Source organism: Heptranchias perlo, chromosome 11 (assembly GCF_035084215.1).
Source record: "Heptranchias perlo isolate sHepPer1 chromosome 11, sHepPer1.hap1, whole genome shotgun sequence".
NCBI lineage: Eukaryota > Metazoa > Chordata > Chondrichthyes > Hexanchiformes > Hexanchidae > Heptranchias > Heptranchias perlo.
This window is the reverse complement of record NC_090335.1, coordinates 51,826,097-52,913,837: the sequence shown is the minus strand read 5'-3', so window position 1 is coordinate 52,913,837 and position 1,087,741 is coordinate 51,826,097. Positions and strand designations below refer to the sequence as shown.

The following is a 1,087,741-nucleotide window of genomic DNA, read 5'->3' as shown; positions in this document are numbered from 1 at the left end:
TAAAAATATTACCCACCTTAGTGATACCGAAAGATACAGACCTCACATTTAGAATATTTGTAATTCCATTTACCTATTACTTTATAAAACTTGCTTAAGTGTTTTTTGTTCTTCCCTCCCTAAAACCTCATATTCTCAGTTATTTAGGTTTATATATTTCTATCTTAGCAAAGGATTTCACAAAGTGCCACAAAGAAGAATATTTCCAAGGTCAGAAGTTACAGAACAGGAGGGAAGATTCTGGAGTGGATCCAAAATTGGCTCAGTCAGAGGGAGTAAAGGATAGTTGTTAGAATGGAAGAACATGATTAGCAGGGTTATTTGGGGGATCAGCATTAAGGCCATTATTGTTTATGTTGTATATTTGGAAGTGAGGAAAGAAACAAAGCTGTGTACATTTACTGATGATACAAAACTGGGAGCAGGGGGGTTGCAAATAATGGGGAATGAGTGGACCAAATACAGAAGGATGTGGTTACATTGGAGGATTGGTCTACTTTGTATCCAAGAGCGTGAAAATGGCAGGTATGGCTTAATGTGGACAAATGCAAGGTGATGACACTGGGAAAGGGAAATAAACAGTAGGAATATAAAATAAACAGTACTGCACTGCAGGAGACTAAACTGAAGAGGGAATTCTATATACTGTGGATAATTCTTTGAAACCAACAGCACAAAGAGTGTCAGAAATAAAGAAAGAAACAAGGGGTATGATTTTATCAGGGGTGCGGTGGGGGGTGGGGGGGATCCCAGAACGGGTTTCACAGACATCATGACGATTTTGTTGTAAGGACATCTTTTATTTTTTTTTGACGGTTTCCCACCCGACAGGCCGGCCTGATTGACAGGCAAGTCTCAGTCAGACGGGAGAAGAAGGAGGAAGTGTTAGATGGGAGAGGGGGCCGAGGGGGTGCTCAGGCATCGGAGGTCATGGGGGAATCAGTCATCATGGTGGTGGGGGCAGGGAGGGTCAGTCATCGGGGAGTCATCAGAGGTGGGGGGGTCAGTCAGTGGAAGGGGGATCAGATACCGGGGGGGAGGCTCAGTCACCAGGGGAGGGGGGCGGCCAGTCATTGGGGATCACCGGGGTGGGGGGGGGGGTGGGTGCTGTCATCAGAGATCGTGGCGGTCGGGGTTGGAGATTGTGGTGGGGTGGGGGGGGGGGGCGGTGAGGTCGAGATCGTGGCCGGGGGGGGCGGAGTTCGGAGATTGTGGGGGGGGGGGTGGGTAGGGAGGTCGGAGATCGTGGCTGGGGTGGGGGGTGGGGTTGATCGCCTTTGTAGGGTCGCTGTAGGTAGGCTTGTTGGGCCTGCTGTTTCGGGCCAACTCACCTGTTCTCACGTGGTGTGAATCAGAAGGCCCAGGAATCCTGGCCCCCAGGTGCTAAAAACAAAAAAGTTGTCAAAATAGAGGCCCGCAGCCTCCTTGAAAGCTTTCACTGACCAACCCGCCTCCTGAGGACGTGTTAGTCACCCACCCATCATCCCGCCTCTGTGAAAACCGGAAGTGGGTGGGAAGGAGGTGGGTTTTAGATGTTTAAAATTTTTACTGCCCCCCCCCCGCCCCCAACCCCCTCATTTTAAAATCATGCCCAAGATCTTATGGCTTTATCCAGAGGGATAGAATAAAAGTCCTAATAGAGTAATACTGAGCTTGTATCGGGACTGTCGAAGGCCCACCTTGAGTGCTATGTACAATTCTGGTTACCATAGTACAGTGGGGCATCCTGACTTGAGAGGCTATAGAGGAAAGTAACTAAACTAAAGAAAGTACTTGATGACCTTAAGGCATTCACAGCCAATTAACTACTTTTTTTTTGAGGTGTAGTCAAATGTAGGCAAGCGCAAACAAATTTGGTTATTAGGCAGCTGAGCCACGAGGAAAGTCTAAGGATGCTGGGAATGTTTACCATAGAGAAAAAAAGGCTCAGAAGAGACTGTGATAAAACTGGAGTATTCTGACCATAGTGTATTATTTTTCTTTCTTTATAGTATCTCCAAGGCCAAGACAGATTTTCTTAAAATTTCAATAAGCCAGTGTATTTACCCCTACAGCAAAACAGACTGTGATAACATGGTAATAAAAACAGAAAATACTGGAAATACACAGCAGGTTAATCACATCTGTAAAGGGAAAAAACAGATTATGATGTTTTGGGTGTGTAGCCTTCAATAGCATAATTAAATAATATTCTTAGTATGCTAATAGGTTCATTGCAACCTTATTTACCTGCTTGCTTTGTTCTGAATTTAGTCAGTAAAGGTAAAGGAGCTTGGGATCACGCACGTGGACTCAACATCTGAAGAAGAAAGGTGAATAAAGTGTTTACATTTAATTACTTCACAAAGGAAGCAGCGAATATGTGGAACAGACTGCCAAAGAGACACTGGAGGCAGTTTGTGTCAGCAATTTCAGGAGGAAGCAGGGCAGAATTTAGGGAAAAGAAACTATTGAGGGGTTTTAAAAGATAGGCAGAAAGAAGAAGTTGCATGTATATAGCACCTTTCACTTTCAGGATGTCCCAAAGTGCTTCACAGTCAATGAATTGCTTTTGAAGTGTAGATAAGGTTGCTATATAGGCAAATGAGGCAACAAGGTTCCACAAACAGTGAGATACAAATCCAATTCATCTGTTTTGGGTTTTTTGAACTTTGGGACCAACTAGATGGACCAAAAAGATCTTTCTTGACTTGCAGAATCTCATATGCCTGACGCAAAACAGTTATAGACTAGTCAATCTCCCGTGGAATTGTGCATGGAGAGTCAAGACCAGATGCAGTATTTAGGTCAAACAGGGTTAGAAGCTACGGGGATTACTCTGCCCAGAAAGTGGAGACTGGAAGAGAGGAGCATGGGTAATTAGGAGAGAAAGGAAAACAAAAAAGATGGGGAGGGGAGGTGAAGCAGGTAAAGGAGACGAGGGGGGAGAGGGGCAGAAGGATGAGGAGACAGAAAAAAAGTGGTGAGGGGGAAGGTAAGGGGAGAGGTGGAGGATTGAGGATAGAGGATAGGAGGAGGAATGGGGAAGGGGGAGCTGGCTGATATGCTGCTCAGTTGGGGAAGGCTAACAGTACTCATTGTGGAGATGGAAGCATCTTAAATGATGTTCAGTGGAGGGGGAGTCTGGGGCCCACAATGGTTCTCAGTGGTAGAGAGGTCTAGGCCTAAAGGCTGCTTAGTGGGGTGGGGAGGGAATGGTCGAAATTCTGCCTAGTGGGGGGGATTGGATGTTGTAAAGTGGTGGACGGAGAGAGGTCCATAGTTCTGCACAGTGGGGTGGGGTGATAATGCTAGCATGCTGCTCAGTGATGCGGGCCTGTGGCCAGTGGAATACAAGGCAACAAACGTCAGTTGATGATAGCCTGGAAGCGTGGGCATCCTTGAAAGACAGTTGGCGAAGGGCAAGTGGCGTAGTGGTGCTCAATGGGGAAAGGGGAGGCCATGAGGTGGGTGACTGCAATGCAGCCCACAGAACCGCCAGTGTGTGCAAAGGCAGCAAAATTAGTTTGTCGTCTTGAGCTGAAGAGCTGACAGGTGACTGAAAGGCCAGGTGGGTAGGCAGCAGGCAGGCAGTTTGTCATGTGTTGGCTGCAAGTGCAATGGCTTGGAGTGGATGGTTGGGCTACTGATGGGAGAGGCGTGTTGATCAGTGACCATTTGGGGAGGTTGGAGGTGGCACACCTCTGAGAAAATGCACACAGCGGGTGAGGTGGGGTGAAGTCTAGGAGAGCTGTAAGGGGTCAAAAAATGTTGACAGTTTTAAATATACCTTTAAACTTCAATACTTTCCTTCTTTTCTTACCTATGCCAACATGATGTGGAGATGCCGGTGATGGACTGGGGTTGACAATTGTAAACAATTTTACAACACCAAGTTATAGTCCAGCAATTTTATTTTAACTTCACAAGCTTTCGGAGGCTTCCTCCTTCCTCAGGTAAATGTTGGCTATGCCAACATGGCTGCTGACTGAAACAATGGTGGCTACAAACAAGCTGCTCCAGAGCGACACTCAGTGGCCAGATCATGAAATTTCATGGAAACTGAACCCATTTGTTTGGTGTTAACACGCAATATGCAGTGTAGGAGCTAGTCTTTTAGCAGCTAATGTTATGTGACAGGATTTCTCAATGTTAACTGTCACAGTGCCACACACAGGAGTAACAGGTGTAGGTAAATGTTGAAACTTGTATGATGGGTTCTCCTATTGAGATAGTATAACATGTGCCTTTTCAATGCATTTTGAAGCAGAATGTTGGAATCTACTCAACACTTTTAATAGATATATTGCTGCAAGCACAGTCTTGAAATCAATTTGGAGATTATGCTGGTACAAAGTAAAATATTAAATAAGGCCCATAGTGTTGCCTTTGACCAACTGGTAGGTTATTCCATAAAGACTGCACAGGCAGAAATGATCTCCTCCACAATGCAGTACTGAAATACAAGAAAGTCCTTTATATTCCTAGTTGCTGGTTCAACCAATTCAAGCAAAAAGACTACTTATTTTGCTTTTCTACTGACTATTACTTTGTTCCCGAAATGACTGATATTTTAAAAGAAAAATATGATTATGGCAAAACTTTAGCTGCCACCATCATATAGTAGGTACAATCATAACAAGAGGTATTCAGAGAGAAATACTTATGTACCATGTTGGTAATACAAATAGTCTTATTTTCTTATATCAGTGTACCACATTAATCAAAGAAGAAAATGGGTGGAGGTTCAGTATGCTTTTCAACCCAACCTCTTCTAGACCAGTAATAACACACTTTTACTAGCATACAGAAAGTGGTGAAAATTAAATACAACAGACTGCAAAATATTAAATACCTCATAATTGTACCTGACAGAATTATAAATTTACTACTATTGCCAGATGGAAAAAGAAAGTCACCAGACATGGCAACACTATTCTCAGATAACAACCACAAGAAATCACAACAATTTTTTTTACATTGCTGATAACAGAAGGTGGAATTAATATTGGACTGGCACTCTAATAGACCCGTCATTGAACATGTTGGTGTATATGTGGCCTCTCCCAGGAGATTACATGACTTTCAGGTGGGATGGGGAGTGTATATATTGTGATGCACTATGCATTGCAGTTGTGTGGGACAGCTTGGATGGACCAGTGTGTCTTTTCCTGGCCGTCATTGTTCAAATGTAGTACATTTCTTACTGAGAAAAGGATTGGCAAGTATGAACACGTAGAAGATACATATGATAGATCGTATTGCTGATTTGATTTTCTCCTTTTTTTTGCTTCTCTAAGATTGTCATTGGATTAAGCCCTGTTTTGTAGTGGAGTGTGATTACCATACCTCCAACTGTCCCATTTTAATTAAGATACCCAACATTAATTACCAGCACAGAAAAAAGCTTCCAAACCAACTCCATCAGTTAATTTGTTTGTTATATAAAATGCAGGCCCAGGTTCTGCCCTTTGAAGACATTGCAGGTTAGTCTTTAACCCAATTTACCAACAAGATATAAGGTAGAAATTAGACTGACTTGATGAAAAAGATAAATCAACAGTGTTATAAATTGGGCATCTTAGACTTCGTGAAACTGAGAGATTGCAAAAATCTTGTTGATAATAAAATCTGAGAGCAGCTGACAAAGATGATTGACAGAAAATACCATTGAGGTGTGAAATGTACTTGTGTATAGGTTGGAACAATAGGCTACTTTTGTTGGTGTTTTAGTCAAATTAAAACAAGTCTTTAGGTGGTTTTCAATGCATTGCACCAGTGGTGGGAAGCATATTTAACTGAATACTCCAGTGAGTTCCCAATCTCAGCTATGCGGCATAGTGCTAAGTGAAGGCCAAGTACCTCCCTGAAGGAGTGCAAAAATCAGATGGGAGTCTTTTTGGGCAACGCTTAAATCCCTCTTGGCAAACAAACCACCAATCCGGCCCTCTTGACTGCAGGACAAGAAAGGCCTTGTAGGGACTTGTATTAGGGGAGGAGGCAAGGCTGGGCAAACTAATGACATATCAATGATGAATCCAAATCAAATTAGTAAATATTCAATTGAAAGTATTTGATATCATATATGTCCTTTATAAAGCAAAGGAACAGATAGATTGCAGGGTGTTGATAGGGTGGAGCAGTGATATTCATTTTAAAAGTTGGTGAATTTAGGTTTTGGAAAGATTTTACTCAGTGGGTTAAAATAATATGTTCTTACCCTCGGGCATTCATCCTTATAGGCTGCTCCTTGACTGCTTCTTCCTTGAACAGTAAAGAAGAGTGGCCAATACAGATGTGTGAAATAAAGGTTAATGAGACAGAACATCCTAGCTGGCTGTATCTGGATGATATTCAACTGATCTTACTGAACCAGCTATATAGAGAACTCATTACACTGAAAATTCTAAATTAATTCTCAATAATGTTGGGTTACCACATACAGTGGGTCCAATTCAAAATGATTGTAGTCTCAACGAACATAACCTTAAACCAATAGAAATGGGAATATACACCCAATATTATGGAGATGATGGAAATAAATTATGAGGACACATTCCTCAAAATCCAAAGTGATTTAAGATTTGGAACCACCTATGTAGGGGTAATGAATTCCATGAATATTATCCAAAATCAGTTATTATAGTGGTTTTATAATTCCATGCGAGTTTTTGAAAGATTTAAGATTGTCTGGGATAGGAGGGAAGCTTGTTGTGGAGTTAGAAGACAGCAGTTTTGGTAGTGGAGTAGATGTGGGGGAAACTGAGTTTGGAGTCAAGCAAGATGCCAAATTGACTCAGCCTGAGGTAGCAGCCAAAGAGGCTGATGGAGTCTAGGCCAGAAACATAGAGGTACTGACTGGAGCTGAAGAGGATGGCCTAAATTTTGAAGACATACAACTTAAGTAAGTTTTAGTTCATCCAGGTCTTGATATCATACGGGCATTTTGAATTTGACAACAACTATTAGGTCAGTGGAGGAGGCAGCAAGTTAGAGCTGGATGTCAGCAGCATACATGGGGCAGCTAACCCCATACTTCTGGATAATGTCACCAAAGTTAGAATATAAATGGTGAAGAGGAGGGGGCCAAGGATGGACCCCTGGCGTATACCAGAGATGACAGAGTAGAGGAGGAGAAGGTGTTGGCAGCAATATATTGCCTGTGTTAAGACAAAAAGAACCGGAAGAGTATAGTACTCTGTAGGGGGACTTCAGAGGAGAGACATTGAAAGTAGTCTGTGGTATCAGAGGTGGCAAAGAGGTTAAGAAGGATCAGGAAAGATAGTGAGTCATAGTTACAGACACACAAAATGTCATTTGAGATCTTGATCAGTGGGGTCTTCGTACTTTGGTCAGATAGTAGCCAGGGTTGGAGGGACTTGAAAAAGGAACGGTGAAAGCATAGTTGCTAGACGATAATTCATTAGCAGTAGTAACTATGACTCTTTAAAGGAGGTTCTCAGTCACAGTGAGTCAGTCGTCTTTGGGATCCTGTTGGAAACATTGCAGATTTTTTCACTGGCTAAATGACTTGTGCAATAGTAATCTTCTAATTTATGGTATGGGTTCTGGATTACAATCTGTGTAGATCATTCTCCCTGCTAATTGAGAAGCTCAGTGCCTTCCACTAAAAAGAATGGAAATACAAGATGTTTGTACCCACACCAAATGGGATATGGCTTACATAAAAAAGATAAAATGCCCCAGCATGGTGCTTAGGGCAGCAGTGCTCATTGCTGAGTTAGTGAGCTGCCCACTTGTTAAAATACCCATTCTGAGAAATTAGATGGAGAAGGAGCCCATTTGAACCCAAAGTGGGGTGGTGGATATTGAACTAAATTTAAGACAATGCCATCTTTGGATGAGAGAAAAAGAGCTGCATCAAAAGTTGATGTTTTGGAGTCGGCCTCTCACATGGATTAAAGAGTATTCCTACTTTGGTATTTTGCAATAACTCCTTTAAATCAGAAAGCTATGACAGCAATGTTGCTGGGACAAACAACAACTGTCAGTTCTTTAAAGGAAAACAGAACAGGTGTACATAGAAAGCATAGTTACTGCCCTAAAAAGGATAAAAATTCCCTGGCCACAATAGCAATAAAATATCCATCAGATGGCTTTGGCTGCTAAAATTGTAACAAAATGCATTCTAGATTTGCCGTGTGTAGGTAGCATCTTAAAGTGAAATGTGGTTTGCACAGTTTCTTCTCCACCCAATTCCTCAAAATAGGCATTTTAACAAGTGGACAACTAACTAACTTAACAACAATCAATGATGTGATAGATAAAGGAGGCTATTAAGTGATAGCATGTTATTATGTAAGTTCTAAACTGACACCCACAGCAAGACCAATAGAAGCATTTCTCTGCCAAGCTTGTTTCTGACAGCACTGGATTGGGTCAACAGTCACCTTGCTTTATGTAATAAAATAAGAGCTGGTAAAATAGAACCCAAAAAAGAATTACGGCAAGAGCTAATTTGGTCTGGTCCAAGGAACAGGTGGAAAGCACAAAGAAACATGAATGTGTTAAAAGCTAAAAAAAAATTAGGCTCTTGGAGCAATAAGTAGGTATCCGATAAACAAAGAACCTGGCAGCTTGTTAAGAACAAGGCAGTCCCAGTTGCAGCCACTAAAAAGAATAAAGATACAGAACTCTAAGCCAGAAAGGTTCTTGTGGAATTAATAAGAAAACAAACTGGAAGATCGCTATCGGAAGTTACAAAGATACACTAAAGGTTGTAACCGAGCTCTGGGAAGTATATAATCTCATAACAGACACAGGATTAATCCAAGAGAAGTGAGGCAAATGGGTCTGACTGAACCAATTACTGGCTATCATGGATTTATTGTTTAAACCTACAGAGAAAATAACAATCAAACAGCTGTAGTCAGAGCTAAGTACATGGGCACTAATACAGGTGTAGATAGCTAATATACAACTAAGAAAGTAACCTAGTAACCTGTATCTGGCACAGACGTTGAGGACCCATGGCAGCTCCAATGCCATTAACACATTTAGGAAGTGAGAGTCTGCAATGAAAATCAATGCACATTTCTCAGATAATTGTCCAAATTTTTTAAGAACATAATAAAGTTCTTGGGAAATGAACTGATTAAACTTCCAGCTATGGATGGAAAGCATTTATCAAGCTGAGAATTCAGACCCTTGAGGGATCACTTTAGAAACCAGATGTTGTGCAACTTACAAATGGCAAAGCAGTAATAGATGTCACGTTACACTACAAAGATAATAGTCATTCCTATATAGAGACTTTTATAGAAAAACAGTAAAAATACAGCTATTTAATGGAAATATTAAAAGCCTAAGAGGCAACACGTAGGATTAGCTTCTTTGGTTTTGTCATGGCTCTCAAGTTAAATGGTTTTGAAAAGTAATTGACTCATGTTCTTTATTATTGAACAATATAATTAATTTGCGAGCCATGGCCCAAGACATACATTGCTTTTAATATTGGACATTGTTCAATTAGGTTTCCCGTGACTGAATTTAACAAACTTCCAATCTTGACTTTGTGGATAAGCACTCTTTAAGCATTCTCTTGGGAGTGGAACAGCAAGTTTAAGATTGGATATTAGTTGAAGAGAGTGGAGGGATATAGGATCGGTTTCTTGACGAAGCAGTGAAGTTTTGAAGGAAGTGAAGGGTAGTGCTGGATGAGAGAGACAGGTTGATGATATCAGCAAGTATAGGAGTGAGAAGCAAAATTGGATAGTCAAGAGTTCGGATGGGAGGGGATCAAAAGAGCAGGCCACGGATTTCATGGATGAGATGGGTGGGATTGGGGGAGGATGGAAGAAAAACTGCAAACAAGAAAGTGAGGACAAAGGTGGAGAGCAGATGGGGAAGCTGGGAGTTTGGCGGAGTGTGAGATTTATGGGGCAGTGGCTGGTAGATGAATGGTCTCTATTTTGGAGACAAATAAAGTCTGAATTCCTCACATTTTGAGTTTGTAGTGAGGATGAAGGGTGAAGTTTGAAGATGCAGTTTGTGGTGGAGAAGAGGAGTTTGAAGTTGTTTCAGCTCTCCCAAGAAGATCAAGGAAAGTAATATCGGCAAGGGAGTGGGAGCGATGACGCAACTGGAGGTAGTCCAGCCAGAACTGATGGAGAGTGAGGCAGGATGAACATCAAATGCATTACGGTCTCCTGATTTGAGGCTGCAGAAGAGGTAGGTATATTGGAGCAGCTGTGGGCATATGAGACCGTATGGGATGTGGGGGGGATGAGGGCATCAAAGCTGGAGGTGAGACAGTCATTGAGAAGGTTGACTGAGGTATTAATGTTAATGCAGGTGGCAGGCTAGGGGTAGGAGAGTTCAGAATTAGGAAATGGAATCCATAATGGCTTTTAAAATGGAACAACAATAACTTGCATTTATTTATATAGCACCTTTAACGTAGTAAAACGTCCCGAGGTGCTTCACAGAAGCATTATCAAACAAAATTTAACACTGAGCCACATAAGGAGGTATTAGGACAGGTGACCAAAAGCTTGGGCAAATAGGTAGGTTTTACAAAGTGTCTTAAAGGAGGAGAGAGAGGCAGGGAGGGAATTCCAGAGTTTAGGGCCTAGGCAGCTGAAGGCATGGCCACCAATGGTGGAGCGATTAAATTCGGGGATGCGGAAGAGGCAAGTAGATAAAGGGAAGTAGATAAATATTTGAGAAAGGAAAGAAATTAAAAGAGCATGGGAAAAGGAATAAGTGGTTAGTTCCTTCAGAGAAAAAGGCGTTATTTGGCTGCATGGCCTCTTTCTGTGCTGTAAAATTCTGTGATTCTATGGTATGTGTTTGATATTTTATAATGATGAACAGTACCTGGCATAAATTGGCATGGTAATGTCCGCACTCCACATATTGAATCAGTCACCAGATACAAAAGGATTGTTCCTAAATTCTGGAATAATAGCATCAACCATGGCATAAATTGTGGCAGGTTCTAAAGCCACCATATTAATACTGTACATGTAAACCAATCTGACAAAAATGCCAGAGACTCATAATACTTGGAAATATGGAACTGTGGCAGCCTGCTCCCAGTGTTTTGTAATCCATTTTATCGAGTGTTGTAGAGCCACCATGTTGAAAACAACCATGTCTCCAGCATTCTGAAGTCCTTGACATCTCACATTTGTCAAACAGTACAAACTTGGAGGCAGAATCTTCCCTTAATCCTTTTAGTTTTACACCACAAGAGCATCTCTGGTTGGAAAATGATTCTGTAAGACAAAAACATATTAATCAAGCAACTTAAGGCATTCAACAATATGTTCCTTCAATGTGTTTGCCACATGATAGGGTAAATTAGATATTGAATATCTTTAATATAATTTCTTTGACATTTCTAACTATAGTTATTCAAAATACAAACATAAGCAAAATTTCCAGTCAATGTATTATACACTCATCATTCATGTTGAAGACTGACAGCGCAGCAAAGTGGAAACTTTTTGTAGAATCAAATGTAGTGGCGAGCCAAAAAAAGCCAAATCTGTTTGAATGTGGCTTGATGATTGTGGCAGGCTGAACCCACTTCGCTGCCCTATTTATACTGTAGAACATTCAGTAATATGCAAGAGCTTCTGGTGCTGTTGAATTCATAGCATTACTGTAGTAAACATATTGCGCAGCATTGACGGCCACAGAGAAACAACTACGGATGAATATTTCTGGGGTGTGCTCAGTCTGCCTATGGCTAGAGGCCAGGGCAACCAATACTGGTCATTTATATTTGCCGCAGCCAGCACAGTTGATTCCAGAGGAGTCTTGGAAAACTGTCTGTAAAGGTGGACTCTGCTCCTCTAGTGTTTTCTTTGTAATGTAGCACTGCTGCAGTCAGGGCTAGCTTTCATCAGACACAGCACTGAAATATAGTAAGGGCTGGATTCATTTTCTTTTGTTCTTCAATTAATCTGAATTCATAACCGCTTTTATAAATTAACTGTACTCAGAGACCATTTTTACTGTTTGCTAAATACTTTAAATAAATACTGTCTGGTAAATGTTTCATGAGTAACTTTGTTACTACACAGTTAATGAGCCAGATTTTACTGTGAAAATAACGGTGAGGCTAACAGCGCTCACCGTTATTTCTGTGCAAATTGGACGGTAACTACCGTCAAACGCACATGCTCAGTCAAATGCAGAAATCTGGAAGTTGCTGTAACAGATGCGACCCTCCTCCATAAGTTCTGCAAAAACGGTATCGTGCTGGCTGGCTCCCCATTCAAATGAATGGAACAGCATGAAGCTTCTGCGGATGGATATGAACTCGCCAAAAAAAGATACGTCCAGTCGTTTCAAGTTTAAGCACCATTTTAATGGCATGTTAAGTCTTAATGACGGCCAAACAATCTCTCTAGCACTGAAAATTAACTTTTACAAGTGTGGAGTCTTATTCCTTCAGATTTTAATTGTTGTTGGACATTTTAAAAAAATGTTTTAAAATTTTTATTTTTAAAATTTTTCTTTGTCTCTTTTATCTCTGTCTCTTAATTCAGTGTTACTCTCTCTTTATTTTGCTTTCTGTACCTGATTTGATATTGAATTCACTAACTTACACTTCCTGGTTCAGTCTCGGCACAGCTCATTAACAATGCTTCAATCTGATTGGTTAAGGGGGCACACAGCTGCTTGCCCTGTTCACGCAGGTCCCAGATGCCCTGTAGAGGGCAGCGCGTTGGACTGAGTGCCCAACGAGAGCAACTTGCCATGCAAAAGCCCATGAAAAGTCTATTGGCAAGTGCAAGTTTAACGAACGGCGGGCGCCATTCGTTCGCCGCTCACAGCAAAATCCAGCCCAATGTATTTAAAAACAGTTACAAACAAATGACCTATAAAATATATTCTTTAATCACTGCCTAATTCCCCCTATTTCTAAAACTGACAGAGGCCGATTTTCACTTTCGGTGGAGGTGGAAAACTGTCAGTAGTGAATTGACCACCTGTTATACACCCTTTCCAATTCTCCTTTCCATTGACTTCATCTCCAACTCACAGTTTACCACCGCTGGTGAAAGTGAAAATCGACCCCACCATGTTTTAATATGATGTTCCTCTTGGAGTAAAAGTGAAGAAAAGCATAAGGGAAATATAATTTCTCCAAAGTACTCTCCCTCTTATATTAGAAAATTATATTCTTACCAGCTATTTCTTCTAGATTTTTCTCTTAAAATATAAGAGGTTCCTTCCCTGCTCTGGTGATGTCAGTTATGAGAAGTATCTCACTGTACCCTGGAATGGTTCCATCGCAAAGAAGATTTCAAATCAGCTTGAGAGCTGTTCCACAGCCAACCAATCGTAGAATCCACACTACCAGCTAGGAGATTTGAATCCCCATAGGGGACATCATTGGGACCTGGATAAAGGGTACACTACACTGCATCAGCCATTGTGAGATACCAGACTTTAGGGTGCTTGGCAGTGGGTGCCAAAAGTGAGAAAATGTTCTGTTCCCAGGAACTGACACACTGAACCTTGATGAGCACAGAATTCATTAGCACAAGACAACATTATCCTAGAGTAAACTAAGTTTAAATCAAATTAATACATTTATTTTCAAAGGAAGTATACAGGTTCCAAAAAAGAACAGAATTTCTTCATTTTTTTTAAATTAAAAAGGTAATCAAACTTACAGTTTTCTTCTGTCTTGTTTGTTCTTTCCTCTCGTGAACACTCCCCATTTTCTGGTAGTAGACCCTTGCTGCCAGTTCTTCTGGCCTAAGTCTCTGCAAGTGCATTTCAGTGTATGGAGGCAGTGTCTCTTCCTCTTCTGTCCTGTAGCTTGGAGATTTCCCATAGTGATGGTCATTACCTCGCTTAAGGCTGGTTTTGGAAGGGGTTTCACTGCTGTAGCTTTCATTGTAAGATCTGCATTTGGCATTTCTCTCCAGAATACTGTTGATGAAAGCATCATCATAGGCTCTGCCACCATCATTTGTGCACCTTACTGGATATTCTTCCCGCCGATCTCTCTTCCTTTGACTATTATAAACTTGTCCCTGGTCAGTATCGTACAGTTCATTCCTGCTTTGACTTCTTTTGTTGTAATAATCATCCAAAGAGTTGTCTTGATAATGGTACCGGTCTCTGAGTGCTCTGTAATACTCCCCTCTGTCAGCATCTTTTCTCTCCCATCGTTCTGGCTCTAGGGAATTACCCCTCCTTCCCCTATAATGGTATGATTCTGCAAACTCTTCAAGTTCATCCAGTGACCTTGTTTGTTCTTTGTCATGGAATTCAATCCTTTGTCTTTCACAAGATCGAGACCGTGACCTAGTGAACAATTAAAATGAAATATTCTTAATGGCTTTCTACTGCAGTTCAACACAAGCTAAATCTTGCTATATGATTGCTACTGAAGTTCATTCACTTTCATGAAATATATACATAACAAAAACTTATTTTGACATATAAAGCTTTACTAAACAAATAGTATGTATTCATGTTAGTTCACACTTCAGTTCAGCCTTGATTTTGGAGTGTGTGAAAGTCATGTACTCTGAAGTTAAATTTGAAAATCACATAATACAAATTAAAATAACTGTAGTTCTAGGGACTGAAACCACTTGAAATGTTATGGAGAAGTTATACTTGTGCTCAGGACTATGTGCAAGAACCATCACCATTTTGACTAGATAATTGCATCAACATCAGCACTACAAGATCACTCCTTCAGACTAACCAGGGTTGGTTAGATCTGCATATCCCCTTCTCCATTAGAGATAAAAACCATTAAAAAGTAATGCTTTTGAAAAAGCTATTACACATATTCTGCCTTAGTCAGCAGAAATGCAGCTTCTTTCATATATATATTTTAACTCGGCCCGTCCGGCAGAAACGAGATGGTAGTGGCCCTAAAATAGCTGTTCTGCACTTACCGCCCCACCTTACTCAGCTCCTAGCCGCTGCCATTTTCCCCGGGAGTTCCACTGGGCAGCCCAGACGCCCAACTGAATCAGGCAGGAGCCTCATTACTGCTTGTAAATCGGGTCCTATGCTCCTGTTCTGCCTCCATTATAAGGACATATACGGGGAAACCCTATGGTTAGTGCTCTGTGTCAGAAGGATGGAAAGCAAAAGATTTCCCTGCTTGAAACTGCTAAAAGGCAGTTTGCAGAATCCTTTCTTGGCAGCAGAGCTCAGAAAAGATTTTATTCTAATTATTTCATTCAAAGCTGATGGGAGTAAATTTTCGCAGAGCTTCTCCTTCTCGTCCGCTGTAACTTCGGCAGAAGAGCTGTGGAAATCCCAGAAAGACAATAAAAATGCTATATATGCTGGGTTTTTTTACAAGATTTGTTCGGCTCTTCCACTGAAGTTACAGCAGATGAACAGGAGAATCCCCAATGTTTCAGACAAAGTTTGGGGTATTATATGCCTGTGAACTCAACCACTGTCTGGTTTCACAAGTCGCATTGGTAACTTATCTCCCTTTTCTACAAGCTTAACTTAAGTTGGGCACAATTTTGCTGTAAATGGTGGAATTTCTGAAACAGCAGCTTTGATCCTCATTACCCTGTCATTTATATATCTCCGAAAGCTTGTGAATTTAAAATAAAATTGCTGGACTATAACTTGGTGTTGTAAAATTGTTTACAATTTATATATCTGCACCACTTTGGAGCTGGGTGTATCTTCGTCTGGAATTTACTGTGTATTTTACAACCTACAAGAGCAAGGGTTGAAGTACATGGAAACACCATCCAGACTTCGACATTCCTTCATCATTGCTGGGTCAAAATCCTGGAAGTCTCTATCTGACAATGTAACCTCAGTCTTGTAGGTCTGAAGCCTTAGTATTGGCACCCCTTCCCAGCTAGGGGGATCCCAGTCCTAAGATCTTCCCAACAGAAAACAGCTTTCGAGACAAATATTGGTAAGAAAAGTGGGACATTGCACCCCGCACTTCAAACTAACTCTGAACAATGCCACAGGAGATCAACTATTAAAAATTAAATATTTTGGTTCTGTGATTGGAAACTTAAATCTGGAAACTAATTTTATTGCCACTATATTTAGGCAAATCTGTGCTGCTTTTTCTTTGAATCATAGAATGGTTACAGTACAGAAGGAAGGCTGTGCCGGCTCTTTGTAAGAGCAATCCAGTTAGTCCCATTCCCCCGCTCTTTCCCTGTAGCCTTAAAAAAAATTTCCCTTCAAGTATTTATCCAATTCCTTTTTGAAAGCCACAATTGAATCTGCTTCCACCACCCTTTCAGGCAGCACATACCAGATCATAGCTACTCGCTGCGTAAAAAAGTTTTTCCTCATGTAACCCTTGATTCTTTTGCCAATCACCCTAAATCTGTGTCCTCTGATTCTCAACTCTTCCACCAATGAGAACAGTTTTTATTTATTTACTTTATCTAAACCCTTATGATTTTGTACACTTCTATCAAATCTCCAATTAACTTTCTCTGCTCTAAGAAGAGCAACCCCAGCTTCTCCAGTCTATCCACATAACTGAAGTCCCTCATCTCTGGAACCATTCTAGTAAAACTTTTCTGCACCCTCTCTTAGGCCTGGACATCCTTCCTAAAGTGCGGTGCCCAGAATTGGACATAATACTCCAGCTGTTTTATAAAGGTTCAACATAACTTCCTTGCTTTTGTACTCTATGCCTCTTTTTGTAAAGCCCAGGATCCTGTATGCTTTTTAAACCGCTTTTTCAACCTGTCCTACCACTTCCAAAGATTTGTGCACATATACCCCAGGTCTCTCTGTTCCTGCACCCCCTTTAGAATTGTACCATTTAGTTTATATTGCCTCTCCTCATTCTTCCTGCCAAAACATATCACTTCGCACTTCTCTGCGTTAAATTTCATCTGCCATGCGTACGCCCATTCCACCAGCCTGTGTACGTCCTCTTGAAGTCTATTACTATCCTCCTTACTGTTTACTACACTTCCACGTTTTGTGTCATCTGCAAATATACGCAACATCAACCCTCTCTGCTACCTCATCAAAAAACTCAATCAAGTTAGTTAAACATGATTTGCCTTTAACAAATCCATGCTGGCTTTCCTTTATTAATCCACACTTGTCCAAGCGACCATTAATTTTGTCCCGATTATCGTTTCTAAAAGCTTCCCCACCATCAAGGTTAAACTGGCTGGCCTGTAGTTGCCGGGTTTATTCTTCCACCCTTTTTTGAACAAGGGTGTAACATTTGCAATTCTCCAGTCCTCAGGCACCACCACCATATCTAAGGAGGATTGGAAGATTATGGCCAGCACCTCTGCAATTTCCACCCTTACTTCCCTCACCCATCCAGACCGGATGACTTATCTACTTTAAGTACAGCCAGCCTTTCTTGTACCTCCTCTTCATCAACCTTTAGCCCATCTGATATCTCAACTACCTCTTCTTTTACTGTGACTTTGGCAGCATCTTTTTCCTTGGTAAAGACAGATGCAAAGTACTCATTTAGTACCTCAGCCATGCCCTCTGCCTCCATGAGTAGATCTCCTTTTTGGTCCCTAACCGGCCTCCCCCCACCCCCCGCCTTACTACCCGCTTACTATTTATATGCCTAAAGAAGACTTTTGGATTCCCTTTTATGTTGTTCTACTTTTCTAAATTAGTTTATATATAGATCATCAAACAAACACTAAAAATATAACACTTATCATTATCCTGCAACTGCTTAGGGATTCAAATGAACTTTCTGTATTAAAGCCTTAATAGCAAACAACAGTAAAAAGGTGTAGTTTTAAATGTACGTGTAGCTGATTTTTTAAACTGTTCATTTTGTTTAATTCACTTGTAAGAATGTTTCTCCACCACCAACTACATCCTAAAGAGCAATGATAATTTATTAGGAGAATGGAATAAAAAGGTCAGGAAGGAATTATGACTTCTGAGAATATGGATGGGCAATAATGTATCTGCAAGGCTGCACAGTATTATTGTGAAATACAACTATAAATAAAAGAGGAGTGTTTATATAAATGGTATCTGTGAAGGTTTTTTTTAAACTGAACATTTCTTTTACCGTACCTGCTACTGCAGCGTTCATTGTCTCTCTTTTCTCTGCACTTGAAATGTGCAGGTCCTCTTACCAGCTGAGCCCTGAGTGATGAATCGTCGTCCTGGTCAGTAATTGTGGGGAGCGCTTGCTTTCGAGCCTGAGAGAAGGTCTGGCGGAAATCAGTGTCCTGATCATGCAGCGAACTCAGCTCTGACATGTTGCTCGCTGTATAATACAAGAAGTTTTTAAAAATGTATTTATATTCTTTTTCTAATGTTTTCCTTATGATTTATATTATTAACTGGTACCAGACAAAAGCAACCCAGAATTCTTCCAATTTGCATCTGGTTTACAATGCAAATCACAGCTGCTGATTTGCATATGAAAAGGGAAAGAGATGCTGAACTCAATTAAAAACAGAAAATGCTGGAAACACTCATTCCCCACAGAGATGCTCTCTGGCTAAACCCTGTGATGGCATCAGCTTAGCACCTGCTCTTGCACAATGTCAGCCTGCTGCTAGATTATTGTTCACAGTCTGAATCTTGGAGTAAAAAGGCTTTGGAATACTTAAAAGGCTATTGTCACCTGTGTGAATTAATAATCACATCAGACTTTTCTAAAAGTACGTGTTTGCATTGCAAAGTCTAAAAAAAATTAAAATAGGCTTACAAAAATCACATTACAATAGTTTGAGCTGTAGCAGATAGTGAATTTTACAGTGCACATTTTATCAACAGTGAGATTTTGGCAGCCATGGAATCAGATTTTTTAGAGCAAGCCAGCTCTACATTTTCCAGGAACTGAGCCTGCCCAAAAATTCTCTGAAGGCAATAATGGCTCTGTAAAGTACTAGATATTTCTCATTGGATGTAGTCCCCCTACATTAATTGTCATATGGCCATTGTGATATTAAGCTTACCTTTTGAGATTTGAGATGGCAGAACAAATTAAGTGCTTTTGCCTTATAGGTAGCAAGCAGAGCCACTGGTTTATAGCGATCAAATGAGTCAAATTGTCACACAGATTCCCAGATTTCTGCAGATGTTTTGCCAGATCACATTACATGATTTTATGCAATTTTCCACAAAAACTGCAAACTAGCGACTTCGGATAGTTGATAAATTTGGCCTTGACATTCTGCAAAGGGGTGCTCCCGGCTGTTTTCAGCCATTTATACCATTTCTGGGGGGAGGGTTCTGCTGGTCTCCCACTAGAGTTACAGCAGGAGACCTCATGGAATTTCAGAGGCCTTGTGTAATATTGACTTTATTTACTTTGTGGAAGTGTTAACTATACCAATATAATTATCACTTATTAAAATTGGTAGATGGGTCATTCCATTTCAAAATGCATACTTCAAAATCATGTAGATTTGGATAGGAATGCAAGTAATCCTTTGACTCAGGATGAACGTGAGGCAATCTAATTAGCAGCCTTGCTGAGAACTAATAGAACTCAATTATAGTGCAAACTGAAACAAGACATAGGTGGCTGAAAGTCTCTGTATTTTTGCTGAGCCAACCTATTTATAGAAGAAATCCACCACAACCATCCCTCAAATCTCTCTCAATACCTACAACCCGTACATTGTTCATACTTTCTCCGAGAGGGGTCAAACTGCGCCAGCTCCTTTTCCACATAGTAAATGACCTTCATGGAGTCTTGCTCTTTGTTGGCTTGAATCCTGTAGCCACTACGTACTATGAAGGAAAAAGAAAAAAATAGCTGTATTACAGGAACCTGGCCTTAAATTAATTTATAGCTAATAACTTATAGAAACACACCTGTGTTTTGCAAATATAAGTTTTGATTCACTATTTGTATGGGGGTTTCACTGTCAACAGAAACAAATCAAAATGTTAAGAAAGGTACAAACTAAAGGTGCTGACTCTTGCTGCGGCAGCTCATCCAAGTGGTCTTTCTTCATATGTGAGATTGTTCAACCATGGAGGGCAATACAATCCAGTGACTTCGCCCAATAGCCACACATTTTTTCAGTAGAAGTCATTGGATTGGAATAAGAAGCAGGAACTAATGCCACCTTGCCCAAGGGTGCTGAGACCGACTGTAGTGCTCCAATAATTGTACCAGCTGAGATCAGCTAACTCAGCATACACAGAAATTTAACATGGAATCTAGCACATTGGGCAGTGTACTTATCTATTAAGCCATCAAATGCTGGTAGCAATTAAATAGGAATAGGAGTAGGCCATTCAGCCCCTCGAGCTCATTCCACTATTCAGTTAGATCATGGCTGATCTGTACCTCAACTCCATTTACCTGCTTTTGCTTCATGTTCCTTGATACCCTTACCTCACAAAAATATATTGATCTCAGTCTTACAAATAATGCCTGTTTGAGGCCCCCTGTGTAAAATTGGGCTGAACGCAACTGGCACGGGCCGGCTGCATTCAGGACAACCAGGTCTCTGTGTGACCTAACCAGTGGACCTTAAAGGCAATGCTCCAGGCAGTCACCGAAGAGGTAAGTTTTTAAACATACTTACCTGAATGTGGAGCCAGGAAGAGCAGGAGCTCCATATTAAAACCACAGGCTGCCGCTGGCCTCCGCTCTCCACACCCCCCCCCCCCCCCACCACAACCCTTCAACCCCAGCCCTTTCCGGTCGCGCTTCCCTCCATTTCCTGATAGCTGCCTCCCTCCCTCTCCCGATCGCTGGACAGAATCACTGAGGGAATGGACTATGGGAAGGAGGAGTTATGGCTTCACTGACTCCTGAGGAAGTGGAGAGGGAATTGGATACAGAAGGCAAAACCCAGGATGAGGGAGAAGGAGGAGTGGGGGAGGGAGAGAAAAAAGGCAAATTGTTGTTGCAAGTTGCTGACTTGTATCATTACTACCCGCTATTATTATATAGTTGTGTTTGGAGCTTTGTCTGGAAGAAGTTTACGATCCGGTTATCCATTCACACACAGAAATTGATGTCTATGACATGGTACCTTATGTCTGAGTTGATCTTTGTTTTGAAAGAAAGTATTCTTACCAGATCCCCCCACATCATTGTCCACACGTGCAGGTGGAGGCAGAGGCTTTGTATCAATTATACTTGGCGAGATGGGTACCCTAGAAACACTAGGGATGTAGTATGGTGGATAGGCTGCAACACTGGGAGGATGTCCAGCTTTTACTGCTTTCCCAGCTGCATACACTGATAAAGAGAAAAGAATAGTGTTAAACATTTCTTGTTTAATTTATAAATGCCATGTTGCCTACAGGTATATTGACTTCTTTCTTGATTGACAAAGGACAAATAACTACTGAGCATCACATGCATTTGAACAATTATGCTATAAAGGCACTTACGTGCTGTTTCGGGCCTTCTCGCCTCCTCTCACGCGGCCTGAAGTGGAAGGCCCGGGGTTAAAAATAAAAAAGCTGTTAAAATAGAGGCCCGCAGCCTCCTTGAAAGCTTTTAGTGACTGACCCGCCTCCTAAGAGCGGGTTGGTCGCCCTCCCCTTGTCCCACCTCCGTTAAAACCGGAAATGGGCGGGTGGGGGCGGGTTTTAGATTTTCAAAATTTTTACTGCCACCCCCCCCACCCCGCCCCTAACCCACCTATTTTTCAGAGTTAAAATCATGCCCCTAATGTTATTTTAGCCTGTAACATTGTGTAAAGTGGATATTTGAAAGGTAAAATCCGAATAGGCATTTAGCCTGTTTCATTCGGTCAACACTATTGCTACTTAGACCTTTTTGCTTGTAACGCATCAAACAAATCTTTTCCTAAGGGCAGTCATGTAATTGCATAGAGGAAAAATTGGTATTGTTGTACTCCATGGGAAGCGTATTTCCTTAAGAATATGAACAATTACATGACCCCATTTATCTAGCATCTTTAACTAAATAAGCATCCCTGAAATAACTTAAAGGTAATGTAAAGAAGAAATAAAATGACAGAAAATAAATCCCTTTAACAACTGTACTGTGGAAAGCTATACTTACGGGCTCGAGGGCAACAGCAGGATTCTGGACAACATGGGCAGCGGACGTAGCAACAGCACGTGTGAGGGCAGCACTGGCACCAACATACACCAAGCAGGATAAGGAGTAGAAGAGATCCAGAGAGCACTAAACCAACAAATGCCCATTCTGTAATATAAAAAAATTAATAAAGGGCATTATATAACACACAAAGAATTCTATGGTCTTGCTGAGAAGTTGTTTACCCCAGCTGGAGAGTCTAGAACTAGGAGGCATAGCCTCAGGATAAGGGGTTGGCCATTTAAAACTGAGAGGAGGAGAAATTTCTTCACTCAGAGGGTTGTGAATCTTTGGAATTCTCCACTCCACAGGGCAGTGGATGGTCTGTCATCGAGTTTATTCAAGGCTGAGATAGATAGATTTTTGGACTCTAGGGGAATCAAGGGATATGGGGACCGGGTGGGAAAGTGAAGCTGAGGTCGAGGATCAGCCATGATCTTATTGAATGGCGAAGCAGGTTCGAGGGCCCGTATGGCCTCCTCCTGCTCCTATTTCTTATGTTCTTATGTTAATGGCTAAATAACATAATAGTCCTCACATCTTATTGACTTGTTACTGCATGCTTTAATTAGCTTTCTACCCCTTATTGCAGCATGGAACATGTTGGATTATTCACGATTGCTTTACATTGCTGTTTTTGCTGCTAAATACAATTTTTTTTCTTTCACTACTTTGAACTCCCTAAAGGCGTTTTCTAAAATATTTAAAATAAATAACATTTCTATAAAGTTTAGGCCATTTGCAATGGGTGACGTGTTTGCAATAAATGTTGATGCTTTATTAGAGAATGACTCACCATTGTACCTTGATAGATTTCATTATAGCTGATAAAAAGCCCAAAAAGATACCACAATGGTTAACCCCTCCCCCTTCTACTGAAGTCAGTCACTTATACCGAGATATGGTTCCACAGGGAACGTTCCAAAGTCACTTTTATATTGGTACTGTTTTTCTTTGGATTCTAGGAGCATTAAATGAGCTCACTCCAGAGGTTACACTGCAAAATCAGGTACCCTTATTCCAGCAGCAACCTGCTAGACCCACAAAAGAAAGCTGCTTAAGTGGTCTGTGAAACTGCACAGCAAGTGTCAGCAGGGAGGAAATCATAAGCAAGCTCTACTTTGTCCTCCCCCAACATCCACTTTATATAGATATGCACTTTACAAAAGGGTCACTAGAGAGTGATCGGAGTGGGACCTCTAGCTGGTTTCCTTCTCTTTAAGCAGGAGCCACTGAGGCCAATTATAGTGTCTGTCCTGGATGAGCTCAGCTAACTCCGCTCACACCAGGGATATAACCTGGAACAGTCTGATCCTGTATGGCTCAGCATCGCACGCGTGTGTTTGCCTGGAGGGAGCCCAGGTTACTTCAGCTTTAATACATTTTCTTAAATAAAGTCAGAGTAAAGTATTAAAAAGAGCCAAAATGTCGGTGGTTTAATACAAATGTAGTATGGTCAGTAATTTTTGGCTAATAGCAAATTAAAAACCAGAAGTGCTTCAAAAATGGTGAAGTCCATAGTCCAGATCTCCCTCTCTCCTAGCTGGAGAAAACGTAGCAGCAGTTAACAGTAGTGAGAGACCTACAGGGGGGAAAATTGAGAAAAAAGACACCAATAATAATTTTTAAAAGCTTTGAGATTCTGTTTTATTTCTATATTACACTGCAAATGTAAGGTGATGTAAATCTATCAGTACCCACGTAGAACTCAAAAGGAGTTGTCAGAATTTTTATAATTTTTTTTTCTTGCATGACTGTTGGGGGTAATTTTAACCCCCAAGGACAGGTGGGTTGAGGGCAGGTGGGAAGGTAAAAACTGTAAAAATGTAAAACCTGACTCCAACCCACCCACTTCCAGTTTTAACAATGCCGGGTCGAGGGTGGGGTGACCAACCCACTCTTGGGAGGCGGGTCGGTCACTGAAATCTTTTAAGGAGGCTGTGGGCCTCCATTTTAATAGCTTTTATTTTTAACTCCTGCGGGCCAGGATTCCCGAGGCTCGTGATTCTCGCCAGGTAAGAGGAGGCGAGACGTGTTAAAACTGGATAGCTACATGGTGAAGGAAAGAATACTAGAGCCTGGTCTTTAGTTGCTTCCAAGCATTTATTCACAGAGATTTCCCTTACTTACACACACACACACACACACACACACACACACACACACCCTAGCTAAGCTCGCCTAGAAAAAGGATACAAGAGAGTCCCCAATCGATACCCACCACCTGAATACAATTAATCCCAATTGATACAAATCATATAATTTAAAAAAAGGGTCGGATCATCAGGTAAGTGTCTTTCTTGCACTGCTTATGGGCCATGAGGAGCAGGCCCAACAAGCTTAACTGCTGCAATCGGATACGCGATCGTCTGACCCCCACCCATGTCCGCCCCCCCCCACCGATCTATCCACGGCTGCCCCCGATGTCTGACCACCAACCCACCCCCCCCCCACCCAATGTCTGCCCCTCCCCAATGTCCGACTCTCCGCCCCCCCCCCCCCCCCCGCCCCCCGATGTCCAACTTACCTGGCATTCGCTCCCTGGCTGCTTTCCCATCTGACAGGCGACCAGCCTGTCCATCGGGAAACCTGCTGAAAAAATTAAAAAGACGTCCTGACGTCAAAATCGGCAGGACGTCCAGGAAACCCATACCTCTGGGTTTCCCGTACGGAAATCCTTCCCCCGCTCTCCCCACGGCTCGCAGTAAAAATCCAGGCCTTGTTCTCTGCATCACTAATGTCAGCATCAATGCCCTTCAAGCCTTATTCTATTATTACATGAACATCCCAACACACAAAATGCTGAAGATGATTGAAGTGTTAATAGGTAATGATGGGGGATTATGCCAGGACACAGGAGAACAATGTGAAACACCAAAGTGATGAAGAACCATTAAAGACAACTGATGTTCATTTATTTACTTTCTGCAGTGATTTTGAAGCGGGGCTTGGTTACATCTTCAAGAGTTTCTGATTGAGAGAGATTTATGCTTTTCAATATTCAGACATTGTGATCATTTTATGCTACCAATCTTTTCGAACACATTTTGACCCCATTTTTTTTCCACACACAAAAGCATAATACTAGCATTATTTTGCCAACTGAAATTACTAGTCTTGCAATATGGTGGGGGGCGGGGGGGGAGGACTACAATGGTGAGTAATGGGATGTTTATCCTTTTTTAGTTAGTGCACTAGTTATCTAAAGCCAGATAAAGGCTGGCACATTCCTGGTTTTTGCCTTAACTTTTTCTTAGCAATTTATGCTCCTCCAGGTAAGGAATACCAGTGCAGGGAAACCAAGTATCAGCATCCAAGGCTCTTAGCTGAGCTACAGTTCAAGTTTAAAAAAACAGGGTGAAGATCTTGCCACACTCTTTGAATCTTAACTTAAATCTCAGAACAGGACCCTTTACTATACCAGTGCAACACTTCCATTTCCCAAACTAGCCACCCTTATGGCCTCTGTGAGTGAAACTGCTTATTATTCAGATTTAATTCATATTAAATTGACAGTTTGGGTTTAATTATTTATCTCAAACGTGGAAAAAAAAGGAAAAAACTCATTAAATTTCAAAATTTAAATATTTTCAGGATGGGTGGGTGTGAGGAATGTGGTTGGATGGATTGTTTAAAGTGGACCTTCCTCCCCACTGTAAATGCAGTGTAAACATTATGATATAATAACAATGCATCTTTTGCACTATAATGGATAAAGATTATATTAAAAATTGATGTCGTGGGCACAATCCTCACTCTTGCCAGAAAGGATGATCCAGAAACAATACTAACAAAGTGGGGGTCACTAGATCTGCAAGCACATTGATGATGGAACTGTCCATAATTTTAGAAACAGGAGGTTTTGATTTACAATTCAAACTGCTGATGATACATCCCCTTTAAATATTCAGTTTTAGTGCCTTCACTTTTTTCTGATAAACCATATTTAAGGCTTTATCTATTTCAGAGTGAATCAAAGTACTTAAAATAATAACAGCCAAAATCCAAATTAGTAAATATTTAGTGACATGAATAATTTCCTGCTAATATTGTACATCCTTCTCTATATCCTGGTTGTTAAATAGCTGAATATTCAAAGTATTTAGGACATTCAAGCCAATTCTATATCCTCTCCACCACAAAGACCACCTACTTCCACCTGTAACATCACCTGCTTCTGCTCCTGCCTGAGCCAATTGATACTGAAACCCTCATCCATGCCTTGGTCACATTCAGGCTCGATTACTCCAATGTCTCCTGGCCAGCCTCCCATCTTCCACCCGTCATAAACTTCAGCTCATTCAAAGCTCTGCTGCCCGCACCGTCCCGCTCAGCCGTCACCTCTGTGCTTGCTGACCTACATTGTTTCCTGGTCCCCCAGTGCCTCATGATCTTACCTGATCCTATTTCTGTAACCTTCTCCAGCCTCAAACCCTGAACTATCCATCCCCCTAACTCTGGCCTTTTGTGCATCCCCCTTCCCACCACCCCACCATTGGTGGCTACGTCTTCAGCCACCTAGGCTCCATAAATTGGAGTTCTATCCATTAATCTTGCTTCCTCTCCTTTTTAAGGCCTTCCTTAAAATACATCTTTTTGACCAAGCTTTTGGTCACCCCTGTAATATCTGCTTTGGCTCAGCATCTTTTTTTTAAAATTTATGTTTTGGGACTTTTTCTATGTTATAGCAGTATATAAATGTAAGTTGTATGCTAATAAGATGTAATCTGCTAGTTAATGGAAAATGCCACAGCAGCACCACCACCTGCATCAAAATGTATGATGGACAACGCAACATCATACATAACACACTCCAAACGAGCTCTTGAAATTTCATTTCTCCGGCATTGGAGAGGTTGTGGCGAGAAGAGCATCATCTCACACATATTATGATCATACCTCCACATTTAACCATTCTGGACGATAACTGGTAAACCACCATAACCAGCTACATAATTCCAAAGGACTTAGTTCAATACTTGTTGAGTCTATTCATTGGAAAGCAAAGGCCCCTGCAGTACACAGGCTTCTTATTAAAATCTGCATAAGTCACTGTGACGAACTGCAGCCCTCTCCACAACAAACTTGAGTGAAATGGTGATGCCCCATTGACAAGAAACGACAATGATCCCAACTAAGTGGACTACAAGTTGGCAGGACCCCCTTATTTCTCAACGTAACTGAACCCCAGAGTGTGAGAACAAACAAATTGCTTCAACACTGCAATCCACATAGCTCCCGTTGCAATGTGGAAGAATGCCCAGAAATCTTAATGTATTGATACACCTCCCACATTCATCATGTACAATGGCATTATAAAATATACTAGTCAATTTTCTGTGGCATTGCACAAGAGAACAGGAACATAGGAACAGGAGTAGGCCGTTCAGCCCCTCAAGCCTGTTCCCCCATTTATTGATATCATGGCTGATTTGTTCCTCATTTCCATTTACCCACCTTTGTTCCATATCCCTTGATACTCTTACCTAACAAAAATCTAGTGATTTCAGTCTTGAAAATTTCAATTGACCAACATCCACAGCCTTTTGGGGGAACGTGTTCCAGATTTTCCCAGCATTTGTGTAAATGAAACTCTAATTTGATTATGCCCCCTCGTTCAGGATTCCCCCACCGGAGGAAATAGTTTCTCTGTATATGCCCTATCGAATCCCTTAATCATTTTAAATACCTTAATTAAATCACCCTTTAACCTTCTAAAGTGAAGGAAATACTAGCCAAGTTTATGAAACCTGACATCATATTTTAAACCTTAAACCCTGGTATCATTCTGGTGAATCTGCGCTGTACCTCCTCCAAGGCCAATATATCTTTCCTGAAGTTTGGTGCCCAAAACTGAATGCAGTATTTCATATGGCTTCTTACATAACTATGCATCACTTCCTAATTTTTGAATTCCAATCCCCTTGAGATAAAGGCTAACATTCTATTAGCCTTTTTGATTATTTTTTGTACCTTTGGACTAGCTTTTAGTGATTTATGAACATGGACACCCAAATCTCTTTGCTCCTCCACAGCTCCTAGTCTCTCACCATTAAGAAAATATTCCGATTTGTCTTTCTCAAATCCAAAGTCAGCTGTAGCTCAGTGATAGCACTCTTGCCTCTGAATCAGAAGGTTGTGGGTTCGAGTTCGAGTCCAACTCCAGAGACTTGAGTAGAAAATCTAGGCTGATACTTCAGTGCAGTACTGAGGGAGTGCTACATTGTCGAAGGTGCTGTCTTTCAGATGAGACATTAAACCGAGGACCGTCTCCCCTCTCAGGCATTATTTTGGAGCAGGGGAGTTCTCCCCTGTGTTCTGGCTACTATTTATCCCTCAACCAGTATCACTAAAAACAGATTATCTGGTCATTATCTCATTGCTGTTTGTGGGACCTTGCTGTGCGCAAATTGGCTGCCACGTTTCCTACATTACAACAATGACTACACTTTAAAAGTACTTCAACAGCTGTTTTGGGACATCCTGAGATTGTGAAAGGCGCTATATAAATGAAAGTTCTTTCTTTCGTTCTTACTTACTTGTATAAAAGTTTTGAGTGCGTAGAAAACACCAACTGAATAATCTTTAAAAAAAAATATTCAATAAGAGAAAAAGTTTCAGTCATTCCATGCTATTTTTTTTCCAGACTTTCAGATATTTTGGCCTAGTTAGATAAATGTGGCTTCTCACAAAGGGGATAAACCAAGCAAAACAAGCAGTTTCCAATCTAGAGAAACTTCCAAATAGCTTCAGGACCTATTTGCAACAATTTCCCACAAGGAGAACCTGAGCAAAGACTTTAAAGGGACTGGCCAGCTTAGTAGCAAAGTACTATAACTGTGCTCCAGGTCTCAGACTGGTCATGAGCAACATCACAGAGATCAGCTTGCATATATAAATAAATAGTTTGGTATAAACAGAATACATGTCAAGGTGCAGTGAATCATAGCAAATAATTGATTCATGACACAGTCAACATAATTATCTTGTCCCAATACCATTTGTGAATTACGCTGCCCTGCATCATTCAGTGGTTTATTTTCCATTATCCATGGCATTCTGACATGTATTCTTTATGACCCCCACTGTAAGTATATTTTTTCAAATCAACAGCAAAATATTTAAGACAAGAAAACTCCCCTGGGAATAGTGTAAAATGTAGCTCATAATTCTCCTGTTTTAATCAGACCATCCTGACAGTAAACAGCACCACTTAGGCTCAGCAGCAATAAGTAAGACAGCCAACTGGAAAGGTTAATTTGGTAGTTGTACCCATAACTACAGTCCCACCACTTTGAGTATATAGTAGCTCGAGAGGTATCGTGTAAATTCACACCATTACTTCTTTCCCTGTTATAAAGCACCACACTGATGAGTGAAATATTCCAATTTGACATTTCATAACATTTACTATGTAATATTTTAGCTGCTGATTCCTACTATTTTCCAATGCACTGCTCTGTATTTCCATTGAAATAATATTCATTTTCTCCTTAGTGTAATCTTGGTTCAGTTGGATTCAAAAGGATTTAAGTGCATAATCAGTGAAGATCTGAAGGAGTGTTGTTCATTATTGAAATTGCTGTTTTTGGATGAGACGTTTAACTGAGATTCCATCTGTCTGTTCCAATGGATGTTAAAGATTCTAGGCACTATTTGACCAACATTCTTCCCTCAACCAACACCACCAAAAACTGATTAAGCTGTTAGTCATCTCATTGCTGTTTGGAACCTTGTGCACAAAACATCTGCCGTGTTTGCCTACCTAACAATAGTGACTGCACTTCTAAGTAATTCATTGTACGTGAAGTATTTTGGGATGTTTCTGAGAGATGTGGTAAAATGCCATATAAATGCAAATTCTTACTTTATTTTGATTTGCTACTGCTGTTATTTATGATACATGGAAGTAATTACTTTCAGTGAAAGGTGCTTCAGAGTAAGGTGATCAGGCAGAGCAAAATTGATCTTACCATGGAGGCTTGTTGGATTTTTAAATGATTATTTTAGTTGCATTATCTTTCTCTTATCTTTCAACAAGTTGCTCTCACATGGGCTTTCTAATAATGGATAATTCTTTCCCTCCCATGATTTGTCAGTTTGATGCATTCACGATTTCCTCTGTGCGCTTTTTTAACAAAATCACACTTACATTTACAACAAATCTCTTTTACAATTTTGCTCTACAAACAATAAACAAAGGAAATCTTCCCCCTCTGAGGTAATCAACCACATGAGGCTAAAAGAAAATCTGTGGAATTAATGGTAAATTGGTAACCTGGACTGGAAACTTGTTTTGACAATAGGAATCAGATGGTGGTGATAAATGGAGAAAGCTCTGGCTGAGGATCAGCATTTCTCCAGGGGTCTGTCCAGGATCGTCTGTTGTTCACAATATTTCCCAAGCTATGTGGACAGGTAACAAGTATAAGAGAAATAAATAGCATTCAGAAATACTTGGAAGAATTATGCAGAAGGATTCAATGAAGATAAATGTAAAGTAATTCATGTTGGAACAGGAAATATGAAACGTGCATGATGAGTTATTTCACAATAGGCCAATGGAATGTGGAACTAGGTGAAACCTAACTCCGTGGGATGATAAAGGCTCATATTTTAAGATAGACCAGTAGCTCAGAAAAGTGAAAAGCCTCAAGACAGGCTGGTCAGCACCAGCTGGAAATTGAACTGGGATCTTCTGGGCAGTATGGCTGAGTTACACTACCTTTACCAACTAAACCATTGGGGAGGCTCCATTAGCAAAGATGGAGAAGAAAAAAGATTTTGGTGTGATTATTAGTCAGTCAGTCATTGTAAGTTTCTAATTAACTAGATGATACTGTACTAACAAAGCTAATTAAAAACAAAGACAGATTTGAGAGGTCAGTTCAAACTAGTCTCTGTACGTTCAGGTTAACCTAAAAGTGGTGCTTTTATCTTTGTATCACTTCCGTTGACTGCAGGACCAACTTTGGCTACAACACTGAGGTAAACAAGGTCGTATTGCTGGAGGCGCCAACACCCAACTAATGAGGCCGTTTTCGCTGGATCCTGCAAAGGCAGGCAGCCATGAACCGGTTGAGTGCTCAGTCTACCAATTTGGGTCAAAATGCAGTTTCCCAATTGATGATCTATAAAGATTTTCTCCAATTGATGGAGGAGGTTTGTGCATGACTTGAAAAAAAAATCATTGCATGAGAAAGCACCAAAGAAATTAGCACTTTCTATTTTCATTTTCTGTACAGTTAGCAAGCAAATCCTTATGAGAGCAGAGATAGCTGTGACTTATATGTGGGAATGTGACCTTATTTGTGTGAGAAAATGGGTGTTTACAAGGCGGGGTGGGGGGGGGGTTGTATTTTAGATTGGCAGCTAGTATGGATTGGTTTCATGCACCTGGAGTAAGTTTAAGCTAAGGGTTAGTTTTGCAAAGTTACTTATTATATAGTATTTGTTGTTTTAAATTGGTAACAATTCCAGGCAGAAGACCTTCAGTCCATCTAGCCCACCTATCCACAGCATTCCTTTGGTGCTTTTCTATTAAATGTGAAGATTTTAGACTTTAAATGTTGACAAGAATTTGACTAATTCCTTCTCGAAACCCATTAAGGGTTCTTGTTCCACCATTCATGTCAGTAATCTGTTCAACATACTTACCACCCTTTTAGTAAAAAAAGGTTCCTTCTACATTTCCTAATTTATTTTGTTGTCCTTAATTTGTAAATAATACAACTTGTGTTTAAATTTTCTACATGGCAGGAAAGCTTACTTAGATCCAATTTGTCCAAAACTTTCATAATTTTAGATTTCTATCATATCCTCTCAGTCTTCCCTTTTCAAGCGAGAAAAGACCCAGGGTAGTCAATCTTACTTCTTACATCATTCCCTTCCGTTCAGGGATCAACCGTGTAGCCCTTCTCTGTACTCCCTCCAAAAACTGAATATCCTTTTTGAAATAGGGAGACCAAAACTGCACGCAGTACTCCAGATGTGATCTCACCAAGCCTATAGATTTTAAAACGACCTCTCTGGATTTATGTGTTATACCTGAATCGCAATATTCTATTTGATTTTCTAACAGCCTGGGAACATTTAGCTGATGGTCTTAATGACCTGTCCCCTAAAACCCAAAGATCTCTCTCCTGGTCAATACCTTAAGTACATTCCCATTTACCACATAATCCCATCAACCTTCCCCCTGCCAAATCTCACATTTCCCTGTGTTAAATTGCAACTGCCATTTCTCTGCAAACTGGACAAGCTTGTCAAGACCCTTTTGATACATAAATCTCACTGCAGCCCTCAAAAAATTAAGATAGCAACTTGCTCGAAATGACAGACCTTGAGATGGCAGATAAACAGCATCATAGTGGGTATAAGTTTGGGAGGGGTGTGGGGGGGGGGGTGGGTGTTGGTGAGGGATGGAATGGACTTCATGAGAAATACCAGTACCTGGCATAATCTCTACATCAAAACTGGGCAACAGATCTGCAACCACTTCACTCCTACCTAGGAAATCAGAGAGAGAGAGAGAAAAGAGAAAGAAATATGATTACTAAGCATGAATAGAGTACAGTTCAATCTGTACTTGTGACTGATACATGCTCAGTCCTTGTAACTACTGCATGCTGGATGTTAAAGCTACATTTGCTAACAATTGTGTTTGTTGAAATCAATGCCATTCACCGAAAAAACTACCTCCTGCAGAAACAGCAGTTTAGAGTGATATTAGTGCACATAGATTTGATTGAACACAACATATTGAAAGAACAGAAGAAATTACCCAAGAGAGATTTGAAAAATCCGGATAACCAGGATTTCAGATAAACAATAATAAACTTCACATTAGCTGTGGTGCACAAGAGACCAATACTCATTTTAATTTATTCGAAAGTTTAGATAAAATGGCTTCTACTGTTATTACTTTGTGTGTACACACGATTTATTTTTGCTTATCAAGATGATGATAGATAGTACAAGAAAATGAAATATTTTCTTTTTTTTAAACCAAAGATCACGATCATGTACTCATGCATCCTTGTTAGCATGGCTTGGGTTAAAGAGAGTGTAAATCTCCCTTTACACTGTCCTACTCTTCCAGCATTGGCCTAGATCCCACTCTATGTTATCATCATGAGGGGGATTATCACCAGTTTATTTTAGGTTTTACTTTTTACAATCCTGTATCAGCGACTACCACCAGATAAAATGATTGTCTCAATGTCTCCAACACTAATGATAGGGAGTTGCTGGTGAAAGGATAGAAGAGATAATAAGGGTGGGTTGGTAGAACTGCTGATCCATCATCTAGTTTTTCATTTTTTCTAATTTTGGCAGATATAAATCCAACCAGTGATGAGTCTTATTTCTGCACCACCATTTACTTATTTATTCCTTTTGAAAGTGTCCTCTCCTCTTCGGTACATGGCCGAAGACCAGTCCTAAGCCAAGCAGCATTCTAGCGATGTTCAAGTTGGAGCCATTTTGGATTCCCTAGTATTATACAACTGGTAGGTCTCGGGTTAGATTGAACTGAGCTAGTCAATTTCCAGTGACTTGACTTGAATTTGGATTGAGCATTTAAAAAAAAAATCTAAATTGCAAAGTCCTGTGCACAGCTTTGGCTCATGGCTCTGTTTGAGTTTATTAAAATAGGGGGACTGGGGTAAAGATCAAACCATGCTTAACCAAAACTGGGCCAGATCACAAATCCTTTAACACACATAGAATGGCAATGCTGGAAATCGCTGTGGGATTACCTATCATGTTCAAAAAGTATTGTTATTTATTGTCATCTAGAAACACTAGGTGGCACTGTTACATAAAAAAATCAGTTTACACCAAAACTTGTATTAAGGTCTGGATTAATGATTAATAAGTTGAGGTTTTGTTTGGTCTGTTTCCAATTGCTTTGATACATTTTGTGTGTTTTTTTTTTCAACAATGTGTCATTTTTGCTAACGTCATGTTTTTTGCCACATTCTTAATTTCTTCTTAAAATGGCAAATTCATTTAAATGGTTCACTTTTAAGATTCCCTTCATAGTGAGTTCCCAATCTATACTAGAGTCATCTGAAGAGGCAAAAGATGATGAATGCATGAATAATAGATGAAAAAGAAAAATGCTTGCAAGTGCTTGCTTGCCTTCCTTCTTGCACAGATACAATACACAAAAAAAACAAAAAATAGGAGGCGGAAAGAGATATCTTTAATACAAAAGAAAATACATCAAAAACGGAGAACAAAAAAAATTTAAAACTAATGTACTGCTATTTTAGTGTGACTAAAGCTGCATTGTTATCTTTTAATACCAACTTACCTACTGCAGCAAAAATGCAGTAAGACAGCAGACTATGAGTCACAATCATTCCTATAGCACAATTTTTAAAGAGTTTATTTAGAATTACATAGAATTTACAGCACAGAAACAGGCCATTCGGCCCAACTGGTCTATGCCAGTGTTTATGCTTCACAGAACCCTCCTCCCACCCTACTTTAAATTAAATAGTGAGGCACTCAAAGAAGCTTCCAGCTGAAGATTGAGCTGGTTAGAAACACTTCACAAATAACACTACAAAAAGGATGTGGGCGTCTTGTAGTCTGCCACCACATACAATTGTGTGATGCTCATAACAAGAACGTCTGGAACATCACTAAAGTGCCCCTTTAAGAATAGCTGTCTGAAGATGATCAAAGACCAGTACATTCAGACCTTTTGGACTAAAGTTGCTTATTATTAGTGGCTCAAATTGCTATTTCCATGATTATCAGCATTATTACAAAATGTCATGTTAGAAAATGAACATTCAGTATGATTTTTTTCATTAAGTTCTAAGAAAAAGCCATTCACTCTTAAAAAAAATTGAATCATTTTATTCTTTAGTATATCTACAATAAGTTAAGATATTACATATATGTCATTGCTAGCTTTTTTCATGGATCAGTATTGTCTGATTTTCCTGGTGTGCTTGGCTCATTTGGTAGCCCTTTTGCCCCGAGCCAGATGGTTGTCAGTTCAAGCTCCACTCCAGGACTCGAACATATAAACTGGGCTGATACTTGTGTGCAGTCTGAGGGAGTGCTGCCCTTTGGATGAGATGTTAAACTGTTCTGCTGGTTCAGGTGGATGTTAGCGATCATGTGGCATTATTTGACAAAGAGCAAGAAGTGGCCAACATTGTTCGTTCAACCACTACCACCAAAAAAAATGATTAACTACCCATTAATTTCATTGCTGTTTGAGTGCTCAAAATGATTGCCATATTTGCATAACAACGATTGCTGCATTTTGAAGTAATTCATTGTAAGTGAGGTGCTTTGGAATGTTTCAGAGAAAAATATTCCAAAAGTGTTTCTGAAGTAACAAGATATAAAAAATGTGCAATTCACTAATAAAAACTAGCAGCAAATGATTAATATGCAAGTATGAACTGACAGGATATCCACAGTGATTAAATCATCACCTTGATCTTGGTTGGGTTATAAACCTTATTTATTCTGTAACACTGCAAATGGTAAAAGTGGAACTGATCCTTTCCCCCCAACAAAATCAACTTCTTAATTTCTTATCTTGTTAATAATTGTACTTTAATAAATGACACATTTTACTGAGTTCAGTCATTGTAAAAGGTAAACACAAACATTATTCCTTGTCCTCCAGCAGCACTCCAACTAATTCAATACTAAGAAAATTAGAAAAATATGATTATTGAGCCTCATAAGCAGAGGATCCTGCACTCTGGCATCTCCATTAAGTAAATCTGGTACCTTATCCATGAGGCAGGAGCTTCTGACCATTTCCAAAACCTGAACTCAACAAACATGTTTATTAATCATGTCCGCTTTTGCAAGTTTCCAAAATGACTTCCTTGGTTCAAGGAACACACAGTAAAACTCAGTGTAGTCTCAATGTTTCTGCCAGTACAGAATGACTTGAGCACATAATCTAGGCTGACACTTCAGTAGATTATTGAGGGAATGCAGCACTGTCGGAGGTTCTGTCTTTTGGATTAAACATTAAATAAGGCCTCGTCTATTCTCTCAGGTGGACATAAAAGATCCCAATGCACTATTCTAAGAAGAGCATAGGAGTTCTCCTTGGTATTTTGGCCAATATTTATCCCTCAACCAAATATCACTAAAACATTACCTGGTCATTATCTCATTGCTGCTTGTGGGACCTTTCTGTAGGCAAATTGGCTGTTACATTTCCCTACATTACAACAGTGACAACACAAGTACTTAATTTGCTGTTGGGACATCCTGAGATTGTGAAAGGCACTATATAAATGCAAGTTCATTCTTTCTTCTTTCATAATTGCTAATTTTAATAACTAGTAACAAAGTTGTTCTTTCAGGAAGATCAATGTTGTACATTGTAGAATACTACAAGATATTCTATTCCATTAAAACATTTTTAGTAATTGCTCTAAATTTGACTTTATTTGGAGGTATTTTGTTATGGATATAAAATTTTGGAAGATGAGGACAGAAGGATCAAAAGTACTAAATGTGTAAAAAATATTTTAAATGTCAAAGATGAAAGTAAAATTGATCAAAAGCTGGTTGCACAAACTAGTTAACAAGATATACTATTTTCTTAAAATTATATTTTACTTATTATTTTATGATATTACTATTTTCTTAATAATTGTGGATGAAGGGGATATGGGGGCACAGTGGACTAATGGAGGGGTGTCCAAACTACAGCCCATGGGCCATTTCTGCCCCTCTATTCCTAGCACTTCAGCCCACGAAGCCCAGGCAACTCCATTTTATTTGGGTTTATATTTCTTATACATAAGTTAGCCCTGTTTGCTTAAATTCTTGGACCTGGAAATTTGGCAAGAGTGCTGTTGACTCACTGATGGTTAAATCCGAAATCAGAACACCTTGATCTGCTTGTGACCACAGCTTGAAACATATTTAAATTAATAGGACCATTGATTCAAATTTTATATGTGGCCTGCAGAGCTCCATGGTGTGCACCTCAGCGGCCCACGGATACAAGAAGCTTCGGCAGTCTTGCACCAATACATTGTGCTGTGAAAATACCAACGGAGTCTGTGTATCAGAACAGCTGGACTCTATCAGCCCAGAAAATAAACAAAGTGTCTCAGGGATGCCGAGGAATGTGAAAACAATCTGAATGAATTAATGGGTAGCATAATTAAAAGCTGGCCATAGAAAAATGTATGAAAAGGAAGGCTAAAGCTGGAGGTGCGCCACCCACAAGAAAAATAATTGCTGTCGAAGGGAGAGTGGTGCTAATTTACTTTTTATAACAACGACTAATCTGCAGAGCACATTCACTGACTTGTTGGATTTTCATTTTGGATGCCAAATGTCATATAAATAGCATATTGTATCATTTTCCATGGCCTCTTATATCTGCAGTCCGAAAGGCTTTTAAAATCTTATCCAATAGTACTTAAAGAGCTAGCCAGGGTAATTTTGTGTAAAACGGGCAATGTCAATTCAGCCGCCCATTATACATCTCTCCTGAGTTTTAATTCCATTGTGGAAATGTATAACGGGCGCTGAATCGATATCGCCCGTTTTACACTATCACCCAGTCAAAATGATCGCCATCGTCTATGACAAAAATCAGCATTTTATTTTTCTTTATGGTATCTGCAAGGCTATGAAAGATTTTTTTAAAAATAACTTGGGGAATGTATGTTTCATTAATCGGTGTACCCCAAGAGCCTGCGGACTGCAATAAAAGTGTACTTGGTACACTAATAATAACAACCTTATTTATCTGCTTGCTTTGTGAGAACAGACATGGAGTGGCAGAATTTCTCACAGCAGGGGATAGTCCACAAGGTGTCTGAGGGAGAGATTGATGGACAGTTGAATGGACAGGCCAAGGGATATATTTCAGAGCCCATTAAGTTAGACCTGGAGACTCCATGCTGGTAAACAAAACCTCATATACAAGTTAAAATACAGTCACTGGTCCAGTTTTAGTATTACAGAGAGTTAGTGAAGTCTTGCACATTTATTATTTTTGTACCTAAAAAGGTAAGTTTTCTGAAAACAGATATTAGCTTCACTGCCAAATTGATTTCAACAGCATGAGAAATGTAGGACAGGGGCAGTTTTGTTTACTGAAAAGTGACCAAACCACTAATAGTTGGCACAGTTGGTATTTTAACCAGCTATTATTATTGTTAAAAATGTGTTCAACAATATGTAAATAATGCATATTCCTGGAAATTGGCATAAATGTAGAATTACTGCAGTGGTAACATGCTGCAATCAGTAATAAATGTACTGAACATCACCCAGTGGCCATCAAAGATCAGTCATTTATCCCAATGACCAGATACTTACCTATCAGCATCACCCACTCCAGACTATGATGGTTAACAAAATCACCATGCTCTTCAGCACTCTTGGTAAACTGGGGTGGGTAATGGTGGTAGGTTGGTGTACTTAGCACTTGGCCAGCAGAGACTACAGTGCATGCTATGCAACTAGAATTTCAGGAAGCAGATACCCACCACTACAAAACTAATAATAATTTTAAACCTTTTTACATTTGGAAAAAAAATACACACATTTGTTGCTGTGGCTCTAGCTATAAAATGCAGCTGGGCACATGCCACTAACCATAACATATATCAGTAGTGTATCGAGAAATGGCATCACAATGCTAGGGATGTAAGATGGCAAAGGTCGCAATAAATTTTAAGGAAACAGGCACATTTTACAAAAATGAGAATTTGTAAGTAATGTGAAAGCTTACAAATTCACACTTGTTAGGTTTTTCATTTTGATTATACTCCTGTCCTTATTCAGATATCATAGTCAGGAATTACAACTGTTATCAATGTTATTTATATTATCTTAAAAAAGGGGGTCACCATTGACCAGAAATTTAACTGGACCAGCCATATAAATACTGTGGCTACAAGAGCAGGTCAGAGGCTGGGTATTCTGCGGCGAGTGACTCACCTCCTGACTCCCCAAAGCCTTTCCACCATCTACAAGGCACAAGTCAGGAGTGTGATGGAATACTCTCCACTTGCTTGGATGAGTGCAGCTCCAACAACACTCAAGAAGCTCGACACCATCCAGGACAAAGCAGCCCGCTTGATTGGCACCCCATCCACCACCCTAAACATTCACTCCCTTTACCACCAGCGCACAGTGGCTGCAGTGTGTACCATCCACAGGATGCACTGCAGCAACTCGCCAAGGCTTCTTCGACAGCACCTCCAAAACCCGCGACCTCTACCACCTAGAAGGACAAGAGCGGCAGGCACATGGGAACAACACCACCTGCACGTTCCCCTCCAAGTCACACACCATCCGGACTTGGAAATATATCGCTGTTCCTTCATCGTCGTCGGGTCAAAATCCTGGAACTCCCTTCCTAACAGCACTGTGGGAGAACCGTCACCACACGGACTGCAGCGGTTCAAGAAGGCGGCTCACCACCACCTTCTCAAGGGCAATTAGGGATGGGCAATAAATGCCGGCCCCGCCGGCAACGCCCACATCCCGTGAACGAATAAAACAAAATGTATAACTTCTCAGATATAATTTCCTTTAACTTCCCTTAGTATACAAAAATATTTGGGTAGAATACTGAAAATTTGCTTTTTGAAAGATTTAAGAAACAGATTACGTAAAAACATTTTTCTGGCAGTTTAAAACTGCATATTATCGTAAAACATTTTCTTGACATAATTACTTTTCTTTCTACACTGAATCAGACTGAACAGAGTAGAGGAGTCCAATTCATATTTGACCCTTGACTCTCCCCTTCACTTAACCCAACTGTTGTCATGCCAACAGCAGATGAAGTTGAGAGACCCAACCAAACAACACACCCTAATTGGAAGCCGGTTTTCCTTTGCACTCTTGAGGACAGCAGGTCATCACAGACGCTGGTGTGTTTGTTTATTTAAAACTAACCACTGTGTGATAAAAGATGGTTACAGATTTATTGCCAGAAGATGTGAGTTCAATTAATTTGTTTATTTCTATTTTCCTGATTTCATTCTCCGACAGCTTTTGAAGCCTTCAATAAAAGCAGCAGAGGGAGGCAGGCGCACAAAAGAAGTACTTTTGAAAAGATCAAAGGCCTAACAGGCGACAAGAACCTTGCAAATGTGGTTGCTATGGAAACTCTGGTAGCAGAGGCCTTAATCTTCAAAACCACTACTGCTTACAGCTTATTATTTGTATCCTTACTAAGAATAAATCTGTGGTTGCTGTATCTGGAAATCAGAAAATGCATTCCAATGTTATATAGAGAATTGTTGAAGAGTGGCTGATAAGATGAACAATAAAACATGTGTTTTAATTATTGCTTTAGGATGGTCTAACAGATATACATTTTCTCCATTTACAAAAAATATTTTACTGTCTTAAAAGGGTTCTATATATTGTAGCTGCATTTTAATTAACCACGTTGTACCCGGGACACATGCCTTTTTCTTTTAGATTTGCTTATCTTAGTTGGACAAGTCTTTTCAGGTCTTTTAAGTATAGATGAAGCATTACACAGAAGTGAGGTTTTCAATTTTAGGAATGAGTGGGTATGGGGGGCAGGGGCGACGGGGGTGAGTGGGGGGAGGAAGGAAAAAGATAATGGAGCCTGGCTTTTCTCAGTCCAATCACATCCCCTGACAGCCAATCACTCAGCGGCACTGACTGCTGTATTGCAGAACTCTGCATCACAGATCATTATGGCCTCCCAGCTGGAGGAGAATATGTGCTTGTGAGCGGTCTACAGGGAAAGGCAAATGAGAGAAATGGTGACGAACAATAAACGGATAAGCTAACAAGCATAATGAGAAACTCACTGACCCATAAAGTCAGGTCAGTGAGTGGCAGATTGTAGTTAATTAATCTCTCTACTGAATCTGATGGACTAATGCTGCATTTCAAGTCCTGGTAACTCTCATTACTGCCAGTCCTAATTCATTTTGCATGTATTTTGATAGATAAATTGCTGCATTCTATATCAATTACACATATAAGTTATAACCTTCTCAATACTAGTAGCAGACTATTACAGTTGATGACAACTAAATAGATTTATTTCATTGTTAACCAAAGATTGTGAATTAGGGACAATTTTCAAAATTTCATAAGCCTCCTGTGATCTATGGTAGTAATGTCATAAACATATTATATCACTAGCATTTTCAGTGCAGATAGAACATAAGAAAAGTCAGAGACAAGAAAAGGCCATTTGGTCCATCAAAGCTCAACTCCTTAGTTCTCTGACTCTCCCATCACAATATCTATAGAACAATGGAGGTTTACAGCATTGAAGGCGACCATTCATGCCTCTTTGCTGAAGCAATCGACAATTAATCCAAGTGCCCTACTCTCTCCCATACTCCTGTATCTCTCCAAAATGGACAGTTTGGTTTTGAGGTAGGCCAGCTAGTAATTTTTGGAACTAAAAGTCAAATAGTATAAGTATGGTTTTTTGATCCCTGTATTAAAAAACAAACGTGCCACACATGCATAAGCAGGTCTGCTCCCTATCCAGATTTGTACTGGACAAAGCTGGTAGTCTTAATCCAACAAAATTTACAGGGTAGCAGAATCTAAATTATTAAACAAGTGATATTTTCAAAATGACCACCACAAAAAAAGTGTTAGGTCTTTCAGGCCTCTGTTTTATTTCCCCCCTCCTTTATTAGGTTCTGTAATTTATAGTGCAGTTTCACTTATGTTGAGGAGAATTGGAAAGCTCCATTTCCCATAAATGTTTCCTCAGCTATAAGAGTGGTCTTACTGTATATGAAACCTTGGCTGTGCATGTATTTTTTCTTACAAGATGTTAGTTCTCAAACTCTGAACCTGGTGATATAGGCTCAGAAACCATTTCTAAGTATTTTAAAGGGGTTGCTAATGCCATTTATTCAGACCAGATTTTTTTCTTATATTGTTCCAGAGCACTTTAAAAGCCAAATTGAGAACAAGCAAAGACCATTAGGCCCAATAAGCTTGCCCCATTTTGACAGATTTCAACCCCGCCTAGCTGCCTTCCCATCAAAGCTCTTTCCAGTGAACCAAATCATTTCCCATATATCAAACTTTGAGGGGCCCCATTAAAATAGGCGATAAAGCACATTGCTGCCAACCACATGACCATAGATTAATGTCCCATTTGGCTTGAATCTTGGGTGATTTATAACATATATATATTATCCCCCCGGATTGCACTGGTATAACTGATGGAAACAAGTGGAAACTCAACCTCTTTATTCTGATAGATTTATTTATAATTATTTTATTGTGATTTTCAAATGTATTTTGCTTACATTTTTATAAGCTTTTTAAATATATATATATATATATATATATATATATATATATATATATATATACATACATATACACACACAAATAAAATATAGAGCACCACATTATCCTGGCAGGTAGGCAACGCAGAGAAAGCTGAGCTGTTAAGAACCAATTAAGAACTGTGAGAATACCCAAAAATACATTTTAAAATTACATTTTTTTAAAAATTCGTTCATGGGATGTGGGCGTTGCTGGCAAGGCCAGCATTTATTGAAAATAAACAATCAATCAATCAAAGGTAATGAACTGGCCTCAGTTCATAGGTTCAGTTTAAACCCTTGATATTGCATTAAACTCAGTAGGTTGCACTGGTAAAATCTAAGCTGAGAAAGTGCAATTGAGAAGGATGTGTTTGTTGTTCACTATGACTGTCCAGACACATTCAATCAAATTTTACAGGACTTATTCAAAATTTCCTCTCATCTCATCAAAGGTTGGAGTCCATTCCTTACATAACCAGGCATTTGAATGCTGGAAATGGCAGAAACGTAAATTCTGACAGCAAATTCATCAGTTGGATTTTATAGAAAGATGCTGAACTAATTTTAAAACAACATTTTTACAATAGCTAATATTGGGTCGCAGAGGATAGTCCACAACCAACAATAAAAACACATCAGTACAGTCCCCTCGAATATTCAGTACCACTTAATTTCTGGCCACCAAGCTATAACTATTAATATATGCCTCCATTCCAAGAACTCACTACCCCAATCTACCCAGATACTCACTGCCCCAATACTCTCTACTCTCAATCAACTACTTACTCACATGCCCCATGGATCCACTACCCACAAATCCTCACTATTTTCCTCCATAAACTATTCACAATTCCCCAAATCCGTTCACTCCTCCAGCCCCATTACCTGCTCCCTATACGCCCTCCTAAATTTGTACAGACCAAGCACCTGCTCCCAAAGGAAATAACCACTCACTTTCTTTGAGCAACCTCACAGAAGGTTCACTTCCTTATAAAATGCAGCATCCTCTGACTTCCTGCGATCAATGCTAAGGGAGATAAACTAGTAATATATTTTAAAATTGTACGTCCAGCATGCACAGTTTTAGTCACCCTCCTAATGTATTCTTCTTTGGGTTGGCGTCCGTTTTTGTCTGACTATGTCTCTGTGAAGCGTCTTGGGACATTTTGCTATGTTAAGGACATTATATAAATGTAAGTTGCTGTGGTTGTTGATCCAATGCACCTGGGAGCAGATCGAGAAAATCTTCCCTACTGACTCCAGATCTGGAATAAAATATTCAGTTTTTGCTAATTTCCACAGGTGCATAATTCTGTACAGTTCCTTGTTAATGACTTTAACAAGGAAAAATTGTTTATTTTCCCCCTCACTTTTTGTTAGTATTTTTAATTCATTTTTGGAGGGGTAAGAACAATCAGAGCAGTACTAAACTTGAGTCGGTCATTCATTAGCACTTTCTACTTCCTTCAAATATATGGTTATTCATTAAAATTAGTAAAGTCAAGAACTTTTCTCCTTGGTTTTTACTTGCGCCAAAACAGTCATCTCTAATAAGTAGATCTTCTCATTCATTAACTTCAACTGTAACTAACTTAACTGCTTTAACCTCGAAACATTTATTACAATAAATGGGCTTGCTTATGACATAAAATAGGACGTATTACTTGCAAATAAATTTGAAGTGTTTTGATGTTTTGGAGTCAAACAATAACAAATGAATTGTAATTTTAACCAGAATAAATGAGTGCTTTTGCTATTCAGATAAGCACTTTCTGAATTCACTCTGAATCAGATGTTTGTAAACTGCAGATTCTACTTGCTGGCTAGTGAGACAAAAATAAAGTGTGTCTCATCCTTTGTAGATATGTGTAAAGAAATGCTGTCAAAATGCTGTCAGCATGCAACAAAAAAGATTCACAAAAGCCCCTTTAGTCACATGTAAATGAGTCATATAGAATCTGTTTCCTATGACTTCTGACGTGTGGAAATTTTGATTTTCATTGTGAAATCAAATCCCTATAGAACAGCGTGGGATGTTTTAAAAAAAACAAAACCCACACCCTAAGTAAATCTTTATTCATTGTCATCCCTGTCCAGAATTGTTTGGACACACATGGGTGCAGTTTCCTTCGATTTTTAATAAAATCTGAGAATTCAGTTCTCATCTTGTGGTGAATGATGGCTGTATATTCTGGGGGTTTTCAGACTATTGGTGACACCTGCATTTATTATATTTCTACACCACTGCCTAAGAAATTCAGATAGTAACCACCTCCACCAGAGTTAGTTTCATGTAACACTGATCCCCTTAGCTTATCCATCTCTCAAATCAACTCCTGTACTAAAATCATATAAGCTGGACAATATTGCAAATTTAAAACAACACAATTTGAAGCTTATTCCATTAATTATACCTGTTATGTCTTTCCTATTTTTACGGTACTATTTTCTCTTTCAATTTCTACAAAGTCATTCATAATAAGAGTAATTAATCACACATAAGCCGTAGATTTTCAACTCCCATTTATTAAAATAAAAATACTAAACTGATTTATCAAAATGTCCATTTTATCAGGTCAGTATGACACACTTTACTCATCAATTATTTTACTGCAGTCAGACAAATTTAAATGCCATGGCCTCGATATTAACCTCCCCCACGACAGGCGGGAGAGGGTCGGGGTTGGGGGGGGGTTGGTGGAGGGGTGGAGAGGAGTGTTAAAAATTAAAAATCGGGGAACATGTCCCCAATCTGTCGTGTATGCGCCTGACACCATTTTTATGGTGGTTGGTTTCGCAGTGGCGAGTGTCCCCTGTGGAGAGGCAGGACACTTCATTAACATATTTAAATCAGGCTTCCACAGTGCAATTGGGAGCCTGATTTAAATTTTACAGTTGCCACGCAGGAAACCCAGCAGTGAAAGGGAGGCAGGAGCTGCTGGATCAAGAAGATAAGTGCCTTTTACAGCACTCCTTGTGTGCCACTGGCCCCTTAAGGAAGCCTCGGCCTCCCATTTGCCGATCGCGGCTTCCCCCCCCCCCAACCCCGGCAATGGCTTCTCCTCCCCCCCCCACACTCCAAGCCCTGATCTCCAGTCTTCCCCCTCCAGCGATTGCGTCTGCCCTCCCAGCCCCCCCACCACCCAAGCTCTGATCTCTGGCCTTCCACCCCCCCCCCCCCTTCCCGATTCTGGGGACCGTCCCCAAGGGTCCCTGGCTGTGGCCTGCTGCCGCCAGTTTTCCCGCCCAGCAGCCGGCTTGTCAATTTGGCCGGCTGCCAGGCGGGAAATGGAAGAAAAAAAAATGATAATGAGGCCCTGCTCTAAAATTCGGCAGGACCTCCGTGTCCCTAGCCTCAACACGTGTCCCAGCCGTTTTCACACTCCCCTGCATCCTCCCTGCAAATATTGATGCCCATGTCAGTGAGTCCAATATCCTCTTTCTGGGGCTCGGTCAGTGTCAAGACACCATTGCGTCTGAGCACCAAAACGTTATGTTACGATCAAGTACAGACATGGCGCACAGTGGCACGTCAATGACATTTTAAATGAAGCATTTAAACTTCAGCTGTCATCCTTTTTACTGTGCCAAGGCTCAAAACTGTTCATTAGGGGGAGTACTTTTGGTTCAAGTAATCCCCATTTTATAGAAGAAACTGGTCTGAGCAGAATTTTCTGGTTATGCCTCCTAAATTTTTGTAAATTATTTTATATTTAATTAATTTTTTAAAACATTTGCCACAATCATTCTCTGTACAGTAATATTACACTTATGATAATGTACTTGGATAAATTTATGAGAATTAATCCAGATCTGCACTTCCAAAAAAACCCCAGAAAATGCTGGAAATACACAGATCAGTCCGCATCTGAAAAAAGTCAAGTTTATGTTTCAGGTGTAACCCTTTGTCAGAACTGAAAACTAAATGATACACATTTTAGTAGGGTTGGGGAAAAAGAGAGAGGAACAACAGATATTCTGATCAGAGAGCAGACATTATTGGGTTGAATGGCTTATAGAAAGCTGTTTTTTTAACTATTTGTTCTCTGAATGCTTACGACCCTGATGAGGCCACATTTATTACCTGTCCTTAACTGCCTTGATAAATGGTGACTGGCCTTCTCCTTCAACTACTGCAGTTCTTGTACTACTGGCATTCCCATAGAATTACATAGAATTTACAGCACAGAAACAGGTCTGTGCCAGTGTTCATGCTCCACACGAACCTCCTCCCACCCTACTTCATCTAACCTTATCTGCACCTCTGACAGTGCAGCACTCCCTCAGTACTGCACTGGAGTGTTTGCCTAGATTTTGTGCTCAATCTATGGAGTGGGACTTGAACACATCGAGGATGAAGGAACGGTGGTACATGCCCAAGTCAGAATGGTGTGTGACTTAGGAGGGAAACCTGGAAGTAATGGCATTCCCATTATCTTGATGCTCCTATCCTTCTCAGTGTGGAGGTCCTGGGACTTTGAGGTGCTGTCAAAGTAAGCTTGGCCAGTTGCTGCAGTGCATCCTGTAAAAAGTACCTACTGCAACCACAGTGCGCTATTGGTGGAGAAGGTTAGTTGATATAAAATCATTTCACTCAGGCAATGGAAAGGCATTGAAAGAACAAAAGAGCATGGAAATGCCCAAGAGAATGAAAAAGAGATGGGAGAGGCCCACTCAAGGGAAGGCAAGAAAATGGGGGAAATAAAAGAAAGTGGAAAACAAAAACCTGCAGATGCAAAAGGTCTGAAATGAAAATAGAAAAATGTTCGAAACATATAATGGGCCAGAATTTGCTGTCAAAATAACGATGAGGCTATTAGCGCTCGGCGTTATTTATGCATAAATGGTGTAGCAACTTCAGGCAAGGTGCGGTTAAATGCAAACATCCAAAAATTGCTATCCGAGATGCGCCGCTCCACTGTTAGCTTCATGAAATCGGCATTTCGCTGTCTGTCTCACCATTGAAATGCATTGAATGTCATGCATTTGCTGTCTTTGCACGGTAGATACGAACTAAACCTGCCGCAGATATTTAGGGCTAGTAATTAGTAGTGTGAATACCCTTTTAATAATGCGATAATTGTTAATTACTGCCAACCAACCTCTGGCACTGAAAATTAACTATTACAAGTGTGGAGTCTCATTCCTTTAGGTTTTGAATTTTTCAGGGAGATTTTAAAAATGTCAAATTTTAAATGAAATTATTTTTTTCTTACTTTTCCTTTGTCTCCTTTCCCCCCTCTCTTAATTCAATCTTTCTTTCCCTCTCTTTATTTTTCTTTCTGTACCTGATTTGACATTGAATTAACCCCCTTTAATTCACCCTCCTTCTCAGTCCTTCCTGTGTTTATTTCCCAATCCTTAAATCTCATTGTTACTTGCCCTGTTCACTCACGTCCCAGATGCCCTGTTTCCTTCGCTGTGCTGTTATCAGCTCGCACTTTCAGCAACTTTATGGGGCAAACATATTTTTTGAGTTGAATGGTGCAGGGGCAAATCTAAATAACACCAGATGCTGTTAGATGCCCTGCTAGAGCAGATTCTGGCTCATTCAGGCCAACACAACTGCATTCTGATGAAGAGTCTACGTGCAGAACATCAACTTGCCCCCCTCCCAACATGCCAACAGACCAACCTCACATCACCAGACCCTCCACCCTCATGAAGAAAATGGAGGATATAGCTAAGGTCTGAAGTTACTAAAGCCAGTGTTCAAACTGGAAGGCTGCAGAGGGCGCAGGAGGAGGTTGATACTGTTCCTGAAGCTTGGGCTGAGATTGGTTTGAACAGTGTATTTAATAGCATGTGGAAGTGTAAATACTCAGCACAAATTACCCCTCTGCCTTACTTTAGTCAGTTAATTCCGACTAAAGTAAGGCAAATGGGTAATTTGTGCACATATTTAGGGAAGAGAATGGTGCTAAAGATGTACACTGTAACTCACTTTGAAATTAGCTTTAATATCAAATTCTAAAAATTGCAGCTGGTGCAAAAATTGAACACTGACAACATGACAAAGTTAACATAAAATACAATTTATTATCAGTATAAATGTTAAAAATAAGATCACTTAATATATAAAGGTGGTGGGCTTACACTGACCCGTAATAATTTAGTATTTGGACCATTTTTCCAAATAAATCCTTTTTCAAAGAGCTGTTTTAACTGTCCATATCACTCCACTTCTCTGGGCTGCTTAACTCTTACTCTACTTAACAAGTCTATACAATCGGTAAATGTGTGTGCATACATAGGCATAAATCCTATTGCAAAGGTTTTGAGGATCAATCCAGTTAACAGTTGCTATCTACTACCTTTGGCTGTGACCATGTTTGTAGGTAGCTGCTCAAACATACTTATTATTTATACTCACCCAACACAAGAAGTTCCATCCTTTGTTCGCTGTTACCCACTATGTCATCTGGAGTGATAACAGAACAGTAATAAACCCCACTGTCTCCCCAGTATAAGCTCCCAATCTGGAGATCTGCACCTGTAAGAGACCAAACAGTGGTAGGTAATTGACCTGGACAACATCTAAGTCCAACCTTCAGACTACAAACCTGCAATACGTTCTCATTAATGTTCCTTTTACCATCTGTATTTCCTGCTTGTTGGTGAGGAATTCCTGTTTAGCATTCAATGTATGAGGATATTACTGCAGACAGAGCAGCCAATTTAGTAATGTCATTAATGATGACAGACAGCTGTAGTCTATTGTAATTCTCACCAGGCTCAAAAGCAGAATCATCTGTTTAAAAGCTCAGGTATGATATTCGCTGTGAAAATTATTAACTCAATGGGCGCAAATCGGGCAGAGTGTGAAACGAGCAGAGTGTGAAACAGGCGACTGATTCACCATCGGCTGTTTTGCGCTGCCACCCAGGACGAATTTCATCGCCAAAATTTCTGCTTCCAATTTTTGTAATAGATTATTTTTAATATAATGGAGATTGCTTTAAAAGATGAATTTCTGGCTTTAAAGCCACACATTGTAAAGTTTTGTCACATCACAACTGGACGCAGATTCTAGCTTTGCAATTTGGACAAATTTGAAAGTGAATCCAAACTAGTAGGAGCAGATTCATAGGAGGCAGCTCAGAAATTACAAAATAGTTGACAAAAAAATGGCAGATGAGATTTAATGTAGATAAATGTAAAGTCCTACACATTGAAAGGAAAAATAAGTGTAGCACATACTCCATGAATGGGGAAAAGTTAAGGATAAAGTTGAAAGAGATCTAGAACTCTTAGTAATCATGACACTCAACATATCCACCCAATGCATAGCAGCAATCAACAAACCCAATAGAATGCTGAACTATATGGCAAAAAGGTAGACTGCAAGTTAGAAGAATCATACAAACACAATGGAGCTCTTGTTAGACCACACCTTAAGTACTATGTCCAGTTCTGGTCACTGAGATGTAGGAAAGACATAAGCACTGGAAGCAGTGCTGAGAAGAGCCACAAGGTTGATCCCTCGTATCAGAGGTTTGAATTGAGGAAAGACTGGAGAAACGTGAGCTTTCCAGCCTTGAAAGGAGGTGACTATGTGGTTATAATTAGCAAAAAGGAGAAGGTAAATCCAGAACATTACTTTAAATTGTGATTGTAGGAGAAAGGGATACAGGTTTCAACTAGTCAAAAGGAAAATTTAGGTCTGATAGCAAGAAAGGGTGATCAATACATGGAATGGACTTCCAGATAGAATAGTGGAGGCACTCTGGAATCATTTAAAAATAATTGGATGTCGTGAGGATGTGCATAAGGGTCATTCTCGATAGATGGTCTAATTGGATTACCTAATTCTGTTGGACACCTCTGCACTGACCCTTTTAATTCTAGAAAAAATGGTGGGAATTGATGCCAACTCCTTTGTTTGAAATAAAACAATATTTGGACCCAGATGTTCTAATGTATAATAAGTTAACTTGTTATTTAAATATCTTATGCAAGTAATAATTGTGCAACAAAAAAAGATTGAGGGACACCAAAATCTTGTTAATGTACTATCTTATTCATAGAACTCATTAGCAACTAAACTTGTTAGAAATAAAAATCCTTACTGTTGATGATGGTGATTTCCCGTCCTTTGTAGTACTCTCCTAAGGTGACTGCAGAACCCTGACGGGAAGCCACAACTCGTACGGTGCGACTGTTGTCCGCACAGTCTAGGTATGGATCCCATGTGGGAGTCTGTTCTTTCTGACTGATGATGTGTGCAGCTGTGCTGTGGATGCTGAAGGCATCTCTGGTACGGTCCTTGCAGTATGACTTAAAGCGCCATTGCACCACAGGTTGTTGGATAGATGTGGTGGAGTACTGACAATGTAGAACAACAGGCTGGAACAACATGGCTATCTTTTTATATTCTGAAATGGTCACTTGAACACCAAGGGACACACCTGTAAGTATAACGAAAATGAGGTTAGCATGAAAAAGACAGTTCAGTTTACTTCACATGAATGTATTTTCTTAAGTTCAAAGTGAACTTTTGCCACATTTATGCTTCAAAATTTCATCAAATTCAGATCTCTGTGATCCAATTTCAATGTCCTCTCATACTCCCATTATGTTGTCACACTGCTTCCTGATGTAACAAATACTACCAAAGACCCATTCTGCACAAAATTCCTTCCAGACACTTCTACGAAAGGAAATTGGATTTACGCTTCATTGCCTTATAAACACCCAAATATTCAGAGGAAAATGCTTACTTCTTGTTAGAAATTAGGGTCTGCTGTAGATACCTTTTTAAGTTCAGTGGTGTCAGTTGTTCCCGTAAGCGATCTGAGTATTTTTAAGGGAGTTCACTCACACTGTCCTATACTTCTACGATAGTGTAACCTGGGTATAACAATAGTACCCCACTTGTGACCTGTACTGGATATTTATGTCTTTCATACATGCCTTCCATCTGATACAATGCCTGATACAAATTAATAAGATGCTTTAATTCACAGTAAGGTAAACATACAGAGCAACAGCTATGATCAGATTCACTTTGTTCAATTAGTATAACTTATCTTCTCATAATGATACAAAATAAAGAATTTGACACAGTTGCTCACAACAGTGAATTGTCTTGACTTAATCAAGTTGTCTTCTAACTATCCTCCAGAATTTCTAGGCTCTTTGTCCCAGCAATAGCCCTCACAGCTTTCGCATTAACAAAACCTGACTGCCCTCATTGCCTGCCTGTCTCATAAAGCCTCATTTCTGCTCCTTTGCATCCACAAAAATATAACTTTGAAAATGTTTTGTGGTCATTTTTTCTAGCCATGTTATTGTTCAATTAGTTCCAGTCATCAGTCAATCAGAATGTTAATGAATAGCTGTTATCTATTGAAACTTTTCCATCATTTGGCTTTACTTGACATCTGCACCTCCTCAACTACCTTGAAAAGTCAAAGGGCTCAATTTTAAAATGAAAGTCTAGGTGTGTTGGGGAGGGGGGGGCCGGGGGGAGAAAGAAAATCGTGATTTCTTTTGGAGCAGGCAAGAATCCCGGCTCCAACACGCTGAAGAACACGCACGACCCAGAGTCATCTGGGTGCGTGCGCCGTTCCCGAACCCGGAAGTCCCACCAGCTTTACGATATTTAAAGCAGCAAATGTACCTCATTGAGGTTTATTTTTTGTGTAGTGGGTAGTTAAAAAGATTTTAACCTTACCTGGGTGGCTTTCCTGCGGCTTCCGATTCACGTCTGGTGAAACCAGGCGGGAAGGGCCGGATCAGGTGAAAAATAAACTAAATAAATTAAATAAAATTACATTTCCCATTGTAAAAAAATAAACATACTTTACAAACGATGTCACCTACCCACCCCCCCCGCCTCCGATGTCTCCCCCCACCCGATCTTTATCTCTCCCCCGCCCAATCTCTCTCCCAACGGCCAACGAGGTCTCTCCTTCTCTCTCCCCTCCCCTCCCACTTCGAATGTGTAGCTCCTGTCGGCAGCCAGCCTGTCAATAGGCTGGCTGCCGGGCGCGAAACCCAGAAGAGGCTTTAATTGGCCTCATTAGAGTTGCGATCCCACCGACTTCCCTTCTGGGTTTGGCACCCGCAAATCACCCCCGCTCTTGGACTCCTCCCCCCAGCTTATTAAAATTGTGCCCAATGTGTCAAAAGCATAGGCTGCAGTGAGATTAATATTCTTAAATTTGTTGGGGTAGGGTTGCACTGAGTGGTACCACCACTTTAAATAGCATGGAGTTTCTTCAGTGGATGGGGACAATATTGGTTGTCAAAATAAAACACTGGATAATTTTTCTTTCCCTATAAATTGTGCCCGAAGGTCCACCACCCAAGACACTGCCTGACCCAGTTTTTTTTTTATTATGGATCCTGGAACTCTCCATTTGTGTTTGGAAGTTAAAACACTGAAACAGGCTTATTATTATTTTTCTTTGGAATTCACTTGGAGTTCTTAAGAACAGAAACAATATTCCAGCAATAAGTTGTGCTGCCAACAGTAACTCAACTTCACTGTTTCTAAGTAATCCCCAAATCAATATTAGGGTAGACTCCTCTATAATCTATTGAATTCAGTAGAGTAACTTATAAATATAGTATAGCAAATTATTAAAACTGAACCATTAAGTATAGTCATTCCAATTCAGATAACCAAGACTGAGAATGTGAATCCAAACTTGTAATATTTTCAATTGATATTGACAAATGCATTTTTGCAAATATTATACATCATAATTTTTAAATGTTTTTGAACAAAAGCTCAAAGTGCTGATATGATTAGTGGCTAATTTGTACAAAACTGCTCTGAATTTGAAGGCTGTGTGTCCCACTGAAATTTATCTTAAATTACCTGAATATAAATTGATTTTCAGTTCTAAGTCAGTTCATAGATTGATTATTATAAAAACTACTTTATTACGTAGCTGAAAATTAGTTACTACATTGGGAGCATCTTACACCCTGTTTAGATCTACTAACACACCACCTGAACTGAGAGTATATTTGCAAAACTGCTTTGAAATAGTAATTCAGCTTACTGTAGATATTCTTTCAGCACACAAGCAATTCAACAAAATTATTTTCTGATATAGGAACTTGCATTGTGATACAGTATGTCATGATACAACTATATATGTTATGATACAACTATATTAATGTTCAACAGCTCAACTTCAACAGAAATTGAGTAGCATGGAAACAAATGGGAAATAAAATCAATATTCTGAATCGACTTGCTCCAATCCAAATTCATTGTATATGGAATAATCTTTCATTTGTTTTACTATTTCTTCAGGCTGATTTTTTTGAGAAAAAGTTATTTTAAAATTATCATTGGTAGAATGACAAAGTATAAAATCTCATTTATGCTATAGTTCTAACTTTGGACATATTCAAAACAAAAGTTTTAGTAGTTTGTGATGCTATCTGAAAACTGCACCTTGTACAACCGTCCATCTGTCTTTATAAAATTATTTCCCCCTATGTTATTTACACATGCAGAACAAATACTTTGTGAATTTTTGTGCTCATTAACATAAGACAAGTCAGTGTTGGGGAATTCAACACTTTTCTACTTTTTGTTCCAGCATCAATGATTCTTGACAGAGGATTTCATCTGTGTAACAAAATTGTACTCTGGTTCTTTTAATTGGGTTTATGATTTTGTTAGATAACAGAGGAAATCCTTCCCCTCAACTAGAAATGTAGCTTTGACCTAACAATATGCCTTAGCCCAAACCTTAGAAAGGCACGGTGACAAATTTGGATTTTGCCTGTGTTGCCGGAGCTGAATTTTTAAAACTTAGAATATTTCTGTAATGTTAAAGTATTTTTTCTCAACGATAAGCCAGCAGCTTGAAGTCAGGCTCGTTACCATCATGATTTTGAGTGTTTATTAGTAAACAAAGAATATGTTGTTAGCATTTCACACCATTGTGAACAGATGGATTTCTTGTGACGTCTATGGGCATCGATATTGTTCTGTTCCATTCACGTAGCAGAGCGCTTAGCGAAGGCATATGGTGAGGACTCTCATGCTCGCACATCAAAGGCTAATAACTTTGATTGACAGATTCTTGGGCCGACCCTACCAACTCTCAGATTTAAGGCAGGTGACAGAAGTATATCTCTCTCAGTCACAAAGGAGATAGCAGTGTGGTAACAAAAGTGCGAATTAGAGTTTCATTGGAGGTGTGGATGAGGTACATAGGAGGTGGGAAATGTTGCGGAGATGGAAGTATGTGGTCTTAGTAATAAATATGATATGGGGTTTGAAGTTCAGTTCCAGGTTGAAAAGGTCACCGAGATTGTATATCATCTGGATTGACCGGAGTAGTTGAGCATGGGGAGGCAGTCCAAGCCAAGAGTGCAGAGATTTTAGCGGGAGCTAAATAAGGTTTCGATTTTCCCCAATATACAACCGGAGAAGATTATGGGTCATCCATAACTTTAATTTCAGATCGGCTAAACAGATGTAGACATGGAACGGAGCGTAGTGGTCAGGGTGGAGTGGTAGAGCTATGCGTTATCAGCATAAATATGAATCACTCAAGGTCCCGTGTTTGCAAATTGAACCAGAGATTAATTGTCTAGATCATTTAATTATAATCTAGAACATTTCAATTAAAACAATCTCACAGCATTATTGCAGAAGAGAGAGATCTAACAACTTATATTAAAATTATAGCATAAGGAATGATCCTTGAACTCATTTGTTTTGACCCATAATTTTACTTAACATACATAAAACCAACAATTTTTATGGTTAAACCTTTTTTTTAAAAAAAACACTACTTGATTATTTAAAAGTAGTTTTTCTCATAATGGCATTGTAATGTAAGATGTAAGCAAATGGAAAAGAAGAGGGTTACTGAGATTTTTTTTTGAGATATTGAGTGATGTAGATAATCAATTGTTTTAACCGGAGTGTTCAATTCTTTTGTTTAATTTGCACTTACAAGACCTTGGGTGACATGGCAGGATTGCAGAACACTACTCCCCCATCACATACTTCTTAAAAGGCCACAATGGTATCCTTGGAAACAAAGCTTGTGACCTTTTTTATTGTGATACATAGTGGGGGTCATTTTAATCTCTAGTAGTAGACCTCATTTGTGAAATTTTAACCCTTTGAAGACTACTGTGGGAGTCTGCATTAATAAAAAAAGACAAAATTATAATTACCTCGTAAATAAAAAAAGACAAATTCTGATTTTGCACATTGGCATAATTCTGCTGAACAAATATATTGGAAATCATTTTGCTAATCTTTAATGCATGAGAGGATACGTGGATATTTAAAAAGTTGCAAAAGGCAATCAGTACGAAAATGATTGTTGCAATTGCCACAGAATAACAATAGCCAATTGTAAAAACATGATGTTAAAAAATATTAGTAAGTAGCATATTGGAAATTCCTGGTAGAAACAGATAGAGGTCGATATCTTGTACTGTTTGGCCACAGATCATTATTTTTAGAACATAAAAGTACTTCCAAATCATTCAATTTAGAAGGCCTTTGACATGAATCTACATATTATTAAAACAAAACCGAATACCTCCAATTGCCACTTTTCTGGGAACGATTGGTCCATTAACTTAAACTAATAAATGAAGCTGAAGCCCCATTTTCATTGGAAATTTAATTGAAGCCAATGTTTATTTTGCTGAGATATAATACCTCACCTCTTGATGTGTTCTAATGACAGAACTGTGAGTATTAAGACTAATTGCGTAAACAGAGTAGTGTGAAGTCCTTGAACGTGTTGTCGCCTCCCAAATCCGTGCCCATCTTTCCTACAACTCCATGTTTGAATCCCCCCAATGAGGTTTCTGCCCCGCCACAGTACTGAAATGGCCCTTATCAAAGACACAAATGACATCCTATGTGACTGTGACTGTGGTAAACTATCCCTCCTCATCCTTCTTGACCTGTCTGCAGCTTTTGACACGGTTGACTACATCATCCTCCACCAATGTCTCTCCTCTGTCATCCAGCTGGATGGGACTGCGCTCGCCTGGTTCCATTCTTATCTATCCAGTCGTAGCCAGAGAATCACCTGCTATGGCTTCTCTTCCCGCTCCCACACCTTGCAGTCCCCCAAGGATCTATCCTTGGCTCCCTCCTATTTCTCATCTACGTGCTGCCCCCTGGCGACATCATCCGAAAACATAACGTCATGTTCCACATGTACACTAACGACACCCAGCTCTACCTCACCACCACCTCCCTTGACTCCTCCACTGTCTCTCATATATCACACTGCATGTCTGACATCCAGTACTGGATGAGCAAAAATTTCCTCCAACTAAACATTGGGATGACTGAAGCCAAACTCCATCCCTCTCCCTGGCCATTGCCTCAGCTCATCTGCTGCTCAAACCCTCATCGATGCTTTTGTTACCTCTAGACTTGACTATATCAATGCTCTGGTAATACTGCTAGTGATTAGCATTGACTTTGTGACTTAAAGCTGTCACAGGGAAGTTTCCATCATTCTGGTGTGTGTGTGTGTTAGGGACAGATGTCAGTGAGGGGAATGGGAATTTTTTTCCCATGCAGTATCGGCATCAACCATCACAAGCCAAGTACAGAACAGCAAGAAGTAAAGCTCCCTCTACAATTCCAAATAATGTGATTTAATCCCAAGGGTACACCTACTACATAGTATGAATTTGTCCACTTCCCATAACAGCCACCTTTATAGTAAATGCGGTGCCAATTTGTGGGTGCTTTATGCTGTCTCCTCATTCATTATGAGTTGGATTCTGACTGCCCAAACACATTTCATCTAGAACCCTTGGCCCGGATATTAACTTGGAGCTGGGAAGAGAGTGAGGAGGAGGATTTTCAGACGGGAAACCTGGAAGGGTTTCCTGCACATCGTGACGATTTTGACGGTAGGACATCATTTAAATTTTTTCAAAAGGTTCCACTCCTGACAGCCAGCCAGATTGACAGGCTGGCTGCCAGTCGGACGGGAAAGTAGCCGGGGAGCGATTGGGGTTTGGATGGGATGGGGTGGGGGGGGGGGGGCGGATGAGCAGCCTTAGATTGGGGGGGGGTGGTGGGGGGAGTCGAAGATCACAAAGAGGGATGGGATGGGCGCCAGAGATCGTACGGGAGGGGCGTGAGAAGTTAGAGATCGTGGGGTAGTGAGTAGTGAGAGATCGGGTTGGGGGGGTGCGGTGAGCGGTCCGAGATCACGGGCGGGTGGGGGTTGTTGGAAATCTGGGGGTGGGGGAGAGAGAGATCATGAGGGGGTTAGGGTGTGCAGCCAGAGATCACCGGGGTGGGGGGGGGGTTCGAGCACCCGGAGATTGGGGTGAGCAATCAGCAATCACTGTGGGGGTGGGGGGGGGGGGGTCAGTGAACAATCGGAGATTGCGGGGAGGTGGGGAGAGTTGGAGATCGCAGGGTCCGATTGCTGGGTCTATAAAGAGGATAGCTGGAGGTGCCAGCGGAAGTGGAGGAGCAGGATGTAAATGAACTTACCTCATGGATCCGACCCTTCTCATCTCCTCTTACCTGCTGGGATTTCCTCGGTCCGGGAAACCCAGCCTCCATGGGTAAAAAATAAAAACTTAGGTAAAATGGAGCGACTCAGCCGCCTTAAATGATTTTACTGACCGACCTGCCTCCTGAGAGCGGATTGGTCGCCCGCCCCCGACCTGCCACCGTTAAAACCGGAAGCAGGCGTATTGGAGCCGGATTACGGTCGTGCCGCAAGTTTCTATTAATTAACTTCCCACCCACCCCCAATCCAACCATTCTTGGGGGTTAACATTCCCTTATATCAAGAGAGATGAGATTCTCATCCAATTAGGCTGTGCTGGATTCAAGCCTAAGTAAGAGATGAAAGGACAGTGTTCCAAACACTGCACCTACATAATTCTGTGAGGGTTTCTTAATGCTACAAGTCATTGGATCATTGAAGCCAGATAGAAAATTAAAACTGGTAATAATTCTGCCATCATTGGTATTTACCATTGGCAAAATTACCACTGTCCAGCTATTAATCACAATAGGAAAATCATGGCTATCATTTTATATGTGCCCCAAAACAAGAACATTACCATAATAACTCATTACTAAATACTTTTGTTTGTAGGCATTGAAGATGCTTACAAACAATTTTTCTGCATCTTCATAGAAATCACTTCACCAAACACTAACATAATGGGGGGAGATTTCCTCTGGAAAATGTCTGTTAGTGACATTGTAAACATAATAAGAAAATTTCATACTTGCTATTTGTAGCAAAAATATCAATGCTTTTGACAATGAACAAATGTACAACATAATTCTTGCTGAGAAACTTTGTACAATAGCATAAATTCAGAAAGGATACTCCCCGTAGGATGAGTTGCAGTTCACACTGATTCTCCAACCCACTTTGGGTGTGTGCTCTTGTATAATTTAACCTAATGAGAAAGAATAATAATAGCAATGGTGCATGTTGTTTTTGCTGATGATTCAAGGAGAGGCATGTTAGTTCTGAAATGATTCACTCCCAGTTCAGCTATGCAATGTCAGCATCAAACACTCCGAGATCATGTATAGCTCAGATTACTGCAGAATAAAACTCCCTGTATTTTGTCCCAACAATGACCTCAGAAAAGCATCCCCCACCACACCATTTGGAAGAACTATAGATGTTTACAGCACAGAAAGAAGCCATTTGTGCTGCTCTTTACTAGAGCAATTCCAAACCAACCTACTGCCCCACCCTCATCCCAAAGCCTTGCATCTTTTTTCTGTTTCAAATATTTATCCAAATTCCCCTTTAAAGATGCAATGATCTCTGCCTCAAGCATTGCCTTTGGCAAAGCATTCCATGCACCAACAACCCTCTCTGTGAAGAAATTTCTTCTAACCTCTCTCCTCACTCTCCTAGTAAATTTTAAATTGATAACCCTCCATCAGATGCCCCATACAGAGGATATAGAGGGAAAAATTCGATAACGGCCATTTGCGAGTGCGGGTAGCATGATGCGCTAGTACCCCGCGCCCGATGGCCCCTTCACAGGCAGCACGTGAATTTTGAGCTGCTGCTACTTACCATGATATTTCCGTGCAACCAGCGCTACCCACATTGCTGAGAGGCTGCACGGAGAATGAGGAAGTCGGAAATGGGGCGTGCTCAGCGCACGCTGTTGGCAACCTGCACCTCTTAAAAAGGTGCAGGTGCACATTTTAAATGGGACATGCACAGTTCACTAGGAGGAGGGAAAGATGGCGCAGTGATGGCAGGACCGGCGTGAGAGCGAGCCCCACGCTGCTCCGATAATCCACTGGTGGCCCTGGTGGAAGGGGTGGATGAAAGGAGGGCCAATATGTACCTGCAGGATGGCAGGAGACCCTCCAGGCTGCAGTTCCGCAGGCATTGGCAGGCTGTGGCGCAGGAAGTGAACGCCAGATGCGTGACACCATGCACATGGGTGCAGTGCTGAAAGAAGTTCAATGATTTGACACGAGTGATCAAGGTGAGTGAATGCAAGCGTCAAGTGGCACATCCTACCAACTACGCTTACATGTCCTCACCCCCCCCAGAGGAGACAGTGCTTCAGATCATTGGATGGGCCGTCACTGCAGCTGTGACCACATGCCATGCTGGAGGTCCAGTGCAGGGGGTCTCTGCATATCTAATGCTCCTTCTCGTTTCCCACATCTCCCTCCTCCCACAATCTTTTCTGACTCACGTGCTGCAGATGCTGTCGGCACGCATATCTTACTTGCTCCTCTCCCCGCTCCACAACTCAACCTGTTTCCCTTTGTCATTGCAGATACCCAAGAACATGTGGCGGCATCGTCCGGGGAGGAGGGGGGGGGCGGGGGAGGGGACACTGAAGCCACACAGTCACTCGATCTGACACTTGCTTCCACCAGCTCAGAGACTGAAACGGCGCGTCCTTTAGAGGCTAGGTTAGAAGAGGCTAGGTTAGAAGAGGGATCGGCACATGGTGAGACACTGGGCACAAGTGCGCAGGAGCCAGGGCCGGGGGGAATGGATTCCACAGGTGCCAGCTCATCGGAGGGTGAGGTCGCTCACTAGTTCTGCTGCAGAGGAGTCAGATGAGGACTTCGATGGGCCAGATTACAGAAGATGGCTGATGGGCGTACACCACCAAATGCTTGGGGCACTGGAAAGCCTGCCAGAAAACCTGCGCACAATGAGAAGGGGCATGGAGGAGTCCAGCTCCAACTTGGCATGGAGCTTTGCGCAGAACTTGGAGGTGACCACCCATTCCATGTTGGAAAGGATGGACTCCATCAGCACACTGTGGAACCCACCACGATGTAGCGTCTGATGGTCGATGTCGCAGCTTCCATTGCAGCACAAACCGATGTCATCAAAAGGTCTGCAAGCTACGGTTGCTGCTCAGACTGCTGCAACGCAAGCTCAGACTGCTGCAATGGAAGATCACACTGCTGCTATCGTGGCTCTGGGGATCACTGCGGACTGGGGCTTCCGGGGTGTCACAGCACTCCAGCAATCTGTTCTCCAGCTGATCACCAGAATTGCTGAGACGCCACCCAGGAGGGTGGCAGTGGCACCATGGCAGTCGAACCTGCTGTCCTCTCTCAGGACGACAGCATTCCTGCCCCCGCCACTCCACCAGTGCCCCTGTTGTTGCCGTCTATTGGCCAGCCAGGCCAGACTGCTGCAGCCCATGCTGAGATGGTGCAGTCTGAAGCTGGGCCCTCCCAGCCCAGAGCTGCTCAAGGTTGTCTTCCAAGGCCATCTGAACACTCCTCCATTAAAAGCCAGCAGCCTCCCACCACCCACGCTCCAGCCACCTCATAGGATAGGTAAAGGCACACGAACAACAGGTACTAAGGCAATGCACGAGGGTGAATAGTTCTATTCTGTTTCCATTATTTCATTTATTCATTGATAAATGTGACTTTGAATTTGCATTTGGTGGTGGTTATTATTTGTGCGATGAGCTGAGGGGGAAACCAATGTCCAATCAGATGGAGGGCGATTTGATACATACAAACATACGAATTAAGAGCAGTAGACGACCATTCGGCCCCTCAAGCCTGCTCTGCCATTTGATCAGATCATGGCTGATCTGATTGTGACCTCAACCCTACTTTCCAGTCTACCCACTATAAACTTTGACTCCCTTGTTAATCAAGAATCTAACTCAGCCTTAAAAATATTCAATGACCCTGCCTCCACTGCTCTCTGGGGACGGGAATTCCACGGTCTCACGACCCTCAGAGAAAAAATTTCTCCTCATCTCTGTCTTAAATGGGAGACCCCTTATTTTTAATCTGTGGCCCCTGGTTCTAGTGGGGAGTGTAGGATTGTTGGTGAGTTGGCGGATGTAGTTGATGTTATTGATAGTTGGCACGTAGAGCCTTGCAGACATGGCGTGTGGTTCCTGTTCCTCGTCCTCATACTCCTCCTCCTCTTCCTCTTCCTCTTCCTCCTCCAATCATTGGTGGCAAAGGCTGGTCCCTGAAGATGGCGAGGTTGTGCAGCATACCACCATGAATCTGCCTACCCGCTCAGCGGAGTACTGCAGGGCTCCTCCAGACCGGTCCAGGCAGCGGAAGAGTTGTTTGAGGAGGCCTATGGTGTGCTCCACGATGTTGCATGTGGCAGCATGGCTCTCATTATAGGCCTGCTGTGCGTGGGTTCCTGACCAGAGCCATGGCCTGAGGGGATAGCACTTGTCACCCAGTAACCAGCCTTTGACTTGCCGAGGCGGGTGAAAGATAGCTGGCACGTTGGACTGCCACAAGACAAAAGGTGTCGTGACTGCTCCCTGGGTAACGGGCATCAACCTCCATGATTCGACGCATGTGGCTGCACATTCAGGAGAGTGGAAGCCCTTTTGGTTGACGAAGACGGCCGAGTTGATATGCGGGGCACGCAGGGCCCTGCTTATCAACTCCCATGGTGCAGTCAATGGCACCCTGCAACATAGGGAAGCCAGCAATGCGAGCGAACCCCCGTGCTCGCTCGTTCTGCTTGTCTCTGTCAAGAGGGAAGGTGATGAACATGTTCCACATCTGATACAGTGCATCTGTGACCTCCCTTATGCAGCAGTGCACTGCAAACTGCAAGATGTTGCACATGTCACCAGCAGAGACCTGAAATGATCGTGAGCTGCAGACAGTCACCGCTAAGGATGACCTTCACAGCCACAGGCAATGCTGTCCTTGCCCTGCTCGGAGGCTGCAGTTGTGGCCGCACCAGTTGACAGATCTCCGTCACGACTTCCTTGGTGAACCTCAGCCATCGGATGCAATCCTCCTCGGTCATGTTGAGGTAAGAGAATTGGTCCCTGAAGGCCCTCATTGGATAGGGTTTCCTGCTTAGTGCCCCTCCTCGTCCTCCCTCCCCTCACAGCTTGACCTGCTGTGTGTGGCCTCTCTGCATGCTCCCAGTCATGCTCAATGCCCAGCGGGAGCCCTAGCAGATCACCCATGGTTGCCAGGAACGTTGTTCAACCATGGTTGTAACTTTCCGACCCGTAAGGCAGTACCTGCCAAACCACTCTCAAATGTACTCTAGGAACTCTCAGTAACTATAGAGAGCTTCAAAAAACACTTCCCATTCCACCAGCATCCAGAAGCAATGATCCAGCAACTAATCTGCAACATCTGCATGGTCCCTTTAAATAGCACTAGTGGGGGGTCATCCAGGCACTCTACGACATGGTCAGGGTTAAGACTGTGCATTGAGTTGAGTGTTAAGTGCCAAAATGGTGTCAATCACTTTAAATCAACATTGCACACTGATTGCATGCATTTTCTCCCTACTGTACATGCTTCCAGCGTTCGGTATTTCCTCATGCACTAACTCCTATACCAGGATGGCATCTGGCGCACGTCACGCTGGAAACGTGCGTGCGCAAAGACTCCATCTTGGATGTTGGAGAGACCGCGTAGCACCAAAACAACGGGCACTACACGGCCCAATTTAGCGCCCATAGTCTTTCCCTTTCACTCTATCAAGACACTTTATATTTTAAATCTTCTCTTAGCCTTCTTTGCTCCTGTGGAAATAGTGCCAATATCTCAAGTCTCTCCTCATAACTATAATTTCCCATTTTTGGCATCATCCTGGTGAATCTATGTTGTATGCTGTCCATGGCTTTAATGTCCTTTCTATAATGGGGCATCCAAAACTGCACACAGTACATTAACTGTGGCTTAACCACCTTTTTGGATTCATCAATACTTCTTCACTCTTGTATTCTATGCCCCTATTTATAAAGCCCAAAATTCGACTAGCCTTTTTATGGCTTTATCTACCTGCAGTCACACTTTCAGGGAAATATGTACTTGCATCCCTAGATCTCTCTTCATCCACACCCTTCGGTGTCATTCCACTGAGTAGATACTCCCATTTTTTGTTTTTTATTTCTCTCAAAATGTATTACTTCACACTTATCCACACAAAATTGGGCCTTTTGCTTGTCTGTCCATTTTTAAATTTTCTGTCTTCCTGAAGTCTTTTACAATCCTTTTCAGTGTTTTCCAAACCTCCTATTTTTGTGTAGTTAGCAAATTTTGAGATTATGTTCCTTATACCCATGTTCAAATCATCTGTATTTACCAAGCACAAAAGTGGACCCAGTACTAACTCCTGGGGTACATCACTTCAATCCAACTTTCTCTCATCTAAGCAATATCCATTTATCCTAACTTTGTTTCTTGACAATCAACCAATCTCTATCCATGCTGCTACATTTCCTTTTATACCATACACTTGAATCTTTCTAACGACCCCGTGAGACACCTTATCTTCTGAAAATCCATATGAGCTACATCTGCAGCATTCCCTTTACCTATCCAATCTGTTACTTCTTCTAAAAGTATTACATTTGACAAACGTGATTTGCCTTTAACAAATTCATGTTGTTACCTTTGATTAACCCGTGCATTTCTAAATGCTTATAATTTGTTCTTGAATTATGGATTCTAAAGGTTTGCCCACAACTGATGTTAGACTAACTGGTCTACAGTTACCCTATTTAGACTTTTCTCCCATCTTGAACAAGGGTATTGCATTGGCTTCTCTCAAATCTCATGGCACAATTTGCATATTTAGGGAGGATTGAAAAATTGTGGTCCAAGCCCAAGAAATCATTTTTGATTTCTTTCAACAGCTTTAGGTCCAGTGCATTAACTACCTTGAGTTTCCAGAACCAATTCTTTTTCTAGTTAGTTTTATCAATAATTCCATATCCTCCTCGAGTACATTTATGTTCTCACTTCCACTATCAATTGATATCTCTGCCATACCTTCTTCCTCCACAATTACACTCACTCCTTCATTCCTGAGTGATCCTACCCTCTCTTCAACTAGTCTTTTACTTTTTATTTGCTTATAAAATCCCATACTAATCTCTTTTTTCATCTCCCTACTACACTTTTAATATTCGTAATGATTTTTTAAAATTATTCATTCATGGGATGTGGGCGTCGCTGGCATGGCCATCATTTATTGCCCATCCCTAATTGTCCTTGAGAAGATGGTGGTGAGCCGCCTTCTTCAACTGCTGCAGGTGTGGTGAAGGTTCTCCCACAGTGCTGTTAGGGAGGGAGTTCCAGGATTTTGACCCAGCGACGATGAAGGAACGGTGATATACTTCCAAGTCGGGATGGCGTGTGACTTGGAGGGGAACGTGCAGGTGGTGTTAGGAACATAGGAACAGGAGTAGGCCATTCAGCCCCTCATGCCTGCTCCGCCATTTGATAAGATCATGGCTGATCTGTGATCTAACTCCATATACCTGCCTTTGGCCCATATCCCTTAATACCTTTGACTGCCAAAAAGCTATCTATCTCAGATTTAAATTTAGCAATTGAGCTAGTATCAATTGCCGTTTGCGGAAGAGAGTTCCAAACTTCTACCACCCTTTGTGTGTAGAAATGTTTTCTAATCTCACTCCTGAAAGGTCTGGCTCTAATTTTTAGACTGTGCCCCCTACTCCTAGAATCCCCAACCAGCGGAAATAGCTTCTCTCTATCCACCCTATCTGTTCTCCATAATATCTTATAAACTTCAATCAGATCACCCCTTAACCTTCTAAACTCTAGAGAATACAACCCCAATTTGTGTAATCTCTCCTCTTAACTTAACCCTTGAAGTCCAGGTATCATTCTAGTAAACCTACGCTGCACTCCCTCCAAGGCCAATATGTCCTTCCGAAGGTGCGGTGCCCAGAACTGCTCACAGTACTCCAGGTGCGGTCTAACCAGGGTTTTGTATAGCTGCACCATAACTTCTGCCCCCTTGTACTCCAGTCCTCTAGATATAAAGGCCAGCATTCCATTAGCCTTGTTGATTATTTTCTGCACCTGTTCATGACACTTCAATGATTTATGTACCTGAACCCCTAAGTCCCTTTGGACAGCCAATGTTTTTAACTTTTTACCATTTAGAAAGTACCCTGTTCTATCCTTTTTTGATCCAAAGTGGATAACTTCACATTTGTCTACATTGAATTCCATTTGCCGAGGTTTTGCCCATTCACCTAATCTATCAATATCGCTTTGTAATTTTATGTTTTCATCTACACTGCTTACAATGCCACCAATCTGTGTGTCATCCTTTCCACCATCTACAAGGCACAAGTCAGGAGTGTGATGGAATATTCTCCACTTGGAGAACTTAGATATGAGACTTTCTATGCCTTCATCTAAGTCATTAATAAATATTGTGAATAATGTGTCGTTCCCATGTGCCTGTTGCCCTTGTCTTCTAGGTGGTAGGGGTCATGGGTTTGGGAGGTGCTGTCGAAGAAGCCTTGGCGAGTTGCTGCAGTGCATCCTGTGGATGGTACACACTGCAGACACACTGCGCCGTTGGTGAAGGGAGTGACTGTTTAGGATGGTGGATGGTGTGCCAATCAAGTGGGCTGCTTTGTCCTGGATGGTGTCGAGCTTCTTGAGTGATGTTGGAGCTGCACTCATCCCAGTGGAGAATATTCCATCACACTCCTGGCTTGTGCCTTGTAGATGATGGAAAGGCTTTGGGAAGTCAGGAGGTGAGTCACTCACCACGGAATACCCAGCCTCTGACCTGCTCTTGTAGCCACAGTATTTATATGGCTGGTCCAGTTAAGTTTCTGGTCAATGGTGATCCCCAGGATGTTGATCGTGGGGGATTCAGCGATGGTAATGCCGTTGAATGTCAAGGGGAGGTGGTTAGACTCTCTCTTGTTGGAGATGGTCATTGCCTGGCACTTCTCTGGCGCGAATGTTAATTGCCACTTATCAGCCCAAGCCTGGATGATGTCCAGTCTTGCTGCATGCGGACATTGACTGCTTCATTATCTTTAGTATCATTAACCTTAACATTATCATATACCTTTCTTTTAAGTTTTAATTTAGTTTTAGTTTCTCTAGTCCTGGAAAACTATATTTTGATGCAGTCCCTTTTCACCTTATAGGAATATTGTTATTTTGTACTATGCATCTCATAGTAAAGATTTCCTACTGGTGATTGGTTGGATCTGTTCTGCTAGTTAATTTGGGTCAGAGTTTTGCACAAGTTGCAGTGTGTGGAGGGTGAAGAAAGTGAGGTCAACAAGAAGAGCAATGCAGTAGTCAAGTCTGGAGGTGACAAAGACATATATGAAAGTTTCAGCAGCGAAGCAATTAAAGTAGGAGCAAAGGCTGGCAATATGGCAGATGTGGGAGTAAGCCATCTTTGAGAATGGAAAGGACATGGGGCGGATCTTAGCTCAGGTTAAATAGAACACCTAGGAGGCAAACAATCTAGTTGAGCCTGTGAAAAACGATCTCTAACCCATGAGTACCATAGCTATTTATAGAGGTCTTCTACAAGAGTGAAATATAGGGTTGTGTCACCAGTGAAATGTATTTTATTCCATTTAATGCAAGATCCTCTGAATTTTTAATTATGTTCAATGTCCATGTTGTTTCATTGACTAACTTCATTTAAAGACATCATTCAACAAAAAGGGCAGCTACTCTTATCCAGAGCATTAGAGCTGGAACTCCTGCCTGCTGATCTCAGAGATATACACCAATCATGGAAATGTCTGTGACCCAGACTTTCAATCACCCAGCCAGTGGGACCTGACAGTAAGCAGTCTGCAGAGAACAGATATGAGAGAAATGAAGAAAGAAAATTTGTGGTTTCACTTAGATTTAGTCAAAGAATTAATAGCTAAATGCATTGAAGTGCTTTTTTATTCATAATCAGCCTATAGGAAACATGATCAAAGCATAATTCTGAATCAAATGAAACTTCTCTTAGCACACCAGAGGGGTTTATCAGCAGTATTTCTCTTCCATCAACTTCATAGCATTTTACCCTTTAGCTAAGAACCTGTCTTATCTCTGGCAGGGTAGAGTTTTTACTTTGAAATGTAGGCAATTTTACAGAAGACTGCACGCCAAACAGTTCTTTGTGATGTGGTAGGAAATACGAATAGGAGCGGATTCATCTAGTGATTCTGGGAGGCTTGCTTGACAAGTTTTATCCTTTCCAAAGCCTCATTGAAAATTTCATTTAAAACTTCTGAGTTTAAAGGGTCACTGTCATCAAGCAATTCTGGCCTGCAGGATATCAAAATATCTTTAATGCTGTGAGTTAATTTTCTATCTTTTCAGAAGCCATAGGATTTTATAGTGTATACAAAGAATATCGAGCATGATATTCCAACTGGTGATATGTGTAATGTCTAATTTTTCTAAGTGCTGGTATTAGCTACCTCTAGATAAAACAATTTCCCCAATGCCATTAATCATGGGGAAAATGGTATAATGACAAAGGACTCAGTGAAAATTTGGATTAAAACTCTTGAGTTTGAAGGGTGATTGTCATCAAACTGTTCAGGCCTGCAAGGAGCAGGATATGGAAAATCGGGGAGAAGAGTCAAAATTACTGACCAGTGGTTGGTATTAACACCACATCGGTTCTTCTGAATATACTACATTCTTAAGAATACACTCCTGATCAGTGTATGAAGATTGTGGAAAGTGTATAGTTAGGAGCTGTGGATGCTTTTGGAAAAGTTATTGTCTCATTAAGTGTTATGAATATTCATTAATTAGGTTAATCTTACTGTCACTTGGCTGTTTGCTTTCTACTGACCTCATATTTGCAACATTCCTAATTCCATACCCTTCCATCTATGAGTCCATTTTATCTATATATACATACATACATACATAGCGGAAGCTTATTGTCATTAAAATTAGAGATGTATAATTTTTAAGAAAACTCTTAAGCCCAACAATTGATGCCCAGGCAGGCATTAACCTTTTTTGTTTGACCAAAATTATATTCAGTTCTATTTGTACAAACAATGATTACTGAAATAAATATGTTGCATTGTTAATGAATTTGACATAAACTACAATTGAATGTTATTAGTTAAGTCTGATATATCTGATTTCTAATATCAGATATTATACATTGTGCCATCTATTTTTTTTATTAAGCAATTCAATTAAAGGAATACTTGAGTATAATGCTCTTATTCTCAAGTACTCATCCCTGTAGCTAATTTGTAAGGAAATAACTATTTCCAAGTGAGTTTTAACAAGAAGGCTTACAGCACACACACCAAACAGTGATGGGCTAGATTACATATGTGTCACATTGGCTTGCCATCTGTTGACATTGCACATGCATGATGCCTCTGGAGTACTGTGTGTGTGCAATGATACCATAACCTCTCAATATCAGTATTGCAGCAGGTTCCAATCAGCTTCAATGTGTCAGCTTTTCCAGGCCATCACTGTGTGAATGAAATCAACTGTGACTAGGTAATTCAGGTGGTTAATCATCATTTTCTCATTCTAGGGTCTGGTGATTAATTTGCAGTTTGTGTGCAATACTAAATTATATATTTTTTTTAAAAACATAATTGAGGGCTTGCATATATGTCTATGGATAAGTTTTCAACCTCCTGTGGTGCTGAGCTAGACAAACCAGAAAATAAATGGGTTAACAGTTGTGTAGAAGTAGGGCACACAGGAATGTAGAATAAGTGCATAAGCCTTCGTACATAAACTAGGCCGACTGGAATTTCTATCTTTCACCGTCCAGGTTCACACACAAGAACTACTTAGGAGAATTAAGGGCGGTACTCACAATTGTGGAACCACACCAAATGCATAAGGGAATGGGGATGAATTTCCATGGGGTTCTCCCAATCGTCTACTGTAACTCCGGAAGAAGATCCGCAAAATCTTAGAGAAACAGTTTACATGTCGTTTATGCTGTTGCTCCAGGGTTGCAACAGATCTTCACCAATGTTACAGCGAATGATTGGGAAAACTGGCATGGAAATCCAACTCTAATGTCTTTAGAAAAGGGAGACTGGAAAACAATATTGGAACATTTCAAATATAATAACATTTTCATATTAAAAACAAGTATTATAAATATATTATCAAATAGGTAACGGTACAATTATCCATCTACATTTATGCTGTCAACACACAGATCTTTAATAGATGCTGCTCTTCCTCGAACTAATATTGTGGAAACAACTTTCATTTATATTAGAATTTTCCTTAGTTATCCCTTATTTGGAATTATATTAAGTTTACCCTCCAGAGTACATAGGAACAGGAGTGGGCCATTTAGCCCCTTGAGCCTGTTTCGCCATTCAATGAGATCATGGCTGATCTGTGACCTATCTCTGTAATCCGCCTTAGCCCCATATTCCTTAATACCTTTGGTTAACAAAAATCTATCAATCTAAGATTTAAAATTAACAATTGAGCTAGCATCAACTGCTGTTTGCAGAAGAGAGTTCCAAACTGCTACCACTCTTTGCCTGTAGAAGTGTTTCCTAACTTCACTCCTGAAAGTCCTGGCTCTAATTTTTACACTATGTGCCCTAGTCCTAGACTCTCCTACCAGTGGAAATAGTTTCTCTCCATCTACCCTATCAGTTCCCCTTAATATCTTGAAAACTTCGATCAAATCACCCCTTAAATCTTCTAAATTTCAGGGAAAACAACCCTAGTTTGTGTAATCTCTCCTCGTAATTTAACCCTTGGAGTCCAGATATCCAAGACCAATATGTCCTTCCTAAGGTGCGGTGCCCAGAACTGAAACAGTACTCCAGGTGTGGTCTAACCAGGGCGTTGTATAACTGTAGCATACAAAGTACAATTGCAATGAACATCTGTACAACACAAAAGCAGCTACCATAAAGGAACAAGGTCAAATTGAAATGCGCTTCTACTGGAAATGAGTTTTTAAAAAAATCACATCAGAACAATGCCAAATTTTAGCACATTTTAAACTCTTTTGCTTTCTCATCATTTACAATAAAACTGTGTACAATATTTAGTCCTAAAATGCGATCTCAACTGCCACTGTCCCGGATGAATATTTTACAAGCATTTCCAATGCAAAACCCATTTCAACTGTGGCTGCTTCCTTGTGCTTTGTGCTGTACAAATGTTTTTCAGTTCAATCACTTTCTGGTTTCTAAATTAATGTAATTTAAATTAAGAGATAAATAAGGCAGCAGAGGAAACATTGTGATAGAAATCAATCCTATTTCCATTAAATTGGTTTGAGGAAGAGCAACATGTGCAAATTGGTATTGAACATCACTGTTTGAATTCATTCTGTTTCTGGATTTAATTAAGCAAGATATCGGCAATGTCAATTTACATTTCTATGCAGCTTTCTACTGAGCATGCACTAACTGAGGTGGTAAACAAGGAGCTCAGGAATCAACCGTGGTGACTATATTACAGCAAGGAGCTCATCTGCTGAAGTGGGAGTAAGAGCCACATGCGTAACTTAATACTGAGCATGCACTAACTGAGGTGGCAGACAAGGTATTCAGGACTCAACTGTGACGACTGCATTACAGTATCTGCTGAAGTCAGGACAGGATGCACATCCAAAACAAAAATGAACATGCAGTTTTGGACTCACAATTAGGCTGGCATTTTTGCCGCATTTATGGGGCTAATGACATTGAAATGCGATGTTTCTTTGTTTAATCTCAGCTTCCAAATCCTCCCACTGTTCATTGCTTTCAATGGGGCGCCCCAGAGTTCGGCTGCAAATATGGTGCTATTAAAAGCCATTTTACTCAGATTTTTTTTAAATTAGAGAGGGGGATATTTTTCGCACAAAGAGGTAAGGCGAGGCTTTATCCTGTAGAATTCCTTTGAGCCTTGTACTGCATTACATTCATGATAAAAGATACGAAGATGCATCAGCTCAGTAGGCTACCCTAAGTAAAGAAATTTAGATGACTAAGAACATAAGTACTATAAGAAATAAAAAGCAGCAGTTTTATGTCAAACTGATTTATTCAGCCATGTCAAAATAATCATTTAAAACTGCAAAATTCTATAAACACCCTTATTACATATTCAGCATTATTACAAAAAGATACGTCAGCTGGAAGGACAAAAAACACAAAACAAATAACAACCACAAAATGAGTCACAGATAAAGTCACAAGATAAGATGACTCATTGTGAGCAACACCACGGGAAATGTACTTGTGACAGTTATTTTTTTCTATTTTCTTTTCATGGCAGTGTTGAACTTGTATTCCGACATGTGGTGAAAGAGCATCTATTACCTCTTTAATGAAGTGGTGAACTGGCTGATTCTACTGTTGGTGGCTGGAATGACTCAGTAGTGTGGAGATTGAGTGGGATAGTCATACTGTTGGCTTTTATTGTTCTTGCTCCTCCTCCTCCTCCTCGAAGATGTCTAGCAAAGACCTGACACTATACCTATGCTGTGTTCACTGATATATTCCTTTCAGTCAATGTCCACCAGTTATTCATTCCTGTGCTAATGCATTGAACTCTGTTGGTTCCCTCAAATGCTTTGATTGGCATTAATTTTGCACATTCACAAATCAAATAAATTCTGTGTATGTTTGTACGTTCCCCATTAATTGCTATTTAACCAGCAAATAATGTCAACAACAATTTGTACAGTGCCTTTAACATAGACAATGTTCCAAAGTGCTTTCATCCTATGTCTACAAAGATGCACTTCTAGAAGTGGTCAGTGGATAGTGACCAGGAGCAGGCACCCTAGCTAATTTTCCCTTCCTGACCCAGAGAAAGTCAAGGCTAGTTTTAGCACCCCTACTACCATTGAAATCAGCCAAGTATGGACCAGGTACTCACTGGATAAAATTGCTGAGTCACTGAGGGAGTCTTCACAGAACATTTCTCAAATTATGAGCATCCCAATCAGACAATGAAGAAGTCCACAGCTCCTATCTGCTTCAATCCAAAGAAACCAGGAGCTGCAGATTTCATCACCACCGATGATGCCTAGCAGCCCAGTTCATGAGAGTTAATGGAATGATCTGAGGCAGAGTGAACAGCAGTGCTGGGACTCTAACTCAAGACGTTTCCATTTGATTGCATTTGGGGAGCTATATTGTGGAGAGATTTTTTAAAAATAAATTAAGCAATAAATTCATGACTAACAGAGAAAAAAAACTTTCGAAGTTAAATGTAGTCTCCATACCCTAAGCTATCTGTAGAGTGTGGTTATTTAGTCAGCAGGATAATTGTTAATAACCAAAATGTTCAGCTTCAGGACCTATTCAAAGACTTCAAAGTTTCATACCATAGAAACATAGAAAATAGGAGCAAGAGTCGGCCATTCGGCCCTTCAGGCCTGCTCCGCCATTCAAAATTATCATGGCTGATCGTCTAACTCAGTACCCTGTTCCTGCTTTTTCCCCATATCCCTTGATCCCTTTAGCATTAAGAAATATATCTATCTCCTTCTTGAATACATCTAATGACTTGGCCTCCACTGCCTTCTGTGGTAGAGAATTCCACAGGTTCACCACCCTCTGAGTGAAGAAATTTCTCCTCATCTCGGTTCTAAATGGCATACCCTGTATCCTGAGACTGTGACCCCTGGTTCTGGACTCCCCAGCCATCGGGAACATCCTCCCTGCATCTAGTCTGTCTAGTCCTGTTAGAACTTTATATGTTTCGATGAGATCACCTCTCATTCTTCTAAACTCTAGTGAATATAGGCCTAGTCGACCCAATACCTTTGATACCCTGCAGAAAGGAGCTATCCCATCACACTCCCCATACAGACAAGTGATTTTAGAAAAATAATGCAGTTTGTTCTCTAAACTGTTGTTAACAGTTTTGTCATATAGCAACCACAAACATTCACAGAACTGTAACTTCAACCTGGTGTCACTTACTATTCTAGAATGAATGTCTTGAAATAGTACCCTGAATGCCCAAAAAGGAGCTGTGCTATTTGTAGTAAAATTAAAGTTTGGTATGTACCGTATCTTAAAGTTTGGCATGTATTGTATTTATAATACAAAGACCAAAGGATTATTCACACTAAGTTATTTGTTCTGCATTACTGCACTCTGCTTTGGAGGAATTCAGTACTTGCAGTACTTTGATTCTTGTTACAGTGACTAAAAACATCCCAGACTTTTGGAATGAAATAATATTTGAACCATTGACTTACTAGAGAAAGTGTACAAGATCAAAGAGGTAATGATAAATTTGTATAATGCAATGGTTAAGCCACAGGTAGTGTACTGTATGCAGTTTTGGGCACCCCATTATAGAGAGGACGCTAAAGCCGTGGAGAGCATACAGTGTAGATTCATCACAATACCACCAGGAATGGGAAATTATAGTAAATAGTATCATAGTAGTTACAGCACAGGAGGAGGCCATTCCGCCCATCAAGCCTGTGCCGACTCTTTGAAAGAGCTATCCAATTAATCACATCCTGTGCTCTTTCCCCATAGCCCTGTAAATTTTTTCCCTTCAAGTATTTATACAATTCCCTTTTCAAAGTTACTATTGAATCTGCTTCCACCCACCCTTTCAGGCAGTGGATTCCAGATCATTACAGCTTGCGGCGTAAAAAAATGTTTCCTCGTGTCGCCTCTGGCTCTTTGGCGAATCACCTTAAATCTGTGTCCTCTGGTTACCGACCCTTCTGCCACTGGAAACAGTTTCCCTTATTTACTCTGTCAAAACTGTTCATGATTTTGAACACCACAATCAAATCTCCCTTTAACCTTCTCTGTTCTAAGGAGAACAACCCCAGCTTCTCCAGTCCCTCCACATAACTGAAGTCCATTCCAGTAAATCTCTCCTGCTTCTTTTCAAAGGTGTTGACATCCTTCCTAAAGTGTGGTGCCCAGAATTGAACACAATACTCCAGCTGAGGCCTAACTAGTGTTTTATAAAGGTTTAGCAAAACTTCCTTGCTTTTCTATTCTATATCTCTATTAATAAAACCCAGGATCCCATATGCTTTTTTAACAGCCTTCTCAACTTGTCCTGCCACCTTCAAAATTTTGTGAATGTGCACCCCCAGGTCTCGCTGTTTCTGCATCCCCTTTAGAATTGTACCATGTAGTTTATATTGCCTCTTCTCATTCTTCCGACCAAAATGGATCACTTCCCACTTTTCTGCATTAAATTTCATCTGCCATGTGCCTGCCCATTTCACCAGTCTGTCTATGTCCTCCTGAAGTCTATTACTTTCCTTCACATTGTTTACTACATTTGAGTTTCGTGTCATCTGCAAACTTTGAAATTATACCCTCTATACCCAAGTCCAGGTCATTAGTATGTATCAAAAAGAGCATTGGTCCTAATACTGACCCCTGGGGAACACCTCTGTATACTTCCCTCCAGTCTGAAAAACAACCATTCACCACTACTCTCTGCTTTCTGTCCCCTAGCTAATTTTGTATCCACACTGCCACTGTCTCTTTAATCCCATGGGCTTTGATTTCTGCTAACAAGTCTATTATGTAGTACTTTATCAAATGCCTTTTGAAAATCCATATGCACAACATCAACTGCAATACCCTCATCAACCCTCTCCGTTACTTCATCAATAAATTGAATTAAGTTAGTCAAACACGATTTTCCTTTAATGAATCAGTGCTGACTTTCATTTATTAGCCCATACTTTTCTAAGTGCCAATTTATTTTGTCCCCGATTATTGACTCTAAAAGTGTCCCCATCACCAACGTTGGGCTGACTGGCCTGTAATTGCTGGGTTTATCCCTCTCCCCTTTTTTGAACAAGGGTGTATCATTTACAATCCTCCAGTCTTCTATCACTATCTGCATATCTAAGGAGGATTGGAGGATTGTGGCCAAAGCCTCTGCAATTCCCACCCTTACTTCCCTCAGAAACCTAGGATGCATTCCATCTACTCCAGGTGACTTTTCTACTTTGAGTACTGCCAATCTTTTAAGTACCTCCTCTTTATCTATATTTATGCTATCCAATATCGCTTCTACCTCCTCCTTTACTGCTACAACAGCAGCATCCTTTTCCCTAGTGAAGACGGATGCGAAGTATTCATTCATGCTTCCTCTGACTACCCTTTTACTATTTCTATGTTTATAAAAGACATTTGTGTTCCCTTTTATGTTAGCCGCTAATCTATTCTCATACTCTCTCTTTGCCCCTCTTATTTCCTTTTTTAGATCTCCTCTGTACTTTCTGTATTCAGCCTGATTCTCTACTGTATTATGAACTTTACATTTGTCATAAGCCTCCTTTCTCTGTTTCATTTTAATCTCTGTATCTTTAGTCATCCAGGGAGCTCTAACTTTGGATGCCCTTCCTTTCCACCTCGTAGAGATGTGTCCACTCTGTATTTACGCACGTGCACTCCAATCTCATCTAAGATTGCCTCGCATTTTCCCCCTGTCTAAACCCTCCTATTTCTGAACTATTCTTTACTGTGGCGCTACTTGTCCCCCCCCCCCCCCCCCCCAGTCCTCTGTGCACCTTGTTTCTCCTCTCTACTGTTTCATTCTGGTGCTCATCCCCCTGCCAAAATTATTTTAAACCCTCCCCCACAGCACTAGTTAACCTCCCCACGAGAACACTGGCTCTGTTGAGGTGCAACCCGCCCATCTTGAACAGATCCCTCCTGCCCCAGAACTGGTCCCAATGCCTCAGGAATCTGAAGCTCTCCCTCCTGCACCATTGCTCCAGCCATGCATTTACGTGTCTTATCCTACTATTCCTATACTCCACGGGTGGCACTGGGAGTAATCCAGAGATTACTACCTTTGAGGTCCTGCTTGTTAACTTCCTCCCTAGCTCCTGAAACTCTGACTGCAAGACCTCGACTCTTTTCCTTCCTATGTCATTGGTTCCCACATGGACCATGACTTCTGGCTGTTCCCCATCTCCCCTCAAAATGTTATGAGAAGAGAATTGAAATACTGGGACTATTTCCACCACAGCAGAGCAAGCTGAAGTGATTAATAAAGGTTTCAAAATTATGAAGGGTTTTTATAGAGTTAATAGTCAGTAATGAGGAGTCAACAATTTAAGATTGTTAAGTAAGTGCACAGTAAGAGAGTGGAGATAGAGGTTGGGAGAAATTTTTTTGCCCAGAATTGTTAGAGCAGGGAATGTTCTGCCACAGGGTATAGTTGAGGTGGTGACCATTGCATCTTTTAAAGGGGTGCGTAGATAAACATTTGAAGCAGAGACAGACATAGGGTTGTGGGATGAGAGCAAGCCAGTGGGATTAGCTTTGGATTGATCGAGCAAAGATGAGGCACAGACACAATGGTCAAATGTCCTCCTTGTACTGTAAGCTTCTATGGGTCTGAGTGGAGCAATGTATTAGCACATGGTCCTTTCACCTCTAGTGCCTGGGTTTCAGTGCACACTGATTGATGCAATGAAACCATGCCATCGTACCACTGCTTTTGGATCAACATAAAGTGGTAGTGTAACTAGGAAGTCTGGTCAGCAATCTGATTCTAAGTGAACCAAGCTTTGACAGTTCCTAGGCAGTAGGAACATTTTAACCTTAATTTTCAATCCATTAAATGTTGAGAGTTCCTGATTCTGCCTACTTTCTCAACATAATTTTACTATCTGATGACCAGAGCTCTATAGCTCGATGCATAGCATGCATGGGTGTGCAGATGCTAGTCTCAAACTAGTACATTTAGTACTACAGCACCCAAAGTTTCTTCTTTTGTTAGCTTCAAGGCTTGATGTTAAATAAGTTTGGGCCATCCCAACACAGTCCCTAGTGTGCACAAGGCCACAGTACAAAACTGTTCATAATCTAGCACTCAAGGGTCAAAATAATAGGAGGTAGAGAACTTTGTATTGGTGCAGTGGAGGAGTGGATATTACATAGAATTTACAGCACAGAAACAGGCCATTCAGTCCAACTGGTCTGTGCTGGTGTTTATGCTCCACACGAACCTCCTCCCACCCTACTTCATCTAACCCTATCTACATATCCTTCTCCCTCATGTACTTATCGAGCTTCCCTTTAAAGGCATCTACACTATTCACCTCAACTATTCCATATGCTAGCAAGTTCCACATTCTAACCACTCTCTAGGTAAAGAAGTTTCTCCTGAATTCTTTGTTGAACTTATTAGTGACTTTCTTACATTTATGGCCCTTAGTTTTGGACTCCCCTGCAAGTGGAAACATCTTCTCTACATCTATCCTATCAAACCCCTTTATAATGCAGATGTAGAATCAGTTTGTGCAGAGATAAGAAATAGCAAAGGTAAGAAGTCACTTATGGGAGTAGTTTATAGGCCCCCTAACAGTAACCACACTGTAGGACAGGGTTTACAGGAAGAAATAATGGGGGCTTGTGAGAAAGGAACAGCGACAATCATGGGTGATTTTAATCTACATATAGATTGGAAGAATCTGATTGGCAAAGGTAGCCTGGTAGATGAGTTCATAGAGTGCTTTCGGGACAGTTTCTTAGAGCAGCACGTTCTAGAGCCAACCAGAGAGCAGGTTATTCTAGATCTGGTAATGTGTAATGAGACAGGATTAATTAATTACCTCATTGTAAAGGAGCCTCTAGATAGCAGTGATCACAATATGATTGAATTTCGCATTCAGTTTGAGGGAGAGTCTAAGACTAAGACTAGTGTTTTAAACTTAAATAAGGGCAAATATTAGGGCATGAAGACAGAGCTGGCTAAAGTGAACTGGGAAATTAGGTTAAGGGATAGGTCAGTAGAGATGCAGTGGCAGACATTTAATGAGAAACTTCATAACACACATCAAAGATACATTCCAGTGAGAAAGAAAAACTCTAGGAGAAGGGCGTACCATCCGTGGCTAACTAGAGAAGTTAAAGATAGTATCAAATTGAAAGAAAAAGCATACAATTCCGCAAAGATTAGTGGCACATCAGAAGATTGCACAGAATATAAAAAACAGCATAGAATGACTAAAAGAATAATAAGGAGGGAGAAATTAGAGTACGACAGAAAGCTAGCTAGAAATATAAAACAGACAGTAAGAGTTTCTACAGGAATTTAAAAAGGAAAAAAGTAAAGTGAGCATTGGTCCTCTAGAGAGTGAGTCTGGGGAATTAATAATGGAGAATAAGGAAATGGCGGATGAATTGAACAGATATTTTGCGTCCGTCTTCACTGTAGAGGATATAAATAACATGCCAGAAATAATTGTGAATCAAGAGGTGAAAGGGAGGGAGGAACTTTAAACATTTACAATCACCACAGAAAGGGTTCTGAAAAAATTATTAGAACTAAAAGCTGACAAGTCCCCAGGTCCTGACAGATTTCATCCTCGGGTCTTAAAAGAAGTGACTGCAGAGATTGTAGATGCATTGGTATTAATTTTCCAAAATTCCCTAAATTCTGGAAGGGTCCCATCAGATTGGAAAATAGCGAATGTAACTCCTCTATTCAAGAAAGGAGGGAGACAGAAAGCAGGAAACTACAGGCCAGTTAGCTTAACATCTGTCATAGGGAAAATGCTAGAATCTATTATTGAGATTATAGCAGGGTACTTAGAAAATCTCAGTGCAATCAGGCAGAGTTAACATGGCTTTGTGAAAGGGAAATCGTGTTTGACTAATTTATTAGAGTTCTTTGAGGAAGTAACAAGCAACTTGGATAAAGGGAATCCTACGAATGTGGTGTACCTGGATTTCCAGATGGCTTTTGACAAGGTGCCACATCAAAAGCTAATACACAAAATAAGAGCTCATGGTGTAGGGGGTAACATATTAGCAGGAATAAAGGATTCGTTAGCTAACAGGAAACAGAGGGTAGGCATAAATGGGTCATTTTCAGGTTGGCAAGATGTAACCAGTGGAGTGCCACAGGGATCAGTGCTTGGGCATCAACTATTTACAATCTATATCAATGACTTGGATGAAGGGACTGAATGTATGGTTGCTAATTTCGCTGATGACACAAAGGTAGGTAGGAAAGTAAGTTGTGAAGAGGACATAAGGAGTCTGCAAAGGGATATAGATAGGTTAAGTGAGTGGGCAAATATTTGGCAGATGGAGTATAATGTGGGAAAATGTGAACTTGTCCACTTTGGCAGGAGGAATAGGAAAGCAGTATTTTATTTAAATGGAGAGAGATTGCAGAACTCTAAGGTACAGAGGGATCTGGGTGTTCTAGTAGTACATGAATCACAAAAAGTTAGTATGCAGGTACAGCAAGTGATTAGGAAAGCAAATGGAATGTTGTCATTTATTGCAAAGGGAATGGAATATAAAAGTAGAGATGTTTTGCTACAGTTGTACAGGGTATTGGTGAGATGACATCTAGAATACTGTGTGCAGTTTTGGTCTCCTTATTTAAGAAAGGACATAATGGCTTTAGAGGCGGTTCAGAGAAGGTTCACTCGATTGATTCCTCGGATGAAGGAGTTATCTTATGAGGAAAGGTTGGACCTATATACATTGGAGTTTAGAAGAATGAGAGGTGATCTTATTGAAACATATAAGATCTTGAGGGGACTTGAAGGGGTAGATGCTGAGAGGCTGTTTCCCCTTGTGGGAGAGACTAGATCTCGTGGCCACAGTTTAAAAATAAGGGGTCTCCCATTTAAGACAGAGATGAGGAGAATTTTTTTCTCTCAGAGGGTCGTGATTCTGTGGAACTCCCTTCCCCAGAGACCGGTGGAGGCAGGTCATTGAATATTATTAAGGTTGAGTTAGATAGATTCCTGATTAACTAGGGAGTCAAAGGTTATAGTAGGTAGATGGGAAAGTGGGCTTCGTATGTTCGTATTTTTAAATTTTATCAGGTCATCCCTCAGCCTTCTCTTTTCTAGAGAAAAGAGCTCCAACCTATTAAGTCTTTCCTGATAGTTATAAATTCTCAGTCCTGGCATCATCCTTGTAAATCTTTTTTGCACCTTCTCCAGTGCCTCTATTTCCTTTTTGTAATATGGTGATCAGAACTGCACACAGTAGTCTAAGTGTGGTCTAACTAGGGTTCTATAGAAGTTTAACATAACTTCCCTGCCTTTAAATTCTATTCCTCTAGAATGAACCCCATTTTTTATGGCCTTGTTAACTTGCGTTGCTACTTTTAATGAGTTGTGAATGTGTAGCCCTAGATCCCTTTTCTCCTCCACCCCATCTAGACTCTTATTTTCCAAGGATGTTCTTCTGAGTTTGGGATTAAGGCACAGTGTTGGGGGTGTAGAAAGAACTTTGCTCTGGCTGTACTATAGTTGACCTGGGATGTATGATGCTTTTGGATCCCACAAGGGAAGATCTGGTCCAGTCAGGTTCACAACTTGATACTTGTTATGTTTCAGACAAGGGCTGCTGTTCAATTGGCATTTTCTTTGTCCTTAATTATTCTGTGCATTTGTTAACTTGTAACTCTTCACAATTGCTGTTCAATCAAAATTTAAAATGGACGAATGAGCTCAATGACCAAAGCGATATAATTTGATCGGAAAACATCTTATTGATTTCAAATTTAGTGATGGGAAAAATGTAATACATTCGCTGTTACCTGGGAAGCCAAATATGAAAATTGATTTCAAGTGTTCACATTAACCTTTAAATAAAGCATCAATTACGGGAACGATGCACACGGCACCGTTGTCACCAAAGGAGATGCCACTGGAGATATTTAGCAATGTGATGCCTGTTGGAGCACCCAAACCACAGTGTAGAACTTTCAAAGTGCTTATGATTCTTTTTAAGAAGTCTGGAATTACATTTTTATTTTTCTTGCACAACTTCAATTTCCAGAAAACTTAACAAAATAGGTTTCTTTTGTGGCAATCATCCTTTTTCAAAAGTCTCTCAAAAAGTTGGATCACATGTGTAAATTCTATAAAATATAGCATGCAAAATTGCAGTAAAGTAACCCCAAACAATACAATTGAGCAATTAAGGTCAGCCACAGCCTCATCAACTCTTCAATTCCCAACCATCAAATTTATGAATTCTTAACCTATGTTGCCTACATTATGCTACAGCATGGTGACTGAGCATACACGAGGTAAACTCCATCTTCCCTGTCAATTTCCAGGCCTATATTTTTTCTCCAAGTGACTTGGACGTTCTGAATTTTCCAGAAGCATACCGAGAAAGGCCAGTAGATTCTAGATTGTATTTTGTTGTTCTTGTCTGCATTGTGAGTAAACATTTCAGTTGGTTTCAAGAATGAATGAGAGATCATTATGAAATTAGAATGCATGAAGTGTTGTACTTGCACATAACTGAAGTAATTTAACCTAATTAGTTACAATTCATCAAGTGCAGCAAATCGTTTCAGTTTACCTTATTTTAAAATTGTCAAACTTTACTGGTTGGCATATTGTAGATGTGAAGCTAAGCTATTTAAATATTTTTTGACATATACTCAACAAGAAGTAAGGAACTGTTAAAAAATAGGATTTTTAAAAAGTTTTCACAAATATACTTTTCATTATAACTCAATAGCAGCTTAAATATCGTCAGTATCATTAAAAAGGAATTACTATTTGCTTAAATAGTCATTTTATAGAGATATATTACAAGAATATGGATTATTACTAATAAAGCTTTAAAGTTGCATTGAAGAAATAAATTTGACATTACACCACATCAGAGATAGAAGCTTCAGGATATTTTAAGGGTTTTCAAACATCTCTCTGACCTTTTACGGTATGTGCAACAGGGGGACATAACACTCAAGTGGAGTATTGTTTTGAAGAACTGTAGGGTGGTGAGCCGAGCAGTGAAACAATAATATTTATAGAGTGACAAAGTCAAGCCATTCATGCTTTAAGGCGTTGTAGGAATTTAAACTGAATTTTTGATTATTTTGATTATTTTTTCACTTCAGAAAATGTTTAGTCAAGGCTTTCTTCTGTATATAGCATGAGCACTAATGGGAATTTGAATAGACAGCAATGTGGCATTGTGAATGAATACGTTGGCCTTTTTAAAAATTCATTTTGGGATGTGGGCATTATTGGCAAGGTCGACATTTATTGCCCATCACTACTTGCCTTAAGAAAGTGGTCGTAGGCCTTCTTCATGAACCGCTGCAGTCCATCTGTAGCAGTTTGATATAACTGAAAGGCTTGCTAAGCCACTTCAGAGGAAAATTAAGAGTCAACTATATTGGTGTGGGAGTGGAGTCACGTATAAGCCAGAACGGGTAAGGATATCGGGTTTCCTTCCCCAAAAGGACATTAGTGAACCAGTTGGACTTTTACGACAATCCAACAGCTTTCTAGTCACTTTTACAGATACTAGCTTTTCATTTCCAGACGTTTTTAAAAACTGAATTCAAATTCTCAAACTGTCATGGTGGGATTTGCATTCATAGTCTCTAGATTATTAGCCCAGTCCATGCTTCTTCCAGTTCTGATGAAAGGACACTGACCTGAAACATTGGGCATGATTTTAGCACCCGCGATCGGGTGCGTTCCTAGCAGGGGGGCTCCGAAAATCGGGAATTCCCGGGGCGGGTCGGGAGCCCGGCTCCAACCCGCCCACTTCTGGGATTCCCACAGACGCGCTGAAATGCGCACGCAGCCCCCGCATGTGGGACTCCCGCAGGCAATTAAAGCCGGCGGGGTGCCACTTAAGCTATTTATTTTGGTATTTCAGGTCGTTTACAGACCTGATTAACGAGATATTTTAGGAGGGTTGGGATTTTACATACAACTGGGACTGTTTCCCGTACTGGGGGAAACACCCCCAGTTCAAATGGACGTGTTGCAGCCATCAGCCTGTGGCAGCTGCAAAGGTCCATTTGACAGGTGTGGGGGGGCGGGGGGGGGGGGGGGGGGGAAGACCCTCATTCATTGCAGGAGGCCACTCTGTCACTTTGGACAAAGTTTGGCCTCCACCACCCTCCTCCTGACAATAAAATACACCAACTTGCACACTTACCCCGGTGTCCAGACACATGTACCTACCTTGCGGACCCCCTCAGATGTACATCTTCCGGATGGGGGCCGCCGTAGCTGCAGTCATGACCTCCTCGGAGGGCAAACAGCATCACCAGCCTCGCCGGCCGCGCCGTCCACCTCTGACACGTGGAGCTCCACAACAGAGTGCTGTGACACATCCACCTGCACAGCAGGAGGGAGGGCTACCGCAGAGAGAGATGCATCGCAGAGGGCACTACCCTCGCCACAGGGTCCACAGACCGAGGCTCAGCTTCATGGACCTCTCTGAGCAGTAGTGCACACGGAGGCTCAGAGTCACTCGACATGTAGTCGTGGACATCTGCAGCCTCCTTCGTGCCGAGCTGCTCCCGGCTGGCCCGAGCACCATCTTCTTACCTGTCGCTGTCAAAGTCACCACTGCCTTCAACAACGTCTCCTCCACATCCTTCCAAGGTGCCACCGGGGACATCGCTGCGTCTCTCAGTCGTCTGCACAAAAGAGCCCTGCAAATACACCTACACCCACTCTGCAGTGACACAATGGGTGGCATCAGTTGTGGGTCTTCATTGTGATCCTCAGGAAAGGGCATTATTGCACAAACCAGCCAAGATTCGCAAAGACGTGGCAGTAGTGGTGCCAATATAATATGTGATGTGAGTTGATCAGAAATTAAATAAAAGTCAAAACCACGACAAACCCTCAAACACCCTTGTGCATCCCCTTCATGCTCACGACAAGTTTGCCTTACGTTGCCTACTGCACATATGTAATGCATGCCCTGTGGCTGCAGCACAGGTAGTGGCAGGTTGCGTGAGGCTGACTATGAAAGAGATGCATGAGAGGGTGAGTATGAGACAGAGCCATGAGATTGTATGAGGATTGGGTTGAGTGGTAGTGGCGGGATGAGTACTGGCGAGGTGAGTAAGTGCAGGTAAGATGAGGATGAGATTTGAGTGGGTATGAGGGGTGATGAGACAGAGTAGTGTTGGCAGTGCAGAAGGAGATGTGGGGTGGGGACGGTGATGTGGCAGACGGAGTGTAGGGGAATGAGTAAATGTACTCACTTTGGCTGACCTCCTTAGGTCATTGCAGCGCCTCCTGCACTGTATGCAGGTGCGCGATATGTTGGTGGTGCAGGTGACCACCTCTGCCACCTCGAGCCAGGCCTTTGGCAGAGGCAGGCCGCTTCCTCCCACCCTCTGGGGGGGGGGGGGGGGGGGGAAGATCTCTGTCCTCCCCCTCCTCCTCACCCCATCCAATGATACCTGGAGTGAGGCATCATTAAACCTGGGAGCAGCCTTCCCCCTGGGCTGCTCCATGCTGTAATTTTTCCTATTTGTTGCAGCGTCAGTCAGTGGAGGACTGCCCCTTTAAATAGAGCTCCTCCAGCTGACAGACCTTACTGCGCATGCGCAGTCCGCCCGCCGCGCAGCTCAGCAGTGGGGAACCCGGAACAAGAGGTAAGTGGATCCAATCAGCCTGCGATTGCGTTCAGGGCAGACTGATTTCATCGCACCCCCCCCCCTCCCCTCGCCGTTATCCCGCCGCCCTGGTAATATCGGGCCCATTAACTCTGTTTCTCTCTCCATAGATGCTGCCTGACTTGCTGAGTGTTTCCAGCATTTTCTGTTTTTACCTCTGGAATACTAGTCCAGTAACATAACCATTACACTACCATCACTGTCTCAGTAGCCTGTCTCGGGTGTATATTTATTTTGAGAATGTTTTATTTTTTTCCCCATCAGAATGATTAAGAATGAGAACCAGAAAGATGCCTGTATATTTTATGTCGCTTACCCTGTATTGCGTAAATAAATTAGGAATACTATTGATCTGCGCATAGAAGCTTAAGCTGGTCAATTTAAATAGATAGCTATCTTGGAGAGCATGATAAACAACTTGTCAAAGACAACACCTCTACCTTTGAGTGATAAGTAACCCAAGATCTATCCATATCCTTATTATTTTGAACACATTGTGAAAATGACAAACATATTTCATAAGGCAAGTCTAGTGTTTTCTGCATGGTTCACCATTCCCAGTTTTTATCCCACTGACATTTGAGCCCATGTGGATTGTTTCAGTCAGTGGATCAATTGGGTCAATTCAAAGTCAGAAAACTGGACATGCTTACTTGTTCCCCGATGAGGTAAAACCAAAGACCATCTAATCCATTTGTGATAAAGCCTTGCAATTGAAGTAAAGAGTGGAGATGCACCTAATGAAGGCATCTCTCAGATTAAACTACCACAAAATGCCTAGCACAAATCTGCATTTCCATACAATCAATAATGCTTTCTTCATTCAATGTGAATACCAGGGCTAGAACCCTCAAGGATGCTGTATGATGAACAACATTATAGGTTGATTACAGGTATTTCAAAAAAACAGAATGATCTCTGCGGAATAAGCTATTCCATATTCATTGCAGCATATAGCCAGTATCAGTCATTTATTTTGTGATTTTTTTTTTTTTACTAACCATGAGAAATGATCTCAGTGCCAAAGGACTAAACAGGTTTCTTGGCCAGTATCAACCGCTCCCTGGTTAAGGTGGGCTAAATTTAGGAGTAAATACTCCCTACAATATTCCCCAAAACCCTGATCCCAGAAGAACATTCCCTTCACCAATGCAACATTTTCACTTCCATATAAGCCATCCATGTGCCCTCTCTGTGAAACTGATAATTCTGAATTATGATTAGTTTTATGTCATGACCCATGCCCCAAAAAACTGGCTTAATCTACTCAAGCCCTTTTAATTTAGACCCCTTGTAACAGCAGAGAAGTGAGACTTTCATCCTCTAATTATGGGTTTGATTTTAATCCAGGTTCCAGAGATGAAAGAACAAAGTTCTAGACCAACGGCACCACTCAGTTTTCCCTTAGCCAGCATTTTACTTCAAAGTTCAGCAGTCAACATTATGATGTGCAACTGAGTATTTGCCATCTTTGTGAAAAACAGAATGATGCAATCTCACCAGGTATCTGGGAGCATACCCAACTCCAGAACATCATCCGACATTTGTAACAATTGTGAAGATGTCACCGCTACAAAGATTTTGTGAAAGTTGTTGTGAAGAGATGAGACCTGTATGAATGTGCCATTCAATTGTAGCAAGGAATTTAATTTTACTACAGTTTGCTATCTTGAATGTAAAGTATTGTTTATTGAGGTTTTAACTAAAGCTAGGCTGGCCAAAAATATAATTATAAAAATGGCAGCGGAACTACATTTCCACTGTCATAAGCTCAGGCTGTTCAAAGCTGTTACTATACTGACTATTTCTTCCCAATCTCTCCATGGGAGGACATTGTGCCTTTACAGCTAACATAATGGACCTTGTGTCTTTTATTAGGCTGAACATGTTGAAGCAGAATGGAATTTAGGACTGGAATGAATGTTTTTGTGTTCCTTTATATCTGAATTAGTGAAAACATCATACAACTTGGAGCAGGGCCACTGCTTTTGTTACATAACTGGAAAATGTAAATTAGAAATTAATGATTTTGTTTTCCATAATTAGATAAGGCATCATTTGTTAGAGTGAAATGCATTTTTCCCCTAAAATTACTGCATGTTTCCATGTTCAGATATTCTTTTTAAGTCTCCCTATTAAATGCACCATTCCTTGACAGAGAGGTGAAGGATGCCATTTTCCCAGGTCTTAGCCTATGCCATACTTAAGTCAGCCATTAGGAAGAGAGAGAGAGTAGTCTGGGTTGACTTGCCCCATGCTTTTCTTTCCCTTCACTTGAAGCAAAGGATGATAAAGGAAATGACAATGTGCAGAATTATAGGTGGGAACCCATACTGCACCACTGAGTCACCGAATGCCCTGTATTACTAGGTCACCGTTTTAAACAACAAAAAATTGCAGTTGGGGTTTATTCTTATAAAACCATATATTTAATGTTGTTAATAGTGATGCTGAAGGGATCAAGTGATATGGGGAAAAAGCGGGAACAGGGTACTGAGTTAGACGATCAGCCATGATCATTTTGAATGGCGGAGCAGGCCCAAAGGGCCGAATGGCCTACTCCTGCTCCTATTTTCTATGTTTCTATGTTTAATAGTTTGTTTCTTTCTCATGGTTGTCAATCAATATGAAAGGAACATTGTATAACTGCTCTCCACAGAACATACATGCTCATGTATTAAATTTCATTCTTAAATTATCTCCTACATTTTAATCACTATCTTACAAAAGGAAAATAAAAGTAGTATACAGGAGTAAATATATCATGCTCTACAAATACAGGAGAGAAGAATATTGATTAAAATAATAACAGGCAGATACTGACATTGGCATGATACACAAATGAGAAAAATATAGGTGAAATGAGAAGTAACAGGACATGCTTACATTGAACAGTTATTGATAAAAGTACAGTACTTGAGGCTCAATGCTGGAAAGGAGATTTGACTGCAAGATTCTGAAGAAATATCTATGCCTAAGACTTTGCACACAAATGTTGCATAAGCTATTTCACATTAAAAAAATGGTATTTTGCCGTGTGTAGTTAATTCAGAAATGCAAATTATTGCTGACCTACCATGTGTACTCAGTGGATCTCCTGCACATTACCAATTAAAAATTTAAATGAATACAACACCCCCAAAGGCTCACCAAGTTTATCTGCTGAGTAGATGGATGAGAAGGTCCGAAGTTTGATCTCCAGTCTGTGCTGGATTAGCTGATCTTAACCCGGACAGTGGTAGATTAGCACTGCAGCAATTGGTTTTAGTGCCCCATGATTAGTAAGGGGAAAATTTGATGAGAATTCCTTGCGTGCTGTGTGTTAGGAACTGGGCTCAAATGAAGTTGAAGAGAAATCATTCCATATACAAAAAGATCAACATGTCTGTATTCAGCCATATCCTTACATTGTTTTTTGATCCTTTGTATTCCAGTGAGGAGCTGTATTCAGAAATGAGTCAATGGTTTCAGAAGGCAAGGGATAGAAAATTGACAAGAAAAAAAATGAATTTGTCATGGAGTTTAGAATAGCACATTGCCCTGCCAAGGGGTGGGCCTGTGCTGAGGGTGCGAGAAGGCCATACAAATGACCTGGCCCAACAAATGCAACCTCCCTGAGGCCTGGATTGACAGAATGCACTTTGGGTGCGCCCCATCTATCTAGCACACAGGCAATGGGGGGGGGGGGGCCAGAAAATTAATCCCAATAACTCCTTCTGATCAAATCCCCAGTGAGGTCACCAGTACTCAATGTTTCAATGCCAACAAAATGTGCAGAAAAAGAATTTGAGTTAATCATATTTATTTTTAAATGTTTGAAGTACTAATACTAAAACTCCCACTCAAGGAGTGGGAGTGTTACTTCTGGAAATTGTCTATAAGATAGATTACTTCAGCAATAAAATAGCTTGAATCCCCTGAATGTTTTTGGCAGTTTATAAATATAGATATAAATTTATTGGAACGATCACTTGAAACAACCTAGAGGTATTTGGGATTTCAAATTATATTTTCATTGTTAAGACCAGCTCCTTGAATGTGGCAATTTTGCATCTAGTGCTGGGAAGCACTATGCACTGTGTGAAAATGATGAGAGCACAACAGCTGTTAATGATGTTTCAACTAAAGAGAAATCACATCACATGACACTAAAGAAACAATTAAACAGATTGCTGGCCATTGATACATGGATTAATATTAAAATGGTATAACAATTTAACTCAGACTATTTCTGAATTTTCTTCCCCCTCTCCTCCCCTGCATACAGTTGCTTAGCATCAGCATTTCTGACCGTAATATATTAAACGATGATGCTAAGAAACTGTATGTGGAAGAGGGGCGCACACTTCCTGTAAGTCACATTTGCTTTATATAGCAGTTCCCTGTCATACTCTTCTGATTCATTAGCAGCACTGGGAGTTCTGCTAGTTTAAGTAAAAAATTATTGGTACCACCAGGAATTAAAGATTTTGAGAGAGAGGATGCTCGATTAGCATTTACTGGCTAGCTAAGGGTGTGTAACGGCAGCCTAGTGTGAATGCTGGGTCTGATTTTTCCTGCTCCGCAAAAAGCCCTATGCCTCCTACAGCAGTACAGGACTGGATATTGGTATTTTGATGCATTGCATCTACACACTTCCTCAAAAGAATATTTATGAATCCAGACTTAATAATAGTGATGGCTCGGTGGGTAAATGCATTGCTTGGTATTTATTGAACTATACAGATCAAGAAGGTTTCAGATTCAATCCCTGGTCTGTGCACAGCCAGGCAGCATAAACAATGTTATTATTGGCTTCAGTATCCCTACTGTAGATGCGGGGATCTCAGTAAGGGTGACTGCTCCTGATAACATTGTGATGCCCCCACCAATTGAATAGCCTGCACAAACTCCATTCCCTAGCCACCGACTCCATCCCTCTCCCTGACCACTGTCTGAGGCTGAACCAGACCATTCGCAACCTTGACATCCTATTTGACCTGGAGATGAGCTTCCGACCCCATATTCGCACAATCACCAAGACCGCCTATTTCCATAACATCTCCCATCTCCGGCCCTGCCTCAGCTCATCTGCTGCTGAAACCCTCATCCATGCCTTTGTTACTTCTAGACTTAAATATTCCAATGTTCTCCTGGTCAACCTCCCATCTTCCACCTGCCATAAATTGAACTCAACTAAAACTCTGTTGCCCATATTCTTACTCACACCAAGTCCCATTCACCCATCACCCCTGTGCTCACTGACCTACATTGGCTCCCGGTCTGGGAACACCTCAATTTTAAAATCCTTACCCTTTTTTTCAAATCCCTCCATAGCCTCACCCCTCCCTATCTCTGCGCTCCTTCAATTCTTGCCTCTTGTGCATCCCTGATTTTAATCACTCCATCATTGGCGGCTGTGCGTTCAGCAGTCTAGGCCCTAAGCTCTGGAAATCCCTCCATAAACCTCTCTGCTTCTTTACCTCGCACTCCTCCTTTAAGACGCTCCTTAAAACCTATCCCTTTGACCAAACCTTTGGTCACCCATCCTAATATCTCCTTATGTGGCTCGGTGTCAAGTCTTGTTTGATAATGCTCCCGTGAAATGCCTTGAACTGTTTTACTACATTAAAGGCACTATATGAATGCAAGTTGTTGTTGATGACTCTCACTGTCAAGGTTCACACATGAAGAATGAGAACTTGGTTGAGATACCAGAGAGCTTCTGGTGTTTGTGGAGCTGTATCCCTTCAGAAGAGAAGTGGCAGGGGGAATTGAAAAATAAAAACATATGCAATAACTTCTCACCAAAACATGTGAACATTTTCAAGCCTTGAATCGATTGTCTTAAAGTGTCTGCATATTTTCTTTCACATTCCTAGAGGAGTTATCCTGTCATTTTTGTCACTCCTCCAATCTTCCTCTTCTACTATTCTGATAATGGTAATGACTCATGCAGTACTTGGAGAGCAACTGCCACCTGTGGAACCAATACCTTATGAAAGGACCAACTTTTCATGTGAGAGCCTAGATAGTGAGTGCCAATAAGCTATTTGACCATGGGGGAGAGGGTCATTACAGCAGAGTCCCTTTCTGATCTCACCCAAAATCAATACATAAAAGTGATCACTAAACAGTGACAAGAGGAGACATGTCATAATTTGAACCTACCACATTATGCTCCATTTTGCCTTTGGTTCTACAACTAATAACAAGCACTGGGTACAGGCCCTCACTTTTCAAAAAATAAAACTGATACTTAAACAAAATGGGAAAGGGGGCATAAAAAATCCTGATGAAAATATTACTGATGGCAAAATAGGCTAACTATAGAGGACAACTTGGACATAATATTCCATTTGCGGTAACATAGTGTAGCTAAAAACGATATTACACTTTGGTGTGCAAGGTGTAACAGAATGACAAACTCATATGGGGAGACATAAATTTAGAGACATGAAAAAGGGATAGAAACTTAGCATATGCAACATAACCATAAACAAAAACCAAAAATGGCCAGATGCAAAAGACACAAACATTCACAAAGGCAATAAGGTTAAGCCCCGAAGAACAGTCTACAAAACCCACATGAGCAAAAGACCCAGCAACACACAATGTTTTTTCTACCTCAGCATAAAATGGCCACAATCCTAACCATGGACCAAACTTGTACAATACACAAACCAATGGGCTAATTAAAATCAGTTATCCTGGGGGTCACCAGTGAACTGGACCAGCCATATCAATACTTTGACCACAAGAGCAGTGCAGAGGCTGGGTACTCTGCAACAGGTGGTTCACTTGCCGATCACTCAAAGCTTCTCCACCATCCACAAAGCACAATTCTGGAGTGTATTTTTTTTTAATGTGTGACCTGATATTGTGCTATGTGCAGTCACATGTAATTATATCCATAATATTGATGGCTCCAAGAAGATATGTATTGACTGGGTAACTCCAGTAATTATTAGTAGTCTTTTACATTGTGGACAATGTTCAGCAACAGGATAAAACAAATAGGCCTAACTGTCTTTTTGTTTGATCACAACTCAGTCCACCTACCTTTGCCTGGTCACTGTACCCCTCAAATGCTTCTGCCCAGAAATACATCTAGTTGCTTCTTCCCAGTTTTGTACTATCAGCTTCTATGGCCTTTTCTGGGAACTTATTGCACACATCTATTGCTTTTGTGTAAGCTGCTACCTGTTACCTCTTATTTTCCTTCTTGCTTTTAACTTCCAATTTTCTCACTTGCTTTCCATAGTATTTGAACCCATCAGAATAATGAACAGTGCTGGAAATGGAATTTTAGCTTTTAACCTTAAAAAAAAATCAACCAATTTGCAAACAATAAAACTGCACTTTCTTAACATTTTCTTATTCAAAAAGTAGTATTTCCAGCAGAAATTGAACCGACAGCTCATGCACAGCAAGCTACAAAGCTTAGGAGATCTCAGTGCACATCTAATGCGTTATTTTCTTCATACCATGTTCCAAATTCTTAAATTGAAGAAACAATAAATTGGTACTTAGAAATGAGTGCTGACATTGAATTTTCTTTTAAATTTCACCTTCCATCCAAATGGAAGCAAGATGTTAATCTAGTTTCACTTTAATATTCCTATTTTCCATCTCCAATATCTCAGGATAACTAATTTCACTACACTGTGTACACATTTTCCTATTGGTTGTGTTTCACTATATAAAAGGTAGGCATATTCCTGCGTTGATTGAACTGCTAAAAATGGTTAGCACCATAATATACACCACTAATGCTCTTTAGCATTGTGCAAACAACACATTTTAATTCTCCATTAGTTGTGCAGCATTATTTGTATGCTGCAGGAGAGAGTTAGAAGCAATAAAATCTCCATTAATATTGTTCTGCATAATCTACGTGTTTGGGGGTACGGCCATTTTAACAACCAGTTTCACTCGTGTCCATTCTTCCAGGAACTCCAGTAAAATACCAGCAGTCCTACAAAAGTTTTGTTCCGACTAGTTGCAAAGCTCAACAATATAATTGATTTGAGACAATTAGAAGCATTCGTGTAGCATTTGTTGCAAATTCTTTAGACACATTTTAAAAAAAAGATTCTCTGTTCTACCACTACTACCAGAATTGCCACAAAGGTTTAAAAGAATGTACCAACTTGTTAAAATCTGGCCTTCAGCTCAGAAGCAAGCACATAATTCCGAGTTCAATTCCCATTACTCATGCTCAGTTACATTATTCAGAATCCCTGATCCAAGCATATAATTTATTTGGGGAAAAAGGGTTCATCTAATACAACAGACACAGTCCAAGTCTTTGCATGTATGATTCAGAGCAATGCGAATCTTGCAAATGGCATGAGTCACGAATTGCGCTTTAGAAATAACATATTGTCTAGTATTCCAATAATTGGGGTTTCAAGTCTTTTGTAGTTACTAATTTAAAAATTCCACTGAAAATATTCAAGATCTTAAATTTAATGGTCTCATTTTTGTAAAAATTTTACTGAACTATCAATTAGCGTATAATGCTGCTAAAATATAATTAACACATATATATATACTTTCACTCAGTTTTGGTGTGTATAACGTTTTCGTTAATTTTTGTAAATGAATATACACCTTGAAACATAGTAGACGAGTGCACATATCGATTTCCAAATGAAATATTAATGACATGGTAGACCATAGTAACAAGTAGAATTATTGTTATTTAACGTGGGCAGGTAGAGAGAGGATTAAAGGGAAAATTGGGGAACATCCCTAAAATAGCAAGTGATTTAATACATAAAGAACGATAAACTCGTCCCTGGACAGCCATGTTCATTCATCGAATTTTTGTTGCCAGAGCTGGAGGTACCATCGCATTTACTACAAAGTTAAATGTAGTTTAACTCTTACCTGTCAGGCAGAGAATGGACATCCACCATGAGAATCCAGTGACCCACATTTTCAGTGCCTTTTACATCCCATATATTTTGTTACAACTGGATATGATTTAATCCCCGATTATGAATTAAATTCCGATTTCCCATTGTAATCTCTCTCTCTCTGTCTCTCTCAAACTGACAGACACAAAAGTATCAAGCCAGGCTTTAACTGGCACCTGTTACTCATCGGCACTGGGGGAGGGGGGATTTGCATGAACCGTAGCATAATCAGATCTGCAGAACGCAACGTGGCCTCAAGCATTGAAATAAAAGTCTTTAAAATGTTTAACTTTTCATCGGTTCACATATCGGCTTGAAACAAAGTCGAACACAGAAAGTGATCCCACGTATAAGTGTCGGAGATTCCCCTCTACATCGATGGACTTTTCCAATCACATGGCTTCATTGATGCCGCTTTGGGCTCCGCTGTAGTTGAAATTGACAACGTTAGTAGACGTTACAATGTATGCAACTAATAAACTACCACCTTATTTTATTCATTTGGTAATTTTCTTATTTAGTTTATTACTGAATTTCCTACCGCCTTCGTTTTTGTGTGTTTTATGTGGATCAATATGTATGTAAATAATACATTTGAATTCTAATTAAAATGTACCAAACACAGGAACTTTCGACGTACTCGCTATTTAATTGCTATAAAACTGTGTATATTAATATAAAGCCACTTTGCCCAACGTTAATGAATTTAGTTAAGAAAGTCCGCTACATTATTCTTAGCATGAAACCATAATAGTATAGACATTGTATTAAATTGAAAATTGTAACGCTTATTTCATTTTGTGATATATCTGTATATAGGGGGTTACACAATTTTACTGCAACAACAGTGCAATGAAATTGCGGTACTCAGACATTTATCAAGCAGTAGATGCATGACCAGAATTGGTAACCTTGCCAGGAAAATGGGCCAATAATCCTGATTCTAAATGTTATATTCCAACCTACTGGGCTCCAGAACAGCAGAAGCTAAATACAAACTATGGAGGTCATTCCGCCTATTTTAGCTCATTCATTCAACAAAAAACCTTACAATTCACCCCTCCCCCTTCTGACATCCAACTGGATCGAATCAATCTAAGATTGTTGCCTCCACCACCCTTATGCATGTTGATTGCTTTTGGTGTGATGTTCTTCCCATTATCAGTCGTGATTTGACCTTTTACCACTTTTAGCCGATACCATTTCTTCTGACTCAGCAGTGCCATCAAGCAACATCTACTGACCAATAACCTGCTGACCGACATTCGGTTCCGATTTTGTAAAAGTTACTCGGCTCCAGGCCGCATCACAACCTTGATCCAGACATGAAGGCAAGAGTTGAATGCCAGAGGAGAGGTGCGAGTAGCTGCTCTTGACCAAGCATGGCATAAAAGAACCGTTGCAAAATTGAGGTCATGGGGTGGTCAAAGGGAAAACCCTCGAATGGCTGGAATCGTACCTGACACAAGGGAAGGTGGTCATGGCTGTTGGAGGTCAATCATTGCGGCCATAGGACATTACTGCAGGAGTTCCTCAGGGAAACCTGGTAGGCTCAACTATCTTCAATTGCTTCATACATGATCTTTCCTCCATCATAAGGCCAGAAGTGGAGCTGTTTGCTGAAGATTCTACAGCATTCAGCTCCATTCACAATTCCTCCAATATTGAACCAGTCCATGCTGGGTTACAACAGGACTTGGACAACATCCAGGACTGGGCTGACAAGAGGCAGATAACATTCATGCCAAATAAGTGCTAGACAATAGCCATCTTCAACAAGAAAATCCCTAATATCTCCTCATGGGTCTGGGCAAGATGGCCATCCACAGGTCCAGGTTTGACGCGGCCAGTGGGGGCGATCGCTCTGGCTGCTTGCCTCTCTTCTGCGGCTTTTTTCGTGCCCGGGTGACCCTGGAGAAGGAGCTCACAGTGTACGTTGGTGTGCTTGAGGCCTTCCGCGACTGGTGGGCACCACAGGGACTGGATTGCGTTGTCAACATTGCCAATTCTTATTTAATTTGATAAGTTCCCTTTAGTTTTTTTTATGATTTGGGTGTTTATTGTTTGTGCCCCTCTAAAAAGGGGGCACTTTTGTTAGTTTATTTGGGTTGTTGACAAGTTGAAAGTATGATGGAATACTCATCATGGGCTTCGATAGATTCAGCTGCAACAACCCTCAAGCGGCTTGACACCACCCAGGACAGACTGTCTTGCTTGATTGGCACCCCTGCTACGTATTTAATATTCATCCCTCCGTCACCAGCACACTGTGGCTGCAGTACATACTATCTACAGGATGTGCTGCAGCAACTCAACATAGTTACTTTGACATCACCTCCCTCACCTGCGACTGCCACCACCAAGAAAGACAGAGTAGCAATATCATCAGAATACCTTCATCTCTTAGTTCCCCTCCAAATCATAAAACAATAACAAGAACGAGCATTTATATAGCACCTTTAACATAGTAAAACATCCCAAGGCGCTTCACTGAAGCGATTATCAAACAAAATTTGACACTGACCCACACAAGGAGATATTAGGATAGGCGACCAAAAGCTAGGTCAAAGAGGTGGGTTTTAAGGAGCATCTTAAAGGAGGAGAGGTGAAGAGGCGGAGAGACTTAGGGAGGGAATTCCAGAGCTCAGGGCCTAGGCAGCTGAACACATGACCGCCAGTGGTGGTGAGATTAAAATCGGGGATGCGCAAGAGGCAAGAAGTGGAGGAGTGCAGAGATCTCGGAGGGTTGTTGGGCTGGAGGAGGTTACTGAGATAGGGAGAGGTGAGGCCATGGAGGGATTTGAAAACAAGAATGAGAATTTTAAAATCGAGGCGATGCCGGACCAGGAGCCAATGTAGGTCAGCAAGCACAGGGGTGATGGATGAACGTGACTTGGTGTGAGTTAGGATATGGGCAGCAGAATTTTGAATGAGCTCAAGTTTATGGAGGGTGGAAGATGGGAGGCCAATCAAGTCTAGAGGTAACAAAGGCATAGGTGAGGGTTTCAGCAGCAGATGAGCTAAGGCAGGGGTGGATATCGGCGATGTTAAGGTGGTAGAAGTAGGCGGTCTTGGTGATGGAGCGGATATGGGGTCGAAAGCACATCTCAGGGTCAAATAGGATGCCATGGTTGCGAATGGTCTGGTTCAGTCTCAAACGGTGACCAGGGAGAGGGATAGAGTTACATAAGAACATAAGAAATAGGAGCAGGAGTAGGCCAATCGGCCCCTCGAGCCTGCTCCGCCATTCAATAAGATCATGGCTGATCTGATCCTAACCTCAAATCTAAATTCATGTCCAATTTCCTGCCCGATCCCCGTAACCCCTAATTCCCTTTACTTCTAGGAAACTGTCGATTTCTGTTTTAAATTTATTTAATGACGTAGCTTCCACAGCTTCCTGTGGCAGCAAATTCCACAGACCTACTACCCTCTGAGTGAAGAAGTTTCTCCTCATCTCAGTTTTGAAAAAGCAGCCCCTTATTCTAAGATTATGCCCCCTAGTTCTAGTTTCACCCATCCTTGGGAACATCCTTACCGCATCCACCCGATCAAGCCCCTTCACAATCTTATATGTTTCAATAAGATCGCCTCTCATTCTTCTGAACTCCAATGAGTAGAGTCCCAATCTACTCAACCTCTCCTCATATGTCTGCCCCCTCATCCCCGGGATTAACCGAGTGAACCTTCTTTGTACTGCCTCGAGAGCAAGTATGTCTTTTCTTAAGTATGGACACCAAAACTGTATGCAGTATTCCAGGTGCGGTCTCACCAATACCTTATATAACTGCAGCAATACCTCCCTGTTTTTATATTCTATCCCCCTAGCAATAAACGCCAACATTCCGTTGGCCTTCTTGATCACCTGCTGCACCTGCATACTAACTTTTTGATCTTCTTGCACTAGGACCCCAGATCCCTTTGTACTGCAGTACTTTCCTGTTTCTCGCCTTTAAGATAATAACTTGATCTCTGATTTTTCCTGCCAAAGTGCATAACCTCACATTTTCCAATTTCATCTGCCAAATCTCCGCCCACTCACCCAGCCTGTCTATATCCCCCTGTAGGTTTTTTATGTCCTCCTCACTCTCCACTTTCCCTCCCATCTTTGTATCATCTGCAAACTTTGATATGTTACACTTGGTCCCCTCCTCCAAATCGTTAATATAGATTGTAAAGAGTTGGGGACCCAGCACCGACCCCTGCGGAACACCACTGGCTACTGGTTGCCAGTCCGAGAATGAACCGTTTATCCCAACTCTCTGCTTCCTGTTAGATAACCAATCCTCCACCCATGCCAGAATATTACCCCCAATCCAGTGATTCTTTATCTTGAGCAATAATCTTTTATGTGGCACCTTGTCGAATGCCTTCTGGAAGTCTAAATACACTACATCCACTGGTTCCCCTTTATCCACCCTGCACGTTATGTCCTCAAAGAACTCAAGCAAATTTGTCAGACATGACTTCCCCTTCGTAAAGCCATGCTGACTTTGTCCTATTAAATTATGTTTATCCAAATGTTCCGCTACTGTCTCCTTGATAATAGATTCCAAAATTTTACCCACCACAGATGTTAGGCTAACTGGTCTATAATTTCCAGCCTTCTGGCTACTACCCTTTTGAAATAAGGGTGTTACATTAGCAGTTTTCCAATCTGCCGGGACTTTTGCCGAGTCCAGAGAATTTTGGAAAATTATTACCAAACCATCCACAATCCCTACTGCCACTTCCCTCAAGACCCTTGGATGTAAGCCATCAGGTCCAGGGGATTTATCCGCCTTGAGTCCCATTATTTTACTGAGTACCAATTCCTTAGTGATTTTAATCGTATTTAACTCCTCCCCCCCTCGAGCCCCCTGTTTGTCCAGTGTTGGGATATTCTTAGTGTCCTCTACCGTAAAGACTGAAACAAAATATTTGTTCAGCGTTTTTGCCATTTCCATGTTTCCCACCATTAATTTCCCGGTCTCATCCTCTAAGGGACCTACGTTTGCCTTAGCCACCCTTTTTCTTTTTATATAACTATAGAAACTCTTGCTATCTGTTTTTATATTTTTTGTTAATTTATTTTCATAATCTATCTTCCCTTTCTTAATCAATCCTTTAGTTACTTTTTGCTGTCTTTTGAAGACTTCCCAATCTTCTATCCTCCCACTAAGTTTGGCTACCTTTTTTGTCCTTGTTTTTAGTCGGATACTATCCTTGATTTCTTTACTTAGCCACGGATGGCTGTCATTTCTTTTACACCCTTTTTTCCTCAGTGGAATATATATTTTTTGAAAGTTGTAAAATAACTCCTTGAATGAACACCACTGCTCATGTACCGTCTTACCCTTTAATCTATTTTCCCAGTCCACTTTAATCAATTCCGCTCTCATACCATCATAGACTCCTCTATTCAAGCTCAGTACGCTTGTTTGAGAACCAACCTTCTCACCCTCTAATTGGATATGGAATGTAACCATGTTATGGTCACTCATTCCAAGGGGATCCTTAACTAGGACATTATTAATTAATCCTGGCTCATTACACAGGACCAGGTCCAAGCTTGCTTTCCCCCTTGTAGGATCAGTTACATACTGCTCAAGAAATCCATCCCTAATACACTCAATAAACTCTTCCTCAAGGCTGCCCTGCCCAATTTGATTTGTCCAGTTAATATGATAGTTAAAATCCCCCATAATTATAGCTGTTCCCTTATTACATGCCCTGACTATTTCCTGATTAATACTTCTTCCAGCAGAGTTGCAACTATTAGGAGGCCTATATACTACGCCCACTAGTGTTTTTTTCCCCTTATTATTCCTTATCTCTACCCAAACTGTTTCATTATCCTGATCCTTTGTCCCAATATCATTTCTCTGTATTACAGTGATTCCTTCCTTTACTAACATAGCCACCCCACCTCCCCTTCCTTCCTGCCTGTCCTTCCTAATTGTTAAATAACCTGGCATATTTAATTCCCAGTCGTTGTCACCCTGCAGCCATGTTTCTGTAATGGCCACAAGATCATACCCATACGTAGTTATTTGTGCCGTTAACTCGTCCATTTTGTTACGAATGCTACGTGCATTCAGATAAAGAACTTTCAAATCTGTTTTGTGACACTTCGTACCTGCTTTTTCCTTTTTTAACACTTTACCTTTTACTCCATACCTTCTGTCCCTTCCTGACACGCTTTCCTCTGTCTCCCTGCTCAGGTTCCCAACCCCCTGCCACAGCTTTGATGCTGGGTTAATCGCCTTACGCCTTCTAGTTTTTATTTTTTCTGTCATGCCTAAAGTACACTTTAGAGTTGGTGGCTAGGGAATGGAATTTATGGGAGGGATCGATGACAATGGCTTCGGTCTTCCCAATATTTCGTTGGACGTTTTTGCTTGTCGGACAAGCAATGTGACAAAACAGAGACAGTGGAGGGGTCAAGAGAGATGGTGATGAGGTAGAGCTTGGTGTCGTCAGCGTACATGTGGAACCTGACATATTTTTGGATGATGTCACTGAGGGGCAGCATGTAATGAGAAATAGGAGGGGGCCAAGGATAGATCCTTGGGGGACTCCAGAGGTAACAGTGCTAGAGCAGAAAGAGAAACCATTGCAGGAGATTCTCTGGCTATGACTGGATAGATAAGAATGGAACCAGGCAAACCCAGTCCCACCCAGCTGGATGATGGAGGAGAGGCGTTGGATATATATTGCAATATATGCAATGGATATATATTGCAATTCCTTCATCATCGCTGGATCAATATTCTGGAATTCCCAACTTAAGACCATTGTGGGAACACTATCACCACAAGGACTGCAATGGTTCAAGAAGTAAGCCCACCACTACCTTTTCAGGGTGACCAGAGATGGGCAATAAATATGGTCTTGGCAGTGTCACCCACAAACCAAGAAGAAATTAAAAAAATAAAATTTAACCTGTTAAGTGCTGAGTCTACCATCACCCCCGGGTCTTTTTTAGTTTCATCTTTAACTAGCTTTGTACCGTTATAGTTTACATATGGCACCCATTTTACTTCCAATCTGCAGTACTTTACAGTTGTCCATATTAAGTTTCATCTGCCACTGATCTGTCAATTTACAAATTTTGCCCAGCTCATTTTAGAGCTCAAAGGCAGCTTCCTCCTATTGACTACACTCTTAATTTTACATCACCTGTAAGTTTAAAAAATTGCATTCAGTTTCTGAATTGGTCATTGATATAGATTGGAAACAGTAGTAGTCCCAGCAACTATTGCTGGGCGCTTCACTCAGCACGTCCCACCATCCTGACCCCATTTCCCTGGCACATATTCACTGCTTTCTTTCCTTCAGACAATTTCTCATCCACATTTACTTTGAACTCCTACTACTTTCAACTTTTGTAGCAGCCTTTCCTGAGGAAGTTTATTAAAGGCTTTCTGGGCTGTCATTTAGTTTTTGTTATTTCCTCAAAAAAGTAAAGGAAGTTGGTCAGGCACGACCTCTTCTAAAAACATTTTTTGGCATTGATTAGTTTATTATTGTATGATAGTCCTCAAGTTTTCTCATGAATTGATTTCATTATGTTAATAGTTACTGATGTAAGACTAATAGGTTTGTAGATGCCTGGATTAGATTTATCACATTTTTTTTATTGATTATGGATACAATTTTAGCTAGTTTGCAATCCACCAGACCTCCCCAACATTGTGGCTTCCTCATGATGACTGTCAATACATCACAAATCTCATCTCTTGTTTCTCATTGTACCCTATGATAAATACCACCTATCATTAAGAATTTATTTGTTTTAATGTCTTTAAGTGGCCCTGGAAATAATGGATGCATTGGTGGTCATCTTCCAAAATTCTATTGACTCTGGAACAGTTCCTACAGAATAGAGGGTGGCAAATGTAACCCCACTATTTAAAAAAGGAGGGAGAGAAAAAACAGGGAATTACAGACCATTTAGCTTAACATCAGTAGTGGGGAAAATGCTAGAGTCTATTATAAAGGATGTGATAACAGAACACTTGGAAGGCATTAACGGGATTGGACAAAGTCAGCATGGGTTTATGAAAGGGAAATCATGCTTAACAAATCTACTGGCGTTTTTTGAGGAGGTAACTAGTAGAATAGATAGGGGAGAACCAGTGGATGTGGTGTACTTGGATTTTCAAAAGGCTTTTGATAAGGTCCCACACAAGAGGTTAGTGTGCAAAATTAAAGCACATGGGATTGGGGGTAATATACTGGCATGGATTGAGAATTGGTTGACAGATAGGAAACAGAGAGTGGCAATAAACGGGTCATTTTCCGGGTGGCAGGCAGTGACTAGTGGGGTAATGCAGGGATCAGTGCTTGGGCCCCAGCTATTCACAATATACATCAATGATTTGGATGAAGGAACGGAATGTAACATTTCCAAGTTTGCAGATGACACAAAGCTGGGGTGGAATGTGAGCTGTGAGGCTCCAATGTGATTTAGACAAGTTGCGTGAGTGGGCAAGAACATGGCCGATGCAGTATAACGTAGAGAAATGTGAGGTTATTCACTTTGGTTGTAAAAACAGAAAGGCAGATTAATATCTGAATGGTGATAGATTGGGAAAAGGGGAGGTGCAACAAGACCTGGGTGTCCTTGTACACCTGTCACTGAAAACGAGCATTCAGGTGCAGCAAGCAGTTAGGAAGGCGAATGGTATGTTGGCGTTCATTGCAAGAGGATTTGAGTACAGGAGCAGGGATGTCTTACTGCAGTTGTACAGGGCCTTGGTGAGACCACATCTGGAGTATTGTGTGCAGTTTTGGTCTCCTTATCTGAGGATGTCCTTGCCATGGAGGGAGTGCAACAAAGGTTTACCAGACTGATTCCTGGGATGGCAGGACTGACGTATGAGGAGAGATTGGGTTGACTAGGCCTATATTCACTAGAGTTTAGAAGAATGAGAGGTGATCTCATCGAAACATATAAAATTCTAACAGGACTAGACAGACTAGATGCAGGGAGGATGTTCCCGATGGATGGGGAATCCATAACCAGGGGTCACAGTCTCAGGATATGGGGTATGCTATTTAGAACCGGGATGAAGAGAAATTTCTTCACTCAGAGGGTGGTGAACCTGTGGAATTCTGTACCACAGAAGGCAGTGGAGGCCAAGTCATTAAATATATTCAAGAAGGAGATAGATATATTTCTTAATGCTAAAGGGATCAAGGGATATGGGGAAAAAGCCGGAACAGGGTACTGAGTTAGACGATCAGCCATGATCATTTTGAATGGCGAAGCAGGCCCGAAGTGCCAAATGGCCTACTCTTGCTCCTATTTTCTATGATTCTGTGATTCTATGATTTAAGCCTATCAGGAATCTTCATCTTGTTGATACCGAAGTCCTTAAGCCCTAAGGAAATTCATCCCCATTTCTCTCCTTCTATTTGACACCTCCTTCTCTTTCTTTTCTTTTCTACTATTCTCGCGGTCATCTTCAGCTTCTCTCTCTCTTCTGTTCTTTCAAGTGGGAGATGTTGGGTAGTGTGGCAGGGAAGGCATCATTTTTTGGTAGGGTGCTGGCCAGGGGAAGGATATGGCCATGCTGTCGGCCGGCAGGTCACATGTGTCTTTTAGATTGCAGGTGAGGGGAGGGAGTCATGGGCTGCATTTTCTGCCAGAAAATATGAGGTGCTGGTTTGGGAGGATCCAGCCATGGGTAAGAGGCTGTAGGAAGGAGATGCAAAGAGTGAGGTTTCAGAAGGAATGGGTGATCAGAGACAGACAAGGTTGGAGAGTGAGGGAAAGCCTTAACTGACAATTGTCCTTTGAATTATGTGGGTGCAATTACCTCAAGGGCTTCCCTAGACTTTAGGGAAACCACTGCTTTTAAACTGGAAATGTATTAAGATACAGGAGCTTCCCTTTAGGGAATCTTGCACCCACACTTCAAAAGCTGGTTCCCAGTTAAGGGCAGTAGCCAACTTTTGAAGTGAGGTGTAGAGTCCTGAAGGTTAAGAGCTGGGCTAGAACTGAAGCGTTGGGCCCATAGTTTGCAGGTACAACTGGACATGGGACAAGAAGGTTCAAGCCAAAGAACCAGGATAGGGGAAAAGGAACAGAGCCAGTGACTGAAGAGCAGGCCCAGACCAAAGCATTGATTGAGGACAGAATGGGGCCAGAGGCCTAAGAGCAAGGCTGCTGGGCAATGGCTTCTCTTTGTGCCTCCACACCATTACCGCTGGAGTCCCACAAGGATCTATCAAGGATCTGTAACTAGTGGGGTGCCGCAAGGATCAGTGCTTGGGCCTCATCTATTTATAATCTATATTAATGACTTAGATAAAGGGACCAAGTGTAATGTATCCAAGTTTGCTGACGATTCAAAGCTAGGTGGGAAAGTAAGGTGAGTCTGCAAAGGTCTGTTCAGATTAAGTGAGTGGGCAAGAAGGTGGCAGATGGTGTATAAATTGGGGAAATGGAATTGGGACAGGTTATTCACTTTGGTAGGAAGAATAGGAAAACAAAATATTTTTAAAATGGTGACAAACTATTAAATGTTTGTTGTTTCCCCTGGCTGGAGAGTCTTGAACTAGGACATATTCTCAGGATAAGGGGTTGGCCATTTAATACTGAGATGAGGAGGAATTTCTTCACTCACAGGGTTGTGAATCTTTGGCATCTTCTACCCCAGAGGGCTGTGGATGCTGAGTCATTGAGTAAATTCAAGGCTGAGATAGATAGATATTTGGACTCTAGGGGAATCAAGGGATATGGGGATCAGGCAAGAAAGTGGAGTTGAGGTTGAATATCAGCCATGATCTTATTGAATGGCAGAGCAGGTTTGAGGGATTGTATGGCCTACTCCTACTCCTATTTCTTATGTTCTTATACTTGGCCCCTCCTATTTCTCATCTACATGATGCCCCTCAGTGATATCATCCAAAAACATGTCAGTTTCCACATGTACACTGACTACATCCAGCTCTACCCCATCACTAACACCTCTCTCGACCCCTCCACTGCCTCTGTGTTGTCAGATTGCTTGTCTGACATCCAGCGCTGGATAAGCAGAAATTTCCTCCAATTAAACATTGGGAAGACCGAAGCCATTGTCTTTGGTCCTCACCACGAACTTGGTTTTCTAGCCACTGATTCCATCTCCCTCTCTGGCCACTGTCTCAGGCTGAATGGATAGTTTGCAACCTTGGCGTCCTATTTGACCCTGAGCTGAGGTTCCAATCCCATAAACTCTCCATCACAGAGACCTCCTACTTCCATCTCCGTAATATCACCCATCTCTGTCCCTGCATTAGCCCATCTGCTGCTGAAATTCTCATCCATGCTTTTGTTACCTCTAGACTCGACTATTCCAATTGTCTCCTGGCCGACCTCACACCTTCCATCCTCCATAAACTTAAACTCATCAAAAATTCTGCTGCCCGTATCCTAATTACACCAAGTCCCATTCACACATCACCCATGTGCTCACTGCCCTACATTGGCTCCCGGTCCACCAACGCCTCGATTTAAAAATTCTTATGCTCCTGTTCAAATCCCTACATGGCCTTGCCCCTCCCTATCTCTATAACCTCCTCCAGTCCTACAAATCTCTGAGAACTTTGAGTTCCTCCAACTCTTGCCTCTTCTGCACCTACACTTCCTTCACCCCACCATTGGCAGCCATGCCTTTTTATGTCTTGGCCCTGAGCTCTGGAATATCCTCCCTAAACCTCTCTGCCTCTCTCTCCTCCTTTAAGACGCTCCTTAAAACCCAACTCTTTGACCAAGCTAATGTCTCCTTTTTTGGCTCAGAGTCAATTTTTGTCTGATTAAGCTCCTGTGAAGTGCCTTGGGACATTTTACTATCCTAAAGACGCTATCTAAGTGCAAGTTGTTGTTTAATTGAATGGGGAGAAAGCACCATGTCGCCTACAGGTGGAAGGCCTGCAACTACAACATGACAGGTAAATAGGATTTTGTCATTAGAAAATGTTGACATACCCTTTTTCTATTATAAAATGTTGGCATGGACAACAATTTTAAAATTATAAATGTTGACAAAAAATCATGACAATAGGTAGTAAGAGTAATGAGGACAAGTGCGAACCATACACTTTTAATATATTATATAAATTGTTACATCACAGGGACAGGAAAGCACTGTGAATGCATTTGTTGCATCTTAGATATTGTTTTATTAAATTATGGTACACAAGGAATTTGAGTACCGTAAGCCATTAACGATGTAACTGCCTGGCCTTCAAACTCTAAACTCAGGCTGGTCATTCCAATCAGAACTCTAAACTAGTCAATCAAAGACACGGGTCAACACAGTCACCTGCATATAAAGAGATTGGTTCAGAGTGTGGCTCCAGCTATACTGATGCTTTGTGTAATATTCTTCATATTTTCCCCACCTTTCAAAATTAATAGCTTCAGTGCTCCAGATGGTAGTGGCAGATTTCTTTTGACCTATATTGTGGAAGTGACCTAGTTTTATTAGGAAACCCAATTGTCTTGCAATACTGTTACAATCCTGGACACACATCTTTTAAAATTCATAAGGACAGAAGAAAATTGATTGCAAATTTTCTTGTAGTGGTCTGAATCACTATGTCCAGAAGCCCAGAAATCCTGCCAATCTCTAAATGCCATTCATATTTCTGGAGGAAAGATTAACATTTTTCAGGCAAGAAGTCATATCCACCAATTAGACTAGAGGGCGTGCAACTCAAAGCCCTTCAGGAATTGATTCTTATGGTCCCCTTCTTGGCAGGGAATGAAATGTTGTTAAAAGTATAGGCAATGTGTGCCTAATCAAGATTTTAAGCGATCCCATGTTCAAAAGTTGCACATTAACCCACAGTTCCCACAGAAAATAACATGGCAAACAAGTAGTGCTTTTCAAAAATGGACCATCATGTCCAGGTAATATTAAAAAACAGTATTATTTGTTATCAGCTAATATGCAAGAAAATACAATATTCAACTGCTACTTATGAATGGAAATTGATTGAATATAGTGGGCCCAGTCACTCTCCTGTTGGTTCTTGTCTTGTGAGGAACTGTGCAAAGATCTATGGCAGCTGGCATGGTAGTGAAATTCTAGTGCTAAACAATCTTGGTTCTTGATGTGTGGCAGCAGGTTCTGGTATTGCTTGTGACGGGCAGCTTCAAGTAATTGCCCACCATTGACCAACCCGCATTGCACCAGAACTTCAGGACGTCTCTTACGGTTAAAGTCTGTGAAATACCTTAAGCCACGGCAGACTTTGGGGAGAATGTGAGAAGATCAAACTGCTTTGTCAAGTCCAGAACGAGAATGCAGTACCCTTGTTTGCTTCTTGGCAAGTTCTGATGGCTCGCCACTCTCTGTGCATGGTCTTGTATCGGCTGCTGAAAATAGAGAGAAAGGGAAGACTCATTAAGAACAGTGAATATAAAGAACAAGTCATTGAGTATTAAAATATTATATAAATCAAAAGATGAACAAATGGAAAGTGAAATTTCATATTTAAAACTGCAAGAAATTGTAAGTTTATTCATTCGCCTGAGTTTGTTTGACTATTGTACAATTTTCATAATAAAAATATCAGAAAAATTTAAACATTCTGCCTACCTGCAATGGATGCAGTTTCATGCTTCTTCTTGGCGACTAAACCCCGTTTCTGTTTTGAGGAATCGTGAAATACTGGTAGCATTTTCGATGGCAACCAGCATTTTCAGGCATAGGAATGTTCCGTAGATTATGATTTTGCACAAAGCACCGCTATTTCAGCCTGATTTCCAACCAAATCGGCCCAAATCTCAACACCATGTAAAAATGTTGTCCACGTTGATTCAGTGAACAGTTTGATATCTCCAACATTAGAAAGGTGGGCATAACACCTTTTGATCGAAGAATTTATCACTACCAAATCAGCCATAATATTAAGGAATGCTTTTTTGAATCTGTAGGCCCTCTTATGGATTTTGAAAGCTTATTCATAAACACCAGATCTATTTATAGATTCTGCTGTTGTTTGTACCTCGTAACACGTTTTCTTTTCTTTGTCATGTGCCATAACTCTCTAAAACAACACTTCCATTGATTGATACAGTTCTGATTTACTGAATACATGATTCGATTGGACCGATAAGCTAGCTCGATCATTCATTTTAGTAACCTAAAACGATACCTTCCTCTGAAAATTACATGAAAATGTGCAAACCAGATACGTGGAATCGGTCGGAAGGATAAATCTTGCAATATTGAGGACATTTCTCCCCTGGAAAGTTCCCTCCTCCCCCAAGGAGCACACAGTGTTCAAGTAGAACAGCAACAATAGTAACTTTTCCTGCAGAATGGAACTGTAGGGAAGCAAAGAATAATTTTGCTGTATTTTTCCTAAGTTTTATAATGTCTTTCTAATACTATTGACTATAAAAACTCTCCTGAATCACACAAAGGGTGTAAATGCCATATAAGAAACTCTAACAAAAAAATAAACAGATCCCAGCCATTGAAAGAAAACACTCCTAGCTGCAATCATTCATAAAGCTGAACAAGTTATCAAAAGAACCCCATTTCTTGGGTGAGTGAATGTGGGACTCCTTGAACGTTTCGCATTTATTGTCAGAGAACAATACCTGGTGATTACAGATAATCTTTCCAACTGCCCGTTGGAAAGATTATCTGTAATCACCAGGTATTGTTCTCAGACTATAAATGCGAAATGTTCAAGGAGTCCCACACTCACTTACCTGACGAAGGAGGTAATCTCCGAAAGCTTGTGATTTTCAAATAAAATTGTTGGACTATAACCTGGTGTTGTAAGATTCTTTACATTTGTCAACCCCAGTCCATCACCGGCATCTCCACATCATTTCTTGGGGGTGGTAAACTTTGCATTATAAAGATTGCCTTCAAAAACAGCCACCGCAATAATGTAGTAGGGATTATTTTTCAGCTTGAACAACAATGATTGCACCCAAAGCAGTTCGTCTGCCCCGAATACAGTTGTACTTGGGACGGCTGGTCCCAAGTTTCCCGCCATTTTGCCCCTCGTGATCTGAGTGCAGATCACTAACTAACTGGGTTTGGGGAGTGTGTGTGTGTGTGTGGGTTGGGGGCTCGGGTCTCGCCTGGTTACGATGCCGCAAAAAAAGCCTCTGAGAAACCCGTATTATTTCTTCATGCTGGAAAAGATCCCGGAGCTGAGACGGCAGGGAATCGACGTGAAGGGACTGAAGGATGCTGTCCCGCTTTGCAGCTCCGACTGGACGGTAAGAAAGTTTGCCGCGTGATGAGCCTGGCCTGGGCGCCCGTCCAATGCAGGCGCTGGTCTCAAGAGTGTGAGAGGGCAACCAACAAAACTGGGGAAAGCTGAGCAACAGCTTCAAAAAAAGTTGACCACTCAAAAAAAAAAGTCCTGATTGAAGAACAATGATCAAGTTCTTGCTTCAAGATGACTGAATGTTAAATTTTTTTTAAATTTCATTGGATATCAGGATTTTTATTGCTGTTTTGGGATCACATTCCACAATTCAGGTTTGTTTGTTTGTTTGTTCAGTGAAAACTGAATCCCAGTGATATGAAAAGTGGTTACAACGGGAGTGCAGTGGAACATGGACTTGACTTAGGCTACACTATACCTTATATTCCAGTATGGGGTGGTGGGGGAAGTCTGAAGGCCATAAGTGCAATTTGGCAGTGGGAATTTAGGATTTTTTTTAATGAACTCTACTGGTGCAAAATCTATTTTCTAGGGACATCTGAGGACATTTCTCCCACGGAAATTATTTTTTTAATATTTTGGTGCAATTTCCAGCATTTTGAGTGTACTCCAATTCTGCCATTGGGTTTTTAGTTTTAATCTTTTAGTTAGCAAAAGTGGCAGCAACTTAACTGGTGAACACTTCTCTTCCCCACCCCCCACCAATCATCAAAAACTTGGTGATGTTTAAAATTAATTTTAAAAATGGAATTCATTTTCATTAGTATGTCTCCTTTTGTGCTTGTAAGATATTGTACTTAGTATCTGTTATCTCCAGCCAACCCAGTACGCTTCTGTCTTCATGTGATATACTAAGCGGTTGGCGACCGTTTGTTACTATTTGCTGCTATGGTTATCTGATGTTGTTGAGGAGCCATTTCCAATTGTTTGGTGTCCTGGAAACTCATTACAGTAAATTAATTTTAGTAACATCATGATTTGTTGATGGGAGCACAAAGCCACCTCCAAGTGGTATTTGGTAATAAAAAGAGTACAGGAGTGGATGGGACACACCTAATTTTATTGAAGCAAAATCTTTGCACTCTGGAGGAAAAAAAATTACAAATATATATATCTTGTGTTCCTTTCTTGCTAATCCTACATGTATGTTTTGGTACTGTGGCTGAAAGTCCCTCTATCTATATCTGCCATATTCTCTCCCCTTGTTCTTCTGCTCTCTTGCTCTTCCCCTGCTCTCTCATCTGAGCTGGTTCTGCTTCTCCTTCCTATCTTGAAGTAGCCTTTATTGAGAAGATATGTTATAAGTGCCATGAGCATTTTAAAAAGTTACCAGCATTGCTAAAAACCTTGTTTGAAGAGCCACTATGCGAACCAAGCTGACGGGCCATTCTGAATGCAGAGGGTTGGCAACTGTTACATTGCTGTCTGTGCCAAGCGCTGAGCTTATCAACAAACACTGAGCTCTCTGACTAGTTATAATTTAATGTCAGGAGGCGAGGATGCCATTGTCACTTCTGACCTGCCATTAAAATACCAAACGTAAGTTTTTAAATGCTACCAAACTTGGAGGGGCAATGGATGAACCATAGAAGTTTATAGTACAGAAGGAGGCCCTTGTGTCTGTGATGGCTCTATGCTAGAGCAATCCAGATCTCATCCCACTGCCCTGCTGTTTTCCCCACAGCCCTGTATCATCATCTACTTCAAACATTTATTCAATTTTCCCATAAAAGATTCAGTAGTCTGCTTCAACCTTTTCCTGTGGCAAAGCATTCCATACTCCAACGATTGTGGGGCAATGTTTCTTCCCTCCATTTCTGCACATTGGTTCCATTACCTCCCACCTTTTATTCCTGCCTGACCTGAAAAATTCAAATTGGTCTCGACCACCTATTTGTAACACCAAAGGAGTTCGACTAGTTAGAAAATAAAATTCAACAATATTTTCTGATTCTAACTGAAGGCAATCTGTACCTCTCACGCACTAATTGTAACATCTTAGGCCCCTGTAGCAGACTCTTTTGTTCAACCCTCATGACTTTGAAATAGGTTTTGTTTTTCATTTTTTCATGTATTGGTCATGTGACTCAGGTTTGAGCCGACAATCTTTTGGTCCTAAAGGTCAATTGGGACTTTGCTTTCAATCTTGTGATGTAACATTTTTGGAAAAATCCAGCACTCGCCACATGGCAACTGTTAAATGGATAAATTCCCAGCCGTATTTTACATTGGTGTTTTCAAAAACTAAGATAAGAACATGGATAGCTGCAATCTCTAAACAGTGCTAATTGTATATACTCTTTATTGAAGTCACTGACTGCACTGGAAAAAGAGAAGTTTGCACAGATGGCACAACAATGGAAAGCTGAGAAAAGCATTAAGGCATTGAACAAACCTACAGGAAAACAGGTCAGCATGTTTTTATTGTTGCCTTATGGAGGGCTATTATAGTAAATATATTTTACAGGATGAGATTTACATTTCTTTTTTGCTGCCTCCTTGTTTTTCCCCTATTTTTACATATAAATTTGGGTAACTTCTAATTGGAGAGTTGCAAAATGTAAAATTAAAAAGTTCAGTGGTCTACCATTCATGGATTCATAAAGGCCTGAAGAGGAATCCTGAAATGTGAAACTTTTTTTCTTAAAGTGTGTATTTCCCCTCACTCTCCTTCAAGCTTGTCCAAAGTCCTGATGAGTAAAGGCACTGTCTAGTGTAGTACTAAATCATACACAACAGAAGGTTCCAGGTTCACTTTCTGGTGTATGATGACTGAGCTGGTCTAGTGCGGCTAGTAATTGCGGCAATGCAATTAGCTCAGTGGTCCTGGGCTAGGGAGGGGAAAGTTAGCCAGGCTTTCCTGTTCATGATTATTCTTCAGTGACTCCTGCTGAAATACATGTTTGTCTGGACATAGAGTGGGGTCAGGATTAAGGTTGGTTTGTGACCCCTTCCATTGCTGAATATCCTGCAGACACTATCTGGGCTCACAAATGAAGAAGAATGGTCACTTTGGCAAGGTATCCTCAATCCCCCTACCACTGCTAATCTGAATTCACCTTCCTCAGCACTTCCTCTCCCCGCTTCTGCCCTCTCTCCCCTTTCCTTTTCTCTCTGCTCCACAGATTAGTTCCATTATCTCCTACCCTTTATCTCTACTTGGCCTGAAAAAATGAAATTTGTCTTGACTACCTATTTGCAACCACACAGGAGATCAATTAGTTTTAAAATAAAATCCAACAGTATTTTCTGTTTCTAACTGAAGGCAGCCTGTACCTCTCACACACTAATTGTAAAATGTCAGGCCCCTATAGTCAGACTTTTTCACTCAACTCTCATGACTTTAAAGTAGATTTTGTTCTTAATTTTTTTAATTTATTGGTCAAATGTACCCCTGCAGAAGTCAGTGCCTTGGGATTAAATTTTAAAAATCTTTCCTTTTCTCCTTTTCCCTTCTGATATCATTGAATGTGATGTTGGAAGTGAGACCACCACAAGAGATGGTTTTTGAACACTAATGCTATATTTTGACTGCAGTATAACCACAGCTCGTAGAAATTGACTTTTAAAGTCCAGACATGAAGTTTAACGTCTGCGTAAGAGACCTACTTTACTGTATGTGAATTTCTAATGTTTGAAAAAGAGATGATTATTCAGTCAACTCTTTCCTAATATGAAAATTTTTAATAGCGGTTGAAGGCCGGTGAGCACAGCTATGTACCTTCATCGAAGTATACAAGTACAGAGCTCTACTTTCTCTGAATTGAGTGCCATTTGCCCCATTTCCAGAAATGCTATAGACAGTTGCATTGCCTGGTACAACTAGCCATTTGTCTTGACTGACATTCGTATCTCCCTGGAATAGAAATGTACAATGTCAACCCTGCAGACTGAGAGTAGCTTGCCATCTGTGTTTTCAAATGGGGATGGCATTAGTACTATACAGACTAGCAGGTTTTCCAGTTAGAATGCAAGTGATCAAAAATGATTTGGGGGGGGGGAAAGAGAGATTGGGTTGTTTGTGCAATAAACCGTGACAAGCTAGAAGTTTCCTCCTGTGCAAGCCATACACAGAGATAAAGAAAGAAAGAAAGACTTGCATTAATAGGAGTAAATGCCTGGAAAACTCCATTTCATGAAGGAGTGAGTATTTTCCCAACTTGTCTTCTCCATCTTCAGTGGCAAGATGTTCTGCTGTTGTGGCTCCACTCTCTCTGGTATGCTATTGTAAACCCTGACACTTGACCTCTCTTCCCCACTTTGAAAAGCTTCCATAAAACCTAGCTCCTCACTTCCATTAATTTTTTGCCTAATGTTTGCAGCATCTATTTGTGCTTCTGTAGAACCCTGGGATGCTTTATTAGATTAAGTGCATTTTGTTATGTATTGCTGCATCTAATTAACATCGTGAATGGGTACCATGTGGTCTTTGAGCAGACAATGTTTTTTGTGCCAACTTTCACCATAATTTGGTCTTAATTTCTCTTACAGTTGAAGAACCCCATAGTCCCTATAACAGCAAGGGGAATTAGCAATCTGCCTGCATCCTGGTCTAGTGATGAAGGTACTTCACTTCATTAAACACAACAGTTGTGTAATCTGATCTTTATGTTTTAAAAATAAAAGTGATGTTATTTTTTACTATTATAGTGTTATATTATCTGAAGTTTAGAAGAGTGAGAGGTGACCTCATTGAAACGCATAAAATTCTTAAAGGACTTGACAGGGTAGATGCTGAAAGTCTGTTTCCCTTGGCTGGAGAGTCAAGAACGAGGGGGCATTAGTCTCAGGATAAGGGGTCGGCCATTTAAGACTGAGATGAGGAGGAATTTCTTCACTCAGAGGGTGGTGCATCTTTGAAATTCTCTACCCCAGAGGGCTGTGGATGCTCAGTCGTTGAGTATATTCAAGGCTGAGATCGATAGATTTTTGGACTCCAGTGGAATCAAGGGATATGGGGATCGGGCAGGAAAGTGGAGTTAAGGTTGAAGATCAGCTATGATCTGATTGAATGGCGGAGCAGGCTGGAGGGGCCGTATGGCCTACTCCTGCTCCTATTTCTTATGTTCTTATGCTCAATAAGCGTATCTCCTTCATGATAGTAATATGTTAATTATAATGCTGGGTTTTCATCCGAAAATGGAAAGGACAATGTTAACACCACAATTTTCTCTAGTGCTAATCATACTTGGTCCCCAATGAATAGTTGAAAGCATTGCTTCATCTTGCAGACCAAAGGGTCTCTGGTTCAATTTCCAATATGTGCTGAGTTAGCTGATCTCAGCTGGAGCAGCTGTTGGGGTACTGCAATTGTCCTCGGAGAGACAGAGGAAGAGATTTGCGAAGCACTGGTGATTTTGATAAGTGATTTCCATAGACTGTAAATAGGCAAATACAGTTCCTATATTCAAGAAGGCCATACCTGGCAACTATAGAGCTAATAGCTTGACTTCAATAATTGGAAAACTAATGCAATCAGTAATCAGAAATAAAATGAGTGAATAGTCTAATAAATGGCAGCCAACATGGCTTTAGAAGAGGTAGATCTTGAAAGAACAACTGCCTGGATACATATTTTTTGATGAGGTGACATCCAAAATTGAATGGTGAGGGGAAAGAACCAACTAAATGACCTCCAAAGAGCTTTTAATAAAAGTGTTGCATGAGAAACCCCTCGTTACAAACTAAGTCAATGGATGTTAAGGTTAAGAGCTGGATGTGTGTTAGTAACTGGCTAAAGGGAAGAAAGCAGACTAATTGTAAGGTGAGTTATGTGGAAGGTATTGAATGGGGAACTAGGTTTTACTATGGGGGGAAGTTGAGAGAGAACATGGACTTGGCTGACTCATGGCTTACTGTGACCAAACAGTATGAGGCAGCAATAAACAAAGGGAATAGGATGTTAATTTATACTGCCAAATCAGTTTTGTTTAGTTATCTAAACATCCTACTAAAGCTGCAGAATGCCCTCATCAGGTTGTATCGAGAGTACTGTGTCTGGTTACTGCAACATAGGATTCACGATGTAAGAGGGAAGAGCTATGAAGAACGACTCATAAGCATGAGCTCTGAATCTGAAGATGGTCGGGTTGGTGTTCTGGGAGGTCAAAATAAAATGGGTTTTTTCAAATATGCTTTTGTTAAAGTTAGCATATTTAAACAAAAAGGATGTATAGATAGACTTTGACGGCTTATTCAAAATGATCAAACTTGTTACAATTTATATTAGAGACACCACTTGCAATAAATGAAAAGTACTGAACAATAATTGTAATATGATAAAAATGGTAGCGGGACTAATTTATTGTTGGGTGATCATCCATATGATGATCTTAACTGTTTTCATGATGGTTCAGTGGCAGTTGTAACTTGAATATTACATTCCTCGGGTAACATTTTTGTAAGATTTAAAACTTGATTGCCTTCATTATAATTCTCAATTTGTTCATATTCACAAAATTACATGCCTACAACCTCTTCCCCCAAAGTGAACAATAATTAAGGAACTATAAATCATCTTTTTGCATTACCTAGAACTTGACACGTTGGTATTGAACTAGCCTTCTTCATGTCTGTATTTAAAACAGTTACTGTTGAAGCGTGCTTTTTAATTGTGGCTGGTTATCGAAACAGTTTTTATATATTTTTTTTCCCTATCTTGATTTTACAAATGGCATGTCATTGTAAAATAATTCAATTTAGCTTAAAAGTAGCTACTTTGTTCAAAACTTCTATACAGATAAAGGTGAAAATCACAACTATTTTTCCTTCTCCCAAAGGGGTTTGTGATGAGATTTTCCATTTTGTCAGTTTTCTGAGCCTGGCCGATCTTCCCCCAAGCTGTGAACAACGTTTCCTTCCATGTGAGATGGCTTGTGTTAAATATTCAATGAAGAATGGCATCATCGCTGAGTTTCATTGCTTCATTGATCCAGGTGAGTAACAATGCATTTTTTCCCGTACTAATGGAATAAGGGAAATCCAGTCTTGTTCCCTGCAGTAGTTTGGGATGGAAAAAGTTTGCTTATAATAGATTTCTCACTAACAGGGATGGTTTTACCATTATTGGATAATGGAACAAATTGAGACTCAGGAACTAAAACCAGTCATTTTATACATTTACATCCAAACCCACTCCTGTCAAGTACTGTTGTACACAAGTCTCGTGTGGTGGAAGGAAGGAAAGAAACGTTGCTTGCATTCAGCTGTACAGTACAACATTCCATAAGCTTTTGCTTTATAAATCAGAAGTAACTCGTGAATCGCCCAATAGTATTGCTTATGAAACTATGAGGGTATATTACTTCTAAGCAACTCAGACTGTGATATTCTGTAACCACAACTTTAGAAAATGTCTAACTAGGCTTGGGAGGAAAGGGCAGGGCACTTTGATGGGACTGGACTTGGGCAGGGAACAGAGTACTTGGGCGGGCCTCTGCTTTGCCAGCAGTTGTCACGCATCTCCGAAAGCATGGGGTGGGATCTTGCTCTCTCCAGGAGACACTGAGTAGGAAGAGTGAGAACAAAAAAGCAAGAGGCCCAGTGAATGAGCCTTGTGGGGTTGGGATCAGGCTTCAGGGGAGGTGGCTGTGGGTGGGGACTGTAGATCGATGCTATCTAGGGAGGCTGAGGAGTGGGGACAAAAGCCCAGTGTTGGTCTGGGAGTGAGATTAGGAATTGGTCCGTGGTAATTCTGTGACTAATAATACTAATATTCATGTAGTTTCTGCTCACCTGTCAGATCACTAGATAGTGATATGTACTGACTGTGCAATTAAGTGGCCAGAAAAGTGCCCAAAATCTACTTTACAATAACTTGCCTGGGCTTTGCAGAAATTTTTTTAAAAGTACCTCAATTTTATGGAAATTGTATTGCATTATTACTGAGCTGAATTTGACCATACTAATGCAGTACTTCTTGGAGTACAGTGCAGGATGGAAAATGCAATGGACAACTTCAAGCTATGAGCTTTATACTGGTGGGCAATTGATAAAGAAGCTATTTCTTCCTAACTCGGCTCCTGGTAAAATAGCTGATATGCAGGGAAGCATTTCTCTGTATGCTCTGTATAGCTTTTATCAGAAATATGTTTGATTTCATTACACACAGTGCATGGAGGATATCTTCCCTGATGGTGATTCGAAAGAAAATCTCAATGTAACTGAGTTTATTGCTTAACCATGGCAACTAGTGAATATGCATTTAAAACTAAATCATGGGGTTGATTATTATTCTTCAGCAGATTGCTCTTCATTTGAGTATAATCGTGGTGAAGAGGGGTCTTCTTGGTGGTTATCATGACCTCCATTATATGTGATTTGTTGCTGCTGCAATTGATTTAACTGCCACATTACTTTTTTTTGCTGGGGTAAAGAGCTTTTCAGGATAGTGGATTTACATATGCATTAATTAAGCATGGGTAATATTACACATGATTTTAAATTTATTTTGAAATATAGTGGTTTGTTTGTGGTCAATAGTTTCAGGCAATTGTAAGAATGTTGTTACACATTTCGCTTTTGTATATTTTTAGAGCTTCAAAGAACAACTGATCCTTTTATGTGGTGTGTGATTTTTTTTAAGTGACATTTGGAAATGAGAATTGAAGCCATTTATATAGGCCGTAGAACTATGTAAAATTGGTTTTCTTACCAAGCGTGTAAAAGGACTTCCAGCATTATTGAAATCGAAGGAGAATTTTAGCTTTATACCACCCATGATATCCCAATGCCCCTGATGGTCTTAGTATTTTTAACATTTTCTAGAAATTGTTTGCAAAAACAAAAGTGCAAACGTATACAGTCTACTAAATGAACTCTTAAAATTACTTGTTGTATTTGTTTTCTTCTTCTCACCCTCAGGCATGATCCCGTGTGGTTTTCGGTACCATTGCCAGGTATCAAGTAAGTAATTGAAAATTCCTGTGTATGAAATAATTGCCATTTATGTAATCATCTGTTGAAATTCCTGCAGGAAAGAGATTTCAAGGTTTACCGTTATGACAGAAGAAACCAGGATGATTAAATGATTAATTACACCGATTGACTCAGAATCTGTGCATGCTGATCAAATAGATAAAACCCGAGTTGCTTAGGTGTTTCTATGCGAGTGAAGTACTGTCACCAGAATTCACTTTAGCTCTATTCCTATTATAGTAGAACATTTCTATTACATCATCGTGTAAAGAGTGAATTTATTTACTTTGATCCTAGTTTAGTGTCCAGAGGTTTGCATTTTTACTCTAGATTTAAAAATCATTAACATAAAGGCCCTTTTTCCAGACCGGTAGAACAGCACTGGTTTTCAGGGAGTGAGGCATTGAAGCACATTAGTGGAAGACCATGGTAATTTCATATGGTCTGGTACTTAACATTCCTTCAGCCTGACCAAATTTAATATACTTTCTAACAACTGTAGTACGAAATATATTGAGGGTGAAATAAGTCTTGGACAATAGCGCAAAATGGGCGATAGCGAATTGGCCACCCACTTTACACTCTGCCGGATTTTCTTTTTCATCGACTGCATGAATAATAGTTGAACAACATTACATTCTCAAAAATAATGCCATTTCCATTGCTTGGATAGGTTGCGGAAGCCCTTCAGCACAGTCCAGCAATGGTTCTGTGAATTATAGTGGTTTGCTGCATCTTCCATAATTTGGCTATTACAAAGTGATTGGGTCTGCCATCTGCAAACAGTAAAGAGGAAGAAAGGGGAGATGACTAATCCCCGATCATGATGAGGTTGTCCAGGAGAGAGAGGGGGTAGCATGCCAGCAACATGGGCCATCAGGCAGGAAATCATCAACTTTTTCCATGAGAAAGAATGCATCGTACATTCAAAACACAAAAAAGCCTTTTTGTCTGTCTGTCTCTTGTCTGTCTATCAACATTTGCAAAGGACAGAAAAATGGGGATTGTGGTTAACTGTGAAAAGGACTGTGACTTTAAGAGGACATAGATTAGCAGATTGGGAATTTAGATGTCAAATGAAATTTAAGACAGAAGCGAGTTGATACATTTTGGGGAGGAAGCATAAGGAGAGAACATATACATGAAATGGTAAAACTTTAAAGGAATGGAGCAACAGAATTACGTAGGGGTCCAGATACAACATCTTCAAAAGTGGAGGATGAGTTGATAATGCTGTTTTTTTTAAAAAGAAGCATATGAGATCCTAGCTTTTATAAATAGGAACATAGAGTACAGAAACAAAGAGGTAATGCAAAACAACTCATTGATTTGGTTGGAGTTAGAATTGTGTCCAGTTTTGGGCCCTCACTAGAGGAAGAATGTTGAGGCCATGGAGAGGATACAGAAGAGATTTGCTGAAATAATACCAGGGATGAGAGGCTCTAGTTATGAGGACAGAATAAATAGATTGGGGCTCTTGTTATTAAAACAGAAAAGGTTAAGAGGATATCTGATGGAGCTGTTCAAAATTATTTTGATAAGGTAAATAGGAAAAACTATTTCCACTGATTGGTGAGTCAGTAATTAGAGGGCATAAATTTAAAATCATTCAAAATAACGAAGCAGAAGATTAGGAGAAATTTTGCAGAGGGTTATTAGGATGTGGAATTTTTTTTATTCGTTTATGGGATGTGGGCATCGCTGGCGAGGCCGGCATTTATTGCCCAACCCTAATTGCCCTTGAGAAGGTGGTGGTGAGCTGCCTTCTTGAACCGCTGCAGTCCGTGTGGCGAAGGTTCTCCCACAGTGCTGTTAGGAAGGGAGTTCCAGGATTTTGACCCAGTGACGATGGAGGAACGGCAATATATTTCCAAGTTGGGATGGTGTGTGACTTGGAGGGGAACGTGCAGGTGGTGTTGTTCCCATGTGCCTGCTGCTCTTGTCCTTCTAGGTGGTAGAGGTCGCGGGTTTTGGAGGTGCTGTCGAAGAAGCCTTGGCGAGTTGCTGCAGTGCATCCTGTGGATGATGCACACTGCAGCCACTGTGCGCCGGTGGTGAAGAGAGTGAATGTTAAGGGTGGTGGAAGGGGTGCCAATCAAGCGGGCTGCTTAGTCCTGGATGGTGTCGAGCTTGAGTGTTGCTGGAGCTGCACTCATCCAAGCAAGTGGAGAGTATTCCATCACACTCCTGGCTTGTGCCTTGTAGATGGTGGAAAGACTTTGGGGAGTCAGGAGGTGAATCACTCGCTGCAGAATACACCACCTCTGACCTGCTCTTGTAGCCACAGTATTTATATGGCTGGTCCAGTTAAGTTTCTGGTCAATGGTGACCCCCAGGATGTTAATGGTGGGGGATTCGGCGATGGTAATGCCGTTGAATGTCAAGGGGAGGTGGTTAGACTCTCTCTTGTTGGAGATGATCATTGCCTGGCACTTGTCTGGCGCAAATGTTACTTTCCACTTATGAGCCCAAGCCTGGATGTTGTCCAGATCTTGCTGCATGCGGGCTCGGACTGCTCCATTATTTGAGGGGTTGCGAATGGAATTGTACACTGTGCAATCATCAGCGAACATCCCCATTTCTGATCTTATGATGGAGGGAAGGTCATTGATGCAGCAACTGAAGATGGTTGGGCCTAGGACACTGCTCTGAGGAACTCCTGCAGCAGTGCCTTGGGGCTGAGATGATTGGCCTTCAACAACCGCTACCATCTTCCTTTGTGCTAGGTATGACTCAAGCCACTGGAGAGTTTTCCCCCTGATTCCCATTGACTTCAATTTTACTAGGGCCCCTTGGTGCCACACTCGGTCAAATGCTGGCTTGATGTCAAGGGCAGTCACTCTCACCTCACTTCTGGAATTCAGCTCTTTTGTCCATATTTGGACCAAGGCTGTAATAAGGTCTGGAGCCGAGTGGTCCTGGCGGAACCCAAACTGAGTATCGGTGAGCAGGTTAATGGTGAGTAACTGCCGCTTGATAGCACTGTCGACGACACCTTCCATCACTTTGCTGATGATTGAGAGTAGACTGATGGGACGGTAATTGGCCGGATTGGATTTGTCCTACTTTTTGTGAACAGGACATATCTGGGCAATTTTCCACATTGTCGGGTAGATGCCAGTATTGTAGCTGTACTGGAACAGCTTGGCTGGAGGCGCAGCTAGTTCTGGAGTACAAGTCTTCAGCACTACAGCTGGGATGTTGTTGGGGCCCATAGCCTTTGCTGTATCCAGTGCACTCGGCTGTTTCTTGATATCACGTGGAGTGAATCAAATTGGCTGAAGACTGGCTTGTGTGATGGTGGGGATATCTGGAGGAGGTCGAGATGGATCATCCACTCGGCACTTCTGGCTGAAGATGGTTGCAAACGCCATTCACGACTGGATGTGGCAGGACTGCAGAGCTTTGATCTGATCCATTGGTTGTGGAATCACTTAGCTCTGTCTATAGCACGTTGCTTCCGTTGTTTAGCATGCATGTAGTCCTGAGTTGTAGCTTCACCAGGTTGGCACCTCATTTTTAGGTACGCCTGGTGCTGCTCCTGGCATGCTCTTCTACACACCTCATTGAACCAGGGTTGATCCCCCTGGCTTGTTGGTAATGAAAGAGTGAGGAATATGCTGGGCCATGAGGTTACAGATTGTGCTGGAATACAATTCTGCTGCTGCTGATGGCCCACAGCGCCTCATGGATGCCCAGTTTTGTTCTGCTAGATCTGTTCTGAATCTCTCCCATTTAGCACTGTGGTAGTGCCACACAACACGTTGGATGGTGTCCTCAGTGCGAAGACAGGACTTCGTCTCCACGAAGACTGTGCGGTGGTCACTCCTACCAATACTGTCATGGACAGATGCATTTGCGACAGGTAGATTGGTGAGGACAAGATCAAGTCGGTTTTTCCCCTCGTGTCGGTTCGCTCACCACCTGCCGCAGGCCCAGTCTAGCAGCTATGTCCTTCAGGACTCGGCCAGCTCGGTCAGTAGTGGTGCTACCGAGCCACTCTTGGTGATGGACATTGAAGTCCCCCACCCAGAGTACATTCTGTGCCCTTGCTACCCGCAGTGTTTCCTCCAAGTGGTGTTCAGCATGGAGGAGGACTGATTCATCAGCTGAGGAAGGACAGTAGGTGGTAATCAGCAGGAGGTTTCCTTGCCTATGTTTGACCTGATGCCGTGAGATTTCATGGGGTCCAGAGTCAATGTTGAGGACTCCCAGGGCCACTCCTTCCTGACTGTATATCACTGTACCGCCACCTCTGGTGGGTCTGTCCTGCCGGTAGGACAGGACATACCCAGGGATGGTGATGGAAGAGTCTGGGACGTTGGCTGAAAGGTATGATTCTGTGAGTATGGCTATGTCAGGCTGTTGCTTGATTAGTCTGTGGGACAGCTCTCCCAATTTTGGCACAAGTCCCCAGATGTTAGTGAGGAGGACTTTGCAGGGTTGACTGGGCTTGGTTTGCCTTTGTTGTGTCCGGTGCCTAGTGGCCCGATGCCAGGTGGTCCGTCCGGTTTTATTCTTATTATGACACTTTTTTAGTGAGATTTTACAACTGAGTGGCTTGCTAGGCCATTTCAGTGGGCAATTAAGAATCAACCACATTGCTGTGGGTCTGGAGTCACATGTCGGCCAGACTGGGTAAAGACAGCAGGTTTCCTTCCCTAAAGGACATTAGTGAACCAGATGGGTTTTTACAACAATCCGGTAGTTTCATGGCCACCATTACTGATACTAGTATTTTAATTCCAGATTTTATTTAATTAATTGAATTTAATTAATTGAATTTAAATTCCCCAGCTGACGTGGCGGGATTTGAGCTCATGACTCTGGATTATTAGTCCAGGAACATAACCACTATGCTAACTGTACCCTAATAATAACTTTTAAAAGGGAAGTGGAGAAATATTTGAAACTGAAAAATGTAAAAGGGTATGTGGAAAAGGCAAGGAATGAGATTAAGTGTATAATTCTTTCATAGCACTGCCACAGGCATGATGGCCAAATGGTTTCCTGCTGTGCTGTAATTTTCTATGATTCTGAGACCAGGAAAATCCAATCTCCTTTGGTTGCCTTTTATTTTCAAGTCTTCATCTTACACTGTGATATCAAATCAAGCCATAAAAAGAAATAGCAGTACTCCAATATCTGTAGCTTTATTATTGTAATAACGTCACAATTTAAAATCTAAAATTTTTTTTAAGTAAAACATTTTAAGTATTCCCCCTCCCCCCCCCCCCCCAACCCTTTTCCTCTGTTCTCTCCCCTTTCTGATCTCTCTTACTTTACCTATACTTTTACTGATTTCTGACTACTATACCTTATCTTAACTATTCTATATCTTTTTAAACTTGAAAGCACTTGGCTATTTTTCTCTGTCTCCCAAGTCCCAGTGCCCATTTTAGGGTTGGACCAACATTGGAACAATTGGCCTTTGGCTGTAAACTGTCTTCAAAGGTCAGTTTTTCTGCCAGTTATGTGCCGGAGCTTGATTGGAAATGTTCAAAATAATTATTTTTTAAAATTATAATAGTATTCAGTTCATTGTGACATAGAATGGAAAAACAACAAAAAATTCACAGGAAGAATCTTTGACATGTCACTTGACTAAATCTAGGTAAGCTTGTTTATGTAAAATTAAATTGATACAATTAAAAATAAATTTTCTTTGTTAGGTGACACCACTCACAAAATTCCGCTTTCAAACTTTGAACTTGCCAGCTCCAATTACAGTGAGATCTTTCAACGGTTCTTCGCTTTTCTGAGGCCAGTAAGAAGCAATGGTTGCCTTCCAGTTTACTGTAAGGTAATATTTCTTTAATTTTGAATGGGAAAATTCCACTGTTTACTTTAGGAAAGATCTGTTGTCATGTGGGAAGGGGAAGATAGAGGTGCAATCACCAAACTTTGTTCCTGTTAGCCTCGTGAGAGTCAAGTGACTTATTTTCTATATTGCATTAATCCTCGAAGAATGTTAACTGTTGCTTTCTTCAGGGCCCTTAAATTGTTAATTTAAGTTGATGAATTGACTTCCCAAAAAGATTGCAATATGAATGTTTGGGGTGTCTCTGTCCCTGTGGACCCTATTGGAAATTTTTTGTGGTCTGCAAGAAATTTGGTTGAGAGACCTAAATCAAATTTCCTCAGTACCAGGCAGAGTGGATAAACAACAGTTTCACTGGACATGGCGATTCTCCTTGCTTCTTCAATGATAAAAGTATTAATTGCAATAATGAACATTTCTATGTTGAAGTATGGAAAGTCCATTTTACAGTTGGAGGGTGGTGGGGAAGAGAAGTGTCCCTGTACTTTCTGAAAGACGCCAACGGCGAGTGAACATTTATCTAATAGTGATCGTAATATCATCGAGTTCAACATTGTGTTTGAAAGGGAGAAACCCGTATCAGCCACTAAGATTCTAAATTTAGGTAAGGCCAACTTCAGCGGGATGAGACAGAGACAGAGACTGTCCACAGTAAACTGGGCAAATCTGTTAATGGGTAAAACGACAGAAGATCAGTGGGAGGTGTTCAAAAAATTTTTAACGTGATACAGAACCAGTTTATACTCCTAAGGGGCAAGAGCTCCACTTGCCAAAAAAATCACCCATGGACGACAAAAGAGGTAAGGGACAATATAATACTAAAAGAAAAAGCTTACAAAAATGCAAAAAATAGCACAGATCCTGGTGACTGGGAGAGATACAAAGAACAGCAAAGTGTGACAAAACCGATAGTAGAAGCTATAAAAAGGGAGTATCAAAAGAAACTTGCAAGGGATATCAAAATCAACACACACAATTATAGTAGGAAAAAGAGGGTGGTCAAGAGCAATGTGGGCCCCTTAAAAACTGATAATGGTGATATTGTAAATCGAAATAAGGAAATCGCGGACACATTAAATAATTAGTTTGCGTTATTATTTACGATGTGGAGATGCCGGTGATGGACTGGGGTTGACAATTGTAAACAATTTTACAACATTATTTACAGTAGAGGAAGAGGATGGCATGCTGAAACTAATTTTGAATCGGGGACAGGGTCTCACCATGATTAATGTAAGCAAATTAACAATAATGAAGAAAGTAATTGCACTAAAGAGTGACAAATCCCCAGGACCAGATGGTTTCCATCCCAGGGTTTTAAAGCAATGGGTGAAAACATTGCAGAAGTCCTAACTATAATCTTCCAACGTTCTCTCGATTCAGGAACTGTTCCTTTTCGATTGGAAAATTGCATCACTCACTCCGCTATTTAAGAAAGGTGAGTGAGGGAAACCAGGGAATTATAGACCAGTTAACCTAACATCTGTTGTTGGGAAATTACTAGAGTCTATAATTAAGGATAGAGTGACTGAACACCTCAAATTTGTCAGCTGATCAGAGAGCCAGCAAGGATCCACTTTGGGCCTAAAAAAGATAGATCAGAGGATTTCTAAATGGTAGAAATGGAAAAGCTCGAAGCAGTGGAGGTCCAAAGATACATAGGGGTCCATGTACATAGATCATCAAAATATCATGGACAGGTACAGAAAATAATCAAAAAGGCTAATGGAATGCTGGCCTTTATATCTAGAGGACTAGAATACAAGGGGGTAGAAGTTCTTCTACAGCCATACAAAGCCCTGGTTAGACCACATCTGGAGTACTGTGTTCAGTTCTGGGTACCGCACCATAGGAAGGATATAATGGCCTTGGAGAGTGTGCAGCGTAGATTTACTAGAATGATACCTAGACTCCAAGGGTTAAATTACGAGGAGAGCTTACACAAAACTAGGGTTATATTCCCTGGAATTAAGAAGATTAAGGGATGATTTGATTGAAGTTTTCAAGATATTGAGGGAAACTGATAGGGTAGGTAGAGAGAAACTATTTCAGCTGGTTGGGGAGTCTAGGACTCTGAGGCCTAGCCTAAAAATTAGAGCCAGGACTTTCAGGAGTGAAGTTAGGAAACACTGCTACACGCAAAGGTTGGTAGAAGTTTGGAACTCTCCCCCGCAGTTGATGCTAGCTCAATTGTTAATTTTAAATCTGAGATTGATCGATTTTTGTTAACCAAAGGTATTAAGGGATATGGGGCTAAGGCAGGTATATGGAGTTAGGTCACAGATCCGCCGTGATCTCATTGAATGGCGGAACAGGCTGGAGGGGCTAAATGGCCCACTCCTGTTCCTATGTTCCTAACTAAGTGTGGAAACTCTATTACCAGGACACTCTTCAAATAAGGCTGCCAAATTAGTACCCGAATTGATAATGGGACAAAATTTGCTGTGGCAGGGCATCTAACGGTGTCTGCCGTTAATTAGACTTACCCTTGCACGTTTAGATTTTTAAATTTTGTGCATGGCAAGTCACTGAAAGTGCGAGTGACAGCATCGCAGCGATGTAAACAGGGCATCTGGGACCTGAGTGAACAGGGCAAGTAATTGTATCTCCTTAACCAATCAGATTGAAGGATTATGAAATTAACAATGCATGGTCTGAGAAGGAAGAGTAAATTACAGTGGGTGAATTCAATGGCAAATCAGGTACAGAAAGAGAAATAAAGAAAGGTTGGATTAAGAGAGGATGCAAAAAGAGACAGAAAGGAAAAGTAAAAATTTTTTACATTTCTAAAATCTCCAACAGCAATTAAATCCTGAAGGAATGAGACGCCACACTTATAATTGTTAATTTTCAGTGCCAGAGAGGTTGTTTGGCAGCAATTAACATGTACAATGTCGTTAAAAGGGTACTTAGACTGGAATGGACAAGCTTTAACTTTCTGTGACGAGTTTAGTTTGTATCTACTGTGCAAATACAGCAACTTTACGCCATTCAATGCATTTCACTGGTGAGCCAGACGACAAGATGCCATTTTCGCGAAGCTAACAGCGGAGCAGCACAACTTGGACAGCAACTTTTGGATTTTTGAGTTTAACAGTGCACCTGCCCCTTCCCTGAAGTTGCTGTACCATTTGCGCATAAATAATGGCGTGCACCATTAGCCTCATCGTTATTTTGACAGGAAAATCTGGGCCATTATTATACACACTGCAAACCTATTACAGTAGTCTGCTGTTGATGCAATACACTGGCAAGTTCATCTTGTTTGGTCATGTATTTGGCTCGGTTTTCCGTATTTGCAGGTGGGAATGTAGCTGAAATATTCCTGCAAAGGGAAACGTCTGTTTGAGAACAAGGTGAGGAGAAACTGGAGATTTTTAAAGAAAATTGTGCCAAAAGGAGAACAGAGCTGGAACTGTTTTTTACTTTGTGGAAAATTAATAAAATAAATTCAGCCTTTTATGTTCTTACACACTATGCAGCTTTTATCTTAGTGTACACATTCATGGGAGGTACTTGATATCATAAATTTCAAAGCGAAGATTTAGCATTTTGAGCATTCAGTCCCACCCAAATGCTTGCCTAGGCTGACAATGCTGTAATGTAAGTGATGCAGTCTGTAGCAGATCTATCCCGAGATTCGGTTGCCAGGACACGTGGATTTCCTTAATCCATAGAGGCTCACAACAGTCAGCAACATTGCACACTCCTGCCACTGAGGTAGCACCTAGAAGAAGCACAAGGCTAGGAGTATCTGTGTCACACACTTACAAAGGGGAAGGCACCCTGTTAGAAAATGCAAAGAACTCAAAAACGTTAATGCTACCAGCTGTTTAATATTAAAGTGAGCGTTCATGCAAACCAAGTTTCATTAGGTGGCATGAATAAGAGATTTGTGAGTTGTGTGGAAAACATATGGCATGCAGGTGAAGGCATATTTGTGGAGGGCCTGGGGAAGATTGAGTAATTCAAGTTAAAAGAAAGCCCCTTACATGAAAGCTTCACAAATGGCTCTTGCAGCTAGCGACATATTCAATTCTGCAGCCTCTATCTGCTGCTCCTCGCTCCTCTTGCTCAGTCTTGGACCCTTCCTCTTCTAGGATCTCAACTTTTCATGGCTTTGTTGTGTAGCAGATTATCAAAAATTTTGAAACTGTAAGCCAAGATTGATCCAAGTACCTGAAGCGTTCCTTTGGCATGCCAGTGATTACTCAATGATTACTCTGGTTCCAAGCACCTTACTATACCTGTGTTCAATTCATGTCCTGGGATATCACAAAAGAGTCATGGCTGCAGAAGCTAGCCTTGATTGCTAAGGGACTATCCTGAGATTTGTCTTTGGATTAAATATTGATGACTTGGTAGAATGGTTTCAAGTGAAGGCATTGTGACACTTGCTTGTGAAATAAGCATCGACTTTTCGCCAAAGACTCTTGAAATAATCTAAAAAGGATTTAAAGATTTAGAATGCTATTAGTAAAACAGTTCAAAATAAGATGGTCAATATTGTATCATTGATTATCTGCTGTATCATTTTGCTTCTATACAATTAAAAATCATGTAAATAAATTTGATCACTACTTTTAGCCTGAACAACATAATTTGCTAATACAGTGTTTACCACTTTGAGAGGATTGGGCAGCCCATACAACCTCTACTGTGAAATAACTCAGTCATAGTGTGACTGTTAATCCTGAGGAATGCTACTCTCATTTATTGTAACATAAGAGTATACGTTTCAGATCACAGGAGATGGAGGTCTGCCTATGGAACCTGCATTTTGCTGTGAATGTGAGGAGAGAGAGTTGGGGGAGAGATTGAATTGAAACAAACTTATTAGATAGAGTAGACCTCTAATATAATACAACAGATATTCAGACTTACCACTGGGTAAAATATTACTATAAAGAAATGTCAACTGCTAGACAAATATTAAATCAGATCATTTATAATTCTGCAACTGCTTCAACACCTCCATGTTCTGTAAGAAATCTTTACTACATATAGCAGTTGTTGCATTTCAATCATATGCAAAATGCTTTGAACTATTATTGAGAGGCATGGTACGCAATATAAATGCAGGTTTTTTTTTCAACTAATGAAATTTGTTTAAATCAACTTATACCAAAGAAGCAAAGTTAGTAAAGATTTCATTTGAAGAGTTTGTTATTGAAATAACTACATGATTAAACTTGTCTTCTGTTTTCTTTCCATCTGACTCTATAATCCCAGGGCCCGGTTTTACTGCTGGATCAACCAAAAACTATAATATCGTAATCCAACAGACATATCAATTGTCACACTGTCTTAATTTTTAATTGAAAATTAAATTGTTGATCAATTGGCACTAATTTGTGTCTGTACTTTCCGCTGATACTGGTCAAGACAATTGAATGTGCACTGGCCTAGCAGTTTTGACAGAGAAAGGGTTATTTATGTATAAATCTATGCATATCTCAGATGTTCAATGTTCATCTCTTTAAAATTGAGATCAGTTTATTTTCAATTCTAGTTGGCTGAGTGCTTCAGAGTGAATTGGTGTCTGAACTGGTTAGCCAGCAAAGCAGGTACATTATTTATGATATTTTTCTTACTAGTTTATTTTTTAAACAAGTATGATAATATATTGAACAGAAATACCTTCTTAGGATTTTCCTGATCTGTAAGGTTCATAATTTATTGCTTTTATCTTGTGTGATTATTCAATGTACAATATTAACATGAAAAATTCAACTGGACAATTAAGGGTTTTCTTGGGGAAAGCTAGTACTAGATTAATTGTATTTGTGGGGGTATTTCCTGTGAGGAATTAAACTGCATATATTTGACCAATATGCATTGTAAGTTAGAGAATGTAAACTGCCAGATGATACAGGTACGTATAGTGTAGCTGGGGTAAATATTGCTGAATTCCAGATATTTTGCATAAGGAACCTTACAGTATAATCCTTAAATAAAAAGATGTGAGAATTGTATGCTAATTGTGCTGCAATTTCTGTGTCAATGCACAGAAACACAGAATAATGTAGTTTTGAGGTCGCTGATCTGCGCTTGATCTGAAATTTGTCAAGTGTGAGGCCACATTGGTGAGGTAGTCTACAACAACATCAACTTGCATTTATATAGCACCCTTACCGTAGCAAAACGTCCCAAGGCGCTTCGCAAGAGCATTATTAAACAAAATTTGACACTGAGCCACATAAGGGGGTATTAGGACCAAAAGCTTGGTCAAATGGTAGGTTTTAAGGAGCGTCTTAAAGGAGGAGCGAGAGGCAGAGAGGTTTAGGGAGGGAATTCCGAGCTTAAGGCCTAGGTAGCTGAAGGCACGGCCGCCAACGGTGGAGCAATTAAAAGCTGGGATGCGCAAGAGGCAAGAATTGGAGGAGCGCAGAGATTCCGGAGGGTTGTAGGGCTGGAGGAGGTTGCAGAGATAGGGAGGGCGAGGCCATGGAGGGATTTGAAAACAAGGATGAGAATTTTAAAATCGAGGTGTTCCCGGACCGGGAGCCAGTGTAGGTCAGCGAGCACAGGGGTGATGGGAGAACAGGACTTGGTGCGAGTTAGGATATGGGCAGCGGAGTTTTGGATGAGTTCAAGTTTATGGAGGGTGGAAGATGGGAGGCCAGCCAGGAGAGCATTGAAATAGTGGAGTCTAGAGGTAGCAACGGCATGGATGAGGGTTTCAGCAGCAGATGAGCTGAGGCAGGGTTGGAGACGGGCGATGTTACGGAGGTGGAAGTAGGCGGCCTTGGTGATAGAGCCAACATGTGGTTGGAAGCTCATCTCGGTCAAATAGGACACCTAGGTCGTGAATGGTCTGGTTCAACCGTAGATGTTGGCCAGGGAGAGGGATAGAGTCGATGTCTAGGGAACGGAGTTTGCGGCAGGGACCAAAGACAATGGCTTCGGTCTTCCCAATATTTATTTGGAAGAAATTTTTGCTCATCATCAGTATGACAAATGAGAGACAGTGGAGGGGCCGAGAGAGGCGGTGGTGAGGTAGAGCTGGGTGTCGTCAGCGTACATATGGAATCTGACGTTATGTTTTCAGATAATGTCGCCGAGGGGCAGCACGTAGATGAGATATAGGCGGAGGCCAAGGATAGATCCTTGGGGGACTCCAGAGGTAACGGAGCAGGAGCGGGAAGAGAAGCCATTGCAGGTGATTCTCTGGCTGCGACTGGATAGATAAGAATGGAACCAGGCAAGCGCAGTCCCACCAGCTGGATGACAGAGGAGAGGCGTTGGAGGAGGATGGTGTGATCAACTGTGCCAAAGGCTACAGACAGGAGAAGGGATAGTTTACCATGGTCACAGTCACATAGGATGTCGTTTGTGACTTTGATAAGGGCCGTTTCAGTACTGTGACATGCAGAAACCTGAATGGAGGGACGGGAAAGATGGGCATGGATTTGGGAGATGACAACACCTTCTAGACATTGCTTGGGCTTAACACTGGCTTCAACCTGTGCAAAACCATCTGTCTGAACTTCATTTTAATCTTTACAAGACTACAGGACTGCTTTTACATTTGTAGTTCTAGTAAAACGTTGTCAGGGCAGTGGCTCATTACTGACAGTAAAGATTTCACCAGCACTCAGACAGTGGCAGCAGAGTACTGAAATGTGTAAGCAAAGTTTTGTTTTTTTCCCAGTTTGAGAGTGTTGTGTTGTATAACTTAGTGCACCATTCAAAAATTCTTCCTGATGTCAAATGGGTAAGTGCAACAGTACCAACCTTGTGGGCATAGAGCTGGAAATATCTTGATACTTGTGTACCAAAGTGCAACACTGTCTTTCAACAATCTTTCCTGTTTTACTTTTAATACATTTAAAGTGGAAAGTACTCCTCCATTATTAATGGGGAAAAAAAGATACATTAGCAGAATCTGATTTGATTTTTTTTTAGAAGTCCCAAATTTTATATTTACCTGGCGGTACTAACAGATGTTACAGCAAAAGCAACTTGCATTTACATAGCACCTTTAATGTAGAAAAACTTCCCACGGTGCTTCAGTTGTAAGGAATTAATGGAGGCCGAGCTAAAGAAGGAAAGATTGAGACGTAACCTGGAATGTGGTCAAAGGGCTGGGTTTTATAGAGGGTCTTAAAAGAGGGGGGGGGGGCGGAGAGATTATGGAGTGAATTCCAGACTGTGGGATCTAAGTGACTGAATTTCTTTAACTCATTCTTGACTTTATTTCTTGTTAGTTCCAGTGGTGTCTCTGATGAGTGGGATGTACTTTGCGGTTGACAACTTCTTACAGAATATCCTACGTTTGTGTTTTTTTCCATAGAAATAATTGGGTTGGCTGAGACGGTGTTTCAATGTTGACTTCAGAGTCAGTCAATTCCCTAATTTTATAAATTTTTATAATAGGTAGTAGCACTCCAGTGAATGTTTTTGAGATCGAAGAACTGATAGCGAAACTTTACGAGCACAAACTAAAAGAAAAACCTTCAAAAGCCAGCGTGGAGAGAATGCTGGATGTAATGGTTTGGGATTATGCCCCTAATACCAGGTATGTGCATTGAAAATTACACCTCTTTAAATTCGTAAGAATATAAAAAATGATGGAATGAGGAAAGGCCGTTCAGCCTTCCATAGACCAGATATAATGAAGCTTCCTCTTAATCTGCCATCTTGAATAGTGCTGCTCCTATATGGCTATTGGACACTCTCTTATATGCAGTCCCACTTTATTCTAAGTTTGTGAAAATGCTTATATAAAGGGAATGAAGCATTATTCCCCAAAGTTAAGGCCTGACCGTTCTCACACAGGGTACTGGACAGGAAGAAATTTAAAGATGCAGAAAACCTGTTGGACAGCAGTAGGGTGAAAATACAGGATTTTATGAAGATCAAAGAAATGAAAAATCAATTTGAGGAAAGAATGCTTGACTTTCTCGAACTCTCACCACTTTTAAGGATCAGATTAATCCCACCTCCTGGTCCATGTTACAAACAGACTTCCACGAAAGCTCCTTCTCTTTGCTTCACATGTCCACAAAGACCTTCTTTGTTTTTTCTGCACTAACTGGTGCTCTACATAAACTAAGTGTTCTTTTTCAATTAGGTTTTAGAATGTGAAGTCAGGACCTATTAACCTGGACATGACTGGGGAGAATCATAAACTACACACACTGTGATCTTCCCAGTGATTTGTACAAAGCTATAAATCCCTTTGCCCTTCCTTATACTAACCACTCAATTGATTAAGATTCTTTTTAATGCTACATCTGTTCCTAACCCTTCAATGTCTCATTAGCTGCTTGAGAAACACTGAATTGTCGTAAATATTGAAATGTTTGTTGATCAAGCCATGGAGTGCAGAGTTTCTGTTGAGTTTGTCTTCACAGCAGTCTCATTTTTAACAACTAAACCTTGCAAGTCCTCATTGACTCTGTAATGGAGCACAGTGAGGTTGGTTTTGGTGGAGTACAGCCCTGGAATGCAGAGGAAGAGACAAGAATGGGAGTATGCACATATCCACACACTGATTATGCTCAAGTGCACAAAATTGTGTCATGACAACGCTGTACTAATGCAGATAACTGTGCTGTACTGTTGCAATAGTGTGCTTGTTTATTCATAATGTACTACCTGCTTTCTTCAAAGAGCAGGAAAAGCAGCCCTGCAGTTAAAACCACTCAATACAGCTCTGTCACTAGCACAAATAACACCCACTCTAGTTTAAGATAGTAGGGAAGTTGAGGAAGAAGCAAAAGGTGGGGCACAGAACAATGATGAAGGGGTAGTAGTAGTTATACTGGTAGTAGACAGGCCAACTGATGCATAGTGGAGTTCCAGCAGGCTACGTGTACCTACTTGGTTTTGTGGGGTGCAGATTTCAATGGGCCTGTTTTTAAAATGAAGGCTGGTACAACAGCAGGACTGTATTGAAGAGTGACCTGCCACCTTCCGTTCAGGATTGGAAGGTGGTCAGGGTAGTGTAGGTGAGTTTAACCCCTAGATATGTACTGCCATTTCTCATATTAGCAATATTGGAGTAATGTTTGCTTGCATAGTGGTCTGCCATTGACAACAAGACAACATCAGTGGCATCTGCAGTGGGGAATTCAGTTATGCAGGCCATAGGGCACAAACCAACCATGAAGATGTGATTTCAAGACTTCATAGCTGCTCAGGCAGTTCATTGAGAATGGTGAGGAAATGCCCTGCAGCAGTGATGAGCCTGGAGTAGGAACATAGGAACAGGAGTAGGCCATTCAGCCCCTCGTGCCTGCTCCGCCATTTGATTAGATCATGGCTGATCTGTGATCTAACTCCATATACCTGCCTTCGGCCCATATCCCTTAATACCTTTGGTTGCCAAAAAGCTATCTATCTCACATTTAAATTTAGCAATTGAGCTAGTATCAATTGCTGTTTGTGGAAGAGAGTTCCAATACTTTTACCACCCTTTGTGTGTAGAAATGTTTTCTAATCTCACTCCTGAAAGGTCTGGCTCTAATTTTTAGACTGTGCCCCCTACTCCTAGAACCCCCAACCAGCAGAAATAGTTTCTCTCTATTTACACTATCTGTTCCCCGTAATATCTTATAAACTTCGATCAGATCACCCCTTAAACTCTAAGGAATACAAGCCCAATTTGTGTAATCTCTCCTCGTAAAGTAGAGAGTGAGGAGGACATAAAAAACCTGCAAGGGGATATAGACAGGCTGGGTGAGTGGGCGGAGATTTGGCAGATGCAATATAATATTGGAAAATGTGAGGTTATGCACTTTGGCAGGAAAAATCAGAGAGCAAGTTATTTTCTTAATGGCGAGAGACTGGAAAGTACTGCAGTACAAAGGGATCTGGGGGTCCTAGTGCAAGAAAATCAAAAAGTTGGTATGCAGGTGCAGCAGGTGATCAAGAAAGCCAACGGAATGTTGGCTTTTATTGCTAGGGGGATAGAATATAAAAACAAGGAGGTATTGCTGCAGTTATATAAGGTATTGGTGAGACCGCACCTGGAATACTGCATACAGTTTTGGTCTCCATACTTAAGAAAAGACATACTTGCTCTCGAGGCAGTACAAAGAAGGTTCACTCGGTTAATCCCGGGGATGAGGGGGCAGACATATGAGGAGAGGTTGAGTAGATTGGGACTCTACTCATTGGAGTTCAGAAGAATGAGAGGCGATCTTATTGAAACATATAAGATTGTGAAGGGTCTTGATCGGGTGGATGCAGTAAGGATGTTCCCAAAGATGGGTGAAACTAGAACTAGGGGGCATAATCTTAGAATAAGGGGCTGCTCTTTCAAAACTGAGATGAGGAGAAACTTCTTCACTCAGAGGGTGGTGGGTCTGTGGAATTTGCTGCCCCAGGAAGCTGTGGAAGCTACATCATTAGATAAATTTAAAACAGAAATAGACAGTTTCCTAGAAGTAAAGGGAATTAGGGGTTATGGGGAGCGGGCAGGAAATTGGACATGAAGCTGAGTTCGGATCGGTCAATGCCCTGTGGGTGGCGGAGAGGGCCCAGGGGCTATGTGGCCGGGTCCTGCTCCGACTTCTTGTGTTCTTTAGATTTGTGGTTGGGATCAGATCAGCCATGATCTTATTGAATGGCGGAGCAGGCTCGAGGGGCCGATTGGCCTACTCCTGCTCCAATTTCTTATGTTCTTATGTTCTAAGTCCGGGTATCATTCTAGTAAACCTACGCTGCTCTCCCTCCAAGGCCAATATGTCCTTCCGAAGGTGCGGTGCCCAGAACTGCTCACAGTACTCCAGGTACAGTCTAACTAGGGTTTTGTACAGCTGCAACTTAACTTCTGCCCCCTTGTACTCTAGTCCTCTAGATATAAAGGCCAGCATTCCATTAGCCTTATTGATTATTTTCTGCACCTGTTCATGCCACTTCAATGATCTATGTACCTGAACCCCGAAGTCCCTTTGGACATCCACTGTTTTTAACTTTTTAACATTTAGAAAGTACCCTGTTCTATCCTTTTTTGATCCAAAGTGGATGACCTCACATTTGCCTACATTGAATTCCATTTGCCACAGTTTTGCCTATTCACCTAATCTATCAGTATCCCTTTGTAATTTTATGTTTTCATCTACACTGCTTACATTGCCACCAATCTTTGTGTCATCGGCAAACTTAGATATGAGACTTTCTATGCCTTCATCTAAGTCGTTAATAAATATTGTGAATAATTGAGGCCCCAAGACAGATCCCTGCGGGACTCCACGAGTCACATCCTGCCAATGTGAGTACCTACCCATTAGCCCTACTCTCTGTCGCCTTTCGCTCAGCCAATTTCCTAACCAAGTCCATACTTTTCCCTCGATTCCACGGGCTTCTATCTTAGTTAACAGTCTCTTATGTGGGACTTTATCAAATGCCTTCTGGAAGTCCATATAAATAACATCCATTGACATTCCCCTGTCCACTACTTTAGTCACCTTCAAAAAATTCAATCAGGTTTGTCAGGCGCGACCTACCTTTCACAAATCCATGCTGGCTCTCTGATTAACTGAAAATTCTCGAGGTATTCAGTCACCCTATCCTTAATTATAGACTCCCGCATTTTCCCCACAACAGATGTTAGGCCAACTGGTCTATAATTCCCTGGTTTCCCTCTCTCTCTCCTTTCTTAAAAAGCGGAGTGATGTGCAATTTTCCAATCCAGAGGGACGGTTCCTGAATCTAGAGAACTTTGAAAGATTATAGTTAGGGCATCTGCAATGTGCTCACCTACTTCCTTTAAAACCCTGGGATGGAAACCATCTGGTCCTGGGGATTTGTCACTCTTTAGTGCTATTATTTTCTTCATTACTGTTGTTTTACTTATGTTAATTTTATTGAGTCCCTGTCCCCGATTCAATATTAGTTTTCTTGGGATTTCTGGCATGCTGTCCTTTTTTTCTACTGTAAATACTGATGCAAAGTAATTATTCAACATATCTGCCATTTCCCCATTGTCAATGACAATATCCCCACTTTCAATTTTTAAGGGGCCAACACTGCTCCTGACAAAGACAGGCTGGTGGAATGGGTGGACGCAAGGCAGATGAAATTTAATGCAGAGAAGTGCAAAGTGATACATTTTGGCAGGAAGAATGAGGAGAAGCTATATAAACTAAATTGTATAATTCTAAAAGGGGTGCAGAAACAGAGACCTGGGATATATGTGCACAAATCTTTGAAGGTGGCAGGACAGTTTGTGAAAGCATTTAAAAAAATATATGGGATCCTGGGCTTTATAAATAGAGGCATAGAGTACAAAATCAAGGAAGTTATGTTGAACCTTTAGGAAAAAAAAACGGAGTATTGTGTCCAGTTCTGGGCACCGCACATTAGGAAGGATGTGAAGGCCTTAGAGAGGGTGCAGAAAAGATTTACTAGAATGGTTCCAGGGATGAGAGACTTCAGTTACGTGGATAGACTGGAGAAGCTGGGGCTGTTCTCCTTAGAGCAGAGAAGGTTGAGAGGAGATTTGGTAGAAGTGTTCAAAATCATGAAGGGTTTAGATAAAGTAAATAAAGAGAAACTGTTCCCACTGGCGGAAGAGTCGAGAACCAGAGGACACACATTTAAGGTGATTGGCAAAAGAACCAAAGGCAACATGAGGAAAAACTATTTTACGCTGCAAGTAGTTATGATCTGGAATGTGCTGCCTGAAAGGGTGCTGGAAGCAGATTCAATCGTAGCTTTCAATAAGTAATTGGATAAATACTTGAAGGGAAAAAATTTGCAGGGCTATGGGGAAAGAGCAGGGGAATGGGACCACATGGATTGCTGTTACTAAGCCGGCACAGACTTGATGGGCCATATGGCCTCCTTCTGTGCTGTAACCATTCTATGATTCTGCATTGGTCCATTGGTGGTTTCTACCTTCATATCGCCACTTTTTACTCCAATTTATGTTTTGCCAAAATTAATGGAGCTGGGAATTTCAGCACTTTATCCCTGCAACTAATTTAATAGATATTTGTTTCAAAGGCAAAAAAAATCTGCTTTGAAATCTAGCTTATTGACAGCCTAAAATGTATTTTCTGACACTTCAGTATGACGTAATGTTATGTCAAGCAAAATGTTGAATTTCAGCAAGTCCTAGTGTCAGTGTGATTCTTGAGACCTGTGTGTTTGAACTTATCCTGCCTGTAAATATTTACCTTTTTTTCCCCCTAAGGTGTAAATGGCACGATGAGCATGATGTAGTGTACTGTGCATTAGCAACAACCAAGAAATATGTGTAAGTGAGATCCTGACATTTTCTCCAGGAAAATTGATGGTTATAATTATTCTTTGTGGAATATGGATAAGGTGGTCAATAAAACTATGATATTGTAGGAGCTTGTATTACTAACAACATTTCATTCAATCCCCCTGTGCATTCCTTTTCCTATGCCCTGTATCAATTTATCGCCTATAGCTTGCAGCAACCAATTGTATTCCTATTTGCAAGAGGACATATTGTTTTATGGTACTGCATCCATTTTTTGCCAATGACTTCTTGTAATAGTTGTATCCAATATCTCTGGATCATGGCTCACAGGAGGTAGAAGAAAGCACCAGGTGCTATATTTTCCTCTGTGAAATAGTGAATTACCATTTCAAATCAAAATTTACAACTGGCTAACAAAATAATGGAATTGTGCACTTAAGTAATTCAGTATTCTGTGCCTACTGTATAAAGCACTACAGTAAAGTTGTTGGAATAGCTTGGAAAGGCTTTTTGCTTCCATTCATATACCTTAGCAATTCTAGTGGGTAAGAGCAGCTGCTCTAATCATTGCATTAGGCTACATCAAGTAATTACCACTTTCCGTGTTGTACCTGCAATGCATTGCTTCATTCTCAGTTAATGCACAGCTAGCTTCCAGTCAAGGGTCTATAGTGCACTGGTATTTCAGTAAAATGGAGTGGTTAAAGTAGCCATGAAAAATAGATATGCACCATATATTTGTAGCAGATTATTGATCATCTTTACTGCACGTTTTAGGTACTGCATCAGTGATTCTTTGGCTTCCATCTATGAATTTGAGATTACACCAGCGCACATCCCCAAAAAGGAGTCGACTTATGGCACAAAGTTGAACCCTAAAGTATTAGTACTGGATCGTTATTACCAGGTATTGCTTTAATAGTTTCAACTACTCTGTGATTATATTTTTGTGATTTAAAGTTTTTTTTTGTGGTCAAGTATTTGAACAAATTAATTTTAAGCATAAAATGCGCTAGATTTTTTTGGAAGAAAAAATTTGACAGCGATTGTAATCATTTGAAAAACTTTTAACAAGATAGTTCTATATCACTGCCACCTTGCTGCCTCCCCTAAGGATCTTAAGTGCTAGCATTTTACAATAAAAATAGTGATTATAGCACAGGTAAATCATCATTTCTGTGTTCTGGGGATTCCCTTCAGAATCCAAGATAGTCTTGACCCAGTATTACTGCATGGTAGTTCACGGTGCGGAACTGGTCATAATTCTCATCCAGAGAGACCATAGGGATGACTCTTGAGAGCAACGAAGCTCTTACTTAACACTTGTTAAGTGGCTCTTCTAAGATGGGTGCGCGAGGATGAGGGATGTGTTGCTATGGAATACCTAATGCAGGATTTTTTGATAACAAATTTCACTTATTGTACCTAAAGTTGTGATAGAAATGAATACCAGTAATGTCAAAGTCTCTACTACCCACTCCAATAAAAAATAATTTTATAAAGAGAATTTCTATGTGTCTGGGAGTCAGCATTTTTCAAGTACATTGTAGTACACTTTCTGTGTTGCAAATATATGGACTTTACATCGTGCATTAAATGTTGAAGGAACGTCCAAGATTTGCCTAAAATAAAAATAAACGTGTCAGGAAGACCGCTGGCACTATAAATCAAAAAATGGTTCTTCACATATTCGGATGTATTAAATAACTAAACCTGATGGCTCAGATGTAGTAATGCAGACTAGAAAGTTTCCAGATTCAATCCCTGACCTGTGTTGAGTTAGCAGATGGGTGTTGGAGTGACATTATGAATTCTGCAGAGGGGAAAAATCAACCAGGATTTCCTGCATTTTCCCAATGGAAACTACAAGCAAACTTTTGCTAAAGATGGGATTGGGCTCAATTGTGATGTCTCCCATGGCCATGGCATTCCTTCACGCTCCCTCATGCCAAGAATGGGTAATTGGGTGAGATACCAAGTACGAGCTCCTGTGGAACTGTAGCCCAGAATATTGGTGAGAAAAAGGATGACAATTTGGGAGGGGGAAATTACCCTGTGTAAGCTGTCAGAAAGGAATTTTAAATGAGAATCAGTTGGCAAAAAAAAATGGCAAAATTGAGCAAATAATTTTCTGATCTTTTTAAAAGCAATCAAAACCTGCTGAGAATAATATGATCAGCCGATATTTCCATTCACCCATTGAAGCTACAGCTTCTAGCGTCTTCAGTGGTAAGTTTTCCCGAATACCTATTAACTGGTTTAATTATCCTAAACTTCAATTTAGTGCAAAGAATGTATGTGATTCACTGTATGCTTAAATGTTGACTTTAATAGAATTGTTCTCATTAGACTTTTTCTCTCTCCTAAAATTGAATTTTTACTCTTCAGTTAAAAAATCTCTGTCCAGTAGCAATTTATTACTAAAACAAAATATCTTAAGATTCTGTTGCTTCCAACATGCTGCAAACTGTTGGTTGAATGTTATGGCCACCAGATAATTTTGGATTGGCTATTTGGTTGCCAATGGCTTTTTTAGCTATGACCTAGTTCTGGACTTCAGAAAATACAGCCATTTATTCAAGAGGCAGTTAAATGCATGATGGTTTCTGTGGAAGGGTGAGTTAGATGGCTGAATTGTCTCCTCCACCTTCATGAACTTTTGAATGTTTAACAAATTAATTTTAGGAGAGAAACACGACGCTGAAACTTTGAATCATGAAATAGATATATCTATAATTCCGTTTTTTGAAATGACCTCACGTACAGGTATTACTTTGAAAGAATCAACTTGGCAGGGTTTTAAAAATGGTCAAAAAAAACTAAGCTCACAATTGATTCCAGTAACTAGACCAAAACCAATGCGTTGCAGACCAGTGAAAGTGTGATTCATCCAGTACATAAGTAAATGCACTCCAGTGTCTGCTCTCTGCATTGTGCTCCGGTGCCCAGAAACTTGCATATGATTTTTAATAAATAATGTATGTGTATGGTAGTGGAATTGCCTGTTTAATTTATATAAAGGTGAATCAGTTTTTTTGGAAAACAAAAATCTAGGTATGGGCCAGAGATTTGTCAGCAATTAGTTTTGCTTTCACAATTGTTTGAGCATTAAAATGTATTACATATTGAACAGAATGTACAGCCGATTGTCTCACCCTGAAATAATACCTTTTTGTATACCATAGATAGAAGTTGTGTTTCAGCGTCCAATTTGAGGGATTACCCTATTGCAGCACAGTTTGGGAGAGGAAGAGGTGCTCTGGCTGCATGGCTGAATTTTCCATCCCGCCCACCACCAGGATTTCAGCAATAGATGCATTTAACAATATTCAAGGCTGTTACAAAGAAAAGCACTTAATATAACTGTTGGTTTTAATTTGATGTTTCTAGCTAATATTTTTGTGCATGTAACATAGCAGCATAAGTAATACATCAGATGTAGGATTGCCCCAAAGTCACAACGTGAAACCTGGTAATGAGCTGTTTATCATGGATAGTATTTGCAATGATTACAATTGCATGATTGTGACAAGTTAAGATCTTAATTTTTTTTTGTAAAATGTAGAGTAAGATGAATCTTCATAGAAAAATGCATGAGCCTTTGCAGTTTTCAAATGACGTGCGATTTGATAAAACGAGAAATTGAGAAGTGCACAGAAAAAAAAATTCCTGTTCTTTAACCAAAAATCTGGAGATTTTGTTTTGCTGGAGAAATGACACTATATTCCTGAGTCTTTGTTCGTTTTGTTTTCTGAATGATTATGTTCCTGAAGTTTATCCAGTTAAACTTGTTAAATAAAAAATAATTTGAGTTTAACATAAGCATGCTATTGAGATTGTGATACAATAATAATTTGTAGAAATGAGAATTTTTTGCAAGTTTGGAAATTTTTTAAATTTAAAAACAGCATACCTCAGCGCTAAATAGTGCTATAACAATGAGCTAAAGCTAAATTTTATGTTTGCCTGTTTAACAAATCAGTAAAAGTGCAGTAAGTCGGACTGCTAGCCAGCCAGAGACATGAAGAAAGGGCCTTTATCATCGCATGTGCTTTATTTTAGAATTCATAAACAATTTTTTTTTAATAAACAGATACTTAATATTTGAAAACCATGATTGTTCATAGTATCAGTATTGTACAGCACAGAAGGAGGCCAATCTGCCTGTCATGCCTGTACAGGTTCTTTGAAAGAGCTATCCAATTAGTCCTACTCCCCATAGCCCTGTATTTTTTTTCTCTAAGTATCTATCCAATTTCCTTTTTAAAGTTACTGTTGAATCTGTTTCCACCACCCTTTCAGGCAGTGCAGTCCACATAAGAAATAGGAGCAGGAGTAGGTCATACGGCCCCTCGAGCCTGCTCTGCCATTCATTCAGATCATGGCTGATCTTCGACCTCAACTCCATTTTCCTGCCCGATCCCCATATCCCTTGATTCCCCTAGAGTCCAAAAATCTATCCATCTCAGCCTTGAATATATTCAACAACTCAGCATCCACGGCCTTCTGGGGTAGAGAATTCCAAAGATTCACAACTCTCCACGTGAAGAAATTCCTCTTTATCTCAGTCTTGAATTGCCGCCTGCTTATCCTGCGATTATGCCCCCTAGTTCTAGACACTCTAGCCAAGGGAAACAATCTGTCAGCATCTACCCTGTCAAGCCCCCTTCACAATCTTGTATGTTTCAGTGAGATCACCTCTCATTCTTCTAAACTCCAGAGAGTATAGGCCCATTCTATACTCATAGGACAACTCTCTCATCCGAGGTATTAATCTAGTGAACCTTTGTTGCACCGCCTCTAAGGCAAGTATATCCTTCCTTAGATAAGGAGACCAAAACTGTACGCAGAACTCCAGGTGAGGTTTCACTAGTGCCCTGTACAACTGTAGTAAGACTTCCTTACTCTGGTACTCGAACCCCCTTGCATTACAGGCCAACATGCCATTTGCTTTCCTAATTTCCTGCTGTACCTGCATACTAACTTTTTGTGTTTCTTGTACGAGGACACCCAAGTCTTTCTGAACACCAAGATTTCATAGTTTCTCACCATTTTAAAAAAAGTCTATTTTTCTATTCTTCCTACCAAAGCGAATAACCTCGCATTTCCCCACATTATACTCCATCTGCCACCTTCTTGCCCACTCACTTAACCTGTCTATATCCTTTTGCAGACTCTTTGTGTACTCCTCGCAGCTTACTTTCCCACCTAGCTTTGTATCATCAGCAAACTTGGATACATTACACTCTGTCCCTTCATCTAAGTCATTAATATAGATTGTAAATAGCTGAGGCCCAAGCACCGATCCTTGCGGCACCCCACTAGTTACAGCCCGCCAACCTGAGAATGACCAGTTTATCTCTATTCTCTGTTTTCTGTCCTTTAACCAATCCTCTATCCATGCTAATATATTACCCCCAACCCCATGAGCCCTTATCTCGTGTAGCAACCTTTTATGTGGCACCTTATAGAATGCCTTTTGAAAATCCAAATGTACTACATCCACTGGTTCCCCTTTATCTACCCTGCTAGTTACATCTTCAAAATCTCTCATAAATTTGTCAAATATGATTTCCCTTTCATAAAATCATGTTGACTCTGCCTAATCATATTACGATTTTCTAAGTGCCCTGTTACCACTTCCTTAATAATGGATTCCAGCATTTTCCCGACGACTGATGTGAGGCTAACTGGTCTGTAGTTCCCTGTTTTCTCTCTCCTTCCCTTCTTGAATAGCGGGGTGATATTTGCTACCTTGCCGTCCACTGGGACTGTTCCAGAATCTAGAGAATTTTGGAAGATCACAACCAATGCATCCTCTATCTCTGCAGCCACCTCTTTTAGAACCCTCGGATGTAGGCCATCAGGTCCAAGGGATTTGTCGGCTTTTAGTCCCTAACAAGATCATAACAACTTGCTGCATTAAAAAAAAATGTTTCCTCATGTTGCCTCTGGTTATTTTGCCAATCACCTTAAATCTGTGCCTTCATAGTTATCGACCCTTTTGCCACTGGAAACAGTTTTTCCTTATTTACTCTATCAAAACAGTTCATGATTTTGAACACCTCTATCAAATCTCCTCTTAACCTTCTCTGCTCTAAGGAGAACCACCCCAGCTTCTCCAGTCTCTCCACGTAACTGAAGTCCCTCTTTCCTGGTACCATTCTAGTAAATCTCTTCTGCACCCTCTCTAAGGCCTTGACATCCTTCCTAAAATGTGGTGCCCAGAATTGAACACATTACTCCAGCTAAGGCCTAGCCAGTGTTTTATATAGGTTTAGCAGAACTTCCTTGCTTCAGTACTCTTGTAAGAATATTGGGGATGGACAAATTGACATCTTTTTCTTAATACTATCAACCATCATGCTTTGCAAACTGTGCTGCTTTAATTTACAAGCTGTGTTATTTTGTTTTGCTGAATTGTAAATACTGACCGTCGACTAATGACAACATTGTCAACAATCTTGTGTGGCAAGACAGCTATGGACAATGACTCAAGAAAAGCAGCAAGGATGGTGATGAGAACAGGATAAAGGCAGGCAGCTAGATGAATAAAGGTCAATCAGGTGGTCACTTGAAGTCTGGGAAACCACTTTGCAGAGGGTTTTGTAACAGGATGAGTCAAGCTGACCACTTGAATTCTGTTTAAAAACAACCTTACAAAGGATCTTGTGACTGGATGGGTCAAGCTGGCAACATTGTATTTTGTAAAAAAACAACCTTGTAAATGAGTTTTATAAATATCAACGTGTATATGGTATGAGGTTCCTGCCATGGAGCTTTAAAAACCCAACGTCTTTTGAGCTCGGCGCAGAGGAATCAGCCAAGACCACCCAGCTGTCAAAAGACTACAACCTCTGCCCAGGGATCAACCAAGATATCAAGACTCGAAAGGTCTACGCCGCCAACTTAATTACGAACTCTGCGCTGAGATCAAACGGTGCAATATTGTTTTAAACTCTGTTTATAATTGTCTTCACTCAATTATTACTGTCTTATAGTAGTGGATACTTTTACATACTTGATTTGACTATTAATAAATAAGACATTGATTGCCATTTGGCATCACATCCGAATCTGTTACAGATTGGTGACCGTGGCAAGACGTGGCTAATCAATGTTTTGTGTTGACATAAAATCAAGCATCTAAAAGAAAATATGTTTCGAAGTCGACAGACTTCATTTGATGACAAAAGACCGAGTTGTTCAAATTCCAGAAGTGAGGTTTTGTTTTAGTATAAGTGATCATGGCAAGTGTCCATGAAATGTTAGTAGAGAAATTGAAAAAGAAACTGAAGGAGTCCGACGAACCTTTAGAATTGATCTCCAAAATTGTGGCAAAAGATGAGGCTTTTGAGACGGCCATAGAATGGGTCAAGGATCAAGTTCGAAATAAAAAGATGAACGAGAGTTGGCAAAAGGACCCTTCTGTGGGTGGCCAACTTGTGTGCACTTAAGAGTGACGAATGTATTAATTAAAAGAGGAAAATAGGAATCAGAGGAAATTAAGAAACAGTCAGATGAAAAAGACGGAAATTAAGGGACAGTCAGATGAAACCGAGGTTGAAAGATAGTCATAGAGTTATACAGCACGGATAGAGGCCCTTCGGCCCATCGTGTCCGCGCCGGCCATCAAGCCCTGTCTACTCTAACTATGCTGGAGAGTTCACAATTGGTGGCTAAATTGCGACAGCACAGGGACTAGAGTCAGAAAATATTGCGAGAGAGATAGACTTAGAAAAATGGGAGACTAGAGTCAGAACTCGTCGACTGTAGAGGGGCTTTAAGGGAGGCTATGTGCCAACCCATAAATTCGGTAGACCTCACACGGTGTAAGTTAATGATTCAGGACTTACGGGACAAATTGGGCCGACAAGGGGCTTTGGTGGCTGCTCTAAGGTGATGAGTCATGGGAGGAACAGAAGGTTGTATTGACAGGTGTTTCCGATGTGAAAGAATGGATCATTACGCTGTAGACTGATGAAATAATGTAGCGCCCTCCTGGCTGAGAAACAATGAGGGAAATCTGACCATGACTTTCCAAAAACCAGGAAGGGTGGACTACCCAACAACAGAACAATTGAGAGTTGAGAGATAGTATATGTACAATGATCCAAGCGTTGGTGATGGAGACGAGGTAGACGGAGGAGGATTGGCAGAGGAGACTGAGAACTATTGCTGTCCAGACAAGACTGACACAAGCCACTGATGAGAATAAAGTAGTATGTGAAGGCTTAGATGAGGAAGTAGAAATGAAAGTTGTAGAAGTCAAAGATGCAGTTAAACAAACAAGTGTTACAGGATACAAAACCAGAAGGGAGTGTGTCAGTTGTAGAGGTTCTAGTAAGTGAACGGAGAAAGGTACTGGAATTCTCAACTGGATCCCCAGTACGCCCTTCTCATCCATACTCTGTCACTATAACCCTTCTTTCCACTAATGGAGAAAAACTTTCAAACAGGAGAGCCAATACAAGCCTGATAAATGGTCTTTCCCACATGAGATTTTAAATCGTAACAAAATTAAGTAGGAAATGTCAGAGATTGAAAGTTCAGATGAGAGATAAAGGATAGATGATTTAAAACGGGGAAAAGGTGAAAAGGGAAGAGTCCGTCTCTCTCATTGATGCAAGCTACTGGATTTTTCTTTTGTTTGAGTGTACTAGTTCTTTAAATGCGTGTGTCCAAGGCTGTAACTAGCTCCATTTTCCTTTTTCCCTACAAAGCTGAAGCAGCGTGAACCCTTTGTAGTCCCATTTAATATAAGCGTTTCAATCATTGTGCTTTCTAGAAGCACATGTGTTACGTTTGTTGGCTGTTTTCTGTGTGTGTGTTATTTTTGAATAGTGAGTTCTTCTGTTTTTGGGTTTGTGTTGGAGTGATTGACGCTAATAGCAAATTATCAAATTATGAAATTGGTTTTCTGTGGATGGCCACTACAGACAGCCAGTAATGTGAATTATGTGAACCAGTCCCTAGATGCATAATTTGGGATTATCATGCAAAATTTGGCATTTTCAGAGTTCATAACCCATCACCGCAATCAATATTTTTAAGGTGCATGAAAACTTGAATACGGTTGGATTCTGTTCATTTCAATGTAAGATTGCATCCCCAGAATATGGGAGCTTTGAGGAAAACTTTTGTGCTTTACATTTTAAACTGAAGATGCATGGTGTGGATTTAAAAGCACTTTTAAAAATTTGGTCACTGCAAGTTGGAGAATTATGCTATTGTGTTGAATGACCACCCGCTAAGATTTTCGCACCTAAGTAATCAACCCCTTACTTTTGTCTGCTAAATTGCATTGACATGCTGCGTTGTTTCTTTTCACTTAAAAACCTTTTTTCGCAAACCAACATGGCAAGGATCGTGTTTGATTGTACAGAAAGTGAATTCCTTAGTTTATCTAGTGCGATTAGACAATGGCAAGTCAGGCACTGATAAATGGCTCCACAATGTACAATTGACAGCATTTAAAGGTACTCTTGACTAAATTCATCAGGGGTTCCTCGAACCCACAGATGGTACTCTTATTCTGTTCTCATAGGTGTCCGGTGTGAACATAGGAACAGGAGTAGGCCATTCAGCCCCTCGTGCCTGCTCTGCCATTTGATAAGATCATGGCTGATCTGTGATCTAACTCCATATACCTGCCTTTGGCCCATATCCCTTAATACCTTTGGTTGCCAAAAAGCTATCTATCTCAGATTTAAATTTAGCAATTGAGCTAGTATCAATTGCCGTTTGCGGAAGAGAGTTCCAAACTTCTACAACCCTTTGTGTGTAGAAATTTTTTTATTTTTATTTTTTATATGTGATACTTCTAAGCCTAGCAGTAGGTGCAGGCTGGGGCCAGAAGTGGCAGGCATCTGTTCATATTAAAAATGAGGAGGTCCGGAGTATCATACACAATGTAACTAGTGGAGACCTGCTGGTTCTTGTCTGTGTTATCTCTGGTCAAGATCTGCAGGCAGATCTGGATGTGGCATTCTTTAAGAGGCTGTGAAAAGGAAATAGTACTACTGATATCTTGAATGGCAAAACATCGACGAAGTGGGGATTCCATATGAGGATACGCTTAAGGAACAATGGGGTGTAAGAACTTTGAATTTTCCATTTTTCTGCATAGTTATAAGGGCTGATGTGGAGGTTCCCTGCATGCATGCCTGAGTGCAGACAGTATAAATGTGATCTAAAATTGAGACTAATGTAATTAAAACTTCAAAATGGGAGGTGCAGGAAAAGATGCAAATTCTGTGTCCATGTTTATGAAGGACCCGTGAATGAACTTGTGGTGACATAAACACAAGAAGCTTGTTATAATTTGCAGTTAGAGATTATTCCTGCTTTATTTAAAAAAAAAATTCCTTCTGTATCTTTTGTCTTCTGACTTATGTAATTGAATGTATAGATTTTTATCACATTAAGAGCAATGGTACACAGCTTTACTATGTGAAATCGGGAAGAGATTTAGGTGAACTCACATAGAGACAATGGGAATATGATAAAACAATGCATAAGCAAATAGAGGGATTACTTAAAGAAATGAATAGACAGATGGGGGATGTCATATCAGAACAGGGAGGGTCTCTGGTTTTAATAAAAGGACTGGCAGAGAGGCAGGGATTATTGGTAATTATTCAGAATATCAAATACTATTAAGGAACAACTGATCTCAAAGGCGATTCTGTATGGAGGGTTTTTACGATTCAAAAAGGGATTAAATGGTATTAGGAAACAATTGGATCCCAAATTTTATATTAGACAAACAAATGAAAATCTGAAAATCAGATGAGACTATGGATTGGTGTGAGATGCGAAGACTTGGATTGGTGTATTATGCCAAGAAGCTTTGCAAGCTGAGTGACATTATTTCATGATTAATTCCTGTGGTAGTGGCAATACCATTGCTATCTGCTGATGTAAAACTGATGAAAGTATTTAAAGTGGAATTGATGAGCTTGTTGGAGGATGATATACGTAAGGAATTTGTAAATTATCCAAAGATCAAAGATATCAGTAATGGGGAAAAGAAGGGTTCTGGATTGCACCAAACACTTCATGTTCCAGGAAAAGTGGATCCTGGTTGTGCAGGTGTGATGTTTTAAAAAGTGCACTGCGAGTTTGTGGTTTCACCCTAGATACAGAATCCCCTAATTGTGCATTGAATGCAAAAAGAACCAATGTTGTTTATTGGAAGAGAGGAAGGTAATGCATTACAACTAATACGCACTACACACAAGGTGATATGATATGTCCGGTTTAGCGGTTAGGATTTTGCTTTACATCAAACAGAATTACTAAATTGGTGCTAAGATATTGGTGCCTGTTATGGCCACAATATTACAAAAATGTAAGTGAACATTACCGTCCAGACAGAAAGCTTACAAGCGGTTGCAAATTTTGGCCACAAGCATTATGTGTACTTAAACGTGCCATCAGGAACGTTAGATGGAGGCAGGGCCACTTATTGAAAGATAGATGAGAAGTCGAAACCCTGAGGGTTTTCTCATTCTCAAGGTGGGGTGACGGTATATGCATCTTCTTACGGTGTGCTGTACATTGTGCTCCCTGAACCCAGTGGCTGAACTACTGTGGCAGCTTTATTTTCCCCATGTTCAAGAGGGACGATATAGTTGCACTGTAGCACTAGAATTAGAGAATCTGTCACTAGTTAGAAAGAATTCTATAAAGATTCAAGTACAACAAAAATATCACACAGTAGAATCTAGTTGTGACGGGGTCTTGTTTTCAGATGGACTGTGTAACGGATTGGTGGTTCAGGCTACTCATCAAGTTGTGTACATGTGAAATCTGAGGCGGTCCCAGTTATTGTCGATTTAAGCAATGTAATGCTTCTGCAAGGTTTATGTGACATACATTATGTTAATTGGGCTTGTGCCGTATTGATTCAGATATTACACGGGTTCCACAAGCAGACAGCAGGGAGACAGTGGAAGGAAGGATGGGATGGGGACCGAATCGCGCGCACCCGGCAAGCCAGATCTATCACCGATTAGGTGGCTGGGGAAGCTGCAACAGGAGCAGTATTTAACATTGGATTTGGAAAATCATTATTATCAGGGAAGTCTGATCGGACAACTGAAGAAGTTACTAACTAAAATGAATGAGGGTAACCTGGACCTGATCGATGAGGGGTCAGAGGGTCTCTTGTCCTTTAATGAAATAGTCCAGGGCATCTACGCAAGTCAGGATAAGATTAATGAAATCATATACAATCGAGACCATTGCATCTCAGGCCTCTATGGCGGTGGTTGCAGCATGTATCTGAGCCATTGGCAAGAGAGAATAGCAGAAGGGCTGAGAGACAGTCGAGGGAAAATTACCCACTTGGATAACTGATAAACAATTGATCAAATGGTTACCCAGTGAAACTAACCTGTGTAGTTAGATGCTTTAGGAAGGTGCATATTGCTGAAGTGCCTTGTTAACAGCATGGGGCCCAGGAAATCTTTAGTCTATTGATTGAGCTCCCTGGACTGGGCAAATAATCTGGTTTGCCTCTACTTGCCGTGCAGTTGATGGGGTGGTTAGAAGGAACCACGTTGACTGAATTCTATCAACTCCTGCCCTATTTGATCTTGAGTGACCTTTCAATTTTATATTCAGGATGTTGCCTGGGCTTGTGAAACCAATTACACTCAGGACCACCAGTCATGTGGATATACATTCACTGATGAATTACCCCTTTGTAATGTGCGGGTAACATCCCACTGGCAGGGTACTCATATTACTTGCTAAGGAACTGGGAAATACTGTTACACGACCACTGAGAAGACTTTAGACATGGAGGTACGGAGTATCCACTAATACGGCCCATGGGATGTGTAATCCCCTCCCATGAGTTTGAACAAGAGTCTCATTAGGTCTCCACGGTAACTGTAGTTGATCACGACATCAACAGACTGCAAATCCGTGGGAACTTGATGGAGGAAGCATTAAAGGCCGTAATTCGATTTGGGCACCCTATTCCCCCTTTATTATTTAGTCTTAAAAGTGTCAGGGATAAAAGTGTTACATCTCAAACATCCGATAAAAATGCATCAGGATAACAAGGAAGTAGAGAAAGGTATACAAACACTTGGGGCTAAGCCATGGTGGGAGAATGTCTATATTGCTGGTGAATCCCCATGGGCACATTTAGTGTCTCATGCTTTTTTTGATCATACAAATTCTGGTTACCATATCACTAATAGTGTCTACCTGTTGGGTCCACAGGTGGGTCTTCTAAGTTAAAACAGATTGTGTGATATTCCAAACCATTCCCCTATCGGACTAGATTGATTAAATAAGTGAGGGGTCGAAGACTTGGTCTTCTCCACCCCAAGGTGGGGAATCTGTAAGAATATTGGGGATGAACAAATTTATATCTTTTTCTTAACGCTATCAACCATCATGCTTTGCGAACTGCTGCTTTAATTTGCAAGCTGTTTTTTTTGTTGAATTGTAAATACTGATCTTCGACTAATGACTGAACTTTGTGAACACCCTTATGTGGCAAGACGGCTATGGGCAATGACTCAGGAAAAGCAGCAAGGATGGTGATGATGACAGAACAAGGGCTGGCAGCTAGATGAATAAAGGTCAACCAGATGGTCACTTGACGTCTCAGAAACCACTTTGCAGAGGGTTTTGTGATAGGATGAGTCAAGCTGACCACTTGAATTCTGGAAAAAAAACACCTTGCAAAGGATGTTGTGACCAGATGGGTCAAGTTGGCAATATTGTAATTTGTGAAAAAACAACTTCGGAAAGCTGAGTTTTATGAGTAACAACACCATATATGGTGTGAGGATCCTGCCATGGAGCTTTAAAAACCCAACATCTTTTTTGAGCTCGGGGCAGAGGACGGCACAGAGGAATCAGCAATGACCACCCAGCTGTCAGAAGACTACAACCTCTGCCTAGGGATCAACCAAGATGTCAGAAGACTCAAAACGACTGCAGCCAACTTAATTACAAACTGCGCAGAGATCAAACGGGGTAATATTGTCTGAAAAACAACTGTTCACCATTACTCTCTGCTTTCTGTCCCTTAACCAATTTTGTACCCATGCTGTCACTGTTCCTTTAATCCCATGGGCTTTAATTTTGCTAACAAGTCCATTATGTGGTACTTTTATCAAATGCCTTTGAAAGTCCATATACACTACATCAACTGTACTACCCTCATTAACCCTCTCCATTACTTCATCAAAGAATTCAATCAAGTTAGTCAAATATGACTTTAACAAATGTGTGCTGACTTTCATTTATTAGCCCATACTTTTCCAAGTGCCAATTAATTTTGTCTTGGATTCTTGTCTCTAAAAGTTTACCCACCACCAATGTTAGGCTCACTGGCCTGTAATTGTTGGATTATCCCTCTCCCTTTTTTGAATAGGGCTGTAACATTTGGAAGCCTCCAGTCCTCTGGCACCACTCCCATATCTAGGGAGGATTGGAAGATTGTGACCAGAGCCTGTGCAATTTCTACCCTTACTTCCTTCAGTAACCTAGGTGACTTTTCTACTTTTGAGTACTGCCAACCTTTTAAGTACCTCCTTGTTATTTTTATCTTCTCCAATATCGCTACTACCTTCTCCTTTACTGCTCATGAACAGGTGCAGAAAATAATCAAGGCGGCTAATGGAATGCTGGCCTTTATATCTAGAGGACTATCATACAAGGGGGCAGAAGTTATGCTGCAGCTATACAAAACCCTGGTTAGATCGCACCTGGAGTACTGTGAGCGGTTCTGGGCATCGCACCCTCGGAAGGACATATTGGCCTTGGAGGGAGTGCAGCGTAGGTTTACTAGAATGATACCCGGACTTCAAGGGTTAAGTTACGAGGAGAGATTACACAAATTAGGGTTGTATTCTCTAGAGTTTAGAAGGTTAAGGGGTGAACTGATCGAAGTTTATAAGATATTAAGGGGAACAGATAGGGTGGATAGAGAGAAACTATTTCTGCTGGTTGGGGATTCTAGGGGTAGGGGGCACAGTCTAAAAATTAGAGCCAGACCTTTCAGGAGTCAGATTAGAAAACATTTCTACATACAAAGGGTGGTAGAAGTTTGGAACTCTCTTCCGCAAACAGCAAATGAAGCTAGCTCAATTGCTAAATTTAAATATGAGATAGATAGTTTTTTGGCAACCAAAGGTATTAAGGGATATGGGCCAAAGGCGGGTATATGGAGTTAGATCATAGATCAGCCATGATCTTATCAAATGGCAGAGCAGGCTCAAGGGGCTGAATGGCCTACTCCTGTTCTTACATTCCTATGTTCCTACATAGGCAGCATTCTCTTTAGTGAAGACTGATGCAAAGTATTTATTACCTCAGCCATACCCTCTACTTCCACAAGATGTGTCTCTAATTAGCTCCACCTTTCCTTCAACTACCCTTGTTAATGGAATATTTTACTTTGTGTTGCCTTCCTGCTGCAAAATGATTGAGACTGATCATTCCCCACACAAAAAACAGAATTGAATTCTGATGCTTTTCAAAGACAAAGGCTAATTCTGGGCAGTTGTGGTTGGTTTATACTTTCAGATCGAAAAGTCTGATTAATCTCCTATAGGGAAAGGGGGAATAAGGGAAGGGAATTTTAGAACGTTTGTGAGCAAAAATATTTCAGGTGAAAACTATTATTGACCTCAACCACAATCCTGCAGAACTCTACCTCCATTCTAAAAACTCTAGGATCACCGCCGTCTCGCTACCAAAATTCCGAGATCTTACCACTGGTGTTAAATCCAATGACATCCTCTGCTCCCCAATGCTCCGAAAAACTAGGGAGAGAGGGTAGGGGGGGTGGGGGGAATATTTGAGGGCTCTCCGCCTCATCTGTTATGATTTCAGCAGAAACCCTCGGTAAATAGCGTTGTCATTGTTTTTCTGGGGTTTTTCGCGACTCTTCAACCAAAGTTACAGCCGATGGGTGGGGGAACCTCATGGAAATGTATCCCTTCTTGCTAGCTACCTCCAACATGTTGCATGCCATATTGCTGTGTACCCTGTTTTTTTAAAGCGAGATAAAATTGAGTACATACGTATAGCTACATATGATAATCGAGGTCATCGATTTACAGTTTTCATGGAAAAAGGAGAGACTGGAATTGAATCCTGAAAATAGTGATAAAAGTTCCAGAATACCATATTGTTAAAAACACAGCTTGACTTATTAAGTCACCCTAATATTACATCATTAGCCAGAGGATTTGCTGTTCTATAAGAATAGTGGCATGACACCGATATTGTTATAGAACAGCAATCCTGTGGCTCACTGAGCAAGTCTTAAATGCAGCACACACTTTTCTTGCTGCTCATGACTTACTGTGAGTAGTGTCACAGGAGATCCATTAGCGTGAATAAGATATTAGAACAAACGGAAAGTGCTATGAATGAGGGTCGTACTTCTGATACAAAGGACTTCTCTTTTTCTTCCCTTACCTCACCACTTCCCCAAAGGGAATTATAGATTTATCAGCTCATTGCCGCAGTCAGATGAAAGAAGCTGGTCTCTCAAAGCAGTTGATTGTGGAGGGCATCACCCCTTTCCTCTCCAAATATTGTTTAAAACAGCTGGTTTTTAAAATTCCTTTGGAGAGCTCCAAGATAGGGACACAGGATTTGTAGAAGTTGTGATTTTTCCTAAGAAGTATAGAAATAAATACTTCCCTTTCCCAAATGAAATGGAGGCAGTATTTTTACATTGAAACTGTTGATCCATGTTAGTGCATGAAACACATAACTTCATTAACATGAAAGATCTGCAAGTTAAGGTAGGTGTGTGTTTTCAATGTGTAATAAAATCCTTCATAATGTAACAGCACCAACATGATATATTTGCTTTCTCTTAAATGTGGAAAATATTGCAATGCGAGTCCCTAAGTGAAAATTGTAATTGGTAATTTTTTTTCTTGGTTACCCTGCCAATTTAATTAAAAGTTTGAGATGATGCTGTAAACCATGAGCTCTAATAGTTATCAGACTTCAAGTCAGGTTACAGCCTTCCACTCAAGTATCTTTAGATTTTATTAAATAAAAATTAAACCTCTTGGTTTACATAAGAGGCAGAGGCTTTGATTTTGCTGGGGTCGGTTAGTCTTCTGCAATCAGTGCCAGCTGCAGTTAGTGGAATCAAGCTCTCAGCAGGGTATTGCAACCTGTTGTGAGCTAATTTTAAAAATTGCCATTACCTTATTGGCAGAAGACCTATAAACCCTTTGTAATTGAGTGCAGGCTCATTAACTATGTAGTGTATCTATTTGTCTATCTAATTTAAAGGCTTGCATTTACCCCAAATCCTGATCAACTCAAGCACAAATACCCTATATTGTGAACTATGCTAATTGGCTTAAATAGCCCATTGATGAAAAAAAATCAGAAACCACAACTTTTAAAAAATAAAATCATATCTTTATAGACATTTGGCTTCACTCTTCTGCAGGCCCTTGTGGTGCACCTCTGTCTTTTGGAGCTGCAACTCCCGGAACTGCACACTGCCTGCTGTGGCTGGTCATGTGCCTCCTCCTCAGATGTACTGTTGAATAGATCCATTGCTCCCCCCCCCCCCCCCCCCCCAACAATGTCAGTTTGAGGGGGTCCAAAATGTAGGTAAGTATGTGTGAACACAAGAATTCTGAATGTGAACCAAGAAATCTCAGTCTCAACACAAAGAACTCCCAGCCAAAGATTTGTCTGAGAGAACTGAGTGCCCTGCTGCCAAAACTCACCTTTTATTCAGATGTATCAATCACTGATTTAAAGGTCTGAAAGAGGGCCGGCTGCAACTCGCCTCAGTTTCCATGGTGTGTTTCAGAGAAGTTAAAATGGTTTGTATGTGGTAATACACAAAAAATTAACAGCATCAAGTAGTTTAAATACCTCAATTGGCCCTTTAAATATCATCCCCCCAGCTTTAAGTATCGGTGGGTCTTCCAGGTGTCAGAAGCGCACACTCAGATGCGTCTGGGTCAAACCTGGAATTAGGCGGGTTGGAGCCGGGATAGGTCCTGTTCTGAAAACGGAACCCACCCGCCCACAGCTCACCGTCCTTGGGGGTTAAAATTTATCCCTATGCTTCTATTAATAAAGCCCAGGATTCCATATGCTTTTTAAAAAAAAAACAGCCTTCTCAACTTGTCCTGCCACCTTCAGAGATTTGTGTACATACCCACCCACCACCCCCACCCCTCGCAGATTTCTCTGTTGCTGTACCCCCTTTAAAATGGTACCATTTAGTTTATATTGCCTTGCCTCATTCTTCCTACCAAAATATATCACTTCTTTGTTAAATTTCAACTGCCATGTGACTGCCTATTTTCTCCCAAAGTCTGTTACTATCCTCCACATTGGGAATGTAGTAAACAAATTTTGTATCATCTGCAATCTTTGAAATTATGCCCTGTATACCCAAGTCCAGGTCATTAATATAGATCAAAAAGAGCAGTAGTCCTAATACTGACCCCTGGAGGACACCACTGTATACTTCCCTCCAGTCTGAAAAACAACCATTCACCACTACTCTGTTTTCTGTCCCCTAGCCAATTTTGTATCTATGCTGCCAATGTCCCTTTAATCCCATGGACTTTAATTTTGCTTACCATGTCTATTATGTGGTATTTTATCAAATGCCTTTTGAAAGTCCTATACACAATAAGAAATTTTGAACCCACATCTTTCTTTAGTTTCTTCCCTATCATCTTGTCGATGTGACCCACCTCCTGCTCACTTGACCCTTTTTCCAGTAAACTGCTAGCCACCCAATTTCCTTTCCTAGTTTACTGGAAATAGGATCAAGAGAGCAGGAGTGGGACAAGATGGTAGGGGAAGAAACTAAAGAAAGATGTTGGTTCAGGGTTAGGACTGGGGCAGGGGGAGATTCTTGGCAAGGGGAAAGAGATGAGGCAGACACAACTGAACAGATGGTCTCAATCTTGGTGACAAAAGTTTACGAGGTGAGGGGGAGGGCAGAAGAGTTTAAGGAGAGGGTTGGTAGTGGAGAAAAGAAGCTGGGGGTTATCTTTGCACGTCAGGATGCTCCTGGCATAGTGAGCAGTTTTGGGAGAGGAGAGCAGGGCTTGATAGTATTTGATGCACTCCAGCCAGATCTGGCGACAAATGGCTAAACCAGTTGGGTGGCATATATATTCAAGTCTGTGCCCTTGATCTTAAGGGAGTGAAGATGGGGACTGTACCTGGGGGAATGACCAGAATGGGAGAAAGTATGGGATTTACTAGGGACAAGGGCATCAAAGGCAGAGGTGAGGGAGAGCTTTAGCAGATCAATAGCTGCAGAAGTTTCATAGCGGACAGTCATAGGCTACACAGTTGGGAGTTTTCTTTCATGGGGCGGATGCAGAAGGAAGTGGGTTTGGAAGAAAGGGGATGTGTGGTGAGGGATACAAGGAAGTGATCAGAGATGACCTTGTCTGTGATTGAGACGATGGGAATAGAGAAGCCATGTGAGATTACAGGGTGAAGGAGGGATGGCCTTGACTATGGATAGGAGAGTTTATATGGAAAGGCTAAAGGAGGGTAGTGAACTCAGAAGAGGGGGCAAGTTGAGTTCTCAAGGTGACGTACTCAAAAGAGGTGCCAGAGGAGTAGGGGAGATTTGGTGATAGGGCCATACCACGACTGTTTGTGGCGGGCAAGTGGTATAACGTATAGCCAGGCGGGGAGGATTTTGTAAGGAGCAAGGTATCGTCATGTGTGAACCAAGTTTCCATCAAAGCTATGATGTCAATGCAATCATTCACAATAAGGTCATGGAGGGCAAGGGCCTTGTTCACAAGTGACATTCTGGAGGGAGATGAGGAGAGGTGCAGTGATTGTTGATCTGCTGGCAGAGTCCAAGGAGTCAGCAGTGGGAGGGGAGTGAGTGAGACAGACTAGGAGGTAGTTGGCAAGTTTATCCCTCTGCGACTGCGTTGGTTGGTAAGGTAGGCGGGAGGAGGATGGGGCTGTTGTGATCATAAGGTGGCAGCGATGAGTGCCACGATGGGCCTTTCAAGGAATGCCAAGAGACAGAGGATTTAAAACCGAAAATGCTGGAGAAGCTCAGCAAGTCAGGCTGAGTTAACGTTTCAGATCGAAGACCTTTTGTCAGAACTTCCGACGAAAGGCCTTCGACCTGAAACGTTAACTCCGTTTCTTTCTCCACAGATGCCGCCCGACTTGCTGAGCTTCTTCAGCATTTTCTGTTTTTATTTCAGATTTCCAGCATCCGCAGTATTTTGCTTTTGAGAGACAGAGGAAGCTGTCTCCACCATCTACAAGGCACAAGTGCGATGGAATACTCACCACTTGCCTGGATGGGTGTGACTGCAACAAAATCTGAGCCAATGAGAATTTCTGGGGCATGATTGAATGAGACTTCAGTTCAGTTCGGATTAGGTTTATATTAGGAGATAAACAGTTGTACAACTGCTGGCCTTGATGGCAAAATGCTGAAATTTTCAGGTCCCATCAAAAATTAAAACGTTAAACCTAATGCCTTAAAAATGATAAGTAGAGTCTATAAAACATTTATTAAAATACCTTTATACAATGCATTCAAAAAAAAGGCAAAAAGTGAAGCAATATGTATCTATAAATGCATTACATTTCACATCGCAAAACACTGAAAATGTGAAATTACTTTGGAACATTAACTGTTTTATTGGCACAAATGATCAATTTATGAATTGCCATTTTTGGCTTACTTTCTGAATTCACTATTGATGTTAATGAGAGATTTCATACTTGATTTATTCTACCAGATTGGTATACAGCATATCCTTTGTAAAACCACATTTTGGTGTTGAGAATTATTCAAGTATTATTACTGTACCCAAAATGATGCTGGATGCAAATATTGCAGTTAAGAATGGCAATTCTCAATTGTCCACATTTAGCTCAAACTACACCTTGGATAACATTTACAGGCCTCTTCAAATCACTCTATTCGTGTTCTTATTCAATGATTAAGATGTCACATTTGTACAGCATTTAGCAGTTAAACCCAAAAAATGTACAACTCAAGTTCAAATTTCAGCAGCAATTAACAGAAGAAAGCAATTTTCAAAATTGCTACTGGTATTTCAAATTGACTCTTTTTACTAGGTCACAGCTGGTTTGTGAAAGCAGTAAACCGGATGTGAAGACATTTTGCCCAAGTACCTTTTAACAGTCAAATTCTTTACAATTAATTTAAAAAATGGTAATTGTACAAATTGTTATTTATAGGAAAATGTGTTAGAATGGTAGAAAACTTAAAAACCACAGTAAATGCATGATGTCTCAATATCAAAAGATTCCTTATTCTGCCAACCATGATAGAATACCAGCAAATTATATTTCATTGATGAAACTAGTTTCTTGTGCTGGTAAGCAGATCAAACCAATTTCAGTTTAAAAAAAAAAGCTGCCTAAAGTATATTAAAGAATACAAATTCGTTGCTAGTGAGAAACAGGACCTGAGTTAGAACTTGTGGTTCTCACAACTTTGACAAAATGGTCAAGCTTCACTCTCATGGTTTAGGAAATGAGAGCCTCTCCATTCAATTACTCCCCAATTTCTCACTGCTAACCATCTTTTAATATAACCTTATGACTCATGAATGATGTGTTTCAGCATGGCAAACAGGTAATCCTTACCAATGAAATTAAAAATTGATATTTCCCATTAAATATAATACTTGATGTTTGTATAAAAAGCCAATAGTTTCTTTTTCTAAACATGCCCATAAACAGTTAACCATATGATAGCTTTCTGTGATATCAGTCGTGATATAAATACTGCATTTGTGATACCACAAGTGTCAAAATACATCAGTTTGACTATCACTTGTGGCTTCAAAGATATCTAAAACTAAACCTTTACATCAGTTTTTGGGGAAATTATATTTTATTCTGTTAAACATACTGTCATGTCAATCTTGTAACATGAGAATGTAGGAATGGGAAGAGGTCATTTAGTTTATCCATCTGATTTATTCAGATCCTTTTTCAAGAACACACACTGACCACCCCAAACATATATCCCCTTTAAGCTACAGGCCATATGTTTTATTAGTTGAGCACAGTGTAGCCATTCAAACAGGATAGCACAGAAGGGGCCCTAATCACATCACCATTCCTCCCCTCCTCCATCCCATGAATTACAGAAATTATTGGCTTGGACATAGGAAATAGAAAAAATAAGACGACAAATATTTTGAGAGATCAGGCCTGGAATTTCTGATAAGCTGCTTTAGTATTACCCTCTAGTGTAGCCTGTATGGTAGTTAAGAGGATTGTTATAATAGCAATGAAGAAATAACCCAAGTCAATAATATCATAATTAGTTAAGGAGAAAAAAATGACAGGTTACCAAGCATTTTCTCTAGTTATTTCTCTTTAATTTAACAAAATAAACTCTGAAGTGTTTCTCTGATGAGCCCTGCAAGTTCCCCATATGGTGTGTAAAAAGAGAAGCAGACACATTCCAATTACAACCAAGGTAATCAAACCACTTAAAAAAAGCCACGTTCCAGATTAAAGGGTATTGACAATCTTGATTTAGTCATTCCTTGTTCCAGGATATTCTAAGTTATTTGACTAAAACTATTTAATAGCCCACATTTGAACATATTTTTATTTTAAAGAAACAATTACTTTCCTATAAAAAATAGTATCAGAATAAAAAGCAGCAAAATACTGCTGCTAGATTGAAATAGTGAAAGTTATACTTAGAACTTCCACTTTCAAAAGGTAAGTGAAATCCAAACAGATACTTGGAAGCCTATAGAAAAGGTACATTTGTTTTTTTTTAAAAATCTTTCTTCTTCTAGTATGTATTATTAAATGAAACCATCCGAGTAGCACACCATTTAATTTTGTAATTTCAAGACCAAAATTATTTCACCGATTGAACTAAAGCTACTATTAGTGAACAGCTCTTTTTACACAGCATAATTCTCTGGCACATATTTAGGTTTATTTGGAGGTGCCAATGGAACTTTTACAGTGGGACGGGGAGAGTTATTGCTATCATTCTCATAAGGAACGTCATCACGGTAGACAGCTTTGGCTCCCTGATAGTCAAGTCTTGCAGAATCTCGCTCTGGCAACTCCTCTTCATCCTCCTCTTCCTCATCCCTTCTGTTCTGTGGATCCCTATAAAACACAGTAACAGTATTAACCCCTTTAACATAAGGAAAATGTGGAACATGTAACATTTATGTGTTCACTAAGTTCGCTTCTCTTTTGTATTGGCAAACTCCACATCTCCTAAGGTGGAAGATATTAAGAGTCAGTTTGGGACTTCAGGTGACATCACCACCTGTACACTAGCATTTTTTTTTAAAAAGAGGGCTCACAATTTGTTTTTTATTTTTCTAATGAATCAGCAGCCATTCGTGGCATTTCCCAAAGAGCAGCACACTGCTTTTCCCAACCTAGTAAGTCTTGTGCCAGTTGCTAGACAGAGAGGTCTTCTCAAATAATTTTTATTAAATTAACATTGGTCTGCCTTTCTTCAGCCTCCGGTAGCCAGGTCTGCTGCAATAATCTGCAGCCCCGATCTCCCACTACTTAAAACCTAAACCAAACCGAAATGAGGCAGAGGGAAAAGCTGCAACAAAGCAGGGAGAAGGAAGACATAGCAAAGTCAAGCTGAATTTGCATTAAAAAAAATGCCTCAGCAGAGGAAAACAAAAGAAAAGATACCCCACCGACCTCCCAAAACAGTGCAACAACAGGTGCTCCCACCAGCATTTAAAAAAGAGCTCTCACTCACCCAAAGAGGAAGAGCCCACATACTTATCCCCAACAATTGTACCAGCAGTCTTGGTCTCACAGACCGCAATGGAGCTACTGCAGCTGGTGAGAACAGGCTATCTGCCTAACGCGGTGATCCTCCCCAAACAGCTGCCAAGCTGGGTCACTCGTCCTCTCACAGCTGACCCCAGTCCCCAGTACAGAACTCCCTGGTAGGAATGAGCTTTGCAATGGATAACCCTAGCCTCAACAGTATGCTGATTCTTCAGTTCTGCAGGAGTGGATGCACCTAAAAAATCTCAGCTTCTCATGTCCCTAGAGTTGCCAATGCTGTTTAGACATATTCTTGGAGGTTTCATCACACGACCTCCCACCTCCATCCATCCCGCCCATCAAATAGCCTTTATTACCATCTCCAATATTTTTTTATAACTAATAAACGTGTTTGAAGAAAATGGGGGGAAAAAAAACAATGTTTTTTAATGCCTCTTTGATTTTTCTCCCGGGTTGCTTGCAGCAGTACCCAGGAGATTAATGCTTAATTCCTGGAGACTCCAGGACAAACCTGGAGGATTGGCAAGCCTACATGTCCCTCTAACTGGAAAATCTGAAAGAAATTGCTCCCGCTGTCTCCTTTCACATGTTTAAATTTCATTTTACTTCTTCACTTCGTTTTGTATCTCTGTCTCCTTTCATCGGAAGTGAAGAGGCAGGCTGCTAACACTGAGGACAGGGATAAAAACAGAAAATGCTGGAAACCACTCAGCAGGTCAGGTAGCATCTGCAGAGAGAGAAAGAGTTAATGCTTCAGGTCAATGACCTTTTTTATTTTAGATTTCCAGCATCTGCAGTATTTTGCTTTTGATCAAGGAGAGAGTTGTGGGAGGTATATGGCTGGGGACACTTGCAGCACTGAGAGTATGGCTCCAGCTAAAATTTTCTAGGTTCAAAATTATATGGGGACTTGAAAATAAATCAAACACATATGACAATGCTGAGGGGAGGGGCTTGCCATGATTTAACTAAACTGCAACCAATCAGAAACAATCTAGTCATCCAGCACCTCACACCAGTATCGTTCGAGTTCAGTTCGTTTATTTTTAAAGTGCTGTCACCATTTCCCTAACGTGTATAAAAGGATTGGTAACAGGATGCCCACCGTTGTGGTTGTGTCATTCTCTGCATGAGATGTTAAACTGAGGTTCTATCTGCTTGTCCAAGCAGACGTTAAAGCTTCCATGGCACTATTTCAAGAAACTTTATCAGGGTTCAACTGTAATTTCTACTTACTCCATTTCATAATTTTCAGGTGCTTTTCCATCACGACAGCAGCAGCAGTAAACAATGATGCCAATGATTATTAGGCCACCTACTACAGCCCCAATAATTCCACCATAAGTGCCAATTTTCATTGATGCTAAAAAATTGAAAAACCACAAATTCATGCATAGAATAATCTTTTCCATTAAACACGGTTCACATAACTTATATTGAATTTTTTATACAAGTACTTACGCAAAGACTCCTTCTAAGTTACTATAATTAAAAACACAAGTAACCATGCATTGACAAAAGGACATATGGTCCACCAGGAGAATTTCTTCCAAAGACCACACATCAACTCCATTTCAACTCCTTAGGAAAAGTTCTGCAATATTTCTCCTGGTTCCTCCCAAAGATAAATCTCCAGAATACTATCCAACCTCACATCCTACATTATTCCTTGTTAACTGGTTTCCTCAGCATTGAATTTTCAAAGCTGCAGCAATTCTGGAACACTATTGGTCCACACGGTATTCTTTCATCTCTATCTGTACCTACCCTTACCTCAGATCCATTCCTAAAAAGATAGAGTGTACGTGTTAATTCTTGACAAATCTTACTTTCCCCCATATTGGTGATCAACAAAGGAATACAAGTGATTTGGAAGCAGACGAAGCTGATCCCACTCCAGCTCCCAACATGCTCAACTCCATCACCCAACATAGCATTCCTCACCCAAATGCTCCACTCTCCAGACTACGCTATGAACTAACAGTGAGCAGTACCATGGGAAATCTACTAGTATACAAGTAAAATTAAACTCTACCAAAGCTTTTACAAATCCAGACACTAAAGCTATTGCATCCATTGCCGTTCCACACTGACTGGAAAAAGGAATCAGAGCACAAGCTGATGTGAGCACTTAGCAACAATCCCATTCATCTTATATTTCGTCTTTTATCCACAATAAAAATGGTGGCTCTAATAGCATGCTACTCTACTTGAAACTATTCTCTACTCCAGCATAATGCTGGTATGGGAATGCAATAAAACTAACTTGAATGCTAACAATTAAGACATACTTATTTCTACTAAAGTGATGTAATCTCAGCACATTTTCTGAGGCAAAAATCTACTTAAATATATTAATTTACCATGCCACAATAATTATCTAGTCCATTAATAGTTTTGTTTAATATATATAAGAAATAAAAGTCTCAATAAAAAGTGCTACACTTGATTTTACATTACAAAAAGTTCACGGCAATTGTATAACAATTAAAATTAAGTTAAATTGGCTTATCTTAGCCATGGTACTTACGAGGCATTACTGCTAAAGTAATGTTACAGGAGGCTGATTTTATTTTATTTTTTGACGTGCATATGAAGAAGCCAGAAGTATCAACTGAAATATTTTTTAGTATTAGCCCATCTTGTTCTGAGGAAAAAAGAATTATTTTTTAAAGATGTAATATGTTAGGACAGCTTAAGCTGTTCTCATTGAACTCAAACTAAAAGGTATGAGAGTACTTGGTGTTCCCCACCACTTAAAATCACCATTCTTGAAGAGTTTTGTCAATTCTCAGATGGACTAACAAATGGAACACTAAACATTAACAAGGTATTCCATCTCATGCAAGGGAGAGAAGAAACATTTGAAAATGCAACTCATCTTAAATTGGCAGTTGATTGAAGAACTATGTAATGTTGGCTAGGGAGATGGCTTCTGCTCAAAACCACCTCCCTGCCACAGGGCTCTGCATTGACACAAATGGAGCTATGAGGAGCCACAGGAGAGTGGTGTTTAGCCTCAGAGGGAATTCAGCTTTGAGGTATAGTTAGACAGGAGTTTTTTTTTCATAATTAATACTTGTCTGAAGTGAGGAAGCAGAGTTTGCTTCTTGAGGGTTTGGTGCTAATGGTAGTTCAAGCTAACACTATTTACATTAGACACGTTAGATGGCAGTGCAGGGAACCCTCGTATACGGCGCAATATTTGAACCATCATGGATCATCAGCGTATCCAGGGGCAGGGCATTTTCAGTGTTGGAAAACTGAGTCGGTTTCAGAGGATCCCTAAGCTTGAGCAATAATTGACCACACTCTGCAGGGTCAGAGAGAATGAAGGGTTTCTGGGTTGTACTCTCCACAATGTGGTCAGGCAAGAAGCAGTGCTGGACAGTTTAGAACACAGGGATAATGTAGAAAGAAAATGGGTGACCATCTGCAGGGGCAGTAGCGGAAGACAGATTTCACCAGTGCAAGAAATTCCTGAGTTACTGGAACTGCCCAATAGATACTTAGTGTGGCACAAGTCCGAGGTGGACAGTGACAATATGAGGATGATTTTGAGCAATAATGTGGCATCGTGGATCACTACCTGACGGGGTGAAAGGGAGTTAGACTATAAAAATAGGAGGGTGCTAGTAGTGGGGGATTCTATAGTCAGGGGCAGTTTTTGCAGTCACGATTGGAAATTCCCAGTGATATGTTGCCTAACTGGTGCCAGGGTGAAGGACATCACTGGCTGGTGCAGGAGGGAAGGGGCACTGGAGTTCTAGAATGTTACCAAAGCGATTTGCGTTAACTCTATCTATAGGGATTCTGTGTTAAGTATTAGGAAGGGAAATGGTAAGATTCTTGGTGTGCATTACAAGCCACCAAACAGTGGAGATGAGATAGAAGTAGAGATCTGCAGACAGTTCAAAGAGATATGGCAGAACAACAGAGCAACGGTACTGGGTGATTTTAACTATTTCAAGGCAGACTGAAATAAAGGTATTGCATATGGTCAAAGTGAGGAATGCTTTTTCGAATGCATCCAGGACTGCTTCCGAGATCAGTTTGTTTCAAGTCCAATAAGAAGCAGAGTTTTATTTAATTCTGGGAAATGAAAAGTAGGAGAACAATTAGTGAATAGTAACCTCAACATAGTTAGGTTTAATGTAAGAATTGAAAGGACAATGAGAAGGGTTCTGGACCAGAAAAGCACGAAGCTCAGCAAGATACAAGGGAATCTGCCCCAAATTAACTGGGCAGAAAAGCTTGACAGATCAGCAGTGGGAAATCTTCAGACGTCCCAGACTCTTCCATCACCATCCCCGGGTATGTCCTGTCCCACCGGCAGGACAGACCCACCAGAGGTGGCGGTACAGTGATATACAGTCAGGAGGGAGTGGCCCTGGGAGTCCTCAACATTGACTCTGGACCCCATGAAATCTCATGGCATCAGGTCAAACATGGGCAAGGAAACCTCCTGCTGATTACCACCTACCGTCCTCCCTCAGCTGATGAATCAGTCCTCCTCCATGTTGAGCACCACTTGGAGGAAGCACTGAGGGTAGCAAGGGCACAAAATGTACTCTGGGTGGGGGACTTCAATGTCCATCACCAAGAGTGGCTCGGCAGCACCACTACTGACCGAGCTGGCCGAGTCCTGAAGGACATAGCTGCCAGACTGGGCCTGCGGCAGGTGGTGAGCGAACCAACACGAGGGAAAAACTTACTTGACCTCGTCCTCACCAATCTACCTGTCGCAAATGCATCTGTCCATGACAGTATTGGTAGGAGTGACCACCGCACAGTCCTCGTGGAGATGAAGTCCCGTCTTCACACTGAGGACACCATCCAACGTGTTGTGTGGCACTACCACCGTGCTAAATGGGATAGATTCAGAACGGATCTAGCAGCTCAAAACTGGGCATCCATGAGGCGCTGTGGGCCATCAGCAGCAGCAGAATTGTATTCCAGCACAATCTGTAACCTCATGGCCCGGCATATTCCTCACTCTACCATTACCAACAAGCCAGGGGATCAACCCTGGTTCAATGAGGAGTGTAGAAGAGCATGCCAGGAGCGGCACCAGGCGCACCTAAAAATGAGGTGCCAACCTGGTGAAGCTACAACTCAGGACTACATGCATGCTAAACAGCGGAAGCAACATGCTATAGACAGAGCTAAGCGATTCCACAACCAACGGATCAGATCAAAGCTCTGCAGTCCTGCCACATCCAGTCGTGAATGGTGGTGGACAATTAAACAACTAACGGGAGGAGGAGGCTCTGCAAACATCCCCATCCTCAATGATGGCGGAGTCCAGCACGTGAGTGCAAAGACAAGGCTGAAGCGTTTGCAACCATCTTCAGCCAGAAGTGCCGAGTGGATGATCCATCTCAGCCTCCTCCCGATATCCCCACCATCACAGAAGCCAGTCTTCAGCCAATTCGATTCACTCCACGTGATATCAAGAAACGGCTGAGTGCACTGGACACAGCAAAGGCTATGGGCCCCGACAACATCCCAGCTGTAGTGCTGAAGACTTGTGCTCCAGAACTAGCTGCGCCTCGAGCCAAGCTGTTCCAGCACAGCTACAACACTGGCATCTACCCGACAATGTGGAAAATTGCCCAGGTATGTCCTGTCCACAAAAAGCAGGACAAATCCAATCCGGCCAACTACCGCCCCATCAGTCTACTCTCAATCATCAGCAAAGTGACGGAAGGTGTCGTCGACAGTGCTATCAAGCGACACTTACTCACCAATGCTCAGTTTGGGTTCCGCCAGGACCACTCGGCTCCAGACCTCATTACAGCGTTGGTCCAAACATGGACAAAAGAGCTGAATTCCAGAGGTGAGGTGAGAGTGACTGCCCTTGACATCAAGGCAGCATTTGACCGAGTGTGGCACCAAGGAGCCCCAGTAAAATTGAAGTCAATGGGAATCAGGGGGAAAACTCTCCAGTGGCTGGAGTCATACCTAGCACAAAGGAAGATGGTAGTGGTTGTTGGAGGCCAATCATCTCAGCCCCAGGATATTGCTGCAGGAGTTCCTCAGGGCAGTGTCCTAGGCCCAACCATCTTCAGCTGCTTCATCAATGACCTTCCCTCCATCATAAGGTCAGAAATGGGGATGTTCGCTGATGACTGCACAGTGTTCAGTTCCATTCGCAACCCCTCAAATAATGAAGCAGTCCGAGCCCGCATGCAGCAAGACCTGGACAACATCCAGGCTTGGGCTCACAAGTGGCAAGTAACATTCGCGCCAGATAAGTGCCAGGCAATGACCATCTCCAACAAGAGAGAGTCTAACCACCTCCCCTTGACATTCAACGGCATTACCATCGCCGAATCCCCCACCATCAACATCCTGGGGGTCACCATTGACCAGAAACTTAACTGGACCAGCCATATAAATACTGTGGATACTAGAGCAGGTCAGAGGCTGGGTATTCTGCGGCGAGTGACTCACCTCCTGACTCCCCAAAGCCTTTCCACCATCTACAAGGCACAAGTCAGGAGTGTGATGGAATACTCCCCACTTGCCTGGATGAGTGCAGCTCCAACAACACTCAAGAAGCTCGACACTATCCAAGATAAAGCAGCCCGCTTGATTGGCACCCCATCCACCACCCTGAACATTCACTCCCTTCACCACCGGCGCACCGTGGCTGCAGTGTGCACTATCCACAGGATGCACTGCAGCAACTCGCCAAGGCTTCTCCGACAGCACCTCCCAAACCCGCGACCTCTACCACCTAGAAGGACAAGGGCAGCAGGCACATGGGAACAACACCACCTGCACGTTCCCCTCCAAGTCACACACCATCCCGACTTGGAAATATATCGCCGTTCCTTCATTGTCGCTGGGTCAAAATCCTGGAACTCCCTTCCTAACAGCACTGTGGGAGAACCGTCACCACACGGACTGCAGCGGTTCAAGAAGGCGGCTCACCACCACCTTCTCAAGGGCAATTAGGGATGGGCAATAAATGTTGGCCTCGCCAGCGACGCCCACATCCCGTGAACGAATTTTTAAAAAATGCATACAGTAAAAATAAATATATTCCATCAAAGTATAGAGTTCCATGGATAAATAGAGAGATTAAAACTAAACAAATTTAAAAGAGAGACACATGATAAAGTTAGGGTTAACAATGCTCAAGATAATCATGAATATAGAAAGTACAGTGAGGTAGTGAAAAGGGAAATTAGATAAGACTAACAGGGAATACAAAAAGCCTAGCAAATAATACAAAAGGAAATAATAAGGAATTTTAGAAACAGATAGTTAAAAATATAGGACTACTGAGGAATGAAGGAGATAGTCTAATTACGGAGGTGGAGGCATAATGCCATGGAACTGGAGAGTAGCTAACGTCGCACCTTTGTTCAAAAGGGAGAGAAGGGTAAATTGAATAACTACAGGCCAGTTAGTATATCATCAGTTGTGGGCAAATGTTGAAGAGTCCCTAATTCAAGATCAAATTAGTAAGCATTTAAAAATGCATGGGTTAATCAAAGACAGCCAGAATGGATTTGTTATGGGCAAATTGTATTTGACAATGTAGATTAACCAGAATGATACAACACATTGGGTCTATTTCCACTGAAGGAGGAAGCCAAGAAGAAATTTAATAGTGTTTTTTTTAATATTATGAAGAATTTTGATAAGAGTGAATAGGGAAAGGAGCTGGTGATGAGAGGTCATCAATTTAAAATTATCACTGAAAAAGTGAGGAGAGGCTCTAGGAGAAATTTCTGTATAGGGAGGATTGATGGAGCATGAAATACTTTGCATCAGGGAGTGGTTGAATCAGAGACCACTGTTCCTTTTAAGATAAATATTTGAAGCAGAGGAAGGTATAAGGCTATTTGGAGACTACGGAGCAGTGGGATCAGTTTTGGATTGCTCTACCAAAGAGACGTGATGGAATGCATTGCTTACCAAGCTTTGTGAAGGTCCTGAAATTACTTTATTAAAAAATAGTTGCACAATTCAAACAAACTTCACTAATTAATTACTCATTTTGAAAGCTTTTCCCTCCTTTGTTGTACACTGGAAAAGGTGCTATAGCTCATACACTGACCCTGCGGTTTGTCAAAGGCACATCAGGTAATGTACCGTGTTTAACATAATAGACCTGGAGCTGTAAAGAAAAGACACAGATCTTGGATGGCTCTTCATTTGACTAAAAATATCTATCACTATAAAGAACAGTTTTGATAAAGAAAACAAACAGCCTCGAAAAGCCAGTTTTTCAGCCTTTGAACAAAAGCCTAAAGATCGAAATATTCATAGCAGAGACATGATCACCTATCAGATCAGAAACGGCAGCTGCAGCATACTTTATCTCATTAATGATGCCAGCAGGCAGATAATAACTGGATAAAATAACTCTTACAATAAAAACGTTGGCAATGAAATAAGATTGTAAGTTAACATCTGGTTAACAGAGGAAGTTACTTTGGAATATTGATAAGAAAGACAGAACATATCAAAGGTTAGATATAATTTACTACAGGTGCTACTAACCCTTAACAGAATTTTGGGGCAACTGTCTTGGCTGATTCTGTCCATTGAAACTCTGCCAACTGTAGACTGGTTTTGGAGATCCTTCTTCAGAGTGACAGGTCAGCTTAACAGTTTGTCCGATTTCAGCTTCTCCCTCAATTGCACAAACAGGTGGTGATGGAGGTACTGAAAATCAAAGTCAGCACAGGTTATTCAGGAGTTGTTCCATTTACCTCTCAAAACAGTTGCCGTGACAAAGTTAATAACATTTATACAATATCAAAGATATGATTTTTTTTTCAATTTCTGAGGTGCATTATACAACAATAACTTGCATTTATATAGCGCCTTTAACATAGTAAAATGTTCCAAGGTGCTTCACAGTGGCGTTATCAGACAAAATTTGACATAGCCACATAAGGAGATATTAGGACAGGTGACCAAAAGCTTGGTCAAAGAGGTAGGTTTTAAGGATGGTCTTAATGCAGACGAGGCGAAGAGGTTTAGGGAGGGAATTCTAATGCTTGGGGCCAGAGGCCAGAATTAGAGGAACATAAAGTTCTCGGAGGATTGTAGGGCTGGAGGAAGTTACAGAGACAGGGAGGGATGAGGCCATAGAGGGATTTGAACATTATTTGAAAGTCTTGTGCAGATTTTACTGTACTGTAACTTTCAACAGGTACAAACTGTAAGGGATTTAATTGGGTGTTTTTTTGATACTCTAGCACTATTTATGACTTATTTGTAACCTAGGAATGACCGACAACAAAAACAGATGATCCAAGTTATTAAACTCTAATTTTAAAATGCCCAAAATAAGGAAAATGCTTTGGTTTGTGGGAGGAAGGGGGCAGACGAAAGAGAAAGAAACATGGGAAGATAAGAAAACATTGTTTTGCTTTTCTTTCCTTTTTTAAAATGGCCAAAAGTAATATTGCTCACTAGTATCATACTGATATAAACAGAATACACTTATCCTTTGAATGCAGAAAGTATCCAATTATCCAGCAAGACCTAGATTATGTCATTGGGACATTTAATGTTTTTAGTATTCTATGATTGAAAATCTTTTGTACATCCATGAATGACTTGTAAGAACTGGAAATATTTTAGTCAGGTATATTTTGCAGAATCAGGAATTTGGCACTTTGTTGCACAAAAATGTAAGTATCAGGTCTTTTGGCTAGAAACGTAGGCCTAGAAATCAGACCGTCACCAGGCACATCGCGCCTGAATGGAGAGCCAGTATCTGGAGAGCCTTGGGCCTCATTTCAATGTTGCCGGCGAAGCATGAAGATTGTGCTGATAAAAAGGAGCCCAAGTTTGGGCTGCTGCCAGTGTTATAGCAGACCTCACGTGAGTGTTGTCGTGGATCGGGGCTTGTGTCGGGGTGGGAGCAGAGGGGAGATCTAGATCAGGGGTTGGGGGAGAAAGTAAATCAGGAAGCAGCGATCGGTTCTTTGAACGTGGGGTTGGGAGGAGCACACCTGCTCCTCCTGCTTCCATATTCAGTTAAGTTACTTACCTTCTTTGTTGCAGACAATCCCTAGGGCCAGTTTCCCCGAGTGCAGCCGGCGCCAGCAAATCAACTTAGAGGGGGAGCCTCAAGCAGGCGTTAGGCCCCTTATTTGCATCTGCAAAGAGCCTAACGCTAGTTTCAGATATGCATAAAGGGCGTTTCTTGTTCGCCCTTACCGAATATTGTGGACGGCGCACCTCCTGCTGGAAATGTGCACACATTTCCTGCCCGCAATATTGGGGCCTTAGTAGGCTGAGCAGTGCACGAAAAATGGGCGCTGTGCAGACCAATTTCTATGCCATAGGATCAATGGTTGCAATCTAGAACAACATTTCTCCCTGATACTGGCAATTCAATTTTAATCAGGATAACGTTTAAAGTGTCAATGCTCTGCGTCTCTATGCTCACTTGAATGTGCAAGAAGATACCAGTTCTGGGGCAAGAGAGGTCGGTTCAAGACGGACAGGTTGCACCTCAACAGAGCTGGGACCAATGCCCTCACGGGGAAGTTAACTAATGCTGTGGGGGAGGGTATAAAGTAATTTGGCAGGGGGGTGGGCACCAGGATGAAACAGTAGAGAGGAGAAACAAGGTGCACAGAGGATTGGGAGGGACAAGTAGCACTACAGTAAAGAACAATTCAGAAATAGAAGGAATCAGACAGGGGGCAAATGCGAGGCCATCTAAGATGAGATTAGAGTGCGTGTGTATAAATGCACGTAGCGTGGTAAATAAGATTGGTGAGTTGCAGGCTCAAGTCGCCAAATGGGACTGTGATATAGTGGCAATAACAGAGGCCTGGTTCAAAGAAGGGGATGATTGGGTACTTAATATTCCTGCCTACCAGGTATTCATGAAAGATGGGGAGAGAAAAAAAAAGAGGGGGGTGGTAGTATTGATCAAAGAAACTATTATAACACTGGAAAGGGATGATGTAGTTGAGGGGTAAAAGACAGAATCTATTTGGTTAGAATTAAGGAGCAATAGAGGAGTTATTACTCTACTGGGTGTATACTATAGGCCACCAAATAGTGGGAAGGAGATAGAGGAGGCAAATTACAGAAAGACGCAAAACTATAGAGTAGTGATAAAGGGGGACTTCAATTATCCCAATATAGACTGGGACAGTAACAGTGTAAAGGGAAAGGAGGGGGAGGAATTCCTGAATGTGTATAAAAGAACTTTATGGAACAGTGTGTTTCCACCCAACCAGGAAGGAAACAGTACTGGATCTAGTTCTGGGGGAATGAAGTGGGGCAGGTGGAGCATGTTTCAGTGGGAGAGCATTTGGGGAACTGTGATCATAATATCTTTAGGTTTAGAATAGTTATGGAAAAGGACAAGGAACAATCAAATGTGAAAATGCTTAACTGTAGAGGGCTAATTTCAGTGGGTTAAAAAGAGATCTTGCCCAGGTGGATTGGAATCAAAAATTGGTAGGCAAAATAGTAATTGAACAATGGGAGGTTTTCAAGGAGGAGTTGGTTCAGGTACAGAGTAGACACATTCCTAAGGGGGGAGGTGGGGGGAAGGAAGGGCATCCAAAGTTAGAGCTCCCTGGATGACTAAAGATATAAGAGATTAAAATGAAACAGAAAAAGGAGGCTTATGACAAATGTAAGGTTCATAATAGAGTAGAGAATCAGACTGAATACAGAAAGTACAGAGGAGATCTAAAAAAGGGAATAAGAGGGGCAAAGAGAGAGTATGAGAATAGATTAGTAGCTAACATAAAAGGGGACCCAAAAGTCTTCTATAAACATATTTATAGTAAAAGGATAGTCAAAGGAAGGGTGGGACCGATTAGGGACAAAAAAAAGAGAGATCTTCTTGTGGAGGCAGAGGGCATGACTGAGGTACCAAATGAATACTTCGCATCCATCTTCACTAGAGAAGAGGATGCTGCCATTGTAGCAGTAAAGAAGGAGGTAGTAGCAATATTGGATAGGATAAAAATAGATAAAGAGGAGGTACTTAAAAGATTGGCAGTACTCAAAGTAGAAAAGTCACCCGGTCCAGAAAGGGATGCATCCCAAGTTACTGAAAGAAAAGAAAGACTTGCATTTATATAGCACCTTTCATGACCTCAGGACGTCCCAATCGCTTTACAACCAATGAAGTACTTTTGAAGTGTAGTCACTATTGTAATGTAGGAAACGCGGCAGCCAATTTGCATACAATGTGATAATGACCAGATAATCTGTTTTAGTGATGTTGGTTGAGGGATAAATATTGACATCGGGGGAACTCCCCTGCTCTTCGAATAGTGTCATGGGATCTTTTATGTCCACCTGAGGGGGCAGACGGGGCCTCAGTTTAACATCTCATCCGAAAGACGGCACCTCTGACAGTGCAGCATTCCCTCAGTACTGCACTGGAGTGTCAGCCTGCATTATGTGCTCAAGTCTCTGGAGTGGGACTTGAACCCACAACCTTCTGATTCAGAGGCGAGAGTGCTACCAACTGAGCCACAGCTGACACACATGGAGGGAAGTAAGGGTTAAAATTGAAAATCTGGCCACAATCTTCCAATCCTCCTTAGATATGAGGATGGTGCCGGATGACTGGAGGATTGCAAATGTTACACCCTTGTTCAAAAAAGGGAAAAGGGATAAACCCGGTAAGTACAGCCCAGTCAGCCTAACGTCAGTGATGGGGTAACTTTTAGAGACAATAATCTGGGACAAAATTAATTGGCACTTGGAAAAGTATGGGCTAATAAATGAAAGTCAGCACGGATTTGTTAAAGGAAAATCGTGTTTGACTAACTTGATTGAGTTCTTTGATGAAGTAACGGAGAGGGTTGATGAGGGTAGTGTGATTGATGTGTATATGGACTTTCAAAAAGGGATATGATAAAGTACATTTGATAAGGAACTCCGTCCTCCCCGGCACCCGGACATTTCCAGCCAGATTCAATGCAAAGCAATTAGGACTGCAAACCTTGTCCGATTTTCCTCTCTTTGACATAAGAGCAATGAAGCCAATTGTAAAGCACTTGCTGCTGCTTCAGCTGCGATCAACTAACATGGGGTCCAGGTTTTTGTGGGGTCTCTTTCTATGGAGAGATTGGTTTGAACTTGATTACAGACTGACGAGTCAAATCTTTTTGCTTGGACGTCATTGGTCATGGTGATGGTTACAGATACTTCCTGTGGAAATTCTAACAGAGGAAGTAAAAGTAAAGACTTTTTTTCCCCCTCGATTATTCTCAAATCTGAGACATTTCCAATTTGTATAGTTTAGCTACACACTGGTAAAAACCCATTAAGATTCCATATTTTCATTCACAACACAAAAACTAAGTCTTTTCTTTATGGATCTTGCAGGATTTGTTTATTATGCTAATAGTTTGTGAATTTTGTCAATTAGATTTAATAAGAATGAAGCAGAATAACATTTTTCCTCTTGCAATTTATACCTTTTATGCAATGAGAGAAGATAAATAAAAGGGAGCTTAAATAATATGGAGGGGGTGGTGGGGTGAGATTGCCATTGTTTATATTGTAAGTAGTATATAATGAATGTAATTATAATTTTGCTATAAATAACAGAAATCGTCCCTCAAATTAAAAAAGGAAAAAAAATGCAGAAACTGTTCAAAACAAAAAGCTTACCCTAGTAATACATCCCCTTCTGCTGGCTGGGAACACAAAGTGGCTAGTATGTGAAACAAGTTCTAAAATTTTATATGAACACCTCACTATTTTCGAAACACTTGTCTGCAATCTAAAATTTGACGAAGTCACTTAAAGCAGCATTTCTAACTCTCAGAAACTGCGCAACACAAGTTTAACCTCAGAATTTGAGAATCATTAACATTTTTATTACAAAGCATACACAGTACGTGATGGTACCTTTAAGAAATATGTGTATTACATGGAATTACATTGAATGTACAGAACAGAAACAGGCCATTCGGCCCAACTGATCTATGCCGGTGTTTACGCTCCACACAACCCTCCTAATCAACTCTCTTCATCTAATCTTATCAGCAAAACCTTCTAATCCTCCCTCAGTCATGTTTATCTAGTTCCCCCTTAAATACATCAATGCTACTCGCCTCAACTACCCCTTGTGATAGCAAGTTCCATATCTAAGTGCGGTCTAACCAAGGTTCTTTACAGGTTGAACATAACATCTGTTTTTCAATTCGATCCCTCTAGAAAGGAATCCCAGTGCTTGGTTTGCTTTTTTAAAAAATGGTCTTATTAACCTATCGCTACTTTTAGTGAATTGTATACCTGTACTTCTAGATCCCTTTGCTCCTCTACCCCATTTAGACTCAGGTTACATAGTTACACAGAGTCTAGAGTACAGAAACAGGCCATTTCAGCCCAACTGGTCTAGGTCAGCATTTATGCTCTACACGAGCTTCCTCCCACCCCTCTTCATCTAACCCTATCAGCAAATCCTTCGATTCCTTTCTTCCTCATGTGCTTATCTAGCTTCCCCTTAAATGCTATTCACCTCAAATACTCCTTGTGGTAGCGAGTTCCACATTCTTACCACTTTTTGGGTAAAGGAGTTTCTTTAATTCCCTAAAGGATTTATTAGTGATTATCTTATATTTATGTGTCTCCCCCACAAGTGGAAACATCTTCTCTACGTCTACCCTATCAAACCCTTTCATAATCTTAAAGAGCTCTATCAGGTTACCCCTCAGCCTTCTCTTTTCTATAGAAAAGAGCTCCGGCCTGTTCACCTTTCCTGATAAGTATATCGTCTCAGTTCTGATATCATCCTTGTGAATCTTTTTTGTACTTTCTCCAGTGCCTCTATATCCTTTTTGTTTTCCAAGGATTATGTGGCCTCCTTATTCTTCCTACCAAAATGCACCACCTCACACTTATCTATATTGAAATTCATTTGCCAGTTACATACCCATTCTGTAAGTTTATTAATGTTTTCCTGTGTATGGCATCTTACAGTTCTCCAATGTCAGTTGACAGGTTGTATTGAGGAGCTACATTTTGGAACATAACCATTCGGATACATAGTAAAATAATATTTTCCCTTTCCAAGACTGGAATAGTGTTTACATTAAAGCTAATAACATTACTACTTACATAAGTGTAAGCCATTTTTAAAAGTCCTTACCCAATACAGTCACTTCTATTCTGTCTTTCCGCTTGCCTTCCAAGTCCCAAGGCATTTTAACTTCGACCTCATAGGATCCAGAGTCAGTCATAAGTGTTTTGTTGATCCTGATCGAACAATCATTCTTATCAACATCTCCTGTAAAATTCGTTCTGCCCTGGTACAGCTTTCCAGCTTTATAGGTTCCACCAAAAAAGTACTGGACTACATCAGTCTTTTTTTAAAAAAAAGAACAGTGACACTTAGAATCAGCAAAGTCCTCTTTACAATTCCTGTATTGTTAGATGCATAGTACTTAATTTCAGGTTTTTAAACAGGGCTGCTCTTTCGGTACCTTTTCAATAATCTTCCTTGTAGAAATGTATGATCCTGAAGATTAAGAATTACTTTATTACAGTAATCTTCTTGCTGGATTAAACTAGGCCTCATGCTACACTATCACACTCTCTTCTGATTGATGTGTATTAAACACAGATCATAATTTCAGGCTAAAACTAATATTTAGTTACAATTAATATTGAGATATAAAGCATAAAACCTTTGGCACATAGTAGACAGTTCATATATAAAATATTAACTAGGAAAATTGATAGCAGGCTACTAATCTCTCGTAACAGTTGTTTCTAAAGGTGGCAGCAATTCAACAGTTTATGATTAGACAGACAACTTTAACATATGACTTGCCTTACGGATACAATGGGTTGAAATTAATCTTTGGTGAAAGTGTGAAACGGGCGATAGCAACTCGGCAGCCCGTTGCACACAGTGCCCAATTGAGGTCAATGGAAAAGAAAATCATGCAGAGTGTAAAATGGGTGGCCGATTCGCTATCACCCATTTTGTGCTACTGCTCAAGACCAATTTCACCCTCAAAGTCTTGACTACTAGCAAAGTGAATACAATATGTTTCATCTTCTTGTATCATTAGTATTGGCATGTCATCTGGAATTGAAATGTGTCAAATGTAATGCAAGTCACATGTTTCGGCATTCTCTGTCTGACCAGATATCAGATGGAAACTGTTGAATTGCCACTTTCAGCTTTTAAACTAACTTCCTTAACTCTTCTGAGGTTGAGATTCTCAGATTACCACAATTACATCCAAAAAGACAATTAATAATGCTCATATGATATCCAAATAAATACTTATGTGGTAGCTTGTTGGATTTCTCATGATCAAATTAGTAGGAAAAAAAATTGTGTCTGCTGAATGCAAACACCATTCCATTGAAACAATCATGTACACACTCAATGTACAAAATTCCAGCCAAACTCAATTGTTCACTAGGGACGATAAAAATTTCACAATAGAAAAAAAATCATTTTTTTTTCAGAATACAGGAAATCTCAGTTATTCATATTAGCTAGTAATTAACAGTTTAAAGCAGCAGGCTGAACTATTCTGGAATCAAATGACTGTCCAATTTTGAAATAAACTGGAAACAATAAGATCTGCTACAGTACTACATTGTGGTTTTTATGACCAATTATATGTTAGCTTCAATTTTATAGCAGTTCAGTAAAGCTCAGCTTTGTAAAATTAAGGATCCTGGAAATGTGATGATGGGCAAGTAAAGACTTGGTAAGTAAACACTGAGCTTATGCTGAATTTCAATAGACAAATAATTGGTAGAAAATTGCAAAAATAAAACTCATTTACCTGCCAGCTGTAATATCACACACATTAAGTTCTCAGAACAGCACAAAGTTAATCATGACTTTAGCTTTGAATATTTTCTTTTTAATTACATATAATTTGCCTCTTCCTCACACCCCCCCTCCCCCAAACAAATGCCAACAGAAATTTGTTACTGACTTCTAGGATGATGTTTGTTTGAACTAGTACACAAGTTAACGCCTAATTTTAGGATAATGCTCCAATTTGAGTAATTGTAAGAACCAGTCAGAAGTATCTAAATGCACTCATTCGCATCAATTCATGGACAACATAGTTCCCATTGGTTTCAAATGTGGAGACCTTGGGAGATAAATATGACTTGTGCCCAAAATGGACAGCAAGTCAGCAGAGGTGAAACGGAGGGAAGTAAGCTCAGGCTGGCAGCGGCCTGCAGCATTTTTCTGGAGCCAGGAGAGGCACTCCTGCTCCTACTGGCTCCACAAAATTATAACTTTTTGAAAAACTTTTGTGGCCTTTTTTTTTTTTTGAGTGGCCTCCAACGGCCTCTTTGAGGACCACTGTTAGGCCCCTTAAGACCTGGTACAACTGGGCACAAGCTCTGCCCATTTGTATCCAAATTTTGCATTGGGATCCTACAACGGGCATAGGACCCTGATTTTCTAAGTAAAGTAGTCTTATACCCATTTCAGGTGGGCAGGCTTCTCGCCCATTTATAGACCTGCCTGAATATTGCATCGTTGGGCGTCAATATGGCGGCAGAGATATCCTCTCTTTCCCCTCCAACCCCCCACCATTTTTCAACTCGTGGCCATGCATTTTTCAGGTGCAAAATGGATGGCTGAGAGCTGAATTTCTCCCCTTTTGTGCCTACATATGGAGCACAGATGATCACTTAGCAAGAATTGCTTTGGACCCAATATGCTAGCTTCATTTAGCAGTCACTAGAGCATGCTTTGGTTTAACCATAACTTAACTGCAATTTTTTCTCATCAAAACATCAATCTTCTCTTTGTATTTTTTGTTTTAACAGCAACTGTTGATGACATCATTGAGGAAACTGACAGGGAAAGGTTACCAAGATCAACAATATGAAAGAGCTGAATTAGCATCTTGTGGAGGGTAATTCATGACTATCTCGAACGTTAATTCAGCTCACTTGCAGTCAGGTGCAGTAATTCTTTCAATTCAGTACATTAAATGAGTAAACAAAATCAATTGATTATAATTTTGCAACCATTTCATTTCAAAAGCACGAGTTCCCCTTTAAGACTTATACTTACCAGTTGTCCGTCTGCATCATCAGGGAGTAGATACCATTCAATATTAAGTGCGGTCCTTTGTGTCGTTGTCGTTGTGTAGTGACATTTTAAATGCAAATCATCACCTCTACCAACCTCTATTTGAGACTGAGGGACTTCGACAGTCATTGCATTCACAGCTGTTAACACTGTAGATTTTAAAAAAGGGGGAAAATCACAGTCAATTTTATTATTAGGTTTAACTTCATCTGTATCACATTATTTGCTGTTCCCTTCAAGCAGATCAAAAACCTAGTCCAGGTACGACACTTATTATACAATCATTATTAAAAATGCTTTCCTCCAATTATTGCTGCCAATACTCGACATAAGTGAATATCATTAATCCAATTTATCTCATGGATGTGCGTGCTGGTAGCCACTCAGATTTGCTATCAGTTAGGATACACTTGAACTGTTTTAAAACCAGGTTGCTATACTAAACAAATGCTAAAACTTTTCTTTGTTGCATATTGCTTTACTCCACTACAAGCTTAGTTCAGATTGATTGATCACAGGCAAGCAGTAGTGGTTATGTCTTCCAATTCCGACAGCTATCAGCTCAAGTATGCATCATAGGGAAGAGGTTATTTTTAAATTGGGCCACTATTTTCATGAAAAAGTTTGTTAACAAAACAAGGTTTGGCAAACATTTGATGCAACAATTAAAAATGTTACATTGAAATACATCATTTGTATTTGATTAAAAACACATTTCTTCCTTCACAAATAAAACAAAAACTGCCAAACACTGTTTTTGCTTTCTTTTTAAACTTAGAATCTCAAAGTAAATAATAAAATCCCCGCAATTCCCCTTCTCGAAGACATTGCCACCTTGCTGGGGTACGGTTCCATGGACACTGGTACCTCATCCAAGTGGCAATTATTCATATATGTGAGTCCTGATAGTGAGTATTGGCAGGTAATTCGACCACAGGAGACATTGCAGCTGAATTTGAACCTGTCCTCATCCAACATCAATACAGGGGTCATGAAAGGCAATCAGGATCAGAAACTTAGGCTGATTTTGCCTTCCCTATCTCACGACATTGAATCTCATGGACATTAATTCCAATTGGAAAGACATTTGACAATTAATTAAGCTCAAAGCTTAGAAAGTGTAGAAAAAAACAAGTGCTTGTTGGAGAAGCTTACTGGGTCGATTGATGTTGGGATCTGTATTGTTTCTAATTTACATCAACAACTTGGATTAAGATATTCAATGCAAACTGGCCCAATTTGCCAATTATATCAAACTAGGAGCAGCAATGGAACCAGAGGAGGCAACCCAGAAATAACACAGCGAGTTGGACAAAATGTATGGGATGGACAGAACAATGGCAAATTAAATTGAATGTGGACAAGTGTGAAGTGGTGTATATAGAAAGGAAAAATGATCCACATGTGCTCCATGAATAGTGTTCAAATAGCAAAGGATGATGTTGAAAGAGACCTAGGGTTCTTAGTGGATTCAATGCTCATCATATCCAACCAATGTGCAACAATGAACAAAGCCAGTAAAACGTTGAACCACATAGCAAAATCAGTAGAATGCAAGTCACAGGAAGTTATGATCAAACTCAGACCATACTGGGTGCTGTGTCCAGTTCTGGTCGCTAAGACACAAGGGAGACATTAAATTGCCGGAGGCAGTGCAGAGAAGAACACGAGACCAATATCGATGTGTTCCAAGAAAAGACTGAAGAAACTCTTTCAGCCCTGAAAGGAGGCATCTGAGCGATGATATGAAGGAGTAAATGGTATAGAAAAGGTAAATTCAGAAAATTACTTCAAACTAAACTAAAAGTAAGATAAGGGATACACAGATTGAAACTAGTAAAATACAAATTTAGAACTGATAATAAAATTGTTCTTTACACAAAGTGTGACCACTTCACTGAACTGACTCCTGAAAGAACAATGGAAGCAAAAACACTGGAATCAGTTAAGGAATAACTAGAGCATTTATGACAGTTGATTTTATGTGAAGGTTAATTTTCCAAGATCAGATGTAGATGCTTTTTTGAAATAAGGAGGTTGTTCCTGCATGAATACATTAACTGGCTTTATCTGAGCATCTTTTCACTGTACTGTGGAATTAGCAGGGTTTGGAAATAAAATAGGGAATGAGAATGGAATGGTGATAAGTTTTACTTAAGTTAAAATATTGCACACACTCATATTTAAGATTTTACTACAATGTATGATGCAGCAGCTGGCTATTTTGTGGGAAGTTTTAGTGTCTGGTTGTATTCAGTAGCTTTGAAAGTTGTACTCAGTTTGTTCACCTGCTCGTGGTGGAGGTGCCTTTGCTACCATGCAGTAAACAAGCAGAGAGCTCATAATATCTTTTTTTGTACAGTCAACATTCACAAAGAAAGGTGAGGAGTGAGAGAATTATCGATTGCAAACCCCAGATTGAGATTGTCAGGTCCACCACCTTCGAGTATAAAATTCAGACCCCCGCGTTCCTGCAAACCAAAAATGTTTTCACACATTTTAGCTTTCTTTCAAATTATTTCAATGTGTAATGGTTTTTATTTCTAGTATAAGAAAATAAATCTTTTTTGAAATTACTGTTGGTGGTGACAGCACATAAATACTTAATCAACGACCTTCCTGTTAATTGTATGATTTATATCAATTAGTGTTAAATTACATTCAGGTGATGCGTATCAATTGGGGACTCTGGTATCCATTTATATCAGAGCTTATTTAGGGTGTGGAGTTTGTAATATGGATCTCTGTGAATAAAGGCTTGGAAGCAACTGAAGACCAGGCTCTAGAATTCTATCCTTCACCACCTGGCTATCCAGTTTATAACATGGTAGCAGAGAATGGTTGCCTAAAGTTGGAGGTTGGAAACTACAATATTTTTTGGACTTCAGAAGGAAAAAAAAAATCTTGAAAGCCTAGTGACCATTGTGGAAAATGGCAGCAAGTAAGTTTAAATCATCAAGGTACGATTTCCTTCCGACGTTCTCGGAGTTTGAACGGTATGAACAGTGGAAGAACGAAGTTGATATGTGGACAAGGGTTACTATGCTACCAAAGGGAAAACAAAGCATAGCCTTGGCGTTGTTACTTCCTGAATGAAGTAAAATCAGAAATAAGGTATTTTCTGAGATTGATGCAGACCTTTTGGATGATGAAGTTTTTACCTTTCTAATAGAATTTCTACAAGATGACATGTTAAGTGCCTATGAGGCCTGGTCAACATTTGATAGATTTCGGAAAAAGGATGGCCATTCAATGGAAGACTATATCATGGACTTTAACAAATTGTACAAAAGGTTGACACAGTTCAAATTAGGAATCCCTGGATTGGTACTAGCGTTTAAATTACTAGATTGTGCTAAGGTGTCTCATATGGACAGGCAACTGGTCCTAACTGGCGTCCAGTTCTCGGAAAAGGAGACTCTGTTGGATCAAATGTCTGCTGCCTTAAAAAAAATTCCTGGGGAAACAGTCATTCCCTTCAGCCTTCATGGAACAAACAAGGTCTCCCGCTGTGACACAAAGAATAGAAGATTCGATGGTTACCAGATTTTGAAATGTTCCAGATATTAAACGCAGGCACCAGACCAGGTTTCAAAAACTTCAAGAGACCGGACGCAGGCGTCAGTATGACGGAAGGATTAAAGACAGCCAGATTTGTGATGAAAGCAGGTACAGCAAATCCAGTTACATCAACAGGATACAAAATTGGGACAGTAATAACGGGCGAATGAATTCCAGGAATGTCCAAGGAAAAATCAGGAGATGCTTTAGATGTGACTTAAGTATCATTATGAGGCGAACTACCCAGAGCGAAGACGCAGGGTCTTTGAAATGACGCATGAAGAAAGTAATTCTAAGGAAGGGGATAAAGATAAAGACGAAGAGGATGAAGATAATGATGAATATGAATAGATTATACTGGTCACAAGCAGTTTTAATCCTGTAATTAATGCATTAGTCGCGTACTTTTTTTAAAAATTCGTTCATGGGATATGGGCGTCACTGGCAAGGCCAGCATTTATTGCCCATCCCTAATTGCCCTCGAGAAGGTGGTGGTGAGCTGCCTTCTTGAACCACTGCAGTCCGTGTGGTGAAGGTTCTCCCACAGTGCTGTTAGGAAGGGAGTTCCAGGATTTTGACCCAGCGACGATGAAGGAACGGTGATATATTTCCAAGTCGGGATGGTGTGTGACTTGGAGGGGAACGTGCAGGTGGACTTGTTCCCATGTGCTTGCTACGCTTGTCCTTCTAGGTAGTAGAGGTTGTGGGTTTGGGAGGTGTTGTCGAAGAAGCCTTGGCAAGTTGGTGCAGTGCATCCTGTGGATGGTACGCACTGCAGCCATAGTGCGCCGGTGGTGAAGGGAGTGAATGTTTAGGGTGGTGGATGGGATGCCAATCAAGCGGGCTGCTTTGTCCTGGATGGTGTTGAGCATTCCATCACACTCCTGACCTGTGCCTTGTAGATGGTGGAAAGGCTTTGGGGAGTCAGGAGGTGAGTCACTCACCACAGGATACCCAGCCTCTGACCTGCTCTTGTAGCCACAGTATTTATGTGGCTGGTCCAGTTAAGTTTCTGGTCAATGGTGACCCCCAGGATGTTGATTGTGGGGGATTCGGTGATGGTAATGCCGTTGAACGTCAAGGGGACGTGGTTAGATTCTCTCTTGTTGGAGATGGTCATTGCCTGGCGCGAATGTTACTTGCCACTTATGAGCCCAAGCCTGGATGTTGTCCAGGTCTTGCTGCATGCGGGCATGGACTGCTTCATTATCTGAGGGGTAGCGAATGGAACTGAACACTGTGCAATCCCCATTTCTGACCTTATGATGGAGGGAAGGTCATTGATGAAGCAGCTGAAGATGGACACTGCCCTGAGGAACTCTTTTAATTGTGCAGTGTTAGATAGTGCATGTACTTCAGCTGTATGCAGGGTAGATTGGTTAAAATGTTATCATGATTCACTGAGCAGTGAGGATGGACGCAAGGTTAAGGAATATATAAGTTCTACATGTTTTAGGTTTGGAGACGACAACGCCTTGAGGTAATTCCATGCAAGATAGCTGGAGTAAGCCATTTTATAAGTAAGGATGTAGTCTCTAGTGAGATACCTATATTTTTGGGTAAACCTTCTGTGAAAAGGCAAAATGAAACTTGACATGGAACACTATGAGGCAATCATTTTTGGGAAATCGCTTGATTTGCAGTTTACCCAGTCAGGGCATTATTGTATCCCCTTAATAAAGCCTGATGTTTCTCATGTTAGGCAAGTATTAATGGCATCAGGCAAAAAGGATAAGAGAGGGAAAAAAAATTGTCTTAAAGTTACATGGACAATTTGCCCACCCTACTTGTCAACGTTTAAAACTCCTGCTAAAAGATGCAGGTGTAATTGTGAAGTATACGAGGCTAACAGAAGAGATTAGTGAGAACTGTGAAATCTGTAAGAAGTATAGACGGACGCCCCCATGTCTTAGTGAGAGTGTTCCATTAGCACTTGACTTTAATGAGGTAGTTGCCATGGATCTAAAAGGTATGGAACAAAGACAGAAATGTTTTCATCTTACATTTTATTGACCTGGCTACGAGATTTAGTATTTCTACACTAATATATAGTAAGGAGAAGGTAGTTATTCTAGATAAATTATGGAAAAATGGCTAGGGACGGGACTTGGGACATCAGCAAAGTTTTTAACCGATAATGGAGATGAATTTGCTAATGTAGAGTTCAGAGATATGTGTGATAATATGAATATAATTGTCATTAATACTGCAGCTGAGAGCCCCTTTAGCAATGGTCTTTGTGAAAGGAATCATGCTGTGATTGATAGCATGGTGCATTAAATTTTGGCTGTTCGAACAGTGTGTAAATTGTCAACTGCCCTACTGCCATTTTTTTCTGAACATTTAAATGCTAGGCGTGCAGGGAGAAATGCTTTTATCAAGGCTGAGGTATCAGAGAAAATTCGTAGAGCAATGAGGCATCGTATTAGACCATCTGAGACAGAGTTCAATTCAGGAGATTTGGTATACTATAAAAGAGAGGGTCATAGGGAATGGAAATGCCCTGGTAGGGTAATAGGCCGTGATGGTAAGTCAGTAATTGTCCAACATGGCAATCAAACTGTTACAGTTCATTCCTCATGATTAATTGGAATTAATTATAAAATCTCAGACTCTCAGCAGTTGATAGAAGTAAATGAGGCACCCTATGCCTCAGATGTTCGTGATTTTTTGATGAGGTTCCTGAGGAACAGACAGATAGCTCAAAGGCTGGGCAGTGGTAATGCCAGCGATCGTACTAGGTCATCACAGAAAGGTGATGCTATATCTGAAGAAGAGACAGAGCAATTACGAAGTCTGATTGGTCAGTTGAACTGGTCGTGCACTCAGACTAGACCAGATACTAACTTTGACGTGTTGGAGTTAAGTACTTCAATAGAACACCCCATAGTAGAGAATGTTTTACGGGCAAATAAAACATTACAAAAATTAAACATAGACATATGCGTACTTAAGTTCCCATCCTTAGGTGACACAAAGAAAATTAAGCTAATTGTCTTTTAGCGATGCTTCACATGCTAATCTTCCTGATGGGTATTCTAGTGCTGCTGGTTTCATATTGTTTCTTATAGGTGAGAATGGGAAATGCTGTCCTTTAGCTCAGGAAGCTAAGAAAGTAAAAAGGGTTGTTAGAAGTACTCTGGCTGCTGAAACACTGGCTCTTGTTGATGCAATGGATATCGGATTCTATTTGGCAAATATTTTGAGTGACATCCTGTACAATGGGAGTACTGAATGTTATGTAGACAATCGTTCATTGTGGGATAATGTACGCTATGAAAAATGTGAGTGAGAAAGGATTACAGATTGAACTTGCTGGCTTGAAACAAATGCCGGAGAGAAAGGAAATCTCTAAAATTAAGGTGAGTGGATTAAAGCCATCGACTGTCGGATTGTTTTACTAATAGAAGTACATGTACGAAGAAATTATTAGTGGTCCTGGAGAAGGGCTGCCTCATAATGTAATGCTTTGAATAGTTTAAGTTGTACAGAGCATGGAAGCTTTAGTTTTTGAAATTTTTGTATGTAATGTGTATATATAAAGTTTAATTTTTAAAATTTTATTTAAAGAGAGAAGGGATTCTATTAATTGTATGATTTATATCAATTATTGTTAATTGTATTCAGGTGATGCGTATCAATTGGGGATTCTCTGGTATCTATTTAGGGTGTGGAGTTTGTAATATGGATCTCTGTGAATAAAGGCTTGGAAGCAACTGAAGACCAGGCTCTAGTATTCTATTCTTCACCACCTGCCTATCCAGTTTATAACACTCTGTCTACTATTTTAACCGACAGCACAAACTCACTTATTTTAAATAAGTTAACTGCTCTGTTAAAATAGTGGACAGAGGAATATTATTTGAGTATGTTAAACATTTTTTTGCTGTCATCACCAACAGTCACTTCTAGCTTGATGGTTCGATGTGTTAGAAAATGTTTAAAATACACAGCAGGTTGATTAGCATCTAAAAGAGGAGGGGAAAAAAGGGTTAACTTTTGGATGTAACTCATCATCAGAACTCGGCTTTAATGTTTTGTTTCAGTGTGTTTAACGCAGAGAAGTGTGAAGTGATACATTTTGGCAGGAAGAATGAGGAGAGGCAATATAAACTAAATGGTACAATTCTAAAGGGGGTGCAGGAACAGAGAGACCTGGGAATATATGTGCACAAGTCTTTGAAGGTGGCAGGACAGGTTCAGAAAGTGTTTAAAAAAGCATGCGGGATCCTGAGCGTTATAAATAGAGGCATAAAGTACGAAGCAAGGAAGTTATGTTGAACCTTTATGAAACACTGGTTCGGCCACAGCTGGAGTATTGTGTCCAATTCTGGGCACTGCACTTTCAGAAAGATGTGAAGGCCTTAGAGAGGGTGCAGAAAAGATTTACTAGAATGGTTCCAGGGATGAGGAACTTCAGTTACCTGGATAGACTGGAGAAGCTGGGGTTGTTCTACTTAGAGCAGAGAAGGTTGAGAGGAGATTTGATAGAAGTGTTCAAAATCACGATGGGTTTGGATAAAGTAAATAAAGAGAAACTGTTCCCATTGGCAGAAGGGTCAAACTCCAAAGGACATAGAATTAAGGTGATTGGCAAAAGAACCAAAGGCGACGTGAGAAAAATCTTTTTTACTCAGCGAGTAGTTATGAACTGGAATGCGCTGCCTGAAAGTGTGGTGGAAGCAGATTCAATGTGGCTTTCAAAAAGGAATTGTATAAATACTTGAAGGGAAAAAATTTGCAGGGCTACGGGGAAAGAGCGGGGGAATAGAACTAAGTGAATTGCTCTTACAAAGAGCTGGCATGAGCTCGATGGGCTGAATGGCCTCTTTCTGCCCTGTAACCATTCTATGATAGCAGATCATCCTTAAGCCTCCTAAAGCTACGTAAAAATAAACATTTCTTTAAAAATGATGAAATTAGCACACCTTTAACCCATGTAATCCCACGCCTAACTCTAGCTGCAATGGTGTGGGAAACAACACAGATATGATAATAAGGCAATTTTGTTTTGTGCATGTAGTATGCACTATGTGGGATTATTGGGTTATAAAAGATTTCAGTTCACATTCACAGATTGTATCTGAGGTTAGATACCCAGTGAATGGAACTGAACCCTGTGAAGGTGTAATGAAGTCCCTGAAACTATTTTTATTTTTAAAATATCTAACTCTTCCAGGAGAAGATATTTTTTGGTTTGCATATTAAATGGTCAACTAATGTTGATGAAATTGTGATAAAATAAGCTGCATTTTAGTCACAAGGTCATTCAATTTCCTGGTGCAAAATTATGGGAAATAAAATACCTTATATATATTTTACAAAGTGCTATTGCATAATCATACCACAAGTTGCAGTCACAACCAGTTTATGGCATCATACCTACGTTTCACTCTCCACAACTTGTTACACTGTAGTACACCAGTCAGTGGCAACAAAAGGAAATGGGAAAGAACATTCTAGTTGTTCAGTAGACTACGGAAGGAATGCTGCACTGTCGTAGGTGCCATCTTTCAGATGAGACATTAGACCAAGGCCCCATCTACCTGCTCAGGTGGAAGGGAATCACCCCATGGCACTATTCGAAGGAGAGAAGGGAAGTTCTTCCAATGTCCTGACAAACATTCATCCCCCTATCAACACCCCAAGAAACAAATTATCTGGTCATTTATTTCATTGCTCTTTGTGGGACCTTGCTGTGAGGAAATTGATTGCTGTGTTTCCCTACGTTACAACAGTGACTACACTTCAAAAGTACCTTGTTGGCTGTAAAGCATTTTAGGACACCCTGAGGTGTATATAAATACAAGTTCTTTGTTTTGTTGCAAGTTACAGGATCCTCTCCCCATCCCACCCAGTTACCTAAAATCTTAGATATCAGATATATATTTAAAATTACATTTACCGGGTTTACAAACAATGTTACAAATACATTGTTGAGTCATTGATCAATCAGGTCTACCAATTAAACTTTTGAATTGTTAAATAATTGCAACAGGTTGGTACAATTGTTGGCTAAACGATGGGGAAGTTGTAATTTCTGACAATGGGCAGTAGTTAAGCTCTTGCCCCAAACCTAAGAGCGATGTAGTACTATGAAGTGTCAAGGCAAAAATTTTAATATATAGAAAGAATTGAGCCCAGAAATTCCTATAAAACAAAATATATTGTGGGTACAGCAAATCTAGGACACCAAATAACAAACACAGTTTAGGGAGAAAAGAATTTAAGTCTCAAAGTTAATACAAGAACAGCTAACGAAATGTAAAGAATTCTGAAGACAGTATGTGGCATGTGGCATTAGACAAGGAAACCTGTGACAGGAGTGAAGTCAGAGGTTTTGGGAATATCTATACTATGGGAGACTCAGACGATTACCAAACAGAATAAGTTAGAATGGCCTAGCAAAGATAGATCCAACAAGTGAGGGGTGACCAGGAATGGTTAGAAATACACTGATTTAACAATAGTGTGGGACTTGTCGCACGTGTTTACGCTTGGCACCGTCCTTTGGGTCCACCACCCCCCCTTTTCAAAACCAGGCAGAAACAGGATACAGATTGCACAGTAGGTGAGATCATGACATGGATTCTGACAAAAGTTCATTGAAGTGAACTGAATTAATGTTAAGGTTTTCAGTTACATAGAGAGACCAGAGAAGCAAGGGTTGATCAACTTAGAGCAGGGAAGGTTAAGAGGAGATTTGATAGGGGTGTTCAAAATCATGAACAGTTTTGATAAGAGTAAATAAGGAAAAACTGTTTCCAGTGGCAGAAGGGTTGGTAACCAGAAAGAGAAAAAGAATGAGCTGACAACTACTTTAGAAGCTTCATTTTGCTTTTCTCAACTCTTCAAAATCAACTAGATATTTTTGAAGTAAATACTTCCCGTTTAAACTTTTACCTTGAGTATGTTATTGGTGTTAAAGGCACACTGTCACTATAATTTAGGATACACCTTATATAGGTTAAAATATTTACATGAAAACTGTACTGCAACAGTTATTTTTGTTAGGCAGGGGTATTAAGGGATATGGAGCTAAGGCAGGTAACTGGAGTTGAGGGACAGATCAAGCCATGATCTAATGTAATGGCGGAGCAGGCTGAATCTCCTGCTCCTGTGTTCAAATACTTTTTATAGCATTTATTATAGTGCAAACTTTCCTGGCAGTCAATATGGCAAATCGGATCACAACTCTCCAATGATTCTTAATAAATATAAACACGTCTTCGGACTAGCCTCGCTCTCTTTGCCCCAGGGAGGTTACACACAATACCTGGTTTGGCAGCTTCCTTCAGGAAGCAGATTTCGTCTTAACTGTTAAACCAAAGAAAAAGAAGTGCATGAAAGTAACAAAACCACCAAACAAACGGCGTGTGGGCATCGGTGACAAATTGGAGCGTCAAACAAAAAAAAGGGAACCGAGGAGAACTAATATTTTGCAGTCACAGCTAACTAATAAAATAATTACAGTTCAAACTATCTCCGTTCTCAGGTGAATTCGAAACCGAGTTTCTTTCAGCAAGGTGTGGCCATCAGCCATTATTCCAAGTATATACTGATTAACAAAAACACCTACCAGAAAACAACGTCAGGCCGACTTCAACAAACATTCTTCTGTTAACTTGATATGATCAAGAGATATTCAAAATAAACAACCCTTCTCAAGTGTAAACTGAGGATGTTGATTTTGTGATAACCTTTCAATCTTGCTCTGAACGCCAGGTAGTTAGTTCTTCCCGGAAGACGTGGAACATGTCAATCAACCCAGGCCCAGCTGTCTCATTGGAGCATCTCAGCCCGCCTTCACTTTGACCTTCACCTGAGCAAGTGGCTCGCACATTCCCCTCGACAGGAGCTAAGGTAAAAGAGTCATGATTTGAAAAACCTCTCATTTTAACATATACAGAATGTTATGGTTGTACCCGAGTAAGTCATTGTTTCCTGTAAAAGTTTCACCCCTAACTGTAGCCGTATTGTTCGATATATAAGTTTATGAAGCTAATTGAAATCTTTTTCACTGGTGGGCGTCCTTGGAGTTTCCACGACCTTATAATTAAATGAATAAAGCACAGAAGAACGTCATCTTGCTACCTGATTTTATTTTTGGTGAGGTGAATGAGAGAAGGCGCATTTGTATAGCGCTGTAAAAACCACGGTGTTTAATGAAAGTAGATGCTTTGCTTGGCATTGTGATCGGAATTTGGTTTATTATTCAATTCTGTTAATTTAACAGGCAGAAAAACAGTAGCTTAATTAAATGGTGTATTTTTATAGATGCCAATGTAAGAACTTTTTGTCAGACTACACCCTCTTCTATCCCTCTCACTATAAAGTCTACTGCCTGACCATGTCCCATGGCAACTTCCTCACTAGAATGTCCTATTTCTTCTCGCTCAGCCTTCGCACCAAGCCACTAATCATTCTTTGTGACTTCAATCTCCATTTTAATTACCCTTATTTTTGATATATATATTAATGACCTGGACTTGGGGATACAGGGCATAATTTCTAAGTTTGCAGATGACATGAAACTCGGAAATATAGTAAACAGTGAGAAGGATAGTAACAGACTTCAGGGGGACATAGACGCACTGGTGAAATGGGCAGACACATGGCGGATGAAATTTAACGCAGAGAAGTGTGAAGTGATTCATTTTAGTAGGAAGAATGAGGAGAGGCAATATAAACTAAATGGTACAATTATAAAGGGGTGTAGGAACAGAGAGACCTGGGGTGTATGTACACAAATCTTTGAAGGTTGTAGGACAAGTTGAGAAGGCTGTTAAGGCATACGGATTCCTTGACTTTATAAATAGAGGCATAGAGTACAAAAGCAAGGAAGTTATGCTAAACCTTTTTAAAACACTAGTTAGAACGCAGCTGGAGTATTGTGGCCTTAGAGAGAGTGCAGAGGAGACTTACTAGAATGGTACCAGGAATGAAAAGACTTCAGTTACGTGAGAGACTAGAGAAACTGCAGAGAAGGTTTAGGGGAGATCTGATAGAGGTGTTCAAAATCATGAAGAGTTTTGATAAAGTAAATAAGGAGAAATTATTTCTAGTGGCAGAAGGGTCGGTAACCAGAGGACACAGATTTAACGTAATTGACAAAAGAACCAGAGATGACATGAGGAAAAAAATGTTTACGCAGTGAGTTGTTATGATCTGGAATGCATGCCTGAAAGGATGGTTGAAGCAGATTCAATAATAACTTTCAAAAGGGAATTGGATAAATACTTGAAGGGGAAAATTTTGCAGGGCTATGGGGATAGGACAGGGGAGTTGGACTAATTGTATAGCTCTTTCAAAGAGCTGGTAAAGGCATGATGGGCCGAATAGCCTCCTGTGCTATATCATTCCATGATTCTATGATCCTTCTCCTCTGACTTCTCAGTCCTCCTGTTCTCACTTAACCTCATGCTTCACATCAACTTCCCCACCTACACCCATGGTCACTATGTTGACCTCATCCATCTCATATGGCCTTTCCACCTCCAAGATCTCAATCATGGTGATGTCTCGAACCACTTCCTCCTCTTCTTTACTATCCACATGTTCTTACCTACTTCCAATACCACTACTTTACCTTCACCTTCTACCCATGGGAACCTCCACCCCTCCACTCCCTCACCAATTCACTCTCTAACTCCATCTTCTCTGGCCCTCCAAACATTATGACATTGCTGCCACTGTTGATCTTTTAACAGCTCCCTATGCCTTTGATTCCTTTGTTCCCACCAAGTCACTCGTCATCTCCCACCCCTTTCCTTTCCCATTGGAGCTTTCACTTTTGCACTCCAAAACCTAAAGGCCACAGACTTGAGTGAACCAGGTACATTTGTCAAATCTGGCTCAAACATGCAAAAAGTATCACCATTCCTCCCTCTCCACAGCTAATCCATCTTACTACTTCAGGGTATGGATAAATCATGACTCATTTCCTCCTGATAAACCATTTCTACAAACCCCCTTCTCCCACACGTTCCGCACTCCCTGTACCAGCAAGTGTGAGGAGCTCATGGATTTCTTCATCAGTCCTATTTCCCTGTATATGGCACTGAGCCTGAACGTACCTGATTTGGATTGACCATCTTGATCAATCCAAATATCCATTGGCTCTTTTTGTACTTGAACTGTTCAGTCATGGTATGGTTGTGGAGGGATGTCATTAGCCATCTGTATCCCTTGTCATCTAGCAACCATCCTCTGACCTTCCTGGATGGGTGGAAAATTGGGGGGGAATGGATGAGTGTTGCAGAATGAAGACAACATGGCAGCTGCAAGCGAAACTGGCACACACTTGAATTATCCTTCTGCAGTGATCACACATCAGTTGTGCACTGATGGAGTGGAAGTCCTTCCTGTTGACAAAAGCTCCTGGCTTATCTCCTGGTTCCTTGATAGCTACATGAGTGTAGTCTATTATGCCCTGGATACTATGGAAGCCAGCTACTGCTGCAAATCCCAGAACTCTCATATTCTGGCTGTTGGCATCCATTGGGAAGGTAATGTACTGGTTTGCTTTGGCAAGAAGGTTATTGGTGATCTGCTTGATTCAGCTGTGCACTGCAGACTTGGAGCTGATCCCTGTAGCAGCCTGGAAGGAGCCTGGGGCAAAAAGTTAAGGGTGGTGGTGACTCTGACAGCCACTGGCAAACCATGGCCACCCAGTCCAGGAGGCAGTAGGTCATACTGCAACAGGCTGCATTGGTCAGCAACAGCCTCCCTGGTGAAGTGCAACCTCCTCAGACACTGCTCCTCACAGATATCCACGAAACTAACTCTTGACCTATAGACTCTGTGGGCTGGGTAAAGCCTCCTACAAGCAGCGCCCCCCACCCACATTGCCTTCTTGTCCTGATTATTGAGGCTGCTACTTTTGTTGCTCCTCTTCCTTCACTATTCCTCCACCCAGAGGAAATAAGAAATGTTTTTGTATTATGAAATAGTCTCCAACCAGAGGGTGGACAGATGACCTACTCCCAGGCCTGTGCCAGTGGTGCTTTGAAATTGGATGTTCTTTTCCAATGTTTGAAATAATTTTTTATCTTGGTTTGGCATATCAGTACTTTTAGTGCTTGTTACAATAGATTTCTGCATCTGCAGCCAAACTTCCTGAATGGATTTTCAAGTGATTGCACCTGAAGAGGTTGCAGCAATGTAAATTGCATGCAAATGAGTGTCAAGAGACCTGTGCACTCAGATATTCTGCTCTCTTGACTGGTGTAGTTCAGAGGAAAACAGCTCCTCCAGAGATGCCATTTAGGTCCAATCTGTCTTAAAGGGACAGGATGCTTTTGTCAAAAAAGATATTTATTTTTGACCTTTTGAATTCAGCTTCACATTGTTGCACAATGCTGTACCTTATTTTAAAATCACTGATGTACGATGTTTGGCACAGTGGTTCCTCCATTTTTATGAGCTAGCTTATTTGGAGGCAGAAGAGCACAAGCTCCTCTTGGCAGCTGCTGAAGATATTTGCCAGGCCCTTTCCAGAGCCACCATCAACTGCTTCACTAGTAAAGGATGGGAATCCTCTTTCCACCATTCCATACAATAGCTTCCACAGTAAATACAAAGATAACCCTCACAGTCAAATCTGTACTCTCCTCCCATTCCCAAACAGTCATAAAAGTGCACACTTGTTTGCCCTGTTCATCTAAAGTAAAAAAGCACTGATAGGACAGTGATCAAGTTCTCTGTGTTTTATTGCAATGCGGTGTTTAGATCACCACCTACACTTTATCATCACGATGCTTCCATCTTAACCCACATTTTCCATTGTGGTGTTCTGGGTGCGTGGTTACATATCCTGGTGCTCATTCTACATGAACTTCCACTGACAAGAGACTGGGAGAGGAGGCAAAGCTATGTCTTTGTTACGTGGTGCTGGGAATGAGGTGGGCTGCAATTTCTTTGAGCAAAGCCCCCAGATGGTCCCACTACAAGCTGTAAACTCTCTGCAGCTGCGGGGACAGCTTAGTCTAGCCTGCCACCTGGTTCTTGGACAGTCATGAGTGGTGGGTGGAGGAGTAGCTTGGAAGTGTTATTATCCCAAGAATGAGCCTCACATTCCGTGGTCACATCCATGCCGATCCTACTTCAAGCTTACATATTACCATGCCATCTGATCTGCGGGTGTACAGATCTGATGGCTTCGTTGACGACAGAAAAGCCCATCCTCATCTCGTGCCTCTTTTGGGCAAACACATAAGTAACCATACCCAGTGACTTGGTGATAGTGCAGCCCAAAGCCAGATGGCAGCTGTTTGAATTGTCATCGTGGCAGGAGTCTGCACTGCAGATTGCTCTGAAATTGCCACCCTAGTCCAAGGAAGTCTGCAGGTTCTGCAAGCTGATCCTCAGCATCCGACTCGTGAATGCTGGTCTCCTCCATGCTAACTGTCAATTGTTGGAAACTTCTGGGAGATCCACCAGTAACCCAATAATGTATTGTGCTAAGAAAGCATCCTTCTTTTAAAAGCTGGAGCACTGAGATCTGGTTCTCTGACCTCAACAGCTGAGGAAGGAGGCTCCATGCTCCTCTTCCTCCACCTGCTCCTGTCCATCATTGGTCTCTGACCCACCTTCTGTCTATCTAAATATTCCAGGGTGGATTATCTGAGCTGATGAGTGGGTGGGGTAAGTGATGTGGTGTTACTTTTCCTGGGGCTGTTGCCAGGTGAATTGTGGAAGGGGCCAACTGTAGAAGCCTGAGAAGATTCTACAAAGACACAAAAAGGAACTTAGCATTTCACATGGTTCTAGTGCTCCTGGAAAGATTGTTATATTGCAGTGTTCTAGAAGGAGCCTTGGGATACTAAACCCTTGCTGGACTTGCTGTCCTGCAGCATCCAGGATTCGGTGTTCTTGGATGATTATAGCCCACTCATCAAAGGGGATGAGGTCCTTTATGAAGGCTTTCTCTCCTCCCTTTGCTAAGCGCTGCCTTCTGTTAGTGCCTGCCTTCTGTACGAAGTGAAACAGGGATGAAGATTGCAAAATATTGAGAAGTGACATTGAAGAAGCCTGTGTCAAAGGGGAGCTAATAGGAGGGACAGTTATTTCATGCAAATGAGGAGACATTCAAGCTCTGGAACTTTTAGCAGTGGGCATGTTTATGCTGTAAGAATTGATGGTGGTGAAAGAAGATTTAGAAGAGTGAAGATGGGAGTTTTGTTTTAGGATCCATGCAAAACAATAGAGATTATGAGAGACAGAATGTATTGAGGTGCACACAAAAATCACCTTGTCTTAGGTGAGAAGCATAGCTAGCCAGTGCTCTACCATGTCCCTTCCCACAAGATCAATGAACTTTTCGGTACTGCATCCATGTGTGTTGGACAGTACAACCCATATTCAGCTCCTTCACTATTTGCTGCCATGCATTTCATCCAGATGTTTTTGATACTTTTCTGCCCACTGTGGGGTACAGCATTGCCTTCTGCCTCTCCATAGCCTGAAGCAGCACTTCTGTGCTTGCCTCATCAAACTGTGGAGCCCTTTGCCTTTCTTCTCATAATGCTGCCATCTTATGCTACTAGAGAAACAGTGCCAGCGGATAGAACTTCAAAAGCAGCAAGAGCACATATATTGCGAGGAAAACTTCAGTCACAAATATGGTAAAAACAATTTACATAAAACCTTCAGCAAACTTTAATTTTTTACACTTTCAAAAACATTAAGAGCAGCCTAAACAGTCACCTTTTTGCAAGAACCACAAGACCAGTCCAGAACAAATATTCTGCAAATCCTCAGATTAGTTTCTTAGTGCTCCATGCCCCTTTATTCAGCCTGGTTGGCCTGTACTAATTGTGCGACTCCACGTGCACCTCATGTTCACCCTCATTGTGCTGTTGAGGGCCAGTCAAAAATCTCAGCACTCCTTAATTCCCCAGGCACAGCGCATTTCTCATGACTGTGCACACTCTGCATCTGAACAGCACCTACCAGGAGAAAATGGCTCTGTAAAGCTTTGTCATGTATTATGGATAATTTATTGTAAATGTTTTATACATAAATATTTCATTTTAAAAATGCTTGTAAACCAATCTCTCTGTGAGTGACAAGACTCACGTGTGTGGCACTGCTGAGTTATTTAGCAATGCTACCTAGTGGTTTGCAAACCATCTATTTCCAAACAGCATTCCCTATGATTAATAGAATATTTTAGTACTGACCAAATTTTATATTATTTCTGATGCGTTAACTGCCAGTTATATCCAAGAATAATTATAACAAGGTGTAGGAACATTAATTTTTTATAATGTAAATCTCATCAATGTTATATATCAAAACAGTCATTTCCCTGTCACAGGCATGTTTCTGTAACTTAGTAACACAACCTACTTAGTCAAAAAGTATGAGATCACATCAGGGCTGTTGGGCAATTGAAGATAGTACAAACAAACTGACACAATAACCAAGGTCAGCTGAAACAGGAGTAAATGTACAAATATGCCCGTACAACATTGAGATTATGGCACAACACTGAAAAATGCATATCTTTAATACTTGGAGCATTTAGAAGCATTTTTCCGATTGTGTTTCATAAAAAATGACTCAAATAAATTTTACATATCCTAGACATTTTTACATTGTAGAGGACTATGTACCTGAAATATTTCAAACCTGAGTTTCACCAGAAAACTATGACGTATTTGCCCTTCAAAGCAATCATTACATGTTGATATAATATTTTTTATATCTACTAAAACAAAGCTTTTGAAATCTTTTAATATTTTCAAATTCATGTAGGATCCATTGATTTAAAAATATATACAGCCTTTGCCCCTATATTTCCTTTGTTGTCTTTTTCAATGTTTTTGGATCATGAGCTATTCCTCAATGAGAGGGTAGACAGATAACCTACTCCCAGGCCTGTGCCAGCGGTGCTTTTAAAATTGGATGTTTTTTTTAACCAATGTTTGAAATTTTTTTTATTTTGGTGTGGCGTATCAGTACTTTTAGAGCTTGTTACAATTTGGGCTTTCTCCAACACCATGTTATCATTTAAACAGCTTGAAAGTTGCCATAAGTGGGCCATGTCTTCTACCATTTGAAACATGTGTATTTAACTTTCTGCCGTACTGAGTTAGCATATACCTGGTCTAACAGTTAACCTTGATCGCTTTAAATTTCTTCCTGGAGAACATATAAGATGTCCACTAAGTCTTTTGCCAATCCAGACGGTAGAAAATATCACAACACTAGCCCACTTTTATATGCTGAACAAGTGTCCAGATTTATTTACAAGTAAAAATGATCCACAGAAACAAAACACTACACAGCACAATGGTATCCTCATACAAGTGTGATGAATCATAGAATGTCACGCAACAACAACAACAACAACAACAACAACAGGTCATTACAGCTATCAGGCCTGTGCTATTCCCTTTAACATTTCTCTTTTTCAAAAATCTTTTGCTTTTCCAGCTTCTCTCAGCAAACTCTTGAAAAGATATGGGCTCTGGTGATAAATATGTTAACACTGCTTATGGAGCTCTACACACATCCATATTTATAACAGCAAAGAGGAAGTCAATGGACACTGGGGAAGTAAATTGGAAACAGGCTGACATTATACCTGTATTCAAGAAGGGTAACGAAACAGGCACAGTCAACTACAGTCCCATTAGTTTTACTTCAGTTCCATGTAAAATAATGGAATCGATTATCCGGAGTAAACTTGAGGATTATCTGTACCACAACAATCCAGTAAACAGCAATCAACATGGCTTTAGAGAGGGAAGATCCTCCCTGACTAACCATCTTGATTTCTTTGAGACAAGTTGATTGTGGTAAACGCTATGACATTGTGTACTTAGACTTCCAAAATGCATTTGATAAAGTTCCACATGGAAGGTTACTAATTAAGCTCAAAACTGTGGGGATACAAGGCAAAACTTGGGTGTGAATAAAGCATTGGCTGAAAGGTAGGAAACAATGAGTACTGATTAATGTCAAAGTGGGGGGGGGGGGAGAGGGAAAGAGTACTGAGTGGGATGCCCCAGGGCTCAGTATTGGCACCACTGCTATTTCTAATTTAAACATGTTTTTCGCCTTTTCTCCTTTACATTCTCCAGATTCTTTAGATTGTTCAGGAAGCCTGAAGGCTTTTCCTTCCCTCCCACTGGAAAATTACCTAACCAATAAATGGCACTTGCCTATTCAGAACTGGGAATTCATTAGCTGGTGAATCATGGGCACAAAACTATGTTGCATCATTCTCTGGCACACCACGTCAGAGTGCCAATGCTCCATACCATCCCTAATCAAAATATTTTCCCCTTCTTTGTTCTCCCCCAGAAAACCTAGAACTTCCACCCACCATTTTGCTCCACTGCTGGAAACTACAGGGTCAACTAATTTACACAATCTAGGCCTGCAGTTATGACGGGTGAGAAGCATGGAAAAAATATGCAAAGGACGGAGAAGTGTCTAAGATGTGATCTGATTTGGAAGCAGACTGGGAAACAGCGGAAATTTAGTGGAGACTTCATGCAGCAGCAGGTTATAAAACTTTCTGCTGCTTAAAGATGGAATGACAACACTGGAGGAGGCAGGCAAACTGGGAGTGAAGGATGGCAGCAAGAGCAAAGAGAAAAACAGAAAAGATTTCAGAATCTGACCTGGAATGCAGGGCAGGACCAACAAACTCTTTGGGCTTGGTGGCAGGAGACCCCTGAAATCAGTGGTGAGTACTTTGTGGATGGAGTTGCAGTGGCAGTGAATGGCTTTATCTTTAAACTGGTAACTGCGAGTCACCCATGACATCAACGCTGGTCTGTCTGTCTGTCCACTTTTTCCACTTACTTTCAGCATCCCCTTGTGCATTCCTGAATCTCGCACACTGGGAGGAGTAAGCTTACCTTGGCTGCTCTGGTTAGGTCATTAAACTCCTTCCAGCTGTGCAACGGAGTCCAAGGGGTCAATGAGGTAGCACTCAGTGCCCTTGTCATTACCTTATGGGTCTAGCTCTTATAACAGGATAATTTGCCCAGCCATCGGTGCTATAAATGTCTTCTATTTTCTTTTACAGGAAACGGTGGCTCCTAACACTTGCAAATTTCAGACCACAGGTGATAGACCCCTGCTTTCAGACCTCCGTCCCCACATGGGGGAGAAACACTGGAACTGCTGGGGCCCACACTGCCAATGCTATTGGGAGCTGAGAAATAAGAGGGCCATGGGCAGCTGTAGGTTTATCTAGACCATCTACAGTTTTCCTGTGTAATGTTTTGGGATGCAGACGTGCTTACGGACATACAAAATTGATGGACAAGAAAAGACCAGCTGGTCTATCAAACCTGCCTCACACCACGATGGTCGGAGAATCACGGCCAAACACCTCCCCCCTCCACCCCCCCACCCCCCCCCCCCCATCACATACACCCCCGCAGTCATGTAATCTTGTAGGAGAGGCAAAAAGCAGGAAAAAAACAGGGCGAATAAGGGAAAAAATACTCTGTAAAATTCCTCTCTGACCCCCTCAGACAATTGAAACCAGCCCAGGAGATCACATGGACCAAGTATTATCTATAAAGACACTTATCTTCTATATGATGCAATCTCTGCCCCAGTCAGGAACTGGCCCAGCTCCCTCTTGAAGGCAACAAAAGCCTTCAACAGCACCCACCACACCAGCCGGCAACGTATTCCAGAGGCTTACAATTCTCTGGGAAAAGAAGAACTGTCCAACATCCAGTCTATTCCTACTCTTCCATAGTTTAAACTCATATCCCCTGGTCCTCCCCAATCTGTTAAACTGGAATAATCTATCAACAGGGACGCTATCCAGCCCTTTAATTATTTTATAGACCGCTATCAGGTCACTTCTAAGTCTACACTGCTCTAAAGTAAATAGACCCAAGGTCATTGAGCCTATCTGAGTAGCTAAGGTTCTTTAAACTAGGAATCATTCTTGAAGCTCTCCTCTAGACCTTTTCCAAGGCCGCCACATCACCCACCATTTGGGAGAACCAAAACTGGGCACAATACTCTGGATGCGGTCAGACCAGCGACCTGTAAAGTGTCCAAATGGTGTCCTTTGATTTATACTGATTTAGACTATTAACACAAATGCTTGCAAGAACCTTGATCATAGAGTTTCCATTGCTATATAAGAACATAAGAAATAGGAGCAGGAGGAGGCCATACGGCCCCTCCAGCCTGCTCCGCCATTCAATAAGATCATGGCTGATCTTCAACCTCAACTCCACTTTCCTGTCTGATCCCCATATCCCTTGATTCCCCTAGAGTCCAAAAATCTATCTACCTCAGCCTTGAACGTATTCAATGATTCAGCATCCACAGCCCTAGGGGGTAGAGAATTCCAAAGATTCACAATCCTGAGTGAAGAAATTCCTCCTCATCTCAGTCTTAAATGGCCAACCCCTTATTCTGAGAATATGTCCCCTAGTTCTAGACTCTCTAGCCAGGGGAAACAACCTCTCAGCATCTGCCCTGTCAAGCCCCCTCAGAATCTTGTATGTTTCAATGAGATCACCTCTCATTCTTCTAAACTCCAGACAGTATAGGCCCATTCTACTCAATCTCTCCTCATAAGACATCCCTCTCATCCCAGGAATCAATCTAGTGAAGCTTTGTTGCACCACCTCTAAGGCAAGTATATCGTTCCTTAGATACGGAGACCACAACTGTACACAGTACTCCAGGTGAGATCTCACCAAAGCCCTGTACAATTGTAGTAAGACTTCCTTACTCTTGTACTCCAACCCCCTTGCAATAAAGGCCAACATGCCATTTGCCTTCCTTATTGCTTGCTGTACCTGCATACTAACTCCTTTTGTTTCTTGTACAAGGACACCCAAATCTCACTGAACACCAACATTTAATTGTTTCTCACCATTTGAAAAATATTCTGTTTTTCTATTCTTCCTACCATAGTGAATAACCTCACATTTATGCTCCATCTTCCACCTTCTTGCCCACTCACCTAACCTGTCTGTATCCCTTTGCAGACACTGTGTCCTCCTCACAGCTTACATAGAACCCCTACATTAGCTGCCTAATATTCTAACCTCTCTTCACAGTTTCTCTAGTTAAAACATAGCAAGATATCTCTGAGGGAGAGGAGGAAAGTCCTTCAACCTCTGCAAACCCTATCACATCCTTACCCATGCTGTCATTTACCATTCTCTTGCATTATTCCTAAAAAGATCTACCTGGAGGGGAAGTAGGAAGTGCCGACAAAGTTTTGGCACTGAGTGATAGATAGAGCACGAGGTTGCTGGAGAAGTCAGGAGAAAAAGTCTGAAAATGTTGAGTAGAGGCTCAGCAGATGTCAACTCCTGTCTAAAGAGGAGGTCTAGAGTTGGTCCCAAGAGGCTCATGTTCTCACAGTGTGTTCAGTACCTCTGGTAGCACCTAGCAGAGCACTAGATTGGCTTAAGCACTGTGCACGGGGTACCAAAGAGAAGCACAGCGTTGAGATGAAAGACAAATGTAAAATGTTGGTGCATTTTAAAAATCTGTTGTAATAAATAGTCTTAAAATACTAATGGCAACTGACCATTGTTGGGGTATTGCAAGAAGTGTCCTTAGAGAGTTGTGATGGGATTCTTAGCCAGGATTGTATGGAGTTTATAATTGTGGGAGAGAGCAAGATGTTAGGTGTTCCACTTTATTTAGTGACTTGTAAAGGTGTTTCTGATTAGCTGCTGGTGAATCCGTCTGCCCCTTGCTCTTGTCTCTTCTTCCTGCAGCTGCTGCTGTTCTTGTGGATTATGTGGTCCCCCTCCTGCCTCACCTTTTTCCTCAGGGATATTCATCAAAAGACCTGGCTTGGAAGCCTGGCTGAAGTAGGGCACAAAGCTCATCCAAAGCTTCTTTAGTGAAGCGTAGTCTCCTTAAGCAGACTTCTTAAATTACATCCTGTTCTGTACACTCTTAGTATAGGCTAGCGCTGAGTAGGTCTCATTTTTCCTCCAGTCCAGTCTGATGAGGTGTGATCCTTTTTCTCCTACTCTTGTTCTACTCCCATTAATAATGACTAAATAGGAATTCCAATTAGGAAACCCATGGTTATGGTGTTATGGCCTTGATCCACTGATACTGGCACTCATGTCTGCTTTATATAGGCATGAGTTAAACTGAGTGCAGTACTGGTGGAAATGTTGGGAATTTTGACGGATGTCATCATCCAATCATTTTCCTGCCATTTACATCGGTTTGGGTGATGGGCACTGCTTAAGCCCACCCGGACTTCTGCCAGAATGTTGAGTGCAATATAAAAGGTCAGGACTGTGGTGTTTCTGCATCCCACCCCATTTTCTGTCCCCCCAACTTAACTCAGATAACATAATTTTTGTGTGATTACTAGAGTGTGATTTCTAAGCTATAATAGAGTTAAGATTAGATTGATAGGCCCTTATCTAAATGGTACACAATCTTTTAGATTTTGCTATCTGATAGATTATGAAGTGAGGGTAATTCTTTAATCGAGTAGTCAATGTGCAGGAAAGTACCAAAAATGAAAAGAGTCAGTGAGAAACAAGGTAAAGCAGGAAGTAGTGATTCAGTGACTCCAAGTTTGGGTTTTAAAAGCCTGAAGATTGTAGAAGGAAGGAAACACTGAGGGAGGCAAGGATTTCTACAGTTTTGAGGTCCTGGGAAAGAATGAGTTAGAGAAACTGTCAACGAGTCTTGATTTGAACTGGGAATGTAGAGTCAAGGAAGAAAGTGTGAGATGGCATAAAGGACAAATGGGAACTTTCAGAGGAGCAATGAACATAGTGATATCAGTACGATAAAGACAAAAAGAGGTGCAAAACAGAGAAAGGCTGAGCCCAACGATGACCGGATTGTCAGACACCGAGCTTTTTCTTGTACCCTGTCTAGGAGTGCGAAAGAGGTGTTTGTAAATCCACCTTGTTCACAATTGCTCTGAAAAGTGCTATTTTCCCCTCCTGTTGGGGCTGACTAATGAATACTGTAGTTATGGATACGAGCTTACACATTGCCTGATTGTACTGAAACAAAAAATAGGCATAATGGCAGCACAAAGAGAAAAATATCAAATGTGAAGAGTAGGAGATTGCATATCTCAATATTAATGGAAAGTAAGATAGAGCTGGTTGTGGAGTAAGTGTTCAAATTTACATTAGTGCAGTTACCTGATCAAAACTCAGCTGCCTTGATCACATAGGCTGTGCTGCTTAGCAAAGCAGCGTCCAACCTCTGTAGGGAATTAGGCCATCCTCGTGTGAAAGCAAAGCTGTCATCTATTCTTACTGGCTCTGTGGACCCCAAACATGATATGTCAACCTCAAGGGCATGGGGTTCTGTTTGTAAAATACTAATCTTATTTAAAATCCTGGAAAATACAGATTAAGTACTGTATGTAGTTAAAGTGAATAATAAAGCAGGATGGAGGTGGAGATGATTTAGACAAAAAAAATGCCCTGATGGCCACCAGGTGGCAGTCTCATCTTATCAGAAAATGACTTAAATTTAGTGTTGCAATTATACCTGGCACAGATTTATGTAATGGTGCCGCATGATTTGTCACCAATTTCCTTTAATCATGTTGGCATCCTGGTCTATCAGCCAATTACTTTCATCATGGTAATAGGTGGAAAGTTCATGAATAATTAATAAACAACAAAATTTCTACCATAAACAAAACCACACCTGGAGTACAGAGTACAGTTTTGGTCTCCTTATCTAAGGAAGGATATACTTGCCTTAGAGGCGGTGCAACAAAGCTTCACTAGATTGATTCCTGGGATGAGAGGGTTGTCCTATGAGGAAAGATTGAGTAGAATGGGTCTATACTATCTGGAGTTTAGAAGAATGAGAGATGATCGCATTGAAACATATAAGATTCTAAGCGGGCTTGACAGGGTAGATGTTGAGAGGATGTTTCCCCTGGCTGGAGAATCTAAAACTAGGGGACATAGTCTCAGGATAAGGGGTCGGCTATTTAGGACTGAGACAAGGAGGAATTTCTTCACTCAGGATTGTTAATCATTGCAATTCTCTACCCCAGAGTGCTGTGGATGCTCAGTCATTGAGTATATTCAAGACTGAGATTGATAGAGGTTTTGACATGGTTGACCAAAACAACCTACTCCAATGCCTCTCCTCCATGGTCCAGCTAAGTGGGACTGCACTTGCATGGATTCCACACTTATCTATCCAATCTTAGCCAGAAAATTTCCAGCAATGGTTTCTCTTCCCACCCTGCACTATTACATCTGGAGTCCTCCAAGGATCTATCATTGGTCCCCTCCTATTCCTCATCTAAATGCAGTCCCTTGGCGACATTATCTGAAGACATGGCATCAGGTTTCATATGTTCACTGATGACACCAAGCTCTATCTTTCCACAGCCCTTTTTGACCCTTCCATTGCCTCTCTGTTGTCAGACTGCTTGTCCAAGCTGCAATGTCCTCCAGTTAAACATTGTGAAGGCCGAAGCCATTTTCTTCGGCCACCCCCACAAACTCTGTTCTCTCACCACCGATTCCACCCCCATCCCCAGCCACTGTCTCAGGCTGAACCATACTGTTTGTAATCTCGGCATCCTAATTGATTCTGAGCTGAGCTCTGAGCCCATATCTTCTCCATCACAAGGACCACCTATTTCCACCTCCATAGCATAGCTAGTCTCCCTCCCAGCCTCAGCCCATATGCTGTGAAAACCGCATCCATGCTTTTGTCACCTCAGATTCGACTATTACAATGCTCTCCTGGCCAGCCTCCCATCCTTCACCCTCTATAAAAAAGCTCATACAAAACTCTGTCACCTGTATCCTAACCTGCACCAAGTTACACTTATCTCTGTGCTTAATGACCTATGATTACCTCTGGTCCCTAAATGCCTCCAATTTAAAATTCTTATCTCTGTGTTCAATTCTTTTCACGACCTTGCCCGTTCCTATCTCTAACCTCCTCCGACCCTCTGAGAACTCTGCAGTTCTCCAACTCTGGCCTCATGTGCATCCCCCACTATTTTCGGCCATGTCTTCAACTGTTCTAGGCCTTAAGCTCTGGAATTCCCTCCCTAAACCTCTCTGCTCTCCACCTCTCTCCACCTTTAAGACCCTCCTTAAACCCTCTCTTTGACCAATCTTTTAGTCACCCCTCCTAATATCTCCTCCTTTGGTTTAGTGTCAATTTTTGTACAAACTTTCACCTATTGTAATAAGCGAGTTTGCTATGATGAACTTTGGTTTTGTGCACTGTAGGTAGACTTGGAATAGCATCTGCTTAATACTGTTGAACAAGAGATTACCTCTAACTGAAAAAAATTGGAGAGAAAAATGACTAATTGTTCTGTAGTATCGAATAGAAATATCCCCATCAGCACCAGTCTGAACTGTGGCAATTTTCATAGTACAATTCTTTCTCTCACTATAACTATAGATACTGGATGTCAGGGTCACTAATATTCTCAGCATAACTCTCTGTTCTTTTCTCTTATATGACAGGTTCCCTCTTTCTATGTGCCATTGTTGGCAATCTCTTTCTTTATTTTAATGGACTGCTTTCTGTTTTTACCTTTAGCCATTTTTTTTCTCCATAATCCTGCACCACCTTCTATTCCTTACTTTCAATGAACAGTGGGAGATGCTGGAAGCTCACACTAGATAAAGACAGGCATCTGCTTTTAGCCTAAGAAATGTGATAACGATGTGATACTGAGGCTAGTCACCTCATTAGAGAGACTTCATAAAAAATACATTTGAGAACAATCTTATTATGAATTACATAGTGGTGTATTTTACAAAGAAATTACAGAGGATAAGGTTTTGTAGTGCCTAATATGGCAGTATTTCTCTTTCACAGGATGGATCACAATACAGCATGAAGAAGATCCGTGTGTTGCATCCTGCACAGCATAGCAGCTCCAAGTGATATTGCTATTAGCTTATCAAGGTACAACAGTAACACATGTTTGATTGAGCAAATGATCCAGGTGGGCCAGAACAAGAAGCCACAGTCATAAGAGGTGGTGCATGTTACCTAATAAGTAATGTTATCTTAAGAGTTAAAGGTGGAAAGTGTCATTTGCTGACCCAAGGTGTAGAGTAATGGATACAGGTGATGAGTGCTTGAGTGCACTGTCTCAATATAGTTCCTGAGAAAACAAGGATTATCACATGTCACCTTGAAAAGCATACACTGGCCATGGAGAAGGGGTTTGTTTATTAAAGCAGTTGTTCATGAAAACTATCACAAAGGAAGATGACATGATGACAAGTTTGAAAGGAAGTTTCAAATGAAAATAAAGTAGTATTTGGGGAAGGAAAATAAGATTCTTGGTCTTAAAGGAGCCTAGCATTATTTTTGTTATTGGATATCATTCGATGTTATGTGGAAACAACACAATGACCGAAACAACACACTGACCTATGGATAATATTTCTGTGATGTGAATTATGTTCTAAAGCTCTGAAGTTTTCCTAACATTTATTACAGAGTGACGGTGATATTTTTGGGCTCTTTTACACATTTTAACTCTAGATATTTTTGGGGTATTCGTGTTTCAGACTACTCTCGTAGATAAGTCCTAGAGAGTGTTTTCACTTGCCCTGATAACCAGGTACAATTCATAGCACATCCAGGATAATGAACCGAGTTCCCTTTTATCAATTCCTTCAATGACTGGTTTTATCATGTAACAGAATTAAAGAAGCTGATTCCAAGCTAAATATTGGACAAAAATACTTTGTGTTTGTCAAAGCGATCGTGATTCTTCAGGTACAAATGCTAAGGCATAGTCTTGTCCCAATCTTATTAAAAACATTTGTTACAAACTTTCAAAATAATGAAACTGTTCACATCACAATAAAATACATTTTGCAAAAGTGTAAAAATATTTCACACACTATCAATTTGCAAAAATACTTTTTGCCAAGAGTTACAAAAAGTTTAATATTTAACCCGTTTAGTTTAATGGAGTTCATTTTCTGCTATGTGAACCCTTGCAAGGATCTCCTTTTTTTCCCCTTGCCCTACCATGCTTGGCCACCTTCCTCCATTCCCCGTCACCGTGGTAGTCTGACAGTCCCCTCCCACTTTTCTCCCCACCCACCCTTAGTCTTGGCCAAGAGGTCCATATACTGTGCAGCCAAAGGTCTGGAGATGCAATTACACTGCACAGTTAAAAGATAATTCCATGGTACTTCTTCCTATTTCCTTGATAATTGGTATTATCAATTCTCCCATATACTTGCATTCATTCATTACATAGAAGTACCATAAAATTACATAGAATGTATAGCACAGAAACAGGCCATTCGGCCCAACTGGTCTAACTGGTCTTTGCCGGCGTTTATGCTCCACATGAGCCTCCTCCCACCCCTCTTCATCTAACCCTATCAGCATAACCTTCTATTCCTTTCTCCCTCATGTGTTTATCCAGCTTCTCCTTAGATGCATCTATGCTATTCACCTCAACTACAGTGGTAGCAAGTTCCACATTCTCACCACTCTTTGGGTAAAGAAGTTTCTCTTGAATTCCCTATAGGATTTATTGGTGACTATCTTATATTTATGGCCCCTAGTTTTGGTCTCCCCCATAAGTGGAAACATCTTTTCTACATCTACCCTATCAAACCCCATGCATTCCTCACATTCCCTGCTTCTTAACAGTTTCCCTCAAATGTTCTGGTTGTGAATTTTCCTCATCTATACAGTGGAGTAGAATTGCTATAGGTGTTCTCTTGTAACTTCAGCGGAGGATCGGCAGAAGCAGCCGTTTCTCTGGGGTTTCCGCGGACCATCCACCAAAAGTTAAGGCAGGAGATTGGGAGGACCTGCAAACGTTCTACCCCACAGTCTTACAGATTGTGAGCTGGTCGTGGTAAAGTCACAGCTCTGGTACTCCCTTTAGTTGATGACAGATCCTGTACTGCAGTTAGTGCTAATTCAGAACCTATGGAATAATAAATGGGGTCTAGATTACAAAGTAAGATTCCATAAAGTGGAATTTGAAAATTAAGGTATGTATTAAACCCTCCTCAGAGGTAGGATTTACAATAGATTCCATGATGACAACAGCTTCAAGCCGGGCTGCCTTCCTCTCTACTTCATCCTCATTTACTCCACAGGATAGTGCTGGTTTTGGTGGAATGTGATTAGGAGTGGGTGAGGGGGTGGATACAGTTCCAGGTTAGCCCATTGAAGGTGGCACTGCTGATATATTAGCCCAACAAACTCCTTCAGTTTATTCAGGAGCAAACACTGATACTTCTGCTCTTCCTCCTATGTTAAATGAATGGAGTAATGGACACCTCTGCCAGTTTGTGCCAGTTTGAAATTGATGCAGGCAGAATTAGTCTTTGTCCATCTGCTGCTCGTCATTCTACCTTTTCCTTATGTCATCCAACCTCCTTTTCTTAGAAGGAGCACACATTAAATTTAATGACAAATGTACAAACCATGTTCTTTACCTCAGAATCAGAATGCACTGTGACATAAATGCATGTCAACTGTTCACTGCATGTGCACAGTCGGCAAAGAATTTAATTCTACACACAAAAAGCAATCAAATTCTGCAGGCTTAAACATATTTAAGAAGAACACTAAAGACCAGCTTTGAAAGGACCGGTTTTTCAAGTTGAAAAGGTAAGCTTGTAATGATATAAATAAGATGGATCCAAGCAATGCTGAACTATCAGAACTATATATAGCTGAAGTTAACTTGAAGTGAATATTTTCTTATTTGGAAGATTTCACAGGCTAATTTTTATGTCAATGAAGTAAAATATTACTACTACTGAATGTAAAACCTCCAAATTTCAAATGTGGAATTTGAGAAAGATATTAAAAAAAATCTTAATATTTATACAGAGCTCTGCTGTTAAGTGTGTAATTCATGGTTTAATCACTTTGGAAGAATACACACAAAAGGTGATTCAGAACAGATTTAACAAAATGAACAAAAAGCAAAATATTGCAGATGCTGGAAATCTGAAACAAATATAGAGAACACTGGAAACACGCAGCAGATCAGACAGCATCTGTCGAGCGAACACAAGTCAATGTTACGGGTATTGAACCCTTCCTCAGAACTAGTAGATATTACAGATGAACAGCATTTAAAAAAGAACAGAACAAGGGAAAGGAGAAGGGGCGATAAAACATCGAAACAAAAAAATGCACGATGACCATGCACACAGGAAAAGAAATAGAATGACCTGCAAAATACATGGGTGGAGAACAGAAGATGGTTAAATGGTAAAAGTGATAAGCACATGAGAAAAAAGGAGGCATAATGAGAGAAATCAAAGAAGTAAAAGATATATGTAAGACACAGATATAGCTAAAATAGGTAAGTAGAATGGGAAACACGAGAACGGATAAAGTGGAGCAGGGTCCAAGTGGCCCAGGAGTCAGGTGGAAGAACAAAACAGATCAACACCAGCACAGTCCCCAGCCCAGGTACCAACCCGCTCCCCTCCCCCAACCCCGGAAACACCAGTACACACAGCCCACGTCACCAGTGCCTACTGCCAGAGAGAAAATGGGAGCAATAGTTAAGGTCTGAAGTTGTTAATGTCAATATCAAAGCCAGAAGGCTGCAAGATGCCTAGTAGAAAGATCAGGTGCTACAGCTCAAACTTGTGTTGAGCTTCTTTGGAACAGTATAGCAGACCAACTGTGTGAGAGCAACCACTCACAGTCCCCCTCTCAAACTGTTGCTCTGTATCCAGTCTCTTTTTCCAAAGATCCTTCGACATTTTACTACATTAAAGTCACCAGCAGTGACGGCCCAAGCAAGTGTCTTCACAGTTGACTGATCAGTCGAGATGCGATCGGAGTCATCTTCTCATTTGATTGCACTTTGTGCGGTGCCATGCTCTGTCTCTGTCTAAATCTGCATTGCTAATAATTATTACTAAACGCAAATATAAGCAAGTGCAAAATTAAATATTAAATACTGTATAGGCATTTTCTGTTTTGGAACAGAGAGTAGATTAGAGGCACTAGGATTGAACAAACTCAAATCATGATCTAATTTTGGTCACAGAATTAGGAAGCAAAGTGAAAATCTAAGTATATATTTTATTTGTAATTTTTAAGAGTGTTTTAAATAGAAGGTGGAGCAGAGAGATTGGTGAATGCAAAGAAGACCAAAGTCAGAAAAGTAGAAGGGGTTTGACTGCACGTAGGATTGAAAGAGGTTCCAGAGGTAGGGAGGGGTGAGGCTGTAGAGAGGTTTTGAATTTGATTGAAAATTTTGTTGAACAACTCCTGCTGGCAAGAAAGTCACATAAAACTTTACCAATATTTTTAGGTGTTTTGTTAGATTTATTTGCATTCACCAATCTCTCTGCTCCACGTTCAGTCACAGACCCATCCTCTATCTGCATCCTGGAATGCTCTCCGTGAATCCCCCATCTTGTTACCTTTCTTCCCTCAAAAACATTACCCAAGAACTATCTCTCTGATCATGCGTTGAGTCGAATCCCCTAAACTTTCACCCATCACTGCTCATTGTCCGGTTTTTCACTTCTGTGAAGTGCTTTGGGATATTTATTACGTTAAGGATTCTATAAAAAAGCAAGTTGTTGTTAAAATGCACAGTTTTGAAGTTAATTAATGCAAATATTCTTTTATATTTCCACAGGTGATTCTAGCGCATATAGTTCCTTTTAATTGCTCCAAAAGATCATAGCTGTCTTGGAAGAGTAGAATGAAGATGATGAGGACAATCGTGAAACATCTGGTGAGGAGAAGAACACTACAGTGCCAAACACAAGGGATCTGTGATCTAGGCTTCACACTGTACTGTCGAGCTTTGGGAGGACTTCATATCTGTGGTAGGATCATTCATGGACCATCTCTGGAAAGTCTATACAAGCCAGAAAATCTTTCAAAAAAGACATGGGGCACATTAGCCACAATGAACCTGGTCATTTATCACTTCCACCATATATCTAAAGCATGGTGAAGGGGGGTATTGGCTGGATATGTCAAGACATTCAATGTATCTGTGATACCATGTAGTGTGATTTCACTCAGATTCACTGAGCCATGAGAATGTCGGATAAAATTCTACGATCCAGAAATTGAATTCCCCAGTGCCCGTTTTTCAGGCAAAAAACAGGCGCCGAAGAGTCCAATTTTGCGTGCTGGGATCTTGTGCCCAGTATGCGTTGGTGGTTGGACCACGCTGCTGTCAACTGCTGACAGTTGCCTGAAAGCAGTGCTGGCCCAATTTAAAAATGCAAAGAAGGGTCCTGGGTCAGGACCTGTCTGCCATTTTGGTCAAAAACCCCTTTGAACTTGCAAGCTCGAACAGGTTTTTTTATTTCTACAGCAGCCTAACCAGCGGTTGTTAAAGGGACTGCTGGAGGCTGTGGAAGGATCACAAAGGTAAGTTTTTTAAATCTGTCTGAATGCGGAGCCAGAAGGAGAGTGGTCCTCTTATTCATCAGTTTAGGCGCGGCAGCCATTGCTGCTGCATGGTTCGTTCCCTAAATCAGCAAATAAGTTTGTTGCGTATATTGAACTAAGCAGAAAATTAGAACAGGTACTGTTTCACGAGGCAAATATAGAACATAAGAACATAAGAAATTGGAGCAGGAGTAGGCCAATCGGCCCCTCGAGCCTGCTCCGCCATTCAATAAGATCATGGCTGATCTGATCCCAACCACAAATCTAAAGAACACAAGAAGTCGGAGCAGGACCCGGCCACATAGCCCCTGGGCCCTCTCCGCCACCCACAGGGCATTGACCGATCCGAACTCAGCTTCATGTCCAATTTCCTGCCCGCTCCCCATAACCCCTAATTCCCTTTACTTCTAGGAAACTGTCTATTTCTGTTTTAAATTTATCTAATGATGTAGCTTCCACAGCTTCCTGGGGCAGCAAATTCCACAGACCTACCACCCTCTGAGTGAAGAAGTTTCTCCTCATCTCAGTTTTGAAAGAGCAGCCCCTTATTCTAAGATTATGCCCCCTAGTTCTAGTTTCACCCATCTTTGGGAACATCCTTACTGCATCCACCCGATCAAGACCCTTCACAATCTTATATGTTTCAATAAGATCGCCTCTCATTCTTCTGAACTCCAATGAGTAGAGTCCCAATCTACTCAACCTCTCCTCATATGTCCGCCCCCTCATCCCCGGGATTAACCGAGTGAACCTTCTTTGTACTGCCTCGAGAGCAAGTATGTCTTTTCTTAAGTATGGAGACCAAAACTGTATGCAGTATTCCAGGTGCGGTCTCACCAATACCTTATATAACTGCAGCAATACCTCCTTGTTTTTATATTCTATCCCCCTAGCAATAAAAGCCAACATTCCAACATAATGCTTCAATAAGATTTAAACCATTATTCTCTTGTAAATTCTGTCATGAATTAAAAAAGAAAATAAACATGCTGACACCGGTCTCTTGTGCTTCAATCCCTCCTTTGCCTCATCATTGTCGCTGTGCCTTCAACTCCCTAGGTCTCATACACTGGAATTCCACCTCTAAGCCTCTTTGCCTCTCCCTCTACCTCTCTTCCTTTAAGACCCTCCTTAGAACCCACCTCTTTGATCAAGCTCTAAAGCAAAACCAAAATATTGCTGATGCTGGAAATCTGAAATAAAAACAGAAAATACTGGAAACACTCTGCAGGTCAGACAGCATCTGTGGAGAACATGATGAAAGATCATCGACCTGAAACGTTGGGCTCAATTTTGAAATGGTGGCGGGTTGGCAGCGGGGTGGGTGAAGGTGCACGTGGCAAACCCGAATTTATAAAACTTACCTTTTCCGACGCGATCGTGATGTAATTGATGGTGATTAAAGTTGTTTCCGGGTTTCGCGCCCGGCAGCCTGCATGATTGACAGGCTGGCTGCCGACAGGAGCTGCAACACCAAGGTGGGAGGAGAGAAAGAGAGAGAACGAGACGTCATCCAGCGCTGGAACAGAGAGTGGAGGATGCTGAAGATTGGGGGGGGGGGGGGGGGGGGGGAGAGTGGAAGATCGGAGGGGGAGATCGGTGGGGAGAGGGGGAGATGGGAGAGGGACATGGGGAGGGGGGGTGAGAGGGACATCGGAGAGGGAGACATCGGGGGCTAAGAGGGACCTCGGAGAGGAAGACATCGGGGGGAGAGGGGGACAGTGGAGAGGAAGACATCGGATATCGGAGCAGGGTGGAAAGGTAGTTTTTTTTTTAATGTTTTTTAAAATTTGTGCAATGGTTTTTTATTTAGTTTATTTTTGCCTGATCCGGCCCTTCATGCCTGGTTTCACCAGGCATAAATCGGAAGCCGTGGGAAAGCTGCCCAAGGGGTAAGTTTAAAATTGTTTCAACTATCTGCTATGTCAGAAATAAAGTACCTTAAGTACCTCAGTGAGGTACATTTGGTTCTTTAACTATCATCCTGCCGGCTTTAATTGCAGACGGGACTTCCGGATTTGTGAAGGGCGCGCGCACACAGGCGCGTCTGTGGGGAACTCAGAAGTCGGCGGGTTGCAGCCGGCTTCCGAACCCGCTTGGGATTTTTGCCATTTTCGCCGCCTCCAACGCACCGGCAATTAAAATTGAGCCCGTTAACTTTGTTTCTCTCTTCACAGATGCTGCCTGACCTGCTGAATGTTTTCAGTATTTTCTGTTTTTATCTTTAATCAAGCTTTCAGTCACCCTTCTGAATCTCTAGTTTTGTGGCTAAGTGTATTTTTTTCAGGTTTCTTTGAAAAGCCTTAGGACTTGCTTCTACATTAAAGGCACTATATAAATGCAAGTTGTTGTTATTGATGAATATATTGCACTGCAGAAACATACTGGGCACTGAAGTCACTCAGGAGACCAGCAGGCACCATTGGCTAGAAAGGTCTATTAATGCTGTTAATCAACCTCCTTTACAAGGGGACCCATGTGCCTGAGCTTGCTGGGACTTTTCCACGGTTCCCAGTCCTGGACACCCAGGTGAGCCCTGTTCGAACTCTACAATAATCTGAATGCCAAATTCTTCATGGTGTCCAAATTTCTGAGTGGGAAGGAGTGGGGAGCTGCAAGAATTCTGGAGGGGAAAGCTGCTTTGCTGGCCCTGCCTCCTTGCCACATCATTGGCCGTCAGTGGGGTGGACCGAAGTTCCACCTGACTCAGGCCCCAAAGGAAAATCTTGCTGGCTGTTCTTCTGGGTGGAGACCAGATTCCAGTTGGATTTTTCCTATGCTCAAAACAAGATTCCCATCCAATTCTTTTTCTTTACCTCCCATTTCTCTTCCCCCCCCCCCCCCCCCCCCGCACCCTACCATTATTCCCCAAACCCTGAGGAAATTCAGAGCCCTGATTTCTAATTTCCCATTGGCATCACCTTGTTCATGTCCGTGAACCAAAATTAAAGCTGTGCTTGTGAGTGGGCAAATTCAAATAAATGAACAATGCCAGAAAATGTTAAGGACGTAAAGTACTACCTTCAGAGCTTTTGAATTCTGTTTCTCTATTCAGAAAGCTGGATGACAGGCCATGACCCAGCAAAGAAGAAAAGAGTAGGCAAGAGGGCAAGATAAATTAAGTATATTTATTCCATGGAGTACGTGGCTGCACTCTATTGTTTCTGTTCTCTGTCAGTTGGATGAACATGCTGCTAATGGTTTAAAAAGCATTGACAGAATTTTCTATTGAAAATTCAAATGCAGTTACATAATCCCTGTTGTCTGGTTTGAAATGCAGAGGCCACATTCATTATCCTAAGATATAAAGGATTATTCATCAAAGTCTAGAATCTATTAATTAATTTATTTTTTTAAAATGTGAAGGATAGTAACTTCATCAGTAGATAAGCATTTACAATTATTTTGCTACTGAAATTCTCCTTCTTTGTATTTAGTTTTCTTCCTTTTCATTTTTCATTCCCTGCACCAATGGTATAGAGGCACTCTGCAACAGCAAGATCTTTATCCTTTTCACACAGTAGGCGCTGCTGAGGCATAGTGCCTTAGTGAACAGCTCTAAATGTTATCTTACTGTACCATTTGCACACCACCAGTTAACCTTTAAGCACTGAGCGACTTTAGTTGCTTTAAAATACATATATTTCTGTCATTTTTTTGAATATTCATTCTCGGGATATGGGCATTGCTAGCAAGGCCAGCATTTATTGCCTGTCCCTAGTTGCTCGGTTTGATACAACTGAGTGGCTTGCTAGATCACTTCAGCAGGCAATTAAGAATAAACTACCGGGCAAGGATGGCAGGTTTCCTTCCTTAAGGACTCCTGCTCCTCCCGGCTCCACATTCAGGTAAGTCACTTACCTCCTTGGTTTGATCTAGCAGGCAATCCTTAGGCTTGGTGAGGGAAAAGGGGGTTTTATGAAGGGATTTACAGAGAAGGATGAGAATTTTAAATTGGAAACATTAGGGGACTGGGAACCAATGTAGGTCAACAAGGATGGGGTACTATCCAAACGCTCCAAATGTTCTTTTCTAATGTATAGTGAATGGGATACATGCAGACAAGCAGGCGAACTATACAGTAAGTCCTTATTAAAAAGAAATCAGAGACATTTGGGGATTCCTGCCACCCTGATTTAGCTTTTGCAGCAACTGCTTCTATTTTATAGAGAAGCTGCAAAAGAACTGCCTGCAACAGAATGCTGACTATCATAATAATGGCTTTGATGGCATTTGGAGCTAAAAGTCAGAGGAGCAGTGAAACAAAACATGGTAAGATTCTTCATGGGGCATTAACTCTATTATTTCTAGTACAGTCATATGATATACAGCTTTAAACTATCCCTCTTTCTATTTTCTGAGCTGGTGTCCGCATTTCACTGGAACACCAACACACAGCCCCATGGAACACTGGAATGACACTTTAACTCTCCACTGAATACTAATTTAAGCCATGCGTACTGAGGTACTTCCGCAACTTGCCAGATAGAAAATGATAGGGAGCATTATCACCTAATCACCCAACTCACAGCTCAAGGCTGGAAGTACTTCGCTCGTGCTCTCTACTGGTAAGGAGGGAAAAGAAAGCGAGATGTTAACAGATACTCAAAGGAAATCAGAAAGCTTCTATCAAAATTAATTTATTTTAAAAATGACTGGAAACAAATCTGTGAAAGCTGACTTCATAATTAACAACTCTCTCCTTGGTCCTAGTTTTGAACAGTATTGGAGCTATATTGATATACGTCTGTATAAGTTATTCGTAGTCCGGCAGCTGTTAAATGCTCACTTTTCACTATTTAACAGATAAATTATAATGAACAGAAAAATGAAACAAAAGAAAGTTAGAACAAAGAACTCAAAATGAAAATTTGCATAAACATACATATCATAATAAACTAAATATGCATGACAGAAATATGATTCTATGGGTATTTGCAATGAAAAATACTCATATCTCTTTAAAGCCACTTTTTTAGATGGAAGAAGCATTTTAAGTTGATCAAAATGTTAATACAGTATTAAATCAGCCAATGAACACTTATTCTAATACCCTGTGAGTTTAAATTAGGTCATTTACAATTTGTAACTTAAAATATTACTTAGGATACCACATGACTAATTAGTTAACCTAATGACTGTAACCTGAGTGATGTGCTGAGAAACAGAGTGTGGCCATGGAAAGGATCCTGGTCTTGAGGTGAAGCTGCTGCAAAGGCGGCAAGTTGCCGGGAGGGGACTGACACATGAGGGAAGTTGCTCAGAGTGACTTGGTCCACAAGGGGTTTTGCTGAGAGGGACCTGGCAGACAAAGGAAGACTCTGAGGAAAGAGTGAAACTATTCAGAAAAGAAAGCAATATGAAGCCTCCATTTAACATCATCCAGTAGATGTCATCATAAGACTCAGAGATGGATTTTCAACTGCTAGGTGCTTGTTTTGTCAGCTGAAAAATGGGTGACTGGCAGAGGAGAATCTGGTGAGGACTGTGTACACCCATTTGTCCACCTGATTCAATTTTTGGGCAGGCCTTTAAATGGGTGCCAAACATTGCAGCCCAAAACAGGCAGGAAGCTGATTAAGTATGTAAATTAGGGTCCTACACCTGTTATGGGACCCTGATTGCAATGTTCATGAAGATACAGGAGGAGCGTGTGAAGTGCGTGTTAGTCCCAGAGCGGGACCACTGCATACCGCTCTGAAAAGGTAAGTTTTTGTTTTTTGTTAAGAGTTTTGTGGCCCCACATGGAGCTGTGGGTGCACCACTAATATCAGGCCTGTTTTGGGCCTAAACCAAAAATCTCCCCCAGAGATTCCACATCAGCCATTCAGTGCGTTAAATGTTGTGGAAAGACCGATACAAGACAGATTGTGACATGTCAGCTACATTGGTGTTCTAGATATGTAAGTCCATTGCTATGTACCAGGCTATTTCATCACCAACTGTTTAATCCGGGTCCTCATTCAAGGATCTTTGGCAAAAAAAATGCCCTTTTTCATGCTGACTCCCCTCCAGTGTCCCAAGAGACAAGCTAGAGCCCTCTATCCATCTAATCGTTACCACTTTTTGGTAAAGATTTACCTCACAGCTTGGTCCTGTATTTTGTTGGGCTGAAGGAAGCCCTTCTCTATTGCATGCCATGGAGCTCTGAACCAGTAAGGACAACTGTTTTGATACACATCTTATGCACAAGAAGCTTAACCTAAATTGGTGCTTTGTTATCATTGAAGGCAAAGTAAGGCCAGAGCATGCTTTTCCCCCTTCTCATTGCAGACACAATGAACTGTATCCAAGTCAAAGATGGCATTCGCTAGAACCCCCTAGTCCTGATATGAGTCAAAACTAGGATAGTTGCCCCTTGTAACTCCTGATCAGTACCTTTGAGATCCCCTCTTGAGCTATGCAGAGCCATAATACTGCACTTGAGGGCACCTAGCTTCATATCGCTCTAGTTAGCCCACAGTTCAAGATGACGGGTGGAATATACTAGATCCCCAGGAGAGATGATCAGCAACACATCATCCACAAAATGAGACAGTGCATTCCTATGCTTTTCTCCTGCCCAAAATATTACTGTGTTTCTCTGTTATTTAATTGATGCCAAAGCCATGTAGTTGGGGAATCTTAAAAAGGAAGCAGAAAACACCACTACAGGAAACTTGTACAACCTTTGAAGCATCAGATCTAACTTGTTCCAGTCACCCATAATGGAGCAATGGACAGTCAGGAGACAATTCTGGAAAGCTATCTAGTGGTGTACTTACACTTTTGAGAATTCTTTGGTGCTCAGCATCATGTAGCTTCTGGGGAGCATACACAAATACTGCAAGAAAAGAATTAGACCCATTCCTTGTCCAGGAAATGTCAGACTACCAACCCCAACTGCCACTGAATGTAAGTCCTAGTCAATGATTAGAGCTACGCCATGGCACCATTTCTATTTGGTTCTATAAGCCCTTCAACAATTTAATAATCATAGAACTTTAGGCATTGGTCACTGGCTATTCCACATTTCCTGAACAGCAAAAGCAGAAATCCATTCCTGGGAAACGAAAAAGCCAAACTCCAGGGTTCTTGACACCCAAGGAATTGATATTACAGTGGCAAAAAAAAGACCAGACTTTTGAATGTGATCCTTATGCTTCCATGAAGGAGTGATCTCTGAGGCAGCTTAAGAATGTTGTCTGATAGAGTGCACATAACTTTTGTGCTTGTAACTAGCTCATACATAGCACAAAGGAAGATGGTAGTGGTTGTTGGAGGCCAATCATCTCAGTCCCAGGATATTGCTGCAGGAGTTCCTCAGGGCAGTGTCCTAGGCCCAACCATCTTCAGCTGCTTCATCAATGACCTTCCCTCCATCATAACGTCAGAAATGGGGATGTTCGCTGATGATTGCACAATGTTCAGTTCCATTCGCAACCCCTCAGATAATGAAGCAGTCCGTGCCCGCATGCAGCAAGACTTGGACAACATCCAGGCTTGGGCTGATAAGTGGCAAGTAAAATTCGCACCAGACAGTGCCAGGCAATGACCATCTCCAACAAGAGAGAGTCTAACCACCTCCCCTTGACATTCAACGGCATTACCATCGCCGAATCCCCCACCATCAACATCCTGGGGGTCACCATTGACCCAGACTGCTGCTCCTCTTGGCCCTATGAACAGTTTTTTTTTTACTCCTCTTTTGGGGCCTCCGCTGGTCATTTTGAATAAGCCTACTGATTTCCTGTAGGTTCCAGTGGTTGAATCAACCACGGCAGTCGCTCCAGCCAGATGGCCCTTTAAAATTGCCTCGGAGTAAAATCTGAGCAATAGAACCTCAAATAGCATCACCTTGAGGTATCTGCCTGACTCAGATAGACACTTCAAGCGCATGGCATTAAAATCATCGCGGGGCTGTATCCGAGCAGAAAAAGAACCATTTAATTTTAACTCCTATTCCATCCGGTTTCTGCCAGGCAGAGGGAGTTAAAATACCTTTAAAGTGTTTGCTTTCAGTCAAAAGCAACTACAAGTATATTAGAGGTTTTGAAAATCGTTTGTACAGATTTTAGCAATCTCCACTTGATGAACACCATGGACCTTCACGATTTAGGCACTTGCCATTAACAACTGATATTTTGTGCAATACAAGTAAAACCCCAAATGCTCAGCTGGATTAAAATTTTTGCTTACTGAAGCTATGATCTGTGAATCTCCAAGGTCCTTATGGCATGACCAAGAATGTTACCTTACAGCAGTATAATCGATTGGGTTTCTAAAGATCGCAGATATCAAAATTTTTAAAATGCTGTACTGATTAAACCATAATAACCTTTGCTGTTGCTAAATTGAGAATTTTTAGTGTTATAAAACCTAAGCCCAATTAGAGGGCAAGAGGTGCAAATATGTGTCCTCAGGGCAGCAGTGAAATATGTATTTGATATTCTGCAGTGTGTGTCTCAGCATCTGAGGGCACTGCTGTTGTGGTAGTACTGTAGTTTATATTCCATTCTCCTACTTTTATTAACACTGCTCAATCCCCACAAGATAGCACAGCTGTTTTAAAGCAGGCAGCAGGTAAATCCCGATGGCAAACATGAACTGAATCATGGCTAAATCAACTACAATGGTAATCTTAAACAGTAATGTTGGCCTCCCAGGTGCAGATTCAATTAATTAATCTCTCAATTAGAAGTCATTAGGAGATCACAGTCACGTCCAGGTGCAACTTCTATTGAATTAGAATTACAAATCAGCTCAGTCTGAATAAAAAATGTTCTTTAGGACACATGGCTAGAGTGCGAGAACAGGCAAGAATATTGAAAATACAAGTTTTTTTTTGTTTGCATAGAAAAGGTGTAGAGCCCACTTCAAATCAATTCTGAGATAAAATTACGCTTAAGATTTTAAAAAGATCCACGTGCCAACCATTTCCATTTCCCTCAGTGTAAAAAATATCATAGTTAAGATCAATTCAAAATAATAGTCACAACATTCAAAAAGAAGGCACGTTCGGTTCAGCAACATGGCGTCACAGTTAGCAAGCAGCAACCAGGTGATACTGCTGTAAGGTAACATTCTTGGTCATGTCATTAGGACCTTGGAGATTCACAGATCATAGCTTTAGCAAGCAACAATTTTAATCCAGCTGAGCGTTTGGGGTTTTACTTGTATTGCACAAAATATCAGTTGTTAATGGCAAGTGCCTAAATAGTAAAGGTCGATGGTGTTCATCAAGTGGAGATTGCTAAAATCTATACAGGTGTAAATATCAGCATCCATTGCAGTACTTTATTGGGTATCTTTATTGAGGGCTCAGTCCCTGGATGATTTATACTAGTAGAGATCAAATCAAGCTGATGCAAATTTGAGATACAGGGGCAAGAGCTTTTTCTCTGCACCCACTGCTATGACTGCATGTACTCTTGCTTTAATTGTGAAGCATTTGTAAACTCGCCATGTAAATGGGATTGACAGTACAGTATGTAACTAATTTTTATAAAATCATTTGGAGATGTACATTTAGAAAGTACACACAAAATATTCCACAAGTTAGAAAAACATTTTATATTTACAGTACAGTGGGACCCATTTCATATGAAATTGGATATAAATATGCAATTCTATTTACAGTGTAATAATTCCAGTGTCTCATGTTAATTAGCCTGCACCTGAATCGAACACCACTAAAAATGAATATACCATACAGTGAAAACCCGAGTGTTAATCGTACAAGGCCCAAAATTCCTGGGCTTCAGAGGGCGTTTCAGTAGTGGAAACCGAGGAGGGAGGGCAGAATTTGGGGTGTGACCATTCTGATATCGGAAGAAGCGGGACTGGCAGGATGACATCAGGTACTAGAAATTGTTTGTTTTGTTGAGTCGATGCATCAATTTAAAAATGCTTTTCATTGAAGTAAAAACAGAAATGCTTGCAACAGAGGGAGATGAAAGGCATGGACAATTACTGTTAGAAAAGTCAATACGGTTTCTAAATTTGCCAGAGCACATGAAAATGGGGGATAAAGAAAGCAGAAATTGTAAAACAGAAAACTTGTTATTGCCAGAAATGAATTGCTACTAAAGATGTCAGACCAATTCCTGTATACATGTCTTAATTTTAAACTGATTAATCTAAAACACATGGCCTTGGAATTACTCAGACGCTGTACATGTCTCCCACTGTAACTCCAGCAGAACACTGACGGAACTCCCAGGGAAATGCAGTAAAATTATTCCGGATGTCCTGTAAATAGTACTTTTCAAAATACCAAAATTTATGTCCAAGTGTGAAATTCTCAACCCCATTATTCCTATTATTAAAAACATTGAAACACAGGAATCAGCAGTGAACTGGAATTATAATTCATTAAATAACTCTGATCCTTTGAGAACTGAATAATTTTTTCATTTCTGTAAAATGCTTAAAAGATATTGCAGTGGTGACAGTGAGTTATGGCACTCCATTTACAATCCATAACTCACAGCTCCTTCAGTGTGTGAAATATCGATCCTGTGTACAGTGAAATTATCCATCATGTCCATAGAATAAGGATATTTTTCTTTGTGCTTTTCTCTGGCATAGCCTAACTGACTTTCTTTGCCTTAGCATATAATGGGGACTCTGGCATTCCCAATCAAACTGGTATGTAGAAACATAATACCATGTAACAGATAGTTGCATGCCATTCTGAATGATTTTCTATAGCTTCACAGTTTATGCTAATAAAATATTGTTCTCTTTATAGCCCCAACATTCTGATGCTTTGCCAGTGATGTGAAGTCTCGCAGGAATTAGGCCGGAGTCAAAAAATCAAGCCACACCACAGTCACATGCAGGCAATTTGTGGCTGGCTAATAATTTCAGCACCAAATGATGCCATGCTATTGGCGCATGAGGGCCCTATTTAACTGGCGTATTTATGTAAATACAATCCCCTGTTGAAATTCCTGACTGCAGACATGGGACCACCCACAGAGTGCTGCTGGCCATTTTACATGGCCACATCAGGCCTGTGGGGCCTGCAAGCTCAAGCAGGTCTCTTAAAGGTAGGCGGATGTTCTCATGGTAGGAAAAGAGTCTTATTTTGCACTTTTGGGACAATGTTACTGCATTTCTCCCCATGCATTATTTGTTTTTGCTTGGAACGCTGCCATTTTTGAATATTTGAGTTTTTTCTTGCCACTGCTTTCCTTCAGCGTCTTTGGTTGCTGGTAGCATTTGAATGGCACCATACAAAGTACTGGGCATGGCATTCCTTGCTGGATAGATTTTCCTCATCACTGCATCTGGAAATTGCCAATCCCCAGGTGCAGAGAAGAGGAAAAAGGGGTGGAGACCCATTACAACAGTGAGGGTCTGCAGAGGAGATTTACTGGAATGGTACCAGGGATGAAAGACTTCAATTACGTGGAGCGACTAGAGAAACTGGGGCTGTTCTCCTTAAGGGGAAGTTTGATAGAGGTATTCAAAATAATGAAGTGTTTTGATAGAGTAAATAAGGAGAAACTGTTTCCAGTGGCACAAGGGTCAGTAACCAGAGGACACAGATTTAAGGTAATTGGCAAAAAAAGAGGGGAGATGAGGAATTTTTTTTAACGCAGCGAGTTATTATGATCTGGAATGCACTGCCTGAAAAGGTGGTGGAAACAGATTCAATAATAACTTTCCAAAGAGAATTGGATACTTACTTGAAGGGGGGAAATTTGCAGGGCTAAGGGGAAAGAGCGGGGGAGTGGGACTAATTGGACAGCTCTTTCAAAGAGCCGACACAGACACGATGGGCCGAATGGCCTCCTTCTGTGCTGTATTGTTCTATGATTACATCAGATGAGATCTGTGGGTAGTGGATGTTTAAGCTGTGGCAATCAAGTGGACTGCTTTGTCCTGGATGATGTAAAGCTTCTTGAGCGTTGTTGCAGCTGCACCCGTCCAGGCAAGTGGAGAGTGTTCCATCATATTTCTGACTTGTGCCTTGTAGGTGGTGGAAAGGCTTTGGGGAGTCAGGAGATGAGCCACTTGCCACAGAATACCCAGCCTCTGACCTGATCCATTCCTGGGTGTCCCCCAACTATTGTGGACAGATTTATTTTAAGAATTGTCTGATCTTGGAGTGACTTCTTTATGCTACTAACTGGAAGCTTTATTTCTTTTTTTAATCACCGGTTTTAAAGATTTTTGCCAGCATTGTCCTGTCTGCAGGTGTAAATGGTATTTTTCCATAGTTATTGTCAAGCTGTCATTTGCTTCAGTCTTATACGATAATTTGAAATCAGCAGCATGTTAAGCCATCAGGTCAAAACATGCTTTCAGCAATTGATTTAACCATACTAATTAGTCAGAAACTAGGCCTTTGACTGTTATAAACTCCCCTGCTGTAATATGGACAGCTTACTATTGTGGAAAATTGTATCTTTAAAGGAAAGATTCAGAAAGCCAAGATTAACAGAACAGGAGATCAAATTGATCCCTGAAGAGATTGGCCTCCATCTTCCCAAATCAATTCCCAAACCCGGACATTGAAGTGGCCAATGAGTGGCTGAATGTAATCTCTCACAGTAAAAGAACCTGGCAAGATATCAGATAAAGATTCAATTATGTCAAGAAGATTGCAAAGGAGAAAATCGTATTGAACTGTAAGGTTTGCTGAGGCACTAGGGGAGAATGTCACTCCTGACACCTTCAGAGGACGGAGTGACAGGCTTTTTCCCACATTCTCTGTAGGGAGTTGATGGTTTCTGAGATTGGATATAGCAGCACTGGTAAGGTTTTAAATTGTATATTTAAATGTATTTTATTCATTAAAATATGAAACACATTAATTCTGGTTAAATGATATGGATGACAATTGTCATTATTTAATATGTATGATTATATTCTGATATAATACGTTCATATTAAATAATGTTTGTTACCCACTTTGCCTCCATTTCATCAAGTTTTGTAAGTGAATATAGGTCAGTTTTTATCCAGTTGTCTGTAATAAAACCTCTTTATGTGATTCAGAGCTCAAAATCATATGTTCATAAATCATAGTTTTGCATCATCACAAATGATTTAGGTATGTCCCAAATCAAGAATGATTCCTCTGAAGATGGTACTAACATTTTTTCTGAGGAAGAAGATGAAAAGCAGAGTAATAAGTGGGAATAACGTCTAGTGCTCAAGGAGCGTAAATTCAACAAGAAGTAACTGTTTAAAAGCTTAGGCTCCGCGAGTAGGTCATGAGTTGCTCGCATTGGTAGCTGAACAAACACAGCACACAGGATAGCCATTGTCTTACCTGTTGGCTGTAAGAAACTTGCACATTTTCAAAATGAGGATTAACATATTCTCACTTTTCTGTGCAATATTCATAAGCAATGATCGTAGTAATCACCATAAGATGAGCCGTGTATCTGAAGATTATACCAGCACACACTAATGAGGTAAATAGGAACCTGATCACAGTAAAGAATGTAGGAATGTAGTAGTCTCAATACTGTAAAGAAGCTTGCAGCAACTAAAGTGGAACCTTTAATATTTGCCATAATTAGGGGGTTTCCCCACCCTATCTGAATAATAGAAATTGGCAGACAACTGAGTGTCCCTAAATTTTGGTCTCACAGGTTTGGTATGAGACTATTTTAGGCAAAGTATGATGACAAATACAATAGAAATAATAAAAGACCAAGAAAGGGAGATAAAATACAAATTAAGGAAATTTTAAGCAGTTTTGACATGCCACACAAAGCTTTGTCCTGGGAAAATTCTGGTAGGTAATCAGGAAGATGATAATTGGGGCATATAATGGAGGTTCTATTGCATCTAATAGCAGGAAAAAAAACATTTAAAAGTATATGCACATCAGTATGGAGAAAAATCAATTTGACTTAATCTTTCTGATATTTTATCACTATCTGACAACCTTGGACCTCATTGAATAGGAAGCTAATATGATTCTGACTCATTTTAGTCAAAATTCTTGACAACAGGTTGTTTCTGGACCACAGAGCATAAATCATCATTGACAGAGCCAGTTCATTACCTGATTATTCTGTATCTTTTTTGAAAATAAAAAGAATAAAGGAGCAGGTTGTTCTCAAAGGAGTGTGATGAAGGATCCCTGGGGATTTTAGCTAGTGTTTGATTTATTCTTGTACTGAGAAATTAGGCCACAGATTCTGTCTAGTTTCCAATTTAGTAAGTGGGTTGGTCAAGATGATTTTCTATTTTGTTAAAGTTACCCAACTGAACAATGATTAGTTGAATGTGTAGATTGAGCTTAACTGGAACAAATCTTCCCTAATTCGTGATCTGGGATTGAAAATTAGAGTAAATGGAAATCTCCAGATTTCAAAAATATTATTGTAGCCAGTAGATTTAAACAACTTGCATTTGTATAGCACCTTTATTAAGAACATAAGAACATAAGAAATAGGAGCAGGAGTAGGCCAATCGGCCCTTCGAGCCTGCTCCGCCATTCAATAAGATCATGGCTGATCTGATCCTAACCTCAAATCTAAATTCATGTCCAATTTCCTGCCCGCTCCCCGTAACCCCTAATTCCCTTTACTTCTAGGAAACTGTCTATTATTTTATTATAATAAAATGCCCTAAAGCATATATGAAGGCATGGACACCAAGCAGGAAAAGAGTTAGGAGACATGACTGACTGAACAGTTTTTTGAAGATGCTGTTAAAGGCAGCGAGAGAAGCAGCAAGGCAAAGAAGTTTAGGGAGAGCAATCGAGACAGCTGAAGACCCTTCCCCCAAGAAAGGAACAGTGTGGAAGGTTGCACAAGAGGCCAGATTCAGAGGTCTTTGGTGTATGGGCTGGGATATAAGGGCTGGAGGAGCTGGCAGAAGCAGGTGGAAGTGAGCCCATAGAGGGATTTATAAACAAGAACAATGACTTTGAATTTAGTGCCTTGAGGGAACAGCAAGCCAGGTGATGGGTGAGTGGTTCTTCATGTAGGACTGGATACAGGCAGCAGAGTTTTCAATGAGCTGGGTTTGTACAGGTGAACCAAGGAGACCAGCAAGGACTGATTGGAGAAATTGAGTCTTCAGGTAACAAACAGTAGGTAACAAACATAAGGGTTTTGGCTGCAGAAGGGTGAAGTAAAGGTGGAGTCGAGCAATGTTGCAGAGGTCTTAGTTTAGAGATATGGTTTTGAAGTTCAGTGTAGGGTTCAACAGGAAACCGAGGTTGTATGCCTCCTGCCTCTAGGTGAGGGAGATTGCGTTGAGAGGGGCTTCAATTTTCCCAGTGTTCAATTGGAGAAGGTTCTTACTCTCAATGGCTGACAACACAGAGGCATTTGTGAAATTGAGGATGAAGGTAGAGAGGTAGAGCTGGTTGCCATCAGTGTACAGATGGAAGCTGACCCCACGCCTGCAGATAATGGGGCCGAAATTCCTTGGAATTCTGCTGGTCTCCCATCAAAACTCTTGATAACATTGTCTGGTCTCGCATCACCATCTCCTACTGGAGAAAAAATGGACACAGACCCTCTCAGCTCACTGAGAACACTCACCATGAATGTGGAGTGTAGATAATTTTACCACTTAATAACCACTAAGTGGAAAGAAGGGTACAGTTTAACCAAACTCTGCTTATTGCAGGACCTCCACCAGTCAAGCCACAGATTGAACGGTGTAGATCACCCAATAAGGAAACCTTTACCTGCTGGTGGCTACCGAAGAGTGATGGGAAATTAATATTGAACAACTACACAGTAATGTACTCAATTGGGTGAGTACAATTTGGCTTCTATGAAATATGACCTTCATGTCAAATTTATGCTGGTCCAGATATAAATCCAGTGTGACAATCCCATTATGACACCGGCAAGAGATTCAGGCATTGAAACAAGCAAGTAACAATGGGGCGTCAGTGGTTGATTCTCAGGGATCCAGATAGGCAAACTAAACTATTATATTCAGCCAAGGAGAAAATCAAGAGGTGGATATTAACTCTCTCCGCCTGGAGGAAACTGGGCGAGTAAGCAGTTAAAATCCACCAGGTGACCTACCTGCCTGGATCCCACCGTTTCCAATTTTTACCAGACCTTCCGAACAGGCAGCTAAACTGCCTGCCAAAAGCTGGTGGGATCCTTCTTTAAAGATCAGAGTCCAAAGATGTAATCGCATCCCTGCTGCAATTTTAGCTCCGGCCTGAGCAGGGATATTGGTGCTGCTTTCTTGCTAGGCTGAGCCAGATCAGAAGAGGTTTGGAACGTAAAGAGGCCCTGAAAGGTAAGTTTTCCACTTGTCTTTGTGGGGTCAAGTGGACAGGGTTGCTCTTCCAGGTCCCACAGGGAAAGTTTAGACCTCCACTACCCCGGACTCCACCCCTTCCCTCCTGCGAGACCCTCACAGAATCCCTTTCTGCACACTTAACTGCATGCTGGCGACCAGCCATAGGCTGCCTGATTTATCAGGTGGAAAGTGGACTGGCGGCATGGTAATGAGGCCCAGTGGTTAAAATTATCGTGTCCCTATGCTACCGCCAGGCAGGTCAGAACCTAACTTGACTCCCATGGTCTCCAGCCATAAAGGTAAATTTGATCGGTGGCTTGGCAGGACGATCCGTGGCACAGAGAAGGTGATGGAGGACTCAGATGTCAGCCTTTATCTGTTCACCCCTTTCTACATAATTCAGTCAACATTTTGAGAGAGACAGAGAGGTCTCACTTTCCTTCCAGCAAGCGAGAGGCTAAGAGGCTCTATGCTGAGGTATGAACACTTGCAGCTTGTAAGGGTATGGTAAGTGCTAATCAATTCGGTGTCTGCTGACTTGTAAAGCATGTTTAGCCCATTCGAAAGGGCAAAAGCAAAATACTGCGGATGCTGGAAATCTGAAATAATAACAGAAAATGCTGGAGAAGCTCAGCAAGTCAGGCATCATTTGTGGAGAAAGAAACAGAGATAACGTTTTAGGAAGAAGACCTTTCGTCAGAACTGGAAAATGTTAAAAGAGTTAGTTTTTAAGCAAGTACAGAGCCAGGGGAAGGGGTGGAAGGGGAGGAAAGAACAAAAGAGAAGATCTGTGATAGGGTAGAGGGCAAGAGTGATTAAATGACAAAAGGGATGATGGTGCAAGGCAAGGAGGGTGGTAATGGGACAGATTAAGAAACAAAAGATGGGTCTAGAGTAGCTGTAAATGGCAGCAGCAGAACCATTACCAGCACTTGCTGTCCGAAAAAAATGGGAGCAGAGGTTATTATTTGAAGTTATTGAAATCAGCGTCGAGTCCGAAAGGTTGTAAAATGCCGAAACGAAAGATGAGGTGCTGTTCCTCTTACTTACGTTGAGCTTCATTGGAACAGTGTTAGAAGCGGAGGACAGTATCATCCTCCACCATTTCCGCCGCCTCCAGCGGGATCCCACGATGGGCCGAAGGGCCTCTATCCATGCTGTATAACTCTATGACCAAACACACCTTCCCCTTCCCTCCCCTTTCAGCATTCCAAAGAGACTTCTCCCACCACGATACCCTGGTCCACTCTTCCATCACCCCCCAACGCCTGCTCTCCTCCCCACGGCACCTTACCATGCGAGCGCAGGAGATGCAATACCTGCCCCTTCACCTCCTCCTTTCCCACCGTCCAGGGGCCCAAACACTCCTTCCAGGTGAAACAGCAGTTTACTTGTACTTCTTTCAATTTAGTACACTGTATTCACTGCTCACGATCCTCTACATTGGGGAGACCAAACGCAGACTGGGTGATCGCTGTGCTGAACACCTCCGCTCTGTCCGCAAACATGACCCTGACCTGTCAGTCGCTTGTCATTTTAATTCCCTGTCCCACTCCCACTCCCACCTCTCTGTCCTAGGCCTCTTACACTGTTCCAATGAAGCTCAACGTAAGCTCGAGGAACAGTACCTCATCTTTCTATGAGGCACTTTACAACCTTCTGGACTCAACACTGATTTCATTAACTTCAGATCATAACCTCTGCTCCCATTTTTTTCGGACAGCAAGTGCTGGTAATGGTTCTGCTGCTGCCATTTACAGCTACTCTAGACCCATCTTTTGTTTCTTAACTTGTCCCATTACCACCTTCCTTTGCCTTGCACCATCATCCCATTTGTCATTTAATCACTCTTGCCCTCTATCACAGACCTTCCCTTTTGTTCTTTCCTCCCCTCCCCTCCCCTCCCTTGCTCCCTTCCCTCCATCCCCTTTCCCTGGCTCTGTACTTGCTTAAAAACTTTAACTCTGTTTCTTTCTCCACAGATGCTGCCTGACTTGCTGAGCTTCTCCAGCATTTTCTGTTTTTATTCCAAAAGGCAAAAGTGTGTATTTTATTATTTTGACAAATGTAAGGAATCTTACAACACCAGGTTATAGTCCAACTGTTTTATTTGTCCCATTAAGGAGGGAGGGAGGGGTGGGGAGGATAGAACAAAAGGGAAGGTCTGTGATAGAGGGCAAGAGTGATTAAATGACAAAAGGGATGATGGTGCAAGGCAAGGAGGGTGGTAATGGGACATGTCAAATAAAACAGTTGGACTATAACCTGGTGTTGTAAGATTCCTTACATTTGTCAACCCCAGTCCATCACCGGCATCTCCACATCATTGCTATTTTGATGTTACAAGCAGTGATAGAAATAGTTGTATTTTACAAAAAAAATTTACATTCTGTTTATTCATATATTTCATGTAAAATATGCCAGTTTGTTAGTTTACAATTAGCCTTATCGCACTAGAATGCTTATCAGTCTGCTTTCCAAAACATTGGAGAATGCACATTGTGGTGTATGTGAGATTAGAGTATTCAGTACACACAATGTCTTATAGTTATAGTCTCTAGGCCATGCCACACTGTCATTTAACTAACTATTAGGTGGTAATGGTACTCTCCAGTTCATAGGGAACTGTCACTGCTTACAGAAGTGACCAGTGATGCTGAACCCAAGAGAATACTTAGTGCAGATCACAAAATGTGTAACAGGCAGTAAGGCATTACCAGCTACATGCACACTCTGAACAATGGAACATTGGATGGAGGCACTAGACAGCCCAAAGGATGATTCCCTCAGAATATTGTAGAGGTATAGGTTTTATGTCAGGGTATACCATTTAGAACCGAGATGAGGAGAAATTTCTTTACTCAGAGGGTAGTGAACCTGTGGAATTCTCTACCACAGAAGGCAGTGGAGGCCAAGTCATTAGATGTATTCAAGAAGGAGATAAATATATTTCTTAATGCTAAAGGGATCAAGGGATATGGGGAGAAAGTGGGAACAGGGCTCTGAGTTAGACTATCAGCCATGATCATTTTGAATGGCGGAGCAGGCCCGAAGGGCCGAATGGCCTACTCTTGCTCCTATTTTCTATGTTTCTATGTCACCACAAAAAGTTGCAAAATACTTATGAATGGGTTGTGTTTGTAAAGGTAGATTCTAATCATCTCCTAGCCATTTCAGGACCTCTTTAAAGACCCTTGAACATTAGACCTGATTTTTGCAGGAATGATATAATGTTCTATGTCTCCAGAAATATAAAAAGCCCTGCCTGTCAGTCTTGCATAATATGAAAGATTCATGTCGGCTGTTGTTGTTTAATTCAGCGATGGAGAAAAACAGGAATGCCCTGATTACGTCACCGGTGGAGAAAACAGCTGTTTCTTTGACAGTGAGCACACTGAAATCTGGGAGATTTACTGCATTACTGTCACAGCCTGGAATCAATATAGATCAGAGACATCTGATGATGATTGTCTGGACATTATAGATATAGGTGAGGACTGCTATATTTAATATAAGTTGATAACTACATATTTAAGTTGGTTGGTTGGTTGAATGGCTTATACAACACAAATGAAAAGTTGATAGCTGATTAGTTGAATGGCATTCTAGACTGAATGCAGGTGAACGCCTTCATGACATAACAAGGATTACCTTAAAGATGTCACAAGAATATCACCTTTAGTTCAAATTTAGTGCAAATCAAACAACAGAAGAGAGTTTAATGAGCTTTCAATGTTAAAACACTTTGGCCCCAAAAATCTGCAAGTCATGATCCTGGCTGTGATATCAGGATCACACCCACCAGTGCCCTCCAACGCTGGCCCTGCTGGAGTTTGTAGGAGGGAACCCCATATACATGGGGCCAGTGGGCAGGTGTGTCATTACAGGAATATCTTCAGTGCCCATGTGCTACATGCAGCCAGAAAATCTAGCACCTGCCTGCCCTTGGGGTGGGGGATAATTGCCCAGGCCCTCCCACAGACCCCAAAGTGCCCCCCTCGATCTATTGTGTAAAGGGGCCAATGCAATAACCAGGATGACAGCAGGCCTGCTTCCCCCCCCCCCCCCCCCCCCACACCCAGCTTTTAAACCAGTGCTAGTTTGGTGCCAGACAGCCACCTGGGCCAGGCTGCCGTGGCCACTACCGAGATGCTGCAGTCTGCACTTCATTGGAGCACAAGAATAAGCAAATAAACACAGAAGACAGACTTTAGGGGTTTGCACTAGGGTGATTTTTAGTTCTCTAGCATCACTGTAAACAAACTTGAAATGAACTGTGATCAGCTACTGTGTTTAATTTTCTTTGCATTGACATTTATGTTCAAGATTAAGGCATTAATCAGCTGGGTAAAAGGAGTGGTTGTGAAGGTAGGAGGGACTGTTGGCGCTTTGGGGGAAGGGATGATTCAATAGAACCTTTCATTGATTAGTTGCTGGTGCAGAGCTGTGGCAGCTGGTAACATCGCTGGCCCTGCTCATACTTCGTCCTGGACTTCCTGGTCTTCCTCCTCATCTTGCTCCTCCACATCTTCTTTGTGAGGTGGCTTCAAATGCTGCCCCCTTTGCAGGGCGAAGTTGTGGACAATGCAGCAGGCGAGGACAAGCCCCTCTAGAGGCTGTACTGAAGGACTCCTCCAGGTAACGGAACCTCTCTGTGAGATCTCTAGTTGCGGTCTGGCTTTGATTGTAATGTTGCTCAGTATCTGTGCCTGAGTTCCTGACAGCAGATGTGAATCAGGTGTTCACGGGATAGCCCCATTCTCTAAGCAGCCAGCCTGACACCCGATGCTTTTGGTGGAAGAGAAAGGGGACCGAAGATTATGCACGATGAAGCCATCATGACAGCTGCTAGGCAACGTGCACAGACTGCTTGATCCGTTGCCTCTGGTCACACACAGTCAGAGAGTGGAAGCCCTTCCTGTTCATGGAGGACACCAGGCAATGTGTGTACAGTCAATTATTCCCTGGACTTCTGGAAAGTCAGTTCTTGGGCAAATCCCAGAACTTCTTCCAGTTGCTTGGCAGCCTCCATAGGGAAGGTGATGAAATTGTTCCTCTTGTTGAAGAATGCACCTGTGACCTGAACTATGGAGCAGTGCACTGCCAATTGACTGATGTTGCTGATGTCACCTGTTGCAGCCTGGAATGACCTTGAGACATAAAAATTGATGGCCACAGTTACCATAACAGCCACAGGCGATGCTGTGTGCCCTGCTACTGGGTTGCAGTTATTGCTGCAACGGGTGATATAGCTCCGCATCTGTCTCCCTGGTGAAGCAAAGGCGCCTTTTACACTGCTCCTCACTCAGGTAGAGGTAGGAGATTCTGTTGTGGAAGACCCACGTGTCATAAGGCTTCCTGCGCCCTGCCCTCCCTCGCCCGCTTCAGCCAGCAGCTGCAGATCTCTGCAGTTTTTCTTGCTGCTGCCTCCCCTCCTCTTCCAGCCCCATAGGCAGGCCCAGCAACCGACCCATTGTACCACAATAAGCAGCTGGAACTCTTGTACAAAAAAATAATTTTCCAGAACTTTTTGAAACAGATATCTCAGCCATGGAAGCCAAAAACTCCTCCAAACCCACTAGCAGCCTAAAAGGGCAAACCAGAGACTTACCGGAGTGCAGCAAAGGATGCCCTTAAATATTGCTATTGCAGCATTGCCTGCCAACTGTTGGAGTGAGGAATCACTAGGAACCGGCAAATCTGGCGTTCCCACAATTACATTTCGCTTGTTGAAGGACCGTTATTTACATATTTTAATGATTTCAGCACTCCGTACAGTTGGCTGCCCAGGACAACTAAAAGTCACCCAAAACGATATGGCAGCCGTGAGCTTCGGCACCTGAAATCCATCCCCAGAACACTCATTTAGTGCCCAGAAATCGGGCGTGATGCGGGTCATTTTCTACCCCAGCGATACTGCAGAATAAATGAGAAATAAGGAGTCACTAAAGATAAATAAAAAATAAGGCGATACCACTGAAGGCATGAAAAGTAGATATGTTGCAGAATAAATGAGAAATGGAAACATACTGTGGGAATAAGTGAGGAATAGAGATACTGTAAAATAAATGAGAAGTAAAGGGTTACTGCAGAATATATGAACAATTGTGATACTGCAGAATAAATGTGAAATATGCAAACACTGCACAGTGAACAAGAAATAAGCAGACACTATAGAATAAATTAGAAAAAGAGATGCTTTCAATGTGTTTTTTTCTACTTTGTGACAGTGGAGCCAGATCCACCAGTCAATATCAGCTGGCAATTTCTAAATACGAGTCAGAATGAGTCACGCAAACTGGTGTTAGTAACTTGGCAGTCACCCACGAGTATTGACGTTGGATTTGGTTGGATCACACTACAGTACAAGTTGCAATATAAATCTGTCAGATACATTCGGCAGAGAGGTAAGAAATACAGAAATGGAACAAGTGCACATCATGTTCTTAGATTTTGTTTTGAGCATTTGCTATTAATATGGGACTTTTTTGTTCAGTTTGTAATTGATTTATATATTTCTTCATACACTTATCAGAGTTATGGGGTTAAGACACTACATATAAGCCTTGACTTCGTGAGCCCTGCAAAACCGGGAGTGCATTCACCCAAGGTGCAGCCGCATCTGCACTGGCAGCAGGAAGGGCTGGCACTGTTAATTTTGTTAGGCCCTTTCCATCATTTTCATACGCTCCTTGCATGTGGAAAATGTGCACAGGGAGGCAGGCCTGCAGACTGGTTGGCTGGGACGTGCAAAGTTGGGTGTGTCTGCAGCTCTTAAAGGGCTACTGCTTACCATTAAAGCAGGATTTCAGCACTGTAAGTGGACAGATGGAAGTTGTGATGTGGAGATGCCGGTGATGGACTGGGGTTGACAATTGTAAACAATTTTACAACACCAAGTTATAGTCCAACAATTTTATTTTAAAATTCACAAGCTTTCGGAGGCTTCCTCCTTCCTGATGGAAGTTGAGTATTGATTCCTTGTGAAAATGCTTTCCATGATGTCAGTGTGGAAGACTCAAGCATTTTGCCCCACTTCCATAGAGGCCTTGCTGCAGGAGGTGTAGCAAGGAGGGTCAACCTCTTTGGAGCCAAACACTCTTTTAAAGGATAAGCCCAAGTTGTATGGGTAGAGGTAGCAGAGAGGGTAAATGTGCTCTTCCATGTGCATCATATTTGGGAGCAAATAAGGACAAAAGATATACTTGCATTTATATAGCGTCTTTCGTGACCACAGGATGTCCCAAAGCGATTTACAACCAATTAAATACTTTTATAGTGTACTCACTGTTGTAATGCAGGAAACATGGCAGCCAATTTGCGCACAGCAAGGTCCCACAAACAGCAATATGATAATGACCAGATAGTCTGTTTTAGCGATGTTGGTTGAGGGATAAATATTGGCCAGGACACCAGGGAGAACACCCCTGCTTTTCTTCAAAATACTGTATTGGGATCTTTTACGTCCACCTGAGAGGGCAGAAATCCTGGCCTTGGTATAATGTCTCATGCGAAAGTCGGCACCTCCGACAGTACAGCATTCCCTGAGTACTGCAGTACAATGTCAGCCTAGATTTTGTGATCAAGTCTCTGGAGTGGGGCTTGAACAAGGAAGAAGTTTACTGGTATCAAGAGAAATGCAAAGGTATGTATATCCATCTTCATATATACACTTATTCTTTCCATGGACAGTGTGACATCAATGTCAGTGTTTCTGTCCTGTACCCTCAGGGAAATAGCATACAGATACTGTGACAAAAAATCATTTTGTTGTTTAGCTTTTGGCTTGTTGTCTGTCCTCAAAATACATAAATAAGTAGATTTTTCTGTTATTGTGTTTGGCATACAGGATCACGTGGGCATAACGCAAAGAGCTAAAATCAGGCAGGAAAGATTTCACGTCTGTAACAGAGACCACCAATATTACATCCATTAACTTAACCGAATGAAAATCAGAGTTTGAAAGCTAGTTGCAGCCAGATGTAGTTACAAATGTTTCAAGTTTCGTTGGTATTCTTCAAAGCCCGGGGAAGGAACCAAGCTGCATTTGAATAAACACAGATTGTACATAATCGCATTGTTTGCAAAGAGCAGCACACCATAGGAGCAATTTTAACTTGATGTTAACATCACTGTTGCCAATGCGAGGCCTGAGCCAATTTGAGACCCAGACCTCATTTATACGCTGCCGGCAAGCTGCGGGATCCAAGTGGACCCTGCTGTAGATCAGTATTTATGGCAGGATGGCAAAACAGGTGGCTCCTACTCTGAGCCAGCCGACAATTGGAGCCTGGGGGAGTGGTGAAGGGGCAGTGGGGATGGTGATTACGAGAGAGGAGGGGCCTTGGACGGGCTGACAGTGAGAAAGAGTTTTTTTGTGGGCCCAGAATATATGATTGTTAAACCCTTGTTAACATCATTATTAACAAACTTGCCTGCATTATACAGCCGCAAAGTCAATTCTAAAAGTGAGTATTTTACTCAAGATTGGATACAATGAAGATAATTTTACCTTTCGCCTATTTGCAAAATGGGTCCATTGAAGTCAATAAAAAGGAAAATCGGCGGGGTTTATTTAATGGGCGTCCGATCCAACATCACCCTTTGCGCACCATTGTCAAAAATTAAAATTACTCCCAGTGTTGTTGAGTTATTAACAAATGCAAAAACTTTGAAGTATAAACACAGCAGTGACAGAAGTGACTAGTGCCCATCGCATCAGACAGCATGGGGTAGCAGCAACAGGTGATTATACTAAATTGGAATAGGGAGACATGTGGGTGGGCAAGAGTGCAGAGAACATAGGAGTTCAAAGTTCAGTGAATACTAATCCAGGTAGTTACCTGGCAATAGCAAATGAATTTCAATATCGATAAGGGGGCCACATACTGCTTGGATAATAAGAGTCTAAATGAGTTAGAGGAGCAGAGGGATCTGGGGGTACAGATACATAAATCATTAAAAGTAGCGACGCAGGTTAATAAGACCATAAAAAAAAGCAGACCAAGCACTGGGGTTCATTTCTAGAGGGATAGTATTGAAAAGCAGAGAAGTTATGTTAAACTTGGTTAGACCTCACATGGAGTACTGTGAACAGTTCTGGTCTCCATATTATAAAAAGGATATAGAGACACTGGAGAAGGTGCAAAAAAGATTTACTGGGATGGTACCAGAAATGAGAGGTTATACCTATCAGGAAAGATTGAGCAGGCTGGGGCTCTTTTTTCTAGAAAAGAGAAGACAGAGACCCCTGACAGAGGTCTTTAAGATTATGAAAGGGTTTGATAGGGTAGAGATAGAGAAGATGTTTCCACTTGCAGGGGAGACCAGAACTAGGAGCCATAAATATAAGATAGTCACTAATAAATCCAATGGGGAATTCAGGAGAAACTTCTTTACCCAGAGAGTGATTGGAATGTGGAACTCGCAAGCACAAGGAATGGTTGAGGCGACTAGCATAGATGCATTTAAGAGGGAGCTAGATGAACACATGAGGGAGAAAGGAATAGAAGAATATGCTGATAGGGTTGAATGAAGTAGGGAGGAAGGAGGCTCGTGTGGAGCATAAACACTGGCATGGACCTGTTGGGCTGAATGGCCTGTTTCTGCGCTGTACATTCTATGTAATTCAACAGAGTCAGCAGCCTGAGTGTGACTAAAGAACTTTGCTAGTTGAAGGAGTAGAACTGGCGAATGGCTGCATATTCAACTGGCGAACTTCATGAGATAAAACTCGTCCTGATGTAAATATATCAGTGTTTCCTTTACTGAAGTGACTGTGGGCTAATTATTATTAGAAGTAACACCTAATGCTACAGTGAGTACAAGGCCAAGTGATGGTGCATAACTACCATTGACTTGAGTGTCAGCTGACTATTGCCATGTTACTCCACATATGCCAATTCCTGGAAGGCTTCTCTCCATGAGGTTAACCATTCAGTCTGAGCAAAGAACAATAGGCATCTACGAGGTCTTAGAAGCTTAGAGCATAGAAGGAGGCCATTTGGCCCTTCACGTCTGTGCCAGTTCTTTGCTAGAGCAATCTAAAACTAATCCCATTGCCCTGTGGTCTCACCATAGTGCTGTGTCTTCCTCTGTTTGAAATATTTATCCAAGTTTCACGTAAAAGATGCAGTGGTCTCTGCCTCAAACACTTCCAGTGGCAAATCATTCCATAGTGCAACAACCCTCTGTATAAAAAAAAAATCTCCCAACCTCTCTCCTCAGTCTCTTAAAATTGATGGAAATCTGGAAAAAAAGCAGGAAATGCTGGAAAGGAACAGCAGGTCAATCAGTGTCTGAAAGAGAAAAGATAGGCTAACCTCTCTTGGTGTGCCCCTTTATCAGAATCCTGATCTTCTGATGATAGACTTTAGGACTAAGCATATTTACATAAAGTCCCAAATATTGCATAGAAAGCTTTTAGAATATATTCTTTTTTGTACATCAAGAACAATAGTTATGTATAATATTGTGACTCAATATAAGAAAATTTAAGCAGTTACTGATCATGAAAATGCACGGGCCATGATCCCGGTGATTACTCCAGGATCCTGCCTGCTGCTGTCCTCCAGAACTAACCTCACTGGAGTTTGTAGGGTCATTGGGAGGGCACCTAATTAGCGTGGGGCCAATGGACACCCACACCACTACCGGCACATCTCCGGTGCCCGCCTTCCCATGCTACCAGGCGATCCAGCACGTGGACACCATCAGGGAGACTCCATCGACTCCCCTCTCAATCCCCATGTGTAAGGAGGTCAATCCAGAGTTCTAAAAAAAATTGTACCTTCTCTGCGGGTGTCCAATCTGTTTCCTTGGCCTGGATTCCACTGGTACGGCCTTCTTGTGCCCTTCTGTAAGCCAACACCTCTCATATCTGTTGACATACTAGCCTCCAGTCTTACGTCAGGTTCCTTCTGGTTCAGGGAAGCAGGAACTTCCAGTGTAGGGAGTCCTTGCCCTGGCTCCGCCATTTCGCAACATTGGCTCTATAAGGAGTGGGCAGAGGTTCCACGCCTTACAAAGCCAACCGGAAACTCCCATAGTCGGCAGGAACCCAGTGTATTTCAGTCCAAACCTGATTCTGGGATGTTCTGCTGGACACTTGCTGGAGTTATGCTGGGAGTCCGGCAGAATTCACAACAAAATTCGGGGCCGATGTGTTTATTGGGTTAATCATTCACAGAGATGTTCATGTGAGTACAGTTGGAGTGCTGGTCCACCTGTGGAAACTCATGCTGAACCGGGAAGTATTACGTTTTGCTGCCCTCTTGTACTCCTACTGTTCCTAATGGGACAGTGATTCTAGAAGCATTGTGAGAACTTGTTTTGATTAATACAGTGCAATGTCAGCATTCCTTCATTGTAATATAGTTCTTTACATTATATAATCTGCAAGCCAGAGTGAGCAAGAAGTTTTACAGGCACCACCTAACTATCCTGCTCATCTTTAATTTATCAGTTCTGAGGAACAGACCAGCCTGAAACGTTGGCCCGTTTATTCTCTCCATTTATGCTGACTGCCTGCTGTGTGTTTCCAGCATTTTCTGTTTTATGTTTTTACAGTATTGTTCTCCCATGTGGAAAAAAATAGGTGTAATCATTGGAAAATTTATGAGGTGGGAGCAAGATTCCTTTTAAAAGGAAGTACAACTTCACTTGCCAGATAACATGCATATGATCTGAAGCAGTCTGGTGCAATATCACCTTCTGCTTAAATATAGAGGAAACTATGTGTATCTATTTTTATTTATGAGCAAGGCAATCTATATAACTCACAAGTACTAAAGTTATGATTTGTTTACACGATAAGCATGTTTGTTTTTCTCTAAGATTTTCTTGTCTAGATCTTCTTGAAGTTCATAGCCCTTTGAAATTGTGTATAAGGGCCACCACCTGGTTTACTACTGAGCCATACAGATCAGAACATCACAGGTTTACATAAGAAATAGGAGCAGGAATAGGCCATACGGCCCCTCGAGCCTGCTCTGCCATTCAGTAAGATCATGGCTGATCTTCAACCACAATTCACTTTCCCGCCCAATCTTAGCCTTGTACATATTCAACGACTGAGCATCCACAGCCCTCTGGGATAGAGAATTCCAAAGATTCACAACCCCCTAAGTGAAGAAGTTCCTCCTTATCTCAGTCCTAAATGGCTGACCCCTTATCCTGAGACTATGTCCCCTAGTTTTAGACTCTCCAGCCAGAGGAAGCAACCTCTCAGCATCAATCAGTTTGATTCTCTGTCCTTTCTAAGTGTTTAATTTTACCCATGATCCATTGCTCCTCTGACAAATACTTCAGAATTACATGCCCGAGTTTCCATTACTTTTCCAGTATTCAACCCGTATCTGTATTTTAGCTGATTATTGTGTTCCCAAGTCTGCCAGAAAGTCGATACAATTAATGATTACTAACCCATTTGTGGAAGGCTTATTCTGGAGTTGAAAACAGCAAAGTTTTTACTCAAATTACTACATTTTAGTCAAAATTCTCTTTCAATTTCACCTATTATTTCATTTACTTTCGCATCCCTTTTGGACTCTCAGGTTCCAACTCCTGAGGTGACACTTGGTATTATGTTGTCAACAGTTTGGAAGAATGTAGATTTCCTAAGCTAGCTGCCCATCCAATAATTTCCAAATTGCAACTGTTTAAGCTAGGGAAGACACTGATCTGAGGTGAGCTACTCATCTGATCATAAATCCCTTCACCTCATCACTTCCCTCATTGCTTTCATAGCCGCCTGTAATCCCTTCTCTTCGACCAGGCTTTTACCACCCCCCCACCCATCCTAAATTTCTTCTATTTTCCCTCATTCCCCTCATACTTGGCATCCGTTGTTTTCCATGGCCATGTAAAGTTCTTTATGATATCTTCCTGGATGTGAGGAGTGCTATAGAAATGTTAGTTATTGTTGAGACATTGTTGGAGTGAGACAGAGGGTAAGTCATAAATGAATCGTGTTCATTTAAACTTTCAAAAACCAGTTTCAAATAAAATATGAGCTTATATATCCACCTGCCAGTATGCTGTTTAACGCTGATTTTAATAGAAATCACCCACCTGAGTCTGGAGTATAGCACGGCAAGACGGAAGGAAGGAAACTTAAAGAAGGCTGTGCAAATAATTTACAAACTTGCAGGGCAGAGAGAAGGAGAGAAAAGAGACAATATGAGTACCTTTAAATCTTGTGACAACGAGGAATGATAGACCTGAAATAAATGAAAATTTCTACTTGACAATTGATTGTAAGTACATTTGGAAATTATTGAGGTTTGTGATAAGATTGGATACATGAGCAGCCCATGTGATCATCATTTGATGATGAAAATACCATGTGACATGATGTGATTGGTGGTCATTTTGATTTTCTAGAACCAGGTTCTCATAAAATGACACATTTTGTATCATGTTATTCAGCGTGATCTCTTTTAAAATCAGAAACATATTATCTGCATAATAACTTACCACCTCGATTTTATTTAGATTTGTGTGAGAAAAGCCTGGCTTCCTGGTTTATCTTCAATCTTTTCATTATACATCAGGATATTGCAAATTTCACATGAATGATTGTAGAGGAGATAGAGTTGAATGGAATGATATATAACTTGTCATTCTTGGATAGTTTAAGTTAAATTGAATAAAACATTCAGGGGCCGAAATTCTGATTTTTTTTTTGTTGGTGAAAAGGTGATAGTTCTGGCATAGGGGACTGGAATTTGGGGCATAAGTCAGATACATCAGTTACACCCATTCTAAAATACACGCTAAATTCCGGTATTAGCGTGTATTTTAGAATGGGTGCTGGCAGAAGATGCGCCCAACCCGAAGTATGTACATAGCTGAAAGGTCAAAGCTGCTGTCCCAGAAATCGACACCATTTACACCAGAATTGCACCAACTTAAGTTAAGCTAGTAGAAAAGAGAAGTAAATTACCTACATGAATTGTCAAACCAGGAAGTAGTTGAGTTCACAGACTTTGAATGCCCACAAACTTTATCTGAAACATCAGTTTTGAATGAAGCGATTAGAAAAATCTTTTCTCAGCTGTACAACTAAGAAAGCACACTCTAAGCTGCCTTTCAGCAGCGTCAGGCAGGGAAATCTTTTCTTCCAACCCTTCTGATGGAGGCAGAACAGGAGCTGGAGGTAGAGGAAGAGGAAATGACAGAGACTCACAGTATAAAGGAGAAGAGAACCAACTAGGAGGTACCCTTCTACAGATGAGAGACCATCCCACTCCCTCGATGATGCCTCATAAAAGGTATACTTAAGGAGGCAACAGTTAGATCAGGCAGCCAGGGGTGGACTGGGTCCCCTGAAAGGGTACAGGATTTTTCGGGGTTCTCACAGAAAAAAGGGGGGGGGTGCTGATATTACATTCATAGGGACACTCAGGATATCTTCTGATTTCCCCCATAATCAGTCCGCCCCTGTAGATAGCATAGAAGGGACTCCGTCTCCCATAGCAAACTGACCACCAAACATTGTCTCAAACAAAAAAAAAAACAGGCTTATTTCAGAACACTTCTAAGCCTTGTAAGGATTCTTCTTCAGGCTGCTTCACCACTGCAGGTGCATGGACAACTTGGTTCTGTACCCCGACACCTACACGAGCAACCATCTGAGGGGCCTTGTTAGAAAGGTCAGATGAGCTGTCAACAGGGGAGAGAATGGCATTGCAATGGCAGATTCTGACCACATCATGTACTGGGTCCTGGATCAGGGTGCCCACTGATTAGCGGAAAGACAAACCTGATGGTATCAGTTACATCCTGTAGACCCTGAGAGACGCTACTCTGAATCTCTTGAAAGCCAACTGCTAGGGTCTCTCCACATGTTCCCCCAATGTCTGAAGACAATGTTCAAAGCATCTTTGTAGGATACACTGACTAGTTTGGAGACCTGTCTGTCAGAGGATAGATGCATATGTTTGTGACTTGTCTAATCTAATGCTCTCCTAGCCACCCTCCCATCCTCCATGCTCCATAAACTTCAGCTCATCCAAAACTCTGCTGTTCTTATCCTATCCCACACCATGTCCCGCTTACTCATCATCTTAATATCTCTTTCTTTGACCCAGTGTCCATTTCTTCCTATGCCTCCGTGAAGCACCTAAAGACATTTTTGTATGTTAAAGCATTATATAATTGCAAGTTGCCATTGGTATAAACTGAATGATTAAAATAAGCACTATTTTAAAAAAAAATCAAGGCACTTTACTTTTGATTACCCTGTCTTCCTCACCCTTTCTCTCTCATCTATTTTTATTATTTTAACTTTTTTCTAATTAATACAACAATTTCTAACATTTATTAATTATTTCTTTAAAAAATGTTTGAAATCCTTTTTCTGACTTGGCCCCCTCATCTGCAGTGTTGTTCAGGGTAACTCTTGATTTTATTATTTTTATGTTGTGTGATTTATACTGTATCTTGTTTACAATGTCTTTTATATTTTCCTTTAAAAAGAAACCGATGTGGAAGCACGTTATTTTTTCATTGCCACACTCTGATCTACCATCTCTGATGTTAAAAAAAAGTGTTAATTGTATGATTTATATCAATTAGTGTTAATTGTATTCAAGTGTGGGTATCAATTGAGGACTCTCTTGTATCCTTTTTGTTGGAGAGCTTAGCTAGGGTGTGGTGTGTGTGTAAGGGGAATCTCTGTGAATAAAGAACAGTTGGAAACAACTGAAGACCAGGCTCTAGTATTCTATCCTTCACCACATGGCTATCCAATTTTAACATGGTAGCAGAGAATGGTTGCCTAAAGGTGAAGGTTGGAAACTACGATTTTTTTTTGGACTTTAAACAAAACTTGCAGGCCTAGTGACCATTGTAGAAAATGGCACAAAGCAAGTTTAAATCGTCGAGGTACGATTTCCCTCCGAAGTTCTCGGAGTTTGAACCGTATGACTAGTGGAAGATAGGTTGATATGTGGACACGGGTTATTACTCTGCCAAAGGGAAAACAAGGCATGGCCTTGGCGTTGTCGCTTCCTGATCAAAGTAAAATCAGAAGTATCTTCTGAGATGGATGCAGATCTTTTGGATAATGGTGAAGGTTTTACTTTACTAATCGAATTTCTGGATCAAATCTATAAGAGAGATGACCTGTTAAGTGCCTATGAGGCCTGGTCAGCATTTGATAGATTTCTGAAAAAGGACGGTCATCCAATGGAAGGGTATATCATGGACTTTAACAAATTGTACAAAAGGTTGACAAAGTTCAAATTGGGAATCCCTGGATCGGTACTAGCATTTAAATTACTAGGTTTTTAAAAAATTATTTTATGGGATGTGGGCGTCGCTGGCAAGGCTAGCATTTATTGCCCATCCCTGATTGCCCTTGAGAAGGTGGTGGTGAGCCGCCTTCTTGAACCGCTGCAGTCAGTGTGGTGAAGGTTCTCCCACAGTGCTGTTAGGATGGGAGTTCCAGGATTTTGACCCAGCGACAATGAAGGAACGGCGATATATTTCCAAGTCGAGATGGTGTGTGACTTGGAGGGGAACGTGCAGGTGGTGTTGTTCCCATGTGCCTGCTGCCCTTGTCCTTCTGGGTGGTAGAGGTCGTGGGTTTGGGAGGTGCTGTCGAAGAAGCCTTGGCGAGTTGCTGCAGTGCATCCTGTGGATGGTACACACTGCAGCCACAGTGCGCCAGTGGTGAAGGGAGTGAATGTTTAGGTTGGTGGATGGGGTGCCAATCAAGCAGGCTGCTTTGTCCTGGATGGTGTCGAGCTTCTTGAGTGTTGTTGGAGCTGCACTTATCCAGGCAAGTGGAGAGTATTCCATCACACTCCTGACTTGTGCATTATAGATGGAGGAAAGGCTTTGGGGAGTCAGGAGGTGAGTCACTCGCCACAGAATACCCAGCCTCTGACCTGCTCTTGTAGCCACAGTATTTATGTGGCAGGTCCAGTTAAGTTTCTGGTCAATGGTGACCTCCAGGATGTTGATGGTGGGGGATTCGGCGATGGTAATGCCATTGAATGTCAAGGGGAGGTGGTTAGACTCTCTTATTGGAGATGGTTATTGCCTGGCACTTGTCTGGCGCAAATGTTACTTGCCACTTATCGGCCCAAGCATGGATGTTGTCCAGGTCTTGCTGCATGCGGACTTGGACTGCTTCATTATCTGAGGGGTTGCGAATGGAACTGAACACTGTGCAATCATCAGCGAACATCCCCATTTCTGACCTAATGATGGAGGGAAGGTCATTGATGAAGCAGTTGAAGATGGTTGGGCCTAGGACACTATCCTGAGGAACTCCTGCAGCAATGTCCTGGGGCTGAAATGATTGGCCTCCAACAACCACTACTGTCTTCCTTTGTGCTATGTGTGACTCCAGCCGCTGGAGAGTTTTCCCCCTGATTCCCATGACTTCAATTTTACTATGGCTCCTTGGTGCCACACTCGGTCAAATGCTGCCTTGATGTCAAGGGCAGTCACTCTCACCTCACCTCTGGAATTCAGCTCTTTTGTCCATATTTGGACCAAGGCTGTAATGAGGTCTGGCGCCGAGTGGTCCTGGCGGAACCCAAACTGAGCACCGGTGAGCAGATTATTGGTGAGTAAGTGCCACTTGATAGCACTGTCGACGACACCTTCCATCACTTTGCTGATGATCGATAGTAGGCTGATGGGGTGGTAATTGGTCGGATTGGATTTGTCCTGCTTTTTGTGGACAGGACATACCTGGACAATTTTCCACATTGTCGGGTAAATGCCAGTGTTGCAGCTGTACTGGAACAGTTTGGCTCGAGGCGCGGCAAGATTGTGCTAAAATGTCTCATATGGACAGGCAACTGGTCCTAACTGGCGTCCAGTTCTCAGAAAAGGAGACTGTTGGATCTAATGTCTGCTGCCCTAAAACATTTCCTGGGGAATCAGTCATTCCCTTCAGCCTTCATGGAATAAATGAAGCTTTCCACTGTGACACAAAGAATAGAAGATTTGATGGTTACCAGATTTTGAAATATTTCAGATGGGAAACACAGGTGCCAGATCAGGTTTCAAAATTTTCAAGAGACCAGACGCAGGTGTCAATATGATAGAAGGATTAAAGACAGCCAGATTGGTGATGAAAGCAGGTACAGCAAATCCAGTTATATCAACAGAAGACAAAATTGGGACAGTAATAACAGGCAAATGAATTCCAGGAATGCCCAAGAAAAACAGGAGATGCTTTAGATGTGACTCTAAGTATCATTATGAGGCGAATTACCCAGAGTGAAGATGCAGGGTCTTTGAAATGACGCATGAAGAAAGTAGTTCTGAGGAAGATGATGAAGATAATGATGAACATGAACAGATTAGACTGGTCACAAAGAGTTTTAATCCTGTAATGAATGTATTAGTCGCGAATCCCTTGTGCGATGTTAGTGCATGTACTTCAAAGCATGTTTTAGGTTTGGAAATAATAACACCTTGAGGTTACTCAAGAGAGTGATAATTCCATATATGATAGCTGGAGTAAGCCATTTTATAAGTATGGATGTAGTCTCTAGTGAGATACCTATGCTTTTATGAAAAAGGCAAAATTGAAACTTGACATGGAACACGATGAGGCAATCATTTTTGGGAAATCACTTGATTTGCAGTTTACCCGGTCAGGGCATTATTGTATCCCCTTAATAAAACCTAATGTTTCTTATCAGCGTGTTAGGCAAGTATTGATGGTGTCAGGCGATAAGGATGAGAGAGAAAAAAAAAATTGTCTTAAAGTTATATAGACAATTTGCCCACCCTACATGTCAACGTTTAAAGGTCCTGCTAAAAGATGCAGGTGTAGTTGATGAGGAATGTACGAGGCTCATAGAAGAGATTAGTGAGAACTGTGAAATCTGTAAGAAGTATAGGCGATGCCCCCATATCCTATTGTAAGTGTTCCATTAGCACATAACTTTAACAAGGTGGTTGCCATGGATCTAAAGGTATGGGACAAAGACAGAAATGTTTTCATCTTACATTTTATTGACCTGGCTTCGAGATTCAGTATTTCTACACTAATATATAGTAAGGAGAAGAAGGTTATTCTCGATAAAATTATGGAAAAATGGCTAGGGGCTGGACTTGGGACACCAGCAAAGCTTTTGACCGATAATGGAGGTGAATTTGCTAACGTAGAGTTCAGAGATATGTGTGAGAATATGAATATAGTTGTCATGTATACAGTAGCTGAGAACTCTTTTAGCAATGGTCTTTGTGAAAGGAATCGTGCTGTGATTGATAGCATGGTGCATAAAATTTTGGCTGATCGAACAGAGTGTAAATTGTCAACTGCCCTAGCATAGGCAGTTCACACAAAGAATTCTCTTCAGGTGGTTGGAGGATACAGTCCTTACCAACTAGTCTATGGGCGCAATCCAAAATTAACTTCTGTTCTTTGTGATAATCCTCCTGCTCTAGAAGTTACTACAAATCGTGCCATTTTTCTGAACATTTAAATGCTATGCATGCAGGGAGACAGACTTTTATCAAGCTGAGGTGTCAGAGAAAATTCATAGAGCACTGAGGCATCGTATTAGACCATCTGAGACAGAGTTCAATTCAGAAGATTTGGTATACTATAAAAGAGAGGGTCATAGGGAATGGAAAGGCCCTGGTAAGGTAATAGGTCGTGATGGTAAGACAGTACATGTCCAACATGGCAATCAAACTGTTAGGGTTCATTCCTCGTGATTAATTGGAATTAATTATAAAATCTCAGACTCTGAGCAGTTGTAGAACTAAACGAGGCACCTTGTGCCTCCAAACTTCATGATTTTTTTGATGAGGTTCCTGAGATACAGAATGAGGTAGATCAAGGGCCGGACAGTGGTAATATCAATGATCAAGAAACACATGACAGAGCTATCGCATCCATAGAACAATTACCCAAAGTGGGTACACGGGTGACATATGTTCCAGAAGGGACTAATGAATGGAGGAGATGTAACAGTTTTGGGACGTGCAGGCAAAGCTACTGGTAGGTTTAAATTTTGGTTGAATGTTCAGGATGATGGCCATGATGCGAGGTCCATGGGCTGGCAGAATGGGGGAAAAGAGTGAAGAGTACGAAAGCGGAGTACACGTAGTGATAGGAAGTACGGAAGTGAATCTCACATCAGAAAACAATCACAAATTAGAGTTGAAAGAGGGAGATCTCGCTGTAGTAGTCCCTACAGACATAGAAGTGGAAGTAGAGGACGTAGCTTGACCAGAGCAGACAATGAAACAAAGACCACAGAACAGTTACGTAACAGAACTAGAAGCAGAAGTCCTCATGATTGTGAAGTTTTGGTGACTGCCAATAAACTTGAGGATAAAAGGGTAAGAGAGGCAAATCAAAGGGAGTTAGATAGCTGGAAAGAATTTGGAGTTTATTCTGAGGTAACAGATAAGGGTCAACCAGCTTTGTCACATAAATGGATTCGTACTGAAAAAGTCCTTGCAGGTGGGACTTGTAAGGCTAAAGCGAGGTTGGTAGCTAGAGGTTTTGATGAGAAACTGGGCGATTAAGATGTTCGAGTGGATTATCCCACTGCTGGAAAGGTAATCTTAAAAATCTTTTTGGCTCTTTTGGCAACGTTTTCATGGGAGTGTAGGTCAATTGACATAAAAGCCGCGTTTCTGCAGGGCGATAGTTTTCAGAGAGAAGTGTTTCTGAAACCGCTTGAAGAGGCAGCAGATGCGGAAGGAAAATATGGAAACTAAACAAATGCATCTATGGCCTGAATGATGCTTCCAGGGTATGGTATTTTCCGGTTAGATCTGTTTTGCTGAAAATAGGTTGTGTCCAACTAAAAGCAGATCCCGCAATGTTTTATTGGTACGATAATGGAAAACTTTCAGGCACCTTCATGATGATTTCTAATGGGGTGGAACTGCGGAATTTGAGAAATTTGTCATTAATAAGATTAGAGTAGAATTTAAAATTGGGAGTCAGGCCTGTGGGGCTTTTAAATATATTGGTTTAGGTATTAAGCAGAGTGGGTCTGGTATAAATTTAAATCAGTAGTCCTATTTAGAGAGTGTTACTCCCATCCCGGTGAATCATACTAGGTCATCACTGAAAGTTGATGTTATTATCTAAAGAAGAGACAGAGCAATTACGAAGCTTGATTGGTCAGTTGAACTGGTTGTGCACCCAAACTAAACCAGATGCTGGGTTTGATGTGTTGGAGTTAAGTACTTCAATGAAACAACCCATAGTAGAGAATTTTTTAAGGGCAAATAAAACATTACAACAATTAAATATAGATAAATGTGTACTTAAGTTCCCATCCTTAGGTAACCCAAAGAAAATGAAGCTAGTTATCTTTAGCAATGCTTCACATGCCAATCTTCCTGATGGGTATTCTAGTGCAGCTGGTTTCATAGTGTTTCTTATGGGCGAAAATGGGAAATGTTGTCCTTTAGATTGGGAGGCTAAGAAAATAAAAAGGTTTGTTATAAGTACTCTGGCTGTTGAAACACTGGCTCTTGTCGATGCAGTGGATATGGGATTCTGTTTGGCAAATATTTTGAGTAACATCCTGTACAATGGGAGTACTGAAGATTGTATACCCATTGAATGTTATGTAGACAATTATTCATTGTGGGATAATGTACACTCTACAAAAAATGTGAGTGAGAAAAGATTACGGATTGAACTTGCTGGCTTGAAACAAATGCCGGAGAGAAAGGAAATCTCTAAAATTAAATGGATGGATTCAAGCCATCAACTGTCAGATTGTTTTACAAAAAGAGGTACATGTACGAAGAAATTATTAGGAGTCCTGGAGAAGGGTTGCCTCACAGTGTAATGCTGAGAACAGTATAAGTTGTAAAGATTATTGAAGTTTTTGATTTATTAAATTTTTGTTTGTATTGTGTGTATATATAAATAAAAAAAATAAACTTTATGTAAAGAGAGAGAAGGGAATCTGTTAATTGTATGATTTATATTAATTAGTGTTAATTGTATTCAGGTGGTGAGTGTCAATTGAGGACTCTCTTGTATCCTTTTTATCAGAGAGCTTAGCTAGAGTGTGGTGTGTGTGTAAGTGGAATCTCTGTGAATAAAGGTTTGAAAACAATTAAAGACCAGGCTCTAGTACTCTATCCTTCACCACATGGCGATCCAATTTTAACAATGAAGTCTCTCTATCTAATATAGAAACCATCTAAAATACTTCCTGTAGCACTCTTTTTCTACAGATCCCAAAAGAACTAGTGCATATATGATTTTAATGACCAAAACTGTTCATGCACACATGGCATTGGGGGAGGCAGACAATGTTTTGTGAGCTGAATTAGCAGGAAGTCCTGTTCGTCAACAGCTTGACAGCAGATCTTGAAATATAATTGGCTCAGCTTCACAGATGATTGGCGTCAATAATGTGTGTCACAGAGCCTGACCTTCAGTAACCTCGCAAGGCAAAGACAAAGTGGGAATAGATGGAATGAATTATTTGAGGTGCCTGAGTCCGGGCTAAACTATAATTTTCATGAAGGATAAGTATTGTTAGACCAACTTTTAAAACAGAGGGCATAACCTGTTTAATATTTTTATTAAAATGTTTAGAATTGTAAAAACAAATTGAATTAAATGTTCTCTTAATTTTTTTTAGATAAATGGACCTCTACAAGAAACAAAATTTGTGCTATTTGATCTCAAACCTGGTGAATCATACCAGACTCGAGTTCGATGCAAACCCCAATACTTAGGCCGCTGGAGTTCATGGAGTGAGATAATCGCTATACCACCTGGACAAACTAAAGGTACTAGTGACAGATTTATTTCAATCCTTCTATTTATTTTAAGTTGTAAATAGTCAGCTGTAAAGATGCTAGGAATAAAATTATGAAAATAGAAGGGGGAAAATAGTGAATGTAACCAATCAAATGTTAAATGTTCACTTTGTACATAACAGAACTCAACCTCTCCCTCAACAAAAGTAGGGAGTTTGGCAAACATTAAGGAGGATGTACAAAGTATCAGGAGGACATAAACAGGTTAAAGGAAAGGGCAGACATGTAGCAGATGTAATTTAATGAGAGTTGGAAGGAAAAACAAGGAATAGCCTCAATGGAAAGATTTTGCCAGATGTGGATGAAACAAATGGAATAATCAACAAAGTAGCAGTCGGTAGAGACAGAAATACCCTTAGTGACTTTGGTCGTGTTGGCTCAAGGGACTCAAACAAGGAATTCTGGGTGAGGTGAGCAAAAATGTATGGAAGAAAGGGGCAGATTAAAGATAAGACTGTAGTTTGTGAGAATAGAAGGGTCAAGGACAGACATTTTAAATGGGGGAGGTAATCACGACAGTTTTAGAAAGGGTGGGAGAAGTGCTAGAAGGAAGAGAGAAGTTGTCAATGTCAGCTAGCACTAGAATCAGAGCAAGAAGAAACATACATGAATTCCAGATAAAGTTTGAAAAATATGAGCCAAATGGCTAAATGTTACAAGATAGTGCTCCTAGTATGATGCCTCACTCAGTGGGAGGACTGATTGGGCAATTGAGCATGGAGGCCAATTTGCCCAATTTATGGAACTTTCAATCTCCTGATTATTCATTCAAATGACCAAACATTTGGGAAGACTATAAATTCACTGCATTAATTTTGATGCCTAATTGTCCAATCTGTCTTCCTGTCAAGTGAAGTTCCATACTAACTCATAATATTTACCTCATTGACACAAAAATAATAACTGTCTAAATTTTTCAATTGTTGCTACGCAGAAATGAAAGTGCCATTGGGCCTGATAGCAAACTACATTATACTGATCGTAGGACTCAGTGCTGCTGTATGCCTGAGGAAAAGGTAAAACTGAAGATTATCTCTAATACAGATTGCTTAGGCAAAAACCCAGGAAACAAATATCTGAATTATCCAGAATAGAACAATATTCTTGTAAACACTGTGAGGATATCTAAGAGGCCTAATCTACAGTTATGATTTACTTCATTCACAGAAACCGAATAATGTATAGTGCCCATCAAATTGGACCGTTATGTAATATGGCCATAGTGGGGCAGAAAATCCATGGGTTGTGATTCCCAGCAGTTACGCCAGGATTGTGCCTACTGGTGCACTCCAGTGTTGACCATGCCAGAGTTTGTGGGGCCATTGGGAGGGCACCTCATTACCATGGTAAAAGCAGACACAGAGAAGTGTCACTTCAAACACATTGGAAATACAGTGGGAGACAGGAGGAACTTCCGAAGAATTTCTGGGCCATTTTGTTTAAGGATGAGCACTGGATTGAAATGAAAATTAAAGTGTCAATAGGACCTTTTTATACTTGCTGATATCAGAATTTGATGAATTCAGCCCACTTAAGGTTTTAAAGAGCAAACTTTAATTCTGTCAGTCTAAGGTGGATTCAGATTCAGATGCCAAAGTTGAAAGGACCGTGAGATAACTCATTATATCACCTATTTCTTCCAGCCCCAAAAAAGAACCATTTACTCAACAGTTATTTCTTTCTGGCTACTGACACCATAAGCCCACAAAACATAAAGCTGGGCAAACATATGACAAAATTCTTAATTAAAATGTTATCATTTATATGGATGGGCAAAAAAAAAAATTCATCCACTATACATAAGGATGTGAAAATATAGGAATAAGGGTGGGGTGGCATCAAAACTTAGAGCACCGGTGAGTGACACCATGGAGTGAAGGGATGCAAGTTCCTGATTTTTGTGGTGCTTTGAGGAGGTATTGAGCTAAAGCAAATGCTTCGCCACAGAGAGGTCAGAACAATCAAAAGAAGTTGGGGGTTATCGCTCAACTACTTTCACAACACTCAGCAGCTGGCTAAGAGTTGCATTCATCGTGGTCTGGCAGCAGGTTCTCCAACCAGAATGTGCAAGTGGTGCATGGCACAGAAGGGGAGTAAAAATTGGGGGTGAAATTAGAGGGCAACATACTCTCCTCCAAATACAGAAGTGAGGAAAAATCCATTGGGTTCACCCTGTGTTTGTGGACCTATTTCAGAATCTGCACTAACCATTTTCATCTTCCCTTCCTGTTATGCTGAATGCTCTGTCAGGATTTTTAAGACACAAGTCGGGGTGAAATTGGTCTTGGGTGATAGTGAATCCGCAGCCTGTTTTACACCATGTCTGATTTTCTTTTCCATTGACTTAAATGGAAATGAAAATTGGGAGAGATGTATAACAGGTGGCTGAATCGATATTACCTGTTTCACATTATCTGTCAAAATTACCCCCAGTGTTTTTGGAAAAGTGGTTGAAGGTGTTTGTGCTGGGAAATGGAGAAGTTCTGTACATTTTTTTTAAACAGTCTCTTGCATCAGTGACATGTTGGTGCATTTCAAATTGATTATGCCACCTCGTCGAGATTATAAAAAAAAATTAAAAGCCAAACTTTATTTTATGAAGACAGTGCTCCTTTAATAGCAAGCACAACTCACTTTTTAAATTTTTTTATAGAATCAGAAGTTTCTTGCTTCCTCCCATTCCGAAACCCAAGATCAATGGAATTGACCCATGTCTCCTGAAGGTAAAATTGCCTATAAGATGTGTTAATGGTGCCTCAGACAATAAAAGGGTACAAAAAAGTAGACAAATTATTCAGGTTGAGAGGCTGGGAGACAGCTATTCCAATAAAAATATATATGGAATTTATATATTACATAGCACAGAAACAGGCCATTCGGCCCATCTGGTCTATGCCGGTGTTTATGCTCCACAAAAACCTCCTCCCACCCTACTTCATCTAACCCTATCTGCATATACATCTATCCTTTCTCCACATACTTATCTATCTTCCTCTTAAGGGCACCTATGCTATTCGCCTCAACTACTCCATGTGGTAGTAAGTTCCATATTCCAAACACACTCTGAGTAAAAAGATTTTTCCTGAATTCTTTATTGAGTATATATTATGGGTTCAATTGAGGAACTGGGTCGGAGCAGCACACAGTCTTTGTTATTTAATTCTTCTTCATGGGGAATCACCAGAGTTCTGCTTTCTGTCTCCCCCAAATGAAATTAAGAATTCACAAAGGGGGCAGGTGAAATTCCTGTTATCAATAATTTGAGCAAAACTATTTTGTATTCAGTTGACATTTTTGATAAAATTATCACAAGAGCAATTCCCTCCTTTGAGTGCCAACTTGCATCCTACCATTCTAAATCCAGTGCATTAGACCACTAACATTTCTCTCCATAAGATATCTTTCAGTTTTAGCTTCTTTCTCTCTTAGTCTCTCTATGCCAGTTCTGAGAAGGAGCAGTTTCAGCAGCACCAGTCTTGTGTGTAAACGTTTCTGCTCGACATATTCCAGAAGACATATTCCAGAAGATATATTCCAGAAATTATTGGCCTGTGATTTTTCTTGAATCAATTTCTTGTATAACAAAAACCCAGTGATGCTGAAGCAAAGAGGCCAGCAAAGTGGGTGAATGGAGGTGCCTGTGGAACCAGTCTCAGCAGTATTATATTAAAAAAAAATGAAAGTGTTTGAGGGTGCATTTACTTTGCCATGCAGAATTGTGTTTACATGGTTGATTCTTAATGCCCTGAAGGCACCTAGGGATGGGTAATAAATTGTTGGATAATAAATGTTTTGCTAGATCACCCAAGAACAATATTTTTTTAATTGCTTGGCTCATGCCCTGCTGGAACCTTAACTGTCCTGTCCAGCAGAGAGTTTGGCACATACCTGGACAGCATGCACAGTGTTTCCTCCCAACAGTTAGAGATGTAGGGCTCAAAATTCAACTTTAGCAAGGGTGCAAAATGGCGATAGCGGGTCGCCTGCCCATTGTATATCCCGCCCTATTTTTCTTTCCATTCATCCCCCTCCGAAGTTGAATTGTTTAAAAAGCAGAAAGGAGACAATTTTTGCTTTCAAAGCATCTAAATTGAGGAAAGGGAGGTTTAAAAAGTGCCCAGCAAATCCAACAGACCCCACGAAAACAATTTGTAAACCAGGTTTGACACCATACTGGATTCACCCTCCATGCGACGTCAATCCAAAGCAGTGTGAGATTACCCCTCCAAGGAGTCTTGCTCTGCTTCGCTCCAGAATCAGATCGGGCTTGACTCCAAATTATACCACAAGTTTAGTGTTGGTGCGAAAGGGAAATGGATATGTACCACAAGTCTAAAATTACAGTGTAGATGCACCCAAAGAGACGAGCCCTGAATTTCCCCGGTGTTGTCAATGTTTTTTCTTCAATATCAGGGCATTTTGTTGGGCAGCAAAATGGGGAGCAAGCCGTTTCCACTGGGTTTATGCCCCAAAATCAGATCGTTGTCCCCCTGCCCCCCCCACTTCTGCCCGCTATTCCCAACCAGTGTATTGGCACATATTATAAGGAAGGCAGCCTAGAATTTCCTGGATTTATGCTCACGATGCACTAGCGGTGTTAGAATGAGATATACAAGGTGCAGTTGTTGCCAGGGTCAGCTGAGACAGATTATCAGAGCCTAAAGTGCACAGAGAATTTTGGTAATTAATACTACAGATTGGAACGACTTTCTGGAGCTTAATTTTAGGCATTCTGCTTGCAGAGCTGTGGATTTCTTTCTCACTGCTTCTGGCAATGTGAGAGCACCGGGAGGTTTTGACAATTGTCCCATTGCCCCACTCCCCCCCACCCACAGTGAACACTTCCCAGGGACAGGTATGGCATTCCCTATTGACATACCCCTGTATACAATTATCATGAAGGAGGATGAGCAGTAAAGAATGGAGGAAAGGGGAGTGTGGCAGTATTTAAGAAAGATGCAGATTTCACCCCTCCAAAAATATATAGGCAACATAGGACGAAAGAAAGAACTTGCATTTATATAGGACCTTTCAAGGATCTCAAAGCACTTTACAGCCAATTAAGTACTTTTGAAGTGTAGTCACTATTGTAATGTAGGAAACGCGGCAGCCAATTTGTGCACGTCAAGGTCCCACAAACAGCAATGAGATAATGATAGGATTGAATGAATTAGGCAAAAGCTAGCAACTGAGGTGTGTCTTTCGGGTGGCATGGGACAGCTAAATTAAAAGAGATGGGGGGGGGTTAACTTGGATAAGGCCCGATATCGGGCGTGGGGGTTGCGGTGTGTGATTAACCCGCGCCCGGTGTTACCAATGCAGGCAGCACGTGACATTTGTGCCGCATCCTCATTTCCATGATTCCCACGTGCACCAGCAGGAGGCCCGATATGGGGCACGGCCAGCACTAGGTAAAGGCAGCCTGCACCTCTTAAAGGGGAGGTGCACTGTCAATGGAAGCAGTGCAGGATGACAGGCACAATGGCTGAAGCAGCAAGAGAGTGGCCCCAAGGTTTCCCGACAGTGCACTGGAGGCCTTAGTGGAGGGAGTGCAGGAACGGAGAGCCATCTTGTACCCACAGGGTAGCAAGAGACCCTCCAGACTCCAGCTGCGGAGGCAGTGGGAGGATGTGGCCGTGGAGCTGAACGGCAGGAGTATAGCACCACGCATGTGGATACAGTGCCAGAAAAAGTTCAATGATTTGACACAAGTGGTCAAGGTGAGTGAACGCAAGTGTCGAGAGGCACATCCTAACAACTGCAGCACTGCTCCATGCATCACACACCACCGTCTCCCACCCACCAACAAACACTGCCCATCCATACGCAACGCTGCACTTTGGATGCTGCATCTCACCCTCACATAGCACACTTGCAATCCACACACCAACCACTTGCAAGTCACACACACCGGCAGCTATTCGACCATGAGAGTCAAATCACTCAAACACAATGCAGGGCACTCACTGACACACTTCCTCTGTCTTGCATGAGAAGGTGCCGCATAACTGCCGGCGGACTGAAAGACCTGTGGGAGGACAGGCACGCCGACACATCCTCACCCTCCTGGAGGAGACTGTGCTGCATATCGTTGGGTGGCCGTGGCCACTGGTGATGCTGGAGGTCCCGACGAAGGGGGTCTCTGTTTACCTAATCCTCCTCGTTTCCCACTTCTCCCTCATCCCACAATCTTTTCTGATGCACAGGGTACGGTAGCATAGTGGTTATGTTACTGGGCTAGTAATCCAGAGGCCTGGACTAAAATCCAGAGTCATGAGTTCAAATCCCGCCACGGCAGCTGGCGAATTTAAACTCAATTAATTAAATAAAAATCTGGAATTAAAATACCAGTATCAGTAACTACCGGATTGTCGGAAAAACCCATCTGGTTCACTAATGTCCTTTAGGGAAGGAAGCCTGCCGCCCTTACCCGGTCTGGCCTATATGTGACTCCAGACCCACAGCAATGTGGTTGATTCTTAATTGCCCTCTGAAATGGCCGAGCAAGCCACTCAGTTGTAAAATCTCGCTACGAAAAGTCATAATAAGAATAAAACCGGACGGACCACCCGGCATCGGACCACTAGGCACCGGACACGACAACGGCAAAACACCAAGCCCAGTCGACCCTGCAAGGTCCTCCTTACTAACATCTGGGGACTTGTGCCAAAATTGGGAGAGCTGTCCCACAGACGAGTCAAGCAACAGCCTGACATAGCCATACTCACAGAATCATATCTTTCAGCCAACGTCCCAGACTCTTCCATCACCATCCCTGGGTATGTCCTGTCCCACCGGCAGGACAGACCCACCAGAGGTGGCGGTACAGTGATATACAGTCAGGAGGGAGTGGCCCTGGGAGTCCTCAACATTGACTCTGGACCCCATGAAATCTCATGGCATCAGGTCAAACATGGGCAAGGAAACCTCCTGCTGATTACCACCTACCGTCCTCCCTCAGCTGATGAATCAGTCCTCCTCCATGTTGAACACCACTTGGAGGAAGCACTGAGGGTAGCAAGGGCACAGAATGTACTCTGGGTGGGGGACTTCAATGTCCATCACCAAGAGTGGCTCGGTAGCACCACTACTGACCGAGCTGGCCGAGTCCTGAAGGACATAGCTGCTAGACTGGGCCTGCGGCAGGTGGTGAGCGAACCAACACGAGGGAAAAACTTACTTGACCTCGTCCTCACCAATCTACCTGTCGCAAATGCATCTGTCCATGACAGTATTGGTAGGAGTGACCACCGCACAGTCCTCGTGGAGATGAAATCCCGTCTTCGCACTGAGGACACCATCCAACGTGTTGTGTGGCACTACCACCGTGCTAAATGGGATAGATTCAGAACAGATCTGGCAGCTCAAAACTGGGCATCCATGAGGCGCTGTGGGCCATCAGCAGCAGCAGAATTGTATTCCAGCACAATCTGTAACCTCATGGCCCGGCATATTCCTCACTCTACCATTACCAACAAGCCAGGGGATCAACCCTGGTTCGAAGAGCATGCCAGGAGCAGCACCAGGCGTACCTAAAAATGAGGTGCCAACCTGGTGAAGCTACAACTCAGGACTACATGCATGCTAAACAGCGGAAGCAACATGCTATAGACAGAGCTAAGCGATTCCACAACCAACGGATCAGATCAAAGCTCTGCAGTCCTGCCACATCCAGTCGTGAATGGTGGTGGACAATTAAACAACTAACGGGAGGAGGAGGCTCTGCAAACATCCCCATTCTCAATGATGGCGGAGTCCAGCACGTGAGTGCAAAAGACAAGGCTGAAGCGTTTGCTACCATCTTCAGCCAGAAGTGCCGAGTGGATGATCCATCTCAGCCTCCTCCCGATATCCCCACCATCACGGAAGCCAGTCTTCGGCCAATTCGATTCACTCCACGTGATATCAAGAAACGGCTGAGTGCACTGGATACAGCAAAGGCTATGGGCCCTGACAACATCCCAGCTGTAGTGCTGAAGACTTGTGCTCCAGAACTAGCTGCACCTCTCGCCAAGCTGTTCCAGTACAGCTACAACACTGGCATCCACCCGACAATGTGGAAAATTGCCCAGGTATGTCCTGTCCACAAAAAGCAGGACAAATCCAATCCGGCCAATTACCGGCCCATCAGTCTACTCTCAATCATCAGCAAAGTGATGGAAGGTGTCGTCGACAGTGCTATCAAGCGGCACTTGCTCACCAATAACCTGCTCACCGATGCTCAGTTTGGGTTCCGCCAGGACCACTCGGCTCCAGACCTTATTACAGCCTTGGTCCAAACATGGACAAAAGAGCTGAATTCCAGAGGTGAGGTGAGAGTGACTGCCCTTGACATCAAGGCAGCATTTGACCGAGTATGGCACCAAGGAGCCCTAGTAAAATTGAAGTCAATGGGAATCAGGGGGAAAACTCTCCAGTGGCTGGAGTCATACCTAGCACAAAGGAAGATGGTAGTGGTTGTTGGAGGCCAATCATCTCAGCCCCAGGGCATTGCTGCAGGAGTTCCTCAGGGCAGTGTCCTAGGCCCAACCATCTTCAGCTGCTTCATCAATGACCTTCCCTCCATCATAAGATCAGAAATGGGGATGTTCGCTGATGACTGCACAGTGTTCAGTTCCATTCGCAACCCCTCAGATAATGAAGCAGTCCGAGCCCGCATGCAGCAAGACCTGGACAACATCCAGGCTTGGGCTGATCAGTGGCAAGCAACATTCGCGCCAGATAAGTGCCAGGCAATGACCATCTCCAACAAGAGAGAGTCTAACCACCTCCCCTTGACATTCAACGGCATTACCATCGCCGAATCCCCCACCATCAACATCCTGGGGGTCACCATTGACCAGAAACTTAACTGGACCAGCCATATAAATATTGTGGCTATGAGAGCAGGTCAGAGGCTGGGTATTCTGCGGCGAGTGACTCACCTCCTGACTCCCCAAAGCCTTTCCACCATCTACAAGGCACAAGTCAGGAGTGTGATGGAATACTCTCCACTTGCCTGGATGAGTGCAGCTCCAACAACACTCAAGAAGCTCGACACCATCCAAGATAAAGCAGCCCGCTTGATTGGCACCCCATCCACCACCCTAAACATTCACTCCCTTCACCATCGGCGCACTGTGGCTGCAGTGTGTACCATCCACAGGATGCACTGCAGCAACTCGCCAAGGCTTCTTCGACAGCACCTCCCAAACCCGCGACCTCTACCACCTAGAAGGACAAGGGCAGCAGGCTCATGGGAACAACACCACCTGCACGTTCCCCTCCAAGTCACACACCATCCCGACTTGGAAATATATCGCCGTTCCTTCATTGTCGCTGGGTCAAAATCGTGGAACTCCCTTCCTAACAGCACTGTGGGAGAACCGTCACCACACGGACTGCAGCGGTTCAAGAAGGCGGCTCACCACCACCTTCTCGAGGGCAATTAGGGATGGGCAATAAATGCTGGCCTTGCCAGCGACGCCCACATCCCGTGAACGAATAAAAAAAAAACATGCTGCAGATGGTGGCAGCTCGCATCCCTTATTTGCCCCTATCTCCGTTCCACAACTCAACCCGTCTCCCTTTGTCATTGCAGGTGCCCAAGAACTGGAGCTGGCACCGTCCGAGGAGGAGGAGGAGGAGGAGGAGGAGGAGGAGGACACCGATAACGAAACTGCACCGTCACTCGATCCGACCCTCACATCCACCAGCTCAGAGATTGACACTGCGTGTCCTTTAGAGGCTAGGTTAGGGGAGGGATCTGCACTTGGTGAAATGCCAGGCACAAGTGCACAGGAGCCGGGGCAGGGGGAACGGATACTGTAGGTGCCAGCTTGCCAGAGGGTGAGGTCGCTCACTAGTTCTGCTGCAGAGGAGTCAGATGAGGACTGTGATGGGCCAGGCTACGGAAGACGGCTGATGGGTGTACACCACCAAATGCTTGGAGCACTGGAAAGCCTGCCAGAAAGCATGCGCATAATGTCAAGGGGCATGGAGGAGACCTCCTCAAACTTGGCACAGGGCTTTGTGTAGAGCTTGGAGCCCATCCTTACCCACGTGGAATGGGTGGTCACCTCCATCAGCACACCTGTGGAACCCACCATGATGCAATGTCTGATGACCGATGTCGCAGCTTCCATTGTAGCACAAACTGATGTCATCAAAGGTCTGCATGCTTCAGTTGAAGCTCAGACTGCTGCTATCATGGCTTTGGATACCGCTGTGCAACGGGGCTTCAAGGGCATCACAGCATTCCAGCAATCCGTTTTCCAGATGATCACCAGGATTGCTGAGTTGCCGCCCTTTGCGAATGGCAGTGGCGCCATGGCAGTCAAACCCGCTGTCCTCTCTCCGGACGATAGCATTCCTGCTCCCACCCCTGCCAGTCCATCAGTGCCCTTGCTGAAGGCTGTCAGCCAGCCAGACCAGACTGCTGCAGCCAGGCTGAGATGGTGCAGTCTGAAACCAGGCCCTCCCAGCCCAGAGTTGCTCGAGGTCGTTCTCCAAGACCACCTGCACACTCCTCAACTGAAGGTCAACAGCCATCCACCACCCATGCTCCAGCCGCTGGGGATGCACCTAGTAGGAGCACTAAGAAAGGCAAGGGTACACGAACGACAGGCACTGAGGGAATGCACAAGGGTGAATAGTCTAATGTTTGATACTTGAGTAAATGTATTACATTATAAATTTGAATTTGAAGTCGCAGTGGTGGTGGTTTTTATTTCTGCAATGAGCTGCGGGAGGAAGCAATGTGTAATTAAATGGAGGGTGATTTGATGGTCATGTGGGAGAGGACAGGTGGGGAGTGTAGGACTGTTGTTGACTTGGGAGATGTCGCTGAGGTTAGTGATATCGCTCACGAATAAGGTGAGCACGCAGAGCCCTGGCAAACAGGGCCTGTGCACCTTGTTGCCCCCTCGCATCTTCCTCCACTTCCTCCTCTTCAGCCTCCCCCTCCTCCTCAGCCTCTTCCTCTGGCTCAGAGTCTTGCCAGATAGACGGTGGCAAAGGATGTTCCCTCATAATGGCGAGGTTGCGCAGCAACAGCATACCACGATGAATCTTGATACCCGCTCAGCAGAGTACTGCAGGGCTCTACCAAAATGATCCAGGCAGCGGAAACATTGCATTAGGAGGCCTACTGTGTGCTCGACGACGTTCCGTGTGGCCATGTGGCTCTTGTTGTATGTCTGCTCTGCACGTATGCGAGTGCCTGAACTAAGTTATGAGCCAGCTGTCACCCAGAAGCCGGCCTTTGACTTGCCGAGTCGGTGCAAAGATAGTTGGGATGTTGGACTGCCGCATAATGAAGGCGTCATGACTGCTGCCAGGGTAGTGGACATTGACCTGCATGATGCGCTGCCTGTGGTCACACACCAGCTGTACATTGAGGGAGTGGAACCCCTTTCTGTTCATAAAGATGGCCGAGTTGAGATGTGGAGCACGCCTGGCTATATGTGTGCAGTCAATGCCATCCTACACCATGGGGAAGCCTGCAATTCGAGCAAACCCTTGTGCTCACTCGTTCTGCTGCTCCCTGTCAAGAGGGAACATGATGAAACTGTTGCGCAGCTCGTACATTGCCTCCATGACCTCCCTTACGTAGCAGTGCACTGCAAACTGCGAGATGTTGCACATACCGCCAAAAGAGGCCTGAAAGGATCCAGAGTCGTAAAAGTTCAACGCTGCAGTTACCTTGACAGCCACAGGCATTGCTGTCCTTGCCTTTCTCTGAGGCTGCAGTTTTGGCTGCAGCAGTTGACATATCTCTGTCACAACCTGCTTGGTGAACCGCAGCCATCGGATGCACTGATCTTTGCTCATGTTGAGGTAAGAGTATTGTTCCCTGAAGGCCCTCATGGGATATGGCCTCCTGCTCAGTGCCCTGTGCCTCCTCCCTCTCCTCGCAGCATGGCCCACTCTGCATTGCCTCTCTGCATGTTCCCAGTCGTGTTCTATGCCCAGCGGGAGCCCTAGCTGGCCGCCCATGATTGCCAGGAATCTTGTTCAGCACACTGTTGTAAATGACACCAACAGTAATGCAGGACCTGCCAAACCACTCTTTTATATACTATAGCAACTCTATCCAAGTATAGGAAGCTTCAACAAACAATTGTACCAGCAGCCAGAAGCAATAATCCAGCCACTAACCTGCCCCACCTGCATCGGCTCCTCCAGGCCATCTAAGATATGTTCAGCTGTTCGTGGTTAAGAAAGTTCATTGGCTGGAGCGTTAATTGCCAAAATGGGGTCTATCCCTTTAAATCAGTGTTGCACACAGATCTAACGCATATTCTCCCTACTTTACATGATGCCTGCGTTCATTATCTGTGCATGGGCAAACTCCTTTACCAAAATGGTGGCTGGTGCATGTCACACTAGAAGCGGCGCGTGCATTCGGGCTGCCATCTTGGGACCTTAGGAGGCCATGTAGCACCTGAAAAATGGGCGCTACATGGCCCAATTTGTATTAGGATGGAGGAAGAGGTTTAATGTTGTATCTGGAAATAATTGTTGTCTGATAAGATGGTGACACATACCGCAAGACCCTGAGTTAGTGCCCCTTAGCCAGAGAGCAGTGTGAAGGATTATTTGCACAGCTGATGAGCTTAGAGGATGAAGAGTTTTATCGGTGCCCAAGTAACAAAAGGGTGAGTGGTTGGTTTGCTGCTTTCCTTGCCCTGGTCAGGCCATTGAACTTCTTGCAGCACTGATCTGCACTCCTGAGGGTGAGAGAGTTGGCACTTAGTGCCAGTGCCACCTCCCACCAAATGGCATGAGACATTTTTGAAGGTTTCCTCCCAAGGAGACTCAACAGTCTATTTCTCCTCCACTCTATTTCATCAAGAAAATATTTGCAGGTGCAACTAATAGAAATTAGTGCACTTCATTATTGCCTCTGTACCATGCCCTTGTCCCTTCTTTGACTGACTCTAGTGGTAGCCATTCTTGGAAAGTAGCACAAAAACACTCACAAGACATCCAGTCGCACTACCTGGCAGTGAACCAATCCCCTTTGCTACTTACCTGTTGCTCCCCCACCTGCTGCTGCAGTCTTCAGTCAGAATTGGCTTTTTAATGTCTGCACTCTAATTTGCAAACATCCCAGCCATTACTCCTGTTTTACATGGGACTTACACAAGTGACTCCTCCAATAGATGTACAAATGATCTGACCCACGGAACTCTAGTGCAAGCAGCTCTGCAGAGCACTGGTGGGCACAGCTTATCCCACATTGATGCAAATGTGGTGCAACTCATTGCATGTAAAATGGGGGCCGTTTTATTCAACGACAGGAACATTTGCTCCACTGGGCTCCAGTCAGGGTTACCATGATATACACTGCTTTTTGGAGATTGTTGAGGTTTTTGAAGTATAAATTATGTAGCAGGAAAATGAAAGAATGATGTCCATTATTCTATGTATATATTGTAAATATATATCATGCATGTCCAAAGTATGAAACTGAAATGAAGTTGTGAATTTATGTTATTGAGAAAATGCAAGCTTTCAACGAGTAAAAATCGACAACTGGTGTTAGATGTGACTTCCATTACAGAATAAATCACTGGACTATTTTGACCTTTTCTCAATCTATTGTATCTAGGTTGAGCAATAGTAATAATAGTAACTGCAGAGCATATTGCAGTAGCACTACTACAGAAAAGATCTGTTATCAAAGACTGCAGAAAATGCACAGACTGAATATTAAGTGCCAGGGTATCACAATTTCATTCGTTGGAAATGTACCAGATAAAATTTGTATTACATTTTCAATTAACCATTGGATTCAAATAACATTTAATTCATCAAACCATTACTGTTCTCAAACTGGAAGAAAATATTTAGTATACAGAATTACCCACCAAGTGCTGCTGCAATTCTTTCATTTTGTATCCTGGTTGATTGTATGCTTGGTTGAATATTTTTTATTGCTTCCATCTGGATGATTCAATTTTCCTACCCAGTTGTTGTATTTCTTCCTCCATGGTGGTGGTGTTAAGCCTAACTTGTGGATGTTGTAATAGTTTGAATGTGGATGAGGTATCTTAAAAAACCTCCCTTTTTAAAAAAATTGCCTGCCTAGATTATATATTCCCAACTGCAGTTACAATTCATTGCTTCTCTCATCGTAGATACAGTTCACTATTTCTGCTCATTGTACAGATTCAGTTCACTGTTTCTCCCAATGTACAGATACAATTCATTGTTTCTGCTCATTGCACAGATAGAGTTCACTGTTTCTCATTGTACAGATACTGTTCTCTGCTCCTCTCATTGTACAGATACAGTTCACTGTTTCCTCTCATTGTACAGATGCTGTTCTCTGCTCCTCTCATTGTACAGATACAGTTCACTGTTTCCTCTCATTGTACAGATACAGTTCACTGTTTCCTCTCATTGTACAGATACAGTTCACTGTTTCTCATTGTACAGGTACAGTTCACTGTTTTCTCACATTGTACAGATACAGTTCACTGTTTCTCACATTGTACAGATACAGTTCACTGTTTCTCACATTGTACAGATACAGTTCACTGTTTCTCACATTGTACAGATACAGTTCACTGTTTTCTCTCATTGTACAGATACAGTTCACTGTTTCCTCTCATTGTACATATACAGTTCACTGTTTCCGCTCATTGTACAGATACAGTTCACTGTTTCCTCTCATTGTACAGATACAGTTCACTGTTTCCTCTCATTGTACATATACAGTTCACTGTTTCCTCTCATTGTACATATACAGTTCACTGTTTCTCACATTGTACAGATACAGTTCACTGTTTCCTCTCATTGTACAGATACAGTTCACTGTTTCTCCCAATGTACAGATACAATTCATTGTTTCTGCTCATTGCACAGATAGAGTTCACTGTTTCTCATTGTACAGATACTGTTCTCTGCTCCTCTCATTGTACAGATACAGTTCACTGTTTCCTCTCATTGTACAGATGCTGTTCTCTGCTCCTCTCATTGTACAGATACAGTTCACTGTTTCCTCTCATTGTACAGATACAGTTCACTGTTTCCTCTCATTGTACAGATACAGTTCACTGTTTCTCATTGTAAAGGTACAGTTCACTGTTTTCTCACATTGTACAGATACAGTTCACTGTTTCTCACATTGTACAGATACAGTTCACTGTTTCTCACATTGTACAGATACAGTTCACTGTTTCTCACATTGTACAGATACAGTTCACTGTTTCCTCTCATTGTACATATACAGTTCACTGTTTCCTCTCATTGTACAGATACAGTTCACTGTTTCCTCTCATTGCACAGATACAGTTCACTGTTTCCTCTCATTGTACAGATACAGTTCACTGTTTCCTCTCATTGCACAGATACAGTTCACTGTTTCCTCTCATTGTACAGATACAGTTCACTGTTTCCTCTCATTGCACAGATACGGTTCACTGTTTCCTCTCATTGTACAGATACAGTTCACTGTTTTCTCTCATTGTACAGATACAGTTCACTGTTTCCTCTCATTGTACAGATACAGTTCACTGTTTCCTCTCATTGCACAGATACAGTTCACTGTTTCCTCTCATTGTACAGATACAGTTCACTGTTTCCTCTCATTGTACAGATACAGTTCACTGTTTCCTCTCATTGAACAGATACAGTTCACTGTTTCTCACATTGTACAGATACAGTTCACTGTTTTCTCTCATTGTACAGATACAGTTCACTGTTTCCTCTCATTGTACAGATACAGTTCACTGTTTCCTCTCATTGCACAGATACAGTTCACTGTTTCCTCTCATTGTACATATACAGTTCACTGTTTCCTCTCATTGTACATATACAGTTCACTGTTTCTCACATTGTACAGATACAGTTCACTGTTTCCTCTCATTGTACAGATACAGTTCACTGTTTCTCATTGTACAGGTACAGTTCACTGTTTTCTCTCATTGCACAGATACAGCTCACTGTTTCTCATTGTACAGATACAGTTCACTGTTTCTCATTGTACAGGTACAGTTCACTGTTTTCTCACATTGTACAGATACAGTTCACTGTTTCTCACATTGTACATATACAGTTCACTGTTTCCTCTCATTGTACAGATACAGTTCACTGTTTCCTCTCATTGTACATATACAGTTCACTGTTTTCTCTCATTGTACAGATACAGTTCACTGTTTCCTCTCATTGTACATATACAGTTCACTGTTTCCTCTCATTGTACATATACAGTTCACTGTTTCCTCTCATTGTACATATACAGTTCACTGTTTCTCACATTGTACAGATACAGTTCACTATTTCCTCTCATTGTACAGATACAGTTCACTGTTTTCTCACATTGTACAGATACAGTTCACTGTTTCTCTCATTGTACAGATACAGTTCACTGTTTCTCATTGTACAGATACAGTTCACTGTTTTCTCTCATTGTACAGATACAGTTCACTGTTTCTCATTGTACAGATACAGTTCACTGTTTTCTCACATTGTACAGATACAGTTCACTGTTTCCTCTCATTGTACAGATACAGTTCACTGTTTCCTCTCATTGTACAGATACAGTTCACTGTTTCTCATTGCACAGATACAGTTCACTGTTTCCTCTCATTGTACAGATACAGTTCACTGTTTTCTCTCATTGTACAGATACGGTTCACTGTTTCTCATTGTACAGATACAGTTCACTGTTTCCTCTCATTGTACAGATACAGTTCACTGTTTCTCATTGTACAGATACAGTTCACTGTTTCCTCTCATTGTACAGATACAGTTCACTGTTTTCTCTCATTGTACAGATACAGTTCACTGTTTCTCATTGTACAGATACAGTTCACTGTTTCCTCTCATTGCACAGATACAGTTCACTGTTTTCTCTCATTGTACAGATACAGTTCACTGTTTCTCATTGTACAGATACAGTTCACTGTTTCCTCTCATTGTACAGATACAGTTCACTGTTTCCTCTCATTGTACAGATACAGTTCACTGTTTCTCATTGTACAGATACAGTTCACTGTTTTCTCTCATTGTACAGATACAGTTCACTGTTTCTCATTGTACAGATACAGTTCACTGTTTCCTCTCATTGTACAGATACAGTTCACTGTTTTCTCTCATTGTACAGATACAGTTCACTGTTTCCTCTCATTGTACAGATACAGTTCACTGTTTCCTCTCATTGCACAGATACAGTTCACTGTTTTCTCTCATTGTACAGATACAGTTCACTGTTTCTTCTCATTGTACAGATACAGTTCACTGTTTTCTCTCATTGCACAGATACAGTTCACTGTTTTCTCTCATTTTACAGATACAGTTCACTGTTTCCTCTCATTGTACAGATACAGTTCACTGTTTCCTCTCATTGTACAGATACAGTTCACTGTTTTCTCTCATTTTACAGATACAGTTCACTGTTTCCTCTCATTGTACAGATACAGTTCACTGTTTTCTCTCATTGTACAGATACAGTTCACTGTTTCCTCTCATTGTACAGATACAGTTCACTGTTTTCTCTCATTTTACAGATACAGTTCACTGTTTCCTCTCATTGTACAGATACAGTTCACTGTTTCCTCTCATTGTACAGATACAGTTCACTGTTTCCTCTCATTGCACAGATACAGTTCACTGTTTTCTCTCATTGCACAGATACAGTTCACTGTTTCCTCTCATTGTACAGATACAGTTCACTGTTTTCTCTCATTGTACAGATACAGTTCACTGTTTCCTCTCATTGTACAGATACAGTTCACTGTTTCCTCTCATTTTACAGATACAGTTCACTGTTTCCTCTCATTGTACAGATACAGTTCACTGTTTCCTCTCATTGCACAGATACAGTTCACTGTTTCTCACATTGTACAGATACAGTTCACTGTTTTCTCTCATTGTACAGATACAGTTCACTGTTTCCTCTCATTGTACAGATACAGTTCACTGTTTCCTCTCATTGCACAGATACAGTTCACTGTTTCCTCTCATTGTACATATACAGTTCACTGTTTCCTCTCATTGTACATATACAGTTCACTGTTTCTCACATTGTACAGATACAGTTCACTGTTTCCTCTCATTGTACAGATACAGTTCACTGTTTCTCATTGTACAGGTACAGTTCACTGTTTTCTCTCATTGCACAGATACAGCTCACTGTTTCTCATTGCAAAGATACAGTTCACTGTTTCTCATTGTACAGGTACAGTTCACTGTTTTCTCACATTGTACAGATACAGTTCACTGTTTCTCACATTGTACATATACAGTTCACTGTTTCCTCTCATTGTACAGATACAGTTCACTGTTTCCTCTCATTGTACATATACAGTTCACTGTTTTCTCTCATTGTACAGATACAGTTCACTGTTTCCTCTCATTGTACATATACAGTTCACTGTTTCCTCTCATTGTACATATACAGTTCACTGTTTCCTCTCATTGTACATATACAGTTCACTGTTTCTCACATTGTACAGATACAGTTCACTATTTCCTCTCATTGTACAGATACAGTTCACTGTTTTCTCACATTGTACAGATACAGTTCACTGTTTCTCTCATTGTACAGATACAGTTCACTGTTTCTCATTGTACAGATACAGTTCACTGTTTTCTCTCATTGTACAGATACAGTTCACTGTTTCTCATTGTACAGATACAGTTCACTGTTTTCTCACATTGTACAGATACAGTTCACTGTTTCCTCTCATTGTACAGATACAGTTCACTGTTTCCTCTCATTGTACAGATACAGTTCACTGTTTCTCATTGCACAGATACAGTTCACTGTTTCCTCTCATTGTACAGATACAGTTCACTGTTTTCTCTCATTGTACAGATACGGTTCACTGTTTCTCATTGTACAGATACAGTTCACTGTTTCCTCTCATTGTACAGATACAGTTCACTGTTTCTCATTGTACAGATACAGTTCACTGTTTCCTCTCATTGTACAGATACAGTTCACTGTTTTCTCTCATTGTACAGATACAGTTCACTGTTTCTCATTGTACAGATACAGTTCACTGTTTCCTCTCATTGCACAGATACAGTTCACTGTTTTCTCTCATTGTACAGATACAGTTCACTGTTTCTCATTGTACAGATACAGTTCACTGTTTCCTCTCATTGTACAGATACAGTTCACTGTTTCCTCTCATTGTACAGATACAGTTCACTGTTTCTCATTGTACAGATACAGTTCACTGTTTTCTCTCATTGTACAGATACAGTTCACTGTTTCTCATTGTACAGATACAGTTCACTGTTTCCTCTCATTGTACAGATACAGTTCACTGTTTTCTCTCATTGTACAGATACAGTTCACTGTTTCCTCTCATTGTACAGATACAGTTCACTGTTTCCTCTCATTGCACAGATACAGTTCACTGTTTTCTCTCATTGTACAGATACAGTTCACTGTTTCTTCTCATTGTACAGATACAGTTCACTGTTTTCTCTCATTGCACAGATACAGTTCACTGTTTTCTCTCATTTTACAGATACAGTTCACTGTTTCCTCTCATTGTACAGATACAGTTCACTGTTTCCTCTCATTGTACAGATACAGTTCACTGTTTTCTCTCATTTTACAGATACAGTTCACTGTTTCCTCTCATTGTACAGATACAGTTCACTGTTTTCTCTCATTGTACAGATACAGTTCACTGTTTCCTCTCATTGTACAGATACAGTTCACTGTTTTCTCTCATTTTACAGATACAGTTCACTGTTTCCTCTCATTGTACAGATACAGTTCACTGTTTCCTCTCATTGTACAGATACAGTTCACTGTTTCCTCTCATTGCACAGATACAGTTCACTGTTTTCTCTCATTGCACAGATACAGTTCACTGTTTCCTCTCATTGTACAGATACAGTTCACTGTTTTCTCTCATTGTACAGATACAGTTCACTGTTTCTCACATTGTACAGATACGGTTCACTGTTTCTCACATTGTACAGATACGGTTCACTGTTTCCTCTCATTGCACAGATACGGTTCACTGTTTTCTCTCATTGCACAGATACAGTTCACTGTTTCTCATTGTACAGATACAGTTCACTGTTTTCTCTCATTGTACAGATACAGTTCACTGTTTCTCATTGTACAGATACAGTTCACTGTTTCTCTCATTGTACAGATACAGTTCACTGTTTCTCATTGTACAGATACAGTTCACTGTTTCTTCTCATTGTACAGATACAGTTCACTGTTTCCTCTCATTGTACAGATACAGTTCACTGTTTCCTCTCATTGTACAGATACAGTTCACTGTTTCCTCTCAATGTACAGATACAGTTCACTGTTTCTCATTGTACAGATACAGTTCACTGTTTTCTCTCATTGTACAGATACAGTTCACTGTTTCCTCTCATTGTACAGATACAGTTCACTGTTTCCTCTCATTGTACAGATACAGTTCACTGTTTCCTCTCATTGTACAGATACAGTTCACTGTTTCTCATTGTACAGATACAGTTCACTGTTTTCTCACATTGTACAGATACAGTTCACTGTTTTCTCTCATTGTACAGATACAGTTCACTGTTTCCTCTCATTGTACAGATACAGTTCACTGTTTCCTCTCATTGTACAGATACAGTTCACTGTTTCTCATTGTACAGATACGGTTCACTGTTTCCTCTCATTGTACAGATACAGTTCACTGTTATCTCTCATTGTACAGATACAGTTCACTGTTTCCTCTCATTGTACAGATACAGTTCACTGTTTTCTCTCATTGTACAGATACAGTTCACTGTTTCCTCTCATTGTACAGATACAGTTCACTGTTTCTCATTGTACAGATACAGTTCACTGTTTCCTCTCATTGTACAGATACAGTTCACTGTTTCTCTCATTGTACAGATACAGTTCACTGTTTCTCATTGTACAGATACGGTTCACTGTTTTCTCTCATTGTACAGATACGGTTCACTGTTTCCTCTCATTGCACAGATACAGTTCACTGTTTCCTCTCATTGTACAGATACAGTTCACTGTTTCTCTCATTGTACAGATACGGTTCACTGTTTCCTCTCATTGTACAGATACGGTTCACTGTTTCCTCTCATTGCACAGATACAGTTCACTGTTTCTCACATTGTACAGATACAGTTCACTGTTTTCTCTCATTGTACAGATACAGTTCACTGTTTCCTATCATTGTACAGATACAGTTCACTGTTTCCTCTCATTGTACAGATACAGTTCACTGTTTCTCATTGTACAGATACAGTTCACTGTTTCCTCTCATTGCACAGATACAGTTCACTGTTTCCTCTCATTGTACAGATACGGTTCACTGTTTCCTCTCATTGCACAGATACAGTTCACTGTTTCTCTCATTGTACAGATACAGTTCACTGTTTCCTCTCATTGTACAGATACAGTTCACTGTTTTCTCTCATTGTACAGATACAGTTCACTGTTTCCTCTCATTGTACAGATACAGTTCACTGTTTTCTCTCATTGTACAGATACAGTTCACTGTTTTCTCTCATTGTACAGATACAGTTCACTGTTTTCTCTCATTGTACAGATACAGTTCACTGTTTTCTCTCATTGTACAGATACAGTTCACTGTTTCCTCTCATTGCACAGATACAGTTCACTGTTTTCTCTCATTGTACAGATACAGTTCACTGTTTTCTCTCATTGTACAGATACAGTTCACTGTTTTCTCCCATTGCACAGATACAGTTCACTGTTTTCTCTCATTGTACAGATACAGTTCACTGTTTCTCATTGTACAGATACAGTTCACTGTTTTCTCTCATTGTACAGATACAGTTCACTGTTTCTCATTGTACAGATACAGTTCACTGTTATCTCTCATTGTACAGATACAGTTCACTGTTTCCTCTCATTGTACAGATACAGTTCACTGTTTTCTCTCATTGTACAGATACAGTTCACTGTTTCCTCTCATTGTACAGATACAGTTCACTGTTTTCTCTCATTGTACAGATACAGTTCACTGTTTCTCACATTGTACAGATACAGTTCACTGTTTCTCACATTGTACAGAAACAGTTCACTGTTTCCTCTCATTGTACAGATACAGTTCACTGTTTCTCATTGTACAGATACAGTTCACTGTTATCTCTCATTGTACAGATACAGTTCACTGTTTCCTCTCATTGTACAGATACAGTTCACTGTTTTCTCTCATTGTACAGATACAGTTCACTGTTTCTCACATTGTACAGATACAGTTCACTGTTTCTCACATTGCACAGATACAGTTCACTGTTTCCTCTCATTGTACAGATACGGTTCACTGTTTCCTCTCATTGTACAGATACAGTTCACTGTTTCCTCTCATTGCACAGATACAGTTCACTGTTTTCTCTCATTGCACAGATACAGTTCACTGTTTCCTCTCATTGTACAGATACAGTTCACTGTTTTCTCTCATTGTACAGATACAGTTCACTGTTTCTCACATTGTACAGATACGGTTCACTGTTTCTCACATTGTACAGATACGGTTCACTGTTTCCTCTCATTGCACAGATACAGTTCACTGTTTTCTCTCATTGCACAGATACAGTTCACTGTTTTCTCTCATTGTACAGATACAGTTCACTGTTTTCTCTCATTGTACAGATACAGTTCACTGTTTTCTCTCATTGTACAGATACAGTTCACTGTTTTCTCTCATTGTACAGATACAGTTCACTGTTTTCTCTCATTGTACAGATACAGTTCACTGTTTCCTCTCATTGCACAGATACAGTTCACTGTTTTCTCTCATTGTACAGATACAGTTCACTGTTTTCTCTCATTGTACAGATACAGTTCACTGTTTTCTCCCATTGCACAGATACAGTTCACTGTTTTCTCTCATTGTACAGATACAGTTCACTGTTTCTCATTGTACAGATACAGTTCACTGTTTTCTCTCATTGTACAGATACAGTTCACTGTTTCTCATTGTACAGATACAGTTCACTGTTATCTCTCATTGTACAGATACAGTTCACTGTTTCCTCTCATTGTACAGATACAGTTCACTGTTTTCTCTCATTGTACAGATACAGTTCACTGTTTCCTCTCATTGTACAGATACAGTTCACTGTTTTCTCTCATTGTACAGATACAGTTCACTGTTTCTCACATTGTACAGATACAGTTCACTGTTTCTCACATTGTACAGAAACAGTTCACTGTTTCCTCTCATTGTACAGATACAGTTCACTGTTTCTCATTGTACAGATACAGTTCACTGTTATCTCTCATTGTACAGATACAGTTCACTGTTTCCTCTCATTGTACAGATACAGTTCACTGTTTTCTCTCATTGTACAGATACAGTTCACTGTTTCTCACATTGTACAGATACAGTTCACTGTTTCTCACATTGCACAGATACAGTTCACTGTTTCCTCTCATTGTACAGATACGGTTCACTGTTTCCTCTCATTGTACAGATACAGTTCACTGTTTCCTCTCATTGCACAGATACAGTTCACTGTTTTCTCTCATTGCACAGATACAGTTCACTGTTTCCTCTCATTGTACAGATACAGTTCACTGTTTTCTCTCATTGTACAGATACAGTTCACTGTTTCTCACATTGTACAGATACGGTTCACTGTTTCTCACATTGTACAGATACGGTTCACTGTTTCCTCTCATTGCACAGATACTGTTCACTGTTTTCTCTCATTGCACAGATACAGTTCACTGTTTCTCATTGTACAGATACAGTTCACTGTTTCTCTCATTGTACAGATACAGTTCACTGTTTTCTCTCATTGTACAGATACGGTTCACTGTTTTCTCTCATTGCACAGATACAGTTCACTGTTTCCTCTCATTGCACAGATACAGTTCACTGTTTCTCATTGTACAGATACAGTTCACTGTTTCTCTCATTGTACAGATACAGTTCACTGTTTTCTCTCATTGTACAGATACGGTTCACTGTTTTCTCTCATTGCACAGATACAGGTCACTGTTTTCTCTCATTGTACAGATGCGGTTCATTGTTTTCTCTCATTGCACAGATACAGTTCACTGTTTTCTCTCATTGTACAGATACAGTTCACTGTTTCTCATTGTACAGATACAGTTCACTGTTTTCTCTCATTGTACAGATACGGTTCACTGTTTCCTCTCATTGTACAGATACAGTTCACTGTTTCTCATTGTACAGATACAGTTCACTGTTTCTCATTGTACAGATACAGTTCACTGTTTCCTCTCATTGCACAGATACAGTTCACTGTTTTCTCTCATTGTACAGATACGGTTCACTGTTTTCTCTCATTGCACAGATACGGTTCACTGTTTTCTCTCATTGCACAGATACAGTTCACTGTTTTCTCTCATTGCACAGATACAGTTCACTGTTTCCCATTGTACAGATACAGTTCACTGTTTCTCATTGTACAGATACAGTTCACTGTTTCTCATTGTACAGATAGAGTTCACTGTTTTCTCTCATTGCACAGATACGGTTCACTGTTTTCTCTCATTGCACAGATACGGTTCACTGTTTTCTCTCATTGTACAGATACGGTTCACTGTTTCCTCTCATTGTACAGATACAGTTCACTGTTTCTCATTGTACAGATACAGTTCACTGTTTCTCATTGTACAGATACAGTTCACTGTTTCTCATTGTACAGATAGAGTTCACTGTTTTCTCTCATTGCACAGATACAGTTCGCTGTTTTCTCTCATTGCACAGATACAGTTCACTGTTTTCTCTCATTGTACAGATACAGTTCGCTGTTTCTCACATTGTACAGATACAGTTCACTGTTTCCCATTGTACAGATACAGTTCACTGTTTCCTCTCATTGTACAGATACAGTTCACTGTTTTCTCTCATTGCACAGATACAGTTCACTGTTTTCTCTCATTGCACAGATACAGTTCACTGTTTTCTCTCATTGCACAGATACAGTTCACTGTTTTCTCTCATTGCACAGATACAGTTCGCTGTTTTCTCTCATTGCACAGATACAGTTCACTGTTTTCTCTCATTGCACAGATACAGTTCACTGTTTTCTCTCATTGCATAGATACAGTTCGCTGTTTTCTCTCATTGCACAGATACAGTTCACTGTTTTCTCTCATTGCACAGATACAGTTCACTGTTTCTCATTGTACAGATACAGTTCACTGTTTTCTCTCATTGTACAGATACGGTTCACTGTTTCTCACATTGTACAGATACAGTTCACTGTTTCCTCTCATTGTACAGATACAGTTCACTGTTTCCTCTCATTGTACAGATACAGTTCACTGTTTCCTCTCATTGTACAGATACAGTTCACTGTTTCCTCTCATTGCACAGATACAGTTCACTGTTTTCTCTCATTGCACAGATACAGTTCGCTGTTTTCTCTCATTGCACAGATACAGTTCACTGTTTTCTCTCATTGCACAGGTACAGTTCACTGTTTTCTCTCATTGCACAGATACAGTTCGCTGTTTTCTCTCATTGCACAGATACAGTTCACTGTTTTCTCTCATTGCACAGATACAGTTCACTGTTTCTCATTGTACAGATACAGTTCACTGTTTTCTCTCATTGTACAGATACGGTTCACTGTTTCTCACATTGTACAGATACAGTTCACTGTTTTCTCTCATTGTACAGATACAGTTCACTGTTTCCTCTCATTGTACAGATACAGTTCACTGTTTCCTCTCATGGTACAGATACAGTTCACTGTTTTCTCTCATTGTACAGATACGGTTCACTGTCTCTCATTGTACAGATACGGTTCACTGTTTCTCTCATTGTACAGATACAGTTCACTGTTTCCTCTCATTGTACAGATACAGTTCACTGTTTCCTCTCATTGTACAGATACAGTTCACTGTTTCCTCTCATTGTACCGATACAGTTCACTGTTTTCTCTCATTGCACAGATGCGGTTCACTGTTTCTCACATTGTACAGATACAGTTCACTGTTTTCTCTCATTGCACAGATACAGTTCGCTGTTTTCTCTCATTGCACAGATACAGTTCACTGTTTTCTCTCATTGTACAGATACAGTTCACTGTTTCTCACATTGTACAGATACGGTTCACTGTTTTCTCTCATTGCACAGATACAGTTCACTGTTTTCTCTCATTGCACAGATACGGTTCACTGTTTTCTCTCATTGCACAGATACAGTTCGCTGTTTTCTCCCATTGCACAGATACAGTTCACTGTTTTCTCTCATTGCACAGATACAGTTCACTGTTTTCTCTCATTGTACAGATACAGTTCGCTGTTTCTCACATTGCACAGATACAGTTCACTGTTTTCTCTCATTGCACAGATACAGTTCGCTGTTTCTCACATTGTACAGATACAGTTTGCTGTTTTCTCTCATTGCACAGATACAGTTCACTGTTTTCTCTCATTGCACAGATACAGTTCGCTGTTTTCTCTCATTGCACAGATACAGTTCACTGTTTTCTCTCATTGCACAGATACAGTTCACTGTTTTCTCTCATTGTACAGATACAGTTCGCTGTTTCTCACATTGTACAGATACAGTTCGCTGTTTTCTCTCATTGCACAGATACAGTTCACTGTTTTCTCACATTGTACAGATACGGTTCACTGTTTTCTCTCATTGCACAGATACAGTTCACTGTTTTCTCTCATTGCACAGATACGGTTCACTGTTTTCTCTCATTGCACAGATACAGTTCGCTGTTTTCTCCCATTGCACAGATACAGTTCACTGTTTTCTCTCATTGCACAGATACAGTTCACTGTTTTCTCTCATTGTACAGATACAGTTCGCTGTTTCTCACATTGCACAGATACAGTTCACTGTTTTCTCTCATTGCACAGATACAGTTCGCTGTTTCTCACATTGTACAGATACAGTTCGCTGTTTCCTCTCATTGCACAGATACAGTTCACTGTTTCCTCTCATTGTACAGATACAGTTAACTGTTTCCTCTCATTGCACAGATACGGTTCACTGTTTCCTCTCATTGTACAGATACAGTTCACTGTTTTCTCTCATTGTACAGATACAGTTCACTGTTTCCTCTCATTGTACAGATACAGTTCACTGTTTCCTCTCATTGCACAGATACAGTTCACTGTTTCCTCTCATTGTACAGATACAGTTCACTGTTTCCTCTCATTGTACAGATACAGTTCACTGTTTCCTCTCATTGCACAGATACAGTTCACTGTTTCTCACATTGTACAGATACAGTTCACTGTTTTCTCTCATTGTACAGATACAGTTCACTGTTTCCTCTCATTGTACAGATACAGTTCACTGTTTCCTCTCATTGCACAGATACAGTTCACTGTTTCCTCTCATTGTACATATACAGTTCACTGTTTCCTCTCATTGTACAGATACAGTTCACTGTTTCACATTGTACAGGTACAGTTCACTGTTTTCTCTCATTGCACAGATACAGCTCACTGTTTCTCATTGTACAGATACAGTTCACTGTTTCTCATTGTACAGGTACAGTTCACTGTTTTCTCACATTGTACAGATACAGTTCACTGTTTCTCACATTGTACATATACAGTTCACTGTTTCCTCTCATTGTACAGATACAGTTCACTGTTTCCTCTCATTGTACATATACAGTTCACTGTTTTCTCTCATTGTACAGATACAGTTCACTGTTTTCTCTCATTGTACAGATACAGTTCACTGTTTCCTCTCATTGTACATATACAGTTCACTGTTTCCTCTCATTGTACATATACAGTTCACTGTTTCCTCTCATTGTACATATACAGTTCACTGTTTCTCACATTGTACAGATACAGTTCACTGTTTCCTCTCATTGTACAGATACAGTTCACTGTTTTCTCACATTGTACAGATACAGTTCACTGTTTCTCTCATTGTACAGATACAGTTCACTGTTTCTCATTGTACAGATACAGTTCACTGTTTTCTCTCATTGTACAGATACAGTTCACTGTTTCTCATTGTACAGATACAGTTCACTGTTTTCTCACATTGTACAGATACAGTTCACTGTTTCCTCTCATTGTACAGATACAGTTCACTGTTTCCTCTCATTGTACAGATACAGTTCACTGTTTCTCATTGTACAGATACAGTTCACTGTTTCCTCTCATTGTACAGATACAGTTCACTGTTTTCTCTCATTGTACAGATACGGTTCACTGTTTCTCATTGTACAGATACAGTTCACTGTTTCCTCTCATTGTACAGATACAGTTCACTGTTTCTCATTGTACAGATACAGTTCACTGTTTCCTCTCATTGTACAGATACAGTTCACTGTTTTCTCTCATTGTACAGATACAGTTCACTGTTTCTCATTGTACAGATACAGTTCACTGTTTCCTCTCATTGCACAGATACAGTTCACTGTTTTCTCTCATTGTACAGATACAGTTCACTGTTTCTCATTGTACAGATACAGTTCACTGTTTCCTCTCATTGTACAGATACAGTTCACTGTTTCCTCTCATTGTACAGATACAGTTCACTGTTTCTCATTGTACAGATACAGTTCACTGTTTTCTCTCATTGTACAGATACAGTTCACTGTTTCCTCTCATTGTACAGATACAGTTCACTGTTTCTTCTCATTGTACAGATACAGTTCACTGTTTTCTCTCATTGTACAGATACAGTTCACTGTTTCCTCTCATTGTACAGATACAGTTCACTGTTTCCTCTCATTGCACAGATACAGTTCACTGTTTTCTCTCATTGTACAGATACAGTTCACTGTTTCTTCTCATTGTACAGATACAGTTCACTGTTTTCTCTCATTGCACAGATACAGTTCACTGTTTTCTCTCATTTTACAGATACAGTTCACTGTTTCCTCTCATTGTACAGATACAGTTCACTGTTTCCTCTCATTGTACAGATACAGTTCACTGTTTTCTCTCATTTTACAGATACAGTTCACTGTTTCCTCTCATTGTACAGATACAGTTCACTGTTTCCTCTCATTGTACAGATACAGTTCACTGTTTTCTCTCATTGTACAGATACAGTTCACTGTTTCCTCTCATTGTACAGATACAGTTCACTGTTTTCTCTCATTTTACAGATACAGTTCACTGTTTCCTCTCATTGTACAGATACAGTTCACTGTTTCCTCTCATTGTACAGATACAGTTCACTGTTTCCTCTCATTGCACAGATACAGTTCACTGTTTTCTCTCATTGCACAGATACAGTTCACTGTTTCCTCTCATTGTACAGATACAGTTCACTGTTTTCTCTCATTGTACAGATACAGTTCACTGTTTCTCACATTGTACAGATACGGTTCACTGTTTCTCACATTGTACAGATACGGTTCACTGTTTCCTCTCATTGCACAGATACAGTTCACTGTTTTCTCTCATTGCACAGATACAGTTCACTGTTTCTCATTGTACAGATACAGTTCACTGTTTTCTCTCATTGTACAGATACAGTTCACTGTTTCTCATTGTACAGATACAGTTCACTGTTTCTCTCATTGTACAGATACAGTTCACTGTTTCTCATTGTACAGATACAGTTCACTGTTTCTTCTCATTGTACAGATACAGTTCACTGTTTCCTCTCATTGTACAGATACAGTTCACTGTTTCCTCTCATTGTACAGATACAGTTCACTGTTTCCTCTCAATGTACAGATACAGTTCACTGTTTCTCATTGTACAGATACAGTTCACTGTTTTCTCTCATTGTACAGATACAGTTCACTGTTTCCTCTCATTGTACAGATACAGTTCACTGTTTCCTCTCATTGTACAGATACAGTTCACTGTTTCCTCTCATTGTACAGATACAGTTCACTGTTTCTCATTGTACAGATACAGTTCACTGTTTTCTCACATTGTACAGATACAGTTCACTGTTTTCTCTCATTGTACAGATACAGTTCACTGTTTCCTCTCATTGTACAGATACAGTTCACTGTTTCCTCTCATTGTACAGATACAGTTCACTGTTTCTCATTGTACAGATACGGTTCACTGTTTCCTCTCATTGTACAGATACAGTTCACTGTTATCTCTCATTGTACAGATACAGTTCACTGTTTCCTCTCATTGTACAGATACAGTTCACTGTTTTCTCTCATTGTACAGATACAGTTCACTGTTTCCTCTCATTGTACAGATACAGTTCACTGTTTCTCATTGTACAGATACAGTTCACTGTTTCCTCTCATTGTACAGATACAGTTCACTGTTTCTCTCATTGTACAGATACAGTTCACTGTTTCTCATTGTACAGATACGGTTCACTGTTTTCTCTCATTGTACAGATACGGTTCACTGTTTCCTCTCATTGCACAGATACAGTTCACTGTTTCCTCTCATTGTACAGATACAGTTCACTGTTTCTCTCATTGTACAGATACGGTTCACTGTTTCCTCTCATTGTACAGATACGGTTCACTGTTTCCTCTCATTGCACAGATACAGTTCACTGTTTCTCTCATTGTACAGATACAGTTCACTGTTTTCTCTCATTGTACAGATACAGTTCACTGTTTCCTATCATTGTACAGATACAGTTCACTGTTTCCTCTCATTGTACAGATACAGTTCACTGTTTCTCATTGTACAGATACAGTTCACTGTTTCCTCTCATTGCACAGATACAGTTCACTGTTTCCTCTCATTGTACAGATACGGTTCACTGTTTCCTCTCATTGCACAGATACAGTTCACTGTTTCTCTCATTGTACAGATACAGTTCACTGTTTCCTCTCATTGTACAGATACAGTTCACTGTTTTCTCTCATTGTACAGATACAGTTCACTGTTTCCTCTCATTGTACAGATACAGTTCACTGTTTTCTCTCATTGTACAGATACAGTTCACTGTTTCCTCTCATTGCACAGATACAGTTCACTGTTTTCTCTCATTGTACAGATACAGTTCACTGTTTTCTCTCATTGTACAGATACAGTTCACTGTTTCCTCTCATTGCACAGATACAGTTCACTGTTTTCTCTCATTGTACAGATACAGTTCACTGTTTTCTCTCATTGTACAGATACAGTTCACTGTTTTCTCCCATTGCACAGATACAGTTCACTGTTTTCTCTCATTGTACAGATACAGTTCACTGTTTCTCATTGTACAGATACAGTTCACTGTTTTCTCTCATTGTACAGATACAGTTCACTGTTTCTCATTGTACAGATACAGTTCACTGTTATCTCTCATTGTACAGATACAGTTCACTGTTTCCTCTCATTGTACAGATACAGTTCACTGTTTTCTCTCATTGTACAGACACAGTTCACTGTTTCCTCTCATTGTACAGATACAGTTCACTGTTTTCTCTCATTGTACAGATACAGTTCACTGTTTCTCACATTGTACAGATACAGTTCACTGTTTCTCACATTGTACAGATACAGTTCACTGTTTCCTCTCATTGTACAGATACAGTTCACTGTTTCTCATTGTACAGATACAGTTCACTGTTATCTCTCATTGTACAGATACAGTTCACTGTTTCCTCTCATTGTACAGATACAGTTCACTGTTTTCTCTCATTGTACAGATACAGTTCACTGTTTCTCACATTGTACAGATACAGTTCACTGTTTCTCACATTGCACAGATACAGTTCACTGTTTCCTCTCATTGTACAGATACGGTTCACTGTTTCCTCTCATTGTACAGATACAGTTCACTGTTTCCTCTCATTGCACAGATACAGTTCACTGTTTTCTCTCATTGCACAGATACAGTTCACTGTTTCCTCTCATTGTACAGATACAGTTCACTGTTTTCTCTCATTGTACAGATACAGTTCACTGTTTCTCACATTGTACAGATACGGTTCACTGTTTCTCACATTGTACAGATACGGTTCACTGTTTCCTCTCATTGCACAGATACAGTTCACTGTTTTCTCTCATTGCACAGATCCAGTTCACTGTTTCTGATTGTACAGATACAGTTCACTGTTTCTCTCATTGTACAGATACAGTTCACTCTTTTCTCTCATTGTACAGATACGGTTCACTGTTTTCTCTCATTGCACAGATACAGTTCACTGTTTCCTCTCATTGCACAGATACAGTTCACTGTTTCTCATTGTACAGATACAGTTCACTGTTTCTCTCATTGTACAGATACAGTTCACTGTTTTCTCTCATTGTACAGATACGGTTCACTGTTTTCTCTCATTGCACAGATACAGGTCACTGTTTTCTCTCATTGTACAGATGCGGTTCATTGTTTTCTCTCATTGCACAGATACAGTTCACTGTTTTCTCTCATTGTACAGATACAGTTCACTGTTTCTCATTGTACAGATACAGTTCACTGTTTTCTCTCATTGTACAGATACGGTTCACTGTTTCCTCTCATTGTACAGATACAGTTCACTGTTTCTCATTGTACAGATACAGTTCACTGTTTCTCATTGTACAGATACAGTTCACTGTTTCCTCTCATTGTACAGATACAGTTCACTGTTTTCTCTCATTGTACAGATACGGTTCACTGTTTTCTCTCATTGCACAGATACGGTTCACTGTTTTCTCTCATTGCACAGATACAGTTCACTGTTTTCTCTCATTGTACAGATACAGTTCGCTGTTTCTCACATTGTACAGATACAGTTCACTGTTTCTCATTGTACAGATAGAGTTCACTGTTTTCTCTCATTGCACAGATACAGTTCGCTGTTTTCTCTCATTGCACAGATACAGTTCACTGTTTTCTCTCATTGTACAGATACAGTTCGCTGTTTCTCACATTGTACAGATACAGTTCACTGTTTCCCATTGTACAGATACAGTTCACTGTTTCCTCTCATTGTACAGATACAGTTCACTGTTTCCTCTCATTGCACAGATACAGTTCACTGTTTTCTCTCATTGCACAGATACAGTTCACTGTTTTCTCTCATTGCACAGATACAGTTCACTGTTTTCTCTCATTGCACAGATACAGTTCACTGTTTTCTCTCATTGCACAGATACAGTTCGCTGTTTTCTCTCATTGCACAGATACAGTTCACTGTTTTCTCTCATTGCACAGATACAGTTCACTGTTTTCTCTCATTGCACAGATACATTCGCTGTTTTCTCTCATTGCACAGATACAGTTCACTGTTTTCTCTCATTGCACAGATACAGTTCACTGTTTCTCATTGTACAGATACAGTTCACTGTTTTCTCTCATTGTACAGATACGGTTCACTGTTTCTCACATTGTACAGATACAGTTCACTGTTTCCTCTCATTGTACAGATACAGTTCACTGTTTCCTCTCATTGTACAGATACAGTTCACTGTTTCCTCTCATTGTACAGATACAGTTCACTGTTTCCTCTCATTGCACAGATACAGTTCACTGTTTTCTCTCATTGCACAGATTCAGTTCGCTGTTTTCTCTCATTGCACAGATACAGTTCACTGTTTTCTCTCATTGCACAGATACAGTTCACTGTTTTCTCTCATTGCACAGATACAGTTCGCTGTTTTCTCTCATTGCACAGATACAGTTCACTGTTTTCTCTCATTGCACAGATACAGTTCACTGTTTCTCATTGTACAGATACAGTTCACTGTTTTCTCTCATTGTACAGATACGGTTCACTGTTTCTCACATTGTACAGATACAGTTCACTGTTTTCTCTCATTGTACAGATACAGTTCACTGTTTCCTCTCATTGTACAGATACAGTTCACTGTTTCCTCTCATGGTACAGATACAGTTCACTGTTTTCTCTCATTGTACAGATACGGTTCACTGTCTCTCATTGTACAGATACGGTTCACTGTTTCTCTCATTGTACAGATACAGTTCACTGTTTCCTCTCATTGTACAGATACAGTTCACTGTTTCCTCTCATTGTACAGATACAGTTCACTGTTTCCTCTCATTGTACCGATACAGTTCACTGTTTTCTCTCATTGTACAGATACGGTTCACTGTCTCTCATTGTACAGATACGGTTCACTGTTTCTCACATTGTACAGATACAGTTCACTGTTTCCTCTCATTGTACAGATACAGTTCACTGTTTTCTCTCATTGTACAGATACAGTTCACTGTCTCTCATTGTACAGATACAGTTCACTGTTTTCTCTCATTGCACAGATGCAGTTCACTGTTTCTCACATTGTACAGATACAGTTCACTGTTTTCTCTCATTGCACAGATACAGTTCGCTGTTTTCTCTCATTGCACAGATACAGTTCACTGTTTTCTCTCATTGTACAGATACAGTTCACTGTTTCTCACATTGTACAGATACGGTTCACTGTTTTCTCTCATTGCACAGATACAGTTCACTGTTTTCTCTCATTGCACAGATACGGTTCACTGTTTTCTCTCATTGCACAGATACAGTTCGCTGTTTTCTCCCATTGCACAGATACAGTTCACTGTTTTCTCTCATTGCACAGATACAGTTCACTGTTTTCTCTCATTGTACAGATACAGTTCGCTGTTTCTCACATTGCACAGATACAGTTCACTGTTTTCTCTCATTGCACAGATACAGTTCGCTGTTTCTCACATTGTACAGATACAGTTCGCTGTTTTCTCTCATTGCACAGATACAGTTCACTGTTTTCTCTCATTGCACAGATACAGTTCGCTGTTTTCTCTCATTGCACAGTTTCTGCTCGTTGCATAGATTCAGTTGATTGTTTCCACCCGGCATGCAGGGGCAGCCCACCGCCTCCGCCCGGCGTGCAGGGGCAGCCCACCGCCTCCGCCCGGTGTGCAGGGGCAGCCCACCGCCTCCGCCCGGCGTGCAGGGGCAGCCCACCGCCTCCGCCCGGCGTGCAGGGGCAGCCACCTGTTCAGTGTTTCTGTCCATCCAGCTGCTGCTGGCTGTTTTTATCCTGCCTGCTGCTGCTTATTCCTTCTTCTGCTGCTGGTGATTGTTATATACCGGCTTCAGCTGCTGCCCAGGACAATCCCTTTACCTGGTTTGGTACTTCTTGTATTTTTAACGGGGTGGGGTGGAAGTGGGGTGGCTGAGAGCAGTGGTTGTAATTTATATGGAGATATTGTTAGTCAGATAAACAGATGATAAATTCCTGTTGTGTCACAACTGCTGGAACTATTCTTTTGCCTCAATAATAACATGGAATATAAAACTGCCTGAGACATTTTTGAGACTACTGAGCATACACTGTGTACCAACACTACATCCACTGCACATTGTCCTCAGCTTCACACTACAGCCTGAAGTGAAGCTCACAGTAATCCTGTCGCTGAGCGTACATTGTTTAAGGACAAAGCAATTTCATATCACACTTCCTAAACCCTGTCCACCCTTTGAAGCATTGATTATTTGTCTTAATACAATCCACACATTACTCTGAATTTCCACACAAACAGTCCCCACTGCTAACTAAACTCAAAAAGTTTAAATTAAATGTGTTGTCAACTTTGCTCAGTTGGTAACAATCTCTTCTCTGAATCAGAAGGTTGTGGCTTAAATGCCATTCCAGGACTAGAGCACATAATCTACATTACCTGACGGCCCGGTGTAGCCCTGAAGGAATGCTGCACTGTCAGAGATGACCCCCTTCAAATCAGATGTTAAACTATGGCCTGTTTACCTGCTCAGGTGGATGTTAAAGATCCTATGACAGCATTCGAAGAGCAGGCAGTTCTCCTGTTACTCTGGTCAAATTTCTTCCCTCAACCAACACCAGCATAAACAGATCAACTGGTCATTTATCTCATTGCTTTTTGTGAGATCTTGTGCACAAAATAATTGCCATATTCCCCTACACAACAACAGCCACTGCATTTCAAATTAAATATTTGTATGTGAACTGCTTGAGATGTTTCTGAGGTGATATGATTGTAATTCATTCTATCTTGTTAAACGTATGGGGCTGACCTGCTTGACTCACTTTGAACTTTGTAAAAACATCTTTTGCTAAGGTCCACAATTGGAACTCTCACATACCAATTTAACCTTCCTCCACCTTGAGTACTATTTGCATATAGCTTTTCCCCCCATTCTATCAAGGACCTGCCAATTTCTGACACCCAATTTGATTGATCATAAGTTAGTAGACATCCCAATTCTCATCAACTATTGACTGTTTAGTTATTACTTAATTGATTGTCTGGAAACAGGCCATGGCACCAAGTATGAAGTATGAGTCCCCATCAACATCAAAATGTTTTTCTAGTTGACGTCAGCTAGTCATACTTTTGCAGTTAGTTCTAAACATTGGGCTGGATATAACTCTGAGCTGGGAAGAGAGTGGGTGGCGGGGGGGGGGCGGGGGGAGGATTTTATGACGGGAAACCTGGACGTAAGGGTTTCCCACACGTCGTGATGATTTTGACAGTCGGACATCTTTAAAAATTTTCAACAGATTTCGCGCCCAACAGCCAGCCAGATTGGCAGGGCCTCAGAGATCGGGGTCTTCAGGGTTTGGATGGCGGCGGTCCGGGAAAGATCGTGGGTCTTCGGGGTTTGGAGGGGGGGGTCGGGGAAAGATCAGGGACTTTGGGGTTTGGATGGAGGGGGGGGCTACCGCGGGAGAGAGTGGAGAAGTCGGACATCATTGGAGAGGGGTGTATCAAACATCACGGGGCGGGGGGGGATCGGCCGATCGTGGGATATTTAAAAGGTAAGCTCGGTGAGCCGCAGGGAGGCACTCCTGCTCCTCCTGGCCCACGAGCAATGCAATAAAGGAACTTACCTCATGGATCCAGCCCTTCTCACCTCCTTTTACCTGCCGTGATTCCCGCGGCCCAGGAAACCCATGCTGGACGCATTAAATTCTAATGCCAGTTAAATTCAATTTAAAATCGCCTCGATAACGTGATAATCAGCTAAATTGCTCTGATAAGTATCCACCCGCCTGTACTATTTATCGATCCACCTCCACCGAGTAGGTTACTCGCACACAGTCAAACGCGCCTCTGTTAAACCCGGAAGTGGGCGCTTTGGAGCCGGGTTGCAGTTACGCAGCAAAATTCTATTATTTTAACTTTCCACCGGCCCACAACCCACCTGTCCTTGGGGGTTAAAATTCCCACCATTGTATCTGAAATTCCCAGCATTCCACGTGCACCAATGAAAGTGTAAATGACTACATTATTTATGCAAGAGTACTGGGAGTTAGAGTATGTGTATTTATTCAAGAAAAACAAACTCAGGATAAAGTTCCCAGTCTCTCAACATTCATAACAGAAAGTTCCTTAAAAGTATTAATAGCTGTGATTACTTTCAAATGTAATCAGTTTATTTTCAATTTCAATTAAATGTTGATTGCTTCAGTCCAACTAGTCACCCACTGTTAGGAAAGCTCGGAATTTGTATAAAGACGAAATGCATATTGACAGTCTCAGTAAACCTTCCAGCAGTCAGCTCAAACACGGCTTGGTGGCAAACCACATCTTGTTAAAATCCAAGCAGAAGCTCTCTCAGCTGAACATTAAAATTCCTCAGGGAATTTGTGAAACCAGCAAATGTTGGTCTGTTATTTTAATCTTCAGTGGTACACTAAGGGGATAAATATAGACAACAAACATGTAGCCCACAGGAAGATTAGGCAGAGCGCCCAGATCCTGTTCAGACCTTTTCAAAGTGTTCCTGTGTAGCTTCAAACCTCTATTTGTGTACTTTTCCTATGTCCAAAATAAAACTCAGGAAATAACTTATGAAAATATACATTAATAGTGCTATTTTGCTAAAATAATAAGTAGTAATCCGTAAGTAGTTATTTATTATCCAAAATTATTTACTTTTTAAAACACAACTTACAAAAGACCTATTAACCAAGTACAAGTAAACTTGCTATAAATAGTTATTTGTAAAATACAAGCTGGTAGGTACGTCAGCATTTGAAAAAAAAACTGTTAAGAACAGTTAAACATTAAACTGACAAAATTACTGCAAAACATAGAATTAGCAGGTGTTGACAAAGTAAATTGCAATTTGCATAAAACAAAAACATAAACAGCAGAAAGGGTTTACTTATAGCAACAGGAAATGCTCAGATAGCAGGCAACAACATACAGTGTCACTGAAAATTAGCAGTTAATCACCACACAAAGACTAGTATGAGAAGAACAAAAGTCAGCCCTTCAACTGTAGATACAATTATTATCAGAACTAAGCTACATATTAATCCCTTGTTTATGGTAGGGAGCTGAATCAAAATGAAAAAAGACCAGACAACACAGCCCCAATTTTCAACCATATGCATTGAGAACATTAAGAACGTTCCATATGCAGATTCATTCGGTGCAGACGCTGGTGGGCTCCACAGTTGAATTCATGATGACAAATAAACTAACTTGCTGCCAGTCCAACTGACCCCTGTCTGCTCACTACTGTTTCACTCTCCCTTTAAACATGGGCCCAGAAATTGCTTTGAGCGGCAAACCAACAGTGTTCACCGGTCCATCGATTTATACTAACCCACTAACTTACCGCTGTCTTTACTGCGGGCACTTCCTCCAATAGGAAGTGGAGAAGAGATCAACGTTAACTCCAGCGAAGCTGGGACCCATGGGAGAAGTGAAAGGATCACTCTCCCCTCGATCAATCAGATTGCAGCATTTTTGACAAGCTGAGAACATTTTCTTCAAGCTGGAACGTAAAATCCAGGAAGTGAAAGGTACAACACTAAAATCATTTGAAAAACAGTTATAGACAGCGAAAAAAGAGAGAGTAAGAAATAATCAAATTAAATAACAGAGACAGAAGGGAAAAGTAAAAAATATATAACTTTTTAATTTTTTTAAGAAAAAATTTATGATGAAAAACTATTAAAATAAGGAGTAATGAAACTCCACATTTTTAAAAGTTAATTTTTAGTTTTTCTTTAGTCATTAAGACTTATCGTCCTGTTAAAACTTAGTTTAGACCTGGTATTTTTAAGCATACCTGTTTTGTGGCGATATTAGTTACTTTCCAGCTGGGCAGATGAGCAAGTTGGCGCTGGTCCATTGTTTCTACTGATACCAGCCGGCGATATCCCTTTAATTGGAAGCTGACAGATCGCCAGCAAACCAACAGGGGCAAGTTCCAGATTTCCACATTTCACTGTGCATGTGCAAACACCGGAACTTGCTCCTCCATTTCACCACTAACAACAGTGAGCAATGTTGACCTCACCGTTCTTTTTAAGCAATTTCTTGACCATTGTTTCTTCTCTTGATAATAGTAAGATGCTGCGGGGTAGTTCCACAGGCACCAGGTACCTTCCAGTTCCTCGCTCCAATGGCCAGGCTTCAAATGCAAATGTAGACAATGTCAGTGAACTGTTAGATCACAGAGGACATCACAACTGGGCCTGACTCTGTCCTCACCTAATGTAAACACACACACTTCCAGCAGTTATTGGATTATTCACTTTGCTAGCCTGAAAATGCTGAGACCATTTGTAGCATTTCTACTGACAACCCTTCCCCCCCACCCCCTCCAATGAAATCAGCAAACAACACAGAATAACAAACAAATCTGAAACCTCTCTGGTCTGATTGGACTGGTATCATTGACACAGCACAGAATCCATCATTAGGGAATTCCTTTAAGTGATTTTAACAGGACTTCACTTCATTTATGCTTTTTAGCTTAATAAAACAGCTCAAAAAAGAGCACACTTGTTGGAAATATACCTATTTTTATTTCAACTCCATTTAGAGGAGTCCAGTTGAAGGTGTTCCTTGTTAGAACCATGAGAAGGGAATGTAGGGCAGTAGCTGTAAGGTGGGAGACAATTGGGCTGCTGGTGGCCATGTTTACTTGCTGCTGCTGCCATGTACGTTTCCCTCACGTCGATGAAAAGTCTGCAGTATAAATGAGGTAGATTCCAGCTGAGACTCTGAACATAAGCAACATGCAACATTTTCATGCATTATTACTCAGAGCTAATTGAGGGCCTCCACAGTAATGTCAGAGATTTGATTTTCATTCATCATTCCATCTTCAGTGACGCAGCCTCCAGTCGTGCAGTGCGTGTTAAAGTACAGCTCAAATGTTGCAAAACAAGGTGAACAACTTTTGTCCTTTTTTTCAGGAGTGGAAAAACATGGGGCAGGGCATTCACAAGAGATGTACAAAATGAGTCTGCGCATTCACCTGCCCAGTTCTTTTTAAAAGGCAGGAATTTAATACTGGACTATTGCTGCCTTCAGGTGTGAATTGCTGTCAATCCATGAGACCTGATTAATTCTACATAGGCCAACTGTGTTGTTTCTACTTTAGCAGCTGAAGAACACATGGGCTGATGGTCAACATATGCACAATATGGGTATTTTACCAGAGTTTGCACAAGCTACCAAGAACAGGGATGTCCAACCTTTTGGAGCTAGGAGCTGGATACACGTGTCAAACCAATGAGTGGGATACTTTTTAAGATTGTGCAATAATCCCCTATACACAAAAATGCAGCCCAATATATAAAAAACCATAGCCCCCTCCCCCCCCCCCCCCCGCCATGTATGTAAAAACAAGGCTGCCCGTCCTTATCCTTCCCCCTCCTTTTTCCCTAATTGCGATGCTTCTCCTGTATTGGATCTTTTTGTGTAATTTTTTGCTCTTTAAACCCTGGGGGTGTACATTCTCTTTAGGAGCACAATGGTTGAAAAACTAAGAAAAAAATGAAGCCTGAAATTCCCAGTTGCTTTGAGTTCGACTTGTGTCACAAGGTCTCATTTGTTGCCGTTAACAGATTCCTTCCTCCCCCACTGCAGGTCTGCAGCTTCCCATACAGTGTGTTCCAGTACTGGTTTAACCTGCCTTCAATGGCATTGGTTAAAATCAGAGCTCTTCAAGCAGAATTTATCACTGTTAAAACTGCTTTTGCTGCAGAGATATAGGACCTTCAGAATATTGCACATATGATTGATGATCATTTGGACACCATGGAATCCTAAGTTCTGAGTGATGCGCACTTTGACAAATACTAAAGCAGCAAGGGGAATGAGAGAATTTTTCAGTTTGTCAAAATTGCCAGGATTGGAGGACCGATCAAATCCACAATTAGCCCATAGGTTAACCCTCAATTTCCTGAAAATTTGCAACTAAACAACAGCGTAAGTGCGGCACAATGCCGATTTTAAGTGCAAAAGATTGACGAAATTTGGGCGAGTGACTTACGTCCATCTTTACACTGTGCCTGAATTTCCTCGATCTTTTGTGCCGATTCAGTGAAACTTCCACCAAAGCCCTTCGCTGCTTATTAACATAGCTCCCCCTGAGCAAAAGACCAGAGAACACTGGTTTCCTACATTTCCACTGTTTCTGAATGGGTGTAAATTTACACTTAAAATTTTAGGCACGGAAGGACCCAAAGTCATATTTCTGGTGTTTTATGGAAGCAATTTTTTTTTCCTCACTGAGACCTACACTGTATTTTCTATATCTTTGAATGAGTTTTATGGCATCAGAATGAGGTACATTAAAAATTGAAAAGCTTCCATGATTACATTTTCTTAAACATGCTGTGCCTAATATGCATAAAGGATGGTTTGATGACTTCAAACCTTTAACTTTCATACTTTTAAAGAAGGAATATGATGTAAGCTCCACACTTGTGCCGTTTTTACTGTATGCTAATGAGATTCTCAGGAAATTTTGGTGTAAGTTGCCGATGGCAAGATTGGGGTAAATTTCAACATAACTTGCCAATTACGCCGTTTGAGGCCATAGTTTCTTGGACTTCACTGATCTAAGAGTACCATTTCTTAGTGGCTCCTTGAAACAGTGCTCTTAAAGGTTTCTTCCCAAACAATAGAATTGTCTGATTTTTGTCTTCAACTCAATTTTTTTTGTAAATCAATTTCTGCTAAAATTAACTTCGTACAGCACAATACAAGATTTATTGAGGAACAATGTGGACTGGTTAGTAGCTCCCTCTACTGGTTAAGAGATAATCTCTGGCCGAATCTTTATTATGACCATGTCTAGCATACAGATTTTGATACTTCTCTAAAAACAAACTACCTGTGAGTGAAGGAATATAATAATTGAAGGAAACATCTTCTTTTATTTGTAGAATAACAGAAATGTTTATAGAGATGAATTGAATCGTCAAGACCCTCCCTGTGGCAGCTGTAACAAAATCTTTTTTTAAGGTTGATCTCACAGTTCTTGCCTCCTGTCCAAGAACAGTCATGGAGATGAAAACCCTGGACTCGTTTAAGGAACAGCTGATGCTGTGATGGCAGGTCTATGGGGTCTTTCTGGGTGGATAAGCTGTGGTGGGCCAGATGGCCTGTTTCACCTGGATCTATTGTGATCAGTTTTTGGTTTCCCTGTGCACTATATAGGACACACAGAGCAAACCTATCAAATGCACAGCTTTCTCCTTGTACTTTTGCTGCAGAATCACTCCCTAGTTGCTTTTCACAGCGTTAAAAAAAAAATTACATTTGTGTGCATTATATAACTTAACTGTTTCTGACTGAAAAAGCATGTTGAGATCCAAGCACAACATTCTCTGGAAAGTTCAGCAGTTTAGTCTCTTGATTGACAGTTACGATTTGTGTGTTTTTCTCCATCATTCCCTCAGAATTTTCTCCTTTTATCCCTTCTCTCCTGTAGATAATGACTTACGCCTGCACTTCCAGTGGAAGCCTATCTCGGTGTGAATGCTGGCTGGAAATAGGGCTACAACACTGAACAGGCGAGGCTTTCCACTGGGAGAGTGCGACTGGTGAATCACCCCTATAGTTTTACAGGAGGCGAAGGCTGGCGTTGTTTTAATTTGAATAAAATGAATTTACCTACATACACACCAACTGGAGTGGGACTTTCCAATGCTCGGCTACATGTACAAACACTTGGGCAGGGAATTTCCAGGGGTTAGTCAGGTGTACAAACATGGGTATAGCACAAACAATATATTTATATTAAAAACACACATTTTTCAAAAATGAAGCATTCATATATCCAACTGCCATGAGTCAGTTTTCCAAATGTTTTGCTTTTTTTAAATAACCATTTTTCTAATCGTGGACAAAAAATGCCGTCAGTATTTGGACTGTGCTGTTTAAGACTATTTCCTCCGTGGTATCTCTTTGGACATCTGCCATGTCACTGTAAAAGCACATCAGAAATCAATGTCTATGCATTAGTTAATACTCAGCAGTACAAAGCAACACTCAGGGCACTAAACAACACAAGTAAAACAGTAAAGCAAGGCTCTGTGTTATCCACACCAACGCACTGTTAAAAATAGAATTCAAGTTATTTATTTATGCTTTAATTTACAACAAGGGCCAAATATATAGAAATAGTATTCACATACATCTATTATTGTTCATTGAATTCATGAGGAAGAAAAGTGATAGAAAGGAGACTGGTACATGCCTATGGTGTGACTGACACCCAATTGAAAATGAACTTTGCTCCAAAGATCAGACAACCATTCCTTCTTGGGCTCCACAATCTCAGTTGAGCCAAAATTGATTCCCAGTCCAGTACAACCCATTTAAAAAGTGTTTGGCAGAACTTTCTTTTGTTTGGGGAGGGAGAAGAACCAAAACAGCCATTTTTATTACAACGATGACATAGAATCATAGAATCATAGAAGTTACAACATGGAAACAGGCCCTTTGGCCCAACATGTCCATGTCGCCCAGTTTATACCACTAAGCTAGTCCCAATTGCCTGCACTTGGCCCATATCCCTCTATACCCATCTTACCCATAGAATCATATCATGTGCAAGTGATATGATTTACATCATGAGGTTGTTTGTAAACAAAGGAAAAAAGGTTTGCCAAACACTTTTTCAAGAAGATTGTACCAATTTAACAATGTATGCAGGATATGAGAAGGCAAGGGCCCTTGTATTAGTATATTAAAACATTCTTAAATGTGTTTGAAAACACACTTTAACACTGTTCTTTCATTTGTAGTTATTGTAATTAGTCCTTTAAATATTACAGAAAGGAAGAGTCGATGAAATCAACTCGATGCTAAATTCATTTCATAGCTACACACCTCCTCATTACAGTGAGGATCCTTGTGAAGAGTTTATTGAAGGTAACACAGATGAAGTGCCTACATCCAACTACAAAATGGCAAAGGAGATTCTGGAAGATAGAGCGGGTACTAGATTTGATATGCAAACCAATACATCAGATGCAGAGAACACCATCATTAGCCACCTTCCTAACATGTGTGATGATTGTTTAGCTAATCACAATGGTGGACTACTTAGTAAAACTGATTCTGACCTAAGCCAGCACATAAAGATTCCCCCCAAAAAACACAGCAATAGTGTATTTCTGAAAAACAATGCACAGAATATATCTGTAGAAGATGGGATTCGTGAGACTGTGGCTCAAAACGTGACAGCTAGTCAGACTGCTAACATGGATTTCTACACAATTGTAACTGGGATCAACAGTGGAAGTGATATGCAGCTGTCTGTGCAAATGATTTCAGGGAAGCATTTTGACTTCACAAAAAGAGGAGTCTGAAGCCCATTCACAACCTGTCACCTTTTGCACAACTCTGGATGTTGATGAAGCCACCAACTACAATGAAGCAGTACTGTGCCCTACTAAAGATGCAATTGGCCCTCAAGTTTCTGTCCAGCACTGTTTGGATGAAGAGATCACTAACAATGGTTCACTGCCCATGGATGCTAATTCCTTGAAGTCACTTGAAACAAGAGACATTGAAGACAAGTCTTTTAACTGTTTCTGATTACACTGTTGTGGATTTCACAAATACTCATCAAAATATGATCCTGAAGTCAAAATCCCAGCAGATTCCTCCTGCTGTTAAATTGGATGGCTATCTGTGTTCTTCACAACTTGTGACATCATACATGGGAGATTGCAGTACTTGTGACAAGTAGTTCAGGACCCTAATACTACCTCGACTTTCATTTTATCTTACCTACATGTGGCTTTAAGAAATGTTCACAATAGAATGAGGTCCCAAAGAATGCTATGTTAAATGTGTCTGTCTGCACAGACTCATTAGTACTTCAGTTAAAGCTTTTCAGTTGGGAAAAAATATAATTTCCACACAGTAAACCTATGTTAAGGAAAACAAGTTTTCTAAACCTCACCACTGAATGGTTGCCAGCCAAATTGGGCAGATGGGCTGCTTCCAAAACTGAAACATGTCCTGGTGTTTGGCCTCAGTTCCCGAGATTCAATGCTGATCCAGCAAAATGTCCCAGAATTACAAGTGGTAAGGAGATGCTCACTCCGATCATGAGGTCATTTTGAATGTTAAAGTAAATAATACTGCAGTATACATAATACATAAAAACATAAGGACAAGACCATTGGACAGGCTTATCCTGATATATTTCTTTAATCCATCTAGTTTCCCCTGCTACCCTGACCTGCATGTCACTGTTCAGATAAACCACATTGAAAATGTATTGGTGGCTCGTGTTCCATAGGACTACTGTATCATTCAATTTACTGAGGATAAAGTGAATGTTGAATTAAGCAGCAGGTGCTGACTTCAAAACAGATTTTTAAAGCTTTAGTCTAGGGAGATAGTATACCTTTCAAATAACACCATATAGATAATAGTTAACCCAGTTTAATCAGCAGTTATGAGTCTAAAAATAGAGTGACTAGGACAGTAATCTTACATTGGTGATGCTCCAATGCCACAGCTGGATGATCTTGATAGAAAAAACTGGATGTCTCTGGACTATTGGGAAGATATTTTCCCTGCTAAAATATATTGGTCTGATCATTTTGAATTTTTTCCTCTTATTTTACCCCTCCTCTCCTAAAAGTCATGACTCATGCTGGGATAAGATTGTGCAGATGCTGGCGGCTGTTCATATTGCCCAGTGGTCATTTTTTGGTGTATTAAAATTTTAAATATTCAAAGGATATCTAAACAGCAATATGTATGTTTATCACTTTATACTTTATCCTTGTATGACAGTCCTTCATACTGATGATCTTGCAATATTATTGTATTTTTTAATATGGCTAAAGAAATACAATGCAATCTCAGGATACTGAATTCAGCTATCAAAATAAATACGTTTTATGTTGCTCAGCATCTAAAATGCTCCCTCCTCCCTCCCTCCCACCCCCTGCAACAAACAATGTTGATGCCGATGCAAATAAAGATAAATTAGAGAAACCTTTGAACTGTTGTAATTCACTCTCCTTTCAAAAAAGCAATTACTAAGTATGAAGGTGTTTCAGGATTAAACACCTTATTTAGTGGGTTCCAGTATTTCTAATCAAGGCAGCCTACAGAACCTAAGCACTATTGAACAATGTGCACAAATGATTTGTTTAAGCAGAAGTTGGCACCGTTTTGAATGACTTTGTGTAGGGTTACTTTTATCCTAATAAAATACTGTGCAGTAATGTTTTCATTACTCACCTGATAGACACCCCTGTGAATCTGAAAGCTACTGTCTAACCTCTGTAAGTGTTAATAAAGAAATCACTATAGTAAAATAATCATTGTGTGCAAACATTTCATACGAGTCTATATTCTCTTGGAAAATATGTCATCTTGTACTTAATAACTTGTATTCTCTACATATTAATAAAGAACAAGAAGATATATTTTCTAAATGTTGGTAATGTTTACACTTCGCGCTAACTAGAAAATAATAGACTCAATGTTAATGTATGTTTAGATTGTGTTAATGCCAAGTTTATGATATTGGTTTCAGTCAGCAGCAACGCTAAGAACTGATGGATTGAAATAGTCAATTAAGCCAATTTTTGAGGCCAAATTTCACACTTAAATAAGGCACCGTTATCCAATATTACTAAGCCTTCACGGAATGTCTTAAGTAATCTCACTCTAGGGGGATATGCACCGAGATATTTCTGGGGCCCCTCAAAGTCAGATGAATGACCTGAGAGCCTGTGTCCTGTTTATTACATCCCACTCTTTACATTTTTATTGGTCTTGCTAATATGAAGGCTGCCATTGATTTGGCTGAGACCAAAATGCGTGACATCCCTAACTATTGACACATCTGTTTGGAAGATGTTATTCAAGACTGTTCGTATCACTAAATATTTACTTTATCGACCTGAAGCCATTGGGTTTATTTAGAAATTGATTTCAGCTTTTAAAGGACCATTATTCAGATCTCTGCCAAATTTAAAAAATAACTTTTTTGGTTTCTGCCACACAGATAATCCAGTATGTTTAAGAGTTTTCAATCAAAGCTCTAATAAATCCAGAAAGATATAGTTTCTGTTTCCCCAGTGTGAAGTGCCCACTTTCTCCCTGTAAGGAGACTCTTCATTTAGCTAAGTTCAGAGAACTTAGGTGTAGGTTGGAAAGAGCCATGGCTTAGGGACCCCCAAGTGTGCATAGGAATACTGCTGCAATTTAACCAGTTAAATCCATGCAGCCTATCAGCACAGAGCACTGGGATGCTTCTGCTGCTTGCCCAATCAAGGAGGGTAATTTTAACCCCCAAGAGCGGGTGGGCTGGGGACGGGAGGGTAGTAAAAATTAACTTCTTCAGCGGCACCACAACCTGGCTCCAACGCGCTGATTTCCGGGTTTAACCCCGTCGCGTTTGGATGCACGTGCGTGTCCAAAACCCAGAAGTCGCGTCCCCTATTAATGCCGGCAGGCAGATTGTTAAAAGGTGCAATTTACCTACTTCAATTACCTGTGGCAGGTAATTTTTTGTGGATTCTGAAACTGAAACAAGTTTAAACTTTACCTGCACGGGTTTCGCATGGCTTCTCAAATTCGCCCGTGAAACGGAGGCAAGATTCATGCAGAAGTTGATTTGGCCCTTTAAATCTGTGATTGACACACCGCAATAAAAGCTCAAGGATAGCAGTTGGTCTCTCAGGCAAATATTTGTTGGAGAGTTCTTGTATTGAGACTGAGAGTTGTTTGTTGAGACAGCTTTAGGAAGACTTTGCAACCTCTTAAACTGACAAGATCAGGATGGGGGATGCAATGGATGTGTTCCAGAGTACATCTGAGGAGGAAGAAAATGAACCATCCACGTCAGCCACATCGTGCTGTGTTGGGATTTGCAGGTGCACAAGATAGAGGTGCACAACAAGGACCTGGAGAACAGCGGAGAGGGGACCGACAGAGGGGCCGATGTTGCAGGAGGCACTACCCATGTCAGAGGATATATAGGCAGAGGCTAAGGTTCCTGGACCTCTCTGAGTAACGGTACCTACGAAGGCTCAGATTGAGTCAGCAGGTGGTCGCAGACATCTGCAGCCTCCTTCAGGAAGGCCTGCTCCCTGCTGGGCCTGGTGGCCACGCATTGCCTGTTGCAGTTAAAGTAACTACTGTCCTCAATTTCTTTGCCTCCGAATCCTTCCAGGGTGCCACCGGTGACATCTCCAGGGTGTGTCAATTGTCTGCACATGAGTGTATAAGGCAGGTGACGGATGGCTTGTTTGCCAAGGCATTCGACTATGTCAACTTCCCTCACGACGACATCAGCCAGAATGAGCGGGCAGTGGATAGGCTTCCCACAGGTGCAGGGCGCAATCAACTGCACACACATGGCAATCTGAGGATCACCACATGAGCTAGGAGTCTTCATAAACCGAAAGGCTATCACTCAATCAATGTGCAGCTGGTGTGCAAACACCAAAAAAGATTTCTAAAGAGGTGTACCAGATTCACTGGCGGCTGTCATGATTCCTTCATGTTGCGCCAGTCCAACATTCTAGCCCTCTTTCAAACAGGAGATAGACTTAAGGGCTGTCTTGTTGGAGACAAGGGATACCCCCTACAACATGGCTCACGACACCTGTGAAAAACCCCACCAACAAGGCACAAGAGCGATACAACCAGAGCCACATAACCACTAGGTGTGTCATTGAACAAGCCATAGGTATGTTGAAGATGCGCTTCAGGTGCCTGCATAGATCTGGGGGAGCCCTTCAGTACTCGCCAGCGAGGGTGTCCAGAATAATCGTGGTGTGCTGTGTCCTGCACAACATAGCGCAGAGAGGGTTACAGGTACAGGAGGACGATGGCACTCATCAAGCATCCTCTACTGGTGGCAACATTGAAGAAGAAGAAGAGGAAGAGGATGGAGAGGACAAGGAGGAGGAGGAGAAGGAAAATGAAACTAGGGCACCCATTGCCAGACCTGTCAAGCACATTGCTGCCCGTGATGTCAGATGCCCTCATCTCTAACAAGTTCTCATAGTGAGAGTTGCAAATTAAAGATTTTGAGATACTCAAACCACCTGGAACATCCACAACCACCAACCCCCACCTCCTCCCCCAACTTTGCACAAAACAGATCTTCAACCACACATACACCCATTGCACACCCTGCCAAAGGGGCACGTCATATCTTGGCATTTATGATAAAGCAAATGAAAGGGCAACTTCACACTCAGGATGCAATAATGGGCAAGACGTGGAAGTGGTCATAGAATCATAGAATCGTTACAGTATAGGAGGAGGCCATGCGGCCGATCGAGTCTGTGCCAGCTGCATACTCAAAACATTTAATGCACCACTATAAGAAAAATGATAAATTAACAACATGACATTTCTTCAAACACCCTTTGAACTTTAATAGCTTAACCTTATGCTTTCTACAGCTTCTACGTAGAGCATCCCCTGTGGCTTTAGCAGAGGTAGTGGAAATTTGCTCATATACCTGCCCTGACTAAGATTCTCTTGGCCTACGTCCTCTGGGTTTTGGAGCCTATGAGGGCCCCGCCAAAGACTGCGGCACCTGCACCTGTGCAGGGGCAAACTCAGCAATCGGGAGAGGACGCAGCATTTCGGGTAATGGTTGGGGGTGGGGGGCAAAGGGTGAGACATGGGGGCACTTTGAGTGGAGTGCCCACTTCCACGTCCCCTTTCGCCATCATCCTTCTCCCTGACCAGCGCCACATCATTCCCATCACTCTGCTGGACAGCAGCTTGGTGAACACGTGTGCTGCCTTGTAAGGCCACTGTCAGCCTATTTAAGTCGGCAGACGAGTTGGCATCCAAGTCTGCATGGCCGTTGTCATGGCCTGCGTAGACTCATTTGAAAGCTGTGCTTGAAACTCAATGGAGGTTGCCACTCTCTCCATTGCAGACATTCTCGCACTTACCTGCGACAAGAATCCATTAGTGATGGAGTTGGACTCCTCCATCCACTCTGCTATTGTGGAAAGTGTGCGTGGCACATTTTCCAGTACCTCGCAAAGGTATAGCTGTACATCAATCATCCTCCTTCTCCGTGTTAGCCCCGGGGTTCAGCATCTGTGTCCAGCTGAGCAGAGCTTGGACAGGAGTGCACCCTCTGAAGCGAACTCTCCACAGCTGCTCCTGCCACCAATGTCTGCTCGTGCTCACTTGTGAGTGGTGAATCACCAGGTGACAACCCAACTATCTGGCTAACATGACCACTGAAGTGCGAGTATCTGTCCTGGTGCATGGCTATATGTCACGTGATGGTGCACCCTCAGAAGGAATGAGGTCCTCTGAGGAATCGATGTCATCCATCTGCCTAATTCTTCGTCAACTCGTGAAGGCCCTGGAAAACAACAGAAAGCTATCCAAATTATTCTTGAGAAAAATGACAATCTTTCCAATGACCATACTGAGGTCTGTCACAGTTCACTCACTGATGAAATCAATTCATCATGTGTGTGAAAGATGTTAAAGTTCTGTCACCAGCCATCTGCGGATTCCCAGTCTCTCCATCTCCGATGGATAGGGATGCAACTATGCCACTTATTTCCATTATTTTCACCCAATGAATGATTGCTTTGAGTGAGGCTGACTGTGAAACAGATTCATCAGAGGGTGACTATCAGACAGATTCTTCACATTGCATCAGGAGTGAGGTGAGTGGCAGTGGTGGGCACATAAATGGGATGTTGAGGAAGTACAGAGAAAGTGAAGGATAGTTGATGCTGAAACTTAATGGGTGTGAGGAGTGATATGATGGAGTAGGCGTGCTAATACAGAGTGAGAAAGGGTTGAGGGGGGGAGGCACAAGACAGGATGTGGGTGAAACATCAAATGTACTCACTTTTCCTGACCTGGTCAGATCATTATAATGTCTCCTGCACTGCAGCCAAGACCTGGGCACAATGCTCCTGCTGCTGACCTCTTCTGCCACCTCCAGCCAAGCCTTCTTGGCAGAACCAGGTTTTTTCCTCCGATCGATTGGGTACAATACCTCCCTCCTGCTTCTCACAGCACCCAACAGTACTTCAAGGGATACATCTGAGAACCTGGATGCTGCCTTTCCTCTATGTGCTTCCATAACGTTATTTCCTTTTTTCTCCTCTAAAATACATTCTTGTACAGGCCCTTTAAATAGTGGAGATCAGATTGCGTCCTGCAGTATACCCGCTGCACAGCTTGGAGATGCGATACCCAGAAGTAAAATTAAGTGACTTAAATTTAGTTGCATTTGCAGATTTCAACCTGCTCAGATGACCTCTAGGTTTCCCAGGCGAGTATCTATCCATCCATTGAGTTCCTGCCTGCAGGTAAAAATTATGCCTAAGTTCTCCCTACCTATTAAGGCATTTGCTTGCAGGGTTACCTCACCAGTTCCCAATTCTACTCCACCGGATTCAATTTATGAGCCAAGCTGGCTGGGTAATCATCAAAAGTGCCCTTAAGTGCTATGAATCTGCCTAATTCATGTTAAGCACCAAGTCTGCCACGGGGGCCATTTCAGTTCTAATCTTACATTGCCAGCTGTGCCACCTTGGAGTCACCTCAACCCTGAAGAGACCTCATTTGCCTCCCCTCCAACCCCCATCCGCCCCACCGCCCCACCAAGGAGGTGGTAATTTTAAAACAAAGTTGAGACCAATTCTTTGAATTTTGAATTTTTTTTTGAATGGTTACAGCACAGAAGGAGGCCATTCAGCCCATCGGGCCATGTCAGCTCTTTGTAAGAGCAATCCAGTTAGTCCCATTCCCCCGTTCTTTCCCTGTAGCCCTGCAATTTTTTTCCCTTCAACTATTTATCCAATTCCTTTTTGAAAGCCACAATTGAATCTGCTTCCACCACCCTTTCAGGCAGCGCATTCCAGACTATAACAACTCGCTGCGTAAAAAAGTTTTTCCTCATGTCACCTTTGGTTCTTTTGCCAATCACCTCACAACTGTGTCTTCTGGTTCTCGACCCTTCCGCCAATGGGAACGGTTTCTCTTTAATTTACTTTATCTAAACCCTTCATGATTTTGAACACTTCTATCAAATCTCCTCTCAGCATTCTCTGCTCTAGAGAGAAAACCCCAGCTTTTCCAGTCTATCCACGTAACTGAAGTCCCTCATCCCTTCGACCATTCCAGTAAATCTTTTCTGCACCCTCTCTAAGGCTTTCACATCCTTCCTAAAGTCCGGTGCCCAGAATTGGACACAATACTCCAGTTGTGGCCGAACCAGTGTTTTATGAAGGTTCAACATAACTTTCTTGCTTTTATACTCTATGCCTCTATTTATAAAGCCCCCCAGGATCCTGTATGCTTTTTTAACCACTTTCTCAATCTGTCCTGCCACCTTCAAAGATTTGTGCATATATACCCCCAGGTCTCTCTGTTCCTGCACCCCCTTTAGAATTGTACCATTTAGTTTATATTGCCTCTCCTCATTCTTCCTGCCAAAATGTATCACTTCACACTTCTCAGCTTTAAATTTTATCTACTATGTGTCCATCCATTCCACCAGCCTGTCTATGCACTCTTGAAGTCTATCACTATCCTCCTCACTGTTTACTACACTTCCAAGCTTTGTGTCATCTGCAAATTCACTTTCAGACTCCCAAAAACTGACACTTCCACCATTCCATCCCAGCCAACAAAAGTCTCCTTGTACATCAGCAAGTAAAATATTTCAATCCATTTGCCATTATTCACTTCCGATACTGTACTTTACGATACACGTGATCAGTGGTCTTTAAAGAGTAAATCCCTATTTATCTTGGGAGCAGGGCCAAGGTTTGAAAATTTTAAAATGAGCAAACTGTTAGTGAATGTACTATAGAGGGAGACAAGCTTGGAGCTATTATCTCTGTGCCAGGAATGAGCGTTCTAGATGCAGAGTCTTATGCTTTTGGATTTATTATAGGAAATGTTATTCACAGGCAACACATACGGTGATGTGAAGGCTACAGGAGACCTCACGTTACACTGGTTAGGTGGCCAACTCTCAATCTTCCTAACTTCACATTACAATAGTCTTGCTTTTATCCCTCAGCTAGAAAGCCATCACATCATACCTCTTTCATGACCTTTACCCCTGGTTTACATTAAGTATCATTAGCTCAGCATTCCAAAGACTTGCAGTCTTGTGGTACCAGGGGTTGAAAAGCTCCACAGTGGCCCTCAGGATATAACATAAGCTGCTTTGTCTCCTTACATGTACAGTAAAGGTAAACACATAGTTGTCAAACAGATAGATGTATCTATTAGAAGCTCAGAACTACACAAGGAATCAGAATCTATCTTATATGACAACAGTCAGTTACAGTCTTACAAGGGGCCTTGGAGATTTGGGTGGTCTTGTTGACTTTCTCCAGATACTGCCTGTTTTAGCAAATTTCTTAAGAAACTAAATGTAACCACAAAATAGAGTCCTCAATGCAAAATGGAATCTGAACACAACTTCAAATAGCATAGCTCCTCTAACACAAACCTCTTGGATTAGATTATTATCTAATAGATTTAGGCATATGTTTTTAACAAAATGACTGTTATTTTACACTGTGCGCTAAAATCTCAGTTAAGTGAACATCTGCCTGACATTCACAAACAAAATAGCATTCACTTTCAAATAGCTTCCCTGACCTCAAATGGTTCATCACCAATATTTTGTCACAGTGAACACACCAGTGTCAAGCAAACTCAATGAAGTTTGATGAGCATTCATGTATCTGGCTTGTAACTAGGATGAACTATTTGTAATACAAATTGGGCTTAACCCACTCACCAGAAGCTGACACATCACAGAAGCCTTTTGAACCTTCCACATAGTCTCAATAAACCATTTTTCTGTAACAAGGTTGCTGGTGTTAATAAAGCCTGCTATAGGCTTGGCCTGGTATTCTGCGCCGCTAGAATATCAGACTCTCAGCGAAGAGACCCAAGTGTTATACTCAGGATTTTCCTAGTCAGCTACTTTGCCAGTCTTGGTTTAGTTGTCTGACCAAGGAGGGAAAAAGTACTGGGGAGGATTTCCTTCCCATGCTGAGTAAACAAACCGCCCGGTGGCTCAACCAAGGGATGGCACTGATTATTTCCACAGAAATATCTTCTGGCTACACTATGCTCTGGATCAAGGTGTAAAAGACAATTTGGGAAGTAAATATAATGTAAAACAAAATGGATGGACAACGGTCAAAGATACACTCAATCCCTGCAGTTTCCATTTATTGCCCGCTTTCTCCCTTCCTTTCCGTAATTCCATACAACTGTAGTTTTCTTTTAGGGATTGCGACTTCAGTTACACTTTTTTCATACTGTCCTGTAACTTGCCAAGAAAAAAATCTACCTTAAATACATTCCTATGCTAGCATTACAAAAAGTAAACTCAATGTACAAGTTTGTAGAAAAACATATTTAAAGATTTACACTAATTCACCAGATTCTTACCAGCGAAACTCCTGATTGCACGCTTCCTAATTCTCCCCAGTTTCTATTTTGTAAAGTATTCCTACACTGGATTCTACTTGTCATAATTCTACTTTAGTTAAATGTTGCTGTTGAATATCAGAGTTAGGAAAGAGTAATTCTGAGAGTGGAAGAATCATTTCCTCGAACAAGCTCCTCATCCTTGATTGAGATCTTTGAGTGAGATCCCCGTTACAGGCCTCGACTACCATGTGAACTCCAATTCCCTTATCCAAATCCAACACTTGAGTCCAGCACATGACTGGTCTTGCCAATTTAGAGAAGTAACGTCAATGTCTGTGAACTCAGTAAACACGTCTGTGAAATTCCTGAGCCATTTTATTGTAGTCAACAGTAATGAGAAATGTTTGCTTGAGCACAAACAATGTCGAACAGAATTTGAACCAGGCAGGAGAGCAGTTAAAATGGAACGGGCACTTACCCAGTCCTTTCCAGCCCCTTTCCTGGGTGTCGTTGCCGCCTGCTCCCCCAGGCCCACAAGAAAAGCTTGGGCCTCCACTGCCTGAGTTTCGTTCCCCCTCCCCGACCGGGACTTCCCTCCCAGAGCACTCACATTATGCCAGGGATTTTAACGGTCGGCAGGCACTTCCCACCGACAACCCGTCTGTTTTGGTTGGAAAGTCGTCAAGTGGCATGCTAATGAGGCCTGATCATTAAAATCAGCCGAGCCTGCCTGCTACTGCACCCGGATGAGCATGCCGCTCGCTTTGCCACGTTTCCGTCCAGGAGTTAAAATCAATAAATCCTCTTCTTTTTAAAACCTCCCCCAGGATATTTACGTGCAGTTAATGCCCTCTGGAAGAATCCTCTCTTGGACATGGCTGCAGGCCTTCACAACTGCCCCGTCACAACCCAGGGATGTCACATACCTCCCTGTTATTACACATATTATGAAAATAGACTAAGAATCAGGAGCAGCTGAAAATGTTAAGGAAACACAGAAGAATGTCATTTTCAAGACGTTGAGTTTACCAAGTAATGAGAATCAAAGACCATCTATCCATCTTCCCCATGGACCACATGTAACATAGGGATAATTTGCAAATAATTTGCATCATTTTGCAAATATTTAAAACCAGAACTTATTTCTTCTGTTTTCTTAAACTAATTTGAAAAGACCTGGAGTAATGATGTTACTAAAAATGTGCTCACCAAGTGACCCATTAAATAAATGTGACCAAAGCAGGTTCCATTTATAACTTTGCTAAATCTGGATAATTACATCTTCAACTTCATTTGGAAGGATGAAAGACCCTTTATAAGACCAAAAAGACTGCAACTACCCAATGGATCAAATGGAGATTAACGTATTAAGTTTTATAATTATTGTGCAGCCTTTGGCCTATTATGTATTGTTGGTTGAAGGTGAGGTGCTGATTTTCTTCTCGGCCTCTACATGAGCACAACTTTGGTGGGGAGGGGCAGGACTTCTACCCGCTCCATGCCTGCAACCCTGACTCTGGCTAATTTCACATCACTTTCTTCTTCCTCTGCCTCCTCTGACTGGAAAGGTTCCAGTTCATGGGTATCTGGAATGGCAAAGGGACAAGGGTTGGTTGTGGTGAGGGGAGAGGAGAGAGTAAGGAGTGCGTGCTTACACCATCTGCAGCACATGAGTCAGAAAAGATTGTGGGAAGAGGGAGAAGTGGGAAGAGAGAAAGATTAGGTATGCAGAGACCCTCATCATCAATCCCTCCAGTACCACCAGTGGTCATGACCTCAGTGATACTCCTTCCCATGATAGCCATCACTGTTTCCTCCATGGGGGTTAAAACGTGTAGGTGGGCTTGTCGTCCTCCAGTTGTTTGTTGCTGTCTCCTGTTATGCACCACCTTCTCCTGTAAGAAAGAGGGAAGTGTGTCAATGAGTGTCCTGTAAGATGTTTGGGTGATGTGGCTGTCATGGTTGAATAGCTGCCAGTGTGTGTGACCTGTGAGTTGTGGTTGTGAGGCTTGAAACAGTGCTAAATATGTGAGGGTGAGATAAAGTGTATGATTTGAACGTCTGAGTACTGATTGAAAGAGATTGTTGGTAGGTTGTGTAGTGCTTCGAGCAATGGATGAAGCTAGTGGTGCAGTTGGTAGAATATGCCACTTGAAACTTGAACTCACTCACCTTGACAACTTGTGTCATATCATTGAACTTCTTCCTGCATTGCATCCATGTTCTTGCCCCTGGCTTTTACCTCCTCCGGTACTTCCTCCCACTGCCTCTTGAGCATATGTCTGGAGAGCCTCTTGTCCCCTGCAGACATAAGATGCCCCTCCATCTCGCCACCTTTTGTACCAAGGCCTCTGGTGCATCATCAGAGAACCATTGGTGCATGCTCTCTCACAGGCGCAGCCATTCTTCAAAGTATTACAACACAGATTCAGTTTTGAAATGACTCCCACCACTTCTTGCAGCCACCATGCACCTCCCCTTTAAGGCTGCCACAAATGTGATGTGCTGCCTGCATCGCAACGACCGAGACCGGGTTAATTTTTTTTTATTCGTTCATGGGATGTGGGCGTCGCTGGCGAGGCCGACATTTATTGCCCATCCCTAATTGCCCTTGAGAAGGTGGTGGTGAGCCGCCTTCTTGAACCGCTGCAGTCCGTGTGGTGAAGGTTCTCCCACAGTGCTGTTAGGAAGGGAGTTCCAGGATTTTGACCCAGCGACGATGAAGGAACGGCGATATATTTCCAAGTCGGGATGTTGTGTGACTTGGAGGGGAACGTGCAGGTGGTGTTGTTCCCATGTGCCTGCTGCTCTTGTCCTTCTAGGTGGTAGAGGTCGCGGGTTTGGGAGGTGCTGTCGAAGAAGCCTTGGCGAGTTGCTGCAGTGCATCCTGTGGATGGTACACACTGCAGCCACAGTGCGCTGGTGGTGAAGGGAGTGAATGTTTAGGGTGGTGGATGGGGTGCCAATCAAGCGGGCTGCTTTGTCCTGGATGGTGTCGAGCTTCTTGAGTGTTGTTGGAGCTGCACTCATCCAGGCAAGTGGAGAGTATTCCATCACACTCCTGACTTGTGCCTTGTAGATGGTGGAAAGGCTTTGAGGAGTCAGGAGGTGAGTCACTCGCCACAGAATACCCAGCCTCTGACCTGCTCTTGTAGCCAAAGTATTTATATGGCTGGTCCAGTTAAGTTTCTGGTCAATGGTGACCCCCAGGATGTTGATGGTGGGGGATTCGGCGATGGTAATGCCATTGAATGTCAAGGGGAGGTGGTTAGACTCTCTCTTGTTGGAGATGGTCATTGCCTGGCACTTGTCTGGCGCAAATGTTACTTGCCACATATGAGCCCAAGCCTGGATGTTGTCCAGGTCTTGCTGCATGCGGGCTCGGACTACTTCATTATCTGAGGGGTTGCGAATGGAACTGAACACTGCAATCTTCAGCGAACATTCCCATTTCTGACCTTATGATTGTTGGCCAGGGGCTGCAGAAGGTAACCTGAGACGTCAGCTGCTGATACAGAGGAAGGAACGACTTTTGAACTAAAGTAACCTGAGTTCAGTCCTGACCTGGCTGGCTGAAACCGGTTTGAATTAACCAAGTTCTGTGAAAGACAAAGGAAACGTGATAAGACACAAGTCCTTATTTAGAAAAGGAGTAATGAGGTAATGCTACCTAAGTCCTTGGGACAGAGCCAATGAGGAGAAGACACAGGCAAAAAGCGAGCAGGCCTAAACCAACGAAATATAGAGACAGCACAGCTTGAAGAGATAAGATTCGGAATAAGAATGAAGAATCTGGGGCGTGGAGCCAGAGCGAAGACTCCGGAGACCAACCATCGCAGAAGTGGAAGACCCTACGTCAGGAACGTAGAGATGACGTCGAGAGAGAGAGAGAACGGAACGCCTGGCCAGCGTCAGCTCTCCTTTTCGGGTATTATCCTTTATATTCTGTGACCACTCAGGGAGTGTCAGAGAAACCTAGTGGGTGTGCGTTTAGATCTTAGATTGGGTATAAGACTGTATAACCTAGTGTAAACTGCTTGCTTATATCTAACCAGACGTATAAGCTATATGTATATGATCTAACGGCGTGAATAAAATGAATTAAGAGTTAAGAGAGAATTGACTCTTCTCCTCTGTGTACTAAGCCAGTAACCATAACCGGTGACCTCCGGTCAACATGATGGAGGGAAGATCATTGATGAAGCAGCTGAAGATGGTTGGGCCAAGGACACTGCCCTGAGGAATTCCTGCAGCAATGCCCTGGGGCTGAGATGATTGGCCTCCAACAACCACTACCATCTTCCTTTGTGCTATGTGTGACTCCAGCCACTGGAGAGTTTTCCCCCTGATTCCCATTGACTTCAATTTTACTAGGGCTCCTTGGTGCCACACTCGGTCAAATGCTGCCTTGATGCCAAGGGCAGTCACTCTCACCTCACCTCTGGAATTTAGCTCTTTTGTCCATGTTTGGACCAAGGCTGTAATGAAGTCTGGAGCCGAGTGGTCCTGGCGGAACCCAAACTGAGCATCGGTGAGCAGGTTATTGGTGAGTAAGTGCCACTTGATAGCACTGTCGACGACACCTTCTATCACTTTGCTGATGATTGCGTAACGCACTCCCCGTGCCCATTTTCAGGGGTTATCCAATGTAACCCCCATAGGATCCACAGTGTCTGGAATGTGGTACACTTATAAATAATTCACACAACTCCAACCTGCTCAAGTTTAAAAATGTGAGGGTCATTTTAACGCTTCCGCCTGTTGGAAACCGGGTGGGCAAGTAGTTCTAATCGGCCGGGCGGCTTACCTGCAAATATCCCATACCATTCTAACTTTGTTCTGTCTTAACGTATTCTTCTGAGCAGGCGGCAAGGATGCCTGCTTGAAGCTGGTAAGTCTTTGTACTTTTTCTTACTTTCCTTGTGGGGCCAGGAGGAGCAGGAGTGGACAACTGACTGGGGGCATGCAGATGAAGCCCAGGTGTTAAAATCACCTCATACTGCTGAGGTTGGGGGCAGCAGGGGAATGGCATGCCTCGCCTTCACCCACCCAATTCGGGTTAAAATCTGGACTATGATTCCTTTTAAAATATATGATGTGGAGATGCCGGTGATGGACTGGGGTTGACAATTGTAAACAATTTTACAACACCAAGTTATAGTCCAGCAATTTTATTTTAAATTCACAAGCTTTCGGAGGCTTCCTCCTTCCTCAGGTGAATATATGGGTTTCTTACAGTCTATTTCTCTTAATTCAAAGTTGCTTAATTCAAATTATCTGATAATTCAATTTGTTTAGCACCAAGCTCCCACTTTGCTATTATTTACATCACTTAATTCAAATTATTAGCTAATTCGAAAATTTTAGAGCCAAACACAACTGACTTATCAAATGGACTGTAATTACACGCACAATGACAAACAATAACCATGTGGGCGCAGATCTCCCCCCATCCCCAATAATTTAGGTGTTACTTTGCTGGTCCCCCAATGTCTCAGATTTAAAATTCTTACCCTCATGTTTAAATCCCTTCATGGCCTTACTATCTCTGTAACCCCCACCCTCACCCCCACCCCAAATCCCACCCCCACCCAAACTCTATGTTCCTCTGGCACTGGCCTCTTGTGCATTCCCACTTCCTTCGCTCATCATTGGCAGTCATACCTTCAGCTGCCTGGACCCCATGCTCTGGGATTCCCTCCCTAAATCTCTCCACCTCCCTCTCCCTAGATAAGACTCTCCTTAAAACCCACCTCTTTGACCATGCTTTTGGTCGCTCCTCCTAATATCTCCTTCCTTGGCTCAGTGTCCACTTTTTGATGGCGCCTCTGTGAAACACCTTGGGTTTTTCTTCTACATTAAAGGCACTATATTACTGCAAGTTGTTGTTCTTGTTGTTTAACTGAGGTGTTTAAGATGATTAATTGAGCTGATAGGGTAGATAGAGTGAAATTATTTCCTCTGTTGGGGGAGTCCAGAACAGGGGGGGAATAACATTAAAATTAGAGCTAGGCCATTCAGAGGTGATGTCAGGAAGCACTTCTTCATTCAAAGGATAGAGACTGACTTCAGTTCCTTCTTCATCATCACCCTTCTCATCTTTCTCCTCCTCATCATTCTAGTTCATAAGGAGGTAATTTTCTCTCTGCTGTTCTTTACCATTGTGTAAGATGGATGATACTGAGTTGGCAGTCCATTTTACATCTCCTCCGATTTTTATTTCCATTGACTTCATCCCTCCATGCCTTTGCTCTACCCTTTTTGATCTATTTTATCCATTAAATGTCCCAGCCTGCACCCTCTGTCCTTTTGATTTCAGATTAGTGCTTGTTGATAGCCACGTCTGCTCCACAATCAGAGGCTGATCCTTCAATCACTATCCCCCGCCTACCCCCGCCCACCCCCACCCCACTCTCTGGAGCCCCCCCGCCCCCCATCCGAAACCACGTTGTTTTGCTGTTTGACTCTGGCTTCAAAAGTTTCCTAAAAAACTCATCTTTTTGACCATTTAATTGATCTCCCCCCATCCTCCCAATTTCCCCCTTTGCTGCTCAGTGTCCATCTCTCCCCTCATAAAGCTGTTTGAGATGTTTCTTTTACATGTTGAGCCATATATAAGTGCAAGTTGTTGTTGTTCCCATTGTGACTCCTTTGTGAATGCTGAGAGGCTGAGAGGCTGCTTCCCCTGGCTGGAGAGTCCAGAACTAAGAGTCATAGCCTCAAGATAAAGTGTCAGCCATTTAAGACTGAGATGAGGAAAAATTTCTTCAATCAGAGGGTTGTGAATCTTTGGAATTCTCTACCCCAGAGGGTTGTGGATGCTCTGTCATTGAGTCTATTCAAAACTGAGATCAATAGATTTTTGGACACTAAGAGAATCAAGGGATATGGGGATAGGGTGGGAAAGTGTAGTTGAGGTAGAGGATCAGCCATGATCTTATTGATGTGGAGATGCCGGTGATGGACTGGGGTGTACAAATGTAAGGAATCTTATAACACCAGGTTATAGTCCAACAGTTTTATTTGAAAATCACAAGCTTTCGGAGGCTTTCTCCTTCGTCAGGTGAGTGTCGGATTCCTTGAAAATTACCGCATATATAGTCATAGAACAATGCCTGGTGATTACAGATAATCTTTCCAACTGCCCGTTATCAAGGCCATCAAATGAATTGAATAGTGTTCAGACAGAGAAACATTAGATACCAGACTACTGAATATACAAACGGCCAGAACCAAAGACAGAGAGGGAGAGAGAGAGAGAAACATCTGAAAGGAAGAGAGAGAGAGAGAATGACCAGTTGTATTAAAAACAGCTAACTTTTTTTTCCGCTGGTGGGGTTATGTGTAGCGCGACATGAACCCAAGATCCCGGTTGAGGCCGTCCTCATGGGTGCGGAACTTGGCTATCAATTTCTGCTCGACGATTTTGCGTTGTCTTGTGTCTCGAAGGCCGCCTTGGAGAACGCTTACCCGAAGATTGGTGGCTGAATGTCCTTGACTGCTGAAATGTTCCCCGACTGGGAGGGAACCCTCCTGTCTGGTGATTGTTGCGCGGTGTCCGTTCATCCATTGTCGCAGTGTCTGCATGGTCTCGCCAATGTACCATGCTCCGGGGCATCCTTTCCTGCAACGTATGAGGTAGACAACGTTGGCCGAGTCACAGGACTATGAACCATGTACCTGGTGGGTGGTGTCCTCTCGTGTGATTGAATGGCGGAGCAGGCTTTAGGGGCCATATGGCCTACTTCTGCTCCTATTTCTTATGTCCTTATGAAGAAAAAAGCTCTGCCGTTTTCTCTGGTGTGCTGAGGTGTGCTGCATTCTGCTTTCACATCTATTACCTACACTTAATATCAATCATAATTTGCATTTGAAATTGAACTGGAAAATCACAAAGTGATTCTTCAGCACCCCCCCACCCCCGACCCCACTCCCCAGTAAAGCATTAATTAGACAATGGTGTACAATATGTCAGCCCAACGACAAATGAATATGTGAAAAATTGAGTGCAAACGTAAGGACAAACCCTTTTTAGCTCTTTCCCATTTGGCAAAAACAATTACAAATTGCACCAAATAAAATGCAGATTTTTCTCAAAACCAAACATATTGCTGCATTACTTCAATCCTTCAAACTCAGAATTATTCCTTTCCTTATATCACTTTGATTACCACAAATGATTATTACAAAGCCATCAACCTGAACGGCTTTGAGCCTGGAAATTTCTGTTGGCACACAAATAAGGGATTAACCGTGCATTACAAGTTATTTTTGAGATTAGGCTTGGTTGTCCCTTGACCCACAATTTGCAATCCAGGTATATTTTGTAGGAACTCCCACTCAAACAGCAGGGTGCCAATGGAACAGTCAGACCATTTAATAATTGAGCACACATTTAAATTGATTAAGCAACCATTTAAACTATAAATAGAAATATAATAATTAATATGTAAAATTGGTAGCAAATGGAGGCCTCTCACCCACACAGCATCCAATTTGATGCGGCAGTGTTGGAGCTAATAATCAGGGAGCAAAGGAGGGGCACCGTCCATAAAAATCATTGGTACAGAGAGCCAGGTAGGAGATAGCAATCAGGGTAAATACAGTCTGCATGACTCAGAAATCCTGATGCAATTAGAGAATAACATAGCAGATCTGAAGAAAGCTAGCAAGATTAGGCTGTAGAACAGCATTCTATGTCAAGTAGTTTCCCAAGTATGCATGTCAAAGTATTTCTTTATAACCTATCACTAATATACTGTTGGTCCACCCAAAGCATTCATACAACCTTATCTTGTGCAGTCCTGCCAGGAGATAATTAGCCAATCGAATGCTCAGCATGCATGGCCATAACTCAGCATAGCAAAAATACAAGCTGCTACTTAGAACTGAAACTAGTATCACACTGAAATCATCTAACTTAGCAGCATGATGCATGAGCAATTACTGACACACAGAATGGATAGATGTTTGTTAATGCAAGCAATATCTAAACTTGTAACATTTCATGACTACTTCTCTGTGTGGAGGGTGGAGCATTGTAAAAGGGAACAGGCCCAAGCTAGAGGGGGGCCAAGAAACTATAAACTCCTGACTCCCTTTAAGGAGGTCATCCTCACCCTCATTGGGCATGAGAACAGTGAGGGAAGCATTCCTCAAGCTTAGGGCTGGTACCATCCTGCTCCTGTCGAGTCTTGTCTCTCTACTCATCCACTACCACACAGGCATGTACTCAACCACAAAAACATCACACAGAATGTCTTGCAGTGCAAATATTGTTTACAGGCCTTTGATGGCAGAGGAGCAGCAGTTTGGTTCCTTTCCTCAGCTGCAGTGCCTAAGAATTCTAATCTCACAGGGCCAGCACATAAAATGAGATTGCTGTCCAAGCAGGAAATTTCAGAAGTGGCAATGGGTGGCAGAGAGCTGGCGGAATGACAGCATTCTTGATGTTCCTCTCCCACCCATCCAAATTAGCCAAAATCAGATGGAATTGGAGAGGAAGATCTAATCCTATGAATGTACCAAGAATGATGAGCTTGATGGGCTGAATGGCTTGCCTTATCTGCATTTATTTTTATGATCTTTACAGAAGTTACAGAAGCTGACTGTTGACTGATGTAAATACAAAGCTTTCTGCATCTTTAATGGCTATGCACCCATTTGTTTGCCACCTTTCTTGTCATCTCTAGTCCATTGGAACATAAAAAGAAACAAATGAGAAAATACCAGTCAGCTCATCCTACTGTCCAGGTCCTCATTTTCATCTTTCATTTTTCTTGACTGCAAGAAGTCAGAATGTGAAATATTAGCCTTTTGTACATAAGATTCAGTGCTGGAGAATACTTTTCTCCAGTTAGTGCCCAGTGTATCTCATAAGTTATCAATCCTAAATATGAAAAGATCTTCTTTACATCATTGGTCATTTTCATAAAAGATCCTTCCATTTATATAGCACCTTATCACATTGTCAAACATCTCAAGTGCTTCACACAATCAATTATGTTTGGAGTGCCACAACTGTTGTTATATAGGTAAACAGAGCATCCATCCTGCACCAGTGACATCTTACAATCAGCAATAAGATGAATGACCAGTTAATCTATCAATTCCCTTCACTATTTGAAAAACATGCATCAGTCTTTTTTGCCAATGAAAACAGATGGCACTTGCTTGGCTTCCCTTCACACTTCAATGATGTAGGATCATCCCTTATGCCCCATCTGAATCCTTTGCACTGCCTCCCTGTAAGTGCGATGGAGAAAATTTAATAACAATACTTCAGACATTGTCTTACCAGTGGTTTTAGGTGCATCTCTTTGCATTCATATTCTATGGATCTACTTATATATTTTTTATATTTATAGGTAATCTTTGCAATAGGTTGGAAAGAGATGAAAGTGAGCAGCTGCTGCTATCACTGGTATGCTGACACTGCTGACAGAAGCCCAGATAGTGTAACCCAACCGTATCTCAATCTCCATCAACAAGACTGAACATTGATACTGACATTAGACAGAGAGTAAAACAAGCTAGGCTGTGGTACTTTGATGACACACCTGTAGGTATAGAATGCAAAGCTTATTGGCAGATGATTGACAAATATTGTCCAGTACGTGCCTGAATGATAGAGCTCTGAAATTTGCAGCAATGGCCTGCTTCACTCTTATCCCACTCCAGTGACTTGAGCACAAAATCTAGGCTGACACTCCAGTGCACTATGGAGGTGCCGTCTTTTGGATGAGACGTTAAACCGAGGCCTCGTCTGCCCTCTCAGATGGACGTAAAAGATGCCATGGCACTATTTGGATGAAGAGCAGGGGAATTCTCCCCAGTGTCCTGGCCAATATTTATCCCTCAACCAACATCACTAAAAACAGATTATCTGGTCATTTTTACATTACTGTTTGTGGGACCTTGCTGTGCGCAAATTGGCTGCCGCGTTTCCTACATTACAACGGTGACTACACTTCAAAAGTAATTAATTGGCTGTAAAGCGCTTTGGGACATCCTGAGGTCGTGAAAGGCGCTATAGAAATGCAAGTCTTTCTTTTCCTTCTTTTATCCAGGGCATAATAGATTGTATTCATGTAGATTTCAGAACACCAGAAGACAAGCCAGCAGCTTACATCAACAAGGAGAGCTTCCACTCCATCAATGTTCAACTGGTGTATGATCACCACAGAAGAATAATGCGAGTCTGCATCAGTTTCGCTGACAGCTGCCATGATGCCTACATCCTGCAACACCCAAGAGATCGACCCATAGTGCTTTTAGAATCATAGAAAATTTACAACACAGAAGGAGGCCATTCAGCCCATCGTGTCCGTGCCAGCCAAAAATGAGCCACCCAGCCTAATCCCACTTTCCAGCGCTTGATCCGTAGCCTTGTAGGTCATGGCACTTCAGGTGCATGTCCAGGTACTTTTTAAATGAGTTAAGGATTTCTGCCTCTACCACTCTTTCAGGCAGTGAGTTCCAGACCCCAACCATTCTCTGGGTGATAAAACTTTTCCTCAGCTCCCCTCTAATCCTTCTACCAATCACTTTAAATCTATGCCCCCTGGTTATTGACCTCTCTGCTAAGGGAAATAGGTCCTTCCTATCCACTCTATCTAGGCACCTCATAATACACCTCAATTAAATCACCCCTCAGCCTCCTCTGTTCCAAAGAAAGAACCCCAGCCTATCCATTCTTTCCTCATAGCTAAAATTCTCCAGTCCTGGCAACATCCTCGTAAATCTCCTCTGTACCCTCTCTAGTGCAATTACATCCTTCCTGTAATGTGGTGACCAGAACTGTACACAGTACTCAAGCTGTGGCCTAACCAGTGTTTTATACAGTTCCAGTATAACCTTCCTGCTCTTATATTCTATGCCTCGGCTAATAAAGGAAAGTATTCCATGTGCCTTCTTAACCAGCTTATCTATCTGTCCTGCGACCTTCAAGGATCTGTGGACATGCACTTCAAGGTCCCTCACTTCCTCTACACCTTTCAGTATCCTCCCATTTATTGTGTACTCCCTTGCCTTGTTTGCCCTCCCCAAATGCATTACTTCTCCAGATTGAATTCTATTTGCCACTTTTCTGCCCACCTGACCAGTCCATTGATATCTTCCTGCAGTCTACAGCTTTCCTCCTCACTATCAACAGCCAATTTTTGTATCATCTGCAAACTTCTTAATTATGCACCCTACATTTAAGTCCAAATCATTAATATATATCACAAAACACAAGGGACTTAGTACTGAGCCCTGTGGAACCCCAATGGAAATCCTAAAAGAGTGTTTACTTATTCTATTATTCCTACGAGGTGCTCTCCCAGTGGCTTCAGCAGAGCTGGTAGAAGAGAGCTATTGCTTTTACGGGGACCCTTGAGATACTTGTGGCCAGTGACATCTGGGAGCTTGAGCCTGAAAGGGCCTACTGCAGACTGCAGCACTTCAGCTGGCACCAGGGTTGGTACTGATTGAAGGGGTATCAAGCAAGCAGACATACTGATGTCCTGAGAGAGGGCACAAGTGCCACACTGCTGCATCACTGCCACTTCCATGGAGCTTAGCACTTCGACTGATCTGCAGGAGGGTAGACTGCAGAAGATGAGTGACGCCTTGAAGGCTGCTATCCATTTGCTCCATCTTCTGTCCAAGGTGAACGTCTGCCTTCCAAGGCAGAGCGCGGGTTTGAGCCCAGAGTCTGCATGGCAGCTGCTTGAGCTTCCACCAAAACAACAGTGACTCCTATTGTGAGGGCTCGGTTGTAGCATCCCTGGAGGTGGCCACACTCTCCAAGATAGACTGCAGAGTGCTGGTGCTGTGAGAGGTGACACTGCAAAGACTGGAAGCGGACTTCTCCACACTTTGAGTCATAGTAATGAAACTTCTTGGCAAGGCTTCAAATACCTGATATAACTGCTTATATCAACAACAACTTGCATTTATATAGTGCCTTTAATGTAGTAAAATGTCCTCAGGTGCTTCAAAGGAGCCTTATAAAACAAAATTTGACACCGAGCCACATAAGGAAATATTAGGACAGGTGACCAAAAGCTTGGTCAAATGCAAGCAGTTTACTTCTCGTTAATGGTTCACATCTCTGACTTCCTCAGCAGAGCTGGTAGGGGACCTTGTCCTCTGGTGAGCTGTCTTCTGGGCTGTTCCTGCAACAAGAACCTGCTGCTGCTGACTAGTGCTGGGTGTTTCATCACAGCAGATCCTTCTAACTCACTCTCTAACCCAGTTCAATCTCTTTGCCGGTGCTTGGGAGTGATGGAGTGCATGACTGTGCTTCCTCAGAAGGATTTTCCTCCTCTGCCATTTCTTCTGTGCAGGGTGGGGTGGGGCGGTGGGGGGGGGGGGGGGCTCGAGCTGCTGTGAAAGACCTAGAGAAAAGAGAAAAGGGACAAAAGTTAGATGGCATTGAGAGGTTGGACAGTAGCAAATGAGAGACATCACAATGCAACTTGATATAGTAAAGCTGCGTGCTTGTACATTTCTCAGAGGTTCATGAAGGGATGAAAGTAATAGTCAGAGGCCCTGTTTAAAGAAGCCCTCAGCCTCAAAATGTCATAATCTGACAGCTCTGGAGGAGCCACTGGATCTCCAGCACTTGCTGCTCCAGCTTCGATAGCACCATGAGGTCCTCTAGTAGGTCTTACTCCTCTCCATTGTGTTGACCTGTAGACTGAGAGAACGAGAGTTAGTAAGTGTCTCCTACAAAGGAGAGTGCAGGTGTGAGGGGCTGCTGCTTATTGTGCCGATGCTGAGATTGAGAAGAAGCAAATGGATTCAGGATGGGGAGGTGTTGATTGGAAAGCACGTGTGTGGAGTATGAAGTGAAGAACAAGCCATGAGAGAAGTTGGTGATTGTGCAAAGGCTAGCAAGTGAGAAGACAATGCTTCTAGTGGATGCTGTGAATGGAGTAAGGAAGAGGTGAATGTGTGTTTGTAGTGAGAATGAGAAGTGGTATACTGTGGCTTAGTGCTGGGTGATGAAAGATATGATGGCGGTGAAGGCATTGTTGAGAGTGGCGAGGGAGGGAGAAATTAAAATGAAGCCCAGGAATTAAAATACCCCAGGCCTGTTTTTGGCTGCAATGGGTGATTTTAAACTGACACTAAAACTCAACCGCTAAAAACTGATCAGGAGTTAAAATCGGGGCTTTAGGTTCAGTTTGGCAAACTAAAACTGTGCAGATTACCAACTTAGAGTGCTAGTAAGCTTTCCACAACTTGTTTGATAGGACCTAGTTACCCAGTGGCCAATTGACTTATAGGGTTATCTGGAGCTAACTGGGAAGAATTCTGCCCATAGCTTACTGAACCTACCTATATCACAAGAAAAAACAGAACTTACAAGGGATTCCATTACAGAAATACTTCAATGGTTTTTAAATATTATCTGGAAAACTAAAATTTAATTTTATCATAGAAAGCAAGCTAAGACTGTCTTTAATTTAATTCCATTCAAGTTATAGATTTGTGGGTCACATGACATGATTTAGCTATTATTATTGAAGATTAAATTCTGTGACTAAGACACTAAATGGCCACTAATTTGTTGTGTTTGATGCTGAGTGTCATAACACAATTCTTATCCAAATATCCTTTCTGTGCATCTTTTCCATCCCAGGAGAAATTATGAAAATGTTTACTTTCCAATAAGGGGGAGTGAAAACTCCTAAATTAAATTACCATCCAAATGTAGGAGCTTTGGAGCCCAAACCAATGAACAGCTGAATGCTCATCCCGAGCTAGAATTCATAAGAGAGGTTATACACTTCTGTTCTCACACAGTTAAGAAAAAAACCCTTCAAGGTAAGTGGTGGCAGTGCATTGTTTCAGGTATTCTTTTACTTATGAGAAATACTGTCGTAAATTTCATTCACATTGTTAAATTAATTATACTGTTTGCTACTGCAGATTCTTTTTTTTAAATGTTAATTTTAATAATATATATACATGCATATCAAACAGACAGCAAGTCTTTTTAAAACAACATTGAAATGCTTTTGTTACATGATAATCCCAAATCTGAGCCTGTCGCAACATTTAGTTTGTGATTTATTTATTAGTCAGAAACACTGACTAAAATAACACTGATGCCATCAACTGTACATTGATGAGCTCCTGTATAAGCACTATTAAAATAAAAAGAAACAATATCCATCAGTGTTCATTATTTATTAATAAAGTACACTACAATCAAAATAAAAGATAAAACAATATAAGGCTGATATAAAGGTTTATTGTTTGCTTGCTGAAAGTCTTGCTGTGACTTGTCTGTCAGGCACTAGTTTATCTCTACATTCCAGACGAGGACCCTGTGTGAGGATCCCTCCGTGTCAGTTTGGAGCTGGGGACATTTTTGGTGACATCTTACATGAGGAGACAAGGTTCAGTATCCAGGTACTGTCCACGTTCAAACGTTTTCTGGGATCTTTCTATCACCGATGGATGATGAAAGGACCTGAAATTTGACTTTTTTTTACAGTTGTTATTAAGTTAATATTAAGTTTTTTAAAAAGTTTGAAACTGGCCGTGTGATGTCGCCTGTCACTCCTATCAAAGGGCACATTCCATTGGCCTGAGGGAGCCGCTTTCTGTAATCTGCAGCTGTCACAAGCTCAAAATAATCGCAGGCTGAAGCCGGCCTCTCATTGCAGGCCCGCGCCTCCCCAGCTAACAAAATCAAACGTTATACAAAACGGCAATTGGGTTTCGAGTTAAAGGGCAATATGTTATTTTTTTCTGCTTTCCGTTCAGTTTTAATCATACGCCGATAATATGTGAACGTTTTCACCAATGGAAAGTTAAACCAGAAATATCTCAGTGTAGAGTTACAAAACAGTGTTTTTATTAATATTATTTTCTCTTTTCGTTTATTTTATTGAACTTGGCTTAATAAGTAACTGAGTGTATAAATAAAATAATCAGAGGAAACATTACAGATTGTTCCAGTAATTCAACAATGGGCATAAATTTAAAATATGGGGAAAACTTTAGAGTAACATTATTCATGTTTAAAAAGGATAGAAAATAAATCGTATTTTCGAAATATGTGGCGACCTGATTGATTTTGCCGTTGTTCTGTTTCTGCTAATTGAAATGTTTTTAAACCAGTGTTATTCAATACTTTAGCCACTATCCACATGTACCTAAATGGGAACTCAGATGTGACTAATTGCATTTCTGATTAGTAAATAAAAAATGAGTAATAGACACCGTCGTTGGGCATGTGATCTCAATACTCATATTCCCACACGTATACATGTGTAAATTAACCTGTTGGTGGTTAGTAAAAACATAAGATGAAAAGCAGAATGTGCGAGTTTTTTAAATTGGTGTTAGTGCTTTACAATGGTGGTAGATGTTTGTTAATTAAATATGCACATGTGAAGTACATTTATCTGTGAATCTATGTAAGATGTTTCTACTAAAATTAGTGCATGGGGCTCACCATACCTGTGGCTAGTCAGTGATTTCTACTTGACAACACTGTTATAAACTTTTAAGCTTTCTTCAAGGAGCCATATCTAAAGTTTTTGAAGTTTACAGAAAGCAGAAGAACTGCAAAAAATAAAACTAAAATGAAAGTTGATACCTTATAAAAATACATTTTTGTTGGCAGGAGCCATACACATTAGATGGGTTTACAGTGGCGAGTGATTAAATCACATATACGGTACAGCAAAGCTGGAAGGATCTGATTTACATAAGTTGTTTGCTCAAGTTTGTGTCCACTTTAATCTAACACTTGCGAGTTTTGAGTATTGAATTTGGGGAGAGGTAGAAAACCTCAGGAAACATCATGATAAGATATAAATGGAGTTAATCATATACCATCATCAGATGATACCAAGTAACTGGCAGCCACTTTGAAAATTTTAAATATATTTTTCAAGACAAAATTCAAAGAAAATATGCCAATTTATATTCTTTTTTTATACAACACAATCAGAGTCCCTAAGGGTATGGTAGCCTAGTGATTATGGTACTGGACTAGCAACGTGGAAGATTACTAGTTCAAATCCCACCATGACAAATTATGAAAAGAATTCAATAAATCTGATCATTTGTGGGCTAGCATGAGAAAAGGACTATGAAGAGTTGCAGGATTGTTGTAAAAACCTAATTGATTCATGTACTTTTGGGAAAGGAGCCTGGTGTGGCCGACATGTGACTCCAGCCCCACACTATGTGGTTGACTCTTTAATTTAATGCCCTGAGGGGAACAAGGGATTGGCAATAAATACTGGTTTGTCAGTGTCATCCAGGTATCAAGAACAAATTTTTAAAAATCAAATGAATCCCAGGTGCCTGTCCTAAACTGTGGAACCTTGTCATTTGCAAATATATTACTAAAGCATTGTTTACTAAAATTTGTTGATTTGTGAGTTGTCATTCAATCACCTGCAAACAGAATATGTTCCATTTGTTAATTGCTTTTGGAGCCCACATAAGAAGCAATATTTGGACTGGGCAATAATTTGCATAAATTATGTAATTGCTAGGAATTTGCTTGTTAAAATTATTATGTGTAGATTCAAATAAATAATAATGGCAATTAAGGAAATATTTATTGCTACAATAAATTATAAAATTCAGAAAATTGTTGATAATTTTGTCCAATGGTAGAGGCCCCAAATTTCCTAGGATGTCCAGTGAAACATACCAGAATTTCCCAGTTGACCTCGTAAAAGGCAGAACCTCCACTCACTCCTTACAAGGCCGCTCATATCAGGAAGTGGCCCCTGGGGTTGATCTTGTGGTAGAGACTCTTTATGCTGGGAGTTCCCACTTATCTGACTAAGTAGGGACCCAGCAGGTCAGTACTGTTGAGTGAAGTGAGGAATATTGGCCTCCAAATGGGCACAAGTGGGCCCCACCAAGGGTGGGTCAAGGCAAGAGGAATAAAGGGTAATTTTGTTTAAAAGTTGGATTGGCCCCTTATATAGGGGACTGAAGTGGGGTATATGGAGTAGGTGGGGGGTTGGATGCTGGGCTGGACAACCCTTCCACAATAGCAGACAAGCACTGGATTTTTGACCTGCATGAAGCAGGTGGGTGTCGGAGATGCACCCACAGTGGCGCAGGTGCCTGCCAGCCCTATGTAAATTAGGTGCCCTCCCATAGAATCTGGCTGGGTCAGCTCTGGAGGGGACCAGCAGGTGCAGGCATAGCCACCGGGATGGCAGCCCATCAATTTTGCAGGCCAGAATGTTCATATCAAAGACCTTCAATCACAGGAAAAATCATGGGTGTTTTATCCATCCACATTTTCTGCTGACAGGAGATATACTTTACTGTCATGAAATTCTGTAGAGATTTTCCAGTGGTTCGGACCTCAGTAAAATTTATTATCCTTTCTTTGACATTCTCAGTAAGAACTACATCCAAATAGGAAATTGCTTTTCTCACATCCATGGATCCAGGATGTTAGTAAAATTTATGAAATGTCAGTAAACCTTAATGCAAGAGACCTGCTACAGATCCATTCCTTCTTTCTTTTTGGAAAGATAAGCAATCCCATGCCTAGGGCATACAGCAGTACCTGATCAGAGAAGAATCCTTCTGCATAAAGGATCTTACATGAGGACCAGTGGAGGTGACCTGCATACTCAATGTAACAATGTGTTAACTAGTATTTTAACCTGAAAGACCCTGCCATTTTTGTGTTGTTAGAATAAATAGTATTTATCAAAATGAGCTTCAGAAAAAAAAATTGCAATTTAAAGCCATTTTGTTTCTGAGCTGCTAAAATAGAAGATTTTGCTGAATTGAATTGAAAACAATTATTTTTTTTATTTATCTGCTGCTCACACTCCAGGCTGGCAATCATATCATCATTGAGATCCACATCAGGAGATCTAAAATATTTTCTTTTTTAAAACTGAGTGCTTGTAACATATTTTGGATTTCTATTGTGATCTCAGTGGGTGAGACGAAGCGGGTTTTGAGGAACTTCCATTTCTGAGAAAATAAGGATATATCAAAAATGAAATAAGAACAGAAAATGCTGGAATTGCACAGCTGGTCAATTACCATCTGAAAGAGAAGAAAAGGTTAATGCTTCAGGGAAGACCTTTTATCAGAGCAGAATATTTTTTAAATGTATAGGGGCCATTTTGGGGAATATTTAAATTACAGTTTTACTTAACATCTTGTTTACAACATTTATTTATTATTTTAACACAAAGATATCTTATAGTCTCATACAGCTTTATTAATACTGTAACTACATTTTTTGATATTATTACTAAATAAATAAATACATACAGACATATAATATGTCTTTTGCAGCTTGCCACTCCTAAGTAGCACCCTCCAATGTTCTACTATTCTTACACTGAGAAGCCTGGTAAATGGACCAGGTCAGTTTTGAATCTTATGTGGTTGAGTGCAAGCTGCATAAGTTAAAATTATTGGCTAGTCCAGGAACAACTGGAGGCCATGCCCAAGTGCTCTAAATTTGGAATCAAATTATATGGGCCAATGACTGTGAGTGCAGTGAATGAAAACTCCATGAAGGAGCAATAAGGGGTACATATCTGTGGTTGACGTTGGAAGATCAATATAGAAAAGCAGATTTACAACTGGCAGTGACACACATAGTATCACAGTAGTTACTGCACAGGAGGAGGCCATTCGGCCCATCATGCCTGTGCCGGCTCTTTGAAAGAGCGCTATCCAATTAGTCCCACTCCTCTGCTCTTTCCCCATAAACCTGTAATTTTTTTCCCTTCAAGTATTTATCCAATTCCCTTTTGAAAGTTACTATCAAACTAAAATATGTTAAGTGCTCACTTCAGTAGTTGCTCAGTATGATTCAGTTGGGCCGGGGAAATGTAGTCAGAAACATATAATTTAATGTATTCACAAGACATTCCTCAGTATGTTATTTTGATGGAGGGGTTAAGCTGTTTAAAATAATGCATAAACATTTGTACACGAATATCACAAGCAGTAGTTTCTAGCCTCTTAAGAAAATAGGACCATTGCGGTCCATCCGGCCAGTCCCAAAGTTTGAAAAATACCATACACTACTTTATCATAACCTTCAATTGTTTACTTTTCCAATATCTATCCAGTTCCCTCTTCAGTTTATTTACACTATCCACAACCTCCCCAGGCAGTCTGTTTCATATATTTGCCTCCCTCTGTGTGAAGTAGTTAAATTTAAATTCTCTGTTCACCGACCTTCCTCTGAGCCTGAGTTAATACCTCCTTGTTGTAGAGTTTGCGATAGTTAAACATACTGGGGAGATTTTCAATTGCCAGAAGAACGGGTGATTTTCAGAGGATAATCCGGTGGGCACCTTGGACACCGCTTTGACACCCAAGGCCTTTCTGTTTCAATTTTCAGACAGAACTTTAAATGGGCGCCCACACAACAGAGGCATTTGGCAGTCTAGAATCATAGAATCATAGAAGTTTACAACATGGAAACAGGCCCTTCGGCCCAACATGTCCATGTCGCCCAGTTTATACCACTAAGCTAGTCCCAATTGCCTGCACTTGGCCCATATCCCTCTATACCCATCTTACCCATGTAACTGTCCAAATGCTTTTTAAAAGACAAAATTGTACCCGCCTCTACTACTGCCTCTGGCAGCTCGTTCCAGACACTCACTACTCTTTGAGTGAAAAAATTGCCCCTCTGGACCCTTTTGTATCTCTCCCCTCTCACCTTAAATCTATGCCCCCTCGTTAAAGACTCCCCTACCTTTGGGAAAAGATTTTGACTATCGACCTTATCTATGCCCCTCATTATTTTATAGACTTCTTTAAGATCACCCCTAAACCTCCTACTCTCCAGGGAAAAAAGTCTCAGTCTATCCAACCTCTCCCTATAAGTCAAACCATCAAGTCCCGGTAGCATCCTAGTAAATCTTTTCTGCACTCTTTCTAGTTTAATAATATCCTTTCTATAATAGGGTGACCAGAACTGTACACAGTATTCCAAGTGTGGCCTTACTAATGTCTTGTACAACTTCAACAAGACATCCCAACTCCTGCATTCAATGTTCTGACCAATGAAACCAAGCATGCTGAATGCCTTCTTCACCACCCTATCCACCTGTGACTCCACTTTCAAGGAACTATGAACCTGCACTCCTAGATCTCATTGTTCTATAACTCTCCCCAACGCCCTACCATTAATGGAGTAGGTCCTGGCCCGATTCGATCTACCAAAATGCATCACCTCACATTTATCTAAATTAAACTCCATCTGCCATTCATCGGCCCACTGGCCCAATTTATCAAGATCCCGTTGCAATCCTAGATAACCTTCTTCACTGTCCACAATGCCACCAATCTTGGTGTCATCTGCAAACTTACTAACTATGCCTCCTAAATTCTCATCCAAATCATTAACATAAATAACAAATAACAGCGGACCCAACACCGATGGTCACAGGCCTCCAGTTTGAAACACAACCCTCTACAACCACCCTCTGTCTTCTGTCGTCAATCCAATTTTGTATCCAATTGGCTACCTCACCTTGGATCCCGTGAGATTTAACCTTATGTAATAACCTACCATGCGGTACCTTGTCAAAGGCTTTGCTAAAGTCCATGTAGACCACGTCTACTGCACAGCCCTCATCTATCTTCTTGATTACCCCTTCAAAAAACTCAATCAAATTCATGAGACATGATTTTCCTCTCACAAAACCATGCTGACTGTTCCTAATCAGTCCCTGCCTCTCCAAATGCCTGTAGATCCTGTCTCTCAGAATACCCTCTAACAACTTACCCACTACAGATGTCAGGCTCAGCGGTCTGTAGTTCCCAGGCTTTTCCCTGCCGCCCTTCTTAAACAAAGGCACAACATTTGCTACCCTCCAATCTTCAGGCACCTCACCTGTAGCTGTCGATGATTCAAATATCTCTGCTAGGGGACCCGCAATTTCCTCCCTAACCTCCCATAACGTCCTGGGATACATTTCATCAGGTCCCGGAGATTTATCTACCTTGATGCACGTTAAGACTTCCAGCACCTCCCTCTCTGTAATATGTACACTCCTCAAGATGCAGATTACAGTCATATGCCGGTTGTAGGATGCCTAATGCAATTTTCATCTACAAATGGCCAGAGTTTGTGCCGTGCATGCTAGACCCAGTTGTACCAGACGTTTAGCAGCCCAACCATTGGTCCTAAAAGGAGACCACTCCAAAAACAATCTGGGAAATTTTTGGAGGGGAGTTTTACAGGGTCCGAACTACAGTGGCCTGCAGCCAGTTTATTCTCATCATCCCCCACCAATCAGCTCCTCCTCCCAAGAGTGCCGAAGCTCGCGAGCTTTTGTGACTTAGTGCTTGGAGCATAAAGCTTCAGACAACTGGAACAGATATTGGGATATAGGAACATAGGAACAGGAGTAGGTCATTCAGCCACTCAAGCCTGTTCCGCCATTCAGTTAGATCATGGCTGATCAGCATCTTAACTCCATTTACCCTCCTTGGTTCTGTAACCCTTAATCCCCTTGCCTATCAAAAATCTATCAACTTCAGTTTTGAAATTTTCAATTGACCTAGCCTCAACTGCTACACGAGTTCTATCTGTAGGTTTAGGCTTGAGGAAAGTTCTTTTTTGTCTCCTGCATTATTTCCCTTGTTGCCAACATAGATTCCCCTCTTCCACTCCTGCATTGCTTTCTCAGTGTGATTTGATTACTTTGTATTTTTAGTAATGTGCTTCTGAAGTTTTTCTCCACATTCCTCCTTTTCAACAATATGTTATCGCTTGTGAGGGTAATTTTAAACTAACCTGCCCGGTGGGAAATTGATGGGATTGGATTGGCTGTCTGCTTTACACCCCATTCCATTCTACATTCCATTGGAAAGTAAAATCGAGTGGGGCATAAAACAGGCGACCGAACCGACTGACTGCCAATTTTGGTCATCTTTTTTTGATGTGGAGCTCATGTCTGCTGAAGGCCAGATTACATTTTCTCAAGATCATTTCATTCAGAGCCTTTAACAATCAAAGAAAGTAAATCTCTGGTTCCTCTGCCTGCGCAGCATTTGAACACAGGCCACAGAGGCGAAAGGATAAAACTCTCAACTTTTATTGGCAATCTCAGTCAGACAGCATAAGAATAGAGGAGTGGAAAGTATAAAGGTCAGACTATTGCAATGTGGTTGTGATTTTCTGCGGCTGGGATTGAGGAATATTGTCAGAAAAATGAAACAGGGTACAAATTGTTTTTGTTACATTTAAAGTGTGTACACTGAGTAGCTAAATTTAGATGAGATATCTAGCTTATGATGTTTAGCTTCTTTTCATTTTTGGAGCGAGCATAAAATGAAAATATTTGTATATATTTACTTGTTCCCTATTTCCGTACTTCAAGGCATTGATTCTCTTTGCTTTTATGTAGAGCTGGAAAACAGTCATGGCAACATCTCAGAATACCAACAGTGAACAGGTTGTTCCAGGAGAAAATGATCAAGATGATGTCTTATCAGTGCAGGCCCGATATCTCCGCAGTCCATCTCCTAGCAGGTGTGATGTGTGCAATGATTAATTCCCTGACATAAGCAGATTTAACCATAGATTCATATAAAACTGAGCCTGGTTTAATGTCTCTTCCACAAAACAATACCTCCGACAGTGCAGCACTCCCTCAGCACTGCACTGAAGTATCCACCTAGGTAATGTACTTAAATCTCTGGAGTGAGACTTGAACTCACAACCTTCTGACTCAGAAGCAAGCGTGTCATCACTGAGCAGTAAAGTTTGGTAAAAATGGAAGAGTAAAAACTCCTCTAAGGTAAAAATGGAGCTGCTGATGGTAAAGCAAAATCAGTAATAAATGCTATGGATGATCTGCTAAATATTTTAATAAACAATGAGTTGTTGGGGATAGGAGACAATAATGAAACAAGAGGCATAGGAACAACATTGAAATGCATATTAGAACATTTTAACAACTTGTACTTTATTTTCATTGACAGATTTTCCAGTATATCAGATGCAGACACAGAGAGCATCTTCATGGAGCCCATCCATCTCTCATCTGCAGTTGCTGCAAATAAGATTATTAATGAAGGTAAGATTCTTATGTTCCCAGATCATCCCCAGAAATATATCAAATGTAACAGCTTCCCTAGCCCCGATTTTAATTACGGACGGGTTTTGTATGGGTGGGTAGTGGAGTGAGTTTGAAACTCATCCATTGCCCCAGAAAACAAGCCCAGGGTATTTTAACTTCAGGCATCATTGTTACAAAACAAATGTAGAAATAATTTTTTGCAGCAGATTTGATCCTTACAAGTTATGAACTGATGAGAGGGTACGATGCTGCATTTCAGTTGCTTTGTGGTATTTAAGAGTATGTGTCCAGGTTTCTGAGCAATCCAGTGAAGCAAATGCATCTGTTTCAAAAGATCTTGGTGAAATTCACAGATATGAATTGACTCTGTTACTAAGGATTTGCACCAAAATCTTATTAGGTCTAAAATTCAAATATTCAAAAAGTTCAGAATTTTAAACCAGTTCAGACCAATTGATATTCCCAGTTTTATGGGGAGAAACACACGTCACAATATATACAGAAGGATGGATATTCTGTTGATTTGTCACTTTATGTTTGAGCACTATGATTTTGAAAGAAAGTCAAAGAAGTTGTTTTAAGAATTGGTGGTAACTGTAACTGGATGGAGTGACTGGATTTATATTTTGATTTTTCTATTTTGTCTGTGTAAGATGGTACTGGAAGCAGTGGGTCGCTTCAAATTAGCTGGAGCGTCTAATAAGGCATTTATATCCAGTTCTTGGGAAATCTTCAAGCAGTAAATGCATCTTTACTACTGGTCTTGTGGCAGAAGATGTGTCTACATTCTATACCATCCAGGAGATTCACTTCATATTTTTTACTTTGGATTTCATTCCATCCATATTCGGATGCTCCCACGTTGAATATGAACTTTAAATGTTTCAAAATATTCTTCCTCACCCATTGTTTTTTTTTGTCTTTTGTATCTGAAGAGCTGAAACACAAAGAAATAAAGATTGAGCTAATGTCACCAAAAATGATGGAGTCAGCTGAGCAGCTACTGGTGGAAGACCTTTATAACCGGGTGAAAGTGAAGATTGATGACACCAGCAGATTCAACACACCCTGTATCATGGACATCCAGCGTGCACTCATGCAAAAGATGGAGGCGCCCAGGGAACTAATGGATGAGGTGTGGCCAAATGTCTTCATTGCTGAAAAGTAAGTTGAAAAAAGTAATATTACAGTGAAGTCATGATACTTATATTATCATGGTCTCTAGGTGGGCCCATCACCGCAGCCTATTTAGTTAGTTTATTGTTCTTCCAAATCATTTGCATTTAATCACAATATTGTATATTTTAAACATGTTTTATCTTGTGTTTTTGAACACCTGTGGAGAGGCCTGAGAGTAGAAGAGGAGGAAATGTGGCAATCTAGTCTGAGGGCTTGAAATTGGTCCCTTATGTTGAAGGCAAGTGTGACACATGGAGAGCCAAAAATCTGGATTTTGATCCCAGTGCTGGTTTTTGCGCTGAGCCTGTGCTGGGGAAAAAGAGGCTTGTGCTTCTCCATGGTATTTGGGCATTCTGAGGGCACGTCTGGGATATCCTGGAAATTGCGTTACTTTGCACTGTTGGTGTAATGTCATTCAGGCGTGCCAGAAAAAGCTGGAGCAGAGGGCAGACCTGCTGGTGCAGCAGTCACCAAAACCTCTGAAAATGTACTCCATTGCCTTTGTGTCCAACTTTGCTAAGCTTGTTGCTTGTTTTTTGTTGTGCCCCATCAATATACCTTGTAACCAAACCGTGTCCATCTTGTGTGATGTGCTGTATTTTATTTTCACTTTTTTTTAACTTGTGAAAGTCTTTGGAATTTTTGTTTAATGTAAAGTGGAGCCAACATTTGGAGACGTTTATTTTGGAACTTGCCTTCTCCACCCCAAAACATCCAGTGACCTTGTCTGGCTTAGACAACTTGACTCACACCATGGGCATTTGTTTTGGGATTCTGCTAGCTTTTTTTGAGTTGGTGGATGAGGGGGGATTGGACCAACAGCAGTAGATAAAGGGACCACAGATGAGTCTGAATAAAAGACACATGCTTCTGATTTAAGATAAAGACTGAGCCAAACTTCCATCACTTTACAGGTCATTGCCCCCTGCAGAGATATTCCTGCATCAGGCTCCCCCTGCTAGGCACACCAACCCCTTCTCCCCCAATGTGAACCCGCACTATCTCTCAACCATCTCTCTGAGGCCCCGATATTAGAGTGGAGGCAGGAAGTCAGCGGGGGTGGGGGTGGGGGGGTGATTGGGCGCATGGTTAACCCACCCAATAAAAAATGTCCATTTCCTACGCGATCGCGAGTCAATTGGAGCCACTTAACGTGGCTTCCGGGTTTGCAGTTCAAAAGCTGCGCAGCGGGCAGACTGCGGACCCGCATCACAGGCTGTCAGCTGGAGGAGCTCTGTTTAAAGGGGCAGTCCTCCAATGGCTCCTCCCGGAGGAAAAACCCACACACCACAATGGAGCAGCACAGGGGCAAGGCTGCTGCAAGATTCAACGATGCCTCACTCCAGATGCTACTGGATGGGATGAGGAGGAGGAGGGATCTCTTTTACCCGGCGGACGGGAGGAAATGGCCTGCCTCTGCCAAGAAGGCCTGGCTCGAGGTGGCAGAGGAGGTCACCAGCAGCAGCAACATCTCCCTCACGTGGATCCAGTGCAGAAGCGCTTCAATGACGTAACCAGGTCAGCCAAAGTGAGTACACTTACTGATTCCCCTACAGTCCGTCTTCCACATCACCACCCCCACCCCCCAACTCATTCTGCACTGCCAACACTACTCTAGCACATCACTCCCCACACCCACTTAAGGCTCATCCTCAACTTACCTGCACTTCCTTAGCACTTCCTCACCTCCCCATTAGTCACCCCACCACTACCACTCAACCCAATCCTCATACCACGTCATGGCTCTGTCTCATACTCACCCTCTGATGCATCTCTTTCATGGTCAGCCGCACCCAAACCAATGCATTCATCGGTTGGCCACGTCACCATCACTCACTCACGCATCTGTACTTTCTACCCTTATGGGAGAAGAGAGCTCAGAATGCACGGGAGAGGGCGAGGACTGGAGGAGGGGGGCCGCAACATATCGTCGTCCTCACAGATGTGGAGCAGGAGGCGCTGGAGCTCAGCCGAACCCTCAAGTGCCTGTCCATCGGGGACGCCAAGACTGGCACCTGACAAACGTCTGGTGACATAACTAACATTCAGCACACACAATATGAATTGATGTTAACATGCCTTGCCATCTTCAGCACCTCAGTATGCTCATGGCAACATGACACATCTGTGAAGATGCTTAATATTGCCTTCTGTTCTTTTACAGGGCCTTCAGCGACCGCTGTGATGGCAGAGGGCGATTCCTCAGAGGACCTGCCGGCCTCTGAGGATGCACTTTCACATCTTAGTGAGCCATCCACGAGCGCAGATACTCACATCTCGGTGGGTCCTAGTCCTCAGTTAGTTGGGTTGGCACCTGGTGAGTTACCACACACATGTGAGCAGGAGCAGACACTTGGGGTAGCTGCAGAGAGTGCACGTTGGTGGGAGCACTCTTCTCCAGGCTCTGCTCAGCTGGATGCAGATGCTGAACACTGGGGGCCATCCTTTAAAAGGAGAATGATCGAGGGACAGCAGAACATTTGCGAGGTGCTGGAACAGGTGCCACGTGCACTCTCCACAATAGCGCAGAGGATGGAGGAATCATACTCCTGCATGAGTGGAATGGTGGCATAGGTACGGGAGGGAATCTCTGAGATAGTGTAACAGGGACGTGAGCAACTCTCTGAGATAGTGTCACAGGGACGTGAGCAACTCTGAGATACTGTCACAGGTAATTGTGGGAATGTCTGCGATGGAGAGAAGGCTAGCCTCCATTGAGCTTCAAGCACGGCTCATAAATGAGTCCATTCAGGCCCTGACAACAGCCGTTCAGACTTACAGTGAACGACATTCTGCCACCTTAAACAGGCAGACAGATACAGTAGCACTGGCCTTACAAGGCTTCACACATGTCCTCCAAACTGTCGTCCAGCAGAGTGGAAGGAGTGATGTGGGCCTGGTCCAGGGGAGGGATGATGGCAAAAGGGGCTAGGGAAGTGGGGACGCCACTCAAAGTGCTCCCACGTCTCACCCGTTGCCCCCCTCTCAACCAGTACCTGCAATGCTGCCTCCTCTCCAGGTGGCTGAGTCTGCCCCTGCACAGGTGCAGGTGGAGCAGTCTGTGGAGGGGCTCTCACGGGCATCAAACCAGAGGCGTAGGCTCAAAGCATCTAAAATGTCAGGGTATGAACAAGAGCAACCTGCCACTACGTCTGCTGCATCCACAGGGGATGCACCACGTAGAAGTAGTCGGAAGAGAAAGGCTAAGATTTTGTAAGCATGAAGGGTATGCACAAGAGTGTTTGACGGTTGGTCATTTTTAAAATTTATATTAGCTTTTTGTTAAACTCACATTAACTAGTATTATTGTCACCACTACTGCCACGTCTTGGCCATTCTTGACCGGCTTCTGTAATAAGGCCCTTTCATGTGGTTCACCATGAACGGCGACACTTGATGCCACCCATTGGGTCACTTTAAAGTGGGTGTATGTGTAGTTGCAGGCCTGTTTTGTGCAGGGAGTAGTCGGGGTGGGGGGGTGGTGCTGGTGTGGGCGCTGCTCTATCCAGGTGGTTCGAGGACTGGACTCTTCCCAGTGCCTGATGTTAGGAGAACCATTCACATATCATTGACTCCCTGGCCTCACGAGCAGTCAGGTGAGCTGCTGCTGTGCCCATCAGTTGTTCCTGCTCCTCCTCCGCCTCCTCCTCCTCCACCTCCTTCTCCTCAATGTGGGCGGCAGATGTGGATGGGGCCTCCTCAAGCGGCACCCCTCTCTGTTGTGTCATGTTATGTAGGGCACAACACACTACTATAATGCGTCCCACTCTGCCTGGTGCGTATTGAAGCGCTCCCCCAGAACAATCTAGGCACCTAAATCGGATCTTGAGCAGCCCTATAGCCTGCTCAATTGTAGACCTGGTGGCGATGTGGCTGTCGTTATATCAATGCTGTTGCTCGGTGATGGGGTTCCTCAGAGGTGTCATGTGCAGGGGGGATCCCTCGTCCCCGAGGAGCCAGCCCTTAAGGGTGTTCGGTGCATAGAAGAGGGGCGGGATGTTGGATTCCCGGAGGATGAAGGAATCATGGCAGCTGCCAGGGAATCTGGCGCACACGTGAAGGAATCTTTTGCGGTGGTCACAGACGAGCTGAGTGTTGATGGAGTGATACCCCTTCCTGTTGATAAACAGTCCTGGCTCGTGTTGAGTTGCTCGTATTGCTCTTTGGGTAGAATCGATTATACCCTGAACACATGGGAAGCCAGCCACAGAATGGAATCCCTCTCTGTCTGGCTGAGGTCGTCCTGGGGAAGTTGACGTACTGGGAGGCCCTGCAAAACAAGCCATCAATGACCTGCCTTATGCACTTGTGTGCAGACGACTGAGAGACCCCGGCAATGTCCCTGGTGGCACCCTGGAATGATCCGGAGGTGAAGAAGTTGAGGGCAGTGGTGACTTTGACAGCGACAGGTAAGGAGATGCTGCTCGGCCCAGCCGGGTGCAGCTCGGCCTGAAGGAGGCTGCAGATGTCTGTGACTACCTGGTGACTGACTCTGAGCCTCCGTATGCACTGCTCCTCAGAGAGGTCCAGGAAGCTGAGCATCGGTCTGTAGACCCTGTGGCGAGGGTCGTGCCTCCTGCGACGCCGCTCTCTCTGTTGTTGCCCTCTGTGCTCTTGCGCAGGTGCCTGTGGTGCAGCACTATGTTATGGAGCTCCAAGTGGCGGAGGTGCCTGGCGAGGCTGGTGATGTTGCTCATCCTCGGATGTTGTGGTGAATGCAGCCATGGCGCCCTCCATCCTGACGGTGTGAGTTTGAGGGGCTCCGCAAAGTAGTTAAATATGTTAGAACAGCAGAATTTTGAGTGGCAAGTAAGAATTTTCAGGGAAAACACAAAGATCTTGCAGCCAAAACTTTGTCTGAAAGAACAGAGTGCCCTGCTGCAATAAGTGACCTTTCCTCCCTATCTGTCAAATAAGCATTTGAATGTCTCACTGGCTGCTAGCTGAAACACGTCTGTTACAACATGGAGTGTTTCCCACAGCACGAGAAACATGTTGAGGATGCTTCAAAATCACACCCCTGCAAAAATGTGGAGAAAATTAAGTACTTAAACTACCTCAACAATTGTGTAAATTATCAACCCGCCGACTTTAATTGCCGGTGGGACTTCCATATTCAGGAGGCATGCACGCACCCCGACGCGTCAATGGGGAACCCGGAAGTCTGCGGGGTTGGAGCTGGGCTCCGAACCCAAACTGGATTTCCCCAATTTTCGGAACCCCCCGCCCCCCCCCGTTCCCAATGTACCCGCAATTTCCCGGGAAAATCGAGCCCGAGTGTCTCCTGCTACCTAATCTAGTGATGCTTCTACGTGGCACCCTGGTGGGACAAGGGAATGAAATGGCTGGCTGATGGATGTCCTCAAGGAGTTCCTGGGATAGGGGTGGCTACTTACGTGCTTCAGCAGGATCGTTAGCAATGTCCAGGGTTAGCTCCCGAGTGCATGTCAAGAGTCTGGAAAGTTGGGGGACCCCATTCAGTTTTCAGCCTCTCTCTTATTCTGTAGGTTCCCTTGGCCTGCAATGAGAAAATAGCAATGAATGACTGAGGTCCATCAGAGCTATGCAGTTGTGCTTCCCTAGACAAGAGTGTAAAAATAGACAGCATGCAAAAGTGGATCTATCTACCATTAGTGAAAGGGTTCCGAATGGGTAAAGACAAAAAATAAATAAATAAAGTATACAGCTGATTGAGGTGAAAGTGGTCTATGTGTGTTATAGACATACCACTACAAATATCATGAGCGTATTTCTTCTGCATCTGGAAGGTTGTCCTTTGAACTTCATAGACTGCCTTCACCTGCTCTTCCACCTCTTCGCATGCTGTCCTCACTGAATGCAGTCCTGCCTGCTCCCTAAGAAATGTCTGATTTTGTATTTTCCAATAGTTGCTGCAATGTTGTTCTCCAAAACACCCTTTTCAGTTGAATATAAAGTGCAGGTACATTTCTAGGTGCTGCACTTGCCCTTTTAAGCCTCTGCACAGGAAAACATGTCCCACCCTGACCTCTGCATCACAACAAAGTATGCTGTGAGTGATCAGCAATGTGCTAATGAGGGGACCTTGCAAAATCTGGAGTGTTCTTTCAGAGCACGATGCAAAAGTTGCCGTGCAAAGTGCCCCTGGACTGGGAATGTGCCAGGAGCACACTTTTATGCCCTAAATTGCTATGTTTTGTGATGCTCATGCACTAGGAAAAAGAGAACAGGTTTTAATTTTGTTTTTCCAGGAATGCAACTGTGAATAAGGGTCGGTTGAAACGACTGGGGATCACTCACATCCTTAATGCTGCCCATGGTACGGGTGTGTACATCCCAACAGACTTTTACACAGGAATGGAAATTCAGTACCTTGGAATCGAAGCTGATGACTTCCCTGACTTTGACCTGTCCATATACTTTCGTAAGGCTGCAGAGTTTATGGATGAAGCACTTCTGACATACAGAGGTGAGTAGTGATTCAAATTCTCAATACTAATCAAACCAGGGCATTGTAAAACACAATACAGCTCCTAACAAGAACGTATGCGCCTAGGTCTACCACAGATATGTCTTGGGTTTAATAGCCTCCGTAAGACGATCTCACGTCCTTGATATTCTGGAATTCACCTACATCGCTCAATATCTATATGATAACATAATCCTGGGGCTGTAACAATGCATCCCCCTTGACATATGAACTAAATATTGTGTATTTCGCATGTGCCCTTATGTGTGCTTCTCTTATCTTTCAGTAGGCAGACTGTTTACATGTTAGTCAGATGAGGCCAGAATGAAACATTGAGCCATTTTATTTCTAAGACGGCAAGTGAATATACAAAGCAAGACTTATGATTGGACCCAGTTAATGCAATCAGTGCAATTTGTCTTTACATAATAATACCAAATAATATACATGCTGTGCTTGCCCACATTAGTTAGTCAACTTATTTGACTTAAACAAAATAACTTCTAACAACGCTCCCTCATCATAATATTCTGAGTTTGGGCGAAAGCCCACCCTGGCAACTTTCTGTTTAAAAACCTGACTGTCAGTGTATGTTTCTAGCATTATTATATCTCCCTATGTTCACAATCAGAGGGAGGGAGTCGATGCCAGATATCCCCTGTCAACCTCCTGGACCAAAGACCTCCCAATACAATGGATGTGAGGTATTTGTTGGTTACTGAGAGAAGTTAATGAATTGCTTGTTGTTTCCGGTCTTTGGAGAAACACTTCAATGCTTAGTTCACAAGCATTTTAACCACCTTTCACCCCAGTGTCTTTTTAAAAAACTTATGTGAATACACTTTATTTTAAGACCAAAATTCTTGCTCTTCTCGTCTCACTTGTACCAAAATGACCTCCACAGATGCATCCAAGAATCTGGGAGCTCTTACAGCTGCTGGCACTGGTCGCAGCCTTTTAAAGGCTGTAACACCATTGTATTTCCCTGCCTCCAACTGGTGATAAACCTGTCAGGAGTGTGTAATACAGCTCCAATCCCATTCTGACTAGCAAATTTGGCCTTGTCTCACTAAAGTGATAATCAGTCTTCCCTTCGGGAGATTGGAGACCTGCATGTGGTGGCACATGTGGGATTACAGTATCCAGTTCATGCAAAAAGGGTTTCATTTTTACAGCCTCTTGGGTAAAGTTATCATATGACTAGATATTGGGCATTAAAGATAAACTAATGATCATAGGTACGCAGGGCCCACTTATGGGCGAGACTGTGAACAGTGTGATTATACATTTTTCATGTGTGACACTTTCAGATATACAGTTTGACAGGCTAGAGGAAATCTTATATTTGGGGATAGATTTGTCACCTATACCAAAATAAATGTATTTTATCCATGCACATGTAGAAATCCTAACAACAGAAGTATAATTCAATTGAAAAAGTCTCCATTTTTCATTCCTTTCCATAGGTAAAGTTTTGGTTTCCAGTGTCATGGGAACCAGTCGACCGGCAGCACTTGTGGCAGCCTATCTTATGATCTTCCACCATATGACAATTATGGAGGCATTAATGACTCTACGCAAAAAACGTCCAATCTACCCAAATGAGGGTTTCTTGAAGCAGCTTAGGGAACTAAATGAAAATCTTTTGGATGAACGTAGCCAATATGATCTTGATGATGATGATGATGACACTCTAAGCCAATGTTCTGTCATAGAAGCAAAAGCCTATTCTATCTCTGTGGCTGAAGAGGAGACACAGAGCATCATGGGAGCTAAGGCGCATTCTATCATGGTGGAAGAGGAAGACACAACAAGTTTGATTGCTGGCAGTTTAATGAGCTCTGTGGCAAAAATTAGTGTTGCTTCCAAAAAACCAACATTAATTGATGAAGATGAAGAGGAAAGGATCTATGATGAGTGGAGAGCAAAACAGGGTTTGTCACCAATAGAACGAACCAACAAACCAAGAGAGGAGAGACCCAAACTTCCTGAAAATCTTGAGGAAATGAATAATGTTGATTGGCTAATTAGGGAATGGCAAAGTAAAAATGAAAAGTTTCAATTGGATCCATGTTGGCAGACTGAACTCCTGAGCAACAGTGAAGAAGATGGAGGATCCATTACTGCAAGAAGCAGACAATATGTTACCAGTGAACAAGATGACACAGAGAGTGTTGACAGTCTTGACAGTGAACTTCTTCAACAACGTTTAGAAGAGTATTTAAACAAGCCACGCAGAGCTCGAAATGACTCTTTGTCCACTGAGGCCAGCACTTGGGATATGTGGGATGAACGATTACTTGAGATCAGCAAGAATGTTGCAAGAGGTGATGACAGCAGTAGCATGGCTTCTTTCAGCCAAGGTGAAAAAAGGAGAGACCCAGACGAAGAAAGTTCTATATTCTCCGAAACTAGTTCTTTGTTCAACTTCTGCAAGAAGAACAAAGACAACTTGACCCCTCTGGAAAGGTGGCGTATCAAACGGATACAATTTGGATGGAATAAAAAAGATTCCAAAGCAGATGATGAGAATAAAACTGAAGAAAGTGAGGAGGGGGAGGAAGGAGAAAAAAAATCACTTGCTGATGTCAACCTGACAGCCTACCAGAGCTGGAAGTTAAAACATCAGAAAAGGCTGGGCAATGAAAACAAAAGTGAGATAATTAATTTGACCAAAGATGATGATATTACATCCAAGAGAACTAAACAAAGGCGGGCTGAGGTCCTGGAACGATCCAAACGAACATTGGAAGAGAGTAAGTCCTTCTCTGAATGCGAGACGGAGAGTTCCATGAGTGGAAGCATTCCACTGTCTCTTTTCTGGTCCAAAATGTCTGACAGAAATGTAAGTGATGATGGTGCTTCTATGTTGAGCATGCAGAGTAGTGGACCTTCAGTGTCCAGAGCCAGAACTGCCTCAACTACTACAGTGTCTATGCCACCTTTGCAAGTAAATCCTGATGCTTCTGTTTCACTTTCCAGCATTCAGGATTGGATTGCTTCCGTGGTTAGTGAACAAATTGCTATGAAGCAAAATGAAATAATAGGTACTGCCTCACTAATGGACAAAAACATCCAACAAGGGGCCACTGGAAGAAACATAGAAGATGACAAAATTTCACTTCTCAGCATGCAAAGCGGAGGTGCCTGTGCAGGTTCCCTGCTGGGATCTAAAGTAGCACGCAGCACAGACATGCAGTCTGTCTTGTCATGCAGCAGTCTGTCTAGCTTCAAGTCTGAAGGCTTGCATTCAAAAGAGAAGATTACAAAAACAAGCAAACCACTATATAGCTTGTTTGCAGATGAAATTAATCTTAAAAAGTTAGACTACAAGAACCAGGAGATTAAAAGTGAGATGAAAGATAAAATAGAAGCATGCAAGAAAGAAAAGGTCGCTTCAGACAATAAACGCAGCACATTGTTTAAAAAGAAGAAGAAAGATGAAAGTGAAGATGAGGATTTGGTTGAAACAAATTCAGGATGCTTTTCCTATTCAAGAACAGATAAGTTTGACACAAATTCTAATATTTCAGGTAATCATTTATGCACAGGCACCAGTACACTAGATTCAACTACCAATATACATAAATGGCTTACTGATGTCAAGGAAGTATCTGTTGACAACAAAACCTTAAAATATGACCAGGTTGTGAAAAAAGAAACAAAGCTCAATAGGGCTTCTTACCTCCTTGAGCCTGATAGTGGGTCATTGTCAAAAGTCCATTTGGATGCAACAAAAGATTCAGCTTCGTTATATCTTACAAGAGATGTTGATTTGAAATCACCATTGACAGGCTCAGGAAAATATACATCTGGAAGATTTGCTTCTTCCTATGGATCAAAAGATGATGACAATAAAACTAAGCTGAACTATTCTACCCCATCACCTGATTTGGAGTACTATAGTTTCCGAAGACCAATGGCTGATGAAGCTGGTAGTTCCAGAGATTCATATTCTGAGAGATCCTCCATTGAAATGCAGCCTTCTTGTCCAGATGTTGATTTGCAGCCATCTGACCAACCAACAACTCGCTCTTTCCCCAGGAGATCTCGGTTGAACAGTTCAAAGACAGAACTAAATGCCTACGATCATGATGATATGCTGGAGACACATGTAAAGAGAACATTTAAGCAGAGTTTTGCAACTGTAGAGGAACAGGGCAGTGGAAACGGTAATGACAATGACTTTGAGAAACCTACAGCAAAGAAAGGTTTGAAGTCTGTGTCAAAAAACAGCAGTGGTGAAGATGATGATGAAATTATAGCTGCTTGGAGGAGTCGTCAAGAAGAAATCAGAATCAAGGATAAAAAAAGGCGTCAAAAAGAATAAACACAATAATCACTGGTGCAATAGAAATAATGAATGAGAAGCTGTGTATGTGAAATTGAATTGTTGTGTACATCAGAAATATACGGGCCATTTTAACGCCCACCCGCGCCCCCCCTATCACAGCCTGGCAGGAACGGTGCAGACTAGAGTATAAGATGGTGGGGGGGTTTGCGCGATGTGTTCCCAGCCCCATCATTTTTACTAATTTGACTTCAGGCATGGGAAGGCCGCCTGCTCCAGAGGAACGAGGGCCTAATTTAAATGGCAGTGTTGCGTCCCGATGACGTCATCAGGACTCACATGCTATTTTAACCGCAGGCTTAACTATGGCCTGCCAGCAAAAGCAAAGATCCAGATATGTGCTTTTTACATTTTTTTAAACATTCCTTGTGGGCTTCACCTGGCCTCACAAGGATACTTTGGGCCTCCCATGGCCTAGGTTTCTGCCCCTCCCCAGTTCAGCCCCAGCAACCCCGATTCTCGCCCAATTTAAAATCAGTCCTATAGAGTAGAAGATTTTTAAAATAATATATAAGTTTTAAAAAATCTTTAAAACACATTGTTGATATGAAATAACTATATATTGAAATTAAGTATGTCGCAACATGAATTTGCCCACTTTTGGGTCACATGCTATGCATTAGACAAATTCCAGTTTTAGTCCGCTTTTAACATTTGCTAGAAATATATTTTGCAACCCTTTGCTGGTAATAAAATCCATATTAAAACATACTGTTTGTTTAAATGGGTACCTCTTTTTAGTTTATTTTTGCCTTAGAATGTCTTTAACATCCAGCTTCCATTTTTAGAGGAGTCATAGGGACAATTTTAATTCTTCCCGATCGGCGGGAATGGAAAGGTTCCACTTCCTGCTCCGTTCCGCCAATTTGCGATTTGGGGGCAGATGAGGCTTCCGTCATACTCTAATGGTAGTCTCCTTAATAAATGCAAATCAGGGTCCTGTCGGGAAGCCAGTGAGGCCTGCTAAGGTTAATTAAAAAAAAACTTTAGTGGGGCCCGGAAAAGCAGGAGTGAAATAAAAATCTGCTGGGCCTCTGACTCACATTCCCGACTCACTCTCCTGCGCGGGATTGCCATCCGCTGTTGCTGATTTGCTATCTGGAGTTAAAATCAACCCTTATGTTTCTCCTTCAAGATGTTAGAAGTGATTTGTTATTTCACACTCTTTAGCCAATCAGAATTTGCATTTTAATTATATCTATATATGCAGTTAAAAGTTATTGAGGCAAAATCTGAATGCAGCGGAAATCAGTTGAGGGTAGCTTGGCAGGCTGTTATTATGTCATAATATTTTTGATTTCATCCTGCAATGATTTAGCTTATTTTCGGTCGGGTAAAGGGACACTGTCTTTATGAAAAAGGTGGTTGGCAATGTGTTTTTGTTTCGGGAGGGACAAGAGTTAGTCATCATTTTTGTTATAACAAGACCACGTGCAGTGATGCAATGATGTGTTTCAGTGAATGAACAAAAGAAACACTGGGTTTACCATGTCTTTCAGAAATGTCTCAAAGTACTTCATATAAAATTAATTATTTTGAAGTGTAATTAGTGTTGCTCTGTAAGTGAGTGTGGCAGCCAATTTGTGCACAGCAAGATCCCACAAACCGCAATGGGATGAATGAACAAATAATCTGTTTTGATTGGTGTTAGTTGAGGAAGGAATGTTGACCGAGATACTGATAGAATTCTCTAGTCCTTTTCCTCATTTAAATTCATTGTGTGTTTATAAACAAATGGAAAACTATTTGTCAAACACATTTTCATGAAGATAATGCCCCTTTAAGACAGTATGCCTGTACACCCATAATGTTTAAATCAGTAAAAAGTTTAGTTATAATCATAGAAACATAGAAAGGTTACAGCACGGAAGGAGGCCATTCGGCCCATTGAGTCCATGCCAGCTCTATGCAAGAGCAATCCAGCTAGTCCCACTTCCCCGCCCTATCCCTGTAACCCTGCAAATTTTTTCCTTTCAAGTACTCATCCAGTTCCTTTTGAAGGCTGTGATTGAATCTGCCTTCACTACCCCCTCGGGCAGTGCATTCCAGATCCTAACCACTCACTGTGTAAAAAAGTTTTTCCTCATGTCACCTTTGGTTCTTTTGCCAATCACTTTAAATCTATGTCCTATGGCCTTGACCCTTCCACCAATGGGAACAGTTTCTATCCTGTCTAGATCCTTCATGATTTTGAATACCTCTATCAAATCTCCTCGCAACCTTCTCTGTTCCAAGGAGAACAACCCCAGCTTCTCCAGTCTATCCACGCAGCTAAAGTCCCTCAGCCCTAGAATCACTCTAGCAAATCTCTTCTGCACCCTCTCTAAGGTCTTCACATCTTTCCTAAAGCGCGGTGCCCAGAACTGGACACAATACTCCAGCTGTGGCCGAACCAATGCTTTATAAAGGTTCATCATGACTTCCATACTTTTGTACTCTATATCTCTATTTATAAAGCCCAGGATCCTGTATGCTTTTTTAACCACTTTTTCAACCTGCCCTGCCACCTTCAACGATTTGTGCACATATACCCCCAGATCTCTCTGTTCCAATACCCCTTTTAGAGTTGTGGCCTCTTGTTTATATTGCCTCTCCTCGTTCTTCCTATCGAAATGTATCACTTCACATGTTTCTGCGTTAAATTTCATCTGCCACGTGTCCACCCATGCCACCAGCCTGTCTATATCCTCTTGAAGTCTATCACTATCCCCCTCACTGTTTACTACCCTTCCAAGTTTTGTGTCATCTGCAAATTTTGAAATTTTGCCCTGTACACCCAAGTCCAAGTCATCACTATATATCAGAAATGCAGTGGTCCCAGCACCAACCCATGGGGAACACCACTGTACACCTCCCTCCAGTCCGAAAAAGAACCGTTCACCACTACTCTCTGTTTCCTGTCATTTAGCCAATTCTGTATCCATGTTGCTACTGCCCCCTTTATTCCATGGGCCGCAATCTTAATGATAAGCCTTTCGTGCGGCACTTTATCAAAAGCCTTTTGAAAGTCTATATACACCACATCAACTGCATTGCCCTCATCGACCCTCTCTGTTACCTCATCAAAAAACTCTATCAGGTTAGTTAAACACGATTTGCCTTCAACAAATCCGTGCTGGCTTTTCCTAATCAATCCACACTCGTCCAAGTGACTGTTAATTCTGTCCCGGATTATCGTTTCTAAAAGTTTCCCCACCACTGAGGTTAAACTGACTGGTCTATAGTTACTGGGTTTATCCTTACACCCTTTATCTTGCAAACTAGTCAAACTATGTAGAGGAAGTACAATACTTTGTATTTTATACATTGTGACATTCTGACTTTAATAACAACATTGCATTTATATAGCACCTTTAACATTAAAAAAATCCCAAGATGTTTCATAGAAGCATAATCAGACAAAAATAAATATTACTAGCTATGGTAATAGAATTGTAGATGTAAACTACCTCCCCATTAATTGCCTGAAAGTCTAAACTTGTATTCCCTGCTTATTTGAAAATAGCTTGCATGCATGATTTTGTTTTTCCTCCTTTATTTGGCTATTTTATCAGGAATTCTCTCTTGATCAACCAGTATTAATCAAAATCAATCAAGAAGATTCTGTTGTAAAATAAAGGCAAGTAAAAATGCGTACATTGAGTAAATATGTTGTACTGTTTTCTTGTATCTTCATTACAAAGATTGAACCAAATGCATATATTTTTCTTTTAAGCATACAAAAATAGGTATTTTAATCGCTAGACTACAGGTAAGATGAGGGAACTGACAATCTTCCTGGGCCATGTTTTCAGCTGACACTCCGTGATGCTAAAACAAACCCTAATGTTATAAGAAGTCAGGAATAGCTTTATTTATATAATATTACCTTTTGCAAATAAATACACGCAAGATATAATTTTAAATAAAAGATATTAAAAAATTACATAAAATTCAAAATGATAAAAATAGGAACTTCTGCTACCTGATCTTCATCCCCATTCTCCCCGTTCTCTTTTTTTCTCCAGTTCTCTTGATCCTATTTTTATTATTTTGAATTTAATGTAATTTTTTTTATTGCCTAGCCCCATTCCAACCCACTTCTCTAATAGGCCAGTTATACTACACATTTTGAATTGAGATGAAGCCAAAATAAACTATATAATGTAGTGTGACTTAGTTGTGAAGTTACCCCCATTGAATTTAGGCAAACACTATGAGACAATCTCAAGAGGTAGTATCCCGCTCCATCACCTTAACCCAGGCTGCAATATAATTGCAAAGATATAAAAGTTCCAAGATGCTTCAATAGATTTAAACTGAATTTTTTAATCCTTTTAATATTAGCAGAAAGCTAATTGTCCTCTGCTATCATGAAAACTTAATTGCCATTCAAATTCCAGTGAGCAGATTTGCTTTGGTGAGTTGTTGGAATTGGCTGTATAACTTTGGTCTGCTGATCCTACATCACTTTAACGGATATGGGTCTCAAACTGATATTTATGTGCTCATTCGGCCCCCTTAATATCCTCAAAAAATAGAAAATAAATCTGGAAAATTAATAAGATCACTTTTAAAACCTACATCTTGCATTGTAACACGTGCAAATTGGTTCAAAAAACAGAAAATGTAGCTTGATTAGTTCAAATGAGATACGCCCTTAGTAATTTGCTTAATTTATATTTTTAGCTTACAAAACAGCATTTGTTAAATTGAAGTGTTGGGATAATATTGGCAATGGGCACTCACCGCTGATTTATTGCTTGGTAAGCAACCTACAACTTAACCACATAACTGTTTCCCCACGGAGAGAGAGACAGAATCACCCCAGGTTGCTCTTAAGAACCTCTTGCAGTCTAATGATAAAGCAGCACTTGCAGAGGTCTAGGACCAGATCAGCTATTGAACAGGAAGAATGAGTAGGGCTGGAGAACCAAAAGAGGAGAGAAAATAAGTAATAATGGAGTTAAAATTAAGACCACTTTAAAAATAAAATTTTGGAAAATCAAGCTTTGATTGAAATGAAATCTTAGGGTTCAGATAAAACATACAATTTGCTTGAGTTTGATTACACAATCTGATCTTTTCTACTAAGTCAAGAAATACAATTCTTTCAAGAAATTGCTCCTATATCAAAAAATGATTCTTTGTCCTTAATTTCTTGACATTTTAACTATACTATATATTAATTGATTTTTTTTTGAACAGAAGGTAACAAAAAATGACATTTACACTTACAATTTAGTCAGAAATACATCATTTTGAACATGATGAACATGTTGCAATATAAAAGGGGATTTCTCTTACAGCCTGAATGGTACCATGAAGAAAAAGTGATAGAAAAAAAATATTTAGACAAGGAAAACAGATCTTTTTGCATGAGGCTCAAACTCGGTGACATACCGAGCCTAACTTATGCAGCACAACGGGCGATGGGTGAGAGGAGCAAGCCCACTGCCCACCCATTGTGACCGGCATAAGACCTGAGCCGTTCTGAGGTCCGGTGCTCATCTAAATGCAGCCAGCAAGCTGAGTGCCAAACTGATGCCGGGGGGGCGTGGGGGGTTGGGCGGTGGGCAGGGAGGCAGTCCTGGGGCGTGCTGGCAGTGGGTCAGAGCTTTTGTCCCTTTAAGGATCACTGGTTAGGCCACTCAATGCCAGCACAGTGGGTGGAGCATACATCATAGGACCTTAATTTGCATATGAAACAGGCATTTGCTCCAATCGCCCAGCTCAGGACTTTAGCAAGATAGCGGTGGCCACAACACCAGCATAAATGGGGCAATAAGTGAAGTAACACCATTTTCAGGCCGCTAGCGCCCTGTTTCCGCCAGGTGAAGGCACTTAAAATCAGGCCACATGTTAGCAAACTAAACTGTTTTGATCCAGAACATGAATTTAATGCTTTTCTGTGATGAACTCTTGGAAGTATATAAAACATTGATTTTAAAGACAAGAAACATATAGCTAAGAGTTTAATATCTCATTAGGGAAATCCTAGGAATGTGAAGAAAAATGACTTTACCTTATTCTTACTTTTGACTGAAAAAAAGAATTCAGTCTGAAACTTTTTGAAATTAATATTTTCAATACTTTGCAAGAGACACTTTGTGAACTGATTGCAGCTTTTTAATGCACAATGTTTACAGGACAGAACATTGGTACATTGGGTTTCTTGTCATGGCTGTGCATACACTGAGTGCAGCATCTGATTAATGATCAAAGCAATTTGTTTGGTCTTGGTCCCTGAGGTCCATTTGGGCTAAGAGGCACAGGGGGTCTTGCCCACATTAACTGATGGTATTGCTTGTTGGGAGGGGGAGAGTCACTACCCTTTCCTTGACTTCAGGTAGGGCACTACTGTTGACTTATTTTGCCTTGGGACTGTGAGTTATTAATGGCTGACTTGTAGTACTGCCTGCATCCATTCTATGATTACGTCATATCTACAAGAAAAATATTGTTATAGAAACAAAATCATTTTTAAAATTTTATTACTTGATTTTTTTTCTAGTATTGCAATTTTTCAGGGAAAACAAATGCAGTCCCTTTCTCAGGATCTCATATGACAGCAAAAATATCAATATATTTTTACAAAATGAAGGTGGAAAGTATCTGTGTGTGTCTTTCAGAATCAGTGGCACATATAAGTAGTATAACAGGAATTTTACCCAATAGAGATGAATGGGGGAAAATCAGCACATTTGTAACTTGCCGTTGACATGTTCTTGAGTAAGATAGCCTGTATATGGAACCAAAAATAGTAATCCTTATTCACATGTGATAAAAACATCATATAAGCTTAATGATAGACCTCCAATAAAGGTTACACTAAATAGTTTTGACTTGCTAAGAACAAATTTTCAAGGAAAATAGCAAAATTAATGGTATTTTGCCATGTTATGATTATCAATATTGTGAAACAGAGCTTTTGTGAGACTTTAAAGGATAAACGCTCAGGGCATCCCAAATTCCTAAAACAGGTGTTGAGTTCCTCATGCAAGGAACCTGTTTTAGATGGGAAGAATGCATGACCATTTTTGATGACTGAGCATTGAAAGTGCTCATTCTTGAAGTGAGGGAAAGGAGGCTGTCCTGCATGGTACAGATGGGCACGCATCTCGAAAGTGCTCATTCGATAGTTAGAATCTACTCCAAAGTAACATCACATCTAGCCCATCCAACATCCCTGTGCACGTGATCACAGCAATTTTAGGAAGAGCTGAATAGTTTCAGTACTGAACCCAAAAAAATACAGCAAATAAATGGTCAAGTTACTGGGTCATGCGGACTGAGCAACATAGTTTTTCCCTTTAAGAAAGAACAGCTAACATGGCTAAACGGTCCTATCATGCTGCCCCCATTTTATATGCGTATGAGCATCAATAGTGGTATTCAGGAACTGCAAATGCATTATGGGGCCATCAGATAATTTATATAAATTACAGGCTTTAAAGAGTGGCACAGTTTTGGCTTTTTTGCACTAGATATCCTCTTGGGTTCAGCATCACCAGTTACTCCTCTGAGATGATATCACATCCCCCATGATCCAGAGGGTGACTTTTACTGCCCAATCTAGTTAAATAATAGCATGACTCAGGGATTGTTACAGAGAACCCTTGTGCCGCATACTGGCTACTGAACGTGCTGCTACATGTGTACAGATCTTTACAGATCATGGGCTGAAAAGCACTCAACCGAGACAGGTACAGCTTCAAACCAACAACTTTTATTTTTCAGAAAATACATAGTATCATACTATCATGGTAGGTACAGCACAGGAGGAGGCCATTCAACCCAACGTGCCTGTGCTGGCTCTTTGAAAGAGCTTTCCAATTAGTCCCATTCCCCTGCTCTTTCCCCATAGCCATGTAAATGTTTTCCCTTCAAGTACTTAACTAATTCCCTTTTGAAAGTTACCTTTGAATCTGCTTCCACCACCCTTTCAGGCAGTGTATTCCAGACCATTACAAATCGCTGTGTAAAAAAATGTTTCCTTGTGTCGTCTCTGGCGAGAGAGGGGGCAGTTCTGGACTTAATTTTAGGGAATGAAGCTGGGAAGGTGGAAGGGGTCTGAGTGAGAGAGCATTTTGGTGGTAGTGATCATAATTAAGTTAGATTTAGCATAGTTATGGAAAAGGACAAAGATGGACCAGGAGTAAAAGTTCTCAAATGGGGAAAGGCCAATTTTACTAAGCTGAGATGTTATTTAGCAAAAGTGGACTGGAAACAGCTACTTGAAGGTAAATCAGTGTCAGAGCAGTGGGAGGCATTCAAGGAGAAGATAGTGAGGGTTCAGAGCAAATATGTTCCCACAAAGAAAAAAGGTGGGACTCCCAAATCTAGAGCCCCTGGATGTCAAGGAGCATACAGGGTAGGATAAGGCAAAAAAGGAAAGCTTATGTCAGATACCAAGAGCTCAATACTGCAAAAAGCCTAGAGGAGTATAGGAAGTGCAGGGGTAAAATTAAAAAGGAAATTAGAAAAGCAAAGAAAGGGCATGAAAAAATATTGACAAGTAAAATCAAGGAAAACGCAAAGATGTTTTATAAATTCATAAAAAGCAAGAGGATAACTAAGGAAAGAATAAGGCCTATTGGAGACCAAAAAGGTAACCTGTGCGTGGAGGTGGAAAACATGGGGATGATTCTTAATGAATACTTTGCGTCTGTCTTCACAAAGAGGGGGATGATGCAGACATTGTAGTTAAGGAGGAGGAGTGTGAAATATTGGATGGGATAAACATAGTGAGAGAGGAAATATTAAGAGGATTAGCATCTTTGAAAATAGATAAATCCCCAGTCCTGGATGAAATGTATCCCAGGCTGTTAAGAGAAGCAAGAGAGGAAATAGCGGAGGCTATGATCATCATTTTCCAATCCTGCTAACGTTGTACCGTTGTTTAAAAAAGGAGAAAGGGATAGACCGAGTAATTACAGGCCAGTCAGCCTAACCTTGGCGGTGGGCAAATTATTGGAAAAAATTCTGAGGGACAGTGTTAATCGTCATTTAGAAAGGCACAGATTAATCAAGGACAGTCAGCATGGATTTGTTAAGGGAAGGTCATGTCTGACTAACTTGACTGAATTTTTTGGGTAGGTAACAAGGAGGGTCAATGAGGGTAGCACTTTTGATGTAGTCTACATGGATTTTAGCAAGGCTTTTGACAAGGTCCCACATGGCAGACTGGTCAAAAATGTAAAAGCCCATGGGATCCAAGGGAAAGTGGCAAGTTGGATCCAAAATTGGCTAAGTGGCAGGAAGCAAAGGGTAATGATCGACAGATATCTTTGTGACTGGAAGGCTGTTTCCAGTGGGGTTCCACAGGGCTCAGTACTAGGTCCCTTGCTTTTTGTGGTATATATCAATGATTTCTATTTAAATGTAGAGGGCATGATTAAGAAGTTTGCAGATGATACAAAAATTGGCCGTATGGTTGATAGTGAGGAAGAAATCTGTAGACTGCAGAAAGATATCAATGGACTGGTCAGGTGGGCAGAAAAATGGCAAATGGAATTCAGTCCAGAGAAATGTAAGGTAATGCATTTGGAGAGGGAAAACAAGGCAAGGGAATACACAATAAATAGTAGGATACTGAGAAGTGTAGAGGAACAGAGGGACCTTGGAGTGCATGTCCACAGATCCCTGAAGGTAACAGGACAGGTAGATAAGGTGGTTAAGAAGGCATATAGAATACTTTCCTTTATTAGCTGAGGCATAGAATATAAGAGCAGGGAGATTATGCTAGAAGTGAATAAAACACTCGTTAGGCCACAGCTAGAGTACTGCGTACAGTTATGGTCACCACATTACAGGAAACATGCAATTGCACGAGAGGGGGTACAGAGGAGATTTACGAGGATGTTGCCAGGACTGGAGAATTTTAGCTAAGAGGAAAGATTGGATAGGCTGGGGTTGTTTAGTTGTTTACTTTGGAACAGAGGAGGCTGAGGGGAAATTTAATTGAGTGTATAAAATTATGAGGGGCCTAGATAGAGTGGATAGGAAGGACCTATTTCCTTTAGCAGAGAGGTCAATAACCAGAGGGCATAGATTTAAAGTAATTGGTAGAAGGATTAGAGGGGAGTTGAGGAGAAATTTTTTCACCCAGCGGGTGCTGGGGGGTCTGGAACTCACTGCCTGAAAGGTTGGTAGAGGCAGAAACCCTCATCACATTTAAAAAGTACTTGGATATGCACTTGGAGTGCCGTAACCTACAGGGCTACTGACCAATAACTGGAAAGTGGGATTAGGCTGGATAGTTCTTTATCGGCTGGCACAGACAAGATGGGCCGAATGACCTCCTTCTGTGCCATAAATTTCTGTGATTCTATGGCTCTTTTGCTGACCACCTTAAATCCGTGTCTCTGGTTACTGACCCTTCTGCCACTGGAAACACTTTCTCCTCATTTACTCTATCAAAACTGTTCATGATTTTGAACATCTCTATTCAAATCTCCACTTAACCTTCTCTGTTCTAAGGAACATCACATCTAGCACATCACCTCCAGTCTTTCCACATAACTGAAGTCCCTCATCCCTGGTACAGTCTAGTAAATCTCTTCTGCATCCTCTCTAAGGCCTTGACATCCTTCCTAAAGTGTGGTGCCCAGAATTGAACACAATACTCCAACTGAGGCCTAACCAGTGTTTTATAAAGGTTTAACATAACTTCCTTGCTTTTGTATTCTATGTCTCTATTAAAAACCAGGATCCCATATGCTTTTTTAACAGCCTTCTCAACTGTCCTGCCACCCTTAACGATTTGTGTATGTGCACCCCCAGGTCTCTTTGTTCCTGCACCCCCTTTAAAATTGTACCATTTAGTTTATATTGCCTCTCCTCATTCTTCCTACCAAAATACATCACTTCACACTTCTCTGCATTAAATTTCATCTGTCATGTGTCTATCCATTTCACCAGTCTGTCTATGTCCTCCTGAAGTCTGTTACTGTCCTCCACATTGTTTACTACATTTCCGAGTTTTGTGTCTTCTGCAGACTTTGAAATTATACCCTCTATACCCAAGTTCAGGTCGTTAATATATTTCAAAAAGAGCAATGGTCCTAATTCTAACCCCTGGGGGACACCACTGTATGCCTTCCTCCAGTCTGAAAAAGACCCAATTACCACTACTCTCTGCTTTCTGACCCTTAGCCAATTTTGTATCCACACTGCCACTGTCCCTTTAATCCCATGGGCTCTAACTTTGCTAACAAGTCTATTATGTTGTACTTTATCCAATGCCTTTTCAAAGTCCATATACAGAACACCAACCATACTACCCTCCCCAACCCTCTCCGTTACTTCATCAAAGAACTCAAATCAAGTTAGTCAAACACGATTTTCCTTTAACAAATCGGTGCTGACTTTTATTTATTGTTCCATGCTTTTCCAAGGGTCAATTAATTTTGTCCCGGATTATTTTCTCTAAAAGTTTCCCCACCACCAACATTAGGCTGACTGGCCTATAATTGCCAGGTTTATCCCAATCCCCATTTTTGAACAAGGGTGTAACATTTGCAATCCTCCAGTCATCCGACACTGTCCCCATATCTAAGGAGGATTGGAAGATTGTGGCCAGACCCTCCGCAATTTCCATCCTGACTTCCCTCAGAAACGTAGGATGCGTCCCATCTGGACCGGATGATTTTTCTACTTTGAGTACTGCCAATCTTTTAAGTACCTCCTCATTATCTGTTTTTATCCTATGCAATATCGCTACTACCTCCTCCTTTACTGCTCCATTGGCAGCATCCTCTTCTCTAGTGAAGACGGAATGCGAAATATTCATTCATTTAGTACCTCAGCCATGCCCTCTGCCTCCAAATGTATGAAGAGTTTCCACAGTGAGGACAGTGATTTCCTTGCTTATGGACAATAATAAAGATGGAACTTACAGGGGTGGGGGGGGGGGGTTAATTTTAATTTTGGGTGTGGGCAAAAAACTGGCGGTTGCAGATCAGGGGCTCATTATGCAGCCTGCACAATTTTCTTTTCAATTGATTCCAAAGTGAAAATTACCCCTACTAACTCCATAAACATAGGTTACTTTTCTAACTAAGCTATTCAAAGATAAGTGGTCTAGACTTCCTTTTAGTGACTGCTAGGACACAACTCACCTGCTGGGTCTGAGAGAGAGATTATTTGCATGTACAAATGGCTTAATGCCTGCTTCAGGCGTGGGATCTGTATGGCAATTTTTGGGCCATCTAGATCATAATGAGCGTGAGTTTTCTGCTCGCCATATTCGAGCCTTAGGAGGCCGTTTAGCACCCGAAAAAGGGGCGCTGTGTGGCCGAATTTCTAGGCCATCATATCCTACTCTGGCCCCAGAATTGGAGCACATTCTCCTAATAGCGAATGTCCCTTCCAGACCAGATTTGTTCTTGCTCTTGTTTCAGATCATCCATGATCTCATTAAATGACGGAGCAGGCTCAAGGGGCCGAATGGCTTACTCTTGCTGCTATCTCTTATGGTCTCTTATGGTCTTGCTTGTCATCTGTGGCCTTTTCCTGTAGATAAAAACAAACAAATATTAAAGTTTGGAAGAGCAGAGACATTGTTATGCAAATGATCAGACTACATAACATAGCCTGCAAGTAAGTTGTGTTGGCAGTGTATTTGATGGGCCGAACTTAAAAGACTTACTTAAAACATTGGAAGCATATTTATCTGGCAGAAACAAAGTGTGCCGTACAGGAATTTGGGCATGCTAGTGCATGTTAAAGAGCACAAAGGTGAGAGTAAACTCTTGTTGGCAATCTTCATAACTGCACATACTAAAAATGGGCAAAGTGTGGGTACTCTTAACCTTGGCAATCCTATGAGCACAGAACATTTCTTATGTGTTGCCATGAACTATTGGCGTGGATGACTGTAATTAGTTACTTAGCTACCTCCACCCAAAACTTTGCAACGCTGCATACACACCAACCATCAGCATTTCATGCTGATATCAGTGTTTTGGGGTCTAGTCCTCATATCAGCATTTGCTAACAAAAATCTCCATGTAATGGGTCCCTCTTCCCAAACACTGCTCCAACCAAGTCCTGCTTTGAAGTGATTTCTGCCGCTGCAACCTATAGTAGGAAATTCTTGCCCACAATAAGTGCCAGCCTGAATCACCTTGCAGCAGGACTCAGTTAGGGACAGTGTTCAGAGTGGAGGGAGGGAGGAGGAGAGGGGGGAATGAATGGGTGAATAAAGAGTGCAAATAGATGGCAAGGAAGGGGGAATGGATGGCAAACGAGGCAGGCAATGCACGAAAGGAAAGGGGCAACAAAAGAAAGAAATGGATGGTAAGGAAGAGGGAACAGATGCCAGTGAAGGGGAGTGGGAAAGAGGAAATAAATGGCAATGATAAAACTAATCTGTGGAAACATTGGGGGGAATTTTAAACCAGCCCCCACCCAGGACGGGCAGGGTTGGGGGGGGAGTTTAAAATTCTTAAAAATGTGAAACCCAACCCCAACCCTCCACGAACGTGCCTACTTCAGGTTTAACCGGGACGGGTTGGGGGCAGCACAGGCGAGTAACCTGCTCTCGAGAGGCAGGTCAGTAATTTAAACATGTTAATGAGGCTCCATGCCTCAGATTTTAGCAGCCATTTAGATTTAATGGCTGTGGGCCCGGTTTCCCAGGGCTTGGGAAATCCAGTAGCTAAAGGGAGGCGAGAACTGCCGACTCCAGCAGGTAAGTGCTTCTCCAGCACTGCTTGTGGACCAGGTGGTGCAATCTACCTCCCCCTCACAATCCACCGACCCTCCCCCCAACACCGTGATCTCCAGATTCCTCTACCTGCGATCCGATCCCCCCACGATCTCCAGACCCTCTCACCCGCAATCCTATCCCCCCCACCATCTCCAGATCCCCTACCTGTGATCCGATCCCCCCCCACCCCCGGCAATCTGACCCCCCCCCCCACCCCCGGCAATCTGACCCCCCCCCCTACCCGCAATCCGATCCGATCCCCTCGCACGATCTCCAGGCCAACCCCACCCCCGCGACCTGATGTTGACCCACGATCTCCACCACCCCCCTACGATCTCCCCCGCCCCACGATCTCTCCCTCCCTCCTGTCCAGTCCCCGGCTGCAACCTTCAACCGCAAGCCTTCCCAACCGACAGTCAGATAGCCTCTCAATCTGACCAGCTGCTGGGCGGGAAACGAAGAACAAAAATTCAAATGAAGTCCTGCTGTGTTTCTGGGTTTCCCAGCCGCTAAAAGGCGGCCCCGCTCCCTCCCTGCCATCCCATAAATATCAGGGCCATTACTTCAGTGAGCATGGGGTGAATCTATGGATCAGGCACCTTAGAGATGTGATGGAAGCAGGAATTATTGATTCATTCAAACACAAATCAGATAGCTTTCTTTCAGAAAATAATATTTTGGGAAGTTGTGTATGAGTGAGTAATCCATTTAATTGGTTAGGCCACACGTAGACCTGGCTTTCCTGAATGCAGCCGGTCCGGCCCTAGGTGCATCTTTTGATGCCTATACCAATAGGGTGGGTGGCGCACTACTGGCTCAGAATGCCCATGCTGGCCACCATATTGGATGCTTTTGCACCCATTTTATGTCTGTAAAATGGCTGCAACATCATTGAACCTCTAAGCTCTAATGGCCTTTTCCTGTTTTTAAAAGATTTGTTCTCATGATTCAGAAGCTTCGTATAGGTTTTAGTTTGAGTAAGAATTGAAAGTGACTATTGCTTTTTTAAATAGGTTACTGGTTCCTTTTAAGCGTACATTCTGTCTCCTCCCTTGAATGTACTGTATCTAAAAAAAATTACAACATGATACAAACATTGGAGCTATTATTGTTAAGCTGTATTGAGTCCTTGTGCAGTTGCCAAAGTGATTTCATCTACAGAAAGTAACTTTTCTTCATAGGTGATTTGAAGAAATGCATTTTTCTTCACAAAATAACTCTTTATAAAAAATAATTTAGTGATGAAGGACATCATCAGATTGACCTTTAGCCACCCTCGTTTATCAACATTAAATAGTTTCCACTTGGTTCAGAACCTATTATAAAAAACGTAATTATTTGATGAAAACATATGGTATTATAGTACAGTTTTCAGATTGACAATGCCTCTGATTTCTTTGCTTTGAATGTTCGAATACAAATCTGATGTTATAGAAATAAGCAACATAACACCCATTGTTGACAACCAAGGCCGTGGTTTTTGAGTGTAACAAAAGAAGCTAGCTTCCTTGAAACTATTTTAATTATTTATTTCTGCAGATTTCTCTTCTGATTCATCATCATAGTGTGGTATATATAACATAGGAAGCACATCAGTCAAATGAAATAACTAGTAGAAATAGCACCAGAGATTATTAATTCCATATCAAATAAAATTTATAATTATAATTACCGTTTCCAAAAAACATGTCAGTGTTTTAAAAAAGATATAAGACTAAAAGTAAGAGATGACCATCGGACCTTTTTCCTTTTACGAGCCTGCACTTTGGAATTTGTTCCAATTTGTACTATTGCTGATATGAGGTTGTACGATGACACATTCCCAAACCTCCTGGATAGCTGTCAGTAGACTCCTGTCATTATCCATCTCACCTCATCTCGAAACCTGTGACATTCCAATCCTTCCTGAATCATGCCTCCTTTCCAATTACCCTTTTGAATGATTCAATAGATTCTGCATTTACTCTGTTTGATGATGCAAACAGACAGTAGCGGCAATTAAGCCATGTTTATCTTGTAGTTACCTCATTGCAAATTTTAACTCACGAGGGAAAGCTGCCCAGCGAGCGCCTGGCCCGTCCAGGAGCGGCAGCGGAAAGCACGGCCAATTTTAACGGCCTGGCCTCATTAACATGCCGCTAGTTGACCTCCCAACCAAAATGGCCAGGAAGTCAGCGGCAAGCAGCGGAATGTCGGGCTGCCAGGAGACTGCCAGCCCGGCACAAGGTAAGTTCAGGGACAGGAAGAAACAGGAGTTCTGGGGCGGTCCGCAGTTGAAGCGGGTGGGGGTTGAGTCCGAGCAGGGGAGTTTTACACATAAGACAAAGTCTTAAGCTTACCTTACAGGGGCTCTCTGGTGTCTGACCAGGATCTTGCTGTCGGGGCAGGTGCTGGCAGAGCCCCACTGACTTCCTGGTTAAAATAGCGTCGGGGTCCTATTGATGTAATAGGACTCTGATTTGCGTAAATGTATGAGGCTCCCACCTCATCCGTCAGAAAAATCAGGCATTTTAAAATCACAACGGATTGGGGACGGAGCAGGTAATTCACCTGCTCCATTTTAACCACCCCTCTCCTACCAGGAAGGTAAAATTCCCCTATTCCTCTCTCCCACTGTCTTAAATTGTATCTTCTGTTTAGGGTTGCATGCAAAGAAATTAGTAATTTCCTCCTTATCTTTTCCTTTTCTAATTTTCCGTATCTCTTTACCCTGTATTTTTGGTAATGCGAGTAAACCGAGCTATCTGCATGTGGCTCGGGGTTTTCATTCCACATAGCGAAATCTGCTCCACTTTAAATTTGGTGCATTGGTGTCATTTGTCAGCTTCTATCAACTTCATGAATGAGTGTATAATTGCTTAGGATTAGCTTCCCTTCAGGTAAATATCAAAAGAATAACATTGAGATGAATTTATTACATTTAATTATGTTATTTTATAAGACACAATGTGAAGAACTTACTGTACAGATAAAAAAATGTGAAGACATTCTAATATGCTCGGGTAAATATTTTTCACTGATTGTGTAGCCAAGTATAATGCTGTGGAGAGAAAAAAAACATAATTTTGGAACAGTAAAGTACATTGATAATACATTAAAATGTCTTAAGGGAAACAAATAACAGAAAGTATTGCGCTGCGTTGTTAACCTCCTGCCCTCAAATGGGCAGAGATGCTGTAGTGATCGATTTTGTTCATTTTGTCCTGGCACACATTTCAGGTTTCTTACTCTGCCGAGGAGAAGTCTGACAGGACATATCGATTTCTCTGCGAGTAAAGAGGAACTGATTACATTTCCACTTCAAAGAGCATTGCTTTTTTTAGATGTTTCAGTTGTAGTTGAAAATCCTGGGTTGGTTTTGTTATAACATGCATGCACAAAGACAACCACCGAACACTGGGAATTGTAGTTCATGGTTTTGTTTGTTTCATGTTCACAAAGTAATTATTCAAGCATGAAAATGATATATTTTTAGTGAAATAACGTATTTCACCTCCTTGCTTAAAATTATCGTGTACGGGTGGTTAATAAGTGTAGATCATGATGAGTGCAATGGCAGGAGTCTAATAGCTATCCAGCAGGTTTGTCATGCAACATTAAAACAGCAATAGTACAGATTATATAATATTTGGTAACATCACAGATACTTGCTCATTATGTGATATCAAAGGGCTGTTGGGTAGTTATTTTTATTCATTCCAATTTTGCAGCAGGTAAACCTATATGTTTATAGTAGTAAATATAATAAAAGTATGCTTAACTGTGCAGAGTGAAGCCTGGAACACTAAGGTAAGTGGCAGACGGTTCTTGGTTTTTTGTTATTATAAAACCAATTGCCTTTGGAGAATTTTTCAACTGTTTTATAAAAAAATGTCTTTAGCAAACTACCTCATCGTGAGTCAGGACGTGAAGTAAAGGGCCAGAAATTTCTCAGAGGTGGAACTACAGTTGCTCACAGAGGAAATAGAGGAAAGGCAGGAATGTCTGCTGCGAACAACTAGAGCTAAGCTGGCCTGGGCTATAATCAGGGAGGTGTGGAAACAGGTGGATATGGCACTGAATGCCAACTCAATAACAGTGAGAGCAGCAGAACAGTGCCAAGAAAAAGTTGAAAAACCTGACCAGAAGTGGAAAGGTAAGCACCCCTCGGATGACAGACACTGTGAATGATAACCTTGAAACTGACCCCAAAAGCCACAAGTTTGCTTCCCGCATACTGGGGGAATGCTCGGTGTATGGAAGGAGTAGGATGACTGTTTGTTTAATGAGTCTACCTCTCCACCACCTGCCTTATAACTGTGGGCTGCTCTTCCGCCGCAGTCCGTACCACCCGCAGAGGTGTCATAAACCAGGTACGTCTTGTGGCCCATTATCCACTGCACTCCCCTTCCCAAACAAGTGTGGAATGGCCGACTGGTGGAGGACAAAAGAATCATGGCGACTACCGGCATGCTGGCCATTCACGTGGCGGGTGTGCATTTTGCCATCACACACTATTTGGACGTTTATGGAACGAAAGCCGTTCCTGTTGATGAAGGTTATGGGGTTTTCACTCGGATCCTTGAAAGCCACGTGTGTGTCATTGATGGACCCTCAGGAAGCCGTCCAGGGTCAGTAGAAAATTTTCACTCTCTGCCTCTGTTCCTCCGGGGACATGCCATAAACTCAGGAGCCTTGCAGCAAAGGGCATCTATTACCAGGCAGATGCAGTGCCTCACCGCTCCTTGTCTGATGTTGATCAGATCCCCTGTCGACATCCGTTACAAACCTAAGCCATAGAAATTCAGGGCCATGCTGACCTTCATTTCCACGGTCAATGCTCTGCAGTTTGTAAACTGTGGCTGCAGTTCAACTCATTTTTTTTCTACTATGTAGGGAAATTCAAAAAGAGATAGCTGTCAGGTGTTGTTGAGGATAAGTAGGACTCTAAAGGGTCAATTTATTTTTCCTTGTTTAGTGAATATGATGAGAACCTCCTGAAATAACAGTATTAGGCAGCAAGACAGACAAAGTTGCTACTGCAGGTGATAGCTGTTGAAACATGAACAAAATATGTGAACTGCTATAACTAGAATGCACATGCATGCAACAAGCACTTGTAAAACAGAGAATCAGGCATTTACCTGAACACTGTCCTCATCACTCATCATTCACAAGAAATTCTGAGAGGCAATAAATCTCCCAATTCAGTGGAATTGTAAGACATAGAATCTGAATATTTCAATAAAGGAACATTTATGTGAGCCACAGAACATTGGGAGACATATATGAGAGAGAGGAGAGGCTAACAAAAAGGAGAGCTATATATATATATATATATATATATATATACAGAGAGAGAGAGAGAGAGAGAGGCACAAACAGAAATATAGAGAAAGGGATACAGAAACAATTAGAGTGGGAAAGAAGCAATTACAATAATTTTCTACTCTTTTTATGATTTCTCTTGATGGCATCATTATTAATCTGGCTGGCAGCTAATTAAGACCAATTTTGTGCTATGAACTTTCATCTCCAGAGAGCTAGATTGTGACTGATCAAATGTATTTGTTGCCCTGATTATTGTTAAAGAAAGACCATTATTCCCTTTGAGTTTGATTGGACCCAATCATCAGAATTAATAATCCGTGCCCGCATGCAGCAAGACCTGGACAACATTCAGGCTTGGGCTGATAAGTGACAAGTAACATTCGTGCCAGACAGTAACCATCTCCAACAAGAGAGAATCTAATCTCCTCCCCTTGACATTCAACAGCAATACCATCGCCGAATCAACACCATCAACATCCTGGAGGTCACCTTTGACCAGAAACTTAACTGGACCAGCCATATAAATATTGTGGCTATAAGAGCAGGTCAGAGGCTGGGTATTCTGCGGCGAGTGACTCACCTGACTTCCCAAAGCCTTTCCACCATCTACAAGGCACAAGTCAGGAGTGTGATGGAAGACTCTCCACTTGACTGGATGAGTGCAGCTTCAGCAACACTCAAGAAGCTCAACACAATCCAGGAGAAAGCAGCCCGCTTGATTGGTACCCCACCCACCATCTTAAACATTCACTCCCTCCACCACTGGTGCACTGTGGCTGCAGTGTGTACCATCTACAAGATGCACTGCAGCAACTTGCCAAGGTTTCTTCAACAGCACCTCCCAAATCTGCGACCTCTACCACCTAGAAGGACAAGGGCAGCAGACGCATGGGAACACCACCACCTGCACGTTCCCCTCCAAGTCACAGACCATCCTAACTTGGAAATATATCGCCATTCCTTCATTGTCGCTAGATCAAAATCTTAGAACTCCCTACCTAACAGCACTGTGGGAGAACCTTCACCACACGGACTGCAGTGGTTCAAGAAGGAGGCTCAACACCACCACCTCAAGGGCAATTAGGGATGGGCAATAAATGCTGGCCTTGCCAGCGATGGCCACATCTCATGAATGAATTTAAAGTGAAGACGTATGGGGGTTAATTTGGTTGTCCGCCAAAAATGGGTGCAGGAAGCGGGGGGGTGTCCAGTCATTGACATGCAGGCAGCGCCTAACATTCATGCCCTGCCTGCTAATCTACATGATTGATGCGTGCAGCCAGCGCTACCTGCACTGTGAGCAGCTGCACACACCAGCAGGGGGCTACGATAATGGGAGTGGCTAGCACTACTTAAAGGCAGCCTGCACCTCTTAAAGGGGAGGTACTCTGTGGCTGCAGGAAGTTGTGTAAAGTGATTCCTGGGCTGGAAGATATTGAGGAATGGCTGCGCTCTCCCCTCACCACAACTCAACCTGTGTCCCTTCGTCATTTCAGATACGCGAGAACTGGAACCTTCCCAGTTGGAGGAGGCAGAGGAAGACAATAGGGATGATGCAGGCACATCACTCGATCTTACACTCGCAGCAACCAGCTCAGATACTGACACTGCACGTACTTTAGATGCTAGGATAGAGGAGGGATCTGCACATGGTGAGACACCGGGCACAAGTGCGCAGGAGCCAAGGCGGGGGAATGGATACCGCAGGTGCCAGCTCGCCAAAGGGCGAGGTTGCACGTTATTTCTGCTGCAGAGGAGTCAGATGATGACCTCGATGGGTCAGGCAACCGAAGAAGGTTGATGGCCGTACATAACCAAATGTTTGGTGCACTGGAAAGCCTGCCAGAAAGCCTGCGCACAATGTCAAGGGACATGGAGGAGTCCAGCTCCAACGTGGCACAGGGCTTTGCACAGAGCTTGGAGCCCATCCTTTCCCACATGGTACGAGTAGTCATTTCCAACAGTGCACCTGTGAACCCACCATGATGCAGCATCTGATGGCCGATCTCACAGCTTCCATTGCAGCACAAACAGCTGCCATCCAAGGTTGGCATGCTTCATTTGGAGCTCAGACTGCTGCTTGGGAAGCTCAGACTCCTGATATTGTGGCTCTGGGTACCAGGGCTTCCAGGTCATCACAGCAGTCCAGAAATCTGTTCTCCAGCAGATCACCAGGATTGCTGAGGTGCCGCCCTGTGCGAGTAACAGTGGCACCATGGGAGACGAACCTGCTGTCTTCTCTCAGGATAACAGCATTCTTGCTTCCACCCCTGCTACTTACGCCAGTGCCCTTGCCATTGCCTTTCAGCCAGCCAGGCCAGACTGTTGTAGCCCAGGCCGAGATGGTGCAGTCTGCAGCCCAGACCTCCTGGCCCGGACCTGTTCGAGGTTGTCCTCCAAGGCCATCTTCCCTCTCCTCAATTGAAGGTCAGCAGCCTTCCACCACCCATGCTCCAGCCACTGGGGATGCACCTTGTAGGAACACTAGGATAGTTAAAGGGACACGATCAACAGGCTCTAAGGGAATGCACAAGGATGAATAGTCTCATTTTGTTTGTTTTATTGCATATGTTAATTGGTAAATTTGGACTTGGATTTGCATTTGGTGTTGGCTTTCATTTCTGCGATGAACTGAGAGAGGAAGCAATGTGTAATCTTAAGGAGGACGATTTGATGGTCATGTGAGAGCAGAAAGGTAAGGAGTGTGGGACTGTTGGTGAATGGGGAGGTATCCTTGACTTTACAGGTATCTCTCATTCATAATCTGATCATGCAGAGCCCTGGCAGCCCTTGTTGCTTTCCTGCCTCTTCCTCCAGTTCCTGTTGTATTTTATCCTCCTCCACTTCCTCCTCCGTTTCTTCCTCCTCCTTCACCGCCTCTGCCTCCGCCTCTTCCTCTTCTTCCTCTGCCTCTGGCACAGGTTCTCGCCGGATAGGCGAGGGCAATAGCTGTCCTCTCATAATGGCGAGGTTGTGCAGCATGCAGCATACGATGACAAATCTTTAACCTGCTCACCTGAGTACTGCAGGGCTCCTCCAGAGTGGTCCAGGCAGCGGAAGCGTTGCTTGAGGACACCTATGGTATGCTCGATGATGTTCCATGTGGCAGCATGACTCTCATTGTAGGCCTGCTGTGCATGCATTGCGGACCGGAATCATGAGCCACTTTATGAGGGGATAACCCTTGTCACCCGGTAGCCAGCCTTTGACTTGCCATGCTGGTTGAACTATAGGTGGCACATTAGACTGTCGCAGAATGAAGGAGTCATGACTGCTGCCAGGATAGTGGGCACTGACCTGCATGATGCACTGCGTGCAGTCGCACACCAGCTGCACATTGAGGGAGTGGAATCCCTTTCGGCACGTTACTATGGCCGAGTTCTGATGTGGAGCATATATAGCAATATGCGTGCAGTCAATGGCATCCTGCACCACGGGGAAGCCTGCAATGCGAGCCAACCCTCATGCTCACTTCTGCTGCTTGTCTCTGTCAAGATAGAACGTGATAAATCTGTTTCAGAGTGCATACAGAGCCTCAATGACCTGTGCACTGCAAACTGCGAGATTTTGCATATAACGTCAGCAGCAGCCTGAAAGGAGCCAAAGCCATAAAAATTGAGCGCCATGGTTATCTTGATAGCTACAGGCACTGCTGTCCTTGCCCTGCTCTGAGGCTGCAGTTGTGGCTGTAGCAGTTGACAAATCTTAGTCACGACCTCTTTTGTCAACCGCAGCCGTCGGATGCACTTGTCGTCGCTGAAGTTGAGGTAAGAGAATTGGTCCCTGAAGACCCTCCTTGGATATGGCCTCCTGCTGAGTGCCCTGCACCTCCTCCTTCTCTCCCCTCTTCTAGCAGCTTGTCCTGCTCTGTGTGGCCTCTCTGCATGGTCCCAGTCATGTTCCATTCCCAGAGGAAGCCCTTGCAGGCCACCCATGTCTGGAAGCAACATTGTTCAGCACACTATTTTAAATGCCACTAACAGTACTGCAAGACCAGCCAGACCCTCTTTATATATTGCAACTTTCTTCAAGTATAGGAAACTTCCATAAACACCCACAATTGTACCAGCAGCCAGAATAACGAATCCAGCAACTAACCTGTAACTCCTGCATGATCCCTTTAAATAGCGCTGGTGGTGGGGAGCCCTTCATGTCCTTTAACGCCTGTTCAGTTATGGGAGGCTAGGACATTGCGTTGGCTGGAGTGGGGAGTTCAAAAATGGCACCGGCTGCTTCAAATCAGCGTTGCACACTGATCTACGTCATAATCTCCCTACTTTACATGCTGCCAGTATTCGTTAGGTGTGCGTGCACAGCCACCTTTACCAAGGTGGTGTTCCTGCGCATGTCACACTGGAAGTGTGCATGCGTATCATTGACGCCATTTTCAGGGCTTAGGAGTCCACGTAGCGCCTACACAATGGGCGCTACATTGCTCAACTTAACCCCCACTATACCCACACAACGTCCTATCTTAAATTGTAATGACAAATCCAGACAAAGCATTCTAACTTAAGTAATGTGACTTATTTTCAAATTAAATACTGTCATTCCATTTACCTTACTCTTTTTTTTAATGCTTTCACTGCTGTAAACCTATTTATTCCTGGGTTAATTTGATAGTTTCACTGCACAGTAGAGTGATAGCTTACAAGTTTAAAATATACAAATATACAAATTATAATATGCACAAGGAACTTGTTATTTAATAGTTGGCAAACATATGCAACATTTTTAAAGTCTTCACTAAGATTCAAGGGATTGTTCATTTATGGAACACACATAGCCTTAAATAATAAGATGAATATGATTTCCATTCCACAAATACGAGGTGATGTAGTAATAGGATAACATACATATAAGATGGAAGTAAATCAAAATAAATTGTGAAAAGGTGTCTAATCTCCAATTTACCGCGAGATCCCTCTGTACTGGCTCTGTAACACCATAAAGTAGGCAACACCTTCTTTTGTCATGATATACACTTTTGTACACATTAAGGACAAATACTGTATGATAATCAAACTCTTCTGCAGGAGGCAGCCTGAAATTCAATCTTTACCAATACCATCTTCTAGGCTCCATTTAAAATACATAACTTTATTCAAGTTTCCTACCTAAGGACAGTGCCCTTAATTAAAAATGTAACTGATGGATCCAACAGAGAATTGATTCTAAATACCTCCATACTGGGCAAAATATTGTAAAAACTAAGGAAACAGAACAGCAGGCTTGTTATTAGAGTGTAAGACAATGGTCAAGTAAGAGCCAAGTGCTCAGTTAGACTATACACATTATAAAAGCACATCTTAAAAGTAAAAGAATACAGAGTCAGGAATGTTTAAAAAAAACTAAGAAAAAGTGCCAAATTACTACAAAATCTTTATAATTGATTTCTATATGAAATACTTATTCTAGTGCAGTCTTTTCTGCCAATTAAAGTTCTAAATTCACATCTGAGAAGCTTTTTCTATTTGTGCTAACATAGTGTTGGGAGTAATGTTTTTAATAAGTTATTGTAACGTTTATGTAATTGTATACCTAAAGCTAGTTAGTAATTTATAGTTTGAATACAAGCAAATGCATTTTGCTGCATACATAAACAATAAACACTCATTTTTATGTTGCATTTCTACAATATTTGTTCCCATTTTTACCCCTCCTCTCCTGAAGCTGCTGATTCATACTGGTGTGGAGATGCCGGTGATGGACTGGGGTTGACAATTGTAAACAATTTTACAACACCAAGTTATAGTCCAGCAATTTTATTTTAAATTCACAAGCTTTAAAATCTCCGAAAGCTTGTGAATTTAAAATAAAATTGCTGGACTATAAATTGGTGTTGTAAAATTGTTTACGATTCATACTGGAACAAGGTTTCATGGTTGCTGGCAGCCTTCCCGTGTCTCTCCCATATAGTAGCTCTTCACGTTCTGAACCCAGACAGTGATAGGGTATTCAATTATGGGAGGAATAACAGCAATGCCTGATTTTATCTTCACTTGGGGGAAAAAAATGCTCTGGTTGCCATATGTAGTGGAATTGCAAACACGTCCTTTTTGAATGCCTCCATAATGTTTCCACAGATAGTAGTCTAGCCGCTTTCACCAACCCCTGCACTTTCCAGCAATTGAATAGTGGATAACAATGATGAGCAAGAACCCCGGCTGATTTTTATCCTTCTAGCCCAGGGGTCTGAGGCCAATTATGACACCTCTACCGCCTCCTGGCCAAATGTAGCTACCTCAACCAGATTAAAGATTGAACCTGAGATTTTTTTAACTTCTATAGCTCAGTTCCAAACTGGGTTCTGCATTTAATTGTATGGAGATAATGTAGGTCACTGGACAAATAAATTCATTAGGAATAACTGCCCACTTTAGCCTAAATTGTAGATCCAAATATTGACTTGTAAATGCAAGTCTTTTACATACATACAAGGTAGACAGTAGTATGCCTCTACATTGAAAATAGCACAGCTTATTTTCTTTTTAGTGAATAAAGACAAGAGAGAGAGGACGACGAAGATGAGGAAGTATCTTATGCGGTTGTATCAGCTCTGGTTATTGTGCTTGAGGCTAAACAAGCAAAATCTACAGAAATGTTTGTTTGTCAAAAAAATAGAATTTGGCTTCTGACAAGACTTGACAGTTGAAATGCATATTCTGCAGAGAGCTAAACCTTGGCAGTAGTACTGAAGGTAACAACTGTTCTCATCTTCTGTGCTATTAGTATCGTTCAGGTCTCTGCAGGTCACTTCTCAGGCTTTTCATTGTGCGCCATATTTGACTGTGCAACTGCTTTTCTTATTGGTAGCAGAAAACACAGGAATTCCATGCCATCGCTAGGATTGACTGAGTGCATTCATGTTGAAATACAAGTAACTCTTCATAAAACAATTCCATGCTAGACTCAGAAATGGTCCTATTATGTGAATGTGCAAGCAGTATGTGAGACATACAAGTTCATCACTAGCAGGTTTGTTAATTTCCAGGATCTTATCATAAACGTGGTTACTCTATCCCAATTGTCTCTATTCCAACTCGTCATACTCTAAGAGAAACATAGGAATTCAAGAACCACTCGTTTGTTTTCTCCCCTTTTCCTGCTCTTCTTAGACCAGACAATAACTGTGGCAAACAGAGCTGGAAAATAACCTGCACCCAAGCCTCCATCAATGCTATTGTGATCTGGCCACTGGAAGGTTTGTGCAAATGTCAATCATCCGTAAATCCACTCAATTGTGTGTAAAGCATTCTTTTCTCTGTCCCTTTTTTCCCTGCCTTTTTCTGCTATTTTTATCTTTAAAAAATAATTTTCTGTCATGTACATTTATGTTTCAAATTTAGTTTAATTGATCTGTCATTATTAACACTTAGAATTTATATTAGTGCCTGAATCCTTAACATGTTAGTATGACATTCCTTTTCTATTTTAATGGAAGCATTTTTTGAAAACAAGTTAAAACCTTCATTAGAATAGCAAATGGAGGAATCTCATATGAGTGCATTAAACATTTAGTACAGTAATATTGCACAGTAATTTCTAGGCTTAAGTCTTTTGTGGTTAGTGTTCATTAAATTGTGCACATCTAAATGTCAATTTTTTTCTAACTTACAAATGTGTACAATTATACATGACTAACTATAATTAATATTTGCACACTGGAGGGGTAAAATGGAACCCATAACTTCATGTCATTCTTGGACAGAAACTAAAAGAAGGGAGAATAATAATTTGAAGTATTTAAATACTAGTGCTATTAAATATCAAATTTAAACATTCACCAGAGATTTTTATTGGCTTCAAATATGAATTAAAATATATAAAAAGTAGACATACACCTTCATTAACTGCAATTATCTATCCAAAAAATATACAATTTGCATCTAACTAACATTAAAAATAATCATTTTAATGTTTTTGCCAAAATGCAACAACTACCATTGTCCCTGATTTATAAGCTATTTTTCAACAAACCCATCACAAAATGGCTACCCTATTTATCTATATATAAAAATTCACACTTGGGCATCTTGCACAATTTCAGCGAGTATAAATGGGGGTACTCTATCAGCTTCAAACTACTATCATTTTTTTGCAATCAGTAAACCTTGATGTTTGTGTGACATTCTATCAATTATAAGATATATGAAGTGATTACAATTTAATACTTTATAGTCATTTTAAAAAGTTTAGTTACTGCACACCATTCTTCACCAAGTTTTATATATTTGTACTTAGTCATATTTGCAAATCATATTTTAATGCAATGCAAACTATATATTGATTGGTGCAAATATCATAATTTACTACAAATAGTGGAGCTTATTTTCACAATTTAACTATCGCTTACAATAATGGCAAAAATATGCTACAATTAAAACAAAGGTAAATGTTAAATCACTCAGAAATGAGCCAAAATATGGACCATTCCACAGGTTTGCCAGTAAACACAATGCATGGATAAAGCATACGTTTAATCAGCCTCCCTTTCTTGGGTTCAGCTTTTCCTCAAGGAGTTTCATGTGTATTAGATACAATCAGATCTCTCTCTCTCCATACCACATTACGTTCATTTTCCCTGAGAATCGGTGGCAGCAGCTGCTCATTAAACAGAAGTTAATCATAACCAACTGGTCAAGAAAGAAACAAATAGAGTACTATGAAGGGAAAGAAAGTGTGCAACTAGAGAGATAACATGAAGAAAAAGCACAGAAGATAGGAAGAAACATAAAATAAGGTGATGGAAATTCAAAAGCTGTAACAAAAAGACTAAGGTAGAAAAAAACCATAAAAAGAAGAAAAATACAAAAGTATAGAGATAAGCAAAGAAAGAACAGAAGAGAAAATCTGGATGAAATAAAAGGTAGGAAACCAATAATAAAAATAAGAAAAGAGAAAAAATGATAAAAATTAAAACAATGGGCCAGAAATTGCTTTCAAAATAACGGTGAGCCCAACAGTGCTCACTGTTATTAATGGCGAAATCGAAGAGCAACTTCTGGCGACCGCACATGCGCAGTCAAACGCAGAAATCCGGAACTTGCTCTCCCTAGTCCGCCAGCAATTTGACAACTTCGCCTTAAAGGGACATCGCTGGCTGCAATCAATAGAATCAATGGAGCAGGCCCAATTTGCTCCACTGCCCAGCTGGAAACTAATATCGCCACATAACAGGTACACTCAGTTTTTTAAGTCTTAACTAAGTTTTAAGAGCGTGATGAGCCTTAATGGCTGCCAAACAACCTCTCTGGCACTAAAAATTATCTTTTAAAAATGTAGAGTCTCATTACTCCTGATTTTAAATTAAAATGTTTTTTTTTACTTTTTCCTTCTGCCTCCTTTATCTCAATCTTTTACTATTATCCTTTCTTTATTTCACTTTCTCTATGTCATTTTATAATACCTTATCGGGCACACCCAGGCTTTTAGTTTGTGCTGCACTTCCTGGTTCTCACAACGTGGCTTGCTTCAAGCTGATTGGTTGAGGGGCCTCAGAGATCCTTTCACCACTCACACGGCCCGGGAAAGAGCGATGATTTTAGTTGAAGTCACAGTTCAAAGAAGTTGCCGCCAAAAAGTATGAGGCAACTTAGTGAGTGAATTTAAATCTAATGAGTGATGACCAATGCTGATTCGCTGCTCGGAGCAATTTACGGGCCAATATGAGGTACATTTTTCTCTGCTTAAAGTGTAACAAAAAAGTAGGTATCAGTTCATCTTCTCCATATTAAATATGGCTGACTTGTTAGCTATAAGTTCATTCATTTGAGAACGTGATTGCCAGCAGGAATTGGGCCAGATTAGGGCTGCCATTAGGAATCACATCCGATCAGGACAGCGAGCAAGGGTTGGGTTCAGACATCACAGCCTAGAAACTGGGGCACGTAACGCACATTTTTCAAGCACTACGCAGCCACCTAAGGACCTGAAATGGCGGGATCGATGTGCGTGTCCGCTTCCAACCAGAAGTGGTAGGAAGAATAGAAAAGCAGAATATTTTTTAAAAGGTGAGAGACTAAGAAATGTTGGTAGTCAGAGGGATTTGGATGTCCTTGTACACAAATCACAGCAAGTTAACATACAGGTAAGGCAAGCAATTAGGAAGGCAAATGGTATGTTAGCCTTTATTGTAAGGTGGTTGGAGTATAAGAGTAAGGAGGTCTTGCTGCAATTATGTAGGGCTCTGGTGAGACCACACCTACAGTACTATGTACAGTTTTGGTCTCCTCACCTAAGGAAGGATATACTTGCCTTAGAAGGGGTGCAATGAAGGTTCACTAGATTGATTCCTGGGATGAGAGGGTTGTCCTATGAGGAGAGATTGAATAGAATGGGCCTATATTCTCTGGAGTTTAGAAGAATCATAGAATCATAGAATGGTTACAGCACAGAAGAAGGCCATTCAGCCCGTCGAGTCTGTGCCAGCTCTTTGCAAGAGCAATCCAGCTAATCCCACTCCCCTGCCCTTTCCCCGTAGCCCTGCACATGTTTTTCTTTCAAGTACTTATCCAATTTCCCTTTGAAAGCCACGATTGAATCTGCCCCTACCACCCTTTCAGGCAGTGCATTCCAGATCATAACCACTTGCTGCATAAAATAATTTTTCCTCAAGTCGCCTTTGGTTCTTTTGCCAATCACCTTAAGTCTGTGACCTCTGGTTCTCGACCCTTCCACCAATGGGAACAGTTTCTCCCTATCCACTCTGTCTAGGCCCCTCATGAATAAGATGTGATCTCATTGAAACGTATAAATTTCTTAGAGGGCTTGACAGGGTAGATTCTGAGAGGCTGTTTCCCCTGGCTGGAGAGTCTAGAACTAGGAGTCAAGATAAGGAGTCAGCCATTTAGGACTGAGATAAGGAAAAATGTCTTCACTCAGAGGGTTATGAATCTTTGGAAACATAAATGCCAACACCAAATTCAAATGCAAAACCAAATTTATCAAATAATATCAACTTTTACAGAAAATACCACTATTCACCCTTGTGCAGTGAGTTAGTGCCTGTTCCTTTGCCTACCCTGGTGCTCCTACGAGGTGTTTCCCCAGTGGCTGCAGCTTGCGAGGTGGAAGGCTGCCGAGATTTCATTGAGGACACTCCAGATGGTCTTGGAGGACGACCTTGAGCAGCTCTAGGCCTAGGGGACCGGGTTACAGCCTGCACTATCTCAGCCTGGGCTTCAGCAGTCTGGGCCGGCTGGCTGAAGAGCACTGGCGGAGTGGCTGGCTGGGGAGCAGGCATGCTGTCATCTTGTGAGAGGACAGCAGGTTCCTCCAACTCCTAGTGCTCTGTTGGATAATAGAGTGCTGGAGCGATGTGATGCTCTGGAAAACCCTTTCAACAATGGCCCCCAGAGCCGAGATGGCATTCGTCTGAGCTTCCATGGCAGCAGTTTGTGCTGCGATGGAAGCTGTCAGATTCGTCATGAGATCCATCCTGGTGGGTTCCACTGCATTGCTAATGGAGCTGACCAATCGTTCCGCATTGGAAACAATAGGCTCTATGTTCTCCGCAAAACCTTGCGCCAAGTCGGAGATGAACTCCACCGTGCTCCATGACATTGTGCGCAAGCTCTCTGTCAGGTTGCCCCGTGTACCAAGCATTTCCTGCTATCTGCTCATTAGCCTCCTTCGGTAGCCTGGCCCATCGAAGACTGCATCTGAGTGCTCTGCAGCAGAACTAGCATGTGATCTCACCCTCCGATGAGCTGTCACCTGTGGTGTCCTTTCCTCCCATCCTAGCTCCTGTGCACATGTGCCCAGTGAGTCACCAGGTGCAGATCCCTCCTCTTACCTAGCCTCTAAAGTACGCGCGGTGTCAGTACCTGAGCTGGTGGCTGCAAGAGTTACATCAAGTGATGGTGCCTCTTCATGATCACCCTGCTCCTTTCCCTCCACTGTCTGAGGGGCTTCCACATTCTGAGGAGCTGAAATGAAAAAGGGACAAGGATTGGGCTGTGGTGTGAGGGAGAGCAGAGAGGAAGAAGTATGTGCTGGAAGCATCCGCAGCTTGTCATGCAGAGTGTTGCGGTGAGGGAGAAGTCAGAAGAGACAAGGAGGGTTATGTATAAAGAAAACCTGCTCAGTGCGTCCTCCAGCATTGCCAGTAGCCATGGCCTCCATTCTGCCCCTTCCCACGATTGCCAGTACGGTCTCTTCATTGAGGGAAAGGGTGTATCGATGCGCTGATCCTCCACTGGTGGCTGCCCACTGCTTGGTGTATTGCGCCACCTTCTCCTGCCAGAAAGAGGGAAGTGTGTTAGTGAGAGTCTTAGGAGGTGATTGGGGAATGTTGCTGTCCTGGTTGAATAGCTTCCAGTGTGCATGTGAGATGTGAGTTGCGGGCATGAAGTTTGTAATGGCGCTGAGTATGTGAGGATGAGGTAAAGAATATTAAGTGAAGTGTACAGTACTGATTGCCGCAGAGTGCAGGATGGTGGGGGAGGGGAGTGTTGTGAGTGCTGCAATTATTAAGGCTGTGAGTTGTGCCCCTGTTAGGGGTGTTACCAGTCAGTGTCATGAGCCTAGGGCTACAAAGGGTACACATCGTTTCCTAAAAGCTAACCATTCAATCCACGGAGACCTTCGAAGAGTTAGGGAATAGTGAACTGCCGCAGAATAAATGAGTCCTGGCTGCTTCCTGGGAAATGGGCACAGATGTGCAAAGTTACATTGGTGTGATCAGTAACAATGTGTACATTTTTATAGTGGAAGACATTCCTGTTCATGAAAACATTAGGGTACTTGTGTAGAGCCTGGATGGTCACATGGAATCCACCTAAGACCATGCAGTTGTAGAAATCCTGTTACTGTGAACACATTTTGAGCCCACTCCAGCAGCTGAGTTCTTTCCCTTTGGAAACAGATGAAGTGCTACTCCTGGCAAGCATGCCATCTGTGACTTGGTTGGTGCATCTGTGAACAGATGACTAGCTGATTTGACTGATGTCCCTTGATGTGGTTGGAACGATCATGTGGAATGAAAAAATAAAGGCTGTCGTCATCTTCACAGTCAAGGGTAGAGCTATCACATTCCCGGAGGTGATTTGCAGATCCACTGCGGCAGGTGGCATAGCTCTGTCACTGCCCCTCTGGTGAAGCAGAGACAATGAAAACAAATCTCCTCAGGCCCAAGGTACAACTGTTGGTGTGTATGCACTCAGTTTCTCCTTCAGCCAAAATGGAGCCTTCACAAGTGGGCAAAATGCCCAATGCAGGTATTGCAAAATGGTCTGCAAGATAAATTGCAATAAAATCATTGCATTGCAAACTGCAACAAGCCAGCTTTAAATGAATCTTCAAAACATGTCACAACAGTGAAATGAATTTGCCTACTTTATATGGCTGAGCAGTTCGTGGTTAGGTTGGAGCCTTGCCCAAAGTTGGAGAATCTGGCGTGGGTCGCAATTTGCATATTTTTTATTTGTAAAGAGTTTGCACGCACAAGCAAGTCCCACTGTTACCCCAGTAAAAATGTTCATTGCAAAATCGATGCAGAAAGAACACATTGTGCGATGTCGAAGACCTGATTTTCTGCCCAGCGCATGCTGTGATTAAGGATCTGCAAAACATTCACACTGTTATAAAATGCGCCATGGTATTTATATAGCGAAGTGAATATTGACACTACTGTGTCAGCCAATAAGTTGGAGGTGGGATGGGGCGGGACATGCATGATTGACGGAGGAATTACACAATCATCTCCATCCTGGCCGGGACTATATGCACTCTTTATATAGTGCCTTATCGTATCTTCAGGATGCCTCAAAACATTTCAGAGCCAATGAATTACAATTGTAGTGTAATTGCTATTATTATGTAGGCAAGGGTTAACAAACTAAGGCTGCTGAAAGAAACAGGGACATTTGTTGGGGTCAGTTACATGGGAAATGTATTTAGAAAAAAAGATCAAAATTCCACAAAAGCAGGAAGATTTTACATTCCATTGAATGCTTTCTTCCAGTTATGATTTTTGATTGATTATACTTGTATGGAATAGTACTAGGAAGGGAGTGGTCTCAGCAAAGATACAAGCAGCAATGGAAAGAAAGTATGATGGAATGTCAGAAGATACTATAATCTTATTATCTTGGACTGTACCACACCATGAAATTACAAGACTTTGTGATAATGAGGGAAGATTTCTTCTGTACGTTTTATGTAACAAAATCGTGAATTCCTTCTTTAGAAATAGGTTTCTGATATTGTTACAAATAATGCACAGAAAATCATATCTCCCCATATACCAGCATAAATATTATTTAACGTACAGTTGAAGCCACTTACGTGGAATGCCTGAATTAGCAGGTTCTGCATTTTGTAGGATAACATGCTGGGACCTGAGTTTCTTCAGTGATTTGCTACAGCATGACCTGTGGTTTAGCAGATCAGCCAAATCCCATCCCAGGAAAGATTGCTGGTCAGTCAGCTGTGAGAGTTAGGGGTCCATTTTAACCCCAGCAGATTTCAAGCAGGCAAAGGCTGGGTGAGTACCTAAGTTTGAGGCCTGGAGTATTTTAACTCTCGGGCCTCACCTGGTCAGTTGCCCACCTGAAATGAGCGGAAAGGGGCAGCTGTCCAGCAGGTAGAAGAGGACATTTGGACTGCCGGAGGCTGCCAGCCGGCACCAAAAGAAGACTCACTGGCAAGCCGTGAGTTGCGGGGAGGCGTTTCAAGAGGGTCTTGTGGAAGGGAAGGGCAGGTGGGTGAGCCAAGAGCAGGAGAAATCCCTGACTCCTTTGTGGAGCCCCTTCAGGCCCTCCAAAGGAAAGTTGTTCATTTTCCTTGGGGGCCCTCTTCTGTCTGCAGGCGAGCAATAGACCTACTTCAGCCTGACAGAAAAGCCATAACAGATTCCCTGCTCAGGCCCCAGTTAAAATGCAATTAGGGTCCTTTTGACATAATAGGACACTAATTGCATAAAATCATCAGGCCCCCACCTGCTTTAGGTGGACGCCTCATTCGCTTGCAGGTTAAAATCGACAACATCAGGAAAGGGTCAAGTTATAAGTAACCTTGTTTTTAACTGCCCATCCACCAGGTTTCGACCCCTTGGTTTTGTTTGTGCACTGGGATATCTGATTCTAACAGCTGACTGAATTACTGTTTTCCCAAATTGTTAGCGTATTCAGTTAGCTGGGAAGCTCAGTTGTTTTACTGAAGCATACAGAGCTGAGTCTCACAGTTGGCTGTAATACTGGCGGATTGGGAGATTGCAAACAGAACAGTCAGCTGTGACTTCTGTTAAGCGGTTTGATCAGTTAATCAGGACAATTCAGTTTCCACCAAGATGTCCCATTGAAACGGTTTCTACTGCAATACATTTTTGACAGTTTCAATCAGCAAATCCACAAGGTGTGGAAAGTAGAAAATTCACACTAGAGGGTGCTCTCCTGCGGTTGGTATCAAGGCACGTTGTTAGCACAAAGTAGTGGGAGCTTTTCACTGCAGCTGGCCATGCTTTACATTACTTAGTACTGACACTGGTTGCCCAAAGTGGATATATGTTCTATTGCTCAATACCGACATCACTCATCTTGATGAACATGAGAAAGAATTTAACACATTTTTTACCACTGATTACAAGACGTGGGTACTGTGTGTCTTGCCAAACTATGCCTGATAGTGATAGCTAAAATTGGAAAAATGTTCTATTCCCAACAATGATAAGCGCAAAGTGTCACAAGTTTAAAAAAATAGTTGAATTAGGCAACACTTAGAGAAAGGAATTCTTCCACTTTGATGCCAAACATTGGTTTGGCTGTAACACCACCTCATTCAGTCAATTTCCTAAAGTTGCACTTAGTTCCTAAAGTTCCCTAGTGAGGAAGGCAAGGTTTGATATAATTTTTGTTTTTTGGAGAAGCCCAACCTTTTCTATCCTTTGTTGTTTAATTTCTGTGAGGCAAAACATATTTCGTCAACATCCATTGACGGTTTTTCAAAGATTGTAAAATTGTGGCCTACATTCATTTGTTGTGAAGCACTATACAAATTCAAGTTTAGTTATTACTATATTTTGCACCCTTTAAAGTGAAGGATTTCAATTTTTTAACTTTTGGCAGCCAGTACTCGGAGGTCATATATAGCTGTTGCCAACACCAATATTTGAAGTCTTTATTAGGGATGATTACTTTGGCAATAAGAGAAATCATTTTTCTTGGTCAGTTAGAAGGAGGCCATTCATCAAGGTAGGAGGCTGGATGGACTTCATCTGAACAGGCTGGGACCAATACTGTGAGAGTAATTGATACTTTGAGGGAGGGATTAAAATAATACAGCAAGAAGAGGGAAAAAGCAAAATTAGGAAGCAGAAAGTAAATCAAAAAAGCAAGGGTTACAGGAAGGAGGAAGAAACACATAGGAAAGTAATAAAGAACAGATCAAAAGGAGGAGGAAGTAAAAAAAAGTAAGACTGTCAAAAAATGGAGTCAGGATAGAGTGATGTGTATGTGAATACACAAAACATTCAAAACGTAATTAAAAAGTTAGAAGCATTACTAACTATGGAGGGGTATGATATAGCAGCTAAAGTGGAGAGATGACTTGGTTTTGGACGACTGGGAGCTTACTATTCCTGGTTATAAAAGGGCTGATTTTAACCTTGCCTGCCCGGTGCCGTTAAGGGCCAAGCTTTAAGGGTCCTCTGCATAATCTTAAGAAGCTTCATGCGGAAAACACAAGTTTGAGAGCTGTCCCATTACTGGCAAGAAATTGTGTGCTGTTTCAGGATTTAAAGGCCTATAGAGCTTAAAGAGGCAGGTATTCTGCTTTGCAAGGCAGCACCCTTCTTTCTGTAAACATGTGCAAGAAGTTCAGCAGGGCATCGATTACTAAGTTTCTCTGATGGCAATCCTAGAAATTCTGATGGAGGAAGTAGAGCAGAGGAGGGGAACATCCAGACAAGCTGCCCAACAAGAATGTGAATACCATGAACATCATACTTGGAGACAATGTAGGAATTAGTTTACAAAAACAACAATTTGCATTTATATAGCACCTTTAAAATAGAAAAACATCCCAAGGTGCTTCACAAAATCGTATTTTAGACAAAAGTCGACGCCAAACCAAAGATAGAAATAGTAGGAGGGGTGACCGATAGCTTGGTTAAGAGGTAGGTTTTAAGGAGGGTCTTAAAGGAGGTGAGGAAGGTTGACAGGCAGAAAGGTTTAGAGAGGGAATTCCAGAGCAGAGGACCTACATGGTTGAAGGCATGACCACCAATGATGGGATGAAGGGAGTGGCGGATACACAAAAGATCTGAGATAGAGGAACGTAAGGCTGGAGAATGTTACAGAGATAGGGAGGAGGCAAGGCCATGAAAGGATTTAAACATGAGGATGATAATTTTAAATATGAGGCATTGGGGGAACCAGGAGTCAATGTAGGTCAGCGAGCACAGGGGTCATGGGTGAGTTGGATTTGACGTGAGATAGGATATGGGCAACAGAGTTTTGGATGAGCTGTAGTTCGTGGAATGTGGAGGATGGGAGGCCGGCCAGGAGAGCACTGAAATAGTTGAGTCTGGAGATGACAAAGCCATGGATGAGGGTTTCAGCTGCATAAGGGCTGAGGCAAAGGCGGAAGCGGGCAATGTTACAGAGGTGGAAGTAAGTGGTCTTAGTGATGGAGAAGACATGGGGTCTGAAGCTCAGCTCAAGGTCAAATAGTCTGGTCAGACAGTGGCAAGGGAAGGGGATGGAATCGCTGGCGAGGGTATGGAGTTTGTGACGGGGGCCAAAGACAATGGCTTCGTTCCTCCCAATGTTTAACTGGAGGAAATTGCGGCTCATCCAGAACTGGATGTCCGATAAGGAGTCTGACAACAAAGAGGCAGTGGAAGGGTGGTCAAGAGCAGTGCAGGAGAGGTAGAACTGGGTGTCATCAGCATATATGTGAAAGCTGACCCCATGTCTTCAGATGATGTCACCAAGGGGCAACATGTAGATTATGAAGAGGAGGGGGCTAAGGATAGATAATTGGGGGACTCCAGAGATAGCGATGCATGTGGGAAGGGAAACCATTGCTGGGGATGCTCTGACCATAATTGGATAGATAAAAGAGGAACCAAACGAGGGCAGTCCCACACAGCTGGACAATGGAGGAGAGGCATTAGAGGAAGATGGTGGTGGTTGGCCCTGTCAAAAGCCGCAGAGAAAGAAAACAAGATGTCCCAAAGTGCTTTACAGCCAATTTTTGAAGTGTAGTCACCGTTGTAATGTAGGGAAATGAAGCAACCAATTTGTGCACAGCAAGGTCCCACAAACACCAATGAGATAATGACCAGATAATTTACTTTAATAATGTTGGTTGAGGGATAAATATTGACCAGGACACCAAGAGAACTCACCTGCTCTTCCACTAATAGTGCTATGGATCTTTTACCTCCACCCTAGTGGGTAAACAAAGCCTCGGTTTAACATCTCATTTGAAACACTGCACCTCTGACAGTGCAGCAATCCCTCAGTGCTACATTTAAGTGTCAGCCTAGATTATGTGCTCAAGTTTCAGGAGTGGGACTTAAACCCATGACCTTCTGTCTCAGAAGCGACAGTGCTGCCAGTGAGCCAAGGTTGACACCCAAGAGGTTGATAAGGACAAGGGGGGAATAGTGCACCACAGTCACAGTCCCAAAGATTGTAATTTGTGACTTTGTTCAGGGCCGTCTCACTTTGATCGAGGCTGAAGTTGTGTGTGCAGAAAATGATCTTGCAAAGGTTTGCAATTATGCTTCATCAGGCAGCAAGAACCAAATATTAAGAACATAAGAAATAGAAGTAGGTTCAGGCCATACGGACCCTTGAGCCTGCTTTGCCATTCAATAAGTTAATGGCTGATCTTCTACTTCAACTCCACTTTCCCATCCTATCCCCATATCCCTTGATTCCCTTAGTGACCAAAAAACTAGCGATCTCAGTCTTAAATATACTCAACCACTGAGCATCCACAGCCCTCTGGGGTAGGGAATTCCAAACATTTACAACCCTCTGAGTGAAGAAATTTTTCCTCATCTCAGTCCTAAAAGGCCTACCCTTTATCTTGAGACTATGACCCCTAGTTCTAGACTCACCAGACAGGGAAAACAGCCTCTTGCCATCTATCCTGTCAACCCCTCTAAGAATTTTGTACATTTCAATGAGATCACCTCTCATTCTTCTAAACTCGTGGGTTATATATAGGCTCATTCTACTCAATCTCTCCTCATAGGACAACCTTCTCATCCCAGGAATCAATCTAGTGAACCTTCAATGGACTCCCTCTAAGGCGAGTATATCCTTCCTTAGATAAGGAGACCAAAACTGTACACAGTACTCCAGGTGTGGTCTCACCAGAGCCCTATATAATTGCAGCAAGACCTCCTTACTCTTATACTCCAACCCCCTTGCAATAAAGGCTAACATACCATTTGCCTTCCTAATTGCTTGCTGTAACTGCATGTTAATTTTCTGTGATTCGTGTACAAGGACACCCAAATCCCTCTGAATACCAACATTTTTTAATCTCTCACGTTTTAAAAAATTTTCTACTTTTCTATTCTTCCTACCAAAGTGGATAATTTCACATTTCCCCACATTATACTCCATCTGCCACCTTCTCGTTCACTAACTTAACCTGTCTATATCCCTTTGCAGCCTCTTTACAACCTCCTCATAGCTTACTTTCCCACCTAGCTTTATATCGTTAGCAAACTTGGATACTTTGCATTCGGTCCCCTCATCTAAGTCATTGATATATATTGTAAGCAGCTGAAGCCCAAGCACTGATCCTTGCGACACCCCACTGGTTACAACCTGCCAACCCGAAAATGACCTGTTTATTCCTACACTCTGTTTTCTATCCGTTAACCAATCCTCAATACATGTATTACCCCCAATCCCATGAGCCCTAATCTTGTGTAACAACCTATTGTATGGCACCTTATCGAATGCCTTTTGAAAATCCAAATATACTACACCCACTAGTTCCCCCTTATCTACCCTGCTAATTACATGCTTAAAAAATTCTAATAGATTTGTCAAACACGATTTCCCTTTCATAAGACCTTGTTGACCGTGCCTAAAAATATTATGATTTTCTAAGTGCCCTGTTACTACATCCTTAATAATAGGTTCTAGCATTTTCTCTACTACTGATGTCAGGCTAAATGGCCTATAGTTCCCTGTTTTCCCTCTCCCTCCTTTCTTGAATAGTGGAGTTACATTTACTACCTTCCAATCTACAGGGATCTTTCTGGAATCTAGGGAATTCTGGAAGATCAAAACCAATGTAGCCTCTATTTCTGCAGCCACCTCTTTTAAAACCCTAGGATGTAGGCCATCAGGTCCAGGGGATTTGTCAGCTTTTAGTCCCATTAATTTCTCCAGTACTTTTTCTTTACTAATCTTAATTACTTTAAGTTCCTCACTCTCATTATAATCTTGGTACCCCACTATTTCAGTTATGTTTTTTGTGTCTTCCACTCTGAAGTTGCCATAAAGATTTAAGGTACTGTGGATGAAGGTATATTTGAAAAAGGCACGAGGATGATGTCAACAGGACTGTTGATGCAATGAGAACATTCCCAAGGAAAATGGATGGGTTAGTCAGTGGTATCCTACTGACAACTGAGTGAAGGGCTTTAATAGCTCATTAGAGCCTCATTTACATATACAAACTGTCAAGCACCACCAGCACCATAAGAAAATGCTAGCGTAAACTTGTAGTAGGCCTTAAATGGGCGAAATGGCATAACAATTCTTGACCCTGGTTTTGATTGGAATATCTGGGCTCCTAAGTCCCAAATGCCCGGTTTGCCCTCTTCTATTATCCAAAATACGAAGCAGATAGAAGCCACTGCTTTTTCAACATTTAGCTTCATTAGAGGTGTGATTTTTTTCTTTGACGGTTATTAAGCGCCACAAAAGATAGAATCCGTGCTCTCATATGAACAGTGAACCTTTTTTTAAAAAAAAGATAACTGCAAATTCCAAAAGTCTACTGGAGCAATAGTTCCCAAAGACACTCCGTCCTTATAATATAGAAACAGCCGACAAAAAGTTGCCCTTTCCATTCGTGAATTTCCGTCCATTTCCGCGCCAGAAGGAAAGTGGTTACGAACAATTTTAATAAACAGCGGAATACAATACAAGCAAATGAATGTAGTTAATAAGCAGTCAGCGGTTGCATCTTAGACATCTGCGGCCGAATACCATTCGGCAATTTCCGGAAACTACGAAAAGACGCGCTTTCAAAAAATCGATCATTTTAATACGAGAGTCTCAGAATTGACAAAAAAAATCAAGATTTATGAATTACAATGTTGTATGTAACAAAATGTACCATTTAAATCCGATCGTTAATTTCCGTTCATTTCCGTCGAAGGGGCCGAAGCGGCGACAAAGACGCGCCTTAAAAAATAAAAATAAATCGTTTTTTAATGCGATTTGACGTCATATTTTTTAAAACCATGATAACTAATTCAGTTGCTTAGTAGTGGGTTATAAAAAGTTTTAGAAGCATTTGCGATATTTTTACTTAAGCGCGGGGCCCCCCAAACGCGAGGGATTCCGGGTAAAGTGAATTGATATTCAAAATGGCGGATGGAGCGTCCAAAGATGAAAAGCCAGGTAATGGCTCTAATTTTACATATTCATATTTCAATTTAGCATAATTTATTTTGCCTTATTACTGTATTTGATTGCGGGGCGAGCAAAAAGAAAACTTTAATGCATTTATTTCTGGTATAGACACAGCCGGATCGGCCGTTTCGACGAGGCGCATTCCGCCAGGAATTTTTTTTAGAAGGAAAAAAATAAAACAAATAAGAGAAAGCGAAAGACAGAGAGGGGAGGACAATTTTGACTAAAAAAAATTATGCAAAGTAAGCCGCGGTGTTTTACATTTTTTACTGTTTTTATCGATGCAAAAGCGTTCTATGCTAATTTGGGATCAAATATTAACCTCGGTTATATTCAAAGGGATAAAATAATAGAAAATGTTTCGGAGGATTTTGTTGAGACGGGCAAATGCGGACCGACGAAACGGCTGAAGAAAGAGCATATTAAAAATACGATTCTTGTTTGAGCGGGATCAAAATCTGAATGTGTAATATACGCTGAAGAGGGTTTGTTTTTAAATCGTAGGAACGCCCCTCATGTTTAGTTGAATAGATTTAATAACAGACGTGTGCGTTTGGTGTGTAATTTTTTTATTATTGAGTTGGATGATCATCATTACTTTCCCCAGTGCTGCTGGTGAGCTCAGATGACGGAGAATACAAGCAGGGATACTTATTAAAATCTGCCCCGAGGTTTTAATGAGCAATCTAGGCCTCGACTGATTTGTTTTACTTTTTTTTAATCGTTCTTGGCATTCAGATTAGCGTAACATCCGTATTTACTGAAACAGATTGCTAAACGATTTGCAAATCTGTATTTACAATTTCCTATTTTGATTTAATCCTGGACATTTAAATTTGTAAACAAATAAATGTTTGAAACTGAATACTGTAACACGCTAGTTGGTTGCAGCATTTTGTTTACTTAGTAAAAAGTATTTGCTTAAAATTAATTCACTGATGTTAATGCAGTTTAGTTGTGATTGCAAGGAAGAAAATGATCAACTACACACGATACAAATGTACAATAACCACATTTAAACATAACCACAAAAATACACTGACTTTAATGTTTTAAGCACTGTTTTTAGGGATTTAAAAATGTGAAACACAAATATTTACAGTTACAATAAAGTTAATATTAATCAGATGGTGTTTGTGTAAATTTGTATAAACCACTTTTTACTCCACAGGTGATGTTACAAATTAACTGATTTTTTTCATCTGTGCTGCTGACTGGCCTGTGACATATATGAAATATATAAAAATGTAAAGTATTATATGCTGATGAATGTGTTTTATAAATTGTGTCCTGGAATCTGGTGCATCTTTCAATAAACTTATTTATAGGTATGATTACAAATTAGTTTAACACAGTGCTCAATTTCTGAAAAGATTCACAAGGCTTAAAGCACATAACTTTTATTTTGTAACAGCATAATTAAAGTTGTTTTTGTTCTGAAAGCTGAAAAAAAATAGTTTGCAGTAACTTTTTTTCTAAGTCCCTATTTTCTCCTTCCAAAGGCATTGCTGGGCCACTGTTTTTCTCTGCTGTTTCAAGATCTGTTTATAGGGCACACGATTCAAAAAGGGTGAATAGTTTTCTAGTTATTTTACTGTCTTAAAAAAATCCACTGTATTAACACGTGGTTATTGCCTTTTTAACGGAGGGCCTTAGATGAAAGGCCAAAGATCATAGTATAACTATCAGTATCATGAATTAAGTCAGGAATTTTAAAAAAAATGTACTTGGGATGTATACAATGCTGGCAGATCGTATTTATTGCCCATTCTTATTTACAACAACATTCTTATTTGTCCTGAGAAGGTGGTGGGTCATCATCTTGTTACACATTTGCTGAGTAACTTGCTGGACCACTTCAAAGGTTTAAGAGTCAACCATGTAGTGTGGACTATAATGACATGTTGGCCAAACCAGGTAGAAGTGGTAGGATTCCTTCCCCAAAGGACTTGCATTTGGATTTTTATGATTCAATATATTTCATGGTCACTTTTTTTCTGGTTGCCAGCCCACACATTACCATATTTATTGAAATCAATTTCGCAGCTTGCCACGGTAAGATTTGAAACTTTGGATGGCTAGTCCAGTACCATAACCACTACACTAAATAGGTGATGCCGAATTTGGGCCTTAACACCTGTAGAATGAAGGGGAAGGGAAATCCAGTTTTGCCATTTTGTGAATGAAACAGTAGGAGGTGGTGTAGTGAGCCTTGATTTTGATGAGGGAGGAGGAATGTGTAGAATCTTGTATTTGGCGTTTAGGAGGAATAGGAAGAAAGTTGAGAAGAGCATAGAGTATTGATAAAATTGAGAAAAACCAGAAAGTTGTGGAGGTAGAGTGGACACCGTGGGTTTTCTTGTATTCTGTCTAGGAGTGAGATGGAAGTGATGAAAGGGTAGTTCTATTGTAGTGGTCAGATTAGAGTTGGTTATTTTGATTATCATAGTAGATGGAAAATTATATGGAGGAAAGAGAAGAAAGTCTGTACAACACAATTCATCGGGTTTAAATTTCACTTCTGGCAGACAACTGCATGACTTGATTCAGTGACTTGATTTCATTTTTTGCTGTTTCTACTCCTTGGGCATCTCTTGCTTGAGTTAACACTTAAATTTGCTCCTTTTTGAAATTTTAATGATGCTTTTGAAGGTAAGAAACAGGATTTGAAGTAAAAACACCTGATATGAATGTGATAAATCCTATGGAAAGAATTATTCTTAGCAACATGTTAGTCTTGCAAAATTATAGCTATGGGTGCATGCTGCTTAATGTTTTGGTTGTGTTTTGAATTTTTTGTTTGCTCATAGTTTCATTATTATTTGATCCAAAGCAGTCAGTCCAGTGAGGTACTTCATTTTTGTTCTTGTCCTTTTTCCTATCCCCATAAGTTTGACTCAACAGTATGATCCTTCTTGTCAGTGAACTATTTATTGTATAAATAGTATCAGTTTTAAGAATAAGGTAAACGTAGCCTATGGATTTGAGATGTATTTTAAAATATACTAATCTAAAATAAATAGTAATACTTGGCTTCCACAATCAATATTGTAGAAGCTTGTACTATTAAAAAGCAGCTTATTTGTAAAGAATTAACTTCTAAGTAGCTCTTGCTGTAGTTTTGACTCTGATGTTTGGAGTCTACAATCCAATCAGAAATGAAACTAAGATTGTTTTTGTCTGGTAATAACTTTGTCTGACAGCTGCAACAGAAACTTATCTTTTCAATGGCAGGAAAAATATTATACATACATTTTTTTTACATTAATTGGGTTGAGTGAAACTTTGTTCTGTTTGGCTTTGATGTGTAAAAGCTCGGTTTTAAGCTTTTATACCACTACAGTTCTTATTTGTACTGGCTTCAATCTTATTTTTCCATCCCAATTTGTGGAGGCTGCCAGTCCTTCAAAGCTTAGAAGCAGGAAGAAAACCTGAGTTTGTTACAGTTCTTTTAATTGATTTTCCTAGCAGTTGGAGGAAGCAATGCAGATGTATTGTTTGTGAGGGTTTTCACTTGACTAGTGAAAGAGAATGAAATTAAGTAGGAATTTTCAGGTTTAATTTTTTCCCTAAACAATCTTTTACTGATTTTTCTCGCCTAAAAATGCAGTTACAAACTCTCTTTCCATTTCTGAGTGGCCCTTGGTGTTTTCTCTGACCTCTTCATTACATATAATATAAAATATTTCTAGACCCTATATTTTAAGCACTTAAACTGTGTAATCAGTGACTGAGAATTATTGAAGTAATTATTTTATTGCTAATTTAAAATCCTGGGTGTTTTGGATATTTTTGAGGTTCTATTTTCAGTGTCAAAAACTGGAAGAAAATCAAGGATGGGGAAGTTCGATCCTACAAAAAATCTTCACTGTACTGAAAGCATTTTTTTTTTGGTTAGCTCTCCATAAGTAGTGCCTCTTTAGGGCAATAGGCATATTTTCCCAAGCTCCAAGGCGATGGCAAATGAAACTCCACTACTGTGAAGAATTTCTATGATAGATGAGAGACAACTCTGACATACCAACCAGAAACCACTTACTTTGAAAACCTCGGCTTCATCAGTCCCCACCAGATGTCACGCTTGCTTCCATTCAATTTGGTGTATTTGTTCTAAATTTTCAAAAAGTTTAGCTAAATTTTTACTAAAATATATTTTAAAACATTTTATTATTTTACATATCTCGCATCATGCTATGTTTGGCAATATGCTCAAAATTCTGTGTGCTTAAGTGCATTAGATACATAAGTCTGTTTCCAATGTACACAAAAGTCTGAATAAAAATACACATGGTAAAAACAGCTAGTTGATTTATCCCAGTGTGATCTCAGATCTACTCTTGCTGCTGAACTCACCTCATGTCCCTTGAAATAATTTTTTGCTGAAAATTAAGTCCTGAGATGCAGATGTACTACATTGGTGATGCCATTGTGTGATATTCTTACTATTATAAAACGTGCACATCTCTGAACCCAATTTTCATTGTAAAGACCAGAGAGAACTCAGTTTTTAAACTCGGGATTGTCCTGATCTTTAATGGCGCAAATTTAGTTATCAGTTTTACCCTCTCTTCATTGGAATTATTTATTTTTTAAATTGAGAGGCTCTTTTGTAGCATGGATTTATAGTGTTTCAAATTCTCAACTTTCGTTAAAATCCTTACATTCTCATTTAAAAGAAACTGACCCTTGGATGCTTAATTTATGATTTTGAAAATCTTGCATATAATTTACTAAAATAGCATGATTGAAACAGATTTAATTTTATCTGTAGTAAGTTTTTCACTGTATGTAGTTAGTAATTTTTATCAAAAATTCCTTTCCTAAATATAAGTGGCTAAAGGATAGTTTTAAAATACAACTTCAGATAAGGCATTCCCTCCCTTTTATATGTAACTCAGTGTTTATTTAGTTACTATTAATGTTCTTAACCCCCTCGTTTTTTTGATATTGCGAACATCATGGTTTTGTATAGACTACCAGGGATATTTGGGTGCTGAAAATTGGGAAATCGCATCATAAGATCTGTGCACTACCTGTCTGCGCAACTTTACTTCCAGTGTCATGTTTTGTCACACATTTTGTGCCACTGTTTCCCATTAGAAATTACTATCTCCACATTGTGTCCACATTTATACTTAGCTTTACCAATCTGCTCACCGGGTTCCCACAAATACTTAAAATTCTTTCTGAAATTCTTTTCATTTTTTTTGTAGTAACTGAAATTTCTACTGTCCAAAATAAGGGTACAAAAATGCATCTATTGGATTGGTTATGACTCCAGCATCTAATACACTCACCCCACCAGTGGCGTTTGTGTCTTCAGCTGCCTAGATCTCACTCTGGAAATTCCTCCCTTAAACCCTTCTGCCTCTCCACTTCCCTCTACTCCTTTTAAGATTTTCTTTAAAACCTGTTCATTAAACCAAGCTTTTGGTCATTCCACCTAATCTCTCCTCCTTTGGCGCAGTATTACTTTTCCTTATGAATCTCCTTGGGACATTTTTCTATGATAAAGCCTCTATATAAATAAAAGTTCTTATAATTAAAACTGCCCATGTACACTTGTCATGCTGTAATTCTTTGGCTCAGCTTCAATTTTTGTCCGATTACGTCGCTGAAGTGCTTTGGGCTTGCTGCAACACTACCACTAGCAGGTGGTACAGTGCAGCACTGTGATTACAACGTGACAAGTTGACATAGGCAGTTGAAAACTTAGGAATAGGGGTAGGCCATTCAATTAGATAATGGTTGATCTGCACTTCAACTCCATTTACCAGCCTTTGCTCCATATCCCTTGACACCCTTACCCAACAAAAATCTATCTATCTCAGTCTTAAAAGCTCCAATTGTTGTAGTATCCATAGCCTTTTGGGGGCAGAGAATTCCAGATTTCTACTAGTGTTGGTGTGAAAAAGTGCTTCCTGATTTCACCCCTAACTCTAATTTTAATTGCCCCCTTGTTCTTGATTTCCCCCACCAGAGGAAATAGTTTCTCTGTATCTACCCTATCAAATCCTTTTAACATTTTAAACACCTGGATCAGATCACCCCTCAATCTTCTGTACTCAAGGGAATATAAACCAAGTTTATGCAACCTGTCCTCATAATTTAACCCTCTAAGCCCTGGTATCATTCTGGTGAATGATACATTCACATTACATTAAATATGTGGGATTTTGTAATGGAAATATAAAAGCAGAGACAGAATTTATGACACTAAAGTAGGAATTGAAATATGTCTGTGCCACCTAGTCCAATTATCCCTTGCCCTTTAAGCCTGTTTCTCCTGATGACTGCACTTGGTCTTGACTCCCGTGTGCGATGCTGCGGATTATTAACTAATGAGTCACAAACAGTTACAGAAGCTATGAGAGTGAGATGTGCAGCGAAAGAAAGGCTTGGATTTTAGTGTCCTAATATTTCGGAAATCTCTGGAAGTACTTCATACTGTGAAATTATTTGTTACATAAATAAATCTGGCAGCCATTTTGTTCACCAAACAATCCCACAAATGGCAAAGAGATAGTGCCAAAGTAATTTATTTTGGGTGCTGTTAGTTGAGGAATGAATTTTGGCCAGGACACTGAAGTCTCGATATTTTGATTAGGGTTAAAATAGTGCAGATTGGAAAACTGGCATGAGAACCCCCTGCTGCTTGCATATATACTGCGGTGTCTATAATGTCCATCTAAACTTCAAACAGGAAGACAGCGCCTTGATTTAATTCTTCATCAGAAGAATGGCACCTTCAACAATGCATCATTCCCTCAGTACTGCACTGGAATGTTAGCCTAAATTATGTTGTGGAGTGGGGCAGGATTTCACAATCTTCTAACTCAGTGCTACCAACCAAGCTGTAAGTGTACTTTTTTTCTGCACATGAGCAGTGCTACAGGAGATTAATTGGTACCAATAAATTTACTTCCGAATCACTGCAGTATTTTTTAAAAAAATGATGTGCTAAATAAGGCTGTATTAAACTTATCGAGGTAACTTGTGCTAAAATCTGTTTGAGTAAGTACTTAACAAAATCCTTACCAGTATATCTATTTAAGAAATAAATAATTGTTATAAAATTTTGCTATAAAACAGCATATCCACTGACTGTGAGCAATGCCACAGGAGATATTTTCAGGACCGGCATTTCTCTTAGTTTTATGATTAGATGAGCAGAAAATTTAAAAGTTCAGTAGATTCGGGACAAACAATTAGAAAGGTGTATCTGCTCACAACATGATCCTTATTTGTCAACCCCCTGCCTCCTCAACTTGTGGGAAAAAGTAATCACTATGGATGGAAAGCAGCAAAAACAAAAAGTGGGGAGGAAGCTGTACGCCATTCTAGATTGTAAATTACCATTCTCCTTGGCTTATAATTTCTGAAAATCAAATATTTAGAAAAAAAACGGAATCGTATACAATAATATACAAATAATGTATTTACAATTAAAATGAAGTGACACTTGCTACCTTAAATTAGCTTTTTAGTCTCGGGCCAGGAGAAATGGACATGGTGCATTATGGTGTGAACTTGTGACCTGATTCAATATATCTGCTCTTTTGATCATTGCTGATACTGAAGTAGCAAAATTCCTGAACTTTTAGTTCATTAGTTGGGCAATCAGTGTATGTATTGGTTGAAAAATGTAGTCCAGGCTAGTTGTTGCTTGTTGACTGTTAACACATTTGTGTACCAGATACTAAACCTACATGTAACTGTGATGCAGCATGTGATAACTTCATGCATTTTAATATTCAATTACTTGTTTAAGTAACTGGTAATGTAAAAGTAAATTTGATGGGATAACTGGTTAGATTGTTTTAAGGTGTATTATGTAATTTTGTCATGAGTTATACTGCAGGTGATACGCACTGGCAACACTTGAGTTATACCACTCTCAAAAAGTGTGTGTGTGTATTGTGCTCTGCTAACTGATGATTGAATGTTGGTTAAATTTTTGCTTTTAGTAAAAGGTTTAAAATAAAGGGACAAACCCAGGTAACTATGGACTAATCAGTCTGGCATTGAAAGTTAAACTTTTAGAAGTCATAATATGAGATTAAATTAATAGTCACTTAGAAAGATGTAGGTTAATTGAAGATGGGGTTGGTAAAAAGCAAGTTGTGTCTAAGAAATTAAGAGTTCTTTGAGGAAATAATGAGTATATTAATAAAGGAAGTACAGTGTATATTGTGTAGAAGAGCTTTATAAGGTGTCGTATAGGGGCCTTGTTGATAAAATTAAAGCATGTAGTAAAGTGCATGTGGCAGCATGTTTGGGAATTTGGTTAAAGGATCGAAAACAAGTGGTTAATTGTGTTTTAGACTAAACAAATGTATCTATTTATCATCAGATTTCGAATGGAGTTGCTTTTTGGAGAGTCAATGGTTTTATAAGAACAGCAATGTTCTGCCAAGTAGTGTTACCAGGAACGCTGACTTATCAGCATTGAGGTCACTTTGGGATCTGGGAACATCGGAAAATGGGCCTGGGGATCGGCAGTACTGGGATGGAGTCTTGAGCACTAGCAGTATTTTGAGGAGGGTTCGTGGGGCACTGAGAGGGCCTCGCCAAAGGTTTGGGGCCACTCGAGAGGGAAGTTACATGGGTAAGATGGGTATAGAGGGATATGGGCCAAGTGCAGGCAATTGGGACTAGCTTAGTGGTATAAACTGGGCGACATGGACATGTTGGGCCGAAGGGCCTGTTTCCATGTTGTAAACTTCTATGATTCTATGATTCTAAGTTCTGGGAGCACTGGTGCAGATTGTGGGATCTGAGATCAGTGGGAGAAGAGTACTGGGTTCTAGGATTAGGAAGCATTCAGAATGTGGGCTAAGGGTTTGTGGACTTTGAGATGGGATCCTGGGATGTGGGAATAAAGTGGAGGAAGTCTGGGGAGGGGTTGGACAGATGGATGTTGCATGACAGTGCAGAAAAATGAGGCTACGTACTTTGGGAAGAAGAATGGGAAAATAAATTAAACCTAAAATTTATTACTCCAGAAGGAGTAGAAGAGCAGAAGAGACTTGTTGTTCAGGTACACAGATCTTTTTAAGGTGGAAAGATAAGTTGATAAAACTTTTTTTTTAAAAAAAGCATTTGGCGTCCTTGGTTTTATAAATAGGTGTACAAACAGGGGCATAGGGTACAAAAGCAAAATGTTAATGCTGAATCTATACAAGATGTGGAGATGCCGGTGATGGACTGGGGTTGACAATTGTAAACAATTTTACAATTTGCCTCCGAAAGCTTTAAGAATCTATACAAATCATTGGGTTAGGCTGCAGGTCGAATATTGTGTCCTGTTCTGGATGCTGTGCTTTAGGAAAGGTGTCAAGAAGAGGTGCAGAATACATTTATTAGGATGTTACCAGGGATGCAAGATTTTAGTTATGATGAGAGATTAGAGAAACTGGCATTCTCTTCACTAGAATAGAGATTGAGGGAATTTTAAAAAGGTGCTCAAAATTTTGTGGGTAAATATAGAAAAACTATTTCTACTTGGCATTGAGTCAGCAGCTGGAGGGCTTAAATTCAGGTCAATTGCCAAAAGAACAAAGGGAGCGGTTAGGAGAATTTACTTTTGTAAATTAATAACTTAGTTATCAAGGCATGAAATGTTCTACCAGAAATAATTATGGAAGCAGGATTAATCCATATTAGCTTGTAACAGAGAAGTAGATAGAGTGCTAGTGCTGGTGGAATGTGCCAAACGGTCTCCTTCTGTGCTATAAAATTCTTTGGTAAGAACTATCCTGTTGTCTCTTTACTAATATTAAAAGCTGCATGAATATTATGGGCCCAGTAATTGCTGATGCATCTAATACATTCCCCAAAACAAACAGACTTTAGCAAGGGTACACACTTGGTCCAAATCTCTTGTTTTTTTTGCAGCAGTGCTCAACAGTACCACAACAGGTTCACATACATAAAATACTGCGGATGCTGGAAATCTGAAATTAAAACAGAAAATGATGGAAATATTCAGCAAGTTAAGCAGCATCTGTGGAGAAAGAAACAGAGTTAACGTTTCAGGTTGATGACCTTTCGTCAGAACTGGAAGAAGTTGAAGAGTTAACAGTTTTTAAGCAAGTACAGAGCCAGACAAAGGTGTGGGGGGAGGAAAGGACAAAAGGGAAGGTCCCTGATAGGGTGGTGGGCAGGAGTGATTAAATGACAAAAGGGATGATGGTGCAAGGCAAGGAGGGTGGTAAAGGGACAACTAAGAAACAAAAGATGGGTCTATATGGCAACAGCACAATAATTACCAGCACCTCCTGTTTGAAAAAATGGGAGCAGTGGTTATGATCTGAAGTTATTGAAATTATTGTTGAGTCCAGAAGGTTGTAAAGTGCCTAATCGAAAGATGAGGTGCTGTTCCCCGAGCTTCTGTTGGGCTTCATTGGGACAGTGTAGAAGGCCGAGGTCAGAGTGGGAGTTGAACGGAGAATTAAAATGGCAAGCGACTGGTAGGTCAGGGTTACACTTGCAGACTAAACACAGGTGTTCAGCAAAGCGATCACCCAAGCTGCGTTTTGTCTCCCATTGTAGAGGAGACCACATCGTGAGCAGCGAATACAGTATACTAAATTGAAAGAAGTACAAGTAAATTGCTGTTTCACCTGGAAGGAGCGTTTGGGGCCCTGGGTGTTGGCAAAGGATCACATACAATTTTGGTGGCATTTTCAAGTTCAGATTAAGGCCAAGAATGAAGATAAAGCAATGTGTTGTGAACTTTTATTTTCTGAATGCCCATTCCGAATGCAATCCACTGCATATTATTGGATTGGCCTTGTGTTGTGGATTGGCCGTCAACTTAAAGACCAAACTGGTACATCAGGTCAACCGTACTCCACACCGAAGGTCATGATGAGGGACACAAAACTAAATGCTTTGGATAGTTTTATAGTTGATTTTTATATATCTAGGTATCACACACTTCGAAGCTAACAGCGACCAAGCAGAAGGAAACACCAATAATTGCACTTTTATAGCGCCTTTATCATAGCAAAACATCCCTAGGCACGTCACAGGAGCGCTACCAGATAAAATTTGACACTGAGCCACATAAGGAGATATTGGGACAGGTGACAGCTTGGTCAAAGAGATAGGTTTTAAGGAGCATCTTTAAGGAGGGGAGCAAGGTAGATAAGGATAGAATTTAATAGCGTAGGGCCGCGAAAGCTGATGGTACGGCTGCCAATGGTGGAGCAAAGGAAATCCGGGATGCACAAGAGGCCAAAATTGAAGGAACGCAGAGTTCTCTGAGCGTTGTAGGGCTTGAACTAATGTGCATCGTGCATTGCTTTGTGGAGCCAGTTCTGCATACACCACTGATTATGACGTTTGAATATCATGGCCATTTTTATTTCAACAGAATTTGCATACGTGAACAGTAAAAGTTTAAATGTGGCCCAGGAGACTGCATGGGAATTTATTTTTCTTTTTTTCACCTATTTTCTCCCTTCTCATCCTGAAGACATTGACTCCTTGCTAGGATACGGTTCCTTGTGTGCCTAACCCCCTCTGGTAACTTCCCCAAGTATTACTTCTCATGTGTGAGCCTTGATGGTGAGTGTTATACATAGACGTTACAATGCGGAAACAGGCCATTTGGACCAACTGAATCTGTGTTGGCATTTACCGCCGTACTAGCAAATCATTCTAATCACATCAAGTTCCCATATCCCTTCAATCCCCTTTCCTTCATCCACCTAGCCAATCTAATTTTGAATGCTGGTGTAGTTTCTGCCTCAACCACTAACCCTAGAAGTGCATTCCACAGCCATAAAAACTCTGAAGAAATTTCTCCTGCCCTCGGTTCTAAATCTTTTACATTTAATCTTGTATCTATAGCCATTTGTTCTTGACCCCTCAACTGCTGGAAACAGTTTGCTTCTAGCTACACTGTTCCATCCTCTCATAATTTTAAACGCGTATTGTATCGCCCTGTAATTTGTGCTGTTCTAATGGAAAAAAGACCCAATTTTTCATTCTTTGTATTTCCTCGTTCCAGGCAGCATCCTAGTGAATCTGCATTTTACCCTCTCTGAAGCCTCAACATCCTTCCTATAGTGTGGAGCCCAATACTGCACACAATACTTCTACTGAAGTCTTATTAAGGGTTTATATAGGCTTATCATTACCTCTTAGCTTTTATATTCTATACCTCGTGATGAAACCTAGAATTGCACTAGCTTTTTTTCTACAGCTATATCAACCTGAGGCTCTGCCTTTAATGTTCTGTGAACCAGTACCCCTAAGTCCTTCTGCTCTTGCACAGGACTGAGCCTACTTCCATTAAGATTATTATTATTATTATTATTTTACTGTTTTTTTACAAAAATGCATCACTTCACACTTACTGATGTTGAATTCCATTTGCCACTTTTTAGCCCAGTCCCATCTTATCAACATCCCTTTTCAGTTTCCCTTGGTCTTATAAAGAATTAGCTATATCTCCAGTTTTGGTATCATCTGCAAATTTTAACACCACTCCCTCTTGGCTTATATCCAAATCAGTGATACAAGTGAACAGAAGTGGCCCTAGACCAGAATGCTGAGGGAAACCACTACCCACATCCAACCACTCTGGAATAACTGCTCTTAACGCCAACTCTGTTTTCTCCCTTGTAACCAATTTTTAATCCAGTTTTCTACCTTCCCCCTAATTCTATACCACATAATCTTCTCTAGTAATCTCCCATGTGGTACCTTGTCGAAGGCTTTCCTAAAATCGATGTACATTACAGTTACTGCAGTTCCCCCATCTACCATGTGTTAGGATTTTCAAACCATAGGCAAATCACAGCCATGCCCAAACTTGTCCCCATCTGACATTCTACTAGGAGTTTTTGAATAGCAATCAGGAGCTCTTTCCCAAACCAGGGACACTGAAGTTAATTGCAGTTTCCCTGTCACTGTTCTGAGTGAGAGCATAGACCAGCGATTCAACATGGAAGCTTTCTGGTTGTTCGTGTAGCTCCAGTGCTGTGGAATCCACTTTACAATATAAAAAGGGTGGATTCCACCATATCAAGAGCCTAGGAGATGCCAGAAATACTACTTTTTAGAAGGTGGTTCTGTGGTATAAAGGGGGCCTTAGACCACTCCTATTTTGGAAATACCTGGCTAGATGGCAGAAATGCTACTCTGACATTTTAAGGAAACTTGGCTTTAAACAAGTCCTGTTATTGGTACTAACACTAAGAGCAGATATGTTTAAAGAGAGCTTTATCGACCTTGATCATTGCACAGATTCTAAACATACTATTAAATCAGGTAGGGGGCATATAAGAATAAATAATTCTAAGAAGGCAAATGAGAGACCTTTTAGATTGTTTCTATGTAAATGCAAGGAATGTTAGAAACAAATTGTTAGAACTGCAATCATATGCTGTCTTGGAAAAATTTGATGTTTTGCGCATTTCCGAGACATTGCTTCATGAAAGGTACTGATTCTACAACTCGTACCAGATTTCAGAAGGGCAGACTTTGCTAAAATGGCGGTCGATTTGGAATGGGTTAATTGACTAACCTTACTGGGTGGTGACAAGACCGATGTAGAATACAAATGGAAAGTTTTCAAGAACAAGATAAAAAATGTGGAAGACAAAGATGTACCCAAAGTTAGAAGAAAGGAGCGTGCTAAGAAAAAGCCAAGGTGGCTGACTGGTCATGTACAAAGACAAATAAGATGTAAACGAAAATGTTTCTACAATCTTATGGCATCTAATACTGAACTAACCAGCTGTTAAATACAACGAACAGCTAAAGAAAACAAAGGCTGCTATTAGAGCAGTTAAAAGGATAATGGAAAAGAGGATTGTAGACAATTGTGGAAGTATTGGGAAAAGCTTTTTCAGTTATGTGAAGAGTCAGAGGGCTGTCTAAGACTGTATTGGGCCATTGAAGGATGCACAAGGACAGGTTACGAAGGACTCACTGGGTATGGCAGAAATATCAAATGAGTACTTTGCATCGGTCTTCACTCTTGAAGATGATGCTCGACTGTTACAATTTAATGATGTTAATAATACTACTAATATTAATATAGATGAAAATGTTGTTTTAGATAGAACTAAGGACCTGAAAATAGAACAGCCGGGCGGGATAATATCCACCCGAAGGTCCTCGGAGATGGGACCTGCTGTGCCAGCCCCTTGCTCATATTTTTAATAGCTCACTGCATTCTTGGACAGTTCCCGTAGACTGGAAGGAGGCTAATGCAGTCCCCATCTTTAAAAAAGGAGACAAGACGGACCTGGGTAATTGTAGGCCTATTAGTTTGACATCAGCAATAGGAAAGATGCTTGAAGGTATCATTAGGGATGTAATAATATGATTACTTGGATAGAGAGGGATATACTGGGGACACCTACATGGCTTCAAAAAAAGGTCACGTCTAACAAATTTGATTATTTTTTGAAGAAGTCACCAAGATGGTGGATGAGGGAATCCCAGTAGACATTGTCTACTTGGACTTCCAAAAAGCTTTTGACAGGATACCGCACAAGATCGAAGCCTCTGTTATTAGTGGTATTTTATTGAGCTGCATTGAAAACTGGTTGGAAGGATGTAGGCAGAAACTAGTTACAGATGGATTTGGATCTGTTTCGAGACCGGTCACCAGTGGTGTCCCGCAGGGATCATTGTTTGGACCGTTGCTTTTTACTATTATTAATTATCTAGATGTAGGTGTTGGGGGTACAATCTGCAAATTTGCAGATGATACCAAGACCTGTGAGTGTCAGTACTGTAGATGATACTCAACTGCTTCAGGTGGATCTTGATGTGTTGGGGGACTGGGCTTGTGACTGGCAAATGATCGTTAATTTGGAGAAATGCAGTATTATGCTTGTGGGCAGGACAAATGCTCAATATACATTCAAGCAGGTGGAGACAGAAAGTGTTCAGGACGTTCTAGTGCATAGGCCTCTAAAGGTTCATGAGCAAATGGTGTTTTGGGGTGCATTTATAGGACAATTGACTAAGATAAAGCATACTAATTTTGTCCTTGTACAAGACCTTGGTCAGGCCTCATTTGGAGTACTGTATCCAGTTTTGGTCTCCTCACATGTTGGGTGATATTGAGGCTTTGGAAAGGGTGCAGAGAAGGGCCACTAGACTAATTCCCAGCTTAAAGCATCTTGGTTCTCAAGATAGGCTAAAAGAGCTGGAACTCTACACTTAAGAGAAGCGTTGACTTAGGAGTGATCTGATTGAGGTTTATAAGATGATGAAAGGAATAGATTGTGTTCCAGTTGAGTTTGTTCCAATTAAATATGTTAGGGAGGACCAGAGGTCACAATTTTAAGTTGTACAAGGCATAATCTAGGCCAGATGCTAGGAAATGGTTCTTTTCCCAGAGAATAGTGGACCTCTGGAACAGGCTGCCGGCTGGTGCGGTGGATGCTGATTCGCTGAATTCCTTCAAGCGAGAGCTGGGGCAGAGATCACCTCTTGCAAAAGGTAGGTAATGTAATGCATAGAATTATCAGGGCCAGTGTGATGATCTGGACTAGTTTCGATTGCTAAAACGGTCGGAGAGGAATTTCCCAGATTTCTTTCTGCCAGATTGGCCTGGATTATCTGGGTTTTCGCCTCTCCCAGGAGATCACATTGTGTGGGGAGGGTATATATTGTGAAACAAAGGGTGTCGCGATTGTGTGGGACAGGTTGGATGGACAGGATGGTCTTTTCCTGTCTGTATGTTCGTAAGATATTACTGCCAATAGTGCCAAATTAAAATATAGCACTCATTGAGTTGGGTTCTAATTTCTGTAATGCATTAAAATTGAATAAATGTTTTGCAATACAGATTGTCGTAGTTATTTTCATTTTGATTGCATGTACCTCAGAAGCTGCTTTTACATTGCAGCCTGGGCCTTGGGAGAGTGAGCTAATAACTGAGCCACTCTCCTCCAGTTTCCGAATGCACAGCCAATCTTCCCATAAATCTGCCCCCCATCCCAACATTCTGTGCAAGGTCGGTTGTGACATTTTGGCCACTGTGCGTGCCATAGTGGCTTCATGCTGTTACTATGAAGATAATGGAAAGGTTCATGTGGTATGACATCACTATCACAATACGCTGCTAGCAATGAGCTTACTAACCCCAGTAAGACCAGTGATGGCCAGGAAGATCCAAGAGAATAATATTTACACTGGTCTAAAAAAAATCCAGTAGGTGACTGATGAACTAGTAGAAAACCATTATTTTAAACTGTTTGTACAATGAGATTTCATTTGGTTTGAACAGCATGATCCAAACTCAGTGTATTCATGGATGTATATTCACTTCTGGTGCAATTATGGTGCTTGGCTACCAACCCAGAGGTTGTGAGATCAAGTCCCAACATGGCCAGTTGTGAAATTGAATTTAATAAATCGGGTAACTTGTGGGTCATAGCAGAAAAAAAAAACATGAAATCTGCTGGATTGTTGTAAAAACCCAGCTGGTTCACTAACTTCTTTCAGGGTAGAAAACCTTCCATCCCTACCTGATCTACACATGACTCGTTACACACTCTGATTCTTAATGCTCTCTGAAGTGGCCTAGCAAGCCACTCAGTTGCAAGAACAGCCACTCAAGAAGGACCACCTTCTCCAGAGTAACTAGGGATAGTCAATAAATGTGGCCGTGCCAAAGTTGCTCACATCCTGAAAAAAATATAAAAACAAATTACTACCTAACAACATGTTGTGTTTTTATATGCTTGGAAAATGACAATCCGTATTTGGAAGTTTACAGTCAGCTATGACCTAGCAGATTGCCAATTTGCTGTCAAGGACTATGAGAATGTTCTCTGAACTAAATTTTAAAAAAAGACTAAAAGCAAGGTATTGCTGGAAATCTGAAATAAACACATTGTCAGATGAAGGGCTATAGACCTAAAACATTAACCCGACCTTCCTCTCTCCATACATGCTGCCTGACCTGCTGAGTGTTTTGAGCCTTTTCTGTTTTTATTTTAAAAAGAAGACTCTAATTTATATTTTGATTCCTGCAGATAAGCAACACTTTCTAATTTGCATTTTTAATTATTTTCTTCCAAGAAACAGGCTGATTTTAACTGCTTCTACCAGGTGGGAACTGAATGGTAGTGCTCTGAAATTCACAGAGCTGAACTTGCTGATCTGCCCATCGCCACTTTGTTGGGGCCTTCTGTAATGGTGTGGAAATCAATATAGATGAGATATTAGTGGGGGGAAGTTTGTTGGATGGCATTCTTGGAACTTAGAGAGGAAAGTTCAAAGGAATACTGACCATAGTCGTATTGATAGAATATAGTAAAACTTAGATTGCACTGGAGAGTGAGGGAGATAGGAGATAGGTGGTGTGAGAGGGAACATCTATTAGATATCTTTATTTTTCTTGGTTCCTGTCCATGTATGCAAGAAAGATGTTGCAAGAGCCTCTGCAGATATGGGAGCCATATTGAAGTCTTGCATGCACTTAGACTTTCTATAAAAGTTCAGTGACATAGGGGAGAGGGAGAAATAATGTTTGCCAATGTTCTGAATTTGGTAAATTAATCTGCAGTGTTAGCTACTTGTATCATATGGTTTTAGAGTTATTGACCATGGCTTTTCATTCTGAAAATGTAACTTTGAAAAAAGAAAAACCCATTTAAGCTTCTCACTGTTCCACCGATGACTGTTAGATCTTTAAAATAATAGTTGCAAAGTAAGTTGCAGCATATGCAGATTCTTAAAAAGTACATCAGTGTGAATTTCAGGTTATTTTGAATAAATTATAAGGCATAATAGGTTTCCACTTTGGATACAAATAAAGCTTTACATTAGCTACAGTATGCCATATTGATATTGGGAATAAATCCCTGACCATAATTTATATGTTGTGCTATACACAAAGCATATTGTAATAGCATTTACACTCTTGCAGAATTGCTCTTTTTTATGGTTCTAATTCTATTTTAAATTCTGGTGCAATTAAGTTTATTTTTTATAAAAAAAACAGTTACAGAAGAGAATCTAACCAGAATTACAGAATTTGCACACTTTCACAAGCTGAAATAAGATGCATATAGAAATTCCCAATCCCCTGTGTATAAATTTGCATTGCATTGTCACTAGCATTCAGGAAAGCATCATGGTTGTGAAGTATTCATACTGTTCCATTTGAACTGTGGAAAAACACCAAGCATTATAATTGTGTGCTTTGTTCTTTCAAGTGTGCTTGTCTCAAGGCAAAATTTTGAGTTACAGGGAGAAAAGTGAGGTGATGAATGAAGAATATGATGCAAGAAGTGTATTGTACAAAGTGCATTTTTTCAGATGATGCATTGGTACCAATAAGTAAAGCGAGCACAGTGACAACACTAATATAAATGTGCAGAAGCACATTGTCTATGTTCTTGTATCGTCTGTAGGTTATTTACGTATGAAGTTTAGTGAATGAGGCACGGTATCGTTTCATCAAGATATATCAACAGTGCTCTGAGATCTGTTTAAGTTTACATTTTTATGATCAAATCTATAATTAAACTTGTGATCATTAAAGCTTCGATCAGTGGTAATATTTCAAAACAGATTGCAATATACAAATGAAAAAGAATGATTGGAGTATGCAGAATGGAAGGGACTTCGTGGTATGAACACAATCATTGGCAGTACAAATATCATGAAGATAGGTTAGGAACAGGAATAGGCCAATTAGCCCCTGAGCCTGAAAACCTGAGGCCCCAATCAGTAGGATACCTTTATCCCTATTCTCTGCCTCCTACTTCTCAAACAGTTACCAACCCATGTCACAAGGCCAGCTCCACTTTTGCATGCTTTTATTTTTGCTAATAATCACTTGTGTGGACCGTATCATATGCCTTCTGGACGCCCATAAAGACAACATCCATAAATGTAAGGACTTGCACAACACCAGGTTATAGTCCAACAGTTTTATTTTAAATCACAAGCTTTCGGAGCTTACATCCTTCGTCAGGTGAGTGAAGGGTTCTAAAAACGCATAGCATATATAGTCAGAGAACTATATATGCTATGCGTTTTTAGAACCCTTCACTCACCTGACGAAGGAGGTAAGCTCCGAAAGCTTGTGATTTAAAATAAAACTGTTGGACTATAACCTGGTGTTGTGCAAGTCCTTACATTTGTCCACCCCAGTCCATCACCGGCATCTCCACATCATGCAACATCCATAGACACTCTCCGATCCACCATGTTCGAGACCTCCTCAAAACATTCAACTAGATTCACCAGACTTGACCGACTCTTCACAAATCCACGCTGATTCCCTTTGATCAGCTTATACTTGTCCAAGTGCTCAGTTACTCTCCCTAGTAATAGATTCTATTAACTCTCCACAACTAACAATAAACTGTAGTTTTCTCCCTCCCTTAAATAATGGAGTGAAATTTGCATGGTTGACATTAGTGAAGTTGGATATGATTACCTGTCTCTTCACAAACTTGGGACACAATCTGTCACTGGTAACCTTTTGGGAAAATATCAACTGTAGAGTTGACTCAAAAGAAAATTTTAAAAATACAGTTTTTAATATGTATTTACCTAACACAGTCAAAAATGTGCAGGAATGTAATGGTTTCAAGCTAACTAGATTAGTCATAGCTGTAGTGGTCGTGTGGAAAAAGTTAGCCATAAACTTGCAACTCTTTGTTTACCACCACCATGCATAAGAAAATATATAGATCTAACCTTTTGAATTTTTAGTACCCCTACATTAAAATTAAAAGTAACCTTAACTTGTCTGGCAAAAATCGTGCTCAGTGGGTTTTCTATCTGCCTTGTTTTGTCCAGCATACTTTGCTCAAATTTTATATATTCATAGAACAAAAAGAAATCACATTTGAGGAGAATGGAAACCCACCAATAAGTAATAGGTGGGAACAAAAACTGCCTATGTAAAGTTTGAAGTTCAAAAACTGCCAGTCGGAATGCCTCTTCCCCCTCTTTGCAACACTGTAAACTCAGGTGTGCTTAGAGCAATTTCTTCACTCAGAGGGTGGTGAATCTGTGGAATTCTCTATCACAGAAGGCAGTGGAGGCCTAGTCATTAGATATATTCAAGGAGATAGATATATTTCTTAATGCTAAAGGGATCAAGGGATATGGGGAAAAAGCAGGAACAGGGTACTGAGCCAGACAATCGGCCATGATCATTTTGAATGGCGGAGCAGGCCCGAAGGGCCGAATGGCCTACTCTTGCTCCTATTTTCTATGTTTCTATGTTGAAGGTGGTAGGGCAGGTTGAGAAAGCGGTTAAAAAGGCATACAGGATCTTAGGCTTTATAATAGAGGCATAGGGTACAAAAGCAAGGAAGTTACGTTGAACCTTTATAAAACACTGGCTCGGCCACAACTGGAGTATTGTGTCCAATTCTGGGCACCGCACTTTAGGAAGGATGTGAAGGCCTTAGAGAGCGTGCAGAAAACATTTTCCAGAATGGTTCCAGGAATGAAGGACTTCAGCTACGTGGATAGACTGGAGAAGCTGGGGTTGTTCTCCTTAGAGCAGAGAAGGTTGCCAGGAGATTTGATAGAGGTATTCAAAATCATGAACGGTCTAGGCAGAGTAGATAGAGAAAAACTGTTCCCATTGGCGGAAGAGTCAAGAACCAGAGGTCATAGATTTAAGGTGATTGGCAAAAGAACCATGGGCGACATGAGGAAAAACTTTTTTTAAAAAAAACACAGCGAGTGGTGATGATCTGGAATGCACTGCCTGAGGGGGTGGTAGAGGCAGACTCAATCATGGCTTTCAAAAAGGGAATTGGACAAGTACTTGAAGGGGAAAGATTTGCTGGGCTATGGGGAAAGGGTGGGGGAGTGGGACTACCTGGATTGCTCTTAGAGATCCGGCATGGGCTCAACAGGCCGAATGGCCTCCTTCTGTGACCCCTGGTTCTGGACTCTCCAACGGTTCAACGATTTGTGCACATATACTCCCAGGTCTCTCTGTTCCTGCACCCCCTTTAGAATTGTACCCTTTAGTTTATAATTCCTCTCCTTGTTCTTCCTACCAAAACATGTTACTTCGCACTTCTCTGCATTAAATTTCATCTGCCATGTGACCGCCCATTCCACTAGCTTGTCTATTTCCTTGAAGTCTATCACTATCCTCCTCACTGTTCACTACATGTCCAAATTTTGTGTGATCTACAAATTTTGAAATTGTGTCCTGTATGTCCAAGTCATTAATATATATCAAGTCATTAATATATATCCAGTAAAGCAATGGTCTAGTACCAACCCCTGGTGAACGCCACTGTATACCTTCCTTCAGTCCGAAACAACCGTTCACTGCTCTCTGTATCCTGTCACTTAGCCAATTTCGTATCCATGTTGCCACTGCCCCTTTTATTCCATGGGCTTCAACTTTAATGACAAGCCTATTATGCAGCACTTTATCAAACGCTTTTTGGAAGTCCATACACACCACATCAACCGCATTGCCCTCATCAACCCTCTGTTACCTCCTCAAAAAAGTCAATCAAATTAGTCAAACATGATTTGCCTTTAACAAATCCGTACTGGCTTTCCTTAATTAATCCACACCTGTCCAAGTGACTGTTAATTTTGTCCCGGATTATCGTTTCTAAAAGTTTCCCCACCACCGAGATTAAGCTGACTGGCCTATAGTTGCTGGGTTTATCCTTACAGTTTTTTAAACCAGGGTGTCACATTTGCACTTTTCCAGTCCTCTAGCACCACCCCCATATCTAAGGATGATTGGAAGATTATGGCCAGTATCTCCGCAATTTTCACCCTTGCTTCCTTCAGCAACCTAGGATGCATCCCATCCGGACCGGGTGACGTGTCTACTTTAAGTACAGCCAGCCTTTCTAGTACCTCCTCTTTATCAATTTTTAGCCCATCCAGTATCTCAACTACCGCTTCTTTTACTGTGACTTTGGCAGCATCTTTTTCCTTGATAAAGATAGATGCAAAGTACTCATTTAGAACCTCAGCCATGTCCTCTGCCTCCATGCATAGATCTCCTTTTTGGTCCCTAATTGACCCCAACCCTCCTCTTGCTACCCTTTTACTATTTGCCTCTCATTTCCTTTTTCACTTCCCCAGAACTTTCTATATTTAGCCTGGTTCTCATTTGTATTATCAACCTGACATCTGTCATACGCCCCCTTTTTCTGCTTCATCTTACTCTCTATCTCTTTCGTCATCCAGGGAGCTCTGACTTTACTTGCCCTACCTTTCCTCCTCGTGGGAATGTACCTAGACATTACCCGAACTATCTCCTCTTTAAAGGCCAGCCATTGTTCAGTTACAATCTTTGATTCCGATTTACCTTGGCTAGATTCGTTCTCAACCCACTTAAATTGGCCCTCCTCCAATTGAGTATTTTTACTCTAGAGTGCTCCTAGTCCTTTTCCATAGCTAATCTAAACCTTATACTATGATCACTGTTCCCCAAATGTTCCCCCACTGACTCATGCTCCACTTGACCCACCTCATTCCCCAGAACCAGATCCTGTGCAATGCCTCCTTCCTCGTTGGGCCGGAAACATACTGGTCAAGAAAGTTCTTCTGAACACACTTTCAAAAATTCCTCCCTCTCTTTGCCCTTTACACTATTACTATCCCAGTCTATATTAGGATAGTTGAAGTCCCCCATTATTACTACTGTGTGGCTCTTGCACCTCTCTGTAATTTCTCTGCAGTTTTGCTCCTCTGTATCCTTCCCACTAGTTGGTGGCCTATAGAATACACCCAGTAATGTAATGGCTCCTCTATTGTTTCTTAACTCTAACTAAATAGTTTCTATCCTTGACCCCTCCAGGACATCCTCTCTCTCTCTCCAGCACTGCAATATTCTCTTTAATCAATACTGTCACCGACCCCCCCCCCCCTCCCCCTTTCTTCCCTGTCTTTCCTGAACACCTTGTGTCCAGAAATATTTAGTACTCAATCCTGCCCTTTTTTGAGCCAGGTCTCCGTTATCGCCACAACATCATATTCCCATGTGGCTATTTGCGCCGGCTGCTCTCCAACCTTATTTACTACACTTTGTGCATTTACACACATGCACTGTAAATCTATCTTAGACCTTCTTGTATTTTCTCTTAGTCTGACCCCACCTAATACTGTACTATTTCTTTAGTGCTATCTGTCTTTCCCAATCCTTTGTACACCTTGTTTCTCCTTTCCAATGCTCCATCCTGGTGCCTATTCCCCTGCCAAGTTAGCTTAAACTCTCCCTTATAGCTCTAGTCAACCTCCCAGCTCTGTTGAGGTAGTAGGGAAAATGCTAGAATCTATTATTAAGGACATAGTAACAGGGCACTTAGAAAATTATAATATGATTAGGCAGAGTCAATATGGTTTTATGAAAGGGAAATCATTAGAATTTTTTAAGGGTGTAGCTAGCAGGGTAGATAAAGGGCAACCAGTGGATGTAGTATATTTGGATTTTCAAAAGGCATTCGATAAGGTGCCACACAAGTGGTTGTTACACAAGATTAGGACTGATGGGATTGGGGTTAATATATTAGCATGGGTTGAGGATTGGTTAACAGACAGAAAACAGAGAGTAGGAATAAACGGGTCATTTTCGGGTTGGCAGGTTGTAACTAGTGGGTGCTGCAGGGATCAGTGCTTGGGCCTGTGAGATTTTACTCTCAGTTGCCGGTAATTGATGTGACTCCAATTTGGTAAAAAGGTGCTTTATTGAACTTCACAAAAGAACCAACACACGCAGTGGTTTACAACACAGAGCCAGAGATCGTATCATCCGCTCCTCACTGGGTAGAGTCGTGACTGTCTAGGAGTCTTGAAGAAAGCGCCCTTTTCACCCACCTTCGTCGATTGATTATCTCTCTCGTCTTCTGCCTTGCCTGGGGTGACCTCTTGGACTCCTTGACCTCAGTCCTGCTCCGCCTGGAGCCACTTCTATTGATCCGGATTGTTCGTCGAAATGTCGAATAGCTGTTTGGCTGGTCTCCAATGCTACCAGTCGTTACTCCTGCCAAGTCTGTACAACCTGATACCAATGCAGGGTGCTCCTTTTATTCCGCTTTTGCGGGGTGGACCCAGGGTCAGCTATTGACAAGGGTCCCTGCCCTATTGGGGTTTTCTAAAAGGGCGAGGTGCCCAATGGTGCCTCGAGTTCCTTGTTTCTTAGAGGAAAAAGGGGTCAGCCTGCTCTGTTCTCTTCCACCTTTCAGGGGTCTGCAGAAGCAGCTTGTGTCCCACCTCTGGTCTTAACCAATCACCACCCTACACAGTAGCACAAGACTGTTTTGCCTCATCTTATCTAGTCTTGCCTTTGTGTCAAGGCTGGGAGTCCATGGTTCACCAGGCCTCGTTTTGACTTCTTCAGATTCCAGGCAAGGTTTCATGGACTTGCCTTGTAAGGTTCCATTGTTTATGGTTGCCGAGTACCTGATAAGGGTCCCAGCTCCAACTAAGACAGGAATGTTTGTTTGTTTCATCTTTTTTAGTTTATTCGTGTAAACAACCCAGAAGGAGGTATGCTGAGGCTGCCTTTCCTGCAAGTTGATGTGATCTAGGAGCTCCCTGCTCTGATATTAGTCCTGTGCGAGTCACACATCCAGCACCATAGTATTCAATTACACAAAATCATACAAAACAAAATACACACAGACACCTTAATTAGCAAGGGTACAATCTTACAGGCCTCATCTGTTAACAGTATATATCAGTGGCTTAGATGAGGGGACCGAGTGTAATGTATCCAAGTTCGCTGATGATACAAAGCTAGGTGGGAAAGTAAACTGTGAGGGAAATATAGACAGGTTAAGTGATTGGGCAAGCAAGTGGCAGACGGAGTATAATGTGGGGAAATGTGAAAGTATCCACTTTGGTGGGAAGAATAGAAAAGCAGAATATTTTTTAAAAGGTGAGTGACTAAGAAATGTTGGTATTCAGAGGGATTTGGGTATCCTTGTTCACAAATCACAAAGTTAACGTGCAAGTACAGCAAGCAATTAGAAAGGTTGGCCTTTATTGCAAGGGGGTTGGTGTACAAGAGTAAGAAAGTCATGCTGCAATTATATAGAGCTTTGGTGAGACCACACCTGGAGTACTGTGTACAGTTTCGGTCTCCTTACCTAAGGAAGGATATACTGGCCTTGGAGGAGGCGCAATGAAGGCTCACTAGATTGATTCCTGGGATGTCCTATGAGGAAAGATTGAGTAGAATGGGCTTATATTCTCTGGAGTTTAGAAGAATGAGAGGTGATCTCATTGAAACGTATAAAATTCTTATAGGGCTTGACAGGGTAGATGCTGAGAGGCTGTTTCCCCTGGCTGAAGAGTCTAGAACTAGGGGTCATCGTCTCAAGATAAGGGGTTGGCCGTTTACGACCGAGGTGAGGAAAAATGTCTTCACTCGGAGGGTTGTGAACCTTTAGAATTCTCTACCCCAGAGGGCTGTGGATGCTCATTCGTTGAGTATATAGATATTCAAGACTGAGATCGACAGATATTTTGGACCCTTAAAGGAACCAAGGGGTATGGGATAGGGTGGGAAAGTGGAGTTGAGGTAGATCAACAACTATGATCTTAATGAATGATGAAGCAGGCTCGAGTGGCCATATGGCCCACTCCTGCTCCTATTTCTTATGTTCTTACGACAGTAATTGTCATTCATACAGTGAACTAAGAGTTGTTTGTCAGTTTTGCAGCTACTCCCCTTGGGGGGGGGGGGCTAGGGGGGGAGGAGGGAGAATTGATTATTTTTGTATTTAAAGCAAGAAAACTCAATAAGACGGGATCTCTGTCTGCTTGTACAGTCAAATTTGCTTCTCTCTAATGAACTACATGCAAGGATTAAAAAATGGGAGGGGGGAACAGAATGGCCAATGCTGCAAATACACAGCAAATCTTAACAGAGAGTACATTTTTGGTGAAGAGTCTACACTTGAAATTCCAACCTTTCTCTTTACAGATGCTGAGATGTAATATCCAACTTATTAAAAAAATTGCTTCCATGCCCACTTCTTGATGCAGCGTGACTTCCGACTGTTATATGTTGTCAGTTTTTTGAATCAGCTGTTTCCTAGTATAACGGGTTTTGTCTGTGTAAACTTTCACTCTGCCAATTGGTCACTCACAAATCACTCCAAATGCATTCTGAAGTTATTTTCAACTGTCATTTTTTCCTCAGTATCTGAAATGTCTAATGTCTAAAATAAAGGTTTAAATAAAATTTCAGAACTTACATTTTTCATGATAACATTAAATTTATTCACCTTCGAATGCCTTCATTAAAAATTTGTACTTGAAGACCTCGGCCTCTCCCAGTTGACTGGGATTGGATTTGATACTTTTGCTCAGAGCTGTGACTGAGCTAAATTTTTGATTGTGCAGTGTAGTGAATTTCCGAGGACTAATGAGCAATGTTCAGTCTATGCGCGCACGTGAGCTTCAAAGAAAACACTACTGATTACACAACTGTTGTAGTTTTTGTTTACTTTGAACGTCTGGAAGTGCATTAGGCTCAGAATCTTTCGTCATTCTAATTCAAAATTCACTTTTTTTATTATTGAAAAATGAACAAGCCATTGCCTCTAATTATCCCACTTGATTATCCTGTTTCTTATCTGTGTTGTCTAGCCTGATTATCACCTTTCAAATCTGCTGTCATCACACCCCTACTTAAAAAAAAAACACCCTTCACCCCTCTGTCCTTGAACTATCGCCACCATCTCCACCTACCATTCTCTCCAATGTCCTTCAACGTGTTGTTGCCTCCGAAATCCATGCCCATCTTTTCTGCAACTCCGTGTCTGAACCCCTCCAATCAGTTTTCCACCCTTGAAACGGCTCTTATCAAAGTCACAAATGACATCCTATATAACTGACCGCAGTGCACTATCCCTCCTCATCTTTCTCGACTTGTTTATAACCTTTGACACGGTTGACCACGCCATCATCCTCCAATGTCTCTCCTCCTTAGTCCAGCTGGGTGGGCCTGCCCTCGCCTGGTTCCATTCCTATCTGCCCAGTTGTAGCTAGAGAATCTCCTGCAGTGGCTTCTCTTCCCGCTCTTGCACCGTTGCCTCTGGAGTCCCCCAAGGATCTATCCTTGGCCCCTTCCTATTTCTTATCTACATGCTGCCCCTCGGCGACATCATCCAAAAACATAATGTCAGATTCCACATGTGCACTGATGACACCCAGCTCTACCTCACCACCATCTCTCAACCGCTCCACTGCCTCTGATTTGTCAAGCTGCTTATCTGACATCCAGTATTGAATGAGCAGAAATTTCCTCCAATTAAATATTGGGAAAACCAAAGCCACCATTGTCTTCAGTCCCCGCTACAAACTCTGTTCCCTAGCCACCAACTCCATCCCCTTCCCTGGCCATGGTCTGAGACTGAACCAGTCTGTTCGCAACCTTGGCGTCCTATTTGACCCTGTAATGAGCTTCTGACCCCCATATCCTCTCCATCACCAAGACCGCCTACTTCCACCTCCATGCCTGACTCAGCCCATTGGCTGTTGAAACCCTCATCCATACCTTTGTTACCTTCAAACTTGACTCTTCCAGTGCTCTCTTGGCCAATCTCCCACCTTCCACCCTCCGTAAATTTCACCACATCCAAAACTCTGCTGCCTGTATCCTAACTCGCACAAAGTTCCGTTCACCCATCGCCCCTGTGTTCACTGACCTACATTGGCTCCTGGTCTGGCAACGCGTCAAATTTAAAATGATCATTCTCATCTTCAAATCCGTCCATGGCCTCGATCCTCCCTATCTCTGTAATCTCTTCCAACCATACAACCCTCCAAGATCTGTGTTCCTCCAATTCTGGTCTCTTGCGCATCCCCGATTTCCATTGCCCCACCATTGGTGACCATGCCTTCAGTTGCCTAGGCCCTAAGTTAATGAATTCCTTCCCTAAAATTCTCCGCCTCTCTATCTTTTCTCCTTTTAAGATGCTCCTTAAAACCTACTTCTTTGATCAAGTTTTTTGGTCACCTGTCCTAATATCTCTATGTGGCTCAGTGTTAAATTTTGTTTGATAACGCTCCTGTGAAGTGCCTTGAGATGTTTTTCTACTTTAATGGTGCAATGTAAATACAAGTTGTGTTGACAGAAAATGTAAACATTCTAATTGCCAACTACTCTGGTACTTCCTAAACACCTCACCTTGGACCATCCTTTTAAAATTCTTTGCCTACTCCCCACAACAAGAATGTGAATACCATGAACATACTCTGTAAATGGAGGCAATGTAGGAATTAATTTACAATAACAGCAGCAACTTGCATTTATGTAGCACCTTTTTAAAACGGTTCACAAAATCGTAATCAGACAAAAGTTGTCGCTGAGCCAAAGAAATAGTAGGAGGGGTGACCGAGAGCTTGGTTAAGAAGTAGGCTTTATGGAGGGTCTGAAAAGGAGGAGAGAGATTTAGGGAGGTATTTCCAGAGCATTGGGCCTAGATGGCTAAAGGCGCAGCCACCAATGGTGGGGTTCAGGGAGTGGGGGATGCACGAGGCCAAAGTTGGAGGAACGCAGAGGATTGTAAGGCTGGAGGAGGTTACAGAGATAGGGAGGGTTGAAGCCATGGAGGGATTTGAACCCAAGGATTAGAATTTTAAATTCGAGGCGTTGGTGGACCGAGAGCCAATGTAGGTAAGCGAGCATAGGAGTGATGGTTGAACGGTATTTAGGGTAGAGGCAACAGAGTTTTGGGTGAGCTCAAGTTTATAGAGGGTGGAAGATGGGAGGCTGCCCAGGAGAGCATTGGAATAGGTGAGTCTAGTGGTATCAAAGGCATGGATGAAGCTTTCAGCAGTAGCTAAGCTGAGGCAGGGGTGGAGACTGGCGATGTTATGGAGACATCTTTATGGATATAAAGCATTGAATCCTTTGACTCACTGTGAGCAAATCCGTGGGAGATCTATTAGTACTGTATATTTCTGGTCTATGGTAATGCTCGTGTGGTCTGGAGCACAATTATGGTAACTGCTTCACCTGTCCTGTCCGTTTTCAACCCACTGCTCAGTTACTTTGGGGAAGTTGTCTAAATAGGCTTAACCTGAGGTCAAATAAAGACTAATTATTGTGGCAGAAGATTGGCAGCTGCTTGGCGTTTTCCCTTTGGGAGAGGCCAGGTCGTCTGAAGGACAGAAAAACAAGCAAGAAGCGACTGGTTTTCTTTCTCTTTTTGCATACTCTTAATTTTAAGATATTCAGTTGCGATTTGTTGGTGTTTTATATCAAGTGTTACAGGCACATCTCAAAACTTCTACACAGTGGTTTTTAATACATAAACAGTAGCAGTGCATATGTACAGAACCAACAGCACTTGCCAGCTTTGGCCCCAGGAACATCTTTTCCCGCCTCAGACTCTGGACCTTGCATTTCCCAGTTGCCAGATAACAGAAAATTTATCCATACTGTATCCCTGCACAGCCTTAAGTCTGGTATCCCACATGACCCCGTTGCTTCCTTCCCTGGTCCCTTGTGGCACTCCCTATCCGACTGTTTCACTCTCAAGCTCGCGTTCCAAGCTATGTAATAGTAACACCATGAGCGATCTACTAGAAACTTTCATTTTTGTCATGGTTTTTGAAGATTTACAGTATTGTCTCCAGGATTTTATGTAAAGCTGTGCTGAAACCTGAAAAGATATTTTACTGCTTGCCAGATGGATGGCTGAGGGACAAAACTACCTGCCCTGCCACTTCACAGGGTCTAAGATTAAAAGGAGGTAGAATTTTAACTCCGCACTATATGTGGATTCAGAGTTCGGTAGATATTTTTATGATACTGGATATGAAATACTGCATGATGGGATTGCAGCTAAGACTCTTGCAATGATTGCTGAGGCATTCCCTAAATCAGTGCCCAGAAGTTGGATTGTGATCAATGTAGTAAGTGACAGCAGTTAATGCACCACCTCAGGTTTTACTCTGATGATTGACATTTCCTGCGCTGCATCCCCTAAAAGTAAGTGTCTAGTCCTGGGGTGGGAACGTGGGCATGTTTCATCTTAAGACATAGCCCTCATGGCACATAAATAAGACCTAAGCTTTTTGAGTGTGGCTAATTCTGCTGTTCAAAAATGGGATTGCAAAATTGTGGACAAACATTACTGCAACATAAAGGTGCATCGCAGAGCAGGATGGAACTCATTTCTGATCTTTGTCTTGGTGCTATGAGGATGTAGCACTGGTGTTTGCAAAAACCCAGGTTCCTTTTATGCTGAACACTAGATGGAATAATATGTCACAATGGAAGACTACTCAAGATACTTTTCGACAGATGGTTTGCCCCAAAATCTTGTAGCAACATTCCAAAACAGTACGCTGATGAGGATTGTGTTTCAGGAGTCAGGACTAGTATAGTTGTAGTACTGGAAAGTTGTTCACTCTCTCTTGGAAGGGGATGTTTCTTTGTACATGCAAGGAAACGTGTAATCATTACAAGATATGAACAAAGTCATAGCTGAAAGAAAATTTGGTTGTTGCACCTTCTTGCTCTTGAATGTCGATTTACTTTTTTGTTCATTCTCGATGTGGGTATCGCTGGCATATATTGAACATGTCTGGTTGCCCTACAGAAGGTGGCAGTGGGCTGCATTCTTGAACCGCTGCAATCCTTGTGGTGAAGGCGCTCCTACAATGCTGTTTGGTGGGGAGTTCCAGGGTTTTGACCCAGCGACTATGAAGGAATGGTGATATATGTCCAAGTCAGAATAGTGCGTGACTTGGAGGTGATGGTGTTTTCATTCACCTGGCTCACAGCACCTCATGATGTCCAGCTGCTAGACCTGTTATTAATCTATCCCACTTAACACGGTTTTAGTGCCATACCACATGATAGAGGGTATCTTCAGTGTGAAGATGGGACTTGGTCATCGAGTACCGTGCAGTGGTCACTCCTAACCAATACTGTCATGGACAGACTCATCTGCAACAGGTAGATTGGTGAGGATGAGGTGAAGTAGGTTATTCACTTGTGTTGGTTCTCTCACCACCAGCCCAAGCCCAGTCTGGCAGCTATGTCCTTCAGACTCGGTCAGTACTATTGACTGCTCTTGGTGATGGACATTGAAGTCCCCCACCCAGAGTGCTTCCTCCAAGTGGTATTCAACATGGAGAAGTACTGATTTATCAGCTAAGGGAGGGCGGTAGGTGGTAATCAGCAGGAGGTTTCTTTGCCCATGTTTGTCCTGAAGCCAAGAAATTTCACGGAGTCTGGAGTCGATGTTGAGGACGCCAGGGCTGCTCCCACCTGATTGTATACCGCTGTGCCCCCACCTCTTGTGGGCCTGTCCTGCCGGTTAGTCCTGCTGGGTGTGCTTTTGTTGTGTCCTAATTTGATGGCTAGGCCACAGCCGAGTGGTCTGTCCGGTTTTATTTTTCCTATAGTTGTTTGATACAACTGATGGCTTGCCTGATGAAGACGGGGGAAGGAGGTTGGGACTGTTCCCCAGCAACTGCAGAAGCATCTCCAAAGCCACTATTCAGTAAGTCTGGACAGAAATGGCTGACAAGCTCGGTGCCAGTAACATCACACCCAATGTAGAAAGAGGTTAAACGACCTCACGAGCAGCAGGGGAGAGCGCAGCTCTTCCCCCTCCCCAGGTGTCAACAGCACTTGACAACACAGCACTTCCTCCTCCACCACTTTCAGCAATTCCCTCCCCTCCATCATATCCTTTAGCAGACAATCACACAGGCACTCTGTAATACCTCTCTTTTTCATTCCAAGAACATTCAACTCTTCCTTTGCTCTTTTCACACCATAAACACCATTTTCTTCTCACATATTACCACTTGCACAACCACAAACTCCTCCCAGTACTCCTTCCTCACTTCACAACCCACACTCTTGGCTTTACATTCATCATCACCCCATTCTCATTCCATCTTGCTGCTTCTCCAGCTCTCAGCACATGCACTATATGCACAAGCCTCTCAACTCCACTTACCTTTTCAACACCCAATCACTAACTCACAATCTCTTTCTGTAGGAGAACATAGCACATAATGCCAGGGAGAGGACCAAGCTGGGTGGAGGAGTACTTAACATTATTGCCCTCACGCAAGCAGTCTGCAACCGGGCCTTCGCAGGCTCGAGCATCCAGAAGTCAGCTGCGTCACAAGTATCTCGAGTGTCCCAACATGGGTAGCAGCAGCCTTCCACCAGCTGACTGAGGCCACTGGGGGTCTGGAGGGGGCGGTGCTCATAGGAGTAACTGAGTTAGTGAACCTTCTTACAAGACAGGCACTATGGGTTGACACTTAGGTGAGAAATGAATGGAAGGCAATTATTGTGTTGGGAATTAAATTCACCTTTATCAAATTTAGCACTTTGGTCTGCAGTGTGATTTAATAGCAGCTTCTCATTCTGCATTGTCTATGTCATTAATATAGAAGTTGTCTAAATGGTTTGAATGTTCTTCAATGCAGGATGAAGGGAATGGGGAAGTATGTAACAGGGACTGTTAAGCAGAGGGGCTCTGTGTAAGTTTTGAGAGCAGGGGATTGAGCAGGTCAGAGGAATCGTTGAGCAATTAGCTGATCCCTCACATCTCTTGCTGCAAGATGTTAAGGTGGCCCTCCTTTATACTGCTTCCATGCCTACTCACTGGTCATAGTATCATAGTAGGTACAGCACAGGAGGAGGCCATTTGGCCCATCGTGCCTGTGCGGGCTCTTTGAAAGAGCTATCCAATTAATCCCATTCCCCTGCTCTTTCCCCTTCAAATATTTGTCCAATTCCTTTTCAGAAGTTACTATTGAATCTGCTTCCACCAGCCTTTCAGGCAGTGCATTCCAGCTGATTATAACTCATTGCATAAAAAAAAATTGTTTTCTCATGTCACCCCTGGCTCTTTTGCTGATCACCTTAAATCTGTGTCCTCTGGTTACTGACTCTCCTGCCACTGGAAACAGTTTCTCCTTATTTACTCTGTCAAAACCATTCATGAGTTTGAATACCTCTATCAAATCTTCCCTTAACCTTCTGCATTAAGGAGAACAACTCCAGCTTCTCCAGTCTCTCCACATAACTGAAGTCCCTCATCCTTGGTACTATTCTAGTAAATCTCATCTGCATCTTCTCTAAGGCTGTGATATCCTTCCTAAAATGTGGTGCCCAGAATTGAACACAATCCTCCAGCTGAGGCCTAACCAGTGTTTTATAAAAGTTTAGCATAACTTCCTTGCTTTTGTATTCTATGCCTCTATTAATAAAGCCCAGGATCTCATGCTTTTTTAACAGTCTTCTGTTAAGGGGATCGGGCAGGAAAGTGGAGTTGAAGTCGAAGATCAGCCATGATCTGATTGAATGGCAGAGCAGGCTCGAGGCGCCATGTGGCCTACTCCTGCTCCTGTTTCTTATGTTCTCAACTTGTCCTGCCACCTTCAAAGATTTGCTGTATGTGCACCCCCAGGTTTTTCTGTTCCTGCACCCCCTTTAAAATTGTACCATTTAGTTTATATTGCCTCTCCTCATTCTTCTTACCAAAATGCATCACTTCACACTTCTGTGTTAAATTTCATCTGCCTCATATCTACCCATTTCACCAGCCTGTCCATGTCCTCCCTGAAGTCTGTTACTATCCTCCACATTGTTTACTAAATTTCTGAGTTTCGTGTCATCTGCAAACTTTGAAATTATAACCTCTGTACCCAAGTCCAGGTCATTAATATATATCAAAAAGAGCAGTGGTCCTAAAACTGACCCCTGGGGAACACCACTGTATACTTCCTTCCAAACTGAAAAACAAACATTCACCACTACTCTCTGCTTTCTGTCCCCTAGCCAATTTTGTATCCACGCTGCCACTGTCTCTTTAATCCCATGGGCTTTAATTTTGCTAAAAAGTTTATTACGTGGTCATCTTCGTCCGATGAGGATTGCTGCTGTGCCTCCTCCAAATGCAGGCCACTGTATGGCAAGAATGTGCATTGTGAATAGCGCACTCGATATTTAGCTGCACACATGCACACATTGCAGGGCCTGCGATCGGAAACTGCGATTCGCGCAAGATTGTGCAGTATGCAGCACGGCACTATGATGCAAGAAAGTCTTTGTGGGGCATGTTGTAGGGAGCCCCGAAACACCTGAACTTTTGCCTCTGCATCCCTGTGGTGTGCTCAGTAATGATCCTGGTGATCCCCTGGCTTTGATAATACTGTTTTTGCTCAGGTGTGGGGGGTTTGCAGAGGAGTATCATGAGCCACGTCTGTAGGGGTCATTCCTTGTTCTCCAGCAGCTATCCTACCACGTTGCTGGGAGGGTTGAATATTGAGGGAATGGTAGACTGTCGCAGGATAAGTGAGTCATGACAGCTGCCTGGGTACCTTCCATAATTTGCATGACCCTGTTTCTGTGATCGGACACTACCTGGGCATTAATGGAGTGGCAGCCCATTAATGGAGTGGCAGCTGGCTGGTGTTCTGGTGCCCTGATTGCATTATGTGCAGTCAGTGACGCTCTGGATGCGAGGGAAGCCAGCCACTGCTGAAAATCCCTGAGCTCTCTCGTGTTGTCCATTGAGGTCACCTCGTGTACTGTGTGGCCTCCTACGAGCACCCCCCCCACCTGCTATCTTCTGATTGGCCCTTCTGGTGCCGGTTGCTGCTTCTGCTTCTCTTCCTCCAAGTGTTCCTCTATCCAAATGAAACTACCAACAATAGTACCCATTATAAGCAGATAAACCTTCCTGTGGATGAAAAGGCAAAAAAATGTGAGGAAGAAACGATCTGGAAACTGGAAACACACCTGGCAATCCAAATAGCACAAAGATCCTGCAATCCAATTAGTTGTCCCTTTTAATTATTGCTTTATTAGTGCTCAGAGACCAATCCTGCCAGGTTTTACTGGTGGGTTCGGCACTGGGCTGGACTGCCGCGATTTTTAGTTAAAATGGTCAGGATCCTAATTGCGTTATATGACCCTGATTTTTAATAAATTCATGAGGCTCCTGTCTGCCTGTGGTGGGTGCCTCGGCTGCCTCTGAAAAGTGCGCACTTAAAATGACGGCGGGCTCGAGTGTGTCAGGAACATAGTGCTAATACTCTACTGCTATTTTAACCACCTGCCCACCCTGTTCCCATAGGGCGGGCAGGATTAAAATCGGGGACAGCTTTTGAAGACGGAGAAAATCGTCTGATTTGTAGTTAACCAAATTTTAGTAGTTACAGAAGAATTATTTATATTGATCTTGTTACTAAAGAGCAGTTTTGATTTAAAGTATCGTATATAATCAATTTGATATTTTATTGTGCATTTGCATCAAGATAAACATTTTGAATAAATTTTCACACTGACTTATATTAAAGGCTACAAGGAGAAAAATATCTTTGGGCTTCTAATACGTATCCTTCAATGATATTTTTGTACATATTGTCTGAAGTTTTTAAAGATGTAGCTTAACTAAATCAACTATTGGTCTTTCCTGTCTTACACTTCATGGAATAGTGATATGAAGCCAATTTCTAGTTTATGATCTAAACAAGTGTTCTCTCATCATAAAGTTTAATGATGGTGAGAGGTGTAGCCATTTTTTTACTGGTTAAATATGAACACTAGTTATTTTATTAGTAAAGGTCTGCATACAAGGACAAGTTCCAAACAGTATATGTTTTAAATGTTTTGGAAAATCTGCAGTTCTGAATTCTTTACAAGAAATGTTTTGATCAAGAAGGCATTCGTTTTCAAAGCAGGTGTGGTACTCAGCTCCACTTTTTAAAAAGCTAATTTTGAAGAATGTGTGTATTGAACAGTGTATTTAAAACTTTTAGGTGTGCTGACAGGAAAACTTGATGAAAGTTCCAGAAACAGTTTGGCTTGAAGTGTATGAACACAATAATCAGTATGCACTTCTGAAGGGATTTTAGGTAAGATTATCGATTTCTCTTTTTAAAAAAGGCACTCTGATGGCCAAGAAGGTAAATGCACTTTATGTTGTGATACTCTGCTGCACAGAAGAGGAAGACCCCAGGTTTGATTCAAAGTCTAAGCTGCGGTCATGTTTTGGAGGTTTTGCATTAAATATTTTCTTGGATTAATGCCCACACGTGCAAACTGGACTTCACATCCACTACGATCCAGAGCATGGCTTAATCTACCAATATCTAGGTGAGCAATAGCAAAACCCGGGATTGCAACAGGGAATCCTTACTCTGTACACCGGCTGCTCTGATTCTCCTCTCTTGAGACTCGGGCTCTAAATCAACAGACAGTTTTATTTAAATAAAACAAGTAAATGAATTACAGTATAAAACAGTGATCATACACTTCTATTCTTTGCATAAAATAATAAAGACACTACTCACTTTATCTCTGTACTTAGACTTCAAAACAGAAACTCACCTCTTATACTATGGAATATGCTGCAGTTTGAAAACTAGTTTAGCTTCTCTGATGGCTGGCACTGTCTTACACACACAACTCTTCTGCTGATTGGAAAGCTGAAGTGATTCATTCCCAGGTAAATAAGCCTCCCATAGAAATACAGTTGAAACCTCTTTGGAGTTATACTGAAACAAAATGAAATAGACCCCTTCATCTCATAATTAGATTAGATCAACAGCCATTCACAGGTTATCAATTATTTGGAATGTTTGACACCTCAAATACAGTTGCCACTTCCAATGAACTATGGGAATGTCTCTTGGCCTGAATTTTTTAAAAAACTGAAATATCAAGCTGAGCAAATTAAATAGAATGGCACCTAAGCAGCAAGATATTACGAAGTGCTTCATTGTAACCATGCATATGAAATAACCCCGTTTGCATGTTAGACTGTAATATAGATTGCCTCCAACTTGCAGAAAATAGCTGGGTATGATTCTATGTGGCCTGTTCTTAACCTCCCACATGCTGTTTCCAGTAATGATAGAGGTTAAAAATTCAACAGACAAAAATCCACTTTTGTTACCACTGCATTAGCTGATCTTAGTTGAGGCACCAGTGGGGCGTTACAGCTATGCTTTTCGAAAGAAAATTGATGGAATTAATCCAGGCTGTTTTTACACCACTCCTGATTGCTCACTAAGTGGCATTGGAAGAGGCCTTTAGCGCAGGTTGGCTTTCTGCCCTGTCGGAATGATAATTGGCTTATGGAGACACTGCGTTTTAAAAATGTGTGGGGGTGAAACTTGTAGTTGACAATTTTTAGTTCTATTTCTTGTGATTCATAAAACTCTTAATGTGTGTTTATATATCAGTTGGGAAGGTTTGTTTCATTTCCTCCTTGGCTGTATGTTTTCAGACACCTATATTAAAAAGTTACTAAATATAAATACAACCTGTCAGTGAATTTTTTAAATCAGTGTTCTTGTAAGGCAGAATAAGCCTTTTTCAATGAGCATCTAAAATGAATTGGCTGCAGATTCTGAAACTAGGTAATTGCGATGTAAACGGAAATGCAACAAAATGTAATAAATACATTTTTTTAATCTTGTAAATCCCCAAATATAATCTGGACCAAATTAAGTACTTGTTTGTTAGGTGTTCTGTCAGCTGAGCCATTTATCAAAATTTTGGTTTTATGAGCAGTAATATTTTGAGTTGAGGCGACTTATAATACAAGCGAGTTCCTTGCAGACTTTGAGTCCTGTTGTATTGACTGGATTATATATCATGGAGCCTTGGGCCACATACAAATTTTAAATTCATGTTCCCCTTAATTTTCATACATCTCAAGTAGTTCATACTAACAAATTTTAGATAAATACTAAATCTGAATACCATCAGTGAGGCAACAGCACCAAAAACAACGTTTTCCAAACCTCCAACCCTCAAAATTCAAACCAGATCAATCAGCAAATAAGAAATGGAAGTGTAAATAGGGTTGAGTTGCTTGAGGTTCAAGGGCTAGACTGCTAGGTCCCGAGGGCCATGTGACCCATGGGTTGCAGTTTGGATAGCCCTGCTTTACAACATCTTGAGAGAGACAGCCCTTTTTGTCAATTCTCTGTCACATACAAAATCATACTGGACCTGCACAAGAATTTCTTGAACTGAAGCCATGCTCTTTTTCTAGGGAGCATAAAAGCTGCTGCACCTCAACGTTCTTTATGATTACAAAAATCTATACAAAGTACTGGCTGTGAATATTCATGCACCACTTCTGCTGTTGAATTTGTTTACGTAAAAGTTCAAATGTAGAATGAATCATTTGCTGTTGCAAGGTGGTTGGAGTAGGCATTAGGCTGTGCGAAATAACTTTGCTTACCCCCTGGCACCAGCAGGTGCCTCCAGCTACATCCTGTTTGACATGAAACATATCTTAATAAGTGGTGTTAACTAGGAAACTGTTCCAAAATTGTAGGCTGAAAATTTTGCTGAGGAATTAGTTAGTAAACCACTAATTCCCCAAAATAAAACAAAATCTTGATTATCTGTGGACTAGTCCTTATCCAAACATTATTTTTTGAGCTGCAGTTTATCGAGGAGTCTAAATGTACACCTTCCACTGCTGATACATTTAGTGACCATTGAAAAGGCTGTGGCCCAAGTTCAGAGTGCTGATTTGCTAATATTTCCCATTTCATTAAAAACATGGTTGTTACTCTACCATTTGCACAGAATGGGGAAAAGGAACAAAATCTGACACTGCATTTTTGAAGGTTAGTTGAGAAAAAATTTGAACAAGGACGTCATTATTTGATTACACCTCCCTAGTCAATGCTGTGGAAAATGGGCAACTGAAGAAAGGACATACACATTTTTTTAAAATGAGAAAAAGCTCTGTTAACTCAAGCAGTCCCATCTGGTGCATTTTCATCGTTGTGCAGTAGTCCTGCTCAGGAAATGGCATTACACTACAAGAGAACTGCAGTTCCTGCAGCCCTTGTGTTTAAATAGTGCTCCTATTACCTCAGAAGAGCTATTATTCTACTAAAAATAGATTTCTAGCCCCCCCCCACCCCCTGCCCCAGCCACCACAAAATAGATTAATGGTGGTATTAAAGATTCCACATGCCATTGGGCTGTTAATGCTGAGTTGAGAATTATTATGTAACGTAACTTCATTCCTTTGTTAAAGTAGATAGCCTGATGTTTTGAATGTGACCTCTGCAGTCATACAAATTTTTATTTTTTTCTTCCCAAGTTTAACTAATTAAAGTTTCAAAGTGATACAAAGCAGGCTACTGATGTGCATTCGATTAAAATATTGTCACATTCGAATGCAACTCCATTTTCACTTAATATGCAATTGATCAGGCGTCCATTGTTTAGTATTCTGGAATAAAACTGAAAATGATTGGGGCGGGGACTTAAATTATATATTTAACCTTTTGTCATATAACCATTATAGTCATTGTCTGCTGTAGCATCCAGTTATCTTGTGCTGCCACACCAGTAAATTTTCCAAGCTTAAGAGTTCTGTGGATCCTCCACTTGACATTGTAGCTTCTACTGGAAAATTAGAGCTTTTTGCAAATGTTTCTGATTTTAAGAATCCGTGTTACCGTTTATATCTGTGCATATGTATTCGAGTAATATTGTCAACTGAATTAAAAATGGGAAAACTAATACTCCAATCTTTGTAGATGACAGAATCATAGAACGGTTACAGCACGGAAGGAGGCCATTCAGCCCATCGAGTCCGTGCTGGCTCTGTGGAAGAGCAATCCAGCTAGTCCCGCATCCCGCCCTATTCATGTAGCCCTGCAAATCTTTTCCTTTCAAGTACTTATCCAGTTCCATTTTGAAAGCCATGAGTGAATCTGCCTCCACCACCCCCTCAGGCAGTGCATTCCAGATCCCAACCACTCAGTGTAAAAAAGATTTTTCCTCATATCACCTTTTTGGTTCTTTTGCCAATCACTTTAAATCTATGTCCTCTGGATCTTGACCCTTCTGCCAATGGGAACAGTTTCTTTCTATCTGCTCTGTCCAGACCCTTCATGATTTTGAATACCTCTATCAAATCTCCTGGCAACCTTCTCCGATCCAAGGAGAACAACCCCAGCTTCTCCAATCTATCCATGTAACTAAAGTCCTTCATCCCTTCTGCACTCTCTCTAAGGTCTTCACATCTTTCCTAAAGTGCGGTGCCCAGAACTGGACACAATACTCCAGTTGTGGCCAAACCAGTGGTTTATAAAGGTTCGTCATGACTTCCTTGCTTTTGTACTCCAGGCCTCTTCATAAAGCCCAGGATCCCGTATGCTTTTTTAACCACTTTCTCAACCTGCTCTGCCACCTTCAACGATTTGTGTACATATACCCCCAGATCTCTCTGTTCCTGTACCCCTTTTAGAATTGTGCCCTCTAGTTTATATTGTCTCTCCTCATTCTTCCTACCAAAATGTATCATCTCACATTTTTCTGAGTTAAATTTCATCTGCCTCCTGTCCGCCCATGCCACCAGCCTATCTATATCCTCTTGAAGTCTATCACTATCCTCCTCACTGTTCACTACACTTCCAATTTTTGTGTCATCTGCAAAATTGTGCCCTGTACACCAAAGTCCAAGTCATTGATATATATCGAGAAAAGCAGTGATCCCAGTACCGCCCCCTGGAGAACACCAGTATGTATCTTCCTCCAGTCCGATAAACAACCGTTCACCACTACTCTGTTTCCTGTTACTTAGCTAATTCTGTATCCATGCTGCTACTGCCCCTTTTATTCCATGGGCTTCAATCTTGATAACCAGCCTATTTTACGGCACTTTATCAAACGCCTTTTGAAAGTCCATATACATCACATCAACTGCATTGCCCTCACCTACTCTCTCTGTTACCTCATCAAAAAACTCAATCAAGTTAGTTAAACGTGAGTTAACAAATCAGTCCACACTTGCCTAAGTGATTGCTAATTTTGTCCCGGATTATCGTTTCTATAAGTTTCCCCACCACAGAGGTTAAACTGACTGGCCTATAGTTGCTGGGTTTATCCTTACACCCTTTCTTGAACAAGGGTGTAACATTTGCAATTCTCCAGTCCTCTAGCATCGCCCCCGTATCTAAGGCCAGTGCCTCCGCAATTTCCACCCTTACTTCCCTCAGCAACCTAGGATGCATCCCATCCGGACCGGGTGACTTATTTACCTTAAGTACAGCTAGCCTTTCTAGTACCTCCTTTATCAATTTTTAACCTATCCAGTATCTCAACTACATCTTCCTTTACTGAGACTCTGGCAGCATCTTCTTCCTTGGTAAAGACTGATGCAAAATACTCATTTAGTACCTCGGTCATGCCCTCTGCCTCCGTGAGTAGATCTCCTTTTTGGTCCCTAATCGGCCCCATCCCTCCTCTTACTACCTGTACATAAAAGTATCATTTTACATTTCTATATTACAGTTTCTATATTCAATTCTGTTCAATACAAGGTAGAACCTTATAGTTGACTGATTTGGAAGTTATAGGTGACCACTTTAGGGGTGATTAGCTATTGATCAGCATGCAATCAAATTGGCTGGATCAATCTACAACTGCACAGACCTTTGGTGGAGCTGGCTTGATGGGTTGAGTGGTCCATGTTCATCATATTAGTGATTGGATTTGAATTAATGTTAGCTACTGTAATGAGCAATATGCTAGTGATTTTTTTTGTTGCAGTTTGTCAGCCTTATAACTTAAGTGGCATTTTTTTCCTGGCAATGTCCTTATCCTTGAACATTTGTATAATAAGCCCCTTTCTAGTAATTAGAATTTTTAAAAAAGGAAATAACGTTAGTTTTCATTGAAAACTTAAAAAACCACCCAGTCAAGGCAGCCATCTGTATAATGTTTTAGAAGCTGGATGCTGCAGCATATTTCTGTACTCAGCCATTAGTTAGTGATAGTTTGGGTCCCAAGTTTGAGTGTTAATTGTGCCACTGCCCCAATCTCTGAAAAATATATAGCAAGTAACAATTTCAACTCTGGTTGGGAAGATGGGTGTAAAATAGTCGGATTTTTTTTGCATTATGTCTGATTTACAGGTAGGAGATTCAATTCAAACTCCCAAGTAGATAATCTAATTAGGTTTGTTGCAGAATAGTCAAATATTCAACATGATGGCATAGTTTCCAAAAAGTCCAGATATGTGCCTAAATGGGGCTGTTCAGTAGTTGTTTGTCTTGAGGATATTTTAATGAATTCAATATATTTGATTCAAAATTATTAAAGTTGCCTCCAGTCTAAGCGTCACCGATCCAAGCATAGTATTCTACTTTATCCAAGTACTTTGTTTTGACTCATTGAATAAAGTACCTGACTCAAGTATGAACTGTTACCTGATTTGATTAGCCAATTACTAGAGTTTATCTAGTCAGTATTTTGATAATTCTAGAGGAGGAGCAGAAAAATATTTTAGAAGCAGCTGTTGTGTAGTCACTAATAAGCCATTGTAAAAAAAAATCTAAGGTTTATATAGCTACTGATTGAAGTATTAAAATGGATTGACAAGCTGATATATTAATTAACTTCCAGCTATATTTGTAATAGGCATTAGCAAAAACTTTTGAATGTTTTAGTGGTTTCATTGTACATATTTACAAAAAAAACCGTCACTAGGGCAAATCCTTGCTGGTTCCTTAAATCATGGATTTATTGATTGTCACCTAGATTGCGCAATATACATTTCTGTAATCTCTTATGTACTCTCTTTATGACATCTGATTGAAAATATGTAAGCTGTTAGAAGCTAAAATAAATTTTAATATTCCAAAAATATTATTTTAGATGGTGATTACTGTTTATAAAATCTCTATGTTACAATAATGTGCTAAATTTAACAACATTCGTACCTTTAAATAGTGATGATGCTTGTGCATTTGACTGGCTGCTTCATCCACATACATTTGGAGACACTGGGAAAAACGCTGGGAGACACAACATTTGGGGAATGGGTGTCCAGGAACAAAGATAGGGAGAAAGATCTTTCGGAGGGAAGAAATGGGGGAACAGGCTTCAGGGGGAAAAATACATTAAGGAACAGGTATTCAGGAGCAAAGAGATAACGAGGAACTTATTTGGGAGCATAAAAGTAGTGGGAAAGAAGAAGTAAATAATGAGGAGGGTTTTATGTATAAATATTTTTTTACAAACAACACTGAAACGGATTTAATAAAAGTAGGACTGGAAATGGTTGGGGGGGGGGTGATGGGGGATGGGAGGAGAACATCAGGTTAAAAGAAATTGCAGAAAAAGGAAATGGCCATAATAGTTGTGCAGGGATTTTTTTGGGGGGAAGGGGGAGTTTAAGAGTTGGACTGGGAAGGTAGTTGGTGTGGGGGGGGGGGGGAGAAAGCAAGAGAAACAAACAATGGTGGGATTGAAGGGAATTGCTGGGAGCATGTTTTTTTTATTATAAGGGCTGATTTTACTTTCTGAACTAAAGTGCCAGTTTACCAGCAAAGATAAAATGAGGCATGAGGGTGGCCTGCAAGCTGGGAGATGAGCACAGATAGCGCAGGAGGCCAGGAGAAGATCCAGGAAATGCCCTGAGTGTGCGCGAATTGGGAAGGCTGTGTTGGCAAATGGGCAGCATCCCCTGGCCGGACAGTAGAGCATCATGGGTGCTGGGAGGTGAGTGGTGAAGGCAGTGACCAAGCTGATGAGGGCGGCCTGCAACTGGAGCATGACTGGTAAGTATTTACATCAGAAATTCTCATTTATAAATGTCTGTGTAGGCAGTTTCAATTATAAATAACGATTTTTAAAAGCGCCACAAAAATTTGTGACAACAGGAAATGTGACCATATGCAAGGCTTCAAATAATATGAATAGGTTAATAGATTTACCTTGCATATAACTTCATTTTGTATGAAACCATTTAAAATCTTTTGTTGTCGAACATTTTAAACTCTCCACTGACTGAATAAAGAACTCTTATGTTAAGTGTGCTTGAGTTGTTAACGCACACTTAATAGGTTAACTTTTGGGGGGAGGGTAAAAATGCAACAAAGTAAATCCCCTAAATTTCCAGAACTCAGATGATTTTCAAACTTCGCTACTGGGGCCCTGTTCCCAGCATCCGTTGTCCTAACTGGCAGGTTCACATTTCCACGATAAAACTGCTTTATTGTAGAAAACATCATCATTATAAGAATAAAAGGAGCACCAGAAATAACTGGCTAGTAAGTCCACAACTATTGAAGTCTGATGAGATGGACAGAAATCTGATGACTTCATAGATATTTGGAGCCCTTAGAGTTTGGCTTCCAAACTCTGAAACCTATACCACAAGGGGGAAGATTGTATGCCTAGCTCTTAAAGAACTTAATGTGCAACATTTTGGGGGAAAAAGGATATAAAATAGTGATTCTCCAAAGCTGTATTCATTTTGAGCTGGTCTAATTGTTACTGACAGCAGCCACGAGGGTAGCAGAGTACAAAATAAGGAAATGTACTTTAAATAAACCCTCTCTCCACTTTGCTTCCAGTTTATAAACTCTAGCAGTATATTGTAAGCTGCATTATATTTACACATGCTTCAGAGCAGTGGATTATGTTGGATGTAATTAACTTTCAGATGTTCTAAAAGGCCGTGATGCCTTTTAAATCCTGCTTTTTTGCTTTTCATCCCAGGAAGGAAATAACCTCTGAATTTGTCTTGTGGTACTGTTTTTCCTTTCAACTTTCCTACAAAGTTCTAGTGCAAAATTATGCTAGACATTTACGTGTCTACAATATTCACTTAGTGTGAGGAAATGATGCTTTATGCTGCTGAATGCACTTTTATCTGTGGCTGCTAATGTACAAATCAACAATAAAATTTAGTTATGTGTAATCTTTTTAAAACTGAATTATGATGTTTGGCAATTCCAGCGAGAATTTTAACTTGCCAGAATGAATAATTGCATAGCTATTTCATGATTCAGTTAAGAAAAAAGTTACTTTTATTCTGATGAATGTTAACCAGCCATCATTTCTGAGCGCTTTTCGTGCTAACAGGAAACTGAAGATCAGAGGCATGAGAACAATGTCCACATAGTTTTGAGGTCTGTTGGGGGCAGAAGGGGAATTTTTGATTAGTTTCTTACGTTAACGAGATGCCATAATTGGTGTTGCTTGCTTTGCGGTCATGTTCTGTATCAAATCAAATGTGAGTATGACCTCCTTAGCAAAGACATCTGGCTATATAATTATGGCAACTTGGTGGCTTTGTATAGATTGTTAAATGGGGCTCCACCTGTTTTGTTTAAAGAACAAAAACAAGTTTGGAAAAATTGCTGTTTTGCTCACCCGATACTTTTTTTAAATTACGATAATCATAGTTATTTGTGTGTTATGGTACAAAGTAGTCCTGTTTTTACTTCAGCAATAGAAAATGTTTTCTGCTCCAGGTGTTCTCTTCCCATTAGGGCATCAGAGATGCCAAATATACCCATTTTCTTCCATGCTGTCTGGAAGCATTTATCCTTGCTGCATATGTACAAGCAACCGTAAACTCTGAGATTTAGTTGAGGATATTTCAGTAATTGTTTGCACTGTTTTAATCTGTTATCAAGCGTATGGCACAGACACAGAGTAAATATTGTTAAATTACATTATTTTTATCCATAGAAAGATATAGATAGATCAAACATTTTTTTAAAAAGACATAAAATGGGTTTGAGAGTCTTAAAATTTTTTAAAAATATCTGTTGAGCAAACAATGTATTGGGGCAGAAGAGATTTTTCCCCTAGTTTCTTCTATTAAAAGGTATTGGAGAAAAACAGATTTCAGATCAGGAAAGATGTCAAAATATTAAGGATGAGGTACTTCTTAACAGAAAAGCTGGGTCGAAATATTGGAAGATTAAATGGCTTTTTCACATCTGTGTTATTCCTGGATCCAGTCAACCTAGGTATCATGCGTATATGCACTTCCTGTCAACTTTTTCCATTTTAAATTCCTATGTCCACATTTATAATGGAAACTGTATATGTAAACTTGTCAGACTACAATTATACCTCCCTCCTCCTTTCTCCACCCTCCTCCGCCCCCCCCCCCCCCCCCCCGTGCAGGCGTGCAGTGCCACTACTGTTGGGAGGATGTAATTACAGTGTGACAAGTTTACATAAGCAGTTTCTATTATAAATATTAACATGAATTTATTGGGAATATAAAAGTTATTATTGAATGTATTACTTTAAAATAGGGATAGACTTGCATTTGTACACCCATGTCTAATTATCCCTGGCCCCTATCCTGAAGACTATACCTGGTTTTGACTCCCCATGTGCAATGTCATAGGAGCTTCACAAATGTGGTATGAAAACTCTTAGATCCTGAAATTGTACTGTGGCATGCTTAGCATATGAATGCTGCACACATTCATCTGAAATTTGTCTCTTGACTATTACGGCATTAACTGACTTATGCAGGTCAATGTTGCTGCTCAAATAGCAAACGGAAGAATTTCAGACTGTGTTCATACGTTAATATCCCACAGTGCAGTTTTACCCTTAAAGAATTAAGGGGTCAAGTTTCTAAGAATTTGTCTTATTTCTGATGGTCTAATTACAGCTGGAAACTGTGGTGCTGTATGTATCCGAGTCAATTGTCCACTGTGGATGACGATTACTGATTACTGGTATAGGTTTATGATACTGGTATAGGTATAGCTGCAAAAATACTAATTAACTAACTGGGAGATGGAATCAATTAAGGGGCGGGGGATTACTGCAGGTTCTGATCACTTAATGGCCCTGCTCATATATTGTTACAAGTCTAGTTTAGAGCAGGAGGTAATAACAGCAACTTGCAACTATATAGTGCTTTTAACAATGAAAAGTATCCCAAAGCACTTCAGAGGTGTGAGAAAAAATGGATGCTGAGGTAAAGAAAGTGTTTCAGCAAAGCGATCACCCAGTCTGAACACCTCTGCTCCGTCCGCAAGCATGACCCTGACCTGTCGGTTGCTTGCCATTTTAATTCCCCATACCACTCCTACTCTGACCTCTCTGTCCTCGGCCTTCCAGTGAAGCTCAATGTAAGTTCGAGGAACAGCACCTCATCTTTCGTTTAGGCACATTACAACCTTCCGGACTCGACATTGATTTCAATAACTTCAGATCATAACCACTGCTCCCATTTTTTCGGTCAGCTAGTACTGGTAATGGTTCTGCTGCTGCCATTTACAGCTACTCCTGATCAATCTTTTGTTTCTTAACCTGTCCCATTACCACCTTCCTTGCCTTGCACCATCATCTCTTTTGTCACTTAATCACTTGTGCCCTCTACCCTATCACAGACCTTCCCTTTTGTTCTTTCCTCCACTCCCCTTTCATTCCCCCCCCCCCTTCCCTGGCTCTACTTGCTCAAAAACTTTAACTCTTTTAACATCTTCCACTTCTGACGAAAGGTCTTCGACCTGAAACGTTAACTCTGTTTCTTTCTCCACAGATGCTGAGCTTCTCCAGCATTTTCTGTTTTTATTTCAGATTTCCAGCATCCGCAGTATCTTGGTTTTGATTTAGAGGGTTGAGGATGGTAGACCTGCAAGGAGAACAGTGGGATGGTCAACTCTGGAGGTTGTGATCGCATGGGTGAAGGTTCCAGTGGTAGATGGGCTGAAGTAGGGATGGAGACAAGTGATTTAAAAAAAAAAATCATTCTTGGGATATGGGTACATAAGAACATAAGAACATAAGAAATTGGAGCAGGAGTAGGCCAATCGGCCCCTCGAGCCTGCTCCGCCATTCAATAAGATCATGGCTGATCTGATCCCAACCACAAATCTAAAGAACACAAGAAGTCGGAGCAGGACCCGGCCACATAGCCCCTGGGCCCTCTCCGCCACCCACAGGGCATTGACCGATCCGAACTCAGCTTCATGTCCAATTTCCTGCCCGCTCCCCATAACCCCTAATTCCCTTTACTTCTAGGAAACTGTCTATTTCTGTTTTAAATTTATCTAATGATGTAGCTTCCACAGCTTCCTGGGGCAGCAAATTCCACAGGCCGACCACCCTCTGAGTGAAGAAGTTTCTCCTCATCTCAGTTTTGAAAGAGCAGCCCCTTATTCTAAGATTATGCCCCCTAGTTCTAGTTTCACCCATCTTTGGGAACATCCTTACTGCATCCACCCGATCAAGACCCTTCACAATCTTATATGTTTCAATAAGATCGCCTCTCATTCTTCTGAACTCCAATGAGTAGAGTCCCAATCTACTCAACCTCTCCTCATATGTCCGCCCCCTCATCCCCGGGATTAACCGAGTGAACCTTCTTTGTACTGCCTCGAGAGCAAGTATGTCTTTTCTTAAGTATGGAGACCAAAACTGTATGCAGTATTCCAGGTGCGGTCTCACCAATACCTTATATAACTGCAGCAATACCTCCTTGTTTTTATATTCTATCCCCCTAGCAATAAAAGCCAACATTCCGTTGGCTTTCTTGATCACCTGCTGCACCTGCATACCAACTTCGCTGGCAAGGCTGACATTTATTGCCTAATCCTAGTTGCTCTGATATGGTGGGCTGCCTTCTGTTTGATAGGAACATTGGCCTACTCCTGTTCCTATATTCCTTTCAGCCCCTCGAGCCTGCTCTGCCATTTGATAAGATCATGGCTGATCTGGGCTGATCTGTGATCTAACTCCATATACCTGCCTTATCCCTTAATACCTTTGGTTGCCAAAAAGCTATCTATCTCAGATTTAAATTTAGCAATTGAGCTAGCATCAATTGCCGTTTGCGGAAGAGAGTTCCAAACTTCTACCACCCTTTTGTGTAGAAATGTTTTCTAATCTCGCTCCTGAAAGGTCTGGCTCTAATTTTTAGACTGTGCCCCCTACTCCTAAAATCCCCAACCAGCAGAAATAGTTTCTCTCTATTCACCCTATCTGTTCCCCTTAATACCTTATAAACTTCGATCAGATCACCCCTTAACCTTCTAAACTCTAGAGAATACAACCCCAATTTGTGTAATCTCTCCTCGTAACTTAACCCTTGAAGTCCGGGTATCATTCTAGTAAACCTACGCTGCACTCCCTCCAAGGCCAATACGTCCTTCCGAAGGTGCGGTGCCCAGAACTGCTCACAGTACTCCAGGTGCGGTCTAACCAGGGTTTTGTATAGCTGCAGCATAACTTCTGCCCCCTTGTACTCTAGTCCTCTAGATATAAAGGCCAGCATTCCATTAGCCTTCTTGATCATTTTCTGCATCTGTTCATGACACTTCAGTGATCTATCTACCTGAACCTCTAAGTCCCTTTGGACATCCACTGTTTTTAACTTTTTACCATTTAAAAAGTACCCTGTTCTATCCTTTTTTGATTCAAAGTGAATGACCTCACATTTGCCTACATTGAATTCCATTTGCCACAGTTTTGCCCATTCACTTAATCTATCAATATTGCTTTGTAATTTTATGTTTTCATCTACACTGCTTACAATGCTACCAATCTTTGTGTCATCGGCAAACCTAGATATGAGACTTTCTATGCCTTCATCTAAGTCGTTAATAAATATTGTGAATAATTGAGGCCCCAAGACAGATCCCTGCGGGACTCCACTAGACACATTCTGCCAATGTGAGTACCTACCCATTATCCCTACTCTCTGTCGCCTTTCGCTCAGCCAACTTCCTAACCAAGTCCGTGCTTTTCCCTTGATTCCATGGGCTTCTATCTTAGCTAACAGTCTCTTAAGTGGGACTTTATCAAATGCCTTCTGGAAGTCCATATAAATAACATCCATTGACATTCCCTTGTCCACTATTTTAGTCACCTCTTCAAAATACTGCTTGCCTTCTGGAAGTCCATATAAATAACATCCATTGACATTCCCTTGTCCACTATTTTAGTCACCTCTTCAAAATACTGCTTGCTTGGTCACTTCAGAGGTCAGTTAAGTCATCCTTATTGGTGTGCGACTGGAGTCGCTTATAGGCCAGACCGAGTAAAGACAGCAGGATTCATTCCTAAAAGATAATTATGACAATCTGACGGCTTTGAGTGCTTTTATTGATGCCAGCTTTTCAGTTCCAGAATCGTTTTAAACTGAATTCAAATTCTCAATCTGCCACGGTGGGATTTGAACTAGCATTCTCAGGATCCTTAGTCCAGGCCTCTGAATTACTAGTCCAATAACATAACTACCTATCTAACGAGATGGAAGTAGGTCGTCTTTGTGACGAAGGCTATATGGGATTGGAACTTCAGCTCAAGGTTGAATTGGGTGCTGAGATTGTTAATGGTTTGGTTTAGCCTAAAGACAGTTGCCAGAGATGAGGTGACAAGGGTTTGGAGTTTGTGCAAGAGGCCAAAGATGGTGGTTTCAGTCTTCCAAATATTTAGCTGGAGGAGGGATAATGCAGAGAGGTCAAAAAGGACAAAGAGTGATAATGCACCATGGTCACAGTCACAGTTTGTTATCGGTGACTGGATGTTCGATAAGCAGTCTGACAACAGTGAGGCAGAGGGAGGTGCTAGGGAGCCAGAGCTGGGTGTCATCAATGTGCATCTGAAAACTGACCCCATCCCATGTCTGTGAATGATGTTGCCATGGGGCAGCATGTAGATGAGGAAAAGGAGGGGGGGTCAAAGATAGGTCCTTGGAAGACTCCAGGGGTAGGAAGAGAAGTCATTGCTGGAGATGCTATGGCTGTGAACAGATAGGCAAGAGTGGAACCAAACAAGAGCATTCCCATGGAGCTGCACAACGAAGGAGAAGCATAGGAGGAGAATGGTGTGGTTGATTGTGCCAGTGGCTGCAGAGATTGAAGAGGGATAATATACTACAGTCGCAGAGAATATCATTTGGGGCTTTGGGAAGGGCAGAAACCTGATTGGAAGAATTCAGACAGCGAGCTTTGGGAAAATGGGCATGTATCTGGAAAACAACAATATGTTTAAGGAATTTGGAAAGGGAATGGAGGTTGGCGTAGTGAACGGTTTTGTCAGAGAAGAGTGAAGGCTGCTAGACTTTAATGTGGTCCAGCCAGATCTGACAATCGATGGCTGAGTCAATTGTGTGCCAGGTCAATTGTCAAATTTTGTCCCTTGGACTTGAGAGTGAGATCCTTATCACCAGACCCTGTAAGAGGACAATAATATAGCTTTTAGTTTTTACTTTTCAGTCAAGAAATAACAATTGGAGGTTGTGTTTCAGGTCTCTGAAGGAGAATGTCTGAGGGAATGTGCTGCAGATCCAGAATGTCATACTTCAGATGCTACTTCTGTGTTGTTACGTTGTTCAGGCTTTCCACAGAGGTGAATACTGAAGTTTGTCAAATGGTAGCAGTTGACTTGAGATTGTCTTTTCTGAATTGTTCCACTACTGGCTCATTCCAGTTATCTTGAGGAAGAGAGATCTTGGTATTTAGCTATAGAATGATGCCATCTACATTTATAACTGCTTTTATTTTGGTCTTTTAATTCAGAGGTATGTCGAAGTAGTGCTTCCTGCCAGGTTCTACAGGGTAGATACAGTGTTAGTTACAGCCTTGTTTTCTGGCATGTGGAAAGGGGCAGGGGGAGATGAGCACTCCTGAGCTGAATATTGATACCCTGCCAGCAAAAACCTTTTCCACAATAATTGATTCCTTAGTATTGGTTAAATAACCTTTTCTGGATTTTTCTACTTGACAGAGTAATCTCAGCAATCCTAATTAGTCCTGAAGTAAATGGGCCTTGAAGGTATATTTCATATTAAAACTGATCGAGGAATTTAAATGTGTATGTGCCTCCGTGTTAACTATACCATATAAACATGCTGGTATGCACAATTGCCATTTCTGTGTGCAATCAAATTTGCTCTGCTGATGGCTGGTGTTGTACACGAGTTTGTTACTGACTAGCATCATAGCCCAGAATATAGACAATATCTCTCAGCATGAGAAACACTCAAGCTCTGAAGGTGTTGGCTGGAGTATATTTACAAAAGGCATTTGCACAACTGACGAGGCTTTTCCATTGTTTCCCTTATTGTACACGTTGGGGCGTTAACTTTTCAACAAACTCAGAATATCAGGTTATGCTGCAGCAGAAGTCCTAGATGTTTTTTTTAAAAAGTGTGGTTATTGGGGAGAATGAAAATTTCAAATACAGTGTGGCACTTGGCTCGTGTACGTCATATTTAAATTTAAGTCAACTGTCATGTAGCGCTGAGTGTTTGCACTAAGCAATTAATATGCAAATATACTGATAAATATTTATGTGGATGTCCTAATTATGCAGTAAACTTAAATGTGCTCTAAAATGAGTTTTGCACAGACATCAAAGGCATTGCCAGCTTGTTAATAGAGCAGAGATTTGCATAAGGCACTAATCAGGCGAATGCTGATTAAATTTCATTATGGAAACTGCCAGCTGCAATCTTTGTTTCCATTTCATGACAAAAAAGGGGGAACTTTAACGGTTCAGTTGCCTTGACAGTGAGAAACCAGTCAAGCCAGGAAGCACCAAGGCACTCTGCAACAGCTGAAGCTTCTTGTTTTCTTTGCCCTCGTTAAGATGGTTTAAATCTTGGCACAGGTTGGAAAGAGTTCCCCCCCTCCCCCCTTTCCTTGCCCCCCCCTCTACCGTGGACAAACTGAAGTTACCATGTTGGAGAGCAGTGAATTTACTGTAGGTGGGTACTTAACTGTTTAGTCAAATGAAAATTTGATGAATATGTGCATACTGGGGATTGAAATCTCATTAATAAGAATGTACTGGGAAGAATTATCCAGTTACCATTGAGTTTTTGAAATAATTCATTTGTTGTGATTATTAGACCTAGGAATCCAATTCATTGTTAGTCATGTGCCTATTTATTGTAACTCCGATTAACTATGTTTTGTATTAAATAATCGCCTATATTTCTTCTTGACATTGAGGAAACTTGCTGAGATCTATTTGTTGCTTGTCCCTGGAGCAAACAGCTGTGGTTTGTGTTGGTAAATTTGAATTTGAAATATAAAAAAAGCCTATTCAGTTCTCTATAGTTGTAACAAATGTTGTGATGCATTGAAAATATTCTTGTGTCTCATCCTATCATGGGCTGCTTTTACATCCAAGTATTTTCACAAATGTACTCCTCTCCCTGTGGTAGGATATAGTATGTTTACATTGTCAAAGGAAACTTTGTCTCTGTAATATCAGTATAAAGTTTATACTGGCTATTTCTAAAAAGAAAGTCAGCTTATAGTTGTTATGTATTCCAAGTGACAAAGGTTTAAAAACTTACAGTTCAGCTTGGGAAAAAAAAAAGCATTTTTTAATTTGTTGTGCTTGTTAGTGCAAATGATATACTGTTTAACAAGGTGCTACCAGAAAAAAATGCGGTGTGATTTTTTATTTTCTAAAATAAGATCTTTGGCAATTTTGAGGCTGTATTAATGTTGGTTCTGATAACTGAAATGACTGAAAGAAATCTATTATGTAGATGCTGTAGTGAAGGAGAGCTCTGTTGAAACTGGAATTGCTATTGGCTGTAATTCGAGTTGCGAAATTAGTGTATTGTTGAAATTCCATGTGCAAACTGGTAGAATTTAGTTTTCAGTTGGTTTGAAAGGTTTTCCAGGTTACTTGTATTTATAATTGCTGCTCACTCCTTCAGTAATTTTGTAAAATGACTGGTACAGATCTGAAATCTTATTCGCCCTTGTTACCATGTACATTTTCTGGAATGGTTGTCATTGGGTGGAAATATCAGAAGGACTCCAGTGTTTACTTGGATTTCAGTGAAGCATAATGGCAGGCATGCAAATTTCTACACAGCGCAAGGGAGGCTTTTTATATCAGGAATTCAGTAAAGTAGATTGGTGTAAAGTTTTTATATGTCCATTTGTGTCTGAAGAAAATATTTTCAACTGTACAACACTAGGGTGAAGTTACTAGGTTTTGCTTAATGGCAGTTCATGACCCATTCCTTTTTAGACATATTTTTGATATGATACATAGGCTGGCGTCTTCCTACACGCCATTAAAACCAACTTTTTGGGTTATCCTCTGCTCTTTTGTTTTATCAATTCAACTGTGGGTTCCTACATCTGTATGCAATGTATGGCTAATCTCTTCTAGGCTTTATCTTAATCTACAACAGTAACTGCACTTCAAAAGTACTTAATTGGCAGTAAAGCGCAGTGGGACATCCTGAGGTCATGAAAGGTGCTATATCAATGCAAGTCTTCCTTTCATTTCTTTTTTTTTAAACCATTTTCGGTCTTGAGTTGCTGCAGAAATTTTAAGTAGCAGTAAAGCTGCATGGCCTACCAGGATTTCTTGTATGTCTCTCAAATGGCGAAACCTCTTGGTTGCTCAACCCTGAGATTAAATTTCAGCTGTATAAAACTTTGAGTAACATTATTTAGTGTGCCTGCATATTTTAACTAAACTGTAATCACCCATGTTTAATCTTGACCAGAAAAGAGCAGAGGCACGAGAACAAGCCCAGGAAATTCTACTCATGAGTCTTTTGGAAGGCATATATGTTTGTGACATACAGACTAGGAAGGTCCCTGGGATGGCTCATTGCAGCCAAAGGAACAGTTATGCTTCTACAACAACGACGTGCATTTAAATAGCACTTTTAACGTACTAAAACATCCCAGGGCATTTCACAGGAGCGTAATCACACAAAACTTCACATGGAGCCAAAGAAGGAGATATTAGAACGGGTCACTAAAAGCTTGGTCAAAGAGGTAGGTTTTGATCGTCTTAGAGGAGAGAGCGGTGGAGAGGTTTATGGAGGGAATTCCAGAGCTGAAGGCACCGCCACTGGTGGGGTGGGGGAGGCACAAAAGGCCAGACTTATAGGAACGCAGAGTCCTTGGAGAATTGTAGGGCTGGAGGAGGCTACAGAGATGGGGGTGGGGTGGGGGGGGGCGGCGAGACCATGGGTGAGACTAATCCTGAATGACCAGCCAGGATTTAAAATGCTTTGGGGAAAAACTATTTGCCATTGTTTACTTGGTAACATAAATTTTTAATATTCAAAGTAAAGTTTTAAACAAAATAAAAACCTCAAAGGTTACATGTTACGCAATTACATGATTTGAATTTACCCACTGAATTGTTCTTTGAGTTGTTTAATACCTTTACTAGAGTTTTTACTTGTAGGTCTCGGCCTCTCCCAAAAGTCTGGGCTCGGCTTCATATTTTTGCCCATGGCTGTTAGCTGAAGGTAGATCCTGCAGTCTAAGCACGTGTGCACAAATTCCCAGGATGCATCGGAAGCATTCAGTTAGCTCCACTGATGCAGTGCTTCGCTTCAGTCTAATGACACCGTGGATGTTTCTCAATTATTTGGAGACAATCTAGAGGCCAGATTTCAAATGCTTTATTTAGGTAAAGCTTATATTGAGTTTTTTTTTTAAGAGGCTGTCTGTCTGTGTGTGAGAGGAAAAAATGCATTTCAAGTATGACTGTACTGATTACATACCTGTTGTAGCTTTTGTTTGTGTTTCAATTTTATATATTCCATAAACTTGAAGCACATCAAGTAGACAGAGCAAGAGACAGTCACGGACTGTGTTTTTCAAAAACAAATGAATTGAATTTGAAAGCTCCTCAGCATACATGTGCTGATTATCACCCGTGTTTTGTTAATTAGTTATAAAATATTAACATTCTAATTGGTGACGTGTATCAATCACAATATATTGAATCCAGCGTTTGCAGCCATGTCATAGAAACCTACACATTAGTGTCACCGAACCCAGTACACTCTCCTCTCTTTCCACCTCCAAGTGCGTCAAGCCTCACATTTCACCCCCACAATTCTGCCAAGTTCCTCCCTCACAGTTCCACCAAACCTGAAGTTGCCCCTTCAAAGTGGTGGAAGAACAAAGGACCCCTTTATGCTGCCAAACTCTAAGACCATTCTACTGAATACCAGATAACTATGTCCGTCGGACTGGTTCCTATTGCTGTGTATTCTCTGCTTTAAAGATGGCAAAGGATTAAATTTGAATACGTATATAATGGAATATATAAAATAAAAGCCACTTCTTCGAACATTTCACAAAATAATGGGCAGTCGTGGAATCTGATCCCCAACACAGTAAAAATCCCAGAATACAATGTACTAAAAGCTGAATTTAACTTATTCAGTCACTGTAAATTAGTGAACCGGTTGTTGTACCTACACCCATCTTCTGACTTCTCAATGAACAACGCCATGGGGGATCTGCTAGTTTTATATTACAAACAGTATGCCAACATTCCAGATGCCATACCAAGAAGGTCCTCAATCTGGCTGCACTGATGATTAGGTTTCTAAGTTGTATTTTTTACAAAAACAAAACAATCTTAAGATGCTGCATGATTCTCAGCAAACTGAAACTGACAAGCACATTCTCTGTTGTTCCCTAACCAAATACCAATTAAACTGAGTGACCTTTGAGCCTGTATAAGTATTTTAAATTAAGACCCAAGCATTAATTTCAAGATTGCAGAGCAATTTCACTCTAGCTTTAGAGCAGTGTTGACCAATAGATATTGCTGACTAGCGATACCGTCTTAGCCACACGCACTAATTTTAGTAGAAAACGCCTTGCATACCCTCACACAATATAGGTAAATGCACTTCGTGTGTGTGCGGGTGCGCTTAACATCTACCACATTCAGTAACCAAGGAAGTAAAAGTCAATAATCAAAAAATGTTCGCACACTCCACCTTTTGTCTTACCATTTTACCAACAAACGCACTAAAAGGTTAAAGTATACATGCATACACCATGTGACTGAGTATTCAGAGCACATGCCCATGGTGTCGATTACTAATTTTTTGTTAACTATTCAGAAATGCTGTTAGTCACATCTGGATTGCCAATTAGCCACATGTGGCCATCTTTTAATCTACCTTGCTCTCCATTTTCTGCCCTTCACCACCATCAGTGTACAAAGTCATTCAATACAATAGGTCAAGTACTTCCTCTTCCATTTGAAGCAGTAAATTTGAGTGCTTTCAACTAATATCCGACTGGGTGTCTTTGGGTTGGCAGTAAGTTGAGATGTGTGATGGCTGGGTAGTAGGTATGTACACTTACTCGACGTGACTGTTTTACAATGTTTAATGCCCAACAGTGTGAAAGTAGCAGTCCGTTGTTATATTCCAACTTTTTTGTTTGTAAATGTTGCAATCTTTATTTTTTTGTGGGGCAGGAGTTGGAAGAAGTGATCTCTATAGATCTGTGTCAATAATTCAAACTCGTTCCACAATGCAAACTGGTTCCTTGTTTAGTCATAGCTGCCGTATATAAATGCTACCTGAAACTTTTAGGAGGAAGGACAGTGATGAAGGCTTCAGCGGTTCTATTATGCCGTTGGTTCTTAAAGCGATGCAGGATGGCATAAATAAACTCATGCTCTTGTACGTTATAAACCTAACTTGTTATTAATGTATCGTACACATCACTGCCACTTAAACAGCATTCTTTCCATTGACAAAATCCTATGGTGCCACTGTTTTTTGATGGGATTCAAAGCTTTTGGTGACCAAAAATGTACAAAGATTAGGAATTGCTAATGTGTCAAGCCCAACCAGAAAGTTTCAGGAATCCACACTGTTGACTACTCAAGTAAAAGTTTGCAATTCTGCATTGAAAGTTTAATTCATATAGTGCTACATTAAAATAACCAAACCTGATCTTTACAATGCTGGGTTTGCAGATGCATTTCATTTTTATAATGAGTTCAATTAGAATAGAATCATAGAAGTTTACAACATGGAAACAGGCCCTTCGGCCCAACATGTCCATGTCGCCCAGTTTATACCACTAAGCTAGTCCCAATTGCCTGCACTTGGCCCATATCCCTCTATACCCATCTTACCCATGTAACTGTCCAAATGCTTTTTAAAAGACAAAATTGTACCCGCCTCTACTACTGCCTCTGGCAGCTCGTTCCAGACACTCACCACTCTTTGAGTGAAAAAATTGCCCCTCTGGACCCTTTTGTATCTCTCCCCTCTCACCTTAAATCTATGCCCCCTCGTTATAGACTCCCCTACCTTTGGGAAAAGATTTTGACTATCGACCTTATCTATGCCCCTCATTATTTTATAGACTTCTATAAGATCACCCCTTAACCTCCTACTCTCCAGGGAAAAAAGTCCCAGTCTATCCAACCTCTCCCTATAAGTCAAACCATCAAGTCCCGGTAGCATCCTAGTAAATCTTTTCTGCACTCTTTCTAGTTTAATAATATCCTTTCTATAATAGGGTGACCAGAACTGTACACAGTATTCCAAGTGTGGCCTTACTAATGTCTTGTACAACTTCAAAAAGACATCCCAACTCCTGTATTCAATGTTCTGACCAATGAAACCAAGCATGCGGAATGCCTTCTTCACCACCCTATCCACCTGTGACTCCACTTTCAAGGAGCTATGAACCTGTACTCCTAGATTTCTTTGTTCTATAACTCTCCCCAACGCCCTACCATTAACGGAGTAGGTCCTGGCCCAATTCGATCTACCAAAATGCATCACCTCACATTTATCTAAATTAAACTCCATCTGCCATTCATCGGCCCACTGGCCCAATTTATCAAGATCCCGTTGCAATCCTAAATAACCTTCTTCACTGTCCACAATGCCACCAATCTTGGTGTCATCTGCAAACTTACTAACCATGCCTCCTAAATTCTCATCCAAATCATTAATATAAATAACAAATAACAGCGGACCCAGCACCGATCCCTGAGGCACACCGCTGGTCACAGGCCTCCAGTTTGAAAAACAACCCTCTACAACCACCCTCTGTCTTCTGTCGTCAATCCAATTTTGTATCCAATTGGCTACCTCACCTTGGATCCTGTGAGATTTAACCTTATGTAACAACCTACCATGCGGTACCTTGTCAAAGGCTTTGCTAAAGTCCATGTAGACCACGTATACTGCACAGCCCTCATCTATCTTCTTGATTACCCCTTCAAAAAACTCAATCAAATTCGTGAGACATGATTTTCCTCTCACAAAACCATGCTGACTGTTCCTAATCAGTCCCTGCCTCTCCAAATGCCTGCCAATCCTGTCTCTCAGAATACCCTCTAACAACTTACCCACTACAGATGTCAGGCTCACCGGTCTGTAGTTCCCAGGCTTTTCCCTGCCGCCCTTCTTAAACAAAGGCACAACATTTGCTACCCTCCAATCTTCAGGCACCTCACCTGTAGCTGTCGATGATTCAAATATCTCTGCGAGGGGACCCGCAATTTCCTCCCTAACCTCCCATAACGTCCTGGGATACATTTCATCAGGTCCCGGAGATTTATCTACCTTGATGCGCGTTAAGACTTCCAGCACCTCCCTCTCTGTAATAAGTACACTCCTCAAGACATCACTATTTATTTCCCCAAGTTCCCTAACATCCATGCCTTTCTCAACCGTAAATACCGATGTGAAATATTCATTTAGGATCTCACCCACCTCTTGTGGTTCCGCACATAGATGACCTTGTTGATCCTTAAGAGGCCCTACTCTGTCCCTAGTTACTCTTTTGCCCTTTATGTATTTGTAGAAGCTCTTTGGATTCTCCTTTGCCTTATCTGCCAAAGCAATCTCATGTCCCCTTTTTGCCCTCCTGATTTCTCTCTTAAAAACTCTACTCCGGCAATCTCTATACTCTTCAAGGGATCCACTTGATCCCAGCTGTCTATGCATGTCATATGCCTGCTTCTTTTTGACTAGGGCCTCAATCTCCTGAGTCATCCAAGGTTCCCTACTTCTACCAGCCTTGCCCTTCACTTTATAAGGAATGTGCTTACCCTGAACCCTGGTTAACACACTTTTGAAAGCCTCCCACTTACCAGACGTCCCTTTGCCTGCCAACAGACTCTCCCAATCAACTTCTGAAAGTTCCTGTCTAATACCATCAAAATTGGCCTTTCCTCAATTTAGAATTTTAACTTTTGGGCCAGACCTATCCTTCTCCATAGCTATCTTAAAACTAATGGAATTATGATCACTGGTCCCAAAGTGATCCCTCACTAACACTTCTGTCACCTGCCCTTCCTTATTTCCCAAGAGGAGGTCAAGTTTTGCCCCCTCTCTAGTCGGGCCATCCACATACTGAATGAGAAATTCCTCCTGAATACACAACAAATTTCTCTCCATCCAAGCCCCTAATGCTATGGCTGTCCCAGTCAATGTTGGGAAAGTTAAAGTCCCCTACTATTACCACCCTATTTTTCTTGCAGCTGTCTGTAATCTCCTTACATATTTGCTCCTCAATTTCCCGTTGACTATTTGGGGGTCTGTAGTACAATCCTATCAAAGTGATCTCTCCCTTCTTACTTTTCAGTTCTACCCATATAGACTCAGTGGGCGAACCCTCTGATATATCCCCTCTCACTACTGCCGTGATGTTCTCCCTAATCAAGAACGCAACTCCCCCTCCTCTCTTACCTCCTGCTCTATCTTTCCTATAGCATCTGTACCCTGGAACATTGAGCTGCCAGTCCTGCCCCTCCCTTAGCCATGTTTCAGTAATAGCTATAATATCCCAGTCCCATGTACCCATCCATGCCCTGAGTTCATCTGCCTTGCCCATCAGACTTCTTGCATTGAAATAAATGCAGTTTAATCTAGACTTCCCTTGGTCTTTGCCTTGCTTTCTCAGACCATCTGTCCGGTCAGGTTTTGTACACTCTCCCTTACTGCCTTTTGTTTCTGTCACCACTTTACTTCCCACTGACTTCCTGCATCGGTTCCCATCCCCCTGCCACATTAGTTTAAACCCTCCCCAACAGCACTAGCAAACACTCCCCCTAGGACATTGGTTCCAGTCCTGCCCAGATGCAGACCGTCCAATTTGTACTGGTCCCACCTCCCCCAGAACCGGTTCCATTGGCCCAGGAATTTGAATCCCTCCCTCTTGCACCATCTCTCAAGCCACGTATTCATCCTAGCTATCCTGTCATTCCTACTCTGACTAGCCCGTGGCACTGGTAGCAATCCTGAGATTACTACCTTTGAGGTCCTACTTTTTTGTTTAACTCCTAACTCCCTAAATTCAGCTTGTAGGACCTCATCCTGTTTTTTACCTATATCGTTGGTACCTATATGCACCACGACAACTGGCTGTTCACCCTCCCCCTCCAGAATGTCCTGCAGCTGCTCCGAGACATCCCTGACCCTTGCACCAGGGAGGCAACATACCATCCTGGAGTCTCGGTTGCGTCCGCAGAAACGCCTGTCTATTCCCCTTACAATCGAGTCCCCTATCACTATAGCTCTGCCACTCTTTTTCCTGCCCTCCTGTGCAGCAGAGCCAGCCACGGTGCCATGAACCTGGCCGCTGTCACCTTCCCCTGGTGAGCCATCTCCCCCAACAGTATCCAAAACGGTATACCTGTTTTGGAGGGAGATGACCGCAGGGGGCCCCTGCACTGCCTTCCTACTCTTCCTGTTGGTCACCCATTCACTATCTCCCTCAGTAATTTTTATCTGTGGTGTGACCAACTCACTGAACGTGCTAGCCACGACTTCCTCAGCATCGTGGATGCCCCAAAGTGAGTCCATCCGCAGCTCCAGAGCCATCAAGCGGTCAAACAGTAGCTACAGCTGGACACACTTCCCGCAGGTGAAGGAACCAGGGACACAGGAAGGATCCCTGAATTCCCACATCCCACAAGAGGAACATGACACAGGTCTGGGATCTCCTGCCATGACTTAACCCTTAAGTTAGCTTAACAACAACTACAATGTCAAGAAAAAAAAAGGAAAGAAAAACTACTTACCAGTCACCAGCCAATCACTTACCTGTTGGCTGTGACTTCGTGCCTCCAGCAGCTGCAGTAGCTCGATCCTCCTCCTAGTCAATTTGCTTGCCCTCCTCACAGTGTTTCGGGTTTAACTGCTCCTCGACACCAGTTCTTCTGCTACCCACTGTTCAGTGGAGGTGACTGAGCCGACTTCTCCCAGAATACCCCTCTGTCTCCTCTGCTGGAGGATTTGTTAATGTACATTGTAATACTTTGGTTGCAATTTTTGGAGTCTGGCTGCAAGGACTGGGTGATGTGGAGGTTTACACGCCATGTTTTGAATTTTGGGACCTTGTTCTTTGCTGGTAATATGTCTTTTCATGAGTATTGTCCAGTTCTGGGCACCGCACTTTAGAAGGATGTGAAGGCTTTAGAGAGGGTGCAGAAGAGATTTACTAGAATGATTCCAGGAATGAGGGACTTTAGTTATGTGGATAGACTGGAGAAGCTGGGGTTATTCTCCTTGGAACAGAGAAGGTTGCCAGGAGATTTGATAGAGGTATTCAAAATCATGAAGGGTCTGGACAGAGTAGATAGAGAGAAACTGTTCCTATTGGCGGAAGGGTCAAGAACCAGAGGACATAGATTTAAGGTGATTGGCAAAAGAATCAAAAGTGACATGAGGAAAAACTTTCCTACACGGCGAGTGGTTAGGATCTGGAATTTACTGCCCGAGGAGGTGGTGGAGGCAGATTCAATCATGGTCTTCAAAAGGAACTGGATAAGTACTTGAAAGGAAAAAAATTGCAGGGCTACGGCGATAGGGCAGGGAAGTGCGCTTACTCGATGGGCCAAATGGCCTTGTTCTGTGCTGTAACCTTTCTATGATTCTATTTTGGGGTGGTGTGAACTTAGTTGCAATTCTGTGCTAAGCTTGGAGAAGTTATAAGAATGGCTGGTGCAAACAGTGAAAAATTCACTAGTGTAGTAAGTGGGAAGTTTTTAGAAGTTGGGCTTAAGTCTGTTATTGGGCTAGAGTAGAACCAGTTTTACTCTGATCTAGTTAATGTTGTATCTGACCTTGGAATGCTTGACGCTGAGACTAGATGGCGAATGTTGCCACTATGCCTATTTAGCATTTTGGTACCAAGACACTGGAATTAGTGTACTTTAGTGTGGACATTCTAAATATCTGCTGTGACACTCTTAATTCCTCACCTCAAATTGGTTCCACTACCACTGACAGACCTGTAACCACCAGTATTGCATCCTAGTATTATACAATTCAAAATAGTCTATCCAGACACAATTTAAGATTGGAAGAACAAAATCTATAGTTATACTGGACGTTGGTTACAGTTCAATTGGATATATAATAAAATTTCATATGCTGACTATTGCTGTTCCCAAATCCTAGTGTTAACACTGGATGTCCAAACTGTACATGTTCTATTTCCCACCACTGACATTCCTCATGCTGAGAAAACTCAAAAAAAAAATTGGTAAACAAATGAAAGGTATGTTGTAACAGGAACTTGATGTCTTTTAAGTCAAAATACTTTTTTGGTCATGTGTGTTTGTTAGGCTATTGTATCCTTTCATGTTGCATTTTCCATCGAAATAAAATGTAGATTGCACTAATAATGTACAGAGGTCTTAATCCTTGACAAATGTATTGTGACATGTTTCTTTGCTCCGAGGTCATGAGACAGCATTTCCTCTGATTTCAGTGCACTCATTTTGTCACACAATTTACTTCTTCATTTTCTCATTGTTGGGTGCCTGATTAAGTGCCTACATTCCAGGGTATCAGCCTTTTCTCACATTGATGAGGATGCTTTGACAACCAATTAGCCAAACAGCAAAAGAGCCTTTTTAGGTTAGACCTTTTGAGGCATCTGAAGAGGCTAGTGGCCTTCATTAAAGCTTTGCATGTTTATGGTTGGAGAAATTCTGTATTTATCTTGACACTCTGAAGTGCACTACCACAATTGTGCCCTTGTACTAGGTACAGAGAGCAGAGCCATGCTTTTGTACAGGCTTTTCTCCTTTTGGAAGAAGTTTCTGTGTCTTCTCTGTGTCTCCATATGCTTATTTTTTTGTTTTTTGGGGAAATAGGAAGAAGTGGAATAGGATCAGACTGATGACTGCAGAGTGGTTTTCATATCTTCTGGCTTATCTAGAAACTTAGCCCTTTGCTTCTCTCGAACAAGCGTGGCCTCCTCTCTCAGACTCGTGGATGACTTCTTTATGCAGCTTTGTCCACTTTGGAATTGATGATCTGTTTACTGAGCAGGAGAGACTGCTTTGTTATATCTTGTAAACCAGTCACTGAGGTGTTGGAACATTTAATGGAATTGATTTGCCCTTTAACAATGGAAAATTTTACTGAATAAGACCTTTCCTGGAAAAGTTTAGAATGTTCCCCTCCCACCTTTTGTGATTACGTCGTGAGAATGTCATATCTGGAAGACTATATCCCTAGGCAAATTGTAATACTGCTTGGATTGGAAGAAATGGAATTCCTCCATTTTGGAGTGAGTTTCACTATTATGCTGTCTGAATTTTTATGGTTGTATCTGTGTTTAAGCTTGGAGAGTTTTAAGAAAATAGTTGTACTATTTTTAAAGAGTGAAATCCTTGTTCATGGTTTACTTGTACTCTAATTGCTGCATCTGGTTGAAAAGAAGACTGGCCTAATAGAGAACTTTCTTTTATAAAAGACCACAAGAATGGAAAATCATGTGGTGCAAGACGGAGCTCAAGGGAGAGACATCTTTTTTGATTTCTCTTGTTAGAATGTCTGTTTTGTCTATGTATAGATGAAACTTTATTCAAAAATCAATACTGATATACTTAGTTGCGCTTTGAACAATTGTATATACGCTGTGTGGGAAGAAGGGTGGGAGAGAATCACTTTTGAAAAGAACTTGCCATACTGAAGACATTTTTTACATTTAGTACTTCGGTAGTTCAGCTCAAAGAGTGATGGCTCTGCAATAGCTCCAGTGCTCACATTGCTAAAACTGGCTCTTATCCCAGTGGCAGAATTATAGACCCACAAAAATGTGGGTCTGTGATTCTGCCATTGCTTAAACCTGTTCAGTTGGCCCAATGTAAGGTTGGTAGATGGGTGTTGCTCTTTTGTAATTCAAATTACAAAAGCGCTAAATGTAAAAGGTCCTCAAGTTTGCTACCATAAAGTTTTCAACTTAACAAAATTTATAACCTACCCAGTCAGTTATTGTTTCTGCTCCTTTAATTCAAAGTCTTAGTAGAAAAGCTCATACATTTGGTGCTCAAAGGAATGGTTTCTTTGTTAGCATTTAGTCAATACTATATAATATGTTGTTAAGCCAATTAGATGTCTCCTCGCTGAATAATATAGGTAGCTGGGGGAAAGAGGAAAAGTTGTTACGAATAACTGATATGATTTTTTTTTTCTTTTTTTTTTCCTCCCTCTTTTCTGTTTTGCACAGAATCGAGAATGAGCAATCCGTCAGAGTCTATCAAGCCTTCCTTGGATGGCAATGAAGGGAGCACAGGTTGGAACTCTGTTCTTTTAACCCTTTTGGTGCTGAATGATTAATTTTTACAGAGCTCTTGGAAAATAATGCATGTTTCCTGTCATGTAACAAATTCATCTTTTTGGTATCTGGTTGAAGTTTGCATCCTTGACTATGTTTACCTCTGAATGTGGAGCTCCAATTTAATACAAAAAAGTTAAGAGCACTAATAACTTTTTATATGTCTACAAACATTGAAGGTTCTCCAGATCAGGCCTTCATTTACATTGTGACTACGTGTTTGTATGAAATCTAGGATGAGGTTCACAGTATTGAGTTTGCTTCAGAGTGAGATCTGTATAAGATTTGCTGAATTTGACAGGGTAAAATACACTGGGATGTTCTTGTGGTGCACATTTTGTTACTAACGACTTGAATTGTAAATTTCAGCTTCATTAATCTACAGTTGATGTGTGCTAGATCTTCATCAGATAGCTACATTCTTCTAATCTGACTTTCTTTTGGTTAACCTGCTGCACAACACTAAAATAAAAAAGATGTCTCGTAGGCCCTCAAGTTCAGCATTGTTGACCAACCCAGTATAATCCTATACATTGTCTCTGTGATGTACTTATTTCCCTCCAGTTCAGTACCCATAAATTTCAAGTGCACATTTCTCTGCTTTCTAAGATCACGCTCCTTCAAAATTTCAATTCTTTTTACACTTTATTACTGACTTGTTTATTTTGTCATGTGTTGGGCTTACAAACAGAAGGATTTTGGGATTAAAAGAATATAATTAGAAGACATTTAATCCTAAATGTACAGTATTAAATTTGCAACACTTCTTTAGTGTTGCTCTTCACCAAAAATATGTTTGGACAGAATCATGCTGTATTATTTTTATTCATTCTGAGGATATGTGTGTCTCTAGCAAGGCCAGCATTTATTGCCCATCCCTAGTTGCCTTCCAAAAGGTGGTGGTGAGCCTTTTTGAACCACTGTAGTCCATGTGGTGAAGGTACTACCACAGTACTGTTAGGTATTTTGACCAAGCGATGATGAAAGAAAGGCGATATATGTCCAAGTCTGGATGGTGTGTGACTTGGAGGTGATGATGTTCCTGTGCACCTGCTGCCCTTGTCCTTCTAAGTGGTGGGGGGTCTGGGGGGGCTGCTGTCAAAGAAGCCTTGGTGAGTTCCTGCGGTGCATCCTGTGGCTAGTACTCTGCAGCCACGATGTGCAGGTGGTGGAGGGAGTGGCTGTTTGAGGTGGTGGCAATCAAGCGGACTGCGTTGACTTGGATATTGTCATGCTTCTTTAGTGCAAGTATCCAGGCAAGTGGAGAGTATTCCATCGTGCTCCTGACTTGTTCCTTGTAAGTGGTGGAGAGGCTTTGGAGCGTCAGGAGGTGAGCCACCACCACAGAATACCCAGCTTCTGATGTGCTCTAGTACTCACGGAATTTATGTGGCTGATCCAGTTAAGTTTCTGGTCAATGGCGCTTCCCAGGATGGTGATGGTGGGGGATATCAGCAATGGTAATATCCTGGGGCTGAGATGATTGGCCTCCAACAACCACAACCATCTTACTTTTTGCTAGGTATAACCCCAGCCACTGGAGTTTTCCACCTGATTTTGATTGACATCAGTTTTGCTGGCGCTCCTTGGTGCCACACTCTGTCGAATGCTGCCTTGATGTCAAGGGCAGTCACAGTAATCACGCCTCTGGATTTTAGCACTTTTATCCATGTTTGGATCAAGATGACTTGGCCTCCACAAGGATTGTGCGGTGGCCACTCCTACCAATACTATCATGGATAGATGCATCTGCGACAGGTGGATTGGTGAGGATGAGGTCAAGGATGTTATTCCCTCGCGTTGGTTCTCTTGCCACCTGCCGCAAGCCCAGTCTAGCAGTTATGTCTTTCAGGACTTGGACAGCCCGGTCGTTGGTGGCACTACCGAGCCATTCTTGGTGATGGACGTTGAAGTCCCCACCCCCAGAGTATATTCTGTGCCCTTGCATCCTCCAAGTGGTATTCAACATGGAAGAGCACAAATTCATTAGCTGAGGGAGGGTAGTAATCAGCAGGAGGTGTCCTTACTCAGGTTTGACTTCATTGGGTCCGGAGTCAAATGTTGAGGACACCCAAGGGCATTCCCACCCGACTGTATACCACTATGCCTATGGTCTGGTGAGTCTGTCTTGCTGGTGGGACAGGACATACCCAGGAATGGTGATGCAGGAGTCTTGGACATTGGCTGATCAAATCTGCAAGTTGAAACAGTTGGCTGTGCCAGTGAGCCAAATGCATATTGAATCCAAACTGCAATGATATACTACACAATACTGTACACTAATGTCTTTGGAAATGTTACTGGACTAGTAATCCAGAGAACGTGAGCTCAAATTCCACCATGGCAGTTTGTGAATTTGAATTCAGTTTTTAAAAAAAACGAAACAAATCTGGAATAAAAAGCTGGTATCAGTAAAAAAAAAATGACCATGAAACGATCGAATTGTCGTTAAAAACCCAACTGGCTTACTAATGTCCTTTTAGGGTGTCAGGCTGTTTGGTCTATGGGACTGCTCTCCCAACTTTGGCACCAGTCTCCAGTTGTTAGTGAGGAGTACTTTGCAGGGTCTATTTGGGCTGACTGTTCCTTAGTCGTGTCCGAATTCGATGCCTAAGTCGCAGCCGAGTGGTCCGTCCAGTTTTCTTATTTGTAGCAATTTGATACAACGGAGTGGCTTGCTAGGCCATTTCAGAGGGCATTAAGAGTCAACCACATTGGTGTGGGACTGGCGTCACATATAGGCCGGACTGGGTAAGTACAGCAGATTTCCTTCCTTAAAGAACATTAGTAAGCCAGTTGGGTTTTTTAAGACAATTTGACCGTTTCATGGTCATTTTTACTGATACCAGCTTTTTATTCCAGATTTGTTTATTTTTTTAAAAAACTGATTTCAAATTCACAAACTGCCAAGGTGGGATTTGAACTCGCGTCCTCTGGATTAATAGTCCAGTAACATTTCCAAAGACATTAGTGTACAGTATCGTGTAGTATATTGCAGTTTGGATTCAATATGTATTTGGCTCACTGACACAGCCAACTATTTCAACTTGCAGACTTGATTTTAAAGTTGGCAGCTCCACTGACGCAAGTAAGAGGCTGCTTGGATTGTCGGAGGTGACTGGTCATGGTTGGAATTGGGATCGCATTATTGCCCACCTTTCTTGGGTCTATGGCAGTTCCAGCATTGGATTAATGAGTTGTATGGGCGAGCTTTGAACTTTCAAGATCAGCTGTTTCAGTGCAAACTGATTGTGCTGACGGGAGCAGAGTAACAGAGGGAAGTATCGCTGGTGCAGATTGAGGCAAGCAGGTGAGAGGCAGTGCATACACAACAGCAGACAGCAGTGTAATTTGGGGACGCAACTTCCATTATTCATCAGGAGTGCCTTTTATTATGACAGATAAGCAGTTTCATTCTTCAGGCTTATAGAAATTGTAAAACCCTCAGTTTTCAGACAACGTTGAAGTGCAATAGGTGGCAAAGAATTGAGGAAAGGAAATTTGTATATGGTAATTTGAGGGGCTCTCATTTTCAAATTATTTCATTGTTTTATGCAATCCAAAGGTGAAGGACAACCATGAAGAGTACTGACTTTAAATTGCTGGATGTTGTAGAGCTGAAATCTATACGCTTTAGTTCTAAACTGTATTAATTTGGCCGAGAGATGAAAATTGTTTGAAAGTTTGTAGAGATTACAATTGTTTTTTTAAAGAAGATTTAAAAGGAAAAGGTCCAGTAGCATTGTTTTTCGAAAGTAAAACTGCTGATTCATTTATTATCCTTTACAGATCATGGGCATTGTTCAATTTATCAAATCTCAAAGTGGATTTTTTTCAATTAAGAATTTTACCCTTTGAGCATCTTGTCACATGACTTTCCCTTTTCAGATGTCCATAAGCCTAGATTTTCTGATCGGAAAATGTAAACTGTACCATGCTAAAACAACATTTCTATTAGTTCTGATTTTCTCTTTCATAACCTGCATGATTTTAAGATCTGTGCAACCTTGAGGAATGTCATTTCAGTGACCAATCACAATTCAATACATTTCCAGTCATAACTACGGAACTTTTTTCAATAAGCATCCATTGAAGATTAAAGAAAAATCGTAATAAACTAGACCACATTAACATGATTGAAACAGCATTAGCAGGGCAGCTGTTTCTATCTGTGAAAAGACAGCCTGTACATCATCAACTTACTTTATTTGATCTGATGTGTAAGTCTTGCTGTAGTAGGAAGGATAAGTGTGGAGACTAGACCAAGTTTTTAAAAACTTTGAGTGAATTCCCCACACTCTGTTAGGCAGAGAGGCCGTGTGAACGTCCCACTCTTATGGCACTGTGCCTATGTGTACCCACTTTATTGTAGTTCACAAGCTCCCATCTTTCATTTGTGTGCTTTCCCTAGCCGTTGGCTCTTGCTTTTGCTCAGTTTTTCATATTCTTGCTCTCTGTCACTCGATCTCTCACCCTCACTCTCTATAGCTCACTCTGCATGTGCTCTGTTTCCTCTTTGGACTCTTGCTTATACTCAAGCTGTCTTTCCAAATGTGCTGGCTTGTGCCTGCTCTTTCTCCCTCACACTGTTTCTTTAATGCTTATTCTGTCTATCTTCCTTCCTGCTTATTTACTCTTTCCCTTTTTTTTGGCTTTCCTTTTCTGTCTCTCCCCCACTCATTGTGCTCCTTCTTATGAATGCACTCTTGTGCCTTTCTTGCCTACATTACAACAGTGACTACACTTCAAAAAGTACTTAATTGCCTGTAAAGCGCTTTAGGATGTCCTGAGGTCATGAAAGGTGCTGTATAAGTGCAAGTTTTGTTTCTTTATTCTCTTTCCCGTGACACTTTTTTTCCTTGGTTTCTCATGCACGCGCTCTTTTTCCTTCTCTTGCTCTTATGCATGGTGTACTCTTTTTTTTTTCTTCAGTTCTCGCTACATCTCACTTACTTCTTTCTTGCTCTTGGTCTTTAGCACACTTTCTCATTCTCCATCTCTAGTCCTTGTTCAGCCTCTTACTCTCTAGCTTGTATGTTTGGTAGTTTGCTTGTGCTCCCTGATTCTTAAACACCCGCTTACTTTTTCATGTGCTCACTTGATGCCTTTTTCACATGTTTTTTCACTTGGTGTGTGCAATCCCATGTTCGTGTACTCTTTCATGCTTTGTCTTTTACATGCTTTGGTGTGTGCTCTCTTCCATTTGCTTTTGTGCAGCTCACATACTCTCACGTCTGTGTATGTGCTATTGTTTGTATGTTGTCACAGCTCATAGTGAAGTATTAACCATTTAGCGATGACATCATGGTAAATGCTGGTCCAGTTTAATTTGTCCCAGGTAAAGGACTTTTTTTAGGGCCAGACCAGCAGAAAATTCTGCTGGCGACCCTCTTGACTGAATGTATTGACTAAGATTTTGATTTTATAGAAAAAAATAATCTATTCAGATTTAAATTGTGTTTGTAACCAAGATCAACTAGCAAAGGGAAAAAGAAGGCTGAAGAAATTGGGTGTTTAGAGGGAGGAAATCCTGACTCTCCCCCTCATGCAAGGAAGTTAGGGAAATACGGAGGAAAACAAAAATATAAATAATCCAGTTGGCTATGAGAAATGTGTGGTTTTGTTGTAATTACAACATTGGGTCCAGTAGTCTCCCGTGTACACAGTTCTTGGATTGGTAACTCATTTAAAAAATATTTTTGAATGCCCTGTCCTTATGTACCTTTTGACTGCTTGTCTTTATAGTTGATGGCTCATTGCTGCACAAGTACACAAATGGCAAAGTAGTGGAATGGTACACCTGTGCTCCAATGTGCCACGCTGTGGAGTGATAGGATATGGATTTGTCCTAGCCGCATCCCACATAGGAAGTTTCCAGTTTTGACATTACCATATATTACAATGTTTATTGATAGATGCTTAGGTGTAGTTTGTCTGCCTACCCTCTTGATCTGGGATTGGTACATGAAATGTGGAAATAGAAGAGAGAAAATGAACAGGATGGCATAAACTACTGAATCATTATGAAAGAGAGTGGGGGGAAGAAAAAAACTACATAAAGAAAAGTTTTGCATTACTGGCCACTAAAATTGCTGGTAATTGTTTTTAACAGTTCATGTTTATTTTGCCCATGATAGCCCACATTTTTGTTTTGTCAGTAGCAACATTGTTTTAAGCCATTTTGTAAACTTGTAAAGTCTGTCCTTTTTTTAAAATTCGTTCACGGGATGTGGGCGTCGCTGGCAAGGCCGGCATTTATTGCCCGTCCCTAATTGCCCTCGAGAAGGTGGTGGTGAGCCGCCTTCTTGAACTGCTGCAGTCCGTGTGGTGACGGTTCTCCCACAGTGCTGTTAGGAAGGGAGTTCCAGGATTTTGACCCAGCGACAATGAAGGAACGGCGATATATTTCCAAGTCGGGATGGTGTGTGACTTGGAGGGGAACGTGCAGGTGGTGTTGTTCCCATGCGCCTGCTGCCCTTGTCCTTCTAGGTGGTAGAGGTCGCGGGTTTGGGAGGTGCTGTCGAAGAAGCCTTGGCGAGTTGCTGCAGTGCATCCTGTGGATGGTGCACACTGAATATACCTCCGAGTTGGGTGAGGGTCCATCTATAATTATCATCATTTTCAAAAAGGTGGCAAGAGTAATTGGATGAGGGGATATTAATGACTGACTGTACCATGTATGTGAGGTAACTACAACAGTTTGGGAGAGAGATAAAGCGAGAGATCTGTATTTTTATGGCAAAGACTATGGATGGTCCCTAACTATAAAGAAAATATGACACCTGTGTTGGATAATGGCTAACGGTTACTTTGGCTTGGAAACCATAACCACTATTGTTCAGCCCCTTCCTGTTAATATTTTTTCTCTTTTTTTGTGTTTATGTTTTGGTTTCCCTCCTCCAGGTGCGCAAACAAATGGACTGGACTTCCAGCGGCAGCCCATCCCAACAGGAGGCCCAATCACAACAGCACAGGCCCAGGCCTTACTGGGACAGCTGCACCAGGTATAACATGCTACAACTACAAAAAATAATTTATGTTGTAATTCATATTTCCTTCTCATTTAATCTAAATGTAAGAAAACTGAATTGCAGCGGGACCACAGAGCATGAGGGCCTGGAGTTTCTGCATGAATTCTGCCCAGATAACAGCTTAATCTGGATGGAATCAAATCAAATAGTGCAAAAGATTGCGGAATTTTAAGCGTGAGTAGTGCCCATAACTACTTTACGCCCAAGTATCTGCGATCTGTTATACTAGTTCAACAGACCCTCCACTTGAACTAGTCCCCGCCCACAAAACTGGCCATGCCCCCAGGTCGGAAAGGCGATTTCCGCCGAATGTGCTTGTTGAATGGTGGGGGAGGGGGTTCATCACATTATGCCCTGATTCTCAGGCACCCGTGGTCACATGAATCCAGTGTTATTCACCTAACCAGCAGTCAATCGATTACAGTGCTTGATTGCACTGATTCATGGAGATTTTACGTTTGAGTTTATGTTGATGTGTTTATGCGGAAACTTGGCATAACTTCACCTCGGCAAAATTAGCACAGTGTCTGGAGCATTCTGGGTGCAATTTGTCGATTGCGCCTCTAGCGACTCCAGGCTGAGATATTTTACCCAAATGATTAAGTGTTCATTGAGTCATGGTTCAGTTAGGATTATAAACAAATCTAAGTTATAGTGCACCAGCTTTAGTGCAAGTTAGTATTTGAACTTTTGTTTGTTTACAAGGTTAGCTAGTTGAGTATAACAAGGTATTATCTAATGTGACACCGAATGATCAGTGTTCTTCAGACCACACTTGGAGTATTGTGCACAGTTCTGGTCTTCATATTATAGAAAAGATATAGAGGCATCGGAGAGGGTGCAAAAAAGATTCACAAGACTGATACCAGAACTGAGAGGATATCCTTATCAGGAAAGGCTGAACAGGCTGTGGCTCATTTCTGTAGAAAAGAGAATGCTGAGGGGTGACCTGATGGGTCGTTAAGATTTTGATAGGGTAGATGTAGAGAAAATGTTTCCACTTGTGGGGGAGTCCAAAACTAGAAGTCATTAGTATAAAATAGTCGCTAACAAATCCAATAGGAAATTCAGGAGAAACTTCTTTATCCAAAGAGTGGTAAGAATGTGGAATGCACTACCACAAGGAGTAGTTAAGGCAAATAGCATAGATCCATTTAAGGGGAAGCCAAATAAGCAATGATGGAGAAAGGAATTATCCTGATAGGGTTAGGTGAAGTAGGGAGGGAGGAGGCTCGTGTGGAGCATAAACGCCAGCATAGACCAGCAGGGCCAAATGGCCTGTTTCTATGCTGTAGTTTTGATGTAACTCGCTGTAAGTTCTCTGAACTCTGCTATATGTATGACATTTATAATGTACATAATTTGTTATAGTTACCTGATGAAAAAATACAGAGGCAACATACTCGAGCTGTAAGTCCTAAATAGCTTGGTTTTTGCATTGGAACACATTTGAGATTGTGTCTTGATGCAAAATGATGTGGCATGAACTTTTGGCTATTTTATATGGGGAAGTGATTTGCTTTGTGTGCATGTGTATATATTTTTAGTATTATGGTGTTAAATTACATTGCGGTGTACTCAGCATAAGTTCCTCCTGCACGATGGCATACATGTTTTGGATCATAGTTGCATCGTTTATCCAGAGTGGATGACTTCTGTGATACATTCCACTACCTTTGTAAATGATGTAAAATGCTCCTTTTGATATTTGGCTTTTGAATTATACTTCTAATTCAAATAAAGGACTGTTTTAACTTGGTAGAAAGTTCTATATTGTGACCTCAAAAATGTGGAGGTATGGTTTTTTTTTTGGTGTAGCAGTTTTCAGACGTTCCTGCTTGTCTGTTGCATTTTGAGGTTGTCCGTTGATCATATTGAGTTTTAGACTTAGTGACCTCCAATGATCCCTGACACACACAATCCTAGCACACTGGGGTAAAACTTTTTGCCACCTTAGCATTCAAAAAATTCTCTTTACCTCAGTGCTTGTGGAAATTGCAGTTTTAACAGAGAAACCAGCGAGCTGTCAGTTTATATATGTAAAGGTGAAAGATTTTTTACATGGGGCGTTTTTTATTCCGCTGCAACCCGTGCAAGCTGCAAGGCTTGTGTCAATGAAAACATTCCTTGTGATTTGGTTGAATGGCATTCTCACTGTTTGCTTGTTTGTCACTTACCTATTGCTTATTTTGTTTTATTTCAATTTTTCAAGGGCCATTTATTTTTCTGTCACTTTTTTGTCAGTTCCTACCAGTTGTCATCTTAGCAAAATGTTTTTCATGTACATATATACTGTATTGTCATTTTCTTGTCACTTTAGGTTAACTACATGTCAGATGTGACGAACAGATGCTTATATGTGAGTTTTCACCCCTATAATATTTATTGAGGTTATTGTTGGAGCTGTGTGCACTATTGCTTGTTCAGACCTGTGAGGCATCTCAATTTACATAACAATTTTTTCTGCTACAAATTTATATTAAAAAGGAAGCACTTAATATAAAAATGTTAAGCTTTAAATGTTCTTAGTGCTTATTTCCCTAAAATATACTGATTACTAAAAAGACCATTTCAGAGCAAATAGTACATCAATCTGTGGCTACTGGGGCTGTATCAAAAATCAGTAGTTAAGATTGCCACATTGGAAGCTTCAATGGAACCCTTTGAAAATTACTCTTTCACAAAATTGATTTTTGGGAGTTCTTTCCAGGCAGTAGGGTAGGGAGGAAACACTCCTGTTTTAAGATTGTAATAACACATTTATAGTAACAAATTTAAGATTGATTTTGCCAAAAGCTTTCTTAAATATGCTGAGTTTCAAGTTTTAAATTGGCAGCTAGATTCATGACCTGGTTGTAATCCGGTCCTGTTCAATAATCCCCCCATGCACGTTTATTGCTAGATTTTTAAAAATATAGTTGAACTACTAGCCTTGAATGCAGGCAAACAGGTGCTGCCTCTCTATTTTTGTGCAATTCAAGAGAATTTGATTTGATGGAGTATGTTGCCATCTGGTTAGATCCAGTGTTTTTAAGTTAAATATTCAATCTAGATTGTATCTGTTAAGGTGCTCAAGATGCACCTATCACAGCTCATGACTATCCCAATGTACTGTGACATGCCTAGTTCTGAATGTTTTCTGGTACTAGTCAGACAAACTGCCGTATCTATTTAACACCAAAGCCAAATGTCTAATGGATGATGACTTGAATTAGTGACTGGTTACAGTCGTGGTTGCGAGTGGAAAACATTCCATTATATTCAGCTTCTGTCATGGTGCTAATTGCATATTTAATACAACTGTAATTTAGTTAGTGGCTATGGCAGTTGGTATCTTGTTACTTCTCCCTCCCATTCCTTTTATGACTTGGGTCCAGCAAATGGGCTGTTCCCGGGTCTCTTCAAATGCCATTGAGCCAAACAGATGAGTTACCTTTTGCTTTTCTCCAGGGGAAAAATGCATTATTACTGCTCAGTGCAAACTAACATGTATAACTTGCCTACCTGTCTTCATTTTGTGATTATTGATAGGACCATGAAATGCCGATTCACAACTTGGCTAAGAACTGCTGGTGCTCTCTCTTTCAGGACACAATACATTAAATACTTTGCATAAAATGTGATCGGTTTTACTTTCAAACAAACAATACATAGAAAGCTACAGTCTGAATTGGTGCAAAGTCTAGAGACGAGCAAACTACCTAGATTTAAATGATGTGGAGATGCCGGTGATGGACTGGGGTTGACAAATGCAAGGAATCTTACAACACCAGGTTATAGTCCAACTGTTTTATTTGAAAATCACAAGCTTTCGGAGGCTTTCTCCTTCGTCAGGTGAGTGTGGGATTCGGATTCCATGGAAGGTAACCTTCCATGGAATCCGAATCCCACACTCACCTGATGAAGGAGAAAGCCTCCGAAAGCTTGTGATTTTCAAATAAAACAGTTGGACTATAACCTGGTGTTGTAAGATTCCTTAGATTTAAATGAAAGAAGAGAATGGTATATGACTGTAATATAAATGATAAAATGTACTATGTTTGCCGATGACACAAAGATTGGTGGCATTGTAAGCAGTGTAGATGAAAACATAAAATTACAAAGCGATATTGATAGATTAGGTGAATGGGCAAAACTGTGGCAAATGGAATTCAATGTAGACAAATATGAGGTCATCCACTTTGGATCAAAAAAGGATAGAACAGGGTACTTTCTAAATGGTCCCAAAGGGACCTAGGGGTTCAGGTACATAGATCATTGAAGTGTCATGACAGGTGCAGAAAATAATCAATAAGGCTAATGGAATGCTGGCCTTTATATCTAGAGGACTGGAGTACAAGGGGGCAGAGGTTATGCTGCAGCTATACAAATCCCTGGTTAGACCGCACCTGGAGTACTGTGAGCAGTTCTGGGCGCCACACCTTCGGAAGGACATATTGGCCTTGGAGGAAGGGCAGCGTAGGTTTACTAGAATGATACCCGGACTTCAAGGGTTAAGTTATGAGGAGAGATTACACAAATTGGGGTTGTATTCTCTAGAGTTTCGAAGGTTAAGGGGCGATCTGACCGAAGTTTATAAGATATTAAGGGGAACGGATATGGTGGATAGAGAGAAACTATTTCTGCTGGTTGGGGATTCTAGGAGTAGGGGGCACAGTCTAAAAATTAGAGCCAGACCTTTCAGGAGCGAGATTAGAAAACATTTCTACACAGTAGTGATTGTTGGAGGCCAATCATCTCAGCCCCAGGACATTACTGCAGGAGTTCCTCAGGGCAGTGTCCTAGGCCCAACCATCTTCAGCTGCTTCATCAATGACCTTCCCTCCATCATAAGGTCAGAAATGGGGATGTTCGCTGATGACTGCACAGTGTTCAGTTCCATTCGCAACCCCTCAAATAATGAAGCAGTCCGAGCCCGCATGCAGCAAGACCTGGAGAACATCCAGGCTTGGGCTCATAAGTGGCAAGTAACATTCGTGCCAGATAAGTGCCAGGCAATGACCATCTCCAACAAGAGAGAGTCTAACCACCTCCCCTTGACATTCAACGGCATTACCATCGCCGAATCCCCCACCATCAACATCCTGGGGGTCACCATTGACCAGAAACTTAACTGGACCAGCCATATAAATACTGTGGCTACAACAGCAGGTCAGAGGCTGGGTATTCTGCGGCGAGTGACTCACCTCCTGACTCCCCAAAGCCTTTCCACCATCTACAAGGCACAAGTCAGGAGTGTGATGGAATACTCTCCACTTGCTTGGATGAGTGCAGCTCCAACAACACTCAAGAAGCTCGACACCATCCAAGATAAAGCAGCCCACTTGATTGGCACCCCATCCACCACCCTAAACATTCACTCCCTTCACTACTGGCGCACTGTGGCTGCAGTGTGTACCGTCCACAGGATACACTGCAGCAACTCGCCAAGGCTTCTTCGACAGCACTCCCAAACCCGCGATCTCTACCATCTAGAAGGACAAGAGCAGCAGGCACATGGGAACAACACCACCTGCACGTTCCCCTCCAAGTCTCACACCATCCCGACTTGGAAATATATCGCCGTTCCTTCATTGTCACTGGGTCAAAATCCTGGAACTCCCTTCCTAACAGCACTGTGGGAGAACCGTCACCACACGGACTGCAGCGGTTCAAGAAGGCGGCTCACCACCACCTTCTCGAGGGCAATTAGGGATGGGCAATAAATGCTGGCCTCGCCAGCGACACCCACATCCCGTGAACGAATAAAAAAAACAAAGGGTGGTAGAAGTTTGGAACTCTCTTCCGCAAACGGCAATTGATGCTAGCTCAATTGCTAAATTTAAATCTGAGATAGATAGCTTTTTGGCAATCAAAGATATTAAGGGATATGGGCCAAAGGCAGGGATATGGAGTTAGATCACAGATCAGCCATGATCTTATCAAATGGCGGAGCAGGCACGAGGGGCTGAATGGCCTACTCCTGTTCCTATGTTCCTACTAAGTGCACCTCTCTTTTCCCTTAAGAGCATCCCTAAAACTTACCTCTTTGATCAAGCTTTTGATCAGGTCAACTCAATATCCAACATGAAGCCCCATCAGGAATAGCAAATCACTGGTCAAGGAAGCCCCCAACCCCAGAAGGACTTCTTTAAAGACTGCTATAGTACTATATCCTCAACTATTCAACGCATGTTCCTTGTAATCAGCTTTATTAATATGGTTTCTGCCCCTCTTACAGTGCCACCAGCACCAATCTAACTGAGTGACCAATCGGATTCCTACTTCAGCAGTAGAGATGATTGGATTGTTAAATGTTTTGGAGTTTTGCTTAATTCTCTGGAGATCAGCAAGCCTTTGTGATGAACATTCCCTTGAGTTTAAACTGATAGGGGAGGTTGAACTGGAGAAATGATTATAGTGTGTTTCGGATTCAAACTCTGAGCCCTCATTTAGGTTAGATGTTTAATTTTTTAAGGACCCAATCGTACACTGATTTGGGGATGTTTAGCTGAAAAATCCCATGTTCCAGTGCCCACAATCAACGTAGGAAATATGATGGAATTGATCTTAAATGTCTGTGGTTTAATGTATGCTGTCAAATTTAGTTAATTGGATCATCCTACATTCACCAAGCTAAATAATATTAAGGAAGTATTCTGCAAATCAACTAAATATGATGCGGCATTGATTGAAACCATTTAGTTCTTGGATTACCAGAGATTAAGAAATAAGTGGCATATCTATTACTATATCTTACTAACTTTATGCAAAGATGCAAAGACAATATGGTTATTGAAACGACCATCACAAATAACAGGACTTGGCTTTGGAATTACAATACCACACGAGAAGCTGGGTTCAATTTAGTATAACACAACATAAAGCTCAGTTTTAGAATTACATTCTCAAGGATTAAACATAGTATAGCATCTTATAGTTGTATAATCGAGCAACTGATAGAAGATCTCTCTTTATGTATATATCAGTAAAAAGGCTTATGACTTCCGTATTTCAAAAACGGTACCAATATTAGGTCGCAGTTCGATCCTCTCCTACATCAATCTTTCTGTCTCTCCTTGCATAGACCATGGCATCTAGATTATGCCTCTCCTGAATCTTTCACAATTGTCTTTATTCAAATATAATTTATCCCATGCATGTACTTATATATTAACTCTATATTTCTTGTATCATGAGAATTTATATTATGAAATCAAGCAGACATACTGCAACCACGTATCTGTATGTACATGGCTTTCTTTTCCTTCCCTCCATCCCTCCTTGTGTATGTGTGCTTTTGAAAAGACTTGACTGTTACTTGGTTTGATTCCTTAGTCTGAACACACCATAGTAAAGAAAATTCTCTCTCTCAACTAATGGAATCAGGTACAGTCATCTTATGTCTTTTTTTATATCTGACATCAAAAGCTAGCAGAGGGGATATTTATATAATTTCCCATCTCAGGATTTGGGTATTGCTTTAAAAAGAACACTTCAGGGATTTGACACATTTGTTGATGAGATTAGTGGCACTGATCCAGTATCTAGCCATGGTCAAATAATTACAGCTTACAAAACTTGTCAGTCTAAGCGCTTTTACAAGAAATGTTTCCTTAAAGAGATGATTGGCTACTGACCTAGTAGAAGGTCATCATTTGCTTTCTGGAGGATCCATTTTTTTAAAAAAAGTCCTAAACAAAGGGAAAGGAATCTGTTTGGCTTCTTTTAATGATCCTGGCTTGCAGTTTTCAAATCACTGAATGCGATGTCTTTTAAGAAATGCTTAATATCATTACAAAATTGAGTTTTAGCTATATCAAATTTTTTGTTTTTGTACCTTTTTTTTAAAACAGTACGTAGACTGCAGAGAGGAGACTTGAATGGTTGCATGAAATTTTCTTCTTCCATGTTTAGTTTCCTTCAATTTTCTCCCTTTCTAAAGATGCTGACTTATGCTGCAGTATACTTCCATTTGTCCTAGAAGCTCTCCAGTACCTTGCCCAAGTGGCCATTCTTTGTCTGAGCCTAGACAGTAAGTGTTGATCTTATCTGACTATTAAGACAAATTCTATCTTGATCTGATATCCACACGTACTCACTTTGCAGCCTATTGATGACTCATTCTTACCTCATCGTCATCTGTACACATTCTTGCCGTTGCTAACTCCTGTGACCTCAAGTAGAATTCCCAAACCTCTTCCATTGGTAAAGCTGTCTTAAGAAGCACAGATTCTTTTCTTATGCCAAACACATTTTCCCCCTCCAAAGGCTATTTAATCCCGATTGAGCCATGGCTATGAGTGAAGCCCAGTAAGACTTGAGTATTGTTACTGTATTTGCAAGGTTCTGCCTCGTATCTTCGTCACGCCACTGGATCGACTTTAAAAAGAAATTTGATAACTGATTGGCAATCCTTCGCTCACCTGTAGCCTCCAACTTGTTTTCTCATAATGTTTTTTTATTTATCAATTCTACAATGGTTAAAGCTTCTAAACATTCCCTTCTTGGCCGTTCTAAACATTAAATATGATACCCTGCACAGTCATTTCCTTTGCTGCATCCCCACTATGTTAATGATTGAGACTCATTGTACATTATTGTACACTAATTCAACATCAACAACAACTTGCATTTACATAACACCCTTAATGTAGAAAAAACTTCACAGCAGTGTAATCAGACAAAAATCGCCACCAACGACTTCTTTCCCAGGACCTCAAAACTACGGAACACCTTTCTTGCTAGTGTTTCCTTCCTCCTACAATCTTCAGGCTTTTAAGGGACAAGCTTAATGTCACCATATCGTGGTAGATTTTAATTAAGTAAACTGGCAAGAAGTGGTAGGTAAAGGGTTACAGGGAATGGAGTTTTTACAGTGTGTGCAGGACTCCTTTCTTACTCAGTATGTATAAAGCCCAACAAGAAAGAGGAAGCACTGCTGGATCTAGTACTGGGAAATAAACAGATAAGAGAAGCAAGCGTTGGGGAACATCAAGGCAATAGCAATCACAACATAATAAGTTTTAAGGTAAAGATTGAGAAGGACAGAAGACAAAAGACCAAAGTAGTAAATTGGAAAAAAGCTGATTTTAAGGGGATGAGAATGGAACTAGGGAAAACAGACTGGAAAAATTTACTGACAAACAAAGAAATGGAACAGCAATGGGAAACATTTAAAACGGTGATCAATAGAGTCCAGGAGAAAAATATCCCATTAAAAAGTAAGAACAAACTAGCCAGTAATAACATACTATGGATGAATAAAGAAATAAGGGCAAAATTGAAACTAAAGAAAAAGGCGCACACTAAGTACATAAGAACATAGACAACAAAGGCGAGGATGACAAAAGGGAATACGTAAGGGTTAGGAAAGAAGTCATAAAAACAATTCGGAAGGCAAAGAGTAACTACGAAATTAAATTATCAAGGAATATAAAACAAAATAAGAAAGTATTCTACAGACACCTAAATAACAAAAGAAAATTCAGGATAGTGATAGTGCCACTAAGGGATACACACAATAAACTCACAGGTAATGACAGCAAAATGGCAGAAATATTAAATAATTACTTTGCCTCAGTATTTACCAGGGAGACTAACATGGTGGGCATGACATAAGAAGAAGAGATCAAAAAAGATATAAAGACATTTAAGATAGAAAGGGGGGGGAGATAATTATTGAACTAATCAAACTTAGAGGATAAGACCCCTAGTCCAGATGGATTGTATCCTCGCATATTAAAAAAGGTTAGGGAAGAGATAGCAGAGGCACCATGACATATATAAAAATTCATTCAAGAAGGGAATAGTGCCAGAGGACTGGTGGACAACTAATGTGATTCCTATATTTAAAAATTTAAGGTTGAACAAGTGCAGTGAACTATCGACCAATTAGCTTCATGTCAGTGGTAGGAAAGATAATGGAATCCCTACTCAGAGATGTACTAGAAAAATACCTAGAAACTGAAAATATAATAAAGTATAATCCACACGGATTTCAAAAGGGAAGGTCGTGCTTGACCAACCTTATTGAATTATTTGAATAGGTAATAGAAAGGGTAGACAAGGGTAATGCAGTAGATATAATATATTTGGATTTTCAAAAGGCCTTTGATAAGGTACCGCATAGTAGACTCACGACTAAGGGCGGAGCATGTGGAGTCAGGGGACAAGTAGCAGAATGGATAGCAAGCTGGCTACAAAACAGAAAACAGAGTAGGGATTAAAGGTAGTTACTCAGGCTGGCAAAAGGTGGGAAGTGGTCGGTGCTGGGACCGATGTAAAGACAGATGCAAAGTACCCATTTAGTACCTAGGCCATGCCCTCATCCTCCACGAGTAGATCTCCTTTTTAGTCCCTAATCGGCCCCACCCCTCCTCTTACTACCTGTTTACTGTTTACATGCCTGTAGAAGACTTTTGGATTCCGTTTTATGTTGGCCTCCAGTCTATTCTCATACTCTCTCTTTGCCCCTCTTATTTCCTTTTTCACTTCCCCTCTGAATTTTCTGTACATCCAATAGGGAATTCAGGAGAAACTTCTTTACCCAGACTGTGGTTAAAATGTGGAACACGCCACCACAAAGAGTAGTTGAGGTGACTAGCATAGATGCATTTAAGGAGAAGCTAGATTAAACACAGGAGGGAGAAAGGAATAGAAGGATACGTTGATGGGATTATATGAAGAAGGGTGAGAGGAGGTTTGTGTGGAACATAGATACTGGCATGGACCTGTTTTGCCAAATGGCCTGTTTCTGTGCTGTACATTCTATGTAATCACTACTTCCTGATTCATCTGTTTCTTTGAGATTCTTTTCATCCATGGTGTTCTGCATTATTGGCTTGATTTTTCAATTTAAATACACCTGGGATCTAGATCTGGCTGTGTGCCACAGTGGATTCAGTTTTAGATATGTCACGAGCCAAATAACTACATTGAAGAAAGGCAAACACATAAACCCCGATTTTAACCCACCGTGCAAACAAGAACGGGATGTGCGGGATGTTAAAATCCCTGCAGAGACCGACTCACCCAATCCTCGCATCAGGCCCGTTTTAACAGGCGTGTTCTAGCCAGCCACTGAGGCCCTCTCACCAGGCAGGCGACAGCCTCATTGAAATTGAAAAGACAGGTTCTAAGTCATTCATATCCTGACCATATTTTAACTTGGGATAGCCATGTTCGGAGCCCGATGCTGGCCTAGCCAGAAGCACTGGGTTCAAAGGAGCAGTAGGCCCAGAAGATAGCCGAAAAGGTACGTTTTTCTCAAAAGGTTCCTTGTGAGTCTTTGAGGAGAACTCCTCCTCCTGGCCCACAAGGAAACTAGGGCCTGGGCTTCCCTCCCTCACCGCCACTTAACCGACTGTTATTGTTGGTAGGAGTTGACCGTGGCATATTTAAATGAGGCCTGGGAGTTAAAATGACTGAGCCTCACATCAGCGAGTCGGGGCAAGCCTGAGGCTCACCCCACAGGTCCCACGCTTGCTTCTCGCACCCTATTGTACGACACTCTCCTGTTCCCCAAGCTGCACAATGGTTGCTATACTTGGAATATCAGGCAAGTCAGTGGTTGGCTCCATGAACGGACAAATATGGCGCATGTTATGTTCGGAGAAAAGCTCCATTTTCCCCTGGAGGAGGAATCAATCCAACTGACTCATGGGGGAAGGGGTTTTACTCGCAAGGCTTCAAGTGCACATGGCCTCTTACCGAGTATACTGAGTGTACAAACTGTTTTGGCTGCCACTCAAATCGCTGCTATTGCTAGGAATTCGGTGCAAGCTAATATGAACGACGTCTGGGGTAGCAACTTAGCTATCCAGGTATTGGCCATGGATGCCTCAAACATAGATGTTAGGATAGCTACCTAAAGTATTGTGCTGTCATTTTGCATGGCGTGCATTTAAGGCTTCCCACTGGGTTTACAGAAAAATTGATGACGTTCTCTTTTCAAGGAACAGTTTGTTCAGATTCCAGATCAAAGCAACACTGAAGTACAATTCAATTTTTTTCTGCAAAGAATGGATACAGGGTTCCACAAAGGAGCCCACTGAACTGAGTTTTTAAAAAAAATATACACAGGAGGTATGCTATAGGTAAGTACTTGTCAGTACAGGGTACGGTAGCATAGTGGTTATGTTACTGGACAAGTAATCCAGAGTTATGAGTTCAAATCCCGCCATGGCAGCTGGGGAATTTAAATTCTGGAATTAAAAAAATTAGTATTAGTAATGGTGGCCATGAAACTACTGGATTGTCATAAAAACCCATCTGGTTCACTAATGTCCTTCAGGGAAGGAAACCTGCCGTTCTTACCCGGTCTGGCCTATGTGTGACTCCAGACCCACAGCAATGTGATTGATTCTTAATTGTCCTCTGAAACGGCCCAGCAAGCCACTTAGTTGTAAAATCTCGCTAGAAAAGTCATAATAAGAATAAAACCAGACGGACCACCCGGCATTGGACCACTAGGCACCGGACACGACAAAGGCAAACCAAGCCCAGTCAACCCTGCAAAGTCCTCCTCACGAACATCTGGGGACCTGTGCCAAAATTGAGAGAGCTGTCCCACAGACGAGTCAAGCAGCAGCCTGACATAACCATACTCACAGAATCATACCTTTCAGCCAATGTCCCAGACTCTTCCATCACCATCCCTGGGTATGTCCTGTCCAACCGGCAGGACAGACCCACCAGAGGTGGTGGTACAGTCAGGAGGGAGTGGCCCAGGGAGTCCTCAACATTGACTCTGGACCCCATGAAATCTCATGGCATCAGGTCAAACATGGGTAAGGAAACCTCCTGCTGATTACTATCTACCGCCCTCCCTCAGCTGATGAATCAGTCCTCCTCCATGTTGAGCACCACTTGGAGGAAGCACTGAGGGTAGCAAGGGCACAGAATGTACTCTGGGTGGGAGACGTCAATGTCCATCACCAAGAGTGGCTTGGTAGCACCACTAGTGGCCGAGTCCTGAAGGACATAGCTGCGAGACTGGGCCTGCGGCAGGTGGTGAGCGAATCAACACGAGGGAAAAACCTACTTGACCTCGTCTTCACCAATCTACCTGTCGCAGATGCATCTGCCCATGACAGTATTGGTAGGAGTGACCACCACACAGTCCTCGTGGAGACGAAGTCCCGTCTTCGCACTGAGGACACCATCCAACGTGTTGTGTGGCACTATCACCGTGCTAAATGGGATAGATTCAGAACAGATCTGGCAGCTCAAAACTGGGCATCCATGAGGTTCTGTGGGCCATCAGCAGCAGCACAATTGTATTCCAGCACAATCTGTAACCTCATGGCCCGGTATATTCCTCACTCTACCATTACCAAGAAGCCAAGGGGATCAAACCTGGTTCAATGAGGAGTGTAGAAGAGCATGCCAGGAGCAGCACCAGGCGTACCTAAAAATGAGGTGCCAACCTGGTGAAGCTACAACTCAGGACTACATGCATGCTAAACAACGGAAGCAACATGCTACAGGCAGAGCTAAGAGATTCCACAACCAACGGATCAGATCAAAGCTCTGCAGTCCTGCCACATCCAGTCATGAATGGTGGTGGACAATTAAACAATTAACGGGAGGAGGAGGCTCTGTAAATATCCCCATCCTCAATGATGGCGGAGTCCAGCATGTGAATGCAAAAGACAAGGCTGAAGCGTTTGCAACCATCTTCAGCCAGAAGTGCCGAGTGGATGATCCATCTCTGCCTCCACCCGATATCCCCACCATCACAGAAGCCAGTCTTCGGCCAATTCGATTCACTCCATGTGATATCAAGAAACGGCTGAGTGCACTGGATACAGCAAAGGCTATGGGCCCCGACAACATCCCGGCTGTAGTGCTGAAGACGTGTGCTCCAGAACTAGCTGCACCTCTAGCCAAACTGTTCCAGTACAGCTACAACACTGGCATCTACCCGACAATGTGGAAAATATTCCAGGTATGCCCTGTCCACAAAAAGCAGGACAAATCCAATCCGGCCAATTACCACCCCATCAACTTACTCTCAATCATCCGCAAAGTGATGGAAGGTGTCGTCGACAGCGCTATCAAGCGGCACTTACCAATAACCTGCTCACCGATGCTCAGTTTGGGTTCCGCCAGGACCACTCGGCTCCAGACTTCATTACAGCCTTGGTCCAAACATGGACAAAAGAGCTGAATTCCAGAGGTGAGGTGAGAGTGACTGCCCTTGACATCAAGCCAGCATTTGACCGAGTGTGGCACCAAGGAGCCCTAGTAAAATTGAAGTCAACGGGAAACAAGGGGAAAACCCTCCAGTGGCTGGAGTCCTACCTAGCGCAAAGGAAGATGGTAGTGGTTGTTGGAGGCCAATCATCTCAGCCCCAGGACATTGCTGCAGGAGTTCCTTAGGGCAGTGTCCTAGGCCCATCCATCTTCAGCTGCTTCATCAGTGACCTTCCCTCCATCATAAGGTCAGAAATGGGGATGTTCGCTGATGATTGCACAGTGTTCAGTTCCATTCGCAACCCCTCAGATAATGAAGCAGTTCGAGCACGTGTGCAGCAAGACCTGGACGACATCCAGACTTGGGCTCAAGTGACAAGTTACATTCGCGCCGGACAAGTGCCAGGCAATGAGCATCTCCAACAGGAGAGTCCAACCACCTCCCCTTGACATTCAACGGCATTACCATCGCCGAATCCCCCACCATCAACATCCTGGGGGTCACCATTGACCAGAAACTTAACTGGACCAGCCACATAAATACTGTGGCTACGAGAGCAGGTCAGAGGCTGGGTATTCTGCGGCGAGTGACTCACCTCCTGACTCCCCAAAGCCTTTCCACCATCTACAAGGCACAAGTCAGGAGTGTGATGGAATACTCTCCACTTGCTTGGATGAGTGCAGCTCCAACAACACTCAAGAAGCTCGACACCATCCAGGACAAAGCAACCCGCTTGATTGGCACCCCATCCACCACCCTAAACATTCACTCCCTTCACCACTGTGGCTGCAGTGTGTACCATCCACAGGATGCACTGCAGCAACTCGCCAAGGCTTCTTCGACAGCACCTCCCAAATCCACGACCTCTACCACCCAGAAGGACAAGAGCAGCAGGCACATGGGAACAACACCACCTGCATGTTCCCCTCGAAGTCACACACCATCCCGACCTGGAAATATATCGCCGTTCCTTCGTCGTCGTTGGGTCAAAATCCTGGAACTTCCTAACAGCACTGTGGGAGAACCTTCACCACACAGACTGCAGAGGTTCAAGAAGGCGGCTCACAACTATCTTCTCAAGGGCAATTAGGGATGGGCAATAAATGCTGGCCTTGCCAGCGACGCCCGAATTAAAAAAAAAAGTAATGTTAGTGGTCATCGCTTCTAATTTGCTCTGATGTGCGCGCCATCTAAGCCAGTAAATCTTGTGGGAGAAGTTTTCTAGACTTGGTGGCTTTTATGAATGTGCAGTTATCATCCTGTTACACTTGTTCCTATGTACTACATAGTATTCCCCCACACAATCACTTATTTTTCTCTTTGTGCTGTCCCTGTGAAAAGGAAGAATGCTGCGAACAGTACTGCACCTCCCTTTGGCCTAAGGGGGAGTGGGGGGGCACATCAGCAAATTGTGTGTGTTGTCAAATGTGTTTAAAAGTTATTGTGTATTTACCAGTATTAGAGGTGTAAATTTTTGTTCTTGCACTAGTTCATGCATAAAAATGTGCATAGCTTTGTCGAGCCCTTTAAGAAGTCACAAGTGATTCTTTCTAGTCAGTTACAGTTTGAAATTGTAATACTGCTGCTAAACATCTGAGGTTGAAGTAGTGGGGACTTGAGAGGGTTGAGGATATTGATGGGTGTAATCCAATTGGCTAATACCTATAAAGCAGGCATCACTACTTCATGGAAGAGAAAATTGGCCAGACCTCAGACTTTGCAGTGTTCTGATGAAGTTTGCTTCAAAATTCAGTTTACATTAGATAAGCACGTTTTTAAAAAAAACAAACCTCTTCAGATGAAAGTAGCAAATGAGGTGTATGGACAACCTGAGAAACATTGCCCAAGTTCTCCTTATTCCTGTAAAGTAGGTTGCCCTGCTTCTTGTTTTAAAAAAAATCTAATCCAGAAAGATTTAGGAATCCCCAAACACATGTTATGAATTGGGGGCAGGTTAATGCCCCTTCACAGACGTAGAAAACTAAAGACCCTTTGAAAGACTCGCAACATTCAAAAAAAATTCTGATTTGAGCTACTTTTTGTTGGTACATTTCTGTTTGTAGATGGTATTTTTTTTATCACTGAAAATTAATGAACCTTGAAAACTACCCTGGGTTTAGTCCCTTTTTGAAATTGTATACTTTCCATAATCAGAGGATTATCAGGAAGAAATGCAAACAGTGCTTTTTGTGTGGTGAGTGACAAGTGCCGTCCCTTGGTTGGACCCCTAAAAAGCCCACAAAGAGCTATTCGTATTGAGTTCCTCACCATAGGGATGAACTTGTTGGGGCCTATGAGCCATTATGCAGAGATGGCAACATGCTTTGGATGATTGAACTAATCACTTCAGTGGAGATATTCACTGGGATGGTGCTTCGGACCATTTACTGAGTCTCTCCTCAGGGTGGTTTGTTACTCGAAACGGATGTTTCATTATACTCCCAGGTCATAGATAAAAGTATCTCCAGTCATGAGAAATGAGGCCTCCATTTTTCATTTTGCTTGCCCAAATATATGGGGAATTTTAATCCATCATGTACATAAATTGAAAAATAGTAACCTTGTGTGTTCAAGCATTGAGTTTATAGGTTACCAGGTTCAGCTTATTCAACATATGTTCCTTTCACAAAGACTAATTCTTTGAAATTCAAAATTTACTAGGTTCCTTCAGTGTGTGTTTAGGAAAACTTTAGCCAAGTTGGGCTGTTTTGGAGACCATTTCAACTAAATCTGTTGCAACCAATTTCTCAACTCCTGTGTCTTCATGGTTGAGTGAACATGACATCTACTCAAACCTGTTGGTGGTACATACCAGTCTCCATGTTTTACCGCAATGATATGAATCACTTAGTTAACATGGCAGTAAAAATGTCCTGCCATTAGTTAACAACCTTTTTTGTGTCTGTAACATACACTGATAATAAACTTCTCAGCTGGAAAACAGCTGTTCTGGTCTGAATGGCCTGGATCTGAGCTGACAGGTTTGGTAAACTGTTTTGCCGTAAATGTGCAGCATCTATATCTGATCAGAACTGTACCCTGCCTAAGCAATAGGGGAGTGCACTTCAGAAGAACTCATACTTGGAGGTTGTAGGATTGATCTAGCAAACACGATTATTTCCCTACAGCTTCAGTAATTACATCATAAAAACATATTTTGGTTAGTCTGGTACATAATGCACTGTTAATAGGTAAAAGGGAGAAGATCTCCTGCAACTTCCTGAGCCTGTTTAAGAAAGTACCCCTCAATGACCTGTGCATTCCTGCTGTAATACGAATAACTTTTGCCAAAGTTATTAAATTTGATATCCTTATCAAATATGCAGTTTGTTATCTTTGTCATGTAAGTTGATCTTCAATATTCTTCCAAGGATATGCTAGTCAATAGCAGTTCCACTGAAATACAGATGTAAGTGTATAAAGGAAAAAAAGGTTATTTACTTTGGTAAGGTTACCCTCTGCATACTAATTCACAACCCATCTAGATGTGTTTCAATGTTTTTGTAGGAAAATTATCATTTTCTTGTCACCTTGGCTCAAAACTAATAGAAGTGGCTCAAACCTGGAGCTGAAAAAGAGGATCATATCCAAAATGAATTAAAGGACTATGGTTTCCTCAATTGGTGAATAGGACTATTTAATAGTTTATGGAGAATGATATGTTCGAATGAAGGAAACTTGGTTTTTTTGCAGTAGGTTCTATAGTAGATTCAAGATGATCTTGGAGACTATAAGCCAAGCTAAATTATATACTGCCTTTGAAGTGTTTTACTTAAGAAAAAATACACAAAAATTTGAAACCCAAAGTACAAACCTAAGGTAGGTAAGAATTTAGTGAAAATGACTAGTGTTGAAGCAACAAGTGAATAAGTGACTTTTCCCCATGATAGAATTAATTGAAACTCATTGACGGTAAATTCTAGTGGAAATTAATAGAAAATACAAATATCAATATTCTCTTCCATATCCACACACAGTTTAGGAGAATTGTTCTACTGCCTCAATCATTCTTATACCAATGTCATCCAGATGGGGAAAACTACTGGGTCTCCGTTTTTAAGAGTTCGGTGTCACAAGACCATCTATCACCCCTGCCGCCCTCCAAATAGACATGCACACATACACATAGGACATTCTGTGATAAGTAGGTCAATTTTTTTCCTTTCCTATCATTTGTAACAATTTATTTATTAGAACATTGGGAAAATTAATGTACTTTAACATTTATTGTACTGTTTCGTCATGTATGTTTTGTAACCTTTTGGCTTGCAAGTTGTTTTTGTATAAAGCGTGATCCAATCCATAGTGGCAATATTTAACTGTAGGTTTACCAGGTTTGTGCCTCCATCTACATTACTCATGAAATGCAATGATAAGTTGACCACTGAGGATCCATCCTTTTGAAGTTTGCATAAGCTGTGAATCTCTGCTCCTCAGCCAGGATCAATTACTGCCCAGGCTATTGAAATTGCAATTTTGGAGAATACACTTGATTGATACATCATCCAGTCCTCCTACATCCCTAGCTGAAGTTAGTCATCAATTGGATCATTATGAATTGGGAAAAGCTAGTGGTATAACTGAACCAAAGTTTATGAATTGCAAGAAACCTATGAGGAAGAAGATTGTAAGGAAGATATTCTCCTACGTTACACCCAGGGTTGTAGTCCTTTCTTTTGGTTTATTGTAACATCCATGTTACCTCTGAGATTGGTCTTTCATTTACCACTGAGTTCTATATCTAGCTAGGATTGCAAAGCTCCCTTTCGAGCTAATCTAATTTGGCTTTTTCTTCTCCATCATCAAGAACTCACAGGAAACTCCCAAGTCGTTAGGCCTGACAAACTCAGCAGCAATGGAGTAGACACTTTTTACTTTGCCTGTTTTACATATGTTGTAGTGTTCAACTTCAAATACTAGGTAGTTAATAGTGCAAGATAGAATATCCCAGAAAAATAATTCAAAAAGTTTAATAGCTGGGGAATGTGGTTTTATGCACAGTGCACACTTCAAAGGAGAATTGCTCTGATCAGGCTCATTTGTTTCAGCTTATAGGGTTAGGGACCTTCATGCTGTGGTGCTTGACCTATCTCATTTAATTTTGCATTTGGGAAGGAAAATAATAGGACCAAATCTGAAATTCATGCCCAGACTTCATTGTTGCTTTTATTTGTCTGAAAAATTAGTGCAGCAGTGATATCCATCACTGTGTGCCTTTTCTCTTGAAAAGAAAGTAGCACTTTATTGATATCCATGGAGTTTGGTGACCTATGTAAATGGTATAGGTAGTAGTTTGTTTCTTCAGGTAATAATATGTTAGATAAATCTGTGATGGGACATCACATGGCTAAATGGTTGTGGGGTATATTTATTGTGTTGTTGTACCACATGGATACTGGATTCTATTAATGCTGTAGCATATCATGGGTTAATATACAATGGTTTTATTTTGGCACTTTCTACAAGGTGGCTACATGGAATAAAGCATTATTCCCTTGATCTGACACCTTAAGATACCATGTGGTGAAGCTTGTGCTTCAAGCTGACCTCAGTATTCATTCATGGAGAATCCTACACTTCATTTCTGCTTTGGCATCGTTCAATTGTGTGTGGATATTGAATAAGTAAGAAAGTTCAGTTACCTACCTTGCTCATTCTTTGAATGAATTGAATCTCCACATATGAAGTTCCCTTCCTGCTGGCTCCTCTGTCCTATATCTTTCTTGATATAAACGTCTAAGTTTCCATTTTGTTTAGTTTTGTCACAATAACTTGGTGTGTGTTCTGCTGCTTGATTTTTAAAAATTGAGGTAAACTCCCAGAAAGAGGCATATGCATAAAATGAGGGAGGGGGGAGAGGCTAGTGGGAGAAGCTACCTGACTATCAAGGCATCTGTTAGATGCTACACTCCTTAAAAATATGCTTCTCAGTGGCTCTTCCCTCACCCCCAGGATTTGGATAATTTGTATGTGGAGATTGAATGGCATTGAAAGCATGAAGGGTAAGGTAGGTAGTCAACACTACAAATGTTTTTTTTAAAAGAAACTTACTAACTCATCACAGATATATAAGAAAAGATTTATAGTCTAAAAGTACTTAAATCTTGTATTATGCCAGCCGTACCATATATGTGGCAATTTGAAATCCTGATCTCTCATGATAAATTGGTCCACAGAAGAGATACTAATTAAACTTGCATTGAAAAAAATATTTACTGTTGTTTTTATTGCAGGTACAACTTGCTGGAACAACTTTGCAGCCAACTGCTTCACAAACATTAAATTTACAGGTAAGCCATTTTGTTACTATTGAAAATTAGAGGAACATTTTTTTGTCCTAAAATGTTTTCATTATTGTGTGGAGACATAATAGGAACAGAGAAGTTGAAAAGGTTTAGATAGTTTTATCGATGGGGTAGAATTAGCTGCCTTATTCGATGAAAGAGGACTGTCTTGCCTTCCTATCAGGGAAAAAAATAAGCTATTTGCTGCCATGGAAATGACCTTTTGTCACTTTTTTTTTGCTTTCTCAAAAGAAACTGGTCATGGTTGCCATGGCAAATTTGAATCCTGAAGGCTAGCAATGGCAAACAAATTTATCTCCAGAAACAGGCTGTTTGCAACTCTGCACTGTAATTATCTTGGGTGTAATAGACAGAATACATCATTGCTTTATTCTAAGCATTGGTATTGCAGCTGAAAATGCTAATTTAAGTTCTATGACTACGTAGTTCTTATTTGCCATAAACCTTTGCATGCTTGGCTGTCTACTGTATTCATAGTTGTGTATTGTTGTGCTATTATGTGCATGTCTGCATAATTTGAAAGAAAACCTTTCAATTAGTGATTCCAAAATTGTTAACAATTTAATTACTGTTGTAAACATTCTTCTGCTAGTGTTGACAGGGAAAGAACTGGAAGGATTAGTTTTTGATAGCCATTTTGAGTGTGATGTTACATACAAAGCATTCCACATACATGCCAACCTAGAAAACTAGCAAAAGCTGACCAACAATGTCAAAAAAGTTGATGGAGGGCCCAAAAAACCAACAACTTAAGAATGTTGTTATAATCTCAAAACCAGTTAAAGAAATAGTTATGTGGGCTTTGTAACTTGAGCTTTAGGTGTACCCAATAAGTTTTCACTCTTTTTGGAAGATTAAACCCAAATAAAAGCCTGAAGGGGAAAATCTTACCAAAGCACAAAATTGATGATTCATTTCTAGGGGATTTAGAAAATTTTGGATTTTGAAATGAATGGTGCAGTCTGGTTAATTTTGTACTTCATAATTGATGGATTTTATAATCTTTTTTTTAAAAGAAAATATTTTCCCAGCAGCTACTCCCATGTCCAACTCTCCCCGTCTCAGTTCAGATGCACTCTACCGCCTCCAAATCTAGTTCAACATCCACTTTTTGCGATGCATTCTCTCACCCTCCAACCCTCCCAGTTCATACCAGCACTCTTCTCCCTCTCTTTCCATCTCCCCAATTCAACCTGGCACTCTTCTTCCCTCTGCAACTCGGTTTATGCTGGCGCTGCTCCTACCTGACTGTTACAACTACTTGCTGATACTGCCTGATTTATACTAGGCAGGAATTCCTGTTCTTAAGTGAAATCTTGCCTACAGTAAGTAGGAGGAAGAGAGAGCGAGAGTCCATGCAGAGTTCCTGGGGAAAATATTTAAAACTGCAATGATTTGCTTTGCCAATAGATGGCTGCAGCTATATGTAAAAAAAAAATGTATGTAGTTTTGCTATCCGTACCACCAAATTAAAATACTAAACAGATGCTTGTAAATAGAAGTTTTTTTTCTAAAAAAAAAAGAAACATCAAACACTTTTAAAGAAACTGTTTATTGATCCCAAGCTTTAAGTGTACAATTATCAAGTCATTGCTGAAAGTGCAGAGGAAGATGTGAAAGCTGGTGGGGAATGGAACAAGAAAATGATGAACCGTTTTGTAGCCAATAAAAGTAGCCTTCTGGAAAATATTTACTAAATTTAAATTACATTTCCCTGTTCCTTCGCCCATTTTTAGACCTGTAAATTAAAATAGAAAATTTCATATTTGAGAAATAAACTGTGTGCACTTCAGACCTCCCCACCTGACCACTTTTATTCCTTTTCCTGGCATAGTATCCTAGTCCACAAGGAGGCCATTCGGCCCATCGTGCCTGTGTAGGCTCTTCGAAAAAGCTATTCAATTAGTCCCACTCCCCTGCTCTTTCCCCGTTAACCCAGTAATTTTTTTTCCTTCCAGTATTTATCTAATTCCCCTATTGAAAGTTATTATTGAATCTGCTTCCACCACCCTTTCAGGCAGTGCATTCCAGATCACCATAAATTCGTTGCGTAAAAAAAATGCTTCCTCATGTCGCCTCTTTTTTGCCAATCATCTTAATTCTGTGTCCTCTGGTTATCGATCCGTCTGCCACTGGAAACTGTTTCTCCTTACTTACTCTATCAAAACCCTTCATTGTTTTGAACGCCCCTATTAAATCCCTTCTTAACCTTCTCTGCTCTAAGGAGAACAACCCCAGCTTCTCCAGTCTCACCACATAACTGAAGTCCCTCACCCCTGGTACCAGTCTAATAAATCTCCTCTACACGCTCTCTAAGGCCTTGAAATCCTTCCTAAAGTGTGGGGCCCAGAATTGAACACAATACTCCAGCTGAAGCTTAACTAGTGTCTTATAAAGGTTTAGCATAACTTCTCTGCTTTTGTCCTCTATGCCTCGATTAATAAAGCCCATAATCCCATATGCTTTTTTAACAGCTTTGTCAACTTGTCCTGCCACCTTCAAAGATTTGTGTAAATACACACCCAGGTCTCTCTGTTCCTGCACCCCCTTCAAAATTGTACCATTTAATTTATATTGCCTCTCCTCATTCTAAGCATCTAGCTTAGTTCTGTCTTATTTTAATGTCTACATTTTTGGTGAAATGAGCATAGGTGCATACAAAGCTGAATCGAATATTATAATGAAATATCCTGGTACCAGGTCTGCCCAACTTTTGTCGGAGGTTAAACTAATTCATAATCTAACTAATTAATGGTAAACCATCCACTCGCCCAGTTCAAAGGCTTTATGGGAAAGGTAACTTGCAGATTTTTGGAGTATTGCAAGGTGAGATTTTTATCTCACTCATCTAAGATGAGCATTGCTTGGTTTTTTTTGGGAGAGGGAAGAGGGTGAGAGATTCTTCATTCCTTAGGGTGTGTGTTGATAGTGTTGCGACATAGTACATTTTTATACATTTTGATTTTGTTTTTGTATCACGTACTCCTATTCTTCGCTGAGTTTCAGTTGAGTACCACATATGACATAGTGTGACATTTCCATTTCCCCCAGCGGCCATTTATGTGTGACAGTAAGATTGACAGTTTAGTGTTGAATTATGGGAATTTTTGTGTTAGCTTATGTCCACTTGCAATTCTTACAGCTGTGGAGCTGTAATCCATCAAACTGGCCCGTTTTAGAAAAACACGAAAATACAAGGCAATTTATAGCAGGAGTAAAACTTGAACAAAGAAAGCAATTTTTGTTGGGTGTAACTTTACTGCAATAGCTTCCGTTCAATGTAATCAACCTTGATTTTATGTTAACAGGTATATTTGTATTAGACTAGAGTTGATTGGATTTCAAATGGAGTAGATGGTAGAAAATGCAATTTTTGTGGCTGTAAAATTGCATATTTTTAACGTAAGTGTGGACAGTGTTCACATTTATAAATTTTTCCAGTACCAAAATGTACTTGGTGGTGGTGCTGTTGAGCTTGTACAAGTCTATGTTTGTAGCACTGCTGATCTATTTAATATGCAACAATACAGAAGAATATTGCCACCTTTCACCAAATAAAGCAATTGTAAATGTATTGTAAAATTTACAACTTTTTAAATAAATAGTAAACACCAGAAATCTTTCCCCTAAATTGCTGCACATAAATTATATTAGTTGTCAGGGATTTTGACTGAAATTTGTGGGCCTGGACACAAGTTTTGAAGCAACGGAATTTCAACCCTGGTTGAATACATCCAATGTTTTCTGATTAACTACCTAAAGTCATGTGATCTTCACCCCCTCAAGTCTAAGGTGCGTAGACTGGAGCACAACTGGCTTTGCCATCCATCACCAGGTCTGGCTGGACCACATCAATCGGTATCGGGCTTCATTCTCTGCCAAAACCACCCACTACTCCAGGATCATCATGGAGAGCAAAGATAACCCCTGGCTTCTTTTCTTCACTATGAACCTGCTCTACAAATCCCTTTCCCTTGCCCCCTCCATACTCACCTCCAATAACAACTGTGAGGAGTTCATGGAATTTTTTTTGTCACTGACTGAAACCATCCGTTCAGCTGCCTCTGCTGCCTTCCTCCCCTTTCCCATCCAGCTATACCGCTCCCCCTGTGCTGAGCAGCATGTCTCTATCTCCCATCTCCTCCCATACCATCTCCGAGCTCAATTTCTCCATGAGATCCATCTCTTTTTCCTGACTCCATTTTAACTAAAATGCTGACCATCCAACTTCCCTTCCTGGCTCCCAGGCTAGCTTACATTATAAATGGTTCCTTCTTCTCAGGTACTGTTCCTTCTCTTTTTCAAAGCTGCCTTCATCACCCCCTCTCAAAAATCTATCTTTGACCCCTCTGATCTTGCAAACTACTGCCGCATCTCCAAGCTCCCTTTCCTTTCCAAAATACTTGAATATGTAGTTGCCTCCCAAATCCACGCCCATCTCTCCCACAACTTTCTCTTTGAATCTCTCCAATTAGGTTTCCGCCCCTGCTACAGCGTCGAAATTGCCCTGATCAGTCACTAGTAACATTCTTTGTGACCCTTACCATGTTGCACTATCCCTCCTTGACCTTTCTACAGCCTTTTACACAGTCAACCACATCATCCTCCAGTTTCCAGCGTGATGGGACTCTTTGATCCCACTCTCTCCTGTCCAATAATAGCCAGAGCATCTCCAGCAATGATTTCTCTTCCCACCCTGCAACGTTACCTCTGGAGTGTCCCAAGGATCTATCCATGCTCCTTCCTCTTTTTCATCCACAACTCTACCACTTCCCTCAACCCCTCCACGGCCTCTGTGCTGTCAGGCTTCTAGCCCAGCATCCAGTTTTGGATAAACTGCGATTTCCTCCAGTCAGACATTGGGAAAACCAAAGCCATCATCTTTGGCCTCTGCCACAAACTCCGTACCTTTGACACCAACTCCATTCCCTCTGCCCAGCCACCTTCCCTTCCCACTATTCAACCCTGAGCTGAGCTTTTGACCCCATATTTCCTCCATCGCAAAGACCAACTACTTGCACCTTCTTAACATTGCCAATCCTCAGTCTATCTACTGCTGAAACTCTTATTGATGCCGTTGTCACCTCTGTACTTAACTATTCCAAATGTTGTCTTGGCTGGCCTCCCATCTTCCACCCATTCTTGACTTCAGGTCGTCCATCACTCTTCTGTCTATATCCTATCCTGCACCAAGTCCGCTTGCCTATCGCCCCTGTTCTCACTGACCAACATTCCCTCAAATTTCTTCACCTCCCTCACCTCTTTTAAGACTTTCCCTTTTTGACAAGGCTTTTGGTTACCCCTCCTAATATTTCCTTTCTTGGCTTAGCATCCATTTTTTGATTTGGCGTCTTTTAAATGCTTTGAAACGTATATACATTAAAGGTGTTACATAAATGCAAGTTATTGTTCACTTGCTCTGATTCCAGTTTCAAAGAGCTTTAAAGGAAATCTACACCCAACTTTTGCAAGTAATAGTAATTTTCATGTTCCCTAGATAACTACTGCTTTTGTATTTTTTTCTATGCATATTTTTATTCTTTCTAGATTATCTTTTTTATGTATCCTGTTGCACTTGTTTCCACTATACAGTTCTAACTCGCAATCAATTGCAAGGTACATATTCATTTTTCATTTCGTCTAGGTAAAGTTCAAGATAAAAGTATACATTAAAAAAAATTATAAACTGCTTAAGTACCACCAAATGGCAAATCATTTAGAAACATTTGAACTCTACAGTGCAAGCTCTTGCCCTCTGATCAGAAGAGGATTTCAGGCGTTGAGGGATTTTTAAAAAATTCGTTCATGGGATGTGGGCGTCGCTAGCGAGGCCGGCATTTATTGCCCATCCCTAATTGTCCTTGAGATGGTGGTGGTGAGCCGCCTTCTTGAACCACTGCAGTCCGTGTGGTGACGGTTCTCCCACAGTGCTGTTAGGAAGGGAGTTCCAGGATTTTGACCCAGCGACTAGGAAGCAACGGCGATATATTTCCAAGTCGGGATGGTATGTGACTTGGAGGGGAACGTGCAGGCGGTGTTGTTCCCATGTGCCTGCTGCTTTTGTCCTTCTAAGTGGTAGAGGTCATGGGTTTGGGAGGTGCTGACGAAGAAGCCTTGGCGAGTTGCCGCAGTGTATCCTGTGGATGGTACACACTGCTGCCACTGTGCGCCGGTGGTGAAGGGAGTGGATGTTTATGGTGGTGGATGGGTTGCCAATCAAGCGGGCTGCTTTGTCCTGGATGGTGTCGAGCTTCTTGAGTGTCGTTGGAGCTACACTCATCCAAGCAAGTGGAAAGTATTCCATCACACTCCTGACTTGTGCCTTGTAGATGGTGGAAAGGCTTTGGGGAGTCAGGAGGTGAGTCATTTGCCGCAGAATACCCAGCCTCTGACCTGCTCTTGTAGCCACAGTATTTATATGGCTGGTTCAGTTAAGTTTCTGGTCAATGGTGACCCCCAGGATGTTGATGGTGGGGGATTTGGTGATGGTAATGCCGTTGAATGTCATGGGGAGGTGGTTAGACACTCTCTTGTTGGAGGTGGTCATTGCCTAGCACTTGTCTGGCGCGAATGTTACTTGCCACTTATGAGCCCAAGCCTGGATCAAGCCCAGGTCTTGCTGCATGTGGGCTCGGACTGCTTCATTATTTGAGGGATTGCGAATGGAACTGAATACTGTGCAATCATAAGCGAACATCCCCATTTCTGACCTTATGATGGAGGGAAGGTCATTGATGAAGCAGCTGAAGATGGTTGGGCCTAGGACACTGCCCTGGGACTGAGATGATTGGCCTCCAACAACCACCACCATCTTCCTTTTGTGCTAGGTATGACTCCAGTCATTGGAGAGTTTTCCCCCTGATTCCCATTGACTTCAATTTTACTAGGGCCTCTTGGTGCCACACTCGGTCAAATGCTGGCTTGATGTCAAGGGCAGTCACTCTCACCTCACTTCTGGAATTCAGCTCTTTTATCCATATTTGGACCAAGGCTGTAATGAGATCTGGAGCCGAGTGGTCTTGGCGGAACCCAAACTGAGTATCGGTGAGCAGGTTATTGGTGAGTAAGTGCCGCTTGATAGCACTGTCGACGACACCTTCCATCACTTTGCTGATGATTGAGAGTAGACTGCTGGGGCGGTAATTGACCGAATTGCATTTGTCCTGCTTTTTGTGGACAGGACATACCTGGGCAATTTTCCACATTGTCGGGTAGATGCTAGTGTTGTAGCTGTACTGGTACAGCTTGGCTAGAAGCGCAGCTAGTTCTGGAGCACAACGCTTCAGCACTACAGCCGGGATGTTGTCGGGGCCCATAGCCTTTGCTGTATCCAGTGCACTCAGCCGTTTCTTGATATCACATGGAGTGAATCAAATTGGCTGAAGACTGGCTTCTGTGATGGTGGGGATATCGGGAGGAGGCCGAGATGGATCATCCACTCGGCACTTCTGGCTGAAGATGGTTGCAAACGCTTCAGCATTGTCTTTTGCACTCACGTGCTGGACTCCGCCATCATTGAGGATGGGGATGTTTGCAGAGCCTCTTCCTCCCGTTAGTTGTTTAATTGTCCACCACCATTCACGACTGGATATGGCAGGACTGCAGAGCTTTGATCTGATACATTGGTTGTGGAATCGCTTAGCTCTGCCTGTAGCATGTTGCTTCCGCTGTTTAACATGCGTGTAGTCCTGAGTTGTAGCTTCACCAGGTTGGCACCTCATTTTTAGGTACGCCTGGTGCTGCTCCTGGCATGCTCTTCTACACTCCTCATTGAACCAGGGTTGATCCCCTGGCTTGTTGGTAATGGTAGAGTGAGGAATATACCGGGCCATGAGGTTACAGATTGTGCTGGAATACAATTCTGCCATGTTGATGGCCCACAGCGCCTCTTGGATGCCCAGTTTTGAGCTGCTAGATCTGTTCTGAATCTATCCCATTCAGCATGGTGGTAGCGCCACACAACACGTTGGATGGTGAACTCAGTGCGAAGACGGGACTTCGTCTCCATGAGGACTGTGCGGTGGTCACTCCTACCAGTACTGTCATGGACAGATGCATTTGCAACAGGTAGATTGGTAAGGACGAGGTCAAGTAAGTTTTTCCTTCGTGTTGGTTCGCTCACCACTTGCCGCAGGCCCAGTCTGGCAGCTATGTCCTTCAGGACTTGGCCAGCTCGGTCAGTACTGGTGCTACCGAGCCACTCTTGGTGATGGACATTGAAGTCCCCCACCCAGAGTACATTCTGTGCCCTTGCTACCCTCAGTGTTTCCTCCAAGTGGTGTTCAACATGGAGGAGGACTGATTCATCAGCTGAAGGAGGGCGGCAGGTGGTAATCAGCAGGAGGTTTCCTTACCCATGTTTGACCTGATGCCATGAGACTTCATGGGGTCCAGAGTCAATGTTGAGGACTCCCAGGGCCACTCCCTCCTGACTGTGTATATCACTGTACCGCCACCTCTGATGGGTCTGTCCTGCTGGTGGGATGGGACATACCCAGGGATGGTGATGGAAGAGTCTGGGACGTTGGCTGAAAGGTATGATTCTGTGAGTATGGCTATATCAGGCTGTTGCTTGACTAGTCTGTGGGACAACTCTCCCAATTTTGGCACAAGTCCCCAGATGTTCGTGAGGAGGACTTTGCAGGGTCGACTGGGCTTGGTTTGCCTTTGTTGTGTCCGGTGCCTAGTGGTCCGTCCGGTTTTATTCTTATGACTTTTTTTAACAAGATTTTACAACTGAGTGGCTTGCTGGGCTATTTCAAAGGGCAATTAAGAATCAACCACATTGCTGTGGGTCTGGAGTCACATATAGGCCAGACCGGGTGAGGACGGCAGGTTTCCTTCCCTAAAGGACATTAGTGAACCAGATGGGTTTTTATGACAATCCAGTAGTTTCATGGCCTCCATTACTGATACTAGTATTTTAATTCCAAATTTTATTTAATTAATTGAATTTAATTCAAAATCCTCAGCTGCCGTGGTGGGTTTTGAACTCATGACTCCGGATTATTAGTCTAGGCCTCTGGATTACTAGTCCAGTAACATAACCACTATGCTACCGTACCTGTGAGAATAAGAAATAATTGATTGAAACTGCCTCAAGTTTGTATTGTGACCAGACAACTTGGCAATATTAATGATTGGCCAACGCTGCATTTAAAATAGGGGTGCTCAATTTTCAATTGAAATAAGATGCAAGTCTAGCGTACTAATTCAGTCTATGTACTAACCCATGACATTTCAGTTTTTTTGTTTCTAAAAGCTGCATTAGTAACATAGTAACTAATCAGTTCCTTTTGGTGTTCTTAAGGTAAAAAGTGAGGAATCAGGGGACTCTTCGTCCCATCAGACGACAACCCAGCCTTTACAGCAACCATCTTTACAGACCAACCTTCCACCGACTCAGCTTATGCTTGCTGGAGGGCAGATCACTGGGGTATGTGGAGGCCATTTTCAGCTTGAATTGAATCTAAGGTCCATAGAAGAATCAAGTTACCTAATTCTAATCTATAATGAGGCTTTTTGCAGCATTACTGATGTGCTAATGAATTACATTTTCCTCAACTAAGGACTTTTCCAAAGTTTGAGGGAATAAAATTAATTAATCTTTCCCTCAAAACCGGAGAAGAATTTTGTCATTTAAGGAACACCTTTTTAAAAGAATGTCCGTATTGTCATTTAACTTGACCACCAGCTAATTTTATCTAAAGTTCAAGAAAAAGCTGAATTATAGAAGTTACAATACAGGAGGCCATTTGACCCATTATGCCTGTGGGCCAACTATCTACATTAATCCCATATCCCTGCCCTTTCTGTATATGTCCTTTTTAAACTCCTCTACTTCAAATACTTCTCCAATTCTTTTTTAAATGATGTTATAGGCGCTGCCTCAATAGTAAAGCATCCCATGTTCTAATTACACTAAAATTATTCTAACATTGTCATTCTTGCAGTAGCAATCTTAAGTTTATGTCTCTTTATTACCAATTGGCCAACCAGCACTTACCTTCTCAAAACTTTTCATATAATTTTGAAAACTGCTATTAAATGCTCCACACGTTATTTTCTGCTCTGGTAAAAGGCCCCAATTTTTGAGCATTTCTTCATATTAGTAATTTCTCATTTTTGGTATTCTGATGATTTTTTTTTACTGCACCCTATAACAAGGTGTGCTGAACTGTGTGCAGTGTTCCAGCTCTGGCCTAAGCAATTATTTTACAAAATCAACATCACTTCCTTGCTTAGCCTAATACTAATAGATCTCCTGTAACATTGCTCATGTTGATTTGAAGAATATATTGTTTTATAACACTCTGGTGTTATCAACAAAGTGTGATGGGAAAGTGTTACTGCAATTAAGTGTCACTTACTTCTTTGTAAGTGTGAGCTATACAACATGCTTTGTTTATGTAAGTGGATCTCCTCTGATGCTTGTGGGAAATGTCAGGGTATGCTCTCCTACCCGTTCCTGTTATCTCTGTTACTAATGGTGTGTCTGTGTCATTTGATCTTTTCATACTGTTTCTTCTGTTCACCATCACTATCGCACCTTCTTTGTCTACCCTGCACCTTGCGCCTCCTCTCCCTCTCCCTGCAGCTTCATGAGCTGCCCTCTATCATCTCCTCTCACTTTTCTCTCCCAGGTATCATTGCTTTATGTTGTTGTGCTCCTCTTCGGTCTGTTTTCAGATACCTTTCCCTTCTACAGTTACCTTTCCCCCACCAAACCTCCGTCACAGTGTCTTTCTACTTTTCTGATTCCCTATCCCTTGTCTTAACTGCTGCCCTTTACATAGGTATGAGGGGCGAGTTGGCTAAGGTAGATTGGGAAACCAAATTAAAGGGTATGTCGGTTGAAAAGCAATGGCAAACATTTAAAGAAATATTTCAATATTCTCAACAAATATACATTCCATTGAGAAATAAAATCTCCACGGGAAAAGTGATCCACCCATGGCTAACTAAAGAAGTTAAGGATAGTATTAGATTAAAAGAAGAGGCGTATAATATTGCCAAGAAGAGCAGTAAGCCTGAGGATTGGGAGAGTTTTAAAAACCAGCAAAAGACGACCAAAAAATTCATAAAGAGAGAAAATAGAATATGAAAATAAACTAGAAGAAATATAAAAACAGATTGTAAGAGCTTCTATAAGTATGTAAAAAGGAAGAGAGTAGCAAAAGTAAACGTTGCTCTCTTAACGACTGAGACAGGAGAAATTATAATGGGGAATCAGGAAATGGCAGATGCGTTAAACAAATATTTTGTATCTCTCTTCACGGTAGAAGACACAAAAAACATACCAGCAATAGTGGGGAGCCAGGGGTCTAATGAGAGTGAGGAACTTAAAATAATTAATATCAGTAGAGAAAAAGTGCTTGAGAAACTAATGGGCCTAAAAGCTGATAAATCTCCTGGACCCGATGGCCAACATCTGAGGGTTCTAAAAGAAGTGGCTGCAGTGATAGTGGATGCATTGGTTGTGATCTTCCAAAATTTCCTAGATTCTAGAACGGTCCCAGCAGATTGGAAGATAGCAAATGTGACCCCGCTATTCAAGAAAGGAGGAAGAGAGAAAACAGGTCAGTTAGCCTGACGTCAGTCGTCAGGAAATTGCTGGAATCCATTATTAAGGAAGTGGTAACAGGGCACTTAGAAAATCATAATATGATTAAGCATAGTCAACATGGTTTTGTGAAAGGCTAATCGCATTTTGACAAATTTATTAGAGCTTTTTGAGGATGTAACTAGCAGGGTAGATAAAGGGGAACCAGTAGATGCTGAGATTGTTTCCCATAGCTGGAGAGTTTGGAACTAGGGGACATAGTTGCAGGATATGGGGTCAGCCATTTAAGACTGAGATGAGGAGGAATTTCTTCACTCAGAGGGTTGTGAATCTTTAGAATTCTCTACCCCAGAGAGCTGTGGATGCTGAGTCGTTGAATATATTAAAGGCAGAGGTAGATAGATTTTTGGACTCTAGGGGAATCGGGCAGGAAAGTGGAGTTGAGATCGAAGATCAGCCATGATCTGATTGAATGGCGGAGCAGGCTCGAGGGATCATGTGGCCTACTCCTGCTCCTATTTCTTATGTTTTAATGTTTTTTGCCCAGTCTCCTCCTTCACCTGTTGGCCTTTAGCTTTTTCAAAAAAATACTTGTTTGCTACCTCGTACCGGACTCCCTTCCACTCTCAATCCCCTCAGTCTTCCCCAGTTAGGACCTCGTTCTTGTCTGATCTTTGTTGCCTTCTTGCTGTTCCCTCATCCACCTTCCCTTCTAACCTCTTCACTGTTCTCTCAACCCTTCACTCTTCTGCATTTGCTTTCCTGACTTCCTATTAATCTAATCTCCCTGCTGCATAATCTTGTAGGGTAGCCCTCTGCTCCTCCCAAGCTTTGTCTTCATTGTTTTAGTTTTAAAAGCACTCCTGGAACGTATGTATTTACCAATTGTAAGTTGGCTATTACATTATGAGCACTTTGAAAATGTAAATACCTGTTTCTCAGTTTGTTCGGAAACAGGTAAACATGGTGAAATTTGTTAGGGGTTGAAAGTGGAGTGAGAACAGGGTTTGCGATGGTCATAACAGTAGAAGGGGTTGCGGGAAGATGGAAGCCAAGGTGGGCAATGCATGCAATGCTGGGAGCAGGGAGGACTCTGCTCAGAAGTCAGAAGCAGGGCTCGGTGCAAGTTGGGGGGCTGCAGGCTGGATGGCTACAATGACCAGCAGTGGGAGGGTTGCACTCCCCTGATCAAAGAGGGGTTGGAAGAGGGTTAGACAACATTGTGAAATGGGTGGGTGGGCGAGTTGTGCTATGGATGTGGCCATGCGAAAGAAAACAAAGAAAGTGGAATAGCTTCTGAAGGGCAGAGAGGTAAATCAGTATACAAAGTGTAATCTACATAGACTTTACAGGTGTATGGCATTACCCAAGTTTTTTTTATTCGTTCATGGGATGTGGGCGTCGCTGGCGAGGCCGGCATTTATTGCCCATCCCTAATTGCCCTTGAGAAGGTGGTGGTGAGCCGCCGCCTTGAACCGCTGCAGTCCGTGTGATGACGGTTCTCCCACAGTGATGTTAGGAAGGGAGTTCCAGGATTTTGACCCAGCGACAATGAAGGAACGGCGATATATTTCCAAGTCGGGATGGTGTGTGACTTGGAGGGGAACGTGCAGGTGGTGTTGTTCCCATGTGCCTGCTGCTCTTGTCCTTCTAGGTGGTAGAGGTCACAGGTTTGGGAGGTGCTGTCGAAGAAGTGTGACGATATTGTAAGACCCAGCTGAGACAAAACTGACGCAGGAAGTTAAGTGTGACAAACAGTGCCGACTAGTTGCAAGATTTTTAATACAATATATCTATCTTTTGTGACATTTTATGTGGAGAATCTTCAGATGAAGTGGAGTTAGAGGCTGGGGGATAATTGGATTAGAGCACTCGGATATAACTGAATCCCCATTTGGAAGTCATATATTCTGTCTTTTTTTATATTACCGTTATAAATCTCCTTAAAACCTACCTCTTTGACCAAGCTGTCCTAATATCTCCTTATGTGGCGTGGTGTCAGATCTTGTTTGATAACTCTCCTGTGAAGCACCGTGGGACGTTTTACTATGTTAAAGGCCTATGTAAATGCAGGTGACACCTCTCTGTCTGAACACGGTGATTGCCTTGGCAACGGGCAGTTGCAGGGGCATTCTGTAAACACCATGTATTGTTCTATATGTATAAATGCGTAGGCTTCGAGGAGCTCCTGAACATTTACCTGAGGAAGGAGGAAGCCTCCGAAAGCTTGTGAATTTAAAATAAAATTGCTGGACTATAACTTGGTGTTGTAAAATTGTTTACAATTGTCAACCCCAGTCCATCACCGGCATCTCCACATTATGTAAATGCATGTTGTTGTTGTACTTAAAAAAAAAATAATGAGGATTTTCACCATACTACCTTATCTAGCTATAGATATGTTATCTCAATGAATCTCACGGTTGTTCTCAGACTCATTAAAAACATCAATATTAAAAACATCAATCTATTTTACTAACAGTTTGAAAATGAGGGTGATGCTTTTCATCCATTGCAATCTTCTACACATGTAGTAATAGAACCACTTTAATGACTGGGTGGGCAGAATCATAATCAGAATACAATATCAAGTTAAACGATGTTTCATTTTCTCTCTTACCCCCCCTTCCCACCAAGTAATTTAAGAAATTACATATACTGTGAATGTGTTCAAATGAGATTTTAGTGTTCTGATTTTAACCATAAAGCTCAATCTTCAAACTTAACTTAAGTTGTTTTAGTCTGCATCGTGCCTGTGCCAGCTCTTTGAAGGAGCTATACATTTAGTCCCACTTCCCTGTTCATAGATGGGGGAGTACCTCGATGGAGGCTATGGACCAAGAGCTGGAAGGTGGGATTAGGCTGGATGGCTCTTTTTCGGCCGGCACAGACGTGATGGGCCGAATGGTGGCCTCCTGAGCCATAAATTTCTATGATCTAATATTTTTGACTTGTTGCTGTTTTAATTCAACAATTTCGTTTTCTGCTTTTTTGAAAGTTTTATACTTAATTTTAAAGAAAATGTGTATAATTTAGGATTTGTCATCAATGATATGAAGATATTGCTTAATTTTTGTTGCAGAATAGTTGAACAACCGTCTGTTTATTTTTACAATCATTATTGAAATTGAGAGAATTTTGCAATAATGTGAGGCATAGCATGTTAAAGAGCAATCAGAGGGCTTGTATTACACATCTATGAATTAAGTTAAGAATATGAAAATAACTACTGAAGAAAAAATACACTACATTTATCTGACCTAAATTGTGACTGTTTTCTGTTCTGCTTTTGTTTCTACAGCTAACGTTGACGACAGCGCAGCAGCAGTTGTTACTCCAGCAAGCACAGGCCCAGCTGCTAGCTGCTGCAGTCCAACACTCAGCAAATCAGCAGCATAATGCCACAGGAGCCACCATCTCTGCCACACCGGCAACTCCCATGGCACAAATACCCATCAATCAACCAATCCAAATACAAGTAAGCATGTTTATGATTTATTTCTCTGTTATTTATAGGATGGCAAGCTTCCCTTTGGAAGAGATAGATTTTGGACTAGTAGTAATCAAGTTAGGATCCACCTGGCTATGTTACTATTCTGGTGATTAAAATTTCGAAGACCAAACAGCTTTACATAGCTGAAATTATAATTGTTGTATTTATTGGGGTGATGGTGTTAAATGATTAGATTACTTCTAACTATTGTAAAATTAACAAAAAATTATAAACGAAAAATTATACTACAAAATGCTGCACTACAGAGGGATCTGGGTGTCTTCGTCCATGAAACACAAACAGTCAACATACAGGTGCAGCAGGTAATCCGGAAGGCAAATGAAATATTGGCCTTTATTTCTAGGGGGATGGAGTATAAAAGCAGGGAAGTCATGCTACAACTGTACAGGGTACTGGTAAGACCACACCTGGAGTACTGCGTATAGTTCTGGTGCCCTTATTTAAGGAAGGACATACTTGCATTGGAGGCAGTTCAGAGACGGTTCACTAGGTTGATTCTGGGTATGGAAGGGTTGTCTTATGAGGAAAGATTGAACAGATTGGGTCTATACTCATTGGAGTTTAGAAGAATGAGAGGAGATCTTATTGAAACATACAAGATTCTGAGGGGACTCGATAGGGTAGATGCTGAGAGGATGTTACCCTCATGGATGAATCTAAAACTAGGGGGCATAGTCTCAGAATAAGAGGTCACCTGTTTTAGACGGAAATGAGGAGGAATTTCTTCTCCCAGAGGGTCATGAATCTTTGGAATTCTTTACCCCAAAAAGCTGTGGAGGCTGTCATTGAATAGATTCAAGGCTGAGTTAGACAAATTTTTGATCAGCAAGGGAGTCAAAGGATATGGGAAAAAGGCAGGAAAGTAGAGTTGAGGTAAAAATCAGATCAGCCATGATCTCATTGAATGGCGGAGCAGGCTCGCGGGGCCGACTGGCCGACTGCTGCTCCTATCTCTTATAGTTCTTATGGTCTAAAAAGCTTAAATGGACAGTTATTGTATGAATGACTCATTCCAAAATGACTTAAGTACATATAGGAACAGGAGTAGGCCATTCAGCCCCTCGTGCCTGCTCCGCCATTTGATAAGATCATGGCTGATCTGTGATCTAACTCCATATGCCTGCCTTTGGCCCATATCCCTTAATACCTTTGGTTGCCAAAAAGCTGTCTAACTCAGATTTAAATTTAGCAATTGAGCTAGTATCAATTGCCGTTTGCGGAAGAGTGTTCCAAACTTTTACAACCCTTTGGGTGTAGAAATGTTTTCTAATCTCGCTCCTGAAGGGTCTGGCTCTAATTTTTAGACTGTGCCCCCTACTCCTAGAATCCCCAACCAGCGGAAATAGTTTCTCTCTATCCACCCTATCTGTTCCCCTTAATATCTTATAAACTTCGATCAGATCACCCCTTAACCTTCGAAACTCGAGAATACAACCCCAATTTGTGTAATCTCTCCTCATAACTTAATCCTTGAAGTCCGGGTATCATTCTAGTAAACCTACGCTGCACTCCCTCCAAGGCCAATATGTCCTTCCGAAGGTGCGGTGCCCAGAACTGCTCACAGTACTCCAGGTGCGGTCTAACCCGGGTTTTGTATAGCTGCAGCATAACTTCTGCCCCCTTGTACTCTAGTCCTCTAGATATAAAGGCCAACATTCCATTTGCCTTCTTGATTATTTTCTGCACCTGTTCATGACACTTCAATGATCTAAATCCCTTTGGACATCCACTGTTTTTAACTTTTTACCATTTAGAAAGTACCCTGTTCTATCCTTTTTTGATCCAAAGTGGATGACCTCACATTTGTCTACATTGAATTCCATTTGCCACAATTTTGCCCATTCACCTAATCTATCAATATCGCTTTGTAATTTTATGTTTTCATCTACACTGCTTACAATGCCACCAATCTTTGTGTCATCGGCAAACTTAGATATGAGACTTTCTATGCCTTGATCTAAGTTGTTAATAAATATTGTGAATAATTGAAGCCCCAAGACAGATCCCTGTGGGACTCCACTAGTCACATCCTGCCAATGTGAGTACCTTCCCATTATCCCTACTCTCTGTCGTCTTTCGCTCAGCCAACTTCCTAACCAAGTCCGTACTTTTCCCTTGATTCCATGGGCTTCTATCTTAGCTAACAGTCTCTTATGTGGGACCTTATCAAATGCCTTCTGGAAGTCCATATAAATAACATCCATTGACATTCCCCTGTCCACTACTTTAGTCACCTCTTCAAAAAATTCAGTCAGGTTTGTCAGGCACGACCTACCTTTCACAAATCCATGCTGACTCTCCCTGATTAACTGAAAATTCTCGAGGTGTTCAGTCACCCTAGCCTTAATTATAGTCTCCAGCATTTTCCCCACAACAGATGTTAGGCTAACTGGTCTATAATTCCCCACTTTTCCCCTCTCTCCTTTCTTAAAAAGCGAAGGGATATGTGCAATTTTCCAATCCAGAGGGACAGTTCCTGAATCGAGAGAACTTTGAAAGATTATAGTTAGGGCATCCGCAATGTGCTCACCTACTTCCTTTAAAACCCTGGGATGGAAACCATCTGGTCCTGGGGATTTGTCACTCTTTAGTGCTATTATTTTCTTCATTACTGTTGCTTTACTTATGTTAATTTTATCGAGTCCCTGCCCCGATTCAATATAAGTTTTCTTGGGATTTCCGGCATGCTATCCTATATAAAGTACACAGGAACTAAATTATCCTTTTCTTCTCCATCCCTGATGTATTAGGCAACTGTTAATAATTATAAAGAAAGTATTAAAGGAATATCACTAATATGCTGTAGCTTTTTTTAAAAAAAAGATTGGTATTGGAATGAAAAAAACCTGAAAATTCATCCAAATTTCTCAAAGCGGGTTTAACCCAACATTCCACAACAGTGCCACCTTAAATGATTTAGCTCAATTAATTTACGTACAACTTGTTTGCTGAAACAAACGGAATTACTTATTATGCTTACTAAAAGCGAGGCTGATGGCAGTTATTTTAGCTGATAGGTGGATTTTAAAAAATGTATAATAAAGTTAAATATTGGCTTCCTTTTTGTATGTGTCTTTCCATCCCTCACTTTTCGCTGATCTCGCTATATGGTGGACAAAGAACACTCTTGATGAGCCATATATCTCAGGCTAAAAATTATGTATCAAGTTTATTAAGATTAACGTAATCAATAAAAAAGGAAACCGATTGGCTAGTTGACAGTACTTCACTTAACTTACTGTATCACTCAAAACGATAAACTCCTCAAACTAAAACAGTTTTCGGTAGTTTAGTTTAGAGGTGTCCATGATAGATTTTATGTTAGACTTAAAACCCAAAGTTCTTTGTTAGTCTCCACCCTATAGTCATATAGTGAGAAGGGAACTGACACAGTTGTTGTTACCCTGAATTGTATCCTATTACAAAGGAAGATGGATAGCATTCACAATTAATTAAAGCTGCCCACTAAAAAAACATTTCTTGCAGTGACAGTTCCTTCAATCAAATTAGATTTCATAGTTTCCAAGAATGCGGACTAGCAATTTGCATATCGTCTGAGGTCAGCCAGTTCCCTATGACTCGGTATCTGCATTTTAGCAAGGATTTGGATTTCCTCCACATCCTGGCTAGTATGTAGTTGCCTCTTTTCAGAAGTAGCCTGCTCTCAACCTGCTACTACAAAACACCACTTTAGAAAACTAACCGAACATTGGACCATGTTAAAAATTAATTTAGCATTCTATAATCTGGAGATACTTACTTGGTCTTTCTGTACAAATTGACTCCCGAACAAGATTTTATTTCTTGTTGGTTTGTAGTCACAAATCAAAAAGCATATTTCCCTTTTTATTATTTTTGAATAACTTTTACTGTAATTATGTTTTACAAGATTCTACAAATCAGTTAGCTAGATAATTCATTTTTGAACTTGCTTCATGTGCTAAATTTCTGTATATGTTCTACTGATCATCCTATAATTTGGCAGGATCTGCAACAGTTACAACAGTTACAACAACAGAACTTGAATCTGCAGCAGTTTGTTCTGGTGCAGCCAGGTCACCCAATCACCACCAACCTGCAGCCGACGCAGTTCATCATCTCACAAACGCCACAGGGGCAACAAGGTGAGAGACCTTTTTAACCCAGGCTACCATTATTTTTCTTTATGGATTAAAAAAAAATGTTAAAAAAATAGGGAAACTGCAGTCTTTCGAAAACACACAGTACCTGAAGAGAGCCCCAGGCTCTCGGAGGAGAGAGAGAGAGAGAGAGAGAGGAATCCCATATGTACTAAGGCCAAGTCATATTTAATTTTGTAACTAATATCCATGTTACATTAGTTGATTCTATACAGCCCTGAGAATGTTGCCACAAGCAAAGATTCTTTCCTGAAGTCACACATTTTTAGGTTTTCCCCTCCTTCTACCTCCGCGACACTTGTTACAATGATTTGAGATAATTTAATTTGCCTTGATATTAACGAAGGCTGACAAACTTGAGAGTTCTCTTGCCTACCACGGATACCCTTTTTGACTGTTGTGGATGTTCTGTTCAGGCTAATTGTAAATTCAACAAAAAATCTGTATACCTTGGAGAAAGTATTCGAGATTGATCAACTGAAATAAGGATTCTCCTAATGAGGTATCAAGCTTTGAGATCCTTTTGACCATTTTCCACAGACAGGTTTTGGGGAAAATAAAATGTTGCCTTTAAATGCTTTTTAAAAGCATAGTGTATTTACATAACTTGAAAAAAGGCTCTGATAGGTAGTTAAGATAATTTCATAGCTTTAATGTTGTTTCCCCACAGATTATAAATAATAAGCAATTTGCTAGCCAGTCAGCAATTAAAACAGCTCTATATCTATTATGATGGAAAGCCTTTGATCCCTTATTGGCTATGAACAGAGGGAGATAAAACCAGGCTTGTCAGTCAAGTTTTAGAGAAAGCTCCGAGGGCTTTTGCCAAGGCTAGGAGGTTAAAAATACTAGAGGATGGTAAGAAGTTGTTTAAGTCAATCCACTGATGTGGAGGAATGTGGCATATTCTTTATTTTGTATTATGCAGTTGTATTGATTGAATTAAGCAAGTCCAATCATAACTGCTGTTCCATATGTTCACTTTACTTACAAATCAAGAAGCTGCTTTATTTTAATCATGCCTCGTCTTGCCAAGTGATTGCTAGGTCTGTCTTTGGAAAGGTTGGAGAGACACTGTGGATATGTGGGAAAGACAGGTGTATCTGGTTAAAGTCACAAGGGTATTGACACCCCAGTAATGCTATTGTACAATTAGATGAAGGGCAGTGTGAGCAACTGCCATAAAAGTTAGTGGTCTAGCCATCTTATGGGAGCAACTAAGACCACCACTGAACCCAAGAAGATATCTATAGTAGACCTGAATTTGTAATAGAGGCCCTCTGTCCATTATTCTTGTTAAATGTATTTTGTCCACAAACTGATGACTGAGATTAGTGCTTCTGTAAACCAAGCTTCTTGGTCAGTTCCCAAGCTGATTTGGTGATATTAAACAACTAACTGGAGGAGGAGGCTCTGCAAACATCCCCATCCTCAATGATGGCGGAGTCCAGCATGTGAGTGCAAAAGACAAGTCTGAAGCGTTTGCAACCATCTTCAGCCAGAAGTGCCGAGTGGATGATCCATCTCGGCCTCCTCCCGATATCCCCACCATCACCGAAGCCAGTCTTCAGCCAATTTGATTCACTCCATGTGATATCAAGAAACGGCTGAGTGCACTGGATACAGCAAAGGCTATGGGCCCGACAACATCCCGGCTGTAGTGCTGAAGACTTGTGCTCCAGAACTAGCTGCGCCTCTAGTCAAGCTGTTCCAGTACAGCTACTACACTGGCATCTACCCGACAATGTGGAAAATTGCCTAGGTGTGTCCTGTCCACAAAAAGCAGGACAAATCCAATCCGGCCAATTACCGCCCCAGCAGTCTACTCTCAATCATCCGCAAAGTGATGGAAGGTGTCGTCGACAGTGCTATCAAGCGGCACTTACTCACCAATAATCTGCTCACCGATGCTCAGTTTGGGTTCCGCCAGGACCACTCGGCTCCAGACCTTATTACAGCCTTGGTCCAAATATTCCAAATATGGACAAAAGAGCTGAATTCCAGAAGTGAGGTGAGAGTGACTGCCCTTGACATCAAGCCAGCATTTGACCGAGTGTGGCACCAAGGGGCCCTAGTAAAATTGAAGTCAATGGGAATCAGGGGGAAAACTCTCCAGTGGCTGGAGTCATACTTAGCACAAAGGAAGATGGTAGTGGTTGTTGGAGGCCAATCATCTCAGCCCCTGGGCATTGCTGCAGTAGTTCCTCAAGGCAGTGTCCGAGGCCCAACCATCTTCAGCTGCTTCATCAAATGACCTTCCCTCCATCATAAGGTCAGAAATGGGGATGTTCGCTGATGATTGCACAGTGTTCAGTTCCATTTGCAACCCCTCAAATAACGAAGCAGTCCGAGCCCGCGTGCAGCAAGACCTGGACAACATCCAGACTTGGGCTCTTAAGTGGCAAGTAACATTCGCGCCAGATAAGTGCCAGGCAATGACCATCTCCAACAAGAGAGCGTCTAACCACCTCCCCTTGACATTCAACGGCATTACCATCACCGAATCCCCCACCATCAACATCCTGGGGGTCACCATTGACCAGAAACTTAACTGGACCAGCCATATAAATACTGTGGCTACGAGAGCAGGTCAGAGGCTGGGTATTCTGTGGCGAGTGACTCACCACCTGACTCTCCAAAGCCTTTCCACCATCTACAAGGCACAAGTCAGGAGTGTGATGGAATACTTTCCACTTGCTTGGATGAGTGTACCTCCAACAACACTCAAGAAGCTCGACACCATCCAGGACAAAGCAGCCTGCTTGATTTGCACCCCATCCACCACCCTAAACATTCACTCCCTTCACCACCGGCGCTCAGTGGCTGCAGTGTGTACCATCCACAGGATGCACTGCAGCAACTCGCCAAGGCTTCTTCAACAGCACCTCCCAAACCCGCGACCTCTACCACCTAGAAGGACAAGAGCAGCAGGCACATGGGAACAACACCACTTGCACGTTCCCCTCCAAGTCACACACCATCCCGACTTGGAAATCTATCACCGTTCCTTCATTGTCGCTGGGTCAAAATCCTGGAATTCCCTTCCGAACAGCACTGTGGTAGAACCTTCACCACACAGACTGCAGCGGTTCAAGAAGGCGGCTCACCATCACCTTCTCGAGGGCAATTAGGGATGGGCAATAAATGCCGGCCTCGCCACCGACGCCCACATCCCATGAACGAATAACAAAAAATTCAGAATGTTTAGTTCTTTCCAAATTCATAATTGATGCCCTTGATGTGTTGTGCCATACAGTCTTTTGTTTCATTTTCACTGACATTGGCACCACTGCAGTCTTGGTTTTACAGAAGCATCTTGTAAATTTTGTTGAAGCATTTGTGTTTTAGACAGAACAGGTGTTGCAGTTGGTTAGAAAACTGTCCCCTCATCTCCCAGAATCTAGTTTCACATTCAGTTCAGGTTGGTGGTTGGCAAAGGATATTTTCATCCCATAAGAATCCTGTGGGAAAGAGTTTGGTTAGTCTCAACTAGGAGAGATAGGTGCTAAATTGGCAATCTTACTCACAGAGGCCAGTATGGGAAGCTGAAAAATGCAGTAGTACCATGAAAGATGTTAATCTATGCTTGAAGAGCGAATGCACTTTTTTTTATTCGTTCATGGGATGTGGGCGTCGCTGGCGAAGCCAGCATTTATTGCCCATCCCTAATTGCCCTTGAGAAGGTGGTGGTGAGCCGCCTTTTTGAACCGCTGCAGTCCGTGTGGTGACGGTTCTCCCACAGTGCTGTTAGGAAGGGAGTTCCAGGATTTTGACCCAGCGACAATGAAGGAACAGCGATATATTTTCAAGTCTGGATGGTGTGTGACTTGGAGGGGAACGTGCAAGTGGTGTTGTTCCCATGTGCCTGCTGCTCTTGTCCTTCTAGGTGGTAGAGGTCGCGGGTTTGGGAGGTGCTGTTGAAGAAGCCTTGGCGAGTTGCTGCAGTGCATCCTGTGGATGGTACACACTGCAGCCACAGTGTGCCGGTGGTGAAGGCAGTGAATGCTTAGGGTGGTGGATGGGGTGCCAATCAAGCGGGCTGCTTTGTCCTGGATGGTGTCGAGCTTCTTGAGTGTTGTTGGAGCTGCACTCATCCAGGCATGTGGAGAGTATTCCATCACACTCTTGACTTGTGCCTTGTAGATGGTGGAAAGGCTTTGGGGAGTCAGGAGGTGAGTCACTCGCCGCAGAATACCCAGCCTCTGACCTGCTCTAGTATCCACAGTATTTATATGGCTGGTCCAGTTAAGTTTCTGGTCAATGGTGACCCCCAGGATGTTGATGGTGGGGGATTCGGCGATGGTAATGCCGTTGAATGTCAAGGGGAGGTGGTTAGATTCCCTCTTGTTGGAGATGGTCATTGACTGGCACTTGTCTGGCGCGAATGTTACTTGCCACTTGTGAGCCCAAACCTGGATCAAGTCCAGGTCTTGCTGCATGCAGGCTCGGACTGCTTCGTTTTGAGGGGTTGCGAATGCAACTGAACACAGCATCTTTACACTGGATGTGGCTGACAATACCTAACATTCGAATCCTTGACACAGTGGCAAAAATGGAAAGCAATATTGCATACTTGCAATACGGGAAATCGTGTTTGACACATCTATTAGAGTTTTCTGAGGGTAAGAAACATAGAAACATAGAAAATAGTAGCAAGAGTAGGCCATTCGGCCCTTCGGGCCTGCTCCGCCATTCAAAATGATCATGGCTAATCGTCTAACTCAGTACCCTGTTCCCGCTTTTTCCCCATATCCCTTGATCCCTTTAGCATTAAGAAATATAACTATCTCCTTCTTGAATACATCTAATGACTTGGATAACCAGTGGGTGTAGCATATTTGGATTTTCAATAGGCATTCGATGAGGTGCCAAACAAGAGATTGTTACACAAGATTAGTGCTCATGGGATTGGGGGTAATATATTAGCATGGATTGAGGATTGATTAACGGACAGAAAACAGAGTAGGAATAAACAGGTCATTTTCGAGTTGTCAGGTTGTAACTCGTAGGGTGCCGCAAGGATCAGAGCTTGGGCCTCAGCTGTTTACATTATGCATCAGTGAATTAGATGAGGGGACCGAGTGTAATGTATCCAAGTTTGCTGACTATACAAAGCTAGGTGGGAAAGTAAGCTGTGAGGCGGACGCAAAGAGGCTGCAAAGGGATATAGACAGGTTAATTGAGTGGGTGAGAAGATGGCAGGTGGAATGTAATGTGGACAAATGTGAAATTCTCCACTTTGGTAGGAAGAACGGAAAAGAACGGGGGGGGGGGGGCACGCGCCCAGCGGAATCAGTCAGCCACCCGCGCGATCGTGGCCCAATTGGATCCACTTACCTGCTCCTCCGGGTTCCCCACTGCTGATCTGAGCGTCGGGCAGGCTGCGCATGCGCAGTAAGATCTGTCAGCTGGAGGAGCTCTATTTAAAGGGGCAGTCCTCCACTGACGCTGCAACAAACAGAAAAAATCACAGCATGGAGCAGCCCAGGGGGAAGGCTGCTCCCAGTTTAATGATTCCTCACTCCAGGTATCAATACATGGGGTGAGGAGGAGGGAGAGGACAGAGATCTTCCCCCCCGACGGGCGGGAGGAAGCGGCCTGCCTCTGCCACCAGGAAGGCCTGGCTCGAGGTGGCAGAGGAGGTCACCAGCACCACCAACATATCGCCCACCTGCATACAGTGCAGGAGGCGCTCCAATGACCTAAGGAGGTCAGCCAAAGTGAGTACACTTACTCTTTCCCCTACACTCCGTCTGCCACATCACCGCCCCCACCCCACATCTCCTTCTGCACTGCCAACATTACTCTGTCGCATCACCCCTCATACCCACTCAAACCTCATCCTCATCTTACCTGCACCTACTCACCTTGCCAGTACTCATCCCGCCACTACCTCTCCACCCAATCCTCATACAATCTCATGGCTCTATCTCATACTCACCCTCTCATGCATCTCTTTCACGGCCAGCCTCACTCAACCTGCCACTACCTGTGCTGCAGCCACAGGGCATGCATCACATATGTGCAGTGGGCAGCGTAAGGCAAACGTGTCGTGAGCATGAAGGGGATGCACAAGGGTGTTTGAGGGTTTGTCATGGTTGTTACTTATATTGAATTTCTGACCAACTCACATTACATATTACATTGGCAGCACTACTGCCACGTCTTCGCGAATCTTGTCTGGTTTGTGCAATAATGCCCTTTCCCGAGGATCACTATGAGGACCCACAACTGATGCCACCCATTGTGTCACTGCAGAGTGGGTGTAGGTGTATTTGCAGGGCCCTTTTGTGCAGACGGCTGAGACACGTCGGCGATGTCCCCGGTTGCACCCTGGAAGGATGCGGAGGAGAAGTTGTTGAGGGCAGTGGTGACTTTGACAGCGACCGGTAAGAAGATGGTGCTCGGGCCAGCCAGGAGCAGCTTGGCATGAAGGAGGCTGCAGATGTCCACGACTACAGGTCGAGTGACGCTGAGCCTCCGTGTGCACTGCTGCTCAGAGAGGTCCAGGAAGCTGAGCCTCGGCCTGTGGACCCTGTGGCGAGGGTAGTGCCTTCTGCGACGCATCTCTCTGCGGTAGCCCTCCCTCCTGCTTTACAGGTGGATGTGTCCCAGCACCCTGTTGTGGAGCTCCACGTGTCAGAGGTGGACGGCATGGATGGCGAGGCTGGTGATGTTGTTCGCCCTCCGAGGAGGTCATGACTGCAGCTACGGCGGCCCCCATCTGGAAGATGTACATCTGAGGGGGTCCGCAAGGTAGGTACATGTCTCTGGACCCTGGGGTAAGTGTGCAAGTTGGTGACTTTGATTGTCAGGAGGAGGGTGGTGGAGGCCAAACTTTGTCCCAAGTGACAGAGCGGCCTCCTGCAATGAATGTGGGTCTCCCCGCCCCCCCCTGTCAAATGGACCTTTGCAGCTGCAACAGGCTGACAGCTGCAACAGGTCCATTTGAACTGGGAGTGTTTCCCCCAGTGTGGGAAACTGTCCCTGTTTGCTCTAAAATCCCACCCCTTAATCATAATCCCTTAAACAGGTCAGTTAATGACCTGGACAAGCAAAATAAATAGCGTCAAGTGGCATCCCGCTGGCTTTAATTGCCTGCGGGATTCCCACCAGCGGGGGCTGCGCGTGCACCCCGGCGCGTCAGTGGGGAACCCGGAAGTGCGCGGGTTCGAGGTGGGCTCCGGTCCCGCTCCAGGATTTCTCGATTTTCGGGGCCGCCCCCCCCCCAACCCCTGCCAGGAACGCACCCAATAGCGGGTGCTAAAATGCTGCCCTATAGTATGGTATTCAGAGGGATTTGGGAATCCTTGTACACGAATCACGAAAAGTTAACATGCAGGTACAGCAAGCAATTAGGAAGGCAAAGGGTATGTTTATTGCAAGGGGGTTAGAGTATAAGAGTAAGCAGGTCTTGCTGCAATTATATAGGGCTCTAGTGAATCCACACCTGGAATACTGTGTACAGTTTTGGTCACCTTACCTAAGGAAGGATATACTTGCCTTAGAGGGGGTGCAACAAAGGTTCACTAGATTGATTCCAGGGATGAGAGATTGAGTAGAATGGGCCTATATTCTCTGGAATTTAGAAGAATGAGAGGAGATCTCATTGAAATGTATAAAATTCCTAGAGGGCTTGACAGGGTAGATGCTGAGAGGCCGTTTCCCCTGACTGGAGAGTCTAGAACTAGAGGTCATAGTTTCAAGATAAGGGGTCGGCCATTTAGAATCGAGATGAGAAATTTTTTCACTCAGAGGGCTGTGAATCTTGGAAATTCTCTACCCCAGAAGGTGAATGATCAGTCGTTGAATATCTTCATCTTATTATCGATGGATATTTGGACACGAAGGGAATCAAGGGATATGGGTATAGGACAGGAAATTGGAGTTGAGGGCGAAGATCAGCCATGATATTGAATGGCAGAGCAGGCTCAAGGGGCCATTTGGCTTACTCCTGCTCCTATTTCTTATGTTCTTATACTTTAAGAATGGTATCCCTCACGTTGATGGACAGAAAAGAAATTGCCAAAAATATAATTTTAAAAGTTCTAAAATATAGAGCTATATCTGAAACATCAACTTATCTTTCTCCTTCAGATGTTGACCAACCTGGTGTAAGTTTCCAGCATTTGCTATTTTATTTTAGATTTTCTGTATTCTGTTTTTTTTTTTCTCCTCTTGCAACTGATGCAAGATACCCATTTGTTCTTAGAGAATCTTTCATTGTCTTAAAATGTTTGTTCCAATTGAAGACTTACACTTAATTTTATTTTTAATTACTATTTATTTTTCAATTTATATTTTTGTATTCATCATTTTAGGTCTCGTACAAGCCCAGAACCTTCTACAACAACTACCTCAGCAAAGCCAAGCCAACCTCCTGCAGTCTCAGCCAAGCATCACCTTCAACACGCAGGTCAGTTTAAAGGGAGCAAAACTATTCACTAAAATTTACTTGCAAATCTTCAGCTTCACAAAACTTTTCACTCATATTATTATGAAGTTTAAATACTAGTCTTTGCTATAGTTGGTGTAACACTTGAAAATGCTAGGCATTTATATTAAGATCCCTTCTGTAATTTAACAATTACATAATACATTTTAAATCATCAGGAATCTCAAACCAACAAAACTATTGACGCATTTAGCAGATGACATTGCATAAGCAATTTAGGTTTCATCTTTGTTTCTCAAACTTGCATTTTTAAATTTATATATGTCTTTATCATGTAATTTTTTTCCTCCACTGAATGGCCAGTCTGTAGTTACAAGAGGATGAAAAGTACATTTTATGAAGCTGAAATGAGAAAACTGGCATCGGGCAAGGCTGGGAGGGAGGATCCAATTTAAGTACAATTTTAATCCAATTACCTGTACAAACAGACACCTGCAAAAAACGGACTCTTATTGACAGTCCCAAATAACTTGCATTGTAACAGATACAAGCTGCACCTTGAAACCACGGCTACTTGCAAATTATGAACAACGACTGACTTCAATGTACCAAGTCCATTTATAACTTGAAACATGGAACAAACAGGTCAGCGTGAGGTGGCAGCGAGTGGGGAAGAAAAAGCTTTTGTGGAATGGGGAGCTTTTTACCCAGCGTCCAATGTGGCAGAGAAACCGCTCTATCTCTGGAATTGAATGCTTGCACGGGTGTTTTTTTGCTGCTATTGATACTCCCCATTTGACAAAAGCCGGGAACTGTACCGGGCAACACCACATCTCACTCCACCAGTATGTCAGGTACTGATGAGCTGTTAACAGCCTCCTACCCACCACCCAGCACTTCAAACATTAGCAGCTGTAGCACCCGGAGGGAGGAGGTCCTGGACAGGTGTCTGCAGGACCTTAATCCCTCCAATTTGGCTGGGATCTCCCAGGCACCCCAGCCCTACAGCAGCCACCTCGCCCTGTGTAGGCTGCCAATGTAGTAGATCCCAGAATCACTACATCCCTCCCTCAATGGAAAAGGCCCTCGGGATGGTAATGAACTGGGAAACCCAATGAACTGAAATCACATCCCACTGGCAGGACTCCAGAATTAGACATGATACCAGGTGAGGATGAAAGAAAGAGAGAACGCTGCAGGAAATACAGCCAATCCCGGGATATTTGACTCATCTGGTTTACTATACATACAATGATCATTTTGAAAATAAGGACACTTGCATAAAAAGGCAACTTGATGCAAGTCCCTTAGGTGTCCCTAATTCACAGGTTTTTCTGTACATCCATCACGGAATGTTCAGCTACAATTTGTCCATCTTAGTTGACATTTCCCTTTTACTTGGCAAACCAGTGTTTTCTAAGTTAATGTTGAGTTGAGATTAGTTGGTATTAGTGTGAAAAGTGAAAAGGTCTTCTGGTCTCTATCCATGATCTTGTTAGAAATTATTGTAGATTGTTTTAAGATCTCTGACCTAATGGGACCTCATGATAATGAGAAGGGATGTGGGGGGGATTTGTTGTGTTGAATGAGGGTTCAAGGACAGAGAAGTCTGTGGAGAGGGGTTGAATTTGTTGAAGATGAAGATTCACTCAGTGCAAAGGCTAAATGAAGATTTTGGTGCTGAGCGACTTGAAATGGGCAAATGAGATATGGGATAGACGAGAAGGGTTGTGGACGATTAGGAGAAAGGACTGAGATGGGACCTGAAGCTGACAACCACGCTACAGGCATGGTAATTTGGGTGGGGAATGAAGTGGCTGGTTGGGGCAGCTTCGGTGAAAAGGAATGTCACCCTCAGTCAGGCTTCTGTTAAGCTCAGGATCTTGATTGACTCCTCCAGGATGAGGTTGTGGATAGGAAGAGCCTTGTTAGCAAGGAAGTAGACATTTGCAGAGTGAAGTCCACATTGGTAGGAAGAATAGAAAAGCAGAATATTTTTTAAAAGGCGAAAGACAAGAATTGTTGGCAGTCAGAGGGATTTGGGTGTCCTTGTACATGAATCAAGAAAGTTAACATGCAGGAACAGCAAGCAATTAGGAAGGCAAATGGTATGTTAGCCTTTATTGTAAGGGGTTGGAGTATAAGAGTAAGGAGGTCTTGTTGCAATTATATAGGGCTCTGGTGAGACCACACCTGGAATACTGTGTACAGTTTTGGTCTCCTTACCTAAGGAAGGATATACTTGCCTTAGACGGGGCGCAATGAAGGTTCAGTAGATTGATTCCTGGGATGAGAGGGTTGTCCTATGAGGAGAGATTGAGTGGAATGGGCCTATATTCTCTGGAATTTAGAAGAATGAGAGGTGATCTCATTGAAACGTATAAAATTCTTAGAGGACTTGACAGAGTAGATGCTGAGAAGCTGTTTCCCCCAGCTGGAGAGTCTGGAACTAGGGGTTATAGTCTCAGGATAAGGGGTTGGCCATTTAGAACCGAGATGAGGAAAAATGTCTTCACTCAGAGGGTTGTGAATCTTTGGAATTCTCTAGCTGTGGATGCTCAGTCTTTGAGTATCTTCAAGATTGAGATCGATGGATACTTGGACACTAAGGGCATCAAGGGATATGGGGTAGTGTGGGAAAGTGGAGTTGAGGTAGAAGGTCAGCCATGATCTTGAATGGCGGAGCAGGCTCGTGAGGCAGTATGGCCTACTCGTGCTCCTATGTCTTATGTTCTTATGAGAGCTGCAGGAGAGAGGAGGAGAGTGAAAAGGGGAACAGGAAAGTGTTTGGAGAAGTTTACCTCCAGAATTCAGGGGGGCGGGAGAGGGGACATGCACTTGGAGAGGGAATTGAGGGCAATTTCTAATGCTGTCCCAGGAGATCCTGCAATGATGGGAGCACAACAGCAACTTGTATTTATATGGTGCCTTTTTGCACAGAGGAAGGTGTGCAGTGTAGAACATTGGCAAACTATGAGCCCATTCTGGAGGTCAGGAGCTCCAGCTTGGAGCAGCAGCAGGAAAGAATATCAGCAAAGGAGTAGCAAAGAGCATGTTGTAGTGAGATGTGGAAGAGGGCATTGTAGTTAAAATGTCCATACAGGTGCACACAGAATAAGTGGTCTTGAGTTATAGGTACTATTATTCTTAGAGGCAGGCATGAAAGGTCTGTCTGGAAATGGCTTATATGCTAGAACCAGAGCATGTGAAGCAGACATTTTACTCAAACAGTGAAAACAATTGCGTCTTAACCTCTGTGATTATTACCGTACCTTGTTGGGTGCATGGGAATTTGTGGAAGGAAACAAATGTGAGTATACATACAAAAGAAAATGTAGATGTTTTAGAGACCTGTCAAAGGCAAGACTGGCCCATTTCTTCAATATAATATTTATGAAGCATGTTGAAGAGATTCCTGGCAACTGTGGGTACTTATGCTGGGTTTAAATGCCACCCCCCTCCCCCCGCCTCCTTTACCAAAATCTTTCAACTACGAAATGGCCAAGGAGGGTTATCTTGCACCCCATTTCCCTCCGAAGTAATTTGAACTGTACGAGTGATCCAGGCTTGAAATTTAAGTTGTGGTGATTCTTGTCCATGTAACCTATGGTTATTTAAGATTATAATCTTTCTTATTGTGGGGGAAATTGTATTGCAAACCTCTGACTTTGGGCTGACCTATGTATTATAAGTTTTTAAAACTCACTTATTAAAGTTTAAGATATGATTTCTTTTAGCCAGCAACACCGACACGCACAACGATAGCAACAACTCCTATCCAGTCGGTTCAGCAGAGCCAATCGACACCAAAGCGCGTAGATACTCCTAACATAGAGGAGCCTAGTGACCTTGAGGAACTTGAACAGTTTGCCAAGACGTTTAAACAGAGACGTATCAAACTCGGGTTCACTCAGGTGGGGGATCTTTTTCATTTTTTAAAAGTGAACTATTGTAACAGTTTGGGAAATAGACTATTGATGGACTGAATTGTCCAAAACCTTAAAGTTAAATTAAATTGCTTAATGTTATAAAATATAGTTAATGCAATGGAAACGTGCATAAATAACTATTCCAGTAAGGAGTGTATTTGACAAGCTGGTTGTTTTACTTGGGCATTTCATGTGTAAAACATTTTAAGTTGTTACTCAATGTGCAATATACTAAAGTTGCAGTGTAATACTGGCTGTCTAATAACAGAAAAACTGTGTGGAGACCCAAAAAAACTATGAATGGGAGCTTTAGCCTATATTTTTTTGACCCTGCAAATACAATGTACTCTGTACAATGATTTTCCACAGTTCTATACCTAAAAACATGGGCTGTGGACTTATGAGTAAGATGTATATGTGATGTACTGCATTACAAAATCAAATCAATTCAAATATTTTATCACATTATTGGGACTGTTTAGGTAAGGTGTCCCAGTACAGAATTATATTTATGATGGCTAGGAAATTGTACGGATCCAGTATAGCAAGACTCCTGAGGCCGATAACTATTTCAAATTACAATAACATCACTCTGTGATCTATTGATGAGTTCTTTAAACATAATGCATTGAGGGGAATTTCCCTTCTTCCTGAAGGAAGTAACTGAGGTTTTACTCCATAAATTAGTAGCAGCCATCTTAGTGACTAGCCCAAGTGGCCATCCCTCATGTTAGAGGGGATTGTGTGTATCCGTGAACTGTTCCAGGCCTTTACAGTTCATTTTGTTCCTTTTGTCATCCAACTAAAATAAAAAATATGAACAATCAAAATCATGAAGGGTCTAGACAGAGTAGATAGAGAGAAACTGTTCCCATTGGTGGAAGGGTCAAGGACCAGAGGACATAGATTTAAGGTGATTGGCAAAAGAACCAAAGGTGACATGAGGAAAAACTTTTTTACACAGCGAGTGGTTAGGATTTGGAATGCACTGCCCGAGGGGGTGGTGGAGGCAGATTCAATCATGGCCTTCAAAAGGGAACTGGTTAAGTATTTGAAAGGAAAAAATTTGCAGGGCTACGGGGAAAGGGCGGGGGAGAGGGACCAGCTGGATTGCTCTTGCATAGAGCTGGTGCGGTCTCGATGGGCCGAATGGCCTCCTTCCGTGCTTAACCTTTCTATGATTCTTTGATAGACTTGTATTTTAAAGTTACAAATCTCTGAGGTACGTTTGTATTGTACATATGTACTGCAAAACTAGAAATTTAATTGACAGTGATCTTTATGCTCTAGGTTTCCATAAACAGACAATTCAACTTTCAAATTGTATCCTTAAGTTAGGATTCTACTTGAATAGGAGTTGGAAACTGGAATACACTGTATTAATTAGCTATGTTGGATTAATGCACCAGAGTATGACAACATTTTATAGATGACAAAGTATTATATATTTAAAATAATATCTCAAACTTTCCATTCAGTTGCTACTGCTGTTCGATAGCATTGTAACTTTGATAGTCATAGCAGCTGGTTAGACTTTTCTAGGTATGAGCTTTCATTTTTATTTCTTTGTTTAGTTAATGAAGCAAAATGGAAGGAGAGACAAGGCAGCAGAAACATAAACAGAAAATTGCATTTTTTAAGCATATATTCTTTTAAAAGGGTGGATGTGATAAACTTGTTTAAAGCAGACTTCCTATTATCTGATTGTGGAGATATTTGGTAAGAGTTTCGAAGTTCATGACCCAAATTCTCCTATCCTCCAACTAAAGGAGGAAGTATATTGGTGGCTGCTGTAGTGGGGGAAGGCAAAAGAGTAATCACTTCATCTGATGCATTCCTGTTTTTGAAATTTGGCAACAAAATTGATTTCTTTTAAACTGTTTCTAATCTTGGCCATGCTTACAGGAGAGTGTAGGACAACAGTGAATGTCTTCATAGCTACATTTGTCCATCCTGCTCATTGTTCAGCCACTATATTGCGCATTCTAGGGAAATATTATAATTCAGTTGTGTGTTGCAGTCTCAAGAACTGACTAAATAATGGGCATCTGGTTGGATTTTGGTATTTGGTTTTACCTGGGATTCAATATGAGGTTGTGATGTTTACATTGTATATGAGATATAATGAAATATTAAAGAACTTTTCTTTCTTTCTCCATATCTCTTATCAGGGTGATGTAGGACTTGCCATGGGAAAACTCTATGGAAATGATTTCAGCCAAACTACAATCTCTCGTTTTGAAGCCTTGAACCTCAGCTTTAAGAACATGTGCAAGCTCAAGCCATTGCTTGAAAAGTGGTTGAATGATGCAGGTTTGAGAGTTTTCCTCCCCATTTTTATTTCTCCCTTTACTCCAATGCTGAGAACTTAGTAAATTGAACAATGCTCTTCAGTTGTTACTCAGTTTTGCACTTATTTCACATTCTTCATAAAGATGTAGTGATCTGAAATAGACTTTTTACAGCTCCGGGGAAGAAACTTGTACTTCATTCCACACCCTCCACGCACTCTAGGAGTATAGCCTAGTTTGACAGGTTCTAGGAACCATGTGCTAAACACGCACATGAAATGTCTTCTCAGCTTGGCACATGTGGCTGAGTTGAGGTAATGCAATGCGTCTTTCCACATTGACCCATGCAATACATTGCTTCCATCAAAACAAAGCAAGTGCTTTGTATTGAGTCAGCATGGGTCACCTAAACATAATACTGCAACTCGCTAAATTTGCTTGCGGTTCATGAAGCACACTGAAAAGGAGCTGTTGCATCTTGCTCCCAGTGTTATTTAGGTCATGATAGAAAAGCACAGTAAGCAAAGAATTTCAGTCATGACTAGTTGATTATTGCTGGACACTTATTCACACACGATGTCAAGGATTTAACTTAAGCTAATGCCAGGGTTTCACTGCTGTCGGTGCTGAGAGTTTGGCAGCAAAAGAATGTTGGCACAGACCAGCATAAAAACAGTCTATTATGAGTAGATTATGTATAATCCTTTCAAGGAGGCAACTATATGTCTAGTAACATAGGACTCCAATCAGGCAAGATTGCTTCAATGATGCTCTCTTATTACTGCAGTAATTCTGCTACCAGTTGTGATGGGGTACTTTTTGTTTTGACTACCTCTGAGGGAGTATAATCTTCAAAGTGTAAATATTCTCGAGGGCTATTGGGGGCCTCCTAAATCATAAGTCAAGAAAGCATCTCTACCTGAGTCTGGCTTTATTCTCCTAGCCGCCTTATGAAGGGGATGCACCTCAGCATACAGTAGCATAGTGGAATAAAAAGCTAGTATCATTAATGGTGGCCATGAAACTACTGGATTGTCGTAAAAACCCATCTGGTTCACTAATGTCCTTTTAGGGAAGGAAACCTGCCGTCCTTACCTGGTCTGGCCTATATATGACTCCAGACCCACAGCAATGTGGTTGATTCTTAACTGCCCTCTGAAATGGCCTAGCAAGCCATTCAGTTGTACAATCACGCTACAAAAAGACATGATCACCATGGGAGTACCTTCACCACACGGACTGCAGCGGTTCAAGGTGACGGCTCACCACCACCTTCTCGAGGGCAATTAGGGATGGGTAATAAATGCTGGCCTTGCCAGGGATGCCCACATCCCATGAATGAGTTTTTTTTTAAAAAGGGCATGCATAATGCAACAGTAGCTGCGTGGACATGATCTCAGTCTGTACCATTTTCACTGGGCACTCGTCCCTTTGAGGTATGCCCAGATTCTGTCTGGGAATGAGCATTCTAGCAAACATGTGAATTTGGCAGCCTTCCCCAGGCAATATAACTGGGAGCTACGGAGCACAATGCATAACCAATTTGACTTCATAAAGAAGACTCTCCGTGACAGTGGAATCAATAAGAGCCATAATTCTGTCTATAGTGGGGTTGATTAGATCTCTTCAGCCAGTAGAAACCCATATATCTAAATTAAAACATCCCTGTCTATGTACAGGCAATTGGGAATCGGACTCCCTTGAAAAGTGAGTGGAAAAAGATAGTGACAAATTGCATTGTTACACCAGAGCTGCAAATATACAGAGGAGTTTAACATGAGTCATCTAAACTGTTAATGTACTGACTTCAGTGTTCCTCAACCCTAGAGTGGAACTTTTCTTCCAGATCTTGTAGACCACATCAGGCAGCTTTCCCAGGGTTTCTTGTGGACTATGTCAGTATGGACTAGAGTCACAAAGGTCTGGGCGAATGTATGCAAAATATCAGCATCTAATTCTGAGTATAGAGGGTCCATCGAGTTTCAGTGGAACCCCTCTTGAACACATGGTTTCGGATACAATCGTTGCACTTCAGACCTTCTTTAAACATGGGAATTTGACAATGCAGGAGAGAAACCTTGAGGTTCCCTTCAGAGAGTCCAAGTGGATCGTGCATGTGGCTAACACATTTACTAACAAAAGAACTAACTGGGCTACACCACACTTGATCAGATAATTTTCAGTCAGCTGCTGTGCATGATCAAGGACCAAATGCAGCCTGCTGTGCAAGACCTGGACTTGGCAGCTTCCAATGTATTGCTTCATATATTGGCATGGGTGCATTGAGTGCCGGAGTGGGGAGGTGGACTCTTTAAAGGAATGTTGCTTTTCATAGCCACTCCTGTCAAAGTATCGGTATATAAACCACCCGTTGATGGGAAAGGTATTTTTTGGAGGGCAACTAAAGGAATTGCTGGTACTTTGACAGAAGTGGCTATGAAAAGCAACATTCCTTTAAAGAGTCCACCTCCCCACTCCAGCGACCGGCTACACAAAGCCCAGATCAGATGCAGCATTTCCACAGCATTATAAAGTCACTGTTTCTTTACTAGCATTGGTGGGTGGCAGAAAATATGTACATACCAATTAGGATAGAACCAGTTTCTACTCTAGTTATTTTCTAATTCTCAAAAAGTCGGGATTTCTTTCTATACCAGAACTAGATAAGAGTTCTAAGCCGTTTCCTAAAACAGGAGAAATTCAAAAAGGTTACACTATGACTGATTTCCAGACAGTGTGGCCTGGGTACTAAAAGGTGCATATTTCCTGATCAACAAATGAGAATATCACTGGAAGTGGTTTTACATTTGAAGCCAGACACCTTTTTTGAGTTGTGATGTGGAGATGCCGGTGATGGACTTGGGTGGACAAATGTAAGGAGTCTTACAACACCAGGTTATAGTCCAACAGCTTTATTTGAAATCATAAGCTTTCGGAGCTTTCCTCCTTCATCAGGTGAGTGTAGGATTCCATAAAGGCACAGCATATATAGTCAGAGAACAATGCCTGGTGATTACAGATAATCTTTCCAACTGCCCGTTATCACACCTCGGCAGAGATATAATCAAAGGAGTGGATGGTGTTCAGACAGAGAAACATTACATCCCAGACTACTGAATACACAAGCGGTCAGAACACAAAGTCGGAGAGAGACACCCGAAAGGCAGAGAAAGAGAGAGAATGACCAGTTGTATTAAAAACAGATAACTTTTTTTCACTGGTGGGGTTACATGTAGTGTGACATGTAACCCCACCAGCAAAAAAAAGTTATCTGTTTTTAATACAACTGGTCATTCTCTCTCTTTCTCTGCCTTTCGTCTCTCTCTCTCTCTCTCTCTCTCTTTGTGTTCTGACCGCTTGTGTATTCAGTAGTCTGGGATGTAATGTTGCTCTGTCTGGACACAATCCACTCCTTTGATTGCTGTGATTATCTCTCTGCCGAGGTGTGATAACGGGCAGTTGGAAAGATTATCTGTAATCACCAGGCATTGTTCTCTGACTATATATGCTGTGCCTTTATGAAATCCTACACTCACCTGACGAAGGAGGAAAGCTTGTGATTTCAAATAAAGCTGTTGGACTATAACCTGGTGTTGTAAGACTCCTTACCTTTTGAGTTGACAGCATGCTTATTGAAAGGTGGTGACTGCTAGATCAGAGTTTTTTGTTCCTGGTTGGAAGTTCCTGGGGCTAGGGAGAGCAGTATAAGAACATAAGAAAAGAAATAGGAGCAAGAGTAGGCCATTTGGCCCCTCGAGCCTGCTCCGCCATTCAGTAAAATTATGGCTGATCTTCCACCTCAACTCCACTTTCCCGCCTGATCCACATATCCCTTGATTTCCCTAGGGTCCAAAAATGTATCTGTCTCAGCCTTAAATATACTCAATGATTCAGCATCCACAGCCCTTTGGGGTAGAGAATTCCAAAGATTCACAACTCTGAGTGAAAACATTCCTCCTCATCTCAGTCTTAAATGGCCGACCCATTGTCCTGAGACTAGTTCCAGACTCTCCAGCCAGTGGAAACAACCTCTCACCACCTACCCTGTCAAGCCCCTTCAGAATCTTATATGTTTCAATGAAATAGTATTGTGGCAGATTGCCAGCAGTTGGGGGAGATGGAGTTATGGGCGAAACCTGGATCTGGCCCATAATACGCCTGCCTACAAATGACCGAGTGTATTAAGCTGTTATGTAAATATGGAAAATGGCATTGTCGCGTTTGGAATTGTTTGGCCATTTTTCATGCGAGGACGTCAACGGAGAATTAAATCAGGCAGGGTGTCAAACTAGCATTGCACTCGATCTTCAGTTTCTCGACGGGCATGTTAGATTAAAATTAACTCCTATTTGTAATTAAGATGCTAATGAACTAGCTTTGTTGTTTTCTCATAAACTATAAATAATAAGCAATTCATTAGATTGTCTTTCATCGATAAATATCTCACATCCATTGTTTTGGGGAATCACTGGTTCCGGGTACTTGGCAGGTGGTCTTGTGGACCTTTCTGTTCTGCTTGTGTTAGTGAGATAAAACACACAGACATGGGCAGTCGAGCAGAGATTTTTTGAAACAGGATGCTGTAAGGCAGTCCAGCAAAAGGCTGCAAAAAGCTTGAAGTGCAGGAGAGAATAGTCAGAAATTATGTTGCTTAAGTAAGATGACTAACTAATGAGGAAGCGTGGCATATAATTGATTTTATATTATTTGAAAAGTAAGTTGTACTGTTTCGAATTGAGTCCAATTATAACTGCCATTCTGTATGTTCACCTTGTTTGAAATAAAGAAGCTTATTGATTCGTATCAGGTCTTGTCTCACCAAGTTTTTGTTTGGGCCAACTTCAGAGTTAAATTTAATTAAAAATTTTGACCAAAACTTTATATTTGTCATAATTACACCTTGGTCTGTCCATCAAACTAAGATGAATTCATAAAGTATTTGTGTGAAGATTCCGCAGAGTGTTAATGAAAGGTAAACAATATTTTGTCTGGAATCCAAACACCATAGTGCTGTTAGTCCTTCTAGTTCACAATGCAATTTAATTCACACTTAAAACAAGGAAGTTTCATAGACATCCAAGAGTCAAATGGATGACACCATTTCTAATACAGAGTTATCTTAGCTATAGAAAAAAGACTTGCATTTATATAGCGCCGTTCACCACCTCAGGTCATTCCAAAGCACTTTACAGCCAATCAAGTACTTTTGAAGTGAAGTCGCTGTTGTAATGTAGGAAACGTGGCAGCCAATTTGCACACAGCAAGGTCCCGCACACAGCAAGGTCCCACAAACAGCAATGAGATAATGACCAGATAATCTGTTTTAGTGATGTTGTTTGAGGGATAGATATTGGCCAGAATCCCGGGGAGAACTCCCCAGCAATTCTTTGAATAGTGTCACGGGATCTTTTAGGTCCACCTGAGAGGGCAGACGAGACCTCCGTTTAACGTCTCCTCCGAAAGAAGGCACCTCCGACAGTGCAGCACTCCCTTAGTACTGCACTGTAGTGTAAGCCTAGATTATGTACTCAAGTCTCTGGAGTGGGACTTGAACCCACAACCTTCTGAATCAGAGGAAAGGGAAAATATCTTTAGATACACTGAAGTTACTATAAGAGGTAACAAGTTTATTTTTTTCGACATGAAGGGTCTTCTCGCTGTGGTGCCCAAGTCTGGATAGCTTCGTCTGTAACTGAAGCTAATAACTGCAATAGTCTCTTTTCTATGTAGATGGTGTTTAAAATTAAATTGTTTGTTTTTAAAAAAAAATTGTGTTGCTATGACTCCAGAATTGTAAGTGTAACATTGTTTCAGTGCACTGTACCACAACATGATAGGATATCTGTTTACATACACTATTCCTTACAATCTGGTTACATACGCTATTCCTTATAGTCAGTTCATATTATTATTATTATTATTAAATCGACCTGAAGCAAGAAGACATCATGCAGCCCCAGTTACCAATTCTGCGCAAAGTGGGTGTTCTTGCAATATGCCAAGACGGACTGGCATTTTTTTATTGGCCTGTAAGGATGCTGTACTTCAGTGGGATGCTCCAGCAATTCCCAGCATAACTCTAAATCTGGTGGACTTTTATTTTTACATTGATCAGTCTGGGACTGAAGTCTAGGAATATTAATTCTGTAAATCTAAATATTTAATAAGCATTATGTTTCCTGTAGTATTACACAAAAATTTTAATGAATTGATTCAGTAGGTTAAAATCATTATTTCTATTAATTTTTTCAATTTCTTTTGTTTTTGTTCCTTTGAACAGAAAATTTGTCAGTAGACTCTGCACTGTCAAATCCCAGCTCCCTGGCTTCTCCAGGTCTGGGAATCGAAGGGCTGAGCCGCAGGAGAAAGAAACGCACCAGCATAGAGACCAATGTTCGAGTGGCCTTAGAAAAGAGTTTCCTGGAGGTCAGTCACCAACAATGAGATGCATAGTGATTCAGAACCAACATTTTGCGTTCTAGATAATTCCTGAATTGGGGCTAATTTGACTTGTGTTGACCATGATGCAGCTGTCTGTTGTCTTAACTTCAAGTTGGTATATAAATAAGACTATCATGTTATTTCCTTAATTTGACAGCAAGGTCGCCCGGTTTAAAGTGAGGATGATGAGTGCAATCTTACAGAATATCATTAATCCCATGGTTGAACCATGGTTAATGGTGTGGCAATGCCCTATTTTTTAATATGCCATTCCTTGCTGATTTTACTAATCTTGATATAGAGAAAAATGGACTATTGGGCTTAAGTCTGTGGACCTAGGATTATAATAAACCAATGAGACACAAAGCCAACAGCAGTCTGCATCCAGGCATTTTTTATGACCAAATGAGTAACTCAGTATGAACCAAGCTATAAGAACACTTCAAATCCTTTAGCTCCATTTATGCATTTGAGTCATTGAAATGAGCACTTCCTCTCCTGTTGTGGAGAAGAAGTTGTGTCACTCCTTTTATTAGCTTTATTCAGGCTTGCTTATTGGAGGTAATATTTATAAACTAATAAAACTGGAGGTTTCTGTTCCAGGAACTGATCTCCCTCATCTTCATGGACACAAAAATTCACCAAAAAAGAGCCAATACCAATGATGTGTGAATACAGATGACAGCAGAATTAATGGCATTTATTCATTAGCTTTTACCAGTTGTTCCATTGTTTATTTTGATCAGCCACTCTTTTTCAGTCAGGTGCCTGGTATGCGCAGAAACCCAAAGCCACATTTAGAGTCTCCAAAAACAAACTACCGAGATGCATATAAGTAGAATTTCTGTTCACCTAATACAGCGTGAATGCTCTCCCTGTAGGAGCTTACCCTGTTTATCTAAGTGCAGAGAACTTGTGCAGGTTGACCTGAGCCAAGACTTGGGGTCCTTCAAGAGTATATAAGGTGCACAAGGCTGGTACCGCATAGAATAGATTTACTAAGATGCTCCCCGGTCTGAGGAAATACAAATATGAAGAAATACGTGAAAAACTTTGGCAGTTTTCATTAGAATAGGAGATTATGGGGTGATAGAGAAGTTTAAAATTATGGGGTGATAGAGAAGTTTAAAATTATGGGGTGATAGAGAAGTTTAAAATTATGGGGTGATAGAGAAGTTTAAAATTGTGAAGGGATAGGACAGAGTAGATAGAAACAGACTGTTGCCAATGATTGAGGGAACAAGGGAACACAGATATGATTAAATATAAGAGATTTAAGATAGGAGATATGTTTTTACACAGAAGGTTGTGAGGCTCTGGAATGTACTACCAGAGTTAGTGATTGAAGCAGAGACCATGTCAACATTTAAGAATGGGTTAGATTGGTGTTTGAAGCAAAGCTTGATAAAGGGAAAAGGGTGGGCACATGGGATTAGGACTACTTATGTGGAAGATAAACCCCAACACAGACTGGTTGTGCCGAATGGCCTGTTTCCATGTTATAATTTCTATGTAAGACTGTTGCCAGAGGGATTTGTACCACATTTAAGATTTCCAGGTCTGAGAAATTCCAGTCACCTATAAGGAGCAAAAGACAGGCAGAAAATTGTGCCTATCATTTTTAAGATCATTTGCTAATCAGCACCACGCAGCTTCTGAAGAACCTATACTGTCGACAAACCCTGGACCCATTGAAGAATTAGCTGATCACACGCCAATTTCTGTTGTACATTGACCGTCAAACTATTTGGTAACCATGGAACCATAGTCAGTGGTCACTGACCATTCTATGCATTCCCTGATGAGCTAATGTGAATTCTGTTTCTGGGAAAAGCAAAGCCAAAACTTTATTCCAGATGAAAAGAGAGGCGAAAGATGCTAGCCATGGAGCAAGGAGTGAGAGCAATTGGATCAGCAAGGCAAGTTGAGGATGTTGGCTCTTATGGTGCCTAGTTATATGCTCTTACTACCTGCACTCCTACCTAATGGCCTTAAGTGCATTGAACACACAAGCTTTCATTTCCTCTCCAACCCTAACTAGGTGTGAGCTTCTTCAGGTTTCATTGATAGACAATGACAGTAAATGATGAATTTCATGCTTTGCATTTGAACATGTCAAATTAAGTCCATCATCTTTTAACATGATTCCTCTTTGAGAAGAACCAGCCGTTGCTATCCAATCCAGTCATCTGCCAAAATCTTTTTGTCCAGAAACCATGGATTTCAGCAGCATGCTTGTCTGAAAGCTTTCTGTTACTTGCAAGCTAATGCAGCCACTGATGGGCCAATCTCTACCTAGCAGTTAACCTATTTTCCGAAAGATGCATTGGTTAGGAAGTCTGCCTCTGACCAGAATAAAGTTGGTCTTTGGGGACCATGCCGTTTTAGTAAACAGTGGGTTTACCCACCATGTCTTAACTTTCAATTCCTCTTCTTTCCCCCACTCTCGGGCACAAACATTGACTTGCTACATACTTGATTCCATATAAGAAGTATACTTGAGCTCTTAACCCAATTATTACCGATTCACAGTCAGCACAAACCCATGTACAGGCATACCTCTGTGGGGTTGTGCACATTTCCATCACTCTTTAAGATGAGTAGAGGGGATGGGTAAAATCATCCAAGGGATATTTGGGAAATAAGAACCTACTGGCTAGAGTTGGGGTGAGTGCCCAGAGCATAACCTGCTCCTTGCAGGCCCGGATGAAATGTATCCCAGGCTGTTAAGAGAAGCAAGGGAGGAAATAGCGGAGGCTCTGCCCATCATTTTGCAATCCTCTCTGGCTGCAGGCGTGGTGCCAGAGGACTGGGGAACTGCTAATGTTGTACCCGTTGTTTAAAAAGGGAGAAAGGGATAGACCAAGTAATTACAGGCCAGTCAGCCTAACCTTGGAGGTGGGCAAATTTTTGGAAACAATTCTGAGGGACAGTATTAATCGTCGTTTAGAAAGGCATGGATCAATCAAGGATAGTCAGCATGGATTTGTTAAGGGAAGGTCATGTCTGACTAACTTGATTGAATTTTTTGAGGAGGTAACAAGGAGGGGCGATGAGGGTAGCATGTTTGATGTAGTCTATATGGATTTTAGCAAGGCTTTTGACAAGGTCCCACATGGCAGACTGGTCAGGAAAGTAAAAGCCCATGGGGTCCAAGGGAAAGTGGTAAGTTGGATCCAAAATTGGCTCACTGGCAGGAAGCAAAGGGTAATGGTCGACAGGTGTTTTTGTGAATGGAAGCCTGTTTCCAGTGGGATTCTGCAGGGCTCAGTACTAGCTTTTTGTGGTATATATCAATGATTTTGATTTAAATGTAGGGGGCATGATTAAGAAGTTTGCAGATGATACAAAAATTGGCCATGTGGTTGATAGTGAGGGAGAAAGCTGTAGACTGTAGGAAGATATCAGTGGACTGGTCAGGTGGGCAGAAAAGTGACAAATGGAATTCAATCCAGAGAAGTGTGAGGTAATGCATTTGTGAAGGGCAAAGAAGGCAAGGGAATACACAATAAATGGTAGGATACTGAGAAGTGTAGAGGAACAGAGAGACCTTGGAGTGTATGTCCACAGGTCCCTGAAGGTAGCAGGACAGGTAAAAGGTGGTTAAGAAGGCATACAGAATACTTTCCTTTATTAGCCGAGACACTGAATATAAGAGCAGTGAGGTTATGCTAGAAGTGTATAAAACACTAGTTAGGCCACAGCTTGAGTACTGCATACAGTTCTAGTCATCACATTACAGGAAAGATGTGATTGCACTAGAGAGGGTACAGAGGAGATCTACGAGGATGTTGCCAGGACTGGAGAATTTTAGCTATGAGGAAAGATTGGATAGGCTGGGATTGTTTTCTTTGGAACAGAGGAGGGTGAGGGGAGATTCAATTGAGATGTGTAAAATTATGAGGGGCCTAGATGGAGTGGATAGGAAGGACCTATTTCCCTTAGAGAGCTCAATAACCAGGGGCATAGATTTAAAGTAACTGGTAGAAGGATTAGAGGGGAGCTAAGGAAGAGGGGAGTAGGGGTCTGGAACTCACTGCCTGGATGGGTGGTAGAGGCAGAAACTCTCATTGCATTTTAAAGGTGCTTGGATGTGCACTTGAAATGCCGTAACCTACAAGGGACCAAGAGCTGGAAAGTGGGATTAGGCTGGATGGCTCTTTTTCGGCTAGCACAGATACGATGGGCTGAATGGTCTCCTGTGCCGTAAATTTCTATGATTCCATGATTACTGCAACTCGGGTGAGCTCCACTTGCTGAAAGGCGGCACTTCCGTTTGCTCAGTCTTGTTTATTGCATATCGACATTATGCAGTTGGGGGTGTAAAATATAGACGCAGCTATAACTGCAAACATAAGACTCACATAGCACTGTGCATGTTGCTTGAGACTGGGTTACCAAAGGAAAACCACTTGATTCAAGGTAAGCACCAAGGGTACGGTTCAAACCAGGTTTTTGGAGTATACTATACTTGTGACTCAGATGAGTAGCAGCTGATAGAAAGCAACATTCCTGTGTGCTAAGAGCCACCTCTGCCACACACAACACAACTGGCCACAGTAGTGGGTATTGTGCAATTGTAAGCTTAACATGAAAGTGAAATCGTGTTTGACAAACCTACTGGAGTTTTTTGAGGATGTAACTGGTAGAATAGATAAGGGAGAACCAGTGGATGTGGTGTATTTGGATTTTCAGAAGGCCTTTGATAAAGACCCACATAAGAGGTTTATGTGCAAAATTAAAGCATATGGGATTGGGGGTAATATACTGGCATGGATTGAAAATTGGTTAACAGACAGGAAACAGCGAGTAGGAATAAATGGGTCTTTTTCAGAGTGGCAGGAGGTGACTCGTGGGGTACCGCAGGGACCAGTGCTTGGGCCCCAGTTATTCATAATATATATCAACGATTTGAATGAGGGCACCAAATATAATATTTCCAAGTTTGCTGACAATACAAAACTAGGCAGGATTGTGAGTTGTGAAGAAAATGCCAAGAAGCTGCAAAGAGACTGCAAGAGTGAGTGCGTGGGCAAATACATGGCAGATGCAGTATAACATGGATAAATGTGAAGTTATCCACTTTGGAAGGAAAAACAGAAAGGCAGAGTACTATTTGAGTGGTGATAGATTGGGAAATGTTGATGTACAAAGGGACCTGGGTGTCCTTGTACACCAGTCACTGAAAGCAAACATGCAGGTGCAGCAAGCAGCTAGGAAGGCAAATGGTATGTTTGGCCTTCATTGCAAGAGGATTTGAGTACTGGAGCAAGGATGTCTTACTGCAGTTATACAGGGCCTTGGTGAGACCACACCTGGAGTATTGTGTGCAGTTTTGGTTTCCTTACCTAAGAAAGGATATACTTGCTATAGAGGGAGTGCAGCAAAGGTTCACCAGATTGATTCCTGGGATGGCAGTACTGTCGTATGAGGAGAGATTGGGTCGACTAGGCCTGTATTCACTCGAGTTTAGAAGAATGAGAGGGGATCTCCTTGAAACGTATGAAATTCTGACACGGCTAGCCAGATGCAGGAAGGATGTTTCCCCTGGCTGGGGGGGGGGGGGGTCTAGAACGAGGGGTCACAGTCTCAGGATACGTGGTAGGACATTTAGAACTGAGATGAGAAATTTCTTCACTCAAGGTGGTGAACCTGTGGAATTCTCTACCACAGAAGACTGGAAGCCAAGTCACTGAATATATTTAAGAAGAAGCTAGATAGATTTCTGGACACAAAAGGCATCAAGGGGTATGGGGAGAGAGCGGGAATATGGTATTGAGATAGAGGATCAGCCATGATCATATTGAATGGCAGAACAGGCTCGAAGGGCCGAATGGCCTACTCCTGCTCCTATTTTCTATGTTTCAATGTTAAGATGCACCATTACATAAAATTATATATCATCTTAGATTTTTTTTGGTATTGGTATTTAGGTATTGATTTCTGAAATATTATCAGAAAATGTTGATATGCTTTCTATGTTTCAAAACGAGGTGGAAGACACTAATGTCTGCGTTGCGTAGGATTAGCCATTGCGCATTACGTTGGACTTTAATTTTTGCATTGTTCTTGCCGCCTGAAAAACTTCAGAACTGTGGACTCTGAGAGAAAATATTAATGAATCAGTAGTAATTGCTTTTTCATGCAATCTGTACTAACTTTTTGTAAACTTTTGTACCACTGTTCGAGTGATATGAGAAAGGAGACTGATCACTTAAGGGATAGGCTCCTTTGACTATTTTGTGGAAATCAACCTTCATAAATGGGTTTACAATTTTATTATAAAGAGTGCATGGAGGAAATTTTTCCCCATAGTGTTGAAGTCAAAATGTCTATTGACCTAAACATTTTTTTCCCCTGCGATCTCCCCGTAGATCAGCAGTAATCCAATAAATTGCATTATTTGGTTTATCCATTCCTGCTTGTAAGAGTATTGTTTCATTGCATTTTTATTTCTATATGGCCTGATAGCATAGTCTGTTTTGTCATGTTAGTCTTTAAAAATATATATATATATATATTTAATGTGTGTGTATAAAGCAGATACATCAGACACTAGACGTCATGCTTTTTAAAAAAAAACAAAGACAGACTGGCATTGAGCTGGAAACTGAAATTTAGAACCTGAAATTTAGAACCCTTTTACTGATGTCATATTGACCTGAACGTTTTACAAGCAGCTTCAATCACTTCGATTTGCACAGAAAGTACGAGAGCAGTGGTCTTAAAGGGACAGGCCACATTAGCGGCAATATCACAGCTGTGCTCCAGATGACAGTATACGAATGAACAATGCCATGGGAGATCCATTAGTATATTTAGTTTGTTATAATTGTAAAAACATAGTAACAAGCAAATATTGACAGTCTTTATGTGCTAGCATATGGTAAAAAGACCTTTATTCAACTTTTGTAAAAAAAAAATTATTTCATTCTTGCAGAACCAAAAGCCTACCTCGGAGGAGATCATGATGATTGCCGATCAGCTGCAGATGGAGAAGGAGGTGATCCGCGTCTGGTTCTGTAACAGACGCCAGAAGGAGAAGCGGATTAATCCACCCAGTAGTAACAGCGGCACTACCACTTCTACCAAAACAATTTTTCACACCCCCACCTCCATGGTAAGAGAACATATGTACATTCTAATCTAATTAAGTTCTCAGCAAAGTACCAATTCTATATATATTCCTGTTCACAAGACTTAATTAGCAAAAGTGCTTTCTGCAGCTTAGCTGTAAGTAATTTCTACAAATACTGTGATGTGCAAAAAATTGAATTTTGGCACAATAACACAAACTTTGTAAATCGTGTTACTCGCTTTAGCTGTTCTGGGTAATCTAGTTTAGTTTGATGCATATAGGGGAAAAAAACAATGTAATGGATACAGAACAAAACTTGCATACAGGGATTTGAGTTATTCACATAGATTATACAATAGATTTTAATGCTGACAGATTGTGGATAGAATTCTGATTAGATGGTTTGGTGCCAAAGATAGTTTTAGATCAGTGTTGTCTAATATGCTGGCCACTAGCCACATGTGACTAATTGGGAATCCAGATGTGGCTAATTACATTTCTGATTAGTAAATGAAAAGTGACCATTAGACACCATCATTGGGCATGAGATCTCAGTACTCATATTTACATTATGTATGTCTACTTAATTGTTTTATGTATTTGTTGGAAAATGGTAAGACGAAATGTTGAGTGTGAGAGTATTTTTTGATCATGGTGAATACTTTACTTCCTTGGGTACTGAATGGTGATAGATGTTTAAGCAAATATACACATGAAGTACGTTCCTTTTTTTAATATTCATTCTTGGGATGTAAGTGTCACTGGCAAGTCTGGCATTTATTGCCCATCCCTGGTTGCCCTGAGAAGGTAGTGGTGGTAGACTTGTATATTGTGAGTGTACATAAGGTGTTTTTAACTAAAATTAGTGGATGTAGCTAAAATGGTGTTGCTGTAGCCACGTGTGGCTGGTCAGAAATTTCTATTGGACAACACTGCTTTAGATGACACAGTTTAAACCATTCTCCTATACATATGTAGTTTGTGAATACAAACTATTGTCATTCTATCTAGAGTGCCTTGTGTAATCACAAACAACAATTAAATTCAGGGACAGTAGCTTAACACCCTAGCTGACTATTTTTCCAGGCCAAGTTTGAGACTCCTTTAGGGATCATGATTTTGAATATCCAGAGCCTCCCATGTTCCTGTGTAACCCTACAAATTCATACCTTTGTGATTCAGCTATTGAATCTACTGTTATTTGTATAGCAGACTTTCCAAGTGTGCAGTTCAACTAAGTTTGCTGCTACAGTGGTCTCTATTCTAGCCAGCCAAGTTGAACCACCCTGCTTCAAGCACCCAAGTGAGGTGTGGTGGTGGGGGGGTGGGGTGGTGGTGAGAAAATAGGACCATTGCTATCTTCTGTAACTAATTTTTGGGACGTCCATCAGAGAAATGATGACCAAGAATTGAGTCCAGAGCCAAACTGGAAATGACAGCTTTCTGGTTAGTCCGTAACAGTTTCAAAAGATGGTGCAGGTCATCTGGAACAAATATGACCAAAGAGTATAAAGCTTATGAGCTGCATCAACACCTGGGAAGAAGGTGAGATTACCTTCTTAGGTGCAGGTCAACTGAAATAAATATGACCAGAGTACAAAGTGGTATCCAAGTTTGCTGATGATACAAAGCTAGGTGCGAAAGTCAGCTGTGAGGAGGACACAAAGAGTCTGCAAAGGGATATAGACAGGTTAGGTGAGTGGGCAAGAAGGTGGCAGATGAAGTATAATGTGGGAAAATAGGAAGAATAGAAAAACAGAATATGTTCACTGAGGGTTGTGAATCTTTGGAATTCTCTACCCCAGAGGCCTGTGGATGCTGAGCCATTGAATATGTTCAAGGCTGAGATAAATAGATTTTTAGACTCTAGGGGAATCAAGGGATATGGGGATCCGGTGGGAAATTGAATTGAGGTCGAAGATCAGCCATGATTTTATTGAATGGCGGAGCAGGCTCAAGGGGCCATACGTCCTACTCCTGCTCCTATTTCTTATGTTCTTACGTGATGAGATACATCACCACCTAGAAGATGACACTGTCATCCTCCTTCCAACCATGCACCAAGAAGGTTTGGGAAGAGAATTCCAGAGTGCAAGGTGTGGTGGCTGAAGGCTCTTGCCATTAGTGGACTGGAAGAAAAAGGGAATAAGCAAGAGACCAGAGTTGAGGTAGATAAAGCTTTACCAGAGAATGCTTCCCGAGAGGTGTGAAACTCATGGGTAGAAGAAATGGATTTGGCTTAAACATGCCTGTATCCAAACGAGATATGATATTGGCCATGAATACATTCACTGATCCTACGTGCTGATATAGGGGCCAGTGAAATCATAGAATCATAGAAGTTACAACATGGAAACAGGCCCTTCGGCCCAACATGTCCATGTCGCCCAGTTTATACCACTAAGCTAGTCCCAATTGCCTGCACTTGGCCCATATCCCTCTATACCCATCTTACCCATGTAACTGTCCAAATGCTTTTTAAAAGACAAAATTGTACCCGCCTCTACTACTGCCTCTGGCAGCTCGTTCCAGACACTCACCACCCTTTGAGTGAAAAAATTGCCCCTCTGGACCCTTTTGTATCTCTCCCCTCTCAGCTTAAATCTATGTCCCCTCGTTATAGACACCCCTACCTTTGGGAAAAGATTTTGACTATCTACCTTATCTATGCCCCTCATTATTTTATAGACTTCTTTAAGATCACCCCTTAACCTCCTACTCTCCAGGGAAAAAAGTCCCAGTCTATCTAACCCCTCCCTATAAATCAAACCATCAAGTCCTGGTAGCATCCGAGTAAATCTTTTCTGCACTCTTTCTAGTTTAATAATATCCTTTCTATAATAGGGTGACCAGAACTGTACACAGTATTCCAAGTGTGGCCTTACTAATGTCTTGTACAACTTCAACAAGACATCCCAACTCCTGTATTCAATGTTCTGACCAATGAAACCAAGCATGCGGAATGCCTTCTTCACCACCCTATCCACCTGTGACTCCACTTTCAAGGAGCTATGAACCTGTACTCCTAGATCTCTTTGTTCTATAACGCTCCCCAACACCCTACCATTAACAGAGTAGGTCCTGGCCCAATTCGATCTACCAAAATGCATCACCTCACATTTACCTAAATTAAACTCCATCTGCCATTCACTGGCCCAATTTATCAAGATCCCGTTGCAATCCTAAATAACCTTCTTCACTGTCCACAATGCCACCAATCTTGGTGTCATCTGCAAACTTACTAACCATGCCTCCTAAATTCTCATCCAAATCATTAACATAAATAACAAATAACAGCGGACCCAGCACCTATCCCTGAGGCACACCACTGGACACAGGCCTCCAGTTTGAAACACAACCCTCTACAACTATCTTCTGTCGTCAAGCCAATTTTGTATCCAATTGGCTACCTCACCTTGGATCCCGTGAGATTTAACCTTATGTAACAACCTACCATGCGGTACCTTGTCATAGGCTTTGCTAAAGTCCATGTAGACCACGTCTACTGCACAGCCCTCATCTATCTTCTTGGTTACCCCTTCAAAAAACTCAATCAAATTCGTGAGACATGATTTTCCTCTCACAAAACCATGCTGACTGTTCCTAATCAGTCCCTGCCTCTCCAAATGCCTGTAGATCCTGTCCCTCAGAATACCCTCTAACAACTTACCCACTACAGATGTCAGGCTCACCGGTCTGTAGTTCCCAGGCTTTTCCCTGCCGCCCTTCTTAAACAAAGGCACAACATTTGCTACCCTCCAATCTTCAGGCACCTCACCTGTAGCTGTCGATGATTCAAATATCCCTGCTAGGGGACCCGCAATTTCCTCCCTAACCTCCCATAACATCCTGGGATACATTTCATCAGGTCCCGGAGATTTATCTACCTTGATGCGCGTTAAGACTTCCAGCACCTCCCTCTCTGTAATATGTACACTCCTCAAGACATCACTATTTATTTCCCCAAGTTCCCTAACATCCATGCCTTTCTCAACCGTAAATACCGATGTGAAATATTCATTCAGGATCTCACCCACCTCTTGTGGTTCCGCACATAGATGACCTTGTTGATCCTTAAGAGGCCCTACTCTCTCCCTAGTTACTCTTTTGCCCTTTATGTATTTATTATTAGTTAAAGCAATTCAAGGTTGCAAAACCCCATATGGTCAAATAGAGAGTAATAGCAGTCCAGATGGTTGTTATTACCTCACTTGGACCTAGTTAAAGACCTGTATCAGAACAGCTTGAGGGAAGAAGGGGCATTCCTTTAAGCCCTCTTTATGAAATCACCATAGGCTAATTCCCTACTTACTCAAGGAGACTAATGATCAGAAATAGCTACAACATGTGCACCATCATCTATCTGTATCTGAAGGAATAATGATTACCTTACACTCCAAATTGTTTAAAATAATGTTTCCTACACAATAATATGAAGATGTTTCCAATTAGCTCTCTGGGTGGGAATCTTTTGTAGCAGCTAGGAGGGTCATTACCACCTACTTGCAAATACTCTGGCTGTTCTGGGCTGGTCCTTTCAATAGTCAAGCCATCAAGCAGAAGCCCTGTGAGGCACTTTGCCAGATCTGCCCATTCACCTGTGCCAATAAGTATTCCCAGTAGTGGATCCTGTGAATGGCCTTTTTAATCAGTGTTAGCAGGTCAACGAACCAGAACTCCTGGATCAGTATGGAATGTTTAGAATTACTGTTGTCTTCTTCTGAATTTTGCAAAGGACATGTCTATATGCTGCTCCTTAATTGTTACAAAATTTAAGAGTTCACAGCAGAGTATATCTAACGTGCTTGCAGGGAACCCTGCTGAGGCCATAGCAGTGGGGCCACCTTCTCAGGTGGATCAGACTACCATAATCCTGTTACATGGAATGTATTTGATGAGTTTTGCCTACTTCAAACAAAGATGATGAATAAGTTTCAATTTTGTAGCAGTCTCACCTGAGTCAAAAGGCTGTAGGTTCAGTCTTCATTTCCAGACTGATACTCCAGTGCAATACTGAGTAAGTGCTGTATTGTCAGCGGTGCCATCCTACAAATGTGATGTTAAACTGAGATTCTGTCTTCTGATCCAGTGGGCGTTAAAGATCCCATGGCACTATTCAAAAGAGCATGGATTTCTCACCGATTCGTGGTCAATACCCTTCCTTAACAACCGCTAACACAAAAACAGAGCAACTTGTTATAACTGGACAGCCTGATGGGAAAGGTTAGAATACTGAAGCCGAGTCTTCAGTTGCTTCCAAGCCTTTATTCACACTCAACATTACACACCCTCCTATAAATGAATACAAGAGAGTCCACAATTGATACCCACCACCTGAATACAATTAACACTAATTGATATAAATCACATAGATACAATTACTACAACTGGCCATTCATTTCATTGCTGTTTGTGGGATCTTGCTGTGCATTAAATGGTTACCATATTTGCTTACATTGCACTGACAGCAGTCCAAAAGTTATCAATTGTATATGAAGTACTTTGGGACATTTGAGAGAAGTAATAAGGTGCTACATAAGCACAAGGCTTTTTTTAATAATCAGATCAGGTTGGATTCTCCTCAGTTCATGATGGTTGTGCTCCTACTGTGGGAAGCAACTCCCCAGCCTCTGCATGCCATCAAATGCTGATCAACAGGTTGTAGAGTTGCACCCCACAGTAAGGTGCACAACCAGCATGAACGGAGAAGACTCCAACTGTATCAGATTTTTAGAAGAAACTTGTTTACATAGTGCCGTATATCTTTCAAATGCCCCAAAGTGGCTCCCAGAGCTTCTACTTGATGACATTGCTATTGAAAGGCTCAGCCTAGAACAGCTAGAGTTTTGGCAATCAGTCGTAATGACCTTCCTAGCTACTGGGAAAGAGTTCAACCCTGAAAGCATAGAAAGCTAAATGGAAACACTTTTGTTTAATGGTGTCAAGACTTTTTTTGTTAATCATGAAGGTAACTTTGTTTCAAAGAATCAGTACTACTACATAACTGGCTGCCTACATAACAGTAACTACATTTCAAAGTAATTGCCTTGGAACATTTCTGGGAAATGTGCTAAGATGCTATATAAATGCAGGTTCTTGCATTCCAAGGATCTACCCTTTTCAGTGGAATTCCATTTATCTGAAGGTTAACAGTAACACTGTTTGTTGTGATAAGGCACAACGTAGCTACAAAGTGCCTTATAAAATGAATTAATTTTCATGTGCTGTCATTGCTTTGTAAGGAAATTGGATGAAGCCCTAATTTCTATATCTTATTAACATCTAGTTATTGAATGCTTTGTGTTGAGCTTAAAATCAGCTTGTCCGTTCATCGATTGCCCTAGAGTAATGCCCAAATTGATCGAGCCCTTCCAAAGAACGTTGTGCATTCGGAGTTCCAGTGAGGATAAAAACAGATTTATTTTCATCCTCACGGTATTGAAATTCTCCAGGGTATTTTGATTTACAGCCTCCAGTATTCAGCTTCTCCCAGGTTTCAGATAAAAATGTTGCCTGTTCTGAGCATTTTTCTAAACATTTTTTTTATTCGTTCACGGGATGTGGGCGTCGCTGGCGAGGCCAGCATTTATTGCCCATCCCTAATTGCCCTCGAGAACATAAGAACATAAGAAATAGGAGCAGGAGTAGGCCAATCGGTCCCTCGAGCCTGCTCCGCCATTCAATAAGATCATGGCTGATCTGATCCTAACCTCAAATCTAAATTCATGTCCAATTTCCTGCCCGCTCCCCGTAACCCCTAATTCCCTTTACTTCTGGTGGCACAGAGAAGGTGGTGGTGAGCCACCTTCTTGAACCGCTGCAGTCCGTGTGGTGACTGTTCTCCCACAGTGCTGTTAGGAAGGGAGTTCCAGGATTTTGACCCAGCGACAATAAAGGAACGGCGATATATTTCCAAGTCGGGATGGTGTGTGACTTGGAGGGGAACGTGCAGGTGGTGTTGTTCCCATGTGCCTGCTGCTCTTGTCCTTCTAGGCGGCAGAGGTCACGGGTTTGGGAGTTGCTGTCGAAGAAGCCTTGGCGAGTTGCTGCAGTGCATCCTGTGGATGGTACACACTGCAGCCACAGTGCGCCGGTGGTGAAGGGAGTGAATGTTTAGGGTGGTGGATGGGGTGCCAATCAAGTGGGCTGCTTTATCTTGGATGGTGTCGAGCTTCTTGAGTGTTGTTGGAGCTGCACTCATCCAAGCAAGTGGAGAGTATTCCATCACACTCCTGACTTGTGCCTTGTAGATGGTGGAAAGGCTTTGGGGAGTCAGGAGGTGAGTCACTCGCTGCAGAATACCCAGCCTCTGACCTGCTCTCGTAGCCACAGTATTTATATGGCTGGTCCAGTTAAGTTTCTGGTCAATGGTCACCCCATTTATGATTTATAGAATCATAGACTTTTATACTGCAGTCGGAAGCACTTTGGCCCATTACACCTGTGTTGGCTCTCAGAATTATCACTTAGTTCCATTCCTCTGCTCTGCTCCGTATCAATTTAAACATTTTTTTTTAAAAAGAGTTGTTATGGATTCTGTTTCCACCACTGTTTCTGCAGGGCATTCCACATCCTCACAACTCTTTGCATAAAAATATCCATCTAGTTTCTGCCTTTGTTCTTTTGGTGGCAATCTTAAATTTATACCCTCTAGTTACTGACTCACCAATCAGCTGAAATAGTTTTTCTCTATCTTATCAAACCCCCTCTATCTTGAACATCTCTACCAAATCTCCCCTCAATCTTCTCTGCTTTAATGAAAAGAGTCTCAGTTTTCTGTTGTTTCCTCATATCTCTGGTATTATAGTAAATCACTTCTGTGCCCTCTGCATGACCTTGATGTCCTCCCTAAAGTAAGGTCTCTGAAACTGAACATAATATTCTAACCGTGGCCTTACCAATGATTTGTATAGGTTTAGCATTACTTCTTTGCTCTTGTACTCTGCCCGTATTTATAAAACCTAGGATCCCATGGTTTTTTTGAGCTTTGTCAACTTGTCCTCCCTATTTTAAGGATTTATATATCTGAACCCTTAACTCTCTTTGCCCCTTTTAAAGTTTTACCATTTAGTGTAATTTCCTCTCCTATTCTGGCCAGAATGTATCACCTCACATTTCTTGGCATTAAATTTCATCTGACATCTAACTGCTCAATATATTAATTAACCTATCTTTGTCCACTTGAAGTCACTTCATCGCTTCACATTTCTAGTCATTGACATTTTGATGTTCTTTTGCCCCCATACCCAAGTTCAGATCTTGTATATGTGAAAAACATTTTCTGTCCTTTTAAACAACTTTTATCCAAGCTGTCATATGTCTTTTAATGCAGTGCACCTTAATTTTTATCGAAAAGCCTGTTACGTGGCACCTTATCAAAACTTTTGAAAATCCATATACACAACATCCACTGCATTCCTTTTTGTTAATACAGTCTTATTTATTTAGAAAATTCTAGTAAATTTGTCAGCTGCATCTTGCCTTTTACAGATCCTTGTTGACTGTCCTTACTTAACCTGTGTCTTTCTAAGCACCAAACCTCAGGAAAGATATATTGGCCTTGGAAGGGGCACAGTGCAGATTCACCAGAATCCCTCTCAAAACCACTAATAATTTTGAAAATCCCGATGAAATTCTCTTTCCTCCCCCCCCCAAACCCTCCTTAACTTAGAGCCTTCTCTGTTCCAGTAAAAATGCCTCAATTTTTGAGCCTTTTATTACAACTATAATCTTTCATTCCTGGTATTATTCCAGTGAATTTTTGCTGTACTTAGGGCTGTAATATTCTTTGCATAATGGGTGCCCAGAATTGTACAGTGGCCTAACTAATGTCATGGAAGTTCAACATTATTTCCTTGCTTTTATTGTCAATGCCCTTATGTTTCTTTTTTGGTTTCTACCTGCATTTCTACAGTTTAAGATCAATGTATCAGCACCTCAAAATCTCTTTTTGCAGTCCTACATCTCTCTTCCTCTACTCTGTTAAGGACCTTACCACTTAGGACATAATTCCTTTCCTCCAAAGGTGTACTTCACATTTCTTTGTATTGAACTGAATCTGCCCACTCTGTCCATACCATCCTGTAATTTTTTCAATTCAACATACCCATAGCTAAGCATTTGCAAATTTGATTCCTCTTGTGTCTATGTCCAAAACATTTACATGAATTAAAAATAAAGGACAAACCCCTGAGCATACCACTACCCAGACCTTGCCGATCCAAAAGCCCCTATTCTTTGCTGTCTGCCCTCTTGCCAGCTCGCCATCTATGGAGTTACATTCTCTTTAATACTGTGTGCCTTACTGTTTGCAAGAAACTGATTGTCTTTTCAGAAGGTATTTTATAAATATATGCATCCAACAGCCATCACATTTCCTTTATTTATGCACTGTGATTTCCTCAAAATTCGATTAAATTAGTTAAGCATGACCTGTTTATAAATTCATGCTCACTATGCCTAATTAACCCATGTCTAATTGTTCACTAATTTAATTTAATTCTGTATACTATGGACTCTAGGGGCTGGTTTTCCTCTGCTTTGCACCTCAAGTGTACCTTTTTCCAGGGAGCAAATCAGAGGGAAAATGGGCTGAGACTAGTTATGTTGGGTCTCTGCACCAATTGTGCTGCCTGCGTTATTTCCTGTCATGAGTCTGGCAGAAACCATTTCATTATGCCTTGGAAGCTTTAGTATTTAAATTCTATTTAAAAAGGGACCAAATGACCTCAGAATGATCTGTAGTTAGCTTCCCTCTTATTTCCACTGTTGGCTGCAAGTTATAAACAAGTGAAGTAATCCTATTTAGGCCATCCGTTTGGGGAAAAAAAATCTGTAGTTTACTGCTGTACTTGGGGTAAAGTTTGGCAAACATTTTTTTGAGCTGCTGGGGGCCATGTTCCTCGTTGGCAGAATGGGGGTCCTATTTGGCCAACCCTTGCATATGTTCATATGGAGGAAGAGGAGGATAAACAGAAAGTACTCCTGAATGCCAGAGAAGTGAGGCATCATCATCAGAGGAGAGAACCTACCTGATGAACCCTGCAGGACTTTTTTGTACCTGACTGTGGTGCAGTGTCTTCGTAGGCAGGGAGGTAGTTGGGGAGCTCTGCAACCTGCTGTAGGAAGACCTGTAGCCACACTCCAGGGTTGATGCAGAACTGACAGTGCTAACCACCAGCTTGAATGTTTTTGCCTTGTGGCGTTTCCAGAGAGCTCTGGCTTTAATTCACAATACTTTCTCATGAATATATCAAGAACACCATCTGCCCCATCGCCTGCAATAAATAAGAATCCATGCTGTTTGCAAGCCCATCCTATTTATCTACCAGCTACACAGTTCCTCTTCTCTACATATTTCTTACCCCTGCCTCACAAATGAAACTTAGTAAATGCAGAAACTACAGTTCTGTATTTATTTCCTAAAATGTAATGTTTCCATTCCTAGTGCCTGCAACCACAGTGCTTCCTCTTCCTGTGAGTAGAAGTGTGTTCTCTACTACCTATTCTAGTGCTTTTTTTCACTGGAATCCTCATGGCTGCCAGCTGACTGGAAGAGCCTCCTGGGATTGAGGTGGCTCTCAACCTCTTGTGAGCATGATTTTCAGAATGGGCCAGCTTCAGATTGCTGCAGTTCTGGTGTGCGTGCAGCGTGGCCCTGCCTACTTTCTGGCTCCTATGAAGTCAAGGTTGGGGGGGTCGGGAGGGGAGAAGAGGGATTGGACTGGTATGAGGGTGTGGCCATCAGCAATTAATTTTAGCCCTTGGTATACTGTGGCCCCCCCAAGACATAGTAATACACCATAGTCAAAAATGTTTCATTTTTGTCGCAGTTCTTAACTGACATACATATGACTGTAGTATTGTGAAATTCAAGGTTACCCTAACAAAATCAATTCATCTCCCTCCTCACGTCAAAAAAAAATCATTTGAAGTTTGAAATGGTTTTAAAAGATTTGCCTGAATATCCATAAGATTATTAATAATTGGGTTTGTTTTTATGTTTGTTTGTGCCCTACAGGTTAATATTATGAAATGGTGCTAACTGACTGGATTATATGTTTTTTTAATAGGTGGCCAGCACTAGTAACCTCGTGACAAGTAGTACACCGACTACTCTGGCTGTAAATGCAGTGCAGATGCCTGTATCCAGTGCTGGTGTGACCAGCTTCAGCATTTCGGGTAAGAAGCTGCAGTTAATTAAACCACTATATACATCATCTGAGGGATTATGTGTTGCAGTTTGCTCTAACAATGTATAATTATCTTTGATTTTAAATCCTTTTGAGACAGAGGGGATGAAGATCTTCTTTGTTTTCTTGATACCAAGTGGCACAGTGTGTTAGAACATTGTTCTTTGAAACTAGCCAAGAGAGTGGCCAGATCCATCAACATTGACTTCATGGAGTGAGTGAGAAACCGCTTCTCCAATTGTAATGCACCCCAATCTGAGTGAAATTGAAGATCCCGATCTATCATTTGAAAGCTGGCGTGAAAAGAAATGGTAACGGGCAGGTGGTAAAAGCGGGTGGACCAAAGGTTCCATCGTCTCGTTCCCAGACCTGACCTCGCACGGGTGGCTCGAAAGGTGACTTGTCAAGTGCTTTGACTCTTACTCTTTCACCATGACAGCAAAGCAATGGCTTTCATTCATTATTAATTCGACATCAGCAAGAGGAACAAAGTTAGACATCTAACAATCCCATCTGCCTTACTATTTGTTGTCTATTGACTTATTGAGACTGGGTATCATGTTTATGCAGTGATGGAGCCACTGATGTAAATAAAAATCAGCACCACCCATATTGGGGAGGGGAAAGGTGACATTACCAACTCTAGTGCAGTAGAAGTATGTTGAGTGGTGCAGTGGCACAATACAGAGTACATTGGCTTGTTGCAATTGCTTGAAAATAAACCAGTGCAAGCAGTGGAGAATTTCTAGCAGCTCTAGCAGTGATCACTAATACACTTGTTACTTCTTAATTGTGCTAGTGATGTGAGCTTTTAGTTTGTTGTGTCGCTTTTTCCCTTTCTCGTAACTTGGTCTGCAGTGATATGAGGCTGGCAGCGGTGTCAATTCTGACTGCATTCACACTATGCAGTCCTGCTTCCTCGGTGGCATCCATAACCAAGTCAGCTGACATTTTAGTTGAATGAAATAATTCAAATTGTTAAAGCATCTTGTAATTATCATGATTCAGTACTAAGTAAGCATTTTATCTGGTAATTTAGTTCTTTGTTTAATGGAAACAAGTGATTTGTCATTTGCTTTTCTTTTCAGATGATCATGTGCAGTAATTTTTTGGCTTTCACTTGGCCATTTGGTATATGTATTTCTCAATAAATACATTCTGACATGTATATAACTGTAAGCAAGTGGAAAGTTTTGTAATTAATGTATCCATGCCAATTTAACTTTTTGTTAAACAGAATATTACCAGAGTGTGCCTGACCAGTTGGAATGATGTTTTCCTCTCCATCGGGGCTCATTTGATGGGCAACATTTGATGACCAGTTGTCCTTTCTGTTATCTGAATTCAAATTCAGACTATACAGAGTGACTTGTCTTCTCTGACAATATTAACAATACAGTGCTCCGCCAAGTATTCTGAATCCATTTTAGAGGTGTAGAAAATCCTGCCTCTAATGTACCAATTTTCATCATTCAAAAGTATTGTTAATTCACTCTCCTGCAGCGCATTTGGTGTAATTTTGATGTAACTGATATTTGATTATTATTAAATGTTGGCCCTCAAACAAAATTAGAAATTGTATAGCAATAGGCCCTATGTTTTTATTTGAAGTGTTTTTGTGGAATGTGTTGGAGCAGTAGTCCAAGAGATGGACAATGTTAATTAAATGTTAATTCACACTAAAAAAATGTGAAGAAGGCGGCTCACCGCCATCTTCTCAAGGGCAATTAGGGATGGGCAATAAATGCTGGCCTCGCCAGCAACGCCCACATCCCATGAACGAATAAAAAAAATAGATGTATACATTGTGACTTGGTTTTCCACATAAAATGGCCCCAGAAATTTTTGAAAACCAATCTCTCAATTTTTGCATTTGTGAAATTTAAAACTGCTTTTGTTGTATTGGTGTATAGATTTGAATGGGAGATCACAAACATGATGGTTTGTCAGGCAGCAACATATAAATGTGAAATTGCTCCTCATTCAACGCAAGATGAAAATCACCTAAAGACTCTAACTCTTTAAGAACTTACTGCCATGCACGTTGTTATGTCTTTGGGTATTTTCTGCCCTTCTTACTTCAGCTTCTGTACTTTAGATTATTCTCATAAGTGAATTAGCTGTTTATGGTCATGAGAGTATCTTCACTGGCCGATATGAGTTTTTGAAAGCAAGCTGAGGCTGACGAACAGAAAACACTTCTGCAAATTTTATTTAGCTCCTATATCGATGATGTGCCTCCACAGGATCTTTCTCATCTTTGAAAGTGGTGGAGCAGAGTTTCCGAAACTCTTGAGGTGGGGGGGATTGCGAAGAGGACATGCTGGCCAAGAAGGAGCCACAATGCAGCTTTATATAGCCAGAGGAGGTGCATTATAGGCCGATCTCAGTGCAGCATGGGATGTTTGAATCTCCATTGATTTCTAGAAGTGGACATTGGACCCACCACAGTTGCTTCTGGTGCAACAGTCACTATGCACCAGAAGCAGCTCTGATTGGTCCAGTGTCAGCTTTTAGAAATAGGCGGAGTTTCAAACATCCCGTGCTGTGCTGAGGTTGCCCCATAATGCACCTCCTCTGGTTATACAAGGCTGCATCAATTAAAGTGAAAGATATCTCCTGATTGCTACATGAAAGTAGAGATCCTTGAAACAGTTGGCTACTTGAGGCACACACTCCCTACATGACTGAAGGCAGGGTGAGCATTCTGAATTCTCAATTTTTTTCCCCAGTTTTTGAAATCAACAAATTGAACCCTGCCATCTTCTTAGGGGTACAAAATACTGCTTCTTAGAAAAGGTTGGGTTGGGGAGGGGGTTGAGGGTCAGCGTGAATGGAACATGAATCTCCAAAGTGGGATCGGCAAAAATAAGTTTTTGAGAACTTCTGTAGTAGAGTACCACATCAGATCTTGATTGTGACTTTTGTCTAACAAGCAAGCTTGTTGAAAATAGATAAGGAAGTGAAAATTAATAAGTATAAATATTCATAGGTGTTATGCTAACCACAGAAATGTTGATTGACTTTTTCTTGCTGCATGTAAACTTCTGAACTGTGCCTTAAGTCAGAAGTTCTCAATTGTTTTTTCCTGAGCCCCCCCCCCATCGAAGATTCATGTCCCATTCAAACCTTCAAACCCCCTTTTTCTAAGAAACAGTATTTTGCAGGGCCCAAGATGATGGCAGTTCAATCAAATTGGTTTCAAAAACTGGAAAAACAATTGAGACGAATTCAGAATGCTGAATTGTGTGCCTCAAATAGCCAACTGCTTCAAGGATCTCTACTTTCATGCAGCAATCAGGAGGTGACACAGAAATGACTTTCACTTTAGCTGATGCAGCCTCGCATAGCCAGAGGAAGTGCATTATGGGATGATCTCTGCACAATGCAGCATGTTTGAATCCCCGCCGATTTCTAAAAAGAAGAAAGACTTGCATTTTATATAGCACCTTTCAGAACCTCAGCGTCCCAAAGCACTTCACAGCCAATAAAGTACTTCTGTAGGTGTAGTCACTGTTGTAATGTAAGAATTGTGGCAGCCAATTTGCGCACAGCAAGGTCCCACAAACAGCAATGAAATAATGACCAGATAATTTGTTTTAATGATGTTAATTGAGGGATAAATATTGGCCAGGACACACAGAAAACTCCCCTGCTCTAGGAATGAATATTGATCCAATCAGAGCTGCTTCTGCTGCAATAGTAATCCGTCAGTCTGCACCAGAAGCAGCTCTGATTGGTCCAATGCCCACTTATAGAAATTAGCAGGGATTCAAACATTGCATGCTGTGCCGAGATTGATCCATACTACACCTCCTCTGGTTATGTGAGGATGTATCCGTGGCTCTTGTTCTTGGCCAGCCTGTCCTTGTGCCACCCCAGTTTGGGAACCTCCGCCTTAAGTTAATTAAGCTTGTTGCCCATCAGGAACAGATTTTTGTTCTCTTTTCCCCCTTCAGAAGAAAACAAAATCACAGTTTATCGCTTCCTATTCATTCTGTTTTACTATCCAAAGTTTTCTGTGCCGTCAGTTTGAGTCCTGCAGTGAAATAATAAGTCCTCTGGTTAGTAAAGTGCAAAAACAATAGAAGATCTCTACCCAGTTAATCAGTGATTCCAATTCTTTGCATTTCTCTATGGTAGAAGAGACATCTACCGGTTAATTACATTTTCCAGGGAGTGGCAACTAATACTGTTAGATACAAGGTGACAGCCCAATGGAGTAGCCCATTTACTTTCCACTTTACATGGTCTTCTGTGAAATTCAGGGGAGTGATTTTCTCAGGATAGTTTGAGGGACCTTATAAATGGCAAGATGCAGAAAGTGCTTCTGCTGTGCTATGGAAAAGGTTTTTTTGGCCAGGCATACTCAAAACTTTTATCCCAGTTACTATGCAGTATCCAAATACATTTAGGGGAGGAGGAGGAGGAGTTTTGGCTAATCCAAAGCCTTAAACCTTGATGTCTTTCATGTTGAAAGACAAATTCAAGATGGCAACTCTACTTCATGCCAGGGAGCTGGTTTCTGCTTTCAGTCAAAAAGACACACATTTCTATATAGGGCGGACGGGATCTCACAGTGTCTGAGATTCAAAATTGACATGTGCATCAGAACAGAATGCTAATGTTTAGCTTGATTTTGCAACCTAGTCTATTTGCAACATTTCTCTTTTTGTAATAGAAGCCTACAAGTGTAATGATACTTGGTTAGCTGGTTGATGACGTACCTACAGGCAGGTCAGTTAAGGCAGCCATCCAGAAGGTAATAAGACTGCTAGAGTAATTTGGATTAATATTCTGTTGGACTAATGTTCTAATTGTACTTAGCATGTCCAGTCTAGAAGCAGGCTCCAATGAATCATATGTCTTCTATTATTTCGGTTCCATAGGATAGAGCCACAGAAAAATGAAAAATTCAGGCGGAGTCCAGCATATGGACAGTCCATGATTCAAATATCCTCGGTCTACAGGCAGCAGCCATCTTTGTGGTTTTATATGCAAAGCAGTATGAGTTCTCACAACTACTGACCTGAGAAGTTGCTGTAGATCAAAGAGCCTTCGTTCTACATGATAGTCATAACATTCTTTCCTAGTTACCTACAGCGTCTATCACTGTTGCTTCCTTGCTTGCAGGGTGGGGAATCTATCTAGAGGGTGTTTTTATCCCTGTACAATACTGATGTATAAATGGTCTTTAGTTTTCAGCAATGTGATTGACCTTGAATGGTTTCAGTGAATAGGTTTTGCACCAGAGGTGTGAGGATACGGACCAGTATAGTATAATTGTGGCTCAGTTATATCGGCAAGAATACTCTTGTCATCGTTGTTCTGCCTTGATGGTGTACAGATCTAAATTTGATGGATTTAATTATTTTTTCGGCTCAGTGCTTCGCAGAGAGCATAATGATGCACTGTGCACCTCCAGCTCGAACGAGATCTGTATTATTTGTTTTGAACCATCTCCCGTGCTTCTGATCGACAAAAATCACACAAAACTTGCACTTATGTAGCGCCTTATTGCATTGAAATATCTCACTGCTTCACACAAAGGCAGTGGCTATTAACGTGGACAAACCTAACGCATAATGGCTCTTGAGAGGGTTGGCTAAGAGCAACAGAACAACAACTTGCATTTATGTAATGCCTTTAATGTAGAAAAAAGTCCCACGGTGCTTCACAAAAGTGTAATCAGACAAAAATGATCACTGAGCCAAAGGAGATATTAAGAGGGTTGACTAAAAGCTTACTCAGACGTAGGTTTAAGGAGGGTCTTAAAGGAAGGGAGGGAGTCGGAGAGGTTTAGGGAGAGAATTCTTGGGCGTAGGGCTAGACAGCTTACGGCACAGCCGCCAATGGTGGGCAAAGAGAACGGGGAATGTACAAGAGGCCAGAGTTTGAGGAACGTAGTGTTCTCTGAAGGACTGCAGCTTCATTTTGCTGCAATGTGATGTGATGATGGTTTTTAAAAGTTAGCTGAGAATGATATTGGCTCTATTTCTGGCTTTGGTAGGAACAGTGGCCGGTGAAAAACCCATGAGCCTACATTTCCTGCTCCCAGCTTCCTGTTGTACCAGTGGCAAATGGGAGGAAGTCCAGCCACTGAGAATCTGGTCTATTTCTGCTTCCCCCTTATTTAATGATGTGTATTCCATCAGCCGGGGAAAGTGCATGCCCATATTTGGATAGTTCTATTCGAACTGAAATGGTGATAATGTGGTGACATTATATGTCCTACTTTCTATCATTTCCACTTTTTTACACCCAATCATGTTCCTGCCCATGTAAAAGAGGCACCTCAAGAAATTGACTCTTCACTGGTGCATGGTTCCACAGCTGCAGAGGGCCCTCCAGGATCTCATTCAAGGAGCCATTTTTTATGTGTGAACCTAGATAATAATTGTAAGCAGGCTGTTCACAGTAAGATGCATCACAGCTTAATCATCCATATTCCACATTTGTGTGGTTCCTGGGGTTTTTGGGTAGCAGTCAGAAGTGGGAACCTGGGGTGATTTCTCCCTAACCCTGGGCCACTGAGATCAGTTGTGGCCCACTGCTGACCAGGTGAGATCAGTTATTTCAGCACAAGCTAGGGATCAAATCTGGAACCTTCCTTGGCTGTATGGCTCAGTTAATCACTGCCTAACCATTTAAGCTATCTGGGAACTATTCTAGCCATTTCTTAGGTCAACTTGTGGAAGGTTCTTCCCTTGATTATCTATGAGGCAGCTGGCTGGTGCCTTTTGCCTGCTTTACTAAACCTTCTTGCCAGGACCTAACTTCTGAGAATGATGAGAACTGACATCACCTGAAAATTAGCACCACTTTGCTATATTTATCTTTTTATTTGAAGGTTCAACAAATGAGGGAAACTATAGGTAGTGTAACATTTTTAACCTCCTCTGATAGTTCAGCTGAAATCAAGAATTTACAAAATATGGAATTATGATTAATAACTTCTGTCAAACTGAAGCGTGGAAAATTAGACATTGTACTCTTGTCATTCTATCCATCCGTATTATTTAAAGTCAGAGAAAGAAGGGCACAATTGTTTCATTGTGCATGGAAACATAGTCGCAACTTTGCAGCATAATTGTCAATTCGATCCCTGCAGCATTCAGATATTTGTTCCTTTAATTGTGTTCTGTACCAAAATTAGTGTAAAATTGGACACAAGGATCAACAATATTTCACTATTATCTTTCGAAAGGAGAGTGTTTATTTCCTCATCCCTACATTTTATTATTCTGTGAATAATTTTAGAAATATTTTGAAGAAGCTTAAAATAGGAAGCAAAATTCATATTAAAAATTTTTCATCTCTCATTAACCCTCCAGGTACAACTGCATCAGGGACAGCTCCAACAAATGTGGCATCCGTAATCACCGGCCTACCTTCTGCAGTTTCCACATCGACAGTCACTTCTCCATCTCTGACCCCTTCACCATCAGCATCCATTTCAGTGACTGAGTCATCCAGCAGCAGTGATACAAGTACCACACAGACAACCTCAACTGGCTTAGTAAACCCTCTGTGCACAAGCCAAATCATGGTGTCAGCGTCTGGACTGCACACGGCTGCCACTGCGCTACAAGCTGCAGCCGCACAGGTACCCGCTGGTTCTGGGCTTGTCACCAATCCAGGCCTAGCTGCCATGGCTGCTGCTGCAGGACTAGCCAATCCTGGCCTCATGTCAGCCCCTCAGTTTGCAGCTGGGTAAGTCTTCACTGCAGTCCATCACTGATGGATTGCATCTATAATTTTTGGATGCACATGTGTGTTTTTTTTAAATATGTAATACTCCATAGTGAGCCATTGAATAAAGGATTCATTTTGCACATTGGGGGGAATTGAATTACTCGTGAGTATCATGGAAAAATGAGCTTTCCCCATATAAATAAAATAACATTTTTGATAAATAGGGTGTTGTATTTATATTACAAATGTGATGAGATTTTTCCTCATTCTTTCAGCCTCCTTGTACAAATAGGTGTTTTGCATCATCCCACTTGGGGGATAATCACCTGGGGCACTGTCCTTTCAAGAAGTTTGACCGCGGACAGTCAACTGATACTCTCCACTTTGAGAGGCATAATCACATACAGATTTGAGGGTAATATCGGGGATAATATTTGGATTTGGTGGAGAGGAGACACGACAACCTATGTCAAAAAAAACATTGAGGGACAGGGAGCAAGAAGAGGTCTGCACTCGTATATAACAGGTCTCGTTCTTTTTCTTGTGATGGCAGCAGCAAATGTCTATTATTTCCCACACCACAAAAAGCTTGCATTTGTCATTTCTTGGCCCTTTTTTTCAAAATGGTTTCAGATTTCTCCTTTAGTTCCAGTACTCGCGAGGAATAAGTTTCACATTTTTACAAAGTTTCTCGTATTATTTGTGGTTTCTTTGCAAAATTCCACTTACCTCTATCATTTTGAATAAAAACCCAAAGCCTACTGTAATCAGAGAAACTGTGGTCAACCCTGCCTCAGTCACTGGCCAAGTTGTATCCAGTCACAAGTACTTTCTAGTGATTGATGCACTTTGAAGTGTGGAAGCCTGCTCGAAATTCAACACACGGGCTCAATGCAGTGGACTCATTCTCTGGAAGGATGTTCTGAGTACAAGAATGTCATATCTCCTCACAGCACGTTGCATGCCACAGTCTAGTTCAGGACAACGGTACTTTTCCATTTCTAGGTTAGTTGCAGAATTAACTGGGCAAAAAATGTTCCCACAAAAATGGACTGTTTGAGCTAGGGTGAAGACATTGGAAATAGAGAGAGTCTGTGGTGAAGGGTTAGAGCTGCACAGCACTGGAGCCCTCCCTTTGATGCAGTAGAGGTGTGCTACTTGTGGACTAGTGGCCCTATTTGCTACTCCCGGCATCCTCCGCATTGGACGTCATTGTAGGATGTCTGGAAGAAGCCAGAAGATGAATATTTTAGGGTGCAGTTGCCGGTTACTGTCATTGGCAGTGCCTTAACAAGACATGCTACCTGCATTTATTGTGCAACAGATGGCATATCTCTATAATTGGCTGCTTAATGACAGTTATTGCTAGGTATGTGTGTGTCTGGCTATAGATGCAGGTGTGTAAATGTTGGGAAATTGCATTGCTGTCCAAATGATGTATTTGGGCCCTAATTTTAATGTAACACTACAGATTGTCGCTCATTCATAGGGCATAACCAATTGAACCGACTAATGTATCCAAATTTGCTGACAATACAAAGCTAGGTGGGAAAGTAAGCTGTGAGGAGGACGCAAAGAGGCTGAAAAGGGACATAGACAGGTTAAGTTAGTGAGCGAGAAGGTGGCAGATGGAGTATAATGTGGGGAAATGTGAAATTATCCACTTTGGTAGGAAGAATAGAAAAATAGAATATTTTTTAAAAGGTGAAAGACTAAGATGTTGGTAGTCAGAGGGATTTGGGTGTCCTTGTACATGAATCACAGAAAGTTAACATGCAGGTACAGCAAGCAATTAGGAAGGCAAATGGTATGTTAGCCTTTATTGCAAGGGGATTGGAGTATAAGAGTAAGGAGGTCTTGCTGCAATTATATAGGGCTCTGGTGAGACCACTCCTGGAGTACTGTGTTCAGTTTTGGTCTCCTTACTTAAGGAAGGATATACTTGCCTTAGAGGGGATGCAACAAAGTCTCACTAGATTGATTCCTGGGATGAGAGGGTTGTCCTATGAGGAGAGATTGAGTAGAATGGGCCTATATTGTCCGGAGTTTAGAAGAATGAGGTGTGATTTCATTGAAACGTATAAAATTCCTAGAGGGCTTTACAGAGTAGATGCTGTGAGGCTGTTTCCCCTGGCTGGAGAGTCTAGAACTAGAGGCCATAGTCTCAAGTCAAGAGGTTGGCCATTTAGGACTGAGATGAGAAAAAATTCTTCACCAAGTTATGAATCCTTAGAATTCTCAACTCCAGAGGGCTTGGCTGCTCAGACATTGAGTATATTCAAGACTGAGATCGATGTATATTTGGTCACGAAGGGAATCAAGAGATATGGGGATAGGGCGGGAAAGTGGAGTTGAGGTGGTAGACAGGCCTACTCCTACTCCTATCTCTTATGTTCTTATGAACAATTCACCCTACTGTGTACAATATGCACTGCCGTGAAAGCACAATAAATAAAGAAAGCACAAGTAAAACATCCAAGATAAAGTCTCTGACATTTCCCCTGCCCAATAAGATAAATTTGGAGCTTCAATCTATCATTACAGTATATGCTATTCAAGCCTAATTGCTGTAATTCCACAAATTATTTTTCCATGGTGTAGCAGCACACAATCCATAGACATTGGGTATTTAAACATCTCTATCTAGATGTATTCTAGCCTTTGATCCTGTTCTGAATTGAATATTCATCCACTTTTTTAAAGTCAATATGGTGTTAATTGCTTTTGATAGGAATCTGTTGCACATATTCTATACTTAGACTCATCTGAGGATTATTTAGTTTTGTATTTGTGTCCCATACTTCTATGCCCAGCCAAATATGCTGCTTACGTCTATGCAAATATGTTTTTTGTTTCTTTTTAAAAATTTCTTGGGAGAATGAATGTTGTATTTGCCGGGTAAATTTTTTTTTTTCAAGTGTTACATGAATTTCAGCAAAATCTTTTTCCTCTGGTTTTATTTTGATTAGATATATATTTATCTTATATGATCTGGAGAGGAGATGAAAGAATCCAGTGTAGTGTGTGGCACTATGTCTACAGCTGGAAGGTGTGTGCGAAATTGAGTCTGATGTGTCTCAAAAAATTTGGCAAATTTTTTTGAGATTTGAATGGATTGGCTAGTGCAAGTTTTAAGGATAAAATCATTTAAAACCATATTTGACCAAACTCAGTTATCCATGCTTTTCAGCATTTTAAAAACTTGGATTATGCTCCTCTTAGTCTTCTCTCCAAAAATAAGTTCCGTTTTATTAGTCCCTCTGCATAGTTTAAATTTCTAATTCCCAGAATCATTCCTTTCATTCTTTTCTGAATCCAATTTGGGGAAAAAGCATCACCGCCTTCTACAATTTGCAAACATCTTTCAACTGATGCCCTAGGTCTTTGCCAGCACCCTACATTACAATAGTGACTCAACTTCAAAAGTACTTCATTGGCTATGAAATGCTTTGGGATGTCCTGAGGCCATGAAAGGCACTCTTTAAATGCATGTGTTCTTTCTCACATTGAAATAGTAGCAGGACCTCAGGTACAAGTGTTTGTATTAGAAATTGATCTTCCACTAAAGAAGCCTCCACTGGTACTTCATGCAAAGCAAGATCATGCTGTTGATATTCTTATGGGCAGTGGTTAGATTCCACAGCATTAACTACAAGCTGCTGACTGATAACTTAGGTCTGGTCTGCATGGCTCTGGACATTAAGGCTCTCCTCAGATTTTACCCCCATTGCAGTCAGAGAAGGGAGATGCCTCTGTTTTGACCAGTGAGCTTTAGCAAATAGGTATCAAGCTTCCTCATGTGAGGTTCACTGGCCGTTTTACTTTTTCTGGGAAGTGAGAAGAAATTAAATGATATGCTAAGAATGGTGGCCAAGTAACTTAATTAAAAATAATAGCACCTGCCTGGATTATTACAACACAGTTCAAAAAGTAGATTTCTTGTTATTTTTCAAAGCTATTAACTGTTCATTAAATCAATAAAGTTTTAGAAGTTTAATTAAGGCATACTGCTCTTCTTTAAAATAAATATTGAAAGTCTCAAGTTTTATCTTATTGCCTTATTGGAAATAGTCCAATTTACAACTCCCCCCACTTTAAATCAATTCTTCATCCAATTTGAAATGTCCCCTCTTTTCCCCACTCCCGCATGATATTTGTCGTATTCTTGTGTGATCAACCTAGTCATTTTTTTAAATGTATACACATTTCCGAAGGATCACTCTTCTTTAAAATTCATGTTTGATTTATCACTGATGTTCATTTAGATGCTTTACTAAAATAAGCTTCAGAGATTTTTTAACTTGATATCAAGGTGGTTAAGATGTGACTTCTGATCATGCCTCTGAACTTTTTTTTAAATAGAGTTGCATTTATTGGGGCCTTCTTGGTCAATGGAGTTATGTAACATTAACATGAGAACAAACTGTTTTCCTCATCTTATATAGTTGGTGTTTCAGGGAATGTGGTCACTATTTAAGGGGATTCCTCAAAGGTGAAACATCATCATTCTTGAAGTGAACGGTCACCATCACCTTTAAGCTGTCAAGTTTCTAACGGTGTCATGGGCAGGGTGATAGTGCCTGTTGTACCTCTGATTTCTGTAATTTTTCAACTGTTGGCGCATGTATAGTTATTCACTGGTATAGTTAGATTTTTGAAAGTGCCGTGTAACTACAAGAAGGAATTATATGGAATTATACGGAAGTAAACTGGTCAGGAGTGAGGAGGTCACACATGCAAATAGTTGTAGTGATGTTGTTTACATGAATTCTCTCATTGATCCAAGTGCTCTGACCTGAATCTGGTGAATAATCCATTTTATTTTTTAAATATAAGATTTATTACCATCATTTAGGTAGCGTCTGCAGAGCAGTCAGAGCATGAAAGTCATGACAGTATTGAAAATTGGAAGTGGTCGGTAGGTTAGTTGTCTTGTCCTAAGCCATTAAAATGTTCGATTGGACTCCCTTCTCCTCCACTCCCCCACCCCCCCCCCCAAAAAAAAAGTTTATAATTTCTGTTGCATTGTGATGTACATTTCAATATTACGCAGCGCAGCTTGCATAAATATTTTCCTGCAAAATATGATCTGTAAATAAACACAAAATCAATTTGTTTTTCATTTTTATAGAGGTGCCTTACTAAGTCTGAATCCAGGGAGTCTTGGTGGTGCTCTCAGTCCAGCATTAATGAGTAATAGCACACTGGCAACTATTCAAGGTCAGTAACTGCAGAAACCTGCATATCCACTATACCCTGTATCAAACGAGAATATCTTTCTATAGAATGTGTCCTACCCTTTTGTAAAAAGTCAGTGCTTTTCAAGTTGAAGGAAGAATGACATCTCAATGTTGTAGTGCCTCAAAAATGTTTTATTTTTAATGAATGGTGATATCTTATATTTTAATATACTCTAGAACTGTAACAAAAATTGTTAAATATCTGTCACATATGGAAAAATGGCTTTCAATATTGTTGCTCATATTGTAAAATATTTATAAAGTTGGAAAGGCAGCCAAAATCCCCTCTCATTTGAGAAAGAATTGTTATAGCTTATAATAAATCAAATATTGAGAGATCCAAAAATTACTTTGCCAATCCTCGAGATGGAAATGTCCTCTATATTAGATGTGTGACATATTGGACTATTTCTTCCTTGATATCCTGATGAAACTGCGCAAAAGGTCACTGGAAACGTTAGATGAACCTAACAAATATTTAGTACAAAAATGTTACTTCGTGTCATAAAATGACAAACTCAGTGCTTCAGTGTCCGACAAAGAGAAGGCCAAAAGATCCAGTCCTCATCAGAGAATGACCTATGAAGAAATATTCAGAATCTCCTGCAGAGCTAAAAGCCCAGCCTCTGCTAGAATTCTTGTTAAGGTATTATTTTCCAAATCTGAAGCTAAACTTTGTCAGTCTTAAATAGCATTTGTCCTTGTGAAATATAGCTATTATTGTAAAGGACAAAAAAAATCTGAAAAATATAAATAACAATATTAACATAAAACATGACACTCCCCTCCCTCCATGTGGGATGCTACCGGGCTTCTGTATGGTGCTTCCTCACAATGGCATAGCTGAAGTTGTGAACTGAGCTGAAGAGACGGGAAATGAATGTGTAACCTCTCAATCTATGAAGCTACATAATAGTGCTTGAACATTCTATGGAACCATACCACCTGAAATTGTATGTTCTTCATTTATTTAGCCTCCACACACAAAAGCAATCTTCCCACAGCGAGAATTACTTGAGGTATTACCCTTAAAGAAAATTATTCATGAGTAGTTGAATGATCTCTTGTTCGGCTGTATAAGAGGCTCTTTTAGAAAAAGATCTTTTTGTGGTTGTCAGAAAAGGCTTGAGTTGCCTTAAAAAAAATTGATGATGTGAACATCTGCAGTTCCCATATAGAAAAATTGGATATAACCAACTCATCTGATGGAAGGAGATTCAGGCTACAAGAACATAAGAGAATTAAAGTAAAATGTATTGATTCGTAAAATTAAGCAGCATGAGGCACATCAAACAGTAAACGATAAGAGCATACAAAAGTTTAACATGTTCACATGAAATTCCTTTTTTAACTTGGGTTACGCCTTGGCTAAAATCAGACAAAAGAAATGAATACACACATGGAATGTGTTATCTCACACATAGGTTCAGAGTCACAGTTTTTAAGCGACCTTTTTTTAAAACAGAAGCTTGCAGTACTTGTTACTACAAACGGATTTTTATGATTCTAGAACTTACACATTTCTTTCTTCATGCCAGATATTGGAAAAACTTGGATGAATAGAACTTAAAATTCATGTTTTATGTTCATTTCATCACATTCACATACAACATCCAATAATACATTTTTTTGTTGCTTGGACATTTTTATCAATATTCTTAATGTGCATGTCAGCCAAGCACTAGGAGTACCATTTTCCACTCTATTTCCCTTTTCGATATACTAATAATGATACTAATAGCTCTGCAAGGCTAGTTTTTGTTCTAATCTGGGTTCTTTTCTCTTTTTTTCTCAGCGCTTGCATCTAGTGGAACACTTCCTATAACCTCCTTTGATGCCAGTGGAAATCTATTGTTTGCCAATGCAGCGAACCCAGGGGGTACTCCAAACATCGTTACAGCCCCTCTTTTTTTGAACCCACAAAACCTCTCCTTACTCACCAGCAACCCAGCCATAAGCCTGATATCCGCTGCCGGGGCAACTGGACAAGCAGCCAGTCTCCAGACGGCCTCTATATCAGCTGATTCCAGCCAGAACTCTTCGTTCACTGTGAACTCAGCAGGCGGGGCCACCAACACCACCAAGGCCCAATGAGACGTAATCCCTAGAGTGGATCATTTAATCCAGTAATGGGATGTTCAGTTGGCTGCTTCCAGCTAAAGCAAAACTGATGTTTGCCTAATTTTTTTAACTTGCTTGTTTTTCAGGATTGTGTCACAAATGACAAAAAAAAGACTTTTACCAAAAAGGAAACACGTGAATATTTATCGTTTCAGACGGTCGTAACAATATAGGAGTCATTAACAATGCATAGGCAAGGGTTCTGTCTCCTCTTAGTATCTATTTTATTAGTTCTTTTTAATTGTGTTTATTTTAATTAGGTCTGTTGTACAGGCCTTTTTGTTTCATAAAGGTGTTTATATCATGTATAAATAGCATGGGTTTCTTTAACTGGTACAGTTTAGGCAGGCCTGTACTTGGGATGCTTGTGCATCTTTTTTTCCCTTGTGTATACCGTTAAGAAAATTACATTGGGTTTTTATTTTTTTTCTTCTTGCTAATGTCTCTTGAAATGGTTTCCTTTCTTAAAAAAAGGTTGTTCCTTGTCGGGTACACTGTAGATTTATGCACCGTTTGTATAAAGTGGTTTACTGTTGGTTATTTTTGTAGGAAAGATTCAAAGATTGATGCATTGAGACAAAAGTTCACAAACTGGTGGTTTTAAAAACATTCTTTGTTTTTAAAATGGCTTAGTATGTCTGTCCAACCTAAATGTAATGGTTGGATATGTTAGCAAATGTCATACCATCAGAGATATTGATCCACTCGGCTGAACAACTGGAAATGGAGGAGACTTTATAGTCAGTGGATCATGGGTGTCTTGTGAAGCTTTTGTCTTTGCTCAGATACTGGAACCAGTTGGAACCATCATGGAAAATGATAGAGATGAGCAAACTACAATCCAAACCAGGCCAACAGTGAAAAGTGGTCTCCAGAGGGGAACATTCACTGCCCAGTTTCCAGAAACTGATTTATTTATAGAAACTAGATAATGTATGTTCCCTGTAGGGCCTGATAACGTATCTAATGTTGGCTCAGTTTGGAGTTTGTTTATCTGTAATGGAAAATAGGGTTGTTTTGAAACAAGAGGCTTACAGTATGCACAGTATGGCTTGAACCATTGCTGTAAGCGTATTAAAACCAAAAATTAAAGGACTGGAGTAGAGCATTGCAGTTCACATGGAGTAAAAATGGTGCCTGTCATTTTCTGTCAATGTGCTTATGGAAGTGGGGGCAAGGATTGCATTACAAGCTAAATGATTACTGTGGCCAGGCTGTCTATTGTGTCCAATTGGTTAATGAACAACAGCAAATTTAGTTACCTGTTACATATGGACTTTGTGCCGAGTTGCCCACTGGAAATGAATGTGGGGGTACAATTTGCTTCAGTCCAGAAGCACATAATATTTCCTGATAAACACATAACTGATTCTTCAATAAATAATATGCTTGAATCAAGTGAGTGTTCATCTGGACATCCCTGTGCTCTGTTGCTGACTGTGTTGTTCACCCATAATGCTGCACAGAGATAGTGTGTACATTTACTTAAACAAACTGGGCACTTCAACTAATTTTGTCATTGGAGTGTATGTGGTTAGTGCTGTTCTTTGTGCTGGTAACAATAACTGGATGCAGCTAAACTAGTTTCTTAATCTTAAAAAAAATGACAGCCACCATTTTTTTCCCCTGTTAGTAACTACATTTATCTCCTTTTCAAGACATAAAAATTGCAGTATTGGTAGGGTTACACTACCAAACTGCAAACAAAATGAATATGGCTGCCTACCAAATATGGACAGCTATTAAAGCTTGAACCAAAGTCAGTTTTACCTAGCTGCTGTACCAATGACATTGTTTGCAGGAGTGCAGTTAATAGGCATCAGTAATTTAGTTGCTACTGTTCATAAAAGGTAAACAGTTACTATTTTCAACTTTTTAATGTCGTTTTTCAGGTAAAGGAATCTTCAAACATGGACTTTACATTATTGCAGAGTAGTAACCATTTTGTCAAGAGTCTGGTGCAACCAGTTTTCATTGGGCAATTCAAATTTACTGGATGGCTAAATGTAGACTGGTGATAGTGATATTACAGAGGTTGAAAACATTATTTCAAGGTATTCAAGTCCTAAGAGTGTCTAAAATGTACAGATAGATCCTGTGACAAATTGTACTGGTGTTTTCAGGATTGTACTGCTGCAGTACTTGTATCCTAGTTGATGTACTCTTGTACTATTTTCACTGGATAGTCAATCAAATTTTAGAGGAATATTGTTACTCTCCCAATAGTAGATTCTGGGCTTATGGACAAGTAGGAAACGTTTGGACCCCATGCACAAATGTAAACTGAAATCCTTTAGTCCTCCTATGGCAGAGATTTACAATTTCTCCAGGTCTTTCTGTGATCCCAGCACCCACCCAATGCAGATTCATGAAACATCTACCCTTATTACTGTTGTCTCCCATTGCACTATGTTGTAATGACACCCAAAATACAAAAAGGTGCATAGTTTCTTGCGAATGGAAAGAATTAATGATGTATCAAAAGTACAAACTATGCAATGAAAGCTATCTTAAAAGATTCGCTGTCTACAGTCATATCAGTTTCAACAATAAATTGATTCAGAGCCTAATGCTGAATTGTGTTTGTCCACAAATACAATGTGCGATGCCGTGGAAAGATTTCCCCATGAGTACCTAATGCTAGCTGGGTGTTTGAATAAAGGTGAGATGCTTTCTTAGAGTCGACCTGTGCTTACTTGCACATTTCCTACCTGCCAGGTAGCGTGGCTCAAGGCTTGGAAACAGATTGCCCAATTAATCTTTCATTTAGGGAATGGTGCATTTGGCATATAGAAAATAAATTGGCTGGGTAAGTTTCAACATTCAGCCTATGTTAGTACAACTGAAGTCAGTCCAGTGTATTTTGGGGACTGCTTTCATTGTATATTGTTTTATTTTGGTAAGTAGATTTGATTAGAAGACAAAACTGGTTCATCAATTTATTGCTAACCCCTTTGAGGACTAATGGCTTTTACAGTTTCTGAGAGCGTTTTTGTTGCACCTGATTTTTCTACTTAAGTCATTTGCTCCATAAATGGCAAATATTCCAAAAAGCAGTGAGAAGAAAAATAAGCTTAGAGGTGTAACTAAAGGTAGCTGTCTCAGTTTTAAGTTCAAAACAAAACTGAATGCTGGTCATTGACAGGGGTAGTGAAACAGAAATTGAGGAAATTCTCCCATAGAAATTTTTAAAGTAACATTTTGCAGCTGACATCAGACCTCAGTTTGTATTTAAGTTTTGAATCCAACTGGACTAGTTTTGAATCTTCATTGTGTCTGTGAATAAGACAACTGAAAATAAGATGGGGAAAACTCTAATTTTGTACTCCTTAAAGGGTTAATATTTTGCTACAAAGGCTGTCATTATATCACTATTAGTCTGTTGCAAAGAAAATACTGCTTAATTTGAGGATGAAGCGATCAAAACATGATTTTCATTCGGGAAACTGTTTTGCTATTGTACAAATTGGAGCTAGGCAGTACCATTTGCACCAACATTGCAGACTCTGATGGCTTATGTGACATTGAGGTGTGTCTATAGGATGGGTTGTGTTAGCAAGTTTTTGAAACTGAATGATATATGGGTAAATATAGGGAATACTGAGTTTAACAGTTAAAATGAGTAATTTAAATTGGTAACAGAAAATAATTCAGAGCTGTTATGATTACATTTCATGCTCTTAATTGATTAAAACCACCATTTGTGCTATTGTCCCATTTTGCCATCTTTCCATGGCTTAAAATAAAGTAGGTCACATACTAATTTATTACATCAATCCACTTGAATAGAATTTGACTTTTTTCAGTTCAGTAAATAAAGCTTGTAAAAGGGAAGCTGCTATTTAAGGTGGGATAATATTGACATTAAAACATAAAACATTCATCTTAGAAATATTGAAATCTGGAAGTGCTCTTACTGATAATTAACCATCAATTTTCTCTTTGTGAAGAATACTTTACCCATGTTTCTGAACTCTCCTAACCTCTGTTTTAAAGAAATTTCTAAAATGTTGACTTTTAATCTTGGTATTTTCAGTCATTTTTTTTTGCAGCAGAAGCTTTTCTAGATCTTTTTGTTTTGAAAGTTTTGGATGTTAGGGGATTAAATTTCAAACCTAAGTATGTGAAATCCCATAACCAGATGGTAGCAAAATTTTATAGTTGAGGTATTTCAGTAGCATTACCAAATTCAAATGCTGTCTTATTGCCTTTGAGACATGGGCTCAAATATTCCTCCTCCTCAGGCTGTTGAGGGTTGTAAATGAGAAGACCATAGGCAATTTTAATACAGTTCTTGAGTTCACAGTCTAAAACTGGCCCTCTGTTGGTGCAATTTGTATATTTTCGTTGAAGTTACACAAAAAAGTCAGTTTCTAAAATAAACCAGGCTAAATGTGACTCCTCATATCAATCTGATCTATTTTCCCATATCCTTGGAATATATCATTTTATTTCTGGTCATGCTTTATATGTATATATGTTTGAATCTCAGAATTTTAATTACAAAAAATTGAATGTATTATGTGCATACATTTTGCATATTTGTAATGCATGTATATGCCGTTCCTAACCTTTAAGTAACAAGCTTTTGACTTTGGCCTTCAAAGGCTTGACCAAAATTGCCACAAACTAAATTTTACAGTGTGTATATGTACACTGGACTAAGCCAAATAATTTTGATGTACATTAAACATACACAAGTATACCTCATTTCAGTTTAAGCGTTAGATTGAGTCATAGTTCCACGTTGAAGGTTTTTCCCTTTTTGCCCAGTTCTAACACAAGCGCATGATCATATTTGTAACAGTTTGATCAGCTAATAGCTAATAATTTCTAAAAAGTTATTTTAGTTTAATATTCTGCCACAAGTTGTTATGCCCTTTGTTCTGATGCATCATAAGAATGCAATTTTGCATTATTTAAAAATGAAGTGCATATTTTTATTTTACGTTTTGCTCCCTAACTTTATAGACTCTTATTTGGGGATGTGACCAACAGAGAATCAATTAAAATATATATTATAAGTTTTTAGTATCAAAATTGCCACAAACAATCGGGACAGGCACCATCAACCAGGTCAACGCTGTTATAATGGTCCTTTTAGAAGATATGCCGTATCCAGTTTTTAGAAATTGACTTAATTGAAGTGGAGAATGTCTAACCCTGTAGGCACCTATATTGTATTTACAAACACAGTTTAGATCATGGTTCATTAGCTCCTAGTAATCAAAATGATAGTTTAATTGATACAGATTTATAATATCTATCTGTATAGTGTATAATCTCTGTTTCTCTCCTCTCTCTTTCCCCCCTCTCTCTTTCCCCCCTCCCCGAAACAAAACATCACATTTAAATTGATTGTAAAACTGACACTGTAACTCTTGGGGATTCATTTCCCTACTTGTGGCAATATCTCACATCTTCAAATATGACAGCACTCTATTAAACCAAGTGCTATTGAATAAAGCTTTAAATGAATAAGATCCGTCCCTTTCTACAGACATAACGTTTCATTATTAAAAATCAGTTGGTAAAAACATTGTACAGGACCCGTATTGATGTGATCAGATTGTCTCCCGAGCACAAAATGTAGAAATTGTCCTACGATAATCCATGGAATTCATAGAATCTTACAGCACAGAAGGAGGCCATTTGGCCCATCATGCCTGTGTCGGCTCTTTGAAAGAGCTATCCAATTAATCCTACTCACCAGTTATTTCCTCATAGCCCTTCAAATTTTGACGCAAGTATCACATTCCCTTTTGAAAATTACTGTTGAATCTGCTTCCACCCCCCTTTCAGGCAGTGCATTCCACATCATAATTCGCTGTGTAAAAAAAAGTCTTATCATCTCCCCTCTGGTTCTTTTGACAATTATCTTAAATCCTCTAGCAGCAGTAATGTCCTTACATGCTGTGTAGTTCTGCTGGAATAATGAGTCGCTGATTGTCATTGATATGATTATCATGGTAGGGTAGGGTGAGCGCCATATCAGGGAACTCTATCTTTGGGCTGATTGGAGGAAACTGATATTCCATTTGCCCCATTTAAGTTGTGCTTTTGTTAGAGGTTTATGGAGCAGTCATGAGCTTTACACCATGTCGTTATTCTTTCTGAAAGCTGTATGGCATTGAGTGGTTCCTGTGTAAATAATAGGGAGACCAAGAATTAAAATCAAATAATGATGCATTTGCCCCGTTTTAGATGAACTAAATCGGGGGTGGAGGGAAATCCCATTAGAGCACCATACTAATGTTATCCACTATATTATGAAAAATCCTTTTTAAAAGAGTTGGCTTTAAGCTATTTGTGCAAACATTTTCATTGGGAAATGAGACAGATCTTGCACCCTATAAATAGAACGTGAGCAAAATTTTCCATCATTGCAATCTTTCCATGAGAAAAGAAATACCTCAGCATAGCTTAGCAATTACAGGCTTGCTTTGCAAACGCAAAAACTATTCCTGGTGGATATGATTGTAGATTTAGAATGTAGATGTTGATTTTTGGGTGATATTCTGTACTTTAAAAAAAAATGTTTATGAATTTAGTTTCTCTTTTTAAAAGGTGATCTTGATAACTAAAGAAAGAAATCAATTACTTTGTGATTCTATTTGCCAAAGCAAATGCCTTCTTTTGCAACTCTTATTAATTAATATGTGGCCTAAGTTTTAGCATGCCTCATCTCACTGTTTTTAAACTAGTTAAGATTTGTATTCTTCATTTTTAAGCAGTACCATACCATTCATTTTCCACTGGCCTTTTGTTAGAAAGGGGTTAGTTCAACAATGTCAGGGGATGGGAGAGGGTTCCACTATAGAAAAGGTGTTTTCTTAAAAAAAAAGGAAAAAGTGAAAATGTTTTATTTGTGTTGTAAATTGAATGTAGTGTTTGTCACACTAATAGTTGAGTAAGTTTTTAACTTTGTATTATTATTATTGTTGATAGCAATGCTAAATAATTCAGTCTAGACCAAAAATATATCCTGCTCCTTGCACCTGCTTGACTGATCAAAGAACAGTTGCGTTGATAAGTGGCTACAGTTGTCTCCAGGCATTTGGTTAGTGCTTTGGAGTAACAGATGCTTAACACTTTGACTATCCTAGCTCTCCTTTTTGCATTCAGTTGGTGGAATGAGAATTTGCAGCAATTTGGTGGTAATCTCAAGGTATCGAACTAGATTGTGTCATACAGATGGATTCAGCAGTCATTTTAAATCTGACATTTGTATTCAGAGGTTGCTATGAATCATCAATAGCATGATTTGACTTTTCGAAGATACAGTTCTGTACTGGCAAATATTAGGGGTGTGCAATTTATGTGTCATGAGGACGAGTTGGAAAAAGTCCATATAACTGACTACATCAAGTGACTGAAGTGGCAACTTTATCCATCTAACCTCTTGTACATGTATTTTGGGCTATATTTACCATTATTCTATGTTTTTAGCTACATGACTTATGTGTTAAATTAGCTATTGTCATTTAGTGTTTTTTTCCTGCCTTTTGTCAGTTTCCTTTTAAGTTTCACGCAATATAACACATCTAGCTGTGAAAAATGTCTAATTGGTTACATTTTGAAATGGCTGACTTTTTGAATCTGGTTTGCTTTTTTAAAAAAATACTATTTAAATTTTATATCATATTTATATTTTTAAGTATTGTAGTTTACATTTTAAGCAGCATGAAAACAATATTAATAAATGCATTATATTGCACACCCTTAAATATTATCACTAATTCAGCTATAGTGCTACCTTCCAAAAATAGATGGCTACCAAGGTTTGCCTGCCTATTACAGCATATTTTCATTAGAGTAGGTTTAATATCAATAATATCCAAAGTTATTGCAAAACTAGATAGTATGTGGGCAATTAAAAATTCTAGGAGAGGGCTGCAGTGGTGACACTGAAGAACTACACTTATGAGCCCTGTTTAACTAATACCATTCTAGTGCCATTACATATAGCAATAGTCTGGTATTTATGATGGTCTATGAATATTGGTCAGTGTTGATGTTTTCTGTGCACTTGTATTAGAAATTTATGGTGGTACCAGGGTTGGGCAATACAATACTCCAGACTAAAATTGATGTGTCAAGATATTTGGTAATTTAACTTGCCCCACCAAACAAGGTAATTGAAGGAATTTTCTTTCCTAAAATATCCAGTTATCCTCACCATGATTTAGGTCTGGTCATGTTAAGCTAATACTTACCAAATCACTTAGTCATAACATTCTGTAGTATAGGGATGAACAAAAAGTTTGGAGTTCACAAACCTTGCCTGGGAATGTTTATTGTCAACAGGCAGCTTTTTGTCCTCCAATTTCTCCACAAGTAAAGAATAATCCACTTTCAAATAAAATGCAACTATTTTTCCTATATTTAGTTAATCACTTTTTATTTTCCTTTTTATTCATCATTAATTTTGGGATTGAGGGATCATATAACAAACCTTTTTTTTGGTTGGGCTGGATTAGTGTTGCCAGCTTTTTGCACTGCTGCCAAGCACTCTTCTCTAGTAATCCGGTTATTGTTGGCTTCTGAGTGCAGGGCCAAATTATTTTTCTGGGCAAATACATATCAAAAACTATTATTTCTGGTTTCTTTGTTGCTGGTTTACTTTATAATTGCAAGAAAAGTTCACATGGTGTCTGGATGATTTCGGTATTCCTATGTTTCCCAAATGTTCCATCCATTTTCTATTTATTTAGCTATTCATTATTGCTACAAATTAATTTTTATTTTTAAAAAAGCATACTTTTTATCCCTTCCACCTAACTGAATCTGCGTTAGTGATATTTTCTGTTTGTGACATTTGTGAGTTTGATTATCATTTGAGATAAAGGATTCAGAAATTACCCCTTTGGGAGTTCAGTATTCACCTGCTATAGCTCCAAGCAATCTGTAGAGCATTTTTCCTTTTTGTAGCTCCCCCTCCTAGAAGAAATTTGAAATATTCCAAAACTTTTGCTCATCCCTGTTGCAGTATTAAAAACGTTGCCCAGCTCTTGATACTGTATTCGTATGAAGCACCCAGTGAAAGCATCGCAGCTGACTCAGATTTAAGGAAGCATGTGATGTATGACCATTTGAGCTTTATTATGCTTTCTTTGATATGCCCTTGTATTAACTTATAACCTACAAGTATAGAGAAACATAGTGAAATTGTGGTTTTAAAAAATTTGACTTGAGGTCTGAAATGCTACAAAAATTCTGTAATCATACTGTTTTCCTTTTACCATGGGGTAACCAATTATTCATTTTCTCTGTGTTTTCTTGTGCAGTAAGATCATTATTTGATGCCTACATTTAAGCCCCCCTCCTCCATTATATAGGATAACAATTTATAATTAAACAAACTTTTCACCTGTTGATATGCCTTTAAACCTGCTGTTATTCATCCCCTCCTGTTTTCACCTCAAGTCTCAAAGAAAGCAAAATAAATTTGTTAACTTTTAATTGGTAGATACACACAGCTTCATCACTGATATTAAAGTCCTCACTTTGAATTGATAAGGAAAGGCAAGAAAACCAAATTGGTAGTTCAGTTGTTAATTGATGACATTCAATTAGAATAATTAAAAGTAGCAACTAACTAAATTAAGGATTCTGAAAGTACAGAAGGGTGATTACCTTGAGTTTTATATCTTTAAAAAAAAAATGAAAATTTACTAACAGACGTGCCCTAGTGGGTTGTGAAGGTAGAATTGATTCTCATTTTAGTGGCTGGTTTTGTAAAGAGCTACATAGTCTTGAAGAAAGATGTAAAAAAGAAAAAGTCTTGATGCATCCATTTCAGTTATACAAGAAGAGCACTTGGAACAAAAGTATGGATCAGGTTGTATAGTAAATTAATAAATGAAGGAACTCTGAGGAAGAAAATGAAATTCTACGTCAGATTTATCCCCACGATTGCTATGAATACCAGACAGGTTTGCATAGTTAACTTTGTGTGATCTTTATAGCAACCTTATTCAAATATCCCAAATAAAAGCCTCCATATAAGTTTTAAAAGCATCACATCTACCATAGGACAATCATACAGTTACTTACTTTTGTGCAAACCCAAACTTGTTTTTTGGGGGCACCCATTTTTAGTAGCATCAAAGTTGATATACCATAATCGCAGAAGCTGGCATAAGACCATTGCAGTAAAGACCTTTGAAAACTCTGGTGCATTTGGGATATTGTCACAGTCTTGATCTGCAGCAAAAATTACTGGGTTTTGTTTTATTGTTCGCTTAATTATAGACCATTCAATTTGTGATATACTAGTAATTTAGTTGTGGTAGGGATTAATTACCTGAGGAAAGAAATCTCATATTCTCAGTAAAAGTGCCCTATTGTATTCCATTATATTTTGGTTATCAGTACATTGGGATACCTTTTTAAAAATGATTGTACTATCAAATCAGCAGCTATCAATATCTTAACGTCAGTTACCAAATAGAAGTTTAGGAACTTGAAAGTATCTGTGACTGCTCTAACTACCCTAGGGATTGTTACGTCCTGTGCAACTGTGGGTTTTGAAGTTATGTTATTCAGTGGAGTCATCGGTGCAGCAAGACTTTACATGATTGTTTTTGTTACTGGAATTATGAGATTGGAGGAAAACCGTGTCTGGTGACCTATTTTACTTGAGCATCTTACAAATTTTAAGTGGAAATGCCTGTAAGTTACACTATCTACTCGCCTGGTATGATTATTTCATTTTCTTCCTCAGTTGCTTAAATGGTGGTGTCACCAATTGTCCTAGGTACAGGAGCTGTTGTATACCTCATTTCTAACTCGTGACTGAGTAACTCGCTTTAATCTCCCCCCTCAGAGTGGCTGAACCTGCCACTGACTGTATACTTTTTTTTTAAAAAAATCTGGCATGTATCAGCACTAGCACAGCAGGAGAATAACAGCAGTCAGAATTGACAACTAAAGTTTAAGTAAACATTGGGCATATTGCAATCCCTTAATTTCATTGTGTTCATCTTACTTGGTCTTTAATGCCCTCCTCACCTCTATCTCCCACTGAAATTTTAGCCAAACTGTTGAACCACTTCTTCTCACCAGTGCCTAACGGCACATGAGGCAACCCATTTCTTCCATTGCTTTACATCCAGCAGACCTTGCTCTGGGCTGTTTCCATAACAAAGTCCATTTTACATAGGCAGGTCATTAGCCTGACTCACAGCTCCCTACAGAGAACTGGCTAGATGTGATGGCGGGTCACCATTCCACTCCCGCTAGATGCCAACCCAGTATTCGGCGACCAAAACTCTCGTCTCTGGTCATCAGGGCAGGCTATTGACCCTAGTTAAGTGAAAATGTAGGCTGATTTAACTTGCTGAATTTTTATTATTTAAGTAAATCAGATGGATAAATACATTCTTAAACATTCAGCCCAAATTATTGATGATTATTGATGCTTTCACTTATAATAGGAGCTTCGTTGTCAATTTCTTAAGGCCACACTTAAATACAAAAATTATGTGCTTATATACCACAAGCCTAATCCCTGATGAGGTGCATTTGTGTTAATTGGAAACTAGAATATGTCTTCATACCTTGCCCTGTAGAGTTGTCACTGTGCAGTAACTCTTCTCGTTGGCTCTATCCCTCAGCTATACCCAAGTCCAAACAGACCATTGCACAGAAGTGCTAGTAGCCAAATATTGGTTGAATAACAAATGGCTGTTCAGTTTTGACAATCTTGTATGAGATCAGGAAGGGTGTTGTGTCCATCATTAAAAATACCCTGAGAATAGCACTCACTCTGAATGTAAAAGTTAGTGATGGTCTTTCCTGCCATGCTCAGTGCTTTTGAAACATGCCAGCAACCTTACATTGTGCTGATAAAACCAAAGACTTATTAATGATTGTATGAACTAAAAAAATTTTTTAATGTCTTCAGTCTTACACTAATCTTATTTCAAAAGTGTGAATTGCTTACAGTGACAAAAGAATTGCATAAAGTAAAAGAAATCTGCTTCATACTGTCTACCAAAGCAGTAGAGGGACTGCTGAAAGTGGAGCGCCATGTGCTATTTGATTGGTTAAAAGACTGGAGACTCCTGTGGTAGGATTGGCTCTTCTGAGGGGCATTTATCCCTTTGGGCTGGGTGATCTGGATTAATACACACTGAGGTGCTCTTCAGAACTGACTGTAACTGGCTGGACGCTGCCGTTTAATTTTGTGAAAGAAAAATGAAGACTAAAAAAGATGTAGCTTGCTTACAAAGGTTTCATCTCCTTTTCATAATACCACTGTGCAACTATGCATTGTATTCCTCAACCTTGTGCTAGATAGAGACTGAGTACTTTTTTGTGTGGAGAAGGATGGATATGTTGTGTTCAGTGAAATTTTTTTTGAGTACTAAATGGGGGTTGTAGGATCATACAAGCTCTATCCCAAAGCAAAATACAAATGTTAACATTCGCCTAATGCAGATACCAAAGATTTGTTTCTTCTTTGCAACCTTAGAATTGTGTATTAAATGCAATTACCCAGCAGGCATTAGTCTAACCTCAGTAATTCCAAAGCTTAGATGTATATTTTGGTATATTTCTGGGATAAAAGGTTTTTTTTGTTGTCAAATCCTTGTTCGTTTCAGTGTATTGCTCTTAAGTCATGGCATGAGATAAAAAATTAAATCGTCTTACTTGGTAGTTTAAGATATAGTATTTTTGTATGTTTTGGGTGTGTCTTTGTGTGTGAGAACATAACTGTTTTTCACTGCCTAGTTGTTCATAGTTTTAAAAGTGTACATATTATCCAATTTTGGACGTCCGCAGGCTTATATTCTTTAGATGTGTTATTTATTGGAAGGTTTTTTTTATAAAAAGTTTTTCAATAGGCAGTATTCCTTTTTTTATTTAACAAATGTATATCTACATAATGTCTTTGAAAACTAAATCCAATTTTTGAAAAATAATTTATATCCAGCTCAGTCACAAAATAATTCAATTAGGTGTAAACTTTTTCATTAGGAATGCATGAATCCCAAAATTTCCAACCAGACCAATATAAAATGTGGTTACCGGTGTTTACTGTTATGTGTTAAATATAAAATTCTAGAAAATGGGCAATATATTTTGCCTTTTCCAGCATCTTAAATTACTCATTTTGGTTCAGGGTATTCCTTCCTTCTCACCCTCTGGTCATGGACTGTCAATAAGCCTCCTTTAAAGAAGGTGGTAAAACTTTTAACTTTCATGCATGCTGTTCAGTGGATGGGTGGCAGAATGAGGAGTCCAAGTAATTCTCTGATTCAGTAACTTCACGTGACCACATCACTAATGTAAACATTCCCAAGGAATGAACCTGATGGTTACATCTGATCACATTTCAACTTGTTTAAAACAGGAATTATGGGAACTAAAGCAAAAAACTGCTTTTGCTGGCCTGAAATGATATGTAGATATGATTTTTGGTGGTCTTTTACATGTATTCTGTATAAGACCAAGAAAAAAGGGATACTGTTGCCAATGAGTAAATTTCATGATTTATTAACTCATTATATCTGAATGAAGATGTGCAACAACTCAGCGGGTGTAACTGTAAGGTTTTCAACTGCATTGAACTATCCCCACATGTGCATGGTTGTATTTCTTGTACAATAAGACTGCAGCACAGGTAACCTGCGGACGTCCCTGTATCCAGTGCACCTTAATGCAGTACCACGGTTGAGTGTGTTCATATGTATGCTGACAATTTTTAATATAAATTTCTGATAGTTGGTTACAAATGTCAGACCTTTACCAGTGCAAATGTCGTAAAAAACAGTAGCTAATGTGTAGTGACAGCATCTTAGTGTTGAGGATTCAACTTAGCTTTAAGTTTACTGCAGCCATTCCTTAAAGATGCCTCTGTTTGTTTTCTTTGCATAAGCTGCTTGTTCTGCTTGCACATTTTGTACTAATTGCTATTACTTCTTGGTAGAACTGGGATAACCAGCCATGTTTCAAAAAGCCCTAAACTGAAATTCAATTGGCAACAACTCAAAAGTTGAAGGAAAACATCCAAAATGGTAACCTGAAGGGTTTGTTGTTCTGGGGCAAGATGCAGTTCTCCTAAAATATATGCTGAAAATTTCAATAGTAACAATAAACAACGGTGGTTGAAATTGGTGATATTTTAGAATGCTGTCTTCAAAAAGATCCAATAGACACTCAAGCCACGAATATAGTTTGCATAAACAATTGCGGTAAAAATCTGTTTGCCAGACAATGTGTCACTTTCATCAAGATGACCTTTTTTTCTGTAATTTGAAGAGAAGGTTTAAAGAACAACAGTATTTGTGAAAACATCAATATTTAGTGGAAGAGAGAAGGTGCGCAGGGTATTGCAACCTTGTGGACTATTACATTCTTGCTTTCCAGTTTCCCAGATTCACCAATTGGTAATTGAGCAATACTAGTTAAACCTGTATGATTACAGAACAATTGCACTGAATATGGTCTGTATATTTTTGAATCAGTCCAAAACTACTTCAGATCGTGGTAATAAAGACAACTACCTGTGATGTTCTTCTGGATGCATGGCTGAAGCTTTTCCAAAAAGATAGAAATCTTAATCTATGACTGAAAATGTCTAGCTTTGATGAACTGCAAGTGAGATTGCAACTAATTTGTAACAGCATTGCTCCTCATTAAGTGGTAGCATTGCTCTCTATGAAAACTAATGTACTAAACTTTTAAGGATTCGCCTCCTAAATGTGTGAAAATTTGACAGAACCACCTAAAAGGGATTGGCCACATTAAACAACCTTGTGTTTGGCTTGTAATTTACAGGCTGCTTAATGAAGACCCCTTAGTGCTCTTTATGGAAAACAAGCCGTTCTTGATAAAACATTATACTGAATTGGAGAGGTTATTACAGAAATTGAATTATAAGGCATGAAACAAGAGGAATTAGCCTGTCAAACTAAATTTTTTCTAAAATCTTTGCTATTAGAATACATTTTTTACTTTGGGTTTGTAAAGAGATCCAGTTCTTCCATTTACTAAATCGATGTGCAAGTGAGGTTTTACATAGCCATTTAAGTAATAGCTTATAATTCTAAATCTGGTTCCTTCTTTAATGTTATGAGAGAAAGTCATACAAAGTGGCTGCTGAAGATTTTAAGTTTGATTCAAAAGAGTTGCTTGACAGATGGGCCTTTATTAATTCTTCCAATTTCACCATATAATTGGATAAATATCTTACTATTTAATTTGATCCTGTGTTGAGGCAACCATTCTGATTGCCTAGAAAATGTTTTACTGTTGTGCTCTGATGATCAGGATCTCCCTTGTCTTCTCATTAACTACAAACTGGAGCAGTCTGTCCCATTGAGTGTCTGTCAGCATGATCTCAAAATGCTTGTCCTCTGAATAGTTTGATTTATTACTTGGCTATTTTCAATGATTGCCTCAAACCATTGATCTAAATATTTTCCCACCCAGTTGAAAGAGGTCTTCAGTGTTTTTGTTAAACTGATCTTGAAGAAAAGCAGCATTTATTAAATGAGAGGAAATAATTGCACAGTTCTCAAGAAAAGTTTGTCTGTTACCAGTGATTTGAAAATAAACCCAACTGAACAATGTTGACAATGTTAAAATGGACCACTAATTAGTAGTTTGCAGAACTAACACAATGTGTTTAAAAGGTTTAGTGTAAAACACTAGCAACTTGAAAGTTTAACCAGTTTCTAAGAAAAGGTATTTCCAAGATACAATTAGGTAATAAAAGTTAAAATTCTCCATTCGTAAACCTAGTGTATGTAAATTTGAAAAAAATTATTACCTTTGCCATTGATTTGTACTACAGTGCCTATAAATGAACATCAATGTCAGTTGGCTAATAGCAACCTTCTAAATATACATTTGTTCACCAAGGTATAGCTGTAAGGATAGCAGTATTGCCTAATCTAAATTAATCTATATATTAGCTATCATGACTATTAAATATTTTGAATTAATGGTCAATTGTCCACTTCATTTAAAGTGACTAGGAGAAAAGTTTGGTAGGAGCAGATTTAAAAAAAACTAATGGTGTGAAAATGAAAGAAGCAAAATGAGGAAAAAAGTTTAAGTAACAATTTTACCCCATTTATACCAACAAGTTGTAGTCATCAAGGTCCATACAGATTTTTTTAAAAACGTGACCCTCACTAGGATTCAGAATTGTTACATCACAGGATGGTATGTCTTGTATTACTAATGCAGCAGTTCCAGTTTAACTCGTTTTCAGCTGTGCAACATTTTACTGTGAATTTTTTTTATACAATAAATGGCATGATCTTTTTAAAGAATGGTAATGGAAAGTTTAAAATGGCTCTAGCCTTTGAGGTTAGTAGCAGGAATGCGACATTATGTTGTGTGTAAAGTATTTCCAACAATAAACTGGTGTGAATGCACACTTCATTGTAATTGTATACTGACACATTGCAACAGTAAGGCATTATTGTTAAGCATTGATTTGTATATTGCTGTGTACTGGTATAACCATATGAACTTACAATGTACAGTATCATTTCTGGCTCATGATGAACTCAATTAGAAGTGCAAAGATTAACCTTTGGGAAACTGTAAGAACTAAACTGTCAGGATATTAAATTTTACACTTTGACAAATTTAGTTATTTGATTTCATTTGGTGTTTTTGCTTATTTCTGGTACTAAATATTCTGCCCCGTGTAGTGTTAGTTTTTCCTCAATATTTCGTTCATGAATGACATGGCTACACATTTGCAGATCTTTTCAGTTGTGTGTGTTTTTTCAATTCTGTATTCAATCATTTAACAAATTTGTATAAATTTAACTGGAACCACTGAATTTAATTTCAATGATTATGGGGCCTTTAGTATACTACTGATGACTTTGGAAAAATATTTTTGTCATTTTTTAGTCAGGAATTTCTTATTCTTTAGGGGGCTCAACATTTTGAATAATTATTGAACCAACGTTAGTATTTGGGATCAGCATTAATTTTGAAGCAATTGATTATCTTTTAAGGTGTCAGAAGTAGGAAGTTACTGACAACACTTAAAATTTAGTAGTCTATTACAGATGATCGTATCACTAACAAAATAGCTGTGATTGCAGAATTTAATTTAAAATGCAGTGCCCTGTTGGTAAGGAACAAAAATATAGCTAGCTTGTTTATGGTAAATAGTACCATTGACTCGACAATTAGTTGGATGATGAATTTAGGTAGGAAATTGAAGGTGGTGAAAGATTTACATCAGTTGATTTTATATCCACAAAAGTAAACATTGCCAAATTCTAGCTAGGAATCAATAACCAAGCTTTTACAGATTTTACTTACTTTTTCAGCTTATTCATTTTTAAAATTCCCATCTGTGTTTTTCTCTGGTCGATGAACTAATTATCTGGAGGATGAGAATGATCTTGCCTCCCTAACATGTTTCATTTAGAAAACTGGTTCATGAAATGTACATAAGTAGGTAAATCATCAGCCAATATGTAGGTAGAAGTTTGACTGGAACTAGCAACCTGTATCGGGCGTTCCACACAAGAGCCAGACAAATAAACTGATCTAAATTAGCAGGTGACAACCATAACTGAGCACAATTTTTCAATTCTTTCCAATCAAGGTGTGACAACAGCATTCCTTGAATTTAAGATTTTTTAAAAAAGTTTGACTTAAATAATTGCACATATCTCTGATTTTACATGATGCTGTCTGGTTTTAGGGCCATATTAAATGGCCAGTAGTCTGGTCTGCTGTACATTGGATAAATATTTGAACTTTAAGGTGTTAATTTATTCCCCACCCCTTTAATTTAAAAATATCTATTCAAACTAAATCCTATTTTTTCTAATTTATTGTAGAACCAGATACACAGCGATAAGTATTCTTGATAATTGAGAACTGCTCAGTTGTATTAGAAATGCAAATTTAACAATATTGCTTCTGTCTGCATTAAGGTACTCTTTGGTTTCTAACTTTCCTTTTCAAAATCATTTCCATTGTATAGTGAGTCATTGCAGATAAAACTGTCTTCAATAACTGCCATGAAAGAATTCCATTGCAGCTAGATTTTTTTGTATTGTAATGTGGTCATTTTATCTAATCATTTTGTATTCATTTTTGTAATGGCGTCTTGGTTCATTAAAAATCTGACTTAAAATCCTGATGGTAAACTTAGTTATTTTCTGCTTACCTCTGCGCAGTCCATTCTTTTGAAGTATACACTCATTGGAGTACTTGAGCGTTTTTGATGGTTAATGTTAAATGGTTTGTGCTAATCATCCAGGAAAAACACATACCTTGTATCTCCAGTCTGTTGTATTTATTTCTAAATTCTAGTTGAAATAGCACCAAAACTGGTCTGTTTTTACCAGAGCAGCGCTATGTGCAAACTCCTTCTCAGCACCAGCCCTCAATTGTTATACTTATGGCTCAGTCCCAACTTGCGTTGCAATATCAAGTACTGCATGCATCAAGATGACTTGTTGCATTGGTCAGCATGGTCAACGATGATCTCCATTCACACTGAAAAATGCATCAATGTGGCGATATTGGGCACACATGGTATTCAAAGTGCATGGGATCACTGATTGCTGCCATTTCTAACCAGAAGCCCTTGGAAGATGTGAATGTGGCAAGGGTACCAATTGTACATAGCATCTTGACTTTGTGGCCTGCTGAGGTATGGGTATGTATGCGATGCAATTGAAAACCTGTACGGTTGTCTGCAGGCATGGCAGAGCAAGCAGTAAATGCACAACAGGTTGACAGCTACACTTTGTGGCCTGTGCTGTATACCTGGTGCATGCTACTATTAATTAGTCTTCCCTTGCCAAATTCTTTAAAGTGCCATCTTCTGCATCTGTTTGAGTCCTGTAGGTGCTTCAGACAGCATTCTAGTCTGGCTGCCACCTTCTGCTAGATGTAATGCATTGATAATCTGTGGGGAAAGTGCCCTGGGATGAAAAACGGCAAGCCTTCTTAAGCACAGAAGCCAGTTCATTAAGCACAGAATATAAATTTTGTCTGCCATTACACAGGGTTGGGGGCAGCACCATTCTATTTACTCGCAGACCTGTTTCAGCACCTCTATAACATGCTGATTTTAACCACTCCTCCTGCCTCTTCCACCACCGCCCCCCCGCCCCGGGCAGCATTTGCAACGCTGTAAACTGTTGAGATCGTTTTTGAGCCTTGGAAAAAGCCACCAAAATTTTGGTTTCCCTATACAAGGCCATTTGTCTTTAAGTCTGAGCAGCAGCCCTTCATATTCAGCAAACCCCTTCATTATGGCCCCTCTGCAAGACTCAATCTGCACAGGGACCATTAGTAAATTATTAAAATTAGCTGGCCCCACCAAATCTGGTGAGCTTCCCTCCAGTTGGGTGAGTGTGTTTGAATGCACAGCAATCTCAAGGTCATTTCTCCTCGCTCAAGAGTTACTGAGCAGGAATAGGCGGCTGCATTCTCCTGAGATTACGTAATCGGTCCTTGTGTTCCAAAGATTGATTGTGCTTATAGCTATTCTACGGTTATATCTTTAACTCGTTGCAGTAAATTATTTTTAAATTTCACTATTTAATTATCGTGATGCATATTTCACATTGGAAAATTATTGGAATCACCAGTAATTTATCCTTTGTCCACCATTTAAAGATTTTTTGTGTGTTTTTTAAGCAATTTGTGGTGGCTGAACTTGTCTGGATAAATATTTGTTTCACGCTGTGCAAGCAATAAAGCTAACAAACCAACTGAAAAACCTGGACTAGTACTCGGCCACAATGAGTATTGATGTCACCACACACTCCCATGATGAATAAGATGAATGTGCCACTCTTATTATAAGGCTTTTCTTTATTATTGTATCACTGTTTATAACACTACAAAGGCTTGGTGCTCATTTTGTTTCCTGTTTACATTTTATGCTGTTATAGGACACTCAATACGCCCCACAACTTGTCATAACAAATTAACTGGTTGGCTTTCTGTGGCTGCGATACAAGGAGGAATTATTTATGCCAACTAATGGGACTGTTTTCCTTCTCATTCTTACAGGACATTGTTAGAACCAGGCCAGAAACCTGCCTCACCAACACCTTCGAGATTATATTGTTTAAATCCTGCCTATTGTACAGTTTGTGCTATTCAGTGTAAATGGCTCAGTTTGTAATGCACACTTAGCATAATGCATTCTCATGGTCAATTTGCGATAAAATATTTTTTGTCACTCCCAACAGTTCCCAAACTTTCATCTATTTTGATGTAATCATGTCAATTGGAAAAAACTGTTGGGCTTCACTGAAAAATGGATTCTCCAAATGACACTGTTCTTAGGACTAAGGAAGCAAAGGATTATTAATATTCAAAACAATCTTGATAACTACCACTTTTAATACAGAAAAGTTTACAGGCATTACAGAAAACTTAAATACATAAAAATGTGTAAAATGAACGACTAAAAATGTCTTCAAGCAACAGTAAAAGAAAATTAAGCAAGAAATAGAATCATATCTCTCTAAATCAGTTAAGCCCGCATTCAAAATAAGTTAACAAATAGCATCCTGGAGTGCTTGTTCAAATTGTAACAAATTGAAAATTATTTTAATTTCACCTTTACAGACATTCAGGTTACCCTTTCATTCTGAAACAAAAAACAACTAATCTCACCACCTTTCTGGATCTGTCTAAATGTAATTATGAATAGTTCTTTGGTTTGTTCATAGATGCATATCTTTACAAAGATCTTTTTACAGAGTAGTCAAACTGCTGTGCTAAGATGGACTTGGTCTGATTGCTGCATTCATTATTATAAACAAAGGAAGCTGCTTTATAAAGCAACCAGAAACTTATTTTCAGAATGCAAATAAAAAATGACTAATACAGGGCATTAAGGTAATTAGTAGTAGCTGTAGTTGAGTCAGCAACTTCTGACTTGCTGACGTACTATCGATAAAAATGTCACCCAAAAGCAGAAACTGAAGCTGGATTAGTGAATTCATTTTTTTATCCTCAAAATGTTACCAAAATAATCATAGAATCTTACAGCACAGAAGGCAGCCCATCATGCCTGTGGCAACTTTTTGAAAGAACTATCCAATTAGTCCCTCTCCCCTGCTTTTTCCACATAGCCCAGCAAAGTTTTACTTTTTAAGTATACAATTCGCTGATGAAAGTAGCTCTCTAATCTGCTTCCACCACCTTTTCAGGCAGTGAATTCCTGATCATAACAACTTGCTGCGTAAAAAAAAATGACTCACACATGAGCTAAGTAGCCGTTGCATTTCCTGTATTTATGCAGCGGAAGTATTGAATGCATAGGCAACACCAATTTGGCCAGAGATCCCATGAGTGGCAGAAAATACTGATACAATACCAAGGCACACAACCCTGAAACATTTGGGTGATTACAAAGGCTTGATTTTGTTGAAATAGATTTTATTCATATTCTTTTTCTGCTTTTTTGCATATTCCTAATTGTTTTTATTTAAAATTAGATGCTAAATTTAGTCATTAAAAAAAATTACTTTGTAAGCCAAATTCAAAGCCTAAATGTTGAACAGTGGAGGGAATTAAAATGAACTCAAAGATTTTATCCTGGCTAGAAATTTATTGCCACAGTTCTTTTAGTCCCAAATGAATGCTGACACACAAAAAAAAACGGAACAATGCTGAAGTCCCTGTTCTGCTTAGCAGCTTAGCACCATGTAATGGTGACCCAGTTTGTGGTTATTTATATTTAGCTATGTTAAGGTCTATAGGACTTTTGATGCTTATGTTTCGCCCGTCCACCCAAGTAGTTTACTTTCTGTTGCAACAAGGAAAGCGAGACTAGAATCTGGATGGCAGCATCATCCTGTCTTGCACAGCACATTCTAAAAACCTATTTTCAGACAATATCACTGCAAATCATACAATACCACTGAAGTAAATTAATTCAATTGGTAGTTAGAAAAATGTTTACAACTAAAAAGATCTTGTTACTTTGCATTTATAATAGTATATACATGGTTCCTTATCTCTATAATTGCTGTTTTAATCCTCAAATAATCCAAAAATGCCTGTTCAGATTGGATTGCAACTGGTTTTCATAAGTGGTTTGAAAGCCCTGATTCTGCTTCGACACTGTCTCTTTCCATTTTGCACTGTTAGAAGCTATTTATCTTTTTAAATGCATATTTCCATTTGGGTATATTTTGTTACCATTATTTGAAATATTTTCAGCTCCAGTATAGCATAGCATTTCATTATGATCTATGCAAAAATGCAACAAAAAATATAACTTTAAAATCTTCATGTAGGCTCAGCCTACTTTTTTCGTATTACCTGAAAAGCACCAACCAATACAATATGATCTACAGAGCTTGCAGGTGTTGACACAGTTTCTACAGAATGCTTCTTTTACAATGATTTTTTTTAGATAATGCAAATTAAAAAAAACATTGGATTTTGCAAGTAAATAACACTGTTGTGAACCATTTCCAGATTAGCATTAACTTTTGTGCTGGTGGAATTGAGTTAATCCTAAAGGTTTTTCACTGTCGGTTGTCTTGGTATTACAATATCAATCACAGAATCTCAGCGACGAGGGGGTGGAGGCACAGCTGATAATGGCTGCATTTGCAGTTGGTCATATGTGTCTTGTGTAGCTTTACTCAGTCCCTGCAAAATAATTCCACTGAAATGGTTAGGTAATTGTGTGCACCAAAGGGAAATACTTTTTTACCAAATACATTTTTCTCTGATACCTTGCAGAAAATCCATGCTTGCAGAGAATGCAGGTCAGAGGTACTCTAGCTCTGATTTTCCACCGTGCAATCCTTGTGGGCATGTCGTCCCACCATGAGCACGGGATCATGGAAAATTACTGTTTTTGTATTTTTAATCTTCCTTAATATAGGTGGGAGATAGGGAGGGATTAAAAGTTTTCTGGTTTGCATCCCTGTGGAATAGGTTTCCTGTAAGGGTTCATAGGCAACCAATCATATAAGAATGTGTGTGCCACCTACAACTGGCTTACATGTCATTCAAGTCTTTTGCAGTGTACAGCAACTCTAATCATTTCTTTCCTACCTGGTAAATGTCGTTCCCTCCCTTGCCTCTTCGTTTCTGTTGAGATAAAAAAAAAGTTGGTTTATTCCTGAAACGCATGTTTATCAGGTACATGGGGTTAATGTCTGTGCTAAATTTCATATGAACACATTTAAGGATGGGATTTCCAAGTTGTTGCTCATATGAGGTACCTTGCATGTCATGAACCTGTTTCAGAAAATTAGACTGAGGTGAGCTCGGCACAGGCAAGGTCCTTGGAAAATCTACCCTGAAATGTTTTATTGTGTTGGTATCCCACAACGTAACTCCAGGATGTTTCTACTTGGGCTATCTTTACAGACGGCATGAATACTGACAGTGGTACACGAGCATATCATGAAAACTGAACAACGTCTGCACTGGAGACAATGATCTGTATACCATTTGGACTGAAGATGTCGATCATTCAGATGTACAATATTTATCCAGTTGGTATGCTTGTGTGATAGTTTTGAATTGTCTAGCCTGTCTTCTCTTGTCACCAAAACAATTTGTTCTTCTCTCCAAACTCAGCCCTTCTGCTTTGATGGGTATACAACATATTCGGTTTACAACATATATACAAAGGCATTGATAGTGAGACATACAGCATCAGACATAGTAAGCTAGCAGCTTTTAGCATCAGACATGGGATAAAAGCTGCTAGCTTACTAAGTGTACAGGACATATCCTTTACAAAAAGAATACAGAAATGAATAAAGTTTTAGCTTATAATTGAATAAGATACAGCAAAGGCTATGGGCCCTGACAACATCCCAGCTGTAGTGCTGAAGACTTGTGCTCGAGAACTAGCTGCGCCTCTAGCCAAGCTGTTCCAGCACAGCTACAACACTGGCATCCACCCGACAATGTGGAAAATTGCCCAGGTATGTCCTGTCCACAAAAAGCAGGACAAATCCAATCCGGCCAATTACCGCCCCATCAGTCTACTCTCAATCATCAGCAAAGTGATGGAAGGTGTCGTCGACAGTGCTATCAAGCGGCACTTACTCACCAATAATCTGCTCACCGATGCTCAGTTTGGGTTCCGCCAGGACCACTCGGCTCCAGACCTCATTACAGCCTTGGTCCAAACATGGACAAAAGAGCTGAATTCCAGAGGTGAGGTGAGAGTGACTGCCCTTGACATCAAGGCAGCATTTGACCGAGTGTGGCACCAAGGAGCCCCAGTAAAATTGAAGTCAATGGGAATCAGGGGGAAAACTCTCCAGTGGCTGGAGTCATACCTAGCACAAAGGAAGATGGTAGTGGTTGTTGGAGGCCAATCATCTCAGCCCCTGGGCGTTGCTGCAGGAGTTCCTCAGGGCAGTGTCCTTGGCCCAACCATCTTCAGCTGCTTCATCAATGACCTTCCCTCCATCATAAGGTCAGAAATGGGGATGTTCGCTGATGACTGCACAGTGTTCAGTTCCATTCGCAACCGCTCAGATAATGAAGCAGTCCGAGCCTGCATGCAGCAAGACCTGGACAACATCCAGGCTTGGGCTAATAAGTGGCAAGTAACATTCGCGCCAGATAAGTGCCAGGCAATGACCATCTCCAACAAGAGAGAGTCTAACCACCTCCCCTTGACATTCAACGGCATTACCATCGCCGAATCCCCCACCATCAACATCCTGGGGGTCACCATTGACCAGAAACTTAACTGGACCAGCCATATAAATACTGTGGCTACAACAGCAGGTCAGAGGCTGGGTATTCTGCGGCGAGTGACTCACCTCCTGACTCCCCAAAGCCTTTCCACCATCTACAAGGCACAAGTCAGGAGTGTGATGGAATACTCTCCACTTGCCTGGATGAGTGCAGCTCCAACAACACTCAAGAAGCTCGACACCATCCAAGATAAAGCAGCCCGCTTGATTGGCACCCCATCCACCACCCTAAACATTCACTCCCTTCACCACCGGCGCACTGTGGCTGCAGTGTGCACCATCCACAGGATGCACTGCAGCAACTCGCCAAGGCTTCTTCGACAGCACCTCCCAAACCCGCGACCTCTACCACCTAGAAGGACAAGGGCAGCAGGCACATGGGAACAACACCACCTGCACGTTCCCCTCCAAGTCACACACCATCCCGACTTGGAAATATATCGCCGTTCCTTCATCATCGCTGGGTCAAAATCGTGGAACTCCCTTCCTAACAGCACTGTGGGAGAACCGTCACCACACGGACTGCAGCGGTTCAAGAAGGCGGCTCACCACCACCTTCTCGAGGGCAATTAGGGATGGGCAATAAATGCCGGCCTTGCCAGCGATGCCCACATCCCGTGAACGAATTTTTAAAAAAGATTATTTCCAGAAAGTTACAGTAATCTGTTCATGTTCATACCTGCTGAGTTGGTTTGAGTTCACCGTAAGGCTCACTTCTATTCTTGGGATTCAGTTTCTGCAAACAAAATAAGTTTTGACCTTTTGAGTTAAAATGCAGATCACTTACAAATGAATATACCAGGACCTTGTCAATGTTGCTCTATGACCAGCCATTAAGAGATGTGCAAAAGAAGTTCAAGCTGCTTTGTTCTGCAGAAGTTCATCCTTCACTTTGCTCAGCATCTCCCTCAAATATAATCAAAAATCACTACATAGGCAATCATCGGTAAATGCTCTATTATGGCACCTGCTGGATAGCGCTCACAGTTGATGGACTTAAAAGCTGATACCTCGGTATTACTTAGCATATTGATACTAGTACCATAGGGTTAATGCCAGATTGGGCTTTTTTGAAGGCAAAACTGACAAGTCATCTCACTCTTCTGCAAATAGTCTTTGTCAGCCAGTCACTGAATAACACTGGAGAAAAGTTCTACAACTTGCTATATTCTACACTTACCTGCAGGAGGATATGTGACGGTGAATGTTTGTTTTTTTACAGCAAAACCAAACCACGCAGCCATTGGTCAAATCCTAAAGTTGCTTGGGATCAGGTTTTAAATCCATCTCCAGTTAGCGGATTCTGCTGCTGCTCACATTATTCACAGTTCAGCAGAACTTGGTAATTACAAGTCAATCAAATTCCATGGCAGATGATCCAACTCTGTACTGCACACTTTGTGCCAGGTAAATACCAAGTTTTAATGTATGGACTATGATTAATATTGTTTAACTGGGAAAAGCACAATGTTGAAAGGACTGTTTGGATAATAAAGATTCTGCAGCATGCAAGGTATTTTCCTAAACCATAAGCTGTACTTACAGAATAGGTGTCGTTATAAGCAGCAGCATCTCTCTGGTTCTGATAGGAAAGAAAATAATGGATGTTATATATTTAACAACAATGAGGTAAATGCTTTGCATCCAGCGGATTAAATTCAGAAAGCCCCAAGTGATCAAAATATATCTGACTGTCAAACTCCTTCAGCACCTGCTTGTTTCAGGCGGTGGACCCCTTTTAATACACATATCGTGGTCCTGGGATTCCGATTGCTATTTTTGGTTGGAACTGGTTATAGCGTGTGCCACGCACATTCCAATAGGTACTGTTAGAAATTAATTCTGTGCTGCTCCATGACCCCATTCTCCGCAATAGTGACTAACCCCTGCACTTACTTTGCTGCTGGCCGGGGCAGCCCAATATTGGCCAGCCTTAATACGCCCATTTGGCTCCGTGGCTCGATGTAAATGAGGCCAGGGCCCCAAAAATCACAGCTGCCTCTTTGCCATAAATTTGGGCGACCGGCAGGCACACTCCGTCGATTGGGCACCCATAAGTTAAAATTGGCCCCAGCGAGGCTACAAATTAAGTATTCAACATTTCTGATTAGTCAACATTAATGAACAAAAATCTGGTGCTTACTGTTTACCTAATGTTTAGCTGAAGTTGTCAGCTTTATAATTTTTTACGCCTTGAAACTGGGTTCAGTTCTGATCAAGGTGACTTGAAAAGAATGTGCTGCTTCTCTCCTTCCCCTCAGGACATTGTAGTAAGCACTGCTTTGGGTTAATAAATTACCAGATACATTGGAGCTGCAGCATTTAAAATTGGATCATTTTGTAACATTGGGACTACATAATCCACACGTGATTTTTCTTCAACCGCTTAGCACTGTTTATGTTGCCTCTTTATAGACAGCATATGTATATTGATTTAATAATACAAAATAGCACAAAAAATATTCAGACATATTGTTACTAAAGAAACTTGTTGCAGGCCCCTAGATGTGTGTGACATACACTCATTCCGCTGTGGTTCGTGGCTAGATGGGGGTTGGTACTTAGTGTTGATTTTTTTTGTGTAGAATGTTCTTTATAAATTTTCCACGGACATACTTACACGGTTCAACACTGAACTACTCAAGAATTTACCAACGGAAAAAGCTGAAGATGAAAAGATGGCTGAAAGTGTAAAACTCTGTCAATTATTTACTGGGGATAAACAAAATGCTTCGACACAACAGTTCCCATTAACCATCTGTACTAATGTTTTAAAATTAGTTTTCACATATATTGTTGAAACCTGTTAGCTGGAACACGTTGGAGGAAATTAATTTTCCTTATTTACATTTTCCATATCGAGCTCCATCTCTTCTGGCACTGAACAAAAATCTTTTTTTCTTCCTTTCAGGTAGCAAGATCAGTGAGCTTCAACAACTCTTACATCTTGTCCTCTTCATTTACTTCTGACCTCATCTCTCTTTCTAATCTCACCCCATGCCCAATTTTCACTATCTCCTCTGACCTTCCCCTCTCTGATCCAAACAGTCCACCCTCAGCAAGGGCTTCCACTTCATCCCCCTTCGGCCCTACCTCAACGAATGCATACTCGATACAATGCTGAACTTTTCTGCTGCCTGCGCCTCCTTACCTCTGGAAGCTTCCCCTTTTCTTCAACCTCCCTAATCCACCAGGATCCGTCCCTCTGGCCTTCAACCTTCTCTTGGTCTTTTTAATCAAGAACTGTCAGTATTGTATCAACTGTTTGTCCACTTCCTCACTCACTCTAATTTATTTCTCTCTAAATTTTGGGCAGAAAATTGGCCCGAAATTCTGTCCCCAATCACTCTCCAGTGCCCCTCTTTGAAAGTAGACATCTTTGAAAATTGAGTGATGACAGGCTTGATTGTGATATCCCTTGTGGAATAACCTTTCTCAGCTCACAGATAAATATTGGCTACTTAGGCAAGGTAGCAGATAGTACCCAGTATGCCAGCGAAGAGCCAATGCTTTCTTTGAAAGCAGTTCAATTTCTGTGCACAAATAACTGCCAGTGAATAAACCATTTCCATTATAAATCTTCAGTGGACATTTTCTGGATGCTGGAAGCAATGTCACTGTGGAATAATAAAAAAATTCCCTTTGCACTGGCCCTCTCAAATGGTGTATTATTATTTGGAGGCACCAGTGGTCAGTGTGTTACATTTAGCCTCCATCTAGGCCAGAAATTCTAGTTTGTTATAGGATCTTGATGGACCAAAGCGAGATCTAGGAGCTCCAAGAAGCAGATCTTTCTCTTCAAGAGGGGTTACAGAGATGATTATTGCTTCCTTTGCTGGAATCTTGCAAAGGATTTGTTTCACAGTGCAGCTGGAAACCTGGGAAGGCCTAGTCTGCAGAAACATACATCAGTTCTATATTCTATTCCTTGCTGGCATCTGAGTACTCAAGTAACTGGATATCTAACGGGGGGGGGGGGGGGGGGGGCAGCAATGTCATTATTATACTACTAATTGCTTATTGAATCCACACAATTTTTCATGTAATATGCTCTCGGAGAGGCTTTTTTTGTTCTGTGCAACATTTTCAGAACAGTAAGCCATGCAAATGCACTGTGAATATGGAAATAAATATTGTACAATAATGTTATGCAAGTTCATGGAAATGATGCACTGGAATTATTTTGAAAACATTCAACTTTTGCAACTCACAAGTTGCTAACAAATAACCTGCTGTAAGTGTGTGCACAGATCCTTAAAATGTATTATAGAAAGTTTAGAAAATTTGTATGTAGGAAATTGAACATGGAACACTAACCCTCTTCTGTCTCCCAAGTATTCTTTGTACTCTTGTGCAAATAACAATTATAGATGCCCCAGAGTATCCCAGAAATTGTTATCCTAACATTTAACAAGATTGCTGTTAATGTGTCTGTTATAAAATTGATATTTTGTGAGCCTTGCTTTGGAATCAGTTATTGTTTTACAAAAGGCAAGTTAAAACAAAATACCCGTTTTGCTCCAATTCCAGCCTCTGTGTCCTGGCTCCTTTTGTTAAAGTTGAGGCCCGAATAGTTGTCTTGATCTTTCTTCTGCAGGGCCTGTGAAAATTATGAAAATTATTATTGCTCTCAATAAACCATCCCAAATGTAACAAAATCTATTATCTCATGGGTTCAGATCAACTATGTTCATCGTCTAAAAATGCTCAGTGTCATGTTACTCCGTTGATTTTATTTTATATAGAGACTTAAGTAACTCAGGTGAGAAAGTCAAATTCATCTAAGGGTATGTTTTACTGCAAAGTAAGGGAAGAATGAGGGCCCCCTGGAAGAGGCAGTCTCATCCGACGTGGTGTCAAACTGGTTTAAAAAGTTTTCAGCAGATTGTTTGGATCTCTTATTTTTTTTAAACTTACCTGGAATTGATTAAGTGAGCGTGTACACTCCAACCCGTGCTTTCACAACTCCTAAATTTAATGACCAAGATAGGATTCCCGCACATGGCTGTAAACATGTGTGTACAGGCTCTCTTCTGGGTGGCAAAATTCCAATCATAGATAGACAGAATTAATATACTCTGAAGTTAGTGGCCTTCAGCAAGCAGATTTCCAAAAAGCAGACTTTGCCTTGCTCCGGTTTGTATAAACATGGAAGGGTTTTTTTGTATATGCAGAATTTCTGCTTTTAAATTGCTTGGAGATTTGTGCTTCCATTGAGAAAGATAACTAGAATATTTTCTGACAATCACATAACCGATGCTTGCAGTAAAGTCACACTGTTTGTAATATGAAAATGAGTTTGGCTCGTGCTTCATCTCTGCATTTTACCAGCAATCCGACCAAAGCATGTTAATAAATATTGAACTGAAGGAGCATTGGCGCCAGCTGTTAGAAGAGCAGTTATAAGAACACGATACTCCCATCACCCTAGTCAGGGGAGAATCCAATGGGTAAATATGTACTCTGCTCGTTACATGTATTGACATTGCATTTTGAATATATTTATGACGTAGCTACACACAGCGACCAGAGCAATTCTTCCCCCGGTGTGCTTTATTAAATTGCTGTTCAATTCTGTATTTTGTTCTAGAATAATGTTTTTGTTCTCGGAATTTTTCGGCTACGTATCAAAATGATTTAACTCTGCATTTACCTGCAGGAAGGAAATACAGAGTGTGAATTTTGCTATGACATAATTACATAATGTGGTATGTATAGGAACAGGAGTAGGCCATTCAGCCCCTCGTGCCTGCTCCGCCATTTGATAAGATCATGGCTGATCTGTGATCTAGCTCCATATACCTGCCTTCAGCCCATATCCCAGAATACCTTTGGTTGCCAAAAAGCTATCTATTTCACATTTAAATTTAGCAATTGAGCTAGTATCAATTGCCGTTTGCGGAAGAGAGTTCCAAACTTCTACCACCCTTTGTGTGTAGAAATGTTTTCTAATCTCACTCCTGAAAGGTCTGGCTCTAATTTTTAGACTCTGCCCCCTACTCCTAGAATCCCCAACCAGCGGAAATAGTTTCTCTCTATCCACCATATCCGTTCCCCTTAATATCTTATAAACTTCGATCAGATCACCCCTTAACCTTCTAAACTCTAGAGAATACAACCCCAATTTGTGTAATCTCTCCTCATAACTTAATCCTTGAAGTCCGGGTATCATTCTAGTAAACCTATGCTTCACTCCCTCCAAGGCCAGTATGTCCTTCCGAAGGTGTGGTGCCCAGAACTGCTCACAGTACTCCAGGTGCGGTCTAACCAGGGTTTTGTATAGCTGCAGCATAACTTCTGCCCCCTTGTACTCCAATCCTCTAGATATAAAGGCCAGCATTCCATTAGCCTTATTGATTATTTTCTGCACCTGTTCATGACACTTCAATGATCTATGTACCTGAACCCCTAGGTCCCTTTGGACATCCACTGTTTTTAACTTTTTACCATTTAGAAAGTACCCTGTTCTATCCTTTTTTGATCCAAAGTGGATGACCTCACATTTGTCTACATTGAATTCCATTTGCCACAGTTTTGCCCATTCACCTAATCTGTCAATATCGCTCTGTAATTTTATGTTTTCATCTACACTGCTTACAATGCCACCAATCTTTGTGTCATCGGCAAACTTAGATATGAGACTTTCTATGCCTTCATCTAAGTTGTTAATAAATATTGTGAATAATTGAAGCCCCAAGACAGATCCCTGTGGGACTCCACGAGTCACATCCTGCCAATGTGAATACTTACCCATTATCCCTAATCTCTGTCGCCTTTCGCTCAGCCAACTTCCTAACCAAGTCTGTACTTTTCCCTCGATTCCATGGGCTTCTATCTTAGCTAACAGTCTCTTATGTGGGACCTTATCAAATGCCTTCTGGAAGTCCATATAAATAACATCCATTGACATTCCCCTGTCCACTACTTTAGTCACCTCTTCAAAAAATTCAATCAGATTTGTCAGGCACAACCTACCTTTCACAAATCCATGCTGGCTCTCCCTGATTAACTGAAAATTCTCGAGGTGTTCAGTCACCCTATCCTTAATTATAGACTCCAGCAATTTCCCCACAACAGATGTTAGGCTAACTGGTCTACAATTCCCCAGTTTCCCTCTCCTTTCTTAAAAAGCGGAGTGACATGTGCAATTTTCCAATCCAGAGGGACAGTTCCTGAATCTAGAGAACTTTGAAAGATTATAGTTAGGGCATCTGCAATCTGCTCACCTACTTCCTTTAAAACCCTGGGATGGAAACCATCTGGTCCTGGGGATTTGTCACTCTTTAGTGCTATTATCTTCTTCATTACTGTTGCTTTTTATCGAGTCCCTATCCCCGATTCAATATTAGTTTTCTTGGCATGCTATCCTCTTTTTCTACTGTAAATACTGACGCAAAGTAATTATTCAACATGTCCGCCATTTCACCATTGTCAATGACAATATCCCCACTTTCGGTTTTTAAGGGGCCAACACTGCTCCTGACCATCCTCTTTTTCCTAATATAACTATAATGTATCATAAACAATTACATACAGGGATTAAAATAAATTAAGATGCAGTGAGAAAAAAACTGTAATAAATTCAGTTAAAATAGCCTGTGAGAGAATTGGGTGCCACAGTGGGTTAGCACACTGTCCTTTCACTTCTGTGGCTGGATTTGGATTCAGCTCCGCTGATGGTGTGAAAGTGTAATTCCTCTGCTGGCTGTAAAGGATGTGAAAGAATTTCAGCAGTCCCAGTTCCTTGTGGGTGCAAACACTTGTAGTAAAAATGCCTTTAACTTGACACAAATTGGCACTCTCAATCACAGAAGCTTTAAGATGGCTGGTAGAGAGACCTTTAGGGACAATTTTAGACTTGTGCCTGAAATGGTGCAAATTTGGCGGCGTAGCTGGAAAATCAGCCCACTCCCACACTGAATTGGACAGCAGGTCAGAACTACCTACGTCCAAACGATTTGGAGGTTTTGTTGACCTTTGAGGATATCTCGAGTAGGTTTAATAATGGGTAAGTTGGGAATAACAACAGGAGAGCAGTATATAGTAATTCCTCAAGTTTGATTCCAAAACCGTTAGGTTTCACAACTTTCTTCAGACACTGTCCTGGAGAGTTCACACCAGAATCAGGAGCATGAACAACATTCTAGGAGGTGGTTGGTTCATTACACATGGGAATAGGCAAAACATTTAATGCTTTCTGAGGATTTGTAACAGCTACTTAGGTAGAATAGGCATTGGTGGTAGGTCACACTCAGTGTTACCATTTGGTATGTCAAAGACAATAGATCAGTGTAGTTCTCGTAATTTATCCTAATGTCCCTTCTGCAGCATACCATCCACTAAAGCTAAAAATATCAGTTCCAATCTCCTGTTCAATAACACCAACACTCATTTTTACGCATTCTCATGGAAATCAAGGCATAATATTCTTCCATGCAATACTGCTTTGAAGTTGACGATCCAGACTTACAACGTTTTCTTCTCAGCACTAATCTTTCCAAGTCAGGTTTAAAATATCAGAACGAGTACATTACTTCCCTCCAGTGAATAACTTCAGCCCTGGGCTGGGGATATTCATTAAACATGTAAACTAGGGTTCACACCTATACGATAGTCACCACAAATTTGTATACCACTGTCGGGATTTATTACAAGCATGATCAGGCACACCCAGTCGTTGTGGTTGATTTTCTTGATTAGAAAATGAATACGTCCACAAGTCTTGGAGTGGTGATCATCTTAATACTGGCCCAGTATAACTTCAGGCTATGAAGCCAGTCTTGACCCATCAATGAGGGACTTTTGCCCTTAACTACAATCACAGACCCTTGTTTTGTCCAATTTTCATATTTTACTTGGACTTTTATTTTCCAAGGACTGGCAATGGGTATCAGCAAAACTTTTTTTTTAGTAGGCAAGTTTCTGAAACTTTTCTTCATATAGTTTTGATGACATAATAGTTACTGCAGCATTTTATACCTTCTATCCAGACAGAGATCACAATTTCTCGTCTTCCCTTTCTGGTTATCGAATATACAGGAAAACACTTTATTCTTCATCTGTATCACCATGTGATATGGTTTTATCCTCATGTTCCTCATCAGAATCTATGTAATGGACACTGGATTTTTGTCTTTCCTTCTGTTGAATCCTCACAGTGCTACAATATAATTTGGGGCTTTCATTTCTTCTCCCTACTTCCAATCTAGCAGTACCTACTGGCTACCGGCAATACTTAGTTAAGTGGCCAGATTCCATTCAGTTATGGATTTGACTTTTTAAAAAAAAACATTGGTTGGGATGATGGTGATGACTTTTACCACACTTCCAACATGGTTGAGCAACTCTGGAGCTGTTGGACTCTGTGGCGTGTAACTCGCTAGCATCCCTGGCAGCAATCTCCATCCAAGTGCTGTTTCGAGAGCTGTAGCAGACGTGTATGTCTTCTACCAACAGTTACCTCTGTATCAACGTTTTCTTCAAGCCACATATTGCATTGTCGGGAAACCCACCAAAGTTACGTGATTCAGACAGTCTCCTCAGTTCTGCCATAAACTGAGAAGCATTTTCATCATCCCTTTGCTTCCTCCAGTTAAACTTGAACCATTCCGCAATAATGAGTGGCTTCAGATTCAGAGGTTCTTTGGACATTTGGACTAACTCCTCCTATGTTTTTGTCTTTAGGTTGGGCAGGAGTGTTCAGATTCTTAATCAATGTCTATGTCGCAGGTCCGCAAATAGTAAGCAAAACTCTCCTTTCAGCATCTGTTGTTCCAATTGCCTCAAAATAAAAATTATCTTTCTACATACTCCAGCTAGACCCAATAAGATACTCTTCGATTTTTCCAACTAATGCTGACATGATATAAAACAGTGAAGTTTGATCAATAACAACAACTTGCATTTATCTAGTGCCTTTAACGTAGTAAAACGGCATAAGGCGCTTTACAGGAGCGTTATCAAACAAAATGTGACACCGAGACCCTAAGGAGATATTAGGACAGGTGACTAAAAGCTTGGTCAAAGAGGAAGATTTTAAGGAGCATCTTAAAGGAGGAGAGAGAGGCAGAGAGGTTTGGAGGGGGAATTCCAGAGCTTAGGGCCTAAGCAGCTGAAGACACGGCTGCCATTAGTGAAGCGATTAAAATCGGGGATGCACAAAAGGCCAGAATCGCAGAGATTACGGAGGGTTGTAGGGCTGGAAGAGGTTACAGAGATGGGGAGGGGCGAGGCCATGAAGGGATTTGAAAACAAGGAAGAGAATTTTAAAATTGAAGTGTTCCCGGATCAGGAGCCAATGTAGGTCAGCGAGCACAAGAGTGATGGGTGAACAGGACTTGGTGCAAGTTAGGATACGGGTAGCAGAGTTTTGGATGAGCTCAAGTTTATGGAGGGTAGAAGATGGGAGGCCGGCCAGGAGAGCATTGGAATAGTCAAGTCTAGAGGTAACAAAGGCATGGATGAGAGTTTCCGCAGCAGATGAGCTGAGGCAGGGGCGGAAACGGGCGATGTTACGGAGGTGGGAGTGGGTGGTCATGGTGGTGGAGCAGATATGCAGTTGGAAGCTCATCTCCGGGTCAGTTAGGACGTCAAGGTTGCGAACGGTCTGGTTCAGCCTCCGACCGAGGCCAGGGAGAGGAATGGAGTCGGTGGCTAGGGAACCAAGCTTGTGGAGGGGACCAAAGACAATGGCTTCGTTCTTCCTCATATTTAGTTGGAGGAAGTTTTTACTCATCCAGTATTGGATGTCAGACAAGCAGTGTGACAAATGAGAGACAGTGGAGGGGTCGAGAGAGGTGGTGGTGAGGTAGAGCACTGCCTAAGTAAAAAAGATGTCCAATATTCGATCTTCGTAACAATATATTGCCTGTTATCCTTGTTACTAATTGTTATGTTACTTGTTATGGTAATGTAGTGGCTACTTTTATTTCAGACTCTCTGGAACATTCTCTCTGGATGTAGCATTCAATATAAGAGGAGACCCTGGAGTTCAATTTCTACAAAATGCTTGCTCCCATTAGGGGGCCCTCTACTGTTCATTTATCAGTATGCAAGTACAGAACATTGAGGACTGAGATAACACCTGCTAAACGGTTTTACCTGGAGCCTGGTGTGAAGGCAAATGCTCATATATTCAAGGTCTGGTGCCTACGATGATTGGGTTGCAGAGAGACAGTGCAGTTACTACTCAAGTTCCTCATTTTCAACTGTTGGAACCACCATTTAAAGCACCAATGGATGGGGAATAGTTTGTGCCCATGTTGTGGTTAGGAGGATGGTCACAATCCATGTGTACAATTTATGGTGAGTTGTGCTGCTTAGCATGCCACTTGAGAGAGCTAGCGATGGAAGATTGGAAATGAGCCAATTCACTGTGGGGGACTGGGTAATCTGGTATCTGAGCCACACCTGACCACAGTACTCCAAGGATTTGTTGATTGACCAGCCAGCCTGTGCCATCAATACTACCATACCTGGCTCTGGATAACTTGTAAGCCAAAGCCAATAATGGGTAGGGTGGTAATAACTGGACAAACAACATGAAGCTTGCTATGCTGTGTGCAGGTAAACTGTGTGTTCTAAGCTAGTTAAACTCCAGTAGTACTCCTGTACAATGTTAGGGATCTCTAAACCTTAGCTCATGCCAATCTGTGTCTAAATTTACTGGGCTTGTATGAACGAGGTGCGTACCAATAGGAGAGCGTGTGCACATCAGGCAAATGGAAATTACTCATGTGGATTTGTCAGCAATTTGGTTTGGAAACTGTTAAGTGTTATAATTGATTTCTGCATCAAACACTCAGCCAACCAACAAAAAGTGAAATTAGTTTGGTCAGCCTCAAGTCCAGATCATAAAACTGCCTGTAGTTCAACACTAATTAGCATCAAACTGCCAGTATCATTCAGAATGGCTCATGTAGGAAACAGCTGTCACACAGGTAGGGGATGCTCCCCTGAGTTTGGAGTCAAAACATATTGTTGGAGCGGTGGTGATTTAATAGAGGTTTTTAAAATTATGAAGGGTTTTGATAAGGTGAATAGGGAAAGACTATTTCCTTTGGTTGATGAGAGGCCATCAATTTAAAATTAGCATGAAAAGAGACAAGGAGAAATTTCTTTACACAGAGGGTTGTTGGAGCATGGAATGCTTTGCCATAGAGAGTGGGTTGAGGCAGAGACTATTACATGTTTTAAGGGAAAATTAGATAAATATTTGAAGAAGATACCCTCCTGAGGCAGAAACCCTCAACTCATTTAAAAAGTACGTGGATGTGCACCTGAAGTGCCATGACTTACAAGGTTACGGACCAAGTGCTGGAGAGTGGGATTAGACTGGGTGGCTCATTTTTGGCTGGCGCGGACACGATGGGCCGAATGGCCTCCTTCTGTGCTGTAAATTTTCTATGATTCTATGCAAGAACAGGGATTTGTTTTGGATGGATCTAGACATGATGGACTGAATAGCCTCTTTCTGAGCTGTAAAAGTCTATGATTGCACATAACCTGAGAATGCTTAATACGCCTACATACACTGTGTAGAGAAAATGTTCCATTCCCCAGCACGACATCTTTAACCTTGCTGAGCATAAAGTTCAAAAACTAAATTGAAAAAAAAAGTTTTAATACAGTAATCAATAACCAATCCGGAATTGAGGATATTATTTCCTTATTTAACATTGCACATGTCTTGTGCTTTCTAATCCAAAGAATGCAAACCATGTGTCTTGAATCCTGAACTGCAACATAATTACAATTACTTTTGCGGTCTAGAACTGCAACATAAACATAATTGCTGTTGCAGTCTCGATTGCTGCAAATGTTTTTATTCTGTGACTTGTCAGATTTAATAGAACTACCTCAGCTGCAGACTGTTACTGGTAAGATTAGGAAAACAACTTTTAATGTTAGGAATCCAGACATTCTTATTGGAACATGCCTCTTACTAAATGGAAAAGATTTATAGGGCCCGATATTAGGAGGGCGGCAGGTTGGCAGCGGGGGTGGGGGGGCGACTGGGCGCGTGGGTAACGCGCCCAGTGAAATCGGGGTGCTCCGCACGCAATTGCAGCTTGATTGAAGGCACTTACCTTTGCTTCCGGGTTTCGCGCTGGAAAGCTGCGCAGCGGGCGGACTGCGCATGCGCAGCATAGGCTGTCAGCTGGAGGAGCCCTATTTAAAGGGGCAGTCCTCCACTGACTGATGCTGCAGGAAATAAGAAAAATTACAGCATGGAGCAGCCCAGGGGTAGGCTGCTCCCAGGTTTAATGATGCCTCACTCCAGGCCCTACTGGATGGGGTGAGGAGGAGGGGGATGACAGAGATCTTCCCACCGGCGGGCGGGAGGAAGTGGCCTGCCTCTGCCACCAAGAAGGCCTGGTTAGGTGGCAGAGGAGGTCACCTGCACCACCAACATATCGCGCACCTGCATACAGTGCAGGAGGCGCTTCAATGACCTCAGTAGGTCAGCCGAAGTGAGTACACTTACTCATTCCCCTACACTCCGTCTGCCACATCACCGCCCCCACCCCACATCTCCTTCTGCACAGCCAACACTACTCTATCATGTCACTCCTCACACCCACTCTGAGCTCATCCTCATCTTACCTGCACTTACTCACCTCGCCAGTACTCATCCCATCACTACCACTCAACCCAATCCGCATACAATCTCATGGCTCTGTCTCATACTCACCCTCTCATGCATCTCTTTCACGGTCAGCCTCAATCAACCTGCCTCTACCTGTGCTGCAGCCACAGGGCATGCATCACATATGTGCAGTAGGAAGCGTAAGGCAAACGTGTCGTGAGCATGAAGGGGATGCACAAGGGTGTTTGAGGGTTTGTCATGGTTTTTACTTATATTTAATTTCTGATCAACTCACATTACATATTATATTGGCACCACTACTGCCACGTCTTTGCGAATCTTGTCTGGTTTGTACAATAATGCCCTTTCCTGAGGATCACTATGAAGACCCACAACTGATGCCACCCATTGTGTCACTGCAGAGTGGGTGTAGGTGTACTTGCAGGGCTCTTGTGCAGACGACTGAGAGACGTTGGCGATGTCCCCGGTTGTTGAGGGCAGTGGTGAGTTTGACAGCGACAGGTAAGAAGATGGTGCTCGGGCCAGCCGGGAGCAGCTTGGCATGAAGGAGGCTGCATATGTCCACGACTACATGTCGAGTGACTCTGAGCCTCCGTGTGCACTGCTGCTCAGAGAGGTCCAGGAAGCTGAGCCTCGGTCTGTGGACCCTGTGGCGAGGGTAGTGCCTTCTGCGACGCATCTCTCTCTGCCGTTGCCCTCCCTCCTGCTGTGCAGGTGGATGTGTCACAGCATTGTGTTGTGAAGTTCCACGTGTCAGAGGTGGACGGCGTGGCCGGCGAGGCTGGTGATGCTGTTCGTCCTCCGAGGAGGTCATGACTGCAGCTACGGTGGCCCCCATCCGGAAGATGTACATCTGAGGGGGTCCGCAAGGTAGGTAAATGTGTCTGGATACCGGGGTAAGTGTGCAAGTTGGTGAATTTTATTGTTTGGAGGAGGGTGGTGGAGGCCAAACTTTGTCCAAAGTGACAGAGTGGCCTCCTGCAATGAGTGAGGGTCTCCCCCCCACCAGCTGTCAAATGGACCTTTGCAGCTGCCACAGGCTGATGGCTGCAACAGGTCCATTTCAACTGGCAGTGTTTCCCCCAGTACGGGGAACAGTCCCAGTTGATCTGAAAATCTCACCCCTCCTAAAATATCAGGTCTGTAAACGACCTGAAGTACCTGGTTAATTACTTCAAGTGGCATCAGCCGGCGGGAGTACCACACGCGGGGGCTGCGCTCTCATGTCAGCTCGTCACTGGAGAACCTGGAAGTGGGCGGGTTGGGGCCGGGCTCCGGATCCACCCCGGGAATCCCCAATTTTCGCAGCCCCCCTGCCATGAACGCACCGCTCGGGGGTGCGAAAATAGAGCCCATAATGACAGCTTAAAAAAAATTTTTTCTACACGTAGAGTGATTTATATCCCCGGTGCTACAACTGAGAACACTGCAATATGGAGGGCAATTCATGCCTAAAAAAGGGGAGGTAGGGGGACCAATATCATATGGAGGATTAACCCGCCAACTTACCGCTGGCTACGCGGCCGGTCCGATTTTTGGGTGCACCTCGATTTAGGTGGTCAAAGCTCCCACTAGAAACACAGGTCAAATGATGCTGTCAAGACCCAGCCGTCAATTTCGTCTCTACACTCGTTGCTATCGCTAGTTCCTCAACCCAACCACAAACCATCGGTGGCATAGGTTGGGAGGTGGCCATTTTCAGCAGTATTTAAAGGGATTCTTAGCTGGAGTAAGGGAAAGCTGGAAGCAAGTCTGGCGCTCAGTGGGCTGTGTATTTTGAACCTTAAAGACTTCCGATATTTATCTCCTGAAGCTGCCACCAGCTTATCAGCTGCCCCGCTGGATTTCCTGCCCTTCCAATCGGTGAGCTGCCAATAAGGAGTGCAATTAGCACTGGCAGCTCACTGATTCTTTGCTAATGAAGCCTGACCACGATCATTGATTCAGCCTCCCGTTGACTGCATCAAGTGGAGATCCTGGCCGACAAGCCCCCGAAACAATAAACATAGTTTCAACTATCATGAAGCCCCTCAGCAAGTTCTAATGCTTTCAGTCATACAGAATTATATTTTCTGTAAAATTTGAATGCTAAGCACATTGAATAATTCGAGAAATATAGAGAATATTTTTGTACTTCTCCAAATAAACTAACTAAAATTCAAATTTTTTTTGAAGTGTCAACATTGAACTATTCCTTCACATGAAGTCTAAAGCTCTTACACCACCTATGATTTCCAAAACATTTCAGTCTTTAATAACTTAGAATTGTTAAATTATACAAATGCCTGTATTCTAAGTAAAGTTTTTTAAGAATCTCTGGTATGAATTTTCCCTTCCCCTAAGGCGCCTAGGATAAAAAAAGGACCAGAGTGAAAAAGGACAGTTTCACTCTGCTATTACTGTGTTGCCAAAACACTTCTGTCATTTCAGAGATTAGTGCAATACTGGGATGGGGATTTGTGAAGAGATTTTTATTGGTGAGGAGAGGGAGAACATTGAAAAATATGGAACTATTTCTGGCTTCCTCAAAGAAGGATGGATTTGTATTTGTCAACTTTTGTGTTACCCATCCTCCAATTAATTTTTGGCATGAAATATTGCAAATGATGGTCTGAACAGGCATTAGTCCTACTTTCTTTTAGACCCATCTCCAAAAGAGTGAGTACCATTTGCAGATAAGGTGAATGATTTGTGGGTGGCAAGCAACTGAACACTCATCCACCTCAGTGTACAGTGTACACCTCAGTACACTCAGGCTTCAGTACCTTCAGTAGTGGTGGCAAACAAGATTTTCACTGTACGTCACAGGGACAAGGGATCCAGTGATATGTCATCTCATATATTGGATAACGCAGCAACAGTTAAAAAGTAATCAGTTAAAGAAAATGTAAACAGTTACTTACTTGATATTGGTCATCTATATTCGGTTGGTTTGCAGGAATATCATCAGGTTTACTTTTTGCCTTGGTCAGCTTTAAAAACAAAATGAAAAAAGACATTTTGCAAAAATTTATTTCATTGCCTGGTATAAATATATTACTGATTTAACTCATTGGAATAACCAACAGGATTCTCATACTTCAAGAAATTATAAACAAAGTGCAAGATTTTGCAATTTGTCCTTTATGTAATGAGAAACCTATATCAAGACACCCACAGTCTCCCACACTATTGGGTTACCAATAGTTATCAATCTTGGTTATGCTCACTTGGAAAGATGCTACACATGCACTTTTCCTCAAGGTGGGAAGGGAGGGGATCTGAAGGAAAGTTGTCATCAGACCACTTTCCTGCTACTCATTACAGCCAGCTTAAGAGGCAAGAGAGCAGGTCACCTGTTTGCCCAGTTCATGTGTGGCTCATGGAGTGCTGAAAAGATAGAAATAAAATAATTGGGAAATTTACAAAAAGGCGTGCATACATTCACAAAATATCCTGTGTTAACGATGTCTTGTGTACAGAAGACACTTTTCAACAAAAACATAACGTGAAATTAGAAAAATCTCCAAACATCAATTATTTATTTGTGAATGGTAATATTAAATAAATACCATAATAGGACTTGCAAGCATGAAAAACCATATGGAGCTAAGGACTAAATATTCTTTTTATTGACAATGCTATTTCTGTTCTGCAGTAGGGTGGTAGTTACACTGTGGCAAGAAATAAGTATTTTCCTTGTGTATGGTAAAATCAATGTGCTAATTGTCATTGAATGATTGTGGAGTCCTCAGTATGCTATCTTGTCAGATTTTTATGATCTGCTCCGGAAGGGAATAAAGTGTTCCCAAAGGTGAATGGACAATCTTCCCACTATTTGTTTTTAAACAATTGTAATTTCAATCTGTGTGGATTTTTTAATTTAATGTTTGGGAAAGAGGTGAAGCACTGAAACCGCAGCATAAATGTTCTTTCTGTGCTAGCAATGGCCACGAATGCCTCATGCTAAAGATAAAAATATCCAGCTCTAATAAATCATGCTGCAATAAAGAAGAAAAACAGAAAAATATATCTCATTAAAACATAATGCCTTATCTGTCGAGGGCCACATTCACATTGTGTGCATATCTATGCAACAACTGGGAGGAGTTGGGGGAGTTTGTTACTATTCCATTTTAAATGTTTTTGTTGTGACTGTGTAAAGTTAGATTAACAAACTAACATTACCAGAAAAACTTGAGAACCTCCCTTCCTGGGTAATTTCCTAGTCTACACTTGGTATTTGGCCAAATTTGGAAACTTCTTGTGTGGGAAATCATGGGTGCTGTGCCCTACCACTCAATGCTGCAGCACATCAATACATCTACATCTAGATTGTGGTGTCCCCCTAAAACTCCAAGCATACTGCACATGAATCACTGGAATGAAGTTGACTGATTTGCTCCCCATACAGTTAAATCCAGTATATTGTCTGTACATTTGGCAGAAGTACATTAATGCTATGGAGTAACCTGGAAACCCATGCATTGTAACACTATCTCCCTCTATTTATAACAAATATTTAATTTATGGTTCCTTTGAAGCTCAACAGTAATATATAATGGTAAGTGACTTACCCTTAATTTAAGGTAGAGAGCAGTGATTATAATCCCATACACAAAGAGAATTCCATCCAGAATGTAACACAACTTAGGGTCATTCAGGTTCATACCGTCAGCATCTGTCAAAATGGAAAACAAAAAGCCCAATCAACCAAATTTCCAAATGTTTTATATGCTATCAGTTGCTATCTGGATCCTTCTTCACTAATGAATCCCAGGTATCCCGTCCATGTTAAGTTTGCAACAGATCACAATATAATTGTATTTCATTTGAATAATTATATTGATTTGGTGGAAGTGATGATTCAGTTGATAATTCGGTTCAGTATCAAATATAATCAGTTGATCATAGCGATAATGTTGGTGATCCCTGATGAAGACAAAATTCAATAAGACTAAATTTGGCATTTCTAAAAATAAGGTAAAAACAAGAAGGATTGTTTGTGGAGGTGTACACATGAAAATGCTCTCCCATCATGGTGTGGGGAAGGCTTGATAGACCAACTGGTCATTGCCTGCCTGTCAATTTTGTATGTTCGTACTTCCACATCTGGAATATCGTCATCCCATCTGCCACTAAAACCCTCATTCTTGCTGTTGTCATCACCAACTCAACTATTCCAATGTTCTCCTGACCAGTCTCCCATCCTGCATCCTCTGTAAACTTTAGCTCATCCAAAACGTTTTTGCCTGTATCCTATCCTGTAGTAATCTCACTCGCTTTCACTCCTATTCTCGCTGACCTACATTAGCTCCCCAATGCCTCATTTAAAATTCTTATCCTCATGTTTGAATCCCTTCATGGCCTTCATGGCCTTGCCTCTGAACTCTGCATTCCTTTAACTTTGGCCTCTCATGTATCCCTCCCCACTTCACCTCACCAAGGGTGGTCATTTCTTCGGCTGCCCAGGCCACATGCTCTGGAATTCACTCCCTAAACCCCTCTGCCTCTGCTCCTTCCTCTACTCCTTTAACTCACTCCTTAAAATCCACTTTTCCAACCAAGGATTTGATCACCCCCCCCCCCCACCCGAGAATGATAGAATCTTATAGCACAGGAAGAGGCAATTCGGCCCGTCGAGCCTGTGCCAGCTCTTTGTAAATGCTGTCCAATTTAGTCCCACACAAGCTTTTTCCCCATAACCCTGCAAATTAGTCCTCTCCAAGTACATGCCCAATTGCCTTTTGAAAGTTCCTATGGAATCTGTTTCCACCACCCTTTCGGGTAGTACGTTCCAGATTTGGAATTCTCTCCCCAGAGGGCTGTGAATGCTCAGTCGTTGAGTATATTCAAAACTGAGATCGATAGATTTTTGGACACTACGGGATTCAAGGGATATGGAGATAGGGCGGGAAAGTGGAGTTGAGGTCGAAGATCAGCCATGATATTGAATGGCGGAGCAGGCTCGAGGGGACGTATGGCCGACACCTGCTCCTATTTCTTATGTTCTTAGATTTTAACAACCCTCTGTGTGAAAACATTTCTCCTCAATTCCCCTCCAGTCCTTTTGCCAATTATTTAAATCTATGATCTCTGGATACCGACCCACTTGCCTGAGGAAAGAGTTTCCATGTGGTAGCCTGTTCCACATTTTCACCACTCTGAGTAAAAGAAGTTTCTCCTGAATTCCTTATTGGATTTATTAGTGACTATCTTATCTTTATGGCCCCTAGTTTTGGACTCCCCCATAAGTGGCAACATTTTCTCTAATTCTACCCTGTCAAACTCCATCATAATTTTAAAGACCTCTATTCGGTCACCCCTCAGCATTCTCTTTTCTAGAGAAAAGAGTCTCAGTCTATTCAGTCTTTCCTGATAGTTGTATCCTCTCAGTTCTGGTATCATCCTTGTAAATCTTTTTTGCACTTTCTCCAGTGCTTCTATATCCTTTTTGTAATATGGAGTCAAGAACTGTGCACAGTATTCTTAAGTGTGGTCTAACCAAGGTTCTATATAAATTTAGCATAACTTATTGGTTTTGAATTCTATCCCTCTAGAACTGAACCCCTGTGCTTTGTTTGCATTTTTATGGCTTTGTTAACCTGCCTTGCTACTTTTAATGATTTGTGAATCTGTACCCCATACCCCTTTGCACCTCTACCCCATTTAGATTCTTGTTTTCCAAGGAGTAGATGGCCTCTTTATTCCTCCTACCAAAATGCATCATCACACACTTAACTATATTGAAATTAATTTGTCATTTACACGCCCATGAAATTCATGTGCCATTTACATGCCCATTGTACAGCAAATATGTCTACTTCATGCAGGTATACTTACTGTTGGCCGTATGCTGGGCAGCACTATTCCGGTGGAGACTGGCATCCCGCCAGAGCCACTTCCAAAAGTGAGATTATGACAGAGGAGAGCCGGTTGGAAAAAGTGCCAATCCCCTGGTTGGGATTTCTCTAAGGGGCAGAAATGCGGCAACAATGGGTTCTGCCCCAAAGTCCCGTCCTGCCCAGATTGCGTCTATTCTGTGTCATAAACGGGCTAGAATTTCGAGGTATTTATCTATGTGTAGAAACCTCTGGTGGTATTTTCCAAAATTTCAACAGGATCGGATATAGACAATCCTTTTGTAGATTCAATTGCACACTTTTGCTTTCCCTTTCTGCCGTTTCCACATTATTTCTGCATTTTCTATTTATTGTGCTGGTCGATACTGTAATAATTTGGAAAGGTTGTTTATTTCAGATAGTCTCGGAGCTTGTTGAACCACAAAAAAGATAATTCTCTGGCCCTGAATTTCTACACGGTTCTCCTGATCTCCCACTGTAACTTTGGCAGAAACTCTGGAGAAACAGCGTAAACAGCCAATTTTAGTCGTTTACACTATTTCTCTGGGGAGAGGTTCCACTGATCTCCCACTGGAGAACCCCTGCAGAAATTCCAGGCCTCCAGAGCTTAGGGCCCAGAAATCACAGATGATCATTTTGGTCAATAGCTGGGAAAGAGACAAATTGAATGGAGAATCATATTACGGTTACAGCACTGAAGGAGGCCATTCAGCCAATCGAGCCCATGCCGGCTCTTTGTAAGAGCAATCCAGTTAGTCCCATTTCCCCGTAGCCTTGCAAATTTATCCCCTTCAAGTATTTGTCCAATTCCTTTTTGGAAGCCACGATTGAATCTGCTTCCACCACCCTTTCAGGCAGCGCGTTCCAGATCATAACTACGTATTGCATAAAAAGGTTTTTCCTCATGTCGCCTTTGGTTCTTTTGTCAATCACCTTAAATATGTGACCTCTGGTTCTCGACCCTTCCACCAATGGGAATAGTTTCTCTTTATTTACTCCATCTAAATCCTTCATGATTTTGAACACTTCTATCAAATCTCCTCTTAACCGTCTCTGCTCTATGGAGAACAACCCCAGCTTCTCCAGTCTAGCCACGTAACTAAAGTCCTTCATCCCTGGAACCATTCTAGTAAATCTCCTCTGCACTCTCTCTAAAGTCTTCACATTCTTCCTAAACTGCGGTACCCAGAATTGGACCCAATACTCCAGTTGTGGCCGAACCAGTGTTTTATAAAGGTTCAACATAACTTCCTTGCTTTTGTACTCTATGCCTCTATTTATAAAGCCCAGGATCCCATAGGCTTTTTTAACTGCTTTCTCAACTTGTCCTGCCACCTTCAAAGATTTGTGCACATATACCCCCAGGTCTCTCTGTTCCTGTACATGTAATGTGAAAGAATTTCATAAGGATATATAAATCAGGAGAGTAAATTGGAACCTTAATTTCTTTGGGACACATTTTAAGAAAGGAAGCTGTTGTTCAGCAAGATTCTGGCCTTATTTCTTTTGATATGAACCATACTTGAGAATATCCAATGCACTGGATTTTTATTGTTGTTTCACATTGGGCTGTACCCTGTTGATGTTTTATGCTTTTGTTTAAAAGAAACATGATTATGTATCTTTAAAGCTTTATAGCCATATCTGAATTTGCTGATTGCTGTTTACGTAATGCTGCGTGATGTCACTGTAATGCTAGTTACTGGCTCCTTGTCCGTCAGGGCAGGACGAGCCTTGTTGTAAGTGTTTCAGTGGAGCCAATCTGCCTTTCAAAGTGAGTGCCTGTGTGCTTGTGGTGAGTTCATCCTCTGTAGAACAAACTTATTAAAGCAAAGAGTCAAGTTCCAAAGCTGTTAGCGTTGGAATCTGAATTTGAAACTCTTACAGTTTATGACATCACCTTAAATCCCTCAATTAAATAAGCTCTGAATCACTGTCAGCTATTCGTTATTGTAAAAAAGACCTTGGTAAATATTCACTTTGAATAAATACTCTCAGCAATATAAACATAAGGTAATTGACATTGCTCAAATAAGACACCCATCTCGTGCTTATATGATTGGGGAACACACACTTTCAAAGCTGTTCAAGAAAACTGAACAATAGGTTTTTCAGAGTCAACCAACCACATCCTTTTTCAAGATAATAGCATTATGTCTCTGATTAGCTCCTGAACTGCTAGTCATTTTAATTTGTGGTCCTTTATGTAAACCTGCCCATCAACGTGGCCGGAAATACAGGCTCAGTATGTTCAGCTGACTGTTCCTCTTGTCAACGGATGGACTATTGCTAGCAGTAGGTCTGGATACACAGCTTCCGTCTGCACTTGTATCATACTTCTCAAGATGGTGGATTTTCTTTGCTGTTCACCCCACACAACTATCACTGGCTATTATTATTGCTAATAATAATCCCGATATTTTCAATTGCTGTTTCTCAGACACAATTGAACACACTTATGAACATCAAAATGCTATTTTGCTTTTACATTTTCCTGGTCAGGTCTGAAATCATGTAAAAAGCTATGGTAAAGTGCTCAAACTTTATGGGTTGAATTTTCCTCCACTATCCGGCAAAATAGCAACAGAAATGGTGGGAACATGACAGAGAAGATGTTTCCACTTGTGGGAGAGACCACAACCAGGGGCCATAAATATAAGACAGTCACTAATAAATCCAAAAGGGAATTCAGGAGAAACTTCTTCACCCAGCGAACAGTTAGAATATGGAACTCATTACCACAAGGAGTAGTTGAGGAGAATAGCATAGATGCCTTTAAGGGGAAGCTAGATGAGTATATGAGGGAGAAAGGAATAGAAGTTATGCAGATAGGGTTAGATGAACAGGGGTGGGAGGAGGCTCGTGCGGAGCATAAACACTGGCACAGACCAGTTGAGCTGAATGGCCTGTTTCTGCGCTGTGAATTCTATATAACTCTATTTAATGAAAATGGGGTAGTGAGCACTACTGCCACTTCCCTACCCCAATCTTGATTACCCTACTTTCACCCCCACTAGGACCAACGGGGATACAGAACCTAGCCTCCCATCCTATTTCCCTCCTGCCCACCTCTGTTACTTGCACTCCCGGGAACTGCCTGGTGGAAAGATTATCTGTAATCACCAGGCATTGTTCTATGACTATATATGCGGTAATTTTCAATGAATCTCGACACTCACCTGACGAAGGAGAAAGCCTCCGAAAGCTTGTGATTTTCAAATACAACTGTTGGACTATAACCTGGTGTTGTAAGATTCCTTACATTTGTACACCCCAGTCCATCACCGGCATCTCCACAAGGTGGAAAGGCAGTGGTAGGCCTGGGATAGCAGCAGTAATGGTCCCGATGAATACAAATGGGGGGGGAAGGGCCTAGTTTCTTCTATCACTTAATTTTCATATCTGTGCATGTTTTTCTTTTCCCCTCCACTTGGACAACAGCCAGCAGTTTGGTACATCCTTTTGAGGGCTATAGTGATCTTGGCACCCCATTCTCTATGTGCCCATTCCCCTCCCCTTTCTTATACCGCTATCCTGTCCACTCGCCTACCCACAACATTCATGATTGCATGATTTTACCATCATCACTGTGGCAACTGTCCATTTCCTAAAATAATTTCACAAATTCACCAACGTTTATTTTATTTCTTAAGTTTACAACTCCACATGAGAAGGTGAGCTGTTTATTATCTTACAATATATAATAAACTATGGAATGATTATAGCAGACATTCTAACTCTGGACTTGAAAATTATAATGGGAAAGGAGATTTATCCAAAGTTAGTGCTTAGTTTGCTGGGTATTTCATATTATCATGTGCCTTACTTGCTCTACACACCTAATTATATAACATGTAAAATGCTTGGCCCTTCAGATTTAATATAATTATAGAGTTAAAGCACAAGAAAGAAAAAGTTTGAAAGACAAAGTGCATTGATTTATTTAAATAGAGATGAATTTTCCCAAGAATTATGCATATGTCCCATACTTAAAGGTCCCAGTTGATTTAATTTTCATGAAAACTGTCAGGTAAATTCAGCAATCTCTCACTTCCAGCATTGAGCTACACTGAAAGGGAGCATGAATCAGCAATAGAACTATAACAGCGTAGCCCTAATACCCTGAACCATGCTCCCTTCAAGCACAGCTCAACATTGGGGTCGGAGGCTCGCTGAATTTATCCTTATATTTTGTAATAAGGTAGATTGAAAAGAACAGATGCTTTCACAAGTTAGTTTGTAAAATATGAAATGTTATCTACTGCAAGAATTGTAATATGCAAAAGGGATTTTTCTCCTAATTTGTCAGTCAGATATTTTGGTGCTAAATTATTTAAGGACCTGTAAATCTGGGACTCATATATATTTTCCTCCTGTGCTTCAAAAGCAGCGAAGACGGGGGCATAAATTATTCAAAAGATGAAGGAGTCATCTTTTTAAGAGATTCTCAAGAGGGGCTCAACACCAGAGGAGATCGTCCAGAGATATATGCTGTGGCCCTCTTTTGCATTGAAGGCATGAAGTATCTTAGTGGAAGATTCCTTCATGTCTTCTCCCTCTCTGTATTCCAAATAAGATCATCCAAATTCTATAGACTTGAATGGGATCACAAGGTCCCAACTCTCCCTCTCTACAGTAATGATGTGGAGATGCCGGTGATGGACTGGGGTTAACAATTGTAAACAATTTTACAACACCAAGTTATAGTCCAACGATTTTATTTTTAATCCCACAAGCTTTCGGGGGCTTTCCCCTTCCTCAGGCGGTGTGGAAATGACCATTTCGAATCCTTCGCATTTTAAGATCACATAACAATGCCTGGTGATTACTGCCCGTTGCCAAGGCAATCACAGTGAGCAGACAGAAAGGTGTCATCTAAAAGGCCACTGAATATACAACCCCCCAAAAAAAAAGAGAGAGAGAGAGAGAGAGACAGTCAATGACCCGTTATATTAAAAACAGATAACATTTGTTCGCTGGTGGGGTTACGTGTAGTGTGACATGAACCCAAGATCCCGGTTGAGGCCGTCCTCATGGGTGCGGAACTTGGCTATTAATTTCTGCTCGACGATTTTGCGTTGTCGTGTGTCTCGAAGGCCGCCTTGGAGTACGCTTACCCGAAGGTCGGTGGCTGAATGTCCATGACTGCTGAAGTGTTCCCCGACAGGGAGAGAACCCTCCTGTTTGGCGATTGTTGCGCGGTGTCCGTTCATCCGTTGTCGCAGCGTCTGCATGGTCTCGCCAATGTACCATGCTCTGGGGCATCCTTTCCTGCAACGTATGAGGTAGACAACGTTGGCCGAGTCACAGGAGTATGAACCGTGCACCTGGTGGGTGGTGTCCTCTCGTGTGATGGTGGTATCTGTGTCGATGATCTGGCATGTATTGCAGAGGTTACCGTGGCAGGGTTGTGTGGTGTCGTGGACGCTGTTCTCCTAAAGGCTGGGTAATTTGCTGCGAACGATGGTTTGTTTGAGGTTGGGTGGCTGTTTAATGGCGAGTAGTGGAGGTGTGGGGATGGCCATAGCGAGGTGTTCGTCATCATTGATGACATGTTGAAGGCTGCGGAGAACATGGCGTAGTTTCTCCGCTCCGGGGAAGTACTGGACGACGAAGGGTACTCTGTTGGTTGCGTCCCGTGTTAGTCTTCTGAGGAGGTCTACGCGATTTTTCGCTGTGGCCCGTCGGAACTGTCGATCGATGAGTCGAGCATCATATCCCGTTCTTACTAGGGCGTCTGTAGGTGTCCATCGCGTTCCTCCTCGTCTGAGCAGACCCTGTGTATTCGCAGGGCCTGTCCATAGGGGATGGCCTCTTTGACGTGGATAGGGTGGAAGCTGGAAAAGTGGAGCATTGTGAGATTGTCCGTGGGCTTGCGGTAGAGTGAGGTGCTGAGGTGCCCGTCTTTGATGGAGATTCGTGTGTCCAAGAAAAAAACTGATTCTGAGGAGTAGTCCATGGTGAGCTTGATGGTGGGATGGAACTTGTTGATGTTATCGTGTAGTCTCTTTAGTGATTCCTCACCGTGGGTCCATAGAAAGGAAATGTCGTCGATGTATCTGGTGTATAGTGTTGGTTGGAGGTCCTGTGCAGTGAAGAAGTCCTGCTCGAACTTGTGCATGAAAATGTTGGCGTATTGCGGTGCGAATTTGGTCCCCATGGCTGTTCCGTGTGTTTGGGTAAAGAACTGGTTATTGAAGGTGAAGACATTGTGATCCAGGATGAAGCGGATGAGTTGTAGGATGGCTTCCGGAGATTGGCTGTTGTTGGTGTTGAGTATTGATGCTGTCGCAGCGATGCCGTCATCGTGGGGGATACTGGTGTATAGTGCCGAGACGTCCATCGTGGTGAGAAGTGTTCCTGGTTCAACTGGTCCGTGGGTACTGAGTTTTTGTAGGAAGTCTGTAGTGTCGCGACAGAAGCTGGGGGTTCCCTGTACGATGGGTTTCAGGATGCCCTCGATGTATGCAGAGAGGTTCTCACACAGGCAACGGAACCCTGTGTGAGAACCTCTCTGGATACATCGAGGGCATCCTGAAACCCATCGTACAGGGAACCCCCAGCTTCTGTCGCGACACTACAGACTTCCTACAAAAACTCAGTACCCACGGACCAGTTGAACCAGGAACACTTCTCACCACGATGGACGTCTCGGCACTATACACCAGTATCCCCCACGATGACGGCATCGCTGCGACAGCATCAATACTCAACACCAACAACAGCCAATCTCCAGACGCCATCCTACAACTCATCCGCTTCATCCTGGATCACAATGTCTTCACCTTCAATAACCAGTTCTTTACCCAAACACACGGAACAGCCATGGGGACCAAATTCGCACCCCAATACGCCCACATTTTCATGCACAAGTTCGAGCAGGACTTCTTCACTGCACAGGACCTCCAACCAACACTATACACCAGATACATCGACGACATTTTCTTTCTATGGACCCACGGTGAGGAATCACTAAAGAGACTACACGATAACATCAACAAGTTCCATCCCACCATCAAGCTCACCATGGACTACTCCTCAGAATCAGTTTCTTTCTTGGACACACGAATCTCCATCAAAGACGGGCACCTCAGCACCTCACTCTACCGCAAGCCCACGGACAATCTCACAATGCTCCACTTTTCCAGCTTCCACCCTAACCACGTCAAAGAGGCCATCCCCTATGGACAGGCCCTGCGAATACACAGGGTCTGCTCAGACGAGGAGGAACGCGATGGACACCTACAGACGCTGAAAGACGCCCTAGTAAGAACGGGATATGATGCTCGACTCATCGATCGACAGTTCCGACGGGCCACAGCGAAAAATCGCGTAGACCTCCTCAGAAGACTAACACGGGACGCAACCAACAGAGTACCCTTCGTCGTCCAGTACTTCCCCGGAGCGGAGAAACTGCGCCATGTTCTCCGCAGCCTTCAACATGTCATCAATGATGACGAACACCTCGCTATGGCCATCCCCACACCTCCACTACTCGCCTTTAAACAGCCACCCAACCTCAAACAAACCATCGTTCGCAGCAAATTACCCAGCCTTCAGGAGAACAGCGTCCACGACACCACACAACCCTGCCACGGTAACCTCTGCAATACATGCCAGATCATCGACACAGATACCACCATCACACGAGAGGACACCACCCACCAGGTGCACGGTTCATACTCCTGTGACTCGGCCAACGTTGTCTACCTCATACGTTGCAGGAAAGGATGCCCCAGAGCATGGTACATCGGCGAGACCATGCAGACGCTGCGACAACGGATGAACGGACACCGCGCAACAATTGCCAAACAGGAGGGTTCTCTCCCTGTCGGGGAACACTTCAGCAGTCATGGACATTCAGCCACCGACCTTCAGGTCAGCATACTCCAAGGCGGCCTTCGAGACACACGACAACGCAAAATCGTCGAGCAGAAATTAATAGCCAAGTTCCGCACCCATGAGGACGGCCTCAACCGGGATCTTGGGTTCATGTCACACTACACGTAACCCCACCAGCGAACAAATGTTATCTGTTTTTAATATAACAGGTCATTGACTGTCTCTCTCTCTCTCTTTTTTTTTGGGGGGTTGTATATTCAGTGGCCTTTTAGATGACACCTTTCTGTCTGCTCACTGTGATTGCCTTGGCAATGGGCAGTAATCACCAGGCTTTGTTATGTGATCTTAAAATGCGAAGGATTCGAAATGGTCATTTCCACACCGCCTGAGGAAGGGGAAAGCCCCCGAAAGCTTGTGGGATTAAAAATAAAATCGTTGGACTATAACTTGGTGTTGTAAAATTGTTTACAATTCTCTACAGTAAAGTAGGATTTATCTTTGATACTTAAGGGATCAAGTCAATGTGGCCTGTTCCCATCCAGATGGACTCACTTACAGAAGCAAAGGCTTAAACAACAACAACAACTTGCATTTATAGAGCGCCTTTAACGTAGCAAAATGTCACAAGGTACTTCACGGTAGCGTTAACAAACAAAATTTGGCACTGAGCCACATAAGCAGATATTAGGACAGGTGACCAAAAGCTTAGTAAAGAGGTAGGCTTTAACTAGCGTCTTCAAGGAGGACAGAGGTAGAGAGGCGGAGAGGTTTAGGGCGGGAATTCCAGAACTCAGGGCCTTGGCAGCTGAAGGCACGGCCGCCAATGGTGGAGCGACGACAATCGGGAATCATAGAATCATAGAAATTTACAGTGCAGAAGGAGGCCATTTGGCCCATCATGTCTGTGCTGGCCGAAAAAGAGCTATGCAGCCTAATCCCGCTTTCCACCGCTTGGCCTATAGCCTTGTAGGTTACGGCACTTCAGGTGCACATCCAAGTACTTTTTAAATGCGATGAGGGTTTCTGCCTTTACCACCCTTTCAGGCAGTGAGTTCCAGACCCCCACCACCCGCTGGGTGAAAAAATTTCTCTTCAACTCTCCTCTAATCCTTCCACCAATTACTTTAATTCTATGCCCCCTGGTTATTGACCACTCTGCTAAGGAAATAGGTCCTTCCTATCCACTCTATTTAGGCCCCTCATAATTTTATACACCTTAATTAAATCTCCCCTCAGCCTCCTCTGTTCCAAAGAAAACAACCCCAGCCTATCTAATCTTTCCTCATAGCTAAAATTCTCCAGTCCTGGCAACATCCTCGTAAATCTCCTCCGTACCCTCTCTAGTGCAATCACACCTTTCCTGTAATGTGGTGACTAGAACTGTACGCACTACTCCAGCTGTGACCTAACTGGTGTTTTGTACAGTTCTAGCATAACCTCCCTGCCCTTATATTCTATGCCTCGGCTAATAAAGGCATGTATCCCGTATGCCTTCTGAACCGCCTTATCTACCTGTCCTGCTACCTTCAGGGATCTGTGGACATGCACTCCAAGGTCCCTTTGTTCCTCTCCATCTCTCAGTATCCTCCTAATTATTGTGTATTCCCTTGCATCGTTTGCCCTCCCCCTCTCACACTTCTCTGGATTGATTTCCATTTGCCACCTTTCTGCCCACCTGACCAGTCCATTGATATCTTCCTGCAGTCTACAGCTTTCCTCCTCACTATCAACTACACGGCCAATTTTTGTATCATCTGCAAACTTCTTAATCATGCCCCCACGTTTAAATCGAAATCATTGATTTGTACCACAAAAAGCAAGGGACCTAGTTCTGAGCCCCGCAGAACCGCACTGGAAACAGCCTTCCAGTCACAAAAACACCCGTCAACCATTACCTTTTGCTTCCTGCCGCTGAGCCAATTTTGGATCCAATTTGCCACTTTCCCTTGGATCCCATGGGCTTTTACTTTCCTGACCAGTCTGCCAAGTGGGATCTTGTCAAAAGCCTTGCTAAAATCCATGTAGACTTCATCAAATGTGCTACCTTCATCAACCCTCCTTGTTACCTCCTCAAAAAATTCAATCAAGTTAGTCAGACATGACTTTCCCTTAACAAATCCATGCTGACTGTCCTTGATTAATTCGTGCCTTTCTAAATGATGATTAATACTACCTCTCAGAATTGTTTCCAATAATTTGCCCACCAGCGAGGTTAGGCTGACTGGCCTGTAATTACTCAGTCTATCCCTTTCTCCCTTTTTAAACAATGGTACAACGTTAGCAGTCCTCCAGAGAGGATTGGAAAATGATGCTCAGAGCCTCCACTATTTCCTCCCTTGCTTCTCTTAACAGTTTTGGATACATTTCGTCCAGGTCTAGTGAGTTATCTACTTTCAAAGACGCTAATCCCCTTAATACTTCCTCACTCACTATGTTTATCCCTTCCAATATTTCACACTCCTCGTCCTTAACTACAATGTCTGCATCGTGTGCAAGAGGCCAGAATTGACCATAAGATCCTGTTATCCAGGAGTTAACAGTGATGCCTGGTCACAATTCAAGTAGTCAAAGTGGGCATAGGTATATCCACTACCTCCAAGAGAGGGAAAATGTGAAGAGTTCCCCCAAATCTCAATCCAAGGGTATAAACCCTGAAGGAATGTGATTCTCCCAAGTATTGGCCTCTGCTCCAATACCAAAATACCAAGCCTGTAAGGTGTTAGTTTGCATCAGTGGAGCCTGTTGCTCACAAGCGAGGGGTGATCCACCCTGATATTTCTCACCCTCCACACACACTGAACTAAGTGCAGCTCAAACTACACAATGTTTTAATGGGTGGATCTGGGTAAAACAATGTCTAGCACTGACTGGGTCAGCATGTAGTGAAGTAGAATGCTGGCACTGATTCTTGTCAGAGGGCTATCTCCCCATCAGCCACTGTGTTCTTTGACTTTGTACAAATCTCTTGTTTCTTCTAACATGCAAACGCTCTGTCTTACACATTCTCCCTCCTCTCTGCAGCCTCACTGTATTGAATCAAGACTCTTCATACATTCTCTTACCCTAGCTCATTCTTCTATAGGATTTCAAAACTGTGGAACTTCGTACCTTCCTCAGCCCCACTTCCTCCCAAAATTTCATACTTTTACAACCTAAGTTTGGTGTGACTGGGAAGTTTTATTACCAGGAAAACTGATTTATCAGCATTGAGGGCAGCTCTGGGACCTGGGCGCATTGGGAAGGGAAGCCAAATTCTGAAAGTGTTGGGATTCAGTTTCGAGGTTTAGCAATTATTTGAAGGGGAATTAAGGGCCTGCGGACACCGGCTGGGGTTGGGGGGAGGGGTGTTCTAAGTCTTCTGAAAGGAAGAACTTGCATTTATATTGTGCCTTTCTTGACTTCAGGACATGTGCTTTACAGCTAATGAACTTTTGATGTGTAGTCACTGTTATAATATAGGAAATGCAGCAACCTATTCATCTACAAGGTCCCACAAACAGCAGTGAAATAAATGACCAGATCATCTGTTTTTTAGGTATTGGTTGAGGGATAAATGTTGGCTAAGACACGTGAAGAACTCCCCCTTTTCAACTAGTGTCATGGTATCTTTTGCGTTCACCCGAGAGGGCAGACGGAGACTCAGTATAACATCTCGTCCGAAAGACCGCACCTCCGATAGTGCAGCACTCCCTCAGTGTTGCACTGAAGCGTCAGCCTAGATTATGTGCACAGAATTTCTAGAATGTATTCAGGACCATTTTCTAGAACAATATGTTTTAGAACCATCAAGGGATGAGTCCATACTAGATTTAGTAATGAGTAACGAACCAGAATTAGTTAACAATCTGTCTGTAGGAGAACATCTTGGGAATAGTGACCAAAATATGATCGCATTTGATATTAGGTTTGAGAGCAAGAAACGAGAATCACAGACCAGGGTTCTAAATTTAAGTAAGGCAAACTTCGAAGGGGTGAGAAACAAATTGACCATAGTAAACTGGGCTGAGCTGTTAATGGGTAAACCTACAGACAAACAGTGGGAGGTATTCAAAGAGGTTTTTAGTACAACAAAAAAAAACATATATACCCCTAAAAGGCAAAAGCTCCACTTGTGCAGTTGAGCATCTATAGTCAACAAATGAGGTATAAGACAGTATCAAGCGAACAGAAAAGGCTTACATAAATGCTAGAAAATGCAGAAATCTATCAGACTGGGAGAGCTATAAAAAGCAACAAAGGGGTACGAAGAAAGTAATAAGAGTTACAAAAAGGAGTATCAAAAAAACTTGCAAAGGATATCAAAGCTAATAGTAACAATTTTTATAAATATATTAAGAGAAAGAGAGCGATAAGGACAATATGGGCCCATGAAAGAATGGATAACAAAGAAATGGTAGACTTGTTAAATTAATATTCTGTTTCTGTTTTCACAGTGGAGGAAGAGGACAAAATACAAGTGGGATTGGGAATGTAAAAGTAAGTCAAGGGGAAAAACTTATTGGATTTAATATAAGAGAATAGTAATGGAGAAAATAATGGGACAAATCTCCAGGACCTGATGGTTTCCACCCCAAGGTATTAAGGGAAACAGGTGGGGAAATTGCAGATGTGTTAGTCATGATTTTCCAAAGCACTCTAGATTCAGGAATTGTGCTTTTGGATTGTAAAATTGCAAATGTCATTCCAATTATATAATACAGGCGTGAAGAAGAAACCAGGAAACTATAGACCAGTCAGTTTAATGTCTGTTGTGGGGAAATTTTTTTTAAATTATTCGTTCATGGGATGTGGGCGTCGCTGGCAAGGCCAGCATTTATTGCCCATCCCTAATTGCCCTTGAGAAGGTGGTGGTGAGCCGCCTTCTTGAACCGCTGCAGTCCGTGTGGTGACGGTTCTCCCACAGTGCTGTTAGGTAGGGAGTTCCAGGATTTTGACCCAGCAACGATGGAGGAACGGCGATATATTTCCAAGTCAGGGTGGTGAGTGACTTGGGTGGGAACATGCAGGTGGTGTTGTTCTCATGTACCTGCTGCCCTTGTCCTTCTAGGTGGTAGAGGTCGCGGATTTGGGAGGTGCTGTCGAAGAAGCCTTGGCGAGTTGCTGCAGTGCGTCCTGTGGATGGAGCACACTGCAGCCACGGTGCGCCAGTGGTGAAGAGAGTGAATGTTTAGGGTAGTGGATGGGGTGCCAATCAAGCGGGCTGCTTTGTCCTGGTTGGTGTTGAGTTTCTTGAGTGTTGTTGGAGCTGCATTCATCCAGGCAAGTGGAGAGTATTCCATCACACTCCTGACTTGTGCCTTGTAGACGGTGGAAAGGGTTTGGGGAGTCAGGAGGTGAGTCACTCGCCGCAGAATACCCAGCCTCTGACCTGCTTTTGTAGCCACAGTATTTATGTGGCTGGTCCAGTTAAATTTGTGGTCAATGGTGACCCCAGGATGTTGATGATGGGGGATTCGGCGATGGTAATGCCGTTGAATGTCAAGGGGAGATGGTTCGACTCTTTCTTGTTGGAGATGGTCTTTGACTGGCACTTGTCTGACACACTGGAATCTATCATCAGGAACAGAGTGACTAAGCACTTGGACAAATATCAGCTGATCAAAGAGAGTCAGCATGGATTTGTGATGGGTAGATCATGTCTGACTAATCTAGTTGAATATTTTGAGGAGGTCACTAGCATGGCAGACAGTGGAGTGTCTATGGACATCGTCTACATAGACTTCCAGAAGGCATTTGATAACGTTATGCTTCACTTGTACACAGCCTTGGTCAGACCCCATCTGGAGTCTGTGTTCAGTTTTGAGCACCACACCTCAGGAAGTATATATTGGCCTTGGAGAGGGTACAGCGCAGATTCACTGGAATGCTACCAGGGCTTAAAGAGTTGAATTCTGAAACCAGGTTGCATAAACTTGGCTTGTATTCCCTTGAATTATTAGCAAAAATTGTGAGTTTGTGAGTGCACTGAATTGGAGGTAACTTTGAGACATGGGTTGGTAATTGGTTGGTAAGTAGCAGACAGAGAGTAGGGATAAAGGGAATGTACTCTGATTGGCAGGATGTGACAAGTGGTGTTCCCCAGGGATCGGTACTGGGGCCTCAGATTTTCACCATATATATTAATGACTTGGGTGAAGGAATAGAGAGTTGTATATCCAAGTTTGCAGATGACACTAAGTTAGGAAGCACAGTAAGTTGTGTAGATGGGATCGGAAAGTTTCAAAGGGACATAGTAAGATTAAGTGGGTGGGCAAAACTGTGGCAGATAGAGTTCAGTGTGAAGAAGTGTGAGATCAATCACTTTGGATCCAAGGAAGACATATCAAAATATTTTCTAAATGGTGAGAGATAAGGTACTATGTAGGAGCAAAGGGGTTTAGGTGTCTGTGTACACAAATCACTAAAAGCTAGTGTACAGGTACAAAAAGTAATCAAAACGGCTAATGGAATGTTGGCCTTTATCTCAAGGGGAGAAAGTGATGCTTCACTTGTACACAGCCTTGGTCAGACCCCATCTGGAGTCTGTGTTCAGTTTTGAGCACCACACCTCAGGAAGTATATATTGGCCTTGGAGGGGGTACAGCGCAGATTCACTTGAATGATACCAGGGCTTAAAGGGTTAAATTCTGAAAACAGGTTGCATAAACTTGGCTTGTATTCCCTTGAATTTAAAAGGTCATGGGGTGATCTAACTGAGGTGTTTAAAATGTTAGAAGAATTCAATGGGGTTAATACAGAGAAATTATTTCCTCTGGTGGGGGAATCCAGAACAAGGAGGCACAATCTTAAAATTAGAGCTAGGCCATTTAGGAGTTGAATCAGGAATCATTTTTTCACACAAAAGGTAGTGGAAATCTGGAATCCCCTCCCCCAAAGGCTGTGGATGCTCAGTCAATTGAAATTTTCAAGACTGAGATCAATAAATTTTTGTTAGGTAAGGATATCAAGGGATATGGAGTAAATTGATTTGAGGTACAGATCAGCCATGATATTATTGAAAGGCGGAATGGGCTTGAGGGGCTGAATGGTCTACTCCTGATCCTATGATCGGACTCAGAGGCAAGAGTGCTACCATAGAGCCAAGGCAGACACCTAAGTAACCAATTTTAGAAGTAACTAATTTTAACCTTCTGTATGATATGACCAGCAAGAAAGAATCCAATTAATTATAATAATAGTTGAGATACTTTTATGTCACATCTGAAAAATAATGATGATGGCTGTAATCTTTTTCTATTGGCACTTTTGGAAAGAAACTAAACATTAAGAGTTGTTTACGATGTATGAAAGGGAAGGAGGTGGATGTTTAAATACCACTCTTTTCGGTCCACAGAAGAACCAATTTCAAGAATATTCGCTAAAGTATATCCAACCATAATGACCAAAGCAGCAGCTGAACTGAGCCTTAAGTGAAATTCATTAAAATAAAATTATTCTTCCTTCCAAAATACATCTCATACCAATGGAGCTTAGGTAGCTGAGAAAATCACCAAGGGTATAATCCCCTTTAAGATGTCTTTGAAGTCATTGGTAACATGGATGCCTTCCATGTGATCTTCACTTCCCAGGAGTATAAAGCTGACTACATCAGGCTAACATACTATTTATTTTCTTCATGATCAGCAGGCTAGCAACTCCCTGCTGCTCCAGCTGGAAAAATGCATTTGTACTTCATCAGTTTCATTGTCTTGGCGATGCATCTTCCATGTGTTGTTTTCTTGATTTTTATTTTTATTTTGTTACTTAATAAAAATTTAAGTTTAATTAATTGCAATAAATTCTGAATACTGGAGCTTTATCTTCCTAATTTCTCAAAAATGGGCAAAATGCCATCATGACTTAGAAAAAAATCATGGCATTGTTCCTCGCTATTTCCTGAGAATGTTATTTTGTTAATGGTATATTTGTGGATGGCTCAATGACAATTGAGAAAACCACAATTTATTGACTTGGCTTTCCACAGATTCTGGTGGGTGAAGGTATCTAACTTCTTTCTGACTTCTTGCCAAGTACTCTAACTAGCTGAGTTTACTCTTTTAGTGAAAAATTGCCATGCTTATTGCCTCCTCGATACTAAGAGGGCCTGGCAGGAAGTCAGGAACAATTTGGATGGCTTAAAGAAGAGCACAAAGGCAAACCATGATATATATGGTCAAATAGGAAAATAGTAGTTTTATAAAGAGACATGCAAAATGTGTCGTACTGACACAAAGAAATACTAGCAAGGATGTAACAAGTAAGACAATAGACTCAATCCATTCTGCCTTTAATTATAAAGTCAAAACAGGCACATAACAACTTGCATTAATGTCGTGCCTTTAACCTAGTAAACATCCCAAAATGCCTCACAGAGAAGAAGCAGAAGCCAAACAGTAGCAGAAGAGTTAGGAGATATGACCAAAAGCATGGTCAAAGAGATAGGTCATGAGCAGACTTTTAAAATAGGAGAGGGAAGAAGCAAGATGGTGGAGTTTAGGGAGGGAGCTCCAGAGAGCAGGAACGCGATGAAGGCTCTACCACCAATGGAGAAGTGAAGTGGAAGGAGGGAGTGTTGCACAGGAGGCTAGAGTCAGAGGCCTGACAGACATAGACTAGGATGTAGGGCTAGAGAAGGTTTCAGATGTAGGGTAGGGAAAGGCCATGGACTGATTTGTAAATGAGGCTGAGGATTTAAATTCTGTGCATTGTGGGATGACAGAGTGAGATTTGTGCAGGAAAGGATGCAGGTGAAGGAGTTTTGGAGGAGTTGAAGTTTGTGTGAGGTGAAGCTTGGGAGAAGTCAGAAGGTAACAAAAGAATGGATAAGTGTTTTGGTGGTGATGAGGGTGAGGTAAGGGTGAAAGCAGATGATGTTGCAGAGTTGCATATAAGTGACCTCATTGGTGGATAAAATATCAGCTCAGAGTCAAACAGGATACTGAGTTTGCACACTGCCCAGATCAGATTAATTGAACAGCTGGGGTGGAGAAATTTGGGAAAAGGTCTACAGCTTTCTGTGAGAACAGACAGGAGTTTCATTCTGCTGCACTTTTGCTGGCAGAATGGTACTCCCAGAATTTGGGTCTCATTGTTACTGTGATGAGGGTGATCAATATATGTAATTGCTGCATAATCAGACTATGGAAGTGGAACTTTCTGTCCTTGGATGGATTCTCTTTGTTTGTGTCAAAGTCTCTATTCAGAAATTGATCAAGTCAAAAGGTGCTTGATGACCAGAACTCACTATTGGAAATGTTGACATTTGAAGATTAACAGTATGAGGAATAGACAAACTCGATGGGGGAGAAATTGGATAGGGGCCGTTTTTGGGCATAGGTAGTGTTATGTGCTATTGCCTCACGTCCAATGGTCCCTGCACAGGCAGGACCCAAGTTTTGGCCCCCCGAGGACTCACCTGCAATCAGCGTTCCATTCCAGGCCTTGCACGAAGAATCAATGCAATTTGCACTTTCCATCACTGGGGAGCACAATCTCTTAAAGTGAGGATGTTTCTTAGAAATCTCTTAAAGGTAGCTGGTACCTGTTATTTGCTGAAAATAACAGTCTACTGTCTGCACGGAGTCTGAACGGAGATCAGACATCACACACGTAAAGCACAGATATAGGTCCCATCCCTATGTTTACACACTGATGAGTTTTGTTAAAACATTGAATAAAGATTGCGTACTACTAAATTCCACATTCTCCAATCTGCATGCCAGACCTCACCAATCTGCTGATCTGAGGTGGTACCAGGCCTGTGAGAGTGCATGCACCAAGGTTCTCTGCTGATGCACTAGAGACCTTGATGCAAGAGGGGGGACAGAAGGAGGGACATCCTATATCTGCTGAGAGGGGGGCGGGGGCAAAAGGCTCTCCAGACATATATCCAAAAGGCAATGGGAGGCAGCGAGGGACGAAGTCAATGCCATCATGAACATGGATGCAGTGCAGGAAGAAGTTCAATGCTTTGACATGAGTGGTCAAGGTGAGTGAGGTCAACTGTCAAGTGGCATCTCCTACCAACTGCACCACTAGCTGCATCTACTGCTCCATGCACTGCACCCCCATCACCCACATACCAACAAACTCACTCTTTCCATCAGTACTCAACTCTTCCAATCAGATGCTTCCTCTCATCCTTACACATTACCACTATTTCAAGCCGCCCACCCACAACTCACAGGCCACATACACTGGCAGCTATTCAACCATGACAGGCACACCACCCAGACACATGTCCCGCTTTCTTGCAGGAGAGGGTGGCGCATATCAGGAGGCAGCAAGTGGCAGTGGCATTTAGCCCCTCGAGCCTGTTCCACCATTCAGTGAAATCATGGTGGACCTGTGACCTAACACCATATACCCACCATAGCCCCATACCCTTAATACCCTTGGTTCACAGAAATCTATCAATCTCAGATTTAACATTCACAATTGTGCTAGCATCAACTGCCGTTTGCAGAAGAGCGTTCCATACGTCTCCCACCCTTTGCGTGTAGAAGCACTTCCTAACTTCACTCCTGCATGTCCTGGCTCTAAATGTTAGGCTATGTCTCCGCGTCCTAGTATTCAAGTCTAGGAGACCTCCAAAAACAGTCACAAATGTCTCGGCAGCCAGAAGCAATAATCTTCCTGTAACTCCTGCATGGTCCCTTTAAATAGTGCTGGGGGGGGGGGTCCTCCAGGCAATCTAAGACACGTTCAGATGGTTGGGGTTAAGACTGTGCGTTGAGTTGAGCGTTAAGTCTCAAAATGGTCTCCATCACTTTAAATCAGCGTAGGACACTGATTAAAGCCATTTTCTCCCTACTTTACATGATTCCAGCATTCCTTATCTGCGCCTGCACTAACTCCTGTACCAAGGTGGTGTCTGGGCGCACGTCATACTGGAAACATGCGTGCACATCCAAGACGCCATCTTGGATGTCAGAGAGGCCATGTAAGGCCGAAACAATGGGCGCTACACGGCCCAATTTAGTGCCCAATTATTCCAATTGCCGCCTTTAGTCTCTCCCATAGCTAGTTACAATGGGAGATTAACAGGGTCATGAACATATCTGACTCAACCCAAAAACAGGTTCAATGATCCTAGACACCCAATACATGGATATATTCTACCATCCAGGAGGTTGAAGTCCAGAAAGAGGTTTGCCTCTGAAAATCCCTTACCCCAAAATACCACTGTACCTACAGAGTAACGAAATGGTGGGAAATACTGATGATCATAGAGAACTTGGTTCCTTAGAACAGCTCCATCCAGGAACTGACCTCGAATAAAAACATTGGTATACCCTAAGTCAAGTGAGAGCTGGGGTGGCAAAATCTGGTGACAATATGACCAAGTGGAAGCCAAATATGAACGTGGAAAGCCCAGGCAAACACTTGAACATTGCTTGATGCAGTGCCACCTGTCAACATCCTGTACTCCCAAGGAACTATTCCAGATAAATGAACCCAGATCCTGGTTGTAGTTTTGGAGCTACAAGCTATAACAATGACTCCAATTACTGAACCATTATTGAGATCCTTGCAGGAAGATGGCAGTAATTAGACATTAACACCTCACTTCACAAGGTGTGGGAGCTGACTTCAAAGGTTTCGTTGTCACTTCAAAGTATTCCGATCACAATAAATCAGCGCTTTGGTTGCTTTAGTACTGTTTGGAGATCGGGTCTGATTTAAAAATTGATGTAATTCACATATGATTTTGCATCGTGAAAGTCCCTAAAAGTCTTGTTGCTTATCAAGATGTGTAGGCAGTACGTACTGAAAATGGTTGTTTGATCTCTTGTTGATAATATTGGAGTAGATTTTATTGGTCTTGTGCCTGCGCAGTTTGGATTGCTTGGGTGCAGCAACTACAAAAAAATCGGATGGGAAAAGCTGTGCACCAGTGAGCAAGCCCACCAATTTTCCATTTCTTAATTCCTTCACTTTTCATTAATGCCATTAACGATTACATTGACATCACGGCTTTGATCGAAACTTGGCTCACATATGGCAACAGCTTTCCCTTAACTGAAACCTCCTGTGCCAGACTATACTTTTCATCATGTGCCAAACCCACATTAATATCAAATCTTGCTCTCTTACCCCATGTCACTGGCAGCTTCTCCGCCTTTTGAGCTCCTCACCATGTTCCACTCCTCCCACCTCTCTTTTAAAATCCTCATTCTCTACTACCCCCCAAGTCCATCCCAAGTTTTTACATGAGATATACTCCCTCCTTTCCTCCCTTAGTCTCTGCACTAAGCGAGTCCTCATCCTTGTTGAATTCAATCTCCATCTCGATGTGCTTATCCTCTCTCCTCTGATTTCACTGCTCTCCTGTGCCCCCTAAACCTCTTCCTCCATGTAAACTCTCCTACCCATATTCACTGTCATCCATTGACCTTGCAATCTCATGTAGCCTCTCTACTCTCATGGTCCCAATCATAGATGAGACCATTTCTTACCTCTTCCTTTGATCCCTCACCAGCAATAACCTCCTACCCCCTACCAACCCCACTTCCTTCTGCAGCCACCTTTGCAAAAAAACTCTCTTCTAAGTCACTTACAATTGCACTTTTGAGCTGCCAAGAGCCTAGCTTTTGGACCTGCATTCAACACAATACTTCTGCAACTGTCGATCTGTTCAACCACTCCTTCATCTCACCTTTGATGCCCTTGTCCCCATCCTGGTTGTTTCTCCTGGAATGGCCCCTATCTTTGCTCCCTCAAGGTGAAGGGGCACAATCTTTAGCATATCTGGCGCACAACTGCTTTTTTTTTATTCATTCATGGGATGTGGGCGTCGCTGGCGAGGCCAGCATTTATTGCCCATCCCTAATTGCCCTTGAGAAGGTGGTGATGAGCCTTCTTGAACTGCTTCAGTCCGTGTGGTGAAGGTTCTCCCACACTGCTGTTAGGAAGGGAGTTCCAGGATTTTGACCCAGTGACGATGAAGAAACGGCGATATATTTCCAAGTCGGGATGGTGTGTGACTTGGAGGGAAATGTGCAGATGGTGTTGTTCCCATGTGCCTGCTGCTCTTGTGCTTCTAGGTGGTAGAGGTCGCGGGTTTGGGAGGTGCTGTCGAAGAAGCCTTGGTGAGTTGCTGCAGTGCATCCTGTGGATGGTACACACTGCAGCCACGTTGCACCAGTGGTGAAGGGAGTGAATGTTTAGGGTGGTGGATGAGGTGCCAATCAAGTTGGCTGCTTTGTCCTGGATGGTGTCGAGCTTCTTGAGTGTTGTTGGAGCTGCACTCATCCAGGCAAGTGGAGAGTATTCCATCACACTCCTGACTTGTGCCTTGTCGATGGTGGAAAGGCTTTGGGGAGTCAGGAGGTGAGTCACTCGCCGCAGAACACCCAGCCTCTGACCTCCTCTTGTAGCCACAGTATTTATATGGCTGGTCCAGTTAAGTTTCTGGTCAATGGTGACCCCCAGGATGTTGATGGTGGGGGATTCGGCGATGGTAATGCCGTTGAATGTCAAGGGGAGGTGGTTAGGCTCTCTCTTGTTGGAGATGGTCATTGCCTGGCACTTGTCTGGCGCGAATGTTACTTGCCACTCATGAGCCCAAGCCTGGATGTTGTCCAGGTCTTGCTGCATGCGAGCTCGGACTGCTTCATTACTTGAGGGGTTGCGAATGGAACTGAACACTGTGCAGTCATCAGCGAACATCCCCATTTCTGACCTTATGATGGAGGGAAGGTCATTGATGAAGCAGCTGAAGATGGTTGGGCCTAGGACACTGCCCTGAGGAAGTCCTGCAGTAACGGCCTGCGGCTGAGATGGTTGGCCTCCAACAACCACTACCATCTTCCTTTGTGCCAGGTATGACTCCAGCCACTGGAGAGTTTTCCCCCTGATTCCCATTGACTTCAATTTTACTAGGGCTCCTTGGTGCCACACTCAGTCAAATGCTGCCTTGGTGTCTTTAGCCATCCATCACCAGATTTGGCTGGATAAGTGCTATCAGGCCTCACTCTTCTCTGCCATGTCTGCCTGATCACGTGAACGTAAAAGATCCCAGGATATCTATTGAGCAGCAGGGAGCTCATACCAGAAACAAGGAGAATTGTTAAGAGAGAAAGAAACAGGTAAAATTCTAAAATCACTCTTCTGAGTGAGTATATCAGGGAATTTAGTTTTGTGATAGTCAGAGTGTTGAAATCGATCTAAGTGTGGCTTAACTCAGGAAATGACTATTTAGGGAGAAACAGCTACAAAAACTGATAATACAGAAATAGTGTTTTTCAAAATATTAAAAGGGAACACTATGATCCTGAATTGTCATCTAATCTTAAATGTTATACAAGAGAGTTATTTGCAAAAACCTTCTGCTGCATCCTTTTACTACTCCACGATCATCTTGGAAGACAGGGACAAACTGGGGACTAACCACCTCCTCAAATACCTTACCCTGCCCCCTTCACCCTCAACTCCAGTGCCAAGTCTGAAGTGCTTATAGATTTCTTCATCTCTAAAAATGAGACCATCTCTGCAGCTAATTCCCCCTCCTCGACCTCCCCTCTCTCCCCAATCTCCTAGCCACTCTAGCTCCAATCTCCCATCACTCTCCAATTTCTCTTCCACCTTCCCCTACCTCCCGAAGCTCATGAGACCCACTTCCTGCTCCCTTGATCCCCTCCCCATTCAGCTTATGATGATTCAGTTACCCATCCTGGCCCCCATGCTAGTGACATTGTTAATGATTCCCTTTACTCAGGCATTTTTTCTGTTCATTTGAAAATTGCTGTCATCAACCTCTTTCTCAAAAATGATACCCTCTTCAATTACCACTCCATTACTAACGTCCCTTTCTTCTCCAATTGTTTTTTCAGACCAATTTCTCAGTTAGGTGAGCTGAGTCCATCCTAATTTTTGCCCAGAATCAGTCCTTAAAGTACTGTTAACAAAACATTGGATGCAAACTGCTAATTTCCAGTTGTACCTTTCTTCGATCCATGTGAGGCTTAACCGATTGAATATGCAGCCCTGCCCCTCTCTTTATCAACATTCTAGTTCCAATATTTATAACTGCCTATTCCATCAGAATTTCGCTCAAGCTTATTGCGAAGCTGCTTTAAAACTATGTGAACTTTTGTCTTCTGTGTGGCATAACGCATTTCTCGCTGTTTGCAGTGTGTTTTCAGTGTGGTTTAAAAAATGTTTCAAAAGCATCTTAATTGCGGTAAGTTTATATGAGTGGAACTACCTCTAAGCTTGTGGATTTCCTGTGTAGTAATGCTGTTCTGCACCTTATCATTGTTTCATCTACCATCCGAGTGCAGAGCTGGTTGACAGTCTGAGGCACCCACCTCGTTTGCAGAGCAACCATTCCACACATCTGTTTTCTCAGCAATGCAGACAGCTTGACCCTTTCAGAATGGTGTGGAGGTGACCAAGCTTAAAAATGTTGCATTATAAATCTGATTCTCAAGCAGAGTCATTTTACTTATAGTTGAATCCTATGGCATGCAATATGTCAGAAAAAAAGCTAATATCTAACTGTGCCCATAAAAAGAATTTACTGAAATCACTTCAAAATATTTTGATCGTAGTGAAGAATGAATTGGAACCAAATAAAATGTGCCTCTATCAGAAAGCTGCTGATATCAGACTGGCATATATGTGAATTTGACTTTTATTTTTCTCTGAGATCTTTCAATAGGACATTTTCTACAGAGGAAACAACACAGTTTGCTCACACAGCTAGAACATGCATTGAGGCACTGTGGAAGGATTAAAAGACAAACCCACATTCTTACAAACACACCCAATGTTTACACAAAATAAAACACTTTTGTTAAAATAGCCATAAACTAAGGAGAACAATATTGTTCTTTTCTAATTGGTATTTCAAAATATATATTTGTCATTTATAGAAGCAAACTTAGTCCCAGGCATACAATTTAGAAAAAAAATAGTTTGGCAGATTATTTCTTATTTTTGGAACTATGTTACAGTGGTATTCATATTGTTAAGGAAGTGAACTGATCTATCTTTGGCCAACTCCTCTAGCGTTTCTCCCAGAAATTAAGTTTGGGACTGATTCTGGGAGAATGGCATTGACCACTTATAAGGGAGCTGACTCTATCCTTATTTCATTGAATAGGCTTTTAAAGCTGCAGTGTAAATGAGGCATTACTCAATTTGTTTCCTATATTTCCCCATCTCCCTTCAACAGGTACACGCACGAGCCAGTCAATACCATTTAACAAGGCGGGTGTGGCAACAATTTGATTTGACCACTATTAATAACATTCCAAGTAGTCCACTGAAAATGTGACTGCCGTATGATATCAGTTTTTCTGTACCATCCTAAGAGTAAAGAAGCATTTCATGTTGGCCCTTGAAGAATACATGAAGCACTGCCTGTGGTGGCAAGAAGATCAGAATGAATTCAACTACGCAAATCGAACCACAGTCATCTAGCTGGGACCCCGTCCTCTGTTTCTCATATCATCCTGTTTAAAACAATTTCTAGAAACTGGAGCCCAGAAATCTCACAGCAAACTTACACTGCCAGAAGTATGGCAGGGTGGAAATTCTGCTCACCACTATGCTCCCGCAGTGACCACGGCCCAAATCCCAGGGATAGGGTTATTTAAATAATAGGGGCGGGTGTCTGCGCCTGTAGTGGTGCAACAGGATGAACTTGAAGCTGATCCTTGCCACTCTAAGAGGCTTGGATCACGCAGATGAAAAAAGTCAGCAGAATTTTTTGAAATTTTTTCTCTGGAATGGCAGAGCCATTCAACAACTCTGTTATCGATTACCTTTGGACTTTGCACTTTTGGGGCCTACACTAGGCCCAGAACGGGACCTACTCCTCTTCTCAGGTTGACGTTGAGTGGAGTGGGCAGAAGAAGCCCCTGCCAGCCCCTCTCCTCCCCACGGCACAATAGTTTAGATGGATTGGAAATGCAGTGGAGCTGGGTTCTGCCCAAATTGTGACCACTCCCCACAACTCCAACAGAATTCTGCCCATATCCCACCCCGGGCAAAATTTTAAGATTTGGATATTTGTCTATTTTAGGTATACATGGTATGATTTTCACCATGGCCTGGGTCTGCTCATATTTTTAATGAAATATTTGGTGCAGAAATTCTGAATTCCTCAACAGATTAAACGTAGCCTGTGGTTCTAACAACTTTATTGCAGGTCCAAGTTCAACACCTAATTCATTTGCCAATGCGGAGACAAATTCCATCATGTTATAGTTGGATTTCTTAACATAGTGACTTTTGGAAGCTCCAGTTCATTGGAATTAAAAAGTCTGACCTTGTCCGTCTCTCCCCACTCTGAGTAGATGAAGCAGCTTTGTTAGCACAGGATGATTTGAGTATAGAGCCCGTAGATTTCATTAGAGTCTGCTTCTACTGGGTAGGACTCGTCCTGGCATGTTTTCCTTTCTAACCCCTCAGTGATTTGGTCAAAGGCTTATGAAATTCATTTACTTATTAAACTCATTTACTGAAGCAACTTAAATAAAACAGAGCCAGAATCCAACAACCTAGGGCTGTTGCTACAAGGCTACTTCTGACTTCTGTCAAATTTTTGAAGATGAATAAATTATATGCAGGTGTTTATGGTTTTATCTGTAGCTGAGTTCTTTTCTAATTATCAGAAATGGTGTATGCGAAGGTGTCAGTAGATAAAGTATAACATAGATCACATTCAGTAAAAAAACAATCCCATATCATTGGGATAAACATTCAGCCATTTCCAAATTTTGATGTCACCACATGCTAAAACAAATTTTTGTCGGTTAACAATAAAAAAAATTATTTTTTACCTGAAATAACCGAATAATGCCTTTCACAGGATCCTTTTATGTACCAGCAGTTAGGTTAGCTTTAGTTTGGCTAAACTATCCTTCAGTTGTGAACTAAGAAATACCAGCAACTAATTACAATCCAGTGCTCAAATATATATGAACTTGCATCTTATTCATGAGCACTTTTTGAAATCAATAGATGACAAATTAATATTTTTGTTGAGTTGAATGGAAATTAAAAAACCTAAAACATTTTCTGTCAACGCCCACTGTATTGTTTCCTGTCAACTGAATATCGTAAATTCCTGTTAGATTACATTATTTTGTCGACGATATGTATTTTATCATGTTTACGCATTGAATGACACATCTTACATATTTATCAAGTACAGCATTAGAAAAAAGTTTCCACAAAAACGTTACAACTGTACGTTATTACTTGCTATTTGAAAACCATTTTACAACACCCAGATCGGTGCCATTTTAAAACCATTTTACATTACAGTTAACACTACCAAACAATTTTTCCGTTAAACATACCTGCTAATACTTCAGTACAAATTCTTCTTAAATGAATATTTAGAAGGGTAAAACATTTGTGAAAACCAAGGCTGGCACTGCATCTGTGTTAACGATACCAGGATACGTGGGGGTGCAGGTGCACAATGAGGCGACAGTACGACCCGGAAGTTCTGTTTACCCTTATTTTCTATATGGAGCCGTCCATTTGCTTACGTTTTTGGTTCATGAAGACTTTAAAACGATGAACCGGCAACACACTGTACAGGGCCAAATAGTCTTTAACATTAATGCAGTATTTAATTTTAAATAATAATGAGAATACGATGCATCTAGTAAACTTAAAGAGGTAATCTTAACATCAAGATTCCTTTTAAAAATCCGATACAGGGAACTATGATTAACATTAACACCCTTTCTGTTCTGTTCATTTCTGTTGATAGCTTTAAATTAATTTTTACATAGACAGTGAATGTTGATGACATCCTCAGCAGAACATGGAGTTATTGAGAGCTGAACATGAGGGGAGTAACTTAATATTAGAGATACAGTAATAAATCCTGGAGTGATTGACAAAACAAAATAGGATAATAATGATAATCAGAACTCTTTGGAATTACATATTAAAAGGGGTCTTGACAGTGACTCACTCTTTACATAATTACAAGTTCCTAGAATATGTTGTTTTATGGTATTTTACGTACAATATATTATCAGGTCACTGATTTATGATGATTGGGTAATTAAAATTGTGTTTTCATTAGAGCATTGTTGAAGTGTTAGTAATATTTTGGGCTCCAAGTCTACGACTATGTGGAAACTAAATCACTTGCTTTGATTACATACTGCTGGGGAAATACCTGTAATAACCCTCACCCCAACCCCATCACCAGCAGTGAGGAAATCTACTCTATTTAAAATGCTGAGATTCAGCAAGGTTCAACCCCCTACCCCGACCCCCCACCCACTAAGGCACAATCTGGCCCAATGTGACCTTGATGGTACAGGAAATAAACATTAGTTGATGGGAAGAGCACACATACTGCTGGTCCGAATATAATTTATTAAAAGTTTGTCATGACTGCACACCAGACTTTTCTCTGAAGTGCCTTAGGATGTTTTCCGACAAAAACAACAACAACAACAATTTGCATTTATATAGCGCCTTTAACTCAGTAAAATGTCCCAAGGTGCTTCACAGGAGCGATTATCAAACATAATTTGACACCGAGCCACATTAGGACAGGTGACCAAAAGTTTGGTCAAAGAGGTAGGTTTTAAGGAGTGTATTAAAGGAGGAGAGAAAGGTAGAGAGGCGGAGAGGTTTAGGGAGGGAATTCCAGAGCTTAGAGCCGAGGCAGCTGAAGGCACAGCTGCCAATGGTGGAGCAATGAAAATCGGGGATGTGCAAGAGGCCAGAATTGGTGGATTGCCGAGATCTCAGAGGTTTGTAGAGCAGGAGGAGGTTACAAAGATAGGGAGGAGTGAGGCCATGGAGGGATTTGAAAGCAAGGGTTAGAATTTTAAAATCGAGGCTATATTTTAAAATCCTACATCAAATACGCTATATAAGCAAAGGTTGTTGTTGTTAATATATTATAGATTACATCTGAGATCAGGTAATATCTGATTACCTGATCTCCTGTAGCAATGCTCATGCTGAGTTGGAGGATTCACTTTTATGGCAGGGGGAGGGTTATGCCAAGTGACGTACAACATATTATCAGGACCCCAGACTTAAGATGATTGAATAAATCAAATTACATGTTTTGTTTTTACATTTTTTTGTGCTCATCAAGGTAAGGAAGATTGATGCTGAAGAATGAAACTCTTCCCATTTCGAGCATTCAGTGTCAATATGGAGCACTCCCAGATCAAGTTTAACACAGGCATAAACAGAATAAAACTCCCTCTCCCTACTCTGCCACAGCAATTTGCCTCAGCCTCAACCTCAAAAGAACAACCCCTACCCCACCAAGATGACATTTTGTCCATTCTCACACCAGCCACCCTGTGGCCTCTCTGATTGCTGATTAGTGCCAAACTAGGAGCAGTTTTGTGTTGTAGGCCCATGCACACTAGGAACTGGTGTGTAGATGAAATACTGTGTTTTTACTTTCTTCTTTTTGATTGCTAATTTGACATTTGATCAAATTAATTCAATTCAGAGAACCATATTCAAGTAATAGTAAAATCTGGGACCAGAATTCATATCTAATTGTTTGAGAATCAAGTACCCAATTGCTCAATTATCAAATAGCCCAAACAATTATGAAATACACAAGACCATTAACGGGAAGTTGTACATCAGAGGATCGAAATTCCTCTGTGCGCATTCAGAAGGTCATGAGTACAACTCTTGGTCTGGGACTTGGGCACATAATCTAGGTTGTCACTTTAGTGTAGTGTTGAGGGAGTGCTGCACTGTTGGAGGTGCCATCTTTCAGATGAGATGTTAAACCAAGGCCCCATCTGCCTGTTCATATGGATGTAAAAGATCCTATGGCACTATTTGAGGAAGTGCAAGGAGTTCTCCCAGTGTCCTAGCCAATATTTATCCCTGAACCAACATCAGAAAAAATGGATTATCTGGTCTTTTATCTCACTGCTGTTTGCAGGAACCTACTGAATGCAAATTGGCTGCTGCATTTGCCTTTGTAACCATAGCGATTGCACTTAAAAAGTCATTCATTCATTGGCTGTGTAACACTTTGTGAGGCATCCTGAGAATGTGAAAGGCATTATAGAAATGCAAGGTCTTTCTCATGTTAAACTCCTGTGCACTATTTTTCAAAAGTCATTAACGCTTTATTTTAAATGGATTAATACCTTTGCATCATATCCCCTTGTGTACTGTTCTAAGATTGTATTAAGCAGTGTACTGTTTAACATTGTATTAAGCAGTGTACTACAAGGAATCTCAACTCACAAATGTTTTTAAAATCTATGAAAGAAATAAATGATTACATTGTCATTCTATATAGTACTTGGCAGCAACAAAAAGATATAGAAATTTGGCTTTCTGGATGTTTTTTGTTAGCAAATATGTAAACTGAGAAAGTTACAAAGGACATTTAGTTCTCATAAGTTTTAGTGAACAATATTTTCCATAATTACACATTTTACACGTGAAGTCTACGTAACCTCCACTGCAGTAATGACTAAGTATTTTTAAAGTTTTGATTGAATCGTTAGTTTTCTGGTTACTTCAGCAGATCTCCTAACTTTGGCGGAAGAGTGGTGGAAACCTTGTTAACGCTGTTTTTCAAGGGTTTCTGTAGCTTTTCCGCCAAAGTTACAGAGGACAAGCAGAAGTAGTCCTGTGGATATTCACACCCATTACATCTACGGTTCAGTCAGGTAATTCATTACATTAAAAGGTTAATGGAAAATATAGTCTACTAAATTGCCCATAATCCTTAATGTTACAAAAGGAAATATCTTTTGATATTGATGTCTTTTTGTCGGCCTTCGTTACCACGTTACTGATGGTTAGAGGTAGCCTGAGAAGAGGACATTTTACGGCCAATTTTATGAAACACTTCTTGCAGGGAGCCTCACCCATCAGAGGCACAGGTCTGGAATGTGTGTGTGTTCCCTGAGATTTTCTCCATGATAAGTGCAGACTAGGTAACTCACTAGTCGTTGTCCCATTTCTCCCTTGGGCACCAACACACTGTTCACCCTCTAACATTGATAGCTGTACAAGTCACAAACAAAAACCCAAAATACAAGCGTGAATCTGCAGACAAGTAGTACTCAATCCCCTGTTTGATGGCTGATGAAGTGAAGGAGATCCTCCATGATGTAGCTGTAAGGAATGTGCCCTCCTTGCCACTCCACAGCACCATCCCTGTAAATCAGCATTTCAGCATTCCCGGAAGGAGGTGGAAGCAGGCACAAGAACCATCACTAACAGTTCTGTCTGGCTATGCCAGCCATGTGTGTAAGACTATTGGAAATTGGGAAAAATTGACATCTTTTTCTTAATGTTACTAACCATCATGTTGTGCAGGCTGTGCTGCATATTTTGTTGAGTGTGCGGCTTATTTTGCTGAATTGTAAATTGTTAACCCTTGACTAGTGACTGACCCTTGTTACCCCCATGGTGAGGCAAGGCAGCTATGTGGTAAAAGAGGAACAATGACCCAAAAGGCGGAACAATAATTCAAAGATAGCAATAAGAACAGGACAATGACGAGATAGCTGGATAAGTGCAGTCAAACAAACTGTCCACCTTGAAAAGCAACCTTGCAAAGGGACTTGTGGTAAGATGAGTAATGTTAAAACAAGCTGATCATTTTGAATTATTTGAAAAACAACTTTGTTAATCTATAAGGGTCTTATGAATAACAACTCCATATATGGTGTGAGGTTCCTGCCAGGGGGAGCGTAAAAACCCAACATATTTTGGAGCTCGGGGCAGAGGGATCAGTGAATACCTCCCAGCTGTCAGAAGATCACCTGACAATTGGAAGTCTACCTCACTGTCAGAAAACTTGGAACGACCGCATTGCAAACTTAATTACGACTGTTGCCCGGAGATCAAATGGGGTAATATTGTTTTGATCTTTGTTGTCTAATATTTTATACTTTTACATGTTTAATTTAACTATTAATAAATGAGACATTGATTACCATTTGGTGTCATATCTGAATCTGTTACAAATTGGCAAGCCAGTCAGGAGGTGACTAATCAATGTTTCGTGTTGACATAATATCAAATACCCAAAGGAAAATACATTTAAAATTCGACAGATTTAATTTGATCACAAAAGGCGTGAATTGTTAAAATTTCAGAAGTGAGGTTTTGTTTAGTATGAGTGATTGTGGCTAATTTCCACGAAATGTTAGAAAAGAAACTGAGAAAGGAACTAAAGGGGTCCGAGGAACCTGTAGAATTAATCTCCAAAATAGTGGAGAAGGATGAGGCCTATGAGACACCATAGAATGGGCCGAGGATCAAATTCAAAATAAAAAGATGAAGCAGAGAGTTGGTAAAAGGGCCCTTATGTGGGCAGCAAACTTGTGTGCACTTAAGAGTGAGGAACGTATTAAACAATTAAAAGAGGAAAATAGGAATCAGTTAGAGGAAACTAAGAGACAGTCAGACAAAAAAGATAGGGAAATTAAGAGACAGATGAAAGAGATAGGGAAATTAAGAGACAGGCAGATGAAAATGAGATGTTGAAAGTCTGATTGATGTTTTGACTATGCTGGAGAGTCAGCAGTTCATGGCTAAAACTGCAACTGGACAGAGAAAAATGGGAGACTAGAGTCGGAACTCGTCGACTGTAGAGGGCTTTAAGGGAGATTATGTGTCGACCTATGAATTCAGTAGACCACACAGGGTTTAATTTAATGATTCAGGAGTTATAGGGCAAATTGGGCCGATAAGGGGCTTTGGTGGCTGCTGTAACACGAGGAGTCATGGGAGGAACAGAAGATACAAATTGAAATCCAGACTGGGAAAGTGAGGTAGATTGGAATGGTCTGGCAGGAGAAATGGGGAATGAGGATCACCAAGGTCAGGACTATGTCAGTCCTGAATACGGAGGGTCACCCATACCTGTGAATGTGATTACCACTACCCCCAGGCGTAATGTGCAGGGTAACGTGACTAGTACAGTTCAGGAGGAAAAATCAATTTCCTCTCCCAAGACAGAGCCTCTGTCTCTGGAGCTAGGATCCATTAAGGAGGGGGACAATCCAATAGAGGTGTCTCGCCGAATTAGCTCTTTTAATAAGGCCCACCAGGAATTGTCCGAAATAGACCAAAAAAGAGTAATATGGACTGCCTGCCAACAAACAATTAAGGTCTCCCTTAACCCCAATATCCACGTCCCTGCCACCACCTTGCAGGGGGTTAAAATCGACATTATGCACATGTTGGGTATGGATCAAATTAATGTCATTAGTCAATGCAGACAAACCACTCAGGGACATCAGGGAGCCTTTGGAAATGGGTTATGGGACCTGTTTGACCTGACTCAACCCAGAAGGGTAGCGGCTTCAACCAGCTACTCTAAGGTGTTTAAACAGGTATTCCTGTCTCAGTTACACCCACTGGTGAAAACCGCCCTTGGCGTAAGTGTCAATAAAACGACCCAGTGGATGAATCTCTTGGAGGCAGCAATTCAGGCCTGGAGAACCCTAAAAGACCATATGCCCAAAGTGCCACAGAAAAAAACAATATTGGCTGTAGAGGGGCTGATAGGTTGGGGTAATAGTGGGAGGAATATGGTAAATGATAGGCGTAACAACAGGTGTTTCCGATGTCATAAAATGAGTCATTACGCCATAGACTGCTGGAGTAATGTAACGTCCCCAGCAGAGAAACAATGAGTGACATCGGACCAAAAACTGGGAGGGGTGGAACAAAAAAAATATCAATTAATAACTCTCCTGACTACTCAACAACAGAAACAGATACAACGGCTCCAAGAACAGTTGAGAGTTAAGAGAGATAGCATATGTACAATGACCCAAGCGGAGACGAGGTAGATGGGGAAGGGTTGTCAGAGGAGGCTGTGAACTATCGCTCCCCAGACAACACAATGACATGAGCCAATGATGAGAATAAAGTAGAATGTGAAGGCTTAGATGAGGACTGCGAAATGGAAGTCGTAGAAGTCAAAGAATCATTTAAGCAAACCCAAAACGTGTTACAGAGTAAAAGACCAGAAGGGAGAGCGAGGCAGTCGTAGAAGTTCTAGAAAGTGAATCAAAAAAGAGACTAGAACTCGCCGGTACCCCCTTTCCATTCACTATGCCCCATCCTTCCAGCATCAGAGGAGAAGGAGAAAACTTCTAAACAGGAGAGCCAATACAAGCCTAAACAATGTTCTTTCCCACATGAGATTTTAAATCGGTACAAAATTGAATTAAGTAGGAAACACTGGAGATTGAAAATGGTGTTCAGAGATAAAGGATAAATGATTTAAAACAGGGGGAAAAAGTGTAAAGAGAAGATTCCATCTCTCCCACTGTTACAAGCTACTGGATTTTTCTTTAGTTTTGGTGGACTGTCTCTTTCAGTGTATTGCACTCTGCAGCGTGCAGGCTGCAGCTGGCTCCATTTCCTCTTTTTTCACAAAAGAGAAGCAACGTTCACCCTTTGTCGTCCCGATCATTTAATATAAGCATTTCAAATCAGTGTGTTTTCTAAGCATAGCTACACTGCTAAATGTACAAGAAGAAGTCAAAAGAGTTTGGAGAATTATTATACAGTTACGGGACCATGTCCTATTTTAGGTCTGTGAGATTTGAGATCTAAATCGATTGTTTTCTTTTCAATTCAGCAAAGTTTCTTTAAATGTAATTGAAATCTGCCTGAGTCTGGAGCTGCTGTGATGAAGCTGGCTCCGCCTTCTTTTGAGACGGTACTGCAAAGAAGTTTTAAAATCATTTTGCCTTACACAGAGTTAGTTCCACATTTGGGACGACTTTGACCCTGTGGGTCTACAGCCCTCCAACGGGGGAAGTTAGTCGTTAGCAAAGTACAGAGTGTACACTCCAAATCCCCAAAGAAACTAGAGGTGGAAGAAATAATTCCTTGTGCTTTCTCCACAGATGAAGTGAAATGGACACTGTGATACTAATTACATTTATTATTGGGGAGTATAATATGATAGGGACTTAGAAACTGTAAAATGTGCTATAAGTGAATAATGTCCAATTTACAGTACTATGGTAAATGCCCACAAGAGACATACAGATAAAATGGGAACGAGAGGTAGAGAGTGATAGATAACATAACGGGGGTAGAAACTAGACCAGAGGAGGGTATCTGCAGGACAAGACAATTACAGTCAGATGCCGTGGGATGGGTAGGTGCGATAATGGGGTATTCGGAACAGGAATATCAATTTGGAATAGGGTAAATGTTGAGACTATAAAGAAGCATGTGCATTATTATGAACATACGCGGGCCAAACTGGTCGAAGCACCAATCCTAAACGCAATTAATGAGCTAGCATAGGAAGAACAATATACCATCTATAACGTGCACAATATTGTGAACTTTTTCATTCAGATGCAGGGTAAATTAAATGAGATGATATACAAGGGAAATGAGTGAGCAAAGGGAATAGCATGAGCAACCATTTGTATGGCACACGGAGCATACACGCTTTAGTTTATTGATCAAACACTGAGATTTTGTTGCAAGGTGAAGTCCCAGATATGTTAAAGGGACTATAGATATTTGGAGGAAGAAGTGTATAAGCGAAGGGTAAACTCGCCTAAGTTAACGGTGTATGACTGGAAAACTGCATCATATAAGGTGCCCAATTTAGATTGTTGTGTCAAGCAGGGGAACCAATACCTCGGCTGATGTGGAGGTTCCCTGCACGCATGCCTGAGTGCAGACGTGATCTAAAATTGAGACTAATATAATTAAAACTTCAAAATGGGAGGCGCAGGAAAAGATGGGTGAATGAACTTGTGGTAACACAAACACAAGAAGTTTGTTATAATTTGCAGTTAGAGATTATTTCTGCTCTGTTAATTTTTTTCCTTCTGTATCTTTTTTCTTCTGACTTATGTAATTGAATGTACAGATTTTTATCACATTAAGAGCAATGGTACACAGCTTTACTATGCGCAATCGGGAAGAGATTTAGGTGAACTCACATAGAGACAACGGGAATATGAAAAAACAATGCATAAGCAATTAGAGGGATTACTTAAAGAAATGAGCAGACAGACGGGGGATGTCATATCAGAACAAGGAGGGTCTCTGGTTTTAATAAAAGGACTGGCAGAGAGACAGGCGAGAGATATTGGCAATTATTCAGAATATCAAGGACTAAGGAACAACTGATCTCAAAGGCGATTCTGTATGGAGGGTTTTTACAATGTTCCGATTCAAAAAGGGATTAAATGGTATTAGGAAACAATTGGATCCCAAATTTTATATTAGATAAACAAATAAAAATCTGAAAATCAGATGAGACTATGGATTGGTGTGAGATGCGAAGACTTGGATTGGTGTATTATGCCAAGAAGCTTTGCAAGATGAGCGACATTATTTCACGATTAATTCCTGTGGTAGTGGCAATACCATTGCTATCTGCTGATGTAAAACCGATGAAAGTATTTAAAGTGGAATTGATGAGCTTGTTGGAGGATGATATACGTAAGGAATTTGTAAATTATCCAAAGATCAAAGATATCAGTAATGGGGAAAAGAAGGGTTCTGGATTGCACCAAACACTTCATGTTCCAGGAAAAGTGGATCCTGGTTGTGCAGGTGTGATGTTTTAAAAAGTGCACTGCGAGTTTGTGGTTTCACCCTGGATACAGAATCCCCTAATTATACTACTGAACTTGAAAAGGATCAACGTCATTTTTTCAGAGACTGGAAGGTATTGCATTACAACTAATAAGAAGCACTACACACACAGTGACACCATGGGGTAAATTTTAACCGACCGGCAGGATCTCAGCGGGGGGGGGTCAATGTGCGAGTGGGAAACCTGGAAAAAAATTTTGTGCGTTTTCTCGAGCGATTGCAACTCAATTGAAGGCCCTTAATGTGACTTTTGGGTTTCTCATCTCCAAGCTGCGCAGCGGGCATACTACACACCCGAATGATGTACTGGGACCTGGATTATTTAAAGGGCCATTGCAACCACGGGTTTTGAGGGAGAAAGGAGAAATCAACAAAAATGGAGCAGCAGAGGATGAGGCTAGCACCCCGGTTCAGCGACTCTTTGCTGGAGTTGCTGTTAGCCGGTGTGAGGAGCAGGAGGGAAACATTGTACCCGGATGACAAGAGCAAGAAGGCCTGGCTCGAGGTGGCAGAGGAGGTAACCAGCAGGAGGACGGGTCTCAAGGACTTAGATGCAGTGCAGGGAGCACTTCAATGATCTAACCAGGTCAGGAAAAGTGAGTACAGTCATTGATTCACCTGCATTCTGTGGTGCACATTATACCCACCCACCCTCACACTGCCCTGCAAAGCCGACTCCATCATATCACTCCTTACACCCACTTAAGGCTCAGTGTCAAGTTGCCTTCACTTTCTGTGCACTTCCTCACCTCCCCATTTGTGCACCCACCACTCCCACTCACCCCAAACCTCATGCAATGTGATGAATGCAATACAGATGTGTAAGTGAGTGAGGGTGACGGGGTCACCCCCTGATGCATCTGTTTCGTTGTCAGCCTGACCCAGAACAATGCATCCATCAGGTGACCCCGTCACCCTCACTCACTTACACGTCTGTATTTTCTCCTCCTGTAGGAGAAGAAAGCGCAAAATGTAAGGGAGAGGAATCGGACTGGAAGGAGCCCACCACAAATAGTGGCCCAACGGAGGTGGAGGAGGAGGTCTTTGAGCTCAGCCGGACGCTGGAATGCCTGGCTGTCGGAGATGCTGAGACTGGCACCCCTCAAACCTCGCACATAACATGAATTGATATTACCAATGATTGACCTGTTGCACACCTCAGGGTGCTCATCCCAACATCACAAATGTGATCATTCTTAATATTGCTTTATGTTCTCTTCCAGGGCCTTCAAAGATTGCTGAAGGACCACACAATGCGGACGAGGGCGATTCCTCAGAGAAGCTCCATGCCTCTGAGGGCACACCGTCACATCATATTGAGCCATGCACCATCGCAGATACTCACATCTCGATTGGTCCTATTAGGCAGTTAGTTGGGTTGCCACCTGGTCATTCACCACTCACAAGTGAGCACGAGGAGACAATGGTGGCAGGGGCAGCTGTGGAGAGTCCAGTCGGTAGGAGCACTCCTCTCCAAGCTCTGCTCAACTGGACACGGATGCTGAACCACAGATGAGTCCGTTCAGACCCTGACAACGGCTGTGCAGACTCATTGTGACTAATATTCTAACGCCTTAAACAGGCAGGCAGATACTTTAGCAGTGACCTTACAAGGCATCACAGATGTCCTCCAAGCTGTTGTCCAGCAACCTGGTAGGAGAGATGTGGCCCTGGCCCTGGCGATGAATGATGGCAAAAGGGAACATGGAAGTGGGAGTGAAGTGCTCCCACGTCTCACCCGGTGTTCCCCCCCCCCAACCCCCTCAACCGGTACCCGCAATGCTGCCTCCTCTCCAGATGGCCGAGTCTGTCCCTGTATAGGTGCAGGTGGAGCAGTCTTTGGCAGGGCCCTCACGGCCTCAAAAGCCCAGAGGCCGTAGGCTGAGAGCATCTCAGCAGTCAGAGCGGGGACCTGAGCAACCTGCCACTACCTCTGCTGAAGCCACAGGGGATGCACCACGTAGAAGTAGTAGGAAGAGGAAGGTGAAGATTTTGTGATCACCAAGGGTGTACACAAGGGTGTCTGACTAAATGTCATGTTTTTCATTTCTCTTTGTTTTTTGTTAAATTCACAATAAATGTCATACTTGTCACCAGCACTGCCATGTCTTGTCCATTCTTGAGTCCCTTTCGTGAAAGCGCTCTTGTATGTGCCTCATCATGAACGGCGAGACTTGATGCCACCCATTGGGCACGTTTACAAGGGTGTATGCGTGGTTGAAGGACTGTTTTGTGCAAACGGAGGGTGGGGGGGCTGGTGATGGTGGTCATTCCAGGTGGTCTGAGAACTTGACTATCTTCACTTTGCAGATCTCCTTTTGAGAATCTAGCAAATATAAATGACTCCCTGGCATCATGAGCAGCCAGGTGAGACGCTGCTCTGCTGATGGGTTACCCATTGTCCCCCTCCTCCTCCTCCTCCTCGTCTTCTTCAATGTTGATGGCAGGTGTGGATGTTTCATGAGCGCATAGGACCTCATCCACCTCTAACCCTCTCTGCTGAGTGATGTTGTGCAGGATGCAACACACGACTATTATTCTACACACCCTCGTCAGTGAGTACTGAAGGGATCTCCCAAATCGATCCAGGCACCTGAAGCGCATCTTGAGCATTCCAATGGCTTGTTCAACGACAGACCTGGTGGTGATGTGACTGTCGTTGAACTGCTGCTGCCTTGCTGATGGGGTTTCTCAGAGGTGTCATGAGCCACATCTGCAGGGGGTATCCTTTGTCTCCAAGGAACCAGCCCTTAAGTCTGCCTTGTGCGTGAAAGAGGCCTGGGGTGTTGGATTCTCGCAAAATGAGGAAATAAAACCGTGAATTTAGCGGCGGCACCGCGTGGCTGGACGGCAGAGCATTTCAGAGGAATCGAGTGCAAGTATGGAGAGTGTGAACTTCAGTACCCCTTGTGGGTCCTCCTCCGTAGACCGATTAGGGTCAGACGTTCAGACCCCAGCACACAATGACACAACAGCAAAAACGCCAATGAGTGCCACTCTCCAAGAGCGGCTGAAGAAATCGCGCCGTTCCTTTGACTCTCCTTTCATCGTGCCAAAGCGGCTAAAGATTGATTGTCAGGGTGAAGGTGATGGAAGTACAGACCCACCCGCTGACTGTAACAGCCAGTTCGCTGGTGAAGCTCATTCTGCTCAGGCTGGCGTGAACAGGCGGACAGAGAGCCATTGCAATAAGATGCCGGATGATCGGCCTGAGGTGGACGCGGAGGGGAAGGGGGATGGACCCTCTCGCACAGCCATACGAAATGTCCGGGCTCCAGCAAAGTCCCCAAGGCTTTACCCTTTGACTGTGAGTCCTGAACAGCAGCAGCTTCTTGTGGAGAAGGAACAGCTGCAGAGAGAAGTGAGGGCGAAAGAGAAGGTTCTGCGCAGGCTGAAAATGGTTCAAATGTACAGGGCAAAGAATAACCTGGTAGAACTGGGGTCTCTGATAGAGAAATGGAGGAAGAGCAGCCAATCCTTGCTGTACGAACTCCAAGTGGCCCTTTCTACTGACTGCAAACCGACCCTGACCCAGCTCATAGACACCCTGGCCGTGGAGGATAGACTCCTGCATTACAACAGGGTTGAGGAGGACTTCACAGATGCATGAGATCACTGAGGATCAGCAGCCTTGTTCACTACAATAGAACACACGGCTGTGTGACATCAGCTGTTTCTTTTCCTTGCAGGCAATAGCTTCATGCTACCACAGGACGTTGTTTTATTATAAAGACTTCGCACCATTGAGAGGGCATAGATAAGGTAGATAGTCAAAATCTTTTCCCAAAGGTAGGGGAGTCTATAACGAGGGGGCATAGATTTAAGGTGAGAGGGGAGAGATACAAAAGGGTCCAGAGGGGCAATTTTTTCACTCAAAGGGTGGTGATTGTCTGGAACGAGCTGCCAGAGGCAGTAGTAGAGGCGGGTACAATTTTGTCTTTTAAAAAGCATTTGGACAGTTACATGGGTAAGATGGGTATAGAGGGATATGGGCCAAGTGCAGGCAATTGGGACTAGCTTAGTGGTATAAACTGGGCGACATGGACATGTTGGGCCGAAGGGCCTGTTTCCATGTTGTAAACTTCTATGATTCTATGATTCTATGAATCATGGCAGCTGCCAGGGAATCTGGCACACACCTGCAGAATCCTCTTCCGGTGGTCACAAACCAACTGCACATTGATGGAGTGATATCCTTTTTGGTTTATGAACAGTCCTACCTCATGTGCAGATCCTTGGATTGCTACGTGTGTGCAATCAATTATGTCTTGCACCCTGTGGGAAGCCAGCCAGAGAGTGGAAACCCACTGCCCTCTCACTGGCTGATATCGTCGATGGGCATGTTGACGTAGTCGGATGCCCTGGCAAACAAACCATTCGTGACCTGTCGTATACACTGAAGGGCAGATGACTGAGAGATCATGGAGTTGTCAACAGTGGTGCCCTGGAAGTATCTGGAGGCAAAGAAATTGAGGGCAGTTGTGGCTTTAACTGTGACAGGCAATGCGTGTCCACCAGGCCCAGCGGGAGCAGCTCTGCATGAAGGAGTGTGCAAATGTCTGCGACCACCTGGTGACTCAATCTGAGCCTGCGTAAGCACTGCTCCTCAGAGAGGTCCAGGATGTTCAGCATCTGCCTGTAGACCCTCTCACGAGGGTAGTGCCTCCTGTGACCATGGCCCCTCCGTTGGTCCCCTCTCTGCTCTTCTGCAGGTTCCTTGTGGCGCACCTCTGTCTTGTGGAGCTGCAACTCCCAGAACTGCACACCGTGCCTGCCGTGGATGCTGATGTGCCTCCTCTTCAGATGTACTGCTGAAAACACCCATTGCGCCCCCCATCCTGATGGTGTCAGTTTGAAGGGGGTCCAAAATGTTGGTAAATATGTGTGAACACAAGAATTCTGAGTGTGAACCATGAAATCTCAGATTAAACACAAAGAACTCCCAGCCAAAGGTTTGTCTGAGAGAACTGATTGTCCTGCTGCAAAAACTCACCTTTTCTTCATGTGTCAATCACTGATTTAAAGGTCCAAATGGGTGCCAGCTGTAACTCGCCTCTGTTTGAATGGCGTCTTTCAGAGGTCACGGGAGACACGTTCAGAAGCAGTTAAAATAGCTTGTGCAGTTCAAACCACAAAAATTTCATGTCTTTAAATACCTCAATTGGCCCTTTAAATATCGTCCCGCCAGCACTCTGGGTTTCAGAAGCGTGTGTGCACCCAGACGCATCTGGGTCATACCCGGAAGTCGGTGGGTTGGAGCGGGGATGCAGTCCCACTCCCAAAACTGACAATTTTCACTGCCAACCTGCCCCCAACCCACCCGTTTATCGGGGTTAAAATTTACCCCCATATGTCCGGTTTGGCGGCTAATATTTTGCTTTACATCAACCAGAATTACTAAATCGGGACTAAGATATTGGTGCCTGTTATGGCCACAATATTACAAAAGTGCAAGTAAACATTACCCTCCAGACAGAAAGCTTACGAGTGGTTGTAAATTTTGGTCGCAAAAGCATTATGTGTACTTAAACGTGCCATCAGGAACGTTAGATGGAGGCGGGGCCACTTAGAACTGACAGCCTTATTGAAGGACAGATGAGAAATCAAAACCCTTGGGGTTTTCTCACTCTCAAGGTGGAATAGTTCCTAACCCAGAATACGAATGGTCACTGCCCACCAATGGACAGGCGGGTTTTTATTCCATCTCAAATGGAAGGATGGTGTGGATATCCCATTCCGACAAAGGGTGATGCAACTTCTACTAACAATACAATCCTCTGATCATTGGGGTGTGTACCGAGTGGGTGGAGAAACGATATACCCATTCTCTTACGATGTGCCATATATCGTGCTTCCTGAAACCAACGGGGTGGCTGAACTAGTGTGACAGCTTTATTTTCCCCATGTTCATGAGCGACATGAGGGACGATATAGTTGCACTGTAGCACTAGAATTAGAGAATCTGTCACTAGTTAGAAAGAATTCTATAAAGATTCAAGTACAACAAAAATATCACACAGTTGAATCTAGTTGTGACGGGGTCTTGTTTTCAGATGGAATGTGTAACGGATTGGTGGTTCAGGCTACTCATCAAGTTGTGTACATGTGAAATCTGAGGCGGTCCCAGTTATTGTCGATTTAAGCAATGTAATGCTTCTGCAAGGTTTATGTGACATACATTATGTTAATTGGGCTTGTGCCGTATTGATTCAGATATTACACGGGTTCCACAAGCAGACAGCAGGGAGACAGTGGAAGGAAGGATGGGATTGGGACCGAATCGCGCGCACCCGGCAAGCCAGATCTATCACCGATTAGGTGGCTGGGGAAGCTGCAACAGGAGCAGTATTTAACATTGGATATAGAAAATCATTATTATCAGGGAAGTCTGATCGGACAACTGAAGAAGTTACTAACTAAAATGAATGAGGGTAACCTGGACCTGATCGATGAGGGGTCAGAGGGTCTCTTGTCCTTTAATAAAATAGTCCAGGGTGTCCATGCAAGCCAGGATAAGATTAATTAAATCATATACAATCAAGAGACCATTACATCTCAGGCAAGTAAGGCGGTGGTGTGCAGCATGTATCTGAGCCATTGGCAGGAGAGAATAGCAGAAGGGCTGAGAAACATAGTTTAGGGAAAATTACCCACTTGGATAACGGATAAACAATTGATCAAATGGTTACCCAGCGAAATTAACCTGTGTCTGGTAAGGCGCTTTGCAAAGGTGCATATTGCTGAAGTGCCCTGCAAACAGCGTGGGGCCCAGGAAATCTTTGGGGCTATTGATTGAGCTCCATGGACTGGGCAATGGGATGTGTAATTCCCTCTCATGGGGTCATCCTGGTAATTGTAGTTGATCATGACACCACCAGACTGCAGATCCGTGGGAACTTGATGGAGGAATTAATGGGACTAAAAGCTGACAAATCCCCTGGACCTGATGGCATGCATCCTAGGGTTTTAAAAGAGGTGGCTGCAGAGATAGTGGATGCATTGGTTTTGATCTTCCAGAATTCCCTAGATTCTAGAACGGTCCCTGTGGATTGGAAGGTAGCAAATGTAACCCCACTATTCAAGAAAGGAGGGAGAGAGAAAACAGGGAACTATAGGCCAGTTAGCCTGACATGAGTGGTAGGGAAAATGCTAGAATCTATTATTAAGGATGTAGTAACAGGACACTTAGAAAATCATAATATGATTAGGCAGAATCAACACGATTTTATGAAAGTGTTTGACAAATCTATTGGAGTTTTTTGAGGGTGTAACTAGCAGGGTAGATAAGGGGGAACCAGTGGATGTAGTATATTTAGATTTTCAAAAGGCATTCAATAAGGTGCCACACAGGTTGTTACACAAAATTAGGGCTCATGGGAGTAGAGGTAATATATTAGCATGGATTGATAATTGGTTAACCGACAGAAAACAGAGAGTAGGAATAAACGGGTCATTTTTAGGTTGGCAGGCTAAAACTAGTAGGGTGCTGCAGGGATCAGTGCTTGTGCCTCAGCTGTTCACACTTTATATCAATGATTTAGATAAGGAGACTGAGTGTAATGTGTCCAAGTTTGCTGACAATACAAAACAAGGTGGGAAAGTAAGCTGTGAGGAAGACGCAAAGAGGCTGCAAAGAGATATAGACAGGTTAAGTGATTTGGCAAGAAGGTGCCAAATGGAGTATAATGTGGGGAAATGTAAAATTATCCACTTTGGTAGGAAGAATAGAAAAGCAGAATTTTTTTTTAAAAAGGTGAGAGACTAGTCAGAGGGATATGGGTGTCCTTGTACACGAATCACAGAAAGTTAACATGCATGTACTGCAAGCCATTAGGAAGGCAAATGGTATGTTAGCCTTTATTGCAAGGGGGTTGGACTATAAGAGTAAGGAGGTCTTGCTGAAATAATATAGGGCTCCAGTGAGACCACACCTGGAGTACTGTGAACAGTTTTGGTCTCCTTACCTAAGGAAGGATATACTTGCCTTAGAGGGGGTGCAACAAAAGTTCACTAGATTGATTCCTGGGATAAGAGGGTTGTCCTATGAGGAGAGATTGAGTAGAATGGGCCTATATTCTCTGGTGTTTCGAAGAATGAGAGGTGATCTCATTGGAATGTATAAAATTCTTGGAGGGCTTGACAGCGTGGATGCTGAGAGGCTGTTTGCCCTGGGTGGAGAGTCTAGAACTAGGGGGCATAGTTTCAAGATAAGAGGTCAGCCATTTAGGACCAAGATGAGGAAAAATTTCTTCACTCAGAGGGTTGTGAATCTTTGGAATTCTCTATCCCATTTTTGGACACTAAGGGAATCAAGGGATATGGGGATAGGGCGGGAAAGTAGAGTTGAGGCAGAAGATTATCTATGATCTTGTTGAATGGCAGAGCAGGCTCAAGGGGCCGTATGGCCTACACCTGATCCTATTTCTTATGTTCTTATGTAGGAAGCATTACAGGCTGTAATTTGATTTGGGCACCCCATTGCCCCTTTATCATTCACTCTTAAAAGCATCTTGGATAGAAGTGTCACCTCAGAAACATCTGATCAAAGTGCAGCAGGCTAACAAGAAAATAGAGAAAGGTATACACACCCTCGATGCTAATGGAGAATGTCTATAATGCTGGTGAATCCCCATGGGTACGTTTAGCGTCATATATTTTCCTAATCATACAAGTCTTGGTTGCCATTTCCCTAATAGTGTCTACCTGCTGGGACCTCAGCTGAGTATCCAAGTTAAGACAGGATGTAAGCCATTCCAAATTATTCTCCTATTAGAATCATAGAATCATAGAAGTTACAACATGGAAACAGGCCCTTCGGCCCAACATGTCCATGTCGCCCAGTTTATACCACTAAGCTAGTCCCAATTGCCTGCACTTGGCCCATATCCCTCTATACCCATCTTACCCATGTAACTGTCCAAATGCTTTTTAAAAGACAAAATTGTACTCGCCTCTACTACTGCCTCTGGCAGCTCGTTCCAGACACTCACCACCCTTTGAGTGAAAAAATTGCCCCTCTGGACCCTTTTGTATCTCTCCCCTCTCACCTTAAATCTGTGCCCCCTCGTTATAGACTCCCCTACCTTTGGGAAAAGATTTTGACTATCGACCTTATCTATGCCCCTCATTATTTTATAGACTTCTATAAGATCACCCCTTAACCTCCTGCTCTCCAGGGAAAAAAGTCCCAGTCTGTCTAACCTCTCCCTATAAGTCAAACCATCAAGTCCCGGTAGCATCCTAGTAAATCTTTTCTGCACTCTTTCTAGTTTAATAATATCCTTTCTATAATAGGGTGACCAGAACTGTACACAGTACTCCAAGTGTGGCCTCACCAATGCCCTGTACAACTTCAACAAGACATCCCAACTCCTGCATTCAATGTTCTGACCAATGAAACCAAGCATGCTGAATGCCTTCTTCACCACCCTATCCACCTGTGACTCCACTTTCAAGGAGCTATGAATCTGTACTCCCAGATCTCTTTGTTCTATAACTCTCCCTAACGCCCTACCATTAACGGAGTAGGTCCTGGCCCGATTCGATCTACCAAAATGCATCACCTCACATTTATCTAAATTAAACTCCATCTGCCATTCATCGGCCCACTGGCCCAATTTATCAAGATCCCGTTGCAATCCTAGATAACCTTCTTCACTGTGTGGACTAGATTGATTAAATAAGTGAGGGGTCAAAGACTTGGTCTTCTCTCCCTTTTGTACTTCTCGATGGTAGAGGTTGCAGGGGAGGGAAGTAATCTTGGTGAGTTTCTGTAGTGCCTCCTGTAGATTGTACATACTGCAGCTACAGTGGAGGTGGTGGATATTGTGGGACTGAGGGTACTAGCAGCTGGTGCATGAGGCAGAATGGACACAAAAATCAGACCCCATGTTGCATTTGAATCTAATTTCTATGTAGAATTACCACTGTTCCAATCTTATCTAAGCTTTAATAAAGATTTTCCAAGTCTGTACATATATTGGTGAAATTTAAAATTGTATTTGACTTCATGATACAGGTACATCTGACTAAAATGGACACATTTGTATAAGTTTGCAGGGGGTCCTACATTTAACCATTGTTCTACAGTAACTGAGGAGAAAGGTTATCGATGATCTTCAAGAAAACTGGGCTTTTTATGCTACATTACTATCTATACTTTTGTTCCATAACGGTAGCCCCAAACCTCTCCCTTCTGTTTTATCTCTGCAGTGCATGTCTTGTGTGGGGGTTCAAACAAAAATACTGAATGGAAACAATCTAATGTCGGTGGGTGACAGCTCATCTCTCAAGAGTCAATGCAAAGATATTGTAAACATTGTATGGAAATCCAGTGTCATCAGATAAACAGCTTCAACTTTCTGATTAATAAGGTGATTTTGAGCAGAACTTGTACTTATGAGGGCTCAATCTGGGGAATCCCTGGAGGAATCTAGAAATTAAATAGGGGCTTCCTTTCATATCTAGATCAATTAACACATCTGTTCTGAACCCTAACACATGGATGGGAACCTGCTTTCTCTTTTGTGAGTGATGTCACTGCCACAGGATCAATGTTTTACATGTGGAGGGATTAAAAATGATTTGTACATGTCAAGCAACACTTAATGTTCAGCAAAAGTAAGTTAATCAAAAATTAATTTAAAGACTCGTGTGTGGTGCATTACATTACTGATAACAGCTCTGCCATTGGGGACAAACCAGCGATGTAAACAGGCCTTTTCTGCTGCTGCTGTCATAGCAGGTGCACACCATCAAACAGATAGAGACTCCAGCACCACCTCTGACACAAACTGAAACATAAAGCAGGTTGCATTTGGAGCAACAGTAGCTTTTGCCACGACAAATGAAACTGTTTTATAACTGCTCGTCTGTACGGACATTCTCCAGTAACTGCCATCAGCAGCTGATGATGATGATGGTAGTCAGGCAGGCCAGCGAACAGAGTGCAGGCAGAGAGAGCTGGCTGGACAAGAAGAACAAAGGAGCTATTAACTCATTATGACATTTTAGTAAATTGTTCCAAAATATCAACACTTTGGCCCTGAAATTCCTTAGATTGCTGCTCATTGTATAAAGTGGTGAAGATTGGTATTCCTTTGGGGGTTCCAAACACACTGCATGATTTAGGTGAGGCCAACAAATGTAGATGCAACAATCCCTGATTGGTGCCCTCCAGTGTTGACCCTGCCAAAGTTTGTGGGGTCAGTGGGGGGGCACCTAATTAGCATGTGGCAGGTGGGTGCAAGCACCACAAAGGGACACGCCCACTATTGGGTACATCGTTGCCTAGGAACCCCGCTTCCCCGTCCCGATCCCAGCCATGTCCTTCTCATCCCCTATAGTAAGGGGGCTAATCAGCAAAACATTTTTAAAATAAATTGTCCCTCTCTTTGGAGGCCTAGGCTCTTCTCTGACCTGGGTCTCAGTGGTGTACTGCCAGATAATACTGGATGGAGTGTGCGCGGCGCATGCTATCCCCAGAACTGTTCTAAAATGGCTATATATGCCACAGGACCCCAATTTGCATTTTAAATGGGCCTATCGCCTGACTCCGGGGTGGGGTGGGGGGTGGTGGAGGGTGCTCCAGACACCCAGTGGTAGGCCTGGGGGAAGATGGAGTCGGGAACGAGGTGGTAAGTCATTCCCCACCATTTTCAGTGCACTACCACCCCGTTTCCGCCAGGTGGGAGACCTCAAAATTTACCCCAATATATTTAAGTTATTTAAAACAGGTCCCATGCTAAATCTTCTGACTGCAGGCAAGATGCCGGCAATAGCCCAGTTATATCAATATAAACTGAGCACATGAGCGTCCTGGGACTTAGCCTGCTCAAGAAGATTTCTTAAAGGGAGACAACAGTTTTAGTTCCTGGTAAAATCCTTATTTTTTTAAATTTTAAAGTACATTGTGCTGCATTTTGCTTGATGCATTAATTGTTTTTGCTGGATAGACTAACACTTTTGCATATTTAAGTTTTTTTCCTAACAGCGTTTTCCTTCCTTATTCTTGGTTGCTTCAGGCTTTAAATCACATTGTATAAAGTGGTGAAGATCAGTATTCTTTTGAGGGTTTCAAACACACTGCATGGTTCATGAGGGGCCAACAAATTTGATACAACAATATTACTATATTACAATATTACCTGTTACTACTCCAGGTCCTGGGTTTGTAGACCTCTTTTACACCTACGTGGACATGTTAGAGGAGATCTGTCATTGTTTCCTTCCCTTCACAAGAGCAGCTGCCACAGAGTTGTACCATCTACTGCAGGATAACCTGCAGATACCATCTGGAGCATGAACAGCTCTTGAAGAGAAGGTTACCATAGCATGAAGCTTTCATATCATGTTGATCCCTTTAAGCTCCAGGCACTAACTTTGAGGCAAACTTGTTAATCTTCATGCGATGAACACAGCATTTTAAAACTCCCTTCCCAAAGCCCACTGCTCCACAACATTTCTCCTCACTTTCAAAAACCTCCTTAAACTGACCTCTTCAATCATGCTCTTGGTCCTCTCCCCTAACACCTATGTGGTGTCTGGTGTCTTTTTGTAAAACCACCTTAGTATAAGAACATAAGAAAAAGGAGCAGGAGTAGGCCATGCGGCCCCTCGAGCCTGCTCCACCATTCAATAAGACCAAGGCTGAACCTCGACCTCAACTCCAAATTCCCGCCCGATCCCCATATCCCTTGATTCCCCTAGAGTCCAAAAATCTATCGATCTCAGTCTTGAATATACTCAATGACTGACCATCCACAGCCCTCTGGGGTAGAGAATTCCAAAGATTCACAACCCTCTAAGTGAAGAAATTCCTCCTCATCTCAGTCCTAAATGGCCAACCCCTTATCCTGAGACTATGCCCCCTAGTTCTAGACTCTCCAGCCAGGGGAAACAACCTCTCAGCATCTTATATGTTTCAATGAGATCACCTCTCATTCTTCTAAACTCCAGAGAGTATCATCTCGCCTCATGTATGATTTGCTACCTTAAAATGCTACATATGTGCAAATTGTTTTTGTTGTTGAATAGATCCCAGGGAAGAAGAAACAATTGTAGCTTAATATCATTCTGTTAAATTCTCATCATTTGTTTAATTTGAAAAATGTTTAAGCAAGTATTTGAAACAGTTTCTGACAGCATGTTCATTAAGTGAAAAAAGTCTATGTTAAAATTATCTCTAAGTAATTGGGTTATATAAATTCATATACTTAGTGTAAGTTAAGATTACACTTATAAATATATTTAATGTAACTCAAGGATATGATTATCAGTGTACTTAATGTAAGCTATATATATTCGTAGTTTTTAAATAAGCAACTTATGTTAGTAGATTTTGTTTGTCACAAAATGTGTAAAACATTATAGAATTTTGTTCAGACTTACAACTATGGAAACAAAATTTCTCCTGTTAATAATTTTAGTCAAAACATGGCATGAATTCTAAGTGGATTAAATGAAATACGCAAGATTGTTTTGATAACAGGAAGAAACTGCATTTAAAAATAATCATACATTGTGCTGCTCCAGCACATATACTGGTTGATGCACTTTATCACTGAGTTTGGATGCAAAAAGTGTAGATATTAAAATGTAGATGTTGGCCACAATGATTTCACTGTACACAATTTTCCATTGCAAAAAGCAAGCCACCCTATCAAAGATAACCAACAGATTTCTTTTATATTTATAAAAGTCTCAACAAGGTGCATTTACCATAAGCTGGTGCATATTATTACTTCAAGAGGTTACGAACAAGCAGATAAGCATTTTAAAGCCACCCTTTTTTGATGCAATTTGCTATTATCACGTTAACACGTCACAAACTTTAATGGTCACAAGAGGTAACTTGTTAGAAAAAGGAAGTTCTGAAGTTCTTTTTCAGCTTCTGAAATGCATCTTTTTTTCTTTCATACAACATCTGAAAAATGATTTTCTGTATATTTTCAACAATGAATAATGCAAAATAACATTAAAGAAATGTACTGAAAAGGAATTATACTTAATTTAAACAATGTTGGAAATTAATTTTAAAAATCATAATTTATTTGATCTTGCTGCAGCAATGCGACTGCAATCCTCAAAGTTAGTTAACATTGTCATTATGAAGCTATTAAATGTTACTGAGTTACCTTTCTAAATCGTATACTTAAGCATACCACTAGAAAATAAACTGGTAGAAGTGTTAACTTATTATAAAATCTATCCAAAGTTTGTATCAAACTGTTATATATCATCTTGATTTCTTAAAATAAGTTCACATTGTTTACTTGTCCTGTTTCTAGTACTTCTTATTACAAACTTGTTTGCATTTTCAGACAAACAATTCTGGATTATTTCTCATTGATCTACCATTGACGTTCTCATTCGGTATTTCAATACACTACCACACTGTATTCGGTCTATCTGACTGTTTTATGATCAAATAAACGTGCATGACATTGCTGATCATCTAGTGCCTTCAATTTATTGCAGGCTGTATTTTAGGTTAAAATCAGATGCAATATAAGTTTGCAGTAATTTTTTTTTAAATCAATGATTCATGGATGCTCAAAACATTAGAGATAAAAGAAAAAACTGAAAGTCTGGAAATTTGACCTTCTGGTGATGGTCACTATTCTTCTTATTTGGGACACTGGTGGACTTGCAGTGTTATGTTTTTATTTCAAGGGCTTAAAACATAGCTGTATTGTTCCCATGATGCCAATTTTTGTGTTATCGTAATAGACTTCAATGCAACTTAAAATATTTCCAATGGCTATGATTATATTTATAACATAAACAAATAAGATTTAGGACATCAATATTCTGTACCAGTCACTTACATAGAAAAGGCCTAATATTTGATGAAGGAAGAGTACATGTAAACTTATCTGGTAATCATGATATTGTAAAAGGAAAGCGGTCTGAAAAGCTGTAACACACATATATATGATTCAGAAATAATGAATAAACTCGGAATTCAAAGTACTTAATTAGGAAATGTAAGAAAGTTAAGGTGGACAAATAGTTTTAACCATTTAGGAATCTGACAGCAATTTTGCATCAGAATTTAAAATATAACCAGTGTAAGATTATAACTGAGGAATGTTCTTTGGCCCATCTGAATTTCTCAAATACGTAGTATGTTCAGACTTAGACACTGGCAAAAAATGATTTCTGCAGGTGTTGTGTGAAAGGAAAGAAGTGAGGTTAGAAAGGTGAAAGACTTCCAACAGTGACAACTCAAACAAGACAAAAAACCACTAACTGCATCTTATTGATATGTTTAGTCTTACCTTTAATATTTTATAATTAAGATTTCTGTAAACTATGGTAAATTAAAATAATAAGCTCTTTTGTAGCTCAGCCCATTTAACCATCTGTTCTACAAATGTGATGGAGTTAAAAGAACACAAGAAACTTTGTAAAATCATACACAATTACCAATTTCTATTAATGAAACAGTTTATTTGTCTTATGATTCAGATGATAAAATTATTAGGTTTTTTAAAAAGCTAATTTTCTGCTTCCTTTCTTTGCAGTTTATGTTTCTAATATGCTTTGCAAGATTCTAACTATCTAATTGTATATTACTTTACATTTTATTTTAATATGATGGGAGAGAAAATATACCCAAATGAGGTAATTTACATTGGGGCCCTACATATCTAAAATAAACTCTCAATTTAAAACAGAACAGCCAATACTCAACTAATGACATGAGAACTTTTAAGAACATAAGAAATAGGAACAGCAGTAGTCCATACGGTCCCTCGATTCTGCTCCACCAATCACTAAGATCATGGCTGATCTTCTACCTCAACTCCACTTTTATTCTTTAGCAAAGAAATTAAAGACTTTAAAAAATATATATCCTTTAGGATTCATCACTTTGAAGAAAAAATGAGTTTACTAAACCACTGTCGGAATTTAACAATTAATATGTGCAATACTTATAATTGTAGCATGGACTGCTGCGATTCCATCAGGTAAGCATATTTGCAACGAGCACTTTTTAAAAATAAAAATAGGTTATTTAAAAAGCTTTTAAACATTTATATGTATGCCCTTGAAGAGACATTAAGACCTTTTGGTGAGTGGTAAAACCTTATAGCAAAGTTCTAATAATACTAAGAACACGGATTGGTTAAAAAGAAATACCATTGGTTTTAAGGAGACAGATGCTTACTTGGCAGGAGTAGTGCAGTCAAGAAATTATTTTAAGATGGATGATGCATTGTTTTTAAGAGTGATATAATTACTGAAACAAAACAAGCTGTCACATTAGGAAATCCGTAGGATGGGCTGGGGGTGGGATGTAGGTGGTAGGAGACTTCACATGGAAAAATTGTTCACTGACTACATATCATTAGGTTACCATGTACACATATATGAATCACAAATGAAATCAAAACGATACTCCCACATACACTCTCTTGGTCTTCCCTAAATAGCACCCATTCAAAGCCATGCAAAAAGGTTCCCCAATACAGTATTCACTATTTTATCATTGTGCATGTCATAATTATTGGGATTTTCAAATTTAGTAGAACTTTTCTGTTTCCCAACGTGGCTATATCAGGCATGGTGCAAACCGATTGACAAACAAACAAATAGGGCTACAGTTATACTATAGACACTGGTCTCCAATCTGCTATCCTGGCAGCTAGATTTAAATTTTGAGAGTGTGATAACATTACTTCTCTAATTACATAGAATTTACAGCACAGAAACAGGCCATTTGGCCCAACAGTTCTGTGCTGATGTTTATCTTCCACACGAGTCTCCCCCCACCTTACTTCATCTCACCCTATCAACATATTATCAACAAATGATATTAAAATAACTCAAACGTAAGTTTATTAAGTTCCAGGGGTCTCACAGATTGCCTGGGCACTTGTAAAATGTGCCTTTGCACAGGGTTAGAGTTGTATTCACTCAGTGCAAAATCCAAGCAGCACAAGACTACCGATTAGATGTAGTCTCACATCTTACTTTAGTGCTCTTGGCAGTTAGATCCAAATTATGCAACCACTTTTGTGTCGATGCATATCCGAAACCACTTTGCACTTTCACGGAAGTGGTATCTAAAAACAGCCTAGACTGACCAACTGATGGATGGAGTGGCTTTCAGTATTCACCTGATGATCAGCCCTGAAAGCTAGTATCTATACCTTGGAATCTGCCTTACTCTTAATAAAAGGTATGGCAGCACACACTGCACTAACAGTCAAACTGACCAGGTAAAAATCACAAAAATCTAAACAGAGAACTAAGGGAAACAGTGCTGCTGCTTATGCACTCATAACATTAGAAATTCACTGCCCAGGGAGCACAGTTCAGGAAGAGAGCTTGGACATGTGGGCAGTGTTTCTGAGTCACTGAGCTTAGTGCAGTGAGTGCAGCTGTTAGGGTGAGTCTAGTCCACCAGCTGCACTATGCATTATACAGAGGCGAGATCAGTTTTATAATGAAATTCTTTCAGCCCTAAAGTCTAATGTAAATTTAAACATTGTGTTCTATCACATAAATATTTGACCGTATGTCTATGAAGAGTTACATTAATGACAAGCCAATCAACTCTGAAACATAATTTTTGCTGCAAGCTTAAAATGTTCCCAAGTTCCCTATTCCGAAACATAATGATTACTGTGTTCCTTCAATATTACAATATTGAATTTGTTTTTTCCTAGAACTGCTTAAGGGGAAAGAATAAATGAAACCCCCAGATACTTTAATATCTCTACCCAATTGAACTCTGAGTGGCATTTTCCATCTACACCTTCTATTTTAAGATATTTACCAAAAACACATTCCAGTTGTTGAAATGAAAAGATGGAATGGAAACTCAATCGCATTAAAAGTTATTACCATTCATTTCTTCCATATTTTTACTTTGTAATCCATTTTGGTGATAAATCACACCATTGTTTTTCACACTCTATCTTATTGTTTAAATAGCTTGAATTTAAATTAATCAAAACTGGTTATATAAAATACATTTTTTCTTCTTTTTGCTTTCATTTCAAATCACAGGCTGTTTAAACAAACATTTAATTTGATACAATAGGGAAAAAATAGACAATTTCTGGCACAATGAATCTTTGAAATGTATGGGACAAGTTGAGAATCTTTAATAAATGATGGCAAATAAGTTAATACTTATTAAATAAGTGTATTTTCTGTTGTAAAACTAATTAATAAGTACTTCAAAAGGCACTGTGAAATATATTGGCTTTTGACAGAATTTAGACATGTCCATGATGTTCACATTCCATTGTACCTAGGATACTGTGCTGAAGAATAAATGGAAATAACTTGAATCGTAAAGACAATGGTATTTTAAAATTCAAATGCAGGCTATAAATACTTCTTACATTTACATCACTTCAAGCAGCGGTGACCTGCATTGGATAGAAGCGCCTCGGTTGAACCAAATGAAACATGTTCAGTATCTTAAGCCAAATCTTTTGCCTTTAAAAAAAACCTTTGTATGCCGAGTACAAGCTTTATTTGTACAGTAGCTTTCTAAATCTAATTCATACTTGCTGCTCTCCAACAAAATTATTAACTATGACAAAATTAAAATCTTTCATTTTTTGTTCAGAAAACAATTATGTGCTTTTGTGCATTTTGCCAGTTCTAATTTATTATGCCATGTTAGGAGGGCTATGGAAATTCACCTTTCCAGATTTTACGTGATAGAAAAGAAGTATTTCAAAAGCTTCAAAGTAACTATAAATAGTTACTATTTACAGTCAAAAATACTCATGGTAGTTATGTAATCTGCAAAAGGATATGTCATAATGAGGATATATCCACAATAAGGCTAACCAAAACAATCAAGTTAAGTCAAAAGTAGGTTATAGTCAGCTTCACAAGTGGAAATACCCAACAGCGATAGTTCACATATTTTCTGCTTCGAACATTTGTAGGATTTTTTTTGCTCTTTTTTAAGAGCAGAATTTATGTGAATTTATTTCTTCATTGAAGTATCACACCAGTAGAAATATAATTTTAGTTTGCAATGGTAGTTCTTATTATACAAAAACATTTCAAATATATGTCAAGTATCATGACCAAGATCATTTGAGTACCTTGGCCTGGATTTGGAAATATATTTGGAATGTTCTTTTCTACTTGAAGATATAAAATTCATTTCATATGAAAAAAACCAAAACACTTTAATTGGTGAAAACAAAAACTCTGAATACTGGAAATCTGAAAAAGCGCTGGAAACACAATGGGATTGATATTCACCTGCCGGCCGCCTGTTTCTCACCTGAAAAATGGGGGAATGGCAGAGAAAAATCTGGTGGGCACCTTGGATACCTGATTCAATTTTCAAGCATGCCTTTAAATGGATGCCTGGCACTCCCACCCAAACAGACAGGAGATTGTTTAAATATACAAATCGGGGTCCTATGCTGCATGTAGGACCCAATTGCAATTTTAATGTACAAATAGACGGAGCATGCACCGTGAACGCTAGTCCCAGTTGCACTCGGTGTTGAGGGACCACTAGAGGTCACTTAGGAAAAGGTTAGTTTTGGCTTTTAAAATTTTTTTTGTGGGGCCTGGAGGAGCAGTCTTCTGGCCTGCTGCTGGCCTGTTCTCACCCCACCCCCATCATCCAAAGCCGGTAAGCAGCAGCAGAGCGTCTGGTTGGTGCCTGCAGATTGCCGGTAAAATGGAAATGAGGCCGAAACTGACAATGGGTCGAGCCTTCCAACAGTGGCCTTGGGTGGGTACATTGGGGGGCACCGTCGATTTTGTGCCCATTTTAGGCCTTTGGGTCTGTCAGCAACCAAAAAGAGAAAAAAGGGTTGCTGTTCCATTTGGGACCCACCCAAAATGTTAACTTTGTTTCTTCTCTTTTTAGATGCTGAAGGCCCGTTATGTATTTCTAGCATTTTGTGAAAATACTTTGTGAGTAATCAAAAATAACAAATGACAGTGAAATGCAATTGCTGAATAGCTCCAACTTTCCTGGGACCTGGGCTGCACTCTCAGTGTAAAGTAGCCAAGAGAGCAGCAGAGGAAGAAAAATATAATGACAGGTCTCCGCCCCAAAGACACACAAGGAAAATTCCTGCTGAGGGTTAGGGCAGGTGGAAGTTCCTTCTTCCCCATTGAAGGCTGTGACACCAGTAAGAAGATGGGATGGTGTTCCCCACTGGAATTGCCATGGCTCCCATCTCCTTGGAGCTTAACTTCCTCAGAATTGATCCACTGCTGTAAATGTGACAAAGTAAAATTGCCGATGCACCACTGATTTGCACCGTTGGAGTCTCCAAGGTCAAGGTGCAGTCAACCACTTGTAATATTTCCAGTGGACGCCTACCTTTGAGGTCGTCTATGAGCTTGGATCCATTATCTTTCCAATGTTCAGATCATTGGGCATTCAACTCTAACAGCCACTTCCAAGTGTCATTATGATTGTTAATGTTTTTTAAGTTTCAATATCTGAGAAGACGTATTGCTGCAGTACACTGGATTGCTAATGTGCTGCATCAGGGATTCATGCTAAATGGAGAGCAGCTCATTCCTCACAGGGATGCAATGCCACTCTAGACTACTTTCAAGCAGTTCTAGTAAATGGTCACAAGGGAGCTGATTCAGTGGAAAAACTGTAGATGCCTCCTTGATATGAATTGATTCATTGTTATGTTTTCTTCAATTCTATGGTTTCTTCATATTTTCTTCAGTTCAATAACAAAACCTTAATGAAAAAAAAATTAGATCTACTCTTCAATTTCATGATCAGCCACATCTGCAGTTAAACATTCAATAAGCTGTATGTTCACAATCCTTTCCATTATCTAAACCTTTGAAAAATCAACACTGGCCATTGTTACATTCAAAATTTCTGATGATCCAACTCCAAGAACAATAATAACAGAAGTAAAATTACTTCAAACAGGATAGTCATCGATGCTGATTACTGTTTAAATCTTAGAATAACCTTCCCACTGAGTCCTGAAAATGGACAATGAGGAAAATCCCTGGCAATCCAGGAAGTGGCAATTATAAACCTACTACATGAATTTTAAAATCATATTTGATTTAGTTAAACATATTACGCACATCTTCAGGAGGTTCCAAGCGCTGAAAGTAAATGTTCAAAGGGACATTAATCCTCCCTCAATTATTCAACTTATTTGCTTTTTTCTGTCATTAAATCTACACACAAAGGTTTTATTCATGATGAGAGGACATAGTGGTAGCTGGTTCACTAAAACCTCATTGTTACATTTGTGTAAGATGTCATAATGAAGAAAGTTATACTTGGTTCTTCCAGAACTAAAGAACTGAAATTCTCTCAAATGGAGAAAATTGTCCAATTTCACTTAAAAAAGAGAAGACTGCAAAACTACAGCCTATAACAGGCTCAATATGAACATTAAGACAGATGATTCATAAATGATGAAGGATCCATACATCAAGGCAGACTTCTGCAGTTTTTTTGGTAATCATATATCAAATACCGACTGAACTTATGAAATATGACACAATCGTATAGTATGTCAGTACTGCGCGCCATTTAGAACTTATCAAACACCTCTACGGAGTGAGTCACAGAAAGTACGTTTGCTACTTTATTCCCTTTTGTCAAAAACAGATTAGCAGCTCTCCTAATAGCCAAGGTAGTGCAAATGTCTTTAAAAGATGTAATGGCATTTGACACCCATACAACTAATAAATTCAAACAAACAGCAAAAGGCATTTATTCAATTATTTGTGAAGCCTGTTAAACATTCAAAGTAATTCAGAACACAAGATTTTGAATATATAACATCAATAAACTAACACTGTAACATGTTACAACTGGTCATCATAGACTAAATGGAGAAGCTATAGAACAGAAAAATATTGTTTTAGAATCCACTTTGAGATATTAGGCAGAGGGAATAAACAGCAGCAGCTGAAATGAGTTCCAGGCATTTGACACATGCAAAAGCCCAACATTTCTAGCAATGCATATGTTATGTGCCATCCATTCATTCTTTAAAAAACTGCTATAAATCACCTTTACAACCACGATATTGTTTGAGTTCCATGTTAATAACTTTCCTATTCACGTTTTTTGGTTCTGATCAGTGCTTGGTATGATATCAATCCCAATTTTGCTCCATGAAGAAAGGGAAATGGCAATGTTAGAAAAATTGTAACAGTCATGTTTACAACCCAATTAAATCCAATAAAAGTTTGGGATCTAAACAAATGCCATACTTTTTAACACATTTTGATACATTTTCATGCTCTTCCTTCAGTACAAATGTCTGTTTTACTATGTTGCTACTAGAAAACTCCACCAAGAGTCGTTAGTTAAATCTTGCAGTCATATCAGAGGTATTGGTTCAATATGTTATATTGGAGGTACTAGTTTGATATATTATATTAGAGGCACTGGTTCGATATGTTAAACATTCAAAGTAATTCAGAACACAAGATTTTGAATATATAACATCAATAAACTAACACTGTAACATGTTATAACTGGTCATCATAGACTAAATGGAGAAGCTATAGAATAGAAAAATATTGTTTTAGAATCCACTTTGAGATATGAGGCAGAGGGAATAAACAGCGCACCACTTTGTGCTCAGCAAACCAGAGCTGTCTGCATACTGAAAACACAGACACAAAGCTCTGTTCACCGGTGTCCAAACGTTGGTGAAATTTATACTATAAGAAAAGAACCATCAAAGTAATAAATTAAATTGATTTCAGAAGTTAAATCTATAAAACAAATCTTGCAGTCTGAAAAAAGATGTGGGTATTCACGTTCGAGTTGAAATTTTAGAAAAGAGTTCTCTGTAAGAAATTCTATTTACACTGGCTTTCTTTGTGCCATGCATAATACAATAATTTAAATTATAAAATGTTTCACAGTAGTCATCAAACACTGTTGCGTATGAAAGCAGTAGCCTTAGATGCTTTTACATCAGAAGCCTAAAGGCGATCCAACAGACCACCTGGTATTTTGAAATTTACCTTTGCACTGGGTGCAATCTAACAGCAAACAGTGTGAAGCCAAAATAGTTAAGCCCAAAGTTGGTCTCATGCCACTTCTGCTTAATTGATTTGCACCCAGATTACATGACTTAAACACAGTTATACTGCAAAAACTCTATCAGGACAATGCTAAAATCATACTGAATTGACTTAAAACTTGCAATATGACAGCCCCTTAGGTTAATCAGCTCTTCCATTTGTTATAAGGTACACTACAATCTATAAATGAGTTACTTGCTTTTTGTTACGTTTTATTAGTTTTATTTTTGGTGCAAAAATGCTTAGCTGGTCCATAAAGGGTCAATCAGCATGTTCGTATTAAAAAGAAGACCTACAGCAGACACCTAGGTGAACTATTGAGTGCACGTTGTCCTGTGGTGCGTTGGAGTCAGTACGTATATGAGTAGTTCAGCTACAAATCAACATGTAAATCTGCATGCACTGATAAAAGAAAGTGCACTTTTTAAATATTTGTTCTTGGGATGTGGGCAGCACTGGCAAGGCTGTATTTATTGCCCAACCCTAGCTGCACATCTGGCATTAAGGACTGGAATCGGGTGTAGGCCTGACCAGATAGGGGTAGCAAGTTCTCGTCTCTGAAGACAATAGTGAACCAATTAAAATGTTCCAATGGGGGTGGTCGTGAGCGCAGACCAGCAGCAGCCCGCAATTTTAATGTAGGGCCAGCGGAGCACTCCTCCTCTGGCTCCACATTCAGGTAATTATAAAAAATTTTACTTTCTTTTTTGATGGCAGCCTCCAGCGGTTTGGCTGCTGTGTGCCCGAAAAAACTAATCGCATGCTACGCTTATTTGAGACCCAATTGGCAAAAGGGTCTGAAACAGGCATTAGGCAACTTTCACAGGCAATGGTCCTAACGCCAATATGGCGTGTGGCACACATCCGGTGCAGACTGAGCGTGCACACGCCGCAAGCCATATTGGACCTTCGGGGCCTGTTTTTCACCTGAAAAATGGGTGCTACACAATCGAATTTTTAGACCATAATATCTAGGTAGTTAATCCAGTACCATAACTACTACACCACTCATATACCCATTCTTGAAGTCTGTAAATGGTGGATGGATGCATGATCCCTATATCCTAAATGCATCTCTAGATACTCTCCAGTTAACTTGAAGTAGGACCAGCATGGAATGGAGTTCAAGGACGTGTTCTTTTGACCTCTCCTGTTACCAATGACTTTGTGTGTTCTGCTAATTGTACTTCCTTAACTTATTTTCTCTCTGCTGTCCTTCTCTGAGCTTGAACTCATTGACTGGTGTATTCTGGTTCTTTCTGTAACTACTATCAATAATAATATATAATCTCTTAGACATCTAATTTTGTCTGCTGTGGATGCCAAGCAATGGCTCTTCAGCCTGTAATGGATTTTTTTCTGTTTTTCAGTATATTAATTTATGTACTGTTGGCCTACTTGAACTTAAAATAATATTCTGGGTTCATCTTTTATACAGTATTTAATATTTTATATGCTTGAATGAGGTCACCTCTTTAGTTTCTCTTTTCACCATTCCTCACACGTATAATGTTTAACATTTCATAAAATGAATGCCTATAAACAAGTGAAAATAAAGCATTTCGTAAAAAAAGGTAAATATTGTGTTTACTTTTCAGTATGTTCCAGATTGCTGTTATATCATCACAGGAATTCAAATGAAATGCACTCTGCTGTTTCTTCATTTCTCTTTTAAGTCCAGAAGCTATATTTCTGCTTTGGTCGTCAAGTGTAACTTACGTGGATCTATAATTGCAGACCTCATCCTTCTCTGTGGACTGTGAGAAACATATGCACACCGTCCCTAATGCAGCTATGTTTTATACCTGAAAATAACTAAACACTGCAGTGATATTTTAAAACCTAACTTTTCATTCCAGAAATGTCAAACCTACAGACGAAAGTAATCTCTACACTGATGATATCTTTTCTTTCCATTGGGTTTGTTAGAAGAAACTGGTTGGAATCCTTGAAGGAGGATTGCAACACCAACATAGAAAATATAAAATCAAGCTGCTTTGTAACATAATTACTGCAAACCTTTTTGTTGGAACAAAGTTTCCTTGGTCCTGCAAAACCTTGATAAGATGAAATCCTGATAAAAATAACTATTTTGCAATGAACCCCCATGAGTCTGTTATATAAAAAGGCTACAGTTTTTTCTTTATTCAATAAAGCATTTATTCAAGAGCACTGTGGTGTAGCATTTTTCAAACTATTTTCTGTTTTGCGTTTGTAGAATATTGTTTTGGGAAAAGGGAAAGTTCGTGGAAAAGCTGTTTATTTCAGATTTGCTCCTAAAAACCCTTCAGTCCTCAAATGAATCCTCTATGTTGGAATTAAGTCCATGTTAGAAGTGGGTGAGTTTAACACCTCATTTCTCAATGTCAGGATGCAAATATACCTTTCAGATTTTTTTCTAAAAACTGTTAGCTATCCTATTGTAAATATAAATTTGTAAATATAAAACTATAGTTCCACTGTATGATAATAACATAATTTAGGTCCAGAAGCTGACATTAATTTCCTGCTATGCCCAGTTCCCAAAACTGTCTGCATTATTCCTACAACAAGTTATTTTAACAATGTGTTTCAGTCTCAGTCTAAATTTATATCACTGTGAAACACTGAGACTGCAAATAGAAAAGCATATTATGAGCTGTATTTTGAGAAGAAAGTGAAGTGGGGAGAGTGTCCCTGTTTTGTTTTTGTACAAGAGTTAGAGTAAAAACAGAATATTTATGGGTAATCCACTGAATTCGTTACTTTTTGTACTTGCGAGCATGATCCTCACAACATATTGGGCTATTTGGATCTGATCCCTTGTGGGACAAATTGCACAAATTACCTGTCAAATTGCAGGTAAGTATCATTTATGTACCTAAACACATATGCCAGAAAAGTGTATAAACAAATCACTTCTACACTTACTGCATTATTTATTTTCATGCTAATTTACTTATTGAACTCAATACCTTGATTTAGGGCTACTTGTGGCTCCCCTGATCGCTCAGCATGTTTATTCTATGAGTAGTTGCATGTCCTAGGTCCGATCCTTGGTCTCCGCTGAGTTAGCTCATTTCAGCAATGCAGCAGTAGGAGCATTACAATTGGTCCCAGTGCCCGAGGGTTAGGAATGTCACAAGCTGGATAGCCCGGTAGTGAAGGATAGAATACTAGAGCCTGGTCTTCAGTTGCTTCCAAGCCTTTATTCAGAGCTCTACATTACACGCACCACACCCTAGATAAGCTTTCTTATATTTGGATACGAGAGCCCCAATTGATACACACCACCTGAATACAATTAACACTAATTGATATAAAATCACATGGATACAATTAACAGAGAAGGGGGAAAATTGACAGGGATTGCTACTCCCAATAACTATCCAGTGACTCCTGCTGGCAGCATGGATATGGTATGAGGACAGGATTGCGCTCCTCTGTGATATCCCATACAGTCACATATCCAGCTGACATTCACTGCTAAGGATCATACATGAATAATGGGCACTTGGATGGAGAGACATTGTGGAATTGTACCTCAGCCTTCAGGAGAGATGGGATTGGGAGAAAATGATTAGTGTGTAATAATATCTATTATCTAGGAGGTTCTCATAGCAATGTTACCATTAACCACTGACTCTTGGTGGTGATGACGGGGGAGTTCCAGTCACTGTCTTATTGCTTGTTAAGGTTTTGGTGTCCTTTTATTGCAAAAAACATTTCTTTTGAAAGATTTCTTTGAAACTATTTCCACATTCACACAGTGAGAAATGTTGTATTAAAGTGCAAATTAAATACATCATAACATGTCTCTTGTTAAAACATTTACTTGTTAAAAACTTGGATGTTAAACTTTAAATATTTCTTTAGCCGCTGAAGACTGCAGTAGCATTTTCTCACCAAAATCTGTACAATGAAGCTCCAACAAGTACTGCAGAGAAATGGCCCAGATGTGAATTTGTGACATTCTGTTAAACTGTGAATTTCGGCAGTGCCAGGAATCTACTCAACAGATACCAAACGGAGACCAAGCATATTCCCACAAGGGGAAAAGAGAATTGGAGGGCAAATTGTCACTTGGTTGCTCACTTACCTCTTAGTGACCAGTTCAGGAACAGCATTGACAGGCTTGGAGCACATTACCAACCTGTCCTCTTGGCTGCAGTTCTGTATAGCCTGGGAAGGCCTGAACAAGGGATGTTGAAAAAGTGAGATAACCTCATCTTAAAAAAAACAAGGATTTTGTGCATTAAAATCTTCAAGTGTTTTCTATTCTTTTATTACTACTTTTTTTTTTACGATTGCAGATTTATAAATATTTTCCTTTCGGGGTATGAAAGAACAGATTTGTGCATTTGCTGAAGGCTAAAAATGTTAGAATACAAAGGGTTAATAGTATATTCTTCTTCAAATAGCTTATTTGTGACATCATTGTGCATAATGTACCATGTTGGAGGAAATACATTTTTAAAAAAAGATATTGTGACGTATGGCATAAAGGGAGATAGCAGTGCAAGGCGTTAGAGACCAATGGTGGCAATGCAGTACAGAAGTCTGTGGTCCCCAAATGGTTTGCCATCAGTATCTGTACAAGAGCTGCACCCACTCATTCACATACAAGCTCCAAACCAACAAAGGACCACATACACATTCGTAAGTAATCCCCCAAACATCTGTTCCACAATTACATACAGAGTACGTTATTGCGTGCCTTTTTTTAAAAAGGTTTATGTTAAGTCAGCAGGAATTGACTCCTATAGGCCAACAGCAAGTTTATAGCAAATGTATAGATGAATATTCAATGTCAGAAGTGCAAAAACACAGGAAAATTCAAGAATTTATTGGTGTAAGAAGTGAACAACTTAACTTATTTTGTAAATTGTGGAGCTATATGTATATGTATATTTCACAGATTACTAATAGACATAAATCTTCCCTAAATCCCTATTTGTTCTATAGTTAGTCAGTTAGATTTAGCAATTCCTCTTATATACAAATCTGATAAGGTACCATGCCTTTGTTTTATCTTTCAGTCTACTGAATATTTTGCATTCACTACTCAATGTTACCTCAAACAACATGTTAGCTATGTGGATCTTTTCACATCAATATCTTTTCGTGAGAGATCTTTTTGGATTTTTAAAAAAATCATAAGTGTTCTGTATTGAGTTGAGCACCTTTTAAAATATTACATATATCTTAGTATACAAATACAAACTGAATTTCATTTCTCTCACAAGCCTTTATGAATCAGAAGAAGAAATTTATTGTATGAAACCATAAAAACTTTTTCTTAGCACAAAGCTGTAAGCAAGCTGTATATTTTTAAATACCAAAGCACTGTGGCAGTCTACAAAGGCTTTGGAGTCTGTTAAATCAAGAAAATATTAGGTGAACTGATCTATCCTCTGACCATTTTTATAGGCACTGCATAGGAACCTTGACTGGCAAATAATTTATGTACTTATCCAGATTCCACCGTAAAGATACTGAGCTGCACAGCAAACAGCTGTAGGTTTTTTTTATAGGTCATAAATGAGGACAATTGTTTTTTTAAAAAGCATCCTAGAAATAGTCGACAATATCTGTTGTCTTTCATGAACATTTTCTGCAATGTTTTACTAACCAAATTTGGAAACACACTTCGAATAATTGTTAAGAGTTTTCTGAGTCTCTACGTTTATTATCAGTGATCAAACCACCTATCTGTGAGAGGAAATCGCCGCCTTTGGATCAGAACGCTAAAAAGTAAAATAAGGTTGCAGAAGAAACATGGGCATTGTGCAGAGCTAGAGTCATGAAGTTTGACCAAAAAGTGATCGGAGATATGTTTCAGTATTTAAATCCAGTTGTTATCGGCAATCATTCTGAAAACTGTTCTTTGACTTTTTGTTCCTAACAAGAACACTTCCATCTTGTATTGAGCAGTTTGATCACTCAAACAGTAAGAATGAGGCCACGCATAACAATATTCACATTTTTTTGTAAAAATGTTCATAAACTGGGTTATTTAAAAAGTTACTGAAACCAAAAGGAAGATACTACCATACATTTGCATTTAGCAGCCATTTCTTTTTTGCAATCTTAAATGTGACCAGAGTATAATTTTAACATGCCGTTCTAGTAAACTCTTAGCAGCTAAGTGATGTAAGTTCTGAGCATAAGGAATAGGGTGCATTCACAAACAGTGCTGTATTAATTCTCCCCTTTTGTTACACCACTCTGCAACCATATATTAATGTTGTAAGAAAAATAGTCACATATCAAACATATGACAGGCTGATTAGCTGATCGGGGTCTTGCTAAAATATTGAGAGGTCAGGATTTCTGATCAACAGTTTCAGTTTTTAATTCTGTAACCACGGAACTGATTGGCATCATAATTTAACGTGAAGTTGACAGTTTTGTGACAATCATATTTTGATAATTAAAAGTTGCACTGATCCTCTTTCAGTCTTTTCTCATTTATTTTTTCTTTAAATGAGACTCCAAAGATGGATGTGTGGGAATATGTGAAATTCAAAACAAAAACTAATTTTATTTGTGAAGAATACCAAAGGACAGAGCTAACAAATATATTTCAAATTAATATGAAAAAAATAAAGACACTTTTATTTTTGATGCTTTAAAGGACTTTTTCAAGACTATGGTAAGATTTTTGCCATACAATATTTTAATAATCGTACTAAGGATTCAGGTTTTTTAAACATACATTGCTACAACAAAATGTCCTCTGATTTACTCTGTATAATTTTCAATTTTAGAAACGGCCGTTTTCCATAAGTTACATGATCAACTGGGTGTGGAGTATCTGAACAGGAGGTGGACTCTCTGAAAGGTCTCTGTGAACATTTTTAATTTTCTTTGGAATTACTCATCCAAACAATTAGCCATTTTGTTGCTTTGGTCCTGATAAGATAATGTTTTACTATAATCAGGTCCAATAGTTTTACCATGATAATGCAGAACAGTTAGCGCTTAAAAGTACCATTAACAATTATTAGTTTTTAAAAGTTTAAAACATTGAAAAGACAAGAAAATAATTAGATAAAATCCCACTGATGTAGCTAAACAGGCTTTTATTTTGAGTCTCATCCATGCAATGGTAATTCAGTATTAATAAGCTTTGCCTATTTGAATACTCATGCACTCTTATACTAAAATAAACGGTATCACAAATGTCTACTTACTGCAAACAGTAAAGCTATTTAGTTCCATATATTCTTTTAATTTTGTAAAATACCACATTAAAATGTACAGCATTCAATTTTTGGGAGATGTCATAGGATGAAGGTGACTACATTTTAAAAACTGTGAGTATTTCTTTCCAATGAAATACTACTGGATAGCGATGTTATATAAATTTATATCCCAACATTGAGAACAGAAACTACTTTTTTTGGTCTGATTCCACTATTTTAGAGAAGCCTAACCCAAACTAATCAGTCAAACACCAGCTGAAACACTGTCATATCTCAGTTAGAGTACTCCCTCGGATACTGTAAGTATTGAATGTTCTTCTCAGCTCGTACCAAATGCATCTAACAGAATTCTTTTCTGTATCTGTCAGACTGCATCTATCAAAATTGTTTTCTGCAAATTTCTAATGATTCATACTGCATGGTAATCCATGCGCAGCATTTCACAAAACTTAGTACATATACTTAAGAATTAATCTTTTACATTTTTTAACTAATACAGCTCTTGAAGGATTCAACTTTGGTTAACCTCCCCTTTGAATCACTCTATATAAAATTTAATGTATTAAATAGCCTCGGCTTCTTACTTCCACTGACAATAGTTCTTAAAGAGTTAAACAGCCTCAGTTTTTGACACTCCAGAAACCAGCTGTATATAGTCTTCACAGCTAAACATCTATGGCTTCTGACTAATTACATATGGCCCTCAAAGAGTTAAACAGTCCCAATGTCTGACTCTCCCTATTTACAATTCTCAAAAAATAAAGCACCTCTATACAGTTCTCAAAGAGTTAAACAGAGTTAAGACTTTCCACGTATCAGTTCTAAGAAAACAGCTTTTACTTCGGACATCTTCCTCGATGAGTGAGCAGTTTTAAATTTATTTTCCCTGTAACTAGTTCTCAAAGAAATAAATGGTTTCAGCTTATGACCCTATCCTCCATATAGCTTTCAGCCATCTATTTTTGCTGCAAGTAACAACGAGATATCACATCCTTTGAATCAGAAGGTACTAAAGCACATTCTACTTGCTTTGTATTTGCATATTCTATTTGTAGCTGGATGACATATTCTCTCCTCTTCGTCCTATAACATACCCATCTCCATTTTTTTTAATGTTGTACTATAAATCAATGACTATATAATTTTACTTATTGGTACCTAACATTTTTGCATAATAAATATATTCTCATAGCTTTCAAAGGGTGTTCAGCATGGGGATAAATAAGAGATACATTTTTAAAATCCTAGTAATATCTCCTATAATGCTACTGAACCACATTTTGAACCTTAAAAATATTAATTTTAAAAAGCCTTATCTACAATAAACACAATTCTGGAGTAACTACATCAATTTGAAAGCCACATCAGAGTTTACGCATTGCATTTACTGTACTTACCTGCGAGTAATACCAATATCTGACAGACTGAAAAACCACAAAGCAGCTTGTTGTAACTTTTTCACTGCAGACTAAGCACTTTCTTTACAGAATTTGACTTCCATTATTTTAGACTGTTCACCTTCTCCAGTTTTATATTTTTCTCCCCGAAACTGTGAATTTCAATTAAGGATGTTAGGTTCTTATACATTAATTGCCTTTAAAAAAATACTGATATAGTTTGCTCTAATTTCTTTGAATAACAGTGAATAAAATTGTGGTATCACAATGAGTGGCAGAGAGCTACTCTCCCACACATTGGAAAAAGGAAGCTGAGAGCGGGGTTTCCTCTGTAGGAGTGACACTGTGCATAACGATGACACCACCCAGTAGCAATTTTTGTATTGGAAAACTATGTTTGATGTTTACGCTTCGATTGAGGGAAACTCCATGGTGGACCTGTTCCTGAGTGCAGTTTAGCAGAGAGCTACGTATATCCATGAGTACTCTCCCACTGAAAACAATGAGGGAGTAGTAATGGCTGATTATTGGTAGACATGTAAGGGTAGCAATTGGTATGCGTTGTGCCCATTTTACGCCCAAAAAAAAGCATACCAATTTAGCAGTGGGCCAGCTTGTGCCCCATTTTTCAGGTGTCCACCATTGGCGGCCGTGCCTTCAGCTGCCTAGGCCCTAAGCTCTGGAATTCCCTCCCTAAACCTCTCTGCCTCTTTACCTCTCTCTCCTCCTTTAAGACGCTCCTTAAAACCTACCTGTTTGACCAAGCTTTTGGTCACCTGTCCTAATCTCCTTATGTGGCTCGGTGTCAAATTTTGTTTGATAATCGCTCCTGTGAAACGCCTTGGAACATTTTACTACTTTAAAGGCGCTATATAAATGCAAGCTGTTGTTGTTGTGTCCCGGGTGGATGCCTAAAATGGGCATTAGGCTCCTTGAGTATGTTAATGACTGGCCTAAAACCTATTGAAGGGCCCCTTGCTGAAATTAGTCAGAGATGAGCAGGGCAGGCATCGGGCCTGCCCTGCTCAGGATTCTTCAGCAACCCCTGTGGCCGCCAACTAAGGATACGTATTTAAATTTTGTTTTTACAAACAACACAATCCTATGTGACCAGGAGGAGCAGGAGTGCTGCCCCAAATCCATCGGAGTCCTACAGTTACACAACTGAGTTCCCAAGACTTAATATCTTTAGAATCATAGAATCATTACAGCACAGAAGGAGGCCATTCAGCCCATCGAACCTGTGCTGGCTCTTTGTAACAGCAATCCAGTTAGTCCCATTCCCCCACTGTTTCCCCGTAGCCCTGCAAATTTTTTCTCTTCAAATATTTATCCAATTCCTTTTTGAAAGCCACTACTGAATCTGCATCCATCACCCTTTCAGGCAGCTCATTCCAGAGCATAACTACTTGCTGTGTAAAAAAGTTTTTTGTCATGTCGCCCTTGGTTCTTTTGCCAATCACCTTCAATCTGTGTCCTCTGGCTCTCGACCCTTCCACCAATGGGAACAGTTTCTCTTTATTTACTTTATCTGAACCCGTCATGATTTTGAACACTTCTATCAAATCTCCTCTCAACCTTCTCTGCTCTAAGGAGAACAATCCCACTTCTTCAGTCTATCCATGTAACTGAAGTCCCTCATCCCTGGAACCATTCTAGTAAATCTTTTCTGCACCCGCTCTAAGGCCTTGACATCCATCCTACATTGCGGTGCCCAGAATTGGACACAATACTCCAGTTGTGGCCGAACCAGTGTTTTGCAAAGGTTCAAAATAACTTCCTTGCTTTTGAACTCTATGCTTCTATTTATAAAGCCCAGGATCCCATATGCTTTTTTAACCACTTTCTCCATCTGTCTTACCACCTTCAAAGATTTGTGAACATATACCCCCAGGTCTCTCTGTTCCTGCACACCCTTAAGAATTGTACCATTTAGTTTATATTGCCTCTCTCATTCTTCCTGCCAAAAAGTATCACTTTGCACTCCTCTACATTAAATTTCATCTGCCATGTGTCCGCCCATTCCACTAGCCTGTCTATGTCCTCTTGAAGTCTATTACTATCCTCCTCACTGTTTACTACACTTACAAGTTTTGTATCATCTGCAAATTTTGAAATTGTGCCCTGTACACCCAAGTCCAAGTCATTAATGTATATCAAGAAAAGCAGCGGTCCTAGTACCAACTCCTGGGGAACACTACTGTATACCTTCCTCCGGTCTGAAAAACAACCGTTCACCACTACTCTGTTTCCTGTCACTTAGCCAATTTCGATTCAATGCTGCCACTGCCCCTTTTACTCCATGGGCTTCAGTTTTGCTGACGAGCCTATTATGTGGCACTTTATCAGACGCCGTTTGAAAGAACATCCAGGGGTAAGAATTCCCCTAATCGCCATGTTTAGTGACACTGTAAACGTATTCATGCAGATTTCCTCGGTGCAGTATTTGCAGCAAACTCAAACATGTACCAAAAGAACACGTTTATGATTTTTCCAGAAATACTGAACAGATCTAACCTTCACAACCACATTTGCAAGGTTGCTAGAAATTTCCTACCCACTGTGTTATTTTATTAGACTGAGGGGGAGAAATTCAACTTGTGGCAGTTTCCGGCGCAAAATGGCCGGCGCGATCCGAATGCACACCCCAATAACGTGTCTTATCCTAATCTCAATAAAACTCTCTAGTGCATCAGTGTTGCATTCTTCCACTTCTCACTGCAGTTATTCTGTGACCTCTCGGAGAGTATTAAATAGATTTTTCCTATAAGGATGGATTTAGCTACCTTAAGACTCTCTCATAGCTAAGTCAACTATAACTTAGAGTCAGGTTGTTGCCCTTCACTGTATATTTCTACATTTTCATAAAGGTGTCAGATCTGTATTTAATATTCCACATGTGTTCTCACAGTGCTTTATTGAATTCAGTACCATTTCCCTTGACTTGCATTCTATCAATCTACTCATACAAATCAACATTGTAGTTGCTTTTGTAACTGCTGCCCTACACTGTACTGATTCTTTTAGTGTTTGATCAACAATTATACCAATATTTTTCATTATCTCATTTAATGATATGCTATTAATTTTGTAATCGTATTTACTATTTTTAGTACTGATCTGTATTACCAAACATTTCCTAACAATAAATTTTATTTGTGATTCATATGCTGAACTGCTAGGTTTTTGTAGGTCTTTTTGGATGCCATTGTATGGTGCTACTGGTCTGAGACTGGTGGCTGTAAAGAGCAGTTTGCATCTGGCAGCATCACATTTATACTGCTGGCTCCCAGTCTACACTCCCATCACTGAGAGAGGATACGAGCATGCTAATAAATTATAAATGTTTTGAGAGCATCCACTTTCTCAAAACATTATAAAAAAATCTCTGCTTCTGTTCATAAAATGCCCAGGAGGTCCAATGGACCCTTGAGCACTTTTCAAACCAGGCTCAACACTACACTGGATTCATATTTCATGTGGTGTGAAATGGTCTCCCAGAGGAGTCTCACTCTGTTGCATTTCAGAGTCAGGACAGGGTCTGACTCCAAGTTATAGTGCCACTTCTGCATCACTGCAAAGTACTGCACTTGTAGAATTTTATACCTTTCCTTTGAACATGTTGTTATTCACACAATTTTGTATCCTTAGCAAACTTAGTCATTTTACTTTCCGTATCCTCATCATTAACAACAACAACTTGCATTTATCTAGCTTCACAGGAGCGTTATCTGACAAAATCTGACACCAAGCCACATAAGGAGATATTAGGACAGGTGACCAAAGGTTCACACAGGTAGGTTTTAAGAAGCACCTTAAAGGAGGAGAGAGAGACGGAGAGGTTTAGAGAGAGAATTCCAGAGATTAGAGCATACACAGCTGAAGGCACGGCCGCTAATGGAGGGGCAAAGGAAATCATGGATGCACAAGAAGCATGAATTGGAGGAACGCAGAGTTCTCGGAGGTTTGTAGGGCTGGAGGAGTTACAGAGACAAGGAAGGGTGAGCCCATGGAGGGATTTGAACACCACGGATGAGAATTTTAAATTTAAGGCATTGCTGGACCAGGAGCGAATGTAGGTCAGTGAGCACAGGGGTGATGGGTGAACGAGACTTGGTGCAAGTCAGGAAACGGGCAGCAGGGCTTTGGATGAGCTAAGTTTACAGATGGTGGAAGATGGGAGACTGGCCAGGAGAGCAGTGGAATAGTCGAGTCTGGATGTAACAAAAGCATGGATGAGGGTTTCAACGGTAGATGGGCTGAGGCAGAGACGGACGATATTACGGAGGTGGAAGTGGGCGGTCTTGATGATGGAGAGGATATGGGGTCGGAGGATTATCTGTAAATATTGTGAACATCAAGATTATTTATAAATATTGTGAGCATAAGAGATCCTAGGACTAATTGCCGTGGTAATCTAGTGGTGTCATTTGCCCAATGAGAACCATTACCACTGGTTACAACTCCTTGCTTCCAACTATTAAACCATTTTTGAAATCCAACTTACAACATCCCTTTTATCAGAAGACTTTGCACTTAAGTCACAAATCTCTTGTGAATCACCTTATCTAATGCTTCCCATCCACCACATTACTATCATCTACCAATTCTGCTACATCAGAGAATTTCATAAAGATTTTTTAGGCATGAGTTAAATTTCATAAACCCAAATTGGTTTGGAATTATGAGCTTTACTGCATTTTAGTAAAACATGTTTGAACAGCTCCTTTTTGAATCACATCTAGAACTTTTCTTATTACATGTGTCAAACTAACTGATGTGCAATTACAAGGATCAAGCATGACGCATGCTTTGACCAGTTCCAATCTAAAAGGGCAATTGGGGTCCTACAACAAAAACAACTTGCATTTACATAGCGCCTTTAGGGTAGTAAAACGTCCTAAGGCACTTCACAGGATATCAAACAGAACTTAACACCGAGCCATGTAAAGGATTAGGACAGATGACCAAACGTTTGAGGTAACTTTTAAGGAGCATCTTAGAGGAGGTGAGAGCGGTAGAGAGGCAGAGATGTTTAGGGGGGAATTCTAGAACTTAGGGCCGAGACAGCTGAAAGCACGGCCGCCAATGGTGTACCGATGAAAATCGGGGATGCGCATGAGGCAAGAATTGGAGGAGCACAGAAATTTCGGTGTGTTGTGGAGCTGGAGGAGGTTAAAGAGATAGGGAGGGGCGAGGCCATGGAGGGATTTGAAAACAAGGATTATAATTTTAAAATAAAGGTGTAGCCAGACCGGGAGCCAATGTAGGTCAGCGAGCACAGGGGTGGTGGGTGGACAGGACTTGGTGCGTTAGGATACGGGCAGTGTATTTGGAGTTTTGGATGAGCTCAGGTTTACGGAGGGTGCAAGGTGGGAGGCCGGCCAGGAGAGTATTGGAATAGTCAAGTCTAGAGGTAACAAAGGCATGGATGAGGGTTTCAGCAGCAGATGAGCTGAGGTAGGGGTGGGAATGGGTGATATTATGGAGGTGGAAGTAGGAGGTCTTGGTGATGGTGAGGATATGAGGTTGGAAGCTCAGCTCAGGGTCAAATAGGACGCCAAAGTTGTGAACTGTCTGGTCCTGGGTGACTTCCAGGTGCCTGGGGCACCTGCCTATAACAGGTATTAGGCCCCTTGATAATGCTAATTAGGGGCCTAACTCCCTTTTCAGGACCCCATCACCAAATTGGACAAAAACTGAGTGGAGCCTGCGCCGTGCATGCTCCGCTCAATTTTTCATGGTGTAGGGTGGCCTATCTGGTGCTCTGCCAAAGAAAAGGTAAGTTTTTCTTTTTTTACGTACCTGAATGTGGAACCACGAGGAGTAGGAGTGCTCCTCCTTGCTCCACAGCACTACTATGGGCTGCTGCCAGCTCACGTTCAACCCCCTCCTATTTGCCTCGCACCCCGCACCCCCACCCCCCTCCCAGGACCTACCTGAGGGCCGCTGCTGGCGTCGTAGCTGGGTCAAATTGTTGACCTTCAAAGCGCCGAGCTGTTTCGGGACGCGCGACTGTGGTCCGCAGCTCGCCAGTTAAATGCAGGCAGGGCCCAGTGCCACATTTGGCACTGGCACGGATCAGCCAACGCCAATCACTCCACTGACTTGCCTCCCGTTTGGGCCGCAAGTCCAATTTCTAGCCTAGTAACCCCAGTGCCATGTCAAACTAAATTTCTAAAGTGTTGAGGGGTTTCTCTGACCGCCTGGGTTCTCTATAAAGTTACTCAGTACTTCCTTAAATGTGCTGAGCATGTGGACTTTCCTGCCTGCGCTCTCAAACATTTAAAATTTACTGGTTGGCAGTAGAGCTCGGATTAAACACATAAGCACGTAGCACAGAGCTCTCTTCTGGATTTGACAACATCAATCACAGCCAGGCAATATAAACAAGACATTGCTGGCTATGAAAGGACACTGTTTACGGTACAGCAGCACTCTAATGACCCAAACCTGTTACCACATAATTCCCAAGGAGCATCAAAAGGTGAATTTGATATCCTACAAAAGACCCCAGTTTTGATGACTTAGATAATAATTTCAGTGGTTTTATTCGAACTTGTTTGCAGTTTGGGTCAAATGAGAAAAAAAAGGAGAGAGTTCTGCTCCCTCCTCCTAATAACAAATTCAACTTTACTTTGTTGTAAAGGACATCTTTGTTATTGGTTATTAAAATTAGATTTTTAAAATGGTTTTGCAGCTAACTTTTTATTTACAGTACCTTAATAAACCATAATTTTTGAATCAGAGCAAATTTAGCCTCAGCCTCAATTAATGAAGCTAAAGTTTGATTTCCACTCAAAAATTCCATTTGCTGAAGCAGATATAGTGCATGAGAGGATTCCTGATACTGTATAAATTATAAAAGGTCATTTTCCAATCTATTGACTTTCTACTAGGGTTCACTGGTTCTTGGAGTAAATAATACGCTGTGAGCTCCACATTATTGTCAATCATATTAGTTCCACAGAAATGGTGAGGCCTGATGCCACTGGTTAATATTTATGAACATAGCCTTGTTCTGCTGATGTTTAAGTACTCCATATAGATGTGAACCACGCAAAATATAGAGTCAGTCAACAAGGTCATAACATTTGTTACGGCCAATTAAAATAACTATGTATTTACTATATCACATACTTGAAGAGCTGTTTTCTCTGATTGATATACAAATATTGAACTGAGAACAATGCTTCTGTGCTGTGAAATAGTGCTGGGACCTCATTGTTATGATTCAGGCGATCAGCCAGCACTACCCACATTGGCTACGTGGCTGTTTGTGGGGAGGGGGCGGTGAGAACTCGGCATCTCTGACACCACTTAAAGGCAGCCAGCACCTCTTAAATTGAAGGTGCATGCGGCTGCAGCCAACACGGAAACTTGAAAAATGGCTGGAAGAGGTCTAGACACGCAACCAGGTCCTGTGATACTCCATTGGAGGCCCTGGTCCAGGCGGTGGAGAGGAGGTGGGAAATCCTGTTCCCAACGGGGGGGGGGGGGCAGAAAGATCCCAGCCAACACCTCTGTTGCCAGTGGGAAAAGGTTGCAGAGGAGGTAAATGCCAGGAGCTTAGTTCCCAGAACGTGGCTGCAATGTCAAAAGAAGTTCAATGACCTTCAATTAAGGGTTTAGATAAAGTAAATAAAGAGAAACTGTTCCCATTGGTGGAAGGTCAACAACCAGAGGACACAGATTTAAGGTGATTGGCAAAAGAACCATTGGCGACGTGAGGGAAAACTTTTTTACACAGCGAGTAGTTAAGGTCCACAATGCGCTGCCTGAAAGGGTGGTGGATGCAGATTCAATCGTGGCTTTTGAAAAGGAATTGGATAAATACTTGAAGGGAAAAAATCTACAGGGCTACAGTGGGGGAATGGGACTAACTGGATTGCTCTTACAAAGAACCGGCAGTGGCTCGATGGGCTGAATGGCCTCCTTCTGTGCTGTAACCACCAGAGCAGTCAAGGTAAGAATACTGATCTCTTACTCTCTGCTCACACCTCCAGCCTTGCTACTCATAATACTCACAATACTCCTCTCCCCTGCTTCCCCTCTCTCTCTCTTACAATCACAGTATCACACTTCACTCCACCTCCTTCTCATACTCACACACACTATTGCAATCCTCACTTCCCCAGACCTCACCTTACCACTACATACTAACTATTTTACTATATTTTGCCACATTCTCTAGACACCTCACGAGGATGTCACTAACACATTCCCTTTTATCTTGCAGGAGTAGGTCACACGTAACTTGCGACAGGAGGCTGCCACCGGAGGAGGTCGAGCCCATCTGCACACCCACACCCCGAAGAAAACGTGTTGGCCATCATGGGCAGGGGAGAGTGATGGCCGTGGTGAGTGACAATGCTGAAGATGTCGTGCAGGGTTTCTATACACCCTGATCCTCTTTTTCCCTACACACTCTGCATGACATATTGCAGCTTCTTTCACCAGCCACTTCTTTATCTGCTCTCCCTTCACAATAAAAGCTAACCCTTGTCGTTCTTTGTCATTTCAGCTGCTGAAAATATGGAGACACCTCTGTCACTTCAGGAAGATGAAGCCATCCTTTGTAAAAATACAGCGTTACTCGATCTGACCCTAGCAAACACCTGCTCAGAGACTGGCACCACATGTACTTTAGAGGGTAGGCTGGAGGAGGGGTCCTATCATGGTGAATCACCGGCCACCAATGTGCAGCAGCTTGGCCAAGGGGATAGGATGCTACAGGTGCCAGCTCGCTGGAAGGCGAGATCACATACTGGTTCTGCTGCAGAGCACTCAGCAGAAGGGCCCGAGCTACCGACGAAGGCTGATGGGCATCCACCAGGAAATGCTAGGTACACTGGGAAGTCTGCCAGCGAGCTTGTGCATACAACAGCTCAGAGCATGGAAGAATCCAGCTCTAATTTGTGTCGGGGCTCCATGCAGAGCACAGAGACATTTCTGTCCAACATGGACCAAGTGGCCAGCTTCATGAACACGATAGTGGTGCCCACCATGATGGAGCCTCTGCTGACACCTCTGGTAGCTTCTATGACAGCTCACACTTCTGCCTTGGAAGCTCAGATGGCTGCCACCATGGCTCTGAGGGCCAGTATTGACAGGGGCTTTCAAAGCGCCACGTCACTTCTGCATTCTGTCCTCATGCAGAGCCATAGGAGTGCTGAGGCTCCATGGAAAAGGCACCTGCTGTATGTAGCTATAAGTTGCTGTTGAGAAAGAGGTAAGAGATACAGTGTCCTAGTTGTAAATATTTTTCACAGATCAGGGAAACTATTCTGGAGATTGAGAGACATAGGGCCTGATATTAGGCTGGAGGTGGGTTGCCAGTGGGGGGTCAACTGGGCACGTGGATAACCCACCCAGTAAAATCGGTAGGTTCCCCACGCGATCGTAAGCAAATTGAAACCACTCACCTTGGCTTCCGGGTTTCACACTGGAAAGCTGCGCAGCGGGCGGACTGCGCACCCGCATCATAAGCTGTCAGCTGGAGGAGCCCTATTTAAGGGGGCAGTCCTCCAATGACTGATGCTGCAGAAAGGAGCCAAAATTACAGCAAGGAGCAGCCCAGGAGGAAGGCTGCTCCCAGGTTTAATGATGCCTCACTCCAGGACCTATTGGATGGCATGAGGAGGAGGGGGAGGACAGAGATCTTCTCCCCGTGGATGGGAGGAAGTGGCCTGCCTCTGCCACCACAAAGGCCTGGCTCAAGGTGGCAGAGGAGGTCACCAGCACCACCAACATATCGCGCACCTGCATACTGTGCAGCAGGCGCTTCAATGACCTAAGTAGGTCAGCCGAAGTGAGTACACTTACTCATTCCCCTACACTCCGTCTGCCACATCACCGCCCCCATCCCACAACTTCTTCTGCATTGCCAACACTACTCTATAACATTACTCCTCACACCCAATCAAAGCTCATCCTCATCTTACCTGCACTTGCTCACCTCGCCAGTACTTGTCCCACCACTACCACTCAACTCAATCCTCATACAGTCTCATGGCTCTGTCTCATACTCACCCTCTGATGCATCTATTTCACGGTCAGCCTCACCCAAGCTGCCACTACTTGTGCTGCAGCCACAGGGCATGCATCACATATGTGTAGTAGGAAACGTAAGGCACACATGTCTTGAGCATGAAGGGGATGCACAAGGGTGTTTGAGGGTTTGTCATGGTTTTTACTTATATTTGATTTCTGATCAACTCACATTAAATATTATATTGTCACCACTGCTGCCACGTCTTGGCCATTCTTGACTGGCTTGTGCAATAGTGCCCTTTCATGAGGTTCTCCATCAACACCTTTGATGCCACCCATTGGGTCACGCTACAGTGAGTTTATGTGTAGTTGCACGACCACTTTGTGCAGGTGCCTGTTGCGCAGCACTGTGTTGTGTAGCTCCAAGTGGCAGAGGTGGACGGCGTGCCTGGCGAGGCTGGTGATTTTGCTCGTCCTCCAATGGAGTAATGAATGCAGCAATGGACGGTGTGAGTGTGGGGGGGTCAACAAAGTAGGTAAGTGTGTTTGGACAGCAGAGTTTGGGGTATGATTTAATAATTTTGAGTGTGGAGACAACGGTGTGGCAGGCAAAACTTTGTCTTAGGTGACAGAGTGAATGAGGGTTTACCCTTAACCTGTTAAATGGACCTTTGCAGCTGCCACTGGCTGCTGGCTGCAACATGTCTTTTTAAACTGGGAGTGTAAACACGCTCTGGGTGGTCCAAAATCCGAATCCTCCTAAAATCTCCAACTAATGAGGTCTGTAAACGACCTCAAGTACCCAGATAATGAACTTAAGTGGGATCCCGCCGGCTTTGATTACCGGTGGGAGTCCCATATGTGGGGGCTGCGCGTGCACCGATTCGCGTCATTGGGGAACCTGGAAGTGAGTGGGTTGGAGCCGGGCTCCAGACCCGCTCCGGGAATCCCCAATTTTAAGAGCCCCCCGCCACGAACACACCCGCTCGGCCATCCGAAAATTGACCCCATATTATGCATTGTGGTAAGAAAAATGCATGAGGATAATATTAAATGGATATTATAAAGCTGAGAGCAGGGTCCTACTGAAGGCAGAGAATTGTTGCTTTGAGATATGAAAAAAGGGCATTGAGTATTAGGTGAGAGGACAGAATGACTAACACTGATGTAATGAAAAGGGTCTCGTTTGCATTAATAGAGTATTTTACAGCAAGAACACTGTAATGAGCAGCACTTGTGTCCCATATGGCTGAAGATTAGTGCCCTTGAAAAGAGATGGAATATGTGTGAGATGAAAAAAAGACAATTTCACCCCATTGCTTAACAGTGGCAGTTTGTCTGGGGCTGTATAAAGTTAGATTTAACCATTTCTAACTTAAGTGGCATGGACCATTTGCTTGGAAGTAATATTCTTGCTCACTAAAAGCCAAAAACAATTAAACTTTTAAAATTCTTATATCCTTAGAGGGATAATATTCTCTTTATTAACTTCCAGTCTTACTTCAATTTTGTTCCAGAATCAAAATCTGACTTCAGAACATATTTTACACTGCTTTGTCTTAGAATAGAATTAGTCTTATTCTACCTTGGTGACTGGTGCAATACCTGTTCTTTTAAGCTAAGGATGTTTCATTGTTCCCATCAATGGGATTTTCAAAGTGTCAACTGAAGTGGTGTTGGGCAAGCAGTGATGTCTCAAATATATAAATGTTAAGTGTTGAGATGTAAGTCGTTTTTTGCCTTAACATCTAATTTATATTATTCCATTTAAATGGACACCTTGTAGTGTAAATAGAATATCTTACTTGTGATAGGTGTTTCATCAATTCTTTCAATCATGCCTTATCGAAATCTCTTCTTCTACCTTACAGGTGAAGGTGACCCATAACCATAGAAATCATGGGCCATGGTTCTCCAATAGTAAACCTCTAATCACTCTTGAGGAAGAAGCCTTGGAGGTCTTGGGGAGTCACGCAACCGAACCTGTTGGGGCTGGAGACATAGGAGGGGTAGTGACAGCCTGCAGCTTTGTCTGGACCATCTGCCATGTGTTTGTCCTCTCAGAAACCGGTTGTACTTTTAATTATCAAAGCCCAATTCCGCTGGTCTGGTCACGTATGCCGAATGGATGACTGCATACCCCCTAAACAACTACTCTATTCGGAACTGAGCTCTGACCAAAGAAGTGTTGGCGGACGGAAAAGGAGGTATGAAGATAGTTGAAATCCAACCTAAAGTCATGCGGTATTGACCTCAATACATGGGAGAAAACCACCAAAGACGGTAAACTGTGTGCATACAGGGAGTTAACGAGTTTGAACAAACGGGGATTGCCAAGTAGACAGAGGAAAGAATGTCAATCTGCTGCGACACCACCATTAACTGGGCTGTCTAACCAGGATTGGTTTACAAAGCCATCTAAATACTCACCAAAAGGCGTGGCCAATCTTAAAACTCGAATCTCTTTTTGTTTATGCTGCGAAATAAGCTTATTTGATTATCGAGGGATTGCCAATGATAAACACATAAGTCGGCAATGCATTGATAATAAAATTACATCCTTTCTAAGTGAACCTAATTAATTTAACTCAATACGAAAGAGAACTGGTTGGGGATAATTTTCCAAGTACGTACTGACGGCAGGGAATCTCGCTCTCTGCAGGCGTGCAATCAGAAAACTACTCCCTTTATGTAATTTTTTTTGATTTCCAGGTGGTTAGGTGTACTTTTAACCATTTCATACTATACTGCCATTACATTTACTCATTAACGTACTGTGGTATCCTGTTTCTTAAACAATCATCATTACCAGACTTTCACATAACAGGACTGATTAGAGTAAGTTTCTAACTACAGTTCCCAACGGAGAGCCTCACCTGCTGGCAATGCATATCACAAATTACAGCACACGCGTGACAGAAAACCGTACACCTTCTGATATACACTGTTGCCTTGAGACTCCTTGCTGGGATTGCAAAATTGTTGAGAATGTTGAAGATGAATTAGGACTTTACAGAGGCAATTTTCCAACTTCGCGCCCCTGGTGACAAGCTTTGCCCGCCAGGAGCACACAATTCAGTTTTGGATGCATTCTGTTTTCTGACCATTTAAATTTATGGTCAAAACATTGGGCACCGCACATGCTCAAATTTCTAATATGCACCCTGGCAGTTGCAGCTCCCCACCAGAAATGTGAAGAAGAAAATTGTATATTTTTTATACATTCGGTATGAAATTTATATTTGCTGCGTTGTATATGGAGTCAATGTATTGCTGTTAAAGGATAAATTATATTTGTAATGCGGTACAGGTTAAAAATAGTCTTCCATATGCTAACTTAACTGCTCCCCAGGTGGATAATTCTCATAGCTGAAAGATAATCCATTTATTTAATCGTTGGCAGCAGTTCATGGTATTCGGGAACAGACAGGATTCCGTCAAGGGGTGAGAGCCATAGATTAAATAGAATCTCTCAAACAGGTGAAAGGGAATAAGAACTCATTCGTTTTGAGTTATTGCACTTTTTTAATCTAGGAAAGAATTGTAGAATTCATCAAATGTTTTTGTTCCAGTTTCTATATTCTTATTTAAAGTAATCACATAAGCAATCATTCTGTGCTATGGTGTATCACAAACACTAGTTTATTAAGAAAATGCTGATGGAAAACAAAATAGTGGTTCAAGACAGCTAAAAGATCTTTGCATTCACTCCAGACATTGTCCTGAACAACAATAACATATTTTTCTAACTCCTTTTCTGCCAATCTTCTCTGCAGAATGCATCAGTTTTTTTTGTTGCCTTACATTTAACACAGGTGCCAGAGATACTCCATTTCTTACCCCAAATCTGTTAAAGTGGAATAATAAGTTGATAAAGCTGAAAAGAAAGCCTATGGAAACTTAGGTTTTATCAGTAAGAACGTAGGGGGTGAATTTCTTACTGTTACTTCGGTGGAAAAGCCGTGGAAACCCTGGAAAAATGACATACGCAGTACCGTAGCTCTTCCGCCAAGCGGGCGAATCCTTGGACATTCACTACATGAAGTACAGAAAGAAATAATGCTAAACCTATACAAATCATTGCTAAGGCCACAATTAGAATATTCTTCCCTAACCTTAGGAGTGATGTAAAAGCTATGGATAGAAGAGAGTCATTAAGATAATACCACTGATTGAGAGGCTAGAGAAACTGGGCCTCCTTTCACGAGAACAAAGATGGTTAAGAGGAGATCTTATGGAAATGTTCAAAATTATGAGAGGTTTTCATAAGGTAAACAGGGAGAAATATTTACACTGTTCAGTGAATCAGTAACCAGAGGGCAGAAATTTAAGATCATCACTGAAAGAATGAAGGGCAAGGTTAGGAGAATTTATTTTACGCAGTAGGTTGTTAGGGCGTTGTTGTTAGGACATTGAATGCCCTTTCAGAACCAATGATAGATGCAGAATCTATGATGACATTTAAAAGGAAGGTGGATGAACATTTGTAATTTTTTTTTAATGTTTGGGGTAAGGGCAGGGGAATTGGAATAAGTGGTTACGTCTTTCAGAGAGCCAGGTCAAGCGTGAGGTACTTCAGTTACGTGGATAGACTGGAGAATCTGGGGTTATTCTCCTTAGAGCAAAGAAGGTTGAGAGGAGAAACTGTTCCCATTGGTAGGAGGGTCGAGAACCAGAGGACACAGATTTAAGGTGATTGGCAAAAGAACCAAAGGCGACGTGAGGAAAAACTTTTTTAATGCAGTGAGTAGTTATGATCTGGAATGCGTTGCCTGAAAGGGTGTTGGAGGCAGATTCAATCATGACTTTCAAAAAAGAATTGGATAAATATTAGAAGGGAAAAAATTCGCAGGGCTACAGGGAAAGAGTTGGCGAATGAGACTAACTGGATTGCTCTTACAAAGAGCCGGCACAGGCTCAATGGGCCGAATGGCCTCCTTCTGTGCTGTAATGATTCTATGATTCTAGGATGGGCCAAATTCTATACTATAAAATTCTAGACAACCAAAATTCTTCAGGAGGGAGATGATAAAACTAGAACAATAGCAAGAAGGTTGACGCTTTGATTTCCCACCAAGCATTTAAGGCGGGTGGCCCTGTTGTGCCTCTACAAGCGTGGGCCACCCAACCGATTATTAAAATGACTTCATTAGTGTTCTCTTCAGCAAGCGGCACAGGAGTCCCACTCCATTGTACTTCCAGTGCTGGACCAGGGAAACTGAAATTTCAGGCCCTATTAAACTGAAACACAAGGGCAGGCATTTATTCAACATGACCCTAGGCTATCAGTCTATTGCTTAAATGTATAAACCCGGCAAAAATATACATTGACCATAAAATTTACACTTCTAAGGAAGAGATTAGGGAAAATTGGGGCTTCCATAGAAATATTTTCATTTTAAAGGATTACATGCTCATAATGCAACACCTGTTATGTCATGGTGTTAAAGACTAGGCAGAAGCTGCAAACTTTAAAAACAAATCCATGAAAATAATTAAAGTCTATTAAACATGGTGTACTGATTAAAGGGCAAGGATAATTTATGGAGAAATACTTTCAATGCAAGATATTGCTTTTTATCACTCCTCTAAAGAAACCTTCAAGATGAGCCATTCTGGAAGAACAAAATTCATTTTAACGTAGGAAAGTATGAAACGAGAAAAGACTCTGCAGTCCATTTGACTGGTCCGAAAAACTAATACCTCTCAACCATCCACTCCCTCAAATATCTATTCAAATCTCCCTTAAAATTTTCCACACTTTCTGCCTCCGCCCTCTCTATTGGCAGCCCACTCCACATGTTCAGCACCCTCTGCATTCAGTAGTCAAACCTAAATTGTCCGTGTACCTTCCTTCATCTATGCTTGAGCTCATGCCCCCTGGTTCTACAGCTCATGGCAATTTCAGATGCATTATTGGAATTCAATTTATCTATTCTCTTAAAAATCTTGAATACTTGTATAATCTCTCCCCTGAACTTTCACTTCCCCAAAGTAAATAATTTCAGGCTCTTCAATCTCTCCTCATAACTCAGATGCTTTAACCTAGGTATCAGTTTGGTTGCCCTTTTCCGTACTGCCTTCAGTGCCTGAATATCTTGCTGTGCACACAATAACCCAATACTGCCAAATGTACACCAGTAAACTTTTTTGTATGACTGATAGCTTACAAGAACCAAAAAAGATGTTGCAGATCTGTTTTAAATATGAATCAGGCCTAAAGTGTTGGACATCTTCTATGGTACATTATTAATACGTTTTCATATAAATTATTATATGGCTGAAACATAAAAGTGGAATGCCTCTGCACCAAAACTATTTTCCCTTAAAGAACCATCTCTCTTTAACCAGCTGATTAAAATTCCTTTGCAGCATTCAAAAACCTGCACGTTCCCCTCCAAGTCACACAACATCCCGACTTGGAAATATATCGCCCTTCCTTCATCGTCGCTGGGTCAAAATCCTGGAACTCCCTTCCTAACAGCACTGTGGGAGAACCTTCACCACACGGACTGCAGCGGTTCAAGAAGGCGGCTCACCACCACCTTCTCGAGGGCAATTAGAGATGGGCAATAAATGCTGGCCTTGCCAGCGACGCCCACATCCAATGAACGAATATATTTTTAAAAATATGTGGGTTCCAGTCATTTCTACTTTCAATTTACCAGCACAATTAGTAATACACAACAGGTTTAGAAATACTCCCCCAAGAATTCTACAAGGTTAACCATTTTGGAACAACAAGAAGATGTCATTCACTTTTTGCAGTGACTCCTACTGCACTATTGTGGAGATTCTGATTACATTTCCCATTCAGAAGAGCTGTGAATACCTGCATTTGACTGAAATGAGGAGATAAAGTACATATAATGAAGTACATGCAGAAAATACCAATCCATAAAAACTGACAATATTAAGTGACATTATTTGATCAAACAGTGATGGTGGATTTATTGAATGCAACTTGGTTTTAAAAAACTGTTACTGTAAGAAGAAGGGACAATGATTGAATCCATTGTACTGTATGGGGTTGAAATTGGTCTTTGGCAGTAATGAAAAATGGGCGATAGTAAATTGGCAGCCTGTTTTACACCGTGTCCAAGTGGCAAAAGTGACATGCTTTATTCTATTGAACTGTAAACAAGTCAAATTATAGATTTTTCTAATAAAACCTCTTGTGTTAATTATACAATAGTAAGAATCATTTTTATTTAAGCATCTTGGGCTGCGGTTGATCACACTTAAGCAGCAGATTAATTCTCCCAATCTCACCATCACAAAAGTTAAAATATTATTATTTTTAATTCACATGTCGGTTCAACACCTCAGGGGTCAGCAACAATAGAGTATACTCAATGTAAATATTATTCTTTGCATATCTGTTTTAAGCTCCTTTTTCGGCCGAAGACATCTTGATATTGTACACAAAGCCCATGTGTTTTTAAAAAGTAACACAAGGTTATCTCTGCAATGGCGAAAATTTTTTTTTTCAAAACTAAATACGGAAAAGCATTTTGGCTTATCTTACATCTGGTCATGATCACATTGCTATTTGTGGGACCTTGCTGTGCACAAATTGGCTGCTGCGTTTTCTACATTACAACAGTGACTACATTTCAAAAATACTTTATTGGCTGTAAAGCACTTTGGGATATCCTGAGGTCATGAAAGGCACTATATAAATGTTGTTCTTTTCTTTCTTATGTTCCAACTTGTCTGTACAGACACGAAAAATCATCACCATGTTTAAGAGTCTCCAAACCAAGCTACTGAGAGATCCACTCAAGTAAAGTTCATGTGTCTGATACAGAGCACGCAGTCTCCCTATGAACATTTTTACCTAACTTCAGAGAGCTTAGGCACAAGTTGGCAGAGCCAAGGTTTGGGGACTGCAGGGGTACTGCTGGAGTTTTAACAGCTAACACTGCACTGCCTACTGGAACAGAGCACTTAGAATCATAGAATCAGAGAATGGTTACAGCACAGAAGGAGGCCATTCAGCCCGTTGAGCCCATGCCGGCTTTCTGCAGGAGCAATCCAACTAGTCACACTCCCCTGCCCTTTCCCCATAGCCCTGCAAAACCTTTTCCTTCAAGTATGTTGGCTTTCAAAAGGGAATTGGATAAGTACTTGAAGGAAGAAACTTGTATGCTTCCTCCTGTTTATCAAGCCAAGACCACCCTACTTGTTAGGCAAAGGCTTTCAAGGTTATCTGGAGTTGTGTGGAAGGTATATTAGCTCCAAGTGACAAATCTACTCATTCAGGTTTCATTAGTGAACCAGGCTGTCTGGGACTGGCCTGGAACACTGCGGATCTGCCTGGTTCAGGAAGCAGACCTCTGCGTCTGCCACATTGGTTGACTTACTTCTGATGTTCTGGGCTATGATATATACAGAATGGCCAATTTTTTCCATGTTCAATTTTTGCAACTTAAATAAGCTCATCAAAAAAGCAAAAAGTATTCAACTTTGCTAAAATAGCCTAATTATTCTAATTTATGTTAACGTGCTTTACATTGACGGACAATGGCAGCAGATAAAGGAAAATGTTTTACTGAATTCTCAACAATAATCCAGTAGTTTGGGGAGTTGAGGTGTTTTGCTGCAGCGTTTTTAACACAGACTCTTCAAATTATATTCCAGATAAATGCATAAAATGGGAAATCTGTAACACAGTTCAGTACAGCGTGTGCAACTAATTGAAGGACATCAAACTTCAATAAAGATCCTGCATCGCAATTGTCTAAATTCAGAGTCAATATTTCACTGTAATTGTTTTATGGATTACAGGGCTAAACAGGTTAGTTTTTATCTTTGTTGATTGAATTTACTACAGATACTAAGAACTGTCAGTAGAAAGAAGCATGTATGAGTCAACTATTTTTTTAGAGTTCGAGCAAACTATAATTGATTAATTGTCAAAGTGTTAAGGATGTGCATAAGTGACAATCATCATTTCTAACTTACAGCATTTATTTGATACCTATACAACATATATCTCAGAGACACTTGAAAGCTCATTCATAATGAGTTGCTTTCCATGTGCAAGCATGAAACTGACAGCAAGAATGTATGTACAAGAGCTGCTGCCATTTTGTAATACAGGTAGTTTAGGCATAGTATAAATCACGGTTGTGTTCTTTTTTATTTTAATTATGTAATAAAAATTTACACTTCAACACATACATATATATAAATTTTAAAAATAAAGAATGGAATATTTACTCTAAGAAACTACCATTTACATAACTGTACTTGAAGTAATAACTAAGATTCTAAAGAAGGCATGGTGTCACATCACAAAAAGTATAGGCCTCTCTTGTGGCAACAAGATTTAATAGCTTTTTTCTAAAAGTAAACCTCTCATTCCCCACAGTCTAATATGACTGAAATGCTATGAACAAACCATTGTTTTATTTTAGTGATAGTTGGTGTATCTATTTTGACCCTGTGGTTGAAGAATCTAGAATCATGAATACCCTGCTTGGTAAAGGAAACATCTTTGTGCTTTCTTCACTTTTTCTACTTCAAAACTGGACACTGACCATTTTTGATGAGAGTATTTTTAGAGAATGTTATTTTGCACCAACAACAACAACTTGCATTTATATAGCACCTTTAATGTAGTAAAACAATCCCAAGACGCTTCACAGGAGCACTATCAAACAAAATTTAACACTGAGCCACATAAGGAGATATTAGGACAGGTGACCAAAAGCTTGGTCAAACAGGTAGGTTTTAAGGAGTGTCTTAAAGGAGGAGAGAGAGGTAGAGAGGCGGAGAGGTTTAAGGAGAGAATTCCAGAGCTTAGGGCCTAGACAGCTGAAGGCACAGCCGCCAATGGTGGAGCAATTAAAATCGGGGCTGTGCAAGAGGCCAGAATTTGAGGAGCGCAGAGACCTCGGAGGGTTGTAGGGCTGGAGGAGGTTACAGAGATAGGGAGGGGCAAGGCCATGGAAAAATTTGAATTGTGAATGATGCAAGACTCTATGATGATTATAAAACATGCTATAGCTTCCTATAGGATAACAAATACTGCCCAATTTATAGAAGGCAGGCATTTATTAGAAAGTGGATGTTTGTCAGATCAAAGCACCCTTACAACATGCTGGTGTAGCTGAGGTGACATTTTCTCATCCCAAATGAGGCACGGATTTGTAAAAAAAAACAATTTTATGTGTAAGTTGTGGTTCTTTTAAAAAACTTATCATAAGGGTTCGTCAGTTATATTACAAAATGGGAAGATTATAACTACTCTATTAATATGCCAGTTTCATGGATTCCAAATCAAACAACTTTGTCAAACTTGGGCTGGTTTAGAATTAAATAATTTTTTGTGATACTTTTAAAAGAAATAAGTACAATAATACTGAAAAGGAATAAACCCTTAAGTATCCAGTTTTGATTCTGAATTAAACACTTCTCTATTTCTTGAAGATAATTGTTTTGATGAACATTAAATTTGAATTTTACAATCTTTTTATAATTCAAGAAAGGCAGCATAATGTCCAAAAGGTAATAAAATAAATCAGTAATGCTGCACAGTCAAATTTTTATCCTCCTTAAAACTGAACTGTAAAACTTTTATCATCTTTTGGCTGATTAAGTGATTGTCACTTCATGCTTATTTTTTCAAACCTTTCTGCATAGTTTTTCCTTATTGCACTAACAACTAATTTCCCATTCAGTCTGCTGTTAAATATTTTGCTACACTGAGGTCAGACTACTTGGCCATTAACAAAGTGTTAAAAATGGACAATTTCCTCCCGTCTTGACCAACGAGCGTAACAACTTATCCACTTTTCAATTCTAAATTTTAGTTACTTTTTTAAAAAGAAATGAGAAAATCTTACCAGCGAGATGGAATTCTGTGACCAGGCATATTGCAGCACAAATCCACTTTAATTTCATTTTCTTTTCTAAGCTCTTCCCTTGCTTTTTTTCACTCAGGCTTTTTGTTCCTCACAGTGCACTGTGACTTGTCTTCTGTTGTGCATTCAGGAAGTGGCTAGCAGTTGAGCTTGTGTACAGCCTACATGCTCAGAATGCTGAGATCTGAATGCTGATAACAAAAGTTTTATGAACTTATCATGCCTTCATTTTATTTTAGTAAAACTTTCTATATAGACACAAAACATTTAAACCAATCCAGCATCTCTTTTATTGTCACTTCCTCGGAAGGCTACTCCTTCTAAAGTCCCAATTGTTTTTGCTTACTGTTTCATTCACTTCTGATCTATTGACTGTATTTTTACTGTATTTATTCACATGTAGTGCGTCATGCATATACTCTCATTTTCAGGAAAACTAATTCTCAGATTCAGTGAGGATATATGAATGTGTGTATTTCTCATGATTTTTGTTTTTGGTGGCTGTAGTGTCCACATTGACAGATCAGTCAGCATAAATGGACCAAAAATTGATTAAAACCCACGTCATAAAATTAAAACAGTATTAATTACAAACACAATGCTGTAATCTCAGGTTTCAGTTGACTGTGTATTCGTTTATTTTACTACATTGTAATTGCTTCAAGAAATCTGTTATTCTGTTTTGAGATTTGTAAAGGCTTGGGAAGAAATAAATTATGTAACTGAAGAGTATTCGAAACAGATTACAAGTATCATTGTGGTATTGTTTCTTCACAATTCATATGTAAACTCATGAATCTTTTGCTGTTTACCTTACCTACAGCGTAAGTAACCAGGTTTACAGTATTTATAGCTTCCTTTAAACAGAATGTGAAGTCAAAGGTGAACCTCTTTTTGATGATCTGAGTGTCTGATGCATGAAGTAAGGTCATGGGAGCACCATAACCTCCAAATTCCTCTTCTTGTCACACACCATCCTGACTTGGTTGTATACTGCTCTAACCGGTATGATAATAGGAGGGAAAGGGTTCCTCTGGGGAGTGCAGCCAGAGCCAAGTCCATAGCACCGTGGGTGCTCAGCTGTACGGGGGTGGGGGGGGGGGGTGGAGAGGAGAAAGGTCAGGAGAGCGATAGTGATAGGGGATTCAATAGTTAGGGGAACAGACAAGCGTTTCTGTGGCCACAGACGTGATTCCAGGATGGCATGTTGCCTCCCTGGTGCCAGAATCAAGGATGTCACTGAGCGGCTGCAGAACATTCTGAGGGAGGAGGGTGAACAGCCAGAGGTCGTGGTCCATATCGGTACCAATGACATAGGTAGAAAGAGGGATGAGTTGCTGCAGGCAGATTTTAAGGAGCTAGGAAAGGAATTAGTAAGCAGGACCTCAAAGGTAGTAATCTCCGGATTGCTCCCAGTGCCACGTGCTAGTGAGTATAGAAATAGGAAGACAGAGTGGATGAATGCATGGTTGGAAAGATGGTGCAGGAGGGAGGGCTTTAGATTCCTGGGGCATTGGGACCGGTTCTGAGGAAGGAGGGACCTGTACAAGCCGGACGGGTTGCACCTCAATAGAGCTGGGACCAATATTCTTGTGGGGAGGTTTGCCAGTGCTGTTGGGGAGGTTTAAACCAGCTGGGCAAGGGGGATGGGAACCTGAGTGTAGAATCAGTTGGGAGAGAAGTAAAACTGGAAATGGAAGGCAGAAAATTAGTAAGTGAGTTTGGATGGCAGAGGAAACAAAGGTTAGAAAATAAACAACAAAGGAGTTTGGCAGTGCTTAATGGTATATACCTCAATGCAAGGAGTCTAGTGAATAAGGCAGATGAACTGAGGGTACAGATAGAAACATGGAAGTATGATATCTTAGCTATTACAGAAACATGGCTTAAAGAGGGGCAGGAACGGTAGCTCAACGTTCCTGGTTACAGGGTTTTCAGAAGAGATAGAGAGGGGGATAAAAAAGGAGGGGGGTGGCAATTTTGCTAAAAGAAGCAATTACAGTTGTGAGGAGGGATGATATGATAGAAGGATCATCAAATGAGGCCATATGGGTTGAGCTAAGGAACAAAAAAGGGGCAGTCACACGACTGGGAGCATATTATAGACCCCCAAACAGTCAGAGGGAGATAGAAGAGCAAATATGTAGGCAAATTTCTGAGAAGTGCAAAAACAATATGGCAGTAATAGTAGGGGATTTCAACTACCCTAATATTAACTGGGATACAAAGAGTGTGAAGGGAATAGAGGGCACAAAATTCTTAAATTGCATTCAAGAGAACTTTTTTAGCCAGTATGTAGCAAGCCCAACAAGAGAGGGGGCAGTTCTGGATTTAGTTTTAGGAAATGAAGCTGGGCAGTGGAAGGAGTATCAGTGGGAGAGCATTTTGGTGGGATTGATCATAATTCAGTTAGATTTAGCATAGTTATGGAAAAGGACAAAGATAGCACAGGAGTTAAAGTTCTCAAATGGGGAAAGGCCAGTTTTACTACGCTGCAAAGTGATTTAGCAAAAATGGACTGGAAACAGCTACTTGAAGGTAAATCAATGTCAGAGCAGTGGGAGGCATTCAAGGGGTTCAGAATAAACATGTTCCCACAAAGAAAAAGGGTGGGACTGCCAAATCTACAGCCCCCTGCATGTCAAGGAGCATACAGGGTAAGATAAGGCAAAAAAGGAAAGCTTATGTCAGACACCGAGAACTCAATACTACAGAAAGCCTAGAGAAGTATAGGAAGTGCAGGGGTGAAATTAAAAAGGAAATTAGGAAAGCAAAGAGCGGGCATGAAAAAATATTGGCATGTAAAATCAAGGAAAACCCAAAGATATTTTATAAATACATTAAGAGCAAGAGGATAACTAAGTAAAGAGTAGGGACTATAAGAAACCAAAAAGGTAACCTATGTGTGGAGGCGGAAGATGTTGGCATGGTTCTTAAGGAATACTTTGGGTCTGTCTTCACAAAAGAGAGGGACGATGCAGACATTATAGTTAAGGAGGAGGAGCGTGAAAAATTGGATGGGATAAACATAGTGAGGGAGGAAATATTAAGGGGATTAGCATCTTTGAAAGTAGATAAATCACCAGGACTGGATGAAATGTACCCAGGCTGTTAAAAGAAGCAAGGGAGGAAATATTTCCCCTGTTACATCATTTTCCAATCCTCCCTGGATACTTGTGTGGTGCTGGAGAATTGGAGGACTGCTAACGTTGTACTGTTATTTAAATAGGGAGCGAAGGATAGATTGAATAATTACAGGCCAGTCAGGTGGTGGGCAATTTATTGGAATCAATTCTGAGAAACAGGATAAACTGTCACTTAGAAAGGCACGGATTAATCAAGACAGTCAGCATGGATTTGTTAAGGGAAGATTGTGTCTCACTAACTTGATTGAATTTTTTGAGGCGTTAACAAGGAATGTCGATGAGGTTAGTGCATTTGATGTAGTCTACATGGATTTTAGCAAGGCCTTTGACAAGGTCCCACATGGCAGACTGGTCAAAAAAGTACAATGGGATCCAAGGGAAAGTGGTAAGTTGGTTCCAAAATTGGCTCAGTGGCAGGAAGCAAAGGGTAATGGTCAACGGGTGTTTTTGTGATGGAAGGCTGTTTCCATTGGGGTTCCGCAGGGCTCAGTACTAGGTCCCTTGCTTTTTGTGATATATATTAATGATTTGGACTTAAATGTAGGGGCCATGATTAAGAAGTTTGCAGATGATACAAAAATTGGCTGTGTGGTTGATAGTGAGGAGGAAAGCTGTAGACTGCAGGAAGACATCAATGGACTGGTCAGGTGGGCAGAAAAGTGGCAAATGAAATTCAATCCAGAGAAGTGTGAGGTAATGAATTTGGGGAAAAGGCAAGAGAGTACACAATAAATGGGAGGATACTAAGAAGTGCAGATGAAGTGAGGGACCTTGGAAGTGCATGTCCACAGATCCCTGTAGGTAGCAGGACAGGTAGATAAAGTGGTTAAGAAAGCATACAGGATACTTTCCTTTATTAGTCGAGGCATAGAATATAAGTGCAGGGAGATTTTGCTAGAACTGTATAAAGCACTAGTTAGGCCACAGCTTGAGTACTGGGTACAGTTCTGGTCACCACATTACAGGAAGGATGTAATTGCACTAGAGAGGGTACAGAGGAGAATTACGAGGATGTTGCCACGACTGGAGAATTTTAGTATGAGGAAAGATTAGATAGGCTGGGGTTTGTTTTCTTTGAAACAGAGGAGGCTGAGGGGTGATTTAATTGAGGTGTACAAAATTATGAGGGGCCTAGATAGAGTGGACAAAGGATGGGACTGCCAAATCTACAGAGAGGTCAATAACCAGGGGGCACAGATTTAAAGTTATTGGTAGAAGGATTAGAGGGGAGCTGAGAAAAAAAATTTTCACCCAGAGGGTGGTGGGGGTCTGGAACTCACTGCCTGAAAGGGTGGTGGAGGCAGAAATCCTCATCACATTTAAAAAGAACCTGGATATGCACCTGAAGTGCCTTAACCCACAAGGCCACGGACCAAGTGCTGGAAAGTGGGATTAGGCTGGGTGGCTCATTTTTGGCCGGCGCATACACAATGGGCCGAATGGCCTCCTTCTCTGCCACAAATTTTCTATGATTCTAAGATTCTGTGATACCACCAGCCCTTCATTGTCAATGGTTCAACATTCTGGAATTCCATATTTAAGATCATCATGGGAGCACCATTAGCACATGGACTGCAGCAGTTCGCAGCAAAGGTCCATCACAACCTTCTCAGGGCAACTAGGGACAGGCAACAAAAACACAGCTTTTCCAGCGCCACTCACATCCCGAGAACAAAATAAAAATAGAAGTCATTTGGAATGGCCTGCCCTGGGCAAACAATGAACCCTTTTATTGTTGCTAGATAGCACATAGGAATTCCAATACATCTCAGGTTACTTCAGGTGATGGATAATATAGCCATGCCAGGTACTTTTGTAACAAATTAAACTATTATTGACAAATAGAGTTATTTCCAGAAGCAAGCAGTAAATGCAAGATATTCAAAGCAATTCAAAAACTGAAATTTGAAGCCAGTTTGCAAAAAGTTAAACACTCAATCCAGTCTGATGAGATTCTCTGAAAGCCTTGCAGAACTTAGGATGAAATAAATATTTTTCAAGGACATATTGCATTCTTAGTCCTTAGTGATCTAACAAAAAGCTGTCTTTGCTGGATTTCCATATGTGCATGTCCATGGAGCTACATTACATAGGAAAACAGGAACAGGAGTAGGCCATTAACCCCTCGAGCCTGTTCCACCGTTCAATTAGATCATATCTGATCTGTATCTTAACTCTATCAACCTGCCTTGGTTCGGTAACCCTTAATCCTCTTGCCTAACAAAAATCTATTAATCTCAGTTTTAAAATTTTCAATTGACCTAGTCTCAACAGCTTTTTGGGGGAGAGTGTTCCAGATTTCCACTACCATTTGTGTGAAAATATGCTTCCTGACATCACTCCTGAACAGCCTAGCTTTAATTTTAAGGTTATGCCCTCGCGCTCTGGAATCCTCCACCAACAGAAATAGTTTCTTTCTTTCTACCCCATCAAATCCTTCAATCATCTTAAACACCTCAATTAGATCACCTTTTAATCTTCTATACACAAGGGAATACAAGCCTAGTCTATGCAACCTGTCCTCATAATTTAACCCTTTTAATCCCGGTATCTGGTGAATCTGCACTACACCTCCTCCACGGCCAATATATCCTTCCTGAGGTGCCGTGCCCAGAACTGAACACAGTACTCTAAATGCACTCTAACCGGAGCTTTATATAACTGTAACATAACTTCTACCCCTTTGTATTCCAGCCCCTTGAGATAAAGGCCAACATTCCATTAGCCTTTTGATTTACTTTTTGTAACTGACCACTAGCTTTTTGATTTCTGTATTTGGACCCCTAAATCTCTCTGCTCCTCCACAGTTCCTAGCTTCTCGTCTTTAGAAAATATTATGATCTCATAGCCAGAAAGAACTGAACCGCTGATAGATGAAACATGCAGGATTTTCATACTCGGAAAGCCCTTTGAAGACAGGCAGTGGCAATATGCAGTGTTTGATATGAATTGCAAATACTGGTTTGCATTTTAGGCCATTGATAAAATCACATGGCACCTGGATCAAAGCAGCCTTCCTGTATGATTGTTTAAAGCAATACATTCATCTTTAACTTTGCAATCAAAATATTTGCACATTAAGGATTCTTTGTTCCTATCGCAGAGTTCCCGTAAACACCTTGGCCTAGGGGATCTGACTGTGGAGTATCTTAGCTGGGGAGGGACTTTCACCCATCACAGAGATATCCCCTGACTCTGGCTACTTTTTCAGGCCTGGGGTCATATGCATTTGGAGGCTGCTTCCCAGCCTCTAATGGGGGTTCGTCCCAGACTGGAGCCTGTTGCAGTGAGAGGAAAAAGGCTGCCATTCAACTGCCTTAAGAAAATAAAGATGTTGCTGGAGACTGTGCGCAGCCACTCTCTGATAGCACTCACACAAGCACCACCACAATTACACAGCCAAGTCCCCTCTACACAGAGGTGGACACATTTTATGCCATTGGGCTTGCCCTCTGGAAAAGAGGGAGGGGAGAGAGATGGGCCCTTGTCTCCTTTGCCAACGTGTTGGCTTTTAAATGAATGCGTAACTTCCATTTGAATATTTAAACCAAGAGACACAGGAAAGAAGAAATAAGAAACCATGAATAAAATATTCCATTATTTTGTCACATTACTATCTCTCCCCCCACTGCGGATGTCATGAGAACCATTCTTGAAGGGAAAGCATATCAATGTCCCCATGCTGCAAGCCACAATGATATCAGACAACCATATCATGCCCTGCAGTGTAATGCAATCGGTGTACCTGCTTATCCTGTAATTAACCAAACTAAAGGAATGTAGGCAAATCAGAGAACTGCGTATTTCCAGCTCCACCAATTTGCCAGAGGGCAGAAAACCAACCCAAGTTCGTCCCAAAGAAGTCCAAACTGGTTTCTGGCAGACTTTGGTTGTTTACTACCAGTTTGTAGAGAATACAAGAGCAAAAACACAACTGTCTGATTGTATCTCCTACGTCCTACAATTCAGCAAAGATGGCTCATTATAATCTTTCAAAGTAATGCTGTTTGGGCTTTGAAGATCAACTAGAAGCAAAGATTTCAGTTTTCTTTGATATCCTGTCTGGTGAGGTTTGCTCATATGTTGCACTATTTATTCTGTCAATATGCAGAGCCATGATTTAGTTTCTGGTTGTAACCCAGGAATAGAGTTCAAAAAGCTAGTTGTTTCCACATTCCATGATTCTTTTTGTGTTACTATATTATTTTCTACACAGCTTCCTTAATAATGGTTTATTGCAGCGGGGTTGCAAATATTGTGACTCGGAATAGATTTTTTAAACATTCCTGTTAAAAATTATAACAGCCACTCCCAAACATCCAGCTCTATCATTTTCTATTGCCAATAAAAGTTGTACCTTCCAATGCATTAACTCGCAGTGCAACCCAACTTATTACTGGGCTTCATCATTACATTAATTGGACTTGGAACAGCAATGAAGGTGATGGGACATCTCCACTGAATGAACTTACATTGAGGTAGGTTTTTGTGTGACTGCTTCCATCGACTGGGAGGTGGGTGGAGTCAGTCCGCTGCCTGCCTAATGGAACTAATCGCAAGTCTGACCATTTTCAAGGTCGGGCTTCATTTAAATATAAGTGGCCAGTTTGGTGGGGGGGGGGGGAGATCTGCCAGCTCTTCCACAGACCCGGGCTGGGTCTGGTAAGTAAATGTGGAGAGAGGAAATATCGGCAGAGGGCCATACTGATTTGGGCATCAGGTGGGGTCAAATTTTGTGGGGCTAGGAGGAACATAAAAATCATTTAAAAACTTACCTGTGCGGTTTTCTGAGCAATGCCTTTAAGGACTGCTTGTTAGGCTGCTCAACACCAACGGCGCTAAATTGGGCCGTCTGGCACCCGTTGTTTTGGCGCTACGCGGCATCTCGAACATCCAAGATGGCGTCTTGGCTGTGCCACGCCATCTTGGTGTAGGAGTCAGCGCATGTGCAAATACCGAACAACGGAAGCATGTAAAGTAAGGAGAAAATGCGTGCAATCAGTGTGCAACACTGATTTAAAGTGATAGACACCATTTTGGACCTTAACGCTCAACTCAATGCACTGTCTTAACCACACACACCTGATTGTGTCATAGAGTGCCTGGAGGACCCCACACCAGCGCTATTTAAAGGGACCATGCAGGATTCACAAGTTAGTTGCTGGATTATTGCTTCTGGCTGCTGGTGGAATAGGAATTGTTTTTTGAAGCTCCCTATACCTACTGACTACTCCTACAGTACATTTGAGAGTGGTTTGGCACGTACTGCCTTACGGTTCGGAAAGTTACAACTGTGGTTGAACAACATTCCTGGCAACCATGGGTGATCTGCTAGGGCTCCCGCTGGGCATCGAGCATGACTGGGAGCGTGCACAGAGGCTACACACAGCAGGTCAAGCTGCGAGGAGAGGGAGAAGGAGGAGGTGCAGGGCACTGAGCAGGAGGCCGTATCCAATGAGGGCCTTCCAAGACCAATTCTCTTACTTCAACATAACCGAGGAGGATTGCATCCAATGGCTGACGTTCACCAAGAAAGTCGTGATCGAGATCTGTCAACTGGTGCGGCCACGACTGCAGCCTCAGAGCAGGGTGAGGACAGCATTGCCTGTGGCTGTGGAGTTCACCGTGGCGTTGAACTTCTACAGCTCACGATCATTTCAGGCCTTTGCTGGCGACATGTGCAACATCTCGCAGTATGCAATGCACTGCTGCATTAGGGAGGTCACAGACGCACTGTACTAGATGTGGAACATGTTCATCACCTTCCCTCTTGACAGAGTCAAGCAGAACAAGCGAGTACGGGGGTTCGCTCGCATTGCTGGCTTCCCCATGGTGCAGGGTGCCATTGACTGCATGTACATTGCCCTGTGTGCCCCGCATATCAACTCGGTCGTCTTTGTCAACTGAAAGGGCTTCCACTCGCTGAAAGCGCAGCTGGTGTGCGACCACACGCATTGAATCATGGAGGTCAATGCCCGCTACCCTGGGAGTAGTCACGATGCCTTTGTCATGTGGCAGTCCAACGTGCCAGCTATCTTTCACTGGCCTCGGCAAGTCAAAGGCTGGCTACTGTGCGACAAGGGCTATCCCCTCAGGCCGTGGCTCATGACTCTGGTCAGGAACCCACGCACACGTGCACAGCAGGCCTATAATAGGACCCATGCTGCCACTTGCAACATCGTGGAGCACACCATAGGCCTCCACAATCAACGCTTCCACTGCCTGGACCAGTCTGGAGGAGCCCTGCAGTACTCCGCTAAGTGGGTGAGCAGATTCGTGATGGTATGCTACACGCTGCACAACCTCGCCATCACGAGGGACAAGCCTTTGCCACCAATGATTGGAGAAGACCCTGAGCCAGAGCTGGAGGAGGAGAAGGCTGAGGAGGAAGAGGCTGAGGAGGAGGAAGAGGAGGAGGAAGAGGCTGAGGAGGAGGAGGGGGAGGAGCCGGAAGAGGAAGTGGAGGAAGACACAAGGGTGCAACAGGAACCACACGCCTTGTCTGCAAGGGCGCTGCGTGCTCACCTGATCCGTGCCTGCTATCAATAATATCAACAACATCCCCCAACTCACCAACAGTCCTACACTCCTCACCTTTCTGCTCCAACAAGAAAATCAAATCGCCCTCTGATTGCACATTAGTTTCCTTCTCAGCTCATCGCACAAATGAAAACCACCACCAAATGCAAATTCAAAGTCACATTTACCAATGAATAAATGAAATTATGGAAACAGAATAGAACTATTCACCCTTGTGCATCGCCTTAGTGTCTGTTGTTCGTGTGCCTTTACTTATAGAGTCATAGAGTTATACAGCACGGATAGAGGCCCTTCGGCCCATCGTGTCCGCGCCGGCCATCAAGCCCTGTCTAATCTAATCCCATATTCCAGCATTTGGTCCATAGCCTTGTATGCTCCAAGGAAAACAAACCCAATCTTCCCAGTCTCTCTTCATAGCTGAAGCGCTCCAGCCCTGGTAACATCCTGGTGAATCTCCTCTGCACCCTCTCCAAAGCGATCACATCCTTCCTGTAGTGTGGCGACCAGAACTGCACACAGTACTCCAGCTGTGGCCTAACCAGTGTTTTATACAGCTCCATCATAACCTCCTTGCTCTTATATTCTATGCCTCGGCTAATAAAGGCAAGTATCCCATATGCCTTCTTTACCACCTTATCTACCTGTTCCGCCGCCTTCAGGGATCTGTGAACTTGCACACCAAGATCCCTCTGACCCTCTGTCTTGCCTAGGGTCCTCCCATTCATTGTGTATTCCCTTGCCTTGTTAGTCCCTCCAAAGTGCATCACCTCGCACTTTTCCGGGTTAAATTCCATTTGCCACTGTTCCGCCCATCTGACCAACCCATCTATATCGTCCTGCAGACTGAGGCTATCCTCCTCGCTATTTACCACCCTACCAATTTTTGTATCATCAGCGAACTTACTGATCATACCTTTTACATTCATATCCAAGTCATTAATGTAGACCACAAACAGCAAGGGACCCAGCACCGATCCCTGTGGTACCCCACTGACCACAGGCTTCCAGTCACTAGTGCTCCTATGAGGTGCTTCCCCAGTGGTTGGAGCATGGGTGGTAGAAGGCTGCTGGCTTTCAATGGAGGAGTGTGCAGATGGCCTTGGAGGACGACCTCGAGCCGGGAGGGCCCAGCTTCAGACTGCACCATCTCAGCATGGGCTGCAGCAGTCTGATTTCAGATTTCAAATTTCCAGCATCTGCAGTATTTTGCTTTTGAATAAAAGTTTGTGGCTCTCTTATACTGGTAAAGTGATGTATGTAGCATCATTAGAGCAGCCAAATAAATTTCCATCCTCCAAAGTTTTAACTGCAACTTTTAATGCAGCAACAATTGCCAAGACTTCAGAAAGTCTTCCTTAGCAAACTGAAGGCTTTAGAAGGATGGCATAAATGCATAGTGAAAAAAAAGTGTGCATGATGTTCAATGCAGAACTATGTAAAGGCTCACTGCCAAAATAAAACTACAGTTCAACTCAATCTGAAATCCAGCAACCCTGCCTTAAGAATTGGGCTAAAGCAGGCCAGGCCCATTATACTGTCATGTGCCCATTTCAAATGGGGAAGGTGCATGCTGGGAGCCTTACCTCACTAAAGTCAGGAATATCAGCTTGGGGCCTCATTTCCACAACTCTACTTTATGAAGTGAGCTGCACTCCCCTGTAGCTCTGCCTGCTTCCTCACCCAAAAATATTACCCTGAAAAATTAATTGTGAAGCAAGCCAGGTGTACGAGGATGGGTGCCTGATTTTCTGACATGTGCCAGCCATCAGCAAAGCTCCATACGGTTGGAGAAGCCTTATGGATCTGAATTTATGATCCCATCACAGTGGCAGCAGGACCACTGCTCTTTGGGTGCATTGTGTACCAGTAGAGTATTGACCTGTGCCAATAATTTCCACAGGGGTTCTCCTGATCTCCCGTCATAACTTCAGCAGAAAATCAGCGAAAACCCAGGAGAAGTGACTTAAACGCAGCTACAGAAGGAGATCGGGAAACCCCCACAGAAATTCTATTCTTGTAAGGTTAGATCATTGAAATAATTAGAGCGACCTTCCTTTGCACATTCTCCCAGGCACAGGGAGCGCGCTAATGGAGGGGATTGGTTATCCGGAATTAAGGGCTGCTAGGAAAATTTAACGGGATATGGCCACTTAAAGGCATAGCCCATGACCTTCTGTTTGATGGCTGATAAAGTGGACGTGCAAGTCCTGCGAGGAACGGAGATGGTGGACTCGATTGGTTTCTTCCCCGACTAGACAGTCGATGCCATTTGGCAGAATGTCTCGTCGCCGGAACTGACCAACAGGCACCAGGATGTAGCCTGGATGGTAGTGAGAAAGGCCCTCCCAGTGTGCTCTTTCCAACACACACGGAACCTCACCACCACCACGAGCTGCCCTCGAGGCTGTGGCAGGGAGGAGACCATCGTTGACTTCCTGATGGGCTGCCCCTTTGTGCAGTAGCTGTGGAGAGAGATGCGTTGGTATCTGTCCCGGTTCATCCCAAACAGTTTGGTAACACAGGACGCTGTGCTATACGGGCTGTTCCCCGGGACGCACACCGAGACAGATATCACCTGCGACTGGAAGACCATCAACTCGGTGAAGGAGGCCCTTTGGTCCGCCCGAAACCTGCTGGTCTTCCAACTGAAGGAGCTGTCCACAACCAAGTGTTGCCGACTGGCACACTCCAAGGTCCAGGAGTACGTGCTGCGGGACGCACTGAAACAAGATGCGACCTACAAAAAGGCTCTATGGGGAAAGGCCACTGTATAAAGCCACCCCAGCCTGTACTGTACAGAATGTATTAGAAAATATGTACTGTGTTTTAAAATTGTGACAATAAGATCATAGTGTATACGATCTGTACTGTATTGTTTTGAACTGCAGTGCTGCATTTTGCAGCCTTCATTTGAACTGTGTGTAAACCATGTGCATCTTTAAATTTTATGGAATAAAGTATATTTTGAAATAAAAACAAAATGTTCGACACTCCAGGGCACCATTCCCAAGGTAACAGTGCATCATGCTTGGCAGAAGGGGCTGGCCAGGCTTAACAATGTGTAGAGTAGCTGCAGGACCTTGGAGCAGATGCAGGCCGTGACAGCATATTTTAAAGAACCTGGCAAGACTACCCAACAGTGTTATGTATCAAGATTCATAGCACACAATGTTGCCTACCAAACTGTTCCACATTTACTGCTTATCCATGCCAAGTCCTAACACAACCTTACAGCTCTTTTATTGCATGTCAGGCCAAACAGATTGCACCTGAACAGGGCTAAGACCAATATCTTCTCGGGGAGATTAACTAGTGCTGTGGGGGAGGGTGAAAACTAATTTGGCAGGGGGAGGGGAATCAGGATGTAGCAGCAGAGAGGAGAGACAAGGCGTATAGAAAACTAGGAACAACAAATTGCAACAGAATAAAGAATAGTGTAGAAAGAGCAGGAATTGGATGGAGGAGAAAACAAAAGTAGATTAGAATGGTGCTGGAATGCATGTGTGTTAATGCGAGGAGTGTTATAAATAAGGTTGATGAACTGCAGGGACAAGTTGTTACATGGGGTTATGATATACCGGCTATAACTGAGAACTGGATTAAACATGGGCAGGAATGGAAACTAAACATTCCTGGCTACAATTTTTCAAGAGGGATAGGGAAGGAAAAAAGAAAGGAGGGGGTTGGCAGTATTGATCAAGGATAATATTACAGTTCTACACAGGGACTATATTATTAGAGGGAACTAAGACTGAATCTATTTGGTTAGATGTAAGGAATCTTACAACACCAGGTTATAGTCCAACAGTTTTATTTGAAAATCACAAGCTTTCGGAGGCTTTCTCCTTCGTCAGGTGAGTGTGGAATTCCTTGAAGGTTACCGCATATATAGTCAGAGAACAATGCCTGGTAATTACAGATAATCTTTCCAACTGCCCGTTGTCAAGGCAATCAGACAGAGAGACAGTAAATACAGGACTACTGAATATACAAACGGTCCGAACCCAAAGACACAGAGAGAGAGAGAGAGAGAGAAAAACATCCGAAAGGAAGAGAAAGAGAGAGAATGACCAGTTGTATTAAAAACAGATAACTCTTTTTTCGCTGGTGGGGTTACGTGTAGCGTGACATGAACCCAAGATCCCGGTTGAGGCCGTCCTCATGGGTGCGGAATTTGGCTATCAATTTCTGCTCGACAATTTTGCGTTGTTGGTTAGAGTTAAGGAACAAAAAAGGAGCTGTTATATTGCTGGGTATTTACCACTGACCCCCAAATAGTGAGAAGGAGATAGAGGAGCAAATCTGTAGGCAAATTTCAGAGAAATGTAAAAATAATACAGCAGTAATAGTAGGGGACTTCAATTACCCTAATATAGACTGGGAGAAAGAAGTGTAAAGGGCAAGGAGGGTGAAGAATTCCTAAAATGTGCACAGGAGAACTTTCTTAATCAATATATTTCTAGCCCAACAAGGAGGAAGCAGTGCTGGATCTAGTCCTGGGGAATGAAGTTGGGCAAGTGGCGTATGTTTCAGTGGGAGAACATCTGGGTAATAGTGATCATAATATAATTAGGTTTAAAGTAGTTATGGAAAGGGACAAAGAAAAATCAATTATGTAAATGCCCAGCGGGAAGAGAGCTGATTTCAGTGATTTGAAAAGGGATCTAGCACAGGTGGACTGGAAACAAAGATTAGCCAAGAAAACCATAAATGAGAGATGGCAGGTCTTCAAGGCGGAGATAGTTGGGGTACAAACCAAGCATATTCCTATAAGGAGGAAAGAAGGCATCCAAAGCTAGAGCTCCATGGATGATAAAAAAAATACAGAAAAAGGAGGTTTATGACTAACTTGATTACATTTTTTGAGGAGGTATAAAGGAGGTCAATGAGGGTAGCACATTTGATGTAGTCTACATGGATTTTAGCAAGGCTTTTGACAGGGCAGACTGGTCAAAAAAGTACAAGCCCATGGGATCCAAGGGAGAGTGGCAAGTTGGATCCAAAATTGGCTCAGTGGCAGGAAGCAAAGGGTAATGGTCGACGGGTGTTTTTGTGACTGGAAGGCTGTTTCCAGTGGGGTTCCACAGAACTCAGTACTAGGTCCCTTGCTTTTTGTGATATATATTAATGATTTGGACTTAAATGTAGGGGACATGATTAAGAAGTTTGCAGATGATACAAAAATTGACCATGTGGTTGATAGTGAGGAGGGAAAGCTGTAGACTGCAGGAAGATATCAATGGTGAGCAGAAAAGTGGCAAATGGAATTCAATCCGGAGAAGTGTGAGGTAATGCATTTGGGGAGGGCAAACAAGGCAAGGGAGTACACAATAAATGGGAGGATACTGAAAGGAGTAGAGGAAATGAGGGACCTTGTCCACAGATCCCTGTAGGTAGCAGGACAGGTAGATAAGATGGTTAAGAAGGCATATGGAATACTATCCTTTATTAGCTGAGGCATAGAATATAAGAGCTGGGAGGTTATGCTGGAACCGTATAAAACATTGGTTAGGCCACAGCTTGAGTACTGTATACAGTCTGGTCACCAACTTACAGGAAGGATGCAATTGCACTAGAGAGGGTACAGAGGAGATTTACGAGGATATTGCCAGGACTGGAGAATTTTAGCTATGAGGAAAGATTGGATAGGCTGGGGTTGTACTCTTTGGAACAGAGAAGGCTGAGGGGTGATTTAATTGAGGTGTACAAAATTATGAGGGGCCTAGATAGAGTGGATAGGAAGGACCTATTTCCCTTAGCAGAGAGGTCAATAACCAGGAGTCACAGATTTAAAGTGATTGGTAGAAGGATTAGAGGGGAGCTGAGGAAAAATGTTTTCACCCAGAGGGTGGTGAGGGTCTGGAACTCGCTGCCTGAAAGGGTGGTAGAGGCAGAAACCCTCATCACATTTAAAAAGTACTTGGATGTGCACCTGAAGTGCCATGACCTAGATAAAAAAAATACAGAAAAAGGAGGTTTATGACTAACTTGATTACATTTTTTGAGGAGGTAAAAAGGAGGTCAATGAGGGTAGCACATTTGATGTAGTCTACATGGATTTTAGCAAGGCTGGAAAGTGGGATTAGGCTGGGTGGCTGATTTTCGGCCGGCGCATACACGATGGGCCGAATGGCCTCCTTCTGTGCCATAAATTTTCTATGATTCTATGACAAATGTCACTTACAGAATACAGTAGAAAACCAGGCAGAATACATATATTGTAGAGGGTAATTGACAAAGGATATAAGACGGGCAAACAGAGAATATGAGAAAAGATTAGCGGGTAACATAAAAAGGAACCCAAAAATATTTTATGAACATATATAAGTAAAAGGATAGTTAAAGGAATGGTGGGGCCGATTAGGGACAAGGAAGGAAATCTTCTTGTAGAGAGGCAGAGGGCACGACTGAAGTACTGAATGAGCACTTTGCACCTGTCTTCACAAAAGAAGAGGATGAAGTTAATGTCACAGTCGAGGAGGACGGAGTAGAGAGATTGGATAGGATAAAAATAAATAGAAAAAAAGGTGCTAAATAGGTTGGCACCACTCAAAATTAACCATTCCCCCCGTCCAGATAGGATGCATCCTAGGTTCCAAGGTTGCTGAGGGAAGCAAGGGTGGAGATAGCAGAAGCTGTGGCCACAATCTTTCAATCCTCCTTAGAAATGGGAGTGGTGCCAGAGGACCGGATGATTGCAAATGTTACACCCCTATTCAACAAGGGGAGAGGGATAAAACTGGTAACACAGGCCAGTTAGTCCAATGTCAGTGGTGGGAAAACCACTAGAGATCATTGTCATGGACAAAATCAATTCTCACTTGGAGAAGCATGGATTAATAAGGGACAACCAGTACAGATTCGTTAAAGGCAAGTCATGAGTTCAAATCCCGCCACGGCAGCTGGGGAATTTAAATTCAATTAATTAAATTCAATTAATTAAATTCAATTAATTAAATAAAAAATCTGGAATTAAAATATTAGTATCAGTAATGCAGTAATGGTGGCCATGAAACTACCGGATTGTCGTAAAAACCCATCTGGTTCATTAATGTCCTTTAGGGAAGGAAACCTGCCGTCCTTACCCGGTCTGGCCTATATGTGACTCCAGACCCACAGCAATGTGGTTGATTCTTAATTGCCCACTGAAATGGCCTAGCAAGCCACTCAGTTGTAAAATCTCGCTAAAAAAAGTCATAATAAGAATAAAACCGGACGGACCACCCGGCATCAGACCACTGGGCACCGGACACGACAACGGCAAACCACGCCCAGTCGACCTGCAAAGTCCTCCTTGCTAACATCTGGGGACTTGTGCCAAAATTGGGAGAGCTGTCCCACAGACTAGTCAAGCAACAGCCTGACACAGCCATACTCACAGAATCATACCTTTCAGCCAACATCCCAGACTCTTCCATCACCATCCCTGGGTATGTCCTGTCCCACCGGCAGGGCAGACCGACCAGAGGTGGCGGTACAGTGATATACAGTCAGGAGGGAGTGGCCCTGGGAGTCCTCAACATTGACTCTGGACCCCATGAAATCTCATGGCATCAGGTCAAACATGGGCAAGGAAACCTCCTGCTGATTTCCACCGACCGTCCTCCCTCAGCTGATGAATCAGTCCTCCTCCATGTTGAACACCACTTGGAGGAAGCACTGAGGGTAGCTAGGGCACAAAATGCACTCTGGGTGGGGGACTTCAATGTCGATCAACAAGAGTGGCTCGGTAGCACCACTACTGACCGAGCTGGCCGAGTCCTGAAGGACATTGCTGCTAGACTGGGCCTGCGGCAGGTGGTGAGCGAACCAACACGAGGGAAAAACTTACTTGACCTCGTCCTCACCAATCTACCTGTCGCAAAAGCATCTGTCCATGACAGTAATGGTAGGAGTGACCACCGCACAGTCCTCATCGAGACAAAGTCCCGTCTTTGCACTGAGGACACCATTCAACGTGTTGTGTGGCACTACCACCGTGCTAAATGGGATAGGTTCAGAACAGATCTAGCAGCTCAAAACTGGGCATCCATGAGGCGCTGTGGGCCATCAGCAGCAGCAGAATTGTATTCCAGCACCATCTGTAACCTCATGGCCCAGCATATTCCTCACTCAACCATTACCAACAAGCCAAGGGATCAACCCTGGTTCAATGAGGAGTGTAGAAGAGCATGCCAGGAGCAGCACCAGGCGTACCTAAAAATGAGGCCAACCTGGTGAAGCGACAACTCAGGACTACATGCATGTTAAACAGCGGAAGCAACATGCTATAGACAGAGCTAAGCGATTCCACAACCAACGGATCAGATCAAAGCTCTGCAGTCCTGCCACATCCAGTCGTGAATGGTGGTGGACAATTAAACAACTAACGGGAGGAGGATGCTCAGCAAACATCCCCATCCTCAATGATGGCAGAGTCCAGCACGTGAGTGCAAAGACAAGGCTGAAGCGTTTGCAACCATCTTCAGCCAGAAGTGTCGAGTAGATGATCCATCTCGGCCACCTCCCGATATCCCCACCATCACAGAAGCCAGTCTTCAGCCAATTCGATTCACTCCACGTGATATCAAGAAACGGCTGAGTGCATTGGATACAGCACAGGCTATGGGCCCCGACAACATCCCAGCTGTAGTGCTGAAGACTTGTGCTCCAGAACTAGCTGCGCCTCTAGCCAAGCTATTCCAGTACAGCTACAACACTGGCATCTACCCGACAATGTGGAAAATTGCCCAGGTATGTCCTGTCCACAAAAAGCAGGACAAATCCAATCCGGCCAATTACCGCCCCATCAGTCTGCTCTCAATCATCAGCAAAGTGATGGAAGGTGTCGTCAACAGTGCTATCAAGCGGCACTTACTCACCAATAACCTGCTCACCGATGCTCAGTTTGGGTTCTGCCAGGACCACTCGGCTCCAGACCTCATTACAGCCTTGGTCCAAACATGGACAAAAAAGCTGAATTCCAGAGGTGAGGTGAGAGTGACTGCCCTTGACATCAAGGCAGCATTTGACCGAGTGTGGCACCAACGAGCACTAGTAAAATTGAAGTCAATGGGAATCAGGGGGAAAACTCTCCAATGGCTGGAGTCATACCTAGCACAAAGGAAGATGGTAGTGGTTGTTGGAGGCCAATCATCTCAGCCCCAGGGCTTTGCTGCAGGAGTTCCTCAGGGCAGTGTCATAGGCCCAACCACCTTCAGCTGCTTCATCAATGACCTTCCCTCCATCATAAGGTCAGAAATGGGGATGTTCGCTGATGATTGCACGGTGTTCAGTTCCATTCGCAACCCCTCAAATAATGAAGCAGTCCGAGCCCACATGCAGCAAGACCTGGACAACATCCAGGCTTGGGCTCATAAGTGGCAAGTAACATTCGCGGCAGACAAGTGCCAGGCAATGACCATCTCCAACAAGAGAGAGTCTAACCACTTCCCCTTGACATTCAACGGCATTACCATCGCCAAATCCCCCACCATCAACATCCTGGGGGTCACCATTGACGAGAAACTTAACTGGACCAGCCATATAAATACTGTGGCTACAAGAGCAGGTCAGAGGCTGGGTATTCTGCGGCGAGTGACTCACCTCCTGACTCCCCAAAGCCTTTCCACCATCTACAAGGCACAAGTCAGGAGTGTGATGGAATACTCTCCACTTGCTTGGATGAGTGCAGCTCCAACAACACTCAAGAAGCTTGACACCATCCAAGACAAAGCAGCCCGCTTGATTGGCACCCCATCCACCACCCTAAACATTCACTCCCTTCACCACCGGCGCACAGTGGCTGCAGTGTGCACCATCCACAGGATGCACTGCAGCAACTCGCTAAGGCTTCTTCGACAGCTCCTCCCAAACCTGCGACCTCTACCACCTAGAAGGACAAAAGCAGCAGGCACATGGGAACAACACCACCTGCACATTCCCCTCCAAGTCACACACCATCCCAACTTGGAAATATATCGCCGTTCCTTCATCATCACTGGGTCAAAATCCTGGAACTCCCTTCCTAACAGCACTGTGGGAGAACCGTCACCACACGGACTGCAGCGGTTCAAGAAGGCGGCTCACCACCACCTTCTCAAGGGCAATTATGGATGGGCAATAAATGCCGGCCTTGCCAACGACGCCCACATCCCATGAACGAATAAAAAAAAACTAATCTGATTGAATTCTTTGATGAAGTCTCAGAGAGGATTGATACAGTAGATATTGTATATATGGACTTTAAAAAGGCATTTGACAAACAGACTTATTTGGAAAATAGAAGTACATGGGATTAAAGGAACGATGATAACTTGGGTACATATTTGCCTAAGGGATAGGAAGTGGAAAGTAATGGTGAACGGAAGTTTTTCTGACTGGAGAGAAGTATGCATTGGGGTCCCCCAGGGGTCGGTATTAGGACCATTGCTTTGCTTGTCTTATATATATGATCTGGACTTGGGTGTAGGGAGTACAATTTCGAAAACCTGGCAGCATAGTAAATAGTGAGAAGGATAGTAGCAGACTTCAGGAGGACATAAGAATATAAGAAAAAGGAGCAGGAGTAGGCCATAAGGCCCCTCAAGCCTGCTCCGCCATTCAACAAGATCATGGCCTCATGGCTGATCTTCGACCTCAACTCCACTTTCCAGCCTGATCCCCATATCCCTTGACTCCCCTAGAGTCCAAAAATCTATCCATCTCAGCATCCACAGCCCTCTGGGGTAGAGAATTCCAAAGATTCATAACTCTCTGAATGAAGAAATTCCTCCTCATCTCAGTCTTAAATGGCCGACCCCTTATCCTGAGACTATGTCCCCTAGTTCTAGACTCTAGCCAGGGAAAACATCCTCTCAGCATCTACCCTGTCAAGCCCCCTCAGAATTTTAAATGTTTCAATGAGATCACCTCTCATTCTTCTAAACTCCAGAGAATATTATGCTCAAGCTCTCCTCATAGGACAATCCAATCAATCTAGTGAACCTTCGTTGCACCGCCTCTAGGGCAAGTATATCCTTCCTTTGATAAGGAGACCAAAACTGCACACAGTACTCCAGGTGGGGTCTCACCAAAGCCCCGTACAATTGTCGCAAGACTTCCTTACTCTTTTACTCCAACCCTCTTGCAATAAAGGCCAACATGCCATTTGCCTTCCTAATTGCTTGCTGTACCTGCATACTAACTTTTTGTGTTTCTTGTACGAGGATACGCAATTCTCTCTGAACACCAACATTTAATAGTTTCTCACCATTTAAAAAATATTGTTTTCCTATTCTTCCTACCAAAGTGAATAACCTCACATTTCCCCACATGATACTCCATCTGCCAGCTTCTTGCCCACTCATTTAACCTGTCTATATCCCTTTGCAGACTCTTTGTGTATAGACAGACTGGTGAAATGGGCAGACACATGGCAGATGCAATTTAATGTGGATAAGTGTGAAGTGACGCACTTTGGGAGAACATAAGAACATAAGAAATAGGAGCAGGAGTAGGCCAATCGGCCCCTCGAGCCTGCTCCGCCATTCAATAAGATCATGGCTGATCTGATCCTAACCTCAAATCTAAATTCATGTCCAATTTCCTGCCCGCTCCCCATAACCCTTAATTCCCTTTACTTCTAGGAAACTGTCGATTTCCGTTTTAAATTTATTTAATGATGTAGCTTCCACAGCTTCCTGGAGCAGCAAATTCCACAGACCTACTACCCTCTGAGTGAAGAAGTTTCTCCTCATCTCAGTTTTGAAAGAGCAGCCCCTTATTCTAAGATTATGCCCCCTAGTTCTAGTTTCACCCATCCTTGGGAACATCCTTACCGCATCCACCCGATCAAGCCCCTTCACAATCTTATATGTTTCAATAAGATCGCCTCTCATTCTTCTGAACTCCAATGAGTAGAGTCCCAATCTACTCAACCTCTCCTCATATGTCCGCCCCCTCATCCCCGGGAGGAACAACATGGGGAAGTAGTATAATCTAAATGGTACTATTTTGAAAGGCGTGCAAGAGCAGAGGGACCTGGGGGTACATATTCACAAATCTTTGAAGTTGGCAGGGCAAGTAGATAAGGCAGTTAAGAAAGCGAATGGCATACTTGACCTTATAAATAGGGGCATTGAGAATAAAAACAAGGAAGTCATGCTAAACCTTCACAAATCGCTGGTTAGACCTCAGCTGGAGTATTGTGCACAATTCTGGGCACCAAACTTTAGGAAGGATGTCAAGACCTTTGAGAGGGTACAGAGGAGGCTTACTAGGATGATACCAGTGATGAGGGACTTCAGTTATGTGAAGAGATTGGAGAAGCTAGGATTGTTCTCCTTAGAGCGGAGAAGGTTAAAGGGTGAATTAATAGAGGTATTCAAAATAATGAGGGGTTTTGATAGAGCAAATAGGGAGAAACTGCTTCTTCTGGCAAGTGGGTCAGTAACCAGAGGTCATAGATTTAAAATAATTGGCAAGAGAACTAGGGGGAAACAAGGAGACATTTTTTCACACAGTGGGTTGTTAAGATCTGGAATGCACTACCTGAAAGGATGGTAGACGCAGATTCCATAGGAACTTCCAAAAGGCAATTGGACATGTACTTGGAGAGGACTAATTTGCAGCGCTATGGGGAAAAAGCTGGGGTGTGGGACTAAATTGGACAGCTCTTCCAAAGAGCTGACACAGGCACGATGGGCTGAATGGCCTCCTTCTGTGCTGTAAGATTCTATGATTCTATGTTGATAAGTTTGAGGTAATACATTTTGAGAGGTAAATCAAAGAAGGAAAGACATTGAAGGGCATGGATTAACAGAAACACCTGGGATTCAAATGCATAATTCTCTGAAAGTACGAGTGCAGGTAGCTAAAGCCATAAAAAAAGGACAACAGCATTTTAGGTTTTATAAATAGGGGCATAGAGTGCAAGAGCCAAGAAGTAATGTTAATTTTGCACAAAACGCTGGTTATATCACCGTTAGTGTACTGTATGTAGTTTTGGGCTCTCTAATGTAGAAAGTACATTAAAGCCATAGAGGACGTACAGTGTAGATTCACCAGGATGATGCCAAGGATAGGAAACTATAGTTACGGGGAGATACCCGAGATGCTGGCACTATTTCCATTGGAGCAGAGAAGATAAAGAAATTTAATAGAGTGAATGGGGAAAGTATTTCCTGTGGTTAGGCAGTCAGTGTTCAGGGGTCACCAATTTAAAAATGTCTCTAAGAAAGTGAGAAGAGAGGTTCGGAAAATGTATTTTTATGCGGGGGGTTGTTGGAGCATGGAGTGCTTTGCCACAGCAAATGGCTCTCCTCACTTTCTTAGAGACATTTTTAAATTGGTGACCCCTGAACACTGACTGCCTAACCACAGGAAATGGCTGAGGCAAAGACCATTGCATCTTTTAACAGAAAATTGGATAAATATTTGAAGCAAAGGAAGATATAGGACAAGGAAGGGAGAGTTGACCAGTGGCAATAATTTTCGATTGCTCTAGCAAAGAGCTCACACAGACATGATGGGCTGATTGGCCTCCCTTTATGCTGTAACCTTTTATCTTCTATGGTTGTATGTATACTCATATCTTAGCAGGGTGCCTATTCAAGCTGTAGTTTCCAATTGAAAGCCTTGCCACACTAATATCTTCCAAGGGCTTTACATAACAACTGAAGGCAGTGGTGACCTTGCAGAGCTGTCCCAAAGTGCAATTTGACTAAAGGTGTTCTTGCTGCAGATGGCAAAGCTTTGCAACAGTCTCCCTGCTGACCCAGAGCAAGCCGAAGCAGTTGTGCCAAGTTCTGCACAAAGCAGCTTATGGGGCCAGTATGGCATGGGAGCTCTGCTAAGTATATCTTTCACAATTTTGCAAAAATGAGGATTTCAGAATGGATGTTAAAAAAACTGTTATGATTGCACAGGGTGTTTTTTTGATAAAATATATCTTGGGCAGGATTTTCTGCTGAAGTTACACTCCCCAGGATAACTGGAAGAGATATATTCTGGGGGTAGCTTTCCCCTGTCACTTTCAGGACTTTCTACTGGAAGTGACAGAGTCATAGAATATATCATCTGCCCAATTTTCCATCATTTGTGCCTTATCAATGTGGGTGCTGGTAATGTTTGTGCATTGAAAGAGTTTTCAGGGAATTGAATCGATTGCAATTCTCCAGCCCAGCAAAATTTAAATTAGAAGAACAAAATTAAACTGTCCTTCTCAGGTGCCCTGCAGACAGCCATTGATACACTGCGGCCTGTCACAGCCATTTCCCATTTCCTCTCAGGTGGACTCCTCAACAGCAGAAAATTCCAGCCTGTGTGCTTCATAGTATAATGGTCCCATTGTTATAAAACAGGGTATCCCCTAATTTAACAAAAGCAGCGCCATGGAGACCTGCTGATTTTTTAATATAAATACTTTAGGGCTGATTCTCTGCTCTTGCACACCCAGTGCATCCTGCTCTTCCCTGTGGATCTACCCAGCATAACAAATAATAGAAAATCAAGTCTTCTCCAGAATGTATCCTTTAGAAATCATCAAATCAAGTTAGAATTAGAAAAAATATTGCTGAAATGAAAATGCAGTTCAAATGTTTTTATTCATAAACCTCCAATATAATATAAACAAGATTTTTGCTCACTGTTAGCTGACAATGGGCCAATTTTATGAATCTGCACGCCTAATGGGGAGCCCTGCCAGTTGGGAGCGCACTGCCAATGATTTTTTAACCATTCATTTAATGGTGGAGAATGTGCGCCCAAATTCCTGGTAGATGGGACTCCTCCTGGACTCGTAAAATTGCCTCTTTAAAGCTGCCACAAACTCAACTTGTGGCAAACTTGCAGCAAATCTCAAAGGCCGTGCTGAGTCTTAGGGTTCAAACAACCTTCCCTAAGTTTTCAATCTACTTTCCTCGAGTGTGTGCAGCCTCTAAATCTTGTCCTTATTTTCAGAACGCATGTTAAAGTCCTACCAGTAATACTGGTACACAAGCCATCAAATAAGTCAATGGAAATGAAAATCAAGCGAGGTGTATAACAGACATTCAATCTGATATCGCCCCATTTACAATATCACCAAAAGTTTAAATGACCTCCTACGTATTTACTTAGATCCTACGTGCTTGGCTCCAAATAAGGAAGTAGTTTATTGGTATCAGGAAGAAGGTTGTGGGGAAGGGACACTGAGCATAGAGATGGGGGGGCAAGGGGCAGGAGATGGGACAATGGGCTTTGGGGCACTGCTGCCGGACAGGCGGCCTTCCCTTCAGCAACCATTCTAAATGTGCTCGCTGCCTGCATTGGGGCATACTGAGTGCCTTGGCCTCAGGTTTCTGCACCCAATTTTATGGGGAGTGGGCATTCACTATCATATCATCAGCCCCATCAAGTCTGAATGGTCTCTTTCTCTGATCACAACAATCTACACATGATTGGCTTTGTGATTAGTTGTTTAATGATATGCAGTAGTTGTAATTGGCCCAGACTGACACTGTGAAGAAGCAAGGTATCCACTAGAGTCCAAGATTAATCTTCAAGGAACAGGAGTACTAGGGGCAGTAGTGAATAAAGATTGCTGTTGCTGGCCTCTAAGTTATGGGCACAAGTAACAAATCATGTTTGACTTTAGCCATCAGGGTCAATGTTACCTTGGCAACAGGACTGCTCTGCAGTCATTTTGCCTCAGTCAAATACACCCCACAGTCTTTGTTAGTTTATTTATTTCATTGTTTTATTTTCCATCCTTCTTGTTACTTAAGCTCCTGAGCTTTAGCTGAAACTGCTAAGGGACTGAGTGGTTTCCATATCTATCAAGAATTCCATCCTTCAACTTGCTATGTAAAGAACACAAATTCTAAATTAGACAAGATTCTATTCCTGTATTATCTTCTGATTGTTTGTGTTTATTCGGAAGTCATGGACATTGGAATTTTCCAATGTTTGTTCTTGTACAGCATCAAGATTTCCAAGGAAGGGAAATATCGGTGACAGATCTAATACTAAAATATTGATTGAGATATATAAAAGAATTATGTAGCTCATTACTTTGTATGATTTTATGTCAAACGTCAATCACTCATCAATCACAGGGTTGCTTCCAGTCCCCTTCTACCTCAAGTGTTGGCGATTGTTATTGGAATTATAGTCCTTACATCCCAATGGAATAGTTGTCACCTGTACACTTGTACACTTGTTCACTATTAACTAATATTTTAACTTGAGTGACAGGAGAATATCCTTATACATTAGCCATGAATCCTTAGCGATATATTGGCAACAAATATCAATGTATTTTATTGAGTACTTATTAACCTTCCATCTGCCTTCCTGGGTCTTCCCTAAACCATAGCCAAGTCAGCGTTCTGCAGCAAAGAACCCACAGATATCACATGGATAGAACCATGTGGAGATCTGAAATAGGAAAATATGCACTGAAACAAAGTTACAATTTTTTTCTGCTCTCCCAGTCTAATCTTATATACAAGTTCTGGGTACTCTGTGTCACGGCTGCAGGAATTGTTTCAGAATTATATTAAAAGGAAGAACAAAGAATAGTTATGGATTCTGGAAAAAAAATGATATCTGGCAGCATGATGACTCATGACAACACATGCTCTTGACGTTATTTGATGATTCATTGCCCTTGCACTTTTTCTATTTCTCCCTTTTATTTTTCTCTTGCAAGTTATTTATCTCCAAATGTACCTTTTACCTAACAGTCTAGGCCGTGGATTACTCAATGACTACTGTCAACGGAGCACCACAGTAACTGAGCAGGAAACATAATTTGAGTGGGGTGAATTACACAATGCAAATTTTTTCCTTCATCCATGATGGAGCACTTTGTTTGCATGTAGTGATGGAGAAATTGGTCCTCGTTGTGCAAAAGGGAACAATTTCTGGGAGCGAATTCTCATGCCCGATTCCCCCTGAAAGTGCAGTGGCTACCAATTTGGCCTATCTCAATAGAAAGGGATTCCACTCCCTGAATGTCCAGCTTGCTTGCGGCCACAGGCAGCGCATGGATTTGGAGGTAACCAATTCCATTGAAGGTAACATGGGTTGGTAATCAAGTACAGTTCAATGAACACATTGTGCATAATTACAGTTCATGACGCTCTGGGGTGTCTCATTGCATTATACTCAATACAGATTATTGATTACAGATTCATTACAGGTACATTACAGCAATTTGAATTTTACATTCTGTCCGGGGGGGGTAGTGGGGGGGGTTTCCCTGATTGCAGCCCCTCGGTATACAATGGCAGGAAGGCTCTAAACGGTTGCCTTTCCCCACAGAGCCTTTGCGGCGGCCACACCTAGCTTCAGTGCGTCCCTGAGCACGTAGTCCTGGACCTTGGAATGTGCCAGTCTGCAACACTCGGTCGAGAACAGCTCCGTGCACTGGAAGACCAGCAGGTTTCGGGCAGACTAAAGGGCGTCTTTCACCGAGTTAATGGTCTTCCAGCAGCAGTTGATGTCTGTCTCGGTGTGCGTCCCCGTGAACAGCCCGTAGAGCACAGAGTCCTGTGTTATGGAGCTGTTCGGGACGAACCTGGACAGATACCACTGCATCTCTCTCCAAACCTTCTTTGCAAAGGCGCATTCCAGAAGGAGATGGGTGACGGTTTCGTCTGCACTGCAGCCTCCTCGGGGACAATGTGCGGTGGCGCTGAGAGTCCGGGAGTGCATGAAGGATCTGATGGGAAGGGCCCTTCTCACCACCAGCCAAGCTATGTCTTGGTGCTTGTTTGAAAGTTCTGGCGATGAGGCGTTCTGCCAAATGACATTGACATTGACAGTCTGCTCGGGGAACCAACTGACAGGATCCCTCATCTCCTTTTCCCGCAGGGTCTCGAGGACGTTACGTGCGGACCACTTACTGATCGCCTTGTGGTTGAAAGTGTTTTTTTGCATAAACTTTTCGACGAGGGACAGGTGGGGCAGAACAGTCCGTGGCAGCATGGCCAGGCCCATCCTTTGCAACACCAGGGATAGGTAGAACCTCAGCACGTAGTGACATTTTGCATTTTCGTACCAAGGGTCCACGCAAAGCTTGATGCAGCCGCACACAAAAGTGGCCATCAGGATGAGGGCCACGTTGACCATGCCTCTCCCCCCTTTCTCCAGAGATTTGTACATCATGTCCCTGCGGACACGGTCCATTATTGATCTCCAGATAAAGCGGAAGATGGCTCGGGTGACCTTCATGGCGCAGGAGCGAGGTATGGGCCAGACCTGTGCCAAGTACAGCAACACCGAGAGCACCTCGCACCTGATGACCAGGTTTTTGCCCACGATCAAGAGGGATCGTCGATCCCACAGTCCCAGTTTCTGTCTCACCTTGGAGATACGCTCCTTCTATTTCTTGGTGCATGCCCCGGCCCCCCCGAACCAGATCCCCAGCACCTTCAGGTAATCCGACCTGATGGTGAAGGGGACAAAGGATCGGTCGGTCCAGTTCCCAAAGAACATGGCCTCACTCTTGGTGCGATTTACCCTGGCCCCTGAGACCAGTTCGAACAGGTCGCAGATGCTCATCAATCTGCGGACCGACAGCTGATCTGAGCAAAAGACGGCGACGTCGTCCATGTACAGGGAGGCCTTGACCAGAGTGCCTCCGCTGCCTGGGATCGTCACCCCTCTTATGCCCACATCCCTCCTGATGGACTCGGCAAAGGGTTCGATGCAGCACACGAAGAAGACGGAGGAGAGAGGACAGCCCTGCCTGACTCCAGATTTGATCGGGAAGCTTTCTGATTCCCACCCGTTGATTGAAACGGCGCAACTGATGTTTGTGTAGAGCAGTTGGATCCAATTGCGGATTCCCTCCCCAAACCCCATTTTGGAGAGCACGTCCATCATGTACGTGTGGGATATTCTGTCAAAGGCCTTCTCCTGGTCCAGGCTGATCAGGCAGGTATTCACCCCCCTGTCCTGTACGTAGGCGATCGTATCCCTGAGTAGCGCCAGGCTATCAGAGATCTTCCTGCCGGGCACCTCCGGGGCTTGACCCGATTGGCGATGACCTTGGACAGAATTTTGTAGTCCACGTTAAGTAGTGAGATGGGTCGCCAATTTTTGATTTCTTCCCTCTCCCCCTTCCGCTTGTAGATGAGGGTGATGATGCCTTTCCGCATGGAGTCTGACATGCTGCCTGCCAGAAGCATACTCCTGTACACTTCCAGCAGGTCTGGGCCTATCCAGTCCCTCAGAGCCGAGTACAACTCCACCGGTAAGCCGTCGCTTCCAGGGGTCCTACTCTTCTCAAAGGAACAGGTGGCCTTTGTCAGTTCGTCCAGAGTTAGCAGTTGATCCAGACTCTCCCGCTTGCTGTCGTCTAGAACCTCTGTGATAGACGACAAGAAGGAGTGGGAGGCCGCGCTGTCTGTGGGCTTCGCGTCATACAGTCCGGCATAAAAGGATTGCAGATCCTCATTATGTCAGGCTGCGAGGATGTGACCGAGCCCTCCTCTTCCTTCAGGCTGCTGATCACAGAGCTCTCTCTGTGCACCTTTTGGAAGAAGAAACGCGAGCATGATATGACAACTGTTATTGTATGTTTTTGCTACAAATTTTATGATAAAAGTATATTTTTTGGAAAAAAAAGGAGGTTCTCCCAGGACGAGGCTAGCCCATTGCACTTCGGGTGTGCTGACGCCTGCGATGTCCCCAAATGCGGGATACTCGACTGCAAAATTTGTGGTAGTGGGGGACTGCGTTCGCGCTCTCCCCTGGTTTATGACTAAAAACAGAAATAATGTGTGCTCTCAGAGCGGTGAGTTTTTAATGGAGTAACTTCCAAGCTCGAATCACTGTCTATCCGAGCGATCAGCGCGAAGGACTTGCTGGCTGATTAATAGTGTTTTCGTCGTTTTTCTGCAAAATGCTTAGTAACCCTTAGATATTAAAGCATTTCCAGGACTGGGTGCTGAGATGCAGCCACCACAAAAGCTCGATGGGGAAAGGATGCTCTCACCATCGTACGCCAAGGGACTGGAAACCAAAAAAAACTCCTCGTAATGAATGTGTAATGACTGTAATTGATGTAATGTAACTGTAATCTGTACTGATTGCAAGTGCAATGAGGCATCCTGGAGTGTCATGAACTGTATTTATCATGTATGACCTGTAGTTGTATTGTGATAGTTGCATTGTACTGTTTACATTTACAAATTTTATGAATAAAGTATATTTTGGAAATATATAAAAAAAAACATGGGTTGGTAATTGGTTGGGAGGTAGGAGACAGAGATTAAGGATAAAGGGTTCGTTCTCTGATTGGCGGGACATGACAAGTGATGTTTCCCAGGGATCTGAAATGTGTCCTCAGCTTTTCATCATATATATTAATGACTTGGATGAAGGAATAGAGAGTTGCATATTTATGGTGTTCCATTCTCCTGAACTAACATCGTTTGGATTGATGGACACAAAAAATTCACTGCAAAAATTATTTACAAAATCAAAGTGGAGGATAAATCCCAGCAGCCTCCTTTCGTAGCTATACTAAATTATAGTGGTTTTCTCTCTGCTTATGAATAACATAATTCTCTCACAAAGAAAGCAGAGGAGTGAGACAGAAACAAAACATTACATCATTAACCTCACTGACAAGAGAAGTTTCACTTATAAAAGATTTCTGACACAAGTTAAAAACACAGAATGGGAAAAGCAATTTCAAAGTAATTCAAAATGACCACATAAAATCTAGTGATACTACATTTGAAATAAAAGTTTCAATGGGATAGCACTTCTGGGTTTCATCTTTAAAATGCATAATTTAAGGAATACTGAAATTTTGAATTGTGCTATAACAGGAGCTTTGTTTTTGCTTAATTAAAAATTCCATGACACTCTAACAACCACTGCAGCAACGTTTCACTAGCTGTTAATGTCTAAAAATGTCACTTGTTGTAATTTCATGAAAAGAACCCACAATGTGTGGCAAAATCATGTTCCAGGTGCCACGTGGGTGATATAAGTAGGTGTAGTTCTGTTCAAAATGTTGTCAAGAGTTTGCAGGTCCCAGACTTCTGGCAACTTTATCTCTTTCAATCATTTTTCATTGAATAATTACCCTTTAGCAGATTTTCCTGATGGGGTGCATTGCAGGTGGATTTACAATCATAAGTCAAACCATTTTTAAGAATGCAGTCATGCTTCCAGTGCATTGTATTCTAATTAATGTCAAAACAAAATTTGAGCAACTGACTTTCCATTTTATGCAAAAATGGCACTCCATAAAATATATCACAAAATGCAGTCTGAACTCAAAGGTATTATTAGATCAATGTGAGAAAAATTGTTACTTAAACTTACAATACCTCATACAGTAAATTCCCCCTTCAGTGATTACTTAGTTCTTAATCACTAGCAGATGAATAACACTGTCAGAATGAAATTATTGATGTTCATTAATCAAAATTATTTTTTTGAATAATTTAATGTTTTCATCAAACATCTGACCTTGACTAGACTGAGTTGATCGTTCCCTGAAGTGGATTCATCTTGCAGAGACGAAATAACTCTACTTTCTTATATCCCATAACACTGGGATTCAAAGACCCTACAAAAATAGAACACAGGCAGTTGCAGAGAAGAAAGAAAGAGCTTGCAGTTATAAAACACCTTTCACAACTTCAGGATGACCCAAAGCAATTCACAGCCAATGAATTAATTTTAAGGGAGAACAAACTGAATTAAAACGCATTATCAATTGGACTTGCAACACAATTTACATATTGCCCTCGAGTTCTTTTCACAATACCAATGTAGTACTGTTGTTGCAGCATTTCTCCAGTTTATGTCACATAGAATCTGTATAATTTCACAAAATTGTTTCAGACTTGCTAAACTGATCATATATTATCAATACACCTTTTAAATGTGGCTTAGATCTGAATTGATTTCTCATTAGCTCCATTATTATGTTAGCATTTAACAGCACTCACTTTCACTTCTTTTACATCTATTTTGTGGCATTTCAATAATCCTCTTCAAAGTTTTTAATTTACTTCCTTATAGAACATCTGCCTCTCTTATTAGCTTCTTTGATTATCTTACTTGTGATTTGATTTTTTGTTTGATTTCTAAATTTTAAAGTTTATTTAATAATAAAAATGAAGCATTTTGATCAGTAATATATAATGGTATTGGCATCTTTCTTTCTGTCACAGTAGATATGGGGTTAAAAACCAAGTTCACTCAGAAAATGGCCCAGCTTGTTTTGATTCAATAGAGCTGATATCTCTCTACTTACTTCCCAGCTGCAAAGCAGAGGCGAAAGAGGAGGAGACCCATGATGCAAGGATGCTGCACTGGGACTTTTGGGTGTTCCTACAAGGGGCAGGCAGAGCGCTTGTGCCTACAACTGGTGCAACCTTTTAAATTATATGGAAATAAGGCAGGAGTGTCATCACAATGCCTCTTACTTCATTATCCTGGGTCTCCTTTTGGTGGAGGTCCAAATGGAGGTTCTCCCACTGAAAGTGGTCCCTAGGGCTGCACCCAGTTCCACTCAGACTGGATGATTTAAGAAGGTGCAGGCAGCAAGCAAACGGATGTTGGAAACAGGTAGGGTAATTTTTTCCTACAGGTGCAACAAAGGTTATTTGAAGTTAGAGGCCTTCTGGGCCTTCAGCCAATGGCCATTACTGCTGGTACAGGCCTCCTTCACTTTCAGGCGCAAGGCCCTGCAAAGGAGTGTTAGTGCAGCGGGGGAACATAAGGCTTATTAAAATGACCTTAATACGTGGGTGGAGGTCAGCTCCTGTTCAGGTTCATTCCCCCTGACGTTTCCAAGCAGGAGGGAAGGAGGAAAATTGGCCCCAATAGTTCCAGAATATAGATTAGCCTAGATTTTGCTCCCTTGGCATTATTACGACCAGAAGAACTATTGCTGTGTGTGACAAAACTGAACAATTTTGTTTTAAGATTTAGCATTTCAGGTACAGAAGAGATTAAAAATCATGCACATTCACAGAAATCATGTCCCAGCTTGACTTTATGCATCTCGGAGCAACTGGAGAGGGATGGAAAGGGAGGTGGAGGATCCAGTTGTTGTGGTCCATGTCGGCACCAATGACATAAGGAAGAACAAGGAGGAGCTCCTGCCAAGGGAACATCAGAAGCTAGGAACTAAATTAAAAAGCAGGACCTCATGGGTGGTAACCCGAGCCACGGGCTAATTGGCATAGAGATAGGCAGATCAGAAAGGTGAATGCATGGCTGAAAGAGTGTAGTGGGAAGGAGGGGTTCCATTTCATGGGACACTGGCACCAGTACTGGGACAGGAAAGAGCTGTACCACTGGGACGGGCTTCACCTGAACCGGAATGGGACCAGAGTCCTTGCGGAAATGATAAATAGGGCGCTGGATAAGGCTTTAAACTAGCAAGATTTGGGGAGGGATCTGGTATCAATAACAAAAGCCTAAAGATAAAAGAAACAAGAGATGAGCGTAAAGGACAGACCAGGGTAAGGAATAAAGATAACATAAACAGTTAAGGAACAAATAGAGTTAGTAAACAGAAGTATAAATGGATTGTTAAAAATGAAGTAAAAGGAACAACTATTAAAGACAAATTAAATTTCCTGTACAGCAGTGTACACAGCGTCCAAAATAAAATGGGGGAACTGGAGGCAATAATCCATAGTGAGGAACCAGAGTTAGTAGGAAAACTGAATCATGGCTACATAAAGAACAGGATTGGCAACTAAATATTGCAGGTTATAACATAATCAGAAAGGATAGGGAAGGAAGAAGTGGGAGGGTGCGGAGGAGTAGCTGTATTAATTAGAGATAACATAATGGCAGTGGAAAAAAGGGACATAACTAACATAAGGATAGAAACAGAATCCATATGGATTGAAATAAAAGATAAGGGATTGATCCTGCTAATAGGGGTATACTACAGGACACCTAATAGTGAAAAGGAGGTGGAGGAAGAAATATGTAAGCAAATATGTGAAATGAGTAGAGGACATAGAATAATAATCATGGCAGGCTTTATCTACACCAAAATAAACTGGCATGAAGAGGTAGGTAAAGGGGTACAGGGAATAGGATTTTTACAATGTGTGCAGGACTCCTTTCTTACCTAGTATGTAAAAAGATCAAAAAGAGAGGAAGTGCTGCTGGATCTAGTAATAGGAAATGAACCAGAACAGGCAAGAAAAGCAAACGTAGGGGAGCATCTAGGCAATAACGATCACAACATAATAAGGTTTAAGATGAAGATTGAGAAGGATATAAGTAAGACAAAGACCAAAGTAATAAACTAGAAAAAAAGCTGATTTTAAAGGGATGAGAATGGAACTAGGGAAAATAAACTGGATAAATTTATTGACAGACAAAGAACTAGAATAGCAATGGGAAACATTTAAAATGGTGATCAATAGAGTCCAGGAGAATCTATTCCACTAAAGAGCAAGAACAAACTAGCCAGTAATGATACACCATGGGTGAATAAAGAAATAAGGGCAAAACTAAAACTAAAGAAAAAGGCATGCACTAAGAACACAGACAACAAAGGCAAGGATAACAAAGGGGAATACGAAAAGGTTGGGAAAGAAGTCAAAAAGACAATTGGGAAGGCAAAGAGAAACTACAAAATTAAATTATCAAGGAGTATAAAAAGAAATAGTAGAATATTCTAGACACATAAATAACAAAAGAAAAATCAAGATAGGGATAGGGCCACTAAGGGATACACAAGATAAAATCACAGGTAATTACAGCAAAATGGCAGGAATATCAAAGAAATACTTTGCCAAAGTATTTACAAGGGAGACTAACATGGTGAGTATGACATTAGAAGAAGAGATCAAAAAAGATTTAGAGACATTTAATATAGAAAGGGGGAGATAATTGATAAACTAATCAAACTTAGAGAGGCTAAAACCCATGGTCCAGATGGATTGCATCCGTGCATATTAAAAGAAGTTAGGGAAGAGATAGCAGAGGCACTATTACATATACTTTGACAGGAAGAATAAAGAGGCCATAAACTACTTGGATAATAAGAGTCTAGATGGGATAGAGGAGCAAATCGATCTAGGGGTACAGATACGCAAACCACTAAAAGTAGCCACGCAGGTTAATAGAGGTCTTTAAGATAATGAAAGGGTTTGATAGGGTAGACATAGAGAAAATGGTTCCACTTGTGAAGGGGTCCAAAACTAGAGGTCATAAATATAAGATAGTCACTAATAAATCCAATAGGGAATTCAGGAGAAACTTCTTTACCCAGAAAGTGGTTAGAATGTGGAACTCGCTACTACAGGAGTAGTTGAGGCAACTAGCATAGATGCATTTAAGGAGAAGCTAGATAAACACATAAGGGAGAAAGAAATAGAATATGTTGATGGGGTTTGATGAGGAATGGGTGGGAAGGAGGCTCATGTGGAGTATAAACACCAGCATGGACCTGTTGGGCCAAATGGCCTATTTCTGTGCTGTACATTCTATGTAATTCTATGTAATTACATGTGATTGGTCGGTTTGATGTCTGAGCAGCTTCCTTGAGAGGGGAGCCAAGCCACTCAAATCAAACACAAAAACATACTGTGTGTTTTGTTCAGACATGGGGCTCGATTTTAGGATCGTGTTTCCGGCGGGTTCCCAGCGGGGTGGCCCCGAAAATCTCGATCTCCGGTCACGTGACCGGATCGCGACGAAATCCCGGCCACTTCCGGGTACCGCGCTGACGTGCGGGGCTGCGTGCGCAAGCCCCGCTGGTGGGAATCCCGCAGGCAATTAAAGCCAGCGGGGTTCCACTTGAGAGTACTTACCTTGCTCGTTGTGGTCAGTTAATGAGCTGAAGCAGCTGTCAAAAGAGGAAGTGTGGGATTTTCGGTTCAAGGCAGTGAGTTTCCCACACTGGGGGAAACAGTCTCCCTCCAACCAGGCGTGTTGCAGCCAGCAGCCTGTGGCAGGTGCCAAGGTGCGCTCCACGGGGGAGAGCCCTCACCCACGCAGGAGGCCACCGCGTCACATAGGGCAACCCCTGCCCCCCACCACCCCCCGCCAAGCCAGAGGACAGACCGACACGAAACCGCAGCCCCAGTCCGAGGAACCACACACCTACCCTGCACAACCCCTCAGACCAACACCTGCCAGTTGGGTGGTGTGTGGAGACCCTCGGAGGACGAAGAGCATGACCAGCACCAGCAGCCTCGCAGTCCACGCCGTCCGCCGCAGAGACGTGGATCCCCCCAACACGGTGTTGTTGCACGCCCACCTGCACAGCAGGAGGGAGGGCTACCGCAGAGAGAGACGCGTCGCAGAGGGCACTACCCTCGCCACAGGGTCCACAGACCGAGGCGCAGCTCCCCGGACCTCTCCGAGCAGCAGTGCACAGGGAGGCGCAGGTTCGCTCGACATGTAGTCGTGGAGATCTGCAGCCTCTTTCATGCCGAGCTGCTCCTGGCTGGCCCCAGCACCAACTGCTTACCTGTCGCTGGCAAAGTCACCACTGCCCTCCACACCTTCTCCTCCGCATCCTTCCAGGGTGCAGCCGGCTACACCGCCGATGTCTCTCAGTCGTCTGCGCGGACGAGCCCTGCAAATACACCTGCACCTACTCTGCAGTAACACGATGGGTGGCATCAGTGGTGGGTCCTCATAGTGATACCCAGGAGCGGGCATTATTGGACACAACGGACAGGATTCGCGGAGACATGGCAGTGGTGGTGTCAATATAATGTGTGCTGTTTGTTGCTCTGAAATTCAATATGGGTAACACCCATGACAAACCCTCAGACACCCTTGTGCACCCCCTTCATGCTGACGAGACGTTTGCCTTACGCTGCCTACTGCACATATGTGATGCATGCCCTGTGGCTGCAGCACAGGTGGTGGCAGGTTGAGTGAGGCTGGCCGTGAGGGAGATGCACGAGAGGGTGAGTATGGGATGGAGCAATGAGATTGTATGAGGAGTGGGTTGCGTGTTAGTGGCAGGGTGAGTACTGGCGAGGTGAGTAGGTGGAGGTAAGATGAGGATGGGGTGTGAGTGGGTATGAAGGGTGATGTGACAGAATAGTGTTGGCGGTGCCGAAGGAGATGTGGGGTGGGGGCAGTGTTGTGGCAGACGGAGTGTAGGGGAAAGACTTCGTGTTCTCACTGCGGCTGACCTACTGCGGTCATTGCAGCGCCTCCTGCAGTGTATGCAGGTGGGCGATATGTTGGTGGCGCAGGTGACCCCCTCTGCCACCTCGAGCCAGGCCTTCTTGGTGGCAGAGGCAGGCCGCTTCCTCCCGCCCGCCGGGGGGAAGATCTGTGTCCTCCCCCTCCTCCTCACCCCATCTGATGATACCTGGGGTGAGGCATCATTAAACTGGGAGCAGCCTTCCCCCTGGGCTGCTCCATGCTGCAATTTGTCCCATTGGTTGCAGCATCTGTCAGTGGAGGACTGCCCCTTTAACTAGAGAGCCTCCAGCTGACAGATCGTACTGCGCATGCGCAGCCCGACCGACGCGCAGGCCAGCGCCGTGGACCCCGGAGGAGCAGGTAATTGATTCCTATTAGTGGGTTGCCTGCTACGATCGTGTGGGCAACCCACTAATTTCGCCGAGCGTGTTGACCACGCTCCCGGAGGACCACCCGCTGGGAACCCGCAGGCCTGCTAAATTCGGGCCCATAGTGTTCAATTGGTAGATTTTTAAATCTAACCGTTATATAAATTCATGAAGCTCAGGTTACTGTTTTGGGGAAATTTATCAACCTACACTTTTCAAATCAATGAGTTTATGCTGGAGTCTTTGAAGAGAGGTTGCCTGACAGGAACCACTGAAGTGAATGAGAAAACCTAGATAGCTTCTGTAACATAGTTTTAGCACTAGAGTTGTTGGGATCGATTTTGAATTTTGGGCAACTGATCGACCGCCCATTCCAGCAGTGAAGAGGCCCTTGCTATTTTGAGGCCCTGGTCTCATTTAAATTTGGCAGGCAAGCTGCGGAACACCAAATAGGCCTCCCAAAGCAACTTGTTAGATTGAATCCTCAAGATCGGGCCAGGCCAGCCGCCAGCAAGGTAAGTTGCGGGGGTGGGGGGTCGCAATCGCAGAGGGTGAGGGTCCTCTTCGCTGCCAGAATGAGCAGCCGACCAGCGCCAGTCAGACACCCAAATGTCAAAATAGGCCCCACTGAGTTTGTGGCCATCTCTGCTTATCTTTATAACCTACAATCAAGTTCTTAACCAGATATTAATCTAACTTTTTAACTGTTCAATCAGCTACTTTTGCTGGATATCTGTTGTGCATATGTAAAAATCAAGTTCTAATCTGTAGTTTCACTTGAGATTTGTTAATTTTTTAATTGCCTCCTTCAGCTCAGTCCAGTTCCTTAATTTTCAATTCATTCCATGATTTTTAGACCTTTTTGAATTAGATCAATTGCTAAACATTTGTAGTAAACATGACATTTGCTGAAGAGGAATTGATTATATTGTGAAAGGCATGAAGGACAAAGGATTCAAGGACTTGTGAGGAGTCACTGTTTACTTTCTGTTTCAGAAAAAGAAGGATTGTGAAATCCATGTCAGTTTTTGTTTTTCTGTACACTTTGTAAGTAATTTTAGTTTGGGGGCTGAACTATGGGCAAAAAGATAAAAGTCAAATGTAAAATATAAAATGTTACAATTATGAGGGCTTTTTTTCAAATTTAATGCCTGATTTATGCCAAGCAGAAAATACAATTTAGGTGATTTTAGTCCGAATCTTCCACTCTGTTTATTTGGGCAGAAGCTATGTTGCACACATTGTCAAAAACTGCAATATCAGGTGGCAGGAGGATGCTGCCAGGCACCGAAGGAACGGTCCCCGGAACTCTCCCAATTTTTATTTCCATTAACCAGATTCTACTCTTTGCAATTCTCTTCCTAAACCACTCTTGCGCTCCATCTCTCTCTACCCTTCTTTAAAAATCCATCTGTTCAACTGAGCTTTTGCTCATCTCTACTAAAATCTCTCCTTTCCTGACTTGGCATTTGTTTTGCACATACCCGTCGATGAAGCTGCTTGGGAATCTTGTACCTGAAGAACTATGTTGCTAAAAATTTGCATATTTGCTCCAATATTCCTTTGTCCCCCCTCCCCCCCCCACCCCACCCCCGGCCTGGGCGTAAGACAGACCAAGCACACTGGAAGTCTCTCCAGCCCATCATGACCTAAAATTTGCTGTTGCAGGCCAGTAGCCTGGGTCTATTACAGGTGCAGGTTAAAAGTTTGCCCATTTGGCAAAACTTCAGAAATCCTAAGCTACATAAAGGGATTGTAATGAGTCTCCACCTCCTTTTCCTCTCCATAACGCCTGGGAAAGGAGCATAACCCAGCTGTTACAGAGAGGAGTATCAAGACCATTATGTTTCAGAAGCTTTTGTTATTTGTTTTAAAAAAAGATATAGGCCCCAAAATTCCTGGAGCTGGACAGGACATAAGTAACATTTATGCCTGATGGGGAGCCTGGAATATGGGCTAAATGTGCCAGAATTTCACCTTTTCTGGACCTACGAGAACCTTTAAATTTCGGTTCCAGGGCGGGGGGGAGCCAGGTATGGATCTTTCGCCTGTTTCCCTCGGGGTGTTGGGAGAGTTCCTGCGCCTCCCTGCGAAATTCTTCCCCTTATGCCCTTGAGAGGCCTCAGTGAAACCCAGTTGAGACATGCCATGTGTCCCTGTGAGGCCTTCTGAAGCCCCCAAACCTTTACTAGAGTAAGGTACTTGACCCTGCACCTATTACCTTTTCTAGTTAGAGTGGCACCAGTGACAGCTGAAGAGCTTTAAAAAAAATGTTTCTCCTTGACCCATTTGGGCCCCTGGAAGACTCCGCTTCACCTTAGAAGGGTGGTTGAACTCTGGCTAGGGCAGGTGCTGGTGATACACCTTTGGTGGCCTGCCTTGGCTGTGCAAATGACCCTTACCCTGAAATCTGAGATAGGGTTTCCGGCCTTGGATAAAACAGGCGGGGTCCCACTCTGCTGCACTTACACTGGCAGAGTAGAGCCCCCAGAATTTTCAGGTCATGTTTTCAGCCCATTGTAAAAGGAGAGATGTAGTGCATTCATCCTGACACTAGAGGGAGAACTTGCAGTGTTTCTGTAGAGTAAGGACCATGCTGCTTTGTAAGCACGCGTGTCAACCTAAAAACTTGGAAAAACTGACAAAACAGTTTCAAAAGAGCTGATACAGCCCTCAAAAAAGCTGACAACTCAAAAACAAAGTGTCCAAATGAAAAACAGCCCTGAATAAAGGGCCTTGACCATAACAACTGTTTCAAGGTGACTAAATAAATTAAATTGCTTTTTATGACATTGAATTTCAGGATTTTAATTAGTGTTTTGGGATCACATTCTGCAATTCAGCTTGCTGTTCTGTGAAAACTGAAATCTAATGGCCTCACAGATGCATTGCTACCAATTGTCCACTTTTGAAGTGAAGAGTCAGCTTTTCCAGTCCCCATTCACCCTGTCATGCTGGGCCCTAGTAAACTGATGATTTGGGAACAATTAAATCCTCAGTGGGCTCACTCACTTCTGTGTTGCTAGTTTGCTTTTACTGGTTTGAGGCTGCTCACCTCAAATGTGTGTGCAAGATGGCCTCGCACTTCCCTCCCTGCGCTGCAAGTGTATGTTGACTGCGTGCAGTGGCTGTTTGCTTAGGGTTTGCTCTGTAATCCTGGTGTCCATTCACATCGTGCTTGTTTGAACCTCGCCCCTCTCTGCAGCTCTGTGCCAGAGAACTGATGCAGCGCAGCCGTGATACTGTGAAGCTGAGGAAATTGGCCCTGGAAAGGCAACAATACTATGAGAAATTGTCAGAGAAAATATCAAGCTTTCTTTACATAAGGAACATGGTATCCCTCTCTGCTGGATAAATGGCATTATCAGTACTCTGAGGTGAATCCAGGGGGTAGATTTACATAGAGGTAAATGGAGTTAACAGCATTCGGCTCAACTTGTTTATGCCATTTATGCTCTACACAAGCTTCCTCCCACCCCTCTTCATCTAATCCTATCAGCATATCCTTCTATTCCTTTCTTCCTCATGTGTTTATCTAGCTTCCCCATAAATGCATCTATGCTATTCAGCTCAACTACTCCATGTGGTAGCACATTCCACATTTATACCATTCTTTGGGTACAGGAGTTTCTCCTGAATTCCCTATTGGATTTATTAATGACTATCTTATATTTGTGACCTCTAGTTTTGGACTCCCCCACAAGTGGAAACATTTTCTCTACATCTACCCTATCAAACCCTTTCACAGGGGGCTGTGGCTGCTGAGTCATTGAGTATATTCAAGACTGAGGTAGATAGATTTTTGGACTCAAGGGGAATCAAGGGATATGGGGATCAGGCAGGAAAGTGGAGTTGAGGCCAAAGATCAGCCATGATCTTATTGAATGACGGAGCAGGCTTGAGGGGCCGTGTGGCCTGCTCCTGATCCTATTTCTTATGTTCTTAATATCTTAAAGGCCTCTATCAGGTCACCCCTCATCCTTCTCTTTTCCAGAGAAAACAGCCCCAGCCTGTTCAGCCTTTCCTGATAAGTATATCCTCTCAGTTCTGGTATCATCCTTGTGAATCTTTTTTGCACCTTCTCCAATGCCTCTATATCCTTTTTATAATATGGAGACCAAAACTGTACACAGTACTCCAAGCATAGTCTGACCAAGGTTCTATTCAAGTTTAACGTAACTTCTCTACTTTTCAATTCTATCCCTCTAGAAATTAACCCTAGTGCTTGGTTTGCTTTGTTATGGCCTTATTAACCTGCGTTGCTACTTTTAGTGATTTGTGTATCTGTACCCCTAGATCCCTTTGCTCCTCTACCCCATTTAGACTTATTAGACCAAGCAATATGTGGCCTCCTTATTATTCCTTCCAAAATGCACCATCTCACACTTGTCTATACTGAAATTCATTTGCCAATTACATGCCCATTCTGCAAGTTTATTAATGTCTTCCTGTATTTTGTTGCATTCTTCCTTTGTATTAACTATACCTCCCAATTTAGTGTCGTCCGCAAATTTTGAAATTGTACTTCCGATCTTTTGCCAGTCTGAGTAGCTACCCTTAACCTCTACTCTCTGTTTTCTGTTTTGTAGCCAGTTTGCTATTCATTCTGCCAACTGTCCCGACTCCACATGCTCTGACCTTAGTCATGAGTCCACTATGTGGTATCTTATCAAAGGCCGTTAGAAAATCCAAATATATTACATCTACTACATTACCCTTGTCTACTCTTTCGGTTACTTCTTCAAAGAATTCAATATCATTGGTCAAGTATCACCTTCCCTTTTGAAGTCTATGCTGACTACTTTTTATTATATTTTCATTTTCAACTGTTTTTCTATTACAGCTTTGAGTAAAGATTCCATTATCTTTCCGACCACCAACGTTAAGCTAACTGGTCTATAGTTCCCTGGACTTGGTCTATCTCCCTTTTTAAAAATGGAAGCAACATTAGCTGTCCATCAGTCCTCTGGCACTATTCCCTTCTATAATGAATTTTTATATACAGTATATGTTATAGTACCTCTGCTGTCTCTTCCCTAACTTCTTTTAATATGCGTGGATACAATCCATCTGGTTCAGGGGTTTTATTCTCTCTAAGTTTGATTAGTTGATCAATTATCTTTCCCCCTTTCTATCTTAAATGTCTTTATATCTTTTTTGATCTCTTCTTCTAATATCATACCCACCTTATTAGTTTCCCTGGTAAATACTGAGGCAAAGTAACTATTCAATATTTCTGCTATTTAGATGTCATTACCTGTGAGTTTATCTTGTACATCCCTTAGTGGCCCTATCCCTATCCTGATTTTTCTTTTGTTATTTATGTGTTTGTTGAATACTTCACTATTTCTTTTTATAATCCTCAATAATTCAATTTCGTAGTTCCTCTTTGTTTTCCTAATTGCTTTTCTGACTTATTTCCTAACCTATTCATATTCCCTTTTGTTATCCTCTCCTTTATTATCCATGTACTTAGTGTATGCCTTTTTTTAGTTTCATTTTATCCTTATCTCTTTATTCATCCATTGTATTTCATTATTGGCTAGTATATTCTTGTTTTTTTAGCAAACTATATTTCTCCTGAACTCTATTGATCACTGTTTTAAATATTTCCCACTGCTGTTCTATCACTTTGTCAATTTTTTTCCACTTTACCTTCCCTAGTTCCATTCTCATCCCTTCAAAATTAGCTTTTTTCCAATCTATTACTTTGGTCTTTGTCTTACTTATGTCTGTCTTCAATCATTATTTTAAACCTTATTATGTTATGATCTGTATTGCCTAGATGTTCCCCTATGCTTACTGCTCTTATCTGCTCTGGTTCATTTCCCATTCCCAGATCCAGCAGTGATTCCTCTCTCGTTGGGCTTCTCATATACTTGGTAAGAAAGGAGTCCTGAACACACTGTAAAAACTCCATTCCCTTTTCCCCTTTCCCTACTTCTTCTTGCCAGTTTACTTGGGAATAGTTGAAAACTCCCATGATTATTATTCAATGCCTTTACTCATTTCATAGATTTGCCTCCACTTCCCTTCCATTATTAGGTGGTCTGTAGTATACCCCTATTAATGTGATTGATCCCTTCTTGATCTTTGTCTCAATCCATATGGATTCTGTTTCTATCTCATTGTTAGTTATGTCTCTTTTTTCTACTGCCATTATGTTGTCTCTAATCAGTACAGCTACCCCACCCCCTTTCTTCCCTCCCTATCCTTTCCAAATATGTTATACCCTGCAATATTTAACTGTCAGTCCTGTTCTTTATTAAGCCATGTTTCAGTTATCCCTACTACATCTGGCTCCTCGCTACGAATTATTGCCGCCAGTTCCCTGTTTTGTTTCAGATGCTGTACACATTGCTGTACAGGCAATTTAATTTGTTTTTATTAATTGTTCCACTCATTTTATTTTTAAGTCATTTTATACTTATGTTCTATAACCGTATCTGTTCCCTAGCTGTTAATGTCACCCTTATTCCTTACCTTGATCTGACCTTTATTCTCATCTCTTATTTCTTTCATCTTCAGGCTTGTTATTTTCACCAGATCCCTCCCCCATCTTACTGGTTTAAAGTCCTATCCACAGCCCTATTTATCCTTTCCGCTAGGACACTGGTCCCATTCCAATTCAGATGGAGCCCATCCCAGCGATACAGCTCCTTCCTGTCCCAGTACAGGTGCCAGTGTCCCATGCTGGGCAGTAAACTCGGCGCTGCAGATCAACCACCCGTTTTACATACCACTGGATCTTCTTTTCCCATGACTTCAATGAAAAGGAAAATCGGGCGGGATGGGATATATAATGTGCAGTCGATCCGCAATCACCAGTTTACGGCCTGGGGTTGAAAATTAAAATCCAACTCTAGGTTTCTAAAATTTCCATCAAAACTCTATTAAAATAGAAGTACATTGAAGGTAGGCAGAAAACTTCTTATATCTAGCTTATCACTGTAGAAACCAAGATCAGATAAACAAATTATTGGCCCAACAACAAAAACTTGCATTTATATAGTGCCCATAACGTCGTAAAATGTCCGAAGGTACTCCCACTTCAAAAACACAATGTAGATAACTAAGTGTAAGATTTGAAGACTTTTCCTGCAAGTAAATATATGTTTTGCAAGAAAACATGACACCAACTGTTACCCATGGAACCAAACATGAAGAGAAGTTAATTCCCTCAATGGAGGGGAGAAAATTGGTGAGAGAATGAAAATCACCTATCTTGGCATATCTTATCTCACTTCTAAATATAGAAAAAAGCTCCTTATGTTTAAATAGGTTTGCAATCTGTCTCACTCTCTTTTACCATATCTGACTCGCAACATTTATCTGATTTCGATAATGCTGCCTTTTCGTTAGACACAATTCAGTGGAGTACTATAGTTTAATAAGATTAAAAAGACATCATTTTTGCAAACATGTTTAAGAGTTTGATGCAGGATTTTGAAAAGTCTGAACAGTGGAATTTTACAACTGACATCAATTTGAATAACAGCAATTTCTTAGCTAGAAGCAGACAGTAAATGTAGATCTGTAGCTTTGATAACTACAAAGTATTATTACAGGAAATATCACAGCATCAGAACCATGTGCTAAAAGTACTTCTGCAGTTCATGCCAGTTCATCAAAACTTGCTAATTGGAAGGTTTGTTTTAAGGGAGCATTTCCCCAGACACTAACTTGTTTCCATAAAGTACATTTTGAATGAAAAAACCCTGGTGGATTATAGGAACACTTTAGATTGGGATAGTTGCCCTACAGCCTTTATTCTGGTCCAGCACAGAAACTTTTCCAATGGATGAATAGATGAATGTATGTTACAATGATTAGAGCTAGTCAATTAAGTGATGGGCCTGTGAACAAGGCAGGCTGATGAGATATTACTAAACAGATGAAATACAGCCAGCATAATGTTTAAATAATGTTACATTTAAGCTCTTCATATTTCACTTTGGAAATCCAAACACAGCTCCAAAATCGGCCAACATTCAGTTCCTAAAATTCTGTTTAATCTCCATAGTTTATTTCCAAAATGGCTAGCACTGGAATAAAGGAGATCAGTACAATACATTGGGCTAGAAATTGGGCCGTCTAGCGCCTGTTGTTTCACGCTACGCAGTCTCATGGATTGCCATGATGGCGTCTTGGCTACGCACGCATGTTTCTAGCATGTCGTGCCCCGGACGCTATCTTGGCATAGGTACTGGCGCGAGCGCAGAGAGCGAACACTGGCAGCATGTGAAGTAGGGAGAAAATGCGTACAATCAGTGTGCAATGCTGATTTAAAGTGATAGGCACCATTTTGGAACATAACGCTCAACTCAACATACGGTCTTAACCACGCACACCTGAACATGTCTTAGACATCCTGAAGGACCTCCCACCAGCGCTATTTAAAGGGACCATGCAGGTGTTGCAGATTAGTTGCTGGATTATTGCTTCTGGCTGAAGTGTTTTTTGAAGCTCCCTATGGTTACTGAGAGTTGCTCGTGTACATTTGAGAGTGGTTTGGCAGGTACTGCCTTACAGTTTGGAAAGTTACAACCGTGGTTGAACAAGATTCCTGGCAACCATGAGTGGTCTGCTAGGGCTCCTGCTGGGCATTGAACATGACTGGGAGAATGCAAAGAGGCCATGCATAGCAGGTCAAGCTGCAAGGAGGAGGAGGAGGCGCAGGGCACTGAACAGGAGGCCATATCCAATGAGGGCCTTCAGGGACCAATTTTCTTACCTTAACATGAGCGAGAAGCATGGCATTCGATGGCTGAGGTTCACCAAGGAGGCTGTGACAGAGATCTATCACTGCTGCAGCCACAACTGCAACCTCACAGCAGGACAAGGACAGCATTGCCTGTGGCTGTGAAGCAACCGTGGCGCTGAATTTCTATAACTCAGGATCATTTCAGGCCTCTGCTGGCAACATGTGCAACATCTCGTAGTATGCAGTGCACTGCTGCATAAGGGAGGTCACGGACGCACTGTACCAGATGTGGAACAGGTTGATCACGTTCTCTCTTGATAGAAAGAAGCAGAACCAGTTAGCACGAGGGTTTGCTTGCATTGTAGGCTTCCCCATGGTGCAGGGTGCCGTTGACTGCACGCACATTGCCCTGCGTGCTCCACATCTCAACTCGGCCCTCTTCGTGAACCAAAAGGGGTTCCACTCACTGAACATGCAGCTGGTGTGTGACCACACGCATCGAATCATGGAGGTCGATGCCCTCTACCCTGGGAGCAGTCGCGACGCCTTTGTTATGCGGCAGTCCAACATACCAGCTATCTTTCACCCGGCTCGGTAAGTCAAAGGCTGCCACACGCAACATCATGGAGCACACTGAAGGCCTCCTGAAGTAATGCTTCCGCTTCCTGGACTGATCTGGAGGAGCCCTGCAGTACTCCGTTGAGTGGGTGGGAACATTCGTGGTGGTATGCTACATGCTGCACAACCTTGCCATCATGAGGGACCAGCCCTTGCCACCGATAATCGGAGAAGACCTTGAGTCAGAGGTGGAGGAGGAAGGGGAAGAGGCTGAGGAGGAGGAGGATGAACCGGAGGAGGAAGTGGAGGAAGACGCAAGGGTGCAACAGGGAACACACGCCTTGTCAGCAAGGGCTCTGCGTGCTCGCCTGATCCATGCCCGCTATCAATAATGTCAACTACATCCCCCAACTCACCAACAGTCCTACACTCCCCACCTGTCCGTTCCCACATGACCATCAAATCGCCCTCCATCTGATTACACATTGGTTTCCCCCTCAGCTCATCATACAAATAAAAACCACCATCAACTGCAAATTCAAAGTCAAATTTATCAATTAACTAATAAAATTATGGAAACATAACAGGACTATTCACCCTTGTGCATTGTCTTAGTGCCTGTTGTTCGAATGCCTTTACCTATCCTACGTGGTGCTTCCCCAGTGGCTGGAGCATGGGTGGTGGGCGGCTTCTGGCCTTCAATGGAAGAGCGTGCAGATGGCCTTGAAGGACGACCTCGAGCAGCCCTGGGCTGGGAGGGCCTGGCTTCAGACTGCACCATCTCAGCATGGGCTGCAGCAGTCTGGCCTGGCTGGCTGATAGGCAACAGCAAGGGCACTGGCGGAGTGGCAGGGATGGGAGCAGGAATGCTGTCGTCCAGAGGGAGGACAGCAGATCCGACCGCTATGGCGCTACTGCCACTCTCCTGGAGCGGCGCCTCAGCAATCCTGGTGATTAGCTGAAGAACGGATTGCTGGAGTGCTGTGACGCCCTGGAAGCCCCGTTCCACAGTGGCCCCCAGAGCCACGATAGCAGCAGTCTGAGCTGCAACTGTAGCTTGCAGACCTTTGATGACATCGATTTGTGCTGCAATGGAAGCCGTGACATCGGCCATCAGGCATTGCGTCATGGTGGGTTCCACAGGTGCACTGATGGAGGTGACCACCTGGTCCATGTGGGAAAGGATGGGCTCCAAGCTCTGCGCAAAGCCCTGTGCCAAGTTCAAGGTGGTCTCCTCCATACCCCTTGTCATTGTGCGCAGGTTTTCCAGTGCCCCAAGCATTTGTTGGTGTACGCCCATCAGCCGTCTTCTGTAGCCTAGCCCATCGAAGTCCTCATCTGACTCCTCTGCAACAGAACTAGTGAGCGACCTCACCCTCCAGCGAGCTGGCACCTACGGTATCCGTTCCCCCCGCCCTAGCTCCTGCACACTTATGCTCAGTTTCTCACCACGTACAGATCCCTCCTCTAACCTAGCCTCTAAAGGACGCGCAGTGTCAATCTCTGAGCTGGTGGAAGCGAGTGTCAGATCGAGTGACTGTGTGGCTTCAGTGTTCCCCCCCCACTCCTCCTTGGATGGTGCTGCCACTTGTTCTTGGGTATCTGCAATGACAAAGGGAAACAGGTTGAGTTGTGGAGCAGGGAGAGGAGGAAGTAAGACGTGCATGCCGACAGCAGATGCAGCACATGAGTCAGAAAAGATTATGGAAGGAGGGAGATATGGGAAACGAGACGGAGTATTAGATATGCAGAGACCCCTTTATCGGGACCTCCAGCGCGGCATGTGGTCATGGTTGCAGCGACAACCCACCCAATGATCTGAAGCATGGTCTCCTTCAAGGGGGTGAGGATGTGTAGGCGTGCCTGTTCTCCCTCAAGTCTCTCCTGCTGCCAGCTGTTATGCGCCACCTTCTCCTGCAAGACAGAGAGAAGTGTGTCAGTGAGTATCCTGCAAGGTGTCTGGGTGACGTGCCTATCATGGTAGAATAGCTGCCAGTGTGTGTGATCTGTGAGTGTTGGTTGTATGGCCTGCAAGTGTGGTACTATGTGCAGGTGAGATGCAGCATGCCGAGTGCAGCATTGCGTATGGATGGGCAGTGTTTGTTGGTGGGTAGGTGACGAGGAGTATGATGCATGGAGCAGTGGTGCAGTTGGTAGGATGTGCCACTTGACACTTGCATTCACTCACCTTGACCATTCGTGTCAAATCGTTGAACTTCTTTCGGCACTGCACCCACGTGCGTGGTGCAATGCTGCTGGCGTTCACTTCCTGGGCCACAGCCTCCCAGTGCCTGTGGAGCTGGAGTCTGGAGGGTCTCCTGCCACCCTGCAGGTACATGTTGACCCTCCTTTTGTCCACCCCTTCCAACAGGGCCTCCAGTGCATCATCGGAGAAGCGCGAGGTCTGCTCTCGCACCAGTCCCGCCATCCTTCCGGCTATCTTTCTCTCCTCCTGTATGTCTGCATTTAAAAAGTACTTGGATATGCTGATATTGAAGTGCTGTAGCCTATAGGGGATTAGGCTGGATAGCTCTTTTTCGGCCAGCACAGACACAATGGGCCGAATGGCCTCCTTCTCTGCCGTAAATTTCTATGATTCTATGAAGTCCATATACACAACATCAACCCTCTCCGTTACTTCATCAAAGAACTCAATCAAGTTAGTCAAACACGATTTGCCTCCAACAAATCCATGCTGGCTTTCATTTATTAAACCTTTCAAGCCTCATGTGGTCCTCAAAGAAACTGTAAGCTATAGGAGTACATGACTAAATCATGGATTTCATCTGGGATGTGTATTCAATTGCATAGAATTACATAGGAGTTACAACATGGAAACAATCAATTTGGCCAATGTCGGTGTTTATCGTTCACACACGCAATAGTCCTAATCCTATATCTGAAAATATAACCACTCCCTCTAGCCCTGTATCCTGCTCTTTGTAAGAGTTCATGGAACCTATCTGTCTCCAAAGGGGAGTGAGGCAAGGTTGTCGACTGTTGCCCACCCTATCACCCTATTGTTTTCATCAATGAGGTGATGAATGGTTTCGTACCGACCGGACAGCCTCAGAGTCTCTGTTCCAGGCATTTCCAAAAATCTTGCAGCACTCCTCGCAGATAATATTGTGATGCTGGCAGAATCACCTGGGAATGCAATGAACTCCACTCACCATCCTGAACAAAGAGCTAGCTAGAACACAATTCTGTGTTGAATAAATGTAAAGTTCACAGAATATGCAAGCAGTCCCATGGCCAATTAGGGCAGAGGTCAAACTTAGTGCAGAATAAAAGTGAGTGCAATACTGGGTTAAAATCAGGTCAGGATGAAACTAGGCTCAACTCAGATTGAAGTACAAATCTACACTTGGCATGTAAATGCCAAAAAGGGTTTGATCGCAGAGACACACAAGCAGCATTTTTAAGACGTTTTATGTCCGTTATCAGTCCGTTGAGAGAACTACCTGAAAGATAAAAAACATATGAGCACAACTTATCACTAAAGGGTACAGCAGTTTTCCAGGGCAAGTGTAAAGGTACATTCCTAACTGGAGCACAAATCTTGGATTTACAAAGAGATAGTTTTAAATAATAAGAAGCTTGGTGAAGAGCCAATTATTTACCTATTCCTTTCAGTCTGGAATTTAAATGATGTGGAGATGCCGGTGATGGACTGGGGTGGACAAATGTAAGGAATCTTACAACACCAGGTTATAGTCCAACAGTGTTATTTGAAAATCACAAGCTTTCAGAGCTTACCTCCTTCGTCAGGTGAGTCACGAAGGAGAAAGCCTCCGAAAGCTTGTGATTTTCAAATAAAACTGTTGGACTATAACCTGGTGTTGTAAGATTCCTTACATTGGAATTTAAATGGCTAGGATCTGGGACTGAATTTGATGGGCTGGAGGTGGTAGAATGAACCCATACATTTGAACTGCTGCTAGTTCACTTAAGCCTAGCCGTTAGTTCCTGTATTGCTCTATATTCCCATTGAGATGAACACACCTGCTGTGGTGGTGAGCCGATATCTTTGGTTTCCATCAGAACGGGAAGCAATTGTAACCACATTCTTTATAAACAGGTTACATGTTTCATCACACATAGCATACAAAGATAATCTTCCAAATGAGATTGCGACCTCATTAAATTTTTGGGGGAGGGGTGAAATTCCTCTTACTGCACAGACAGTGTGTTAAATGGAAATTAATTTTTTCTCCCATTGTTTTAACACACTCATATGAATGCACAACACTCTGCCCTTTGTGGAAGCTCAGCAGTATTAGGTTGCTCTAAAAGGAGCATACTTCTGAGTGGCCAATCAGGTGCATCTGCAATAATACTGCTGAACTAGCCAAACAGCCATTTAACAGGATAGCTGTTAAATGGTATGTTATGCTGGAACTGTATAAAACACTAGTCAGGCCACAGCTTGAGTACTGCACACAGTTCTGGTCACCACATTACAGGAAGGATGTAATTGCACTAGAGAGGGTGCAGAGGAGATTTACAAGCATGTTGCCAGGACTGGAGAATTTTAGCTATGATGACAGATTGGATAAGCTGGGGTTGTTTTCCTTGGAACAGAGTAGGCTGAGGGTGATTTGATTGAGGTGTACAAAATTATGAGGGGCCTAGATAGAGTGGATACGAAGGACCTATTTCCCTAGCGGAGGGGTCAATAACCAGGGGGCATAGATTTAAAGTGATTGGTAGAAGGATTAGAGCGGAAATGAGGAAAACCTTTTTCACCCAGAGGGTGGTGGGGTTCTGGACCTCACTGCCTGAGGGGGTGGTAGAGGCAGAAACCCTAAACTCATTAAAAAAATACCTGGATGTGCACCTGAAGAGCCGTGACCTGCAGGGCTACGGACCAAATGCGGGAAAGTGGGATTAGGTTGGGTGGCTCATTTCTCAGCCGGCGTGGACACAATGGGCTGAATGGCCTCCTTCTATGCCATAAATTTTCTACGATTCTATGATTCTAATAGGTAGAAATAGCACACAGTGGGTCAATCCAGCTGTGAAGTGCACAGTATCAGGACAAGATGGAGGGAGAGCGCAGGAGACTCAAACACTGATTTTCAGCGGCAGATCCGCAGGTAATGGTAAATGGTGCAGTGACACAGTGAAGTGCTTTCTATGGTGCAGCTGAATTAGACACCTGTGAGCAGACGTGGAATGCAATTATCCAAATTATGACTGTGAGGTCATGTGTCCAAGGAAACAGGAGGAATAACTGCAAAAAGGTATCAGGCCTGATGAAAATTGGATTGCTGTAGACAACCGTATTATATATATATGATAGATACATATATATATATATATATATATCATATATATGAAGCCATTTATGCCAATCAAAGTCAGTATCTTCTTGCGTAGCACAGTATACTTAAGCCTGGATTGATCCAGTAACCTATTGGAACACTAAAAGAAGTAACAGTTGGATGAGCATCTCTCAGGAATGCTTCCATTAATGTTGCCAAAGTGTGGAAGTCCACATTAAATTTTACCTGCCATTGTTCGGCCCACATATATTTTGTAGGCCTTTTAAGGTGGATCTCTCTTGTTCAGATTGTGGAGTCCAGGATCTACACACCTTACTGAGAAAATCAGGAGAGTGGGGGAAATGGCTAAATAGATGTGGTTTCATGTAATTCAGAGGCCAGGAACTCAGTGATGTTGAAGGAAGTTTAGTATTTTAAAAATTACCTATTGATCTCATTTGAGCCAAAAGTTAGCTTGACATCTGTTTTCTTAATTGATGCAACAGTCCAGCTCTGCATTTGTTCTTGCAGGTTGTAACAGTTCCAATTTTTTAACTTGTACCCATCACATGGACCCACGTATTTATCTAGTTTTGCTAGTTTTCTTCATTTACTGAGTCCGCTTCTCATAGTAGCAGATTTCCCAAATAGGTAAATGGCTTTTGTTTGATAGAAATGAAATTTGTAAGCATCTGTCATCATAGGTCAGCGGATATATTCCTGCCTTGATTCAGTGAGAAGTTTCTTCGTCAAAAAAAGTTTAATATGGCAAATATTTGGCCCTATTTTCAATGGAATTGCTGCTGTTGGTTTAAAAACAAATCACAAGTGAGCAAAGGGCAAATTAGGAATGTGACACTTCTGATAAAGTTTGCCCAATAAGGATAGCCTTGGGAAAAATTCAACAATGTGACTCTTATCTGTTGGCTATTTAATTATTTTGATTTGTAAGGAGTATTTCTACTTATTGATCATGTTTAAAGATCTACAAGCATCATAATTATTTCATAAATTCATATTAAACCAGTGGAATTGCAGGAAAAATATCTTTGGAGAGCACTCTGTAACACCACAGAATGTTGAAACCAGAAAGGTGAACTGTTGAGTTAAGGGTAACATTTTTGTGACATAGATAAAGAGTATTGAAAATAAGGATAAGGTCATAAATTATTAACTAGAGTTATAGATTGCTAAACGAGTATTTGTGGTGAAATATGTGCTTACTTTTGGAGAAATGAACATGCTGTTTTGGAAGAAGAAAGGGATAGCATCTGCCTGAACAATGGCTGCCTACTGGAACAGAATTTTACTACTAGGATCACTAATTCTTCCAGTATGCTTCATAGCAGGTAATTCAATATATTGTTTTGTGATTTAATTTAGTTATTGGCATGTTAGGTAAGCAAACATACAGCAATGTAGCTCTGACTGGCATGTTTAATGTTTATCTGCATACATGTCAACCATCCCACTTTATGTGGGCAATTGGCACACTCCACTCAACCTGCGAGCAGCACCTCAGCAGCACAATTACATTCACTTGGAGGATATAGGTCGAAAGTATGAGGAGAGCACTGCAGTAGAATCACTGTGCACTGCAGAGCAGGAACAGGAAGAGTAGGAGGTAGAAGACAACAGAGCCTCCTCCATCAGCTGCACAGGCAGTGGACCCAGATCTCCATGGCCCTGCATCCAAAAGAAGAATTCTTTCAGAGAATCATAGGCTGTTGTTGTAAAACCCCAACTAGTTCACCAATGTCCTTTAGGGAAGGAAACCTGCTGTCCTTACCTGGTCTGGCCTATATGTGACTCCAGTCTCACATCAATGTGGTTGACTCTTAACGGACCTGTGAAGTAGCCTAGCAAGCCACTTAGTTATATCAAACCACTACACTGCAGTGGTTCAAGAAGACCCACCAATACTTTCTTAGGACAGCTAGGGACAGGCAATAATATTGGCCTTGCCAGTGATACATCCTGAGAATTAATTTTTTAAAGATCACTTAAGTCTGCCAGGTAGTTTGTGATGAGTTCAGCAGGCCAATCTAGATTGAGTCCGTTCACATTCCAAGTGCACCTTCTGCTACCCAGTGAGGTGATGAAGAAGTGAGCCTTTATCAACCCACCTTCCCATCTGAAGGAGGGTTCCTCAACATGAATGAACATGGGGAAACAAGCTGAGTTAATGCCAGGTTTTGGCACTGCTTGCTGATAGGCTAGCCTTGTTACCAAGTTGATAGTGTCCTGGTGAGTCATTAGTCAACATGATCTAACAACCAGCTTTTCAAATTTGTTTTGACTGCTGCACTAATGAAATAACAATGGAGTAAAAAAAGCTTCGTGCATTTATCATTCTTGAAATCAGAACTACCTAAAATTGGAACAGAAATGTTTTATTTATATCAATCTTAATTTCCAAAACATACCCCATTTAGCTATTGGCACACACATGCAGACCAGACAGGTACATTCTATTAATGAGTCCTGAAAAGCTTCATAAAAAGGGTAAAAAAAATCAATAAGGAAAAATTCTGTTCATATTACAGTGAACGGGAATATTTCGCAGAACTGCACTGATTTTCAATCTACTTCATGGAGGAACATTTTACAAAGATTGGATCTCAACGTCCGATTTATGCTGCTCACCCGCAGGAACCCAGATTGTGCCCAGATTATCAATGGCAGCAACAACGACATTGAGAATTCAAACTTTAATAGGAGTCTACCCACCAAGCTAATAATGCATGGATACAGGTAATCAGAGACAATTTTAAATTTTTTTGGCGAATTCTAGTGAAATATACATGCGGGCAAGCTGGAAAAGTCATGTTTGTGTGACAATGGTACAAAATTACGATAAAATATTAGGTCCCGATTTTAACTCCGGGTGAGTGGGTAGTGAGATTATTTGGAAACTCACCTGCTGCTCTAGAAATGAGGGCCAGGCTATTGTAACTCACATGCCTCACATAAATCCCTTTTTGGGTGGGAAGTCAGTGGGAAGAGAAAAATAGTATAGACCAGAGGTCACCCGCCAACACCATATAGATGGCAAGATTGGCTTCGGGGCTGTCTCGCGGGAGTCTCGCATTTGGGTGGGGGGGAGTTCACAGCAAGAAAAGCCTAAGCTTTCCTTGTAGGCATTAGAGGAGCACTGCTGCTCCTGGCCCCTACCTGATTGGGCCTCTCTGGCCCCTGCTCCTCTTCTTGCTGTCTTCATCTGGCAAGAAAGCTACAGCAGCTTCCACACCAGTTCAGGCCACCAATTAAAATTGTAGTTGAGTCCGATGACATCATTGGTACCCAACATGCATGTGCATAGAAGGACCCCGCCGGCTTTGGGTGGGTGACCTTGCTATCTGCTCAGTAAGTGTCAGCCTTGGCTCAGTGGTAGCACTCTCGTCTCTGAGTCAGAAGGCTGTGGGTTCAAGTTTCACTCCAGAGACTTGAGCACATAATCTAGACTGACACATCAGTACCGAGGGAGCTCTGCACAGTTGGAGGTGTTATCTTTTGGATGGAACATTAAACCGAGGCCTCGTCTGTCCTCTCAGGTGGACATAAAAGATCCCGTGGTGAAAGTTGCTGGCTTCTGTTCTTCCTGATTGTTGAAGTATTTTTGGTGTTTGTTCTAAATGATGAATTGAATTCCAGGATTCGTATTTGTTTGAACTCCGTTGGGCATTTCTATGCCTTGCTGTTAAACGTAGAAATGAAGAGTTCAGCATCAGCTAGAGGGAAAACCTGTTATCATCCACCTGCATCACTCCATTTCTTGGTTGAGAATGGAGGTGTCCATGGGGGAGACTGTGGCACACCCCTGCCAAACTGAATGTTAGATAGAGAGTGGCACCCCATTTACAAAAGGAGAAAACAGGAGAAATTTACCTTCATAGAACTCTGTGGCTTCAAAATTGCACTATGAAATGGTGACGTATGAACATTTAACACACTTGTCTGGAAAACCTCTCGCTGCGGAGGTGTTAACCTAGAATCATAGAATCTTAGAAAAGTTACAGCACGGAAGGAGGCCATTTGGACCATCAAATCCGCTCCGGCCCCATGCTAGACCAATCCAGCTAGTCCCTCTCCCCCGCCCTATCCCCATAGCCCTGCAAAATAGAAACCTCTCTATTTCAAAAAGGTTAACACCTCCATTAAAATAGCAGAGAGAGGTATTCAGACAAATTCATTAAGTGTTCATACGTTAGTATCCCAACACACAATATCAGGTATATTTGTGATGTGCTTGAACATTTTTACTTTAAGATATTCGATTATTTCCTAATTTTGTCATTATTTTTCTTTTGAGGATCACTGGAAGCAAACCTTCTTGGGTTGACACCCTGGCAAAAGAATTGATTAGTGCAATGGATGTGAATATTGTTATTGTCGATTGGCTTATTGGTGCAACAGCTTTGTATCCCAATGCAGTGCAGAATTCAGCTAAGCTAGGATTGAAGGTTTCTACCCTTATAGCAAGCCTTGTTGTAAGTATCTGAATAAATGTGTTAACTGAAAGTGTAACCTCCAAGCTAAGTGGCTGCGCTAACACCGTTTAAAAAAAAATCAACTATTGAATCCTATATTAAAACAAAAGTACAGCGCCATGTATCTGTAGGGTGTGGGTTTGCATCCATCACAATCTTAATGGTAATCATCAGCTCAGCCAGAGTATCCAGAAGATATAGTTAATGGAGCAGAAATATTTTCCCGCAGAGGGGGGGGATGAAAATCGGAACATAAGTTAGCTTTGACGGCCCACATACTGCCATCAGTGGCTGGTTACAGAGATGATGTGGAGATGCCGGTGATGGACTGGAGTGGACAAATGTAAGGAATCTTACAACACCAGGTTATAGTCCAACAATTTTATTTTAAAATCACAAGCTTTCGGAGATTATCCCCTTCGTCAGGTGAATGAGTGAAAGATTCTCAAATCGCATATCTTATATTAGGCTGGGACAGCATCACACCAATCAAAAGGTGTCGTTGTTGTTCAAACAGGCCAGTCACGGAGAACAGCACGTCCCAGTACACTGGATATACATTATGTCAATTACACAGACAGAAAGAAAGAGACCCAAATGGCAGAGAGAGAGAGAGAGAATATTAAAACACATAACTTTTTTTTCCCTTTTTGCTGGTGGGGTTATGTGTAGCGTGACATGAACCCAAGATCCCGGTTGAGGCCGTCCTCATGGGTGCGGAACTTGGCTATCAATTTCTGCTCGACAATTTTGCGTTGTCGTGTGTCTCGAAGGCCGCCTTGGAGAACGCTGACCCGAAGATCAGTGGCTGAATGTCCTTGACTGCTAAAGTGTTCCCCGACTGGGAGGGAACCCTCCTGTCTGGCGATTGTTGCGCGGTGTCCGTTCATCCGTTGTCGCAGTGTCTGCATGGTCTTGCCAATGTACCATGCTCTGGGGCATCCTTTCCTGCAACGTATGAGGTAGACAACGTTGGCCGAGTCACAGGAGTATGAACCATGTACCTGGTGGGTGGTGTCCTCTCGTGTGATGGTGGTATCAGTGTCGATGATCTGGCATGTCTTGCAGAGGTTGCCGTGGCAGGGTTGTGTGGTGTCGTGGAAGCTGTTCTCCTGAAAGCTGGGTAATTTGCTGCGAACGATGGTCTGTTTGAGGTTGGGTGGCTATTTAAAGGCGAGTAGTGGAGGCGTGGGGATGGCCATAGCGAGGTGTTCGTCATCATCGATGACATGTTGAAGGCTGCGGAGAACATGGTGTAGTTTCTCTGCTCCGGGGAAGTACTGGACGACGAAGGGTACTCTGTTGGTTGCGTCCCGTGTTTGTTTTCTGAGGAGGTCTATGCGATTCTTCGCTGTGGCCCGTCGGAACTGTCGATCGACAAGTCGAGCGTCATATCCCGTTCTTACGAGGGCGTCTTTCAGCGTCTGTAGGTGTCCATCACGTTCCTCCTCATCTGAGCAGATCCTGTGTATTCGTAGGGCCTGTCCATAGACATGGTTGGGGTGAAAGCTGGAAAAGTGGAGCATCGTGAGGTTGTCCGTGGGCTTACGGTAGAGTGAGGTGCTGAGGTGCTCGTCTTTGATGGAGATTTGTGTGTCCAAGAAAGAAACCGATTCTGAGGAGTAGTCCATGGTGAGTTTGATGGTGGGATGGAACTTGTTGATGTTATCGTGTAGTCTCTTCAGTGATTCTTCGCCGTGGGTCCATAGGAAGAAAATGTCGTAGATGTATCTGGTGTATAGCGTTGGTTGGAGATCCTGTGCAGTGAAGAAGTCGTGCTCGAACTTGTGCATGAAAATGTTGGCGTATTGGGGTGCGAATTTGGTCCCCATGGCTGTTCCGTGTGTTTGGGTAAAGAACTGGTTATCGAAGGTGAAGACATTGTGATCCAGGATGAAGCGGATGGGTTGTAGGATGGCATCTGGAGATTGTCTGTTGTTGGTGTTGAGTACTGAGACTGTTGCAGTGATGCCGTCATCGTGGGGGATACTGGTGTAGAGTGCCGAGACGTCCATCGTGGTGAGAAGTGTTCCTGGTTCAACTGGTCCGTGGGTGCTGAGTTTTTGTAGGAATTCTGTAGTGTCGCAACAGAAGCTGGGGGTTCCCTGTACGATGGGTTTCAGGATGCCCTCGACGTATCCAGAGAGGTTCTCAAACAAGGTTCCGTTGCCTGATACGATAGGACGTCCGGGTGTGTTGGCTTTGTGTATCTTTGGGAGGCAGTAGAAGTCTCCCACGCGGGATGAGAGCACGTAGGATGCTTTGAAGGTCTGGATCGAAGGTCTTGATCAGTTTGTTGAGCTGGTGGGTGTGTTCTTTGGTCAGATCTGCGGGTAACTGTCTGTAGTGTTCCTGGTTGTCCAGTTGTCGGTATGCTTCTTTGCAATAGTCTGTTCTGTTCTGTATGACAATGGCTCCTCCTTTGTCCGCTGGTTTGATGACGATGTTGCGGTTGGTCTTGAGAGCGTTGATGGCGTTGCGTTGTGCTCGGGTGACATTCTGGACTGTCTTGTGAGTGCGGCTGATGAATCTGGCATTGACGCATTTCCTGACAGCTTGAGCATACATGTCGAGCTGAGGGCAGCGACCCTCCGGAGGAGTCCAGTTTGACTCTTTCTTCTTCGGTTGCTGTACCGCGGATCCCTCTGTCTGCTGTTCCGGATCGTTGATTGTCTCATTGGGCTCGCTGCTGAAATCTTGGGAATTGTGGAAGAATTCCCGGAGTCTCATTCTCCTGATGAATTCCTCTGTGTCTGCCACGAGACCGATGGGGTCCATTTTGGTGGTGGGGCAGAAATTGAGCCCTCGGCTGAGAACCTCGATTTATAGAGAGGCATTGGCATCAATTTGGTTACAGGTAAACCATCAAATGATGAATAATATGGAGAGTAAACTAGTGGGGCCTTTAAAATGTAGCAACACAATGACTGATTTTAACTCGAGGCGGGAAGCAGGGGTATGGGGGCCACAGGGGGCAGCGAACCATCCGGCACCTGGAGCATGAGGCTCGGGAGATTTTAATTCCCGGGCTTCATTTACATGCCCCAACACTGACTCCCGCTCAAAGTCGGTGGGAATGACGTCACTGCCAGCGGGCAAGAGTCAAAATTGGTTGGGTGGTGTTAGGCTGTCATCAGGGATCCAACGGAAATAGTCCCGGGCAAGGTAAGTACCGATCGGGGTGGGGGAAGCCCGGGGGAGGGAGGCGCAAGGCATCCTGGTGGGGCCAAGAGGAGGACTTATGCTCCTCCTGGCCCGCAAGGAGCCTTTAGCCATTTAAAAAAAAATCCATTTACCTGGGCCTGGATCCTTGCTGCCGCCAGCTTTTACTGGCAGGCTGGAGACCGTGCAGGTCGTAGTTGGGCCCAAGGTTAAAATGGTGTGTTCGTTCCAATGTCACTGCCATTTATTTAGGTCCGCGCTTCTCTGGGGCAGACAGCCTTCCAGTGCCTCAAATCAGGCAAGTGAAAATGGTAGAGGGTGGGAACACGTCAGGAATGAGGTGCGAACCACTCATGCCATCTTACCCTGTTCCTGCTGGATGACTTCAAGATTACATTTTCCATTTATTTTAAGACAAAAATAATTTACAACAATATCCAGCACAAAAGATGGTTTTGTACTGAGATTATAACTTTGATACATTTGAAGATTTGTATTAACCCGGGCAGCAGTTAAATGTATGTTTTGTATTTTACAGTCTACGCAAAAGTGTTCATGCACTGATTTCACTTGGAGTTACAATAAAATACCATATATTTGTTTCTGTGCATTAAATCTATTTTTAATATGAATAAAATATATTGTTATTTTCTCGCTGCTTTTCCTCTTTGGTTATCTATAGGTCATACATTAAATCCAATGCAAACTTCCACCCCTAACTTATCCCCACTTCCACCAAAACCCTTATGCACGTTTTAATTACCTCTGGCTCAACACAGGTAATTTTGACTTTTGATGATAGCGTTTCCATGGAAACAAAAATCGTGAGGGGTGTTTAACAGGTGGCCGAGCAGATATCACATTTTTTTTAGATCAAAATTAAACCCAACTTTTCCAATTCCCTCCTTGCTGCCCTCCCAAGTCCCACCCTCCACAAACTTCAACTTACTCCAAAACTTTGCTACCGCACCTTGTCCCACACTAAAGACCCTCGACCATCATCCCAGGCCTTGCTAACTTCCCTGTTCCCAAAGACATTCAATTCAAAATCCCACCCCTCCAATCGTCTCGCTCTGCCATACCTCTGCAACCTCCTCCACCATTAGGTCCCATCCCATGCCTTTTGGTCCTCTAACTCCAAGATGCTGCCTACGTATCCCTTCTTTCTATTCCATCATCAGTAGCGGAGCCTTCAAGCATCTTGGCCCTACTTTCTGGAACTCTGTCCTTAAGCGCTTCTACCTTACAACCTATCTATTCAACCATCTTTTATGCTCACCTCTGCTAACTCTACCACTACTGCCCAACATTGTTTTCTCCTATGTGAACAGCCTGTGACATTTTTTACATTAAATGTAAGCTGTTGTTGTCAACATACAGCAAGCTTAGAAACATTTTTGCTGCCGGTGTTTCATAAATAGAATGTATTTATTTGCTAATACTATAGTTAAAATGACAATATATGAATTAACCATATCTATATTTTCAGTCACAAGGAAGCAGAGAGGACTCTTTCCATTTAATTGGAATCAGTCTGGGGGCACATGTGGCCGGATTTGTGGGTCGCATGTTCAACGGCAGACTAGGGCGAATCACAGGTAAATGCGTACATGGAAGGTCTATTTTATCCATTTTTGAGTGATAAAGACCTCATTCATAAAGCAATATGCCACTGTTTCCTGTTTTGTATTTTGTGTAGATTAAAGGTACAAGCTTCAACACAAAAAAAAACAAATTGGAAAGAAAAAGCTCGCATTTATTGGGGCCTTTCATATCTTCAGGACGTATCAAAGTGCTTCACAGCCGATAAATTAGTTTTGAAGTGTAGTCATTGTAGGCAAATGCAGCAGCCAATTTGCACACAGCAAGTTACCACAAATACCAATGAGATAAATGATCAGATAATAGCCCAGAATTTTGGGCGTGCCCATTTTTGGGTGCCCGCGGTGGGTGGGGGCTGGAGGTGGGGTGTCACAGGGTACACTCCCTGTGGCAGAACGGTGAGGTCCGAGGCTCCCAGATATTGGACCTCGGGCCTCATTATAATGGAGCCAGCATGGCGCAACATTCTGCCGCTGAAGAGCAGCGGCCCTCAGGTAAGTAGGTAAGTGGGTCCAGGGGTTGGATCAGATCGGGAGGTGGGGGGGGCGAAGGAATGAGGGGCCAGGGATCTGGGTTCTGAGAATCGGGGCGAGGGAACATGGGGCCAGGGATCCGGGGATCATTGGTGTAAGTGTTGGGGATCGTGAGGATCAGGGCCGGGGATCGCAGAGGTCGGAAGTGGTAGCAATGTGGGGTCTGGGGTGGGGGGAATCCGGGGGTCAGGAGCAACAGCGATGGGGGAGCAATGGCGATCGGTTCCTTTAATGCAGGGTTGGGTGGAACACTCCTGCTCCTCCTGGCTCCACATTCATATAAGTTACATACCTTTTGTTCTAGGGTTGGTTTTCCTGAGTGCAGCCCGCAATGGCATTGGCTGCCTCAGGGCAAACCAATCTTACACTTTCATATGCAAAGGGCTTAACTCCTGCTTCAGGTATGGGTAAAGCACACCTCTTGTTTATCCTTACTCAATACGGTAGGCGGCCCACTTCCGGGTGGAAATGTGCGCGCACTTCCTGCCTGCCATACTGGGGCCTTAATAGGCTACATAGAGCCTGAAAAACAGGTGCTACACGCCCCAGTTCCTAGGTCACTGAATGAGGCTGTTCTATATACTGTTAGGGTAAATAAAATTTGGTTAACTGGCATAATAAAGTGTCAAGAGGCATAGAGAGCTCCAATTTAAATGAAAGGATATAACAGAAATGTTATAACTTGAAACAATATATATCCCTCTTTCCATCACTAATGTTAAAAATTCTTTGAAAACCTTAGTTAGCTTAATAACTAATGCCTCCGCATCATAAAGCACAGAAGAACTTTTACTTTAAAAATCACATTTTTATTATCCAATTTATGGGCCAAGTGGAGCAAGTGTCAGTGGGAAAGCATTTAGGGAGCTTACTATCATAAGGTTTAGAATAGCTATGGAAAAGGACACTGACCACTCTAAAGTAAAAATATTCATTTGGAGGAGGCCAATTTCAATGGGATGAGAACAGATCTGGCCCGGTAAATTGGAATCAAAGATTGGCAGGCAAAACTGTAATTGAACAGTGGGCAGCCTTTGAGGAGGAGATGGTTCGGGTAAAGTCTAGGCACATTCCCACGAGACAGAAAGGTAGGGCAAATAAAGCCAGAGTTCTCTGGATGACAAAAGAGATAGTGAGTAAGATGAAACGGAAAAAAGGGACGTATGACAGATGTCAGGTTGATAATACAAGTGAGAACCAGGCTGAATATAGAAAGTTCAGAAGGGAAATGAAAAAGGAAATAAGAGGGACAAAGAGAGAGTATGAGAATAGACTGGCGGCCAACATAAAAGGGAATCCAAAAGTCTTCTACAGGCACGTAAACAGTAAACGGGTAGTAAGAGGAGGGGTGGGGCTGATTACGGACCAAAAAGGAGATCTACTCATGGTGGCAGAGGATAACAGTGAGGAGGATAGTGATAGACTTCAAGAGGATATAGACAGGCTGGTGGCATGGGCAGACACATGGCAGATGAAATTTAATGCAGAAAAATAAGAAGTGATACATTTCGGTAGGAGGAATGATGAGAGGCAATATAAACTAGAAGGTACAACTCTAAAAGGGGTACAGGAACAGATAGATCTGGGGGTATATGTGCACAAATTGTTGAAGGTGGCAGGACAGGTTGAGAAAGTGGATAAAAAAGCATACGGGATCGTGGGCTTTATAAATAAAGGCATAGAGTACCAAAGTATGGAAGTCATGATGAACCTTTATAAAACACTGGTTCAGCCACAACTGGAGTATTGTGTCCAGTTCTGGGCACCGCACTTCAGGAAGGATGTGAAGGCCTTGGAGGGGGTGCAGAGGGAGATTTACTAGAATGATTCCAGGGATGAGGGACTTTAGTTACGTGGATAGGCTGGAGAAGCTGGGGTTGTTCTTCTTGGAACAGAGATGGTTGTGAGGAGATTTGATAGAAGTGTTCAAAATCATGAAAGATCTAGACAGAGTAGATTGAGAGAAACTGTTCCCATTGGCAGAGGGGTCAAGGACCAGAGAACATAGATTTAAGGTGATTGGCAAAAGAACCAAAGATGACATGAGGAAAAACTTTTTTTTTACGCAGCAAATGGTTCGGATCTGGAATGCACTGCCTGAGGGGGTGATGGAGGCAGATTCAATCATGGCCTTCAAAAGGGAACTGGATAAGTACTTGAAAGGAAAATATTTGCAGGGCTATGGGGAAAGGGCGGGGGAGTGGGACTAGCTGGATTGGTCTTGTATAGAGCAGGCGCAGACTCGATGGGCCGAATGGCCTCCATCTGTGCTGTAACCTTTCTATGATTCTATGATTTAGCAAAAAAAGTATGATTCAGTCAAAAATATATCCTGATTTAATACATTTGTCTTTTGCACGTGGACCTGGAAAAACAATAATAGTTCCAGCTTTTTAAAATATCTCATTCTTATCCCTATTTCTCTTTTTTTTAGGTTTAGATCCTGCTGGACCCAAGTTTTCAAAGGCAAGTGTTGATGAACGCCTTGATCCTGGTGATGCTTTGTTTGTTGAAGCCATTCACAGTGATTCTGACAGTAAGTGTGAAAAGTATTGTTCTCTTCTCCTCAGTATAGTCTAGAAGATCACAATTGTCATTTCTTCGTATCAGGGTAGAGTTTGGGTGGCAGAGCGAGTAGCAGCAAAGTACCTTTGCAGATATTGCAGTATCTTTGGTAAAAGAAAGGAGAAATTGGGGTTCAATTTTTGCCTTCACCCCATGTGATAATCGCTCGCCCAATAGAACCCGCTCGATTTTCATTCCACTGAGGTAAGTGGATGGGGGGATAAGACTGGAGGGAGCAAAAGTTTCTACTCGATCCTCTCCCTCCATTTCTATACATCTGGGCCATTACCACCACTACCCTGGGCCTACCAGCACCTTTCACCAGGCAGTCCCAGGACCAGTGGTAACATGAGTGGCTGAGAGGGCAATGGAGGCCACCCTCTTACCCAACCCAAAATCAGCATTTACATGTGGCCGGCGGAGATGGTGTGTCCAGCAGTGGCTTTAACATAGTAAAACGTTCCAAAGCACCTCACAGAAGTATTATCAAACAAGAAGTTGCATAAAGTCTGATGACATTCTAGGCTAGAAATTGGGCCGTGTAGTGCCCGTTGTTTCGTGCGCCGGATGCCATCTTGGTATAGGTAGTAGCGCATGCGCAAATACCGAACGTCGGCAGCATGTAAAGTAAGAAGAAAATGTGTACAGTCAGTGTGCAATGCTGATTTAAAGTGATAGACATAATTTTGGAACTTAACGCTCAACTCAATGCACAGTTTTAACCACAACCATCTGAACATGTCTTAGAGTGCCTGGAGAATCCCTCCACCAGCTCTATTTAAATGGACCATGCAGGATTTACAGGTTAGTGGCTGGATTATTGCTTTTGGCTGCTGATGCATTTGTAACTATTTTTGGAGGTCTCCTATACTTGAATACTAGGGCTTGGGAACATTTAGAGCCAGGATGTGCAGGAGTGAAGTTAGGAAATGCTGCTATAAGCAAAGGGTGGGAGCAGTTTGTAACGCTCTTCTGCAAACAGCAGCTGATGCTACCTCAATTGTGAATTCTAAATCTGAGATTGATAGATTTCTGTGAACCAAGGGTATTAAGGGATATGGGGCTAAGGCGGATATATGGAGTTAGGTCACAGGTCCACAATGATCACATTGAATGGTGGAACAGGCTCGAGGAGCTAAATGCCATTGCCACTTGCTGCCTCCTGTTATGCGCCACCTTCTTCTGCAAGAAAGCGGGACGTGTGCCTGGGTGATGTCCCTGTCATAACTTAACATAACTCATCAGTTTGTAAACATAGGGACGGGACCTGCATCTGTGTTTTACGTGTGCAATGTTTGATCTCCGTTCCGACTCCGCGCAGACAGCAAGCTGTTATTTTTAGCATATAACAGGTACCGACTATCTTTAAGAGATTTTAAGAGGCATCCTCCCTTTAAGAGATTGGGGCTCCCCCTGCTGGTAGAAAGTGCGCATTTCCTTGAATCGTCGGGTTAGGTCCAGTTTGCAACACTGCTATCAGGCAAGTCCACAGGCAGAACAAATGACTCATCCTGCCTGCAGAGGAAGCATCGGCGTGGGTTAACCACGGATTGCGATACCCGCACCTGGTTTTGGGGGTTATCCAATTTAACCCCTCTGTGGCTCAAAAGTGCTGTTGCACAGGTTACTTGTGTTTGTCTTAACTGGGCCTTCCCCTCCTTAATCAAACTAAGATAGGCGAGGTTTCATCTCTATGTTTGGCGTCTGTTTTCCCAAAGCTTCCAAAGTTATAAATGTACACAGTTGTTTTGTTTCTGGACTTCAGTGATGACCCCTCTTTAGCTTGTTGTTCAGTAGGATAACCTTCTGTGGTAAGGAAAATTGGAAGCTGTCAGATTATTCAAAGAGATTGTACAGGTTTTGCACCCTCTTCACCCCTCATCCTGGGGGTCACCATTGACCAGAAACTTAACTGGACCAGCCACATAAATACTGTGGCTACAAGAGCAGGTCAGAGGCTGGGTATTCTGCGGCGAGTGACTCACCTCCTGACTCCCCAAAGCCTTTCCACCATCTACAAGGCAGAAGTCAGGAGTGTGATCGAATACTCTCCACTTGCCTGGATGAGTGCAGCTCCAACAACACTCAAGAAGCTCGACACCATCCAGGACAAAGCAGCCCGCTTGATTGGCACCCCATCCACCACCCTAAACATTCACTCCCTTCACCATTGGCACACCGTGGCTGCAGTGTGTACCATCCACAGGATGCACTGCAGCAACTCGCCAAGGCTTCTTCAACAGCACTTCCCAAACCTGCGACCTCTACCACCTAGAAGGACAAGGGCAGCAGGCACATGGGAACAACACCACCTGCATGTTCTCCTCCAACTCACACACCATCCCGACTTGGAAATATATCGCCGTTCCTTCATCGTCGCTGGGTCAAAATCCTGGAACACCCTTCCTAACTGAACTGTGGGAGAACCTTCACCATACGGACTGCAGCGGATCATCACCACCTTCTCAAGGGCAATTAGGGATGGGCAATTAATGCTGGCCTTGCCAGCGACGCCCACATCCCATGAACAAATAAAAAAAAACATGTGTGGTTAGCCCTGGAGCAGTGCTCTTGTTTGGTCCAAACCATGTTCTTCAGATTATGAGGTCATGGAAAGCTGCATGTTGTTATTTGTCCATCACTGTATTTGTAGACCTGTACTTCCATAACTATAGCAGGATAGACTTAAAGTAGTTATCAAACTGCAACCTCAAATCTAGATTTTGCAGTAAATGATACTTATGAAATGCAACATACAAAATCAGCACAGTATAGTCATCTGATAACTGCAGAGTTTCGATTGTCAACCCTTGATACCATTGTTTTTCACAACTACCTCATATCCAGTACTAGTGCTTGTGTATTTCCTTCCTCTATTTTTCTAGCCACTAACTAATCCAAGTATTAATGTGTTATTTTGGTAATTTACAGACTTTGGAATTTCTCGACCAGTTGGGCATATTGATTTCTACCTGAATGGTGGAAAAGACCAACCTGGCTGTAGACCGACCTCTATATCCTCAGGTAACAATTTAGTATGCTGAACTTCGCATTCCAAAACATGTATGGTTTAGCCTCACTGACATGATCGGTTCAGTTGCTTGAGGCTAAGAAGAAGTATTATTCCTGAAAGATGTTTTGCATTCAAAAATACTTGATTATGTTGTGATATTGCTGAATTTTACAATTTTTAACAAATAAAGTTGTGAAATTCTACAAGACATCACTACGGGATATTCTGGGCATCCTTTTACTTCACATTGACTAGAATATAGGAGAATATAGAAGGAAAAAAGCCATTCAGCCCATAATGTTGTCATGCATCTACCAATTCCTTTTATTACCTGAGGAAAAGTTCCGCAAAGTTTCTCTCTTCCCTTGCCCAAAGGTAAATAAAGCAAAACGTCAGAATATTAATCTGATATTACAATCTGCATTGCACTTCCTAAACAAATTGACATCTTTGGCATAGCATTCCATAGTCCCTGCAACTTAACAAAAACTGATGTCTGTGTGTATGTTAAATATATGCCAAATATTTTAGTATGGTCTAAACTTCTGCCTATGCTACATCAAAAATTCAGGCCCAGGGTCAGAACAGCAAAAGGTGACAAAACAGATGGTAAGAGCTACAAAAAGGGAGTATGAAAAGAAACTTGCAAGGGATATCAAAATCAACACAAAAAATGTTTACAATTATATTAGGAAAAAGAGGGTGGTCAAGAACAATGTGGGCCCCTTAAAAACTGATAATGGTGATATTGTAAATGGAAATAAGGAAATGGCGGACACATTAAATAATGACATTGTATCAGTATTTACAGTAGAGGAAATGAATAGCATGCCGGACGCCCCAAGGAAACTAATTTTGAATCAGGGACGGGGACTCACCATAATTAACGTAAGCAAATTAACAGTAACGAAGAAAATAATGGCACTAAAGAGTGACAAAACCCCAGAACCTGATGGTTTCCATCCCAGGGTTTTAAAAGAAGTAGGTGAGAATATTGCAGATGCCCTAACTATAATCTTCCAAAGTTTTCTTGATTCAGGAACTGTTCCTTTAGATTGGAAAATTGCATGTCACTCCGCTATTTGAGAAAGGTGAGAGAGGGAAACCAGGGAATTATAGACCAGTTAGCCTAACATCTGTTGTCGGGAAATTATTAGAGTCTATAATTAAGGATAGAGTGAATGAACAACTTGAAAAATTTCAGCTGATCAGAGCGAGCCAGCATGGATTTGTAAAGGGTGGGACATGCCTGATGAACCTGATTGAATTTTTTGAAGAGGTGTCTAAAGTAGTGGACAGGGGAATGTTTATGGAAGTTGTTTATATGGACTTCTAGAAGGCATTCGATAAAGTCCCTCATAAGAGACTGTTAGCTAAAGTCGAAGCTCATGGAATTGAGGGCAAATTATTGACCTGGTTAGGAAATTAGCTGAGCGGCAGGAGACAGAGAGTAGGGATAATGGGCAAGTACTCAAATTGGCAGGATGTGACTAGTGGTATCCCACAGGGGCCTCAACTATTCACTGTATTTATTAACGACTTAGATGACGGGATAGAGAGCCACACACATATCCAAGTTTGCTGATGACACAAAGGTAGGCAGCATTGTAAGCAGTGTAGATAGAAGCATAAAATGACAGAGAGATATTAATAGATTAAGTGAATGGACAAAACTGTGGCAAATGGATTTCAATGTAGGCAAGTGTGAGGTCATCCACTTTGGACCTAAAAAGGATAGAGATCAGAGTACTTTCTAAATGGTGAAAAGCCCGAAACAATGGAGGTCCAAAGAGACTTAGGGGTCCATGTACATAAATCATTAAAATGTCATGGACAGGTACAGAAAATAATCAAAAAGGCTCATGGAATGCTGGCCTTTATATCTAAAGGACTAGAATACAAAGGGGTAAAAGTTTCAAAATCATGAAGGGTCTAGACAGAGTAGATAGAGAGAAACTGTTCCCACTGGTGGAAGGGTCAAGAACCAGAGGACATAGATTTAAGGTGATAGGCAAAAGAACCAAAAGTTACATGAGGAAAAACTTTTTTACACAGCGAGTGGTTAGAATCTGGAATGCACTGCCCGAGGGGGCGGTGGAGGTAGATTCAATCATGGCCTTCAAAAGGGAACTGAATAAGTACTTGAACAGAAAAAAATTGCAGGGCTACGGGGATAGGGCAGGGGAGTGGGACTAGCTGGATTGATCTTGCATTGAGCCGGTGCAGACTCGATGGGCTGAATGGCCTCATTCCGTGCTGCAACCTTTCTATGATTCTAAGTTATACTACAACTATACAAAGCCCTGGTTAGACCACACCTGGAGTACTGTGTTCTGTTCTGGGCACCGCACCTTAGGAAGGATATTCTGGCCTTGGAGGGAACGGAGCGTAGATTTACTAGAATGATATCTGGACTCCAAGAGTTAAATTATGAGGAAAGATTACACAATTAGGGTTGTATTCCCTGGAATTTAGAAGATTTAAGGGTGCTTTGATTGAAGTTTTCAAGATATTAAGGGGAACTGTAGATAGATAGAAACTATTTCCACTGGTAGGGGAGTCTAGGACTAGGAGACATAGCCTAAAAATTACAGCCAGGACTTTCAGCAGTGAAGTTAGGAAACACTTCTATCCACAAAGGGTGGTAGCAGGGCACTGGCAGCTGTCTAGAACTTCACCTCAGTACTCATTCTTCAGGTGTGACCCTAGATAGCGAGTGTCAGCAAACTATTTGATTTGTGGAGGGCAATATAGCTGTGTTAGATTCTCTTCCCACCCAATGTTCATACATGTGCACTTTCCAGCTAGATGGTGATAAGGAGTGGCGACCCTGTCTTATTTGTTCTCCTATCTAGCCCAAGGGTGCTAAGGCCAATTGCAGCATCCCTATTGCTGGCCTGGCTCAGAGCATTTCTTTTTAGTTTTATGTGGTTCACTATCAGACAAAATTCTAGATAAGATAAATAATTTATAAGATATAATGTAAACAAATATAATCAAAATACTAAAAATCATATTTTTTTAGTTTTTGTTCAAATAAAGTTTTACCAGATCAAATGTCATGCAGACATTCCTCCTGTTTATGTAAATTTGTGGCAAATTTGGTGGATTTCTTAGAAGGAATTTACAATGTACAGTAATTGTAAGTAAAAGAGTGTGATGAATTTATCAAGTAGTTTAAGCTTCAATATAATGATGATGCAACAGAGTATTGCCACTGCTTACAAATGACTGTCTTTTTTTTCCCCAGTGTACAAGTTTGTAATCTGTGATCACATGAGAGCTGTTCATCTGTATATCAGTTCCATCAAGAAGCATTGTCCATTGGTGGCTTTCCCTTGTCAGACTTATGAGGACTTTACTAACGGACAATGCGTGAACTGTCATAACCACTCCCTGCAGCGCTGTCCACGCATAGGTACAGAAGAAGTACTGATATGTTTTATTAGTATGTTTACTAATACTAATGCTCCTCCTAACCTACAAAAATCATTTTAAATGTTTAATTAACCTGTTTTTTGAGCGGCCTGCAGAGTTCTATTTAAGGACAAAAGCAAAATACTGCAGATGCTGGAAATCTGAAATAAAAACAGAAAATGCTGGAAATACTCAGAAAGGTCATTGACCTGAAACGTTAACTCTGTTTCTCTCCCAACAGATGCTGCCTGACCTGCTGAGTATTTCCAGCATTTTCTGTTTTTATTTCTATTTAAGGATCGCTGACTAGTCCCTCCAAGTACCAATAGGCAGAGTATATATGGCTCACGCTCCCTTCATTGGTACCTGAAAATTGCATGTGAGTTCTATTGACATCATAGGACCCCTGATTTGCATTTGTAAATGAAGCGCAAGGGCACCTCCTTGAAGTCAATGGAAGTAAAATTGGGAGAGATACAAAACGAGCTGCCGATTCGCTATCACCCATTTTACACTATCGCACAAATTCCAAATCTGGCCCCTTGACCTATTTCTGACATCAGTAAATCTTATGTAACACCTATAGGAAAATTGTGTAAGATATAATATTAAAATGTTTTCACAACAATGTAGGACTTTTGGAGCGTGGAGGCTTGAGCGCAGATGTGCAACCAAAGGAAGTTAAAGTATTCCTGATGACATCAAGTAACTCGCCATTCTGTGGTAAGTGAGTGCGCTGTTCCTCCACGCTGATACATGCATGTTCTGTCTTTCTAAACATGAAGCTATTTTAATAACAGATGGATGATAGTGCATCACAGGAATCATTATGGTGTTGGATTGCTTGGAGCCAGTATGAGCTCAATAAGCTTTCTTCTTATGATTTATGGTGCCATTTGAACTCTTGATTGTGTTACAGCATTGTAACATAGTCGCAGCAATTTATTAATCCATATATAACTCAGACATACTGTTGGAACTTATTGATTCGTAATGCACCATCGCTTGTGAGTTGTCCTATATTTATTATACCCTCAGAGTAGAATCTCAAACGGCTCAATTTTAATCACATCAGAAGAAATAGTATTGAAATCTCCATCGTTTATTTGAAGGCTATTGTAGTTCCTGACAAAAAATGAGATACACTAAAGGCTCAGGGCATTATTCACAATATTTATCTTTTGACAGATGGTACATGCATAAATGTTATAAGTTTACGGTCCTGCCTAGGATATTTTCAGGCACAGTGGTGCTAGTCACTCCTGGAAATGATCTGAACGTTTTACATTTAGGGGTATGCCTGTACTTCCTGATATCTAACTATATAATAGCACACCCAGGGGTATAACAGTAGTATATTCTTGTAATCTGAACTGGATATTCATGTTTTTTGCACATGTGCTTTTTCAATCTCTTCAAAGGTGGACCAAGAAAACACTTGGTAAGAGGAAGTCAGATATGAATCATTTAGCTGCTTTATTTTACAGCACACAAACCAATAAAGCAACAGTTATGATTGGATTCACTTATTACAATTGATACAATTTGTCTCATATCATAATACAAAACAATGAACACACATCAGTGGTGGTCTTACTTAGACAAAATAAGCCTAACTTCACTCCTGGATGCTACTTCTGAGCCTGGCCAAAGCTTGCCCACGTAGCTTTCTGCTTACAGGCCTGATTGATTGCCTGTGTCTCTAGGGGCGGTTTTAACCCTGCCTGCTCAAGGGGACCAAGGCGGGCGGGTGGTTAAAATCGCCACAGATTACTTACCAATCCGTTCCCGCTATGGCTGGTTACGTAGTTTTTTTAAAGTTAGCTGAGACACCCGCCGATGCCAGGCAGGGGCCTCATGAATACATGCAAATCGGGGACCTACAATGAAATTAGGAACCCAATGCCATTTTAATGCGATATCACAGAAGTCCCACCCAGCACCCAATCCACCAGTAAAACCTAGCAGGATTGGCTTTTCAGGACCACTGAAGCAGTATTTAAAGGGGCATTCACCTGCAGGTAATTGGTTCACAGAATCTGTGTGTCACAGAAATACATAGAATGTTATAAAATTTACAGCACAAGAACAGGCCATTTGGCCCAACTGGTCTATGTCGGGGTTTATGCTCTACACGAGCCTCCTCCCACCCTACTTCAACTAATTTTATCATCATATCCTTCTCTTCCTTTCTCCCTCATGTACGTATCTAGCTTCCCCTTAAATGCATCATTGTGCTGTTTGGATTGCCAGGAGAGTTTTCAGCTTCTACTTTGCTTCTTTCTAATATTTTCTGCCTCACTTATCCTCAGTAAGCTCTATCTGCTGGTCATTCGGTGCTATTATTGCCAGTTTCATTTGGATGGAGGAACTGTTGGAGGAAAAGGAGCAGCAGCAGCCTCAGGAACCAGCAGCAGTTGGGCCTATTAGAAGACAGCAGCTGAGGTGGGCTGCTTGTAGGAGGCCATACCCAGCTTAAAGGGGGGTGGAATTGGGCCATTTAGCGCCTGTTTTGTCGGCGCTTTGTTACGCAAACACCTATGTCCCAAAAATGGTGTCCGAAACCCACGTGCACACTTCCAACGATAAGGGCGCAGGATGCCATCTTGGTAAAGAGGTTTGCGCGCGCATCTAGCGAACGCTGGCAGCATGTAGAGTAGAGCGATGATGACGCAAATCAGTGTGCAACGCTGATTTGAAGCAGACGGTGAAATTTTGGAACTCCACACTACAGCCAACACCCTGTCTTTACCTCTCACAGCTGAACAGGACTTAAATGGCATGAAGGACCCCCCCCACCCACCAGGTTATTTAAAGGGATCATGAAGTACTTACAGGTTAGTTGCTGGATTATTTCTTCTGGCTGCTGGTGCAATTGTACGTGTTTTTGGAAGATTCCTATACTTGGATAAAGTTTCAATATTACATAGAGAGTGGTCTGGCAGGTCTTGCAGTACTGTTAGTGGCTTTTAAAATAGTGTGCTGAAAAAAGTTGCTTCCAGACGTGGGTGGCCTGCTAGGGCTTCCTCTAGGAATTGAACATGACTGGGAGAATGAAGAGAGGTCACGCAGAGCAGGACTGGCTGCTAGAAGAGGGAGGAGGAGGAGGAGGGGGGCACTCAGCAGGATGCCATATCCGTGAAGGGTCTTCAGGGAGCAATTCTCTTACCTCAACTTCAGTGACGACCAGTGCATCAGACGTCTGCGGTTCACTAAAGAGGTGTGATTGAAATTTGTCAACTGCTGCAGCCACAATTGCAGCCTCAAAGCAGGGCAAGCACAGCATTGCCTGTGGCTGTCAAGGTAACCATGGTGCTTAATTTTTACGGCTCTGGCTCCTTTCAGGCTGCTGCTGGAGATATAAGCAACTTTTCGCAATTTGCAGTGCACTGCTGTATAATGGAGGTCACTGAGGCTCTGTATTCTCGGAGAAACAGATTCATCTCATTCCCTCTTGCCAGAGACAAGCAGGAGGAGCAAGCACAAGGGTTTGCTCACATTGCAAGCTTCCCCATGGTGCAGGGAGCCATTGACTGCACACATATTGCCATGCGTGTTCCGCATCTGAATTCAGCCATATTCATCAACAGAAAGGGATTCCACTCCCTCAATGTGCAGCTGGAGTACAACCACATGCAATGCATCATGCAGGTGAATGCCCGCTATCCTGGCAGCAGTCATGATTCCTTCATCCTGTGGCAGCCCCTTGTCCAACCTATATTTCAACCAGCACGGCTGGCTACTGGGCAACAAGGGTTACCCCCTCATGAAATGGCTCATGACTCTGGTCAGGAACGCATGCACATGTGCGCAGCAGGCCTACAATGAGAGCCATACTGCCACATGGAACATCATAGAGCACACCATAGGCATCGTCAAGCAATGCTTCCGCTACCTGGACCACTCTGGAGGAGCCCTGCAATACTCGGCTGAGCAGGTATCAAGATTTGGCATTGTATGCTGCATGCTGCACAATCTCGCCATTATGAGAGGACAGCCCTTGCCTATCAGGAGCCAGAGGAAGAGGCAGATGAAGAGGAGGAAGTGGTGGAGGAAGAAGAGGAAGTGCAGCAGGAAGTGGGGAAAGAGGGAGCCTACAACGTAGACAGACCCTGTCTGCCAGGGCTATGTGTGATCAGATTATTAATGAGCAATACCAGTAACCTCAACAACACTTCCCCCTTCACCAACAGTCCCACACGCCATGACCATCAAATTGTCCTCCCTATGATTACACATTGCTTTCTCCCTCAGCTCATCACAGAAATAAAAACCAACATCAAATACAAATTTAAATCCACATTTATAAATTAACACATGAAATGATGCAAACAAAATGAGACTATTCACCCTTGTGCATTCCCTTCATGTGCCTTTACCTTTCCTAGTGCTCCCCAGTGGCTGGAGCATGGGTGGTGGGAGGCTGCTGACCTTCAATTGAGGAAAGTGTAGATGGCCTTGGAAGACGACCAGCTCCCAGCCGAAAGGACCCGGCTTCAGACTGCATCATCTCGGCATGAGATGCAGCAGTCTGGGCTGGCTGGCTGACAGGCAACAGCAAGAGCATGGCGGAGTGGCAGGGGTGGGAGCAGGAACGCTGTCATCCTGAGAGTGGACAGCAGTTTCGTCTTCCATGGCGCCACTGCCACTCTCCCGGGGTGGCACCTCAGCAATCCTGGTGATCAGTTGGAGAAGAGATTGCTGAACTGCTGTGACACCCTGGAAGCCCCTTTCAACAGTAGTACCCAGAGCTACGATACTAGCAGTCAGAACTACTGAGGCAGCAGTCTGAGCTCCAAATGCAGCAGTCAGACCTTTAATGGCAGATGTTTGTGCTGCAATGGAAGCTGTGACATTGGTCATCAAACGCTGCATTATGGTGGGTTCCACAGATGTGCTGATGGAGATGACCACCCATTCCATGAGGGAAAGAGTGGGCTCCAAGCTCGGCGCAAAGCACTGTGCCAAGTTGGAGCTGGACTCCATGCTCCTTGACATTGTGCACAGGCTTTCCAGTGCACCAAGCATTTGGTGGTGTACGCCCATCAGCCTTCTTCTGTAGCATGGCCCATCGAAGTCATCATCCGACTCCTCTGCACCATAGCTTGTGTGCGACCTCGCCCTCTGGCGAGCTGGCACCTGCGGTATCCTTTCCCCTGCCCTGGCTCCTGTGCACTTGTGCCCAGTGTCTCACCATGTGCAGATCCCTCCTCTATCCTAGCCTCTAAACTACGTGCAGTGTGTCAGTCTCTGAGCTGGTGGCTGTGCGTGTAAGATCGTATTACGGTGTATCTTCATCATTGCTGTCTTCTTCCTATGCCTTCTCTGACTGGGAAGGTTCCAGTTTTTGTATAGCTGAAATGACAAAAGGACACGGGTTGAACTGTGGTGAGGAGAGAGGAGAAAGTAAGAAGTGCAAGCTTACACCATCTGCAGCACGAGTCAGAATAGATTGTGTGATGAGGGACAAGTGGGAATCGAGGAGGAGGAGTAGGTATGCAGAGAACCTCATCATCGATCCCTCCAGCACCGCCAGTGGCCACAGCCTCAGTGAAGGCCCTTCCAATGATCACCATCACTGTCTCCTCCATGGGGGTTAGGACATGTAAGCACGCTTGTCCTCCTCCAATTCTTTCTTGCTGCCTCTTGTTATGTGCCACCTTCTCCTGCAAGAAAGAAGGAAGCATGTCAGTGACTGTCCTGTAAGATGTTTGGGTGATGTGGCTGTCATGGTTGAATAGCTGCCAGTGTGTGTGACCTGAGAGTTGTGGGTGTGAGGCTTGCAACAGTGGTAATGTGTGAGGGTGAGATGAAGCATCTGATTTGAAGGGTTGAGTACTGATTGAAAGAGATTGTTGGTAGGTGGATGGTGGGGTGTGTAGTGCATTGATCAGTGGACGAAGCTAGTGGTGCAGTTGGTAGGATATGCCACTTGAAACTTGAACTCACTCACTTTGACCACTCGTGTCAAATCATTGAACTTCTTCCTGCATTGCATCCATGTTCTTGATGCTATGCTCCTTGCATTGACCTCATCCGCTACTTCCTCCCACTGCCCCTTGAGCATATGTCTGGAAGGCCTCTTGCCCCCCTGTAGATATAGGATGCCTCTCCTTCTGTCCACTTCTTGCACCAAGGCCTCCAGTGCATCATCAGAGAACCTCGGTGCGCGCACTCTCGCACGCACAGCCATTTTTCCAGGAATCACTTCTCACACGACTCGCACCACTTCCTGCAGCTACAGTGCACCTCCCCTCTAAGAGGTGCAGGCTGCCTTTAAAGTAGCGCTAGCCACCTACGATATCGAGGCCCCTTGCTGATGCGTGCAGCCAATCAACAGCGCAGGTAGCACTGGCTGCAGACAGCTATCATTTAAATCAGCAGGCAACACAAACGTTACGTGCTGCCTGCATCGCAACGAACGGGCGCAGGTTAATCGCAGACCGCGATCCGAGCGCCCATTTTCAGAGGTTATCCAATTTAACCCCCAGGGTGTACAGGCTAAGAGTCATTTTCTTGGATCCATTGGGAAAAGCAGTGCATCAAGAGGCTGCGCTTCTCCAGGCAGGTCGTTGTAGACCTCTCCAGCCTCCTACAACAGGATCAGCTGCACCAAAGGGTCATGCTTAGCCAGTGGCTCTTAAAGTTATACAGCCTTTAATTTTTTTGCCACTGGCTCCATCCAGTCTGCTATAGGGGACATCTCCCACATCTCCCAGTCTGCAATACACAGCTGCATTAAGCAGGTCACCAATATTGTTCTGGCCTATTAGAGAGTGAGGTGGTGACTTTTTTTCTCTAATATTGATTGTTATAAGGCCTGTCGGGAAAAGGGTCTCATAACAGTGTGTCTACATCATATCCTCAACCACCACTTTGAAGGTATTTCTGTTCCTCCTACTTGAGTCGTTACACACCACATGTTCTCCCTAGACAAAAAGATGGGTGAGTGACCTTTTCTGAGCCTCTTTCAGTGGCACCTTGAAATAACCACTGCCGGGACAGTACATTGTACCCCTGTCAGTATCTCTAATAAAGAAAGACTTGCATTTATATCGCGCCTTTCACGACCTCAGGACGTCACAAAGTGCTTTACAACCAATGAAGTATTTTTGAAGTGTAATCACTGTTGTATTGTGGGAAATGGAGCCCTCAGCAGACTCGTCTTCTTTGGGACTGTTCCTTATGTACAATATTATTACTGAAAACCACTGCTTTAGATTAACTGATATCATATTTTCTTTGTTACTGGTTGATCTGTGGCATTGCACACAGGGAGTGAAGATAAACTCTAATTGGGATTAGAGGGCAGAGAGGCAAGAGGAATGTTGACAAGTGACCCATACGTACCAATTTTAATAATATTTAGATTTATATTTGCTTACTTTTTTTTAGGTCTTATAAACAACCACACATACATGTTCCATGCACCATTCTTTGCCAAGAAACTGAGCAGAAGATATCCTCGTATCTTTATCAGTGTCTCCGGGGGGTATGCAAGAGTACCAAAGGTGACTTGCCTTTCCTTTTTTCCCACCCCTCCCTGTGGGGTAGAGACTAACTTGTGCTTAACTCCAATGGAATAGCTGAGATCAGGATCTTTCAATAAAGAACCTCAGACAAGAAACAAAGGTTATTTTCCCTGGTTCCTATTTTTGTGTTACTTTGGTTAGTTTTATTAGTTTTTGTTTGGAGGATGCTAGAAGGGGTGGCTTTGCAATGATCTCACAATATGCTTTATTTCCTGTAAACACAGAGACCGTTTTATTACCGAATGTAATGGTTCTGCAGCTGAGTTAGGGGTCACAATTAGATGTGTGTAATCTGATTATGTTTTTACTTGCAATGCATTAAATTAAATTACAGATATTTATTATGTTTTATTGTCTTATAGATTACTTTCAATCTGTGGTCTTGCTGGCATTTTCAGTGCCTGTCTATTTCCGGCATCAGAACAGAAGTGATAGTGTTTTCTGAACTGTGTACGATGAGACACTTTGATGTATCATGTTGTGAGAGGTATATTAATCAGGTTTCCTTCAGAAGGATGCTTGCAGTGCTTCTTTCTTAGCTGGATGGTTATATTAGAAAAAGAGTATTTTCTGAGTGCAATATTCAAGTCTTCATTTAACAGATGAGTGAGCTCCCAGTGGGTGCAGTGCCTATATTGGAAACTCACTCGTGGATTGGGAATCCAGCATGCTGCAGACTTTAAAAGCCTGCAGCTAGGTCTTAATGGGATGTATGCTTTGTGGAGGCGTGATTTATATTGGAACAGGCTGAAGAAGCAGTACCAAGAGCTCCAAGGTTCCCAGATGCCAGCATTTGGTCCTGTTAGAGTTAGTACGTTCCAGGAGGATAGATATCTTTGGCACCCAAGGCCACATAGAAAAGTCATCCAACGTATAAAGGAGGAGGTGTCAACCCATGTCAGTGTACATAGCAATTACCAATGGACATTGGTTCAAGTGCAGAGGAAGATCAGAGATCACAACTGGTCTCTAAGATTGGTTCAGGCATCACAACATTCTCCTAAGTAGGACACCAAAGTATACATGGTCCTTCCCTCCTAGTGGTGGTAGAAGTTGCACTGACTGCTTCTGTAACCTCCCTCCATGCAGCCTGAACCACCCTCTTAAGGGGCTTCCTGCTCTCAGTGTCCAATAGATGAGCCCCTTCTCCCCCTAACTTCAGCCAGTAACATCTCCATGGATGCATCTGTGAATCTGGGTGCCCTTCCTGCTGCTAAACCCATCCCCCCTGAGGCTGCTACTCCTTCAGCCACTCCAGCAGTTGTACCCCCTGCTGCTGATAAAGTGATGTCCCCCTTTAACTAGCTGCAGTCACTCTACCATACAGCTACTACTGCTTCAATAGGCGTTTTGAACAGGGCACTTTGACAAGGCTTCCATCACCTGCTTGACACTGTTCGATTTGTGATGACACCGACCAATAGCTGCTCTGAGCCTGAACCCTGTACCAATGCACTGCAAGGAGTGGTCACAGGTTTTGCTGCCTCTGTGGAGAGTGGCAATGAGCCTGTGTCCATAAGGCCCCCTCCACTGTGTATACATGAAGGAGCTTCAGAGCCCAGCACCCCTTGATACTGCGAGAAAAAGGCTGCCGGAAGCCGGTCCCTCTGGAACAGCTGCTTCCCTGAGACAAACAGCACCTCAGGCCTCTAAGGCTCCAGAGGAACGTTCCCAGCCACCCATCACTCAAACATGTCTCACTCAGGGAGCATCTCATAGATGTAGTGGACTAGGAACAAGAGCAGGTAATTAGCTGGCACAAAGGATATACACAGTTTTAAGAAATGGTTGTGGATAGATGAATGGATTTTCTAGCACCTTTGAGTGAATGTTATTCTGAAAACGCAGCTTGACCACATAGAGTTCTGAGTTCATTTCTGTGTATGATTGCAACTTTTGGGAGTTGGATGATGGCAGGAAAACATAAACATCTATCATATGAAGCACATTGGCAGGTTTTTGACAGGGAGTGATTTTGTGAGGATGTGAGGAGAGAACAGGTGGATGTGAAGGTACTTTAAGTTATTGAAAGCACTGGGCTATAAGTTGTATCCTCCATTCTTTGACTGCTAGCTATTCTTTTCCACATCCTCCTCTTCCTGTGCACCCTGCTCATGCTGTGGGGAGGTAAGTGCCCCTTCATCTTCCTTGCAGGTGCAAGCCTTTCTTCATTTAATGTTATGTAGAATGCAGCAAGCTACAATGATTCTGGAGACTTGTGCTGGGCTGTATTGCAGGGCTCCACCAAATTTAATCGAGGCACCTAAAATGAGACTCGAGAATGTCTATAGACTGCTCCAGCAGACTTCTTATAGTGACAGGGGCCTCATTATATTTGTCTGTGGAAACCTTACCGACATTGTAAACTATAACTGCAGGGGATAGCCCTGATCACCAATCAACCATCCTCATACATGACTCTGCGTTATGAGCACTGATATGGTAAGTAGTCACATGATGAAACTGTCATGGCAGCTTCCTCTGTATTGTGCATTCACATACAGGATAAGGTGACCGGTATTGCATACTAGCTGCACATTAATCAAATGTAAGCCTTTCATGTTCATAGTTTATAGGGGGCTTTCTGCACACATGCATTCTGTCACTTATCCCTTGCACCTGTGAGAACCCTGCTAGATTGAAAAACTGCATAGCTCTTTTTTTGTTTCCCTCATTCCATTGGGAAATAAATGGATTTTACAGCCCTTTTATAGAGCATCAGTCACCTTCTTGATGCAATGGTGTACTGCTGCTTGACTTAAGGTCACCAGATGCTGCCTGGTAGGATCTAGTTACAAAGAAATTCAAGGCAACGGTGAAGTTGACTGACACAGACAATGTTATTCTCCTGGTGGAAGTGGGCTGCTAGTCTTCAGGCAGCAGTTGACAAATCTCCCCAATAGCCTCTTTGGGGAAGTACTGCTTTCTGAAGTAATGAAGACCTTCTTGCTCTGAAAACCCAGGTGAATTGGTATCTGTGTGCAGGGAGTAGACCCCTTCTGTGATGTCTCACTCTAAATGCCTCCAATCGAGCCTCATCCTGCCTCCTCTTCGTAACATAGGAACAGAGGGATTCTCATTGGGAAATCCATGTCCTCAGTGCAAAAGTGAACTTTCTGCAAAACTGACTAAACAGCACAGTAAAAGTCCTGACAGACCCCCCAAAGTACCAAACAACTAAAATTGATATGAAGCCAAAGTAGAAACAACTTTCAACTGTAGAAATCAAAATGGCCTCTTCAGTGCGGTGTCCACCTCAGTACGTGTGCAAAAATGGCAATAAATCAAAAGAAAATTCATCTACAGGTGTCTGATTAATTCATTTTTTGCTTTTTCTCCAACCAGCAAAACATTTTCTAGTAGAAATATTTTTAAAACAGCCAGAAACTCGTGCCCAGCGTGTTGAAATAAAATTCCTGAGCAGCAACTACACCATGATGTCAAATCTGCAACTAACAACGTAAGTGTTTCATTTGGCTTTATGCGTGTAAACAGGGTTTCCGCCACACTTCTGGTCAAGTTACGGTGATGGAGCAGAAGGTGCTCCGAGGAAATTCCTGGCAGTGGTATATCCAGGGTTTCTGCCAATCTTCTGCCAAAGTTACAGCAGCCAATCGGGAAAACACTCGAGGAAATTTCTTATTGAAGGAAGATTGGGAAAATAATTAGAGTTGGAACATTCTTTTTTTATATTATTAAATCTCTCAATTTATGTTTTCCTTATAGACCTAATAAGCAATCAAGTGAAAGAACAATGAAAAAAGTAATATCGCACGATGCCAGCTTTGGGAACATTAATGCTGTCACTATTAAACTGTTGTCCAGTTGGCATTGGAAAAGATCTGAGATTCAAATTGGGAAATTACGCATTAGAGAGCTCCCTTTGAATGACAGGTAAATAGTTTTCCCTGTTGCTAGTTAAGGTACTATCATAATGTGACTGTTTCCCTCAAGTTTCTTCTCTTTCTTGCCTCTTTTCCTAAATGAGCTGACTTATCCTGGGGCATGGCTCCACATGCATCAGCAGCTCTCAACCAAGTGACCATACTTAATAAGGGAAAATCAGTAGTCTGTTTGACTGAGGGGGGGGTATTATTTTGAAAGCCCAGTCCTTTCCTCCTCTGACGTTCGTATCCACAAAGTGGCACTATCTCCGTGCTAAATGGGATAGATTCAGAACAGATCTGACAGCTCAAAACTGGGCATCCATGAGGCGCTGTGGGCCATCAGCAGCAGCAGAATTGTATTCTAGCACAATCTGTAACCTCATGGCCCAGCATATTCCTCACTCTACCATTACCAACAAGCCAGGGGATCAACCCTGGTTCAATGAAGAGTATAGAAAAGCATGCCAGGAGCAGCACCAGGCGTACCTAAAAATGAGGTGCCAACCTGGTGAAGCTACAACTCAGGACTGCATGCATGCTAAACAGCAGAAGCAACATGCTATATACAGAGCTAAGCGATTCCACAAGCAACGCATCAGATCAAAGCTCTGCAGTCCTGCCACATCCAGTCGTGAACGGTGGTGGACAATTAAACAAGTAACGGGAGGAGGAGGCTCTGTGAACATCCCCATCCTCAATAATGGCGGAGTTCAGCACGTGAGTGCAAGAGACAAGGCTGAAGCGTTTGCAACCATCTTCAGCCAGAAGTGCCGAGTGGATGATCCTTCTCGGCCTCCTCACGATATCCCCACCATCACAGAAGCCAGTCTTCAGCACATTCGATTCACTCCACGTGATATCAAGAAACGGCTGAGTGCACTGGATACAGCACAGGCTATAGGCCCCGACAACATCCCTGCTGTAGTGCTGAAGAATTGTGCTCCAGAACTAGCTGCGCCTCTCGCCAAGCTGTTCCAGTACAGCTACAACACTGGCATCTACCCGACAACGTGGAAAATTGCCCAGGTATGTCTTGTCCACAAAAAGCAGGACAACTCCAATCCGACCAATTACCATCCCATCAGTCTACTCTCAATCATCAGCAAAGTGATGGAAGGTGTCATCGACAGTGCTATCAAGTGGCACTTACTCACCAATAACCTGCTCACTGATGCTCAGTTTGGGTTCCGCTAGGACCAATCGGCTCCAGACCTCATTACAGCCTTGGTCCAAACATGGACAAAAGAGCTGAATTCCAGAGATGAGGTGAGAGTGACTGCCCTTGACATCAAGGCAGCATTTGACCGAGTGTGGCACCAAGGAGCCCTAGTAAAATTGATGTCAATGGGAATCAGGGGGAAAACTCTCCAGTGGCTGGAGTCATACCTAGCACAAAGGAAGATGGTAGTGGTTGTTGGAGGCCAATCATCTCAGCCCCAGGACATTGCTGCAGGAGTTCCTCAGGGCAGTGTCCTAGGCCCAACCATCTTCAGCTGTTTCATCAATGACCTTCCCTCCATCATAAGGTCAGAAATGGGGATGTTCGCTGATGATTGCACAGTGTTCGGTTCCATTCGCAACCCCTCAAATAATGAAGCAGTCCGAGCCCGCATGCAGCAAGACCTGGACAACATCCAGGCTTGGGCTCATAAGTGGCAAGTAACATTTGCGCCAGACAAGTGCCAGGCAATAACCATCTCCAACAAGAGAGAGTCTAACCACCTCCTCTTGACATTCAAAAGCATTACCATCGCCGAATCCCCCAACATCAACATCCTGGGGGTCACCATCGACCAGAAACTTAACTGGACCAGCCATATAAATACTGTGGCTACAAGAGCAGGTCAGAGGCTGGGTATTCTGCGGCGAGTGACTCACCTCCTGACTCCCCAAAGCCTTTCCACCATCTGCAAGGCACGAGTCAGGATTGTGATGGAATACTGTCCACTTGCCTGGATGAGTGTAGCTCCAACAACACTCAAGAAGCTCGACACCATCCAGGACAAAGCAGCCCGCTTGATTGGCACCCCATCCACCACCCTAAACATTCACTGCCTTCACCACTGGTGCACCATGGCTGCAGTGTGTACCATCCACAGGATGCACTGCAGCAACTCGCCAAGGCTTCTTCGACAGCACCTCCCAAACCCCCGACCTCTACCACCTAGCAGGACGAGAGCAGCAGGCGCATGGGAACCACACCACCTGCACGTTCCCCTCCAAGTCACACACCATCCCGACTTGGAAATATATCGCCGTTCCTTCATCATCGCTGGGTCAAAATCCTGGAACTCCCTACCTAACAGCACTGTGGGAGAACCTTCACCACACGGACTGCAGCGGTTCAAGAAGGCGGCTCACCACCACTTTCTCAAGGGCAATAAATGCTGGTCTTGCCAGCGACGCCCACATCCCATGAACGAATAAATAAAGAGCAACTTTTGTTATGTTGTGGTGATACTGTGAACAGCTATGAACTTATAGTGAACAATATTATCCAAGTTGTTACCCACTCGAACGATAATTTTCTTTCCTTTTTAGTGCGAGGCCACCCCGCTGTATCAATGATATAGTCATAGATAACAGCTTATTTTACCACCAGTTTGGTGACTGTCTGTGAAAGCAGAGTGAGTGTCTCTACATCCGTTGCTTCAAGAACAAAGCTACCAGACAAGATTTTTGTTACCAAAAGACGACAGTATGTTTAAATACTCCAAATGTTCCTTTCTAGGGAAAAAAAAACATAATCCAACATCTTTTACTGTGAAAGCTTATTGGTAGATTATGAACAAGGAAGAATCCTGAATTTGTTCAGTTACAATGAATGTGAAAGTTTGTTAGAATTTGTTATAAAATAAAGTAATAATATGGACCATATTTCTTAAGCAAGTTTCAGCTAGCAGATTCAGGTAACCAACTGTAGTGGACATACTATTAGAATACGCTGACAAGAGGACATACATGTATACAGTTTTAGTGTAGCTTCACCGTTGTACATGTTTTAAAATCAAGCTTTTCAATCTGTGAATTAAGATTATCGTTAATCTTCATTTATCTAATTTTCCCTCCAATTTCTCCTCAAATTACCTCCACCCATCTATTCTCCACACAATCATGAGGATTGGACACTCCAACCAATTGACCTTTCCAAGGATATCACTTCCTGATTGATCTCTGAGGGGCCATAGAGTGACATCTTTGGAGGAGTTGATTGGCTTGAGTGCGTGAGAAATATAAACTGAACATCTTTTTACCAGCTCCTTCCCTTCCCCTTGGCCTGGCCAAGAATGGCAAAGGTTGGCATTTTAGGGGAATCTTAAGTATCGATATCAGTCAAGATCGTGACTTGACTCAATCTTGCAGCCACTTATCTAGTGCTGTAGCTTGTAGTTACTGCATCAATAAATCATTTTAATACAAATTATGAATTTTAAAATATATTCGGCAAATATTATATACAGTGCAAGGTAAACCAGTCTATACTCCAACATGGAGCAATTAAGGTTCTTCATTACACTAGAACATTCTTAGATGTGATCCACAAAAGAACAGAGGTCCAGTAGAGTCATTAAATCTGCATATCTTGTGCAATATGCTCAATAACATGTTTGTTTTTAATCATTAATCCTCTAAACCAATAACTGTGTATGATTTAACCCTGGATGTTATAAAAAAAAGAGGTATACGAATGTGTAGGCAGTCTGGAGCTGGTGGTGTGGATTTATTACTGAAGAACACCTCTTTATATATTTCCTAACTGTTTGCTCATAATAAACTCAAATTTGGTCCTTAGCTTTATTTAATCTTCAACTCAGTTTGCAACTTTACCACATCTATTTCCACCAGAGTGTGATGTTGCATTTGTTAACACCTTATGTTATGCAAATATATGCAATGTAACATCTGTAGATTTGAATAATTGTTACTAACGTCAGAACCAAAAAGAAAAATCTGTAAATGCTAAAAATTTGAAATAAAAGCAGAAAATGTTGGAAATGCACAGCTGGTCCATCAACATCTGAAAAGAGAACAGATTAAGATTTTGAGTGAAGACCCTTCATCAGAACTGGAAAAGGAAGACAAGTGTTCCCTTTAATAGGTCTTACCAAAAGAAAGATGGGAGGCAAGAACAAGAAATACCTCGTGAATCTCAATTTCATCCTGGACTGTCTGTGGCCTTTAGGTCTGAACATGTGACTTTAGCAACTTCATACCTTCACAGAATTCTTGTGTGCACACTCCATTGTGGTGTGAGTTTAAGGTGCATGTGCCCCAATTCACTGATGTGGCAGTAGAAAAATTACAGCAGCAAATGCACCAGAGTAGGGAATTCCGCTTTCCTGCAGTCATTAGGTGGCAGGAAGAGGGGCTCAGGCTGCCTGGCTGGAGGTTGCGATGCATATGAATATCGACCGCACTATTTAGCAGACCTGGCCTCAGCGCTGTAAAAAGTTTGATGACTTCCCAAACATGCTAAGGTAGAAAAGCCTACCATAACTTTGAATGCTATGTATTGAGTATGCTTGGCATGTATAGCGTTATCCCACTCATGCCTTCTTACAGTACTTGTAAGCTTCCCATGATTGCCCGTTATAAAGCAGGGTACACTTCAAGGCAGCTCCGTTTCCCATTAAGTGCTCCTTCTGGGCCTGAAATTATGCTCCCAGCACAGAGGAATTTTGCGCTGCATACCTTGCACCAGCAAGCACAGTAAAAGGTCCCCAGGATATTTAGCAAAGTCCCCTCATTAGCATATTGGTGCTCCATTCCCAGCACACTTTGCATAAGACAGCATAGAGATCTGGGGTTGGGGTGGGGGTGGGGGGGGGCAGGGTGGGGGGGTGGGGGTGGAGTGTGGGAGGGGTGACGATTTCCAACACAGTGCCTTAAAAGTGCAGGTGCAACACTTTAAAGTTGTAGTTGCACTTCCTGTTGGGCAGGAAAAGGGTGTTTTGGAGAATGGCATTGCAGCAAGTGTTGGAAAATGGTTATGAAGACAGACAATTCCAGGATTACTGCCTTTAGTGAGATGCAGGCAATAAGGCATACTGGGGAAGAAATTGATAGTTGTTGCTCCAGATTTCTGGATGCAAAATCAGGGCTGGGTGAACACATTTTGGGCGGCAGTATTCCATGCCCCACCTCTCCCTCCGCCTTCCTGCAAGGGTGAACTGGCTGAGTGCCCAGGTGTGGAAATACAAATAAAAAAGAAAGATTTGAAAAATTGGGGCTATTTTTCTGAGAATGATTTGACAGAGGGGTTTGAAATTATGAAGGGATGTGACAGAATAGATAGAAACTAAACTGGATGGAAGATCTAGGGGTAACTTTTTTTACATAAAGGATTGTGAGGCAGTGGAATACAGTATCAGATTACGGATTGAAGCAGAATAGATCAGATATGTGGTTGAAGGAAAGGGGGATAAAAGATACGGAAACAAATCTGGCCAACCATGGGCATGGGCTAAATGAAGAAACAAGTACTTGTGGCATGAAGATGAGAAAATGGCTTAATTTCTATTGCATTACATTGAAGCTTCTTGCACCGTTTGTTTTCACCAACAGAAATTTGCCATATTCACCTTGTGGGTGGAGATTCGGCAAAGCAGACCTTCGCCCACATTTCCACTCCCCAACGTCCCAGTTGCACATGTTTAAGAGGCATTAACGGGACTAAAATTGTGGACTAGGTGTTTCTGCCATTTTCTTGTTTGTTCTCCCATTCACATTTCACTTTCCCTTTGTCTTTCTAACAGCTTTTCACATCCTGACTGCGATGGCAATAAATCATATGTACTTTTCACCTCCTTTTAGCCTTTTAAAAAAGCTACTGAAACTATGAACTTTTTTACCCTTGTATTCAGCATATTTGACTTGTGGCCTGTTGTTCTCTCCTCCCATCTTTAGGTCAGTCCTATCTCAGTTCTGATGAAAGGAATGTTACATAAGAACATAAGAAATAAGAGCAGGGGTAGGCCATCCGGCCCCTCGAGCTTCCTCCGCCATTCAACAAGATCATGGGTGATCTTCTACCTCAACGCCATTTTGCTGCACCATCCCCATATCCCTTGATGCCTTTAATATATAAAAATCTATCGATCACTGTTTTGAATGTACTCAATGACTGAGCCTCCTCAGCCCTCTGGGGTAGAGAATTCCAAAGATTCACCACCCTCTGAGTGAAGAAATTTCTCCTCATCTCATTCCTAAATGGCCTACCCTTTATTCTGAGACTGTGACCCCTGGTTCTAGATTCCCCAGCCAGGGGAAACATCCTCCTTGCATCTACCCTGTCGAGCCCTGTAAGAATTTTGTACGTTTCAATGAGATCACCTCTCATTCGTCTAAACTCTAGAGCATACAGGCCTAGTCTACACAGTCTCTCCTCATACAACAATCTCGCCATCCCAGGAATCAGTCTGGTGAACCTTCGTTGCACTTCTTCTATGGCAAGTCTATCCTTTCTTAGGTAAGGAGATCAAAATTATACAGAATACTCCAGGTGTGGGCTCACCAAGGCCCTATATAATTGCAGCAAGAAATCTTTACTCCTGTACTCAAATCCTCTTGTAATAAAGGCCAACATAGCATTTGCCTTCCTAATTGCTTGCTGCACCTGCATGTTAGCTTTCAGTGACTCATGTACAAGAACACCCAGGTCCCTTTGAACATCAACATTTCCCAATATCATACCATTTAAAAAAATACTCTGCATTTCTGTTTTTCCTACCAAAGTTGATAACATCACATTTTTCCACATTATATTCCATCTGCCATGTTCTTGCCCACTCACTTAGCCTATCTATATCCCCTTGAAGCCTCTTTGCATCCTCCTCACAACTCACATTCCCACCCAGATTTGTGTCATCAGCAAACTTGGAAATATTACATTTGGTCCCCTCATCCAAATCATTGATATAGATTGTGAATAGCTGGGGCCCAAGCACCGATCCCTGCAGTACCCCACTAGTCACAGTCTGCCAACTTGAAAATGACCCATTTATTCCTACTCTCAGTATTCTGTCTGTTAACCAATTCTCAATCGTGCCAGTATATTACTCCCAATTCCATGTGCTCTAACTTTGTTCACCAACCTCCTGTGTGGGACCTTATCGAAAGCCTTCTGAAAATCCAAATACACCACATCCACTGGTTCCCCCTTATCTATTCTACCAGTTACATCCTCAAAGAACTGTAACTATCTTTACTTTCAGTTAAATAAATCATACCTCTTCATGGTGCAAAAGATCCATACTGAGATGCATTTATTTTATTTTTTGTGATATTTAAAATGGTAGGTAAATTTGACTGTAAAATAAAGAGCTAATTCCACAATATCATATTCCCAGTAGGGAGCAGCTCTTGCAGGGAGAACAGGTCACAGAATCAGGTTTACAATGTTATACCCCTACTTCTTACCCATGTTCCCTTCAAGCAAGGCTTCCCTGCTGAGAGCGCTGAGTTAACCCTTGCATTTTTACCAAAATCACAGTTATTCCTACAAGTGCCAGTAGGTGGCACTAAGTAACAGTTGTTTGATATTGCAATAGCAAGCTGGTTTTGGTTTTCAGTAATGAAAGACAGAAAGACTTGCATTTATATAGTGCTTTTCACAACCTCAGGATGTCCCAAAGCACTTTACAGCCAATGAAGTACTTTTTGAAGTGTAGTCACTGCTGTAATGTAGGAAACACAACAGCCAATTTGCACACAGTAAGGTCCTACAAACAGCAATGTGATAAATGACCAGATCATCTGTTTAAGGAAGATATCACTTATCACCACAGAATAAGAGAAATTGGCCCTGAAAATCCACAGCCCTTCTGATATTACTTTGGCAGGAATCCACCAGAAGGGCTGCAAATTAGGCCAGGACTCAGAAATGCTCAACCCAGCCTTAAAGCAGAGTTCCAAGTTGGTCTGTTGGGAGCGGAGCTAAAGTCTGCCCCAAAAATGAACAATCAGCGTAAGAGGAGGTGGGACTGGGGACATTTCTGGCCTTGGTGGTCACAGAATAGGAAAATTCAAGTTTGTAGGGGGATTTAGAATGAAAGCTTTGATTTAAACATGCATATTTGGCAACAATAAGTACTCTTGCAGGGATATTTGGTGAAGGAAAGATGCAAAGTAGTTTCATTGTTTTTAAGTTTATATTTCTTGATATTCTCTGTGAAACATATGTCCTAAACAGATGGACAGTAAAGGTAAAGAACTGCTCCCCCATATTACAATGCAGAGATTTACTCATTTATATAACAATTATATTTATTTATCTATATGTAACTATCTATCTACTTGCCATCAATAAGGAAAACACCATTTATCTATTTTCCAGGAATCAGTTTCTGAGGAGATCACATAAAAATCTTTAAGCGCAGGTATGCACTCCCACACCCAGCAACCCCCAATTTCCTTGTAACCATATAATGTCTGACTCATCATTAACAGCACCACGGGTGATCTGCTAGTCTTTTGAATATATAAATTTTATATTTTTAAATCACTTTCAAAACATGAAACTCCAGAAATTGTGGATTTTTTTTTTGATGGTTTTGGGGTAATACCGGGGGTTGGGTGGGGGGGAGGGGCGGGAGGAGGGGAGGATGGTTGTCACCATAGAAATTTACGGCACAGGAGGCCATTCAGCCCATCATGTCTGTGCCAGCCAAAAAAGAGCTATCCAGCCTAATCCCACTTTTCAGCTCTTGGTCCGTAGCCTTGTAGGTTATGGCACTTCAAGTGCATATCCAAGTACTACGATGAGGGTTTCTGCCTCTACCACTCTTTCAGGCAGTGAGTTCCAGACCCCCCAGCACTCTCTGGATGAAAACATTTCTCCTCAACTCCCCTCTAATCCTTCTACCAATTGCTTTAAATCTATGCCCCTTGGCTATTGATCTCTCTGCCAAGGGAAATAGAGTGGATAGGAAGGACCTATCTAGGCCCCTCATAATTTTATACACCTCAATTAGATCTCCCCTCAGTTTCCTCTGTTCCAAAGAAAATAATCCCAGCCTATCCAATCTTTCCTCATAGCTAAAATTCTCCAGTCCTGGCAACATCCTCGTAAATCTCCTCTGTACCCCCTCTAATGCAATCACATCTTTCCTGTAATGTGGTGACCAGAACTGTACGCAGTGCTCAAGTTATGGCCAAACTAGTGTTTCATACAGTTCTAGCATAACCTCCCTGCTCTTATATTCAGTGCCTCAGCTAATAAAGGAAAGTATCCCGTAAGCCTTCTTAACCACCTTATCTACCTGTCCTGCTACCTACAGGGATCTGTAGACATGCACTCCAAGGTCTCTCTGTTCCTCTACACTTCTCAGTATCCTACTATTTATTGTGTATTCCCTTGCCTTGTTTGCCCTCCCCAAATGTATTACTTCACACTTCTCCGGATTGAATTCCATTTGCCACTTTTCTGCCCACCTGACCAGTCCATTGATATCTTCCTGCAGTCTACAGCTTTCTTCCTCACTATCAACCACATGGCCAATTTTTGTATCATCTGCAAACTTCTTAATCATGCCCCCTGCAATTCAGTCTAAACCATTGATATATACCACAAAAACCAAGGGACTTAGCACTAAGACCTGTGGAACCCCACTGGAAATAGCCTTCCAGTCACAAAAACACCCATCGACCATTACCCTTTGCTTCCTGCCACTGAGCCAATTTTGGACACTAACCCTTGAATCCCATGGGCTTTTACATTTCTGATCAGTCTGCCATGTGGGACTTTGTCAAAAGCTTGCTAAAATCCATATAGACTACATCAATCACGCTACCCTCAGTGACCCTCCTTGTTACCGCCTCAAAAAATTCAATCAAGTTAGTCAGACAAGACCTTCCTTTAACAAATCTCTGCTGACTGTCCTGGATTAATCTGTGCCTTTCTAAATGACAATTAATACTGTCCCTCAGAATTTTTTCCAATAATTTGCTCACCACCGAGGTTAGGCTGACTGGCCTGTAATTACTTGGTCTCTTTCTCCCTTTTTAAACAACGGTACAACATTGGCAGTCCTCCAGCACCACGCATGTAGTCAGAGAGGATTAGAAAATGATAGTCAGAGCCTCCACTATTTCCTCCCTTGCTTCTCTTAACAGCCTGAGATACATTTCATCCAGGCCTGGCGATATATCTATTTTCAAAGATGCTAAACTCCTTAATATTTCCTCTCTATGTTTATCCCATCCAATATTTCACATTCCTCCTCCTTAACTACAAAGTCTGCATCATCCCCCTCTTTTGTGAAGACAGACGCAAAGTATTCATTAAGAACCATCCCCACGTCTTCCGCCTCCACACACAGGTTACCTTTTTGGTCTCCAATAGGCCCTACTCTTTCCTTAGTTATTCTCTTGCTCTTTATGTATTTATAAAACATCTTTGGGTTTTCCTTGATTTTACTTGCCAATATTTTTTCATGCCCTCTCTTTGCTTTCCCTAATTTCCTTTTTACTTTCACCCCTGCACTTTCTATACTCCTCTAGGCTTTCTGCAGAATTGAACTCTCAGTATCTGACATAAGCTTCCTTTTTTTGCCTTATCCTACCCTCTGTGCTCCTTGACATCCAGCGGGCTCTAGATTTGGGAGTCCCACCCTTTTTCTTTGTGGGAACATATTTGCTATGAACCCTCACCATCTTCTCCTTGAATGCCTTCCACTGCTCTGAAACTGATTTACCTTCAAGTAGCTGTTTCCAGTCCACTTTTGCTAAATCACTTCTCAGCTTAGTAAAATTGACCTTTCCCCAATTGAAAACTTTTACTCCTGGTTCATCTTTGTCCTTTTCCATAACTACGCTAAATCTAACTGAATTATGATCACTATCACTAAAATGCTCTCCCACTGATATTCCTCCCACCTGCCCAGCTTCATTCCCTAAAACTAAGTCTAGAACTGCCCCCTCTCTTGATAGGCTTGCTACAAAATGGCCAAAAAAGTTCTACTGAATGCATTTTAAGAATTCTGCGCCCTCTATGCCTTTTGCATTGATTCTATCCCAGTTAATATTCGGGTAGTTGAAATCATCTACTATTACTGCCCTATTGTCTTTGCACTTCAGAAATTTGCCAACATATTTGCTCTTCTATCTCCCTCTGTCAGAAAACAGGATTCTTGCCCTATAAGCATACCCAGCAAATTGTGCTCGGGAGTCCATGGGTACTTCTTCTGCATGCCCCACTTACAATGTGGAAGCACTTTGTGTGTATGTTCGTGGACATTTCCGACTTACCCCAGGAATTTTGCCAGAAACATGCTGATGACACATAGATTGGTGGCATTGTAAGCAGTGTAGATGAAAACATAAAATTACAAAGGGATATTGATAGATTAGGTGAATGGGCAAAACTGTGGCAGATGGAATTCAATGTAGACAAATGTGAGGTCATCCACTTTGGATCAAAAAAGGATAGAACAGGATACTTTCTAAATGGTAAAAAGTTAAAAACAGTGGATGTCCAAAGGGACCTAGGGGTTCAGGTACGTAGATCATTGAAGTGTCATGAACAGGTGCAGAAAATAATCAATAAGGCTAATGGAATGCTGGCCTTTATATCTAGAGGACTGGAGTACAAGGGGGCAGAAGTTATGCTGCAGCTATAAAAAACCCTGGTTAGACCACACCTGGAGTACTATGAGCAGTTCTGGGCACCGCACCTTCGGAAGGACATATTGGCCTTGGAGGGAGTGCAGCGTAGGTTTACTAGAATGATACCCGGACTTCAAGGGTTAAGTTACGAGGAGAGATTACACAAATTGGGGTTGTATTCTCTAGAGTTTCGAAGGTTAAGGGGTGATCTGATCGAAGTTTATAAGATATTAAGGGGAACGGATAGGGTGGATAGAGAGAAACTATTTCCACTGGTTGGGGATTCTAGGAGTAGGGGGCACAGTCTAAAAATTAGAGCCAGACCTTTCAGGAGTGAGATTAGAAAACATTTCTACACACAAAGGGTGGTAGAAGTTTGGAACTCTCTTCCGCAAACGGCAATTGATACTAGCTCAATTGCTAAATTTAAATGTGAGATGGATAGCTTTTTGGCAACCAAAGGTATTAAGGGATATGGGCCAAAGGCAGGTATATGGAGCTAGATCACAGATCAGCCATGATCTTATCAAATGTCGGAGCAGGCACGAGGGGCTGAATGGCCTACTCATGTTCCTATGATAGGTTTGTTGGGACCTATATCTGCTGGGAGTATGTATAGGACACATTCTAGGCCTAGTGAAGACCCTACCAGTGAACAGTCTGCAGTACTCAATTCCAGAGGGATCAGCTACCATTGCAGAGTGGCTTTGCCATTCTGGCAAGAGATTTAAAAAAAATTCTTCTGACCTTTGCCTTCCGATCCCATTAGTTCCCCTGTTGGAGCGGCGCTCTGCCACTCCAAGATCCTACTGCCTGCCTGTTGCACAGCTATAACTGCAGGCACCCACCCCTCTTATTTAAATGGCTTCATCCCCTGGGATTTGGAACGGGGTCACCGGCAGGTCAAAGTGGCAGGATCAAGGGCACCAAAGAATTTGTACCCTTAAATTAAAAAAAAACATTGCATCCATACTCATGAAATTAAACAGCAGCTGAAGTAAACAGTACAAATCTAACCATTTATAAAACTTTTCTTTCTATTTCCTATCCTCTAAAAGTTCAAAAGAACGAGATAGATGTAATTACATTGCTTTGATTCTAAGTTAAAAAGGAACCCTGGTTTACTTATCCATGCTTTTTAATCATTGTAAATGTAAATATATGGACATTTAAATGAGTGGTTCACTAGAATAGTCCAAAACATTTGTAATAGAATGGTAATTCTCTTCGCGTTTCGACAGAGAAGCTGAGTTGTCATTATGGCTCTGTTTACTGAAGAGATTGATGTAATGGTGACAACATCTCTTCCTTAAATTCCAAAATATGAATCAAACCTCTGGACAACCCAAAGGCAATATACACGCTGCAAAAAATACATTTCTAGTTTCGAAAAACAGTGTCCCTTTCTGCTTACCTTCACAGACTGCATTTAGGAACCAGTACAAATCTTCTGGTCATCCCTTCCAACATCTCCTACACTTTCAAAATCAAAATACTGCGGAGGCTGGAAATCTGAAATAAAATCAGAAAACAGGTCGATGACCTTTCGTCAGAACTGACCTGAAACGTTAACTCTGTTTCTTTCTCTACATATGCTGCCTAACTTGCTGAGTATTTCCAGCATTTTCTGTTTTTATCGCCTACTCTTTATTGTGATCATCATGCCAGTTTACACATAACACAAAGAATAATAGATGATGAGGGACCCTGATAATTCCATCATCGGTGACCATTAGACCCTTGTGATGTCACTGTGGTACTATTTGCAACTGCAATTAATATTCTATGTACCCACTCTCCCTATGAGTTATCGACTGCATTTTTCATTTCAGAATCATAGTTACTATGGACTATATTTTCCACCCTTCATTCGTTTTAGTGAAAAAAATTAGTGTGTTGTAATCTCATTAGAAAGGCACAATTGGATAGTCCACCATTGTATAGTACTGCTCCATAGCCTCACCCCTCCCCATCTCTAACCTCCCACAGTCCTACAACCCCTCCCCTGGAGCTCTCTGTTCATTTGACTCCTGCCTCGTGAACTCCCTCCCCATTAACCCCACCATTCGATGCTAAACCTTTGGCCACTTAGGTCCCACTCTCTGGAAATGTTTCCCTAATCCATTCCACCTCACCACCTCCCTCTCCTCTTTAAAATCCACCTCTTTCATTAATCTTTGGAATACACCACATATTTCTCTTTCTTCGGCTCAGCATCTGCTTTTCTCACAACTCTGATGTCTCTAGGGCCATTTTTCTGCATTAAAAGGCACAATGTAAATGTGAGTTGTTACTGCCTAAAAATGAATTAATGAACATTAGCATAATGTGGAGCTGGGGTGGGGGGCAGGGGGAGAAAGAGAGTGGATGAGTGGGCGGAGAAAGGTGAATTTTACTTGTTTCAGTCATTAATGCTAGAAAATCCCTTTGATTGAAATTTAAACCAATTACTTTATTTCACTGAAGCTCCCATCTCCATTCCTCAAGATCGATGTGCTGAGTTCATTTCAGATCACTTCCTAATGTCATGCCTATGACCTTATTGTAATTCAAGTGGTTGCCTGGCCAGTGGGGGAAGGAACGCTGATATATTGGAGGAGGCACAAGAGAACGTTTATCCCGAACAGTCTTTGAAAGAGAGACAGATGTCCCTGTGACTCTTACTTTCGCTATGTAACTTGGTCACAGTGTGTGAATGTCATTAAGAATTATTATTACAACGACAACAACTTGCATTTATGTAGCACCTCAAGGGAGCGATTATCAAACAAAATTCAACACCGAGCCACATAAGCAGATATTAGGAGAGCCGAAAGGTAGGTTTTAAGGAGCGTTTTAAAGGGAGAGAGTGAGGTAAAAAGACAGAGAGGTTTAGGGAGGAAATTCCAGAGGTGAGGTGAGGTGAGAGTGACTGCCCTCAACATCAAAGCAGCATTTGACCGAGTGTGGCATCAAGGAGCCCTAGTAAAATTGAAATCAATGAGAGTCAGGGAGAAAACTCTCCAGTGGCTGGAGTCATAACTAGCACAAAGGAAGGTGGTAGTGGTTGTTGGAGGTCAATCATCTCAGCCGCAGGACATTGTTTCAGGAATTCCTCAGGGCAGTGTCCTACGCCCAACCATCTTCAGCTGCTTCATCAATGATCTTCCCTCCTTCATAAGGTCAGAAGTGGGGATGTTCACTGATGATTGCGCAATGTTCAGTTCCATTCGCAACCCCTCAGACAATAAAGCAGTCCGTGCCCGCATGCAGCAAGACTTGGACAATATTCAGGCTTGCGCTCATATGTGGCAAGTAACATTCGCACCAGACAAGTGTCAAGCAATGTCCATCTACATCAAGAGAAAGTGTAACCACCTCCCATTGACATTCAACGGCATTACCATTGCCGAATCCCCCACCATCAACATCCTGGAGGTCACCATTGACGAGAAACTTAACTGGACCAGCCACATAAATACTGTGGCTACAACAGCAGGTCAGAGGCTGGGTATTCTGCGGCGAGTGACTCACCTCCTGACTCCCCAAAGCCTTTCCACCATCTACAAGGCACAAGTCAGGAGTGTGATGGAATACTCTCCACTTGCCTGGATGAGTGCAGCTCCAACAACACAAGAAGCTCAACACCATCCAGGACAAAGCAGCCCGCTTGATTGGCACCCCATCCACCACCTTAAACATTCACTCCCTCCACCACTGGCGCACCGTGGCTGCAGTGTGTACCATCCACAGGATGCACTGCAGCAACTCGCCAAGGCTTCTTCGACAGCACCTCCCAAACCCGCGACCTCTACCACCTAGAAGGACAAGGGCAGCAGGCACATGGGAACACCACCACCTGCACGTTCCCCTCCAAGTCACACACCATTCTGACTTGGAAATATATCGCCATTCTTTTATCGTCGCTGGGTCAAAATCCTGGAACTCCCTACCTAACAGCACTGTGGGAGAACTTTCACCACATGGACTGCAGCGGTTCAAAAAGGCGGCTCACCATCACCTTCTCAAGGGCAATTAGGGATGGGCAATAAATGGTGGCCTTGCCAGCGACACCCATATCCCATGAATGAATTTTTTAAAAATTCAGAGCTGAGGGCCTAGGCAGCTGAAGGCACGGCCGCCAATGGTGGAACAATTAAAAGCGGGGATGAGCAAGAGGCAAGAATTGGAGGGTTGGAGGAGGTTACGGATATAGGGAGGGGCAAGGCCATGGAGGGATTTGAAAACAAGGATGAGACTTTTAAAATTGCGTTCCCGGACTGGGAGCCAATGTAGGTCAGCAAGCATATGGGTGATGGATGAACGTGACTTGCTGCAAGTTAAGATATGGGCAGCAGAGTTTTGGATGAGCTCAAGTTTATGGAGGGTGGAAGATGGGAGGCCAGCCAAGAGAGCATTGGAATTACCCCTTTTGACCATGTGCCAAATTTAAACAGCATAAAAAAATCTCCAACCTGGTCTCTTACTGAAATTATCACAGATTTTTTTACTCATCCATAGCCTATAATGTGTAAATATCGATTTGCAGCAGATAACAAGTAATTGCAAATGAAACGCATTAGCTTATTTGAAAGCTACGTAGGTCATCAATTTAAAATAATCAAAGAGTGAGCAGAGAGGTTAGGAGAAATTTCTTTATACAGAAGGTTGTAGGAGCATGGAATGCTTTGCTACAGGGAGTTGATGGAGCGGAGACCACTGCTTCTTTTAAGAGAAAAATGGAAAAATATTTGAAGCAGAGGAAGATACAAGGATGTGGGGAGTGAACAGGCCAGTGGAATTAGTTTTAGATTGCTCTAGCAAAGAGCCAGCACAGACACAATTGGGGCCGATTTTCGGATGGCGGAACGGGTGCGTTGGGGGCAGGGGGCTCGTAAAATGGTGGAATCCCGGAGCAGGTTCAGAGCCTAGCTCCAACCCGCTGACCTCCGGGTTCCCCGGTGATGCGTTCGGGTGCACACACATCTCCTGAATGCGGGACGCCCACCGGCAATTAAAGCCGGCGGGATGATCATTTACATAGTTAGTTAGATAGTTGAGGTACTTGACAGACCTCAGTGAGTGGAGATCTTGTCAGGGGTGCAATTTTGAAGGATCCTCAGCGTGTTTCCCGTGCTGTGGGAAACACTCCCTGTTGTGGCAGAAGTGTTTCAGCCAGCAACCAGTGGGAGATGCAAATATGATTATTTGACAGGTGGGGGGAAAACCTCATTTATTGCAGCAGTCACTTCAGACAAAGTTTTGGCTGCAACACCTGTGTATTTCCACTCAAAATTTTTAATTTATACCCTAAACTCTGCTGTGCAAACACATTTACCTACTTTTCAGACCCCCTCAAACTCACTCCGTCAGGATGGGGGGCACCATGCCTGCATTCATCACTTCATCCGAGGATGAGCAACATCACCAGCCTCGCCAGGCATGCCGTCCACCTCCGCCACATGGAGCTCCACAACACAATGCTGCGCCACAGGCACCTGCACAAGAGCAGAGGGCAACAACAGAGAGAGCGATGTTGCAGGAGGCACTACCCTCGCAACAGGGTCTACAGACCGAGGCTCAGCTTCCTGGACCTCTCTGAGGAACAGTGCATATGGACGCTCAGACTCAGTCGCCAGGTAGTCACGGACATCTGCAGCCTCCTTCATGCCGAGCTACTCCCGGCTGGCCCGAGCAGCATCTCCTTACACGTCGCTGTCAAAGTCACCACTACACTCAGCTTCTTCGCCTCCGGATCGTTCCAGGGTGCCACCGGGGACATCGCCGGGGTCTCTCAATTGTCTGCACACAAGTGCATAAGGCAGGTCACCGACGGCTTGTTTCGCAGGGCCTCGCACTACGTCAACTTCTCCATGGATGACCTCAACCAGACGGAGAGAGCAGTGGGATTCCACGCTGTTGCTGGCTTCCCACGGGTGCAGGGTGTAATCAATTGCACCCATATAGCAATACGAGCACCTCCAAACGAGCCAGGACTGTTCATCAACAGGAAGGGCTATCACTCCATCAACACTCAGCTCATCTGTGACCACCGCAAGAGATTCCTTCATGTGTGCGCCAGATACCCTGGCAGCTGCCACGATTCCTTCATCCTCCGGGAGTCCAACATCCTGGCCCTCTTCCACGCACCGAACACCCACAGGGGCTGGCTCCTCGGGGACAAGGGATACCCCCTGCACACGTGGCTCATGACACCTCTGAGGAACCCCACCACCAAGCAACAGCGTTGATATAACGACAGCCACATCGCTACCAGGTCTACAATTGAGCATGCTATAGGGCTGCTCAAGATGCGCTTCAGGTGCCTTGGTCATTCTGGGGGAGCGCTTCAATATGCACCAGACAGAGTGGGACGCATTATAGTCGTCTGTTGTGCCCTGCACAACATGGCACAACAGAGAGGGGTGCCGCTGGAGGAGGCCCCATCCAAATCTGCCACCCACATTAACGAGGAGGACGAGGACTAGGACGAGGAGGAGCAACCCATGGGCAGAACAGCGGCTCACCTGGTTGCTCGTGAGGCAAGGGGGTCACGGAGATGTGAATGGTTCTCCTAACAGACAGTGTGAAGAGTCCACTCCTCACCACCGGGGCAGCGGCCACACCAGCGCCCCCCTCTGCCCCCTGCACAAAATAGTCCTGCAACTACACATATACCCATTGTAGAGTGACCCAATGGGTGGCATCAAGTGTGGGCATTCATGGTGAACCTCATGAAAGGGTCTTATTACACAAGCCAGTCAAGAATGGCCAAGACGTGGCAGTACTGGTGACAATAATAATATTTAATGTGCGATTAACAAAAAACAAATATAAATAAAAAACATGACAAACTGTCAAACACCCTTGCATCCCCTTTGTGCTCACAAAACCTTCGCCCTTCGCTTATGACTAATCCTACGTGGTGCATCCCCTATGGCTGCAGCAGAGGTAGTGGCAGGTTGCTCTTGTTCATGCCTTGACCGATTAGATGCTTTGGGCCTACACCCTCTGGGTTTCGGTGCCCGTGAGGGCCCCTCCAAAGACTGCTCCACTTGCACCTGTGCAGGGGCAGATGTGGCCACCTGGAGAAGAGGCAGCATTGCGGGTACTGGTTGAGAGGGGGGCAACAGGTGAGATGTGGGGGCGCTTTGAGTGGTGTCCCCACTTCCATGTCCCCTTTTGGCATCTTCCTTCCCCTGAGCCAGGCCCACACCACTCCTACCACTCAGCTGGATGACAGTTTGGAGGACATGTGTGAAGCCTTGTAAGTCCAGTGCCAGAGTATCTGCCTGCCTGTTTAAGGCGGCAGTTCACCCTGAGTCCAAACGGCCATTGTCAGGGCCTCAATGGACTCATTGGTGAGCCATGCTTGAAGCTCCATGGAGGCTAGCCTTCCCTCCATTGCAGACATTCCCGCACTTACCCACGACACTATCTCAGAGATGCCCTCCTGTACCTGTGCCACCATTCCACTCATGCAGGAGTTGGACTCCTCCATCCTCTGCGCGATTGTGCAGAGTGCGCGTGGCACCTCTTCCAGCACCTCGCAAATGTGTTGCTGCCTCTCGATCATTCTCCTTTTCATGGATGGCCCCCAGGGTTCAGCATCTGTGTTCAGCCGAGCAGAGCCTGGAGAAGAGTGCTCCCACCAATGTGGACTCTCCACAGCTGCCCCTGCCACCAGTGTCTGCTCGTGCTCACGTGTGTGGTGACTCACCATGTGCGACCTCAACTAACTGAGGACGGGGACCCACCGAGGTGCGTGTATCTGCGCTGGTGGATGGCTCACTCAGATGTGACGGTGCCCCCTCAGAGGCAGGCAGGTCCTCTGAGGAATTGCCCTCCACCGTCACGGCAGTTGGTGAAGGCCCTGTAAGAGAACAGAAGACAATATTAAGTATGATGACAGATGTTGAGGTGGTGAAGATGGCAAGGCATGTTAATATCAATTACTATTGTGAGTGCTGAATGTTAAAGTTCTGTCACCAGTCGTTTGTCGGGTGCCAGTCTCGGCGTCCCCGACGTGCAGGCACTCGAGGGTGCGGCTCAGTTCCAGAGCTTCCTGCTCCACGTCTGTGACGACGACTAGATGTTGCGGCCCCCCTCCGGTCCTCACCCTCTCCCATGATTCTGGGCTCTCTTCTCCTATAAGGGGAGAAAGTAGAGAGGCGTGAGTGAGTGATGGCGATGTGGCCAACCGCTGAATGCATTGGTTTGGGTGCGGCTGACCATGAAAGAGATGTATCAGAGGGCGAGTATGAGGCAGAGCCATGACATTGTATGAGGATTGGGTTGAGTGGTAGTGGTGGGATGAGTACTGGGGAGGTGAAGTAGTGAGTATGCGCAGGTAAGTTGAGGATGAGGTTTGAGTGGGTGTGACGAGTGATGTGAGAGTAGTGTTGGCAGTGCAGAATGAGTTGTGGGGTGGGGGCAGTGATGTGGAAGACGGAATGTAGGAGAACGAGCAAGTGTACTCACTTTGGCTGACCTAGTTAGGTCATTGAAGCGCTCGCTGCACTGTATCCAGGTGCGGGAGACATTGCTGCTGCTGATGACCTCCTCTGCCACCTCGAGCCAGGCCTTCTTGGTGGCAGAGGCAGGCCACTTCCTCCCGTCCGCCGGATAGAATATATCCCGCCTCCTCCTAACCCCATCCAGTAGCACCTGGAGTGAGGCATCACTAAATCTAGGAGCAGCCTTTCCCCTGGGCTGTTCCATTCTTAATTTTGGGTGTTTGCTCCAGGAACAGCATTGGAGGACTGCCCCTTTAAATAGAGCTCCTCCAGCTGACAGCCTGTGATGCGGGTGCGCAGTCCGCCCACTGCGCAGGTTTACGACAGGAAACCAGGAAGCCACGTTAAGTGGCTCCAATTTACCCACGGTCGCATGGGGAACGGACGGATTTTACTGGGCTGGATACCCATGCGCCAAGTCGCCACCCGCCCCCCTCTGCCCCGGCTGCCATCCCACCTCCCTGGTAATATCGGGGCCAATGGGCCAAATGGCCTCCTTCTGTATTGTAAACTTCTATGGTTCTACTTTATCACAATACCTATGTTATTTTGGCATAAAATGTTTGTTGATTTAATTGCCTTCAATGTGTCTAAAATGCTGGCGATCTTATTCTAGTGGTATCAGTTTCATGCAATGCAGTCACTCTACAGGGAATTAAAGGCCATTTTTTCCCAGCAGTACCCAGGAATAGAATTTGCTCTGTCTTTACAGTAACTGTCTCCAATTTAGTTAACTTCCACAGTAGACATTTGTTCCAAAATATATACAAAAGGACAATCAAGCCCTACAACGCATTCAAAATCAAATAAATTGACATTCTGGTAACACAATGTTGTTCCAATGCACTGTGTTACAGATTGGTGGAATCCACATCATTCTCCTTGTACTTACCTTTGCTGTTCGATGTTATTATTTCGAACCTCTGTTTAATATTTAAATCCCAAATTCTGACCATCGGCAGCCAATCTGCTCACTCTCTGCTCTTGATCTGGGTTACAATTTCGGTCCCTAGCAGTAAATTAAACCATTTTTTTTTGGTCTTCAGTGGATCCTCGGGATGAAGGCCCACTGGCTGCTGTGTTTGGACAGCCTCTCAGGCCACAGCAGCGGTTGGAGTTCAATTCAAAGTCAATGGAAAAGACAGTTGGGCAGGGTGTAAAACAGACTGCCAATTTGCTATTGCCCCCGTTTTGCGCTACTGCTGAAGCCCAATTTCAATCCCACTGATTTTAATATTAATATTAAATAAGCACACATGAGAAATTAGATGCTCGGTGCAGAACAAAAGAGAAGCCTTGAATAACATTGTTACTCTGTTTTTTTTTAAGACAAAAAAAGGTTACATTCTTTCTCATGCTATGCTACATTACAAAATTCACAGTACAGGCAAATATATCTAATAGTCTCAAATATTTCAGTACAATGAAGCAATAATATTCTTTGGCAGAGTCAAAGTCCAACCTTTTTTCAAAAAGAATTTCTCGCTGGAATTCTGATGTGCTTAAGTCGGGAGTGGATACATTTTTTATTTTATGTCACCTGGCATGACCGGCAGCAAGCCCCCCGCTCATTGTTGGAGGAGAAAACTTGGGTGCTAACTACAAAAGGGCTGATGTGTGCCCCCCCCCCACCCCCCGCCAGGAGATGAATGTTATACTGGCACTGGATGTGAAGCAAACTTCGCCGTCCCTCAGCTTTGTTTCAGTTCTGGGAGCAAAATTACATTTGTATTGTCACAACAATTTGAATGTTTTGGTCCTGGATTGTTACTTTTGTTTAATCTTTCTTTCTTCTTTCCTCTTGGGTTTCTTTTATCTTATTATGCGCTTCACGCTTTCTTGTTTGTTGTAAATATAGCAGCACTAATATTTATAATACCCAATTCTCCTTTCTTTTCTTGTATGCTGCTTTGTATTAATGAAAGTCTGACCCAAATATTTTTCAACGGAATCTCGATTCTTATTTGCCTATACTACTGGCTTAACTCTCTTATTGTTGAATATCTGCTACAATTTTCAAGGTTTTACGTGATCTACACAGAAAAATATCAAACAAGCAGCAGCTGAAATCCAATTTGTTCTGCTGATATAAGTGGCTCTATCTTACAAGTATAAGCTGGAAATCTGTTACCAATAGAGTACTTTTCAATTTATTAAATATATCAACAGTTTACGTTAAAGTTATGCTGTCTTAATTAAATTATTTTGCTGAATCATGAGTCTTTTCCATCAATGAAAGAACATGAGAAATAGGAGCAGGAGTAGTCCATACGGCCCCTTGAGACCATTCCGCCATTCAACAAGAGCATGGATGATCTTCGACCTCAACTCCACTTTCTCACCTGATTCCCATATGCCTTGATTCCCTTAGAGTCGAAAAATCTATCAATCTAGGTCTTTAATATACTCAATGACTGTGCATCCACAGCCCTTTGGGGTGGAGAATTCCAAAGATTCACCACCCTCTGAGTGAAGAAATTTCTCCTCATCTCAGTCCTAAATGGCCGATCCCTTATCCTGAGACTATGCCCCCTAGGTCTAGACTCTCCAGTCAAGGGAAACAGCCACTTAGCAACTTCCCTGTCGGGCCCCCTCAGAATCTTATATGTTTCAATGAGATCACCTGTCATTCTTCTAAACTCCAGAGAGTATAGGCCCATTCCTCAATCTCTCCTCATAGTACAACCCTCTCATCCCAGGAATCAATCTAGTGAACCTTTGGTGCACTGCCTCTAAGGCAAGTATATCCTTCCTTTAGTAAGGAAACCAAAACCGTACACAGTACTCCAGGTGTGGTCTCAACAAAGCCCTGTACAATAGCAGCAAGACTTCCTTACTCTTGTACTCCAACCACCTTGCAATAAAGGCCAACATACCATTTACCTTCCTAATTGCTTGCTGTACCTGCATGCTAACTTTCTGTGTTTCGTGTACAACACCCAAATCCTTCTGAACACCAGCATTTAATAGTTTCTCATCATTTAGAAACATAGAAAATAGGAGCAGTAGGCGGCCATTTGGCCCTTTGAGCCTGCGCCGCTTTTTTTTCATCTTTTAACCTGTTTATTTCAAGAATGCAGTTTAATTTCATTACAAGTCAGAAAGTACTTTAAAAACCACATCACTTATCAAGTAAACCAGCTTATCCCATCTGAATACCAATCCTGAAGCATTCAATTCAAATCATGTGCAAGTACAGCTAGATGTCATTTTACAATCTCAAAAAATATATAAACCTGAACATAACATTTTTGATGTGACTTGAAATGTAAGTATAGCTAAGTCTTTGCACACAATGGAATGAGCAGCTTTGACAGCTGAAGTGAAAAAAATTCAGCAAATCTGCAGTGTAAATATATCTAAATTCTTCTACAAAAATGCAGATTCAACTTCACAAATCAGAAACCAGCTTTTGTACTTGTACAATGCAAGTCAGATGGGTTAATCACCACATGGTGTAATGAAGGCTCACTTGCTAAACCAATTTGATGCTATATTTATGCTGTATTTAAAAAATAATTCTGTTTTTCTATTCTTCCTACCAAAGTGAATAACCTCACATTTCCCCAATTTATACTCCATCTGCCACCTTCTTACCCACTCACTTAACGTGGTCTATATCCCTTTGCAGACTCTTTCTTTCCTCCTCACAGCTTACTTTTCCACCTAGCTTTGTATCGTTAGCAAACTTGGATACATTACACTCAGTCCCTTCATCTAAGTCATTAATATAGATTGTAAATAGGTGGAAAGGGTGACAGGAACTCACTGTACCTGGCATGAGTTACATGTGCCTTAATACTGCAAATTAATTCTGCATGTTTCACATAGAAAGTAAGAAGTGCCGAAAAACAATCCTATATGATGCAATGAAATTAATAACCATACGATTGAATAATGACTTTATTCTAATACCACTGACAGCAAATCAAGCAATAATGATCAATGGTAATGTCACTCCAAAGCAATAAGGATGAATGCTCAGTTTACAATTGACTTGTTCCTCTAATCCTAGATATTCCTTTTATTTAACTTTCTTTATCAGCAGGACATTTTCTTCAGTTGATGTGGATGTTTGAGATGGAAATGGAAACCATCTAGTTAATCACTCCCAAGTCAAGTATAGCCTAATTAGATATGGATCAATCTTAGAGCTAGATATCGAAGAGAAAATCTTACAAAATCGTACTCCCAGCAAGAAGCCTCAGCCATCAGGAGCAAGCATGCATCAGAAACGATGGGATTGCTCCCCACAATTTGCCGATACACAATTCCAATAGGTAAGGCTCCTGCTAGGTACATCCTTTTGTAAAATCCATCCTCTAGTGACTCCTACTCTAACCAAACTCTAAATTCAGAGCATCACTGTGATACTTTCCATTTCCCCAATCAGCAATCCTGTGGTTTCTTTGAATGAGATTGCCAATTAGCTATGAATTAGAGATTGTTTTTGTTGTGGCCTGTACCTGCTAAGACCCTTGCAACTGACAGAAACAACTCTCATCCCATCTGTCTCCTTGCATTTGAACCCAAAAAGCTGAGAAAATAGGGGGAATTGGAGAGAGTGGGGGAAAAATCTGCAAATGCAGCAGGTATGAAATTAAATAAAAACATGCTGGCAAAACACAGGCCAACAGCATGGATACAGCCCCATCCCTCCCCCACTGTGTTCTGACAAAAGGTCTACACCCCAAATGTTAACCCGTCTCCCTTAATCCCCTCTGTATCCTGCAATGGTAACAAACCAGCCAGTGCATTTGGCCACTGAGCAACAGATAGACTCCATAATGATGTATTTCAATGGGATTTACTTCATTGCATCATGTCTTTGTTTACAAATTTAAAAAGGGGTTTCCAAGCACCCTTTTCAGAACACGAAGCACCCAGCAGATAGTCACACAACAGCTGTAACATCTTCGACATGTCCTTTGTAAGAAAATTTCCAGATGGCCAAAACAATTACTGAATGCCAGCCTGCCCACTGCATGAGGCATGACTATCCTAAATGATGCATAAAGGAGCTGCTCAAAAGATAGGTCACCATGGTAATTAGATGGGAAGTTTCTGAAGTAGTAGCTGCTGGCAAATGATCATCAGCAAGTAAGACTCTTGGGTCTCACATGAGCAAAAAGCAATATTTAAAGGTCAAGCCTTTTGGTATGCTGTGTGTAACTTGTTCTGCTGACTTTCAACAAAATCAGAACCAGTTATGCTTGTGATAAAGTAATACAATGTTACAATATTTTCCTTAAAATGTTAAAATCCCTTTGTAAGGATTAAGCAGAACAGAATTTGTAGGGCTGGATTTCCTGTAGCAGATTGCCATCGGAAAAGCAGCAAGTTTAAAAGCTGCACCTTTCAGCACTTTTCCAGAAAATTCTGTCCCACCCCAGACCTGCCCCCAAAAGATCTCCCCAGGAATTTCTGGGCCAATCCTACATATCAAGAGTAAACAGCCATGCAAGTGTAGCCAATGGACTAATTTGTATCGCAACATTTACCTCAATTTGCATACAATAAGGAATTTCCAAGCTTACAGACTTTAATAATAAAAGATTACTGCTTTTAATATTTGGTTCTTTTCTCTCATTGTTCAGAATTTTACTTTCAGGTATTTTTACATTTCCCTTTTTTAAAATCTTTTCACAGCTTTGGTCCATTTTAACAACATTTTCATAAAATATTCTGCTAGATCCCTATGAAAGGGTTTAAACAATTTTATGAAAATACCGTATTGCTTTATCATGAGTACAAAGATGACATCATCCTGCCAGTCCCACCTCTCTCTAAGGTCTGCTCAGAATTTTAAATTGAACAATTGAAGGGAGACCCACATAACCGGGTTCCGTCCCAAATTCCTCCCCACCTGTCCAGGTAATGGCTTTGCATCGCCAGGACCCAGGAAGTTAGGGATTATTATTTACTCTGCGTGAAAGTTCCTGCCTGCAGAGTGGCTACCTGAGGGGCATTCTCACAAAGTTCACAGCTAACGGTAATTTAAAGGGCACCAGCAGTCATTTAACACAACACAGGGGAAGGGATAAGGGATGGGATTTTGAGTTGCAAAATTCCTGCACAATGGAGATTTCTCACCAAATTCACAGATGTTATACTGAAACTTATGCTGGATGAAGTGAGAGAAATTAGGGCTGTCCTCATTGGCATTATTAGGCACCCTTTAGAGATAAGACTGGTGAATAAGCCTGGCAGTAGATAACTCACAGGATAAATGCTATCACCCAGAATTGGGTCCCCTTGATTCTAGAATTTTCCAGTCAGCCTTGTAAAGGGCTAAACCCCCACCCACTCTTTACAAGAACAACTACGTCAGGAGGCAACTCTGGGGGCAAGGACTCCCTATGCCAAGAATTCCCGCTTCCCCAACTCAATTGTGCCCCAGTTAAGGCCGAGTCCTGTACACCAAGTGAGATGAGGCTTGCTGGCCTCTGGAAGGGTGTTCACACCATGGAAGTAGCCTGTTTTTTTAAACAATCTGGATTGGCCTTATACAAGGGCCAAAGGGAATATGACTGGGATGGAGGGGGGGACAGGGAGTCGGCAGGGGGGGGGGGAAAGAGAGGCATGGGCCCCACCCTGATGGCAAGCAGGTGTAGGATTAAGCAGAACAGAATTTGTAGGGCTGTAATTTGTAATTTTCTGGTCACATGGGGCAACCTATGCAAATTAGGCAATCAGATTGGAAGCCTGTGGCCAGTGGGGTACCACAGGGATCGGTGCTGGGTCCCTTGCTGTTTGTGGTCTACATTAATGACTTGGATATGAATGTAAAAGGTATGATCAGTAAGTTCGCTGATGATACAAAAATTGGTAGGGTGGTAAATAGCGAGGAGGATAGCCTCAGTCTGCAGGACGATATAGATGGGTTGGTCAGATGGGCGGAACAGTGGCAAATGGAATTTAACCCGGAAAAGTGCGAGGTGATGCACTTTGGAGGGACTGACAAGGCAAGGGAATACACAATGAATGGGAGGACCCTAGGCAAGACAGAGGGTCAGAGGGATCTTGGTGTGCAAGTTCACAGATCCCTGAAGGCGGCGGAACAGGTAGATAAGGTGGTAAAGAAGGCATATGGGATACTTGCCTTTATTAGCCGAGGCATAGAATATAAGAGCAAGGAGGTTATGATGGAGCTGTATAAAACACTGGTTAGGCCACAGCTGGAGTACTGTGTGCAGTTCTGGTCGCCACACTACAGGAAGGATGTGATCGCTTTGGAGAGGGTGCAGAGGAGATTCACCAGGATGTTACCAGGGCTGGAGCGCTTCAGCTATGAAGAGAGACTGGGAAGATTGGGTTTGTTTTCCTTGGAGCAGAGGAGGCTGAGGGGGGACATGATTGAGGTGTACAAAATTATGAGGGGCACAGATAGGATGGATACTAAGGAGCTTTTTCCCTTCGTTGAGGGTTCTATAACAAGGGGACATAGATTCAAGGTAAAAGGCGGGAGGTTTAGAGGGGATTTGAGAAAGAACTTTTTCACCCAGAGGGTGGTTGGAGTCTGGAACTCACTGCCTGAAAGGGTTGTGGAGGCAGGAACCCTCACAACATTCAAGAAGCATTTGGATGAGCACTTGAAATGCCATAGCATACAAGGCTACGGACCAAATGCTGGAATATGGGATTAGAGTAGACAGGGCTGATGGCCGGCGCGGACACGATGGGCCGAAGGGCCTCTATCCGTGCTGTATAACTCTATGACTCTATGACTCCCACTAATCCTGCAAACTCTAGCAGGGTCAGCACCGGAGAGTACCGGGGGGCATAATCCCAGTGTAACTGCCAGGATCATGACCCATGGATTTTCAGGACCAACAATTAATAGATTTATAACCTAAAAAAGGAACGAGAAACGCAGTTGAAATTTCAAGGCCAAAGCCGGCCTCTCACAGCCTTTGTTGGAATGGACTCTGACTGACTATGTGTTTTAATTTTTTTGTTGCTTCGAACCACAGGAAGCAGGGCTTGGTTTCTGATCTTTCCCCATGTCTGGAGGTTTGTCAACAGTGCTTCCAATCAACAACAAGATGTATTTATATAGTGTCTTTAATGTAGTAAAACGTCCCAAGGCGCTTCACAGGGGCATTATCAAATAAAATTTGACACCAAGCCACATAAAGAAATAGTAGGACAGATGATTGAAAGCGTGGTAAGAGATAGGTTTTAAGGAGCATTTTAAAAGGAGGAGAGAGAGGTAGAGAGGCGGAGAGGTTTAGGAAGAGAATTCCAGAGCTTAGACCCTAGGCAGCTGAAGGCACGGCCGCCAATGATGGGGCAATAGAAATCGAGGATGCGCAAGAGGCCAGAAATGGAGGAGTGCAGAGACCTTGGAGGGTTGTAGGGCTGGAGGAGGTTACAGAGATAGAGAGGGACGAGGCCATTGAGGGATTTGAAAACAATGATGAGAATTTTAAATGCGAGGCGTTGCCGGACCGGGAGACCATGTAGGTCAGCAAGCACAGAGTAATGGGTGAGTGGGAGTTGGTGCAAGTTAGGATACAGGCAACAGAGCTTTGGATGATCTGAAGTTTACAGAGGATCAAGCCTGCTACCCCCTCCAAGAGATCAATTCTCACCAGACTATCCTGCCAACTGCTAAGGTGAAATGAATGAGGTCATCCCAACCGTAATAGGTGTGGGAGCTCTGAGATGAGGTAACAACCCCCACCCATAATGTAAGGAATGCAGTTTTAATTGTTTTGATCATCTGCTTTGAATACACAGCTTTTTTTTAGCCTTAGCTGCAGGCTGGACTTTAACCTTGTGTGGAGTCACTTTCTTATAAATACAATCACTTCAATATAACTCATTTCCAAATCCTTTCCATGTAAATATGCTCAAAAAAATCCTGAAATATGACCCATCAATTTCTGCCCCAGTGCTATCAGTGGTAGGGAGAGAAGTGAGACACCCGGTCCAGCACATTAGCAGCGAGACACAGTTAAAATGGCACTGGGAGAAGGGGGACCTGTTCTAGGCTGACATATGTCAGCAAATGTTGATGGTTGGCATGTATGATGGTTGGCATGTCTAAGAGAACTTCCAGCATCTCATAACACCTAGGGTTATTCTCATCAACTATCACGAGCACCAGTACAATTTTACATCCAGCAGGAAGCAGATAGTAAGCTTGATGAGGTAGCACTGGATGAGTCACAATTCATAGGCGAGGAGAACAAGTGATGGTGGCAGAGAAAAGGAAGAAACCTGAGGGCCAACTCAGTTTCATCCTTATCTGCTGTGTCTAGAGATTCTGACCCCACAGAGCCAGAATATAAAAAGATGATTGCTACCTGAACAAGATTAACCACAGGAATAATTCAAATCTGTCCAAAATAACCTACAAGGTCTGGCTAGTATTGTGGAGGAATCTACTAGGCATATCCGTGCAGTGATACAGGTAAGCTTCTCTGCACTGCAGTCTCCCATAGAGTCTATACCATGGCCACCGGCAGCAGATCCTCCAGTGGCAAAGATTCTAAGTTTAGTTGGAAAATCTCTCATGCTTTATGAGTCTTCAACAAGTTGTTGTATCAAATAGAGAGTCTTACCTCAGGTCTTCACAAACCTCATTGCTGCCCTCAGATCTGCTCCCATAGATCATTGATCATGCTGAGGGAGTGCCTTACAACAAACTTATGGTTAGTGAAGGTGATCCATCCTATCCAACACCCCTGCACAAGTGACAGAAGACATGCAGAAAGTGGGCAGGACCAGCCAGTTGCAGCAACATCCAGGCTCGACACCATCCACTTGATTGGCACCCCATCCACCACCCTAAACATTCACTCCCTTCACCACTGGCGCACCGTGGCTTCAGTGTGTACCATCTACAGGATGCACTGCACCAACTCGCCAAGGTTTCTTCGACAGCACCTCCCAAACCCGAGACCTCTACCACCTAGAAGGACAAGGGCAGCAGGCACATGGGAACAACACCACCTGCACGTTCCCCTCCAAGTCACACACCATCCCGACTTGGAAATATATCGCCGTTCTTTCATCATCGCTGGGTCAAAATCCTGGAACTCCCTACCTAACAGCACTGTGGGAGAACCTTCACCACACGGACTGCAGCAGTTCAAGAAGGCAGCTCACCACCACCTTCTCAAGGGCAATTAGGGATGTGCAATAAATGCTGGCCTTGCCAGCAAAGCCAACACCCCATGAACGAATAAAAAAAAACTATAATGGACATGACTGGTGCAGGGAGTTCCAGGATTTTGACCCAGCGACGATGAAAGAACGGCGATATATAATGGACATGACTGGTGCAGCGCCATTTCAGAAGCCAACACGGGAAGGTTCAGGGTCTCCTGAATGCTAATCAACTCTCACGAAAACCCACGAGCCTGCAACCACACTTATTGCTGGCACTGGGGAATCATTTAAAAGTTGTAGGTTAGGGGTTAGAAGTTGCACATAAAAACCAGCATCACGGGGAAGCACCATGGGAAAACATGCTAACAGCACTCACAGAAGACACAAAGTAGATGAATAAATTGGTTGCACTGTATTTAAACTTTGCCGAGAGACTTTGTTCCTGATTGTGTAGAAGAAAGCACAAGTACAGCTGAGGAAGTGCAGAGGAATGTTACCAAAGTGCTTGGAGCAATTTTCTCCCAAAATTTCTTAAAGGGGCAGCTCAATTTCACTTGGAAAAGCACCTGGTGCACCAACCTTCCAGCTTACTGGTGCTTTTTGCAGCGATATCCGCATGGTCGGTGTCCGAGTCTGCTATGGCCCTGTTCGTAAATCTATTCCACGGTTAGACCTTTTTGTATTTGAAAGTTGTGAACCAAGTAGCACTTGATAATGATCTTGGAGACCGTAGCAGGGCTGTACTGTTTTCACTGATCTGTCAAGACTTCTGACATGTTGCTTCAAGATGCCAATGGTGTGCTCTATAATAATCCTGATAGCTCCATGGGCCTTGTTATATGTATGCTCTGCTTCCATCCATGGCAGCCACAAGAATGTCATTAGCCATGGTTGATGAGTGAATTAAAAATGACCCTAAAACGCAATTGGTTCATTTTCAGCCTTACAGAAAACAATTTCTGCAGACAAAACTGTCACTCAGAAGGTCAGATAGATTGAAATGTGAATGATAACAAATGCAGTCAGGCAAACATAATAGCTTCCTGATGATTCAACCTCGCCGTCCAGAATTTTTATTGCACTATATTGGTTGTCTTCGAACATAAAGTTAATGAAATATTGGTAAGCACTTAAAGAGGATCTATAAATAATAAATATTGTAGGTAGTTAGCTCTAGATAAATGGCAGCTGGACAGTTATTTTTCACATCTTTTATTATTGTAATAATCCTATTTACAGGTATTAAATCATTTCAGTGGAGCAGATACACTGAAGTGAGAGTCAAGGACATCACATTATAGCATTTCTGCTTGTTTTAAATTCATTTTCGAATGTGGGCGTCCCTAGCTGCCTTGAAAAAGTGGCGGTGGGCCTTCTTCTTGGAATAGCGGTTTGATACAACTGAGTGGCTTGCTAGGCCACTTTAAAGGGAAGTTAAGAGTCAACCCATTGACTCACGGAGGTAAATCTTAATGTCAAGCCGGGAAGAGTGCATGGAGGGGAGGGGTGGAATTTCCAGACGGGAAACCCAGAAGTTCAATTTTTTTGCAGTAGATTTCCTGCCCGACAACCAGACAGATTGACAGGCGGACTGGAGCAGCTGTGGAGACAAAGATAGCAGGTAAGTCTTAGATCGGGGGGTGGGGGGGGGGGGGGGTGGGGGTTAGGGTCAGAGATCGTGGGCCGGGCAGGGGGGTCAGCCAATCGCGACAGGTAAGCTTGTTGGGCCTGGAAGAAACACTCCTGCTCCTCCTGGCCCACAAGCAGTGCAATAAAATGACTTACCTGTTGATCTGGGCCTTCTCGTCTCTTCTTACGAAACCTGAAGCAGAAGACCCGGGAATCCCAGCCCTTAGGAATTAAAAATAAAAAACCTATTAAAATGGAGGCCCGCAGCCTCCTTAAAACATTTTACTGATCGACCCGCCTCCTGAGCGTGGGTTCATCAATGGCCCTCTGACCCACCTCCATTACAACCGGGAGTGAGCAGGCTGGAGGCGGGTTTTACATTTTTACAATTTTTACCTTCCCACCCGTCCCCACCCGTCCCCAACCCACCCGTTTTTGGGGTTAAAAGTTACCCCATGGTGTGGGACTGGATTCACATATAGGCCAGACTGGGTAAGGACAACAGGTTTCTTACCGTAAAGGTTGCGTTTTTAATTTCCAGATTTTTAAAATAATATTCAAATTCTCAAACTGCCATGGTTGGATTTGAACTCATGTTACATAGAATTACATAGAATGAACAGCACAGAAACAGGACATTCAGCCCAACAGGTCCACGTCGATGTTTATACTCCACGTGAGCCTCCTCCAACTCCATCAACATATTCTTCTATTCCTTTCTCCCTCGTGTTCATCTAGCTTCCCCTTAAATGCATCTATGCTAGTCTCCTCAGCTACTCCTTGTGGCAGTGAGTTCCACATTCTTACCACTCTCTGGATAAAGAAATTTCTCCTGAATTCCCGTTTGGATTTATTAGTGACTATCTTATATTTACCGCCCCTAGTTCTGGTCTCCCCAAGTGGAAACATCTTCTCTACGTCTACTCTATCAAACCCTTTCATACTCTTAAAGACCTCTATCAGGTCCCCCTCAGTCTTCTCTTTTCTAGAGGAAAGATTCCCAGCCTGTTCAATCTTTCCTGATAGGTATAACCTCTCAGTTCTGGTATCATCCTAGTAAATCTTTTTTGCATCTTCTCCAGTGCCTCTATATCCTTTCTATAATATGGAGACCAGAACTGTTCACAGTACTCCAAGTGTGGTCTAACCAAGATTCCATACAAGTTTAACATGACTTCTCTGCTTTTCAATTCTATTCCACTAGAAATAAACCCTAGTGCTTTGTTTGCTTTTTTTCTTACAGCCTTATTAACCTGCATCGCTACTTTTAGTGATTTGTGTATCTGTACCCCCAGATCCCTCTGCTCCTCTACCCCATTTAGACTCTTATTTTCCAAGGAGTATGTGGCCTCCTTATTCTTCCTCCCAAAATGTACCACCTCACAATTATCTACTTTGAAATTCATTTGCCAATTACATGCCCGTTCTGCATGTTTATTAATGTCTTCCTGAATTTTGTTGCAGTCCTCCTCTGTATTATCTATAACCCCCAATTTGGTGTCGTCCGCAAATTTTAAAATTGTACTTCTGATTCCCGAGTCCAAATTGTTTATGTAAATGTTGAAAAACAATGGTCCCAGCACCGATCCTTGTGGAGGATATAATATGGAGACCAGAACTGTTCACAGTACTCCAAGTGTGGTCTGAGTAACTACCTTTAACTCCTTGGCCCCGATATTAGCGGGGAGGCAGGATGGCAGCAGGGAGGTGATTGGGCGCATGGGTAACCCGCCCAATAAAAAATGTCCGTTCCCCACACGATCGCGAGTCAATTGGAACCACTTAACGTGGCTTCTGGGATTGCCGTCAGAAAGCTGCGCAGCAGGCGGACTGCGCAACTGCATCACAGGCTGTCAGCTGGAGGAGCTCTATTTAAAGGGGCAGTCCTCCAATAGCTGCTCCTGGAGCAAACACCCACACACCACAATGGTGCAGCAAAGAGGCAAGGCTGCTCCAAGATTTAGCAATGCCTCACTCCAGGTGCTACTGGATGGGGTGAGGAGGAGGAGGGATGTGTTCTACCCGACGGACGGGAGGAAGTGGCCTGCCTCTGCCACCAAGAAGGCCTGGCTTGAGGCGGCAGAGGAGGTCACCAGCAGCAGCAACATCTCGCGCACCTGGATCCAGTGCAGGAAGCATTTCAATGACCTAACTAGGTCAGCCAAAGTGAGTACACTTACTCATTCTCCTACATTCCGTCTTCCACATCACCGCCCCCACCCCCCAACTCATTCTGCACTGCCAACACTACTCTATCACATCACTCTCCACACCCACTTAAGGCTCATCCTCAACTTACCTGCACTTCCTCACCTCCCCATTAGCCACCCCACCACTACCACTCAACCCAATCCTCATACAATGTCATGGCTCTGTCATATATTCACCCTCTGATGCATCTCTTTCACGACCAGCCGCACCGAAACCAATGCATTCATCGGTTGGCCGCGTCACCATCACTCACTCGCCCATTTATACTTTCTCCCCTTATAGAAGGAGAGGCCAGAATGCACGGGAGAGGGCGAGGACCGGAGCGCGGGCCGCAACAAATCGTCGTCCTCACAGACGCGGAGCAGGAGGCACTGGAGCTCAGTCGAACACCTCGAGTCCCTTTCCGTCGGGGATGCCAAGACTGGCACCTGACAAACATCTGGTGACATAACTAACATTCAGCACACACAATATGAATTGATGTTAACATTCTTGCCATCTTCAGAACCTCAGTACGCTCATCGCAGCATGACACATCTATGATCATGCTTAATATTGCCTTCTGCTCTTTTACAGGGCCTTCACCGACCGCTGTGATGGCAGAGGGAGATTCCTCAGACGCGCACAGTCACATCTGAGCGAGCCATCCACCAGCACAGATACTCACACCTCGGTGGGTCCCAGTCCTCAGTTAGTTAGGTTGGCTCCTAGTGAGTTACCACACACGTGAACAAGAGCAGACACTGGTGGCAGGGGCAGCTGCAGAGAGTCGTCAGTGGGCACACTCCTCTCCAGGCTCTGCTCAGCTGGACGGAGATGCTGAACCCTGGGGGCCATCCTTTAAAAGGAAAATGATCGAGGGACAGCAGCACATTTGCGAAGTGCTGGAACTGGTGCCACGTGCACTCTCCACAATAGCACAGAGGATGGAGGAGTCCAACTTCTGCATGAGTGGAATGGTGGCATAGTTACAGGAGGGAATCTCGAGATAGTGTCACAGACGTAATTAACTCCCTGAGATACTGTCATAGTTAAGTGCAGGAATGTCTGCAATGGAGAGAAGGCTAGCCTCCATTGAGTTTCAAGCACGGCTTACAAATGAGTCAATTCAGGCCCTGACAACGGCCGTTCAGACTCACAGTGAACAACATTCTGCCATCTTAAACAGACGAGCAGATACACTAGCACTGGCCTTAGAAGGCTTCACACATGTCCTCCAAACTCATGTCCAGCAGAGTGGTAAGAGTGATGTGGGCTTGGCCCAGGTGAGGGATGATGGTGAAAGGGGACATGGAAGTGGGGACGCCACGCAAAGTGCTCCCACGTCTCACCCGCTACCCCCCTCTCAACCAGTACCCGCAATGCTGCCTCCGCTCCAGGTGGCCGAGTCTGCCCCTGCACAGGTGTAGATGGGGCAGTCTTTGGAGGGGCCCTCACGGGCATCAAAACCCAGAGGGCGTCAGCCCAAAGCATCTAATTGGTCAGGGCATGAACAAGAGCAACCTGCCACTACCTCTGCTGCAGCCACAGGGGATGCACCACGTAGGAGTAGTCGGAAGAGAAAGGCGAACGTTTTGTAAGCACGAAGAGTATGCACAAGGGTGTTTGTCAGTTGGTCATGTTTTTTTAAAATTTATATTAGCTTTTTGTTAAACTCAATTAAACATTATTATTGTCACCACAACTGTCACGTCTTGGCCATTTTTGACTGGCTTCTGTAATAGGGCCCTTTCATGACGTGCACTATGAATGGCAACACTTGATGCCACCCATTGGGTCACTGTACAGTGGGTGTATGTGTAGTTGCAGGCCTTTTTAAAAAAAATTAGTTCATGGGATGTGGGCGTCGCTGGCAAGGCCAGCATTTATTGCCCTAATTGCCCTCGAGAAGGTGGTGGTGAGCCGCCTTCTTGGACTGCTGCAATCCGTGTGGTGAAGGTTCTCCCAAAGTGCTGTTAGATAGAAAGTTCCAGGATTTTGACCCAGCGACCATGAAGGAACAGCGATATATTTCCAAGTCAAAATGGTGTGTGACTTGGAGGGCAACGTGCAGGTGGTGTTGTTCTCATGTGCCTGCTGCCCTTGTCCTTGTCCTTTTACGTGGTAGAGGTCACGGGTTTGGGAGGTGCTGTCGAAGAAGCCTTGGGGAGTTGCTGCAGTGCATCTTGTAGATGGTACATACTGCAATCACGGTGCGCTGGTGGTGAAGGAATGGATGTTTAGGATGGTGGATGAGGTGCCAATCAAGCGGGCTGCTTTGTCCTGGATGGTGTCAAGCTTCTTGAGTGTTGTTGGAGCTGCACTCATCCAGGCAAGTGCCATCACACTCCTGACTTGTGCCTTGTAGATCGTGGAAAGGCTTTGGGGAGTCAGGAGGTGAGTCACTGTGCAGGGAGGGGTGGGGGGCTGGTGTGGGCGCTGCTCTATCCAGGTGGTGAAAGGACTGGACTCTTCACACTGTCTGATGTTAGGAGAACCGTTCACATATCAGTGACTCCCTGGCCTCACGAGCAGCCAGGTGAGCCACTGCTCTGCCCATAGGTTGCTCCTGCTCCTCCTCCGCCTCCTCCTCCATGTAGGTGGCAGATGTGGACAGGGCCTCCTCAAGCGGCACCCCTCTCTGTTGAGCCATGCACGACTATAATGAGTCCCACTGTCTGGTGTGTATTGAAGCGCTCCCCCAGAACGATTAAGGCATCAGAAGCGCATCTTGCGCAGCCCTATAGCATGCTCAATTGTAGACCTGGTGGCGACGTGGCTGTCGTTATATCGACACTGTTGTTCGGTAGTGGAGTTCCTCAGAGGTGTCATGAGCCACGTGTGCAGGGGATATCTCTTGTCCCCAAGGAGCCAGCCCTTAAGGGTGTTTGGTGCATGGAAGAGGGGCGGGATGTTGGATTCCCGGAGGATGAAGGAATCATGGCAGCTGCCAGGGAATCTGGCGCACACGTGAAGGAATCTCTTGCGATGGTCGCAAACTAGCTGAGTGTTGATGGAGTCATACCCCTTCCTGTTGATGAACAGTCCGGCTCGTGTGGAGGTGCTCATACTGCTATATGGGTGCAATCGATTACACCCTGTACCCGTGGGAAGCCAGCCACGGAGTGGAATCCCACTGCCCTCTGAGGTCGTCCATGGGGAACCCGACGTACTGCGAGTCCCTGCGAAACAAGCTGTCGGTGACCTGCCTTATGCACTTGTTTGCAGACACCCGAGAGACCCCGACGATGTTCCCGGTGGCACCCTGGAATGATCCGGAGGTGAAGAAGTTGAGGGCAGTAGTGACTTTGACAGCGACAGATAAGGAAATGCTGCTCAGCCCAGTCAAGAGCAGCTCGGCATGAAGGAGGCTGCGGATGTCTGCGACTACCTGGCGACTGACTCTGAGCCTCCGTATGCACTGCTCCTCAGACAGGTCCAGGAAGCTGAGCCTCGGTCTGTAGACCCTGTGGCGAGGGTAGTGCCTCCTGCGACGGTGCTTTCTCTGTTGTTGCCCTCTGTGCTGTTGTGCAGGTGCCTGTGGCGCAGCACTGTTGTGGGGCTCCATGTGATGGAGGTGGATGGTGTGCCTGGCGAGGCTGGTGATGTTGCTCGTCCTCGGATGTAGTGGTGAATGCAGTCACAGCGCCCCCCCCCCATCCTAACGGTGAGAGTTTGAGGGGGTCGACAAAGTAGTTAAATATGTTTGAACGGCAGAATTTTGAGTGAAAATACAAAGATCTTGCAGCCAAAACTTTGTCTGAAGTGACAGAGTACCCTGCTGCAATAAATGACGTTTTCTCCCCATCTGTCAAATAAGCATTTGGATCTCCCACTGGCTGCTGGCTGAAACACGTCTGTTGCAACAGGGAGTGTTTCCCACAGCACGAGAAACACGCTGAGGATGCTTCAAAATCGCACCCCTGCCAAAATGTGGAGACAATTAAGTACTTCAAGAACTATGTAAATCATCATCCCACCGGCATTAATTGCTGATGGGACTCCCGCATTTGGGAGGTGCGCATGCACCCAGACGCGTCACTGGGGAACCCGGAAGTCTGCGGGTTGGAGGTGGACTACAATCTGCTTGGGATTTCCCTGATCTTCGAAGCCCCTCCACCCCCAACGCACTCGCTACTTCACTCGAAAATCGAGCCCCTACTCTCTGTTTTCTGTTTTGTCAGCTAGCTTGCTATTCATTCGCTACTTATCTGTTCACTGGATTATTAAACCAGCCCCCTCTGGATTAGTAGTCCAGTAGACTAGTTATGAAGAGTCAAAAAACTGGGGCTTTTTTACTGGAATAAAAGGGACTAAGGGGTGATCAAACAGGGGTTTTCAATATGATAAAAGGCTTTCAGAGGGTAGTGAAAGATTGTTTCCACTGGTTGGCGAATTGGTAACAAAGGAACATAGACTAAAAGATTATGACCAAAAAAATGAAGGAGACATTTTTCACACAGATGGTAACAGTAACTATTGAGACAGCGACTAGAACATGGTTTAAAATGGAATTGGATAAGAATTTCAAGAAAAATGGAAAAGGGCAGGGAAATGGAATTAAAATAGATAGCTTCAATTGAAGAGCTAGCACTGGCATAAGCACAATGGGCCGAATGGCCTCCATCTGTACTATAATTTCTATGATTCTCTATATTTCTTCAGAAGAGGAACCCTGGGTAAATATCAACCAGAAGTGCAAGCAACTGAAGTTAGAAATAGGAACCGTGCGGATATTTATACAGTGGTGTGAAATGTGGTGAAGATCACATAAATAGACAGCTTAAATATTTAATACAGAAGAAACTTCCTAGACCAAGTTATCATGTAGCCAATGCAAAAACATTATAGTGCTGGGGCTGAGATCAACAAAGATAAACCTCTTAGCGCTGATTGGTGCGATAGATTCCATGTTTCATATATGCGCACGAATGAACGGTGACAGCTAGCCTACCGATCGGGGAGGGCAGTGGATCCAGCAACTCCTCCACAGAGCTGTCGAAAGTGGATCTTTAATGGAGTTAGGTAGTGGTGGGGGGGGGGGGGGGGTTGGAGCCAATCGCGAGGATTGCTCCTCCAGGCACCACAAAAATTATTAGAAAAAGGTTTAAGAACTTCTGGCTTGGCCACTCAAGCTTAGTTCCCATAGCACAATTCGAAGAAGATCAGGGAGTTGTCCAGGCCAACATTTATCCCTCAAACACCACTAAAACAGATGAGGCTGAATGTTGCTGTAAAAATAACAGTGAGGCTAACAACGCTTACCATTATTTCTGTGCAAATCGTACAGCAACTTCCAGCGAGCACACAAGCGCAGTTAAACTCGGAAATCCAGAAGTTGTTGTACAAGATGTAATCCTCCTCCGTAAGCTCCGCAAAACGGCATCTCGCTGTCTGGCTCCCCGTTCAAATGAATGGAATAGCGTGAGGTTCCTGCACTGATGTCATAGATATGGACTAATTTCGCCAGAAAAAGTTAGGGCGTGTCCATTCCAATGTAAGTACCCTACTAACAGCGTGGTGTGTCTTAATGACTGCCAAACAACTTCTCTGGCACTGAAAATTAACTTTAACAAGTGTGGAGTCTCATTCCTTCAGATTTTAATTGTTGTTGGACATTTGAAAAAACTGTAAATAAAGTTTTATCTTTTTTACTTTTTCTTTGTCTCTTAATTCAACCTTACTTTCCCTCTCTTTATTTTGCGTTCTGTATCTGATTTGACATTGAATTCACTATTCTGACTTATACTTCCTAGTTCAGTCTCTGCGTGCTCATTAATAATGCTTCAATCTGTTTGGTTAAGGGGCTGCACAGATGCTTGCCCTGTTCACACAGCTCCCAGATGCTCTCTAGAGGGCACGGTGCTTGTTGGCTCGCTAGAGGAACTTGCCGTGCAAAAGCTCATAGAAAGTCTATGGGCAAGTGCAAGTCTAACAGACGGCGAGCACCGTTCATTCACCGCTCACAGGAAAATCTGACCCATTATGGTAGCGGGGGAGTGGGACTAACTGGATTGCTCTTGCAGAGAGCCAGCATGGGCTCGATGGGTTGAATGGCCTCCTTCTGTGCTGTAACCATTCTATGATTCTTCTTTTCTATGATTATCTGGTTATTTATCTCATTGCTGCTGAATTTCCCTGTAATACAAAAGTAACTACACTGTAAAAGTAATTAATTGGCTGTGAAGCGCTTTGGGACGTCCTTAGGTCACAAAAGGTGTTATGTAAATGCAAGTTCTTCCTTTCTTTATGGCCTTGATTCAAGCAATTCAGAAAAAGCCGACAGATTAGTGTGCACATCTGCAGAACAATGCAAAACCCTGAGCAAACTATGGAGATAAGTGACTAGATTTTGCACATTTTCTTATTATTGTATTGAATATGGGTTATGATTTCTTTAATCTGCAGTGCTTGCTTTTTTTATGATCACTGCTGCACACATATATTTAAATGCAAAAATAAGAAAAATTCCAAATTCGATACATGAAATGAAACAGAAAATGATGGAAAGACACAGCATATCCCTCAGCATCTGAAAAGAAAAAAGACAATTAAGATTTTGGGTGTAGACTATTCTGACAAAGAATCTCTATCCAAAACGTTGATCGATCTTTTCTCTTTCCAGATGCTGGTAGACCTTCCTGTGTATTCGTGGCATTTTCATTTTTCGTTTCAATATAAAAAGTGCCAGCCTGTTTTTCACAAGCAAACAATTGAAAATAGTCTGGAGGATTTCATTCAATATAAATTTGCAGATCTCCTGTGGTATTGCTCATAGTGAGTTGAAGGTTTTCTAAGAACAAGGGTGTTACGCCAAAAATTCTAACAGTAAATTTCCTTTGAAATTATGTCAGGCCCACATATGATTTGAAGGCATTGAGATTTTGAAGCTCTTCCTTATCCAATACTTAGCGCAAGAACTGACAGAAGTAGAGGGTAGCTCAAGGACAGTGCTGTTGCAGAGGAATAAATAGATACACTAGGCTCAAGGCATGCTTCCACGAACTCTGCAACAAAGCAGCAGATGCAACTGAGGGAGCTGAAAAATAACCGGTGAAAGAAAAAACAGTCTCAACAGAGTGGTGCAGGGGTGGGGGGGAATGGGGAAGAAGAGGGAATCAGGGAAAATGTTCCAGTGTTTAAGTAGAAATTGTTTCTGGTGAATGTAAACCACAGCCTGAATATATACGATAATCCTTTAGGTCTAGTTGCTATTCTACTAATGCAAATGAATGAAATCAAAAAGGAGCTGTGCAAGAAGAAAGCATCCCAATCAAATGAGAGATATAAGAGGAACTCTGGCAAATAGTAATGTGCTTAGCCCTGGACATAAGTTTGTATGAAGTTGCTATTGACATGCGAATTGGGCAGGTCAACAGCTGGCCCAAACAATGCTCTGGAAAGAATTCTTTGTGACTCTAATTTGGATAAGAAATCAATTTCCAAGCAGTAAGGTTGTTTACTTGGAGATTGGGCACAAAGTATCAAAAGCTTGATGACTTTCCCTGCAGTCTCTGACAAAATCTTGCTCACACAAGAAAAATGAGGCAAAATCTTTAACTATAATGAAAAAAATAGGAAATAGTGTACCGAGTATATAGCTAAGGGTGGCACGACATCAAAAAAGGTATCAAATGACAATATATCAGCACACCAACAACTTGTATTAATATAGTGTCTTTAACATAGAAAAACATCCCAACATGCTTCACAGAGGCATAATCACTTTTTATATTATCCTGCCAGTGCAATTTTAATTATTAATGTCATGTAGACCTGACATAAACATAAGTAAAATACTGCTGTCTGACTTGCTGAGTGTTTCCAGCATTTTCTGATATAAACATGCTTGCTGGGAATTTCCTTGGAGGTTCTCTTGCTCGGCTGCTGAAACTTTGGTGGAAGATTGGTTGGGAAATCCTGTTTACATGGTTTATCCGGAGTTTTTGCTGATCTTATGCTGAAGTTACGCCGGCCGACCGGAAGAAACCCCCAAGGAAACTCCCAGCGGTGATATGCAAATAAGGAGCCAGATTTGAATATAGTTTTATTCAGAGGCCAATTGCTAGCACATTACAAGAGAAACACAGTAACTACCTGGGTCAGAAAAGGTTGCAGTCCATTAGTTCCCATTATTTCTGTAGAACTGTGACGGGGTATTCAACCTTTCAAATGTTAGTGATTATGATTGCTGTGGACTGCATTTTGTTAACATGCATATTTTAAATTACTATTGGTTATCTCTTTTGACTGACACAATTAATGACTGTACTAAGAAACAGCCATACTGTGTTTGCAATGGCAACGCAGCGCAAAGGAAGAAATTGTCATTATTCAGGATTTTATTGGAACTCCATCAAAAAGCAATATAAATTTATAAAGCACCTTATCAGCCTGTATTTTCTTCCACTATTGTCCAAATTGGGTGGGAAAGCAGCAAAAAGGTGGGAAAATTAGGCAGCGAGGCCAACCAGCGTGTTCCTGCCTCCGCCCCATTTGGGAAGACTACTGGCTATCCTTTCTCTGCCTGCTGCATGTAAGTGGGAAGGCAGGGCCCAGCATAGCATCCCTTTTGCCTGCCTTCTATTGTCCACTCACTTCAAGAACCACAAGGCTGTACTGAGCTCTAGTTAGACCCCATCCGGAGTTCTTCATTCAGTTCTGGGCACTGGACCTTAGGATGGATTGGCCTTGGAGGGAGTGCATTGCAAATTCACCAGAATGATATCAGAGCTAAAATGTTTAAATTATGAGGACCAGTTGCATAGACTAAGCTTGTATTCCCTTGAGTATATAAGGTTAAGGGGTGATCTAATTTAGGTGTTTAAGATAATTAAAAGATTTGACAGGATATAGAGACAGAAACTATTTCCTCTGATGGGAAAGTCCAGAACAAGGGGGCATAACCTCAAAATTAGAGCTAGGCCATTCAGGGGTGATGTTAGAAAGCACTTCTTCCCACAAAGGGTCGTGGAAATGAGATGGATGTCCAGTTAATCTGTTTGGATCATATTGGTTAAGGGGGGACTGTTAGTTTAGACACCAGGAATTCTCCTCGCTCTTCTTTGAATAGTACCATGGGATTTTTTTTACATCCAACTGAACAGGCTTTGGTTTAACATCTCATTCCAAGAACATTAGCTTTGACAATGCAGACACTCCTTCAATCATGCAGCATAGTTTCAGCCTACATCATGTGCTCATGTCCTGGAGTGGTGCTTAGGACCTACAACCTACTACTCAGAGGGAAGAATACTTGGATGGAGCCAAGCTGACACTTAGCTGAAATTGTGGCTTTTTTTTTAGATTTTTGTATTGATGTTTAACTTCAATGATTAAAATTATGGTGATTTCCAATATTCCAAACTGACATTTATGGTCATTGAAATGTTTCATGTGGCAACAGGAAATTTCTGCAATTGCATCTATATGGAGCCTGTCCAGGACTTGTTGAGAAAGTAGTGTTGTACAGGCCATGGTGGCAGAGAACATTTCTCCCCCACCCCACAAAATGTCTAACAGTTGTGCTGGCAAGTTTCAGACATAACGACTTCCAACGCTAAGTGTGGGATTCACGAAGTATTCAGAACAGTGCCTGGAACGTTGAAAGAATAAATAGGAAGAGAAGCAAATAAAGAAAACAAGATGTGAGCAAACCAAGTCACAAATGTCAACCCTTAAATCAAAATGTATTCCGATTCATTCATCCCATGCATCAGAAAATGTCTGCTCACGATGTATATAGAAAGAACAAACTCTACTGTGTGTCATTAAATAGTAAATTTGATGGTGATCTGATTTTACTAACGGGTAGCAAAAGTCTTTCTAGTTTTTGATTTCAGAACAAAGACTAGTGTCAAGTTTTTACCACTTTGAACTTCAATTTACCTTCTCAGACGGCAGATTGTGGTTTTACACCTTTAATTTCATCCGAGGAGAGAAAAATTACGAAACGTCATTCTTTTCAATTCTAAAATGTTGCAATGAAACACAACAAAATGCCCCCAAATCCAGCGGGCCGCATTAGGGGAACGGAGTCTAACTTTTCACTCGGACTGACGCAGAATTTTTAACCACAGAAATATGCGAAATCCCGAAAGATAAAGACATCTGCAGAACAGAATGACCGCGGAGCAAATTGTATTAAATGTTGTGAGAAAGTACTTGTTTCAAAACTTCAAAGTGCTCCACAGACTTGCAAACTTTCAAACGTTTCCGTTATCTGACTGGCCGCATTGATTTATGACACTTAAAGAATAATAAGCTTTTCTCATTCCCAATGTTCTCAACTTTAAACGATCATGTGATCGCGATTCCTCCAATAACAACTCCAAATTCCTGCAGCCATTCCTTTAATCTCACTTACCCCCTGATTTATTCTATCAAAAAAAGGCAAGATCGGCTAAAATTGGCAAAATCTGAGAGTAAGACACTTGATCTGATGAAAGGATTGCCCCTTTCTCCGCCGGATCTCTGACAGAGTTTGTAAAGCTTTTGCAAATATGATGTTTTAGTGTTTGTTCAAAGTCACGTCACAGGGGAGTGGAACTGCTTTAAATCTCGGAGTCCTGATCAAATTTCCTCCAATTCTACCGCTCTCCGCCTTGTGTGAACTGCATTCCTCTCCCCTCCCCTCTCTCACATCTCTTTCAACTACGATCACTCCAAGATGGTAAGAAACTCATTCCGCTTTCTTTAATCGCGTTCATTTCTGCCTCTTCAGTTTTTTCGCACAGCCAAGAGTAGCATTTTGTTGCATTTACAATGTTCGTTTTATTTTAAACAGGTATTCAAAAGTATTCCGTTTTTTGTCCTTCTGACCATCGCCTTGATATATGCTGAAGTAAGTTTGACCTCTTTCCCCCTTTTCAGTCGATCGTTGCATTTGGCTAAAAATTGAACCATTTTGCTTTGCAGGCTTGGGCGTTATCATGGTAAATCGATCCTGGTTTTCTAGGTCGTGCGGGACTTTGTAGAACTGTTACATTGCAGGGAAAGTAATCCGTTCGTGTTTTTATATGTATATGACAAATGGATCGTTAAACCTGTTGTTTATGGATGGGGAGGTTAACGTTTGATTTGCTTGCTGCTGACCTACTTGAGTTGCATGTTGAGAGAGAGAGAGATCACGAAGGCATGTTGGAAGAGAGAGGAGCTGATAGGGGTTTTATGATGTTAGTGTGAAAAAAAATCAGATACGAGCCCAAATCTGGTGAGGGGCTTTGTATGCAAACTGTGAAACGGGAATGGGCTAGAAAGTATGGCAAGTTGTCTTCATGCAAATAGGGGGAAAATTCTGTATGCGCGACATGAAATTTAGGGAGTACACAAGAATGACTTAACTGGAAATTTCGGAGAATCCACGGTCCCTAAAATTACTTTTTTTTGAAGAAAGGAACTTTTTTTGGAATGCAAGGATGTAATCCCACTTTAGATCACTCTCTGATAAATGGAGAGGGCCTCATTCTAAAGCAAGCCCTCCCCCGCCAATGACCAAGAGATGGAGACTCCGCTTCCTATCCTCCCTCCCCGCGTTTTGCGGTTTAAGTCATATCCACCACTGGGTTCTATAAATTTATCATTGATTTGGTACTTTGGTTGTCTATACTGTACCAGGAAAAATGTTTAGATTGTCTCACCTTTGCTATGAGCAGCATTCCAAATATCCACCACAGACAGCCCAAAGCACCGTTTCTTGTAGTTTCAGTGTGTTACCGGGATTTTAAATAAGATTCTGCATACTCAACAAAAGACATACAAAGAGTTTATCTAACTGGTCTGAAGATGAAAGTTGTACAGCATGTGATTTATTGCCAAAAGTTAGACCAATCCTTCAATTTTTGTGTTTTTAATTTAATGGCAAAAGGATTTGCTGATTTAGCCTAATGTACATCTGTAAAATAAATCATTAGAATAATCATTAATGCTATTTTTAGCATGTTGATTATTCTGTAGACTTTCATAAAGATAGAATATAGTTTTCTTAGTTATATGAAAAAGTCTAATTTCTAATTAAACAAATTCCCATATGCCAATTGAATCTGATTAGAATATTACTAATGTATAATCCCTGATGTCATCATGTTGTGGTGTTCCAACTTTCTACTTTGTAATAGAACCTTGCAATATGCGTTGATAATTGGTTGTGAGGGAGAAAAGGTTCGTTCTCTTATTAGCAACATGTGATAAGAGGTGTTTCCCAGACATCTGTACCGTGGCCCTCAGCTTTTCACCATATATATTGACTTGGATGAAGGAATAGAGATTTGTATATCCGCATTTGCAGATGACATTATGTTAGGGGGCACATTAAGTTGTGTGGATGGGAGCAGCATGTTACAAAAGGGACATAGACAAACTATGGGTCTATGTGAGTGGGCAAAACTATGTCAAACGGAGTTCAATGTGGAGATGTGTGAGGTCATCCACTTTGGATCTGAGAATGACAAATTAGAATATTTTCTTAATGGTGAGAGACTAGGAGCTGTAGAGGAGTAAGGGGATTTAAGTGTCCATGTACACAAATTACTAAAAACTAGTGCGCAATTACAACAAGCAAGCAAAAAAAGCTAATGGAATGTTGGCCTTTATCTCAAGTGGGTTGGAATTCAAAAGTGAGGAAGTGATGCTTCAGTTGTACAAAGCATTGGTCAGACCCCAGTTGGAATACTGTGTTCAATTTTGGGCACCACACCTCAGGAGAGATATATTGGCCTTGGAGCGGAGATTCACCAGAATAATACCAGGACATAAATTATGAGGACAGGTTGCATATACTTGGGTTGTATTCCCTTGAGTTTAGAAGGTTGAGGACTGATCTAAGTGAGGTGTTTAAAGTGATAAAGGGATTTTATAGGGTAGATACAGAGAAACTATTTCCTCTTGTGAGGAAATCCAGAACAAGAGGGCGCAATCTTAAAATTAGAGCTAGCATTTAGGAGTGAAATCAGGAAGCACTTTTTCACAACAAAGGGTAGTTGAAATCTGGAACTTGTTCCTCCAAAAGGCTGTGGATGCTGGGTCATTTGAAATTTTCAAAACTGTTCAATGGGTTTTTGTTGGCCAAGGCTATCAAGGGATCTGGAATAAAGGCAAGTAAATGGAGTTGATGTACAGATTAGCCATGATCTAATTAAATGGCAGAACTTGCTTAAGGGGCAGAAAGGCCTACTCCTGTTCCTACGTAGAATTTGTTTTTGTGCAATGTTTTCTAATTAACCTAATATATGTAAATTAGATTGAATTACCAATCCGTTATTAACTAATTCTGAATGCTCAAATGAATATACATTTAAAGTTCAGTAAAATGAGGATTTAAGATTTGTAATTTTTTAAAATCAAAACTGAAGTGTTTTTTTGTTCAAGTTACATTACCCAACTTTTCTCTTCCCTCATACACAAAGTAAAAATGGTCTTCTATAAAAATGGTCTTCCACCAAATCTAGTCTGTAGTATTCAAATTTGAATCAACAAGCACTGAGATGAAACTTTTGAATGATTTGGCCTGTTGGTTAAAAAAATATAAACTAAACTAGCAGAATTAATTATTAATGTCTCAAATTATTAAAAAAATGGAAAGTGGAATCTGAACCTATTGCTTTTATCTGAGGCAGTGAGACATTACCTGAAATACTCCTCCCTATACTGTATTTACATTTTGCTCTTATTCATACTACTGCAGATCTTAGACAGTTTAAAACCAACAGTGATATTGTGGAAGAGGGCTAGCAGTGTAGTGACCTCCTTCCTTATTATACCCAAAGGAAACCCTCTATTGGAGATCTGTGTTACCATACTGGTACAAGAGGGGTTACATACAATGCAAAATTATCTGTAGGAGTACCCTACATACATGAGTTGTTCCAGCACAAATCTGCTGATGCACACTTGGTACAATACACTCCGCCTGTAACCCTACTGATGTAACATGACTAACTGTTACCAAAAAACAAGTTCTAGTACTAACTATTATAGACAGATTTGGAGAGTGAATAGAAAAATGGTGTGTCATCTTCAGTGCTAAGAAGATTGTCAAAAACTCTGCCGAAAAAGATTGAGTAGTAACTACAGCACAGAAATGGGCCATTTGGCCCAACTGGTCTATGCCGGTGTTTATGCTCCATATGACTCCTCCCTATCAGTATACCCTTCTATTCCTTTCTCCTCATGTGCTTATCTAGCTGCTCCTTTAATGTATCTATGCTATTTGCCTCAAATACTCCTTATGGTAGCGAGTTCCACATTCTTACCACTCTTTGGAGAAACTTATTTACCCAGAGTTCCCTATTGGATTTATTAGCGACTATTTTATATTTATGAGCTCTAGTTTTGGACTCCCCCACAAGTGGAAACATTTTCTCTGTGTACCCTATCAAACCCTATTATTGTCTTAAAGACCTCTACAAGGTCACCCCTCAGCCTTCTCTTTTCTAGAGAAAAGAGCTCCATCCTGTTCAGCCTTTCCTGATAAGTATATCCTCTCAGTTCTGGTGTCATCCTTGTGAATCTTTTTTGCACCCTCGCCAATGCCTCTATATTCTTTCTATAGTGTGGAGACCAGAACTATGCACAGTACTCCAAGTGTGTCTAACCAAGATTCTATACAAGTTTAACGTAACTTCTCTGCTTTTCAATTCTATCCCTCTAGAAATGAACCCCAGTGCTGGGTTTGCCTTTTTTATGGCCTTATTAACCTGCGTCGCTACTTTTAGTGATTTGTGCATCTGTATCCCTTTGCTTCGCTGTCCCAATCAGACTTATTATTTTAAGCAATATGTGGCCTCCTTATTCTTCCTACTAAAATGCACCATCTTACACTTATCTATATTGAAATTTATTTGCCAATTACACACCCATTCTGCAAGTTTATTAATATCTTCTTACATTTCGATGCATTCTTCCTTTGTATTAGCTACACCCCCAATTTGGTGTCGTCCGCAAATTTTTAAATTGTACTTCCGATTCCCAAATCCAAATCGTTAACGTAAATTGTGAACAGCTGTGGTCCTAACACCGATCCCTGTGGAACACCAGGTCCCACCTTTTGCCAGTCTGAGTAGCTACCTTTAACCCCTACTCTCTGTTTTCTGTTTTATAGCCAGCTTGCTATCCATTGTACTACATGTACCCTGACTCCACATGTTCTGACCTTAGTCATGAGTCTACAATGCGGTGCTTTATCGAAGGCTTTTTGAAAATCCAAATATATTACATCTACTACATTACCCTTGTCTACTCTTTGTTACTTCTTCAAAGAGTTCAATAAGGTTGGTCAGGCATGACTTTCCCTTCTGAAATCCATGTTGGCTATTCTTTATTATTTTCTTTTCCTGGATTTTTTCTATTACATTTTTGAGTAAAGATTCAATCATCTTTCCTACCACCGACATTAAGCTAATTAGTCTATATTTCCCTGGACTTGTTTGATCTCCCTTTTTTAAATATGGGAATAATATTAACTATCCGTCAGCCCTCTGGCACTATTCCTGTTTCTAATGAATTTTTAAAAATATGTAATAGTGCCAGTATCACATCTTAACTTCTATTAATACTCACAGATGCAATCCACCTGGACCAGGGGTTTTATCCTCTCTAAGTATGATTAGTTTATCAATTATCTCCCCCCTTTCTATCTTAAATGTTTTCATACCTTTTTTGATCTCCCCTTCTAATATCATACCCACCTTGTTAGTCTCTCTGGTAACTACCGAGGCAAAACAACTATTCAATATTTCTGTCATCTCTCTGTCATTTCCTGTGAGTTTAGCTTGTGCATCCCTTAGTGGCCCTATCCCTATCCTGATTTTTCTTTTGTTTTTTGTGTCTGTAGAATACTTTACCATTTTCATATTCCTTGATAACTTAATTTCGTAGTTCTTATTTGCTTTCCTAAAATTTTTTGGAATACTAACTAACCTCTTCGTATTCCCTTTTGTCATCCTCTTCTTTTTTGTCTGTGTATTTAAGAGTATGCCTTTTTTTGTTTCAATTTTACCCGTAACTCATTATTCATCCAAGGTGTTTCGTTTTTGGCTAGTTTGTTTTTTTTAAAAAAGGGAATATATTTCTCCTGAACTCTATTGATCACAGTTTTACATATTTCCCACTGCTGTTCAATCTCTGTCAACATTTTTTTCCCTAGTTCCACACTCATTCCCTCAAAATTAGCATTTTTCCAATCTATTACTTTAGTGTTCGTCTTACTAATGACTTTCTCGATCATTATTTTAAACCTTATTATGTTATGATAACAGCAAGGTCTATTTCAGCTATGTTAAGTTAGAGGGCCATTAAGGACTATGTACGGCCATTGAAGGATTCCTCAGGGCATATTCATTTGGATGTGGCAATGGTTTTAAATGGCTACTTTGTGTCAGTCTTCACCACAGAAGTTGATGCTGAGTTACCAATAATATATTGTAGGGTTGATGCTAAAATTGAAAGTGTCAAAGCGAATGTGGATATAGTCCTGGCTACAATAGGGATCTTAAAGCAGACCAGGCTGCTGGCCCTGATCGCATTCACTCGAGAGTGCTCAAAGAAATGGGGTGTGCTCTGTGAACCCCCAACTAATATATATTTAAGAGCTCGCTGGGGTCTGGGATCACTCCCATGGACTGGAGAGAGGTTCATATGGTGTCAATAGTTAAAAAGGGCAGTAGGTCAGAACAGGCAATTTACAGGCCTATTAATTTGACTTTTTAGTTATAGGCAAGTTGGTAGAGGGGATCATAAGTGTTACACTAAAGAAATGAGGTTATTAGAGAAGCTCAATATGGTTTCTCACCAACCTTATTGAATTTGGAAGAAGTTACTAGATTGGTAGATGCAGGTTGTCTGGTTGGCATTGTGTATCTTGATTTTCAAAAAGCCTGTGACAAGGTACCAACAGTAAGCTACTAAATAGGATTGAGTCCTGTGGGATTAGCAGACAGCTTTGGATTAACTAGAAGGTGGTTATTAATGGTAGTGGTTCTGCTTGAGGATCGGTTACTAGTAGATTCCTGCAGAGATCAGCTTTAGGACCTTGGTTCTTCATCATCTTTATCAACGATCTGGATGACATAGTCGGCGAAACTGCCTGCATTTAAGGCTGACACAAAGATACGTGCGGGTGTAAGGACCTTAGATGAGAAAAATAGATTACAGGCAGATCTAGATGCAATGGGCCCATATCTGTCAGATGTCTTTTTAATATAGATAAATGTAGTTTTATTCATGTGGGATGGGGCAGTGCCAAGCATGTGTACACCATGCAGAATTGGGTGCTTCAGGCTGCTGAGAAGAGAAACCTGGCTACTATAGTACGTGATGCTCCGTAGGTTCATGAGCAATGCCACGAGGTTACTGCAAAAGCAAATAGAGTGTTAATATGTATTGCCAGGACAATTAAATACACAAGAAATACTATACTCTCCCTATACAAGGTCATGGTTAGGCCTCATTTAGAAAACTATGTCCAGTTTTGGTCGTCTCATATGCTGGGCGATATAAAGGCTGTGGAAAAGGTTCAGAGGAAGGCCACTAGATAGATACATAGTTTAAAGGCCTTGGTTATTACGATAGGTTTAGAGAGCTAGATCTTTTGGCTCAATAAAAGTGTAGACTTTGAGGAGATTTGATGGAGCTTTTTAAATTAACAAAAAGGATTAGATTTACTCCATGAGATAGGCTATTTAAGATAGATAGATTATGGAGGACCAGGGGACATAGCGTAACTTATGTAAGCATAGAACTAGATTAGATGTCAGGAGGCACTTCTTTTTACAGAGTTGTTGAACTATGAAACAAGTGTGGATTTGCTGCAAGCATTCAAAAGGGAGCTGGATGCGTTTTTCAGTGTGGCCAAGATAACTATATGTATAAAAGGTAGGTGGGGATTTAGGGGATGTGTCTCTCAGTCACTGTGGTCTCCTGGAACTTGTTTGATCACCTTCAAGAGTCAGAGAAGAATTTCCCGGCGTCTCTTCCTAAATTGACCTAAAGTTTTTTCTTTTTTTTCCCACTCCCAGGAAATTGCATGGCTGGGGCAGATAGTGTCATGGCATGCAGAAGTTACACTGTGACAGTATTGGACAGGCTCAATGGGCCAGCTGAACTTATCCTTTCCTTCATTCTCCTATGTTTTGTACTTGCATAGTTCAAAGCTTTGTAAACCAGTGGATGCCATAAGGATGGCCAAATTAATTCTAGATTCTAACTTCTACAGCATTAGAGATCTGTTGCTAGGCTATCAGTCTTACACAAGATATTGACCAGAACACCAATAGAAGAATTGCTAACTGTTGAATCAGATCTACATGTCTGTACAAGGAACAAAAGAGCTGGTGCAACTGCACCTTGACATTCTGTACCAATCCAGGAAGTCCATGTCCAAAACCAGCAGTGAAGCTTTACTCATTGCTATCTTGCCTCTAGAACTCTCTCCCATGGCTATGGCTTGGAGCACTGTTCCTTATTTGAAAAGCTAACTATCATTTGCTAAACCAGTGTTGTCAAGAGTATACACAGACAGCATTTCCAGTTTAAAGTGACTGAAAAAGTTAAATTCCATTTTTATTGCATGGGATTCTGAGATGTTTCCTGGTAGTATGGGCACAACATTTGCAAATCTGTTTTTTTTTTGTGAAAATCACATACATTGATTATAGGAAATCACTCGATTGCTCATCTGCACCCTAACACAAGCCTGTCTGTGCTCTTAGCAACTACTAGAATCAAATTCACGAGATACCTGTCCTAGGGTGTGCTTGAAGTTTCAGCTTCTCCACAGTGCTAAAATGGTGTACATTCAGAATTGGCCCCCGACATGACTCCGAAGGGAAGCAGTATAAGACTCCCTCGAGCCCACTTCTGTTTGACACCATATGGAGTACAAATCAAGTGTGGCATTAAACCAGGTGTAAAAAAAAGTGTCCAAGATACCATTTGCACTGTCAAAACATTTAACATCTAACTAATGGGAGAGGAGCTCTGCAGATGTGTGTAATCATGCATCTACAGAGCGCTCTCCTGGTCAGCAAAATTCATGTTTCACCCAGGCTGTGTAAACATGGTATTGCCTGGCTGGAACCTGAACTCCATCTACCAATCGAAGACCAGGAGCTTCAGTATAAAGCACCCTTAATTAGTTCCTCCAGCTGTACCATATTGTTATGCATCCTAATACACACACAAGAAAACAAAAAGCTAAGATTGTTGGGAAACATCTGTATATGAGAGACTGTGCAATACAATAAAAGCCATGTCACTGCAGTAAAACAGTATAAGAGCAATGTGATTTCTGGCATGCTGGGAGCACAAATAGCTTAATGTTTGCTGACAGATGATGAGGATTTCACAAACACAGTCATAGGCAAAGCTGTAGGTAGAACAAGATGTTTGATTAGTGTGTAATTAACATGATGCCTCTCTGCCCTTCAGTCACACTGTTACTGGAGGAGTATGGATTTTTTTAAAACTATACTCATCTCCAGAGGAAGAGGAGAGAGGTAATGGCAGAAAGAATGATTGAAATAACCTTGTTTGCATTTAACTCTAGTATTCTCACTGCTCAAAACTGCACAATTGTTAGCATCTATATAAAAAAAATTGTAAATATCTCATACAGAGCATGTATATTTGCGGAATATAGGGATCTGTGCAATGTAACTAAATTATCCTACACTGCAAATCTGCTCCCTTGCTGCTGATGCAATAAAGTTGAAGTACTGCCTGATATCACATCCTCTGCCTGCAAAAGACATTCGAAATGTAAAGTTTCAAAAGGGCCAGTGCTTTGTTCTGGTTGCTTTTATCTTTGTCCATTTTATTGTGAGTAACATTATTTTTGATAAAACCATGCTGTGTCTAATTGAATTTCACAAGTAGTTTCCTCCAGCTTTCAATTAAAATCAGTATTAAAGTAGAAGAGAAACACTAAAATAATTATTGAAAATGAGCCATTCACCCAATGACTAGCTTTCATAGTCAATATAACATGTAGTAAATAGCACATTTATGAGGCATTACATTTGAAAAGATTGTGCGCTCACGGTAAGCTTCGGTGTTTGCAATCTGCAGTTTGGACTGGGATGGAGAATTTCTTGAGTAAAGGTTTTTTTTTCATCTAGTAAGATGATTTATGGCACCGCTGATATGTAGATTTTTTTTAAACTGTAAAATTCTCATAACTGGCAGGCAACATTTATCACAGTTTATATTAATACCAGCTAACCAATAGACAGGAAGTACAGTACATAGGAATTATTCATTCTCAAGAGAGAAAACAAAACTTGATTTAAAAAAAACCACTACTTATGACTTAGAAACAAATTTGGGTAAAAAAGATCAAAGGAACGATAGCCAGGGATTATAATGGTATGAGCCAGATCGTCAGTGTTGGACCACCAGGCCAAAGCCTAATTTTGTGTTTACATTTGAGTTCTAAGAAAGCCACAATTTTCACCACATTGCTACTGTCAGTATGGCATCTACACAGGAAAATAGGTATTTCTGTATGTGCATAGATACCAGCACTGTGTGCATAATGAGGTTAGATTATCATGCTCATTGATATCAATGTGTCAGAGTAGGAGGGGTAATCCAGTGACTGAATCAGAGAGTTTCTGAACCAGTCCTGGCAGATAATTAATCCTGGAGATGAATTTTTGATACCAACACAGGTGTTTAAGAGCAGAATTCAGCAAGTTTACACTAACATCACAGGTCAGAGTTTGACATCTGCTCTGAGCTCAGATTCCCAGTGATGAGGTCCAGGTCTGGTCTCATACTTCCAGCAGTCTATAGATTCTGCAGCAGTGGATGGAAACTCCTAAGAGATGTCGGGAGTGAAACTGGTCAATACCAGTAGCACATAACGGGCTGACAGCGAATTGGCAGCCCATTTTTACACCGCGCCCGTTTGTTTCCCATTCGATGAAATTTGTCTTTTCCATTGAGCTCCCAATCCGCTAATCTGGTATCAGCCTGTTTTGCACTACTGGCTTTAACAAATTTTACCCCTGAAGAGTGCTTTCAGTACTGAAAGGATTAAAATTAAACAAGGCTAAGCTGCAACCAGCTTGGCTTGATGTTTTTCTAGGCAAAATGTGCTGTCAGTACAGTACCTAGTCACATGATTACATTGAAGGAAATGTGAACTTAGGCTTAATGTCGGGCTTCTGTGGTAGTTCTTTAATTTCATGTCATACTGCATAGTTATCAAGCAATAAAAAAAAAATGGCTACTTTATGGGGGAGCAGCAGATAGCTTAGTAATTTCAATAATGAGGACGACAAACCAAATCCACTATTTTGTATTAAACTAGTTGATCTTCCAAGGTATTTCACACAGTAAGTCGGAGAATATAGTCACTATCTTACCTGTCTCTGATGTCTCCATGTTGCTTTTTCTCTCCTTGTCCTCTTCTGCTTCTGTCTGTCTTTTTCTTCTTTCCTTTCTAGTGGGTGGTATGATGTGATGTGACAGGGAAATCAGTCACCAAAGGCTGCAGACTACATTTGAGGTGGGGGTTACAGGTGAAATGTGGCCCCAAAAAACTCCTTTCACCCATTCACTCTTGCTTACTCCACCTCCTAATTACCAACCTTCCCACTAATCATGCCCCGTCCTATAACCCCCTCACTTTTTTTCTTTTTTTCTCTCTCTCGACCCCTCACCCTCGACAGCACAGCTGTACGTGATTAGCATTGACCATCTTTGTCAACAAAACACAGCTGGAGATAATGAGTTGGCTTCAAAATTCAACTTTTTAAAAAATTAAGGTAATGTGAAATGAAGTAAGCTCTTTCTCTTACCCCCCCCCCCCCAATCTCATAGATATTAAAAATTAGAATCTTTCGCAGATGTGTGTTATTAGCATTGACCGTTTATTGTCAACAAAACACAGGTGAGATAAATCAGTTGGTTTGAAAATTCAACTTTTTAAAAAATTGGTGACATTAAATGAAGAAAGTACGCTCTCTCATTCACTTTGATCCCAGTTTTTCTCACTCCTCCCTCTCTGAATCTTACCTCTTTTAGCATCATAACGTTATTAAAGTATACAGAACACAAAAGCTACAATGTATAACTATAATCAAAACATAGGAACAGGAGTAGGCCATTCAGCCCCTTGTGCCTGCTCTGCCATTTGATAAGATCATGGCTGATCTGTGATCTAACTCCATATACCTGCCTTTGGCCCATATACCTTAATACCTTTGATTGCCAAAAAGCTATCTATCTCTGATTTAAATTTAGCAAACGAGCTAGTATCAATTGCCATTTGCGGAAGAGAGTTCCAAACTTCTACCACCCTTTGTGTGTAGAAATGTTTTCTAATCTCACTCCTGAAAGGTCTGGCTCTAATTTTTAGACTGTGCCCCCTACTCCTAGAATCGCCAACCAGCGGAAATAGTTTCACCCTATCCGTTCCCCTTAATATCTTTATAAACTTCGATCAGATCACCCCTTAACCTTCGAAACTCTAGAGAATACAACCCCAATTTGTGTAATCTCTGCTCGTAACTTAACCCTTAAAGTCTGGGTATCATTCTAGTAAACCTACGCTGCACTCCCTCCAAGGCCTATATGTCCTTCCGAAGGTGCGATGCCCAGAACTGCTCACAGTATTCCAGGTGCGGTCTAACCAGGGTTTTGTATAGCTGCAGCATAACTTCTGCCCCCTTGTACTCTAGTCGTCTAGATATAAAGGCCAGCATTCCATTAGCCTTATTGATTATTTTCTGCACCTGTTCATGACACTTCAGTGATCTATGTACCTGAACCCCTAGGTCCCTTTGGACATCCACTGTTTTTAACTTTTTACCATTTAGAAAGTACCCTGATGTATCCTTTTTTAATCCAAAGTGGATGACCTCTCATTTGTCTACATTGAATTCCATTTGCCACAGTTTTGCCCATTCACCTAATCTATCAGTATCACTTTGTAATTTTATGTTTTCATCTACAATGCCACCAATCTTTGTGTCATCGGCAAACTTAGATATGAGACTTTCTATGCCTTCATCTAAGTCGTTCATAAATATTGTGAATAATTGAGGCCCCAAGACAGATCCCTGCAGGACTCCACTAGTCACATCCTGCCAATGTGAGTACCTTCCCATTATCCCTACTCTCTGTCGCCTTTGCTCAGCCAACTTCCTAACCAAGTCCGTACTTTCCCTCGATTCCATGGGCTTCTATCTTAACTAACAGTCTCTTATGTGGGACCTTATCAAATGCCTTCTGGAAGTCCATATAAATAACATCCATTGACATTCCCCTGTCCACTACTTTAGTCACCTCGTCAAAAAATTCAATCAGGTTTGTCAGGCACGACTTACCTTTCACAAATCCATGCTGGCGCTCTCTGATTAACGGAAAATTCTCGAGGTGTTCAGTCACCCTATCCTTATTTATAGACTCCAGCATTTTCCCCACAGCAGATGTTAGGCTAACTGGTCTATAATTCCCTGGTTTCCCTCTCTCTCCTTTCTTAAAAAGCGGAGTGACATGTGCAATTTTCCAATCCAGAGGGACAGTTCGTGAACCTGGAGAACTTTGAAAGATTATAGTTAGGGCATCTGCAATGTGCTCACCTACTTCCTTTAAAAACCCTGGGATGGAAACCATCTGGTCCTGGGGATTTGTCACTCTTTAATGCTGTTATTTTCTTCATTGCTGTTGCTTTACTTATGTTAATTTTATCGAGTCCCTGTCCCCGATTCAATATTAGTTTTCTTGGGATTTCCGGCATGCTATCCCCTTTTTCTACTGTAAATACTGACGCAAAGTAATCGTTCAACATGTCCGCCATTTCCCCATTGTCAATGACAATATCCCCACTTTCAGTTTTTATGGGGCCAACACTGCTCCTGACCACCCTCTTTTTCCTAATATAACTATAAAAGTTCTTCGTATTGGTTTTGATATCCCTTGCAAGTTTCTTTTCATACTCTCTTTTTGTAGCTCTTACTATCTGTTTTGTGACCCTTTGTTGATCTTCGTATCTTTCCCATTCGCCAGGATCTGTGCCATTTTTTGCCTTTTTGTATGCCCTTTCCTTATGTCTTATACTGTCCCTTACCTCTTTCGTTGTCCATGGCTGTTTTTTTTGGCAAGTAGAGTTCTTGCCCCTCAGAGGTATAAACCAATTCTGTATCTCGTTAAATGTTTCTTTAAACATTTCCCACTGATCATCAGTCGTTTTACCCATTAACAGATTTGCCCAGTTTACTGTGGACCGTCTCTGTCTCATCCCTTTGAAGTCGGCCTTACCCAAGTCTAGAATCTTAGCAGCTGATTCACTTTTTTCCCTTTCAAACACTACATTGAACTCGATCATGTTATGATCGCTATTGGATAGATGTCATATTTCCTCTCTTTCTCTCGCATACCCATACAAACAGCTTCCCTTTTTGTTTTAAATAAAAAAGCTTTCTGTATATAAAATTACCTCAGTAAAGTGTTTGAAATTTGTCCCCTTTTTCAAAATTATTTGAACAGAGAAAACTACCATTAGTACACCTGACTGAATGGTACTGATGCATCCTCGGAAATTAGGTGCACTGTATATGATTAGAATGCACAACCTAAATTCAGCTCAGAGTCACAGCTCTGGGTAAAAATGTCAAGTCCAAACCTAGGCTTTTGAGAGAATCTGAGACCTTCATGTGAAAACATTAACCAAGGCATTTAAAGACACAAAAGAAAATTCAGTGAATAAGTTAAATCGGCATTTAAAATTGAACTTAATTTTCTCCTCTCCTAATGTACTGACTGCATAAGAAATAGGAGCAGGAGTAGACCATAAGGCCCCTCAAGTCTGCTTCGCCATTCAATAAGATCATGGCTGATCTTCAACCTCAACTCCACTTTCCAGCCCAAACCCCATATCCCTTGATTCCCTTAGTCCAAAAATCTATCTGTCTCAGCCTTGAACTTACTCGATGACTTAGCATGCAGAGCCCTCTCGGGTAGAGAATTCCAAAGATTCACAATCCTCTGAGTGAAGAAATTCCTCCTCATCTCAGTCTTAAATGGCCAGCCCCTTATCCTGAGACTGTGCCCCCTAGTTCTATACTCTCCAGCCAGGGGAAACAACCTCTCAGCATCTACCCTGTCGAGCCCCCTCAGAACCTTATATGTTTCAATCAGATCACACCTCATTCTTCTGAAGTCCAGAGAGTATAGGCTGATTCTACTCAATCTCTCCTCATAGACCAATCCTCTCATCCCAGGAATCAGTCTAGTGAACCTTCGTTGCACTACCTCCAAGACAAGTATATTCTTCCTTAGTTAAGGAGACCAAAACTGTACACTCCAGGTGAGGTCTCAACAAAGCTCTGTACAATTGCAGCAAGACTTCCTTACTCTTGTACTCAACCCCCTTGCAATAAAGGCCAACATGCCATTTGCCTTCCTAATTGCTTGCTGTACCTGCATGCTAACCTTTTGTGTTTCTTGTATGAGGACACCCAAATCTCCCTGAACACCAACATTTAAGTATCTCATCATTTAAAAAATATTGTTTTTCTATTCTTCCTACCAAAGTGAATAACCTCACATTTCCACTCATTATACTCCATCTGCCACCACCTTGCCCACTCACTTAATCTGTCTTTATCCCTTTGCAGACTCTTTATGTCCTCTTCATTCAAGGAGCAAACAGTTTCACAGGTGCCAGCAGCTCTCATGACATTGCACAAATGAACAATTTTCTAGACGGTGTGTGTCAGCAGTCTATTCAACCATAGGGGGAAAGATGACCAATCTCAATTTTGTTCTTGCTCAACATCTACATGTGCAAATATTCCAACAGGGGTCACTGAATAAAGACTAGGAATGGGAACCCTGTACACTTTTATCCAACCCTAATCTAGGGCACTGAGAACTATTGTAATGCTCCAACTGAAGCCTCAGCAGGGCCATAATAGTCCATGACCTAGAAATTGGTCCGCGTAGCGTCCATTTTTCGGGCACTACTTGGACTATTAAGGCCCCAATATGTCAGGCAGGAAATATGTGCACATTTCTGTCCAGGAGTGCACCCTTACATTGGGTAAGGACAAACAAGAGGTGTCCTTTACCCACGCCTGAAGCTGGTGTTAGGCCCTTTGCATATGCAATTAAGGGGCCTAATGCCCATCTTTTCCACTAGTACAGTATTTAACAGCATTTCAGCTCCCACACCCATGACCCTTGAACTGTCTGGAATGTCACAACTCATTCTCATGTTAGTTACATCCCTATGCTCACAGGTTGTAACATTTGTTATAGTGCAACATTTGCACCAGATTTTATGATACACTGGTAGATCTCCCTTGGCATTGCTCATGGATGGTTTGGAGTCTGGAGCACCATTGTAATACTTAGTTACCAGTGTGGTCTGTCATTTTAAAGCCACTGTCAAAGTACACCATTTGGGAATCCAGATTGTAGGTGCTTGAGGTCATTCAGAAATCAGTAAATTTCACGCTCCACAGCAGAAAGCCCAGGGTCAAATCCCTGACCTTCTCTTGTTTTGTATCTCTAACAAAATGTGACATCTAGAGTGTAACATTTGGAATGTGCCAAATGCACCAGACACAGTTGTAAAATGGCTTAAAATACTACAGTCTACTCTTGTTATTTCAGTGTCATTTTTGTTTGGAAAAAATGAGTTATGCAGTAATTTTAAATTATTAAAAATGCACTAGTTTAGGAGCAACTGCACCTGCTTTTCATTTGCACCTTCATTTCAAGCACTAGTGGTAAATTACAATGAAATGACTTCAGTGCAAACAGCTCTGCAGCATTAATTTACACCAGTCAGTATTTGTTGATTGGACTTGAAAAATCAAAAAAGATCAAGAAGAGCAAACCAAGAGCATAAGCAGAGTTCAAGTTGTAAATTTATTATAATGAGGCAAAAAAAAAGTTAAAGCAGCACTAAATAAGAGCAGGATTTTGTAACTAGATTTTCCAATTCAGGAGCAATTCGTTGCATTTTGAAAGCTTGAACCTCTGCAATAAGACCCCTCAGTAAAAATACTGGGATCAGGCCCAAAGAGGAAACAAAAACTTTCTGCAACAGGACAGAAATTGACACAAAATTTTGCAGTCTGATTTATATAAGACCAAAGGGCATATTTGGCACAGGCACTATGGGCCAAATGGCCTCCTTCTGTGCTGTAGCATATTATGATAAGTGGAAATATAACATCAGTGTAGCATACCTGCTGTTCTGCCAGCGAAGTTAAGGCACGTTTTGGAGTACGAAAGAAGGAACCTTTAGAGTAGTTTAAGCTTGATGTAGGTACAGTTTTATACAGCTCATCTGCTTCACATTGATGAGTACAGTTTTATCAAAAATTTTTTACATATGTAACAGGCATTACTACTAAAGATGAGTGCTGGTTGACTTTTCGACATAAGATCAGAGTTATGAGAGAGAGGTTTTTTTTCCCTAGCTGAAGTAGAGTGAGATATTTCAGCACCTATATTTTCCCCTCTCCTCCCTGGAAGGTGCTGGCCCCCGGTGGACTAAAGTTCCATGGGTTTTTTTTATTCATTCATGGGATGTGGGCATTGCTGGCAAGGCCAGCATTTATTACCCATCCCTAATTGCCCTTGAGAAGGTGGTGGTGAGCTGCCTTCTTGAACCGCTGCAGTCTGTGATGAAGGTTTTCCCACAGTGCTGTTAGGAAGGGAGTTCCAGGATTTTGACCCAGCGACTATGAAGGAAAGGCGATATATTTCCAAGTCGGGATGGTGTGTGACTTGGAGGGGAATGTGCAGGTGGTGGTGTTCCCATGTGCCTGCTGCCCTTGTCCTTCTAGGTGGTAGGGGTCACGGATTTGGGAGGTGCTGTTGAAGAAGCCTTGGCAAGTTGATGCAGTGCATCCTGTGGATGGTACACATTGCAGCCACTGTGTGCCGGTAGAGGGAGTGAATGTTTAGGGTGGTGGATGGGGTGCCAATCAAGCGGGCTGCTTTGTCCTGGGTGGTGTTAAGCTTCTTGAGTGTTGATGGAGCTGCACTCATCCAGGCAAGTGGAGAGTATTCTATCACACTCCTAACTTGTGCCTTGTAGATGCTTTGGGAAAGGCTTTGGGGAGTCAGGAGGTGAGTCACTTGCCGCAGAATACCCAGCCTCTGACCTGCTCTTGTAGCCACAGTATTTATATGGCTGGTCCAGTTAAGTTTCTGGTCAATGGTGACCCCCCAGGATGTTGATGGTAATGCTGTTTAATGTCAAGGGAAGGTGGTTAGATTCTCTCTTGTTGGAGATGGTCATTGCCTGGCACTTAAATGGCAAGTAACATTCGTGCCAGATATCAGCCCAAGTCTGGATGTTGTCCAGGTCTTGCTGCATGCGGGCACGGACTGCTACATTATCTGAGGGGTTGCGAATGGAACTGAACACTGTGCAATCATCAGTGAACGTCCCCACTTCTGACCTTATGATGGAGGGAAGGTCATTGATGAAGCAGCTGAAGATGGTTGGACCTAGGACACTGCCCTGAGGAACTCCTGCAGCAATGTCCTGGGGCTGAGATGATTGGCCTCCAACAACCACTACCATCTTCCTTTGTGCTAGGTATGACTCCAGCCACTGGAGAGTTTTCCCCCTGATTCCCATTGACTTCAAATGGTACCAGCTGCCCTTCAGTACCTTGCCCATGTGGCCATTCTCCTTGTCTGAAATTGGACAGTAAATTTCATTGTGCTTTTTGACTATTGGAGCATCACAGTCAAGGATAATCCTGCCCATAACCATGTCCACATGTGCACTTTTCAGCAGTGAGGACTGGATAGTGATCAGGAATGGGAACCCTGGCTGATTCATCTCTTTCCTAGAGCAAGGGTGCTGAGCTCATCTGTAGTACCCCTACCATCAACCAACCTGATATCAGCACAGACTAGGCACTGAACCTAGTACTTGACATATAACATTTTAACTCCAAGTTACAACACATTTTGGTAGAAAATAGAATTTATAGCTGCTATATAATCAGGGTACATGTTGAGGAGCAAGGGAGGAGGAGGGGAGTCTTCAACTATAAAGCAGCTGCAATATTTTCCAGAGCTCCAAGCCTTAGTGAAGCCTTAGTGTATTAGTGCCCCATATACAGTACGAGCACTTGAGCCAAGATCAATATCATTGAATTGGCCTGGTCCCAGATTTTTAAAGAATTGGCAGAAAGAAATGCATCTCTTATTTGTGTTACTGCAAGGCAACTGGGAATGCTTCCTGTGTCGTTACACCGCCCCCGGGAAATGTTAGCTGTCTAGACTGTCCTGCTTAGCTTTGCATTCTTTCAGGAAAACACCTAATTGTTTCACTTAATGGAGCAGCGTGCGGGTTGAGAAATTGTAGTTTGCCCAACTTTTATTTAAGCATCTTGCAGACTACAACATGTATATCACCTCAAGGCCCCCTTGTAAATTGACCTGCAACTCATGAAAACCAACTACTTCTCAATCCTTGTGCATAGGGAGTTATCTTTTGAACTGCCCATCACTAACAGTCCCAGATAGGAGCACTATAGAATATAGAGCTGGTGAGGAGTCTATATGTAGCATAGTCTGCAATTTGGCTTTAATCAGCTAATAAAACTTACTGGGGTGAAATTGGGCTTCAGGCAATAGCGAATCAGCAGCCTGTTTTACCCCCTCCCCCCCCCACCACCCGATTTTCTTTTCTAGAAATCTACTTCAGATTAATCCGTAGGAAAAGAGGGTGCAATTCAAGTTAGTGAAAGGTAAATTTAAGACTGATATCAAGAAATTCTTTTGTTACATAAAGAGTGATTAAACTTGGAATGGACCTCCAGGTAGGCCAGTGGGTACTAAAAGTCTAGAATCATCGAAGAAACCACAGGATGGTGTGATTGGGATATTGTCAGTCTCTTCTGAATGGATCAACTAGGATGGGACAAATGGCTTTTCCTATTCTTGTGCTGTGTGACTGGAGACAGGACTGAGTCAGTGCTGTATGAATGGATAGGGGATTGAGCTCATTCTATTTGACTAGAAAGGGGTAGGAGTCCATCTTACATGAATAGAAAATCGACCAAGATCATCCTACGTGAATATTCAGAGGGCCAAAGCCCCACTTTTCTCCTAAGTAGCAACCACCTACTACTGCTTTCTTGTTTTTCTGTTGAGCTGTGTGATGTACTGAGCTGGCCTCAGTGGTAAGCTTTTGTGGAGCTTTGTTTTATTTAGGGTTTCCTCTTTCAGACAGTCTGTCTGTGATACTTGTATACTCAGTGGGACTGGCAGCCAGATGCTTGAATTTATGAAGAGTACTTTGAACTGAATTGCAAATAAATCCTGCCTCTGTGCAGATGTCCTTCAGTTTTGTTCAGTTCTTCAGTGCCATTAGTCATTGAATAGATAGACATAAATTGAACTGAAACCTCACCATGAAGCTGGAGGTATGAAACCATCTACTTTCAATTTAACTTCTCTCCGTATAAGCTTTCTTCACACTGCAGCTGCACATTAGGATTCTTAGCTTATACCTATATTAAATGAAGGAACCACTTATCACAGAAACTGCAGAGCCTCCTTATTTGAGTAACAAAAGGCCTTTTCAGAAAACACCCTTTTCATACATTTGCCGAACTGATTTTTTTCCTTAATTTTTAATACTGAATATGTATAGAAATAGAAACTTGTAAATGTCATTTGTAATCATATTATAGTTTTGACATTGCTATAAAAGTACTCAAAAGGCTAAAACTTTTAGTGGGAATTTGTCCTATGAGGAAAGAGGACCAAGTTAGTGGCATTCTACCATGGTGGCGCCGTGAAATGTTTTTTGTAGCAGTACACGAGACCTGTATAAGTCAGCCACACAAGTGATGCTGGACAATGTTCTCTTTGACTTTTACTTTCAGAACCTGCTGCTAAAGTTGAAGGTGAGGATTACATTTATTTGTTTGGGGAGGGGGGGTTAGGCTTGGCATGTTTGGGACAATTTCTTTCATCACAAGCATATGAAAGCAAAAAAAAACATGTTTGCTCAGGTGATCCAATTCCTTGCATTTCAAGCTGTGAATCTTCTGCCATGCACAGTTGGTCGCAAGGACACAAGGACAAGCAGGTAGGAACACTGCATTTGAAGTAAGCGCAGTACATCAGAAACCTATCACATCAAAACCCAAACTTCACCTTTTGATGTCTGAGCACTGCTGTTGTTTTCTTAAGAACATATATATTTGGATTCCCACAGCATAGGTCTCCAGTCTATATCAAAGAAATAATTAATATAGTTCAACCAGCTGCATTGAAGTGGATATCCATCTTCCTCCACTCTGTACATTTGGCAACTGACCTGGGTCATAGCTATATTAAAAATCTTCATATCATCTGTTTACAGCAAGAAAGCAGAATGACTGAAGATGTTAGGTTCTGGCTGCTTATACTGCAGCACGTATTTCGCTTGCTACTTCCAATTTTGCAGCAATTATTGCACCTATTATCAATTTACTGGCCCATCCGAGGTGGTGAAAATATTCTGCCACAACATTCCCTTTACAGTTGAACCCACGTTAACTTGCCCTGTGACAACTGACTTCCATTAAAGAAAAATTCCAGTCATTTTGTTAGAAATTAGCTTAGCACTTACCTTTGGCAGTAATGATTAGCTCGCTGGCAAATTATGGCAGTGCAATAGAGGACAGTAATGTGACAAGTGCTGATGTTGGCACTTTTTGTACTACTCTGAAATTGCTGTGGTGACGTTGAGGTTGGCATGTGCTACTGCACTTAAAACATGCATTAAAAGAACGAACTTGCATTTATATAGCGCCTTTCACGGCCTCCGGACGTCCCAAAGCGCTTTACAGCCAATGAAGTCCTTTTCGAGGTGTAGTCATTATTGTAATGTAGAGAAAAGCCTAGTTGTGGAAGCTGTTGCAAGCATAATTACTCATTAAGCCAAACTATGCTTCATATATCACACAAACAATGCACTCCTACCACAATATAAATTGGATGTTGCGGCTGAAGCAGGTTCTTATTTGTTGAGATCCCGGAGGAAACTGTTTTTTCACTGAATTTCTGCTGAAAGAAAGTTAATTACAATGGATATTGCATTTAGTGCTCCCCTGGCACTTTACCAAGCTGAGAAATACGAGCAAGAACAAGAGTAGAAAAGGGCTGTTAAAGGTGTCAGGTGGCACCACAGGGGTCCCATTACAGTATAGTTCGCAACGTTTCCAAGATCACCTTCATTTGCTGCTGCTCCATAACTGTGCTCCACAGCGAGGCCTAACTGTAAAGGAGGAAGCCAGTTTGGAAATAATGCCAGAGCAGAACGCTGACCTACATTGGCTCCACCAACACCTCAAACTTAAAATTCTTATCCTTGTGTTTAAATCCCTCAATGACCTCACCTCTCCCTATCTCTATAACCTCCAGCCCTACAACCCTCCAGGAACTCTGCGTTCCTCCAGTTCTGGCCTCTTGCGCATCCCCGACTTCCTTCACCCCACCATTGGCGGCTGTGCCTTCAGCTGTCTAGGCCCTAAGCACTGTAATTCCCTCACTAAACCTCTCCATCTCTCCACCTCGTCTCCTTTTTAAGCTTTCCTTAAAACCTGCCTCTTTGACCACGCTTTTGGTCACCTGTCCTAATGTCTTTCTTCGGCTCGGTGGCAATTTTTGTCTAATTACGCTCCTGTGACGTGCCTTAGGACGTTTTATTACATTAAAGGTGCTATATAAATGTAAATAGTTGTTGTTAAACTTTCCTTAAGAGTGCTCCTTCCAGCCCTGGCAACATGCTCGTAAATCTCCTCTGTACCCTGTCTGGCTCAATCACATCTTTCCTGTAGATGCCCATCAGCTTTCAAATATGATTTAACCTGCGCAGATAAGCTTGATAATAATAATATAGTAACATAAACTCTCTGGCTATAGGCGTGGCGTTGTACCATTTTAAAAAGGGAGAAAGGGATAGACTGAGTAATTACAGGCCAGTCAGCCTAACCTCAGTGGTGGGCACACTATTGAAAAAAGTTCTGAGGGACAGTATTAATCGTCATTTAGAAAGGCACAGATTAATCAAGGACAGTCAGCATGGATTTGTTAGAGGAAGGACGTGTCTGACTAACTTGATTGAATTTTTTGAGGAAGTAACAAGGAGAGTCTGAGGATAGCACGTTTGATGTAGTCTACATGGATTTTAGCAAGGCTTTTGATAAGGTCCCACATGGCAGACTGGTCAGTAAAGTAAAAGCCCATGGGATCCAAGGGAAAGTGGCAAGTTTGATCCAAAATTGGCTCAGTGGCAGGAAGCAAAGGGTAATGGTCGACGGGTGTTTTTGTGACTGGAAGGCTGTTTCCAGTGGGGTTCCGCAGGGCTCAGTATTAGGTCCCTTGCTTTTTGTGGTATATATCAATGATTTAAACTTAAACGTAGGGGGCATGATTAAGAAGTTTACAGATGATACAAAAATTGGCTGCATGGTTGATAGTGAGGAAGAAAGCTGTAGACTGCAGGAAGATGTCAGTGGACTGGTTAGGTGGGCAGAAAAGTGGCAAATGGAATTCAATCCGGAGAAGTGTGAGGTAATGCATTTGCGAAGGGCAAACGAGGCAAGGGAACACACAATAAATGGTAGGATACTGAGAAGTGTAGAGGAATAGAGGGAGCTTGAAGTGCATGTCCACAGATCCCTGAAGGTAGCAGGACAGATAGATAAGGCATGTAGGATACTTTCCTTTTATTAGCCGAGGCACTGAATATAAGAGCAGGGAGATTATGCTAGAAGTGTATAAAACACTAGTTAGGCCACAGCTAGAGTACTGCATACAGTTCTGGTCACCACATTACAGGAAAGATGTGATTGCACTAGAGAGGGTACAGAGAAGATTTGTGAGGATGTTGCCAGGACAGGAGAATTTTAGCTATGAGGAAAGATTGGATAGGCTGGGGTTGTTTTCTTTGGAACAGAGAAGGCTGAAGGGAGATTTAATTGAGGTGTATGAAATTATGAGGGGACTAGATAGAGTGGATAGGAAGGACCTATTTCCCTTGGCAGAGAGGTCAATAACCAGGGGGCGTAGATTTAAAGTAACTTGTAGAAGGATTGGAGGGGAGCTGAGGAGAATTCTTTTCACCCAGAGGGTGGTGGGAGTCTGGAACTCACTGCCTGAAAGGATGGTGGAGGCAGAAACCCCCATTGCATTTAAAACGTACTTGGATAGGCACTTAAAGTGTCGTAACCTACAAGGCTACGGACCAAGAGCTGGAAAGCGGGATTAGGCTGGATAGCTCTTTTTCAGGTGGCACAGGTACGATGGGTCGAATGGCCTCCTTCTGTGCCATAAATTTCTATGATTTCTATGAACACTAGGTAGAAGACTCTCAATGGATAGAAAATCGTGGGGCGTGCACAACCAAATTCCCGACATTCTAATTTCAGCAGGAGTGCAATTTGTTAAAATTGGCCCTTCAAAGCAAAGGATACTACCTGTAAAAAAAAAACTACCTGTAAATAAAATTGCTGGACTATAACTTGGTGTTGTAAAATTGTTTAAAAAAAAAGGAATGAGGGATGTTCAGCCGAATGTTGAAATGTAGGCCAGATCAGGAAATGTTAAATATTATTTATATGCTTGCAGACACACACATTGCCCTCATGATGCCAAGGTTTCTGACATGCATACAAAGTGTGAAGTATTGTACCAAAAGTTATATAGATGATGAGAGCTATTTACCCTGATTTAAAATGATGAAAAATGGGCTCCCTGATGGCTCATTGGATAATTGCACCATCTGGTGTGGTACTTAGCCATACAGATCAGGACTGTCCCAGATTTAATCCCTGGTTTTATTTAGGGTGACAGTGGGGTATTGCAGTTGCCCTGAATGCCTCTTTAGCCTAGAGGGGAAAATCTGCCAAGTTGCCACTTCAGATCTCCTCTACTGGAAAGTATGTGTATGTTAATGTAGGGTGAGGACTAGATTGGGTTTGGCTACATTGAACCTCAGTCCAGTAGCCTTGCCAAAACCATCTAGGCTCACACATTAAGAATGGGTGAGGTACTCGAAGGCTAATGTGGAACCATACTGTAGCATAAGTCACCATCGTCAGGAGAAAAGAAGTGGGGTGGAAAGAAGTAATGAAAATTGAGAACAAAGGGGCTTTGACGCTGCATGATAGAACAGGAGGCAGTGTCAGGAAAATGCTTTAACCTGCAAATGATAATACTCCCATTGACAAATCCAGACACACAGGTTTTAATAGAAAGCCTTGTTTGAGATTCCTAGTGAGGTGACAGCAGCTGTGGGGAGGGGTTGAAGCTGAAAGTTGTTCCAAGTGTACTGCTGTTCCATATAAATGACTTCACAATTATGAACAAACTTTTTTTTGTTCAGTGTGGTGCAGATGTGCATGTTCGTGGGATAATCATGGTTTCTAACTTGCAGTTTCAACTTACAGGCACACGTTATAAGCCCATTTACAGTCATTCCATGGACTGAGCACACTTTTTACTCAACATTAAACTGTTTTCTTTGTGAAGGGTTAGTAGTGAGTCTGCTTCCAGTGAGTGTAATCTGAGCTTATTGTCATTATACTGGAATGTACTGTTAAACTCTGCATCTGTTTCACATCAGTCTGGTTGGATAATGCATGTTGAGATTACAGTCCCCAAAGAAACGGGACTTGAGCATTGTGTAAGTACATGGTGTAGTGTAGAGTAGTAAGAGGAAAAGAAGTGGGAGGGCAATATTAACCCTACCCGCCCAGTGGAACCAGTTGGGTAGGCATTGAAAATGCCCTGAGTTACTTACCTGCCCTGGAGCCGTCTGGGTCCCACTATCCACAATTTTAATCTGTTCTCTTGAACAGGCGGCATCTTGCCCCCCTCAAAGCTGGCAGGGTCCTTCTTTACATATATATGTCATTTCCTGATGATGTCTTCAGGGCCCAAATGCAATTTTAAGAAATATGCAGCATTCCTGACAGGATAACCAAGGATAGAAGAGAATCAGTCACAGAAAAGGGCCGGAAAAGGTATCCAATTTTCCAACCTTTGTGGGTCCAGGGGTAGCCGCAAGGAAAGCTTAGGCCTTCCCAGCCCCGGACTCCCTCCCCTTCCCGAATGTGAATCCCCTGCAAGATGGCCCTAAAACCTGTTTAAAATTGTCCAGGTCTCATTAAGCCACTGGCAGAAAATTAACTCGCCAGCACAGTTTCTCAGTACATATATAAAAAAAGAAACATATAATGGAGTGTTGAAACATAAACCAGCACAAAGCCTTCATCATATGTTGTAATATTGGGTTGCTTCTTTTTTGTTTTTCTTTCTAACACAGTAACATTCATGTGCAGGGTTTCCTCCCCTTTCCTCAACACAAGATGAGTGCCAGTACAGTCTCCTTCACTTAATGTACCTTAAAGCCCTGATTTTCCAAGGCCATGGATTGGAAAATCGATTTTGTGAGACTGGCAAAAGTGAGGTTGAGCTGGCCTTTGGTGCAGGCTCATTTGCACTGGCAGCTGAGGGTGGACCACACCTCATTTTGTATTTTGCTTCTCTTAATACTACCGTAACAGGAAAAGCTTGCACTGAGAGCTTGGTCGGAGTACATTTGACTATTGAGCTTAAAGTCAAGCATTGGGACACAGAGGCAGATTTTCACCCACGCCCCTCTATTGGGCAGGAATAAAAATGGTGGCACATCACTTACTGCCCCCATTCCCCCTGATGGCCAGATTCCCACGATTTTGGTGGGGGCTTTGAAATGGGCGGCCCAGATGCCCGCCGGATACATATGGGAGCCCCATTAGCCCATGAGTTAATGCTGCACCTGGATTCACAAAAGTTAACACCTGACTGCCCCCGCCCCCCACCCGATGCCCATTCCTCCCCCCTCCTGGACCAGTTGGGCTTGGTGGAGAGCCGCCAGATTTCCCACCCTCCTCCAATTGGTGAGCTGCTCCAAGAGTGCAAGCCGCTCGCTAATGGAATTTGAATGAGGCCTGACCGTGAAAATGGTTCAAGTGTCCAACTGCTTCTATCGGGCAGATGGCAAGCTCGCTCCATCCGCCTCCTGGCCAATGAGAGTGCTCACTTCAAAGTCAACCGCAATATCATGGGCGAGAAATGTACAGTTTTGTGATACTCATTCGCAGTGCATGCCAAGTGCCATACGGCAAAATCTTTCCCCCTTTCTCATTTGCTGCTATCAAACTCGTTGAATAGTGTTCTTTGTTGACTTTATCTCTGTCCCTGGTTTAATCACTTGCCTGTTCTGAGTCAGCTGATCTCACCTAGAGCAGCTGCTGGGTGCTGCAGTTATCTTCAGTCTGTTGCATTGAGACCTACTCAAGTGAGACTGTGGCATCGTTAACACACCAACGTAATGCACCACCAGCTGCCATCACTTTTAATTTTTAAAAGCCCTGCTTTCTTAAAATGGACTGCACATGGGAGAAGCACCCAGCAGCAGCTCAGCTTTAACAAACTTAGCAAGATCCTGCATCAAATATCTGATCTCGTTCCTGCTTCAGAGACAACAAAGTAACAGCAGCATTTAACGAGCTTGACTTCAGATAATTCATGTTGCTGTAACACTCCGGACTTTTTTATAGTCAGAATAACGTTAGTGGAGTTGAGGTGAATTAGTTATTTACGGTTGTGCCTTAATTCATTAGTGCTAAAGAAGAATGGATAGATCCTTTTGTTGAGCAAGAGAATTGTTTTCTTAAAAGATATTCTCTCCATGTAGCTTCATGTAAACTCCTTCCCACTCATCATGTTACATTACAATACATAAACTCCCTTCAGAGATGCAAAGCCTTGGGATATCTGCCTGTTTGGCTTCTTACATTGATTCTGAAAAGCTATACATTAAGTTGCCTCAGGACATTTATTGACTGCTCATTACCCAGCAAAGGCACGTCTGTGCCACTGAGCATCAGGAGGTTAGAACAGGAGATTTTCACATTAATGTCAGGGGTGGGTTTAAGTTCAATCACGTGATGAATTTTATATTACTAGTACCAAATAAAAATATAATTTCTCAAAATAAGCGGTGTGACAGTGCAGTGTATTGGAGCAACAATGGGTGTGGCACCATAAAATAGCTGGCTAGGAACCTGCAGTGCAATCCCATTATTGTTCAGTTCCCAAACACAGTTGCATTGTTGTGGGGGAGCATCGAGCAGAGGCCAGCCACTTTTCCAAACGGAGAGAAGGAAGATCAAATGGAGAGTCGTTGCCAACTAACTTCACAAACCTCTTAGCAACTAAATTAATAGAGAACTGGGAGAAGGTAGCCTGCTTATCCTCTCAGCAATAGATGGTACCTGCCGTGATGATGCCCAATTGAAGAAAGGGAAGAAAATAATTTTTAAGAAAGAAAGACTATTACATTCACCAAGAAAAACAATAATTTCTCAAAATGAAACTTTGTTTTGATATCCTACTTTTATCATCAATCCATTTATCATGTGTATTGTGATCATCTTGATTAAATTTTGTTTCTGATGTTGATATTTGACGGAGTACATTCGATATGGTAAATACAGAGAAACTGTTTCCTCTGGTGGGGGAATTCACAACAAGGGGGCAAAATTGGAGCTAGGCCATTTAGGAGTGAAATCAGGAAGCAATTTTTCACACAAAGCAGTGAAAATCTGAAACTCTTCTTTTCCCCAAAAGGCTGTAGATGCTGGGACAATTAAAAAAATTTCAAGACCGAGATTGACCACATTTTATTAGGTAAGGGTATCAAGGACTATGGAGCAAAGGCGGGTAATTGGACTTGAGGTATAGATCAGGTGATGGCACTATGAATAGCTACATCTGTCCCCCCTAACATGAGGCCTCCAGCCCAGTCTGTGCATCCAAAATGCATATTTTGAGGCCTTCAGGCCTTGGTGACTCTTTGGAGAGAACAATGCAAAGTAGACCCTGAGAGCATCGGGGCAACATTTCTCCAGTTCTGCAGGATCTACTTGACACTCTGGTCTGCCCTCCTGCTGATTTATGGGCATTCTGATCCAGGACCCAGCACAAATAGCATGAATAGAATCTGCCTCTACAATGTCATCCTTTGTCCTGATGACCATTAATGTGACCTTTCTAGCTGGCCCCGTACGTGCCTGCTCTTGTGGGTGTCAGGATACAGGGCCATGCTGTGGACACACGTGATGGTGACGCAGCATGCTGAATAATTCTACCGGGACTCAGAAGCCCTGAGACAAGGGCTACCTTGGTCCCAAGAAGATCATGATACCACAGCACAGACAAGCACCACTGGCGTCCCTGGTAGTCAATAAGGCAGGAGAGGTAAAGAGAGATACTTTCACAGCTACATTAAAATATGTGTGAGTTAACTGTGGTTGTAGAATTTCTCCCAAATTGCAGCTGTATGTCAGTCTGTGGGTTGCACACATTTTCTGATATGGAACAGTATCTTGATCTTAGCACTGCAGACAGTATACCCCATCCATGGCAGCAATCAACAACAACAACAATTTGCATTTATATAGCGCCTTTTAATGTAGTAAAACATCTCAAGGCACTTCACAGGAGCGTTATCAAACAAGATCAGTGGGTATATAGTATATTATCCAGGGAACAACAAATTTATTATGTATAGCTAATACATCACTCACACACACACATATGTTGTGGTTGTTTTGATTAAAGAATAGATATTGGTTTAGCTCATTCTGAACCATGTAGATTGATTGTCACAAAAAACTCATGCTTCAGAGTCACAGGGGTCCCCACCATTCTTCAGTTGCCTTACATCATATACCAGTGCAGCATTGTCCACTTGAAGGCACTCTCGATTAGAAAAAACACCATGCAAGCACATAAAGGAAAATGTTGTCTCAGATTCATGTCATCACTGATGGAAAATATTCAGCACCTTTATACGAATGCACATCATTTCTGAAAGTGTGTCACAACCTTTCTAGTCTCTGTATTTTATTGATATTACTATAGAGTGCTGCTCTGTACTTCTCATCACCCAGCACATTAAATTTAAAATCCTTGTTCTCTATAAATCCCTCAAGGTCTCGGCCCACTCTTATCAATGCAATCTCCTCCAGCCCTATATTCTCTCCCCCCTTCCATGAATAGTCCGTTCCTCTGACTCTTGGCCTTTTGTGCATTCCATCACCCTTCTTCCCGCCATTGGCCACACAGCCTACAGCCACCTAGGTTCTATTCTCTGGAATTCACTGCCTAAATCTTTCCCTCCCTTCTCAAAATTTATCTCTTGGACCAAGCCTCCTGGCCTCTCCTTTCTGGCTCAGTATCTCTTTTCCTTACACCTATCTGTGCAGCACCGTGGCATGTTCTTTACATTAAAGGTGCTATGCAAATGTAAATTGTTTTGTTGTCCTTACCCATTGTTTATGAATTAGCACTTTATATTTCTGCGTTACTGTCCATGCTTTAATATCTTGCTTTATAAAAGAAAACCATTCTGAACATGACATAATGAACAAATTGTAACAGTTCAGAATTCTTGCTAGCAAAAAACTAGTTTGTGGTGTTGGGTGTTTCAGCCCAGATTAAAATACAGAACAAAAACCCCAGGTGTCAGACATTTCCTCAGGAGTTTCCTGCTCCATGAAGTAAGGGTTTTAGACTAACGTTAGAGCAGGGCCTCTTTCGGAAAATGTATTTGGCAGTTTCTTATTGGCCAGTCCTGTGCTTTTTTTTCCAGTTAGTTGGCTAAACTGCCTGGATTATTTAGTCTCCAAATGTTGAGACTGCAGCTGCACTACATTCTTGTAAACTGAAAGCTTCATGTCACGCAAAAGGGGGGGGAAAAGAGTAAATGAAAAAATATCCAAAAAATTGCAAGTGCAAACCCTGATCTCTCTCTCTCTCTCTCTCTCTCATTTTCAAAACTTGGTATCAGAATGTTGTTATTGTGTGTCTGTGATTAATAGAATAACATACCTCATAATTACTGTTAGCTAAGATAGAAGCCCATGGAATCGAGGGAAAAGTATGGACTTGGTTAGGAAGTTGGCTGAGCAAAAAGCGACAGAGTAGGGATAATGGGAAGGTACTCACATTGGCAGGATGTGACTAGTGGAGTCCTGCAGGGATCTGTCTTGGGGCCTCAATAATTCACAATATTTATTAACAACTTAGATGAAGGCATAGAAAGTTTCATACCTAAGTTTGCCAATGACACAAAGATTAGTGGCATTTTAAGCAGTGTAGATGAAAACATAAAATTACAAAGGGATATTGATTAGGTGAATGGGCAAAACTGTGGCAAATGGAATTCAATGTAGGCAAATGTGAGGTCATCCACTTTGGATCAAAAAAGGATAGAACAGGGTACTTTCTAAATGGTAAAAAGTTAAAACAGTGGATGTCCAAAGGGACCTAGGGGCTCAGGTACATAGATCATTGAAGTGTCATGAAAATAATCAATAAGGCTAATGGAATGCTGGCCTTTATATCTAGAGGACTAGAGTACAAGGGGGCAGAAGTTATGCTGCAGCTATACAAAACCCTGGTTAGACCGCACCTGGAGTACTGTGAGCAGTTCTGGGCACCGCACCTTCGGAAGGACGTATTGGCCTTGGAGGGAGTGCAGCGTAGGTTTACTAGAATGATACCTGGACTTCAAGGATTAAGTTACGAGGAAAGATTACACAAATTGGGGTTGTATTCTCTAGAGTTTAGAAGGTTAAGGGGTGAACTGATCGGAGTTTATAAGATATTAAGGGGAACAGATAGGGTGGATAGAGAGAAACTATTTCCGTTGGTTGGTGATTCTAGGAGTAGGGGAGACAGTCTAAAAATTAGAGCCAGACCTTTCAGGAGTGAGATTAGAAAACATTTCTACACACAAAGGGTGGTAGAAGTTTGGAACTCTCTTCCGCAAATGGCAGTTGATACTAACTCATTTGCTAAATTTAAATGTGAGATAGATAGCTTTTTGGCAACCAAAGGTATTAAGGGATATGGGCCAAAGGCAGGTATATGGAGCTGGATCACAGATCAGCCATGATCTTATCAAATGTCGGAGCAGGCACGAGGGGCTGAATGGCCTACTCCTGTTCCTAACAATTGAATGCTATAACATTCCTCTGATACTGTTCTAAACACATCCGCTTATTCTTCACTAAACAATGCAACTTTTAATAGTTCAATCCTATCCATAAAGATGTGCCTAAAAAGAGGTGCCTGTTTTATTATGATGCATTCTACTTAGATGTTAGTTTGAACACATAGAATATTTTTATTGTAACTTCAGGTTGCAGCACAAAAAAATCTCTTAAGTATGAAGTGATATCAACAAGGTTTAACTTCATTGGTATTTTTCTTCGGTAAATATTGAAGAGGAGATGTGCAATAAGATCACTGCAGTGATGCTGCAATATTGTGGAGTATTTGAGTTGCTGTGATTTATAAGGAGTTGCAACCACTTGCACCTGACTGATGTGAGAAATTTACTAATGAAGTTTATGTGTATGAAAATGTTACGAAGAAGGTGACAAGTGATAGGATTGAACTATTAAAAGTTGCATTGTTTAGTGAAGAATAAGCGGATGTGTTTAGAACTACAGGGGCTTAAGTAGATCCTAACATGGACTACAATTGACCATAGCATTTTTCATTATCTTTTGGATCTTCTGGTGGAGAGGCCGTCAAACTAAGGAATGGATTGTCTTGTTAGTCTCCTTGTGCTGTATTTTGTACCTTCTTGGTTATATAATGCTATACAGCGCTCCCCGTGAGGGTTGACTTGAACCAAATGCTTTGCAAAATGGTCCACTAACAAAGGAAAATGTATATTCCATGTTGAGTCAAATCAAGTTCCTTTGGTCTCCCTTCTTGAAGTAGTGGCTGCGGGGATGGTATGAGAGCCGCACATCTTGCTGCAACATTCCTCTGAGATGAATCTAGGGTAATGGATCCAGAATGTCTGCTGTCACTCATTAGTGAGTGTGATGAAATCTTGGACCTTTCCTTCCTTCTCTAAAGGATGTTTTCCTTTTCTCTCAACTTGGAGAGGAAAGTGGTGATTTATCCTGCTTTTGAAAATTAGAGCCCCTCTTCTTGTTCTATGTTTAACGTTCACTCTGATACTGTGCACCAAAATCTGTACTCCTGCCATGCTCACTTCTTGTGCTTGATGTATTACTTTGACTTTTGTAGACAGACTCTTTAGGGTGTTGATGTTTTTCTTCACATTGATTCTATAATGACATGCTGGACAATGCTGTATTGTTCTCCATGCATATTAGTCTAAAGTGAAGAAAATGGTGACAACAAACCAGAAATGACAACAGAGCCTATTGCACTACTGGCAAAACAGATCACTTTTGAGAATGGCAGACTTTAGTGTTAAGTAGCCCCAAGACGTTAATCTATAACATCAAGGTTCTATGGCTACCATCTTAATCAATTGAACTACCGAGCCGGTGATGTCCCACCCCTTTTAAAGAGACAAGAAATCCAATTTTATTGAACAAGTCATATCACTGTAAAATTAGTGACTAATTGTCCTTATCATGTGACTCATTCTAAACTGTTGTATTAATGCTAGTTTTGACACAGTAAAAACTTGCGTTAATGTAGGTTTTAGCTCATCCACTGTTTTACTTGAAGTACTAACAGCATTTGAGCACTAAAAGCGCCATTAACTTTAAAATAATTTTGTGGGAAAATTTATAGAAGTTAATTTTTAATCAAAAAAATATTTCTTAAAGACAATTGTGGTGTTCATGTTTCACTGTTCCCTTTGAACATGAATTTGCTTTCTTTTGAATCATCTTCTTTTCATTTGCAAATGAATTTGTCCTAGCTATGACATGCCACCTCAATCTTGATTTTACAGCCATCAAAGAGTAAGCCATTGTTCATCTCCAAAGTTAATAAAATAGTTAATCAGATCATTTGGATCACTGAGCAGACTCTCTCAAATATACTGTGACAATAATCATTACTGTCAGCGCTCAGCTACAATATAATTACATTGTGGGATGCTGATGCAGCCCTACGGCAAAGCAAAATGGAGAAACATCAGGCCCAAGAATTTCTAATTACTCTAGTTGTCAATAATTTAAAAAATAAAACACTCTCTTGTAGTGGTCTACTTAGCGATGGCCCAAACAAACCATTTTACATAAAAGTTACAAGTTAGTTGAATCCAAATTTCTAAATTGACTTTAAATTAACAGTAAAGATAAATAGTGTTGTTTGGCTTCCTTGGTCTGTCTTACCCAGTGACGCTTCGGTATGATTGCTCTTGTTCCCAGGGTGTGGTGAACTCTATATGTTTGAGAATTTGTATGTCCTTAATCCTAAGTGCTGCATTTTAATAAATAGTGAGAACAAGTTGTACACCCAATATTATGAAGTTGGATCATAGAAATTATAATGGGCTGAATTTTAACTGCCGGTGGGAAACGGAACTGGTGAGTTAATTTCCCGCCTGCCAGCGGCAGGATGAGACCCAGCCAGATCTCCATTTAAATTCCACCGGCAGACTTCTCACCTGTTCTCGGCAGGAAGTGGCAAAAAAATCATGCGGCTCAGAGGCCATTCGCCAATAGCAAGAAAATGGCAGGATCAGCTGCCTCGCCATCCTGCAGGTGTTCCGCGATCGGGAGGGGGGGATGAGTTCTTGACGGAGGAGGCTTAAGCTTCCCCTGTGGGGCCAGGAGGTGCAGGAGCGCTCCTCCTGAGCCTTCAAGGAAGATAAAAAAACATTTTTAAACTTACCTTTTTGGGCCTCTTCAGACCCCGATCCCCTTTGCTGCTGGGTTGGTGGGAGCATCCTGCTCAGGCCATCTGGTACAAACCGCGGTTGTGTCCCGATGATGTAATCTGGATCCGACATGCATAAAAATGATCCCATCGGCTTTGGGCAGGTGTCCTTGTAGACTGCTCAGGAGAGGAGATTAAAAGCTCCCAGCAATTGCAGGGTGGGTAAGTAACTTGGGTGATTTTAACCACCCACCCACCTGGTTTCCACTGAGCAGGAAAGGTTCAAATCATCGCCAGTGTGTCCGATAGAATTCATCCAATTTTGAATAATTGTATGATGGCTGTTTTCAGCTATTCTCAGTAGGAGAGGGTTAAAAAAGTTTGAATCATGAGATTGTGAATAAAATGGCTACAAGTTCAAGTAACCTTTCAGAAAGAATCCTGTGGCTATAGGCATTGCAGTCTGGTTATCCTGCCTCATTATGTGAAGGGCACCTTGTATGTTGTTGTCATGGAAACTAACATGAGGTGAAAGAGGTACCACAGAGGGGCAGTTAGATTATGATAGATTGAAGTTGTCTAAAAAGTATGAGTGCAAGCTCAAAGAATCTATCATTACTTAACAATCCCTGGCATTTCCTAGGAAAATTATGTTCGCCAGATTTTTCTTTTAGTTGTCATAGCAACTGGGTGGGTGTAATAGAACTTGAAATGAATTACACATGCAACCATTGAGCCCCATCTATGTCAATGGGTTAGACCTTATGGGAAATTTGCAACTAAAAAGCTGCCTTGATTGTTTTTCTAACCTCATGTGTAGAGAGGCATGTATATAAACTTTACCATTGAATAAAATTTTCCAAGGTCGCTTTATTTCTGTTGGTTCTGGGAGAGTTTGAGGGGTAGGAGTTCCAAGTTTTTCAGTCCCAGTTCTGAGGCCAACAAATAGAAGGAGGGGGCACATGCAGTAACAGTTAAAGAAATATGCTTGGCAGGGACCCCAGTAAACTTCTAAATGTTTAATTAGTGCATGTTCTGTGTAGGATTCTCCCAGCAATAAGTATTATTTATTAAAGAAACATTGTTCTTGTTGTTTGTGGCTATGTGCTTTCCAATTATTATAGATTTTTATGACAATGTAATCACATGCATACACACAATTAAGCTCTTAAAGTCTTCATAAAAATGTTTTGATAAAACTTTTCTTGTTTACAAAGACGCACATGATGATTATTTAATTTGTGTCAAAACACATCATAGCATCATTTGGATGGCTTTCCTTCTCTTCTACCCCGCCCCCTCCCCTGCAAAAAAAAAAGTTTATCACAAAGATATAGCACCATTTTAGAAACCTACAAAGGGCAAGGCAAGTCCCATCTACCAGCTGCTTCCTCCACCGACAAACACATCCAACTGAAGCAACTGTGTTTGAGTGACAGCCCATCATGGGATTGAAGCACACAATCTTCTGGTTGAATATTAAGCAATCACTTGTGCTATTTATCTATCGTGTTTCTTTACCTGCTGTCTTGAAGGGAGGATTATTGTCTGAATTTTGAAGCTGAAGTAACCCAAATTGGCCTAGATCTAATTTAGGGATGTCAAACTCAATTTACATGGTAGGCACTTGCATCCTGGCACATGGCATTAGCCACATTCAAGAAAAGTTATTTGTACACAACGGGAATAGAAATTGGTATGCGTTTCACCAGTTTTTTTGGATGTTAAACAGCCACAAGGCAAACCAATTTCCGGGCATGAGGTCCTGCGCCGACGGCATAACTGCCGTCATATTGGTCCTCACAGTTTTTAGGCGGACCTGGCGGCTGCCTGAAATCAGTATTAGATCAATTTAAAGATGCAAAGAAGGGTCCGGGTCCTGAGCCTGTTTCAGGAACTTTCCTCAGGATGTGTGAAAAACTAGGTGGGGCAGGCATCGTGCAAGGTATGACTAGATTTTCTTGTTCTACAGCGGTCCTTAAAGGAACCACTGGAGGTTGCTGGAGAAATGGTTGGGAATTTTTTTTTTACCTCTCCTGTAGAGCAGGAGGAGCAAGAGAGCACCTCCCAACTCCACAGCACTACCGTGGTCCGCTGCCGGCCTATACTCTGCCCTCCTGCATCTCCTCCATGTATTGGAGTTGATGATGCTTCCTGAGCGCAGTGAGACTCCTCGGTCTCCGTCCCCTTGTTACCCATTCGCCCACCAGTGGAAACAATCTTACACTATTTACCCACAGTAAGGTCCCCAGGGTTTCACTCACCCCTTTACTGGCTGCTTCTCTCTCAGCACCGCTCCCATTCACCATATTGCTGCTGCTGCTGCCGCCGTCCCTGGCTCTGCAGAAAATGTTAAGCCTCGCGCTCTCCCTGCCCAAGCCTCAATCGCCCTGACACCCAGTCCCCAGTTTTTCTCTCTCTCTCACTGCCCCGAGCTTCAATCTCCCAACCAACCTGTCCCATTCTCCCGACCCTCTAGCCCCAATCTCAGTCTCCTGACCCTTCTCGGTTCTTGATCTTAATGTCCTGACTCCACGTGTGTACTGCCTCTCTGTGCCGGCAGGTAGGGGGGAGGGGATTGTTGGTGATGTCATGGAGTGGCGTGAAGTTTAAAAGGCGCAGTTTTCCCGGGCTGTTAGAAGTAGCGCGTGGAGATTCGTGTCTCATTTCAGGACACACGACAACCTTAAGCACACTCAATGTTTGATATCCCTAATCAAATCGAAGTATGAAATGCCCAAATTTGAATATTTCAAGGTAAAGCTGCCCTCTGTCTGAGAAAAGGGTTTTTGCTTCCTGCTGGGGCCATCTGATTCCTGTTGACTGCAGGAATGAATTTGTATCCTACCACTTCATGGTATAGCCCATTAATACTCTACCATGAGGTCACCTCAGTCTGTCTCTTACTGACTGAAAGCAGAGTGCAGTTTAGAGGAACAATAGAGTTAGGTCTCTCAGTGCGGTCGTAAATATTAAAACCAGTGCACCCCCTTATCAACAATTCAAACACATTGATATATCTAATGAAGAGCCCTTTATTGCAGTGTCAAAGGATGTAATGGCTCAATAGTGACATCATTCAGTATATAGTACTTCATTGTTCACTTCCCTCTGATGTAATTTCCTGAACACTAAAACCCTCTCCAAAGAGTCAACAGGCAGCAATAATGAAGTTCAAGATTGCAGTGTTAGGTTGGAAAGTACCAAAGTTGTTCAAGCTTTGAATCCTTATATCACGATTTCAATGTTTGAACTCTGCATTACATTAGGGTTAATGTCTTGTCTATTCTGTTTTAACCTAAAAGCAGTGGAGCTGCATATCTCTGGATAAGAATCTTATATTGGCTGTTGAGCAAGATTTCAGCCTCCAACCCCTCCACACTGAATAAGAACTAGGACTTTCCCCTCCTGACATCCATTAGCAAGGTTTCTGCCCTCAACCCCACCCTCAACCTGAGCAACAACTACACATTCACCCAACTGTCACTGAGATAATTTTCAGCCCCCCCCCCCCCCCCCCCACCAATCTCCAACCTAAAAATTGTAAATGGTCTTGACGACCTATGTGCAATGCCATTGGAGATGTAGTAATACTTTAGAAAATCCAAATGACAACACAGGAACACGAACATCTATCGTAGTGTATGATAGAGGTTTAGTTGCCTACCTTCTGCCGTTCAATCAGGGCATTAATCCAGTCAAAGTGCTGAAATGGCTGCTGCTACAGCCACCGTGATTCTTCCCTCTGGGTCAAAACGTTGTGGCTTCGAGTCCCATATCAGTTTGAACATATAATTTAGGCTGATAGTCCAGAAGCACTTTGAGGTGTTTCATCAAGGGGTTCAATAGGATGAATGTGGAGAAACTAAGGTATAAATTTGTCTTAGGTGGTTGCGCAAAACGAGCAATAGTAAATCTGCTCGTGTGGAGTACAAAGACCGGCATAAACTAGTTGGCCCGAATAGCACTCTCTTGTCTGAGTTAGAAGGTTGTAGGTTCAAGTACCACTCCAGAGACTTGAGCACAAAAATCCAGGCTGACACTCCAGTCCACTACTGAGGGAGTGCACTGTCTGAGATGCTATCTTTCAGATGAGACGTTAAACTGAGGCCCCGTCTGTCCTCTCGGGTGGGTGTAAAAGATCCCACGGCACTATTTGAAGAAGAGCAGGGGAGTTCTTCCTGGTGTCCTGGCCAATATTTATCCCTCAACCAACATCACTAAAACATATTAGCTGGTCATTATGGTAGACCTGATAGAGGTCTTTAAGATATTGATAGTGTTTGAAAGGGTAGATGTTTGACAGGGTAGACATAGAGAAAATGTTTCCACTTGTGGGGAAGTCCAAAACTGGAGGTCATAAATATAAAATAGTCGCTAATAAATTCAATAGGGAATTCAAGAGAAACTTCTTTACCCTAAGAATGTGGAACGCGCTACCACAAGGAGTAGTTGAGGCAAATAGTATAGATACGTTTAAAGGGAAGCTAGATAGAAAGAAAGAAGAAAGAGTTGCATTTATATGGCGCCTTTCACGACCTCAGGCCGTCCCAAAGCGCTTTACAGCCAATGAAGTACTTTTTGAAGTGTAACCGCTGTTGTAATGTAGGAAACGTGGCAGCCAATTTGTGCTCAGCAAGGTCCCACAAACAGCAATGTGATAATGAACAGATAATTTTCTTTTAGTGAGGTTGGTGAGGGATAAATATTGGCCAGGACACTGGGGAGAACTCCCCTGCTCTTATTCAAAATAGTGCCATGGGATCTTTTACGTCCATCTGAGAGGGCAGGTGTGACCTTGGTTTAATGTCTCATCCGAAAGACAGTCTGAGGTAGAAAGGAATGGAAAAGTATCCTGATAGGATTAGATGAAGTAGGAAAGGAGGAGGCTCATGTGGAGCAAAAATGCCAGCATAGGCCAGTTGGGCTGAATGGCCTGTTTCTGTGCTGTAGTTTCGATGTAACTCGATCTCATTGCTGTTTGTGGGACCTTGCTGTGCACAATTGGCTGCCGTGTTTCCTACATTACAGTGATTGCACTTTACAAATTGGCTGTAAAACACTTTAGGACGTTCTGGGGTCATGAAATGTGCTGTATAAACGCAAGTGTTTTTTTCTTTTAATCTATCCATTTCCATTTGCTTTCAGTTAGATACCTTAAATTATTACACAGCCTACAGGGCACTTAACTGTAGTGATGTGGCTTGTAAATTTTGTATCTTCAGTATCCTTAAGAGTCTCGTTGAATAAGATGGCTTCATTAGAACTGAATCTGAGAGCAGTTTTATCCTCTCCACTGGGACCTGGTTTGAGGCAGTCGAAACTCATTTTACTTATGACCTTTCATGGATAAGATCTTCACCTCCTCTGACTGGGCTGCATTTTATTCCTGGTTCCAGAAGTGAAAGTGGTATTTTGACCCATATTACCACAGAATTTAACATTTAATAGTGAGGTTTTAATCCTATCTATGTTTTAAGCCAGACTTCAGAAGGGAATGGAGTATCCTAACACAGTCACCATCCCAGGCTCCGGGCGAGGAATATTTTCCATTGCTTACAGTACTTGGAATTAAGAACGCCTGAGCTAGTGGGAACTAAAAGTATGGACTTATTACATGGGAATGTGAATGAGCAAGCAATAGAAAGTCAGCTGGGACATAAAGTAACCAGCAGAATTAGAATTCACATTTATGAATTTATTCAGTTCATTTTTTATAAATCTGGTTTTCATTATTGATTTCATTATTCATAGATATTCATCTTAAATCATAAATTAGAAATCCTAAACTAAAGGGAAATACAGAATTATAGTTTGCAAGCCTCAAATTCTTGCATGTAAAGGTGAGATGGGGTGTATTTGCAAAAATGGGGGTAGGAAAGCTGTTCTGAAATAATTTTTTAAAAATTGGAATGAAACCTGATGTAAATTTACAAACTACTGAGTAATGCTGGGCAGCTATATTTTCTCAAAAAACTTCATGCTTAGCACATTCATAAAACTCCTAGAAGCAACTGTCTCTTGGGAGAATCCAGAAGTCTGGATGCAGAGTGGTGATTAGGAATGAGTAAACTGGGCCCATTTCACATGCATACAATTCTGCAGTCCAGAACTCCCAATAACAAGGAAGTCAAGAATCCCTTCACAATTGTAATTTGAAAAAATTAGGATTGGCTGAATGCATATCCACCATTTTAATGATGTGGAGTCTCTGACTATATATGCTATGCATTTTTAGAACCCTTCACTTACCTGACGAAGGCGGAAAGCTCCGAAAGCTTGTGATTTAAAATAAAACTGTTGGACTATAACCTGGTGTTGTGCAAGTCCTTACATTTGTCCACCATTTTTATGCCATCACGCCCTTCTCCTACCCCTGTTCAGCAAAACCAGTGCACATAAAAGCATCTGCTTCAGTTAATGTTTGTTCCAGCTACAGAGTCTAGCTAGCACTTATTGTGGCAACTGATAGCTGAGGTCTATGACTGAAACCATAGCAACAAATGAATTTTTTCTCCCTATCTCTCCTGAGGATGATGACTCATGCCTCAATACAGTTTCAAAGGATGCTGATCGCTGTCTGGTATTTCATCTCAGCAGCATTTCTTTCAGCCTAGACAGTGGATGTTGACAAACTATTCAACTATGGGAGTCACTCAGCAGCAGGAGACCTGGCTCCCTTTCTCTGCCCCTCATAAAGAGGCCAACTGTAGTGCACAACTTTATTTTCTTGTTTCCAATAAACACAAAATGCAGTGTAGAATGGAAAAATACAGATTTACTTCAATTCGACCAAGTCTCCCAAATTGTAGCTAGCAAACCGATAATGTGAGATACAATAGCATGAGGAGGAAGAGAAGCAATCTTGAGTCGAACTTGCAACTTGCACCTTCCTTTCTACTTCCCCATTTCCAACACGCAGTATGATTTCCCTGCCCAGGATTACAAGGACTTCCTCCCTGTAGAGGAAGGGGCTGGGAACCTCCTTATGGTATTTCTCATTATGTCTTATCCTTAAAGAGCAATGCAAAAACGTAGAATAACTTATGAACACCATGAGAGGCTTCACAATCCAGGGTCTCACTATTAACCACCGCCCGCCCCCCCCCCCCCCCCCCCCCCATGACGGTGGGGGAGGTTAAACCATAAAAATTGCGACCCCAAACGTACGCGTATGCTCCTGCTGCCATTTTTACGCAACGGGTAGCATGCTGTGCGAGTGTCCCGTCTTGGAGAGGTGGCGTACTTCATTAACATATTTAAATCAGGCTCCCACAGTGCAATTGGGAGCCTGATTTAAATTTTACTGCTGCCATCCAGGTTTCCAAAGGCCCGGGAAACCCAGCTGCGAAATGGAGGCAGGAGCTGCCAGCTCCAGACGGTAAGTGCTTTTTATAACACTATTTATTTGTGGGCCAGGAGGAGCAGGAGTGCCCCTCAAGGAAGCCTTCGGTCTCCCTTCTGCCGATTGCGGCCGAGAGCGCTCTCCTCCCTGCCAAGCCCCGATCTGCAGCCCGCGATCATGGCCGACTTCCCTCCACCCCCACCAAATCCCAATCTGCTGCCTGCTCCCTTCTCAATTGACAGGTACTGTCCCCAGGGGTCCCTGGCTGCAGCCTCCTGCCGCTACTTTCCCGCCCGGCAGTTGGTCAGCCTGTCAATTTGGCCGGCTGCCAGGCGGGAGAGAAAAATGATGATGTCCTGCCGTTAAATTCGGCAGGGTTTCCCCCAGGCTACCGCACCCTCCCCACCTCCCTGTAAATATCGGGGCCTAGGTATCAGCAAGTAGCCAATAATGGATATGATGACAGGTGAATGCACCATGCAGTTAAAGTCCAAGTCAGGTTTTCAGTGGGGTACAAGGCTGTGGAATGAAATACTCTCAGTTAAAGGCAGAGTGTGTAAAGGGCACCATGCCACTTCCTGGGATCGATGGAAAGCAGTAAACGCCCTTTAATACAGAGTGGAGGAAGGTCACGGTAAGTGACTGATATGCTTTACGCAGTGCATTGCCAGATGCTACTGATTCTTCTTACTTTGCCTGCCCTGGTAAGATCATTAAAACTTTTTCCAGCGCTGAGCTGGCCATGGGGTGATCTTATAGAAGTCTATAAAATAATGAGGGGCATAGATAAGGTAGATAGTCAAAATCTTTTCCCAAAGGTAGGGGAGTCTATAACGAGGGGGCATAGATTTAAGGTGAGAGGGGAGAGATACAAAAGGGTCCAGAGGGGCAATTTTTTCACTCAAAGGGTGGTGAGTGTCTGGAACGAGCTGCCAGAGGCAGTAGTAGAGGCAGGTACAATTTTGTCTTTTAAAAAGCATTTGGACAGTTACATGGGTAAGATGGGTATAGAGGGATATGGGCCAAGTGCAGGCAACTGGGACTAGCTTAGTGGTATAAACTGGGCGACATGGACATGTTGGGCCGAAGGGCCTGTTTCCATGTTGTAAACTTCTATGATTCTATGGATGGTGTGGTTGTATTCACACTCACTTCCCTGGCCACCTCATACAAATGCTGCTATGCTGTTCTCTAGGGGCCTGCAGTTCTCTTACACTAAGAGTATGGTCCTCCCCTGTCTAACTTCATGGAGGAGCACATACACGCTGAGTCACCAGATAATTACAGATGAGAAAGGCCATTTGGCCCATCTTATTCATCCATCAGAATGATCCTGAAATCTACCCATTGCAGCATTAAATTGGTTCTTAAATGATTCCAGGGTTTTTCACTCCACTACTCACTCTGGAAGTCCATTCCATGTTTTATTTGCTCTTTCTGTGAAGAAAAACATCATCATCATCAGTCACAAATTTGATTTTACAAGTTTGAACCTATGGCCCTTTGCACTACTCTCGCTATTTAATTTAAAGTAATTTTCTGGATTTACCTTTTTCCATTTACAATTTTCATTCATGGATAACTGAGATCATCTTTCTGATATCTCATTTCAAAGTTGAAAAGCCCAAGTTTCTCCCGTTTTTCCTCATACCTAAAAACCTTTAACACGAGGCATTAACCTTGTGGCTGTTCTTTGCATTTCCTGTAATGCTTGAATGTTTCTCTTGTCTCTTGGTGAGCTGGGCCCAGTATTCAAGGAACAAAAACAGAAAATGCTGGAAACACTCAGTAGGTCACCTTAGCAACAGACAAGTTAACATTTCAAATGTGGACCTTTCATAAGAACTGGAAGATATTACAGGTGAATAGCATTTAAAAAAGAGAAAAAAGGGAAAGGAGGTGAAAAAAGCACACATACACAAAGAACTAGGATGACCTGTAAAGTGCTTAAGTGGAAAACAGTAAATAGTTAAATGGCTGAATTGATATAAACTTCCCTGACTTGTATTCTACGATTTTGGCTTTGTAGTTTAACATTTTGTTGCCTTTGTTGATTGTCGATCTACATTGGTTGGACGTATTGAGTGTTGAGTCTACCAAGACTCCTAGTTCTTTTTCAACCTCATTCTTACCTATTCCAACACCATTCATGGATACGCATTGCCCATTTTTCCTTTCTATGTTCTGTACTTTATATTTGTTCACATTAAGTTTCATCTGCCATTGTTTTGCCCACTTACATATTTTGTTCAACTCATTCTTTAGTTTCTGAGCTGCTTCCTCCAACTCCATTGCCCTTCCTAGGTTGATATCATCTGCAAATTTGACCAACTTCCATTGGGTTTCTGAGTTCAAGTCATTGATATAAATTAGAAACAGCAGTGGTCATAGCACTGATCCCTGAGGTACCCATTCAGTACTTCCACCCCTACCCTGACATAACTCCTCTAACAAGTACCCATTGTTTTCAAAGAATCTTACAGCACAGAAGGAGGCCATTTGGCCCATTGTGCCTGTGCCGGCTCTTTAAAAGAGCTGTCTAATTATGTACCACACCCCAGCTTTTCCCTCTTAGTCCTCTTCAAGTAAATGTCCAATTACCTTTTGAAAGTTCCTATGGAATCTGCTTCCACCACCCGTTCAGATAATGTGTTCCAGAACTTAACAACCCATTGTGTGAAAAAATTTCTCCTCATTTTCCCTTTAGTTCTTTTGCCAATTATTTTAAATCTACGACCTTTGATTACCGACCCACTTGCCAAAGGAAACAGTTTCTCCCTATTTGCTCTATCAAACCCCCTCATTATTTTGAATACCTCTATCAAGTCTCCCCTTAGCCTTCTCTGCTCTAAGAACAACAATCACAGCTTCTCCAGTCTCTCCACATAACTGAAGTCCCTCATCCCTGGTAAACCTCCTCTGTACCCTCTCCAAGGCCTTGTCATCCCTCCTAAAGTGTGGTGTCCAGAATTGTACAAAATACTCCAGCTGAGGCCTAACCAGTGATTTGTAAAGGTTTAGCATGACTTCCTTGTTTTTGTAGTCAATGCCCCTATTTTCAAAGTCAAGTATCTCATATGCTTTCTTATCAACCTGCCCTGTCAACTTCAAAGATTTGTGAATATGTGACCCCAGGTCCCTCTGATGTTGCATGCCCCTCAAAATAGTACCATTTAGATTTTACTGCCTCTCCATGTTGTTCCTCCCAAAGTGCATCACTTGACACTTATCCACATTAAATTGCATCTGCCATGTATCTGCCAATTTCATCAGTCTGTCTATGTCCTCCTGAAGTCTGCTACCATCATCCTCACTATTTACTACATTGCCAAGTTTTGTATCATCTGCACACTTCGAAATTGTACTCCCTATACCCAAGTCCAGGTCATTTCTATATAACAAGAAAAGCAATGGTCCTAATACCAATCCCTGGGTGACCCCACTCATACTTCTCTCCAGTCAGAAAAACATCCATTCACCACTGCCAATTACATATCCAAGTTACTACCGTCCCTTTAATTCCATGTGCTTCTATTTTCCGAATAAGTCTGTTATGTAGTACTTTATCAAATGTCTTTTGAAAGTCTATATATACAACATCTACTGCACTACATTCATTAACCCTCTCTGATACTTCATCAAAGAATTCGATCAGGTTAGTCAGACGTGATTTGTCTTTAACAAATCCATGCTGGCAGTCCCTTATTAACCCATGCTTCTCCAAGTGAGAATTAATTTTGTCCTTGACAATGATCTCTAGTAGTTTTCCCACCACTAACGTTAGACTGACTGGCCTGTGTTACCGGGTTTATCCCTCTCCCCATTTTTGAATAGGGGTGTAATATTTGCAATCCTCCAGTCCTCTGGCACCACTCCCATATTCAAGGAGGATTGAAAGATTGTGGTCAGAGCTTCTGCAGTCTCCACCCTTGCTTCCCTCATCAAAATAGAATGTATCCCATCTGGACCAGGTGTCTTATTAACTTCGAGTGAAGCCAACCTATTTAGCACCTCCTTTCTATCTTTTTATTCTCCAACATCTCTACTCCCTCCTCTTCTACCGTGATATTAACTTCATCCTCTTTTGTGAAGACAGATGCAAAGTGCTCATTCAGTACCTCAGTCAGAGTACATTCTCTTTATCCCTACTTTGTCTCCTACCTCCCAACCAATTACCAACCCATGTCACAAGGTTATCTCCAACACTGTGTGTTCTCATATTGCTAATATGGACAGCGGGTTTCCTTCCCTAACAGATATTAGTGAACCAGTTTGGTTTATACTAAAATCCAACAACTTCATGGTCACTTTTACTCATACCAGTTTTTTTTTTTATTTCCAGATTTTTTTAAACTGAATTCAAATTTCAAACTACCATGGTGGGATTTGAACTCACGTTCTTTGGATTTTCAGTCCAGGCCTCTGGATTATGAGTCCAGTAACATAATCACTACACTCGTTTAAACTACAATAATTTGAAGTTTAATAAAATCTAAATCACAGTCAGAAATACCTTATTATTTTATGACTTTGTAAATGCACTGTCACAGGCAACGTCGACTATAGAATTTAGCTGAGAGGTTTACAATTTTTTATTAATGATTTCAGGGCTGCATTCGTAAAATTTAAAACCATGTGAGAAGTAAAATACAACCCCTCAGTTAACCTTCATTCTTGTTCACAAAAGGATTTCTAGATTTCTGCAGGTTTGTGAGGTCAGGGCTAATCTACGATATTTTCAGGGTAGGATATTCATGTCAGCAATAACCAAAGTGTGGCCTCAGGTTGTGTGTGCCTGCAGCTGAAACTTCATTATATCACCAGTGTCTGGACATGCTGCAGAAAGCAAAAAAATGTTTAACCCTTTATGTAGCAGATGGGTGGACAGAAAAGAGCCTTTTCTGAAATAGTAAACCGAAAAAGATAAATGAGACACATGGCTAAAAATAATAAAATGTTTTACAAAATTAGGTCAAGAACCACTTTAAAAATTTTTTTCCATAAAGCCACTTTTGTCTATTGGATTTAGGGTCTGTTTATCCCCCAGGTGTGGTTCGGTGAAAAATGATTTCCTACTAATTGGATATGACCCTGCTGGTCACATGGTCAGATGTACCTGATGGGGGGGGGAAAAAGTGCACTTAGTTATTTTGATTGACACGAGGCTTCAGGGCCTTTCCCAGTACCATGACTGTGATGTAAGAGCAGGTGGGGTAAGCAGTAAAGGAAAGGAGCTAGCATGTAAAAGGAATCGTTAACTGTAGCAGTACAGAATACATAGAATTATACAGAATCCACAGCACAGAAACAGGTCGTTTGGTCCAGAATAATAAAGCGACAAATTGGGATTTAATGCAGATTTACTTAATTATGAATTTGTTTGTCAAATCTTCAGGCAACCTAACTGATTTTTAACATTTTATTTTGCTATACAAAAGGCTGTTAGTTTTAAAGTTTAAAACTACTGGACTGTGGCTTCCTGAAGCTTTTTCATATTCCATTATCTATACCTCATTAATGGTGCTCGAATCCTAAAAACTGCAATAGAGTGAGGGTGGATTACAAATAAACACTTGGGAAGTAAAGTTTAATAATAATCTGGTCACCCTATTATAGAAAGGATATTATTAAACTAGAAAGAGTGCAGAAAAGATTTACTAGGATGCTACCGGGACTTGATGGTTTGACTTATAGGGAAAGGTTGGATAGACTGAGACTTTTTTCCCTGGAGAGTAGGAGGTTTAGGGGTGATCTTATAGAAGTCTATAAAATAATGAGGGGCATAGATAAGGTAGATAGTCAAAATCTTTTCCCAAAGGTAGGGGAGTCTATAACGAGGGGGCATAGATTTAAGGTGAGAGGGGAGAGATACAAAAGGGTCCAGAGGCGCAATTTTTTTCACCTCAAAGGGTGGTGAGTGTCTGGAACGAGCTGCCAGAGGCAGTAGTAGAGGCGGGTACAATTTTGTCTTTTAAAAAGCATTTGGACAGTTACATGGGTAAGATGGGTATAGAGGGACATGGGCCAAGTGCAGGCAATTGGGACTAGCTTAGTGGTATAAACTGGGCGACATGGACATGTTGGGCCAAAGGGCCTGTTTCCATGTTGTAAACTTCTGATTCTATGATTCTAAAGGGGCACTGTCTACATTTAAAAGCTGAGTTCCAAAGCTTTCTTTTGTTTGCTTACGGGAAAAAAAATGACACAAGTTGTGTCAAATTACACCATGCATCATTTGTCCATGAGGGAAATGACATGTAGCCTACGTGGCTTTTCTATCCCATATCAAAAACATTTGCCAATATTCCAGACAGACTGCACCCCTTTAACCCAAACACAGACCATAGGGGTGATTTAGGAGGCAAATACGGGTGCATTGGAGGCAGAGGTACTTAAGGCACTTTACCTGTGACAGATGAAGTGATTAGAAAGATTTTTAATTTACCTGGACAGCTTGCCCACCGCTTCTGATTCACGCTTAGTGAAACCAGGTGTGAAGGGTTGGATCAGGGAGAAAGAAACTAAATAAATTCAATAAAAAAACATGCAATGAAGTGAAAACACTAAATGCAACTACCTTTTTGAAACCTGCTCCGATGTGTTCCTCTTCACCCTCCCGATCTCTTTTCCTTCCCCTCCCCCCCCCCCCCTACCCCCCCCGATCTTCCCTGTCCAGCACTGGATGACATCTGGCTCTCCTCTCTTTTCTGCTCCCCCTTCATGTTGCAGCTCATGATGGCAGCCAGCCTGTCAATCAGGCTAACTGCCGGGTGTGAAACCCGGACAGGACGTTAACCACTATCAATCAATGTGCAATCACGTCGGAAACGGTAAATTTAGTTCATGCGGGTTTGCCACATGCCCAATCGCCCCCCCACTGCCATCCCGCCTCCCCGCTAATATCGGGGCCAATGTCTGGCAGTAGGATTTTGTGGCAGTGCTAACGTAAGAAAAGACTAAAAATGTCAAATACCAAATAGATAGTTTGGGGGCTTAATTACACTGTAGCACACAGTTAAAACTTTTATTTTACTGGCACAAATTATATACTACAATCTTCCAGATCAGTTCATATAATTTACAAAGAAAAAATATTTGAAGAACATTGAATCTTTTAATTATTAAGATATTTTCTTTCATCTCCAAAGTTTTATAGCAGAGTAGTTAGGGCATCACAGTGCATTATTATCAAAGAAGCAATGAGGTCTTTCAGGTCCATTGTTACAAGTTGGACATCTCCACAACACAAGAACACATTCTTCAGAGTTAGGTGTTTTGAGCAAACTATAGGTGAAATTTCTATTTCAAAATTGGAGAGTTTCTCCTTTACTGCAGTCAGTGGAAAATATTTCAAGCCTAGCCATCTGCCATTTCAAGTCATGCCGTTAGTTTTTCTTTGATTTGGCTGTTTTCTTTAACTGTTGCTATTCAAGTGGCTAAACAATGTGCTGTGAATTATTTCAAAGAAGCAACAACGTGGGTGTTCTCACAGCATGTTTGTCCAGCTGTTCACCAACATGCCGTAATGCCCCTGAAAGCGTATAAGGAAACCCTATGACTCATTTCCACACTGGGTAGTGCATTTAGGGTCCCAAGAGTGCCCCTTTAATTACATTTTGGCATCTGTTAAATGTTTGCTTGGCAGTGGAGATAGTAATGTGAGCATTGGACTTTCATTCCACTGCTACATTGAATGGTGAACAACTGCTATCTGTTTGGGAAAGCTACAGACAATTCTAAACTGTAGATATAATAGAGCTAATTGTCACCTTTCTGACAGGTCGAGAATGGTGCTTTAAATTTAGCACAACAGTGTCTGACAGAATTGAGTGGTTTGAAGTAAGCATCTGAGCTGCTGCATGAATTTTCGTGAAAATAAGTTGATACTCTCACTGGCAAGAGCCTGAGACTCCACATACTGACCTCTCGAACAGGGAACCACTTACATGGCCAGCTGAACATCCAGAATTTTTTTCCTTTTACTTTGAATTTGTCACTTTGACTAATGTAATTGATTGCTCTCCGTTCCTTGTGCCAATTATTACTAAGAAGTAAATGATGAGAAATACGTTGTATGACCTCATCCCCACGTTTGCCTGTCATTATAATACAGCCCCCATATCTGGGAGGATATATTATACACCTTATGTCACCTCCAGTAGGAACTCGTGGAAATGGAGTTGGGTCGTGAGGAGCCGGCGGAACAGCACCACACCCAATTTTCCTGCCCCACCTGCCCGGTTTACTAAAGAGGAAATTCTCCCATTTTTCCGCTATAATTGAAAGGGAACATCTGCCTTCGGATCTCCACTGCTGAGATCGGTCCCATTTATACTTAATGTGAGCCATGATTATATCCCTTAATAAATTGGTGTGCTAAAGATAAGGGTAAGGATAGAATTGAGGAAGTAGGAACCTTGAAGCAAGCCTAAAATTAACATGTTTAATTTATTTAGCATATTTATGGTATTCTGTGGGTCAGCATGAAAGAAAATGAGTTAAATACTCAGTGTTATGTATACAGTTGCATATGCCCATTAACCAATCAAATGTTGGATACATCCCTGGAAAGAATACCTGACCTCTGCATTTCCCTTTTCAAGGCTACATTTCTCAAGCAGGTCCCTCTTTTTCTTTTTGTTTACATACTGCAACAGGTGTGACTCAGATATGATGTGATTGAGAGGTATAGTCACTGAAAGGATCATCTTATTTCAGCTTAATACTAGACAGTGGGCAATAAAAATAATTATTGCATTAGTTTCCCAAAATGTTTGCTGAAAGCTTACAACAGACTTCTGAAAATGTCAGGGGTTATTTGTCACTGGTTTTCAAATAATTAAACTAACTAGATCCAATTTTATCTCACTCTCTCTGCCATTTTTTTAATTCCTGAAAATTATAAGTGTTTCAGAATTTTAAGATAACACAGCACATTGTGACAGGAATGAATTAATTGAAACCTTGTCTGTTTCTTTCATTCTACCAAATTTTGTGGAAGTAACTAAGAATGGTGATATAACTTGGGGAGGAGGGGAGAACATAACAAGGCATAACTATCACAAAACTGAAACCTTTACCCAAAGAAGTGTTTAGGCCTTTCCCTTTTCTTTCCTTAGCTTTATTGTAATTCCTCAGCCTTGTAGAACTTCTTGGCTTTCTCTTAGTTACATTTCATATTTGGGGTGGAGGAGAAATGGTTTCGGTATCAATGCAAAGTGTTGTATAACATGAGGAATAAAGTCACTAGGACTGATTCTGGCAAGTGATGAGACTGGCATCCCATGCCATTTCAACTTCATTTTGCCTGTAGTTTAACTGGAATTAGTGTGAACTTTGGACCACCTATGAATTTTTAAAATTTCATTCTTAACCTTTTTAATGTCAACGAAAGAGCTGAATGTCCTGTTGGCTCTTTGCTAACGCTAAAAATTTGGCCAGTATTAGTGGAACTATGCTCATTCGAGTACTCATGACCAGAGAGTGATTTCGAACATACGAGTTAAGAGCAGGAATAGGCCATTCGGCCCCTCAAGCCTGCTCTGCCATTTGATAAGATCGTGGCTGATTTGATTGCGACTTCAACCCTACTTTCCCGTCTACCTACTATAACCTTTGACTGCCTTGTTAATCAGGAATCTATCTAACTCAGCCTTAAAAAATATTCAATGACCCTGCCTCCACTGCTCTCTGGGGAAGGGAGTTCCACGACCCTCTTGAGAGAAAATATGTGGAGATGGTGGTATAAGTCAGCACTGCCACCTCTCTGTTTAAGCAATAAAGTCTGAAACCCATACCTGAAGTATAACACAGCCATCTGTCCCCCTGTCTACTCAGCAGGCTTAATATTCAGAGGTACAAAATACCACGGATAAATGAGTCATCGCCAACATCAAACAGAAATTCCTAGCAATCAGAATTAACATTGAAAAGGGTTCAGTAAATTCATGCTGGGGAGGGTAATAAGCCTTTAAATAATTAGTTTGGTTAGCAAAACAAATCTTTGTCAAATCAGATGAGAGTTCAGGTTTATCTTTGAAAATTTGGTTAGGTTGTCAAAAATGATCATAAACATCTATGTCTAAAGATAACTGGCTTCAAGTAGTCTTAAATGGTCAAAAGTCTAACGCAGATTGAAATCTGATGCATCAGATTTATTAATGGGACTGAATCGTCGATTGTCTTAGCCGCACAGCTTCTCTAGGCAGAGAGACTGGACTGTGTAAAATAAATTACAGGGGAAAAAATGTTTGCCTTTCTCTTTAAAAATGTTACCTATTTCAGATATTTTCTCCCTTCTCCATTCCCTGAGGCGCTTTCCTCCGGGCACCATGCATCTGTTTCTGCTCAGCAAACAGTTGAGCAACGTGTAATTGCAGCCTTAGAAACAGCAGTGCTGCATTGTGTGGAATGTGATAGAGCTTTGCCGGTTTTATTAGTACTTGGTGTGACTCCAGTGTGTTCAGTGTGGATACCACTCAGATTTTACAGTTGTTCTTATTTACTGCAGCCACAGCAGGCAATGATACATGCAGCCACTCTGACCAATGATACATGCAGGAACAAAAGACTCCAGTATAGACTCTTTTTGGCTGATACCAGAGTTTTCTGTTGTCACCCCTCCCAACATCCACATTACTGCAATACCTGCATGAGATGTGTCTTTTAAATGTTCAGTGTGTTTACACTGGAGTGGAATTCATATCTTTTTCTGACAGTATGAAAAAGCTTTATGGGGAGGGGGTAGATGTCAGTTCCTATCTGGAACTTCCCATACATCAGGGGGATGTACACATCTGAAACTGGACACCTCCATTCTCCTCAAGAGGAATAGTCTATCCAGGGTTCTCAATGGGAACCACCTAATAGTTGGCAGAAGAGCAGCATTGTAAAAGGCCTGAGAGCAAGTCTTGTGCTGAGGAATAGTGCATGGTGGAAGACGGAGCCAGGTTGACGGGAGGAGGGTAAATAATAACAAAGAAGCTTCTAGTAATTTTGCTGTTCTGCTCCAAATGGTTCTGTCTTCTGGCTCGGCAGAAAATGGATCAAATTCACTACAAGTGTGGATGATCTATTTGAGCTTTGGGCAACCCTGAAACAGAATAGTACAATATCCAGTAACAACAGGATGCACTTTTACCATCTGTTCTTAATTTAATTATAGGACCTCTAAGTTCCAGTCTCCCTGTATTTAACAGATCCTTATTATAGGCGCATTACTGCTTAGAACTCAAACTCTGGGGTCTTAATTACAATGTAGGAAGCTGTAACATTGAAGACACTGTTTCTTTTGTCAACAGCTTCCAATCCCTGCCCTTGTAGGAACACAACTCTCATGCTTACAAATTTTCGAAATATTTGGAGGCCCCTGGTTCCCTGAACACGCTTTGAGCTCCGCACAGCCCTGCACCATTGCCAACAATGAGGGGAATGGAAACAACCAACCACCAAACTAACTGCCAGCATAGCTGCCCTTCATATTACGAATCACATATTACGTAGACAAGTGCCAGGCAATGACCATCTCCAACAAGAGAGAGTCTAACCACCTCCCCATGACATTCAACGGCATTACCATCGCCGAATCCCCCACCATCAGCATCCTGGGGGTCACCATTGACCAGAACCTTAACTGGACCAGCCACATAAATATTGTGGCTACAACAGCAGAGTTTGGGTATTCTGTGGCGAGTGACTCACCTCCTGACTCCCCAAAGCCTTTCCACCATCTACAAGGCACAAGTCAGGCGTGTGATGGAATACTCTCCACTTGCCTGGATGAGTGCAGCTCCAACAACACTCCAGAAGCTCGACACCATCCAGGACAAAGCAGCCCGCTTGATTGGCATCCCATCCACCACCCTAAACATTCACTTCCTTCACCACTGGCACACTGTGGCTGCAGTGTGTACCATCCACAGGATGCACTGCAGCAACTCGCCAAGGCTTCTTCGACAGCACCTCCCAAACCCTCGACCTCTACCACCTAGAAGGACAAGGGCAGCAGGCACATGGGAACATCAAGCCTTCAGGCCTGTAGACGGCTCATTAAGGCAGACATAAAGATGTCCTGCTTTTTCTGAAACTGTGTGAGACCCCTTTTGTGAGCAAAGATCTGAGAAGCTAGGGAGAAGCTAACGAGTGACCTGGCATGTATAGGTGCTGGCATTTCATTGATTTGGAGGTACCGACAGGACTCTGTGAGGTGATTGACACCAGAAGGGCAGAACTCTTCTAATACATGTGTCACTCAGATTGGTCAATAGAATTGAGGAGGTTTCCTGGAAATGGAGGTTAGATAAGATGTTTTTGACACTAAACTCAAGTCTTCTGTCCTTAGATCTTAGTTTAGTTCTAGCTCTTTTAATAGTTCTAGTAGTAGAATTTGTAGTAGAAGGTGTTGGAGTTCTTTGTCTAGTATATGTAGACCGGTGTCTCTCTCAAATCAGAGAGTGCATCTCTGACCGAGAGAAAGAAAGGTTAAATAAGTTAATATTGTATGGTGTGTCATTTGGATGGATAAGTTTCCCTGACATCAAGGAAGGTGTGATTTAATTCAGCTAGTCCAGATATAGCTACCAGCGTGGTAAACGAATTTACTTGAGCAAAGGATCCAGGAGGAATAGATAGCACCTCTACAGGCAGGTTTGGTACTCTGACGTGTCAGAAGGCTGACGTCATCCTCCCAGAGGAAGGTCGCTGGTTTGTTCATGCCAGCTCATAAGGATTAGATCATATAACCTCTGGAAACATGCTAACTACAAGCATATAGATTTTAATATACTTAATAGCTTGGCTGTCTAATGCTGTTAACTTGTTAGCTATCTAAGGAATTTAATCCTAAATTAATCTCACTGATTTGATTTATATCAATCTCAGATACTAATATCAACTGTAAAATTTAAATCACCAAGCAGTTACTGCTGAATTACAGTGACATAACTGAACTGCCTTTGTAACCATTTATTTATTTTGTCAATTAACTTTATCTACTGATTAACATGAGCAACATACTCAATGTTTACATTTAAATGCCAATAACTATGATTCTAAGGTTAAAACTTGAGCTCATCCAAAACTCTGCTGCCCATATCCTAACTCGCACCAAGTCCCGTTCACCCATCACCCCTGTGCTCGCTGACCTACATTGGTTCCCAGTCCGGCAATGCCTTGATTATAAAATTCTCATCCTTGTGTTCAGATCCCTCCATGTCCTCGCCCCTCCCTATCTCCATAACCTCCTCCAGCCGTAAAACCCTCCGAGATCTCTGCGCTCCTCCAATTATTGCCTCTTGCACATCCCCGATTTTATCCCTCCACCATTGGCGGCCGTGCCTTCAGCTGCCTCGGCCCTAAGCGCTGGAATTCCCTCCCTAAACCTCTCCGCCTCTCTACCTCTCTCTCCTCCTTTAAGGTGCTCCTTAATACCTACTTCTTTGACCAAGCTTTTGGTCACCTGTCCTAATATCTCTCTATGTGGCTCTATGTCAAATTTTGTCTGATAACGTTTCTGTGAAGCGCCTTGGGACGTTTTTATTATGTTAAAGGCACTACATAAATTCAAGTTGTTGTTGTTGTTAGTTCATGTCTTTGTCTGAGTTCATTGATAATTGACAAGACAGAATTAATTCATTTTCTTAGTGGCTTGTGCAGTCCCTGATGGAAGGTATAAATGCCAATATAATCGAAACTGGTTGATGTAAAACTGTTTAGCAAGCCAAATTTAGGAATCATTAACTCCTAGGCGTAGAACGGGTGGTAAACCCCAGATGGTTCTTTGACGAGGAATTACGGTGAAAGGTTTAAGGATTTGTCTGGTGATAAATATTCTTGTCAGGGTAATAATCCCTATGTTCTTTCAATAGGATGCTGCAGGGTGAAGAATGAACCGTTTTACCTTTTGGGATGCACTGGTAATAGCACAACTACCCGTGTGCTCCATAACCCTCCGAACTGATTTAAAACACATGCTGCCAGATTGTCTAGCTCAGAATAACAACAACTAATTTGTTGCTTATTAAAATTAAGAAAGAATAAATCAATGGAATGAAAATCGAGCAGATTCTATAATGGGCAGGCAATCCACCGGCCATGCAGTGAATACAAAAATGGACCCCTTTGAGTCCTTTCATCAAATTGTTTATTGAGGTTGTAAGTCATACATAGGCTTCAAGGCACTGTGGAGTTCTGGCTCACAGCTGCAACGTGGAGTGAATCGTTGAATCATGTGAATTAAAGCAATTGCCAACAGCTCTTGTATTAATTCCTAGGTTCAGGCAGCTTCTAGCTACAAACTGTCAATCAAAATCAGAACAAAAACACAATGGTAGCAAACAATGTTAGTAAGCAGTGACACCTAGTGCCTGTGGTAACCAGGAAATGCTAATCCTGATATAATGTGTGCCTGCCCCTTCATCCAAACACAGTAAACTAGATGTTCTGATCACTTATTTTAATACTATGTATTAACCCTCCTTATCTAATCAGTTACCAGCTCGAACAACCGGGCCTGATCTCTGACAGACATTGTGAGCTCAATTTTGATTGACAGGCTGGCTGCTGACAGGAGCTGCATTGCCGGGGGGAGAGAAAAAGAGAGAGACATTAGTGATGGAACAGAGTGGAGGGTGTTGAAGATTGGGGGGGAGAATGGAAGATCGGGAGGGCAGTGGGGAAGATCGGTGGGGGGAGAGGGGGAGATCAGAGAGGGAGACATTGGGGGCTGAGAGGGACATCGGAGAAGGAGGGTGGAAAGGTAGGTTTATTTTGTTTTTTAACTTTGTGCAGTGGTTTTTCATTTCATTACTTCGTTTATTTTTGCCTGATCCGGCCCTTCACGCTTGGTTTCACAAGCGTGAATCGGAAGCTGTGGGAAAGCCGCCCAGGTAAGTTTAAAATCGTTTTAACGATTATTACGTCAGAAATAAAGTACCTTAAGCACCTCAGTGAGGTACATTTGGTTCTTCAACTGTCATCCCACTGGCTTTAATTGCCGGCAGGATTTCCAGATTCGTGAAGCGTGCGTGCACAGAGGTGGGTGTGTGGCAACCCCAGAAGTCGGCTGGTTGGAGCTGGCTTCCGAACCCGCTCGGGATTTTCGTAGCCCTCCCGTCCCCAACGCACCCGCAATTTGATTTTAAAATTGAGCCACGTGCCTTAATTCTCAGCTAATAGTCTTGAGTGAAAAAAAACAGTTTTCATTTTAACGCTAGCAAGTTCAGAAAATTCATTTGCCTTAATTCCCTATATATATGTAAAGGAAGAAATATATATAAGACAATTTTTTAACCTTGTTCTGTCACAGTCACCTCAAGCCAGTGTTTTCAAATGCTATTCAATTTTGTTTAAAATGTATTTTTAAGTGATTTCAGTTCTTTGACTCAATTACTCCATAAATCAGTCTACGAACTACAAATTAGCCCTGGAGCTTATAGGAACTCTGATCTAAGTAGAACATGTCTGATTGTACACTTTTTCAACTTTGCCGAAGTAAATGTCGACTAGGGATAACTTGAAATGCATTAGCCAAAATACACCAGGTTTTATACTTTGGCTCATTTTATATTGATAACATTTTATAAAGTGGGCACTCCAGATGTTTGCTGGAATAACAGCAGCAAGCACTGCAGATAGAATATAACTGGCACCAGCTGGGACACACCATGGAAGAACTGGGTAGAGCTTGTAAAATTAAAAGCTAGGATATAATTGGCTATAAGAATGTGATGGTGGTGATTGCTGCAAGTAGCCTGCTGTAGGGGGTTAAGAGTCCTGCTGTGAGCACTGAAATAGTGTTTCAACATTGCCACCTAGAGACTGAACACATCGTTATTTCCCATTACTGAGCTCAGTGGCCCAGTCTTCCTCGTGAACGCAATCCTGCCTGAACTAAGTGTATTTGTGGCAATCTTTGGTACAATCAAATTCTACTGCCCACTCATTACATAGAAGTGGTACAGTGATTCCAGTTGTAAGAAACACTTTATCCTTACCAGTACCATTCCCACTTGCTCATTGATCAACATTGACTCCTGATTCACCAATGCCTCGATATTTTAAAAAAAAATTCTCATCCTTGTTTTCAAATCTCTCCAATGCCTCGCCCCTCCCTATCTATGTAACCTCCTCCAGCCCTACAACCCTCCAAGAACTCTGCGTTCCTCCAGCTCTGGCCTCTTGTGCGTTTCCCATTCCCTTCACCCCACCGTTGGTGGCCGTGCCTTCAGCTTTCTAGTGAAATCCGTCCTTAAACCTCTCCATCTCTTTCTGTTCCTTTTGAAGTCTGTCCTTAATACCTACCTCTTTGACCAAACTTATAGTCACTCTATCTAATATCTCCTTTGGCTCGGTTTCAGTTTTTGTCTGATTACGCTCCTGTGAAGCGCCTTGGACGTTTTCCTATGTTAAAGGCGCTACGTAAATGCAAGTTCTTGTTGGATTGTCCAGACTTGTTCTATATAACAGGGTTTGGTCATTTGTATACTCCAGAAATGACTCCCTTTTATCTGCACGTTAAACTTGTACGTTTCAAAGCATTTAATTGGTGCAACAGGTGTATCAGGGCATGGTGTGGTAGCAGCAGGTTACTGCTGTTACTATTAACAGAACCACACCAACCTGCTGTTAATAGTAACAGCAGGTTGGTGTGGTTCTGTTAATAGTAACAGCAGGCTGGCATATCACCATGGTGTGCGGTATGGATAAAGGGGATCCTGTGGATGTGGTGTACTTGGATTTCCAGAAGGCTTTTGACAAGGTGCCACATCAAAGGCTACTACACAAAATAAGAGCTCATGGTGTAGAGGGTAATATATTAGCATGGATAAAGGATTCGTTAGCTAACAGGAAACAGAGAGTAGGTATAAATGGGTCATTTTCAGGTTGGCAAGATGTGACGAGTGGAGTACCGCAGGGATCAGTGCTTGGGCCTCAACTATTTACAATCTATATCAATGACTTGGATGAAGGGACCGAATGTATGGTTGCTAAATTTGCTGATGACACAAAGGTAGGTAGGAAAGTAAGTTGTGAAGAGGACATGAGGAGTCTGCAAAGGGATACAGATAGGTTAAATGAATAGGCAAAAATTTGGCAGATGGAGTATAATGTGGGAAATGTGAACTTGTGCACTTTGGCAGGAGGAATAGAAAAGCAATATATTATTTAAATGGAGAGAGATTGCAGAACTCTGAGGTACAGAGGGATCTGAGTGTCCTAGTACATGAATCACAAAAAATTAGTATAGAGGTACAGCAAGTGATTAGGAAGGCAAATGGAATGTTGTCATTTATTGCAAGGGGAATGGAATATAAAAGTAGAGATGTTTTGATACAGTCGTACAGGGCATTGGTGAGACCACATCTAGAATAGATGTTTTGGTCTCTTTATTTAAGAAAGGACATAATTGCTTTGGAGGTGGTTCAGAGAAGGTTCACTTGACTGATTCCTGAGATGAGGGGGTTATCGTATGAGGGAAGGTTGGACAAGTTGGGCCTGTATGCACCAGAGTTTAGAAGAATGAGAGGTGATCTTATTGAAACATATAAGATCCTAGGGGACTAGAAGGGGTAGATGCTGAGGGGATGTTTCCCCTTGTGGGAGAGGCTAGAACTAAGGGCCACAGTTTAAAAATAAGGGGTCTCCCATTTAAGAGGGAGATGAGAAATGTTTTCTCTCGGAGGGTCATCAGTCTGTGGAACTCCCTTCCCCAGAGAGCAGTGGAGGCAGGGTCATTGAATATTTTTAAGGCTGAGTTAGTTAGATTCCTGATTAACAAGGGAGTCAAAGGTTATAGTAGGTAGACAGGAAAGTAGGGTTGAGCTCATAATCAGATCAGCCATGATCTTATCAAATGGCAGAGCAGGCTTGAGGGGCCGAATGGCCTACTCCTGCTCTTAATTCATATGTTTGTATGGTAATGGTAACAGTAGGCCGGTGTGTCACTGTGGTGTGGTATGGTATTCGTAATAACAGACTGTGTGATAAGGTCATGTTAACGCGATGGTGTGTAGTGCGGTGTAGAAGTAGCAGGTTAGTGGATCACTGGTGTGGTGTGAAAAATATTAATGCTTATACTTCACTGCATGATATGCTTCTGATCTCAGTTGAGCATGCGCTGAAGAACACTGATGGACCATCGAGTCAAATCGACAGCTTCTATCTTCTGGTTATAGAGCAGCTTTAGCACTGGAGTAGAGGCAGGATACTTGCTTCCACTCCCAACTCAAGGAACAGTCGGGTGGAGAGAGATGTAGAGGAAGGAAGTTACCTTAAAAAAAATAGGAGGGATACATCAACCTTTTAGCCCAATATATAGATCATGGAATTGTTCAAAAGTTCTTTTTTGATTATTATTATTACTGATGAGCTAAGATTCTTACATTTGTGGCTCCAGAATCATTGGGTTACTTCCCATTGCTGAATAAGTTTAGAGCCAAATGTTAAGTGTTTAAATTGGTTGGAGTGAGTTCCAAATTTTGTAGTCCTAAAGTGTTCTTTGTGTTCCCAAAGAAATACAGTCCCAAAAGAGTTACCTTGGGCCGGAGTTCAAATTGTATCTCATCTTTAAGGGAGATTGTATGAGTCTAGTACTGTTTCGTGCCTTTCTTGCCAGCACATTGAAATTACTTGCATTAGGTTCTAGATAACACATTTTTACAGAATTCATGCCCATTGGTTCTTGTAATGTAATGTCATATTTTTGCTAGGCAAGAGTATTAAGGATTATGGAACGTAGGCGGGTAGATGGAGTTAAGATACAGATCAGCCATGATCTAATTGGATGGTGGAACAAGCTTGAGGGACTGAATGGCCTACTCCTGTTCCTATGTTCCTATAATTGGTGTCTTTTCTTCTTGGAAATAGTGATTGTTTTACACCCTTTACAATCTATTGTGAAAAACTGTTGCATTGTTTTTTTTTGTTTCTGCTCTGGATTCCACATTTGCAATGCCCCATGTTGTTCTATATTCATTCACCACAGCAGCTTTGAATGTCTGGATCATGTCTGGTTTCATCACCAGTTTGTGCTTTTAATGCTGAACAAAAACTGCTCTGTGTTGCTGTTAGGTCTTTTGCTGCCATCTAGTGTTGAAAACCTAATAATACTGGGGAAAAGCAAAATTTGGCCTTCTGAATGACAAAGCCTCCCCTTGCTCCCATGAATAATAATCTCACGAAAGGAATTTTGCTTTTGCTCCCTAGTCAGGATGGAATGGAATTTGCAGCATATTGTAGTTTGTGACATAGTTGTAGCCTGCTGGGCCCTGCACATCTTCACCATATGAAAAGGCGTGGCCTTGGACAAATCTGGAGAAGTGACCCTAGCTGCTTTGGAGGCAGAGGTACATGAAGTAAAGCATTACTCAGTGATGGCTGCTGCAAAGAGCAGTAGAGCACACCTCATCACTGAAGTCTTCTGCTCAGCACATTCTCCCTTTGGCACGAGTGCCTTACCTCCTTCTCCCTTGATAACGGGCAGTTGGAAATATTATCTGTAATCACCAGGCATTGTTCTCTGACTATATATGCGGTAACCTTCATGGAATCCCACACTCACCTGACGAAGGAGAAAGCCTCCGAAAGCTTGTGATTTTCATATAAAACTGTTGGACTAAACCTGGTGTTGTAAGATTCCTTACATTTGTCTTGAGAGAGGGCAGTATCAAGCAGGTCCCCACTGACTAGCAGGATGGCTGGTCTAATGGTTGCTATCGGATACTGAAAGAGACAGCAGGATTGCATTGCAGCTACCATGGTCTGCAGCCCTGGGAATGAGAGGGTTGGAACTCTGCCAGTTCCACCTCCCTCCACATAGTGATCCTTTGACAAGATTGTTGCCACGGACACCCAACGTTCTGTTTCATTGAGGAGGGTTTGCAGGTCAGACTCAAGTTGTGAAACCTTTTCTACCTCTGTATCATGCTCTTGTCCCTTGTTTGGCTGATTCAACCAAGTTCTGATGTGTTAAACATTCTTGTAAAGTGGCACAAGAACAGTCATGTGACATCCAGTCAAAGTAGCTGACAGTCAACTGACTGAGCCAAGCATTGTTCCCGACTTATCTCCTGCTCCCCCAGCTTGTTGTTGCACATGTGAGTTGCCAGACAAAAAAAGACCAAGATCCATCTAGTTCACCTTCTACCAACCTGGTAGTCGCATGATAGAGATTGATTGCTATGATTAGTCAATAACTCCATTATTGTTCTATCAATTAGTCTACAACAGACCCAAACATGAGTCGAGGAAAATCCCTAGTGGTGGAAAGCTTTGGGAACCGCACTGGTAGCATTCTCCCAGACTGATGACAATCCCTGTACCACTACCCTCTGGGTTCTATCAGTCCACCAAGTATCTATCCATTGTAAAATATTTCCACTGATTCCCGCTTCCTTTATTTTTAGTACCAGTCTTTCCAGAGAAACCTTATCAAAGACCTCACTGAAATCCAAGTACACCACATCCACTGCCTTACCCCTATCGAGCTCCTTTATAACACCCTCAAAGAAAACCAGTGCATTCGATTGGCAAGACATCCCCTTCATGAACCCATATTGGTTATCTTTTATGATTTTATTTTGATCCAGGTGCTCCATGATTTTATCTTTTAAGGGCTTCCATAACTTTACTCACAATGGACATTAAACTCACTAGTCTGTAGTTTCCTGATTCACTTTTGGAGTAATAATTGCTTTTCTCCATTTTATACTTCAAAAGTACTTCATTTGCTGTAAAGCGCTTTGTGGTGTCCTGAGGTTGTGAAAGGTGCTATATAAATTTAACTTCTTTTGTTTCTATCTTATATGGGTTTTATGCAAATCACTACTCCATTGGATATGCAAATAAGCTGATCCACAAAATTCTGGTGTAAATATCGCTCCAGTTCATCAACAGGTGCAACTTATTCTCTATTGGCATAAAAGTGGCACAACTCATCCATGGAATTTCTAGGCCTATGTTAATTAAGATTCCCCCACCGTAACCGGCTCCTGATACCTGATTATGGAAATTTAGCATGAAAATGTTAACACAGCAAGTGTTCAATTAAACTGGCGAAAATCTTTGGAAACAAAACTTCTTGTTTTTAAATGTAATGTTCACACTTTGCAGAATTACTGTGACTCACTGGATGGTTGTTTATTTTTTACCACAGGAAATGAAAAGCAAGTCCAAGATTTGCGCCAATGTGTTCTGCGGTGCGGGGAGGGAGTGTGCTGTGACGGAGAAGGGTGCACCCACATGCCTGTGCATTGCAGTAAGTTTACCAGTTTGTTGTGCTGTCCTGTTCCTACAGAACTACAATGAATGTAAAATTAAGTCTCAGTTGTTAGGTGGCCAGTGATAGTATTCATTTTCATCTACATCATAATTTTCTAAAATGTATTCATCTGGTTCCCATAAGTACACTAAGCTCAGCTCAGCCTGATTTCACTGCCACTAGGAAGTTCATATAAACTCATATATATGTGTAACTACTAGAATTAAAAACTGTCGGCTGAAAACTGTTCTCAACCAACTGAAAGTACACCATGATGCTATTTTTGACCACCTAGTGTGAAAGAGGATTCAAACGATGAAGTGGCCAATACCAGTACTTTCTTGCGGCTCGGCCTTGATGTATCCAACAAAAACAATGCCACTCGCTGAGTGTTGAGGGCATCTCACTATGAGTTTGTTAGTGTGGTTTGAACCACAGCCCTGATTTAGCAAACCAGGCAAAAACATTGAAATCTTTATGTACTTAGTTATTTTACTGCTGTGTTTGATCAAAACTCACAGCATCATGTGGTGAACGATTGATTGTTAAGGAAATAGTTATGCATCAGTAAAAAGCAGTTGTGGCCTATCATGGAGCAGGGATCAAACCTGGGAGCTTCCTGATTTGCACAGTTCGTTGCCACAGCATAGAGTTGAAATTTCTGTTTGTATTATTTTAACCTGTTTATTTTAAATGGGTTAACAACTTAGTTAAAATAGCATACACAGGAACTTGATGCAAATGTATTAACCAATGGGGAAAAAACAGCACACAGAGGAATTTCAAACTCAGTGGAGTCACGAGGGGAGCTCAGTTTTTAGGTTATTATAATTTTCCAGATTTTTGTCCCCAATTGACCTGGGTTTTTAACCAGGAGATTACATGGCTCCGGGAGGGTGGGAGTGTCTGTATCATGATGCATAGGGCATCACAACTATATAGGACAGGTTAGATGGACCAATGGGTCTTTTCTCGTCCGTCATTTTTGTATGTTCGTATAAATTTAATAAATGATGATGGTGATTTCATATTTTTAGTAGATGCAATCAGCAATGTAGTGACATCGTCACTCCATTACAGATCTTTTGTTTACACTCCAATTACACCAGTCATTTTACCTGGGCTAAAAGAATGGCAGTGTATATGAACAGCAGTGCATCCTACTTGATTGCCTTGTGCCCATTTTGCACATGCATGCTGAGAGACAGGCAAAACACCCCACACATTTGGATATGCAAAAGCCAGAGGGAAGCAACTGAAACTGTAGGTGCTTCATTCTATTTATTAAATATTTGACCATTTCCCCTGGTGGTCCAATGAGTCTGTGTTGGAGGCATGTATTTTCCTTTGTGAGCTACTGGGTCTGTGCGCATTACTTCTTTTGGTGATGGTGATATAGTTGAACGGTGTCCTTGAGGTGTATTGTTTCTTGGTGATCTAACAGGTCCATGTCTGAAGGATCTGCTCTTGTAGTCTAGTTGCAATACATCCAAGGTCGTAGGATTGTGTGTTCATTTTCTTGTGATCTTTTAGGCCTTTATCTCTAAAATGTCTATTTTTCTTATGATCTAGTGAGTTTAGAGAAGAGATGTTCCTTTGGAGTTATTCCAGGACTTCCCTTGGGCAATGGTAGAAGATTGGGCAGGTGCCGTTCCACTGGTTCCCTGGGCCTGTCACACTTTCCAGGATTATCCATGGGAAGTGACGTGGACATTGAATACACATGGTTAAGAACTGATGTGAATCCCAGCTGAGAGGTCAGGTGCTAAAAGCACACAATTCTCTGGTGTAAGTTCATTAGCATAATTATTTAGGAATTACTTAGGAAAGCCACAGGCCCACAGTTAAAATAACAGTCGGGCCCCAATTATGTCATCAGAGTCCGATCTGCATATTTAAAGAAGGGGGATGTCCATCTTGCCTGCTCAGAAAAGCAGGCAAAAATTGGAGCCTGGGGAATCCCTGTGGGACATTGGCGGGTGAGTCCAATGGGTGATTTAAAAAAAATTTTTTATATATACGTTTATAGGATGTGGGCGTCGCTGGCAAGGCCAGCATTTATTGCCCATCCCTAATTGCCCTCGAGAAGGTGGTGGTGAGCCGCCTTCTTGAACCGCTGCAGTCCGTGTGGTGAAGGTTCTTTCACAGTGCTGTTAGGAAGGGAGTTCCAGGATTTTGACCCAATGGCGATATATTTCCAATTCAGGATGGTGTGTGACTTGGAGGGGAATGTGCAGGTGGTGGTGTTCCCATGTGCCTGCTGCCCTTGTCCTTCTAGGTGGTAGAGGCGGTTAGACTCTCTCTTGTTGGAGATGGTCATTGCCTGGCACTTGTCTGGTGCGAATGCTACTTGCCACTTATGAGCCCAAACCTGGATGTTGTCCAGGTCTTGCTGCATGCGGGCTCGGACTGCTTCATTATTTGAGGGGTTGCAAATGGAACTGAACACTGTGCAATCATCAGCGAACATCCCCATTTCTGACCTTATGATGGAGGGAAGGTCATTGATGAAGCAGCTGAAGATGGTTGGGCCTAGGACACTGCCCTGAGGTACTCCTGCAGCAATGTCCTGGGGCTGAGATGATTGGCCTCCAACAACCACTACCATCTTCCTTTGTGCTAGGTATGACTCCAGCCACTGGAGAGTTTTCCCCCTGATTCCCATTGACTTCAATTTTACTAGGGCTCCTTGGTGCCATACTCTGTCAAATGCTGCCTTGATGTCAAGGGCATTTAACTATGCACTCACTTCCGCTGAGCGGGCAGGGTTAAAATCGCCCCTCTAGCGTCCTCCCGAGACCTGACTGAGCCTGCACCTGGTGCTGTGAATAATTATGGTAATACACTTACCCCAGAGTATTTCGTGCAGTTAGCACTTGGTCCCTTAGGTGGGATTCACACCAGTTCTTAACCATTTAGAACTGACTTAGATCTGTAGATAAAAGGTAACAAAAATTAAGCATTCTGTGACACAAATGGTGATCATTTTGTTTATGATGTATCATGTTATTGGCCTATTTGTTTATCATGGTACATATAGGGTTAAAAACCAGATTCGCTCACAGAAAATGGCCCAGCTCTTAGCCTCAGAATAGGAAGGCCTACTCAGTGTGTCTAGCATACACCTGGCATGTATATTGGGTAATTCTAATGATCAGAAAATCACAAGCTGGAAGTGCAGAATTTGCTGATATGTACTTCCAGTGTATGCCTGGAGCACTGAAGAGCAAAATCAGGCCATCATGTCTGTAACAGGTGTTCATGGAAGGGACCAAGCCATTCAATTCAAATGCAAACATCCTGTGGATTTTTTTTTGAATGTATGTCCGATTGGCAGCTCTACTTAAGGTTGAGATACATATTTAAATTTCCTTGAAAGTATATTTCTACTCGCTTTTATCCAGTTAATTAGTCCATCTGAAGCCATTAGAGAGGTCTAGATAGTCCAGAGAGACGCTATGCGAGGTGAGCAGTGAACTACCACATTCATTCTTGGGATGTGGGCATCGCTGGCAAGGCTGGCATTTATTCCTCATCCCTAGTTGCCCTGTTTTGATATATGCCGAGTGGCATGCTAAGCCACTTCAAAGAGCAGTTGAGTCAACCATGCTGGTGTCACATATAGGCCAGATCGGGTAAGGACGGCAGGTTTCCTTCCCTGAAGGACATTAGTGAACCAGTTGGGTTTTTACAACAATCCGACAGCTTCATTGATCACTTTTACTGATACCGACCGGCTTTTTACTTCAATATTCAGGAATCTTGTGCCCAGGTCTATTTCACATTAAAGTCTGTTATTTTCTATCTTTTGAAGAGGGATAGTTGAGCCAGTAACTACTGTAACTCTATAATATGTTATTGCTACTGTTTACTTGTCCATTTACTATTTAATGAATTTGTTTGGCAATTTATAACCTAAGTCATGACTTAATAAAAGTGTTTATTCCACTGCCTTCCAAAGTCAAGGAAGATCATGAGCTGGATTTTAAAACGGAGCTGTGGGTGCGGGGGGTGGGCGAAGACAATCGGGATTTCCAGGAGCGGGCAGAAATCCCGGCTCCAACATGCCTAAGAACGCGTACGACCCAGAGTCACCTGGGTGCGCGCGCCATTCCCAAACTTGGAAGTGCCGGCGGGATGATATTTAAACAAGGAATTCAAGTACTTAAAGTGCTTGAAGTGTACATAAATCTAATTAAGAGTGAAGGCAAGCGATGTCACCGCTGCCTCAATGTGTTTCCCATGCCAGGGAGAATGAGCCGCCTCTCCATCGCAGACATTTCTGCACTTGCCTGCAACACTATCTCAGACACTTCAGCAGTTACGTGCGACACTATCTCAGACAGTTGCTCACATCCCTGTGACACTATCTCAGAGATTCCTTCACGTACCTGTGCCAGCATTTCACTCGTGCAGGAGTTGGACTGCTCCATCCTCTGCACTATTGTGGAGAGTGTGAGTGGCACCTGTTCCAGTACCTCGCAATTGTGCTGCTCTCCCTCGATCATTCTCCTTTTAAAGGATGGCCCCCCCGGGGTTTAGCATCTGCGTCCAGCTGAGCAGAGTCTGGAGAGGAGTGTGCCAACCAATGCAGACTCTCCACAGCTGCCCCTGCCACCAGTGTCTCCTCATGCTTACTTGTGTGTGGTGACTCACCAGGTGCCAACCCAACAAACTGACTACTAGGACCCACTGTGGTGTGAATATCTGCGCTGGTGGATGGCTCACTAAGATGTGACGGTGCGCCCTCCGAGGCCGGGAACTCCTCTGAGGAATCGCCCTCTCCCGTCACTGCAGTCGTTGAAAGGCCTGTAAGAGAACAGAAGGCAATATTAACCATCATCACAGATGTGTCATGTTGCGATCAGCATAGTGAGGTGTTCAACATGCCAAGCATTGTTAACAACATTCATCACAGACAACATGAATTGTTAAATTTGTGTCACCAGACGTTTGTGGGGTGCCAGTCTCGGCGTCCCCGACGGACGGGCACTCGAGGGCGTAGCTGATCTCCAGGGCCTCTTCTTGCATTTCTGTGAGGACCACTATTTATTGTGGCCCCCCTCCAGTCCTCGCCCTGTCGCGTGCATTTTGCGTGCTCTTCTAGAAGGAAATAAAATACAGGCATGTGAGTGAGTGATGGTGAAGTGGTCAGCCAATGAATGCATTGCATTGGGTGAGGCTGACCGTGAAAGAGGTGCATCGGGGGGGTGAGTATCAGACAGAGACATCACATTGGATCAGGATTGGGGTGAGTGGTAGTGGTGGGGTCACAAAAGGGGAGGTGAGGAAATGCTCAGGAAGTGAAGGTAAGTTGAGGATGAGCTTTAAGTGGATGTGAGGAGTGATGTGATGGAGTAGTCGTGGCAGTGCAGAATGAGTTGGCGGGGTGGGGGGTGGGTGATGTGCAACACTGAATGCAGGAGAATGGAGAATCAGTAAGTCTACACACTTTTGCTGATCTAGTTAGGACATTGAAACACATCCAGCACTGGACCCAAGTGCGGCAGATGTTGCTAATGCTGGTGACCTCCTCTGCCACCTCGAGCCAGGCCTTCTTGGTGGCAGAGCGCTTCCTCCTGTTGGCCAGCTAAAATAGCTCCCTCCTCTTTCTCACCCTAGCCAGTAGCACTTGAAGTGAGGCATCGCTGAATCTTGAAGCAGCCTTGCCCCTGTGCTGCTCCATTGGGTCGTCTTGCTCTTTGTTCCAGCAAAATCCATTGGAGCAAAGGCCCTTTAAATCTTGATGTTCCAGCTGACAGCCTGTCATGTGGGTGCACAGTCCACCCGCTGCACAGCTATCAGACAGAAACAAGGTTAAGGGGCATCAATTAAGTTGTGAGTGTGTGGGGTATAGTAAGTTTTTATTATTCGCATTTGCCGTGCACCCATTGACCCCACCGCCCTTTTAAAATCGAGCTCCACATGAGGTCATGTGATTTACCAGTAATCTGAAATAAATAGACAAGAGTTTTAGTTTGATTCCTGGGCTCGCTACAAATACAGATAAAGGCACACTGAATCATAGGGAGAGCGAGCCCATCTACAGGAGTGGTCTGAGATGCTGGACCCAAGAAAAACACCTGGAGTAAAAAAACCCAAAACAAACCAAACTTCACACAAAATCATAGAAATTTACAGCACAGAAGGAGGCTATTCAGCCCATCATATCTGTGCCGGCTGAAAAAGCTATCCAGCCTAATCCCACTTTCCAGCTCTTGGTCCGTAGCTCTGTAGGTTACGGCATTTCAAGTGAATATCCACGTACTTTTTAAATGCGATGAGGGTTTCTGCCTCTACCACCCTTTCAGGCAGTGAGTTCCACACCAGCACCACCCTCTGGGTGAAAAAAATTCTCCTCATCTCTCTTAACGTTCTACCAATTACTTTAAATCTATGCCCCTGGTTATTGACTTCTCTGCTAAGGGAAATAGGTCTATCTAGGCCCCTCATAATTTTATACACCCCAATTAAATCTCCCCTCAGCCTCCTCTGTTCCAAAGAAAACAACCCCAGCCTATCCAATCATTCCTCATAGCTAAAATTCTCCAGTCCTGGCAACCTCCTCGTAAATCTCCTCTGTACCCTCTCTAGTGCAATCACATCTTTCCTGTAATGTGGTGACCAGAACTGTACGTAGTACTCTAGCTGTGGCCTAACCAATGTTTTATACAGTTCTAGCATAAACTCCCTGCCCTTATAGTCTGTGCCTCGGCTAATAAAAGAAAGTATTCCATATGCCATCTTAACCACTTTATCTACTTGTCCTGCTACCTTCAGGGATCTGTGGACATGCACTCCAAGCTCCCTCTGTTCCTCTACATCTCTCAATAGCCTCCCATTTATTGTGTACTCCCTTGCCTTGTTTGCCCTCCCCAAATGCATTACCTCACACTTCTCTGGATTGAATTCCGTTTGCCACTTTTCTGCCCACCTGACCAGTCCACTGATATGTTCCTGCAATCTACAGCTTTCCTCCTCACTATCAATCACACAGCCAATTTTTATATCATCTGCAAACTCCTTAATCATGCCCCCTACATTTAAGTCCAAATCATTAATATATACCACAAAAAGTAAGGGACCTAATACTGAGCCCTGTGAAACACCACCGGAAACAGCCTTCCAGGCACAAAAACACCCATTAACCATTATCCTTTGCTTCCTGCCACTTAGCCAATTTTGGATCCAACTAGCCACTTTCCCTTGGATCCCATGGGCTTGTACTTTTTTGACCAGTCTGCCATGTGGGATCTTTTCAGAAGCCTTGCTAAAATCCATGTAGACTACATCAAACCCACTACTCTCGTCGACCCTCCTTGTTACCGCCTCAAAAAATTCAATCGAGTTAGTCAGACACTACCTCCCCTTAACAAATCCATGCTGACTGTCCTTGATTAATCTGTGCCTTTCTAAGTGACTGTTTATCCTGCCCCCCAGAATTGATTACAATAATTTGTCCACCACTGAGTTTAGACTGACTGGCCTGTAATTACTTGGTCTATCCCTCGCTCCCTTTTTAAACAACGGTATAACGTAAGCAGTCTTCCAGCCCTCCAGCATCACACCTCTATCCAGGAAAGATTGGAAAATGATGGTCAGAGCCTCCGTTATTTCCTCCCTTGCTTTTTTTAACAACCTGGGACACATTTCATCCAAGCCTGGTGATTTATCTACTTTCAAAGATGCTAATCCACTCAATACTTCCTCTCTCACTATGTTTATCCCATCCAACATTTCACACTCCTCCTCCTTAACTACAATCTCTGCATCATCCCTCTCTTTTGTGAAGACAGACCCAAAGTATTCATTAAGAAACATAACAAAATCTGCTGCCTCCACACATAGGTTACCTTTTTGGACTCTACTAGGTCCTACTCTTTACATAATTATCCTCTTGCTCCTAATGTATTTATAAAATGTCTTTGGGGTTTCTTTGATTTTACTTACCAATATTTTTTCATGCCCTCTCTTTGCTTTACTAATTTCCTTTTTAATTTCACCCCTGCACTTTCTGTACTCCTAGGCTTTCTGCAGAATTGAGTTCTTGGTATCTGACATAAGTTTCCCTTTTCTGCCTTATCTTACCCTGTATGCTCCTGGTCATCAGGGGGCTCTAGATTTGGGAGTCCCACCCTTTTTCTTTGTGGGAACATGTTTACTCTGAAACCCTTGAATCTCCCCCTTGAATGCTTCCCACTGCTCTGACGTTGATTTACCTTCAAGTAGCTGTTTCCAGTCCACTTTTGCTAAATCACTTCACGTAGTAAAATTGGCCTTTCCCCAGTTGAGAACTTTAACTCCTGTTCTACCTTTGTTCTTTTCCATAACTATGCTAAATCTGAATTATGATCACTACCACCAAAATGCTCTCCCACTGCTACTCCTTCCACCTGCCCAGCTTCATTTCATAAAACTAAATCCAGAACTGCCCCCTCTCTTGGTGGGCTTACTACATACTGGCTAAAAAAGTTCTCCTGAATGCATTTTAAAAATTTTGAGCCCTCTATATACCTTTCAGACTGTTTGTATCCCAGTTACTATTAGGGTAGTTGAAATCCCCTACTATTACTGCCCTATTCTTTTTGCCCTCCTCGGAAATTTGCCTACATATTTGCTCTTCTCGCTCCCTCTATTTGGGGGTCTTTAGTATACTCCCAGTGGCATGACTGCCCCTTTTTTGTTCCTTAGCTCAACCCATATGGCCTCATTTGTTGATCCTTCTGAAGTATCATCCCTCCTCACAGCTGTAATTGTTTCTTTAACCAAAATTGCACCCCCCCCCCCTCCTTTTTATCCCCAAGGTCTGAAATCCTTGAAACTAGAAACGTTGAGCTGCCCCTCTTTAAACAATGTTTCTGTAAAAGCTATCATACTTCCATGTGTCTATCTGTGGCCTCAGCTCATCTGCCTCATTCACTAGACTCCTTGCATTGAGATATATACTATTAAGCACTGCCAAACTCCTTTTGTTGTTTATTTTCTAACCTTTGTTTCCTCTGCCTTCCAAATTCGCTTACTAATTTTCTGCCTTCCATTTCCAGTTCTACTTCTCTCCCATCTGATTCAACACTCATGTTCCCATCCCTCTGCCAAGCTAGCTTAAACCCTCCCCTTCAGCACTAGCAAACCTCCCCACAAGGATATTGGTCCCGGTTCTGTTGAGGTGCAACCCGTCCGGCTGGTACAGGTCCTACCTCCCCCAGAACTGGTCCCAATGCCCCAGGAATCTAAAGCCCTCCCTCCTGCACCATCTCTGCAGCCACGCATTCATCTGCTCTGTCTTCCTATTTCTATACTCATTAGCGTGTGGCACTGGGAGTAATCCAGAGATTATTACCTTTTTGAGGTCCTGCTTACTAATTCTTTTCCCAGCTCCTTAAAATCTGCCTGCAGGACCTCATCCCTCTTTCTACCTATTTCATTGGAACCAATAAGAACCACAACCTCTGGCTGTTCACCGTCCTCCCTCAGAATGTTCTGCAGCCACTCAGTGACATCCTTGACCCTGGCACCAGGGAAGCAACATACCATCCTGGAATCACGTCTGCGGCCGCAGAAACACCTGTCTGTTCCCCTAACTATTGAATCCCCTATCACTATCCTGACCTTTCTCCTCCGCACCCCCCTCCCCCTCTACCCCGTACAGCTGAGCCACTCATGGTGCTATGGACTTGGCTCTGGCTGCAATCCCCAGAGGAACCCTCTTCCCTCACTAGTATTCAATACCGGTTAGAGAGCGAGAAGCACTCAGGGGATTCCTGCACTACCTGCCTGGTCCTCCTTGTCTGTCTGGCAGTTACCCAGTCACTCTCTGCCTGCACACTCTTAAGCTATGGGGTGACCACCTCCTGAAACGTGCTTTCCGTGTAGCTCCCAACCTTGCGGATGCACTTCAGTGGCGTCAGCTGCTGCTCAAGCGCTGCGACCCGGCGCTCGAGCTCCTCCAGCTGACGACATTTCCAGCACACGTGGTTGTCCAGAACACGAGAAGCGTCCTGGAATTCCCACGTGGCACAGGATGTGCATTCAACAGGACTGAGGTGCCCTGCCATGCCTCTATTTTTATTAGACTACTAACTAAACTTACCAGAAATAAACTTAAGACTTGTCCCTAATTTGGACAAAAAAAACACTCGTCAGCTACTCACCAATCAGTTCCTTCCCTTGAGCTGACGTCACTTTAGGTGTTTTTTTTTACCCCTCTGGTCCCACTCTCGCTGTTGGTCTCGGGCCTCGAGTCGCTGGTTCCGCCCTCTCCGCCAGTCATCGCTGCTGTAAGGAGAATTCAAATCTCAACAAAATAAATATTGCCATTCATAATTAAAAAGCTGTCATGAATCTTTCCGAAGATACAACTCGTGTGTGAGGTAGTGGAACATAAGAAATAGGAGCAGGAGTAGGCCAATCGGCCCCTCGAGCCTGCTCCGCCATTCAATAAGATCATGGCTGATCTGAACCTAACCTCAAATCTAAAGAACACAACATTCACCTGAGGAAGGAGGAAGCCTCCGAAAGCTTGTGAATTTCAAATAAAATTGTTGGACTATAACTTGGTGTTGTAAAATTGTTTACAATTGTCAACCCCAGTCCATCACCGGCATCGCCACATCACAAGAAGTAGGAGCAGGACCCGGCCACTCAGCCCCTGGGCCCGCTCCGCCACCCACAGGGCCTTGACCGATCCGAACTCAGCTTCATGTCCAATTTCCTGCCCGCTCCCCGTAACCCCTAATTCCCTGTGGAGCTTTATTTGAGCAAAAGCTCCAGGGCCACAGCCTCAGTTAGTAGAATAATGTATGCAATAACTCAGGAGGTGGGATAAGAAGAAGCTGCATCTAAAGTAAATGTCCTAATTTCTCCAAATAGTAATTTTAAAGTGACATAACTGAACATAGAGAATTGAAAGAGCTTTCTTTTTGTTTGTTTTTATTTTTTTTAAATGTTTTAAAATTCAAAAGCAGCAACAGCTCCTTTCATAAAGTGTGACAGAAATGTGTTGATGAATGTTCTGCCTGACAGCCATCACTGAGCTCCTGAGGGACAGAACATCAGGATGCCCTTTGAACATCAGGATGCCCTGTGGAGGGGATTTATTAAAATGCCATTTATCAGACCTTCAAAGGATTGAAAAATCTTTAAGTAACCATAGGCTTAGACTTCAGAGAAACAAAAAAGGTTTATATTCCTCAAGAGGGCAGGATCCCTTAAAGGTTACATGTCCTTTTCACAGGGTCGTTTTCTAGCCTCAGTTTCCAAAATAGCCAGGAGTGGCTCATTCTCAAAGTTCTACTGAAAATCCACCAGAGGAAAGTTTGATCTGCAACAGACATTATAGAAATTATTGTTGCTAATAACAGCAGATAAATGTTTAATGTGTTTGTATGGCACCTCTGTCCATTTATCTTAAACAGGTTAACACCTCAATTAAAATAATGGGAAGAGGAATGGTCATTTGAACACTTTAATGGTAATTTTTGAACTTAAAATTGCTGCTCGGGGTTTTTACAGTATGCATTTGTTTTGTTGGATCATGGGTACTGTAGAACCATTTGTCATATCCTGGGTAACTAGTGATGTGATGTAATTTTGACTTCAGACCTGGTAAAGACACTAGGGCCAATTCCATGGTCAGGCCAAAAAATGGCAGGCCCGGGCGCTAGGGTTACCAACCCTCCAGGATTTTGTGTGGCGTCTCCAGCCTGGGGTTTGGGGGGAGCAGCGGTTCTGTTCTGCTACACTTGTGCCAGTGGAGTGAATCCACAGGAATTTCATGGCCCTCACTTTTGTTTCTCAGGCACCCTGGAGCTTGTATTTTAAGCCAAAATTCAGTCATGGCACCATTTAGAAAAGCCATATTCACTTGCACGTACGTTCAGGTCTGCCTCAGTTTCACTATGATGTCGAACAGTTGCCTCCTAACAAGACTGCATGGAGAGTAGCCATGGGGCCTGTCACTTCAATTTGCCTGTCACAGTTGAAGTTTTTGCTCCCCTAGTCAGAGCAGCGGGTAAATAACTTAGAATAACAAAACATTAATGGAAGATAAAGCTGGACTTAAGTTCGCTCCCCATTAAAAAAGGAAACCTTTTTTCAGCTAATCAAGGAACAGTGTGTAGTCTGTGACATAGACCATAGACCTCCTGGCTGCTTCCAACTGAGGAAAGTAAATTTTACATTAAATGAAACCTTTTCTTCTCATGCCAATATTTTTTCTGCCAGTTTTCTCTCCTCTTCCCTTCCCATATTAATTTCTTACTGGGATACTGTTCCACAGCACAAGTCCCCCCACCTTTCCCGGTACTTTGTCCAAGCGACCATTATTCATATGCAAGGCTTGCCAATGAACATTGGTGGACTGTTCAATTGGGGGAGGCATCACTGCTGAACCCAAGGCTGTCTTCATCCAATATTGACAAGTGTGCACCTCCAGCAGGAGCTGCTGAATAGTGACCATGAGCGGCAACTTTAATTGCCTTTTTTTCGTAGGGACACAGAGGTGAATTGTACCAGCCCTACCGTTACCCTGGCTGAGTTCAGCTAACTCAGCGCAAACTGGGGGTCACACCTAGAGCCGCCTTGTTCCGTATGCCTCAGCTACTTACCGGGTAAACTTAATGAGCCATCATAGAGTTGTAAAACAAAGTTTAAACAAAAAATAAACCAAAGTCAGCACATTAGAAAATATGTAACAATTCATGGTGCATCATGACTAAATTAAAGGGGAACAGTTACCAAAAAAATGTAGGTTGTGGAGCAGGTCAAATAGTTATTTCAGAAATAAGATGGATTATTTAAAAACAATACACTGCCGCAATCATACATCGCGTCTGTAGCACAGAAACAGGCCAATTGGCCCAACTGGTCTATGCTGGCGTTTATGCTTCACAGATGAAAGGAGGTGGGAGCCTCCTCCCACCTCCCTTCATCTAACCCTGTCAGCATATTCTATTCCTTTTCTCCCTTGTACGCTTGAATGCATCTATGCTATTTGCCTCAACTCCTGTGGAAATGTGCGTTCCACATTCTTACCACTCTTTGGGTAAAGAGGTTTCTCCTGAATTCCCTATTGGATTTATTAGTGACCATCTTATATTTATGACCTCTAGTTTGGACTTGCTCCACAAGTGGAAACATTTTCTCTGTGTACCCTATCAAACCCTTTTCATTACCTTAAAGACCTCTATCAGGTCACCCTCAGCCTTCTCTTTTCTAGGGAAAAGAGCCCCAGCCTGTTCAGCCTTTCCTGATAAGTATACCCTCTCAGTTCTAGTATCATCTCAGTTTCCAGATAGTGGTCTCGGTTACGATGACTGACAGTGAGCAAGATGAATCATAGTACATGGAGGAGGCCATTCGGCCCATCATGCCTGTGCCGGCTCTTTGAAAGAACTATCCAATTAGTCCCATTCCCCTGCTCTTTCCCCATAGCCCTGTAAATTTTTTCTCTTCAAGTATTTGTCCAATTCCCTTTTGAAAGTTACTATTGAATCTGCTTCCACCTCCCTTTCAGGCAGTGCATTCCAGATCGTTATAACTCACTGCGTTAAAAAAAAAGTTTCACAGCGTAAAGGGTGCTGTTGCTTTCTAATGCAGCTGTGTGTTTTTTTCAGGAATGCAAGCATCACAAGAGAGTGGTGTGTGGAAGCAATGGGAAGACTTATCGTAACCACTGCGAGCTGCACCGTGATGCATGCCTCACCGGCATGAAGGTCCAGGTCTCTCACGACGGGCATTGTGAAGGTAAACCAGGGAAAAATAGTTTTGAATTCAGCATTTCATATGAGACACCAACACAGACTATTTTATGCATTATCTCGTCACTCCTCCAGATGTACAACTTGTACATAGAATCCTTTGTGTTTCTTTTACAGAAAAGAAGAGCGTCATAGCAGCAGCCAGCAGTCCAGGTACAGGATAGCTGAATACGTTCTATTTCTGTGAGATTTTAATATCTGTGTGACTGTCCATGGATTTAACTGTGACTTCATCCACATTATGGTATCTGTTAATCATACTCAGTAAGGCTGAAGATAGTTTTCCTCCGTCTACTATGGGACCGTTATGAGGCTTGCCAACATGGACAGCTTCATATCAGTATCATCACTGACTGGATTGTTACAGTGCAGCAACAATCCGGACCAGATATGTTGCTTCACAGGACAGATTAGAATTCAGTTTGGTTTAGTGAGACTGGGAATATTTGGATGTGCTTGTTTCTCTGGTTGGATACTCATCCATAAGTGTGCTCCAACTGAAACTTCATCATGGGAAAAGGTAAAGTAAATGCTCATTTAAAGACTGAGTATACTTGAGCAGTCATGTGCCCCATAACTGCTCAAGAAGTAATATCATAAACCCGTCTGGAACAGCAGATTTCTATTAGGTGATAAACTGGCCCATTGAGCTCTGTGAGTGGGTCTAATTGCAGCAGCAGCAGATGATTATGCAAAATCTATCTTAACATTCATACCAGTTGTACTTAAGTTTTTAATGAAGATCTAAGCGTCACAGCATTTCATCAACTATCTGAAATGAGGTTTTGACATTGTTTCATCTGCTAGTAATAGATAATTTCTGTAGTAAGAACTTGCAATAAAAGAACAACTGAACTAAACTTTCTATAAACCAGCAGCCTTCCTTTTAGCGTTTGGAATGCATTGTTGCTTTAGCAAATCTTTCCTTTTTATATCAGCATTCCAGCTGACTTGTCTACACTGCATTCTCTTGGATTCAACCTTGCACGTAACAAATTTCAGAGATTTTCAGTGGTGATAAGGTGCATATGTAACCAGTTCTACATCTGCAGTAGTTACAGTAGACTTCAGCAGCTAGGATGGCAGTCTAATCCTCCACCAAGAGTGTTCTTGTAGGGTATCACAAGACTGGCGTTGCTGTTTACAATCCTGTACCCAAAGTGAACATAGTGCGCTGTGTTAATTACAGAAGGCTGTATCATGTAGGACAGCAAAGTTTCTTCAGACCTGCCCATAGAGTGTGCTACCACGGTTCAGGTAAATTTGTGTAGTTGAACTGGCATTTTTACATTATTCTTCTGTATGCAGTGCTGTATTGTAACCCAGAAGAGATTTGAATGGCATGGCAATTCCAGCTCTGCATCTGTGATATGCAACTGTTTTAGAGCTGTGCCCGTTAGCTTGGCCTTTCTGCTCCAAATACTTTTAACAGTTCCTTTAGGGTAGAGAAATGTCACATAGTATGACATTCCTGCTTTCAATTGTCCACCTACAATGTACTGTGCTAATTCTGGTAGGTTCGGGTAGTGTTATGGTATTGTTGCTGCATCTAGTTCACTAGATTGATTTCTGTGATGAGAGGGTTGTCCTTTGAGGAGAGATTGAGTAGAATGGGCCTATACTCGCTGAAGTTTAGAAGAAGGACTGGTGATCTCATTGAAACAGAAGATTCTGAGAGGGCTTGACAGGGTAGATGCTGAGAGTCTAGAACCAGGGGGCATTGTCTCAGGATAAGGGGTTGGCCATTTAGGACTGAGATGAGGAGAAATCTCTTTACTCAGAGGGGTTGTGAATCTTTGGAATTCTCTACCCCAGAGCGCTGTGGATGCTCAGTCGTTGAGTATATTCAAGGCTGAGATCGATAGATTTTTGGACTCTAAGGGAATCAAGGAATATGGGGATCAGGCTGGAAAGTGGAGTTGAGGTTGAAGATCAGCCATGATCTTATTGAATGGCAGAGCAGGCTCGGGGGGCCGTATCGCCTACTCCTGCTCCTATTTCTTATGTTCTTATGCATTCACAATATACTGCAGAATCTGGAGCAGCGCCTGTTAGTGTTGTAACTATGGTCCAGGTGCTACACCCACAGTGTACTGCAGCAGTTCTTGTACTGTAGATCAGTACCACTCAACAAGATAGTGCTGCTTTTAGTCCTGCACCAACACCAGACTGTAGTAGTTAAAGATTACAGCAGTTTCACTTAGCATGGCATTTCTAGTGCCTGACTGGACCTGCAGTGAACTGCACCAGTTGTAGTGGATAAGAACAGCTCAGATCATGGGTCAGTATTTCCAGTAATCTTAATTAATGAGAGTGCTGTAATTATCAGCTCTTTCTATGGAAATGACAGCTAAATCTCTAGATATTGATAAGATTTCCTCCTACTGTGCCCTGCATGGAAAGCTTGTTATAATAATTACAGCTCATACTAGTAATCATACCCATAGGCACATGACAACCCTTTGGCTTCAAACAAGCTTTAAAAAGTATGTTGTGGATACAAAGTAAAAAGTTAAATTATTACTGTCACTCAAGTATAGAGGAACTTCAATATATGCTGGCACCAGTCATTTAATTGTTACGTAAGAAAGAAAAAGAGAAACATGAGAAGACTTCTTTGTTCTGATTCTCAGCATCGCATTTATTGTGATGATAGATTTAAAGGACTAATATGGCTTTATTATAGTTATTGCATTATGAAAGGGGCTACAGTTTTACAATATTTTTTGGATTCCATCCAATTGAACAAAATGTTGAATTAAGAAACTAGGTACAACTGAAGAGTTTGTGGCAAATGAATTTAGTGAGAAAGTCCACCTGAGTACAAAGGGGGGAAATTCCATTTTTTATTCATGCTTATTCTTTTCCTAAGATTATCAACACTGCACCCCTAACCCAGACTCCAGGGGTGTAGGGATAAGCGAACCACTCTGAACTTAGTTGGCTTTTTAGGATCAACTCTTCTGGCGTCTTTGGTAAAATGATCCTTTGCCCTCGATGGTCTTTAGTTTTAAGTCTCAAAGTGATGTAAAGTCCAGAATACAATTTGTTCTACTTTTACACACTGGGCTGTAAATCAATTCTGTATGTAGACAACCTATATCTGACTGAAGCTGTAACTGGTACCCTAGATTTTATGGTATTCTCCTACTATAGTCCTATTCCACTGCAGTGGTCATTCTTCATGCTCTGGTCTTTTGACAGGAAAGAGCTGTTGACTAACATCAAACCTTTTCTCCTCTAGTTGTTTGCTACCAGTCAGACCGTGATGAGCTCCGGCGTCGTGTCATGGAATGGCTGGAGACTGAAATCATCCCTGATGGGTGGTTCTCCAAAGGCATCAACTACACAAACATTCTCAACAAATACTTCAAGGTAGGCATGGACTCTGCCTTAATAAAATACCAAAAAGGGTAGCAATTTGTTATAGGGTTACAGCTAAGCAAGATTGAATTACTGAATTATTCTCCATATTATTTTAGTTTATAATTATTTTTAAATTTTATTATTTCTTTCACTTTTTTCCCTTAAGTCAGTGTTGTGAACTGAGCAGTACAGGTGACAATGAAATAAGATGATAGCAGTGCAGGAGTCAAAGATATATAACATCATGTGATGCAGCGGACTTAGATCCATAGAAATTATAGCTAAGAAGGAGGCTATTTGAACCACCATGCCTTTGGCAATGTTAACTCTTCAGTTGCAGCGAGCTACTCTAACGCTCTTTCCTTGTATCCTTTTATAATCTTCCTTTACAAATATTTATTCAGTTCCATTTAAAATATGTCTTAATAACCACTTGCGATACAGCATTTTATTTTCTAATAACTGTTTGTGTGAAGCTCGTGTATGTGTGTCTAAGCATTAGTCATTATGGAGTGGAATCTATGAATTAGTGCTCCTGGCACAAAGTGTAATTGGTGTGGAGGTAAGCATGCCTTGCTTGATTTTCCGTCTGTTAATTCCATCAATTAAATCAGACAAGCTGCACTAACTTTCATGTCCCAATTCCCAGTATGTGCCCCTTTCATGCAAAGCTCTGCACCAGGAATGCTAATTTGTAAAATTTACCCCTACATTTCTCCTCAGTGGGTCAAAGTAAAGTGTTAGGTCAGTCGGAATAAGTTTTGAGTTTTAGGAAATGTCATCATTGAGAATCTCCCATCAAGTCCTAATTCCCCCATGCTCATTTGTGGCTCGCTGTCTGAAAATACACAATAAAGCTTATTTCCAACATTTCCTAGAGAGGATGGTGCAGGCTATCCCTATCTTCCTCCCACTCCCCCTTTCCTGGCATTTTCCTTTCTTTGTATTTCTTTTCAAACCGTACTCTCACACACAAGGAAATAGCATTGACAGAAGATTCATTTCATTATTGGCTCAGAGTCTGTCCTGATTTTAATAATTAAAAGGAACCATTAATTGAAATATGGTACAGGGGGTATGTGTTGTGAAACTTTCAATGTGTTATTGTCATCCAAAAAGCAATACAGATGATCTCAGTCATGCTATGGACACCTGCAATTACACTTACAATTATGCAGTATCATACAGTGAAAGGCCCCCCTGCAAGCAAAGTTTTGGAACTGTGCTGTTGGCAAGGTTTACCTAAATACTTCTGACACGGTTGATTTTGTGCTTAAAAGACCTGGTAAATATGACCTCCCAGTGTAATAACGCAGGGTATTAGTATTCACAACCATTAAATTTTAAAGGTCTAAATTCAGGAGTTTTGTTATATATGTATATATTCTGTGAATGCTGGAAATCTGAAATGGAAACAGGAATTAATGGCTATACACGACAGGCCAGTCAGTATCTGAAAGAGAAAAGATGGGTGGATTTCTACTTGAGCTTCGCTTTTAGATGTTGACTGCTCTGCTGTATATTCTTAGTGTTTTCAGTTTTGTTTGAGTTGTTGTTAGAGTAAATTCCTTAAGTAATGATAGTTACGTGTAACGATATGCAGACATGAATGGCAAAAGATATTTTGTTGCTTCACAGCATTCCATGTGAGACCCGCAGCCACTGTATGGGAGAGAAGATCCTATTCAGTTTAATAGAGAGAAAACAGAACAGATAAATTTTTGGAATATGGCTGGATAAGCAGTCAGATTATTACAATATATTTTGATACCCGTGTATTGTATATACAGAATATTGTAAGAATTTGCATTTTCAGCTGCTTTTGCTTTGATGTTTTAAAGTGAAAATGAATAAAAATTTTCATTCCAAGTGGAGAGTCCGAAAGTATAGCTTTTTGTCTACGTTACAGTCACTGCACTTCAAAAACAAATTAATTTTAAGAACATAAGAAATAGGAGCAGGAGTAGGCCATACGGCCCCTCGAGACTGCTCCGCCATTCAATAAGATCACGGCTAATCTGCGACCTCGAATCCACCTTCCCGCCTGATCCCAATATCCCTTGATTCCCCTTGAGTCCAAAAATCTATCTATCTCAGCCTTGAATATATTCAACGACTCAGTATCCACAGCCCTCTGGGGTAAAGAATTCCAAAGATTCACAACCGTCTGAGTGAAGAAGTTCCTCCTCATCTCAATCTTAAATGGCAGACCCCTTATCCTGCAACTATGCCCCCTAGTTCTGGATTCTCCAGCCAGGGGAAACAGCCTCTCAGCAACTACCCTGTCAAGCCCCCTCATAATCTTTTATGTTTCATTTTGTAAATTCTTTTGAGAGATTTGGACGTGAAACTTGCCAGACCGTCATTGGGTATTTCACAGGAAACTTGATGAAGGAAGCAAGCCGCTATCCAGGTTGGGATTGGGCCCTCAAAGTGGCACCTGGTTTTCCAGCTGAAAAATTAGTGGTTATGTTACTGGACTAGTAATCCAGAGGCCTGGATTACTATTCCGGAGTCATGAGTTCAAATCCCACCACAGCAGCTGGGGAATTTAAATTCAATTAATTAACTAAAATCTGAAATTAAAAAAAACTAGTATCAGTAATGGTGGCCATGAAACTTCCGGATTGTCGTAAAAACCCATCTGGTTCACTAAAGTCCTTTAGGGAAGGAAACTTGCCGTCCTTACCCGGTCTGGCCTATATGTGACTCCAGACCCACAGCAATGTGGTTGATTCTTAATCGCCCTCTGAAATGGCCTAGCAAGCCACTCAGTTGTTCAAGAAGGCGGCTCACCACCACCTTCTCAAGGGCAATTAGGGATGGGCAATAAATGCTGGCCTTGCCAGCGACGCCCACATCCCATGAACGAATAATAATAAAAAAATTGTCTTGAGAAGTTGGAAGTTGAAGGAGCACGTGCAGAGTGACAGATGTGCACAACCTGCATGTCGGGAAGTGACTGTGCATCATGCATGTAGGCTATTCTAAAATGATTTGAGGTGTTAGGGCCTCGAAATACGTGACTGTGCCAAAGCCTCCAATTTTATACTGCATCTTGAACGTGTGACATCATGGAGCATGAGTATATATGAGATGCAAAGAATGAGCTGTATGTTTGTATGAGAACAAACCTGGGTGAGGAGTATGTATGGAACGGTCAACATTGTGGCAAGTAACCGTTGGGCCGTCAACAAGATATATGGTGCAGTTGGGTCCTGTTTCCTTTCAAATTCCTTCGAGTGCTGTCTTCTCGTTTTGATCCAAGGTTCTGCGGATAGTGTACACAGCACTGTTCTGCTTTGATCAGCATTGCATTTGATTTGGTTCTTGATCCTTACTTTTATGTCTTCGTCCATAGTCCTAGAATTTCAAATATCCATTGAGAGATTGAGAATTCTGAAATGAGGTAGAAGCACTGCGTTGCCAAGAAATCTTTAACATTAAATCAGAGAATTAAGAAGCCGTTGTCAGGGAATATTGGCGGAATCTAAAGCTGATTGTTTAATGCGCTCTGTAACAGTAACTTATTCTTTAGTTGGACTAAAACCATTGGCAGTAAGTAACTTTGCGATTACAGAACACGTATAAATAGGCGTTTTGTGCTTCCTGGTGTTATTGAAGAATAGGGCTGTTGGCAGTGAGAGTTCTTTTGTTCCCCTCAGAACTGTGTTCCACTAAGCAGACCAACAGATATGAAATATTTATTACTTTAAGCAGGTTGGTAGTCCAGTTTGTTCCCAGGCATTGTTTGAAAGTTTCAGCACAGGAACAACATATAGAAAATATACTTGAAGAAAATAACAAAGTAGATGCACGTGGACAAGCCTTGACCTGTATGTTTCTGAGACATGGAGCACTGCAGCATCTTTTGCTTTGTTTTTTCATATCTTTTATGGATGATCATCGATGCTCAGGATACAGTCCTGAGATTTGAAACATTTTCCAGTTTTGCTGCTGCAGTCAGCGGAATGTTAGGGAAGTGGAACATTTTCCAGTCTTGCACCCACTGTCACCAGCAAGCACACCAAGGTGAGGAGTAGCACAGCTAGATGCAGAACAATCTGTACTCTGACCCAACATGAGAGAGGGTTCAAAAATTAAGTAGCATTATTTTTTTGAAATAGGAAATTAGCAATTCACATAAATAGTAATTTTCTTTTGAAGACGGGAAAATCATTGAAGCAAATAATATAAAGAAGTTGGGGGCGAAAACTACAGGTTTAATTTGCTTTTGGTTCATTAACAGAGTTAATAAGGTTGGATTTCCGCAGGGGTTCTCCCAATTGCCTGCTGTAACTTCAGCATTTCTCCAGGGTTTCTGCAGAGCTTCCACCAGTGCTACCTTAGCCCCTTTAAGTAGCAGTAGATTTTATATCCTGCTACTGCACCAGAATTACACCTCTCCTGCAGGTATTTTCCAGCTACTACCCTCTGCACTTCCCCTCCCGCCTCACTCACCAGCCAACCCACCACATCCCGGCCTCTCAATACCTGTTATTATACATCAGCGCTAGGCACTAGGAACGCCAGACCATCACAGGCAACCAGTGTTTCTGGGTCAGGTACAACACATCAAATGCACAAAGTAGGGAGTTGAGTCAATGGAGGGACCATTGATGACTTGCACATAAGAACATAAATAGGAGCTGAAGTAGGCCATACGGCCTCTCAAGCCTGCTCCGCCATTCAATAAGGTCATAGCTGATCTTCAACCTCAACTCCACTTTCCCGTCTGTTCCCCATATCCCTTGATTCCCCTAGAGTCCAAAAATCTATCTGTCTCAGCCTCAAACATATTCAGTGACTCAGCATCCACAGCCCTCTTGGGTAGAAAATTCCAAAGATTCACAACCCTCTGAGTAAAGAAATTCCTCCTCACCTCGGTCTTAAATGGCCAACCCCTTTTCCTGAGACTATGGGCACAATTTTAACATTGAAAAACGGATGGGCTGGAGGGCATTCAAAATTGCGACCATTTCAGACCTGCCCCCAACCCGCCCATTTACGGTTTTCACTTGGGCAGGTGACCAACCTGCTCCCAGGAGGCAGGTTGGTCACTAAAACCTTTCAAGGAGGCTACGGGCCTCCACTTTTGCAGATTTTGCAATTTCAACCCCTGAGGGCCGGGAATCCCAAAGATTCACAACCCTCGTGAGAGGAGGTGAGAAAGCATGAAACTGCAAGTAAGTGCCTTTCAGGCACAGCATGTGGGCCCAGAGGAGCAGGAGTGCTTCCCCCAGGCCCAACAAGCCTACCTGCAACGACTCCCCAACAATTGCAGACCCCCCCACTCTGATCCGCCCCCAATTGTGGCCCGGCCCCCCCTCTCCCCGAAATCGATCGCGGACCCCCGTGAGGACCCTCGATCCCGAAACATTCCCATGCCCATCAGTGCCCCTGCCCATCCATGACCCGCCACCCCGTCCGACTGAGACCAGCCTGTCAATCAGGCCGGCCAGTCGGACGGCAAACCGACAAAAAAAAATAAAAGACTTCCTTACGTCAAAATCGTAAAGCTGTCCGGGAAACCCGTACTTCCGGATTTCCCATCCTCAATTTGACCCCACCCCCCCCCCCCCGGCTCGGGATTAAAATCATGCCCTATGTCCCCTAGTTCTAGACTCTCCAGCCAGGGGAAACAGCCTCTTAGCATTGGCAGATTTGGGCCAGGATCTCTAAGCCAGCAAATTTGTTTAATTGCCCAAGCCCCTTTAAGCTGCTACACGTATTTCCTGAACCTCCAATGGCGGTCTTAGTATCGACAGGAAATTTAATTGTGCTTAGTTGGGGTCACTCGGGCGGGCAGAAACCCCGTTGTGCCACTAGGGAAGAAAATCCCAGCTGCCAGGTATTCCCTAACACAAGATTTGTAAATTTTAAATGCTGTTCATGTGGAGCATTATCTGGGTGCAGTAAAGTTCTGAGAAATTGAGCCTAGAAAATCATAGTTCAAAATTGTTATGTGCTCCCTGACTAGAAGTGCTTTGTGTGAGAAAATTCTGGTACGTTGCCTGGTGTGTGGAAGTTTGGCTGAACATCTTGAAACTGCACTGTACCACCATTAATTTCCACAGGGGTTCTCCCAATCATCCACCGTAACTTCGGCAGATCCATGGAAGCCCTGTTTCTCCAAAGTTTCCGCTGACGGCAGACGATCATGGGAACCCTCAAAAATTCTACCCCGACATATTTAGGTTACTTTGGATTTGTTTGGAATATTCTGGTGCTTGAAAAATTAACAGCAAGAATTTTCATTTTCTTTTTGACAGAATTATGATGATGGTGACTCCTACCTAGATTCTAATGAGTTCCTGAAATTCGTAGAACACAATGACACTGCTATCAACATTACCTCATATACTGATCAGGATGACAACAAACTTCTTCGGTGAGGCGTGAAGCAAGGGGAATGTTGCAATTGATTGACTATCTGAATAGGTGGACATAAGTGTCTTGACTGGAGTTATGGGAGAGCCTAACAACTGAAAAGATATGAAGGGACTAAGTCATCAGGAAGCCCCCATCCAGGTGAACCAGATGAGGGATCATGTCTAGCAGCAGATGGCACAAGGGGAGAAAAACTAAAGATAATGGAAGTTGAAAACTGCTCCCTGGAATCTTGAGGATTGATATACACTCGTGCATACAGAATAGCCAAAACCAAAACTGCTTCTTGCACGTTCATTAATTTTATTTTCTGCAATTCTCTAGCAGTTTCAGCTTTACACAGTAATCATCACAGAATTTGGTGTGCCAATTGGCCTTGAGAAACTGTAAGTCGGGTGGAATACTGTGGAAGGCCCTCAAATTAGTCTGGAACTCAGATACAGAGTTTCCTCAAGGGCCTATTTGAGGCGGAACATTCACCTACCCACGAACATGGTCCCTCACGTCAGAGGGGGCATAGCTGGAGAAGGGATCTCTCAGGTCGAGAGTTTCCTCAGCCTTGGCCTGTGATCCACAGGCTGCCAGTACGCTTAGTGAAAGTAGGCATACCAGCCAGCGGAAGTGGAATCCACCTGCACCTGGGACCCGGAGACAAATGGCAGGCAAAGTTTAGAAATCCGCCTCGTTAAAAGACACCCACTTGCTCGGGCTGCCAAACCCTATTTGAGCGGCAGACCTTTGCGGCAATACCAACCCCAACTTCCCTTGCCCGCCCCCCCCCCCCCCCCCCCCAAGCAGGTGCCTGAGATGTACTTGCCATGGCACAGCCTTGCTAGCTTTATGTGGAAAAAAAAGGGAACCTCCCCACTCCAGACACTCTGACAGGGTGTGCAGCAGCGAATGCCAGGATCGGCCCACTGGGATATGTCGGGATCAAAGGCCAACGGATGTTCAGTTCCGTCGTATGCTGTTCTTGTTTATTTGGGAGATTTAAATTTTAACGTTAGATATTGTTGGATGAGTTTCTAAGTTGATGCTATTGGGTATGATCAGCATTGTTGCTCATACTCTAAGTAAGACTAAACAATGCATCCTGTGGTGTTTTGTAGGGGTCTGTGTGTGGATGCACTGATTGAGCTGTCTGATGAGAATGCTGACTGGAAACTCAGCTTCAATGAGTTCCTAAACTGCATGAACCCTGGTTTTATCCCTCCTGAGAAAAGTAAGTACAAACTAGAATCATTCTACAGCTAATGCAGAGAATACTCTTTTTGGTATTTTTTCTCTCTCTGCCTTCCAGTTTCCTCCCTTTTTCCCCTTCTACTGTGACTCATGTTTGGCAGTGGTTCCTGATTTCACTGAGGTGGCCATTCTTCATGTGGAAGCTTGGACAGTGAGTTTTGTTGTGCTTTTCACAACCAACCCTGATCTTGTGCTTTCCTGATATCCCACTTTCAACATGGGGCAGATGTAGATGTTGATTTGAGGAGCAGCAACTAATTTTTACCCCCTTCCTAACCTGAGAGAGTGCTGAGGCCAGTTGTAGGCAGCTTCCCATTCCCCACATTACTACCCCAACTGAGCATAGAGCAAGAATCTAACCTGGGACCTTTCTGGTCTCAGTAGTTCGGTACCAGGCCGTGTACGGATTTACCCAGTCAGTGATCAGGAGAGCTACACAGATCACTTTAAGTCATATTCTTGAAAAGAAAACTCCAGGATGAAAATCAAAATTCTTGTTTAGGTGAGGAATAGAAAGCTGAAGAATGAAACATTTAACCTCTGCTAACATATTTCAAAAAATCATTTTTAAAATTATTTTACCATCCATTGAAGGACATGCATGCTTTTTACCCATTTGTACACCTTTACTACTAAAAGGAGAAGTTGGATAGTTTGCTCCCAGAAACTGTGTGTCCCTTTCTGACTTTTTTCTCTCACCTGTAGGGACATACATGGCCCCAGCTGATAGCTCTCCAGTGCAGTGAATCTAACATTATAGAGTGGGTGACAGTTTGAAACTGGTAATCTCTAATCTACAAAATAGTGTTCCAACATACACAGCATCGTACTTCTAAGATGCAGTCTATAATAGAATCTTTCGCAGAAGACCTGTTGCTTAAGCTAGCTCATTCTCCTTTCAAAGTTCAAAGCCCAGTTCCTGCCTGTTACTTGAGTGACTTTATTCTCTGGGTGAGCTTCTATGGTTCATATCCAGGCATGGCCTGTCACTAGAATTGGTGTCACATATTTCACAGCCAAGCAGCTGGATAATTAAAGAACTAAAATGTTACAAAGAATTATGTCTTGTGGAGGTTCTGGAACAATCTGCTTTGCCGCAGTACAATGCTGTCTCCTATCAGCTGACCATGAAATGTTGTGGGCGCAACCAACTGTGGTACAGGTTGTTCAGCTCTCCTGACTGAAGGGGATTGCATGAGGAGAGGAAGATATAGGGAGGGTGAGAATCAGACACCTGAAAGAGGTGGGAAAAGAAAACCACGAGTCAGTAGCATTGCTTTTCGCAGTGATTTAAATTACAGAGTTCACCTGCTGGTTCTTGTTATTGTATTTGTCGGGCGCTACATACACCACAGCCTCTAGATGGCGCTATATAAGACCATTTGAATTCTGGTATTCAGTTTATTGGTAAAAATTAAACTTAAACACTTGGAACACTTGCCTGAAATGAGATGTTAAGAGGTTTGATGGGAAGCTGTCACATTTAGTAGTGCTAAGTTATTGGCAAGGCTCTAGCTTAAATTTACTATTTTCTGTTTCTTGGTGCTGCCATTTTCATACCATTTGGTAAAATTTGAGCAAAATAGAGTTTCTGCTGTACTTCTGCATCAGGATCCCCATTTTGAGTAACAGAACCAAGGAGAGATGACCATACTGTACAGTGCAGAAAGTTGAGCGGTTTGTTGTCTCTTTCATAGGTTAGTTTTTTTTGTTGATTTTGAAACGAGTGTGGTGGTTTAATTTTACACCCCAGTTATACCCTATGTCCTATGTATTTCTATAGTGTGGCTGCATCATTCATAGGTGAATATAAAAGTGTCCTTCCTTTGCTGTGTCATAGAATGTGCCTTGGAAGACGAGACCTATGAGGATGGAGCTGAGACTACAGTGGAGTGTAACCGCTGCGTCTGTGCCTGCGGCAACTGGGTGTGTACTGCCATGACCTGTGACGGTGAGTTGAAATGTTATCCTAGAAATAATACTGTTATTGTTCTCTCACAGGATTCTCAGTCTCAGGCAGGGGGTGGGTGGTGTCAGTTTGCCTTTTTTCTCCCCACATATATCTGCAAATGGAACTAGAGTGTATCTCAGGTCAGGTTGTTTGGGGGTGGAACAGGGAATAACGAAGTGTTGGGTTACTTTGGAGGAGGAGAAATATAAATTTATTTTTTTGTGCCAATATTGAGGAACAGTGAGTGTGGATGCTGTTTATTATTTTATTTCTCAATTTAAGATGTTGCCAATAAAGCAGTAACACAAAATCCAAGCAGAACAAAATTAACTTTCCACAAAGGTACAGAGCACTCTGCAATAAAGTAATTTTTGAGGTTGAGACCATTTTTTAAAGGGGGAATGCTATTGATCTATTCCCTCTAAATAACATGGGGACCCAAGGGCTCATGAGGACTTTGATACTGGGATAAAAAAAAACATTCTACAGAGCCGCATAATTCAGGGCAAAGAAACTTTTAACAGTTTTTGAAGTGGAGTTGGGGTGGGGGGGGCACCGACTTGCTGCTCTTTATTTATTTCTCTGTGGCATCGGGGACCCCGGGGTTCGTGAGCACTTCCAAGAAGAAATTTATGCTGCACAGAGACACAGACCAGAAAGCAAACAACTTTTCTTGTTGACTGAAAGAAACACATTTAAGCTATAGAGCATTGAAAATACCTGTAAGATGTAACTATTTGCAGGGGAAGCCTGCGTTTTGGAGAGAGCAGGAACAGGAATCAGCCTGTAAGAGTTGAGGGGAGGACTACAGTAACACCAATGGAGAAAATGCATATTGCAGGCATAACCTGTTAGTGGGTTAAAGCTGCGTCCTCCTTGCGACCCCCTGATAACCTTGTCACGCGACCCCCAGTTTGGGAACCTCTGTTTTACACCCAAGTACTTCAAAAGGATAATCTGCCCAAAAAAATACTTGAACATTCAGCAATGGTATCTTCCTCTGACCCTTTCCACGTAGTGGAAAAACCTTAAATTGTCAAGAAAAGCCATCAATTATCAATAAACATTGGCTTTAAAATAACTCAACAAATATCAGACCAGTCAGGTATCAGCTAACGAACAGTTGTGGATCAGACTCGCCCTTAGGTGCTCCGAAAGGTACTAATAATTACACTGCAATTTCAGAACACATGTTTCTTGGAGAAGCAGTGGATATGTATGTATTTAATCTCCTGATTACCTTTTCCCTATTATCGTACCTTTTTCTGTCTTTGTTTAATTATCTTTCCTTTTCTTCTACATCTGATTCAGTTTATTCACTTTTTCTCACTTTTTTTTTCCTCTGTCTTGCATTTTCTCTTTCTCTGATGACTATTGCTTTCTTCTTTGGCTTCCTCACTGAAGGTAAAAGTAAGGACTTCTCTGAGGAGCAGCCAGAAGCAACTGCAGGTGATGAGATGACTGAGGATGAATGGACAAAGTACGTTCATGAGCTCAACAAGCACCAGGTTAGTACAGTTGGAATCTGAGACTTACGGGAAGGCTCAACGGTAGTGGGTGTCCACATCTCGGCACTCATGGAAGATTGGTTTCTTCTCTATGTACCTCAAATCCTATACACACTGCATGCATGCCTGAATTATATCCCTACCAGACCATCCCATGACTGTCCTAAAACTGCCCCAATCAGTGGCAATGCTCAATTAATACTCATCAATGTGAGAAATTACACAACTGGGAAGTGCACGTTTCCAAAATAATTATATCAAATATGGAAATTCTACTTTGAGTAGGTGATCAAAATTTGGCTATTATCGGTACGCTAATTATATTAAATCATAGAATGGTTACAACACAGAAGGAGGCCATTCGGCCCATCGAGCCCATGCCAGCTCTTTGTAAGAGCAATCCAGGTAGTCCCATTCTCCTGCTTTTTCCCCATGCCCTGCAAATGTTTTCCCTTCAAGTATTTATCCAATTACTTTTTGAAAGCAACAATTGAATCTGCTTCTGCCACCCTTTCAGGCAGCACATTCCAGATCATAACTACTCGCTGCGTAAAAAAAAGTTTTCCCTCATGTCGCCTTTGGTTCTTTTGCCAATCACCTCACAATTGTGTCTTCTGGTTCTTGACCCTTCCACCAATGGGAACAGTTTCTCTTTATTTACTCTATCTAAACCCTTCATGGTTTTGAACACTTCTATCAAATCTCCTCTTAACCTTCTGTGCTCTAAGGAGAACAACCCCAGCTTCTCCAGTCTATCCACTTAACTGAAGTCCCTTATCCCTGGAACCATTCTAGTAAATCTTTTCTGCACCCTCTCTAAGGCCTTCACATCCTTCCTAATGTGCGGTGCCCAGAACTGGACACAATATTCCAGTTGTGGCCGAACCAGTGTTTTTTAAAGGTTCAACGTGACTTCCTTGCTTTTGTACTCTATGCCTCTATTCATAAAGCCCAGGATCCCATATGCTTCTTTTAACCGCTTTCTCAACCTGTCCTGCCATCTTCAAAGATTTGTGCACATGTATCCCAGGTCTCTCTGTTCCCGCACCCCCTTTAGATTTGTACCATTCTACCAGCCTGTCTGTATCCTCGAGGTCTATTACTATCCTCCTCGCTGTTTACTACACTTCCAAGTTTTGTGCCATCTGCAAATTTTGAAATTGTACCCTGTACACCCAAGTCCAAGTCACTAATATATATGCAAAAAAAAAGCAGTGGTCCTAGTACCGACCCCTGGGGAACACCACTGTATTCTTCCCTCCAGTCTGAAAAACAACTGTTCACCCTTACTCTCTGTTTCCTGTCACTTAGCCAATCTCGTCTCAATGCTGCCACTACTTTTTATTCCATAGGCTTCAATTTTGCTGACAAGCCTATTATGTGGCACTTTATCAAACGCCCTTTGAAAGTTCATATAAACATCAACCGCATTGCCCTCATCAACCCTTTCTGTTACCTCATCAAAAAATTCAATCAAGTTCGTTAAACATGACTTGCCCTCAACAAATCTGTGCTGGCTTTCCGTTATGACTCCACACTTGTCCAAGTGACCATTAATTTGGTCCCGGATTATCGTTTCTAAAAGCTTCCCCACCACTGAGGTTAAACTGACTGGCCCGTAGTTGCCAGATTTATCCTTACACCCTTTTTTGAACAAGGGTGTAACATTTGCAATTCTCCAGTCCTCAGGCACCACCACCATATCTAAGGAGGATTGGAAGATTATGGCCAGCACCTCTGCAATTTCCACCCTTACTTCCCTCAGCCTAGGATGTATCCCATCAGGACCGGGTGACTTATCTACTTTAAGTACAGCTAGCCTTTCTAGAACCTCCTCTTCATCAATTTTTAGCCCATCCAGTATCTCAGCTGCTTCCTCTTTTACTGTGACTTTGGCAGCATCTTCTTCCTTGATAAAAATAGATGCAAATACTCATTTAGTATTTGCCATGCCCTCTGCCTCCATGCGTAGATCTCCTTTTTGGTCCCTAATCGGTCCCACCCCTCCTCTTACCAGCCGTTCTATAGGCATATGAATAGTGAAGACTTTTGGATTCCCTTTTATGTTAGCTGCCAGTCTATTCTCATACTCTCTCTTTGCCTCTCTTAACTCCTTTTTCACTTCTCCTCTGTACTTTCCATATTCAGCCTGATTCTCACTTGTATTATCAACCTGACATCTTTTTCTGCTTCATCATCTTATTCTCTATTTCTGTCATCATCCAGGGAGCTCTGGCTTTGGTTGCCCTACCTTTTCCCCTTTGGGAATGTACCTAGACTGTACCCAGACCACCTCCTTTTTAAAGGCTGCCCGTTGTTCGACTACAGTTTTGCCTGCCAATCTTTAATTCCAAATTACTCGGGCCAGATCTGTTCGCAACCCACTGAAATTGGCCTTCCTCCAATTAAGTATTTTTACACTGGATTTCTCCTTGTCCTTTTCCATAACTAATCTAAACGCTATGATACTATGATCACTGTTCCCTAAATGTTCCCCCACTGACACTTGCTCCACTTCATTCCCCAGACCTAGATCCACCAATGCCTCCTTCCTTGTTGGGCCAGAAACATACTGATCAAGAAAGTTCTCCTGAACACACTTCAGAAATTACTCCCCCTCTTTGCCCTTTACATTATTACTATGCCAGTCTATATTAGGATAGTTAAAGTTCCCCATTATCACAACTCTATAGTTCTTGCACCTCTCTGTAATTCCCATACAAATTGGCTCCCCTGTATCCTTCCCATTAGTTGATGGCCTATAGAATACACCCAGTAGTGTAATGGTGCCTCTGTTGTTTAACTCTAACCAAATAGATTCTGTCCTTGACCCCTCATGGACATCCTTTCTTTCCAGCACTGCAATATTCTCCTCAATCAATACTACCATCCCCCCACCTTTTTTTCCCCTCCCTGTCTTTCCTAAACATCTTGTATTCAGGAATAATTAGTACCCAATCCTGCCCTTTTTTGAGCCAGATATCTGTTATCACCACTACATCATATTCTTATGTGGCTATTTGCACCTGCAGCTTACCAACCTTATTTACCACGCTTTGTGCACACACATGCACTCTAAATCTATCTTAGACCTACTCGTATTCTCTCTTAGTCTGATCTCACCTAATACTGTACTATTTATTACTCTAATGCTATCTATCTCTCCCAAACCTTTGTGCACTTTGTTTCTCCTTTCTAGTGCCCATCCCCTGCCAAATTAGTTTAAATCCTCCCCACAGCACTAGTGAACCTCCCCGCAAGGACATTTGTCCCAGCTCTGTTAAGGTGCAACCCATCATCTTGAACAGGTCCCTCTTGCCCAGAACTGGTCCCAATGCCCCAAGAATCTGAAGTCCTCCCTCTTGCACCATGTCTCTATTCACGCATTAACCTGCCTTATCTTCGTATTTCTGTGCTCACTAGCACGTAGCACTATTCAATAATAACAGCTTTCTCCTTCAAAGTATTACACTGATGTGATATAATAAAGTAAATGCCAAAGCAAGTGTGTGCTAAATACTTCAATTTAATGCTAATGGTTCTTAAAACCAGACACATATTCCTTTCATGGCATCGATGAAAGGGAAAATGCCGGGATGTCACATTCTGTGAGCACCCATTGGTCAAAATGATTTTGATGTGACAAAAGCATGAGCATCAAGTGCAGTCTTTTCTCTCTCCATTATATGCTGATTGTGTAGTTGAAAAAGTGATTCCAAAGTCCCTTTTATAGTGGTGATCTCCATTGTGTCAGTATATAAAGTTTTAAAATGGCAGAGGTAATTCAAACTTGAAATGAACTTATCATATCCTATAACAACTTGTCAGTCTGCCATTGGACAGCTTAGGTTTGAGATTTAGATATGACAATCTAAAGCAGCCAATCAATTCACCAAACTTCCTGCAAAATGCTAGATTAAGGCTTTTGTTGCACATTTATCTCTAATGTTTCTGGGCTGGCTGCTCAAGAAAGTAATAATGGGCTTATTTTTCTATTTTGCTTTAGGAGACTGCTGAGAAGGCTAAGAAAGTGAACGTAAAGGACATATAAAAATACAGGGATTGGAAGAGAAACAAATGATTTTTTTTCCACACGTTTCTCTCCATTCAACCTACCAGTAAACACTTGGAACTTCAACAATCACTACTAAATATATATACACATTATAAACAGTATTTTTTGGGCTTTTTTTGGGATGGAGGGAGTCCTTGGTTTTATTCAAACAGACTTCTTGTAAAGTACTGTAATGTTAAACAAGGGTTTAGCAAAAGAGCTAGCTATAAATGATAAACTGTTGGTTTGAGTTGCAACAGCTGTATAGTCCTGTGATGGAAGATGGTGGGAAACATCTCCCCACCCCCTTTTTTAGTTACCTATATTCCTCTGTATTGCACAACAGAGCCCCGTGGGACAGCACCTCAGACCAGAATTCTAGATATTAAAGTTTCCCAGTAAGTCCTAAAATCCTGGCTTCAGCTTTGAAAAGAATGATGGAGTAAAAATATTGAAAAGATTAATCGGCTATTAGAATTAGAACACAGAGAATTGTGGATATATGGCGATCTTCAGCTGGCAAAGTTCAGTGACATGGAGTAAAATTGTGATGGCATTTCTTGGTGCTCTTTGATAACCAAAACCCTCAATAGACCCAGAATTGTGGTGTCACAAAACCTTAGATGGTGGAAGTAAGTTAGTGTATGAAAAATTAGATAATTTTCCTTATGAATAAATATCTAAAAGATTAAATAGTCAATATAATGTGCCTAATACAGAGTGTGGTTCAAAAAAATTGTATAGTTTGGCTCTGGCTGTGTCACACTTTGGATCCCTTCAGCCTAGAGTCTGTTTCCCTTTTTGGTGGCTATACAGCCATAAATGTAGTGGGATGGAAATGCCATCTGCATGACAATTGCACCACTGCTCCTAGTGAATTTTTCGGGGCCAACCATTAAATATTTTTGGTGGGCTTCTAGTAGAGTTTCTGCCTGTGCCACAGAGCACACTTGGAGGGGAGGTGAAGAAAAAAATTGCTACTACAAGATTCTGGGTCCTGTAGCAGTTTAAAGAGGCCATCCTCCTCCATGCCAGGGAAAAGCGATTGCCTTCTGCTAATTCAGGTGCAGTGCCAGTAAGAGAGGGGCATTCAATCACCCCACGATTGACTGCCGCTCCCTGGGTGGACATTTTAATTTTTAAAAGACCTCCGCCAGCCCGAGCAAAGCTGAATACTAGTAACATCCTGACATTACTAGCAGTTAGTATTGCCATGCCAGTAATGACATAAAATGTAATGTATGATGTCACTTTGTCATTACTGCCTTATTTGGTTCCACTTTTTGGCCATGCACTTTGGCATCCAGCAGAAGTGACACCAGAAGATCACTACAAGGGCAGAAATGGGCAGAGATCCAATGGGACAGGTCCCTGCTGAATTTTCCATCCTTGCCCGCTTGGGTTATACCAGAAGATGTAACTCAAGAGTAGAATCCTTCCCATGTTTTGTAGGTCATGCAGAGGATTATGGGAAACATAACTACAGCCATCTTCCCTAAAGGTTTACAAGCACTCTATTGACATTTCACAAAGGTGCTACATTCCTTCTTTCCTGTTTTTATATATAATTTTTATGATATTTGCAGCTTTTTTTTGTAATCTCTTTGGAGTGTCCAAAATTTATTTAAACTCTTCTATGTTAAAAATAACTTCCACAATGTTAACATAAAAGGTTGAATGCCTGAGGATAGAATATAAATCCTATAGAAGTTGGTGGTAACAGGCTATAATTAGGGGTATAATGGTATCAAAATAGGGGAAATTGCCTTATACCAATATACTTGGTATATTCCCTGGTATATTGGCTAAGATCCATTTGAAACAAGTCACCCACTTTGATAAACATGCAAAAGGGAATCTGAATGCCATGGGAAGCTCTAGTTTCAAAGTGCTTCCTCAGCATTTGAAAGAGAGTATTCAGCACTGTAATGTGAAACTGTAAACTGTGATTGTTACCGTAGTAAAGTCTTGATAGTATCCACTACAGAGTTTGACAATTGCTGGGAAACAGTGACATATTTAATGTAATATGAATCAACATCATTCCAAGTATGCCACTTCATAAATAAATTGAGGATCATGTCAACGAAGGTTATTTCTGGTCTCATGTTCTAGTACCAAAACTATACCTTTCCATCCACAGGGTCACTTACAATGGACATGTCAGTGACTAGATCTTACATAGAGTGGACCTTATATAGACGGATAGTGGTCAGAGAAACACAAACACGGTTAAAGGGTGTCTGAGGTCCACCTCAATATTTTCCAGAATTTTCCATACTTGCACTCTAGTCTAAAGAATTGAAATAATGTCCAGGTTTCTCAAGCTAATGTCAGATGTAAGGAGATCACAATCAACTACTACCAGGTAGGAGTTTCATGAACTTTTGAGGTGACCCCCAAAGAGGCACGATGCTGTGTTCAATAATTAGAAGGATGCTTAAGGTGAGAATACCATAGTTTCAAGAGTGGGTTCACAAGCCAAGGTTGAAGAGATAGGAAGAACCACTTTTGAATGCCTTTGAGCTTCCTTTCAAGAGTTAAGATCAGTCACAGTATCCGTGCATGATCCAAATTACAATTGATTTGATTGCTTGGGAAAACACAATCCATTGTGTTACAGTTTGCTTTTCTGCTTATTCTCTGGAACTGGTTCACTGAGAATGTGGTAATGAATCTGATTGAATATTAGCAAGGCAACCCCCTACCCCCAAACTCCCCTAGCAGATAATTAAAGAAGACCCTGCCTGAAAGATAGATATTTAATCAATTTCTGCATCCCAATATCTGTGTCAGAACTTTATGAAGTATTACCTTGCACACATGTTTGCACCGTGTATTTCTTATTTTTAAATGTTGTTATTGTTATAGGCTCTAAGATGGTATTTCTGCTACCTTGTTTTGAACTACTACTTTATTGAAAACATAAGAGGAACCATGTGTACCCCGTGACAGTACTATCATAAGAGGGTTTCATGTATTGTAGTGTTTTTTTTGTACTTACTGGCATTTTTGGGTTTAATGTCAATAAATTTTCTTACAAAAACTTTCAAAAACTCATGGTTTCTGTTATTTAAAACCAAAATGGCATTAACCTATGCTTTCAGTTTATTATTCATATACAATAGATTCATAGAAAGGTTACAGCACAGAAGGAGGCCATTCAGCCCATCGAGTCTGCGCCGGCTCTATGCAAGAGCGATCCAGCTAGTCCCACTCCCCCGCCCTATCCCCATAGCCCTGCAATTTTTTTTCCTTTCAAGTACTTATCCAGTTCCCTTTTGAAGGCCATGATTGAATCTGCCTCCACCACCCCCTCGGGCAGTGCATTCCAGATCCTATGTAAAAAAAAGTTTTTCCTCATATCACCTTTGGTTGTTTTGCCAATCACCTTAAATCTCTGTCCTCTGGTTCTTGACCCTTCTGCCAATGGGAACAGTTTCTCTCTATCTACTCTGCCTAGACCCTTCATGATCTTGAATACCTCTTAAATCTCATTGCAACCTTCTCTATTTGCAGGAGAACAACCCCTCTAGTCTATCCACGTAAGTAAAGTCCCTCATCCCTGGAATCATTCTAGTAAATCTCTTCTGCACCCTCTCTAAGGTCTTCACATCTTTCCTAAAGCACGGTACCCAGAACTGGACACAATACTCCAGTTGTGGCTGAAGCAGTGTTTTATAACTCTCAATCAATTCTCACTATCAACTTTAAACGCATCCAACAGTACAGGACCAATCCTGTCAAGGTACAAGCAATTGCTGTCAAAGATGTGACTCCAACAAACCTCTGAATTCCCCGCTGTCCTCCCTGCAGCAACTTTTCACTTCACACAATATATTTAGTCATCTTTGTTTCACCTAATGAGTATGAAACAGCCAACATCAGGGGAGCTAAGTTGATAAACACTAGCATATTGTGTTTAAGATATGTACACTCCTGTGCCAGTTACTCCTTTAAACTCTGTACTATATGCTGAAGAGAGTAAAATCTGTGTTTTGTGTCCTGGACAAGCTTGTCTCTTTTTTCCCTTGACACCTTCAACTATTGCCTATGGAATTTAATGCAGACTTTCCTGTGACTGTTCTGTTTGGAGAATCCCACACAGAGCATAAGTCATGGCAGTAATAAAATCTGATAAATTGCTACACAGAGATGCTAACCTAATCAATAAAACACAGCAACAAAGTGATGTGTGAATAACTTCCTGCTTGAAAAAAAAATGGAAGGGAAAACTACGGTCTGAAGTTTGACTAAAGTCCATTTTCAGACCAGAGTGCCCAAGAGAAAGATCAGAAACAGAAATTCTACCTGACAAACTAGGGGTAATTTCATGAGGTTACGCTGCTGGCATCAAGTCATACTAGACGTGAGCACAAGTTGGAGTTGGGGCTATAACACTAGTTCCATGTCTTGCAAAATTACCCCGAATGTGTACACCCAAAACATCGAGGGGAAAAACCAGATTAAAAACCCAGGCCAATTAGGGAAAAATAATCTTGAAAATTCCTCTCTGACTCCTTTAGGCGATCAAAACTAGTCCAGGAGATCATGTTTACCCTGATTTATATAACAGGGTACAGACCACTTGTACGAAATGATCTTCACCCCAGCCAGAAACAGGTTCAGCTCTGTCTTGAAGGAATACATATGTAGGCAGACATGTTAGGCAATCTGAACACACCAAGATCCCACAAACAGTGCTGAGATAAATGATCAGTTAATCTTTTTTGTTGAATGTTAAATGTTGGCCAGGAGAACTCCCCTGCTCTTATTCAAATGGTGCCATGGGACCTTATACACCTACCGTAACATCTCATCCAAAAGGGAGCACTATCTCAATACTACACTAAAGTGTGAACCTAGATAAGGGGGGGTGAAATTGGTCAAGGCCAGTACAACGACAACTTGAATTTATACAGCACCTGTAACGTAGTAAAATGTCCCAAGGCGCTTCACAGTAGTGTTATCAAATAAAATTTGACACCGAACCACATAAGGAGATATTAGGTCAGGTGACCAAAAGCTTGGTTAAAGAGTTAGATTTTAAGGAGCAGAGAGGTTTAGGGAGGAAAGCTTAGGGCCTAGGCAGCTGAGGGCATAGCCACTAATGGAGCGATTAAAATCGGGGATGCTCAGGAGGCCAGAATTGGAGGAAAACAGGCTGATAGTGAATTGGTTTAGCACTTTGTATGTGATCCTACTAGGTTAAAACACATGAATGAAAATGAATTAACATTTAATTGTAATTGCATGAAAGAATCATAGTGAAACATAGCTCATGTACTACAAATTAATCTCATTAATTTTAATGCAGGAGGTAACAAACACAGAAAATGCTGGAAACACTCAGCAAGTCAGCCAGCGTCTGTGGAAACAAAAGACAAGTTAACGTTTCGGTGTGGACCCTTCATCAGAACTTAAAACATATTCTAATACAGTGCCCGCATCTCAACTGTTGTCTGTTCTCTCCACAGATCTTGACTGATCTGGGTGTTTCCAGCATTTTCTGTTTTTGCTTCAGTCTTCGAGCATCAGCAGTATTTTTCTTTTAACATTTTACCTACAAATATAACTAAAAGAATAAGAAATTGATCTACTGCTATCATGGCCTCTCAATGAAATGATTAATCAGTTATAAACTCTGCTATGTATTACAAGGAGTAATCATTTGCAGTTTAGTATTTGAAAAAAGCTGCAAAACCGGTTGAACAGATGCTGAAAATTCTGGGAGCCAAGCAAAAATAGAACAAACAACAAAAAAATTGAATGGGAGGTTTAATACCATCTTTTGTCATTATTAAATTTGCCTCTAAGCTGTTTAAATTCACAAAAATATGTGAGTTAATGATGGGATGCCCACCCCAGATCAAGGAGACAGCCGGGTCTTTCAATAGTTAACTATTTGAAAATAGTCTACATAACTAAAGAAATTGAAAGAAAGAACTTGCATTTATATAGCGCCTTTCACAACCTCAGGACGTCCCAAAGCACTTTACAGCCAATGAAGTACTTTTGCAGTGTAGTCACTGTTGTAATGTAGGAAATGTAGCAGCCAATTTGCTGCCCACAAACAGCAATATGATAATGACCAAATAATCTGTTTTAGTGATGTTGGTTGAGAGATAAATATTGGCCAGGACACTAGGGAGAACTCCCCTGCACTTCTTAAAATTGTGCCGTGGGATCTTTTACGCCCACCTGAGAGGATGACAGCACCTTTGACAGTGCAGCAGTCCCTCAGCACTGCACTGAAGTGTCATTAGATTATGTGCTCAAATCTCTGGAGTGGAATTTCTAAAGTCACATTTCTTAAAAATTAAATCATTTCGATCATTACTAGAATGAGAACATTCAGCCTACATTTTGCTCTTTGACAGGAATCCTGCTGGAACTGTGGCAGGACAGGTTTTGCACCCACCTGTTTGCTCCCTCGCTGTCACTAAATTTGAGGTGATGTATTTTGGTTTTAAAAAATAACAGCTGCAATTATATTATGAATGGAAGTAGGCTCAGTACTGTGGAAGAACGGAGGGACTTGGGGGTACAGGTTCACAGAACTCGGGTTGATATGGTTGTAAAAGCTAATGGAATTCTAGGTTTTATCTCAAGAAGTATAGCATATAAAAAAGCCAAGAGATAACGATGAGCTATCTAAACCCTTAAGACCTCAGTGCATTATTGAGCTCCACACTATAGGAAGGATATTGAGGTGTTTGGAGAGGGTACGACACAGATTCACTGGGTTACTGCCTGGTATGAGGAAACATATACGAAGAAAAATTCAAAAATTCAAAAAGATTATGGGGCGATATGATAGAAGTGTTTAAAATTATGAAAGGATGGGGCAGGGTAGGTAGAAGCAGACTGCTCCAGTAGTTGGGCCAGGAACGAGGGGCCATGAACACAAGATTAAATGTAAGAGATTTAGAACTGAGGGCAGGAGAAACTTCACACACAGTTGTGAGGCTGCGTTTTGCTCTGCAATTCACATCCAGGGTTAGTGGTTGAGCCTGAAACTATATCAACACTCAAGATTAGATTGGATAGATGGATGATGGAAAAGAGGTTGAAGGGATATGGGAACAGTGTGGGTAAATGTGATTAGAACTATTTGCTCAAATGGAAGATAAATGCCGACATGGACTGGTTGGGCCAAATGGCATGATTCTGTGTTGTAACTTCTATGTACTCTATATACTATGTGTGCCCTATGGATTTCCCGGGGTCAGCCTCGTTTGAATATTTTTGGCATATTCCCGGTGGTAATCCTGCCTATTCAAGAAGCTCGCCTCTGGGAGGGTGTGGAATATGGCTGCTGCAGCCCTGCAACATTGGAAGAGAAAGCTGCCTTCAGGACAACGGAAGAAGAAGAGCACTTCTGTCAAAAAATGTGAAATTCATGAGGTTTGGGGCTGTAATCAATCAACTTGAGGTTAATAAAAATGCTTTGGGGGTTTAAATTTTAAATCCCCTCCTGTCCATAATAGCATACTGGCATTCCTAACATCCAGTGTATGGTGATAATGATGGAAAATGTGATATGAAACATTACTCTGTTATTAGCACATCATTTGAATATGCCTGGCCATATTTGGGCAGATATATTCAACAGTCACCATCACTTCAGTGGAAAAACTCAGAAGTGGTAGCAACCAGCAGGACGCTAGTGGAGAGCGGCCCAGCTGACTTTCCATCATCGCCCATCTCAGGACCGCCTGAGCAGAAAAATCTAGGCCCAAAAGTTGTCAGAATAGTTTCACACTCACAAAGTGCCCTTTATCACTTTGAGAGCAAGGATGAGAAAGAGCAGCAGCAGGAAAGATAGGAGCACTTTTAGGGTAGATCAGAAGAGAATTAAGACCAGTAGGGTGTTTGAGCTATGTGTGGATTGGACTGCAAGAGCAAGATGAGAGCATTGGGAAATAGTGGGAGGAGTGTCTGTGTCTGACTGCAGGCAGGAGCAAGTTTGCACATGGCAACATTGGCAGACAGGTGGATTTGATTATATAGTGACTAATTAAATTATGAGCTTCAAGAGGCATTCATCGTAACAGAAATTACTTTGTATCAGGAATAATGTCAAGAATTTTCCATTACCTTTTGTATTTGGGATATTTCTGAAAGATGTGTAAAGACACTATAGAAATATTGGTTCTTCCTTTCTCTTCCTTAGTTTACATGGGTTGATTGGAAGATAATTATATTTTCTACATTAATATTAATAAGATTTGTACCCCAGTCTTGGTGATTTATCAAATTATAAACTTCAATAAGAGGTGTGTGATATGACAAGCCGGTTAATCAATATTCTGTTAAATGGAAATGTTTGCTTAAAGAAGAACTTAATCAGCCAGATTTGCTCCCTATATTTTGAGATAGAAACCCTTCTGGTTTATAACATTTCAAAAGGGGTTTAAGCCCGTTGTATAGCTCTCAACTCCTAGCTCAGTTATTGTCTTGAAATAACAGTGAAAAAGAAAATTTCCAATACCTGCAATGAGTCCCAAATCATGGCCAAAAGTCATCACAAGCAATCTCATTTACTTGTGTTACTTTAATTAAGTACTTTTGCAGGGAGCAGCAGCAGGAAATATAGGAGCACTTTTAGGGTAGATCTGAAGAGAATTAAGACCAGTAGGATGTTTGAGCTGTGTGTGGATTGGACTGCAAGAGCAAGATGAGAGCATTGGAAATAGTGGGAGGAGTGTCTGTGTCTGACAGCAGGCAGGAGCAAATTAGCACATGGCAACGTTGGCAGATATATTTGATTATATAGTGACTAACTAAATTACCAGCTTTGAGAATGATGTGGAGATGCCGTTGATGGACTGGGGTGGATAAATGTAAGGAATCTTACAACACCAGGTTATAGTCAAACGTTGCAGGAAAGGATGCCCCGGAGCATGGTACATTGGCGAGACCATGCAGACACTGCGACAACAGATGAACGGACACCGCGCAACAATCGCCAGACAGGAGGGTTCCCTCCCAGTCGGGGAACACTTCAGCAGTCAAGGACATTCAGCCACCGATCTTCGGGTAAACGTTCTCCAAGGCGGCCTTCGAGGCACATGACAACGCAAAATCGTCGAGCAGAAATTGATAGCCAAGTTCCGCACCCATGAGGATGGCCTCAACCGGGATCTTGGGTTCATGTCACACTACACGTAACCCCACCAGCGAAAAAAGAGTTATCTTTTTAATACAACTGGTCATTCTCTCTCTTTCTCTTCCTTTCGGATGTTTCTCTCTCTCTCTGTCTTTGGGTCCTGACCGTTTGTATATTCGGTGGTCCTGTATGTAATGTGTCTCTGTCTGAACACTATTCGACTCCTTTGATTGCCTTGACAACGGGCAGTTGGAAAGATTATCTGTAATCACCAGGCATTGTTCTCTGACTATATATGCGGTACCTTTCATGGAATCCCACACTCACCTGACGAAGGAGAAAGCCTCCGAAAGCTTGTGATTTTCAAATAAAACTGTTGGACTATAACCTGGTGTTGTAAGATTCCTTACATCAGCTTTGAGAAGGCATTTATCGTAACCTTTTGATGAAAAGGTCCTGGGAAACTGGGCCTTTTAAATAATAGACAACAGGACAACTATAGCAAAGCTACTTTGTTGATCTGTATAATGGGGTGGGAGAAAAAGTGCTTCAGTTACTTGGCCTCCAAGTGGCCTTATTTTTTTTCAAGCAGCAGCATTTACATCAGCATCTGAGCTTTGATGGTGCATCGGACCTCCAGTAGCAGGAACACTACTTTGTTTATCTTGCAATCAAATTGAGAGATGGTGTTGGTGGCAAACCACTAATATAAATGTAACATTAATATAAACCTGTATTAAGAAATCGCTTGCACACAAAAACCACCCGAATAATCTAAAAACATGAATCCTGTGGAAACTATTTTTGTTCTCTCTGCAGAATCCAGCTAAAATTAAAATTTTTTAAAAATGGATTTGAATTTTGCATCAAATTAAAGATTGGAATGTAAAATATCTGTTGGCATGCAAAAATGGTCACCAGCATTGCCCTCATAATAAACTCAAGTGTATGAATTAGAGTTTTAGCATTATACTTTATCCAAATCCTTTTATCCTGTCAGCTGACACTATTATAAATCCAGTCTAAAGGTTATTAAAGTAGAATCCCTCTTTGGGCATGATTCAGGTGGGAATGATACGATGCTGGAGATTCAGCGGCTACAGGGCATTCTCAAGGGGGAGGGTGAGCAGGCAGAGGTCGTGGTCCACATTGGGACCAACGACATAGGTAGGAAGGGAGATGAGGTCCTGCATCAAGAATTTAGGGAGCTAGGTAGCAGATTAAAGAGCAGGACCTCAAAGGTTGTAATCTCTGGATTACTCCCAGTGCCACGGGCTAGTGAGTATAGAAATAGGAGGATAGAACAGATGAATGCGTGGCTAAAGAGTTGGTGCAGGAGGGAGGGTTTCAGTTTCCTGGATCACTGGGCCTGCTTCTGGGGAAGGTGGGACTTGTACAAGTCGGACGGGTTGCACCTGAACCAGAGCGGGACAAATATCCTTGCGGGGAGGTTTGCTAGCACTGTTGGGGGGGGTTTAAACTAACTTGGCAGGGGGATGGGATACAGAGTGGAGCTACAATAGGGGGTGATGTGCAGCCAAATATAGAGAAAAAAACAAGTCAGCTTGGAAGACAGGGCAAATATGTGAGGGCAAGGCTGGATGGCATCTATTTTAATGCAAGGAGTCTTGCGAATAAGGTGGATGAACTGAAGGTGTTGATAAACACATGGGAGTATGATATTGTTGCTGTCACAGAGACATGGTTGAGGGAGGGGCAAGACTGGCAGCTCAATATTCCGGGGTACAGAATCTTCAGGCGAGACAGAGGGGGAGGTATAAGAGGAGGGGGGGTCGCAATATTAATTAAAGAATCAATTACTGCCATAAGGAGGGATGATATATTAGCAGGTTCCTCTAATGAGGCCATATGGGTGGAGCTTAAAAACAAAAAGGGGGCAAGCACTTTGATGGGAGTGTACTATAGGCCCCCCAACAGTCAGGGGGAGATAGAGGAACAGATATGTAGGCAAATCTCAGAAAATTGTGCAAATAATAGGGTAATAATAGTGGGGGATTTCAACTTCCCCAATATTAACTGGGATACTCAGAGTGTAAAAGGCTTAGAGGGTACAAAATTCTTAACGTGCATCCAGGAGAGCTTTTTGAGCCAGCATGTAGAAAGTCCTACAAGAGAGGGGGCGGTACTGGACCTAATTCTAGGGAATGAGTCCGGCCAAGTGGAAGAAGTGCTAGTAGGTGAGCATTTTGGTGACAGTGACCATAATTCGGTGAGATTTAAGGTGGTCATGGAAAAGGATAGGGAGGGGCCGGAAATAAAGGTTCTAAATTGGGGGAATGCCGATTTTAATAGGATAAGGCAGGATCTGGCCAAAATGGACTAGGATCAGCTGCTTGTAGGAAAATCCGCATCGGAGCAATGGGAGTCTTTCAGAAGGGAGATTGAGACCATACAATGGCAACATGTTCCCGTAAAGGTCAAGGGTGGTTCCAAGAACTCCAGGGAACCTTGGATGTCAGGGGATATACGAGAATGGATTAGGAAAAAAAGGAGGGCTTTTGGCAGATACAAAAGGCTAAAGACGGAGGAAGCCCTAGAGGAGTACAAAAAGTGCAGGGGGATACTTAAAAAAGAAATTAGGAGATCAAGGAGGGGCCATGAAATAACACTGGCGAGCAAAATAAAGGAAAATCCTAAGATGTTTTATAAGTATATTAAGGGTAAGAGGATGACTAGGGAAAAAATAGGGCCCATTAGGGACAAAAATGGCAATGTGTGTGTGGAGCCGGCAGATGTAGGAGGGGTTCTAAATGAATTTTTTGCATCTGTTTTCACTATGGAGAAGGACGATGTAGACATAGAAATACGGCAGGGGGACTGTGATATACTCGAACATATTAACATCGAGCAGGAGGAGGTATTGGCGGTTTTCGCAGGCCTAAAAATGGATAAATCCCCAGGCCCGGACGAAATGTATCCCAGGCTACTGTGTGAGGCAAAGGAGGAGATTGCGGGGGCTCTAACACATATATTCAGAACCTCTCTGGCCACAGGGGATGTGCCAGAGGACTGGAGAACCGCTAATGTAGTACCATTATTCAAGAAGGGGAGTAGGGAAAAACCGGGGAACTACAGGCCAGTGAGCCTAACATCAGTGGTAGGAAAATTATTGGAAAAAATTCTGAAGGACAAAATTAGTCTCCACTTGGAGAAGCAAGGATTAATCAGGGATAGTCAACATGGCTTTGTCAAGGGAAGATCATGTCTGACTAATTTGATTGAATTTTTTGAGGGGGTGACTAGGCGTGTGGATGAGGGTAACGCAGTGGATGTGGTATACATGGATTTCAGTAAGGCCTTCGATAAAGTCCCCCACAGGAGACTGGTCAAGAAGGTACGAGCCCATGGAATCCAGGGTGCCTTGGCACTTTGGATACAAAACTGGCTTAGTGGCAGAAGGCAGAGGGTGATGGTCGAAGGTTGTTTTTGTGACTGGAAGCCTGTGGCCAGTGGGGTACCACAGGGATCGGTGCTGGGTCCCTTGCTGTTTGTGGTCTACATTAATGACTTGGATATGAATGTAAAAGGTATGATCAGTAAGTTCGCTGATGATACAAAAATTGGTAGGGTGGTAAATAGCGAGGAGGATAGCCTCAGTCTGCAGGACGATATAGATGGGTTGGTCAGATGGGCGGAACAGTGGCAAATGGAATTTAACCCGGAAAAGTGCGAGGTGATGCACTTTGGAGGGACTGACAAGGCAAGGGAATACACAATGAATGGGAGGACCCTAGGCAAGACAGAGGGTCAGAGGGATCTTGGTGTGCAAGTTCACAGATCCCTGAAGGCGGCGGAACAGGTAGATAAGGTGGTAAAGAAGGCATATGGGATACTTGCCTTTATTAGCCGAGGCATAGAATATAAGAACAAGGAGGTTATGATGGAGCTGTATAAAACACTGGTTAGGCCACAGCTGGAGTACTGTGTGCAGTTCTGGTCGCCACACTACAGGAAGGATGTGATCGCTTTGGAGAGGGTGCAGAGGAGATTCACCAGGATGTTACCAGGGCTGGAGCGCTTCAGCTATGAAGAGAGACTGGGAAGATTGGGTTTGTTTTCCTTGGAGCAGAGGAGGCTGAGGGGGGACATGATTGAGGTGTACAAAATTATGAGGGGCACAGATAGGATGGATACTAAGGAGCTTTTTCCCTTCGTTGAGGGTTCTATAACAAGGGGGCATAGATTCAAGGTAAAAGGCGGGAGGTTTAGAGGGGATTTGAGAAAGAACTTTTTCACCCAGAGGGTGGTTGGAGTCTGGAACTCACTGCCTGAAAGGGTTGTGGAGGCAGGAACCCTCACAACATTCAAGAAGCATTTGGATGAGCACTTGAAATGCCATAGCATACAAGGCTACGGACCAAATGCTGGAATATGGGATTAGAGTAGACAGGGCTTGATGGCCGGCGCGGACACGATGGGCCGAAGGGCCTCTATCCATGCTGTATAACTCTATGACTCTTGCATGCTGTTACTGTCTAAAATTCATGATTAGCATATTTTAAAAATTCTTTGAGTGTCTGCCCACATAGCCTGTGTGAGCATGTACACAGCTGACATTAATTTTGCTGCTTTACTCCAGCTATTTAAAGGTTTACATTCTGTGCTTAGCAGGGAGCTTAAGCGACTGAAGGTAGAAACTGCAGTAAAATGGAGAGTGCCAGACACCATAATCACAGATTTATTAATGAATTCTTTGGGATAATGTTTCATGAAGTGAGGCAAAGAAGGATTGCTCTGTTTGATACTTCAGGGCATCCTTACCTCACAAAAAAGTCATACAAACTGGCTGACAGCAAAGACTGGACATGTTGAATGCCATCTGCAACACCCAGAGGACATGACTGTAAATAAGAAAGAAGGTGGCAGACCTCAGGAAGGGTGCCATGTTAAGGCCACTCTATACCAAGTGGCTAGCTCAAGTATGTGTGCCACAAAATGTTTCCTGCCACCCTGTTACTGTTATCCATGTAAAGCATGCAGGCAAACCTACAATTCTGTGACTGCGTACCATTTATGACCATACTTCAGCAGGGCACACATTCAAGCTGCAAGTTACAATTGAAACTTTTATCACACTGACACCTTAAAGTGGCTTCAAACAGCAAATTCTTCCAACATAACCTAGCTGTATGATGCATTTTAATTTAGTAACACACCATAGGTTGCATGATGGACATTTGGACATCACTTGCAAGGTATGTGACAAATGAAACTTTATACTTTAAGTTTTACCATTGTTTAACGTTTATTTTGTAAAGTGTTCTAAGTTGAGTAAACATTATTAGTGTTTATATGTATCTGACAAAAAAGCATAAAAGGGATTAACTTAAAGAAGGGAAATCTTGAAAGAACTGTTTGAATAAAAGTCCTAAATTAAAACTTGTTGACCCGGATTTCCTGAGCTTTTTACGCCCATTTTCAGATGATTTCTGGCGGGGTGAGTGCGGGAAATGTGCCAGCAGCTGTTTCACTAACTCCGTGGTCTCCACTGTCACTAGCGGGATTTCCCACAGGAAGTTGCGATGGATGCTGGATACCCGTATTAAATGTTAAATGACGTGTTTTCCATCATTAATGCCTAAGCAACAGTGTGCGAGAAGAACACATGACGCATTGCTAAAACATAAGGGGTTTAACTTTAATGGGAACCGCGTATTGATTGATTGTACTATGGAAACTGGCAAAATAGGGAGGGGGGGGGATGCTTTAAATATCTGTCTTCTGACCTTGTCCAGTCTACGCTGCAGCCAGTACAGCAACAATTCCCCATCGCCCACTCAAGGCGGACAACCCAACAGCACCAGAAATACCGTGTGAGCCTGCCAAAATGAGCAGAATTGGCTCGGCCGCTGAAGATCCGCTAGGTCAGGCAGAATGAGACAGGCACAAACTGCTCCCTCCTACCAATCTGGTCGGATCCGTGCCAGATTGGCAAATCCAGGCTGTTATACAAACAGAACCTTCTGAGTAACACCAAGTACTGTTAGAGATACTTGCTAAAGAAATAAAGATGCAAATACTCTAGCGGGCCAGTGGGAACCCATTATGTATCAAGTGGTTGGGAAGCATGCACAAATGCAAGTGTATAAAATAAAGAATGTTTCAAAAGTGAAGGGAAGGTCGTACCACGCAGCCTCGAGGCACTACAAAGTAATTAATTGTCCGGCTAATTCCATGATTCTGTGCTTTAACGTGGAGCACGGATTGGAAAACAGGATCTACTCCCAACTTTGACCTCTGCTGCTTATATGGGTCCGTTCCTGGCTGCAATCACAGAATTAACCCTTGCATGGGAAGTGCTTTAGGATTTCATAGGGCATTATATAAAAAAGTTTCTTACATAGTAATTTTTTTTTTAAATGGTCTTCCTTTCACTGTTGGAGAAGATGACCCAGTCCAATTTCAGTGATAGGACAAAGGCGAATGAGGAGTTATGTGAGAAGGTATCAGATTTCGGGGTAAATTCCATGAGCCTATGTTTCTGGCACAGGAATCTTGAATCACTTCACTCAGATAATTGGGAGTGGAGATCAGCGGTCCAATTCGAGGCACTCCCAACTTTTCAATTATTATAACCCGATTCATAATATCATAGTAGGTACAGCACAAAGGGAGGCTATTCAGCCCATCGTGCCTGTGCCTGCTCTTTGAAAGAGCTATCAAATTAGTCCCATTCCCCTGCTCTTTCCCCATAGCCCTGTAATTTTTTTCCCTTCGAGTATTTATCCAATTCCCTTTTGAAAGTTACTATTGAATCTGCTTCCACCACCCTTTCAGGCAGTGTATTCCAGATCATTACAACTTACTGCATAAAAAAAATGTTTCCTCATGTTGCTTCTGGCTCTTTTGCCGATCACCTTAAATCTGTGTCCTCTGAGATTACCGATCCTTCTGTCATTGGAAACAGTTTCTCCTTATTTACTCTCTCAAAACCGTTCATGATTTTGAACACTATCAAATCTCCCCTTAACCTTCTCTGTTCTAAGGAGAACAACCCCAGCTTCTCCAGTCTCTCCACTGAACTGAAATCCCTCAACCCTGAAACCATTCTAGTAAATATTTTCTGCACCCTCTCTAAGGCCTTCACATCCTTCCTAAATTGTGGTGCCTAGAACTGGACACAATACTCCAGTTGTGGCCGAACCAGTGTTTTATCAAGGTTTAACATAACTTCCTTGCGTTTGTACTCTGTGCCTCTATTAATAAAGCCCAAGATCCCATATGCTTTATTAACAGCCTTTCAACTTGTCCTGCCACCTTCAAAGATTTGCGTATGTGAACCGCCAGGTCTCTCTGTTCCTGCACCACCTTTAAAATTGTAGCATTTAGTTTATATTGCCTCTCCTCATTCTTCCTACCAAAATGCATCACTTCACACTTCTCTGAGTTAAATTTCATCTGCCATGTGTCTGTCCATTTCACCAGTCTATCTATGTTCTCCTGAAGTCTGTTACTATCCTCCACATTGTTTCCTACATTTCTGCAAACTTTGAAATTATACCCTCTATACCCAAGTCCAGGTCATTAATATATATCAAAAAGAGCAGTGGTCCTAATACTGGGACACCACTGTATACTTCCCTTCAGTCTGAAAACACAACCGTTCACCACTATTCCCTGCTTTCTGTCCCCTAGCCAATTTTGTATCTACACTGCCACTGTCCCTTTAATCCCATAGGCTTTAATTTTGCTAACAAGTCTATTATATGGCACTTAATCAAATGCCTTTTGAAAGTCCAGATACACAACATCAACCGCACTACCCTCATCAACCCTCTCTGTTACATCATCAAAGAACTCAATCAAGTTAGTCAAATACGATTTTCCTCTAACAAATCCATGCTGATTTTCATTTATTAGCCCATACTTTTCCAAGTGCCAATTTATTTTGTCCTGGATTATTGTCTCTAAAAGTTTCCTCTTTTGGCACTTCCAATTTTCTGGTCATCACACTTGGAACATATCCTTGCTGAATTTACTCTTTCATCTCACAAAGCTACAGACTAAAGAATGGGTGCAGCAATGTGACCCAGCCAATGTGACTAGCTAATCTGCAGTTTTGTAAATGCTAGAGATTATGCCTGATTATGGATCAAAGTAGTAATGAGACCCATTGAGAAAAGGGAGAAGATTACTGTGATGAAACTCAATGATTCTAAACCTGATTCAGATGTTGGGCCTATGTCATCAGCAGCATCTAATTTTGATGATGATGTTATGGATTCGTGACAGACCTAATTATCTTTTATTTATTCATTCTTGGGATATGGGCATCACTAGCAAGGCCAGCATTTATTGCCCATCCCTAGTTGCCTTTGACAAGGTGGTGGTGGACCTTCTTCTTAAATCGCTGTGGTCCATTTGGCAAAAATACCCCCAAGATGATGTTAGGCAGGGAGTTCCAGGATTTTGATGAAGGAAGGTGATCTATGTCCAACTCAGGATGGTGTGCGACTTGGAGGGGAACTTGGAGGTGATGGTGTTCCCATGCACCTACTGCCCTTGTTCTTCCAGGTGGTGGAGGTCACAGGTCTGGGAGGTGCTGCCAAAGAAGTCTGAGTGAGTTACTGGAGTGGATCCTGTATATAGTACACACTGCAGCCACGGTATGCCAGTGGTAGAGGAGGATGTTTAAGATGGTGGACTGCTTTGCCCTGAATGGTGTCAAGTTTCTTGAGTGTTGTTGCAGCTGCATCCATCCGGGCAAGTGGAGAGTATTCCATCACTTGTGCCTTGTTGGTGGTGGAGAGGTTTTGAGGATTCAGGAGGTAAGCCACTCGCCGCAGAATACCCAGCCTCTGGCCTGCTCTAATAGCCACAACATTTATGTGGCTGGTCCAGTTGAGTTTCTGGTCAATAATGACCCAGGATGTTGATGGTGGGGGATTAGGTAATCGTATTGCCATTGAATGTCATGGGGTGGTGGTTAGGCTTTCTCTTGTTGAAGATGGTCATTTCCTAGCACTTGTGTGGTACGAATGTTACTTGCCACTTATCAGACCAAGTCTGGATGTTGTGCAGGTCTAGCTGCATGTGGGAAAGGACTCATGCATCATCTGAGGAATTGCGAATGGAACTGAACACTGTGCAGTCATCAGCAAAAAGTCCCACTTCTGACCTTATGATAGACGGAAGGTCATTGATGAAGCAGCTAAAGACAGCTGGACTAGGATGCTGTCCTGAAGAACTCCTGCAGCGAGGGGTGTCATAATACTGTGAATGGTAAGCGCAAAGAGACTCACTTTAGAGAAGCTAGTAATTCAATGCGAGTTAATGTATCTGATGTCCAGGAATCTGGTTTTGAATGTATAAGTGATTATGTGGATGGGAGGGAAATAGTCTTAACTAATGGAGTATTACAGCCTCTCCCAACTTGTGCTTTTGCTTAAGCTATATGTTCAGTCCAAGTGGGAAAAAGTACTATGTAGTAACCTTGTGTGGTACAACATAAAACAAATTGGACAGTACTACAGTGTAGATCAGAAGGTTCACACCCTAGTCCAAACAATGTGTGCATTACTCATTTTTACAACAATTATGATTTGGACTTTCATTAGGAGATCACCTGAACATGAGTGGAATTGGTTGTTACACTGTTCAGTATGTCACTCCCTTTGTACAAGATATAGAAATATTGGTGATGATATGCTAATAATATTCAAAAAAATCTGCAATTATTAAGTAGATGAACTAAAGAATAGCATATTGATTTGAGAACTTCCCTGTTCTCCTTCGAATAGTGCCATGGGATCCACCTGAGAGCAGACAGGGCCTCGGTTTAATGCCCCATCTGAAAAACGGCGCTTCTGACGATGCAGCAATCCCTCAGTGCTGTACTGAAGTGTCAGCCTGGATTTTGTGCTCAAGTCTCTGGAGTGGGACCTGAACCCACAACCTTCTGACTCAGAGGCAAGAGTGCCACCATTGAGCTAGGGCTAACACCTGACAAGGAGAAACTTTCCTCAGGTGATTGAATGGATTGAATAGAGTCAACAATGGGATACATTGTATATGGTGCATGGAAAGAATAAGGTTGATGGGCTGAACAAACTCTTCCTAGTTCCACACTCCTTTATGTTTTTATGTCCCTGTGTCAGCCAGGAAGATAAATCCCAATATTACTTCTAGCCAAGGAATATGAGATCTGCCCATTTATTGCTGTCCATTGATATTTCTGCTGTCAGAAAATAAAAAGTGTAAACACTGGATAAAAATAAATTGCTGCATTTCTATTCACAATAAACAATAGCACATACTCTTTAACAACAACAATAACTTGCAATTATATTGTGCCTTTACCATAGAAAAATGTCCCAAGGTGCTTCACAAAGGGTGAGGAAAAATGGATGCCAAATGAAAGAAGGAGCTATTAGAAGCCGTGACCAAAAGCTGGGTTAACACGGTAAGTTTTAAGGAGGGTCTTAAAGGAAGAGAGGGAGGTAGAGAAGCAGAGGAATTTAGGGAGGGAATTCCAGATAATGGGATCCGGGTGGCTGAAGGCACAGCTCCTGATGGTGGGGGTGAAGGGATGGGGTGGTGAGGGGGGGGTGCACAAGAAACCACAGTCAGAGAAATGGAGTGCCTAAGAGGAGGTTGAAGGGCTGGGGAAGTTACAGAATTAGAGAGCGATAAGGTCATTGAGGGATTTAATGACAAGGACAAATTGGCAGTCAGGATAACAATCGCCATAAGCGCTTTTGCTCCAAGCTCTTTCCAGGAGCCAGTGGGGGCATCAGCAACATCAATCAGTCTGCAGTAAATTGCTTGATAAAACAGGTGACTGATGTCTTGTTTGCCAGACAAACAACTACATTATTTCCATATGGACACTAGGTAGTAACAGGCCCAAGCTCTAAGTTTTCATTGCATAGCAGGGTTCCTCAAAGTCCAGATGATAATAATCCTGCAGAGAAATGCCTAATATATGAACATCAAAAGCTTCCAGTCAATGAATGATCAGCTTGCATCTGACTATCTGCACCAAGACTGCAGGTCAATGTTCATTACCCAGCAATCATGATTCTTTCATTTTATGCCAGTCAAACATGGCAACATGATACCCATAAAGTGAAGGGTGGGAACCTGAGAGAACAAGAATTCCCACTGCTACCTTAACTGATGACCGTTATGCACCATTCCTGCATTCCTACTGAGCACAGATACAACGAGGCATATGCCTCTACAAGAAGCATCATAGAGCACACCATAGGCATACTGAGGCACCATGAGCCAGGCAGGTCACAGGACATCCTGCAGTACAACCCAGCCAGGATCACTGGAGCCTGCTGCATTCTTCATAACATGGCAATTGAAAGAGGCATTCATTAGGAACTGCCGCAAGAGCCCCTGAACAGCAATTGGAAGGTGAAGCATAGTATCCAAAGGAAACAGAGCATACAGGAGGAAGAGACCCCTTGACAGCAGCAAGGGGTATTCAGTATCCAAACATTTTCCAGACACCTCACTCCCCTATATATGCACCACCAATTTTGTGCCTTCAATATGTATTTATGTTTTTTCCCCTCCAAAAGGAACGTTGAGTATACTTAAGTTACAAAGCCTGAATAACGACTTACTGTCACAGAGCTATTCTTGAACTGACTGCATTTTGGGGGGGCTGCTTTTGAAGTTATTGATCGGTTTTTGTTCGCAAGCATGCCGGACCATTATTAAACGTTTTAATGGTAATTACACAAAAAGTTCACAAGCTACAACTTTTACTTCAATCTCTTAATTCCTTTTTGTTTCATTGCAATTTCACTTAGTTGCAGAAAGCAAGGAATGGAACTTATTTGACTTGCTCTCCGGCCTGATTCACGACTAGTTGGTGCGTCATTGCGCAAAGCCCAACAATGCTCACATCACGCTCGTCGCGGCGACCTTTGCGCGCAGTGCCTCTCTCAGCCCGCGTGATCCATTCGATTTGATTGACAGCTCGTCCAACTGAGCCCCGGAACGTGCGCAGTCGGAGTTACACGTATCCGCATTAGAGGTGGGTTATGGACAATTCCGATTCCGGGGCACCCACTTTCATGGTTCGACCAGTCCGGGCAGTGTTCCATTGAGATTTGACGAGGTGGCTGAGTGTATCATTTGCGGTTATCGGGATCGCTGCAGTGTATTCCGCAGTTAACTAAATTTGATTTTCCCGATCAAGTTTAAAATGTTTGCTTTGCCGGGATCAGCTATGGACGTTTTGGAGAATATGGAAGGAGACAATGTGCTGAACTTGTCCAGAATGAATCTGGATACGGTGGCTTTGGAAGACATCAGCGAAGAAAAGAAAAACGAGACTCAACAGCTACTGTTGACTCACAACAGATTTACTGTTTTCCCTGGAAGTATCGCATATTTAAGGAATCTGCTGTTCCTAGACATCAGCTCCAATGGACTCGCCTTCATCTGCGACGAAATCTTGGAACTGACTAAACTTAAGACTTTGATAGCCAAAAACAACAGAATGGACGAGTTCTCGCTGCCCAAAGATTTAGGAAAGATGAGCTTGGAGGTTGTCAATTTCAGTGGCAATCATTTTGAGGAGGTTCCTTCTCAGCTTCTAGAATTGCAAAGACTGAAATCTCTTTCACTTGGGGGAAACAGACTCAAAACTATTCCACCAGAAATAGAGAACTTAACCAGGTAAAATGTTGCAAGACTTGCATTTTTTTCCTCGTGGGAGTAATAACTATAAGAAATAGTCTGTATCCTATCAACACTTCTAAAACATAATATTTTCAACAGCTAATACACAGCTAATTTCCTTTGCACCCTGAAGAGTTATTTCTATAAAACTTGTGTTTTCAATAAGTTGCTTCACTGATAACCAGGACAGCTTTGTTGAAACTGAGGTCACGCGCCTTTTATGTTTTAAACAAATACACCCTGTAACTGTCTAGTGTATTGTTCCATGAGGTAGCGTTAGCCATTTTTCAGTAATACACGGTTATCTATATTGTCCAAAATAACACATGTCTTGAAATAAATAGTAGGTATGTATTGGGCTGGTTGTATGCTAACGAGTGACAACTTGGGACAGTTTACATGTCTGTTATTTACCCTGCTTGCCCATTAGTAATGTATTATAAAATTACTGCCAATTATTTTCTCAATAGTATAGTCACATGGAATTATATTAGCCTCTTGTGACCACTGTGACTGTGCTGACAACAGCGAGAAACAGGTCACTTCAATTTATTTAATTTACAAAAGTATGTACAGTATAAAATAACTAAGTTCTGTAATCTAATTTTTCAAATTTAGATGAGTGTCAGCTGAACCCACTGCCCCTCAGACTACAGCCTTGTAACTTATTCCCATGATATTGATCACATAACATAAAGTAATGATGTGGAGATGCCGGTGATGGACTGGGGTTAACAATTGTAAACAATTTTACAACACCAAGTTATAGTCCAACAATTTTATTTTAAAATCCACAAACTTTCGGAGGCTTCCTCTTTCCTCCTTCCTCCTTCCTCAGGCTTCCTCCTTCCACATTCACCTGAGGAAGGAGGAAGCCTCCGAAAGCTTGTGGATTTTAAAATAAAATTGTTGGACTATAACTTGGTGTTGTAAAATTGTTTACAAACATAAAGTAACCGCGTGAGACTGCTTGTTTTGTAGCAAGATCCATTCCAAGTGCAACCAGGAACAATGTGATTTAGTTTTGGAGTGTGAGCTTAAAGATCTTTAATCCATTTATGAAGATGGTCACAAAAGGCAGTTTCAGGTGGCTAATGAAAATGCTGGGAGGATTGCATTTTTTCATGGTTCATAGGGGAACTTGCATTTTTTTTCTAATGTAAAAGCCCTCAGTCCCCTATAATGCAGCTGTAAAATCAGATCACTTTTGTAGCACTCAGCAGTGTGACTTCAAACACTGATGCCAGGTTAAAGTATCAGATAGAAAACCTGTCTAAACTTCACTGTTTTAACAATTTTGTAACTTCTGATGCCGATCCATGTCAGTTTTGTGAAATGATGCAACTTACTGCTCATATTCCGTCACAAGTATATTTGAAGAGAGAGATACATGCTGTATTGTAATTCTCTTCTGATTCAAAGTGAGTTTAGATAAGTTATGCAGATTTTGAAAGGGGGGGGGGGGGATGAGACAGTTGCATTTCTGGTTGAAGCTGCAGAGCAATGTATAATGTTTTCAAATCGATTTGTTTCAGCAGTGCTTGTCTCTGTTCAATTGAAAATTACAGGGACATTCCTGCCCCATGGTAAACTAATGTTGATGCCAAGAAAAAAATGAGGACACTAGATTTGCTCATAATACTTACAGGCCTCTAAAGCTGTGAGATCTGTTGAAGTAAAACCCCATTGTAAACTATAGCATCAGAATTGCATTTTAATAAAAGAAAACCATTCCTGGAATGAGTCCGATGTGGATTAAAAGCGCTTCCCCCTCCTTTCTTTGTCAAACAGGGCCTCCTTAGGGTCAAGATAATTCCAAGATGACATGCCTGGTAATGGCTGTTCATAACCATGTCAACCCATTGTGGCAGACTCAATAATCCAATACCTTAGCCACACAGGTCTGCAGTACTTGAGGGCACTGTTCCTGATTGGCTAGACAGCCTGGCACAAGTAGACCCATTACCGGGGCTGGAATTCTTCCCACTCAGCTCCAGATAACCAGCAAGCAAATGCCCTAACTTGTTTGGTGATCTTGGCTGGACAAGCAACAGGAAGCTTACCTGTTCTCTGTACTGGTAAGTTGCATGGTTTTAGTGGTTAGATTCCAGCGGTACCCCTGCACACACTGGGAGCATCCCTAAGCCTTGGCTTTGCCAACCTGCACGTAAGCTATCTGGACTTAAGTAAGTGGGATGTATTCTACTAAGCAACCATGCATTCAGTAGCAGACAACCAGAAACGCTGTCTGTGTGGATTTCCTTGTATCTTGTTTTGGAAACTCTTCAACGTGGTGATGGGTTTCTGTGCATGTCTGACCAAAAACAAGATCTCTGTTGGCACTAGTGTGCACATGAAACCTCATCTCTCTCTCAAATCTTATTTGTGTTGAACATTTAGATGCATTAAATGGCACTGAACTTGTGAAAGCATCTGTAAATATTTTTTTCGTTTGGGAGGGGAGAAGAGCTGTACATCATTTTTGCCTCGACGATGTCATGTGAAATTCATTCATTGATTTTATGCTATTGCATTACATGTTTGTAAAAAAAAAATGAACAGTGAAGCATTTTTGCAAAAAGACAGTTGCAGTCAAGAGTAGCTAAAGCTTAAAGCAGGTTAATGGAACTATTGCAGAAGGCAGGTATGCTGACATAATTATACTCTTTCACAGATATCAATTCAAAACTAGTGTGAACTCTGAATTTATTCCGTTGACAATAGATGAACCCACCAAAATTATGAATCAACTCAGGTTTTTGAACATAAAGTATGTGTTGCTGTTATCTGAAATGCTTGTGTTAAATTTATCATGACCGTTGTAGTGTAGATAGCGCCTATTCTGACACGTCATCAAGAACCCCAGTTGCAAAAGCTTCTTCAGCAAATATGCCATCCTAATGAACTAATTGTTTCTTTTCATCAGTACTTTACTTTCAGAAAGGTGTTCAGTTACAGACCCAAAAATTAAAGTAGGGTAAAATAAAGAAGCAACATACACCCAAAAAAATTACAATTTCAAATGTCACTTGTATTATGAAGAGTTTTGATAGTGAACAGGGAAAGACTCTTTCTTCTGATTGGGAGTCAGTGAGGAGAGGTCATCAATTTAAAGTTTCTCATTAAGAAACTGAGAGACCTTAGGAGAAATTTCCTTTTGCAGAGCGATGTTGGAGCGTGGAATCTTTTGCAACAGGGAGTAATTGAGGCAGAGATCATTGCACCTTTTATGGGAAAATTGGATATTTGAAGCAGAGGATGATACAGGGCTATGGAGAGAGCACGGTGTAGTGAGATTGGTTTTGGATTGCTCCAGCAAAGGCCTGGCATAGATATGATGAGCCAAGTGGCTTCCTTCTGTGCTGTAAGCTTCTGAGATTCTGTTGTTCTTTCTTTTAAATAGAAATAGGACAAAGAGTAAAGGGTGTATTGGATTTAACATGTGCATTCAGAATATTCAAATTTGACTTGTGAATGGCACAGTATAGGAAAACAGGTATAATACAGCATTGATGGGCTAGTAAATAAGTGATATTATCAGTTATTGTAGGACTGGTTACAGGGCCCCTCCATATTGTTGTCAAATACTTTGCTTTAGGAAAGTGCTTTGAAAGTTACATTTCACTAGCTGAGTAATTAAAGCAACTTTCAGGACATTAAACTGGCATAAAAGCTGATTGTTGAACTTTTAGTATCAAAACATACATTTGATGTAGCAGACAACTTTCCTAGCCCAAATGTTTATCTTCAGGTGCTATAGCTGTGGGTTGGTATTGCATCATCCTTGTCGTACCCCGTGTACTTGGGGCCAGCTCTGAATCCCTTCAGCGTCTGTATTTCACATGGTATTAGTATTGGATTTGTTTTTCAGTAAAGGTCATAATGATCGTGTAGAATTAGATTGTCTTCTTGGAATAAGGCACATTTAATAAGCTTGGTGTATGCATCGCTATGCTATTACATTACACAATGGCAATGAAAGCGTTGACAGTTTATAGTTCCAGTTCATTGTTGTCAGTCCTGACAGTCCTTGTTGATTCTACTGAATCATCTATCCTCTTTGTAACAAAAAAAACTTTTCTCTCCTGATCATCTGTATACTGTGTCCTTCATCACTTCTCATTTTGTTTTCTGATATTACCGAGATCTGTTGTTTCTCTTTGTAATGTCCAAATTCTGTTGTCACTAGTTTATAGCGTTTTCTCCATAATCCTCCTCTGAACCCTTCGTCTAGCTAGATAGCTGTGTACTTCGGTTCATTTTGTTAATCTGGATGTCTTTTAGTAACTAACACTATTGTGATTCCTGACAGTTGCTCTGAATCTTGCTGCTAATAAAGTACTTTAAACTTTGCTCTGTAATTTCACTAAAGTAAATGACCGAGAACCACCGGAATCAATACATATACTAGAGTTTTGAAGCAGTACTTTACCAAATATAAATTATTTTAACTTTTGAAATATTTCCTTACTTAATATAAATTATTTTAAGTTATTATAGTGATGCAAGCAACTTGTTTTAGGTATTACTTTTCCTCCCCATAAAACTGGGAATAGTTCTAAGTGGTGCCGCTCACCCACTGTTTGCAGAGTTTCTGTAGAAGCTCTTCCGGACTCTTCCTGGTGGTTGGATTGCCAGCTGCCTGATTTTGGTTGTTCAGAGCTTTCTAATAGGTAGTTCTGATACCAGTTGGACAACAACAACAACTTGCATTTATATAGTGCCTTTAACGTAGTAAAACGTCTCAGGTGCTTCGCAGGAGCATTATGAAACAACATTTGACACCGAGCCAAATAAGGAGATATTAGGACAGGTGACCAACAGCTTGGACAAAGAGGTAGACCTTATAAATAGAGATCCAGATGTTCCCTTTTACTCTGTACCCTGTGACGTGGAAGCATTAATTACTAAGATTTTCAGTGAACTTTTATCACTGGCAAAGAAAAACATCAGAACTCGGCCATGATCCCAATCCGTGTCCCACCCCTATCCTGTTACTGTTTAGCTTTGGACTTGGCAAGAGTCGGCAACTTTAATCAGCTGGGGTGCGACTGGGTGACAAGCCAGCAAATGCATTCTAACGTAGGCTTACTGCACTGTACTCTCATATATGGGGAGCTTCTTGTTCAGTCTTAGAAATCACTTTCAACAAATGCCTGTCTGTTCAAGTGCAGTTGGTACAGTAATTTATCAACTGCTGGTGCTGCCTATGCACTACATTTGAATCTTATTTGTGTAAAAAAAGAGTTCTTTAATTAAGGGGAAGCTAGATAAGTGCTTGAGGGAAAAAGGAATAGAAGGATATGTTGATAGGGTATGATGAAGTAAGGTGGGAGGAGGCTCGTGTGGAGCATCAAAACCAGCATAGACCTTTTGGGCGACTGGCCTGTTTCGGTGCTGTAAAATTCTATGTAATTGGTATTGATTTCTGTTAAAGGCTTTTATTTCTGATTTGGCTGCTTCAACACAGTTTCTGCTGAATCATTAAACTGTAGTATTATACGGTAAGGAGAACAAACAGAGCAATAGTTACAATCAGATTCATTTAGTTGAATTGGTATAACTTTGCGTAATGCTAAAAATAATGAACACACTACACTACCCAACTTCAGTAGGCCATCTTACTTAACTTAAATAGAATAATTCCTTGGCATTCTGTCCTACAGCCCAGAATAGAATATCTTCTCCCTGCAGTCTCCTGTCTTTTTTTTCTGACTGACTGCACACCATCCTTTTTTTAAAAAAGCCTGACTCCAGTGTCAGCTTTTTATCACACTGATGATCTCCACCCCCCCACCCCCTCAAGAGCAGTACCCACCACCCTAACTTGGCAATGGCCACTTCTGAGTCCAATGAATAGGACCATAGGAACAGGAGTAGGCCATTCTCAAGCCTATTCTGCTATGCAGTTGGATCATGGCTGATCTGTACCTCAACTCCATTTGCCCCCTTTTGTTCCATATCCCTTGGTAGTCTTAGCCAGCAAAAATGTATTGATTTCAGTCTTAAAATGAAGCAGTCCGTTCCCGCATGCAGCAGGACCTGCACAACATCCAGACTTGGGCTGATAAGTGGCAAGTAACATTCGCGCCAGACAAGTGCCAGGCAATGACCATCTCCAACATGAGAGAGCCTAATCGACTCCCCATGACATTCAACGGCATTACCATCGCCGAATTCCCCAACATCAGCATCCTGGGGGTCACCATTGACCAGAAATTTAACTGGACCAGCCACACACGTACTGCGGCTAAAAGAGCAGGTCAGAGGCTGGTTATTCTGCGGCGAGTGACTCATCTCCTGACTCCCCAAAGCCTTTCCACCATCTACAAGGCACAAGTCAGGAGTATGATGGAATACTCTCCATTTGCCTGGATGAGTGCAGCTCCAACAACACTCAAGAAGCTTGACACCATCCAGGACAAAGTAGCCCGCTTGATTGGCACCCCATCCACCACCTTAAACATTCACTCCCTCCACCACTGGCGCACCGTGGCTGCAGTGTGTACCATCTACAAGATGCACTGCAGCAACTCGCCAAGGCTTCTTCGACAGTACCTCCCAAACCCACGACCTCTACCACCTAGAAGGACAAGGGCAGCAGGCACATGGGAACACCACCACCTGCACGTTCCCCTCCAAGTCACACACCATCCCGACTTGGAAATATATCGCCGTTCCTTCATCGTCACTGGGTCAAAATCCTGGAACTCCCTTCCTAACAGCACTGTGGGAGAACCTTCACCACACGGACTGCAGCGGTTCAAGAAGGCGGCTCACCGCCACCTTTTCAAGGGCAATTAGGGATGGGCAATAAATGCTGGCCTTGCCAGCAACGTCCACATCCCATGAATGAATATTAATTTTTTTTAATATATTGCCCCAACATCCACAGCATTTTGGAGGAGTGAGTTTCAGATTTCCACTACCTTTTTGTGAAGAAATATTTCCTGATTTCACTCCTAAATGGCCTACCTCTAATTTTAAGATTATGCCTGCTTGCTCCGGATTCACCACCAGAGGAAATAGTTTCTCTGTATCTATCCTCTCAAATTCCTTTATCATTTTAAAATCCTCGATTGGATCATTCCATAACCTTCTAAATTCAAGAGGATACAAGCCAAGTTTATGCAATCTGACCTCATAATTTAAACCTTTAAACCTGGTATCATTCTGGTGAATCTGCTCTGCACCCCTTCCAAGGCCAATATATTTTTCCTGAGATTCAGTGGCCAAAACCGAACGTAGTACTCCAGATGGGGTCTGACCAAGGCTCTGTACAACTGAAACATCACTTCCTCACTTTTTTGAATTTCAATCCCCTTGAGATAAAGGACAATATTTCATTAGCCTTTTGGATTACTTTTTATACCTGTGCACTAGCTTTTAGTGATTTGTGTACATGGACACGTAAATCCCTTTGCTGTTCCACAGTTCCTAGTCTATCGGCATTAAGAAAATGTTCCAATTTGTCTTTCTCAGATCCAAAGTGGATGACCTCACACTTCCCCACATTGAACTCATCTGCCATAGTTTTGTCCACTCACTTAGTCTGTCTATGTCTCTTTGTAACTTCCTGCTCCTATCCACACAACTTACTGTGTTACCTGACTTAGTGTCATCTGCAAACTGGATATACAACTTGCTATTCCTTCACCCAAGTCATTGATATATATGGTGAAAAGCTGAGGCTCCGGTACCGATCCATGGGGAACACCACTTGTCACATCGTGCCAATCATAGCGTAGGGATAAAGAGAACGTTCTATGTCTCCCACCTCCCAACCAATTACTGACCAATATCACAAGGTTACATCTAATTCCGTGCACTCTAATTTTTGTTAATAATCTCTTGTGCGGAACCTTATCAAATGCCTTCTGGAAGTCCATGTAGACAAAAGCTGATCCAGGTGCCCTATCTGAAAATGAATCTATGCCGGCCAGCCCTGTTGTCATGTGAATTTGACTTGAGAGCTAAGCTCAATAGTGCCATTTTGAATATGTATTACACTAATGACGCGCCCTCCCCTCCCCATAGTCTAAAATACTGAAATTTAACATAGTTCCCTCTTATCCCCCGCACCCCCCACCTTGCCGGGTAGGTCCCTCACGTGTGAACCCCACAGCTTGCGCATGAAGACTATACACTCCTCACTAGATGAGCCACCACAACTGCTGATTCTCCCGGACCCCAGGAGCCTACGATCTGCGTATCACTCTGCCCGAGTGACATGTAATCCCTATGCCTGGCACCCCGACCCTTTGTGCCAATTACAGTTCCACATATTATACAGTAGGGTATGCCTGCACCATCTGGCAGGATCTGGATTGCTTATGCAGCTGTTGTGGCTGAACCTTGTGCACTCCCAGCTTTGTCTTGGGGCCGTAGCTTGGTGCTCCTCACAGGTTCCACCACGGCTGCCTCCACCTGTGCATCCGACATATAGACAAGATAGCCATGCCCAACAAATGATTCACCCTATCACCGAAATTTGCCAAAGGGTTCTTACTGTATTTGAGGTCGTATCTGTCACTTGAATATTGTCGCATTCAGGAGATTACCCTGATGTTTTTATGAAGTAGTTCGGTATCATACAAATTGTTAAAGGGGAAGTATATTCTACTGAGTTATCACACCAGCCTCCATTCCAGGTCTTCAGCTTATGATCTATGCTGAGCTCCTTTGCAGTACCGAGGGATTGCTGCATTGTTGGAGGTACTGTCCTTCAGATGAGATGTTATACTGAGATCCAATTTACTTTGCAGATGACACGAAACACGGGAATGCAGTAAACAACGTGGAGGATAGTAACATACTTCAAGAGGACTTAGACAGACTGGTGAAATGGGCAGACACGTGACAGATGAAATTTAATGCAGAGAAGTGTGAAGTGATACATTTTGGTAGGACAAATGAGGAGAGGCAATATAAACTAAATGGTACAATTTAAAAAGGGGTGCAGGAACAGAGAGACCCGGGGGTGTATGTACACAAATCTTTGAAGGTGGCAGGACAAGTTGAGAAGGCTGTTTTTTAAAAAAAAGCATATTGGATCATGGGCTTTATTAATAGAAGCAGAATACAAAAGCAAGGAAGTTATGCTAAACCTTTATGAAACACTGGTTAGGCCTCAACTGGAGTATTGTGTTCAATTCTGGACAACACACTTTAGGAAGGATGTCTAGGTCGTAGAGAGGGTGTAGAAGAGATTTACTAGAATGGCACCAGGGATCAGGGACTTCAGTTATATGGAGAGACAGGAGAAGCTAGGGTTACTCTCCTTAGAGCAGAGAAGTTTAAGAGGAGATTTGATAGAGGTGTTCAAAATCATGAAGGGTTTTGACAGAGTAAATAATGATAAACTGTTTCCAGTGCAGAAGGGTCGGTAACCAGAGGACACAGATTTAAGGTGATTGGCAAAAGAACCAGAGGCGACACGAGGAAGCAGTTTTTATGCAGAGTTGTTATGATCTGGAATGAACTGCCTGAAAGGGTGGTGGAAGCAGATTCAATAATAACTTTCAAAAGGAATTGGATAAATACTTGAAGGGAAAAAATTTACAGGGCTATGGGGAAAGAGCAGGGGAGTGGGACTAATTGGATAGCTTTTTCACAGGTATGGTGGACCGAATGGCGGCCTCCTGTGCTGTAACATACTATGGTACTATGTGCAGGTGGATGTTAAAGAACCTGTGGCATTATTTGAACAAGAGCAGGGAGTTCTCCTGACATCCTGGCCAACATTCCTCCTTCAGCCAATATCACCACAAACAGATTAACTGTAATTTATTCACTGCTGTTTGTGCACAAAATGGCTCCTGTGTTTGCCTACATTACAGTTATTGCATTTCAAAGGAATTTGTTTTGTGAAGCACTTTGAGACATACTAAGGTGCTATATAAATGCATGTCTTCCTTTATAATCCTAAATCTCGTAAAAGACTTCTTGTTGTCTCTGATTTGTCCTTTTTAACAAAGGTTTATGCTTTTAAAGGTAAGACATTTAGAATCAAATTCTTCCTTATATACGATATGAAGTTTTGTTCCATTAATGACATGAATGATGGGGCTGTGCTCAGAACTTCCCATTGTAGAAGTAACTGGAGTGAACTTTTATGATATCATCATTGCAAAAGCAGTTTGTCTAAAATGTCTACTTTCAGGCCATTTGAACAACAGTTTTAAAGCATAGAACATGAGACACGCCCAATGGTGAGTAAAAGTACTACCTGCTGTGATACTCAGCCAGAACACCAGAAAGATCCCACATTTAATTCCTGGTTTATGCTGATTTGTTTGATCTCAATAGGCCTCAGCATACCTGGGCTAAGAAGAGGAAAATAATCAGCCCGGGTTCACACTCCTGATCACTATTCACTGATGCCTTCTGGGAGGTATGTGCTTTTGGACAGAACTGGGCTTAATTGTGTGGAATAGCAGGCTGACACTTGCTATCTAGGCTGACATGAATGGCGATCCTAATGGCTGCTGCTGGCCATGGAAGTGTGTTGAACTTTAAAATGTATTCGACTTCAGTTATCCAGTCCTTGACTCACAGAAGCATGTCCCAAAATTTCTTCCTGCCTTTAGGAGAGGTGAAAGGGGAGGGGAATGTGGAATGCAGAATATAATTACAAGGTCCAAGTGAGAAACGGTAGTAAGTATACACAGCAGATTAATGAATTACTGATATGATCAAATAATGCCAAAACTGAAAATAAGCTGTTTCTGGCAAACATGTTATCGCTCTCCCTTGTAAAATGGTTTGAGACACTCATTTAGATTAAATGATTACAAGTAATAATATAGTTGTAGTAGTAGTCAGATTAAACAAGCCAACCTCATTCATTGCAAGGCAATTTATTCATTTTTTTTAAATTGAAGGGTGAAATATAAAATGCAACGCATGAGATATTTCTGAAAGTAAATTTTGACCGTTATCAACATTAAGGTATATCTGAGGCAAGCAGCTTCTTTTTCAGCCCCGGTACTAATCAGTAATAGTACTGCTTCATCAACCCAGCCTGCCAGCTGTTTGCTGTGCCAGTCCTTTCACGTTAGTGCTCTTTTAGATGCATCAAGGCACCAGTGTTCGTGCAGAAGTGACGAGCATCACAATAGACTTTGCGATCCCATTGAGCAGTCGGTTACGTTTTGCTGCAATCCCGTTTCTCATTTGCTGCCACCAGGAATACTGTGAATTGAGAAACATTTTCTGATTCTGAACTGTATGGCAAGGAATTTAATGGGCTAGCTGGTTATTAAAAAATAAAGACAATCTAAATATACATGTCGCTGTGCTTCTACCGCACATCAAAAAAAGAAATGATTGCCTCTGAGCAGAGTGGAATTTGTTAAGAAGGGATACTCGATCCTGATCCCACCCTTGCAACATTTGACTCTGCCCCACAAACGTTATGACTTTATAAGTACTTGATCGTACTCGTATAATAAGGTCAAAGAGCAATGTTTTTTAGGAAATAATAACCAGTTTGTGTATTCTGAGTAAAATATGAAATACCTTACTCAGCAGAGACAATTTTAATACAACGTATCAGTAGTAGAGATAATGAAGGGAAGTTACCTGTGTGAATTGTAACTAAAAAAGATAAATAATGTAATAAATAGGGGGCATAGTCTCAGAATAAGGGGTCGCTCGTTTGAGACTGAAATGAGGAGAAATTTCTTCTCCGAGGGTCGTGAATCTTTGGAATTCTTTACCCCAAAAAGCTGTGGAGGCTGAGTCATTGAATACGTTCAAGGCTGAGTTAGACAAATTTTTGATCAGCAAGGGAGTCAAAGGATATGGGGAAAAGGCGGGAAAATGGAGTTGAGGTAAAAATCAGATCAGCCATGATCTCATTAAATGCTGGAGCAGGCTCAAAGGGCCAAAAGGCCTACTCCCGCTCCTGTCTCTTATGGTCTTAAGGTAACATGCATTTATATAACGGGATGTGCCAAAGTACTTCACAGCCAATGAAGTACTTTTAAAGTGTAGTCACTGTTGTAATGTGGGAAACTGATGGCTAACTATCTGCATACGTACTGCAAGGAGGTGAGTGCAGGGCTGTGTGTTCTTTAGGCACTGACTTCAGCTGTGTTGTTACTGCAACGTAACATGAAGAGAGATTCAAATCCAGGTTCTGTGCAGATTGAAATATACAATGCAGCATAACCACCCCCCACGCACTTGTAGGTACAATATGAGAAAGAAAATTGGTACAGCCTCAAGTCTGCAAAGTTACTGGAACATAAAACAGAAACTAAATCTATCTAATTTTCTATGCAAGTATTCAGTAATTTGGTGCTTCTATCTCAGTGATTTGTGATCACTAACTTGACAAAACATTGAGGTGTACAAAATTATGAGGGGCCTAGATAGAGTGGATAGGAAGTACCTATTTCCCTTAGCGGAGGGGTCAATAACCAGGGGGCATAGATTTAAAGTGATTGATGGAAGGATTAGAGCAGAAATGAGGAAGATTCGGCAGCCGCCCATTCTGGCAGCGAAGAGGCTGGAGCCATTTTGAGGGTAGGACCTCATTTAAATAGAACTGGTGAGCTACCCACCCCAAACAGGCGAACCGAAGCAGGTCACTGGATTCAGGCTGGTTCATTATCCGGCAGAATGGCAGCAAGGTAGGTCTGGATGGCGGAGTTATGATCATAGGGAGAGGCGGTATCCCAGGGCAGCAGCGACCCACGTTATTTTTTGCGGGGCCCAAAGGAGCACGTGAATGAGCGGCTGAGCAGATCGATGGCTACAGAAGTATTGCAGCAAATGGACAACCAGAGGCTAGTTGGGATCTAGAAAAGTCTTTTCTAGGATCGGACACAGAGGAAGTGGATTTGGAAGAAATTTGGGGATGTGGCTGGTGGAGGTTACAATGAAGTGATAGGAGATGTCAAGGTCGATGGGGTAGCCATGAATAGGGTTAGGAGAATTTATATGAAGGGAGAGCTTTAGGGAGCACAGGAGGTCTGTGATTTTAGAGGGCAGGGCAAGGGGCGCTGAGATGAAGATTGTAATCACTGATGAGGCTGAGGGAGGATTTATCAGTGAGAAATGGGGGGTGGTAGAGAGCGAGGATTTTAAAGGAGAGGTCAGAATCATGAGCCATCCATCATCAGAGATCAGAGGGGTGGAACAAGGACAGGTGCTTGAAGAAGAAGAAGAAGAAGAAGAAGAAGAAGAAGAAGAAGAAGGTACCAGTGGAGTAGGGGAAGAGAGCAAGCTGTGATTTGGTGATAAGGACCACACTGCCACCGTGTTGGTTTGGGCAGAGTGGATCGTGGAAAGTATAGCCAGGCAGGGAAGCTTCAGCAAGGGGCATGGTGTCAGCAATTGAACCAAGTTCACTCAAAGCCAGAATGTCAATGCAGCCATCCACAATAAGGTGGTGGATGGGATTGGCCTAGTTCGTGAATGAATAGATAGTCTGGTGCGAAATGCGGAAAGGGACGGTGATTGATGTTGATGTAAAAATAAGACTGGTGGCATTTTGAGTTATAGTGCTGCAAAAGAAAGGAGTAAAGTGATGAGGCTGAATTGTGATGTAAAAATGATATACTGTGTACCTGTTATTTGTGAGTCACAAGGGAAGATGTTGAACCTGTTACTGTCTGGAAAACTTGATGTTAACAAATCAAAAGGCCGTATAAATGCCAAAATAGTTTTGGGGCCCTTTTCAGTGTGAAATCATTTGCTGAAAAAAATTTAGCACAAATTAGGCCCCTCTCCTCCCAGTACCACTTCTACTCGAGTCCAACAGCTAATTATCAGATTGGGTCCCTCTCTCCTCTGTGCGCTGCCAACACAAGGTTAAGGGATTTCAGTCTCTGTTTAAGGTAGGTGGGAACTCTTGAGATTAAACAATGAAAGGGGGAAGTGACTGGCAATTGAAGGGGAAATGGAGAAAATTAAACTGGGGAAATAGATGGAAATGAAGGGAAGAAGCTGGGAACAGTACTATGGTGGAAGAAGAGTGCCAACATTAATGCATTAATTGAGAAGGAGTGGAGTGGGAATGTGCCAACATGAACCATGGTGGGGGGAAGAATGCCAGAATGAACGGAGGGAGTTGACTGGTGAAGTATATCTTGCCAGTTGAATCTGTGCTGGCCATTAAACAGAAGAGCCAGCATGACTAATTGCACTGATTGTTCTGTCCTTCCTATGTATGTTGTAAAAACATGTAATGCCCTTGGCAGTGGGGGAATAAACTGTTACATTGAGTTACATTGAAACTACAGCACAGACACAGGCCATTTGGCCTAACTGGTCTATGCCGGCGTTTATGCTCAAAACGAACCTCCTCCACCCCTACTTCATCTAACCCTATCAGGATACCCTTCTATTCCTTTCACTCTCATGTGCTTATCTAGCTTCCCCTTAAATGCATCTAGGCTATTTGCCTCAACTACTCCTTGTGGTAGCGCATTTCACATTCTTACCACTCTTCGGGTAAAGAAGTTTCTCCTGTATTCCTTATTGGGGATGTATTAGCGACTATTTTATATTTATGCCCTCTAGTTTTTGACTCCCCCACCCACCCCCCCCCCCCAAACAAGTGGAAACATTTTCTCTACGTCTACCCTATCATTACCTTAAGGACCTCAATCAGGTCGCCCCTCAGCCTTCTCTTTTCTAGAGAAAAGAATCCCAGTCCTGTTCAGCCTTTCCTGATCAGGATATCCTCTCAGTTCTGGTATCATCCTTGTGAATCTTTTTTGCACCCTCTTCAATGCCTCTATAGCATTTCTCTAATATGGGGATCAGAACTGTGCACAATACTCCAAGCATGGTCTAACCAAGGTTCTATACAAATTTAACATAAGATGTTAAAGATGGGAGGGAAAGTGGAGAGTGAGGAGGACATAAAAAACCTACAGGGGGATATAGACAGGCTGGGTGAGTGGGCGGAGATTTGGCAGATGCAATACGATATTGGAAAATGTGAGGTTATGCACTTTGGCAGGAAAAATCAGAGAGCAAGTTATTATCTTAATGGCGAGAAACTGGAAAGTACTGCAGTACAAAGGGATCTGGGGGTCCTAGTGCAAGAAGATCAAAAAGTTGGTATGCAGGTGCAGCAGGTGATCAAGAAGGCCAACGGAATGTTGGCTTTTATTGCTCGGGGGATAGAATATAAAAACAGGGAGGTATTGCTGCAGTTATATAAGGTATTGGTGAGACCGCACCTGGAATACTGCATACAGTTTTGGTCTCCATACTTAAGAAAAGACATACTTGCTCTCGAGGCAGTACAAAGAAGGTTCACTCGGTTAATCCCGGGGATGAGGGGGCGGACATATGAGGAGAGGTTGAGTAGATTGGGACTCTACTCATTGGAGTTCAGAAGAATGAGAGGCAATCTTATTGAAACATATAAGATTGTGAAGGGGCTTGATCGGGTGGATGCGGTAAGGATGTTCCCAAGGATGGGTGAAACTAGAACTAGGGGGCATAATCTTAGAATAAGGGGCTGCTCTTTCAAAACTGAGATGAGGAGAAACTTCTTCACTCAGAGGGTAGTAGGTCTGTGGAATTTGCTGCCCCAGGAAGCTGTGGAAGCTACATCATTAAATAAATTTAAAACAGAAATCGACAGTTTCCTAGAAGTAAAGGGAATTAGGGGTTACGGGGAGCGGGCAGGAAATTGGACATGAAGTTAGATTTGAGGTTAGGATCAGATCAGCCATGATCTTATTGAATGGCGGAGCAGGCTCGAGGGGCCGATTGGCCTACTCCTGCTCCTATTTCTTATGTTCTTATGTTTGCTTTTCAATTCTATCCCTCTAGAAATGAACCCTTGTGCTTGATTTGCCTTTTTTATGGCCTTCTTAATCTGCATCGCTATTTTTAGTGATTTGTGTATCTGTACCCCTAGACCCCTTTGCTCCTCTATCCCATTTAGACTTTTATTATCCAAGTAGTATGTGGCCTCCTTATTCTTCCTACAAAAAGGCACCACCTCACACTTATCAATATTGAAATTCATTTGCCAATTCTGCAAGTTTATTAATGTCTTCCTGTATTTTGTCGTGTTCTTCCTTTTTAATAACGACACCCCTCCAATTCAGTGTCGTCTGCAAATTTTGAAATTGTACTTCCGATTCCAGAATCCAAATCGTTAATTGTAAATTATGAACAACAGTGGTCCCAGCACCGATTCCTGTGGAACGCCACTTCCCACCTTTTTGCCAGTCTGAGTAGCTACCTTTAACCCCTACTTTCTATTTTCTGCTTTGTAGTCAAATTGCTATCCATTCTGCTACCTGTCCCCTGACTCCACATGCTCTGATCTTAACCATGAGTCTACAATGCGTTATCTTATCGAAGGCTTTTTGAAAATCCAAATATATTGCTTCGACTGCATTAGCCTTGTCTACTCTTGCTGTTACTTCTTCAAAGAATTCAATAAGGTTGGTCAAGCCTGACTTTCCCTTCTGAAATCCGTGCTGACTATTCTTTATTATATTTTCATTCTCTAGATGGCTTTCTGTTACATCCTTGAGTAAAGATTCTGTTATCTCTTTCCTACCACCAATGTTAAACTAATTGGTCTATAGTTCCCTGGATTTATTCTATCTCCCTTTTTAATATTAAGGAATAACATTATCTGTCCGCCAGTCCTCTGACACTATTGCCTTTTCTAGTGAATTTTTATATATATGTAATAGTGCCTCTGCTATCTCCTCCTTAGCTTTTAATATTAGTGGAGGCAATCCATCTGGACCAGGGGTCTTATCCTCCCTAAATTTGATTAGTTTATCAATTATCTCTCCCCCCACCCCCCCTTTCTATCTTAAATGTTTTAACATCTTTTTTGATCTCTTCTTCTAATGTTCTGCCACTTTGTTAGTCGCCCTGGTAAATACGGAGGCAAAATAACCATTCAATATTTCTGCAAGTCATAATGGCGGCACGTTAATTGTGGTAAAGATTAATCATTTATTTGGTAGTATAGAAGAGCTATTATCGGGGTAATCCGTTCTTGAGCTTGGCCAGTAGCATTTTCAGTTTTGTAATTAGGGGCATAAAGTACAAGAATAAAAAGATAGTGCTAAATTTATATAAAGCAATGGTTAGGCCCCAGTTAGAGTACTGTGTGCAATTTTAGGCACCCTTTTATAGAAAGGACATTAAAGCCTTGGACAGCATTTGGCAAACATTCACCAGGATGATGCCAGGAATGGGAAACTATAGTTATGAAGGGAGACTTGATACTGGGACTATTTCCTTTAGAACGGAGAAGGCTACGAGGAGATTTAAGAAATTTTTTAAATTACGAAGGGTTTTGTTAGTTTTTCCCTATTGTTGGGGAGTCAGTGATGAATGTCATCAATTTAAAATTGTCAGAGTGAGGATAGAGTTTAGGAGAAGTTTCTTTACTCAGAGTTTTTGCATCATGGAATGGTTTGCCACACAGAATAGTTGAGGCAGAGACCACTGCATCTTTTAAGGGAAAAATTGGATAAATATTTGAGGCAGAGGAAGATACAAGGCACTGGGGAAAGAGCAGTGCAATGGGATTAGTTTTGGATTGCTTTAGCAAAGAGCAGATATGATGGGCTGAATTACCTCTTTCCATTCTATAAACTTTTATAGTTCACAAGACCACAAGATATCAGCTCAGCTTTACTCCTACATCTAGCATGATCCTAAAGTGCCGTGTTCCCCACCGCCTCCCACCGTAACTGCAGCATCCAGTTTGGTTCTTAAATAATTCCAGGATTTTCACCTCCGCTACTCGGTTGATAACTTCTGTATTAAGAAGTCGTCCCTGATGTCAGTCCTAACCTGTGGCCTGTTGTTCTGCTTGCAATTGAATTTGAAGTAATTTTCCAGGTTTACCTTTCCCATAACATTTATTATCTTATATACCTCTATGTTCACTTCTCAGATGATTACTTTCAAAGTTGAGAAAACCAAGTCTCTTCGATATTGCCTTATAACTCAGTCCTCCAACACTGGGGATCAGTCGCGTGGCTCTTCTCTGCACCTCTTCCAACGCTTGATTATTTCCTTTGTGTTTCAGTGACCAGAGCTGGACAGTGTTCATGATGTGCTCTGACCAGAGCACTGTACAGTTTGATCATGACTTCTTCTGATATGTATTCTACGGTTTTGGTTATATAGTTCAACATTCTGTTGGTTGCTGTTCTGCACTTGGTCTCATTCAATTGAGTCACCAACTAGATGAAATAGAGTAAAAACAGGGAAAACTAACAAAACTGTTAATAATTTTTAAAATCTCTATTAAATCTCCTCTTGGCTTTCTCAGCTATTTCAAAACTATTCATGGAGTATGTGTGTTGTTCATTTTTCCTTCCTATATGCAGTTATTTACACTTGTCTCTATTTAGGTAAACCTGACCGTTTCACCATATTCTGGTATAATTATCACAATGGTGGGAACACTAACCAGTTTATTTTAATTTAATGTACTGAATATGTAAGCTACAAAAACCTACATTTTTTTTCTTTCTATTATAATCTTTAATGTTACAATTTCCAGACAAGTGTTCAAGTACAGTGGATCTGTTAAGTTTTCAAGTAATGTTTTTGTCCCAACAGCTTTAAATCCAGCTTGTAAACGCTTACCAATTTTAGAGAACTCTGCCACGGATGTGCATATTTTTACTCCCTTAACAAAAAGCTTATCTGTCAATGGAAAATCAGTAGAATTTGTCTATGCAGGGATTGGCTACGCCTTGGGCTGCTTTGTTGTGCTGGACTATTGCACCATAATGTTCATTCCAGTCAGCAGAATTGCTGGAAATGAGATGAGGGATAAATAAGATTCAGTAGGCCTTAAATTCTGGATTGCTGGTTACTAGACAAAATGTTCTTTGTTTTAATTAAAAGATTCTCCCTTTGTTGCTGTGGCTGCGCCCATTCACTTGCTTTGCAGTAGTAATGCACCAGACAAGTGCCAGGCAATGACCATCTCCAACAAGAGAGAGTCTAACCACCTCCCCTTGACATTCAACAGCATTACCATCGCCGAATCCCCCACCATCAACATCCTGGGGGTCACCATTGACCAGAAACTTAACTGGACCAGCCATATAAATACTGTGGCTACAAGAGCAGGTCAGAGGCTGGGTATTCTGCGGCGAGTGACTCACCTCCTGACTCCCCAAAGCCTTTCCACCATCTACAAGGCACAAGTCAGGAGTGTGATGGAATACTCTCCACTTGCTTGGATGAGTGCAGCTCCAACAACACTCAAGAAGCTCGACACCATCCAAGATAAAGCAGCCTGCTTGATTGGCACCCCATCCACCACCCTAAACATTCACTCCCTTCACCACCGGCGCACTGTGGCTGCAGTGTGTACCATCCACAGGATGCACTGCAGCAACTCGAGACCCCTGTGCCCCGTGCCCCCCCCCCCCCCCCCCCGTTTCCCCCCCCCCCCCCCCCACGCAAACAAAGACTTACCTGCAGACGTCCTCTCCTGGCTGGTCTCCCGTCTGACTCCGACCAGCCTGTCAATCATTCGGTCAGTCGGACGGGAAACCAACCAAAAAAAATAAAAGACTTCCTTACGTCAAAATTGTAAGGACATCCGGGAAACCCGTACTAATGGGTTTCCCAACCTCAAATTGACCCCCCTGCCCCCTTTCCGGCTCCATTTCAAAATTGAGCCCAAGATTTGTATCGTCTTTTGAGTATGTTATTTTTTAAGTCTAGTATTTCCAGACACTAAAAACACCACTGTCTGTTTTAAAAAAGAGCACTCAGTGGAGTCAGAAACACAGGAAATCATTGGCTTATGTCCAATGGTGTTTGGCATGTGTGAAGCTGCTTCGATTCCTGGCATCTTTGGCAATATTGGTTTGACAGTTGCTAGAAGTGCACCAGAATATGACTTCATTCTATTGGCAGAGTTTTAAAAAAAACGCAAATCCATGTAATGCCAGGGAGCTCTTGCATGTTCATTGTAATTTTGAATCATTGTAAGTTTCCTTCAGCGAACATTAAGAAGTTTTGTCTGTCAGCTGAGACTTCGAGGCGTCAACTGCAGACATGTTTGCCAATATTGCTGTGATTAAATTTTCACACACTCATCACAGTATTTGTTTTTTAAAATATTAAACTAAATGTACCACACTGAATGAAGGGACATAAACTGTAATATGGGCAATGTTACTGATTTGATTTTCACAGAAAAATGGATGGCAGAATTTAACTCCCAAAATACTGGTTAAAAATCCCAGTTGTAATAAAAGAAAAGCAAAAATGGAATTTGACTTATTCAGTTGCTGTAAGCTTTAAATAGCGATTTATATTTTAAAATCCATCTGTATGTTACTTATACTTGGTAATTGCTTAAACTGTCCCTTTACCTCTCATCAAGGTGCTGACTCATTCTGATGTATATTCCACAGGTGTCAGCAAACATCTTGTAGCAAATGGCCACTTGTGTTCCAGGAGAAATGTAAAACCGGCTGCCGACTCGCTATCACCTGTTTTACACTATCGCACAAAATCGCGATCTACTGCAGTGAGTGTTGGCAAAGTGTTGGTTACTGGAAGTGGGTATCACAGCCAAGCCCAGTCCTGAACTAACCCAAATCCACTCTCACATTTTCTAGTGGGGGAGTCACAGAATAGCATTCAGGTGTGGGAAACCTGATTGATTTTCTCTCCCAGTGCAGGGGCTACTTGTAGCATTCCCCCCAATGCTTCAGCAAACTCTGCACAAACCAGTTGGTGTCTTTACCCACTAGGGAAATCAGCTAACTCTGCATAGATCAGATGGTGCCTTTACCTCCAGGCCATTGACAGAGCACATAATGCAAATTTTTCTAAAAACTTGCGATTCAAATTGACTTTTAGCTGCACTCCAAATAAAAACTGTCCAAATCTGATGCAATGGGGCTGAGACTGAAGCCCTGATTTCTCCTAGCTGGCAAAAGCAGAGCAGCAGTGCATCATGAAGTGGACAACCCTATGCTGGTAACGAGGAGAGCTGGTATGACTGAATTTTGTGAGGCTAGCTCCTCTACCTCATTTTAATGTGCATGAAAAATGGGCAGGAAGAGCCCCCACAAGGATGGGAAACCCAGCAAGCCAGCACTCAATTATTGTTGTAACAAAAGTTGTGCTTGCAAGAGAACGACAATCACTAGCTACAGAAAATGTGGCCAGTACTGCATGCAGCCAAAAATGTCTGGAAGCAGTATGAGGGAAATCTCCCCCTTTTTACTGAGGATGACTTGGAGGTCCTGCTGCAGGAGGTGCAACGAAGGAGGGTGGTCCCTTTTGCATGGATTTAGCAGAGAGTGTGAATGGAGTCTCACAGATCTTAAGACATGGGAACAGTAAAAGCAATTTGTGTGACCCCAAGAAGTTTTTCTATATTAGAAGAAATGCCTAAGTAAGTGTCTGCAAATGTAGGTACACTATTTTACTTTTGGAGCATAGTTCACATAGGCCAACCCAGATTTGTAAGCTGCAGCACCCTCATGGAGTTAGCACACAAAGCATGGAACCAACCGTTTCCCTTTTCTACGCACACTTATTTTTATTGTCGAGAAGCTGTTAAGCACAATTTTTAGGCTGCACATGAATAGCTTCCACTGTGACACATAAAGAAAGAATTTGAATTTATATAGTGTCTTTGACAACCTCGGGATGTCCCAAAATGCTTTACAGCCAATTAAGTACATTTGCAGTGTAGTCATTGTTGTAATGGCAGCCAATTTGCGCACAGCAAGGTCCTACAAACAGCAATGAGATAATGGCCAGATAATCTGTTTTTAGTGATATTGGTTAAGGGATAAATATTGGCCACAACAAAGGGGAGAATTCCTCTGCTCTTCATTGAATAGAGCCATGGAATCTTTTACGTCCACTTGAGAGGGCAGACGGGCCCTCTGTTTAGTGGCACCTCCGACAGTGCAGCACTCCCTCAGTATTGCAATGAAGTGTCAGCCTGGATTAGGGCTCAAGTTTCTGGAGTGGGATTTGAACCTATTTGAGAGTGCTACCACTGAGCCAAGGCTGACACATGAAGATTGAACCAACACTGCCAATGGAACTGATTTAAGCTTGCTGCATTAGAAAGCACTCGCACAAGGAGGGATGTAGACTGGCCAGAGGGGTGGCTGTCTCGGTGCTCTGGCAGTTTCTAACTTCTGGTTGTCTTGTGTGTGCTTCCAGGAGAAGGCTGCTTGCAGACACCATGAGCAGAAGCATAGTGATAGGGGACTTCCCAAAATAAGAGATCTGCCCACATTTAAGGAGATGGTCTTTGTGAGATTGTGTGTGTTGCCATCATCCAGCAAGTATCCTCCTTTCTTGTTTTCACTGTCACCTTTAGTTAGTAACACCAAGGTTACATTGCACAACACCAGCATTGTACACGATGCCGTCTCTTAAAAGGGTTGCAGGTTTGAATGCCTTATAACATATCTATCTTTTCTCTTCCTATAAGAACCTATAACGTCTTCCCAAGATAAGGTGACAGCAACTGGTTAAATGCAGGAAACAAGCACTTTACAGCAAGTCACGTCACACACAGTAACTACTTTTAGTTGTGGGAGACATCAGTCGAGCCTCACCTGACATCCAGTTTATTTTTATTCGTTCACGGGATGTGGGCGTTGCTGGCGAGGCCAGCATTTATTGCCCATCCCTAATTGCCCTTGAGAAGGTGGTGGTGAGCCACCTTCTTGAACCGCTGCAGTCCATGTGGTGAAGGTTCTCCCACAGTGCTGTTAGATAGGGAGTTCCAGGATTTTGACCCAGCGATGATGAAGGAACGGCGATATATTTCCAAGTCGGGATGGTGTGTGACTTGGAGGGGAACGTGCAGGTGGTGGTGTTCCCATGTGCCTGCTGCTCTTGTCCTTCTAGATGGTAGAGGTCGCAGGTTTGGGAGGTGCTGTCGAAGAAGCCTTGGCGAGTTGCTGCAGTGCATCCTGTGGATGGTGCACACTGCAGCCACAGTGCGCCGGTGGTGAAGAGAGTGAATGTTTACGGTGGTGGATGGGGTACCAATCAAGTGGGCTGCTTAATCTTGGATGGTGTCGAGCTTCTTGAGTGTTGTTGGAGCTGCACTCATCCAAGCAAGTGGAGAGTATTCCATCACACTCCTGACTTGTGCCTTGTAGATGGTGGAAAGGCTTTGGGGAGTCAGGAGGTGAGTCACTTGCTGCAGAATACCCAGCCTCTGACCTGCTGTTGTAGCCACAGTATTTATATGGCTGGTCCAGTTAAGTTTCTGGTCAATGGTGACCCCCAGGATGTTGATGGTGGGGGATTCGGCAATGGTAATGCCGTTGAATGTCAAGGGGAGGTGGTTAGACTCTCTCTTGTTGGAGATGGTCATTGCATGGCACTTATCAGGCGCGAATGTTACTTGCCACTTATGAGCCCAGGCCTGGATGTTGTCCAGGTCTTGCTGCATGCGGGCTCGGACTGCTTCATTATTTGAGGGGTTGCGAATGGAACTGAACACTGTGCAGTCATCAGCGAACATCCCCATTTCTGACCTTATGATGGAGGGAAGGTCATTGATGAAACAGCTGAAGATGGTTGGGCCTAGGACACTGCCCTGAGGAACTCCTGCAGCAATGTCCTGGGGCTGAGATGATTGGCCTGCAACAACCACTACCATCTTCCTTTGTGCTAGGTATGACTCCAGCCACTGGAGAGTTTTCCCCCTGATTCCCATTGACTTCAATTTTACTAGGGCTCCTTGGTGCCACACTCGGTCAAATGCTGCCTTGATGTCAAGGGCAGTCGCTCACCTCACCTCTGGAATTCAGCTCTTTTGTCCATGTTTGGACCAAGGCTGTAATGGGGTCTGGAGCCGAGTGGTCCTGGTGGAACCCAAACTGAGCATCGGTGAGCAGGTTATTGGTGAGTAAGTGCCGCTTGATAGCACTGTCGACGACACCTTCCATCACTTTGCTGATGATTGAGAGTAGACTGATGGGACGGTAATTGGCCGGATTGGATTTGTCCTGCTTTTTGTGGACAGGACATACCTGGGCAATTTTCCACATTGTCGGGTAGATGCCAGTGTTGTAGCTGTACTGGAACAGCTTGGCTAGAGGCGCAGCTAGTTCTGGTTGCCAGATAGCCAACAGCAATAGGAACGATAGCTGATTGCTACCTTCCTAATCTGAAGGTGTTAAGGTAGTGCTGAGATTGGCAAACTCAACAAAGTTTGGGAATCAAAGCTGAGACCTTCCTGGTCCGAACTCAGTGTATAAAGTTGCTGAGCCATCGTAAGGGTGGGGATAAGCTATGTGTATTGCACTTTAAAATGTTTGAATTTCACTGACCTGGAAACACTAGTACATGTATTTGTGAAGCTGAAGTGTAGGCAGGTAAACCTTCTTACACCATCAGAAAACATTGTACAGGTTTACCAAAGACATTAGAACCTAGGCACTTAGGGGGTCATTTCCACTATTTGCCAAGATGCCACAGTCGTTCTTGAATCGTAAAAATACTTCTTTGTTCCTTCTAGTGTATAACTTTATTAACTTAGAGATTTGCTTTGTGCGTTATGTGCAATGAAATCATAAACTCATTCATTATAAACAAGTTTATAATTTTGCTATACACCGTGCACAAAGAAATCACTCCCCAGAATGTTTAGTAGCAGATTCTAAGTGCAGTGCTAAGGTTCCAAGTTTTATGAGTTTATGTTTTGAAAACCTAGCAAAGAAAAAGAATAGCTTTCTTTGTAAACTTCCCTCCAGCAGCCAGTTTGACAACTATTTTTTCAGTATGCCCATTTCTTCCCCATCCCCCTTTCCCTTTGCAGGCTCCTCATCAGGTATCTGTAGCGGAACATTCTTTGGGGGGGTGTGTGGAAAGAGTAGATCAGGTTTTACATTTCTTGCTTGCAGAGTTGTGAATTCTTTCTCCCTCCCTCTCTGCTGCACTAGTGTGTTACACAACCAATGTTACATTGGAAGTGAGCTCACACCTGCCTGTCTTAGTGTCACTTTATTTTTGTAAACAATTTTACAACACCAAGTTATAGTCCAGCAATTTTATTTTAAATTCACAAGCTTTCGGAGATTTTCTCCTTCCTCAGGCAAATGTTTCAAGATCTCCTTGAAGCCTACGCATTTATACATATTGAACAATAATAAATGGTGTTTACAGACTGCCCCTGCAACTGCCCGTTGCCAAGGCAATCACAGACTGCCCCTGCAACGGGCAGTTGCAGGGGCAGTCTGTAAACACCATTTATTATTGTTCAATATGTATAAATGCGTAGGCTTCAAGGAGATCTTGAAACATTTGCCTGAGGAAGGAGAAAATCTCCGAAAGCTTGTGAATTTAAAATAAAATTGCTGGACTATAACTTGGTGTTGTAAAATTGTTTACAATTGTCAACCCCAGTCCATCACCGGCATCTCCACATCATCACTTTATTTTAGCACTGATAACTTGAAATTGCTGGCCACAAAATTTACCTAATTTTCCTCTTGTACCTGTTGTTCCTCGTGTGGAAGACAGAAATTGAACAAAATGTACTGGAACGAATCTGCAACATCTGGGCCAGATGTTATTTATAGGCGTTGTTGATCCAGGGCCAGCAGATATGAAATTTTGCACATCCCACAATCGCTAATCCAGGTCAGATCTCCTTCAAAATTAGTAGTAATCCTCTGGGAGCTGCATAAAATGAAGGGTGCCATATTGAACACATTTTTTCATTGCATTAATTTGGGGAAGATAAACTCAATTTTTAGAAATTTCTGTTGCAAAAAGAAGCATATACAACACCTGAATGAACACAATTGTTTTTTGTTCCCCTTGTATGGTGATTTTACAAGTTATAAACTACTACTCCTTGCCATGTTCTGTTTATACAATGTATACCTAATGTTTGAATTATTTCAGAGTTTCTTACCACTGATTTCCAATGGATACTTAGCTTTGAGTGATATGCATGATCAGGTCTTGCTCGTTTTCTCAGCTCCAGCATGTGGCTGGAGATTTTTTTTTCATCAGCTGAATGTCTGACACCCGTGAAACCTTATCTATGTTTGACTCTACAAACGAAGCTACAGTGAAGTTCACACAAGTCTTAGGAACCCTCAACTGTGCATAGGAGTACTGCTGGAGACTAACCAGCTAAAACCACATAGATTGCAAATTCCGCCCCTCCCTCCCCCCCGCCTACAAAGTTGTAGTTATGTTGGCAGAGCACTGGAAATATGGGGATAATCCTATACAGAGTACTGGTAAGATTTCTGCTGTTTGTCACCTTACTCAATAAGTCATTGGCTCGTAGGTTTATCTGGAGCTGAATGAGAAGAATGTCACCCCCAGTAACACGTCTCATGCTCCATTAGCAAATCATGCTGGCTGGTCATTTAGCAACGTTTTGGATTACTGAACCTACCACAGAGATTTGATTTGGTTACAAACTTCCATTGCCAGGCGTGTCACCTAGGATCAACCTCAACCCCAAATAGACTCCACTTACTGCCATCTCATATGTCTTTCCCCACCCCCGCCACAGAAGGATAGTCACCTAGCTGGTCAATAGTTGATGGTTGGCTTAAACTCCACCCAACCCCACCCCTTCCCACACCCCACACCCCCCACCCCCCACCCCCCCCTCCCCCAAACTGGAATTTCCTGGCCTCCTCGCCACAATGTGGAATCCTGGTGGAACTGGATCCGCACCCCTCCCCCACCCACAAACACAACAGCAACATCAGCACGAGGGCGGAATTTCAGAACCACTGACCCTGATTTTTACTCTCAGGCGGGAACACAGTAAAATGACAGCAGGCAGGCTCAGCTGGTTTTAATGGCCAGTCCTCCTTTGCATGCCGCTTGCTGACCAAAATGGCCAGGAAGACTGTGGGAAGCAGCTGCTCGGCTGTTAAAATTGTGGCGTTTGGAGGCAGTCGCCAGGCAAAGATCCTGGCACTAAGGTAAGAGTATAGGCCGGGGTGGGGGTGGGGGTGGGGGTGGAGAGGAGAGGAGAGGAGAGGAGAGGAGAGGAGAGGAGAGGCCGGGGAGAGGTGGCCTAAGGTTTTGTTGTGGGCCCGAAGGAGCAGCCTGCTCCTTCTAGCCACAAGGAAACTAAAAATAATAAATAAATAAATAAATAACAGGGCCTCTTGTGACCCTGGCTCCTGTTCCTAGCAGGTTTGGCCTGGCAGGGAAGTCACCATTGTTCCGCTGCTCAGGCCTTAGGTTAAAATCACATATTGGGCCCCAATGACATCATTGGAGCCTGATCCGGATATTTAAAGAGAGCCGTGCTGGCTTCGGGGCACGTGTCCTTGCCACCTGCAATTTAGTCAGAGCGGGATGCGAAAGGAGTGGGTAAGTCCTCCACTCCATTTTTGCTGTTCACCAGCCCCCCCCCCCGCACCTGCCTGGTTTCTGCCAGGTGAGGCAAGTTAAAAGTTATAGTACACCATATACATAGTTCAGTTCACCTCAATAGTCCAGTGGCAAAGAGTGGGCTTTGTATTAGTGCTTTACACGAGGCCCTGACAGCTAGTTCTGCTGAGTGGTATTTAGGTACACTGATGTGGCTGCTTGTCGGATCAATGTCCAACGGACTTTATTGGCTGTTACTATGGTTTCTTGAGTTTCTACACAGTTTACAGTCTATGACCGATAATTCAAAGGCAAATCTTGTGGTAAAAAAAGTTCAATATGACCCAACAATTCAAATTAAGCAATAACAGAACAAAGTGGGAATTTAGTGCTCAAAAAAATTGAATTATCAGATAATTCAAATTAAATGGCTTGGAATTAAGAGGAGTAAAATAATTTTGTTGGTGACAGCGTGGAAGAAATAGTCTTTGTTTAATTTGTTTATTTGATGGATTAATAGTTTTTTGTTGAATCCATAATACAAGGTCGTATTCTTTTTAATGGTATGTGGTTTCAGTGAATTGTTTTGTCCATTAATGTTCATGTTGAATATTCTACTTGCTTTAATTGGGACTGATGGGGCTTTGACAACTTCTTACATGTTTACTTTGCAATGTGCTACATCCAGGTAATCAGGAAAAGTATTCTGCGATTTTCTCAAGTATTTTTGAGAGCATTTTGAAATTCTATCTCAGATTTTGTTCCGGTTAACTATTTTTAATCTAGTTGAAAAGGTGCTTGTGCACTGACTGGACTGTTATCATTCTGTTTTGTATTCTATAGTTAATCATTGTTTTTCATTGTTACTGATTTTTTTTTCAGTCCCAAAGGTTGTGTTTGATATCAGCATTGCCCAAAGTTAAGGATTTTGGAAGTTTATAGATGTTTGTGTGCATGCGTATGTGTGTTTTGGTATATCGGTTTTATATTCCATTACTGGATCTCAAATTTCATTTTCTGTTGTGAATGCATAGTTTCATTTTACACGTCTCTTGTGGATTTGTCCCAGTTTATGTTGTGTTTTTGTTTTGTTGGTCTATTGTGCATTACAGTTTTCATTCAGACTTGAAGCTTTTCAGCACCCTTATCGCCATTTATTTTATGCCACTATGCAAGTTATCACAGAAGAACACAAATCTGGTCCTTAGCCTTATTGTGTAAATTAGTGCTTGTGGATGATGTCCAAGTCATTCTGTTCTGTACAGTTTGCTGTAGTATTTCCAATAGTATATATTTTTTTTGCTTATTTTCCCCACTCATTTAGATTTCATTACTGGTACTGTTATGCTGTTACTTTGTTGTCAGTGAAAAGCACATAACTGACTGTCTGTATAGTTCTGGAATTAGATCCCAACTCAACTCGAGAGGAGTATGAAACCTTCTTGAAGGCACCAAAACGCATCACCCAATTTAATGTCAAGCCTTGTTTTAAAAAGGGCACAGGGAATCTGTTGGACTTCCATTTGCCAACTGAGAGTAGATCTGCACATGCACGAAGAGGTCTCTAGTGAACCAGAGAGTAGGCTGTGCGACTAGGCATCATGTAAAACAAAGTCTTACTGACAGCGTCAGTGCAACCAATGTCCGTTGTGCATTGGCAACTGTAGGATCCAGAGTCTGTTGCTAATCTGTAAAATAAAATGGAGTGAAGTATAGATTGTACCTTGCTCTTTGGATAAAATTTAGTGAGAATTTTGAAAGGCAAAGTTCCTAGTGTGAACCCTCAGTGGACAGGGTCAGAGGTAGGGCTATATATAATACATTGCCCTACCTCTGACCACCCCCTGCGATCGGCTGCCCCTACCATCACGATCTAAAGATGTAAAGGCCAGCATTACATTAGCCTTTATGATTATTTTCCATACCTGTCCATGACATTTTAATAATCTATGTATATGGACCCCTAAGTCTCTTTGGACCTCCACTGTTTTGAGCTTTTCACCATTCATAATGTACTCTGTTCTATCCTTTTCAGGTCCAAAGTGGATGATCTCACACTTGCCGACATTGAAATCCATTTGCCACAGTTTTGCCCATTCACTTCATCTATTAATATCTCCCTGTCATTTTATGTTCCCATCTACATTGCTTACAATATTGCCTATCTTTGTGCCATTGGCAAACTTGGATATGTGGCTCTCTATCCCGTCATCTAAGTCGTTAATAAATACAGTGAATAGTTGAGGCCCCAACACAGATTCCTGTGGGATCGAGCTCTCGCCCCCCCCCCCCCCACCAAGCTCTGCCCCCGCCCTGCCCCGAGCTCGCCCCCACGCTCCCCCAGAGCATGCACTCCCGCACTTCAAGCTCTCCCCCCACCCGTCGCGATCTCCGGCTCTCGAACCCCCCCACCCGCCGCGATCTCCGGCTCTCGAACCACCCCCAGCTGCTGCTCCTCAGCCACACTTTGAGGGATAATGAGCACCTGCGTCGCTTTTCCCAACCGCAAGCATTCGGCTTCGTCCTCCGCCTTGAAGCAACCGTCCCTCATTCCACATGATTCCCGCAGGTTGTGCCTGCACCTCGAATTGGTCCATCTGGTGAACCTGTGGGTTTTACCCTTGCACTTTATTCCTCTTACCCCAGAGGACTCCTTCTTGGCCTTTTTCAGCTGACGCTTCAGCTTCAGTTGAAGAGCTGCTACCTCTTCCAAATGGGTCTGCTTGTGGTTTTCACAGGCTGACCAGAGGCTCTGGTTTTGAGAGGTCAGCTCCGCAACCTCTGTGTCCAACACTTGCACCTTCTGAACCAGCTCTTTTTTCTCTCTTTCTCTCTAGATCTTCGATGCCCATCTGATTATTTTCCAAAGCCCGAATCTGTTTACTGAGCATCTCTAGTTCCTCCTTCTCTATCTTCAGTGTCTCCTACTGCATGACAACAAAAGCCTTCTCACTGCAAATCCTTTTCGACTCTTCCTTCAGCACGGCAATGTGTTGCAACTTGCTCTCTCTTTCGGTTTCCACCTCCCTCTCGAAACTGAGCAGTGCTTCCTCTTTAGCCTTCAGCGTTTCCTCAAGGGTCTCCAACTTCAGGCTTAGATTGAGATCAGCTTGCTGAACCACCTGCTCTTTGCTTTGCGAGTCTTTCACCAGCTGGTACCTCAACATCTCCTCCAGTTCCACATCCTTTTGCATCAGGGAGTTGTGGAGCTTCATGATCTCTACGTCAAGCTGTCCTGTCAGTCTTCCCTCCTGAACCTGCGCAGTTTGCTCAAGCCGCTCCTTCTGATCCACCACCTTGTGGACTGACTGCTGTAGCCTGGCGATGGTTGTGGTTACCTGACTTTTCTCCTCTTTCTGAAGCGCTCTCTTGCTCCAGAAGCTGCAGGTCAGCCACTTGCTGCTCCTTCAACTGCTCGCCTGACAGCTGTCTCCGCTCTTTCAAGCTACCTTATACTTCTCCAAGTTGCCGCTCGGTCTCCAGCAGCTTTGTGTGGAGCTGATTGATCTCATCCTGTGGCTGGACATTCTGCTGCTCTTTCTCTTCTTTCTGTTGCTGCGTCTGTTTGAACTTGGACCAAAGCTGGTGGTACTTGATTTCCACTTCCAACCGCTCTTTCTTCCATTTCCGGGCATTCTCTCTACTCTGACTTAATTCGGTCGGCACTCTTTGCCTCGGCGACTGACAGCTTCACCTGAAGCTTTTTGCAGTCCAGCTCCTTCTGCAGTCTAGTCTTTATAGTCTTCTTATGGAAAGACTGCCTAGGTGCTAAGCTCTGGAATTCCCTCCCTAAACCTCTCTATCTTTTAAAATTTTCATCCTTGTTTTCAAATCCCTCCATGGCCTCGCCCCTCCCTATCTCTGTAACCTCCTCCAGACCTACAACCCTCCGAGATCCCTGCACTCCTCCAATTCTAGCCTCTTGCGCATCCCCGATTTTAATCGCTCCACCATCGGCAGCTGCCTAGGTGCTCAGCTCTGGAATTCCCTCCCTAAACCTCTCTATCTCCTTTAAGGCGCTCCTTTAAAACCCACCTCTTTAACCAAGCTTTTGGTTACCTGCCCTAATATCTCCTTACATGGCTTGGTTGCAAATTTTATTTGATAATGCTCCTGTGAAGCACCTTGGGACCTTTTACTACATTAAAGGTGCTATATAAATGCATGTTGTTGTTGTCTGTGTGCTTAGACTATGCCTTTTTCCTTAGTTTCAATTTGACCCTTATCTCTTTATTCATCCATGTTGTTTCATTATTGGCTAGTTTGTTCTTGGTTTTTAGAGGAATATATTTCTCCTGAACTCTGTTGATCACCATTTTAAATATTTCCCACTGCTGTTCTATCTCTTTGTCTGTCAACATTTTTTTCCAGTTTACCTTCCATTCTCATCCACTCAAAATTAGCTTTTTTCCAATCTATTGCTTTGGTCTTTGCCTTACTTGTGTCTGTCTCAATCATTATTTTAAACCTTACTTTGTTATGATTGCCATTGCCTAGATGTTCCCCTACCCTTACCTCTCTTATCTGCTCTGGTTCATTGCCCATTACCAGATCCAGCAGTGATTCCCCTCTCATTGGGGTTCTCACATACTGGGTAAGAAAGGAGTCCTGTACACGCTGTAAAAACTCCGTTCCCTTTTCCCTACCTCTTCTTGCCAGTTTATTTGGGGGTAGTTGAAATCTCCCATGATTATTATTTGATGTTTTTTACTCATTTCATAGATGTGCCTACATATTTCTTCCTCCACTCCCTTTCCACTATTAGGTGGTCTCTGGAATATACCTATTAACGTGATTGATCCCTTCATATCCTTTGTCTCAGTCCTTATGGATTCTGTTTCTATGTTAATATTGCTTATGTCCCTTTTTTCTATTTCCATTATGTTGTCTCTAATTTGTACAGTTTACCCCCCACCACCACCACCATTCTTCCTTCCCTATCCTTTCTAAATACTTTATATCCTGCAATATTTAACTGCCAGTCCTGTTCCTTATGTAGCCATGCTTCAGTTATCCCTACTACATCTGGCTCCCCACTATGAATTATTGCCTCCAGTTCTCCAGTTTTGTTTGGGATGTTGTGCACATTGCTGTACAGGCAATTTAATTTGTTTTTAATAATTGTTCTCCTCGCTTTATTTATAACAGGCATATTGTACTTTGATCTATAACTGTATTTGTTCCCTGACTGTTTGTTACCCTTATTCCTTACCTTGGTCTAACCTTTACGCACATCTCCTATTTCTTTTATCTTCAGACTTATGTTATTTTCACCAGATCCCTCCCCCCGTCTTACTAATTTAGAGTCCTATCGACAGCCCTATTTATCCGTTCCGCTAGGACACTGGTCCCATTCCAGTCCAGGTGGAGCCTGTCCCAGCAGTACAACTCCTCCTGTCCCAGTGTCCCATGAAATTGAACCCCTCTTTCCCACACCAGTCTTTCAGCCACGCATTCACCTTCCTGATCTGTTTACCCCTATGCCAATTAGCACGTGGCTCGGGTAATAATCCTGAGATTACCACCCACGACGTCTTGTTTTTTAATTTGGCCCCTAACTCCTGATATTCCCTCAGCAGGACCTCCTCCCTTTTCTTCCCTATGGATCACGATAACTGGATCTTCCCCCTCCCTTTACAAATTCCTCTCCGGTTGCTCCGAGATATCCTTTTACTCTTTGCACCAGGTGAGCAACAAACCTTCCTGGACTCTCGGTCGCCACTGTAGAGGATGCTATCAATCCCCCGAATTATCGAATCCCCTATGACTACAAACTTTCTATTCTGCTCCTCCCCTCCTTGGACTGCCTCCTGCTCCAAGGTGCCATGGTTAGCATTCTGGCAGTCCACCCCGCATCCTTACATCCTTATCCTCACAGTTAGCAAGAACATTGTGCCCGTTGGATAGGACCAATGTCTGCGGGACCTACTTCGCTACCGCCTCTTGGTTCCCCTTACCCTACTGAGTGACAGTCACACTCTCCCCTTCCTGCACCTGTGCTTTCCTCTGAGGTGTGACTGTACTCTGGAGAAAACTATCCAAAAATTCCTCCTCCTCCCATATGTGTCAGTGTCTCTAAGTTACACTCCAGCTCAAGGCCTCTGAGCCAGAGTGCCTCAAGAGAGAGATATTTCCTGCAGATGCAGCAATCCGGAACAGTCTCACAGTCCACAAACTCCCACATACTACAGTCCCGACACATAGCCTGCACTGCCATTTCTAGTATCTATTTATTAGTAGCAATTTGATTCTAGATATAAAAGAACAAAAGCAAGGAAGTTATGCTAAACCTGTATAAAACACTGGTGAGGCCCCAGCTGGAGTATTGTGTTCAATTTTGGGCACCACACTTTAGGAAGGATGTGAAGGCCTTAAGAGAGGGAACAGAGGAGATTTACTAGAATGGTATCAGGGATGAAAGACTTCAGTTACTGGAGGGACTAGAGAAACTGAGGTTGTTCTCCTTAGAGCAGAAAAGGTTAAGGGGAGATTTGATAGAGGTGTTCAAAATCATGAAGGGTTTTGATAGAGTAAATAAGGAGAAACTGTTTCCAGTGGCAGAAGGGTCAGTAACAGATTTAAGGTAATTGGCAAAAGAATCAGAGGTGACATGAGGAAAAACATTTTTACCCAGCGAGTTGTTATGACCTGGAATGCACTGTCTGAAATGGTGGTAGAAGCAGATTCAATAATAACTTTCGAAAGGGAATTGGATAAATACTTGAAGTGGAAAAATTTGCAGGGCTATGGGAAAGGAGCAGGGGGAGAGGGACTAACTGGATATCTCTTTCAAAGAGCTGATACAGGCACAATGGGCCAAATGGCCTCCTTCTTCTGCACTGTATCATTCTATGATTCTAAGTTATGAACTTTTAACTGTCTGCACAGTTGTAACTAAAATTAGAAACCTTTAATTATTTTCATTGTTCCAGGTAACGTTACCCTGTGCTGCTATGTACTCAGTGACCTCTCAGCTAAATCAACTGTAGTAAAAGCCATGTTGCCCTTTATGACCATGCCCAGGTGGATATTTAATTTGAGCAATAAATATAGATTCCATTATGTCAAGGTTATCTCGGTACTGTGATGGAAGTTTGCCAGCATAGTCCCTTCCAAATGCAGTATTAGAAGCTCTTTATTGTCTTAATGGTTTTGAACGATCTTGAAACATGCACTCGACTTAGTATTGCCCTGTGATCCATAATCATGGTTGGGCCAGTTTTGTGTCTGCCATTGTTAAGGTTGGGCCAGTTTTGTGCTGTAGACCCAAACCCACCAAGGATTTGATTGAGATTCCTCCAGACTCTCTTCACTTGAGAATCCCCTAGCTGACTGAGAGAAAGTAGCTTTCATTTGCTATTCATATTTGTAAAGGTAGGGGGAAGGAACATTAATAATTCTTGTGCATCAGTTTTTTGTATGAGTGCCACTGGCTGTTTTTCACACTTCCTACATTACAGCTCCTACCACGTTGTAAGAGTGATAAAGCATTGCCATTCCCATGTGATGGTGCAGCAATATCACTTCCGGCTAAACAGTTAGAGCTGGAAATAATTACTGCAAAATTTCTGCCCAGGAGAAAACGGAAGTTCGCCCTCCTGATCCAGTGATCTCTGCTAGATGGTGTACATGTGTGGATATTGAGCAAAGACAGGATTGGGCGCCTCTGTGATGCTCCCCATGGTATAATAGCTTGCAGACATTCGCTGTCCGGACTTAACATGATGAATGGCAAATTGAGTGAAGTACCACGTGGGAACCAGACCTCAGCAAGTCACCTCCTTCAAACCAGAAGAAAGATTCGGGGAGGGAGAATTTTTTCCCAATATTGCCTATTTACAAATTTTAAAATCTTAAGTGTCTTTATTTTATTTATAGCTGCCAGTCCTTTCAGTTGAATTCTTTAACTCTGGCTCACTCCATGCATTTGCTGCTGCCACATAATGGGTTGAATTACACCCAGACTTTTTAATTCCGTTAATCAAAGAAATGAGGGATTTACAGTGACGAGCCATGCTCAGTTTTTCATTATTGTTGGCACACTCCACCTGAGGAGTAAGCACTATTGCAAACGTCAGATCTATCCATCAAAAAATACAATGAATACTCAGACAGCACTCTACCAAGTGCTACAGACCATGTGCCTCTGGGGACATTTTTACAATTGAGTTTCAAATGTTTTTAATTTATGGGACAAAAGGCATCTTGGGCAGGCAGGAAAACAATAATAGGTTGTAAGGTGTCTCCCCTGATCCTATTGTAGTTGCCCAGTGGAAACTGCAAATTGGAAACCTTTTATTGTGTATGTAGCTGTACTACTTGTTAATCTTGTTTCTTTCTGTCCCTCCTCAGCTTAGAGCTGTTGTATCTAGGTGGGAATGCAATCATATCAATCCCTCCGGAACTTGCTAACCTGCCGTACCTCAGCTATTTGGGACTATGTGACAACCGAATCCAGGGTCTCCCACCACAGCTTGCACAGTAAGTAACGAAGAGTCTCCTTAAAAATAAAAGCATCACTGCTTTACCTGGCAGGATATGTGCTAATTTGCGGGTTTCATTTAATAATGACTTAACTATTCTTTCTTCAGTTTACTGCCCTTGAAAAGTTATTTTCCCTTTACCCCTTCAACCCACTAATCGCACTGTTGTTTCTGTATCTTTCAGGCTGAACTCACTACGATCACTCAGCCTCCACAATAACTTACTTACATACCTTCCTCGAGAAATCCTCAACTTGGTCCATCTGCAGGAACTCAGTCTTCGTGGCAACCCTCTTGTTGTGCGATTTGTAAAAGACCTAATCTATGGCCCACCATCATTACTTGAACTGGCTGGCCGGATCGTGAAATCCCATAACTTTAACTATTCATTGGAAGACATGCCTGGGAACTTGGTCAGCTACCTAGATTCAGCCAGCAAGTGCCCAAATCCCAAGTGTGCAGGTAAGAAAGTGGTAATTTATGTTTTTGTTTAATTTATTCCCCCCCCCTCCCCCACTCACAATTTGCTCCATGCACCTCCTGAACATGCTGATTATTGTAGTTTCACAGATGCCAGCTGGCCTCCGGCTATTCGTTATGCGTATGCCTCGATATGAGTGTTGGCAAACTTATTTGAACACTGGTTGCTGCCTTCACCTGATGTCCACAAAGTGTACCCTCCAGGAGCAGGAACCATGGATGATTGTTGCATCCCTTTCCTTGTTGTCAGCTAACTCAGCATAGTTCAGGGGTCAAACCTGGAACCTTACTGGCCTGTATGGTCCAATATCTCACCAGGTGATGCATTTATCCATTGAGCAATTGGGGAAACTTTACTTAAAAAAAAATTGGGGTCATTTTCCACTTCTGCCTTCCCCAACCCACAATTATCAGTCCATTAAAATAAATGGGTGAAAAATCACAGGTTGAAGTTGAAAATCAAAGCCATTTTTCCCATCTGCTTTCCTGCTTACATCCACGCCCCACCAATGCACCACAGTCATCCAGTAGGAAGCATGTGAGAAATCTATATCAACACACTTTTAATTCTGAAAGTTTCCACTCCCATTTGGAAAATGATTCTTGTGTCTTTGCCTCCACAGATGGCTTGGGCTAGGATTATGAACACATTGTTGGGGTTGAAGTCGGGACAGAATTTTATTTAAAATCTTTCAGTATTTATTTATGTGTTTGCTTGTTGGGATAAGAATGACCCTCATACAAATGGAATATTTTTCCCACCCTTATGTCCAAGGTACTCTTAAGTATGTCCTTCCTTTGGTAAGGAGACCAAAACTGTATACAGGTGTGGTCTCACCAGAGCCCTATTTAACTGCAGCAAGACCTCCTTACTCTTATACTCCAACCCCGTTGCAATAAAAGCTAACATACCATTTGCCTTCCTAATTGCTTGCTGTACCTGCATGTTAACTTTCTGTGATTCATGTACAAGGACACCCAAATCCCTCTGAATACCAACATTTCTTAGTCTCTCACCTTTTAAAAAAATATTCTGCTTTTCTATTCTTCCAACTAAAGTGGATAATTCCACATTTCCCCACATTATACTCCATCTGCCACCTTCTCACCCACTCACTTAACCTGCCTATATCCCTTCGCAGTCTCTTCACGTCCTCTTCACAACTTACTTTCCCACCTAGCTTTGAATCGTCAGCAAACATGGATACATTACACTCGGTCACCTCGTCAAAGTCATCGAGACATATTGTAAATAGCTGAGGCCCAAGCATTGATCCCTGTGGCACCCCACTAGATACAACATGTCAATCCGAAAATGACCCGTTTATTCCTACTCTCTGTTTTCTGTCAGTTAACCAATCCTCAACCCACGCTAATATATTACCCCCAATCCCACGAGCCCTAATCTTGTGTGGCACCTTGTCGAATGTCTTTTGAAAATCCAAATATACTATACCCACACGTTCCCCCTTATCTATCCCGCTAGTTACACCCTCAAAAAATTCTAATAGTTTTATCAAACACAATTTCTCTTTCATAAAACCGTGTTGACTCTGCCTAATCATATTATGATTTTCTAAGTGCCTGTTACTATGTCCTTAATAATCGATTCTAGCATTTTCCCTACTACTGATGTCAGACTAATTGGCCTATAGTTCCCTGTTTTCTCTCTCCCTCCTTGAACAGCAGTGTTACATTTGCTACCTTCCAATCCATGGGGACCGTTCTAGAATCTAGGGATTCTGGAAGATCAAAACCATTGCATCCACTATCTCTGTAACCACCTCTTTTAAAACCCTAGGATGTAGGCAATCAGGTCCAGGAGATTTGTTGGCTTTTAGTCCCATTAGTTTCTCCAATACTTTCTCTTTACAAATCTTAATTACTTTAAGTTACTTACTATCATTAGACCCTTGATTCCCCAATATTTCTGGTATGTTTTTTGTGTCTTCTTCTGTGAAGACAGAATTTCTCTTATAATTTCTCTTATGATATGAAGGACACCTCATAAAAGCTATAAGCGTCACCTGTCATTTGTTGTCAATGAACATGAGAAAGACTAAAGTGCCCTTTGCTCTTTCTCAGCACAGTCCCGAAGGACTGTGTCCAGGCTGAAGTTGGCATCCACAAGAACCCCTAGGTCCTGATATGAATCAACAGTTGAGACATATGCCCCTTGTGTCTTCCAATCAAGATGTGGAGATGCCGGTGATGGACTGGGGTTAACAATTGTAAACAATTTTACAACACCAAGTTATAGTCCAATGATTTTATTTTTAATCCCACAAGCCCCCGAAAGCTTGTGGGATTAAAAATAAAATCGTTGGACCATAACTTGGTGTTGTAAAATTGTTTACAATTCTTCCAATCAATACCTTTTAATATCCCGTCTTGAGGTTCCCAAACCTATATTTCTGCACTTGGGGGCACACAGCACCATATTCCGCTAATTAGCTGTCTGAGGGGTGATAGGACAGTGTTCGGTCCCAATGTCTACCAAGTGTAACTAATGTCTCGCACTCTCCAGCAGACGAGTTACACTTACAGCCAAATGACTGTTAGTTTATTGTAAGATAATGCATTGTTTAAACCACAGGTACTTTTCTTCGTTGATCTTTCACCTTACTTGCTTTTTTTTAATGTCTACTGCACCTTAATGAAGAAGGTAAGACTTGCGTAATGAGTCTCCAGTCAGTCAGTTATGGGTCAGTAGTCTCAGTAGCCTTGGAGAAGGTCACAACTTAGATGTTTTAGCCATCACTGGCTGAAGAAGAAAGTGAGATATCAGTGAAGGAGTGGCAGAAATAAAAATTGTTTGACTTCAATTATACACTTTTTTTTTATTTCTCCCCCCCTCCCACCCCAGGAGTTTACTTCGACTCTTGTTTTCGTCATATCAAGTTTGTCGACTTCTGTGGCAAGTACCGCCTCCCTCTCATGCACTACCTGTGCTCTCCACAATGCTTCTCTCCCTGTAGCTCAAATTCACAGAGCGACTGTGACTCTGAAGATGAATTCAACATTCCACAGCACCGGATGCAGAAAGTTCTCCTTGGTTAAATGCCCGTTTATGGAGGTTAACAAATCCACTGTGAAGACTTGGATCACTGTAGTCCTGGAACACATGAATCCATCTAATGTAACGTGCCAGAGTCTTGATGACTCCAATCATTACTGCTCTTGCACTAATGTTCAGACCTTCACATCAGATTTGTAGTATATTAGATTGTACAGTGTTCATAATCTTTGAAGTATTATCATGGACTCCTAAATATTTGTACTAAAGCACTATATTTTTATGCCAGTAACTTTGAAATGTTCTGGTATTTCTTAATATTGGATGTGCAAATAGCTATTTTGAATAACCATACTTTTAACATATTATATGAAGCATTGCTTTAATATGTGATAATTACCAAACTTGCAATCTCCCATTTGAAATGTTAATATTTGCATTTGGTGAGACCAGTTTTCCCTTTAAGGGGATCTTGGTTGCAAAATTAGAATATGCCAAGTAGAAAGGTAGTTTTCGATTATTGACAGGCTGGATTAAATAGTGGGGTCTTGTTCGCTGCTGGAATTGTTACACAGTGCTGATTGTGTGAATTCTAGTTGAGAACCACTAGCAGTAGACTTCAGTAGCAGCTTATAGGTGAGGAGAGGCCCTTGTTTGTTTGGAGTGGAGGGCCCCTTTTTAATCCCACTTTGCCAGCTACGTTCCTATTCAAAGGCTGTGACGCTGAACATAGCTAATCAAAATAAAGGATAGAAACCATGTTAAAATTGAAATGAGGGGGAAAGTGATAAAAAAAAGTAATAACATACAGCAAAAATATTGAAGTAAACAATGTAGCTACAAATTGCTTAGGAAGTATTGGAGAGTAGTCAGTGTTCAGATTTAAGCTTCTGTTCACAAGATTTATTATTCATTCATTCATACTCAGACTGGGCATGAAAGGATTTAGGTTGTTTTTTGCGGTTTAGTTAAGTTATGCAGGGATGTTTTGCAGATTCATATAATTACATTGATGCTTTTGTCACGTCTGACAGACATCTGAATCATACATCTATTGAGGTGGGAGACAAACTCCCCATCATTTGAATAGCACTAGAAGAAAAGAGCATCCCTTCCTATGAAGCAGTATTTCTTGTGGAACTTCTGGTATATTACAAAAGTTTATTTTGGAGCTTTTTTTATAGTTTTTAAAAAATAAATTTTCCTTTTATTTCATCCATTGCTGTTAAAATGAATAGTGGTCTGCCACCCAATCTCAAGCTGGGCTGGTGTTTCATTTTGTTATGCTGGCATTTAGCTGTTTATAGGAATCAACAGAAACTGGGTGATGGAATTCCAAACTACATCAACAAGATATGAAACAGGATATAAATGAGATGAAAACTAGTTTCATTCTAATGGAAAGCTAATTTATTGAACAACAATGGATACTTATACAACTCTACTAGTTGGAGAGAAATTTTAAGGGGGTGAAACCTCCCCTAAATGCTGAAGGTGCAGGGTGTAGCCAAATTTGTTGGCGATTCAGAGGCTGCTTTGTGTTGACACAAACTCATTTATTCTGTTTGGTTCAAAATACCCACCAATAAACAAAATAACTAACTATATATGTATATTAATAATGTGGATATTCTCATTTTTGAGCAGAGTTGGACTTATGAGACACAAACACTAGGTTTAGTTTTCCGCTATTCATCGTCAATCGGCAAAATACAGCCCCATTACATTATTTTTTTTATTCGTTCATGGGATGTGGGCATCGTTGGCAACGCCAGCATTTATTGCCCATCCCTAATTGCCCTTGAGAAGGTGGTGATGAGCTGCCTTCTTGAACCGCTGCAATCCATGTTATTAAACAGGAACCCATTTGTCTGCAAACTCTTTCAGGTGTTTGAATCCAGGGCCGATGGTTTTTGTGGTGTTCATTGCAGGCCTGAAGAAAAATCATGAATGATACTTTGAAGTGTTCTGCATAAATTTTTAAAACTATAAAGAAGTAATTCCGTGATCCACTCTCTCGGGAAGCGCAGGTTAGAGATAGGGCTACGACAATGAGCGTGTATCCCCACAGAGTGCAGGATCGTGGAATTAACCCTTGAACATTCTGTTATCTTGGTGATCAGATTATTTAAGGATTAAATATCTGTGATGTTGAATTAAGTTCTCCTCCTCCATTGAGAACACAGGCCTGTGGCTTACTAATGTCAGCAGCATTTGGGAGGTCGCTGGTGCCTTTTTTTCCCACTGGGATGGTACGGTTGCCTTGATAAACACCAAGGTTGACTATTTCTGTCCCCAGTCATGGTCGGATTATTACAACATTGTCATTGGTGTGTCACAGCATAGCATGCTCAGTTTTCACTGGCTTTAGAGGAAAATAAAGAATCCTGCTACATTTTTACACACCACTCTTATGAACAGGAGTAGGCTATTCAGCCCCTCGAACCTGTTCGGCCATTCAATTAGATCATGGCTGATCTGTATCTTAACTCCATCTACCCGTCTTGGTCCTGTAACCCTTAATACCCTTGCCTAACAAAAATCTCTCTCTCAATTTTGAAATTTTCAGTTGACCTAGCCTCAACAGCTTTTTGGAGGAGAGAGTTCCAGGTTTCCACTACCCTTTGTGTGAAGAAGTACTTCCTAACATCATCCCTGAACAGCCTAGCTCTGGCTCTAATTTTAAGGTTATGCCCCCTTGTTCTGGACTCCCCCAACAAAGGAAATAGTTTCTTTCTACATAAGAACATAAGAAATAGGAGCAGGAGTAGGCCAATCGGCCCCTCGAGCCTGCTCCGCCATTCAATAAGATCATGGCTGATCTGATCCTAACCTCAAATCTAAAGAACACAAGTAGTAGGAGCAGGACCCGGCCACTCAGCCCCTGGGCCCGCTCCGCCACCCACAGGGCCTTGACCGATCTGAACCCAGCTTCATGTCCAATTTCCTGCCCGCTCCCCGTAACCCCTAATTCCCTTTACTTCTAGGAAACTGTCGATTTCTGTTTTAAATTTATTTAATGATGTAGCTTCCACAGCTTCCTGGGGCAGCAAATTCCACAGACCTACTACCCTCTGAGTGAAGAAGTTTCTCCTCATCTCAGTTTTGAAAGAGCAGCCCCTTATTCTAAGATTATGCCCCCTAGTTCTAGTTTCACCCATCCTTGGGAACATCCTTACCGCATCTACCCTATGAAATCCTTTAATAATCTCAATTAGACCACCCATTAATCTTCTCTACTCAAGGGAATACAAGATTAGTCTATACAACCTGTTCTCATAACTTAACCCTTTTAGTCCCGGTATCATTCTGGTGAATCTGCACTTTCCAGCATCCACAGTATTTTGCTTTTGATTGTAAGAAGTGGTATTGCTTATTCTGTTAATTTTTTGTTAAGCTAGTGGATGAATGGAGTCAAATTACCTTTTTGTTTCTCTCGGCCAATATAAATTTGGGTCAAGATCAGACAATATTTGTCCTAGAAATAAAATGTCTACTGTGATTCCCGAATATCTGAAATAATTTATAACAAATGGCCTTGACCACACTAAGGGTTACTCTGATTGTGTTTTTATATATTATGCCATTGTCTAAAATTTGAGAGGTGTATGATATTCTGTGAATAAAGTATAACCACACATGAAACTAACTTACAACTGAGAGAAAATCCAGTTTCATTTAAATGTGGATTGTGTTTGAAGCACAGAGATTTTACATCATTGTTAAGCCCTCCCCAACTTGCTGGTTCCCTAATACATCTTTTGCTTCCCAGGATGCACCCTAATGAACCACACAACATTTCTAAAATGAAGTTGATTAAAAGCTTTCAAAATTCATACCTGTATGTATATTGTGTGTAATAGATGATATTTTGAGAGCTCTTGAGATCACATTGACAATGACATAGAATGTACAGCGCAGAAACAGGCCATACGGCCCAACAGGTCCATGCCAGTGTTAATGCTCCACACGATCTTCCTCCCTCCCTACTTCATCTAAACCCTATCAGCATAGAACAAAACGGAAATCAGCACTGTTTGTGTGAATAATCTGCTGCCTTGGGAAAATCATTTAAACAGAGCTGTTTGTGAAAGTTTAAAAAAAAAAATTTGCTTCAATTTACTCTCTCAATCATCAGCTGTAACAATAGAGATATGGCAGCTGATCTAAGAGATCAGAACAGCGTGAAGAAATCAAGCTCCTTCAAACACTGAAGACCGCACTACCTCTGCATCAGAATATACAGATTTTCCTTAACAATTTTACTCCACTCAGGCTCCCATTGTGCAGTAGCAGTAAATTATGTCAAATTAATCAATTTCTTTGATAATGATACTTGATTATTTGCCACCTAATGCTAAATAGATAATTTTCCACATTGATGGAAAAGAAAATCAGGCGAAATGTAAAACAGGCTGCTGATTCACTATCACCCATTTTCCACCTGGTGATAAAAGTTAAAATTATGCCCCTTATGTCTAGAATATTATACTATATATATGAAAAATATTTCCAACCCACTTTTTAAAATGTATTCTCGGGATATGGGCATCATTAGCAAGGCCAGCATTTATTGTCCATCCCTAGCTACCCTTGAGAAGATGATGATGAGCCACTTTCTTGAACCACTGCAGTCCGTGTGGTGAAAGTTCTCCCACAGTGCTGTTCCAGGGTTTTGACCCAGCGACGATGAAGGAAGAGCAATATATGTCCAAGTCGGGATGGTGTGTGACTTGGATGGGAATGTGCAGGTGGTGGCGTTCCCATGCACCTGCACCCCTTGTCCTTCTGATTGGTGGAGGTCACAGGTTTGGGAGGTGCCATCGAAGAAGCCTTGGCGAGTTGCAGTGCATCCTGTGGATGGTACACACTGCAGCCACGGTACGGATGGGGTACAGAGAATGGGGTACCGATCAAGCGGACTGCTTTGTCCTGGATGGTGTTCAGCTTCTTGAGTGTTGTTGCAGCTGCACTCATCCAAGCAAGTGGAGTCTGTTCCATCCCACTCCTTACTTGTGCCTTGTAGGTGGTGGAAAAGCTTTGGGGAGTCAGGAGGTGAGCCACTTACTGCAAAATACCCAGCCTCTAACCTGCTCTTGTAGCCACAGTATGTAGCTAGTCCAGTTTAGTTTCTGGTCAATGGTGATCCCCAGGATGTTGTCGGTGGGGGATTCAGCAATGATATTGCAATTGAATGTCATGGGGAGGTGCTAAGACTCTTGTTGGAGATGGTCATTGCCTGGCACTTGTTTGCTGCAAATGCTACTTGCCACTTATCAGCCCAAGCCTGGATGTTGTCCAAGTCTTGATACATAGGAACAGGTGTAGGCCATTCAGCCCCTCGTGCCTGCTCCACCATTTGATAAGATCATGGCTGATCTGTGATCTAACTTCATATACCTGCCTTTGGCCCATATCAGTTAATACCTTTGGTTGCCAAAAAGCTATCCATCTCACATTTAAATTTAGCAATTGAGCTAGTATCAATTGCCGTTTGCGGAAGAGAGTTCCAAACTTCTACCACCCTTTGTGTGTAGAAATGTTTTCTAATCTCACTCCTGAAAGGTCTGGCTCTAATTTTTAGACTGTGCCCCCTACTCCTAGAATCCCCAACCAGCAGAAATAGTTTCTCTCTATCCACCCGATCTGTTCCCCTTAATATCTTATAAACTTCGATCAGATCACCCCTTAATCTTCGAAACGCCAGAGAATACAACCCCAATTTGTGTAATCTCTCCTCATAACTTAACCCTTGAAGTCCGGGTATCATTCTAGTAAACCTACGCTGCACTTCCTCCAAGGCCAATATGTCCTTCCGAAGGTGGGGTGCCCAGAACTGCTCACCGTACTCCAGGTGCGGTCTAACCAGGGTTTTGTATAGCTGCAGCATAACCTCTGCCCCCTTGTACTCCAGTCCTCTAGATATAAAGGCCAGCATTCCATTAGCCTTCTTGATTATTTTCTGCAGCTGTTCATGACACTTCAATGATCTATGTACCTGAACCCCTAGGTCCCTTTGGACATCCACTGTTTTTAACTTTTTACCATTTAGAAAGTACCCTGTTCTATCCTTTTTTGGTCCAAAGTGGATGACCTCACATTTGCCTACATTGAATTCCATTTGCCACAGTTTTGCCCATTCACCTAATCTATCAATATCGCTTTGTAATTTTATGTTTTCATCTACACTGCTTACAATGCCACCAATCTTTGTGTCATCGGCAAACTTAGATATGAGACTTTCTATGCCTTCATCTAAGTTGTTAATAAATATTGTGAATAATTGAGGCCCCAAGACAGATCCCTGCAGGACTCCACTAGTCACATCCTGCCAATGTGAGTACCTACCCATTATCTCTACTCTCTGTCGCCTTTCGCTCAGCCAACTTCCTAACCAAGTCTGTACTTTTCCCTCGATTCCAAGGGCTTCTATCTTAGTTAACAGTCTCTTATGTGGGACCTCATCAAATGCCTTCTGGAAGTCCATATAAATAACATCCATTGACATTCCCCTGTCCACTACTTTAGTCACCTCTTCAAAAAATTCAGTCAGGTTTGTCAGGCACGACCTACCTTTCACATATCCATGCTGGCTCTTTCTGATTAACTGAAAATTCTCGAGGTGTTCAGTCACCCTATCCTTAATTATAGACTCCAACATTTTCCCCACAGCAGATGTTAGGCTAACTGGTCTATAATTTCCTGGTTTCCCTCTCTCTCCTTTCTTAAAAAGTGGAGTGACGTGCAATTTTCCAATCTAGAGAGACAGTTCCTGAATCTAGAGAACTTTGAAAGATTATAGTTAGGGCATCTGCAATGTGCTCACCCACTTCCTTTAAAACCCTGGGATGGAAACAATCTGGTCCTGGCGATTTGTCACTCTTTAGTGCTATTATTTTCTTCATTACTGTTGCTTTACTTATGTTAATTTTATCAAGTCCCTGTCCCCAATTTAATATTCGTTTTCTTGGGATTTCCGGCATGCTATCCTCTTTATTGTAAATAGCGACACAAAGTAATCGTTCAACATGTCCGCCATTTCCCCATTGTCAATGACAATATCCCCACTTTCAGTTTTTATGGGGCCAACACTGCTCCTGACCACCCTCTTTTTCCTAATATAACTATAAAAGTTCTTCGTATTGGTTTTGATATCCCTTGCAAGTTTCTTTTCATACTCTCTTTTTGTAGCTCTTACTATCTGTTTTGTGACCCTCTGTTGATCTTTGTATCTTTCCCATTCGCCAAGATCTGTGCCATTTTTTGCCTTTTTGTATGCCTTTTCCTTATGTCTTATACTGTCCCTTACCTCTTTAGTTGTCCATGGCTGTTTTTTTCGGCAAGTAGAGTTCTTGCCCCTCAGGGGTATAAACCGATTCTGTATCACGTTAAATGTTTCTTTAAACATTTCCCACTGATCATCAGTCGTTTTACCCATTAACAGATTTGCCCAGTTTACTGTGGACAGTCTCTGACTCATCCCATTGAAGTCGGCCTTACCCAAGTCTAGAATATTAGCAGCTGATTCACTTTTTTCCCTTTCAAACAGTACATTGAACTCGATCATGTTATGATCGCTATTGGATAGATGTTCGTGTACAGTTAAGCCGTTAACTAAATCTGGTTCATTACTCATTATTAAATCTAGTATGGCTTGCCCCCTTGTTGCCTCCAGGACATACTGCTGTAGAAAACTATCCCGGACACACTCAAGAAATTCACTACCTTTCTGACAGTCGCTAGTCTACTTTTCCCAATCTATGTGAAGGTTAAAGTCCCCCATTAAGACCACTATGCCTTTCTTACACGCTTGTCTAATCTCTGCATTTATACAATCTAGCACTTCAGAGCTGCTGCCAGGGGTCCTATACACAACTCCCACTATGGTCTTTGATCCTTTCCTATTTCTCAATTCAACCCATAAGGTCTCTGTTGGCTGCTTACCTCTCGTTATATCCTCCTTTATCATTGAAGTGATTTAGTCTCTAATCATTAAGGCTACTCCTCCCCCTCTTCCATTTTCCCTATCTCTCCTGTAGACTTTATAACCCGGTATATTTAGTTCCCAATCCTGACCATCCTGCAGCCATGTCTCAGTAATAGCTATCATGTCATACCCTCCAATTTGAATTTGTTCGTGTAGTTCATTTAATTTATTCCTTATACTCCGTGCATTTGTATATAGAACTCTTAGTTGGGCCACACACCCTAGCCTGACCTTCAGCTTTGATGCAGGGTTAATCGCCTTACGCCTTCTAGTTTTCACTTTATCTGTAGTGTCTAAAGTACACTTTCTTTCTGCTACTCTACGTTTTTCCCTTTCACTTGTTCTTGAACAACTGTTTGTACTATTTGTATTGTAAATTTCCCCTGGGTCTTCCCCTCTCTTGCTGCTCTCAACTTTACTCCCTTCTGACTCCCCGCTCAGGTTCCCATCCCCCTGCCACTCTAGTTTAAACCTTCCCCAACAGCACTGGCAAACACCCCCGCGAGGACATTGGTCCCGGTCCTGCTCGGGTGTAACCCGTCCTGCTTGTACAGGTCCCACCTTCCCCAGAACCGGTCCCAATGTCCCAGGAATCTAAATCCATGTGGGCACGGGCTGCTTCATGATCTGAGGAATTGCGAATGGAGCTGAACACTGCAATCATCAGTGAAAAGCCCCACTTCTGACCTTATGATGGAGGGAAAGTCATTGATGAAGCACCTGAAGATGGTAGGGGCGAGGACGTCGTCCTAAGGATTTCCTGTCGCGATGTCCTGGGGCTGTGATGGTTGGCCTTCAACAACCAAATCCATCTTCTTTTGTGTTAAGTATGACTCCAGCCACTGAAGAGATTTTCACCTGATCCCCATGGACTTCAGTTTTACTGGGGTTCCTTAGTGCTACACTCAGATGAATGCTGCCTTGATGTCAAGGGCAGTCACCGTCACCTCACCTCTGGAATTCAGCTCTTTTATCCATGTTTGGACCAAAGCTGTAATGAGGTCTGGAGCCAAGTGGTCCTGGCGGAACCCAAACTGCGCATCGGTGAGCAGGTTATTGGTAAGTGCCGCTTGATAGCAGTATTGGCAACTCCTTCCATCACTTTGCTGATGATTGAGAGTAGGCTGATAGGATGGTAATTGGCTGGGTTAGATTTGTCCTGCATTTTGTGGACAGGACGTTGCTGGGCAATTTTCCACATTGTCAGGTAGATGCCAGTGTTGTCGCTGTATTGGACAGCTTGGCTAGAGGTGCAGCTAGTTCTAGAGCACAGGTCTTCAACACAACAGACGGGACATTGTCAGGACCCGTAGCCTTTGCTGGGTCCAGTGCACTCAGGCGTTTCTTGATATCACGTGGAGTGAATCGAATTGGCTGAAGACTGGCACCTATGATGGTGGGGACCTCCGGAGGCCAAGAAGGATCATCCGCTCGGCATTTCTAGCTGAAGATGGTTGCAAACATTTATCTTTTGCACTAGCTTGGGGAGCTCCGCTATCATTCAGGATGGGGCTGTTCATGGAGCTGCCTCCTCCCATTAGTTGTTTAATTGTCCACCACCATTCGCAACTGGATGTGGCAGGACTGCAGAGTTTTGACCTGATCCATTTGTTGTGGAATCACTTAGCTTTGTCTGTAGCATGTTGCTTCTGCTGTTTAGCTTGCATGTAGTCCTGTGTTGCAGCTTCAACAGTTTGGCACCTCATTTTCAGGTACACCTGGTGCTGCTCCTGTCATGCTTTTCTAGATTCCTCATTGAATCAGGGTTGGTCATGTGGCTTGATGGTGGAGGAGTGAAGGATATTCTGGCTTGCAAGAGTGAGGGATATTCTGGCACATAAGGTTACAGATTGTGTTGGAATACAATTCTGCTGATGATGGCCTACAGCGCCTCATGGATGCCCAGTTTTGAGCTGCTAGATCTGTTCTTAATCTATCCTGTTTGGCACGGTGGTAGTACCATGCAACACGATGCGGGGTGTCCTCAGTGCGAAGACGGAGTTGGTCTCCACAAGTACTGTGATGGTCACAATGCTGTCATGGACAGATGCATCTGCGACAGGTAGATTGATGAGGAAGAAATCAAGTAGGTTATTTCTTAGTGTTGGTACTCTCACCACCTGCCGCAAACCCAGATGGCAGCTATGTCCTTTAGGACTTGGGCAGCTCGATCGGTGGTGGTACTACCGAACCAGTCTTGGTAATGACAGTGAAGTCCCCCACCCAGAGTACATTCTGTGCGCTTCCTATTCTGTGTTTCCTTCAAGTGGAGTTCAACATGGAGAAGTACTGATTTATCAACTGAGGGAAGGCGGTAGGTGGTAAACAGCAAGAGGTTTCCTTGCCCATGTTTCACCTGGAGGTCGAGGACTCCACTCCCACCCAACTGAATACCACAGTGCCTCCTCCTCTGGTGGGCCTGTCCTGCCAGTGGGACAGAACAAACCCAGGGTTGGTGATGGAGTATGGGACATTGGCTGATAGGTATGATTGTAAGTATGACTATGTCAGGTTGTTGCTTGACTAGTTTGTGGGTCAGCTCTCCCAACTTTGGCACCAGTCCTCAGATGTTAGTGAGGAGGACTTTGCAAGGCCGACTGAGCTGGGTAGGCCTGCATCGAGCCCAAATTTGATGCCTAGGTCCAGCTGAGTGGTTCATCCAGTTTGATACAACTGAGTTGCTTGCTAGGCCATTTCGGAGGGCAGTTGAGTCAATCATGTTGGTGTTGGCCATCGTGATAGTTTGTTGCTTCTCCCTCCATCAATCCTGCACCACAGCCTTCTTTGCTCAAGGGCCTCTGCTCCTTACTAATCTTAAATGTTCCAGTTTCAGTCCCACTCTCCCACCAAGTCCCAAACCGAGTACTCCAGCTTTGCTCACTTCCTCCTCGCAGTAGTAATCCCTCCAGTCCTATGCTGCCACACACCGAACCATTCTGACAGTGTAGATCCCTCAACTGCTTCCTTTGCAGCCCCTCTGCCTCCTTTCTTGGATACCAATACCATTCATTCTCATGCAGCTGATCTGAGCTTGTTAAAACAGGTTTCGGTTAACTCACTTCTCAGCCCTGCTTCCTCCCAGCCTCAGGCCCCTCTGTCTTTCCACTCCTTCCCAACTAAAGCTCATCTTTAAAACCCACTCTCTCACAGGCCTGCCACCTCCACCAAGTGTCAGGCACATTTGCAGCTCTACTCCCTCTCAGCCCCAGCCCTATAATCCATGGTCTTGCCATTCGCTCCAGACCTGAATTTAGAGGAAAGTGCTACTCTATCTAGCCTGAGTAGGACCTGTGAAATTCTAGAAACTCTCAGGAAGGTGGTAACAGTTGTAACCGTCCTGCCACACTCATTCCAGTTTAGTCATTTCAGGAGGTTTGACTAATTGATTACAAAAATTGTAAGTAAGCTGATAACTGCAAGGTCCCTTTGTTTATCAGCTCAGATATTAATATTCCTACCATTAATGGTCTGAGATAGTAAATTGATTTTTTAAAATGGGAACATAGAGACTTTCAGCTTTTCAGTAGAAACGGGTTTAAGCGACTGCTGGAATATTTAATTTCAATATAATATTTGAGCACTCAGAAAATTTTAAAAATAAATCTCAAGTACAAGATGAATTAATGATTTCCTTTAACTTCTGCAACTTTTTTTTAAAAATCCATTTTCATTTTCAGACCATTACCATTCATAAAATAAAGCTGCTATAAACTTGACTGGCATCTGTTGACTCTAACGGTTATAGTAGAAAATTTGTTGGCTAACATTCTGTTGTATCCGCATACCTAATGTGCGTTGTACTTTTTAAATCCCTGCAAACGCCATTGGATCGGATTTTGCCGTGAGTGGTCAACGAATAGCGTCTGCCATGCGGTGGACTTGCACTGGCCCATAGACTTTTCGTGGGTTTTTGGACGGCAATTTCCTCTCTGAGAGGCTCTCAATCCAACACAGCGCCCTCTACAGGGCACCTGGGACCTGCGTGAACAGGGCAAGCATTTGTCTATCCCCTTAACCAATCAGATTGAAGCATGTTAACAAGCCATGCAGAGTGAGAACCAGGACGTGTAAGTTAGAATAGTGAATTCAGTGTCTAATCACATACAGAAAGCGAAATAAAGAGAGGGTAAGAAATAGTGAATTAAGAGACAAAGATAAGAAAAAGTAAAAATAAATTTTAATTTTTTTTTTAAATGTCCAACAATTAAAATCACAAGGAATGAGACTCCACACTTGTAAAAGTAAATTTTCAATGCCAGAGACTTTAAGATTTACCACGCTGTTAAAAGTTTGCTGAGACTTAAAAACACTACTTTGTTTCCATCAGGGCAGTAGAGGAACTTCACACTGTTGCATTCATTTTAACGGTGAGTCAGCCGGCGAGATGCAGCTCTTATGGAGGAGCAGGACATCTGGTAGAGGAACTTCCGGAGTTCCGCGTTTGACTGCGCGTGTGCGATCGGCAGAAGTTGCTGTACCAGATGCATTGAAATAACGGTGAGCGCTGTTAGCCTCGCCGTTATTTTCAGAGCAAAATCTGGCCCAATGTATGGCAGATTTGGGCCCCCATGTTGCTCACCCACCTAGTTTGCAGCAGAGTGAATCTGATATGAAGTCCTCACATAGTGAAATGCTGCATCTCCACCCAGACCGATTATTGGTATCGGGACTAACCTTATTGTCCCTATCTGAATCCAATTTTACAACACCAAGTTATAGTCCAGCAATTTTATTTTAAATTCACAAGCTTTCGGAGGCTTCCCCCTTCGTCAGGTGAACGATGTGAAATGAAATCCTCGAAATGAAATCGCATTTATAATTCACAGAACAATGCTTGGTGAGTACAGACAGTTTTTTCAACTGCCCGTTGCCAAGGCAATCAGTGTGCAGACAGACAGGTGTTACCTGCCAGGTCTCACAGAATATACAAATCACCAAAAAAAAACAACAATCAAAAAAAAACAGAGATAGAGAGGTAGAAACATAGAAAAGACGGTAACTGACCCGTTATATTAAAAACAGATAACATTTGTTCGCTGGTGGGGTAACGTGTAGCGTGACATGAACCCAAGATCCCGGTTGAGGCCGTCCTCATGGGTGCGGAACTTGGCTATCAATTTCTGCTCGACGATTTTGCGTTGTCGTGTGTCTCGAAGGCCGCCTTGGAGAACGCTTACCCGAAGGTCGGTGGATGAATGTCCATGACTGCTGAAGTGTTCCCCGACTGGGAGGGAACCCTCCTGTTTGGCGATTGTTGCGCGGTGTCCGTTCATCCGTTGTCGCAGCATCTGCATAGTCTCGCCAATGTACCATGCTCTGGGGCATCCTTTCCTGCAACGTATGAGGTAGACAAAGGAGGAGCCATTGTCATACAGAACAGAACGGACTATTGCAAAGAAGCATACCGACAACTGGACAACCAGGAACACTACAGACGGTTACCCGCAGACCCGACCAAAGAACACACCCACCAGCTCAACAAACTGATCAAGACCTTCGATCCAGACCTTCAAAACATCCTACGCACTCTCATCCCACGTACTCCCCGCGTGGGAGACTTCTACTGCCTCCCAAAGATACAAAAAGCCAACACACCCGGACGTCCTATCGTATCAGGCAATGGAACCCTGTGTGAGAACCTCTCTGGATACATCGAGGGCATCCTGAAACCCATCGTACAGGGAACCCCCAGCTTCTGTCGCGACACTACAGACTTCCTACAAAATCTCAGTACCCACGGACCAGTTGAACCAGGAACACTTCTCACCACGATGGACGTCTCGGCACTCTACACCAGTATCCCCCACGATGACGGCATCGCTGTGACAGCATCAATACTCAACACCAACAACAGCCAATCTCCAGACGCCATCCGACAACTCATCCGTTTCATCCTGGATCACAATGTCTTCACCTTCGATAACCAGTTCTTTACCCAAACACACGGAACAGCCATGGGGACCAAATTCGCACCCCAATATGCCAACATTTTCATGCACAAGTTCGAGCAGGACTTCTTCACTGCACAAGACCTCCAACCAACACTATACACCAGATACATCGACGACATTTTCTTTCTATGGACCCACGGCAAGGAATCACTAAAGAGACTACACGACAACATCAACAAGTTCCATCCCACCATCAAGCTCACCATGGACTACTCCTCAGAATCAGTTTCTTTCTTGGACACACGAATCTCCATCAAAGACGGGCACCTCAGCACCTCACTCTACCGCAAGCCCACGGACAACCTCACGATGCTCCACTTTTCCAGCTTCCACCCTAACCACGTCAAAGAGGCCATCCCCTATGGACAGGCCCTGCGAATACACAGGGTCTGCTCAGACGAGGAGGAACGCGATGGACACCTACAGACGCTGAAAGACGCCCTAGTAAGAACGGGATATGACGCTCGACTCATCGATCGACAGTTCCGACGGGCCACAGCAAAAAATCGCATAGACCTCCTCAGGAGACTAACACGGGACGCAACCAACAGAGTACCCTTTGTCGTCCAGTACTTCCCCGGAGCGGAGAAACTACGCCATGTTCTCCGCAGCCTTCAACATGTCATCAATGAGGACAAACACCTCGCTATGGCCATCCCCACACCTCCACTACTCGCCTTTAAACAGCCACCCAACCTCAAACAGACCATCGTTCGCAGCAAATTACCTAGCTTTCAAGAGAACAGCGTCCACGACACCACACAACCCTGCCACGGTAACCTCTGCAAGACATGCCAGATCATCGACACAGATACCACCATCACACGAGAGGACACCACCCACCAGGTGCATGGTTCATACTCCTGTGACTCGGCCAACGTTGTCTACCTCATACGTTGCAGGAAAGGATGCCCCAGAGCATGGTACATTGGCGAGACCATGCAGACGCTGCGACAACGGATGAACGGACACCGCGCAACAATCGCCAAACAGGAGGGTTCCCTCCCAGTCGGGGAACACTTCAGCAGTCATGGACATTCATCCACCGACCTTCGGGTAAGCGTTCTCCAAGGCGGCCTTCGAGACACACGACAACGCAAAATCGTCGAGCAGAAATTGATAGCCAAGTTCCGCACCCATGAGGACGGCCTCAACCGGGATCTTGGGTTCATGTCACGCTACACGTTACCCCACCAGCGAACAAATGTTATCTGTTTTTAATATAACGGGTCAGTTGCTGTCTTTTCTATGTTTCTACCTCTCTATCTCTGTTTTTTTTTGTTTGTTGGTTTTTTTTTGGTGATTTGTATATTCTGTGAGACCTGACAGGTAACACCTGTCTGTCTGCACACTGATTGCCTTGGCAACGGGCAGTTGAAAAAACTGTCTGTACTCACCAAGCATTGTTCTGTGAATTATAAATGCGATTTCATTTCGAGGATTTCATTTCACATCGTTCACCTGACGAAGGGGGAAGCCTCCGAAAGCTTGTGAATTTAAAATAAAATTGCTGGACTATAACTTGGTGTTGTAAAATTGTTTACAATTGTCAACCCCAGTCCATCACCGGCATCTCCACATCATATCTGAATCCATACATACATATTATCCATCGATACAATTAATAGAAGTGGTTAAGCAAAATGCCTTGAAACCAGATTTATAGTCATTTTCTATTGGAAATTGCATAACTTTTACAACTCTCTCATGGCACCAATAAAGCTGACAGTTCTCTAACTATCCTTGTGGATTTTGTCACTTATAACCAGTATGCCGTTATAAACGCATACTAGAGTTATGGGAGAAGAGATTCAACTTCAGCAGTGCAACAAAACGGACAGTACTGAATCAGCCGCTCATTATACACCCTGCCTGATTATCCATTCCCTTGAAGTCAACTAAAAGGAGAATTGGGAGAGGTATATAATAGGCGGCTCTAATTTTAAGGTTATGCCCCTTTGTTCTGGACTCCCCCACCAGAGGAAATAGTTTCTCTCTAGCAACTCCTTTAATTATCTTAAGCACATCAATTAGTTCACCCCTTAATCTTCTATACTCAAGGGAATACAAGCCTAGTTTATGGAACCTGTCCTCATAATTTAACCCTTTTAGCCCAGGTATCATTCTGGTGAATCTGCACTGCACCCCCTCCAAGGCCAATATATCTTTCCTGAGGTGCAGTGCCCAGAACTAAATGCAGTACTCTAAATGGGGTCTAGCCAGAGATTTGTATAACTGTAACATAACTTCTATCCCTTTGTATTCCCTTGAGATAAAGGCCAATATTCCATTAGCCTTTTTAATTATGTTTTGTACTTGTCCACTAGCTTTAGTGATTTCTATACTTGGACCCCTACATCTCACTGCTCCTCCACAGTTCCTAGCTTCTCACCATTTAGAAAATACTATGATCTATCTTTCTTAGGTCCAAAGTGGCTGACCTTACACTTCCTCACACTGAACTCCATCTACCACGGTTTTGCCCACTCTATCAATGAAAAGCAGAATAACATACCTGGAAACCATTTAAGCTAGACAACAGAGAGCCTCATTTCTAGGTATGAAATATCTATGTAAATAGTTGGATGTAAGTATTAAACAGGATGACCAGATTTTCATTCACTCATTTGTATGTTACATTGTTGCAGGGTGGTTTCCTACTTTTATATTAAAATGTTTATTTTGGGCTCTTGTTCATACAGTAGTTATTAGAAAATCAGTACTTAACAAGCAAATGTTAAAAGTTTTATTTCAATGCATTTTATTACTATGTCTCCTACAGGATTTAATTGTTGCTCATTTTATTACTATGTCTCCTACAGGATTTAATTGTTGCTCGTTTTATTACTATGTCTCCTACAGGATTTAATTGTTGCTCGGTTCAGGAGAGTATTTGTGATGCAATGTTATAATAGAGAATTTTCTTGTACAGGAAGAGCTGCATACCAACAGGGTGTACATTTAAAATGGGCCTCTGTTGCATAAGATATACCAGCATATGTAATTAAGCACAATCTAGTTAAAGTTTATGTTTGAGTATTAGCCACGCTTATGTTGTTTCTGAGCCTTGAGCACTGAAATGTAATGTCTCTATACTTGTGGTCAACTCTGAACAATGTGGAGACCAGGCTAAGAGTAGAAATGGCATGTTTCTGTGCTCAGCCTTGAAAATAGCATGATTTAGACGAGTATGGAGATGATTCTAGGATAGGAACATGAGTGCATCCATGGAATGATCTCGCTCAAGGTGCTGGCAAGTGATCTGGAATGTTTCCATATCATCAGCAACCTTCCATTGGCATTCTGAAGGGTGGAGTCCATCCCTGAATCTGGATGTAACTCTGTTCTAAATTACACCCCTCATTGATAAGGGGATTATTACTCAAATTGAAAACAGATTATACATAGTCAGTTACAGAATTATTTTTAAAAGGCTGTAATAAAAAGTTAAAAGATGAAAAAGTTAAAGGTTGATGTTTTATCGCTCTTAGAGATAAAGGGCTGGATTTTCCTCAGGGGTGGTTTTAATGCCAGAATTGGGTCAGGGCAGGGGTTCTGCTCACTGCCCCAACCTTGCTATGACCCTGATCCAATTTACTAGGTCGGGGTTCATTAAAAATACAGCTGTTCACCTGCTGCATTACTGGAATAGGACGAAGCACAATTAAAGGGGGGAGGGGGGGCGCAGAACAGCTTGAAGATTTATATTTTAAAAAATTAAAGGTGCTGACTGAGCCATGGCTTAGTTATGATGGTAGAAGAGGGTCAGATGGCCACTACTGGGCTGTGTCCCTCCACTGATCTCCTTTCAGCCATTGCTCCATCATGTACCACCATCTCTCTCCTGTCAGTAGCTGGGGTTGGCTGTACTTCAACTGCGAGGCTGTTAATCATCCAGTTTCCCTGGCTCTGCTCTCCCAATGTCTTTTAAATGTACCAGGGCAGTCAACAGTTCGATGGCTATTGTCCCTGCTAGGGATAGGGAGGAAAATTTACTGCTGTTGTTTCATTTTCCTTGTTTCTCCAACGCTATACCAGCAGGTGTCTTCAGAAGTGACAAAAACAAGAGGAAAGTAGATTTAAGCATTGAATAATTCAATTTCTTCTATCCTATTATAAATCTGTTTTATTTTGCTTGCTGAACCAATGAGATTCAGATTGCATCAAACATGAAAAACAATACAAAAGATGTCCATCCATCTAGAGTAAATAGAGTATCGAGGAAGTTGTAGGGCCTTTGAAAGGCACCGATGGACAGGTGGTAAAAGGCAACCGGGAAATGGTGGCCATCCTGAACAAGTCCTTTCCATTGGTGTTCACTGAAAAAGCCTGATTCCTGGAAATTAGAGTTGATTTTCCAGAAAATGAAGAGGAAATTTCAAGAAAAATTTTTAAGAACTTGTCCTGTTACTCCTCTGGGTATTTCATGGTACCATTCCTCAGGATAGGAGTGACAGAAATGTTGAAGGCACGAAAGAGGATAAGGCCCTGGGGCTGAATAGCCTACACATAAGGGTCCTTAGGAATATAGCAACAAGAGTAGGCCATTCAGCATCTCGAACTTATCCTGCCATGCTATTAGATCATGGCTGATCTGTACATCAACTCCATAAGGAGTAATTGGCTGAGTTAGATTTATCCTGTTTGTATTGATAGGACATACGAGGACAATCTTTTGCATTGTTGGGTAGATACCAGTGTCATAACTGCACTGGAACACGTTGGCTAGGGAGTGACTAGCTCACCACAACAGCCAGGACGTTGTAACAGCCCATTGCCTTTGTTGTATCCAGTGCACTCAGCCGCTTCTTAATTTCACGTAAAGTGAATCGAATTGGCTGGATACTGGAATCTATGATGATGGGACCTAGGGAGGAGGCAAGGTAGGATTGTGCATTGGACACCTTTGGCTGAATATGCTTGGAAATCTAACGGACTCTACGATAGTTGAGGATGGTGATGTTCTTGGAGCCTCCTCTTTCTTTTAGTTATGTGGTGATCCACCATCATTTTAAACTAGATGTGGTAACATTACAAAGCTTAGCTCTAATCCGTTGATTGTGGAACTGTTTAGCTCGTCCTATAGCCTGCTGCTTTTCTGTTAAGCATGCATGTAGCCCTGTGTAGTTTATACAATCCCAGATCGGTGTTTATACCAAGCTATCCCTAATGCTCATTTTACACTCCACATTGAACCATGGTTGGTCTCCCGGCTTGATAGTGATCAAGGAGTGAGTGATTTCATTAGGTCATCAAGTACTCTTTAAAGTTGAACATCACTTGGAGGGAGATCTGAGGGAAGCAAAGACATATAATGTAATCTGGGTTTGGGACTTCAAGAGTGGCTTGGTAATACCACGACTGATCAAGCTGGCAGCGTCTACTGCTGTAATTCAACTGCTGATGATAGCCAAAACTGCCCCTTGAAAGCCCAATTATGGGCTGTGTGAGATCTGCGCTTTGTCTGTTCCACTTAGTGTGATGGTTGTGCTGCACTACATATCTTCACAAGGATTGTGGGGTGGTCACTCCTATTAATGCTATTGTGGACAGACATGTCTGTGACAGGTAAGGTGGTGAGGAGGAGGTCCAGTAGGATACTTCTTGTTGAGTCCCTCACCACCTAACACAAATCCAGTCTGGCAGCTATGTCCTCCAGGTCTCAGCCAGCTTGATCAGCAGTAGTATTACCAAGCCACTCTTGGTGGTGGACATTGAAGTCCCAAACACTGACTACATTATGTGCCTTCGCTTCCCTCAGATCTCCCTCCAAGTGATGTTCAACTTTAAAGAGTATTTGATGACCTAATGAAATAAAAAAATGTTTTCCATTCATTAGCTGCAGCCTATTTGCAAATTAATGGAATGTACCCCTTCAGCTGTGACAGGGGTCCTGGAGTTCAGGCAGTCTTCTTAGCTAGAGATGAAAGACAAATAGACAGTAACAGAACAGAAGTCACCAGTTAGGTTATAATAGTTGAGTAGTAATCAACCAACATAAGTAGATTCTTTTGATCCTGAAAATGTGGAATTGGGATTGAGTGGGAGGATGAAAGGAAGTACCATATTATTAGAGACAGGAACAAGGGATAAAACTATAAAGTGTTTTGTTTTAAAAAAAACTTGAAGTAACTTCTGAAAAACTTGCTGTTCTCTTAATAACTGCTACAATACTTAAAACATACATTTTGATTGAAGGTGTAGCATATATTTCTAATAATTGCTTAATTATTTTCAAATCTTTTAATACAATAATCAAAATTAACCCTTTTATCTCTGGAACCTGGGTTTAATTGTTGATTAAGCGAAGGAAAGTTTTCCCCTCTCTTGGCTGCTAATGTGTTTGGACAGTCTCCATTCACTCCCCAGTGATCCCATAACCCCATCACAAGAATTCATCCCTAGTTATTCTTAATCTGGCATCTCAGTTGATGAAGCCAGAGAGATAATTTTAAAAATAGGAAATGGAAAAGCCAGGCTTGTGCAATTGATGACTGTTTGAAGATTATAGCCGAGGTCAACTGTAAGGCAACTCCAACCCAACTGTATCTGACCTCAGGGAGTTGCTGGTGTCTGTGTGATACAGTAGAAAACTATTTATTTTCCAACACGGTCACCCCTCGTGTTAATAAACATAAGTGCATCAAACAATTCCCATCTTTGCTAATATTATGAAGCGCTTTGGTAGGGTAACGAGGGAAAGACTATTTCCGCTGGTTAGTGAGTCAGTGACAAGGGTCATCAATTTAAATTTGTCACTAAGAAAGCGAGGAAAGAGATTAGGAAAAAGTTCTTCACCCAGAAAGTTGTTAGAGCTTGGAATGCTTTGCCACAGTAATTGAGGCACAGACAACTGCATTTTTTAAAAAGAGAAAAGTGGTTAAATATTTGGAACAGAGGAAATTAGAGGGTTATGGGGAGAGAGCAGGGCAATGGGATTAGTTTTGAATTACTCTAGCAAAGTGTCAACACAGTCATGAAGTACCAAATGGCCTCATTCTCTTGTCCTCTCACATCCATATACATTAAATGACACATTGCAAATAGCATATTCAGAATTCAAGTGCATTGCAAACATACTATATGTTAGCCACCTAGGTAGAACAAACAGTATTTCCTCAGGCAATATTAAGCGCACAGGAAGCCCCTCAACTACAAGTAAAAGCTGCTCAGTCAGCAGTAATGTATAACTTAAATAGAGGACTGAGTAATATTGGAATTTAGTACTTGGATCAGAATCAAAGCAACTTGGAAACCTAAAATCACCTGAAAAAGGGGAATTCTGATTAATTTGTGGCAATCATATTTTGCTCAGTTCAGATCATTTGGAGTTAAGGCTGACCTTTGTCTTTTAGAAAACAGTAGCAAAGATACAAATTTATCTTCTGTGCATGTACACTGTCATCTTTCCCAACCTATGGTGGCTTTGTGGCAGAGTATGACAGTTGTTTCTAGAGTTCTTATTGAGCTCATCAGTCTGGGTGACGATGGTGCTGCTGGTAATCACATCCAAACCTTTAACAGATTTTTCCTAACACTGCAAGGATATGCCCAAGTCCCCTTAGAAAAACCTTGTACAAAGATCTAATCCTTACCATTTGTGGAAAAGATAGATTTTTTTTACTCTGACTCCAGTCACAGACAGCAATCATTGATTAGACACCTGAGTAAGAAAACTTACACTGCATATAGTTACTGATCATTTATTGAAAGGAAGAGTCACTCAAATCTCAAATTGAACTCATTGGTGGTAATTTTGACTATGGTTGATGGTGTAAAACAGGCGATATCAATTCAGCCACCCATTATACATCTTAATTTTTATTTCCATTGACTGCAATGGCTGAATCAATATCATCTGTTCGACATGATCACCAAAGTCAAAATTACCCCCACTGGGAATGGTTTTGAATCTTACTCTTAATTCTGATCCAAACATCAAAACTGAATGTACAAAATTACTTTAATTAATTATATTATAAACATGTAATAATGAAAAACAACTTCTATATATACCTCCACATATTTAGACTGCTTGGAGCTTGACTTGTGGTATTTTCCATGAAATTTGACTGGTTAAAGAGATTGTTCTACTTTATAACATTAAAGTTACAAAACTGTTGTGCTCTCAGTCTATGTGTTCTTAAAATATGCCACTGTGGGAGGTTAGAGCAAGCCGTTGTCCTCACAGGAGATAAGTGCCTCATTAAGTGACAGGTGTACGGGGTAAGTAACACAAAATAGCAGGTTGTAGTTGTTGCCAAAGAAACCTCAGGAGCTGAACTCAAAAGGTGGAGTCAAAAATTAATATGATAAAGACAACAGCTTGATTCAGTTAAGAGACAGGATTAGAGGAATAGGGTAACACTGTATATTTCTATTTTTTTTTAAAGTTGTATTATTAGATATTGTGTGCTGTGTGTCCAACTACAAAGACTGTGAAGGGGCTGGTTACTGAAGTGCTGTAATTGACTTGACAGCACAAAGAATAGAGAGCTCAGTTTAGAGGGAGAAGACTATCCACTCCAGCGAGGAGAATACTACCGTCCCTTCCCGAAAAGGTCAGTCATGTGAAGGAATGAAGGTCAATATGTGATTTTCTATGTTTAAAAAAAATTTGTTGCAGCTGATGTGAAACCAGTTTACGATAGCTTTCTTTGGTGAGTTTAATGCACAATTGATCATCTGCAAGCTGACGTTTCAAACCTTGGGACCACAAGATAAGCACTAAGTGACCTTTAAAACAGGTCCAGCAGTTCATTAAATTGTGCACATAATAAATGCAGTTAATTTTCTTCTGGTAAAGGCGAGGAGTAAATTCCGGTTTGGTGACTGACTAAGGCCTTTAATCTCAGCGGGTGTATTTTTGTATGTGTTTCTAGCTTCAATTCTGCATGAAGGGAACTATGGTTCATATTGACTTACAACTTTTAATTGACCTCTAACTGTGTTAAGATAATGTTGAGAGGAAGTTAACAATTTCTAACAGTAACTTATAGAGTAAGATAAATTGAACAAGGCACAGAGAACCTGTAACAAACACTCCAATGCATATGCCATTATGTGCACTGCTTATTTTAAAGCGAGACATTGACTACTTGCTGAGGTGCAGTTCCATAATTGTCATGTGCCTCACCCAAGTATCTATTCTTCATGTGCAAGTCTTGACAGTGACTGTTGAAAGGCTATTCAACTGTGGGGCTGGAGAGGCATATTGTCAATTTTGATCCTATTCTCACCTGTAGTCCAAATTTATGCATTTCCAAGAGGATTTACTGGGTAGAGGTCATGAACAGAAACCCTTCCCAATCTTTCCCACCCTTACTTAGGGCCTCGGAGGCCATTTGTAAAGCTTTTACCATTGTACTGTCAGGGATCAGTTAACTCAGCACAGACTAGGGATTGCACCTGGGACCTATGGCCTGTATGGCTCAGCTACTAAGTGGATAAATACACTGAGCCATTGAGGGGGCACTTGGTCAATACTTTTACATCCTGGAACTTAGCTATGTAAATTTTATGCTGTGAGATATCTGCGTGGAACTAGTACTATTTGATTATGGAGTTGTTCTGGGCAGACTGGAGAAGGCAAGATTCTGGAGAGGATGAAATCAAGAACGCTGCAGAAAGTCAGAATATTGTGGATAGATTGCAGAGAGCAAGGTTGTTCTTGAAAAACTGGAGAGGTCTATGGCGGCAATTTTCTCAGGACTTCTCCTGCTCCGCGCTGTAACTCTGGTGCAAGTTCAGCGGAAACCCCATTTACGTGCATAAGTGACGTTTCCACCGAGGTTTCAGTGGCAGAGCGTGAGAAGCCCCAAGGAAATTCCTGGCACAAAAGTTGTGGAACTTGGTGGAAAAATTGTTCGACAGACTGTAGAGAGCAATTTTCTTTTGGACTGACCCAAGCTATATTTCTGTTCATTGAAACGTGCTGAACATATGGGGCTGGAACTAAGTCCACATTTCCTCATTTATATAAACAGCCCTATTATTATTACTACAAGATTGCTGCAAGGTTTTCTTTGCAAAGATTTAGTGATATCTAATTTTAAGGAATAGAGGAACTTTAACCCCTCAAGTCCTAAACAGCATTTCAACATCAACATTGAGAGAAGCATTTGGATTAATCTGGATTTGGGACCATTCACATTCAAAGTACTGGGATTAAACTGGTGCTGTCTTGCTGTGTATGGCTGACCTACTCAATGGATAATTTCAGAGTCATCAGGAGAATTCATAAGATTAATTTTTAAACAAATGTGTAAACTAGGTCACTCAAAAATAAATATAGTAGAAAGGCTTAAAATTTGACCCCAAACAATTTTGTTCTTGTGTAGACCATAATAAGTTCTCTTTCTAACACAGCAATGAAACTGAATTAGTTTGATCACCTCTTAAAATCTGCAGATTTAGTTTTATTTGAAGAATATTATGAATTTAAAAACATTCTATTAATATTTATTAGAAATTCACAGCATATTATCTGGCTAGATAACATATGAAAGAAAATGTTTGCATATTCTTGAAATGCTTCTTTTCAGTATGCTTTATTGAGTTAAATACTTCAGAAAGTCAGATGCACAAGTGTTGCATAGACTTAACATAGTGGCACCCTCTACAGATCATCTCCATTATGACATACAAAAAGCTGGTAGTAATTCACTGCCCCCAACTCAGATCGGCTGATGCAACACCAAGCAAGGCTGTAACGTAGCATTAAACGATGAGGAAAGTCTTGCCCTTAAAGCCACTCCATATAGTAAACAATTCTGACTGTAACTATTCGACTGTTTATTCTACAACCTTCATATTGTCTTCAGTTTTTGGGTCTTTTAAAACATTATTACCCAAGGTTATTTGGTTTTTGTATTTCAGATCACTCACTGTTGTGTGTCAACTCCCCAAACCTTCAAGCATGTCTATCCTTGCCGGGAAATCTAGGAAAGGTTTCAGTAACGTGCCTTAGTAAATGAACAGCAAATCCTGTTTGGTAACTGCGATTAAGCACAGGACTATATTTTGCCTTGCCCTTCAGGCTTGAAAGTTGTAAAGCCTCACAGTAGATTTGGTTTAAAGATTCAGACATGAAACAAATTTATTAGACAAGTAAATGATCTAACAGTAATAGAAGTTATATTTACAGTAGAACATCTATTATCTACCTTGAGCAAATAAAATAATAGATTGCAGAGCTAACTTGATTTTTTATAACTGACTTTTAAATGCAGATCAACCCCAATTTTAACTTGGGGCACGAATCGGGCAGGCGGGGAGAGCGTGCTACAAACTCCCATGACGTCGTTGGTGTGAGACTCAATTGTAACTCCCGGGCCTCATTTCCATTTGACTGCCCTCCTGATCATATGGGAATCGGGCAGCCTGCCCACATGACGCGCACAATTTCCGGCCTCCCAAGGCCTATTTACAGCGGGGATGCACTTCAAAGTGAGATTGCATTCCCTGGTTTTATTTTCTTCTGGAATAGTGCTTCAAAATATTTTGGCAGTGCAGATGAATAGAAGGACTGCCCCCGGTTTTCCGATTCTGGCCTAATGGAGGAAGTCAGGGCAAGCAGGGACGTACTGTGCCCCAACAGCTGTAGCAGCAGCCCCAAGATCACTATGAAGCAGCCCTGGAGAGAGGTGACTGGAACGGTCAGTGCCACCAGCATCATCCCCGGAATCTGGGTTCAATGAATTCACAAGAGCAGCAAAGGTGAGTACAGCTCTTCATCCCTCCACCTCTCAACAGCATCTGACAGCACTCCTTTCACCCCCTCCCCCACCAATCTCCATCACATCCTTCAGCATATATTCACAAGGGCACATTTCACCAACTCCTCCCATTCCAATCATACTTTTTCCTTTCCATCACATACCGACACCATTCTCTTCTCACATTCTAGCACTTACACAATCAACTCCATCCAGCATTCCTTCCTCACTTCACATTACACACACTTCCCTTTACGCTCATCAACTCCCCATCTTGCTAATTCTCCACCTCTCAAGACACGCACTATATGCACAAGCCCTACACATCTGCACTTACCTTTGCAACAGCCACTCACTAAATCTCCCCCTCTCTTTCTGCAGGACAAGACAGCACATAATGCAAGGGAGGAGACCAAGACAAGGGTGAGGAGTTGCCAATATCATCATCCTCACCCAAGCAGAGCAAGAAGCCCTGCAGATCATTGGCCCAGGCAGAGCCATGAGCACTGGGGATGGGGAGGCTGGTAGCTTGCCTAAGCAGTATGATTGATTATTTGTAACCTTTTATTCACTTCAGCAAATATGCAGCAAGCATCACAACTTCAAGCTGAGTTACAGGGGTCTGCTCGTGGTGAAACACCCAGTACGAATCAGCAGCAGCAGGTTCTGGTGGCATGTACAGCCCAGGAGATAACTCGTCAGAGGGAGATATCCTCTCCCAACTCTGCTGAGCAGAGAGATGAGGACTTCAGGGGCTCAGCCATAAAAAGAAAGCTGCTTGCCTCATAAAGGTAGTGATAGAAGATAATGGAGTGCCCACCAAGGAGTTTCAGCACTATGGCTGAGAGTATGGAGGAGTCCACTTCCAGCCTGTGTGGTGTCATCAGTACTCTACGGTCTACCGTGGAGAGTGTGGTCACCTCCAGGGATGCTGTAGCCAGGCCCTGACAATGGGAGTCAGCGTCACCAGCCTTTTCAGCTTTTGTGGAAGGTCAAATGATTGCCATACAGTTACCCTGGGCTCAAATCTGTGCTCTGCTTTGGAGAGGCAGACATCCACCTTGGTGGAGCAAATGGATAGGGGCTTTAAAGGAGTCACTCATCTACCACAGTTTGCTCTCCCGCAGATCAGTGGAAATGGTGAGCTTCAGCCCCACAAGTGTGGCAGTGGCACGGTGGGAGCAACACTCTCTTAGGATATTAGCACAGCTGCTCCTTCGCCACTCTCTCAACCAGTAGCCACCTCGGTGCCAGCAAGTTAGCTGGGCCAGACTGCCCCGGCAGCAGAATGCTTCACAGGACCAAGCCCCAGCCACAAGCACCTCAAGGGTCCCAACATGAGAAACAGCAGCCTTCCACCAGCTTTGCTGAGGCCACGAGGAGAGTATCACATAGGGTTGGTAAACCTTCTTTTAAGAAACACACCATGGATTGATCACTTGGGTGAGAAATGATTGGTTGGCAATTATTATTTTTGCCATTAAATTATTGACCTTTGGTACTTTGTTCTGCAATGTGGTTTAATAGCAACTTCTGATTCTGCATCGTTTCATGGCAGGGGAATGAGGTCAGCTGGTTCACAAAGCAATTAGCTGATCCCTCACATCTCTTGCTGCAAGGCATTGAGGTGGCTCTCCTGCTGCTGCTGATGTTTCCTCATCCACGCCTGGTCTTCCTAGTCTGATGAGGACTGCCACTGTGCCTCCTCCAAATGGCACGGTTATGCAGTATGCAGCACAGCACTATGATTGCGAGAGTGTCTCTGTGGGGAATATTGCAGGGAGCTCCTGGACCTGTTGAGACGCCTGAACTTCTGCTTCAGTAGCCTTATGGTATGCTCAATAACAATGCTGGTGGCTCCTGTCTTTGATTATACCTTTGTTGCTCAAGAGTTGTGGGTTGTGAAGGGATGTTATGAGTCACCTGTGATTGTCCCCCAGAAACCATCCTGCCACGTTCCTGGAAGGGCTGAATATTGGGTGGATGATGGACTGGCACAAGATAAATGTGTTGTGACAACTGCCTGGATACCTTGCAGAAACTTGCATGATCCTGTTTCTGTGATTGGACACGAGCTGAGTGTTAATGGAGTGGTAGCCCTTTCTATTGAAAAATCCTGCTGGCTGGTGTTCTGGTGCCCTGATTGCAATGTGTGCAGTCAGTGACACTCTGGATGTGAGGGAAGCCAGCCACAGCTGAAAATCCCCGAGCTCTCTCGTGTTGACTGTTGAGGTCAATGGGGACAGTGACGTACTGCTGAACCCTAGTGAGTGGGACATTAGAGACCTGCTTAATGCAGCTGTGTACTGCAGACTGGGAGATGCAGCTGATGTCCCCTGTAACAAACTAAAAAGGGGCCAGTGGCGAAGAAGTTAAGGGCTGTAGTGACTTTCACAGCCACAGGCAAAGTAGTCCAGCAGGTAGTAGGTCCTGTTGCAGGAGACTGCAGAGGTCTGCGCTATCCTGTCAGGAGAAGCGCAGCCTTTCTGATGCATTACTTTTCAGATAGATCCAAGAAAGTGACTCTAGGCCTATGCACTGGGTATGGCCTCCTACGAGCAGCCACCCGCACCACCTGCTGTCTGCTGATAGATGCAGCTGCTGCAAATTGCTGTGGCTGGTACAGCTGCTGCTCATGTTTCTGTAACTATTCCTCCATCCAAATGAAACTAGCAATAATAGCACCCATGGTATGCACAGAAAGCTCACTGGGGATGATAAGCCAAAAAAAAAGTTCAAAAGAGGCGATCTGGAAGTTGGAAACTCTCCTGGCAAAACAGACAGCAGAACGATCCTATGATCCACTTACCTGCAGCTGAGTGCCCCTTGAAATACTGCTTCAGATTTTAATGGTGGGTCAGGTACTGAGCAGGACTCCCGTGATCTGTAGTTAAAATGAAGCAAGGGTCCTAATTGCTTTATAGTACCCTGATTTTAATATATTTATAAGGTCCAAGCTGGCACCTGTCCCAAATCCAAAAGCTGCACAGTTAAAATGGCAGGGGGGGAAGAAGCACATTGGGAACACAGTGGTAAGTACACTACTGCTATCTTAATCACCCACCTACCCCATTCCCATTCCCAGGCAGAGTTAAAATCGGGCCTATAGTCTTTCTCTTTCAGGAATATCAACTTTTGTCAGTCTCCTGGCTGTTTGATAAGATTTTCAAACTGTCTTTCCTTATAGATTCTCCAGTTGCCCATGAGATTCTCCACTGTTAAGCCAAAATTCAAAGAAAATAGTCTTACTTATTTCCCGGAAAAGGGATTATCAGTCAGATACAAACTGAACCAAACACAAAATCAGTGTATATTTTAAAACTGTGCATTAGATTGCCTCACAAGCTTGTTACCAAAGTCCATAACAATAACAAATCTTGCAACATTGTATCAGAGTTTTAAGCTGAGTTACTGAAACAATAATAGACAAAAATATCTTTTTTTGTCACAGTTTACACCCAATATATGAATAATCTGTATTTTCTCTGTACAATTGCTTAGTGACCGGCTACGTATTTCCAGCAATTTCTGTTTTTATTTCAACCTTCACATTGTAGTGAATCCACTAAGATCTCCACTATGGGCAACAAAAATCCTTTTATTGAGACTATACTGATATAGTGCCAGTAGAAACACAACAACAATTTACATTTATATCACACCTTTAATGTAGAAAGACATTCCAAAGTGCTTCACAGAGGCATAAGGAAAAAATGGACACTGAGCTAAAGAAGAAGATATTAAGAGCAGTGATCAAAAATCTAGTCAACGAAGTGGGTTTAAAGGAGGGTCTTAAAAAAGGAAAGGCAGGTGGAGAGGCAAAAGGGGTCTAGGAAAGGACTGCCAGAGAATGGCGACTAGCCCAACAATGGTGGGTGAAGAGAGGGGAGTATGCACAAGAGGGCAGAATCAAAGGAACGGAGAGTTTGATAGGTTGTAGTGCTGCAGGAGGTTATCAAGATAGGAAAGGTGAGGCAATGGAGGGATTTAAACACGAGGATAAGATCTTAATTTTGAGACTTGCAAGGCCGGTAGTTAATGTAGGTCAGTGAGACCAGGGGTGATGGACGAGCAGGATGGAATAGGATATGGGTAACAGAGTTTTGGAGGATCTGAAGTTTACAGAAGGTGGAGGATGGGAAGCCGCCCAGGGAGGCATTGAAATTGTCAAGTCTGGAGATGACAAAAGGTGTGGATGAGGCGGATGGGCTGAGGTAGGGGTGGAGACAAGTAACGTTATGAGGTGGAAGTAGGCAGTCTTTGTGATGGAGAGGCTATGGGGTCAGACACTCAGCTCAGAAATAGGATGCCGAAGTTCAGAACAATTTGGTTCAGTCTGAGACAGTGGCTGGGGAGGGGGATGGAGTCAGGAGATGAGTAAAACTGAAGAGAACTCCTGATAACCTTGTGTGAAGATACCCTAAGCACCGAGGGATGCCATTGTGGTACCTGGAGCTTGGAGTTCCAGTGTTACTGTCCTCACTTTACTCCAACTGTATTAGATTTCAACAATGTGAGTTCTACTACAGTGTAAATATTACATAGCGCAGACTGATACATACCAATTAGTCTGTCTATGTTGCATCATCAGCCCCTGCTGTGCTTCCTGTCTTAGTAATCTTGTATTTCTACTAAATAGAAAAGGGCTTTAAAAGTGATTTTCAGTTCTTTCCAATCTAATCTGTTGAATTTGGCACAGGATGTTCCACTGAGGAGCCAGATGATACAACTGTTCACTGAATGCTTAGAATTCATGAACTTGAGATTCCAGACATAAAAACATTTTACGGTTTTACAATACGAGTACTAATCTCACCCACGAAGGGGACAGAGATCATATTTCTATAAATTACAGGGTAACTTGGAAGATTTTTTTTAAAAACACTATTGTGGTCAAATTTCCTTACCTTTTAATTATTCCAGTCATTATCTCTTCATTCCTCTGCACAATCTTAGGTTATTATTTTTGCTTTTGTGTGGTTTAGTGCAGGATAGCACTGTCTTGTCTCTCGTGCAGTGCATTTTGGGATGGCTGTTGCCCAGGTGAATGTCTCCATATAGTGGCTCTGTTGTAATCCTTTTATAATGAAAAGATTTATACATTGCAATAGATTCAAACAGCTTGAAACTCTCACTATAACCTTATGGCATTCTTGTAGTAAGCAAAATATTATAAAAATGTTTTCCTAGAAAAATATAAAAGGGATGATTTTAACACCTGGTGGAAAGCCGGTGGGAGTGGACGGCAGTCCTGCGGAGGAGTGAGAGTCGGAGACCCTGCACATTTTAATTACAGGGCCTCATTTGAATCCACCGGTCAGCTGCTCAGCCATTACCGGCAGAGAGCAGCACCTGGCCAGTGGGGAAATATGAAAATTGGGCAGCCCAGAGGCCCCCCCATCAGCATCGGCAAAAGGTTGTTGGCGGCACGGTAAGTCTGAGAGGGTGGTGGGGGGGTGGTTTTTCTTTGGCAGACTTTCCTTATGGGGCCCGGAGGAGTCCAGCAGAAGCCTTATCCGCCACCAAAACCACAAAATCACAAATCGGCAAAAACAGAACGGGAAATTGAGAGATGCTCCATTTTAACTGCTACCCTGCTCTGTTTCCCTAAAATTTCAATCAACAATGTTACTGGAATCATTAGTTGAACCATGCTCAATGTTTATTACTGCATTTTTAGAAATTTCTAAGGAAAGGAAAGCTGAATGAATCCCTCTTGGGAGTAAAACCTTCTTTACCCATTTATGAGTTTGTTACAAGTGGATTATGAGGCTTTCCTCACTTACTAAGTAAACTGTCCATCATCCGATTCTTATTTGTGCATCCATTTAGCATGGATACAACCACATATCCCTCAAGATTAACATATTCCTTGATGATCTAGCCAGTGGTGAGAAACTGTGCTTTTCAACTTCTCTATACAATAGACAGTGTTACAGGAAACACTGTATGCAAGAGAGTTACACAGGAGTGTAAACCTTCTTTACCCATTTAATCAACAAAGCCAACAGAATATTAAACTATAGTCAGAGGATGTGATACTGTACAGGGTTCTGGTCAGACCTTACCTTGAGTACTGCGTCCAGTTCTGGTTGTTGAGACACAAGGGAGACATTCAAATGCTGGAGTCAATGCAGTGCAGAGCCACAAGGCTGAAGCCTCGTGTCAAAATTCTGAGTTGTGTGGAGAGACTGGAGAAACTTGAGCTTTTTAGCCTGGAAAGGAGACACGAGAGGTTTATAAAAAAGGTCGTTAAGGGAGTGGATGAGGTATGCCCAGAATATTACTTTAAGTTAATATGCGAGAATAGGACAAGGGGACATAGGTTCAAAAGAGTAAAATATAAATTTGTACTGATTTCAAGAAATTCTTCTTTGGACAAAGAATGATCAATGTATGCAAATAATGTATGGATACAACAATCCTGGTATATTTTAAGAAACAATTGGATGCTGAATTGTAGCGGCCTTGGGATCTTTCTACAACTTCATTCACTTAATACTGGAACTCACTGATTAGAGTAATTTTAATGCAAACAAGAAATTTAAAATTAAAATAGTAAAGTTTTAAAAATACAGTAAGTTGTAAATAAATATTATAATGAAATTGTAATCCCTCTCCTTTGCCAAGAATTGTTAACTTGGATTAATATGAAGAGAGTACACTGACCAGCTACATTTCTGCCCTGTTGCCGGCTCAATAATGACTTTTCGGAGTGCATGTTCTTCAGGCTAAACAAGTTTTACAAACCTGAATGTATGTCCTCCATGCCTAAATAAATAATGAATGAACACCATGTTGTATTCTTAATGTTTCCCACTTCATTGAATCCTATAAAGTTTAAATGTGGCCTCTTTTTTCAAAAACAGTGCCATTCAGGGGAGGGAAGCCCCCCAGGTGCCATAGGAGCAAAAGATAACAATTGAACCCTAAGATTTATTCTATTGGGAAAAATATTGTTTTTAAAAAAAATTTCCAGCCTCACATGCTTCATAGGTCTAACCCACTCCTCATCACTAAGGCTCTGAATTCACCTTGGATGAGTAGGTTGCTTAACATTCAGCTTTGGTGCCCTTAAAATTTAAATTTTTCCATTGAAATGAAAGAGGTGATCCTATTTGACAGCTGATATTAGCAGGGAGGCGGGTTGGCAGCAGGGCGGCGATTGGGCATGTGGCAAACCCGCATGAACCAAACTTACCATTTCCAACGCGATCGCACGTTAATTGCTGATGATTAACGTCCTCTCCGGGTTTCACACCCAGCAGCTAGCCTAATTGACAGGCTGGCTGCCATCAGGAACTGCAACGCGAGGAGTTGAGGGGGGAAGGGGGGTGCAGGAAAGAGAGAGAGCCAGACGTCATCCGGCGCTGGACTGGAAGACCGGGGGGGCGGGGGAGGAGAGGGGAGGGGGAGATTGTGGAGGCTTGGAACATCGGGGGAAGATCGGGGGGATGGAGAAAAGACATCGGGATGGTGAAGAGAGGGACATCGGAGCAGAAGACAACGGATATCGCAGCAGGTTTCAAAGGTAGGTGCATTTAGTGTTTTAAATGGCGTGAATCAGAAACGGTGGGCAAGCCACCCAGTTAAGTTAAAAATCTTTCTAATCACTTACTCTGTCACAGGTAAAGTGCCTTAAGTACCTCAATGAGGTACATTTGGCTCTTTAACTGTCATCCCGCCGGCTTTAATTGGCGGCAGGACTTCCGGTTTCGAGTCGCCCGCTCGCACACAGGTGGGTCCCTGGAAACTTGGAAGCTGGCGGGTTGGAGCCGGCTTCCGAACCCAAACGGGATTTGCGCGGTTTTCGGAACCCCCCCAACGCACCCACATTTGCCTCCTAAAATCCCCCCCTATTTTCTAAGGAGAAATAGAGTCAAAAAATCAGACTGACAATTTTGAATCTTTTGAAGAGATCCGAAATAATGAATGGGGGTTTCATGTTAATTTCTAATATTTCTATCACATATTGTAAAGTTCCTGGATACAAATGGCCAAATAGTCTGCTCCAGACTTGTAGAATTCAGGGTGTGTTATCCTAATTTTAAAAATGTAATTCAATATAATTATTTATTAAGCACGTAAGTGTCTCCAAGCCAAAATGGTTAATGAAAATTCAGATTTTACCAGTAAAATGGTACAATATGTTATGGGTCCCATTAACTTTTGTTTTCTCTTTAATGTTCCATGATTTTCTCCTCTATCAAAGTTTTGTAACAAGATCCAGAGATAAAATTAAGCAATATTTACAATGGTGAAGGACTTAAAGCCTGCACCAAACCACAAAAGAACATTGTGTTCCTGTAAAGTATACAGTATAACTAATTTTTCACAATTTGTGATACACTGATCTGTGGCACGGGCTTAAGAGGATTCCATTGTGTAGTTTTAAAAAAAAACTGGCTTTGATTGTAAATATAAAACATCAAACAAGACAGTTTAGGACTACTTAGAGATTAGGATATATTTACTCTGGCTAGACTCTAGCAGATAAATGAATAATTACCATCTTCCATTGGCAGTGATGAGACCAGATGCACTGCAAAATTATGATTTTAAAAAAATGTGATGCTTATCAATACAATTATTTCTCAAAAATAATCAGCTCAGTGCCATCCAGAGATGCTGCAAAATGAAACCGAGTAATTTAAAGCTGCCAGTGTGATGACATTATTGTGTATATAGTTGGTCACCAGGTAAAATACTTCCTACAGGTTCCCAGCCAAAGGACTTCTTTTGTTCAATATTATAAATCTCAAAGATAGTTCCGTGGAAGTATTATAAGAACATCACTAATGTAACAACTGCAACCTATAAAGTGCTTTTAACATAGCTAAATGTCCTAAAGTACTTCACAGGGGTGGAGAGGAAGTAAATTCAGACACCGAAAAGGAATTGTGAAAAGAATGCAGGGGTGGGGGAGGTGACCAGACAAAGTAAAAAAGGTGGGTTTTCAGGAGGCAATGTAGAAGGGGTTTAAGAAGAGAATTCCAGAAAGCAGGACCACGATGGTTGAGGGCTGTGCCATCAATGGTGAAAGTTTGCAGAGGTAGAGTGGAGTAAGCCCATGTAACCAAGAACTAGGATTTTTAAATCAATGTATTGAGGGATGGGAAACCGAGGATAGGAGTGATAGGTAAGCGGGAAATAGCACAGGATACAATGTGGGTGACAGAGTTCTGCATGAGCTGGAGTTTGTGTAGGCTGGAGCTAGAGAGGTCAGTGAGGAAAACATAGGAAAAGTCCAGCTTGGAATTGACCAAACATATGGAATGAAGATTTCATCCGCAGTGTGAATGGTAGGAGCAGAGGTGGGTGATATTTTAGAGAGGGAAATAGATGTTCTTGGATGTAGGTTTTGATTATCAGCTCAGAGCAGGACACGGAAGTTGCACACTGTTTGGTTTAGTCTGAGCGAGCAAGCAGGGAGAGGGATGAAAACAAACACTGGAGTGGGAATTTCTGCCTAGAACTGAACAGTCTCAATGTTTATCTGGAGGAAGTTCTGGGTCATTTCTGGCTTGACACTGGAAGTGCAGCAACAATCAAGGGTGGTACTGAGAGGTAAACCTGGGTCGTCAATGTATATATGGAAATTGACCCCATGCTTACAGATAATGTTGTTAAGGAGGATCATGTATGTGAGGAATAGGAGGGACCAAGGATGGAACATTAAGGCACATTAGATGTGACTGTCAGCACTCGAGAGGAGAAGCCATTGCAGGAACTATGCTGGTTACATTGAGACATGTGGCGATGGTACCATGAAAGGGCAGTGCCATGGGTGTCCCACAGAGGAGAAGTAGGGGAAAGAGGCGGAAGCAGTCAATTGTTTCAAAAGCCATAGAGAGGTCAAGTTTGGATAATAACATAGGATATTAGTGACTTCAACCATGGTAATCTCAGTGTTGATGGGGAGATGGAAGCTAGTCCAAAAGTATTCAACCAGCTTCCTTGCAACTTCAAAACTTCCTTCATACACTCCTTGCAGTTATTTAGGGAGTTAAGTTGGGGGGGGTGGTTGGTGAGGGGGTGCTGGCCTTGAAAAGTACAGTATTACACTTCCGTTGAAGTAGACTAGACTGCTGTCTTTATAAAATAAGCATGTCTTCTACAATTGAATATACTGTAAATTGCGGTGAGATGAAGGCAGCATGTAAACAGATGGCATCATGCGTGGTTTATAACTCTGGCTTCAAACGCAGAAAATTATGAACCATAATTAAATATACAAAGGGCTCAGCTATTTAGATGAACAGGGTGTGGCTTCTTTAGTAATTTAATTCTCTGCCTCTACCTGTTTAAAGTTCTAGAGAAATATGATTATTTTATCCTCTCATTTATTATACTCTGACAGACCCTACTTAAATATTCAAAACTGATCATTATACAGATAAAGCTTACCTTACACAGGTGATTTAGAGAATACAGGAATATATGATGCTTTTGAATGTCATGCACTTTGACTTTAGTCATCTAAAACTTTTCAATTCACAACAGCTTTTCCTTCATCAAGTATTTTTACTCTTTTGAAGCAAATGGTAATTTCACAACCTGTCCGTATTGGACAAAAATCCACTGGTTTGTGGTCAGCAACACATTAACTTTGAAATTACACTGAGCGAATATAAATATGCAGAGGCTTAACGCATCCATGTGAAATTTCTTTGAAATTTTGTTTAAATTGTTAACACCACTGTTCAAATAGCAGACATAAGAACTTCATATGCATGGTTAATTGTTTGTACACTTTTAGCTGCATAGTGTGATTTTAAAGCTATGGTGTTCTAAGATTCAGTTGAAGATCCGTAAGGAATTTTGAGCTTCAACGTACTGACTGATAGAATGAACAAAATGGCTTTCCTGTGATGACAAGTTCTAAATGTTTGTTTATCTATGTGAAAGACAGTTATTCATAACTTGTTTGTGTCTGCAGTACTCTTGGTTTGAACTGATGAAAGGAATCCCTATTGATAAGGCACCCTCTATTTATTATTCTTCTTCCCCATTCCTACCCCCCACCCCACTTCTCCTGAAGGAATTGACTGCTGGGCTATGGTTCCAGCTGTACCACTGAAGTGACCATTCTTCATGTGTGAGCTGAGACGGTGAGTGCTGGAAGCCATCTAAGCCCAAACCTGTCTCTCCCAATGTCCACACATACGCACTTTCCAACAGGAACCACTGATAGCAATTAGGATTTTTTTTTCCTCTTCCCTAGCCTAGTAGTGCTGTGGCCAGTTGTAGTTCTCTTCTCTGACTTGGTTGAATTAAGTTAACTCAGCACAGAACAGGAGGGATCAAACCAGGAACTTCATCGTCTGTTTAGAGCAATACCATGTTTACTCACTAAGTCATCAGCATGGACAATTGAGCTTTTTTTGTCAGTTTAGTAGCTCAAGTAGAAAAGCTATATCTTCCAATGAATCACAGGGCTGTTTGCAATTTGAATCTGCCTGCCCCAATTGTGGCTGTTTCATCAGTTCTTGTCCGGGCTACAAGAAAGAGCACCTTCTAAAAGGAATCCATTCTATCATGGGTATAATACAACAACTTGGGCACTTTTAAAGTAGAAAAACATCACAAGGCACTTCACAATGGTGTCATCAGACTAATATGGATGCTGAGCCAAAGAAGATATTAGGAGGGGTGAACTAAAGCTTGGTCAGAGAAGTGGGTTTTAAGGAGGGTCTTAAGGGAGGAGAGGGAAGTGGAGAGACTGAGGAGTTTAGGGAGGGAATTCCAGAGTGTGGAGCCTAGACAGCTGAAGACATTGCTGAAAATGATGGGACATAGGAAGGGAGGAATGCACAAGAGGCTAGAGTTGGAGGAACACAGAGTTCTGGGGGATTACCAGTTATTTAAATCTGCTTGGTCCTGGTCACTTTGACAGTATTTATCAAATCAGAGATTCTCAGCCCGATTTTTAACTCCAGGCCAATTTTCGGCGGGTGAGTTAGAAACTCACTCTCTGCTCCAGAAATAAGGTCCAGGGTATTTTAACTCAGTGTTGTCCAACAGAAATTTCTGACTAGCTAAAAGGTGTGGCTACAGTGACACCTTTAAGCCACATACCCTAATTTTAGTAGAAAACATCACACTTGCTTACACAATACAGGTAAATGTACTTCACAGGTGTATATTTACTTAGCAAGCAACCACGTAATGGTCAGCACTGTTTTAACTCGTGGGACTCATTTAAATCCCGCCGGTCGACTTCCCACTCGTTCCAGCCGGGAAGTCAGCAGGAGCTGACTAATTATAGTCCGGTTCGGAGGCTGTCCGCCAAGACCAGGTCACTCCAGCTCCTCCTGACTCCACAAGGAAAGTTTAAAAAAAAACATAACTTTTTGAGCCTCATCTGGCCCCAATCCTCATCCCCGCTGGGTTAGCAGGAAACACACTGCAGCTTCCCAATCAGGTTGCCAAGTTAAAATAGCAGTCGGGTTCTGACTATGTCATCGGGACCCAACAAGCATCTATAAAAAAAGAATCCCACTGGCTTTAGGTGGGTGTCTTTGCTGCCTGTTCAGTTGAGCAGGTTAAAATCAGGAACCGTCAGCTCCTGGGTTGGTAAGTAACCTGAGAACATGCAAAAATGACGGACAGGAAAAGATCATCTGGTCTATAAAGCCTGCCCCCATACAGTTGTGATGCATGAAGCATCATGATTAGACACCCTCCACCCACCAGGAGCCATGTAATCTACTGAGAGAGGAAAAAAAATTAAAAATGCAAGACCAATTAGGGAAAAATAATCTGGAAAATTCCTCTCCGACCCATTAGATGCTTGAAAACTATTCCAGGAGACCACATTGACCATCCTTATATTTCCTGTTATTTCACCTGCTTTTTATAAGATGTGAGCTCCACCCCAGCCAGGAACTGGTCCAGATCTCTTTTGAAGGTTTGCAGAAAGTCAGCACAAGCTGGCAATTTGTTCCAAAGGTGTACTATCCTCTGGGAAAGGAAGATCTGCCTAACATCTAACCTGGGTGATTTTAGCTGCTCACCCGCTTGGGTTCTGCTGGACGGATTGGTTAAGACCACCCCCATTATCAAATGCAAATGGCATGTGTGATGTCAGAATGCCTCCCACATCATTTTCCTGTGACTTCACCTGGCAGAGGCTCAAAGGTTGCAGCGTCCACTGAAAATGGGCCTTGGAGGTTGCACCCAGCCTCTCAGATTGGAGGATGTGAGAAGGGGACTACAAGCAATCTCCTTGCATTTCTAAATAAGTACTTTATTTTCAGGGGCAGCAAGGAGAATCATTAGGGCTGTAAGCCTTCTGGCTGCTATTTGGACAGCAACTGAAAGGCCTGAAGCTAGTAGCCATTGCTACATTGGGGGCGGTGGGGGGGGGGGGAGAGAAGAGGAAAGGTGGGGGGGAGTGCACTTTGAAGCCATAATAAATGACTAGAACCTGCAAATACAGATGGATTCAGGTCTGTTCAGGTGGACTACACTTAGGGCTCGCTCAGGCAGAGCAGAGAGGTGAAAATTCAACCCATATGTCTTTTTAGTAGATTCCTTATCTCATGTTTGTATTGCCAAACATGGAAGGTTTGCAATCACAGCTGTTGTCATCACATGGAAATTGTTGATGTGTCATGTTTTTCCCTTTATTGCTTTGGTTTGCATTCTCTAAATTTTATTTTGACTTATATGCAAATATTTAAATGAAAAAACATTGTGGGGGGGGGAGGAGAATTTCCATCAGAATGCAAACAATTTTAAATGGTCCGGTGCTTCTCCAGTGGCATAATGTGTACAGGCACAACTTGATATAGCACTTTACCATACAGAAATTTCCAGATTCATTTCCTGCTCTGCACCGTTAGCTGATCTCAGCCAGGGAGTAGTTGGGTGCTACAATTGATCTTGGTGCACCTCAGCTAGGGAGGGGAATATTAGTCAGGTTTCCAACTCCTGATATCTATTCATTTGACCCCTGCTGGAACCTACCCATGTGAGGGCATCAGGTGACAATAGGATTGGGTTCCGCAGTGGATTCCTTCCATGGTTGAATAACCCTGCAATACTCATTATTTAGATTCATACATGAAGAATGGCTACTTGGGTGAAGTGTCAGAGACCTGCAGATACCTATGAAATGGTTTCTAGCAAGATTCTGCATGTTCAGAAGAGAATGGGAGAAAATTGGAGAACAAAAATAGTCTGAGCTGTTTGCTGAGGTAACTACTCAACTTTTTCAAAATGGTTTTGCACTCATTCCTGATGCAGCCAAAGCTGAGACAATAAGTTAAACTGTATTGGGTGAAAACTATGCTTAGTTTTCAACTGAGTTCCATTGAAGACTCATGTTTCATGTTACTATTGTAATATATTTAAACACAGGAGACTGAGGATTTGTAAAGAACCCAATGCCTAAGAAGTTTTGAAAAATGCTACAAAGAGTTAAAAGTAAAAAATATTAATGAGCTTCATGTCAACTGCCTTCATTAAGAAAGATTAACAGGTGAACTTCTACTGATCATCAATCCTCTATTTAAAAGCTACCCTTCCCATCATTACTTGTGTAGTAAATTTTAAAGTCCTTTAAGACCACTTTTTCTGGGTTTGAATTGGTTAATTTTTGCATTGAAAGGGGAATCAGTTATTAAATTTAGTCCTTGTGAATCCCCTTGTGTACATATTGTGTGGCAAGGGTGCTGTCATTTTCTAATTAGTTTCTCAATTATTTAACAGTATCATATTACACCATTGTCTGAGATGTATAGGACTCCAGATATAGTCAAACTGATATGCCATGGCTGCAAAGGTCCTGACAGTTCAAATATTAAATATCCATGAAGTACCAGACTTGATGCACGATCCCAGACAATGCCATATATATTAGCTTACAGTTGAAGATTCTTATTGTCTAAGAATTGCATTCAGGTACTGTATCGTAGAAGTAGTAAGTTTTAAATAGCAAAATGTGGGATATTAGAATCCTAGATTAAATATAGGAAACATTTAAAGTTTAAAGGAATATATCTTCTCCATCACAAAGACTGCCTATTTCCACCTTTAACATCGCCTGCCTCAACCCCTGCCTCAGTCCATCTGCTGCCAAAACCCTCATCCACGCATTTGTCACTTACACACTCGACTATTCCAATGCTCTCCCAACCTCCATAAACTTCAGCTCACCAAAACTCTGCTGCCTATATCCTATCCTGCACCAAGTCCAGCTCGCCTACCATCCCTGTGCTCGCTGACCTACGTTGGTTCCCGGTCCTCTAATCGCTCAAATTTAAAATTCTCATCCTTGTGTTTCCATCCCTTCATAGCCTCACCCCTCCCTTTCTTTGTAACCTTCTCCAGCCCTAGAACTCTCCAAGAACTCTGTGTTCTAACCCTGTGCATCCCCCCACCAATAGCAGCCATGCCTTCAGCCACCTTGGCCCCAAGCTCTGGAATTCACTCCATAAATATCTCCACCTCCCTCTGCTCCTTTAAGACGCTTCTTAAAACCTACCTCAATGATCAAACTTTTAGTCCCTCCTCCTAATATCTCATTCTTTGGCTTGGCGTCCATTTTTGTCTGATTATGCTTCTGTGAAGCACCCAGGAACATTTTTCTGCGTTAAAAAGGTGCTATCTATATGTGCAAGTTGTTGTTGTGGTAATTTTATTACTTTTTAAAAAATTGATCATTTACTTCATGCACTCTTACAATCATAGTGGTTGTAAGACCTAAACAAAACACAGCAGATTTGCAAAAATATTCTCTGCTGCTTAGATGTCATGAAACTAATAAGCCTCAAATGAGCCTACAGATTTAGAAGAAACATTTTCTTTGCAGAGTGGAAGGAATGTGGAAACGACTCCCAAGAACAGTAATTCAGGCCGAGTTAACTGACTCCTTCAAAAAAGAACTAATTAAGTATGGTTGGGAATGAGGTTTGAATTTATCTGAAAAGGTATAGACCGAGGTGATCAAGTACTCCACAAGACGCAATGGTTCCTTGCTGCTGGATCAGGAATGAACGGTTATCTCTAGAGGGCAGCATGTCCAAGTCAAATAATATAGATGTAAGGATGAAAGAATATTCTGGAGTTTTACTTTGTTGCCTGGGGATCAATGAATACTTATATAGAACTGTCTCTCAGGTGATTAACTGGGTGGATAGAGACCATGAGAGGTTAGACTGTGTGTTGCTTGTGGAAGGAGTGAGCATGATGGATAAAATGACCTTCTGTTAGTCCATACTTTCATATGTGCTAATGATATGAATGAAATAGCCTGTTAATTATTTGGGGAGGGAGAAGCAAGAAAAAAGTGGTGGAACAATATTGTGTGGAAGGAGAGGAACACAGAAAAGCTGTAGTTCATTGATACGTTGAAATAATAGGCTAATTACTTATGAAATGGCTAGAAAGAAAGAAAGAAAGAATTTGCATTTATTTGGCACCTTTCACATTCTCAGCACAGCCCAAAGTGTTTCACAACTAATTAATTACTTTTGAAATGTGGTCATAGTTGTTATGTAAGCAAATACAGCAGCAACTTGTGCACAGCATGGTACCATAAGCATCAAATGAGATAAATAACTCGTTAATCGGTTTTGGTGGTGCTGGTTGAGGATTGATGTTTGCTACAACTCACTCGTTCTTCAAATAGTATTGTGGGATCTTTTATGTCCATAGGGACAAGATGACATGATTAATTAATGATCTCAAAGTAAAGGATCCCTTGGGAAGCAGTGATCATAACATGATAGAATTTCACATCCAGTTTGAGAGCGAGGATCTTGGGTCTGAAACGACTGTATTAAACTTAAATAAGGGCAATTATAAAGGAATGAGGGCGGAACTGGCTAAAGTGGACTGGGTAAACAGGTTAGATGGTATGATGGTGGATAAGCAGTGGCAAACATTTAAAAAGATATTTTATGACTTGCAACAAAAATATATCCCTGTGAGGAGGAAAGACTCCACAAAAAAGGTGAACCAACTATGGCTAACTAGGGAAGTAAAGGAGGGTATCAGGTTAAAAGAAAAAACAGACAACATGGCAAAGATTACTGGTAAGCCTGAAGATTGGAAAAACTTTAAAAACCAGCAAAGGATGACTAAAAGAATAATAGAGGGAGAAAATAAATTATGAGAGTAAACTAGCAAGAAATATAAAAACTGACAATAAAAGCTTCTACAAGTATATAAAAAGAGGGTAGCTAAAGTAAACATTGGTCCCTTAGAGGATGAGACTGGGGAATTAATAATGGAAAACAAGGAAATGGCAGAGGAATTGAACAGATATTTTATATCCGTCTTCACAGTAGAAGACACTAATAATATACCAATAATAGTAGAAAATCAAAGGGCAAAGGGGAGGGAGGAACTAAAAACAATCACTATCACTAGAGAAAAAGTATTAGGTAAACTAATGGGTCTAAAGGCTGACAAGTCACCTGGACCTGATGGCTTGCATCCGAGGGTCTTAAAGGAAGCGGCGACAGAGATAGTGGATGCATTGGTTGTAATCTTCCAGAATTCCAGATTCTGGAAAGGTCCCAGCAGATTGGAAAACCGCAAACGTAACACCCCTATTCACGAAGGGAATGAGACAGAAAGCAGGTAACTATAGGCAGTTAGCCTAACATCTATCATTGGGAAAATACTAGAATCCATTATTAAGGAAGTAGTAGCAGGACATTTGGAGACTCATAATACAATCAAGGAGAGTCAACATGGTTTTATGAAGGGGAAATCATGTCTGACAAATTTATTAGAGTTCTTTGAGGAAGTAACGGGCAGGGTGGATGAAGGGGAACCAATGGATGCAGTAAATTTGGATTTCCAAAAGGCATTCAGTAAGGTGCCACATAAAAGATTACTGCACAAGATAAGAGCTCATGGTGTTGGGGACGATGTAGACATAGAAATACGGCAGGGGGACTGTGATATACTCGAACATATTAACATCGAGCGGGAGGAGGTATTGGCGGTTTTAGCAGGCCTAAAAATGGATAAATCCCCAGGCCCGGACGAAATGTATCCCAGGCTACTGTGTGAGGCAAAGGAGGAGATTGCGGGGGCTCTAACACATATATTCAGAACCTCTCTGGCCACAGGGGATGTGCCAGAGGACTGGAGAACCGCTAATGTAGTACCATTATTCAAGAAGGGGAGTAGGGAAAAACCGGGGAACTACACGCCAGTGAGCCTAACATCAGTGGTAGGAAAATTATTGGAAAAAATTCTGAAGGACAAAATTTGGAGAAGCAAGGATTAATCAGGGATAGTCAACATGGCTTTGTCAAGGGAAGATCATGTCTGACTAATTTGATTGAATTTTTTGAGGGGGTGACTAGGCGTGTGGATGAGGGTAACGCAGTGGATGTGGTATACATGGATTTCAGTAAGGCCTTCGATAAAGTCCCCCACAGGAGACTGGTCAAGAAGGTACGAGCCCATGGAATCCAGGGTGCCTTGGCACTTTGGATACAAAACTGGCTTAGTGGCAGAAGGCAGAGAGTGATGGTCGAAGGTTGTTTTTGTGACTGGAAGCCTGTGGCCAGTGGGGTACCACAGGGATCGGTACTGGGTCCCTTGCTGTTTGTGGTCTACATTAATGACTTGGATATGAATGTAAAAGGTATGATCAGTAAGTTCGCTGATGATACAAAAATTGGTAGGGTGGTAAATAGCGAGGAGGATAGCCTCAGTCTGCAGGACGATATAGATGGGTTGGTCAGATGGGCGGAACAGTGGCAAATGGAATTTAACCCGGAAAAGTGCGAGGTGATGTACTTTGGAGGGACTAACAAGGCAAGGGAATACACAATGAATGGGAGGACCCTAGGCAAGACAGAGGGTCAGAGGGATCTTGGTGTGCAAGTTCACAGATCCCTGAAGGCGGCGGAACAGGTAGATAAGGTGGTAAAGAAGGCATATGGGATACTTGCCTTTATTAGCCGAGGCATAGAATATAAGAGCAAGGAGGTTATGATGGAGCTATATAAAACACTGGTTAGGCCACAGCTGGAGTACTGTGTGCAGTTCTGGTCGCCACACTACAGGAAGGATGTGATCGCTTTGGAGAGGGTGCAGAGGAGATTCACCAGGATGTTACCAGGGCTGGAGCACTTCAGCTATGAAGAGAGACTGGGAAGATTGGGTTTGTTTTCCTTGGAGCAGAGGAGGCTGAGGGGGGACATGATTGAGGTGTACAAAATTATGAGGGGCACAGATAGGATGGATACTAAGGAGCTTTTTCCCTTCGTTGAGGGTTCGATAACAAGGGGACATAGATTCAAGGTAAAAGGCGGGAGGTTTAGAGGGGATTTGAGAAAGGACTTTTTCACCCAGAGGGTGGTTGGAGTCTGGAACTCACTGCCTGAAAGGGTTGTGGAGGCAGGAACCCTCACAACATTCAAGAAGCATTTGGATGAGCACTTGAAATGCCATAGCATACAAGGCTACGGACCAAATGCTGGAATATGGGATTAGAGTAGACAGGGCTTGATGGCCGGCGCGGACACGATGGGCCGAAGGGCCTCTATCCGTGCTGTATGACTCTATGACTGGCATGGATAGAGGATTTGCTAACTAACAGAAAACAAAGAGTCGGGATAAAAGAGCCATTTTCAAAATGGCAATCTGTAACTAGTGGGGTGCCGCAGGGATCAGTGCTGGGGTCTCAACTATTTACAATATATATCAATGACTTGGATGAAGGAACAGAGTGTCTTGTGGCCAAATTTGCTGATGATACAAAGATAGGTGGAAAAGCAAGTTGCGATGAGGACAAAAAGTGTCTGCAAAGGGATATTGATAGGTTAAGCGAATGGGCAAAAATTTGGCAGATGGAATATAATGTGGGAAAATGTGAAGTCATCCACTTTGGGAGGAAAAATAAAAAAGCAAAATATTATTTGAATGGAGAAATACCACAAAACGCTGCAGTACAGAGGGATCTGGGTGTCCGCGTACATGAAACACAAAAAGTCAACATACAGGTGCAGCAGGTGATCCGGAAGGCAAATGGAATATTGGCTTTTATTTCTAGGGGGATGGAGCATAAAAGCAGGGAAGTCATGCTACAACTGTACAGGGTGCTGGTGAGACCACACCTGGAATACTGGGTACAGTTCTGGTGCCCTTATTTCAGGAAGGACATACTTGCATTGGAGGCAGTTCAGGGAAGGTTCACTAGGTTGATTCTGGGTATGGAAGGGTTGTCTTATGAGGAAAGATTGAACAGGTTGTGTCTATACTCATTGGAGTTTAGAAGAATGAGAGGAGATCTTATTGAAACATACAAGATTCTGAGGGGACTCGATAGGGTAGATGCTGAGAGGATGTTACCCTCATGGATGAATCTAAAACTAGGGGGCATAGTCTCAGAATAAGGGGTCACCCGTTTAAGATGGAAATGAGGAGGAAGTTCTTCTCCCAGAGGGTCGTGAATCTTTGGAATTCTTTACCCCAAAAAGCTGTAGAGGCTAAGTCATTATATACATTCAAGGCTGAGTTAGACAAATTTTTGATCAGCAAGGGAGTCAAAGGATATGGGGAAAGGGCGGGCAAGTGGAGTTGAGGTGAAAATCAGATCAGCCATGATCTCATTGAATGGCAGAGCAGGCTCGAGGGGCCGAATGGCCTACTCCTGCTCCTATCTTTTATGGTTTTATGGTCTTATGATCTTATGACAAGGCCTCGGTTTAATGTCTCAGCTGCAAGACAGCATTTCCAACAATGCAGCATTTCCTCAGTACTGTACTAGAATGCCAGTCTAGGTAATATTGTCAAATTCAAGAGGAATCTTGGACCCCTTTTTACTCAGAGGCAAGAGTGCTACCACGGAGCCAAGCAGACTAAGTGGACCACTTTGAGGGGGGGGGAGGGCGTGGAAGGTGTGTTGAAAAAAATAATTTAAGTAATTGTGTGTCATATTTTACCGTCAGGGTTGTAGACAAATTCTTATAAACCTTAGTAAAATGCATTTGGGAAAGGGAGATTTCATGAGCTTAATTGTGGGATGGTATCATTCAAGAAAATTAATTACAACTATGCGCTCACAGAAATCCTATAAGCAAGTACAAATTAATTATCAGGCATAGTCTAAGCTTCCACTAATTAATGACATTATAAAATAAACATTTGCTTTGATCTCTAGGCTCTATTTAAACAAAAGCAGTATTGAACCAACCAGAATATGATTAGGTGTGATTAGCATGTCACCAGATTTGAGATATGCTACCTTTGTTAGATTACACAGGAATGACTTTACAATATATAACAAATATTGCCTTACATCACAGTTTTGAGTCAGGACGTATTTGGTAAAGTGCTGTAGCCATTAATTTTAATTAACAAATATTACAGTAATAAATCTTGATAATGATACAACTACTGTCAACAAGCTTAATGCTAGGCCAAGCAACGCTACAAATGATTAATTTTCTAATTTTAGTACAAAGTCACCATGTGGGAGGGACAAATACAGCTTAGTTGAAAGACATGATGTGTTTGGCATGAAAGAGGAAACCAAGCTCCTTGGAGGAGTTTCAGAAATGAAGATGATATGGAGGTTCCACTGGAGGTCAAAGAAGACAGTAATGCCAAGAGTGCTGATGGACTAAGTTGATTGGTAAAAGGTCTAGCTGTATATTGTGAAAGACATAAGGAAATTTGGACTGACTTTCCTGTGGTCCCACTCTGCTTCTGGAAAAGCGGCTCGACAGAACTTCCGCCCACCCTTTGGCTGTTCCCCTGACCCTTTCTCATTTCCTGGAGTCAGGAATTTTGGACAGGTGCAGGCAAATTTATTGCATTGCTGGAGCACTTATCTCAGTTAGTTATGGAGGGAAGGAAAATGCTGGGCATTTCTGGCAGTGTAGGATGGCTTGTTATGCTCTGCAATCAACTGTATTAGAAAAACTGTGTATTTAAAATTTACCACCCATTGCTCAAGGCTCTTTGCATCACTGGACAGCAGTGATGCACATGCAGCCCTTGCACCCAGCATTTTAGGATGCAACTGATGGGAAGTTTGATGTATTTCCCTCATTACAGGTCATCACCCATTCATGTGTAGATGGGTGTGTTACGTAACCACCACACTACCAGCATAATTGTTGAATGGCAGGAACCTGATGTAACAGGTTCCCATCCCAGTTCTCACTGCTACTCTTGCAGCAAAAATAGACAGGAAATTTGGCACCATTATAGATTTGAAGAAACAACATTTTCATTCCCCACTGTAGCCACAGAGGTGATCAAGAATAGGGAGGCACATTTGCACTGTGAAAGATGGAATGTTGTGAGCACTAAGGATGTGCAAACTGACATAAGTTGATGAACGTGGAGTGGAATCATCAGGAAAAGAATGGATAAGGGTCGATAACAAGTGGAAGAGGTCATTGATATGGAGAGCGAGCACACAGTTCTGGGGAACCCTTGAGTTAATGGGAAAGAGTCAACGGCCCAGTACTTACAGCACAAATAGTATGGACATAGCTTTGGTGGTTATCTTGTTTTCATATATTCACACTCTTCCCTTGGAGAATAGTGCAAAGTAGTGGGAGTATTCACAGGCTGATTAACAGTCTGAAATGCCATAACATGAATGCTCCTTTCATGGCCATAACCATCTTTATACCAGCAGATAGGATGGTTAGTGTTATATGGCATGACACCCACACGACACAAGTATCATGCTAGATGTCAACCCAGAATTCAGAGCCAGAGGTCTGGTTTCCACTGACCAGGAATGTCTGGAGTAGGGTTCAAACCCTACACCTTCTGACTCAGGGGTGGGAATGCCACCACTAAGTCAAAGGTTTGCTCCAATATCTTAATTAGAAGTGCAAAATAACAGACCCTGCCAAAGACTTGTGATGTACCAAGCATTGACAGATGACTTGTAAAAGTGTTCAAAAGCAGAATTCCAGAGCTGAGTAACAAGGCAACAAGATCATTAGGGGAAAGACCATGACTGACAATTATGGGTTAGACTAGAACTTTCATAGAAATGGGGGTTTTGAGAGCTAACAACAGCTGCCATAACTTTAGAGTACCAATGTCAGCACAATGTTGATCGTAATGGTTGAAAAGAATGGAGGAATAGAGGAAGCTTCTTTACCGGGATGATCAAGACTAGAGTTGGAGGAGCAAAGATCAGCATTGTCTTTAGGAAAGCTGGTAACTGTACCATTGAATGGAAGGAAGGTGTAGCATTTTGATTCTAGCGTAAAATATTTTGATTTGGTTAATGGCAATGAATATAGTAACCAACTGGAAATATGACATGATACCGAGCAACAAAAAAAACACTAACCTATCGTTGAGCCGTGTTTGTCTTTAGGATGTTAGCTGACTATTCAAAGTAGAATTACAGCATTTCTTGTCGCGCACTATCCTTTCACCTCGGGCAGTAAGGTTTGATTCCAGCTCACATAGGATGCAATTTTATTCTCTTTGCCAGCTGTAAGGAAGTGAGTTTGAGTAGTTCCAGCTCGGACGCAGTTGATATTCTAATTTATTTATCGTTTCTCTACTTAGTCTCGCTCTTTTTCGTTATTTTAATTTACTTTATTTTATCGCCTCGTCCTGTTGCCTTTTTAAAAAAAACTCATTGCCGACAAAAATACGGGAGCGAGTGGCTCGTTCCCTTTAATTAACCCACCTTCTCGCCTATTGAGCGCTCAAGGTATTGGTGTGTTTCCATTCTGAGGGACAACGTTGCGATGGTCCAACTGCTGTGATTATAGACAACCTGGGGGCGATCTTTTACTAATACCAGTGCAGAGCGACTGAAGTAACCTCGATAAATGTGACTAAAACTTTCTCCATGGAAACAACGCTTCTATAAATCCCAGCGGATTGCTGCTATTTGGAGTTGTACCGAGTGGAACCGCAGGTATGTTTGAAAGTAGTAGAAAATGTGCCTTTCTTTAATGCAGCAGTTTAAAGCCTTTTATCATTACATGTTCTTTCTCTGTTTATGTGAGCGAAGGAGCTTTTTTTGGTGCAATTGTTTCTGAATAGTGTCTATTTCATTCAACCCGTGACATTTTTTTTAAATCCTGAGTTTACAAAGTTATAAAACATTGAAGCGCATTGGTCCTGTCGGAATATCTGTATTTGTTGCATCATGAATATGAACATTGTATTGTAGTTATGGTCCTCTGATGTAAGTTGTCTGTTGGCCGCTGACTGGTTGCAGTAGTTCATTTCCAAATCAACAGGAAACTGACATCAAGATAAAGGGCAGAATTTACTGTAGTTGGTGAAGGAAATGCTCCTGCCTTTAGTTAGACTTGCCCTTGCCCGTTTAATTTCCATGAGATCTTGCAGTGGAAGTTGCTGTAAGTGGGAGATGGAAACCGCATGGCGCCCTCTACAGGGCATCTGAGACCTGTGTGAACAGGGCAAGTAACTGTGTATCTCCTTAACCAATCAGATTGAAGGATTGTTAAATGAGCAGTGCAGAATCTGAACCAGGAAGTGTAAGTTTAAAATAGTGAATTATGGTCAAATCAGGTACAGAAAGCGAAATAAAGAGAGAAAAAGAAAGATTGGATTAAGAGAGAGAAAAAGAAAAGGTTTTTAAAAAAAGTACTTAACTTTTTAAAAAATCTCCAACAACAATTAAAAGGTGAAGGAATGAGACTCCACACTTCTAATAGTTAATTTTCAGTGCCAGAGAGTTTGTTTGGCAGTAATTAACACTTATCGCACTATTAAAAAGGGTACTTAGACTGAAATGGACAAGCCCTAACTTTCTGAGGTAAGTTTATTTTGTACCTACCATGCAAGTACAAGAACTTCACGCCATTCAATGTATTTGAACGGTGAGTCAGACAGCGCGATGCCGTTTTCAGGAAGCTAACAGCAGAGTGGCGCATCTCGGACAGCAACTTCCGGATTTTCGCATTCAACCTCACATCTGCCCTCGCCTGAAATTGCTGTGTGATTTGCGCATAAATAACAGTGAGCGCAGTTAGCACCTCCGTTATTTTGACAGGAAAATTTGGGCCATTAACTGCTGCTTTTAGATTAATAGTGGCGTCTGGGAGAGGGGCTCCAGCACGCAGTTACTAAAGTCCAGTTTTCAGACTAGTCAGGCCTGGAGTTTTCTCCTCATTTGCACCCAGAGACGTGGCATAAAAGATTGTGGAATTTTGGACGTAAGTGAGTTACACGGTAACTAAAATACACCATGAGTCCCTCAATCTTTTACAGCCGTCCATCGAACCCTCCATCTAAACAAATCTCTGGCCACAAAACTAGCCACACTCTCCAATGCGAGTCCTCCAATTGCACTGTAGTCTCATAGGAACAGGAGTAGGCCATTCAGCCCTCGAGCCTGCTCTACCATTCAATTAGATCATGGCTTATCTGTAGCTCGACTCCATTTACCTGCCTCAGCTCCATATCTCTTGATACCCTTGCCTAACAAAAATTTGTCAATCTCAGTCTTGAAAGTTCCAATTGTCTCAGCATCCACAGCCTTTGAGGAGAGAGTTCCAAATTTCTACAACCCTTTGTGTGAAAAAGTGCTTCCTGATTTCCCTCCTAAATGGCCTAGCTCTAATTTTAAGACCATGTCCCCCTTGTTCTTGATTTCCCCCATCAGAGGAAATAGTTTATCTTTATCTACCCTATCAAATCATTTTAAACACCTTGATCAGATCACTCCTCCATTCTTCTATACTCAAGGGAATGCAAACCAAGTTAATGCAACCTGACTTCATAATTTAACACTCTAAGCCCCAGTACCATTCTGGTTAATCTGCACTGCACCCCTTCCAATATCCTTCGCATATGCTTCCTGAGGTGCGGTGACCAAAACTGAACGCAGTACTCCAGATGGGGTCTGACCAAGGCTCTAGGCAACTGAAGCAAAACTTCTGACCCTTTGTAATCTAGCCCCCTTGAGATAAAGGCCAACATTCCATTAGGCTTTTTGATTGCTTTTTGTACCTGGATACAAAGTATTTGTTTAATAAATCTGCCATTACCTTGTTATCTATTATCGTATCACCTGCATCTGCCGATAATGGGCCCTCATCTCTCTTAGCCACTCTCTTACTCTTCATATTTATTAAAACTCTTTTTCACATCTGCCGTAATCATTCGCACCCCCCCCCTTCAAAAATGCACCCTTAACCCCTCTGTCCTTGCAAACTACTACCTATCTCTAACCCCCCTTTCCTCTCAAGTCCTTGAATGTTCTGGATTGCTGGTGTACTCAAAAATCCAAATGTTAACTCCATTTTGAATACACATAAAATTGAAAATTATAATCTACTCTGGTTACTATTAAATATAAGCACTTGAGTTGATCACTTCCATTTGTATAGTTTTCAAAGTATAACTTTTAAATATTCACATTTACTCATCTCTCTGGACCTCCAGGAGCTACCTAGCTAACTCAACAAACACTGCTTGAGATCAGCCCATGGAATCCCCATAAGGTGCATTCATTCTGTAACTTTATATTTGCAGCTTGCTGCTGACCACACTCTTTTAAAAACAATGGAAAACTACAACTGTGAACCAAGTGAAATTCTTGTCACCAGAGGCATGGTGCAGCTACCAAAACTGCTAGTTTAGCTCCATGCCCCGATGGTAGTACTGCTTACAATAGCAGCACAGATACAAAGCAACTTGCGGCTGGCCAAAAAATTGACCACCAGTGGGCTGAATGACTAAAGTACTCCCACCTCCTGCTCTGTACAGCTGGCAAAACAGTTTCATAATTCCAAGGCGGCCTTCGAGACACACGACAACGCAAAATTGTCGAGCAGAAATTGATAGCCAAGTTCCGCACCCATGAGGACGGCCTCAACCGGGATCTTGGGTTCATGTCACGCTACACGTTACCCCACCAGCGAACAAATGTTATCTGTTTTTAATATAATGGGTCATTTGCTGGCTCTCTCTGCCTTCCGGATGTTTCTGCCTCTCTCTGTGTTTTTTTTTTCTCTGTTTTTTTTCCCTGTTTGTTTTTTTGTTGAATGTGTATTCGGAGGTTCTGCAGGTAACACCTCTCTGTCTGAACACGGTGATTGCCTTGGCAACGGGCAGTTGCAGGGGCAGTCTGTAAACACCATGTATTATTGTTCAATATGTATAAATGCGTAGGCTTCAAGGAGATCTTGAAACATTTGCCTGAGGAAGGAGAAAATCTCCGAAAGCTTGTGAATTTAAAATAAAATTGCTGGACTATAACTTGGTGTTGTAAAATTGTTTACAATTGTCAACCCCAGTCCATCACCGGCATCTCCACATCATAATTCCTGGACTGTGTGAACATTTCTCAGCCACTGGGTGAGGTACCAGCACCTGTGAAGTAGTTGCGAGATTTGAAATTACACGGGGAAAATAGGAATGAAAACTTAGCGTGTTCATCTGATATTACTTTCTTTGCTAGCTAATATTTATTTTACATAGGTTAATATCTATGTTAAGATAGCGGTGAGGGGAATTCTAGATGAATGTGCTAAAGGTTTGCCTAATATCACAATGCAAAAATATCAAGGCCCTGTTTTGAGCTTGAAGCAATTGCATAAGCTTATGCATATACAGCTGTTTATACTCTACCGTGCGGTATAAACAGGGCAGTTTCTACTGCAACGGAACTAGGAGCCTATGTTGGAGAACTGCTTCGGGAAGTAGTCCTTCACTATAAATGCAATAGTTTGTGTCCGTGAGACTGGGGTATTTAGAGACCAATGGTGGATAATTATATTACTTGATTGAATACTTAGTGGGAACTGGAAAAAGTGTTTGCAGCACACAGGAGCTCACTCAAAAGGTCATCTGCACACAGAAGAGATGATCAACTGGTAGATGATCAAGTTAAATTACTTGCATTATTTTTATTTGCTGGCGGATTAAATATCTAAATTCTTTCTAAAATCTCACGAGTTAGATGTTTGATTTCTACATAAATTCCCCTCCCATTCAGTATTTGTGTGAAACTGATGCCTCAAACCTAAGAAACCTCACCTGGTTCCCTCAAAGGGTCAGCCTATTTATCCAGTGAACAGCTGATACATGCAGACCAGGAAGGACACATGTGAACCATATTACAATTATTTTGTTAGTGAATAAAAGTGACAATTTTGAGGCTCCTCTTTTGGAGAGGCTGTTAATCCAGTTAAACTCATACAGTTTGCTACAGTCTGCTGTAGTTTCTAGACCTTTGATCAGGGATAAATTACAAATGTCAGCTTGGTGCAGTGTCAGGACACTTGTTTTTGAGTCAGAAGGTTGTGGATTCAAGCACCTCTGTCTCCATCTTGTCCACCCGTCTCTCTCTCTCTCTCTCTACACTCACTCCAATGATGAATTATGGGAGCTAGAAGAAAGCCACATTTGAAAATCATTAGATTGGTGAGACTTAAATCAAAGCAGTTTGTCCCTCCCAACCCTAAAATTGGCTTGTATTTTTTTGTTCTAATCTAATACTGCTTAGATCTGACATTATGTGGAAATGTATTCAATCTTGGGTTTATGCCAATTGGCTGTATACATTGCCAAGTTTTGCATGAAACATCAAAGATTTAATAGAGCTGTTTTCATTCTAACTAGAGACTTTGGCAGCAGTAAAGGAAAGCGCATGTTTTCTTGTGAGTTTCAGCATAGAGTATTTTGGCACCATACAAGGCAGAGGGGCTTACATCAATATCAGTGCATTATATTTGAGATCCCATACAATTTTGAAGTACATAATCCAACAAGGATTTGGAAATGAGCTAAGAATGTCTTAAGATATGAGAGCAAGAACAAATTTATCTGGGAAGATACTTTGTATAATTACAGCTTCCATATTGGTCAGTTTTCTTTTAAGCTGAAAAATCTGTTTGTTACATTACTATTCAAATTATTTCAGAAATTGAATGTAGATTTGGATGATCTGAGCTGATTTCATTCAAATTGTTTCAGAAACTAGAACATACACTCCATCTATGCTACCACAGAATCAGACAGCTACCCCCATGTAGAATCTGACACCCTCTACTAGACTAGCAGCTCACCTAGTACACACTGCTTTAGGGGCACATTGTTTTACTGTCTAAAAGGCCATCTTTTTTATGGGATCGCCTGTATGCGTGCTCTCAATCACTCTTTTTCTCTGACTTATATCCTGCAGTGAGCTAACCAACAGATACACTGCTGCCATTACTGCGATATGGTAGTTAGAATACTGTTCTTGAGATTCTAAACATGGCTGCAATACTTGTTAAAACTGAAGTGTTAGTGATGCTGTGAATAGTTTGCTTAATATCTTTAAATAGTTGATAGACTGAAGGAGAGGGAAAACTTAGAAGTGAATTCCTCCCCCAAAGATAACTAATTATTCAATCTTTGCTGTCAAGAAACTGCTGGGTACATCAAAGCAACAATTTGGAATTTTTTTTCCCATTCTAATCATATTCATGATTAAGAATTTCTGGCTTTCATGCCAAAACCACCAGGGGGTAAGAATTCCTCTGGTTGCTATGTGTTACAGCATCATAAATGCAATTGTGAAAATTTCTATTGTTTGACATTTCTAAACAGTTGATATTGATAACCTCCTAGCTATTGACCTACAATATACAAAAATTGTGTTTTTAAAAAATTGTGGTACAAAAACATTGCTCATAAAGAACAGCATTCAGTAATGAAAGGGTTAATTACTCGTTGCCCCTAAATAGACCCTGCTTCATAATCCCGCTCTAATTAGACATGTGAGTTCAACAGTAGGATTGACCAACTTGCTGTAGAATGAACATGCAACCTTACAGAGAATCATTAGCAGAAACTGACAACCCAAGGTCTTGCATGTCTAATTCATTATTTTCCAATTTTTAAATTGTTTTCACTGCTCTTATCAAATTTTAATCGAAGAGCATATCTGTGCCAGATTTGATTGCATGTATCATTTTTGCAAAGTGTTTTTAAAATTTGTTTTTTCTGGGACGTACTGTTGATGGAAGACAGATTGGGTGCATTTGAACACTTCACTTGTTAATGTAATATGATACAGCTCTATGGACAGTAAGTCAGAGTCCTTTCAAGTATGTGATGTTTTGGCTCAACAGTAGTCCCTAGGCTGTTACTTGTGCATTATCCATGACCAATTTATCATCCTTAAACTGATGTTGTCAGTCAACATTCATTTGTAAATTAGTAGTTCTAGGACAGTAGAGAGCACTCTTCAGTGCCCAATTTTATTTCTTACAAAGTAATGCAATTAGCTATGATATTGAGTGCAGTACAAAAAGACAATGGGTCGGATTTTGCTGTGAGCGGCGAACAAACAGACCCTGCCATTCATTAGACTTGCACTTGCCCATAGACTTTCTTTGAGCTTTTACACGGCAAGTTACAGTAAATTAGAAATCCATTCAGCATGGTGCCCTCTACAGGGCATTTGGGACCAGTGTGAACAGGGCAAGCAACTGCGTATCTCCTTAACTTATCAGGCCGAAGAATCGTTAATGAGCAGCGCAAGGACTGAACCAGGAAGCGCAAGTTAGAATAGTGAATTCAACGTCAAATCAGGTATAGTAAGCAAAATAAAGAAAGGGAAAGAAAGATTGGATTAAGAGGCAGACAGAATATTTTTTATTTAATTTCTTTTAAATGTCCAACAATAATTAATACCTGAAGGAATGAGATTCCACACTTATAAAAGTTAATTTTCAGTGCCAGAGAGGTTGTTTGGCAGTAATTAAGACTTACCACGCTGTTAAAATGGAACTTGCACTGGAATAGATAAGCTCTAACTTTTTTTGACGAGTTTAGTCCGTATCTCTGAGGTAAGTGCAGGAACTTCACGCTGTTAAACAGGGAGCCAGACAACAAGATGTCGTTTTCGCACAGCTTTTGGTGGAGCATCATATCTCTGACAGTAACTTCCAGATTTCCGCGTTTAACTGCGCATATGCGGTCGCCGAAAGTTACTGTCCGATTTGTACATGAATAACGGTGAGCGCTATTAGCCTCATTGTTATTTTTACAGCAAAATCTGGCCCATTTACTTATAAATCTGCTGCTGAATATTTACAGTAAGGTAGCTGGTTAGAACATTGTAAGGCTTGCGATCTAGTTAGTTAACTTCGAACAGATATTTTTCTTCTTTACTCCTCCTACCTCTCCTCTGCTTTCTTTCTCAATTTTCTCCCCTTTGCTTCCTCCTCTCATGTAGGTGCTGACTCATGTTATATACTGCCTAAGTGGTTACTTCATGTGTGAGCCTAGGCAGATAATCAGGCTAGTCAACTCTCGTCCAGTCGAGCCTAATGCCATCATAACATATATCTACACATATGCACTTTTCATTTGGAGTCATCGGATGTTGAGCAGAATGAGAACTCTGCCTGAGTTCAAATAACTGTATAGAAACCAAGGATTGTACCTAGGGGCATTATGGTCTGTGTCACTTATTACCACATCATGCAATGTCTTTTGCCACAAAGACAACAAGACATTCAGTCTTTTGAAGAATGAAGCTAAAGGTATAAGTTGTTTAAAATGGAGCAGTCCCATAGTTTGAAATGTTCAGCTACAATTCTTCCCAGAGAAGATCCTGAAAGAACTGCCATCTACTAACCTTTTCTTTATGGAATGGTTGCAGCCCCCATTGGTGATTTTATATCTGATGTAAATCAATGCTATCATCTGCCTCTGCTCATCATTCTTTGTGGAATGACAGAAATTTCCCTATAGCTATAGAAATCCTTACATTCCAGAAGTAAGGTTTCTTTTTCATTTTTGGATCCTTTCTAACCTTAGTCTAGAATTCCCTGCTCCATATTACCTCAAGTATGTTTACCAGCTCTAATATCTAGGTAAACTTTCAGTAACCTGCCCAAGATAATGTCCACTTTATTTCAAACTTTGATTATCAAAGAGAATTTATTTAACAATAAGTGAATAAATAATTTAATTATAGTAGAAATTGTACCACCCAACTCCTTGAAAGGAAATCAATGTTTGCAATCTCTATACGAAACAATGATTCTTTTGAATTAACATATTATATACAGTGATTCTTTCCTTACATTTCTCACCACTGTGGGAGTTGCACCAGTCTGACCTAACTCTTGAAGGTTCCAAATCGAATCTTTCTGATTTGAACAATTCAACTTATTAAATACCCCTCAAAACAGTAGCCAGGGTTTACCGGATTTAAATAAATGACTATTCAATTCAAAAAGGAGCTGTCAGTCATACACATAACTGAATGATCACACAGCATTGTTTATACTTGAGTTATGTGGCAGTGCTCCTCTCAATCCTGCAACCTTGGAGATAACCAACCACATCTCATAACCGGGGTCAGCTTGGCTCAGTGGTGGCACTCTCCCCTCTGTGTCACAAGGTCATGGGTTCAAGATCCACACCAGAAACTTGAGAACATAATCTAAGCTGACACTTCAGTGCTGTACTGTTGGAGGTACCAGCTTTCGGATGAACCGAGACCCCGTCTGCCTCTTAAGTGGATGTTAAAGATCCCATGGCATTATTCCAAGAGGAGCTGCTCTCGTGATGTCTTGGCCAATATTTATCCCTCAACCAACATCATTAAAACAGATTATCTGGTTGTTTACCTCATTGTTGTTTGTTGGTCCTTGCTGTGCGCAAATTTGGCTGCTGTGTTTCCTACATTACAACAGTGACTACACTTCAAGAGTACTTCATTGACTGTAAAGCACTTTGGGACATCCTGTGGTTGTGAAAGGTGCAATATAAATGCAAATCTTTTTTATCAGACAGATGAACTTTAATGGGTCACGTGGCCTTTTCTCATCTTTGGCTGTTCTTATGTAAGTTATCAACCAATAAACTTGCTGCTGGTATTAAGTAAATTTTGGTCTAAGTTCAAAAAACAGCATCAAACTGCTTAGCACAAAGAGGAGAGTGACTGCCAGGGGGAAAAAAAGTATTTATTTACCATTTTTTTTGTTTTTCACATCTCATTTGTCTTTTGTAGACTGATCCTCAGTTGAAGGGCTCCTTTGTACAGCTCAGATGCAGATATTACATTGAAGTTGAAGGCAAAAACACACTTTCACTAACATCAAGGAGGGGATCCTTGCAGCACATAGCTACTTGATATCATTACTGCTGCATAGTTAGACTGTTTGCTACTTGGAAATTGGCAGTGAGCCTTGCAGATTGATATGCAAGTATTACTCATCAGCAAAGCAAGTCAATTTTAAAATATCTTCTGTTTGTATAAAAGAGCCCTTGAACTATGGATTAGCCAATAAATATGGGAGAAACTGGAAAAACAATGAATGTGGGAAATATAGAGGAAGATATTAAGAGGGAATGACATTCAAGCAGGTTTGATCATTATTCATGTGCTCCTTCGACTTGTGACATATGTATCCCAATGCTCTTATTGTGTATCTTCATTGCAGTGAATTATTATATTAGAAACAGTAAAAATAACAGTGATGTGGACTGAAGACTTCAAAATTAAATTACTTGTCAGACGTTGCCCTTTTTAAGACGATTGTGGACTCTGATTGATATTGACACTGCATCTCACTGATAATCCCTGGCTCAACATGACCTGATCTGCACTGAAAATAGGGACTCATATACAAAAGGTATATTTACCGCAAGCCAATGAGCACTAATCAGTTTGACTGTAAAGTGGCTTCTTTGGGGAATTCTGAGAGATTAGCAAGAACTCAATTTTATATGTTTACTTTTTTTGTACATAAATTACAAAATATAATTCCCCGATGGCTCAGTGGGTGAATGTGTCTGATATCCATGGAACCGTACCCTAGCATGAGACCAAGCCTTGAGGTGTGGAGAAAATGGGGAGGGGACAAGTTGATCTTAAGCATTCTTGATCTCAAATGCTGAGAGGCACGTCAGAAATTAAAAAGACAGACTTGCATTTATATAGCGCCTTTCATAACCTCAGGATGTCCCAAAGCGCTTTACAACCAATTAAGTACTTTTGAAGTGTAGTCACTGTTGTAATGTAGGAAATGTTGTAATGATAACAGTATTTATCAATGTAGCATAATATTCTGTTAGTGTTGTAACATTAACGTCATAAATCCCAGTAATTTACAAATACTTATTTTCCAAGGGATGAAAAAAATAACATGTCACTTGCTATAGACCACTGAGCAACACTGACCACATAACTCACAAGTAGCGCAGATATGAGATGTGCTACAGTGGCCAGTACAGAAGTTGTTTTTAATGTAAAAACATTAGTTCCCAAAATGCATTTATTTCTACAACAGTTGATTTATAAAGATCAATATTTGAGAGATTAAATTCTACTTAATGGTTCTGATTTTGGGGGTTCTTAGGAATACAGATTTCACAAAGCTGTGAAGTGTGTGGGGAAGATAACAAATTATCAAATTTTCTCCATTTATACTCGCTTCTGAAGACAGGCATGTTTAGTCACATATGAATATCATTAAGACACATTTAGCTTGTATACCCATTAACTACCTTTTGGCTACGTGTGAATATCATGGCATGTTTGGCTGTGCGTGAATGTTACTGCGACACCTTTAATTCCAAATGAATGACACTATATCCTCTCTGAGCTTTATATTAGATGCTGAGTGTAAAGTTCTGATTTGTGTCAATGATACAGCCTTTCACCGGTTTAGCCAACAGGGTTGTAAATGCCTGCATAAGAAACTCTGATCTTATGCAGCAAGTTGTAATGATCTGGAATGCACTGCCTGAAAGGGTGGTGGAAGCAGATTCAGTTGTAACTTTCAAAAGGGAATTGGATAAATACTTGAAGGGGGAAAAATTTACAGGGCTATGGGGAAAGAGCAGGGGTATAGGACTAATTGGATAACTCTTTCAAAGAGGTGTGATGGGCCGAACGGCCTCCTCCTGTGCTGTGCCTACTATGATACTTACAGCACAGAAATAGGCCATTTGGCCCAACTGTCCTATGCCGGCATTTATGCTCCACACAAGCCTCCTCCTACCCCTCTTCATCTAACCCTATTAACATACCCTTCTATTCCTATCTCCCTCATGTGCATATCTAGCTTCCCCTTAAATGTATCTGTTATTTGCCTCAACTACTCCTTGTGGTAGCACGCTCCACATTCTTCCCATTGTTTGGGTAAAGAAGTTTCTCCTGAATTTCCTATTGGATTTATTAGTAACTATCTTATATTTATGACATCTAGTTTTGGACTCTCCCACAAGTGGAAACTTCTTCTCTAGTCTACCCTATCAAACCCTTTCATTATCTTAAAGACCTCTATCAGGTCACCACTCATCCTCCTCTAGAAGAGAAGAGCCCCAGCCTGTTCAGCATTTCCTGATAAGCGTACCCTTGTTGGATTCAATTTCTATAATTTTATTAACTGACCTGGTTATAAATCTTAGATAGATAGTAAAAATTTAAATCTAAGTGCACTTATTGGGATCATGATTAAATCTTCTACCCTTTTAAGTATATCTTTAATGTTGAGATGTATTAATTTTGTATTACTACAGTCTCTACTTTATTACATATGAATTCCTCAGTTATTAAATCCTTAATTTAAGTCTTTAAATTAGTATGAGCTGACATTAATACAGTAAATCCTATTCTGCTCTGCTGTGAGCTGTTGTTAGTTTCACAACCCCAGCAGGTTAGCTCCGTACTGTTTTGAGGTACGCAGAGTAAATTACATGCATTTGTCTGGGAGCCAGCATCAGGGCAAAGTGTTTAAAGCTGCATTCATGGATTTTGTTGGTTCATAAAAGAGAAGTATTTAATCCTTTTCAATGAGCTTGGTTTGTAGCAGACATTATCCAGGGTAGCTGTAGAGAAGCTACAATTGGCCACGGTGTCACTGCTCCTGATTGGTATCCAGTAACCCCTGCTATAAGTGGACATCTAGTAAGGACAGGATTGGGATTAGCTATAACCAGGGTTACAAACCCACCAAGTCTCGTGGAATGGGGCATGAATCTCCTGAGCACTGCTGCTAGCTGCCCGTGAGAGCAACGGCCCCCTGCTCCATGACATCACAGGCTGAAGCTGCAGAGAGCCTGCCCCTGCCTTCGGGGTGACCGGAAACGGGCCGGTTGCTGGGAGTCTGGACGGTGGGGTGAGGGGGGAAAGAGAAGAACGAGAGAGAGAGACGCAGTGGGGAGAGATGCAGAGCTAGGGTGAATAGGGGCTAGTGGGGCAGAGGATTGGGGCTCAGAAGTGGGGTGGGAGACAGCAGACTGGGTCAGGGGAGGGGAGACAGGGGACTGGGTGTTGGAGAATGGGAGATCAGGAGAGAGAGAGGGACTTGGGAATGGTTATTGGGGTGGGGGGGGGGAAGAGAAGAGAGAGATGCAGCAGGGGGAGGTGCAGAGCTAAGGTGAATAAGGGCTAGGGGGGTGGGAGACAGCAGACCAGGGTTGGGGGAGAGGGAGATGGACTGAGTGATCGGGAGACTGGGGAATGGTTATCGGGAGAGAGGGAGATGGGAATAGGGGTTGGGGGGAGAGAGGGAGATTGGGAGATTGGAACTTGGGTGGCGTGGGAGAGAGGGAGACGGGGATTGGGGGTTGGGTGAGGGAGGGGGATTGGGGATCGGTTAAGGGAGGGGGAATGGGAGTCGGGTGAGGGAGGGGGAATGGGAGTCGGGTGAGGGAGGGAGACAGAGGATTCTTAATGAAAGAACCAGGGGGGAGGGAGGAGGAAGGTTTTTTATGTGCTGAGGGCTATTAGAACATGGGATGCTTCACTACAAGTAGCTATTGAGGCAGAGACCAGAATATCATTTAAAAGGGAATGGATAAGTATTTGAAAAAGAGGAATGTAAAAAGATCTGAGGGGAATGGGGTTACATGAGTGAGCGCCAACAGGCACTGGGGGCTGAATGGCCTCCTCTTGTATCACTCTATGATAACTCTCCTTTTATTGAGTTTGAACCCAGTGAGTGGTTTAGAAATGATAGTGCTGAGCTGAATTTAGGACATTGTCTCCTGTGAGAAGAGCCCCAAACACCAAGCCCTTTGTGTGATCTCTCTGATTGGTTCAGGTCGGTCTGTGCCGGCCACTTTTGACATGTGAAGTCCAAGTACAGATCGGCTTTGACTGAGGCTTCCAATTCAGTGTTGTCACCTTCACACACAACCCAAGTCCAAACCAGAGTTGAAGGAGATGGGGAGAGACATGGGGCCTGTTAAAAGTGGCATCAACTGGGGAGCCTGGCCGCACCTTGAGCAGTGCAGGGGATTCTGGATGTAACGGGGTGAATATCAACGGGTCATAAGATTACTACTAGATACAGATAGGATATTGTGGTGTTACACCTACTACAATATCTCACTGATAGTATTACTGTCGGTTATGAGTGGAATCTGAATATTACCAGTATGACTATTATTTATCGGTGCAATTTCAGTGAGTTACCATTAGTTACTGATTGAATCAAAGATCCCCCCACCTCTGGTTTCCCCGCTCTCAGTTTCCCTTCCTCACCTGCTCGTAGGTGGCCGCCTGGTTCTCGGAACTTCTCGCACAACATGAAACCACAAGCAAAAATACTTAACTACAGGGAACCCAACCTTTATACTATAAATGCAATAGCATTTGCAGATGTCACGTGGTCACATCTCCAGGAATACCTCCAACCAGAGTTGGCAACCCTAGCTGTAATGTGGCTTATGCTTGAATAGCCTAGTGACAAATCAGTAATGGCCACTTTGGCCAGATGTCTATGAAATTGTACCGTAGCGTGACACAGAAAGGTGGTTGGGGGTTGGGAAGAGAAAATTAGATTGGAAGAAAAATAAAGGGGACTGCTCAGCAGTGCAGTGGGTTAACACGGTCACTTTACCTCAGGAATATGGAGTGAATTCCAATCTAAATGATGGGATTAATCTCTTCCCAATTAATAGTAAGGGATCAAATTTCGGACTGGAACTTTTCCACTGCTAAGTATAAGCACGCACGCACGCACACACACACACACAATGAGTTTTTGTGCTGTTTCACTGATTTACAATAGATCCTCACCAGGGAAGAATGATTTTCTGGAAACTTCTAATACTGAAAGTTGGATGACCTGGTCATTGTTTTTTGACTGCAATGAGTAATTTACAGCCTTTTACAGCATCCCTTATCCTTGAGAACTCATTATTTCCTTGGGCATTTTCTCTGGATGGAGCATAGATAGTAGCATAGAGGCACTTTTCTTCAGTGTACCTCCAGCAAAGAGAAAAATAGAGTTGCTTATTTGTTAATATATGAAGCTCACTGCCTGATTACATGTGCATTGTTGATTCTTGAATGTTGTAAATTTACGAATCTCTTTCGTATTATTGTGTATCCATTCAATAATTTAATCTGATGTAAGTGTAGAAAATTCTTCTGCAGGCAGTAGATGTTTGCAGACTGTTACTAGGTTCATTAAACTTGCTCCATTATACTTTAGAGGATTATAGTCTTAGTTTTGGACTGGGTAGTTAAGTATCTGATTGAGGGAGAGGGAAAGTATAAAAATGGATAGGGGAAAGTTAATTATTCTGCTTTGCAGTCTTTATTGACTATTTTGTAGTAATTTTCAATCAATTTTTTCATTCCAGATCTTTCTTTCCCATACTCCCCCTTTACTTCCTTTTCACCCCCCAGTTTCTTTTATTCCTCTGCATCAGAGATTCTCAAACGGGTTGGGAGGGGGGGGGGGCAGCCGAGGTTGGCGGCACAAGGAGGATACGCTGGCCAAGAGGGAGAGCCACGGATGCAGCCTCATGTAACCCGAGGAGGTGCATTATGGAGCGATCTTAGTGCAGCATTGGGTGTTTGAATCTCTGCTGCTTTCTAGAAGTGGACATTGGACCCATCGCAGCTGCTTCTGGCGTGACAGTAATCGGTCACCATGCACCAGAAGCAGCTCTAATGGGTCAAAATGTCCGTTTCTAGAAATCGGCGGAGATTCAAACCTCCCATGCCGTGCTGAGATCGCCCTGTAATGCACCTCCTCCAGCTAATGAAAGGCTGCATCAATTAAATGGAGACATTTCTGTGGCACCTCCTGACTGCTGCATGAAAGTAGGGATCCTTGAAGCAGTTGGCTATTGAGGCACACACTCCCTAGATTCGTTCAATTTTTTCCCCCAGTTTTGAAACGAATAGGATTGAACTCTGCCATCTTTACTGTTTCTTAGAAAAAGGAGGATGTGTGAATGGGACATGAATCTCCAAAGGGGGGCTCAGCAAAAAAAAAGTTTGGTAACCGTTGCTCTAAAAGTGCCTTTTTGTGATGATAGGTCACTGACAATAAAGGGATATATTTTACTTGTGGAGAAATATTAATCTTTTCTCTGCAGTGGTAGGCATATCTGATAAGAAGAAATTTATCTACAATTGGAGAACATTGTTGGAGTCCACTGAAAAACAAGAAGTATTTTTCAAGAACTTATTGTTAATGGATTTGCTAAGTCTGCAAGAGATACTTCTTTAATAGATCATAGGGAAGCTAATTAATAAATAATGAAACTTCATAGTGGTAAGTTTCACATTCCACTGATGCTTCCAGTTTATAAAGGAGGTTGTTTGCACCTTATGTTCAGCTACATTTGCTCAACCAGACCACTGCTCACCAGTGAGTTTTGGAATCCAAAGGCTGTTATCTTCTTGTACTGTTGCTTATTGTGAGCTGTGGTTTATGTTGCACTGTCAAGGTTATTCTGAGTTTGGATCATTCATCCCCTCTGGTTAATATCTACTGAGTACTTTCAATGTTTTCCAAAATGATTTGACTATTATTTGTACTTCTACTTGCTTATAATTTCTCACCCCCATTTTTTTCTCCTTTTCTTTGGCAGGGTCAGCTGCCCTTCTTTAGTGCACCAAGTAACTATTCATATGTGAGCCTGGACATTGAATCTCAGCAGGCTGTTTGTGGGGGCGTCCAAGCCAAGCTCAGTGTACACATGTGCACTTTTTTTAGCAGCCGATACAGAATAGCAAGCAGGAGTCAGGAATAACAAACCCTCTCTCATTTCCCCCCCCCTCTCCTTGCCATTGGATAACTGAGGCACTCCAATTGCTGCCCTGACTTGGGACATACCAGGAATTAAGCCCAAGACCATTTTGTCTTAATGGTTCAGTTATATGGTGCCTTTACCATGCAAACTAGGAAGGTCCCAGACTTGATTACCAACCTGTTGTGGGTTATCAGATCTCCGTCAGTGCAGTGACAGAAAGCTATAACTGACCTCGGCTGCCAGTGTATACATAAATTCCGTTACAAAAAAAAAGTTGGGAATAATTGAACCACAGAAAGTAATACAGAATCACTGTTATCCCTTAAAAGTTTTGATAGATCAAAGAGACATTAATCCCCTCAGTACTGTACTTCAATCTACATTAAAGTAGAAGGGAAAGCGCAGGCCGCTTAATTTAGCCAGTGCAATTAAGCTGAGTGGTGGAATTGGTAGGGATCCTGTAGGACAGCTTGTTTGTCTCTTTCTACTGACAGGACTTTCTATGCATCTAAACAACAAAACTAGGGTGTGACCTATCCCAGAAGCTGATTTTATGTCAGTATTCATTTAGGTTGGATTCTGAGAGACCAATGTCTGTTTCACCTGCTCTGGGAGTCTATACTACTTAATCTGGCTCCATTATCCCAAAAGCAGAACCATAGACCCAATTTTTGTCATTCATTCCCAAATGGCAAATAGAAACTAGCTTCTAATTTTTTTTTTAAAAAAGTTAAAATGCAGTGCTCATGTTTATTGCGGATGCCAATACACTGGTAAATGCCAAAAGTCTAAAATTTTATGAAAGACATGTCCCCAGTCCCCCAGAATATAAATTTTGTGCCTTCAACATTTGTGCTTCCCCTTAAGGTTTTTATGTAGTTTCACCCCCATCCCTTTCCAATATGGGTGAAGGAATGTTGGCTATATCTACAGATTAAGTTACACCTGTGCAACTAGTTTTTACACATAATCAGGATGAGTTGTCAGTTTTTTTTTTACATTTGTTGGTCAGGTAGTGCTAATTTTCTGCATTGGAATGTCTGCATATCCCCTTATTGTTGTCTTTTCTCTTTACCCCTCCCCCAAAATTTCTTCCTGTAATCAGGCTGGATTGTAACCGCCTTCTCCACAGCTCCCATCAAAGCTGCTTTTATACTGGAGGCATTTTTAATTCAGATTCTGGGAGAATGGTGTTCATGAGCTGGCTCCCAGGGTTACTCCATCAAATTTGGCTCTTATCCTGGCAGCAGAATCAAATACTCATGGAAAACCCGACTTTATGATTCTGCCAATGGGATAAGGGAATCAGTTTAAATGCTAGAAGCTGACTCTCCAATGCCAGCCTCCCAGAATCCAAACTAAAATAACACTAGTAGAAAAGTGACTTTTGACTGACCGATATAAAAAGGCAGGGCCGTGCTTCATCCAGCTGCTTGACAAAGCTCAATTTGAGTCTAAGCCTGGGATCAAAGCTCCTGATCTCCCTACTGCTAGCCCAGCACTCTACTACTACAGTTTCTGAACTCCACTACTACAGTTTCTGTTTGAACTGGTTCTGACACTGTTCAATCCAATATAAAAGTACTGTACATTTTGTTTAAATCTGAAATTGAACTTCTATTTAAATGTGTAATAGTTTCTACACTGTGCTTAACAAGCATAGGCCATGGTTCTACTGCCTTTGGGAAGTTGATCCTCATCCAAAGTTGGATGAAATCTGACTTGTGCAATCCAATATATTTGGGCTGATTTATTATTTACTGAGACACTATCAATTTAAACAGGACACACCTTGAAGATCAGTTTCATGCTGTTGCTATTAGAACATATGCCAGTAAAACTTTATGGCAAACTAGGAACAAATCCCTCATTCACAGGGGTATGCAGCGTGTATTCCTATGGGCTTGTAAAATATGCATGTGTTACAACCAAGGAGCTACCTGATGAAGAATCAGCAGTATAAACTGGGTAATTTCACTTTCCCACAGATTCAAAGAGTTGGTATTATGCCACCAGGTCTCCACATAACCATCACAATAGTTTGCAAGGACTTCACTGAATAACAAAGAGAGATGTTAAAGGCTGGAGCTGTACTTCACACTTTCATATCGGAACAATCCATTTCCCTTTTCGACACATTCCTTTTGTACCAAGGGTCTGTTCTAATGTCTTTCCTACTTTGCTGACTGATCAGGAAGTTGTTTTAAGTCTGCAACACTTTAGCTGTAAAGTTATGCAGTATTGCCTGAATACTTTTATCTGCTTTTATACTGCACTAAGACCTGTGTTAGGGAGATCTATTTTATCAGATGTTTGTGGCCACCAACTTTGAGTGAATTCTGGCAAGTTTACCTTTGGATTGCACCTATCTGTGCAAGGCTGATGTGACAGAAACTGGCGTCACAGGCATAGGTCACGGGTAATAGAAAAGCAACTTTTAAAGCTGCAGTATTCCTTTATAAAAGCAAATGTCTCAAATCTGCTATTCACTCCATTTTGTCAAGTTCTTCAATATTAGACAGTTGTTCTATGCAGCCCATCAAGTTCACTCCCTCCAGTAGGCCATTGTTGTAATCAGACCCTATCCATTGTTAATGTAACTTATCCAACATTATTTTGTCCTAGTTCCACATCTATTTTTTTTATTCTGTGACTTTTACATGCCAACTATGTTGGCAGTGGTGCTACTGTTCCTAGAGAGGTGGTTTTCTTAATGCTTCCAGGGGAAGTAGCACTGGAAAAGGAATAAACACACTGCCTCTGCCAGACATCAATTTTTTGTTTTTCTGGCCACAAGTGGGGTCAGTGCTCAAACCACTGGTTTTACTGGTTTATCCATTTTAACTGGCATCCGAAATGTGTATATTCACCCCTTTTTAACAATCTCTCAGGAGGAGGAACATCATCTTTATCCAGTCCAAATCCCTTCCCTTTTCTCTTCTTCCCACCCACCCATCTCCCATGGTACCTTCTGCTTGGAGCATCTCACCTTCTTCCACCCATCTAGACTCTTCTTTAAAATCCTCATTCTCTACATCCCCACCCCCCTCCCCACCCAACTCAGCTCCGCCTCGTGTTTCTCACTAAGATATCCTCCCTCCTTTCCTCCCACACCTCTGCACTGCGTGACTCCTCATTGATTTCAATCTCCATCTTAGCTCCCCTTGCCTCCTTTGATTTCACTACCATCCATTTAAACTCTCCTACCTTGGCTCAGTGGTAGCACACTCACCTCTGAGTCAGAAGGTCATGGATTCAAGTCCCACTCCAGAGACATGAGCACATAATTTAGCCTGACACTTCAGTGCAGTGCTGAGGGAGTGCTGTATTGTCGGAAGTGTCATTTTTTGGATGAGATGTTAAACCAAGGCCTCGTCTGCCCTCTCAGGTGGACGTAAAACATCCAATGGTGCTATTCAAAGAAGAGTAGGGGAGTTATGCTGGTGTCCTAGCCAATATTTATTCCTCAATCAACATTACTAAAACAGGTTATCTGGTCATTACCTCATTGCTGTTTGTGGAACCATGCTGTGCACAAATCAGTTGCCGTGCTTCCCTACACTACAACAGTGACTACTCTTCAAAAGTACTATATTGACTGTAAAGCGTTTTAGGACATCCTGACGTCATGAAAGACGCTACATAAATGCAAGTTCTTTCTTGCCCATATTCAGAGCCACCCTGTTGACATTGCTATGTTGTGTCCCATAGTCTCGATCACAGACAAGACAATCTCCAACCACTTTCTTCTACGTCCACCACTGGAAAACTCCCCTACGTCATTCACAACTGCACATTCAAACTCCCAACTATCTAGCCTTGGCCTCCATTTTGCCATGATATTTCTGTAGCTGTCAATCTGTTCAACTACTCCCATTCCTCCACCTTTATCCCCAGTAATACACTTACTCTCTCCCACCCTGGCTGTTCCCCCTGGTATGGCCTCCATCTTTGCTCCCTCAAGTCCAAGGGGCGTAGACTTGAGTGTACCTGGTGCATAACTGGTTTTAGCCATTCATCTCCAGATCCGGCTGGATCACATCAAGCACTATTGGACCTTGCTTGCCTCTGCCAAAACCTCTAATTATTCCAGGATCATCTGGAGAGCGTAGATAACCCCCAGCTGCTTTTCTCCACCACCAACTATCTCCTTAAACCCTTTCCCCTGCCACCTTTACCTGCGTCTCCAAGTGCGAGGAGCACATGGGCTTTTGTCATCTGCTGCACCCCCTGCTCTACCCCTAAACTCGTGTCTTTCTCTAGTTTCTCTCATTTCCCTTTGTGCCCTCTCTGAGTTCTTGTTGTCTGAGACCCACCTCCTGCTCGTTTGACCCCATTACAACTAAACTGCTGACTACCTAACTTCCCTTCCTGGTCCCCATACTAGCTGATATTGTAAATGTTTCCCTCTCCTTGGGTACCATTCCCCTCCCTTCCACAACAACTGTCATTACCAACCTCCTCAAATAAAATACCCTCGATCCCTCTGACCTTGGAAACTACCATCACAAAGACTGCCTATTTCCACCTCCATAACATTCTCTGCCCTTGCCTCACCTGATGCTGAAACCCTGATCTACGCCTTTGTTACCTCCAGACTCGATTATTCCAAAGCGCTCCTGGCCAGCCTCCCATCCTGCACCCTCCATAAGATTTATGGCATCCAAAACTCTGCTTGCTGTACCCTATCCTGCACCAAGTTCCGTTCACCCATCACCCCTGTGCTTGCTGACCTACGTTGACTCCCGGTCCCAAAATCTCAATTAAAATTCTCATCCTCGTGTTTAAATCCATTCATGGGCTCAACCCTCCTTACCTCTCTAACCTCCTCCGGCCAATAACCCTCTGGGAACTCAGCGTTTCTTCAACTCTGGCCTCTTGTGCATTCTGCACTCCCTTTGCCCCACCGTTGGCAGCCATGCCTTCAGCTATCTAGGCCCTATGCTCTGGTATTCCTTCTCTAAACCTCTCTGTTTCTCAACCTCCCTGTCCTTTTAAAGACCCTCCTTAAAACCCACCTCATTGATCAATCTTTTTGTAACCCCTCCTAATATCTCATTCTTTGATTAGGTGTCCATTTTTGCCTGGTTCTATGAACTGCCTTGGGAGGACAGGCAAGTTAATGGGCAGGAAGCTCACTGCCAAACCAAAAAAGGCCTCTTCACATTTCCTTCAATATAACTAAATTTATAAACTCAGTTTCTTTCTTGCAAGCTGTTGATGGTTTAGGTCATACTATTCAGTTCAATAACCTATACAATTGTAAGTAAGGATCCACAGTATTCTGAAAGTATAATTTAAAAGTGAGATGATAAACAGGGGGGATGGGGGGGGTGGTGCTCTGAGCATTTGAGAACTAATATATGGTGCCTCTGAGCAGTGAGATGCAGATTCAGCCCCCCTCCCCCCGGAATTGCTGCTACTTTCATTGAGGGAGCAAAGATCAGGAGTCGTCATAGGGTTGATGGCAGCTGATGCAGTTGGCAAAGAACTTATCACCCACTGTTGCAACTATCAGAGATGTATGGTCTTTAGAAACCATGCAAGAAAAAAATAGGAAAATTTACACGTACTTTCAAATAAAGATAGAAGATAAACTGAGTTGGCCTGATTTTTTCCGTATACATTTTTTGTTCAGTTCAAAATTGATTACCATTACTTGGTAGTCTTGATCCAAATTGATATTCAACGTAATAAAATTAAAATTGTTTCTAAATATCTTTTTCACTGCTTCCAATGTGCAAATATTGATAACCTCAGAAAATGGTAAATGGTGGCAAGACCCTGATACAATGACAGTTAGTATCATTTTTGTTTAAGTAGGACACCTGAAGCAGCACAGTTTGTTCCTCACACTGGATAGAATAGCTTTGAGGGTTATTTCTCAGACCATTGCAGAAGCAGAACTTACTCTCCAAAAAAAACATACATAGCTCCCAAAACTAAATCTAGAATAAGCACATCTCTGGGTACTTTGTGTTCCTAACGTTCTTCCACTTCAGATAAAACCATCAGAACTGTTGTGGCCAAATGTTACTATTCCTCAAGTTAGTGATAACGTCTGACTCTGTTACTTACTTTAGTATTATAACTGAACTGTGTAGTACTCTTTTTTTCATGTAGTTGAATGGCACATTCAAGTGCTGGTAGAACATGGACACAAGCAAACCTGTGTACACAGGCTGGTGATGTGAGCATTTTAGTCAAACATTGCTCAGACATACAAAGCAACACAGAAACTCGCACCTTTTTTAAGAAAAAAAAGTGGGAGGATTTCCTCTGTTAATTAGTTGCAGCAAAGTCTAAACTCCTATAAAGAACGATTTTGCTACAAACACTGAACAAAGGAAATGCACTCCAATACTCCAGGATCATCCTGGAGAGCAAAGATAACCCACCCTTACCGCTGACAACAAGTGCATCTACAGAAGTAACAGTTACTGCCAGTAATTTCAATGACATGCACACCCAAATTTTCGATATGATAGATTAATATCTCTGTATATGTTTGAGGGTATTATTGATATTTTTGTTATTGGCTTCTCATTTTCATGTTCATTCAAAAATATAAGCATTTTTATATGTTGGCTTTTTTATATCTTGTAGGTGTAACTCATCTTTTGTTACTGGCTCTTTGTGGGACAGTAATTAACTTTTTATTTTCATGTGCGGTAATTTTATAAACTTTAAATGTGTGTAATTTTTAAATTAAATATTGGCTTTATATCTTCATGCAGAGGTATACTCTTTCTATCTGTGTGTGTGGTGGTTAATATTATAATATGTAGATATGTTTATGGGAGGTGATAGAGACTATTTTAGGGTGTATATGTGGGGGTGAAATGCTTGGGAGTGATATTCTATAGTTATTTTAGTGTTGCTCCCACTTATTTCTATTTTTTAAACGTAGTTCTGCTGCTTCCTTTTGACTTGTATTTCCAGTCTTTTTTTTAACTGCAGTTCTGCTCTGTTCATTTTTTGAGTTAGTCTCTCCCTATCGTTTTTTAGATTCACTCCCAATGTTTTTGTTTTAGATCATAGAATCATAGAAGTTTACAACATGGAAACAGGCCCTTCGGCCCAACATGTCCATGTCGCCCAGTTTATACCACTAAGCTAGTCCCAATTGCCTGCACTTGGCCCATATCCCTCTATACCCATCTTACCCATGTAACTGTCCAAATGCTTTTTAAAAGACAAAATTGTACCCGCCTCCACTACTGCCTCTGGCAGCTCGTTCCAGACACTCACCACCCTTTGAGTGAAAAAATTGCCCCTCTGGACCCTTTTGTATCTCTCCCCTCTCACCTTAAATCTATGCCCCCTCGTTATAGACTCCTCTACCTTTGGGAAAAGATTTTGACTATCGACCTTATCTATGCCCCTCATTACTTTATAGACTTCCATAAGATCACCCCTTAACCTCCTACTCTCCAGGGAAAAAAGTCTCAGTCTATCCAACCTCTCCCTATAAGTCAAACCATCAAGTCCCGGTAGCATCCTAGTAAATCTTTTCTGCACTCTTTCTAGTTTAATAATATCCTTTCTATAATAGGGTGACCAGAACTGTACACAGTATTCCAAGTGTGGCCTTACTAATGTCTTGTACAACTTCAACAAGACATCCCAACTCCTGTATTCAATGTTCTGACCAATGAAACCAAGCATGCTGAATGCCTTCTTCACCACCCTATCCACCTGTGACTCCACTTTCAAGGAGCTATGAACCTGTACTCCTAGATCTCTTTGTTCTATAACTCTCCCCAACGCCCTACCATTAACGGAGTAGGTCCTGGCCCGATTCGATCTACCAAAATGCATCACCTCACATTTATCTAAATTAAACTCCATCTGCCATTCATCGGCCCACTGGCCCAATTTATCAAGATCCCGTTGCAATCCTAGATTACCTTCTTCACTGTCCACAATGCCACCAATCTTGGTGTCATCTGCAAACTTACTAACCATGCCTCCTAAATTCTCATCCAAATCATTAATATAAATAACAAATAACAGCGGACCCAGCACCGATCCCTGAGGCACACCGCTGGTCCCAGGCCTCCAGTTTGAAACACAACCCTCTACAACCACCCTCTGTCTTCTGTCGTCAATCCAATTTTGTATCCAATTGGCTACCTCACCTTGGATCCCGTGAGATTTAACCTTCTGTAACAACCTACCATGCGGTACCTTGTCAAAGGCTTTGTTAAAGTCCATGTAGACCACGTCTACTGCACAGCCCTCATCTATCTTCTTGGTTACCCCTTCAAAAAACTCAATCAAATTCGTGAGACATGATTTTCCTCTCACAAAACCATGCTGACTGTTCCTAATCAGTCCCTGCCTCTCCAAATGCCTGCCAATCCTGTCTCTCAGAATACCCTCTAACAACTTACCCACTACAGATGTCAGGCTCACCGGTCTGTAGTTCCCAGGCTTTTCCCTGCCGCCCTTCTTAAACAAAGGCACAACATTTGCTACCCTCCAATCTGCAGGCACCTCACCTGTAGCTATCGATGATTCAAATATCTCTGCTAGGGGACCCGCAATTTCCTCCCTAACCTCCCATAACGTCCTGGGATACATTTCATCAGGTCCCGGAGATTTATCTACCTTGATGCGCGTTAAGACTTCCAGCACCTCCCTCTCTATAATATGTACACTCCTCAAGACATCACTATTTATTTCCCCAAGTTCCCTAACATCCATGCCTTTCTCAACCGTAAATACCGATGTGAAATATTCATTTAGGATCTCACCCATCTCTTTTGGTTCCGCACATAGATGACCTTGTTGATCCTTAAGAGGCCCTACTCTCTCCCTGGTTACTCTTTTGCCCTTTATGTATTTGTAGAAGCTCTTTGGATTCTCCTTTGCCTTATCTGCCAAAGCAATCTCATGTCTCCTTTTTGCCCTCCTGATTTCTCTCTTAACTCTACTCCGGCAATCTCTATACTCTTCAAGGGATCCACTTGATCCCAGCTGTCTATGCCTCCTTCTTTTTGACTAGGGCCTCAATCTCCCGAGTCATCCAAGGTTCCCTACTTCTACCAGCCTTGCCCTTCACTTTATAAGGAATGTGCTTACCCTGAACCCTGGTTAACACACTTTTGAAAGCCTCCCACTTACCAGACGTCCCTTTGCCTGCCAATCAACTTCTGAAAGTTCCTGTCTAATACCATCAAAATTGGCCTTTCCCCAATTTAGAATTTTAACTTTTGGGCCAGACCTATCATTCTCCATAGCTATCTTAAAACTAATGGAATTATGATCACTGGTCCCAAAGTGATCCCTCACTAACACTTCTGTCACCTGCCCTTCCTTATTTCCCAAGAGGAGGTCAAGTTTTGCCCCCTCTCTAGTTTTAAGTACAGCTCTCTTTGCTTTTAGCTCCTGCTCCCAGTATTTCTTTCTTTTAGTCTTGCTTGCGTTCGGTTTTGTTTACTCCCACTCCCAGAGCTTCTATTTCACAGTCCCATTCCTGGTGGATACCATTTTAAAATACTTTTAGTAAGAGACCTACTTCAAGAAGTAGCTGGAATTCAGATGATTATAATCTCCAAGCTTCTCATAGTTGACATCTTTAAAGGCATCTGAATACAAAATCTGGCTTCAAGGGACACAGTTGTAAATCCAAATTCACTTTTCTCTAATAAAGCCTTGAATTTGGCTATGAATTGACCTTTCGATGGCTGGTGAGTAAAAACACAGTCCAGCATAGTATCTTGTCACACAAACTGGAAGTTATCATGTTTCATCACTGGTCCGTGCAGAATTGCTGCGCTCAGGCCACAGTAAAGACATTACTATTAGACTCAGCATCCCTGGTCTAGGAAGGGGATAAAACAACTATTTTTGATCATTATTCAGTGACCTGTGCTGGAAAGTTTTTGCGTGGAAGTTTTTGTGTGAGAACAGGATCAGGCTTGGCCGTAATGTTCCCCATGCTCAAATAACCTGACTGCTCACTGATTTGGAGCATTGCTGGTGCCTCATACTGTACTCCATCAAATATCAGCCTTCAGGAGAGGAGGAGAGAAGAATATTGGAAAGCAAATAAGTATGCCATTTCCATCCATGTGTGTTCAATTTTGTTGCTTTATGCATTCTATCTGGCAGGATGGGTGTAGACTGCCTTCTTGTGATGAACCTGCAGTACTTCAGCACACTCAGTGGCAACTAGTGGAAGATGCTGAGCTGAAAACACTGGGGTGTGCAGCTTACAATATGGAGACAACTCCGAACTGCAGTGCTCCATGCAGCTCTGCGGACTGCACCATCGATCCAGCCATGAGCACAGAAGATGGGCAGCGACTTCTACAGCAGTTGTGTAATATCCAAGTAGTAAGTATAAAATATAAATAAGAGCAATGCAAATATTTTAATGAAATCACTTCATAAATCATTTCGTATTTTTGCCCTTCAATTTGGTTCCCCTTCAGTTCCTGAAGGTGCTGACTTGTGTCGGGATATAATGTGGCTGGGATAAAGTTCCACTTGGCACTGACCACCTCTGATACCCAAGTAGATATCTCAACTTGTGGACCTAGATAGCAAGTGCCAACAATCTATTCAAACATGGAGGGCATCAGTGCTGAACCTGATCCTGAACTTCAACTGATATCACACACGTAAACTTTCCTGCATACAAATCAAGAGTAGAAACAATAGCTATTTGTGTCTTTTTGCCCCTCCCTAGACGAGGGGCACTGAGGCCCTGGTTAGTACCAGGGCCTCAGATCAGCTGACCATTAAATAATTTTTTTAAAATATTAGTTTTAATATTGGTGCCCATCTCTCCTGCAACTCCATCCAAACCCAGGTTTCCATCCCTCCCATAGATCCGAAACAGCCCTAACCAAAGTCATGACCAACATTTCTGTGCATTATTCCTCCTCAGCCTCTGCAGCATTCGACATGGTCAACTGCACCATCCTCCTCCATTGACTAGCTCTGTGAAACTGCCCTTGCTTGGTTCCATTCTTACCTATCCAATTGCAGCCCGAGCATCTCTATCAATGGCATCTCTTTCCACTCCCACATCATTACCTCTGTAGTCTCCCAAGGATCCATCCTTGGCTCTTTCCTCTTCCTTAGCTACATCCTGCCCCTTAGCAACATTGTCTAGGCATGGCCAGCTTTCACTGGTACACAGACAACACCCAGCTATACCTCTCCGCCATCTCTCTTAATTCATTCACTGCATCTGTGCTGTCAGACTGCTTATCCAACATCCAGTCTTGGATGAGCTGTAACTTCCTTCTAAACACCAGGAAGACTGAAGATATCATTTTGGCCCCTGGCACAAACTCCATCCTCTTCCCTGGCTGCTGTCTGGGATGAACCAGACTATTTGCAATGTCGGCAACCTGTTTGACCTGCTGAGTTTCCAATCCCAAACTCTGTCCATCACAAAGACTGCCTACATCCACTTCTGTTATATTGCTCACCTCTGTCCAAACTTTAGCCTATCTTCCACTGAAATCCTCCTTCATACCTTGTCACTTCCAGGCTCAAGTACTCCAATGTCCTCCTGGCCGGTCTTCCATCCTCCACCCTCCATATACTTCAGTTCATCGAAAACTCTGCCACCTGTATCATAGTTCCACTCACCCAACACCCCAGTCCTTGTTGACCTATAAAAGCTTCCAGTCCCTCCATGGGCTTATCCCTCCTTATGTCTGTAACCTCTTTCAGCCCTATCAATCTTTCAATTCCTCTGACTTCGGACTCTTGTGCATCCCCACCCATCCATTTTTCCCACTATTGGTGGTCATACCCTCAGATTCCTACATTTCTTCTTGCATTCATTTCCTCCTTTAATACCCTATTTCTTTGTCTAAACTTTTGGTCACCTAATCTCTTTTGGTTTGGTGTCCATTTGTTTAATTCATGCCTCTGTGAAGTACCTTGGGATGGATTTCTACATCAAAGGCATTATATAAATGCAAGTTATTGTTTCATGGTGCACAATAAATAGAAGTGTAGAGTTTATAAAGGGAACTTGTACCGTAGAATCATAGAATGACACAGCAGAGAAGGAGGCCATTCAGCCCATTGTGCCTCTGCCGGCTCTTTGAAAGAGCTGTCCAATTTAGTCCCTCACCCCAGCTTTCTTCCAATAACCCTGCAAATTAGTCCTCCAAGTATATGACCAATTGCCTTTTGAAAGTTCCTATGGAATCTGCTTCCACCACCCTTTCGAGTACTGTGTTCCAGATCTTAACAACCCTCTAGGTGAAAAAATTCTCCTCATTTCCCCTCTAGTTCTTTTGCCAATTATTTTAAATCTATGACCTCTGGTTACTGACTCACTTACCAAAGGAAACAGTTTCTCCCTACTTACTCTATAAAAACCCTCATAATTTTGAATACCTCTATTAAATCTCCCCTTAACCTTCTCTGCTCTGCAAAGAACAATCCCAGCTTCTCCAATCTCTCCACATAACTGAAGTCCCTCAACCCTGCTATCATCCTAGTAAACCTCCTCTGCACTCTCTCCAAGGCATGGACATCCCTCCTAAAGTGTGGTGCCCAGAATTGTACACAATACTCCAGCTGAGGCCTAACCAGTGACTTGCAAAGGTTTAGCATAACTTCCTTGATTTTGTATTCAATGCCTCTATTTACAGAGCCAAGTATCCCATATGCTTCTTTTAACCACTGTATCAACTTGCCTTGCCACCGTCAAAGATTTCTGAATATGTACCCCCCCAGGTCTCTCTGCTCTTGCACCCCCCCTCAAAATAGTACCATTTAGAATATACTGCCTCTCCATGTTGTTCCTCCCAAAGTGCATCACTTCACACTTATCTGCATTAAATTGCATCTGCCACCTGTCAGCTTATCTGAGTCCTCCTGAAGTCTGCTACTATCCCCCCATTATTTACTACGTTACTAAGTTTTGTATCATCCCCAAACTTCAAAATTGTACTTCCTATACCCGAGTCCTGGACATTTATATACAACAAAAAAGCAATGGTCCTGTGTCACTGTTAGATTGGTACAAGATGTGCACTATTGGGTAAAGGAGTGATTTAGGAGTAACTGGTCTGAAATAAAGCTGGAAATGTGACCAAGACACTAAAAACGCTATTATGAAATTCCTTGATAACAAAGGTTAAGTTGTATTTCCCAGATAGAATAGAGGGACTATACCCTGGCCTGAACTGAAGTGTTTGATTCTGGATTTCAAAAATGGAAAAATGTTTCAGTCCCTATTACTGACAGCATTCCACTTGGTAAGCACAAAAATTTGCCTCAAACCCACATTTTTATATTTAAATTTTTTATGGTGTTTGCTCAGGATCATTTTAATAAGTGAGTACTCGGCTAATAAAACTGATGAGGTAATTCATCTTTAAATAATATTTGCAGTAATGAGTAAGTACTTTTCATGTTCACAAAGTTTGTATTTAATAACACTTATGATTTTCTTGACAGAAGATAACATCTGAAGCCAAACATATCTCCCCTATATTACTTGGAATGATGTGCACCTTATTATCATGTGGAATTCTACTAGCGCTCTTCTTTCTTACCTTCACCATCAAATTCAAAAATAACAGGTACAATACGTAGAGTAATGCATTTCTAACAGCAGTTTTAAACTTCTAAGATCTAACTCTTTCCCCTTCCTGCAACTTAATAGGTAAGAGAATTACTTGGCACTGAATTATATTGACAAGAAAAGATCCAGGTTCAGTCGCTGGTCTGTGCTGAATTGGGCAATTGACCTCAGCGTCCTCAGGTTAGGGAGGAGAAGAATTGGTCACCAAATGTGTGCCTTGAATAAAGGCAGGGTCAGACACTCAGCGTTGAATGGCCTACTAATAGTATCCATTAGTACACATGAAGAGTAATCAATTGGGCAAGGTATCAGGGCTTCTGCAATCCCCCCCCCCACCCACCACGAAACTATACCCAGTTGAGTTGGCACCATGAGAAGAGGGGGGAAGGGAGGAGAAAAAGTAAAAATGAGAGAGACAGAAGTAAGGAAGGGAAAGAAATGGAAGTAGAGATGAGAGCAATAGAAATGGACGAGGAGAGAGATAGGTATAGATTTTTCCAATCAGCATTATTTTAAATGGGGTTAATGCTGGCATTAAAATATAGGTGATCAGAAAATCTAGACTAGAGAGAACAAACAGAAGGAGGAGAGAGATTTTTTTTGTTCCAAATGTACCATTCTATACTTAGCATAATGGACTGAGTTTATCAAAGGGACATGGCCTGAAAAAGTTTCAGAACCGCTTAATCAGATATTTTGTTTGAATTTATTATCAAGAATTCCAGTTGCTTGAATGAGCTGAATAAAGGCATTTGGGCAGAGTGTGCATGCAGCCAGAGTCACTACCGTGATTACGTGGATGGCTGCACCTATGGATATAGCTACTGACCACTATGGACATTAGACAGACTGGGCAGTCAACAAGGCAACATTTAAAAATGAAAATCACTTCCTAGAAGCCCAAAATAATGGTGCATCATTTTCTACTGAGAAAAGGGCATCAAGCATGTGCAAAATGACATCTAGCAGAAAAAGCAGGGTCCCATTTTCTTACAGGGAAAGCAAAGTTGAAGTATCTAAATTAAGCTAAAGTTCTTGTTTTTTTTCTCCTGAATAAATCCAAAATTAGTGTAATTCAATTTTGATCGAGAATTTCTGATCCTCAGAGTGCCACTTTCAGTTGGCTGCTGGGTCGTGCATAATTGTGGCTTAGGAATAAGCAGTGCAACTGAGACTCAGAACTCCATATAGTTCAAACGTGTAGAGGTCTCGACTCCAGTTGTATCACTGTACTAACCCAAGGGACAATTTCTTTTTAAAGGAAAGCACTCACAGGGTTCAAACTACCAAGTCCAATAATGGAATGAAATGTTATGAGCAAAATAATATCAATAATGATCTGGTTTAATATTAAATGCTTTAAAAAATTACATGGAGAAAACCTATGAATTTTTTTCCACTTTGTTCCTTTTTTCTCTCTCACTGCTATCTCTAATCTCTTTACACTCCAATACCATTTGCACTCTCTTTTGATTTTATTTCTTTCCAAAATCTATGTATGAATTGCTCATACCTCTGGATTGCTAGTTCAGAATCATGACCACTGCACTATTGCAGATTTTTTTATTTTATTTATCAGAACATACTCATAGGGTATAATTTAACTTTCACCATTGGGCAGAAAACTGGAGATAGTGCATCAGCCGCCTATTATATCCTGCTGGATTTTCTTTACCACAGAAAGGAAAATCCGGCAGGGTATATAATGGGCGAACGATCCACTACTGCCAGTTTTCCGCCCAGCAGTGAAAGTTAAAATCTATCTCCTTTTATATTCTTTGCTTTGGACATCATATTGTATGTCTCAACTCTTCCTCCATGGCCGCTGTTCTATATACTATGGGTCCTCTTCGCTGCTCTTATACTAGTGGTCATTTAGTCTGGAATTCAAGGGACTAGCATCCATGAGCTCACTCCATGCATTTACACTAAATCCAACTTTCTTAATCTGACTGCAGAATCCTAGACCGTGAGCCAAACATCTGTGGCCCTTTGGTGGGAATGTGCCAGAAAGCTTGTTACCTGGAACACTGCAGCATATTTTCTATTTTTTAAAATCATTTTAAAGTGGCCCCCTTATAAAGTTAGGCTGCAGGGCACCTATATCTTTGTCAGATTGGAACCTGGCACCCCCTCCCCAAAGCTGACTACTTGTGCCTGGCATCCTGGCCTCTCTACCATGGCAGGTGTCCTAGGTGCATTCTTGGTGGCCCAGTGAACTTTGGGATCAGTGGCAGAGATCGCAGCACTTGTATCAGGATGTCTAACCAATCCCTTCCCCCCCCCCTCCTCCCCAACCCATGGATTTTTTGGGTATATGATTCTACTACCAGTATAAGGGAGCAAAATTCAGTAGTGTAATCCCCTGGGAACTAGCTCAGTGTTCCAGAAACCAAATAAATGAGCATCACTGTAAAGCACTGGTAAATTTTGGATTCAGGGAATGCAACATCATGAACCAAGTCCTAAGTTTACACTGCTAAATCATGCTCCCATAACCTGTCAGCAGAATCATAGACCCACAAAAAAAATTGGTTCTAGGATTCTACCTTCAGGTTAAGGAAACTAGATTTAGTGTAAATAGGCAGGGACCCACTGTATTGACATCTCCCAGAATCCAAACTAAGTGAGCTCTGTGTAAAAGTGGCTCAACAGTTAAATTATAGCTAGACTGCACCAGACTCTGCATGCTTCCATAAAAAATCAGGTTCTCTTCATATTAATAATGTACCACATTCTTAACGAAAAATGTCAACATTAAGAGTTTGTCATAGGGACACTGACAATTCTGTTTTGCCATATGAAGATCTCACCCTGTGCTTTGCCCTTACTAATTATTTCTATTAGGATCGTGAAAATGTCCAGCCCAAACCTCAACATTGTAACAATTATCGGAAGTGTTTTCACTTATGTCAGTGGATACATGTTCGGGATTGAGGAAGGAAAAACAGCTGCAGTGGAAATGTCAATCGAGCTGATCTTTCAGGTGAGGAAACATAAGGAACTATGCAGTGGTGCATATTATTCTGAGAGCCAGGGCTGCCCATCACTCAGAATTGCTTCCATTTTTAAAAATAAGTTTTGTCAGTGCACAATATGAAGGGATTTATATGTGAGCAAGAAAAACACTTGCCCTAATTTAATCTGACCTGTCAGCCAGTCATAAAGCAACACTGACAAATTTGATAACTGCTGCGTATGTCTTTACGATGAGTGTCATCTCTCTCAATTATTTTTAGGAAAGTGAGTCAAAGAATCTTTTATCCATGGGACATAAAATGGAAACAAAGAACGGAGAAACTTTCATATATACTAGACGGTCTCACAAGGGAGTTGGGGGATAAACTGTTTTATCCTATGTGGGGTATATTATCAAGGCTACCGATTTATGGTGATTTAAGTCAAATTGTATTTTTATTCTGAAGTATTGTGTGTGTTAATATTTTAAGGCTTGAATTCTGTGCACATAAGTGTACTTAATCTGTTATTTCACAAGAGGATTATATGGTTTAATGGAGAATGATATTGTATATTTTAAGTGCTGGAAATATAAGGAAAGTTTTTAAATGGAAACTAATGTAAAATACGGTAAATGATAGAGAACAAGTATAGAAATTGAAAGATGAATTTAATTCAAAATAAAATGAAATTGTGTAGTGTAAGTTTTTTTTATATATAACAAGTTGGCATCCAGCACTGCACTCGTGAAATAAAGAGCTATACATTCTTAAAGTTTCAACTTAATGTTCCCACAGAATACAGCACACCCTCAAACAGTGGACAGCAGAAGCTTAAAAATTAATGGAATAAAGCAGATAACTTAAATTACAACAAAAGGTGTTATTGGTTTGTGAGGGTTGAGTTTTCCTGTTGTCAAACAAAACCATTCATAGAATCTTACAGAAGGAGGCCATTTGTCCCATCGTGCCTATGTCGGCTCTTTGAAAGAGCTATCCAATTATTCCATTCCCCTGCTCTTTCCCCATTGCCCTGCAAGCTTTTCTTTTTCAAGTATGTATCCAATTCCCTTTTGAAAGTCACTATTGAATCTGCTTCCACCACCCTGTCAGGGAGTGCATTCCAGATCATCATAACTTGCGTAAAAAAAAAAATTCTGCTCATCTCTGCTTCAGTTCTTTTGCCAATTATCTTACATCTGTGTCCTCTGGTTACCAATCCTCCTGCCAGTGGAAACTGTTTCTTCTTATTTACTGTATCAAAACCTCTCAATCTTGAACATTTCTACTAAATCTACCTTTAACCTTCTTTGCTCTACGGAGAACAATCCTAGCTTCTCCAGTCTCTTCACATAACTGAAATTCCTCATCCCTGGTACCATTCTAGTAAATCTCCTCTGTCCTCGTTCATAGACCTTGACATCCTTCCTAAAGTGCGGTGCCTAGAATTGGACACGACTCCAGCTGCGGCCTAACCAGTGATTTATAAAAAAAATTAGCACAACTTCCTTGCTTTTGTACTCTATGCCTCGATTTATAAAACCAAGGATCCCGTATACTTGAATAGCTTTTATCAACTTAGAACCATAGAAAAGATACAGCACGGAAGGGGGCTATTTGGCCCATCGTGTCTGTGCCGGCTCGAAGAACAACCAGGTGCCCATTAGAACAACCAGGTCCTGCCACCTTCAAAGATTTGTGTATGTAAACCCCCAGATATCTCTGTTTCTGAACTCCCTTTAAGATTGTACCATTTAGTTTATATTTATTTGCCTCTCCTCATTCTTCCTCCCAAAATGCATCACTTAATACATCTCTGCATTAAATTTCATTTGTCATGTGTCTGCCCATTTCACCATATGCATGGCCAATAACTCATACAATGAAAGGTTACTGATAAACACTGCAGGACAACTTATCCACAGAAAACAAAACCAGCAATCAGCCCAAATCATAGAACAGGGAGTGGAATATAATTTTTAAAGTAATAGAGCAGTGGGCACCAGCAAACTAATATGTTCATGGATCAGCAAGCAGCAGTGAACTAATAGAGCACCAATCACTAGTAAATTAATAAATTCATGGAGCAGTGGACATGCCAGCTAATTAATCAATCCATAATGCACCAGGCCCAAGGCCAAAATGTATGGAGCAGGACTGCATTTTTAAATTCTTTTTGAATGGGGAGCAGGCAAAGGAGAACAGCACCAGACCCCAAGGCCCAAATTGAATCGCGAAGAGTAAGGAGTGGTAATTCTTTTGTGGCCGGAAAGCACAGGAGCAGGAACACTACAGGGAATGAAGCACAGCACTGCAGTGGAGAGTGGGCAGGTGGATCATGGCAGCTGAGCAGAGCGTAGGAACACAGCCCACAGCACAGAGAGGACTGGGGTGCATTGCAACTTGAGCAGGCATTCTAATGTTAAAGGATGCAGGAACCAAGAAGAGGAGGAGAGTATGCTGATCGATGAACTTATTAATTTTCTGGTGCCCACTGCTCTAATTGATACTGGAGGAGGACATTGTGTCTGGAAGTGGAGTATTTTTGGCTGGGGAGAATGTGCAGTAGGCAGGCAAGCACAGCATATTCAGGGAAGGCTGGGCATGTTTTGCTGGGAACAGCAGGTAGTGTTCGGGCAAGGACAGCATCGGGTCTGATTTGAAATGGCATTTTCAAAGCTGGCATTTTCAATGGGAACAATGGGGAGTGGGTGGAGCCCCCAAAAACCAATTTGAGCTGGCATTTTCAGGGTTGGAAGCAGGGCATTTTTGGACAGGAAGAGCAGGTGGGCAGAGTGGCAAACCCCTAGATCTGATCAGTCATTTTGAAATTTTGGCACTGCAAGTTGGGCATTCAAAATTTTTCAGCAGTGATTTTAAACAGTTCTAAAATAGTTTTTACAATTCGTTTGTAGTGTAGTTTCTGTGAAGTGATTTGGAGCCCCAGGTGCTCTCCCCAGTGCAACATCGCCATCTCGTGGCCAGAAAGCTGAAACTACAGCATCACTGCATGCTGATATTGGTTTTCCATTATAAAATGTTGGCCTGTTGATATGGACTCTTTTCCATTACAAATGTTTATGTAAAAAGTGATAAAGTTGTGACAACAGATACTGAAGTTTGTAGACAAGAAGTACATGCCATATACCAAAACTTTTAATAATATATAGATTGTAAAAGTTTATTAAGAAGGAAAAGGGGGCTTTAAAAAAAGTGAAATATGTTAGCCTATTTGTGTGTATGTAATTAATATGCCCGTGGCATTGACCCACGTTAAGTCAGAATTCTGTCTTGTCTCTTATCTCGACGTTGCTGTTTTTTCTCTCTCTACTTTTAAGAACATAAGAAATAGGAGCAGGAGTAGGCCGTGCGGCCCCTCGAGCCTGCTCCGCCATTCAATAAGATCATGGCTGATCTTTGACCTCAACTCCACTTTCCCGCCCGATCCCCATATCCCTTGATTCCCCTAGAGTCCAAAAATCTATTCATCTCAGCCTTGAACATGTTCAACGACTCAGCGTCCACAGCCCTCTGGGGTAGAGAATTCCAAAGATTCACAACCCTCGGTGTGAAGAAATTCCTCCACATGTCAGTCTTAAATGGCTGACCCTTTATCCTGAGACTATGCTCCTTAGTTCTAGACTCTCCTACCATGGGAAATAACCTCTCAGCACCTACCCTGTCAAGCCCCCTCAGAATCTTGAATGTTTCAATGAGATCACCTCTCATTCTTCTAAACTCCAGAGAGTATAGGCCCATTCTACTCAATCTCTCCTCATAGGACAACCCTCTCATCTCAGGAATCAATCTAGTGAACCTTCGTTGCACCGCCTCTAAGGCAAGTATATCCTTCTTCAGATAAGACCAAAACTGTACACAGTACTCCATGTGAGGTCTCACCAAAGCCCTGTACAATTGTAATAAGCCTTCCTTACTCTTGTACTTCAACCTCCTTGCAATAAAAGCCAACATTCATTTGCCTTCCTTATTGCTTGCTGTACCTTTTTTGAGTCTCTCTTATTATCATCTGCTTCTTTCTTATTTTCCTTTACTAGTGGATGGTAGGGTAGGGGGGCCACACACAACTGCATCCACTGCCGCCAGTCTTTATTTCTCTTCCTCTTTCCCCCCTCCCCCTTAGCATCAGCTGCTGCTCATTCCTATGCCCCTCCTCATTTCTACTCTTTCCCACCCATGATCTCATCTTCACTCATTTCTCTACCCTTTGCATTGCCATTTTACTTCTTCCTCCACCTTCCATTTTTCTCCCTGTACTCTTTCCATTCCTTCCTCTTCTCGTATTCTTTGCCAGCTCCCTCTACATTTCCATGTCTCTTAACTTTTTGCTTCACCTCTTCCCATTTTTTTTCTGTCTAATCATGACAACCGTCCCCACCCACCGTCCCCCCGTTCTCATCACCTTCCCCCATTCACCCTTCAGTTAACTCTCTCTCCCTTTCTCATATCTTTCACTTTCCATCCCAACCATCATCCCTATCCTCCCTACCAGCAACACCCCAAAGTTTTTGGAACCCCTCCATTTACCCAATGCTTAATCATCACGAGTGTTCCAGCATTGAACTGGAAAGTCCACAGTTTAGTTTTCAAAGCACTGAGCACTCTTATAATATATTTTCCAACTCAGCCACAGGATATGCACAGCCCAGGGAGACCAAGGTGAAAATAAGCAGATTTCTGTGATTTTGTTTTTGTTCCTGGGATCCTTTTTATTTTTCAAACTACTCAACATGTTCATTTGAAGATGCAGTCCAGTCTAGAATTTGAAAAAAGATCTTGCATAAAAGCTTGATTACATTGTAGTGGTGTTGTCTGTGGGATGATTACATTATAAACCATGAGGCAGAAAATTGGGAGATTGGGAGATCAGTAGCTCTGGTTCCAGAATTCTGTTTGAACATGCATTGAACACAGTTGTTGGATTTTTAGGAATGCTGTTGAAAATCTAGACTAATACATAACTAGGAGTCTATTACAAAATGTATGTATGACCAAGAGGCTTTGATCGGACATCTGACATAAATCCAGAGATTTTGACACCCTTAATCCCCATATTATCTATCATTCTTTATAGTAAATATAGTTCTGACTTTTTATTCATAAAGATTGTAAATTCCTGGTGACTTGGAAACCACTTTAAAATCTTGTGAAGTAAGACATCAATCAGCCAATGCATGTTACAAGCACTTGAGATACCCAAGTACATAATATTAATTATATGATGTGTGTTTATAGATTGGATAGCCAGGTGGTGAAGGATAAAATACTAGAGCCTAGTCTTCAGTTGCTTACAAGCCTTTATTCTCAGAGCTCCACACCACACCCTAGATCAGCTCTCTTATAAATGGATACGAGAGTTCCCAATTGATGCGCATCACTTGAATACAATTAACACTAATTGATATAAATCACATGGATACAATTAACAATGTGTGCCAATGAAGTAATGTTTTGCAGTGAAAATAATGGATTATTCCTACTTGTATATATTTTTTTCTTTCAGCTGTCCAATATGTCTGAAAAGGTAGCTTTATAGTGGAGAGACTAAAACATTTACTTCAAATCTGTGGCCATGCATTCAAATGGTTGTAGTGTTGCCAGCATTGGTTTCAGTATATTTTGTGTAATCACAAACCTTCATTTTAAATTTCAGATTCGCATATGGATGTTGTGCATAGGAACCTCACTGGTATTTGGGCCTATCTTGGGAAAGACGTGGCGACTATGCAAAGTTTTCACTCAACGTGTCCCAGAAAAGAGAGTGGTAAGCAACCAAGTGAACCTCCGTGACCCTTGCCTCACCCCAACCTCTCTCGACTTTACATGAGCTTTACAACAAGGTAGCAAGCTCAGAAGAAGGGGAACCGAGCAGTTTAGACTGCAATACTTTATATATAACAAATATTGGAAGTGGATAGAGTCAGCAAGCTCAAGGGGGAACTGGATGGCTATTTGGCAAAGAAAGAAATAGAAAGATATGAGACACATGGAACAATGTACTGCATTTTTCAAACTAGTCTGCCAGATTAACTAGTGGTCTCTGCCAGTCCCATACATTCTTGTCTTCTAACACAGTATAGAAGTAGAGCCATCATCTTTGTCTAAAATATTTTTGAACAAAAATTACTTTGTCATCATTAATAGAAAAGATAAACAATAACTTGATTATTAAATAAGCACCATTTATGATTAATATCTGCACATTGTGGTGTGTTATTTATTTAATACTTACTTAAAGGACAGGAGTAGATGTAAAGCACTTGAAAATTTATTAATGTCCCCTTTGAGATTTTAGTGTGCATATAAAAATGAACAGGAATTTTATAAATGAGTCAATCTTCTGTGGCATTGGTCAGGGTAAGTCAGTGAATAATGTCACTCTCTTATCTGTTTCTACAGTCTTCATGTAGCTGTTTCTCTGTTCTTTCTTTTCTTGTGGGTGGTGGGATAAAGAGCCTCCAACAGCTGAAGGTTTCATTTTATGGTTGAGGGCTGTGGAGAAAATGTGGCCCTCAGTGGCTTCCTTCCCATCTTCTCCACCAATCACTCATCCTTCCCCAGCCCTTCACTGTCCCACTACCTCCCCCCTCCCTAATCTCTCCTCCCTCCCCCCACCATCTCTTTCTCCTTCCTCTCCCTCCACCCCCCCATCTTCCCGATGGATAATTAGTTGGCTTCAAAAATTCAACTGGTGATTTATTTTTGAAAGTTGAACTAACATTAATAAGTTCTCATTCTCTCTTTCCCTCCCCTAGCTTAATGCACTTCTGACTATTCTAGAACACAAAATAAAAGATACAACAGGCATATAATCAAGTCATTTTACTCATTTTCTCCCTCTCTCTCTCACAGACTTTAAAAAAAAAACTCTCCCTATGAATTTTACCTCAGTAAAGCTTTTGAAATGTGTCTTGTTTTTCAAAATTATTTGAAGAAAAGCTAAATAGAAAGTGCTCTAAGCTAAAAATTATATTTCATTAGTAAAGCTAGCTGGTACTGAAACATCCTGGCTTATTAGGTGCATTGCACAATCCAAATTCAGCTCACATTCGCAGCTTTGAGCAAAGTACCAAATCTAAGCACAAGTTTTTGGGAGAGGCCTTCAAGTTAAAACCTTTAATGGAGACATTAAAGGACTCACAGGACAAATCAGTGGATAAATTTAAACATATTATGAAATATGCAGATGTTACACTTAAGATAAAAGGCAGATGAAAATAACTCTAGAAAGCGTTTTGAGTGATTTGTGAGAGCCCGATGGCCAAACTGTGCAATCACAGGGTGATATACTCTCACTGTAAAATGGCAACTACAGCACAGGAGGAGGCCATTTGGCCCATCGTGCCTGTGCTGCCTCTTTGTCAGACCTATCCAATTAGTCCTATTCCCCTGCTCTTTCCCCATAGCCCTGTAAATTTTTTCCCTTCAAGCATTTATCCAATTCCCTTTTGAAAGTTACTATTGAAACTGTTTCCACCACCCTTTCAGGCAATGCATTCCAGACCATTACAACTCGCTGCGTAAGAAAATGTTTCCTCGTGTCGCCTCTGGCTCTTTTGCTGATCACCTTAAATCTGTGTCCTCTGGTTACTGTACTGACCTGTCTGCTTTGGGAAACAGTTTCTCCTTATTTACTCTGTCAAAACCATTCATGATTTTGAACACCTCTATCAAATCTCCTCTTAACTGTCTCTGTTCTAAGGAGAACCATCCCAGCTTCTCCAGTCTCTCCACATAACTGAAGTCCTTCATCCCTGGCAATATTCTAGTAAATCTCTTCTGCACCCTCTCTAAAGCCTTGACATCCTTCCCAAAGTGTGGTGCCCAGAATTGAACACAATACTCCAGCTGAGGCCTAACCAGTGTTTTATAAAGGTTTAGCATAACTTCCTTGCTTTTCTACTCTATACTCTATTAATAAAGCCCAAGATCCCATATGCTTTTTAAACAGCCATCTCAACTTGTCTTGTGACCTTCAAATATTTGTGTATATGCATCCCCAGGCATCTCTGTTCCTGCACCCCCTTTAAAATTGTACCATTTAGTTTATATTGCCTCTCCTCATTCTTCCTACCAAAATGCATCACTTCACACTTCTCTGTGTTAAATTTCATCTGCCATGTGTCTGCCCATTTCACCAATCTGTCTCTGTCCTCCTGAAGTCTGTTACTATCCTTCACATTGTTTACTACATTTCCAACTTTTGTGTAATTTGCAAACTTTGAAATTATACCCTCTATACCCAAGTCCAGGTCATTAATATATATCAAAAAGAGTGGTGGTCCTAATACTGACCCCTGGGGAACACAACTGTATACTTCCCTTCAGTCTGAGAAACAACCGTTCACCACTACTCTCTGCTTTCTGTCCCTTAGCCAATTTTGCATCCACGCTGCCACTGTCCCTTTAATCCCATGGGCTTTAATTTTGCTAACAAGTCTATTATGTGGTACTTTATCAAATGCCTTTTGAAAGTCCATATACACAACATCAACCGTACTACCCTCATCAACCCTCTCCATTATTTCATCAAAGCACTCAATCAAGTTAGTCAAACACGATTTTCCTTTAACAAATCCGTGCTGACTTTCATTTATTAGCCCATACTTTTCCACTGTAGTATTTGTGTATCCAGAAATTCCTTCTAGTTGCCGATAGCACCTATGTATGGGTGTCCAGGAATTTTTATAATATAGAACTGCGAAGTATCCAGTATCAGCCCACTGTTTCTGAAAAATGGTCCTTTCGTTTGAAATTAAATTAATTTTTGTAGTCATTAAATGCCTACTTTAAGACAGATTTTCAAAATGTTAATATTTTACCAGCACTTACACTACCACTGGGACTCCAGTGATGGTGCAGTAAAACTGGTAGAAGTCACTGTCTCAACAGTGTTACTTGCAGAACTTAACAGTATTGGAGCTTTCATTCACTCAAATTGTATATTGCTTGCCTATAGTTCTCGACAATAATCTCAGGAAGGCCAAAATATTGAAGATATTGGGCACACAAACTGTGGGCTTTATAGTAAACAGGCCTCCGATTTGCTGAATGTAACTGCAGATGTTTCAGTGTCAGCAGTGTTTCTTTTCTGTTAGCCATTAAGAGTACAGTTCTCAGAATTCCTTTGTAAGTTTGGTTTATCTAGAATTGGTTAAATTGGAGAAGCACTGAAAAAGTTGTAACTCACTATTCATGAAAAAAATAAAACATCTGATTATAATTTCATGTTGCTGTTGCTGTCTGAGCTAAGTAATTGGTGTTTCATATGTTTCCGTGATGTAATGATCCAAATTCTCTTTCCCTTTCAGATTATCAAAGACATTCAGTTACTGGGGCTGGTAGCTGGAATGATTGGCTTGGATATTCTAATTCTGGCAACATGGGGCATTGCTGACCCACTGCAGTGTATGCAGTCCTTAAATGCAGGAATGAGGGTAAAAAATCTGTACTCTAATTTTGATGCTTTCTTTTTTACTTATTTGTGAAAAATTAGAGAACGTCTAATGCAAAACAATTTATTTTTATCTATTACTAGTCAACCTCCCATGGCATTGAACAGGAAAGAAAACAAACAAATCAGGTTCAGGAAAAACTGCATTGCACATTTACTTTTTTTTTGGTATTTTCATTCCTCAGGCAATTGAAAAAGATCGTTCCTACTCTATCACAATGATGAAATGCTGTGTTTCGCGTTACACCGACATCTGGATTATTCTTATTTCACTCCTAAAGGTAAGAATTTTTATTTCTTTCCTCTTACCATTTCTTGGCTTTTAAAGCCCAAGCTTGGTATTGCCTTTTTCTGGAGCATGATAATTCTGACAAGACTACATTTATTGGGCCACCTTCTTAGCAATTGTTTTTACGACCGAGTGGCTTCCTAGACCGCTTCAGAGGGCATCAACCATGTAGTGCGGGACTAGGGTCACATGTAGGCCAGACCAGATAGCAGGTTTTCTCCTCTAAAGGGTATTAGTGAACTTATTGGGTTTTTAGACATTTGGCAGCTGTTGTGGTCATTTCTTCTGGTTCCAGCTTACAATCCCAGGTTTATTCATTTTCACTCCATGCCATGGTGGAATTTGAACTCATCACCACCTCTGAGTGCTCATCCAGTTCTTTAACCACTATACTTACTTAGTTCATCTCTTACTCTTTTCAACCTTGATAGGCCATCTGACCCGCCATCTTTATTACTCAATTTAAAAAAACCTACTATAAATCATTCTTCAGATTGATTCTTAACTGTTCAAGAAGCTCACTAAGATTACATCTGGCACCATAAGTGTCACATTTTAACTTTTTTCAAAAAAATATAAACTAGAATTCACATTGTAACAGTTTGTGCTGTAGCAGATCTAGCATCTATAAATGTGTTTCTGACCACAGGGGAAAATTCCCTTGCACTGCCTCTCTCATCGACCGGATCTAGCTGGACGATGTCAAGATGTTACACTCTCCTCTGCCAAGCAGGATCATTATGGAGAGCAGAGCTCATTTTCTCCACTGCCAAATGTGTCCTGTACTTTTCTCCTTCCACCCTCACGTCCAACAAGTGCAAAGAGTTTATGGACTTTTGTCACTAAGATTGAGACCATCCATTCAGCTGTTTCTGCTGTCTTCCCCCCTTTCCCCTTGTCCACTAAGGCAAACCTCCCCCTAGGCTTCACCTCCCCCATCCCCCACCTAGCAATGAACATGCATCTTTCTCCAGTTTCTCTATTTCCTTCATGTCCTCTCTGAGCTCATCTTGTCAACATTTCTTCTACTTGTTTCTGCTCTGTCTGTCTGCTTTGTTGCTCAGCCATCCACTTGCACTTGGCAATAGGAGAAAATCACCTTTCTACCAGGATGGCTTTTTTACTGCTACCGCTCGGATGTAAACTTTAGTTATCTCACACATTTGAATCTAGTTTAATATAAGTTTAGATTTTTTTAAAGTTTCTATTGATTGATTAGTTCTGAGGTTACATGGAACTGACTGCTATTGTTTTTTTTCATCATAGGGAAGTCTTCTGCTATATGGCACATATCTAGCTGGATTAACCAGCAATGTCAGCTCTCCCCCTGTGAACCAGACTGTCACCATCATGGTGGGAGTTTATTTGATCATGTTCTCTGCAGGAATAATCATTCCCATTTCCAGATTCTTGGATTCCTGGCCCAACCTTTCCTATAGTATCACCTCTGGGGGAATCTTTGTATGTACCTCAACTATCAACTGTCTCATCTTCATCCCACAGGTAAGAGAGAAAGTAACAATTCCAACATGCTTGGAATGGTATTATAATGTGTTGAATAGCAGAAGAGTAGAAAATGATGCATTATCACCTCCTTGTCAATCCCTCAACCTCTTTATGGCATTTGAGATGGTTGACTATGCTATCCTCCCCCATTGCCTCTCCTACGTTGTCTAGGTCATGGAACTGAATTTGCTTGGTTCTACTCCTACAAGGCCAGCCCATCTCCAACAATGGCTTCTCTTTCCGTCCCTGCATAGTCACCTTCAGAATCTCCCTTGATCTTCCGTCTCTTCCTCATCTACATGGTGCTCCTTGGTGACATCATCCACAAGTATGGGATTTGCCTGTCTGACATCAAGTAATAAATGAGTCACAATTTCCTCCTCCCCAAACATAACCCCTGCTAGTGACTCCATATCCCTCCCCGGAGGCAGAACCAGGCAGTATAAAATCTTGACATGCTGTTTGACCCAGAGCTGAGGTTCAAAAGCCTACATTCTATCAAAACGGACCTAAAAGAATTTCCACTCCCCCCCCCCCCCCCCCCCTTTATGGCTAAGCCTCCAACTCGCATCCTCCCTTTCCAGCTTCTGTACTTGTTATCAGTTATAGAAGGGTAGGATGCATTGCACCCACTTCTGTGCCTCTGCTCATGTTACCCCAGTCCATCACCGGCATCTCCACATCATCTGCTCATGTTGTACATGGAAAACAAAGGTTCATTCTCCTACTGTGCTTAGTTCCCAATCTGAGCTATGCTGAAAAAACTACAGCTTCTCTGCAGGGTTGAGAAAGGTTGAGAGTAGATTGGATCAGGATATCCTCCATGGGGGTATCTTGTGTGCTCCTAGCAGCCAGCCTAATACATATTTCTTGTCATTTGGAAGTAGGCAATCTGCCTGCCCTCTTAGCATCAGAGTCCTGAAGAATTAGGAGGGCAACGCATCCAAAAATTTACCAATATAATTTAAAAAGTTGTCCAGCGATTAGTCAAACAGATGTTTGTTACAAAACAAAAGCGAAACTCAAACAGTGTATGTATGTTAAATCTAGAAATCAATGTTATCTGCATCAAATTTTATATTACCTTGTTGTATACAAAATGTCAGAATTATCCATTTGTTCAACAGCTGTAATTTGCTAACTTAGGCATTCAAATAAAGCTTTACACTGTCCAGCACTATATGCAATTGTAGAATGGCCCTCTTTTCGTATATTTAATTGCATGCTTTTGAATAACAATCCATGCACATTCATGAGGTCAGCAGAGTATTTTTGCTGCATGAAAAGGATTTTGATTTTTCCAGAGTTATTATTGGCTTGGAGTGATGCTCAGTACCCTGGCAGGTTTGTCTGTCTGTGCCATTGTACACAGGCTTATTAGCATACAGCTGCTGGTTGCTGTATGGATCACTGCTGCTATCTAGCGTATACACTAGATACGTCTTCTCACTGACCAGCTGAGTGCACACAGCCCTTGAAACGAACAATGCAAACAGCCACAAGGGTCACAGACTAATTCCAGCAGTAAGATTTACATTTGTGAGAGAACCGTTCGCACCATCATGAAAACATCAATTTCTTTCACCTGCTTTATATGTAATTGGTCAATTGTGGTTTTGAAAGTTTATAATTTTGTAGAAACTGAATATTCCATTAATTTTTGCTAAAGTGATTTTCAGGCATTGCGCTGAATGTGAACATAATGAGAAGTAGTGGTTGAATGTGAAGTCAGTGAAACTGTATTGTATTCTGGGATATAATGAAAAAACAAAGTAACAGTCACCAAAAGTTTACACCGCTGTTGTACCCTCTCAGAATAGCTGAAAGATTTGTGGCACAATGGCAGTAATGAAAGAGGCAATTATATAATTACACTCTGATATTACAGTCTAGGGAGTTGTCTTGGGCCTTTAAGATTTAGTCTCCATTATACCCTAAACATACACAGTAAAAACTGAAAAATTATTCAAATAAACATTTTAGAAATATTAGCTTATGCAAATATTTACCTTGTTAAGCTCTCTTTATTGTATTTTAAATTAGAACCCATTACAAGGCAACCTCAATCTTCGAACTGCATATAGTGGAGATTTGCCATTTGCCATTTTCCACTCTATCCCTTGTGTATAAGATTCTTGTCTCCAATGTATTAATAAGTTGAAGGTAGTATTCAGCATTCATGATCCCTGACTGAGTGCTATTGTGTTATTAGAAATGGCATCACATTTTAAGACTGAAGGAGCACAAAACAGTTTCTGTACAGTCACAGTACAGTATTAGAGTGGTGAGAATGTGAAGCTTGCTACCACATGGATGGTTAAGGCGAATAGCATAGCTGCATTTAAGGGGAAGCTAGATAAGTAAATGAGGGAGACAGGCATAGAAGGATATGTTGATAGGGGGAAATGAAATAAGGTGGGAGGAGGCTTGTGTGAAGCGTAAACACTGGCATAGACCTGTTGAGCCAAATGGCCTGTTTCTGTACTGTAAATTCCATGTAGTCCTCCAGGCTGAAAACCTAACACAATTTCTGCATTGCTTTCCACTACAATGCAAATCACATCCGGCTGGCAGTCTTATCGTTTATTAAATGACATAACTCTCAAATTGTGACATTAATTGCACTTTTACCTCCTGGTATGAACAGAATATTTGACTGGGAACTGAGGGATACTGAGTGTATCCCATTCATAGACTTTGATACCTGCTCAAGATTTTGCCACTCAAGTTACTTTTCCTCTAGGCATAGACAGTTCTTCCAATGTGGCTAATCGGGGCAGCTATTTTGTTTTCTAACATATAGAACATTTTTGATATGCTTCATAGTAACTTTCAATAAATTATAGCAAATTCAAATGAATTATTCTGAGCTCTCTTAACAGGTCAGACAGTGGAAGCAATTTGAGGAAGAACTAAGCCATACTCCGAAACAAATGGCCAAATATTTCAACAGCCCAAGCAAGAGCTTTCGTTCCATGTACAGTGATGAGCAGATATATTACCTGCTTGGAGAAAATAACTCCATGAAGCGTCTTCTCACTGAGGTAGTACAATATAGAAATGTATAATGCAAACATTGCCACTTGTAAATATATTAAAAACAATTGCTGAGAATTGGCAAGATATGGGTCTGTAGGAGCTGTCCTTACTCAATGGGGCTGATAATGTGATCAGATGCACCCAAGCAGTAGCACTTTGGCGGCCAGGGCTCTGTACTATCCAACGCTGAAGCCTATTCTTTTTGATGCACACTGCACATAGCAATGCGATATGGGAATGCCTGAAGCTTGTGTACTTATTGTGTGAAAGGGCTAAATTTGATCCCAAGGCCCAAGCAGTCCCAGATAAGCTGAGCACCCAAGTGAAGCAGGTGCTGCAAGACAGATAGGGAATAGTGGATGGTATAGGAGACCCAAATTTAGAGACAGAAAAGAAATTTAAAATGGAGAACATTGATATTGACTTCTACTTCTCCCTGACAGTTCTTCCTCCCACAGGCTTAATATTGCATCAGCATGAAGGTATCTGTGACATGGAACTTTCTGAATGTTTTAACTTTCTGCTAAGAAACACAATTAAACACTGAAAATAGAGCATGTGCCATTTCCAGAGATAGAATGCTTCGTCTCCAAGGTGTAGAAAGGAAAATCTGACATTGTTATATCTTTCACTGTTGCCCAGTTCAGGTGTTGAGATATGGAGAAATCTGTTTGCTAGATTGCCTCACTTTAATTATTGAAGTAGACTGCATGTTTGTGGACAACTCCTGTGGGAAGAAAAAGAAGGGGAATTGGGGATTTAAAAAAACAAAGTATGTCTCAAACTGTAATGTGGATTAATAAAATTATATTTTTCCCTATAGAAAAATGCAGCAATTGAAAGTCTGCAGGAACAGGTTAATAATGTGAAGGATAAGTTGATGCATTTAATGGTATCAGATTGCCCTGAAGAGACCCCGGGCCACAGTTCCACATCAGGATCCAATGCAGCTCTCCACCCTTTGATTAATTCTGAGGTCAAATGTCACAACACAGCAATAGAAGATCCACCGAGTGAGAAGCCTTTGTCAGGCGTACAGAAGAACCTAGATCAGACCTTTGGTTCACAGCAAGATCTTAAACTTCTGTCACTGCAGAATAATTTGCAACAGATCTTATGGGATGCTAAGAATGTCTCAGAAACAGCTTTGCATTCTCAGAAGAGGCCAGAACACTTCATAGATTATCAGAGTTTTCATAGAAACACTCAGAACCATCTAGGACAGCTAGGAAATTCTGAGTATGTTACAGAATTTTTTCCAAAGTTATGTGATACTCTGGAAATAACTTCAGAAATTCAGACCAACATAGATGACCATGTGAAAATCACCCAGCATCCAACAGGTGAAATCCTGGTCTCTTCTGCACTCCAAACATCAATTAGATCTGGGTCAGTTGAAAGTCCTCCTCTGGTCAAGGATCCAACAAAAGTGATCAAAAACAATTATGTGAGCAGTGAGAAACTGCAAGAAATTCTACAAGAGCTAAGTGTTAATGCTGTCAGCTCAATCTGTTCACCGGCCAGACCAAGACGAATCCTACAGAATCTTCATCTTGAACAGTCTACTAGGACAGCAGAGCAATTGAAACATTGCTGTCATAGTATTTCTCCATATATGATGAGGCGAAGGAGACCACCTTTTTATTCAATAAGGGGTGCACCTCGTCCGTATTATTTCCTACACTCAACACCTCGACATACCAAGTGTATGGTTAATGAAGACTTAAGCAGGAATACAATAAAATCACAAACTACTGACACCTGTCAACTTCAAAGCATTCACAACAAAATATTAACAGATGACAATGGGTCTATCAGTCTTTCAGCAACTTTAAGCTCAGTGAAGAAAATGGACGCACAGCCTGACAGCTGTCTACCATCTGGCAAAGCAGACCCAAAAAATGGATATGTCTACTATCCTACTTTAGAAGGAAAATGTATTATCAAGCCATGTTCAGGCCCTTACTCTAAGATAGCACACATATCCTCTGAAGAAATTGAAATAGATGATAAAGATGGATCTTCTCAAACATACCAGTATGATTATTCAGACTCTGAATCGAGTAGCTCAGATGAAACTTTCTGCTATTACCACAGGTCATGTTGTGAAGCATGTTGTCGAGGCTCATACGATTCTAGTACTTCAGAAACTTCAGATAGCGAGCAATTTAATCCATCGTTTGATTGGTCACAAAGACATTTTCGTAACCAACCAATTGTTAATTTTAAAGAGGACTTAAAACCCACTTTTGTATGATTAATTCAAGGGACTTGGAACATTTTCAGATGCACCACATAAATTCTCCTTTTGTCAACTGTCTTTCGGTAGACAGCCTTGCTTTCTTTAAATGTCATTTAATTTACTTTTATCTATTATAAATGTTGAGGTTTGCAGAGTGAAAAAAAAGTCATGTGTAGAGGGTCGGAAGCACACTCTGTCCTTTTATGTAACGAGGGAGAGTGAATAACTCCACTATGGGAGTGTGCTTTTCTATGTGCATGATTGCTTTTGGATAACATTTCTCAAAAATAATACATGAATGTAATCCTCAACTGTAAGATCTCACGATACAGCAAGTATGAATATATCCCACAGCTCAAAGACACTTACCACCTTCAATTCTACACCAGTGTACCTGGTAATGTAAATATTGTTTACATTTGAAAAGGAAATCTCATTTAACTTGATAGGAGAACAACCACCTGGTATCAGGGTCCAGACATCTGCTGAGGACCTTGGGCACATCAATATGGTTTTGACAAATCAAACCAGGACCGGAACTTAGACATCCCAGAAGTTTTAAGACGGGTGATCATAATGTCCCTTCTTTACACATACAGATACATATGATTTATCTCTGAAGTCACTAACCTGTTGACTGTAGAAAAACTGGAACATGAAAGTCTCCTGTTTATAGCTATACATAGAACTAAACCTCCACAAAAGCCATAATATACCTAAAGCACAATATCATGGTACTTTACCTGTGTACTAGGTTTTTAAATAAGATTCTTTTGTTTGAAGTATAAAATGCAGATTTAATGTAATCTAGGATTTATACAAGACTAAAATATGTTCCATTATAATATATTGGAGTGTTTGGTTCCCTAAAAATAAGACTATGGCAGGCTTTACCTATGTATGAGTAGCAATATTGTTTATTTTAGCCTCTGACCAACAGGAACCTAGAAGGATTTGAGCATCTGTGAATTGTTCCATAAAGCTTAAGACAGCTGCAACTGATTGAGTTAGCAATATAAGCATATACTTTTCTCTTGTGATATCTTGTTGAAAAACTTTTTTAAAAAATAAGTTATTTTCTAATTAATGGAAGCAACAGATGAAATGTGATCTAGATGTTGTCTCAAAGGATAGCCATCATATTCTCCAGGTTTTATACAGATAGGGTTGTGGTTGAGTTATTAATCATAAATCTAGAAATTCCATCAAACCTGTGCTGGTGCTAGCTGTTCACCTGGAATTATCTTCTCTAATCCCATTTCTTTGCCTTTTCCCCATGTCCTCTTCTATATTTTTCCATTTTAAATACTTACATAATTTACTTCTAACTTCCTCCTTTGTTCTTCGAGTGATAATCCCAAATCTCTGCCCCTTGATGCTGGTTTGCCAAGTAGTGTAAACAAGTTTTCACTATTTACTTCTAAACATTCCATAATTTTGAAAACTTCTATTAGATTCCCCTTCCACGTTAACCTTTCTGTTCCAATGACACAAGCCCCAATTTTTCAAGACTTTCTTCATAGCCATAACTTCTCATTCCTGGCATAATTCTGGTGAAGCTTTGCTGAACCCGTTCTTTTTTATAATGTGATGCCCAGAATTGCACCAGTAGTCACACTGTGGCCTAAACAATATTGTGTACAAATTCAACATGACTTCCTTGCGTTTACATTCAATAGGGGTGAAATTCAACTTTGGCGGGTGCACGGCAGAGGTAGTAACGGACTGAAGTTAATGGAAAGGAAAATTGAGCAGAGTGTATAATGGGCATCTGACCTGCTGCCACCCATTTTGTACCCTGTCACGGTTGAATTTCACTTCCAATCCCTCTTCATATGAAACCCACAATATAATTTGCCACCTTATGGCCCTTTCTACCCATGCTCTCATTTTTAAAGATACATCACTCCTGGATTTCTTTTTCTCCATTCTTAAGAAGCTTACCATTTAGGGCATACTTTCACTATTCTTTTCTCCCAAAAGTGCTACTTCATATTTTTTTGCATTGAATTGCATCAACCATCTATCTGCCAACTCTACCAACCTGCCTATGACTTCCTGCATTCTTCCTCATAATTTGCCTTGTCCCTAATTTGGTATCAGCAAACTTTGATATAATTCTTCTTGTGCCTATGTACAAATCATTTAAATAAATGTAAAACCAAAGAGGTCCCAGCACAGATCCCTGGAGTGTGTCACAACAAACATCCCAACAAACCAAAAAATGAAAATCTGGAAATGTTTGCAACGTGTCAATTCAGTTGGTGCTCTCATACTTTGTTCTGTTAGTAAAGTAAAAATATTTCTTGGGCCATTTTCATGAACTTACAACTTAATTTTGATTAGTAGTTTTCTTGTTTTTGTACCATGATAGCAACAATGGATAGAAGACCAGTGTGTTGACTTGTTTTAATGTGTGATCAGACAGTGTAATGTCCGAGTGATAAAACCAAGCGTGTTCTAATAGTCAGATCATAGTTTGTGAATCCATGATCACATGTTATGTATTGAACACTTTGTACTGTTAAAATGCTGACAAAGTTTCAGGAAAAAAATGAATACAAAAAATTTAATTTAACTGAGTATCCGAACCGTCCTGCGAGTCAGTCTGTAGTGAATTGTTAAGATTCTCTATCATCCTACCACACAATGACCTTAATATATCCAGATCATATGTTTTGTACTATAATAGTTCAATATAATTTTGATTTAAATAATTTGAAAGGTTTGTGATATTTCTGTAAGTGAGATGTTTGGCAGAATTTTCAACTTTGGCGGGGTCATAAAACAGGCAGTAGTGGATCGGCCACTCATTACACAGCCCGCCTGATTTTCCTTTTTCATTGATTTCCGTGGAAAACAAAATCAGATGGGGTGAATAATGGACGGCCAATCTGCTACCACCCATTTTATGCCCTCGCCGAAGTTGAAAGTTATGGCAGTAGTGTTTTACAGATTTCTATGACTCATAGTTACTTTCCAATAAGAACAGAAGAACAAGGAGCCGGAGTAGTCCATACGACCCCTCGAGCCTGCTCCGCCATTCAATAAGATCATGGCTGATCTTCGACCTCAACTCCACTTTCCCGCCCGATCCCCATATCCCTTGATTCCCCTGGAGTCCAAAAATCTATCTATCTCAGCCTTGAATATACGACTCAGCATCCACAGCCCTTTGGGGTAGATAATTCCAAAGATTCACAACCCACTGAGTGAAGAAATTCCTCCTCATCTCAGTCTTAAATAGCCGACCCCTTATCCTGAGACTATGCCCCCTAGTTCTAGACTCTCCAGCCAGGGGAAACCATCTCTGAGCATCTACCCTTTCAAGCCCCCTCGGAATCTTATATGTTTCAAATGAGATCAGCTCTCATTCTTCTAAACTTTTCTAAACAATGTTAGTTGCAAAGGTGTTACAGCTCGGTATGAAAGTATTTAATATTTGAAAATGTAAAGCATGACTGTCTGCAGGTACAAAACCTCTGCAGTGAGGAATCATATAGGTATAGCAAGAGAGAAGCAAACTAGCATCTGAAGCAAGCCATCTCAAAATTTCAGTGCAGTTGCTTACAGGCAACAAATGTCTAGGCCCCAAATTTCCCTTGGTGCAACAATACAAACTTTATTTGCCATCACTGTATTAATGCAAATGGAAATTGGGGAAGGGGGAATTTGTGAACGCCTTGGGATGTTTTTACTATGTTAATGGCACTATATAAATGCACATTGTTGGTTGGGTTCAGGGTAGGATATATTATGTAACTTACCATTGTACTTAACTAGTGATCTCAGGGGCAAAATGAAAAGGTTTTCAGATAGTCTGGTCTATGCATGAAGCGCAGTCTCTCAAAAATCCTAGTGCTTTGAAATAAATTTCTTGGCTTAAAAAATCAAATTTTAGCTGTGATTGGAAGGCTACTTACTGTTTAGTGCACAGTTAACACTTCACACACCCAATAACAAGATACTAAGCATGCACTCCAATATATTCATTACAGCTATTTACTTGATCGCAATGCATAGCAATAAATTCAGTCACGATATTTGTAGAATAACTTTTGCAGAGTAATGACTAGTTCTCTAACCCAGTCAATATGATGGCTAATACTGTTTTAATGATATAAGTAAATTTATCCACAACTTTCCCATACCTCATATTTAATATAATGTTAAAAAAAGTGTAAACCAAAATGGGTTCTTTGTTTTAATGTCAACAAATGCTGAAGCATTTACCAACAAATGCTGTAAAATGGCAAAGAATTAGCTGCACATTGCTTTACTTTATGTATACACCAGATGTAAGTTAGCAACTGCTAATAACAGAACATTTCAGTAAACCTTACATATAGAAACTGGCTAGGCATGGTATAACTGTTTTTCCACTACATTTAATGCAATCGATTAATTTAGTAAATGTAATCTCTAAAGCGACCCATTAGCTTGATCAGAAGCTGAAGGTAATGCACTCAAATGAAAATTGGACTCGGTAGTGTTTAGTTTGCACCTGTGCCAATGAGGGAAAAATTATGTCCCGGCTCATCAGAAATTGCTTGTCATGACAGCATATAGTGAGTAGAGTCCGTCACCCTTTTGGAATCTACAGTACGTTTTACACCGGTTCTGGCAGTATATATATAAAAGCTATTTTGTCGTCTTTTAGGCAATCGTACTAAATTTCACAATGTTTGATTCAGCACAGCTCTCCTTACTTTATTTTGGCTGTTATTTTATCCCTTAGTGAAATATTATTAGTTTATTAATAAGATTGCAGATGTAAAAAAAGAACCAACACACTGTTCCATGAAGTAGCTGATGTCGGCTCAAGTCAGAATCTACACTTTACTCCACTGAGCTCTTGATCTCATCTGCACTGTGTTGGGGAGGCAAAGTCACAAGGGTTTTTTCACTGGTTCACTCATATGCTATTTTTGGCCAACAGTTAGCTGGCATTAGTGTGGCTTGGCATTGTCTGCTTTGCCCCCTCAGCTGTAGGAGATATCCAGTAAGGACAAAAAACCAAACGAAGAAAGAGGGTAGTAAATACTCTAACACACGCACACACCAAAAGTCTTTGTTCCCTGGGTATTGGTTGAATGTCTCTCTGTATTTTGGAAAATGGTTCATTATTATGTTTCAACATAAAGCAACAGATGATACATGGAAGATTAGAGCTGAACGCAGATCCCTGTCATAATGCTTTAATGGCTGGAAGATGGGTCACTACCAAAGATGAATTTGGGAGGGCTGATTTTTGAACTATCAACACTGTTTAAGAAAGTTAAGGTTAAAGTTAAGATAAGGGCATGGAATGTACTCTGGGTGGGGGACTTCAATGTCCATCACCAAGAGTGGCTCGGTAGCATCACTACTGACCGAGCTGGCCGAGTCCTGAATGACATAGCTGCCAGACTGGGCCTGCAGCAGGTGGTGAGAGAACCAACATGAGGAAAAACCTACTTGATCTCATCCTCACCAATCTACCTGTCGCAGATGCATCTGTCCATGACAGTATTGGTAGGAGTGACCACCGCACAGTCCTTGTGGAGACAAAGTCTGGGCATCCATGAGGCACTGTGGGCCATCAGCAGCAGCAGAATTGTATTCCACCACAATCTGTAACCTCATGGTCCGGCATATCTCTCACTCCATCATTACCAACAAGCCAGGGGAGCAACCCTGATTCAATAAGAGCAAGCCAGGAGCAGCATCAGGCGTACCTAAAAATGAGGTGCCAACCTGGTGAAGCTACAACACAGGACTGCATGCATGCTAAACAGTGGAAGCAACATGCTATAGACAGAGCTAAGCGATTCCACAACCAACGGATCAGATCAAAGCTCTGCAGTCCTGCCACATCCAGTCGTGAATGGTGGTGGACAAATAAACAACTAACAGGAGGAGGAGGTTCCGTGAACATCCCCATCCTCAATGATGGCAGAGCCCAGCACGTGAGTGCAAAAGACAAGGCTGAAGAGTTGCAACCATCTTCAGCCAGAAGTGCCGAGTGGATGATCCATCTCAGCCTCCTCACGAGAGCCTCACCATCACAGAAGCCAGTCTTCAGCCAATTCGATTCACTCCATGTGATATCAAGAAACGGCTGAGTGCACTGGATACAGCAAAGGCTGTGTGCCCCGACAACATCCCAGCTGTAGTGCTGAAGACTTGTGCTCCAGAACTAGCCATGCCTCTAGCCAAGCTGTTCCAGTACAGCTTCAATACTGGCATCTACCCGACAAAGTGGAAAATTGCCCAGGTATGTCCTGTCCACAAAAAGCAGGACAAATCCAATCCGGCCAATTACCACCCCCTCAGTCTACTCTCAATCATCAGCAAAGTGATGGAAGGTGTTATCGACAGTGCTATCAAGCGGCACTTACTCACCAATAACCTGCTCACTGATGCTCAGTTTGGGTTCCACCAGGACCACTAGGCTCCAGACCTCACTACAGCCTTCGTCCAAACATGGACAAAAGAGCTGAATGAGGTGAGAGTGACTGCCCTTGACATCAAAGCAGCATTTGACCGAGTGTGGCATCAAGGAGCCCTGGTAAAATTGAAGTCAATGGGAATCGGGGAAAACTCTCCAGTGGCTGGAGTCATACCTAGCACAAAGAAAGATGATAGTGGTTGTTGGAGGCCAATCATCTCAGCCTTAGGACATCGTTGCAGGAGTTCCTCAGGGCAGTGTCCTAGGCCCAACCATCTTCAGCTGCTTCATCAACGACCTTCCCTCCATCATAAGGTCAGAAGTGGGGATATTCGCTGATGATCGCATAGTATTCAGCTCCATTCGCAACCCCTCAGATAATGAAGCAGTCCGTGTCCCCATGCAACAAGACCTGGACAACATCCAGGCTCTCTGCACGTTCCCCTTCATGTCACACACCATCCTGACTTGGAAATATATCGCAGTTCCTCATCGTCGCTGAGTCAAAATCCTGGAACTCCCTACCTAACAGCACTGTGGGAGAACCTTCACCACATGGACTGCAGCGGTTCAAGAACGTGACTCATCACCACCTTCTCAAAGGCAATTAGGGATGGGCAATAGATACAGGCCTCGCCAGTGACGCCCACATCCCATGAATGAATAAAAAAATACTGTGGCCATACCTGACTTAGGTCAGCTATTTTTCTTTGTTACTGATGGCCTGATTAATATTTAAACAAGAGGTGGTAGAACCAATTCTATTAGTCTGTAGTCTAGTGGTTTTGATAAATAGAATATTCTGTGCTGGCACATTTGTTAAATTGAGCATGAGTTCATGAAAAGAAACCTCAACCGTGAAGAACCCTAACCTATTACCAAAGGCTGTTCACAAATATACCTCACAGCTTAACATTGCTTACCTCAACTACATTACACTTATCTACATTACTTCATCTCCACAAAGAAAATTCAGTTTAAAATATGTCACTGTATATGTTTGACTTCAACTGGATTGGATGCAGTAAAATTACTAATAAGTTTCACTGCATGTAAAACAATGTCTCCAGGAGGAACTTGTCTCTATGGCCTCTCTGTAAACGTGGTGTGTGATTAGCATTTATACAGAATATAATGGCTACTGTTCAATAATATACCAACTAAATGACATCACATCTCATAATCATTGAGTGCCGTGAACATAAATAGGTTATCAGATCTGTATCTTGTACAATCATCTTCTATGAGGCAATGTAATAGTAACCTGCAAGGGAACTCCTGTAAATAGTGGGTAGTAAAGCTATCTCCTGAACACAAATGGCTGATCAGATTTGCAACATGAAATGAAGGTTATCAGATTTGTATCAGCAATATCAATATAGAGGATGTGGTAGGTGCTCGGCTCTGATTTTGCAATCCTTAGTTTTTGCTGCATTTTACTCCATGCATTAGTTGGTTTTGCTCAGCAATCTTTCATTTCTGATTTCGCCCCCCGCCCCTTCCTTTGGATAGCCTTTGGGGTTCCGAATGTGTTATATAATTGAGATGAGGAAAAGGAGTTCATGAGGGCCCACCAAATGCAGGTGCAATGACCCCTGAGGTGTTTCAGCCATTCCTGTCACTATCTCACAACCTGCAATTATAGACTCCTCCACATGTACCTGGACATCTTGTATGTTTTTGCAACCTCTCAGGGGGCATAATCTCAGGATAAGGAGTCGGCTATTTAAGACTGAGATGGGGAGGAATTTCTTCACACAGAGAGTTGTGAATTTTTTGAATTCTCTACCCCAGAGTGCTGTGGACACTGAGTCGTTGAACATGTTCAAGGCTGAGATCGATAGATTTTTGGACTCTTGGGAAATCAAGGGATATGGGGATTGGGCAGGAAAGTGGAGTTGAGGTCAAAGATCAGCCATGATCTTATTGAATGACGGAGCAGGCTCGAGGGGCTGTATGGCCTACTCCTGCTCCTATTTCTTACGTTCTTATGACCTGTCAGAGGAGACCTGTATTCACTTCCGCCACTTCACAAGACAGTGTGGTGTAGATAAAGCACCAATTAGATGCAGAAATATGCTTTAAAGCAAGCATCGAAGAACATTTGTTACTTCACTGGTATGACATTTCTGTTTCTCAAAACAACCATCTTTGTGGCTTCTCTGAGTGAGATTGCCAAATTGGTGAAGAATTACAAGTACTTTTATACTGCAAAATCACATCCATGAGCGCCTGAATTGAAATCATTCAAAATAATCTGCTGTGTTTGAATGAATTTGGATACCATAGACATGTGATATTTTTCATTTCCAAAATTGATATAAAAATTATACATGTACAATAAATCAGACTGTGAATACTATGGATATCTCCACTTCAGTCCTTTATTTCATTCCTCTTAACATATGAGCATCTTAACAGGATGTCAAGGGTGAAAGTGATCATAATAAAAGTCTGTAAAGCTCGGGTCAATCCTGTTCAAACAATCGAGTTTAGAAGAATGAGAGGGGATCTTATTGAAACATATAAAATTCTGACAGGGCTAAACAGACTGAATGCAGGGAGGATGTTTCCCCTGGCTGGGGGGTCCGGAACGAGGGGTCACAGTCTCAGGATACAGGGTAGGACATTTAGGACTGAGATGAGGAGTAATTTCTTCACTGGGTGTGGTGAACCTGTGGAATTCTCTATCACATAAGCCAGTGGAGGCCAAGTCACTGAATATATTTAAGAAGGAGCTAGATAGATTTCTGGACACAAAAGGCATCAAGGGGTATGGGGAGAGAACGGGAATATGGTATTGAGATAGAGGATCAGCCATGATCATATTGAATGGCAGAGCAGGCTCGAAGGGGCGAATGACCTATTCCTGCTCCTATTTTCTATGTTTCTATGTTAATTTTTATTGCCACCTTTCATTGTATTATTAGAAAGAGGTGCAACACTTTCTTTTGATTCACCAATAGAAGTAGACAATGAAACTAGACAAACTTTTTGCCCTGGAGATACTATCAATGAGATTAACAATCACAGCCATAATACTGGCAAGATTTTTTGAGTTTTTAACTGGAGAATCAGTACTCTAAGACCAGGAACAAATGAAAAAGATAATTAAAAAGAAACTTTGTTTTTGAAAATTCAATTTAATCCCATCACCAATTTTGTAAACAAAGCAGCCAAAAGTTTATTGGAGATGACTATTTGAAAATGAAGCCAGTGCCCTTTTAATGTGGTTTACTCAGTGCTACAATAATAAAGTGCCTGCTGGTGGCAGTGTTCCAGTGTGTGTCTTGCTATTCCAACAGCTCCACCAATAGGCACCATGTTATTGCAGATTTTAGTAAACATGACTCCAGCATGGATTTAATTTGTGAGATTAGACAGAACTGCCAACCTAGAAAGATAGCAAAAGCTAACGCAACCCCCAGAAATCTTACAACTCAAGAACAGCCTTATTTATAAACAAAAAGAGTTATATGGGCTTTCTAAATTAAGCTGAGATGAGGAGTAATTTCTTCACTGGGTGTGGTGAACCTGTGGAATTCTCTATCACATAAGCCTGTGGAGGCCAAGTTTGTTTGCAACATTCCTTCACTTATATCGGAGGAAAAAAATATGGATAACTGAAGGGGGAAACACTGTTGAAGGCACAAAATTGGCAGTGCATTTCTAGAAGTGGAAAAAAGCGGCATATGACAGGTGTCAGGTTGATAACACAAGTGAGAACCAGGCAGAATATAGAAAGTTCAGGGGGGAAGTGAAAAAGGAAATAAGAGGGGCAAAGAGAGAGTATGAGAATAGACTAGCAACCAACATAAAAGGGAATCCAAAAGACTTCTACGGACATAACAGTAAACGAGTAGTAAGAGGAGGGGTGGGCCGATTAGGGACCATAAAGGAGATCTGCTCATGGAGGCAGTGGGCGTGGCTGAGGTACTAAATGAGTACTTTGCATCGGTCTTTACCAAGGAAAAAGATGCTGCCAGAGTCTCGGTAAAGGAAGATATGGTTAAGATACTGGATGGGCTAAAAATTGAGAAAGAAGAGGTACTAGAAAGGCTAGTTGTACTTAAAATAGATAAGTCACCTGGACCAGATGGGATGCACCCTAGGATGCTGAGGGAAGTAAGGGTGGAAATTGCAGAGGTCCAGGCCATAATCTTCTAGACATCCTTAGATACAGCGGTGGTGCCAGAGGACTGGAGAATTGCAAATGTTACACCCTTGTTCAAAAAAGGGTGTAAAGATAAACCCAGCAACTATAGGCCAGTCAGTTTATCCTCAGTGGTGGGGAAACTTTTGGAAACGATAATCCAGGACAGCATTAACAGTCACTTGGACGAGTGTGGATCGATTAGGGAAAGCCAGCACGGATTTGTTAAAGGCAAATTGTGTTTAACCAACTTGATAGAGTTTTTTGATGAGGTGACAGAGAGGGTAGATGAGGACAATGAATGCAGTTGATGTGGTGTATATGGATTTTCAAAAAGTGTTTGATAAAGTGCCACATGGTAGGCTTGCAATTAAGATTGCAGCCCATGGAATAAAGGGGGCAGTAGCAACATGTATACAGAATTGGCTAAATGACAGGAAACAGAGAGTAGTGGTGAACGGTTGTTTTTCGGACTGGAGGGAGGTGTGCAGTGGTGTTCCCCAGGGGTTGGTGCTGGGACTACTACTTTTCTTGATATATATTAATGACTTGGACTTGGGAGTACAGGGCACAATTTCAAAATTTGCTGATGACACAAAACTTGGAAGGGTAGCGAACAGTGAGGAGGATAGTGATAGATTGCAAGAGGATATAGACACTTGGGTGACAGGCGGACACGTGGCAGATGAAGTTTAAGCGAAAAAATGTGAGGTCATGCATTTCAGTAGGAAAAATGAGGAGAGGCAATATAAACGAAGGCACAACTCTAAAAGGGGTGGAGGAACAGTGGGATCTGGGGGTATTATGTGCATAAATTGTTGAAGGTGGCAGGGCAGGTTGAGAAAGTGGTTAAAAAAGCGTACGGGGTCCTGGGCTTTATAAATAGAGGCATAGAGTACAAAAGCAAGGAAGTCATGATGAACCTTTATAAAACATTGGTTCGGCCACAATTGGAGTATTGTGTCCAGTTCTGGGCACCGCACTTTAGGAAGGATGTGAAGGCCTTAGAGAGATGCAAAGGAGATTTACTAGAATGATTCCAGGGATGGGGGACTTAAATTACGTGGATAGACTGGGATTGTTCTCCTTGGAACAGAGAAGGTTGCGAGGAGATTTGATAGAGGTAGATAGAGAGAAACTGTTCCCATTGGAGGAAGGGTCAAGAACCACAGGGCATAGATTTAAGGTGATTGGCAAAAAAAACAAAGGTGATATGAGGAAAAACTTTTTTACAGAGCGAGTGGTTAGGATCTGGAATGCACTGCCCGAGGGAGTGGTGGAGGCAGATTCAATCATGGCCTTCAAAAGGGAACTGGATAAGTACTTGAAAGGAAAAATCTGCAGGGCTACGGGGATAGGGCGGGGCAGCGGGACTAGCCAGATTGCTCATACATAGAGCCGGTGCGTACTCGATGGGCCGAATGGCCTCCTTCCTTGCTGTAACCTTCTATGATTCTATAATTCTATGATTCTAGAAGAGTCTGGGGGGAAACACATCTGGGAAAGTTTGAAGCTTTATGTTGGAAATGAAGTATTCTGGATCATTTAATCACTTTTAAAATTCACAACTGATAAACTTAAATCTAAAAAAAGAAACAAAGTTACATTTGGATTTCCAGCAGACCAACCAGACCCATCTCTTCCCCAAAACTTACCTCAACAATCATTCTCCCACACCCAACCCCTGCCCCAGTTTACAGAAGCACTGTACATAATCCCACTTTCCTCTTTTTCAGAGACACTCTCTCCTCCTCCAATCCCCTCAGTTCAACCTGGCACTCTTTTCCTCCTTTAAACCTGTTCAAGTTGGTACTATCCTTCCATTTCCCCTATTCAAGCTGGCACTATTTTGGCCAACTCCTCCATTCAACCTGGCACTCCTCCCCCGTTCAAGTTAGCACTTGTTTCCCTCCTCCTCCCCCCACCCCCGTTAATGCTGGCACTCTCCCTTTACATCCTCTCAGTTAATGCTAGTGCTCTCCATTCTCCCTGCCTTAAAGCACTATTACCAACATTTTCTTTCTTGCTACTGCCAAAGTGCTACTCTCAGCTTTTACCCCTTCCCATATCCCTCCATTTTTCTCCCATTCTTTGTCTCCTTTATTTCCATCTATTTCTCTCTCCCTTTCAGTGCATTCCATTTCCCCCTTTCCTCAATTTCCTTCTCTATTTCATTGTCATCAATTTCCCTTTCCCCTTCACTGCCCATATTCTTCTTTTCCTCTACCCTTCATTGCCACTTCTACCTGAGTACTGCTGTTAATTGAAGTGATTCTGGCCATTGTGTACTATAGTAAGCAATTCCTGCCTACAATATCCAATGGCAAGAATCACTTCCATTTGCAACGGGACTCGGGTCAGTGCAGTGCTGTAGAGAGATGGGCCTGCCCTCTGAATTTTTGTCAGCAAATTCTGAAACACAAACCAGGACCCCAAAAAGCATAGCTATTACAGTAATTCTTACCCTGTAATGACTACAAAAAGAGTACCACAACAATGACATTCATTGAACAAACCTATGGTTGGGTACTTCAGTCAGTTGAGCACTGGGGTTGGGGGCCATAGGATTCAAATACGGGCAACGGGGTAGTACACCTTTCATCCTTCCTTGGTGCATAAAATGGATACCATGGGCAGAATTTCCAGCTGGGAAGGAAGCGGGGGATGGAAGATTTTGGGTGTGATATCCGTAAGGTAAGTTGGTGGATCGCAAGCTTAATGATGCCAATAAATTTTACTTCCGGGTTTCGCACCCGGCAGCCAGCCTGATTGACAAGGGATAAGAGGGGGGGGGAGAGGGAGGGATCATAGGCCAGGGAAGAGATCGGGGTGGGTGGCAGGGAAGAGAGCGGGGGGCCGGGAAGAAGATCGAGGGGACCAGCAAGACGACCAGAGGTCACTAGAGGTCAGGTGAAGCGATGGAGGTAGTTGGGGGTCCACCATGGGGGGATCCACCATCGGGGGCGGGGGAGTGCGGCAGATCGTAGGCGAGCTTGTTGGGCCTGGATGAAGCACTCCTGCTCCTCCGGGCCCACAGGCCGTGCAATAAAGGCACTCATCTCATGGTTCTGACCCTTCCCGCCTGCTTTCACCTGACTTGATTCGAAAGCTATGGGAAACCCGAACAGGTAAGGTTAATGTTCCAATACACAAAATATTAAGTTGCTCAAGTATTTCAATGAGGTACATTGCCCTTTCAAGTATCGGCCTGCCGGCTTTAAGTGGGGGCGGGACTTCCTGGTGCCTGCTGTCCACCCACCCCCCATCCCACCTTTTATTGAAAATTTACCCCCATGCTTTAGGAAGATAGAGCAAAAAGAAATAATATTTGAAAGAAACAGCTCCCTATCACACCTCATGCACTGGTTGGACCAAATGACTTGTTTCCATGTTGCAACGTCTATGTGTTTCTTAGGACCATCTCAAAATGCTTCACATATTATGAATTACTTTAAATATAGCGAGGAATCTTACAACACCTTACAATAGCAGCATTTGACATGGTTGATTGTGTTATCCTCCGCCACCTCCTTGCCTCCATTGTCTTGCTCTGTGGGACTGCCCTTGTGTGGTTCCATGCCCATCTATCTGGATAACTCACTCTTTTATTCTTCTTACTAGTACCATTTAAAATTCTTTTGAGATATTTTGCACATTAAAGGTGCTATACAAATGTAAATTATTATTGCTATTGTACAGTGCTAAGTACAGTAACTTATGATGGCAAATGCTGCAGCAATTTTGCACACATCAAAATCTTACAAATAGCGATGAGATGTATGATCCATTAATGTTTTGGTGTTGGTTGAGGAAGAAATGTTGGCCATGACAAGAAGACATGAGGGCTCAGATTTCCCACTTCAGCAGCATTGGTGCGCTTCTCTGGTCTGTGGTGCTGCTTTCCGGATTTTAAAAATGAATTCCCCCCTCCATTACCTTAGCAATGCTGGACACCGGAGATGAACCAGCAATGGCGTGAATGGAAGGAAATATGCCGGATGACATATTTTCCTCATTTGCTTATTATTACAAATACGCACTTCCAGGGATTGAAGGTCCCCAGCCAGAAATCTAATGGGTGGGAAAATAGGCGAGGACACAGTAAACTGCGTACCCATCCAATTTCCCGTCCCTATCCTCTTCAGTTCTAGCCGGAAATCAGTGGGGGGACGGCAGAAAGTCCCAGCTGTGATCTTTAATATCCGCATTGGAGGAGGCAGAGAGAGAAATACGGGGAACAATAGATTTGAGGATTCACACAGCTTGTCACTTCTACCCAGGTCTATGTTATTGGTGCAAGTGGATGCCTCAGTTTACAGCTCGTTACTGGAAATCAAACAACCAGAAGTTTACAGTTCAGTGCTTGTGATGTAGGTCTCTATGTAATCAGTACATGTATTCCCTAGGGAAGGGTTTCATAGGGGAATACTAAAGAGACAAGCTTGCAGCTGTTGTCTCTGTGCCAGGAATGAGAGTTCCAGATGCAGAGTATTTCACTTATAGATTTATTAGAGGAAATGATACAGACAACACACACGATGATGCGAAAGCTGTGGGAGACCTCACGGTACAGTTGCTAAGCTCAGCAGCAGGGTGGCCAACCCGCGATCTTCCCCTTATATCTTCGGTAACTGAAATTTCTAATGTCCAAAATAAGGTGTGTGGCCTAAAAAAGACATTTAGAGATTATAGCAACAATTTTAACTGGGAATGGGAATATTATGGGCCTCTGACGGAGAAGAAATGATACGAGAGATTGTGTTCAGATTCCATCTTGCATTAAGGACTTCATTTTATTGATTTAAGAAATAGGGCTGTGGAGGGTCAGTTGTTACAATATACAGTTATTATACCCTCAGCTATAGGCCATTACATTATACCTCCCCCATGACCTTTACCCTTGGTTTACATTAACTTAGCCTTCCAGAAACCTGCTGTCTCAGTGCTACAAGTGGGTGAAAGCTCCATGGTCATCACTCATCCACATCAATTACGGGCTTAAGAAATAACGCAGGCTGTCTGACTACTTACATCTACAGAAAAAGGTAAATATATGCTTGTAAGACAGATAGATTGATCTATTAGAAGGCTGTAACTACACACAGAACACTATCTTCTATTACTATAGCTTGTATCAACCATGAAGTGGTCTTGCTGAGCTGATTTTGGACATGTTCTGCTTCAACAGGTTTCTGAATATACATACGAACAAAAGATATAGGAGCAGGAGTAGGCCATCCGGCCCCTCGAGCCCGCTCCGCCATTCAACAAGATCATGGCTGATCTTCTACCTCAGCGCCATATCCCTTGATGCCTTTAATATCTAGAAATCTATCGATCTCTGTTTTGAATGTAGTCAATGACTGAGCCTCCACAGCCTTGTTTTTTAAATCAATAAAATGAAGTCCTTAATGCAAGATGGAATCTGAACACAATCTCACGTATCATTGCTTCTCCGTCAGAGGCCCATAATATTCCCATTCCCAGTTAAAATTGTTGCTATAATCTCTAAATGTCTTTTTTAGGCCACACACCTTATTTTGGACATTAGAAATTTCAGTTACCGAGAAAAAAAAAGATAGACAAAAATTGTTTTGAGTAATTTAATTGGTTCTCCTTTCAGTTTTCATAAAGCCTTAATAGTTTCTCATTGGCAGCTTTCCAGCTACTTTCCTTACTTTTGATTTGTACATTGCCTACTGCCTCAATTCTGACTTGCTGCTGTTTTACTCATTCTATTGTTTTAATTGTTTGTGGGCTTCTGCTTCTATGTCTCTTTGTCTTCTTTTGCAGTTCTGTCTCTCATCTTGTTTTGTCTCTGTCTTTTTCTCTTTTGCATTTTTATCCACACCTATTGCTTCAGTACTGCATCACCTTGTATCCTCCGCCTTTGTCCTGTCACCTTCTGTTGCACACACAGATGCCTTGTCATGCCATATGTTTTTAACTCAATTCCCCAGTGTTTCACCACTGTTGTGTACTAACCACAACACGGTACTCTGTCTCTGTACACAGAGGCCAGAGTCACTACCATTAGCTCTAGGTGTGGTGTTGATAAGACGGAGAGACCCTGGTCCAGTCCATTAGTAGTTGGACATGGATACAAGCAAGACAACAACAACAACTTTCAATTGATGTAAATGAAGCATTTTGACACAGATCACTGTTCCGCTGAAAAGAAACTAGTTTTAAATTTTCAAATTTCTTTTTTTAAAATCTCACCATACAATTAAGTCAATGACGACAAGAGTATAAAACGGTTGCTGATAATGCATTTTGCAAATTTCAAAATGCTAACATTTCAGGAAAGAGAGATAGTCATTAAAATTTAGGGATGTTGCATTGGTTATATTGATTGGCCTGACATTCCTGGCTTTTTAAGATTTAGACTTAATAAGCAAATAGTGTGTTATTTATACAATTAATCATGAGTTAGTATCAGGTACCTGCTAATTACTGCCCATCACTAAGGTAACCACTGAATTCACCTTCTAGGCTATCAGTCTCCCAATATGTGAGCAGCAGCCAGTCAACAATGTCCAAAATCATTTCTGATGTCACTGCTATTTTGCCTTAGTGGGCCTTTCACTGTATCAGCTTCCCAGTGTGTCCACAGCAACATGGAACCAAAGCAGCATTATTTACTGTTGCTATATTCTTCAGTGTCATTGGCCACACCCACACCTCCATCTATGATTTGCCAAGGATGTGCATGTCTACAGTAACAGGAACGGTTTCCATTCAATTAATATAAGGATGTTATTTGGTGCCAGGAATATCATCATGATATGTGTGCATTACCGTAGCAGCACCCTCTACTCATTTATCCTCACCAATTCTGGACTAAGAAAAGAGAATTTACTGGTGTTTGGCAGCAAAGTAAAAGGTTAGCCTATAGTCTTCAGTGTCATGGTTCTTTGCATTCTATTTAATTAGTGTCAGTCTTTTCTTTGCAGAGGTTAGATGTTGTGGTCTGAAGCTGCAGCTTGTGACTTTAATGTTAAATCCCCAAGACCATGCAGGAGATGTACCACCACCACTAGGATGATAACAGAGTTCACATTTAGCATTTTAAAACTGAGGGGGTCAACATTCCAATCTTCATTAACTTTAATGAAAAGGTATACACAAGTAAAAAGTGCTGGAATGTAGGGAGAGAGTGGTTACAGATTATTTGCATGTTTCTGTGTTTAGCACCGCTCTAACCATTTCTACCCTATCAAAAATGAATTAGCAAATAGGAATAAAAAGTTACTAAAATAGAATCATAGAAAGTTAAGGCACAGAAGGAGGCCATTCAGCCAATCATGTCTGTGCCAGCCGAAAAAGAGCTATCCAGCTTAATCCCACTTTCCAGCACGTGATCCGTAGCCCTGTAGGTTACGCCACTTCAAGTGCACATCCAAGTACTTTTTAAATGAGTTGAGGGTTTCTGCCTCTACCATCCTTTCAGGCAGTGAGTTCCAGACCCACACCATCCACTTGGTGAAAAAATTCTCCTCAGCTCCCCTCTAATCCTTCTACCAATTACTTTAATTCTATGCCCCCTGGTCACTGACCCCTCTGCTAAGGGAAATAAGTCCTCCCTGTCCACTATGTCTAGTCCTGTCATAATTTTATATACCTCAATTAAATCTCCCCTCAGCCTCCTTTGTTCCAAAGAAAACAACCCCAGCCTATCCAATCCTTTCTCATAGCTAAAATTCTCCAGCCCTGGCAACAGCCTCGTAAATCTCCTCTGTACCCTCTCTAGTGCAATCACATCTTTCCTGTAATGTAGTGACCAGAACTGTATGCAGTACTCAAGCTGTGGCCTAACCAATATTTTATACAGTTCTAGCATAACCTCCCTGCTCTTATATTCTATGCCTCGGCTAATAAAGGAAAGTATCCTGTATGCCTTTTTAACCACCTTATCTACCTGTCCTGTTACCTTCAGGGATCTGTGGACATGCACTCCAAGGTCCCCTTGTTCCTCTACACCTCTCAGTATCCTCCCATTTATTGTGTACTCCCTTGCCTTGTTTGCCCTCCCCAAATGCATTACCTCACACTTCTCTGGATTGAATTCCATTTGCCACTTTTCTGCCCACCTGACCAGTCCATTGATTTCTTTCTGCAGTCTACAGCTTTCCTCCACACCATCAACCACACGGCCAATTTTTGTATCATCTGCAAACTTCTTGATCAAGCCCCCCACATTCAAGTCCAAATCATTAATATATACCACAAAAAGCAAGGGATCTAGTACTGAGCCTTGCGGGACCCCACTGGGAACAGCCTTCCAGTCGCAAAAACATCCGTCAACCTTTACTCTTTGCTTCCTGCCACTGTGCCAATTTTGGATCCAACTAGCCACTTTGCCTTGAATCCCATGAGCTTTTACTTTTTTGACCAGTCTGCCCTGTGGGACCTTGTCAAAAGCCTTGCTAAAATCCATGTACACTACATCAAACGCGTCACCCTCATCGACCCTCCTTGTTACCGCCTCAAAAAAATTCAATCAAGTTAGTCAGACACGACCTTCCCTTAACAAATTCATGCTGATTGTCCTTCATTAACCCGTGCCTTTCTAAATGATGATTTATGCTGTCCCTCAGAATTGATTCCAATAATTTGCCCACCACTGAGGTTAGACTGACTGGCCTATAATTACTCGGTCTATCTTTTTCTCCCTTTTTAAATAACAGTACAACATTAACAGTCCTCCAATCATCCGGCACCACGCCTGTAGCCAGGGAGGATTGGAAAATGATTGTCAGAGCCTCTGCTATTTCCTCCCTTGCTTCTCTTAACAGCCTGGATACATTTAATCCAGGCCCGGCGATTTAACTACTTTCAAAGATGCTAAAAATAAAAGTCAAGTTTTGCTTGTTGAGGTTATTAATGGGAAGTCATGCAACATTTTACAGCTGTATAATCAAATTTAAAAGTATTTTACTCCAGGCTATACATGTCATTAATGAGCTTAATGAAGGGGAAAGTTTGCAGTATCACAACAGGCGAAGGCAGAGGCCTAGCAGCAGCTTATTGATCCACTCTCAGTACTGATGAAGGGTCCACACCTGAAACATTAACTTATTTCTTTTCTCCACAGATGCTTCCTGACCTGCTGAGGATTTCTGGAAATGTTTGTTTTTCCTTTTAGATTTACGATGTCTGCTTTTTGTTTATTCTGCATTCTGTTGGCCAGAAATAGGGCACAATGTACAGTCTACAGAACAGGATAAAATGTTGATTAAGTTAGTTAGCAAATTGATAGCAATTCTAATATACGTTAAAAGGAAAGGGCCACTGAGGGCACCTCCAGAAAACATTTTCTTGTGGTGTGTGGTTTAGGTGGTGAACCACAGTAAGGGGCTGAAATTACACTTTTAATGAAAACCAGGAAAATGCCTGTTTTTCCTTCATAACCAACCAGTTACTAATGAAATCCAATTCTCAGAAATTGCACATTTCAGAGCAACAGGTTCCCATGATTTTGTTAGCAAAAAATGGAATTTCATACTGGACCCTTTTTGGCTCTTGTTCATTTATTTGTTCCCAGGATTTGGATGACACTGGCAAGTCTACATTTATTTTGCCCATCCCTACTTGCCCTGACAGCTGAGTGGCTTGCAAGGCCACTTCAGAGAGTATTAAAAGTCAACCAAGTAGTGTGCGACTGGAGTTATTCAGTACATGCTTCACCTTATTTAGCAGAAACAAGAGTTTTGCAGTAAACCTGACCCCAAGTTTGTTCCTGATGTCCTAATTCACCAATTTCCCCACCTATATTTTGTAATACTCCCATTTTTAAATTCTCGGTTTAATTGGAATGATTTATAGTTTTCAATCGAACTTTCACTAAAATTAATATTTTCACTCATTAGTGCAGGTAACAAAATAAATTGACATTTTAAAGAATTGTTTGCTTTTGCTGTGGATTATATCAAAGGGAATGGCTGCAGCAGAAAACAGAATTAAACTCTCTGATCCCCTATTTCCATTGGGAAATCCATTTTTATACACAAGTGTGGGTGGATTGCTCAAGCTTTCACATCTATAGTGAAAGCATCCATTATGTGCATTATTAAATATGTATTGACTGGACAGCTTGCAAAACTGTTTTCATGGTGAACCTAGCTGGGTGTGGAGTATTATTCTGACTCATCAGTGACTGCAAAATTTAGCTGCAGAAGGGATCATAGGTTGACATGACTTTCCTCCTGCCCCTCCCAAAATATAGGGAGGATATCTGTAGTCTTAGTTTCACGGGAAAACATAATTTTGAAAACAATTAAAATATAGATTTATAAGTAATGAATTGCATCCTGTTTTGCGCATGAATGTCACTACATTACATAGAATATCATGATGGCAGAAAAACGTCCAATGCTTTTTAAAATCACAGTAATGCTGAAAAGAAGCCAATTCAGATATATTCATACCTGCTGTTGTCAAGAACTATTTGAAACTCTTGCTTCAAATTCTATGTTAGCATGTTTTTGTTTCCAGTCTTTTTCAGAGTTATTTTTCTCTCTTTTTTTTTAGGATCTATCCCCACCTCCATGCTACAATGCTTTCCAACCCCAGTGGTTGGACAGGCGATATACTCCAAGGTCCCTGATTTTTCCTCTCTTCTTATAGGAGATCACCTAACCATAGGCTGGCTGAGATTGAGAAACACACTGCATGGTGAATTGCAGGTATGAAAATGTGTTTTCCTATTTCAACATGTCCAGGGTTCTTTGTTTTCTCTCTGGTCTTAAATTTCTCAACAATTTTCAGTCATTGTTTAAAAAAATAAATGCAGATAGAAAACAGGGGTTGTGGGGGGGTGGGGAGAAGAGACAAAAAACTTAGCAAAAATTTTTCCACACTTATTCAATTAATTTCATTTGCTAGTTATATAGCTTTTTAAACACTCACTTTAAAAATTACAGGGGTGAATTTCTAAAGGTTCTCCTACTCACCTCCCGTAACAGTGAAAAAACAGCGTAACTGCCATTTACTTGGGGTTTCCACAGCTCTTCCACTGAAGTTACGGCAGATGAGCAGAAGAACCCCCATGGACACTCAGCCCTTATATTTGATTTAAAATAAGCAGAAGTAGAAATATGTCATAATTATTTTATTTAGATTGAACAGGTTGTTTCATCAATCGTTAGACCTGGTTTGATCACATTAAGCATAATCGTGCTTTGCTTTCCTCAGCCAAAACAGTCCAATACTCCAGGATCACCTGGAAGGCAAGGACAACCCCAAGCAACTTTTTTTTCATGAACGACCACCTACTATAACCCATTTCCCCCAGCGTCACTTCAAATCACCAAATGCGAGCAGCTCATGGATTTCTTTACCTGAAAGAATGGGACAATCCATGCATCTGCCTCCACTGCATCTTCCCTTTCCCCCCATCCCAGCTCCCAAAAATTTAGTCCCTAACCTTTTCCAGTCTTCCCACCCACCCTAGCCCAGCAACCCTATCTTTCTGCAGTTTCTCACCTATCTCCAACCTGCCTCCTCCAAGCTTGTATCTTCCATGAGACCCACCTCCTGGTCCCTTGTTCCCCTCTCCACACGACTCCTGCCATTCAACTCCTCTTCTTGGCCCCCACACTGGTTGACATAGTCGATGATTTCCTGTCCTCAGGTAGCCTCCCTCTCCCCTTTGAAACTGCTATTATAGCCCCCTCCTGAAAAAAAACACCTTCCCTCTCCAAATATCACCCCATCTCCAAACTCCCTTTCTTTGCTAAGGCCCTGTTGTTGCATCCCAGCTTTGTGCCCATCTCTCCCAAAATTGCCTGGAATCTCTTCAGTCTGGCTTGCGGCCTTCTCACAGAATTGAAATGGACTTAGCCAAAGTCACAAAAACATCCACTGTAATTGTGATCTTGGTGAACTCTCTCTCCTTGTATCCTCAACATTTCTGTGCCACACGACACAGTTGCCCATGCTATCCTCCTCCGGCACCTCTCCTATGTTTTTCAAATCAAAGGTGCTACATATATTGTAGTTGTCACTGCTGTTTATTTATTTGAGGCTCCCCTAACGGTACAGCGATTCAATCCAATCTCATGAGCTCTAGCTTTGAATTAGATGGAGCTAATGCTGGGCAGTGAGTGGATACAACATAGAGATTAAAGCAACTGAGAAGTAAAGAGTTCAGGAGACAGTGGAGATGAGAACAATGAAAGTCTGAAAAACTAGAAGATACAGGGAGAAAGTGGGCAGATTGTGGATTGAATGGGAATTCTGTGGAGAAATCTGGCAGCAGTTCATTACACAGGCAGCAAAAGAGGTACATACAAATGTAAGTTGTGTAACCTATCACCTTACTGGAGAGTAGATACGGAAAACATTGTAGATCTCTTAATATTCTGTTTCTATATTATGCTGAAAGAGGTACACAGAACCAAACTCTGTGATTTTAAGAAATCTCATTTAGTGGTAAGTATTAACATTTTTAGGTAAAAATTGATTTTAAAAAAACTTATTAGGAATAGTTTAAAATTAGAGAATTTATTGGAGAAAATTAGTTAAAAACTGAAAATGAAGAATTTGTTGCTCAGGCTCCTAGTGGATCAGCTGAACTATACAGATCCACAGTGTGTGCCAAGCTAGTTGATCTCATCCAGGGCAGCTACAATTGACCCAAGTGCCCCTGGATTAGACAGCAGAAAATTAACTCCCGTTAATCACAGGTATTGACAGTGGGTGAGGACAGGATCAGGCTTTACTGCGATATTCTATGGTAGAATAACCTGGCAATACTCACTATCTAGACTCACACATAAAGAATGCAAACTTGGGTGAGGTACTAGAGGGTGTCTGGTGCCCATGAAATTGTACACTAGTAAAGAGTCCTGCCTTCAGAAGAGAAAGAGGGTAGGGGAGAAAACTTTTGAAAAAAACGTTAGTCTGTCAATCTGTTCCTATACAACAAATTTAGCAACAGACAAATTGAGTCCAGTGTAATTTTACAATAAGCAAATTTTGAAAATTATAATGATGAGATTTTCAGAACAACATGTTTAATTGTTGTTATCGCCTTGTGATGTTTTACTACATTAAAGGCGCTATATAAATGCAAGTTGTTGTTGAAGATGCTGCAACTGAGTTTGTTCAGAATTAAGTCTTCTGTAAAACACACAGCTGTGGATTAATTTGCCTTTTCTTTTTTATTCTTAATAAGCAACTTGATCAATTAAATAGAACAGTGTTTATGGTCATCTACTTACTTACTTGCAAGCTAGAACATACACACCAGAGCTTTAAAGAGAAACTTTACAGTTGTGCATTATAGTATTTATACTTATGTAAGTCCAAAGCCATTACTTAAAAAAGGTCAAATAGACTAATGTTATTGACACCAGTGGGTTAGCATTGGATCTCAAGTGCCCATGCATATGTTGACATGACTCACCTCCAGACCATCCAGAACCACATAGTGTAAAAGGTGAAATTAATGAGACCCTTAAAAGGCAAGAGAGACCTACACCATTCTCCTCGTCAGTACACATCCTCTTCTACCGTTCCACTATTTCATATTGGATTTTCTGCAATGTCCAAGTGAGAAGTGAAGAGACTGCTGCATTGCCTTCACCTGATGTCTTTTCATTTCCTTGTGAAAATGTTATTGTGAATTAGTCTGTAGCATGTCTAAATCTTTCAATTCTTTGCAATAGAGCACAAGCGCACAACCAGAGGCAATGGACTGCCATGGGTGGAGGAATGGCAAACATCAGGGCTCTCAGTAGACATGAGGAGGAAACTCTGTAATTTTTG

The 1,087,741-nt window shown here is 41.8% G+C and overlaps 12 protein-coding genes, 1 long non-coding RNA gene and 1 other non-coding gene across 20 annotated transcripts; 9 read left to right on the top strand and 5 right to left on the bottom strand.

The window, feature by feature from the left end:
- Positions 1 to 8,814: 8,814 nt before the first annotated feature.
- Positions 8,815 to 50,655, bottom strand: LOC137326968 (immunoglobulin-like domain-containing receptor 2). Its single transcript, XM_067992342.1, has 8 exons — positions 50,367 to 50,655; positions 48,671 to 48,790; positions 32,429 to 32,485; positions 21,938 to 22,084; positions 20,978 to 21,142; positions 18,001 to 18,196; positions 13,635 to 14,274; positions 8,815 to 11,219 (listed from the first exon to the last, which is right to left on the bottom strand). Exons 1-8 carry the CDS (start codon positions 50,653 to 50,655, stop codon positions 11,184 to 11,186), a joined length of 1,650 nt encoding a protein of 549 aa, XP_067848443.1. The 3' UTR covers positions 8,815 to 11,183.
- Positions 50,656 to 108,913: 58,258 nt separating this feature from the next.
- Positions 108,914 to 141,630, top strand: LOC137326967 (protein maelstrom homolog). The gene is made up of 12 exons (XM_067992341.1): positions 108,914 to 109,045; positions 111,307 to 111,405; positions 113,488 to 113,560; positions 115,776 to 115,931; positions 117,859 to 117,900; positions 123,585 to 123,715; positions 129,246 to 129,300; positions 132,113 to 132,254; positions 137,883 to 137,945; positions 138,696 to 138,825; positions 140,066 to 140,147; positions 141,104 to 141,630. The coding sequence occupies exons 1-12, from the start codon at positions 108,914 to 108,916 to the stop codon at positions 141,229 to 141,231; spliced, it is 1,233 nt and encodes a 410-aa protein (XP_067848442.1). The 3' UTR covers positions 141,232 to 141,630.
- Positions 141,631 to 159,327: 17,697 nt separating this feature from the next.
- On the bottom strand, positions 159,328 to 191,078 carry LOC137326966 (cell surface A33 antigen-like). The gene is made up of 7 exons (XM_067992340.1): positions 190,922 to 191,078; positions 179,764 to 179,930; positions 176,845 to 177,058; positions 170,247 to 170,411; positions 164,257 to 164,373; positions 162,963 to 163,089; positions 159,328 to 161,069 (listed from the first exon to the last, which is right to left on the bottom strand). The coding sequence occupies exons 1-7, from the start codon at positions 190,953 to 190,955 to the stop codon at positions 160,856 to 160,858; spliced, it is 1,038 nt and encodes a 345-aa protein (XP_067848441.1). The 5' UTR covers positions 190,956 to 191,078; the 3' UTR covers positions 159,328 to 160,855.
- Positions 191,079 to 318,964: 127,886 nt separating this feature from the next.
- On the top strand, positions 318,965 to 906,676 carry fstl1b (follistatin-like 1b). Of its 2 annotated transcripts, none has more exons than XM_067993032.1 (11): positions 318,965 to 318,968; positions 808,843 to 808,900; positions 871,248 to 871,349; positions 884,966 to 885,095; positions 885,227 to 885,262; positions 888,354 to 888,484; positions 894,748 to 894,866; positions 895,975 to 896,087; positions 897,948 to 898,058; positions 899,463 to 899,566; positions 903,573 to 906,676. In XM_067993032.1, coding segments are annotated over exons 1-11 (951 nt in total). In that variant the 5' UTR covers positions 318,965 to 318,966; the 3' UTR covers positions 903,618 to 906,676. The 2 variants fall into 2 exon arrangements, with proteins under 2 accessions (XP_067849133.1, XP_067849132.1); XM_067993031.1 differs by lacking the exon at positions 318,965 to 318,968 and adding an exon at positions 808,464 to 808,729 and having other exon boundaries at positions 808,844 to 808,900.
- On the top strand, positions 321,517 to 345,860 carry dusp27 (dual specificity phosphatase 27). The gene is given in 7 exon segments (XM_067993033.1): positions 321,517 to 321,581; positions 329,561 to 329,685; positions 330,138 to 330,232; positions 331,171 to 331,399; positions 337,645 to 337,862; positions 339,329 to 342,168; positions 342,170 to 345,860. Coding segments are annotated over 6 exon segments (3,552 nt in total). The 5' UTR covers positions 321,517 to 321,581; positions 329,561 to 329,575; the 3' UTR covers positions 342,230 to 345,860.
- On the top strand, positions 382,774 to 549,624 carry pou2f1b (POU class 2 homeobox 1b). 3 transcript variants are annotated; one of them, XM_067993030.1, is made up of 18 exons: positions 382,774 to 382,824; positions 418,594 to 418,689; positions 447,838 to 447,903; positions 454,849 to 454,949; positions 457,297 to 457,335; positions 475,389 to 475,445; positions 484,771 to 484,896; positions 490,325 to 490,501; positions 494,523 to 494,661; positions 502,998 to 503,092; positions 506,809 to 506,985; positions 509,172 to 509,313; positions 515,572 to 515,717; positions 522,673 to 522,852; positions 533,883 to 533,991; positions 541,337 to 541,715; positions 546,829 to 546,917; positions 548,733 to 549,624. In XM_067993030.1, exons 3-18 carry the CDS (start codon positions 447,846 to 447,848, stop codon positions 549,029 to 549,031), a joined length of 2,313 nt encoding a protein of 770 aa, XP_067849131.1. In that variant the 5' UTR covers positions 382,774 to 382,824; positions 418,594 to 418,689; positions 447,838 to 447,845; the 3' UTR covers positions 549,032 to 549,624. The 3 variants fall into 3 exon arrangements, with proteins under 3 accessions (XP_067849131.1, XP_067849128.1, XP_067849130.1); XM_067993027.1 differs by lacking the exon at positions 418,594 to 418,689 and having other exon boundaries at positions 382,786 to 382,824; XM_067993029.1 differs by lacking the exons at positions 418,594 to 418,689; positions 457,297 to 457,335 and having other exon boundaries at positions 382,786 to 382,824.
- Positions 568,865 to 682,273, bottom strand: cd247 (CD247 molecule). Of its 3 annotated transcripts, none has more exons than XM_067993024.1 (8): positions 682,102 to 682,273; positions 591,934 to 592,037; positions 590,281 to 590,349; positions 578,279 to 578,368; positions 575,312 to 575,350; positions 574,448 to 574,504; positions 572,099 to 572,134; positions 568,865 to 571,687 (listed from the first exon to the last, which is right to left on the bottom strand). In XM_067993024.1, the coding sequence occupies exons 1-8, from the start codon at positions 682,157 to 682,159 to the stop codon at positions 571,604 to 571,606; spliced, it is 537 nt and encodes a 178-aa protein (XP_067849125.1). In that variant the 5' UTR covers positions 682,160 to 682,273; the 3' UTR covers positions 568,865 to 571,603. The 3 variants fall into 3 exon arrangements, with proteins under 3 accessions (XP_067849125.1, XP_067849126.1, XP_067849127.1); XM_067993025.1 differs by lacking the exon at positions 682,102 to 682,273 and adding an exon at positions 620,355 to 620,485; XM_067993026.1 differs by lacking the exon at positions 682,102 to 682,273 and adding an exon at positions 619,833 to 619,981.
- LOC137326965 (swi5-dependent recombination DNA repair protein 1 homolog) lies at positions 632,510 to 633,273 on the top strand. Its single transcript, XM_067992338.1, has one exon. The coding sequence runs from the start codon at positions 632,510 to 632,512 to the stop codon at positions 633,236 to 633,238; it is 729 nt and encodes a 242-aa protein (XP_067848439.1). The 3' UTR covers positions 633,239 to 633,273.
- On the top strand, positions 711,343 to 711,508 carry LOC137327551 (U1 spliceosomal RNA). Its single transcript, XR_010964494.1, has one exon. It is a non-coding gene; the product is annotated as a U1 spliceosomal RNA (small nuclear RNA).
- On the top strand, positions 735,083 to 767,085 carry pla1a (phospholipase A1 member A). Its single transcript, XM_067993023.1, has 11 exons — positions 735,083 to 735,168; positions 736,366 to 736,573; positions 738,132 to 738,309; positions 742,961 to 743,069; positions 746,041 to 746,142; positions 749,103 to 749,195; positions 752,435 to 752,602; positions 753,235 to 753,324; positions 763,479 to 763,593; positions 763,860 to 764,027; positions 766,562 to 767,085. The coding sequence occupies exons 1-11, from the start codon at positions 735,102 to 735,104 to the stop codon at positions 766,638 to 766,640; spliced, it is 1,377 nt and encodes a 458-aa protein (XP_067849124.1). The 5' UTR covers positions 735,083 to 735,101; the 3' UTR covers positions 766,641 to 767,085.
- On the bottom strand, positions 738,689 to 808,320 carry LOC137327333 (uncharacterized). 2 transcript variants are annotated; one of them, XM_067993021.1, is made up of 4 exons: positions 807,946 to 808,320; positions 796,024 to 796,089; positions 777,039 to 777,136; positions 738,689 to 741,126 (listed from the first exon to the last, which is right to left on the bottom strand). In XM_067993021.1, the coding sequence occupies exon 4, from the start codon at positions 740,322 to 740,324 to the stop codon at positions 739,473 to 739,475; it is 852 nt and encodes a 283-aa protein (XP_067849122.1). In that variant the 5' UTR covers positions 740,325 to 741,126; positions 777,039 to 777,136; positions 796,024 to 796,089; positions 807,946 to 808,320; the 3' UTR covers positions 738,689 to 739,472. Both variants share the same exon structure in this region, with proteins under 2 accessions (XP_067849122.1, XP_067849123.1).
- Positions 906,677 to 924,759: 18,083 nt separating the features above from the next.
- Positions 924,760 to 968,353, top strand: lrrc58b (leucine rich repeat containing 58b). Its single transcript, XM_067993020.1, has 4 exons — positions 924,760 to 925,392; positions 961,078 to 961,206; positions 961,393 to 961,670; positions 964,555 to 968,353. Exons 1-4 carry the CDS (start codon positions 924,917 to 924,919, stop codon positions 964,746 to 964,748), a joined length of 1,077 nt encoding a protein of 358 aa, XP_067849121.1. The 5' UTR covers positions 924,760 to 924,916; the 3' UTR covers positions 964,749 to 968,353.
- On the bottom strand, positions 966,092 to 996,570 carry LOC137327332 (uncharacterized). Its single transcript, XR_010964427.1, has 3 exons — positions 996,428 to 996,570; positions 995,267 to 995,436; positions 966,092 to 966,637 (listed from the first exon to the last, which is right to left on the bottom strand). It is a non-coding gene; the product is annotated as an uncharacterized lncRNA (long non-coding RNA).
- Positions 996,571 to 1,013,765: 17,195 nt separating this feature from the next.
- gpr156 (G protein-coupled receptor 156) lies at positions 1,013,766 to 1,067,549 on the top strand. Its single transcript, XM_067993019.1, has 10 exons — positions 1,013,766 to 1,014,240; positions 1,040,430 to 1,040,654; positions 1,043,754 to 1,043,878; positions 1,046,728 to 1,046,866; positions 1,052,509 to 1,052,619; positions 1,056,167 to 1,056,292; positions 1,056,495 to 1,056,590; positions 1,057,865 to 1,058,101; positions 1,060,987 to 1,061,148; positions 1,061,967 to 1,067,549. Exons 2-10 carry the CDS (start codon positions 1,040,538 to 1,040,540, stop codon positions 1,063,398 to 1,063,400), a joined length of 2,547 nt encoding a protein of 848 aa, XP_067849120.1. The 5' UTR covers positions 1,013,766 to 1,014,240; positions 1,040,430 to 1,040,537; the 3' UTR covers positions 1,063,401 to 1,067,549.
- Positions 1,067,550 to 1,087,741: the final 20,192 nt, after the last annotated feature.

Bases quoted from the DNA above. Each gene is read 5' to 3' on its own strand.
- LOC137326966 (XM_067992340.1), bottom strand. From the start codon at position 190,955: ATGTTTGTTGAAGTCGGCCTGACGTTGTTTTCTG. The intron at 179,931-190,921 runs GTAGGTGTTTTT...TAAAATCTACAG, and splicing joins CGGCCTGACGTTGTTTTCTG to TGTTAACAGCTGTGAATGCA. The intron at 161,070-162,962 runs GTAAGTAGAAAT...TGTGTTTTATAG, and splicing joins CCTGAAAATTATGAAATGGA to GGATCCACAGAACAGAAGGG.
- LOC137326967 (XM_067992341.1), top strand. From the start codon at position 108,914: ATGCCGCAAAAAAAGCCTCTGAGAAACCCGTATTATTTCTTCATGCTG. The intron at 115,932-117,858 runs GTGAGTAACAAT...TCTCACCCTCAG, and splicing joins TCATTGCTTCATTGATCCAG to GCATGATCCCGTGTGGTTTT. The intron at 129,301-132,112 runs GTACATTATTTA...TTTTTATAATAG, and splicing joins CTGGTTAGCCAGCAAAGCAG to GTAGTAGCACTCCAGTGAAT.
- fstl1b (XM_067993032.1), top strand. The intron at 885,096-885,226 runs GTAAACCAGGGA...TTTCTTTTACAG, and splicing joins TCACGACGGGCATTGTGAAG to AAAAGAAGAGCGTCATAGCA. The intron at 896,088-897,947 runs GTAAGTACAAAC...GCTGTGTCATAG, and splicing joins TTTTATCCCTCCTGAGAAAA to AATGTGCCTTGGAAGACGAG.
- LOC137326968 (XM_067992342.1), bottom strand. From the start codon at position 50,655: ATGTTGTTCCAGCCTGTTGTTCTACATTGTCAGTACTCCACCACATCT. The intron at 32,486-48,670 runs GTGAGTATAAAT...CTGATTTCCTAG, and splicing joins GATGGAACTTCTTGTGTTGG to GTAGGAGTGAAGTGGTTGCA. The intron at 18,197-20,977 runs GTAAGAATACTT...TGTATTATACAG, and splicing joins CAATGATGTGGGGGGATCTG to CGAGCAACATGTCAGAGCTG.
- cd247 (XM_067993024.1), bottom strand. From the start codon at position 682,159: ATGAAATTAAAGTGGATTTGTGCTGCAATATGCCTGGTCACAGAATTC. The intron at 592,038-682,101 runs GTAAGATTTTCT...CCATTTTGACAG, and splicing joins CACAGAATTCCATCTCGCTG to ATGCTGACGGTATGAACCTG. The intron at 578,369-590,280 runs GTAAGTAACTGT...TAATTTTCACAG, and splicing joins ATATAGATGACCAATATCAA to GCCCTGCAGAAGAAAGATCA.
- gpr156 (XM_067993019.1), top strand. From the start codon at position 1,040,538: ATGGAGACAACTCCGAACTGCAGTGCTCCATGCAGCTCTGCGGACTGC. The intron at 1,052,620-1,056,166 runs GTAAGCAACCAA...TTTCCCTTTCAG, and splicing joins GTGTCCCAGAAAAGAGAGTG to ATTATCAAAGACATTCAGTT. The intron at 1,056,591-1,057,864 runs GTAAGAATTTTT...TTTTCATCATAG, and splicing joins TTCTTATTTCACTCCTAAAG to GGAAGTCTTCTGCTATATGG.
- lrrc58b (XM_067993020.1), top strand. From the start codon at position 924,917: ATGTTTGCTTTGCCGGGATCAGCTATGGACGTTTTGGAGAATATGGAA. The intron at 925,393-961,077 runs GTAAAATGTTGC...GTCCCTCCTCAG, and splicing joins GAAATAGAGAACTTAACCAG to CTTAGAGCTGTTGTATCTAG. The intron at 961,207-961,392 runs GTAAGTAACGAA...TGTATCTTTCAG, and splicing joins CTCCCACCACAGCTTGCACA to GCTGAACTCACTACGATCAC.
- pou2f1b (XM_067993027.1), top strand. From the start codon at position 382,791: ATGGCGGATGGAGCGTCCAAAGATGAAAAGCCAG. The intron at 490,502-494,522 runs GTAAGCATGTTT...ATAATTTGGCAG, and splicing joins ATCAACCAATCCAAATACAA to GATCTGCAACAGTTACAACA. The intron at 503,093-506,808 runs GTCAGTTTAAAG...GATTTCTTTTAG, and splicing joins GCATCACCTTCAACACGCAG to CCAGCAACACCGACACGCAC.
- LOC137326965 (XM_067992338.1), top strand. From the start codon at position 632,510: ATGGAGAGTGTGAACTTCAGTACCCCTTGTGGGTCCTCCTCCGTAGAC.
- LOC137327333 (XM_067993021.1), bottom strand. From the start codon at position 740,324: ATGGACGTCTCGGCACTCTACACCAGTATCCCCCACGATGACGGCATC.
- pla1a (XM_067993023.1), top strand. From the start codon at position 735,102: ATGGCTGCCTACTGGAACAGAATTTTACTACTAGGATCACTAATTCTT. The intron at 743,070-746,040 runs GTAAATGCGTAC...TCTTTTTTTTAG, and splicing joins CAGACTAGGGCGAATCACAG to GTTTAGATCCTGCTGGACCC. The intron at 746,143-749,102 runs GTAAGTGTGAAA...GGTAATTTACAG, and splicing joins CATTCACAGTGATTCTGACA to ACTTTGGAATTTCTCGACCA.